The sequence below is a fragment of the Pongo abelii genome, chromosome 23, assembly GCF_028885655.2.
Source record: "Pongo abelii isolate AG06213 chromosome 23, NHGRI_mPonAbe1-v2.0_pri, whole genome shotgun sequence".
Taxonomy (NCBI): Eukaryota; Metazoa; Chordata; class Mammalia; order Primates; family Hominidae; genus Pongo; species Pongo abelii.
The window spans coordinates 38746096-39681762 of record NC_085929.1 but is presented as its reverse complement, the minus strand read 5'-3'; the positions used below and the strand labels follow the sequence as shown (position 1 = coordinate 39681762).

At 44.8% G+C, this 935667-nt stretch overlaps 8 protein-coding genes, 6 long non-coding RNA genes and 4 pseudogenes across 31 annotated transcripts; 7 read left to right on the top strand and 11 right to left on the bottom strand.

Annotated features, from left to right (window-relative positions):
* Positions 1-37656: 37656 nt before the first annotated feature.
* Positions 37657-45449, bottom strand: LOC112130583 (uncharacterized). The gene is made up of 4 exons (XR_002912830.3): positions 45353-45449; positions 44745-44875; positions 43338-43572; positions 37657-37743 (listed from the first exon to the last, which is right to left on the bottom strand). It is a non-coding gene; the product is annotated as an uncharacterized LOC112130583 (long non-coding RNA).
* A 51689-nt stretch (positions 45450-97138) lies between these two features.
* On the top strand, positions 97139-642316 carry SYN3 (synapsin III). Of its 7 annotated transcripts, XM_009234294.4 has the most exons (13): positions 148648-149054; positions 174889-174946; positions 223728-223819; positions 285614-285770; positions 289724-289813; positions 559281-559343; positions 614086-614228; positions 617687-617761; positions 621916-622018; positions 626802-626936; positions 627805-627892; positions 637544-637835; positions 642033-642316. In XM_009234294.4, the coding sequence occupies exons 1-13, from the start codon at positions 148744-148746 to the stop codon at positions 642163-642165; spliced, it is 1740 nt and encodes a 579-aa protein (XP_009232569.1). In that variant the 5' UTR covers positions 148648-148743; the 3' UTR covers positions 642166-642316. The 7 variants fall into 7 exon arrangements, 6 of the variants coding, with proteins under 6 accessions (XP_054399687.1, XP_054399690.1, XP_054399686.1 ...); XM_054543712.2 differs by lacking the exons at positions 637544-637835; positions 642033-642316 and adding an exon at positions 97139-97224 and having other exon boundaries at positions 148586-149054; positions 285611-285770; positions 627805-627943; XM_054543715.2 differs by lacking the exons at positions 637544-637835; positions 642033-642316 and adding an exon at positions 97139-97224 and having other exon boundaries at positions 148583-149054; positions 627805-627943.
* Positions 291700-354238, bottom strand: TIMP3 (TIMP metallopeptidase inhibitor 3). The gene is made up of 5 exons (XM_002831045.5): positions 353662-354238; positions 305207-305289; positions 297428-297539; positions 296649-296770; positions 291700-295567 (listed from the first exon to the last, which is right to left on the bottom strand). Exons 1-5 carry the CDS (start codon positions 353780-353782, stop codon positions 295370-295372), a joined length of 636 nt encoding a protein of 211 aa, XP_002831091.3. The 5' UTR covers positions 353783-354238; the 3' UTR covers positions 291700-295369.
* LOC134761204 (uncharacterized) lies at positions 489692-525944 on the bottom strand. The gene is made up of 3 exons (XR_010139509.1): positions 525808-525944; positions 504389-504636; positions 489692-489803 (listed from the first exon to the last, which is right to left on the bottom strand). It is a non-coding gene; the product is annotated as an uncharacterized LOC134761204 (long non-coding RNA).
* Positions 629385-635862, bottom strand: LOC134761170 (uncharacterized). Its single transcript, XR_010139461.1, has 3 exons — positions 635738-635862; positions 635018-635275; positions 629385-629526 (listed from the first exon to the last, which is right to left on the bottom strand). It is a non-coding gene; the product is annotated as an uncharacterized LOC134761170 (long non-coding RNA).
* A 9048-nt stretch (positions 642317-651364) lies between the features above and the next one.
* Positions 651365-676795, bottom strand: FBXO7 (F-box protein 7). Of its 2 annotated transcripts, none has more exons than XM_009234291.4 (9): positions 675450-676795; positions 671028-671322; positions 666182-666409; positions 665095-665236; positions 662443-662526; positions 659048-659143; positions 656928-657104; positions 654681-654718; positions 651365-652050 (listed from the first exon to the last, which is right to left on the bottom strand). In XM_009234291.4, exons 1-9 carry the CDS (start codon positions 675569-675571, stop codon positions 651664-651666), a joined length of 1569 nt encoding a protein of 522 aa, XP_009232566.1. In that variant the 5' UTR covers positions 675572-676795; the 3' UTR covers positions 651365-651663.
* BPIFC (BPI fold containing family C) lies at positions 675914-739131 on the top strand. Of its 5 annotated transcripts, XM_054543706.2 has the most exons (20): positions 676059-676244; positions 686109-686204; positions 688776-688863; positions 690703-690820; positions 692533-692597; positions 693116-693239; positions 697023-697143; positions 703212-703340; positions 704557-704712; positions 704846-704909; positions 707830-707890; positions 712621-712712; positions 714661-714837; positions 716709-716762; positions 717935-718105; positions 719060-719127; positions 733529-733571; positions 735780-735843; positions 736948-737024; positions 738551-739124. In XM_054543706.2, exons 4-20 carry the CDS (start codon positions 690739-690741, stop codon positions 738671-738673), a joined length of 1671 nt encoding a protein of 556 aa, XP_054399681.2. In that variant the 5' UTR covers positions 676059-676244; positions 686109-686204; positions 688776-688863; positions 690703-690738; the 3' UTR covers positions 738674-739124. The 5 variants fall into 5 exon arrangements, with proteins under 5 accessions (XP_054399684.2, XP_054399683.2, XP_054399681.2 ...); XM_054543708.2 differs by lacking the exon at positions 692533-692597 and having other exon boundaries at positions 675950-676244; XM_054543709.2 differs by lacking the exons at positions 690703-690820; positions 692533-692597 and having other exon boundaries at positions 675914-676244; positions 738551-739131.
* A 1587-nt stretch (positions 739132-740718) lies between these two features.
* Positions 740719-765880, top strand: RTCB (RNA 2',3'-cyclic phosphate and 5'-OH ligase). Its single transcript, XM_002831042.5, has 12 exons — positions 740719-740922; positions 744192-744270; positions 744774-744841; positions 746247-746346; positions 751113-751269; positions 753252-753408; positions 754921-755080; positions 756777-756952; positions 757815-758003; positions 759031-759141; positions 760677-760796; positions 765363-765880. The coding sequence occupies exons 1-12, from the start codon at positions 740830-740832 to the stop codon at positions 765468-765470; spliced, it is 1518 nt and encodes a 505-aa protein (XP_002831088.1). The 5' UTR covers positions 740719-740829; the 3' UTR covers positions 765471-765880.
* A 588-nt stretch (positions 765881-766468) lies between these two features.
* LOC129052646 (uncharacterized) lies at positions 766469-795077 on the top strand. Of its 3 annotated transcripts, XR_010139508.1 has the most exons (10): positions 766469-767289; positions 772230-772337; positions 776144-776232; positions 776953-777054; positions 777182-779172; positions 783862-783904; positions 786116-786299; positions 787080-787104; positions 791999-792085; positions 794145-795077. It is a non-coding gene; the product is annotated as an uncharacterized LOC129052646 (long non-coding RNA). The 3 variants fall into 3 exon arrangements; XR_010139507.1 differs by lacking the exon at positions 777182-779172 and having other exon boundaries at positions 786229-786299; XR_008517738.2 differs by lacking the exons at positions 766469-767289; positions 772230-772337; positions 776144-776232; positions 776953-777054; positions 777182-779172 and having other exon boundaries at positions 783327-783904.
* On the bottom strand, positions 772206-776854 carry LOC129052647 (uncharacterized). The gene is made up of 3 exons (XR_008517741.1): positions 776769-776854; positions 775758-775901; positions 772206-772431 (listed from the first exon to the last, which is right to left on the bottom strand). It is a non-coding gene; the product is annotated as an uncharacterized LOC129052647 (long non-coding RNA).
* Positions 793819-796835, bottom strand: LOC100438839 (ret finger protein-like 3). Its single transcript, XM_002831041.4, has 2 exons — positions 796535-796835; positions 793819-794732 (listed from the first exon to the last, which is right to left on the bottom strand). The coding sequence occupies exons 1-2, from the start codon at positions 796818-796820 to the stop codon at positions 794152-794154; spliced, it is 867 nt and encodes a 288-aa protein (XP_002831087.1). The 5' UTR covers positions 796821-796835; the 3' UTR covers positions 793819-794151.
* A 1023-nt stretch (positions 796836-797858) lies between these two features.
* LOC103888965 (immunoglobulin lambda constant 3-like) lies at positions 797859-798319 on the top strand (annotated as a pseudogene).
* An 850-nt stretch (positions 798320-799169) lies between these two features.
* Positions 799170-800858, bottom strand: LOC100441663 (proteasome subunit alpha type-1-like). Its single transcript, XM_054543577.2, has 2 exons — positions 800820-800858; positions 799170-800369 (listed from the first exon to the last, which is right to left on the bottom strand). Exons 1-2 carry the CDS (start codon positions 800856-800858, stop codon positions 799503-799505), a joined length of 906 nt encoding a protein of 301 aa, XP_054399552.2. The 3' UTR covers positions 799170-799502.
* Positions 800859-804200: 3342 nt separating this feature from the next.
* On the top strand, positions 804201-913483 carry LOC129052638 (uncharacterized). 4 transcript variants are annotated; one of them, XM_054543370.2, is made up of 5 exons: positions 804204-804426; positions 806268-806445; positions 866813-866889; positions 874870-874981; positions 913045-913483. In XM_054543370.2, the coding sequence occupies exons 1-4, from the start codon at positions 804355-804357 to the stop codon at positions 874972-874974; spliced, it is 432 nt and encodes a 143-aa protein (XP_054399345.1). In that variant the 5' UTR covers positions 804204-804354; the 3' UTR covers positions 874975-874981; positions 913045-913483. The 4 variants fall into 4 exon arrangements, 2 of the variants coding, with proteins under 2 accessions (XP_054399346.1, XP_054399345.1); XR_008517729.2 differs by lacking the exon at positions 866813-866889 and having other exon boundaries at positions 804201-804426; positions 913045-913475; XM_054543371.2 differs by lacking the exons at positions 874870-874981; positions 913045-913483 and adding an exon at positions 868358-868867 and having other exon boundaries at positions 804201-804426.
* LOC129052640 (uncharacterized) lies at positions 825375-834495 on the bottom strand. 2 transcript variants are annotated; one of them, XR_010139459.1, is made up of 7 exons: positions 834340-834495; positions 831175-831263; positions 830107-830305; positions 829375-829528; positions 827827-828876; positions 827506-827547; positions 825375-826072 (listed from the first exon to the last, which is right to left on the bottom strand). It is a non-coding gene; the product is annotated as an uncharacterized LOC129052640 (long non-coding RNA). The 2 variants fall into 2 exon arrangements; XR_008517731.2 differs by having other exon boundaries at positions 830107-830244.
* On the bottom strand, positions 851938-863045 carry LOC100440927 (large ribosomal subunit protein eL29-like; annotated as a pseudogene).
* LOC100438113 (carnosine N-methyltransferase-like) lies at positions 877272-878841 on the top strand (annotated as a pseudogene).
* A 20622-nt stretch (positions 913484-934105) lies between the features above and the next one.
* LOC100437744 (cleavage and polyadenylation specificity factor subunit 1-like) overlaps positions 934106-935667 on the bottom strand; it is a 5111-nt pseudogene continuing 3549 nt past the window's right edge.

Genomic DNA, 935667 nt, shown 5'->3' with positions numbered 1-935667 from the left:
TATGTTTTAAGGACCTACATGCTTACCTGTGCTTGGGATGAGAGTTCGTGGTAATTTTTTTTATTATTATTCTTGTCTTGGCAGAGCGCAGTGGCTAACACTTGTAATACCAGCAATTTGGGAGGCCATGGAGGGTGGATCACCAGAGGTCAGGAGTTTGAGACAAGCCTGACCAACATGTGAAACCCCATCTCTAGTAAAAATACAAAAATTAGCCAGGTGTGGTGGTGTGTGCCTGTAATCCCAGCTACACGGGAGGCTGAGTCAGGAGAATCACTTGAACCCGGGAGGCGGGGTTTGCAGTGAGCTGAGATCGCACTCCAGCCTGGGTGACAGAGCGAGACTCTGTCTCAAAAATAAAAATAAACATAAACATAAAAAAAAATCTTGTGTTGATTATTACTGTTTGTCAGAGACACCTGGATATTGTCACTGGTTTATGGATAGTTCAATAAAAGAAAAGCAAGAAAAGAAATAACCAATAACATCCTAATGTTTTATTTTCTCATCTGGAGTGCCGCTCATCCCTGGAAGATGTGGGGACTTCGAGCTCCTGGGAATCTATGAGAATTGCAGAACCTTGACATTCTGAAGAGTTGACATCAGCTCCCACTGATACAACAGACAAAGCGAAAAGTCAGACATCGACAGCAGGAGATCAATGGATAAAAATGGACATAAACTGCAAGATGTTTCTGCTCCTCATGAAGGATTATGTTCCCAGCACTGTTAGAGGGCAGCAAACTCACAATCCCAAGAAATAAGTGTGAGTTTGGTCATATCCATGCATTCCCCCTATCTTCCTTCTTAATGGGGCACAAACAGGGAGAAAGGTGACCTATAGCTACCTGGTATTTGATGTTAATATTGTTTGCTGAAACTTGAACTTCCGCTGACGTAGAGGTTTTCTCGAGGATACTCAAGCCTTTTGACTCTTTAAGTAAATATGCTAAGTGGTGCTATCTTTGTTATGATTTGGCACCGAAAGCCCACAGAATTAAGCATGGAATTTCCTCAAATCTCAGGTACTCGGGAGGCTGAGGCAGGAGAATCGCCTGAACCTGGAAGGTAAAAGTTTCAGTGAGCTGAGATCATGCCACTCTACTCCAACCTGGGCAACAGAGTGAGACTCTGTCTCAAAAACAATAACAACAACAAAACAAAAACAAAAACATAAACCTGACTTCAGTAGCTTAATAAAAGGGGAGTTTACTTTTTTTTTTTTTCATATAACAAGAAGTCCAAAGTCTGGCCATTAGAAATTAGCTAGCATTGGATTTAACCTTCTGTCATAAACAATTATAACAGATAAACAAAATACATTAAGTGACTTTTTGTAGGCACTGGATAGCAACCAATAGAGGAATATGACCTTGGCAGAAAAGGATAAGAAGCGAACCCCACATTGGTCCCAGATTTCTGCTTATGAGCATTTCCTAAACAACATCCTGGTGTAATACAACCAAACTTAGAGAATGATGGTTTCATTGGTTTTTTGAAACAGAGATTAAAATTTGGGACCGCCAGTCCCCTGGGATTTGAAGGGCAAGTATCAAACAGTAGGAAGTCACAGAGAGAGAAACCCAAATATCTGCAAATATTCACCTGAAGTTCCTAATTCACTTATAAACTATGCAAATAAAGCTCAAGGATATAGTGGGCTACAGAGAATTGTTGGTAAGATAATGCAAACTAAAGAGAAATTTCAGGAATCACAGTGTTAAGTAAATGTGTCTGAGAAAATGGAGAGACCTTAATTTAAGTTACAGAAAGACACCCTCCACACCCCACCATGAGTAAGTACTATGCTGCAGGTAGAAAAGATATTTCATGAAGACGGGAAATTTCAACTCACCTACAACAAAGCTTAAGAAAGGTTTGAAATGATGGATATAATTCATTGATAATTTAACTACTGTTCAAACAAATATAAACTCTTCAGAAATATAATCCATATCACTCATAGCCTATCACCTACAATATTGAACATACAGTAAAAAGATGAACAGATACTCAAAGAAACAGGAAAAAGATATTGATAATCAAGAAATAAAAAGTCAGTGAAAGCTTGATGCTGTGGCATGTGTCTGTAATTTCAGCTATTCAGGAGCCTGAGGTGGGAGGATCGCTTGAGCCCAGGAGTTTAAGTGCAGCCTGGGCAACATAATGAAACTTCATGCCTAAAAAATTTTAAATAAAACATAAAATAAAAAATAAATGAAAAAATTTAAAAGTCAATGAAGATAGACCAAGAGATGATCCAGAGTTTAAGGTAGCAGACAAGGAATTCCAATTAATTGTGATTAATACGGAAAATAAAATAGGAAAACTGCTGGACAAAGTTGATGAAATTGAAATATTTGAACAGAGAATTATAATCAAAGTAAAAACCAAGCTGATAATCTAGCACTGGAAAATAAAAGACTCTTGGAATATAGCACAGTAAACACAGCAGAAGACAAACTAGTGGACTTACCATCAGGAAAATGGAAAACAACTAAATTGAAGCATAGATAAAAAATAATAACAAAATAAAAAACAACAAAATAGAGCACAAACTATATGCGGGACATAATCTAAAGAGCTAACATATGTGTAATATGAAAGCCATATTTATATGGTGAAAATAAAGTGACAAATTCAAAGTACTGCAAAATAAAAAGAAACCAGACCCTTTGATAACCAAGAAATTATTAAATTTTCTATGCCGCGAATATCATGCATTGCACATGTATACCAAAATATCTCATGTACCCCATAAATATATACACCTATTATGTAGCCACAAAAATTTAAAATTTAACCGTTAAAAAATTTAAATATAATAAAAATAAAAAATCCAAAAAATGTTATACTCAGTAAAAATAGGTGAGAAGTCAGCTTATGATTAGAACTGAAAAGACCTCTCAGCTGGTGTGATCCAATGTGAGCTAGCATTTTGGGAACAGTGGGAATCTTATGGCCAGCACAATGCTCGGGCCAGTAGGCACTCTTTTCCCACATGTCATGAGGCAAGGAGTGGAAACATTCTTTGAAACACTGCCTGTGCCAGAGAAGAGGTGCAGTTTTGGTCAGCACCAGCCAGCACCAGCCAGCATGCCACTGGGCTCAATCAGAATGTCACTGTAGCTGGTGGAGAATTCTCAGTTGATGTAGACAATAGTGGGCTGGTATGTTTCTAGAGGAAAGCTTGCTCTTCAGGCAAGGATTGGCATTGGAAGGGAAATTATGAGGCCTGGAGAGACATGAGCTGGCAGAGCTAGGAATGCGTAAATGCCTACAGGGTCATTAAATAAATTGAAGTTAGAAATCTTCCAAAAAGAGAATTCTCCAGGCCAAGATGATTTCACTGGCAACTTTTGTCAAACATTTGAAGAAAAAATAAACACAATTCTATACAATCACTTCCAGAAAATAGATAAGGGAACACTTCACAGCTTTTTTTTTTTTTGAGGCCAACATTGCCCAATACTAAAATCAGAAAAAGATAATGCAAAGGAAGAAAACTACAAACCAATATTCCTCATGAACTAGATGCAAATAGCCATAATACAATATTAGCAAAAGAAATTCAACAATATATAAACAGAATAATATACCACAACCAGGCAGATTTTATTGCAAGAATGCAAGGCTGTTTCAGTGTGCAAAAATCAATCATATTAGCAGATTAAAGAAGAAAAGTGTCACAGTTGTCTCAATGAATGGACAAAGACATTCAAAAAAATTCAGCTCCTGCTCACAATAAAACCTCTCGTCAAACTAAGAATAGCTTGAACTTCCTCAATCTGATAGAGTATCAACAACAACAAAAAGACGATAGCTAGTATCATACCATTAACAGTGAAAGACTGAATTCCATTTTGTTAAGAGCAGGAAAAAGGTAAGGATGTCTTCTCTCACTGCTATTTGACATAGCACTAGAAGCCAATGGAATAAAGAAATTAAAAGAAATGCAAGACATCCAACTGAGAATAAACGAAATAAAATTGTTCCTATTTGCAGATGGCATAATTGTCTATATTAAAATTTCGAGGGATTTACAAAGGAAACTGTTAGCACTCAGTGAGTTAGGCAAGGTCACAGGATACAAGGTCAACACACACACACACAAGTGAATCATATTTTTATATACTAGCAGTGAACAACTGGAAATATAAATTTAAAAAACACAATACTATAAATTATAGCTCTAAAAATTGAATTCTTACATAAACGTCTAATAAAACCTGTAGAAGAAATGTATGCTAAAAACGACATAATGCTCCTCTTCAAAGAAATCAAAGAGGACCAAAATAAGTGGAGAAGCATATTGTGCCTAATGTTTGGGAAGACTAAGCATAAGCATAGTAAAGATGTCAATTGTCCTGAAATATCTACAAGTTTAATGCACTGCCTCTCAAAACCCCCAGCAGATTTTTTCTGAGATACAGATAAGCTGATTCGGAAATTTATATTGAAAAGAAAAAGAACTAGACTAGGGAAAACAATTTTGACTAAAAAAATAAAGTTGATGAATCGCACTACAGGATTTATAAACTTACTATATAGCTATAGTAATCAAGACAGGATGGTATGACAAAGAGATATGCTCACACATCAATAGAATAGAACAGAGGGTCCACACATAAGCCCATACAAGTACAAAAGCAAATTTATTTTTGCCAACATGCAAACACAATTTAGTAGAGAAATAATGGTCTTTTACACAAATGATATTGGAATAATTGGATCTCCATAGGCAGAAATTGAACCTTAACCTAAGTCTCAAACTTTATACAGAAACTAAAAATGAATGATAGATCTTGAGGTAAACAGAATGGCCTCCTAATGATGACCATGTCTTAATCTCTGCAATTTGGGAATATGTAATTTTAACTTTGTAGAAGGGATTAAATGTATGGACCTAATACTGGGGAGATTATCCTGAATTTTCAGGATGGGCCCAATCTGATCACATTGTTACTGAACTGCCAGGGATTCAGTATAGGTCCTGCTGCTTGCCCACAGAGAGCCAACCACTGAGACAATGGAGATTGCCAGGGAAGAAGCTTTTAATCGGGGGCTGCAGCTGAGGAGATGGGAGATCAGTCTCAAATTCATCTCTCCTACTGACTAAAATGATGGGTTTATTTAGCAGGGAAGAAATGTAAGTATCTGTGAGAAAACAGGAACTAAGGGGTGATAAGGAAGCAATCACGATGAACAAGGGGCCTGGGGTCTCATTGTCCGGATGTGGTGATCTGGTGAGTTTCAGTTCTTTGATACTTTTTGAGAGGCTTGGGGGTTCTTTCCTGAGGAAGAAACTCAGATAAAACAAATGTAAGTTTTAAGCTTTAAGACCAGAAGGGTCAATTTCTACTTTTATTTTAAAAAACCTGTCTATGGGAATTTTGGGTTAGTTTTAACATGAGACCTTAAAGCAGAGAACTTTTTCCAACTTAGGTGACAGACAAGTGGTAAAAAGTAATTACGTAGAAGGAAGCCAGAGCAGAATAGAAATTCAGACAGATCCTAAGCATAAGAAAGATTCAATGATGCATTGCTGGCTCTGAAATGCAAAGACTGGAAAGAAGCCTCTGGAAGCTAAGATTGGCCTCTGACTGTCAGCAAGCCAAGAAATAGAGACCTCAGTCCAACAAGCATAAGGAGCTCAATTTTGCCAAAAACCTGAATTACTCCAGAAGTGCAATCTTCTGGAAACTCCCAATAAGAGCCCAGCCAGCTGACACCTTGATTTTGGCTTTATGAAAGACTAAAGTAACTAATTGAACTTATCAGGACTTTTGACCTACAGAACTGAAAAAATAAATTGATACTGTTTTCATCAGCTAAGTTTGTGGCAATTTGTTATGGCAGCAATAGGAAACAAACACAGATCTAAATGTAAAACTACAAAACTTTTAGAAAAATATTTAGGAGAAAATCTTTATGACCTAGGTTTAGGCAAGAGTTCTTGCACAAAACACCAAAGCATAATTCATGAAAGAAAAAAGACCAATATGGTGGGCCTTATTAAATCTAAAACTTTTGCTCCATGAAAGACAATGTTAAGAAAACAGGCCAGGTGCCGTGGCTCACGCCTGTAATCTCAGCACTTTGAGAGGCCGAGGCGGGCGGATCACGAGGTCAGGAGATCGAGACCATCCTGGCTAACACAGTGAAACCCCGTCTCTACTAAAACATATTAAAAAAAAATTAGCTGGGCATGGTGGCAGGCGCCTGTAGTCCCAGCTACTCGGGAGGCTGAGGCAGGAGAATGGAGTGAACCAGGAGGCGGAGGTTGCAGTGAGCCGAGATCGCACCACTGCACTCCATCCTGGGCGACAGAGCAAGACTCCATTTCAAAAAAAAAAAGAAAAAAAGAAACAAAAATGAAGCCATAAACCGGGAAAAAAATATTTCTGAATCAAATATCTGAAAAAGCACTTACATTGTAAATATATTTTTTAAATCACTCTCCAAATTTAGTAAGATACCAAACAATCTCATTAGAAAATGGGCAAAACCTGGACAGACACTGCACCAAAGAGGATACACAAATAGTAAATTAACACAAAAAAAATTTAATATTTTTAGCCAGTAGAGAAATGCAAACTAAAGCCACAATGAGATATTACACACCTACCAGAATAGCTAAAATAATAAACTAACATAACTGATATCAAGGATGGAGAGCAACTGGAACTCTCAAATATTGCTGATGAGAAGTAAAATAAGACAGCCAATTTTGAAAAATAGCTTGGCAAAATTTATATATGAATTTTATACTGTATATATACATTTTATACGACTCAACCGTCTTGCTCCTGGGAATCCTAGCAAAAGAAAAATTTATGTTCAAACAAAACTTGTGCATGAATATTCACAGGAGTTTTATTTGTTACAGCCCCAAACTTGAAACAACACAAATGGTCTTCAGTGAGGGAATGGATAAACAAACTGTGGCATATTCATGCAATGGCCTACTATTGAGCAACAAAAAAGAAAAAATATTGATGAACACAACTTGGATGGATCTCAAGTTCATGGTGTTGAGTGAAAAATCCAATAGTAATAGATCACATATTGTAGTATTCCATTTATAATACAGTCTCAAAGTTAAAAACTATAGTGATGGCATCTTAGTCTATTTTCTGTTGCTATAACAGGTTACACAGACTGGGTAATTTATAGAGAACAGAAGTTTATTTGGCTCCAGGCTCTGAAGTCTGGAAAGTCCAAGAACATGGCACTGACATCTGTAGAGGGTCATTCCACAGCAGAAGACATCACATGGCATGTGGGTGTCAGAAAGAGGAAACGGGCCCAAACTCATCCCTTGAAGAGGAGCCCACTTCCATAGTAACTAACCCACTCCCATGATAACAGAATTAATTTATGCATGAGGACAGAGCCCTCATTTACCTCTTAAAGGATTACTTCTTAATACTGTTACAATGGCAAGTAAATTTCAACATGAATTTTGGTAGGGACATTTAAACCATAGCAGATGGGGAACAGATCAGTGGTTGATGGAATAGATTTGCTTTGTTACTTTATAGGGTGAGATGATGATGTTTCTCTGGGGTAATTAAACAGTAATTAAATTATCCTAATTGTAGTGGAAGTTATATGAATTTATAAATGTGAAGAAATTTCATAGAACTATTTACCCAAAAAAAGTGTATGCAAAAACTGCCGAAAACCAAATAAGGTCTGTTTACATAGACAGTCAATACTAAGTTGAATTAGTATTCTTTCAATATCAGTTTTCTGGTTTTGATAATTGGATCACATATATGTAAAAAGCTATAATCACGAGACCTAGGTGAGGTTACATGGAAAATCTCTAAATTGTTTTGCAACTCCTATGTGAGTCCAAAATTATTTCAATTACAATGTTTAAAACATCTTAACATTATTGCTTATCTGGAGAAAATAAACTAAAACCAAATTATACTCTATAAACTCACCAAAATGGTTAAAATTTAAAACTCAATAATATAAAGTCTTTGTGAGGACGAGGCCCAACTAGATCACTCATATGTTCTTGTTGGTGGTATAAATTGGTTCTATTACTTTGAAAAATCTGTGTCCATTTTACTAATTTTTAAACATACATCTACTCAAAGATCCTCAAATTTCACTCAGATGTATGTACCTGAAAGAAATGAGAGTTTGTGTTACAAAAGGCATAATCAATAATGTATATAACTGATTTATTTATAATAGCCCATCCCTGGAAGTCATTCAAATGTCCATCAACAGAAGAGTGGATAAACAAATGGTGGTATAGTCATACAATTAAATGGTATACATCTCCATATAATGAAATACTACACTACTGTCACACACAACAGTGTGGGTGAATTTCACTGACATTATGAAGAGTGAAAAAATACTGGACACAAAAGATTTTATATTTCATGATATTATTGATATAAAGCTCAAGAGTAGGCAAAGATAACCGATAATGCTGAAGGTCAGACTAATGGGTTGAACATTACAGACATGGCTGTAGACTGGAAGGACACAGGGGACATTTCTGGGGTGATAGAAATGTTTTATACATTGACTTGGATGGTGGTCCATGCTTGTATGCATAAGTAAAAATTCCATGCACTCTTTAGATTTTTGCATCTTAATATATTTAATTTATAGTTCAATAAAAAAAAAAAAACCTGCTAAGATTTTTTTCCCCAAAGTCTAGTCCTAAGTAGTATAAAGTTGACAAGATGCTCAGGGAAGTCTGCAAGGATTGGGGGCACTTCTCTTCTCCTGCTCCACCATGGAATATGTGGCTTTGGTTTGTTGCCTGCAAGATGATTGTTGCAGCCACCAGAACCACATTCTGCAAAGGAAGAAATGGAGACAGTAAAGGGCAGAGGCCAAAGCCTGAAGACATAAGCCAACTGAGTCTTTCCCCTTTTAAATATGAACCCTGAAAGCACTACTAACTTACATGTCATTGGAAAGGATGGTGCTTTTAATGGCCACCCTGATTGTAATAGAGACCAATCATATTAGGTATCTTAACTGGGCTCACTGAGCCAACTTGAACAAATTAGCTAGAATAGAAATTAGGTAGAAGAAAGGGAGAATGGGTATTGGTAAGTAGCTAACAGTCTGAAGTAAATTAAGAGTCTAAAATCTATGAAGCCTTAGAAATTCTCTCACTTCTGTCTTTGACCTTCTGTCTCCAGGTACCACCACCCATGCAATTGTGCTTTAAGGAAATCCTCTAGTGGGAAGCATTTTCATTAGGTCCTTTAAGTAACTTGTATTTGTCCCAAGGATATTTACTTTTATATCCATATACTTAATTCTTAAAGCAGGTTTAGGAATTTGAGCAAGATTTTTGTCCCTTAGAGACGTGGGAAAAAGTGCTTAATAAAGGAGTTGAAAGGGAGTTTTCATGGTGTATTCAACAGTAAACTGGCTGGGTAGCTTCCTATCTCTCCCTGTTTTATTCTGAGGTTTTTGTTTGATTTCCCCCATACTTTTGCCACCCAGGTTGTTGAATTTTGAGAATGACAAATAAGAAACTGTCAACAAATTGATGAGTTGTTGGTCTTTATTAGTTTCAGTCATTGCTAATATATTCATTTTGTTCAAACTTAGCCATTGCCAATTTGGTGAGCTATTCACCATTGAATGATACCAGAGGAAATACTTGGGCTGGGAGTAGTAGAAAGCATCTTTTCTTAAGTGCAGAGGTACTTGAGGAAAAGGCCCATGCTGTTAGTTCCAGCCTTCTGAATTTCCACCGAGCAAATACCCATAGAATACAGTTAGATAAGTTCCTTTTTCAGACTCCGCTTTGTCCAGCTTAGACTGTGGCCACATCATATCCCCTTTCTCAGATGTGTGATGGAACTTCCTGAAACTTGCTCATGGCTGTCCTTGGCCTCTGCTTGTTTGTCCCTGACCTGGATGCGATTCCTCATGAGACCCACCTTGACAGCATTCTGAAACAGTGCAATGTCAGAACCAAAGTGGTATACACGAGGGGGGTGCAGGAGAATGAAGAACACATTCCAGTGGCCAGGTCAGAATGGTTCTGATGGTTGTACAGAGCTTCCTGGAAGACAGTGGACTGGGATGGTCCTGGTAATGGCCCATTGAGCTTTACACAGCAGGCACATGTTGGTAGGGGTGGGCATGTCTCAATATCTCCAGGTAACCCAGGTGATCCTCTTCATGTTGGTATACCTTGGGCTCCTAGATTCCAAAAGAAACATAAAATAGAATCATATGTTTTAGTATTTCATAGTACATGGACATCTGCCTCCTTCCTGCCCTTCTTCGCCTCTCAACTACTTTCTCCTCCCCTGTCAGGGCCCAAATTAAGCATTGCTACTTCCAAGAAGCCTCTCCTTTCTATTCCAAACTTGGAAAAGTTTTATTTTGTTGGGCACAACAAAATCCAAGAAAGCCATTCTGCTTGAATACATTCTGCTTGAAAACTATGCTGCTTTCTCAAACACATGCCAACTCTAGAGGTTGTTTCTTGGGGACTTGCAGCCTCCTGCCATCTGTTTGGCAATTATATTTAAATAATCAGTTTGAGTAATCATGTCCTTATGATGATTGAGCATTTGCTTTGCCCATTTCCTATTCTATGCCTTATTGCTACTGCTCTATCTCTACGTGCTTGGAACATAGAAGATGTATGATGAATACTTCTTGGATGGTGAATGAGTTAATACCAAACACTGAATTAGCCAGCTACTCTTTTCCACCACCTTTGGCATTTTTATTTAGTTAAGTGGCTTTCATTTCACTCTGAGATGTCAAGCCAATAACAACATGGTTGCATCATTCTCACTTCTATGAATGCACTTCTTATACTAAACCCTTTGCAGCACTATTAGATTTTTGACAGCACTGAATCTGTTATTTGCCTCCAATAATCAACCTCAACATATATGCAACAACTATATATGTGTGTATATATATACATATAACTCAATATATGCAACAACTATAGAATCAATGATTCTGTAGTTGTTAATATATGCAACAACTATAGAATTGATTCTATGCAACAACTATAGAATTATTAATCTTATGATTAAAAACTATAGAATTTTGTCTTGGGAAACACAACTAACTTCAACGTGATCAATTACACCTTGAAAGTAGAGTGTTCTAAGTGGTATTAGTCAGTAACCATAACTTTTAGAATACACCTTCAAATTGAAACAAGCCGTCAATCACTTTTTTGGGCATGAAATCAGGCCCTAATTTCAACTCAAGTGATACTCTTTTAAAACTGAAGTGAAGTTATAAAAGAAAAGTTGAAAGATAATGAACAGTATATTGAAACAGACATAGGACAAGAGAGATAGTAAATAGAAAACAGAATCAAAGAAAATAAAGAGTAAACATGTGGATAGTCAGACAAAATACATCTGGGAATTAAATCAAGATAAAGAAAGGCGGAAACAGAAACAGATACCAAGAAGAGTTAAGACATTAAGAAAATTTTAACATATAGAGCAATGTAGTATGTTATTGGTTTACTATGACTATGAGCATCTTCATTTTAAATTTTAAGATTTAATTGAAAGTCAGTATAATGGATTTTGTTATTCATACTCTTGTTTATGTACTAATGATCCTGATTTAATTTGAATGATTTGATATTATTTCTATATGGAAGGCAAGAGTCTTGGTCGCTAGATTTGGCTTCTACTTTTTCTAATCTCTTCTATTTGCAATATCCAATTGGCAAGGTTGAGCAGGTGTCTTTCTTTTTGGCCAGAATTATGGGTAATTGTCTTCTAGAATTGTTCCAATGGAAAAAAAAATCACATGCAGGGAAAAGAAAGTGCTTTAGAAAGTGCTCTGTACTCATGCAATGGGTTAATTTTATTATGATAGATATTAATAAGAAAACTTACCTGCAATGCTCATGGAAAGAGCTTTTCCTCTCTCTCTGGGCATTGAAGCTCTTTTGGTGACCATCTTCTTGCCTGTCCTATTACTGATATACCTGCTTGATTTTTGAAACATTGTGATGGATGGTTTAATACATTGATTTCTTTCAATATTTGATTTTTTGGTCTCATGAGGCTGAAGTTGGGGTTATTTTTTTAACCAGAATACCTAAATCTCCAAATATATTAAGGAAAGTTGACCCATTGACATTCAAACTGAAACACTTATGTTCACCAACCTTTGATAGCCAGCCACCTCCAATTATCATAGTCAAGCCTGGGCCTCTTATGCCAATCAACTTTGCTTTGGCTCTCCCCTTTCTCTTGGTCATTTCATCCATATCACCTTGTGAACCCATCTCTGGCTATTCCAGAGACATGAGAGAAGGAATATGTCTCATTTCCTGTCATCGAAATCCATAATTTTATAGGCTGAAAAAATGATGCCAGATAGAGGAAGTGGCTTAGTTGATCAAATCAGGGTTAAATGTAGGACACTACAGATTTTCCTCCTAATTTAGAGCCCAAACATTTTCCTCGAGTGTCTCTCTCTCTCCCTTGCTCTCCATATGTTCTGATAGCTTTCTGCTTTGCTATAATAATCCTTCTACTGACATCCTCACATGTGCCAGCCAGGCTCTGTGCTTGCCAAGGTAAACCCAAGTTAATCAAAATTGAATTAATTGAGGGTGAGCCTTTGAAAATCGTTGAGTGATGAGCTTGGCAATCCTCTCAAAAGTCAACAACAAAACTGGGCAAAATAGCCAAAAACAAACATTAAAAACTTTGGAAAATGACCAATGCATACCAAAAACTGAGTATTTATTCAAAACTGTCCACTGAATCTCAGGAAGGACAGCCTGTGGTTTCTTCCTTTGGGGTTACTCTTATTTAACTCCCAGCTCTGGAGTGTAGAAGTTCTATCAGTGTGTGGCAGGCAGAGAGGACTGGCAGCAGAGGTTACTGACTTTATTTTCAGCAGTAAGAGGGAAATATGCCCAAGGGCATTGCCAAAAACAACAGTGTTTTAAGTAGCAAATGATCAGGGAAGGCCAACGTCACAGCTAGTCTGAGCTCTTCATACTAGCTGGAGCAAGCAATAGACCCATGAGAAATTTAACAAGGGGTTTGGGGGAATGCGAGAGCCAACAAGGGCTTTGATAAGATCATATTTATCCATTGTGGTCTGGAAGGCTGTTCACATGCACAGGCTTCTTTCAAGCTCGGGAAAAGACCAGAAGGAGCAGCACAAAGCCAATTGTCCCTGGCTAACTAGAAAGGCTGCAAACACAGAAAGTAAAGGCAGACAGAGCTGAACATTGCCTGATCTTTGTTTAAGCACAAGCTCTGATCAATCATTGGCTGACCACTAACCTATCCTGACCCTGTGACAATCCCAGAAAGCCAGGCTTAGGATATAAAAAAAGTCTTGTTTTGTTTTGTTTTTAAATAAGCAGTAATTTTGAGCTATAAGAGACATCAGTGGCAGCAGAGTATGGAATAAATTGGTGACATCTGAATCCAAAATTGTTACAATCTACTAGTAATGATATTCAAATATAAAAAATGTAGAATATGCAAAGAAACAGGAAAGCGTGACCCTTTTGCAGGGAATAAAAGTAGTCAGTAGAAATAGTCTTTAAAGAGGCCCAGGTGTTAGATTTAGCAGACAAAACTTGAAACAGCTGTTAGAAATATGTTCAAGAAACTAATCTTACATATCCCAAAAGCGCACCTGGTGCCTTCACAATTCACTTCATATTGTATGTAGAGTGGGTGCTTGTCTTAAATGGCTTGGAACAACCTCAGTTCATGTACATCATGCCAATACAATTTCATATTGTATTGGGAGCATTATAACTACTGTCCCTTTTACTCTAAAAATTGTCCTTTGGATGAGAAAATTATATCCATACATATAAGTATAATATAGATATAAATTATGTGTATTTTATACATATATAACTGTAACTATAAAAAGGCAAGAAATATTTAAAAACAAAAAAATTATTTTGCCATAAATTTTGAGTGCTTTATGAGGGCTGCAATGAATCTGAGTGCAGCAGATAAAATGTAGGTCATATACTTCATCTTCATATTTTCCGTATTTTTCTTCAAACACTAACACTTCTCAGTGATATGTAACTTCTACAGGTTCTACAAGGAACATTGAAGTTTGTCAAACCCTTCATATGCATCTTCAAGGCCAGTTTCTAGAGCTATTCTTTTTTGTCATATAAGGAAGATAGATTATGTGAATTTCAAAGTGGTGTGTGTGTGAGAGAGAGAGAGATTCTGAGAATAACTTGACCCCTTTCAGAGTGTAAATAATTTTTTCCATAGATCTAAGTAGATATTATGTTCTTCTTGTGAGTATTTGTGGACAAAGATGATCTCCAGGATGGCGGCATGAAGAGCTTTAATGACTCCTTCACCAGCAACCATAATTGTTAAAAATCTTTTCTTTTTAACGTAAAGTATCTTTAAATTGTCCTAAGGGCATGTAGTAAGTAAAGAAATTTTTTTTTTCAAGAAAATCTTCTGTATCTCTAGAGGGACAGGACTAATAGGGTAGATGTATATATGAAAGGGAGTTTATTAAGGAATATTGACTCATAAAATCACAAGGTGAAGTCCCACAATAGGCCGTCTGCAAGCTGAGGAGCAAGGAAGCCAGTCTGAGTCCCAAAACCTCAAAAGTAGGGAAGCCAAGAGTACAGCCTTCAGTCTGTGGCTGAAGGCCTGAGAGCCCCTGGCAAACCACTGGTGTAAGTCCAAGAGTCCAAAAGCTGAAGAACTTGGAGTCTGATGTTCGAGGGCAGGAAGCATCCAGCACGGGAGAGAGATGAAAGCCAGAAGATTCAGCAATTCAAATCCCTTCAACTTCTTCCTGCTGTATTCTAGCCACACTGGCAGCTGATTAGAGGATACCCACCCAGATTGAGGGTAGGTCTGCCTCTCCCAGTCCACTGATTCAAATGTTTATCCCCTTTGGCAACACCCTCACCGATACACCCAGGAACAATACTTTGTATCCTTCAATCAAGTTGACACTCAATATTAACCATCACATCTACTAAATCTCAGTAAGAACAAGAGACTGTAGCACTTGAGCTACAATTAATCCCCTTTTTTTCCCCACTGCACCCACTGTTCTGTATGATGGAGCTCTGCTCTGGGTGGGTAGAGCCACTTAGACTGGTCTTTCTTACCCCAGCTCCAGGTTGAGGACCACAGCATCTTCCCAGAAGGGGGAGGCTGCCAGCATTTCCCACCACCCCCAATCCCCTCCCAGATCCATGGTCCAGAGGCTGAATTCCAGGAGAGGGCAGCCCAGAGTTCTTCCACCAAGCCCTTACTCATAGGAAGCTCTATCCCAGACACAGCAGGCTGAGCATAATGGGGCCCTAACCTCTCCCACCCAACTCATTCATAGGGCAGAGTTTCCATTACTGGAGAAGCAAGCCAAGGAGACCAGAGGCAGCCCTCCAGCCCAGTTTCCTGATCATAAAGCAAGAGTGTCACTCCAAAAGAATCAGACCACCTCTGCACCCACTAGCTCTGAAGAAATGGCCCAGAGATTATTTGCAAGTGGGGAGAGAAAGGCAATGACCACAAACAAAAGTCATTTCTTTCCCCAAAGGAGCTAACTTGCTTTGGAAAAGAGCATGGGGAAAGTCAAGCCTAAGGGTTCCCTTAAAGGCAATGTAGATTTTGGTGGTAAGCAATTAAGAAGAGGCTGGTATTTCCATGAGAATAGCAAGCTAAACCATAGGCTAGCTAGTTTACCAGACAGAGAATAGCACATAAAGAGATATAAATTATAAAATAAAAAAGAAAATGAAAGTTTTGGAGTTAAAAAGTACAGCAAATAACTAAAATAGAAAATTTACTAGAGGGGTATAAGAGTAGATTTGCATTGTCAGAAGAAAGAATCAGCAAACTTAAAGGAAAATGATAAAAGTTTTGTGATCCTAAGAAGGAAAAAAAGAATGAGGGAAAATAAACAGTCTGAGATAAATGAAGGACCCCATTAACTGAACTGACAAATGTGTAAAGGAAGCAACAGAAGGAGAGGAAAAAGAGTAGGGAGTAGACAAATCAGCAAGAAAAAAACAAATGCTCCCATCAAAAAGTGGGCAAAGGACATGAATAGACAATTCATATACAAATGGCCAACAAGCACATGGAAAAATTCTCAACATCACTGATTATCAGGGAAATGCAAGTTAAAAGCACATTGAGATACCACCTGTATTAGTCTGTTTTCACACTGCTGATAAAGAGATACCCAAGACTGGGTAATTTATAAAGGAAAAGGGTTTAATGGGACTTACAGTTCCATGTGGCTGGGGAAGCCTCACAATCATGGTGGAAAGCAAGGAGGAGCACGTCATGTCTTACATGGATGGCATCAGGCAAAGGGAGAACTTGTGCAGGGAGACTCCCATTTTTTGAAACCATCAGATCTTGTGAGACTTATTCACTATCACGGGAACAGCATGGGAAAGACCTGCCTTCATGATTCAATTACCTCCCACTGTGTCCCTCCCATGACACATGGGAATTCAAGATGAGATTTGGGTGGGGACACAGCCAAATCATATCATTCCACCCCTGGCCCCTCCCAAACTTCATGTCCTCACATTTCAAAACCAATTCATGCCTTCCAAACCATCCCCCAAAGTCTCAACTCATTTCAGCATTAACTCAAAAGTCCACAGTCCTGGCCAGGTGTGGTGGCTCATGCCTGCAATCCCAGCAGTTTGGGAGGCTGAGATGGGCAGATCACCTGAGGTCGGGAGTTTGAGACCAGCCTGGCCAACATGGTGAAACCCTGTCTCTACTAAAAACACAAATAATAGCCAGGCGTGGTGGCACATGCCTGTAATCTCAGCTACTTGGGAGGCTGAGGCAGGATGATCACTTGAACCTAGCAGGTGCAGGTTGCAGTGAGCCGAGATTGCCTCACTGCCCTCCAGCCTGGATGACAGAGTGAGACTCCGTCTCAAAAAAAAAAAAAAAAAAAAAAAAGTCCTCAGTCCAAAGTCTTATCCGAGACAAGTCAAGTCCCTTATGCCTATCAGCCTGTAAAATCAAAAGCAAGTTAGTTACTTCCTACATACAATAGAGGTACAGGCATTGGGTAAATACAGCAGTTCCAAATGGAAAAAATTGGCCAAAACAAAGGGGTACAGGCCCCACGTAAGTCCGAAATCCAGTGGGGCAGTCAAACCTTAAAGCTCCAAAATGATCTGACTCCATGTCTCATATCCAGGTTGTGATAATGCAAGAGGTAGGTTCCCATGGTCTTGTCAGCCCTGCCACTATGGTTTTGTAGGGTACAGACTCCGTCCCGGCTGCTTTCACAGGCTGGCATTGAGTGTCTGTGGATTTTTCAGGCACATGCTGCAAGCTGTCAGTGGATCTACCCTTCTGGAGTCTGGAGGATGGTGGCCCTCTTCTCACAGCTCTACTAGATGGAACCCCACTGGGGACTCTGTGTGGGGGCTCCCACCCCACATTTCCCTTTTGCACTACCCTAGCAGAGGTTCTCCATGACGACCCCGCCCTTACAGCAAACTTCTGCCTGGGCATCCAGGAGTTTCCGTATATCTTCTGAAATCTGATTGGAGGTTCCCAAACCTCAATTCTTGACTTCTTTGTACCCACAGGCTCAACACCACGTGGAAGCTGCCAAGGCTTGGGGCTTGCACCCTCTGAAGCCACAGCTGAAGCAACTGGGACACAGGGCACCAAGTCCCTAGGCTGCATACAGCACAGGGACCCTGCGCCTGTCCCACAAAACCATTTTCTCCTAGGCCTCCAGGCCAGTGATTTGATGGGCTGCTGTGAAGACCTCTGACATGCCCAGGAGATATTTTCCCCATTGTCTTGAGGATTAACATTCAGCTCCTCATTACACATGCAAATGTCTGCAGCCAGCTTGAATTTCTCCTCAGAAAATCGGTTTTTATTTTTTATCACATTGTCAGGGTGCAAATTTTCTGAACTCTTATGCTCTGCCTCCCTTATGAAATGGAATGCCTTCAATAGCACCCAAGTCACCTCTTGAATGCTTTGCTGCTTAGAAATGTCTTCCTCATTAGCCAAAATTTGCTTCCTCATTAGCCAAACATTCACCTTGCAATGATGCAGCTCAACATCAAAGCTGAAGCAGTAATTCCCAGGCACCTTGCAAGCAAAGACTCCCATGGCCTCCTTTAAATCCCTCTGGGCATTGTACAGGACCTCTGTGGAGATGATGGGCTTGGAAGGAGGAGGAAGTTTTCCAATGAGCTTCACAGTAAAGGCTGACCTTTCTATATTAGGACAGGGGCATTTTGTCATTTCACTTATTTCTCCTGTACATTGTGGTAAACTTGGGGCAACAGGACATTCCAGGAAAAATAAGAAACAACCAACGAGAAGCTGACAACTCAGTGGGCACATTTAGTCATTCATTTCATGGCTGTGGAACTTCACAAGCTCTTTAAAGAAACTTCTGCTTCCTACTTTGCCCTAAATGTCCCAGGACACAATAACCAGAGCCTAAAAAGGAAAGTATAAGATGGGAAACAATAAATTATCGTCTTAAAAGTGCATGTTTCATGCACGATAGTAGATGAAGAATTTCGTTTTCCCAGGGCAGTCTGGAAGTGATGTGGTGAGAATCAGAGGAGGAATAAAAGAAGCAAATGATTTGCTACTTGAGGAGGGTGGACACATCAAGGAAGGACCAAAGAATCTGTGGTTGCTGAAAGGCCAGAAAAAATCTTAGACAACCAGACTCTCTGTAATGAATTTGAATGTAAGTGCTGTGTGTTCTATCATACATGAGGGGCTATTAGGCTGAGAAATCAAAAGTAAAAACTCCTTTGCTTCATAAAAACTTGAGCTTCCAAATTAAATTTTTAAGTACAAAAAACTAACAATGACTTTTAATTCAACATTATATTTAAATAGTTATGGAGGCCAGAAGCAGTGGCTCATGCCTGTAATGCCAGCACTTTGGGAAGCCTAGGTGGGAGAATTCCTCAAGCCCAGGAGTTCAAGACCAGCCTGGCAACACGGTGAAACACTGTCTCTACAAAAAACACAAAAATTAGCCAGGCATGGTGGTGCATGCCTGTAGCCCCAGCCACGTGGGAGGCTGAGCGGGGAGGATCCCTTGAGCCAGAAAGGTCGAGGCTGCAATAAGCTGTGATCATGCCACTGCAATCCAGCCTGGGTGACAGAGTGAGACCCTGTCTCAAAAATAAATAAATAAATAAATAAATAAATAAATAAATAAGCAAATAAATAGTTATGAAGGTTGATATGGTTTGGCTGTGTCTCCACCCAAATCTCATCTTGAGTTGTAACTCCAACAATTCCCATGTGACATGGGAAGAACCTGCTGGAAGGTGATTGAATTATAGGGGTGGGTCTTTCCTGGGCCGTTCTCGTGATAGTGACTGAGTCTCATGAGATCTGATGGTTTTAAAAACGGGAGTTTTTCTGCACATCCATGTAAGATGTGACTTTCTCCTCCTTGCCTTCTGCCATGATTGTGAAGCCTCCCCAGTTATATGGAACCGTGAGTCCAATTAAGCCTCTTTCTTTTGTAAATTGCCTAGTCTCAGGTATGTCTTTATAAGCAGCATGAAAATGGACTAATACAGAGGTGATATGGTTTGGCTGTGTCCCCACCCAAATCTCATCTTGAATTGTAGCTCCCATAATTCCCATGTGTCATGGGAGGGACCCAGTGGGAGGTAATTGAATCTTGAGGGTGGGTCTTTCCCATACTTTTCTCATGATAGTGAATACGTCTCACAGATCTGATGGTTTTATGAAGGACAGTTCCCTTGCACATGCTCTCTTGCCTGCCACCATTTAAGAGGTGTCTTTGCTTCTCCTTTGCCTTCGACCATGATTGCGAGGCCTCCCCAGCCATGTGGAACTGTGAGTCCATTAAACCCCTTTCCTTTATAAATGACTCAATCTCGGGTATGTCTCTATTAGCAGCGTGAGAACAGACTAATACAGGAGGCTAGGGAGAGAATAGGCAATGAGACATGAGAGAATATCTGGGAATAGGGATAAAGGCAGGCAGAAAAGGGCCATTAAAAAAGGAAAAACAGTCAAACACAGAATCGCAGTGGCACACTGAGAGAGAGAGAGAGAACAGACTCAGAGACAGAGAGGGATGGGGACAAAAGTAGAAACTTTGTAGGTTTTTACACGGATCCTTACCTTGGGCTATAATAGCAGGTTAAAAGAAGGGAAAGCAGTTCTAATATGAGATGTATTTAATTATTCTAGTCCTTAAACAGTACACCCACTTGCAAATCCCATAGGAAGATCTCTTTCACTTTCCTGAAGCATCATGACTTACAGATGAAGTTTTTTTTTGTTTTTTTTTTTGAGATGGAGTCTTGCTCTGTCGCCCAGGCTGGAGTGCATTGGCGCGAGCTCTGCTCACTGCAAGCTCTGCCTCCCGGGTTCACGCCATTCTCCTGCCTCAGCCTCTCCGAGTAGCTGGGACTACAGGCGCCCACCACCACACCCAGCTAATTTTTTGTATTTTCAGTAGAGACGGGGTTTCACGGTGGTCTCGATCTCCTGACCTCGTAATCTGCCCACCTTGGCCTCCCAAAGTGCTGGGATTACAAGCGTGAGCCACCACACCCAGCCTCGATGGTTGCCTTCTCACCTGTCTTGTTCTTGTCTCACTTGCTGAGGGTCAAGATGTTGAGGTGAATAGTTCAACACTTTGATTTCGCTGAGTATTTACTTTTCTGATCTCTACTGACCTGGGGCTAGTTGCCTCATTATTAACTAGAAGGCAATTGGGCCAGTTGGCATTTGTTTTTCTGAAACCCATTTGCACAGATAGCCTGGAGTATGCCCATTCCATGGCCTCTTAGCAAGTGGACTTTGAATTTTTAAAAGACATTATTATTATTATTATTATTATTATTATTATTATTAGACAGTGTCTTGCCCTGTCACCCAGGCTGGAGTGCAGTGGTGTAATCTCGGCTCACTGCAACCTCCTCCTCCTGGATTGAAGTGATTCTTGAGCCTCAGCCTCCCGAGTAGCTGGGACTACAGGAATGCGCCACCATGCCCGCTAATTTTTGTATTTTTAGTGGAGACGGGGTTTCACCATGTTGGCCAGGCTGGTCTCAAACTCCTGGCCTCAAGTGATCCACACACCTAGGCCTCCCAAAGTGCTGGGATTACAGGCATGAGCCACTGTGCCTTGGCCTAAAATAGTTTTAGAATGAAAGTTGCAAAACTAACAGAGCTCACGTGTGCTTTTCACTCACCTTCCCATGATGATGATACGGTTTGGCTGTGTGTGTCCCCACCCAAAATCTTATCTTGAATTGTAATTCCCATAATCCCCACGTGTCAAAGGTTGGACCAGGTGGAGGTAATGGGATCACGGGGGCCATTTGCTCCATGCTGTTCTCGTGATAGCGAGTCTCATGAGATATGACGGTTTTAAGTGTCTGGCACTTCCTCTGCTTACACTCAATCCATCCTGCTGCCCTGTCAAGAAGGTGCCTGCTTCTCCTTTGCCTTTCACCATGATTGTAAGTTTCCTGAGGCCTCCCCAGCCATGAAGACCTGTGAGTCAATTAAACCTCTTTCCTTTATAAATTACCCAGTCTTGGGCATTTCTTCATAGCAGTGTGAGAATGGACTAATACCGACAACTTTTATTTTTATACGTGCATTTTTTTTTATTATACTTTAAGTTTTAGGGTACATGTGCACAACATGCTTTACATTACTCTAATACAGTGATCAAAACCGTGGGATTGACCTTGGTATAATAATAAGGTATAAAACCTTATTGCAATTTCGCCAGTTTTCATATCCTTTTGTATTTTTCTTTTGTTTCTTTTTTTGAGTATTCTATGAAAATGCATCAGAGTATACATGCATGTAACCACAACCACAATTAAGGTAAAAACCTGATTCTTCATCCCAAAGAAACTCCCTCATGCTACCCCTTTGTAGTCTCACCTCTCCATCCCTAATTACTGTCAATCTTTGATCTGCTTTCCATCACTAAATTTGATCATTTACTTAGGTTACATAAATGGAATAATAGAATATGTAGTCTTTTGAGGTTATGACTCACCAAATAGAAAATATCAGTGAAAAGCAAGCAATTTTTAAAATTTTTATTTTAATTTCTGGGGTACATGTGCAGGATATGCAGGTTTGCTACGTAGGTTAACTTGTGCCATGGTGATTTGCCGCACCTATCAACCCACCAGCTAGTTATTAAGCCCAGCATGCATTAGCTATTTTTCCTGATGTTCTCTCTCCCCCGACTCTCCCCATTGTTGTTCCCCTCTCTGTATCCATGTGTTCTCATTGTTCAACTCCTACTTGTAAGTGAGAACATGTGGTGTTTGGTTTTCTGTTCCTGCACTAGTTTGCTGAGGATAATGGCTTCCACCTCCATCCATGTCCCTGCAAAGCACATGATCTCATTCCTTTTTATGGCTGCATGGTATTCCATGATGTATATGTACCACATTTTCTTTTCTTTTCTTTTCTTTTGTTTTTGAGACGAAGTCTTGCTCTTGTCCCCCAGGCTGGAGTGCAATGGCATAATCTCAGTTCACTGCAACCTCCACTTCCAGGTTCAAGAGATTCTCCTGCCTCAGCCTCTCGAGTAGCTGGGATTACAGGTGCCTGCCACCATGCCTGGCTAATTTTTGTATTTTTAGTAGAGACGTGGTTTCACCATGTTGGCCAGTCTGGTTTCGAACTCCTGACCTCAGGTGATCTGCCCGCCTCGGCCTCCCAAAGTGCTGGGATTACAGGCGTGAGCCACTGCACCCAGCCTACCACATTTTCTTTATCCAGTCTATCACTGATGAGCATTTGGGTTGATTCTATGTCTTTGTTATTGTGAATAGTGCTACAATGAACATACCCACACATGTATCTTTATAATAAAATGATTTCTATTCCTTTGGGTATATATCCAGCAATGGGATTGCTGTGTCAAAGGGATTTCTTTGGCAAATCTCCACACTGTCTTCCACAATGTTGAACTAATTTACATTCCCACCAACAGTGTAAAAGCATTCCTATTTCTCTGCAGCCTCATCAAAGCTAGCTATTATTTTTAAAAGGAAAGAATAAAGAAAATAATTAAAAAATGGTTTTTCTCTGAATAGAACCTCAAACATCTGTGGAACATCAGCAAGCATACTAATATATGTATGAGGGGAATCCTAGAAAGAGAAGAGAGAGAAAAGGGGTAGAAAGCACATGAAGAGAGAATGGACAAAATGTTCCAGTTTTGATGAACAACATTAACTTACAGTGCCAAGAAACTCAACAAATTTCAAGATAGATGCCTGAAATTCTATCTCCCAATATCTCACTCTATGACTCTAGGAAATTTATTTCATCATTTTCTTTCAGAAAGGGATATGTGGTCTGATTTCTCAGTTAGCCGGTCATTTTTGCTACGTGTTCAAGGCGTGATAATCCTGAAGTGGGTTTTATCATACCCTCCTTATTATTACCCATCCCAGTCCCTTGATCTCTTACCCCTCACTGTCTTCTCCACTATCCTAGAAACAAGAACATTGTTCTTTAAGTTTGTTTAGGGACAGGAATGACGTGGAACTTTAAAAGAGTTCAATATGAGAAAGAACTAGAGATGAAATATTTAAAGAAAAATAAGAGTTCATATTGCTTTATGTGGTTTATGGTGCTTGAGTAAGTTTTTCTTTTCTTTTTCCTGAGGATTTAGCAAGACATGCCGCCTGGATGGTCAGAAGAGGTCATTTATGCATCATATTTAGTGCGTTTAACTCTGGACTTGAGTCATTGGCTTGTTCAGAATTCACTAGAGATTCAGTTGTGTTCCCATTGAGACACACTCTCACCTGACCACTTGTGCTTAGGAAGAGAAGGGAATCTTTTTCTTAATCCTGGGTTGCTCTTTGTCTCCGGGACACCTGGGGATTGGATATATAGGAGAAGGCAGCCCCACTGGAGCAGTGCTAGGGAGGGCTGGGCTGAAGAAAGCTGGGTCCTCCTCACTTGCTCCTATGCATTCCATTTGATCCAGCAACTACATGATGAGAAAAATCTATTCTCTCAAATGGAACAAATCCCTCTGTTGTCTCTAGAGGGTGCTCAGAAACCACTGATCCAGACACGAGCAGCTTCAGGACCTAAAGTGAAGAACACTGAAGATCCCAGGAAGGAATAGTGCAAAGAAGGAGAAGAGAGAGCTATGAAATAACAGAATACAGAGCAAAATCCCCCTGCCTTTGGGGAAAGAATCAGCCATCACGGATTCTCTGGCTTGGGCCACAGTATTGCAACCAGCATTTGGCCTTCATCTTCCAATATCTTTGGGGACAGAATTTATCTGTGCATTCCACAGCGTCAGGTGCATTCCACAGCGTCAGGTGCCAGTGGGGTAGCAGTATATGAGAATGAAGCGAAGCAAATATAACCTCCATTAAATGTGCATCAATTTTGTATGTCACTCTGTTCAAAGTGCTTTACCACACATTATATCTTGCCCTGTAGCAATGCAACAGAATAAATTAAATTTTACTACATACATTTTATAGATGTGAAAGTTGAGTTGCAGAGAAGGTGAACAGCCTGCCCACAAGGAACACAGCTTTTTGGTATTAGAACAGATTCCAAATCCATGATCTCTTCAATACACCACCTAGTCCTTTTCTCAGGCTCTGGGGAAGTTCTCAATTGAATTCAGCAAGCATTGATTTACATACACAAAGCAAAATAGCAATGCATGACAAAAAATTTTTAAATGCAACATATAAAGGTTTATAAAATCAAAGAATTTCAGGGCTAAATGTGACCTCAGTGGCCACTTAGTCCAAAACACAAATCAGGGAGTGACTCTTCATCACATGTTAGAAGGGGCCTCTCCAGCTTTGGTTTGAATGTCTTCAATCACATGGAAACTCCTCCTTCAGAAATATATCCTTCCACTGATAAACTGCTCTGTTAGAAAGATTTTCCTCATCTAACCCTAAGTATGTTCCCTGAAACTTCCAGCCGTGTCCTAAAGCCATCCTTTGCAGCCACATAGCACATGACCATTCTTCATTTTATATAACAGCTCTTCATATATTCTGTGCTCATTAAGCAAAGCCCAGCCCTAGGATTTCTTATCTCAAGGTTATAGAAATAATCCAAATTCCAGCCGGGCGCTGGAATCCCAACACTTTCAGAGGCTGAGTCGGGTGGATCGCCTAAAGTCAGGAATTCGAGACCAGCCTCACCAACACAGTGAAATCCCGTCTGTACTAAAAATACAAAAATTTGCCGAGTGTGGTGGCAGGCGCCTGTGGTCCTAGCTGCTCGGGAGGCTGAGGCACGAGAATCACTTGAACCCAGGAAGCGGAAGTTACTGCAAGTCAAGATTGCACCACTGCACTCCAGCCTGGGTGACTAAATAAAATAAAACAAAAATGTATTTAAAAAAGAAATAGGCCTGGCTCAGTGACTCACGCCTGTAATCCCAGGACTTTGGGAGGCCAAGGTGAGTGGATCACGAGGTCAGGAGATTGAGATCATCTTGGCCAACATGGTGAAACTCCATCTCTACTAAAAATACAAAAATTAGCTGGACATGGTGACGTGCCTGTAGTCCCAGCTACTCAGGAGGCTGAAGCACGAGAATTGCTTGAACACGGGAGGCAGAGGTTGCAGTGAGCTGAGATCATGCCATTGCACTCCAGTCTGGGCAAGAGTGAAACTCTGTCTCAAAAAAAAAAGAAAAATTGAAAGCAGAATCTGTACTCGTCTTCACAGCCTCAATACAGTGCATGATACATATAGGATGCTCAATAAATGTTCCCATTCCTTCATGGTAGAGATCTTGTCTATTTTTTTCACATATGTGTGCCTAGCACCTAACAAAATTCCGACTATAGCTCTCAAAAAATATTTGTTGAATGAATGCCTGAGTAACTCCACATGAGGTAGGAGGCAGGCAGGACTCATCTCAGGACCAGACTGAAGACTGGCAAAAACCAGAAAGGGGTGCTGAAAGCACCTCCAGTTGCTCTCGCTGCCCATCCCCGTAAGACACTACCACAGTTTACTGACGCCTGGAGATGTCTGAAGTTACTACCCTTTGCCACAGCAATACCTAGAGAGTTATCACCCATTTTCTAGCTATTTCTGAATAGAACTGTCTCTTAATTAGCATGTCATTAGAAGTAGATATAAATATGACCGCAAACCACCCATATGTTGTTACTCAGCTCACGGCCTATGCGCTAGCTTTGCTCCACAAGGAGCAGTCACACAGATGTGACACTGCTGCCACTTCAATAAAGCTGCTTTCTTTCATCACCAGCTTGATCTTGAATTCTTTTTTTAAGTAGGGACAGGGTCTTGCTATGTTGCCCAGGCTGGTCTTGAACTTCTGGGCTCAAGCAATCTTCCTGCCTGGGCTTCCCAAAGGGCTGGGATTACAAGTGTGAGCCACCACGCCCAGCCTTGCTCTTGAGTTCTTTCCTGAGCAAAGCCAAGAATTTGCCCTGCATCGGTGATGAGTCAGCCAGGAGTGACCAGAAGATGGTGGTCAGTGATTGATGAGGCAATGGCGAGAGATAATGGTTGGTGAGACAGTGAGAGATGGCAAGAGACAGCAAGCAGTGAGAGAGAGAGCAAGAGGCAACGATCAGTGAGATAGCGAGAGATGGTGAGGAAATTGGTGATCAAACCTGCAAGAGCAGTAGCACTAAGACTGTAATACCAAAGAACTGCTAACACTGCAGAGAGGTGTAACATCAACCAAAGGCTCTTTTCAGAGCCATCATTTTCCTTCCTTCTTCCTACCTTCCTTCCTTCCTTCCTTCTTTCCTTTCTTTGTCTCTTTGTCTCTTTCTCTCTTTCTGTCTTTCTTTCTTTTCTTTTGAGATGGAGTCTTGTTCTGGTGCCTAGTCTGGAGTGCAGTGGTGCGATCTTGGCTCACTACAACCTGCAACCTCTGCCTCCTGGATTCTCCTGCCTCAAGTGATTTTCCTGCCTCAGCCTCTTGAGTAGCTGGTATTACAGGCACTCACCACCAAGCCCTGCTAATTTTTGTAGTTTTAGTAGAGACAGAGTTCCACCATGTTGGCCAGGCTAGTCTAGAGCTCCTGACCTCAAGTGATCTGCCCCCTTACGGCCTCCCAAAGTGTTGGGGTTACAGATGTGAGCCATCATGCCTGGCTGTAGCTGTCATTTATCCTGGCAGGCAGTGGAGTCAAGAGGACAGGCAAGTGGCCATAGCACCACCTCATGTGGGACCTGCCACTTCAGCTGGCAGGTTGCTGGTCTCCACACTTGTTCCCTTCTAGCAGCCAAGCCCACCCAAGTTGAGGGTCCCTAAGCAGGCCTTCACCCAGTTCCACAAGCCTTGCTGGCACCATTTTGGCTCCTGCAGACAGGTGTCTCCATTGCCAAGTGGGTTCTCTGGTGAATCAGGGCTTCCAAAGTCTCCCCTTGAGAAATGCTGTTCACCTCTTCCCTTCCTCCCTTCTGTGTTTACTTTCTGTTTAGCCCCTCCCTGCCCAAACTAAGATGCTTTCATTGCTCTCTGTAGAATTCACTCTCGTCATTCTACTACCCGTTCATAGCTCATAACTGGCTTTTGTAATGCTTTGCTACCTATACTTACACCTTATTTGCAAAACGTGAAAATTTGAAAGGAAAACGTGACTAAGCTTTTGCTAGACTTAGAATAAATAAAAAACTCCTGTAGAAATCCTTACTAGACATGGGGACAGCAGTGAGCATCCCATAGGACTTGCCACTGGGTTGTCTTTTAGGCAAGTGGAGTAAATTCAAATCAGATGATTTAAAGAAGAAAAAAAAACCTCATTTCCAATGGCAACAAAGGGTCTAATACAAATTGGGGAACCAACAAATGTGGCCTAGAGATGGCTCTTTATGTTATAATGCTATTTTACAATTAGATTTATTCTGTAAAAAGAAAGGAAAATGGGGGAAAGTTCCTTATGTGCAGGCTTTTATGGCCCTCTACCAAGATCCTGACCTAAGAGATAGCTATAAAATGTGTCTGGCTCATAACACCTCTGGCACCAAGAAGCTACCCCAGATATCCTAGATTACCCCTTCCTAGCTGCTCCAGCTAGAACGCCTGCAAGCCCACCTTGGGGCTTCCTCAGTCCTTCAGTTCTAAGAAGGTTCTCACCAGTTCTCTCTCACAGGATTCCACTCCAAGGTCATCAAGAACTTCTCCTCCTTATCCAACAGATCCCAGCCTGTGTCCCCTGCTGCCCAAGGAAGTAAGCTCAACCAGTACCACCAGCAGTAGGGTCCGGTATCAGCCCCTCAAATCAAACCTGTGTCCGTATCAGGAGGTAGTTGACAGAGATGGTGGAAAAATCAGAATATGTGTACCTTTTCCATGTCCAATTTGGCTTTATGCAAGAAAATGTGGCCAGTTTTCAGAGGATCCAGGGAAGTTTGTACAGGAATTTGTTAAATTGGCCATGTCCTTTGATTTAAGGTGGCATGACATGCAAATATTATTATCCACTTGTTTTGCCATAGGAAAAAACAAAAGAGGCTGGGCGCGGTGGCTCAGGCCTGTAATCCCAGCAATTTTGGAGGCCAAGGCGGATGGATCACCTGAGGTCAGGAGTTAAAGATCAGCCTGACCAACACGAAGAAACCCCGTCTCTACTAAAAACACAATAATTATCTGGGCATGGTGGTAGGCACCTGTAATCCCAGCTATTCAGGAGGCTGAAGCAGGAGAATCGCTTGAACCCAGGAGGCAGAGTTTGCAGTGAGCCAAGATAGCGCCATTGCACTCCAGCCTGGGCGACAAGAGTGAAACTCAGTCTCAAAAAAAAAAGAAAAGGAAAGAAAAAAAGACTCTAGATACTGCCCACAAACATGCAGATGAAGTGGCTACTCGTAACCAAGGCCATACCATTTATTGTGTGGGGGGGGTGAGGCAGTTCCTGATCAGTTCCTGAGATCTTGAATGCAGAAATCACATGCTAACTTGTTTAACAGAAGGCATGAAAAAGTGTGTGGTCAAGCCAGTTAATTACGACAAGATTAGAGAAATAACTCAGGGAAAAGATTAAAATCCTCTGACAGAAACACAATCCAGATCCTTAATTTTCTGGGAAAACAAGGTGATATGGTTTTGCTGTGTCCCCACCCAAATCTCATCTTGAATTGTAGCTCCCATAATTCCCACGTGTCATGAAAAGGACCTGGTGGGAAGTAATTGAATCTTGGGGGCGGGTCTTTCCCATGCTGTTTTCATGATAATGAATAAGTCTTATGAGATCTGATGGTTTTATAAAGGGGAGTTCCCCTACACAAGCTCTCTTGCCTGCTGCCGTGTAAGACATGACTTTGCTTCTCATTTGCCTTCTGCCATAAGTGAGGCCTCCCCAGCCATGTGGAACCGTGAGTTAATTAAACCTCTTTTCTTTATAAATTACCCAGTCTCAGGTATGTCTTTATTAGCAGTGTGAGAACAGACTAATACAGACAGGTACTGGGTATCTCCCCACAAGGCCCAAATTTCTGCCCAAAGAGTGAAGTATCTGAGATGTGATGTGTGTTTACTCCTGGGACAAAGACCTTAGTCCAGGAATAGAAATAGACCATCCTGGCACTCCAGCCCACTCAGACTAAGAAACAGTTAAGTGTCTTTTTGGGAATGGCCAGATTCTGCCAGATTTGGATTCCCAGGTTTGGGATCATATCAAAACCACTCTATAAAGCTCTAAAAGAGCATGATCACAAGCCTTTGAATTGGGACAGAACCTCACAACAGGCATTCTTAACCCTAAAAGAAACACTGGGAACACATCCCAAACCTTTCACTCTCTATGTGACTAAAAAACAAAGGACATCTTTGGGTGTCCTAGCTCAAAGGCTCAAGAATAATCCTAAACCAGTGGCTTACTTTTCTAAACAGCTAGGCCAGTTGGCAGCTGGGTGGCCAGGATGCTTTTGAGCTGTGCCCACCACTGCTCTGTTGGGGAAAAAAACAAAAGGCAGTAAATTTACTTTGGAACAATCATTAGATGTCATTACCCTTCCCCCAACCAAATACAGGGGGTCCTAGAGGCAAAAGGACATCAATGGCTAACAGGTAGTCAGTTGCTTAAATATCAGGCCCTTCTGCTTGACACCACAGATGTTACCTTAAACTATGTCAGGTTTTAAACCCTGCTACTCTATTGCCAGACTTCACATCCCAAAAAGCATATCCCCAGCTCATTCATTCCTATGTGGAAACCACAGATCAGACCTATTCTAGCAGGTCTGACCTCAAAGATGAGCCCCTGCATAACCCTGGTATTGAGCACTTTACGGCAGGAGTAGCTTTATTCATGAGGGAGTAAGAAAGGCAGGTTGTGGTTGGGCGTGGTGGCTCAAGCCTGTAAGCCCAGCACTTTGGGAGGCTGAGGCAGGCAGATCACCTGAGGTCAGGAGTTCGAGACCAGCCTGGCCAACATGGTGAAACCCTGTCTCTACTAAAAATACAAAAATTAGCTGCACGTGGTGGCAGGAGCCTGTAATCTCAGCTACTCTGGAGGCTGAGGCAGCTACTCTGAATCACTTGAACCCAGGAGGCGGAGGCTGCAGTGAACCGAGATCGTGCCACTGCACCCCAGCCTGGGTGACAGAATGAGACTTCATCTCAAAAAAAAAAAAAAAAGAAAGAAGGAAGGAAGGAAGGAAAGAAAGAGAAGAAAGAAGAAAGAAAAAGAAAGAAGAAAGAAAAAGAAAGAAGAAAGAAAGAAAGAAAGAAAGAAAGAAAGAAAGAAAGAAAGAAAGAAAGAAAGAAAGAAAGAAAGAAAGAAAGAAAGAAAGAAAGAAAGAGAAAGAAAGGGCAGTTTATGATGTGGTTATCCAGCAAGAAGTCATGGTAGCCAAAGACTTACCTTTCCAGATTTCCACTCAAAAAGCAGAATTAATTACTCTAATTAGGGTCCTCCAATTGGGAAAAGACTTACTAGTGTATATATACATATATATAGATTTAAGAGAGTGTGTGTATGTATATATATTTACTCTTAAGTATATAAAATATATACTTTTTTTTTACTGTGAGAGTCAATATATTTACTAATTTCAAATAAGAGTTCCTGGTGCACCATGCTCATGTGGCCATATGAAAATAAAAGGAGACTATTAACAGCCAAGGTATCCCCCATATAACATCTCTCTGAGATCTTGGAACTTTTAGCTGCTGTTCAGCTCCCAAAGGAGACAGCAGTTATCTACTGCAAGGGACATCAAGAGGAGACACCTCGATTATCAGAGAAAATGCTCTGGCAGACAGGGCAGCCAAGGCCACAACTGAAAAAATACCAGCATTACAGGTCACTGCATTAATACCAGGCACTCCACACGTGTCAGTGGCACCCTACAATACTCTTGAAAAAATTAAATGGGCAGAACAGAAAGGCTTACAAAAAGACCCCTCAGGGTGGTTGCTGGAAAGCAACAAAGTCTTTCTCCCTGGAGCTAAGCAATTGAAAATAATTAAATATTTCCATGACTCTTCACATTTGGGACAGGAATCTATTCAAATTGGCTTCTCAAATCTTGGGAAAGAAACTGTTCTAGACCGTGGGGAAAAAAAAAGTCATCAGGGCCTGGGGACTTTGTGCCCATAACAGGCCAGGAAGCCACCCCATGCCCCCACCGTACTCAAACCTATAGAACACTGAGAAACATACCTTGGGGAAAACAGGCAAATAGATTTCACCCAGATGCCACTTTATAGGGAACTAACATATTTGCTAGTATTCATATGCACTTTCACTGGGTGGATAAAAGCTTTCCCTAGAAAGACCAAAAAATAAATATATATATATATAAAAGCATTAGAAATGTCCAGATTCTTACTTAAAGAGATCATCCCAAGATTTGGGTTACTAAAATATTTGCAAAGTCATAACGGACCTTCCTTCACAACTAAGGTGACCCAGCAGTTTTCCTTAGCTTAGACATTACCTATCATCTTCACTCCTCCTGGAGGCCTCAATACTCTGGGAAGGTAGAAAAAGCCAGCCATATTTTTAAAAGGACATTAGCAAAACTCTCAAGAGACCTCAGAGGCCCAGTTTCTCTCCTACCCATAGCCCTTTTGCTCCAAAGGAAACCTTAAAACTTAGTCCATTTGAAATGACTTAATGGAAGGCCCTTGTTAACTTTAGACCTCCTGTTTGATGAAGAGACACATAGATTGTTCACTCACATTATCAACTTAGACCAGGTTCAAAAGGCCCTTCAAGAATATGGAAATGTAGTATTGCCTCCTCCCACAGAGGAAAAAAATAAACTCTCCCATTCAACTAGGAGACAGTCTTACTGAAACCTTATAAAGAAGGATCCTCTGAGGATCAATTACAACCAAAATAGAAGGGCCACTATCAGGTGGTACTGTGTACCTGCACTACTGTTAAACTCCAGGAAATAACTGGTTGGGTACCAAGATTAGACCTGTTTATTATGAGTCACATGTGCAAAAGGAGGATACCACAGCCTACACCTGTGAACCTTTGGAGGACCACCGCTACCTATTTAAAAGAATCAACACTCAGCCAGAAGTGGTAATGAGATACTGTGGGTGGGAATTGTCCTTTTTTGTTTCTCTTCTTCCTGACTGTAAAACTTCTTTTCTTTTTTCTTTTTTCTTTCTGAGGCAGGGTCCCTCTCTGTCACTCAGGCTGGAGTGCAGTGGCACGATCATGGCTCACTGCAGCCTTGACCTCCCAGGCCCAAGCAATCTTCCCACCTTAACCTCCTGTGTAGCTGGGACTGCAGGTGCATCCCACCATGCCCAGCTAATTTTTTATTTTTATTTTTATTTTTATTTTTATTTTTATGTTGTAGAGATGGGGTTCCATTATGTTGCCCAGGCTGGTCTTGAACTCCTGGGCTCAAGCGATCCTTCCACCCTGGCCTCCCAAAGTGCTAGAATTATAGGCATGAGCCACTGTGCCCAGCCATAATACTTCTTTTCTAATGCTTTCTCCAACTGCCTCCTCCTGGGAAACATGTCTTTTTTCCTTGCTGAGATATAGTTTGGATGTGTGTCCCCACCCAAATCTCATGTTGAATTATAATTCCCAGTGTTGGAGATGGGGCCTGGTGGGAGACGATTGGATCATGGGGGTGGTTTCTCATAAATGATTTAGTACCACCCTTTTGGGACAGTCTTTGACATGGTGAGTTGACGTGAGATCTGGTCATTTAAAAGTGTGTGGCACCTTCCTCTTTGCACTCTTGCTCCTGCTTTTGCCGTTGTGATGTGACTGCTCTCACTTTGCTTTCAACTTGGTTGTAAGTTTTCTGAAGTCTCCCCAGAAGTTGAGCAGATACCGAGATCATGCTTTCTGTACAGCCTGCAGAACTGTGAGCCAAAAACCTCTTTTCTTTATAAATTACCTAGTCTCAGGTATTTCTTTATAGCAAAGTGAGAACAGCCTAATACACTAGGTGTAAAGGTTACTCCAAAGCCCAACTGGACAGCGTTCTGCCACTGTTAATCCTGTTTGCTCTCCCAATTAACCTAATCCAGTGCAGGTAGGAACAAAACTCTATAGTAAATATTTCAAAAATTATAGCATCAGGAAATCATCTTCATGGATGCTGGATTTGTCATCAACACCCCCAGGATAGACAGTCCCATTTTCTGGCTCATCTGGAAAATCTCACAGCCATCTCCCCAGACCTCCTAACTAACCATAGCAATCCCAAAATACCTAGACCACTACATGTTGGGTGGAACTTTCCCCAACTTAATGGATTCCACCTGCTCCCCTTGCCACCACCACCACTATTACCTGGACCTGGGAAGGTGGATATCTGTATCTCCAGTGTACTAATGAGTCTACCTTTCACACTCACTGTGGTGTTAATGACACAAAGGCAGAAGTTTCCCTGTAATGCTTTGATCCTACTCTAGATGTGAACAAGGAAAGAATAGATGGTGCCTCCTCCCAGATCAGAATATACAGGAGGAAAAACAACTGCCTAATCTGAGAAGGTGGGAGTACAGCCCACTTCTGGAAAACAGGAGTTGTTCGACCACCTCCACTGGAGCAGGGAAAGAATATCTCTATAGACCCAACTTAGCAGCAAAATATAGATATCACACCCCATAGCGCCTCTATTTGCACCCCACCTGGGCTCATTTTCTTTGTGGCCACAAGTGAGAAAATGTCATACCCCATAACCACTCCTGACTCCTTGGGGAGCCACCAGTTATTTTAGAAGTTGCTTTCCCTTGTATAACAAAAACTTGGAACAGGGTGAATGTACATTGGTCACCCTTTCCCCTCCAGGAGTCACTATCTATAACTCCATAAGACCCAAGAATCCCAGAAATAAATGAGCAATGGGATTAATTCTGGCAGAAATCGGGGCAGCAATAGGACTAGCAGCCCCTTGGGGTGGCTTTGCCTACCACAAGTCAACCCTAAAGAACTTCACTCAAACCTTAGAATCATTAGCCACCAACACAGGGCAGGTATTGAAGGAAATTCAAGAGCCCTTGGACTCTTTGGAGAATATACTTCTTGAAAACAGACTAGCATTGGATTATTTACTAGGTGAACGAGGTGGAATCTATGTAGGTATTAATAAAACCTGCTGCACATAAATGAACAACCCTAGAAATGTTGAGGTTAACATTCAAAAGAGCTATGAGCAAGATACCTGGTTACATACATATAACAGGGCACTAACTAACCCCAATTATATCTGGTTGATCTACAAGAATGCCCTCCCAAGTTTCACATGGTTTTTATCTCTCCTAGGAACTTTGATAGTTGTCTTGTTACTACTAATTTTAGGCCCTTGCTTGTTTAACCTCTTAGTAAAGTTTGTGTCTTCCAGGTTACAACAGATCAGTGTGAGGACAATGCTGGCACAAGGCTTCCACGCTATCCTGTCTTCTGACCCAAAGCATAAAAGCATCCTGCCTTTGCTTTGGGTCTCTTAGATCAGGTATCCAGAAATTTTTACTTCTCCAATGCCAGGCAGGCCCTATGCCCATAAATCAGCAGGAAGCAGTTACAGAAGATGGACCTCCACCTTTCTGCAACCCTCTGAAGATTAAGGAGAAGTTCTGATCTCTAAGTGGGGAATGAGGTAGGAAGCAGGCAGGACTCATCTCTGGACCAGACTGAAGACTGGCAGAAACTGGGAAGAGGCGCTGGAAGCACCTCCAGTTGTTCTCACTGCCCAGCAGCTTAAGACGCTCCCATCAGCGCCATGGCAACACCCTGAAGTCACTGCCCATTTTCTAGCTATTTCTGAATAACCCACCCCTTAATTAGCATGTCATTAAAAGTGGGTATAAATATGACTGCAAACCACCCATATGCTGCTACCCTTGATGCACTGCCTATGGGCTAGCCCTGCTCTGCAAGGAGCAGTCACAAAGAGCTATAATACTGCTGCCACCTCATCTGCTTTCTTCCATCACTGGCTCTCTCTCGAATCCTTTCCTGAGTGAAGCCAAGAACCTGCCCTGCATCAAACATAATATTCCAGAAAATATATTAATTCATACACTATTTTACATCATATCTGTTGAGCATATACTATATGCCTGGTATTATTCTATTCAAAGCAATACTATAAATGCAACCCAAAGTGTCATCTCATTATTTTGACGGTTCAATATGACCCAACAGTCTAAGGTGGTTTACAATAAAAACAAGACCTTAGTCCTTTTTCAGAGTCTGCTCTTAAGTCAACCCCTTCTTCCCCTCATTATACTGTTCGGAGGTCTAGAAGCAATGTTCTAAATTTATTTCTAGTACAATTCAACTTGTTCCTTCTGCCCTTCATGCCAGGCTACTGATAGTTTGGTGAATTCTAATTTTATTGTACAATCCATTTATCCTTTCTCTCTGCCTTGGTGCATCCTCAGATTTGATTAGAGAGCCATCACTGCTCTCAAAAGAAACAATGATAAAAAGGTTGAACTGGACAAAATCAATGCCAGGACTCCTTAACTGAGACCATTTTTCCAGGCTGACATGGGTCCATTAGTCAACATTCTCAGGACACAGCCCTTCAGTTATGATTGCACTTAGCAGTAGTGCCACCAGCATTTTGCCATTTGTTCACAGAGATATAACGAGATTTTGGTAAATGCCTCATGAAAATCCACATGCTCCATGGGTCCAGTAATCCCCTCAGTCATTCATAAATAAACAAACAAATAAATAAGGTGATTTTGGTACAATTTGTTCTTTGTAAACGTCTGATGCCTTTTTGTGAGCACTGTTTTATTTTCGAAGTCCTCATGTACCATCTTCTTGATGTTCCCGTCTAGAAACTCTCCTAGAATTTCCACTAAGCTCACCAACTTATAGCTTATGACTTCGATTTTCTTTCTCTATTTGGAAATGAAAATATTTTCCTGTATCCTGACCTTCCCCAATCTCCTCAATGTCTCTAAGACCCTCTAAGCTGTTCAAACAGATTAAGCTCCCCTAGGACCCTTACATGTTAAAAATATAAAAAGTTGATAATGTGAGAACTTTACATGTTCTCACATTATGTAAGTATCTGTGAGTACTCACAATATCTATGACTCAAGGTAGCATGGGTGTTGTTTGTCCAACATCCTTTACTCTGAGGATCTGCACCAGACTGTGTTAGCAACTCAATGCCATCCTCCCTTCTATGCTCTTCCATGTTTCAAAGGGGCCAGAAACCTGTGACTGTGAGCCACATATCCCAGAATCTCTGAAAACTAGAGTCTGCCAGTGTGAGGAATTTACATAAGTTTTGGAAGACTAGAATTAGATAGGTAAGTAGGAAGGTGACTAGGAAGATAGATGATTGATAGACAGAGAATCACTGCTCCTTTGGAAACAGAAAGAAGATATATGAACTTCAGTAGACGTGAGACTCTGAGAGGCCTTTAGGCATTTTCCTGTGACTCACTCACCACAGTACTGAAGATACCTGTCATTGCCAGCAGTTTCCTGGGGTCCTCCACCTTCCTGTTTCCTTGAAAACCAGCAGCATACAAAGATTAGTTGTGACCTTTCCTGATTTATTTCCCTCTGCCCCTTACTGTAGTTTTAGAAGCATCTAATGCTCTGTTTTAAATCCCGTGTTACTTGTAAAACATGGAGTATGCTCTATTTTCCTAAGCTCTGACTTACATAGGAATCCCCACCTCCCCTCAACAACCAGCTCCACCCCCACTTTATGAAAACCTCACAGCGCGCTAAAAATCATGTTCCCTTTTGTTTCCACCTAGAGCATGAGGCTGTCTCGCCAGTGATTGGCCCAGAAATAATCATTGAAACTAATCAGGGAGCCGGGCGCGGTGGCTCACGCCTGTAATCCCAGCACTTTGGGAGGCCGAGGCGGGCAGATCACGAGGTCAGGAGATCGAGACCATACTAGCTAACACGGTGAAATCCCGTCTCTACTAAAAAAAAATACAAAAAATTAGCCGGGCGTGGTGGTGGGCGCCTGCAGTCCCAGCTACTCTGGAGGCTGAGGCAGGGAGAATGGCGTGAACCCGGGAGGCGGAGCTTGCAGTGAGCCGAGATCGCGCCACTGCACTCCAGCCTGGGCGACTGAGCAAAAACTCCATCTCAACAACAACAACAAAAAAAACTAATCAGGGAAAGGCAAAAGAGTACTTAAGGTTTGATCTTAGGTGGCTGGAAAACAGCAAATCTCCTCTCCTTTTGCAAAATGGCCTGTTAAGGATGGAGGGTTAGGAGTGCCAGTCGCCATTGACCTGCTATAGTAAGAGCTCCTGCGGGAGAAGAAGGTGGATGGATCTGAAATATGGAGAGAAGGAAGGTGTCCTGCCATTGTTTAAGTCCCTAGGTCCACCATCATCAATGTCCACCTTTGTCTGTGATCTGGAATATAAGATTGTTTTTTGGGTGCTGTCCTAGGACACCTAGTGTATTAGTTTTCTAGGGATGCTGTAACAAAATACCACAGACTGCATGACTTAAACAACAGAAATTTGTTCGCTCATGGTTCTAGAGACTGGAAGTCCACGATGGAGGTGTCAGTAGGTTTGGGTTCTCCTGAGGCCTCTCTTTATGGCTTACAGATGGTCACTTTCATGCTGTGTTCTCACACGGCCTTTTCTCTATATGTGCGTCTCTGGTATCTCTTTTTTTTTTGAGAGGGAGTCTTGCTCTGTTGCCAGGCTGGAGTGCAGTGGTGCGATCTCGGCTCACTGCAACCTCCCCCTCCCAGTTCAAGCAATTTTTCTGCCTCAGTGTCCCGAGTAGCTGGGACTACAGGTGTGTGCCACCATGCCCAGCTAATTTTTTTGTATTTTTAGTAGAGACGAGGTTTCACCATCTTGGCCAGGATGGTCTCAATCTCCTGACCTCATGATCTGCCCACCTTGACCTCCCAAAGTGCTGGGATTACAGGCATGAGCCACCACGCCCGGCCTCTTCTCTTCTTTAGAGGGATACCAGTCATATTGAATTAGGGCCTCTCCTTCATGGCTTTCTAGATTCTTTTTTTTTTTTTTCTTTGAGAGGGAGTCTCACTCCCTGGGCTCCTGCCCAGGCAGGAGCAATGGAGAACGGGTTTCACCATCTTGGCCAGGCTGGTCTTGAACTCCTGACCTCGTGATCCACCCTCCTTGTCCTCCCAAAGTGCTGGGATTACAGGCGTTATCCACTGCGTCCAGCCTGGCCTTGTAGATTCTTAGTAGGAAAATTCATATCCCCCACTTTTCGTGTCTCCGTATGCTAGGACTGCAACTGGAATATTCTCGGGCTCTTTAAAGGCCCTACCTCCAAATATGGTCATAATGGGGGGTCAGCACTTCAACATGTTAATTTGGGTGGGTGAGGGGCACAATTTAGTTCGTAATATCTACTATCCCACAGATGTAAACGACACACACCAAACATCCATCTATATCTCCCTCAGTTCTGAACTAGGTAGAAAATGAAAATAACATTTTTCAGGACACCAAGACCCTTCACATAGACCAAGGTAAGGCATATGAATTTAATTCCAAATACAATAAGAAAATTTCGGAGTTTAAGCAGAAAAGTAACACAATCTGATTTATGAAGATTATTCTGGCCATTGTGTAGAACATCCAGTTTAAATTACTAAGTCTTTTTCAAGCCTATGTGACAAGATTCTGTTCTAAGTGCCTTAAAATGGTATGTTTTGTCCTCACTACCACTCTATGAGATTATTATCCTCATTTTGCAGATAAGGAAACTATGATTATTATCCTCATTTTGCAGATAAATAAACTATGATTCAGGCAAGTGAAATTACCTCCCTAAGGCCACAGAGCCACTATCTGCCAATGCCAGAGTTCACACCCACTATGTTTAACTCAGTTAAATGTGAACCTGGCATAGAAACACATTTATGCAGTTGCTTCAAAAGTAAGGGAAGATACACAAGAAACTGTTAACAATATCTGTCTCTGGATGATGAGATTTTTTTAGGCATGATAATGCAGTGTGAAGAAGTAGCAAATAGAAGTTAAGAGCTTGTGTTGTGGAATTTATAGATAATAATAACTAAACATGGGCATAAGCACGACTTTTCCAGGCACTATTCTGAGTGTTTCACAGGTGTGAGCTCCTTGAATTCTCAGAAGAGATCTGCCTGCCCTGGAAAGTCCGTTCTTTTTCTTCTAATGAACCTTGCTGGGATGAGTTATGTTGTCCTAACAAGACAGGATAGAAATACTACTGCTACCAATTATATTAATATCAGCTATTAGCTATGAGAGAGCAGGTACTATTATAAGTATTCAGCCTGTATTAGCTAATTTAATCCTTGCAACAGCCCATTGTCACTATTAAGATCCCCAGTTTTCAGCCGGACGTGGTGGCTCACGCCTGTAATCCCAGCACTTTGGGAGGCCGAGGCGGGCGGATCACGAGGTCAGGAGTTCAAGACCAGCCTGACCAACATAGTGAAACCCCATCTCTACTAAAAAAAAAAAAAAATAGAAAAATTAGCTGGGCGTGGTGCTGTGTGTCTGTAATTCCAGCTACTTGGGAGGCTGAGGCAGGAGAATGGCGTGAACCCGGGAGGCGGAGCTTGCAGTAAGCCAAGATTGCACCACTGCACTCCAGCCAGGGCAATAGAGTGAGACTCCGTCTCAAAACAAAACAAAACAAAAAAAGTCCTTAGTTTTCAGAAGAGGAGCTGAGGCACACGGCTATATGGCTTGCCCAAAGACATAAAGTTAGTAAGTTGTAAAAGAAGATTTTGAATGAGAGTGTGGTTCTAATGTCTAAGCACACTTCAGTCTACAGGAGAGAGGATTTGAAACTCAAGTCAGCCAAACCAGTTGGGTCCTTATCCTCTGTAACAGTTGAACCAACTGAGGCATAGGGAGATTAAGTAACTTGTCCAAATGAGCAGTTCATAGAACAAGCTGTGCGACTCTGGGCAAGTCACTTAAGCTCTCTTGGTCTTGGGCTCATTAGTTGTAGAATGGGTAAGTGATAATATACACACAATAAGTTTGGGTGATAATTAAATGACAGCTGGGTGCAGTGGCTCATGCCTGTAATCCCAGCACTTTGGGAGGTCAAGGTGGGTGGATCACCTGAGGTTAGGAGTTCGAGACCAGCCTGACCAACATGGAGAAACCCCGTCTCTACTAAAAATACAAAATTAGCCAGGTGTGGTGGCTCATGCCTGTAATCCCAGCTACTCAGGAGGCTGAGGCAGGAGAATTGCTTGAACCTGGGAGGCAGAGGTTGTGGTGAGCTGAGATCATGCCATTGCACTCCAGCCTGGGCAACAAGAGTGAAACTCCATCTCAAAAAAAAAAAAAAAAAGATAATTAAATGACGTAAATATACATAAAGCTCTAGACTTACTTCCTGCCATATAGTTGGTGCTTAAAATAGTTTCTATTGATAGTTTGAGTCTTAAAATGAGCATATATTCCTTTAAAACCTGCAAAAACAACAAAACATTTATATTTTGAATTGAACCCTAACATGTCATTTCTCTGAGCAATGAGACTTGAATGCATTTAATAGAGCATGACATTCTCTCACTATATCTTCATCTCTCTTGGATTTTTATTTCCTCTGACCAATTTTAACACCTGCCCTCCTGACATGATGATTGATTTTCCCGGCAGAGAAGACAGAGACAAAGAGGACTAGGGTTAGGGGTGGTACTTCTCCTGTGGGCTTCTTGTACCAGACTAAAAATAGCTTTTTCACACATCTGTGCTGCTTGCAGGCTTTTGTTTCCTGACCCTCTTCAAAAGGATTCCAGCCTGCTTGCCCCACCTGTTCACCATTTGGACACATTCTCTTTGTGTCCTAACTCTCAGAAGAGCTCACCAAGAGAGCACATTGACCTCTTTAGACAACAACCCTCCCTATCTCTCTCTGTCCTTCCTCACCAGGACTATTTATACCTTTTAAACAAGATTTCAGTCTTGAAAAGGGCATTTTCTGGCACTCACTGTCTATTCACTTATTTCACTCATTTAAGCAGCATGCCCCGAATGCACCCTGTGATATTTGCCAACATGACTTCCACTACTAACAATGGTAATAGTCGCTTCCATCTTGCCAGCACATACGATGTGGCAGATGCTGTGCTCTGCACTCTATATGCATTCTCTCGTTTAATCCCCTAAAAACTCTAGGATGCAGATACCATTGCTGTCCTCCATAAACAATGGGGAAAAAACCTGAGACTTAACTCAGTGAAGGTTAAGTAACTTCCTTGAAGCCATAGCAAGTGGCATAGCCATCCATTTTTCTCGATCCCACTTTTGTCTCTCTGGTTCAGGCTGCCACCCATCCTCTGGACTAGTTCATCAGCCTCCTAACTGGGCTGCCAGCTCCAGCCTTGACCCCCTGCAAACTATTCTCTATATAGGCACAGTAAAGTTTTAAAAACACATGTCAAGCTGTTCCCTTGCTTAAAAACCTTCAATGGCTCCTCCCTTCTCTTAGGATAATGTGTTAAGTCCTTATATGGTTTTGAACCCTCAGATCTCGAGCCTTCATTTATTTCCCATATTCTACGCTCCAGCTATATTGGACTTTATTTGTCCCCAGGCCTTCCACTGTCTGTTCCCTCAGCTGTAACACTCTTCCTTGCTTTCCACTGTCATCCCTGGGAGAAAATAAAGGCATCTCTCTTGCTTCCCTGCCCCATAATTCCTCCAAAAGCACATAAATTCCTCAGTAATTTCATGCATTTATAAGGTTTCTATTACATCATTTATTTCATCGCAACCCCCTACAGATGAGGGAGCTGACCTCAAGCAACCTGCTCAAAATCAGAGTTCTAGCAAGAGGCAGAGGTGGGATGCAAATGCAAATGTCTCTCTGACTCCAGACACTGTGATCTTTCCTCTGATCTTTGTCGCCATGACGTTTTTTGAGGTTAAAAACAGCAGTAGGTAAATGAGTCTGGATGGGGGGAATTGGCAATGAGGCTGAAATTAATCCAATCAGCGAGGGGAAGGGAATCTTATCCTATGCCTTTGGAGGTGGGAAGGTCAGGAGTTGGGCTCCAGCTGCAGAGTGGGTTTCTGCTTTCCAAATTAGGGTCTTTTCCTTGCCTACCTTTGTGTGGCTATAATCATAGAAGCTGTTTTATTAACACCCTTGGTAAAGCCCAGCAAGATGATACATCCTTAGCAACAAAGGGTTAGCTGGGGCCAGTCCTACGGAGTCAGAGACTCACAAGGGACACTTGCAGGAGAGCAGAAAGGAAATCCACCAAGGAAGTGGCGATCCTGAGAAATCAAAGTTCCAGAAATGGGCTCCAGAGGATTCTTACCACCTCTCCCCCATCTCTCCTCAACCCAGCCCTCACCCATTCACTTGGGGAAATTAGAGAGGTTTGATAATAACTACAACCAGCTCCTCCTAATTAATTGTCAGGTCTCAAAAGTCACTAGTGCCTAGTGGTATGATAAAAGGCTTAATGTCTTTTATCTGTCTTGAGCCCCACCCAGTTTAGCATTCTTTAAAGCATGCTCAACACATATCATACAGCTTGATCTTTATATAAGCCTCCTAAAAGCAAAGCTTTTTTGTTTACCTCTGCCTCACATGGAATTTTCCCCTTTGTTGTTCTTATTATCTAAGCAATACATATTTATTATGAAAGAAATAGGCCAACAGAAAAACAATGACTCAAACCACCATCAGCTTGGCATTGTGACTGATGACCAAATCTGCCACTAGAGCAGAATGCCAAAAACCTCCTGCCAGATGGTAAACAACTTGAGTAGAAGAACCATGTCTGCAGCCATGCATGGTAGGAAGGCATGGATTGGGGCGTAGCCCCAGTTTGGACTTGGACTTGGAACCAAGTTTTGTGCTGTGCGAACTGTGCAGAAATTCTTACTCAGACTGTTGGAACAATAAGGACATCTGTTGGCCCACATAGCAGGCAGCTTCAGGATTGGCTTTATCCAGTGGTCTCTGTGATGCTCCTGGCCATTCCCATCCCTGCACCAGTGTCATGCCCAAGCTTATTGTGAGGTGGCTGCAGCATCCCCAGACCTCAAATCCACACACAGCAATGTCAGAGGATCAAACTGGCTCCTGCTGATGCTTTCTCCAGAGAGAGAGGACAATATCTGCAGAAGCCCCAGAAAATTTCCACTTGTACCTTTTTTATTCAAATGTACGCTCATTTCTGAACTAATCCCTACAGCTGGCAGGATGCTCTGCACTAATTGGCTTAGGCCTGAATTCTCCCACTGGAAATGGAGATGTGATTTCTGTGACTAGCTCACATTAATCAGGTCCCAACCCTGCAGATGGTATGGGGTAGACATTGCAAAGTCAATAGCAATTGTCTGGCCTTGAACATGTTATTTAACTCCTCTGAGCATCAATGTCCCCACTTAGAAAATGGGAATAGTCAGACAGTTTTGGTGGTGGACAGTATCTGAGATAATTTATGTGAAATGACAAAATTCGATGCCGAACACTTAGGGGATGAGTAAGTGTGTTAGTTCACTTTGCGTTGCCATAAAGGATTCCCTGAGACTGGGTAATTTACAGAGAACAGAGGTTTATTTGGCTCACGGTTCTACAGACTGTACAAGAAGCAAGCTGCTGGCATCTGCTTCTGGTGAGGGCCTCAGGAATCTTACAATTATGGCAGAAGATGCAGGTGGAGCAGGTGGTGTCACATGGCAAGAGCGGGAGCAAGAAGGAGAGGAGGAGATGTTAGCCTCCTTTAAACAATCAGATCTCCAGTGAACTCATCATTGCAGAGAGGACGCCAAGCCATTCTTGAGAGATCTGCCCACATGATTCAAACACCTCCCACTCCCACTAGGCCCCACCTCTAGCATTGGAGATCACATTTCAACATGAGATTTGGAGGTGGCAAACATTGAAACTATATCTGTAAGTGAATAAATGTTTGATAAAATCCATTAATTAATTAATGGTTCCTTCAGGTAGCAATAAGCAAATAAAGGTACATTTCCTCATCCCCTTCTGGCTGGACCTTTTGGCAGGGGATGACTTAAGAAAGTCCTTGAATCAGGCATGGTGGTGCATGCCTGCAGTCCCAGCTAGTCAGGAGGCTGAGACGGGAAGATCACTTGAGCTCAGGAGTTCCAGGCTGCAGTGTGCCATGATCATTCCTATAAATAGCCACTGCACTCCTGCCTGGACAACAGAACCAGATCCTGTCTGTTAACTTTTTTTTTTTAATTTAAAAAAGTAAGTCCTTGAAACAGAGTTAAGCATGTCAAAAGTTTGCCAGAGAAAGTCCCAACTTTAGCAACCAAACCTGGCTTGTTAGATGGTAGAGAGATGGGGCTCTGTGTTGAGATTTCCTGGGTTTGAATCCAGAACCTTCAACTTACTGGCCAGATGACGTTTGAAATGTGACCTCCTCTCCCCAAGCCTCAGTTTTCTCCTCTGTGAAATGGGTCAATAAAAGGCAACCTTCATTAAACAAAATGTATTGGACAGACATTATTTTAAACATTTCACAGGTAGAATTTTATTAAATCCTTTCCACAGCCTCATCAGCTTGATACTTTTATTACCTCATTATAAAGATAAGAAAACTGGGTCATGGGGAGATTAAGCTACTTGCCTAAATGTGGAGCCAGGACCTTAATACAAATAATCTAGCTTCAGAGCATGCATTCATAATAATTAAATTCTACTGCCTCTCAGTAATAATAGTAGACAACTCAGGGGCTTTTTGTGGTGATAAATGACATAATACATATGCAATGCTCTGGAGGCTCAGCAACAGTAGTATAATTGTTAATAATAATATTAGCAATTGTTATTATTACTATGTGGCGGTAAATGACATTTCCACATAAGCTCAAAATTTCTACCCCATTGTGAGAAAAATCTTCTCTATAGATTTGATGTACTTACAGGATTCTACTAGTTCCCCTGTTCCCAAAGAAAAACTTCAGCTTTGCCTGATCCATCCCCCAACCCCCATCCTTCCTGCCCCACCGTGAACAGGGATGAGCCTGCTCACCCAGGTCTCTGTGCCTCTGTTCATGTCATTACTTGTGGTGGAACAACAGCTCTCTTCCCACCGTGCTCATCAGCAAACTCCTTTTCCTTCTGCAGAAAAGCCGCTCCTTCTTCTATGCCCTGGGGTCACTGGGGAGAGCTCTCCACTAACTTGAGCTGTAATCACTTTCAGTTGCACGTGTCTGTCTCCCTTGTGGTGCTGGGATGGGGCACTATGTCTAGCCATTTCTCTTTCTCCAGTGCTTGACACAAAGCTGGCATATAATATATGTTTGTTGAATGAATCAGTGACTCACAATTTGGATGAGTACATACTGAGTACTGAGTGTATATCAGGAAGCATCCTAGGTGCCTTATGTGCTGCATTACAGTTACGGTTACAACGGCATACATGTAATTTAGATGAAAATAGAGGGAATCTATAGAACCTGATTGGTGGTTATATAGCATTTGTTTTATAAATATATAATGTAGTACATTTTATTCAGTCTTCCATTTGTTGTATTCATTTTCTGTATGCATGATGTCTCAAATTTTGCTTATTTTAATTCATTTTTCAAGCTTCAAACTAAAAAGTTGATGGCAAAAAAAAAAAAACCCAATGAGAAAATCATAAAATTAAATAAAGCCTTTAAAAATATTTATTTATTTTAGAGACAGAGTCTCCTTCTGGGGTACAGTGACACAATCATAACTCACTGCAGCCTCAACCTCCTGGGCTCAAGTGATCCTTGCTCCTCAGCCTCCCTAGTAGCTAGGTCAACTGGTATGTGCCACTGTGCCCAGCTCATTTTTAAAACTTTTTTTTGTAGAGACAGGGTATTGCTTTGTTTCCCAGGCTGGTCTCAAACTACCAGCCTCAAGTGATTCTCCGGTTTCGGTCTCCAAAAGTGTTGGGATTACAAGTGTGAGCCACTGCGCCTGACTAAATGTAGCCTTTTAAATGAATTTTTTTTTTTTTTTTTTTTTTTTTTTTTTTATTGAGACAAAGTCTCACTCTGTAACCCAGGCTGGAGTGCAGTGGTGTGAACATGGATCTCTGCAGCCTCGACCTCCTGGGCTCCAGCAAGTCTCCTACCTCAGCCCCGCAAGTAGCTGGGATTACAGGTGCATGCCACCACTCCCAGATAATTTTTGTAGAGATGGGGTTTTGCCATGTTGCCCAGGCTGCTTCCAAACTCCTGAGCTCAAGCAATCTGCCTGCCTCGGCCTCCCAAAGGGCTGGGATTACAGGCATGAGCCATTGCACGCAGTGTGATATTTGGAAATATTAAAATATGTCATTAAATCTTAACATTTGTTTTAATTATGGCTTAAAATGCAAATGTCATTAATAAATGTTTTTTAAATGTTTGAAAGACATTTTGGAAGTGCTGACTCTGGTGAATCTGAGAGAGAGAGTATCATTGAAATAGGACCTGAACTCTTCGGTAATGATTTAGTCTCTTACTCTTTTGCATTAGAAATATTTTCAGTTAAGTGGCCCCCATCACTGCATGTGAATGGTTTTTCTCTTAAGTATGGGGAAACTTTGGGATGAAAACCAACCCTGAATTATTCTTGCTGTCTGGGAAAAACTACATGGACATTGAAATGTTAGATCATCAGAAGAAAGTAAATTTTGACCTCTCTAATCATTTCTTACTGACCTCTTTCTCAATAAAACTTCACTGAGATGGGAAAAATTTATTCGGTTGGTGCAAAAGTAATTGCGGTTTTTGCTATTTAAAAGTAATGGCGTGGCTGGGCGCAGTGGCTCACGCCTGTAATCCCAGCACTTTGGGAGGCCGAGGTGGGTGGATCACCTGAGTTCAGGAGTTCAAGACCAGCCTGGGCAACATGGCGAAACCCCGTTTCTACTAATAATACAAAAATTAGCTGGGCATGGTGGCACATGCCTGTAATCCCAGCTACTCCAGAGGCTGAGGCAGGAGAATCGCTTCAACCCGGAAGGCGGAGGTTGCAGTGAGCCGAGATCGAGCCATTGCACTCCAGCCTGGGCGACAGAGCAAGATTCCGTCTCGAAAAAAGAAAAGAAAAAAAAAAAGGAATGGCAAAAACTGCAATTACTTTTGTACCAAACTAATGGTAACAGAATTGAATTTCTTGCTGAAGCCCACTCCCACCTGGACTCTTGTGAACTGTTCCTCATTCTGAGCTACTTGTCCAGATCATTCATTCAGGGCTTAGCAAAGGAGTTTGTGTTGTTGGTCAGCTTTTTGTTTTGTCCACCTTTTCTACTCATATTCTCACCTGCTGGAAAGTGAGTTCCTGAAGAAACCCTGTCTTTTTCACCTCTGTATCCCCAGCCATTTCCCAGATGCCTGGACAGCAGAGGTGCCCGATCAGTGCGTGCTGATTGAACCCGATTCAATGAAGCAACGGCTGCCATAGGCCACGTCAGAATTCCTTTCTCCACCGTTAATAGCCCACATTCACCTGAGAGTGAGTTTGTGGAGCTGCTTGGACAAACTAAAAGAAAGCCGGGGCCAGAAAGAAACTCAGACATCATCTGGGCTTACATTTTAATCTTGCAACTGAGAAAAGGTAGACTCTCAGCGGGTAAGGGTATCATTCATTTGACGTACCTGGTAAGCAATGAAGTTGAGTACCTGGTAAGCAATGAAGTTGAGACTAACCCTAGTGCCACTTGGCTTCCAGCCCAGGCTCCTTCCCCTTTGTCACCAAGCTTTCCTGCTCCGAGGGATGTATGCCACCCCTTTTATACTGGCACAGAATGTTTCCAAGCTGTGAAGCATCGTGCCATCTCCAGGAAGAGGAGCCTGCTCCCAGCCTGGCTTAGGAGAGCTCATTTTTCACTTACAGCTCCTGGCAATAAACAACTCAGGCGCAACGGGATGTTTCTTACAAGGAGCAGCCGTGCAGTGATTGCTCCACTCTGAGGGTCTGAGTCAGCCCTTCCTCAGCTTCTGGGCTTATTTTAGCCCCACGTTTCTGGAGGAGGAAACAAGAACATGATCAAGGATGCCGTGGGAAGAGCCTGGGGCCCTCCAGTTCTCTCGTGGAGCCTGGGGAAGCTCCTCACAGTTCCAGCTACTGTAGAAATTCACAGCCAAGGGCTCCTACAGAATTGGGCTGTCAGCCTGGCCAGCCTGGGGGGGTGGGCCCCACTGTAAGAAAGCCTGCCATTTGGAAATGAGAATTAGAGCAAAAGGATACATTTGAGGTTGATTATTGACCTGGAAAAGAGTTTCTTTCCTTTCTTTACTAAATGTGGGATAGTAGAAAGAACAAGTCTAGGCCGGGCGTGGTGGCTCATGCCTATAATCCCAGCACTTTGGGAGGCTGAGGCGGGTGGGTCATGAGGTCAGGAGTTCGATACCAGCCTGGCCAACATGGTGAAACCCCGTCTCTACTAAAAATGCAAAAAAATTAGCTGGGCGTGGTGGCACACGCCTGTAATCCCAGCTACTTGGGAGGCTGAGGCAGGAGAATCTCTTGAACCCAGGAGGTGGAATTTGTGGTGAGCGGAGATGGAACCACTGCACTCCAGCCTGGGTGACAGAGCAAGACTTCATCAAAAAAGAAAGAAAGAGAGAGAGAGAAAGAAAAGAAAGAAAGAAAGAGAGAGAAAAAGTCTATTGAAGTGCCAGCTTCTATTTATGAGCCATGAAAATGGGCTCAAGATTCACCTTTCTGAGACTAGGAACTGTAGGGGAGGAGCCTTGGGCTGGGTCTTGAAAGACAAGGGAGGAAGGCAGAAAGGTTGTTATAGGCAGAAGAAGAGGTATCTGCAAATGCCTGGAGATGTGAAAATGCATAACGTATTCAGAGAATTGTCTGGAATGGCCTCAGCCAAGTCAGACAGGGAAGATAGATGGGATCAGTGGCAGCCTCCCTACTCTTCCTATAGCACCTCTTGCATATTTCTGCTCACACAGTTGTGCTTAAATCACTCCCCTTACCTGAAGGCTTTTCCAGTTCTCTCCAGGTACCAACTCTTCCCATTGTCACTCGCATGTACCCCATCTCTCCAATGGAGCATTTCTTGCTGCCCTGGGCCACAAGGTCCCCTCCACAGGCCTCTATCAGCATTTACCATCAGTGCAGCTCATTTAGCCCCTAGCCCTTGCTCTGTGTGACTAGTAATACTTTCATCTCCAACAGAAACAGAAATCATTCATGTACGAGCTTTCTTATCCTATCTGTCTTTACTCTCGCTCTGTTGATTTTCTATTGCTAGGTAACAAATAATGGCAAACTTAGAGGTCCAAAGCAACTCCCACTTATTAGCTCATAGTTGTATATAGGTCAGAGGTCCAGCAACGGCATTGCTGGGTTCTGTTTGCAGGGCCTCACAAGGCTGAAATCAAGGTGTCAGCCAGCCTGTGTTTCTTTTTGGATACTCTGGGGAAAAAAATCCATTTCTGTTTTAGTCTGTTTTCACGCTGCTGATAAAGACATACCTGAGACTGGGTCATTTAGAAAGAAAAAGAGGTTTAATGGACTCACGGTTCCATGTGGCTGGGAAGGTCTCACAATCATGGCAGAAGGTGAAAGGCACTTCTTACATGGTGGCAGACAAGAGAGAAGTGAGAGCCAAGTGGAAAGGGTTTCCCCTTATAAAACCATCAAACCTCGTGAGACATATTCACTACCACGAGAACAGTATAAGGGAAACCACCCCCATGATTCAATTATCTCCTCTCACAACACGTGGGAATTATGGGAGCTACAATTCATGATGAGATTTGGGTGGGGACAGAGCAAAACCATATCAACTTCCAAAGTCATTAAAGTTGTTGGCCAAAATCAGCTCCTTGAGGTTGTAGGACTGAGGTCCCTCTTTCCTTATCAGGGGCTTCTCTTACCTCCTATAGGACACCCACATTCCTTGCCACATGGTCCCCATAGACAGCTCGAAACATGGTTGTTACCTCTTCCAGCCCAGCAAGAGCACATCTCTGACTCCTTCCTCAGTGACCAACCTGAGAAACACTTCTGCTTTCAAAGAGCTCATTTGATTAGGTCAAGTGTACCTTGAATGATCTCCCTTTTTTTTTTTTTCTTTTGAGACAAGAGTCTCGCTCTGTTGCCCAGGCTGGAGTGCAGTGGCATGATCTCGGCTCACTGCAAGCTCCGCCTACCGGGTTCACGCCATTCTCCTGCCTCAGCCTCCCGAGTAGCTGGGACTACAGGCGCCCACCACCACGCTTGGCTAATTTTTTGTATTTTTAGTAGAGACGGGGTTTCACCTTGTTAGCCAGGATGGTCTCGATCTCCTGACCTCATGATCCACCTGTCTTGGCCTCCCAAAGTGCTGGGATTACAGGCGTGAGCCGCTGCACCTGGCCGAATGATCGCCCTTTTTAAAGTGAATGTGTCATCTCACATAACCTAATCACAGGAATAATATCCATCATGTTCACAGAGCCGAGGATGACGTAGGGCATCTACACTGGGGGGCAGGGGGCAGGGGAGATCCTAGGGGACGTCCAAAAATTCTGCATACCACAGCCTCCAAGATCCTTTCTATGAAGGAAGAAGTTTTTTCTTTTGGGGTCTGTTTCTGACTCTCCCTTGTTATCCAGGAAATGGGCAGATTTCCACCCAGACACAGTGAGAAATGGAGCCAGATTTCCTCTCCCAAGATATTGCAAGGTGTGGAAAGAGCTGGGAGTGCAGGCTTGTAGAAAGGGAATGGGGGTGCGAGGTGCAGTGGCTTACGCCGGTAATCCCAGCACTTTGGAAAGCCGAGGCGGACGGATCACCTGAGGTCAGGAGTTCAAGACTAGCCTGCTCAACATGGCGAAACCCCATCTCTACTAAAAATACAAAAAAGTAGCTGGGCAAGGTGGCAGCTGCCTGTGATCCCAGCTACTCAAGAGGCTGAGGCAGAAGAATCACTTGAACCTGGGAGGCGGATGTTGGGGTGAGCCGAGATCGTGCCACTGCACTCCAGCCTGGGCAACAAGAGTGAAACTCCTTCAGAAAGAAAGAAAAAAAGGAAGGAAGGAAGGAAGGGGGGCCCAGGTGCGGTGGCTCATACCTGTAATCCCAGCACTTTGGGAGGCCAAGGTGGGCAGGTCACAAGGTCAAGAGATCGAGACCATCCTGGCCAACATGGTGAAACCTCGTCTCTACTAAAAATACAAAAAAAATTAGCTGGGCGTGGTGGTGCGCACCTGTAGTCCCAGCTACTCGGGAGGCTGAGGCAGGAGAATCGCTTGAACCCAGGAGGCGGAGGTTGCAGTGAGTTGAGACTGCATTACTGCACTCCAGCCTGGTGACAGAGTGAGATTCCATCTCAAAAAAAAAGAAAAAAAAAAAGAGAAAGGGATTGGGGTCTGTGTACATCAGGACTGGAGGAAGAGGAAGGAAAGGGAAACAGCTTATGGGCAAGGGGATGGGCATATGAGAGAGGCAGGGCTTTGCTACCATATGAATGGGAAATGGAGAGAAAGAGGCAGGAAAGAATCACAGACTTCATTTCAGGTAAACATTTGGTAGGAAAAAGAATGAGAAAGGAAATTGAAAGGAATAAAACAAAAAGATTTTAAAAGCACTGCTTTCAGTTGTAAATTGCATCCTTTGGGACATGCTTTGAAAGGAACCCACAGAATCATAAATTTGCTTTGAATAATGTTGGCTGCTTGCTGTCTTTCCTTGAATGTGACATCGTGCACGGACTCAGCCTGGTGACATATCTTCCTATTGCACATGTAGGTACCTTATCTGCCTGGTTGGGCTACAAGCAGGGTTGCCCTATAACGTCAACTGAAGCACCAAGCAGCAAGGTAAAAGAGAAGCATTTATTTTCATAGAAATGCGTGCCATCTAACATCGTGAGATATCTACTTCATTTATTAAACACAATAGTTAGAATCTCATTCCCAAAGACCCACGCCAATGCCAGACATCTGGGAATCCTGTCTGAGAGCCCTTCAAGGTCAGGAACTGTGTCTTGATCATATCTATTTTTCCTAGTTCCTAGCACAGAGGAGATACATGAGAAAAGGAGGCTTGCAAACAAACCTATTTGATTAATAAATATAATAGCTAACATTATAGATTACTTACAAAATTTCAGAAAGCATTCTAAGATATTATTATTTTCCCTGTTTCGATTATGAAAACTGAGACACAGAGAGGTTAAGTGACTTGCTCAAGTTCACACAGCTGATAAACGCTAAAGCCAGAAATTTAATATAAGCATTTAGGTCTTTAGTCCATGCACCTGCCATAAATTATGATCATCTAGTAAGGAACGGTGAGGATAATACACTGCAGGTCTTCTACCTCCAATGGCAAAATAAGACCATGAATGGATGTGAAAGAAGTTAATGCAGACCAAGCATGGTGGCTCACGCCTGTAATCCCAGCACTTTGGGAGGCTGAGGCAGGCGGATCACCTGAGGTCAGGAGTTCGAGACCAGCCTGACTAACATGGAGAAACCCCGTCTCTACTAAAAATAAAAAATTAGCCGGGTGTGGTAGCAAGTGCCTGTAATCCCAGCTACTCGGGAGGCTGAGGCAGGAGAATCGCTTGAACCTGGGAGTCTGCCTCCCAGGTGGCAGTGAGCCGAGATCGCACCATTGCACTCCAGCCTGGGCAACAAGAGCAAAAGTCCATCTCAAAAAAAAAAAAAAAAAAAAACATAGAAGTTAATGCAGAAGCTCCCTGGGCACTAGGTATTTTCTAGAAGCACTGGAGAACAAGATGCAATCTCTGAGCTCTTGCTACTAAATGGTGGTAGTGAACCAGCAGCATTGGATCGCCAGGGAGCTAATTAGAAATGCAGAATGAATGAATCTGCACCTAATGAATCATTCTGCACCTAATGAATCAAACTCTGCCTTTTTTACAAGATCACCAGGTAATACATGTACACATTAAACTTGAGTAGCACCACTCTAAAAATATTACCTAGACCAGTACAGTCCAATAAAACTTCCTGCAAGTTGGAAATGTTCTATCTCTACACTAGTAACTAGCCTTGTGTGGCTATTACACTCTTGGGCCGCATGTGGCTATTACACTCTTGGGTCACATGTGACCAGTACAACTGAGGAAGTGATTTTTTTATGGTATTTTGATAAACTTAGATTTATTTATTTATTTAATTTTTTACCTTTTTTTTTTTTTTTTTTTGAGATGGAGTCTCGTTCTATCACCTAGGCTGGAGTGCAGTGGTGCAATCTCTCAGCTCACTGCAACCTCCGCCTCCTGGGTTCAAGCGATTCTCTTGCCTCAGCCTCCCGAGTAACTAGGGTTACAGGCATACACCCCCATGCCTGGCTAATTTTTGTTTTGTTTTGTTTTCTTTTAGTAGAGACAGGGTTTTGCCATGTTGGCCAGGCTGGTCTCGAACTCCTGACTTCAGGTGATCCACCCGCCTCAGCCTCCCAAAGCACTGGGATAACAGGCATGAGTCACCGCGCCTGGCCAAACTTAGATTTAAATAGCCTCATGAGTCTAGTGGCTACCATTTTAGACAGTACAGATTCTAGATTTATTGTTCCCCTGTGTTTATTTCTCTGTGATCCAATAGTCTCTGTAAAGTTTTATTAAGAGTCCAGTCTTGAAAGAGCTGTTATGGAAATGCAGTGGAGGATTTTGTGTCTCTTCCTGACTCGGGCCAGAGCGTCATAGGAAGCACGGAATCACAGCACTGAAGGCATTTCATGATCTGGCCAATCCTGTTCCCTGCCTGGTACACCTATGTGCCTCTTCAGCAATCTGTGCATTTTCCTATGCTTACATATTTATTGTCACCCTCTGGTTACTCAACTATATTCAATGCCAACTTCAAGCTGTCCAAGCCCACAATCAAACCTTATTAGGAAACATAATATAACCATCAGGATGCCCTCAGCCATAAGTAAGAGGAAAGAAATGTTCACTGGGAACACGCCTTGCCCACCTTCTTATTTTAAATTAGCATCCTCGCCGGGCACGGTGGCTTAAGCCTGTAATCCCAGCACTTTGGGAGGCCAAGGCAGGCGATCACCTGAGGTCAGGAATTCGAGACCAGCCTGCCCACATGGAGAAACCCTGTCTCTACTAAAAATACACCATTAGCTGGGCATGGTGGCGCATGTCTGTAATCCCAGCTACTTGGGAGGCTGAGGCAGGAGAATCGCTTAAACCCAGGAGGCAGAGGTTGTGGCGAGCCGAGATCACACCATTGCACTCCAGCCTGGGCAACAAGAGCGAAACTCCATCTCAAAAAAATTAATTAACTAATTAACTTAGCATCCTCCTCTTCCATACTCCATAGCTATTTTCCATGCCTTATTTTGCTCTGTACCATTTCACACATATTCGGAAGGATAAAAAACCTTTTTCCTCTATCCTCCTAGGTTCTCTGGCTGGGACCCTGCAAATTAGACTGACACAAAATAGATTAAGAGGAGAGAAACAGAGTTGATTAACACATGGGAGAAACCTGATGATGGGTAACTCAAAGGGGTGGTTAGAATTTGGGCTTATGTAGCATCTTAACAAAGAATAATAAATTTGTAGAGAAATGATCAGACAAAGGATAATGTTCTAGGCCTCTTAGGCCTCCAAGGTTGGCATCTGTGGAAGGTAAGCATATGGGGAAGCTAACTGTGCGAAGCTTGTTTATTCAGTTCCATCTTGGTTCTCACTTTCTGTCCTCTTCACGGCCATGAAGCTTCCCTGGAGAAGGTGCAGGGGGGAGTGGGGTTTATAACAGTCCTCATTCCTCAGAACTTCCCACTTTTAGTTAGAGAAGGCCAGCTCTAGGAAGGCTTCTTTCTGCATCTATTGAATCACAAATGCCTCCAGCTCAAAGTAAGATTTGTGCCAAAAACATACTATATTTTTTATTTTTATTTATTTATTTTTTTTGAGATGGAGTCTTGCTCTGTCGCCCAGGCTGGAGTGCAGTGGCACGATCTAGGCTCACTGTAAGCTCCGCCTCCTAGGTTCATGCCATTCTCCTGCCTCAGCCTCCCGAGTAGCTGGGACTACAGGCACCCGCCACCATGCCTGGCTAATTTTTTTTTGTATTTTTAGTAGAGTTGGGGTTTCACCGTGTTAGCCAGGATGGTCTCCATCTCCCGACCTCGTGATCCACCCTCCTCGGCCTCCCAAAGCGCTGGGATTACAGGCTTGAACCACTGCGCCTGGCCTATTTTTATTTTTTAAGTTTATTTATTTAATTTTTGAGACTGGGTCTTGCTCTGTTACCCAGACTGATGTGTGGTGGTGTGTGATCATAGCTCACTGCAGCCTCAAGCCTCAAGTGATCCTCCCACCTCAGCCTCCAAAGTAGCTGGGACTACAGTCATGCGCCACCATGCCCAGCTAATTTTTTTTGACTTTTGGTAAAAACAAGGTCTCACCATATTCTCAGGCTGGTGTCGAACTTCTGAGCTCAAGAGATCCTCCTGCCTTGGCCTCCCAAATTGTTGGGATTGCAGGTGTAAGCCACTGTGCCTGGCTTATATATTTTACTAGCTTATTTGTATGGCTTCATTTCAATAAAAGTTTTATGAAGGCAAATGCTAAGTGTCTGAGATAGAAAAATGGACATTCCAAGGGTTTCGTGTATCCAGTTATATAGTAATGGCTACCATATAATTAAGTTCTCGATGTATGCCAGGACCATTCAAAGGACTGGACAAACATACCATTTAATTTCGTCAACAACCCTGAGAGAGCTGTGATATTATACCCGTTATTTTAGATGAAGAAACTGACAATCAGAAAAAGTACAACCACTTTCCTCTTATTTGACCTCAACTGTTAATTCTTTAATTAGCTATAGCCACATTAGAAATAATTGGGATAACAAAGCTCTCTTAATAGGAGGCACTGGAGCTGATAATGCTAATATCCAGAGAAAGGGAGCTAATTATCTTGGAAAGAGGTGTCTTCAGAGGCTATTAAGATACAGCACTCTGTACTGACTTATGCTTTACTTGGAGAAAAATCAAATTAAACTTGATTGTCTCTTCTGCTGCTCCTTTTCTCCATATTAATAGCTTAATCTGCATGGTGGGTGTTGGATGTGCACCTTACGGCTGTTTATAGCAATTGGTGAAGTACTTAACATTTTAAAGAAATTAACTGTCTGGTGAAGAGGACTCCAGAGGACAGAAGGGGAAGATATAGACGGATGTCTGATAATTCTGCCATTCTGGGGGAAGGAGAATAAATGGAGTTGCTTTCTGCTGGTTCTCCTCCAGACTTCCTGACCTTTCTCATTTTCTTTTGCTATTGTTTCTTTCTTTGCTAATCCCCTGAATGTAGACGTGCCCAAGGCTTATCCTTGGCCATCTCTTTCCTCCAGTGCTGTGTTTCCTCCGTGGGCTATCTCATCCATCTGGTGTCTCAGGAGGCAAAGCAAGGGGCCCCAGGTGAGGAGCGTAAAAACCCCAAGACACCCAAGGGTGGTACTTAACACTCCCTCTTTCCTTTTGTGTGTGTGTGGAAAATCCTCCAATTCCAGCACAAGAAGCCTCTGGGGAGTTATTTGGGGGTTCCCCAGTCTTGCCCAGATTAAAACTACAGACAATCCTCTGCAGTAAAGAACTCAGATTTGAACATATCCAGTCATCGAGTCAATAGACCCAGATACTTTAAAAATGCTCCAGATCGGCCAGCGCGGTGGCTCACGCCTGTAATCCCAGCACTTTGGGAGGCTGAGGCGGGCGGATCACGAGGTCAGGAGATCGAGACCATCCTGGCTAACACGGTGAAACCCCGTCTCTACTAAAAATATTAAAAAATTAGCCAGGTGTGGTGGCAGGTGCCTGTAGTCCCAGCTACTCGGGAGGCTGAGGCAAGAGAATGGCGTGAACCCAGGAGACAGAGCTTGCAGTGAGCAGAGATCGCGCCATTGCACTCCAATCTGGGTGACAGAGCGAGACTCTGGCTCAAAAAAAATAATAATAATAAATAAATAAAATAAATAAATAAATAAATGCTCCAGATCCTCCAGAAGGCTCCAAAAAGAATAAGTCCAGAAGCCCCAGAAGAGTTCCTTGGAGATGCCCTGGCTTAGCCCGTCCTCTAAGTCTCGATGAACTGACAAAATATCACACATGAGTAACTGATGGAGGGCATGTTTCTATTGTTAAAAAAAAAAAAAAAAAAAAAAAAAAAAGGAGCCTAGATAAAACCCAACATACCGAGAGAAGCAGAGCAAAAAGAGAGTGAGATAAAGCCTTGATTACATCATTGGGACCCCTGGATCCAGCCATGCTCAAAGCAAAACTATTCTAGGATTTCCCAGTAGTATCATCAATGTACTTCAAAACCCCTATTGCTATGGGGGCTCTTGCAAACTCTATGACAACTGCTATGGGAATAAGCCTAGGCTCATCTACAGGAGATATACGGCCGTCATCTCCATCACCCCAGCTAATAGCCAGCACCAACTGTCAGGCATATGAGTGAGACCCTCCTAAAACAACAAGTTCTCAGCTGACCTGTCAGCTGTGTGAATGAGCCAATTGGACCAGCAGAAGGACTGCCCAAGAGATCTCAAGTCAAAATGCCAACCCACAGAAACATGAGCTAATAGATTATTATTGTTTTAAACTACTAAGTGGTGGGATTGTTGTTATGTAGCAAAAAATAACTGATACACTAGCCAGGTATCCATGGCACTTCCTTTGATACATATAATAATTGCACATATTCAGCACTGTTTTAGGTTGTCTTTCAGACCAGCTATACAAAGTACTCCTAGTCTGAGACTGAGTGTTCCCAGAAGCCATGGCCAGTCTTGTATTTGCTCAGTAATGCACATAGTCTGAAGAAAGAAACCCATTAATAAGTGAATGTAACACTATTGATAAGGCTCAGGGCATCCGAGATTACTGGACTCCAAGAGCAGTCTGAACCCTGGGGAATACTCAATTGGAAAGTGCAGTCCAATATTTTGCAAAATCCCCAAGGAATTTTTTTTAAAGATTTCCAAGGACCACAAGTACAAGCAACAAATATCCAAGTGCTTTTCCACTTCCGCTTGTATCATATTTACTACTGTATCACCGATCAATACAAATCACGTGGCCAAGGTTATATTTTAGGAATGAAGAGATAACCTCCACCTTTTGATGAGAAGAGCTGCAAGGTCCCCTTGCAAAGGGGTGAGAATCCGGGGATAAGAAGAATGTATGCCAAAAATAAATGTTGGGCCTGGTGCGGTGGCTCATGCCTGTAATCCCAGCACTTTGGGAGGCCAAGGCGGGTGGATCACTTGAGGTCAGGAGTTGGAGACCACCCTGGCCAACATGGCAAAACCCCATCTCTACTAAAAATACAAAAATTAGCTGGGTGTGGTGGTGCATGCCTGTGGTCCCAGCTACTTGGGAGGCTGAGGCAGGAGAATTGCTTGAACCTGGGAGGCAAAGGTTGCAGTGAGCCGAGATCAGACCACTGCTCTCCAGCCTGGGCGACAGAGTGCGCCTTCGTTTCAAAAAATAAACAGGGCCGGGCGCGGTGGCTCACGCCTGTAATCCCAGCACTTTGGGAGGCCGAGGCGGGCGGATCACGAGGTCAGGAGATCGAGACCATCCTGGCTAACATAGTGAAACCCCGTCTCTACTAAAAATACAAAAAAATTAGCCGGGCGCGATGGCGGGCACCTGTAGTCCCACCTGCTCGGGAGGCGGAGGCAGGAGAATGGCGTGAACCCAGGAGGCGGAGCTTGCAGTGAGCAGAGATTGCGCCACTGCACTGCAGCCTGGGCGACAGAGCGAGACTCCGTCTCCAGAAAAAAAAAAAACAAAATAAATGTTGAATGCTAAATAACTAATAATTAGCTTCATCAATTATTTCCATGTTTCCGATATCAACTACCTTGAGAAATTGGGTATTATATCCTTTTTTTTTTTTTGAGATGGAGTTTGGGTCTTGTCGCCCAGGCTGGAGTGCACCGGAATGACCTCGGCTCATTGCAACCTCTGCCTTCAGATTCAAGTGATTCTCCTGCCTCAGCCTCCAAGAGTAGCTGGGATTACAGGCATGCACCACCATGCCCAGCTAATTTTTGTATTGTTAATAGAGACGGGGTTTTACCATGTTGGCCAGACTGGTCTCAAACTCCTGACCTCACGTGATCCACCTGCCTCTGCCTCCCAAAGTGCTGGGATTACAAGCGTGAGCCACCGTACCTGGCCTGGGTATTATCTCCTTTCTACAAATGGGGAAATAAAACTCAGAGGAAAACAGAGTGGAGTAAGTGGGACTTGTTTCAAAAGAGCCCGTAGGTTAATTCTATGCCTAGACGCAGGAAGTAAAATTCCCACAGCTGTCAAGTGGGAGCAGGACCCAACAATCCTAGGGGAATGGGGATTCCAGCTGGACTCCCATGCTCCAAAACTCACTGCTAGAAAGGTCCTGAATTAGTCATGAACACTCTGGTATCAAACACATGGGTAGGTCTATTTAAAGCTAAGGGGCTCAGGGTGAGCTGAGGACTGCAGAGGACACACTATTGGGAAGCTCAGGCACATCATGGGGGGGAAACAATGGTTGAAGCCACATCTTATTCTCTGTGACCTCCGTACCTAGCACAGGACCTAGCGTAGATGGGGCAGATAGCGAATATGTGTATATTGGGATAACTTATTCTGTCTTTCTTCTTTCATTTATTCCTTCATCATTTAATGAGCATTTTTATGCACCTTTTATAGGCAGTGGCAAATGCACAAACATGTAAAGCCTAGTGCTGTGGGTTGAATTATGTTCTCCTCCAAAAAGATACTTTTGAAGTCTTAACCCTCCCGCTACCTGTAAATATGACCTCATTTGGAAATAGGGTCTCTGCGTATATAATCAAGTTAAAATGAAATCATATTGGAGTAGGGTGGACCCTGATCCAGTGACTAGTGTCTTTATAAGAGAAATGAGAGGGAGATTTGGACAGGACACAGTGACACAGGAAAGAAAGCCATATGACAACAGAAGCAGAGGTTGAAGTGACACAGCTGCAAGCTAAGGAACAATAAGGATTGCCGACAATCATCAGAAGCTGGAAGAAGCAGGAAGGATCCTTCCCCAGAGCCTTCAGAGGGAGCGTGGCCCTGCGGACACTTTGATTTTAGCACTTCTAGCCTCCAGAACTGTGAGAGAATAAATATCTGTCGATTCAAGCCACTTTGTGGTACTTTATTACAGCAGCCCTAGGAAAGGAATACAGACTCCGTGAAGGAGATAGATGCATAAACAGAACATTGTAATATGATAAGCCAAGAATAATACAGTGCAAAGTGCAATGCAACGCAAAGTGCTATAAGAACACAGGAGAGGCTGGGCGCGGTGGCTCACGCCTGTAATCCCAGCACTTTGGGAGGCTGAGGTGGGAGGATCACTGGAGGTCGGGAGTTCAAGACCAGTCTGACCAACATGGAGAAACCCTATCTCTACTAAAAAACACAAAATTAGCCGGATGTGGTGGTGCATGCCTGTAATTCTAGCTACTTGGGAGGCTGAGGCAGGAGAATCACTTGAACTCAGGAGGTGGAGGTTGCAGTGAGCCGAGATCGCGCCATTGCGCTCCAGCCTGGGTGACAAGAATGAAACTCTGTCTCAAAAACAAAACGAAAGAAACAAAAAAGAACACAGGGGAGAGAGTCATAAACTCTTCCTGAAGGAATCTTGTAGATGAGGTGGTATTTGAGTAGGATGTGAAAGAACAGATGAGAAGAGTTCATTAATCAAAAGAAAGAAAGAAAGAAAAAGTAGAGAAAGGCATTACGTCAAGTGGAGTTGACAGCAAATGCAAAGGACTGGAGATTTGGGCTCGAATGGTATTGTCAGAGGATGGCAAAGTATTTTGAAAGGCTGTAGCTGAGGGTGGGCTGGATGTGAGGCTGGGAAGTTTAGCTGAGACTAGAGTGTGGATCGTGTAGGAGCCTGATTGCCAGGGGAGCTGCTGAGAGGAGTCACAGAGGGAATTGGAGTTGAAAGGGAGGCAGGGCCCTGGTAAGAAGATCACTTAGTGCAATGGTCCATGCAAGAGATGGGGAGCCTGTAACGAGGACAGTGGAGAAGAGGGCTCGATTTGGCAAAATAACCAGCCCTCGTCTCGTCATGTTCCAGATATGCCTTTTTCTCAGCTCCTTAGCTCCCATATCGAAATGGTTATGTTGGGGCTCAGAAAATGATAACCCTGGAAGAATGGTGCTTTGGGCTCAGAAAATGATTTCCCAAAAGTATGCTCAATGCAAGCTGAGCACTTTGAACTAAAATAGGAAGGCCTTAGAAATTGCCTTAGAATAGCCGGGCAAGGTGGCTCACACCTATAATCACAGCACTTTGGGAGACCGAGGCAGGCAGATCACCTGAGGTCGGGACTTTGAGACGAGCCTGACCAACAGGAGGCTGAGGTAGGGGAATGGTTTGAACCTGGGAGGCAGGAGGTTGTGGTGAGCCGAGATTGCACCATTGCACTCCAGCCTGGGAGACAAGAGCAAAACTCTGTCTCAAAAAAAAAAAAAAAAAAAGAAAGAAAGGAAAAAAAAAAGAATCAAGGACTTTCTGACCACTCCCATCAGCCCCTCCACCCCACCGCCCCCACACCCAGTGCAGAATAGAATTGTACTCTGATATTCCCTTATCTGTCTTAAGACTAGACCCACCAAAGAGAACACAATTGCCTTCCATCTCATCCCTGAAATTTGATTATCTATGGCAGGAAAGAAGACTGAGGAATGTAACCACACCTGGATGGACTTTGTTACAAGATATTGTCTCCCTCTCAGGCTCATTCAGATTCCAAAGAGAATCCTTTACAAGATAATTTCTATCTCCTGGGTCCATTTACTTTTACTGAAATTATTTACTACCCCTCAAAATTACCTACATTCTCCCACCTCTGCCTCACCCATGAAGAAGGATATATAAGCATTACTGGGTTTTGGGTAATCACTCTCCTGTGGTTTTCCCCATGCATGTTAAATAAATTTCATGCCTTTGTCTCCTATTAATCTGCTTATTGTCAGTTCATTTTCAGAGAAACTTCAGAGGGCAATGGAGAAGCCTTTCTTTTTCACCTCTATAGTTACAACCATTCAGGGAAAATGTCTCCCATATCATCAGCTTTAGATGAGCAATGAAAGTCAGACTCATTGCGGAGCTGTGCCCATGATGTTCTGAAATAGTCAGAAAGTTACATCTTCGTCCCATTTTGCAAAGAAAGGAGCTCACTCTCCTGGGTGAAAACAAGTTCACACTTTATTTGAATGCAAATTAGTTCAACCATTGTGGAAGACAGTGTAGCGATTCCTCAAAGATCTAGAACCAGAAATACCATTTGACCCAGCAATTCCATTACTGAGTATATACCCAAAAGAATATAAATCATTCTATTATAAAGATACATGCATGCGTATGTTCACTGCAGCACTATTCACAATAGCAAAGACGTGAAATCAACCCAAATGCCCATCAGTGATAGACTGGATAAAGAAAATGTGGTACCTATACACCATGAGACTCTATGCAGCCATAAAAAGGAGCAAGATCATGTCCTTTGCAGGGACATGGATGGAGCTGGAAGCCATTATTCTCAGTGAACTAATACAGGAACAGAAAACCAAACACCATGTGTTCTCACTTATAAGTTGGAGCTGAACAATGAAAACACAAGGACACAGGGAGGGGAACAACACATACTGGGGCCTCTTGTGGGGTGGGGTGTGGTGGGTTAGGGGGAGGGAGAGCATCAGGATAAACAGCTAATGCATGCGGGGCTTAATACCTAGGTAATGGGTTGATGGGTGCAGCAAACCACCATGGCACATGTTTACCTATGTAACAAACCTGCAAATCCTGCACATGTATCCTGGAACTTAAAATTAAATTAAATTTAAATTTTAAAAAGAAAAGAAAAGAAGTCCATACTCTATTTGTTATAAGGTTAGGCAGCCAGGACATAGGCAGATCACTTGAACCCCTCTTCCCCATAGGACTTGCCCATGACTCCAAACCACCTCCACAGCCTCTAAGGAGCTGGACCTGGAGCCAATGAAACTTCTCTCCTGTAATTTCTTAATTTGTTGAAGAAAATAGAAAAAAAAAAAAAAACCCTGGAGATTTTACATAGTCTTATTAAGGATTTAGAAGAAGAGCATAGGCCAGGCATGGTGGGTCATGCCTGTAATCCCAACACTTTGGGAGGCTGAGGCAGGTGGATCACGACGTCAGGAGTTTGAGACCAGCCTGTCCAACATGGTAAAACCCCGTCTCTACTAAAAATACAAAAATTAGCTAGGCATGATGGTGGGTGCTTGTAATCCCACCTACTCAAGAGGCTGAGGCAGGAGAATGGCTTGAAGCCAGGAGACAGAGGTTGCAATGGGCCGAGATCACGCCACTGCACTCCAGCCTGGGTGACAGAGTGAGACTCCGTCTCAAAAAACAAAACAAAACACAATAAAAAAAAAACGAAGAAGAAGAACATAAAGACTATTTCTGCTAGGGACTCAGGAAGCTGGATTTTGTGAGATTAGATTCTGAAAATGAAACTCTATAGTGGATAGTGGAAGGAAAATAATATTAAAGGAACAGAGGACATAAAGAAATTAACTTTGAACCTCTATGAGGTGCCAGGCAACTGTAAACACATCAAATCACCAAACTCTCACAGTGAATCTCCAGGGTCGGTATTACCATTTTCACTTTACAGATGTAGAAGTAAAGGTTCAGAGAGACTAAACCACCTTTCACACTGCCCTGAAGGGGCAGAGCTGGGATTTCCATCCATCTCTATCTGACTTCAAAGTCTTTTCGCTTTACCATGCTATCATCTAGAACCTGGCCCAGACCAAGGATAGGATGTCTGTTTGTTTGTGTTTGTTTGAGACGGAGTCTTGCTTTGTCACCCAGGCTGTAGTGCAGCGGCGTGATCTCGGCTCACTGCAACCTCCGCCTCCTGGCTTCAAGCCATTCTCCTGCCTCAGCCTCCCGAGTAGCTGGGATTACAGGCGCCTGCCACTACACTGGCTAATTTTTGTATTTTTAGTAGAGACGAGGTTTCACCATGTTGGTCAGGCTTGTCTTGAACTCCTGACCTCAAGCAATCCACCCATCTCGGCCTCCCAAAGTGCTAGGATTACAGGCATGAACCACTGCCCCGGCCCAAGGATGGGATGTCTCTGATCTGGTCTCCCCCAGCTGGACACACCTGGGTTCCCTTCTAGGCATCAAATATATACACCTGCAGCAGAGTAAGAGGAGAGAGATCTGATGCCGGACATAAATGTCGTGTGAGAAATGATAGCAGGAACTGGAGGTGATCGGCTTGGGGAAGAGAAAACTCTAGGGATATGGCAATCATCTTCGAATATTTGAAGGGCTGTCATGAGGAAGAGAGATTATGCTTATCCTGAAAGGCCTCCAAGGGTTAGAAATAAAGATGATGGATGGCAATGACAGGCCGACAGATGTCAGCTCTATAAAAGGGAGACTTCTACCATACAGGACTGGAAAGAGGGCTGCCTTGGGAAGAAGAGAGCTCTCTATCACCAGGTGTCGAAGAAGAGGCAAATTGACTATATGGTACCAATGCTTTGGAAAGAATTCAAGGATTGATAAGCAAGAGAACTCAATTTCCTTAAAGGCCTCTGACAGCTCAGGCAATCTAATTTTGTGGTCTATTTTTACTGTCACTGCCTAAATCAGACTTGAAATAACTATGCAATAGGAACTCTAACCTCATGGTTACATCCTGTGTCCCCAAATCATTTTGTTGGAATTAAAACTCATGGTCTTTACAATGTCCTACAAAGCCCTACATGCTATGGCCCCATTGCTATCACTCCACTCCAGACACATCAGCTTCCTTGTTGTGCCTTGAAAGTTCAGACACGTTCCCAACTTAGAAGTTTTCCAATGCTACTCTCTCTGCCAGGCACCCTCTTCCTCCAAAATAACCCTGTGATTATCTTGTGACCTCCTCCAAGCATGTGCCCACTGCTCTATTCTCAGGAAGACCATCCTGGAGAATTCTGTTTAAATTACTACCCAACCCCACATCTCCCACTTCCCATCCCCCTCAGTCTGCTCATTTTTTTTTCAGTGCTTATAATTTTCTAACATAGTGAATAATGTGCTTATTTATGAGTATTTATTGTCCAACTCACCCCATTAAGATGGAAGCTCCATGAAGGCAGGAATTTATCTTTTATTTTATTATTTATTTATTTATTTATTGAGACGGAGTCTTACTCTGTCACCCAGGCTGGACTGCAGTGGCGCGATCTCGGCTATCTGCAACCTCCACCTCCCGGGTTCAAGCAGTTCCCTGCCTCAGCCTCCTGAGTAGCTGGGATTACAGGTGCCCGCCACCACACCTGGCCAATTTTTGTATTTTTAGTAGAGATGGGGTTTCACCACCATCTTGGCCAGGCTGGTCTTGAACTCTGACGGCAAGAATTTTTTTTTTTTATCATTTCATTTTCTGTTGACTCCTAAGCACATAAACAGTATCAGACACAAAGTAAGTTCTCAGTAATGGATAAATGAATGAGATTTCATTTGACTCTCAGTCCCCTTCTTAAGAGGAAGTTCTTCTGTAAGGCTACATAAAGAAGCAGAAAAAGGTCAGGCATGGTGGCTCATACCTGTAATCCCAGCATTTGGGAGACCAAGGCAGGGAGATCACTTGAGCCCAGGAGTTCAAGACCAGCCTGGGCAACATAGTGAGACCCCATCTCTATAAAAAATTTAAAAATTAGCTGAATGTGGTGCACGTGCCTGTAGTCCCAGCTGCTCAGGTGGCTGAGGTGGCAGGATCCCTTGAGCCCAGGAGTTCAAGGTTGCAGTGTGCTATGATCATGCCACTGCACTCCAGCCTGAGTGACAAAGAGAGACCTTGTTTCAAAAAAAAAAAGGCCGGGCGCGGTGGCTCACGCCTGTAATCCCAGCACTTTGGGAGGCCAAGGCGGGCAAATCACAAGGTCAGGAAATCGAGACCACGGTGAAACCTGTCTCTACTAAAAAATACAAAAAAATTAGCCGGACATGGCAGCGGGTGCCTGTAGTCCCAGCTACTTGGGAGGCTGAGGCAGGAGAATGACATGAACCCGGGAGGCGGAGCTTGCAGTGAGCCAAGATCACGCCACTGCACTCCAGCCTGGGCGACAGAGCGGGACTCCGTCTCAAACAAACAAACAAACAAACAAACAAATAAATAAGAAGAAGAAGAAGCAGAAACAATCTAGCATGGTAACAATCTGAATTCAGCTGTGAGGTAGATTTGGTGGTCAAAGTCAGCAAGAAGAGTTGTCTTAACAGATACTCTGTTCTGAAGAAAATGAAAGACTTACTGTCTCCTCCAGTGATTAATCGGATATGGAGTTGTAATGACCTAGTTTGAAACCAGGATACTGTTGGAACCCAGAGGAACTCATGAGGAAGTAGATGGAAAGGAATCACGAAAAGAGGGAAATTCCCAGAAGCTCATCCATGGGGGACTCAGCATGGATGATAACAATTGCTAACCATTTATTGAGAACTGAACACGCACAAGGCACTCTTTTAAATACTTTCTAAGGATTATCTCACACTGTAATTAACCTTGTGAAATAGGACCCACTATTATCCCCATTTTTCAGATGAGAAAAATGAGAGATGGCAAGTTAATGTGCTCAAATTCTTACAAGTACTAAATTCTAAACCTTAAATTCTGTAAAAGTCGGGGATTCAAAACCCTAGGCTCTTAAGCCTGTACTCTTAACTATTAAGTTCCACTCCTAAAAAACAAACAAACGAAAGTGTGATTAAGTACTAGTGTCTGGATTTTGTGTGCAACTGATTGGCTAATAGTGGGACATCTCTCTGGTACTGACTGAGCCTACACATGCTCTGCCAGTAACACGGGCCTCCCTGACAGCATAGCAAAGCCATCCTGCTTCCTATGACATGGATACTTTCTGAATGGTGTGGCATTCAGCCCAAGACAGATTTCCTACTGGCACAGACAAGATAAAAACACTAACATTTGGACTGTGTTTTAAAACCTATGAATAGAAATATTTTTATTTGATCCTCACAGCAAATATGTGGAGTATTATAAGCTGTCTTTTTTGAAGAAGGGAAATCTAACACACACAGCTAATGAGGTGTGGCATGGGGACTACAACTCCAGTCATTTGGCCCCAGGTACAGTGCTTTTTCCATGATGCCATGCTGCCGTCAACTATAGAAGTTTGTCTAGACCCCTCCAACCTCTAGTATCCCCACTAGTCTATTAAAAATTGGATATCATCTCTGTGTCATTGATCCTAGATTAGAGAATGGTTGAGTATGATGCAACTATATTTAGGTCTTAATTTCTGGGTTTCAGATGTAAAGTTGGGGTATATATCAATGATGTGTGTGTGTGTGTGTGTGTGTGTGTGTGTGTGTTAGGCCTGTGCTGTCCAATATAGTAGCTACTCTGGCTACATGTGGCTACTAAACACAGTTGATCTATGACTAGTGTTACTGAGAAATTAAATTTTTATTTTATTTTATTTTATTGAAATAGAGTTTCACTCTGTTGCCCAGGCTGGAGCAGAGTGGCACCATCTCAACTCACTGCAATTTCCACCTCCTGATTCAAGTGATTCTCCTGCCTCAGCCTGCCGAGTAGCTGGGATTACAGGCATGTGCCACCAAGCCCAGCTAATTTTTGTATTTTTAGTAGAGATGGGGTTTCGCCCTGTTGACCAGACTGATCTCAAACTCCTGACCGCAGGTGATCCACCTGCCTCGGCCTCCCAAAGTGCTGGGATTACAGATCTGAGCCACCATGCCCGGCCTAAAATTTGTATTATTAATTTAGATTTAAATTTTAAAATGGAAACAACATAAAATACTTTTCTATTAAACTCAACACTGTTGTTTTGATTGAACTCTACCTCACTTTAGCCTTTGCATGGCCTCACATAGCAGTGCTGTATACTAATGCATTTTTTGGATACACATGTTGCTTCCACTATTATGTGTAAGTACATCACTGATCCAGTCAGTGTGGATGGATTGATTCAGTTTAAATGTTTTTTTCCTACACAGCAATGCAATATTGTAACATGTATCTTTGAATATTTTATATTAACAACTCCAATTACTGTGGTAACTATGTGAATCTTAATTGGTAATTAAATTGAAGAACTTGTTATTATTTTAATTATAATACAATTAAATTATTTTTTAGTATAAAAATAAATATGGACAAATTTTTCTGCTTAAAATAATGGAGGTGCAGAAACTAATACTATGATTAGAATGGAAAAAATAAGAGAGTGGAAGAAAGCATATTGTAAACTTTACAATGAATGATAATTGCAATTTACTGCAGCAGAACAAATCTAAGAGACCCTCTGTTTTGAAAAGAAAAAAAGAAAGAAACAAAACAGAAAGAAAAATGTAATAGACAATACCGAGACATTTATAGCAAATACTTAGTGAATTTGATAAGTTCCTCGTGAACAATTAAAAAATGATTAACTGAACTAGCCACCTGGCATCAGAATTAATCAGTCAAAAAATTTAAATGATTTTTAACAGCATTGAAGCTTGTAGTAAGGAAAAGACTAAAAATGATATTTTACAAAAAGTGGGGCTGGGTACGGTGGCTCACATCTGTAATCCCAACACTTTGGGAAGGCAAGGCAGGCTGATCACAAGATCAGGAGATTGAGACCATCCTGGCCAATATGGTGAGACCTTGTCTCTACTAAAAATGCAAAAATTAGCTGGATGTGGGGGCGTGCGCCTGTAATCCCAGCTACCAGGAAGGCTGAGGCAGGATAATAGCCTGAACCCGGGAGGCAGAGGTTGCAATGAGCCAAGATCATGCCACTACACTCTAGCCTGGTGACAGAGAGAGACTCTGTCTCAAAAAAAAAAAAAAAAAAAAAAAAAGTAAAAGACCTTCAATTATGCCACCAAACAATTGTCCATACAATTGAAGACTTTTCTAACAATATCAAAGATAAATTTATTCAAATTTAAAAAAATTGAAAGGACTTCATTTTAGCTTAAAATGAGTTGAAAATAATAGAGACACTACCCAATTAATACTTTGGGGATAGGTTGTCTCAAAATGCTTGCAAATTTAGAAGACAAAAATCTGTTATCAACCCATGACCTAAAATACGGAACTCGTAGCAAAGTTATTTTAAAGTCTTATATCTGCCAAAGAAGAATTTTACTTAGATGTGGGCAAAAAAAATTTTGTGTCATGGTGGATGGTGTTCAAACCATTTTAGATTTTTTTTAAAAAATCCAGATTTATTGGAATTTAAAACAACAGACTGATACTATCTTTATTGCTTCATTTCACTAAGTACTATGAAAATATTTGTACTCTGAAGCATATTTTTCTGAAGCATATTTTTCTGAAGCATATTCTGTGAAAGGCCTCATGTGCACAGGTGTTAAAATTCTTCAGTATATACATGTAAAATTTGTGAATTACTGCCAGTTATGGATCTATTGAACAAAATAGAAGACAATTAACTTAAAGATCTTGTGATGTTTGTTAGTGTTCATCAGTTGTGTGGTGGAACAGTTATACAAAAATTTACTGTATTATTAACTCCACTTGCTTGAAGCCAAATTCACCAAATCAAAGACAAAAAATGACATTGTGATTTACATTCCTAGACAATATCACACTCATATAAACAAGCTAAATTTGAAGTTTCATGGAAAGAAAAGGTTTATTTGTGACCCAGCAAGACCAGTATGAGAATTTGCTGAAATTATAATTTTCATTATACAAATCAACAATAATTATATTACACATTTTTCTAATGTGAATTAATATGCAGAAGATTGTAATTGACAGTATTATGTACGTTGGCTGCAAAAATGACAAGACAAATTTGAAGAACATTTTATTGATATTAGTAAATTTAGAGCTGCTTTCCAATTTTTGCAATACCCTTTTGAACCCAATGTTGATACTGAGTTGACGTAAGAGTTAGTGAATTTACTGTGGACAGACATGATTTTGAAATGAATATGCTTTGGCTTCAAAGCATATTCAAAGTCAAATTGATTGTTCTAAAATGATAAGCCAGTTTTGTCAATGTAGATTTAAAAATTAAATGAAAATGATGCTTTGGTATTTCATTCTGTTTTTAGAAAACTTTTGTTTCAAATAGCTTGAGCATGTGATTCTACTGTTTATCTTTTTATTTTTCTTTGAGACGGAGTCTCGCTCTGTCACCCAAGCTGGAGTGCAGTGGTGCAATCTCGGCTCACTGCAATCTTTACCTCCCGGGTTCAAGCAATTCTCCTGCCTCAGCCTCCTGAGTAGCTGGGACTACAGGTGCCCGCCACCACACCCGGTTAATTTTTGTATTTTTAGTAGAGACAGGGTTTTGCCATGTTGGCAAGGCTGGTCTCGAACTCCTGACCTCAGGTGATCCACCCCCACCTTGGCCTCCCAAAGTGCTGGGATTACAGGTGTGAGCCACTGTGCCTGGCCAATTCTACTATTTTTGAGAATATATTTTATAAAATCTAAATATAGATAAAATATTTTTGATGAAAATTAGCTTATAAATTCAGATGTGCTGTCTGTAAAATACTCACTAGATTTTGAGGATGTTGTTATAATAAAAAGAATGTGAACTATCTAATTGATAATTTTCCACGTTGATTAGATGTTGAAATGGTAATATTTGTATATATTGGGTTAAATAAAGTACATTATGAATATTAATTTCATCATGTGTTTCTTTTTACTTTTTATTGTGGTTGCTAGAAAATTTAAAATTACATATGTGGCTTACGTTATGTTTCTGTGTGTCTGTTTTGTTTTTTTTTTTTGAGACCAGGTCTTACTCTGTCACCCAGACTGAAGTGCAGTGTTGCTATCACGGCTCACTGCAGCCTCAATCTCTTGGGGTTCAAGCAATCCTCCCACCTCAGCTCCCAAGTAGCTGGGACTATAGGTGTGAGCCACCACACATGGCTTTTTTTTTTTTTTTTTTTTTTGAGAGACAAGGGCTCAAGCCATCCTCCCACCTTGGTCTCCCAAAGTGTTGGGATTAAAGGCATGAGCCACTGTGCCTGGCCTTGCATTATATTTCTATCAGACAGCAATGTGGGTATAGAGATCAATAAGACCTAGTTCCTTCCTTCAAGCAGAAAACTAAACACAGAAACAGCCAATCATAAAACATTACAGAAGTCAAGGGATGGAATATTCAAAGATACTGAAGAAGTATCAGAGAGTGTACCTAACTCAGCTTGGGGATACCAAGCAGGACTTCTATGAGGAGGTGATAACTGAATTTGATCTTAAAAGAGAAGTAGAGATTAAACAAATAAGAAAAATAAACATGACTTTCCAATGGAATGGTGATTTTCAACAATGGGCTATAGGAGTGAAGTAGCAAACTCATGTGGGAGACAAAAAGCAGTTCTGGTTTACTGGGGTGTAAAGTGTAAGGAAGATATGGCTGGAGATCAGGCTGAAGAGGCAAATTAAATCATGAGGGGCCTGGTAGATTGTGCTAAGATTGGGACTTATTCTATAGGTGACAGCTAAGGGTTTAAAGTAGAGCACTCAGGCAGTAAACCCTGTAAACTCTATTGCCAGGAGGTTTTCTTTTCCCAATCTGTTTCACTGTGGAAGTGGGAGTACTGATCATTTTCATTGCTTGATTGAACTGAGTCAGTGGCAGGGATCTTTCTCGAGAGATGACCTCTTACATTGTGTGGCAGCTGTTTTCATGTCACTAGAGACAGTCCTCCCTCATTCAACACACTTCGAACTCACAAAGCTGATTAATTTAGCCTTAAATCTCAGCATTTATTTATTCTACTGATCAGTATCTGATATAATATTATATATTTTTTCATGGTTCAGACTTTCCCTTACTGAAAGGTAAGCTGAGTGAAACAGAGACTCTGTCAGTTCATGACTGTATCCTTACAGACTTTTGTATAGCAAGTGCTCAGTGAATACTTTTGAACAAATAATCACATTAGATAAGATAGTGACACCTACTGACAATGTGTAGTATTGTAATCTAGCTCCATTGCACTCTGTAATTACTTGGATATGACACCTAAGGAAGACAAATTCCATCAGTAGGGAGTCCCTATCTCTGAATGATGCTGACTTAACTGGCCCAAAATTACAACAAGTGAAAAGTCAAGGAAGGCAAATGCATACCTAGAAAATTAAGGCAGCCTAGCATAGTGAAAGAACAGAGACTTGAGACTCACGTTGACATGGGTTTTCCTCCCCACCTCAGGTATTTACTTGCTGTGTGACACTGGGCAAAGTAATTCACATCTCTAAACCTTAATTTCCTCGTTCATAAGAAGGGGCAATAAAACCAACCGTGTTTTGATATTAGAAATGATATATTTAGAGTGTCTACTGTAAATGGTAGTTTATTTTTTTATTTTTATTTATTTTTTTTTTTTTGAGACGGAGTCTTCACTGTGTCACCCAGGCTGGAGTGAAGTGGCATGATCTCGGCTCACTGCAAGCTCCACCTCCCAGGTTCACACCATTCTCCTGCCTCAACCTCCCAAGTAGCTGGGACTACAGGCGCCCGCCACCACACCCGGCTAATTTTTTGTATTTTTAGTAGAGACAGGGTTTCACTGTGTTAGCCAGGATGGTCTCAATCTCCCGACCTCGTGATCCACCTGCCCCGGCCATTAAGTATTAGTTTCTGTATAAGGCTTTATGGAGGGGAGGGAACTTGTCTGTTGCTAACTATCTCTCCTTCATTGTGGTCCGGAAGGAGCCTTGAAATCATTCCCATGCATTTGGTTTTTCAGAGAAGGTATTTCTTTGCTCATTTCATTGCAGGCCATTTCCTGGCCTTGCACACTGAGTGAATAAGTAAATGCATAGATTGCTCAGACTTCCGAGATCAGGAAACTTTCTCAGGAGATTTTCCAGGCACAAGAAAATCAATAGCGGATGTCAAGCAGCTTCAAAGCTGATTACCTTGAAATGAATGGTCACACCTCCTTTCCAGCCAGGTCTCCATCTTTCTCTTGTTCAAGGATCAGCTGCAATACATTAGATCCCTAATTAAGAAAGAAGATGATCAGCAAATGACTCCTCTGAGCAGAATACTAAACAACCGGAAGGGTCTTGGAACAGATCTGCTGGCATCTGCACAGAGGAAGAACATGTAGATAGAATTGAAGCTGCCTTAATTGGTAGTGGTGTAGGGATTGTATTTCACTGCTCTGCTGGGAGTAATAAAAGCCAACATTATAATCAGTGTGGCAGTAGAGAAATGGAAACTTAGAATCTGAGCTGCTCTGCTATTCAACTACAGCCAGTGAAAAGGAAATGGATACTCTTGGCTTGTTGAAAATGTAGAGCCTCCACCAAATAATTAAAATACCCTTGGCAGGGTAAAACTAGACCCTACACCTAATAATAATAATAACAACAACAACAATAACAACAATAATATCTATGGAGTGAAGCTGACCTCAATTTGAATTCTTTGTCTATTACCCATTTAGCCTAAAGAATATTGCTTAGCCTCCCTGAGTCTCCCTGAATCTTATCATTTATAAAATGGGACCATGAAAAATGTTAAATAATTAATCTATCATAACTGGCAGAGTTCCCAGCACAGAGAAAGCTTGCAGACAATGAAAATCTCTTTCTCCCTTCCCTTTCCCTACGTGCTATTCAAAGTGTCTTTATATTTGTCAGATGTTCCCAGTCTAGGTTCTGGATAGACATGAGGGTAGAAGGCTACAAAACCTCTGGTATTTTATGCAAAATGTCATATGAATGTGGTCTTTTCTGATGAGCATGTCCATAGTTTTCAGCAGATTCTCAAAAAGGGTTAATCTCTCAAAAAGTTTGAAAAAAATCCCTGGTATATTTTATCTTTCTTTTATGACTTGGCCCCTGCTTCCCCCTGCACCCGTATTGCCTACTGTTTTCTTCCTCACCACTGTAGTCCAGCTACTCTGACTCCCTCTATTCCTCAAAGATGCCATGCTCATTCCTGCCTCAGTCTTTTACTTATCATTCTTTCTCCTCCCTAGGTCTTCATATGCAAAACTTAGCTCACAGGTTATTTCTGGAGATGGTTCTTCCCTGACATCCTAATCCAAAGAATCTTCTCCAGTTACTTTCTTTGTATCTGTATTAATCTGTTCAGGCAGCTATAGATTGCTGCATAGACTGGGTGATTTAAACAACAGACATTTATTTCTCACAGTTCTGGAGGCTGGGAAGTCCAAGATCAAGGTGCCAGCTAATTCAGTTCCTGGTTAAGGTTCTCTTCCTGACTAGTAGATGGCCACTTTCTCATTATGCTGTCACATGGCAAAGAGAGAGTGATTACCTTCAAAAGGCCCTATGTCCACATACCTCACACTGGGGAATAGGGATCCAACATATGAATTCTGAGGCAAAACAGTTCAGTCCAGAACTATGTGCCAATTACTATAAGAGTGGATGGATGGGTGGATGGATGGAAGACAGACAGATGAACTGATGGATGGATGGATGGATGGATGGATGGATGGATGGATGGATGGATGACTTCTGAGTGCATCCCTGTAAGGTATAGAAGAAAAGTTTCTTTTCCCATTTTACAGATGGGTAAACTGAACATTGGACAGGTTCAGTGCCTCGGAAAATGCTTATGGACAGCAGTTAAGAGTATCCTCTGGAGCTAACTGCCTGAATTCAAATCCCAGCTTTGCCACTTATAAATTATGTAACTTTGGGTAAGTTACTTAATCTCTCTGTTCTTCAGTGTCCTCATCTGCAAAATGCTGCTAATAATTATATATTATATTAGTCATTAGAGCTGTTCACCAGTATTCTGATTTTTCCACTTCTAGGCACATAAGCCATGTGTTCCATGCCCACGCGAAGTCAGGTCTGGATATGAAATGCAAGCTGAAGTGTCTGTGTCATCCCCTTGTGGAAGCTTTTAAGAGCCAATGTGAGAGTTGCCCGTTCCTGTTCTCTGACATAAAATCTGAGACATTCTGTGTGAAGGTCATTTTCTTAGCCTGTAACCTGGGGTGAAGACAGAGTGGAACGGAATTCCCATGAACCTACAACGAACAAAGAGCATGAGTGAGAAACAAACTACTGAGATTTGGTGGTTGTTTGTTATCACAGCATAACCTAGCTAAGCTTGACAAATACATATACATACCAACTTACTGAGCTCTTCGTGAGAATTAAATGAGGTGATGCAAGTAACATGATTCGAAAACATCTGGCACATAGTAGACACTACATAAGTGCTTGCAATAATTATTACTCAGTGAATGTCGAAGCTAAGACTAAAACTCATGTTTCCTGGGGCTATAATTATAAAACAAATTTTACTGCACTTTTTAATTCTTAAATCTACAAAGGCACACTTGAGAGGAAGAGGGGAGGATCAACAGAAGCCTTCCCTCCACAGGCCTGCCACCTCTGGCTCTAAGAAACCCAGCACTGGGAGGCAGTGAGGACAAGTTCCTGAGTACATGCAAGAGGACTGTCCCCCTGATAGCTCTCCTGTGCTCTGTCAGGCCAATGATGCCATTGTTGGAGAAAAGAGCCATGGTCAATTTTCATGGGTTTTGCCCTCAACAGGTCATTCCTCTTCATCTTTTCCTTCCTTCTTCTTTTCTTGGGGACTCAGAGTGAAATTATGTCTTAGGGGGAAAGTTCCAAGCAGCACTACTTGCTAAGTTCTTCTAAGCAGAATGGACAAGTCATTTATTGCCAACCAACTTTGTAAGGAAACTAGAGTTTTCTTAAACGAACTGGGTTGGTACCTCTGAAAAGCTTAGAGACACTTGAAGACAAATAATACAGTGTGATCCAGTCTAGTCTATCTTATCAGTAACATAGCAGTGAGGAGTTAATAGGCATCAAAAATAATAAAAGTTGTAGGTAATAAGAATGATAACTAGATGGCCAGGCATGGTGGCTCACGCCTGCAATCCCAGCACTTTGGGAGGCCAAGACGGGCGGATCACGAGGTCAGGAGATCGAGACCATCCTGGCTAACACAGTGAAACCCCATCTCTACTGAAAATACAAAAAATTAGCCAGGCGTGGTGGCGGGTGCCTATAGTCCCAGCTACTCGGGAGGCTGAGGCAGGAGAATGGCGTGAACCCAGGAGGCGGAGCTTGCAGTGAGCCGAGATCACGCCACTGCCCTCCAGCCTGGGCGACAGAGTGAGACTTTGTCTAAAAAAAAAAAAAAGAATGATAACTAGATATCATGGAGACTTATGCTAGACACTGCTGCCTCTAAGCACTTTATGTACCTTAATCATTTAACCATCACACTACACTACTAGGGAGTTACTAGTATTACCATCCTCATGGCATAATGAAAAACTGAGGCACAAGAAGCTAAGGAACTCAACACTGACACCAAGTAGAGCCAGGTTCAAGCCCAAGCCATCCAGCTCCAGGATCCACGATTGTAGTTAGCGTGCTGTGCTGTCTCTCACCTGTTTAAGGTGTTACGCAGTTTCACACTTCCATGCCTTTGCATGGAAGTTTTCTGTCACATTTTAAAACTTAGATCAAGAGACACCTCATCTGTGGAGCTTGCCCTGATCTCACCTCTAACCCTCTCCTTTGAGGCAGTCACTTACTTTTCTGTGACCCTCTCTGCCTTTGTTACAACAAATTTCACACTAAGTCATGAGTAGTTTAGGGGCAGAGACTACATCTTAATAATCTTAGCATCTCTGGTGTCTTGCACAGTCCCTGGCACAAAATAAAGGCTAATTCAATGTTATTAAATTGATTTGTAAGGATTCAAAAAACATAAGTACATAGAGGGCAATACAATATAGTGACAGATAGCATTGGTTGTGGAGTCAGACTGCCTGGCTTCATATCCTGGTAGTAATTTTCATAACTAACTGGTATGACCATGGACATATTAATTTATTTTCCTGTGCCTCGATATTTTCCTCCTGTACAATGGGTATAACAACAGTACATGTTGTAATGGATTATTACATGGATTAAATTAGATAATGTAGCAAATAATTTAACCTGGGTCCTGGCACATAGTAAGTGCTCAATAAATTTTGGCTCCTACTGCCTGAGCTTCCTGGTACATTTCTCACTAAAGATGTATTATAGCTATGCCTATCACTGACTAATGAGGAAAGAGCCTCATATGAATACGGCTAAATGATGACAACTTGGCAGACTTAGAGGTGTAAACCAAATTATCTGTAAAGCTGCAGGACTCTAGGTAATGTAGTCCATGACCAACAGCAATCAGCAAAAGCACTCAGCATTTTTTTTTTTCCATTCTGATGGATGGAGGCAAAGCAGTCAAAACTAGGGAAAGAGAAATCACCTGAGAAAATTGATTACACCATTACCAGTTATTTTCTGGGACGATACTAATGTAGCTTTCATTATTTCTTTTTTACGCCAGTCTTCTACTGCAAATTGCAAATAGTACATGCAGTTCAGATTTCACTCAAAAGGAGACTAGTTTTGAAAAAAAAAAAGGAAACGAAACAATGGTGGGTAAACACTTTCATCCTAGATGGGCATGAACTACAGATTATTATACTCAGTGTATAAATGAAATGTAAAGTGAAGAATGTTCAGTATTAAAATTTAGACTAACAATGAAATGAACCTTAAACTGCACCATCAAAATTATTTTAATAACTGAATTAGAGGTGAAGACAGTAAACCAAAAAGCATAAAATGTTCTAATCCCTGTGTTAAGATGATCAGGTAAAATATGCATAATATATGTTTAGGATCTACATGCTAATTGTACTGATTGGAAAAGGCATGGACAAATATCCCTTCTCTTTTTTTCCCCTCAAGGAAAAAAGATTAAAATGTTGGAAATTCATCCCTTTTATTGTGAGACTCTTATAGCTCAGTATTAAAGAAAGGCTTGATCACTTATAGAAAATGCCCCTTTCATATCCAATCTGCTCTCTACATTACTAACATTAGGGAATCCAAATATTGAGAAGCAGTAAAATGGTGTCTTATTTAGATTTACTAGTCTTATAAAGCCTAAATAAAAGCCCAGATTTCTAGACAGCCTAAGTTTAAATCTGAGTGCCAAAATTACTATATGACTCTGGGGTAGTTACTTAGGCACTCTATGAGGTTCCTCACTTTATGATGGGAATAATAATAGTACCTAGATCATGTACTATAGTAAGTAATTAGTAAATTAGTGTGCCTGGTACATAATAAGCACTCAATAACTTTAATCATTATTATGTAACTCGTATGTACTATTCCTAAATCTCCTTTTGAAAAGGAATGCAAACGAGAAGTAATAATAATAATAACAATAATACATAGCACTTACACTGTTGCAGGTTCAGTTTTGAGCATTTCTTATGTATTAACTCTTTTGATCCTCGTAGCAACCCTTTGAGATAGTCTTACTGGGTAGAAGTGACATGACTTGCTCAGGGTCACACAGCCAGTGAGTAGTACAACCCCAATAGGAACCCTGGCAGTCTGATTCCAGAGACCTCCCACTTGAGCATTAAATATGTATCCAATTCTTTGAGCACTGTGACTGAATTTATTCACTATTCACTAAAAAAAAAAATCCATTGAGAATGAACTCTGGGTCAAGTAACATCCCAGCTCTTAAGATACAATGCTAAAGAAGAAAGAGTCTCTCTCTCAAAAAAGTTACAATTTCTACAGTTATATGGCTTATCTTAAGCTTATTTGTGTTTATTTTGTTTATAGACATATGGATAAACACTATTTGACAGATCTGTAGGCTTTTATGAAGTCTAACTCTTTCTGTTTTACCTTTCCCTCTTCCAGCTGAAATATTCACACTTGAAATCTGAAGGACTTGAATAATACAATTCAGCACCACGGACAGCAGGAAAAATCCCATTGACAGAATAAATCCAAAGTTTTCCTTTCAGTATTCATGAAAATCTGGTGCTTCAAAACAGATACACACACATCCAATTAGGTACTCAAAAATATCTTCAGAAGAATCCTAGAAATTACAAAACACAAGTCCTTGGAACAGAGAATGAAAATTGCATCCGCAAGGCCACATAGCTGAAGCCAAGAACTAAGTTCCTAGAACTAATCTACTTATAATAAATCCCATCACAAGTATACTGTCACCATCAAGCAGAATTGTGTGTATCTTCAGTGACATGGGTGTGGTTTACTGTGGCACTTTCTCAAACAGGAATTAATGAAGAAGTCACGTACTCTGATTTAAGTGCCAGAGAAATGTCTTATCCAATCAGTTAGGGAGACTTATTTCATAACAGTATAACTTATTATTTCCTGTTTCCTAATATTTTTGAAATCATGGGTTGAAAATGAGTTTCAAGGTCAGGTAGAGGAGAAATAGATTCAAGTTACTACTGCCCTTGCCTTAGACACTGAATTTCTTTGACCTTGTTGAATACATTAGAATTCTTTCCAGCCTATTGATATTTATTAGATTTGATATTGCCTGATTCTGACATCCCAAAGGAAGGTGACTCACTCGCAGTAAACGTGTTATCATTCTCTAAGGATATGTCTAATCTGCATGACATCATCTTATCTGGAAGACACATTTAGGTGGATAGTCCCCAGAGCTCATGAAAGGAAAATTTTCCATTTGTTATGTTTCTCTAATCCTATTCAATTATAACAGCTATGAGAAGCATCTTTGAAGGGGAAGGAATGTGATACTGTGAAGGAAAATAGAATTATAGATTTAATTACTCAAGACCATATTTACTATAATAGTCAGTGCAAAGCTTTTCAAAGAAGTCTTCATTGAGTAAATAAGAATTGTCATAAATCTTTCTCCTCCAAGATCCTTTCAGCTATTATTCAGGTTCTACCACCTACTAGCTATGTAATTATGGAAAGTTACTAACATTCTCCAAGCCTTGGTTCCCTTATCTATACAATGAGGGCTGTTTTACTTAGGATTCCTCACTGGAGCATTGAGGAATAATGAGACAATTTCTCACCACATGGTGTAGAATTGTAGGAAACAGAAGCAGAGGAAATGAGGCCCAGGTGACTGATTCACCTAAGGAAGATCAAATACATTTTTTGATAAAACAAATTAAGTAAATCCTCCTACAGATAGACATAGGATTTTCTTTGTCACTACTAATGAAATTCTTCAACTATTCTAAAGTTTGAAGACCATGGTATTTGGAGTAAGAAGATCTGGACTTGATTCCAACTCTATCACATAATAGCTACCATATCTCCCTCCCTACCAAGCCTTTACCTAGCTACAGAAACACAGCTATTTCACCAAAATGGTGGCTATCACTATCTCTTGGTAAAGAATCCAATTAGCTACTTGGATTAAAAGAGAGAAGCAGGTGTTGCATAGTGGTTAATGGTGCAGGCTATAACACTGGTATGCATTTAAATCTTGGTTCCAACACTCATTGCCTGAGTAACTTTGGCCAAGTTACATAAGCTCTCTAAGCTTGGAATTCCTCATCAGCAAAATGTAGATAATATGAATAACTATCACATGCCTATGTTATGATGATTTTAAATGTTAACATGTGTAAAGCACTTAGAACCATATCTGGTACAGAATAAAAACTCAGTAAATGTCAAATATATAGAAAACATGCTGGACTAAAGTAATCCAGGCCCCTGGGGCAAGGACCCCCTTCACTTACTTCCCAGATATAAGACTACAGACAAAGGACGCTTTCTCCTCTGTAGATCTGCTTATTATGGAACTATGATTTTTTTCTTTTTTGTTTGTTTGTTAGTTTGTTTGTTTCTGAGATGGAGTCTCACTCTGTCGCCCAGGCTGGAGTGCAGTGGTGTGATCTCGGCTCACTGCATCCTCCATCTCCCTGGTTCAAGCAATTCTCCGGCCTCAGCCTTCTGAGTAGCTGGGACTACAGGCACGCGGCACCACACCTGGCTAATTTTTGTATTTTTAGTTGAGATGGGGTTTCACCATGTTGGCCAGGGTGGTCTGGAACTCCTGACCTCAAGTGATCTGCCCACCTCGGCCTCCCAAAGTGCTAGGATTACAGGCGTGAGCCCACCACGCCCAGCCGGAACAATGACTTTTATATATTTATTTTTCTTCAGACCATTCCTTGCTCAGATCATGACTCACATTGTGGTCATGATTATGGAGGAAAATCATATCAAAGGTACTTTATTGCAACTCACAAGAATGTATGAATGAGTGGAATTCTATGGAGGACAGAGGTGGGAAGCGGTCCCGGTGAAGGAATAGTTGATCCTGGCCATAAAGAAGAAGAGTGAGGAGGGAGACACAAAGCCAAGCCACATGTTCTCCTCCTGACATTTACAAGTACTGAGCTAGATCTCAGCTGATTCAGCCAGTCACGCTGCTTTCCTGTTGACATCAGTCCAGAGCATAGAAACATAATATGAATCACCAGAATGAGCAGATAATAAGCCCGGATGAGTTTAAGGGGAAAAGGAGAGAGTGAGAGCCAGGAAGGAAGCATCTAGTTAGGAAAGGTAGGAGATGTGGATGCCCTCATGCTGCCATGAGAGGATTATAGGAATGGTATTACTTTCAGTCGCTGTCTGCAGGGCTGTGGTCTGGAGTACAGATGATAACCCCAAACACACATGTGAAGGAGGTAAGGTTTATTAGCATGTATATGTTCTCGGCTACCAAATCCTCTACCTCATTCGTATTAACGCAATTTTCTTTTTACTTGGTTAGCAATCAGTGATGTTTGGCTTGCTATCCCAATTTGTAGGGTTTTGTGATATAAATTCAAAAGAATATGAAGAATGTGAATGGGAAGACAGGCTCAGAGATCCAAAAGGAATGCCAAGAGGAAATAAAAATAAAAGTTGCAGGGCTGGGTGTTACAGAGAGTGGAGGAGACTTTATGAGGCGTGGGCTCTAGAGCATCTAAGAGGTAGGAGAGAATGGAGGGAAAGATTAAGGAGGAGTTTAGAAAATTGTTCTAGGTTATAAAATGGATTCCATGTATTGGTCTTCAAGAGAACACGGCATAGCTTAAAACTCCTTTAAAATTCCTTTTGATTGGTAGATTGGACTTTTAAAATATGATTTTTAATATTCAGAGGCTGGTCAGGGTTCAATAATCAGGGTTACGTGTGTGCACACAAATCCTTCAAACTTCAGCCCCACTCTACAGAGGTGGATTGGGACCTGCAAGACCATTTATTGTACTAAAGAGTTGTTGATGAAGGCAAATGAGAAAATGTCTGCAAAGTTTATTTAAACTTTAGGAATGAAGTTTAAAGTACATAAAACAAAATCCTCTGTCTTTTCCTGAACAGAAATAGAAGGCATTTAACCACTACCCCATCCCCTATGGGGGAAAAAAATCGGTCAACAGACGACCTGTTTAAATTGGATGAGAGTTGACATGATGTTCCCATCATCAGGGAAATTATGAACTGTAATGATAGGAAATGTATATCCCTTGAGACGGCCTCAGGAATAACTGGTTTTCTCCCTTGCCTAGAAATGTCTGTGCTGAGCATTATTAACAGGTGGTGCAGCTGGAATGAAGGCCAGCCCTGGGGTTTCATAGACCAGTGTTTGACAGCCAGGACTATGAACAACCTTCATTGGCATGAGCTGGACCGGAGAATGGATGAGAAAAGGTCTTCAGGCTATGCCCTGTGGCCTGGGGTGGGTGATGCTGAGTTTGGATTTAGACTTAAGAGACAGAGTCAGAACTGGCTTAATGAGAGAATGAGATTGTGCCAAACTGAGAAGTGCTCCATCACTGACCCACACTAGCCCACCACCCACCAATCCAGGCTATGTATCAGTATCTTCACGGAATATTTTTAGAAATATACATTCTGGTACTTTACCTTTGGAGCCCTGATTCAATAAATCTCAGATGAGGCCTGAGCATCACTTTTTTATAAGCTTCCCAGATGATTGTGGTGAAGTTTATCTATCAGCAGGAATTTGAAACCACCAGTTAAGTCAATCACAACTACCTATTGTCTCCTGATCAGCCAACTAAGAAAATGATTCCCCTTGCCATGAACAAGTCAATCAGGGCCTTTTTATTCTTTTTCATTTCCCTGGAAAATCCTATCCAGGACAAAATGAAGAAAAGTGCTCCAGCCTCTCTTAAAATACCACACAGACATCTCCTCCTCCTTCCCCACCTCCTCCTTCTCCTCCTCCTCCTCTTCTTCTTTTTAATTTGCACATCAAAAATAAAACAGAGCTTAACTGTGTACACAGCCTACATTAAAACAGAAGTGTGTTTTGCCTCATAGGCATTTTCGAGCAGATCTCGAGAGACAGTCTTGTGGACCCAGGGATGTGATGATGTACCATGAGGGAGGCGTACGTTCTGCATGGGGAGGGCAGGGAGGTGGAAACCAGAAGCAAGCAACCCACTTGGCATCCAGTAAAGTGATGGTTCCCATCAGGGTTTGGGCTATAAAGGACCTGTAGTGCTCCAAGCTGCATTTAGAGGATCAAAACAAGATCAGAAACGGCAGGGTAGTAGCTCCAGAACAGAAAATCCAGAGGCTTGACAGTCCCAAGTGGGAAGAGTCAGGAACAGCCAGTGTAGGAAGGCTGGGGCCTTGATCTCGGTAGGCCAATTAAAGAGACCTCATCTCTGATTGGCAGCACAGCAGTTCCCATACGTGGCCCCCTGGACATCAGAAATAATCAAGTAACTAGTTTACAATACAGATTCATAGGCCCTTCCCAATTTCTGATCCTTGCCACTTTCTGTCTTATTTATTATGCTAGTCATTCCACCAGTCCATAAACATGTATTAATATAAAGTATCTTCTACATGCTTGCTGGTCTGTTAACTGTGAGAGAACAGGGGCTCCATGTGTCTTGTTCAGCCTCAATGTGTAGTACAATGCCTGAAAACAATATGCATTTATTCATTTAAAAATAGGAGCATGTGCCTATTATCTGTCAGGCTTATCTAGGCACTGGGATACAGTGATCAATAAATGGGCCCCCTACAACAAAAATTTCAGAGTCTAGTGGAGGAGACAGCCCAGGAATCAATACATCACAGCATCATGACACACACTTTAACAACATGTATAAACATCTCCTACCTACTGAATCCACTTTTACATAGGAGCCAGAGAGACCATCCCAAAACTCAAATCCAGCCACTGTATTTCTTAAAGAGAAACCATAAATATCTTCATAGCCTGTGGCTCCTCTTCCCAAAGAGGGGTCTGTAGAATCCAGGTACATAAGTGTCTGGGAAAGAAGTTTTCATGGTCAAAAACCTTTGGAAGACTCTGGGTTAAATTAAATGAAATCAATCAAGTTTCTTTAATGCAGGATTTGTCAGAGGCTGCATGATACCAACATGTCTTGCAAATCTCCAAAAGGGTAGGAGGTAGCATTCACTACTTTCTCATTCTTATTTGATGTTGGCTTTTTTAATTTTTTAATTTTTTTTTTTTGGCATGTGTTGAAGAACTAGTGTTTAGAAAACAGACTTTGGAAATTCTGGCTGATCACATCACGCCCAGCTCTCCACGATTGCCTGCCAAGCCTCTGCTCCCACTCTTGTTCTGTTCTTGCACTTTAAGAAACTCAAACTACTTTATACTTTCGAGCCTTTGCTCATGCTGTTCACCCTTCCTGCACATTTCCCCAAGTCCTGTAACTTCTCCCAGAACACATAAAATGTGCCTGGAACACTCACACATGTTCTCGAAGATTCCCCTCAGACACCACCTCCGCCAGAAGCCTCAGCTGTTCAGGTGCCTCTTCTCTATGTTCTCACAGTCCCACCCCCTGCACAGCACTTAGTGTGCTATGCTCTCACGGTTGCACAGAACAAGAGCTTTTGGAGGGAAGGAGTCATTACAGGGCTTTGTTTATCTCTGTTCTATTACCAGCGCTTTTCAGTTTGATGCTATTGATACTGGGGCTGGATAATTCTTTGTTATGGGGGCTGTGCTGGTTGCTGTAGGATTTTAGCAGCATCACTTGCCTCTACCCACTAGATGCCAGTAGCTCCACTACCACCACCTTCTCTAACCCACCCCACAAGCTGTGAGAACCAAAGATATCCCTAGACATTGCCTGGTATCCCCAGAGGGATCGAAGTTATCTCTGGTTGCAAACCATTGTTCTATACACAGCACAGTGCCCAGCATTCATTAAACAAATATTTACTAAACGTGTGCTAGACCCCTGGCCCAGCGCCAAGCACAGGTTAATACAAATGTGAAACAAACACATACTGGGCATTTAAGATGCTTGCAGGAATTGCAGGTCCTTGCAGGAATTAAGAAATAAACAGACACTATTAAGAATGTAATAACAGGCCAGGCGCGGTGGCTCATGCTTGTAATCCCAGCACTTTCGGAGGCCGAGGCGGGTGGATCACCTGAGGTCGGGCGTTTGAGACCAGTCTGACCAACATGGAGAAACCCCGTCTACTAAAAATACAAAATTAGCAGGGCGTGATGGCGCATGCCTGTAATCCCATCTACTCGGGAGGCTGAGGCAGGTGAATAGTTTGAACCTGCAAGGCAGAGGTTGCAGTGAGCCAAGATTGTGCCATTGCACTCCAGCCTGGGCAACAAGAGCAAAACTCTGTCTCAAAAAAAAAAAAAAAAAAAAAAGAATGTAATAACAATCATAGTTGCATGAAGGCAGAGAGACAATTACCTATTTTTTTGATTTTTTTTTTTTAATATCTAGAGCCCCTAGGGCAGTGCCTAGTACATGCAATGTATTCAAGAAATATTTGTTGATGGATCATATTAGCTAAAATTTATAGAGTACTTATGGTGTACCAGAAAGTATTCTAAGCACTTTATGTATACGAAATTATTTTAGCTCATAATGAACCTAATAGCTTCTATTATTACACTCATTTTACAGATAAGGAAACAAAAATCTGGAAATTGTAAGTAACTTGACAGTGATCATGTGGTAAGTATGAGGCAGAGCTGAGACTTGAGCCCAGGCAGCCCAGTTTCAGAGTCTAAGTTCAAGAGCCCCAAGTGTTATCTCCAATGATGGCCAACATTCACCAAACTTTCCTTTGTGCTTTAATTCTCATACTTAACATCATTTTATTTGAGAAAACATGACACAGACAGGTTAAGTAATCTCCATTCTCTCATAAGTAGTAACTGGCTGAGCTGAACCCTGTGCTCTGTCTGGCTGTGAGTGCCTGAATCTTTAATCACTATGCTTCATTGCCTCCATTATGGAAGTGAAATAAAGCATTGTTAGATGGCCGAATGAGGAATGGCATCTAAATGGCTTCTGCATCCCTCACACTGCAAGCAGAGAGTCTAATACACAGACGGCACCACACACATGACTTGAAATGATGGCGATGAGGTATAAGGGATGAAACACTAGACTAGGACTGGGAGATCCAACTTGTCCTCCTGGCTGTGCCACAGAGTTTCTTCGTAACCTTGTGGACTTCACACTCACACAAACAGGCCTCCACTTAACCAACAAAAATGAGAGGTTTCTAGTTTCCTGGGTTCCCTCCAGCTCTGATGCTGATCCTAGCAGCCACAGCCCTGAGTCCACCCAGAGAGCCCCTTTTCCATCTTGGAGGCCAACCAGGTAAAGCTTTTCCTTCAAGTGTTTTGATTGGTTTGTTCACCTCCTGAGGCAGGTGCTGTTTTGGTTGCCTGGCAACACAGTGATGGAGACTACCAATTCCCAGAGGAGCAATGAATGAATGAGCAGAGATAGTCACTCTGGGAGCAGTGGCCACAGCCAGAGGAGTGCATTGCAGAATTCCTAACTCTATCTGTCATTTATTTTTATTTATTTATTTTTTTGAGAGAGTCTTGCTCTGTTGCCCAGGCTGGAGTGCAGTGGCGCCATCTCGGCTCACTGCAATCTCCACCTCCTGGATCTTTGCCATTTTCCTGCCTCAGCCTCCCAAGTAGCTGGGACTACAGGCGCCCACCACCACACCCGGCTAATTTTTTGTACTTTTAGTAGAGACAGGGTTTCACTATTTGGCCAGGCTGGTCTCGAACTCTTGACCTCGTGATCCATCCGCCTTGGCCTCCCAAACTGCTGGGATTACAGGCGTGAGCCACTGCGCCTGGCCTTAGAAAAGTCTTTAGAATGGTTAAAAGCAATGCTTTCCAAAGAATGTGGATGTGGATCTGGGTTCAACTCCTGACCCTGGCACTCTTAGAGTGTGTGACTTTAGTAAGTTTCTTAGTTTCTCTGAGCCCGTACGTCTCCATCTTTAAAATGGAGGTATTAATACCTATCTTAAAGTGTCACTGAAAGAATGCAATAAGAAAATGAAAGTTAAACACTTAGCACAGAGGCTGGTGCACAAGTGTATTATTATTAATTATTATTATCATTATCATTATTGCTTAAGATCACACGCACTATTTAAGTGGTAAAGCCGGTATTTGAACCCAAATCTCTAGTAATGCCAGGGTAAATGTTTGCCATTATCTCGTTTCTTCTTTGAAAGGAAAAGCCATAAGAATGTATTCTTTCAATGACTATTTTTCAGCCACTATGTGATATAGCATTTTACAGACCAAGCAGTGCTTTCAAATGCCTTCTTTCACTGAGTATGGTATGTTTACCCCTCTGAGGTCCAGATGGAGACGGTTTTGAAGAAAGCAATGATCTGCTTCTGGAAGTTAAGCTCTGCTCTCCTTCCAGGGGCTTGAAAACCAGGAGAGGGAGCCCCTCTCCCAGTGTAGCAGAGCCAGTCCAAGCAGAAGGTGACCAGGAATGCTGCTGGAACTCAGCATCCAGTCTCACAGAGCCTGAAGAAAGGCCAGTCAACTGGTCCTCCTCTCATGCCTGTTCTGCTCGACACAAAGGACTGGAAGCATCAGTGTGTCTCTGGAGTCCAGCATGGAGGTACCGGTGTGTGGCCGGATGGCTGGAGTTCAGGCTGAATCTGTTCTTGCAGATGGCAAGTTAGAGATATTCCAGCCAGGTGCTTCTCCACTGCCTCCCCGCAACACACATGGTACAATTTAAATCCAGTCGTCTAGCTTCTGTTGCTACTTGCCTCTGCTTAGAATAGCTGAGCTGAATGGATCTTAGAAATCTCTCTCTTTTGCATGTCAATCATATCTGAATAAAGTGGTTCTTTTACAAAAGAAAATCTTTTCCCTCTCTCTCTTTTTCTCTCTCCCTCTCTTTCTCCTCCTTCAATTCTTTTCTCCTTCCTTCTCTCTCTCCTTTTAACCCTCTTTGTATTTGTCTTTATTTCTGTATCTCTGTCTCTCCACGCCTAACCGCCCCCTGCCCCAAACACATGCACATACACTCTGCAATGGCACCTGAGCCACCTCTGGCAAATCCTGGGGCACTGGAAAGTAATTAGAAAACCATTGACTAGGCCCAAACCCCTCATTCTACAGAGGAGGAACAGAGACCCAGAGGAGGGAAGTGACTTGCCTGAGGTCACACAGTCGAACGCCCTGACTCCCAGTCTCATGTGCTTTCTTTTTTATGGCACTGAATACAGAACCCTTTTTCAAGTTTCCATTCTAAAAACTTCCCATTTAAAAATATTGTACTGCATTGTTCAAATAAAAAAAGAAATTGCAAGAGTTTGGATTTTTAATTAAATTTTAATTACTGTATATCCATAATAATTATAACATCATAAAAATTTAAACATAATGGAAAAGGCTAAAGCCCTCTTTGGAATCCACCCACAAAAATACACATATAATGAGGTTCTCTCCTTGCTGCCCTTAGAGATAATTGTTAGCAGTTTTTGTGTTTTATTTTATTTTATTTTTTTGAGATGGAGTTTTCACTCTTGTTGCCCAGGTTGGAGTGCAATGGCGGAATCTTGGCTCATGGCAACCTCCGCCTCCCAGGTTCAGGTGATTCTCCTGCCTCAGCCTCCCGAGTAGCTGGGATTACAGGCATACGTCACCACACTTGGCTAATTTTTTATTTTTAGTAGAGATGGGGTTTCTCCATGTTGGCCAGGCTGGTCTCGAACTCCAGACCTCAGGTGGTCCACCCACCTTGGCCTCCCAAAGTGCGGGGATTACAGGCGTGAGCCACCGCGCCTGGCCCTTTTTGCGATCTTAGAGTAGATGTGTATGTATATGTATGTGTGTGTACATACATGCTATATCCATTTTTCTTCAATTTGCCTTATTCATTTAGCAATAATGTTTAGCCATTATAACACATATGGATCTGCCACATTCTTTTTAGTGCTTTGTAATATTCCACGTATATGGCCCTGCCATTGTATACTTACCCATTCCTTATTGATGAACTGTTGGATGATTTCAGACAATGCTACAATGGGTATCGTCATATTGTGCCCTCCTCCATCAGCATGTGAGGTTACCTGTCATTAGGGACAGTCCCTAGAGGTAAAGCAGCTGATTTGTGGCATATGAGCATTTTAAATGTTGAGACAACCTCATCTCCTTTCTCTTGATGCACATTGTCGCTTGAGGGTTACTGCTGCCGAATTATTCCTTCCACACCAAAGAGGAAATGAGATAAAATATTTTCTTGATTAAATAACACCACATGCACGGGGACAGATGGGTCTAGAAAATAGATCATGCACAGAAGGGATAAGCTGATGTGTAAATGGAAGAATTTGAAAGGTGTCCAGAGTCCTGTGACAAAGCACAACCCCTGTCAGCCTGCAACCATACCTGAGAGTTCCCTTATTAATGGCCCTCCTTCGGAGAAAAAGCATTCAGTCTCCAGAAGGCCCTTGTAAGAATATAAATACACTATCTCAGAAGAGTGACACACAATGCATGGATTAAGTAATCAGTTTAACCAACAAAGAAGTGCTAAAAACTTGAACAAACCAGTTCCCTTCTCTAAGCAACAATAGTACTAACTTTAGAGGGTTTTGTGAAACCTAAGTAAAATAAAAATATGCAAATACTATTGAAAAGGCTTGACAAATAGTACATACTCAATATAATGTAGTTTTTAGGATTGGCTTAGAGTTATAAAGGACAAAATAGATACATTTCAAGCTGGATACATGATGGTGATTAGAAAATGTTTGCTGAGGAAATGTCCTAAATTGGTCTTCACTAGGGTGTAGTTAGCCCCTAACATCAGAAGGCACTTGAGTGGTTCATACCCATTGTTCCATGGTCCCTCCAGCCCTACCTTCTCAACCCTGAGAAGCAGCTATTATTATGAAGTAGATGAGGCATAAAGAGTGTCTCACACCTAGGAAGTTCAGAGTTGAGACCCAAACCAAGGTGTATATGGTTTCAAAGCCCATTTTACTTTTTTTTCCTTTTTTTTTTTTAAAGATGGAGTCTTGCCCTGTTGCCAAGGCTGGAGTGCAATGGTGTGATCTCGGCTCACTGCAAACTCCGTCTCCTGCATTCAAGCAATTCTCCTGCCTCAGCCTCCCAAGTAGCTGGGATTACAGGCACACACCACCACGCCTGGCTAATTTTTGTATGTTTAGTAGAGACAGGGTTTCACCATGTTGGCCAGGCTGGTTTCAAACTCCTGGCCTCACAAGCCACCCAAAGTTTGGAAAAATGAAGAGGCTAACAGATAAGAAGTTGAAATGAAGACGCTAGACAAAGTCCAGGAAGTGGACCTGAGACGTTAACATCAGCTCAGGCCCTCTCAACCTTGACTATACACTAGTGTCATCTGGGAGGCTGAAAAATACATATAACTTCTGAAACCCTGGCCCCGCTCCCTGTCAACTGATTTGGTTGGGGCATCAGGGGCCAGGGCATCGGAGGCCAGGTCACTGGTGCATTGTAAGTTCTAGAGGTGATTCTGACATGCAGCCAGCAGTGAAAACTGCTGCCAAGGTGTTTTCATGGCTGTTCCCACTGGACTTAGTCTTCTCTCTGCCTTGCCGCAGCTGCTCCCTGGTGAGTCGTGGAGGCAGATGTATTAGAACAGCACCTTTGAAAGTGACATGATCAGCTAAAACCTTCAAGCACCCTTAATTACAAATGAACACCCACTGACATCTGCCTCCCTTTAAGGGGGACTCCAAGGACTTGGAAACTTATTTCTCTGGTTGCCATGACAATCCTTTGCAACGTCAGCAAAAATGCTCTGTGCTGCAAACAAGCTAGCACAAAAATCTCCCAAAGTCTTCAGCTTAGAATGAACCTCAGCACCAGATCAGGACATGTCACGTCTAAGCCTTTACTCAGGAATCCCAGGAAAGAACCATAGATGTTAGGAAATTCTAAACACTCTCTTCATTTGACCAGGTTTCAGAGATAAAACAAATTGCCTCATGTTGAGGAATAAACTAATACTTTCAAAATTTCTTTTATTCTATCCTTAACTTCTCCATCTTCCCAAAAGATTTTTTTTTTTTTTTAATTCAAATAGGAAACAGGTGAAACCAAACAGTTCTCCTACTTTCACTCTGTCATTGACCCTCTTTGGATAGACTCAAGAGTACTTTACTCTTCCAGCTGATAAAGCTTAGCATTTTACCCCTCAGGGACAGGTTTGAATTTGTACCCACACTCCCACCAGTTTTCACACCTAGCAATTCATCTTTAATGATATGGAGTTTAGGCACCATGTTAGGTATGTAGGGGAAAATATTAACAAGCTTTTTCTATCACCTTAAAAATCTTGCTATGTATGGACAACCAAAAAGACTCCACTCTTTTCGGTCAGTATGGTTAAGCCTTAGTTGAATGAAGTGGAAACTGTCCTGAATTAGGACCTAGGTCCCAGGTATAGCTCTGTCACTCACCAGCTATGTTACGTGACACGAAGCTGTGTGTGCTAAAATCACACATGACCTTTGTTGTCAGACAGAACTGAGTTCGCGTTCTCACCTCAACTATGTATTATCTATATGACCTTGGGCCACCCTCCATTTCTTCATCTATAAAATGAGGATAATAATACCTCCTTAACAAGATCGGCATATGGGTATATAAAGCATTTAGCAGTGCCTGGTACATAACATGTGTTCAGTAAATGGTAGCTATGATTATAATAATCTATAAACTGTGAATACTATCTATTCTGCCTACTTCACAGGAGTGCATATGAAATGAGGGAATTTATATGAAAGTACTTTGAAAAACTACAAAATTTACATACGAGAGGGCTATTTCTAGAGTGGTTTTGTTATTATAAGAGCCTGCTCACTTAAAAAAAAATCCGTTAAGAATAGCAGACTTGGGTTCTTTTCAAAAACAAATAACCTTTTAAACACTACCACCACCAACCCATGGGGTTGGATTTCTTACTGAGTAGTGAGGGAACATGTATACCTATCACCGTGTGTGCATCCATCTGTATGCAAATTCCTGCGCTGAATTGTTGCCCTGGGGAAAGGATGATATGATGCAATATGTTTCTTTTCTTTCTAGATCCATGAGGATTTTTGGTTAAAAGCAAGAGAAATAATTGGAGTAGCTAACACAAGAAGACAGTTTAACAGAGATGGGAGACTCACAAAATAAAATTGGGTAGGGGACAGGGATGGCAGGACCAGACTTGAGAAACAGAAATCGGCCAGGCACGGTGGCTCACACCTGTAATCCCAGCACTTTGGGAGGCTGAGGCGGGCAGATCACAAGGTCAGGAGACCAAGACCATCCTGGCTAACACGGTGAAACCCCGTCTCTACTATAAATACAAAAAATTAGCCAGGCGTGGTGGCAGGCACCCGTAATCCCAGCTGCTTGGGAGGCTGAGGCAGGAGAATGGCAGGAACCCGGGAGGCGGAGCTTGCAGTGAGCCAAGGTTGCACCACTGCACTCCAACCTGGGTGACAAAGCAAGACTCCGTCTCAAAAAAAAAAAAAAAAAAAAGAAAGAAAGAAAAAAAAAAAAAGAAAAGAGAAACAGAAATCTAGGAAATTCACGAGGTTGGGCGACAAGATTCATGACCAAGAGTCCAGGAAACTGCTGCCACCACTGTCACTGTAAGCAAGCAGTCTTATGTCCAATTTCTCTCTTCATCTTTGTCACTTTTGGGAGAGGGAAAGTCCCAGGAGTGAGTATCCAATAGGCTCAACTTAGACAACATCCTTTCTTCAAGGATTTTTGGGGTAGTTGGGGAGTGGCAAATTGTGCAAGAATCTGTCTCTGGGAATTGCCAGGTCACCATACAAAAAAAAAATCCCCCTAAAGAAACGTGGAGTACAAATAGAAATAAACAAGTCTTCTAGGAAGCCACCTTTTGTCAGCTCTCATTCTACTGATGAAGAAGGTTCAGAGAAGTTATTCAAGGACTTAGTGTCAGGTCTCCTGGTTCCTAATCCATGTTGACCCTCCTACACAAAACCCAGCAATTTATAAAATCATAAGTCATTTCTCCAGCTTTAAATGATGTCTAAGGTAGAGGAGATAGGAGTAAAAGGGACTGACTCTACAGAAAGTGATTTTCTGTTTTCAGGCCTTTTTCATTACATGAGCTCAGTACATAAGAATAAATGACGCTAGAATGCAGCTGACCTCCAATGCATGATGGGAGAACCTCATTACTGCAAAACCCTTGGTGATATATATTGAGAAGTGGCTACAATACATTGAATTTTCAGTAGAAACCATTAAGCACTCCTGCATCTAATTGCCATTTTTTCTTATTCAGAGTGCAATAAAAAATAATTTTCCATGCAATAATTTATCTGGCTTTCATCTAAACCTCTATCCCATTCTGTTTCCTCTTTCCTTCCTTGCTTCAGACTGACAGTACTGAGGACTTTTAGATTTACAGACCCAGACGTGAATACACACCTTCCAAGTTTCCCCAAGCAATATTCCTGTGCATATTTGAAAACCAGTAGTTAAGAAAAATTATGATGATGTTACAGCTCCAAAGGTTACAGTTGGGAGGAGTCTCGGAGGAGCTGTGCTCTAGCCTGAGGGAAACTGAGGCTTAGAAGATATATGCCAGGTAGATGGAGGTAGGGGCGGGCCAAATGCCATTAAAGACTATGCTGGGTTTTTCATTTGGGATTTTCTTGATCCTCTTATTTCCCATTATTGTTCTCATCCAATCTGGACAGACACTATGAGGGTTTCTTTAAAGGGCTGGAGGTACTGTCTAATCCAGAGGTGGAAATAGTCCCTAAGGGGATAAATTCAGCCCATACATGGGTTTGATCTTGTCCAACAGTCTTGGCCAATACAGTCTTTAAAAAAGTTTTAGTTAATTGGCTGGGTGCGGTGGCTCACGCATGCAATCCCAGCACTTTGGGAGGCCGAGGCGGGCAGATCATGAGGTCAGGAGATCGAGACCATCCTGGCTAACCCGGTGAAACCCCGTCTCTACTAAAAATACAAAAAACTAGCTGGACGTGGTGGCGGGCGCCTGTAGTCCCAGCTACCTGGGAGGCTGAGGAAGAAGAACGGCGTGAACCTGGGAGGCAGAGCTTCCAGTGAGCCGAGACTGCACCACTGCAATCTCGACAATCCACTGCAATCCAGCCTGGGCGACAGAGTGAGATTCCGTCTCCGGAAAAAAAAAAGTTTTAGTTAATTCCAGCATTTAAAAAAACTAGAGATTTAACATAATCTGAATTTCTGGCCTCTTAATAAAAATCAGGGTCTGGCACTGTGGCTCATGCCTATAATCCCAGCACTCTGGGAGGCCAAGGTGGGCGGATCACGAGGTTAGAAGTTCGAGACCAGTCTGGCCAACATGGTGAAACCCTGTCTTTACTAAAAATACACAAATTAGCCAGGCGTGGTGGTGGGTGCCTGTAATCCCAGCTGCTTGGGAGACTGAGACAGGAGAATTGCTTGAACCAGGGAGGTGGAGGTTGCGGTGAGCCGAGATCGCACCACTGCACTCTAGCCTGGGTGACAGAGCAAGACTCAGTCTCGATAAAAAACAAACAAACAAAAAACAGAACATCTGGCAACTCTGGGTGGGTCTCCATTCACATATGGCAAAAATCAGTTGGAGCTGAGCAGTGACTGTCACCTTAGGCAGATGTGCATACCTCAGTCTGTCACAAGCCCCATCCCTCCTTTCTATTACACCCTGCCAACCTCACTTAGTACATGACTACCTGGCCACATCAGTATTAAAGTTTGTGATCCTTCAGCTAGTCTTATGCCCTCTTAGTTACTGAGGTTAGAGTCACTCCCTCTTAGTTACTGAGATCATGTACTAATGCTCATGCAGTAAGTGGAAGATGCTGGGTAAGAACCTTCCCGATCTTGGAAAGAGTACCATTACTCCACAGTGGCTCAAGCTAAACACCTAGGAGATTTTCTTCTTTCATCCCTTTATGTCAACCCATCATAGTCTATTTTGTGCCACTATAACAGACTATCACAGACTGGGTAATTTATAAGGAACAACAATTTATTTAGCTCATGGCTCTGGAGGCTGGGAAGTCCAAGATTGAGGGGCTGCATCTGGTAAGGGCCTTCATGCTGAGTCATCCCATGGCACAAGGCAGAACAAGAGAGCAGCAGAGGGGTGGGGAGAGGGCCACTCCTGGCATTAATGGAATCACCTCTTAAAGGTCCCACCTCTCAACACTGTTGCATTGGGGATTAAGTTTCCAACATATGAACTTTGGAGGACATATTCAAACCATAGCATCCTCTAAATCCAGCCTAATCCATCATCAAGCCTTCCTGTGCTACTTTTGACACACATTTCAGTGGGTCCACCTTTTCCCCATCTTGCTGTCACCACCCTGGTCTTCATCACCATAATCTCTTGCCTGAATTGTTCCCTCCAGATTGACATGACGAAGCCCTGACCCTCACGGTGGCCTACACGGTTCTGGGTGATGGTGATTCCACACTAGTCTACCTCTCTGGCCATAACCCACTCTCCCCTTGCTCATCTCACTCAACCACCCTGGGGGTCAGTTCCAGCTTCAGAATCACGCATCTGCCGACCCCTGTGTCAGCAATGCTCTTGCTTCAGCCCTGGAATCGTTTTTGTCCTCCAAGTATCCAATATCACAAGTGGCCCAGAGACCACCCTAGGTATAGCAGTCCTAGACCCCTTTCTTTTTCTTTTTTTTTGGAGACGGCGTCTAGCTCTGTTGCCCAGGCTGGAGTGCAGTGGCTCTATCTCGGCTCACTGTAACCTCCATGTCCCGGGTCCAAGCAATTCTGCCTCAGCCTCCCGAGTAGCTAGGACTACAGGCGTGGGCCACCATGCCCAGCTAATTTTTGTATTTTTAGTAGAGACGGGGTTTTATCATCTTGGCCAGGCTGGTCTTGAACTCCCGACCTCGTGATCTACCCGCCTCGGCCTCCCAAAGTGCTGGGATTACAGGCGTGAGCCACAGGCACCCAGCGGACATTCTCTTGTTTTTTTCATTTGTTGTATATAACCTACCCCCACCCCCAACCCATGCAAAGTCCACGAGAACGATAGACTTTGTCTTGTTCCCTGTTGCATCCCGGCCCTAGGGCCTAGCCCACAGCCTGGGACATTTCCTGACAAGGGGCCCTGGTTTCTCTGAGGTGCCCCTGAAGTCCGGGAGGTCAGCTGACTTTCCCAAAGGTGGATTCCAAGGACACTGCACTCTTCGCACTCCCCGAGGGGCGTCTAGACACTCCTGGAACCCAGAATTATTAGCTAACTGGGCTCCTGAGTCCGGTGAGAGCTCAGAGTCTAGAAGCAACTTTTCCTGCCTGGAGAGGTGAACCCAGCAGGGAAAAGGGAAGAGGCGTGGGCGAGGGAGTGGGCGCGGGTGGGCGGGGCCGTCCGGAGGCCTCGTTGCCCGAGCCAATGGGGCTCCGCGGAGCGGGGAGGCCGGGCCGCCGGGCGGGGGCGCTCGCGCGCGTTGAGGGGCAGAGGCTGAGCTCCCCGGACCTGGAGCGGATCGACTGGCGGGCGCCGTGCCGAGGCACCACCGGGCGCCGAGTTCCTGGCGGCTTGCACGGTAAGCGGTGCGCCGCCGCAAAGTAGACTTTGTGGGGTTTCTGACAGCCGGGAGACCCCACCTCGAGCGGGGGCTGCTGGTGCGTTCTCGCGTCGGGCTGCGTCCCCTGGAGCTCCGGCTCTGTGTCCGCGGGATGCGGGCGCACGGAGGGGCAGGGAGGGAGGCAAGGAGCCGCGCGCCACGGTGTCTCCCCAGGCTGCCGCTGCCGGGGCCCTGGGCCGGTCCCTGGGACAGACAGATCGGCGTGCGGGGGCCGTCTGCTGGGCCCGAGAGCCGGGGGCGCGCAAGACTGTGGATCCTAAGACTGCCTCCACCCAGCGCCTGGCCCGGGGAAGAGCTTGCGGGAAACCAGGAACCGCAGCGGCCGGACCTCTGCTCTGCGCCGGCTCCTAGGACCTGCCTTAGGTCCCCAGACCCCTCATGACCTGTTGCCTTGGGTTTGGGGGGGTCAGGTTTGTCATGCCATTTCCGATTTCCAGTCATCCTGGGGGCAGGATGAAATCTCAGAGTGGTTCCCTGGCCAAGCTAGAAGCAGAGAATAGCTCTGGATACAGCACCTCGTGTATCCATCCAGCACTTACTTGGCTCTTTCTGAGTGCCAGGCACTGTGCCAAGCCCTAGCAGCATGAAGAATGGCCTTGGGGAGCTCTGGGGCTAAGAGGGACAGTAGGAGGAGCAATTGCAGTGCAGGGTAGTGCGGAAGACTCGAGATGGAGAAGAGGACGGTGAGGAAGCCAGGAAGGCTTCAGAGAGGAGGTGACCATTGACTGGAAGTCGGAGGTTTTGCCACGCTGAAAAGTGTGTTAGGGGTGGGAGTTGATGGGAAGCAGGAATTCCAGGTGGGTTTTCTTGTGTAAAGGTAAAGAAACTGAAAAGATCCGGTGTCCTGACCTAGAACATCAGATAATTCTACAGCAGATAATGGAGTAGGACGGGTCTTGTTGTAGGTAGGAAATGAGCTATCGACATGGCAGGGAGCTAAAACATGCACAGACCTTAAAGTGCAGCCTTAGAATATTTAGAATTTTATCCTGGAATGAAGGAGAGCCGCGGAAGAATTCTGATCAGTGATCAGGTCCCTCTGGCAGCTCTGGGGACAATGGATGGAGGCCGGAGCATCAGAAAGCTGGTAAGCTGTAGTTACTTTCTGGACCTTGGCTGCAAATGCTCTTCCCCGCTTAAGGGAGCCCCCTCTGCCCGGGAGCCCTGCTCCCTGGATTCTGGACATGGATTCAGGCAAAGAGATGCTGTCCGTGTAATGCTTGCTTCTGAAGCCTGCACATCATTTTGATACTGTTTCTGGAGCCTGTGACCTCAGTCTTGTCATCAGGACTCTGAAGGGTGCCTCTGCTCTTCTTTTCTCATCTTCAGGCCCTCTGGGTGCCCTTCCCCTCTGCCTGGGCTCCCCTTTCTGTTTCACAGAGATCCGGTCTCAGCCATTGGAGGCAAGGCTGTGTGTAGATTGGTGTAGTAGAAAGAACAAGGGCTCGCTGGGAAATCAGACCAGAAAGTCACTTTTGCCATAGGCTTTGGGGACATTAGCAACCTTCATGAACCTTCTTTTTCTGATTTAAAAGGAAATCATCATACTCACCTGTCACAGTTCAGGTTCCCTGGAGAAAGAACTGGCGCTTCTGAGATTTTTGTGCAGATAAGGGCAGCAGGATTGGGCAGACAGAGATGTTGATCTGTGGTGCAGTGTAAGAGAGGTCTCAATCCCTCCCATGAGACAAAGAGACGAGGCCTTTGAAGCTTAATGTTGATCAGCCAGTGGGTGCAGGCTGGTCCTAGGGAGGGAGCTAGGATGTCCCTTCAGCAGGACAGTTCCTGACTAGGGACTCAGCTGGGAGCTGGAGTAACCACCACTCTGGCAGCTGGACATGGGGAAGTCATGAGTGTCTTGGTCTTGGAGGAGGGTTGAGAGTTTACCCACGGTATCCGCTACACTACCTCACAAATGAAGTGTGCTTTGTACTGTGCCTGGTGCATAGTAGATATTTTTAAAGTATTCCTTTCTCTCACCTTTAAATTTTGTGACTGCACCTGAAAATGAGTTTTGGAATTTGAGTTGAGTCAGCTTTTGTGAGGCGCTTTTAATAATAGTAGCCACAAAGACTACTGCTTCCCTTTTTTGAGTGTCTATTATGTATATACATTCTCTCCTAGTTGTCCAATAATACTCCAACTTAGGTACTTTTATTCTCATTTTATAGTAAACCCAGTCTCTTCCAAAACCCAACCGAGTTGATGTTCTTTTGCCACAAAATAATAATTATAATAATGATAACAATCACTCACAACTCTGATTTGTTACACTTTGCAAAGCGCTTTCATTGGTGGATTGATTGATTAATCATTCATTCATCCACTAATTAATCAATCCATGTGTATTGAGTGTCTCTTGAGGAGTAGGTGCTGTCCTAGGTGATGGGGAGAAAGCTCAGTCCATTAGAGGAGATAGACATTAAATACTTGGATTCATCAAAAGCAAGTGTTGAGGGATGGAACATTGCATTGCATAGCCAGGATGTGGTAGAGAATAACAGGCTCTTTGTCCAATTGACTCCTTGCCTTCAGTTTCAATATAACCTTCTCGGAAAGGCCTTCTGTACTCCCTCCCTTTTATTCTCCCTTCGTAACAGTCATTTATCTATTTTATTTTACTTTCCTATTGTTGGTCCTCCCCTTTAGACTGCAGACTCCAGGGGATCATACGTTGCTTCATCCCAAGAGCCTACCACAGGGTTTAGCACATATTTCTTAAATGAGTGAAATGAATGAAGGGTGGATGTGCTTAACAGCGTAGTCAGGGAAGGTCTCCCAAAGTAGTGATATTTACACTGAGATCTGGGGAATGAGAAAGATCCAGCAATGCCAAGATCAAGAGGCAGAGAGAACAGCTTATTCAAAGACCACGAGGTGGAGGAATGGAGGCTATTGTGGTTGGAGCGCATAGTGGGCAAATTTTATGGAGTGGCCCAAGATGAGTTTGAAGGCAATGGAGTCTTGGAGGCCATACTGAGCTTAGATTTTTATCTAAAGTGCAACAAACGAATCATTGAAGGATTTTAAGCCTGATGTAATAGTGTATTTTTGTGTGTTGTCTGTTATGCCTCTGGGAGGAAAACTCCTTGAAGAAAGGTGCTTAGTAAATATTGCTTAAATGAATGGATGATCTGGTTTATGTTTTAAAAGGAGTCCATCTCAGCTTCCAGGTGAGAAGTGGAATAGAGAGAAGAAAGAATGAGATCTTGTCACAGTTGGAAGCTCAGTGAGAGATATATTGGTGTCTGGGCTAGAGGACAGCAATAGTGTTGGAGAAAAGTAAAAGGATTTGAGCTCTATTTAGGAAGCAAAATGGACAGGAGTTGGTGATACTTTAAATGCAGGGAATATGGGAAAACGGTGGGGATGAAGGATGGTGGCCAGCCTTATGGTTTAAGATTGGTTGGCTACTGAAAGTCTGGCAGCTCCATCAGTAAGTGACTGAATAAACAAAATGTAGTATAACATACAATAGAACGTTACTCAGCCATAACAAGGAGTGAAGTACTAATACGTGCTGCAATGTGGATGAACCTTAAAAATACTATGTGAAAACGTGTTTTAAAAGCCAGACACAAAAGGTTACATATTGTATGATTCCCTTTATGTGAAGCATCCAGAATAGGTAAATCCATAGAGACAGAAAACAGATCGGTGTTTGTGCTGATCTGAGGGGGAAGTGGGACTGGGGCTTGACTGCTTAATGGCTAAGTGGTTTCCTTTTGAGGTGATGAAAATGTTTTGGAACTAGATAGAGGTGACAGTTTGTACATCATCATGAGGATAGTAAATGCCACGCATTGTTAGTTTAAAATGGCTAGCTTTTAGTTATGTAAATTTCACCTAATTTAAAAAAAAAAACAAAAGTTGGGTGGATGGGAGCACTATTCACATAACAGAGACTAGGCGAGGAGCAGGTTGTGCTTAGAGGATACAATTCAAATACTCTCTTGGAGATGCCCGTAAAACATCCACATAGAGACAGGCATTGGCTGTGAGTCTGGAGTCGAGGAGGGGAGTCTGGGCTGGAGATATAAATATGGCAGTTGTCAGCACTTAGATGTCAGCCAATAAAATGGATGAGTTCGAGCATGAGAGAGAGAGGAGGAGAAAATCAGAGCTTTGGATCATTCTTTAATTTGATCTTTATAACTATTCATAGGAGATGCGATTGTCCTCATTTTCAGATAAGGACACCAACCCCCTCTCCCCTGTCCAAAAGAACTTGCCCAAAATCAGTTTGTTCTGTGAGTCTCCAGACTTCCAATCCTTTGTCTTTCCCATCTCAGTGTGATGACATTTAGAACTTCGGCAAACACTTTCTCTGCCTTCTTTTGGTCATGATTGAGTATTCACATGTGGCAGGCACCGTCCAGGTATATGTTAGTGGAGAAAGTAGACATGGCTCTAATCTCATGGAGTTTATCCAGTAAGCAAGTAACTGCAGCCCACGACTCCAGGAGACCTTAAGAGCACAGAGCAGGGACATCTATCCCTGGTTTGGGGTTTGGCGGGTGGTTGGGGAAGGCTTCCAAGAGACAGTGATGTTTAAGCTGAATTTGCAACAGAAGCAGAAGGAATGAGCCCAAGAAAGAGAATAATCCACCATTGTCTTCATTTCCCCGTTCCTCCCAGGTTCCTGGCATTTTCCAACTCATCAAGAGAGTCTATGTTTTCTGTAACTCTAGAGGCAATAAGTAAATAAATGGCTTGGTTTGACTTCAAGCAGGAGCTTCAAAAGGGTAGCAAGGTTGGGTCCCAACAGCCTGTCTTTCAAAGCAAGGCTCCATCTCTTGCTCAACTGACTTATCCTCCCTTTTTTTTGAAACGGAGTCTTGCTCTGTCGCGCCCAGGCTGGAGTGCAGTGGCGAGATCTTGGCTCACTGCAACCTCCGCCTCCTGGGTTCAAGTGATTCTCCTGCCTCAGCCTCTGGAGTAGCTGGAATTATAGGCACCTGCCACCATGCCCGGCTAATTTTTGTATTTTTAGTGGAGACAGGGTTTCACCATGTTGATCAGGCTGGTCTTGAACTCCTGATCTCAGGTGATACACCCACCTCAGCCTCCCAAAGTGCTGGGATTACAGGCGTGAGCCACTGCGCCCGGCCGACTCAGCCTCTCTTAACCTGACTTTTTATACTTGGGATATGGAGCCATTGTTCAGTGCAGGAAATAAATGAGATGATGTAGCAAAGTGTTGGACACATGAAAAATGCTCAGAAAAATGTTATCTTGTTTGGAGAGGAAGACTTTCTGAGTTGATCAGTGGTTGCCACACTCTGTACACTATTTAAAATACAGTTATCCATGATCCCTTTGTAGGTTCTTATTTAGATGGCTTGAAATGAAAAATGATGATCTGTATGTTTAGAAAGCATCCTGGATGATTCTGATAAAAGCAAGTTCAGGAAGCATTGGTTTAGACCAAATCCTCTTTGCTCTGATGAGCATGAAAGGGTTAAGCACCTAGAAGCAGAATTTTGCCTTCTAGGAATTATTAGCCAATGACGGTGCTGACCGATGATGTAATGTCTTTGGCTGGTGCTCCATTGGTTAAGTGTATTGTTTCTCTTGCTTCAGCTGTTTGAAGAGCAGAGCTGGAGCACAAGGGTTAATAATTTTGTGGAAGCAGTTAGAGCTCTCTCTCTCTATCTCTTTTTTCATTCCTCTTCTGCTAGGTGTGAGTATACAGCAGGGCCCTGCAGATTGTTGCCCTTCTCCTTCCAATAAACATCCACACTCTCCTTACACATCCATACTCTCCTCCTTTCCTCCTCCCAAGCAGAGCACATGTGTCCGTAGTACTACGGAGGAGGAGAAGGAGGAGGAGGAGGAGAAAGAAGAGGAGGAGGAGGGTTCTTTAGAGAAGAGAACCCTTTCAAAGTTCCACACTGCCGTCTCTTACTGCAGTCTCTCCTTGCCACCGGGGACGGGCACAGCCCCAGGTCCCTCTGAATGAATTGCTAAACTGCCACCTGCTTCTGAGCATTGTTCAACCTGGCAGAATCCTTAGAACCAGGAGGTGAGCCCAAGGTTTTGGAAGAGGGAGTGGGCCTGGTGGGAAGGAGCTGTGGGGTGTGGGGAGGACTAGCTCTAGACTGAAGGTCAGGTGCAAGCTCAAGCTAGTGGCTGCCACTGGCTTGTGATATGAGCTTGGGCAGGATGGTCTCCCTCTCTGGGTCTGTTTGCCAAAGTGCACGATGTGAGGCTTGAATTAGGGCCTTTATAATCCAAGTTTTAGCAGACACTGTCTAGGGAGTGTGCTCACCAGGAGCTACAAGGAAGCATGTTCTTGGTGTAGCTTTCTGTCAGATACTCCCTGAAGATACACGCTTTCTTTTGGGAATCTGGGCAGGAGGGGAGCTGGTCAGGTTATCCCTGTATCTCTGAAACCACTTCTAATCTGGTTCCTCCTTATATTGTCTGAGCTCTCTCTAGAGCACTCCAGCTCAGTCCAGTGGCCCTTGTAGAATCTGGGCTGAGGTTTCTCCAGAGACCCTTGAATGGTCTCATGGATTTTGATCATGTCATTTGGGGGGACCTTTGGGTCCCTGACCCTTGAGTTGTTGGTGTGCCTTAATGTATTTGGGCACTTTTCTAGGTGTCCCAGGCTGGGACTCTTAGGGGTGAGGAGAGGAATTCTTTTTGTATTATGGATAGCATAATTGTGATTTTTTGTTTGTTTGTTTGGGTTTAATGGGACATGGATTATTGCCTCTGCCTAAAACTTCTCACCTTGTCCAGAAAGGGTCCCAATGTAGGCAGGTGTGCCTCAAGATGTAAATTGAAATGAGTAGATGTGGGGAAGGGAGAGGGGAGCAGAGCAGCTGGGGAAAACTGCTAGCAAGAAACACTGACCTTCATTTCATAAGTAATTCAAGAAATCCTTGCCTTTCATAGACACACTGCGATGCTGGCTATCTCTTGTGGTCCTCCAAAAATATACAGAAATAGAAAATTTTTCTATTTTTAATTTTTCAGAATTGGGTTATAAGTGATGGGTTCTCAATTTTGGAGAATGGGGCCTACAAAGGGTTATCTTTGTGTCTTGTGTGGTCCTTGGTGTTTGCCACCCTGTGTTCTAGGCCAGGCTTTGCTGATGTAGGTCCCTGAGCAAGTCACCGAACCTTTCTGAGCCTCAGTTCCCTCCCTTGTAAATCGCAGAGGTAGAAAGGAGTTGGACTTGCTGATTTTTGCAGCCCTTCTAGGTCTGGCCACCTGGGCTTCAGATTGCTATAAGCCTTTGGAACTTGACTATGTTGATGAAGTGGGCTCAGTGGGTAAAGAATGTTTAAATAAAGGGATACACAGCGTATGTCCTCTAGGTACGGGGTGCTTTATACAGGTTTTAATTTATTTCACCATCCAAGCTGTGCTGGGAGTAGGTAAAATTAACCCCACTCTACAGATGTGAAAATCAACGCTAAAGGAGGTTGAGTGACTTGTCCAAGATGATCCACTTGCTCAGTGGCAGGGCTGGTAGTTAGAGCTGTGCAGGCAGATGTACTGAGGGAGGGATCCATGGCACGATAATGGTGGGGCTGGAGCAGGAATCTTTTGTCTGCCTTTGTTTCCTTGCATGCTGTTCTCTGTACTAGAAGTCATGTGCTGGTTTTGAGATAAACTAGCTCAGCCAGGTCACTGTAGCTTATCCGCTCACTGTCTGGGACCACAAAAGATTGGAGGACCCTGGTTCTGAAAGGGACCTTACAGTTCTTTGGATCAAGCTCCTCAATTTGTTTTGCTTTGTTTTGTTTTTTTTGAAACAGAGTCTCGCTCTGTCACCCAGGCTAGAGTGCGGTGGCATGATCTCGGCTCACTGCAACCTCCACTTCCCAGGCTCAGAGATTCTCATGTCTCAGCCTCCCGAGTAGCTGGGACTACAGATGTGCACCACCACGCCCGGCTAATTTTTTGTATTTTTAGTAGAGATGAGGTTTCACTATGTTGGCCAGGCTGGTCTCGAACTCCTGACCTCAAGTGATCCACCTGCCTCAGCCTCCCAAACTGCTGGGGTTACAGGCATGAGCCACTGTGCCTGGCCAAGCCCCTCAATTTGTAGCTGAGAAAATGGAGGTGCACAGAAGTTAGGGGATTTGTTTCATGTCACTTGATGAGTTGATGGGAAGAAATGGACACAAAGACTCCCTGTCTTAGGTGTTTGGAGTTGTATTTTTATAACTTTTTTTTTTAAGAAAAAAAAAAACAAACAACACTCATTCATTTGAGACACATGGGGTGAGTGAGTTGCATTTAGTTATTCTCACCTCCAGGCCCCTTTCCAGTGCCAAAAGATTGGAGTAGGCTTATGGAACACCTCCTCTGCTTGGCTTTGTGGCTGGTGTCTGAGACACAGAGGGCAACAGGCAAGCTGAGTATGAGACCTGGTCACTTTCCTTGAGCAGGCTCAGGCTGTGTTTCCTGGGGTCTTCTAGCTCACAGGTTAGCAGTCCTTCCCAATGGATGGGCCGAGACCCTGACCCTTTCCTCCTGCGTGTGGCTGGCACCGAATCTGTGCCACTGTAAGAGTACTTGCCACATGACGTGTGGTTTTTGTTCTTTGTCTTCCCGACTAACAGGCATGCTTCCAGAGTGCAGCTCCCAAAATATTGAATTTAATTAATTGGTGGAGCTGCCTAATGGGGAGGCGGGTATCAATAGCTTGGATGAGCACCCAGAATAAAAACCATCCGGTGGTTATTAAAAAGCACAGTGCAGATACTTGACCCTTTTCATGATCACTGTAGCATTAAGAAAGTCTCACCCAAATAACAGGCTTCAGAAATTCAAATTATTATCATAGGAAAGAGGAGTTATAATTATTCTGCAGGGCTGGAGGGCAAAGCTAGCTGCAGCAGTGGAATTTGGAGAAGAGCAGGTAGCAGATAGAGGAAGAACGTGCTGGTAGTGGAGCTGTCCAGCAGGGGGAGCCCACCTTCCAAGGCCCTGTCATCACTGAAGCCCTGGCAAGGAGTGGAACTTGGCAATCTGTAACTTCCTTTCTAGATCTAACATTTCTTGATTATCTGTCAAGTGGGAGTAAATTAGAGGAAGCTAAGGGTACAGCAACACGGCATCTTACTCATTTTTTAGGCTCTAAACCCATTGTATGGGGTGAAAATCATGTGTAGCCAAAAATACCCTAAAAATATTTTAATGGCCAGAAAGTTGCATTATACATGATTTTTGTGTATGAAACCCTGAATAGTAATTCCCTGTGCTATCCAGTGTGCAAAACTCTGGCCTACAGCAAAAGAAGTAGAAAAAGAAGGTCAAAAAAGAAGTTGTCTGCATCTTCATGCTGCTCTGTTGTTAAGATAACTGTCAAATCTCTAGGGCATGGGGTGAAGGAGAGGGAATTCTTAGGAGTATGTATTTGCTTGCAAGATTTCTGTCATTCAGTTTGGATAAACAGCCTCTAATACCTTCATACGTGTTGTTTCAGTCCATTTTGCATTGCCATTAGGAATACCTGAGACTGGGTAATTTATAAAGAAAAGAGGTTTATTTGGCTCAAGGTTCTGCAGGCTGTACAAGCATGGCACCAGCATCTGCTTAGCTTCTGGTGAGGCCTCAGGAAGCTTTAACTCATGGCAGAAGGTGAAGGGGTAACAGGCATGTCACATGGTGAGAGAGAGAGCAACAGAGAGAGGAGGACGAGCCAGGCTCCTATTAACAACCAGCTCTTGTGTGAACTAATAGGGCAAGAACTCACTCATCACCAAGGAGAGGACACCAAGCCATTCATGAGGGATCCACCCCCATCACCAAAACACCTCCCACCAGGCTCCACCTTCAATACTGGGGATCACATTTCAAAAATATTTTTGAGGGTATTTTTAGCTACACATGATTTTCATACCATACTATGGGTTTAGAACCTAAAGAATGAATAAGATGCAGTGTTGCCATACCTTCATGCTATTTGGAGAAGGCAAACATCCAAACTATATCACATGTTAATAGTTTTTTTTTTTTTTAACAATAATGAAAATTAAATGAGATAATATATGTGGAAACCTCCACCCCAGGAAATGTTGCTGTATGGTAGGTGTTCAATAGTATTTGCTGGAAGGTAATCAGCATGTTGCTTCAGCATACTGGTCCATACTGGTCTTTGAAACATTTTAGAGAAGAAACTGGCCACTAGTGTCCAGGTGTTGGTCGGTGTTTTCTACTTGAGGTTGGCATGTTTCTGCCTGCCTCCTCCGGACAGTATTCATTCTCATGCCCCTGAATATTGCTTCTAAAGTCCAAAGTGGAAAAAGAATGGAGGTGAAGGCAACACAGACCTGAGTTCAAAATGCCAGACATTACCTGTCACTCTGTGACATTGGGCATGTTACCTAACCTCTCTGTGTTGGTTCTTTTTTCTTTTTTTTTTTTTTTTTTTTTGCATGTGAAAATGGGACTAATAGGTCTAACCTTGAAGGATAAGAGGATTAAGTGAGAACCTTCAGAGTGCCTGGAACCTGTAGAGCAGGTGTTCTGTAAGTGCTTGTGTATTCATTCTCCTTGGAAAGGTGTTACAGAGAGATGTTTTTTATTATTTTTTCTTTCTTTCTTCAATCTTACCCCAAACTTCTTTGTTCACATAAGTGGCAGTTCTAGATAGCTTTCTGCAAGCCCTTAGGAAACCCCACATGGCATTACTCTAAGAATGCTGTGCTTACAGCCTGGCACCTCCTGCCAGTTTTCTTTTCTTTTCTTTTTTTTTTTTTTTGAGACGGAGTCTCGCTCTGTCACCCACGCTGGAGTGCAGTGGCGTGATCTCAGCTCACTGCAAGCTCCGCCTCCTGGGTTCGAGCCATTCTCCTGCCTCAGCCTCCCGAGTAGCTGGGACTACAGGTGCCCGCCACCACGCCTGGCTAGTTTTTTGTATTTTTAGTAGAGACGGGGTTTCACCGTGGTCTCGATCTCCTGACCTTGTGATCCTCCCGCCTCGGCCTCCCAAAGTGCTGGAATTACAGGAGTGAGCCACCGCGCCCAGCACCTCCTGCCAGTTTTCTAACCAAGCACCAGAAAGCTGCACTTAGAAGGGAGATGTCGAACTTAACACATTTTTTGAAAGCACCAACAGCTGAATTAAATGTTTGGGGCTAGGTCTGCTTTACTCAGGGGCCACGTAGGCAGGTGATTTGAGGGGTGATACAAAGAAATTTTTGAGTCAAAGTATGGCTCCACGTTGAAAGCATTGGGAATTTCATTATTGAGTGTTCGTCTCTTGGGTGTGCTCATTCATTCATTCAACAAATATTACAGAGTTTTAATCCTGTGATAGGCAGATTCTAAGTGCTGGGGATGTATTGGTGACTAGTACAGATAAGGTTACCCTCATGCATCTTATATTCTCAGAGGAAAGGTAGAAAATAACCACAAAACAAATATATTATCTGATGCCACTTAGTAATGAGTGCCATGAAGAAAAACGAAACAGTATGAGGGAAATACTATTATAGATACTATTATAGAAAAGTCAGTTAAAGAAGACCTGTATAAGGAGTAAATATTTCAGTAGTGCTGTGATGTTTGGGAGTGAGTTTTGGAAATATCTGTAGAAAAGAGTACCTGGCAGAGAGAACAGCAGATGGACCTCAGGATAGGTAAGAGGTAGGGGAAGGGAGAGTTGGAGAAGATGTCTTTAGAGAGCTTCCCAAAGCCAGGCCTGGTGGGAACTCCTGGGCTGTGGAAAGGAGTTTGGATTTTTTTTTTTTTTTTTTTTTTTAAACAGAGACTTGCTCTGTTGCCCAGGCTGGAGTGCAGTGGCGTGGTCTCGTCTCACTGCAACCTCCGCCTCCCAGGTTCAAGCTAGTCTCTTGCCTCAGCCTCCCGAGTAGCTGGGATTACAGGCACCTGCCACCACGCCTAGCTAATTTTTTGTATTTTTAGTAGAGACAGGGTTTTACCATGTTGGCCAGGCTGGTCTCGAGCTCCTGACCTCGTGATCCACCCGCCTCGGCCTCCCAAAGTGCTGGGATTCCACCACGCCCAGCTAATTTTTTGTATTTTGGGTAGAGATGAGGTTTAAGCATGTTGGCCAGGCTGGTCTCGAACTCCTGACGTTGTGATCCGCCCACCTCGGCCTCCCGAAGTGCTGGGATTACAGGTGTGAGCCACCGCACACAGCCAGGTTGTTTCTAGTTTTTAAGGATTATGAATAAAGCTGCTATAAACATTTGTATTTAGGTTTTTGTGTGGATGTGAGTTTTTGCTTCTCTAAGGTAAATACCCAAGAGTTGGATTCCTAGGACATGTGCTAAGTTTACATTTAACTTTATAAGAAACTTCCAAACTAATTTCTAGAGTGGCCATGTCATTTTGCATTTCCATCAACAACGTATGAAAGTTCTAGTTGCTCTGCATTGGAATCAGTAGTTGGCATGGTTGGTATTTTTTATTTTAGCCATCTTTATAGTTTAGTGGTATCTCAGTGGTTTAATTTGCATTTCCCTAATTTGCTAATTACGTTGAATATCTTTTCAAGTGTATATTTACCATTCCTATATTCTCTTTGGCGAAGTGTCTGTTCAGGTCTATTACATGTTTTTTGTTTTTTTTAATTTTTTTTTTGAGCTTTTAGCATTCTTTTTTTTTGAGCTTTTAGCATTCTTTATATACCAGTACTTTCTTGGATATGTGACTTGCAAATATTTGATATGTTTTTAAAGCATCATTCTGAATGCTGTGTGTTAAGAGGGCCGTAGTGGGGGAAAGGTGGGAGCTATAGGATCAGTGAGTGGGTCATTGTGGTAGTTCATGGGGGAGAGATGATGATGGGCTGGACTAAGGTCCTTGGGGTGAAAGAAGTGAGAAGTGGTTAAAAAAATTTTTTTTTTGAAAGTAGGCCCAGCACTTTGGGAGGCTGAGGTGGGCATATCACGAGGTCAGGAGATCAAGACCATCCTGGCTAACACGGTGAAACCCCGTCTCTACTGAAAACACAAAAAAATTAGCCGGGCGTGGTGGTGGGCGCCAGTCCCAGGAGTCCCAGGAGAGGCTGAGGCAGGAGAATGGCATGAACCGGGGAGGCAGAGCTTGCAGTGCAGTGAGCCGAGATCATGCCACTGCACTCCAGCCTGGGCGACAGAGCGAGACTCCATCTCAAAAAAAAAAAAAAAAAGAAAGAAAGTAGAGCCACCTGACCTGGCTGATGAATGAGATGTGGAATATGAGGGAAAAGAGAAGGCGAGAGTAGTAACATACCTGGAGATGTTGAGAATTTAAATATAAATCAGGCAAGGTTTCTATCCTCAAGTGGCTCCCAGTCTGGAGAGAGGAGATTTACTCTAAGCAGTTCACCTGGAACACAGCCAGGTGTGCTGTCAGAGGTCATGTGCAAAGTATCAGGGGAGCAGAGGTGAGGGCCAAATTACTAAGTGTCAGGTTTGCAAGGCTAGCTGTCTGGACAGCTGCTCTGAAACTGTAATGTATTTAAGAATCATCTGGGGCCGGGTGCGGTGGCTCATGCCTGTAATCCCAGCACTTTGGGAGGCCAAGGCGGGCGCATCACCTGAGGTTGGGAGTTCGAAACCAGCCTGACCAACATGGAGAAACCTTGTCTCTACTAAAACTACAAACATTAGCCAGGTGTGGTGGCACACGCCTGTGATCCCAGCTACTTGGGAGGCCGAGGCAGGAGAGTCGCTTGAACTCGGGAGGCAGAGGTTGTGGTGAGCCGAGATCATGCCATTGCACTCCAGCCTGGGCAACAAGAGTGAAACTCCATCTCAAAAAAAAAAAAAGAATCATCTGGGAAGGTTGTTAAAAATGCAGGTGGCTAGGCCCTGATCCCTCAAGTAGGAGATCTGTGGTTAGCAAGCACCAGAAATAATTCTGTGTAGATGATTGGTTGAAACCACTATGAGAAACCCTAGGGGGAGCTCGGGAGAGTTCACAGAAAAGGTGATGTTTGAAATGGGATTTCAGCGTTTAGTAGGAATTCCGACTTGGAGAAAGTTGGAGAAATGACAACCAGGCAGAGGCACAAGCAGAAGCGAAGGTCTGGAATAAGGTTAGAGAATGGCTAGAGGCTAGAATAAGCTTATGCTGGGTGAGGGTGATGATGTTTGATCAAAGAGCACGTGTCTGTTTAGGGATGAGATGGGAGTCAGTTGCCCTCCTGTGCTCAATGAGTCTGTGAGTCTAAAGTGATTGAAGCAGTTTATCAGCTCCTCAGTTATTAACAGGGGGCCTGCCATGGTGAAATACACCAGGTGGTCCAAGAGCCAGGTGTACAGCATGTCTGTTGTGCCTTCAAAGTCTCACGTGACTAGGCATGTTTGAGGAAAGCCACCACTACGGTGAAGCAGCTGGCTGGAGGTTGTGTGTTGGCAGAAGGTTGGTGGAAGAACACACTGTACCTAGTACCGCTTTGGGCCTGCCTTGAAGCTCACAGACTCCACATCTTCTTTTTGTACATCATGCTGCCCACTTTCTGAGCATGCTGCAGCCGCATCTTCCTGTGGCCTAACTGCTAGGTTGTTGCACCCTCACTGTGTGCAAAGCATAGTTCAATGCAGTTTTTTTTTTTTGAGACAGAGTCTTCCTCTGTCGTCAGGATGGAGTGCAGTGGTGCAATCTCGGCTCACTGCAACCTCTGCCCCCCAGGTTCAAGCGATTCTCCTGCCTCAGCCACCCGAGAAGCTGGGACTACAGGTGGGCACCACCACGCCCAGCTAATTTTTCTATTTTTAGTAGAGACGGTGTTTCACCATGTTGGCCAGGATGGTCTCGATCTCTTGACCTCACGATCAGCCTGCCTCGGCCTCCCAAAGTGCTGGGATTACAGGCATGAGCCACCGCGCCTGACCCCGTTCAATGCACTTTGTGTGGCTTAATTCACTTAATTCTCACCACAAGCTTACGGATGAGTTAGAATTATTATCCCTGTTTTACGATGAGCAAACAAAGACATAGAAGGATGAATGACTGGCCCAATGTCACAGAGCTAAGAAACAGAATTGCTGGGATATTAACCCAGGTAGTTTTGACTTCATGGCTTGTGCTTTTATTTATTATATTATTATTTTTTGAGATGGAGCTTCACTCTTGTTGCCCAAGCTGGAGTAAAATGGCGTGATCTCAGCTCACTCCAATCTCCATCTCCCGGGTTCAAGCCATTCTCCTGCCTCAGCATCCTCAGTAGCTGGGATTACAGGTGCCTGCGACCACACCCAGCTAATTTTTGTATTTTTAGTAGAGACGGGGTTTCGCCATGTTGGCCAGGCTGGTCTGGAACTCCTGACCTCAGGTGATCCGCCCACCTCGGCCTCCCAAACTGCTGGGATTACAGGCGTGAGCCACTGCGCCCGGCTTTTGCTTGTGCTTTTAAACAGTATGCTGCACTAACCTTGTAGGGGCATCTTTAGAGTATGAGGAGGAGGAGAAGTAGTAGCAGCAGCAACAACATACATAAGGTACTTACTATAGACCAGTCACTGGCTTATGTGTTATTCTTAGAGTTAGTCCCGGTAAGGACTATTTCAATAATACACTTTTATGTTCTAAAGATTTTTCTTTTTGATGTTAGTCCTTGGGTTGAAACTTTCTATTTTTCTTCCTTCTTGTCTGGTTAATAACAAAAGGGTATACGGCCTGTGAGACTTGAAAGAGCAGTAGGAAGTGTGAGAATATCATGGGAGCAGGGAGGCAGAAGCTCCAGAACAGCCCCAGGGCTTCCACCTGCAGCTCAGGGATCCTTTGGCCAGAACTTCATGGAGCACTATTTTAGCTAATCACGGCACAGTTTAGGGGTGGGAGAGCTGCTCAGTTCTAACCTGACTCCTACTCAAGATTCCTAACCTGACTCTTCTGTTACGTAGGATGACTGGGTACCTTGGGTTGGGTGGCGGGGGCTCCAGGATCGTTGGATTTCTCCTTCGACTCCTGGCTGCCTCTTTAATAAAGTAGGGTGCAGCAGCATGCTGGGGACAGGAGCAGGTGGGACCCAGTGTCAACCGCCCTTTAGGGTGGTTGTTCTACGTTTCTCGTAAGACTGTTTGCTCTTACGAGAAAGGGCCCTGGATTACTATGTTTTTAGAGTTCTTCAAAATCTGTCTTTCCCTCCACCTTCTCTTGCTTCAAGCAGCCAGCGTACTTTCCTCCAGCAAGATTCTTTCTGATTTACCATGTCCATTTGGCTAAAGTCTGGGAAAACAAATGATGAAATATACATGTATTGTCTACTAAGGAAGAATCATCTGACTAAAGGGCTTTGCTTCTTTTTGTAAGGTTTAGAGAGAGGTGCTGTAGACAGGTGGGTCTGGAGGCCTTTCCTGCCCCTGACCCCCACACTTTTATTTCCAAGTTCTCAACTGTGTTGGATCTTAGTCAGTTTGGGCTGTTATAATAAACTACCACAGACTGGGTAACTTAAATAACAGACAGTTTGGGAGGCTGGGAAGTCTGAGATCAGGGTACCAGACTGGTCAGGTTCTGCTTGAGGACCCTTTTTCCTGGTTTGCAGATGAGAGAGGAAACAAGCTCTGTGTCTTTTCTTGTATATGCATTAACCCCATCATGAGGGCTCTATCCTTGTGACCTAATCACCTTCCAAAGGCCTCATCTCTAAATACCACCACATTAGGGACTGCAGTTTTAACATATGAATTTGGGGGACACACACATTCAGTCCTTAGCAGCTGAGTGGTTGAGTTTGCTGCACAGAAGTCTTCCAGGTAATGCAGGAGTACAGCATGATCTGGGAGAGAGAGGTTTGAACTTTCCTTTGGCAGAGGGAGAGAAGGAGTACCTGGGAGGCTTCCTGAGCAAGCTAATATCTGAGCTGGGTTTTGAAAGATGCATGGAGCTCATTAATCCAATCAGGTGGGGTGGGATTTTGAAGTGAATAAAAACGGATGGCATTCCAGGAAGCAGACACAGCATGTGCAGAGGCGTGACATGCATGGCGGGTAAGAAGATAAGTGTCAGTGAGCTACTATGCAAGGATGCCCTAGTGGGAGATGAAGCTGGCACAGGTTAGAAAGAGTTCCTAGTGCAGGCCGGGCATGGTGGCTAACACCTGTAATCCCAGCACTTTGGGAGGCCGAGACGGGTGGATCACAAGGTGAGGAGATTGAGACTCATCCTGGCTAACACGGTGAAACCCCATCTCTACTGAAAATACAAAAAAAATTAGCTGGGTGTGGTGGCGGGCACCTGTAGTCCCAGCTACTCGGGAGGCTGAGGCAGCAGAATGGCGTGAACCCGGGAGGTGGAGCTTGCAGTGAGCCAAGATCGTGCCACTGCACTCCAGCCTGGTAACAGAGCAAGACTCCGTCTCAAAAAAAAAAAAAAAAAAAAAAAAAGAGTTCCTAGTGCTGCATGGGAGCTTGGACATTGTATTAGTCCACTCTCATGCTGCTAATAAAGGAGTACCCAGGCTGGGCCCAGTGACTCACACCTGTAATCCCAGCTCTTTGGGAGGCCGAGGCAGGCAGATCATGAGGTCAGGAGATCGAGACCATCCTGGCCAACATGGTGAAAACCCATCTCTACTAAAAATACAAAAAAAATTAGCTGGCGCATGCCTGTACTCCCAGCTACTCGGAAGGCTGAGGCAGGAGAATCGCTTGAACCAGGGAGTCGGAGGTTGCAGTGAGCCGAGATCGTGCCATTGCACTCCAGCCTGGCGACAGTGCAAGACTCTATCTCAAAAAAAAAAAAAAAAAAAAAAGACATACCCAAAACTGGGTAATTTATAAAGGAAAGAGATTTAATTGACTCAGTTCAGTATGGCTGGGGAGGCCTCAGGAAATTTACAATCACGGTGGAAGGGCAAGCAAGGCACCTTCTTCACAAGGCAGCAGGAAGGATAAGTGCAAGCAGGGGAAATGACAGACGCTTATAAAACCATCAGACCTTGTCAGACTCACTCATTATCATGAGAACAGCGTGGGGGAAACCACCCCCATGATTCAATTACATCCACCTGGTTTCTCCCTTGACACATGGGGATTATGGAGTATACGGGGGTTACAATTCAAGATGAGATTTGGGTGGGGACACAAAGCCTAACCATATCAGACATATATCGAGGAGCAACTGTAGTGTTTCAGTAGGGAATGATGTGGTTAAACTTATGTTTGAAAAAAATGTGACAGTCAGTGATATGGAAGTGGATTTGAAGGAGAACTAATTGGATGCATGGAGAGCAGTGGATGCATAGTTTTGCTGTGGTCCATGAAAGACATGATGCATGTCTGAGCTAGGGATTGAGAGAGATTAAGGGAGGGTCAAAGCATCCCTTTCATTCGTCCACACTCTCAGAATAAACTCATTTTCTCTCTTATGGGGCTGGATGGAGGTGAATTTGGTAGGATCCCTGTCCTTAAAAAGTGTATAATCAGGCTGAGGTGGGGGATCACGAGGTCAGGAGATTGAGACCATTCTGGCTAACACGGATCTCTATTAAAATACAAAAAATCTCTATTAAAAATACAAAAAATACAAAAAATCTCTATTAAAAATACAAAAAATACAAAAAAAATTAGCCAGGCATGGCGGCGGGTGCCTGTGGTCCGAGCTACTCAGGAGGCTGAGGCAGGAGAATGGCGTGAACCCGGGAGGCGGAGCTTGCAGTGAGACGAGATCGCGCCACTGCACTCCAGCCTAGGCGACAGAGCGAGAGACTCCATCTCAAAAAAAAAAAAAAGAAAAAAAAGTGTATAATCTAGAGACATCTAAGAAACCAGTGATAATACAAGAGATGGAGCCACTCAGGTTTTTTGATTCACAAATATCTTTTGACCATCTACTATGAGCTAACCCTTTCTGGTAGGTGATGGATGTATGACAGTGAAAAAAATAAGCAAAAATCCCTGTCTTTGTTTAGGTCACATACAAGTTGAAAGGGCACAGAAGTAATACACTACAAAAGTAAATATATAATATGTTAGATAATGGGTATGACAGAGAAAATACAGGGAAGGAGAGAGGGGTGTTGAGGGGAGGGCTACCATCTTTAAAAAGGTGACATTTGAGGCCAGGCGCGGTGGCTCACGCCTGTAATCCCAGCATTTTGGGAGGTTGAGGCGGGTGGATCACATGAGGTCACATGAGGTCAGGAGTTCGAGACCAGCCTGGCCAACATGATGAAACTCCGTTTCTACTAAAAATACAAAAAATTAGCCGGGTGTGGTGGCAGGCACCTGTAATCACAGCTACTCAGGAGGCTGAGGCAGGAGAATCGCTTGAACCCAGGAGGCGGAGGTTGCAGTGAGCCAAGATCGTGCCACTGCACTCCAGCCTGGGCGACAGAGCGAGACTCCGCCTCAAAAAAAAAAAAAAAAAAAGGTGACATTTGAAGGAAGAGCTTAAGGAAGTAAGAGAATGTTATAAATATAAAAATATAGAGGCTAAAACACCTCCTGGAGGCATCATGGCATAGCCGCTTTGAGCATAGGCTTTAGGGTTAAGTAGACCTAAATTTGAATTCTGGCTCCACACCGTACTGCCTGGGTGACCTTAGACATGCTTTCTCACCCTGTTAAGTGTTGATGTCATTATCTCTACGATAGGATTGGTGACACCCATCTCCCAGGATTGCCAGGAGCCTGGCGCACAGAGTCCTTGCTAAATAGCTCACATTCAGAATGTTGAGGATGAGTCAGATGGAGGCATCTGAAAGGCTTTATGGAGAAGGGGCCCTGGGAGATGAGCCCTGGAGGCCTTGAAGCAGGAATTCCTGCCCAGAACTCTCTGCTCTGCTGTTGCAGGTTTTACAGAACAGAGTGCCGGGGACTTCAAGCAGAGAGGCAGAAGCCCCAGAACAGCCCCGGGGCTTCCACCTGCAGCCCAGGGATCCTTTGGCCAGGGTTTCGTAGAGCACTACCTCAGCTAATCATGGCACAGTTTAGGGGTGCGAGAGCTGCTCAGTTCTAATCTGACTCTTACTCAAGATTTCCAACTTGACTCTTCTGTAAAATAGGATGACTGGCTGCCTTGGGTTGGGTGGCAGGGGCTCCAGGAACGTTGGATTTCTCCTTCCACTTCTGGCTGCCTCTTTAATAAAGTAGGGTGCAGCAGCACGTTGGGGATGGGGCAGTCTTGGGTCCTGATGTCATGCCCAGTTTTGTGGCCCTAGAGGTTTTCTTGAAGGCCCCCAGAGCTTACTTTTCTGCCATTCTGAGAAGGGTTGTGTCCCTAAGCAGGTCTGGACCCTGAGGGAAAGGATGTGAGAACTGCTCAATCGGAGCTCACAGTGGAGGTTAAGAGAGCGTGGGTGGGCTGGAAGGCAAGTCGGCTTTTCTTCAGCAGCTCAACCAGCCAGTGCAGCAGGAATGACGGTTTTCTGCAGAGCTGGAGGAGGCAGCGCCGCAGCAGTAATCCCCATCCTGGCTGTGAAAAATCCCTTCCTCGCCTGCAAGTGACAGCAGCTAGGGATCTTTTGGTGGAATCTGATGCCAGGATGTGAAGGCTCTGCTTCCCTCTGCCTATGGCGTGCCATCAACCTTAGGGATCCTGGTGCCTGGCCTAAGGGGGCATTACTGCTGCTTGGCAAAAGCCCAGCCACTTCCCAGGGCTCAGGAAGCAGCTTTTGGTGGGGAGCCTGGGAGGCAGCAGCCCCTGATGAGAAAGGGGGCCAGCAGGGCACCGGATTGCCTGGGTACTCTTTTAATCTAGTTCTTTTTTCTTATTTCATTTTCTGGATCTTTTGTTTTTATTCCTTTTCTTTTTAACTTCATGCATTCTTATTATTTTATTCATTCACTGCATTTTTCTTCTTTACTTTCTTCCATCCTAATTTTTACCTTTCTTTCTTTTTCTCTTTCTTCTCCTTTTCTTTCCTGCCTTTCATCTACTGATTTGTTAATTCAGTATTAATCCATCTAGCATTTTCTCAGCCTCTTGCTAGAGCTGGAGGTGCAGGTAACACCTTCCTTTCCCTCTGGAGGAGCTCAGACGCTGTGGGAATGTGAGGAGAAGACACAGGCAAGCAGGCAGGACTGGTAGTTAAGAGCCTGTTAGTTCTAGACTCTGGAGTCCCACCAGCGGCTTCCTCACTGGGTTACCTTGGGCAAGTTACTGAACCTTTCTGAGCCTCGGATGCTTCAGCATAAAATCAGGATAACAGAAGCTTCTTCACTGGATTGCTGGAAACACTAGAGAGAGTACAGGGGAACTGCCTAGCCAAGTGCCTGGCATGTACAAGAATGCAACAGACTGTGATTAATATAGTTTGACAAACACTATTAGAAATCAGGATAAAGGAAAGCAGAGAAATAAGATACTTTTCTGGGTCTGGTTCTTGCTCTTGAAAGTGAGAATCAAGATAGGTGCCTGAGTTCTTCAGGACTGAGCCCCTCAATTTCAAATGAGGAAAGAAGCCCAGTGGTAGGTTGTATGGGGAGAAAGGAGCTCAGACTTTGGAGCCAAAACATCTGGGCCCAAAAAATCTGGGCAGCAAGTGGGCAAGTGATGCCACCTTTCTGAGCCTTAGTTTTCTCCATATGTGAAGCAGAGATAATAACAAAGGATTGCCATACGTGGGAGAAAAAAACCCACTTTTTCTACTATTTGTCTTAGGTGCATTGGCTAGGGCCCTGTAAATAAACTAATGAAAGATTAACAAGAGAAAAACAAACAGAAGTTTATGAGGTGCATATACTTAATTTATTAAGTGCAGCTGTGCATACACGTGGAAGCACTGGGAGTTCAGTAACTCAAAGGGGTGATTGGAACTTGAGCTTGGCCGGGCATGGTGGCTCACGCCTATAATCCCAGCACTTTGGGAGGCTGAGGCGGGTGGATCACCTGAGGTCAGGAGTTCAAGACCAGCCTGACCAACATGGAGAAACCCTGTATCTACTAAAAATACAAAATTAGCCTGGTGTGGTGGTGCATACTTGTAATCCTAGCTACTCAGCAGGCTGAGTCAGGAGAATCAGTTGAACCTCGGAGGCGAAGGTTGTGGTGAGCCGAGATCACGGCATTGCCCTCCAGCCTGGGCAACAAGAGCACAACTCTGTCTCAAAAAAAAAAAAAAAAGAACTTGGGCTTTACAGCATTTAAAACAATTTTTTTTAGACAGGGGACAAGACAAAGGAAAAGGATTTTGAATTTCCAGGGCAGCAAATTGTGGAAAGTAAATATATGGGAAGCTGATAGAAGCCAGTAAAGTTCGTTATCTAGATGCCTCTGGTGCCTTGGGCTGATGAGGGTTTAAAGTTATCAGTGATTAATTTCTGTCCTTTCTGCTGGAGGTTTAGGGGATCAGCTTTGCAAATTTCTGTCCTGCTTTTAGGAAAACACAGGGAGGGCAGAGAGCTTTTCTTATATCTGCTTCTTCTCAACTGCCTTCAGCTCAAAATAATCCTTATGCCAAAGTGGTATATTTTGGGATAGCGTATTCTGGTCCCCTATGACAACTGAAATGAGTGACTGAAGCATAAGTCTCAATCATCGAGGTTTATGAAGGCAGCTTCAGGGCACGTCTGGGAAAAACATAAGCCACAGACAAATCTGAGGCTGCTTTTCCGAGGAGGTTTTCAGGAAATTTAGTCTTTATACATTTTCTTAAACAGGAGGAAGGCACGTAGGAAGAAGGGCAGGTAGGTGGTAAGGCAAATGCTTATTCTCCTGTGAGACTTTCCTTAGTGCCCGGTAAATCTCCATTTTACATAAGATAAGGTGAATGATGAAGAGAAAAAAGGAGTAAGGGAAGAGTCAGTTATGGATGTCTCTGGGTGGTTGGAGAATGAGTCTTGACTTTGTCCTGGACCTGGGAAGATAAGCTTATAGTCAACGTTATTAGCTTATCATAACGTAGAATCAGAGCTAGACTTAGGCTGGTGCTGTGGCTCATGCCTGTAATCCCAACACTTTGGGAGACAGAAGGCAGGAGGATCACTTGAGGCCAGGAGTTCGAGACCAGCTTAGGCAACATATCCAGACCCCTGTCTCTACAATAAAAAATAAAAAAATTATCTGGGCCTTGTGGTACGTGCCTATGGTTCTAGCTACTCAGGATGCTGATGTGGGAGGATCACTTGACTCCAGGAGTATGAGTCTGCAGTCAGCTGTGATCGTGCCACTGTACTCCAGCCTGGGTGACAGGGCAAGACCGTGTCTCAAATAAAAATAAAGACCTTGATTTAGATCGTGGACCTAAAGTTACATTTGGCACGTCCTTGTTTATGGGAGGCCAGCCAAGGTCACTTATGAATGATCTTTGGGGGCAATCCTTTGCAGATGCCTGAGGCCTTCCACCTTTCCACAGGGACCTGGCCGATGCATAATGTTAGTAACAGCTATTCATTTGGAAGAGGGTGTTGCAATGACTCAGCTTTTGGGCTTAATTGTCCCTTTTGCATAAGAAGTTTGCGGGGGGCGGTCCCAAGATTTTTAATTTTTCTTTCCACCTACAACTGTTAGGATTAATTGGTTTAATATATGAACAAAGCTTAAAATAGTACCTAGCACTTAGGAAACGTTATATGAATAGCTGCTGTTATTATTATTACTATTATCATCATCATTATTATTGTTACTGTCACATAGCAAGCCAGTGCTGGTGACCGCCCAGCTTCCTTTAGTGACTCCTTTCCTTCAGCAGTAAAGCTGCCTGTTGCTAGCCTACAAATGGGGAACGTGTCCCCAGACTTGCCACTGAGCCTGCTGTTTATGGAATTTTCTGAGCCAGTGACCAGATTCGGCTTTCTAAGGTGAAGGGCACTGCAGTGGCTGCCACAGAGTCCTGCCCAGAAGGCATCAGGTATCAAAGAGAACCCTATTGATCTTGGCACCAGGAGAGGAGACACGAGGGCCGGGCAGCAGACCAGGATATCATAGTGGTTGAAGGGCTGCATCCCGAGATAGACTAGATGGATCCAGAGGCAAGATTTGCCTCTTACCTGGTGCATGATGTTCTGCAAGTTGCTGAAGCCCCCGAGCTTCGGTTTCCTTATGTGTAAAATGGGGTTAAAAATAGTTTTTGCTTTACGGGGTTGTGTGAGGAATGATGATATGGTGCTTGTAATTAGCTCAGTGCTTGAGTAAACAGCCACATGATGGTTGTTCTTATTATTTAGTTATTTAGGAGAAAAATGCTCCCCATCTGGAGAGAGGGTGAAGTGAGTGGCTAGAAAGTAGTACATACTGGCTGGGCATGGTGGCTCACGCCTGTAATCCCAGCACTTTGGGAGGCCGAGGTGGGCGGATCACGAGGTCAGGAGTTTAAGACTAACCTGGCCAACGTGGTGAAACCCCGTCTCTACTAAAATATAAAAATTAGCTGGGGGTGTGGCGGTGGGCACCTGTAATCCCAGCTACTCAGGAGGCTGAGGTAGGAGAATTGCTTGAACCCAGGAGGCAGAGGTTGCAGTGAGTCAAGATCGTGCCACTGCACTCCAGCCTGGGCAAGAGAGAAAGACTCTGTCTCAAAAAAAAAAAAAAAGAAAACAAAGAAAGAAAGTAGTACACACTGATATCCTGAGAATCTTGTCTTTTAATTGTGATTTTTTTTTTTTTAACACAGAGTCTTGCTCTGTCACCTAGGTTGGAGAGCAGTGGCACAATCTCAACTCACTGCAACTCTGCCTCCTGGGTTCAAGTGATTCTCTTGCCTCAGCCTCCCAAGTAGCTGGGATTACAAGTGTGCACCATCACACCGGGCTAATTTTTGTATTTTTAGTAGAGATGGGGGTTTCATTGTGTTGGCCAGGCTGATGTTGAACTCCCAACCTCAGGTGATCCACCCGCCTCAGCCTCCCAAAGTGCTGGGATTACAGGCGTGAAACACCGTGCCTGGCTAATTGTGATGGTTTTTAATTGTGATCATTGTACCTTGGAGACCTGTGTTGTGGCTTTGGCCTTGCGTCTGCTTGGCTGAGTGACCCTGGACAAGTCCATTCCCTCGTCTGCGCCTAGTCTCCCCGTTGGCCAATCAGAGTTGCAGAGGCTGGAGCAGGAGTGCCACAGTGTGCAGTGCTGTTATTCCACAGGAATCTCTCTCCCAGAAGCTGTTTCTACCAGCCCAGAGCCCATGACCTCCTGGACACCCAGAATCCCCCAAGACATTGGCCCCTTTTGAGTTCTGTGTGCAGGCCCTGGGTGAGGCACCGAGACTAGGGGGCTGAGTGAGAAGGGTCCCAGGCCATTCCATGGGGGAGTCTGACAGGAAATAAAGCCCTTCTCGCTAAACAGAAAATACCATGGGATAATGGAAGAAGTGCGTAGCTAAGGGTGAGAGGTGCTGGGGGTTACAATAGAACATTGATGAGGTGACATTGGGGTGGGACCAAAATGACGAGGGAGCAAGGAAAGAACATTCCAGGCAGGAAATGGCCGGTGCAAAGGCCTGTGAGCAAGAAAACCAAGCTCTGCAACATATTTTAAAGAAGTTTATTCTGGGCTAGGCCTGGTGGCTCACGCCTGTAATCCCAGCACTTTGGGAGGTTGAGGTGGGTGGATCACCTGAAGTCAGGAGTTCAAGATCAGCCTGACCAACATGGTGAAAGCCGGCCAACATGGTGAAACCCCGTCTCTACTAAAAATACAAAAAATTAGCTGCGCATGGTGGCAGGCGCCTGTAGTCCCAGCTACTTGGGAGACAGAGGTTGCAGTGAGCTGAGGTCGCACCATTGCTCTCCAGCCTCAGCAACAAGAGCGAAACTCCATCTCAAAAAAAAAAAAAAAAAAAAAGTTTATTCTGAGCACACATGGGTGACCTAGGCCTAGAGAGCAGTTGAGGGGCCCTGAGAACGTGTGCCTGAGGCCATCAGGCTACAGTTCGGTTTCATATATTTCATGGAAACAGGAACTATAAGTAAAATCATAAATCAACACATGGAAGGTATACATTGGTTCGGCACAAAAAAGCAGGACATCTTGAAGCTGGGGCGGGTGGTGTTGGGGTGCTTACAAATCATAGGTGAGTTTTAGAGATTCTTTAGTTGGCAATTGGTTGAAAGAGTCCAGCTTTGTCTAAAGGCTTAAAGGAATGCTTCAGTAAAGACACCAGAGTCAGGTTGGAAAGTAAGCTACCTTATATGGGATGAATTAAAAAAAAATTTAACAGGATTTTATGGTTTGTAGGGCATGACTTAATGTTTGCCTTGCGTGGCCTCAGGTCTTGTTTATAATTTGGTAGCTTATTGTCACAAAGACTAACATTTTGTTAGTCTAATGATCTTTTTAATTTGTTTTTTTGAGATAGAGTCTTGCTCTGTCACCCAGGCTGGAGTGCAGTGGTGCGATCTCAGCTTACTGCAACCTTCGTCTCCCAGGTTCAAGCAATTCTCCTGCCTCAGCCTCCCAAGTAGCTGAGATTACAGGCGCCCACCACCAGGCCCAGCTAATTTTTGTATTTTTAGTAGAGACAGAGTTTCGCCATGTTGGCCAGGCTGGTCTCAAACGCCTGACCTCATGTGATCCACCTGCCTCAGCCTCCCTAAGTGCTGGGATTACAGGTGTGAGCCACCGTGCCCAGCTATTTTTTTTTTTTTTTAAAGACGGAGCCTCGCTCTGTCACCCAGGCTAGAGTATAGTGGCACGGTCTCAGGTCACTGCAACCACTGCCTCTCAGGTTCAAGCAGTTCTCCTGCCTCAGCCTCCTGAGTAGCTGGGACTACAGGCGCCTGCCACCACGCCCTGCTAATTTTTGTATTTTTAGTAGAGATGGGGTTTCACCATGTTGGCCAGGCTGGTCTCGAACTCCTGACCTCAGGTGATCCATCTGCCTTAAGCCTCTCAAAGTGCTGGGATGACAGGCGTGTGCCTCCATGCCGGGCCAGTGATCTCTTTTTCAACATTAATGTTGGTCAATTGTGCCTAAACTCCGAAAGGGAGGATGTAGAATGGGGGCATGTCTGGCCTCCCTTCCCATCACAGCCAGGAATTCAGTTTTTCAGGTTTCTCTGGGGTCCTCTTGGCCAAGAAAGGATCCAACCAGTTGGTTGGGGGCTTAGGATTTTAATTTTGGTTTACAGACCTGAGAAGGGCATGGGGGACAGGGTTGCTGGGGGAATGGGGTTGGCTTATTTGAGAAGAGAAAGGACAGCTCAGATGTGGAAAATGAGAAGGGGAAGAGGGCCCTCAGGCTATGAAGGAAGCTTGAATTACCCAAAGAGATGTCAGTGGCTTGGCTCCCAGTGATAACCAGGGAGTTGAAAGGAGATGGATTCTGGGGCTGTTTTAAAGATAAGGGTTGGTGGTGGTCGGGGTCTGGGAGGTGAGAGGAAGGGAGGAATCCTAGAAGACTCCTACATTTCTAGTTTGAACACTGAGTGGGGTCATTTCCTGACATGAGGAGGGTGGGAGAGGAGCAGTTTGCAATGGGGGTGGCAGGAACCCAGGAGTTCTGTCTTGGACGTGATGAGTTTCAGACACCTATTCACTTTGCTTTCTCTACTTTCCAGAGGGAACTCGCCAAATTACTCAGTAGGGCAGCACTCAGCCACCAGAAGCACCGCCCAGCTGGCCATCTGCCCTGCCTTAGGCAGGGGGCCATGGGCAACTGAAGGTGGTAAGATTGAGTGCTGCCACGTCCACAGCTGGTGCTCAGCAGGGCCTGTTCTCTGTGCCTGGGTCTCTCTGTCTCTATCTCTGTTTCTCTATGTCTCTGTTTGTCTCTATCTCTGTGTGTCTGTCTATGTATATCTGTCTCTCTGTCTCTGTATCTCTATATATCTTTGTCTGTCTCCATCTCTCTCTGTCTCTATCTCTCTATGTCTATCTCTATGTATCTCTGTCTCTCTATCTCCGTGTCTATCTCTCTGTCTCTCTGTATCTGTTTCTCTCTCTCTGGGGGTCTGTTTCTGTCTATCTGTCTCTACCTCTCTCTCTGTGTCTCTGTCTCTATCTCAGTCTCTGTGTATCTGTTTCTCTGTGGGTCTCTTTGTGTTGATCTCTCTCTGTCTCTGTCTGTATCTCTCTCTCTGTCTCTATCAGTCTCTGTATAGTTTCTCTGTCTCTCTGTGTCTATTTTTATCTGTCTCTCTCTGTCTCTATCTCTCTCTGTCTCTATGTCTCAGTCTGTATATATTTTTTCTGTTTCTCTGTGGGTCTCTTTGTGTCTCTCTGCCTTATCTCTCTGTGTCTCTGTCTCAGTCTCTCTATATCTGTCTCTCTGTGTCTGTCTCAGCCTCTCTCTCTTCTCTGTCTCTATGTATCTGGCTCTCCCTCCCCTGTCAATAGCTTCCTCCAGGTGTTTCAGATGACTGGTGTTTTCCCCTCATTTCAGTGCCTTCCTTTGCACTTCACGCACATCACAGGCCTAAGCAAGGCATCCAGAAGGTCCCCTTTGTCTCTAGGAAGGAGGGCACTTACTTGGCGCCATGCGTTTTCTTCTCCAGCAGAAAGGAGCGGCTTGTGGAATCAGGTCTGGTTCCCAGATCCTGGCAGCACAGGCATCTCTCGTTGACGGGGTGCCTGGCCCTGCCTGCTGCTGCCTCCAACTCAGTGAGTCCAAAGCCAGACTTGGTACCTTCCCCCAAACCCATAGTGATGGGTTTGCACAGAGAACTTCAGGAACACAGACCACCTCACTTCAGGGAAGCCTTCCTAGAGGAGGTGATGAGCTGAGTGAGGATGAGTCAAAAACAGCCAACTGAAGAAAGTAGGAAAACGTAGGGAAGGGCGTGCCAAGAGAGAGAACAGAGACGTGAACCTGCTGTGTGAGGGTCAGGGCATGGGGAATGGAGCTATAAGTGCCTCTGTATAACTGAGCTGAGTTTGAAGCCCAAGAAGACAGATTCCAGGCTCCTGGGGACCCAAGGCTCGATGATGTAATGGAAAATCTGTAGGGCCTGGACTCAGTCAGAGCTGGGTTGGAATCCTAATACCGTGGAGGGAAAGTGCTGCTTAGTGGTTAGGACTGTGACCACCAGAGCCAGAGAGCCTGGGTTTGAATTACAGCTCTGACACTTACTAGTTGTGTCACTTTGGGCTTCAATGTCCACATCTGTAAGGGAGAGTAATACCAGCACACCTACCTCCTAAGGCTGGAGGGAGGATGGCATGAGTTCAGGGGTCAGAGCAGTGCCTGACAGAGCTGTAATTATTGTATACAAGTTGAGTGACCATAAGTAAGTTATTTATCATCTTTAGGGTTGGGCATGGTGGCTCACACCTGTAATCCCAGCGCTTTGGGAGGTTGAGCTGGGAGGATTTCTTGAGCCCAGGAGTTCCAGACCAGCCTAGGCAACATAGCAAGACCTTGTCTCTACAAAAATAAAAATAAACATTAAAAAAGTTGGAGGTGGTGGCCTGTACTTGTAGTCCTGACTACTTAGTAGGCTAAGGCAGGAGGATTGCTTAAGCCAAGGAGTTTGAGGTTAGAGTGAGCTATGATTGTACCATTACACTCCAGCCGGGGCAACAAAGTGAGACCCTGTCTCTTAAAAAAAAAAAAAAAAAGTCATCTTTGGACGTCAGGGTCCTCATCAGTAAAATGAGGTGATAGCACTTCCTGACTTCCTGGCCAGGATTGTCATGAGAGTTGGGGATCATCTAGGGACTGTCTGAGCAGTGCCTGATTTTTTTTTTTTTTTTTTTTTTTTTGAGACAGAGTCTCGCTCTGTCGCCCAGGCTGGAGTGCAGTGGTGGGATCTCGGCTCACTGCAAGCTCCGCCTCCCAGGTTCACGCCATTCTCCTGCCTCAGCCTCCCAAGTAGCTGGGACTACAGGCGCCCGCCACCACGCCCAGCTAGTTTTTTGTATTTTTAGTAGAGACGGGGTTTCACTGTGTTAGCCAGGATGGTCTCCATCTCCTGACCTCGTGATCCACCCGCCTCGGCCTCCCAAAGTGCTGGGATTACAGGCGTGAGCCACCGCGCCCGGCCGCAGTGCGTGATTCTTAAAAGAGGCTCAGTTAATGGTAGCAACCCCACCACCACCACCACCACCATCATGATTCTTATTATACTTCCTAGTGGGCTGTGCCAGCCCCTCCTTGCTGCTTACTCCCTTCCTCTGCCCAGCAAGCATCATGGATCATCCAGCCTGGAGACTGGAAATTACAGGCTATAAATCTGGGCTGTGGTTGCCCTAGAAAGATGATCTGCCTTTTGCTGGGCAGCAGCAATTCAAATGCTTTGCTGGCTGTGCAGGCAGCTGCATCCTCAGCCTTCCCCTAAGTCACATGAAAGGCCAGCAGCACGGCCTTCTCTGAAGCTGGTGCGCAGTAGCATTCCCCACAGATGGCTTCGGAGCTAGGCGCTGAGAAGGAAGGAGCTATGATAAGTCCAGGGAATTCCTGAGGCCGTCCCACTCTCTGCTCCCTCCACTTATGTGGAATTGGATTTCCACTTGTGCTTCTCACTGATGATGAGACTGGAGCCAGCATGCTGGTGGGGAAAGGGCAGACTGTGGAAACATGGGCTGGGATTCCTCTCTGCTCTGTCCTTGTCTGCTTCTGATCTGGTATGTGTCCCGGGAAGGCAACATTCTGTAATTAAAACTGGACCCAGGACCTAGACTGCCTGGGTTTGAATCCCAGCTCCATCATTGGACCAAACACACAGCCTTGGGGAAGGCAGTTCATCTCCCTGTGCCTCAGCCTTCACATCTGTTAGATGGAAAGAGTGTTGATAAGCGTTTGTATTTGTACATCTCATAAGGTTGTTATGAGGATGAAATGAACCAACGTTCAATAAAACTCACCTCCCTTTGCTCAGCTCTTTGTCTCTTCACTCATGAAATGAAGTTGTTGAACTGGATCCTCTGAAGACTCTAGTTGAGAATTTTAGGCATGACAATGTGTGAAGTGAGCTCTGCTTTTGCCACTGACCTACTATTTGATCTTGGATGAGGAACTTAACCCCTCTGAAGTTTTCTTTCTCTCTCTCTTTCTCTCTCTTTCTTTTTCTTTCTTTCTTTCTCTTTCTTTCTTTCTCTTTCTTTCTTTCTCCTTCCTTCCTTCCTTTTCTTTCTTTTTTCAGAGTCTCACTCTGTCACCCAGGCTGGAGTGCAGTGGCGCAATCTCGGCTCACTGCAACCTCTACCTCCTGGGTTCAAGAAATTCTCATGCCTCAGCCTCTGGAGTAGCTGGAATTACAGGCGCATGCCACCACACCTGGCTAATTTTTGTATTTTTAGCAGAGATGGGGTTTCACCATGTTGGTCAGGCTGGTCTCAAACTCTTGACCTCAGGTGATCTGCGTGCTTCTGACTGCCAAAGTGCTGGGATTACAGGCGTGAGTCACCGTGCCCGGCCTGAAGTTTTCATTTTATTTGTTTAAAGGAAATGATAATACCTACATGACAGATTCTAGTTAATATCTGAATTAGAATATATATGTCATATATATATGAGTATATAGATAGATATATATTAGAGTGTTTGGCACTTTATAGGTCCTCAGTAAATGACAGCAATGAATTTGACATTGGAAACACTATAGAGGGAAGTTCTATATTGAGTAAGAAATCACATCAACTCTCAAGTCTGTTTCAGATTCAAATTTAGTTCCTGAAAAAGCGGCTCTGATTTAATGGAGAAATGGAAGATACAGAACCAAGCAGGAGGAAAATAAAGAATGGAGGCAGGAGGGAAGAAGGAAAGAAAATAAAGAAGGGAAGAAAGAGGGAAGAAGGAAAGAAAGATGGAGTTCCCAAGAACGAGCCTCCAGTGAAGTGCCCTTTTCTAATGGGATAAAAACAGAAAAGATGGAGTTTGTGCAGTATACAGTCGCCAGGTTTTCTCAACAACATCAGGATACCAATGCTTTCTGGGTTTTCTTTGTCAGGGATTGAGGGAGCATTTTCAGCCCCGATTCTGGAAATGGCTAGGGTATGGGTTCCCAACCGGGTCGATGGGCATGGCAGCCATAGCTCTGGGAACTAGGAGTTGGGGAGTTGGTCCTCCCAGGGGCAACAGGACCCCAGTCAAGGAGTGAGATTCAAAGCAGAGCCTAGACACTGGGACTCACCGGATTACTGGGAACTGGCTTCATAGACAGCCCAAGTGGTCAAAGGAAAAAGAGGAACTCAGGCTAAGGTCAGCCCTTGGTTCACTCAGATATTGTATTTTTCAGGTAACAGGGTGTAGTATTTTGACCTGAAGATAATGCAACAGCCCAGGGTACCATTGGACATCAAGCTCTGAGTCTGACTGGCAAAAAAGGTGATCTGGAGCACTCCAGGAGCCTTAGCCCTGGTGGTTGGTTTTGGAAAAGTGAGTTGATCATCAACCCTTTCAGACAGGGCCGCAGAGAGTATCAATCAGAATTTTCCCAGAAAATGGAGAAAACCTCCATTTATTCTGTTATTAACTAAGGGCCTACAAGGGGCTATGGGTTCAAAGCTGAAATACAGATATACCGTCAGCAAGCCTGAGATCTGAACCAATGTTCACTATCAGGAGTTACTCTAATAAACAACACAGACCCCCGATGGCATGAATGAAAGGCATTTGTTTTGCTGATGTGCCTTCAGGTTGGCTGGGAGTTGACTGTTCTTGGCTGGGCTCTAAGATGCAGCCATCTAGTTAGCTCTAAGGTGCAGCTTGAGTCCAGGTCTCCTCTCACTCACTCCTTGGATTCGTGGGACAGCCAGGACATGCTCTTCTCATGGCAGTGACAGAGGTGCAAGAGGGCAAGTAGAAACATGGGACATCTCTTTAGCTCATGGTTCAAAACTGGTCACTATCAAGGCTCCCCTGATTAATCAGAACTGGTCACATGATGGGGCCTGGTGCAGTGACATGACTACCCAAAGTCAGTGGGCAGGAGAGTCACTCAGCTTCTACTGGGAGAACTGAAAACTCACTTGGCAAACTGTAGACCTTGGGGGGCTGATGAAGAATTGTGGCTAATAATTCAAACTGTAAATTGCCCTCCCCAACATAAGCATATTTATTTATTTATAAATCATGAATACTGAGAAAGTTGCAGATACCAGGATGAAATCTTCTTTTTTTTTTTTTTTTTTCAGACGGAGTCTTGCTCTGTCTTCCAGGTTGTCACCCAGTGGTGCGATCTCAGCTTACTGCAGCCTCGGCCTCCCAGGTTCAAGCAATTCTCCTGCCTCAGCCTCCCAAGTAGCTGGGATTACAGGGACCTGCCACCATGCCCAGCTAATTTTTGTATTTTTAGTAGAAACCAGGTTATTTTATTTATTTATTTATTTTTAGACAGAGTCTGGCACTGTCACCCAGGCTGGAGTGCAGTGGTGCGATCTCAGCTCACTGCGACCTCCACCTCCCGGGTTCAAGCAATTCTTCTGCCTCAGTCTCCCAAGTAGCTGGGACTACAGGCATGCACCACCACGCCTGGCTAATTTTTGTATTTTTAGTAGAGACGGGGTTTTACCATATTGGCCAGGCTGGTCTCAAACTCCTGACCTCCTGACCAACCGTCTTGGCCTCCCAAAGTGCTGGGATTACAGGCGTGAGCCACCGTGCCTGGCAGTAGAGACCAGGTTTCACCATGCTGGCCAGGCTAGTCTCAAACTCCTGACCTAGTGATCCACCCGCCTCGGCCTCCCAAAGTGTTGGGATTACAGGCGTGAGCCACCGCACCCGCCAAAATCATTTTTGTCAGACTCAGACAAAATGGGGCCAGAAAGGAGACTCATACTTACATGTCTGAGATGATAACTGTTTTCAAGGACTTTCTAAAATCACTTTCATGTCCTTCACGCATCTCCTGCTTTGATAAACCACTCAACATTCTTTAGGACTGCAGTAATTCAGATAAGATATTCTCAGAAGAACACTTGCCCAGTAACGGCATCTCCCCCAACGAACTAACAACAGCCTCTGGAACCAATGAACTGTCTTTCTAAGCAGCTTATGTAAATCTCTCATTGCTATAAAAGCTCCCCTTTATCCTTCCCTCATCGAGTGCACTAGCGGCTTGTCATTTCATGCATTCCGGATTGTAATCTTTATTGTATTCCAGGACAAATCCAACATAGCTAGAGAGACATTTCTCTAGAGTCTTTTTTTTTTTTAAGATTGACAATACTTTACTAATATATTGTGTCCATAAAATGTACATGCCAAAAAGAAATTTAAGGTTGAGATCAAAGATTGGAATGAAAGCGCTAACCATTTTTCCCTGTACTCCAATGTATCATCTTGGAAATCCCTAGGGGACAAGCGTCCCATTTTGGAGATCAAGACCAGCTGCAGTGAATCATTTGGGTCATTTAGAGAGCATGATCACATGCAGATTCCAGGCTACTACTTTTCCAGCTTGTGGAATCAGAGCCTCTGGAGAGGAAGCCTGGGAATTTGTATTGGTTAGAAAGTTCCCCAGATGATATGGGGCGCATATTAGAGTTTGATACTTATATTAAAAAATCCATAGGTCTGTGATGGAAAGAAGCTCAAGAGTAGCCTCTAAGAACACTGGAATTCCACTCCACCATACCCAGTCTGGAGGGTGCTGGTGGGTGGTCAGGAAAGCCATTCTGAATGATTGATACAGGAGTTGAGTTCTGAGAAATAACAAGATCTAGTCATGCCACAAAAGAGAAGGAGGCTGTGCCTGGCAGACATTGCTGCCTGTGGGAAGAGCTGTCATTGAGAGAGCGCGTTCCTTGCTCAGGGAACGTATGGTATGTGTCCACACTCAGGAGAGGATCTAGCCCAGAGAGGCCAGCGTTCTAGATGATCACCAAGGTGGACACCTCTCCAGCTTCAGTTTGGAACCAAAAAATCCAGAAATAATATTGTGAAATAGACTAGAATACATATATGATTGATTTTAGAGTAGGTGAGTATTGCTAAAAATCATTGAAATTTATTTTGAAGGGTTCATCTGGAGCAACAATCACAGAGGGGCCCAAGTGACACTTGAGCTCCAGACCTCAGTTTATCAAGGGCTTCCATTTGGATTTTGTTTGTTTGTTTGTTTGAGACAGTGTCTCACTGTGACCCAGAGTGTTTAGAATCGTGCAGATTGTGCAGAGACACAATCATGACTCATTGCAGCCTCAACCTCCCAGGCTCAAGTGATCCTCCCACTTCAGCCTCCTGAGTTGCTGAGACCACAGGCATATGTCACCACCCGTGGCAAATTTTTTGATTTTTTTGTGGAGACTGTGTATTAGTCCATTCTCATGCTGCCAATAAAGATATACTTGAAACTGTGTAATTTGTAAAGGAAAGGGGTTTCATGAACTTCCAGTTCCACATGACTGGGGAGGCCTCACAATCATGGTAGAAGGTCAAGGAAGAGCAAAGGCATGTCTTTCATAGCGGCAGGCAAGAAAATGTGTGCAAGGGAACTCCCCTTTTATAAAACCATCATATCTCATGAGACTTATTCACTATCACAAGAACAGCATGGGAAAGACCTGCCCCCATGATTCAGTTACCTCCCACTGGGTCCCTCCCATGACACGTGGGGATTTTTACAATTCAAGTAAGATTTGGGTGGGGACACAGAGCCAAACCATATCAGGCAGGGTCTCCCTGTGTTTCCCAAACTGGTCTCAAACTCCTGGACTCAAGCAATCCTCCTGCCTTGGCCTCTCAAAGTGGTGGGATTACAGGCATGAGCCACCATGCCTGGCCACTTAGATTTTTGACATGACCTTCAGATGAGGGTCCTAATAAGCTAGAGGCAATCCAGCATGATTATTAGATAATTCAAAGCTTGGGCCTCAGTACTGGCTAGTGCTGCCTGTAGGGCTCTGTAAATTCTGTTTGTAAATAAATCCTGTGAATATTTTTTGGAAAATTCTGTTATTGTTACCTTATAATCTTAGGAGGTTAAATGCTTTAATTTGCTAAAGGTAAGTGTTCATTTACATGAAATTTTTTTGGGACCTTGTTTTGGCATTTCTCTATTTGAATATATTTCAGTTTGTGGGAGTGGTTGCAAATAAATGGAAGAATCTCGTCTCCTCTCTTGACTTCGAGGAGACCCTCTCTCACAAAATTTCCTGACACCCTGGGGTGTTCTCCAACCAGAGGAGGGAGTTGTTGGTGCTCACTCACCTACAAATCCTGTTCCCAAAGCCCAAATTCTTGTCTGGGGACCCACGGTGTCCCACTCATGAGAACAATGATGCTACCCACAGGAGATCAAAGCCTGTGTGGGTGGATTTGAACTCATCAAAGACAGTGCATGTTTTCATGTTGATGTGGCTGGAAAAGAGCTTTGGGGTCAAAAGGGCCAGCAGGTCTGTGTGTGAGAAAGGAGCAGGATGGAGCTGCTTCCTCAGCAGGTGCATGTTAGACCTGCTTTTCAGGAAGTTAAGCATCTTTTAGCTTTGCAGCTGGAGTGACACAGTCTACGGGGTTCTCAGCCTGTCCCTAGACTTCACTGCCTATGCTCATTAATACATTGATAAAGCCCAGGTTATGTTGTCTCCATGAATTTTTAAATTTTCTGCTTGTGCAGAGGGGATTTTAGCATTTCAGGATTAACTACCTAAATACTGATTCCTAATAGGGAAGGAAAAAAATTGTTTTAGCCCTCATCGAGTGGAGAATTTATAAGCCATGTTGTGTTTACATGGGGGACAGGGGGAATCAGTCAGTCCTTTGCATTATTCCAGTTTTCGTTCAACTTAGGTTTATGTGTCAGGCACTGTGACGGCTGCTTTCTTTTGTATAATCACAGATGTAATCTTCCCAAACAACAAGTGAAGATAGTTTAACTTCATCCTTGTTGTTTTAAACAGGTTTACTTAACAAATATATATTGAACCTCTACTATGTGCTAGGCACTGTTCTAGGTGCTTAGAGTACATCAGTGGACAAGTCAGACAATGGTCTCTCTCCCTGGGGAGCTTACATTCTATGAAAGGGAACAGAAAATGAAGAATAAGCAAAAAAAAAAAAAGTTACAGTATATAGTTTATAGAAGATGGTGCATGCTATGGAAAAAAAGAACAAGTAGGATCCAAAGTACCAGACAGTGGCAGTCAGAGGGGAGGCCTCACCGAGAATGTGACATTTCAGCAGGACCTGAGGGAGAGGTGGGTGGGCCATGCATGTGTCTGTAGAAAGAGAGTTCCAGATGAAGGAACAGCCAGTGCAAAGGCAACTAATGCACAGGAAGTTCAATCACTGGAATTCATCTTCTTTCTTTGTTATCTAAGAAATGTGCCAGGCCTTGAATATTTCTTATCTAATGTACCATTGTAGGAGAGCCAGGTGTTAGGCTGTGAAACACTACGTCATCAAGATTAAAAAGCAATTGTATGGGGGGTGATGGAACTGTTCCATATCTTGGTAGTGGTGGTTCCATGAATGTGCTAAAATTCATAGAACTATACACCCCCAAAGTCTATTTTATTCTATGTTAACTTAAAAAATAAACATTTGGAAAAGCACTTTAGTGCACTTTATTTTGGTCTGCTCAAAGACCTGTGAAGTAGGAAGGGCAGGGTATTGGTATCCCCACTTTGCAGATGAAGAACCTGTGACTCAGATGTCACTGAGCTGCAAGAGGCAGAGGTGGGGCTCAAAGTCAGATCCATGCCAAAGCTCATTCTCATATAAATACTGCACCTGCCATGTTGCCTTCTAAACTAACCACACTGTCAGACTTTCTGGCAATGGGAAACACATTGTCTAAAAAGAAATTGGAATAATAATAGCAGCTGACACAGATTGTTTACCATGTGCCAAGCACTGTTCTAGATACTTGGCATATATTAAGTTGCAGGAACTCTATGAGGTAGGTACTATTATACCCATTTTGCAGATAAGAAAACTGAGGCACAGAGAGGCTAAGTAATTTTCTCGAGGCTTTGTAGGTGGTAGATAGCAAAATTGGGATTGGAACCCAAGCAATCTGGTCCCAGGATCCATGAACTTAACCTTCAAGCTTACTGCCTCTGTCTACCTGTGTCCAGCACCAGAGTGCTGAGGCCATTGTGGTCCTTAGCCTGGGTTTGGGAGGGGGCTTGCACTTGAAGAGTCCCTTTTATATAGGATTTGTTTTCAAAGTGGTATAGGTTGACCTTTTGTATGACCCAATCTTGCAAAAGAAATTTCTCCCCTTTTGCTTGTCATGGTGCCCAAAGTATCATCATTAGAGTCACCTCATTGAATCTTAAAGACTGAGCAAAAAGATTGCTTTCAGGCCTTATACCTTATACCATTGGAAGGATCATTTTAATAGCGTGATTGTATTGAGGTGCTGGTACTCTGGGCTGGGCATCTGGCCTGTCCTCTTCAGACACCCTCTCTTATTCTTAAATACCCCATCTCCTATGTCCTGAGGCTTCTCTGAATTAGAGGTTCCAATGACAAGGTCCTGCCAAGAGATCTGATCTTAGGGGTGAGGTATTGAGAAGAAGAAGAAGTGAGGAAGATGGGTTTCGAAAGAGGTACAGGATCCAGAAATAAACCTCACCACTTTCTCCATTTTTCTAGGATTGGGTCTATGTGAACAAACACGTTTCCATGGTTAACTATTCAACTGAATACTTCTCCTCTGGAGGAATTAAATCTGAAGGTGTTTGCTTAAATGCTTTGGGGCCTCTATGTGACTGTAGGGCCTCTGTGTTCAGAGTCTCTAAGCATTAATGACTCTCAGGAATGGTTGAAGTCAGGAATAACAATTCTGCATCCTGATGATATTGTAAAGATACCACTACTAAAAACGATGTTTCATTACTATTATTTGTATAGTCATTCATTATTTCAAAAGCACGTCTGTGCATTCTTTCATTTGATCTTCCCAGTAGCTTCATGTGGATTGCTAAGAATAAGCAATGGGGCTGGGCGTGGTGGCTCATGCCTACAATCCAAGCACTTGAACTCAGGAGTTGAAGACCAGCCTGGGAAACATGGTGAAACCCCTCCTCTACAAAAAATACAAACATTAGCTGGGGGTGGTGGCACGTGCCTGTAGTCCCAGCTACTTGGGGGACTGAGGCGGGAGGATGCAGTGAGACAAGATCGCGCCACTGCACTCCAGCCTAGACTCAGTCTCAAAAACAAAAGCAAAACCAAAAACAAACAACAAGAAAATCAATTGTAATAAATAAATAACAGCAGGAGTTAGTACATGTAGTGCCTGACATGTCAGGCCTTGCACTGTGTCACATCTGTCATCTCATTCAGTGTTCACATCAATTTGTAAAGTAGCCATTATTTTTTATTCCTGTTTTACAGATGAGGAAACTGAGGCACAGAGGTTGAATAAGCCACCCCAACTCTCATAGATATTACATGAGTAAGTGGCAGAGCTGGGATTGGAACCAGAGTCTGTCTGCCTTTGAAACCTGTGCTCCCAGTTACAGGTTTCATGGCCTCTCTAGATATCCAGGCAGTGAAGGAAAAGGGGAATAAGATGCAGTATTCCGGGCAGAGGGAAAAGTATATACAAAGGATATGGACTTTTGGAAGAGCATGGCTCATTAGAAGAGTTTCATCCTGCATGGCCAAAGCAGCAAGGAAAACCTTGAAGAAGATGGCAATGATTAAGGTATTTCTGGGTTACAGTGTGTCCTTTATCCTAGGGATATGTGGAAAGCCACGAGGGGGCTTCCTCTGGTTAGGGTTGTAGTTTGGAAAGCTCTCTTCTCTCTGCTCTGTGGAAAGTTGACTGAATGACTGAGCTTAGAGGGAGGGAGCTGATTAGGAGGCTGTTGTAATAGGCAAGGGGAGAGAGCTTTAGCAGCACGTGAACCAAGCCTATGGTAGGAATGATGGAGAGGAGGGGATGATGCTGAAGATGTTAGTGGAGACAGAGTTGACAGGACTTGGAGACTGAGTGGCTGAAACTCACCAGGGTTAAGGAAGAGCAAAGTGTGAAACTTAGGTTCTGGCCTCAGTGAGTGGATGGGTCACAGGGTTCCGGAAGTGGGGAACCCAGGTGCATAAACTCATCTGAGGGTGAGCAAGGAAAGAAGTTTGGGGTGTTAATGAGGCACCCAAGCAGACATGTCCACTCTCCTGTCCAGGCTGATCAGTGGCTCATCTCTTCTCAAAGTAGCTGTTGCCGCTATGGGGCGGCTCTCATTCCTCCTGCTTTGATGCAAAACGTATCCTTATGATTTTCACCTTACTTCTGGCTCTGGCTTCACCGTCAAGTATGGAAAGTCTTTCATCCTTTATTTAACCTTTCCCAATGAAGTTTTCCTTCATGCCACAGCCTCCAAGAAGTAAGCTTGCAAAGTTGCCTTATAAAGTCTCTTTTTCTGTCTGGTCTGGTCACTCCTGCCCTCTAGTGGTTAGTACTAGGGCAGCATGGGGCTGGGTACCCAGGGGGTTCTATCCCAGCCTGTCTTCCTGCCTTCCTGTCTTTTCCTAGGCTTTCACCAGAATCCCTCTCATCCGCACCTTGTCTTGCCATCAGATTAAGTTTGGCATTGGAGCGATATCCTGTGTCCTGTCCTAATGATTCAAGAGGAAAAGACCTTGAAAATTACATAATCCAGCTCCCCACTTTCACATCTGTGGACCAAAATGACTACAACGGCCTTCTAACCTGTCTCGCTCCTTTCATAGACACATCCTCTAGGTCTATTTCTACACAGTGGCCAGGTAGACCAGATATCCCTCGTCTCTAACCGTCCAATGGCTTACTTTCACAATTGGCTTCAAATCAAAATTGATTTCAACATGGCCTTTCATGATCCGACCCCTCTCTGCTTTTCTAAACATTCTCTTATAAGAATCTTGTTCTAACTTCCTGATGGAGCTGGCCATCCTGTTCTTCAAATGTGCCTTGCTTTTTCCTACCTTAGTGCCTTTGCTTATACATTTCTCTCTCCCCATCCTTTATGTTTCAGCCTAAAGATCACTCCTGAAAGAAGTGAAATTGTCTCTGTTTGCTGATGACATGATCTTAAATATAGAAAATCCTAAAGATTCTACAAAAAAAAAAAAACCTGTTAGAACCGATAAACGAATTCAGTGAAGTTGCGGGGTACGAAATCAACACGCAAAAATCAGTAGCATTTTTTTACACTAACAACAAACTAACTGCTAAGGAACTTAAGAAATCAATTTCATTCACAATAGCACTAAAAAATGAAATGCTTAGAAGTAAATTTAACCAAGGAGGTGAAAGACCTTCATACTGGAAACTATAAAACATTGGTGAAAGAAATTGTAAGTGACACAAATAAATGGAAAGGTATCCCGTGTTCATAGATTGGAAGAATTATATGTCTGTACTAACCAAAATGATCTGCAGATTCAATGCAATCCCTATCAAAATTCCAATGTTATTTTTCATGAAAATAAAATAATCCTAAAATTTGTATAGAACCACAAAAGAATCTGAATACTCAAAGCAATTTTGAGACAAAAGAAGAAAGTTAGAAGCACTTGAAATCTATTACAAAGCTATAGTAATCAAAACAACATGGTACTGACAAGGACACAATGACCGACAGAACAGCAAAGAGATCCCAGAAATAAACCCACACACTTACAATCAATTGAAATTTGACAAAGGTGACATGAACACACAATGGAGACAAGACAGTCTCTTCATAAGTGATGTTGGGAAAATTGGATATCCATAGGCAGAGGAGTGAAGTCAGACTCTTATCTCACATCATACAAAAAAAAACCTCAAAATGGATTAAAGACTTAAATATAAGACCTGAAACTATAAAACTACTAAAAGAAAACAAAGGGGGAAAATTCCATGACATTGGTCTGGGCAATTATTTCTTGGACATTGTCCAAGTGTCTCCAAAAGCACAGGCAGCAAAAGCAAAAATAAATGGAATTGCACCAAACTAAAAAGCTTCTGCGCAGCAAAGAAGCAATGAATAAAGATGCAACCCAGAGACTGGGAGAAATTATTTGCAAACCATACATCTGATAAGGGGCTAATATCCAAAATATATAAGGAATTCAAACAACTCTATAGCAAGAAAACAAATAATCCAATCAAAAAATGGGCAAGGAAACCAAATAGACATTTCTCAAAAGAAGACATACAAGTGGCTAACAGATATATGAAAAAAATGCTCATTATTACTAATCATCAGGGAAATGCAAATTAAAACCATAATGAGATCTCACCTCACACCTGATAGAATGGCTATTAACAGAAAGATGTCAGATACAAGTGTTGGAGCGAGTGTAAAGAAAAGGGAAAGCTTGTGCACCATGAGTGGGAATGTAAATTTTTTGTCTTTATGATAAAATAATAGAATGACATTATTTATTTCCTTTTATCAAAGAAGCTAATTGATACACAACAGGTGACTTGGTTTCAGGCCCAAAGATAGCAGCAGCAACATTAATAATGGAAATAATTGAATAGTTATGTATGTAATGCCTGTCACCAGCAGGCTATTTCAAGTTCAGCAGTATTCAAGTTCAGTATGGCATTACTGCTCCATACATATTATTATTTATATAACTACATTTAAATCATTACCAGGAACTGCTTGTTTTGTAGTGAACCTTGAATATGTGCTGTTAATGTACCAAACTGGGGGAAAAAATAAGGGATTCCTTTCAAAAGTTAAGAGAAACAAGTGTGTAAGAAATTATTTTGCCTATTAAATGTTCAGTATATGGCATTCTCTTGTCAGTAAAATGGAAAAATAAGCTAAAAAATAATTGGCTAAGTCCTATTAAGTTACGGGATTAAGTGTATTACATTTTCATTCAAAATTCGGTGCTCATTAATTTATAATCGGTAGTATAGCTAAATTGCTATCTTTGTATAAAAACTGAGCATAAAGTTGCTGATAAATCTCTCAGTATGAACAGAAGTTGAAACCTATTTAGTTCAGTAGGGCAGCTCAGGGATTTTTTTACACAACATGTGTATCTTCCCATTTGAAGTTAGAATTATTTTACAATAGCTGGTATACATAAACAGCTGGCACTGGTTGTCAGCTAAATTAAAGTAGTAATGATCAATTAGTTTTTGTTGGTATCTGAATAACAGCGTTGTTTCATAGCTTTGTATTTCCTAAAGAAGTATAAGGCTTCTAGCTCTTTCATTACAAATTCGCCCTGTGCAGTAAGTTCTTTGATCTTCTCTGGATTCTTCACGTCTTTGTTTTTAAGGAAAATGTTCTTCAAACGCCTTTTAAAATAGCCTGCTCCTTTTGGATAGTGTCGTCCAAGATACAGTAGATTTTTTTTTTTTTTTTCTTTGAGACGGAGTCTCACTCTGTCGCCCAGGCTGGAGTGCAGTGGTGTGATCTCGGCTCACTGCAAGCTCCGCCTCCCGGGTTCACGCCATTCTCCTGCCTCAGCCGCCCCAGTAGCTGGGACTGCAGGCGCCCGCCACCATGCCCGGCTAATTTTTTTGTACTTTCAGTAGAGACGAGGTTTCATCAAGATACAGCAGATTTTTATAAAGATTTAATACTTATCCTCTTAAAGAATTGGCCATTTTCATTTATCATGTAAATTATCCACTTTTATGCATAACATACTTCACCTCCAGACCCCAGGATCCCGGAAACGGAACAAAACTCCCCGGCGGCGGCACTCTCGCACCTTCCACTCGCGCGCTTTCCGGCACGCCGGAGCCGTAAAAGCCTCCACTGCTCCTACGACTCTGTTCTTCGACTGCGAAGCGGGCTTTTTTGGACGGAGTTTTGCTCTTGTTGCCCAGGCTTGAGTGCAGTGGCGCGATTTCAGCTCACCGCAACTCCCGCCTCACGGGTTCAAGCGATTCTCCTGCCTCAGCCTCCCGAGTAGCTGGTACTACAGGCACCTGCCACCACGCCTGGCTAATTTTATATTTTTAGTAGAGACGGGGTTTCGCCATGTTGGTCAGGTTGGTCTCGAACTCTGGACCTCAAGTGATGCGACCACCTCGGCCTCCTAAAGTGCTGGGATTACAGGCGTGAGCCACCCTGTCCGGCGGGAATGTAAATTAATACGGCCATTATGGAAAACGGCATGGAGGTTCCTCAGAAAACTAAAAATAGAACTACCATATGATCCAGCAGTCTCACTTCTGGGTATGTATCCAAATATATTGAAATCAATTTATCAGAGCTATCTGCACTCCCAGGTTCATTGCAGCATTCTACCCAGTAGCTAAGATATAGAACTAACCTAGGTGCCCATCATCAGATGAATGGATAAAAAAGTAAATGTAGTATATATACACACGATGGAATACCATTCAGCCTTAAAAGAAGGGGGAAGCTAGGGCCCACTGGCTTATGCCTGTAATCGCAGCACTTTGGGATTCGAAGCAGGAGAATTGCTTGAGGCCAGGAGCTCGAGACCAGCTTAGGCAACATAGTGAGACCCCCCCCCCCAATTTTTTTTTTTTTTTTTTAACTAGCTGGGCATCTTAGTACACATCTGTAGTCCCAGCTACTCTGGAGGCCGAGGTGGGAGAGTCACTTAAGCCTGGGAGGTTGAGGCTGCAGTGAGCTATGATCACACCACTGCACTCCAGCCTGGGCAACAGAGTGAGACCCTATCTCAAACCAAAAAAAATTGAGGGGATAATTCTGCTATTTGCTACAACATGGATGAACTTGAAGAACATTATGCTAAGTGAGATAAGCCAGGGACAGAAAGACAAATACCACATGATCTCACTTATAAGTGGCATCTAAAACCGTTGAACTCATAAAAGTTGAGAGTAGAATGTGGTTGCCTGAGGCTGGAGAGGGGGCTGAATGGGGAAGGCGGACATGTCGGTCAGAGAGTACAAAGTTTCAGTTATGAGAGATAAGCTCTTGTGATCTTTTGCACAGAATAGTGACTTTATAGTCACTATAATGCACTGTAAATAATGCATTGTATATTTCAAAATTGCTAAAATAGTAGATTTTAAATTTTTTTCCACAGAAAATAAGTATGTGAGATGATAGATTTGTTAATTAGCTTGACTTAATCATTCCACAATGTAAACATAGCAAAACATCACAGAAATAATTATTGCTTGTCAATTAAAAATGAAATTTTTAAAAGTAACTTTCTCAGAGAGGCCTCCTCTAACCATCCTCTCTGCAGAATCCTGCCCCAAGTGAATTTCGATGACCACACTCTGTGTATTCCTTACTTGCACTTACCCTAAACCATAAATGTTTGTTTGCATGTTCATGATTGCCCTCCCTTTGCCAGCCTGTAAGTTCCACTGGGGCCTGTAGTGGGCAGAAGTTACCTGAGAAGCCTTTGATTAACATTGGATTAGGTCAAAAGATTATAAGAGGTGATTTTTTTCAAAGTGAGGGAATTCATATCAATGGAAGGTTGACCAGAGTTCCTGAAGAAGGAATTGTTAAATAAACTCTAAGATCCCTTCAACCCTAACATTTTAATTTTTCCATCTGGTATTTGACAAATGGAAGAGGCTTAGTTCCAGTAATGACTCCATAGCCTAAGTTGGACTAAACCTCTCACAGATGATAATGATAAACTTTGGAAAAAATATTTAAAACGATTTGAGGTTGCTGGAGAAAAACAAAAAATAGACAGGAGGTGGACAGGATTTGACCCTTGAAGGAAGGAAAACCACACCCACTTAGTGAAATATACATTTAGGTGGCTCTTCCCACACCACCTGGCATGGAGCAACTGGAACTAAAGTGGAGAGCTGCAGCTTTGCTGGTTTGACAAATCAGGGGGCAGAGTATAAGCTCACAGAGTGGCTGTAAAATGAGGACATCTAAAGAGATGCCCCAGGTCCATGCGCCCACTAAGATGAACTGGCGCCTCTGTTGAACCTGTGGTGGTTCTATCTGTCTCTCAGCCCAAATCTGCTTTTCGTTCCTGCCCACAGTTGTTGAGCATAGATGGAAGCACTGCCTAATAAACTTCCTGCTTGCAAGTCACCATGGGAGTGTCAGCTACCTGGGGAATTGGACTTGAAAGCAATCTAAGTAATATTTGTAGAGCATTACACCCAACAACCGCAAAATATGCGTTCTTTCCAAGTGCATCTGAAACATTCATCAAGATAGACTGTATTGAACCATAAAATTAATCTTAATGAATGGCAAAGGTTTAAAACCTTATAGACTGTGTTCAAGAATCACAAATGAATTATATTAAAAGCATTAACAAGACAATAATTAAAAAGCACTGAAATTTGAAAATTAAATGCATGTTTTAGTAATACATGGGTCAAAAAATTACAAGGGATAAAGAGAATAATTTAAAATGAATGATAATGAAAATACAACGTCAATTTCTGGGAGGGAAGCACATTGCTTTAAATACTTATATTGGGGAAAAAAACAGTTTACAATTAATGATCTGTGTTTCCAGCTCAAGACTCTAGAAAACAGAACAGCAAATTAAACTTAAACCAAAAGTAAGGAGAAGAAAGGAAGTAATAAAAAACAGAAATAAGTGAAATAGAAAACAATGGAGAAATTGAAAAGGCTGAAAGTTGGTGCCCTGCAAGAGTAATACAATTTATAAATTCTTAGCAACATGGATCAGTCAAAAAGAGAGAAAAGCAAATTACCAATATCAGGAGGAATCATAAGATCCTACAGAAAGAATATATTATGAACAACTTTATGCCAGTGAGTTTCACAACCAAGATGAAATGGACAAAATGCTCGAAATCACATATTGTCAAAATTGAGATAAAAAGAAAAACAAAATATGAATAGCTTTATAAAAGAGATTGAATTCATTATTAAAAACTTTCCTACAAAGGAAAACCAACCCCAGATGGTTTCACTGTTGAATTCTGCCAATAATTTAAGAAAAAAAGCCACAATATTACACAGACTCTTTCAGAAAATAGAAAAGGAGGGAATGCTTCCCAACCTATTTTGTGAGGTTAACATTACCCTGATACCAAAACCTAGCAAAAACATTGCCAAAAAATAAAACCACAGACCAATGTTTTTTTGTCATGAACATAGACACAAAAATAGCCAAATATTATCAGATTGAATCCACCAATATATAAAAAGGGTAATACACTATGATCAAGTAGGGTTTATCCCAGGAATGCAAGTTTGGTTTAACATTTAAAAATCAATCAATGTAATTTACCACATTGTTAAGCAAATAAATGGTTTGAAAAACATATAATCCTCTCAATAGATTTAGTAAATCACTTGGCAAATTCAACTCCCAAATGATAAGAACTCTCAACCAAATAATAATAGAAGAGAACTGCCTGAATCTAATAAAGTGGATTTACCAAAAACCTCCAGTTAACACCACATTAATGGTGAGATATTGAGTGTTTCCCCCCTAAGATTCGGAACAAGGTAAGGTGTGTGTTTTCATGATTTCTGTTCAATATTGGAGGTCCTAGCTAGGACAGTCAGATAAGGGAAATTAGTAAAAGGCATTCAGATTGGAAAGAAAGAAGTAAAGATCTCTATATTTGTAGATGACATTATTTAAATAGAAAGTGTTAAGGAATCTATAAACAACTGGTAGCAACAATACTTGAATTGAGCATGTCAGTATATTGAAAATAATATTATACTAGCAGCAAATAAATGGAAAGTGAAATTTAGAAGACAGTGTCATTTCGAAAACATGCAAAAAACCCCAAACAAAATAGGAATAAATTTAGCAAAATGTATGCAAGATCTCTATATTGAAAATCACAAAAAAATTTCTCAGTAGAGGGGTCTACTGTGTTCATAGAGAACTCGATATTGTTCGGTGACAATTCTACTCAGTCTATGCAATCTGGAACAATATTCCAACAGACTTTTTCATAAAAGTTCATTTTAAAATGCATATGAAAATAGTACCTAGGATATCTAAGACAATCTTGAGACAGAACATTTAAGTTGGAGGACTCACTTCACCTGATTTTAAAACTTTCCGGAAAGCCATAGCAATCAATAAATGTAAGAATAGACAGGGAGATCAATGGAGCATATTAAACATAGTCCAGAATTAGGCCCACATGTGTACAGCCAATTGGTGCCAACAAGGCCACCAAAGCAATTCAGTAGGAGAAAAATACTTTCATAAACGGTGCTGGCAACCTGGACAAATGAACGGGGGTGAAAATGAACCTCATACCCTACTTCATACCACTCAAAAATCAAGTTTAGATGGATCTCCGACCTCAATAGAAAAGCTAGAACTAAAAAGCTTCTACAAGATACTATAGGACGGTATGATTGTGATCTTGGGGTTGGCAGAGATTTTTTTTTTTTTTTTTTTTTTGAGACAGAGTTTCACTCCTGTTGCCCAGGCTGAAGTGCAATGGTGCGATCCTGGCTCACTGCAACCTCTGCCTCCCGGGTTCGAGTGATTCTCCTGCCTCAGCCTCCCGAGTAGCTGGGATTACAGGCATACACCACCATGCCCAGCTAATTTTGTATTTTTAGTAGAGACAGGGTTTCTCCATGTTGGTCAGGCTCGTCTCGAACTCCAGACCTCAGGTGATCTGCCCACCTTGACCTCCCAAAGTGCTGGGATTACAGGCGTGAGCTACCACGTCCAGCCTGGCAGAGATTTTTAAGAACAGACACAGAAACACTAATCATAAATGAAAAATTTGATAAATTAGGTTTCATAAAAATAAAAGTTTTTGTTTATCAAAACATCTGCAGATATGTATAATAGACTTTATATATGTATTATATTTATATTATGTACATATATAAGTATATGTGTGTGTGTGTGTGTGTGTTTAGATACATATATATGAAAGGATATGTGAAGTATTCCCAGTACCCAAAATACAGAAGTGTGGTCTCATCCTATAGTATAATTTTTTTTTCTTATTGGGATGCTTTTATCTCAAATAAACAATTCACTTTTTTAAGAGTTGTTTTATTCTGCCATACTTCTGCTCATGAAGGAAACGAAGCAGCCAGCCACAGAATGGTAGAAAATGTTTACAATGTACGTATCTGAGAAAGGACTTGTATCTAGAATGTATAAAGAACTCCTACAAATCAAAAATAAAAAGATAAACAACCCACCTTTTAGAAATGGGCCAAAGATTTGAATAGATACTCCCCAAAAGTAGATATGTCACTGGCCAGTAAACCCATGAAACTTGTTCAATCTCATTAAATATCAGACAAAATAAATTTAAAACACAGGAAGACACTATGCTACACCCACTAGAATGGGTAAGATGAAAAAGATGACAACCAAATGTGAGAGAGGATGTGGAGGAACGGGAACTCTCAAATGTAGTGTGCAAAATCAAACAACCACTATGGGAAACTTTTTGTCAGTTTCTTATTAAGTTAGACATACACTTACCCCATGACCCAACAAATTAACTCCTAGGTATTTTCCCAAAGAAAAGATCTACTTCTCAATCTATCCATCCATTCATTCATCATCTATCTATCTCCACAAAAAGACTTGAATAAAAATTTCTTGCAGCAATTTATGCATTATTTCTGAAAACTGCAAACATTTCAAATTTTATTTTTCTTTTCTCTTTTTTTTTTTTTTTTTTTGAGATAAAGTCTTACCCCGTCACCCAGACTGGAGTGCAGTGGCTTGATCTTGGCTCACTGCAACCTCCACCTGCTGGGTTCAAGCAATTCTCATGCCTCAGCCTCCCCAGTAGCTGGGCGTACAGGCACACACCACCACACCCAGCTTTTTAAAAAAGATTATTTTTATTTTTAGTAGAGAGAGAGTTTTGCCTTGTTGGCCAGGCTGGTCTCAAACTCCTGGCTTCAAGTGATCTGCCCACCTCAGCTTCCCAAAGTTCTGGGATTAGAGGTGTGAGCCACCATGCCTGACCTCAAATTTTCATCAACAGGAGAATGGAGTAGCAATTTGTGGTTTATCCATCCAGTAGAATGATATTCAGTGATTTTAAAAATAGAATGAGTGCTATACAACGTATTGCATCTCAAAACCATTGAGGGAAGCAGTTATTTAAAAAGCATAATACATTTGATTACATTTATATGAAGTTCAAGAACAGGTAAAATCAATAAATGGTGACATGCATCAGAAGAGTATTTGCCTATTAGGAGATGTGGAGGGACCAGAAGGGGTACAAAAGAACTTTCTGAGGTGTAGAAATATAATAAATATTATACCAGTATATACATTTATCAAAACTCAAAGAAGTGTATACCTAAGAACTGTGCATTTCAATCTTAAGTAAATTTCACTGCAATAAAAATACTGGCTGGGCACAGTGGCTCACGCCTGTGATCCCAGCACTTTGGGAGGCCAAAGCAGGCAGATCACTTGAGGCCAGGAGTTTGAGACCAGCATGGCCAACATGGTGAAACCTCATCTCTACTAAAAATACAATAATTAGCTGGGCGTGGTGGTGGGTGCATGTAATCCCAGCTACTTGGGAGGCTGAGGCAGGAGAATCACTTGAATCTGGGAGGTAGAGAGAGGTTGCAGTGAGCCAAGATCGTGCCACTGCACTCCAGCCTGGGTGATGAAGTGAGACCCTGTTTCAAAAAAAAAATTGTATATAATAATCTTTAACAAAAAATATAAAATCTAATTCCGTAGTTTAAATAGTCATTGTTCTCAATGGGATGTTTTGATCTCAAATGAACAGTGTGGGTTTTTTTAACTTATGTTACTCTGTTTAGAAAAGCAATAGATGTATATATTATCTGCCTGTGCTGACGTAACAAAATACCATAGGCTGCGTGGGTTAAACAACAGATACTTATTTCTCACAGTTCTGGGGGCTGGGAAGTCCAAGGTCAGGGTGTCAGCTCTGCCTAGTTCTGGTGAGGGCTTTCTCCTGGTTTGCAGATGGCTGCCTTTTACCTTTGCTTTCACACAGTGCAGGGAAAGCAAGCTCTCTGGCATCCTTTCTTATAAGGGCTGTACTTCTATCGCGTGGGCCACACCCTAATGACCCCACTAACCATAATTACCTCCCAAAGGGCTCATTTCCAAAGCATCACATTCAGCATTATCTTCAACATATAAATTTGGTTTGGTGGGGGACATGCCGGTCCATAGTAATAAGCATTCTAGAAAATTAGAAAAATATAAGTAAGTAGAAAGAAAAAGAAAAAAAGGCATGTACTTGCATTACCAAAATATAATCACTGTTAACACTTTGATTTCTTTTATTTCCGAAGTTTTGTTCTTTCAACTTGTACATTTGTAGTCGTTTGGTTCCTATAATTTTGAATCATTATCTTTTAAATTTATCATTAGAACATGAAATTGTTTCTGTTACCAAAATCCCTTCTTCAGGACACCTTTAAAAATAGCCACAAAAGGTTCATTGAGTAACTGTGCTGTAGTTGATTTATTCATTAAGCTGTGGTTGAATGTTGAGATACTTCCCCGTATTTTGCTAGTGTAAATAACCTGTGATTAACATATTTGTGCATGAAGCTTTTTCTGTAACTTAGAATCTTTCTTTGCGATATAATTCCAGAAAATGGAAATTGTAGGTTAAAAAGCTATCCTCTTAATACATGTTGCCAAATTCCTTTCCAGAAGGATGTCCTGATTTACATTGCCACCTGCAGTGGGGCAGGAAAGCGCTGTATCTGTTTGCTCTTAAGCGGGTGGAGGTTGTTTCCACTTATGTATTTGTTGGCTTATTTCCAGCAGGTAAATAAAGGCAGCTAAAGCTGACTGCTGGTTGCGCAAAATCCCCCGGCTCTTCTGGCTGAAGTCCTACCACTCCCTGTACCTGGCAGCAGCCTGTCTTCTGGGCCTCACCTACACACGTCCGGGTAGGAACCAGTCATCTCCATCCATCCACAGCCATGAATTTCCTCCGGCGACGTCTCTCTGACAGCAGCTTCGTGGCCAACCTGCCTAATGGCTATATGACGGACCTGCAACGCCCAGATAGCTCCACCAGCTCACCTGCTTCCCCAGCCATGGAGAGGAGGCACCCCCAGCCCCTGGCTGCCTCCTTCTCCTCTCCAGGATCCAGCCTTTTTAGCTCCCTCTCCAGTGCCATGAAGCAGGCCCCTCAGGCCACCTCAGGACTGATGGAGCCTCCAGGTCCCTCCACGCCCATTGTTCAAAGACCCAGGATCCTGTTGGTGATCGATGATGCCCATACAGACTGGTAAGCAGGAATTTGCAAGTGCTACCACCTTCTGGGGCAAGAGAGGAATGGGGATTATCTCATCTCCTGGGGAAATAGAAGGGGAGAGCCATGAGAGGCTCAGGTGCTATCAGAGCCTGGCTGGAGAGAAGGAAACTAACATGTACCAAGTGGCTGCTGCATGCTAGGCCCACAATACCTACTTAGTGCCACATTCTCTTCTAAGGGCTTTATATTTACAGGTCCACAGTCCCTCACCTGCAAATCCCAAATCCAACACACTCTGGAAACTAGAAAATGTTTTGTGATTCTTTGGTAGCAAAGCCTAATCTGCAGGAAAGTGAGGCTATAATTATACTAAGTGTGTTTGTTCATATGATTTGCTGCAAGCATCTGAATGTGTTTGATATGGAGTATAGTTCAGAGCCTGCTGGAAGTGTTATATAAAATATTGTATATTCACCATATTACCTTCCTAAAAATGGAAAACTTTTAATATCTGAAATATGTCTGGCGGTACTTGCCAGATTAACCTGTCAGCCTCAGCCACCCTCCTTCCATAAAATGAGCTTATTATGAGGATAAAAGAAAGCAATACAAGTCCACAGTCCTTATCCCAAACCCTTGGGATCAGAGTGCCTGAGTGTGCATCTCAGCTCTTACAGGTACTGACAGTCTGGCTCCAGAGCCTGTCTTCTGAACACCAAAGGTGGGCAGAAATGACCACTGCCAGCCTCTTCTCAGGCAGTGCCCCCTACCTGGTAAGTTCCTCAGTGGCAGAGACCTGACACCTGTGTCAAGATCACTGTAGCAGTCATTCACCAGGTAGTTTACTGAGCACTGATTTGGTGCCAGGCATAGCTGAGTTGCACGGATATAGTAGGGAACAGACTCCTGCTTATGTGGAGCTGCGTTTGGAGAATAAGTCTCTATCCCACCTGTTTGGTACTCAGAGGTTTATTTAAATGTTTTCAGTCTAGCTGGAGACATAGAAATTGCAGTTCAGGGAGTGAGCCCAACTATGGAGATGGAAGCGTTGCATCCAGAGCAGAGGAATACATGGATGGGAACCAGAAAAGTCTGACGGTGGACTCATACATGGCTTTTGGGGATGGAGAACAGGGTTGCATGTGCATGTTTCCAAAGGCGGCCACATAATAGGTGTATCAGTCTGTTCTCACACTTCCTGAAGAACTGCCCGAGACTGGGTAATTTATAAAGGAGAGAGGTTTAATTGACTCACAGTTCCACGTGGCTGGGGAGGCTTCAGGAAACTTACAATCATGGCGGAAGGCACCTCTTCATAGGGTGGCAGGAGAGAGAATGAATGAGTGCCAAGCGAAGCCCCTTATAAAACCATCAGCTCTTGTGAGAACTCACTACCATGAGAACACCAACGTGGGGGTAACCACCCCCAGGATTCAAATTACCTCCCTCTGGGTCCTTCCCATGACACATGAGGATTATGGGAACTACAAATCAAGATGAAATTTGGGTGGGTACACAGCCAAACCATATCATTCCACCCCTGGCCCCTCCCAAATCTCACATTTCAAAACACAATCATGGCTTCCCAACAGTTCCCCAAAGTCTTATTCCAGCATTAACCCAAAAGTCCAAGTTCAAAGTCTCACCTGAGACAAGGCAAATCCCTTCCTCTTAGAAGCCTGTAAAATCATAAGCAAGTTAGTTACTTCCTAGATCCAATGGTGGTATAGGCATTGGGTAAATACACGCATTCCAAATAGGAGAAATTGGCCAAATCAATGGAGCTACAGGCCCCATGCAAATCTGAAATCTAGTGAGGCAGTAGTTAAAGCTCTGAAATAATCTCCTTTGACTCCATGTCTTACGTCCAGGTAACTCTGATGCAATGAGGCAGTAATTAAATCCTAAAGCTCTGAAATAATCTCCTTTGACTCCATGTCTCACATCCAGGTAATGCTGATGCAAGAGGTGGGCTCCCATGACCTTGGATAGCTCCATCCCTATAGTTTTGCAGGGCACAGCTTCCCCTCCCAGCTGCTTTCACAGGCTGGTGTTGTGTGTCTTTTCCAGGCTCACAGTGTGAACTGTCAGTGGATCTACCGTTCTGGGGTCTGGAAGACAGTGGCCCTCTTCTCACAGCTCCACTAGGCAGTGCCACAGTAGGGACTCTGTGTGGGGGCTCCAACCCCACATTTCCCATCCCCACTGCCCTAGCAGAAGTTCTCCATGAGGGCCCCACCCCTGCAGCAAACTTCTGCCTGGACACCCAAGTGTTTCCATACATCCTCTGAAATCTAGGCAGAGGTTCCCAAACCGGAATACTTCTGTGCATCTGCAGGGCCAGCACCACGTGGAAGCTGCCAAGGCTTGGGGCTTGCACCCTCTGAAGCAACAGCCTCAGCTGTACCTTGGTCTCTTTTAGCCGCAGCTGAAGTGGCTGGGACACAGGCACCAAGTCCTGATACTGCACACAGGAGGGAGGGCCCTGGACCCAGCCCATGAAACCATTCTTCCCTCCTAGCCCTCCTGGCATGTGATTGGAGGGGCTGCCCCCAAGGTCTCTGACATGCCCTAGAGACATTTTCCCCATTGTCTTGGTAATAAACATTCAGCTCCTTGTTACTTATGCAAATTTTTGCAGTAGGCTTGAATTTCTCCCCAGCAAATGGATTTTTCTTTTCTATCACATTGTCAGGCTGCAAATTTTTCAAACTTTTATGCTCTGCTTCCTCTTGAATGCTTTGCTGCTTAGAAATTTCTTCTGCCAGATACCCTAAATCATCTCTCTCAGGTTCAAAGTTCCACAGATCTCTAGGGCAGGGGCAAAATACCGCCAGTCTCTTTGCATAGCAAGAATGACCTTTACTCCAGTTCCCAAAAAGTTTTTGATCTCCATCTGAGACCACCTCAACCTGGACTTCATTATCCATATCACTATCAAAACCATTCAACAACTCTCTAGGAAGTTTCAAACTTTCCCATGTCTTCTTGTCTTCTGAGCCTTCCAAGCCTCTAGGAAGTTCCAAACTTTCCCATATTTTACTGTCTTCTTCTGAGCCCTCCAAACTGTTCCAACTTCTGCCTGTCATCCAGTTACAAAGTCACTTACACATTTTTGGGTATCTTTACGGAAGCATACCACTCTCTGGGGTACCAATTTACTGTATTAGTCCATTCTCACACTGCTATAAATAACTACCTGAGACTGGGTAATTTATAAAGGAAAATGGGTTTAATTGACTCACAGTTCCACATGGCTGGGGAGGCCTCAGGAAACTTACAATCACGGCAGAAGCCACCTTTTCACAGGCAGCAGGAGAGAGATGAATGAGTGCCAAGTGAAGGGGGAAGCACCTTATAAAACCATCAGCTCTTGTGAGAACTCGCTACCACAAGAGCAGCAGCATGGGGGTAACTGCCCCCATGATTCAATTACTTCCCACTGAGTCCCTCCCACAACACATAGAGATTATGGGAACTACAGTTTAAGATAAGATTTGGGTGGGTACACAGTCAAACCGTATCAGTAGGCACCAAGTAACTATGTATTAACTGAATAAATGAATGCATCCCATTCATTAAATGTGCCAGATGTGCCATTAGTCCAATGTGCATGTATATATGCACATTCACTCCTTGAGACATTAACTTAGTTTGGGAATGATTAAATCTATGCTTTGCTATTTATAGTTTTTTTTGTTTTGTTTTGTTTTGTTTTGAGATGGAGTCTCGCTCTCTTGCCCAGGCTGGAGTGCAGTGGCACGATCTCAGCTTACTGCAACCTCCACCTCCCAGGTTCAAGTGATTCTCCTGCCTCAGCCTCCCGAGTAGCTGGGACTACAGGCAGGCGCCACCATGCCCGGGTAATTTTTTTTGCATTTTTAGTAGAGATGGGGTTTCACCATGTTAGCCAGGAGGGTCTCGATCTCCTGACCTCATGATCCGCCCACCTCGGCCTCCCAAAATGCTGGGATTACAGGCGTGAGCCACCGCACCCGGTGCTATTTATAGTTTTTAATGCATATTCTATATAAAGTCAACATTAAAGTATGTTCAGCAGATTCAGACATCAGTCTCCACTTTACTGCTTCCTGCTCAGAAATTGCCTCTTCTTAACCAGAGTGGTCATGTGAATCACCTGTCTTCCGATCCAGTGTGAATCATCTTAGGTGTTGCTGCTTGCTTAAGGGTATTTATCATGAAACTTTGTCTCTGCTTATGTGTTTATGTAAAGCATCACTATTAGGCTCTGAGCTTAGGGCTTGATGTCTGCCGGGGTGTTTCTTTTAGGCCCTCTGCCCTGAACAATGCCCATCTGCCTGGTAGTCAAAATGCCTGCATGGCCCTTGAAGTTTTCTCTCTCTTTTCACCCCAACATTTGACCTTGATTTTGAGTGTTCTCTGCTGGCTGTGTTATCCTTGGCTTAGCTGTTTGTCACGGAAGTTACGTTTTTGCGTGGAGGTTGAGCTTAATAAATGGCAGTATGGTGTGATGTTAAGAATACAGATATCAGAGCTAGGCTATCTGGGTTCAAATTCCATCTCTACCCTGAAGTGACTAATGACCTTTGTGAATTACTGCACCTAAATGGGAATAATGATAGTACCTATGTCATAGAGTTAATTTTATGTAAGTAGGGTTAAGATCTGAGTTAGTATACCAGTGCATGGGATGTGCCTGGTAGACAGTAAGTACTGCATAAGTGTGTATTATTATTGCTGACTATTGTGATCCTTCCTGTGCAACATTAATCATCTTAACAGTAGCCCCTTGTAGGCATGCCTGTTTAATTTCTTCATGCCAAATATACAGGGCACTCTGGATTAGGATTTATCCCATTGTGCTATTTATTTAACCCATTGGTCTATTGGTCACTCTTCCCTGTAGGTCCTGGGTGATAAAGTTGGGTCTTATTAATCTCTGTCCCTCCAGTGTCCATGTGGTATACAGTAGGGTAGGGGAACAGTGAATGAGGTTGAAATGCAATGAGTGGCCTCAGACATAACGTTTAAATTTTGAATTTGATGTTCAGTCTCTCTATTCCACAGGAAGGACCAGTGTGTGAATTTTAGGCTGTGTGCAAGGGTGGGGACACAGCTTTGGCCAGAGGAGTTTTTCCCGATATATTTCAATCATTCGTCCTATGCCCACACTTTAATTAGGACTTGACAGTCTTTGTTTATGGTGTTCTTGCCCCTCAGTGGGTGAAAAAGGGGAGAAGTAAGAAACTAAGACTCATTAACTCATCTGGCAGTTGGCCCTGCGATTATTAGATGTTTGTGACAGAGACTTCCTACTGCCAACGTATCAGCTTCTCCTACAGAACTCCATCCTAGATTCTTCACGAACTTCCTAACCTCTCTGAATCTCAATACCTTCCCGGCTTTCTCCAAATTGATGCTGACTGCCTTAGAGTCTCGGTCCTGTCCTGAAGAATCCCGGAAAAATGCTTGTCCCCTGCCACCAGGAGCGGCCAGCAGGTGGCGGGGCAGCCCCACAATGCCTGGGCAGTTCTGCAGAGTCTTGTGCCTCTGGGCCAGCCCCCTCCCCAGCCCCTCCTGCACTGTGTGAGCTGTCTCCCAGGGGAGGAAGTGGTTAAAGGGAAGAAGCCAGCTCACAGGGCCCCCTTCTTTCCCCTTTCAGATGATAATGAAGGGGAGAGGAGCTGCAGCCTGGACAGACAGTGAACCCACCCCTACCCCAACAGGGACTATGATGCTGCCCCTTTTCTACCCTTCTCAGCCCTTCTCAGGAAGACAGACATTTCTCTGTCTTCCCATTCCTGGTCCAGGGCCTTCCAGTAGAATCAGGTTTTGTTGTAGACAGGTGGGGGAATTGCAGGATACCACTCTCCCCTGCCTGATGTGTCCAGCTTGTAGACTCTGAGCCAGCCTGGGTCTCCTGAGGACGATCCAAAACCTGGCCAGTGACCTGGAGAAAGACCTTTCATCTTCAGGAGAAATAGAGGGTCCCAAAGCCGTCTTTGCTGGGAGAACTCATGGCCAGGCATTTAAAGATACTCTCTCCTGTTGGAGGTGCCTGAGGAGACCAGCCTGGCTAGGCAAGGATGTAAGGCCTGGCTTCGGGTAGGTCTGAACTAAAGGTGATGCTCTCCTCTGGGATGGTGGGGGACAATCAGCAGTTTGTTTGTTTGTTTGTTTGTTTGTTTGTTTTTAAATGAGATGGGGTTTCACTGTGTTGCCTAGGCTTGTCTTGAACTCCTGGGCTGAAGCGATCCTCCCATGTTTGTTTGTTTGTTTTTAAATGAGATGGGGTTTCACCGTGTTGCGTAGGCTTGTCTTGAACTCCTGGGCTGAAGCGATCCTCCCACTTTGGCTTCCCAAAGTGCTGAGATTACAGGTGTGAGCCACCATGCCCGGCCTGATCTGTAGGTTTTGAGAACCACAAGGGAAAGGAGAATTATAATTAATTGATATCAAACTCAGTTCTCTTCAGCCCCACTGCCACTCCACTGCTTATCTTGCCTAGAATTTTCCAGCAGCTTCACTGGTCTGAAACCTCCCATCTTGAGTTCACCTCCTGGTTACCTTCCATGGGACTACCCAAGGGCCATCTTTCTGAAACACACATCTGACCAGTTTCACTTTGCTCCTGCCTGCCCCCTCCCCATGCATCTCATTTTATTAATATAATCCTGTGGTGGGGGAATCGTTGCCCTCAAAGTCATAAGCATGCCTGCCCTGCCCTCCCTCTAGTTCTGCCTCCAGCTCTGCTTCCTGTGCTGTTATTGTTTGTTTTTGTTTTGTTTTGTTTTTGTTTTTTAGAGACAGAGTCTCATTGTGTTGCCTAGGCTGGAGTGCAATGGCGCAATCTCGGCTCACTGCAACCTCCGCCTCCGGGGTTCAAGCAATTCTCATGCCCCAGCCTCCTGGGGGTCTGGGATTACAGGCACGCGCCACCACGCCCAGCTAATTTTTGTATTTTTAGTAGAGACAGGGTTTCATCATGTTGGCCAGGTTGATCTCGAACTCCTGACCTCAAGTGATCTGCCTGCCTTGGCCTCCCAGAGTGCTGGGATTATAGGCGTGAGCCACCGTGACTGGCCCTGTCCTGTTTATTCTGCAGGAAGAGTAAGCAGCTTGTAGTTCTCAAGCACACCTTTTCGCCTTAGTACATTCTGTTCTCTTTACCTGGAATACTCTTCCCTATCTTGTACACCTGGCCAGTTTCCATTCATGTTTGAAATCCTGCTCAGGTGTCCCCTCTTCTGAGAAGTCTTCTCTGACACACCCCACCCTGCAGTGTTAATATCGACCTCCCTCGTGTAACTTAAAACATGATTCATTGTGCTGTAGGCGCACATACCACACTGTATCTATATTATGATCATCTCTTCTGCAAGAACAAGGCCTGTCTCTTACTCTTCCTAATGTCCCTGGAGCTCAACACACGTAACTGTTCAGTTAGCATATGTCATTGCCCTACCTTAGTCCAAGCAGGATAACTTGTACTGTGTGTAATGGAGTCTGAAGCTCACCTCACCTTAGGGATCAGGAACACAACACACGGTGGAGGAGTTCCTATTTTTATTCACTTCTGTATAAAATCTTGGCTCTTTACTTACCGGGATGCCAGAGTCACTGTAAGGCTGCTATTTGAAATTGTTTTTAAAAAGGGGGGTGTAGGGACCTTTTTTTTTTTTTTTTTTTTTACTATTCCTATAGAATGGACCAGAATCCCAGGTTTGATTTTCAAAATCAAAACCTTTAACATGACCCAAAAAATAAAAAAGACAGGTGGAGTTGGTGTACCTCCCTGCCCTCAGTTTATCCTACAAGGGTCTCTGGAGCCTGGATAGAATGGGGAGGAGGGCTGTTGGGGGAGCGGTGAATAGAAGCTGTTCCTGCCCAGCTCACTGCGGTCCTCCCTGGGTGGCCTCTGGAGCCCTGGCTCTCCTGTCCTCTTACTCTGCTGGTAGCCTTTTTCTCAGAAAATCTGCCATTCCATTTCCACAATGATCTATTGTTAATCTTCGCTTTTATTGCCCACCCTTCCCAATGGTTTCTTTTTTCTTTTATTTGTTGGGTAAGAAATGAAAAGGGTGTTCTTGGTTTGAAACCCTCTGAAACCCTCCTCAGCTACCACCCATCTGGTGGAGAGAATATCAGACTACACCTTCCTACCAAACAAGGATTAATGACACCCATTGGTAAGCACCTTGTGCATTTCTAGATTTTCCAAGAGTTATTACGCTGTATGATCATCACCTGTGTGCCCTCCACCACTACCTGCCCACCCACTTCTACGTAGTGTCTATATTTGCCCATGCCTAGAACAGGGCAGATAATAGGTACGTAGGAAATGCCTGTTGACTGAATGAGGAATTTGGGAGGTGGTGCATTATTGGCAATGACAAGGTTGAGGGTGTGACAGTCAAGCTGAGGAATGACATTGGTGGCATTCTTTTTTTTTTTTTTTTTTTTTTGAGATGGAGTCTCGCTCTGTCACCCAGGCTGGAGTGCAGTGGTGCAATCTCAGCTCACTGCAAGCTCCGTCTCCCGGGTTCACGCCATTCTCCTGCCTCAGCCTCCCGAGTAGCTGGGACTACAGGCGCCCACCAACATGCTCGGCTAATTTTTGTATCTTTTAGTAGAGACGGGGTTTCACCGTGTTAGCCAGGATGGTCTCGATCTCCTGACCTTGTGATCTGCCCGCCTCGGCCTCCCAACATGCTGGGATTACAGGCGTGAGCCACCACGCCCGGCCGGTGGCATTCTTAAAATTCTCTTTTTCCCTCTCACCTTGACTCAATCCAGCTGAAAATCACATTGGCTGTTGTGGGAGTATTTACACTGTGGAGATTGGCAAATGCTAGAAAGCAGTGCTTTTTGTTCCCCCATCCAGAGAACTGGTTGTTAAGCATTTGCCGATGAGCAGGAGTTGACTGTCAGCTCATTTAAAGGTGAGGGGGGCAGAGTGTAGAGAAACCATGCACCTGCTCAAGGAGACAGAAGGCGGGCTGGGCTGGGACTTGAACTGGGCTCATGTTGTAAAAGGAATTTCTGATGGTGCCACCCTCCTGCTGACCACTGCTACTGCTTCAGTGTGTGGCACAAGATAGATGCTGAAGAGTGTTGGTCAAATGACCGAACAAGCACATGAATGACAGAGATCTTTGAGGATGGGGTCGTGTCTGCATCATCGTCTTTTGGCAAGCATCTGTGCACTTCCCCTGACCAGGGGTTCAATGGCTTTCATAGATTCTCTAATTTAGCCCTCCCAATAACTGTATGGGGCACCAGTACTATTCTCATTGTATACGTAAGGAAGACTGAGGCTCTGAGTCCAAAATCAAAGCAAATGCTAGTGACATCTGGGATCTGGCTCAGGCCCATCCAAAGGGCTAGCCTGGGCACCGCAGTTCTTATGCCACTCCCCGATCTCTCCCAGCTGAAGCTCAGCCCCTCCTCTACTGCTCCTGAGGGCGTTGACCTTGGGGAGCAGGACCCTGGGGCCTCACACCCCGGCACACACCGAGCGTCTGAGAGCAGTGTGAGGCAACGGGTGGCAGCACTTCATGTTACAGTGCACAGCCAAGCACAGGATTCCGGTGACCTCACCCTCAGAGGAAGACGCCCCACCTCGAGCCAGGCGGCCCTGCCCTGCTGGAGCCCTCCGGGCAGCCAGAGCATTAAGGGTGCCCAGGGAAAAGGGAATTCCTTTAGCCATACACGTACTTACAAGTTCAGGTTTGCAAATTGGACCTTCTACAGAAATTGTCCTTGGATGTGCATAGAATATTTTCCTCTTTTTAAAGCACCAAGAGATCTCAGGCAAGATCTTTTCTGTTCTTTCCCGTATGTTTAGATATTAAAGATGTGATTTCCTAATACATGTCAGACATGATTCCTGAGCGTTAAATGGGAAAGAAGATAATACTCAAGAGAACTCTAGGCTGACAGGTGGTAGCATGGGCTTGAAGTCCCAGCTCTGCCACTCACTAGCTCTGTGGTCTTGGCCAAGATACTGTACCTTTCGGCACCTCAGTTTCTTTGTCTGTAAAGTGGGATCACAATGCCACCACCTTCCCTATACCACTAACTTCACAGGGATGTTATGAGTGTCCAGTGAGAGTGCCGAGTTCCTCTCCTCCACAGCTGTTTTTCAGTGTAGGTGCTTAGTTTTTCAATGTAGATATGAGTGACTTTGTTTGGTCCTATCCATATTGGACCAACTCTGACTCAAGGTCAGAGTTTATGCCTTTCCTATGCAACCACTGACCCTCAGAGCCTAGCACAGTGCCTGGCTAGGATAGATGGACAGGAGGCTGGGATAGATGGATGACTTAAGGAATGAATGGATACTCTTGCCAAAGTCTGTTACCATTATTAAGGGTAAGTTCAGGATTGAGGATGCCCTGGAAGAGAGTCTTAGAAAATATTCAGTTGCCCTGGAATTCAGGGAGAGTACCTGATACTTGCGTGTTATTTCCAAGGCTTCCCCTCCTCCTTCTGGTGCAGCTGGTAACTCAGAGGCCAGTGTTTTCTTCAGGGGGAAAAAAAAGGCCAGATGCGGTGGCTTACGCCTGTAATCTCAGCACTTTGGGAGGCAGATCACAAGGTCAGGAGATTGAGACCATCCTGGCCAGCATGGTGAAACCCCAGCTCTATCAGTTATAATACAAAATTAACTGAGCGTGGTGGCACATGCCTGTAATCCCAGCTACTCGGGAGGCTGAGGCAGGAGAATCACTTGAACCAGGGAGTTGGAGGTTGCAGTGAGCCGAGATAGTGCCACAACACTCCAGCCTGGTGGCAGAGGGAGACTCCATCTCAGAAAAAAAAAAAAAAAAAAAGCAGCTTCAGGCTGCTTTGACCAAAGGCATGAGGACTGCAGGGCATCTTGGCCTGTCCTTGTAAGGACTGCATTGGGCTTGATCAGCCCTGTGGTGATCAGGACATGCTGCGTCCACCTGTGCCACCTGGAGGAAGGATGGGGGGTGAATTCAGAGCTGGCACAACCAGCAGTGGCTTGGGGTAGGGTTGTCAGATTTAGCAAATAAAAATACAAGACACCCAGTTAATACTTAGATAGACAATGAATGAGTCTAAGTATATCCCATGCCATATTTGGGAGAGACTTATATTACAAAATGATGTATTGTTCTTTGGAAATTTGGATTGGATGGAAAATTTGGATGTCCTGGATTTTATCTGGCCTCTCTGCTTATGGAGGGCAGCAACAAGAGACGCTGCTGGCTCTGCTACCATGGGGCCAGTGAGAGGTTGGCCTTAGAGCTTCCTTGTTTTCTGGCTGGGAAGAGCCAAACCAGATCCCCCTATTGACCCCATTCTCAGAGAGCAGCTTTCCTTGCCTGTGAGGAGGACTGTCCGCCACCAGCAGGGAGGGAGGGAGCAAAGCTGAGGGGACAGTCCAGAGCCAGACGGCCTGGGTACTGTGGGCTCTGGTCCCTGTTTTCCTTCTCAGTTATGTGACCTTGGGCAAATCCAACCTCCGAACCTCACATTCCTCAGCAGGAAGGCAGGGTCATGGAATATCTTCCTGGAAGGGTAACTGGAAAGATTAGAGATAATGACATGGGTGGAGCTGGTACACGGCTTAGGCTGTCCTGAGAGGCCCTGAAATGGTAACTGTTATTAACAATTAATTGCAATTACTAATTGCTGGTGAATATAATCGTTGTGGAAGCCAGGGGGAAGGAAGCCACTTGGCCTGCCTCTCAGCTCAGCTGGATGTCCTGGAGGGCTGTCTTCCAGAAGCCCTAGAGGAGGATGTCGAGATCCTGGCGGGCTGGCAGTCTCTCCGCTGTGAGGATGAGGTGCTGACTCCAAGTCAGTCCCCTCCTCCTAAAGTTGGTTGAGAGGCTTAGAGTGGAGACACACAACTCTCTGTTGAAGACACTTGGCTCTGAAGAACAAAATCCTTGTGCCTCTCTCCACAGCTTCCCCTACCCCTAAGGCTCTCCTTGAACAAGGGCAGGCCCTGCCTGTTTGTGTGGGGAAATGAAGGGGTTTCTGGGATGGCTGGAGGGGCTGGGGGTGGAGATAGGAAGGGAGTTTTGTCACTTTCTGCTTGCTTCATTCCATGACTCAAACACACCACCCAACACCACCTGGAGGGGCTCTGGACTTCATTCCTCTCCCTCTGGGCACCCACGCCGCACCCCCTGCCCCTCCCTACCCCCTCGCCGTCCTGGCCCTGGTGTGTGGGGGAGGGAGGGGTCCTGGGCATTCCTCAGCAGCCTACCCCGTCGCCTGGAGACGGCTCCGTTTTCCCAGGCCCGGCCCCTTTTATCAGGGAGACAATGTGCACACAGTGAGGGCCTTGTGCGGCACCCAAGCCCCGAGCCCTTTGACTTGAGGAATTTTTCAAGTGCTGACCCCTCTCCGTGAGGTCTACAAGCCGTCCAATCCAGCGGCCCGGTGCCCCTGCTGCTTCCTACCCAGCTCTTTCGGGGAGGAGGGGGGAACAGTGAAGAGTTGTTACCCCCGCCCTAGTGGAGTCTTAGGGGAGAGCTTCACCCTCGGAAACAGGAGCTAGAAAATCTGGGGGAAATGGCTTTGAGCAGAAGAGAGTATGGGGAGAAATCTGATGGGTGTTATTTCTTCCTAAATTTCTCTCTTCTTGGCTGCCTTTCTAAAGAACTCTGCAGATGCTGTGGGGTCTTGAGGCTGGTGCTCAGGGATCACCTTCTTCTCTGGCCTCTGTTTCTCCTGTGTGGAACAGTGAGGTTGGACTAGGAGCATGGCCCCCAAAAGACTTCCCATCACAATGACATTCAGATTCCCAGGCGCCATCTACACCCTCTGTGTTGGATATAGTTCTTTGCATGAAAAAGAAATAGACTTTGGGCCGGGCATGGTGGCTCACGCCTGTAATCCCAACACTTTGGGAGGCCAAGGCGGGTGAATCACAAAGTCAGGAGTTCGAGACCACCCTGGCCAATATGGTGAAACCCCATCTCTACTAAAAATACAAAAATTAGCAGGGCGTGGTGGCGGGACGCTGTAGTCCCAGCTACTCGGGAAAAGAATCACTTGAACCCAGGAGGTGGAGTTTGCAGTGAGCCGAGATCGCGCCACTGCAATCCAGCCTGGGCGACAGAGCAAGACTCCGTCTCAAAACAAAACAAAACAAAACAAACAAACAAAACAGATTTATTGAAAATGCATGGGGAAGCTTGCAGAAGCAAAGGAAAATAGGGAGACCTGAGTGTCAGAAAGATGGGGCTGTTGGGTCCCTGGATCCCTGGGCCCCTCCACAGATCTAGGTGGCAGGAACAGTCTCAGGATACATCAGCTTGAGTGTCAGCAAGATGGGGCCATTGGGTCCCTGGATCCCCGGGCCCCTCTACAGATCTAGGTGGCAGGAACAGTCTCCGGATAAATCAGCTCCTGCCTGCTTTCATCCTTGTTTCTCTCTGTTCAAAAATCAAATTCCTGGGGAAGAACAAGCCCGGCTTGTTCCACTCCTTGCTCTGCGGCCACTTTGGGACAGTCCCACCAGGACTGCACAAAAAGAAGGCTTGCTTCCATCAATGCGAATGCAAATAGAGCTGCTGTTACCAGAAGAAAGCAGAATGGATACCGGACAGGCCACACTGAGACGTCCCCCTGCAATGATGGAATCAGAATATCTAGACTGGAGCTCAGGAGATGAATTTTTTTATTTATTTTTATTTTTATTTTTATTTTTATTTTTTGAGATGGAGTCTCACTCTGTCACCCAGGCTGGAGTGCAATAGAGTGATGTCGCCTCACTGCAACGTCCGCCTCCCAGGTTCAAACAATTCTCCTGTCTCAGCCTCCCCAGTAGCTGGGACTACAGGCACACATCACCACGCCTAGCTAATTTTTGTATTTTTAGTAGAGATGGGGTTCCTATTGGTCAGGCTGGTCTTGAACTCCTGACCTCAGGTGATCCAACCACCTTGGCTTCCCAAAGTGCTGGGATTACAGGCGTGAGCCACCACGCCTGGCCGAGATGAATTTTTTAAGTGATGTAAAGCCAAGTTTAGAAACCCCCCAAGCTAGAGGACTTGTTTCATGAGGCTCCCACCTGGTAGAACTGGAACCAATGGGGGAAAACAAAGAGGGAGACATATTTCTGCTCAATATACAGAAAATTCATCTAATTGGCAAAGTCATCCAGAGACTGAGTGGGCTGCCTGGTAAGGGAATGAGCTCCCCTCACGTGCAGGTGTTTAGACACAGCTGGGCTACCCATTTGGGAAAAATAATGGGGCTTAGACCATGAAAGGGTCAGGCTGCAAGCCTTTAAAAAGGAGGCTCGGCCCTGAAGCCTTTTGTTTCCTCTCTGATGTCTTCTCTATCATTTCTCATGCCCTTGCCTTGGGCAAACTCTGAGGAGTTTCAGCGTTTCACTTGTGAGTCGTGTTTTATCCTCCACAACCTGGTTTTCTGGCCCAGGCCCTCCAAGTGACCTTTTTTCCAAAGAGTCCTTCGGATGCACGGGTCTTCTTGAGCAATAGCTACTCCTGGGGTGGAGTAGATTTCTGCCTGAGTTACAGCCTTGCCCTGGGGGAGGCAGGGCTCTGGGCAGATGCCAGCCTCATTACAGAACGTCTAGGAAGCCCTGGGGCCTGTGGAGGCCTGCCTGGGACGTGCGTCTTCGACAGGAGAGAGGCCATCTGTGGTGGCAGGAGAAGGGATGGTGCTTCATTTCCATTTTCTTGACTTCCTGCCCTGGGTTTGCAGAAGGGACAGGAGTGCGGGTTTCCTGAAGATTTGCACTGAGCTAATTGCCATCTTCAGAATAGGCTTAGGGAAATTAGGGGTTGTCTGTGCAGCTGCTCAGAGGGGACAAATCAGTCAGTGAGTGAAGGGGCAGGTGGTAGGAAAAAGCACAGGCATAGAGAAATATTTCCCTGCTATAAGGAAAACAGCAGCATAGGCTCTGTGATAGATGATATCTGCCACTTGGCTTCGGCTGCAGAGAGATGACAGGGAGCACCGGGAACTGTGTTGGGCGTGAGAACCGATGCCTCCTCTGAGGCAGCAGCTGCAGGCCCTGCAGCCAGTTTTTACCATGTGGGAATAAGGGCCTGGTGTTGTCGAGTTATTGATTTTCAAGAAAAGTCAGAAATCTGAATTTTTATATGAATGTTCTATTATTATTATTATTATTATTATTATTATTTTATTTTTATTTTTATTTTTTTTGAGATGGAGTCTCACTCTGTTACCCAGGCTGGAGTGCAGTGGTGCAAGCTTGGCTCACTGCAACCTCCGCCTCCCGAGTTCAAGCTGTTCTCCTGCCTCAGCTTCCCTGGTAGTGTGCACCACCATGCCTGGCTAATTTTTTTTTTTTTTTTTTTTTTGAGACAGAGCCTCACTCTGTCACCTAAGCTGGAGTGCAGTGGCACTATCTCAGCTCACTGCAACCTCCGCCTCCTTGGTTCAAGCAATTCTCCTGCCTCAGCCTCCTTAGTAGCTGGGACTACAGGCACCACGTCCAGCTAATATTTTTTGTGTTTTTTTAGTAGAGACAAGGTTTCACTATGTTGGCCAGGATGGACTTGATCTCTTGACCTTGTGATCTGCCCGCCTTGGTCCCCCAAAGTGCTGGGATTACAGGTGTGAGCCACTGCACCCGGCCAATTTTTTTTGTATTTTTAGTAGAGATGGGGTTTCGCTATGTTGGTCAGGCTGGTTTTGAACTCCCCACCTCAAGTGATCCGCCCACCTCAGCCTCCCAAAGTACTGGGATTACAGGAGTGAGTCACCTTGCCAGCGAATGTTCTATTTTAAAAGTATACAATTTAAATGCAACAAAACAAGACTGTGGATTCTATGAGGTCTACTAGTTGGCAACTTCTGATAAAGAAGACAGGAGTCAGAGTAACTATTTGGTCTAGTTCCTCTTCTGGGACTATCTCCTGGCTAGACAGTAAAAACCAGGATGGCAAGGGGGCTGTTTTGTTCAGTGCAATTTCAAGGGCCTATCTAGCACAGTGCTGAGAATATAGTATGTCCTAGATGGATGGATATGTGGATGGATGGGCGAATGTGTGGATGGATGGGTAGATGGGTGGGTAGGTGGGCGGATGGATGGATGGATGGATGGATGGATGGATGGATGGAATGGATGGATGGATGGATGGATGGATGGGTGGATGGATGCATGGATGGATGAATATGTGGATGGATGGGTGGATGGATGGATGGATGGATTCATGGATGGATTCATGGATGGATTCATGGATGGGTAGTTGGGTGGATGAATGGATAATAAATGCTCTTAGCCTCTCTTTTGGTGCTCTGCACTTTTCACCTTGACAGGCTCCACATTCCCTTGCCAAACAAGACACACAATATCCCCGTGATCCCCTTATCCTCCTTATGCCATCAAAAACCCTTTTCTGGAATGATCAGATGTTAGTCACTTGCACCTTGGTATGAATTACTTTTTAGTATATTACCTTTCCTGTGGGGATTTCCCCAGTTGGGCCCTTAGTAGATGCTCAATAAGTGTTTGATGAAGGCATGATGTAGCCTTCCAGACGTTAACCCTTTCTGTGGTATGAAGAGTGTGAACTTGCAGACATCTGTAGGAATGAGGGTGACATAGTGCTGTGTCTTTAGAGAGGAGAGAGGTAGAGACTGGGAGATGACATTCTAGCCTGTCCTCTGCAGTCACAGGGAGTGGGTGTTTGATGACTTTTTTATTTTTTTTTTGAAGATGGAGTCTCACTTTGTCATCCAGGCTGGAGTGCAATGGCTTGATCTTGGCTCACTGCAACCTCCGCCTCCTGGGTTCATGTGTTTTTCCTGCCTCAGCCTCCCAAGTAGCTGGGATTATAGGCGCATGCCACCATGCCCGGCTAATTTTTGTATTTTTAGTAGACACAGGGTTTCACCATGTTGGCCAGGCTGGTCTTGAACTCCTGACCTCAGGTGATCCACCTGCCTCGGCCTCCCAAAGTGCTGGGATTACAGGCGTAAGCCACCGTGCCTGGCCCTGATGACTTTATTTACCCTAAAGGCCTATGCTGGAGAGGAAGGGAGCTCCCAGGGATTAGACAGGGAAGGTCTCCATCATGCTCGACACCAAGCAGGGTTTCATTTAGAGCAAGGCAGATGCTGCCATCTACCTCCTCTTGGAGCGAGAAAATGACCTGTCATGTTCTCAGGGACATACCCAGCTGACCTCTACCCTCCACCCATCATGTTGATGCACAAGAGGGAAAGGGATGAACATTAGTTAAACACCTGCCATGTGTCAGGGGTATCATTCATGGGGTCCTTACAGCAGATGTAGTAATGTCCTTATTTTTACAGTTAAGGAAACCAAGGTTCAGGAAGGTTGACACTGGCCTGAGGCAGCACTGGAAATAAATAGCTGAAAGGGACCTGGGCTTGTCTCCAAGGCTAGTGGTGCTCACGCACTTCCTTACCTGGGGAGATCAAGTTCTACCCCTGCAGCCCACCGGGGAGCAGCTCACTTGCTAGCACATTCTTGGCAGGTTACAGAGGCCCTTAAATCTGTGTCTTCATATAATCCTGTTGACAACCCTGTGAGTAGAGCTTCTTATCCCCATCTACGGAAGAGGAAGCAGACGCTGGTCCAAAATCAGGCGGCAGGTGCCAGAGCTGCCCACTCAAACCCAGGTCTTCTGCTCTGTGCCTGTTGTACATTAAAGGACACACCCAGGAACATTCATCTCTCTCCTGGGTGCCCCCAGGGCGTACCTACTTCCTTTGCGCTTGCCCGTGTCCTTTCGGCAGACACACACATCCAGATCCTGCTGCACTCATCTTTGCAGCCCTGGCAAAGACTGGTACCAAACATTGGATAGATGGACGGACGGTGACCTCAGGAAGGTGACCCCTGACCTTCAGACTGAGTTGGCTGCTTTTTCTGTGGGCTGAGGAGAATATTTGTGTGAATGCTCTGTGTGGTCATTTTCTATTTTTGTGTCTGTCCCTCCCGTTAGGTAGTAAGCCCCCTGAGACCAAGAGCTAGCTATGTTGTCTTTGCGCTTGTTTCCTCAAAGCCTGCACAGGACTCTGGTACATAGTAGGTGGTCTATCTGTGTATGTTCAGTGTCTTTGAAAGAAGCCTTTTCTACCAACTGAAGTCCAATTTCCCCTGCACCCCGCATCTTATCCTCGATCGCATTGGTTGTGCATTTTATTCATAGTACTCTTCTTTTTATCTATTTATTATTATTATTATTATTATTATTATTATTATTATTTTGAGACAGTTTTGCTCTGTTGCCAGACTGGAGTGCAGTGGGGAGATCTTGGCTCACTGCAACATCCACTACCCAGTTTCAAGCAATTCTTCTGCCTCAGCCTCCCAAGTAGCTGGGATTACAGGCATGCACCACCAAGCCTGGCTAATTTTTGTATTTTTAGTAGAGATGGGATTTCACCATGTTGGCCAGGATGGTCTCGATCTCTTGACCTCGTGATCCGCCCGCCTCGGCCTCCCAAAGTGTTGGGATTACAGGCATGAGCCACTGTTCCCAGCCTCAGTGTCTTTCAAAGAAGCCTTTTCTACCAACTGAAGTCCAATCTCCCCTGCACCCCACATCTTCTCCTCAATTCCATTGGTCGTGCATTTTATTCATAGTACTCATTCTTTTTGTCTGTTTATTTATTTATTTTTTTGTCTTTTCAATAAGCATGTAAGCTCTCCAAGAACAAGGACTACATCTGCCGCTGTATCTGCTATATCTACTCCTATGCCTGGTGTGGTGCCTAGTCCACATAAGGCTAAATAAATAGTGATTGAATGAGGGAGTGAATAAGTGATATGAATTGTGATCAGATCCTGCCCACAAAAATCTCCTTCTCTGTTGTTCTCAGAGGCAAAAGGTGGGGATCATTTGTCACATCCTGTGGCTCAGGGCCCTGTTATGTCTCAGTTTTTTTTGCCTCCGCAGATCCCCATACAGGTATAGGGAGTGTCATCACTCTTAGAGCATTCCTTCCCTTCCTAGTTCTTTGGACCTTGCTAATTGCATGGAGGACTGAGAGGCTGCACCATCGTTTGGGGTTGAAGGCGGGGTTCCTCCATCTGGCAATGGGAAAGTGCCAGGAGGGTGAGCTGTTCTCAGGAGAAAATAATGGAGCTAGAATCAGATCTTGGGTCCCTTTGCGTTCCAAGGTCTTTCTTCTGCCACACCTCTGCCCATCCAGCCTGCCACATGACTCTCTTGCTAAGTGGCTAAGTCTCTGAGTGTTTTGCCTTCATTTTCTGCACAGCCCATTGGTTGTCTTCCCTGCTTCTGCCTGGGCCACAAATCAGCAACTGACATGTTGCATCAGAAACATGAAAATCTCTTTCTCTATTTCCACCCCACCCCCAGTAGGGGTGGCCTGCAGAGAGACAGCTGTCCCTGGGACAGGACATTCCTGACCTCTCCTTCCTTGGAAGGACATCACCAAGCCCTGGCTGCATTAACTCTACATACAGGATCAATTTATTGGGAAAAATTCCTGTTTGAACACAGATCCTGTTTGTATGAATTCCCCTTCTTCTGCCCCTGCTGGCAGCCACAAAAGAGCCCCGTACCCATTCCTCATCAATCTCTCTCATACACACGTCCCACCTCCCCCAACTAGGGATTTCCCACCCCAGGCAGCACTAGTTTTATAATATTCTTCTTCCTGGGGCCTCAGATGTGGCAGGAAAATATGAGACCACCCACAGAGACAGAACCTTCGTGGAATCCAGAGCTCCCCCCACCCACCTTCTTCCCCAGGCCAAGGACTTGATTGATTGGCTGAGGTATTCAGGGAGCTCGTTATGAGATTGAACATATTAGGGCGTGAGGAGAAGGCAGCCGTGAGAGACAGAGCCCTTAGGCACAGCGGGTCCATCCATTTTGCCTGAGGTCAAACAGCCAGTCAATTACAGAGTCAGCAACCCCAGCCCCCAAAGGCATCTAGAATTCCAGACCATCCCTACCCTTCCCTCTGCCAGACAGAACTGTTCAGAGGCGGCTCAAGCCTGAATGAGCCCCCGGCAAGGAGGCAGCAGTCTGTGTGGCCCATCAGGAGACAGACTTCTGACTTGCAGCCAGGCAGGGGGATGGACTCCCTGACCCTCAGCTTCAGCCCCAGTCCGTCTGCCAGGCCCTGCAGTAAACATTCCAGAGATGGGCAAAACAAATGTTTCTCCTGGGAAGGTGAGGTCTCATCAAGACCACAGCTGCTTGGGTGGTATTGGTGTAGTGCAAAGTGCTTCAGGTTCCAGGTTAGAATCAAGTCGAGGAATGCCAGTTGTGCAGGTTGGCCTCGTACACACCCCCACATCGCAGTGGCTGTAATCTGTAAATGTATTACAATGGTGTGCCAGTAGATGGCAGTCAAGTGTCTCCAGGAAAAGCCGGCCTACAGACAGTATCTCCTTACCCGGTCAGCAAACATTTGTTAAGCCTGTTGTCCTGTGCCCTAGCTCATCGTGATGGATATTGGAGACACAGTGAGCATGGAGACTCAGTTTCTGGTTTCCAGGAGCTCACAGACTAGATATTTGGGGGCAGAGGGCAGCTAAGTGACGTGTAATGACAGCGTGGAGTGGTAAGGGCTGGAATGGTTGTAAGCGCAGTGTGCTGTAGGAACCAAGGGAGGACACTCGGCCCAGCCAGGGAAGGGGGTGCTGTCAAGGAAAACTCAACAGAGTGGATATCACTCATAGGATCTTGGAACATGAGAAAGAGACAGTCAAGGAAGCGCCAAGCAGAGGGGATGGCCTGTGCAGAGGCTCAGAGGCATGACAGCACAGGGAGTATTTAGAGAAGCACAGGAATTTGGATGCAACCATGAAATAGACAGCAAACCAGAGGGGAAGCAGACCTCCAGTCAGCAGGGTCCAGATCGTGAAGGACGCCAGGGCTCTTGACTGGATCCAAAAAGTCTGAAAGACCACTTAGTGTCTCCAGGAAAGGCTGGAAATTCTTCCCTTTAGAGTTTGGGTACCCAGATCACTTGTGTGACTTTGAGCAGAGACTTCTCCATCTGGAACATATTGGGAGCAATCCCTGCCCTACCACCCCTCAGGGTTGGCATGAGGGTCAAATAGGAGGAAGGATGTGAAGGGTCTGGCTGTCCTTATAGGCCAAGGCCACCTCTTTGTCCCCATCACCACCCATCACTCCTTGCACCTATGAGACAGATCAAAGTGAGTCATAATTCTGCTTTGTAACCCCCAAGAGGGTAAGACTGTTTTGTTTATGTGTGGGTCCCCAGCACGCAGCACCCACTAGGCACAGGGTAAACACTCGATAGCCCTTTGCTCTTGTGGATTCTGTTTCAGGCCGTGGGCTACATACTTTGGAGCTTACTGTGTGCCAGGAACTATTCTCAGTGCTTTGTATGACTTGTTTCGTTTAATCCTCATAACAACCCTGTGAGGTGGCTACTACTATTATCCTCATTTCCCAGGTGTGGAAACTAAGGCATTCAGAGGTTGGCTTACCCAAGCTTGCACAAGTGAGTGGAGGAGTTGGGGTCCTGTCCAGGCTGTCTGCCCTGAAGCCATTGCACTTTACTGCCTTGTTGCATAGAGGATTATGTGACTTTCTCACCACACCCTTCCCTGGTAGTTACTATCACCACTTGACAAATGAGGAAACTGAGACCCAGAGGGCTAACTGTCTTGTCTTAGAACACATGGTCAGTGAGTAGTAGAGCTAAGATTTTGCCCAAGCCTGTGTGATTGCAAATCCATGTTTTTTTTCCAGTATGCTGGTGATTGTAAACATAGGTTACCATTCCCGGTCCCAGGCCCACCCAGTACTTCTTTTAAATTTGGAGCTTGGATTTAAAAGCAAATGACTTTTAAATCCACGAAGGATGCCTACCTTGGATCCTGCTCTGGTCCTTATTAACCACACCTCTCTTGACAGGCAGAGGAGTTAGGACTGAGGGGATGTTCCCACCAAGACCCTGCAAATTGCACTCTTAGGCCAAGCCCTGGGTGCCCAAACTCTAGAATTCCCTCCTCGAAGGGACCTTAACCCAACTTCAGGGCCTATGTAGGCCAATTCCTTGGTCCGTCTTCCAAGGGGTGGCCAAAGGACAACCATTTGGGGAGGGGAAGGGAGTAGATGAAGCTTGGCCATGTGGTCTGGGCAATCCACATACCCGCACCAGGAGCCTCAGTGGTGCAGGACGGAGGAGAGTGGGTGGAGAATTAAGGAAGATCTTGGGTGAAGTCTGAGAACCAAGAGCTGGCAATCCTTATGCTGCCATGTTCTGGGTAGAGTGCAAAGAATTCTGAGAAGTTTACATTCTGAGTCTTTAAGGTCATTATGAAGTTGTGTCTGCCAAGGAATGGAGACAGACGTCTTTTTTTCTTTTTTCTTTTCTTTTTCTTTTTTTTTTTTTTGAGATGGAGTTTCATTCTTGTCGCCCAGGTTGGAGTACAATGGCGCAATCTTGGCTCACTGCAACTTCTGCCTCCCAGGTTCAAGCGATTCTCCTGCCTCAGCCTCTCCTGCCTCAGCTGGAGTTACAGGCACCCGCCACCACTCCTGGCTAATTATTTGTATTTTTAGTAGAGATGGGGTTTCACTATGTTGGCCAGTCTGGACTCGAACTCCTGACCTCGTGATCCGCCTGCCTCGGCCTCCCAAAGTGCTGGGATTACAGGCATGAGCCACCATGCCCAGTGGACAGATGTCTTTTATTTAAATGTTTGCTGGCTTGATTTTGTCAATTTTAAATATTAGACATATGACACATAGGTTTCCATTTGTCGCTTTGCCCCAGGCGCTGCAAATACTAGACATGGGCCTGTCCTGGTGTCTGGAATTTGCCGATACTACCTTTAAGGATTCATGATAAAATTCACAAACTGTATGAAAAGATTCTCTTTGCATGAGGCTCTCCACACAGGTATTTATTTGAAGACCATTGCTGAGAGAAAAAAAAAAATCAAAATCTTGCTTTCGAGTCATACTAATAGTTCCTTTCCTGCTAAACTACCGCCTAGTTGACATCTAAGCCCATCAGGATGTAAGAAAAAGTGGTGCTAATATCAGAGTTGTCAGTCAGTTTTGGGAAGAGATTAACTCCACCAGCATCAGCTAAGAGTAGGTAGAGAGACTTTGGAAGCAGACAGGCTGAAGCAGTTAGTGAATTTGTAGAAAGGATTCTTTCACAAATGGAAGGCTGAAAAAAATGGGTGAGGACATCCATCTTCCAAGGAAAAGAATAGGAGACTAAGAAGGTTGTTTAATGCTTAAAAAATTATCCATTAGAAATCAATCATGTGGCTGCATCCAGCTGATAGGAGAGTTGGGGTATACATTTTTATGTACCAATCTGTCAACTCTCTTACTGTGGGAAAAGGGGAGAATGAGTATTAGGAAGCAAAGAGCTGTCTCCATCCCAGAGAAGGTTTATGGAAATGCTTAACACAATGCTCAGTTCACAGCAAGTCACCAAGAACTATTAGTGTCATCATACCAATAATCAAAAAGAGAGAATGGAAACTTTTGTTACTTTTTGTGAGACGATATCCAAACCCATAAAGACCCCAATTTTCACTGCTATTTTTCAGAGTTGAGTAAAAGCACAGATATGGAATTAGAAGTCCTGGGTTCAAATCCCTTAGGCAAAATACTTAGTCTCTCTGGGTTTCAGTTTCTTCATCTGTAAGTTGGAAATAATGATATCTACTTTGTGGGGGTGGTTGTGAGTGTTAATGAGAAAGACTATAGGTTAAACTCTGTAGCAGAGTTTCTAGCACAAGAGTTGATACTCAACAAGTGTTTTTTCATCAGTCCATTCACTCATGTATTCATTCAACAAATATTAATCAATTTCCTACTATGTGTTAAGCACTCTGGTAGGTGTTAGAAAGGAAATGATGAATACAATAGGTTATTTCTGACCTCAAGGAGCTGTGGTATAGTTTAGTGGTACACAGACATTAAACACAGTTACTAATTATAATTAATTATTGTTGTAATAAATAGTATGAAAACAATATGAAGAGACTCTCAGTATAGAGATGAATCATAGGTCAGGATTAGGGTGCTTATGGAGAAAAATCACCAGGTAAATGAATTTGAGAAATAATTAAAATGTAGAATCAGTGAGTATAGGGATGATGTCTAAGCAATGGGTAGATAGGGATGTCATGTACTGATGATAGGGAAGACAGAGGCAGGGATGTAGAAGGAAGTCTGTGGAGGGAAGGAAGGAAGGAAGGACAGATGGCAGATAGACAAAGGAACAAATGAGGACTGCTTTATTAGACAAATAGAAAAATAGAGAAATGGGTGAGACTGGATAGATCAATAATAAGTCTTTGGTGGAGTATATGGGGCATATAGGTATAACTCAATAAAACAATACTGCATTATTTATTTATGTAGGATTCTCTTTTTTGGATAGTTAGAAGATTTGGATAATGGGCGTCACTAAAACATTGATTTTTGTTAAGAGTTAAAATGCCATAACATTTTTAATGTTAAAAGAACACAAACATATATACTTGAGAATGAAACTGGATCAAACAAAACTGTATTTTCTAAAGTCTTTAAATTACACACTTTCTAGCAATCATCATTCTTTTATACATTCAACATATTTCTGAAGAGTAAATTGGAGGGTTGGAGGATACCAAGATAAACCATGTGTGGTTTTGCCTTCAAAGGGTAGGGGAGACGGGATTAACATATGTGTGAAGATAACACGATGAAAATCATGAATTTAAGAGAAATATGGATAAAACACTATAAACATCCTTTAATTCTTTTAAAATCGATACATAATAATTTACATATTTATGGGGTACCTATTGGTGTTGTGATACATGTAATGTATAATGATTAGATTAGGATAGTTAGCATAGCCATCATTTCAAACCATTTCATGTGGGATCCTTTTTCTTATTTAATCTTCAAAGTAACCCTCAGAAATATGTAGCACAATTATTGTTATTATTATTGTTTGAGACTGAGTTTCGGTCTTGTTGCCCAGCTGGAGTGCAGTGATGTGATCTCAGCTCACCGCAACTTCTGCCTCCCGGATTCAAGCGATTCTCCTGCCTCAGCCTCCCAGGTAGCTGGGATTACAGGCATGCGCCACCATGCCTGGCTAATTTTGTATTTTTAGTAGAGATGGGGTTTCTCCATGTTGGTCAGGCTGGTCTCGAACTCCTGACCTCAGGCAGTCCACCTGCCTTGGCCTCCCAAAGTGCTGGGATTACAGGCGTGAGCCACAGCGCCCAGCCTGTAGCAAAATTATTGATATCATTATTTTGCAGATGCTAAAACTGAGATGCAGGGAGGTTAAGTGACATGACAGAACTAGAACTTGAGCCTCCAATCTTCTTATCCACCATCTCCCCTCTACCACACACCACCTATAAAGAATGAGAAAATCGGCCAGGCACGGTGGCTCACGCCTGTGATCCCAGCACTTTGGGAGGCCGAGGTGGGTGGATTGCCTGAGGTCAGGAGTTCGATACCAGCCTGACCGACGTGGTGAAACCTCTCTACTAAAAATGCAAAAACTAGCCGGATGTGATGGCGGGCGCCTGTAATTCCAGCTACTCGGGAGGCTGAGGCAGGAGAATCGCTTGAACCTGGGAGGCAGAGGTTGCAGTGAGCCGAGACTAGGCCATTGCACTCTAGCCTAGAGTGCAATGAGAGTTCAACAAGAGTGAACTCTCTTAGCCTAGAGTGAACTCTTAGCCTAGAGTTCAACAAGAGTGAAACTCCGTCTCAAAAGAAAAAAAAAAAGACTGAGAAAATCAGCAGTGAAGGTGGGAGGAGACAGTAGGATGGCCGAGGATGTGTCTCAATATGCACCTCTGGGGTAAGGCCTTTGGGAGAAGGGAGAAAAGAGTAAAACAGCCTGCATCCTTACTCAGCTGATTTCTTCCCCTTTACAGGTCGAAGTATTTCCATGGGAAGAAGGTGAATGGAGAGATTGAGATCCGAGTGGAGCAGGTAGGTGGGAGCAGTGTCTTTAGAACTGTCATCTGACCTTTTCTGCCGCTGGAGCTGTTCTTACATGCAATCTTGGTCCCATCTTATGTGGTCATAATGAGCTAAGATTACCAGAAAAGTCCAGGCTTATACTTGGGAGTCTCATTAAATTTCAGAATTATTTGGGCCAGTGGTTTCCAACCTTTTGTGTTTAGCAGAGACGCTTTCTTCAAGGGAAATGTCAAATAGGAACTCATTCTACAAAAGAGAGACACGTAGAGCTGCTCTGATGGAAATGGACAGGTGGAGCCCAACATCTGTCTGTTCCATACCGTTCCTTTTGGCCCCTAGGGCATCTCCTTGCAGCCACCTGGGCTAGAGAGCATAGTTTAGGAATATAATGAAGGGCCTTGAATCCTGCCTCTCTCATTTTCTAGGTTTTGGGTAGGTGACTTAATCTCTCTCTGCCTCGATTTCCTTATATCATTGTGGGGATTAAATTATTTAAAACCTCAGAAGGGATCAGAATCGCAAATACTATCTCTTGCTATTGCTATTAATATCAATATCCAGGTCCCTCATTTTATGTGGAAAGAAACATAGATTTGTTTAGGGCTGTGTAGGGAGGCAGTGGCAGAATCAGGAGTAGAAGGTGTGGTCTCCTGGCTCCAGATCAAAGCTTTCTCCTATTCATTCAGTGAGGACCTCCTCTCTGCCAAACACTGTGCTCAGCCTTAGGAGAGCACATTTGAGCATAGGTTCTGGAGCCATACTCCAGGTTTGAATCCTAACACCACCCCTTACTAACCTTGTGACCTTGGTTGAGTAATACGTAGGCTCTCTCCAGTTCAATTTCTTCATCTGTCCAACTGGAGCAATAATAGCATCAGCCTGTGTTCATAGGGTGCTGTGAGGATCAAACGAGTTAGTCCATGAAAAGTGCTCAGAACAGTACCTGGCACATACTGGGCACTTAGTAAATGTTACCCATTTATCATCAGCATCATTATTCTTTATCCTCTTCCTACTCCTCCTCCTCGTCATCATCAAAGGCAAACAGTAAATAACATAGACAAGATCTTTGCTGTAAAAATGATTTCAAAATACAATTTTTAAAATGGGGGGGCATGACTGTTCTTCTCCCTGCACTTTTTGAGCTTACTGTGTCAGAGAAACAGAAAGGTCTTCTAAGCATCAAACTGAGTTGGCTTAATATTAAAACACCTACACTTTGAATTTCAATTTGATTCTGTGGCTTTCAAGTCAACCCAATGTCTACTGGTTTTCCTTCCATGGCAGAGAACAGGTTATTTTTGTTCATTTTGCAAATATTTGTCAAGAGTCTACTATGCTAGCTAGCTAATATGTGGAGAACGAGTATATAGAAGAAGAGGCCCTGTCTCCAAATGCCTGTGGTCTAGGAGGAGAGGTGAGCTGAGTCTTTTCTTTTCTTTTTCTTTCTTTTTTTTTTTTTTTTTTGAGATGGAGTCTCACTCTGTTGTCCAGGCTGGAGTGCAATGGAGTGAACTGCAACCTCTGCCTCCCGAGTTCAAGTGATTCTTCTGCCTCAGCCTCCTGAGTAGCTGGGACTACAGGCATGTGCCACCATGCCCGGCTTATTTTTTTATTTTTTATTTTTTCTATTTTTAGTACAGATGGAATTTCACCATGTTGGTCAGGCTAGTCTCAAACTCTTGACCTCAAATGATCTGCCTGCCTTGGCCTCCCAAAGTTCTGGGATTATAGGCGTGAGCCACCACACCTGGCCTACAGAACAATAACATTGATGATGGTAGCACACTTTTATTGAACATTTACTATTTGCTAGATGCCATATTAAGTGTTTTCCATGCAGTAACTCATTCAATCCACACAGTATGCCTGTTGCTGAGGAAACTTGGGCTCAGAGAGCTTAATAAATTGCCCAGGCAGGTCACACAGCTAGTAAGAATGCAGTGAAGCTGGGATTTGAACTTACAGGTAGAAGCCAGGGATGAGAGGTCCAAACTTAGCGCTCCTGGCAGCAGAGGTCACAGTCAACTGAAAGACTCAGATGTGGCCTCGAGGTGGGAGTGGTGTTTGAAATAGATCAAAGGACGGATAGGATGTCAACAAGTGGAGATGGTGGCGTGAAGAGCGTGTGAATGGAGGAGGCAGTGTGAGCAAAGATAAGGAGACCAGAAGTACAGGGTACGGAGTGACAGGGAGTGCAGTGTGGTTCTCCAAAATAGGACACATCATCTTCCCCTGTGCCAACCCTACTCCTCCCTAATTCTCTCTCTCAGTGAAGAGTGTGGCCATCTACCTTCCATCTTAGCCAGAAACCTGCTCTGGCTCCTGGATGTGTCCCTCTCCCTGTACCACTGCACCCATTCAATGACTGGACCCTGCTGACTCCGCATCTCATATTTCCTAGTCCCTCCCTTCTCCCTTCATCCCCATCACCTAGATCCTTGGCTGGACCACCCTCAACTCTCGTCCAGTCTTCTTTATCAACAGCCTCACAGCTTCATGTTTTCCACCCATCTCCGATGTATTCTTCATCCCAAAGCTAGAGTGATCTTCCTCAAAAAGCAAATTAGGTTCTTTGAAGTGTTAGCTTTACAATCCTTTCCTCAAAGACTCCTTCTCTGAGTCTTTCCAGATGTAAATCAGGTAACCTGGTTACTCCCTTTCAAGCTCCTCAACTTTTTCTTCCTGGCCCTTATTTGAGTTTCTAGCCATACATTTTGAGTGGGATGATTTGCATGAGGATAGAGACTATGACTGTCTGGATCTTACCCTAAGTAGCACTGGGCCTGGCACAAAAGAGAATTGAAGGAAATATTTGCAGGATGAATAACTGATAGATTCTATAGATTCCAGGCTGCTTGTCAGTTTCCAAGGGCTGTAAGTCACCGCTTCTTTTTTTTTTTTTTTTTTTTTTGAGACAGTCTCACCCTGTCGCCAGGCTGGAGTGCAGTGGCGCAATCTCGGCTCACTGCAACCTCCACCTCCCGGGTTCAAGCGATTCTCCTGCCTCAGCCTCCTGAGTAGCTGGGACTACAAGCACCTGCCACCACACCCAGATAATTTTTGTATTTTTAGTAGAGATGGGGTTTCACCATGTTGGCCAGGATGGTCTCGATCTCTTGACCTCGTGATCTGCCCGCCTCGGCCTCCCAAAGTGCTGGGATTACAGGCCACCACGTGCGGCTACCACTTCTTAATCTCCCCTCAAAAATCTGGGTTTTCCATAAACCATCTGATAAATACTTGGTTGCCAGCTGAGCTCACCCTGCCTCATCCCATTTGTGGAAATCCCAGGGGCATGTTTTAATTTTCCCCTTTTATCTCAGCAATGCCATTGGCCCAACTTGTGGGTACAAAATCTATGAGCAGGACCATCAGGGAATTGCCCTAAGAATAACTCACCCAGGGGCTCTGGGGCCCGTCGGCCAGTCTATGAAGTCTACAATCACACTGAGAAACCTTGGCTAATTTAGAGTCACTCTGATTTCCAGCCATGCCCCTCTATGAAAGCCAGAAGGTGAATTAGCCAGGAAACCAATTAGCAGGTCATTTGGGCATTTTTCCCCAGAAGACATACCTTTCCAAATCCATCTTGGAATCAGAATCACTTGTCTTTGCCCATCTGTATCAATGGGTGGAACACACAAGCAACCCCCTCAGGAATCTCACATGCATCCTTTAGCACTTGGGAAAAGTCTCAGGACGGAAGCCACTGTTTAGTCTGAGCTGGCCTCACATTTTGGGATCCTGTCTCCCAACCAAGGGCCAAATTAACCAGATAATTGCACTGTCTGGGTTTTGCTGGACAGAGCGAATGAATTAGTTGTGGTTGGCCTAGAGGAAGCCTCCGCCCCTTCTCTCCATCCTCTTCCCCCCAGTCTAAAAACTGCTTGCCTCAACTTTTACAGAGCCAGGAATCAAGAAACCCTGGGGAGGCCCGTAGGGGAGACAGCGCATTTTGCATTCTGTTACCCATAATGCCCTACTGGCTCTGCGGGGCCCTCACAGCAGTATCCTAGTAGGGTCTGAGAGGATCGGGCCGGGATGGTTGGCATGTCAAACTCTCCTCTGTTTATATTTGAGGCAAAGGGTCTTTTTCTCCACAGGCACAAGTCACCCCTCTGTGGGACCAAGCAATGAGGTTGATGAATGGATTAATATTAAGTAGACTCACAGTTCTGGGACATCAGTGGACTAGGACTTGCTAGGGTAGAGCCTCAGTCTCTAATTTTTAAAAGACAAGACTGAAATCACCACGGCCAGTCCTTCTTCCGTGTTGACGGAGGTACCAAGGCAGAAAGAACACTAATGCCTTGCTCTAGCAGGTGGAGAAAAAGGCAAGAGCAGGTATAAACCCTGCCCTTGAGCAACTCCCAGTCCAATGAAGGAAGCCAGATGACCCATGGATTTACATATGAATACTAGTTGCTCCTTTGAGTACTGTCTTTGTGTAATACTGGGTTGGGATGGGGTTAGGAAGCTGTCCAGGGGAGGCTGCTGTTGGGAGACCTGTTCATCTTCTGCCCTTTATGTATTTAACATCAATGTCTTCTGAATGGAAAGATGAGATATTCCCCTTAAAATATTTTAAACACTTCAGACCCCGTATTTATATTTTCTCATATGCACTTTAGCCTTTAACCCACAATTCTTTCTGGGACAACATTTCTTAGAATGGACCTTAGCTGTAGATATTGACCATAAAGACTAGGTGATATTTCAAGAAATAGTTGTCAACAAGATAGAGAAGTGGAAGTTGGATGTTAATTCAGTTTGGTGGTTTGGTAACAGGTTGAACATCATCCTCATTAGGAAATGATTACTTGATAGAAACAAATACACCTTGGGAGAAATCTAATGGCTTGCCAAAAGGCTTTGTCCTTGGCTTTGTTTTCCTTCTTACTAGTGACTTATGAAATTACATTTGCTAATGACTTTAAACTAGACAGGAGAGAGAATACGCCAGATTAAATTTGATGTGATCAAATTGAATAGGAATACAATATAAAGTCGAGTCGCTGGTGGCAATTCCTGCAGCCTCAGTGAGAGGGAGAGTGCAGGTTCGGCTGGTTGCAGTAGCTCACGCCTGTAATCCCGGCACTTTGGGAGGCCCAGGCAGGACTGCTTGAGCCCAGGAGTTCATGACCAGCCTAGGCAACATTGCGAGACTCTGTTTCTACAAAAACTAAAAAATGATGACTGATGACCTTAAGCTGATGGGCTGAGTTCAAAAACTCAGCTGTGAAGGAGCAGGATTAGGGAGACCTTTTTTTTTTTTTTTTTTTTGAGACGGAGTCTCACTCTGTCACCAGTTTGGAGTGCAATGGTGAGATCTCGGCTCACTGCCACCTCTGCCTCCTGGGTTCAAGTGATTCTCGTGCCTCAGCCTCCTGAGCAGCTGAGATTACAGGCACATGCCACCAGGCCCAGCTAAGTTTTGTACTTTTAGTAGAGACAGGGTTTCACCATGTTGGCCAGGATGGTCTCAATCTCCTGACCTCATGATCCACCTGCCTCAGCCTCCCAAAGTGATGGGATTACAGGCATGAGCCACCACACCCAGCCGGGGAGACCTATCTTATTAACATCACATGAGAAAAACCAAAAAGACCTAACATTTGAGTTGAGCACAGCTTAATATGTGTGGGAGGAAATGTGGTGTAGGGGTTAAGATCATGGCTCCAGAGTAAGATAGACTGAAGATGAAATCTCAGCTCAGTCATATTTTAGCTGTGTTTGCTTTTTACCTAAAACCTCTCTAAATCCATTTCCTCACCTGAAAATGATGATAATAAATTTTATTCCCTAGAGTTATTGTGTGACAAAATGAGTTAATGTAATATGCTGAACATTTGTTTCTGGCACATGTATTAGGTGCTCAATAAACTACAGTTGAGATTGCTACTCCCCTAAAACCTGATGTCACTTCAGGCTGCACTATCAAAGCACAGCAGTTAGAATGCAGGAAGGTGATAGTTCATACACTCCCTCTTACATGCACACCCACACCCACACACACACACAATGCCAGGGAGACACTGTAATAAGAGATACAGTTGTGTGTCGCACTGGAAGGGGGTTGCAGCAACCTGGAATGCCTTCTGAAAAGGGATTGGAGTTAGGGAAACTAAGGCCAATAAGGAAAGAGGATTCGTTTAAGGAACTGGAGATGTTTAGTCCGGAGGAAGAAAGGTCTCTGATAGGTCCCAGTCTACTCTTTAAAAATATCTACCTCTTGAACAAGTATGGTTGATAAAGTAAGTTACCATTTGTTGAGTCCTTATGAGATAAAGCTAAATGCATTTTATGGGTGAAGCAGGCACTGTTATCACCTTCATCTTTCAGAAACTGAGACTCATAGAGAGTAAGTGGCTTGCCCAAGGTTGCCCAACTAATAAGTGGCATGGGTCTGTTTTTGAACCTAGCCAGTCTGACTTCAGGGTCGTTTTCTTATCCACTGTATATTTTTTTCTTCCAGTGTTGTAAATATCAAGAACAATAACCAAAAGTATTGATTAAAGCACTTGACATGCATAATCTTATTTTAACCTCACAATGCCTCTTTAAGATGGGTACTTTGAGTTGGGTGCAGTGGCTCATGCCTGTAATCCCAGCACTTTGGGAGGCTGAGGCAGGCGAATCACCTGAGGTCAGAAGTTCAAGACCAGCCTAGCCAACATGGCGAAACCCTGTTTCTACTAAAAATACAAAAATTAGCCAGGTGTGGTGAGGCACGCCTGTAATCCCAGCTACTCGGGAGGCTGAGGCAGGAGAATCGCTTGAACCCAGGAGGAGGCAGAGGTTGCAGTGGGCGAAGATCGTACCATTGCACTCCGGCCTGGGTGTGACAAGAGCAAAACTCTATCTGAAACAAACAAACTAACAAAAGATGGGTACTTTGTCCCTTTTAGCAGATGAAGAAGCTGGGGCTCAGAGATGTTAAACAAGCAGCAGAAATGGGTGATAGAGGAGGAATCTGAACCCAGGTTTCTGTGCTAAGCACCACCCTCTATTGTTTCACTGGGGTTCAAGTTCAGTCTATTGGTGCAATCCTACAGGAAGATGGATTTCAACTTGGTCTACACAGAAACTGTTAAGTAGTGCTGACTAATAAGGAATGGGCCATGCCTTTTTTGTAGGTAGGGCGTCTCCTGTGCTGGAAATGCTGTGGCAGAAACTGGGTGGCTACCTTGGGGAATATTTCACAGGAAATTAATGTGCTTATAGGAGATAACCTTTATTAATCTTTTTCTTTTTTTGGGGCGGGGGGTAAAAGTAGTATATTCAAATAGTTAAAAATTGAAAAGCTACACAGTGGTATGTGGTTAAAAGTCTGCCTCCCACTCTGCCCGCACCAATCTGGTTCTCTTCCATGTACTTAACTATTATCACTAGTTTCTTGGGCAGCTTTCCAGAGAAGTTTTAAATGCAATAAGCAAATACATATATATGCTTTTCACAAAGGGTAGTTGGTTAGAAAAACATCAACCATGCTATGTATTTCAGAGGGAATTTTAACAAGGAGGATTGATTACAAATGGATCAAAAGGGGAAATCATTTTATCCAGAGGCACAACAGTCCTACATTCACTGTTTGTCACTGTCACTATTGTCACTGAGGAATCAGGAGCCTGGGCTCTTTTTTGTTGTTGTTGTTGTTGTTTTGTTTTGTTTAGTTTTTGAGACAGGGTCCCCCTCTTTCACCCAGGCTGTAGTGCAATGGTGTAATCATGGTTCACTGTAGCCTCGAACTCCTGGGCTCAAGTGATCCTCGCACTCCAGCCTCCCAAGTAGCTTGGACCACGGGTGTGCACCACCATCCATGCCCAGCTTTTTTTTTTTTTTTTTCTTTTTTTAGTTTTTGTAGTGATAAGGTATCGCGATGTTGCCTAGGCTGGTCATGAACTCCTGGGCTCAAGCAATCCTCCTGCCTGGGCCTCCCAAAGTGCTGGGATTACAGGTGTGAGCTACTGCACTTGGCCAGACCTGTGCTTCCACTGAGGCTGCAGGAATTGCCACCACTTGTTCAAACTGCTATAGTTGTTGGTGAAGCTTCTGTAACTACCACCAGAAGCAGAATTGTTGCTGCCTTCTTTCTACCTTCAATTCCTGCATGAATGCCTCCCATTGGTAGAAATGAGCTGAAATTATGTGGCAAAAGGATCTGGGGAATGCAGATTTTAGGCTTTCAGCTCCCATAGTGCAGGAGAGACTATAGAAGGATGAGTGGCAATAGACAGTGACTGGCACGGTCCACCCCTTTGGCTGCTCGACATCTACACATGCCTTTCTCCTTATCCATACTCCTCTGCACCCTCATTTTTCACTTAATATTTCTTGGAGTTTATTCCATGAGAGTATATGTAGACCTGCCTCATTCTTGTTAATGATGGCCTGGGGTCTGTCATGTGGATACACCATAATTTGTTTTCCATAATTTTACTATTATAGACAATGCTAAACTTATGTCATTTCAAACATTTATTAATCGATCTGTAGGATTCACTTCTAGAAATAGAATAACTTGTCCCAAAAACATTGCAGGTGGTGGATGCTGTAATGCACATTGAGGAATGAAGGACTTTTCTTCATTCCTCTGTCATTCCTCCTTGAAAAGTGCCTCAGATGAGGAGAGCTGCCTCTTCCAAGGTCACATCTCCTTCCTGGTGGCAGTCACATCCAATGACTGGCCGTCAAAGGCTATAATAAATCCCTGTCCCAATCACCCCAGTTTGGGATAACTCTGAAGGGCTGTCCAGCCTCAGAGCTTCTTGCAGAGTTGCCGGAGACCTGTGCTGAGATGGCTGTGTGGCCCAAATTCTCACAGTCCTGCTTCCTTTCTTTTCTTCCCCCTTCCAGTGATGGAGCTCCCAGAGAATTCACTAATAAACCTCCCCCCAGGCTAATATCCATCCCAGAATCTGCTTTCCAGAGAACCCAACCTAAGAGAACACATTTATAATTTTGATAGATATTGCGAAATTACTCTCCATAGAGGTCATATAGAATTCATCCGTAAGACTCTTCTGGTCTCGATTTCTAGGACTGTACGTGACCCGTGAGTTCTGGAGTCCATCCTGCACAGAATGCTTTCCTGGTTACAGCCCAGGCATGGATGCTGAACTCTGAAGTGCTCCATAATTTGATCTTCCTATTTGACCTCCTTGTGTTTGAAATTCACCAGAGCTTGGTGTTTCTCTGCAGGACTGAGTCGGACAGAACTCTACCCGCTCTGATCCACTAAGCCCTGTTTTGTTAACACAATCCTGCAAGATTTATTTGTTTGGCTTGGCTTACACTGACCTCAGACGTTCTGTTTTGTATTATTTTTAAAAGCGTGCAGGTCTCCATGGAGGCCTTTTTCTTTTCAAATCTAAGAACCAGCTGGGGGGATAAAAAAAGCAGGTGGAATACTAGGGCCCATTAGCTGAAACATAACTCATTAGAGAAGCGAGTGTTTCCCTTCTTAACCACGGCATTGATTAATGTGGGTTTATCAGCTCCCTGGGTCTACCTTTAGGCTCATCGACTTAAGAACTCTACAGGAAATGGAGAAACAATAACATTGATGATGGTAGCAAATTTTATTGAACATTTACTATTTGCTAGGTGCCGCATTAAGTGTTTTCCGTGCAGTAACTCATTCAATCCACACAGTATGCCTGTTGCTAAGGAAACTGGGTCACAGAGAGCTTAAATAAATTGCCCAGGCATGTGACACAGCTAGTAAGAATGCAGTGAAGATGGGATTTGAACCCAGGTCTGGCCAACTCCAAGGTCCTAGTTCTTAACCAAAGTACATTTATCAGAATATATGCTGGTCATGAATTTGTCTTTACAAAGCTTTTTGCCTTTCCCCTCTCAGCTTGAGTACGTATCCCACAGTATCTTCCTATCTCACCCTACTCTTTTGATCTACTGGGTAAATTACAAATTCATATGAAGTGTTTTCCCAGCAAAACAGTCGTCTTTTCCTGACTAACCCCAATGGTTATTATTCATCATTTCATGTTTCTGGCTTATTCTTGCATAGATTCTCCGTTAACAATTCTGTATTTTTTCATTGTTTTCCCCCAAGAGTTGGTGTTCATTATTGTCTTTAAAAAGGTAGCTCTCCGTCTTTACCTTTTTTTTTTTTTTTTTTGAGATGGAGTCTCGCTCTGTCGCCCAGGCTGGAGTGCACTGGTGTGATATCTTTTTTTTTTTTTTTTTTCCAAATAGAGATGGGGTCTTGCTATGTTGCCCAGGCTGGTCTTGAATTCCTGGGCTCAAGTGATCCTCCCACCTTGGCCTCACAAAGTGTTGGGATTACAGGTGTGAGCCGACACGCCCAGCTAAGCTCTATGTCTTTAGACTATCTGGATAGTATGATAGCTCGGACTCGCAAGCCAGATCAACTAGGTTTGAATCCCGGCTCCACCACTTCCTGAGTAACCTTGAGGTGATAATTTAACTGCCCCATGCCTCAGTTTCCTCATATAAAATAATAATAAGTGCCCATATAGTTGTTGTGAGACTGAAATAAGTTACTGTAAAGACTGCATGAAGCACTTGAAGCAGAGCCTAGCATATAGAAAGTGCTTAATAAATATTAGAACTATTTTTATGATCAGCTTCACATCACTGAACACATTTGCCTGAGTAATTTCTAGGCTTCAGTCTCTTGAAGCATTCAGAAATAGAAAGGATATAATCCATGCACTGAAGAAGTTTGCAGTGCAGTTTGTGGGATAAAAAATATAAAAAGCTCATGTTTATGTGTGTGTTTTGATTATTTACACATATGTTCAATCGTAGTTCCCATTGATATACAACATTCAGTTGGCACCTGTCATCCATTTCTAACGTCTCCTTGATAGTAGATAGCACAGACTCTGGACCTGAAGAAAAAATGCAATGAATGTTTGTTGAGTGAATGTGTGAGTGAGTTGAAGGTGTGACATAGTCATAGAAGGATAGAGCCAGGGAGTGTCCTAGGAGATTGTCTAATCCTGCTCCCTTGTTTAACAGCTGAAAGGTTCAGAGAGGGGAAGTGACTTAGCACACACGTGAAATTATTGTTGGAGTCCAAAGTGTGGAGAGCACTAGCTTTCATCTCCTGGGTCCCCGCTTTTCATACTGCATTTCTCCCCCTGCCCATGCCATCTTTTGTTTTTCCCTTTTAAGAAGCCATTAGTCCCTTCTGATGGTTTTAATAGCAAGCAAAAAAATAGCAAAAACAAATGAAGTTTATATTTTTCACGTTTACCTGTGAGAAGCCTTCTTCTTGGGAGGAGCCTAGGATAGAGTGCTGAACCACAGCTGATAGCCAAAGGAGAGCTCCAAGCAGTGAGGGCTGGGGAATGCCGAGACCAAGGTTGAATGAGCCCCGCTGATTCTGAACACAACAGGGACTGTGTTGCCCGTTGCGTGACCCTTTAGACTCTCCTATTCTTTTCTGCTGGAGGAGAGTACAGCATCCTGGTTTGGTGGCACCATTCAGCACCTGCACTAGAGATGAGAAGGAACGAGGCATGGGAGTCAAAGGGAGTCCATCCTCTTGAACTGGGAAACCCAGCTCAGTTCCTTAGCCTTTAGCTGCTGTGTTTGGAAATTCACCTTTCCTTACTGCCACACCACTTCATCAGCATCAGCATGGCCCCCTGTTAGTACCATTGATAAATGAGACTCCAGTGGAAATTAAGTGGACATTCTGAAGGAGAACTTAGTAAGCCCTTTCACTTCTTGAAGGATGTATAACAAAACAAACAGAGCTTGTCTTATCTGAACCTGTTCCTTCATTCAAGAAGCACTCACCGAGCACCTGCTCTGTACTTTGTCCTAATGACAGAGCCCTCCACACTCAAAGAGTTCTTTATCTGGTGGGAAGATAGACATTGAAGGCAGTGGCCAAAATGTGTTGCAACGAGGATCTCTCTATCGTAGAGATTTGTCTAACCTTGGGATGTTCTCAGGAAAGACCTCACAGAGAAGGTGATGTGCAGCTGGGTTTGGGGACAAGAATTAGGTGAGGGTGAGTGGGCAGATGTGCACATTGGACCTTCTAGCTAAAGAGCATGATTCAAGTCTCAGCTTGTCACATACAGGGCAAATGACCAGGGTATGCTGTGCATGAGAAGGGGTGGTGGGAGACGAAGCTGACAAAGAAGGTGGAGGGCAATCTATTCAGGGTGGGCTATTACTGCAAGGCATGCAACTAAGAATTGTGTCCTAGAGGCAGGATGTATGTACTGGACTTTTTAAGCCATGGAGTGCTGTGACCGTGATTTCATTTTAGAATGCACAGGCTGACAGTGGTCTTAGAAGATTCGCTGGATAGGAATGGTGGCTTGAGACTGGAGGCAGAAAAACTCAGCTCTGGATTTGGTGCAAAAGACATCTTATCCTTGAATATGATGCTTGGGTAGGAGGCACATGGAAGGGACTTCATAAGTGTTAAGGGAATGCATGTACATCCTCGCCACTGTGTTCTTTAACCACTTGAGCCATTCTCATACCTGTAATTCGTATTTGAAACTAGAAGAGAAGAGATGACCTATTTTTCTTAAGACTGAGAGGATGGAGTGAGACCCACATGATGTGTTTCAGCTGGCATTTCTTGAAAGTGAGCCATTGCCAACCTGCTCTTGTTCACCACCTTAGTCCAGCCACTTGGACTAAGCCATTTCATACTGCACATTTCAGCTTGCTCCCAATCTGCCTAATCCCCAGCCTTGTGATTCCTTCATCTGTTGATGATCTCCCTCCCCATGCACTACTGCCCCTGGTTACACCACTTCTCCAGCATGACCTTCAGCTTTTGTGTGGCTACTCTACATTTTCTGCCAGCTCTGCTGTTGTCTCTACCATTTGGGGTCTGGCCCACTCCCTGATGAGAGGAGCCCCCACTGTGCTCACCCCAGCCCTGCCAGCAGCCTCTGCCCGGATGTGCTTACACAGTGGATTTGAGCCTTTGCATTTCAGTGGGAATCAAGGGTTATTAATTAACCTAGGGTGGAACCTATTATGAAACATCTCAGAAAACTGGAATGAACCAAAGGGACTTCTGAACTCACAGCAGGGAAAAATGCCTTTTAATTGACTTGGATGACTTCACCGCAAAAATCTGTCTGGCTGTTATGCTAAACTGGAAACTAATCTATTAGATTGTCTAAGGAATCTCCCAGCCCACTCTAAGCAGAGTCTCCTGAGGAGGGGAGTGGGCTGACATATCAACAGGACATATGCATTGAAATGGCTTCCTTTGGATCATACACAGTCTGGGCACATTTTCTAGTTCCTCAGGAAGGAGCTGGGAGGCTGATATCAGAGAACGAGTTTATGTGCCCTACAATGTCTATCTTTAGTATCCCATAGGATTTTAGTAGTTCTAAGGCACTATTTACTTTACAATAGAATTCAACCTAAACTGGACCTGTCTTGGTCCAGTCTTGGCCCCCTCATCTCAGGGAGTTTTAGAGGGTGACCTGAGAGAGTTTCCACTGGTGGTGCCTGAGGCAGATGGCAGCTGTACAGCCTGGGCTCTGAAGGAATTAATGATCATAGGCAGTGTCTAATCACATGCTTACTAAGTGTCAGGCACACGCTAAGCATTTCATATGGATTAGTGTGTTTAATCCTCATCATGACTCTATGATGAACAGGTACTATGAGTTCCCCCATTCTCCAGAGGAGGAACCTGAGGCTTACCCAAGGCCACACAGCATAAAAGTGGCAGAACTGGAATTCAGAGTCAGTTTAACTGCAGAATCTGTGTTTATGGTTCTTTTTATTTTATTTTATTATTTTTTGAGAAAGGTTTCACTCTGTCACCCAGGCTGGAGTGCAGTGGTGTATTCATGGCTCACTGCAGCCTCAATCTCCTGGGCTCAAGCCATCCTCTCACCTCAGCCTCCCGAGTAGCTGCAATGACAGATGCGCACCACAACACTTGGCTAATTTTTTAAATATTTTGTAGAGACCGGGTCTCACTATATTGCCCAGACTGGTCTCAAACTCCTGTGCTCAAGCGATCCCCACAGCTTGGCCCCCCAAAGTGCTGACATTACAGGTATGAGCCACCATGCCCTGCCTGTTTGTGGTTCTTAATCTTTATGCCGGCTCATCTGGGAAGGTGTATCCTGAAGAAGTAGAATCCAGGGAAGGCCTGGTGACTTTCCTCTCATAAATAAAGGGCTGACTTGTGCGTTAGACTTGTTTTGTGGGTCTCAAGCTCTGCACACAAGGCCCTCCATGAGCTCGCCCCTGCCTGCCTTTCCCTGCTCATCTCCTCCTGTGCTCTACTTTAGACTTCGGTCTCACCAAACTGCTGTGGTTCCCCATCGCCCACCCATGGTAATACCATCTCGGAGTCACATCTCCATGCCTTTGCTTATGCAAGTCTCTCCTCCTGGGACATCCTTTCTTAGATTTTGCCATAGATTCTTCAACATTAGCTCCAACATGATGTCTGTGCTGCTTCCTCTGCCCACCCCCTCCATCCAGGCAGGGTGAGGTGCGTCTTCCCTGTACTCCCCCAGCACCTCATACCTGTGTCTACATCACACTTCCCAGATGACTTTGAGATTACTAATTCACCTGCCCGTCGCTCCCTCTAGACTCTGGGCTTGTTGGGAGCAGGGACGGTATCTTTATTCATTCTACAAATATTCATTGACTGCCTATGTGCTGCGTGCTCAGGTTACAATGGTGATTAAAAAAGATGAAATCTGGCCAGGTGCGGTGGCCCACCCCTGTAATCCCAGCACTTTGGGAGGCCGAGGCGGGCAGATCACAAGGTCAGGAGATCAAGACCATTCTGGCTAACACGGTGAAACCCCATCTCTACTAAAAATACAAAAAATTAGCTGGGTGTGGTGGCGGGCGCCTGTAGTCCCAGCTACTTGGGAGACTGAGGCAGGAGAATGGCGCGAACCTGGGAGGCGGAGCTTGCAGTGAGCCGAGATCATGCCACTGCACTTCAGCCTGGGTGACAGAGCAAGACTCCATCTTAAAAAAAAAAAAAAAAACAGATGGAATCTCTACCTGATGGAACTTAACATCTAATGGCAGGGGCCAGAAATTAATCATATTATCTATCTCTCTGTCTTACACACACACACATGTGTGCACACACACACACACATACACACCATAATTACAAACTGTTAGGAGCCGTGAAAGTAGGGTACACAGTGCTATGGTGGACTGTGGTGGGGAGGCTGGCAGGACACTTATTCAGGTACATAATAGGTGCTCCAAGGACCCAGATACCTAATCTGTGTTCAATGTATATTTCTCAAACTTATCCAAAGTAGGGAAAAATGAAAGAAGCTAAAGAGAAAAGCTTTAGGCTACTGCAAGAACCCAAAGAGCCTTTTGCATGGTAAACAACACAAACAAAGCATTAGCCCTGGAGGAATCATGCAGATAAATCATTGATACATTATAGTACAGTGCAGGTAAAGCAAGATTTGACATTAACATTTACACAATGTGCAAGCCATCCTCTAAGCAGTTTATCTGTATATATTTAATTTTCATCACCACCCTACAGAGTACTGATGGAACTGAGACTCAGAGAGGTCAAGTGTCCTGCCCGAGGTGACACAGCTAGGAGATGGCAGAGCTGAGATGTGGACCCAGATGCTCCAGAGCCCATACCACTGACCCCTGCATTGACCACTTTCTGTCTCATCTGTTGAATGGGGACTGATCGAGGTGCAGTTCCTTGCTTGGGTCATGCTGCTGGTTACTGTAGAGTCAAACTACCATCTACCTTTGTCTCCTCCTTGCCAAGTCTGACTTTAGACATCCTAAGGGGAAGAACTTGGCAGTGATAAAAGGTCAGCACCAGACAGGAAATGGAGCTAAGTTCTATCATGGGGCATCAAGGGTTGTACTTGTGGAGTTCTGAGTATATGGTCAAGAAGGAAAATAAACTATTAGTTCAGTGATGTGCTTTTCATTGCCCTAATGTGTTTAACTTTTCAACATATTTCGTCCTTCAGCAACTCCTGAGGTGTAAGGCTCATTATTATTCAGATGAGGAAATTGAGGGTTGGCGAGGTTGAATAGGTTATAGCTTAGTTAGTGGCAGAATTGTGATCATAACCTGTGTCTACCTGTTTTCCCCGACTCACCTGTTGCTCAGCCAGACCTGAAAAATGACCTGCTTCTTACAGCCTAAAGCAATTTTTCAGATCCATGTTTTCAGGGACCACAGACAGCCTCTCTGGGTTTTCTGACCTTTCTTCTTTTTTATTTTTTATTATACTTTAAGTTTTAGGGTACGTGTGCACAACATGCAGGTTAGTTACATATGTGTACATGTGCCATGTTGGTGTGCTGCACCCATTAACTCGTCATTTAACATGTTAATGCTATCCCTCCCTCCTCCCCCTACCCCACAACAGGCCCCGGTGTGTGATGTTCCTCTTCCTGTGTCCATGTGTTCTCATTGTTCAATTCCCACCTATGAGTGAGAACATGCGGTATTTGTTTTTTTTGTCCTTGCGATAGTTCTTAAGCCATGTTGCTGGAACCTTCCTTTCTTCCCTAAGCAACAGCCCTGAGATTCATCTCGTGAGCTAATGGGTGAGTTCTTGGCCTGTTTAAAATGGAACTGAACCGGTGCCCTCCCCACCCAGCCCACCTCAGGGCCTGCCTTCTGTCCAGACAGGGAGGAGACGGGAAGGCTCACCCCCTCCAGTGCTGCCAGGAAAAGCAAGGGAAAGCAGAGGGGCCTGAACCTCCCCTTGCTGGGCCAGCCAAGTGCCAGAAACCCCAAACTTTGCATTCATTGGACAGAACCAGATTTTGATTACTCGTCTTAATTTGCTTATTCTTGTACAATTGCTTTGGTCTCTCACTGGCTCCCTTAGCTCTCCACGGTGCAGGCTCCTCAATGTCTATGGGATGAAGGCCAAAGTCTTTAGGCAGCACCAGGGCCCTTCCTAACCTGGCACCAGCCTCGTTTTCTCACCACCTCTCTTTTCCTCTCTCTGCTTAGTGGTCCCCATGAGAGACACTGGAGGAGGCAAATAATTAATTTATAAGGTTTCTTGTTTATGGTGGCTTTCCCTCAAGTTCTACATGTTGGTGTCCAAAAATGTTATTTCTATATAATGAATATCTATGCATCTGACCATTTGTTCAGTCATCCATCCATCCATCCATCCATCCATCCATCCATCCATCCATATCTTTATGCTTGCTCCATCTCTCTAGAACCTAACTCTCTCTCCAGGCTTCTGTTTTGTGGTCTCTAATCTGTTCAGAACTAGGTTTTCCCTCCCCTAAACACCTTCATTAAATTTAGTATTTTGGGCCAGGCACAGTGGCTCATGCCTGTAATCCCAGCACTTTGGGAGGCTGAGGTAGGCAGATTACATGAGGCCAGGAGTTTGAGACCAGCCTGGTCAACATGGTGAAACCCTGTCTCTACTGAAAATGCAAAAAAAAAAAAAAATTAGCCAGGCATGGTGGCACATGCCTGTAATCCCAGCTGCTCAGAGGCTGAGGCACGAGAATGGCTTGAACCTGAGAGGCGGAGATTGCAGTGAGCCGAGACTGCATCACTGCTGTCCAGCCTGGGTGATGGAGTGAGACTGTGTCTCAAAAAAAAAAAAAAAAAAAAAATAGTATTTTGTAATGTCAATAATAGAGACAATAATAATAATATCTTAAGCAATTTCTCCCTGTTTCTATATAAGTGTATATATACATATACATACATATACAAATCTATATATATACATTTATACCTATATAGACAGAAATTGTTTGAGTCATTATTATCTATATTGATAGACAAATATTTATATATATGTAGAGAGGTAGGTAGATAAGTAGGTAGGTACGATAGATGGATAGATAGATAGATGCCAATACTCTGCCAAGATTTTACTATCTATAACCCAATTTTCTGCTTACAGTAACCTTGTGAGTTATCTGTTACTATTACAGACAAAGAAACTAAGGTTCAGAGAGGCCCAGCAACGCAGCTTAGAATTGGCAGAGCCAGGATTTGAACTCCTGTCTGTCTGGCTCCCAAGCTGCCCATGCTCTATAAAACGCTGTGTCCTCCTCACTCCCACAGCTAACTCGCCCCTCATTCCTGGGATGTCATCCGCTCTCCCCATCATGCTGCTTCCACGTTGCTTTGGGTTTCTTTTCAGTCTTACCTTAACTGTGCTCTGCGTGTATTTAATGGGAAATTACATTAAGATTCTAAAAGTAGGCCGGGCGTAGTGGCTCACGCCTGTAATCCCAGCACTTTGGGAGGCCGAGGTGGGAGGATCACGAGGTCAAGAGATCGAGACCATCCTGGCCAACATAGTGAAACCCCGTCTCTATTAAAAATACAAAAATCAGCCGAAACCCCGTCTCTATTAAAAATACAAAAATCAGCCGGGTGAGGTGGCAGGCGCCTGTAGTCCCAGCTACTCAGAAGGCTGAGGCAGGAGAATTGCTTGAACCCAGGAGGTAAAGGTTGCAGTGAGCTGAGATCACGCCACTGCACTCCAGCCTGGCGACAGAGCGAGACCCTGTCTCAAAAAAAAAAAAAAAAAAAAAAGATTCTAAACATAAACAGGCTCCTTCTCACTGACTCCTCTATAGTATTTTATTTGTGTAGAGGAATATTTTTTGCTGCCTCAGTAGGAAGAAGCCATATTTTGAGACACTTCGGTTTGATGGACGGAGCTGTGCCCGGGATCAGATGGACAAGGGCTTGGATCGTGGCTTTGCCTCTTGTTACCTGGGGGACTTCAAGGGAGTGGTTCAAGGTTCCAAGCTAATGTTTCTCTATTCACAGAATGGAGCTAGTAACCGCAATGCTACTACATCCAGCACACGTTGAGAATTTGGTCTGTTTTAGTTAACACTAAGGGAACTTTGGATGTAAGTTGACTCATTTGTAAAAGGAGGAACTGGGAAATATACAGAGCATGTGCAACCCCCGGCCCTCCGCTGTTCAATGAAGGCAATGCCTTCCAGCCCAGCTGAGGGGCGGCCTCATTATCTTTCTTTACACAGCAGCCAGAGCTGGCAGCAAGACCAAACCCACTGGATGACCTGAAAAGAACTTGCAGTTCTCACATTCTGTGGGGTTGCTACGAGGCTATTTAAACAGGATGGTAAATTATGGATAAAGTGGTTGGATCATGAGATGAGCTCAGTTGGTAAATATATGATGGGATGAAACCAAAACCCACTGACAACACAACTCTACTTTTTCTAGCCTAGAGTGCCTACTAAAACAACTATTTTCCAGCCATACTCCTTAGAGCCCTAGTGTACCACAGAGGTACCTGGGGTTGAGAACTGTTGGGCATCCTTGGAAGGGGAGAGAGAAAGAGAGAAAGAGAGAGAGAGAGAGAGGCTAGAAAGAGGAAGGTACGCTTAGCCTAACCTATCTCCTCTTCTGTATTAGTAGCTAACAACCAGGGGTGATTTTTGCCCCACTCCCCCCAACAGGAGACATTTGGCAATGCCTGGAGACATTTTTGGTTGTGACAACAGAGGAGATCTCCTGACACCTGTGGGTAGAGGACAGGGATGCTGCTAAACGTCCTACAATACACAAAACAGCCTCCCACAACAAGGAATTATGTGGCTCAAAATGTCAATAGTGCCAAGGTTGAGAAACCCTCTTCTAGACTGAACAACTCAAAAACACACCTTTCTGCAAGAAGCCCTTGGGTACCCTAAAGACAGTTAATGGTGGTGTGGGCTTCACTCTGGAGAAACTTCACCTTCACTCTCTCCTGCAGTTCCTGTTAGCAGCCTCAGGATAAGGACAGGGTCAGGACCTTATGCCCTATTTTTACAGGTAGAGCCACTGAGGCAAAAGGGCCTGTGATTTCCGCAAGATCCCAGAGCTAGGAAGTTCTAGAAATGCAATTGAAACCCAGGTCCATCTGACCCCACGCTCAGAACTGTTTGTGACATGATCCACACCGGTCAGTGTGTCCCAGACTTTGTACCCGGCAGCCCAGCAGAGGCCTGACAGCTGTCAAAAGTCCTGAGGGGTGTGGGGGAAGCTGGTCAGAGCCTGTTGTCTTAAACATACCCAGGATTTGTTTTAGTTGAGCATGCAAGACGCGTAGTCACATGCATGACTGTCAAGAAGGAAGGAGCTCTTACACTCACAGTCCCTTAGAAGGAGGAGGCACAGCACCCCATGCCACATGTGGGCGGGGAGCACAGGGGAGCACCAGGGTTGTTCATAGACAGAGGGAATGATGGGGAGATGTGGGCAAGAGCTTTTATTGTGAATTTGTGGGGAGGAGTGAGCAAGGCAGGGGAAACAGGTTTAGGATTGGTGAGTTTGAATTATTTCAACCGGCCTTGGAGAGTAAGGGCTGTCCCTGGTTGTCTGGTGCCTGTCCCTGGGGTGATCAGGGCAGATGGGCAGTGCCCTGCAGTGTGAGAGCCCCATAGATAGAGGAGGTTGAGCCTGTGTTGGTTGGTTTGCATTCAGAGGGCGTGCTCCAGGCAAACTCTTTGGTATCTCCAAGACTTGGCTAACCTAGGAAGGGCATTCCTTCCAGAGCCAGCAAGGCCCAGGGGTCAAAGCATCAGAATACAGAAAATGAAAGACATAGTTATGATACCTGTCTAACTCCAAAGCCTCAGCACACTGTTGCTTTCTGACAGTTTTTCAAAATAGAACGCTTTTGTTTCCAATTAAATTTTATGTAAAACCCAATATTTAAGCAGATTAAAAAATTAAAATTACTGCTCTGTTAGATGCATAGCTGGAAGGTCCTGAACCCTTTGAGCCTCAAAAAAAAGTATGTGAAGTCGGGCATGGTGGCTCATGCCTGTAATCCCAGCACTTTGGAAGGCCGAGGCAAAAGGATCACTTGAGCCCAGGAGTTCGAGACCAGCTTGGGCAACAACATAGTGAGATATTTACAAAAAATTTAAAAAATTAGCCAGGCATTGTGGCACACGCCTGTAGTCCCAGCTACTGGAGAGGCTGAGGTGGGAGGATTGCTTGAGCGCAGTAGGTCGAGGCAGCAGTGAGCCGTGATCGCATCATTGTACTCCAGTCTGAGCAACAGAGTCTCAAGGAAAAAAAAAAAAGTGTCTGAGGCCTCTCCTTAGGCTGCCTCTTGAAAAGTAATCCTTTTTTTTTTCTGAGACAGTGTCTCACTCAGTCACCCAGGCTAGAGTACAGTGGCGCAGTCTTGGCTCACTGCAACCTCTGCCTCCTGGGTTCAAGTGATTCTCCTGCCTCAGCCTCCCAAGTAGCTGAGATTACAGGCGTGCACTACCACACCTGTATTAGTCCATTTTCACACTGCTGATAAAGACATATCTGAGACTGGACAATTTACAGAACAAAGAAGTTTAATTGGACTTACAGTTCCACGTAGCTGGGGAAGCCTCACAATCATGATGGAAGGCAAAGAGGAGCAAGTCCCATCTCACATGGATCACAGCAAGCAAAGACAGAATGCAGAAGATGCAGAAGTGGAAACCCCTGATAAAACAGTCAGATCTCGTGAAACTTATTGACTACCATGAGAATAGTATGGGGGAACCAACCATGATTCAGTTATCTCCCACTGGGAATTATGGGAGTACAATTCTAGATGAGATTTGGGTGGGGACATAGCCAACCCTTGTCAACACCCTACTATTTTTTGTATTTTTAGTAGAGATGGGGTTTCACTGTGTTGGCCAGGCTGGTCTCGAACTCCTGACCTCAAGTGATCCACCCGCCTCAGCCTCTCAAAGTACTGGCATTATAGGGGTGAGCCACTGTGCACCTCCGAGAAGTAATTCCCTCACTGGGGTTCTATCGTCCTGCTGCTCCCATTGCCTCGGACTTTGCCGCATGTTGGAAGGAGCCTAGTGAAACAGTCAAAAGCAGGGACCTTGGATTCAGACTCGTGTTTGCATACTTGGTCTGTCACCTCCCTGCTATGTGATCTCATAAAACATACTAATCTCATCATGCCTCAGTGCGCCTTTCTAAAGTGGGGATAATAAGGCTTATCTCACCAGGTTACTGTCAGGATTCATTACTACATGCAAAGCCCTTAGACCAGTGCCTGGCACATAGTAAGTGCTAAAAAAAAACAGAAACAAAAACAAAAAACAAAACTATGATAGATTTTCATTCTAATATAAATATAGTATGTAATAATTATTATATTGTCACTGGAACTACGAATAGTATTCATACAGCTACCACATCTAGTGCTATTACTACTAGTATCACCATTTTTGTTTCTACCTCTCCAAAGACTCCAACTACTACTTCTCCTACTAATGTACTGGCTGGGGTAACTATTGTCATCACCACCCTTGGGCATTGCTACCACTCAAGTGTGAAGATGCAGAAAGCGACGTGAGCAGTCACTGGGAGGCCATTCCGGACACACTTATCCTGTTTTGCTTGTATCCTGTTTGCACTTCCCTTGCTCTGGGTCTAGGGGGAGTCATTTATGAAGTCCCTGAGATGTGTGGAGCTGCTGTTGACGTGGTTGTGGAAGTGATGCTACGTTTACGAGGTGTTTTCTCTGAGCCTACAGGGTTGGAAATGATCCATTACAGCTATTTGTGGACACTGGACATGTGAATGTCATTGTGAGTTGAGCATGTTGTTGTCTCATAAGTGCAGAGGGCCTCTGTGCGCCTCAGAATGTGGACAGAGAGACCTCATTGCCTTTGCTTCTTGATGCGGAATGCATTGGCCACAGGTGGGTTCTTTTCTCTGACACTGTCCCTTGCAGTCCCCATTTTGGGGATTAGGTTTGGGTTAGCACGAAGCTCTATCTGGGTCATGCTGCGGTGGAACCACGGTAGCCCCTGAGGAAGAAAATGAGAATCTGAGAAGAAGAGGAATTCAGCCTTCAGAAACATGAGTCTCTATTGAGGGAAAAGGGATCAGGGGAACAATCTATTTGCAAGGAGCAAAGTGGCCCTTGGGCTCCCTCCTTTCCTGAGCCCAGGCTTAACTTGGAGATATTTCACAGCAGACTTTTGAAAGGGTGACCAGTTCATACCAAGCTGCCTTAAATGCTTGAAGCAAAAGCCTATGGGGATTTGCAAATCAACCTCGGGAAGAGAAATTAGCTATGTCTTGCTCCAAAGCTTGCTCCAAAATAAACACATAAGCTGTGCTGGCGGGGAGAGCACGGGGCTTTTTTCTTCTTCATTTTAAAAACTCCATGTGTGCATTATTTTAAATAGGCGCCAGCGCATGAGGCCCTTTTAACAAGATTGAAAACAGATGGGGCCTTAGGCTGTTCAGTAGCTCTCAGAAACTCACATGAGAAGTGCTAAGCCATCCCGCATCCTGGCGATGTTCGTTTTCTTGTGGAAGCACAAGTCCGGCCAGGCCTCTCATTCCCGGAGAGCACGAGTCTGCTTCCTGCATCAGGTGTGTCAGCCAGGGGAAGGAAATATCTCCTTTCACTGCATTTACCCGTGTTTGCGTTTACTTAACCCTTGGGCAGCTTGGGAGAAAAGAGGATTGTGCTAGTCTTGGAGCCCTCGTGCTTCTGGAGTTAGAAGCATTGGGCTTAACTTCCTTATTGTAAATCAGATTATGCCCCTCTGTGGGTAGAAAAACATCTCTCCAGAGGTGCCAGTCTCACTCCAAGCCATAGCCAAAGTCCTTCCCATTACCTAAGGGCCCTTCCTGATTAGCCTGCCCTGACCTTGTTCCTGACCCTATTTTCCTGGCTTACTCTGATCAATCCACACGGGCTGTCTTGCTCTTCTTTAAAATCAAACAACAGAAAATAACAAGTGTTGGCGAGAAGGTGGAGAGATTGGAACGTTTGCGCACTGATGTGGGAATGTAGAATGAGGCAGCCACTGTGGAGAACAGTATGGCAGTTCCTCCAAAAATTAAACGTAGAATTACTGTACGATCCAGCAATTCTACTTCTGGGAATTTACCCAGAAGAATTGAAAGCAGGGACTTGAACAGATATTTGTACACCAGTGTTCACAGCAGCATGGTTCACAATAGCCAAAAGGTGGAAACAACCCAGATGTCCATCAGCAGATGAATGGGTGAACAAAATGTGCTATGTCCAAACAATGGAATATTATTCAGCCTCAAAAAAGGAATTCTGGCATATGCTACAGCATAGATGAGCGTTGAAAACATGATATTATGTGATAGAAGTCAGACACAAAAGGACAAATGTTATATGATTCCAGTAATCTGAAGTACCTAGAGTAGTCAAATCTCTTGAGACACAGTAGGATGGAAATTAGTAGGGGTGGCCAGGTGAGGTGGCTCACACCTGTAATCCCAGCACTTTGGGAGGCTGAAGCAGGTGGATTATTTGAGGTCAGAGTTCAAGACCAGCCTGACCAACATGGTGAAACTCTGTCTCTACTAAAAATACAAAAATTAGCTGGGCATGGTGGTGGGCACCTGTAATCCCAGCCACTTGGGAGGCTGAGGCAGGAGAATCACTTGAACCCGGGAGGTGGAGGTTGCAGTGAGCCAAGATCATGCCACTGCACTCCGGCCTAGGTGACAGAGCAAGACTCCATCTGAAAAAAAAAAAAAAAAAAAAAGAAGTTAGTAGGGGCTGGGGAGTGGACAGGAGTTCTGTATAACATTTTTTTGGGGGGGGCGGTATTAGGGTTCTCTAGAGGGACAGAACTAATAGGAGATTTTATATATATATATATATATTATATATATATATATGAGTTTATTAAGTAGTATTAACTCACACAATCACAAGTTCACACAATAAACCATCTGCAATCTGAAGAGCAAGGAAGCCAGTCTGAGTCCCAAAGCTGAAGAACTCGGAGTCCAATGTTAGAGGGCAGGAAACATCCAGTATGGAGAAAAAGATGTAGGCTGAGAGGCTAGGCCAGTCTAGCCTTTTGACGTTCTTCTGCCTGCTTTATATTCACTGGCAGCTGATTAGATGGTGCCCACCCAGATTAAGGGTGAGTCTGCCTTCCCCAGCCCAGTGACTCAAATGTTAATCTCCTTTGGCAACACCCTCACAGACATACCCAGGATCAATAATTTGCATCCTTCAATCCCATCAAGTTGACACTCAGTATTAATCATCACAAGTGGTAATGAAAAAGTTCTGGAGATAGTTAGCGGTGGTGGTTGCACAACACCATGAATGTGCTTAATGCCACTAAAATATACACTTAAAAAAGGATTAAAATGGTAAATTTTATGTTGTATATAATTTACCACAATGAAAAAAATAAAAACCTTTAAAATATCAAGCGAGTGTATCAAGGCCTTTGCCTGGCCCCCTCGTCCCCCAGGCGTCTGCATGGCTCATGCCCTGACTGTATTCAGGTGCTTTGCCCAAATGTCACCTCCTCAGAAATGCTTGCCCCCCCCACCCCCTGTCTGAAATGGCACTTCCATGCACACTTCTCCATCACTTTATCTGCCTCATTTTTCTTCGCAGCATTTAGCATCCTGAGTGCTGAACCCACTGGCCTTTCAAAGTGTCTGGTGCTTAGCTGGAGCTGTGATAGGAACAGCAGGGTCTATGCATTTGTGGTTCAAAGGTGGCCGTATTCTTGGAGGTCCCAGTAGTAGGAAGTAGTAGGTCCTCACCTCGGGGTGCAGGGCTGTTCCCTGGATGTGCAGGCTGGATCAAATGGAGGGTAAATGAGATACAGGGAGACAGCAGTTCTAGAACAAGAAGGCGAGGTCTGCACTATGGGTAGCAATGAGAATAGAAAAGGAAGTCTGAGTGCCTTTGTTCCTTCCTACAATCCTGAGAAAGATTTTGGACCTTTAAAATGAAAAAAAAAAAAAGGAAAAAGTATTTGAATTTCTTAGAGCTTTGATGAACAAGATGTTCCTCTCATCACATTATAACTTTGAGTTTTCCATTTGGAAAAAAAAAAATTTACAGAAATATAACTGTACCAGCCCCGCTTCAGCTCCTTCAATATGTCCCCTCACTATGGTCTGCAGAATTAGAATACACGGTGTCCAGCTCCAGTAGCATCTTCTTTCCCCAAACAGCCTCTCTTCCCAGGACTGCTTTCCTCTTGCAGTTTCTTGTTCATCTGTGGTACTACTGAGTGTTAGCCCCCAACAATGGACTGTGCTTCCCCATCTCGATCTTAATGCACCCAGAACCCATCCATCAGGAGAGCCAGAGGGCTGCGAGGACACTTTTTCACACACTTTGCAGAGCATTTGGCAGAATGGTGTCTAAGCATGTGGAGCCCAGCTCATAGCAATGGGACGTAAATGTCAAGGAAACATTAACCACTGTTCTTTCCTTTGTAGCTAAGCTGTGGTCTTAAAATCTCTGAACATTTGCCCTATCCACTGCAGGTAGCAAAAATTCATTGCAGTTAGCAAAATTTGTTTCTAGGTCTCTCGACCTTCTAAAAGCTCTGGAGGTGGGGAGAGATAAAGCTATGGTGGTCTCACCATCCTGTTCCCCTTAAAGGCCCCTTTTTCTCCCCTTCGATGAACATCCTTCCTGTCCTAGGGACATTATTAAAGGCTCTCCCCAACCTTGAAGTCTCCCCTGGCATAGGGCAAAGGGCAATGGATGTTTTACTTTGATTCTCAGGTGCGGTTTTTGTTTTGTTTTGTTTTGTTGGGTGTGGGTACAACTCTCTCAGGAACCCTGAGCAGGAAGGGGCGACTATCAGGACAAAATTAGGGCATGCCTGGTCCTCTGGCCTCCAGTCACCAGAACCCCACCTCGATCCTAGCAAATGTACATCTAGGCTTTTGGGAACAAAACTTTGCCATTAAGAAATTCCTTAAAAATCAGAACAATACATCTAACTGATGATTTTTCTCAAACTTGACTCCCTAACATCTTATATTGCCAAGTGTGATGATGTTGATGAAGAAAGAGGAGGGGGATGAAGAGGAGAATCATCTCCATCATTATCTTCATTGACAATAGTGGAGATGATGATGTTGGTAATAAGGATGGTAAAGATGCCAACATCTTCCCATCTCATGCAGAATAAAATCCTAAACCCTTGCTGTGATCCGGTCCGTCATCCCCTCTCTGTCTGATCTCATCTTCTTTCCTGACCCCCTTACTAGCCCTGTTCCAGGCACACCAACTTTCTTGCTGTTCCTTGAATTCTGTATATATACTCCAGCCTCAGGGTCTTTGCATCTGCTGGTCTCTCTGCCTGGAAAGCCCCCTCCCCTGCCCCTTATTAATAGGTTTTGCAACCTCACTTTGCTCATATCACTGATCAAATTTCGTCTTCTCCTGACCCCTTTATTTAACACAAAACTCAACTTCTGGCACTCTATCTTCTTGCCAGTGTTTCTCTTTCCTCTCCCAATGTATTATTTATATTTATTGTTAATGGTCTGCACTAGAATATAAGGTGAGGACAGGGAATTTTTTCTGTTACTTTCACTGCTGTGTCACCAGTCCCTAGCCTTGGCAGAGCTCAGTAAGAATGTGCTAAATGAATAAATGGATGCAAACAGAATCAGACTGACCTGAGTTCAAGTCCTTGCTCTCTGGTGCAATAGCTTTGTGATCTTAGCCAAGTCATTTGCACACTCTCTGCTCTCCAGTTTTCTTATCAACTATGAGGAGGCTAATACCTATGCTTCTATCAATGTTGTTGTGATAATCAAATTAATATAATCTTGATAGCTAACATTCATTACACGTTTATTTTCACCTAGGCACCTTGCTAAGAGCTTTCAAGTGAATTAATTCATTTAATGCTCACAACTGCCCTATGAAGACACCATAGCCTCTTTTTACAGATGAGAGACTAAGGCATAAGAAGGCTAACTTGCCCAAAGTTGCACAGCAAGGCAGGGATGGAGATCAGATTCAAACTCATTTGGTCTGATTCCAGAAAACATTATGTTACACCAAACATTTTGTAAACTGCAAAACACTGCTTTTTATTTTTAAGTTCTATTTACTTATTTATTTGAGATAGGGTTTTGCTCTGTTCCTTGGGCTGCAGTGCAATGGTGCAATCATAGCTCACTGCAGCCTTGAACTCGTGGGCTCGAGTGATCCTTCCGTTTCGAGTCCTAAGTAACTAGGACGATAGGCACGCACCACCACACCTGGCTGATTTTTAAATTTTTTGTAGAGACAGGGTCTCACTATGTTGGCCCAGGCTGGTCTCGAACTCCTGGGCTCAAGCAATCCTCCTGCCTCAGCCTCCCAAAGTGCTGAAGTTACACGTGTGAACCACTGAGACCAGTCTGATTTTTCAAATATAATGTGGCAAACCCATCCTAATTTTGAATATTCTAATACATGAACATTTAGGAATGTAGGTTTTTATTATTTTTTCTGTGTTTTTGTATTTATTTGGACATTTTTAATGTGTTTATCCCTCCCCACCCTGCTTGTCTACACACACACACCACACATTATTCACATGCGTGCACACACACACTCACTCATTCAATATTCTCACACACACAGGCATGCTATGATTTTTCTGGTGGGCCAGGCCTTCACTGAGATGCCGAGTGCTTCTACTGAGCAAGATTTCCTCGTCTGGAATGGGCTTCTAGGTGAGTGGGCAGACTCTCAAAGCCTTTTTTGTCTGCAAGGTGCGTCTGAACTGGTGGGAAAGAGCTCAGCCCTGAGATGCCAGCCAAGGAAGTCACTGATCCCCCCCAAGCCCAGCAAGCTAAAAATACAGGCTGTGCTGGGAAGTGGACAGGAAGCAGTTCTTGCCGACTGCAGGCCTCAGGCCACCTGCCAAGTGTCTGCCATCGGTGGAGCAGTCAGAAGAGGCCGAGTGGAGGAGGGGCGGGGGCCCATGGGCTTCGCTGACGGATGCTGCAAACTGGTGTGCACAAGACCGGGAAGGTGAAAGGCAAGGGCGAATGTAGGCCACAAACCGAGCACGAGCTGGCCCAACTCTGCACACTCCAATGGGAGTCACCTCAAATAACTGGCATGCACTTGATGTCACCTCCTGCCCACCAGAAAATCACACTTGTGAAGCATGCTGGCCTGGGTATGGGTCCCAGCTGACATAATTTCCAGGGTAGAACTTGGGGCACAGTCTGTGTGCTTCCTTAAGTCTTATCTTTGACATCTGCAAAATGGGCATTGGTTCATTGAGTGATATTGACGGAGCACTGATTGCTGTATACCAGGCACTGTTTTAGGAGCTGAGATAGAATGGTGAACAAAGCAGACAAAATCTGTGCCCTGCAGAGCTTCTACTCGAGTGAGAGAGGTAGACCATTGAATAGTTAATTGAGATGGATGTAAATCTTCATGTCACGTAGGGATGAGTGCTTTAGGGAAGAATAAGCAAGGAAATTGGCTGTGGAGCCCAGCAGGGTGCTTTGCAGGGAAGATGCGCCTGGGGGCGCCACTGAGAGGGACTGTGAATGGCCTGAGGAAGGCAGCCATGCTGCTGGCTCAGGGAAGCCCTTTGGTGGTGGGGACAGGAGGCTGGAGCTTGCTTGGTGTGTTTGACAGTGTGGCAATGGCTGAGCAAGTCGGAACTGGGGGGATGGGGGGAGGCATCAGAGTAAATCATGTGATACCTTGTACATCATGTAGGGTTCGGGTTTCCTTTTTATTATCACTGCTATTGTTTATCCTTTTTGAATGAGTGTCTGGCTATGAAAGAATTTAGGAAGTGAGGAAGATCATAATACATGCAGACTGCTGATGTTTTTTAAAGGAATTTAATGATACAGTTTCATTCTCAAGAGTAAACATATCAATCTGCTACGAATTAGGGTAGAATTTTGATGATAATTTGCAAGAGGGCTCAGGAATGCCCTAATCCTTCCTTGACAATCACCAGCACCACCCCCGTTACACCCCTCATTCCAGGTTCCTAAGGTGGCTGACAACCAAAGGAGGAACAGCAAATCACCATTGAAATTACAGTCCAGCGTTAGCTGCCCTAGGTTCACTACCCTTAGTTCCAGGTTCTCTGCTAAATCTAGGCTGAATCCCTCAGTTTTAGGCTTTAGAACTAAGCTATGCAACCTCTTACCCTCCCTTGAAGCCAAACCTCATTTGTGGATGTTACTAACTAGATATGTGGCTGTTCTTACTCAAAAGTCACACGGCCTCACAATGACAACTACGAAAAAATAGCAGGACATCCGGGCCTCCTGGGAATCAGAAGAAGCTCCTGGGAATTAGAGTTTATGGCTGCCAACTCATAGATTGGAAGACAGAGTTGCAGAGAGAAAGATGAATGCTTAAAGATAGCATCTTTCAGGACTTGCAAGGCAGGAGAGAGGAAGTTAACACAATGACCACCCAGATCAACAGACACGTAGCTACAGAGAGGCAGAATTTGGAGGCCAGAGTCACCCCCGGCCGTAACCCTGCCCACTAGCAAATGTGGCATTGTGATGTCCTGACCAGTAGACTAACTGCTTCCCTTTATGAGATGCAGGAAGAAAAAGCTTATGGAATAGAGCACAGGGTGTGAAGTTGTTCTGGCATTAGGAGAGGTGCTGAGAGTGCCGACTTTTTCCTGTGAACTTAGTGCCTGTCTGTCTCTATCTCCTCTCTGTCTCTTTTTCTCTCTGTTTCTCCTGCAAAATATGCGAGTGCCCAAGGCCATGGGCAGGGGAACATGCCTAAGGGTTGGATTTAAGGGTACAGTCTGGACCAGATACTTCTTCACCAACTGACAGGAATTCCCAGTATCTTATCAGTCACCCTGGGATTCCAGAGAAATCTATCTGCCAGCATCTTGCCTTTCTCAGGAACTCTGGACAACATCTCGTTGTGTTACAATCCTCCCTCAGTCAGGCTTCAAGGTCAAAGCTGACAGCTGCTACCTTCACATTCCCACACATTCTTGGTTTCTTGTGTACATTCCAGTCAGTCATCCACGTCCATGTCTCAATTTCTGCTTCTTTCCTATTGACCTGTTGGCCTAATAACATGCTTCAACTTAGTATTATGATGATGATTACAATCACCATTTTCCATGCTGTCATCAACATGATTATCATCGCAAATGCAATTATTAGTAACTAGACATGAATACTCCATGCTTTCAGTAATATTATCTGCTTGGCATTACATTCTTGTCAGGTGTCAGTGCCGGTGAAAATGCAGCCAAAGACCCTACAGGAAATTGGATGCATTCCATCTCTATTCCTGTGTGCGTGCACGCATGCATGCGTGTGTGTGGGTATGTGGGTGTGTTCCTGAAACTGGACACGAGTTTAATTACAAACAGGTGCTTATAAGTTAAGCATCCCAAGTCCGAAAATCTAAAATCCAGAATGCTCCAAAACCCAAATTTTTTTTTTTTTTGACATAGAGTCTCACTCTGTCTCCCAGGCTGGGGTGCAGTGGTGCAGTTATAGCTCACTGCAGCCTTGAACTCAAAGCTCAAGCATCCTCCTGCCTGAGCACCCCCGCCCCCCACCAGTAACTGGGTCTACAGGCACACCACCATGCCTGGCTAATTTTTTAAAAAGATATAAGGGTCTTACCTTGTTACCCAGGCTGGTCTTAAACTCCTGGCTTCAAGTGATCCTCCCACCTTGGCCTCCCAAGATACTGGGATTAAATCGGTGTGAGCCACTGTGCCCGGCCAAAATCCAAAATTTTTAGTGATATGATGCTCAAAGGAAATGCTCACTGGAGCATTTCAGATTTTGGATTTTGGGATTAGTGATGCTCAGCTGGTAAGTGTATATACTGCAAATATTTCAAAATCTGAAAAAAAATCCGAAATGCGAAACACTTCTGGTCCCAAGCATTTCAGATAAGGAATGCTCAACCTGTATCTCCTTCTGACCTAGGAGAATGTCAAAGAGATTTTCTTACTTTTTTTTTTTTTTGAGACATTTATTGAAAAACATTTAATGAAAAAATGTTTCCAAACTTAATGGAAATTTTAAACCCAAGAAGCTCAATGAACCTGAAATAAGAAGAAAAAACACAAAGAAAACCATACCGAGGAACTTATTTATTTATTTATTTATTTATTTATTGAGACGGAGTCTCACTCTGTCACCCAGGCTGGAGTGCAGTGGCGCGATCTCGGCTCACTGCAAGCTCTGCCTCCCAGGTTCACGCCATTCTCCTGCCTCAGCCTCCCGAGTAGCTGAGACTACAGGCACCCACCACCACGCCCAGCTAATTTTTTCGTATTTTTAGTAGAGACAAGGTTTCACCATGTTAGCCAGTATGGTCTCGATCTCCTGACCTTGTGATCTGCCCGCCTCGGCCTCCCAAAGTGCTGGGATTACAGGCATGAGCCACCGCGCCCGGCCCAAAGAGATTTTCTTAATGGATGATTCCAATTATATCTAGCACCTATAACAGAGCCTGGAACTTCAAATGTGCTGCATAAATATTTGTTGTTAGGAATTGAGTTACTCCTCTCCTCTGCAACCCTTAGTGTTTCCTAGTAGCCCCCTACAGTGTCTACGCCCTAGTCCCTGGAACCTATGAAAATGTTACTCAAAAGGAACTTAGCAGATGTGATTACAGTTATGGACCTTAAGACAGGAGAGGATTCTACAGTATCCAACTAGACCCCACCAAACCACACAAGTCCTTAAAAGCAGAGAACTTTCTCATACTGGAGATGGAGATGTGGCAGACAAGAAGTCAATAAAAATTTGAAAAGTGAAAAGTACTCAGTGTGCCATTACTAGTTTGAAGATGGGAGTACAACGTCATAAGGAAAACATACAGCCCTAAGCAGCTGAGAGTCTCTCCCAGGAAACGAGGACCTCAGTTCTATAATTGCAGATAACTGACTTCTGCCAGTAACCTGGAGGAATCTGGAAGCAGCTTCCTCCCACAGCCTTGCAATAAGAGCCCAGCTGGCCAACACCTTGATTTGGGCCATGAGCAACACAGAACAGAGAAACCAACCAAGCTACCCTGGACTTCTGACCTATATAGCAGTGAGATAATAAGTTTGTGTTGTTTGAAGGCATTAAATTTGTGATAATTTTTATGGCAGCAATAGAAGACTAATATGCTGTAGAATGATATTCACATTCCTTCACAGGGCACTCAAAATCTTCATGAACTAGTCTCCCAGCAACCTTTGCCTTCTGTTATGTGCTTCCATATACTCCATGTCCCAGCTACAAACGACACCTCACCATTCCATTGGCCCCATAGCCCTGTGTTCTCACCTGTGCTTTTGTTCCTGGAAACTTAGGTTGAGCCTTTCCCCTGCTCTCTGCCTGAAAACATCCTCCTTGTCACAGTCTGGAGGCCCTGGCAATGCAGTTTCAGAAGGCAAGTTGCTTAATGTGTGAGGGTATCCATTCATCTGTAAAATATAAAAAATTTTGGTGATAAGTATTTTTGAATACCTACTGTGTGCCAGGAACTGGGTATAAAACAATGAACAGCTTTCTTATAAAAAATATTCCTACTTGGCTGGCATTTCTTTCTTATAAAGTATGCCATGATAATAGATGATTTCTTTGATGACAGTTAAGGGACATTGGTTGAGAAAAAGACAGATATATAACAATTAAATGGACCATGGACATAATTGACTTAATTAATTATAGCTCTTTAATTTAAAGATGAAGAGAGTTAAGAGTAGAGAGAAAGTGAGGGGTTTGCTTAAGGCCATACACTGGGTCAGTGTCAAATTCAAGATTTAGATCTCTAATCTCCAGACTTCAAGGCCAATCACTTTTCCACCATTTATTCATTCTTCCAAGTACACAAACAGAAAAGCTCAGATAGTCCAGTATGTTCAGTTATCATTGAGATCAGTGTTGAAAACCTCTCACAGCTAGTTTAACAAGGGTAGCAAAATACCAAGAGCTCTGTCTGTGCCTATATATAGCCCTCATCTAGAGACCAAAGAATTAAAACCTATTTGTCCTTAATGATGTCTAGAGGTAATTGCCTACAAATGTATAACATGGCTTTTTCCCCCCAGAACAATCAGAATTACATGCAGCCATCTTCATTTTCTAAAGCAATGTATTATGGCATGGGGACTTTTTTTACGTTAAAAATAAGGAAAAGATTTTTTTTTTATTATTATATTTTAAGTTCTAGGGTACATGTGCACAACGTGCAGGTTTGTTACATATGTATACATGTGCCATGTTGGTGTGCTGCACCTATTAACTCGTCATTTACATTAGGTATATCTCCTAATGCTATCCCTCCCCCTCCCCCGACCCCACGACAGGCCCCGGTGTGTGATGTTCCCCTTCTTGTGTCCAAGTGTTCTCATTATTCAGTTCCTACCTATGAGTAAGAACATGCGGTGTTTGGTTTTCTGTCCTTGCGATAGTTTGCTGAGAATGATGGTTTCCAGCTTCATCCATGTCCCTACAAAGGACATGAACTCATCCTTTTTTATGGCTGCACAGTATTCCATGGTGTATATGTGCCACATTTTTTTGATCCAGTCTATCATTGATGGACATTTGGGTTGGTTGCAAGTCTTTGCTATTGTGAATAGTGCCACAGTAAACATACGTGTGCATGTGTCTTTATAGCAGCATGATTTGTAATCCTTTGGGTATATACCCAGTAATGGGATTGCTGGGTCAAACGGTATTTCTAATTCTAGATCCTTGAGGAATTGCCACACTGTCTTCCACAATGGTTGAACTAGTTTACAGTCCCACCAACAGTGTAAAAGTGTTCCTATTTCTCCACATCCTCTCCAGCACCTGTTATTTCCTCATTCTAACTGGTGTGAGATGGTGTCTCATTGTGGTTTTGATTTGCATTTCTCTGATGTCCAGTGATGATGAGCATTTTTTCATGTGTCTGTTGGTTGCATAAATGTGTTCTTTTGAGAAGTGTCTGTTCATATCCTTTGCCCACTTTTTGATGGGCTTGTTTGGCTTTTTCTTGTAAATTTGTTTGAGTTCATTGTAGATTCTGGATATTAGCCCTTTGTCAGATAAGTAGATTGCAAAAATTTTCTCCCATTCTGTAGGTTGCCTGTTCACTCTGATAGTAGTTTTTTTTTGCTGTGCAGAAGCTCTTTAGTTTAATTAGATCCCATTTGTCAATTTTGGCTTTTGTTGCCATTACTTTTGGTGTTTTAGACATGAAGTCCTTGCCCATGCCTATGTCCTGAATGGTATTGCCTAGGTTTTCTTCTAGGGTTTTTATGGTTTTAGGTCTAACATTTAAGTCTTTAATCCATCTTGAATTAATTTTTGTATAAGGTGTAAAGAAGGGATCCAGTTTCAGCTTTCTACATATGGCTAGCCAGTTTCTCAGCACCATTTATTAAATAGGGAATCATTTCCCCATTTCTTGTTTTTGTCAGGTTTGTCAAAGATCAGATGGTTGTAGATGTGTGGTATTATTTCTGAGGGCTCTGTTCTGTTCCATTGGTCTATATCTCTATTTTGGTACCAGTACCATGCTGTTTTGGTTACTGTAGCCTTGTAGTATAGTTTAAATTCAGATAGCGTGATACCTCCAGCTTTGTTCCTTTGCTTAGGATTGTCTTGGCAATGTGAGCTCTTTTTTGGTTCCATATGAACTTTAAAGTAGTTTTTTTCCAATTCTGTGAAGAAAGTCATTGGTAGCTTGATGGGGATGGCATTGAATCTATAAATTACCTTGGGCAGTATGGCCATTTTCACAATATTGATTCTTCCTGTCCATGAGCATGGAATGTTCTTCCATTTGTTTGTGTCCTCTTTTATTTCGTTGAGCAGTGGTTTGTAGTTCTCCTTGAAGAGGTCCTTCACATCCCTTGTAAGTTGGATTCCTAGGTATTTTATTCTCTTTGAAGCAATTGTGAATGGGAGTTCACTCATGATTTGGCCCTCAGTTTGTCTGTTATTGGTGTATAAGAATGCTTGTGATTTTGTATCCTGAGACTTTGCTGAAGTTGCTTATCAGCTTAAGGAGATTTTGGGCTGAGACGATGGGGTTTTCTGAATATACAATCATGTCATCTGCAAACAGGGACAATTTGACTTCCTCTTTTCCTAATTGAATACCCTTTATTTCTTTCTCCTGCCTGATTGCCCTGGCCAGAACTTCCAACACTATGTTGAATAGAAGTTGTGAGAGAGGGCATCCCTGGCTTATGCCAGTTTTCAAAGGGAATGCTTCCAGTTTTTGCCCATTCAGTATGATATTGGCTGTGGGTTTGTCATAAATAGCTCTTATTATTTTGAGATACATCCCATCAATACCTAATTTATTGAGAGTTTTTAGCATGAAGGGCTGTTGAATTTTGTCAAAGACTTTTTCTGCATCTATTGAGATAATCATGTGGTTTTTGTCTTTGGTTCTGTTTATATGCTGGATTACGTTTATTGATTTGCATATGTTGAACCAGCCTTGCATCTCAGGGATGAAGCCCACTTGATCGTGTCATTCAGGAGCAGGTTGTTCAGTTTCCATGTAGTTGAGCAGTTTTGAGTGAATTTCTTAATCCTGAGTTCTAGTTTGATTGCACTGCAGTCTGAGAGACAGTTTGTTATAATTTCTGTTCTTTTGCATTTGCTGAGGAGTGCTTTACTTCCAACTATGTGGTCAATTTTGGAATAAGTGTGATGTGATGCTGAGAAGAATGTATATTCTGTTGATTTGGGGTGGAGAGTTCTGTAGATGTCTATTAGGTCTGCTTGGTGCAGAGCTGAGTTCAATCCCTGGATATGCTTGTTAACTTTCTTTCTCGTTGATCTAATCTTGACAGTGGGGTGTTAAAGTCTCCCATTATTATTGTGTGGTAGTCTGAGTCTCTTTGTAAGTCTCTGTGGACTTGCTGTATGAATCTGGGTGCTCCTGTATTGGGCGCATATATATTTAGGATAGTTAGCTCTTCTTGTTGAATTGATCCCTTTACCATTATGTAATGGCCTTCTTTGTCTCTTGATCTTTGCTGGTTTAAAGTCTGTTTTATCAGAGACTGGGATTGCAACCCCTGCCTTTTTTGGTTTTCCATTTGCTTGGTAGATCTTCCTCCATCCCTTTATTTTGAGCCTATGTGTGTCTCTGCATGTGAGATGGGTCTCCTGAATACAGCACACTGATGGGTCCTGACTCTTTATCCAATTTGCCAGTCTATGTCTTTTAATTGGAGCAGTTAGCCCATTTACATTTAAGGTTAATATTGTTATGTGTGAATTTGATCCTGTCATTATGATGTTAGCTGGTTATTTTGGTCGTTAGTTGATGCAGTTTCTTCCTAGCATCGATGGTCTTTACATTTTGGCATGTTTTTGCAGTGGCTGGTACTGGTTGTTCCTTTCCATGTTTAGTGCTTCCTTCAGGAGCTCTTGTAGGGCAGGCCTGGTGGTGACAAAATCTCTCAGCATTTGCTTGTCTGTAAAGTATTTTATTTCTCCTTCACTTATGAAGCTTAGTTTGGCTGGATATGAAATTCTGGGTTGAAAATTCTTTTCTTTCAGAATGTTGAATATTGGCCCCCACTCTCTTCTGGCTTGTAGAGTTTCTGCCGAGAGATCCGCGCTGTTAGTCTGATAGGCTTCCCTTTATGGGTAACCCGACCTTTCTCTGTGGCTGCACTTAACATTTTTTCCTTCATTTCAGCTTTGGTGAATCTGACAATTATGTGTCTTGGAGTTGCTCTTCTCGAGGAGTATCTTTGTGGCATTCTCTGTATTTCCTGAATTTGATTGTTGGCCTGCCTTGCTAGGTTGGGGAAGTTCTCCTGGATAATATCCTGCAGAGTGTTTTCCAACTTGGTTCCATTCTCTCCGTCACTTTCAGGTACACCAATCAGACGTAGATTGGTCTTTTCAGATAGTCCCATATTTTCTTGGAGGCTTTGTTCGTTTCTTTTTACTCTTTTTTTCTCTAAACTTCTCTTCTTGCTTCATTTCATTCATTTGATCTTCCATCACTGATACCCTTTCTTCCAGTTGATCGAATTGGTTACTGAAGCTAGTGCATTCATCATGTAGTTCTCGTGCCATGGTTTTCAGCTCCATCAGGTCATTTAAGGACTTCTCTACACTGGTTATTCTAGTTAGCCATTTGTCTAATCTTTTTTCAAGTTTTTAACTTCTTTGCGATGGGTTCGAACTTCCTCCTTTAGCTCAGAGAAGTTTGATCGTCTGAAGCCTTCTTCACTCAACTCGTCAGTCATTCTCCATCCAGCTTTGTTCCATTGCTGGTGAGAAGCTGTGTTCTTTTGGAGGAGAAGAGGCACTCTGATTTTTAGAATTTTCAGCTTTTCTGCTCTGTTTTTTCCCCATCTTTATGGTTTTATCTACCTTTGGTCTTTGATGATGGTGACGTACAAATGGGGTTTTGGTGTGGATGTCCTTTCAGTTTGTTAGTTTTCCTTCTAACAGTCAGGACCCTCAGCTGCAGGTCTGCTGGAGTTTGCTGGAGGTCCACTGCAGACCTTGTTTGCCTGGGTATCAGCAGCGGAGGCTGCAGAACAGCGAATATTGCTGAACAGCAAATGTTGCTGCCTGATCATTCCTCTGGAAGCTTCGTCTCAGAGGGGTACCTGGCCATGTGAGGTGTCAGTCTGCCCCTACTCGGGGGTGCCTCCCACTTAGGCTACTCGGGGGTCAGGGACCCACTTGAGGAGGCAGTCTGTCTGTTCTCAGATCTTAAACTCCATGCTGGGAGAACCACTACTCTCTTCAAAGCTGTCAGACAGGGACATTTAAATCTGCAGAGATTTCTGCTGCCTTTTGTTCGGCTATGCCCTGCCCCCAGAGGTGGAGTCTACAGAGGTAGGCAGGCCTCCTTGAGCTGCGGTGGGCTCCCCAGTTCGAGCTTCCTGGCTGCTTTGTTTACCTACTCAACCCTCCCTCAGCCTCACTGCTGCCTTGCAGTTAGATCTCAGACTGCCGAGCTAGCAATGAGCGAGGCTCCATGGGCGTGCGACCCTCCGAGCCAGGTGCGGGATATAATCTCCTGGTGTGCCGTTTGCTAAGACCCTTGGAAAAGCACAGTATTAGGGTGGGAGTGACCCAGTTTTCCAGGTGGTGTCTGTCATGGCTTCCCTTGGCTAGGAAAGGGAATTCCCTTACCCCTTGTGCTTCCCGGATGAGGCGATGCCTCGCCCTGCTTTGGCTCTCGGTCGGTGGATTGCACCCACTGTCCTGCCCCCACTGTCCGACATGCCCCAGTGAGATGAACCCGGTACCTCAGTTGTAAATGCAGAAATCACCCGTCTTCTGCGTTGCTTATGCTGGGAGCTGTAGACTGGAGCTGTTCCTATTCGGCCATCTTGGAACTGGCCCGGGAAAGAAATTTTTTAAAATGCACTGGCTAGCAACAAATGCGCAAAAAATAATACAAATGAGAGAGTGGGCTCAGGCTTTCAACAAGGTGGAAAAGAAGTTAAAATGTTAAAGAATGTTTAGAAGTGTGCTGAAGTGTGAAAGTTCATTATAAAGCAAAGAGAAACCTTTAGAGGTGTGTGAGCATGTCAATAGTGAGATGCCATAAGTGCCAGTCCTCAGTATAGGTGATAATCTAAAAGAATAGAGGTGCTTTCTCCTCCATTTATTACCCTCTCAACCAGCTGACCATACTAACAAGCTGTTGAGAATTGTGGGTTTGTTTTTTTTTTTAATTAATAAAACCTTTTTTTTAACCTTTAAGATAAGTGAGGATTTCCTTGAGGAGGTCTTTGAGAGGTCTGGCTGCAATGGTGGGTTGGTTGCAAAGCAAGGAATAGTAGAACACATTCTTTCTAGTCAATCATATTGCTAGGGAAGCATCCAGTCAGTTTATTCAGGACAGAGCCTTTGAGGTCGTCTGATTGACCAGTGTCTGTGTGTATTTTGCAGTGAGCGAATAAGACGACTTTTTTTCTGATCAGTAGGTTAAGGGGACAGAGAATGGTCATCCTATCTTGCCTTTACCCCTGTCATCACTGGGGCTTGTTTGAGTCACTTCTGTCTTAGAATATTATACTATCTGATGTCAAGACTCCCTGTAAAGCTACATTAATTGTGACAACTTGAAACAGGATAGACAAATTAATAAATAGAATAAAATAGAGAATTTAGAAATAGACTGCCACCTATGAAGTGACTTGGTGGTTGGCAAAGGTACCAATGCAGTTCTATTGAGAAAGAGTGCTCATTTCAACAAATGTTACCAAAGTATATGAATAGCCATATGAAAAAAATTGAACCTTCAGTCCTACCTCACATAGTATATATTTAAAAATTCTAGGTGGATTACAGACCTAAATGTGAAATATTCAACAGAGAAGCTTCTAGCAGGAAACATTGAGAGTGCCTACATGACCTTGGGATAGGCAAACATTTTTTAAGCTAAAGACAATAAATACTAACTGTAAAAAAAAAATACTAAATTGTACTTCATATATACATATGTGTGTGTATAAATATATTCTTTATTAAAAAACTAAGAAAGTTAAGAGACAAGCCACAGAATGGAAGAAGAAATTTCCAAATGAATATATCCAGCAAAGAACTCATATCTAGAATATATTTTAAGATACCTTTACAGATTAATAAGGTAAATGCAAACAAGAATACAAATATGAACAAAAAACTTGAACAGGCACTTCACCAAATGAAATTACCTAAATTGTTAATTAGCACATGAAAAAGTGGTCAGTATCATTAATCATCAGAGAAATGTAAACTAAAACCACAATGTACTGTTACTACACAACCCACCTGAAGAATGGCTAAAATTAAAAACATTGACAATACTAAGTGTTGAAAAAGACATAGGGCAACTATAATTCTCATATTGCTAATGGTATGTAAATTGGCAAAACCACTTTGGAAAATTCTCCATCTGTGTCTTCTAAATCCTGTATGCCTATCCTCTGACCCAGCAATTCCACTTCTAGGTATATACCCAAGGAAAATGAATTTATATGTCCACCAAAAGAGATGTATAAGAAGGTGCATAGCAGCTCTTTTCTTAGTAGCCAGTGAATAGAAATAAAGTGTCTACCATCAGCAGAATGGATAAACACATTATTCAATATTCAGACAATGAAATACTATACAGAAATTAAAAAAGAATGACTGCTGCTAACCACAACAGCATGGATGAATCACAGATATGAAAGAAGGCAAATACCAAAGTGCAAGTACTGTGAGATTTCATTTATAGCAAGTTCACGAACGTGTAAAACTAATCTATGAGATAGAAGACATTAAAATGGTAGCATCATGGTGTGGGGGTGAGATCAGCTGGAATGAGGATGAGGGAGGGAGGATTCAGGGGTTCTAGAAATGATCTATATCTTGATCTGAGGATTGATTACACAGCATAAATAAATTAAAATTCATCAAGCTATAAACTTAAAATTTGTGTACTTTACTGTATTTATTTTATCTATATTTCCTTTTCAAGGCACTGTTCTGTGGTTTAAGATATACATCTTTAGCTCATCAACATTTATCTTCAAATAGTGTTATTCCACTTCACATATACTGTGAGAACCTTTCAGCAGTATATTTCCATTTCTCATTCTCTTTCTTTGTGTCCTTGTTGTTGTTCATTTTACTTCTACAGGTTATAAACTCCCATGATGCCGGCAATGTTTTGCTTTAAACAGTTAATAATCTTTTATAGGAGATTTTTAAACTGAAAAATAAGTGTTTTGTATTTATCCACATATTTACCATATCTAGAACTCTTTATTTTGTATTGGTACAAGTTTCCATCTGGTATCATTGTCCTTCTATCTGAAGAGCTTCCTTTAACACATTTTGGACTTATAATAAATTCAACTTTTCTTTGTCTGGAAAAGTCTTTATTGTGCCTTCACTTTTTTTTTTTTTTTTTTGAGACAAAGTCTTGCCCTGTTGTCCAGGCCAAAGTGTAGTGGTGCAGTCTCTGCTCACTGCAACCTCCGCATCCCATGTTCAAGTGATTCTTGTGCCTCAGCCTCCCAAGTGGCTGGGATTACAGGTGTGTGCCACCACACCTTGCTGATTTTTTGTCTTTTTAGTAGAGACGAGGTTTTGCCATGTTGGCCAGGCTCGTCTTGAACTCCTGACCTCAGGTAATCCACCCGCCTTGGCCTCCCAAAGTGCTGGGATTACAAGCATGAGCCACTGTGCCTGGCCTATGCCTTCACTTTTAAAAGATAATTTTATTGGGTATAATATTCTACACCAACAGTTGTTTTTTGGTTGGTTTTCTTTTCCTTTTTCTTTTTTTTTTTTTCTGAGACGGAGTCTCACTCTGTCGCCCAGGCTGGAGTGCAGTGGCATGATCTCCGCTCACTGCAACCTCTGCCTCCCGGGTTCACACCATTCTCCTGTCTCAGCCTCCCAAGTAGGTGGGACTACAGACACCCACCAACACGCCTGGCTAATTTTTTGTATTTTTTAGTAGAGACGGGGTTTCACCGTGTTTGCCAGGATGGTCTCGATCTCCTGACCTTGTGATCCACCCGCCTCAGCCTCCCAAAGTGCTGGGATTACAGGCGTGAGCCACCGCACCCGGCCTGGTTTTATTTTTCTTTTAGCTCTTTAAGGAAGATTTACTACTATCTTCTGGTTTTCTATTTTCTCACAAGAAGCTGTTTATCATTCTTATCTTTGTTTCTCTTTATATAAAATGTATTTTTCCCCCTTTGGTTGCTTTGAAGATTTTCTCTTCACCACTGGTTTTTAATAAGTTGATTATTATATGCCTTGCTGTTTATTTTATTTGTTTCTTCTGCTTATGATTCATTGAACTTGTTAGGTCAAGTTTTCATTAATGTAGAAAAATTTTGGCCATTTTTAAAAAAATTTTCTGTCCCTACCTCTTCTCTTACTGAGACTTTAATTACTCATATATTAGATTATTTAATATTATCCCATAACTCACTGAGGTTCTGCTCTCTTTTTCTTTCTTTGCTTTTTTTTGGTGTATTTTTGTCTCTGTGCTTCATTTTGGATTGTTTTTATTGTTTTCTCTTCAAGTTCACTAGCATTTTTTTCAGCAGCATGATATGGTTTGGCTCTGTGCCCCACCTAAATCTCATGTTGAATTGTAATCCCCACTGTTGGAGGTGGGGCCTGGCCAAAGGTGACTGGATCATGGGGGTGGTTTCTAATGATTTAGCACCATCCCCCTTGCTATCCTCATGATAGAGTTCTGACAAAATCTGGTTGATTAAAAGTGTGTAGCACTTCCCCCTTTGCTCTGTCTCTCTCCTGCTTCTCTGCCATATGAGGATGGTGCTCGCTTCCCCCTTTGCCTTCCACCATCATTGTAAGTTTCTTGACACCTCCCCAGAAGCAGAATCTCTTCAGCCCGCACAACTGTGAGCTAATTAAATCTCTTTTCTTTATAGGCTACCTAGCCTCAGGTAGTTGATAGCAGTGTAGAACAGACTGATACAAGTGTCTAATCTGTTGTTAAGCCTAGCAGTGCATTTTCTATTTCAGATATTATAATTTTTATCTCTACAAGTTTCATTTTTAATTTTTAAAATGTTTCTTTCTCTCCCATTATATTGTTTCCATCTACATTCTTGAGAACCTCTTTATAACAGTTGTTTTAACTTCCATTTCTGCTCTTCCCATCATCTCTCCATTTCTGCGTCTGTTTCTGTTGGTTGGTTTCTCCTTGTTATGGGTCATATTCTTCTGCTTCTTTGCATTCCTGGTAATTTATGATTGAATGTCACTACTTTTACTTTGTGAATGTGATGTGTTGGGTGCTGGGTTTTGTTAGATTCCTTTAAACAGTGATTTAATTTTTTCTGAGATGCAGTTAAGTTACTTGTAATAAACTTGATCCATTCAAGACTTGCTTTTAAGCTTTTCTTGGGACAGACCTACATGGAGTGATCGATTATTCTAGTTTGCCGGGGGATAAGGAGTTTTCCAAGACATGGGACTTTCACTTTAAAACTGGGATTGAAGAGTTTCTGGGAAATGGGACTTTTAGTTTTAAAGCTGGGAAAGCCCAAGGCAAACCAGGACAAGCTGGTCATCCTAGATCCAGAGCATGCTGTTGGCCAGGGATAATTCAGTCCCACTATGAAATTTTGAGTAACCTATCCATTTGACAAGGTCTTTACCCTCTAGTTGGTGAGCACATGGGTTCTTCCCAGCTCTGTGGATTCTGGAGATTGTTTCCTGATGGCTTTTTCCTGGCCTTGATTACTTTCCTTTCATGTATGCTCAAATTAGTTACTCAGCGAAAGAATAGATCTCCCTGGAGTTTGTGAGGTTGTTTGTTTTATTTTTTCTGTGCAGATCCATCTTTCCCTATACTCTGTCCTGCAAATTTTAGCTGCCATGGCTACCCTGAACTTCAATCTTTGTATCCTTAACTCAGTGAAACTGATGAACTCTGCCTTCTCACATGCTGTTCTGCTGCCTGGAAACTGCCTTTAGGCAGTAAGCTAGGATAAATATAGGGATAATTTTGTTCCTTTTTACAGGAATCATAGTCCTGAAATGCCTGTTGTCTAGTTCCTGAAAACTGATACGTAATGCAGTTTGTCTGGCTTTCTTGTTGTTTAAGATGGGAGTGTATATGTAGTTTCTGGTACTTCATTGTGCCATATGCAGAAGTCTTTACGTTTCACACCTCAATATATTTTTTAAATGTATATGTTATAAATACTTGAAGGAGTTGTTCTTTTTCAGGGTACACCAGTTTGGATGCTTTCAGTTTAAGCTTACTAAGACAATTGAATATTTGAAAATAATAATGGCAACTATTTACTGAGTCTCAGCCCTGTGCTGGATGTTTCATATACATTGCCTTGAATCATCACAAAAACATTTAAAGATAGATATTAATGATATCATTACCTCTGTTTTAAAGATGTCAAAATTGATATTCAAATCAGTAACTTGACTAAACTCATCAGCTAGTATATTGAACAGCTTACATGTGAATGTAGTCTCTCTGAGTACTCATTTGTCCATACCACAGTACCTAATGTGTAGTATTAAAATGATATCACACCAGCTGGGCACGGTGGCTCACACTTGTAATCCCAGCACTTTGGGAGGCTGAGGCGGGTTGATTGCCCTGAGGTCAGGAGTTTGAGACCAGCCTGGCCAACATGGTGAAACCTGTCTCTACTAAAAATACAAAAATTAGCCAGGCGCGGTGGCAGGTGCCTGTGATCTCAGCTGCTTGGGAGGCTGAGGCAGGAGAATTGCTTGAACCTGGGAGATGGAGGTTGCAGTGAGCCGAGATCACGTTGTTGCACTCCAGCCTGGGCAACAAGAGCAAAACTCCATCTCAAAAAAAAAAAAAAAAAAAGATATCATACCAAAAACCTTGGAGGTGAAAATAATTTGTGGTGAAAAGGTTAGCTCATGCAGAATATTTAAGTAATTCTGATAATAGCGTTTTTTGCGATATAGGTGAATAATTAATTTGTTATTGTGTGTGTGTGTGAGAGAGAGAGAGAGCGAGTCTAGGTGCAGATTTCTATGCGCATGTTTTTGGTGAAGTGAATAAAGGAGCTTTACCTGGCCACATTGACCTTCTTCGAGCCCTGGTGACTTTGAATATGATACTGAAATTGCATTCAATTCCCAAAGTTCTTATTTTAATTTCCTAGGTTCCACAATTACCATACACTTAGTGGCTTAAAACAACAGAAATTTATTTTCTTCCAGTTCTGGAGGCCAAAATTCCCAAATCAAGGTTTTAGCAGAGCTGCACACCCTCTGAAGGCTCCAGGGGAGAATCCTTCCTTGGCTCCTCCAGCTTCTAGTGACTCTCGGCATTTCCTGGCTTGTGGCAGCATCACTCCGTCTCTGCTGCCATCTTCCCGTGGTCTTCTTTCCTGTGTCTTTCTGTCTTTTCCTCGTCTCTTCTCTTCTAAGGACTTGTTAGTGGATTTAGTGTGCCTCCCCCGCAACTCCCACCAATCTAAGATGATTTCATCTGATATCCTTAACTGGATTACATCTGAAAAGACCCTAGTTCCCAAAGAGGTCATGTTCACAGGTATCAGAGGTTAGGACTTGGACATAGCTTCTTGAGGAATACAATTCAATTCACTACAGTTTTTATGAGAGTCTTCCAAATGGCTGCTCTTTCATATTCTACCAGAAAGGCTGTCATGCTATCTTGAAGGGAAGGTGGTTTGGACACCTCCGTGTTCATTTCCATGGTGCTGAAGGTTTTAGACAGTTAAATAACAGAAGAATGCCCTTTTACTTTGCTAGGCCAGCTCTCTGCTTGATCCCACAGAAGCTGGCTACCTTGCAACCCAGGCAGTTATCTCCTGTAATTATTCATAAACCACAACTGAGAAATAACTCTAGACACCCACATCTGAACAAGATGAACCTCTAACTTGTACATTCAAGCCTGAGTGTGACTTCTCTCCAGGTATCTCTCTTTCCATTTGGGCAGCAAGACAGCCCTTGGGTCCTTGCCACTTTTGAGTCAGAGATTCTATCTTCCAAGATTCTGTTTCACTCCCTCTCTGCATATATTTGGTGACCAGGTATCCTGTTTTACAACTTTCTTCTAATGTCTTTTTATCTGTGCACATAAGCAACAACTTTTCTTCTTAATTCTTCTTTGTGACCTTGCCAACTAAGAATCTTGAACATGATGGGACTGAATGTTTAAGGCATTAAACTTAATAACTAGGTTATTACCACTATTTACTAACCTGGGCTCATTCACAGTGATCTTTTCTTTTCACCTTGCCACAGCATAATGAGGTTATTAATTACAGCAAGAGGCGTAAGTACTCCCGGTTTGCTCTAATGCTATCTGGGGAGATGGCTGGGTCTTTGGTCATAATTCCTGTTAAATGACTCCAAGGAGATACAGTTAAGTTGCCATGAAATGATATTTCCCTTCAATGTAAACTTTTTTCTTTAAATGGGTTGTTTTTAGGTCCCTAAAATTCCCAGTTATAAGCCACCTAATGCCTCATTCAGCTGAACAGTGGGGGCCATGGAGTGTGGCAGTTAAAAGTACAGGGCCGGCCGAGCGTGGTGGCTCACACCTCTAATCCCAGCACTTTGGGAGGCCGAGGCGGGAGGATCACGAGGTCAGGAGTTCGAGACCAGCCTGGCCAACATGGTGAAACCCCCTTTCTACTAAAAAACAAACAAACAAACAAACGAAAATTAGCTGGATGTGGTGGCAGGTACCTGTAATCCCAGCTACTCGGGAGGCTGAGGCAGGAGAATTGCTTGAAACTGGAAGGCAGAGGTTGCAGTGAGCCGAGATCGAGCCACTGCACTCCAGCCTGGGTGAAAGAGTGAAATTCTGTCTGAAAACAACAACAACAACAACAACAAAAACACAGGCCCTGGAGCCACACTGCCTGGGTTTGAATACCAGCTCTGCTACCTACTATATGATGCTGTGCACGTTATTTGATCTTTTTCTGCCTCCATTTCCTCATCTGGACAAGCGCGAGGATTAAATGAATTCATATATGTAAAATGCTTAGGCCAGTACCTGGCACATAGTGAGTGCCTCATACATGTGAGTGGTTATGTTTATCCATTAAACCCAAAGAAATTGCTTTTGGCATCTACTGTGTATAAGGCACAGTTTGGTGCTATGCATTTTAGCCAATAGCGTTATAGGTTGACTTGTCACCCCCAAAATTCATATGTTGAAGTCCTAACCCACAGTAGAATGTGACCTTATTTGGAGATAGGGTCTTTAAAGAGGTAATCAAGTTAAAGTGAGGCCATTAAAGTGAGGGTAGTGTATATGACTGGTGTCCTTATAAGAAGAGGAGCTTTGGATATAGAAGGAGGACAATATAAGAAGACAGAGGGAGCAGATGGCCATCTACAAGCCAAGGAGAGAGGTCTGGAACACATCCTTCCCTTATAGCCCTCAGCAGGAACCAGCCCTACCAGCACCTTGATTTTGGACTTCTAGCCTCTAGAACTGTGGAGAATGAATTTATGCTGTTTAAGCCACCTATTATAGCAGCCTTGGGAGACTAAGACAGGTGGTTATAGTGAGAAATCCCAGGGAGCATGTCATCTGGTAAGAGGGATGTATTCCATGGGACTCTGGTTGTAAGCAACAGAAATCCACAAAAGCTCACTTAAACAAATAGGCAACCCAAAAGATGAACTCACAAAATCCAAAGGTAGGTCTGTAGCTGACACATAAACATCCCCGTCTCTTGCCCCTGCCCCTCTCTTGGTGACTGTGACATTCCTCTCTCTCTCTCTCTTTCTCTCTCTCTCTCCACTCTGGTTTTCTGTGCTTTGCCAACGCAGATGACAGAAAACATGGTCCTAAATAGCACCCAGGTTTGTGCATTAAAGATACAACCACCTAGAAAGAAACTGCATGACTCACTCATCAGTTTCAAACTCTCAGGGAAGAGTATCTCATTATTCCACCCCGAGTCAGATGCTTACCCCATCAACTGTGACCAAAAGGGCAGTATGTCAATGAACAAACATGGTGCTGCTGCTGTAACCAAATGGGTGGAGCAAAAGGAGAGGCCATTACCAAGAAAAGAAAACTGGGCGTATGACCAGGGTGGGGAGTGGGTCCATTAATAGAGATAAATAATCACAGAGTCATGATGGCATACTACTGTAGAGCATGAAGTTAAAAAAATCTAGATAAAATGTCCCATCAAACAGCATCTGGCATGTTCTGGTCTTGGAGCTGAAATTGCTTCTTCCACCTTCAAAGAGGCAGAAATTAGCAAGGATTAAAAGCATAGGTCCTTGAATCAGAGACACATGGGCTTCAATCCAGTTTGGCCTTGTATTAACTGTGCTGCCTTGGACATGTCACCAGGCCTCTTAGAGCCTCAGCTTCCTCATCTTTCAAAAAAAAAAAGATGAAAATAATATCAGCAACTTCCTAAGTTTGAGGGGAGCTTTAAAGGTGTACTTGGCACCTCTAAGTACCCAATACGTGTTAACTGTTTTTACCAACATTGGTATTTGATGAATCCTTTTTTGCTTTGCTTTCTTCTTCAGGCTGAATTCTCAGAGTTGAACCTAGCGGCCTATGTGACCGGGGGCTGCATGGTGGACATGCAGGTCGTGAGAAATGGGACCAAAGTGGTGAGGTAAGTAGGACTAAAATATGCAGAACCTTCTGAGAATTGCATATGTGGAACCTCATGTAGCCCACCCCTCCGTCCACTGCCTGCGACTTAACTCCTATGCCACATGTACTTTCCTGTACAGAATGTCTGCTTCCCAGGTGTGGTTGCAGTAGGAATGACCAGCAGCACATATCGTACGGGCAGCACCTGTGGTGTCCCCGAGTGAGCCCTGGGCTTGGAGAGAAGAGACTTGGGTTCCATTTCTGGCTTTGAGGCTCTGCTCTGGTATATTATTTAGTCTCTTGTGTCCTCTACTTCTCATCTGCAGCATGATATGCACTGAAGTTAGAGGCTGCTAAAGTTTACAGAAACTCACATATATGACAGCACCCTGTTAACTCTAAAGTGCGGTACGAATGGAAGGGTTTATTAGAATAAATGAAATTCAGCTTCCTGCAATATGGCAGACTAAGTGTTCATAGAATCTTCTCCAAGTAGACCAAAACTAAAAGCACTAGATATATAATATGTTCAGAAAATCTGTTTGTAATTTATGCCGAATTGGAGAGCAAGTGAGGGGTTTCTTCAGAAGCCAAAAATGACAAGAACGTGTAAATCCATAGGTGAGATAAGCACGTGTATAAATACATTGCTACCTAGTTAAGTACCCAGAGAATGATACACCCTAGGTCTCATGAGGGTTTAGAGAAGGAAGAGATAGGATTCAGATTTGGGGAAGGAGGGAAAACAGGAAAAGCTTTGAGGAAAAGGTAACATTTGTTCTGAGCCTGGTCCAATGGTAAAATGTGGACATTCTCAGACTGGGTGTAGGGAAAGAGAAGTATATCCTAAGAGTAGGAAACAGCCTCTGCAAATAAAGACAGATCCAAAAAAAAGGTGCATGTTTGGTATATTAGTCCTTTTTCTTGCTGCTGATATATACTCGAGACCAGGTAATTCATAAAGAAAAAGAGGTTTACTGGACTCACAGTTCCACATGGCTGAGGAGGCCTCACAATCACGGTGGAAGGTGAAAGGCATATCTTACCTGATGGCAGACAAGAGAGAATGAGAGCCTGTGCAGGGAAACTCCCCTTTATAAAACCATTAGATCTCTTGAGACTTATTCACTATCACGAGAACAGCATGAGAAAGACCCGCCCCCATGATTCAATTACCTCCCACCAGGTCCCTCCCACGACACATGGGAATTGTGGGAGCTACAATTCAAGATAAGATTTGGGTGGGGACACAGCCAAACCGTATCATTTGGGAAATTATGATAATTCAACTAATTCAGCCATTCTTTATTGAGTGCCTACTGTATGCCATAAAAGACATTTGGCTTCCTATTTCCAGTAACAGTGGGCTAGGTCATTTGAACCAACTTTTCCCCTGAAAACAACTTAAAAAATGATACTAAATAATTACAGTCTTTAAAGGCCTTCTAAGAGTTGGTGTGACAGTAAGGAATTACCAGGAAGAGACTGATGGGAAAATGAAAACCCAGGCAGGTAAATGAGTACAAAGCCACCTGTATCCTGAGAGTATTCACTAGGTCAGCCAAATTTGCAACTGGTTTTGAGAGCTTAGTGGAGGCAAGGGAGACAGAAATCAACACTCAGGGCCACTCACAATGGGGAGTGTAACAGTAGACCCTCTCCACAATAAGCTGAGATTCCCCAAAGGACTACACCTTCTAGGTGAACATGAATTACAAGTAGGTGAGCCCTCACAAGTACTCACAGCTTGAATTGCAGTTTGAATACCCCGGCCCTCCAGGAAACCTCAAGCATTGAACTTGGTTTATGGTGATCCCAGACATGCCAGAAATAAAAGCAAATCCTATGTAAAGGAAGGCACTTTCAAGCTAGGCTTCAAATGATCCTTCAAATAATTTTTTTGTATAATAGCTAGCACATAGTCAAAGATAACCAGGTGAAACAGGAACAATAGACAATGGAGACAGAACCTCAAAGACAGAAGACATTAGAATTATCAGACAGGTTATTTTTAAAAACTATACATATCAAATTGAAAAAAATCAGGTATGGAGACATCTGCAGAGAAAAGGACATTAAAAAAAGTTATATAACCAGGTTTTTGTGTTTGTTTGTTTTGAGATGGAGTTTCGCTCTTGTTGCCCAGGCTGGAGTGCAATGGCATGACCTTGGCTCACTGCAACCTCCGCCTCCCAGGTTCAAGCAATTCTGCCTCAGCCTCCCGAGTAGCTGGGATTACAGACACGCACCATCACACCAGGCTAATTTTGTATTTTTAGTAGAAACGGGGTTTTGCCATGTCGGTCAGGCTGGTCTCAAACTCTTGACCTGAGGAGATCCCCCTGCCTCGGCCTCCCAAAGTGCTGGAATTACAGGTGTGAGCCACTGCGCCCAGTCGATACAACCATTTTTTTTTTAAACACAAATTCTGGAAATGAAAACTACAGTAATCAAAATTATTGTGTTTAACATCACATTAGACACAGCTGAAAAAGCGTTTATGAAATGAAAGGTACAGCTGAAGAGATTATCCTGCACGAAGCACAGAGAGAAAAAGATTGGAGGCGCAGGAAAGACTGTTAGATTCTAGGAGAGGGCCTAGATTCATTTTGAGATTCATTTAATCAGAATCTCAAAAGAGAGAGGTAAAAGAGAATAGAGCAGAGACAGTATTTGAAGAAATGATTGTTTTGGAAAGATACCAAACCACAGAAAGCAGAAGCTTGGCAAATTTCAAGCAGGATAAATAAAAATAATTCCACACCAAGACTCAATAGTGATATTTAGAAAGAAAAAGCCAGAGGGAAAAAGGCAGATTACAGATGGTCCCCAATTTACGATGGTTTGACTTATGATTTTTTGACTTGGTGATGATGCAAAGCGACACTCATTCAGCAGAACATTAATAAATTGCATGAGATCTTCAACACTTTATTATAAAATAGACTTTTTGTTCAAAGATTTTGCCCAACTGTAGGCTAATGTAAGTGCTCTGATAATGTTTAAGGTAGGCTAGGCTAAGCGATGATGTTTGGTAGGTTAGGGGTAATAAATGCATTTTCTTTTTTTTTGAGACGGAGTCTCGCTCTGTTGCCCAGGCTGGAGTGCAGTGGCGCGATCTCGGTTCACTGCAAGCTCTGCCTTCCGGGTTCATGCCATTCTCCTGCCTCAGCCTCCCAAGCAGCTGGGACTACAGGTGTCCGCCACCATGCCCAGCTAATTTTTTGTATTTTTAGTAGAGACGGGGTTTCACCGTGTTAGCCTGGATGTTCTCCATCTCCTGACCTCATGATCCTCCCGCTTCGGCCTCCCAAAGTACTAAGGTTACAGGTGTGAGCCACTGTGCCCAGCCAATAAATGCATTTTCAACTTAGGATATTTTCAACTTACAATGGGTTTATTGGGATGCAGCCTCTTTGTAAGTTAAGGAACAAGTGTACTTTTATTAAAGTAACAGACTGGCAGCTTCCTGAGAACAACGGTGGAAAAACATCTTCAGTGTGCTGAGAGAAATTAATTGCCAACCTATAATTCTATCCTCAGAGAAACACCTTTTATGAATGATGGCAAAATAAAAACGTTTACAGACCTTCACAAAGGGAAACTGTAAAGTGTGTATGAACTTTAGGCGAAAACAAAATGATCTCAGATTAACGTAGAGCTGCAAGATCATATGAAGGGCAAAGAAAGTGCTGTTAATAGGGTATTGCCTTCAAAAGACAATACAATAATTTTATGGATTTAAAAATATATGAAGGATTAAAATATACAACATTAAGTTAGTAGAGATTGAGGGTAAATGGAATTAAGATATTCTGAGGCCCTTGTCAGGGAAGAAAGTAAACATGGCCAGGTGTGGTGGCTCACACCTGTAAATCCCAGCACTTTGGGAAGCCAAGTGGGTGGATTGCCTGAGCTCTGGAGTTTGAGACCAGCCTGGGCAACATGGTGAAACTCCATCTCTACGAAAAATACAAAAAAATAGCGGAACTCCTCCCAGCTACTCAGGGAGGCTGAATTGGGAGAATTGATTGAGCCCAGGGAGGTCAAAGCTGCAGTGAGCTGTGATCACGCCACTGCACTTTAGCCTGGGTGACAGAGAAAGACCTTGTCTCAAAAAAAAAAAAAAAAAAGTAAATATATTAATAGCAGGCTTTAAAAACCAACACAGAACAGGTGTTGTAAATAACACAAAGTAAATGGTTGATTTACACCCAATATAACAGCAGGTCTGATCTGATATCATTCTGAATTGCTTATACAGCAGTGCTGGTTATTAAAATATTGAAACTTTTCTATACTGGTAGGTAAATAGCCATTGCTTTGAGCCTGCTGAGTGACTTCAGCCACCCTAACCCCATGAGACTGTTCCTGTGTCCTCCAGTCCACCACACTCCTGTCCCCAAGCCCATATTCTTGTTCTCCCCTGGCCAGAGGATGCCCAGACATTGTAGGGAAGAACCTCAGAAGTAGTAGTGGAACCCCAGAGAGTGAATGCCTGGTTTCTCCTGTCTCTTCAAGGCTATAAATGCCTGTGCATCTTCTGGAGTCGCCCTCTCATGGTCATTTGCGAGAACTGCAAACCCCACAAAGTACTCTGGGAGTTGTTAAATATTTGTATCACCAGTGTATGTATACCAATAATTACATTAAATGTAAATGGACTAAATGCACTAATTAAAGAGAAGAGTTATCAATGTAACTTTTTAAAAATCCAAATGTTTTCCATTCAAGACATTCATCTAAAATATAAGCATACAGAAAATTTGAAAGTTAAAGAAAGGGGAAAAATATACCATGCAACTGTGCAGCAAAAGAAAGCTCACTGATGCAGCTGCATTAATGTCTGGGGGAAAAAAATAGACTCGCAGGTGAAAAGCATTACTAGGGAAAAGGAAGTAATTTATTATGATAAAGGTTCATTTACTTAGAAGCAATAATTTTAAATTTATAAGCACTATATAAAAATACCTCAAGATATACTTCAAAAATGGACAAAACTATAAGGAGACATAAAGAAGTTCCTGATTATTGGAGACTAGGAGAATCATGCTAAATATATACATTCATGTACTTCTCCATAGCACCCTCATTTTGCACACAAGAACTATAAAAAGCCTAAAATGCTATTGTTTAGGAATCTGTGCTCATATTTGGTATTTTTTGTACTTGTGTCCTGCTTCCTTATTTGGAAGGGTGGCTGAATCTCCTTCATTTGTAACAGGTAAAAACAAGAACATCTATCCCGGCTGGGCACAATGGCTTACGCCTGTAATCCCAGCACTTTGGGAGGCCAAGGTGGGCAGATTGCTTGAGATCAGGAGTTCAAGACAAGCCTGGGCAATATGGCAAAACCCTGTCTCTAATAAAAATGCAAAAATTATCCAGGTGTGGTGGTGTGGTGGTGTGCGCCTGTAGTCTCAGCTATTTGAGTGGCTGAGGCATGAGAATCACTTGAACCTGGGAGCAGATGCTGCAGTGAGCCTGGATGACAGATTGAGACCCTGCCACAAAAAAAAAAAAAAAAAAAAAACAACAAAAAAAAACTATCCCATTGGTCCTCAAATTTAGCTACTGATTAGAATCACCTAGGAATTGTTTTAAAATCCTGATACCCAAGCAGTGTCCCAGACGTATTGCACTGGAATCTCTGAGAGTGGGATTTAGGTATTCGTATTTTTAAAGCTCCCCTCGTGATTCTAGTGGCAGCCAAAGTAGGAAACATCCCCCAGATTGTTCTCATCATGGCCCTGCACTGAGGCAGGATGGGCTGAAAAGCTGAGGACACTCCTAGGTATGCTGCCTGAACACAAGAATCACTTTGCAAAAATAGACATCTTCAAGTCTTATTCTAGACCTGCCATATTCTTCCTGAATTTACAACATTGTTTACAAAAATAAAGTTACAGAAATGTTCCAGGTATTTGCTAATTGGCAGTTCTTCCAGCATTCAGGAGTGGCAGACTTTGAAGGCAGTTGTTATGAGTTGAATTGTGCTCCCCCCAAAAAAGATGAAGTCTTAACTTGTGGTACCTCAGAGCGTGACCTTACTTAGAAATAGCATTGTTGCAGATGGGGTGATTAAGGTACAGTTATACTGGAGTAGTGTGAGCCCTTAATCCAATATGACTGGTGTCCTTATAAGAAGAGGGAAATTTAGACATGGGGAAAACACCCTGTGATGTTGGAAGCAAGAGATTGGGGAGATACATTGACAAGCCAAGAATTGCTGACGATCATCAGAAGCTAGGAGACAGGCATCTCCTGCCAAACCCTCAGAAAGAAAACCAACTCTGCCAACACCTTTTTTTTTTTCTTGAGACAGGGTCTCTCTCTGTCACCCAGGCTGGGGTACAGTGATGCAATCACTGCTCACTGCAGCCTCAACCTCCCGGGCTCAAGTGGTCCACCCACCTCAGCCTCCTGAATAGCTGGGACTACAGGCACATGCCACCATGCCTGCCTAAGTTTTAAATTTTTGGTAGAGATGGGGTCTTGCTCTGTTGCCCAAGCTGGTGTCGAACTCCTGAGCTCAAGCGATCCTCCCACCTTGGCCTCCTAATGTGCCGGGATTACAGGCATAAGCCACCGTGCCCAGCCTGCCAACACCTTGATTTTGGACTTCCAGCCTCCAGAACCATGAGAGAATAAATTTCTCTTGTTTAAAGTCATTAAGTTTGTGGTCCCTTGCTACAGCAGCCCTAGAAAATGCATATAGCAGTGCCTCTTGAAATTTAATGTGTGTACACAGCTCCGGGAGATCTCATGTTAAAATGCAGATCTTCATCCATTATGTCTTCAGGTAGGGCCTGAGATTTTGAGTTTCTTTGAGCTCCCAGGTGAAGCCAGTGCATCTGGTCTTGCAGACTCAGTTTGAGCAGCAAGGATGTGAACAAGCTCCTGGAAGCTGCTGATGCTGCTGTTGGAAGATCACATTTTGAGTAGCCAGGGCTGTGAAGACAGTGCCAGTATAGCTAAAGGCCTGGGTTCAGGGACCCATATGGCTGTTGAGATTTATTCTGTCTCATGCCCAGGATGGTGCTTACAATCTCAGCCAGGTAGCTCGCTTTAGCAAGATTTGTTACAGGATGTCAGACCCGCGAGAATGTGCACACACACCAAGTAGCCCGTGACTCAGTGTGTCCTTCAGTTGGGGGGGAATCAGTAGAATCTTCCAAAGTACCATTTGATCCAGCAATCCCATTACTGAGTATATACCCAAAGGAATATAAATCATTCTACCATAAAGACACATGCATGCAAATGTTCATTGCAGCACTAGTCATAATAGCAAAGACATGAAATCAACCTAAATTCCTATCAGTGGTAGACTGGATGAAGAAAATGTGGTACATATACATGGAATACTATGCAGCCATAAAAAAGAAGGAGATCATGTCTTTTGTGGGAACATGGATGGAGCTTTAGGCCATTACCCTTAGCAAACTAACACAGGAACAGAAAACCAAATACCACATGTTCTCATTTATAAGTGGGAGCTAAATGATGAGAACTCATGGACACAAAGAGGAGAACAACAGATACTGAGGCCTACTTGAGGGTGAAGGGAGGGAGGAGGGAGAGAATCAGAAAAAATAACTATTGAGTACTAGGCTTAGTATCTGGGTGACAAAATAATCTGTACAGCAAACCCCTATGACACAGGTTTACTGGTATAAGAAACCTGCACATGTAACCCTGAACCTAAAATAAAAGTTTAATAAACAAATAAATAGAAACAGTGGAATCTTCCACAGGCGTATAGGGCCATAGCAAGTCCTAGCTATGGTCTCCCAAAATAGGAATGTTGAACAGTGCTCTTGACTTGCTGTGTATTCTTTCAAAGACACATAGACGTTGTATTGAAATTGCCTGTAAGCACTTCCAGTATGCATTGTGACCAAAGTCTAGATCTCTCGAAGACTTGCTCACAAGGAGCATCTTCAGGAATGGTGATGTGATGGTTAATTTACCCAGAGGGCTGGTAAAACTTTATTTCTTGGTATGTCTGTGAGGGTATTTCTGGAAGAGCGTTTGAATCAGTAGGCTCATCAAGGAAGATCTTCCCTCACTGTGTGGGCAGGCAGCATCCAATCCGCTGGGGGTCCCACTAGAACAAAAAGACAGAGGAAGAGCTAAATCTCTCTCTCTTGACCTGGGACACCTGTCTTCTCCTGCCCTTGGACATCAAAGCTCCTGGTTCTTAGGCCTTCAAACTTCAAGACTGATGCCAGCAGTCACCCAGTTCTCAAGATTCCAGCCATAGACTTGGAAATTATACGGTTGACACTCCTGGTTCTCAAGCCTTCGAACTCAGACCAAATCACACTATGAGCTTTCCTCGTTCTCCAGCTCACAGCCAGCATCTCGTGGAACTTGTCAGCCTCTGTAATCATGTGAGCCAATCCCCATAATAAATCTCCTCTTCGATATATCCTGTTAGTTCTGTTTCTCTGGAGAACCCTGACTAATATAGGTGACCAGGATGGATGGCAGAGAAGACCATTGCTGGCTTTTTCCAGCTTCCATTCCTTCTGCTTTGGCAAACAGCACCTAGGATTCCATTGAGGTGACCCCCTCCCCAACTTGCAGTCTGTGTGGTGTGTGCAGCTGATGGCACATGACTGGCCCTAGTCAATTGGAATATCTCACTGGGACCCAAGCCAGGCCAGTGCCAGAACTCTTGGATGAAAGACACACGTGTTCTGCTGGGACCACAGAGCGGATGGGATGTGTGTCTGGAGCTGCTGGTGGCCATCTCTCTCCTTGAGTGAACAATCTGCCAAGAATGAAGCCAAGGTAAAGGAACGCACAGCCAAGCAGAGAGACAATGCCCTGATGATGTTATTCAAGGCTCTGGATCCGGACTTATCCCCAGACTTGAGCCAAAAAAAATCCCTTTTTGTTTAAGCCAGCTTGAATTGCACATACAAAATTCATGAACTTTTATTTATTTAGCAAACACTTTTATAGCATTTCCTACGTGCTAGGCACTGCTCCAAGCACTTAACATGAATTAACTCATTTCATCCTTTCGACAACCCTATAGGGTGTGTGCTATTAAAATCACCATTTTATAGATAAAAAGGCTGAAACACCAATGGATGGGGTAATGACATCCAGTTCTCCACCCAATAAGTGGCAAAGCTAAGATTCAAGCCCAAGGCAGTCTGGCTCCAAGGCCTGTGTGTGGCAAGGGGCAGAGCTGCTTAAAGAAGCCATACGTCTCCTACTGTGAATGCCACGCAAGAGTGCAATTGAACAACGACATGGAAGAAAAATATGGAGAGGATCCATGCATCTGACTTTTAGATGGGGAACAAGGAAAAGTCAGTCACCACTATCGATGGCACCTTGTGCACCAGGGCTATGCTAAGTGCCCATCATAGATGGTCTTCTTATCTAGTTGTTACGAACCCATGAGATGGCCTAATAATAATGTAAACAGCCAGTATAGCTTGAAGGTTAAGAACACAGCTCTGGAGCAGGCTGCAGGCTGCCTTGGTGGACATCCCAGATTTGCCACGGTGACAGCAGCTGTGTGACCGTGGGCAGTAACCTATCTGTAATACTACTCCTCCTCCTCCTCCTAATAATAATAATAACAGTATCTCCTCATAGGGTTGCAGTGAGGATTACATGAGTTAGTATAATGTGAAATGCTAAACACAATGCCTGGATCAGGATAATCACTAAATTAAGTGTGTAATAATAATTATTATAGCCCCGTTTACAGAGGAAGAAACTGAGTCACAATTGGGACAATTAAATCAATGTCATTGATTTCATTGCCCCAGATCACACTTTTAGAAAGTAGCACCACTTGGATTTGAACCCAGGTCTCTGATTCTATACCGAGTGAATTTCCAAGTGTCTTTGAATCTTTGTCCACTCCACCAGCCTCTGGTCATGTTGAGCCCACACCAGGCTAGCGTGAGTGGACACTCAGTCTCTGTACAGAAAGCAGCAGTATGTAGAGATTTCTCCAGGGTGCAGAGTGAAGCTACAGCTCATTCAGGGTACAGTATGGGAGTGTTGCCCTCCCTTAAAAATCTGTTGCTCAGGTATGAGAATTTACCTCTCTGAGCCTCAGTGTTTTTTAATCTGTAAAAGGTAATAATATTATTTTGCATAGTTTTTGTAAGGATGACATGAGATGTCATCTATGAAAAGTTTGTGCATTCATTCCACAAACATTTATTAAGGACCTGCTATGTTCCAGGGACCACTTCAGACATTGCGTATTATATCAGACAGGGTCCAGACAAAAGAGAGAATTCACCCCTAAATGGTCTGAATAAAGAGACTTTAAGGAAGGGGCAACTTATAGAGGAGTGTGAGGGGCTAAGGGAACGTGAGGTATTTAGAATCTGACAACAGACGGAAACCATTATCCCTAGAGGTGAAGGGACAAAAGGAGAAAATAGAATTTCTAGACTAAATCTAGTAGGTTTAATCTAGACTTGAGCAGGAGAGCTGGTCCACTGAAGCTATAACTGGGGAGGAACTCAGCTACCTCCAAAGTCATGGCACTAAAGCACGGTGGGCACTAGAGAGAAGTACCACCCCCCTTCTCTCCCTCTGCCTTCCAGTCTCCTGCTGGGACCTCACTTTGGCCAAAGGCAAGCAGAAACCTTTCAGCAAGGGAGCTAAGTTGATGCTGCCCACAGGGACCCATCTCCTGTAGCTCAGAGCGGGGCATGGAAGAGTGGAAAAAGCATAGAATGGGGTCAGGAGGGCACAAAAAGAGAATAACTCTTAGGGGACCAGTGAACAAAACAGACCAAGTCCCTGCTTACAAGGTCAGATTCTAGGAGTGCTTTGTAAATGGCCGAGCATTGTACACAAGTTGGTTAAATCACCAGTATTTGCAGCAGCTGTCTTGATAGCCCTCCTTCCTCTGGTTGTTGTCCAAACCCAAACCCAGGGTGGCCGGCCAGCCAGCTCGAGGTGCTTAAGCACAACCCAGACATCCAGGTTCTCTGTTTAGAAAGCAGAGCAGGGGCCATCCCGGGGCATGTTAAAATTCATGCTTTGTGAGTGCGTTGGCTGCTATGGACTCAAATTCTAGCCTGGCTCCATAAGGGAGAGATAAAAAGGGACAGCCATGTTTATACAGACAGAGGGGATTGCAAATACAGGGCAGGAGAAACCAAGAATGAAAAACACCCGAGGAGGCAGACGTTAATGAGACCCCAATTTAATTACGCAAGTTCTGCTCTCAGTTTCCAGCATTAGGCAACACTAAATTATAGGCACCCGTTCAAACCGCAGCGGCTGATAATGTGCATCCGCTCATTAGAAGGTCAGACCTCAGAGAGGGCTGAAGAGCAGGAGCCAGGAAGCATCAGTAACGCAAGACCTTGACGAAAGGCATCAGAGACTCTCAGATCCTCCCCCTCCCCAGCTCCCACCCAGGCTTACTGTTTGTAGGGAGGATGTTTGGGGCAAGAGAGAGATGCATGGGCTTGTCCCAGAGGAGGGGATAGTCTATAAAATCTTAGAGTTCCAGAGTCAGAAGAGCGCCTTAGACTTTTCTGTGTGTCCCCATTTTACAGATGGGCAAACTGTGACTTGGGGAAGAGAGAAGCGTGGCTTTTCCAAATCCTCCCAGCATGTCAGCTCCTGAGCCACAATCAGCCCTTGACTCCTGAATCTCTATCCTGGGACCTCTCTAACATTCCATCAAGAAACTTAATTTTTATAATAACATTTCTTTACTCCTTATTTCATACATAATTGCCCAGATTCTTCTGGGCTTCCTGAACTTTTAATTTCAAATTCCAGATATCCATTCATTCAACAGAATTTATTAGAGGCAAATTCCTGAGTGCCAGGTTCCAGCAAACATTACATAGAACACAGTTCCTGCACTCACTCCCGGGTACCTGTGTGTGTGTTTGGAAAAGTGTTCCCTTCACCTCTCCTAAATGTTTCCGTATGCGTTAAGCTGGTTCCTCCTTTCCTTCCTTTCATTCATTATGTGCCAGACACAGATGGTACAGTGGTGAATGAAACAGACAGTAGCTCCTGTGGAGCTGATATTAGAGTTGCAGAAAACAATCAATAAGTAAGCAGATATGTGGGCTAAGGGCAGGTCATGAGAAACGGGTGAAGCAAAAGCAACAGAGAAGTTGGTATTTGAGGTGTGGGAAGCAGGGAAGCCCTCCTGAGGAGGTGACTTGAGTGGAGAGGAAAACAGAGTGAGCAGAGCGAGCCCTGTGTGTATGGGGTGTGGAGCTTCCCTCTCTCTCAACTTTGGGTGGATATGCACACAGGTAAGTGGCAGCTTGGGGGCCAGATGAGGGGAAGGAGAAAGACAGAGACTTCCTTGGCTTGGCACATACCTCGCTCTCATCCATCAAGATTGTGCTTCTGTGCCCGCTTCTCTCATCCTTCCCTGAAGTTGAATTTGGTGCCTGCCTCCGAGCTCACAAAGCATCTCGGACTAGCCCAGGTAGGCGGCCTGGCTTCATGGCACAGAGGCCACCTGTGTAGGCAAAGCAGACCACCTGGGCTGGATCCCGGCTCTGCCTTCTCTAAGCTGCAAGGCCTTGGATCAGTCACTCCCTGTTTCTAGCTCTTGGCCTCCCCACCTTAAGTGGGGGACAGAGTCCTCACTTCCTAGATGTAGTATGTGTAAAGCATGTCCATGGTGTCTGTTGCACCAGCTTGGTGCTTGCTAGCTCTCCTTCTTCCTGAAACATTTCTGCCGATGCGACCACTCTCACCCATGCACCTCCTTCTGAGTTTCTGATCTTATGTCGCCTCCTCAGGGAGACCCTGCCAGACCGTACTGTCCGCACTCTCTAGGCCCAACTATGCATTTTTTTTCCTTCAAACATTTATCACTGCCTGAAATGATTCTAGCTAGATCGCTAATACAGAGACATATAATATTAAATAATATAATATAGAGATATAAGATATGCTATTGTATAATTTATTTTGTTGTTTCTTTTCTAGAACAGAAGGTCTAGATAGCCAGAAAGATTGCTTTGTTCCCACTATATTCCCATATCACATATCAGGTTCTCAATAACTATTTGTTCAATGAATGAAGGAATGCACCAGCCCTTCACCAACAGCTATGTGTTCTGGTCTTACTGCTCTTCCTGTACTATAACTGGTTCAGGAGGGTAATTATTATTTACTTCCCCCGTCTCCCCCTGGGCTGAACCTTCCTTGAGGATCAAGTTAAGCTGTTTTTCCGAATTGTGGCCCCAGCACCTGGCACAATGCCTAAATCTTTGCTGAAGGCATTCATGACCAGCCGACTCTTTGCATGAATAAGAATCCTACAACTCTGCAAAGTGAAAAGCTCACGGCTGAGGGGAGTCAGGCCTTGGCTTGCACCAGGCACAGACTTCCTGACAGCACACCACCCACAGCCTTGTGTCCTCAGGCAGGGATGTGGTCTGCAAGGTCAGGCACTTAGGGTCGTCCAGGGGCCCAGCAGAGCAGCCTTGGAGGGGGAAGCCCCCATCTAATCTCTTCACCCAGGGCCTCTGCCCTTGCCACTGCCAGAGAAAGCAGGATCCCTGGGGACTTGCAGAGGTGGGGCGTGGGAACGGGAAGAAAGCAGCACAAGAAAGAGGCAGTGTGAGCCTGTAAAGCGATGCCAGGCTCCGCTGCTGTGCACCTCCAGCCAACAGGCCAGCGGCAGATCTGCCAACTCCCCTGGGAGAGAGAGCTCGGGTCCGACAGAGAAAAACAGTGTGGCTCCTGATTCCCAGAAGCACAGAAACTGGGGATGGGAAAGACTGTGAGGCTGCTGGCTGCGCCCCGCCGACCCTGTGCACTTTCCCATGTGCTGGAGCCACACCCGGAATGACTCCAGCTCTGGGTCCCACTCCACCACCCCCCAGAACCTGTCCTGCCCTGACACATGCCTCTGTGGGAGAAATTGCCCGGTGGCCACTTCAGACTTTTGGCCTTGGCATCCTGGCGTCTTCTCATTCAGAAGCAATCACCTTTTACTAAAAGGCTGTTGGGTACCCAGTACTTCTCAGTGGTAGGACATTTCATCCACCCTTTGAAAGAAGTGAAATGACGTTTTTCCGAGGCCACATAGCTAACAAGTGGAGGAGTTGGTCTCCAGTTCTGATATGATTTCATATCACACGATCCTTCCACCTGGTTGGCACAGCTTAATATTGGAAAAAAACACTAGCATTAGTGTCTGGCAGTCCTAGGTTCAAATCTCGACTTCCCGTTTGCTGTTTGTGTGGCTTTGCACAAGTAATCTTACCTCTGACTCCCAGGTTCCTTAACTGTAAAATGGAAAGAATGCCTCTTTTTGAGGACTAAATGAGAAAGTCTTTCAATTGTTAGTGCCTGAAATATAGTGAATGCTCTCTGAATGTTCCCTCTACCCCTGCTTCATCTCATACCCCACAACTAGTCTTGTACACCCGGTCCCAGCTCCCTGAGATGAGCCTCATGGGGAGAAGAGTTGGGGGGAGACCATCTTAGGGCCCCCTCCTCACCCAGGCAACACAGTGTAGTGAGGAGAGCCTCACAGCAGGGATGGAGTGCTCCATTTACAGTTTGCATTTACTGTTTGCAAACTCTCCATCTTCATTTAAAATGTCCATCTGCTTCCTGAGGGCTTGTTGATCCACTAGTTTATTGACATTCAAACCTTTTGTGATGTGAATAATTTAGGAAACCTCTGCCCTACTTATTAAAATGCAAATGCTTGTGCCCTGGTACCAGAAAGTCAGATTCCTGGGTGAGACCCAGGAGTTTGCATGTTTTCAAGCTTCGCCTAAGTGACTCTAGCACCAGGGGTCTACAGACCCCACTTTAAAAGCCATTGCACAGCTAGCCTGGGAAAAATAGCAGCATGCAGGCAACTAAAACACAGAATAACATGTTGTATGATTTTATTTTGTTCTGTGTGGTTTTAAAATAAATGTGGAAATTTTAGCAACAGTCATAAACCAAGAAAAAAATTGAACTTGCCTAGAAAAGTTATAGGTTCAAAGTCTAGCTCAACCACTTACCGACAGTAATTATTTCCTTTCTGGATCTGTATCCTCATTTATAAAGTGGAGATTTGTATAAAGTTTTTTTGTGGAACAAACTACCCCAAATCTTTGTGGCATAAACCCACAATCATTTTATTTGCTTTCAATCTGTGGGCCAGGAATTTGGGCAGGGCTTAGCTGGGTGGTTCTTCTGCTCCATGCGGTGTTGCCTGGGATGACTCACTTGACTACATTCAGCTTGTGGCTTGGCTGGGCTGGAAGGTCCAAGTAAGCTTCACATTCAGTCTGGTGCCTTGGTGCTCCTTCACGTGGCTATTGAGCTTCCTCACAGCCATGTGGTCTCAGCATAGTCAGATTTCTCATGTGGTAGCTGGTTTTCAAGAGGGCACATTACAAGAGGGGCAGAAGCTGCAGGTATCTTAAAGACTGGCATCAGAAGTTACACAGCACCACTTCTACCTCATTCTAGTGGTCAAAGACAGGCACAGGGGAAACCTAGGTTTAAGGACACCCCACCTCTCAGTGGAAGGAGGGCCAAAGAATTTGAAGACATGCTAATCCACCATTTCCCCCTTCAATCTGTTCTCTACACAGCAGCCAGAGTGATTCTTCTGAAACTAAATCAGATGCCAAATGCATGTTTAAAACCCTACAAGGGCTTCCCATCCCTCTTAGAATGAAATTCACAGTCCTGACTATGGTTTGCAAAACCTCATATGATCTAGGCTTCTGCTGCCTCTCCACCCTCCTGCCCCTTACCCACAATGGTACTTCCATCCTTTGCTGTTCTGTGTGGGTCAAGCATATTCTCTCCTCAGGGCCTTTGCACTTGCTATTCCCTCAACCTGGAAAACTTTTCCCCTAGATATTAACATGGCTCACCCCTTCACTACATTTCAGCCTTGCTCAAATATTACCACTTCCTTCTCTGACCATCCTACCCAGAATAACACAGGTGGATCTCTATACCCTCATCCTGCTTTATTTTTTAACAGCCCTCACTGCTACTGCTACGCTTGCTTATATGTTCCTTACCCAACCTCTGGCACCAGAATATAAGCCCCTTGAGGGCAGGAATTTTATCTGTTTTGTAAATAATTCACTCCATCCCTAGTACCTAGAATGAATGGCACTATTTTGGTTGAATGAATAATTATTTTTTTATTATTATTATACTTTAAGTTCTGGGGTACATGTACAGAAGGTGCAGGTTTGTTACATAGGTATACATGTGCCATGGTGGTTTGCTGCACCCATCAACCCATCATCTACATTAGATATTTCTTCTAATGCTATCCCTCTCCTAGACCTCCACCCTGCAGCAGGCCCCGGCGTGTGATGTTCCCCTCCCTGTGTCCATGTGTTCTCATTGAATGAATAATTCTTATAGCCTGCTTTTAAAAAAATAACTTGCACTTGAGCCTACTTTCCCCACCAGACTGTCAAGTCCCTGAAGGCAGAAGTCAAGTTGCTTTCATATTTGCAGCCACCAGCTGCAGCACCTGCTTGTATGAGGACTGTTGATTGGGACCTTAGTTTGAGCCCCACTCCTTGCTTGAAGCTCCAAATTTACTCTTAGAAATCTCTATAGCCTTCCTTTGTTTTCAAACATGAATCAAGTTCTTACTATTTGCCATATAATGTGATAAGCTAGTGAGCTTCCATGCATTTTCCAACTTAATCCTCAAAACAACTCCACATGGGCCGGGCACGGTGGCTCACGTCTGTAATCCCAGCACTTTGGGAGGCTGAGGCAGGCGGATCACAAGGTCAGGAGATCGAGACCCTCGTGGCTAGCACGGTGAAACCCCGTCTCTACTAAAAATACAAAAAAAAAAATTAGCTGGGCGTGGTGGCAGGCGCCTGTAGTCCCAGCTACTCGGGAGGCTGAGGCAGGAGAATGGCATGAACCTGCGAGGCAGAGCTGGCAGTGAGCCGAGATTGCGCCACTGCACTCCAGCCTGGGCAACAGAGTGAGACTCCATCTCAAAAAAAAAAAAAAAAACTCCACATGATAGGGCCTGTTACCATCCCCATATTACAGATGGAGAAACTGAGTCACAGAGTAGCCAAATAACTTGCCTGAGGTTACCCAAAAAGTGGAGAAGCCAGAATTTAAATCCAGGCTGGCTTATTCTAAATCCATGCTCTTAACTTCTATACCATGCTGCTTTCTACATGATTGAGTATGACTGTGACTCGTCTTTTTTGTGCTATTTCAAAACTGTTCTAAGCATGCTCATCCCATTTCCTCTGTTAGCTCGGGTTTGTATCTTTTGATTCTCTCTTAAGCCAGCGCTGTCACTTACATTGGACAAGTTAACGAATCTTGCTGTGCCCCAGTTTCCCCAAACACAAAATGGAGATAATAATAGAAACTAACGTAAGTTATGGTTGGGAGAATGAAATGAGCTAATTCACATTAAATGCTTACAAGCATGCCTTGCAACAATGTCATATAGTCAGCACCCAATAAATCTTAGCTATGATTATTGTCGATTTTCATCAAAGCACAAAACACAACTTTATGCTTGGAACATACGCTTGTTTTGCCTCTCCCGTTAAAGAGTGAGACTTTTGCTATTTTTATTTGTTCCTGCCAATAAACAGTGAGACCTGTCACAAAACGGCACCACAGGATGCCCACTGTGCCTGCACAAAGAGCTCTTGTGTCCTGACACCTTTTGCGGCTCTTCACATTGTCATTCTTCCCCACTCCGCCAGCGTGAATTGAACACCTGCCCTGTCCCAGGCTTTCTGTGAGGCATTTCCCCACACTCTGTGTCACTTTATATTCTTGTCCCCATATCACAGATGAAGAAACTGAAGCTCTCAGAGCTTCTATAACTTGCCCCTAAGAGCCCAGCAAGAAAATAGAAAAACCTAACTGGCCCACATTCTCTTCTGCCTGCCCTCAATCTCTTCTCTACACAGGAGCCAGAGATTTTTCTATTTTTTTCTTTAAAAAAAAAATTAATAGACTTGGCTGTGCGGGGTGGCTCATGCCTGTAATCCCAGCACTTTGGGAGGCCGAGGCGGGCAGATCACGAGGTCAGGAGATCAAGACCATCCTAGCTAACATGGTGAAACCCCATCTCTACTAAAAATACAAAAAATTAGCTGGGCATGGTGGCGGGCGCCTGTAGTCCCAGCTACTCTGGAGGAGTGGGAATGAATGGTGTGAACCTGGGAGGTGGAGCTTGCAGTGAGCTGAGATTGTGCCACTGCACTCCAGACTGGGTGACAGAGCGAGACTCCATCTCAAAAAAAAAAAAATTAATAGACTTCACATCTTAGAGCAGTTTTCAGTTCATGGCAAAATTGTACAGAAAGTACAGTTTGCATAGGCCTCTGCCCCTACACGTGCAAAGCTTCCCCCCCTCACTATCCTGTACCAGAGGGGTATAGTTGTTACAATTGAACCTCATCTACACACCATCATCGTCCAAAGTCCAGAGTTGACATCGGAGCTCATTCTTAGTGTTATTTAGTCTATGGGCTTCGGCAAATGTGTGACATGTATCTACCATTGCAATATTGTACAGAATATTTTCTCTCCCCTAAACATCCCACGTTCCACCTGTTTATCACTCCTTCCACCCAAACCTTGGCAACCACTGATCTTTTCACAAACTTCGTCTGGTTTTGCCTTTGCTAGGATGTCATATTGTTGGAATTATTCAGTATGTAGCCTTGTTAGAGTGAGACTTTTTTTTTTAGAGAAAGGGTCTTGCTGTGTTGCCCAGTCTAGAATGTAGTGGTACAATCATAGCTCACTGCAGCCTCAATCATCTGAGCTAAAGTGATCCTCATGCCTCAGCCTCCCGAGTAGCTAGGACTACAGGTGCATGCCACCACCCCTGGCTAATTTATTATTATTTTTAGTAGAGATGGGGGGTCTCTCTATGTTGCCAGGCTTGTCTCAAACTCCTGGCTTCAACTTACCCTCCCACCTCGGTCTCTCAAAGTGCTGGAATTACAGGTGTGAGCCACCGTGCCCAACCAAGAGTGAGCATTTTAAAACTTTAATTGTTGTCTCAGTTTCAGCAACATCAACTTTTTCTCAGTTCTTCAATCCTCATCTCTTCTTTCCTATCCCAGGTCCCCACATATTCCGTTTCCTCTGCCTGAAAAGCTCTTCCCTTCTTATTTCACCAAAAAAACTTCTGCTCATCCTTTCCTCAGCTCAAATGTTACTCCTTAGAGAAACCACTGATGCCCTCTCATATTGACCTTCATAATGCCCAAAGCTCTGCGGGCAACTGTCAGTCTTTGCTGAGTCAGTGGAGGAACTATATGTATAGGTCCCATGTATTAAGCACTTGCTTTGTGTTGGGGAACTGTGCTGGGCACTTTGCATGTATTATTTCTAAATTCTTACATTCTCCCTTCTTGATTCGTATGATAAGCTACATCTTATAAATGTGAGATCAAGGCTCAGAGAGGTTCAGTGTCTTGCCCAAAGTTCGACAGCTTATGAGGGTGGAGTTGATATTTGAGTCCAGCTCTGTCTGAATTTAAAGTCCGTGTTCTGACAACTACACCATGCCACCTTCTTTTTCTGATGTCGGAGTGGGTGTTGGGCCTCTGCTGGTGACAGAGCATTGGGGCTTTCTGAGTGGGTGGGCTGGTGACTGCCCATTTCCATGGTTCAGGGGTCGGAGGAGAGGTTGTCACCTTTTTAATACGGTGCAGCAGCAGCTCTGCAGTTGAGCGATCACAGCATTTGTTCGCCACATGATGGTTTGGCTCCTGTTCAGTTTCCCGGGGAGAGCCATACAGCCATCTTTTATTACCACCCTCGGAGCTGAGAGAAAGAAACATAAAGAGATAAAGTGACTGTGTGGCTTGCGTTTGCTTCCTGCCTGTGCCGCCTCCATGCTCCTGCTGCCCCCCATCCCGGGCCCCCACAGGTGTCAGGGCAAGGTTGAGACCATTCTTTGTCTCCCATCTGGCCATGTTTATTCTCTCTGCACTTCTCTCCACCAAACACTGAAGCAGCAGAGGAGTCAAGATGGCTGGATAAGGTTGCACAGCTTGTGCACCATGCAAAGGCATACGGTGTCCTCCAAGTGGGGGTTGAAAATCAGCCTGATGTCTGCTCACCTGTGCTGTAGCTTGGGGCTGCCTCTGCCCTTTTTCTAATTTGCACAGATGTCTTATAGGTCAGTAGGAAAGGCTGGGGAACGTGGCTTGCAAGAAAGAACATTGGATAGCCCTGGGCTCTGTTAACCAAATACCTCCTTTCTGTGTGGGATCTGAATTTGCAAAGACGTCCAGACCCCAGACTGCTGACACCAGAGCTCCTGTAAGCATAAATCACTGTAGTCATCATTAGCAACTCTTCTATCTAGACTTGGAACTCCTCGTGCAAATTGCTATGACCCTATGTCTACGTGTGACTTCTTGGGTCAAGAGCAAAGCAGTTTAGGCCGGGTGTTAAGACCACAAGCCATGCAGTTAAGCTGACCTGGATTCAAGTTCTCCCTCCATCACTTACTAGCTGTGTGACCTAAGGGCACTCACTTCACCTCTCTGAGCCTCAGCTTCCTCACCCGTGAAACAGAATGGTGCTTATAAAGGTTAGATAAAATGTAGGCAGCCATGGTAAAAATGGCTATCATCAGTTGTTTACTATGTACCTGCCACTGTTCTAAGCACATTTAGAGAGATTAATTCCTTGAATCCTCTGAACGACCTATTTTCCAGATGAAGAATCTGAGGCACTGAGAGGTTAACTATTCGGTTGGTGCAAACGTAATTGTGATTTTTGCCATTACTTTCAATGGCAAAACCACAATTACGTTTTCACCAACCGAATAACTCGTCCAAGGTCAGACAGCTGCTCAGTTGGTGAAGCTGGGGGTTGAATCAGAGCTGTCTACTAACTCTTGAAGTAAAGGACACAGAAGTAAAGTCCAGTCCCTTGCACAAAGAACGTACTCAATAAATAATAGCCATTGCTGTTATCAGCAGTAGCAGTCGTAGCTACCAGGATCCAAGGCTGCCAGGGCAGGGGGGAATTCTACAGATCATCCATCATGTCATGTGGTTCTCGAACCCTGTTCCACAGAGAAGCTTCCTAGTTTCTTTGAGCTTTTTGGGGGTACGGGGTGCTGAGTGGGCAGAATTCCAGCTCCCCTCTCCCCACCCCCATCTCCTTGACCCAGAGAATTATTTCCACTTTCATCTGTTTATATCTTAAAATTCCAAGTAAAAATGTTTCCAGAAAAGAGTTTCACTGCCAGGCAAGAGTTTAAAAACACGTGGGCTAGCCTAACCCATTCATTTTAAAATAAACGTGCCACAGAGAGGGTAAGTAGCGTGCTCAGTGACACACAGAGTGAGTTGGAGACCGTGCCAGGGCAGAGCTATTTCCTGATTCCCAGAGCAGTGGCTTTTTGCTAAGCCTCCTTCAAGGTCTTGTTTTTTCCCCTCCAGTGCCAACCCAGAGAATGTATTTTGCTTGCATTTCCCAGAGCCCCTCATTCCAACGCGCCTTCTCCCAGTCTCCGAGCACACCGCCTGTATGTGCATCTGACTAGGGTACACTCTTCATGCAAATGCTGACAGGTGCCCCCAGTCCCAGGCCGACCGACCCAGGAACTGCACTGCTTCACAAAGGCAAGTCTAGGAGGCTGGGCTCATGCTACTGGCTCTGTCTCTCGCCGTGATGGTCGGACTTGAGCTCAAAGAGGAGAGAAGGCTGACAGGTTCATAGTGTTAATGGGATACATTTGAGAAATGCTAAACCAACAGTGTTTGGAAATTCAGGCCAGCAGCCAGGCACTGAGCCGGCCAAATTTCAGCTGGGGGTGAGGTAAAGGGTGGAGGGCGGGGGTGGCGGTATATTCTGAGACAGAATTAGAGTGTCTTTTAAAAACTGGATGAAGACATTGTTTATTCAAGACCCTGGGAGAGCAAAGATAAAACATGCATAATAGATTTGGGGTCTTTCCGCAGACAGCTCTCGTAAACTGTCTCCATCATCGTAATAAAGAATTGCAGCCATCCACTGAGGCCTACGGTGTGCTGGGCAACTTTGCCTAGATCCTGTCCCTGAAGTAAACTAGTGCACAGATTAGGAAGCTGAGGTTCAGAGAGGCAAAGTCACTTGCTCAGGGTCACACAGCTAATGGTTGTGAAGGAACCGGGATTTAACCTGCCCTTAACCACTGGGGTATATACAGTGTTCAACACCAAAGCTCAGAGAGTGGAGTTATGCCCACAGCCAGAAGAGAACAGAGGTGGGGTATGAACCCAGGTGTATCTCTAAAGACCATGACTTGTCAACTGTATCTTGCTATGTACCTCCCTCCATGGGTGCCCATGCATCCTTCTTTCCCAGGGTTTAGCATGCCGCCTAGTCCAGGGAAGGGGCTCCATAAATGTTGACTGAATGAATGAATGAATGAGCGAACCTCAGTGTATCATATTGTGGTGAGGCCTATCTAGCCTAAAGAAAGAATTAGATGGTCCTTACTTGGGAATGTCCAGTCTTTCTCTTGGGGTCTCATTGCTGTGATAATCTGCCCTAACAGCCTAAATTAATTGATAGGTTTAGGGTTTTTTAGGATGTCTTAATTCTCTCTTTACCTAGTGTTCTGCTTATCCCAAGTTAGTTAGAATGTCTCAATGGTCTCCATCTAAATCCATAGTATTAACCAGCTTAAACTGCTTAGCCCTTGACCCTAGAGTTCAGGGTCCTAATCTGTTTTCAGCTTTGCAGCCCACGTGGTCTGTCACCACTACTTAACTCTATCATTATGGCATGACACACACAGTACACATATGATTAAGTATAGCTGTGTCCTAATAAAACTTTATTTACAAAAACAGGTGATAAGCCAGATAGGACCTATGGGCTATAATTTGCCAATCTGTGGTTAAAGGTATGGCCTTGGGTCAGATGTGGAGTGTATCTGTAGTTCTAGCTACTTGGGAGGCTGAGGTGGGAGGATCACTTGAGCCCAGGAGTTAAAAGGTTGCAGTGAGCTATGATCATACCACCACACTCCAGCCTGGGTGACACAGAGAGACCTCATCTCTTAAAAAAAAAAAAAAAGGCTGGGCGTGGTGGCTCACCCCTGTAATCTCAGCACTTTGGGAGGCCAAGGGGGGGTGGATCATTTGGGGTCAGGAATTCAAGACCAGCTTGGCCAACATGGCAAAACCCCATCTCTACTAAAAATACAAAAATTAGCCAGGCGTGGTGGCAGGCACTTATAATCCCAGCTACTCAGGAGGTTGAGTCAGGACAATCAGTTGAACCTGGGAGGCGGAGGTTGCAGTGAGCCAGGATCACGCCACTGCACTCCAGCCTGGAGGACAAAGTGAGACTCTGTCTCAAAAAAAAAAGAAAAAAAGTATGGCCTCTTGGAGTGTGCCTGTCTGGGTTAAAATCCCAGCTCCAGCCCTTACTGGCTGCATTGACATTGGACAAATTATAAAACTTCTGTGTGCATTAGTTTCACCATTTGTAAAATGTGGATGATAATGATCTTCCCTTATAGGGAGGTTGCAAGGAATAAAATAATACTTATAAGGCACTTAAAAATAGTGTCTGGCACTCCATACTTGTCAGCCTCTCTAATCGTTAGTTACCCATAGACAGAGTGGTGTGTGTTACTCTGTAATGATATCAATAGCAGCCTTTTGGGGCCGTGTATGGTAAGAATTGGATGAGGTCATTTACGTAAGCTCCATTAGAGCAAGGTTTTTAGTATTTTGTTCTTTATTGTTTTTTATTTCCCTCTAATAAAACTATTTACAGAAACAGGTGAGCCAGCCCATGGGCCATAGCTTGTTAATTTGATTTAAAAAAAAAATATTACACTAAAATATTGTTTCCCTCGATTAGTGAATTTTTTGGCTCTCTACTCCCACCTTAGATTCAGTTCCCAAGGTGAGTGCGTCACTCACCTCCCAGCCTGGCCAGAGCTTAGAGCAGTTCCTGGCAAATAGTAGGCATTTGCTGAATGTTTGTTGAATGCATGAAAGTACCTGGAAATGGGGCCTAGCACAGAGTGAGTCTTCAATAAATGGATCTTTCCACAGTGTTTGCATGCTGTAGGGGTTTAGAGGTCAAGCTTGGGAATCAGACTGCCTGGGTCCATGTTCTGGCCCAGCCACTTACTGTGTGGCTTTTCACAGCTTCTTAGCTTTTCTGTGCCTCAGTTCCCTTATATGTAATCCTAGGCTAGTGAAAGTATCTTCCTTAGAAGGATGTTGTGAGGATATTAAATGACTTAATTCACTTAAAATGCTTACAGGAATCTGGGACACATGATGAGCACACAATAGATATTAATATATCCATTAATTAATGGTGGGAATGTAAATTAGTTCAACCATTGTGGAAGACAGTGTGGTGATTCCTCAAGGATCTAGAACCAGAAATACCATTTGACCCAGCAATCCCATTATTGAGTATATACCCAAAGGATTATAAATCATTCTATTATAAAGACACATGTACATGTATGTTTATTGCAGCACTATTCATAATAGCAAAGACTTTGAACCAACCCACATGCCCATCAATGATAGACTGGATAAAGAAAATGTGGCACATATACACCATGGAATACTATGCAGCCATAAAAGGGGATGAGTTCATGTCCTTTGTAGGGACGTGGATGAAGCTGGAAGCCATCATTCTCAGCAAACTAACACAGGAAGAGAAAACCAAACACCGCATGTTCTCACTCATAAGTGGGAGTTGAACAATGAAAACACATTGACACAGGGAGGGGAACATCACACACCTGGGCCTGTCGGGGGGTGGGGGGCAAGGGGAGGGAGAGCATTAGGACAAACACCTGATGCATGCAGGGCTTAAAACCGAGATGACGGGTTGATAGGTGCAGCAAACCACTATGGCACATGTGTACCTATGTAACAAACCTGCACATTCTGCACATGTATCCCAGAACTTAAAGTTAAAAAAATAGATATTAATATATTTATTATTTTTCCCCTGGGGTTAAGCATCACTGATGGGCAAAATGGCAGGAACGAATAGGGCATCTAAGGAAGAACTAAGTAGAATCATTTCAAAGAAGTGGGATTTTCCATTTTTAAATCCTGGTGAACGTTAGAACTATCTGATGAGCTTGGCTAAATGCAGGTTCCTGTTCCCCACTCCAGGGGATCTTGATTCATTATGTTTGAGGCCCAAGAATCCCCTTTTTCAACATGCTAAGTGAGCTGTGTTGCAGAGGGTCCCAGGAGCACACATTGAGAAATGCCAGATCGTTGTTTGCAGGGAAAGACGTTTCTTTCTTCCAGGTCGTGCGCCTTCCTGAGAACAACCAGACCAGCTACTTCCTGCTGCTTTTCTTCCCTCTGTGTCCTTGGAGGGGATCTGCTTCCAGGTGGGGTCAGTTAGTTTCAGCTGCTCCTAGGTCTTTCTCATGGGCCTCCAGCTGTGCAAACCTTGGAATTTTTGTACCAGGGTTTCCCAGTTAGAATATCCAGGGCTCTGCCAATGGTACCAAACCTGCTGCACCTCTCTGTGAATGTCCGACCTCTCTGCCATGGGATGCCCCGCAAGCTGAGGTTTCCCCGGGATACCTGACTCTGTGATTCATGAATGAAAGGGCATGAAGCCCTTAGAGGGGGTGCCAGCATCTCTTCTTCAAGACCCGGGGAAGTGAATGCAGCTTGAATCTCAGGCCAGAGCTGCCCATATAGGAGGGCAGAGGCAGAGTGCAGGGAATACAGGCTCTTGCAGCCACACAGACCTGCTTTAAACCCTGTGGCTCTGGTACTTATCAGCTATGTGGGAGCCTTGGATAAGTGACTTACTGACCATGTGCCTCCTAGGCTCCACTTCTTTAACCAGATAGAATCATGCCCTCCTGGCAATGCGCCTGTGAGAATCAAATGCAGTGTGAAAGCAAAACACCCAGCCAGTGTCTGGCGCACAGCAAGTGCTCAGAGCATAACTGTGTCTGCAGTCAGGAATTTGAGGCGGGGTGGAGGGTGGCAACCAAGGTAGGTCTCTCTCCCTCTGTCCCCCTTTGTCTTCCTGACCATGCAGACTCTTTGCCTTATGCTCTGGGACATTTATTGGTTCCCTAAGTGTGGTTTTTGTCCTCCCACCTAGATTGCAGGCTCAGTGAAGTTGCCAGCTAGAGTAATACTGTATGCCACTTTGCCACTCCCCTAAAGTTTATTGAATACAAACTTTGGAGAAAACAACTGAAGGTGGGCAATTCCAGTTTCTCTATTATTTTCCCCAAAATACCTTATTCGTATCCTCCTTCATTTCAATGACTAAGTGAAATAATGTGGGAAAGTGTCTGACTCATACAAAATATTGCTTTTTTGTGAGAGTATAGCAAATTAGAGCTCGCAAGAGACTCTTTAGTTCACTTAATTCCACCCTGTGGTTTTATAGATGAGAAAACTGAAGCTCAGAGAGGGGAAGGGGCTTGCAATTGGGGGTTCTCATCTGAACCACAGAACACAAAAGCACATAATGATGACTATTTTCACAGTTCTCTGAGGGATGGTATATAATTTGTACCATTATCCATGGGCAGGAGAGAAGTTAATTCATTGCATGCAAAGAATGCCTTGCAACACTGACACTTTATTTTCTACCAGGACAATTGAGAAGGGCTGAGCAAATAATACCAGAGCTGTGGCTAGCCCAGACATCTTACCCCACCTGAAAGCTTCCCACAGTGGACAAGAGTCCACAGTCCAAGTGTTGCGTGGAGTGGAAGGAAGAAACTGTCCCATTACTTGTTCAAATGCTTTATAAAATCCCAAGACTCTATATGCATAAGGAGATTTTTCTGCCTGTTTGGAAGATGGTAGAAAAAACTGTCACATGTACAAGCAAAATGCCTTTAAAACCCCAATTCTGCTTTTACTATGTATATTAGGGCAGGCTATCTGTTATGAAAAAAAAAAAAACTTGGTGGTCTACCACAAAAGAAGCCTAGGTCTCTCACTCACTCAAGAGTTGAGTGTGGCATTCAGCAGATGACCTTCTGCAGAGTTCCTCAGGAATCCAACCAGGCACCTTCCATCTTGTGGCTCCACCATCGCTAGGTGCTCAGAGCCCTCTGCAGACTATCTGCATCTGCTAGCCAAGGGAGGAGGAGAGGATAGGCTGCTTAGAAAGATTTTTACGGGCCAGGCCTCGCAGAGCCATATAGCAGTATCACTAGCATTCCATTCATCCCATTGGCCAGAACTCTGTCACATGCCCACACTCAACCACAAGGCCTGCTGGGAAATGTAGTCCAGATGGGGATACCCAGGTGGAAAAGGAAACAAGCTTGGCCAAATATCTCTGCCATAATTTATAACTTTAAACAAGTCTCATTTATTACGCATCTTTAAAGCAAGGAAATGAGGCCTGCTTACATCATAGACTTGTGCCAAGGATCAAGAGAAATAATGTCTGTTGCGGTGCTCTGAGGCAGTAAATACAGGTGAACTACTATTATTATTAATTTCACCACCTCCTGAAATGTATGTACTGCTATGTACTGGGCCTGGCCCGGGGCCCAATACATAGTAGGTGCAAAACAAACCATTGTGCAGTTGATGGTCTTCCCACCAGCCTCCTGAATGCATGCTTTGCTCCAGCTAGCTGGCATTTGGTTCACACACACATCTTTTCGACAAGTCACCCATTGTCATCAGTCATTGCCGATTGCCCCTGCCAGCTATGAGCTGGAACACAGGAAGGGTTTTATCTGAAGCCTGAGACATCCTGAAAGGATGAAGCCTCCCTTCTTGGGTCCCTGGAAGGCTGCCCATTGCACCTCACATTCTTTACAGCCTGGAGGCCGATGGTAACCATGAGCTCTGTGAGGGGCTACAGCAGCCAGCTATGGAGGCTGCTGCTGATGTGCGAAGCTCATGGCTTGTGGCCTAGAGACCTCAGTTCTTTTCCCAAGCCCCCTCCCCCTACCCACAAGCTCTAGTGTTGCTCAGAAGGAGGAGGAAGAGGCCCCAGAGCAGTTGTCAAAACTTGATCGTCAGTGGTGTGCCCAGTTCCCTGTACTATATATAAGTGGGTGTTTTGAATGTTTAAGACATAGAACTTGTTAGATGGGTATTTTTTAAAAAACGAATGTTTAAAACAAAGATCACCTCACAGGTCATAACAGCTTGCACTTACATAATGTTTACTATGTGCCAGGCATGTTAATTAATTTAGTCTTCAAAACAACCCTATGAGATGAAGAGATAATTATAGCAATTTTAGGGTGGAGAAAATTGGGGCACCAAACATTCACTGGCCTTACTCAAGGTCAGACACAGGAGTGTACCTTTAGTCAGAGCATGGACTCTATAGCTCACCACAGTCCCCACCACTCCCTAATGTATCCTAGACATAGGGGCTGAGCATCAATTATCATTTCTCTGTATGAGAAAAACAGTAGAGAGCATGTTTTTTAAGACTGTGATACTGAATCCAGACCACCATAGTTTAAATTCTGGCACTGTCACATTTTAGCCATGTAAACTGGGAAAGTTATTAACTGCTCTAAACCTCAGTGTCCTCCTCAGTAAAATACATCCAGGACCACCAACTTTTTTTTTTTCTTTTTTTTTTTTGTCTCCAGGGGTTATGCTTAATGCAGCATACTGGTTTGCAAACTCTGACTTGAGACATATTCAGATCTTCTCTATTTGCCAACAGATGTGGAAAATGGAGCTCAGGAAGTTCCAGTAATTTGGTCAGTGACGGTACCAAATCTTCAGTTAGAACCTAGGCCTGTGAACCTGCCCACGAGTCCCATCCTCCTTGCATTTGCTTGTTTTATAAAAGCCTCTATTCTCAGAAGCTGGTGTGAATGCTTTGGAGTGAACAGCTCTACCATTTATTAGCAAGGTGACCATAAGCACGGTACTACCTGGGCCTCAATTTTCTCATCTAAAAAATAGGCTAATAAAAAAAGCAATGAATTTTTCACAAGATTGCGGAGATTGAATGGAGAAGGTATTTCAAATGGCTTCCTCTGTCTTCAGACCTTGGAGGTATTGGCCAGTCTTGCCTGGAATACCCATGTTGCCATCCCAGCTCCAGAAAATATCCTTGGCATGGCCAACCCACACCCATCTTCCTGATTCCTTGTTACTGCTCACTTGTGCTTAGAAACCCTCACTGACTACATTCTCCCTTGACCCAGCCCAGCCTGGAATTTGGGGACTGCATGGATTTTAAGCTCATCATATTGTCCCAGATTGTTTCAGTTGTTTCATATTGTCTTGCTTAAGAATTTATCCCCAGAACCAAGCCCTAGGCTCATGCTAAATAAATGTGTGTTGGGAACAGCCACCACCTAGGGGGCTGCCTAGAAGGTGCCTCCACTTCCTTTCCTTGGTGAGGAATTGGGTGTAGAGTTGGGGGTCTTCTGGTTCCATTTTCATGTGCCCGACAAAGCTGTGCAGCCTCCCAGGTCTCATAGAGACATCTTTGAGACCTTGGAAAGGGCCCTTTCCAAGACGGAGCTCTGCTCTCCTCAGAAGAACAGAGATGCTGGGAGGCAGGAGCTTGGCTGTCCTCCCTTCCAGTAGCTTCAGCTCCAGCCAGCAAGGCTGGCCCAGCTCAAACAATGATTGGTTGACATTGTAAGGTGAAAGGCCATGTGGCCCTTGGGTTTCCAAATGCAGCATCTGCAGCTAGACTGCCTGGGTTTAAATACTGGCCGGACTGCTTCCCAGTTGTGTGCCCTCGGGCAAGTTAGTGACGTGACATCTCACTGGTGCCATTTTCCTCATGTGTAAAATGGGAACTGACTGAGGAGTGTTGCCCTGGGGATTAAGGAACTAAAACCTGTAAAGCGTCTACACGAGGCTATGGTGCATATTAGGCACATTGAAAGTATTTGGTGAATAGAAAGTTAAGTATGTGAAGCAGCGTGCTTGGCTGATCATTATGAGAGGAGCTTCAAGACAAGCAGGATGACTGTGAGCTGTGCGGTGAGGGAAGGGTTCACCAAGATAAGGAATTGGACTTGGGTCTAAAAGGAGGGAGAAGATTCTCTTTAGTGGCAGGAAGTAAGAAGCACTAACATTTATGTAGTATCAACTAAAAGTCAGACACTGTACTACATACTTGCTAATTCAGTGCTCATGTCCCAGTGAGGAAACTGATGTTCAGGTGGATTAAGTATCACCCAAAGACCCAGCCTCTAAGAAGCACAATTAAGATTTGAACCCAGATCTCACTGGCTGCAAAGCCTGTTTTCCAGCACTTATCTATACCAGAAATGTGGCACTTTGTCACACGCAACTGTGTATTAGTCAATGTTCAAGTACTTGTTACTGTATTAAATGCCAACTCCTATTGATAAGCTTTTAAGCATATGCCATCTGTGTGCTCCCAGTACCCAGCTAGACTGATCAGCATTAAAGACTGCAAATTGCATAATTTTGCATCGCCACATTTTCCTCTCCATATCCTAACACTCATTCATTCAGCAAACATTTACGAGTGCTACCTGTGTGCTAGATACATCTATTGGATGCTGTTGCTGCATCAGTAAACCAAATATTTCCTCTGCCGTCATGTAGCTTATAGTCTAATGGACAGGGGCAGATATTGATCAAATAATTAAATATGCCATCTTAGAATATAAGTAGGAAAGTACTAGGCACTAAGTCTTCCCAGAAAAAAATGCTAAATAAATGTCAGTTTCCTGACTAGGATGGCGAGATAATGACCATAGTATGCATGTCCAGGTCTTTAAATCCTCAGGAAAAAAAAATACAGGCAGTCTGCCAGGTATTCCATTGGGGAACTGGGGATGAAGTGAGGAGTATATATAGCTCTTGGCCTCATAGAGCTTACAGTCTAATAGGGAAGCTGACATGTCACTTGGAACAGTACAACTATCAAAGTCTGTGCAAAAGGCTAGTTGGTCAAAAAAGGATGTCTCCTAAAATATAGAAGGCATGGATTTTTGTTGTTGTTTGTTGTTCACTGCCAAATCCCTTAGAAGAACACCTGGCACAGAGTATTTATTCAATAAATGTTTATTGAATGAACAAATGACCATAACATTTACAATGGGTTTTAAAAAATGAACAGAAGTTTGTCAGGAAATTTGCCTGGAACTTTGCAGTGACCTGGATGTAAGGGATTCCTTCAGGGCTGAAAAGATGAAGAGAATCTGCCACTTCAGAACAAGGATCTGAAAAGATGGTGCTGGGCTGAGTGGCAACTCAAGCCAAGTTTCATTTCAGCTCTCTCTTGCCTCAAGTCCATCTTCATGAGCTGATCTCTGGGTTTCACCAGGACAGTTCCATGGGAGACAGTACTAGAAGGTCACACTCTCTCAGAATATTTTAGCTAATAAAGGCCTCAGAAGTATACCATCTGACTTCCTCATTTTAACTGTAAAAGAACGAAGGCTCAAAAGAGGGAAATTGACCTGTTCAGGGTTTCTGGCTAGTGAGTTTCAGGGCCAGGACAAGAACCCAGCATTTTAACTCCAGGCCTTATTATATGTGGTGTTTCCAAGCCTTTTAAGCTAATTTAATTTTAAGCAGAATAACCCTTTTTCCTAATTAAATTTTAAGTGGATGAATTCAGAAATGCTCTAGATAAAGCCATATAGAGGCCACTGGTGGGCCCATAACCTCCATCATGGACCAACCCCTCATTCCCTGCACACACGCTCCTTCTTTGGTGGGAAGTTAACCTTTTCTCAGTTGTATGAAAGTCTCACGTGATTAACGCCTCCGTTCCCCAGTCCCACTCCTGCTTACAAAAGGATTTCTTCTCCTAAACCCCATTTGAAAACCACTGCACTGTAGATAATATAAGCAAAGTTCTTAGTACAGTGCCCTGTGTATAGTAAGTGCTCAATATGTGTTCATTATTGCCATTTTCATTGTGCACTGGCTCAGTCCATAGGCATCAGAAAAGTGGGGAAGGGAGCTGCTGTTTGTGAACCACCCGCTAGGATTCAGGCTCAGTACTTGATGCCGACCATAACTTACCTTGGTTAATCTTCCTAATCAGGTCAATCTACCATCTCATTTTTGTTGTTGTTGTGGGTTTTTTTGTTTTGTTTTGTTTTGTTTTGTTTCATTTTGTTTTTGAGACGGAGTCTCACTCTGTCACCAAGCTGGAGTGCAGTGGCGCAATCTCAGCTCACAGCAACCTCCAACTTCCTGGTTCAAGCGATTCTCCTGCCTCAGCCTCCCGAGTAGCTGGCATTACAGGCACACGCCACCACACCCAGCTAATTTTTTGTATTTTTAGTAGAGATGGGGTTTCACCATGTTGGCTAGGATGGTCTCGGTCTCCTGACCTCATGATCCGCCCGCCTCGGCCTCCCACAGTGTTGGGATTACAGGCGTGAGCCACCGCACCTAGCCCACCATCTCATTTTATAGCTGAGGACACCAAAACTCAGAAAGGTCAGCTACTTGCCTACAGTCACACAGGTCATAAGGACTAAGTTAGGACACCAGCCCATTTCTCAATGGTCCAAATTCCTCCCTCCCCAAGACATGCACACACATGCATATATGTATATAGGGATTTCACTGTTTTTTCTGTCAGACTGGCTATCTTTGTTTCATTCAATCCTGACAACAGTGCCATTTCTTCCTTTGATGAATATTTAGGAGCACCTATGTGTCAAGCCCTCTACTAAGCCTTGGGAGATGGAAGTAAATGGGCACAGTGCCTTGCTGCAGATGTATACAGATAGGTGGACAACAGATGAATAGCTACAAGTGTGATGCGATTACCAAAGGGAGAAAGGAGAGTGAACTCTGGGCACATGTAATTATCCCCCTTACCTAGACGAGGAAACTGGGCTTCAGATACGTTAAAGGCTTGCTTAAGCCTGGGCAACATAGTGAAACTCTGTCTCTACAAAAAATGAAAACAATAACTGGGGCTGGGCGCAGTGGCTCAGCCTATAATCCCAGCACTTTGGGAGGCCAAGGTGGGCTGATCACGAGGTCAGGAGTTCGAGACCAGCCTGACCAACATGATGAAACCCTGTCTCTACTGAAAATACAAAAATTAGCCAGACGTGGGGATGCACACCTGTCATCTCAGCTACTCTGGAAGCTGAGGCAGGAGAATCGCTTGAAGCCGGGAGGTGGAGGTTGCAGTAAGCCAAGATTGCACCATTGCACTCCAGCCTGGGCAACAAGAGCGAAACTCTGTCTCAAAAACAAACAAACAAACAAAAAACAATAGCTGGGTGTGGTGGCCCATGCCTGTAGTCCTAGCTACTTGGGAGGCTGAGGTGGGAGGATTGCTTGAGCCCAGGAGTTCAAGGCTGCAGCAAGCTATAATCGCACCACTGCACTCCAGCCTGGGTAACACAGCAAGACCCTGTCCCTAAAATAAAAAAATATATAAAAAAAAGACTTGCTCAAAAATCACAAAACAAAATAGCTAAAATTCATCATGCGCTCACTACATGCCAGGCATTTTTTCTTTAACTCACTTAAATCCTCTTAACAACTCTATGAGGTAAGTGCTATTATGATCTTCATTTTCCACAAGGAATCTGAGTCACAGACCATGAAGGTAACTTGCCTGAGATGATAAAGCTAAGTGGCTGAGTCAGGATCTGAACCCAGATCATGTAGCTATAGACCCTGTGTTCTTAACCCTCTGAATCCAGGTCTGACTCCACGACTGCCTTCTCTGCAGGATGGGAGGCCGGCCGGGAAGCAGGTTTACAGTGCCTGCCCATTGGGCATCCTGGGAACCCCCTCTGTATGTAACTGTGATTGTCATGACTGAGAATCTGCTTCAGGAAGGCAAGGACCCAGTTCCCAGGCAGGGATGATCTGCACGCAGCATCCAAGAGAGCAGCCCAGCTCTTAAAGCACCTCCTTGGATGCGTGGGGCTCCCTAAGTGTGGGCCTTAGATCTTAGGAGATTAGAGGGAGAGTCACGCTTTGGGAATGCGAGACTTCCGAGAAGAAAACAACAGGTCCGCCGGCACTCTTATCTCACACCCATGGGCGCCAGGTCCAGGTACTCACATTCTAGAGAGGCCTCAGGTGCTCAGCGGTAGGGCAGGTGGCCTGGCCGGGGTGGAGTCAGGAGCAGGTCCTTCACAACCTACTTGGCCCCAGGGGACGGTAAGTTTAGAGACTCAAAGGGAGCCAGAAAGAGTCCTCTATGTAAGAGTTCCTGCAGCTCAAGGCCTCAGAGAGAGAGAGAGACGTAGGTTAAAGTCCTTTTCTGGAAACCAGGCTGGGGATAGGGGCATAGGTTACCAGACATCACTGGGGGATACGTGACTTCTGAGCCACCACTTGGTGAATGTCTTGCATTTTTTGAAGTTGTTTAAGAAAAGTTAGAGACTGTTCCCTTGTATCATCTCAGGTAAGCCTCACCATAAGCCCATGGCCTTTCAACTGTAAAAGGAGAATTATAAACATCTTCGAACGAGGTGACAGCCAAAATGAGATCACATATGGAAAAAATTTCACGTTTACCCTTTCTTCACAAAGTTGTTAGAATTCATGAAAATGCTTTAAAAGCTATAAAATACTATGAAATGTTATCTTTTCCTATTTTATTTGGTTCTAATTAATTTCAAATTCTGAGGCTAGCCTCAAAATGCCTACTTTCTTTGACTAACAAATTATTATGGTTTTATCATCTGCCTATTTATCTAAGTCTTCTCTGGAGGCAGTTACGTTTTTAGCCTTTATGTCTTATGATAATGAGCTGCTAAGTTTACCTTATTTATTTTTATTTTTTGAGACAGAGTCTCACTCTGTTGCCCAGGTTGGAGTGCAGTGGCGCAACCTCAACTCACTGCAGCCTCTGCCTCCTGGGTTCAAGTGATTCTCCTGCCTCAGCCTCCCGAGTAGCTGGGACTACAGCGCATGCCACCATGCCCAGCTAATTTTTGTATTTTTTCAGTAGAGTCTGGGTTTCACCATGTTGGCCAGGCTGCTCTCGAACTGCTGACCTCAAGTGATCCTCCCACCTCAGCATCCCAAAGTGCTGGGATTACAGGCTAAGTTTACTTTAGAATTTAAGAAGTTAAATGATTCTGTTTTCAATTATACATGTATATCTTTATAGTTTCAATATCATGTTCATATTTGTGTGTATATTTCTTGACTTGAAAGCTGGACTCTAAATTCCCAGAAGGCTTGACCTATGTCTAGTTCTTAACTATAATTAGCATTTGTTGAGCATTTTTCTATGTGCTGAACACTATTCTAAGAGCCTTACCTGGATTAACTAATTTAATCTTCCCAACAATCCTATTAATATTAATAGTACTAGTATAACCCTTCTTATACACAGAGAGGTTAAATAACAGGCTAGGATGGTGAACCTGGGCTTCTAAGCCGAGCAGCCTAGTCCCAGAGTTCCTACTCTTAAGCTCTACTCTGCTGGCTCCCTTTGAACCCCTCACTCAGAGCCGTGCATCTAAGAGATACTTGAAAATGTTTGTCGGTTTCATTTAAGGCCATTGTGTAACCCAAGAAATGAGGCTTAGAGATGGGAGATAATTGCATGGGTCAGGAATGCTTTTAGCTGCAAGTAACAGAAAACCTGACATGTAGAGGCATAGGCAATAAACACATTTCTTTTTCTCACATAGCAAGAGTCTAGGTGTTTCCAGATTTGGTGCAATGAGAGATTTGCTGTCAAGGATCAGGGCACTCTTTGCCATTCTTTCCTGTCATTCTTAGATTATTGGTATTTTGTTATCATGCTCAATACTATACTGTCTGTATTAGTCTGAGTTCTCCAGAGAAACAGAACCAATAGTAGATGATAGATAAATAGATAGATAGATGTACATGCAGGTATAGCTACAGATTTACTATAAGGAATTGGTTCACTGCATTATGGAATCTGAGAATTCCAGGATCTGCAGTTGGCAAGCTGGTGACCCAAGAGAGCCAATGGTGTGAGTCCCAGTCTAAGTCCAGAGTCAGGAGGAGACTGATGGCCTAGTTTTCGATACACCTGCTAATAAAAATTATTAATTACTCATTCACTAATTTCCCACACTATCTAACATTTCGATATGATGAAATTTCGGCTCACTCCTTGGTGCCTGCCTAATCCTTCAGATCATTACAGGATTATTCTTAGCCATGCACTACACATCAGACACTTCACCTGCCTTCTCTTCAGTCACTCGTATCAGCTGAGATGTAAACTACGGCTGAATGGTCCGCTATTTTCATGCTAACGATGCTTCAATATGTTTCATCTGCCTCTTCTTACACATTGGTGGAGGTTTATACTATGGATCATTTACATTTCTAGAAACCTGAAATATTGGCATTATCCTCCTACTCACAACTCCTACTTCAACAGTCAGGCAGGGAGAGCGACTTCTCCCTTACTCAGCTTTTTATTCTATGCAGGCCTCCAGCAGATCTGATGAAGCCCACCCACAATGGCTCAGGCAACCTGTGTTACTCAGTCTACAGATCCAAATGCAAATCTCATCCAGAAACACCCTTACAGTCATACCCAGAATAACGTTTAATCAGATGTTTAAACACCTGTAGCCCAGTCAAGTTGACACATAAGATGAACCATCTTGCTGTCCCAACTTGACTGCCACAGGTGGAGGCATCATGTCAATGTCAGGTCAGGACGGAAAGGGTCGTGCCTGGTGGCTCTTCTCCTCTCAGGCCTCCTCCTTTAAGACACTTTGCCAGAAGTCCCTAGCAGATTTCTGTGTTGGACTCATTGACCAGAATTGGGTCACATGTCACTAGCACTAGCTACAAGGGAGCCTGGCAAGATTGAATATCTGGATTTCCACCTTCTGCAATAGAAAGAGACAAAAGAGAAGAAGGTTGTAGTTGTTGGGTTAGCTAACCCACAGCATTTATCAGAGCAGCCTGTGCAAAGTCACAGAATCGGTAGTAGGAACAGAATTAGGACCCTTGACTGTTTTCTTCTTTCTATAATATGTAAAAGAGAAGGACATTTTATTCTCTAGGCTACAATTTGGTGACTGAAGCCTTTACTCCACTGTTCGTCCAATTTCTTTTTCTTAGCAGTGATTCACCAGGCCCTTGCTCTCAGTTTATTGTGTAGAAGACATAAGTATTACAAGGTGAAGACTTTCAGAGGATAAATGACACACAAGTAGGCCAGTAACAGGGTCCCAGGATGTCGTCTACCCTAGAACAAGACTTGATCCAGTTGAACCAATGCTTATTGAGTGTCCACTGTCTGACTGTCATAGTATAGGCTGTGATAACATTGCAAGAAAGAAGGTACCATCATCTGTGCTCTTGATGAGCTCACAGCTTGGTGGAAAACCAAGTTGTGAAACAGATGTGCACTGTTGAAGGACTGAGGGCCATGAGAAAGGAATGTATGTGACACAGTGAAGCCCAGCAAGGGACAGGCCAGCTCATTGCCATGTTCAAAGAAGGCTTTCTTTGCAAAGAAGGGGATGTTGAAGCCAACTCTGGAAGGATGAGTAGGTATTTTCCAAGCAGACAAAATAGAGGAGGGCATTCTATTCCAAAGGAATAGCATATGCAGCATGTGGAGGTGTGGGCCAGTTGGGTTTGCTCAGGTCTCACCAGACTCTGGAGTGAAAATGCTCCTTCCCCACGCATGGACAGTCACTCAGCTACAAAGTGCTTATGCAAGTATTCTCTTATTGGAGTTCCTTAATTCCTAATCTCCACTTACTGCCAAACTCTACTGATTTTTAAGACTCTACTGAAGGGTTGACTCCTGCAGGAGACAATATCCTGGGCCCCTGTTACTGTGTCAACTGACACAGGCTCCTTTCTCTGCTCCTGTGGTGTCCTCACCATTTCCCTTACCATGTTGGCAATGTCTCTGTCTATGTGAGTCTCTTCCTGGGCTCTGTGAGCTCCGTGACAGCAAAGAATGTGTCTCATGCATCTCCACAGCCCAGTGCCTATGGCAGTGCCAGGTATCCAATTAATCCCAATGTATAGTTGAGGAATGGAGTGAATGGATAAGTCCTGGGAGGTGGGCAGAGCAAATATGATTATTCTCATATGCAAATGGAGGAAGTGCAGATGAAGAAGGGTCAGAGTGTTGGGCCCCTGGTCATACAAGTGAGAGCAAGACTAGAACCCAGGCAAGCTGACCCTGATTCAGATTCTTTCTATTCTACCATGTTGCCTCCAGAGGAAGCAGGGCCCATCTTTTTAATTTTATAGGGTCCAGAAATAGATTCCAGACTGTCAGAATTCCTGGCCATTTCCCGGTTTCTTCTTCTCCCAAGCTTCTCTTTTTGGTCCTGATTCTCATATTCTCTAAGCTTCTCCTCTCTTTTTCTCTTAAATTCACTTCTCTAAGTTTTCACAATTCACTCATTCACCTTGCTCACCCCAGAAATAGTCAGCTTCCCCCAGATAATCTCCAGGCTTCAGCAAACTGGCATTCATGAAGCCTCCCTGATAACCCAGGGACAAAGAACTCTTCATCCTCTTCCTGGCTAAGACCTACAGCAGAAGACTGGAGATGGGAGATGGGTGGGAGGTGATTCTGGGGCTGTGGGTGGCTGTGGTATCCAGTTTATATGTCCACTTAGCAGAAATGAATTCCTAGACCACCTCTTTAAAATAGATCTCTCCAATACTATACTTTCAAGGATCTGAAATACATCTCTCTCTCCCATGCTGGTAACAGTGTCTGGTTTTTACTACTTAGAGTCTCCTGTTTCCTTCACAGCACTCATCACAATTTGTAATAGCATGTGTGTGTTTACATAGGTTTTGGGTTTTGTCTGTTCCCACACTATCCTACAAAACCAAGGATCACATCTATCCCATTCACTCTGTATCCTCAGCTCCCAGCACACTGCCTAGAATAGGTGCAGAGCAAGTATTTGTTGAATAAGACAATGACTGTGCACAGGGTGGCTTATTTTTATTTTTATTTTTATTTTTATTTTTTGAGATGGGGTCTCACTCTGTTGCTCAGGCTGGAGTGCAGTGGCGCTATCTTGGCTCACTGCAACCTCAGCCTCCCGGGTTCAAGCACTTCTCCTGCCTCAGCCGCCTGAGTAGCTGGGATTACAGGTGTGTGCCACCATGCCTGGCTAATTTTTTGTATTTTTTTAGTAGAGATAGGGTTTCACCATGCTGGCCAGGCTGGTTTCGAACCCTTGACCTCATGATCCGCCCACCTCGGTCTCCCAAAGTGCTGGGATTACAGGCATGAGCCACTGCGCCCAGCCAGCTTTTTATAATAATAATAATAATTATTATTATTATTATTAGCTAAAAAGGAATCTTGAAACAATACCTGGTCTCCAAATAATACCTTTTATATGGACCTGGAATTTACTTCCAATTGTCTGATTTCCTCTGGTCCTCACAGCAGTTCTGTGAGGAAGGTATTAAGGTTCCTAGTATTAAGGAAGGAAGCTGAGGCTCAGAGGGCTTAGTAGCTTTCTTAGAGTCACATTAAGACAGGAAAAGGGGGCTGAATGAGTTCTATGGAGGTATGTTTTGAGCACCTGCTGCCTGCCTTGGTGTGCATGGCGCTGAAAACAGGTCCCTATATTAGGCATTGCCATCGCTATGGTGTAATTTTTACAGATAAGCAAACTGAGGCACAGAGAGTTTAAGCACCTTGCTCAAGCAGGAATGGCTGGTCCAGGATATGAACCGAAGTCAGATGGCAAGCTCATTGGTTTCCACTATATCGTTCGCAAAGAAATCTGGATGTGAAGAATTCTATAAATCCTCAGAGAATGCTGAGGGCTCTTCAGGCCTCCTTACAGAGAAGAGGGAATCACTCAATGGCTGGAGTGGGATACGGAAGACCTGGGAAAGTGCAAAGTACAAAGAAGTGACAGGATTCGGAAGCCATGGGAAGTACCAGAAAAATCCATCAGGGCTCAGCACAAGCAACACAAAGTGTTGTAGGGATTTTATGCAGAAAGGTGCTTGAGACATGGCTTTAGGTTTCGAGAATGTCATCGAAAGGACTGGAGAAGTGGCCTCCAGGAAGCTTCTGAGCCCTGCAGAATTGACCCCCCCAGATGGCCAACGTGTCAGTTCAAGAGCCCTCTGCCATAGCTGGGATTCAGAAAGCAAAGTCTGGAAGCTGCTGCCACCTCAGCTCCTCGTTGGTACCTAAGAAACTGGAGCAGGGCCCTGGAGAAACCACAACCCCATGCGGTTAGGTCTTCAGGAACTTGTCTGCATGCAGGGAACAGCCAAAGAGGTGGGAGGTGATTGTGGTCTCAGTTCTGCCTCCCAGAGTCCAGCAAGTGCTTCCAGTTGGCTGAATCTGCTATTGTTAGGCTCCCAGCTGCAAGGGGGTCTAGGAAATGAAGTTTTTACCATTGCATCCTTTGCAGTCCAAGAGGACACGCTAGCAGGGAGGTGCAGTGCCAGCCAAATGAGCATCTATCCCAGGAGACACAAGGGGAGCTCTCTCTATATATATAGTTATTATAGATCAATGAAGATGGATATCCTAATCTAAAAATAAGCAGTAGATATAAACAGGCAACTTGCCCAAAAGAAGAAGTGGCCTGTGAAAAAATAGGTTAAAAAGGCGCTAAATCGGCCAGGCGCGGTGGCTCACACCTGTAATCTCAGCACTTTGGGAGGCCAAGGCGGGCAGATCATGAGGTCAGGAGATCGAGACCATCCTGGCTAACACGGTGAAACCCCATCTCTACTAAAAATACAAAAACTTAGCTGGGCGTGGTGGCGTGCGCCTGTAGTTCCAGCTACCTGGGAGGCTGAGGCAGGAGAATGGCGTGAACCCGGGAGGCGGAGCTTGCAGTGAGCCAAGATCATGCCACTGCACTCCAGCCTTGGTGACAGAGCGAGACTCCGTCTCAAAAAAAAAAAGTTGCTAAATCAGGCCAGGCACGGTGGCTCACACCTGTAACCCCAGCATTTGTGGAGGCTATGGTGGGAGGACTGCTTGAGCCCAGGAGTTTGAGAGCAGCCTGGGCAACATGGGAAAATGCTCTATAAAAGATACAAAAAATAGCCAGGAAAGGTATCACACACCTGTGGTCCCAGCTACTTGGGAGGCTGAGGTGAGAGGATTGCTTGAGCCTGGAAGGTTGAGTCTGTAGTGAGCTATATTTGTTCCACTGTACTCCAGCCTTGGCAACAGAGTAATACCCTGTCTCAAAAAAAAAATAAAAAAAAAAAATAAAGCAGCTAAATCTCAATAATTACCCAAGAACAGATGGAGGAAACCACGAAATTTTTTTTTAGGATAAAAAAATATTAAAGATCAATTTAGTGTTGCTCAGAGTAGGTGAAACTGGCCTTCTAGTAAATTATTGATAAAATGGAAATTAATACAGATATTCTGAGAGAACAGTATACCTTTATACATTCAAAGCCTTTGATTCAGTAAGTAAATTCCCTACTAATGACTTTTGATAAAAAGTTAGGAAAATCCAAAAAGATATAGAGGCATTTTCCCCAGAAGTCTTTGTAATATATTTTTTAAAATCTAAATGCCCAACAACTGTGAAATACTAGATACTCAATAAAAAGGTCTAAAAGTTTATATTTTGGCATGCAAAGATCCCTGGATACAGTCAGTTTAAAAAAGATTACAGAATGGCATATATGTATAATTCTATTTTATTTACAAATAATGTGTTGATTTGTTTACATACTGAAAATATGAGAGAGAACACATTGATGTGTAAACATTATCTTTACATCCTGGGACTACTGCTTTTATCCTCTTCTTTATACCTTGCTGTGCTATTTGATTTTATTTTCTTTAAATAAGCACATGTCACATTTATTAACAGAAAAATTCCTATAAAAGGTTGTTTTTTGTTTGTTTGTTTGTTTTCTTTGTGGAGGAAAACTTGGGCCCTGAGAAGCTCATTGTACCCTTAGCCCATTCCGGAAGCTTTAGAAAGCAAACCCTTCCAAGGCCCCCCTGAAGCAAGAGTGTTTAGAACCCAGGAATGGAGCTGGGGGCAAAGGTGAGTAATTATAGTTGGGGCAAGAGGAGTGGTGAGGGAGATGAGCTAATTTTAGCCTCCCTGATAGAGAGTTATTCCAAGATCCCTACACTCCTCTTGCACATGCTTAGCTGTGTCCTGCGGCCTCCACCCCAGTGACTGCAGGGCTGACACAGGCACTAACAGACTTCAGATTGTAACAAAATGCTTGAGATCTCTGCTGCTTTAAATAGAGGTGTTTGGCACCCTTTGGGATGCCATGTCTGGCAAAGTTGGGCTCCTCAGCACTCACCCTACTTTGAGGCCCAGTGATGAGACCGATTGGAGGGCCAGCTTTCCCTTCAACCTCAATGTGGCTAAGGCAAAACTCATCATCCCCTAAACTGGGCAATAGAGATCAAGTATCCCTCATCTGAAATGCTTGAGACCAGAAGGGTTTTGGATTTCAGATTTTGGAATATTTGCATTATCCTTAGCAGTTGAGCAACCCTAATGAAAAAAATCCAGAATGCTCCAGTGACCATTTCCATTGAGTGTCATGTCAGTGCTCCAAAAGTTTTGAATTTTGGAGCATTTCGGATTTCAGGTTTTCAGATTTGAGATGCATGACCTGTACCTCCTGCCCATGAAGTCTTCCATCTCAAATCCTGGGGTCGTCTTGCATTCCTGCTTCACCTCCTCTGTTATTTAACCTTTTTCTTCTTTCTCCTGAGGTATCGAATTAAAAAGACTGACAGTACAAACTGTCAGTGAGGCTGTGGAATAACTAACTTTCTTACATCGCTGGTGGGGATGTGACGTGGTGCAGCCTCTTTGGAAAATAGTTTGGCAGTTCCTTATAAAGTTAAATATATAGGCACCATATGAGCCAACCATTCTCCTCTAGACCTTTCCCCAAGAAAAATGAAATATGTTATCTAAATGACTTTTATAAGAATCTTCATAGCAACTTTATTCATCATAGCCCCAATCTGGAGACAACCCAAATGCCTGTCAACTCGTGAACAATAAACAAAATGTGGTACATGCACATAAGGGAATGCTTCTTGGGGATAAAAGGGAACAAACTACTAAGAGATGTATATTAGTTGTCTACAAACTTATCAGCTTCAAACAACACATATTTATTATCTCACAGTTTGTGGGGCCCAGGGGCTGGGCATGGCTTAGCTGAGTCTTCTGTAAGACTGACATCAAGATTGTCATCTGGGGCTCAGTTCTTATCTGGAGGCTCAACTGGCAATGGAACCACTTCCAAGCTCGCTTGGGTTGTTGGCACAAGTCATTTATCTTGTGACTGTGAGATTAAGGGCCTTGGCTTCTTGCTGGTTGTCAGTGGGAAGTTGCACACAGTTCTTTTTTTTTTTTCTTTTCTGAGACACGGTCTCGCTGTTGCCCAGGCTGAAATGCAATGGAGTGATCATAGCTCGCAGCAGCCTCAAACTCTTGGGCTCAAGTGATCCTCCCACCTCAGCCTCCCGAGTAGCTGGGACTACAGATGTGCATCACCATGCCCGGATAATATTGTTTATTTTTGGCAGAGATGAGGTCTCACTATGTTGCCCAGGCTGGTCTTGAACTCCTGAACTCAAGCGATCCTCCTACCTTGACCTCCCAAAGTACTGGGATTACAAGCATGAGTCATGTGGGCCTTTCCATGGGTCTTCCTATAACACGGCAGCTTGTTACTTCAAAGCAAGGGAGAATGAGAATACATCTGGGAGCAAGACTGAGACTTATCTGACGTAGCATTATCATGGGGTGCCGACCCATCTCCTTTGCCATATTCGGCAAGCCAGTCACAGATCCCACCCCCTACGGGGGAGAAGCACGTAAGGGCTTGAACATGAGAGGCAGGGTCCTGCGGGCTGCCTTCCAGTCCATACTTGGCAGCACGTAACTATGCAGACAAATCTCAGAGCCATTATGTTGAGGAAAAAAAGACTAGAGACAAAAGAGTACACATTTCATGATTCCACTGACATGAAATTCTAGAACAGGCAAAACTAATCCATAGTCACTGAAACATCAGTGGTTGCCCAGGGCCAAGGGAATAAGGGACAGGGGATTGACTGTAGAGGGACACAAGTCACCTGTGAAGGTGATGAAAGTATATCTTTTATCTGGCATGATGATTATATTAGTGTTACATTTGTTGAAGCAAATCAAACTGTACGTTTCGAATGGGTGCATTTTATTTTATGCAAATCATGCCTTTATAAAGTATATATTTTTAAATGGCTCTATGAATTGCACATTTTTATCCCCATTTTACCGATGAGGAAACTGAAGCTCAAAACGTGTCCAGAGTCACACAGCTGGGGGAGCCGGGATCCTAAGCCAGGTCTGACTGCAAAGCCCCTTCTCTTTTCCTTTATGCATGACCCCTAATTCTCCTCGAAGCTGCCATTTTCACAAGGGAGAAATGCAAGGCTTGGAGAGCTAGAGAAACATTCTCACGACCTCGCAGAAGTGACTGAGTTCTCAAGCTTATGTGTTCTAATTCCAGGTCAAGGGGTTGCCAGACCTCATTAAAGTCTTGTAGCAGATTTTTAGAGTTACTGTTGCATTTTTTAAATTTACCCATGTGTGTCATTGTAAACACACTTAGCAATATTGTTCTTTAAAACACATAAGCTTATGAGCCAGTTCTTTACAAGAACAACATATGGCTGTCCATGAAAATACATGTTTTGGAAGGTGTGCTGTCTACTGTTGGTTGCCCACCTTCTTTCATGCTTGCCAAATCCTGAGTTTATTCAGCTGTTTGGTGGCCATGTGCTTCAAGGAAACATAGGCCCCTCTCTGGTGCCACACGGTGAATCCTGGTTCATTTCAGCCAGCTGTGGTCATTCTGTTCCCACTGGGAAAGGTGTTTAGAAAAGGGAATATGGGCCTGGTGCAGTGGCTCATGCCTGTAATCCCAGCACTTTGGGAGGCAGATGTGGGCGGATCACCTGGAGTCAGAAGTTCGAGACCAGCCCGGCCAACATGGTGAAACCCCATCTCTACTAAGAATACAAAAATTAGCTGGGCATGGTGGTGGGCGCCTGTAGTCCCAGCTACTCGGGAGGCTGAGGCAGGAGAATCGCTTGAACCCAGGAGGTGGAGATTGCAGTGAGCCGAGATCGTGCCACTGCATTCCAGCCTGGGCAACAGAGCGAGACTCTGTCTCAGAAAAAAAAAAAAAAAAAAAAGGAAAGGGAAGATGATGCAGTTCTGATCAGGGAGGCCTGAGAGGTACCTGCCAGGAGGATTCTGGAACATCCACCATGCTTCTTAAAAGCGACTCAAGAAAGAGGCTCTTTTTCATAGGCATGAGGGTATGGCCTGGGGCGCCAGGGTGGCTCACTGATAACATGAAGGAACAGTATGAGGACAAAAGTCCATCCTTGAAAACAGGAGTCAGAAGGACACAAAACATTTAGATCCTTGAGTCTGACATTGAGCCTCTGATTTACTCGGCCCTGTGATTGCCCTAGCTCAGTGATATGAGCTCATGCATTTTCTTTATTGATTTAGTCATCACTGTTATTTGCAGCCAAAATCATCTTCATATTCAGAAGATATAAGCAGATACTGTCAAAAGTCTTTTTTTTTTTTTTGCACCCAACTCAAAATTCTTATGAATGCTTTTATGCATGACATTCCATTCAAAATTAGTGGCAGGCAATTGAAATTATACACTATGTAAGTGTTAAGATTAGTTTCATTCTCAGAAGTGTTTGTTAATAGCTGAAGCTTAGAAACAACCTAACTGTCCATCTGTAGGGAACTGGTTAGATAAATTAGGGTAGAGCCACATAATGAGATACAATTATAAATAAAGAAGCATCTCCATTTGTACTGATAGGAAATGATTTTCTTTTCTTTTCTTTTTTTTTTTTTTTTTTTGAGACGGAGTCTTGCTCTGTTGCCAGGCTGGAGTGCAGTGGCGTGATCTTGGCTCACTGCAACTTCCAACTCCCTGGTTCAAGCTATTCTCCTGCCTTAGCCTCTTGAGTAGCTGAAATTACAGGCGCGTGCCACCACACCCAGCTAATTTTTGTATTTTTAGTAGAGACAGGATTTCACCATGTTGGCCAGGATGGTCTCAGTCTCCTGACCTCCTGATCCTCCCGCCTCGGCCTACCAAAGTTCTGGGGGTTACAGGAGTGAGCCACTGCACCCGGCCACGAAATGATTTTGAACATATGCTACTTTGAAGAAAAACAAGTTAGAACAGTATACAGGAGACTTTGAAATCCATGGTCATAGAAAAACATCTGAAGTTTATTGCCTGAATTCTTTATGTGGATTGGCTTATGTGATCCTCTTAGCAATACTGTGAAGTACATGTTATTGTTACGATTCTCTTTTTGAAATATGGGTAAACTGAGGCATGGAACTGTTAACTAGTGTTCCTGGGATCCCACAGTTGTTTATTGGTAGAACTGGGGCTTGAACCCAAAGTCCATGCTCTAAACATGCAATCAATTGACCCCTGGGGCTATTGGAAGAATTAAATGAGCTCATGTGTGCTTAGCCAGTGTTGGCCTTAACCAGAAGTTCTCAAAGGGTAGTTCATGTTCCAGCAGTGTTAGAAATTTGTTAGGAGTATATTTATTAGGAAATGTGTTAGCTTAGAAACGTTTCCCGGGTTCGGCCAGACTTTGTTTTACGTGGTAGCTGCATGCTGACGTGTTTCTTGGCTGGTATGAGTATATGAAGTCCCACCTAGCAGGGGAAAGAATAAGTCCCAGCTAGAACTTGAGGAAACATACCTAAGTATTGTTACCACCTTGCTTTCTTGTCCTGCAGCCATTGATTGGCCACCACTATGGACTCAGCAGGAAATTATCCTGTCATCAGTGATGTCTGATGTGGGCTTAGGAGATACCAAGATTCTACTACCACTCTGAGGCCGGCTGTTGGATCTGTACACACCAAAACTTGCCAACTTATTCCTCTCATCCACTTAGCTACGCCATAGGACAGGAATCTCAAACCTTTCCTTCCTTGGTGCATTTCACATAATAGATGCTCAGTGAATGTGCACTTAATGGAGATATCATCACAGTTCACCTGGTAGCAGCTATCTTTTTTTTACAAAGAGAACCTAACAGGAGTTCTCAGCCTTGGCTGCACATTCCAGTTACTTAGAAAGCTTCTAAAACTCCCCAAACCCAGGTGGGCACTTCAGGTCAATTCTATCAGAATATCTGGGGGCAGGGAAGAGAAGGAAGGACTAGTTTTGATAGCTCCTTGGGTGATTCCAATGTACAGCCAAGATTGGTGAGCCACTAAGCTAGAATGAGAAGGGTTGATCTGACAACTGCCAAACCAGCAAAGACACACAGCCCCAGACACAGTGGGTAAAACCCAGAGGGCTTTCTAGAAAGCTGCTCCTACCCTCTGCTTCTTTTGATGGGCATGCGAGCTGAGCTGGAAGCCACCAAGATCCTGTCTTAAGAGGTTCCCAGGTTCCTGTCCACAGTGGAGGGTGCAGCTGGAAGCATTTATGCTGGAAGCCCTTACTGGGTTATGGTCCTAAAAATTACTGCCATATGTCTCCAGCAGGGAGGGCAGGGTCCACATTTGTTCCCTGCACCCTCCGCAGCCTCTTTACATAGCTGCTCAATACTCACCCATGGGGGCCCCCTAAATAGCTCCCTTTAGTTTCATAATTTTATTGAGCTTCTAGATTCCTTGCAATTGGCCAGACCCTGGAAATTCAGATATAAATTCAACATCACCACTCCCTGGTGGAGTTCACAGCCTGGAGGGGGAAATGGGAAGTAAATCAACCACTAGGATGTGACACGGTCAGGGCCTGGTGGAGAATAGTTCAGAGAAGCAAGGGCTTAGAGGAGCAGATTGGGGGGTGGGGGGGCTTCAGAAGGCTTCTGAGGAGAAGTAATAGCGCTGAGGCTTTTTTGTTGTTTTCTTTTTAAATATTCATATACATATTGCAAAGTTCGGAATAATCTTACACATAGATAGTTGAACACACTACTTTGACAAATATTAACATTTTGCCATGTTTGCTTCAGATCCTTAAAAAAAAAAAAATCCTGAACTATTTTAAGGCTAGAAAAAGTACAGAGAATAATTTAGCAAACACTCATAAACTAAGGTGGTTAAGACACCCGCTCTGGAGCCAGGCTACTTGCATCTGCCGTGTGACATTGGAGAGGCTGCTCGTCCTCTCTGTGCCTCTGTCTTGTTTAAACACACACTTCAAAGGGCAGCTGTCAGGATCAATTAAGGTAATGCTCTGAAAAACACAAGTGCCCAGCACTCTTAAATGCTAACTGTTGTTTCCCTTATGTTCACAGCTGAGTTTGTGAAATCTTAACATTTTGCCGAATTTGTTTTAGATTTTGTTTAATGAAAAGAAATATAATATCATAGGTACTTTTAAGGACTCCTGTCTACACCCTTCCCTGCACTGATGACGGACAAAATGTTAGCCAGGCAGTCAGGGTGGGAAAGTCCATGTTAGAACACAGGGACAGGGAAGCCCCTGGCTTCTGAGGAAACCCTCTGATGTGGTCAGAAAAGAAGATGACCCGACCGATGGGCAGGGGAGGAGGCTGGAGAGGCAGCTGCAGCTTGTTAGCGAAGACCACCGGGCGTTTCACCTGACAGCCCAGGTCCCATCACAGACAGACGTCATATCCTGCCCTCCCCTGTCTCCCAGGAAACCCTCGAGGTTCCTTTTTTTTTTTTTTTTTTTTTTGAGACAGAGTCTCGCTCTGTCGCCAGGCTGGAGTGCAGTGGCACGATCTCGGCTCACTGCAACCTCTGTCTCTTAGGTTCAAGTGATTCCCCTGCCTCAGCCTCCAAGTAGCTGGGATTACAGGTACATGCCACCATGCCCAGCTAATTTTTGTATTTTTAGTAGAGACGGGGTTTCACCATGTTGGCCAGGCTGGTCTCGAACTCCTGACCTCAGGTGATCTACCCTACTCGGCTTCCCAAAATGCTGGGATTACAGGCGTGAGCCACTGCGCCCGGCCTCGAGGTTCCTTTTTCACATCTTTCCTTTAAAAAAAAAAAACTATCAAACAGTGGATAAAATAAAGAAAGCTCACCCACTCTTGCCCCTCAACCTGGAAAATTCCATCCTGTGTCAGCTAGCTTTGAGGGAAGATGGAGAACCTAGGGAACCAGCGAGAAGTGGCTGGGCCACCTGAGATCAGCGCCACCTGGGTGCTCTGGGGGCGGAGATGGGTGATTTAGGGCTGTGGCCCAGGCAGGAGCGTTTAGCATCTTTTGGGCCCGGCTTCTCAGTCTTGCACTGAGGAAGCAGCTTGGGAGGGGGTGCCCTACCAGGCAGATATTTCCTGCTGAGCGAGCTGATAAGTGAGCCCTCTGACTAGTTCAATAGTTAACCCGACAGAGCACAGATGTGGCCTGTCAGACAGAGATATGTGTGGGGAACGCCTTGGGTATAAGTACATATTAGCGCCTGGCCTGAGTTTGAAATGTGCTCTCCCATCACCCCTCGGCAGTACCATCATTTTTCATCTCAAAATGGGCTTTCCCCTTCCCCCACTCCTCTCTCCACCCCTCCACTCCCCCAGCATCCGTTCCAGCCGCTGCCGAGGAACAGCTGCTCTGAGGCCCATCTCTCATCGGCTGCCTTATCTCTCTGATGAATAATGTTCCCCTTCCCCAAGCAGCAGCCTGGCAGGAGGCCCGCCCCAGCGCTGAGCAGGCTGCTGACAGCGCTGGAGCTCAGGCAGCTGTCGGAGAGCAGGGCTGCCCCAGGCCCCCACGTGGGTGAGGGCTAACCCCTCTGCCTCCCAGAGACATGCCACCTGAGGCCCCATTGCCCTGGCGAGCTGCAGCTCACAAACTCAGCCTTTCCAAGCACATCTCAGCAGCCCCTGGGTGCAGTTGCCATGCTGGGTGCTGGGGAAACAGGCATTTCAGACATGGGCCCTGTCCTTCAGTGACAAGGGCTGTTTACGAGACGCGCGACTTGTACCTAACAGTACAGACCTCTGTACTTAGTAGTTCTTAGGAACATATTACTACTCCAGGTTTCAGTTATCCTCATCTGCCAAATGGGTTAGTAATAGTGGAGTGTAAATGCTTGTCGGTTCTCTGCTCACATCCTCTTTGCCAGCCAGTGCCCCCAGCGGCTCCAGGTGTCATGATAACGCTGTACCCATGGCCTTCTCCATTTCTTGGGCTGATGGTAAGTGTATCCCTGAGACAGCTGAGAGGATAAACCCTCTCCATCACCACCCACCAGGGGGTCAGTGACTGATTGCTCTTGGGGATACAGAAGCCCAGCGCTCTTTCCTCAAAGTGGGACAACTCCATGGCACTGTTTTTGCCCCAGAGCTCCCCTGTAGACCAGGCCAAGGCCAGAGCTTCTCTGAGACAATATCCCTCTTTGGCTTCTTCCCCTTCCTTGTGCTGCCACCCTCACCCCTCACAGTTTTCCTGAAGAGCACTCCCTCCATGAATCACTGGCTTGCAAATCTCTACTTTAGCCTCCACTTCTAGGGAACCCAGCCCAAGAGAAGTAGCTACTTTACAGGGGTTTGGGATGAGGATGCTATGAGATCATGTTGAAATGCCTTTTGCAAGCATCTGGCACTCAGCAAGTACCCAATAGTGGGTAATCGTGATTCTTACAAACCGGTAACACCTGACAGAATGTAACAGGGGAGCTCAGATGCACAGCTACAGTGGGAGGTGGGAGTCAAAAGCCTTGGCTCCAAGTTCTGGCATGGGAGACAATCATCCCAGGAAGGTCCCCCAGGGGTCACATAGCCCAACTCTCCTTTGACCAATCAGGAACCTGAAGCTGAGAGAGGAGAAGCAACAATCTCAAAGATACAAGAGCAGAGCTGAGACTAGAAGATGTCTTGATTTTTCCCTCTTGATTTTTCCCACCACTCCTCATTATTTTAACTACTTTCTGATCCTCTGTTTTCAGTTATTTTTTTTTAAAGGGTTGTTGACTTTATATGGACCAGGACTCTGAGAATGGAAGCCATTTCCACTGTGGAGCCATTTCCATGTGGATCCCCTGAGTACCTACTATGTGCTTAACACCGGCTAGGTACTCAGGGAAGGGGTCTCAAAAGTATATTCCTATCCTTATTGCTGTGGTCTGAATGCCTGTGTTCCTTAGAGTTCAAATGTTGAAATCCTAACCTTCAAGGCGATGGTATTAGGAGATGAAGCCTTTGGGAAGTGATTAGCCATGAGGGCAGAGTTTTCATGGATGGGATTAATGCCCTTATAAGTAAGAGGCCCCGAGAGAGCTCCCTTCCCCCTTTGACTATGTGAGGACGCAATGAGAATGTGACATCTACAAACCAGAAAGCAGGCCCCCCACCTCCCCAACGTCACATCAGCCGATGCCTTGGTCCTGGACTTCTCAGCCTCCAGAAATGTGAGAAATAAATTTTTGTTGTTTATAAGCCACTCAGTTTATGGCATTTTGCTGTAGCAACTCCAAGTCTGTCTCTCCAGGATCTATAAATGTGCCTGGCACATATTAGTGCTCAATACATTTTTGTTAAATAAATGGAATAATTAATTAATCAGTCTGTGTCTTGGGAGATCCATGAAACTTTACCTCCCTGGGTAGAAAATCTGTTTAAGGGTATGTGATGCTCAGGCAGATCTTAAAGAGACTGTAGCTACAGAGTATCTAGATACTTAGTGATTGCAGAACACTTTACTGTTTTCAGAGACTGTTTTCAAAGTGTGTGTGTGTGTGTGTGTGTGTGTGTGTGTGTGTGTTGGTTACCTTTATTTTTTTTAACCAGTCAGTATAGTGATTTTCAAAAAAAATTTTTAAGTGCATTGTTAACATTTAAGTAATTGAGAATTTCACATAAATACCCAGATTTAGGTATCTTTTGAAAAGTCACAAGGCCCATGCAGGACCCTCATTCCCACACGGCCATAATGGCTTAGACCTTAGACTGGGCCCACATTTGCTTATTCATCACTCCTGGTTTCTCCCTCCTCATCCTCCACAGAGGCTTCCATTAGCTTCCCTTTGTCTTAGTGGTTGTGCCCTCCTACAGAAAAGTGAAATATACCTCATACTATTGAGTGGCAAAATGAAAGACACGTGAAAGGACATGCCTGCTTCCAAAAAAGGTTGAAAAGAGCATTGTGGAAATGAAGGATATTCTTATGTGCTCTATATGGAAACAGAGAATGTGTGTGAGAAGAGAAAACTGAAGAGGCCCACCTCACTCAACCATGATGGTACCTGCTTGGCCCCCTGGGGTAGTGGCAGGGAAATCACGTAACACTCAACACTCAGAAGTATGGACCCTGGACTAGGCCCGGGCTACAGAGAGGAATAAGATGAGGGACTTGTGTTGAGGATTTAGAAGCTGAAGGTCTGTTAAGGTGTCTCAGGCATGAGGCATTGGAGGAAAAAACCAGAGTGGAAATGAGGAGTTGGGAGTGTAGGGACCAATCCTAGACACTTCTGGAGGGAAGACTTAGCAGCTCTGGTGGCTCCATACTTAAGGAATGTCAGGGAGAAGAACTGCACATGACTTCAGGGTGACGGATGCCCAGTTCCTGGGAGCATGACAGACCTTTAACAGAAGTCCTCAGATCCACTTTGGGGGAAGCTCATGACTTGGGGTCCAGTCACATTGAGTTGGAGGTGATGATGAGAGGTTCAGGGTGGTGGAAGGTGCTGGTTGCACGGTGATTGTGCACACAGACTTCGAAGCCCAAAGACCTGCACTCCAGTCTCATGTGGACACCTTCTTGGCTGTGCTTCATCTCTCTATGCCTTTGTTTCTTGAAAAATGGAGCTATTGTTATCATATCTACCTTGTAGAGTCATCGTGAGGATAAAGATAACATAAGTAAAATCCTAAAAATTATTCCTGGCACCAAGGAAGTGCTCTATAAATCTGAATCACTTTCATTATTGCCTATGAGGACAAGGTAAGGGAAGTCCCTGAATGGAGATGATTCCATGAAGCAGAGAACCAAAGATTGAGCCTCGAAGAAGAGCTATAGTAAGGGAGAAAACAGTGAAGGAGCTGGGAGTTGGAAAGCAAGGGCGGAGGGTGTCTTCGAGGCAAGGTGGAAAGGGTTTGCGGAGGAAGGGGTCAGTGATCATGCCACAGAAGCCACAGAGGACAAGAGGAGCTCTGCAGCAGGGCTTCTCCAGCAGGGTGCATTTCCACCCAGGGGACACTTGGCAATGGTGGGAGACATTGCTTGTTGTCACAACTGGGCATGGGAGTGCTGCTGCGTCTAGTGGGTAGAGGCCAGAGATGCTCCTCATATCCTACAAGGTACAGAACAGCCCCCCACAACAAAGAATTATCCAGCCTGAAAATGTCCACAGTGCTGAGGTTGGGAAACCCTATTCTAGAGGCAACAGGCTGTGAAGTTTGACTCATGGTTCCATCACCAATAGCTGCGTGAGCCTGGCAAGTTCCTTAGCTGCTCTGAGCCTCGGATTCATGGTAGGTTTTCCTTGTTAGGTTTAAATGAGTGAAGTTATACAGAAGGCCTAGAGTCTCATCATATTTTACTAGAGCCTCATTGTGTTTTAGTTATAATTAGAAATTGGGTAAGGTAAGGACACAGACGAAGCCATCTGATCTGGGGGTTTCACACTTAGAAGAGACCTCGGAGCGATTGTATTGGGGTGGAAGGGGGCTAACAGCCAGGTGCAGAGGGCACATTGGAATTGGGGCCAGAAGGCACAGACTGCCTTGTCCATCAGGCATAGCAATGGACAGAGGAAGGGGAATGACTAGTTATGGCTGCAAGGCCAAGTGCAGGGGATTTATTTCTCATCTCTATCTATCTATCTATCTATCTATCTATCTATCTATCTATCTACCATCTATGTATCTGTCATCTATCTACTTATTTATCTATTTATGCATGTGTACCAACCGAAAGTTTTAGTAAATGCACAAACTGTGATATAATGAAAATGGAAATTTTCAAAAGAAGAGGAATCACCTGCCACCTGACTACCTTAACAAATGAGTGGTTTCCATCTCTCCTTCCAGGCCTGTCATTTTTACAGTGCTTTAGTCATAAAACAGGTCCTCTTTTCTATTGTTTTATGTCACATGAAATTGTACCATAAGCATTTTCCATGATATGACTTCACTGTTACATTTTCCACTTTTTTCAGAATGAAGATAACCTCATTGTTTTTTTCCTGATTATAAAAATGCTCTGTGCCCTTTTTTTTTTTTTAACAATGCAGGCAGTACCAAAAAGTATGAAGAAGAATGTAATAGTTCCCATTTCTCATCTCACTCTTTAAGGCTAGCATTTTGGTGAACACCCATCCGAACAAATCTCCACGCGTTTATCAATTTGTTGACTTACTCCTTCTTTTATGTAAATATGAACGTGATTTAACTGCCAGTCCATTTGGAACCTTGAAGTGAAGGTTTTTTTATTGTTGGGGTTTGCTATGGTCTGAATGTGTGTGTCTCCCCAAAATTTATGTTGAATCCTAACCCCCAATGTGATTAGGAGGTGGGGCCATTAGGAGGTGATTAGGTCATGAGGTCATCAGCCCTAATGAATGGGATTTGTGACCTTCAAAAGGGACCCCAGAGAGCTGCCTTGCCCCTTCTGCCATGTAAGGACACAGTGAGGAGCCAGGAAGGGGGCCTCACCAGAGACCAAGTGTGCTGGTGCCTTGATGTTGGACTGCCCAGCCTCTAGAATGTGAGAAATGAATTTCTGTTGTTTATAAGTCACCCAGTCTATAGTGTTTTGTTCTAGCAGTCCAAACAGACTAAGTCAGGGTTGTTGTTTTAGGAAGTGGGGAATGGGGCCATGCATGGGTGTATGCCAGAACAAAGGAAGCCAGCAAGTCCTGAAAGATACTAGAAAAGGGAATAGTGGGCACTTGCAGTGTGTTAGTTTCCTGAGGCTGCTATATAACAAAGCACCACAGGTTGGGTGGCTTAAATAACAGAAATTCATTCTCCCATCATTCTGGGGACCAGACGTCTGAAATCAAGACTCCTATGCCATGCTCCCTCTGAAGGCTCCAGAGGAGGATCCTTCCTTGCCACTCCCTAGTTCCTAAAGGTCACCAGCAATCCTTGTAATTCCCTGTATTATAGACACATCACTCCAATCTCTGACTCCCTCATTGCATGGCATTCTCTTCCCCTGTGTGTGTCTGTTTCTGAATTTCCCTCTTCTAAAGACATCAGTCATTGGGTTAGGGTTCACTCTCCTCCAGTATGACCTCATCTGAACTTGATTATATCTGCAAAGGCCCTATTTTCCAAATAAGGTCACAGTCACAGGTACCAGTGCTTAGGACCTCAACATATCTTCTTGGGGACAACAGTTCAACCCATAACATGTGGGGTTCCCAGGGTGACCAGGAGGAAGAGGATAGAGCAAGGACAGAGATTCAAGGACTTAGTCTCTGAAATGGCAGGGAAGGAAGAGGCTGGGATAAAGATACCAGGATTGTGAGGCTGAAACAAGAGACAAGGAAGCTTCCTTCCTCCAGCAACTCATGTCTGTGTTTTATTAACCTCCTAGCACTTTACAAAGAGGGCCCCCGGATTCAACAGAGAGCCGGGCTGTCCGTAAACCCCACCGGGCCCCTTCCCCACCAGTGTGCATCTGTCAGCTGCCATGGGGGCCCCACAGGCCTCCCTCCTGCATCCTGTTGTCTGCTTCTCACCAGATTCTTGGTTGGCTGCCACCTAATTTCTTTTTGGCCTGGGCTAATTTCTTGCAGTCCTCGGGCTGGCGGGAAGCATCACTAATTCCCAAAGTCCTTCCATATGGGCGATTCAAACCCCTCCATCTGCAAAGCATGCGCATTTCCTTTGCTTTGTCCTTGCAGAATAGTGGTACCCTAAGTCTGCAGGAGCATGGAGCTTGTTTCAGTGTTTTGAATTCCCCCTCCCCGTTCGCTGGTTTACTCAGTTCCCTTTGTCCCCTTCCCCTAGATGTGATACCCAAGGTTGAATTTTCCAAGGTGGAGTGTTATGAAGAGTGTGGAGACAATTAAGAGAAAACGTGAAGGCTGTTTGCCCGTTGACATGGACGTCAGAAAGTCTGGAGCCTTCCCAGTCCCGGCTGGAATCAGCTCTGGGTGTGATGGGTCTCAGCATGTGAACAAAATCAGCATGAACATCACCCTTTGCCAACTTGGCTCTTGGGGACCAGGGGACAGTTATGAAATAGTGGTCAAGTGACTGAGAATAATGAGGCTTCTGCTCATTAACGTAGGTCCCAGGCAAAGTCCAGCCAAGAGCTGTTCTTGCCACCACAGACCTCTGCATATTTGAGAGAATTATTACACTTCTCCAATGGTTAAGAGTCACTTCACCTCTGGCCTCCCGCTTTTTGACGCTGCCGGAAGCATTCAGTAATCCCCCTGTGACATGTCACCTGTCCCATCTTTACCGTTAATTATTTCTTGTTCTTGATTTCCTCTCAAGTGCCAACAGCCACTTCTGAGAAAGACTTGGGATCAGGGACCCAAATATTATAGCTCATATTAAGGTTAAAGGTGAAATAACAAGAAAACCCAGCTACAACCTGCGGCCAGGATGTGCCAGTTTGTGTGAGATTAAAGGAGACCTTACCCAGGCACGAGAGACCCAGGTCTTGGGCTCAGTGGGGCTCTACGGCAAGAAGAGAAGGAAGGGGCTTAAAGCGTTGGGAGATTTTTCTTTTTTCTTTCTTTCTTTCTTTTTTTTTTTTTTTTTGAGACAGATTCTTGCTCCGTCGTCCAGGCGGTAGTGCAGTGACATGATCTCGGCTCACTGCAACCTCTGCCTCCCTGGTTCAAGCAATTCTCGTGCCCCAGCCTCCCGAGTAGCTGGGATTACAGGTGTGTGCCACTATGCCCAGCTAATTTTTTTTTTTTTTGTATTTTTTTGTAGAGATGGGGTTTTGCCACGTTGGCCAGGCTGGTCTTGAACTCCTGGCCTCAAGTGATCCGCCCACCTTGGCCTCCCCAAATGCTGGGATTACAAGCATGAGCCACTGCATTTGGCTGAATCATCTAATGTTGACAGGTGTCTTGCCTCCCTCCTTATCTCTGTTGCCAGCTGGCACTTCTACTACAAATGGGATTGGGATTTCTTCATGTAACAGGAAAATGGTCTCCCATCAGTCCAGCTTACATTACTTCAGTGTAGCTGGCCACTCCTGTCTTCCAGAGCTCAGATACAATACACCCGAGAATGTTGTCACAGGCCCATTTTACATCAAGAGTTCCATCCTTAGACCAGTTACAGCCCAGGATAATGTGGTTCTCTGATCAGAGAGGATTTACCCATGGGCTCTGTTTCTAGAAAAAGGAGGGGTGCTGGGTACAGAGCAGATAAAACCAGCACAGTCCACTACATCCCCAGCCACGAGGGCACATTCATTCAGTCGCAGGTGCCTTCCCCCTGCCTGGAATACTCTCCAAACCCAACCCACTTGACAAACCTCAGCTTTCAAGACCAAGGCTTCCAGCACACACTTGCTCACACTCATCCCTTAACAGAGTTGAATCCATCCTTTGGACCACCTTAACCCCTTGTACATGCCTCAATTATTTCACTCACTCACTCACTCACCCACTCACTCCCTCCTTTGTTAATTTAACAAATGCTGGCGGGGCATGGTGGCTCATGTCTCTAATCCCAGCACTTTGGGAGGCCGAGGTGGGCAGATCACCTGAGGTCAGGAGTTTGAAACTAGCCTGTCCAAAATGGCAAAACCTTGCCTCTACTAAAAATACAAAAATTAGCTGGGTGCAGGGGTATGTGCCAGCTACTTGGGAGGCTGAGACAGGAGAATTGCCTGAACCTGGGAGGCAGAGATTGCAGTGAGCCAAGATCGCACCATTGCACACCAGCCTGGACAATACGGACAATAGAGCCAGACTCTGTCTCTCAAAAAAAAAAAAAAAAGTACTATGGGCACGTTGCACCCAACTCCTCTTGGGTTGTGAGTTTCTTAAAAGCAGGAATCGTCCCTGTCGTCTTGGGATCTCCAACCTTTGCCAGAGTGCTTGGCCCACTGTTGAGGCTCGGTAACTACTGGAGGTCACAACCTTAAATGTTGGGGTGACTGCAGGACTTGGCCACCCCCTGGCCAGATGGAGAAACTGGGGTGCTGGGTACAGAGGGAGGAACTGAATGCCACAGGTTGCCCAGCTCAAGTCAGTAATTTCTCTATAGTCATTGCAAATCCATCATACCCTAGACTTTCAAGAAGGACTCTATGCCTTCTGTAGCAGTGAATGGCAGAATTCACACTATAACACATGCCTGGTTTGACCTGATATATTGTGCATAGGAAGTGCTTATTTTTCACATATTAGATCTGAGACTCTTAAAGAGGTCATGGTGGCCAACTTGAATTCCCTGGGGTTATGAATTTCTTCGTGGTGTTACTTGTTACCTTGTAAAGCAGCCCCATAGTTATAAGGGGCTACTTGCTGTCTCCTGGCTACTTTGTCTATCAGTCTAGTTTTCTTCTCTAGGATCACAGGGAAAGTGATCCCTCCCCTTTCCAGTGGCCATTTCACATCATGTTCATTCATTTATTCATGTGTTCATATATGCATTCATTCATGCAATAATTTATTTAAAAACAGTTTTGAGGCCTGTTTTGTCCAAGACAGTCAAGTCCTCTGTTCCCATTGAGCTGACATCTTTAGAGAAGAGAACTAGACAGTTAAGCAGCTAATCAAATAAACAGGAGAAATAAAATTGTCACAGAGCCATGAATAAAGAAAATAGGGCAAAACGAGGGTTGGGGCAAATTTTGATAGAGTAGACAGAATGGTGGCTTTGAGGACGAGGCACCTACACGCAATGTGGGAGAAGAGCATCTAGGGAATTGAAGGAAGGGAAGGTGGTCAGTGTGGCTTCCGTGGCAGTGAGGGAGGGGAGAAAGATAGAAAATGAGGATGGAAGGCTGGGCAGGGTGGTTCATGCCTGTAATTCCAACACTTTGGGAACCTGAGGCAGGAGGATCACTTAAGTTCAGAAGTTCAAGACCAGCCTGGGTAACAGCAAAATCTCATCTCTACAAAAAAAAAAAAAAAAAAAATTAGCTGGATGTGTTGGTGCGCACCTGTAGTCCCAGCTACTTGGGAGGCTGACGTGGGAGGATCGCTTGAGCCCAGGAGTTTGAGGCTGCAGTGAGTGTGATGACACCACTGAACTCCAGCCTGGGCAACAGAGTGAGACCCTGTCTCTAAAAAAAAATAATTTTTTAAAAATAAAATAAAATAAATGAGGATGGAGTGGCAGGCAGGGGCCAACCCATGTGGGACCTTGTAGCCACGATAAGGCGCGAGGGATCTCTTGTCAGAAAGAGAGAAGCCTTTTGAGGGTTTGAAGCAGGGGAGTAATGTATAATTTTGTAAGAGCTCTTCGAATGTGGGATCTTGAGGTAGATTTCCAAATCTGTAAAGACAATGAGGAGCTTCCTGCTACTTTTATTTTGAGGAATCAGAAAGGTTCAGATTTAGAGGTGAGTTTTGGAAGCCCTGGAGAGAGAGCATCATAATATCTGGAGCTACAGTTGGGGATCCCAAAACAAGCCACGGGATTCTTCTCTTGGAAGGTGGTCTTGGAAGGGCATCCTCTTTTTCTAGATAGCCAGGTTTGGTGTTTTTTGTTTTTCCCATGTCCCTCTTATGAATTCCCAGCAATGAGGAAAAAAATAGGAGGCTGGCCAGCAGGAAACCTTTTATTATTTCCTCATGGAGAAGGATGGGGTTATCCTTAGTAAGACACCACATTTGCTGCCACTGTTGTCTGTGATGGAACCCACGCTGCCAGGGAGGAGTGGATGTCTCATTGTCAGAACCAGGGCCATGGACAATGTATTTATGTGTTGTTTTTTAAGATGCACATCCATTAAAAAAAAACAGACAAGCAAGCATCTAGTAAAAACATTGCCACACATGATGGATAAAGGGCAGTATCCTTAATACACAGAACTCACCTCAATAGGAAACCAGAGACCCTATTTTGTTTTGAATGGAAAAGGATGTGAACAGACTTTTACAGAAAAGAAAATGCAGATGGTTAATAAAAAGTGTTTAATTTCACTAGAATCAGAGAAATGCAAACTAAAACAATAGCAGGATACAGGGTGTATTTTGGGGGGAATGCTGTTGTCAAATTGAAAAAAATATTTTTCAAAAACTGCAGTGCTGGTGAGGCTGTAATGAGATGGACATTCTCATAAACAATTTGTGAGATGTGCTTTAAAAAGTGGACTTTTTCTGGGTATCTTACAAAAAGCTTATACCCTTTAATCAATTAATCCCACTTCTTAGGATCTATCTTATGAAAACAATTTAAAATAATGGCACTGATTTGTATGTAAAATATTGGAAATAGCCTATATGATAATAGTAGATGATTGATTGACTTAATTATGATATATCACTTAGTGAACTATTGTGTAGAAATTAAAAATTATATTTTGGAAGATATTTTTGGTAGAGAAAAATATTTACACTATACTATTATGTGGAAAACATTAAAATCAATTAATAGGAAGTATGGAGCAATTATGAATGTGAATGCATATTATATACATTGAAATTGATCATTGGATCAAAAATGTATATACAAAGGTTGTTAGGAGTTTCCTCTGCGTTGTAAAATTATGGGTACTTTGTTTACTTCTTTGTACATGCCAAGGAATTTTTGTTTTGTTATACACAAGGAATGTGTATTACTTTTAAAATCAGATAAAAGTAGCAAATGGTTATAAGTGCTCCCTATTGCTCCAGCCTGGGCAACATAGCCAGACCCTGTCTTTACAAAATAGAGAGCAGTAAGTGCTCCTTATTGCCTGTCAGAGACACACCCACACTCTCCCTTCATTCCTTCTTCCATCACTCTGTTGCTGTAATTCCAAGATTCTAACCCTAACCCTAACCACAGAGTGATACGAATACTGTCGTACGCTTTTGAATGTCAGCCTCATTCCTACAGTGAGACTGATTTTTTTGTGTGACTTAAAAGTAAGGAATCCAAAAATAGTTTGATCTTTGGTGGTATGAATCAAACAATGTGTGAATCCTCCTGGGGCCCTGTGATGGAGTCAAAAGCATGTGGACTTGGAGCCAGATGACCTGAGTTCAAATGCAGCTCTCCTGCTCCCGAGCTTTGTGATTCGGAAAGTTGATAATTTCCCTGGGCTGCAGTGTTCCCATCTATAAAATAGGGAGATGGTCTAGACCTTTACCCAGGTCTGTTTGTGAGCACTCGTCAGGATCCTATCTCTAGAGGGACCTAGCAAATAGCCTGGCATGAGCTCGGCCATCAAATCCATACTCTTGCTGCTTTCCAGAGGTTGCTACTTGAAAAAAAAAAAACAGGACATGTTGGTTGATTTGAGAGCTGCAGGAACAAGAGCCAGAGCCATGAGGCTACACACACCCGGCCCTGCTGCCTCTATGCAGCGTATCTTTTTGAACAAGTGACTTAGTCTTCCTGAGCCTCAGGGTACTCGTTTGTGAAATGGGAGTTGATGACAACACTCACCTCCTAGGGCAGTTGTCCTCACCATAGATAATATACATTCAGTAGAGTACGTGGTACCTTGCAGAATCTCAGTCGATTCACTGAGTTATTTGATATATTTTTTTCTGGTTGCAAATGAAATAGATGTTCAATGTAGGGAATTTAGGAAAGAGCCTGTGAGAGAGAGAGAGAGAGAGAGAGAGAGAGAGAACATATATAGTGTTTCCAACCCTTTGACTTTATAGTGGAGTAGCTGTGCCTTTGCATTTAACCGCCCTCATCCCCCACCAACTCCCCCTTCTGAACTAAGCTGCCGCCCTGCAAGTCAGTGCTATCATCACCAGCAAGCTGTGGCCGGATGCCCTGGTGTTTCATCAATGTCCCAGTGTGGTAATACTGCTGTTGGCTCTCTCAGCAGATCCTTCAAGCCAGACTTCATCCTAGTCCGCCAGCACGCCTACAGCATGGCCCTGGGGGAAGACTACCGTAGCCTGGTCATCGGCCTGCAGTATGGAGGGCTGCCTGCTGTCAACTCTCTCTACTCCGTCTACAACTTCTGCAGCAAGCCCTGGGTGGTAGGTGACAGGGCAGGCTGACCTGGAGGGATCTGGGAGGCAGTGGGTGGCCTCCCACTCTGCGACAAGCCCACTCCCTAGCATGGAGGCCTCAGTAGTAAAAATTCTTATTTAAGCAACTGAACTGAACTTGGATCCTAGGGCTCTTGTTGGAATTGTTGCCTAACAATTATATTAATTTTATATTTTATATATTATTATGGTAAATATTTATAAGCCGGGCATGGTGGCTCATGCCTGTAATCCCAGCACATTGGGAGGCCAAGGCAGGCGGATCACCTGAGGTTGGTAGTTCGAGACCAGCCTGACCGACATGGAGAAACCCCGTCTCTACTAAAAATACAAAATTAGCCAGGCGTGGTGGCGCATGCCTGTAATCCCACTGTAATCCCAGCTACTCGGGAGGCTGAGACAGGAGAATCGCTTGAACCCGGGAGGCGGAGGTTGTGGTGAGCCGAGATCGTGCCGTTGCACTCCAGCCTGGGCAACAACAGCGAAACTCTGTCTCAAAAAAAATGTTATAATAAATAAATACATATATGTTAATATATACATGTTATATGTTATACATGTTACATGTAATATATGATATATGATATTACATATATGTGATAATTGATCTTTGTAATATATATACAATACAGTGACATAATATATACTATTAATATATAATAACAAAACATGTTATTATATAACAACATATTATGATATGGTATTATGTTATAATATTAGTCATAAAGATGCGCCATATTGTTTTATGAACATTCTATCATTATTGTTATTAGCAGCAGACCCCATTTATTGAGCACTTACTATGTCCCAGAAAACTATGCTACCTGGCACTCATACCGTCACTCTCGTGTGAAGTGAGTGTCAATCCTTCATTTTACAGAGACGGAAGCTCAGCTTCAGGCCAGTTAAGGAACTTGCTCAGTGAGTGGTGAGGCCAAAATTTAAGCCATCTCTCCCCAACACCCAACATTTAATTTCTCTTCTTTTATTCCTTAGTTTCAGTCATTCATTTGATTTATTTGAGTTTCCATCCAAATGTTACCTGTAAGAAAGACTTCTTAAAATACCACCCCTCGGCCCAGCATGGCGGCTTATGCCTGTAATCCCAGCACTTTGGGAAGCCGAGGTGGGCAGATCACGAGATCAAGAGATTGAGACCATGCTGGCCAACATGGTGAAACCCTGTCTCTACTAAAAACACAAGAATTAGCTGGGCGTGGTGGCGTGCACCTGTAGTCCCAGCTGCTCGGGAGTCTGAGGCAGGAGAATCGCTTGAACCCAGGAGGTGGAGGTTGCAGAGAGCTGAGATCGCGCCACTGCACTCCAGCCTGGTGACAGAGCGAGACTCCATCTGAAAGAAAAAATGCCACTCCTCCACTTGCTCAAGTACTCTCAAATCTCTTACCCTGCTTTATTTTTTTCCTAGATACTTATCTCCACCTAGAATGATAAATTTATCCATTCATTTGTGCATTATCTGTCTCCCTGATTAGAAGTTATTCATTCATGCAACAAATACTTCTTGGGCCCTTACTGTGTTCCAGGTGCTGTCGTAAGTCCTAGAAACATAGCAGTGAACAAATCAGACCAAAATCCCTGCCCCGTGGATCTTACATTCTAGTGAGCAGGGGCATGTGTGGTGCTTTAATACTTATGCCAAATATGCAATATGTCCTATGATCAGTGGCAAGGGGGAAGATCAAGGACAGAAAGAGAATAGGTAATATGGAGGCTTGGGGTATGTAGAATGTGCTCTGTGAAGCTCATAGCTGTCTGGTCTGTGGTGTTTTGCTATCTCTCTGTGTGATCACCTGGTGGTGTAGGGTGGTAGTTGAGAGTGTGAGCTCTGAAGCCAGATTCCTAGGTCCAGGCTTCTCCACTTATGAGCTGTGTTACTTGAGCAATCCCCTTAACCTCTCTGAACTTAGCTTCTTTATTTGGAAAGTGGTGATAGTAATAGAGCCTTCCTGGTAGGGTTATGATTTAATAGATGAAAATGCTTAGAATGTGGCTGGCACAAAGTACACACTCAATAAGTGGTAAAAATTTTCACTGCCTTAGATACCTGGAACAAGTTCCATGCAGAGTTGGAACACTCAGTACTTACTGAATGGCTGCGTGCATTAATTTAATAGATACGGATAGAATTTACCACTGTTGTCATGGGCCTGGTCTCCTTCTCATTCTGCCTGAACTGGTCTTTTTGGCCAATGGCATCCAACATTTTCAAGTGCACTGTTAGGAAAGGGTCCTAGATGGTGTTAGCCCTTCTCCACCTTTTACCACAGTTATCACGATAGTAGCAACCACAACTCATCAGCACTAACCGTGTGCTATCCTGAGCCCTTAACGTGCATATTGTGTTTAATTCTCAGCACCCTTATGAGTAGGAGTTGCTAATATCTCCATCTTACAGATGAGGAAACTGAGGCTCACATAGCTAGTAGTAAGTGGTAGAGCTAGGCCTCTTCAAAACTCACGTGCTTACCTGTGGAATCACTCTCCCTTTCTGGACTCCAATTTCCTTGTCTGCAAAATGAGGGACCCCACACACACATACATCATTTTCCATATTTCTGAGTTCCCCTAAACCCTCCAAGCTGACTCCCTGTTGTGCTGCATCTGAAGACTATACCCCAAGAGTTTGCAGACCAATCCTGGGTGGATGCAGAAAGTTCCTAGTTACTCTGTTTTCAGTGTCCAGGCTCTTAGTATTGAGTGACCTCCAAGCCAGGTTGGCCACTCCTTTAACCACTGGGCATCCACATGGGACCACAAATTCCAGTTGATTCCTTTATCTTGTTCAGAATCTGATATGCTCTTCTCTGCTTATATCCACCAGCAGCTCTCCTTCACCTTCTGGGTGAATTCTAAGCTTTCTGGTCAGGACTTTAAGGCTGGTGGTCTGTGATGGATCACGCTTCGACCTCATCTCTCATCAACACCTGCAACTGACGCCACAGCATGGCAGCTGCAGAGGGTCTCCAGCATACACTAGTCTCAATGCACACCCGGAGGGCCCTTTCTCCTTCTTTTATGTCATCTGCTCCAGGGGATCATCCTGACTCCCTACTCTGTCCCCCTTCCAGGTCCCTTCACCCTCTGTGCTTCCCTCCAGCAAGATATTAGTATCACAGCCATGCACCTGCAGCCTGTCCTCCTTCAGGCCTTGCCCCCATGTTCAGCTTGTTGCTCCAATAATAAAGCATAGTGACAGAGCTCACCTTTGAGCTCTGGAGACAATAGCTAATATCTGGCAAAACAAGCAAGTGTTGAAGCAGGAGGAGAGCAGTGGGAAGGGATGTGGCTTGAACTGTTGGAAATGAGAGGAATTGCAACAGCAGAGAAAATATTTATTAATGTAACACCTAGCATTTTAGCACTGCTGTGGACAAAGCACTGCCTCTGACACACTGTATCCTTACAACAGTCCCATGAGGTTGGATCTCCAGTTTACGAGTGAAGAAACCAAAGCTCAGAAACCTGAACTGACTTCCCAGGTTATACAGCTAGTAAGTGGCAAAGCAAGAATTTGAACCCAGGGAGGCTGGATCCACATCTAACACCATCAATTACCATGCAGCGCTGCCTCTCTAGAAAGAAGGTATTGCAGGCAAGGAGCAGGGCATGAACATCAGCAGGTAGAGAAGGACCTTGTGTGAAATGCTGAGGCTGTAGTAAGTGCTCATTAAATATGGTTGGGCTGAACCCAGTGTTCTGCCTACTTACTAGGTCTTGGGCAGAAATGGAGGGGTAAATATGGCTAGATGATGGAGAGGATGAATGTCCAGCCAGAGAATCTGGTCTTTATCCTATAGGCAGGGGGCACCTACTGAAGCTCGGCTCAGAACAGTCAGATGCTTGAGGCCTCATATCAAGTGGGAGGTTTTGTTATACTGGGTAACAATGGTTGATCAATGTTCTCTCCTCTTCTATCCTAGTTCTCTCAACTCATTAAGATCTTCCATTCCCTGGGTCCTGAGAAGTTCCCGCTTGTGGAGCAAACATTTTTTCCCAACCATAAGCCAATGGTGAGTGCCCTTTTTTACTCTGTTTCTTTGCATGATGCGAAATGAGTACAGATGTCTTGTCCTCAGTCCCTTTGGATGGAGGAGGTGGACTCTAGGGGTTGTACACTGACCATGCAGACTCTAAGGCGGAGTCACAGTGTCCTGTGGGAGTGCCTGCATTTCCTAAGGGAAGTCATCTCTCCAGGTGAAATTCAGGCAGTAGGGCAAATGACAAAGGTGGACCACATTCCTTGGAACTTGGAGAGATTTTCAGCAAATCAGGGGACACGTTCTTGGGGCATGTTGGAATCAGAGGCTGATTATAAAGGTAAAAGATATTTTCAAGGTGGGATGTTGTTTTACTTGAGCCTTTTGTGGAACCTGATTTCAACTCATATTTTAATAAAAAGCAGTAAGTAATATTAGTATTTGATTTGCACTGGTTGTTGAAGGGCAGTTTATTTACATGTCCTCTTCACTTTCCAATTTCTGAATGCACCTGAGATCTCCTCTGAGAAGCACTTAGGGCTTAGCTCAGAATATGTGGTACAGCCTCCCATTTGGAGGATACCTGGGTGGAAGAGGTGAATGTCTTTTTGAATGAGGTGAAGGGTTCTCCACCCGAAGCCAGAAAGTGTTGGGGGGAGGAGCTCTAAGCAGCAGGAAAGAGCCTGCAATATGCCTGCTTGCATAGTTCGTGGTCTTCGTAAACTGGTCAAAGGAATTCAAGGCCGTGACCCTGCGCTTGGCCTTGCAGGGAATGAGTCTTCGGGAACAGAATAATGAATAGGGTATATACCATAGTCCCAGGTGGGGACTTAGTGTGGCTGTTTGTAGAGTCCAAGCTCAGGCTGCTGGGCTAGACAGTCCTGTTTGGAGATATTGATGGATAGGACTGCAGGTTCCAGGAGGAATCACTCTAAGCAAGCAGAATTTTCTATTGATGATCTTTCCCCTATATCTGATCGGGCAAGAGTCACAGAATCCAGAACATGCTGGTTGAGATAAGAAGGGCACATGTGAAACCCAGCATATCCCCAAACCCTGGATTTTTCTTACTGTATGCATCCTTACAGTGGGGAAAATTCAGAGTTCATTATCAAACCAGCCTGAATTTTGAATCCCAGTTCTGTCTACACACTAGGTCTCAGGAAAATGACTTTATCTCTGTGAGCCCCAACTTCTTCAGGTAAAAACCGTGGATGATTGTGGAGCAACCTCATCGAGTAGTCAGGATTTCATGAGATCCTGTGTATAAAGTGCCGTACCTGGCATATAGTAGGAGTAGCTTTAAAACAAGGGTGAAAACCTGGAACGTTGTCAATGGTGGGATGAAAGTCGGGCGAGGGGTCTGCAGCCAGCCCAGCCCATTGACAGTGAAGGCCCTGCTGTATACTCTGAAAGGAGGTTGTTATAAGCTCTGGGAAAAGGTCACCAGCTGTCGTGAGACCTCATGAGTTCCTGGTGTTCCCAACTAGGCCAAGCCATACTTGGAATTTCAAGCAGGCAGTTGACATCGAGGACTGCTGTTTGCAGGCCGCCCCTCCCCACCTCCACCAGGTTGGGATTCTTAGGAAGAAAACAAGGAGGGCTGAGTAAGGACACCAATCTGGGGGTACTTGTACCACCAATAGGTGATTAGGTACAGATATGTTAGTACATCCAGATTCAGCAGAACAAGGGAGGACTCTAGCAATAGAATCAGGGAGCAAAGTCAAGGCAGGGCACCTCTCCTAAGATTCCTTCTGCAAGGGAAAACGACTGGAGCAGGGTTGGGCCAGGCCATAGCGGTGCATGGAGGGAGGGACGTGTCCAGGCCTGGAGCTGGGGACAGACTTCCAAGGCCTACTGGTGTATACATAACTCCCCGTGGCATCAGAACACAACAAGGCAAGAGACAGCAGATGTGTGATAGAAATAAAACCACTTTACTGTTTAGAATAAAGGACACACTATAAAAAGTGAACATTATGCAACATTACAAGACAATATACATTCACGGAATATAAAATTCATAAATAACATGGAGGAAAACTGTAAACAGTGCTACGAAATTTAGCAACAAATACATTCCTTCTAGACAGGGTTCGAGATCTCTGGTTGGTTTCTCTCCATCACTTCTGGGTTTCAGGACAGCAGACTGGCTAAAGGGAAAGGCGGGTGCTGGGAGAATCTAAGAAGCCTCTACCCCCAAAGCAAAAACTATTCTCCAAGTTCTCCCCTTCCTCTCGCCTCCAAAGAGCCAATTTGGAAGTTGTTATCACATCCACCTCCCCTACTTCCCCCATTTTGTTTTGCTTTTGCCATCAGATTTTTATAATGTTTCACTCTGATAAAAATACTCTAGTGACATGTTTACCTTAGGTAGCCAGAAGCCAAACACTTGGGTGCCATCTTGGGGTAGTCCAGATTGTCAATTGTCACGTGCAAGACAGAGGTCTGGGGCACGGAAGGGTAGTGTCTCCTGGGCGCCACAGTTTCCCCTAGACAGGGCTATTCCAAAAAGTCATTTGTTTCTTTAATTGTTCAAGAACCATGTTGCCACCATGAGGCAGGTCTGGAACGAGGGGAGGGTAAAAGACAGGAGTCTCCCAGTATTACCTATCCTGGACAGAGCAGAGCACTGGCCCGAGAGCTGAAAGCCTGAGCGTGGAGCTTCCTTGATTGGGAGGCAGAAGAGATGCCCAAAGGAGGAAGTGAGAACTTGGAATTGTATCTCCCATGGCCCTGGATTCTTAGGAAAATCATGGCTTCCCAACTGGATGGGCAGCAGGACTTGGGGTGAAGTAAATGGTAGACTACCCAGAGCCGAGTGACACAGAACAAGAACATGAATGTACTTTAAACTTTTGTCCTACTCCAGGAGCCATTGGGATTCCAATAGGGAGGAGGCTGGAGGAGTCTCAGTTACTAGTTCCTTCTATTTCCCCCAATTCACCAGTCTAGCTGCTTGCCTAGAAGTATTTTCCTCTCCATTCCACTGTAGAATTTGATTCAGGAAAATGGCGGCATGTGGGTTTCATTTTTTTTCTCTTAAACACAATGTACACATATTACAGCCTACACATGACACAAGATTTAGCAAAATAAAATGTTCATGATATGATTGAAATACAGAAGTGTCTCAGCTACATAAATGACTTTAAATTATACAGTAAGTGAACGGGTGAAATAAACAAAGCTATAGCTTATAGAAAGCTCAAAACCGCCCTCTGACATTGCTTTGCGAAAGACCCTTCTTTGCCCAGGGCCTCCTCACCAAGGCCTAACAGATGGGGCTGTGGTTCTGCTAATTTATCGACTCCGCAGGGAAACTTCAGGTGCCTTACACTCAGCCTTCACCCAAGTTCCTCCTTGTGTGAGAGAGGCTGACCACACCAGGGAGTGCAAATGGCCAGATGCCTCACAGAGAAGACACTGATGTCCACTTGTGGGAGGGAACTTGTGTAGGTTGGTCAGGGGCCCCACCATGCGAGACCTTGAGGTTAAAATAAGGACAATCCCAAAACATCAAGTCTGGGCTCATCCCTTCAAAACCACTGACATGCTGGCCTCAGCTTCTTCTGCTCACACTGCCTCACAGAGAAGGCCAAGTCTCCCATTCTCCCCTTGCCAAATGGCGTGACCACAATGGGAAAGGTACACGGTAATGAAATTGATCCCAAGGAAACCCGATGCCGGTACTCTCTTCCCACTCTGGGGTTCTGCCAAGCACCTTGCCTGGGCACTTATGTGTGTGCAAGACTCTACAATGTGTTGTCTGCTGCTTTTTTTTTTCTTCTTCTCCTGTTTCAATTGGCAGCTCTGTTTCCTAAAGTGGAATGAACTGAAGATACAAATACTAATAGAAGATAAATACCCATAAGCTGAAAAAAGAGAGAGCAATCTTGTTCAATATCACCATCCTGCCACCCCCACTCTGTAAAATATACATTATCACCTACTCTCAGCATCTCACTTTTGACACTAAAACTTAAAATAATTTTATTTAATAGGAGAATTTATATTATAGTTTTATTTCAAAAAAAAAAAAAAAAAACCACAACAGAAACCCTACAACTGGTTGCAAACTCAGGCTTTCCCCAGTGACCAACAATTTTAATTCCAAGAGGTGAGGATCTCAGGAGGTGGCATTCACCCACCAGGGAGCTAGGGAAAGGGAACCAAGCTGTCTCCACACTCAGGAGAGGTGTCCCTCCAGCCAAGGCAGGCAGGACACTTTGCAGCTCTCCCTCCTGTGCCCAGGCCCTTGACTACACTCTCATCTGCCATCTGAGCCAAGCCAAGAAGGCAGTTAAAGGAAGGCCCCCAAACATGAAGCAGGGACAAGGAGACGGACAAGGGTCAGATGACCCATGATAGGGAAGAGAGGGTGCTGACGGTGTTCAGAATTTCAAATTTTAATTAAAATGAAAAAAAAAATGTCAACTTGGAATGTCATGATTTTCTTCAAACAAGCAACAACAACAAAATAGAAGAGATTAAACTATTGGCGTATTTAACAGCATTGAACAGAATTCTGTGTCCTGTAAAAAAATTAGCTTATGTCCCCATGTAGGTATATGCAAATGTGTATACAAACATATCCCCCTAGGTGAGCTAAACACTATTCTGGAAATAGTATCCTCTACCCCAATCTACTTGGCTATATCTGTGGATAGTGTATGGTGTGTGTATTTCTCCAATTTACATAAAAGAAAGCTCCTGGCCAAATCTACCAAAGCGTTTTCCAGGAGGAAGTCTGGTGGGAGGCAGGGAGAGGAAAGACATTCATCTCAGTCTTTCACCTGAGCTTTTGTACAAGGCAGGCAAATTGCCTCCTGACCTCAGGCAGATGTTTAAGTCTTCACCAACTAAGAAAGCTCTGTTATTCTGGCCTGGGTGCTTGCTCCAGACTCAGGAACATCTGGTCAATGCAAGCATCACTGGGCTGGGGAATTGTGTGTGTGCTGCGTCATCTCCGACTCTCTTGTAGTTCCTTCCTTCCCTCCCTCACTCTTACATGCAGACACAGACAGACACAGTCTGGCTGGGACATGCAGTGGCAGCTCCTGGTGTATAAGATCTTTCACACACCTTGAGTCTATCTGCTTGCTGCCTTTGACTGATCCTGAAATGGTTGGCCTTTCAGCAAGTTCCTTGTCTGTGTCCTTTATGTATTGGAAGAGAAGGGCAAAGGGAAGAGGGTCTGGGAGATGGTGAGGTGGGGAAGAAGCAAGAGGGGTGGGAATTACAATCCTCAAATGGAGTAGTTTTTCATTTTTGTTTTCCTAAAAAAATAGAGATTATATTATCATGAAGAACAGGAATACAGGTTCCTCATTCTTTCTGGCATGGCACCAGAAATTCCCAGGTGGAAATGAATGATGTCAAAACCAAAAAGAAGGGGCAGGGTGGGGCCAGGAGGATAGTTCCCAATAAACCCCATACGACAGCATAGACCTTTCTTTAAGTGTTCCAAGTACTAAATTTGCAAGAAAACAGGCACTAATTTCATTGTCATCATCTGGGAAGAGTTAGTGTCCGAGGGAAGCTCAGCGGGAAGGGAGGGAAGTGAGGTGGGGCAGGGTCTGGCGCTCAGGGGTCTGTGGCATTGATGATGCTTTTGTCCGGGGGGGCCCATCCTCGGTACCAGCTGCAGTAGCCGCCCTTCTGCCGGATGCAGGCGTAGTGTTTGGACTGGTAGCCAGGGTAACCGAAATTGGAGAGCATGTCGGTCCAGAGACACTCGTTCTTGGAAGTCACAAAGCAAGGCAGGTAGTAGCAGGACTTGATCTGCAATTAGATAACAGACAGCAGTTGAAGGACTCTGCCATGGTATGCCCAGGCCTGAGGCTGCCGAGCCTGAATTCAACCCTGGGGCCACTGCAGGGGAAGCCTAGCCACATCAGTCCCTCAGTGATCATAATATAAATAGCACTAGCGAACATTTGTTGAGCACCTACTGTCTAACAGACATTCTGATAAGTGCTTTGATATTATTCTCTTTAATTCTTATCACAGTTTTACCTCCCTTTTTACAGATAAAGAAATAGGAGGCTTGGAGAGGTTAAGTAACTTGCTGCAGGTCACATAGCCAGTAAGTAGCAGAATTAGACTATTGAGAGGACTTTTTCATCTCAAATAGATGGGAGATCTCAGTTGTTTTAGGGAATCAAGGAATTAGAAAGGTTAGAGCATAAACTCTGGAGTCTGGCTGCCTTAGGTTGGAAACCAGATTCAGTGAACTGTGGGACCTAGGGCTAATTACTTAAGTTTTCTGAGCTCTCATCTGTAGAATGGAGATCATAGTAATTAAAACCACACAGGACTGTTTTGAAGATGAAGTGAGAGAGTGGCCCAACTTCCTCCCACTGCAGGAAGGCTGTACCTTGGCCCTATACTTGGGTCAGGGGGATGGGCCTGGTTAAAGAGAGACCTTCTGTAGCATCTGGTCTCTGCAGTCCTGGGCCCGTTTGCCCACGTGGGGTGGGGTTACCGATGAGTCAGCTACCAGGGTGAGCCCACTTGAAACCACTTGGGAGAACCTGCCAGTGTCAGGATCCTACACGTCCAGCCTTGAACTGCCACGTGGGGCCAGGGACTCAAGAGTCCTCATGCTCCAGCAGCTTCCAAGTGGTCATCATGGAGGCAGCCGATCACAGCAGAAAGGCATTCTCCCTTCCCTGCCTTCCTCACTGCCCCGCCTGGGGTAACATTCCTTACTATGTCTGCTCAGACCTGCCCCTCTGCCCTGGCCTAACACATGCACACCCTTCCCAGCACGAGGGCCTGGCACCCAGTGCATTGGGAGCTGATGTTTCTAGGGCTGCAAGTGAGCACCTCCCCTCCTTCCCCCAGTGACCCCAGGGCTTACCTTGCAGTTACAACCCAGGTGGTACCGATAGTTCAGCCCCTTGCGCTGGGAGAGGGTGAGCTGGTCCCACCTCTCCACAAAGTTGCACAGCCCTGTGTACATCTTGCCATCGTAGACGCGACCTACAGGAGGAAAGAAGAAAACAAGGAGAGGGTTTTTTTGTCCAGAGCCTAGCCCAGAAAGAATTCATACCTACTATGTTCCCACTTAGCCCAGGCACTGTGGCTGGGTACTTTTCAGACCCATGATTTTATTTCACCTTCCCCAACACCTTTTAAAATGGACTGTAGCCCCATTTTCCAGATGAGGATAATGAGGCTCGGAGAGGTAAAGTGATTTGCCAAAGGTCCCAAGCCCATTAAATACTGGAGCTAGGACTAGAGGCCAACTCTTTACTCCCTTTATAATGATTTTTGTTTTTGTTTTCTCCTTTACTACATTGACTGCCTAAAGATGAGTAACTTTCAAAGACGGGCCTAACAGGTTGAGTGTGAGGTGGAGAGGAACAGATACTCCCTTTTTATTTACAGTAAAGTTGGGAAGCTACAAATTAGGAGATTTCCTCCACAAGGTGAGTGGTGGAGCTAATTCCAAAGTCCAGCCTAAGTGTAGGAGCCTCAAACTCCTAGCACTGGGTAAGTAGGATGAATTCAACATTAGAGACTCCTTCCAATTTACTGGACATTTGGTGAGTCAGCTACTCCTTATGTGTTCTTCTGAAGTCAAGAAACAGTGGACCTTGGCCAAACCCTGGCCTAGAAGCTAGAGTTGGCCATTACCTGTCAGCAGGTACTGGTACTTGTTGACCTCCAGCTTAAGGCCGCAGAGACTCTCGGAAGCTTCCGTGTGGATGTACTGCACGTGGGGCATCTTGGTGAAGCCTCGGTACATCTGTGGGCAAAAGGAACATCATGACTTCTTCCTTCCCAATTTGGACACCCGTATGATCCATAATCCCACTGCTGGGTATGTATCCAAAGGAAAGGAAATCGGAATATGGAAGAGGGGTCTGCACTCTCATGTTGACTGCAGCAATATTCACAATAGCCAAGATATGAAATCAACCTAAGTGCCCATCAACAGATGAATGGATAAACGAAACCTGATATCTATACCCAATGGAATATGATTCATCCAGAAAAAAGAATGAAATCTTGTCATTTGTGGCAGCGCAGCTGGAACTGGAGGTCATTTTGCTAAGTGAAATAAGCCAGGCACAGAAAGACAAATATACCATGTTCTCACTCATATGTGGGAGCTAAGAAAGTAAATCTCATAAAGATGGACAGTGGATTGGTGGTTACCAGAGGCAAGAAAGGTAATAGGGATTGGGGGAAAGAGATATAATTAATGGGTACAAAAATATGAGTAGGCAGAAGAAGTAAGACCCAGTGTTCATTAAATCAGTAGAATGACTACGGTAAACAATAACTTATTGTATATCTCAAAATAGCTAGTAGAGGATAATTCAAATGTACCCAGCATAAGGAAACGATAAATGTTTAAGGTTTGAATATCCTAATTACCCTGATTTGATTACTATACATTTTTGAATATATCAAAATACCACATGGACTCCCAAAATATGTACATTTATTATGTATCAGTAAAATAAAAGGAACACAGGAGAGGAGTCTCAGCACCCAGAAGGCTTGCTGACATTGGATCTGAGGGAATCTCACTCCCCTATTCAGCTGTCCAGTGGCCGGTCACTGATCCACCCACCCCAGGGCCCCCTTCACCCCAGATGAAGCAACCGATCCTCTTGTCTAGCCAGGTTGGTACCTTCCCAGAGAAACCCTCCTGTGTAGCCAGCCATACCCCCCATTCCAACTGCCCCACAACACTCCTTCGGCTACACATGTCTCACATCCCAGCACCTTTTCAGAAATCCAGAGAAATAGCTGTGACAAGGGTCCTTTTTCTTTGTCAACCTTAGGACCTGAGTCCTGTGAACTCAGCCAGCATTCTCATGATATCTCTGTGACACTTTCCAGCCCACAAAAACATTCTCTCACATTCCCCTTGCAGTATCCTTAAAAGAGCCCTGGGAGGGATGTATTACAAACCCCACTTTATAGAAATTCTATTTGGCTGGTGAACGTTGAATTCAGGCTAGAAATTCTCCATGTTTTTTATTCTTCTGAGCATCTGATGAAAGCATTGGGTTCGTTTATCCCAGATGAAGCACATAAATGTATCTACAAAGTTCAAAGATTTTTAACTGTTAAATACTTTATTAGATTGAACCACGTGAAATTGCTGATATTTGGCTATTTGTATCTACGACATAATCTAACACAGTGGTTCTCAACTGGAGGCAATTTTGCCCCCCTAGGAAATATTTGGGACATTTGGCAATGTCTGGAGACATTTTTGGTTGTCACAACAGTTAGTAGAGGGTATGGAGGTTGCTAAACATCCCATAATACTCAGGACAGCCCCCAGAACAAAGAGTTATCTGGCCCCAAATGTCAATGGTACTGAGGTTGAGAAATCTCCTTTAATATTAGCCCACAAATCACCATGACAACCCTATGAGGTAGGAACTATTATGCCCATTTTATAGATGAGGAGCCTGAGTCACAGGCAGGCTAAGTAGCTTGTTAAGGCCACACAGTTGGGAAATGGCAGAGCTAGGATTCCAAGCAGAGGAATCTGCCTTCAGAGTCCATACTCTTACCCATTATCTTAGACGGGCTCCCAGGAAAGCCTCAGAAGCCTATGACCAAGGTCCCCGGAAGCAGGCAAATGCTATTTCCATTTATGGTCACTGTGCCTCCTTCAGAGGCACAGTGTGTGCCCAGAGTCACTGGGGTGAATGAATGCAACAGAAGCTGAGTCCGCTTTGTGATTCCAGGTCAAGTCCACGAGTATTACACAGGCCCAGTGTGCCAAGGCGATGCTGTGAACTGTGAGATCTGGTAAAGGGGGCGGGGCACCAAGGTGTTGCACAATTCTGTTATCCCCTCAGTTCTCAGCGTACACAAGCCCTGGACTGCTGGTGGTCTCTGGGCTTGTCCCAAGGCTTTATAATAGGAAAATGCCTCTACTTTACTTCCTGGCATTTGGTATTAATTTACTTACGGTAATTAATACAAAGCCAGACATCTCTTCATTGGTGTCTCTTCTAAATGCCTCCCATTTGGCCTGTGAGCTGGCGTTTTCTCATCTTTTAAGTGGTGACTGGTTGGCGGGGGTAGGTGGGCCACAAGACCTTCACAGCATAACTTGGTCTGTTGGACCTACTGAGTTTGGGCGCCCCTGCCTTGTTAAAAGCACACATTGTTCTGATGGACTCAGGTGGTCTTCCTTCTGAACCCCTCTTCTCCCCCAAGGCTTGCCAACTGAGCATGGTAATAAGAAATGCCGTCCACAGTCAGCATTCAGTTATGCGGTGAGGGCGCAGGGTGGGTAGAGTCACGATGATGACTTCTTCTATGTGAATGGTGCCTCTCTAGCCTTAACAGGAACCATGTTTAAGCGTGCTGCTGTATGCCTGCCATGGAGTGTGGCCTTCGAAGAACATCCCCTACCCTGACTTCTGTGCCGAGCAACTTCTTATTTTTGTGTGGGTGTTCCTTGAGGTTTTGGCAAATGTTTCAACTAAGTACTCGCTCTAGGTCTTTTGGACCCAGCCCATGGGAACCTCATTCCTTCTGCGTCAGTCTTTCCCCTTGACTGCCCTAGTGCTTCGTGGGTGAGAGAATGAAGCCCCTGGTTACAGTCTGGTCATTTGAACTGCTCAGTAAGAACTCAATTCATCGAAATCAGCTTGGCACCGCAGCTACTTGGAAGTTTGAAGGGACCTGCATTTTAGCTCCTAGCGCTTGCCTAGAGTCGAAATTCTGACACATTACAAATGACTGGCTCTGATAAACATAGCACTGTGTTTTAGGGTCAATTCTGAAAAGAATAACATGGCAAAGGTAGATTCTACTCAGTTGTGTTTTCTGTATAATAATCCTACCTTGATTTAAATATTGATTCTAAAAGTATCATGTCTGTAATCATAGAGATCTAGAATTGGTTTGACAAATTTAGGAGAGTTATAATAGGTTTATAATGTCCTGACATCAGAGAATCCTAGAATCTCAGAGTTGGAAAAGATGTTAAAGGTAATCTAATCCAAACCAATGCCATGGAGATCAGTGGTAAATTCAGGTTTTGGAGGCTGACAGCCAGAGTTTGAATCTTGAACCTTCTCTGCCACTTATTCACCACTTGGAAAGTTACTTAACCTCTTTGGGCCTCAGTTTCTTCATCTGTAAAATGGGTCAAAGCACTTACTTCTTAGGGTGTTTGAGAGAAGCAAATGACTTAGAATAGCAGTCAGCCCACAGCATTCAATAAAAGTTAGCTTAGAACAAGTTATACTGAAATTCGTAAGGAGAGGAGGAGTGAGTTTGGTCCCCTTCCTCCTAAGTCCCTTCCTCAGCTCTTAACAAGAGTAATTAAAGCTGGTTTAGAACTTCAGACATAAGTGGGTTGTTCTTTTTCAGCTGGGTTCTGCATGCCTCTGGGCCCCTCTTCTTGGTAGCATCTACACGAAGTTCCAAGATGTTAGCTTCCCTTGGAGTGAAGGGATAAATAAAGTAAAAAAGAAGTTTCTGAGTCTGGGGACATTTGCGTATTTCTTATGAAATGTCTGACCTTCACTCTCCATTGACAGCATGAGTTGCCACAGTGATTCCAACTATGTCTTGCATGCCTACCAAAGATCAACACTGTTCTGGATGCTGGTGTACATCATGGACTCATTTAAACCCACAACTTCTTATCTACAGACCGACTGAGCTATCACGGGCATGATCTTTACACAGCAATCTGTCTAGCAGGACAGGCAGAGAATGTGGAAATGGAGCCAGTCTGCAGAGGGCTGGATGAGAGTCCTAAGCCAGGAAGAGCCACGGGCATTGCAAGAAGAATGGTTCCCTGTGGGCTGGGGGTCAAAGATGCTTCCAGCTGGAGCTTCAAAGGCGAGACCCTGCTATTGCTCATTTGGTTAGACAAACCACTAAAGGAAGGAAGTCCCTGGAGGTCTGCTCTGCCTACAGTCAGGACATGCAAAGCACATGACCAGCGGGTCTCCCCATGGGACCCTCCCAGGACCAGCTGGGACATAATGTCCCCCATGTTCTGTCTCCTGCAGCCAGCCGGAGAGCATGTCTCCGCTACATAAACAATAACTCCTGGCACAGTGGATCGGTTTCTCATGGTCCTGATGGGAGATAAGGTCCCCACAGCTTAGAGCAGCCAGTTCTGGAAACTTTCACCTTCACCCCACAGCCCAGCTAATTTCCAAGTTTGGGATTGCAATAAGCTCTCTCAACATTCTAACACCCTGCTCCCTCACACACGCACACACACATATCGCAGGTCTCTGTGTACTGAAGTGTTCCTGAGAGATGGGTCAGAGGCTCCAGAGTTAGCAGACGGGAGAAGGTCTGCCTGCCTTTCATCAGTGAGAGAAGAGAGAGGTCAGACAGGGCGGCTCGGAGTCTCAGGTTCTCCAAGTTCCTTTAGTCCTGCTCTAAGGAAGCCCTTGCTCACCTCTTCTGACTCTCTAGGGTAGACTCTCTAATCTGCTAGAACAAAGTCTCCCAGGGACCAGTGCCAAAACTCATGCAGGCTTGCCTCTCTGGCCTCTCCCCCTTCCCTCCTACAAAGATTTTTCTGATACACCCTTTGCAGGATATTACAAGTCCAGCCCTACACTGCTGGATGATAAACCAACAAACCCAAGCTGACCTCTTTTGTTCCCTGGGAACTAAATACATATGGAGTGGGCATTTATATACCCCAAAGTGGGTAGGAATGATGAATCAGCCCGCTGCTCCATACTGTATTATCTCCTTATAGGCAAAGACCTTGTAGTTTTGCTCAGGTTTGCCACTTTGCAGCCATATAATCTTAACTGTTTTATGACCTCTCAGGTCTCAGTTGCCTCACCTGTCAAACAGAGGACAAGGTGTTATCTATTTTACAGTGTTAGTATAAGTACTGATCTATGCAAAGACCTAGCAGAATGCCTGGCACAAAGCAATTGCTCGGTAAATGTTACTGATGCCAAGTCTTATCATAATTATAAGCAGTGTTATCTTTGTATCCCCAGCTGATAGTATAGTACTAAGCACAGAGAGAGGGTGGAAAGGAAGCATGAGAGGATGGATGGACAGACTATTACTTCTACTTCTAGCCTGTATCTTCTTTGACTTGCAGGCTGGTACCTAGAGACAAGCAGATTCCAGTGGCGTCTCTGGATAGAAGGGCACTGACCAGTTCTATGGATCATGATACCCTCTATAGAGGGTCAGAGTGAATAAAAGGCATGAGATGGTGACTGATGATTAAAGGAAGATGGCAGGGAGATTTGGGAGTCATATAAAGAACACAGGATTGGGAAGAAATTCCGATGCCTCAGCTTGGGGATCAGATCTGCCCTTAATTAAATGCTTGACTCTGAGTAAGTCATTTCCCCTTTGTGCCTCTGTCAGAAGTAAGACAAGGGATCTTACATCTAATTCCCAGCACCACGATTCATGAGCTCAGGTGAAGGATGGTGAACGGAAAGCCTAAGCCCACCAGCCTGGGAGTGGGAGTGTGTCTTCTGAAGCTGATAGGCTAGCAAGTGTTGTTTGGTCTCTTAAACAACCCCCGTGGCTGGTCTGATACCAGAAAGGGGGAATGGGACATTCTGCCCACAGGAAGGGCCTCTGGTCACCCTGGTCTCCAGGCCCTGATGGTAGGAAGGAAACCAGGCAGGCTTAGGAACTGCTGCCTCCCAGCTATTTCCCTCTCAGCTCTCTGCTAACCACCGAGTGTCTCGTAATGAGGATTGTTCCAGACCAGGCAGGTTCGTGTGTTTTCTGAACCTCTGCTTGGTCTAATATGCTTTGGCATTCCCGTGCTGACTGCCAGAGGTTGCAAAGTGGGCTTTTTGCGTTGTTGTTGCTCTTGCTGGTTCCCCACCCCCACCCATTTTTCTCTCCCCAGGGCTGTCTGAAGACATAAGCTGGTCTCATGACCAAGCTTAGGCAGCCAAGGGCAACTGGCCAGGGCTGACTCTGGACATTACATAACCAGAAGGCTGTGGATGTTTGCAAAATTGAATCCAAAGCAACAGGTTCCACAAAATTAGTACATCCAGCCTCAGGACACAGGAATAAGAAAGCCTGGAGGTTGGCCTTGGGGATGGTTGGGTATCATCGTGGGCTGCGTCACTCCCCCACTCCCTTCTACCTGGACATTGTGGCTTGTCTCCTCTGGGGAGTTTCCAGGCCTGTGGGGTCTCACCCTCATGCCCGTATTAGGCGGATAAGCATTCACCAAATCACTTTTGCATGCCAGGTCCTACCCTAATTGCTAGGGATGCAAATATGAGCAATAAGTTAAAGGGCTGGACAGTTCCTGTGGACCTCAGCACACCCCACATTGAACTTCTGATGAGTCACACACGTACATGCCTCTTCTCTCCCAACCTGACTTTAGTTCCTAAAGATGGAAACTGTATCTCCCTCACGGCCTCCCTGGCTCCTGGCTGGGAGCTCTGCATGTAGAGAGGTGCTTACAAAGATGGGGTGATGAGCCAGTTGCTGAGTTATTCAAGGTGAAGCCCCAGTCTTCTGTGCTAAGGCAATCACCAGTACACCCTTCCATTGTATACCACCTGCTCCTCCTTACAAGTAACACGGCCCACATCCCAGGGTGCTTAGAATGCCGGAGCTAGAGAGGATGTTAGGAGCACCAAGCCCAACCCCACACTGTTAACAGGTGGCAAAACTGCAGCCCAGGAAAAGGGACAAGCCCAGGGTAAGCAGGCTATTTAGGAGTAGAGCTGAGACTAGGAGGCAGGTTCTCTAGATTTCAAATCTGGTGTTCTTTTTCTTAAGGGCATACCTCCTTCCTGTGCTTCATGATGTTCATATCCTCAGTAATATGTTTAATGATAAGAATATGCTTAGCAAACATTGCTAACTATCTAGGATGCAAGAAGACAATCAGCTGGGAAAATAGGGAAGGAAGGTGAAGTTCCTGCCTTGGGATGAGGTTCCTGTGATCAGCACAGTTTCCATGTAAAGATTTGAGGGGTGTAAACCTAAGCTGTAACCTCAGTGGCTGCAGGAGACCTGTAAGCACTGTTGAATCCCGGATAGTCAGAGCTTGGAAGAGTCCATAGAGATGATCTAGTCCAACCCCCTCATTTCACAATTGGGAAGATTAAAGCCCAGAGAGGGGCAGTGACTTGACCAAGGTCTCATGGTTACCAGCTAACAAGGCTATCTGCCATCTGGCTCCAGAGCTCAGCCTCCTAACAAGTGCCTTGAAGTGACTCCACCTGCATGGGCTCTTGGACGAGGCAGCCCCATGCCCCCTCCCTACCCATCCCTTTATGCTGCTCCCTCTCCAGCAGCTCCCTCTCCAGCAGGCAGAAGGGCTGGGTCTGGCTGGTGCTTAGACACACACCCCAGTTCCAACCCACTTTGCCTCCCTTAGCCAGGACTCTTCTGGCAAAAACCCAAAAACCTTCCTGGAGCCAGAGTGATGACATTACCTACCTTCATCTGCTTGATGGTGTAGACCAGCGTGCCGAAGGGCCCCTCCTTTACCAGCTTCTTCCCCACCACCTTGGCCCGGATCACTGCAGAGACAGAAGGAGACAATAAGAGGTTAGGAAGGCCTGAACCACATCAGGAACAGCATCTCAGGGCGGGCATGCTAGCCTCTGTGGAGCCTGGAATTGCACTCTTACCTTGGAGCCAACTGGAATAGATGATTGTGTTTACAAGAGTGGGAATTCCCTGGGGTGAGAGGGAGGTTGGAGGCAAAAGAAGCAGCCACCATTCAAGTTAATTACCCCAAATATTCACAATTGCCAGCTCCAGAACTTCCAAGGCTATAGTCAACCCCCGCCAACCCTGGGGATTTTCTTGACTTTGTGACTTTACCATAATCCAAAACCTACTTCTGTTAGAGCCATTGTCCCCCCTCCCTTGTCCATCTGACAATGCCATGGACAAGTTCTCTTTCCACCAGGGCCCCTTTCTAACCACCTCATTTGGGGCTCTTCCTTTGCATGCATTAATTCACCACATCTTGACATGTCTACAGGGTTGTGGTGCACCCTAGCTTCCCACAGTGCCCCCAGTTAGCATTCTGGTTGAGCCCTTGGTAACCAGTGCTTAGATAGCAAGGGATGCAATAGAGTCTGAGCTCCATGGGGATGTGGTAGAAGAAGGAGCAATTGGGAGTGGGGGCTCAGGAGCCAGACAGAACTGTTCCAATCTCAGCTCTGCTGTTTATGGCTATATGACTGTATGCAAGTAAGTAACTTTGTTTCTGGCCTCCTCTTCTATAAAACAGGAATCATAATGATACGAATCTCTTGAACTGAAGGGATTAGTCAAGATGACAAATGTGAAACTCTTGACACTGTCTTGGACATAGTTTGTACTAGACAAATGTTATTAATATCATCATCATTATCATCACCAAAAATGAAATGGGCTAACCATGGAAGGGCTGTTCCAGTGAAAACAGCTCCCATTTATTGCACACCTACTACGTGCCAAGTACATTTCACTTATTTACTGCTCTTAACTGTCTTACAAGGGCAGTATTAGCATCCACATGATCTAGATAAGGAAACTGACCAAGAAGTGAAACCACTTCCTCTTTCTGAGCCTCAATTTTCTCATCTATAAAGAGGGTATAACTCTCTTTACATCAGGGAATTGGAATCAGGATTGAACAAAAGAGCTTATGAAATTTCCCACTACAATGTCTGGCAGAAAGGAGTTACCCAGTAGATATTAGTTAACTGTGAATACAAAAGTAATTACACCCAGTGGGTCGAGGGCTGAAAGAGAGGCATTTTGCTACATGCACTGGGAACACAAAGAAGAGAGGACTTGACTTTTAGATTCTACAAGGTTGTGCTTCTCTTTCTACTTTGTGTGAAAAAGAAGCACCCAAGAGCTGTCTTCAGGTATTTGTAAAATTGGCACATGGAGGAGCACATGGACAGGTCTTGAATACAAAAACTGGAAATTGCAGAGAGTAACATTCATTGGCTCAACCAAAGAAAAAAATCATCTAATAATAAGAACCAGCAACAAAAGGCAGGGGGGCTGCCATCAGGGCAGAGAGTGCCTCTGTCAGGGGGTGTGATGAGGGTGCTGGATACTTCCATGCTAAGACCTCAACAGGAATTGGAATGGGGCTTGCTTATGCAGTCATACTTTGAATTACAAATTGAACTCTTTCAGCCCTGAGATCCTATCATTCTTTCTTATCTCAAGTTGCACTTAGCCCAAAAAGGAGTAGATACTCAATAAATGCTTGTTAAGTAAAATACCCTTCACACACACAAACACAAACACACACATATTTTGGTAGCTCCATTATCCTTCCTCATTGTGGATGCTCCACTGATGACTTTGATCTAATCTCTGTTTTTAAAAAAATCTTTACTAAGAACTGATTCCTCATCCCTACTGGATTCTGTCTTGTTTCTTTCCAAATGAGCTTGGATCCTACCCTTGCAGTCAGACATGAAGTCAGGGTTCAGATGAATCAATGGCCCCTTCAGACCTTCCCTGCCAGGGATGGCAAAACACACAGTCATTGGCAAAGTGAGCAATTTAGCGGAGGCAGCTCAAATTAGGAGGAGGCGAGTGGTTGTTTCCAAGTCTGCTGTAAAAACGAGAGGTTGGCGAGATCCCAGGCCAATGTCTCTCAAGATCCTGCATCCACCTCTGTTTCTAACATTGCGGTAGTATTCTCGGCAACAAGCCAGCCTCCTGGAGGCCCCGGGGACTGTTTCCTCCATACTCTCACAGGCAGGTTAAAACAGCTTCACCTCTGGGCAGAGGCATGTCTGCCAGCCTTTACCACTGATTCTTCCTGAAATGATTTGGACCCATCTTCTCTGCTTCATTAACACAGAAGGTAAACAAGGGAGCGAGTCTTGGCTGGGGGGGGTGGTGGGAGGGGCAAGGCAAAAGGGATTCCTTTAAATAGCAACATCCTGGTTCAAAAATGGCTTGACTTGATTTAGACAGAAGATGTCACAAGCAGACCTGCCCCATAAAGCTGAGTACTGCTGGAAGCTTCTGTACATACAACCAGCCAACTCCTTCCTTACCCCGAATGGCCTGAGCTTGGAACCTTTTCATCTGAGGATAGTTCAGTGAAAAGAATATGTTTTTGTAGTCAGGAAGCTGCACTGGAGTTTAGGTTCCACCATTACTGTATGATCTCTCTGGGGCCCTTTCCTCCTAAATCTCCCTGGCTTTCTTAGCCCAGTGCCTCTCGTGTGGCTAACAGGTGATTTGCTTATTACTATTGGAGCAGCAACATAGCATTGCATTAAGGAGCCTGATAGCCAGGGTTCAAATCCCAGCCCTGGTGCTGGGTGACCTTCAGGAAGTTGCTAAACCTCTCTATGCCTTGGTTTCCCAATCTGTAAGATGGGAATGATAACAGTAATGCCTCATAAAGTTGCTGTGAGGGTCGTATTAATATAAGCACTGAGAACAGTGTGTAGTCCATCCCAAACCTCATGTGTTTGCTACCACTGTTATTAGCATTATCACCACTATCGTGATGTCTATTTTTATTCCATCTTAGGGCATACCATCTTCAGACTTCTAACATGCACTATAAGCTAAGGCCTGGGAGTTCTCCCTAGGATGAGAAGAAAGGCAACCTCATAAAAATATCCTAGCCTTACAGAACTTCAGGGAGAGGTGGAGAAGCACAGATGAACTAGTCAGAACAAGTATAGGAGGTATTTTGGGGCCAGGAGTGCCTACTCCATCACGTGTACCCATCCCACCTTACCACCCATGTGTAACCCAAGAATGGCCTACCAAGACCACCCAAAGAAGATCACAGTCATGGTTCCAAAAGTCTGAGGCAGAGATGGCCCAGTGAAGAGGCCACACCAGTGTTTTCCTTACAAAAACAAAACTTCACTAAACTGAACTAAAATTAAGTTACATTCTGCCCTCCAAATAGATTCTCAAAGTCCTTCCAAAGTAGAATTGCTGGCCAGCCCCAGATCCACCTATTTGATTTGTGCATTAATCTGTCCGTATTTGCTCCAGTTTCTCCTCTGTAATTCAAATGTGTGTTCTTTTGTACTCTCCTGTTTGGCAATCAGGGTTCTCCCGAGGCATTCGCTGGCCCAGGGGCCACAGGGAACAAGGGAAGTGGAGTGGGGGGAGGTTGTGGTTTTCCAACAACAGAAGACACTTTTCAAACTGGTAGCTGGCAGCATGTCTAGCCATTCCTGCCACCTTGTTGTGGTGGCTAGAAGCCAGCTTTACAGATGGGCCAGGCTGGGCACAGGTTGTCTTTATTCCCATTCATGCTGGAGTATGGCCCCTACACTGTCTACCCAGTGCCCCTAACAGCCAAACCAACATAGGCGTGAACTAGGTTGGTGTCTGGAATGTTGGGTTGGGTGCTAGTGAGGGTGACAACAAGAAATAGAAGTCCTATTTCCTGCTTCCACTGATGGCTAGTCTAGTGGGGAGATAAGGTTTAAAAGTTTATGGCTGGCTGGGTGCGGAGGCTCACCACTGTAATCCCAGCACTTTGGGAGGCTGAGGTGGGCGGATCACGAGGTCAAGAGATTGAGACCATCCTGGCCAGCATGATGAAACCCCGTCTCTACTAAAATACAAAAATTAGCTGGGCATGGGGCCGCCTGTAGTCCCAGCTACTTGGGAGGCTGAGGCAGGAGAATCACTTCAACCCAGGAGGTGGAGGTTGCAGTGAGCCGAGATTGCGCCACCATACTCCAGCCTGGCAACAGAGCGAGACTCCATCTCAAAAAAAAAAAAAAAAGTTTATGGCTAGAGGACTAGTCTCCAAGGTACAGAAGCACCAATCAGAGAAGGGAGAGGTGAGGCTCAGCGTGAATCACAGCCTCTGAGCCTCTCTTGTCTCTCTAGAATCTCTTTTGCTCTTAGGAAGAGAATCTGGGCTTCTAGGGGTCTGGTGGTCAAAAGAAGCAAGGAAGAGGCTGGGTGTGGTGGCACATGCCTATAATCTCACCACTTTGGGAGGCCAAGGCAGGAGGATCACTTGAGCTCAGGAGTTCCAGACCAGCCTGGGCAACACAGTGAGACCTTGTCTCTACAAAAAATAAAAAATTATAAAAATTTAAAAAAATTAGCCGGGCACAGTGCCATGTATCTGTAGTCTCAGCTACTCAGGAGGCTGAGGTGGGAGGGTTGCTTGAGCCTAGGAGTTTGAGGCTACAGTGAGCTATATCATGCCATTGCACTCTAGCCTGGGTGACAGAGCAAGACTCTGTCTCAGCGAGAAAAAAAAAAAAGAAGAAGAAGAAAGAAAAAAGGAAGAGATTGATTAAGGAATAAGCAGTATTTCAATGTAAAAGTATCTAAGAAGAAACTAACTACGATGTGTATACTTATATAATTGGCACATCGATCTATAAATATATATGGGGCCTTCTTGAATATATCGTGCACCTGAGAAGCCAGGCATAGAGGCATATATCTCTATTGAACTGTCTTTGCTTCCTTTGAATATCTGTTTGGGCAAGAGTGCTAGTAAGAGCTTACAAAAGCAAGGTAAACAAGGCACACCTCTTCCATAAATATACCTTCATGCTGCCTCTCCCCACCTCCAGCTCTAGCAGTGTGGACCACAGTGACACAAGTTTTGAACAAAGAACAATTTTCCAATGGCAATTGGGATTGAGTTTCCAGAAAAGCTTACTGGTGTGTCTCCAGAAATTGCACATGTGCTGTTCATCAGCATAAACAGAGTGGGGCAAGATACCCTTGAGCTGCCCTCCCTCTGCTTCTATCCCCCATCCAACCATTGTCAACCAAATCCAGACCCTTCTTCCCCGACCTAATGGTTGTACTTTCCTACTGGCAGACTAGAAGGCCGAGCAACAATGCTACCCATTTGGCTGGTCTGGGGATCAAGGACTCCTTAACTAATTAATGTATACTAACTTAGGAGTCCGGGTTCCGTCCATGGTAGCATCAACGGAAGAGCAGTACAAATCCTCTCCATGACTTAGGAGTTGATTCATGCTATCTAGCAGGTGAGATACCACCGCCACCCCCCCGCCCCCCCCCACACACACACAACACCCCCATTCCTGTCTCTCCAAAGCCCCCATAGAATGATTTTGTTGCTTTAAGGCATGGTTTTTAAAAGGACAGCAAGGATAAGTAAGGGACGTCTGGTTAGTGGGTAGACTGCATTTCTTCAAAAGCAGAAGTCACTGTTAGTGTCAGTTCCTGGGAAGGGGCTGCTCTTCTGATGGGACCCCAGCAGGCAGACTCTAGGTAGGAAGAAAAGCCTGGACCATGGGCTTGCATCTTGGGCCTAGACTTGGAGGAAAAGAGGGATCTGGAAGTGTTGGAATGATGCCCTACCCATGAAAACACACCAAAAAAGAGGAAAGAGGGATCCCTGTCATCCAGCTTGTCTCACGGCCACTTCGTGTGTATTTTATCATCTCCCACAGGATGACAAAGGGAGGGGCCTTGCTGAGGCCAGAGTGCTCATGGCAAAGGCAATAGGTCAGGGACCCACAGGGAGGTCGGCCTGGAGCCCGCTAAGCAAGTCTTTTTCCTGCCCACCTTGGACACTCCACAATGTAGCCTGCCCAAGGAGGGCAGAGCCGGGCGCTCTCACTCTTCCAGCTGCTCACCCATTCAAGAATTACAAACTGCTTGCTTTTCTTAGCATCACATTAGTGAATCTAGAGGAGAAGGAAGGGAACTAGAACATACTGATAACAACCACTACCATTTATCGAATGCCTCCTAGGTGCCAGGCAACGTGCACATGTTCTTTAACTCTGTCCTCATGGCAACCTGGTAAGGTGGCTACTGTTGTGGCTATTAATGTCCCTACTTTCCAACTATGGACAATGAGGATCAGGTAGCCTGTAAGCAGTTTTGCATCCTAGTGGGGGAAAAAAAAAGGGAGGTCCCCCAGGATAGCAGACCAGCTAAAAACCTTTACATGGGATTCTCACTGGTTGCAAAATAGTTCATAATTTTACTGCACTCCCCACTTTCACCGCAGAGGATCAGAGAAGAAGATTGATACCTAAAAGGAAGGACCCTTTATAAGCTCCCAGTGAGCCCCACATCCCTTTCATCACCCACCCACCACCCTTCCCAATCACTTACACAGACACACAAACACACGTCCTCTGATTAGTATTAAAAATCTAGAAGTCATCGCCATCAGCAGTATAACAGTATATCATATCATCTGTTTAGACCTTTGTGCTCCCCAGCAAGGCTTTCATGGAATAAAAACAAATAACTTAGAAACCACAAAACCACATGCTCCCTAAGGTTTCTCCCAACACTGGAAGTTTGAGGTTAATTAGATTGATTAATTAAATGAGACAATGTATACATACCAAGGTACTTTGTAACCCTGAAGCTAGACAAATGATACACTGTTATATTGCTGATGGTGATTACTTGTAGATTCTTAAATTTACTAATCAGAGGAAAACAGCAAGAGGAACCCGAAAAGATTCTTGTGATTCAGCATTTCCTCATCCCCCCAGGATCTTGAGAACCTTCCTCAGTGACCCTTCCCAAGGTCCTTCTCAGATATCTGCTGCCTCTCTGGGGATGCTTTGATGATGTCTAGGTGAGAGGAAAGGGCCTTCGGAACTAAGGGTGAAAAGCAGAGGCCTGAGGGGCCTGCCTGGACTGGGTCCCTCTGATTCCCAGCCTATTGATCACCACAATCCCAACCCCCAAAAAAATCCTCCCGAAAGACTCAGAAGCTGAAAGGACAGATCAAGAAAACTAGAGAAGTGATCACGGCGTACTGGAATGAAAGACAGGCATGGAGCGCGTGGGGTCTGGGCGAAGTCGCTGCCCTGTTCTGTGTGACCTTGGGCAAGTCACTTCCCATCCCAGCAGATAAATTGTGGGTGATAATTACCAGCCTCCAAGGGTGCCTGCAGTAACCTAGGCAGCCTCCCCCCTAACGTCTCCAAAGCAGTGCTTGTCGAAGTCACCCATGACCACCTTGGTGCTCAGTCCAGTCATCGAGGAGCAGGCTCGTGGTCCTGCTATGTTCTTCCAGCTTGTGGGTCTCAGCACCATCTGCACAACTGACAGCTCCCACACTTTTGCCACCGCCAACCTAGAACTCTCATGACCTTTTTTTTTTTAAACAAATTGTATTTTTATTTTAAGTTCTGGGGTACATGTGCAGGATGTGCAGGCTTGTTACAAAGGTAAACACGTACCATAGTGGTTTGCTGCACCTATCAACCCATCACTGAGGTATTAAGCCCTGCATGCATTAGCTATTTTTCCTAATGCTCTCCCTCCCCCTACCCCACCCACCAACAGGCCCCAGTGTATGTTGTTCCCCTCCCTGATGATCTTTTTACTTATATATCCCAGAGTCTACATTTAGTCTGCATTTATACCTGCAAGCCTAATAAAACATCTCAAATTCGACCCATCCAACACTGAGCTCCAGATAACAGGCCTTCCCTGCACCTGGGGCTCTCATGGCCTTCTTAATCTCAGGAAATTGTAGCTCGCTCTGCTGCACACCCTAGCACCCAAGCATGCTCTCAGGGTCTCTGACCTTGCAGTTCCCTCTGCTGGAACACTCTTTCTTCACTTGGGCGGGGGACCTTCCCTGATCCTGATCCATGCACATTTCTCCCCCACCTCGCAATCCCTTGGCCCCCGACACTGTGCTCCATCAGACACTGGCCACCATCTGACATTATACATTAACTTGCTTCTTTACTGATCATCTCTCCCCATTAAAATGTAAGCCTCCCCTGGGCAGCAGGTTCTTTGCTTTACCTATTGCTGTAGCCAAAGCTGCCCGAAGAGTGCCTGGCACACAACAGGCACCTCATATGTATTTGCTGAATATGGGAAGCTAAGTGTGATTTCATGTATAAAGTGCCACACACAAAGGGTAATTTAAAAACAGATAAATAACTCCTGTGCAAGCTCTGTCAAATGACCAGTCTTTCTAAGTCTTATTCAATCAAAAGGGGATAATAGCAATTCTCGGTTCACAGGGTCAGATACACAACTGTTCAGCAGCCAGGAAGGTGTTTCAGTATTGTGCTAGACGTATGTAGGGATAGAGAGATACATGAGGCTCCTAGGAACTCAAGGGCCAAAGGTAAGAGAGACCAGCAATGACACTCAAGTAAGGCAGGCTCAGCAATATAAGCAAGGATGGAAAGCCAGGACAGAGCCAAGAGGAGATGAAGTCCGTCTCAGGGGAGGGGTGTCAGGGAAGTGCCCTGGAGATGGCATCAGATCTGAGCCTCAGCCCATCCTGCAGAAGAGACTCAGTTTGCTGCGTCTGAATGCAGAGGAGGAAGAAGTCTGGACCTGATCTGGGTGGGGTGGGGGGTTGGGGGTGGTAAGGAGAGCAGCTGGAAATGAGGCAGAATCACAGCCGGGCTCTGAGCAAAGCCAGAGCCGATCTCTTGCCTTTCCAGGAAGATGATGACCCCCCTGCCACTGCAACAGCATGGGGGCTGGGGGCTGGGGGTGGGGAGCAGCAAGCAGCCTGAGTGAAGAGGAACTCTCCTCTCTCTTCAGAGAAGTCCCACAAATAGGCTTTTCCTGCATCCTACCCTGGTCCCCCAGGGCCCTTCTCTCTTGTCTGTTTCAAAGGCCCTTTTTGTTGATGTCAAAGCCAAGGCCAGACCGTTAACATGCACTCCCCATCAAGATAAGGAGTCCCAGTTCAAAGCCTGTCCTGACTAACTCTTTCCGTTAAGTAAAAATATTAATCTTGGTTTTATTTAAGCAGGTTTTTTTGGCAAGAAATGAACGCCTGTGGCTAAAAATAAACCCAAAGGCACACACTCAGAAAATCTGGAAAGCTGCAAATCATTTCAACCCAAGTTTCCATCTCAGGGAAAGCTATTAAACCCGGAGGATATGAAAACCTCCCTGCCCAGAGATTCCTGTTTCTCAGTGCCTGCCTTGTGTTCCGGGGTCTCCAGGGTAGCTCTGTCCTGGGGATGCCCTGTCCTGGACCTCCCGGGGAAGGGGAGGAGGGGCCTTTGTGAGCTCCTGGCTCTCCTCACCTTGTGAGCAGGATGGGTTTCTGCTTGAGCGGTCTGGGAAAAACTCAGGGCCCCTGCTGACGTCTGTTGTAGATGAAATGAAGGGGCCGGGGAGGGGAGGGAAGGAAACACAGGCTCAGGAAGGTCAGGCTTCCTGGAACTTTGAGATTACCCAAAAGAACACAACACAAAATTAGCACCCCATGCTGGCGTTCACGTGTTAAGGGGCGACCTCAATTTTACACAATGAAATGGCAAAATTGAAGAGTTGCTCCTTCTAGGTATATGCCTAGACTTGGGATGAATGCATTTGATGTTTAATCTAACTGCTTAAAGTCAGCCACTCTTGATTTCTTCCTGGGGCCACCAGCAATTTGGAAGAAAGGTACAGATACCTTGGCCTAGGACAGGGCAAAAGTCCCAGGGCTGGCTGATTCCTGGATTCAGGGCCGACTTACCTGGGGAGGGAGGACTTTGATTCTCAGAAGGGTGATGGTGTTTCTGTGACCTGGATTCTAAGGGTCCAATGAGGCGACTGCCCCAAAGTGTTCACCAAGCATGATTAGAATCCCTGAGGCTTTTACTCTGCAAACGGCTGTCAGGTGGGAAATGTCAAAGCCCCAAAGGATAGACAGTGGGAAACACAGTCCTTCTCCCCTAAGTCCCCCACATTCTCCCAGGAACAAATGGGATCCACAATCCTCATTTACATCCTCACCTACACCTCCCTTCGGTTTGCAGTATCTACAGGATTATTCTGCATAACTCAGTGGCATATATATGGCTCTTCAGAGCTGGGACCATACCTCAAATCCTATCACTCTAAAGCTTCCAGCCCCCATCACTATATGAACCTGTCCTATGATGGCCCTTGCCTGGGTGAGAATCACTTCCTCCCTGTGCATCTGCCCGCACCTTTGGCTTCCTGCAAGAACCACCCAGCTGAAATGCCACCTCCTCCAGGAAGCCTTCTGTCCACCCCAGGCCAAGCTAGTCCACCTCTCTTCTGCCTGGCTTCCCTCTTTCTTCCAGCACGTGTTCTTCTTTAATGACTGGTTCCTTGAACACTCACTAGCATCACTAATTACCAGATGGCAGGGACTGCATCTGGGACTCCAGTACATGGCATAGAGCCTAGATTGTGGCCAGGGTTCCCAAAAATGTTGAATGAATGAATGAGGCTGTGGGAGGGAACCAAAGGTAATACAATAACGAAGACGGGGATGATTTTGTGTTTGGCTTCCTGGAGTGCTGGGTCAGGAGTCCTTGTTCCATAGGGTTACTCAGAAAAGGAAGGGACAAGTAAAAATGTGATCTGGAGAGGCCGAATACCGATATTGTTCCAAAATATTGAAGACTGACCTCCAAAAAGAGGCAAGTCACAGGACCCTATTACAGGAGACCCCCATGAACTTGTTGATGTGTCTGTGGAAGGACAGCACCCAAAAGCTACCAACACATGAAGATCCCAAGGCTCAGCACCCTCAAGGAAGTCAGTGGTGACACCAAAATTAGCCCCAGGGAGTCTCCACCCAAGGCACTCCTTGCTAGACCTGCTGACTCCTCTGCAGACCCTCTGGCCTCCAGCTGCCCCTCTTCCTTGTGGTAGCACTCAGGAAATATGAAGAGCATGGCAGGCTGTTTCTCCAGGCCCCATCTCCAGGTCCTGTGTCCCTTTCTGCCATAGTGTTTATTATTTGTTTTATTTTGCCACCCCCCCCCCCCGTCTCCTCAAGTCTACTTGAAATTCATTGATTCACTCATCTGCTATTTATTCAGAAGTATTTGAGGAACTATGCATCTCAGATCCTGTGCCATGTCTTGGGGATTCAGTAATAAGCAGGCAGACAAGGTTCCTACCTTTAAGAAGCTTATTTTACTCTTGTGAGACAAGAAGACAGGGAGTTATAGTCCAGGGAGCCACAGGAGCATGCAGCAGACACACCCTGCCAGCCTGGAGGTGCGGGAGGGAGACATCCTGCCTGAGCTGGGATCAGAGAATCACTAGAGACAGTTAAGAGAAAGAGAAAGGAAAGGACCTTCTGGTCATGGTTGGAGCAGAGGCAGAGGCCTGGAGGCTGGAGAGTCCGGCCCATTGGAGACACAGAAAACAGAGAGTCCAACAAAGTACAGGGGTGCCTTGCAGTGGGCGGTAACTCCCAGCTTGGTAGGTTGGGTCTTGCTCCAACATGGGACAGTGCCATTTCTTAGGTGGGCTTCTACTCCCTGAGGCTAGTGATAAAGACTTATCACTCTGTCACTGCCCATAGCCTTTAGGATTGCATGTATCCAAATGGGTGTCCAAACAGTCCATTGACAGGAGGCCCCTGAAGCCCCAAGAAACCCCTAGAAACAAGTCTGGGTCTTTGCATCAGACCCACAAATGATCTCATTCCAGTGCACATCCCATTTCTAATCTTCAACGTTAATATTTCATGCATCTCTGTCTCCCTCTATACCCTCTCTCCCCTCAACCCCTTTCACCTCTTGGAGTGGTTTCGCCCTGGGTGTTTTGGCTGGGCATCTGTGCTGTGCTCTGAGGAGACACCAAGTTTAAGGGGGCATGCTGACCTCTCAAAAGCTCAAGCCCACTCAGGGGTCAGAGGCGCCGACTTGCTCACTGCCATGCAAGTGCACTCGGTGAGGGGGGCTAAGACCACCCCCTATCCCCTGAGAGTGCTCCAGCCTCTCCACAGGGGCCCATGGGAAACTTTATCCCACACAAGTGGCCACCAGAATAGCAGCATGGTCTTCAACCACAGCCCTTTGAAGCAGTGCCCAGAAAAATACCATGCCCTCAAACGGTTCTCAGAACTTCCAGCTTTCAGGTTGGGGCATTTGTGAAGCCCAAACAGCTGGCAACATCTCAGGAGCCATCTATAGCATTTTATTTTTCTCCTAATTGGGATTTTGTGTGCTAGGAGAGCTGAGGGACTCTGGGATAGGCCTAGGAGCAGGTCCACCATTAGCCAAAGGACCACCCTTCCTTTGCACGCCAGACCTGCAGATGCAGCCTTTGCAGACAGCAAATCTGTTCCCAGAATGCACCAGGAGTGGGCAGGAGACTTTCTTGTCATTTGAACAAGAGCCAATGGCTGCTCTGTCTCTGGAGTTTATAAAGCACAGATGCCAAGGAGACCCTGGTACATCTATAACTTACCCTTCATGTGGCTTTTAAAATAGTGTAGGCTTTCCTCACCTTTAAGTTCCACAAGCTTCATTCTGTAAGGTTGTGGACACCCAGGGCCAAAGTATGGAAGGCCCACCTGCTGTAGCAGGTGTCCCCTACCCAGGCTCACTCAGCACCTCCCTGCCAGCTCACAACCACGTCACTCACATAGTGGGCACTCAGGTAGAAACAGGTATGAGAAAAACAAGCCCATACATAGGTCTTCAAGCCCTAAGACCATTATCAGGAATCAATAGCACTGAGGGTGCACAGGAATGATTAGAGATAAGATCCAAGTCCTTTTAAGGAAACCTTCGTTTTAAATAAAATAAATAAGTAAAGAATGCTAACTGCTGCCCTCTTTGGTCAAAGTGGGTAATGGCAGAACTATAAAGCCAACCTCTGGTATTTCTGAACCACCTGCCCTGGCCTTGAAGTGTGACAGGGAGATGGAGTCATTGATAAAGAAGGAAAAGACCATCTACTCTATGAACATCTTGTCTGTGCAATCACGGTGCCTAAACCACTTATTCATTCAGTAAATATTCACTGAGCGCTTACTATGTGCCAGGCACTGTGTCAGGTGGCAGAAACAGAAAAGTGAACAAGACAGACACACTTTACAAACAGTATATCTTACTCTTAAAACCAATTCCCAAAATGTGTAGCTTTATTTCCACCGAGCATAGAAAGAAAACAAGTCTCAGGATAGTTAAGAAACTTGTCAGAAGTCACACAGCTAGGAATCCAAATATGCCCAGCAGCAAAGCTCATCCTCTTTCTACTACTAAACATTTAACAAATCTGAAACACCCCACCAAGTCAAATGCATTGGAAATGCGGAGATAGGGAAAATTCCCAAGACTGAATTATGAGAGAAGGGTTTGTATAAGTCACAGATGGTGAGAACTTTGAGGTGGAGTTAACTCTCCATAACTCTTGTAATGTCTAAGAATCTCATCCAATGGTGAAGTCTGGATTCAAATCTCCACTTACAAGCTGGGTGGGCCCCAGGGCTCTCAATGCCAGATTGAGGGTACCTTGGCTTGCAGACAAAGGGCAGGAATAGAGAAGTCCAGTAACCGACCTGAAGCCCCCTGGTTTGAAGACAGGGAGCTCAGGCCTTTGGACCAAAGAGTATGGCAAGGGGCAAACAAGTATACTTTTCTAGACATCTGATCAGCAGCCCTGGTGTAAATCTCTCAGTTGCAAAGCCTTGGGGCCTTTGCACATGCCATTCTATCTGCATGAGACCCTCTTCTGCTCCCCATTACCCATCAACTGCCACTCATACTTCACATTTAAAATCAAAGGACACTTCCTCACATAAAGCCATCCCCAACCACCTCCTGCAAACATGAGACTAGAACAGAACCCCTGTTTTGTATTCTCAGGGGCCCTAGTGTGTATGTAACTATATGTTTGTAGATTCATTTGTATCATGTCTCATCCTCTTTCTTCCCTGCCCCGACACACTCAACTAAATTCTGCCGGAATTACATCTTGGTTTGCTCACCATTGTATCTAACCGCAACATCTCACAGTGTCTGGAACATAGTAGGTGCTCAGTAAATAGTTGCTGGGTGAAATAAGACATCTTTTCCATCTTGGCCCTTATTGATCGCTTCCTAAGAGGAGTCTATCACCCTACCTTTCTCTACTGTGCACTCTGTCACCCAGTATATGCAGTTAGCTGCAACATTCCAATGCCAATTCTGCTGCATGAGCTGACTCAGAAGAACGTATAGGGTTTCGATCATGGAAAGAAAAAAAGGATGGTCCAGGCAATGGAAACAGCACAAACAAGGGCACAGCAATCAGACCAAGCCTGGCATGTCGAAGGTCACATGGCTGAGGAATGCAAAGACCCTGGCTGGAGAGAAGAAGGGGAGGCCACTAGTTCATTCTGACCGAAGGGAATGTCCAGTTCCCTGGGTGACAGATATAAGCTTGAATGGAGGATTCTTTAGGACTGTTCCACAAACTAGGTCTGTTGTGGATCCAGTCGTTTCTGGGTCTCATGCAGACCCCTCTCCAGGTGCCAGGATGGTACCCTGTACCAGACAGGAATCATATTTTCTGGGTTTATCGGCCACCCGGAGTGCACCTCTCCCCGCAAAGCATAGGGCCAGCTGTCCTCTTTGAAGGAGGGCTGTAATGATAAACTGCACATGCCTGCTTCTGGACACTAGAGTCCTCTAGAGCAATCACCACACCACAAAGTATCTGCAAAACATACACAGCACCAGCCACCTCCCCCTGCCACCTCTGCTGCACATCTGAAAGCTGGCAGGGTTTTGCCTAAGTGACCAGTGGCCACATGTAACACTTCTGACTCTGCCTGCCCACGGGAGGCTCCTATTAAAAGGTGAGCTCAGCCGGGTGCAGTGGCTCACGCCTGTAATCCCAGCACTTTGGGAGGCCAAGGCAGACTGATCACCTGAGGTCAGGAGTTCAAGACCAGCCTGGCCAACATGGTGGAACCCCGTTTCTACTAAACACACACACACACACACACACACAAATTAGCCAGGTGTGGTGGAGGGCACCTGTAATCCCAACTACTTGGGAGGCTGAGGCAGGAGAATGGCTTGAACCTGGGAGGCAGAGGCTGCAGTGAGCCGAGATCATGCCACTGCACTCCAGCCTGGGCAACAAGAGTGAGACTCCATCTCAAAAAAAAAAAAAAAGGTGGGCTCAGGTAGTCCCTGAAGCACACCTGCAACCCCTGTTCCTAGATGTTCCTGGCTGGAATAACAGAACAAATCGGAATACATTTTCCATTATATGCCAGTGCTCTCGGAGGATAAGCAATGAGAGTACCAGGGATGAACACATTTGGTCACACACTGACACAGAAAGCAGGAGGATGGTCATGTGGGTAGTTCCCCACTTTCCCTAATTATAAAAATCCTATTGTCAATGATTACAATACTAATTCTAATACTATTATTAGTTACAATAGGTGCCATCAGCTATCAGGCACTTTCCATGCATGATCAGTGCTAAATGCTTTCTGTGGATTTTCCCATTTGAGCCTCACTAAGGCCCTATAAAGTAAATGTTGTCATTAGCCCATCTTTTAGAAATCGAGGCCTGTAAAGAAGAAGTGACTCTCCCCAGGTCATCTAATGCGGAAGTGGTGGATGTAGCATGCCAGTCCGGGCAGCCTGAATTGGGAGCCTCTACTTCTCATCTCTGGGTCCTACCTGCCTTCCAGAAGGACATGTTAAACTACAGCACAGTGGCATGGGCACATTTCACAGGCCACAGACTTTAGGTTGGGTGGGACCTTCAGGGTCACTCAGTGTACGCTCCTTTGAATTTCTTCTACAGTCCCATCCCAAGGTTAAACTGCCCAGTGTGCAATCATCTCTGACCTAGGTCAGCCTGTTCCGTGTCAAGCCATTTTCTTTTACTGTAAAAAAATTCTCCTTTGGACTGCTTGCCTGTGGCTTTCTCCCACCTAGGTAACATCTTGGGCTTACAAAAAAACAAGATATTTGAAAAGAAGGGTCATGTTTCCCAAAGCATCTCCAGGATAAATATTGTCATAGATTAGGATGGTCTCTCCCTGCTTATGACATGGTCCCATGTCCTTCGACCATCTCAGTCTTGCTGGGGGCCAGTGACTCTCTAATGGCTCTGTTAGGGGATAAATGCAAATTTCCCAGGAGCCACTGATCAGTATACAAGGTTGAGAGTTCACCTTCCCCACTTGGAATCTTTTTACTGCTGGTAGGACAGTTTGAGACTTCACCATCATCTATTTAAGTACTTCTAGTGTTAAAAAACGTGTTAAGAAGGTAGATCTTGCTGGGCGCGGTGGCTCACGCCTGTAATCCCAGGACTTTGAGAGGTCGAGGCAAGTGAATCCCTTGAGCTCAGGAGTGTGAGACCAGCCTGGGCAGCAAGGTAAAACCCTGTCTCTACGAAAAGTATGAAAAAAAATTAGCTGGGCATGGTAGTATGTACCTGTAGTTCCAGCTACTTGGGAGGCTGAGGGAAACGGATCACTTGAGCCTAGGAAGTTGAGGCTGCAGCAAGCCAATATTGTGCCACTGCACTCCAGCTGAGCGACAGAGTGAGACTCTGTCTCAGAAAAAAAGGGGGGCAAGTATATCTCATGTTAAATATTATCACAATAAAATAAAATACCCGAGGGCTTTCAAACCAGACTCTGTCTCCCAACTTTGATGTGATTTAGTGAATAACTCTACGTACTCTACTAAATAACTGTACTCATCTGGGTGTCCAAGTACAATAATTTTTTTGAAAAAAGAAAACAAAAACCCAGGCTTATTACGTAGAAAGTATTGAATAGCAAGAAGAGCCCTGGGCCAGGAATTGGAAGCTAGATACTCTGTTTTTTTCCATTCATTTTCTATGTGAGTTTGACAAATCATTTCCTCCTGGAGCCCTTTTTATTGTAGAAAATGAACACGTTGGACTGGACATATTCTAGTGTCCCAATTAACCCTAGAATCTAAGAGTCCCATCACTTTATATTTCTAACTCATGCATTTTCCCTGGGTTCCACTTTCTCTTCATTGTAATGGTCCAAGTTGTCATGTGCTTCCTGTTTGCTATGTTCTAAAATCACATTTCTGAAAAGTCAAACTTGAGTTAAGACATTAGGATGCTTCAGCTGCCTCTTCTAGCTTTGTCTTCAGTCTCTTTCTCGGCCTGGGATCTGTCTGGATGATCTGCACTTAACCAAACTGGGGACAGAAACAAGTACAGTGTTGGCCCCTAATCACCCCACCTGGTCCATCAGCTGCACATTCAAACTGAGAGGGGCCCATCTGCTAACTAGTGGGACACTGCTGATCTGTGACGATGCTGACAGCCTGCCATGCCTGGCCTGCCTGCCCCTGAGGAGGGCGCAGAATATTCAGCTCCTTGCCTCAATTTTAGTGCCCCTCAACAATCTGTTTTCTTCATTAGCCACTGTCTTTTTTTTTGGTGGAGGTTGGGGGGAGCAGTGACATCCTATTTTCTAGGCTGACAGTCCAGCCAAGAGTAAATTAGTTACAATGTAAACAAACCTGGGATAACTTCACAGCTTAAAGTGCATTAGGGGAGCACTGGACATTAATGCCAGGCAGGGAGGGGCAGGTGGATCCTGGTGTTAATGCCAAGTAAGGTCTTTTGCTCTGGCTTTGTGTGTCCTGAAATCTACATACAGAAGAATTCTAAAGAATGCCGAGAAGATAAGGGCTTCTGCCTTCAATCTTCCAATTATATGCTAGTCCTTGGTAATAAAAATGCTTCCAGGATAGCATCTCCATGGGGACCAGGCTTTACTCCCCCGACCCCGACCCCCACATATCAAGTGGAGATGTGCACAGCCATGAAGATGAAAATCCAGCCCCGCTGCCCTGATCGTCTGGCTTTGAAGTAGCTGAAACAGCTCTCACAGACAAGTAGACTCTTCAGAGGATATCAGCCCACTCTAATGCTCTGAGTTAACTTTAAACAATTCACCTCTTCTTTGGGTCCCTTCAATTCCGAAGGACACCATCTAGCCCCGTCCTCCCTCTTAAAAATGGTAGAGCACCTTGGATAGCTGATTTCAAACATTCTTTGAGAGTCTCAGAAAAAGGTGTTTTTAAAACAGGAAGGAGCTCTCTTCTGCCTCAGGCTCCCACACCCTCCTGAAGGACATGCTTGAGGCACAAGGGTTACACTGCCACCTTGATCTCAACTTCAACCTCAGCCCAACCTGAACCTAGCCAGCCTGCATCCCTGAACCTAGCCAGCCCGCATCCCTGAACCTAGCCAGCCCGCATCCCTGAACCTAGCCAGCCCGCATCCCAGAACCTAGCCAGCCCGCATCCCAGAACCTAGCCAGCCCGCATCCCTGAACCTAGCCAGCCCGCATCCCTGAACCTAGCCAGCCCGCATCCCTGAACCTAGCCAGCCCGCATCCCAGAACCTAGCCAGCCCGCATCCCTGAACCTAGCCAGCCCGCATCCCTGAACCTAGCCAGCCCGCATCCCTGAACGTAGCCAGCCCGCATCCCTGAACCTAGCCAGCCCGCATCCCTGAACCTAGCCAGCCCGCATCCCTGAACCTAGCCAGCCCGCATCCCAGCCGTGGAAGCTGCTATTTTTGAAATAGAAGGACTATTCAATACTTTTCACTCTGTCAATATTTTTACCTTTGTTTTTCTCCTCACCCCTGTGCCCCTGGTTGGGGGAAAAAAAAAAAACACACATTTTTTAAAAGGCTAAACAAAAACAAAACCCCATCCAGGCTGAGGCCAGCAGATCACGGTGTTCTGGGTGGATTTTGCTACGTGCCAGCAAAGACCATCAGCAGGATTTGCAGGAAACACCTTGCGGAATCCACTGGGAGAAGCCAGGGGCCACAGAGAAGCGTGAGGCGGATACACTCGTGGTCCATGTGACTGGCTGGCTCCCCAGGCCTGGGTACAGGAAACAACTGTGGGATTCCAGGGCCCTGCGGGGACAGACACTCAGTGGTATTGAGGGGGGCCCTGTGGATCCGTCTGGTGTTTTCCAACGAGAATTCCTTTAACTTGCATATGTATTCCCAGCTGCCTGTGCATGACCTGTGCTGAGGGGACACAATAAGAAAGGTCACAGGCAGCTTCCCAAGAGCTTCCGTTGCAGGATTTGGCTGAAGCTCTGTTTCTGTGAAAGAGGGGCAAACAGGGCAAAGTCATGAAGACTTGGGCATCAGAGAACCTGGGGTTGAACCTCAGCTCCAGCTCCTCCTAGCTATAGACTGTCTGGCAAAGCATTTAACTTCTTTTCAGCTTGAAAAGGGAGATGCAATCATACAATGTTCATAGGATGTTGCAAGCATTAAGGGAGATACTCCCCTTGAGGTACTTAGCACAGTGCCTGGTGCAAAGTAACCACTCAGTGAACAGCAGCGGTGACTACTGTTTTGTGAGAGGCCCCCTTTCCCAAGGCAGTGAGGAGGCCAGAGGGCAGTGGGAAAAAGGACGAAGGGGTTCCAAGAAGAGAGAAAAGAAAATGCAGAGTACTAGCTGGGACCTATATGGGCCGTGCAAGCTCACAGTAGCCTGGCTGCCAACCTTCCTCCTCCTGAAATGTCGGCTGCCCCACTTACTCTTGTTTGGAGCATTTCAGTTTCAGGTCAGGTTGAAGCGAGGGACATTGACTGGTATCAGTCCAAGTGCAGTGAACACCCCAGAGCAGTGCAGAGAGAGGCCCAGCAAGAGGCAGGGAGAGGAGGCGTCACTGGAAAATGCTCATTTCTCATTTAAGTCCGTCAGGGTCGCATCTTGGTCCCATTCTACCCAAGGGTGGGGTCTAGTTTGGTTGGGCCAAAAGTGGTACGTCAGAGTGCATGGTGAAGTCCCCCGACAAACCTTCCTTCTGGAGGAGCTGTGGGTGTGGGAAGCCAGCACTGATGTGCAGAGTGAGAAATGAGAGCTATGGAGTTGGCAGGCCTGCCTGGGCCAGGGTCAGTGCCCGGGGACCGGCACTGTCCCGGCTGGAGGAGGGAACAGCCAGTGGCCAGCAGTCTGTGAAGAGACTGGGGTAGAATGAAGGCCAAACCCAGGCCAATTAGGGTCTGATGAAAATCAGGGCCATTTTTCACGAAACAGGAGGCGGGCGGCCCTGCTGCGGTGGGGATGCTGGCTAGATGGAGCATCTGGCACCGATCAATTCCCAGGCCAAGAGGTGAGCCTACATGTGGGTGCAAATGAAATGCCGAAGGCCTGGGGGCCCCCGCCCCCTCTGTCTTTGCCGTAATGAAGTGCCAATTGGGAGCCAGCTGGGCAAAGGGGACATGTTTCCTTGCTCCGTCCACTGTTTGGTAACAATTACGAGCATTCTTTCGGCACCAACAGGAACAGTAAGCTGGGGGAGCAATTCTTTGAACCACCAGGCGTGATCACGAAAGGAGGGTTTAGATCAAAGAGGGTATCAGTAATGTTCAACACACCTCATGGGTCTCTGGCCTGGGACTAAAGCCGGCAATGGGGTGGGGGAGCTGCTAAGAAGTGCCGAGCTGAATTAAGCAGTTCCTCTTTCATCTCTGCCCGTCTTCTTCAGCGGTACCCTCTGAGGGTAGAAATGGTGCCAGTTTCAGCTGGTTCCATGTGCCAAGTTCAAGTCCGCTATAGGGAGGAGGCTGGTAGTCTCCTCCAACCCTCAAGACTGCTCCTGGGGCAGTAGGGAGGTAAGGACCAGTGTACCCAAGATCCTTGTTTTTGTCTTTCCCCTCCTCATTGTGGGGCCCCCTAATGAGAGAGGAAGAGTGTGAATTTCCTTCTGTGACTATCTCCCCCAAGCTTGGCTGATATACTCTTCAGCCCCTACACCCGCCACCGCTGGTTCCAGCACTGAATCTGGGAAGGCTCAGTCCAGCGTGCTGATGAGGCAAACACAGGGAAGGAAAGAGCTCAGTCTCCCGGAACCGGCCAAGAAGTCTATAGTGGGTAGGTAAGAACTCCCGCTGGATTGGGAAACCTTGGTTCTAACTGCCTGGACCACTAACTCATGAGGTAGCATCAGGCAGGTCACTTCCTGTCCCTGGGCCTGTTTCCCCAACTGGGAAGCAAACAGACCAAATAAAGGCCCTTAAAGTCTATGCATGGGTATGCCCTGCCTCTGGCCTAGAAAGCTCATCTAGAAGAGTAGAAAAGCCTTCTTTCAATTCTGCTCCTTCTTTCCTGGGTGCACAGCACCCAGCCAGGGACTGGATCTCTGACCTTTTTCTGAGGCTGGCTCTAACACAGCAGCCGGCAGATGGCAGAATTTTTTAGAGGCCTGTATCTATGAAAGATTTGCTACTTCACATCAACATAAAAGAATGTTGTCCTGAGAAGCTGTCTGCTCCTAAGTGGCCCCGTAAGAACTTGCCCTCTTGAGTTTCACCCACTTGAAGGCTGGAGCACAAGAGCTAAGTTTGAATCCAGCATAGTCACTCACTAGCTGGGAAACCAGGGCAAGACACTTCACTTGTCTGAGCCTCAATTTCCTAGCTGTCAAAAGGGCATTCTTTCCAGCATTTAACAAATGTTAGAGTTTCAGGTATCTTCTAGGTGGTGAACAAGACAAACAAGGTCTCTACTCTCCTGGTGCCTAAGTAATGGAGGAGGAATCAGGCCAAACAATAAAACAAATACCCAATATGATGTCAGGTGCTAGGAGGCAAAGGGGAATAGACAAGGAGCTGGTAGGAGGGGAAGGGAGACAAGGAAGGCCTCTCTACGAAGGTGACATTTGAGTTGGGACCTTCATGATGAGAAGGGGCCAGCCAGTGAGTATCTGGGGGATGAGGTGTTAAGAGAGGGCAGCAAGTTCAAAAGAGACAGTGACAAACTTGGAGCCTGGAACATTTGAGGAATAGCTAGAAGTGTGTGGCAACAGCAAGGCCAAGGGAGACAGAGGCCAGATCCCGTAGAAACTTCTAGAGCTTGTTGAGGAATTAAGAAGCCACTGGAGGGCTTTGAGCAGGGCATTGGCAGAGATGTGACTGACATTTTTTAAAGTTCACTGTCTACTTGTTGGAGAAGGGATTGTAGGGGAGTGGGTGTAAAAGCAAGGGAGTTCATAATAGTCATAACCACCTCTCCCTTGCCCACCCACTCTGGGGTCATTGTAAAGCTCACATGAGATTCATGCTGACACCTAGAAAAGCCCAGAGGCACGGGAGGAGGTAGATATCATCACATGGTTTAAAATCCATTTGTACAAGTAGGAGCTTGCAGGGACTGGCACCAGGGTATTTGGAACTGTGTTCCTGTATAGATTTCAAGGAAACAGGGTACGGTGGCAGATTCTGCCCAGCCTGAGCTATGCAGCTGTCCAGGCCCAGATGAATTCACATATTTAAACTGGGAGCTTTGCTATAGGCCACGCCTGGCTCTGTTTTTGCTGCTGTTGCCGGACAGGGGTAAGCTAACACCCAGAAATGTGGAGAAGCTGACACTCCACGCAAAGTCACTCGCTGAATTCCTGGCCAAAGCTCATCTCTCCTGCCCTCACTTTCAGAACTGGGGAGGAAACAGCAGGAGAGGCTGGAGATTTATTCACTCGGGGATTTTTAATTTCAGAGTGGGCCCCTGTGAGGACAATGATCAGCAAAACTCCAGCATTCCAGTGAACAAGTCGCAGTGCTCAGAGCAGCAGGGATTGAAAGCATCTTGGGTTCCAGCTTGCTTCCTTCAGCTGGGGTTTGGAGCTGGAGGCCCGGATTCAAATCCTGTCTCTGCCTCTAGGTTCCCTCGAGTGGAATAAGAAGATCAGTGGCAGCAGGCTCGTAGGGTTGTCATGGGGATCAAGCGGGAGAGCAGAATGCAAAAACCCTGCCTAATGCCTGCCACATACACTCACTCCCCCATGAACTCCTGAGTGGCAGGCTTGGGGCTGGACAGTGGACATCCTGGTGCCTGGTAAATGTTTGCAGAATCTGAAGACACGTAGTACATTTTATTCCAGCTCAAATATAATGCTAGCTAAGATGCCAGGAAGTTCAGAGAAGAGAACAGTCAACAAGATGACACATAGTGAATATCTAGTTTTTTTTTTCTTTCTTTTAAAGTGTTAACTTCTCAAGATTCTGCCTGTCATCAGTATAATGCAGATACTGAAATTTCCCAAAGTTTAACAAAATGGGACCAAGGTTATCTGGTTTTCTACTTTCTCCATGCTCTTTATTTTCTTACATGATTACCTTTTGAAAGTTTATTTATTTATTTATTTTTGAGACGGAGTTTGCTCCGTCTCCCAGGCTATAGTGCAGTGGCACAATCTCAGCTCACTGCAACCTCCGCCTCCCGGGTTCAAGCGATTCTCCTGCCTCAGCCTCCTGAGTGGCTGGGATTATAGGTGTCACCACCACACCCAGCTAATTTTTTGTATTTTTAGTAGAGATGGAGTTGCATCATGTTGACCAGGCTGGTCTCAAACTCCTGACCTCAAGTGATGCTCCTGCCTCGGCCTCCCAAACTGATGGAATTACAGGCGTGAGCCACCACACCGGGCTCATTATTTCCTTTTTAACTTAAGTAATACAACTTCACTAAAGAAAGGTTGGGAAAAAAAGAAGTCAACAAACAAACAAAAACCTATAAAATAATTGTGTAAATGACCTAAACTCCCACTGTCCAGTTATAACTATGCTTTATATTTATATTACCTTCAAGACTTTTCCCTACACTAATGTAAACTTGTGGATATGTCCCCTGCTAATAGAATCATACAAAATGTGCTTGGTGATCTGGTTTATTTCAATCCCATTATATCAGTTCATATAGCTCTGCCTCATCCCTTTGAATGGCTATGTTGTTTTCAATTGCATAGATACAGAAATGTTAGTTGGATGCTTTTATAAACAACTCTATGATAAACATCCTTGTGTGTTTATATCTGTACATGCGCATATGTACAGATAAATATTTATTATATATACAAGCATACACACATCTTTTTTTTTTTTTTTTTTGAGATGGAACCTCGCTCTGTCGCACAGGCTGGAGTGCAGTGGCACGATCTCGGCTCACTGCAACCTCTGCCTCTCGGGTTCAGGTGATTCTCTGCCTCAGCTTCCTGAGTAGCTGGGATTACAGGCACCTGCCACCACGCCCAGCTAATTTTTGTATTTTTAGTAAAGATGGGGTTTCACCATGTTGGCCAGGCTGGTCTTGAACTCCTGACCTGGTGATCCACCTGCTTCAGCCTCACAAAGTGCTGGGATTACAGGCGTAAGCCACTGTGACTGGCTAACGCACACACACATCTTAGCGTACTTACCTGATTATTTCCTCTGGATCTAGAAGTTCTCTCCTCTTTCTAAAAACCTGTCATTTTAGTAGTAACTGAACCCAAGTCAGCAGACCTTCCGCCAGCCATCAGCTGGCCACCCTGCAGACCTCTACATGCAGCATTCAGTATAACTAAGGAAGCCCTAGACACAGTTTCTCAGTTCCCATGAGCTCACCAGTCCCTCCCCCAAGTCCTCCCACCCACTGCCCCTGTCCCTACCCCTAGAGGCCAGCTGTTGACCAAACCCGAAAGAAATCTTATCTGCCTGAGTTCTGTCCCTTTTCTGCGCTCATTGGACCCAGCCTGCGATTTCAAAGTTCCAGGGTCTAAGTAGACATCCCAAGACAGGCGGGGCCAGGAAGAGCCTAATCATTTATGTCATAAAGTCACTGCTCAAGGCCGCCTCCCCAAACAAGGTCCCTTTCTGCCTTCTGTGTGCTCCTTTTCTTATCAAAGTACTCTGGTTGTCATGGGCAGTCTTAGTATTCTGCAAGAGTAGGGAGCATCTCTTTTGGTCAGAGAGTGAATGCAAACTGCCATGTCTTTACTCAGTATCAAAGACATCTGCCTCAAACACTGGTTCGGAAGTAAAAGAACAACATCGAAAGCAGAGGAAATGGATCCAAATGTTTCCTATGAAGGGAGTCATCATAACAACCCATTCAACGAATACAAGTAACTTCCTTTTATTTGTGTACAGAGAATTTATATCATACATGCATGCCTCTAACCAGTCTGAATTCAATGACATATATATATTATTTAATTATGCAAAAAATATATACATATATACACTCCATTTTAAAAGGGCAATTCCTCCCACCCCTGATTCTTCAGTGAGCTCCAGACAGGGATCTGCTGTTGTCTCCGGTGGTGCCAGTCTCTATATGACTATGGGGTTTAAAGACAGATCCTGAGATTGTCTCACTCCCTAAAAGCATCTCAACTGCTCAGCCTGAGGGTACTTGACAACAAAAAGAAATAGTAATCTGTCACAACACTGATGGAAGTGCTGGCTCAGGTGGAGTTATGGAGAGATGGCACTGTATTTTTTTTTTTTTTTGAGATGGAGTCTCACTCTGTCGCCCAGGCTGGAGTGCAGTGGCGAGGTGTCATCTCACTGCAACCTCCACCTCCCAGGTTTAAGTGATTCTCCTGCCTCAGCCTCCCAAGTAGCTGGGACTTCAGGTGTGTGCCACCACACCTGGTTAATTTTTTGTATTTTTAGTAGAGATGGGGTTTCACCGTGTTAGCCAGGATGGTCTCAATCTCCTGACCTCATGATCCGCCACCCTTGGCCTCCCAAAATGCTGGGATTATAGGCGTGAGCCACTGCGCCTGGCCTGCACTGTATTTTACAGGAATGGAAGGGTTTTTTGACTTTCTATGTGCTGACTTCATAAGACATCACTCCATGACCCTTAGAAGTATAGGTGTCAAAAGACCTTCACCTATAATCACCTGTGGCAGGGCACTGTGGGGGTGCCCCATCTTACAGGAATGGACATGGGGCTCTGGAGGTAGAGTGACTTGCCTTAGACCACATGGATGGCTGAGGAGTTCATTCTGACTGCACCCCATGTCTTTTCACTCCAAGTCTGGAGCTGCCTCCCCTGCTCCTACACGGCCTATTATTAGCACCATAGGAGCCCACCAAGCTTCTTCCTGCCTCAGCCAGTTACCATGCTGTCTGTCTAGAGATCTGCCCTCACGGCCCCCTAAGTTGCTCTTGGCAATGCTTCTCCTTCCCTCCAATTGCTATTCCTGCTGGTGGCTGCTCACCCATTCCCAGACCACCACCCTCCAGGCGTGGTCAGCTCTGTGCTAATCCACTGGACCCTGGCTGCTTTGGGGCTGGGACACAGAGGGCCCACTGCATCCTGGTTTCTGAGAGGAGACTCTCTTTGGCCAGCCCCAGGTGCAAATCTAGCTCATCTATTTAAGAGAGGCAGAGGACATCCACCCCACCCACAGCTCCCAACAGAAACATCCCTTGCAGCATTCTCTGTGGCAGGTCCCATCTCCTGCAGGGACCTTGGAGAGAGAGGAATTCCAGCTTCAGGTCTGTAAGATCAATCAGGTAACTGACCATGGGACTTACGAGTCCCACCAGGAGCCAGAGGGTGGCGCCCAGGAAAGGGATGGGCTGTGCTGGCTTCCTACATGATGCTCTAGACCCAAAAGCAAGGGTCACTTGAGTCCTTGCTTTCCCACCATTGTTCTTTTATCTGATTATCAAATGATGTGTCAACGTAGTGAAATTTTATTTTCCAGAAAACACTGGATCAAATTAAAATCATCCAAAATCCCACAGCGCAGAGATAACTAGTGTTGATATTTAGTATATAGACATTCAGACTCTTCTCTAAGCATCTGGATGCACATTCATCTCTCCCTCTCTGGTTTTTTTTTTTTTTTTTTTTTTTTTTAACAAATTGGCTTCTGTTACTCAAAAGTGCACCGTAGGGCTATTCTGGCATCAATAGAGAACTACCTCAACATCTTTTATGATTCTTTCATTCATCTTTCTTTGGACCATCCATTATATTAATAAATCCATTTCTATCAACTCTAGCTATGAGGGCCACACCCACCTCCTTTGACTTCTGATTTTAATAGCACAGCACTGATGACACCTTAGTGGTTAGCAGAAGAGAAAGTGCAGATCTTCACTGTAGGAACGCACCATAATCTAAGCAGTCTATTTGCAATAGACATTTAGATTAATTTGGGGATAAACAATGTAGCGATGGACTCCATTGCCTAGTTATTTCTTAGGACTAAATTTCTAGAAGTAAGATTGCTAGTTAAAGTGTATGCACATGTTTGAGGCTTTTGATGCACAGGAACATACTACTTCCCTCCCCAGACATCACACCAGTTGCCTTTCCTCTCAGTGGCCTGTGAAGGTGAGAGACCAAACTCCATGAGGATAGGAAATGCGAGTCCCAGATTCCCCGCGCTGCTCTGCCAAGTCCAGGGACATCATCTGGAAATCCCCAGAGGCATCAGCACATGGAGCACATCCCACGCACGGCATGCAGGGGAAATGTGATCACATACCCTGTGATCATACCCAGAGACAGCGAGGAAGACTTTGGGCACAGGAGCCAGCCTCGGAGATGGGGAGTTGGGGAAAGGACAGACAGACAGAGCTCCAACTTCTTCTTTTTCTTTTTTTTTTTTGAGATGGAGTTCCGCTCTTGTCGCCCAGGCTGGAGTGCAATGGTGCGATCTCGGCTCATCGCAACCTCTGCCTCCCGGGTTCAAGCGATTCTCCTGCCTCAGCCTCCCGAGCAGCTGGGATTACAGGCATGCGCCACCATGCCCGGCTAATTTTGTATTTTTAGTAGAGATGGGGTTTCTCCATGTTGGTCAGGCTGGTCTCGAACTCCTGACCTCAGGTGATCCGCCTGCCTCGGCCTCCCAAAGTGGTGAGATTACAGGCATGAGCCACCGCGCTCGGCCTCAACTTCTTACAGAATAATCAGAAGCAGGGAGTGGAAGGCAGTGAGTGACAGGGGAACCATGAGGCCCTTTTTGTCTCCCAGGAAGTATCCCTTCACTGAGTGGGATATACAGTGACAAGAGGAGCTACGTGGGACAGTGACAAATACCTGGTTCAGGAATCCACCCCCTGGAAGCTGCTCTCCCCCGCTCCCCACCTGCTGTGTGACATTGGGAAAGGGCTTCCCTTCTCTGGGCCTCCACTTTTCCATCTGATTTGCCTTGCCCCTCAGCTGAGATCGTCTTAATTCTGTGATTTCAGAACCAGCCTGAAGACCAGGGCAGACAGGTCTCCACTCCATCCCTGTCTGTTAACCAGGTCATTCACCTTTCTATGGACCATCCACTATATTAATAAATCCATTTCTATCAACTCTAGCTATGAGGGCCACACCCACCTTCTTTGACTTCTGATTTTAATAGCACAGCACTGATGACACCTTAGCGGTTAGCAGAAGAGGAAGTGCAGATCTTCAATGGAACGTAAAGAATGTGCTTTTCAAATTCAGCTTCAGCTCAGCCTTTACTGAAAGTCCCTGTCACTGCTGGCATCTCTCACCCACCTGCATTATAAATGGGGTCTTTCCCATTTTGCAATTGGGAAAACCAAGGCTCAGAGTTTACATTTTAGTCAACTAACTCCAGTGGTAAAAGGCAGAGACGGGGTTCCATCTCTACTTTCTTTGACTCCAAGTTCATCTCTTTTGACATCCTCCACTGTCTCTCCAAACCAGCCCTTCAGAAGAGCCTGGGAGACTGCACCGGTGGGTGTTCTTTATGCTCAAAAATATAAATTCTCTAGTGCAGGGATGAGATCATATTGAAAGAGCATGAAGCCACCTGGGTTTCTCGGATTGGTCATGCTTGGCTCAGAGACCTTGAAGCCAATTAACATGTCTCTCCCTACCCTTTATCATCCATAAAATAAGCAGTGAGAGAATTAATTAGCAATATCTGGCAAACTCTGCTCTTTGTCATTCATACATCACTTCTAATCTAATAAGTAAGCAGTTAACCTCCTTTCCTCCTTCCAGGAACCCACATCTGTTGACTTGGCTTTCAAATAGGTTTGAGTAAGCTTCTGTGATCCTCCACCCTAGAACATATCCCAAGCCCCAGACCTCCCCTTGGTGCCAGGTGCTCCTTGGTGCCTGGGGGTAATCAGGTCCTAGTGATGCCACGACTTGTGTTCTCTGGGCCCCTGCCCATTCCTAAGCAAGCATGTTGCAGAAGCAAGATGTGCCAACTAAGCATGGGTCAGGAAAAATCTCAGCCTGACCCTAAAGACTGCCTCCATCCTCAAAGTAAATGGGGTTAAGGGGGAAAAAGCCAACCAGCCAGGTGCCCGTGGGTCACGGATTTCAGGTGCAGGTTTTCCAGGCCCCTAGGTGATGCTAGGTGCTGCAGTGGAATGGGTGGATGAGCAGAGGAGGATGACACACACATGGAGTAGAACACACCACACACACACACACACACACACACACACACACGGGGGGGTAAAGGAGGAATGCTGAGGAAATGCCCTGTGATCATGCCCTGAGGGAGTGAGGAAGGGCTTGGGCACAGGAGCCAGCCTCAGAGACAGCCTGAACAGCCTCAGAGATGGCCCGAACAGGGTGAGAGGGCTGACTCTGCTGAGCCAGGAGCGACACCTACACTCCACCTTCATAGGAATCAAAAAAGGCACCCACTCTCAGTGTTAGAAGCTTGCACCACACCCCACACCAAAAAATCCCCTCAAGGCCCTGATTCCCTTGGGCTCCAAAACAAACAAACAGAAAAGCTAATGGGCTTCCCAGGAAGCCATGAGGTAGGATGGATATCACAGAAAACCATGGTTGTGAGAACTTCCCTTGGGCCCATGCGCAGAACAGGAAGTCAGGCAGTGAGTGGGCTCCCAGGAAGTTAATATACACTATGGACAGGTAGCAAGTTATGGACAGATAGCAAGTTAATATACGCTATGGACGACCCAGCAAGTTTGCTGTTTCAGAATCCTCCTCTTCTGTTTTTTGAACTTTCGAAAACAAAAGATGTGCTGGGAGACGCGGCCCTAGAGTGTGCTTACTCCAGGTCCTTGATTGTCCAAACTGTGGAGGAGGAAGGGCAGATCTATGCCAAGAGGGGAACAGACTGTAGAGGCCACAGCTGATTCATTTTTGTGACCTTAAGCACTCTGCCCAGCGCCTGGAATATAGTAGGTGCTCCATAAACCTGTGTTCAAGGAAAGAATCTGTCCATAGCATATGTATTAATGGGACCTTTATAGTCATTGGACATCCTTAGAAATCACATACCCACAGTTGGCTGGTGGTTGAGAAAAAAAGGTAAAAGATGAGATACACCCTTCCACATGTTTGGCCTCCAATATGGGGCCGGGCTGGGCCTCGAGAAGGAGACCGCAGGACCTGACCAGCAAGGCATCCTGTCCTCTTTGTGTCCTGAGATGCCTTCTCACTAAGTCTCTTTCCAGACCTTTGGTCCTGGGGATCTGCTGTGAGCAGAGAGGCGGCAGCTCCTTGCGGGTGAAACCCAGCACCGGCCCGCGAGGCCAAGCCTCCCCATGCCAACACGGTCTATTTCCTCTTTCACAACCTCACTCCCTAGTGGAAAAAACAAGAAAACAAAATTCCCCTGAGCAACCTGAAACCCTATGACCCCCTGGCCGAGTGGCAGATCCAGCTCCACCTTGATCCCCTCCACTTTCCTCTGGCTCACCTATACTTAAGCGCAGAGGCCAGCCTTGAGGTTATTTATAACTGTGTCAGAGGAGGAGGAGGCAGGAAATAGGAAATTATGCAGGAGGGGCGAGGAGTAGCTGCAGGGGCCAAGTGACCCCGCTGGCTGGCTTGAAATCCACTACCTGCCTGGCCCGTGGCTTCAGAGCCCCATGACAGGGAATTCTTACCCAGACTGGATTCCTCCTGGTCTCTGAGCCCTACCTGCGACTCTCTTGCCAGTCACTTCCCCTTCTCCAGATCCAGGTGGAAGCAGTTTTATCCTGAGACTTTCCCCCTAGGCCGGCCACAGTGACATCAGCTTTTCTGACTGCAGTTAATGGTGCAAGAGCTGAAGGCCAAGCAGGAGGCCCAGCGCTGGAGGGGAGACAAACACCCAGCCCTGGGAGCGAATGGGGTGGCGGCAAACGCACGGCCTTTTAAGTCCACCAGCCCTATCCTTCTGTTTCCTTTCCTCCTTTAAATACTCTGAAAGCGGGAGTCTGAATGGTGACTACTTGAGAACCCAAGACTTCTCCTTAACTTCATCCAGAGGACTCAAAGGGAAGGCCACTCAACCAGAATCACATAGCAGAAGGAGCAGAGCCAGGCTTGGGGTCCCATTTTCTGGAGGCACTGCACTGGCCCCTTTTTCTACACTACCATGCTGCCCCCAGCCCCTGGGCTAGCTAAGACTCCCCCATTCTAAATGTGAGTGCCCCTGATGGACCGCATAGGCTGGATGTGCCCGTCCTTGCTTTGCCCGGCAGAGCCATGTCCAGAAAGATGGCATCCCACCTCAAATCCTGTAGACTGCTGCAAAATATCCATCAGCCAATTTCTTCACCCAAACGCTCTGAGCAGCCACTGAACTGGCAGCACCATTAATTTTCAGACAATTGCAGACCAAGTTAGTTACCTTTTTGGGGGGATATTGTTGCTGTTTAGTTTCAACACCATTATTGACTCAGTGATACTCTAGGGCAAGTGTTCTAATGATCCAAGATAGCTTTTAGGAGAATTTCTGAACCTCTTGAAATTTGTATGCATAGCTTTAATCAGAATCCCAAAGGTACTCCTATCGGTAAAATGATTAGGACGGTGATATAAGAGAAGTATAGAACAGAGAGGGGAGAGATCTGGCCCAGACGACCAGGGGACCAGGGTGGGGTTGCACCGGTATGTCCCCTACTGTTCATTACCTGCTCCCAGGGTGCCTGCCCCGTGGACCTTCAATCAGAAACATCTCACCTTCACACTCACCACACTGTCCTTCAATCATGTCCTTAACGGTATAAACAAGATCCTAGGATTTAAAAATCTGATGTGTGCCCAGAACTGAGCCAAGCAAGATTATAAAACAAGTCATGAGCACAGGAAGGAACTTGAAATGTGGCAAATGTGTGACCTTGAAGGTCAGCCTTCCCTTCCTCCTTTTTCTTCTGGTCCCTACAAAGCACCCACTGGCACCACTACAGCCATTTCTGTTTGGCAACCCTAGGAGAGCAGCTTCCCTGTGTAATGCAGATGATACTTCCTACTTTCTTCTTCCCTACTCAGCAATCACAATGGCAGGCAAGTGGGCAAAAGGGGTTTTCAGAATCCTCATCTGGGCAGTGTCTCGCCAACTGCATTTGTAGGTGCTTCTTGGGAAAATTAGTTCCTTGGCTAGATATGTTCAGAGAACACTGGATTAAACAGAGCTAAACAGGTCACCATGTAGCAGGACTTCTCAGAGCTTTTACTATGCTAATAGCCACATGTCTCTCCAAGAGGGGAATACAATAAACAGCTCTCCCAAATAACATTTTTTTTTTTGAGATAGGGTCTTGCTCTGTCACCCTGGCTGGAGTGCAGTGGCACAATCATGGCTCACTGCAGCCTCAATCTCCTGGACTCAAGCGATTCTCCCACCTCTAAGCCTCAAGAGTAGCTGGGACTACAGGCCCAACCACCTTTTCTTTTTTTTGAAATTGGTAGAGACAGAGAATCTTACTATGTGACCCAGGCTGGTCTTCAATTCCTGGGCTCAAGCGATCTCTCGCCTCAGCCTCCCAAGGTGGGGTTATATGCGTGAGCCGCTGTGCCCGGCTCCAAAGAACATTTCTTAAGATTGGTGGTGCAAGGATCACACCTTGAGAAACACTGATTTAGGCCTTCCCACAGTACAAAGAAATGTTGCCTGCCCCATCCTTACAGCACACCTGATGACTTACAAGAGGTGCTGCTGAATTCCTGCCAGGGAAGCGACCTTAATTCTTCTCAGCAAGACAATGAGGCAGCCTTCAGGAAGGACCCAGGAGCTTGGTATTAGAGGATGATCCAAGTCTGAAGGCAAATTTAGAGTGCTCCAGGGAACACTGAAGTCTTGATGATAGAGCAAAAGGGAGTGATTCCATCTTTCTAACCTGGCAGGATAGCAGGTAACAAGACAGAAATAAGGAAAAACCAAGCTGAACTTGCCTCTCCCTGACATTTGAACTGCCTGCTGTTCTCTTCGCCAAAAATAAAAAAGTTGGTCTCAAGACAACAGAAGTAGAGAAGTAAAGGTAACAGAGGTCTCCAGCCTGCAGGAAGACTCATATAACCTCAGTCCAAAGTTCCTTTTATACAAAGCACAGAGTTTTACTGGCTAAGTGCTCACCCAATGACCCATTTTCAGTATTTGTTTATTCCTGTATTTGTTTAGTCCTGTATTTCACCCATGTTTATCGAGCACCTACTGAGTGTGATGGCCTGTAGTCAGGAATGCCCATCAATTTCCAGGCAGCAAGGCTATTCTTAGTTTTCTGGTGTCTATTTAAAGAGTGTTAATCCTCTGGGCCCCCCCCCCCCCCCGCCCCGCGCCCCTGCAATTAGACACATACCACTTTCCAACCTGGTACATTGACCTCGCCCAACTGGGAAGGCGAAATGGACAACTGTTCTTCCCGCCCTGCTTAACTTGGCCAAGAATCTGGCTTCGTGGGTTAGGGCAGCCTGGGAACCAGCCAAGCCAGAGGAGACGAGCCTGCTTTGCCTGGGTCCTTCAATCAGTGCTGGAGTCAAAAACCTCCCTGTTTTGTTCCTTACTAGCGGCACAGTAAGGCAGAAAGTGTTGGGACTCAAGAGCAGAAAAATCCAGGCTGTCTAGTGGGGCGGTGAAGACCACAGAACAGACACACCTGCTCAAATATTAGCTCTGCCATCATGCAGTGGGGTGACCGTGGGCAGAACTGGTGAGATAGCTCAGACTCTGGAGTCAGGAGGCCTGGCTCAAATCTGGCTTCACTATGTAGGTACATACTAGGCAAGTTACCTAGTCTCTCTCAGCCTCAGTATTTTCATCTGCAAAGTGGAATGAGGAGGACAAGGATGATAACACTAATAATTTCTGACATTATGTTTATAGTAAAGAATAGAATTTATTTTGTGTGTATATGTATATAAAGGTCTTAAAATAGCTATCAATAAATAGCTGCTTTCATATTTAATTCCTCTTAAGTCTCAATTTTTTTCATCTGCAAAGTAGAAATAGGAGTTCCTACCTCAATGAGTGGTTATGAGAGTTTAAAGGAGATAATGCTTGAAAAGGTCTTGGCATATAAAAACAAATCGATAAATGTTAAATATTATCAAATGCTTATTATTTTTGTTCCAGTTCCATCTCTATCTCTTAAACCAAGCTGCTGTACCTCTTTGGACCTCAGTTTCCCCATCCGTCAAGTGAGAGACCTGGATCAGATGGCTTCTCCAGTGTCACGGCACATGGGTTCCCTGCACTGGGACACACAAGGCCTAGAAGTTACTTGCAGCAAAGCTGTCAGTAGCCTCTGAGCTTTGGTCAGCTCAAATGTACCTCCAGCAGCCCCATATCCCTGTGCACAGTTCATGAAACTAGAAATGGGGAGGGGAAGATGCCTTGCCTTTGCAAATATTATCTTGACCTGTGCTGTAGTATTAACATGGCAGCCACTAAACCACTGAGATATGCTATGAGTATAAAATACATAATGGATGTCAAAAACTTAATTTTAAAAATGTAAGATCTTATTAATAAGTGTAAAATTGATTACATATTGAAATGGTCATATTTTATACATATTGGGTTAAGTATAGTATTAAAATTAATTTCACTTTTTCCTCATTTTTTGAAACATGACTATGGGAAAATTCAAAAGTGCATACATGGCTCACGTGTAGCCACACAATCCTGTTTCCCTGGGCAATACCAATCTAGTTTTTTTTCCCTTTCTGTCTCCCCGCTTGTGAGCCACCCAGTAAGAAACTCTTCTCAGAGGGATACCAGAAGGAATTCGAACTATTTGTAATTAACTTTTTGAAACAAAATAAAATCCAGATGTTAACTATCCAGGTGGAGCATTCTATTTTAGCAGCCTCCAGGAATCTCCTCTGGCTTAAAGGAGCCCTGAATAAATAAAACCTATCCAGCTGCCAAAGCACCCCATGATGTTACCATATTTATCAGCACCTGAAGTTCTAAATCTCCACTCTGGTCAAGCCATCTCTTGTCTTTCTCTGTTAGAAAAAGATGGGCAATGGTTTCTGTTTTATTTTCCAAGGTACTTGCCACTGTTTAATACGGTAGCTTAGCAGTTAGGAATGGCTTTTCCTCATTAAGCTCAGCTCCCAATGTTTCAAACCAATCTCTTCCTTCCTTCCTTCCTTCCTTTCTTTCTCTGTCTCTCTTTCCTTCCTTCCTTCCCTCTCTCCCTCCCTCCCTCTTTCTCTCTCTTTCTTTCTTTCTTTCTTTCCTTCTTTCTTTCTTCCTCTGTCTCTCTCTCTCTCACACACACACACACACACACACGCACACACACACACGAGTATTGCCTGGAAAGGCTGGAATGCTATCTTTCTCAAATGTTCTCATTCATTCGTGATACTTTCATTGAATGCCTACTAACATCAGGCAGTGAGCTGGTGAGCAAGACTTGGCTCCCATCTAAGGGAGGCAGTAATACCACATAGTAATAATATGATGGCTGACATTTATCAGGTCCTTACTACATGCCAGGCAATGAGCCAGGCCTTTTATTTCCATTATGTCTGTGAATTCTCCCACAACCTATGAGGTTAAAAGCACTATTATTGCATACTCCATTTTACAGATAGGAAAAATGAGACCAAGGAATTAACTTGTCCAGGGACAAGCAACTAGCCATGAATGAGGCCAAGGTTTGAGCCAAGTGGTCTAACTCCAGAACCTGTGCTCCAGCTCAGAAACTGTGGGAAATGCAGGACACATTTTGCCAAAAAAAGAAAGCATTGGGTGTTACTCACTCAGAGATCTGAGAATTGAAAGGAGATTCTAGAGATCAAATGGATTCCAGATCACAAAACTGGTCACCCACAAGGCTGAATCTGGCCCATGGACATGTTTTGTTTGGTCCGTGTGTGTGTGTGTGTGTGTCTTTTCAGAAGATGTTACATTAAAAATTTGGATTTCTTGCTTGTCCTAAAAGACTGGAAATCTGGCATCACTAGACTCACATCCTGATAGGCTGGAGCTGGACAGCAGCTGTCCCCTCCAGAAGGGACCTGGACTGTACGGTTCACCACAGTTACTGCCACTCTCTATTGTCTCCCCAACTCCAAAGTCAAAGCTCAGATGCTGTTTATCATCACACTTGCCCACTGTTTTATTGCTTGTCTTATAATAAAGAAATCATTTTTAGTACCTGTTTAGCTCTCCAAAATGGAAACCAAGAGAATGGGGAACCATAAACATATTTGGTAGGAGTGAGTAATATTCCAATATGTCTGATACTCAAATATCCAGCTTCTGTGCCTGGTCCCTGTAGGCACTGGGTTTGTGACATGGCATGGATGACAAGTGAGGAAATCCAGGCCAAAAGAGAATCAGCCAAAGAAGGAACTGGAACCCACACCCACCTTCCCACCTCAAGTATAAGCTTTTTTCCACTGCACTCATTTGTTCAGAACTGCACCCTGGAGACCAACCTGGATTCTGAGATTCTTGGATCTCTCAGTCCTTGCAGTGGTGAAGTTTGACCTTCCAAACTTCCTCAGGTTCTTTGGAGCTTTCTGTCCCATCACTGGGGTTTCTCCCTGTCAGGGGAGCAGATAGTGACTGCCCAATGGGGCACACGTTAGATCTGAGTCTTCCAAACACCCTCCTCATTCACTTAAACAAAGGTTCCGTCAGATCACACATGTGTTCATCTGAGCCAGACTTCCACGAGAGAAGTCCTCTCAGCTACAGAAAATGTTTGAGCTGAGCCATGAACCACATTTTCCAGAGTGAGGCACTGCTCAGGTAGGCTGTGGATAAGGAAAGCTTTATTTTGATGAGTATTGAGTCTTAATCCCATTTCTTGTCCATCAGCTTCTTCAGTGGTGTTAATGAGGTTCAATTTTTACCAAGCCCTCCCGCAATCAATGACAGGCCCTGAAGTGACCTTGAGTCTTAATTCTAGCCATCGACTAAGTCTGCAAGGTTGCTGTCTGTTTGGCAAATCAGCCCTGCTCCAACAGAAGTTTGGTGGTCAAATATGTCATCTGATAAAGTATCTCAGCTCATTAGAGGTTTTGTTCAGAGCCCGCATCCACTTTTGCAACCACAGAAATCCTGGGTCTTATCTTAATAGACCATATTTCCAACAAAGTTACCCACTAAAGGGTGTCGTTGACAGATTTAGGTGCTGAGTTATTCAGCTAAAGTAGAGAGCCCTTTCCAAGGGAACTTAGAGCCAGAAAAACTTGACCATAGTAGGCATTCAGTGAAATACACACCACATAGAGCCAATCCTGCTGTTTTACAGATAAGAGACCAAACCCAGGGAGGTCAGTATCACCAAGGGGACTCCAGAGTCAGATGATGAACTAGGACTAGACCTCAGGCCTCCTAACTCCAGCCAGTGCTCCTCCTCCATGCCGCACTGCACCTCCCAGCCCTGGCAGTGGATAGGGGAGCGGTTGCTGACTCTTCAGCCAAGTTCATTGTCACCAATCCATTTCTAGGGCCCTCTCTTTGGCTACTCTAGCGACTTCTACCTCTGCTTATCAATGGGAGCTGTCTAAAGAGGGAAGGGCAGCACCAGATCCTTGACAAGTGTTGGGCTTGGCCTCGGAAGACATGGGTTCCAATCCCATTCCATGTATTGGCTATATGGCTAAGCCACTGAACCCCACCATTCTCAATACTGACATCCACTAACTGGGGACTGTGACCGACCCTCCAATACCATCCTGCTTTCCTCGTTGGGAGGTTGTCATCAAATGAGATCAAATGGACTTAAGACTCTAAAATGTGAAGAGCTGTGAAAATAGAGTAGGAACTTTGTTGTTTCTTTCTCTGCCCTGTGGGAAGAACGGTGACAAAATGGAACACATTAGATTTGGAGGCGGGGAGATCAAACCATGATTTTGAATTGAAACTCAGCTCTCTGTATATGACCCTGGAAAATATCACATCACACCACAGAGCCCCATTTTCCTCACCGAAAGTGAAGTGAGAATATCAGCTCTGCTGTATAACAACACTACTACTAAAAGCTCATGCTTATTCTTATTGAGCTATTCTGTGCTAAGAATCAGTCTCTCGTATAGACCAAGGGCTACAACTTTTTAGACTTGGGAAGATTCGACCCATTTTGTGACCTCTCCACATGAGTCTTTGGCTCCCCACTTTTGGGGCCCCCCTCAGTCTGCTTATCTTTGATTTTCTTCCTCTCCAGACATGCCTTCCCTGCTGCCCCCAAATTTTATTACTGTATAGTCAGTTCTGGGATCCTAACATAACCAAGCCTTACCTCCTAACCCAGTAGTGCCCTTTCAACTGTCTCAGTGGTTCCCAGCCTTTTCAACGCTAAGGAATATTTAGTGCTAAACATTCCATGAAGTATTTCACTTAATTGCCAATGAAGTTACCACGTGGTACATAATATATTTCTCCCCATTTTAGAGATGAGGAAACTGAGGCAAAGAACCTGCCCAAGCTTGGGAGTAGCAGAGCTCACAAGAGCTATCATGTTTCCAAATCGAAAAGTCAGGGAGCTTATTCATGATGATAAAGTCTAAGTCAAAAGGGAGCCCTTCCTAATACATGAGATGCAAACACCTTAGTCAAACACCTTAAGTCACGAAACCAGGTCTTCATGAAATCTGACCCTGGTTGCGAAACTCACCATCCCCACATCCTAATCCAAGTCTAAAAAGTTGCAGGAGCCCTGAAGTTTCTGAATGAAACAGCTCTTCTCTGCAGGCAGCCGGGCGGCCCTATGCCTGACACCCTCATGGGCAGAGGCAGAGGGGATAATTGCCATGTAATATTTAAGATCTCTAGTTCCGGAATGGCTCCTGGAGGCTTGGTCAGCTCAGAATTTCCCCTCTCCACTCCCCAACACCCACCCCCCGCCCAATCATCCAGGGCTCTGTTTTTCCACTAACTGAACTTTACCTTGGGCTCTCTGAGGCCAGATAGTACAGCTTTCCTTCCCTTCCCCACCCCTACAAAAAGCCAGGTGGCTGCAGGCCTGGAAACACTTAAAGTTTCTTGTCTCCAAGCCGTGAATGCCACCATTAGGTGATCGGATTTACATGAACATAAATCAGACTTGAGTGTTGGGTAGTGTGGACTGTCCCTTCTGTGACAGCAAAGCCATCCTGGTCACACAGATGGCCTCTAAATGGGTCAGGAAAGGTTCTCTGGGGCCCCTCTGAAGCTACAAACACTAATTTTTTAACAACTGAACAAAAAGACCTCGTAGTTCCACCGCAGCCCAGATAGACACCTGTGGGCCTCCTGTCAAACAGTGTTTAGTAAGTCCCTTTAGCTAGAATCAATACTTTGTGTACCCCTGGATGCCAGACATGAACACAGGAAAATATCTGAACCCATGTCACCTCCTCTGAAAGGATAGGGACCTCAACTAGGACACATCAGTTACCTGCTGTCTATCCCAGGCATGGTGGCAGCACTGTGGGTAACAGGGAGAAGTGACAATGGCAGTAAATGCATGGGACCTGCCCACACGGAGAAGAGATGCTAAGCTGGCATGAAACTGAAGCACCATTCTCAGGAGGGGCAAAGGACAGCGATATACCAAAGAAGCCAGGAGCTATTTTTGGCATATCAGTAAGCCAACCCAAATCCGACAATGCAATCGCCCAGGAACCCATGAGAAAACTTCCCAGGCTTATGAAAATACCAACCGTCCTTGCTTTGGGCTGTAATTAATTAGTATATTAGCTGATTGTGTCAGAAGAATGACTGGCTAGTATCAGCAGTTCTAGTTATATTTTAATTTGTTTTTTAATGGAAAGTTAATCAACACTCAACACATGAAATTGTGACGGATAACTGTTCCAAACACAGAACTTACTGAAGGGAAAAATTAATAAAAAAAAAATCCTTAGTGTTGAAAAGGCTGGGAACCACTGAGAGAGTTGAAAGGGCACTACTGGGTTAGGAGGTAAGGCTTGGTTATGTTAGGATCCCAGAACTGACTATACAGTTATAAAATTTGGGGGCAGCAGGGAAGGCACGTCTGGAGAGGAAGAAAACCAAAGATAAGCAGACTGAGGGGGACCCCAACAGTGGGGAGCCAAAGACTCATGTGGAGAGGTCGCAAAATGGGTCGAATCTTCCCAAGTCTAAAAAGTTGTAGCCCTTGGTCTATACGAGAGACCGATTGGAAACACAGGTTTTGGAGACAGGCTAAGCAAGTGTAGGTTGCAAGTGGTGTGAGCTTGGGCAAGCCATTTGGCTTCCCTAGCCTGAGACAGCTCATCAGGCAGCTGGGATGACTGATATGCAAGTAAGGAGCTTGGTACAGTGCCTGGCACATAGTAAGGGCACCACACTTACTATGAAAATTACAGTATTATGTTTGTGATCTCCTGCAGTGTTGGTGTTTAGAAATCTCCACTTTCTTCTCTGGGAGGGTACGAGGGTATCATGTCCACCAGAAGACAGGACTAGACTTATCAAGTAATGCAGAGAGCATAGTGGGTGCTTCCCCTCTAAAGTGGGTTAGGTGCATCCCTCTGGGTGGCACACAGCCCTAAGTTCTTTCTTCCAGCCCAGGAATGATCCCCTGTGGGAGTTTCCCATGCAGCTTTGGAGAATTTGGCTTTTACTAGAGATGGTGTTTTTAAGCATGCTTAAAATATGGGCAAGGTTTATGACTGTTCGTCTGTACCAATGCCAAGGAGTGATCAGGGAAAGGAACCAAAGGAGACCTAGAGAATGAGAAGTTAATGAGGAGTGTTCAAAACTGAGGGAGTGTCATGGGCCAAGAGCCAGAGAGACAAAGTATAAACAGCTGGAGCAGGACAGACCAGTGATGAGACTATGAGGATGAGGTAGGCAGGGTACACACTGGCCCTTGTAAAAGCCATTTGATGATACTTTATCTTAAGAGTCCACTGAAGAGCTTTCATCAGAACAGGAATTCTTTCCTAAACCAGCCCTTCTAGCTCCCATAATAATGAGACCCCAGTGTCCTTCTTGGCTGGGGTCCACCCAGCCTCCGTCTCAGTAGTCCATCCTCCTTCTTGTGACCATCCCACCGCTCTCACCCAAGTGCCATCGACAGGCAACAAGAAGGGAGACAGATGAGTGAGTGCCCTTGCTGCCACCATGAGCCTGGCCAGCGGACAGCTTTGAGTCAGAAAGCAAAACCCTGTGTATGTGTGTTCAAAACACAGCCACATATACCTTTGAACCTGAGTCCACATGAGTCCTCAAACAACTTGGTGTAATGAATGGTCCATTGCTTATTATGAAAGCAAAATAAATACATAAAACTATCTTCAACCGAATTACTCCAGCATGCAACAAGTCAAGGGTCACAGCTTTCCTGGCATTGCAGCCTTCCTCTCCCTATGAAAATACTCCTACTAACTTGATCTTCGTGGCCCTCATTTTGCTCCTTTCAGAGAGGCAAAAAGAAGGAAAACAAGAACTCAGAAAGCCACTAAAAATTATCAATTCTTTTTCTATTTGAGAGAAGCATGGAAGTCTCTTAAGCACAGGGCTCGAATATTCCTCCATCCCCTCATGTTGCATATGTGAAAAGAACGATGTTAACACAGCCACTGTGGAGGCCAAATTGGCAGGAACTATTCAAATTGAAAATGCATATTATATAATTATATCAGAGTATATAGTAGTATATATAATATGATATGGTATAATGTGATCTATACTATAGTTGTTGAATATATTTTAGAACCAGAGTGAAGGGGCTTAAACACAGGCTCTATTCCTTGCTAGCAGTATAACCTTAAACAAGTTACCTCATTTTTCTAAGCCTCAGTTTCCTCAGCTGTAAAATGGAGATGACAATAGCACACCTCCTTCATAAAATTGAGAGAATTAAATGAGTTAATGCAAGTTAATGACTTAGAATAATGCCTGGCACATAGTAATCACTCTATACTTATTAGCTGTTTAAAATTATAACCTCATGAAATACATAAAAGAAATATATATTATATATAATATATTTTTATATATGTAAATATAATATATAAATGTATATTATATATTAATATGTAATATATTTTTATATATGTAAATATAATATATAAATATATATTATATATTAATATAAATATATTAATGTAAATATAATATAATAATAAATTAATGTAAATATAATATATAATATATTATATATAATATATAACATGTTATATATAAATATTATATATTTATATATAATATATGTTATATATTATATATAATATATATTTATATAATATATATTATATATAAATATTATATATTTATATTTATATATTATATATTATATTTACATATTATATATTATATATTTATATATAATATATTTATATATAATATATATTATATTTATATAAATATATTATATATTTATATATATTATATATTTATATAAATATATAATATATATTTATATATATATTATATATTTATATAAATATAATATATATTTATATATAATATAATATTTATATATAATATATAATATATATTTATATATAAATTATTTATATTTATATAATATATAAAATTTATATAATATATAAAAATAAAATTAAATATATTTATATATAAATATAATATACATATTATATATTATATAATATATATTTATATTATATAATATATATTTATATTATATAATATATATTATAATTAATATATAATATATATTATATAATATATATGTATAATTTATATTTACATTATATATAAATAAATATATATTATATATAAATATATAAAATATATATTTATGTATATATTATATATAAATATATAAAATATATATTTATGTATATATTATATATAAATATATAAAATATATATTTATGTATATTATATATAAAGATATAAAATATATATTTATGTATATATTATATATAAAGATATAAAATATATATTTATGTATATATTATATATAATATATAAAATATATATAATATATTTTATATTATATTATATATAACATATATATTATATATAACTATATATATAACATAATATATATAACATAAATATATATATTTATATATAAAATATATATTTTATATATAAATATATATTTATGTATATATCCTCCAAACCATCAATCCACAGTAATAAAAGGACTTAGTTTGTCTCACTGTGGTCCAGGGAGAAGTAAAGTTAATAGAGACAAGACATTTCAGGGCTCCAAGACTCTTCCCTTAAAGGTGGGGATGAGTTAGGGGTCCCCAGGGGGAGCTACCCAGTCTGCCAGTGTGGTGGGAGGAAAGCCAGGGGGCAGTCAGGAGACTGGGTCCCAGCTGGAGAAGGTGCTCCTCTGACAGTTTTATATACATATTAAGTAGAAAGATCTCTAGTACACACATTGTTGAATGGGAAACAAGCAGAATACTATATGTGGTATTATGTGGTATTCTACTATGTTTAATGTTCTACTATTCATGTTTCTAAGGGAAAAACTACTATAAATTTGCTATGGGTACCTATGTATGTAAATGTATAGGAAGAAAAGGATTTGGAGAAGGGACTAGAGTTAGAAAAAGTAATCAGAAAGGATTTTACTCTCCTCCGATTTTAGATAGATAGATAGATAGATAGACAGATAGATGATAAATGATAAACAGAAATGGATATATCATAGATATACAGAGAGATACATACATGGACATAGAATGCATTCATGTACTTGTAGCTTTTAAAATATAGATAAAACAGGCCAAGATGGTACAAATTGTTATTCCCCTTGTATAAATAAGAAAACTAAAGCTCAAAGATAGCCCATATGTGCCTAGGCACACACAGCCAACAAGCCCCAGAGGGAGGAGTGGAGCTCAGATCTGCCCTCCCCATTGCCTTTCCACCACTCCACTCCACCCTGCTTCTCAAGGCCACCCAGGAGTTGACTATGACAAAAGGTAGAAGAAGAGGCCTCCTTGTCCATACTGGCTGGAATGGTAAAAGCCAAGTGCGATGGAGAATCGTGTTGTTGTTTTTGTTTTTAATTAATGAACCTGTTGGAATGTGCCATTCAGCAGTGGAGCTGAATGGTTCCTGCTGTTCATGCAAAACAAACAAAAATCCCTCCACCCCAGCTACTTCTGTGGCCACTTTTCTAGCCTTATCTATCCAGGGACTATGAAAGGGACACAGAACTGTCAGAGGGGCATCTTCTTCAGCTGGGACCCAGTCTCCTGTCCCCCCCCGGCTTTCCTCCCACCACACTGGCAGACTGGGTAGCTCCCGCTGGGGAGCCCTAACTGATCCCACCTTTAAGGGGAGAGTCTTGAAGCCCTGAAATGGCTTGTCTCTATTAACCTTACTTCTTGGGCCACAGTGAGACCAACCAAGTCCTTTTATTACTGTGGCTTGATGGTTTCAAGGGTCTTTTCCAGATCTAATAGCCAAAGAACATTAGAATTTTCCTCTATGATACCCTAGAATAATAATAAGCTCTCCCTCCCTAAAGATGATGTTTAATTAAAACCTCTGGCCATTTTGGCTGTCTTCATATTTTTAAAGAAAACCCAAATGTAGAAGAAAAGCATCCTTCAAATGTTAACCATCCATTCCATCTCCTGGTCGCCTTAGAATGTCATGTGTCAATGAAAGTTGAAACGTTTTTGAAGCATGGTATAACTGGTAATACGTTTTAGCTTTATCATTTAGCAACTAGGTGGCCTTGGACAAGCACAGTCTCTTCAGCCTCAGTGTTTTCCATCTGAAAAATGGGTGCAATACCCACTCTTAAGGTTGCTGCGAGGGGGCGGGGGAAGAGGGTGAAAGAGATGGCATTTGGGAAGTGCATGCAACCAGGAGGGGCCTAAGAGATGTCTCTTCCCTCCTCCAGCTGGATAGCAGCTCTCCTCCTTCCATAGTTCCCAAGACATCCACAGCCTGAGTCCCCTAGACTTGCCCTACCAAGTGCTGGCGCCTCTCCAAAGTCTCATTCTTTCTATTTTCCTTAAGTTGCAAAGCCCAGTGTTGAGGTGTAATTGTGTGTAAGAGGGAGAGGGAATGGATTTGGTTTCTTTGAAAATGGCTTCTTTGCTAAAACGACAACCTCAGATCTGATACTGAAAGAATCTGCTGGCACTGGCCCCTGTCAAAACAATTTGGAGATATCCAGGGGCCATCCTCTGGGGCTGGCAGCCGGCCCCCCAGCTGAGCCTCACGCTCAAATTCCCAACAGGCTCAGAGGCAGGCCCCGAAAACGCTCCATCCTACAGCCCCATTCCTCCCATGCAAAGGCGGCTGGAGGGAAGGAGAGAAGGGCTTGGCATTCTGAAGCAAAATTCTCTCTCTCTGCTGCACCCCCCTCAGCCCTGCCAGCCACCTTTGCAGAAGCCACGCATGCACACACACACACGCACATTTTCAGAAAGCCCTTGGCACAGCCCAGCCCTTCCTGAGCTGGACAGAGCTACCAGAGCAGATCTGCCCCGGCCGAGGCCGCCTTCTTCATCCCCAGCCCCCTCCCATTCCTCTTCGAGAGTCAAGGTTCTGTCAGGAGTTTCAGGGGCAATGACTGGCCAGGGAGGGGGACCACAGACATCCTGCCTGCTGCCAAGTCCCTTTCTTTCCCCCACAGTGTGTCTTATAAGCCGGCATGTAGTTTATTCTTCTCCTAAACACTTCCATAGGGTGCAGGGCCTGGAGTTGCCATAGAAACACCTTTTAACTCCTCCTCCCCCAGAATGCTGTGCCAGGCCCTAGGACTTTGGGGAAAAAAGACAAAAAGAGACACCTGTGGATGAGCAGAGACAGGAGGAGAGGCCATCGGGCAGCCCCCCTGGAGAGGGCCGGGCCGGGCCTCCTGTGCCTTTTGCTAGGCCAACATGGCACCAAGCCATGAAGAGAAAACCATCATGATGGTTTTAAAAGAGGAAGTTGACGGGCTGACATGAACACCTTTAGGGGGCTACAGAGTTGACTGGTGGGGTTGTGTGGGTCCCAAGGAATGGGGAGCTCCTTCATATTTTTTTGAGGGAGAGAATAGACAGAGTTTCAACCCAGACTGGAAACCAGAAAGGCTCTGAGCAAGGAAACTTGGGAGGCAAGTACTGGACGCCAGCAGGGTGCTGTGCAAGGCGAGGGAGGTCGGCAGGCAAGCAGCTCACACCCACACCTCCCATTTTAAAAGCATTAGCTCATCCCTGCCACTAGTGCAGCTCACCAAACCCAGGCAGAACAATTTGGGATCCGTGCCAGAGCATCGAAGATTTTTCGTTTTTTTTTTTCTTTTTGATTCCACAATTTCCTGGTCTTTGGGTACTTCCTGGTAACTTCGATTTTCTCTGAGAAATTTATGAAGAGGAGCGAGGGAGCTATTTCTTGTATCAATCCAGAGAAATTGTAAGAAACTTTCTGCATCGCTCAGACCCACCGCAGGAAACCTAAGCAGTAAGCAGACGGGAAGGCCCCCATTGGAAGCAGGATCTACTCATGCTTGTTTTCACTTTTCCGTGGTCAATTTCTAGGGTAGAAACCCCAAAGCAAAGGGCAAGGGGGGAAGAATGGGGACCTACTCCCACTACATACCAAAAAAACGCAAGTGAAGCCACCCAGCCCATTTTCCAGCAGAAAAGGACTTGGGCTGCACTTCTGCACACCCTGATTCCACCTGCCAGCCTCCTGGCCGCATGTGTGTGCTCCTGCTGGGCAAAACCAGAACTCAGCCGCAGCAGCAACTCCCCACACTAATCAGGTGGGAATGTCACCAACTGGGATGAGGAGGGAAAGGGTAAGTGGAATGTGGGTGGAGGTGGTCACGGGAGGAGGGAGGAAAACCCTCCCCAGGCTTCAGGCTGCCCAAAAGGATCTTTCTAAGCAATCCACAAACCCGGGGCCAGCTGGATTCCCCCAGGAGAGGGGAGGATGTACCATGCAGGCCCCAGGGAGCCTCTTACAAGGGTGACCTCAGGTCACACAAACACCCTCAGCTGCCAACTGCACTGACATTCTGGTCACCACGCCCCCACTCTGACCTCTAGGCTCAGCCCAGCCCACGAGCAGTGCCCCTCTCGGCCCTCACTGCCTCCCCTGCCAAGCTCCTACCTCCTCCCCCTCCTCACCACAACACACTGGTAGAGTCCCTCACCCAAGACTCAGTGGAAAATTTCCTTCTCCTTTATGACTGTACTTAAAACACACACGCTCCATTCTTCACCTCTGAATCGACACAGGCAGAGGGCGGCAAGGCTGTCCCACCCCACTGTCCAGCCCAGCGCACACACACACACACACACACTCTCAGCAGAGCCACTGGACTTGCACGCTTTATGGGCTGGAAAGGAGGAGAGAGATGTTTCCCAGATGCCACTCCGCCTTTGACCATCCAAACACAAGTGTCCCAAACACTCCCAGACAAGCCTCCCAGGATGCTCTCGGGGCCCTCCATACACACTAAGGAGTAGGAGGTCTACTCTTTACAGGGTCTCTCTACTCAAGACACTAAGTCCAGTCTGGAACTGTCACCGTGATGTGACCCTTGGCAGCTTTGTTCTTTTGGTGACAAATCTGTTTTCCACTGCCCATTCGCCCCCTCCCCACACACATTCAAGGGGGAAAAAAATAGCCTTCCTGTGAATTTTCACAGCTATGTGGTAAGTGACCCCTCGCACAGGCCACCTTCTGCTGGCTATCAACACTCTCAAACACAGTGCCTCCAGGGAGTGGGTCAACGCCACAGCTTTCTCCTCATTTTCCCCCTTAAATCCACCTAAACTTGGCAGTCCCAGGAGCTCGGTTAGCGCTTGCCTGGGAAGCCTGCAGCTGGGTTGGGTCTCAGTGAAAAGAATGAATTTCATGGGCGCAGGAGATGATGCACTCAGAGTACTCCAAGTTTCTCCTGCAACTTTCCGTGCACATGGCGGGCAACTTTTTTTTTTTTTTAACTATTCAATTTCCCAGCACTTTAGTTAGCATTCCAAGTTTTGAGAACCCTTTCCCCACCCTTCTCTTCTGGCCCTTCCTCCGTTAGTAGTGAATGGGGACATTTTCCAGATGTCAAAAGGACCGGTAGGAACCTAAGTTAGGAAAGCAAAGGCGGCCAGGAGCTCCCTCAGCCACTGTGAGTTTCCTCTGCAGGGCATCTTCCCCTCTCAGCTATGCCAGCGCCCCCGCCCAAGGACATCGAGTTTCTCCACTCCGCCCCAACCCCGTCTGCCCCTCTCCTGGGGCAGAGGAAAGGAGTGGGGCTCGCCCTGCCTCCCTAAGCAGCGCTGCAGTCCCGGCTGCAGCGTGGGGCTCGGGCGGGGCACAAGGAGCGCTTACCGATGTCAGAGTTGCAGAAGGCGTCCTGGGGGTGGCTGGGCGAGCATGTGCACGCCTCGGCGCCCCAGTCCCCCAGGCTCCAGCTGCCCAGGAGCACGATGAGCCCGAGCCAAGGAGTCATTACCGCTGCTGCCGCCGCTGCCGGGGCTGCTGCTCGCCTCTCCAAAGTTGCCGTGCGCGCCGCCGGCGGGGCTGCTGCAGCCCGAGCTCGCTCGCCCGCCAGGCCGTGCGGGGCAACTTTGGCCTCCGGCGCGCTGCCCTCCGAGTGCCCGGCGGGACGGGATGGGGCGCGGCGAGGCTTCCTCGGCGCTGGCGCAGGACTCCGCGGGCGGCCTCCCGGCGAAGGAGCAGGAGCTGGAGGAGCAAGAGGAGGAGGAGAAGCCGTCTGAGCGCCCGCCGCCTGCCTGCTGCCTGCTCTGCGTCGCTGCCTGGGCGGCCGAGTGATATAGCGCTGGGCCCCCGGGGACCCCGCCTCGGGCTGTTGGGGCCCGCCCCCTCAGACCAATGGCAGAGCCGCATTACCTCATCGGCCCTCCAAAAAGGGGGCGGGGCCGGGGGCACGGGGCAACGGGGCGGGGCCGCCCCCGGATCGTTCAGATCCTTATAGGGAATAATGCCGCCGTGGGCACGCGGGTAGGTGGGCTGGGGCGCGCCCGGGACCGGTGCTTGCCGCTGGGTCCTCGGAGCGGCGCCCTCGTGCCCCTTCTCGTCTGCGCCCTGGCCCCACGCCTACCTGGGCCACTGGGTGCCTCTGACCCAAACCAGAACCAACTACCACCCACCCACCCCAGCAGGACCCATTCCACAGGTCAGGGGTGGCCATGTCCTAGAGACCTTGACTGTGCTTGGTGGAACCAGTGGGAGAATGCTAACTGCTACCCCTCCAGTTTCTCTGGAGAGAGCAGGCACAGAGGAGAAAGACCCAAACTCACTCTCTTTCTCTCTCTCTCTCTCTCTCTGTCTCGTTCTTACTCTCTGGGATATGGGAAAGCATCTGCTGTTTGCAGCTGGCTATGATATATGATAGAAGACTGTTTTTCTGTGCTCCCCCAGAGCAAACGAGGTTTCTGTATTCATTCAACAAACACGGTTCAGGATGCTGGGTTAAGCAACACAAAGCCCTTGCCCCCGTGGACATCCATGAATGCACAGGGTGATTTTCTGTGATGCTAGGGCTATGAAGAAAACAAAACAGAGTTCTGGGTTGAACATGACTGGGGGAGGGCGCTGCTCTCTCTGCGATAGCAAGGGAAGGGCTCCCTGAAGTGCCATCCTCGCTGAGAAGTGGACAAAGAGAAGGAACAGCTCTGGGGCAAGCCACAGGAGAGAGGTACCAGGCAGGGGGAACAGCAAGTGCAAAGGCCCTGGGCATGTTTGAAAGACAGAAAGTAGAAAGGCAAGAGTAAGTGGTTCCCCGCCCATGGCTGACAGGGCTCCACCCTTCAGCAAGGGATTTGGGGGTGAGCTGATCCAAAACTGTAGTAAAACCAGGAGAACGATCCAGGATCCTAGACGACTAGCTATAATAGATGATTGCAAATAACTAACACAATTACTATCCTTATTATTGACATCTTGATTCTGCTTTGTATTTTTAAAAGCAGGATTCTGTACCTCACCTTATTATCGCTCTCACAATAATCTTTGTAGATAGGAAAAGCAAGCACAAGTATCACTCCCACTTTCCAGGTGAGGAACCAGCACAGAAAGATGGGATGACTGTGGCCAGCCAGGAACTCAAGTCACCCCTTTCTACTGCCCCTTCCCATCTGAAGAGAAACATGCATTTCCCTGAACGTCAGCAGCTGTTCCATCTAACTGCAAATGGCCATTTGCAGCTGGGATCTTCCATCTTTCTACACTTTTGTCTCTTTCTCTTTCTCTTCCACTTCATCCTGTTAGAAATGCCACAAGTTTGGAACAAATAGAAACAGGGAGAAATCCAAGTTCAGCTTCTTTCTCAGAACTCCTCTGTTTACATCTCAGACAAGTGACATTGGGACAGCAGAGGCCAAAGAATTCATGAGAGATGGTATTTCCAAGAACATTTTTGAAACTCCTTTTTCCCCTTTGAGCATTTTAGCCATAGGAAAGGGAAACCAGTTTCCACATCTTTTTGACTTGTCCCCTCCACCCAGCTTTAAAAACCCTCCCTGCCTTCACTCTAACTGTGGCCTAACTCGTAGAGATGTTTCTGTCTCTCGATGTTTTTCTAGCACTGTTTTCATTGTTTTATGGAGTATGATTCTATTACTTCCCCCAACCACAGTAGGAATACTTTGAGGCCTGGGATATTTAGCCACGCTGCCTTTTAGCCCTCTCAGAACCAAACAGGGTCTCTGGAGACTGGAGAGCATGGGTGTGGCCAACAGCTGACTGAGTCCTGAGCAGAGTGCCCTGGAGGCCACTCTAAGGATCCAGGTTGAATGAGGGCATACGTGGTGGAATTTGAGAGATTCGCTTATCCCCGTGCCCCACATGACTTATTCCACAGTCATGTGGAAGGTTTTAGAAGACTTTCCAGACCAAATCCACTTTGGTTAAGCATCTTACATGATAGAGGCCCTCTCTTCTCTTTCTTTTCACGTTTCAGTTTTGTCCAAAGTGCCGATGTTTTCTCCAACAGAAGGCCTTGCCTGGAATATAAGTATCAAGTAGATAACTTCTGCTGAACCTCAAGCAGCAGTTTTCTCATAGAAAGCATCTGAAGCGTTTTATTCCAGCAGCTACTTAATTATGAAAGCACAAGTGTAATCTGATCTTTTTTCCAGCTGAAAAGTAACGAAATTACCTTTTGGTTAATTTCTTCTTACTCCCTATCCTAAGCTGGTCCACGCAGTGTCTTGAAGTCCAGCGAATTCCAAGAGCTTTTCAGTTGGGATGTTCTCTCTTATTCCTAACCTGAGTCAGTTCCCCTCTGCCCACCATGTGAAGGCAGTTTGGTTCTCACCCTAAGGAAAAGAAACAGTAAACTCCATGAATCCTTACGTAGGGGAGTCCTCCTGCTAGGGTCACCCCCTTCAGCAGGCACCCATCAGTCTGGATGTCATGGTGTCCATGAACCTAATAATATGTAAGAATTGATTATTCAACATCACTTAATAAGCTAGGTGGGGTGAACCTGAGGCTAATGGTAAGAATGAAGATGCAGGCTGGGTGCAGTGGCTCACGCCTGTAATCCCAGCACTTTGAGAGGCCGAGGCGGGCGGATCATGAGGTGAGGAGATCGAGACCATCCTGGCTAACATGGTGAAACCCCGTCTCTACTAAAAATACAAAAAATCAGCCAGGTGTGGTGGTGGGTGCCTGTAGTCCCAGCTACTCGGGAGGCTGAGGCAGGAGAATGGCGTGAACCCAGGAGGCAGAGCTTGCAGTGAGCCAAGAGCGTGCCACTGCACTCTAGCCTGGGTGACAGAGTGAGACTCCATCTCCAAAAAAAAAAAAAAAAAGAAGATTCAGGCTCTCCTGCTTCTCTTGACAGCTAAGAACAATGATAGATTTATACATCTGGGAAGAACTGAATAAGCTTCAAGATCTATCTGGCCTGTCTACACACCTACCAGGATGACCTGGTTTTCTCTTTCCTGGAACTTTTCTAGGAAAGGTGAGTTCATATCCACCCCTTTGTATCAAGTTATAGGATGCTAGAGTCTGTAGGAAGAGAAGTCGTAAAAAGGACCTCAGAAACTACTCATCCTTGTTTTAAATGTGGGAAAAATAAGGTTCAGACAGGTGAAGGAACTTGCCCATTTGCAGGGCTCAGTCCTCCAAGCTGTAAGGTGTGGCCCATGCTTGTACTGTGGGCTTGGAAACCCCAGCCATTCACAGATCTCGTATCTGCTTTTCAGATCTGTAGACAGATTCGTTTGAGTCTCTGTACAGTGCCCAGCCCACAGAGAAATTTTACTTACACTGATTAATTCTCTACCGTGATAATAATCACCCTCTGAGCCAATCAGAAGAAATACAGGTTTGTCCTCATGACAGGTTTATCTCTTGTGTGTTTATTTTTTTCCCTTCCTAAATTACTAGCTAATGCATTCCAAACATATCACTATAAAAAAAGCACATGAAAACGTTGTTTCTGGGAAATGAAAAGAGAGTAAAGTGGAAACAAAAAATCAAAAGACCTGAGATTTGTTCCCAATGTTGCAGAATAGCTGTGCACCTGCCTTGGTCGAGTCACTTTGCCTGTCCAGGTGTCGACTTCTGTGTTTATTGGATGAAAGATAGAACTCATTGGTATCCAGGATCCCTCTCACCTCAAAAACTCCAAGATTCCACGGGAAATCCTGTAGGACAAGTGAATGCTTCTGAAGGGGAGATGAGTCCTGCTGTTTAAACAGGTTTGACGCACGGGAACGTACCCAAGATTGGAGACCATCCATCAGTTTTGCAACCAACACTGAGTTCCTATACTGCTACCTCCCCCAAGAATCAATGCCGAAAACAGAATTTCAGAGAAGATTGTGATGCCAAAGTCCTAGGAGAGACAGGGTCTGGCTTATGGTGGAGCCCAGTGTAGTTATGCGTTCACCTGCTTGTTTGTCTCTTAGATCGTAGCACTAAAAGGTTAGGAAGGTGTCTTTTTTATCACCATTTTTTTTTTGGTCTTCAGAAGTTACTGAACTCTTCCACATCCTTCAGACCTCAGCTTAGATGTCACCTGCTCAGGGAAACCTCCTCTGATTCCCCTCCCATGTATCCCCACAACACCCTGTATTAACTTCTTTGACAATACTTAGCTGACTCTAATGTGATCGTTTACCCATCTGTTTCCCTTCCTGGAGTGTAAGCCCCTAGAACACAGGGATCAAGTGTTGGTAACAACGAGTTTAATAAGTATTGTTTGAATGGGTCCAATGATCAGCACCACCGACCCCTTTCCAGCACTCAGACAGGCAGGTGGTGGCTCCTTGGAGAGTTCACGGAGCTCTATCCCGCTGACTGGTGCTAGGGGGCGCTATAAGCCAGAGAACACCCATTTGCTCAGCCTGCAGTCCTGGTCGGTCGTCTCACTGCGAGGGCGGGAGAGCACAATTCCACACTCATCGGTGGGGTGCGGGTGCCTTTGAGTGGGTGAAGCTCACCCCTCCTATCTGCCATGGCCACAAAGCTCTCAGTCAACATCCCGTCTGGGTTCGTGGCTGCCGGAGCTCCTCCACCCCTGAGCTGGCCACATGTCAACCAAAGGGGGAGATGCTCTCTGGGGAAGCAACATAGTTGTGAATCATTGGTTTGGGGGCCTTAGGGCGGTCTGGGAACACTGCAGAGGATGCCACAGTCCCACTCTTCCAGGGCAGAGCTGGGTTTTGGAAATTCAACCTGGAGAAGGTGCTGTCATTTCTGTTGCCTCACAGGGAAGCTCCTCTTTGCTTTCCTCCCTCTTCCCCTCCAGACCCTAGCCACAATGCCTTTCCCCAAGCCCCACAGTCCATGTGAAAGTCATTATATTCAAAATGGCCTTTTCCAAGCAACAGACAGCCTGGTCCACCCATCCCTGTGAGCTCTGGCCAGACCCTCAGTGGGGTTGCTGCCCAGCACTGGGCAATTCTGAGCCTAAGATGCTAGGTACTGCAGGCTCTCTCTGTGTCTGGCACCAGCAGGGGGTAAACACCTTTCCTTGCCTCCATCTGGAGCCAATTTCATGGCAGTAAAATTGCCCCAGCTCTCCCCCAGCCCTGCCAGCAAATTGAAGACCCCTCTGTAAGAGTGTCTGGCTACATTCGCATGAATCCTCGGGTTTTCATATTTCTTTCCACAGGGATCTACTCTGTGTTTTTAAGCCAGAAAACACATGTGTGCAGTAAAGCCATGTTGTATCCTGTGTTATCTAGGGTGGTGGGAAATGGAAAGCAGAGTCACATATTCCAGCTCTTGTTTTCATGTGCGTGTATGTGTGTTTCAATGACCATATATTCAAGCAGTCAATTATTTCTGTGATGGGTACTATGAAATGGAAGGAGAAGAACTTCTCCCCAACCCTGTTTTAATGTCTTCCTTATGCCCGTGGAGTTCATGTGTTTTTCCTTTAAAAACGAGTAGCTCCTTTGTGGTTTCTTTGAAGGTTGCATGCTCAGCTTCACACAGAGAATACATACGAGCGTCTCAGCCAGGCGCTGTCATGCCTTGGGAGGGAATGGGATGGACATGTGGTTGGTCTCCTGTTAGACTGGGCTGGAGGTCTTGTTTCTGCAAGGCACATGAGCTTTCTTCAGAGGAACCTGCTGGAACTGATATGGCCTTGTCCTGTGCTGTGGGGACAGTCCAAAGAGCAGTTAACACCATTGATCGCATCCTTCTTTAAACTTGGCTGCTGAGACCCTACTCTCTCTGGGATTTTGCTTTCTACCTCTCCAACTGTACCTTCTCAGTCTTCTTGGCAGACTCCTCGGGTTCTTCCTGAAATTAAAATGTAGCTGTTTCCCAATTTTCTGTCCTTGGCTCTCTCCCCTTCCCTTTTAGCCTCCACACTCTCCCTGGCCTACCCCACGCACCCCCGTGGTCTCTACCATGCTATGTGCACCGGAGTACACACTGCAAGCAACAGTGTACCTCTGATTGCCTGTCTTCTATCTCCACCTTCCTCCTGCCCAATTTCACCTGGAGATCCTATGGCCTCCTCGGACTCCAGGTGTCCAAAACTCATTGTTTTTTCCCCTCAGTCCCCTCCGGGGTTACCCATTCCGAAGGGTGACACCATCACTCACCAGGTCCTGTAGATTCTCAGTATCCACATCTCTTCTAACCATCCCTTCCTCTCATTCTTAACATTTCTACCTTGGATCAGGCCCCCATGGATTCTTTCCTGACAGTTTCAATAGTGACGTAATTGGTTACCCTCCCCAGAGTCTTTCTCTATCAGCTTCAACTTTGCATTGCTGCTTCTGTACATTTTTTAAAATATAAATCTGAAAGCATGCTATTCTTTACTTGAAATGATTCACTTGTGCTCCGTGGCTTTCTGAACAAAGTCTTAAGCTCCAAAGACAAACAAGGCCCTCTGTGATCTGGCTCTTCCCCAGGGCCCCACGGTCCACAGCTGGAGGAGGCCCTCTTCACATAGAATACAATGAGATGGCTGCCCCTGCAGTTATACAACAGCAGGCTCTGTTCTTGCTTATCTCTCTAAACCCATGCTGCCCTCTTCCAACCCTTTATATTCCAGCTATCAGTTTCTCTGAGCCTTGTTCACAATGCATTCTTGGCCTGGAATCTAGCCGCCACCAATATATTCCCCCACCCTCTTCCACCTCATCTGCCAGGAATCACGTATTCATCTTTCAGGATTCAGCTAGAGTCACCACTTAGTGAATATTTTCTGGTCCTCTCTCTGCCCCAACAGAATGGGCCACCCCCTCTCAGGCCTCTCCTCTTCTCTCACTCACCTCCCACCCACACTGGGTCCTCCAGGCTTCCAGCTTGGCACCTCGCACACTCTGTTGCCCTTAGTGGTTGATATCCCTGGTTCTCCTCTAGATATCGAGCAAATCCAGGTGCTTCTGTGACTGCCTAACACATCATATGCACATAATAGGCATTTAACAAATATTAAAGGAATAAACTAACCAATGAATGGAGTGGAGAAAAGGAGGAGTCAGAGTATCACCTTCACACATTCACCCCAACAGAGGTTCTGGAATCCAGCTCCTTGGGTCCAGAAACTCAACTAGATGAGGCTCCCTCAGTTGATCAGTCTCACGGACTGATCCTAAGAGCTCAGCAAACCAACCAAAATCCCACTGGGCTTGTTTCCCGTGAGGTATTTCATTGTCACATAGGCTAGAGGACTCATGTCAACACCACCCCCATATTTTCCTCCTGATAGTCACAGAGAGCTTCAATATGAAGCTAGTTTCTCCTCAGAAGGTTGCTTTGGTGTATGTAGATTCAGAACACAGGGATTGAGGGCATCATAGGAAGGGTCTTTCAGCTGAGATACCCTGGAATTCTCCTTTTCATGGAAGCAAAAGCTTTGCTGAGGAAATGCCAGTGCTCACAACCACTGGCCAAAGCCTCTCTTCCTGAACAGGGACAATGCTGGACACACAAATGCCAACTGCGGGCTCTTGGATCTTGGTTCTCAGCACCAGGCTGGCCACTCCATCCTTCTCTTCCCCAACACTTTCTTTGCACTTGGAATATTGGAATTCATTTGGCTTCTACATTTTAGTATACAAGTCACCATTCAAAGATTACCCCCAGGTCAACTAGTTTGGCTCTGGTATTCCCAGATTTTCAACTCTGCCCTCGCTGTGTCTTGATTTATTACCAAAGATGGCTAAGCACAAGCATGGTGCATGAATGTATGGCTTCAGTAAGACAGATGACCTTGTTTCCAAGTTCTGGGTGTGCCCTTAATCATGAATTCTCCACTGACATTCTCCATTTGCCTCACATCTTATGTGTCATAGTGTGATGATCAAGTCTTTGGAGGAAAGGGACAGGGTCCTTTCCTTCCTTCCCTCCTTCCTTCAAATATTCACCAAACATTGGCAGAATGTCTATTACTCCATGCTAGGCCCTGGAGATACAACTGTGAACAAGGCATAGAACTGTTCCCAAGGAGCTCCCAGTCTTCTGGGAGAAAAAGACAAGAAAATAATAGTTGGTGGAAAGAACTACAGTGGGATGGTCAAGTGTGCCATGAGATCATAGAGCTAACTATCCAACCAGGCAGCAGGGAGTTGTTTAGGAACTCAGATCATGGTAAGACACAAGGTCAGAAGTAGGAGAGAGCTGTAGGTTACCATTGAACTCCCTCATTTTACAGATACAGAAACAGGCCTAGGGAGGTGGACACCGGATTATTGGCAGAAGCAAACAAAGAATCAGACCCCTTAGTACCTCATCATCTTCCCGTCACTCCAGGCTGCTCTAATTCAGTGCTGGGCCCATGAGAGATAATCAGTAAATAATTATCTCCTTGCTCTGCAACTCGTCAACCTTGGAATGATAAGCTGAAAATGTTTCTAAGATGAGTAAAAGAGAAGGGAACTTGGCATTAGTTGAATACCTACTATGTACAAGGCACTTTCAATGCAGTAGTCCCACTAATCCTCACAACCCTTAATAATAGGTACTAGGTACTATGGTATTATGCCCATTTTATGGTCAAGGAAACTGAGGCTCAAAGAAGTTAAATTGCATGTTCAGTTTCTTACACTCAAGGAAGTGGCAGAGCTGTGATTTAGACGCAGGGGTCTCTTTCCAAACCAGCACTCTTTCTGAAGACTTCAAAGTCAATGTGCCCACAGGTTCACTGGGGCATTTGCAGCACTGGTGATTTTCTCTTTGTCTCTTGGGTTCTCGTTGAGTGCTCAGAGCTCTTGATGCAGCCAAGCAGAGAGAAGCATAGTACCTACCTCTGACGGCCAGGGAGGGAGCTTTATCTGCAGGCAAGTGAGATGCATCTCTGTTTCATTTGGTTTGCAATGGAGAGAAGGCAGGAGAAGTGACTTGGCAGGCAATTTCTAGGGGTGCGGGTGTGCCCTTCCTTACTCAAAATTTTGATAGCTGCCATAGGAAATTTACATTTGTATTACAAAGATAGGGCCCAGAACCAGAGGCAAGCTGGTGGCATACTCATCAGTATATTTTAACAGCTAATGAACCTGGCTTCATTTCCTCCTGAAATTTCAAACATGAGATGGAGGCAATATACCAGGTTATTATCCTAGTCCTACCACATAAAATAGCTGTGTGACCTTGAGTAGATCAGTGACTGCTTTCTTTAAATGTAAAACCAAGTGTGTTGGATTTAACTATCTCTCAAAATTTCCCATGGAATATTCTAGAAGGCAGCCCAACAGGGAGGTTAGGAACCAAGGCCTGTGATGTCATAAGCCTGAGTTTTAATCCTTCATCGCTGTTTCACTGTGACCTTGAACAAGTTCCTTAACCTCTCTCTGAGCCTCAGCTGTCTCGTGGTAAAAGGGAGGAGAGATGCATACCTCGTAGGATTTTCATGAAGATCAAACACTGTAAGCTGAATAAGATGCATGGCACAGTGCCTGGCATATAGTAAATTCTCACTGAGGACTGTGTATACCAGAGTGTGGCCCCAGGGATATAAACGTGAATGAGAACAGCCCCTGCCCTCAAGTAGCCTATAGTCTAGTGACCTGTGTTTATAAAGAAAGACCATGTGCTTATATCCCCTTTGACCTTGTAATTAATACTCAAAGAAGGGATGGAAGAAAGGAGGAAAAAGAGAATAAAAAAATTTGATAGTCATAACTAATTCCTATAGAGTGCCTACTGGGTACCAGGTATTCTTCTGGGCGGTTTGCATATATTAATCTGTACCAATTCTTATAGCAAAAGCCATGAGGTAGATGAGATCATCGTTGCCATCCCTTTTCATCAGCAGTGAAAACTAAGGTACACAGAGATTATGTCACTTACTCAAGATTACATCGCCAGTATGCTGCGGTGCTGGAATCAGAAGCCAGAGCCCATCCTCTTAACCACCCCACCACTCTGCCTCTTCAAGCAGAAGGCGAGCGTTTGGAAAATAAGAAGGGATGCAAAGGTCAGACGCCCAGTTCCTGAAACCAGATGGGTCTTTCTTCCCAGAATGCCTGTACCGGCCAATCAAGGGTGAGGAGCCATTAATTAGATATGGCCCCTATCAGAAGTGACACTTAGTAGGGCATTGAGTTTGTCAGCAGCCTCTCTTGGAGAACAGTACTCAGCCAGGTCAATATGCCTTCTAGCCCTTGAGGTAAGCGCCGAAGTTAGAATCAGAACATTTGAGTCCTATCTCCTCCAGCCTCCTGCATTGCTCTCTAAGCATAAATTGAATCCCTATAAAGTGAAGGCAAACATCTAATTCACAGAGGCAGCTGCAAAGATCAAACAATAAGTAACTAACGTTTACTGAGCACTGCTATGTGCCAGGTCCTATTCTATGTAATATACAAGTGTAAAGGTATGTAATTCACACAACTCTGTGATGTAGGGGCTGTTATGATCATGCCCATTTTATGGAAAAGAACACTGGGGCACAGAGACGTTTAGTAATGTAGCCAAGCTTACACAGTTAATCAGTGGTGGAGATTTCCAAGTTCAGCGTCCCATCCTGCACTCCTCACTATCTCTGTGTACTCTAGTGATCAGTTAAAAAGATTTTGTGAACACTAAATGTGATTGTGTTTCTTTTCTCCGGTAGTCACATCTTAGGTCTTTGTTCATTCCGTTCCCTTGACCTTTTCTTGTAGCTACTATTACTTGTCTCCGATGGTGAAGAGCAAGGTTCTAGAGACCCCAGTGCTGCACTGGAGCTGGCTCACCCTTGCTTGTCAGAGCCTATTTTTATATGTTCAGGAATTTTCAAGTCGGTCATTAAACATAGGCGTTATTTAAAATTTTGGCCAGGCACAATGGCTCACACCTGTAATCCCATCACTTTGAGAGGCCGAGGCAGGCGAATAACTTGATGCCAGGAGTTTGAGACCAGCCTGGCCAACATGGCGAAACCCCGTCTCTACTAAAAATACAAAAAAATTAGCCGGGCGTGGTGGCACGTGCCTGTAGTCCCAGCTACTTGGGAGGCTAAGGCACAAGAATTGCTTGAACCCAGGAGGTGGAGGTTGCAGTGAGCCAAGATCATGCCACTGCACTCCATCCTGGGCGACAGAGTGAGACTCCATCTCAAAAATAAATAAATAATAAATAAATAAATAAAGTTTAATTTAATTATATAATGTTATAACTAATAAATTATATTAATGAACACTTGAAACTCCTCACTCCTTAATTATTTATTACAGTATACTCTTATCTATGCTTTCAGGGTAACTTTCATCTGTTGTTTCTGTATGGTGGAAATATTATATAATGATGTGTTACTGCATTCAGGAACATTACCTTGGTAACTTAAAATTGGCTATGATGGAAGTATTTACACCACAGAAATTGGCAAACACTGCCAATGAGGGCTCTTTGTACTGTAGAGCTACTTGTTAAATATTTACCAGCTCACTACTGCCTTTGCTTAACTGTGTGACCTTCGACAAGTAACTTAACCTTCTTGTGCCTCCGTATCCTGGTCTGTAATACAGGGACAACAATAGCGCCTACCTCACAGAGTTACAAGGAATAAATAAGACGATATATGTGGAAAGGGTTTAGCAGAATTCCTGGCACAGAACCAGCCAATCAGTGAATGGCCACTGTCAATATTATTAAGACAATCTACAAGTAGCCTTTCCTCCCACCCAAGCTGGGAGCACCCATCAGAGATGACCTGACCTGAAGTTCATCACCCTGTACTGGGATTGTCAGTTTCTGTGTAACTTTCCCCCTTTAGAAAGTGAGCTAATTGACAGGGCTAATTGAATTTCCTCTTCCGAGAACGTAACCAATACTGATACCCAGTAGGTCCTCAACAAATTTTTGGATTACATTTAGTTAAGACAGTTTAGAGGCTACTGAAAAATCAGAATTAGGAAACGTGGAAGTTTCCCCAATCACATAAATATTTAAGTACTAATAATTCTCCACACAAAAGCATTGCTGGAACATTGTGTTTGAGGTTCATTTCATAGGAGTACCCTATAGTAAAGTCATTCAGGAACTGAAAGCGCCCTGAATTGGTGCCTAGACAGACCCACTGCACACTGAACTCTGTTTTATATCAGAGTTCTCAGTGTATATAATATGGAGTCCTCTGATTGTCTTAGCATGTCAAGTAGGAATATGATCAGTAACTTTCCAAAACACTTGAAGGTAGCTGGAACTGCTTTTTGCCTCAAGTATTTAGAGAAAAAAGACCTTGATGTCACATCAACAAACTCAAAAAGAGATTGTGCATACCTGGAGTGCTTTTCCTAGGCCTGGGAGGCAGTGATTGGGGGCTGATTTCAGGAGGAAAGAAGGGGAGAGGCTGAAGACATGTTGAAAAATCATTTTTTTGTCTATTGCTCCTTTGTGTGAACTGGTTGCTGGCTTATGCAACGCCCAGTAATTAAAATGGCTGGAATGCTTTGCATTTTTAAGGCAAAGTGAAGGCGGCTCAGAGGCCTGGAGCCGGAGCCAGCTGGAGGGGGGCCCAGCAATCCTACCGTGGCCGCCCATTGGCCTGGCAGAGGTGACTGGCATCTGGCTTGGCGGGGGCAGGCGGCATGTGGCAAGGAGGAGGAAGGAAGTCAGAGGTGTCCCGAGTTGTTCCCACTCCTCTCCTCTTTCCCCAGGCAGGTGGGTGCACCAAGGTGCATGCCTCTAGAATGAAGGTAGGCACAGGCCGCCCACCTTCTAGAAGTCTGTAATGACTAGTGGCAATGCCAAGGAATGATAAACAATAATAAAGCTGTTCTTTCTTAAATATCTATCATGTTTCAGGTGCTGTATTAATATTGATTCCAGGACTTTCACAGGTGCTCAAATCCTTGATATAAAATGGTATAGTATTTGCACATAATCTACACATATCCCCCCACAAACTTTAAATCATCTCTAGATTACTTATAATATCTAATACAATGTAAATACTATGTAAGTAGTTGTTATACTGTATTTTTAAATTCATATTATTATTATTATTTTTTGAGATGGAGTCTTGCGCTGTCACCTGGGCTGGAGTGCAGTGGCACGATCTCTGCTCACTGCACCCTCCGCCTTCTGAGTTCAAGCAATTCTCCTGCTTCAGCCTCCTGAGTAGCTAGGATTACAGGTGTACACCACCATGCCCAACTAATTTTTTGTATTTTTAGTAGAGATGGGGTTTCATCATGTTGGCCAGGCTGGTCTCGAACTCCTGACCTCGTGATTCGTCCATCTCGGCCTTCCAAAGTGCTGGGATTATAGGCGTGAGCCACCACGCCTGGCCAAATTCATGTATTTTTTTTTATATAGTCGTATTGTTATTTTTTATTTTTTGTTTTTTCCAAATATTTTCCATCCACGGTTGGTTGAATCCCGATGTGGAATCCACAGATACAGAGGGCTGACTGGATTATCCGATTTCAAGAGAAAAAAAATGAGATCATATTACTCTTCTGCTCAAAACTCTATGGTGGATCCCTAATGCACTTAAAATGAAGTCTAAATGCCTTGGCCTTCTAGCCCCAGCATGGCATTGCCCCTGCTGTGGCTGTCCATGTCTCTCCCACTCTCACTTGTGTTTACACTACACTGACCTCTTTTTCCTCCTTTAACCAAGCCAAACTCAGTCCCAGCTCCAGGACTGCCCTGTCCCTCCCTCTGCCTCTCCCAGGTCTTGCCATGGCCAGTCAGATCCTTCTAATTCTGCAGCTTCCAGCTCAGATATTACCTTCCCGGGGAGGTGTGCCATAGCGGAGGAGCACAGCCATCCCCAGTCACTGGAGCCTCCCAGTGTCTCATTTTTCATATGGATTTTTCTTTTCTGGGCTTATCAGTTTCTGAAAAAAACTTATTAAAATGTTTATTAATTGTCCTTTAATTCTAAACAATTAGTGTTTCTAATTGCACAAAGAAAACAGTGCAAGATGCCTGTCTCATTCACTGCTCTGTCCCCAGTATCCCAGATCAAGGCTCAATAAATATTTTTTTGAAATAGTGAATCTTCACAACAACCCAATGAGGTAGACATCATCATCCTCATTTTCCAAATGAGAAAACTTAAGCTCAGGGAGGTTAAATCACTTGCTCAAGGGCACCAATAGGAAGTGATGTCACTGAGGTCTGTCTGATCTCAAAGCATATATTTGAGGATGGATATGTATAACCTTCCCCCACAGCTACTCTAGAAAACACAGACAGCTACTCTAGAAAACAGTAGAAAGGGTTGGGTGCGGTGGCTCACGCCTGTAATCCTAGAACTTTAGGAGGCTGAGCAGGGTAGATCACTCGAGGTCAGGAGTTCGAGACCAGCCTGGCCAACATGGCGAAACCCTGTCTGTACTAAAAATACAAAAGATTAGCCAGGTGTGGTGGTAGACGCCTGTAATCCCAGCTACTTGGGAGGCTGAGGCAGGAGAATCGCTTGAACCTGGGAGGTGGAGATTGCAGTGAGCTGAGATCATGCCACTGCACTCCAGCCTGGGCTAGGGAGCGAGATTCCATCTCAAAAAAAAAAAAAAAAAAAGAAAAGAAAAGAGTACAAAGATGATATCTGTATTACAAGGGAAGGACTCGGGATTCAAGGCTAACTGTGAGCCCTTTAGTAGTGAAATGATGGTGGTAGAAAGAAATAAGAAAGTAAGCACTTGGGAACCATGACACTGGTGTTCTAGTTCAATTCTGCCACCTGTGAGACCTAGAATGAGCTCATTACCCTCTCTGGGCACTTTCTCAAATGTGTCGGGGGTGTTTGCTTCCACTTCCTCAAAGGACAGTTACGTGACAAGCGCATAAATCCCCAGCACTCAATGCCGCTCTCCTGTAGGATGGAGAGGGTGGTGTGGTGCATGGACCCTGGAGGGAAACCACATGGTTGGGGAAAGATGCTCTTCCTAATCACCTGTGTGCTTGCCTGTGGGTAACTACAGGAATAAACAGGCTGGATATAGAAGTTGGCACCTTCGGGCCAGGCACAGTGGCTCATGCCTGTAATCCCAGCACTTTGGGAGGTTGAAGCAAGCGGATCACTTGAGGTCAGGAGTTTGAGACCAGCCTGGCCAACATGGTGAAACCCTGTCTCTACTAAAAATACAAAAATTAGCCGGGTGTGGTGGCATGCACCTGTAATCCGAGCTACTCAGGAGGCTGATATAGGACAATCACTTGAGCCCAGGAGATGGAGGCTGCAGTGAGCCGAGATTGCACCACTGCACTCTAGCCTGGGTAACAGAGTGAGAAAAAAAAAAAAAAAAAAAAAAAAAAAAAACAAAGAAAGAAAAGAAAAGAAAGGAAAAAAAAGAAGTTGGCATATTCAGGATGCTGAAGTATGGGCAGACTTGGTTAAAGACACAGTATCATCACTGGTCCTATCCATGTTGAACACTGCCTCCCTGATGAAGCCTGGTCCTTCCAGCCCCCAGAGTCTGCCCCAGCCTCCCATTCCCACCCTTTATTGTAGCCGAGCAGGACCTGTGCCCTTCATCCCATGACATGAGTCTCATTTTCTTCCCACCATGAGCTTTTGAAAATGTTTTATTTTGACATAATTCACTTACAGAAAAGTTGCAGGAATAGTTCAGAGAATTACCAGATACCTTTTACCCAGATTCCCCAAATGTTAACATATTATTAAATCCTCCCTCCTTTAGGTTGTTTAAGAATAAGTTGCAGGGCCGGGAGCCATGGCTCACGCCTGTAATCCCAGCACTTTGGGAGGCTGAGGTGGGCGGATCACGAGACCAGGAGATCGAGACCATCCTGGCTAACATGGTGAAACCCCATCTCTATGAAAAATACAAAAAATTTGCCGGGCGTGGTGGCGGGAGGCTGTAGTCCCAGCTACTTGGGAGGCTGAGGCAGGAGAATGGCGTGAACCCAGGAGACGGAGCTTGCAGTGAGCACTCCAGCCTGGGTGACAGAGTGAGACTCCATCTCAAAAAAAAAAAGAAAGAATAAGTTGCAGACGTGATGCCCCTGGACCCCTGAATATTTCAATACGTACTTCCTAGAAATAAAGGCACCATCAACTTTTGTAGTGTGGAGCAGTTCAGCCCTGGAGGCACACAGGCCTGCATTCCAAACCCTAACTGTACCTCACTGTGTGCTCTTACGCAAAAGATTTTGCTTCTCTGGACCTCAGCTTCCTCAGCTACAAATAAGGGCACTAACAGCACCCACCTCGTACGGCAAATATGAGAATTAAATGAGATATCCCAATTAAATGGGAGCCCTAAGGGCCAAGCACTGCTTGGGATGTGGAAAGTGTGCAGTAAGTAAATGGGATTGTATCTTGCTAGAATGCTGTATCTTTTTTTCTTCTTCTTCTTTGAAGTGGTTTGAATTCCTTGGATTTCTCCTTCTTCTTCACAGGCCAAGTCTCATAGGCAAAAGCAAGACAGGTTCTGTCATTCATTCAGCCTTTATTTACTGAGCCCCTACACCAGGCCTGACCGTGTTCTGGGTACAGAGACAGAGCAGGAAGCAAGACAGACACGGTCCTGTTCTGAGAGCTGAGAGAGCTTGCATTGGCATGATGGACACAGAAACAGATGGATAAACCATCTCAGTGGGCCATGAGTGCAATGAAGATGATAAGACAGAGTAACTTGTGGGATGTGGAGTATATAGGGGCTCCTTTAGTTAAGGTAATCAGAGAAGGGGAAAGTTTGACTACTTTCTTTTAATCTGAGAAAACACTCTCTGGGAAAATGTCAGGCACAATAAATGTTTTCCCAACACTTGAGTGCACAGTGGGATGCACGAGCATTTGAAATCCTCGCAGAACACGCTAATGGGAGCAAGCCAAGTACTTCTCTCCCACTTGCTGGGAGCCGGGCGTGTGTTATTCCATCAGCCCTCCAGGACTCCATTTTATACAGAAGGAGACTGAGGTTCAGAGAAGGGGATCCCTTTGGCCAAGAACAAAAAGAAAGTAAGAGGGACCCTCTGACAACATGTAGCACCCAAGACTCTACCCGGAAGCATGGTGTCAACTTCCTAGTACTCACAAGGAAAAAAATGGCAGGTTGTAACTGAAGGAAAGAGCCCTGGGCCAAGTGTCAAAGCCGTTCTAACCCTGGCTCTGTCACTTAGGAGCCATGGAGTCTCTGTATAACCCTCCACAAAACAGAGCTGCACCGACTGACCCCTCTCATCCCCTCCAGCTGTAACAGACCATATGCATTCACCTGGTTTTTTTTATTCTTTTTTTTTCTTCCTCTGCCTCCTCTTCAATAAAGAAAAGTAACAAAAAGAGGGAAGAGAATTAGGAAGGAAAACGGATCAGCTGCCACCATCACTTGTACCAAGTGATCATACCTGGAGGCAGGAAGGGGAGAAAAGGCTCCTCTGTCTCAGAAGATCCAGCCCAGTGCTTTGTACACAGTTGGGGCTCAAGCCCTGCCCTGGTATAAACAGGAGCATTTGCATGCCTTCGTTCTCTCATGCCCATTAGAAAATCAGCAACATTATTTTATGGCCACACCTCATGCAGTGTGCAAATAATGCCTGCTGTGATATGCTATTCTCTTCCAGAACTTCTGTTTTAAATAGGACACTGACATAAGTAGAGAACTTCCGAAGTAAGGTAGGTGAGGGAGAGTTACCATTGTTGTTAGTTACCTATGTATTGCTGCATGACAATGTTGCCATACACTCTGCAGCTTACCATAACACATATTTATTATCTCATGATTTCTGTGAGACAAGAATCTGGACATGGCTTAGCTGGCTCCTCTGCAAGGCTGAAACTAAGATGTCGGCCAGGGCTGCAGTTTCATCTGGAACTTGACTGAGGAAGCACCTACTTCCTCACTCACTTGATTGATGGCAACATTTGGTTCCTCAGTTCCTACCTGGCTGCGAGCTGGAATTCACCCTCATTCTCTTGCCATGTGATTATCTCCACAGGCAGCTCACCATGCGGCAACCTGCTTCTTCAAAGCCAGCAGGAAAAAGTGCCTCCTCCCAAGATGGGCATTCCAGTCTCATGTAACATGATTGTTTGTATTCATATAATCGTGTATGCCCTGTCACCTGCACCATGTTCTATTGGTCAAAAGCATATCACAAGCCCCACCATCACTCAAGGTGGAGGAATTAGGCAAGGCTGTGAATACCAGGAGTCGGGATCAAGGGAGCCACGTTGGCTCACCCTCCAAACAGAGTAGAGAGAATGACAAAAGCCCCAGAAAACACAGGGTCCGGAGATAGTTGGAAGCACTTGCAAAGTTTAACCTGAGAAAGAGGAAAAAATAACAAACACTTATATTGCCTTTATAAGGACTTTTGAATATATTAGCTCACTTAAACCTCATCCAACTTTGTAAATACCATTATCATCCCCTTTTGACAGGTAAGGAAACTGAGGCACAGATAGTTCAAGTCACATGCCTACCATGACCAGTTGTAGTATTGCTGGGAGTCGAATCCAGGCAGTTTGGCTCCAGAGTTCATGCCAAAGATGAGATTGGTTTGTTTAGTTTCCCCAAAAGACACTAGGACCAAAGGGTAAAAGCTGCCAGGTGGTAGATTAGGGGTTTATAATGATAAAGAGCAAGTAAAACTGTGAGTTCTGGTGAATTTCAAACTCCTAGCAGGAGAGAGCAGGGGTATTTCAATTGGAGTCTGAACAACTATATTTCAGAGACAGTGCAGAGGGGATTCCAGCATGGTAAAGAATGGTGGACAAGACATCCTCTAAGCCCTCTTAAATCCCAAGATTAAAAACCATGTAAAAACTAGCAATCTCAAGGCTGGATTTGGCCCACAGATGTCTTGTGTTTGGTTCATGCAGCATTTTAAAATGTAATTCACAAACTTTCAGAAAAATTCAGATTTTCAGTAATTCCAGATTCCAGCTTCTCCTGAAAAACCAGAAGCTCCGCCCACATTGCAAGGAATTACTTAGCAGGGGCTTAGAAGAAGCTGTCCAGGTTAGATGAAGCAAGTATACTCCAACCCGCCCCAGTGGACAGCCTTCTGTATTGTCTCTCCAACTGAGGCCACAGGTCTGTTATTTGTCATACTCACCTGTTTCAAGGCCCCGAACTGTACCATGAACTTCCAAGTCAGGCATCCAGGCAATATAAACCTGCATCAAGAGAGGAAGCACAGGAGAAACCTGGTCTTAGCGACTGTCCGAGAAGCTAAGTAAAGATAAGAAGGGGGTCATTGAGCTTAGTTCTCTGCTGTGGACTAAGATTAAGTACGTAGCTTCCCCAGATCTTCAATTCCCATACTGTTTAATGGGAATAACAGGTTCTGGTCTCACTACTCTCTGGGAAGCTTCAGTGAGAATTGCTAAACTAACTCCTCTCAATAGAGAATTGCTTCTCAATAGAGAATTGCTCCTTCTCAATACAGAATTGCTTCACTAATTCCTGCTCATCCTTCAGGGCCCAGATCCACAGGCTGAGGGAAGCCAAATCCTCTGTTAGAATTACAAGACCTGGGCTGGGCACAGTGGCTCACGCCTGTAATCCCAGGACTTTGGGAGGCTGACGCGAGCGGATCATGAGGTCGGGAGTTGGAGGCCATCCTGGCTAACATGGTACAACCCCGTCTCTACTAAAAATACAAAAAATTAGCCGGCTGTGGTGGTGTGCGCCTGTGGTCCCAGCTACTCGGAAGACTGAGGTGGAAGAATCGCTTGAACCTAGGAGGCGGAGGTTGCAGTGAGCTGAGATCGTGCCATTGCACTCCAGCCCAGGAGACAGTGCAAGACTCTGTCTCAAAAAAAAAAAGAGAATTACAAGGCCTGGCCAGGCGCAGTGGATCTTACCTGTAATCCCAACACCTTGGGAGGCCAAGTTGGGTGGATTACCTGAGATCAGGAGTTTGAGACCAGCCTGGCCAACATGGTGAAGCCTCATGTCTACTAAAAATACAAAATTACCTGGGCGTGGTGGTGCACACCTGTAATCCCAGGACTTTGGGAGGCCAAGATGGGTGGATCACCTGAGGTCATGAGTTTGAGACCAGCCTGACCAACATGGTAAAACCCTGTCTCTATTAAAAATACAAAATTAGCCGAGCGTGGTGGCACCCGCCTGTAATCCCAGCTACCTGGGAGGCTGAAGCAAGAGAATCGCTTGAAACTGGGAGGCAGAGTTCGCAGTGAGCCAAGATCATGCCATTGCACTCCAGCCTGGGTGACAAGGCGAAACTTTGTCAAAAAAAAAAAAAAAATTACAAAGCCTGAAACTTATTTTGTTTCCTTCTTACTATGGAATTTTCCTTCAGAAAAAAAGTTCCGAAGGGGAAAAACAACCTTCTGAGAAGATAGAAAGAGGAGAACACATGGAAAGAAAACTTCATTGTGAAATAAGAAATCTTTGCCATTGCTTGTCTGTTCTGTTTAAAAAAGAACTGTTTTGTAAGAGAATGAAAAAGGAGGAGGAGAAGCATAGTCTGCTGTAAATCTACTCAGAAATCCAGTTCTCTGTGCCCAAGAATCCTAAGGCAGTCCTGGAGGAGAAAATATCAGAAAATGAACTGGGAGACTCTCAAATAGCAATTGTGTCTCAGCCCTAGCTCAGCCAATCAACAACAATAATAATAATAATAATAATAATATTAGCAAACACCTAAGTAACACCTACTGTGTGCCAAGCACTGATATAAATATTTTATTATTAATTCCTTTAAGCCTGAGCCCAGCCCTGTGGGGTAAGTGCATTATCGTAATGCCAATTTATAGGTGAGGAAAACTGAAACCCAGAGAGGTTAGGTAACTCACCCAAGGCCATGTAGCCTATTGGTGATAGAGTCAGGATTTAAACCCACATAGCCTTGCTCCCTAAGCTTTGTGTCCTTAACCACCATCATCTATTCAGGCTCTCAGGGATTTATTGAGGATGTACTTGTTATATAAGGTACTATGCTAGGCACTATGAGGGTGAGAGGGAGGATGATAGAGGAGTCAGACAAGAATGAATTCCTAAAAGATGGCACTTCCCAGTGAGTCCACTTTCTGTCTGTGGAACCTTGGACAAGACTACGAGCTATTGAGCCTTGCAGGTCTTGGTAGTTCCAGTGCTTTATACAATTTAAAAAGATTTGTTTAATGAAAGGAGGGATGCAGAGAAGGAAGACGGGAGGAAGGGAGGATGGAAGGGAGGGAGGGAGGGGAGAGAAAGAAAAGAGAGAGAGAGAGAAAGAAAGAAGGGGGTGAGAGGAAGGAAGGAGGGAGGGAAGGAAGGGAGGAAGGAAGGAAGGAAGGCAGGCAGGCAGGCAATAATACCAAGTTGCTCTCATTAAGTGCTTATTATGCTGGGTACTGCTAAGTGCCTTACCTACATGAAATCATTTAATCCTTGTAGTAACAAGCCTACATTGTGGTTAATATTATTATTACCTCCATTTTAAGGATAAAGAAACTAAGGCACAGGAAGTTCAGTAGATTGTCCAAGGTCATGCAGCTGGTAAGTCAGGGAGCCAGGATTCCAACCAGGCAGTGTTATTTCAGTGCCCAGGCTCTGAGCCAGTGACGAAAACAGCAAATATTTGAGGTCAAGGTGTAATCCCTCCCATATGCAAGGCACTTGGTGAATTACAAAGCTCTTTGTGGAAAGGCTTCCAAGGGTGGAGATGGGGACAGAAATTTCCAGGGTCCTCAGCCAGAGATTCTCTGATAACACAGGTAGAAAATACCAAGGGCTGCAGAGATGCGAAAAGGAAACTAGAGCGGCCGACAGCGCACTGCACAGAGGCCCTCTGGTTTTAGAGTCAACTCAGGTGCTGCTCTGTCTCCATCTCCTACAGCAGTTGTCCGATCACCTGTAATTTTACCCCCCAGAACAACACTCCTGAGACACTTTTCTCATTCACCTCCCGGTTCCCCCCAGGGCCAGCTTCAGCCCGTGAAATTCCAGCACAGTTCAGCAAAGCACAAACCAGATGTGGCATCCCACACCAGTGAGCTAGCAGCTGCTTCCTTTGTAACCAGACAGGTACACAAAGAAAAACAGAGATCAGGGCAGAAGGCTTCAGGCTCAGTCAGGGCAGGCCATTTCTGTTTTTCTTTCTTTCTTTCTTTTTTTCTCTTTTTTTTTTTTTTTTTTTTGAGACGGAATCTCACTCTGTCACCCAGGCTGGAGTGCAGTGGTGCAATCTCAGCTCAGTGCAACCTTTAGGGCAGGCCATTTCTCTGTGGGCCTTGGCAAGTCCTGGAGGCAGATGCAGAGGTTTGCGCAGCCTCACCATAAAAGGGAGCACTTTGTTCCTGCTCCCCTGCCGTGTTTGGCTTTTCTGCCCAGGTTATCCCAGGGCAGAATGGAAGTTCGAGTACTTGCCCAACCTGGACTCTTGATGGTACTAAAGCATGGAGGAGTTGCTAGCAAGAACATCACGGTAGTAACCTGCAAAGCATGTAAGGTCCTGTTTTTCCTATTCATGCATCTCCTGGGGAGACTGGGCATTTGGGAGAAAAGCACAGCTTGGGTTTGATTCCCAGCTCTGCCACTAACCAGCTGAGTGCCCTTGGGTAAGTCATTACACTGCTCTGGGCCAAGGTTTCCTCTCTTGTAAAGTGGGAATAATAATGCCCGCTTCGGAGAGTTGCAGCGAAGATTAAATGAGACAATCTGGTTTGTGGGAGAAACTTAATAAGGGGTAACTAGTGATGTCTCTCGTGTGGTTGCTTCATATTTTGTTTTTGTTTTTGTTTTTCGAGATAGAATCTCATGCTGTCGCCCAGGCTGGAGTGTAGTGGCGCCATCTCCGCTCACTGCAACCTCCGCCTCCCAGGTTCAAGTGATTCTCCTGCCTCAGTCTCCCGAGTAGCTGGGACTGCAGGCGTGTACCATCATGCCTGGCTAATTTGTGTATTTTTAGTAGAGATGGGTTTTCGCCATGTTGTCCAGGCTGGTCTCAAACTCCTGACCTCAAGTGATCCACCCACCTCGGCCTCCCAAAGTGCTGAGATTACAGGCGTGAGCCACCGTGCCCGGCTGGTTGCTTCATATTTTAAATCCATCATTCACCACTTCTATCAATCCTCTGTGGCCACACATCACATTTTACATTCATTTGGATGATTATTTGATTAATGTCAGCCTCCCTCACTAGCAGTATGAAGGTAGGGACAATGTCTGTCTTGAGCCATCATTGTAACCCCAGTGCCTGAGGCAAGCTGGGCACGTAAGAGGTGCTCAATAAATATTTATGGAATAAATTAATAAAGGAAATGAGAAGTACCCAATACAATGGTATATTCGTTTATTTGGAGTGAAGTGTTACAAATCAGTTTTTATTATTGATAGTAAAAGTCCTGGAGCTTGTGTGTTGCTTTCTTATTAAGAAATAAATTAAGGTATGTTGAAGGTTGTCTTCAAAATAATGTCATCCTCTTTCGCTTGCATTTTGATGCCCTTTCTTCGGTGGGGCTGCAGTTAAATGCAAGTCCTGGGGATTACGCTTCACTCAGCGTAAACCCTGATACTGGCTCCCATGGGAATATCATCCGTCATTGTGTTGTGATGGAAACAGAAGATTTAAAAAATGCAGTCTTGGCCGGGCACGGTGGCTCACGTCTGTAATCCCAGCACTTTGGGAGGCCAAGGTGGGTGGATCACAAGGTCAGGAGTTCGAGACCAGCCTGACTAACATGGTGAAACCCCATCTCTACTAAAAAAAATACAAAAATTAGCTGGACATGGTGGCGTGCGCCTGTGATCCCAGCTACTTGGGAGGCTGAGGCAGGAGAATTGCTTGAACTCGGGAGTCAGAGGTTGTGGTGAGCCAAGATGATGCCTCTGCACTCCAGCCTGGTGACAGGGTGAGATTCCGTCTCAAAAAAAAAAAAAAAAAAAAAAAAAATTGCAGTCTTACATCACAGATCACTTTTGCCTGTAGCTAGGAAATGAGGCATGAGAATAGCCTTGTCTCCTACTTAGAGGGCATGAAAACTGAGAAGTTAATGTTTCTGAGATCCTTGAATGAAAGGCACAGACTTATCTGCTTCCTGCCATACAATGTCCTGCCTTGAGATGTTGTTTATCAAACCATTAATCCTAATGTGTCTTCACCAGCCAGCACTTGATAGGATAAAAGCATTGTCCTCTTGGAGTGGCAGCTGGCAGACTCTATCTAACACGTAGGGGCCTCCTTAGCAATAATGTAGTGTTTCTCACTGGAAGCTTCACATACCTCTGAAACGCAGGATGGTTTTAGGTGGCATCCCAGGAACTCTTTATTTAATAGTTAAACTTTTTAGTACAACATGTAGTCAGAAAAAACTAGCCAATTAAACCCATGAATTCATGGATATTATTGCTTAGGGTGAACCCAAGGCTAGCATTTAAGTAAGACAGAAAAAAATGAGTCAATTCAAAGAAAATACTAAGTAAATATGAAGAGTAAACTATAACAAGAAAATGACAAAAATCATAAGCAAGAAGAGCTAATATGTGAGTTTCAGAAATGCTGCTATTATTTATTTTCTTGCCTCTCTCCCTGTAAATCTGAGGATTCTTTGGGGATATTCTTTTTTTTTTGTTATTATACTTTAAGTTTTAGGGTACATGTGCACAATGTGCAGGTTAGTTACATATGTATACATGTGCCATGTTGGTGTGCTGCACCCATTAACTCGTCATTTAACATTAGGTATATCTCCTAATGCTATCCCTCCCCCCTCCCCCAACCCCACAACAGGCCCAGGTGCGTGATGTTCCCCTTCCTGTGTCCATGTGTTCTCATTGTTCAGTTCCCACCTATGAGTGAGAACATGCGGTGTTTGGTTTTTTGTCCTTGCGATAGTTTGCTGAGAATGATGGTTTCCAGCTTCATCCATGTCCCTACAAAGGACATGAACTCATCATTTTTTATGGCTGCGTAGTATTCCATGGTGTATATGTGCCACATTTTCTTAATCCAGTCTATCATTGTTGGACATTTGGGTTGGTTCCAAGTCTTTGCTATTGTGAATAGTGCCGCAATAAGCATACATGTGCATGTGTCTTTATAGCAGCATGATTTATAATCCTTTGGGTATACACCCAGTAATGGGATTGCTGGGTCAAATGGTATTTCTAGTTCTAGATCCCTGAGGAATCGCCACACTGACTTCCACAATGGTTGAACTAGTTTACAGTCCCACCAACAGTGTAAAAGTGTTCCTATTTCTCCACATCCTCTCCAGCACAGCATCTAGCACGGTACCCGACACATAGGAGCTCAGTAAGTTCAGTAAATGAGGGATGGATGGATGCAAAAATGATGAACTGAGGACAGAATGTTTAGATAGACTTGGCATCTGGGGCTCTGACAGATCCACTGAAGTAAAGTCCCTACCAACATATTGGGGACAATATTGCACCGAGTAAGGACTTTTCTTCCTAAACAGGTTTCTGTGTAATAATAGTTGGATTAAAAACAAAGAGGGAGCGGGCTGGCTCCAGGCCATGAAATGAAATCTAATATGCCCAAATGCCAGTTTCCCCTTTTTAGGATTCTCCCAACCAGAAAGAATTTCCAGCTGCCTGAGATGAATGGGGAGCTGAGAATACCGAGACCCACAGCTGGGACACGAAGGATACTTTCGATAGAATATACTAGCTGTATGGTCTTGGATGGGTCACTAAATGTTCCTGCCTGTCTCCTTCTCTGTGGAATGAAGGAGTCATTACAGCTAAAGAAATTCTGTGATTCTGGGAGGAATTGGTTCTGAATTTGAAACCCACGGAGAAGGGCAGATGGGGAGGAGGTGCTGATGAGCTGGTACAAGGCTGGATTCAGGCTTGAAGAACTCACGTGACATCCAGTGATCATGCTGTGAGGTCAGCATCGTGGTTCTGGGTGGTAACATCTGTGAGGTCACCCACGGGCACTTCGAGGCTTAGAAACTTCCTGTGTGTGCTCAAGGGATGGGGGTGGCTCCTGCTGCTGGTGTCCCCACCTAGATTCTCAGTGATGAGCAGGGTAGCCTTGCCATGCCCAGCCAGGTAAGCAGGTTTACTTCCACTTTGAATTCTTATGCCTCCTCCGTGCACTGCACTTTACAGTTTACAAAATGCTTTTCATGCCCTCTGTCCCATCTGATCCTCATGGGATCCGAGAAGAGGCCACTTAGGGTAGTGCAGAGGGAGCGTGGTAAGCCATTGCTCAAGGCTGCTTGACTGGCTCAGGAGACAGAACATCCACTCTGGTGCAGAGAGCTCGCCTCAAGGTAGCCTAAGGCAGCGACTTGGAGCCAGACCCCTCATTCAAAGCCTGGCACAGGTGCCCGCTGTGTGACCTTAGGCAAGCTACATCACTTCTCTGGGTGGCAATTCTTAATCTGTAAAGTGGGATGTTGACAGTATCTGCCTCCTAGTGCTGTTGTGAATATTGAATGAACACTACCTGGCACCTGGTAAGGCATGACTATCTTATTGCCTCATGGGTGACTCTGAGGATTTATCAAGATAATGGGTGTGTGTTTCTCTCCTTGCGCTGCCATAACAAAGTACTATTCACTGAGTGGCTTAAAATAACAGAAATTTATTCCCTCGCATTTCTGGAGGCCAGAAGTCCCAAACTGGTCTCACTGGGCTGAAAAAAAAGGTGTCGCCAGGGTTGTGCTCCCTCTAGAGGCTCTAGGGGAGATCCTTTCCTGTTTCTGATGACTGTCCAAGTTCCTTGGCTTGTGGACACAAAGCTCTGACCTCTGCTGCCATCTGCCTGGCCTCGTCCTCTGTGAGGGCACCAGATCTCTCTCTGCAGGCACCAGATCTCTCTCTGCCTGCCTCGTATAAGGATACACCTGATGGTATTTAGGGCCCACCTGGGTGATCTAGGATAATCTTCTCATCTCTAGGTCCTTCATTTAATCACATAAGCAAACCTCTACCCCCAACAGCCCCCTGCCATTTCCTTTTTCTTGGCCACAGGAGGTAACATTCACAGGTTTCAGGAGTTAGGCATGAATATCTTTTGGAAGGCCATTTTTCAGCTGACAACAGATACTAAGCCCTTAGCAGGTACTTAGAAACAGTAGCTATGATTGTTAATCACCCTGTTTTACATAAAGGGAAACTGAGGCTCTGAGAGGCGGAGAGGGATTATCTCAAAGGGTCACATCCAGGAAGTGGCAGAATGTAGCCTTGGCAGCAGAACTCCTGATCCCAAGGACTTAATGTCTGTACTACCATGATACCTTGAGGTTGGTGGGTTGTTTGAGTGTTGCCAAGTTTGTATGACTGGGGCCACCCTTCTGGGTTGTGCAGACTGGAGGATGCATTAGGCTAAGGATGTATGTATCCCCTACTGCAATGCAAAGGAGAAGGGGTACTTTTGCCTCTCTCACCCTCCTCCTCAACAATTATCTGCTATGGGAAGTGGGGACAGGGAGGACCAGGTCACCACTCTCTTGGCATCCCACAGGTATTTGTGGCTCAGATGGTGCTAAGGACTGAATTATGTCCCCCCAGAATTCATGTTGAAGTCTCAACCTCCAGTGCAGCAGTATTTAGTGATAGGGCCTGTTAGGAGGTATTTAGATTAGATAAGTCATAAGGGTGGGACCCTGATCTCATAGGATTAGTGTCCTTATAAGAAGAAATTCCAGAGAACTTGCTCCCTAGTCCACCTCTCCACAATCCTGCATGCACACACTACATGAGGACATAGTGAGAAGGTGGCTGTCTGCAAGCCAGCAAGAGAGCCCTCACCAGCCAGAGCCTTGATCTTGGACATCCAGCCTCTAGAACTGTGAGAAAATAAAATCTGTTGCTAAGTTTGTGGCTGTCCAAGCAGTCTGAGACAGATGGGTCAGAGGAGGAAGCTGGGGGCCTTCTTCAGGATGGGCATTTGTCTTATCTGCTTCAGCTCCACGGAGGCCCTCAGCATTTGTTGAATGAGTGGAATGGGTAACCAGACAAGACCCCTGTTCAGTTTCTGAACATTCTGCCCATTTAAAAGTGCAAAGCTGGGAGGCTGAGGTGGGTGGATCACCTGAGGTCAGGAGTTCAAGACCAGCCTGACCAACATGGAGAAACCCCATCTCTACTAAAAGTACAAAATTAGCCGGGTGTAGTGGGCACATGGCTGTAATCCCAGCTACTCGGGAGGCTGAGGCAGGCGAATCGCTTGAACCCAGCAGGCGGAGCTTGTGGTGAGCCGAGATTGCGCGCCATTGCATTCCAACCTGGGCAAGAAGAGCAAAACTCTGTATCAAAAAAATAAATAAATAAAAATGCAAAGCTTAGAACAGAGGAGAGGGTGAGCCTTAGTTGAGGCTCCTGAAAACTCTTGCCTGTGCTGTTCCAACAGCACCCTACCCAGTCTTCTTGCCTCCAGCGTGTCGGCAGGGCTACATCTCTGTGAAGACTCGAGGGGAGGAGGGTCCTTCCTTATCTCTTCCAGTTTCTGGTGGTTGCTAGCAATTCTGGGCGTTCCCAATTTTAACCTCTACCTCCATCATCACACGGCATTCTCTGTGTGTCTGTGTCCAAATTTCCTCTTCTTATGAGGACACCAGTCATTGGATTAAAGCCCACCCTAATCCACTGACTTCATTCTAACTTGATTACATTTGCAAAGACCCTATTTCCAAATAAGGTCACATTCACAGGGACCAAGGGTGAGGGATTGAACATATCTTTTTGGAGGTTACATTTTTCAATTCATAACAAACCCTCATGGTTTTTCTTGTCCCCAGGATCAATCCAAGATCCATTCACGGCTATCCCATCAAGACCCTCCCTTCCTCTCCCTCCAAACCCATCTCGCTCTTTTCTTTCCTGTCCTTAGTACCAGCACACACTGGAACTTCTTGCTCCTCAGACACATTCTGCTTCCCTGGGTCTCCCTTCCTTTGCTTCTACCAGCCCTCCTACCAGCAGTTCTATTCCAAACCTTGTCCACTTCTGACTCCAGCTCATCTTGCAAGACTCACTTTGGATATCAGTTCTCCTTGCAGCCCTTCCTCACTCTCCCTCCTTCCTCTTCAGATAGAAGCAACCCTTCCTCCCCGATAGTACCCTCTACCTAATTCTGTTGCAGGACCCGTAATACTTCACTGCAGTCAGCATGTCTGTCTCCCTCACTTGACCATGATCCTCTTATGAACAGACACCGTCCTCAAGGCCCAGCCCAGAGCCCAGCATACAATAGACCAGTGGGTGCAAATTGGAGGCTCAAGGGCTGGATATGGCTGAACAGATGTGTTTTTCTTCAGTCTGCATGACATCAACCAGAATTGAAGATAACTACCAACAATTATATCCAGAAAACTTCTCATAAAAATCTGTAATTCTCACCTCTTTTGAGAAAGAGGAGGATCTGGCCATCTCAGATCTTTATCCCCAGCCAGCAAGAACCTAGCAAGAACCTACTGAAGCTGAATCACTACTATCACTGTTGCATTCTTTTTTTTTTTTTTTTTTTTTTTGGAGACTGAGTCTGGCTCTGTTGCCTAGGCTGGAGTGTAGTGGCACAATCTCGGCTCACTGCAACCTCCGCCTCCAGGGTTCAAGCAATTCTCCTGCCTCAGCCTCCCAAGTAGCTGGGACTACAGGCTCATGCCACCACTACCGGCTAATTGTTGTATTTTAGTAGAGACAGGGTTTCACCGTGTTGCCCAGGCTGGTCTTGAACTCCTAAGCTCAGGCAATCTGCCCACCTCGCCCTCCCAAAGTGCTAGGATTATCCATGAGCCACCACGCCTGGCACTGCTCCATTCTTTGGACAGGACCTGTGCTCCCCAGTTGTATTGGGACACAACCACGCCTATTCATTTGTGCCTTGTCTGTGGCTGCTTCTATATGGCAACATGAGAGTTGAGTAGTTGTGAGGGAGATCATACAGCCCCAGATATTTACTATCTAGCTTGCACTAGTTTCTTGTGGCTGCTGTAACAAACTACTACAGAATTGGTAACCCCAAACCAGCTAGATTTGTTCTCTCACAGTTATGGAGGCCAGATGTCCAAAGTCAGTTCTACTGGGCTGACATCAAGATGTTGGCAGGGCCATCTTCCCTTCAGTGGCCTGAGGAGAGAGTCCCTCTCTTGCCTCTTCCAGTTTCTCCTGGCTGCAAGCATCCCTGGACTTGCGGCCACATCATTCCAACCTCTGGCCTCATGGTCTCCTTCCCTTATCATTTTTTGTCTTAAGTCTCCCTCTGCCTCTCTCTTCTGCCCAAATGTGAGCATTTGGGGCTCACCCAGATGATTCTGGATAATCTCCTCATCTCGAAATCCTTAACATAATCACATCTGCAAAGGCCCTTTTTCCAAATAAGTTAACATTTACGGGCTTTAGGGGTGAGGATATCATTGGTGGAGGGAGGCGGATCACTTTTCAGCCTATCTCATGTCCCTATACAAAAAAGCTTTGCTGACCCTTGTTCTGGAAGGACAAGGAAGCTTCCCTGAGATGGGACAGCTCCTACCTCTGATTCTGCCCTTCTGGAAGCCCCAGGCTCACTCCATATCTGTATCTGGGGTCACACCAGGGTTCTCCATTTTGTTAGATACTCCCTAGGGCTGCCTTGGTCTCCCTCATACCTGCCTCCCTCCTCTTGAAAAAAAAAAAAAAGAAAAGAAAAAGAAAGAAGAAGAACAAAACAACACCAACATCTGCAGCATTTCTTGACCTCCTGGTCCTGCTTTTTTCCCCCACTGTGGCCCAGCGCTATCCTCAGGGACAGAAAGAATGAGGGAAGTTTCTAGCAGAGAAGGTCTATTTTCCAATGTAGGATCCTTTCTTTGCCTTATTTTTCAGGCTTAATGGCTTTTTCAGATGTCCTAGGAGGGTTTTGCCCCATCCTCTCTGTGCTAAAACTGCTCTCCAGACAACCTAGTCCAGCCTCATGCACACAACCACCCTTCCCACATTAAACGGCTGTGCTCCCCAACCCTCAAACAAACCTGCTTCCAAGCAGCCCCTGCCTAAGAAATGTACTCCCTCTCCCCTTTCTAATTTTGACCATGGAAAGAGAGATCTAGGTTAGTTTCTGAGTGTCTTCTTTGGCCAGTAAAACTGTAGCACAAATGTGGTGAATGACCATTTGCTTTGGGAATGAATGAATACCACAGAGACTCATGGGTAATCTCCATGTGCAGTGTGCATCGTTTAATATAGTCCCCAAGCTTGAAAATGAATAATGGGCATTGTTCATCTTTTGTAGGGTATTTGAAATGGCCAGTCATGTACACCAAATATGATGTAGACACTTTTGGGCATCAGTGTGTCCTGTGACCCTCCCCTGTGAGGGAGGCAGGCAGATGTTATCTCCATTTTAAAGAAGGAAAACTGAGGCTCAGAAAGATCAAGTAACTGGCCTAAAGTCAGACAGCTAGTAGGTGCAGACCTGGTCCTGGTGCCCATTCTTCACCAAGTGTTGTTTCCACCAGCCTGGGCAGGGGCCACTGTGCTGTGTTACAGATGCAGTGCACAGGGGCCCAAAGAGCCTGGCAGGGAGGTTAGGGGTGGCTTCTGGTTGCCAACTCTGTGGTTGGACCTTTTTCCTCCGGTACTCACCTTTCAGAATTTTAACTTCTCCGTGGTGGACAACTTCAGAGGGCAAGGCTGGTTACATACCATGGAATACTATGCAGCCATAAAAAAGAATGAGTTCATGTCCTTTGCAGGGACATGGATGAAACTGGAAACCATCCTTCTCAGCAAACTAACACAGGAACAGAAAACCAAACACTGCATGTTGTCACTCACAAGTGGGAGTTGAACAATGAGAACACATGGACACAGGGAGGGGAACATCACACACTAGGGCCTGTCGGGGGGTGAGGGGCAAGGGGAGGGAGAGCATTAGGACAAACACCTAATGCGTGTGGGGCTTAAAACCCAGATGATGGATTGACAGATGCAGCAAACCACCATGGCACATGTATACCTGTGTAATGAACCTGCACGTTCTGCACATGTATTCCAGAACGTAAAGTAAAATAAATAAATAATCATAATAACTGAACACATATGTGTTAATTGAACACATATGTGCCAGGCACTCTTCCATGTGCTACATATCAAGTAATCCATTTAATCCTCCCAGCATCCTTATAAATGGGTGCTCTTGCTATAGTTACCTTACAGAGGAGAAAACAGAGACACAGAACTGTTAAGAGCCTTGACTCAGGGCCCTACGCCTATTAATTGGGGAATATGGAATGTCAGGAAGCACGTAGTTGCTGTATTATATGATGGGTAAGGAGGGTCTCTCTAATGAAGCAGAGACATGAACAAGGACAGAGACAGAGAGAGCCATATGGGTTTCTGGGAGAAGAGGTTTTAGAACAAGAGAACCTCAAGTGCAAAGGCCCCGAGGTGGTAGCAAACTCGGGGTGTTCTAGGAGCAGCAAGGGGAGCAGAGGGAGTGAGGAGGAGAGGCAGAAGATGAGGGTAGAGATGTTATGGGGATAGGGAAGGGCAGATCACACAGGCCCTGTGGCTCATGGTAAGGAGTTTATTTTATTCAATGGGAGATGGGAAGTCATTGCAGAGCACTAAGCAGAAGAGTGGCATTTGACTTACATCTGAAGGCATCACCACTCTGCTATGAGAAGAGACTGGTTGCAGGGCAAGGACAGAAATAGAGAGCATATGGAGGTGAATTTGCCTTGGATCAGGAGTTAGCGATAGACGTGGTAAAACGAGGTCAATTCTGATTTTATTTTGAAGGAGAATTTGCTGATGGATTGGATGTGGAGTGCAAGAGAAAAAGTTAAGGGTGACTCCAAGGTTTTGGGGCTGAGCAAATGAAAGGAGCTGCCATCAACTGAGATGGAGAAAGCTGCAGATTGAACAGTCAGGGGGCCTGGAAGTCAGGATTTGCCTGTTGACATATTAGACTAGAAATGCCTATTAGGCCTGCAATGGGACATGTTAAAGAAGCAGTTGAATCTATGTAAATTTGGGAGTTGTCAACACATGGATGATATTTAGTCATGAGACTGAATGAGATCAATAGGGGAGGGAGTGTGGAGAGAGAAGAGCAGAGCCAGGAGTGCTGCAGTGTTTAGAAGTCAGGGAGAGGCCAGACGCAGTGGCTCACGCCTGTAATCCCAGCACTTTGGGAGGCAGAGACAGGCGGATCATCTGAGGTCGGGAGTTCGAGACCAGCCTGACCAACATGGAGAAACCCTGTCTCTACTAAAAATACAAATTTATCTGGACATGGTGGCGCATGCCTGTAATCCCAGCTACTCAGGAAGGCTGAGGCAGGAGAATCACTTGAACCCGGGAGGCGGAGGTTGCGGTGAGCCAAGATCGCGCCACTGTACTCCAGCCTGGGCAACAGGAGCAAAACTCAGTCTCAAAAAAAAAAAAAAAAAAAAACACAGAAGTCAGGGAGATAAGGAGCCACCAGCAAAGGTGACTGAGTTCAACTCAGCTGATGAGAATCAAGAGTGAGAGAGTGGTGTCCCAGAAGCCAAGTGAGGAAAGTGTTTCAAAGAGGTGGAATGATCAACTATGTCAAGTGCAGCTTCAGAGCGAAGTAAAACAAGAGCTGAAATTCTGCCATTATATTTGGCAACATGGAGGTCATTGATGACCATGGCAGGTGGAGGGATGGGGGCGAGGTCGAGAGAGAATGGAAGACAGAGAGCAGAATCCAGAGGTATAGACTTTTTGCTGTAAAGTAGAACAGGGGGGAAATGGGTGGTAATTGATGGGGAATATAGGGTCAATAAAGGGTTTTTATTTTTAAGGAAGATATTACAATGGCGTGTTGAAATGGACGGAAATGATCCATTAGAAAAAGAAAAGTGGATGCAGGAGAAAGAGGAGATGTGGGTGGAGCATTGTCCTACAATTGGTGAAAGGGGTGATATCTAGAGCACAAGTGAAGGGTTTCCATGGAGTAGGAGCACAGGGTTCATGCAAAGGAGCAAGAGGGAAAGCAGGGTATATGGAATAGGTACTGGAAGGTGGGTAGATGTGGGGCTGAGAGCTTTGGCAGTTCTCTTCTTATTTCTTCTAATGTTTTCAATGAAATTTGAAACAAAATCGTCATCACTGAGAATCTAGAGGAGAAGGACATATGAGAAGTGTGAGATGAAAGGATGCAATGTTAAATAGTTGCCTGGAAGAGTAGGAGAGTGAATGGGCTCAGGAAGTACTATGGGATGAGTCCTGCAGTTCACAGTCACAGTTTTCTCCAGCCATGTTCAGATGTGGTATATTTTTGCAACTGAGAGAAAAAATAAGATAAAACAGAGTGTTTATAGTACATAGAAAGGCAAGATTGGTTTTGAACATATATTTGAAGTGCCCATGGGATACACACATTAGATATCCACGAAGCAGTTGATTATATATATATGGCTTGGAGCTCAGAAAGAGGTCTGGGATAAAGGTAGAATCATCAGCAAAGAGGTGGCAATTGAACCTGAGAATGTAGGTGAGGTCTCCCAGGAAAGAAAGATAAAGAGAAGAGAGTTGGGCATAAACTTGGGAAACATCCTAATTTTAGGGGATAAAGAGGAAAGCCATCCATCAAAGAAGGCAGAGAAAGGGGCGAATATGTAGATGAAGCATGTCTTTCCAGTAGCCTAGAAATGAGACAGTTCAAAGAAAAGGAGTATAAAGTTATTCAGGGAGACCAAGGAGAAGGAGAAAGACCACTGAATTTTCCCAGAAGGAAGCCAGAGCTGGGTTATCTCAGGGCACTTAGCAGAAATGCAAAGAAAAGGAAATCATGAGCAAAAAGATAGGGGGCATGAAGGAACAGACCCAACAGAGCTATGTGCAAATAATAGGAACTTTGGAAGGAGAGAGAGGAGTAACTGGAAGAGAAATGATACTTTTAAAGATATAATAGAAGAAAATGTCTCTGAACTAAAGAAATACCTAATTTGTCTGATCAAAGGGGTGACATGTTAAACTAGAAATGCCTGTTAGACATCCAGGGGAAGATGTTGAAGAAGCAATTGAGTCTAGGTAAATTTGGGAGTAGTCAACACATAGATTATATTTAAAGTCATGAGGCTGAGTGAGATCAACAAGAGAAGGAAGTGTTGGTAGAGAAGAGTCCCCAAGTCCTAGAAAGATGAATGATCAAATCAATACAAAGACAAAATCTGGTGACAATTCTGAGCTCTAAAGAGAAAATCCTAAATGTTTTCAGAGACAGAAAGTTTCCAGTCTACTTAGAAAGAAAATAAAAGAAAAGAAAGCTGATACCAGATTACTCATCTGCAACAATGTAAGTTCAAAGACAGTGGAATAATGTTCTTATACTAATGAAAGACATGAATATGAACTAGAATTCCCTGACCTAGTCATGACGCCATTCATATTAGAGGGGCTCTAACACCCTAGGATACCATCCATAGGCCCTTTCTGAGGAAATTACTTAAGGATGTATTCCAATCAAATGAAAATTCAGTCAAAACATGGATCTCAAAATGAGGGAAAATAAATCATGCAAATAAGAGTGTGTGTGTGTGCATGTACGTGTGTGTGTGTGTGAAGTCACCAGCAATCATTTGAAGGAGCAATCCTAGGAAAGTAGTGGGAGCAGAAACTGGATTGCAGGGGACATGAAAGCAGTAACCAGATAATATTCCTTTAAGAAACGTGGAGACAAAAATAAGAAGAGAAGGCTACTTGAGGGTCAGAAGAACACTTGACTTTATTTACGAAAGCAAAACCCCAAGTGTGCTTGTGGGCAGAGGAAAAGGAGTTGTGAGTAGGCAGGTGTGCAAAGTACACAAATAACGTGTGGCATCCCTGATGCACAGTAGGGATTGAGTCAATTCCGATGATTGGAGAATAGGACTCATTCTATTCCAGAAGGCACAGGCCTATAACTGATTTGGATTTGGAAGGGAGGGAGAGATGTAAGAACTGTCAAGGGAAAGAAGGAAGTTGAGACCATGGGGTCGCAAATGGTCTACTGTGGATACCCAACTGTCTATCAGAATTGCACACGTAAGGCCTGTATTTTAGTATCAGTGTATTTAATTCTATAATCTGGAGTGTTGCCCAGTCAGTGCAGCATTCAGCTGGGATCTGTCTATACCCATTCCCACTCAACCAAAGTAAACCTCTGGAAAGGTTTATTCTGAAGGGTACAAGGGACTGATACTTTGTTTATTTAGAGGAAGGATGAATTGGAGCACATCTGGAAATCCTAGACTGGGTACCTGGGGGAAAACATCAAGATGTTTGGTTCTCAGTGACATGATGAAAGTAGAAGGGCTCATGGAGGTGGGGACAGGAGCCTAGGACAAAATCAGGTGATGATGTGAAACAGCAGTGCATAAGAATAGGATTGGCTGTGCGATGCAATAGGTATGGCCTTCTGGGTGCAGAGATTCAAATCTTGGCTTTCATTCACTGTGGGACATTGAGAAAATGATTCCACTTCTCTGAGCATCAGGTCCCTCATCTATAAAAGATGGCAATAGCAGTGACCTTGCAGAACTGCTGTATCACGCTGATTGAACAGGTTGTTGTGGAGGGCCTACTATGTGCCAGGCATTGTTTCCAGTGCTGGGAATTTCTCGGTAAAGAAAATTGTATGTTTCTTCCTCCCAGAGCTTCTATTCTAGGTGATCATGAGAAGTAGAAGAAGAAAGCCTGCAGATACACAGCTGGGGATCATGGAAAGCACAAAAGATGCTCAGCACATACCCACTTCCACCTGATCCCTTCCCTAAGTGCCTTTTCCAAAGGCTCTATATCTCACCCACACCCCAGTCTTTCTCCCCATGTCGGGCAGAATTGTATGGCTCCAAATACCTCCTCCAGTTCTCCAAACCACAGAGGTGCAAGCTACCTGGTTTTTCAGCAGAAACAAAAACCAAACAAACGAACAACAACAACAAAAACCTTGAAAACCAACCTCTCTCATCTGGACAAGGAGCTGGAAGAGGAAGCCTAGTGCTTGGAGGGCCCCTGGGTTTACAGGACTGGAATCTCAGACCCAGTTTATAAGGAATTACTCTCTATAGGTTCTCCATCTCAGATTGGCTCCTGGCCCTTCTCTAAGGTTCTTCCACACAGCCTGAGTTTGACACATAAGCTCCAACCACTCAAAAACACAAGATCCTGCATTCAGTGGTGTGTGATCTTTTTTTGAACACCCAATCTTGTGTCTCTGTGCAAAGCGGTGCACAGTCCCCCAGCCTTCCTCCTCCCCTTCTCTATCTCTAGCCTTTCCTGCCTCCTGCTCCTGCCAGCCATGCCCAAACTCTTCGCTCACGTGTCCAGCTCTCCCAGGAGTAGTTTCCGTTTGTGGCGAACCCTCCTTGCTATGCGACCCTCCTCCACTGTCACCCTCTTGCCTGTCATTTTCTCATTATCGTCACCACCCCAGCCCCAAAGTTGTCCTCCACTTTCCTGTTTTTCAATTAAACCTTGTCCTATCAGGAATCCTCAGCCACCTTGTTCTGTGGTTACCAGAGAGGAAAATGACAGCATACAGGGGGAAATTCCCACTGATCGGCCTCATGGACTTGGCCGGAGATATCCCGGGAGGAGTGAGTGAGAAGCTGCAGAGACCCCAGGGCAGATGAAGTGGGCGAGCGAGGTTTGTGGCGGGTGTGGGATGGGGTGTATTTTCTTTCCTCGCCTTGTAATTTCTTTTCACAGCTGCTGCTCCTTGAAGACCCCGACATTCCAGTTCCCAGAGCTAATTTTAGCTTCTTGGGACTGGCTTGTTCTGAGTGACCCTCACCACTGCCTCTCTGGCCCTCTGGTGCACACAGTCCACACTCACACACACTCTCGCTCTCAAACCAGGGAAAAATAGTTGTCATCCAGGCCAGCAAACGGCGAGGTCTCAAAGACCCTCAGGAAGCCGGAAACTGGACAGCGGGGTGGGGTGGGGGCGCAGGATGGGGCCCTGGAAGGACAAGAGGGTGGGGGTGGGGAACAACTTCCTGCCTCCCAAATAAGGAGATGATGTCAATTGGCTCAGTCATGATTTCACAACGTACTCAAGAGCTTTGAGGAAAGAGACTATGAGGGAGGAAGAATGTCCAGAAATGAGAATGAGGACAGATGGGGGAGGCCTGCCGTTGCTCCCCCCACTGCAATATTCACACATGTGAACTTCGACCTGCTGAAGGGGCTGAGTTCAGATTCCCGCCTTGGGGTCTCCAGTCAGGAGGTAGAATATGCGCTGAGTTTTTAAATGCTCCTAATTCCATAGTGGGGAGGCACCAAGACTCAGAGATATCACGTGACTTCCCCAAGTTTGGGGTGTTAGCGGGAGATTATGTAAATCCACAGCCAGAGCCAACACTGGAACCCCGGCCAAGACCAGAACCTGCCGTCCAGCCCAGTGTTCTTTCAGGCCACAAGGCTGCCTTCTGCTACGTGTCTGATCCATTTCTCGTGATCCGAAAGCAGGCCACTGGTTCCTCCAGCACCCGCAGCAGTGAGGTTGTTGGGTTATTCTCTTCCAAACTTGCTTTCTCAATGCAGCCTTTGCCAGCTTCTCTACAAAGGGTGAAGTTGGGGGTGGGGGTTGACATCCATGGGGAAATGAGTGGGCCCCAGCCTGGGAGTGGTGAGCAGTTACAGAAAATGGGGACATTTTGTTTCTGTGCTTGATCCTCTGTCTGCCAGTTCCTCAAGAAAGCTGATTAAAAATGGGGTCTTCGCCAGGTGCAGTGGCTCACGCCTGTAATCTCAGCACTTTGGGAGGCCGAGGCGGGTGGATCACCTGAGGTCTGGAGTTCGAGACCAGCCTGGCCAACCTGGAGAAACCCCGTCTGTACTAAAAAAAATATACAAAAATTAGCTGGGCGTGGTGGTGGGTGCCTGTAATCCCAGCTAGTCGGGAAGCTGAGGCAGGAGAATCACTTGAACCCAGGAGGCAGAGGTTGCAGTGAGCCCAGATTGCACCATTGCACTCCAGCCTGAGCGACAGAGTGAGACTCAGTCTCAAAAAAAAAAAAAAAAAGGGGGTCTTCTACACCAAATTTTGGAGGCATCAGTCATCAGCAGCAATTGTCCCCTTCCCTCAAATCCTCCCCCTACTATCTCAGCCTGCTTTTCCGTACCCTGATCTCCTTCCCCTTTCCTTTCAGCTTCATCTACTTTCTTCCCTGAGCTTGGAATCCTGGCCTTTCCTCACCTGGGGAAGTAAAAAAACAAAAAAGAAAAAAAGGTTCCTACTAAGGCAGAATCCTCCATTGGCTTCACCTATCAGGCTCCCAGTCACTCCAGACACTCTCTCCATCTCGATATACTGGATTGCCCGGGCAGTACTGCATGGCTACCAGCATGCAGACTGTCTGGATTTGAGTCCTGGCTCTGCCTCAGTTTTCACATCTGTAAAATGGAAATAAACAGTGTAGGGTTGCCTTGAAGACTAAATGAACTCATATGATATGTACCAATGTAAAACTTCATCAAGAAGTGCTCTTAAGATTAGAGCACTTGGCCAGGCGTGGTGGCTCATGCCTGTAATCCCAGCACTTTGGGAGGCCAAGGCGGGTGGATCGTGAGGTCAGGAGATCAAGACCATCCTGGCTAACATGGTAAAACCCCATCTCTACTAAAAAATGCAAAAAAAAAAAATTAGCCAGGCGTGGTGGCAGGCGCCTGTAATCCTAGCTACTCGGGAGGCTGAGGCAGGAGAATGGCGTGAACCCGGGAGGCGGAGCTTGCAGTGAGCTGAGATAGTGCCACTGCACTCCAGCCTGGGCGACAGAGTGAGATTCCGTCTCAAAAAAAAAAACAACAACAACAAAAAGAAATAGATCACTTTACTAATTTACTGCATATATGTTATGTTACACTTTAAAAAAAAGATGAAATGAGTTCATACATTCAAAGCATTCAAAACAGTGTCTGGCACATAGTAAGCACTCAATAACAGATACTAATTGTTGTTATTGTAGCTATTGTTATTTAGCCTTGGTCCCCTTGAGGACTATGTGATTAATATTCGTTGCTCCTAAGTGTCTAGAGTAATGAAAGTATCTCCTATTTGACTCATGCTTTCTGGCTTACCAAGCTCTTCCCTGTGCATTCTCTCAACAGCCCTTTGAGATGATTACTATTTTCCTTACCTTACAAATGGGGAAGCTGAGGCTCAGAAAGAAGGAGTTGACTTGCCCCAGGTCATCCTATCAATAAGTGGGAACCAGGGCATGCCCCCAAGTCCATGTGGCTTTCATGCAAGGGCGCCCGCCCCACCTCGCTCTGTCCATCAGCAGACCTGTTCTTCGATATCACCTGACTTCCTGGTTGCAGACACTGGGTTTCCGCGACCCTGGCCATCTTTATGCCCTTTAGGAAGTAACCTCCCCAAGGTCTCATGGCTTAATACACCAAAGCTGAAATAGATCCCAGGTATCCTGAATTAATTTCTAATCTGGCACCATTTCCACCACAACCTTTTATCTTGTTGGTCCTTTTCCAATTCAGATGTGTTATAACAAAGAGAAAGACATTTTCTGTTTGTTTGTTGTTCCCACTGAGTTAAAGGAACTAAAGCCATTGCATTAGGAATTAGGGGAAGGACGTATGGACAGGGAGCAAGAGGGTGCCAGTCCCAGCCCACTGCTATGACCCTGGGGAAGGACGCATGGACAGGAGCAAGAGGGTGCCAGTCCCAGCCCACCACTATAACCCTGAGGAAGGATGTATGGACAGGGAGCAAGATGGCACCAATCCTACCCCACTGCTATAACCATGCTGCCTTGAGTCCCTTCTCTTGCACTTAGAGTTCAAACTACTGGCTCGTTCTGTCTTCAGGAAGATGGCACCCTCTGGAGTCTGTGAAATGAGAAAACCAATGCCATCACCCACCCAAGTCCTCGCTGAGAACAGGTGGCACTCAGGGCAGGCTCCTGAGAGTCCTCACTCCAGCATCTGAGTCATTCACAAGCCCCTCAGGACCCTGTTTTCAGGTCTTTCCCTTCCCTATCCTGTATCTGACAATCTCCGGGTGCAGTTATTTTAAGGAAAATTCCACCAGGCAAAACCTCACAGAGACACTAATATTTGAGGGTTTGGTTCTTCCTGCCTCCCATTGGAGACTGGTTTTGAGGTTGTTTCGCTGAATCACTGGGTGAAAAGTAAATAAATAAATGGAGGAAGGAAATCTTGCTTTAAAAGGAATTTTGTGGCCTCTCCGCAAAACAAAGCAGCTGTTATCACCAAAGAAATCTGCAGGACCTGGCCTCTCTGGGACTACACTGCATTCTGGGGTTTCAGAGGCACCCCCACCAGAAGCACCTGCCCCACTGCCTCCAAGAGGTGCTCAAAACTGAGCTGCCAGCCCTCAGGAGCAAGCTGGCTGCATCCCACGGCCTCTGGGAAGCCTGACCTTGCTGTTGTCCCCCCACTCCCTTCCAGGGTCAGTGAAGAGCTAGGAGTGACCTGCCCTGGGGTGTTGACATTCTGCAAATTTGCTCAGCTTCCTTTTGGGATCTCACACCCCTTCTCGTGACTCATGCGCATGGCTTCTATCAGCCACCCCTTGCCTCTCTCTCATGTCCCATTTCTTCCCTGGGCTCCTGCTCACCATAAAAACCAAAGGAAAGAGAGCTCTTGGTAATCAATTAGTCCAATCCCCTCAACTTCGCAATATGGAAACTGAGGCCAGGAAAGCAACAATAACCGGCGCTGGGTCACACAGCACCTTTGCGGCAGGGTTAACACTAGAACTGAAGATGCATTGCCCCCTGCAGCATTTGACCAGCAGATGACACAGTGAGCTTCAACTCCCCACCTCCCAGCCCTCAGAGGCTGGCAGCAGCTGCTGTCCTCTAGATTGAAGAGCTGCCTGGGACACCGTGTACCCCGGGAGCTGCCCCTGCTAGAGGGAACAGACTGGAAATGGGAGGTTGAGAGGAACATTGTAAGAAAGGAACCCCTTACAATATCTATGACGCTGGTGTTTCCTTGACCCTGGACCAGCTGTCTGGGCAGTGTGAAGTGTCCTGGCCCATCATAGGCTTCTAAAGCATCTCACTCTCAAATATACTCAAAGTTTCTCTTTGGTCCTGCTAAAAATCCGTCCATTGCTCCAGTTCCAACTCACTCCCAGTACCCCTGGCATTCGAGGCCTGCTGACATTTTCCTCATCTTCTCTCCCTGTCTGTCTTTACACCGCCCCTCTGAACCTGTGGGGAAGGACAGAGGAGCCCCACCCTCAGAGCCTGGTGAATTTCAGAAGCCTGGGCACTGTGGGTGTGGGCTAGGGTAGACGGTGGGAGGCTGGTGTGATGTGAGCTCTGCCCATGGGGTGTCCTGCATGTGTCTTCTGTCAGCCTCTCCTGACTGTGGTGGAAGGGAAGACCACTCCAGAAGGTTCCACCTCATGCCCACTCTGAGACCCTAGGCACATGACATTACTCACCATCTCTGAGCCCCGTTTCCTCATGTGCGGGATGTCGCTCCGCTTCATCCCACTTCGAGAAGGAGATTTAGCAGCATAACTTAGGGAAAAATAAAGCTCCAAGCATGCAGGAGGTGCTAATTGTTTGCTTCTCCTCTCCTTCACCCGAAGGGCAGGGCAGGAGCAGAATGGAGGGAGACCTTCCTTTAGACTCAGTCAAGGAAGGGCTGCAGGCCTGCGTGGGTGCTGGCTGGTGGTATGTGGGTGCTGGCTGGGGGTACGTGGGTTCTGGTTGGAGGTGGGAGGGTGCTGGCTTGGGGTTCGTGGGTGCTAGCTGGTGGTACGTGGGTGCTGGCTAGGGGTGGGTGGGTGCTGGCTGGGGGGTGAGTGGGTGCTGGCTGTGGGTGCGTGGGTGCTGGCTGTTGGTGGGTGGGTGCTGGCTGGGGGGTGCGTGGGTGCTGGCTGGGGGTGTGTGGGTGCTGGCTGGGGGTGGGTGGGTGCTGGCTGGGGGTGGGTGGGTGCTGGCTGGGGGTAGGAATGTGGGAAGCAGGCAGGTCGAGGGTGGATGGGGATATTTCTCCTCACCACCAGATCTGTCAAGACAAGGGTCTCAGAACTGCCAGATCTCAAGGTTGGAAGAAATTACCTTCCAAAAGGTCAAGTAGTCTAGTCACAGGCTGATTTGAAAACACTCTTCTGTTAGCTGTGCCATGATTGAGAATTTCTTCTCAGCCCGATGGTAGCAGGACCATGATTTTAATGGTCACCTAATAGTCGTTGAGCCTCTTGTACATGTCCTGGGCTTTCTCATATTTGGTCTCATTTAGTCCTCTCAGGAGCCCAATGGTGTGACCATCCATTTACCAAGAGGGAACTGACAGTTCCAGAAGATTAAATAATTTCCCGGAGCCTACACGGCTAATAATTTCATGTCATGAATATTTGTTGAACACCTCATGTGTGCTGGCTAGGCCTGGGAACGCAGCAGTGGAAAGGCAAGTTGGACTCCCTGTCTAATTCCAGGGCTCCTTCCACCTCCTCTTGCTTCTGTCTCTTCCATCTGGCTGCCACAACTAAATTCAGGGCTTGAAGAACTTAGAGAGATATTGAGAGGTTGGGATATAATCTTATGAGTAGAGCTTAAGGATGTGGTTAATGGTCCTCCATGGGGACAAGACCCTCCGTTGGAATGCAGTTTGGAAACTTGTGGGAAGACTCTTGGTTATCATCACAAGCAATGGGCACTATGGGCAGATAGTCAGGGGGACTGGGAATGCACACAGGATAATCTGCACAGCCAAGAGCTGTCCTGCTACCCACAGGACTGTTGGATTTGGTCCTACCAGATACCATATAGGTGAAAAGTCATTTATAATTATCTGAGCCTAGAACCTAATTCCGTATTAAATTCAAACACAAAGTATTTAGGCAGTGTGTTAGTCAGGGTTCCCAAGAGGGACAGAACTAATAAGATATATATATATGAGTTTAGTAAATATTAACTTACACAATCACAAGGTCCCACAATAGGGGCTGTCTGCAAGCTTGAGGAGCAAGGAGAGCCAGTCTGAGTCTCAAAACTGAAGAACTTGTAGTCCGATGTTTGAGGGCAGGAAGCATCCAGCACGGGAGAAAGATTTAGGCTGGGAGGCTAGGCCGGTCTTGTCTTTTCACATTTTTCTGCCTGCTTTATATTCGCTGGCAGATGATTAGATTGTGCCCACCAGATTAAGGGTGAGTCTGCCTTCCCCAGCCCAGTGACTCAAATGTTAATCTCCTTTGGCAACACCCTCACAGACATACCCAGGATCAATAATTTGCATCCTTCAATCCCATCAAGTTGACACTCAGTATTAACCATCACAAGTCCACCCCTTGTTAACTTGAACCCATACACATCTCCTCAGATCATACATAATCTTCAAATAAAGACAATAATAAGGTCATCATTACGCCTAACATAATACAACTATCCTTTGTATTACCGGAAACAAACCAATCCCCAACCCAAATACTATTACATAAAGTTAACAATATTTAAATGCTGATATGAAGTCAATAAATCTTATGTCACATGATAAAGGAAAAGGAAATAAAATGAAGATTTTTCTTAGTACAAGTGTATACATGGACAAACAGGATTTTTAAGCAAAGAAGGAGGAAATACTCATAACAGAGTCCTCGTTTCTGCAGCTGGTCACATGGTCATAGCTGGTATTGAAGACTGCCTTCTTCTACTATCCATTTTGTATTCCATTTACCTTCAAAAAGCATCTCAGCAGGTCGTGGTTTTTTTCCTGGTGGAGTGACCCAAACCTTCGTTCCGGAGGGGTCTGGGTCATTTGTAGTCCTGCTTGGATTGGGCTGTTGTAGTTTCCCATTGATCTTAACCACAGGGCATGGTAATACTAAGATATGCCCTAATGGATCTCCTGTATTCCACGCATACTCTTCCTTGACTCCTTTATGGAGTAGTAGACTGATTTCATCTTGATAGTCGGGGTCAATCACCCCAGCCACCACTGTAACTCCCTTCTTAGCTTGTGGACTTAAAGGTAGGAGGAGCCCAGGCCAGGCGCGGTGGTTCACGCCTGTAATCCCAGCACTTTGGGAGGCCAAGGCTGGAGGATCACATGAGGTCAGGAGTTCGAAACCAGCCTGACCAACATGGAGAAACCCCGTCTCTACTAAAAATACAAAATTAGCCGGGCGTGGTGGCGCACGGCTGTAATCCCAGCTACTCAGGATGCTGAGGCAGGAGAATCACTTGAACCCGGGAGTCAGAAATTGTGGTGAGCCGAGATCACACCATTGCACTCCAGCCTGGGCAACAAGAGCAAAACTCTGCCTCAAAAAAAAAAAAAAAAAAAAGGGTAGAAGGAGCCCGAAGTGTCCAGGTGGCAATCTTAACTTCCAGCTTCATAGAATCGTTGTTGTGTCTCTTGGTGGCAGTGTTCCTCCCTCTGGAACTAAGACCTCTATGCCAGCAGAATGTAATGGTGCGAGAACAGGAAGCAAAAGCAGAAATCATGCTAGTGGATCACTAGGGGTGATAATGAGTGGCAGGAAGCACTTTCAATATTTGCTTTTCCTCTAAACCCCCCCCCCCACCAAAAAAAAAAGTGCAACCACTGTGTCAATTAAGGGACAATTATACTTTGTTGTATTCGAAACATTTCCAAGAGTTGTTAATCATTTCAAAAAATCAAGTCTTTGATGACAATGGCAATCCTACTTCTGGCATTTGAGTCGTTAATGAAACATTTCAGTCGGTGTGTTAGGCTTTTCTTGCATTGCTATAAAGAAATACCCAAAACTGGGTAATTTACCAAGAAAAGAGATTAACCAGTTCATAGTTCTGCAGGCTGTACAGAACTGGCACTGACACCTGCTCAGTTTCTGGTGAGGGCTTCAGGGAGCTTCTACTCATGGTGGAAGGCAAAGTCACATGGTGAGAGAGGCGGCAAGGGGTCAGGGGAGGTGCCACACACTTTTGAACAACCAGATCTCACGAGAGAGAATTCACTTACTATATACTGAGGACAGCACCAAACCATGAGGGATCCACTCCCATGACCCAAACCCCTTCAACCAGGCCTCACCTCCAACACCGGGATTACATCTCAATGTGAGATTTGGAGGGGACATCCAAACTATATCAGTCGGCATGTATAGTTGTAAAATGCATGGCAATTCTATGCATAGGTGCAAGCATCAGACTGTCTATTTTCATTATAAATTATTTTTTTTATTATACTTTAAGTTTTAGGGTACGTGTGCACAACGTGCAGATTTGTTACATGTGTATACATGTGCCACGTTGGTGTGCTGCACCCATTAACTCGTCATTTAACATTAGGTATATCTCCTAATGCTATCCCTCTATAAATTATTTCTGTTTGATTTTTCCTTTATGTTACAGTTAGGGGACTCCAGTTAACTTTTTTTTTTAAATTGAACTTTAAGTTCTGGGATACATGTGCAGAATGTGCAGGTTTGTTACATGGGTATACACGTGCCATGGTGGTTTGCTGCACCCATCAACCCGTCACCTACCTTAGGTATTTCTCCTAATGCTATCCCTCCCCAAGCCCCCCAACCCCCATAGGCCCCGGTGTATGATGTTCCCCTCCCTGTGTCCATGCATTCTCATTGTTCAACTCCCACTTATGAGTGAAAACATGCAGTGTTTGGTTTTCTGCTCCTGTGTTAGTTTGCTGAGAATGATGGTTTCCAGCTTCATCCATGTCCCTGCAAAGGATGTGAACTCATTCTTTTTTATGGCTGTATAGTATTCCATGGTGTATATGGGCCACATTTTAACTTTTCTAAAAAAAATTGTATACGTAGGTTCACTATGAATTTTATTTCAACATAGTACAAGGGGCATTAAGTGGTATTTGTCATAGAAGGTCACTGGGGTGTGAGAAGATGGGGCTGGGGCCACCATGGTAGATGAACGTTGCCCACAACAGAATGACAAAGTGTTCTTCCTCCTCCCTCCTTGGAGGACAGAAGAGTGGAAGCTCTGCTTATGGGATTTGCAGTAGGCTTGGGGCATGATTTCCTGGGCAAGAAAGTTCTTTGTCTTTAGAGTAGATAAACTAATGGAAAGAACACTGAGCTTGGAGTCAAAAGATCTGAGTTGGAATCATGGTTCTGCCACCTCCAGGTGTTGAAACCAGGCAGAACCTCTCTAGTCTTTGTTTTTCCATCGTCATGGGAGCCCCTTGGACCAGAATTAGGTGATCTCACCATGTAATGTTTGAATGCTTCAGGGATTAGCTTTCAGGGGCTCTCAAGATTGCTTTTCCCCTCTGGGACAGTCAATGCGGTGGGTCTGAAGGCAGCGGGTGAAAGTGACAAGAGCATTCACTGGTTTGAACCTGGAGATGCCATCTTGAACCAGTAATTTAATTTCTCTGAGCCTTCGTTTTAGCCCAGATAAAATGAGAATTATCATAGTCCTACCTCATTGGGGTGATGGGATTTAACAAGATGACCTTTGCAAAAAGTGCTGGAACTCCATAGTTCTCAGTAAATGTTCAATGTTAGTTTCCTTGCTCCAACCTTCCCCAGACCAGTTCCTAGCCTCTGCACCTCTGCTCTGCTCTCTAGTCCCTCAGTCCCAGTGCCAGACTTGGGAGGGAAGGACTTGGAGTTGTGCTGAGTCTCACATTGTCCTTGCAGGGGGAGCAGAGGTTAGAAGTCCCTTCCTATCCAGGGAGTTTCCACCTCCTTCTCTGGGCCAGCTGTGGGGCCCGTGGGGAGAAAAGTGACTAAGATAGGGAGAATTTCTGGAGGCCTTTCTGGCCCTGAACAAGGCTCCACCCACCAGGAAAAGCACAGGAAAGTGATTTCTCAATTTGGAGACTTTGGACAAGGGTTTGGCCAATATTACAGGGAGATGCTCACCTTCCCTTTCAGCAAGTGCCAAAGGAGCAAAGGCATCAAGGTGTAGGACTGTATGGTATGCTCAGGGAACGTCTGAGGACTTGCTGGAATTTACATTGCAGATCAGAGTGAGGGGAAGGGGTAGCCAGGTGGAGGAGCTAAGACAAGGTGAGATTCTGCAGAACCTTGTTTGCCTTGCTCGGGACCAACTCTTCACATATCAGGCCTGCGGTGGCAGGAGAGGATGGTCTGGTTGCTTGGGCAGTGTTCAGTAGTCCAGGACTGGGAGGATGACCAAAGTGCAGGGAAGGGGAGGAGACCCAAGCATCTGCCACAGGAGAGCCCCTCTCCCACAGTGCCCCCATAGGGCACCCTTAGCAGCAAAGCCTGCAGATGGGAGGTCTTCCTTACGGAAGCCAACGCCGGGAGCCTCATTCCCAGTGAGGTGCGAGGGACTTGGCTGGCTCCTCCCAGGGCCATTTTACTTCAACAGGAATCAAAACTTCCTTCCATTGGGGTGCTTTGCCAACTATGCCCAGCTGAGTCCCAGGGCTGTGTCTCAGGATTAGGGGAGGTTGAGCCGACAGGCCTTGAGCTCCCCAAGCAGCACCCCTGCTGGGCACTGGTGACTCTCACCTCAGGGGACAAAGTCCTGCCCACAGGGACCCACGTTCTAGCAAAGATGATGGTCAAAGGTGGCATGAGTGACCCTATGGATGGCCGTGAACCTGAGGTGTCTGGGAGGGTGTATTAGTCTGTTCTTATGCTGCTAATAAAGACATACCCAAGACTGGGTAATTTATAAAGGGAAGAGGTTTAATTGACTCACAGTTCCACATGGCTGGGGAGGCCTCGCAATCATGGTGGAAGGCAAAGGAAGAGCAAAGTCACATCTTACATGGCAACAGGCAAGAGGGTGTGTGCAGGAGAAGTCCCCTTTATAAAACCATCAGATCCCACGAGACTTATTCACTATGACAAGAACAGCAGGGGAAAGACGAGTCCCTGTGATTCCATTACCTCCCACTGGGTTCCTCTCATGTTTCCTGGGAATTATGGGAACTACAGTTCAAGATGAGATTTGGTTGGAGACACAGCCAAACCATATCAGAGGGGAAGGGACAGGAGGTGTCTCTCCCAACCCCCAGAGGAGGGGGAAGCAGGAAAGGCTTCCTAGAGGAGGTGAGCAGAAGAAGAGTGTTAAAGAAGAAAGGGATAGCTACTCAGGATCAACAATTTCTGGAGATCTCACGCACAGCATGGTAACTACAGTTAGTAATACTGTATTGTGTCCTTGGCATTCACTAAGACAACAGCTCCAAAATGTCTCAGCACAGAAAAATAAGCATGTGAGGTGCTGGATGTGTTAATTTGCTTGAATGGTGGTTGTCATCATTGCACATTGTATATGTTTATCAAAACATCACATTGTGCCCTTCAAATATCTGCAGTGTTTATTTGTCGATTATACCTCAGTAAAGTTGGGAAAAAAAGAATTTTTTTTTTAAAAGAAAGAGGCCGGGTGCAGTGGCTCATGCCTGTAATCTCAGCACTTTGGGAGGCCAAGGCGGGCGGATCACCTGAGGTCAGGAGTTTGAGACCAGCCTGGCAAACATGGTGAAACGCCATCTCTACTAAAAATACAAAAAGTAGCCAGGCGTGGTTGCAGATGCCTGTAATCCCAGCTACTTGGGAGGCTGAGACAGGAGAATCGCTTGAAACCGGGAGGCAGAGGTTGCAGTGAACCAAGATCGCGCCACTGCACTCTGGCCTGGGCAACAGAGTGAGACTCTGTGTCAAAAAGAAAAAAAGGAAGGAAGGGAGGGAGGAAGGGAGGAAAGGGAATCAGTTGGAGAAGAGATGAGGAGCACATTCCAAGTCAATGGAGTAGTCGTCCAAAGGCCCAGAGGTGTGGACCACCACCATGGTCCGGGGACTTCGAGTGGTTATGAGAAAGGATGGGGATTAAAAGAAGAGCTCTGGAGTCAGACAAGCCTGTGTGCAGATCACTGCTGTGCTGCCTACGTGCTCTCAGAGCCTCAGTTTCTCATATGTAAAATGGGGTTGAGAATTCCACACAAGCACATGAGCTCCGTGAGAGCAGGCCCCTGGCCCTCTCATTGGCTTCTGTTAGGACAAGGCCTGGAGGGCCTGGCCTGGGGTGACTCCTTGGTCTGTGTTGGCCGAAGGAGGGATCGGATGAAAGGCACAATGGGCGTTAAATGTCTGGGATAAATCAACACCCAAGAATAAAGATTCCTTTGGAGTGTGGGGCTTCTTAAAGATTCTATAGATGAGAATGAAAGGGTGGTGGAAACCTCGGAAGTCAGAAATAGGGACTTTTCCTGTGAAATGTGGGGAGCCAGTGAAGGTCTCTGGTGGGGTAAGAAGCCCAGCGGTGGCTGGGTGTAGGCCCCTGCTGGGGAGTCTGTTGGGCCTGGGCCCTTCCTGAGGCAGAGCCAGCCCTTCCCCAGGAAGCTCCCTATGTGTCATTGTCATGGGGCAGTCAGGGTCTTCTGGAGGCAGCTGCAGCCCCTCTAGAGACAGCCTGAGTCAGGAGTTGAGAATTTCTGGAGGTGGCCAAGTGTGGGCCCCTGGGGTTGTTCCCTGGGACTAGGAAGGAGCTCCCACCGGCCTGACTTGGAGTCATGGGATCTGTATCCGCAGGCCCAGAGGACCCGTGACCTTTGACCTTTCATACAGCCTGATCCTTTGACCCCAGCAGGCTCTACTGTTTGGTTTTCTGGGGGGAAAGGAGAGCTCAGGCAGAGATGGAGAGGGGCAGTGCTGCTGACAGAACACCCATCATATACATCCTCCTCAGGGGCCCCTGAGGGGCTCTTCTTGGCCTCTGCTGAGGTTTTCCAGCTAGCTCACTGCCAGGAGGAAGTCCATGTTGTTTGGGACCAACCCCTGACCCTTCTGGTGGTTTCAGTGGTTCTGAGGGAGGCTGGAGCTGTTCCCCAGAGTGCTCGGTTTTCCCCTTGCTGCATCCTGGGGCTTCCACTCACCCCCGCTCCATTTCTCTGCTTCCCACACACTTCCGCCAGAGAAGCCGGCCCCCCATGCATGCTCCCCATGGTAAAACATGGCGTTCACCACTCTACACTTCAGCCTTGCCCCACCATCTCTGCTTCAGGAACTCTCTGATCTCCTGTCGATCAGAGATCGACAAGGAGCCAGGACCTCCAGAAGGAGGTTAGATGACTGGCCGAGAGCAGGGGCTGCTTGCTTGTCTGCAAAATAGAAGAAATAGGGTGCCCTTCTGGGGTGGTGGGAGGGTGAAACAAGATGAGGCCTGGACAGAGACAGCAGAGCCCTGGCACATGGCAAGTACTCAGAACAAATGCAGTGAGTTGTGGAAGGAGTAGCAGCAGCAGCCATTGTATTATAGTTTTTGTGATTTAATGAGTCATTTTAATTTAATTGCAGCTCAGACCCGCAACCTTGTGCTGAGGAGGCTGAAGGGAGGCTGGGGCCAGAGGCAGGCCAGCTCCATCGGAGGTGGCTCCGTGGAGGAGGAGAGCTCATAAATGAGCAAGATTTTGGTAGTGAGGAGAGCAAATGTTTGGTGAGAAGGACAGAGACGAATGTTCTAAACTGAGTCAGTGACCAGGAAACACAGCCCTCTGTGGTTGGAGGATATCGACCTATATTTAGAGGGCACAGGCTTAGCACTTTGCACACAGTTGGTGCTTAATAAAGGATGGCTGCTGTTCCCAGCTTTACCTTCAGTAAGGATTCACAGTGAGGGCCCATCAAATTCAATGCCTAGAGGATTCGTAGTCATGCACTCACTCAACAAGTATTTATTGAGCATCTACTATATTTCAGGCACTGTTCTAGGAGTTGGGGATGCACCAATCAACAAATCTTGCCCTCAAGAGGTTACAGTCTAATGAGGAAGCAGCAGATAATAAACGAACAACCTAGAGAATATGTAGTATGCAGTGTTTTTCCTCAGAGAAGGATCATTTATGCTTTAAAACATCAGAACATGCATAAAGCACTTAGAGAGTGCCCAGCTGGCACATAGTAAGTGCTCAGTAAATGCTTCCTATTATTTTAGCTCTGGCCTCACCAGTCTGAGTGTAAACCATCACTATGGCCATCATAGAACAAGATTTCTTTGGCTCTGCTCCCGCTGTTTAAGCATTTTAGCCCCTGCAAGCATTTCCTCGACAGCTCTGAGAGGGCCTGTCACAAGGTCTCCCAGAATTTGTCCTCTTGGCAAAGTGGCATTATTTGTCCTGTTCTGATTCTGCAACTCTGACTGAAGGTGGTGATATCCCACTGCTGTCAACACCCTCTGCCAAGGTCACCACCAGAAACTGCCCACAGGCCAGTTCTGCCGGGCACCCACGGAGGCCTGTATGCAACTGACAATGGCTGAGTCAGAGACACACCTTGCCCAAGAGAGCTGTCCCCCAATCTCTCCCATGACAACCCGCACCTGGACTCCCCAGGTCCCAGGGGAACATTGGAGAAGCATGCCTGGTTTCCCTACCCCACCCCTCTTCTTTAAAAAGCACTTTCACCTTACCCCTGGAATTCTGAGTTAACTTCTCAGGGCCAGAGCAGAGGCCACTTCTGAGTGGCCCTGCCGCCATTTACCACTGCACTGCAATTGCGCCTGCTAAGGTCAGTGACCTCTAAAGGTCACTGTTCCATCTTACCTAATTTGACCTACAGCTGGTCCATTGCTCCTCCTTGAAACACCCCCTCCGCTTTGGCTCCAGGATGACACACTCACCAGTGTGCCTCCTGGCATCACTGGGTTCCCCTTCAGCTTCAACACCGGCTGGGGGCTGGGCTAAGGGCTCCTGGTCCTCTTTTTTTCCCTGCCTGCACACACACCTTCATTCCTTTGTTGCTCTAACCTGGTGTCATGGTTTGAAAACCCGCAACTCCAGATTCACATATCAGAGACTGCTATGAAGTGTCTCCCCTGGATGTCTGATAGGCCTTCACCCTCACAGTTCCAGAACTGAACTCCTGATCTTCTCCCCACCCCAAAACCTGTGCCTTCTTCAGCCTTTCCCATCCAAGTTAGCTTAGGCAACTGTGCCTTAGACCCCAAACCTTGGAGTCTTCCTTGCGTGCCCCTTCTCTCACCACCTGTCCTCACGCCCAATCAAATCCGTTAACAAACCCTGTAATCCCAACGTCCAGATCCCTCCAGAATCCAACCGTCTCTCACCCTTCGATGCAGCCACCTTCTGGCTGGCTTTCTGGTTTCTGTCCTTGCCCAGTTTCAGTATATTCTCAGCAGAGCAGGATGACACTGCAAAGTGTAGTTCACCCTTCTAGCACTCCACCCCATCCAGTGGCCCCATCCCACAAAGAGTCTAAGTCATTGCCATGTCCGACAAGGTGCTACATGATCTACACCCGCTGCCACCTGTACACCACCCTGTTATTTCTTAGACCTCATCCCCATGCTGCAGAAGGGGTTTAGGCAATAGGAGCTCTAATAGATATGAAGCCCTGGCTGTCGTCTGAACACAACAGGTGTGCTCCAAGTTGAAGGCCATTGCCCTTGCCCTTGCCCTTGCCCTTGCCCTTGCCCTGAAACAATCTTCTCCCAGGTGTTCATATGACTCCGTCCCACACCTAGTTCAGATTTCTACTCAGATACTGCTTTCTCATAGAGGGCTTCCCTGGCTGCACTGTTGAAACTTGAACCCATTCTAACCCATGGTGTTCTCTGTCCCCTTCTCTTGATTTATTTTTCTCTGTAGCTCATCTTCCAGCTGACATAAGATATAGTGATGTATTTATGTGTCTGTTGCCTGTCTCCAACCACATCGATCTTATTCACCAGCGTGTCTGTAGCACCTAGAACAGGACCTGGCACTTAGTAGGTGCTTACAGAATGAATTTGTAAAAGATACCACTCTTGATATTGACCCTACGTCTACCCTCCTTCAATCCTGGCTCATGGCCTTGAACTCTACTAGTAGGCACTGACTCCTGCTGCACTTAGGGAAAGCATCAGACTCTCATTCAAACAGACCCCTATCTAGCCCTGACTCATTACCATCCAGAGGAGCTTGGCATGCTAAGTTTGACCTGGAACTACTCTCCTCACTCTTCCCTCCAACCACAGTTCAGTCTCTACCAAATGAATGTTTATCATTGCCAGAGAGGGCTGGGTTGGAGTTTAGACCAACAGTACTGCAAAGCAGGGATCTTCAGAGAAGGCTAATGCTGTAGACTGAATGTTTGTGTCCCCCCCACAAAATGTATATGTTGAATTTTTGTTGTTGTTGTTGTTGAGATGAAGTCTCATTCTGTCACCCAGGCTGGAGTGCAGTGGTGCGATCTTGGCTCACTGCAACCCCTGCCGCCCGGGTTCAAGCAATTCTCCTGCCTCAGTCTCCCGAGTAGTTTGTATTACAGGCACCCGCCATTGTGCCGGCTAATTTTTGTAGTTTTTAGTAGAGACGGGGTTTCACCATCTTGGCCAGGCTGGTCTTGAACTCCTGACCTCATGATTCACCCGCCTTGGCCTCCCAAAGTGCTGGGATTACAGGTGTGAGCCACTGCGCACGGCTATATGTTAAAACTTAACCTTTGAGGTAATGGATTTGTGTGTGTATTTTGGGGTGGGGGGGGCTTTGGAAGGTAATTAGGTCATAAAGGCAGAGCCCTTATGAATGGGATCAATGCCTTTGTAAAAGAGACCCCAGAAAGATCCCCTGATGCTTTTGGCATTCGAGGACACAGTGAGCAGACAGTCGTCTATGAACCGAAAAGTGGACCCTCCCTGGACACCAAATTTGCCAACACCTTAATATTGGACTTCCTAGCCTCTAAAACTGTGAGAAACTGTGTTTATGAGTGCCTCAGTCTTTGGTAATGTGTTACAGCTACCCAAGTGGACTAACACAGCCAAGCAGGGTCAGCTATTAATAGAGAGGGAATTGGGAGCAGGGAGCAAAATGTCCCAGAGTTTCAATAAGCCCCAGAGGGAAACCCAGGAAACAGAACCCAAGAGTATCACCAGAATGGAGTTTTAGTTACTCACTAAGCCAGAACCGTGCCATGGGTTGGCTCAGGAAGGCCGAGGGAGACAGAGGCCACAGGTGTTACTGGGGATACCTGGGGCAGAGACCAGGGGCTTCTAATGTTCCATCGTAGTTGGCCCCATGCCTTCTAGGGGCTACCTTCATTCTGGTCGAGGATAAGACCTGAGTCCATCTCCCCACAACTGCGCTGTCCCCAGATTGGCAAGGGCACTTAGCAAACAGCTCAGTCTAACCACCTTCCAAGTTACATCATTATTTATCTACATGGCAGATAATGTTTCTAAATGTTGGCTGGATGCATGAAATAATGAATGAATTCTCCCATGCTCCACTCCAAGAAAAGGAAGAGGGGAAGATCAACTTTTTACTGTTGATGTAAGATACTCTTCACTGAACTCCGATCACACCCTTGCCCCCACACCCTTTCTTGGTTTTGCCATTTTCTCTAAGGCAGTTGTTGTCAATCTTGTTTTATTGATGAGAAACCTAAAGCTCAGAGAGGTTGCTGTCTGTACAAAGTTATACAACTTACAGCTGGCAGAACCAGCATTTGAAACCAGATCTGTCTAACCCCAAATCCCATGCTCTTTCTCCTGGGCCACCCTCTCTTGAATGAAGAATTATAAGTGTGTACTATCTGCTGGCCACTGCATTAAGATACCTCAGGTAGGTTGTTCTAGTTCATTCTCATATTATGAGACTCATATTAGGCCCTTGTTACAAGTGGGAAAACTGAGGTTTGGTGAGATTATCTGCCTTTCCCAAGGTCATCCAGTGTCTAAGGTTCGGAGCTGGATTGGAACCTGGCTTTGTTTGACCCCAACACCAAGCTCTTTTCACTGCTCCACAATGCCAGGACACGAGGCAGTGTCCAGGCTGGTGGACCCTTGGTGATGAGCTCAGGCTACCAAGAGCAAGGCTTCTGTTTGCTTCACCCTTGGGATCATTAGTTTTATGCTGCTCCAGCTTTACAGATAGTGGCCAATGTACCTGTACTGACCAAACCCAGGCAAGAATCAGGAATGAGTGGACAGGGCAGGCCCAGGACAGGTCAGTCTCCAAGTCTGGAGACACAGGGCCAACAACATGCCTCTCCACTGACACTGGTGCATGAGCTCATCGCTGGGCACTGGAACCCACTCACTGCGTGGTTATTGCTTTGGTGCAAAGAATTAAATCTTAGCAGCATGGTGGGTGGTTGAGAGCTCAGACTCTGGAGTCTGACATCTTGGGTTCAAATCTAGGCTACTCATTGGCTTTATGATTTTTAGTTGGTTCCTTATTCCTTCTGAGCCTCACTTTCCTCATCTATAAAATAGGGTTAGTAATAGAACCTGTCTTATAGGGTCATCGATCAGATTAAATATAATAATGTTGATAAAGGACTCACAACAAAGCACTTTACTGGTGTCCCTTCAATAGCAGCCCCAATTGTGGTAATTTTTAAATATTGATGGGATAAGAAAGACGGAACAATTCATCAAGTCACCAATGAATGGGAAAAGAACACAGACCCATGGACATCACCTCCCCATTTTTTTTGTTTTGTTTTGTTTTGTTTTGTTTTGTTTTTGGTCTTGGAAGAATACTGGACCTGAAATCTGAGGATTCAAGATTCAGCTTCAAATCTGTCTGTGTGACTTCTGGCAAGTCACTTCGCCTCTCTCAATCTTGTCCGACTTGTCTGAAAAAAGAAAAATCGTGCTATTGGAACTGCTCTACTTAGCCCTGGGATTCGCATGAGGCTCAAACAAAATGGTGTTGTGGAAATATTATGTAAAGTAGAAAATGCAGGAGAAATGCTAGCCATTGTGTTGAGGTAGTCCCCCTTTCTTGTCCCCCCACCCCACCCGGGCTCCCTCCAGCCAGGGAGTCTACCTCCCACCCTTTTTGGCTCTCAGCTGCCCTGGAATCTCAGTTGGCTCCCAGAAAACATTTGGAGCACAGCACAAATTGTCCAAAGGTTGCTTCCAAAGCCTCCGGCGGCTAAGCCTGGCCCCAGCCCTTCCTCCTTGAAAATGTCTGGCTTAATGGGAAAGAATGTGGGCTGGCAATTCAGTCCCATTCAAGTCCACAAGCATCCACTGACCACCTGCAAATGCCAGGCCCTGGGCCCTGGGCACCTGGGGCTGAACAGGGTAGTCTCTGCCCTCAGGAGCTCATGGTCCAGTTAGGAAACAGTCATCTCACAGACAACCATAACATATGTTAGGGTAGCACTGGACTGGGGGCCCAGAGGAAGACACTGTACCTGTGTTGGAAGAATCAGAGAAGGCTTCCTGGAGGAAGGGACATCTGAGAAGAGCCCAACCCTCACCCAGTCACATCCAAATACGAAAGCCTTCATCCCATGGTGAAGCCTTCACCGCACTAGCACCTCCTCATCCCTGTGGTCATGGGTTTGTCCACGCTTTAAGCTAAAGATAGCTTTAAAGTATTATTTAGTCCAGCTGTCATTTCAAAGAGGCCCAGAGAGCTGAAGTGACTTTCTCATGGTTACCCAGCTGGATCTGCTGAAAATATTGGGCATCTTTTATGTGAAGATTAATGTTTTCTTCTTGGGGATCCATTTCCAATCAGACCAACTCCCTGGGAAAGGGCATCAGCTGGTCACAAAAGTCAACCCAAAGGGGGATTCTTGGAGCCCCTTAGGCTGCAACCGTGGACCTGATCCTTGCGCAGCATCTCACAGTCTATGCGGGCTCCTGCAACCCGCTCAGTCCTCATGGCAACTCTGTGAACTGTCACTTAACTTGTTTTACAGATAAGGAAACTGAGTTTGGACAACAATTCTTAAGAGGTGACTATGAAACTGAAAAATTGATTTCAAAAGTCAAAGAGCCCTGAGTCAACATCCGACTTCAAACTGGAAAGTCAATTTCATTACTTAGGAGTAACTGTTTAGTCGTCCTCTCCTCTTTTCTTTTATAAAATTGCCTTCTAAGCAGCAGGAATGACTGGTCAGCACCATGCTGGCTAGAGCGTCGTCTCTTTCCTGCCTTTTGGTCCTGCCTCTGTCCTCCTTGCTCCCTCTTCCTGGCATTCTGCCTCTATTCCTGTCTGTGTTTCTTTCCCCATATTACTTTTTTCTCCCTTCCGCCCCTTATTCTCTCCCCACCTCTGTGTTTTTCTCTGCTCTATCTGGGTGTATGTGTCTGTTTCTCTCTCTGCCTCTGTCTCCTCTCTTCCCCTTCCCCTCCCAGGAAGGCTCTGCAGGTACTTGGAGGTGCCAAATACCTTTGCTGTGACTAACCCAGGGCCGTGCAGTGGCTGCGTCTTGCAGACCTCTCTGAGTTTCCAGTCACCAGTTCCCGGGGCAGTGGGAGGGGGAAGCCACCGACGGAATCTGACGAGGCCCCTGCCCAAAGCTGCACATTCCCTGGACAAGAAAGGAAAGAGGATTACCAGAGAAGAGACAAACAGGAGGCATTGGTCAGCGACAGTCCGCCACCCACCCCCTCCACCCCCGAACATCTGGTTTGAAGACGGGTGGAGTCCCACCCTCCAGATGTGCGGCCTGAGGCTGAAGCAGCTGGCAGGAAAGACAGGCGGTGACTTCACAACCCACTTAAGCTGGGGGAGCAGAGGGTGTGCATGCGGAACAGGAGCCAATATCAGTGAAAGCAAAAGTCCAGGCTCGCCATCTGCTCTGGATGGGCAGCTGGGTGCTGGGAGCGCAGAGTTTAGAGAGAGAAAGACCCTCATCCCTGCTGGCTGGATTCAAATCCTGGCTCCTCCTGGTTCCTAGCAGTTAACTTCTGCGCCACTGATTCCCTTTCCCAGCCCATAATTCCTAACCCTTCAGAAGAGTGCCACTTCTTCCCTCACAGAGCCATCCTAACATTTTGTTAAATGAAATCACTTCTCTGAAATGCCTAGCACAGAGTGCTGGGTGCCCCGTAAACATTGCTGTCCTTCCTTCACCTTCCAGAAAGGCTTCCTGGACAAGCCCGACTCTCCGGCTCTCCCACTCTCCTCTCTCTGCTCCATGCCGGTCTCTGTGGGTCTTTTCTGCCTGGGTCTGCCCTCTTGTCAGACCGCCCTGCTGCGTGGGCAATCGCCCACACCATCATTGTTCCTGCGCTTGCCCTTGGTGGTTGTGGTGGTGGTGGTGGTGGTGTTAGTTAGCGGGGTTTCTGCCCAACATCCTGTCTCCTTACCGACACAGTGAGCTGCTTCTCCGGGTTGACAGAGTCCTGCACTAAAAGAGAGACACTCACAGTAGCATGTTGGGTGAAAGCATGGACTTGAGGGTCCGCTAGACCCAAATTTGCATTTGACCTTCTCTTACTTATTAACCTGTGAAATGAAGGAAGATAAAGAGAGGATTGGGTTCTGAAGATTAAATAGATGAATTTCTTAGCACACTAGGCCCTCAGGAATGATGACATTTAGCTATCATTACACGGCCTGTTAGCTCACTCGATACCCAGCATACTGTTAGGTATAAAGCAGGCATTAATGAGTAGAGCTGGAATAACATGGAACGGCTCTCATAGATCGCTTCCTGTTGGTGATTTGTCTATTACAGTTTAGCTTGGACTGGGCTCCTGGGAGTGCCCAGTCCCTCAGACTCAGAATAATTTCTGGAATCATCTAGGTCTGCCATCCATTTCCACATTTTGAAGGGAAAAATGAGTCCCCAACGAGGGAAAGAGATTTGCTTAAACTTCTGGTAAACACGTTCATAGAGTTGTTTGTTTTCTATCAAAATGCAGAGAAGGTAGCATCTGCTCTTAACTCCTGAGGGCACTGATGTACAAGCCACTCTCTACAGTAGGTTTGCACTGAGAAGGGGGAGTGAGAGCAAGGGGTGGCCTGGGCGCGAAAGGGGTCATCTCATGAATAATCCCTCCACCCTGCTGGTGTGGTACCTCTTATTCTCTCTGAAAATTCATTTGCTCAAGATCACGCAGGTAGTAGTGATGAGTCAGGATTCGAACCTAGGTCTGTTTGAGTCCAGAGCTGGGTTTTCCATGACACCTGTAGCCTCTGGAGGGAAACAGGTGCCACCAAGATGAAAAAGAGGCCCCCAAAAGGAGGCTTGGACCCCAGGAAGACGAACTCATTGCCTTCTGCAGTTGCCTCAGGCTGCCCAGTCTCCAGGAGGGAAGGAACAGGAGAGGGAGGAGATGTTGACCGCCCAGGGGGGCATTCAAGCTCATCTGTGCAAATTAGAGTCCAAGGGCAGAGGCAGCTAAAGACAATTGTCACCTGAGCCCCAAGGATACTGACCACCCACCCGATCTAGCTCAGGTGGGCAAGTGGCTGGTGAAATTGATAGAACTTACCTCTTCCCAAGACTTACCTCTTCCCAAGCAGGTGGGCAGCAGGCAGCACGGACGGCTGTCTCAGCCTTCAGCATCTCCTCCACCTCTCTCTTTCCCTAATGCTCCCTCCCTCTCCTCTGTCTCCAACCTTTCTTTCCTTCCTCTGTGTCCACTGCCCCTGGTTAGAAGGGATTCTAGGCCACTAGCTGGCTCGGGGCACCAGGATGGCCCAGAATTGTCTGCAGAAGCCAGCCAAGGGTTGGTCCTTTATTTCCGTTCTGCTGGTGAGACATTGAATGTTCAGAATTAGAGCTGGGATACTAGGCATCAGATGACTGTGACATTTCACAAGGCCACCCCCTTCCCCACCAGGGCTTAGGCATCCACTGGCAACTTCCTAGATTTCCCAAAGCCACGTATGAATCATACATTTATACTCACTCAGGGGGTAACTGAAATAGCTAGTGTTAAAAAATGCTGATTATCTCATTTTGATCACTTGATTGGTAATTGGAGCAGTCTTCAATTACTTCAAGGTTTTCGTTGATTTGTTATTATTCACTATTATTGAATGGACAATTTGCCATGTTACTTTGGGTAAGTTACTTTGTTTCTCTGATTTCTTCCCTATAAACGGAGGGTGTCATACGTGATAGGGTCTTAGTGAGGATTTAATGAGCTAATACTTATAAAAGGCTTAGAACAGTTCCGGGGACATGATAGCTATTCGTGTGAGCTGTTTTTGTTGCCAGTGTTGCTATTAATGGCACGATAAGACGGAATATTTTAAAGCATAGTATGCACGATGGGGAAAGTTGTTAATAACGTGGACTTCTCGTTGCTGAGGAGAAAACAAGCCCAAGGAGGTGAAATGGGAAGGCCGTAGGATAAAATGGAAAGAACATGGGCTTTGGACTCAGGCAGAGCTAAATTCACATCCCAGCTCGTGTGCTTCCTCACTTGGTGACCTTGGCTGAATTGCTTTTCTACTCTGATCCTCTGTTTCCTTGTCTATAGAGTGAGAAAGAACATGTCTGTGCCTGGCAGAGAATAGGTATTCAAACAGCAGTGTCTTTGGTGTAAGATCCTCCCTTCATTTCTTATCCTCTCCCAACCATTCTCTTCCTTGCCTCCACTGCCAAGCCAGCGAGTATTAAAGCTCTGAGTTGAGCCAGGTCTTCCGTCCTGTTCTCTTCTTTTCCAGAGATTTCCATGAGATCCTATAAGAATCCAAGCTGAGACCTAGGAGTCATTCTGGGCTGTGTGACTAAGGGCTTGGTGCTTTATTTTGTATTTATTCATTTATTATTTATTTATTTATTTATTTATTTATTTATTTATTTATTTTGAGATGGACTCTCTGTCATTCAGGCTGGAGTGCAGTGGCGCGATCTTGGCTCACTGCCGGCTCCACCTCCCGGGTTCAGGCCATTCTCCTGCCTCAGCCTCCCGAGTAACTGGGAATACAGGCACCCACTACCACGCCTGGCTAATTTTTTTGTATTTTTTTTAGTAGAGACAGGGTTTCACAGTGTTAGCCAGGATGGTCTCGATCTCCTGACCTCGTGATCTGCCTGCCTCAGCCTCCCAAAGTGCTGGGATTACAGGCGTGAGCCACCGCGCCTGGCCAGGGCTTGGTGCTTTAACTTCCTGTCTGGAAAAATGGAAAGTGTTAAACTAGAAAGGTAAATACTTGGGTCAAATAACTAATTTCCTCTTTGCCTTATCTTAGTTAAGAGGAAGAGTTTGGAACCCTTTGGCTTGGGACATTTGACTATAATCTGATTAATAATAGATGTTTGGGAAGATACTAGTTAGAGACCCTATGAGAAACTGATCTATAAAGTGAACACTGTCTCCCACTAATTTAGCTATTGACAAAGGTTTGTACTAATTCTTAGAGCTTGTCCTATGAGGAAAGGCACAGATTGGTATGGTATCGTGTTTAAGAATTGGGCTCTAGAGGCCAAGCACGGTGGCTCACACATGTAATCCCAGCACTTTGGGAGGCCGAGGCAGGCGGATCACGAGGTCATGAGATCGAGACCATCCTGACTAACACGGTGAAACCCCGTCTCTACTAAAAATACAACAAATTAGCTGGGCATGGTGGCGGGCGCCTGGAGTCCCAGCTACTCGGGAGGCTGAGGCAGGAGAATGGTGTGAATCCGGGAGGCAGAGCTTGCAGTGAGCCGAGATCGCGCCACTGCACTCCAGACTGGGCGGCAGAGCAAGACCCTGTCTCAAAAAAAAAAAAAAAAAATTGGGCTCTAGAGCCAGAATGCTTGGGTCTGAATCCCAGCTTTGGCACCTTCGGCAAGTTGCTTACCTCTGTGTGCCTCAGCTCCCTCGTCTGTAAAATAAAGGTAATAATATTACTGTGTGTGACTGCGTGTGGATTAAATGAGTTGACCAATGTAAAATGCTAAGAACAGTGCTCATGTCTATAAGTACCAGCCTATTATTGTCAACTCTGCATCTCCCAGTGTTTGGGGGAAAGACATTTGGAACCTGTTCCTCGTGCCCTGATCCAGTGTCTCCCTTTTCTCAGCCACCTGGAAATAAAATTAAGCCAGAGCCCAAACGGTAACATTTATCTACAGTGCCCACCCTACTGTGCCCCAAACCTTCTTTTGTCCCCATTGCCTGCAGCCCCCACAGGACTGCGATTTTCAGTTCTCAGAGAAGCCCAAGGTTGGAATGGACCATCAAGATCACCTCATTTGATCCCTCTTTGGATACTGGGATCTGTTGGCTAACATCCCTTCAATACAGCCCTCCCATCTCTCCTCGAATGCCTCCAGTGACAAAGAGCTCACCACCTCATGGGCAGCCCACCTCATCTCTGAATGGCTGTAATTCAAGAAAAGGTCTTCTTGAACTGAACTCAAATCTGAGCCTGCAAAAGCATCCCAATCCGATCATTTCCCTGTTAGTTAACTTTCAGTCTTTCCTCATTGACCCCAGGGTTATGTCCAAACTCCTAAGACATCCGCAATTTCCAGCTGCATTTCTGCTCCCAAGCCTGGTATTCCAGCCACACTCTGCATCTCACCTGTTTTTAAATGTTGTGCATCCTTTTACAACTCTGCTATTTTGCATATGCTGTTCCATCTCTCTTCCCTTCTCTGATTGGCAATCTCCTACACATTCTCTAAGATTCTGATCAAAACTCTTATTCTCCAAGAGCCTGACCAGTTCCCTGAAAGAATTTCAGGGTTCCATTCCCCAAGCTTCTCCAGCACCTCTCATTTTTGTGCTTAATCATCTGTTGATGTGCCCATCTCCCCAGTGAGTGGCAGCTCCTTATTCATGTTCAACATTGCACCTCTCAGGCCCAGTTTAGCACCTGCACAGAACAGTTGTCCAGAAAGTATTTATCTAGTGAATGAACAAGCACCAAATTGGCTGGTAATTACACCTGTTGGTGCAAGTTCCATTTTGAGTCTAACCCTCTTCACACACCTGCCCTTCAAATATTAGAAGACAGTTCTCAGGTCCCCTGAATCTTCTCTTCACCAAGTTAACATCCCTAATGCTGCCAGCATTTCCTTATATGATGTGGTTTCAAGTCATTCTTTACCTCTGTCACTCTCCTCTGGACAATTCCAGAGATTTAGCATCTTTCTCAATGTATGTCTTCCAAAGTTGAACCCGAGACTTCATAGTGGTCTGACGTGTAGGGGGGGCAGCAGGACTATTCTTCACTTGTTCTAGGCTTGACGTGGCTCATAGCATGAAAAGAGCACTGGCGTTAGAGCCAGCTACACATGGGCTCAAACTAATGTTGGCATCCATCAGCCATGTAACTAGGGGTAATACTCAAAATATTTAACAACTGACATGGTTCAGGAACTAACTAGTCAATTACAGCTTTGGAGCAGAGTAAAAAAGCCCCTGCTGTGCCTGATGTTATCCTTTTTGTTTTTGGATCATGGGGTAGAGGTGGAGGTGGGGGATCAGGGAAGCAGCTAATTCGCAATCAACACACAATATCTGAACATTTTAACAGCTGGTACAGCCACACCTGTGTGGACCAGGTGGACATCAGTAATGGATACAACCAGATTAAAGTAACTTCAGTGCTCTGAGCCTCAGTTTCCTCAACTGTGAAATGGAGTTGAATGTAGTAGCCACTGCTGGGGACTTTGAAGGGACACTGTATTACTTCATTTTCACACTGCTGATAAAGACACACCCGAGACTGGGTAATTTATAAAGAAAAAGAGATTTAATGGACTCACAGTTCCATGTGGCTGGGGAGGCCTCACAATCATGGCGGAAGGCAAAAGGCACATCTTACATGGTGGCAGACAAGAGAGAGAATGAGAGCCAAGCGAAAGGGGAAACCCCTTCTAAAATCATCAGATCTCATGAGACTTATTTACTACCATGAGAACAGTATGGGGGAAACCGCCCCTGTGATTCAATTATCTCCCACCAGGTCTCTTCCACAACACATGGGAATTATGGGATCTACAATTTAAGATGACATTTGGATTGGGACACAGCCAAACCCATATCAGACACAATAAGTAACATCCCCTCTTTCCTGCCAAAATTTCGAACCAATTAAGAAATAAGAAAAAAGAATGAGCAGATGGGAAAGAAAATATCACCTTTATTATATAAGAAAAGTTAGGCTAGAATATTCCGCTTATATCTGCAGGTGAGTGGGCTCCTACCTGAATTCAGGATTAGACCCACTCACTTGGGAGGTCCCAGACTTCGCTGGTCCAGGAGGGCCTCCCTCACCACCTAAGTCTCCAGTCTGATCTCTGTCACACACTTTGTGTTTCAGCTACACTGAGCTTTTAATGATCATTTTTAAAAATGCTAACTCCTCTCCTGATAATCCCATGTCTTTGCCTGCTGTTCTTTTATTCTGGAATGTTCTGTTTTCCCTTCTCTGGCTGGCAAATTCCTACTCATGCATTAATACTTGGTACACACATCCCCTCCACCAAAGCCTAACCCTGCCTGCGAACTTCAAGTGGGAGCCCAGGATGTCATTCCTAGGAACAACAGGAAGCCAACAGGGAATAACTGGAAGGGATTCATTTTTACAGGAAATCAGATATCAGGAAGCACTTTCTTCAAATTCAGAGTCATGCAGCAGGAGCTTCATCTTGGCGCTTTGCATTTGCCAGTGGGGACAGGGAAGGATCCCACCTGTCAATTTATTTTTCCTCTTGGAACGCTGTGTTTCTTGCTCATTGATGAAGTAAGTCTGCATTCTACTTAGTGACATCGTGTCCCCACTCATGGGAACAGGCATTTGTCAGGCTTGTGCCTCTGCAGGTGTTATCTCTGGTAGTAGAGTCACTTAGGGCTGAGAATCCTGCCTCCCAGAGAGAGTCTTTCCCTCATATGTTATTAACAAACCCAGAGCCCCCTTGAAACCACACATGTGATAAGTCTGCAGGTAAGCCACTGAAATTTAAGGACTTGGCAGATGTGGAGTGCTTAGCACAGTGCTTGGTACGGGCTCAACGTTAAACAAGTGGTGGTAGCTGTGGTTATGATGACCGTATTACTACCAGGATAATTGATAATTAGTTGCTACAACAGACAAACCCTGGGAATCTCAGTGGCTTACCACAAGAAGATGCCACAATGTGAGATCTGATATGGGTCAGGCAGTCCTCCTGCATCTGGCCACCACATCCTCTGGAGCGCACAGCCTCCATGATGATCATGGCAGAAAAGCAGAGCAATGTGGAGGAGGCACATCAGCTCTGACCTGCCCAGAAGTGACATCTCAACCCCTTTGCTCATAGTCCATTTCTCAGAATGAGTCAGGGGCCTGGTCCTGACCTCTAGGGAGGATAGGAAGTGGAGAGGAGCATTGGGAGATATGGTAGTTACTACCGTCTCTGAAACCGTTATTTAGGTGGACAGGAATAGATATAGCTCCCTCACCTCCTTTGAAAAGGATTTGAGAATGAGACTATGTATAGAAAAGATGGACATGGATGAAGCTGGAAACTATCATTCTCAGCAAACTATCACAAGGACAAAAAACCAAACACCGCATGTTCTCACTCATAGGTGGGAATTGAACAATGAGAACACATGGACACAGGAAGGGGAACATCACACACCGGGGCCTGTTGTGGGGTTGGGGGACGGGGGAGGGATAGCATTAGATATACCTAAGGTTAAATGACGAGTTAATGGGTGCAGCACACCAACATGGCACATGTATACATATGTAACTAACCTGCACGTTGTGCACATGTACCCTAAAACTTAAAGTATAATAAAAAAGAAAAGAAAAGAAAAGATCCAGAAGAATGGCTCAGTCACATCACTTAGCTTCACCAACCCTTAGTTTCCTCTTTAGCAAAATAAGGAGAATACAAGTACCTAACCTCATGGGTTGTTTTGAGGTTTGGGTGATAAATATGACAGTCTACAAGACTGAGCTGACCTATTAAGACTGTTCTATAAAAATTAGTTGGATTGGGAGCTCAGCTCCAATTGGCCCTTTGGGTCTATACCATCACTAAACATTCTGAACTTAGCACACACAAAAATTCTGAACTGTTCTTTGCAATTCTCCCCTTTCTGTTTTTCTGTGGCTGGTGTTTTGGACCCATTGATTTATGTTCAGAGAGGTCTATCTGCTTGCTTACTGGTATGCCTGGCCCTGAGCTGGTAAATGTTTAGTGAAAAAAGAATAGGAGAGCATTTGAAGAATACACAGGCTTCAGGCAAGTAAGGAAGGGGTTGGTGGGGTCTTTAGGCCCATTTTAAAGGAAGTCACATGATATGCTAGGAATCTGAGCCCTTAGATTCTCAAAATATTCTGCTGCAATACAATATAATGCTGGTCAAATTGTTTCCATTCCTGTCTCTGTTTCTCAGTCTGTAAAATGGGAGACAGTAGAGCATGATTCTTAAGGGCATAGATTCTGGAGTCAGATTGTCTTGGTTCAAATGTAGGTTTTAATTTTTTTGCCCATTGCCTGTTTTGGGACAATTACATTATCATTCTTGAGCCTCAGTTTTTTCCATTTATGGTCTCATAAGATCATTATGGGGACTCAGAGAAAAAAAATTATACAAAGCATTAACACTGTGTTAGTCTGACATGAATCCACAATGTTGGATAATATTATCAAAATAATGGGGTAAGTACTCTACACTATGCAGTAACAAAAGAGGACAAACTGTTGATACGAGCAGCAACATAGATGAATGTCAAAAACTTCATGCTGAGCAAAACAAGCCAGTTGCACATAATTCCACTTTTGTATGAAACTCTACCAAAGACAAAATTACTCTACAGTGGCAGAAAGCAGATAAGAGATTGCCTGGGATCTGGGATGACTACAGTGGGCATCAGGGAATTTCGTGGATGTTAGAAATGTTCTATCTCTTGATTGTGGTCATGGTCCCATATGTGTATCCATTAGTCCATTAGTATTTCATGTGTGAAATCTGAACACATAAAACTGATGCCTTTATTGCATGTAAATTATACTCCAGTAAAGTCGATTTTAAAATTAACAAACAAAAACACAATAAAATGAGAGCGTTGAACTACATGAGCCCTGACTCTGATTCTAGGAAATCCTGCCAGGCGTGGCCCCCTCCTCTCCCCACCAAATAGAGCTTCCTGGGCAGGAGCCCCTTGCTGCCATCCCCCTGCCTCTGGGCCTCTTCCTCCGCAAGTCCTGGTCCCTTTCTCTGCCCTCGGGTCAGCCAGCTTAAGCTCTCTGCTTTGTCAACAGACCAACATAAGGGTGCAGGCTGGAGTGGTTCAAGTTCCCAGACATGAGTGGGAGCCCAAGATATTAGCTCATAAAAGGATGAAAATGTCACCAGCCTCTCTGTGGGCTGGGGGACCCAATGACCTCTCTGGCTGCTAGGGGCTGCTGACTGTGATTCAGGAGTCAGCGTGGGAGGCCTCAGGGCAGTCAGCTGATGGTGATGCTTGAAGATCTGTCATGTTGGGACTAAGACAGATCCCCTTCTAGATAATCAGAATTTCCAGAGCCGTCAAATTCCAGGGCTGGATTTGCAGGGAAGCTGGGGGAAAAAAACAAACAAAAAACAAAAAACAAACAAAAAAAAAACAGGAATGATGTTCCAGCCTGCACTAGGTCATTTGTACAAATTATTTTGCTTCCCACTGCAACATTATGGGCTTGATCTGCTAATAGTAGTGATAGTAATAATAATAGCTAGCATTGATCGAGAATTTACTACGTGCCGAGTACTTCCCTAAGCACCTTACATATATTACCTCAGCTACCCTGTCATGTAGGTGCCACCACTATCCCCATCTTGCTGATGAGGAAATAAGGGCACAGAGAAGATGAGTTATTTACCCAAAGTCTCACAGCTAGAAATGCAGATGTGGGGCTTGAACCCACTCCATCTGATCCAGGAGCCTGCCAAAAGCCTTGTATCCTGCCCCTCAACACACACAGAGCCAAGGACCAGAAACGAGGATCTCAGTAAACACTTCCACAGAAGAACCCACTGGTGGCAGTGGAGGCAGATGGAGTGTAACTGCCTCTCACTTCCACCCCCAAATCCTGTGCAATTGCCCCTCACTGGGAAGCCTAAATCACCCCTGGAGACTTAGCTCCTAAGAAGTCTAGGTATGTGGATTTAGCTTTTTATGATCCTTCCAGAACAGGTAGGCACATTAGAAGGAGAGTAGAATGGATGCTGAAGACCGTATCCACCCTGAGAAGCAACATTGAATTGGGGAGAGTCAAAGGTCATGAGGGATACACAGGGTATTAGGAAGGACCCCTGGATAACAAGTAGTAGAAACCAGTGTAAGCATGGTTCCATGCGGATTTAGCCCAAGACCTAGGGGGAATGTCTTGTGGAATCCAGAGGCACAAATAAATCCAGGAATGTCCTAGAATCAGGAAACACTGTCAGGACTTTCTCTTCATCTCGGATCTCAGCCCCACTCTGTGTGTCGTCTTTATCCTTCTCTGTCCCTGCAGATGGGGTTCCGCTGCTTCCCAAATCCATGCAGCAGGAAGCATGGCAGCCATCACAGGGCCATCCTCCCAGGGCGATGTCTGTCTGTCTGTCTGTCTGCCTCTTCTCTGCTCCTCCATCACCCATTCCAAGTTCCCAGGGAAGAGACCTGGTTGACCTTGGATCAGGGTCTCTGCCCCCATCCCTCAGGTCACATGCATGAAGGCTGGGGCAGCCGGGGATGTGTACAAAACAGCAGCTGCCCATACTCTCTCCCCACCTTCCCCTGAACCTGGAGATGAAGGTGGTGGTGAAGATGATAGAGCGGATAAGGTTGTTGGCCCCATAGGCTAAGAACACCCTCTAAGATATATCCTGCATGCGTGTATCCACTCATACTGTTAACCAGCCTAATCAGGGCTCAGGAAGTTTTCCAATTGCTCCCACATGCAAAGAGGCCTCCAAGCTGCTGACACTCAAGACACCAGATGAGGGATTGCCTCTGTCCACCCACCCCAGGCCCTTTAAAGCAGCAGACTCATCTGCTTAATACACCCACAGACCATGACAGCAGTGGCCCTAGACAGTCTGTTTAGTGCTGGACCTTTTCTTGCTCAGATTGCATCTCCTTTAGAGTCTTGGCTCTTTGCTTGGCTCAGCCCTGGCTTTTGGTCCTTTTGAATAATTGTCAGTCCTTGGTTTCCCTGGTGTAAATCTCTGTCCTCTCCACCAGGCTTTGACTAAGTGTGGCGCTATGATCCTATAATGCCCCTCCTTGTCCAGAGTGTCCTCATGAAGGCCACTGCCCATTACCTCAAAACCCACCCCCCAGCTCTTATCAGTCAGCGTCCTGGCTGGGCCCATCTGAGATGTCTACACTGAGGGCTTCAAGAGCATCACATGGACTTTCAGCCATTTGTACTTGGCCAAACTCTTGGGCCTTGGTTCAGCATTTTGTGAGTTTGGGCTCCACACCAACCCCTATGCCAGACACTGGAACACAGAGATGAATAAGATAAGGCTATTGCCTTAAGAAGGCCACAGATATGGCAAAGACTGAGCTCCGCCAGGCGCCGGCCATGTTAGACATCAGATAGAGACCAAGAGCCAGCTACTAGGAACCACTCTCCTGGGCCCAGACAGCCAGAGGAGAACTCACAACAGCCCAGAATGTCAGAGATAATTCTGATCCTGGAATAGGAAGCTGGAAGATAAGACGTCTTTGTTAGTTCCTCCTCCATGGGTACAATGAGGTATTCATGCTGTTCCCCTCAGGACTTGAGCAGCATTTTAGGTCCAAGAAACATCTATGCGTCATCATAGTTGTGTGATATGGCTGTCCTCTTTCCACCCCACCCCTTGACAAATTCTGGTTGGGTAAGATAAAGTTCTGTTGATGCTGATGCTGCTGTGATCCCCTTCAATCAAACTTTGCTTTGTGGCATTAGATTTAGACTTCTCAAGAGTTGAAAATCTGGGAGCCTCTTACTTCCATTGCCTTCACCCCCCACACTCAGCCACTGTGTGAAGGGATCAGCCAATTCCCCAAGTGCTCCAGGGGCAGACTTTATTGAAAGATACCATGGCATGGGGAGAAGGACATGACTTTAAAGTTTAACTATCCTAAGTTTGAATCACTTATCAGCTGTGAAGACCTGGACAATTTTTTTAACCTCTCTGAACCTCAGGTTTTTGTCTTGTTTTGATTTTTTCCAAAGGGCAATATAAGACTTACGGAAATAGATTTATAAAGTTGATTGCAAGATTCAATGAAACAGCATATGTAAAACCCCCAGTGCATTGCCTGGCACTTAGTGGATGGTCAGTAAATATCGTTTCCATCTGTAAGTTCTAAGTACATCTGGTGAAGTAAATGAACATGGTCCCCACCTTCAGGAACCTTAAGATCTTTAGTGATTAGGCTCACCTGTGTGAAACATCGTCATCTGTCAAGCAGGCGGTAAGATTTACCTCATAGGATATGTAGACACTGTTAATCCTCACTTTACAGATGAAATTACGATGTCCAGGGAGATTGAATGACTCATCCATGGTCACAGAGCTGGGAAGCAGTGGAGTTGGGATTTGAACCTGTCCTTCTGGCTCCAGAGCCCATGGTCCTACCACCTCACTCTGCTGCCTGCACCATCTTGCTGAGCTAGGTTAGTGTGGGGAGTCACCAGGAAGCTGAAGGTAGTGGAAAGGGTTGGATTTGGAGTTCAGCAGGTGAGAATCTGACTTCACAATAATGGTGAAGGTACTCTGCTTCTTCGTTTGGAAAATGACACCAATAACAACCACTGCCTCCAGAGTTCTTGAGTAGATCTGATTAAATCCATTGGTTCAGCAGGCTTGCTGTGTGTCGGGCACTGTCCTAAGTGCTGGGGATGAAGCCTTGAGAAAGACCATGATCTGGCCACAAATGGATCCCTGCCTTACTATCAAATGAGAGAATAAGATCTCATTGGGAATACTTCCCAAACGGAGGTTCACCATTAGTATTAAGCAAGTGAAAGTGCTTGCATCTCTACAGGGACTTAGTACAAACAAAACAACACAATAATAATAGCAATAATAATGAGCATGCATTAAACATTTTTTGCTGTGCTGATCACGGTGTTAAGCTCTTTGCATGCATTTTCTCAATCGCCTCAAAACATTGCACATAGGCCTTATAATTGATCCCTATTTTACACATGAGAAACCTGAGGCTCAGAGACATTGTTGGTTCACAGCTAGTTGAGCAGTGAAGCTGGTTTTCCAATGTAGGTGGCCTGCTTTCAGAGCCTCGAGTTCTAAATATCACACCATATGGCCTCTACTACATCATGCTACTGCCTCTGGTTGCTTGCCTCTTGGTGATATATTTAGAAACATTTGGAAGCCTTGTAAAGGGCTCTGTCATTAACCATGGAGGATTTAGCCCACAAGTCTCTATACCTGGTCTTGATCCTGCACCTACTTTAGACATAAAGACAGACTTTGGGCTACAGGCTGGGGAGGAGCACCCCATGACACTTGCTGGCAAGGCCCCACAGCCTTGGTAGTTACCTCACCACTGGCCTTGACATCACTGCTGTCCAAGCCAAGAGCCTGGGTTGTATCTTGCATCTAAAAGCCTGATCATAGGCTTTTATGAAGCTGTATCTTTCAGAGAACTTCCTGGATATGCCCTCACTTGTCCTCCATCAGCTTCCCCAGAAACAGTGGCTGGCAGCTTCATCCCAGATTTATAGATTGTGGAGCTGGAAGTGTCAGAAAAAAATTACTTTTTCTAGGTCACCCAGTAAAGTTGGGTGCAAAGATGCCCCCAACCCCCAAGTGTCCTGAATCCCAGTCCTGGCATGGCATCTGAAGCCATAATGGCCAGAGAATGAAGTCACAGACCAAAGGGCAGCTCTTGATTCTCAACCCAAGACTCTTTCCCCTGCGTGGCACTGGAGTCATTGTTTCACTGAAAATACATTTATTGATCATTTACTGTATGCCAGGACCTGGGCTGAGCACTAGGGATGCCTGGGTGGATGAGGCAGATATGTCCTGCTGTTATGGAGCTCATAGGCCAGCAGGGAAGAGAGCCAGGTGACAAGCAATCACCACTGGAGTGAGTGTCGTGGAGAGAAAAGCACAGGGACTCTGGGGCCGTGCAATCTGGTGACATGCCTTGTCCAGGGGGTCAGAAAAGGCCATCCTGGAAAGTGATGTTTGTGGTGACACATACAGGGTGACAGAATGTTTCAGGTGAGGTGGAAGATGAGCTCCAGGCAGAGATACAGCATGTGCAACCAGATAGGGCACTCTAGAAACCAAAACATGGCAAAAGGGAGAGTGGCAAGTGATGTGCTGGGTAGGTGAAGGTAAGACACGGAAGGCTTTGAGATCTGTATTAGTTCTGTGTGCTTCGTAACAAATTATCACAAATTTAGCATTGCAAGACAACACTCACTTATTACATCCAGTTTCTGTGCCTCAAGAGATGCCAGAACCTGAATTTTTCAGCAAATCCTGAGGAAATACACCATTCAGGTGGGGATACTTGATAAGCAAACTCACAGTATGATTGTCTATAAAAGTGAGATGAGAACCTTAAGTAACACTTAGACCAGAATCCTCTCGAACACATTGTCAACTCATCCTCTCCCATCAAGTTACATAGGAAATCAAATGGAGATCAGAATACCGGTCTATTGATTCATGATGAGAAAATCAGCTGAAATGGGAAGATCCTGGAATCTGCAATGTCTAGCCCATTCTAAAGGCAGAAGCACATGGGAAGCCACAGCTTACCCAGGTGGCTGCTCAGTAAGCCGAGTGTCGAAGTGATGGGAACCAATTAAAGCACATGCTTAATGGTACCCGACCATTATATGGTCTGATGCAGCCACCTCACAGTAGGTTTAGTCGGGCCAATGGGATGAAATATATTCAAGATGTGCATTTAGTAAATGGTAGCCACCATTACAATGATTATTCTTTGTCGTAGGCAATGTCCTTGTCTAAGGGCGGTAGACTAGGTGACTTCTATAGTGCTGATGTGCTCTGATCTCAAGGGCAATTATTACTTATCTAGGGAAATAGTCTAGAGTCTGCGCATTGCCCTCATGAAAATCTAAGCCTTTATCATTGTCATCCATCTCATGAGCATTAGTAGTAGTATTATAGAAAGCAGTCATTATCTATGAACGACTGCCTATGTTTAGGGCACACTATTAAATACTACTAAGGTTTACTGCAGCCCCTATAGGGTAGTTTTATCGCTCTCATTTTGTAGATGAAGAAAGAAGAAACTGAGGGTCAAAGCGGTACCATCATTTGCCCAAGGTCACCCAGCAAGTGAATGGAAGAGAAGGGATTCCAGTGACCTTCAACACAAGCCCTAGTGAAGCACAGTGAAAATGGATCATACTTCACACGCCTACTGAGCAAGTGGATGCTGTAAATTCAACCTTTTCTCTCCCACTCAAGAAAATAGATCAGATTGCAAGTCAGTGAGAGTGATGTCATTATGGGGGTAACCTTGAACCCACTCTAATTTATTAAAAGAGGAAGTATTTGTGCAAACATCAGTACTCTTACTAATACAGTGACTGCTGGCTTGGAAGTTTCTAAACATGTGGTAGCAGGACTTCAGTCCCCATCACTGTAGTTCCCAGTTACTTTGGAGGATCCCCTGAAGGTGCCTCCCATCTTCCCACAAAGCAAGTGACCAGCTGTAATTATGTGTGGGTATCAGCCCCCTTCTTCCTCTCCCACTGGCTCTGCCTGCAACTTATCCATGTCCATCATCCACATGGAGTCAACTGTCCACTGAATCGGGACCATGCTTTTGCCCCCACACCATGAAGTAGTACATTCATTCATTCACTCACTCATTCATTTAATATTTATTGAGGATCCACTTTGTACCATGCACTGCTCTCAAGCCGGGAAAGGGGATAGTGAACTAGAATGAGAGGTCACTGTTCTTGTATAGCTGATCATCTAGTTGTGGGTAGGGGGAACAGACAATTAACAAATGGAGAGCTGAATAAATGAGCAAGAAAACTTCAGACAGAGTTCAGAACTAAAAAGAAAATAAATAAAACTGTCTGGCTGGAGAAGCACTAGTTAGGATGGGGTAACCCCACCCCACATATCCTGGGCCCACCGTTGAGCTCACTGGCACCTTCTGTGGTCAGTTCCCAGGCATGCAGACGGACATTGCCTTCCTGCATCTCCTCTTCTCCTTCTGAAGACTTTCTCTGGTGCCACAGGAGTGTGCTCTGCCCACACACAGGGACTGACTACCCACCCCACCCCCAGGGCAACCTTCAACCCATGAGGGCAAGAGCCTGTTGGATAAATACTTCAACTCCTCTATCTCTTAGTGGGACAATTTGGAGGCATGTTCCACACCACACCTCAGGGGTCTCCAACAAGACTGAGCCTCAGTTTCCCTCAAGGGTAACCAACTCAGTAACACATCCTGTTAACACACCCATCTGTGTCACACTTTCGTGACTCCCCCAACCTCTTGTGCTCTGTGAGATTGCCTTGCAAATAATCCACCTATACCAAGTCTCTTTCGGTGTCTGATTGGCAGGAAGCCAAACTGAGATACATGGTCAAGATAAGCCTTTCTGAGAAACTGATGTTTGAGCCGAGATCCAAATCATGTGAAGTAACCAAGATGCAGAGGTCTGGAGGGGAGAGCTTTCCAGCTAAAAAGAGGGGCAAGAGGTCAAGCCCTAAGACAGGAAAGAGCTGATGTGGGCTGGGCCCAGAGGCAGCTGGTATGGCTGGAGCACAGGAAACACAGGGGAGCATGATGGGAAATGAAGCTGGAGAAATAGGCAATTAAACTTCATTCCACCCTGATGATAGTTTCCTTTGCTGTGCAGAAGCTCTTTGGTTTAATTAGATCTCACTTGTCAATGTTTGCTTCGGTTGCAATTGCTTTTGGCATCTTCATCATGAAACCTTTGTCAGTGCCTGTGTCCTGAATAGTATTGCCTAGATTTTCTTCCAGGATTTTTATAGTTTTGGGTTTTACATTTAAGTCTTTAATCCATCTTGATTATCATGTGTACACCATACACATGATTTTTGTGTATGGTGTAAGGAAGGGGTCCAGTTTCAGTTTTCTGCATATGGCTAGCCAGTTCTCCCAGCACCGCTTATTAAATAGTGAATCCTTTCCCCATTGCTTGTTTGGTCAGGTTTATCAAAGATTGGATGGTCGTAGGTATACAGGTATCTCCCTGCAGAATGGGAGAAAGTTCTTGCAATCTATCCATCTGACAAAGGTCTAACATCTAGTATTTATAAGATACTTAAACAAATTTACAAGAAAAACAACCCCATTAAAAAGTGGGCAAAGGACATGAACAGACACTTCTTAAAAGAAGACATACATGCGGCCAACAAACATATGGAAAAAAAGCTGAACATCACTGATCATTAGAGAAATGCAAATCCAAACTACAATGAGATGCCATCTCACGCCACTCAGAATGGCTATTACTGAAAAGTCAAAAAACAAAAGATGCTGGCGAGGTTGTGGAAAAAAAGGAACACTTTTACACTGTTGGTGGGAGCATAAATTAGTTCAACCATTGTGGAAGACAGTGTGGCAATTCTTCAAAAACCTAGAGGCAGAAATATCATTTGACCCAGCAACCCCATTACTGGGTGTATACCCCAAGGAATATAGATCATTCTATTATAAAGATATGTGTATGCAGCATTATTCACAATAGCAAAGCACTATTCACAACAGCAGCGCTATTCACAATGGCAAAGGCATGGAATCAACCTAAATGCCCATCAATGGTAGACTGGATAAGGAAAATGTGGTACATATACACCATGGAATAATATGCAGCCATTAAAAAGAATGAGATCATGTCCTTTGCAGGGACATGAATGGGGCTGGAAGCCATTATCCTCAGCAAACTAATGCAGGAACAGAAAACCAAATAACGCATGTTCTCACTTATAAGTGGGGGCAGAATGATGAGAACACAAGGACACGTGGGGGAAACAACACACACTGGGCCTTGCAGGAGGGTGGAGGTGGGAGGAGGGAGAGCTGCTGGAACAATAACTAATGGATGCTGGGCTTAATACCTAGGTGATGGGATGATCCGTGCGGCAAACCACCACGGCCACCTATGTAAGAAAGGTGCACATCCTGCACATGTATCCCTGAACTTAAAGTAACAGTTGGGGGAAAAAAAGACTTCATTCCAGTTTCAATGCAAGCATTGGAGGGTTTTAGACAGGGAAGGGACTGAAACTGATTCTATCTTCTATCTGTAGAAGATCTTCTGGGTGCTTTGTTGAGAATGGGTTGTGGGATGGTAAGAATGGAGGCTGAGGAACCACTTAAGAGGCCAGTTCAGCTGAAACAAGAGTCTCACCATTGCCCTTAAATAGTTTCTTCAGGTTTTTCCTCTAATGCCCTCCTGGCCTTTGAGGATGTAATGCAGACAAAGAGACCAGGGAAGTCCAGATCCATTTTGTCCCATTCAAGCTTTTTTTCTCCAACCCATGTCATATCCCAGCACCCTCCCCCTTGCAAAACGTGAGCTCTTATACATGAAAATGAAGGCTGATTCAGATGCATTGGGGAGTGGCAGAGATAGGAGATGAGAGCTGTTGTCATCAACAGCCAGATCACAATGCCACATTTTGTGGGCATGACACTGTAAAGCCCATATGGATACAGAGTTTGGATACCCTCTGAGTACCCCAAAAGAATCTATACTGGGGCCAAGTGTGGTGGCTCACACCTGTAATCCCAGCACTTTGGGAGGCCTCTATACTGGGGCCGAGTGTGGTGGCTCACACCTGTAATCCAAGCACTTTGGGAGGCCAAGGTGGGCAGATCATGATGTAAGGAGATCAAGACCATCCTGGTCAACATGGTGAAACCCTGTCTCTACTAAAAATACAAAAATTAGCTGGGCGTGGTGGCGTATGCCTATAATCCCAGCTACTTGGGAGGCTGAGGCAAGAGAATCTCTTAAACCCGGGAGGCGGAGGTTGCAGTGAGCCAAGATCGTGCCACTGCACTCCAGCCTGGTGACAGAGTGAGACTCCATCTCAAAAAAAAAAAAATCTATACTGGATTACTAATTATTATTATCTAGACTTTATTGAATATTTCATGGGAAATATGAAGACTAGACCTCACATGGCACACCTTACATATTCCTGTTTTCTCCAAGACCCTCTCCTAGGATAAAAAAGAGATGAAAAGGAGGCATGTACCAGGAAGGAGCCAGAGCAAGCAGGGCCTTGTATGTCATGCTCAGGAAAGCTTTTACATATTTTGGGGGTTATGCAAAAAATAAGACTCAAACTACACACAGCGGAGAACAGGGCTACAATGACTGACGTCAGACTAAATGTTGACTAAGCATATTTGCTTCCTGAGGCTGCTATAACAAATGACCGTACACTTAGTGGCTTCAAACAACACAAATTTATGATCTTCCTGTTTGGAGGTCAGAAGTCTAAACTGGGTCAGCAGGGCTGGTTCTTTCTGGAGGATCTAGGGGAGGACCTGTCTCCTGATCTTTTCCAGCTCTGGAGGCCGCCTGCATGCCTTGGCTCATGGCCTCTGCCTCGGGTCACTCTGACCTCTGCTTCAGTCATCACATCTCCTCCTCTCACTCTGACTCTTCTGCCTCCTAATTTCATGGACCCATCAGCCCACGCGTAGAATGCAAGATAATCTCTCCATCTCAAGATTGTTCACTTAATCACATCAGCAAAGTCCCTTTTGGCATGCAAAGTGATCTATTTACTGGCTCTGGGAATTAGGACATAGGCATCTTTGGAGTGGAGGGAGGGGGGAATTGTTCTAAAGACTGAAAGCAAAAGTTTGTGCCAAGTTTCATAAGAAATAGTTAAATCCTGTTTTATGGCCTCAGTTGGTATCCCAGCTCTGGAGTGGGGATGACCCTGTGCATTGTGTCCCCACTCCCAGGAAACCAGGGCATGCTTTACTGAGATCATCCTCCAAAGTAGCAAAAAAACCTGCTGTGGTGGAAAGAAATCCCTGGGCATGGGGTTCTCATCTCTGCACAGAAGAGGTGTTGTGTTGTGTTGTGTTGTGTTGTGTTGTGTTGTGTTGTGTTGTGTTTGAGACAAAGTCTCGCCCTGTCACCCAGGCTGGAGTGCAATGGTGCAATCTTGGCTCACTGCGATCTCCACCTTCTGGATTCAAGCAATCCTCCTGCCTCAGCCTCCCGAGTAGCTGGGATTACAGGTGTGCACCACCACACCTGCCTAATTTTTTGTATCTTTAGTAGAGATGGGTTTCGCCATGTTGGCCAGGCTGGTCTCAAACTCCTGAACTCATGATCCGCCCACCTCGGCCTCCCAAAGTGCTGGGATTACAGGCATGACCCACCGCGCTCAGCCCAGAAGAGGTGTTTGGCCCACCCCTCTCAGCATCTGCCTCCTCCCTGGGGCCAGGTTTTTCAGGATGCCAGAGTTCTAATGGCATCCTTCCCTCTCTTGCACCATTTCTAGACATGTCAAAATTTACTCTCTCTGTCCCCCACACTTGACTGATCTCCTTGTGACAACATGGCTGTCACTTACTAGGTATTTAATACATGAAAAAAATAAAAATTTTATTGAGCTCTTACTATTTGTCAGATGCTATACAAAGAGGTTCATATAGATTATCACACTGAATCCTTCCAGAAATCCTATTAGATAAGTAATGTTACCGTCCCCCATTTTATTAACAGGAAAAGGAGAAGAAGACACTGAAGCACAGAAAGGTTAGGTAACTTGCCTAAGATCACTCAGCTTGGAATAGGCAGAGTCTTCGTTGAACTCTGGTCTTCTGACCTGGAATTTATGCTCTTACAAAGTTACCCTTCTGAGTCCCAGATACGTGGGAGGCTGAGGTGGGAGGCTCACTTGAGCCCAGGAGTTTGAGGCCACCCTGGGCAACATAGCAAGACCCTATCTCTAAAAACAAAACAAAACAAAAAAAGTACCCTATATTGGAAGAGGTGAATGGATGGGTGGCAGGAAATGCACTGACTTGTTAAATAGCATTGGCTTAGGTGCTAGAAAGTCTAGATTCCTATCCTGCTTCACCACTCCTTGCTGGATGACTTGGACTAGTTGCTTCCCCTCTCTGGGCCTCAGTTTCAACAGATACAACATAAGGGGCTTGCATAGAAAGGAGCAGGTTTGCTCGGACACTAGCTTTCTGTGTGTCTAATGCTGGTTGGTTACCACCCCACCTTGCTTTGACCTTTAAATATGCCCACAAGACGTGGCATTTGCTCTCACATGGCCACGTACGGTCAGCAGCACCAGGGCTAGGTTCCTGAGGCCCCCTCACGTGGCACAGCCTACAGCTCCCCCATCCTCGGGGCCTCCGGCAAGGATCCAGGCGGCAGCCAGCAGCCGCAAGCATGTGCTGTTTCTGTGGTTTCTACTTAGAACAGTTTCCTGTTTCAACCTGCCAGTTCCTTAAAAGCATTAGCTTGAGGTTTTGCCGAATGACTCCGCTCTATTTTCATAAAGGGGTGGAGGGGCTCCTCCTGGGAGCCGAGCCCAGGGCTGAAATTCCACATGAATTAAGGGTATACAGAGCTTGGAAGTTCGTCTCCTGAAAATAGTCTGGCTTGGGGTGACTTTCAGAGAATAGGGAGAGTTCCTCCACCAGCCAGATTCTTGGGCCCAACTTGTCTAAGAAGCTGCCTCCATTCCCTTATCTGGGCCTAAGTTTCTCCATATCTTACATGAGAGGGCTGGATCCTCTCTCCAGATTCTAGGCAGTCCCCACGTCTCTGTTTAGTGTATATGAAAGTAATGAGCACAGTAGTAGCCAACACATGTATAGCCCTTCCTGCACCGTTCTAAGCACTTTATAAATGTCGATCCTCTGAAGTGAACACTCTTCCTGTCCCCATTTTATAGATGGAAAACAGAAGAAAGTGATGTTGACTAATTTGCCCATGCTCACATTACCTTCAAGTGGTCAAGTCAGGAGTTGAACCCTGGTGATCTGGCTCCAGAGCCCTTGCTGCTGGCTCTCTCAAAATAAGACCTTTCTGGCGGCAGATGGCTTACTATTGAGCAGAGCGCAGTAGGTGTGATATCAGAGGGCTCAGGTTTGAGTCTTGGATTCATCATCTGCGTGACCTTGGGAAAGTCACTCAATTCTTTGGAACCTCCATTTTCTCATCAATGAAGTGGAGCTAGTTGAACCCATGTTGCTGATCTGCCATATTGTGTGGGGAATTTGAGGTGAAGATTATTTATGAAGAAGCTCGGGACCAAGACAAGCAGTCTCCTAACGTAGGCTTTTATTATTATTTCCATATTTCACATCCCCTACTCCCGCCCTCGGTTCTGGGGTTATTAGCTAGATCTGCTTTTACTAGGGAGGGACTCCAGAAGGAAGGTCCAGTTGGAATGCTGACAGCTCCAAAGCCACCTTCCTAGCCTAGAGATAGGGTTCGAGGGACTGGCAGTGACTTCTTAGCAGCCTTGAGTCAGCTGCCCAGAGTGGACGGCCCTGTGAGAGCCAACACTTCCTCCCCACCCCTGTGAGGCATCTGGGTACGGGTGGAGCCCCGTGGGAAACTGGCCTCGGCCACCAATTCCAGACTTCTATCCGCCTGACTCCTTGGCACTGTCCGAGTATCTAAGAGACATCTCCAATTTAATCCACCCAAACAGAACTCTTGATTTTCCCCTTGAAATCTACTCTTCCCTTGGTCTTCTCTATCTCAGTGAGGGGCATGACCCAGGTTGCTCAACCTAAAACCCTCCATTCACCTTTTTTCCTTCACAGCCCGTATCCGAGCCATGTGCAAATTATGTAGACTCTTTGATTCTATCTCCAGATTTTTTCCTGACTCTGCTCTCTTTTCTCCACCTTGCTACACCATCAAGGGTCAAGGGAGAGGTGCTGGTAGCCACCATCGTTGTTTATTTAGTCTACTTAGGCAACCCCAACCCACCACCCTGTGGGTACATTGTCCCCTGCCTCCCCTTGACACAACCAGAGGCATCTGCTTGGGAAAATACTTCATCAACTCCCAGCTTAAAACCCTCTATGGCTTCCAACTGGACAAAGACTAACCTCTTTACATGGTCTCCAGACCCTTCGAGATGCATTGAACCGTCTGGCCCCATCTTCCACCGCTCTTCCTCTCGCTCATTTGCTCCTGCCATGCTGGTCTTCTCTCTGCTTCTTAAGCAAGTTAAACAAACTCCTTCCAACCACAGGACCATAGCACCAGCCACTTCCCTGCCTGAAAGGCTTTACCCTCAGATGTTCCTGGAGCCAGCCCTTTGTCATCAGTCAGGTTCCAGTTCAAATGTCCCCTTCTCAGAAAGCGTTCCCTGACCACCCCATCTAAAGTCATTCCCTGCTCCCACTCACTCTTCTCAACACCTCTGTTGTTTTCTCAGACGATTTATCATCTGACATTGTCATGTTTATTTAATTGTTCAGTTGTTTACCATCTGCCCCCTTCACTAGAATGATAATGAAGGCTGAGAAGAGTGCGTGTTTTCACAGCTATATTTACACTGTACCACCAGTGGGAGCTGGGGGGAATCTGGCACATAAAAAGCACTCAATAAATAGTTGTAAAATGAATTCAAAAGTGTGCTATGTCCTGGAACAAGTTAACTCCCTGGGCTTCAATTTGCCCATTGATAAAATAAAGGAGAATGAAATGGGTTGTATCAAAGGATTCTCTTTGTTCTCACATTTTCTGGATCTCTGGATCCACAAGTTGCCCTTGGGATGGATGGATGGATGGATGGATGGATGATTTCTGGAGGTTTTATTGAAGACACCTGGGACAGAGGAGTTATCAGGAGCAAGATAGAGGCAGGGAAAGGGGGCAAATAACTCCAGTCAGAATGTGCTTCTTTTACCCCAAGTGAGAGAGAGGCATGATCCCCTCTTTCCTCTCTGCCCACCCCACAGACCACCTTCACCCATGGCTGCGCCAGGAGAGGTGGCAGCAGCAGCTGCCTGCCCACCACCAGCTGTCTGCCCACCACCAGCTGCCTGCCCACCACCGGGAGCTCCACCCAGGAGATAAAAGGAGCCGAAGGAATGTGCTGGCAAAGCTGACGTCCCTGTCTTCTCAAGAGTGTAAATGGGTTTCCTGCTCCCACAGGTTCAAAGAGCACTTTATTTCACAGCAAAAGTACAGCTAATGAGAAACAGATTCTCTGGCTCCAGCCGCAGCTCTGAGAGCCCAGGAGGCAAAGGAAAGCCCCCAAGAACTTGGATGTGAACGTGTGCACTAAGGGACTGTTTCCTCCCCTTTCTCTGGGGCCACAGAGCTATTTCAACAGCAGGGGAAGGGGTTGCAGGGAGGTGGGGGTAGAGGCAAGAGCAATGTCTCCACTGGCAGTTAAGAGGAGCCCTTGGGAGAGGGCTTCTGAGCTCTGGGTCTTCCAATCATGCTGAGTTCTTTTTAGGCCCAGGAGCCAAGCCAGGCAATGCCTAATAATAATAACAACAGTTTCCTTGTACTGAGAGCTGCCAAGGTGCCACCTGTGGGGTGGGAAGGCCACGGGCTTTGAGGCCACAAGGCCTGGTTTGTGGGTTCTGGTCCTCAGTTTCCTCCAGCCAGTTAGCACAGTGGTGGTGATCAGTGAGAATCCCAACACTGCTATTCACTGGGCAGTGAAAATAACACTATTTGGAGGTCCTGAGGACCTAGGTTCTAGCCTTGGTTCAGCCAAGTGTGATTCGGGGCAAGGTAGGCTGAGGCAATGGGCCTTGGATAGCAAAAAGGACTTACCTTAAAATTTTGATACTTCTCACATGGGCAAGTCACTTGGGCATTTCTGAGCATCTGTTTCCTCAACCGTAACCAGCACCAATAACATCAACCTCATGGCATGTAATGAAGGTCGAATGAGAAGAGACACATAAACTACTAGCACTTGGTGGGTGTTTGAGGTTGGGGATGGAGCCCAAAGGCCTTAGATGCAACAGAGCAATCTGTGACCAAACCAGAAGACAAACCCAGGCTGGACTCACACTCAAACAATACAATAAAAGGTAACCAATAGTAGAGTGGGTACAATATCCCATGTTCTGTGCTGTAGATCTTAGTGTATCCTCACAAAAAGCCCATGGGGCCGGTACTACCATTGCCCTTAAATAGCTGAAATCAGGACTTAAACTGAAAAGACTGGATTCCAGAGTGTGTGCTAAGTTACTAGGCTATTCTTCAAAGTTTGTATCTTCTCCTCTCTGCTCTGGGTATCTACCTGCTTCCTGGGGTCCAATTGTCAGCAGACTCAAAGTGCCCAAATTGGGTAGCCAGCTGTCCCCTTGTCCCCCGTTCCCCTCCAGGATGTTAGAAAGACTATTTCCCTCATTGAATAAATATTTCTTTTCTTCTCTCTCTCTCTTTTTTTTTTTTTTTTTTTTGAGACAGTCTTGCTGTGTCACCCAGTGCAGTGGCTGCAGTCATAGCTTACTGTAACCTCAAACTCCTGGGCTAAAGCCATCCTCCCACCTCAGCCTCCCAAGTAGCTGGGACAACAGGAACATGCCACCACACCTGGCTTTTTCTCTTTTTTCTTTTTTTGGAGAGATGGTGTCTCACTGTGTTGCTCAGACTGGCCTTGAACTCCTGGCCTCAAGTGATCCTTCCACCTTGGCCTCCCAAAGTGCTGGGATTACAAGTGTGAGCCACCATGCCTGGCCTTAGTAAGTGTTAGAGTGTTCATTTCTTGAACATTTACTATATGTTGGGCATTTGGATGCAACGGTGAACAGAACAGCCACACACAAAACAATCCCTATCTTCATGGAACTTATATTCTGGTGGGGTGGTGGGGAAAATGAACAAATGGACAAATGAGATTTTAAACACCAAATCACAGTTTCACCAGTATTCGTTTATAAAAGGTTGTAAGATACTTATCTGTGGGCTCTAAAAGAGTTTGGTTCTTGCATTATTCCTTATAATATTTAATACCAACTGTATGCTAGGAATTATGCCAGGAACTGAGATGCAAAAGATGAATAACACATGTACCTTACCGTTGGTGAAGTCCTATTCTAGGAGAGAAATAGACATATTGAGTAATTTTAGTACGTGGTGCGAAGAACTGTTTTAGAGGATCCCCTCCTCCCCAGGACCTCAACGAGGGGATGAGGGAAGAACCAGGAGAAGCCTGAGGAAGGCTTCATAGAGAAGGTGATGTCTGAGCTGGTCCTTGGAAGATGAGGCTGATCTTCTGTCGACCAGACAAAAATGGAAGTCAAGACTTCCTGGAATGAGGAGCAGACATAAAAGCAAGAATATGCATAGCATGTTTGGGAACAGAGAGTAGTCATTCTTATGTGGGTAAAGAATAAGTTGGATGTAGAGGAGAAATGGGACAGGAGAGTATAATATTAAAAGGAACGCTGGGTGCCGGTAGGTAAGTCATGTGGAGTTGTGGGAGACCTGTAAGGGTGTGATCAGTCACGCATGTATTTTATCTTTCTGTCTTCCTGTTCATTGATCTGTCTTCATCTGTGTCTAAAGTTATGTTAAACCTATCTCCTGGACACTTAAAATGAGTTATTTCATCATTTAGTTCTGGAATTTCTGGTTGATTTTTTTTTTTTTTTTTTTTTTGGTCAGTTTCACTTCTATGTGGAAATTTTCCATCTTTTTCATTTATTTCCTTGAACATATAAATCAATTGTTACAGTCTATGGCTAAGAATGCCAATATATGGATTGCCTTTTCTACATTTTCTTTTTTTTTTTTTTTTTTGTCAGTCCTTGAAAAAAGGACTGTGAGACAGTACTTGTCTCATAGCACGATTGGCTGCTTCCGGGTCAGGGGCCCACCTCGGGTCCTACCAGTGACCACCCCTTGCTCAAAGAAGCAGTTTAGAGTCTTTCCCTTGGCAGAGCATTGAGGTCAGAGAAGTGTTCCTTTAAAGCACACAGTGGACATAGCAGAGATCATCGTGGACTTGGTGGAGCAGAATCTGGGGTGATTCTGATGGAGAGGGCCAAGGCAGCAGGGAGGGCCCTAGAAGGGGATGTGGGAGAATATGGGAAGCAAGGCCGTAAACTCCCCAGCCTGGGCCCCTCCATAGTAACTGCCTACTCGCCAGACTGGGAGTAGCATAGCACCAATCAATCTCCACTCCACCCTGCTCCAGCTGGGAAAGACATCCTGGCTGCGTAAACTAACCTTATGAGTCTTATTCCAAGAAGGCCAAGGAATTCGACAGGAAACAACACAAGCTAGTCGCCTCAAATCTCTGTCTGGGCTTGACGTGATTGGATCTGAAATAGCTACAGACAGCCTCATTCTTAAACCTGTTGAACCCACATGGATACATGCATGCTTGCATGCACAAACAGAAAGGTTTAAGATGAGGCCACCATGGGGTGAGGCCATACCAGGCCTCCATGCAGAAACTGAGACCAAAGCTCCCATTTCAAGTCAGATCCCCAGTGGAAGGTGTTTGACAGGCCTTGTCAGTCAGACTCCAGCAGTCTGTCTCCACAGCCAAGAATCCTTCACCTCTCTCCACACTCTTCAGCTTGACTACTCTTGAGAACTGGAGTCAGCTCAGCAATGGCTGTTTTCAAGTGCAGAGTGAGCCATCTCTGCCAAGAGCTTGTCTTGCCAGCCGCTTCCTGGCCCCAGCCCTCAGCTTGCCCAAGTCTGACATCACCCATAACCCCCACCACCACCCCCAGAATAAAGAGCCACCTCAGAGGCTGAGACTGCCAGACCTGGTCCCCCACTCCTTCCTGGACATGTCTGGCTGACAACTCAGAGAAGCAGCATCCATTCCAGCCACATGCACAGCCCTCACTGCTTAGGGTGACCTGACTACCCCAGATCACCATGGCTGGGGCCTCATTCACCCGATATGGGAGAGATTGGTGATGTCAGATATTGGGCCCCAAACACTGAGGGCCTCCAGCCTTCATCTACCCAGGAGACTCAAGGGACCTTACAGAGGTCTTTCTTCTTACTGAATCTTAGGTGAGTTCAGACTTCCCTGAAGTAGACAGGAGTATAGCATCATGGGCTCAGGGGTCAGATCTAGCTGAGCTCTCAATCTGGTCTGCTACTTGCCAGCTCTGTGGACTCAAGCAAGCTGCTTAACCTCAGTTTCTTCACGTGTAAAGGGCAGATAGTTACCTTGCAGGGTTATAACAGGACTAAATGAGTTGATATATGTAAGTTTCTTAGAAGACTGCCTAGGACCCAAGGAGTGGTCAAAAGTAATAATAGGAGAGGTGAATGGGGAGTTAGCCTTTACTGGGTACAGAGTTTCAGTTTGTGGAGATGAAACAGTTTTGGAGATGGATGGTGGTGATGGTTGTACAGCAATCTGAGCGTCCTGTATTTCATGCTACTGAATTGTACACTTAAAAATACTTAAAATGGTAAATTTTGTTATGTATGTTACCACACTTTTTAAAAAAAGGTCAGAGAGGGCGTGTTGGCTCACACCTGTAATCCCAGCCCTTTGGAAGGCCGAGATGGGTGGATTACTTGAGCTCAGGAATTCGAGACCAGCCTGGGCAACATGGCAAAACCCTATCTCTACAAAAAAATTAGCCAGGTATGGTGGCATGCACCTGTAGTTCCAGCCACTCCAGAGGCTGAGGTGGGAGGATGACTTGAACTTGGGAGGCAGAGGTTGCAATGAGCCGAGATCATGCCACTGCACTTCAGCTTGGGTGACAGAGTGAGAATCTGTCTCAAAAAAACAAACAAAAGTAACATCTATGTTATTACTTGATGGGGCCACCTTCAGCTCCACGTGGGGCCCTAGGGCAAACATCAAAACTTGCCAGCTGGACAGAGGAACAGCCTCCTCTTCATTATGGAGTTTAGGCTCCATGGTGAGCTCCGGAAGCTTCTCCTACCCAAGAGCATTAAACTGAAGTTCTCAATGGTTCTACCCACATACCTAGTTGCCTGGGGAGCCCTCTGAATGACACACAGGCACACATACACAGAGATATGTGCCCAGTTTCAGAAAGACACACACAGACACATGTCCAAGAAGGCAGACAGGAAAGGATGAGGTACTCAAGTGGGAACTTTACTCTTTGGAGATGGGTACACCAACTGCTTCAGGGAAGACGCTGAAGGAAATCAGATGGGGTTGGGGCAGGATCACCAAACACGGCCTCATTGTCCCATCCAGATCTTTGTGTGGGCTCTACCCATTTGCAGCATCCTTTCTCTCCTATGATCTTCTCCAAAACCTCCCGAGCCCTCCAGTGCTCTAAGACTCAGCTGACAGCCACCTCCTCCAGAGGGCTCTCCAGGATTCCCTAGCTCTTTCTGGGCTCATTCTCTACACTGACAATCAAAGCCTCCATGTAGTACTTGGTTCCAGCACAGCTGTTGTTCACCAATCACTTTGTGTGTGCTGTCTCTTGTCTTCTCTGTACTTCTTTCCTTGCACACTGCTCCTAATTGTGCAGACTATGCTTTCACTTTGTTTTTTGTTGTTGTTGTTGTTGTTTTTTTTTTTTTTTTGAGACAGAGTCTTGCTCTGTCACCCAGGCAGGAGTGCAGTGGCACGATCTTGGCTCACTGCAACCTCTGCCTCCCAGGTTCAAGCAATTCTCTGCCTCAGCCTCCCGAGTAACTGGGATTACAGGCGCCCGCCACCACGCTCAGCGAATTTTTTGTATTTTTAGTAGAGATGGGGTTTCACCATCTTGGCCAGGCTAGTCTTGAATTCCTGACCTCTTGATCCACCCACCTCGGCCTCCCAAAGTGCTGAGATTACAGGCTTGAGCCACCGCGCGCAGCCATCTTTCACTTTTTTAAAATGGTAGCATGCTGATGAATTTTTAGAAATGAACAAACATGCACGTTATTTCACATCAGCAATTCCCAAAGTGTGTTTCAGGAAACACCAGTGCCATAGGATGTCAAGAGGTATTAGGAGACAAAAGGGTTCCATACATTTGGGAAACACTGAGCTAAATAAAGTAAACAGCTATATTTATTACAGGACATACCAGAGACTACAAAATGCCAACAATTACTTTAGTAGTGTGCTGGAACCAGCTCTTACCGTTCAGTGATACAAATTTGGTAATTTGAGCTTGGCCAGGGTGACAGTATTTATTCCATGAAAATAAGCAAACACTACATATCTGAGGCTTTGTTTTTGTTTTTTTCAGAGAACTGGCTTACCAGCACATTACTGAATACCACTTCAAGAAGAGACTAAGGCATGTAGGTTTTCCTAATGTATTTCACCATGAAATTCCTTTATTATCTTGTGGGAAGCATCTTGGGGGAAGTAGCTCTCCACAGAACATACTTCGGGGAAAGTTGTTCCATGCAAAGATACCCAAACTAAATACCATGGGAGATGAGCGGGAAGAACTTACATTTATTGAGCATCTACTGTATGCTAAGTATGATGTTGGATGCTTTATATACCTGGCCTCATGTAATTCCCACAGAAACACTAGAAGAGGTACAAATATTGCCCATATTTTGTAAATGAGGAAACAACAGATCAAAGAATTTTTCCAATTTCATACAGCCAGGAAGTAGCAGCACAAAGCCTATCTTAATCAGAGATTATAATGTCTAGTGGGGTGGCATTCGCAACAAGATTTAGGTAATCATTTTAGAAGAGTTTGTTAAATAGCTCATATGCAGGTCATGAGCTATACTTATAATCTAGTCATCTAGAGTTGCCAGAGACACTTCAAGAAAAAAAAAATAGAAAAGTTACTGAAAGTCTCAGCTGGTCCACAGTCTTCAGTCTTGTCATCTGCTATGGGCTGGCATTCCAGAATATGCCAGACGTCTGAATCTCTTGGGCATTTTTTAAAAATGCTGGTGGCTTGGCTCTACCCACTCCCCAAGGCAATTCTAACCTGTAGCCAGGGTTGAGAACCACTGAAATTGTTATGAAAGGGTCCTTAGAAACCAGCCAGACAAACTCCTATTTTACAGATAGGGAAACTGAGGTCCACAGAGCGGAAGTGACCTGATCAGAGTCACATAACAGTCAGTTGCAAGATAAGACTAGAGTCTGGGTCTCTTGGCTCCTGTACAATGCCCTTTCCACTTAGCATGAGGGGCCTTCACATCTCACTGCCTAAACAGATATGATTTCAGCAGAAATCCAAACCCATTTTGGACAACTGAGGCTTGGCTACTTTTCCATGGAAAAGCTAACCTTATCAGCTAAAGGCATTCAGGAAAAGATGCGCCTCCTTGCCAGGAGACCATTGTCCTGAGCTGCGTACAGAATCAAGCCACATAATTCCTTCTGTGTTCCTCATGCTCACCTAGAAAGAATCCTCCTTCGTAGTCACACGTAACTGGGTTACTGGGAAGGTCACTCCAAGGGGATTTGTCCAGTAGCATTTTATTTTCTGTGGCATGGTTTCCTTTGATGTTGATGCAGATTTGGTGCTCTCTGGGATATCTGTTTTCTTTTTTTTTTTTTTTTTTTTTTTTGAGACAGTGTCTCGCTCTATCACCTAGGCTGGAGTGCACTGGTGCAATCTTGGCTCACTGCAAGCTCTGCCTCCCGGGTTCACGCTATTCTCCTGCCTCAGCCTCCTGAGTAGCTGGGACTACAGGCGCCCGCCACCATACCCGGCTAATTTTTTTGTATTTTTAGTAGAGACGGGGTTTCACCGTGTTAGCCAGGATGGTCTCGATCTCCTGACCTTGTGATCCGCCCGCCTCGGCCTCCCAAATAGCTGTGATTACAGGCATGAGCCACCACGCCTGGCCGGGATATCTGTTTTCTAGGACATATTGTCAAGTCTGAATGAAGGCACAGGCCACCAAGGCAAGGATAGTCAAAATGACCCAAAGACAGAACCCACATGATCTTCAGCAATAAGCTGGAGCCCACTGAAGGCTTGCATGAGAAGCAAAGCAAGGCTCTGAAAGTGTACCCGACCACGGAGGAACTAGGGGCAGAAAATTTAAAATGTAGGTGAAGCTTAAAGCCCATAAAAGAGTTTCTACAAAGCCTACAGTGTTTATTCTTAAACCTATAACTTTCTGGTGTACCCCTGAGGATGACTGAATGCAGACATTTTCTGGCACCTAAATTAATTTAATATACAGAATGATCAACCATGAGTCAGTTAAATGTTAGAGGTGGCCTATTACAGTGGCTGGCTTTGATTTTAGAATAGCTCATTCATTCATCCATCCATTCAATAAATAATGACCAAGCATCTGTCCTGGGTTTGATGATATAGTGATAGAGCAAAAAAGGGAAAAAAATACAGTGTCTCCACTCATGAAGCTTAAAATTCATGGGGAAGAGAATGGGGAGAGGCACATAATCTAAAAGCAAATGAATAAGCAACTATCACAGCACATGCAATGAAGGAAGTGAGCAAGTGGAAGTGATAGAGGCCAAGCCCGGTGGAAGAAGCTTTGGTATGAAGGTCACAGAAAGTTTCTCTGGACTGCAGATAAAACAGGGATTTGCACATTCCAGGCAGAGGGAACAGTGCATGCAAAGGCTCAGAGACAGACAGAGCTTCTTGACTCAAGAATCGCAAAGAATGCCAGTGGGGCTGAAGCTGAGTGAGAAAGGGGCAAAGGGGAGGAGAGGGCACTGAGCAGATGAACAGAGGTCAAGCCCTGCAGGCCCTGGTATTTCAATTGCAGTAGAGAGCCACTGGAAGTTTCAAGCAGAAATGCCACATCAGAGTTTCTGGGAAATACATCAGAACCCCAAATCACATGGTCTTGTAAGCTATCCCCACTTAGGCTGATTATGACAAGGGGCCAAGCCACTTTTGCTGCAGCAAATTTTGTCTGTCATTAATTAATTAGCTCAGTCAAGCAGTCAGTAGCAGCTCACCTACAAGGCACTATCCTACACACTGGGGATACAGTGAGCAGGACACCCTAGACACGTCCCATGAAGCTCGTATCTGGTCGGGGAGGCAAACAATGAAAATGAATCATATGCTTTGAAATAGTGATAAGTTCCATACAGAAAATAAAACAGCAATATTAGGAAGAGTGCATGAAGCAGAAGCCACATTAGTTGAGACAGTCAGGGTAGCCTTCTCAAAGGAGCTAATATTTGAGCTGAAACCCAAATGATAAGGAGCCTGTGGCCATGAGAAAACTCAAGAGCACACCTGGCAGAGGAAAGACCAAGGGCAAAGGCAGCCTCGATTGAGGAGTCAAGGTGAAATTCTTCCTGCTCGGCAGCAGAGATGGGTTTAATCTTGGTGAGGTTGTTAGCCTGAGATTAAAAAGCCAGAAAGACCAAGAAGTAGGGCTGTGGCCCTTAGGACCACCCTCAGGTCACCAGGCCGGAGTCAGTGCTGGAAAGCTGAGGCAGGTTGTCAAACTGAGGTTAAGAAAAGAGGGCATCAGACACCTGATCAAACCATCCAGCGAGTCTTGCCCTGTACCTCGTTCTCCACCTGCCCCTGGCCCACAGACTAACTCCTGGAAGCAAGCATTTCCGAGAAGATGTTCAAACTTGGTATTATTCAAGAAATGCAAATTCTAACAAAATTAGGTAAGAAGTCCATTTTGGCCAATCAGGTTGGTTGGCAAGGGTGAAAGTGATGGGTGATACCCAGGAGTGTTGAATAGACCTCTTGGCTTGCAAGGAATTGAGATTTCTTCCAGTAGTAGCAAGTTGATAAGAAGGAAGAGGCATAGGCAGTTATTTTGAGTACAGGTGCACAGAAATCTGAAGAAGGACAGCAAGAGAGCCTTGGGATGGGCAGGAACACTGAAGAACCTTTCTTCTCCATAAACACAACACAATTACTCTGCTTGCCCCTCTCTCTGTCTCTTACTTAGAAACAGCTCCTCTTCTTTACCCTCAGCTTCTTCTCCCCCATCGCTTTGGCTGGTGTTTAAACTCTATTGGTCACCCTTTAGTTAATGACCTTTCAGACCTATTTCTCACTGCTAACTGATGAATTATTTTCTTGTTTCCAAACAAATTCTCAAGAGAATAAATCCAATTGGTTCAGATCGTCTCCCCATGCCAAGTCATTAGACATCCTAGGGCCAGGTATCCACTCCTAGTTCAATCAATTGAGGCAAAACTCAGCACTGGAGCATGTGCACTCATAAAATCCTGGCCACCCAGGTTTATGGGCTGTGTAGGGTGACCAACCCATTCCAGTTTGCCCAGGAGTTTCCTGGTTTGAAAACTGAAATTCCCATGTCCAAAGACCCACCTCAGTCTTGGGCAAACAGAGACAATTAGTCACTCTACAGCTGTGGGTAGGATGGCTCCCTTTGGAGATGTGGAAGGAGAAGAAGAGTGAAGAGCATCTCTGGCATGTCACTGTTAGGCAGGGTATAGAGAAAGGGCGATGTTCATCTGCTGATGGTGGGAGTGAAAATTGTTATGATCTTTCATGGGGGGCGTGTATTAGTTCATTCTTGCATTGCTATAAAGAAATACCTGAGATGGAGTAATTTATAAAGAAAAGAGGTTTAATTGGCTCATGGTTCTGCAGGCAGTACAGGAAGCATGATGCTGGCATCTGCTTGGTTTCTCGGAAGGCCTCAGGAAACTTACAATCATGGCAGAAGGCAAAGTGGAAGCCAGATGTCTCACATGGCCAGAGCAGAAGGAAGAGAGAAAGGAGGAATGCTACACACTCTTTCTTTCTTTGTTTCTTTCTTTTCTTTCTTTAGTTCTTTCTTTTCTTTCTTTCTTTCTTTTTTTTTTGAGACAGAGTCTCACTGTGTCGGCCAGGCTGGAGTGCAGTGGCACGACCTCAGCTCACTGTAACCTCTGCCTCCTGGACTCAAGTGGTTCTCCCGCCTCAGCCTCCCAAGTAGCTGGGATTACAGGCACGTGCCACCACGCCCGGCTACTTTTTTTGTATTTTTAGTAGAGTCAGGGTTTCACCATGTTGGCCAGGCTGGTCTCAAACTCCTGACCTCAGGTGATCCGCCCTCCTTGGCCTCCCAAAGTGCTGGAATTACAGGCATGAGCCACCGCACACAGCCCACACTTTTAAACAACCAGATCTCATAAGAACTCACCATCTTGACAACAGCTCCAAGGTGGATGGTGTTAAACCATGAGGAACCACCTCCATGATCGAATCACCTCCCACCAGGCCCCACCTAGACACTGGGGATTACATTTCACATGAGATTTGGGCAGGGACACAGATCCAAACCATATCAGGGCATATCTGGAAATATGTATGAAAAGTAAATATATACACACACACACACACACACATATACACACATACGTGTGTGTGTGTGTATATATATGTGTGTGTGTGTGTGTATATATATATATATATATATATACTCTTTGACTTAGAAACACTTTTTTGGGGTAATGTATCCAAAATAATCAGTCCGGCGTATGAAGATTCATATGAAGAGCCATTCACTGAAACATTATTTGTAAAAGTAAAATAATGGAAGTAACCTAAATAACTACCTGTAGAGTAATCTGATTAGTGAAATAAACCAGCATATGTCCAATGGAATACTTTTTAAACATTAAGAATAATAACTTGGCTTTCTAGATATTGATAGGGAACTTCTCCATGAGATAGTCTTAATGAACAAAAGCAGAAGATAAGATAGCCTTTATAGAACAATCACATTTATGTAAAAAGGAAAGAAAAAGATGCATTGAAAAGAGTTGTGGGGGAAAAAAGGAAAAAGCTTTGGAAATATCCCACTGGTGGGATTGGAGGTGATATTCGTTTTTAAACTGTTTGGGTTTTTCTGAATGTTTTGTACTGAGATTATTACTTTCACATTTGGAATTTTTTTCCATCTTTTAAAGAGGCATAAAAAAAATCCTGGTTCAACAAACCTGATGAAATGGTGTTTTCACTCAAAAAAGTTTCTATTTTCCAATTTTGTTCTGGTTTGTTAATTTTAGGACACACAGAGATCTGATGCGAGTTCCAACTGATCCACTTGGGTTTGGTTTTGTTTAAAAACAAAAACAACTTTGATTCCATTTGTATTACATTTATAGAAAATTAATATTGGGATTTGGTGCTGGATTCAGCCATTTGAGCCATTGGTTCCTATTCTTGGTTTGATGCCATTCAAGTTGTTCCTCAGAATTCCCACAATAACCCTGAATCATTGGAATGAAGGCAGAGAGAGATTTTGGAGCCTGAATTATCTAGAAAATTGTTGTCTGTCTCATCCTGGAAGGGCCTGCGAGAGGTCATTTTCCCCAGGGCACAGAACAAAGCCACAGCTGGGATATTTCCAGAAGGTCTGTTGGCCCCAACCACAGTGTGGCCAGAGCCACGCTGCCCTGGGACCTCAGCTCCTCTGTGCTCTTAGCCTCTGCTTGCTGCTGCAAGACAGGAGCTGGCCCCACTTCCCATCACTGCCCCGCAGGGCTCGAGTGATTCTCTCTTCCATGCCAGGCCCGTGCACAGCCCCCAAAGCAGCTCCATCTGGGCTGTGCAGCCTGCGGCAAAAGTCCTTCCGCACGGAGTCATCATGCTTCCCACGCCAGGAAATGGCTGGCTCAAGGGCCCCGTGAGGGGTAACTGAGCTGCTCACCAACAGCACATGCATCTTGCTCCTTTTTAAAGGTTTTTAAGGTGTGCTCTCTGGCTGCGTCAAGGCCTGGGTGCCTTCCTCTTGGAAGAAAGTATGAAGGTGAGGAGAGGGAGGCAAGCGTGATAAAGACCAGAGGGGACCCCAGAGTTCCTGACTCAGGCAAGCTGCTTCTGTGAAATGAATGGGGCAGCCCTCTCCCCAAACCACCAGGTAGGGTCCCCAAAGGGCTCATTGAGGACCCTGGCCCTTGAGGCTTTTCTGGAGACCATCTAAGCCTCAGCAGGGAGAGATGATGGTTTTAAAACTGTGTCTTCCTTGGAAAAATGTCTTCAACTGCACCTCAGTTTCCTTTTTTTGTAAACCAGCAGAGAAGTGCACCTCCCTCATGGGGTTGTCAGAGCCTTAGAGAAAGTTCTGAAACTGCCTACTACAGCATGGTGGGAATGGGCCACCTGGAGTGCAGGCAAGAAGGGGCTGCATTGTCTGCAGATAATTTAAAAACCATTATAAAGCTTACTAAAATCTGAGCTGCTTTGTATTATCCCCACGCACCACCGTTTCTAAACAATGCCAGTAATAAATACTCTCCATCATCCGTGTAGACTGCTGTGACAGCCCCCAACCTGGCCACACCACTGCCTGCTGCAGATCACACACTCCATTAGTCATAGTGCTTTTTTTATTACTAAACAGTATTAACAATTATATGTAATTGGCTCTTATTCATATGCACTAATAATCCAACTGTCAGATGTGAATGCTAAGCTGTAATGTCATAGATGGGGAGATCCTGAGCAGATCATCTAATGGCTCTAAGTCTTAGTTTCTGATCTGTGCTGCAGAGCACTGGCAGATTACAAAGTGTTTTCACAAAAATTCCCTCCAAATTCTTACACTGGCCCTATGAAGTGGCACAATGATGCCCATTTTGCAGTTGAGGAGACAGAGGCTTAGGCAGGTGAAGTGAACAGCCCAGGAGCCTTCATGGAAAGGAGACAGAGTGCCTCCAAGCCCCTTCCCCATGGGTCTGTTGTGGCACTGGGGCTTAAGGCATTGTCTACAAGACTATCAGGAGGCAGCAGGCCAAACCATTACCACTTGGAGGTAATTGACACAGATAGGAAAAGGGAAAAACATCTGCATTTCATGCCAGTTACTCCCACTTATTATCTTATTTGGGCCTCCCAGGTGCCTCAAAAGGTGGATTATTCCCAGTTCACAGGAAAGGGAATCAAGTCCCAGGAAGATAAAGTTTACTTACCTGGAGGTACACAGACAAATAAGAGGCAGAGCTGAAAGTAAATCCTGGTCCATTTGAGACTGACACTCTGCACCTGATGTGTTTTCACAGTGGCCCTGAGTATCCAAGCAAAGAGCGTTTGGGAAAAGAAAGGCTGAGGCCCATGCTTCTCAGAATCACAAGTGACTACAAGTTGAGGTCTAGGAGTGAAAGAGATGACTAACGTTTCCTCCATATGGCCTGGGGTTTTTCTGACTTACACTAACATGAGTCTCTTATTATTTGCATGGCAAGTGCCCTTAGCTCCAGAGGAGGCTAGGAAACGTGTCCACATCCGCTCATGGATCCTCTAAGCTTGCATCATTTGTGATAGTCTGGGACTGAGAGTCTTTATGCGTTCTCTCATTCATTCATTACCCATCATGGGTTTTTATCAATATCATCATTATTTTATCATTAATATGATTGAAACAATGTATGCACATAAGAAAAATTCAACAGATACTGAAGGGAGGACAGCAAACAGTAAAAGTCGTAGAAGGAGATCATCTTAAAGGGTGAGCAAGCATTTAAATGTAAGTATGCTGACACAGGAGACAATAGGAGGAAGATGGTCTCATGGGGAGGGGAGGTGGGCAGGCAGAGAGAAATGTCCAGCCCTCTAGGGAATTCCAGGGGACAGGGAAGAAGGGAAGAGAGAGTAGGGTTGGGGTGAGCAATTTGGGAACAGAGAGAAGGAGAAGGAGCAGCCCTGGGACAAGATTCAGGACTCTACTGGAAAAGAGGCAAAAGAAAACAGTGGGGTACATATGAAAGAGACTGGTCAGGGAGCAAAGGGCGCCTCAGCACCAAAAGGCTCTAAATCAGTCGGATCAAAGTCTGTGTGCTGCAAATTAATTCTTTCTGAGTCTCCCTTCTCAGGTCCTCCATCTGCCCCTCAGTTGCCCCGTCTCTTTGCCATGGTCTCCCTTTTTCTATACCTTGGTCTCCCCACTTCTGCCTGAAGAATTCCTGTTAACATTGCTTTTAGGGCAAATCTGCTGGTAGTGAATTATCCCGGCTTTTATAGATGTGTAAAAGTCTTCATTTTTTCTTAATTGTTCAAATATATTTTTGTTGCGTTCAGAATTGTAATTTTAGCATTTTCTGCATCAACACTTTAAATACACCATCCCATTATCTTCTGGCCTGCATAGTTTCTGATGAGAAGTCTGCTGTCATTCTTGTTTTTGTTTCTCTGTACTTATGGTGTCGTTTTTTTCTGGCTGCTTTGAAAAATTCCTCTTTGTTTCACTGTTTTCTTCAATTCAATTAAAAGTTCCTCAGTATGTAGGTATTGAAGGAACATACCTCAAAATAATAAGAGCCATCTATGACAAATCCACAGCCAACATCATTCTGAATAGGCAAAAGCTGGAAATGTTCCCCTTGAAAACCGGCACAAGACAAGGTTGCCCTCTCCCACCACTCTTATTTAACATAGTATTGGAAGTCTTGGCCAAGAGAGTCAGGCAAGAGAAAGAAATAAAACACATCCAAATAGGAAGAAAGGAAGTCAAGCTATCCCTGTTTGCCAGTGACATGATTCTATACCTAGAAAATCCCCATGGTCTCAGCCCAAAAGCTCTTTAAGCTGATAAACAACTTCAGCAAAGTTTCAGCATAGAAAACAAATCAATGTACAAAAATCACTAGCATTCCTATATACCTACAACAGCCAAGCTGAGAGCCAAATCAGGAACACAATCGCATTCACAATTGCCACAAAGTGAATAAAATACCTAGGAATACAGCTAACCAGGGAGGTGACAGATCTCTACAATGAGAACTACAAGACACTGCTCAAAGAGATCAGAGATGACACAAACAAATAGAAAAATATTCCATGCTCATGGATTGGAAGAATCAATATTGTTGAAGTGGCCATACTGCCCAAAGCAATTTACAGATTCAATGCTATTTTTATCAAACCACCAATGACATTCTTCACAGAACTAGAAAAAACTATTTTAAAATTTACATGGAACCATAAAAGAGCCTGAATAGCCAAGGCAATCCTAAGCGAAAAGAACAAAGCAGGGGGCATCACACTACCTGACTTCAAACTATACTACAAGGCTACAGTAGCCAAAACAGCATGGTACTGGTACAAAAATAGGCACGTGGACCAATGTAATCAAATAGAGAGACAAGAAATAAGGTCATGCACCTATAACCATCTGATCTTTGACAAAGTCAACAAAAACAAGCAATGGCGAAAGGACTCCCTATTCAATAAATGGTGCTGGGATAACTGGCAAACCATATGCAGAAGATTGAAACTGGACCCCTTCCTTACACCATATACAAAAATTAACTCAAGATGGATAAAAGACTTAAAATGTAAAACCCAAAACTATAAAAATCCTGGAAGACAATGGAGGCAATACCATTCTGGACATACGAACTGGCAAAAATTTCATGATGAAGACACCAAAAGCAGTTGCAACAAAAGCAAAAATTGACAAATGAGATCTAATTCAACGTAAGAGCTTCTGCACAGCAAAAGAAACCATCAGCCTAGTAAACAGAAAACCTCCAGAATGGGAGAAAATATTTGCAAACTATGCACCTGACAAAGGTCTAATGTCCAGCATCTATAAGGAACTTAAATGTGCAAGAAAAACAGACAACCCCATTAAAAAGTGGGCAAAGGACATGAGCAGATACTTTTCAAAAGAAGACATGCATACAGCCAACGAACATATAAAAATGATCAGCCAACATCGCTGATCATTAGAGACATGCAAATCAAGACTACAGTGAGATACCATCCGACGTCAGTCAGAATGGCTTTTATTAAAAAGTCAAAAAGTAACAGATGCTGGTGAGGTTGTGCAGGACACTTACACACTGTTAGTGGGTGTATACATTAGTTCAACCACTGTGGAAAGCAGTGTGATGATTCCTCAAAGAGCTAAAACCAGAACTACTATTTGACCCCACAGTCCCATTATTGGGTATATACCCAAATGAATATAAATTGTTCTACCATAAAGACACATGCATGCATATGTTCATTGCAGCACTATTCATGATAGCAAAGATATGATGGAATCAACCTAAATGCCCATCAGTGGTAGACTGGATAAAGAAAATGTACATATACACTGTGGAATACTATGTAGCCATAAAATAAAATGAGATCATGTCCCTTGCAGGAACATGGTTGGAGCTGGAGGCCATTATCCTTAGCAAACTAATGCAGGAACAGAAAACCAAATACTACATGTTCTGACTTATAAGTGGGAGCTAAATGATGTGAACACATGGACACAAAGAGGGGGACAACAGACACTGGAGCCTATTTGAGCCAGGAGTGTAGGAGGAGGGAAAAAAATCAGAAGGAATAAACATGAGGTACTAGGCTTAGTACTGGGGTGACAAAATAATCTGTACATAAACCCCTGTGACATGAGTTTACCTATATAACAAACCTGCATATGTACCCCTGAACCTAAAAGTCTTTTTAAATTATCTTAAAAGTAACAATGTAATTTCAGTTTCAAGGATAAGTTCTAATAATACAAAAATTACCATTTCTACCCTGAAATAATACAATATTTAAATATTTATTTTAGGTACATAAGTTGTATGCTTTTTACATTAGTTAAGTGTAATTATGTACCTCCAATCAAAAATATTTCAATGATTTTTATCAAAAATGCATTTTAAACAAATAGACTATGAGTCTTCCTAATAAAGCCAATCTCATGATGAGTAGATTGATTTTAGAAAATTTTGTTTAGATGAAATTATACTGGGTGGGATGCATTTAAGGACATTACGAAAAGCACCTCAAGACTTTTGCCATCAGTTTTCTTCTCTTTTTCCCCTTTGGATGGGACTTGGAATATAGGCAAAACTCTCTCTCTCTCTCTCTTTTTTTTTTTTTTTTTTTTTAGCAATGGAGTCTCACTCTGTCACCCAGGCTGGAGTGCAGTGGCATGATCTCGGCTCACTGCAAGCTCTGCCTCGCTGGTTCATGCCATTCTCCTGCCTCAGCCTCCCGAGTAGCTGGGACTACAGGCATCCGCCACCACGCCCAGCTAATTTTTGTATTTTTAGTAGAGATGGGGTTTCACCGTATTGGCCAGGATGATCTTGATCTCCTGACCTCATGATCCGCCCGCTTTGGCCTCCCAAAGTGCTGGGATTACAGGCATGAGCCACCGCGTCCGGCCAGGCAAAACTCTTTATTTAACTCCATTGGGTCAGAAATGTACAGATCCTGAGTGTGTATAATACCAGATTTAATTTTCCCAGTGAATTGTCACTGTTAGACCATCTAACTGCTCTAATTTATTTATTGATTTTGAACCCAAAGCAAAGTCTACCTCTTAAGGAAAATAAAAGAGCAAAGAGTAAATTCTGTATAAATCACATGTATTAAATAGTCTAGTGATAACTTTTTCAAGAAAATAAAAATTGCAATAATTTTATCTACTCTGATTTAAGGAGACCCAAGAAGTGATTTAAAAAAAAAATCTGGCAGCATAAAATGCCTCTAACCAGCCCCAGCATCTAGACACTCACTAATATGTGATTTCTAATTACTATTGTAGTTTGTCAGTCTTTAGCACAACGAAATCCAGTTGACCAGAATATTTTGGTTAAATTGCACTTAGCTATGACTAAATTTTTACTGTTATTATTCTAGTTTCTTTGTGAATGTCTCAACTTTACTGCATCATTAAACTTTAAATTCGATTTTGATAATAAGAATATTTTATAAAATTTTTCAAACAACTGCAATATTCACACAGGAGCTATAGTACTCTTAAAACCACCGTCATTTTTTTTTCTAATTTTAATTCATACCCAGTTCTTTCAGGATTGCTAAAGACAATGGCACTTTGATTTTAATTAAGTACTTCATTTGAAAGCCATGACTAATAAATGTCAAATGCTAAAGGTTAACATATGTTAAGTGGATATCAGAAGATCTTCTGTAACATGAAAAGAATTCAGGTCTGAAGGCTCTTAGTTTCAGAATCACTGATAAATAGTGCAGATGAGATAGGTGAAAAATAACTACCTTAATTTAGATGCTTCTGTTTATTTATTTATTTGAGATGGAGTCTCACTCTGTGGCCGAGGCTGGAGTGCGATCTTGGCTCACTACAAGCTCCGCCTCCCGGGTTCACACCATTCTCCTGCCTCAGCCTCCCAAGTAGCTGGGACTACAGGCACCTGCCACCACGCCCAGCTAATTTTTTTGTATTTTTAGTAGAAACAAGTTTTCACTGTGTTAGGCAGGATGGTCTCGATCTCCTGACCTCGTGATCCGCCCGCCTCAGCCTCCCAAAGTGCTGGGATTACAGGCATGAGCCACAGCGCCTGGCCGATGCTTCTATTACTTTATTTTTATCTTGGGAATCAGTGAGCTCAACAATGGATTAGACATTCCTGTCACTAATTCTCTACGCTTCAGAAGATAATACGTAAATAATTAGATTTGTTGTTTACTGTCTACATTGTCCATATCTATTATGTTACCAAAATATTGAAAATAAATACATAGAATTTATTCCTGAAAGAAAATCAAGAAAATGCTTAAATCACACACAGAAAAATAAGTTCCTCAGTATGGTTTTCTTTGTGTTTTTTTCTTCTTATTTCAGGTTCATTGAGCTTCTTGGATTTAAAATTTCCATTAAGTTTGGAAACATTTTTTCATTAATATTTTCATAATTTTTTCTGTACTCCCCTCTCTTCTTCTGGGATTCCAATAACACATAATGTCAGACTGTTTGCTATTGCTCCACAGCTCACTGCGGCACTGTTTGTTTTGTTTTCTTTTTCTGTGCTTTATATTGGGTAGATTCTATTGCTACAGCTTCAACTTCAGTTGTCTTCTGTAGTATATAATCTGCATTTAATTTCACTTAATGTATTTTTCATTTCAGATATTATATTTTTTATCTCTATAAATTCTATGAGCATCCTTTTACATCTTTAACCTCTTTCTTCATCAGCTTCATGTTTTTCTTTATATCCTTGGACATATTTGTAAGACTTAATAGCAGCTTTTTAATGGCCCTTGTCTACAAATTCAACCTTCTTTATAATTTCTTGATCTGATTCTGTTGATTTATTTTTCTCCTGGTTATGGGTTATATTTTTCTGTGTCCTTACATACCTGGTAATTTTTTACTGGATGCTGGGTATTATGATTTTTATGTTCTTAGGTGGTAGATTTTGTTGTGTGTATTTCAAGAACACTAGATTTTGTTCTGATGAGCAGTTAAGTAATTGCATCAGTGGGAGGGCAGTTTCTCTAACAGCTAATTATTCATGGATGGAATCACAAGTCCTCATTGAAGCTTTTTAAGCAAGAGTGTGACTGAATCAACTGTGTGTGTTTCTTTAAAAATCAGTCTTATTATTACTCTGCAGAGAACAGATTAGAAACAACAGTGGATTCTAGAAGGCTAATTCTGAGTCTGTTGAGAAAAGTGATTATGTTGACTTGCTTTCAGGGAAGCAACAGTTAAGATGGGGCATATTTAAAATACATTTAGAATTTATAGGACTTAGGGATTGATTGAATGAATATGAGGAGTTGACGAGGGAGAAGTAGTTATTGAGGATGATTCCCATTTCTGGAATGAACAACTGAGTAAATGATGGTGTCACTTATTCTAACAGAACAGTGGAAATTTGGGGTGAAAAACCATGAGTTCTGTTTTAAAGATGTGTTACCTATGAGACATCCAAGTGGTTGATGTTAGGCAGGCTGCTGGTCTGAAGTTCAATAAAGAAATCTGGGCTGAGGCTGCTTCATATTACATGGTGTTTAAAGCTATTTTTCATTTACAGCTTAGAAGCACTGGCCATATGAATGCTTGTCTAATCCCCTAGAATTGTGAGGTCTTAGAGGGCTGGCTTGATGTGTTGTCCTCTTGTGTCTTCCAAAGTTGCCTGATGCATTGGTTGGCACGTGACAGGTGCTTAGTGAGTGTTTGTGAAAGGGACAATGGCTGTTGGGGACTCCTTTTTTCATGTTTTTGAGTTTCTCCTTGCCTCCTGGTTGTCTAAAATGTTGCCTTAAATTTCATTGTTCTTGTTTATTTTTCTAGTCCAGGCAGACTTTTCAAATTAGCATGTTAGTCATTTGTGGAGGGTCATGACCCTCCCTTGTTTACAATAGGGCCGTATTATGTCAGCTCAGAGATCCTATCCTGGAGCTGGAGTTGGGACCAGATAATGCAGGAGCCACATCCCTTCCAGGGAGGCTGCTGTCCAAGGCTTGGGCTACTTGGGCAAAATCTCTCAGATTCCCAAGGGATACTTTAAGCCTGTGGAATTTCACAGACTTCACATGAGCTTAAGACTCTCATAGTCTCCATAGTCAATCCCTGAGTTAACCTGAAAGTTGCCCAAAGGAGGGAGGAGTCAAGCCTATTTTAAAAAGAGGAAGCATCTGGAAGCCTTGGAATTCAGAGACCCTATATGAAATTTCAGGCAGAAATTTTCGATTGTTGGGACAAGCTTTATTCTAGGAGCAGAGAACCTGAGTTCTGGGCCTGAGATTCATTGTATAATATTGAGAAAACAACTTCCCTTCTCTGGTCCCATTACCCCATCTAAAACTAAGAAGATTGGATTCGATGACCTCAAAGTGCTCTTCTATTTATTACATTCAGAGGAATTCTATGTCCTGGTCATTATGAGTCATAGATCTTGCCTCAAGGTGCTTAAAATTCTAGAACTGAGATGAGAGGTAGACTCTGATATTCCCATTAAGACAGACACCCTGTTTCCTACAAATGCACTTGTATACAAATCTCTCTAGAGGAGAGGCCCTGTAGATGAAAAACAGAATCTTACTTTGGACTTCACAAGTAAAACAGCTTTTAGAATTTTACAGCTTTATCCAGAAATGAATCTTATATCTTTTTTGTCTATCCTCATCTTTTGAAGGTAAACAAATTGGGCCCCTAGGGGCAATGTGATTTGGCCAAGGTCACACAGTGAGTCCATGGTAGAGCCTAACTCAGCACCTACCCCCGTCCCTGCACACACACCACCCTAAATCTCATCAAAACTGTTTCTCCACCACTCTCTCCTTTTTGGCACCACCTCCTGTCTCTGCAAGCTCTGCTATCTCTGCAGTGGAACATTCTTGCACAGAGGGGATTAAAAGAGCAGGGGTGGAATGCTAAGCCTCCCTGCCCATTGGCAAGAGCATTTCTCCTGAACTGAGCCCAGCAGGGTTCAGGGGAGCCCAACGGCCCACGTGGAGGTCTGGGTTGTCAGAACCATGTCTACATGCCAGGGGCTGTCCACACCCTGCCCTCCATCAGGTAAAGCCCCCCAAAACAAGTACTCCATGGTGGGGGCACTGCGGAGTTTGGGTGTTGTCCTGGAGTCTTTCTGGGCCAACTCTGTCAGTGTGCTCCGCCAAGCTCAATGGAGCCACTGGAGACCCTGGGCCAAGCTCTGTGGGAAGCCCGGCCAAGTTTCAGAGCATCTAGCGCCAAGGCTGAATGTCTGGTTCAGTGGAGAGTAAGTCCAGATGTTTGTCTCCGGTCAATCTCTTATTGGCTTTCTAACTTTCAGCATGGATGACCTATTGGGGCCTCACAACCTTGGGTAGATAAAATGAAGACGATGTGTCACCCCCCCCATCCTGGAACACATTATCTACTCTCCTCCATCTCATGTCACTGAGTACTTGCAGAAATTAATGTCCCATATCTTCTTCAAGTACAGAGAAGATAAATAGTATTTACTTCCTACAGTTAGCTCTCAGTTAATCACCAAAGAGTGATATTAAGGGTATATAGATGCTCTAAAATTCTTTCAATAACAATGTGTATTTCCAATTGCATTTACTAACCACCTAAAATGATTCTGGAGCTTTGCTAGGTACTAAGGATAACAGAACTAATAATCCACCATCATTGCCCTTTACAGACTTTCTAATGATGAGGAAAAACAAACAAGGGTTATTATTTATAAAACACTAGCTTCTAAGGAGGTAGGTCCTACAAACAACAACAACAGCAAAAAAAAACTTTGCCACGTTTTTGGATTTGGAATATCTGGGACAAGGATGAATTGTTCTGTGAAAGAAACCGTAAGAGATTTTATGGGGGAGATGAACAGGTAGAGAATAGAGTGGATATAAGTTGACAAAATTTTATACACAATTCTGATAAGGTAAGAGTGATAGAGAAGCTCTGGTTAGCATCTCAGCCAAAGAAACGGGAGAAAAACCGTGATCAGTAGAGATTCATGCAGATATGTGATGTCACACCCCTTCAGACCCCACCTTGAAGTTGTCAGTAGAATCTACCATGTGAATTTTTTTCTGAGGAATGTGAAGAGGTGCAGAGTTCTATATACTTCAGAACTTGAAGCCAAGGCAGGGTATATCAGTTATCTATTGCCATAATAATAGTGTTTAACCAACAACCCCCAAACCTCTACATACAACAAACAATAAGTGTTTATTGCTCATGAATCTGGGGTCAGCTAGGGTTGACTCTTCTGATCCTGCCTGGTCTTGTTCACATAGCTGGGGGTCACCTAGATGTCAGCTAACTTAGAATGGCCTGGGGGACTGAGCATCTCAGCTCTGCTCCGTGCATCTCTCTTGCTCCAGCAGGCTAGCTCAGGCATGCTCTCATGCTGATGGCAGAGTATCAGATTTCAAGCAGAAATGTGTGAGTGCTTGTTCAAGTCTGTATTTGCTTCAAATCCCACTGGCCAGAGTCAGTCAAGTGACCAGACTCGGAATCAAGAACTAGAAAAATATACGTTGCCTGTGAATGTGAATGCACAGTGACTGATAGCATTCCAGGTCGTGGCTGTTCTGTCAGCCTCAGGATGACTTGAAGCAGAGTCCCCAGCTGACCCTTAGTGAACATGTTGCATCATCAAGAAATAGACTTTCTTTGTTTTAAGACATGGGATTTGGGGAATTTGGTACTTTTGTAAACCTAGCCAACCTAGCCTATCATTACTGATACAACCATCTTATATGGATTGCTTATCAACGTGCCAGGCATTACGTTAGGAACTTTATGTACATTTGGAATTTATTCATTCAAAAAATATGGAATGCCTCTTACATGCCTAGAATTGAGCTCAATTCATCCTCATAACCACCCAGCAGGATAGATATAATTATCTCAGTGTTATGAATGAAGAAACTGAAGCTCAAATTGCTTACATAATGTGTCCAAAGTCATACAGCCAGTAAATGGCAGAGCAGGATTTAAACACAAATCTGTTGGATTCCAGTGATCATGCTCTGAGCTCCTTCATTCTACTCCATTTCTGTTGATGTTTCCTCCTGAGAACTGTCTATTTTAGAAAAGTAACTTGCCACTGTAGGTGGATTTTAATAGAGTGGCCCACTTAGATCAGGGCATTTAAAGCAGGAGAGGGTCTCTTCTTGGGCAGGCTCCTTCATATGTGTTTGATCCACATCCTAGTCCCACTTAATGTCCATGACTTTTAACGCCAGCTGGAGCGACAGGGCAGCTGGCTCCCTTACCAGTGAGTTACGGTTCTGTGGACAGAGAGAGATTTTTCTTTCCCCGGTGTCTTTCCCCAAGCTGCAAGGAGGACATTGTTAAACGGTTGGGCAGCAGGAAGTGGGCTGCACCACAGGCAAAGCTAGAATGAAATTTCATTCTGGGGAGAGGTAAATCAGTGCTGGAGACAGGAGACACAAGCCTTAAGCCAAACCATGACAAGAAGGGGAAACAGAGAAAAAAGAATGGAGCCATCCTGACAATTCCTCCTTTCTCCTACAGAGAGGAGACAGAGGGGATAGGAAGAGTAAGTTGAGAATAAGGAAGGTGGGAAGAGCCGTTTTCACCCACTCAGGACAGGAATGCATTCATTTTTTCATCCAAGAAACATTTATTAAGCATCTGCTCTGTGTCAGCCATCATGCTGGGTCCTGGAAAATAGAAAACAAGTTAAGTCATGGTCCCCATTTAGAGGAGATCACAGATGGGTGGGAAAGACACACTTGTAAACAAGTTAAAAGATGTTTACTGTACTCCCTTCTCTGAAACCCACTGAAAGCAACAAAAAGAATGAAAATATAACAGAAAATTCCATCTTCAATACAACTAGAAAATGGCTATGGGCTAAGATGATTAACTGCTCACCACAGTTCATTCCTGTCTTTCCATAACAGAGAGGAGTGGGGAAGGAACAATTGCCCAGGCGGGGACCACATTTCTCAGCCATTCCTTTGCATTTAGTTGAGCCATGTGATGAGCTCTCAAAGCTGGAATGTGAACAGATGTGATCTATGTCACTTCTGGGCCAGCATGGTCAAGAGATGGGAACACCTTCTCTACTCTCTCTCTTTTCCCTTCCCCTAGTAGAATTCAGGGTACTCCAAGACCCCTCAAAAGAGAAGGAGCCCAGTCCTCTGACTCACCATATGGCATCTGCCTGCTGACCAGGAACATCAGCACTGGACCCTTACACTAGTGAGAAATGAATATATAACATGTTAAACCATTGAAATTTGGAGGTGTGTTCAGTTGTTACAGACGCTAATATTACTCTAAAAAAAACAGGCTAAAACCCATATCTGCCACATTCAGTGAAGTTTGGGTTTCATCAGAGGAAGACAAAAAGAGGAGTCCTATGTGTTGCCAGATTTTCTTGAAAGTAAGATAAAAGATCCCTAAAGGCTGAATAAATAATCATTTATTGGAGGAAAAAAAAAAGGAAAAGAGGACTAGGTGAGTCACAGAAGAGTAAAGTTGCCTGTAGTGACTCATTTCTGTAAGGCAAAGGGCAAGGGAGACAGGGCTGTGGATAGGGAGTCACTATGTGGATAGCCAGTAGTACAAACCCTGACCTCCATTGCTTAAATGTCGTAGAGGTGAGGTGGAAGAGAGAGGGAGCAGCAGTCAGCCTTGCAGCTTGTCAGCAGAAGAGATGCATAAACATTAAATGACCAGTCGGAGGACCATGGATCTGTGGGGCTTTCTGGTGACCCACACTGACCTCATACTCATGGGAATGCTTCAAAACCCGGGGGAAATGTGTCCCCAGGGAAGAGCATATCTGATAAATTCTGAGACACCAAACTTAAAAGAAATCTGCTGGTAGCCCCAGCTTGACTCCATCTCTGAGAAAATAACAGACCACAACAAGACGTTTCCAAAGTAAAACTACAAACAAGCAGACAAGATCTAACATGGGATGAAAAAATGAAAATGATAGTGAAAGCCATTACAAAGGAGAAAATTAGCATCAGCAGAACGTGGGATTTATTCAGTTGATAATAGAGTCAGTAACATAATAAGAGATTTTTTAATGAAAGAAAAGGAGAAATAATAAAAACAATGAAATAAAATAATGAAAAATAATACTTATGAAATATGAATATGCATGCTGGACATTCCTAAAGAAAGGAACAGAGCAATGGGACAGAAACATATTCAAAGATACTATAAAAGAAAACTTTTCTGAACTAAAGAAATGCCTCTACAGAATTAAAAGTGGTCTTAATATACCATAGAACTTTGATGGAGAATGTTCAGTCAAAATTCTGAAGTTAAAATAAAGCTGGCCTCCAACTTCTCTTTACCCTTTAGTGCCAAAAGGAACCGGTACAGAATTCTGAAGGTATTATAACAAACACACTTCAAATTTAAAAGCCAGTCTGGTTGACTTTCATGTATAAAGTAGCTGAAAGACATTCACCAGCACAGACTCAGAGAAAATAGCGCATGGCACTCATAAGTTCAATAGAGGAGGTGGACAACTTGATAATGAAATCTAGTCCCCCCAAAAATATATAGTCATTTCTCAGTATCCATAGAGGATTGGTTCTAGGATCCCCACATATACCAAAATCCATGCATACTTTAGTACCTACAGTTGGCCCCTTGAAACCCATGGATACAAAAAGTTGAACCTGCGTGTACACGATTTCATATCCTGAGAATACCATATTTTTCATCCGCCTTTAGCTGTGGAGGCAGAACTAAGGAACATGGAGGGCCAACTATATTTATTGGAAAAAATCCACATATGAGTGGACGAACACAGTTCAACCCTGTGTTGTTCCAGGATCAACTGTATCAATATTATCAATTTAGGAATAGAAAAGCTGTAGAAAGCAAATATTCATTGATGGTAAACATCATATCCATTTAAACACAGAACTAAGGCTAAACAGCTGAGGGGCTCCTGGTTAGAGAACAGAAGATAAATATCCTAAACCACTAGAGAATAAAAAGAAATGGCTTATATGTGGCAGGGGAAGGGATATGGGGAAAGGTATACGTGCCTGAGTTTCTACATCTTTCATAGTCAAGAGTCTGTGGATATAGAATAAAATTGGTAAATCAAGAAATAGATGTTTCAGTATGCTATTTAAAGCATAATGGTAACCAGTTCAAGAATGAAAACCAGACTATAAACCTTCCAAATCATTAGAAAGAGAGAGGACATTAAAAATAAATAAATAAATAAATAGCTCACAAACAAAACAAAGGAAAAAACAGAAACTTCAAAAAGATAGCAAAAAGTAGAAAACAAACATTTCATTTTTAAAAAGAGAATAAAATAAGATGACAGATTTCAACCAAATATATCCAACAGAACATTAATGGAAACGGAATGTACTTTTCTACAAAAATAAAGATGTTTAATAAAAGTACAAGTTACAGGCCGGGCGCAGTGGCTCATGCCTGTAATCCCAGCACTTTGGGAGGCTGGATTACTTGAGGTCAGGAGTTCGAGACCAGCCTGGCCATCATGGTGAGATGCCGTCTCTACTAAAAATACAAAAATTAGCTGGGCATGTGGCTCACGCCTGTAATTCCAGCTACCTGGGAGGCTGAGGCAGGAGAATCATTTGAACCTGGGAGGCAGGAATCGCAGTGAGTCAAGATTGCGCCACTGCACTCCTGCCTGGGTGACAGAGCAAGACTCCGTCTCAAAAAAAAAAAAAAAAAAAAAAAAAAAAAAAACAAGCTACAGAAAAATAATGTTATATTACCCGATTTCGGTCAAACAAGTACCTATACAGGGTAATTCCCCTTATCTACGGTTTTACTTTTCCCAGTTTTTAGTTACCTGAGCTCAATCTCAGTTCAAAAACATTAAATGAAAAATTCTAGAAATAAACAATTCATAAATTTTCAGTTGTACATTGTTCTGAGTAGCACGATGAAATCTCGTGCTGTCCAGCTCTGTTCTCCCAAGACATGCATCATGCTTTGTCCACTGTACCCACGCTCTCTACGCTACCTGCCTGTGAGTCACTTAGCAGCCATCTGTTATCGGATCGACAGTGGTGGTGTCACGGAGCTGATTTTACTTCATAATGGCCACACAGCATAAGGGTAGTGATACTGACATATTATTATAATTGTTCTATTTTATTATTAGTTTTTGCTGTTAATCTCTTACTGTGCCTAATTTATAAATTAAACTTCATCATATGTATGTATGTAATTGGAAAAACATAATGTGTATATATAGGGTTCAGTACTATGTGAGGTTTCAGGAGTCCACTGGTGGTCTTAAAATGTATCCCCCTCAGATAAGGGGGCTACTGCACATCCATCCATCCTTATGTATGCTTACTTATACATAGAAATTTCTGGAAGCCCTCCAAATATATTGCTAATTGTGATTAGCTTTAAGAAATGGTGCTGGAAAGATTTGAGGAGGAGAGGGATTCTGTTCTTCACTTCATGCCGAAAACATGTAGTACACCTGTATTTTGAAATGTAATTTAAATATCAAGTGCGTATAATATAATATGAAAAATGCCATAATGGCAGACTCTACAAAGACAGGGCTTTGGGAAGTGATGGGAGAGAGGAACTAATTATGACTAATTATGCCCGAGGAAGCTAGAAAAGGCTTCAGAAGAGTGGGTGACACATGAGCTGAACTTTAAAGAATGGCTGTCATTTTTTGAGGTTCAGATCAAGCAGACAAAGCAGAAGCAGCGGAGACAGAAAAGCACACGGGTCTTTCACAAATGACAAGGCCTCCGGGGTGGGTGGAGCCCACAGTGTGCATGTTGGTGGCCTGCGTTGGAGGCTTGGGTCTGCTCGTCCCAGGGCCTGAATGCATGCTAATTGACATGCTGTGTTGGAGTCAGAAATGATGCAGAATAAAGCAAAGGTCATTTCAGGGTAGAGGACCAAAGACTGGCCATCCTTTGAGCTCCAGCAGGCCGATGGGGATGCAGAGGTGGCTTCTCAGGGCTTCTCCACCTCCCAGGCTGCTCTGAGTCTCAGATCCTCAGGACCAGGCAGTGGTTGTTTGCAGCAGTTTCTGAACTGAAGGACCTACTAGCTCATGTGTTGCATTAAGATTCTTTGAGCTGTGTGTCTGCTTCACTCTTTTCTCTCTCTGCAGACCGTCTTTTTTTTTTTTTTTTTTGTCTTTTTGTTTTTTCTTTTTTGTATCAATGACAAACAAAAGCAAAAAAAAAAAAAAAACAATGACCACAGCAGCTCTAGAGTAACATCACTTTTTCCTGCAAGGCTACCAATTACCCCAGTTGTTTTCTTGTTTTTGTTCCAAATCTTCAAGAGAAATGATCTGATTGGCCTGCGTGACTCCAGGGTCCAACCCTGGTCCCACAGGCTACCAGTGTATTTCCTACCAGGGAAAATAAACTTTCACCCCAGGAGCTCATTCCATGGATGGAGGTGACAGACAGTTTTCAGAGAATGTGGTGAGGGCCTACAGGTGTCTTCTAGACTCTGCCCTTATTGGTGGGTATCTTAGCAGGTGGCTGCATTTCTTCCTGTTTGCCCCTCTCTCTCTGCCCCATGCCTCACTTATACTTGGCCTTTTCTCTCCCTGCCACCACCCCCAGAACTAAGCCAGCTCACAAGATTCTGAAGGCGGCTTAGCCAAGCGTTTCTCCCCCGTAACTACTTTGCTGTAATTCTCCTCTGGTCTGGAGTACTCCCTGCAAAGTCTCCCAATCCCAGTCTTCACCCTCATCTGATTCACTGAAATGCCCAGAGATTACGGGAGGGTAGATGTAGAAGTAACCATACTTTCCTGGAAGGCAAACATCTATTTCTCTTCTGTTAGGCAAGACCTTACCTAAATCCTGCCAGACACACAAATATATGGCTTGTTTTTAAAAGTTCCCCAGAAAAGTAAAGGCAGCCCATGTCCCTGGCTACTCCTTCCCAGATCCACCTGCTAAGGGAAGTTCTCCCTTACAACTAACCAGGAGCTCAAGAGGGTGACCAGCTGCCTCTTGCTCAGTCTTCATGGGTGGCATCCTCTTGGCCAATATGACAAGCACAGCGCTGTCCTGGCCGTAGTCTTCTTCCTGATTTTGAATCAAGCCGTGTTGATGTTCCACAGAGCCCAAGGTATGGGTGAAGGAACTGGGGCACCCATCAAGGCCACTGGTCAGTCTCTGTGAGACTGCAGGAGTGGGAGGGGAATGCAGAGGAGTGATGTTCTGTAGGAGAGAAAAAAGGGAGGCAAGCATGGATTGAGAAACCAAGCTTTAAAGGAGGGGCTTATTCCACAAATGCGTCACCCTAACTCGCTCATCACATTTTGGCTTTCCCAGCAGCCTGAGCCCACAGCCTCCCCATCCTGTGGGGCTGAAATTCAGTGCCACCTCCTCTTTCCTACCAGTCCAGCCTCTGCCTCTGGAGTGTGATGCTTATGGACCTCTCTCTCCCATTTGCAGGGGGCAGGCTCATGAGCCCTCGCTTCCCATGTGGGCAGAAGAAATGAAGGTAAATTGGTCTCTGCCCTAGAATTAGAACTGTCCCCTGGTGTCCTTCCTTGATCATCTTTAGCTTCTTCCTCCCTGTCTCCCTGGGAGCAGCTGATCAGCCTTTCTTCCTGCCACAGCTCCTGCCTGGTGGAAGGATGCAGAGAAGGTGGAGAATTCCCACCACTACCACCTCCTGCTATCGCCTGCCTGACATGCTGGGGACAGTGCAGTTAGTAAACTGGGGGCATTGAGATCTAGAAGGAGCTCCTGAGCACAGGGAAAAGGGATGAAACTGCTGCTCCCATGAGAGTGACCCCATCCAAATAAGGCCATAACAGCTGGCTCAGGTCCATCTGAGCGTCAGGAATCCAGGCTCACAGTGGTGAGAAGAGAGTCAGAGAGGAGGTTGGTGTGGGGAAAGAGTATGTGCTTTGTGAGTGTCTTAATCCATTTCTGCTGCTATCACAAAAATACCACAGACTGGGAGGCTGAAACAACAAATGTATTTCTCATCATTCTGGAGGCTGGGAAGTCCAAGGTCAAGGCACTAGCAGATCCAGTGTCTCGTGAGGGTTTGTTTATTGGTTCATAGATGGCACCTTCTAGCTGTATCTCCACAGGGTAGAAGGGGAGATGGATCTCTCTTGGGCCTTTTTTTTTTTTTTTTTTTTTTGAGACAGTCTCGCTCTGTTGGCCAGGCTGGAGTGCAGTGGCACAATCTCAGCTCACTGCATCACTGCAACCTCCGCCTCCCGGGTTTAAGTGATTCTCCTGCCTCAGCCCCCCAAGTAGCTGGGATTACAGGCACCCGCCACCACGCCCAGCTAATTTTTGTATTTTTAGTAGAGACGGGGTTTCATCATGTTGGCCAGGCTGGTCTCAAACTCCTGACCTCAGGTGATCCTCCTGCCTTGGCTTCCCAAAATGCTGGGATTATAGGCTGAGCCACCGCACCTGGCCTCTTGGGCCTCTTTTATAAGGGCACTGAGAACCCATTCATGAAAAACTCTGCCCTGATGACAAATCACTTCCCAAAGGCCCCATCTCCTAACACCATTACATTAGGATTTGGGACTTAAACACATGACTATTGAGAGGGCATAAACATTCAGTCCATAATGAGGACCAGACAATCCAGCTCTCTCCTCGACCCTCTTGGTGACCTTGGACAAGCCATGGTCTCTGGGCTCTAGTCTCCTCACTATTAAAAAACACTAAGAACACTCGGTGCCCAATAAAGAGAAGCTGCTGTAACTTTTGTCATTTAGGAAACAAAGAAAGCAGGTAAGAATTCCAGTTCCTATTTGTGCCTCCCCAGGAGACGCCCTGGAGCAAATTCAGGGCCAGAGTAGCCCCATTCCTTTAGAGCAGGAGAAGATCACAGAGTAAAGGTCACTGGGCAGAATAAATGGCTTCCTGTATCTTACTCCAATTCTCATGGTACCCCGTGACACGGGAGTCCCTGTTTTACAGATGCAGCAATGAAGGCTCAGAGCAGTTGAATCCTCCACAGTCACCTGGCCATTAAGTGGCAAAACTGGGATTCAAACCAGGTCTGTCTGGCTCCAATGTCCAGAAGTCATTCATTTTCCACTCCTCACTTTCCACTCATTCTGACATGCAGCGAGGGCATAGACTGCTGTAGCCTCTGCCCTAGACTAGACTTTTCGGCTGCCCAATCTCCGCAGAGACCCTCCCTTCCCTAACCCATCGCTGTAATCTTCAATGTACCTGCTACTCCCACTACCCCTAGTCGTACCAAAAGTTAGATGAGAATAGAAATGATTTTTTAAATTGCCTATTATGTGCTGTGTGTTTCCACCACAAATCCCAAAGATATATATGATTATTCCCATTTTGCAATTAAAGAAATTGAGCCTTAGGATCTTAGGTCAGTTGCCCAAGGTCCCAGTGCTAACACAAGGAAGAGCAAGCATTCAAACCTGGCTTTGCTCACTCCCAGGCCCCTGCCCATGGCTGCCTCTCCCTAGACACCAGCCCAAGTGTTTTACCCGCTGAGGACTGCTTCAGGACAACCACCAGCACCGAAAAACACAGCCCAGCATGGGAGGCAAAAGGAGGCTTCCATCCAGCGAGAAAATCAAGAAGTGTGGCTGCACAGCCCCCAGGCAGGGAATTTGGGAGGAATGGGAGTGGTGGAGGACAAGGCTCTGCCTGAGGAGCAGGTGAAAAAAAAAAATCTCTTTGAAAAACCGGGTACAGAGACGTGGAATGAAACATGGGCTACCATCCAAGCTTTGGGATTTAGGTTGTTTTCCAAATTCCTATCAGAAATCCTGTAATTGAAAGGGATTGAAAGCAGGTCATTATGTCCCAAGCAGCAGACAGAGAGGATCAAGAGTTTTCAGGCTGCCCAGAGCCAGCTAACAAAGGGAAAAACATTTCTCTTTCCCCCAGATATTAACCCAGTAACATTACCACCTCGGGCAAGACTTCCTGCCACTGAAAAATATATATGTTGACCAATTTTGAACGGGAAGTAGCAGAAGTAACTGTTCACCCAGCCAGTAGAACCGGAAGCACAGGCCAGAGCACCACGCTAAGGCCTCAGGACTGGGAGTTTATGTTCTCATGAGCCACAAACCCATGGAGTCACTTATGACCCCCTGACCTTCAGTTTCCTCATCTGAACATGCCCAACATGGAAGTGGGGTTGAAGGCGCCACTGGACATTAGAGCTGATACATGTATATAGACGTAAGCATTTACTCAGCAGCATTCAACGTATTGAGTGCTTTCCAATATAGTCTGATATCCACTGGGGATATACAGAGTTGAACAAGACTGACTCAGTCTTTGTCCTGGAGGTCCCCTGGAGTCTCAAGGAAGCAGTGTCTGGGGAACAAATAAGGGCAGTTGATGACTGAACTATGGCTGTGCCGATTGCTGTGAAGGGGAATCACAGGATGACCTGACCTGAGAACGTGATGTTTGGGCTGAGATGATAACAGTAAAAATCACAACAGCCGACACTTACATGGCACTTAGGATGGGCTAGCACTATTCAGAGACCATGGGGATTCTTTGGAATTAACAATAGGGAGAAATGTGAACAGAGAATGCCAGACAGGTAGGGAGGCACGGACAAAGTCCTTGAAGCGGGGAGGAAAACAGCAGGTTCGAGGACTTGAAAGACTATAGTAAGGGGGAGAGTGATACAAGGTGAGCTCAAGAGGGAGGCGGGAGTGGAGAAGGGTCTTATCTACTCTTTGGAAACCAATCAAAGTTTTAAGCAGAAGAATGACAGGACCAGAGAGTAGTTAGGAAGCTATTGCAATGGGCCTGGCAAGAGGTAATGGGGGCTTAAACTTAGCGGGCAGCAATGGAAAGAGAGGGAAACAGGATGAAGGCAAGATATACTTAAAAGGGAGACCGGCCAGGCGCAGTGGCTCACTCCTGTAATCCCAGCACATTGGGAGGTCAAGGTGGGCGGATCACTTGAGGTCAGGAGTTCAAGACTAGCCTGGTGAACATGGTGAAACTCTGTCTCTACTAAAAATACAGAAAATTAGCTGGGCGTGGTGGTGGGCGCTTGTAATCCCAGCTACTCGGGAGGCTGAGGCAGGAGAATCACTTGAACCCGGGAGGCAGAGGTTGCAGTGATCCGAGATTGTGCCGTTGCACTCCAGCCTGGGGGACAGAGCAAGACTCCATCTCAAAATAAATAAATAAATAAATAAATAAATACAAACGAGACCTACTGGGTCTTCATGTTTGATAAGTACCAAGGAGAACACTCAGCCTGGGCACCTGGGGCGGCGCTGGCACCAGTTTTCTGAGATGGAGAAAGCTATAGGAGAGGAGAGGTGATGGCACTGCAATGGTCAGTTCTAGTCTGAGAAGCAACAACTCCTCTTTGCTCCAGTTCCAGCTCTGCTGATATTTAGTTGTGTGACTGTGGATAAGGCATTTCATAACATCAAAATCAAATGGAGCAGCTGGGCCAGGTGCGGTGGTTCACGCCTATAATCCCAGCACTTTGGGATGCTGAGGCAGGCGGATCACCTGAGGTCAGGAGTTCAAGACCAGTCTGGCCAATATGGTGAAACATCATCTGTACTAAAAACACAAACAATTAGACGGGCGTGGTGGTGGGCACCTGTAATCCCAGCTACTTTGGAGACTGAGGTAGGAGAATCGCTTGAACCCGGGTGGTGGAGGTTGCAGTGAGCCGAGATCATGCCGCTGCACTCCAGCCTGGGTGCAACAGAGCAAGACTCTGTCTCAAAAACAAAAACAAAAAAAAATGGAGGAGCAGCTGGACTGGACAATCTGCGGCTCTCCTTCAGCGCCAAACTCACATGGCTCTAAAGCAGGCATTTCAAATGGGTGACTCGGGAAGCTGGATTCAGGCAGCATGAGTGGTTTATTTGACCCATACATATCAGTGTGGTAAATCTCCATAGCAATCTAAATCTCTGACTTTTCTTGAAAAAAAAAAAAAAGGAGATCTAGAAGATGTACAACACTCAGTGTACGTCAGATCCCTACATGGCGATGGTCGGCAGAGTTGAGTGGCAGCTGTCACTGCGGGATACAGACTCTCCTCCTGCTCCAGGCCCCTCATCCCCTTCCACTCACTCACATGCCCCACATGACCCCTGTTGAGGATAATACCCTTTTTCTATATAATGATAAGAGGATAACTCAAATCATCAGTTATTTCTCAAGCTTATCCAACCCATATTTGCTAAATTATTCCTTTTCAGATTAAAAAGAAATTTAAAAGAACAAGAAAAATGAAAATTAACATTATAAAAGCCTCTTGTAATTCCACTACCCAGAGAAAATTGCCATGAAATTGGGGTGTGTTTCCTGCTAGTTTTGCTTGACAAAATTGGGATCATATTAAATGTGTTTTTTAATGACTTTTTTCTTACTAATACTATAACAGGCACATTTTCCCATCCTATTAAAAATTCTTTGGAAACATAATTTGGAAAGACTATATAATTTGCTGAATAATTTAAGCAATTATTCCACCATCATTTCTTAAATTTGTAGATACATCTCAACTCTGATTATTTCTTAAGACAACTTCTTAGAAATGGGATGATGAGGTCAAGGCGAATGTTATACCGTATTGCATCAGTTAATGACTGGGTTATGTCCTGACAATGCATCATTAGCCAATTTCATCATTATATGAACATCACAGAGTGCACTTACACAAACCTGGATAGTCTAGCCTACTACACACCTAGGCTAGATGATACAGCCTGTTACTCCCAGGCTACAAACCTGTGCAGCACGCTATGTACTACCGAATACTGCAGGCAGTGGTACCACAGTGGTATTTGTGTATCTAAACATAGAAAAGGTACAGTAAAAATATGGCCACAAGATAAAAAATGGTACACCTGTATAGGGCAGCTCCATTACAATTTTGTGGGACCACTGTTTTATATGTGGTTCATCATTGACTACAGTGTCGTTATGTGGCACATGACTATATTTCTGAGGCTTTCAAAGTGTTGTCAAATTGCCCTCCAGAAAGTTTCTTCTCATTTTCATCATTCATCTTGCCAATTTTGGATGTTATCACTTTAGAAAAACTCCTTGAGGAAGCTTTCCAGGTAGGGATATAGGAATCACCTGAGGAAACCCTGATGTCAACAGAAACCATACCTTGTGTTTGTAGAGCAGGAATTGTCAAAGTTCTTCTGTAAAGTCCAGACAGTAAATAGAATAGGAAAATGCCCTTGACATAACATTACTTTTCTGCTTGCCGGCCATAAAGTCTGTCAACCTGGCTCCGCTGCTGTAGTGTGAAAGGAATGTAGCCATGTATAAACAATGGGGCACGGCTGTGTCCCAATAAAACTTTGTTTATAAAAAAAGAGGCAGTGGACCATATTTGGCCCATGAGCCAGAGTTTGCCAATTCCTACTTTATCTCATTTCGTCCTCCCAACAATCTTGAGAAGTAGATAGGGCAGGAAATGAGTGTGCCTGTTACACTGATAGAGAAATTGGGGCTCAGAGAAACCAAGTAACTTTTTGACGGTCACACTGCTAGTAATTGGAAGAGCCGGAACTTGAACCCACATTTTCTGACATCTATTTTAGAGCTCTCTTTATTGCATTATGAACCCCTTTTCATGAATGTGTAGCAGTGAGAGTTAAAAAGCCATGAATGTAAAAAACATCCAAGGCATTTTGCCAAATGCATGGTGTGCTTGAGGGCTCAGAGTTCAGCAAGGGGAATCCTAATTCAGTGCTTTCAAGTGCAAGAAATTGCTTTGTAGAGTGCCTTGCATTGTAAAGAGTTAGTGTTAATGCAATGTTTGACAATGATGTGGTTGCTGTTTTAGAAAAGAGCTTGGTGATGGTGGAAGGCAGCTGAATTAATAAACTCCTTCAAATGAAAGTAAGAGAAAACCCAACTCCAAGTAGTTAAGAGAAAAAGGAAAGTCGTTGTTTTTGTTTCTTAGAATTCCAGGGCCAATGGCTTCAGGCACAGCTGGATCCAAGACCTGAATGATGTCATCAGGGCTCTATCACTGTCTCCTCTCTCTGCTCTGCTTGTTCCTGCTTCATTATTTAGATTAGATCACTTTATGTGGTAGACAAGAAGGCTTCTGCAAGCTCCAACTGTGTTCAAAAGAAAGGAAGACCCACTCTTCTAACGCCATATTTCAGTATTTCACAGAAGAACTCTGATCGTCCCTTCTTGGGCCATGTTCCCCCACTGGATCAATCATTGTTCCTGGGAGGGATGCAGCACTCTGATTAACCACTGTTGTTTGGGAATCTATGCATCATATTTGATGCTCATTTAGGGTAACATGGGTGGGATGGGGATTGTTCATTTTAGGAATGAATACTAGTGGACCAAAAGTCCACGAATGCAGCAAAACAACAATCTGAAGAGACCTGCATCCATCCATTCAGTGAAGGCCCCAATAGCAAGAGAACCTAAGAATTCTCCCGGAGACTGCAGTGCTAGCTTGCTTGCTAGTGTACTTCTAGACTATGAGGGGAAAGTAGAGAAGGGTATTGTTATGAGTTAAATTGTATTCCCCCTAACACACATAAAAAAGGTAAGGACAATGACATCTGCAAGGACACTATTTCCAAGTAAATATTTCCTTCCGAAGTACTGAGCATTAGGACCAGCATGAAGACATCTTATAGATGTCACCACAATATCACTGTTGTCCTTATAGAAGACAGCCATGTGAAAATAGAAACACACGGGATCACCATGTGGTGACAGAGGCAGAGACTGGAGTGACACAGCTGTAAGCCAAGGAACGCCGAAGATTGCCAGCAACCACCAGAAGCTAGGAAGAGGATGCCCCTACTTATTTCAGACTTCCAGCCTCCAGAACTGCGAGAATACATTTCTGCTGTTTTTAAACCACCCGAGCTGTGAAGCAGAGCTACAGGAGCCCTAAGAAACAAGCATTCCAGGCAGAAGAAATGGCACCAGGAAGGTGCTGAGGGCATAAGAAGTATGGCCATGGAAGCCTAGAGAGGAGAGAGTTCTAAGGAGGAGGGGTTTGGTCAGCCTGATCACCTCCCCCAGGAACGGGGAAGGCAATTAAGATGCAGAAAATGTCATCAACAGCATCTCCTGCACTGCCCCCCACCACGCTCCCCTCCACAGAAGAAAGAGCAGGACCACACCATTGATACGGTCATGAATTATTTCACTGGCATGACACAAACAAGCTCACTCCATCATCACTTGCTGTGAGTCACCATCTAGCATTTCATTGGCTGAGCTTCTTGCTCCCCTGCAACCCATATCACACCTATTTGTCCACTCTTGCATGGATGACCTTCCAGTTCTTGGAGGAAAGACCCTAATATAGATATTTTCAAGAGCTTGGCTCTTCCAGGAAAAGTGGCCACAGCTGCCTGGCTTCAGGTGCCCTATGCAAATGTTTATTCTTAACGGAATGTGTCACAGCTAGCCTCACCAAGGCACCTCCCAAGGGCATATTTGCTAAATGATAACACATGGGTACCACAGGAGAGCTCTGTCTGGGCTTCTCCAAGAGTTTCTTCGTGTGCCTTTACAAGGGCATGTGCCTACCTGCAGTCCAGGCATCCACCCTACTGGTGGAAAAATGACATCACCCAGAATAAATACTGAATCGTCAAATGCTGTGCAATAAAAACAGTCTCTTCTTTCTACTCAAAGCCTCATTTACATCCAGCGATGTCAAACTACTTAAACAACTTAACTCCAGTCTAAGTGCTGGGACTAATAAAGATCAGATGGGGTCTAAAGAGATAATGTATACGAAAGCGTAGCACCCTCTGGGTGCTCCGTAAATGCTACTGCCCTTCCTCCCTGGCTTCCAGGGCCTTCCACCCTAGAAGGGGATGAGTTGTCCTACATCTAATTCCTGGTTGACTGCAGTAACCTCTGGACTGGCGTCCCTGCTTCCTCCCTTGCCCTTATCCTTATAGTCTATTCTCAATACAGCAGCCAGGGCATCTTGCAAAATGTAAGTCAAATCATGTCACTCCTCTGTTCAAGATCCTCAAAAGATCTTGGCTCTCAACCAGAGTCTCTCAGTCTCTACACGATTGATATTTGGAGCTGGATAATTCTATTTTGTGGGGGCGGACTTGTGCATTGTAGGATGTTTTGCAGAATCCCTGACCTTTGCCTACTAGAGGCCAGTAGCATCCCACCCCCACTCCCAAGTTGTGACAACCAAAAATGTCTCCAGACATTGCCCATATCCCCTGGGGTCAGAATGGCCCCTGGTTGAGAACGACTCCTTTGCACCCTCTGCAACCCCTGCTGCCCCTGTCACCTCATCTCCCATGCCCTCTCCTCCCTCACTTTCCCCAGCTGCATCAGCCTTCTTGCCATTCCACAAACCTGCCAGGCAAGCTCCCACTTCAGAGCCTTTGTACCAGCTGTCTACCTGTGATGCTCTTTCCACAGACTGTCGACTTTGTCACCTCATCTCCCATACTCTCTCCTCCTTCACTTCACCAAGCTACATCATCTTTCCCCAATCCCACATAACTAACTCTCTTACCTCTGCTAAGTCTCGGCTCAAACATCACCGTCATAATGTGGCTTCATGACAGCTGTATTTGAAATTGTGTCCACCATCCCATACCTCCAGGACTCTCTATCCCACTTGCCCTGTGGTTCATTTCATACCTCTTTTTACTTTCTAGTACTTCATAACTTGTTTTATCTATTGATCGTTTTTAGTATGTCTCCCACAACTAGAATATAACTATCTACATGCCTTCATAGACCTATGAAGGCAGGGGCTTTGGTTTGCTATATCCACTAATGTGTTCTGAGTGCTTAGAACACTGCCTGGTGCATAGGAAGAGTTTGCAAAATATTTGTTGAATAAAGTGAGGTACTATTGCGAATGGTGGATTGAGTCAGCAGCTGCAACAGCCAAATAGGGTGGAGAAAGCACTGTCTTCTCGGTCAGGTGAGCTGAAGTCCAGTCTTGCCCTGGTCACATACTGACAAGGAACCTCAGCCTCTCTGAGGCGTGGTTTTCTCATATGGTAAATGGGATCATATGTGTGTTCCATGGCTGTTGAGAAGATTAGAGGGCATGTAGGTGAAAGTGTATCTAGAACAAATCCAGGCACAAGGTAAATATCCAGACATTGCCAAATATCCCCTGGGGTTAAAATGGCCCCTGGTTGAGAACCATTCCTCTATACCCTCAAACCTGCCAGGCAAGCCATTTGGCACTATCCCTGACCTTTGTCTACTAACTCGATGTCAGTAGCATCCCACCCCTCACTCCCAAGTTGTAACAACCAAAAATGTCTCTCTCCAGATGTTGCCAAATATCCCTGGAGGTCAAAATGGCCCCCCGGTTGAGAACCACTTCTCTACACCCTCTGCAACCCCTGTCGATTCTGCCACCTCATCTCCCATACTCTCTCCTCCCTCACTTCACCAAGCTACATCAGCCTTCTTGCCATTCCTTGAGCCTGCCAGGCAAGCTCCCACCTCACTTATCATGGCAAGTGATATGTGAAACATAGAAAAGATTGATTGTGCTGAGCATTAAATAAGAAGTAGAATTTAACAAGTGAAGATATGTGGAGAAGGGGAGGAATCACATCTTGCTGAGTTTCACAGCTTTCTTCTAGAGCATAGAAAAAAGTCAGCCCAGCCTACATTTCTGGAGCTGGAACATTTGATGTTAGCAATAGCCTAGATATATGGAAGGAACCTCAAGAGAGAGGAAAAACTAAGTTTGGAAATCCTTTGATTTTTGACTTTAGATGTTGACTTTGAAATATGCCATGAACATAAAAGAGAGGATAATGAATGGAGCTGGACTTGTAGCTTGGCACTGAAATTTACAACTCTGAACAAATAGGAAATTCTGAATCCAAAGGATGAAACCCATTAGCAAGTTGAGTACACAGGATTGCCTTCTGGAACAGGGAGTCAACCTAGATCTAAGGAGACTTTGTTGGGCAAACCAGGTAAACCAGTTGGCCAGTCTGTGCAAGCAACGGTGTGAGAGTGCTGTCAGCCAGATCCCATCCCATTCAACAAGGTATCTTGATTTGAAAAACACACTGAACTAGATGCTGTGGAATACAGACAAAATTAGAGCATGACCTCTGCCCTCAAAGAGTTGACAGTCTTCTGGGGAAGACAAACAAGGGAAAAACAAACAGTACTATCAAGTAGAATTAAACAAGTGCATGAATTCAGGCAGAGGCAAAGGGTATGGGAGCACAGAGAAGGGAGGGCATAATTCTGCCATAAAAAGTCAAAGGAGACCACATGGAGAAAATTGAATTTGAGCTGGAGCCACAGAAAAGGAAAGAGAATATCTGAGGATGTGGCTAGAATGAGAGATTTATCCAAGGCACCATGGTGAGCTGTAGTTTAGAAGTAAATAAAGAAGGGCCCTTTAGAAGTAGAAATCAATAATTATTTATTTATTCATTCGATTACAGAATATTACCTGAACCTCTATTATGTGTCAGGCATTAAGGTGCTGAGGACATAAATAAAGCAGACTAGGCTCTGCCCTCATGGAGTTTATATTCTAGTGGGAGAAACAGAGAAGAAAGATATAGACAAGGTAAATAATCAAGGTAATTTAGTAAAATAAGCATGAAGAAAACTACTGTGGAAGCTGTAAGGGATAAATTTCCAAAATATATAAGGAATTCCTAAAACTCAATAGCAAAAAAAAAAAAAAAAAAAAAAAAGCCAAAAAACAAACCTCACCCAATTTTAAAGTGGGCAAAAACCTTGAATAGATATTTCTCCAAAGAAGACATACAAATGGCTAACAGATATATGAAAAGATGCTGAACATGGCTAATCATTAGGAAACAAAAATCAAAACCACACTGAGGTATCACCTCACACCTGTTAGGATGTTAGGATGGCTGTTATTAAAAAAAAAAGTGTTGATGAAGCTATGGAAAAATTAAAATACTTACACACTGTTGGTAGGAATGTAAAATGGCAGCTGCTACAGAAGACAGTATGGAAGTTCCTTAAAAAAATAAAAGTAGAACTACCATATGATCCATCAATCCCTCTTCTGGATATATATCCAAAAGAATTGAGATCAGGATCTCAAAGAGATACCTTCACTCTCATGTTCATTGCAGCATTGTTCACAATAGCCAAAATATGGAAGCAACACAAAAGTCCATCGACAGATGAATGGATAAAGAAAATGTGGTATTGCCAGGCGTGGTGGCTCACGCCTGTAATCTCAACACTTTGGGAGACCGAGACGGGTGGATCATGAGGTCAAGAGATCGAGACCATCCTGGCCAACATGGTGAAACCCTGTCTCTACTAAAAATACAAAAATTAGCTGGGTGTGGTTGTGGGCGCCTGTAGTCCGTGCTACTTGGGAGGCTGAGGCAGGAGAATCGCTTGAACTTGGGAGGCAGAGGTTGCAGTGAGCCAAGATCGCACCACTGCACTCCAGCCTGGGTGACAGATCAAGGCTCCATCTCAAAAAAAAAAAAAAGAAACAAAGAAAAAAGAAAAGAAAATGTCTTCTGCTCATATTATTTAGCCTTAAAAAAAGAAAAAATCCTGATATTTGCTACAACATGGATGGATCTGGAAGATATTATGCTAAGTGAAATAAGTCAGCTACAGAAAGACAAACACTACATGATTCCCCTTATATGAGGCATCTAAAATAGTCAAAGAAATAGAGCAGCAGTTAAATTTCAGAGTTTAAAAAAGAAGAGCCAGCAAAGAAGATGAAGGAAGAGAAGAAAAACCATAAGAGTTGTCCTGTCACACAAGCTGAAATGAATAGTGTTTTGCAAAGGAGAGGATGGCTCCTTAGTCAAATGCTTCTGATGAAAGAAGAAGAAAGAGGAAGGAGGAGGAGGAGGAAGAAGAGGAGATGGAGGAGGAGATGGTGAAGGAGAAGGAGAAAAAGAGGAAGAGGAAAAAGAAGAGGAAGGAAGGAGAAGGAGGAGGAGAGGAGGAGGAAGAAGGAGGAGGAGGAGGAAGGTCTTTCAACGACAAGGATGATCCTAGTAAGAGTACTTTCAGTGAAGCAGTGGGGACAGATATGTGGTTAGAGTTTGTTGTCCTGCCTGGACTAATTGTTGAGGGACCTTGCCTGGATGTGACTGAGGCGTTCTGTGTGATCTAACAGCACACATTTGGAGAGAGGTGGGAATAGACAGGAGAGATTCAGAAAGGAAAAGGGACATCTGAGAGCCCACAGTGAGTTTGTGCTAGACTGGACTGGGCCGCAGGTGCCTGGATTCTCCTGTCCAATGTTCTGCTTCACTCCATTGACTGGACTTCCATTCTAGGCCAAATTCATTTCCACCTTTTCTGTAGGGCTGCGACCATTACAACACCCAATTCAGCTTGCAGCTGAATTCAGCCGCAAGTCTCCCCAGATTGGGCCAATTCCTAAAGATGCCTATCCAATTGCCAAATCAAACTGTCATTCCAACCACACCTACTATTCAGCTCCTGGGAACTTCCTGCCTCCCTCTGAGGCCTCACCTTCCTCATGACACTCCAGCAGAACTGAGCTCTTTGTAGTTCCTCAGACATTATTTACATCTCCTTACCTTTGACCATGCTGTGTCTTCTGCAGGGAATCCCTTGCTCTGAATTCCTATCAACATACATGACTATCTGTGTACACACACACACACACACACACACACACTTCTTTCCAGCTTGCTTTTCACTCAATCTTGTGTCTTTTTTTATTTTTTATTTTATTATCATTATTACTATTATTATTATTTTTTCCGAGAAGGAGTCTCGCTCTGTCGCCCAGGCTGGAGTGCAGTGGTGCGATGTTGGCTCACTGCAAGCTCAACCACCCGGGTTCATGCCATTCTCCTTCCTCAGCCTCCCGAGTAGCTGGGACTACAGGCGCCCACCACCACACCCCGCTAATTTTTTTTGTATTTTTAGTAGAGATGGAGTTTCACTGTGTTAGCCAGGATGGTCTCGATCTCCTGACCTCGTGATCCACCCGCCTCGGCCTTCCAAAGTGCTGGGATTACAGGCGTGAGCCACTGCGCCCAGTCAATCTTGTGTCATTTTGATATGACTCTAATTTGTTTCTTTCAATGGTTTTGAAATATTCTTTGATGTGATTGGGCCACAGTTTATTCCACCAGTCCCCTACCGATGAGGATTTATGATATGCACACTGCCCTGCAGTCTTCCATGAACAATGGTGCAGTAAACATCCTAGTACAGATGTGTTACATACTAGCGTATTTGGAAGGGTCTTCTTCCCCGGCACACTTGTCGAAAGTTGGATCAAGGATCACTGCTTCTGAAAAACTCATCACCGATTACCCAGAAAGAGTGAATTCCTCCTTCCTTTAAGCCTCCTCAATCCCAGGTGCTAGAGCATTTTCAGGGGTATGTCAAAACTTCTGGTAAGCTCCTCCAGGATAGGAACAGTGTTATCCATCTCTGAATCCCCTGAGTCTAGTATCATGTCTGCCACAACATGTATGTCCAATATGTATTTGTTGAGTTAAACTGCAAAGAATTTGAGCTTTGAAACCATACTGACTAGACTTCAAATTGTCGTGGTTCTGTCACCAGCCTCTGAGCTTAGTTTTCTCACCTGTAAAGGGGAAGAATAATTCCCAAGTGTGCATGGTTCTCAGGAGGATGTGATGAGATCATGTAGAGCTGGCTGCATAAGGCCTGTCACGTGGGTGCCATTTGAAAATGGAAGCTGTTGGCTGGGCACAGTGGCTCACGCCTGTAATCCCAGCACTTTGGGAGGCCGAGGTGGGCAGATCACAAGGTCAAGAGATTGAGACCATCCTGACTAACACAGTGAAACCCCGTCTCTACTAAAAAAAAAAAAAAAAAAAAAAAAATTAGCCAGGAGTGGTGGCGGGTGCCTGTAGTCCCAGCTACTCAGGAGGCTGAGGCAGGAGAATGGCGTGAACCCAGGAGGTGGAGTTTGCATGAGCCAAGATCGTGCCACTGCACTCTAGCCTGGGCAACAGAGCGAGACTCTGTCAAAAAAAAAAAAAAAAAAGAAAAGAAAAGAAAAGAAAGAAAATGGAAGCTGTTATGATTGGTGTATGTCCAGAGAAGGAGGCTACATTGAGACTTTGCACTGGCACAGGGCCCTGTCCACACACCTCCGGGCTTCTGCAGATAGGGAAACTCCCTAGGACAAGCTGGCAGTTCTGACAAATGCCCAGATAAATCTTGCTGGTGCCACACTGTCTGGGACCTGTTGCCTCTGCCCAGCTCCTTCCAAATACCCAGGCCCTTCCCTGATGAGACGACTGGCTTCCAGTCCCTGGGATACGCCTTAATGAACCAGCATTGTGGACATCACCCAGAACTTCTCTGCAAGTGGACACACTGTGCTGTGAAGGCAGGAGGCTTGATGAAAGACAGTATTTCTTTCAATATGCATGCTCAAGGGCAGGGGCTGGGAGGGCTCCTCAGGGGAGATCTTGGGCCAGTATCATCTGAGATACCTTTCTGGTAGTCTTCATCCTCAGAGTTCATTCTGGGGCTGGAAGAGTGCTCTGGACCACTGGATAGGGGATTGGCCACACAATGACAGTTTGGATGAGAGCTGAACAATGTCTTCAAGACAGATATTTCCTCCAGTTCACCTGTGATCCTCATGCAACAACAACCAGCAGGACACCTGGGCTCTGATTAGGTTTCTGGCCATCATGGGGCTCCTAGGGCAAAGGGGAAATTCTTCCCCCTCACTGGGTCCCTGTCTGTGATCTTGACTCCCGCTCACCACTTGCTAGCTCAGGGAGACTTTCCTCAAGTTTGCAGTGAGAAGAAAAACAACAAAAGCAGGCAACTGAATCTGTCAGCCTTCATTCAGCTTAGCTGGCTTTTAGCTTAACAATCAGAAAAGTGGCACCTTTGATTTCAGATTCCATAGTAACTTCCTTCCCCCAGAGCAGTGACTCATCTCTCTAGAGGGTGCCCTTGGGTGAAAGAGAGGAAACGTGTTACTCTGGGGCTGGGGTGGGGTGCAGAGTTGCAGGAAGCACTTTTTAATAACATCTCCAGCATCAGCCCAGCACATCAGATGCCAGCCGTTCTCCCAGTGTCTCCAGAATCACCCCAACCTAAGATGCCATGTCCCGCGCAGCTGGACGATAAATAGCCCTAGGTTGCTGCACTCTGATTCTAGGAGAGGATGTGGCAGGCACCTGCTCCTGGCTCTCCCTTCTCAGAGTTGGGGGTGGTTCTGAAAAGACATTAAGCAGGGACAGGGTTGTGTTAGGTGAGGGTATTTTGTCAGGTCTGGAAGATATATGACAAGGCTTGCAGGTGGATGGTAAATTAACAGACCCACGAGATGATACTTCCTGCTGACTGTCCGGCCAGGTCAGGGGCCAAAGCAAGTTCTCTGGCCCATTTGGATTCTTAACAAGCCTAGAGGCCTCCTGGGACATTGTAGAGTTTTCTCTCTACCCTTAGTTTCTGTTTCAACCACATTTGTTTCTTCCATAAAACAAGAGCTCAGACCAGAGGGAAAGTGGCCTTAGATTCAGACAGAACTTTGTTCAGTCTTTGGCCCGGCACATCTGAGGTGTGTGACAAGGAGCACCTCTGTTACCTCTCTGAGTCTCAGTTTCTGCATGAGTCTAACTATAATCATATCAGGATCTCCTCCATAGGGTTTCTGTGATGATTAGATGAGATCATGGATATAAAGCACCTTCAAGTTTTGGTGTCTGGTACACGTTAACGTATCAATCTAAGCTAGTGATTATACCCATGCTGATGATGACAATGAAAGTTATTAAGCCATCATGGTGTATTTCCTTGTTTATCATCTAGGCCGTGTCCTTTACATACCTATGTATGCATGCATATGCCATTATCCCTCTTCTCTCCATTCTGGTCATCTGCACCATCTTAGACACCCTTTGATCAAAAGGAATGAGGAAACCAGAGTGACGTTTCTGTGACATATCAAAGGGATCCAATTATCCCATTTCAGTGATTGGAATGGTAAATCCCCCCAATCCTGTACCTGTAGCCACCATCATTTTCCCACGCAACAAACATTTTCTGTGCATCTCCTGTGTATCGGGCATTATTCTAGCAACTGGTAGCACCGATAGGCATTATCTGTAGCAACGAAAGAGAGCAACAGAAGCAAAGCCCCTTCCCTCATGACGTGAACATTCTGGTGGCAGATTCAGATGAGAAATATGCAGGCCAGAGTCCAGTCTTTCTATCAGAACCACTATCTTCACCGGAACATCGCTTTCCCAGGTGCCTCCCCACCCCTAATCCCAACTCCAGAACCATCCCTCAGGGACAGACAAGACTGGCTGCAGAATTGGCTTCCCCAAAGCTGGAAGGGTACAATTCGCAGCTTGGAAAACCATCTCAGTCTCTGCTAAACCAGAAACCTGGCATCACCTTTGACCTCTCCTTCTCCCTCTCCTACTCTACTCACATCTAGGCTGCCCTCCATCTGGGTCCCCTCCCGCCCAGGACTCATCCCCTGTGCCACTGTCCACACTCTCACCCTTGCCATCTCTTGCCTGGGTTTCAGCAACAGCCTCCCCGCCTTTATCCCCTTTGAGTCCAACTCCCACAGAGTAGCCACACCTCCACAGAGTAGCTCATACGCAATTGTGCCACTGTGGAGCTCCATACCCATCACGGCTCCCGAGAGATGATTTTGCCCCCAGGAGAAAGCCTATACTCCTCAGCACTGTCCTGCATATCAGAGCCAGGCTCATTTCTCTGGCATCACCTCATTTGGGGAAACTTACATATGGTAAAACCTTCAGCCATATTGAACTCTTGGAACTCACCATCTTTCTCTCATCCCTAAGCCTTTGCACGTACAAATCCTTCTGTCTAGAATACGCCCTCTGCCCCTCCGTCATCCTACTAAGCCCAACTCATCTTTGAACTCTCAGCTTAAATGTTGCTTCCAAAATGCTGGCTCTCCAAGTCCTGATGGGGTCCCCTCCTGGGAACTCCCATGGCTGCCAACCTTCCACTGTCATGGTGCTATGTCAGATCTGCCTGTTGGCTTGTCTGCCTTCCCTAGTACACAGAGAGCTTCTTGAAATCTTTTGTTTATTGTGCCTGAAACATGGAAGACAGGCTTGGTCATTTCATCCATGAGCAATGACCGAACGGCCCATGCTCTGCATCAAGACCCACAGTGGGGAGAGTCCTGCTCAGCTGTATTGCTTGACTCCTGTTGCTGGGTCCCTCTCCGGGGAAGGAGATAGTGAGGAAGCAGAAGCTGCCTCCCTCTTCATTTCTGACACAACACCCTATATGTGGGAACCTCCCCTCCTCCCTCTCCCCCACAGCTCCATAGAGCATCCCCCTTTTCAAAGCATGACCGCCTTTGCCAAAGAACATTCTACATACCCTTAATCCCAAGAAAGCTACTTCATCCTGCTGAACCTACTCTACTTCTTAGGAGGCGAAAGGAAGAGTTATTGTTTTGTGTTTTTCTCAACACCCAGAAAGGAATCCACATCAGATTCTGCCCTGAGATCCATTTTTTCCCACTTGAACCCCATCTGGGGCCCTCCAAAGGGGATTGGGCTTCGTCCTAACCAGGTGCCAGCCCTGGTAAAACAACAGCCACTTCTTTCTGCCCACATCAGTGTCAGTGGCCAACCAATCCATGTCCCAATGGGAGGCGACTCTCCACAAAGCTCTCTTTCTCTCGCCACTTCTGCATTATATAGAATTCCCAGGGAGGGGCCTGGGTCTGGCTTCTTGACCAAGGCCAAGGGGCTCCCCAGGCCCCACCCAGTTTCCCAATGTGGGAACCACCCCAGCTGGCCACCTCCCCAGCTCACAGGCTACAGGGAGAAAGAAAGGGCTGTTGAGAGTGACTCTGGGTTCCCACGCAGGAAGGTGCCAGCTCAAGACAGCGTGGCTTTGTGCTTGGGAGAGTCTGTCTTCTCACCAGGCGGAGGCACAAAGCAGCCTGTGGAGAGATCAGAGAGATAGCAAAGGATGGTGGGGCCATCCCTGCCCCAAGCAGCAGGAACATTGGAAGCACACACCTGCCCTAGAGGAGAAGATGCCTGACCCCAGACTTAGCGCTGAGACTTCTCCAAGACAATCCATTTCTCTGCAGCCCCACACATCAGTTTCTTTACGTTGGTGACTGCTCACTGAGAAAATAGCTCCAAACCAAAACATACCATGCATCTTAATTTTATTCCTCATCTACATATGTTTATTTTATTTTATTTTTTGCCAGACAGTCTATGTTTGCATTTTATTTTTACATGTATTTAAAGATGGATCAGTACTGTATAGATGGACCCAAGGATGGGCAAGACATTGTGTATTAATAGGGCTATGCAGACCTTTTTTTATAAGTGCAGCTCCCCGGGGTTCTACAGATGTTCTTCATCTTCCATCACTAGTGAAAGGACACATCCCGCCTGCTGGCCATGATGGATGGGGGAGGAAGAAGAGCAAGGGAGGGTAGAAAGTCTCTCATAGTTGTTTAGACCCTCTTCATTATGACTTTTCTCTGTAACAACTGCTGCTCTCCAGAATTTAGGGCTCAAAGCCCTGGACAGTTCCCAATTTGAATGGAACCATGGACGCTGAGAACTTGTGAGGGGCACTTGAGATCATCCAATCCAGCAAGCTCTGGAGAACAAATGTGACTCCACATACACTAAATGTGTGTGTGGGTACCTGTGTGAGAGCATGTGTGTACCTGTATGAGAGCGTGTGTGTGTATGGGCGTCTGTGTGAGAGCATGTGTGTGTGCACCTGTGTGAGAGCATTGTGTGTGTGTGCACCTGTGTGAGAGTGTGTCTGTGTACCTGTGTGAGAGCGTGGGGGTGTGTCTGTGCACCTGTGTGACAGCGTGTGTGCACCTGTGTGACAGTGTGTGTGTGCACCCGTGTGAGAGCGTGTGTGTGTGCACCCGTGTGACAGCATGTGTGTGCACCCGTGTGACAGCACGTGTGTGTACCTGTGTGACAGCGTGTGTATGTGTGTGCACCTGTGTGACAGTGTGTGTGCACCTGTGTGACAGTGTGTGTACCTGTGTGCACCTGTGTGACTGTGTGTGCACCTGTGTGAGAGCATGTGTGTGTACCTGTGTGGGAGCATGTGTGTGCACCTGTGTGACAGTGTGTGTGTGTACCTGTGTGAGAGCGTGTGTATGCATGTGTGTGAGAGCATGTGTGCACCTGTGTGACAGTATGTGTACCTGTGTGAGAGCGTGTGTATGTGTAGCTGTGTGAAAGCCTGTGTGTGTGTGCACCTGTGTGACAGCGTATGTGTGTGCACCTGTGTGACAGCATGTGTGTGTAAGTGTGGGTGTGTCCGTGTGTGTGAGGGAGGGTGTGTTTATAGGTGGATGTGTGAGTGTGTAAGATGAGTGTGAGAGGATGCGGATGAGTGTGGAGGAGTGAGTGTGCAGGTGAGTGTGAGGAAGTAAGAGTGAGTGTGGGTGTGGATGGGTGTGTGTATGTGACAGGAAGTGTGTGAATGTGTGCATGTCTGTGAGCATGGGTGGGAGTGTAAGTGTGTAAGAGTGCACGTGAATGCATGTGTGTGTGTGAAAATGGGCAGGTTTTGTAGAGAATGGAAAGATCTAGTGAGGATCCCTAGCACCCTAACCCGTGCCCCACAAAAACCTCTGTAAACTAAAAAAAGCTTTGAAAACAACTCAGCTAGTTCAAGCTGATTTAACATCATCACTTGACAAATGTATAAACTGAAACCCACTGAAGAAAGAGATGTGCCAAATAGCCTTATGGTGCCAGGGCTAGAATCCGTGTCTCTTGACTTCCACCCGGTCCACCACACTTTGCTCCGTTGTCAATAGAATTGCTCTCGCTATTCCTGAACACCGTAGTGGTCACCTAGGGGTGTGCTGTCAGCGCTGCCTTTTTAGGAAGCCCATCCCCCCATGCCCTCCTACTCACCACGTCCCACACTTACCTCATTACTCCAGACATTCATCTCATCACTTACCATAAAAGTAACACATGCTCGTTATATACAATCCACATAGCCACATTCTGCAAGAACAGTTCTTTTGCACAGCATGCTTCCTGGCAATGACTGACAGGTCTCTAGGAAGAGCAGCTGAACCAAGACTGGCCAGTTAGAGCTCTTCCCTGAGAGTCCTCACAACACAGTGAAGAAAGGGAGTCATCCCTCTTCAATGCCTAATGCTGTAAGATACAAAACTCACCTTGTGGAAGAAGTCACAAAGCCACCATGACAAAGACTGAATCCAAACGCTAGAGAAGTGGGGTTAAAAGACAACAGAGGATCCCTCTTTCCAGCTTTTCAGAGACCCAGCGTCATCTCTGGTCTTGCTGTAACTTGAATGTTTAATCCTCTCTCTGTTTTGTGCTTACATTAATTAATTAAGCAGGATCTCTTCCCCCCTATAGCCTAAAGCCAAAATATACCAGTGTAATCAGATCCCCTCAGACTTTTTTGCATCCACTCCTCAAAATCTCTATTCTCCTTTTTGTGAAATGTATTTTACTATAATATAAAAATCAATGCATGTGAGGGAGATATATCTAGTTCTAATTTCTATATTGGGAACAAGAGAACTTAGAAGCACATAAGTTAGGGGAAAAGATGGAAATAAAACAAATCTTATTACCAATTCTGAAATCTTTCCAAGAAGCCATGATGATGTATATTAACTGGTATAAGTAACAGAGGCCCAAAATAATATTCCTTAAACATGATACAAGTTTAATTTTCTTGTGCAGTGAAGTCCAGAAGTAAGCAGTCTGGGGCTAGTATAATGACACTGTTCCATGAAGACCTCAGGGAGTCAAGCTCCTTCTAGCTTGTTGCTTTCATTGCATTCTCAGTTTTCTTATCTGAAAAGTACAGGTGTTGCTATACTGCCTCATGGCCCAAGATGGCTGCCCTATCCTGCCATCCCATTTGCATTTCACCCAACAGGAAGAAAAAAAGGATGAAGAAGAAGGGAGAGAATGCGTCAGCTCTCCCTTAAGGAAGTCTCCCAGTAGTTATCAGATGACACTTCCACTTAAATCTTACCAGAACATAATCATATGGTCACAACTAATTTGAAAACAGTCTGGAAAATACAGCTTTGACTCTGGACAACCATGTATAAAACTACAAATTAGGAGTTCTTTAACCTTGGAACAAGGGAGAATGGGCATTAGAGAACAACATGCCCACCATTGCTGTCACTATTATGCTCTCTTCTTTTACATGTTCTGCCATCTTTCTAGTGGTTACTCCAACTGTTGCAAATGACTGCCCTTCTCTTTTCTCTGATTCCTAATTTGCATACACCAGTGTTTATGACTCCAAACTAGAGAAACTAGTGTGTAGAGCTAGAGGGAATATAATGAGCCTCACTTGGAGGTTGGGACCAAAGGGATCTGTTCGACAATTCAGGAACAGACCATGTGGTTCCATTTTTCTCTTCCCCAAAGATTTTTGGCTCTAATCCTCACCAACCTGCTGGCCCATAAGGAATGACAAGCTAGAAAGCTCCCCCAACACACACCTCCCATCCCTATTTTATTAGAGAAAAATATCTCCTGACAGGATATCAGAGCATTCAGCATAATTTCTGGAGGCAGTAAAGGGTGTAGTTAAAGGACTAGCCTTAGTGTCTAAGAACCCAGTTTCAAATCGCAGATCTACAAGCCTGGGGAAATTACTTAGCCTATGACTCAGTTTCCATATCTGCAAAATATAGATTTACATACTTGCCTCATAGGATTTTTGAGAAATTATAAAAGGTAACCTAAGTCAGGCACATAATAGTAAGAGCTTAATAAATGTCAACTGTTTTTATTCAATGTCTCCTTTGTTCCAGGGCCCTGCTAAGAATGTAGCAAATGCAAGGGTGAGTTTGTGAAATCACGTGGCTCCTAGAACACAGGGCACCATGAGCCTGGGCCCACTCTGGATCCTAAGGGGAATTTCAGCAGCAGCATCTGAACACTGGGGCCTTTCATGGGGCAGATGGCAGGTCCAGGAGTGCACGGGGACAATGTGAAGCTAAAAGCCAACCTCTCCTCCTTCTCCCTGCCCTCATCCCCAAATAGACTCACCGGAAGCATTTTTGTGTACCATGCATTACATTTGGGCAGCCCTAATTCCATGCTGTTTGTCCCTTTACATCAGTTCTGCAATGGGATTGCTGGCTCCTTGAAATACCTGCAGCTTCCAACAACAAAGGAAGAAGGGAAGGCAGGAGTGGAGGAGGGAGGAGGAAGGAAGAGGGGAAAGAGAAGGAGAAAGGAAGGAAAGGAGTGAAGGGAGGAGGGAGGGGGAAATGAGGGAAGTGAGGACAAACAAAACCGATTGTCATTTTCACTGAAAAGTTAATAACAATGTAACAATTTCTCATCCACAGGAAGAGGGGAAGGAGAAGGGGAAAGGAGTGAAGAAAGTGGGGGGGCTCAGAAATGAGGGAAGTGAGGAGAAACAAAACCGATTGTCATTTTCATTGAAAAGATAGTAACTATGTAACAATTTCTCATCCACAGTTTCTTTTTAACACTTCTAAACAATTGATTACTTTTAAAGTAAAACCTGATTTACACTCTTCGTGTATACTTTCTACTTCTGCATCTGTGAGGTGATTTTTCAAACATTTATATCACTCCTCATTGTAAAAGTGTCCTTTTATACAATTCAAACACTGTGAAGAAGCATAAAGTAAAAAACAACCAAGCTGGGCGTGGTGGCTCACACCTGTAATCCCAGCACTTTGGGAGGCTGAGGTGGGCGGATCACGAGGTCAGGAGATGGAGACCATCCTGGCTAACAGGGTGAAACCCCGTCTCTACTAAAAATACAAAAAATTAGCTGGGCACGGTGGCGGGCACCTGTAGTCCCAGCTACTCGGGAGGTTGAGGCAGGAGAATGGCATGAACCCGGGCGGAGCTTGCAGTGAGCAGAGATGGTGCCACTGCACTCCAGCCTGGGTGACATAGCGACACTCCATCTTAAAAAAAAGAAAAAAAAAAGAAAAGTGATCTCCTCTTGGAAGTCTTCCCCATCCTCTTCTTTCCCGACCTTGACTGACTTTTACTTTTCCAAAAAACTAAGCAAAATGCAGAAGGAGAACTCTCTTATATGATGCCTTATGGAGATAAAAATGAACACATACTAAAGTATACAGTGGTATGAATTTGGAAGGCAACCCAGCAATTTAGCAAATTAAAATGTGCATCCCCTTTGACCCAGCAACCCACTTCAAGGAACTTGTCCTACCCAAAAACCTGAGCAAGTGTGCAAAGACGTGTGTGCCAAGACTTTGCAACACTTTTGTATGGTCAGCAGGGACTGGTTTAATAAACTTTAGTACTATAGGCTACTCTATGCTGATAGAAAAATATGTCAAGATATTTGTCGTCTTGAAAAAAACTAAGTGTCAAATGATATACACAGTATGATCCCTTCAGTCTTTCAGAAAGCATAATGGAAGGAAAGAGAGAATAAAGAAAGAGGAAAAGGGAGGGAGGGAAGGAGGAAGAAGGAATGAAAGAAGGAAGCAAGGGAGGAAGGGAGTGAGTGAGTGAGGAAGAAGGAATGGAGAAGAAAGAAAGGGAGGAAAGGAGTGAGCGAGTGAAGGAGAAGGAATGAAAGAAGGAAGTAAGGAAGGAAGGGAGGAAGGAAGAAGAGAGATTGTATGTTACCCTGAGATTTGGTTCAAAGTCTGTGAATAAAACAAAAAGGGGCATAATTTAGCCAGGTTTCACTGTGTTAGCCAGGATGGTCTCGATCTCCTGACCCTGTGTTCCATGAGATCACTTTTCAACCAGACCTTGAAGGATGGCATGGTATTCAGAGAAACAGACAAAGGACATTCCAGGTAGAGGCTGGGAATATGGAGTCAAAGACATTCATGGAGCTTGGTCGAGGTGGGGAGGTGGTTCATTATTCCTTGGTAAATCCTTGGCCATCATGTTACCTAGACTACAGCCCACTGCAAGGCAGGCTTAGATATTTGAACAAAATACATCAAGACAGACAAATAAGCAAATTCCAACAGGGGGAAAAGACAATAAACAGAAAATAAAGTCATCTGGATGGCATGTTAGATGGAGATAAGTGTTATGGGGAATAAAAATCAGGGATGGGAGATGGGGAATGTGCATGGGGAGCAGAAGGGACCGCCGTGTTAAACCAGGTGACCAGAGAAGGCCTCATGAGAGGGTGACATCTGATAATGACCCATAGCAGGTGAAGGAAGGAGCCTTCCAGATTCCTGGGGAAAGAGCATTCCAGGAAGAGGGCCAGCAAGGACGAAGGGCCTGAGGTGGGAGAGTCCTCAGTGAGTTGGAGAAAGAGCAAGGAGGCCACATGGCCAGAGCAGAGTGAGAGAGGGGACAAAGGGGACAAGAGAGCTGAGGTCCTAAGGTCCTGGTGGCTGAATGCCTGAAGGCTGTCAGGTTCTGTGGCTTGTTTGGATTGTTTGGTTTGGGTTATTCTTTAGAGTAAGATGAGAAACTATTGAGAGGTTTTGAATAGAGGAGTGACACACTCCGACATGTGGTTCAAGCAGACCCTTCTGGGTAAAAGAGAGATGAGGACCAAAATGAGACCAATTCAAAGATTACTGGATAATGCAGGTGACTTGGGCCAAGGTGAAGCAGTAATGGTGGAGGAAAATGACCATATTCTGAATGTATTTTGAAGGTAGAGGCTTTAGGATTTGCTCATGGATTGGGTGTGAGGTGTGAAAGATGAGGAAGCATCGAGATAGCCGCGGGGTTTTGACCTGATGCTGCCATTAACTGAAGTAGGACTTAGTTTGGAGCTGGGGGAGAGATTCAAGGTCTCAGTTACAGATATAGTGTGTGATTTCGTTGGACATCAGAGTGCAGATGTCAAGCAAGCAGTTGGACATGTTAGAACAAATTCAGGGAGAGGTCAGGGCTAGAACAATAAACAGATGAGTCATCGGCATATAGATAGTGTTAAGAGTCATTAGGCTACATGAGGTTACTAAAGGAATGAGTATGGACAGAAAAAGAGAAAAGGTCTGAGAGCTGACCCCTGAGATACTTCACTGATACAAAGTCAGGAAGGTAGAGGGGAATCTGTGATGGCGACTAAGGGAGGGCAGCCAGCAAGGTAGGAGGTTGGGTCCTAAAGGCCAAAAGACACAAGTGTTTGACAGAAGAGCGCATGATTAAATTCTGCTGCTAAAAATTCGCGATTGCAAAAATATGGAACCAGCCCAAATGCCTATTAATCAATGAAATTAATGGATAAAAATCTGTGATACATGTGATATATATATATAATATATAATATTATATATATATATTTACATACATACTGTGGCATACTACTCAGCCATAAAAAGGAATAAAATAATGGTATTTGCACCAACCTGGATGGAATTGGAAACCATTATTCTAAATGAAGTAACTCAGGAATAGAAAACCAGACATCGTATGTTCTCACTCATAAGTAGGAGCTAGGCTATGAGGATGCACAGGCATAATAAGAATGATACAATGGGCCAGGTGTGGTGGCTCACACCTGTAATCCTAGTACTTTGGGAGGCCAAGGCGGGTGGATCACCTGAGGCCAGGAGTTCAAGACAAGCCTGGCCAACATGGCAAAACCCTGTCTCTATTAAAAATACAAAAATTAGCTAGGCATGGTGGGACACACCTGTAGTCCCAGGTACATGGGAGGCTGAGACATGAGAATCCTTTGAACCAGGAGGCAGAGGTTGTGGTGAGCCGAGATGGCACCACTGCACTCTAACCTGGGTGACAGAGCAGGCTCTGTCGCAAAAAAAAAAAAAAAAAAAAGAATTATACATTATACAATGGACTTTGGGGATTCAGGAGGAAAGGGTGGGAGGGGTTGAGGGATAAAAGACTACAAATTAGGCCGGGCGCAGTGGTTCATGCCTGTAATCTCAGCACTTTGGGAGGTGGAGGCGGGCGGGTTGGGAGGCCCAGGCGGGCAGATTATGAGGTCAGGAGATCGAGACCATCCTGGCTAACACAGTGAAACCCTGTCTCTACTAAAAACACAAAAAATTAGCCGGTCTTGGCGGCGGGCGCCTGTAGTCCCAGCTACAAGGGAGGCTGAGGCAGGAGAATGGCATGAACCCAGGAGGCGAAGCTTGCATTGAGCCGAGATCGCACCACTGCACTCCAGCCTGGGTGACGGAGCGAGACTCCGTCAAAAAAAAAAAAAAAAAAAAAAGCGACCAATTGAGTACAGTGTATGCTGCTCGAGTGACAGGTGCACCAAAATCTCAGATATCACCACTAAATGACTTATTCATGTAACCAGACACCTCCTGTTCCCCAAAAACCTATGGAAATAAAAAATCATAAATAAATAAATGCTGCTGTTGGGTCAGGAAAGACAAGGACTAAAACACCAACCACTAGATTTTCCCCTGAAAACTATTTATTACTTTTAACCAAGTGCTGGTCAAGTCTCCCTGGCCTTGGATGGAAGGCATATCAATTGCACATCATCAGCCAAGTACTGATTGGATGGTTTCAATTGCAAAGGGGAAATCTTATCTCCAAGTCATAAGGTGGGATTTCTGACAGACGGAAGAGCACACATTAGGTGAAGAATGCTAGACTAGGAAGGAATGGAGTCAGATGGCATGGGCATCAGTCTTGGTTTATCTACTTGCTCCCTGTGTGACCTTAAGACTCCCTGTAGCTCTTAGCATCTTCACATACAATATGATGGGTGGTGAGCAGAGCAGGGTTCTCTGAGAGACTTTTCATAGTCTATCCTCAAGTCTAAAATTCAAAGACATGTCCCTCTGTTAGTCAGGGATGGCTACATAATTTGCAGGATTCCTTTTTCAAAATGTGCAGTGTAGGGGGGAGAATGCTGTTAAAGATACTAAATATAAAGCTTTTTCTTTCCTTCCACTATCTCTCTCGACTTGTCATAATGCTGTTTTAATTGCTATTTAATATCATTCTAGGTAAAATAAATAAATGAAATTTTACATTATTCACACAAATTTTACCATTTACTTCTACATTGTGCAATGCAAAATTTTAAATGCGAATATGAAAACATTGAACTCATAAGCAGAATCAATAAAATTACACAATTCATATTTCATAGTTCCTACATGCTGTATTAGTCAGTTCCCACACTGCTAATAAAGACGTACCCGAGACTGGGTAACTTATAAAGAAAAAGAGGTTTAGGCTGGGTGTGGTGGCTCACGCCTGTAATCCCAGCACTTTGGGAGGCCCAGGCGGGCGGATCACGAGGTCAGGAGATCGAGACCATGGTGAAACCCCGTCTCTACTACAAATACAATAAATTAGCTGGGCGTGGTGGTGGGCGCCTATAGTCCCAGCTATTCGGGAGGCTGAGGCAGGAGAATGGCGTGAACCCGGGAGGCGGAGCTTGCAGTGAGCCGAGATGGCACCACTGCACTCCAGCCTGGGCGACAGAGCGAGACTCAAAAAAAAAAAAAAAAAAGAAAAACAAGTTTAATGGGCTTACAGTTTCACATGGCTGAGGAGGCCTCACAATCATGGCAGAAGGCGAAAGGCACGTCTTACATGGCGGCAGCAAAAGAAAATGAGAGCCAAGTGAAAGGGGTTTCCTCTTATACAACCATCAGATCTCGTGAGACTTATTTATGACCATGAGAACCGTATGCGGGAAACCGCCCCCATGCTCAATGATCTCCCACCGGGTCCCTCCCACAACACATGGGAATTATGGGAGCTACAATTCGAGATGAGATTTGGGTGAGGACACATGTATTTCCTTCTGACCTGAATAGTCCAAATGCTGCACAAAACTAACTCAACTGTTTTTATTTCACTTCTTGATGCACACACATTCTTCCAACCCCCTCTATTTGAGGCTTACTGTTGAGTAAGGAAGGACTAAAACAAAAAGGAACTGTGAATTGGCCTTCCTTTTCTTTTTTTCTGTGTCATCATATGCAATATAAATTGTTGGCTAGTAAGAAGGAACATGAGGGAATCTCTTGGTTGTTTGTTTGCTTTTCTTAGAATGTGATTGTCTTCCTCATCTGTAAAATGGGGATACTTTGTAAGGGAATTTTAAAACAGAAAATTCATTTATCCACTCATGTAATTCTATACCAAGCACAGTGCTTGGAACACATATGTGGTCAGTAAATATTTTAAATGCTAAGAATTCAGTGTGGCTCAAGTTGGGAGGATGCTGAGGTACATAATAAAAATAACAGCTCAGCAGTAATTGAGTATTTATTATGTGCCAGGCATTGTGTTAATGCTATTGTATTAACTCATTTCCTCTTAATGACAGCCTTATGAAGTAGGTATTTTTATTATCCCCATTTTACAGGTGAGGAACTTGGAAAGGTCAGTAACTTGGCCAAAGCCCCATAGCCAGTTAAGTGGCATATCTGGGAGTCAGGCCCAGGTCAATAAGATGCCAAAGCATGTGCTTTGGAACACTAACTATATTGGTCCCATAGTTACTTGGTAATAAAATCAAAGTAGTCAAAGAGCTATGGCGGGAAATGATGAGTTCCGTCTGGGGAATCCAAGAAAGGCACTGAGAAGGCAGCTGTATGTACACGTCTGTAGCTCAGGAATGATGAACAGACTATAGATAAGATTTGGGAGTCCTCAGCTGAATGATAGCCACTGAAACCGTGAACATGGATATGAGTTAAGATAAGACAGCCCTATAGAACTAAGGCATCTGAGAGCCAAGGGAGGAGAAAAGAATGCCAAAAAGGAGACGTCGCAGAGGTAGGAGTGGATGCATAGGGGGAATACCTGGAAACCCATGGGCATTAATTTCACATGCTACAGAGATGACCAATCAGATGACAACTGCAAAAAGACCTTTAGATTTTGCACGTGTCCCCACAGGTGACTCTGGGTAAAACAGACTCCCTAGACAGGCAGATAAGGGGAAAGGGACAATGGAGAGATTTACAACTAAACTTGGTATGACTTTTCATCTGTCACATTCCATGGAAAAAAACTATCCTTTGTCAAACTACATTTCCTGACTTGGAGGCTAAGAAAAGTCAGTCGCTGCAGCAAGATGCAAGATGCAACTTGGCGGCTGTGGACATTTGCCAAGCCACTTACGTCCCCTCTTGAGGCCTCAGTTTCCTCATCTGTACGTAGAGTTATTGGATGAGACGTACTCTAAGTTTTCTCCCAGATCCAAAATTCTATTCCCTTCCGTTCCAGATGCTCTTTGAGGATGTTGGTGTTGACAAGAAAGGTGGGGTGAAAGAGAAGGACCCTGCTTGACCGCGACAGGTCCGCTTGTGTCCTGTTCCCTCTCCATCTTATTTTCTCCACAGTGCTCTAAGGCAGCTGTGGAGCCAATGATGAAAACCACATGTTTCTGGGCAGCCCTGCTGTTGCACAATGCCGCCAAGGGGAGGGCAAAAAAGAAAGAAAGAAAAAAAAAAAGAAAGTAAGTAAGAAAGGAAAGAAAAGAGCTTTGGAATTCTCGGCTTCCACAGACAATTCCCCCATTGATGTGCTGTGAGTCACAGCAGGCCGCCAGGCCATCATGGTTTCTGAATCACTTCCTTCAAGAGGGGCTCTCCACTTGTTTCCAGAATGACTTTGGCCAGGGCTGGAATGCAAGGAGATTGGACCCTTTGGAATGGTTCTGACTGCCTTCCTCTTTGCTGGAGCCCCAGAGGGGAAGGTGGAGGTGCTAGGCAGCAGGGCATAGGGGTCTGAATGGAATTGAGGACAGCAGAGAAGCAGGTCGGACCTGCTTGTCCCAATTGGTGGACCCAACTCATGCCCCTCTCTCTCCCTCTGTTAGAGAAGAAAATGATGTAAAAATCCCAGATTAAAGGCCAGAGTTTTCTCTGGTGGACACTAGGCTCAGCCAGATCCGGAATTTCTATCCTCTCTACCTTGACATCCTGGCTAATGTGGACAAGGTTGACATCTTTTGAGCAGAGATAGGTTAAAGTTGATCCCAGCCACGTCTCCAATGGCTCACATTAGGGAACCTTGAACGGCACTCTCAGTCTCCCATCTTGCAATTTCCATCTTTGAGGTCAAGGATGTTAATGGCCCAAGAAGCCCTCGCCTGGGTGGTGGTCCTTAGGTGAGAGTCTGTTTTAAGTTCTTGCTTAAAATAAGCTTCATTTTTTTTCGACCAAGAGCTGTAATCCTTACTCTGGGCCAGACTCTGTGTGGGCACCATGGATTCCAAGAGGAAATAGACATGGTGCCAACTGGACAAAAGAGAATGACAAGTAAATAAGTAATGATGCAAATTCATCACCAAATGCAGACTTGGGGACAAGGGGAGCTCCAGAAGGCAGCCAGAAAGGTTTGTTGGATGGAGCATTTAGCGCCATTTTCCTTTGCCCAACCACCATTCCTCCCCCCCAGCCCCCTAACCCCAGAACTTTTCAGAAGATCAGTATGAATGGGCCCTGGATTAGGATGAAGTGGTCTCTCCCCTCCACCAACACAGGGTGCTGTTTCTCAATGACCCCAGCTGTTAGGGAATATGCTAGAATGCCGCCACCTGGTGGGCACACGGAGCCGTGTCCGTTTCGCAACTTTGCTGCACCTGGGGCAAGTGTCAGAGACGCGTTGACCTGGAAGCCATGCCCCAAAGAAACCAGGTTTGGCACGGCTACTTATTTGACTGAAGTTACAGGTGATGAGCAAAAGGAGTGCCTTTTAAGGAGTGCTCCTGACCACATTCAGCTGGCTGTCTCCTGTTAAGGAGGTGAACTTGGAGGAAAAGCTAGTTTAGAGCAGGCACCATATCTTCATCTTCTCTATGCCTCTCATAGCCTCTAGCAGCAGATCCAGGAGGTAATGGGTGCTCAGTGCATGGATGTTCAATGGGATCAGTTACTGAATATGATCAGCCAGAACGATAGCAAGGGTTCTTTCTATCTTGCACCACCATATCCCTAGCACCATGCCTGACTCTACAAATATACGTTGAACCATTGAATAAAATTAGACTCTCAGAAGTAAAGGTTCTGGAAACAGCAAACATGATTTGCTGGAAGACAGTTTAAGTATTGTCTGTATTGTCTAGTGCAGCCTCCTTCCTCTCCGGTGCATCCCAGGGAGACACAGTGACTTCACCAAAGTCACACAGCCACTCTTTAGAACTGGGACTGGTGGGCGGGTCAACTTGCCACCTGGTTGCCTGGCAGAATCAGCCCATGTATATATGAGAAACAAGGCAGGCAGCAAAGAAAGTAGGGAGGAAGCATTTGTCCAGGGTCACACCCAGTGGAAGAGCTTCCCACTAAGAATATCTGAAACACCTTTCAAGGACTCCAATACTATCCTGTGCTCCTAGGGTGAAAAGGAACACCAGCTAGTGCATTAAATAAAGAGGTAAAGAATGTCTAGCAATCCAAGGAAAACAGAGCCAAATGCAGTTACTGGGTGCACAGAATGTGATGTGGGAGGTACCAGTCATGTCACAGGTCCAGGTGGAGCTCTTGTCTCCCAGGAAGATTTTGTGAAATAGTATAACTCATGTCCTGAAGTTGAGCTCCAGAGTGGGTGATGGTTACCCAAATGGAAGAAGCAATCTGGCTTACATGTAACAATAAAGGAACTGGCTACCTCCCCAGCACACTCTTCGTGGCTTCCTTCTCTCTCTCAATTTTCCCTCTTTCCTGTGCCACACGGACCTTTCTAACGCTCTCCTGCTTAGACCATCAATGGCTCCCTACTGCCTCTTAGATAAAATCTAAATATCTTCCCTTATCATCACCCCACTCCAACTCTCTAGCCACATACTTCATCCCTTCCTGCTTAGCCCTTACTACCTGGATTACACTGTTGGACGCCTGTCCCTCAAGTAGGTTCCAGTCCTGGCTTCACCACTTGCTCTCATTGTGACCCTAAGGAAATCACTTAATTCCCTGTGCCTTCATTTCCTCATCTATAAAATGGAGTTCATGCTAGCATCTACCAGATTGGGCTGTTGTGAGAATTGATTTGAGTTCAGTATGTGAAGTCCGAACAGCGCCTGTCATGTGGTATGCTCGCAACGTATGTTAGCAATCATTCCTGTTACTATCGCTACATATAACATGCTTCCTCACGCCCCCATCCTTTCACACATGTTCACTGTGCCTGGAATGTCCTTTCTCTGCCTTCTCCCTCAGATGGACAACAGCTCATTCTTCAAGTTCCAGCTCAACGTCCCTTTTTTAGCAGTAGGGGAAGTTAAGTGCACCCTCAATCTTTGTACACATCCCGACCCCATGTTCACCCTAAATCTCATTGTCACCATGAACATCCTTACTCATCAAATGGGGGTGTAATAGCATCTGTTGATCATGGTACCTGCCTGAAATGCCTTATGGATGGGGTGGGCGACCCCATAGTCATCCTGTAGCCTGTGTAAATTACAAAGCCTTCAATGAGCATGAGAGATGTGTATTTTTGCCATCATGGAAGGACTGTTGGCTGTCCAGCTTCTAACCTGCCAAGGCAGGGTCAACATGTCCCTCGCTGACCCAAGGCCCAGTCTCCAGGAGGACCCCTGCCTCTCAGAGACACCAGCTCACTCTGCAGCCTGCTGGGCCACACTTGCTTCTCTCGCCCATCCACCCGAAAGCGGGGTTGGGGGAAGTCAAACACCGGCTATGAGCACAGGGTGCTGCCAGCACAGCCCACCCAGGGATCTCCCACCTGCTCGTCACCAACCACCTTCCTTTGGTTTCTCCTGGGCTCTAGGTGGGTCTGCAGCCCCCCTGCCCTCACCCTAGGCTCTGCCTTTATTCTCCCTCTGCCTCACTTGGCCTGTTCACAGTAAGAATGGAAAGGTCTCCGCCCGACTCCCGGCCCACCCTCCTTTTTTCTCTCTCCTCCCCCTCAGCATGCTTTAACATCCTCAAATCCATCCCAGAGGCTTTAATAAGGCTACCTTCATCCACTCATCAAGCACTGTGTGAGGCACTTACTCTCTGCAGGGCACTGAGGGAGATTCAAGATGAGTAAGATGCAAACACTGTCCTAGGAAGACAGGAGGGGAGAGAGAAGTGTTTGTTGAAGGTGCCAGCACAATGCCAGAGACTTAGAGTGGCAAGGGGAGAGAGGGTGAAGGTCTTCTGACATGGTCCTTGGCCATTCTCCACTGGGGGGCTGTAGGTCTGCACTTTGGTTGTACCTGGCTGGCATGCATTGAGGAGGGGCTGACCTGATCCTGTCCCAAGCATTCAGCTGATGAGTGACATTGGAGCCCAGTTCGTGACTGCTGTGTCCTTTGAGCATAGGCAAGGCTCCGGAGAGCACAGTCTGCAGCCCTTCTTACCAAGCCCTGCCTTGTTCTCAGAGGGATGCCACCCCTGCTCTGCTCTGCCTGGGCAGCCTGAATGCGAGTAGCCCCTGGTCGAAGGCCATTTGGCCCTGGAGCAACAACCTTCCTTGGCCAGCACCCCTGTCTGAGTCTCAGCTAACTTCTGTGTCTGTCTCGGTGGCTTATGGGAGCCTCTGGTTCCCTTCCATGTCAGACAAGAAGTGAGGGTGGCTCGGGCCAGGCGCGGTGACTCAAGCCTGTAATCCCAGCAGTTTGGGAGGCCGAGGAGGGTGGATCACGAGGTCAGGAGATCGAGACCATCCTGGCTAACATGGTGAAACCCTGTCTCTACTAAAAATACAAAAAATCAGCCGGGTGAGGTGGCGGGTGCCTGTAGTCCCAGCTACTCAGGAGGCTGAGGCAGGAGAATGGCATGAACCCGGGAGGTGGAGCTTGCAGTGAGCTGAGATTGCGCCACTGCACTCCAGCCTGGGTGACAGAGCAAGACTCCGTCTCAAAAAGAAAAAAAAAAAAAACAGAGAAGTGAGGGTGGCTCAGGAGGGCGAATGCAGAGTCTCTCAGGCTGAGACTGATGCCGAGTACGTAGGGAGGGGGATGCCTGGAAGGGGATCTCTTCCCAGAATTCCAAGACAGAATGGGGCAGAAGCTCCTCCACCCAACAATGTGCCCTTGGCTAATGCTTCAGCTCAGAGACCTCATGGACACAGGTGCTTCTCGCTTCTCTTCCCCTCTCTCCCTGTCTCCCTCCCACAATGCCCTGCAGTGAAAAGCTTTCTTCTTCATCGTCTCTGGTATGGACGTCCCTACATCCCGTTTTCCTCCTACGGGCATTCAGCCTCCTGCTTAGCCTGAATAGAAGAGGTAGCTGCTCTATCCAGTAAAAGAAAAAACAAACAAACAAAAAACCAAAGCAACAACAACAAAAAAACTATGTCCTGCTCCCTCTAAGTCAATAGCAGCTAAAATAATTTAGAAATTCTGATTTTGCTTAAGACGAGACTCCTTTTACAGACTCAAAAACTCCTACTCTGAATGTTAAACATGGACTATCGATCCGCTACCACTCTGCTTTGCTAACACCTCAAACCTCAACCTCCCCAAGACAAGCACATGCTGGGTAAGTTTCCATCCAAGGAGATGCAAAGGAGAGCTCTTTCTGCATCATGTTTCAAAACCACTATCCTGATACAGCAGCTCACATTTGTTGAGATTTACCACGAACCAAGCACTTGATATACATCATGTCGCTTAATCCTTTCAACAGTCTATAAGGTGGATTATGTTATTTTTCCCAATTTATGGATGAGCAAACTGAGGCTTCTTTAGCCTAGGGTCAAGCAGCAAGTACGTGAGAGAGTCAGAAATGGAGAAATGGAGCTCAACATGTTTGACTCCTAACCACTGTGCTGAAAGGGGACATGAAAGGGGACATGAGGCCTGCCCTGCAGAAATTTGCAGAATGAAAGGATATACTTGTGAAACAGTACACGGTAGTGTTATCAGCCATTCAAAACCCCTTGCTAAAGGAAGGATACTTACTGGTTTTTGTGCATCTACCACACAGCAGGCATTCCCAGAGATCATATCCTCTCATTTTCACAACAATCCTGTACCCCTGTTTTACAAGTAGAGTGGGTAACTGGGCTTAGGGAGATTAGTTCTCCAATGGTCATGAAGCGGTGAAGCTGGGGTTTTGTCTTAGTCCAGCGATTCCCAACCTTTTTGGCACCAGGGACCAGTTTTGTGGAAGACAATTTTTCCACTGACCAGGGATGGGGAGGGATGGTTTCAGGATGACTCAAGCACATTACATTTATTGTGCACCTTGTTTCTATTATTATTACGTCACAATATGTAATGAAATAATTATACAACTAACCCTAATGTAGAATCGGTGGGAGCCCTGAGCTTGTTTTCCTGCAGCTAGACAGTCCCATCTGGGGGTGATAGGAGACAGTGACAGATCCTCGGACATCAGATTCTCATAAGAAGCATGCAACCTAGATCCCTTGCATGGGTGGTTCACAATAGGGTCCACACTCCTATGAGAATCTAATGCTGCTACTGATCTAACAGGAGACAGAGTGCAGGTGGTAATACGAGCAATGGGGTATAAATGGGCTATAAATACAGATGAAGCTTCACTGGCTCACCTGCTGCTCATCTCCTGCTGTGCGGCCCAATTCCTAACAGGTCACAGATTGGTACCAAGGCCACAGTCTGTGGCCAAGGGGTTGGAGACCCCTGTTCTTAGTCCATTCCTGCTGCTGTGACAAAATACCTCAGACTGCGTCATTTATAAAGAATAGAAATGTATTTCATAGTTCTGGAGGCTGGGAAGTCCAAGTTCAAGTTGCTAACAGGTTCAGTGTCCGGTGAGGACGCTCTGCTTCAAAGAGGGCACTTCTTGCTCTGTCACCATGCAGCGGAAGTGGCATAAAAGAAACGAACACTGTGTCTTCACATAGCTTGAGACATGGAAGAGCCAAGCAGCTCTCTGAAGCCTCCCAAAGGCCCCACCTCTTCATACCATCACCTTGGGGTTTAAGCTACAACATATAAATTTGGAGGGACACATCCATTCAAACCATAGCAGCTTTGAACCCAGGTCATGTGAGTTCAAGTCTTAATCTCTTCCATTATTCTATGCTTGCCCTGTAGCTTAGGGGAAAATGCATGAGGCTTCCTTTCCTGCTCTAGAAGAGCCGACAACAGTAGAAGAAATGCGACATATACACAAGTAACTACAAAAGGACATAGAACATGGTAAATGTCAGGAGAGAAAGGGACAAGCACCTAGAATATCAAGGGGTGGAGCCTGGCCCCAGCCCAGAGTAGCAGCAGCAAATGGCTGCCGAACACGTGGGATGGGGCTAGGCAGGCATGCTGGGAAGCATGCATGGGAGACGATGATGGATCATCAGACATTACATTCTCATAAGGAGCGTTCAACCTAGATCCCTTGCATGTACAGTTCACCGTAGGGTTCACACTTCTGTGAGAATCTCTGAGCCGGATATGGAATGAGATCTCGGTGTGGAGAGAGACGGAAGTACCTCCAAGAGTGACCCAGCCAGGGCAAAGGCTCTGAGCCACGTAGGCAGGGGACAAGCTGTCCTGTCTGGGTAGCATGTAAGGGACATGAAAAGGACCAGCAGAAGATAAGGCTGGGGCCAGACCATAGGAGGCTGTGGAGGCAGAGCCAAGGAACTTGATTTGGGGGTCACTTGAGGAGGTCGACATCGACAGATTTGTGTTTTACAATCAGGTATGACTGGAGCCAGGCTTTGAGAAGACAGATGTGGCAGAGTGAGCAGGCTGGAGTTGAGAGTAGTAGTACAGTCCAGACAAGAAAAACTGCCAGGACCAAGGAACTGAGAAAGTGGAGGGAGGGGAGTGGGTGTCAGGGTGGGGTGGAGGAAATGAAACAGACAAAAAGGGCTTTAGGAAACCTGGCAGATCCAGGCTGCCCTGGGCTGGCTTACCTTGTTGCTGTGTCCTCTCTTAACTCTCAGGCATAGGCCTGGCTGGAGACACCTTGGGCACCACAGGCCCCCAGTGTGGGTACTGGGCCCTGGCATTATAGCAGGAAGATCTTCTTCTGTCCCTGGTCCAGGTAAGCAGAGAACGTGTTGGGGTCAAGGCCAGGCAAGAACTAATGGTGCAGTGGCACGTGTTCACAGAGCACACCTACCTCTTACCTTCTGTCAGCCAGAGTTCAGACTTCAAAAGGCTGGAAAGGAAGCAGGGAGAGAGAGGAGATACCTTTATTGGGCATTCATTGTAATCCTCAATACCCAATGAGAAAAGGCTCTGTATGTGGAATTTAAAAATTGAGATTCAGAGAAGTTGAACCATTTTCTCAAGGTTACAAAGCTACTAAATGGCTGTGAGAATTTGGACGCAAGTCTTCCTGATCCCATTGACTCAACACACTGTCTTCCCCAGAGCCACCTCCCACCTCCTGACCCCCAACCTTTCACCTCTTGCATCTCCTGATTGGAAGCTGGCTGCCATGTGTGAGCAAACTAAAATTCTCCTCCAAAGAAGCTTCCCCAAAAATACACCATGAGCCTGGTGCCTGCAGCCCCTCCCATAAAGGACACTGACTCTGGGTTTGGTTGGAAATGAAGTCCTAGCATTTTTTTTCTTACCTTGTTTTCTAACCTCTTTTTCATGCTTTTCTTGTAAACCTTTTTTGTTTGTTTCATTTTTGATTGGCAGCACAGGCCTTTGTTTTTAAAGATAAGGCAGACATCAACTTCAGAAAATAACTTGATAGGGATATTTTAGCCGTCATTTTGCCATTGATAAAAAATTCTAAAGCCTAAGGGGCATCATCTTGGCCCATCATACCTTTTTTTTTTTCTTTTAAGGAAAGGGGGAGAAAATTTGTCCAGTTTGGGAAAAACAGTGGTGGGAAAGCAATTTGATAACTGATGATTTTCTGAGTGCTTCAGCCTCAAGAAAACCAACAGCTGCAACATATTCGTTACATGGAAATCATTAAGTCATTCTGAGAAGAAATGACAAATGCATGTGCCTGTGTATAGATGGTAGACATGTGTTTACATATGGAGCAAAGCACCCACAGAGGGAATTACTTTAATATTGCCTCTAGGCCAAGAGAAGAAAAAAACACGTGCAATGAAAGCCCCATTGCAAGAGATGATTCTGAACATTAAATTCTTATTTACTATGAAGTTTGAACTGAAAATGTAGGGAGAAGTCATCTTTTCCTCGACACCTAAGCTCATAAGGATTTCCCTTAGGGAGAGGCAATTCTGTGGGGTGGAGCCAGCCTGGACAGGGTGTCAGGACCTCTCGGTTCTGATCTCCTCTCTGCTGCTAACTAGGGAGTGACCCTGAGGAAGTTTCCCCTCCCTTTGGGCGTCAATTTCTCAAAGGGGGTTTGACAAAATGGTCTCTGACATCACTTCCTCTGACATTCTGTGGATGTGCATTAAGTTTTTATAGCATAAATTCCAAAGAACTGAGCTTCTGCTTCATAGAATGGAGCTGCTGGTCCCCCACCCCCTACCAGAAAGTGTTCCCTTTAGTAAAATTAGATTTTTATATAAATCTCATTTGCCTAGTTGCATATAACCATTTGCATTCACAACTTTGTTAGGGCTCAAACCCAACTCCCCAGTTGAGGTGATGAAAGCAAAACAATTAGCCATTTCCAGCAAAGGTACTTGCATTGCAGACTTAGGTGTGGAAAGGATGCCCTTAACGTGGAAGGACTGAAGCATGTCATGGCTCGTGGAACAAAGAACCTGCTTGGCCTGAGAACCCATATGAGTTCTGTTCCTGGGCCATGGGGAAATCTGGCCGGCTGTTGTACGTTGAGTGTGTGCATTTTGGTGGGGACTAGCGGGGAGGAGATGGCAGAAGTTGGTTGTTGATAGACCCAATTTAATTATTTTGATGACCCTACGGGTAAATACAATTATCATCTCTGTCTCAACCTAAGTGGCAGAGTCTGGAATCAAACCAGTCCTCTTAAATTCCAGTGAGTATGCTCTGAACCATGACACTCTAATGCAGAGCCTCTCAACTCTGGCACTATTAACGTTTTGGATAGGCTAATTCTTTGTTGCAGGAGACTAGCGTGTGCATTCTAGGATTAGATGCATCCCTGGCTTCTACCCGTAAGATGCCAGTAGCAATTCCCCTCATTGTGAAAACCAAGAATGTCTCCACACATTGGCTCATGGTGGAACCACACTGCTCTAATGTCAGCCCAAGTGAGGAGGAGGAAAGGGCAGCCATGAGGCCCATATGTCACCATCCCCTAATGTGAATCTGAGGGATCAACCCAGAGATAGAGCTGGTTGCAACATCAGTAGCAGTTTGGGAAGCAGGGTGCAGATTAGGAACATGGTGAACTGAGATGTCTAAAGCATCTTCTGATGATGAGGTGTCATGCACGGCTGAGTTGATGTATATCTGAGCAAGCATGGGCCATCCTCAGTTTAAAGCCTTTTCATTCATTCATTCAAGCATGCATCCAAGGCTTCCTGACTTCTCACTGAGCTGGCCCTGCGGGAGCGGGAGGAATGATCATGCCCCACCTGTGTGCTCCAGGAGCATGCATACCATGGACAGGGGCAAGAATGTTAGCCACAACATCGAAAATAACAACCCTACCCAGAGGCCAGCTGGAGACCTCCTGACTCAAGGAAAATTCCCTGGCCTTTCTCAGATTCTTGCTAATCACTGGTGGGCTCATCTTCTTATGAACTTTCTCTGGGGCACTGACTCCCCCATGGCCATCACCCCACACGCATCAATGCTGGCATCAAGTTCAGTGGCTTCTCCTTCTCCTGCCACAAGCGAGAATGTCTCCTACCAAGAGCAGTGTGTTTAGTAGACTCACTGACCTCCTTAGTGAGGTCCCAAGAAGGGAGTCTTATCTCACAATACAGAGCCCTTGTCTGTCTTGTTGGCCTTCTGTGCTCTTCCATCTCTACTCCTCAGACCCCTCACAGTTGGCCAAGATCTCCAATTTCTTCTCCCCAGTCCCTCCCACCCATGAGGCCTTGGCTCCAGCTGACCCCAGATCCTCAAGAGACTGACCTATTCCAGTCGCTAAGTATGTTCCCTACAAAGACTTTCCTCTCTAAGGAGGACTGGGGAAGCAGCTGTTATAAGGTAATAAAATAAAATTCCTATCAGCATAAGAATACTTGGTATTGTAATATTTTTGGCCGTCTCTAATGCTGGGCAATAAGCTAAGTGCTTGGCGTGCATTATCTCATTTAATAGGAGACTCAGATCATCACAGCGCTGTACAGTAAACACGTGGCATAGTGACTCAGAGCATACTCTCTCAGATTAGAGTTCCAGCCCTGCCTCTGACCAGCTGTGTGAGCCTGGGCTTTGTAGTTCATATCTCTGGGCCTCTGTTTTTCTCCTTCATTTGTGTAATGGGAAAGAGTAGGAGCATATTCTGCTTAGGATTATTGTGACGATTGAAAGGACCAATAAAAGTGTAAAGTGCAGCCAGGTACAGTGGCCTGCCATCCCAGCACTTTGGGAGGCCGAAATGAGGGGGTCGCTTGAGCCCAGGAGTTTGAGACCAGACGAGGCAACATGGTGAAACTCCGTCTCCACAAAAATGCAAAAATTAGCCAGGCATGGAAGTACACAACTGTGGTACCAGCTACTCGGGAGGCTGAGGTAGGAGGATTGCTTGAGTCTGGGAGGCAGAGGTTGCAGTGAGCCATGATCGCACCACTGCACTCCAGCCTGGGTGATAGAGCGAGACTCTGTCTCAAAAAGAAAAAAAAAAGAAAAAAGAAAGAAAAGTGTAAAGAGCTTAGAATAGTGTCTGGCAATTAGTACATGCTCAATGAATGCTGGCTGTTGTCATAACTGTTGGAGAATGAATAGAGAAATTTGAGATTGCGTCTGTCTTATGATGGGATAACTCACAGAGCGGGGGAATTGGGGGAAGAGTTCTATAGCATGAGTAAGAATTCGCCTCCAGGAACATCTAATGCTCTGAATTTTATGAAATCAAAGCCTACTAGTCATGAGCCCCTTCTCAGCCTCATCAGCTTTTTCTCCTGGCTTTTTCCCCACTGATTTTCTCATTCCCACAAGGCCCAGTGAGACACTTGGGAAAATATTTTCCAAAATAAATTTCAAGTCATTATTTGTCCTAAACCACCCAATTCTGTGGCCCAGCCCTGTCTACTAATGTTACCGCCCTGTCCCTATTTAGACTGAGGTTTTATAACCGACCAGCCCCTCACCAGGGCTTCCCTGTCCGGCCACCCCCTGCCTGAGTCATCCTGTGTTGTCACAATCCTAGATTTATGATGTTGGCTCTTGTGGTCTCAAAGATGACTCTAGATGGGACCAGCCTTGGGCCCAGCCGCGAAGCTAGTTTCGTTGTGTTCCGCCTCCCACCACCCCATTCTTCCGTGGTGTAGTAAGAAGAGCATGTTCTGGGAGTCGGAACAGGGTTGTCTCCAAGCTCAGCTGTTTCCTTTCTGTGTGATCTTGGACCAGGAGGGCTTTCTCAAAGTCTCAATTTTCTCATTAGTAAATGGGGATGTTTGAAGATGAAATTAAATAGACTATATGAAAATGCCTGTACTCAGTACATACTAGGGGTCATTAACATCTATTGTCACAATTTTGAAACATAATAAACCATCCCAAAGCTCGGCGGCTTAAAAAATAATTATTCTTGCTCTCACAGGTCAGATGGGAATTGGCTGCTCTAGGCCTGGCGCCGAGTGGACCAGCAAGCTGGCCAGGACATGGCTAACTGCAGCAGTACAAGAGGGTCATACCCAAATGCACAAGCACATTTTAAGCCACTGTTTGTGTAACGTTTGCTACCACCCCATTGGCCAAAATAAGCGACATGACCAAGCCCAGAGTTAGGAAAAGGGGAAGTATATTCCTCCTCTAGTGGAAGAAACTATCAAGTCACCTGGCAACAGGTATTGATACAGAGAGGGGTGAAGAATTAGGAACGATGATACAATCAACTATAATAGGTGGTCAGGAGATACTTGTTTCCTAATTTCATACACTCCTCCACATCCAGGGGCCTCTTTGTTTCACTTTGTGCCCATCCAAACTCACTGCAGGGAGAAAATGTAAAACGCACATTCATTGGTATGAGCGGCCAATGACTGTTGTGTGGCACCTCAGAGTAAAAGAGGTGCTTCTTGGACAATAACAAAAATCATAATTGTCCATCTTAGTTGTTTGCTGTGAGCCAGGCTCTGAGCTCCGTGTATACTCTGTGTGTATCATGTCATTTAATCTTTCAGCAACCTCAAGAGGTAGTACGTTCCCATTTTACAGCTAATGAAACTGAGGCTTTGAGAGGTTAATCAACCTGCCCGTGGTCATATAGCTAATATGTGCCAAACAGGGCTTTAAACTGCCAAGTCTCAAATGCAGATATTTCTAATCAATGCTGTGCTCTTTCCATTAAACTACTAAGGGCAGGATTTTCACTGGGGCCAAAACTTTAAGTCCGGGTTTCCCAAACTTCAATCATTGGTCACAACCTTTACAATTTTTACCATATTTATATACTATGTATACTGTAATTCATATAATTATTGATGTTTTTAAGTTTTATCTTAAACATATTTTCAAAGAAACTGATGACTACCATAAATGGAAAACCAGTATCTCCTGACAAAAGAAAATAACCATAAAAAACACAAGAACAAAGCAATATTATTGAATTCGTGCTGGATACTCTTGCTTGCTATGGGCTCCAAGCTCTCCAGGAAAGTGAGAGGTTTGCAAATATTGGGGAGGTGTTGAAAGAGCACAGGAACCAAACTAAGACTCTCCTTAATAGAATCTCAAAAGCTAAGCCAGGTGTAGCGGCTCCTGTAATCCCAGAAATTTGGGAGGCTGAAGTGTGCAGGACTGCTTGAGGCCAGGAGTTTGAGACCAGCCTAGGCAATGTAGTGAGACCCCCCATCCCTACAAAAACTTTTCTAAAAGTGTGTCTGTAGTCTCAGCTACTTGGGAGACTGAAGTGAGAGGATCACTTGTGCCTAGGAGTTCAAGATAAGCCTGGACAAGATGGTGAGACTCCATCTCTACCAAAAAAAAAAAAAATGTAAAAAAATATAAAAAATATGTAATCCCAGCACTTTGGGAGGCTGAGGTGGGCAGATCGCAAGGTCAGGAGTTCGAGACCAGCCTGGCCAATGTGATGGAACCCCGTCTCTACTAAGGATACAAAAATTAGCCAGGCATGGTGGCACGCACCTGTAATCCCAGCTACTTGGGAGGCTGAGGCAGAAGAATCACTTGAACCCAGGAGGCGGAGGTTGCAGTGAGCTGAGATCACGCCACTGCACTCCAGCCTGGGCAACAGAGCAAGACTCCATCTCAATAAATAAATAAATAGCTGGGAACAGTGGCACACACCTGTAGTCCTAGCTACTCAGGAGTCTGAGGCAGGAGGGTCGCTTGAACTCAGGAGGCCGAGGCTGCAGTGAGCCATGATCATACCACTGCACTCCAGCCTGGGCTATAGAGTGAGACCCTGTCTAAAAAAAAAAACTCAAGGCTAGAAAATTCATTGAAAAGGAAATAACTTTCTCAGCATATGGTTCAGTCTGTTGATGATATTTTCAAGCATCACCAAACATCATCTCAGATGCCACCGGGAGCTCTGTCCCTACCTCATATGCCTGTAGCCTTGGAAGAGGAGCCCACAGTAGGCTCTGAGAAAAGACCACCAAGAGACCTTCTGGAGATCCCTTGGTCCCTCCTCTGCTGACCCCCTTGGATTTGGAATTCATAGACCTGCAGAGGGGCATTCTGGGTGGTGTCTTCCAAGACCAAAGGCCAGTTTTCTCATGACACAGAACATAAGTAGAAGAGGTAAAACCCAGACACATAAAACAGGTGACCAGACCAGCCCCCAAGCCTTTGGCAATTACAGGGACACACAGACCTGTATTCGAGCTGATTCAAGTTGAAGAGAGTTTCACTTGGTTCCCAGCAACCAGCAAAGGCAGGGGGCTTCAGGGGAGCCAGCCTTTGTCTCTTAACCTGATGGCTTTTTACTCTTCATACAGAACCAAAACCCCTTCCACAAGCCAAACAGGTCTCTACTCACTTGAGCTGCTCCATCTGGAATGTCTCATCCAAAACAGAATCACAGAGGGAGAGGGGGCCTTGCCATTTGCTGTTCTTGTATTTCTGCAATATCCACCTCCATTCTTTCCACCATTTCATTGTTTCTCAGTCTCTGCTCACAAAGGCAGTTGAATCAGAAATACCTCAATCCTTCACTCAAACCCAAGAAAACCCTTATTCATAGTTTGCAGGGCCTGGAAAGACTTTCTCAACATCCTCCTTCTCCCATAACGCTGTATTTGCAGTCTTCTTGGAGCACCTATTATAACACATCTGCTCCTTCTTTATCCCTCTATTACCCCAAAAAAAGATCTAGCACAAAGAAGCACTAGACGGATGTTTAAAACTCAGGTGTAAATATTTATGGAAACTGCCAATACTAAATAAGCAACCTTATGAGTCAGGTTCTCCATCCACCTTCCCAGGGGGACTCAGATGCAAGAAATGTAAGTGGATTTTTCTAAGGTTCATTTTCTATTTTAAGCACCAGCATGACAAAAGTCAGTTTGGGGTTCCCTCCCCTTCTCCTAGAGTTGTGCCAGACTTTTGGAGCTTGAGTTAGTTCCAAGACAGTGGGAGGAAACAGCAATGTTATTGGTCCAAATGGCATTCATGGAGACGTCCATCACTAGGTGCTCAGCTGATGGTCCACGCAGGTTGCTGTTGAGCCAGGGATCCATTCCATGCGTCTCCACTGCTCTGTGCTCTTCCTGGATGCACGGGAATCTTCCTGCTATTCTCATACCTCAGTAGGCACTGGAAATTCTTTCCGCGGCTCCATCCACCTAGACGTTTCAAGCAGCCACTTCCTCTCTAGGGTCCTGCTGCTTCTCCAGTGACATAGTTCTACCAGGAAATAATGTGCAGGTTCCCTCCTTGCCTGAATCCCCCTTGGGACTTGTTCCTTATCCCAAGGCTCACGTGCCAGAAGTGGGGTATAGATCCCCACCCCACCTCAACTCCCAAAATATCCCCTTTTGTGGATTTATCTCCACCTTTCCCCTTTCCCCCAGACAGGGGATTCTTGTCTCATCTCAGAGGTGAGAAGCTCTGCTCTTACACACCGTATTTCTCCCAAATCTATGGTCTCCTATGCCAAGAGTTGTTTTGGTTTTCCTAAGAACTTGGGTTTTGGAAACAAAAGCAGAGGGCAGGGAGCAGTTACATCCCTTTCCCAAAGCAGTAGCCACAGAGCAGCCCACTGGCTCAAATGGAGAACGGTCTCAAGAGAGAAAGGACATACCACATGGAAACAATTACCAATTAACGTTTCAGAAATATCATCCAGCCTCACAAGCTTTAAACACACACCAAAGCATGTATTACTTGTAGAATAAATTATTAAAGCAGACAAGTTTAAGATGCAAGGAGGTATTTTTCTGCCATTCCTGGGCCCTTAGCTTTTTTTTTTAGACGGAGTTTTGCTCTTGTTGCCCAGGCTGGAGTGCAGTGGTGTGATCTCGGCTCACTGCCACCTCTGCCTCCCGGGTTTGAGCGATTCTCCTGCCTCAGCCTTCCAAGTAGCTGGGATTATAGGCATGCGCCACCATGCCTGGCTAATTTTGTATTTTTAGTAGAGACGGGGTTTCTCCATGTTGGTCATGCTGGTCTCAAACTCCCGACCTCAGGTGATCCGCCCGCCTAGGCCCTTAGCTCTCATTTAATTATTGTCTGACTTTAGGGAGGAGTCTGGGTCCCTTGTCCTTGCCTTCTTAATTTTCTTAGGAAAAGTGTTTTGAAGGAAGGAATGTCACTATCAAAAGGCGCACTTTTGCCTCTGAGCCCTCTCTGGATTCTCCCCTCTGGTATTTTCTCTTGGACCTGGGAACCTCTTCTCTCCTCCTGTGTCTGCCACCTCTCACCACCGTCTCCCCAACCTCTTCCTGCTACGACATCATTCTAAGAACTGAGCTGAGGCTGGAGAGAGCTAGGCAGAGGAGGGCCAAAGGCACTGTGATTCCAAAAAGAGGTCTGAACCAGGTTTTCCCCCATCCCTCCCCTTTCCTGGAACAGTCAGAAAAAGAGGAGAAAAGCCACCAAGGCCACAGCACTGGGAGGCCCCAGGCAGCCTCCCCAGGAATGAGGGAGGAAGCCATGGGATAGAGGCCGCTGCTGCTCTTCCAAAGGGGATTTCTTCACTTCCTGCCAGGCTCTGGTACACAAACCTGTGTGTTTAGGAGGGAAAGGAATGTCACTGATTGCTCCAGTGGTGGTGGAAAGGGAAAAACAAAAATAACCTGCCCAGCAGTTCGGTTTCCTGTGCATGTGCCTGATGTGCGAGCGTCAGTCCATCCGCCAGCCCAGCACACTTCCTGCTTGTCTGGGCTGAAAGGCGTTTATTTGGGAGGATTACATGGAGCCAGGGCATGCTGAAAAGGCATTCCCAGGGCCCCTCACACTCACGTGGCAGGATAGCTGCCACCTGCCACCTAGAAGGAGGATCTTTATCCTCAGTGTGGCTTCAGGGACTGGTGGAGAGCACCTCCCTCCTCCTCCTCCCCACCCCACACCCCTCCTCTCCACTGCCATCCTCCAACCCTGAATGTAGAGTTGACTTTCTGCTTATATGTCTCGTCTCCCTACTAAACTTCAGGCTCCCCAAAGGGTAGCAATGGGGTCAAATTCCATTTTGTATGTCCTGCCTAGCACAGTTTCTAGCACTCAGTAGGTATTCAGTATATGTTTGTGAAACTGCACTCCGTCTCCCATCTCCCTCCCTGAATAGTTCCTTTCTCCCATCATCAGTCTTGTGTCTCTCTCTCTCTCTTTTTTTTTTTTTTTTTTTGAGACAGAGTCTCACTCGCCCAGGCTGGAGTACAGTGGTGAGATCTCGGCTCACCGCAACCTCCACCTCCTGGGTTCAAGCGATTCTCCTGCCTCAGCCTCCGAGTAGCTGGGATTACAGGTGCCCAGCTAATTTTTTGTATTTTTAGTAGAGACGTGGTTTCTTCATGTTGGCCAGGCTGGTCTTGAACTCCTGACTTTGTGATCCACCCGCCTCGGCCTCCCAAAGTGTTGGGATTACAGGTGTGAGCCATCACACCTGGCCCCTTATCTCTTTCTTTAAGCACATCCTCTCAGTAAATGCTCTGAACTGTCCTATAAGAGAAGTATTGTTATCTCCATTTTACAAATGAGAAGGCTAAACCCAAGGTCAAATTCACACCAATCATAAAATATTGGAGGTTTGAAATATTGAGATTTGAACATGGAGTCTTCTGATTTATTTCTACTATAACTCTTTTTTCCCTCCTCTGTTCTTCATGTATCTTTTCCTTTATGGGTCTGTTCTGCCTCCCCACACATACATTTCTAATTTGCCCTCTCATTATTCTTAGAGATCTCTTATAGTGATTTCAAGGACTCTCTGGGCTTTTGGCAGAAGGCTTAAGTTGACCCCTGTGGGGCGAGATTAGGTGGCAACACAAAGTGTGAAGGTAAACATCCTTCACATCCCTGCTCAAATCTCACCCCCTTGGTGGGGCACAGTGGCTCACGCCTGTAATCCCAGCAGTTTGGGAGGCCGAGGTGGGTGGATCACAAGGTCAGGAGTTCGAGACCAGCTTGGCCAACATGGTGAAACCCCATCTCTACTAAAAATACAAAAATTAGCCGGGCATGGTGGTGTGCACCTGTAATCCCACCTACTCAGGAGGGGCTGAGGCAGGAGAATTGCTTGAATCTGGGAGGCAGAGGTTGTAGTGAGCTGAGATCACGTCATTGCACTCCAATCTGAGTGACAGAGTGAGATTCCATCTCAAAACACAAAAACAAAAAACAAACAAATAACTTCCTCAAAAAAGGTTTCCCTATCACTTTTTTAAGCTCATCTTTTGAAGTATAAATTGTGTGCACATTTTATAATGTCCATACGGATCAGCATATTAATACAAGTATAACTTTTAGGTAGATTTAAAAAACAAATAACTTATCATATATTGAGATGCATCCTCATCTTTTTTTGATAGGGGGCCTGATCAAAAAAGTTTGGGATAGGGCCGAGCATGGTGGCTCACGCCTGTAATCCCAGTATTTGAGAGGCCAAGGTGGGAGGATCATTTGAGCTTAGGAGTTCGAGACCAGCCTGGGCAACATAGTGAGACCCCCCCGCCATCTCAAAAATAAAAATAAAAAAAGTTTGGGGTAGGACACTGAGTGTGGCTTAAGTCCTTTCACAGTTTTGTGATTTGGATTACCCTTCTAGAAAATGGTTGGAATCCTTAACCAGAAACTTCTTTTTTCTTTTTCTTTTTCTTTTTTTTTTTTTTTTTATTTGAAATGGAGTCCTGCTCTGTCACCCAAGGCTGGAGTGCAGTGGTGTGATCTCGGCTCACTGCAACCTCCGCCTCCCAGGTTCAAGCGATTTTCCTGCCTCAGCCTCCCGAGTAGCTGGGATTACAGGCACTTGCGCCACGCCTGGCTAATTTTTGTATTTTTAGTAGAGACAGGGTTTCCCCATGTTGGCCAAGCTGGTCTCAAACTCCTGACCTCAGGTGATCCACCTGCCGCGGCCTCCCAGACTGCTGGGATTTCGGGTGTGAGCCACCGTGCCCAGCCCTTAACCGGAAACTTAACCAGCACAGTGTGAAGATTTCCAGAGGAAATGCCCTAGGAATATGGGAGTTTCCATCTTTGGAGGCTGGGGAGGGGCAATCTGTACCCCTGAAAAGGGTTTCTCAAACAATGAGGTCCCCCAATTTCTCAGGAGGCACTTGTTCATTTTCTTAATAACAACTTTATTGAGATATAGGTCACTTACAATACAATTTACCCATTTTAAGTGTACTATTAAGTGGCTTTTAGTATATTTGCAGATATGTGCAACCATTACCATCTTCAATTTTAGACCATTTTCCTCTCCCCAATGAGAAACATCATACTCATTAAGCAGTCATTCCCCTTCCATCCTTCCCTCCTCCCACACCCCAACAGCCCTAGGCAATTTTTTTTTTTTTTTTCAAATGGAGTCATGCTCTGTCGCCCAGGCTGGAGTGCAGTGGCGCCATCTCGGCTCACTGCAAACTCTGCCTCCCGGGTTCACACCATTCTCCTGCCTCAGCCTCCCGAGTAGCTGGGACTACAGGCGCCTGCCACCACGCACAGCTAATTTTTTGTATTTTTAGTAGAGATGGGGTTTCACCGTGTTAGCCAGGATGGTGTCGATCTCCTGACCTCGTGATCCGCCTGCCTAAGCCTCCCAAAGTGCTGGCATTACAGGCATGAACCACCGCGCCCAGCCCCAGAACTCACATTTTAACGTTTAACTTCCCAGGGATTCTGAAGCACATACGAGTTGCAGAGCCTTGAACTCCAGTGAGATGATGTTCATTCTGAACACGTGAGCTCCACGGTTCAGATCACAAGTCAGAAAGAGGCCGGCCCTGCCTGACTGCCTGTAATTTAATCACCATTGTTGACATTCGTGCACAATGTATTGAGGTTTTTCTCATATATGATGATCCATGGGACCACATTTACTCTTCATAATCAATCTGTGGGGCTGGTTTGGTCATCCCCGTTTTGCTGCAGAGAAAGAGACCTGGGCCAATGCCCAGGCACACCCAGCTTAAGCTACATAGCAAACCAGAGCCTTCTGACTTGAAGCCCGGTGCTTATTTATAATACCCCTGTGACTCTGTTTCTAAATCAAAGATGAATCCAAGTGCTCTGACAAATATGAATAGATTTTTTTTTTTTCTGAGACAGAGTCTTGCTCTGTCGCCCAGGCTGGAGTGCAGTGACGCGATCTCCGCTCACTGCAATCTCTGCCTCCCGGGTTCACGCCATTCTCTCGCCTCAGCTTACCGAGTAGCTGGGACTACAGGTGCCCGCCACCACGCCTGGCTAATTTTTTGTATTTCTAGTAGAGACAGGGTTTCACCGTGTCAGCCAGGATGGTCTCAATCTCCTGACCTTGTGACCCACACACCTCGGCCCCCCAAAGTGCTGGGATTACAGGCATGAGCCACTGCACCCGGCCAAATATGAATAGATTTATGAAGACTGTGAGGATCTGGGGGCTGGAGTCCTGTCTGCTTAGCCCCTACTCCACCCCAGTGGTACTCCTGCAGCCTCTTAGTGGAACCCCTAGTTCTCTAAAGAACACAGTTTAAAAACCAATGGCCTAGGAGCTTAAAGTCATTTCTCAAGGAGATTTTGATCTAAATGAGATTAATAATGTCTCATTAATTCATCAACCCTTTCTAAACAGCCACCTTGTGCCAGCACTTAGGTCGATTCTGAGTACACAATAAACAAGGCACAGTCCCTGCCTCCAAGGAGCTTACAATCTAGCAGAGAGGCATGGGATAAATGCTACAATACAGGTTCATTCCTGGGAGTATGGGCAGAGGAGGCAGCCAGCATGACTTGTGGGGTACCAAGGAAGGCTTCCTGGAGGAGATGAGGCCTCAATGGAGACTTGAAGACAGTATAGTCCTTCACCAGGCAGAGGGAGGAGAGAAAAAGCATTTCAGTTGGAGGAACAGCAGGTGCAAAGGTAAATAGGCAAGAGTGGCCTGCGTTTTTGTGGAGAGAACAGTTTTGCAGTTCTAGAACATATGGGTTGAAGAAAGGAGTGGAAGCAAGAGTATGAGACTGAAGAATTGGATCAGGATCAAATGGGAAGGGGATAGGACTTTATAACATCCAATAGCCACACAAAGTGTCATCCAATTCAGTGCTAAACCACAGATTCTGACAACAGCACTCATCCAAGAAAAAGGGACATGGTGGCTCACACCTGTAATCCAGGCACTTTGGGAGGCCAAGGTGGGGGGATCCCTTGAGGCCAGGAGTTTGAGACCAGCCTGGGAAACACAGCAAGACCCTGCCTTTACAAAACAAATATTTAAAAGTTAGCCAGCTGTGGTGGCACCTATAGTCCCAGCTACTAGGGAGACTGAGATGGTAGTATCATTTGAGCCAGGAGATCGAGGCTGCAGTGAGCTATGATAGCACCACTAAGCCATGATCACACTACTGCATTCCATCCTGGGCAACAGAGTAAGAACGTGTCTCAAAAAAAGAAAAAGAACTTAATTCACAAACATGAAAGAAGCAAAAGAGGCTACCGTAACCAAAACAGTATGGTACCGGTACAAAACAGACACATAGACCAATGGAACAGAATAGAGAACTCAGGAATAAAGCTGCACACCTACAGCCATCTAATCTTTGACAAAGTTGCCAAAAATAAGCAATGGGGAAAGGACTCCCTTATTCACTAAATGGTGCTGGGATAGCTGGCTAGTCATATACAGAAGAATGAAACTGGACTCCTACCTTTCACCATATAAAAAAATTAACCAAGATGGGGCAGGTGTGGTGGCTCATGCCTGTAATCCCAGCACTTTGGGAGGCTGAGGTGGGTGGATCAGGAGGTCGGGAGATCGAGACCATTCTGGCTAACATGGTGAAACCCTGTCTCTACTAAAAATAGAAAAAATTAGCCAGGCGTGGTGGCGGGCGCCTGTAGTCCCAGCTACTCAGGAGGCTGAGGCAGGAGAATGGTGTGAATGCGGGAGGCGGAGCTTGCAGTGAGCTGAGATCGTGCCAGTGCACTCCAGCCTGGGCCACAGAGTGAGACTGTCTCAAAAAAAAAAAAAAAATTTCAATGTAAGACCTCAAATTATATGAATCCTAGAAGAAAACCTAGGAAACACCATTCTAAACACAGGCCTTGGGAAAGAGTTTATGACTAAGTCCTGAAAAGCAATTGCAACAAAAACAAAAATTGACAAGTGCAACCTAATTAAACTAAAGAGCTTCTGCACAGCTAAAGAAACAATCAGCAGAGTAAACAGACAACCTACAGAATGGGAGAAAATATTCACACACTATGCATCTGACAAAGGTCTAATATGTGGAATCTATACGGAATTTAAACAATTGAACAACCAAAAAACCGATAACCCCATTTAAAAAATTGTCAAAAGAGATTAACAGACGCTTCTCAAAAGAAGACATACAAGAGGCCAATAAACATATGAAAAACTGCTCATCATCACTAATCATCAGAGAAATGCAAATCAAAACCACCATGAGATACCATCTCACACCGGTCAAATGGCTATTATCAAAAAGTCAAAAAACAATAGATGTTGGTGAGGCTGCAGAGAAAAGGGAATGTTTATACACTGTCTGTGGGAATATAAATTAATTCAACCACTGTGGAAAGCAGTTTGAAAATTTCTCAAAGAACTTAAAACAGAACTACCATTCAACCCAGCAATTACTGGGTATATATCCAAAAGGAAACAAATCATTCTACCAAAAAGACGCATGCATTCACATGTTCATTGCAGCACTATTCACAGTAACAAAGTTATGGAATCACATAGACACCCACCAAGAGTGACCTGGATAAAGGAAATGTGGTACGCATACACCATGGAATACTATGCAGCCATCAAAAGAACAAAATCATGTCCTATGCAGCAACATAGATGCAGCTGGAGGCTATTATCCCAAGGAAATTAATGCAGAACAGTAAACCAAACAATGCATGTTCTCACTTAAGAATGGAACCTAACATGAAGTACTCATGGACATAAAGATGACAATAGTCATGGAACTACTAAAGGGAAGAGGGAAGGAAGGGAACCAAGGGTTGAAAAACTAACAGTTGCTGGACGCAGTGGCTCATGCCTGTAATCCCAGCACTTTGGGAGGCCAAGGCGGGTGGATAATTTGAGGTTAGGAGTTCGAGACCAGCCTCGCCAACATGGTGAAACCCCATCTCTACTAAAAACACAGAAATTAGCTGGGCATGGTGGCACATGGATGTAATCCCAGCTACTCAGGAGGCTGAGGCAAGAGAATCGCTTAAGCCTTGGAAGCAGAAGTTGCAGTGAGCTGACATCGTGCCACTGCACTCCAGTCTGGGCGACAGAATGAGACCCTGTCTCAAAAAAAAAAAAAAAAAAGGAAAGAAAGAAAAAAAGAAAACCTAACTGTTGGGTACTATGCTCAGTACCTGAGTGACAGGATCATTCATATCCCAACATCCCAGCATCATGCAATATGCCCAGGTAACAAAGCTGCACATGTGCCCCTTGAATCTAAAAGACAAGTTGAAAAAGGAAAAAAGAAAAGCAAACAACAAAACCAAAAACCCAGGGTGAAGGTGGAAATTAATGATAATACCTGACATATCCACCACGCAGACTGTGTATTCGGCAGACTTTAAACACGTTAGATATAATAACTTTGTTCCATCCTCACAAAATCCCTATGACGGTGGGACTGTCATCATCCTCATTTTGAAGTTAAGGAAACTGAGGCACAGAGATGTTAGAAAACTTGCTCAGCCTCACACAGCTAGCAAGCAGGAGTGTCAGGATGGAAACCAAGTCTGGCTCTAGACGTTGGTTCTCTATTAGAACACTTCACTTTGCCTCTGGTAAGATTTAGAACTGCAGGCACAACCACCTTCCTCCCTGCAGGGACTCCCTGTGTAGAACAGAAGAGCATTCAGTAAAGATTCATTTTTGTTGTTGTTGCTGTTGTCATTTCTAGTTCAGTGGTTCTCAGACTGTGCACCTCCACCTCTGCAGGATGAGTCAAGTTTATGGTTGAGGCGGACAGGGTGGAGTGGCCTCAATTTTATCTGTTTTATATACTGGGACACTGGCTATAATTTTATTTTTTCAAAAAGAGGTTCATTGCTTTAAAAGAAAAAACTGAAAGCCACCAGTCTAATCTGACCATCTCATTTTATAGATAGAGGAGCTGAAACCCAGAAGAGTTGAGCGACTATTGCAGGATCATACAGCAAATGAATGTCAGGACTGAGCCTGGGTCCAAATCTCCTGACACTGCTTTAAAGAGCCTCTTTCTCTTTCTGGGGCTCTCAGATATCTAAGGCAAAGAAAAATGAAAGAAATCAGAGTGTCTAGATCCTAGGCCAAGTTTTCTGTCCAGTTCCAACTATACTGAGTGTTCAGCCATGATTATCCCCCAGGATTAAGGTCACCATTACTGAACCTCACTGATTGCAGATGGCGAGAGGTCAAGGTGTCAGGTCCATCTAGCAATGGCCCGTCGTGGGGACAGCCACTTTTAAGGTGGATCTTCTCTTTTTACCAATGACTGGTGAATGTGGGAACAGCAGTTCCAGTAAAATGGTTTTGATTTTCTTTTTTTTTTTTGAGACGGAGTCTTGCTTTGTCGCCCCGGCTGGAGTGCAGTGGCACAATCTCGGCTCACTGCAAGTTCTGCCTCCCAGGTTCATGCCATTCTCCTGCCTCGGCCTCCAGAGTAGCTGGAACTACAGGCATCAGCCACCACGCCCGGCTGATTTTTTTGTATTTTTAGTAGAGACGGGGTTTCACTGTGTTAGCCAGGATGGTCTCAATCTCCTGACCTTGTGATCCACCTGCCTTGGCCTCCCAAAGTGCTGGGATTACAGGCATGAGCCACTATGCCCGGCCATGGTTTTGATTTTCTAACAGTCCTTGTCAGGGTTCTTAGCAGGCTCCTCAGAATGACAAATATGGTTCATTTCTTTGGGGACAACATTCAAAAATGTCAGATTCTTTCTATATCGATACTTTAAGGGAAAAATATGTATGTAGAGTTTCAAGTTCAAAAAATCTTGTTTTGTTCCAATGAGCAGCTGCCTAATGATTTCAAGTAAAGGAGGGATCAGGAGGATTTTTTTTCTTTCTTTTATCATTCTTTCTTAAGTCTTTTTAAAGAAAAAAGTTAACTCCGTTGAAACAAAAATAACATTTGGGTTTAGTATGGGAGATTCGGGAAATTTGCATGGCTTATTTAGGAGTCTACTTAGTTGTCTCCTCCATCTGATTTGGAGAGCAGAGTCCCAGAGAGCAACCGTCAAACTGCGTTTTCTGTATAATGTGACTCCGTCATTCATCCAGCACATACCAGCTGAGCACCTGCACTACAACAAGTACTAAGCCAGATGCCAGGAAATTCACCATCCACAGAAACCCAGCATTGCACCAGGGACCTTGAAAGCATCTGTGAAATATTTGCTCTAATATCCTAGAATGTCCCTATTTCAAATATTTGGCCCCAATGTTCACAGATATGTTCTGATTTGGGTTGAAATAAATGAAGGTAGTAGGTTAACTCAGCATCAGCTGTGAGTAAATATCTCCCTGTATCATAGTCACTGGAAATAATGATCCACTTAGTTCAACCAACATCTACTGAGCTTCCCAAATACATGCCGAATACAGCCCCAGATTCTGAAGATGGAAAAATAATGGAGAAGATAGATACATATAGAAAATAGAAGACAGATGACTGATAGACTAGATAGATGGATGGATGGATAGATAGATAGATAGATAGATAGATAGATAGATAGATAGATAGATAGATAGATAAACAGATAGATAGAAAGATTAGTCTACAGACATACCACCCTTAACACACCGCTCTTGTCTGATCTTGGAAACTAAGCAGGGTCGGGCCTGGTTAGTATTTGGATGGGAGATGTAGACCGATAGACAACAAGCACAGAGTTGAGAATATCACGAGAGTTCTCCCAGTAGACCAGGGGTGTCTAATCTTTTGGCTTCCCTGGGCTACATTAGAAGAAGAAGAAGAATTGTCTTGGGCCACACATAAAATAAACTAACACTAATGATAGCTGATGAGCTAAAAAAAAAAAAGTCGCAAAAAAATCTCATAATGTTTTAAGGCAGTTTACAGATTTGTGTTGGGCCACATTCAAAGCTGTCCTGGGCCACACATGGCCGGCGGGCCACAAGTTGGACAAGCTTGCAGTAGACCTAATTTCTGCCCAGGGTGGGAAGGTAGAGGTGGCCAAGGGATTCTGGAGCACTGAAAGGGCCTGGAAGCCAGCCTGGGGAAACCAAGAAGGGATTCCTGGGGCAGAGGTGATGCTGGAGGGCAGTCCTGAAAGATAAGTAATAGTTAGATGAGGAAGAGGACAAAAGGGGAACAGCGTGAACAAAAACCAAGGAAGCCATGAAACCCCTCGCAGGGAGGGAACCACAGACACTTGTATTTCTGCAGGTGGTGCCAAGCGGTCTAGTGATTTTAAGTTAGAGTGCCCTGGTCAGATATGCATTTTAGATCTTAATTGAGAATCCTTTTCACAGATGCCTTCAACCCCTCATTCCCATATGCACTATGTCTACGTTGCCCCTGTGAATACAGGAACATATATTTGAATTCAGTGCCACAGCAAGTAGCAGAAGATGCTTAGAATCCCGAACTGATTTGGGTGATCATGCTTCTATTGAGTCAGATGGTATAGTCTAGTGATTCGGAACATAGATTCTGGTGCCAGACTGCCTGCTCAGTTTGAATAGTGGCTCGGCTGTTTATCAGCTTTGTAGCCACAGATGAGTTACTTAAACCTCTCTGTGCCTCCAGTTTCGTTATCTACACAATAGGGATAATATTGGTTCCTACCTGGAAAAACAGTTGTGAGACTTTAGTAAGTTATTACATATACATATAAAGTGATCAGAGCAGTACCTTGTAAGCATTCAGTAAATGTTAGCAAGTATTGCTTCCATTTTTATCTCTTACAACTTCCCTCCAAGAACCCTCTCTCCCAGTGGCAGTCCCTTGATGGTCCTCTAAATAGGCTGTCCATTTCTAAAACCAAGTCTTTGCCAGTGCCAGCTCCCTCCTAAGATGCTTTCTTTTGTGCCAGATGGGGTGGCTCACACCTGTAATCCTAGCACTTTGGGAGGCCAAGGTAGATGGATTGCTTGAGCCCAGGAGTTCAAGACCAGCCTGGGCAACATGGCAAAAATCCTTCTCTACAAAAAAAGAGAAAAAAAAATTGAGATTGAGAAAAACGCACCTGTGGTCCCAGCTACTTTGGGAGGCTGAGGTAGGAGGCTTGCTTGGGCCTGGGAGGTCGAGGCTGCAGGGAACTGTGATCACATCACTGCACTCCAGCCTAGGTGACGAAGCAAGACTCTGTCTCAAAATTTAAAAAAAGATTATTTTTCCTTTCCTTGCTCCCTCTGCCTCGGAGGTCAAAATCTGCTGTCCTCGGCGTACCACCTGAGGCCCAAAGGCCTTCCCAACAACTAGGATTCCCCTCTTTTCTTAATGCCTACCCACGTAGGACCAACCTTGTTTGGGGGGTACTTCATCCAATATTACCTTATTATTCCACAGAGAAATTTGGTCCTGGGGGAAGGGCAGGGGTAGGCAGTGGAACATGGCCTATCCTAGGTTTGGTTTCAGGAATCCCAGGTTAGAACCCCAGGGGCTCTGCCACTTAACGGCGTGACCTGGGACAAGTCACTGCTCCTCGGAGTCTGTTTGTTCCACTCAAAAATCAGGATAATAAAATCAAACCAGTCTGATGGAGGTGATGGGTGTGGCAAGCCAGAAAATGAATATGAAGTATTTCGTAAAAATAATAACTGATGATTTAGTTATTACTGTGGGTCTGGTGCTAAGTGCTGTACGTGACGTCAAATCCCTTAATCTTTACAGCAGCCCTGGGAGGCAATGTGCGGTCATTCCTCCCATTTGGTAAATGAGGAAACAAAGGTTCAGAGTGGAGAAGTAATTTGCCTAACGTCATGAGCCTGTATGTGGAGGAGCCGGGTGAGAACCCATGGGTTGTGGCTTCGGAATGAACACGCTTGACCACTATATAAACTCTCAAGTGCTGGCCAAATGACAGGCTTTGTGTTATTATCCATAACTACCCGATGAACTAATGGAATTAGAAGCCAAAGACGTCCACGGCGGTCCCCGGGTCTTGCAAACCCTGTATGCGTCACATTAATAGAAAATGACAGTAAGAAAACACAGCGAAGCAGCGATTTCCCTGGGTTTGGGGTTAATTCTTCTACCAGTAATACATTCAAACCTTGAGCCAGGCTGAGAAGTAAATAGGAAGGGAAAGGCTAAGGAGGATGATTGCCAAACTGCTGTTGAATGCCTACAGGGCCTTTGCTCTGCCCCTAGCTTCCTGCCCCAAACCCTTAAGCACCAAGCTGCAGATTCTCAGTCATCAAACCTTAGGGCAGGAAGGAACTTTGGAGATTCTCTGGCCCATCTCCCATTAGTTCACAGATGAAAGATCAAAGGCCCCAAAGGGAAGGTGTCTCGGCCAAGGTCAAGGGCTACTTCCCATTAGTTTAGGATTTAGCAAACACTGCACCAATCACAAACATGGTCTTGTTTGTGGATCAGCCACTGAGACCCTGAAGAGGAAGTAATTTGCCCAAGATCCCATACTAGTAAATATCAGAGCTGGGATTCTAAATGCCCAGGCAAGAGCTCTCACCGCCATAGCACACTGCCCAGTAGACAGCAGAAGCCCAGGTCCAGGTTGCCAGTTCAAGTCTCTTTTCCTAACACTAAGCTGCTGCCTGCAACATCCTGGGAGATTCACCAACCCCTCCTGGCAGTGTATGCTGGAACACCCAGGGCTCCACACCGTGCCTGGTGATATGGGCGCAGGCCCACTCACATACCTTCAATACCCCTGCATTGAGCAATGAGGCCCCCACTCCAGGAATTGCCACAAGATCTTTATCTGTCTGGGGCAGCCACTATCTTCCCCTTCAGCATCCCTCCGGCGCCTAGTAAACCCACACATCCTGGCTCTTCACTCTCTGTCTTGTTTTTATAGGAAGTCAATCTAAGAGCCAAAGGCAAATTCCTCACCTCATAGACTATTTGTTCCCTGCCTTTGGTGACATAAAAAGGGCTGTGGCTTGGGCAATGCAGGCTTTAGAGTGGAGGTGCTGGAGTCTGATTATGCTAGGTTCAAATAATACATCACCACTTGTTGCTGTATTACTTTGGGCAAGTTACTTACCCTCTCTGGGCCTTAGTGTCTTCATCTGTAAAGCAGAAAACCTTAACAGTACCTACCTCAGAGGATGGTGGGAGGATTAAATGAGATATTGAATGTAAAGCACTTTGATGCCTGGCACATGGTAGTTTCTCAATAAAAGGTGTTAATTATTATACTACTGCAGCCTTAGGAAAGACACAGCAATTCTAAGGTTGCCCATTTTCAAAAGCCCAGAGTTGTATCAGGTGGTTTCCTAAGGTCCTTCCTGCTTTAAAGATCTGTGAAATTACTTGACTCCAGGTGAATTTATTTTTTCATTCCTGCTTGCCCCTGAAGGAACTTTAGGATTTGCAGACTTCAGCCTTAAGCAGAGCTGTACAGAGGATGTGCTCAATGATTTAAGAGCCTAAAGAGACAAGCTTTTCAAAATACGTACAAAAACCCAACATCTCAAACATCATCTGGCCTCTGCAGGTTTTTCTGGTTTTTTTTTTTTTTTTGCTTGTTTTGTTTTGAGATGGAGTTTCGCTCTTGTCGCCCAGGCTGGAGTGCAGTGGTGTGATCTTGGCTCACTGCAACCTCTGCCTCCCAGGTTCAAGCGATTCTCTGCTTCAGCCTCCCGAGTAGCTGGGATTACAGGCGCATGCCACCACGCCCAGTTAATTTTTGTATTTTTAGTAGAGACAGGGTTTCGCCATGTTGGCCAAGCTGGTCTCGAACTCCTGACCTCAGGTGATCCGCCCGCCTCGGCCTCCCAAAGTGCTGGGATTACAGGCGTGAGCCACCACACCCGGCCCTCTGCAGGTATTTTTAAACATCCCTCTGGCTGAGGTTAGCATTAGGGTTGGAATCAGCGTTGCTGTTAAATTCAGAGCCAAGGTCAGCTTTGAGAGGCTCAGCAGTGGGATGTGCTACATATACTGATGTTCTCAGGTCAAACACCTGTATTTGGCTTCTCATAGAACAGTAGGGAACACACCCGCAGCCTGTGAAGGGGCCAGGACAAAAGGATTTGATGTTTATCTTGACAGCAGTGAACACCCATTGAAGCGTTTTAAGCAAGAGGAAGTCCTAAGGGGAAACTTTCTGCAGAGATGGAAATGGCCTGTCTTGATTAAGTGTTGGTCACATAGCTGTGCACGTATATAAACATTTATTGATCTGTACTCTTTAAAAGTATTCATTTTACTGTATGTAATGTGCACATTAGTTTTTTAAAAGTGTGCCCCAGCTAATAAGAGGCAGAGCCGAGATACAAATTCAGAAAGGACCAGATCAGGGCAGGCAAGTGAGACAGGGTTATGCAAATGTAGAGTTGGATCCTATCTTCATTAAAATATTAGTATTTTGCCCATCATGAATTTATTTACATTGATATTCATTTACTTAAATATCACAATAATAAGCCAGGAACAGTGGGACATACGTGTAGCCTCAGCTATTTGGAAGGCTGAGGCAGGAGGATCACTTTAGCCCAACCTGGGTAACATGGCAAGACCCCATCTCTAAAAATACATGCATACGGCTGCGTGTGATGGCTCAGACCTGTAATCCCAGCACTCTGGGAGGCCGAGGAGGTCGGATCATGAGGTCAAGAGATGGAGATCATCTTGGCCAACATGGTGAAACGCCGTCTCTACTAAAAATAAAAAAAATTAGCTGGGCGTGGTGGTGGGCACCTGTAGTCCCAGCTACTTGGGAGGCTGAGGCAGGAGAATTGCTTGAACCCAGGAGGCTGAGGTTGCAGTGAGCTGAGATCGCGCCACCGCACTCTAGCTTGGTGACAGAGCAAGACTCCGTCTCAAAAAAAAAAAAAAAAAAATACATGCATACATATATAAAATAACATTAAAATATTTATTTTGATTTATGAGTTTGCAGGCACCTTCTCAGATTTTTATTTAATTTTCATCTCATTTCATTTTCATTTTTATTTAATTTTCAGGTCCCACCGTCCTTACCCTAGTCCTGGCCCTGATCATCCAGCTCTGTTCCCCTCCAGGGTACATGCTCTTAATCACCCCACTATGTGGCCTCTCCCAGTCAAGGGCACCATCAGGATTGAAAGAGCTTTGAAGGAGGTGCCTTATACTAGGAGCTGGACGAGAAGGAAGGTTACAAAGAGGCTCCCTGGGGATGGCTCTGGCAAAATACAAAGAAAAAAGTTTATAAAGCGTTTAAACAAATCTGTGAAAGACAAGAAAGATAGTAAGAGAAAAAGGAGGTGTTTGGACCCAGGAAGCAAATCCCTGCCCACCAACCTCCCGTCCACACCGTGCCGCCTGCCTGAGAAAGCCTGGGCTGGCTGTCCCAGGGCTGACCCGGCCAGCCTGCTCTTGCAAGCCTCTTTCATCATTAGGTTCAACTGCTTAACGCAAACATTTTGATGAAGAATTTTGTATATAACAAGGATAGCAAATGATTCTTTGCATTACGTAGTGGTTAAAGTTTGCAAACACTTTCCCATATGTTACCCAGATGGCATCTGGGCCTCTCTCCTTGCCTCACAGATCTAGATGTGATTTTCTTGGACTTTCATTCATTTCACAATCACCTAGTATATTTATGCAAATTCCTAGAGGATCGGGAAGCCTCTGTTCCTACCTCGAGGGCTGCTCTTTTGCTATCACTGACCCACATCCCACGCTCAAATCCAAAGCGATTTCTGAGTGGGATGGATTTCACCAAATATTTGGGGAGCACACACGACAGGGTCAGAGCAGAAGGGGAGGAGCTTCACCTTTCACCTCTCAGGATCCGAGCTCATAAACCTGCCCAGCTTGCCTAGAGAGCTCCAGGTTCTCTTTTTAACAGGCAGAGCAATTCTACCTGCCCAGGTCTAGGAGCCCTGCTGGGTCTAAGTCCCTCCCTAAAGAGCCCAACAGGGCACCTGAGAGACCACAGCCTCTTCTTTCAGAGAAAAGGCCCCCACTTTTCAGTTACAATGAGGGAAATTGAAAGCACACCACAGGAAGCATGACCAGCGGCCAGCACAGCTTACAGGAGGAACAGCCCGGCATCTTCCAGCTTGTAACTAAAGATTTGAGTGAGGTTTTTTTTTTTTAGACGAAGTCTCGCTCTTGTGCCCCAGGCTGGAGTGTGATGGCATGATATCAGCTCACTGCAGCCTCTGCCTCCTGAGTTCAAGCAGTTCTCCTGCCTCAGCCTCCGGAGTAGCTGGGATTACAGGCATGAGCCACCGCGCCCGGCCAGATTTAAATGACTTTTAACCTCTCTGTCTCGTTTTATTGTCAGAGGAATTGTGGGAGTCCCCTGAGAGCTTTTCTTCCAACCTCTCTGGCCCAGGCTCTTTGGGGCTGCACTTTGTCAGCACCAGCTTGGGAATGTAGAGAAATCCCCAGGCAGGGGCAGGTAACCCAGTTGCTGTTCCCACCAGTCCCAGATGTCCTTCCAGGGCCTCTTCCTCCTCATCTCCCCTCACTTCCACTAATGGTCTTCAATATACCTTGTGAAAGAAGAATTCAAACTTGTAAATTAAATGAGGGCACTACATGGAAGCTTCCAGAAACACTAACATCAAGAACAAGGGGAAAAGCAAGAGGACTCATTGCCCCCTTTTTGTGGAGCCTTTTGGAACTGTATCTTACCTGCCCACACTCTCCTGGTAGCTGAGAGCAGGGCTGAGGGTGTGCAGGCTCCCTGGACCCCTGGTAAAAACATTCCTCTGGCCGGGCGCGGTGGCTCACGCCTGTAATCCCTGCACTTTGGGATTTGGCGGGCGGATCACGAGGTCAGGAGATCGAGACCATCCTAGCTAACATGGTGAAACCCCGTCTCTACTAAAAATACAAAAAATTAGCCGGGCGTGGTGGCACGTGCCTGTAGTCCCAGTTACTTAGGAGGCTGAGGCAGGAGAATCGCTTGAACCCAGGAGGTGGAGCTTGCAATAAGCCGAGATCTCACCACTGCACTCCAGCCTGGGCGACAGAGTGAGACTCTGTCTCAAAACAAAAACAAAAACAAACAAAAAAACACTCCTCTGTATTTGTACAGGTGGAGCTTCTTCAAGAAGGGATGGGTGTGTACACAAGCCTGCATATGTGTGTGTGTGTTCAGTCTGGATCTTTCTATAAGTATGGGGGTCTTGGAGTTTCCGAGCATGTCTCTGTGTGTGTCTGGGTGTCTAGATGTCTGTACATGGAAGCTTCATACTCCTACATGTGTGTATGATTGCACCTGCCCATCTGTGTTTGTGGATGTCCCTCTGTGGTTAGGTTTGGGAGGTGTCTCTGTGTATCAAAGTCTTAGCTTCTGGGTGTGTCCCTGCCCAGGTAGATGCATGTCTGCATCCCTGGGTACCAGAGAAAGATGGAAGTACAGATGTGTGGTGTGTCCTGCCGTGAGTGTGAGTCAGGGTGTGTAGGTGTGCGTAAGTGTAGAGGGACAGCAGAGCATTAGGCTCACAGAAGCCGCAGCATATGTACACACTATCTTTGCAAAGCAAGTCATCTGTTTTCCTGGTTTTGTTTCTTTCCTCCCCATGGACTCTGGACCCTCCTTGAAAACAAAGGGAGCTTAAAAAACGCAGCCCTTCCTGTGTTCCCAAATGTTCAGAATGCTGCGGTGCACTTGAACCGTGCCAGCTCGGATGCCCAGCCCTGCCGCTGTTGCAGGAAGTTACCCGCCCGCCGCACTGCCACCGCCCACTTACACAACGAGCCCGGGAGGGCGGGTGGGAAGGAAGGAGGAACCACACAGCTCACTGCCCCCCGACGCCCCAGCCAGTGGCAGGCCCTCCATGGGAACTGAGACTCTGTGTGGGGGCATAAGAGCATCATCTGGGGGCTTCCTCCAAAGCTGGGGGTGCAGGGAGACAACACCTTTACATAGAAATTATTGCCAACCAACCAGGTGTCCAGGGACCTCATTTTCCATTTTACGAGGTCAGTTCTAGGTAGAAGTCAACATTTTCATCGTTTCAACACACATTCAGCAATACCTACTACATGATAGACGCTGTGGAAGATAAAACTACAGCTTTGCCACCCTAGGATTGGTGCCCCCACCTCCCCACTCGGGGCACCCAGTGTCCTCCATAACATAAGGGGGTTAAACTGGGTAGCACCAAAGCCTCTTCCACATCAGAAATTCTGTGATTCTTTTGTGGCAAGTTCATGAGTCTGTGCTCCCACATTTCTCCCTGCTCCACCATTCCCCAGTTGGGGCAGGTCAACAGAGTCCCCGTCTCTCTCAGCTCTGCCCAAGTGCCCATTCCTTTCCCGCCTTCCTTCCTCCCCTCTGAAAAACCTACTCTCAGTCCTTGTTTACTCAAAGCTGTAAATTCCTAATGAACTCTTCTCTCTTTGTCTACACTTGAACAGGTTCCCTGCCTTACTCTAACCCCACTTTCTACCAGGACAATCAGAGCCCTTCCAGAAATGACCGCAGCCCATCTTCGCGACCTTAGGTCCCACATCATCCCTAACATCTCAGCACACATTGTTGTCAGGTTTGGGAGGTGTACAGAAGTCTCAGCTTCTGAGTGTGCCCCTGCCCAGAGAGATGCATGTGTGTCTCTGGGTGCACAGGAGGGTGCCAGGAAAGATGTGTGGTGTGTCCTGCCTGTGAGTGCTGGCCAAGCTGTGCTGCATGAGAGGCACCCTCAGCACACAGTCTCCTCCCAAGCCCAGCCTCTTCTCAAGCCATTCCCTCTGCCTACTGGGAACACCCTTTCCTCCCTCTACCCCCAACCATTTCCTTCTCTTGAGATCACAGTCATTTCAAGGTCTATCTCAAACACTTCCTCCTTCCTTAAGCTTTTCCTGATTCCTCCTTCCTTAAGCCTTTCCTGATTCCTCCTTCCCCACCCAGTAGACGTGAGCTCTGTCTGATTTGAAACCTTTCCTGTGATGCAGAATATTTGGCCTCGACTTAACGGTTATCGATATCTTTATCTATTGTGCACAAGAAGACTTAGATCCTTAAGACTAAGCATCCAAAAATGTGTCTTGCTCTTGCTTGAATCCCCACGTGGCGTCAACATTGCAGGTGCTCAGTAAGCGTCTGCACAACTCAGTGCAAAGCTCAGCCGTGCAATGTCAGGAGTTGGGTAGCCTGGTTGGAGAGCATGGCACTGTCAGGGGAAGAGGTGGGAAGAGCAGAAGGAAGGAGTCTTGGAAGTCATAGCCAGTTGGTCAACCATTGACTGTTCCTGTGATAAGCCTGAGACCCCAAACATCTCCCTTATCCAAAATGGCCTGAATGTGTGAAGAAAGAAAAAGGATGATAAAGTGGTCTATTTATTCCGTCTGGACCACAACTTTTCCAAGAAACAAAAAGCAAGGCCGTGTCATGTACTGAGATAACTCTGGGCTGGGGATGGCAAACTTGGGTGCCTTCAGGCCAGCAAAGGACCAAAGCCAGCTGGGAGAAAGGGGTGGTTGGTGACAAACTAAAGCATCTGTCCCATTTATAGGGAGCTGGCCTTGCCTGCAGAAACGTGGCACATGGATGGCTGGATCTAACCATTGTTCCAAAAAGCCCCATATCCACAGTGTTATATGAAATCCCTCACTTTATAAGTGTGGGCAATCTATTCCATTAGAAAGAAAAATCAACAACACTGGGTGGTCCCAATGAAATCCATCCACATTCAGCCTGTGGGCTGCCAGACTGAGGTTCCTACCTAGGTGCGTGCCAGGTTATGGAGTGACATGACTGTGACCGGCTCCCTGCTGAAGCTAATTCTAAAATCCATCCAACTAGAGAAAATGCTGGGTATGCCAATAAACCAACCCTGGGCACAGAAAGGCAGCGGGGAAGTGATAGGAGAAGGTTTAGAATGTCTTCATGGTCTCTGAAGCCAGGATCTTTGTGTGCCTTGAGAATCGTTACCTAAAGGGTAGGCAGAAGGCTCAGGTCAGTCACCAGCTTATTTGACTTGAGCAAGTGACATCCTCTTTCTGAGCTGCAGAGTCTTCTTGTACAATGAGCGGGCAGGACTAGAATACCCCTGAGGTGCCTTTCAGCCTCTGGCAAGGAAATGCTAACCCATGACTGTGCAAGGAATGGGTCCCACAGTGGCAGGAGAGAATTCCTGTTGGCAGGGCCCAGACCTGGGAAATTTAGATGTGGACCTTGCCTCTTTCCACACATGGCAGTACCTTCCAGCAGGTGCCCAGCCACCAAAGGCCCAGCCCAAATCCTCACAGCTCCACTCCAATCCTGGAGTCATCACCGAAATCTTTATCCATGGGTGTGGTGCAGGCACCAGCAATCAGAGGACTGTTGGACAGGTCCCTACAGGTGTTAGATGGTAGGAGTTATGGAGAGGTGGCCCAGGGGAGAAGCCAGTACAGCTAAGGTGGCAGGAAGTCTTCCCGGTAAATGATTACCGATGAGATGAAAGTATTTCAATAGCCTGACAATGGGTATGACCGGGCAGGTGTGTATCCACCGACCATCAGTTCAGCCCTCCTCAGACTGCTGCTTATCCTGGGGACTGCAAGGCAGACCCAGATGCTGGCAACAGGTTTGAAAGTGACCCCCCACCCAGCCCCTGGGGACTTCCCCAACAAGCCCAATTCACTCCAGAGCCCCCACCCCAGGCCTCCCTGGGCATTGGCAGAGAACAGGCACTGTTCCAAACCCTGACTTCATGCTGACCACCAAATCCCCAAGCCAGGGAGGGAGTGATGATGTCACTGTCCCCATGTTTCAGAAAAGCAATAACCGGACTCAGAAGAGGATCAGTTTTCAAGGCAGAAGTCCAAACAGTTGATCTTGGCAAGGGCCTCCGAGGATTGCCTCATAGAAGGAGAGGGCTGGCATGCTTGTGAGCATCGTTTGTTATGAGCTGGGAAACGGCAGTGTCCTTGGACTCAGGAGAACCTTGGGGACCCTGTCAAGATGGAGAATGTCGAATGTGAAACAAATGGGCATTGGTGTCCTCGATTCCCGTCAGAACCCTCTTTTATGGTGGGAGGGGAGACCTCAGTGCTCACAGAGAAATGTCTTTCTAACAGAGTTCAGCCACCCCACCCTGGACCCAAGTCCCCTCTTATTATTAGAAAAATGCGACCAGTTTCCTCAATTCGAATAAGTCCTATGAAGATGGAGTTTTGTTCACCGCTATGTCCACAACATCTCATACACAGTTAAAGAAATCAATAAATATTGGCTGAATGAATGGCGAGGAGAGGAATGGAGTGGGAAGTGGCACGTCTGGATTCCAGGGATCCAGGAGCATATCCAGGTTTGCCAGCTAGGCCTGCAGGCCAGGCAGGGCAGGCAGGTTGGGGTTATGGGAGGACCGCCATTGATTGCTGGAAGTGCACAATATGTATTTTCAAAAACTTGGCCAGGCATAGTGGCTAATACCTGTAATCCCAGTGCTTTGGGAGGCCGAGATGGGAGGATCACTTGAGCCCAGGGGTTCAAGGCCAGCCCGAGCAACATAATGAGACCCCATCACTACAAAAAATAAAACATAAAATAGTAGCCAGCTGTGATGGCATACATCTGTAGTCCCTTGGCCTACTACGGAGGCCAAGGCGGGAGGATCACTTGAGCCCAGGAGTTTAAGACTGAAGTGAGTAATGATCATGCCCCAGCTGTCCAGCCTGAGCAACAGAGTGAGATCTTGTCTCAATTGAAAAAAAAAACCAACAACAAAAACAAACAAAAACTATCGTTTGACAATCTGTGACAACTTTCTCTCCCTGGGGTTCACAATCTCACTTTTATTCTCCTTCCATTAAAGTCTGATCCCTTTTTTTAACAGCTATTTGGCTAATCTATTGTGGTAGACACTATTGAAAAGGCCCCACTTTCGGAAAATGTGTTCAGGAGGAACAAGTCTCCCTCCCCTAAACTACACTTCTGCTGTGCTCTCAAATGAGCTCAGTCACATCTCTGTCCCTGAGCATGTCATGTCCCCTCCCTGGGCTTCGTTTCCCCTTCTACATAAAACACAAGCGAAACTAGAAACATCCAGTGTCCTTAACTTGTAGGAAGAGTGTCTCAGCCCCCTTTAAGAAAACGAAGCTTGGAGCCTCTCCCTGCAAAAATCCAATTCCTCACTAGTACAGAGAAACGTTTTTCTTTTTTTTTTTTTCATCCGATTTCTGGAGATCCACAGCCCCCTTGCAGCTCAACAAGGGAACCCAGGGTCAGAGCGTTTTGGACTCACTAATCTGGAAGCCCCTCCCAGCTCTGACTTTTTGGAATGTTAACCGAAGTGTGGCTGTGAGAAAACACATTCCAGCTGCTCTCCTCTGAGACCAGCACTGGGCCTCCCCTCAGCTGCCCCTCAGGAAGGAAGCAGCCCTGGGCTTCACTAATGGCTCCAAATTCAGCCCCCAGTTTCCTCAAGACGCAGGTCCCAAATCAATAAAGGTAGGCTTCATGGAAATGAGGCAGGATACAGAAGGAAATCCAGGCAGCTCGACCTCAAAGGAATTTCCTTTTCCTTGCCTCTCCTTCCAGTTCTCTCTTTCAAGAGTTTGATAGAGGTGGGAACGGGGATTTGAGATTTTTTTTTTCAACTGAGGCCCAGAGGAGGAGGTGGAGATGGGCCACGAGATAGAGAGGTCAGGGTTGGGGAGACAGGGCAGCGGACAGTGATGAATGTGGGTGGGGCCTCTGTGCATTCTCCAGGACAAAGTGGACTTTTCCAGTCGGCCGGTTTTCGAAAGCTATTTACGAAGCTGGACTAATCCAGCCCAGCTGTGCGGACTGTAAGCAAACAGGGCCTTTTGTGGGGTTCAGATTCCCCACCCCTAGCCTGTACTTACAGAGCTCACTCCACCCTTCCTGTAGGGGAGGAAATGAGGTGCCCAAGTCAAGCAGAAGAGTTATATCAGGAGTTATACCTATCTGTCACCACCCTCAGCCCCACCTATCGGGACCCAGCAAGTCTCACCTGGGCATTGGGATGGACACACAGATCTGAGTCGGGAGGCCTGCTCTTCCACTTCTTAGCTGGGTGAACGTGAGTGAGTCCCTTAATTTCTCTGAGCCTCAGTTTTCCCCTCTGTGAAATGGCCATATTACCTAACTTCAAAATGCTGCAGGCAGCGCTTAACAGAGGAGATTCCATAATGTCTTTCTCTCTTTCTCTGAAATAGAGATTAGCCCATAGGGAGACCTTGGGTGAGGTAAGTAAAAGGCACCCCCTGTAAGGGAAATTTGGGAAAGGCAGCACTCGCTTCAGGCCGAGAAGCAGTTGCCAGCCCCAGGTGCATGGCTTGGCAAGATCTGCCTGTTCTCACCCCCAAGCCCAGGGCTCCTGTGCAGACCAGCACCCACACAGCACATGTAAACAGCAGTCACAAAATCCAAGCTGTCCTGCCTACCCTCCATCTGAGATGGTTTTTCTATTAGAGCCCCAGTCTTTCAGTGAATCATTGTCCCCTCTAAAATGCCTAATAAGGGGTAAAATTGGAGCATGAGTTCCTGGTTCATTCCTGAAGTCGCTGGGGTGATGAGATCATGAAGTCACAGGTCAGAGAGGCCCCTAAAATGGAAAAAAAAAAAAAAAAAAAGGCAAAAGTTACCAGGACCAGCTTTACCTGGCCCTCAGCGTGGTTCTAGCCTGCCTGACCCTCCTAAAGCTGCAGTACCATCATTTAACACAAGTGGCCCAGCAAAGGGAGACTTCCCTGGCTGGAGCTGCTCTCCTGGTGAGCCCAAGGGAGCATGGAGGGATCTGGTGTAAATGTCTTACGTGGTCGTGCGCTCTTGCTCCAGAGCCCTTCTGCATTAGCAGTCCACACCAGGAGTCTCTAGCTGTTGACCAACTTCAGCCATCAAAAGTGTTTTGTTGGTCAGGCACGGTGGCTCACACCTGTAATCCCAGCACTTTGGGAGACCGAGATGTGTGGATCACGAGGTCAGGAGTTCGAGACCAGCCTGGCCAATATGGTAAAACCCTGTCTCTACTAAAAATACAAAACTTAACTGGACTTGCTGGCACGTGCCTGTAGTCCCAGCTACTCGGGAGGCTGAGGCAGAAGAATCGCTTGAACCCAGGAGGCGGAGGTTGCAGTGAGCCGAGATCGTGCCGCCACACTCCATCCTGGGCAACAGAGTGAGATTCCATCTTAAAAAAAAAAAAGTGTTTGGTTTGGGTTGTGAAGCTTCTTAAAACAATTTGAACCCAAGTTTGAAAATTAGGTAAGTTCATATCCAAACATGCAGCCTTCCAGGTTCTCTTGAAAATTGAGAAGATCTGGCAATTTGGGGCCCTCTTTCTTTTAAGACAACCATTGACCCACTGAAACCAGGTATATGCTCCTTATTTTGCCCCAGTCCCCACCACTCCAGGTTGTTCCCCCATGCTGAGGCTGCTTGTTGGTTGGCCTTATCGTTAGGAGAAAAGAAAATATGTCTTATTTACCTTGTCTATACCAAAAGTGGAGAAACAAAAGGCAAACTGAGAGGATTCAAGGAAAATGGAAGCCACAAGATTTCCCTGTGGAAGTAGAGAAATATGCCTTTCGTGATTCATATATATATATATATATAAAGTTTTTGGAGTACACTGGCTCTCTTCACTCAAAGCCCCTGAAGGTATTCACTTTTGACACCATATTCTAAACCTTTCTTTTGTAAAGAACCATGGCATTTTCAAGCTAGAGGCAATCTTAGAAGTTTGTAATTTTTTCCAGCCAGATTTAAGATTTTTAAGGTTTATGTATCAGTTAGCTATTGGTGTGTAACAAACCACCCAAAAACTCAATGGCTTAAAATAATAAGAATTTATTATTGCTCAAAAATCTGTGAGTCAGCTAAGTGACACTTCTAGTCTCAGCTGGGCTTATTCATCCGTTAGTGGTCAGTTGTGGTCATGTCGGTAGCTCTGATCTTGGCTGGGTTCTCTCCTGTATTTGGAGGTCAGCTGGCTGTAAGCCAGTCCTGGCTGTCCTCATCTGAGATAAGTAGGCACTCTTCCACGTATTCTCTCATCTTCTAGCCAACTAACCCAGGCTAGTTCACAAAGTGATTACGGGGCCCCAGAGAGAGCTGAAACATGCAATGTCTCTGGGGACCTAGGCAGAACTGGGACACTTCTGCTGCACTGCCTTGGCCAAAGAAAGTCTCAAGGCCAGCCCAGATTCAAAGGGTGGGAAAACAGATGCCTTCCCTTGGTGGAAGGAACTGCAAAGTCATGTTGTAAAGGTCGTGGGCACAGGAAAGTCAGTAATTGTTATTATCAGTGCAATCAACCTAACATGAGTTGGGACTGTGTCTGATGCTACGGGAGCCTCTATTTTCCAAACCAAAATTTGAGATTTAAGGGCTCATAGTGTAACACAGTATTTCAGTTGGGTTTGTCCTGGACACTCCAGAATAAATGTTCACATTTATTCCTCCATATCACTCTAGCACAATCTGACCCAGTGACCTCCACTGTTGATTATCTGACCCAATTCAAAACCTGGTATTTCAGAACAGGGGTGGAACTGCTATGTACATTTTGGGATCAAAGGCTGGTATTTATTAGCAGGCTATGAACTTTATAGGATTTCAGGTCTATGTGCCATTTAAATTAATCACTTTTATTTTACAAATGAATAAATTAAAATCCAGGGGTAAAGCGACTTAGCCACGATCATATGGTTAGGTAGACCAGTGCTGTCGGACCTCAACGTGTTCATGAATCACCTAAGCATGCTGTGAAAATGCAGAATCTGAGCAGCAGGTCTGGGGTGGGGCCTGAGACTCTGCATTTCTAACAAGAGCCCAAGTGATGCTGATGCTGCTGGCCCTGCAACCAAATGCTCAATATTAAGGCTCTGGACCTCACAGATTCTATAGAGAGGAAGTCACGGGTAGAAACACCTGCATTTGGAGTCTTCTCTATTATTTTGCAGTCCTTCAGCTTAGACCCATTTTACCAGTGGGTAAACTGAGCTTCACAAAGGAAGTGTTGGCGTTGGATCTACTCCCTGAGGTTTTACAGAAGGGGGCCCAAGGTCCTCCATCACCAGGCAACTCCTAGAGAGCTGAGCTTAAGGAGCTGTGGCCCACTTTGAACTTTCAGCTGTTCAAGGTAGGGGCTTCCTTTCCTGCTGAGACCTTGGGCTGTGGGCCATCTTTTCACTTGTTGCGGACTCAGCTCATCATATTGTCCCAGGGGTCTCTAAGTCCCAGGGCCTGAGATTGTCTGGTTAGTGATTTAGGAGCTTGGCAGCCTCTCTTGTTCTATTATGCAGCCTCTGAACATTCCGTCCAAAGGCCTTTTGGCACGCCACACATTTTCAGAATGAAAGGGGGGAAAATGAACATTGCCCTTGCTCATTTGCCTAATTCAAAAGCATCTAGAAGCTTTTTTTAGAAGGGGGAAAGAAACACCATCCATCTGCAATGGAGGAAGCACCTCATCAAGGAGCCAAGAGAGACGTGGAGACATAAGTTTCGAGGGCTGACACATTCATAGACAAACCTTGTGCCCGATTTGTTTGTTCTCATCCACTTTCAGCTTGGAAACCACTGCCTTTTTGGAAGCTCTTGTGCTGGGAGGAAATTGCTTTTTCCTAAGGGGAGACCTGAACCCTCCTCGCCCCACTCAGGCATCAGTTTCCTACAATTTCACACGAGCTCAGTTCAGCTCCCGGACATTTATTGAGGGGCTACCCTATGACTGTGTGTCAGGCACTGTGCTGGATCTGTCCATTCGATCATCAAAGATTTAGTGGTTAGGGAGAGCCCTGTGCTATAAATTTCCGTATTCACTTAACAGTGGTTTATTACCAGGCGTCATGCCAGGCTCCGGGGATAAGAAGGGACTGAGACAGGCGTGATGTGGCTACACCTAGTCTAGCCAGAGAGAGAGTCACTAAGTGATCTTTATTGATGTATTGCAATAAGGAATTACGTATTGTGATAAGTAATCACGATAGAGTGCCTACTACTAAGGCAGATAGAAGACGTCTTGCTCCAGAAACAGCATAGAGGAGAAGGCAGGTCGCCTACCTAGACTCACAGCTGACAAGCTCTCCTCAAGCCTCGGGCAAGGTCCTCTCCCTGACCCCAACCCCTCCTCTCCCTAACCCTGCCTCCCACACACACACCCCTTCCATCTTCCAGGCACCAGCCAGAGAAGGGTTCTTTCTTAAATGAGAATCTATTGGTGTCATTCCCCTACTAAAAATTCTTTACTGGGCTTCCCACTATTTGCAGGATCAAGTCCAAACTTCTCAGAATAGTTTATGAGGCTTTTTACAATTTGGCTCCAAATCTACCTTTCAGCCCTGGGTCCCACCCCGCTTCCCCATCATTCATCCTTCTCTCTCCCTATATTGAATATCCTGAGCTCCACAGGATGACTCAGAACAAGGGGCTCTCTCTCTTTAAAAAAAAAAAAAAAAAAAAAAAAAGATGTGTTATGGAAATGTTCAAATGTAGGCAAATGCAGAGTCAGCGATGTGAGGTGCCTCCGTATTCTCATTGCCCAGTTCCAGGACGTGCCCAATCTCATCACCTCCATGTCCCCACCCATCCCCGCTCCAAACCCCACACTGGATTATTTTAAAGCAAATCCAAGACACGATGTCCTTTCATCTGAAAATACTTCATCATGTATTTCTGACAGATGAGGAGGGTCCTTCTTTTTTGTTGAGGCTCCAAGTTTGTTGGGGGCAGAATAACTAAATTTGTGGTACAGTTTTAATGTGCACATTTAACAAGCCAATGTTTTTAACACACACTCACATCCATACACACACACACACACAGAGCACAGTGATTGTGTGTCTACCCTCATTTGGAGAGACCATTGAAGAATCTCTATTTCAGGCCCTTCTTAAATATGAAGCCTTGGCCAGCCCTTCCCTCCTGCAGCACCTTCCACTGACCTCCCATCCCTGTGGTTGGCCCTGTTTCCTGAATCCTCTAACCACTTTCACACCTTTGTGCCCTGTGTCCCTTGTGGCCACTTCTGCCTGGAATGCCCTTTCCTCTGCTTGGCAAACTCCTGCATGACCAGCAAAGCCCAGTGCAAATGTCCCCTTATGCACTGTCCATGATACCTCTTCCAACAACCTCCCGTCCTCCACAGGTCACCACTCACTCTTCTTTGCTTCTATTGCATTTTTTCTTCTTAATTCTCCTGAATGTTTATATTTCTGAGTTGAAATCATTTGCTTACAGATCTGCTGCCCCCACCAGCCTGGGAACCCTTCGAGGGTAGGGTCTGGGTCCTTTCTGTGTCCCCCAGAGAGGCAATCTGGTCCCCAAGCATGGATTCTGGTTTCAGCCTTGCCTGGACAAGCTATTGAATTCAGTCTTGGTGGTCTTGTTTGTGACTAGGGATGCTATTATACTCAGCACTATGGCAGGCCTCTCGTGTGGATTCAATGCCCTGTGTCTGTGCAGCTACTGCGGCCCGACTGCCACAAGAAGACACTGAACAATTGTGGCCTTTATCACCAGGTGTCAGCAATGACTCCTCCCTTAAAGGGGCCCCTGAGCCAGAGACATGTCTGGTCCTTAGCACAAGGCCCCAGTCGTGTTTGGGCCCTGGTTGTTTTCCCCTCTGTCAGAGACGCTGGAAGTTTCCTGGCTGGTCCTGGGCCACTGAGCCTGCGGTAAAGGACCGTGGACCAGCTCGCCACCTCAAGGCTCCTGCTGCCCCTCACCTCCTGCCTCCCACTTCCTGCCCCCATGCAGAAGAGCAGGCCCTGCGAACTCTGCACCCTTCCCTGGGGGCTTCTATACAGAAACTCCGTGCTGTCACTCCGGCTCCTGGCTGGGTCCAAGGGAGTGCCCCTCTCTCCTTGCAGCTTGCAGGGAACTTCTGGCATCCCGCATTCCCTGGGAACCTCAGATGCCTAGGAAGGCTCCATCTGCCAGGCCAGTTGTGACCCAGGGAGGGTCTTGCAGCTTGGCTTTCAGCCAATCCATTCCCACACATTCACTCACAGAAGTTAGGGAGACTCCGCCCCCATTGCATTCCCTCCACTTTGCAGCTGAGAAGCTGTCCCTGTCCTACCTGGACACCCCTTCTCCCAGGAAGACCTCCTCTGGCCCACCCATGCTGTGAACGAGCCCCAAAACAGCCCTCCTCTTCCCAAATCTCTACTCCCTGCAGACAGGTGGGAAAAAAAGGCCTGTGTTATTCTCTCTGAACACTGCTGTAATGTTTCACACACTGGGGTGGGTTTAAAACTGCTTCATGGCCAGCCTCTTAGAACAAGTATGATTCCCTTATTAGAGCGTACTATCCCTCAAAGCCCACTCCCTAAACTGAGAGCAGTGGCGTTCCCACCTCGTGACTTTTCCCACCTCCTCCAGAATGAGGCAGAGCTGGATGGAGCCGAGCCCTGCCACTTCCTGCGACCCTGTCCCCCGGTTGTCCCCTTCCTGACTCCATTTCCCCATCTGTAGTTTTCTTTCTTTTTTCTTTTTTTTTTTTTTTTTTGAGATGAAGTCTTGCTCTGACGCCCAGGCTAGAGTGCAGTGACACAGCCTCAGCTCACTGCAACCTCCGCCTCCTGGTTTAAGGGATTCTCATGCCTCAGTCTCACAAGTAGCTGGGATTACAGGCGCCTGCCACCATGCCCAGCTAATTTTTGTATTTTTAGTAGAGATGGGCTTTCACCATGTTGGCCAGGCTGGTTTCGAACTCCAGACCTCAGGTGATCCACCCGCCTCAGCAGTGGATCCCAAAGTCTGGGATTCTTCCCATGCCTGGTATTACAGGCATGAGCCACCTGCACCCGGCCCCCCATCTGTAGCCTTCAAAGAGTCATTGCAAGGATCAAAGGAGTTAAATGCACATCAGCACTTAGCAGAGTGTCACCACTGTCGGCTCCCAACCATGGTGGGGATAATTTTTTAGCTTCCAATTATTCTTCCCCATTGGCAGTAATTTTTTTTGAACATTTGTCCGGAATTTGCAGAATAAAAGGTCCCTTGGAGTCAGGGGCTGTTTCCATGGGGCCAGCACAGTATATGCTCCATAAAATTTTTTTTCCAGTGCAGAAGACCGGGGATGGAACAAAACTACTTCTGGATTCCGAGGAAGGGGCCCCGCCGTTGAGTTTTAAGGCTTGGGTTTCACAGCTTCATTTGATAACCTTGAACCTCAGTTGCCTTATTTATAAAGTTGAGGCAATGCCTTCTGCCTTTTGTATCTCATAAATAATAACTACAAACTCAGAATGAAGTGGAGATTGAAGAATGGTGACTAGAAATGGGACCTGCCCCTCCTCTGTGTGATGAAGGAGCTCTGCTGCTCTGGTTGACCTGTGAGTCCTCACCTCCCCACCTCTGGTCAGACAGGGTTCATCCCCCTGTCCACTCAAGGGGAGACCCCAATATAGTGTAATGAAGAAAACTGGGGGTCTTGGCAGCTGCAATAACACTCAAGGGATCATCAAATCCCTCCACTGTGTCCATACAGAGCTGCCTGATCCCAGGCCCAGGAAGGAGCTGGAGTGACCCTTGTCCATATCTCTCTTTGGGCTCAGAGTCAGTATCTCAGGACAGCCTTCCCTGTTACACACACACATCCATCTGCTGCAGATACATGGCACACAGGTAGCCCATTAAACCCCTGCCAGCCTCCACCACGGAAGCCCAGATTCCTCCTGTCAGATGTCACTGTGGAAAGCTAAGAGCAATGGAGTGAGACAGAACAGCAGTTGCAGGAATGCAGTTGGGTTAACAACAATAATACCAAGAGCCAGCACTCCCTGTATGCCCAGCTGAGTGCTTTGTGCCGGTTAACTCATTAAAACCCTGAGACAACCTCTGTGGAGCATCCTACTTTTAGCCCTATTCATAAATGCAGAACTTGAAGCACAGAGAAGTGAAGCAACTTGCCCAAGGACACACAGCTCAGCAGTGGTAGAGCTGAGATTCAAGCCCAGGTAGTCTGGCTTCAAAGCCTGTAGTTTTAAGTGCTCACTATGTTCTGCAGCCTCTTCCGTAGATGGAAGGAAGGGTGAAGGAGAGGCTAAAGAAAGCATGGTGCACCCTAGGCAGGGCTGAATAACAACAAAGATACCAAGAGAGCACCTGGAATGGCAGAGGGTTTGATACAGGGGAGTTTTTGATACTCTAAAAGTAGTTCAGTCAATATGTAATAATGATGATGGTAACAACAACAGCACCTGATGTTTACAGAGCTCTCGGCAATCTGTGTGCCTACATTCATTCAATGAATCCCATCAACGAATCCTTACAGAGCTCCTACTCCGTGCTGGGCAACCAATGAACAAAATGAATGCTATCCTTGCCCTCACGGAACTCAAATAAACATGGAAATAAATACATCAGGGCAAACCCAACTTTAGCTTTCCTTGTTGGCAGGATTAACTCCAGGCCTCAAAGGTTCCCCTCTGAATGGCTTCAAAGTTAGCCATGGCATAAGAGCCCTTGAAAAATGAAGGTCATTTTCAGAAGGGAGGAGGCAATGGCCTTGTAAGGAGGAGGGAGGGCTAGAGATAATTCTCTCTCCTACCCTGCTGATGGTACCCCGTACCAATATTTATTTATATTTATTTATTTGTTATTTTATTTATTGTATTGTATTAATTCATTCTCACATCGCTATAAAGAACTACCTGAGACTGGGTAATTTATTTTAAAAATTAATTAATTTTTTTAATTTATTAAAAAAAAAAGAGGCTTAATTAAGTCACAGTTCCACAGGCTGTACAGGAGGCATGGCTGGGGAGGCCTCAGGAAACTTACAATCATGGTGGAAGGGTGAAGGGGAAGAAGGCACATTTGCACATGGCAGCATGAGAGAGAGAAGAGGAAGTGCCACACACTTTTAAACCATCAGCTCTCGTGAGAACTCCCTTACTATCGCGAGAACAGCAAGGGAGAAATCTGCCCCCATGATCCAATCACCTCCCACTAGGTCCCTCCTCCCAACATTGGGAAATACAATTCAACATGAGAGTTGGGTGAGGACGCACAGCCAAACCAAATCATTTATTTATTTATTTACTTATTTATTTATTTATTTAGGACACAGGGTCTCACTTTGTCACCCAGGCTGGAGTTCAGTAGTGCAACTGCTCACTGCAGCCTCCAATTCCTGGGCTCAAGTGATCATCCCACCTCAGCCTCCCAAGTGGCTGGGACTATAGGCATGTGCCACCATGCCCAGCTAATTTTTTTTTCTTTTATATAGACAAGGTCTTATTATGTTGCCCTGGCTGGTCTTTAACTTTTGGCCTTAAGCGATCCTTCTGCCTTGACCTCCCAAAACGTTGGGATTTCAGGCATGAGCCACCATGCGTAGCCTCCAGTATTTCTCTATACTTTCTTCTTTAGCCCCTAAAGCGAAGCTGTTTTTCTACTCGCAACACTTCTGACACTAAATATGTGGGTTTTCCCTACCAAGCGATTATCCAGTTCTCTGTGGATACCAACTGAGTGTCCTGCAATTGAATTCAATTCTGACACTAACTACCTGGAGTTAGCACAGATCCCACTGGTTAAGGGCTCAGTCCCACAAGACTGTCCCCCACTTCAGAAGACAGTTGCAAATTTGGGTGCCCATGGTACCCACACTTCTATCTGACTGGTTGGAGTTGGAGTTGGAGTTCCCATAAGTCTCTACTCATATTTGATAATTTGCTATAACTGCTCACATAATTCAGGAGACACTTTACTTATATTTATTGGTTTATTATAAGAGATGTGAGAAAGGATATAATGAACAGTCAGATGAAGAGGAACATAGGGCAAAATCCAGAAGGGTCCCAAGGACAGGAGCTTCTGTCACCATGGAGTTGGGTCACACCACCCTCCTAGCGCATGGAGGTTTTCAGCAACCCAGAAGCTCTCCAGTTCTGTAGTTGAGGGATTTTTATGGAAGCCTCATCACATAGGCATGAAAAATTATTAGTTCAATCTCTATCCCTTCTCTCCTTCCCAGAGAATGAAGGGTAGGACTGAAAGATTAAAGCCTCCATCTGGTGACCAGCCCCCATCCTGAAGCTATCCAGGAGCCCAACAAGAGTGGCCTCATTAGAATAAAAGATGCTCCCAGCACCCCTGTCACTCAGGAAATTACAAGGCTTTTAGGAGCTCTGTCTCAGGAACTGGAAGCACAGACTAAATGCATGTTTCTTATCACGTCACAGCATCCTGAACATTCTTCCTTCTTAGCCCTTCTCTTTATCACCTTGCTCATGGGATGACAAAGTTAGTAAGAATAAGCCAGAAGCAGAGATCTTGCTCACCCCAATAATTGTACAAAAGATCTAGCTCAGCCAGGTGTGGTGGCTGAAGCCTGTAATCCCAGCACTTTGGGAGGCCGAGGCGGGCAGATCACAAGGTCAGGAGTTCGAGACCAGCCTGGCCAACATAGTGAATCCCCGTCTCTACTAAAAGTACAAAAATTAGCCAGGCATGTTGGTGTGCGACTGTAATCCCAGCTACTCGGGTGGCTGAGGCAGGAGAATCATCTGAATCTGGGAGGCAGAGGTTGCAGTGAGCCGAGATCATGCCTTTGCACTCCAGCCTGGGCAACAGGGCGAGACTCCATCCCCCCCCAAAAAAAACCAAAAAACAAAAAAAACTCTAGCTCAAGCCCTCTGCTCTCAAATGGCCAAAGATAAACAGTGGATGAGACGGAAAAGGTTTCACACAGGATGCAAGACCCTGCAAGCTAGTGTTGGTTCACTTGTGAAAATCCTCCTTCTTCCCAAATGTTAAAAATTCATGAGCTGCCCAGTTAGGTATAGAAATCATTTCTGATCCAGGGCGTTGCCAAAGTTATTACCCATATTCTTGAGATTTGCTAGACATTCATTTGCCTACGTGGTCTGAAATCACTGGAAATACATATCCAGATCATTCCAAAATATATTTAAACGTCAGACACCATCCATACAACAGAATACTGTGTGGCAATAAAAAGAATGAAGCACTGATAAATGCTACAACATGGATGAACCTTCAGAACAAAGTGGCTGGATGTGGTGGCTCATGCGTATAATCCCAGCACTTTGGGAGGCCGAGGAGGGCGAATCACCTGAGGTCGAGAGTTCAAGACCAGCCTGACCAACATGGAGAAACCCCATCTCTACTAAAAACACAAAATCAGCCAGGCGTGGTGGCATGCGCCTGTAATCCCAGCTACTTGGGAGGCTGAGGCAGGAGAATTGCTTGAACTCTGGAGGGGGAGGTTGCGGTGAGCCAAGATCACATGATTGCACTTCAGCCTGGGCAACAAGAGCGAAACTCTGTCTCAAAAAAAACACAAAAAAACAAAAAAAAAACACATACAAAGTGAAGGAAACTAGTCACAAAAGGCCACATATTGTGTGAGTCGATGTGTCTGAAATGTCCAGAATAGGGAAATCTGTAGAGATAGAGAGTAGCGCATTGGTCATCAGAGGCTGGAAGGGGCTCCAGAGAAATGGGGAAGGACTGGTACTATGTACTGGCTTTCTTTTTGAGTGATGAAAACGTTCTAAAGATAGGTAGTGTTGATGGCTGCACAACTCTGTGAATAACCTACAAGCACTGAATTGTACATTTCTTTTTGGGGGGGTTGCAGGGGGACAGAATCTTGATCTGTTGCCCAGGCTGGAGTGCAGTGGTGCAATCTTGGCTCACTGCAACCTCTGCCTCCCGGGTTCAAGCGATTCTCCTGCCTCAGCCTCCTGAGTAGCTGGGATTACAGGTGCCCACCAACACACCCAGCTAATTTTTGTATTTTTAGTAGAGACGGGGTTTCACCATATTGCCCAGGCTGGTCTCAAACTCCTGACCTTGTCATCTGCCTGCCTCGGCCTCCCAAAGTGCTGGGATTACAGGCATGAGCCACCACACCTGGCCTGAATTGTACATTCTTTTATGACTGGTTTCCTTCACATTTCTAAAAGGGTGAATTTTATGGTATGTGAATTGTATCTCAATAAAGTTGGAAAATAACAGCTTTAAACAGTTTAAAAATTCAGGCACCATCTCTGCAGCTATAGTGGGTCAGATTTCCCTGAATTACATAAAAAGGTTATGCAAGATTTACAGGATAAAAATCAGGCAGAGGTCAAGTGCAGCGGCTCACACCTGTAATCCCAATACTTTGAGAGGCTGAGATGGGAGGGTTGCTTTAGCCTAGGAGTTTGAGTCCAGCCTGGGCAACAAAGCGAGACCCTGTTTCCTCCAAAAACACTTTTATTTATTTATTTTTAAATTAGCTGGGCATGGCGGCACAAGCTTGTAGTCCCAGTTACTGGAAAGGCTGAGGCAGAAGGATTACCTGAGTACAGGAGTTTGAGATTACAGTGAGCTACGATCACACCACTGTACTCCAGCCTGGGCAACAGAGAAAGACCCTGTCTCTTAAAAAAACAAAACACCAGGCAGGATGTCATCACTAGAGTTTAAGTATATTTCTGCACAGGTAAATAAATACATAGAATCATTATTTATATAAGGAATATCAGACAAATTCATTATTCAATGTAATGATTATTTTATTTTATTTATTTATTTATTCATTTATTGAGACAGAGTCTCACTCTGTCACCCAGGCTGGAGTAGTGGCGCCATCTCAGCTCACTGAAAGCTCCGCCTCCCGGGTTCACGCCATTCTCCTGCCTCAGCCTCCCGAGTAACTGGGACTACAGGCACCTGCCACCACGTCCAGCTAATTTTTTGTATTTTTAGTAGAGACGGGGTTTCACGGTGTTAGCCAGGATGGTCTCGATCTCCTGGCCTCATGATCCACCCGCCTCGGCCTCTCAAAGTACTGGGATTACAGGTGTGAGCCACCGGGCCCGGCCCAGTTTAATAACTTTAAAAATAAATTCAGAGCAGATATTTTTACAATAAATAGTACAAACAGGAAAACTTTAAAAAAAAAAGAAGAAAAAGAGAGCAATGGCCATCACTGTATCAAGTACTAATTTGAAGGAGGGGGAGTTGTACTGATTTTAACTGCGTATCAGTTTAAATTATCCCCAAAGAGTTTCTGGCTAGGATCCAGATACCTATAACATGTATTTTACATGAAAACTCAAATCTTCACAACGACCTCGGTTTCGGGTGTGCTTATTCCCATTTATAGATAAAGCAGCTGAGACTGGAAAGGCTGAGAAACTTGCCAAGGGTATCCCCATAGGAACTGATGCTAATGATATTTAAATGCAAGTCCACCTGGCTTCAAAGCCTATCTTCTCTCTTCCAGCTAATTTCATAGCACTGCACAAATAGTTTCTCTGAACCAGATGAAATGCCTTTGCCTACAGCCCCAAGCAAACAGTATTTCTTCTATGCAATACCAAGACAACAGTACTTTTAAACAAAAGTTTACATTTATCTTTAATCTTAAGACATTATATATGTGAACATCAACTGAAGCAAAGAAATGTGGATACTGAAGTAATTGTTATTTAACTATTTTCTGAAGTAACTAAAAAGAACAGTAATTCCCATATTAAGGATCATCTGACTTGGGCTGGGCGCAGTGGCTCATGCCTGTAATCCCAACACTTTGGGAAGCCGAAGCGGGTGGATCATTTGAGGTCAGCAGTTCGAGACCACCCTGGCCACTATGGCGAAACCCCACCTCTACTAAAAATACAAAAAAATTAGCTGGGCATGGTGGCACATGCCTGTAATCCCAGCTACTCGGGAGGCTGAGGTGGGGGAATCGCTTGAACCCAGGAGGCGAAGGTTGCAGTGAGCCGAGATCACACCACTGCACTCCAGCCTGGGTGACAGAGCGACACTCCATCTCAAAAATAAATAATTTTTTTTAAAAGGGTCATCTGACTTGGAAAGGGGTGCTTTTCCCCATCTAAAGATGCAGCTGGAACGAGACTGTCAAAAAAAGTAAATTGCAGCACAAGCCCAGAGGGGTCTGTGATCCTGCAGCTGCGTGTATCCATGTGGCTCAGGGTGGTCTTCGCTTCCCAGTCATTTAGGATCATTCAGACCTTCCCCAGAGCCACAGTTTGCTGGAGATGTTGTCTGCATGGTGAGTGTCACCCAGGAGGATCCTCGTGGGAGACTGAGCCTGTTCTATGCTATAAACATCACACAGGCAAGAACAAGAAAAGCAGACAAATATTGCCATCCTATCAGTTTGTTTATTTTTGACTATTCCATTTCTCAAGGAAACAGGAAATGTAAGAGAATGGAATATTTGTTTTTTGGTAGGGCAGATTTCGTTTCATTTTTCTGAATATGCTACCGGTATTTTTCCAAGACAGACTTAAGGTGGAAGGAGGTTGATGCAGGGAGTTCAGAGGTGGGATTAGAAGGCCAGGGAGCTCCAGACTGGGCAGGGAGACCACAGACCTCACTCTGCAAACATCTCCTGGGCCCTCCTGTGTGCCTCACCAGGGTCAGGACAGGTATAAGGATGAAGAAGGCAGGCAGGATCTCTATCTTGGGCACCTGGGTGGGTGGTGGCAGCGTTGACTGAGGTTGGGGTACAGGAAGAGAAAAGAACATTTTTGATGGGAATTCATGCAGTTGTTTGGAAATGTTGAGTTGCAAGTTCTGCAGCAGCACCTGGCGGCCGGGATCAGGAGGGAGGTCTGTCATTCAGGAGAGGCCTGAGGGTTCAATGTTGAGCAGCCACAGACACTGCCCCACCGCTTCTCTTGGAGTCAGACATTCCTCAACAATCACACAGATCCATTTGAAATGGCTAAGAAGGAAGAAGAGATGAGCCAGGCTGTGACATAGGCAGGGAGATGCAAGCCAGCTGCTTGGGGAGGTGATGTTGGAGCTGACTTCTGAAGCATGCAGACAGGACACAGGAACATCACACACCGGGGCCTGTTGTGGGGCGGGCAGAGGTGGGGAGGGATAGAATTAGGAGATATACCTAATGTTAAATGACGAGTTAATGGGTGCAGCACACCAACATGGCACATGTATACATATGTAACAAACCTGCACGTTGTGCACATGTACCCTAAAACTAAAGTATAATAAAAATAAATAAATAAATAAATATTTTTAAAATAAATACTTATTTAAAAAATAAAATAAATAAAAAATTTTAAAAAAAAAGAGTTGGCTGAATGAAGAGGAGCAGGGAGGGACTTCGCTGCAGGCAATAAAACAGCATATGCAAAGTCACTGTGGCCAGAGGGGACAGCACTAGTATCCAGGCTGGGGAGAAAGCCATTGAGCCTGGGACAGAGAGGCTGATGGGGGAGTGTGGGTAAGATGGGTTTGGAGCAGAAGGCAGGGGTCAGACCACACAGAGCCCCGTAAGCCGTGAAGTTTTGTCTTAACATATTTGCATTTCCACATTTCACTCCTCTAGATGGCATTTTGTAGATTTCTCACAACATGGCAGAATTACAGAAGAGTTACAAAGGTCATCTTGTCTGTGCTCCTCCTCCTGACGGGAGTGTCTCTATGTGCCGTGCTTAAAATTCCAAGGAGAGTCTGTCAGATGCTACACAGCAAGGTTAAGCTTTATGAAGCAGCCGTGGGGATGCGCCTGTGATCTCTGTTGAATGAGTTTGTTTTAAATGTCTACCACAAACCCCACTTCCGGGCTGCCCCATTTCTGTCAAAGGCTTCGTAACACGCTCCCTGCTCACAACCTAGGCCTCAGGCTTCCTTCCCCTTCCCTTCCCTTCCTGCTTCCAAGGAATAACAGATCAGCCTTTGACATCCCCCGGCCCACCCTTGCTGCCATACCCCTGAGATCATAGATGTGGAGGAGACGAGAGCAAGGGCAGACTGCCGTCCTACTCCAGGCCAGGCCCTGGGCATCCTCTAAGTTCATTTGTGCCTCTCCACTAGCAAGAACCATCCGCTGACCAACTCCTCAGTGACCGAAATCTATTATAATGTCCATTCCTCCCATCAATCTGGTGGGATTCAAGTGATCTTCCTATTTGGGGCATGAGGAAACTGAGTCACAGAGTGGTCGATGACTTACCCAAGGGCTCACAACTGTAAATGTGGGAGCCAGAAGTGAACTGGCGTCCTTCTACCAGTGTTCATGCTGCTACCACCTTGCCCTGCCCTGCCCGGTGATGACTGCAGCCAGTCTTGTCCTAACAGGTCTGCTGGCCTCCACCCACGTGCTCCAGTTCTGGGCGCAGGGGAAGTGCTGGATGATCATAGTTGTCCAGAGGCGGCACCATGCAGGAGGGAGCAGGGGCAGGTGGCTCTGGCTGAATCCTAGCTCCTCCACTTTCTTGCTGACTGATCTTAGGCCAAAAACTTCACCTCTCTTTGCCTTTATTTCTATGTATGTAAAATGGAATAAAGATAGGAGCTACCACATAGAAGAAGTGTCAAGAGGCTTACGTGGGACGATATATGTAAAGTGCTTAGCCCCATGCCTGGCACACACTAAGGGCTCAAGAGATACGAGCTGTTGTTTCCACAGCCTCCAGAGAACTCTTCCTAAAGCCTGCTCTACAGGTGTCTACCCCACTGCATCCAAACCCTCGACGGCTGCCTGGTATCCATGAAACACAGTTCAAACTCCTACCTCTGGTGCCAGGCCCCTCCCAAGCTTGCCATTCCTGATCTGTCCGCCCTAATTCTGGCTGCATCCCCAACAAACCTTCCACTTGAATCACCACATTCCTCCTGACTCTGCCTGTTCACATATGACTTCTCCCGCTTGTTGTGGGAGACTTCGTCTAATACGCATTCAACAAACGTGCTTCCTGTGTGCCGGGCCTTGTGGAGAGTCTAGAGACGCAGTGGTAAACAAAACAAGTAAAGGTTCCTGTCCTCAGACCACCTATGCGGAGTGGAGAAACAAATAATTTTTTAAAATGATGAATGTATAATTCTTTTTTTTTTTTTTTTTTTTTTGAGATGGAGTTTTGCTCTATCGCCCAGGCTGGAGTGCAGTGGCGCAATCTCGGCTCACTGCAAGCTCAGCCTCCCGGGTTCACGCCATTCTCCCACCTCAGCCTCCCGAGTAGCTGGGACTACAGGCTCCCGCCACCACGCCAGGCTAATTTTTTGTATTTTTAGTAGAGACGGGTTTTCACCATGTTAACCAGGATGGTCTCGATCTCCTGACCTCGTCATCTGCCCACCTCGGCCTCCCAAAGTGCTGGGATTACAGGCGTGAGCCACGGTGCCCGGTCATGAATGTATAATTCTAAATGGTGTCTAGAGCTAGGAAAGGAGAACTCTAAGAGTGAGATAGAGAAGATAACAGGAAGCGCCTACTGGAGACCAGTGGCCAGGGAGGGCTTTTCAGGGACAGAATTTCAACGGAGACATGAGTATGAGACGGGATTGGCCTAGAAAAGAGTGTGAGGGAGGGTATCTCAGGGAAACAGGGAACAGCTTATGCAAAGACCGTGGCTGGAGGAAGTGCGGCACATTCAGTAAAGAACTGAAAGGTCAGTGGGCTGTAACTGGGAGTTAGGGGTTGGGCTGAGGAGGAGGAGGGAGACACGTGAGATGAAACAGAAGGCATGGGGGACAGCTGGATCAGGCAGAGCCTTGGAGCCAGGGAATGGAGGCCAGCTCCTCCTGGAAGTCTTCCCAGACTTCAGTCCTTGATTTCTTCCTCCAGATTCTTCTCGATCTTGATTTTCCCATCACTTACATAGGACCAGACTCTACCTATTTAAATCTTCAGAGTCAAGAACATAGGAGGAGTTGCCTCATTTGGTGGGAGGCTGCCCAAGCCACTCGAAAGTCCTGGTTCTCTGACTCTGTGACTTGAGGATGCAGCTGTGACTAGGCTGACCTGGGCTTCCACTCCCATCTCTAATCCTCCCAAGGGAACACCCAGCATGGGCACTGGGCTACCCCTGCTTATTTTGGTTTCTTTGGGTTCTTTTGAATAAAGCCCTTATCTGGGTGGGGATCTCTGTTTTCCAAAATTGGTCTGCCCCTTCTGACAGGATGTCAGGTCTCTTACGCCACTGGGAAGTGCTGCACTCTGGAGTGCCCGGGGCATGTGATCAGGACAGGGAGCCTGTGAGAGGCTGATGCAGACCTCGGCATCCCCAGGGGAACTAAATAAAGCTATTGTTGGGAAGGGAAGACAGAAAATAGCCGGCAAGATGTTTTTTGTCCTCTGTGACCTGTCTGTGTTTGGGGAGGGGCTGGCATGTTGCAAAGGGGTAGAAATGGGAATGGCTTTCGACACCCATTTGAACAGCTTGGGAAGTGGGGTGGCCGCAGGGCAGCAGCACTGTCTTCACTGTCTGGCTTCGGGCAAAGGGCTGTGTTTTCTTTCTTTTTTTTGAGACGGAGTCTCGCTCTGTCTCCCAGGCTGGAGTGCAGTGGCACGATCTTGGCTCACTGAAAGCTCCACCTCCTGGATTGACGCCATTCCCCTGCCTCAGCCTCCCTAGTAGCCAGGACTACAGGTGCCCACCACCACACCTGGCTACTTTTTTTGTGTATGTGTATTTTTAGTAGAGATGGGATTTCACCATGTTAGCCAGGATGATCTCCATCTCCTGACCTTGTGATCCACCTGCCTTGGCCTCCCAAAGTGCTGGGATTACAGGCGTGAGCCACTGTGCCCGGCCAGCGCTGTGTTTTCTTATCTATAACATGGGGGAGGGAAAGGATGCTACCATCCATAAAGTGCCTCGTCCCATTTCTGGCCCTTACATGACAATAAATACAGTCATTTTTAGCCTGGAGGTAATATGGTGGGTGATTCACCCCGTATGCAATGCCGTGGCATCCAGTTTCATTTCTTGAGCTCTAACAACTGACTTTAGAAATAGAAGCCTGGGCGACAGAGCGAGACTCCATCTCAAAAAAAAAAAAAAAAAAAAAGAATGTCTCCAAATTCTGCTGGTTCTCCCTTTGAAAATCTCCTGGCCTGGCCTGGAGGAATTAAAACACTAGCCCATAAGGACATGTGTACAAAGATGTTTAATGAAGTCTTGTTTATAGTAGCGGAGAGAGAGAGAGAGGATGAATAATACAAATGTCTGTTAATAGGAAACCAGTGCATGTGTACATGTGTAGATGGTGCAGCTATTATTAAAACTATCAGGATTGGCTGGGCGCGGTGGCTCACGCCTGTAATCCCAGCACTTTGGGAGGCCGAGGCAAGTGGATCACAAGGTCAGGAGATGAAGACCATTCTGGCCAACATGGTGAAACCCCGTCTCTACTAAAAATACAAAAATTAGCTGGGTGTGGTGGTGCATGCCTGTAATCCCAGCTACTCGGACGCTGAGGCAGGAGAATCGCTTGAACCAGGGAGTTGGAGGTTGCAGTGAGCTGAGATCATGTCACTGCACTCCAGCCTGGCAACAGAGCAAGACTCTTGTCTCCAAAAACAAACAAACAAACAAAACAAAACAAAAAACTATCGGGATAGGACTATCTTTATTGACATGGGAGGAGGGGTGTATATGGTGTGATGTTAAGAGATAAGAGCTATTTTCAAAAATACAAACATCAGCCTCAGCCATATCCGTGCATACATGTTTGCAAAGATTGCACGTGGTGAGGGATGGGGAGGAATACACCCCAGACACACTGAGGAGGTGAAATTAGTTACCTGGTCTGGAGAAGGGGAGTGGGGGAAGATAGAAGAAAATAAAAACATCTGTAGCAAAAATAAGAAAACACTTATGGTATAATATTAAGTGAGAAAGATAGATGCAAAATTCTACCTCTAATATTGTTGTAAAGTATCCTGGGGGTTTTATTGGACATATAAAAATTATAAGGTAACATGGACCAATGCAAACACTGATTTGGTTAGACAGTGAGATTATAGACAATTTTTGTCTTGAATTTCTCTGGTCATTTTAATACTATTATTTCAATAGAGAAGTGTCACAAAAAAAAAAAGAAAAGAAAAGAAAAGAAAAGCTCTGGGAGTGCTCCCACCCCCTCTACCATCTCTTCCCAGTCCAGGCCCAACCGGTGGCATTTAGTGTCTTTAGAATCAATTCCAAACTGGCCCCTGGCCCTTCAGTCACCACTAGCACAAATCCATCCTGCCCACAGCTGGCAGGTCACTCCCCAGTTCCAGAACTATCCTGCTTCCCCACTGTCCATCCAAGCAACCTGAACTCCCCTCTTTGGTTTCAAAGGCCCCCAATAATCTGGCCCTAAATTACCTCTTCTGTGTCCCCAGCACTAGCCCGGAGTCTTGCCAGCCCATATGTGGTTCTAAAAAGAATGCTTTTCCAACAAGTCAAAGTAAAAAATGGCAAAGGAGGCTGGACCCAGTGGCTCACACCTGTAATCCCAGCACTTTGGGAGGCCAAGGCAGGCGGATCACGAGGTCAGGAGATCGAGAACATTCTGGCTAACAAGGTGAAACCCCATCTCAACTAAAAATACAAAATATTAGCCAGGCGTGGTGGCAGGCGCCTGTAGTCCCAGCTACTTGGGAGGCTGAGGCAGGAGAATGGCGTGAGCCCGGGAGGCGGAGCTTGCAGTGAGCCGAGATCGCGCCACTGCGGTCCAGCCTGGGCGACAAAGCAAGACTCTGCCTCAAAAAAAAAAAAAAAAAAAAAGAAGTACATCAGGGGCTTCAGCTGTCTAAGCAATGTTTTATTTCTTAAGCAAGCTGATGTCTGTAGTATTGCTCTTTAAGGCTTTTTCCATCTGTGAAATATTTCATAATTATAAGTTAACAAGTAATAACTACCAGGAGTATTCTCATCACATAATATTAAGTGGAAAGAGCAAGAACCAAGATTGGATATCCACTATACTCCCAATTTTGTAAAAACAGAACAAATCAAGGGAAAACCTCAATATAGATTTTTTTAAAAGAGCAGCAGATAATAAACCAAAACTGTTAGCAGTCTGAGGATGATTTTTATTGACTTCTTTATACTTAAGGTAATTGATATATATCAATCAATAAGGTAATTGATGAGGTTCTTTCAATTAATCTTATCATATTTTCCAAAGTTTTTATAGTGAGTACTTATTGCTTTTGGAATCAAAATCAAATGTTGCTGTTTTTTTAACATGTATGTATTCACCATAGACACCAGGGTGTGGTAAGTTTTAGCCTGAAATCAAGAAAAAAAAAATTATGGCTGGGCGCAGTGGCTTCCGGGGCTGGAATCCTAGCACTTTGGGAGGCTGAGGCAGGCGGATCACCTGAGTTCAGGAGTTCAAAATCAGCCTGACCAACATGGCGAAACCCGGTCTCTACTAAAAATACAAAAATTAGCCAGGCATGGTGGCGCATGCCTGTAATTCCTGCTAATCGGGAAGCTGAGGCAGGAGAATCGCTTGAACCCAGGAGGCAGAGATTGCAGTGGGCCAAGATCGTGCCACTGCACTTCAGCCTGGGCAACAGAGTGAGACTCTGTCTCAAAAAAAAAATTATTTAAAGTCTACTGCAGGCCACTCTTGTGCTAGACTAAAAGGGAACTGTTCACACCAAGCTGGGAGTCTGACAGACCCAAGTTCAAGTCCCAGCTCCACCCCTTCCCAGCAACTGACTTGAGTCTCAATTTTCTTATCTGTAAAATGGTGATTAAAATACTTTCCCTGGTTGCCTTATAAGGCCAGTGTGGGGGTAAAATGAGATGAGGGCCACTGAATGGCTTTGTGACGCACAGGCGGCCTTCTGCAGAGGCTCAGCAGCTACTACAGGACAGACCAGGCAAGAGACATCAAGAGGGCAAGGCTGGGTTCCTTCGGTGCCCCCAGTGTAAGAGGACAAACAGTGCTGTCCATGGACAGCCGAGGAGAAGGGGTCAGGATGGTCCCCAGTTGGGAATGGTCCACATGGAAGGAAGTTATGTTATTAGTACATAACTGGGAGGGATAACCTTTGCCCTCAAGCAATGCAAAATGTACTTCTAGAAATCAAGAAAACACTCTCAAAAAACGCACGAACAACATGAAAGGGGGAAAGCAAAGCTCAGGCCTGAGTCCTGGCTTCGTAGCTCACTGGTTAAGTGATGGTGTGTGTGGGGAAGTATACAATCTTTCCAGCCCGACTGTCTCACTTGTGTCAGAGGGAGAAGCATGCATACCTCCTAGGTCTTGCTGAGAGGCCTGATTGAAGGACAGATTCAGTATCGAGCACCTTCCCTGGATCAGGCCGTGTTCTAGGAGCTGGGGGTGCAGCAGGGAACCAACCCGGCAAGGCTGCTGTCCTCAAGTGTGGCTTCCTAAGGGAGGCGACGCAGAGCAGTTGCTTAGCACGGAGCCTATGTGGTGCAGTCAATAAATGCTTGTGCCAGAGGCAGACATGGCCGCTATTATTAAGCAGCCTCGTATGGTGGCCTGGGGAGGCTTAAGGGAAGTAATGAAAGTTTTCAGGTGGTTGAAGTGTTATTTGAAAGAATAATGGGCCGGGCGTGGTGGCTCACACCTGTAATCCTAGCAATTCAGGAGACAGACGTGGGTGGATCCCCTGAGGTCAGGAGTTCAAGACCAGCCTGGCCAACATGGTGAAACCCCATCTCTACTAGAAATACAAAACTTAGCCAGGCATGGTGGCAGGCACCTGTAATCCCAGCTACTTGGGAGGCTGAGGCAGGAGAATCACTGGAACCCTGGAGGCAGAGGTTGCAGTGAGCTGAGATCGCGCCATTGCACTCCAGCCTGGGCAACAAGAGCAAGACTTCATCTCAAAAAAAAAAAAAAGAATAATGTAAGACAGGAGTATGCCAGGAATAATTAAGCTTCCATTCGCTGAGTGCCACACATGTAATAACTCAATCCTCACAGCAACCCCATGGGATACTATTATTATCGTCTTCATTTGACAAATGAGGAGACTGAGGCACGGGTCAACGCAATGACTTGCCTAAAGTTGCACAGTGGTAAAGCCAAGATTGGAAACCAGTCGGTTTGTCCCACTCCGTTGTCTGCAGATTGATGGGTGCCCCAGACAAGCTGGTCTTAAGAGCTCAGAGCTTCCTTTGGAAGCCAAAAGCACTGACGTTGAGGGTGTTTGGGCCATGGCTGGGTGACCATCTGTCAAAGCATTCTTGTGGGGATTCCCGACCATATCAGATGAATGGATCTTTCTGTGGAACAAGCAGCACCCAGAGCCTTGGTGGCAATGCTCTGAGATGTTAAGAGTGACTTATTCTTGTCTCTTTCAGGTCACAGCCCCACATTTCCCGGTAGTAGTCAAGCTGGGACATGCCCACGCTGGAATGGGAAAGGTATGAGAAACAGCCCTTCTACTCACAGTGGACACACCCAGAGATTCCCCAGACTACCTGTTCCCCAGACTACCTGTTCCTATCTCCCTCTGTCACCCATCAACCCCTTAGCACAGGCACCCAGAACAGAGTGTTAAAAAGAATCCACAGTACATCTCCTTCCCTCCCAGCCCACCTTCCTCAGAGCTCCTGGTGCACAGAACATCTCTCCAGTTCAGTCCATCCTTGCCAAACCCTACCTGGAATTGCTAACTAATCATTCTCTATGATTGTGACTGAAGAGAAAGAGATGTAGAGCATTTTATTGAGCGTAATTCTTTTGTGAGGGCTTGCTGTCATCATCTCCACAGCCATGTTGCAAGCCCATGTCTTACTCATCACTTTATTAGTCCATTCTCACACTGCTATAAAGAAATACCTGAAACTGGGTAATTTTAAAGAAAAGAGGTTTAATGGCTGTGGCTCCACAGGCTGTATGGGAAGCATGGCTGGGGAGGCCTCAGGAAACTTACAAGGAAAACTTACAGGAAAGGGAAGCAGGCCTGTCTTACATGCCTGGAGCAGGAGGAAGAGAGACAAAGGGGAGGTGCTACACACTTTATTTTGTTTTTGAGACAGAGCCTCACTCTGTCACCCAGGCTGGAGTGAAGTAGCGTGATCTCGGCTCACTACAACCTCCACCTCCCAGGTTAAAGTGATTCTCATGCCTCAGCCTCCCAAGTAGCTGGGACTACAGGTGTGTGCCACAACACATGGCTAATTTTTGTATTTTTAATAAAGACTGGGTTTCACCATGTTGGCCAGGCTAGTCTCAAACTCCTGACATCAAGTGATCATGGCCTCCAAAAGTGTTGGGATTATAGGCGTGAGCCACCACACCTGGCCAAAATGCTACGCACTTTTAAACAACCAGATCTCGTGAGAACTCACTCACTATTACAAGAACAGCAAGGGGAAAATCCACCCCCTGATCCAATCACCTCCCACCAGGCCCCTCTTCCAACACTGGGGATTACAGTTTGACATGAGATTTGGGTGGGGACCCAAATGCAAACCATATCAATCACTGTAGGGCTGCTGACACCTAGAAAATGGCAAACACATCTGGCTTCATGGAAGAAGCCCCCGGAGTCAGTTAACTGCAAAAGTCAATAATATAATATATCTCACACAGTCACAAATAACATCCTGACAAACTATATTGGTCAGACTCCTTCAGTTGCAAGTGTCAAAATGTTCAAGATATTAGGATGTCTGAGATAGTTCTTGGTAGATTCCAGCAGAGCTGGATCCAGGAGTTCGAATGAAATAGAGCTCGATCTCCCTCTTTATCTCTTGGCTCTGTTCATCTCTACTTGGCATTTTCTTCAGAGGGTCAAAATGGCTGTGAGCCACCCAACCTGGTCCCTAAGCTCACCATCCCCAAAGGATAAAGACCCTCTTTTTGTCCAGCACCTCTGTATCTAATCCCATGGAACCTTGCTTGGATCAATGTACTTGGCCTCAACAATGGGAGGCAGAGATGGTTTAGCCCCAATCAAACCATGTGCATCAGAGTCTCACAGGAAAGGGGGCACTGGGAGTCTCCCACAGTTTGCCTCTCAAGCCTCTGGCTCAGAAACAAGTGGGAACATGTGGATCTCAGTACCTGCCACTCACATTGGAGGGGACTTGAGCCCAGACACAATGCCCAACACAGTGGGTCCTAGATAAAGTACAGCTGGAGCTAAACAATGTGAGTCCAAGTAGACAGACACCTTTCTTTGAGTAGGTCCACCCAGACATGAATAATAATTCTTCACCTCACATCTGTAGTTTTCCCCACCCTGTTATACCTTTTGTATGCCTGAACTCCATTCCCTTCGGGCAGCCTATAAAGGAATGGGTCAGCCGGGCATGGTGGCTCACGCCTGTAATCCCAGAACTTTGGGAGGCCAAAGAGGGTGAATCACCTGAGGTCGGGAGTTAGAGACCAGCCTGACCAACATGGAGAAACCCCGTCTCTACTAAAAATACAAAAATTAGCCAGGCATGGTGGCGCATGCCTGTAATCCCAGCTACTTGGAAAGCTGCGGCAAGAATCGCTTGAACCCAGGAGGCGGAGTTGCGGTTAGCCGAGATCGTGCCATTGCACTCCAGCCTGGGCAACAAGAGTGAAATTCAGTCTCAAAAAAAAAAAAAAAAAGAAAAGAAAAATCAAAACAAAAGGAATGGGTCAGGCAGATCAGGGCATGACCCATAGCTTGGACATCTTCATAAACTTGGGCGAGTTACCGTCTAACTTCTCTTGGTTTCCTCATCAGTCAAATGATAATTCTAATAACTATCTTTTAAAAAGAGTCCTCCCTTCAGAATATATCTCTCTAGAAAGTACACACCTTGAGGGCAGGAAGTTCTGCCTGGTTTTCCACTGCTGTATCCCAGAGCCCTGAGTGGCACCTGGTACACAGGAGCCCCTCTGCCCCACTTCTTGCTTGGGTGGATGAATGAATGAACGTCTCTTTAGCCAACATCCTATGTTGCCCCCCAATTCCCTCACCTCCCACTGCTTCTTCCACCCATGCATATGTCTCCAGCCCCCTCCACTCCACTAAAGCTGTCCTCTCAGTGGTCTCCAAGGATCCTCTGTTGCTAATTCAGCAGGCACTTTTCTGTCCTTATTGGAATCCACCTCTCGCTATCATTTACGGTGGCTGGCCATCCTTCTGTCCCAAACTCTCCTTATAGTGGCCTCTGGTGCATGCTCCTCTCCTGGCTTTCCTCCTCTCTGTCTCTGGCCACTCCTTCTTGTTCTCCTTCGAGAACTTTTCTTCCTGCATCATCCCTAACCATGGCTATTCCATCTGCACACAATCCCTGAGTGCTCTTGTCAACTACCTCAGCTTCAACTGCCATCTGCATGCCAACAGACTCCCGAATCCTGAATCACCTTTTTCCTTCCCAGAGCATCAGGCTCTTATATCCAGTTATGTCCTCTACATCTCTACTTTGTCTCCCAAGGAAACCTCAGAGCCTAAACATCCCAGACCAGGCTCAGCATCTTCCCAGACACCCTCACCTCCCTCCTTCTCCTCCTCCTCTGCTTCCTCCTGTGACCTCCATCTCTGCAGCAGGCACCACCAATCATTCAGTTGCCTCAAAACAGAAACCTGGGAGTCATCTCCCCCTCCTCCATGTCCAAATGGTCTCCAAGTCTTGTCAATTGCCCCTTGTTAATGTTTCTCTGACCTGTATCTTTCTCTCCACCCACTGCCACCATCTTGGACAGATCTGGTAAAGTCAAAGCATTCCCAAGAATTAAACTCTGTGCCTAAAGCTTAAAGTAATCCCCAACAGGACATAAAAAGAAGGAAATAAAGAGATGAGAAACTCAGGTCCAGAAGGGCCTCCCAAAACATGGAAAGGAGGGCGCACTCCAAGGATTAAAAAAAAAAGTGACACAGACCAGAATAAACTGAGGTTTGCAAAAATGCTGAGATCAAGGGAAAAGGTCTTTTCTCCTTATGTTTGGAATGAGAAAACTTGCAGTAACAGTCTAGACCAAGTTGACGAAGCAAATGATGTCATGTTCATAGCTGAGAGAGAGAAAAACAAAGCTGGTACCTGTGGTAAATTTACCTTATCTTGGGAGTGAAGATTGTCCTCCTGGAGACAAGCAAAGAGAACGTTTCTAGAAGAAAGCTGGTAAGGAGGCTGTCAATGAGCTCAGTGTTGCTTGAAATCTACCCAGGCCCCCACGGATGCAATTGCTGGCCTATCCTAAATTATACTTCACTCCTTTGTTCTTTTATACTTGTGGTGCCTACTCTATGCTGAGAATTGGAAAATCAATAGGACCCAGTCCCTGTCCTCAAGGAATTGTGGAGATAGTCACGTAAATATGCATAATGTGTTGTTGGGGGCCCGGTAGAAGGCTGTGCAGAGGGTATGAGGCTTAGAGGAAAGAACTTTATTCCACCTAGATGGAAAAGGCATCCTAGGAGAATTGAGGCTTGATTTAGAAAGACAAGTGCATGGCCTTTGTTGGCACTGGTGATTAAGAGCATGCCCAGGAAAGGAGAAAATTCAACTAGTAAGAGGAAACCTGGCATCAGGGGAACTGCATGCGGTTGGGTGTGCCTGGAGATTTAAGAAATCCTAAAACACAAAAAGACTAGAAGGCAAGAGATGGAACAATTACCCCCTTGTATTAAAACAAAAAAATAGTGGACATCATGAGAAACAGAAATCAAAATATGGTGAAACTCTATGCCATTTTGGGAGTGCTTAGACAGTGGTCCATATTCCTGGGGATACCATAAGTTCCTTAGAAGTCAGTCAGGTTAGACAAGTGGTTGGGAGCAAAATGATCTGCCCCCGGGCGGGAGGCATTTGGATGTGTCTGGAGGCAATTTTATTTGTTATAACTTGGGGACGGTGAGGGGGTAATACTGATATCTACCAGGTAGAAGCCAGGGATGCTGCTAAACATCCACAGTACATAAGACAGCTTCCCACGACAAAGAATTGTACTGCCCCAAAATGTCAATACAGTCGATCCCACTTATCTGCTGGGGATACATTCCAAGACCCCCAGTGGATTACTGAAACCACAGATGGTTCTGAATCATCCTGTTTATTCCTCTACATACCTATGATAAAGTTTAATTTATAAATCAGGCACAGTGCCCTTGAACTTTGCGGCCACTAGGAAGTAGAATAACAGTTGCTTGAACATTCCATGATAATGGATCCAGTAACTGAGATGGCTCCTAAGTGGCTAACGGGTGGGTTGCATATACAGCATGGACGTGCTGGACACAGCGATGATTCATGTCCCGGGCAAAATGGAGCTGGGTAGTGCAAGATTTCATCACACTACTCAGGATGGTGCGCACTTTAAAACCTAGGAATTATTTATTTCTGGAATTTTCCATTTAATGTATTTGGACCGCAGTTGACCGTGGGTAACCGAAACCACAGATAAGAAGGAACTACTGGAGTATCAAGGTTGAGAAACATTGGACAAAACTAACTTCATTTCCTTTTTTGGAGATTTTACCAGACTAGAAACCAGAGGAAGCCGTGGTGATAATAGAGTTCAACATGTTTCAAAGCATGTTCTGAAGAATTATAATTACTCAGGATGCCAAAATCTATTTTTGTCATATAGGTTTGGAAAACTCTGCATTAAAGTAAGCTTTTAGTGCAGAACTTCTTAGAGTCATAAATTTGGTCATATACATTGTTGGGGTACAAGAACAGAAAAGTAAGTAGAAATTCCCAGATTTATCTAACCCCAGAAACCTTTTGCCATTTTCTATTGAGATGGTTGTCCTTTTATTAATTTGGAAGAACATCTCGCATTCGAAGAACATTAATGCTTTGTCATACTTTGAAACTATTTTCTCCTTTTGACAATGACATGTTCGCCTTATTATTCAGTTTTTAGCAATTTTTAAGTTTTTTTTTTTAATGCAGCCATATGTCTCTGTCTTTGGAAGCACATTGTTATTATGGTGGCTAAGGGTGTTTATTTGAATCTAGGTCACACCACCTAATAGTTGTGAGACCTTAGATAAGTTGCCTCCTCCACTTTAGTTTCTTCTCATGTAAAATGAACATAGTAATAATTGTATGAGCTTCGTAAGCTGGTTGTGAGGATTAAGAGACATTATGTATGTCAAGCACATAGCTCAGTGCCTGCAACAAGTGGGCACACCAGAAATATGGCCCGTCATTATTAAGAATGTTCAGACCTGCTCTGGGGACCCAAAATCCAACCTAAGTCAGTAGGGGAGATATGATTAAATAGCATCATATGTCAGATACTTTATTTCACTTGGTTACAAGTTTAGTATGACTCAGATGAGGACTGGGTTGCCAAAAGCTCTAATCAACAAATGCCAAATAAATAGATGAAAATAGGCTCAACTTTATTAGTCATCAGGGAAATGCAAATTAAAACCACAATGAGTTGCTACTTTATAGCCACGAGAATAGCCAAAATTAAAAAGATTAATAATGCTAAGTGTTGGTGAGAACATGGAACAGTTGGAACACACACACAGAAAGTACACATTTTTTGTAAAAGCATAAATTTGTACAACCACTTTGGAATATAGCTTGATATTGTCTACTAAGCTGATCGCACAGGAGTTATTTTAGGTATACCTGACCTAAATGCATGCATGTGTGACCAAAACACATGATTATACTAGCTTTGTTTATAATTGCTGAAAATTCATGTGTCCGTTTAATAGAATAGATAAATCAATTGTAGTATATTCATATAAATGGAATATTTTCAGCAATAAAAATTAATGAACTACAACTACATATAGCAACTTGAATGAATCTCACAAACACATCATTTAGTGAAATAAGTCAGAAACAAAAGATTGCCTATTTCTATAGTTCCATTTATATAAAATTTAAAAACCAGGAAAGCTTAACTATAGCATTAACTCATATACATATTTAGGTGATAGAACTTCTAAGAAAAGCAAGAGATTATCACCATAAAAGTCAGAATAGAAGTTATCTTTGGAGAGGACGGAGGGGATAGTCATGGAGATGAGGCAGAAGTGGGCAAAGTTCTAGTTCTTGATTTACGGGGTGGTTATGTGGGTATTTGCTTTGTGATAGTTCATTGAATTGTTGTTTTTTGTTTTTGCCCTTCTTCATAGTTGTGCTATATTTCAAAATAAGATTTTAAAAATGTAATTCACTCTTAGGCTGTATGAATGGAAAGATGATGCCCAGAACAAAAATGAGAGCCCTGCACCTAGCTAGCCAGTCCACAGCCAGAAGACTGTGGTGTTCTGGGCTGCACCAATTTTGGGTGTTTGAAAGGGATAGTGACAAACTAATGTATGGAAGAATGAACCAAGTAGTGGATGGATGAGGCATATACTCCAGAAGAACTAGAGATAGTGTGACCAACATCTTCAGAAATATGGAGGATTGTCATGGGAAGATAGATTAGACCGATTCTACATAACATCTAGTGGGCAGAGTTGGGACCCAATCAGTGTTATAAGTCCTGTGGAAAGAGCAACTTTCTAACAATCAGAGGCAAATCTTACTGGACTGCCCCTTTAGGTAAGAGGTTCTCATCACTGGACAGTTGGAGCAAAGATGAGAGAGTTAGGAAACTTATTGAGAGTTTCAAGAGATTAAGTATTATGTGAGGTTCTTAGCCTGAGATGTTTGCACCCCCTGAAATAGAGACAAACTTGCATGTGTGTTTATGTGTGGATGTGACATGAACATTTTGGGGGAAAGGGGTCCATAACTTCCTTCAGCTTCTCATTAGTCGCCTGACCAGCCCAATTAAAACACCATGGAGGTGACCCTTACATTATCCTCCAATGATGAGATTCTGTGGTATTAACCAATGTTATGAGCAGTCCATTGGAAGGAATTGCACAATATCATGTTGATGCAGAGCAGGCAAGCCCCACAACTGGGACTCAGCCTGGGAAGGTTCTTGGCTTTGTTCAAGAAAGAATTCAAGAGCAAGAGAGCAAACCAGTGGTAGAAGAAAACAGCTTTATTGAGTCAGCAGTGTTACAGCTCCGTGACTCCTCCTGCAGAGCAGGGCTACCCTACAGGCAGTGTGTTGAGAATAGGAGCTCAGGGGCAGTGTTTCAGTCATATTTATACCCATTTTTAATTACATGCAAATTAAGAGGCGGGTTATTCAGAAATTTCTAGAAAAGGGGTGGATCTGTCAATGCCATGAAAAGAGGCAGTAACTTCTGAGTTACTGGCAAGGGTAAACTGGCATGTACTGGTGAGCATGTCTTATGGAAAGGTGCTTTTGCCTCTTCCTTGGTTCAGCTAGTCATCAATCTGGTCTGGAGTAAAGACCTGCCTCCTACCTCAGTGTTTCCATCGTAGAATTAGAAATTCAGTTCAAGGCCAACCGCTGGTATAGTGTCAGGGTAAAGCTTACAGAATCTGGAGTCAAGGTTCCTGGTTTGAATCTGGATTTACTATTTACTGTTTGTGTGTCCTTGGGCAAGTTGCTTAATTTTTCTCTGTGCCTCAATTTCCTCATCTCTAACACGGGGACAATAATCTCCCTCCCAGGGTTAATTTTTCTCTGTGCCTCAATTTCCTCATCTCTAACACGGGGACAATGATCTCCCTCCCAGGGTTGTAATGATGATAGAATAAATTAATCCAGGCTTAGGAAGGTGGTTGGTTCAGTGAATAGGAGCTTTAGAAACACACTACAAATATACACTGTTATGTTGATTACTTAACCATTTATCTTAGCTAAGATGAAATAAGCAGTTACAATAGACAAAAAGGGGAGAGGAATTGAATTAAGTTCTGAGTAAATTCTTAAAATAAGGAAATTCAGCATCCCCAGGAGAGGCTGCAATCACAAATTAACCCCACTCTAGGAGTCGTCTTATCCTTATTTCATAGATTCAGGCTCTGAGGGCTTGACTCCCAGCACCTCACTTAGAAGATAAGAACTTGCGGCCCAGAGAGGAAAAGGGCCTTGCCCAAGGCCACACAGCAAGGGAGCATCTCCAATAACAGAACAGGAAGGGAAAGAAAGGCCTTTGAAATCGTTCAGTCCCATTCCATTCTTTAGAGATGAGAAGAGTAGTAATAATGAGAGCAATAATAATAATCACAATAATAAAAGCCAGTGTTCTGTAGAGCTTACTCTGTGCAGGCACTGTTCTCAGTGCTATATGTATATATGTAGTGCAGTCTTCATAACAACCCTATGAGGTGGATACTATTAGAACTTCCGTTTTACAGATCAGGAAACTGAGGCACAAGCAGTAAATGGTGGAGTGGGGCACAACCCTCAGGCAGTCTGGCTGAGCTCAGGGGAGTGACATGGTACCATGTACCCTAACACTGCGCCATGCAGGCACAGGGTTTGTTGTCCTTCTAAGAAGACCCTAGAGTAATGAGTGACAGGTTGGGAAACCTCTACTGACACCCCTGTCTGTTCCGGGTGATGAGAGGGCCGCTTCTCCACGCGATGTTTCCAGCAGCGCCGGCATCTTGCACACGCTGGCTTGGCCAGGTTCGCTGCCGTCATCAGCTCCAAGTGACCTGGACTCTGATCCCTTCTCTTAGGCTGACTCATTTAATGAGCTTTCCGGGCATGGTCGGCCTTTGGAGTGGGAGTCGGTGGCCCAATAACACGGTGATGAAGAGGGAGTATTAGAAAATGAGCAAATAGAGGAATGGATCCCAGGGGAATAGTTAAGAAATCAAAAGGTTCCCCACAACTGGGAGACAGCCAGAGAGGAGAGTCTTTCTGTGTTTCACAGATCAGCAGACCCCCAGCCAAAAGTGAGCAGAGAAGAGGCACCCACCCACAAGGTGTTCAGGGGAAGGGAGTTCTGGGACCCAGCCAAACTGTGAGGGACCCTCCCCAGCAACACCCACTGCCCTCCCTCTCAATCCCACCTCCCTCCCTATGTCCTCTCTCATCCACCCGCCACTCCCTTTTGATGGCCACCGGCCTCCTTTATTCTCTGCTTCTCTTTTTTTTTTTTTTTTTTTGGCGGGGGGATAAGAGCTTTGCTCTGTCACCCAGGCTGGAGTGCAGTGGTGCGATCTCGGCTCACTGCAACCTCTGCCTCCCGGGTTCAAGCGATTCTCCTGCCTCAGCCTCCTGAGTAGCTGGGACTACAGACGCAGGCCACCATGCCCAGCTAATTTTTGTGTTTTTAGTAGAGAGGGGGTTTCACCATGTTGGCCAGAATGGTCTTAATCTCCTGACCTTGTGATCCACCCGCCTCAGCCTCCCAAAGTGCTGGGATTACAGGCTTGAGGCACCGTGCCTGGCCTATTCTCTGCTTCTCCTGAGCACAGTGGGCCCTCGGGAGGGGATACATCAGTCCCCTACACCTTAGTGAAGACTTTAGGCACTGTGCTCCCTTTACACAGCCTCTGCAATGAAGTTGTCCTCTCCACAAGTGCAATATACACAGTCCATCCTCATCATTCACAGACTCCATGTTTGCCAGTTCATCTACTTGCGAAAATTCCTTTGTAGCCCCAAAATGAAATCTCGCAGCAGTTTTGTGGCCATTCATGGACCTGCTCAGAGTGGTGAAAAATTTGAGTCAAATAAGATAACGCTCTGTCTCCTGGTTTCAGCTCTCAAACCGTAAACAAGTGTCCTTCTTGCGGTCTATTTGGTGCCACATTTATGCATTTTTGTGCTTTTTGTTGATGATTTCACTGTTTAAAATGCCTTCAAAGTGTAGTGCTGAAGTGCTGTCTAGTCTTCCTAAGTGATATTCTTCATGGAAAAAAATACATGTGTTAGATAAGTTTCATTCAGGCATGAGTTATATAGTACCATTGGCAATGAGTTTAATGTCAATGAATCAACAATATATATTAAGATGTCTTTCAGCAGAAACACACATAACACAAGTTTATATATTAATCACTGGATGAAAATATTGTGGCCAGAGGCTTAAAGGAACCTAACTCTGTATTTCTCCTAGGAGCAATGGGTCAGTATTCGCTTATTCAGTGTTCACCGCAACTTTATAAGGCATAACTAGCATTAATAATGAGAATCAACTGCATGTGTATATTTGCATGTGTGTGCATGTGTGTGTGTATATATGTATATGTGTGTGTATATATATATATATGTGTATATATATATACACACATATATATATAAAAGACACACATGCCCATCTTGTAAAGAGTCCTTAAATTTGCTTCCTGCCTTTGAAAGCTAAAATGCTGTGATTCTAGCCATAAGCAGAGCTAACTGAAACAGTCATCCTACACCTCTGTGTAACCCAGTGCTCACCTATTGAAGGCAGGACCATCTAGATCACGAAGTCATTTTTCTTACAAGGATTTAAAGCTAAGACCTCTACCTGAGATATTCCTCTGCCACCTCCTGCATCCTCACACCATCCTTGGTTCACTGGAAAGAGCCCTGGCCTGGTTTGGGAAATCTGGGTCATCCTGCCAGCCTCACACTCCCTGGGGCCAGCAGTAACCACCTGTGCCAGTCACTTAAACCTGTAAATGCAATTTTCCCTTATTTCATGATTTTCCTCACCCAATCACTTGGGAGAGCTAGTGAGTAAAAGTGCATTAGAAAGTCTAAAGCTTCATAGAAATAGGAGATGGGGAGATAAGGAAAAGAGAGTATGGGCTTTGGGCTTAGACTGATGCTGGGGTTCTGAGCTTGGCTCTACTGTTTGCCAGCATTGTGACCTTGAGCAAATTTCTTAACTTCCCTGGGCCTTTGCTTCTCTGGGATAGCTCAGAGCAGATTACATGGATGAATAAGGAAAGAGAAGGAGGATATTAACAATTCCCAAGTGCCCGTACACCACGATGAGTGCCTTGTGCATCTCCTCTAACCTTCAGAGGTATTTCAGAGGTATTTCTGATCCCTGTTTTATAGAGGTGCCAAGAGTCATTCTGCCCAAGGTCACAGGTAAGTGGTGGAGCAGAATTTGGACTGAGATTGACAGCCCTTTTCTGCTTGCTGCCAGGGACCCTGAGGAACACCCTGGTGTAATCATCTCTTCCCAGTACAAGGCAAGGAGCCAACTTAATTGAAGAGTTTATTTATAAAGAATTTCACAAGGCCCCACCCAAGAAACATGTCAGTACCTTTGAGACCAGCACTGACCTTTTGCATATGAACTGCTCTTGTGTTTTGGTCAACTGATCTCACACCAGGCCTGAGGCCAAGACTAAGAACATTCATTTCAAAAGAATGATTTAAACAAAAAGAAAGAAAGAATACCACCCTCTGGCACTGTGTTTTAAAGACAGTGTGCAGCATCTATAAGCCCCATTTTGTCAAGAGGGACAGAGGCCCAGGAACCGACTCATTTGGAAGAAATAAATTGTCTGTTCTTATGAGCACTGATGCACAGAACCCCTCCATGAAAAACAAAGAATATCATTTTTTTTAACTGACAGACATTGAAAAGCAATAAGATTTCCTTTTTTTCTTTTCTCTGTTTTCCTGGTGATGTCTGTTGAGCCATCCTGACATTGCATCTAACAAAGGCCAGAGAATTCTTCCCCTTAAGAGACCCTCAGACAGAAGAGGGGCATACATCACCTGGTGGGGTGGGGAACATTATAATTTACCATACTCCAATCACCAAAAGCTCCTTGTTGTTCCCCGGCATCAGTCACATACACTTTACAAATTTGTAAATTTTTGAGGCTCCCAGCAGTCCTTTGAGGTGGATATTGCGTCATGATGTCATCATAATAGATTTGTTTGCCCGATGCACAGTAAGTCAATAAACCAAGACAACAGGGATTGCAGCAAAGAAAGAGTTTAATAATCATACGGCAGCCAAACAAGGAAACAGGAGGAAACCTCAAATCCACCCCTCCAGGGAGTTGCAGCTAGAGATTTCAAGGGGTTTGGAGTGGGCCAAGGTGTCAGGATTATTGATTGGTCAAAGAGTGCAGAGTAAAGTCATGGGACAGGGAAATGAAGAAACTGCATCCTCATGCTGATTCGATTCCTCTGTGGTTGTTTTCAAACTGGTTGGCATCAGCTGTTCTGCTGGAATTCAGGATCTGAAGAACATCTTAGGCAATTCTTAAACAAAAGCCTTATGAGTCCATGGTCGCTGATCGTAGCTATAGGAACAATGGGGATATAAATCAATTCGTAAAAAGAAACCTATGATTCTAAGGTTAGAAATCCTAGCTATAGGAACAATGAGGATGCAGATGGTCAGTATCTAGTGCTACCTGACTCTCAGTTACAAGGAAGTGGGCCGAAGTGTGGCCTGATTAGTGCTTAATAGAACTATATTTCTGCACAGGACCCAGCATGTAATTTTTGTTAACCCTGTGAGGACAGTTTCAATGATACTCATTTTACAGATGAGATAAGCAGAGATCAAAGAGGAGAAATGATTTGCATAGGGCTGCATATCACACGCACACGTTCTTCCCACTGGTTCTTGCATCCATGCCAGGGGAGGTAAGACTCCAGAGAGTTCTGCCAGGCCTTTTGGAACACAGCCTGTGTGTCTACTGAGGGCTTCTCTAGCCAAAATGCTCAGGCACAGCCCATTCTTACCATCAGCAGGCAGGAGAAGCACGATCCTAAAACCAGGGGAGGCCCCCTTCCCTACTGAGGCCTAGGGCACAGGGCAGCCTTCCAGCAAGCTTCCTGGAAGTGAAACCAGCCACATCTCTGGAATCTTGGAAATAGCTGTACTGGGGAGCAGCTGGCATCACTGCTGACAGGTGGCCATGGCAGGCTTGTTTTCCAGGAAGACCAGAGATGATGCAGACAATGGGTTTGTTACATTTTGGGGTGTGTGTCTGTCCACGTGTTGGGGGTAGGGGAAGCAGCTTTCTAAAATACAAACATCTGCCTCCATTAAGCCTCCAGATCAATAGGACACTAGTAGCAGACCCTGATCTCTTGCTTGACTCTTGGTCTTCAGCCCCAGGAGACCTCCATACCAATAGCTCCGTCCTCTAGGGGTGAAGCTGGAAGACAAAGGAGGCACTGTGATGGGCCAGTGAATGCTGCTCAGCCTTGTTCACATCATGACACTCCTAGAAAAGAGTGGTAGTTATACAACTCAGCAGCTCGATGGAGGAGGCTGCTAACAGCTGAAGAAAGGGACCTAGAGGCCCCCGACCACTCCAACAGATAATGGATCAGCAGCCAAGGGCACCGATTCAGATGATCTGGGCAATGAGCCCTGAAGTCAGACGGTCCTGAGCTCCTTGATAGCCTTGCTGCTCAGTGTGCCCTGTGGAGGTACTGGCAGCATCCATATCACCTGGGAGCCCCTTAAAAATGCAGAACATAGGCTGGGCACAGTGGCCCACACCTGTAATCCCAGAAGTTTTCAGGAGCTGAGATGGGAGAATCACTTGAGTCCAGTAGTTCAAAACCAACCTAAGCAGCATGGTGAGACCCACCTCCACCCCCAGCCTGTCTCTACAAAAATTAAATAAATAAATAAATAAAAATTAGCTGGTTGTGGTAGCATGTGCCTCTGGTCCCAGCTACTTGGGAGGCTGAGGTAGGGGGATCACTAGAGCCTGGGAAGTCAAGGCTGCAGTGAGCTGTGATCACACCACTGCACTCCAGCCTGGGCAACAGAGTGAGACCCGGTCTCAAAAAAAAAAAAAAAAAAAAAAAGGGAGAATGCAGACCTGTTTCCAGACCTGCCAAATCTGAATCTGCATTTTAACAAAATGCCCAGGTGATCTGCAGGCTGTTCTGCATAACCACTGGTTTTGACCAAGGGATGCAAACTCAGATGCCCAAGGGACCAGGCATTCCCATGAGTCAGAAGCCCAGGCTGGGAGTTCGAGGCCATCCTGCAAGGGAAGTCACAACTTAGCCTCAGCCAGGGAGGCCTGATTTCCAGATTCTTTTGTAACAATCAATTCTCAGGCCGGGTGTGGTAGCTGACGCCTATAATCCCAGCATTTTGGGAGGCCGAGATGGGCGGATCACAAGGTCAGGAGATCAAGACCAGCCTGGCCAACATGATGAAAACCCATCTCTACTAAAAATATAAAAATTATCCGGGTTTGGTGGTGCGTGCCTGTAGTCCCAGCTACTTGGGAGGCCAAGGCAGAAGAATTGCTTCAACCCAGGAAGCGGAGGTTGCAGTAAGCTATGATCACACCACTGCACTCCAACCTGGGCCACAAAGTGAGACCTTGTCTCAAAAAAGAAACAAAAAAAAGAAAGAAAAGAAAAAGAAAAAAGAATCAATTATCTGGGGTCTCCAATATCCAGACTCCTGATTTTAAAATATTGGCAACTAATTTAAAAATCTTTTGAAACACAATATATGTCAAATAAAACAGCCACCCACTTAGGGTATCTTAGGGGGTCGGTTTAGTGCCTCCAGCTTCAGACAAAAGACTCTGAGTTTGGCCTTACCCTCTCTGTACAGGGGACCATTGAGCTTAATGGTTAAGGCCACAGGCTGTACAAAGGACCTAAGAGTTTAAATCTTACTCAGCCAATTCCTAATTATATAACCTTTGGCGAGCACTTGACTTGTGATCTTTGTTTTTCTTACCTGTAAAATAGCCCCAATTGGCCGGGAGCTATGGCTCATGCCTATAGTCCAAGCGCTTTGGGATGCCAAGACAGGCCAATCACCTGAGGTCAGGAGTTCAAGACCAGCCTGGCCAACATGGCGAAACCCGTCTCTGCTAAAAACATAAAAATTAGCCGGGCATGGTGGTGGGCGCCTGTAGTCTCAGCTGCTCAGGAAGCTGAAGCACAAGAATTACTTGAACCTGGGAGGCAGAGGTTGCAGTGAGCCGAGATTGCACCACTGCACTCCAGCCTGAGTGGCAGAGCGAGACTCCATCTCAAAAAATAAAAACAAAACGGGCCCAGTAAATGTCCCTAGTAGAAAAGGGATTAACCTAAAGACTAATTGAGATAACGCACTCAAAAAATTGTAGATACTTAAGAGATGTTGATTTGCTTCCTCTAGCGCCTGACTGTGCACACAGATCACCCAGGGGATCTTGTTAAAATGCAGTCTCTCATTCGCTAGATCTGCAGTCCTGCCTGGGGTTCTGAATTTCTAACAAGCTCCCAGGTGATATCAATGCTGCTAGACCATGATCTAGGCAAGGGTCATCAAACTTTTCTGCACAGAGCCAGATGGTATCTATTTGAGGCTTTGCAGGGCACATGGTCTCTGCTGAAGCTACTCAGTCTGCCCTTGTAGTGAGAAAGCAACCACAGACAATACGTAAATGAATGGGCAGTGCTATCTTCCACTGGAACTCTACTCATGGACACTGAAATTTGAATTTCATATCATGTTCCCACTTTGTATAATATTGTTGTTTGTTTGATTTTTTCCCGACTAGCTCCCCCTTATTGGCAAAGGATACATTCCAAGACTCCCGGTGGAAGCCTGAAACCACAAATAGTACCAAACCCTACATTTACTGGATTTTCCTATAAATACACATCCATGATATAGTTTAATTTATAAATTTAGGCACAGTAAGAGAAATAACAATAAATAATAAAATAGGACAATTATAGCAATCTACTGTCACAGAAGTCATGTGAATGTGGTCTCTCCCTCTCAATATGTCCTGTTGTATAGTACTCACCTATTTTTGGGCCTTGGTTGAGTGCAAGTAACTGAAACCACAGAAGGTGAAACCATGGATAAGGGGAGACTGCTGTGTTTAAAATTTTTAAACTCTTCTTAATCCATGGGCTGTACAAAAATGGGTGGTGGGCTGGCTTTGGCCCTCAGGCCATAGTTTGTTGACGCATGATCTAGGTCATCTTCAACTCTGAGCCTGGCCATCTCCCTCCCCAACCAGGCTGTAAGCTCTGTGGACGCACAAGCTGTACCCACTGACCTCAGCTCCCCTCCCTGCCTAGGCCAGGGCCCTGGACAGCGGAAAGCCCTGTCCTTTGCCCTACACAATGAGCAGAAGCCTGGGAAGAGAAAGTGTTGCCTTTCAGGGCTGACACTTCTCTGGTGCCTCCCTTCCCCTCCATTCAATTTCACGGTCACACTGTAACTCTATAAACATATCGTTTATATGATTCAAAAGAATCAGTGACCCGGGAGCTCAATAACAACAGAAGGAGTTTTCATTTATTAAGGGAAAGAGCTAAGGAAAGGAACCAGCACTGATAAGCAGGATAATTAGACAGTTCCCCAAACAGTCCATCAAACCCTGTTGTTCCCATCACCTTCCCACCACCCCTTCCGGCCCCTGGCAGCAAGTGACCCAAGTGGCTGGGGCAAGGACACCTTTGAGCTCTAAGTCCTGGTCTTCAGAAGGGCTGGAGGAGGGGCAAGGGCTTTTGAGAATTTGAGACTAATGGCTTGCCGTGGTCTGAATGTTGGTGTCTTCCTAAACATATTAGGTTCATACGTTGGAACCTAATACCCAGTGTGATAGTATTAAGAGGTGGTTCCTCTGGGAAGTGATTAGGTCATGAGGACTCTGCCCACGTGAATGGGATTAGTGCCCTTACATAGGAGGTGTGAGGGAGCTCCCTTGCCCCTTCCGCTGTGTGAGAATGCAGCAAAAGTCACCATCTATAAAGCCCTTATCAGACACTGATCTGCTGGCACCTAGATCTTGGACTTCCCAGCCTGCAGAGCTGTGAGTAATAAATTTCTGAATTAACCAGTCTGAGATATTTTGTTATGGCAGCCCAAACAGACTAAGACATGGCTCTTACATTCATTCAACAAATACTGATGGATTTGGTCCCAAGCTGTTTAGAGTTAAGGAGTCAATAAATGTTCATTGAATATATTGGCAAACATTTCATGAACATTTGTTATGTTTAATCAATGGGTTAGATGCTGGGATGACACACTCATGGTTAAGATTCAGAGATGAAAAAGACATAGCTGCTGTATAAAGGGAATTTACACATATAAAACATAGTCACAGGCTAGACAACAGTCTAGTGCAGGGTTTGGCAAACTACCACCCACAGGCCAAATCTAGCCCCGCAACCTGATTTTGTTAATAAAGTTTTATTATAACATGGCCCTGCTTATTTGTGCACATAATGTCTATGGCTACTTTCACACTACAAAATCAGAGTTCAATAGTTTTTATGTCCTACAAAGCCTAAAATATTTACCACTGGACTCTTTACAGAAAACGTTTGCCAATCTCTGGCCTAACACAATGCTTTTCCAAAAATGTGTACAACAAACCCCAATGAGGAATACATTTTGCCTTGCCACCTGATTGCTAGATACTGTATATTGACCAAGATGAGTTTTACAGAATAATACTTGCCCTTACTGTGTTCAAGGCATTCTGATATCTTCAGTTCTAGTGTATTTTATTTTTAAAAATGTTGGTTGTGATCCATTAAGTTGATTTGATGACCAATTTCAAACTGACAGTTTGAAAAATATTGGCTTGACTATGGTCAGTGGCTCATGCCTGTAATCCCAACACTTTGGGAGGCAGAGGCAGGTGGATAGCTTGAGTCCAGGAGTTCAAGACCAACCTGGGCTACATGGCAAAACCCTGTCTTTACTAAAAATACAAAAAAAAAAAAAATGCCAGGTGTGTGGTGCACACCTGTTGTCCCGGATACCTGTGAGGTTGAGGTGGGAGGATCACCTGAATCTGGGAGATTGAGGCTGCAGGGAGCCATGATCATGCCACTGCACTCCAGCCTGGGCCCCAGAGTGAGACCCTGTCAGAAAGAGAGAGAGAGGGGGAGAGAGAGAGAGAGAAAGAGAGAAAGAAAGAAAGAAGAAAGACAGAAAGAAGAAAAAGAAAGAAAGAAAGAAAGAAAGAAAGAAAGAAAGAAAGAAAGAAAGAAAGAAAGAAAGAAAAAAAGAAAAAAAGAAAAGAAAAGAAAAAGAAAGAAAATACTGGCTTACTAGAAAGCAAATCATCTTCATTCATTCGTGTATTCAAGAAGTATTCATAACATGCCAGGCACTTTGTACATGCCAGGCACTATTCTAGGCACTGGAGATGCAATATCAAACACAATCAAGTCCCTGCCCCATGCAGCTTACATGCTATGGAGGGAAGCAGATGAAGAAAAGAATAAGCAAATAAATCTGCCATATGTCAGGAGATGAGAAGGGCTCTGAAAAAGAAAGACACCAAGTAAGAGGCAGAGTGTGATGAATGTGATCAGAGAAGCCTTTCTGTGAGGTGCCATGTAAAGGAAGGAGAGAGTGAGCCACGTGGACATGTGGAGGAAGGGCATGACAGCAGAAGGAACAGCACAGACAAAGGCCCTGGGGCAGGAGCCACTCTATGTGGTCAAGGAACAGGGAGGAGGCCAGTGGAGCAGGAGTGAGTGCTTGAGGTAAGAAGTGGTAGGAAGTAAGCTCCCAGAGTGAGGACAGGTGCTGGAGGAAGATCATATAGACAACATACTGTGATCAAGGCAGAATAAGTAAACTCTAAAGCAGAAATATAAGCCAAGAGCTGAGAATCCAGTTAGAGTCATGATGGAGGACAAATCTCCAATGATATTTTCATTTATCAAAAATCATGTAAGTGTGTGTAGACGCTGTACTTAGACAACCACAACAGTGAGCGGATCCAAAGATGAATGGACATTGGGCCTCCCAAGGGGGTCCCTTTCTAGCAGGAATCTAGCCATGCAAGCAAATGATTACATTGTCATAGCAGGAAATGTCATGGGCAACAGGAGCCCCTTCGAGGGGGTCCCAGGGAAGACTTCCATAAAGATGGGAAACTTCAGCTGTGTCTCCAAAGATAAGGAGACATCACAGGTAGAAAAAGCAGAGAAAACTGTACAAGACAGCAGGACCTACACATAAGAGCATAAAGGCCCAAGCAAGCTGCTTGGAATGGGGGGAGCAGCGATGCTTAACCCTGGCAGTGCATTCGAAGCACCCAGGAAGCTTGTAAATTCCACTTCTGCCCAGGGCCTAATCCCAGGGACTCTGATGTGATTGGCTGGAGTAAGGCCCAGATGCTGGCATTGTTTTATCTGGTGATGCTAATGTGAAGCCAGTGTGGACAAGCCCTGGGCTGGAGTGAGGCCAGAAGAGAAAGTGAGACTGAGGCCAGATCATGAGAGTGTTTCATGCTACACTCTAGAATACAGGCTTTATCTTCTTGGTGAGAGAGACCCACTGGTGGGTTTCAAGCAAAGAATAAGCACGCTCAGATTCATAAGGGAAAAAAGGCGCCCTGGCAGTGGTGTGAAGAGAAGAGAGGGGTGGGGGTTGGAAGCGGGGGATTAGGGCCCCATTAGGAAGAAACTGTGGCAGTTCAGAGAAGAGATGATAAGGGTTTGTACCCAGGCAGGAAGCAAGGCCGTGAGGAATGAGATAAGGATGCAGTTGAGTGATATGAAAAACGTCAGACTTGAATGAATTTGGGAACTGACTGTGCCAGGCGGGAAAAGAACTCAAGACTATCATGATTCCATTACTGAAATGTACAATCAAGAAAAATTGGCTTGAAGGGGAAAGAGAATGAATTTGAAGTAACTTATGGAAAATAGTCACCATCATAAGCCGTGTTCTTGTTGACCACATAGTAGGTGCCAGGCCCTGTGCTTCGTAGTTCATGTGCGTTTTCTTACTCAGTTGTCACAGCAGCTCTCTGGGGTAGGTAATCTGATTAAACCCATTTACAGAAGGGAAAACTGAAGCTCAGACAAGCGAAGCCAATGGGAAGAATGGTGAATTATATCCATTATGGTGTGCACGGGATACTCGGCACAGAGCTTGGCACATGGTGAATGCCCAGAGAATGGCCATACTATTAATAGTTATTATCTCCTCCCCACAGTGGGAAGACCTCAAGCCAGGTCTGCAGGAGAGAGAACCAGGAATATGTGGGAGCCCTGTGGATATGTGGGTGCCTCAGAGTGTCTATATGTCGATAGATCCGTACTCAGGCCATTGCTTCAATTTATTTCCGGCTTCCTAATGAGGGTATCTCAAATACTCTTGAGCCCCCCACCAGCCCTATCCCACGACCACTCATCATTATTTTATTTTTTTAATTTCTTCCCACAAAGTTAATCTCAGTCTACTCACATTTTTTCTGTTCTGTGAGGGAAATTGTGTTGTTGGCCATGCAGCCAGAATAGGTTTGTTTTTTTTTTTTTTTTTTTTGTCTTGAGGAAAGAAGGGGAACTTTATTTATTTTTTAATATAGCTCCTCTTGCCTGGTCCCATGCCAAATAAACAAAGCTGCTATTCATTTCCGTATCTCCCCATCTCTACTGTGCCCAGAGTCATTTTAGCAGCAGCGCCTCTTGGGCTGCCTCTCCAAGAGCCTGGAACAGCAAATAAGAATGTTCTAAAAGTGAGTGCTGTGAAAATAGAATCCTATTTAATGAGACCGCAGAGAGCAAGACCGTTGCTCTCTTGGTGAGTGGAGGAGCAAACATTATGTTTAAAGTCGTGGTCGGAAAATGCTGGATCCTCAAATGTGGCCTCAGCTAAAAGCATCAGCCAGTGCATCACAGGTCATGACTCAGGGGCAGGTAGCTGAGGCAGCTGCAGGAAGAACTTAGAACCAGGCTACCGCTCTCCTGAAGACCCCCACCCCCATGTCTGGGGAACCCCCACCCACTCCTTCGCCAGAACACGTCTGTCATGGTCCTTCTCTTCTTGCCACTGCATCTCAATATCAAAGCTGACTCGACTTGTGTCCCATTCATGGACTCACAAGTATTGGGGTTAAAGAGGACTTCCAAAGATGTGGCGTCCAACCTTTCACCCAATGCTTCCTCAACAGCGACCTGGCTTTGCTCTTTTGACTTTGAGCACTTTATCCAATTAACAATGAAAACACTTAGTATATTAAACAGATCCTAGTGGAGCCGTTCTGGATGAAAAAAGAAAAGAGATCTAGAGACCCACTCAGCCAGGCTCCCAGCATAGGCGCCATTCCCTCCAGAGAATCCAGTTTGAAAACCACCCGCTTAGGTCAAAAGAGGGCCCAGGTAGGGTCAGCATCCCTTTATTCATTCAGTAAATTGTTCCTAAACACCTGCTAATGAGCAAGGAGCAGGGAATACATCTGCAAGTTTAAAAGACCAAGTTCCTACTCTCGTGGAGCCTATATTTTGCTTATTATTTTGGAGGGTATAGAAAACTATTAATACAAAATAATCTGAGACAGTGCTAACTGCGAGGAAAAACACAAAACAGAGTAATGCAATAGCATATGACTGGGAGTAACAGATGGGCTGCTTTAGATGGGATGATCCATCAGCTGCTCAGATCATGAGAAGGAGCTGCCTAGCTATGGGACTGGCTGCAGCGAGAGCTTTGCAGGCAGAGGGAGTACCAAGGGCAAAGGCCCTGAGGCAACATTGAGCTTGGTGAGTTCTAGGAAGTAAAAGAGAGAGGGAGGGTGCAAGTGGTAGGAGATGAGGTCAGAGAAACCAGCAAGGCCAAACCACATTAGCCCCTGTAGGTGCACGTTATGAAACACTAGCAAGCGTGGGTTGTGTTCACGTGCTTTTGGCATCAAACATGATGGTGATTTTTTTTAAAGAGATGGAGTCTCTCTCTGGTGCCCAGGCTGGAGTACAGTGGCGTGATCATAGCTCACTGTAGCCTCAAACTCCTAGGCTCAAGCCATCCTCCCACCTCAGCCACCCAAGTAGCTGTGACTACTGGTGTGCACCACCAAACATGGCTACTTTTTAAATTTTGTTAGAGACAGGGTCTCACTATGTTGTCCAGGGTGATCTTACGCTCCTGGCCTCAAGCGATCCTCCTGCTCAGCCTCCCAAGTGGCTGGGATTGTGGGCGTGAGCCACTGTACCCGGCTCACGATGGTGGTTTTGTTTCCTGACGAAATAATGAAATTTGGACACTTTCACTTCTTTCCTCATCAAGGAAAGGGCCCTGAGAGGGAGATGAGAGTCCTAACTTCAAAATAAAAAAATCCCAGCCAAGCGCAGTGGCTCATGCCTGTAATCTCAGCACTTTAGGGGACCGAGGCGGGAGGATTGCCTGAGCTCAGGAGTTCGAGACCAGCCTGGACAACATGGTGAAACCCCATCTCTACTAAAATAAAAAAAAAAATAAATAAGCCGGGCGTGGCAGCGGGCGCCTGTAATCCCAGCTACTCGGGAGGCTGAGGCAGGAGTATTGCTTGAAACTGGGAGGCGGAGGATGCAGTGAGCCAAGATCACACCACTGCACTCCAGCCTGGGTGACACAGTGAGACTCTGTCTCCCAAAAAAAAAAAAAAAAAAAAAAAAATTCCCTTCCTTCCCCTGTGAGTTTTCGTTTCCTTTTCCTTTCCAGTTGCACCACCAAAACACAGTGACTTCCTCTCGGGGGCTTCTGTGTCCTCTTTCAAAACATGAGTGAACTGGGCCACTCAAAACTCTCCTTTCACATGAAATCCTACAGGGAACTTGAAATCATGGATAAAAGTAGCATTAGATTAGCTGTAATTTTATTCAATAACTTTTCATTTACAACATGTATGATAGAGTCCATCAAGAGAACAATAAGGCCCTTTTGATGAACGCAGTCCTGTATTAGCCTCAGCACCCAACTTCCTTTCTATTTTGTGTCCTTGAATAGCATAGTGTTGACAAAATCACCAGTATTTTACTGGCTTTCTCTGCAATCTCCAAATAAACCAAGATGGAAGGAGAGGCCTTATTCTGAGGATTGCACCAGAAAAGGTCACCCAGGCAGCTCATGTATGTGGAACATTTGAGCGTCCTTTTTTGATGCTTTAAAGTCAAGCTTTTAAATATTTTATTTTAACAAAATGACAATCGAGCCATTTGTGCAACACGTCATATCCTTACCTGGAATACTGAAAACAGTCATAAACTGTCTTCCAGCCAGTGGTGTGCTGGCAAACTGGCTTTCTGGGGAAAAGGGAGGGGAACCCTAATAGGTTGTGTTTGCCAGTTTCTGGGGTATAAATATTTCCACCACAAATGATTTCAAACTAACAATGATCTAATAACTGGCTGACAAGATGTCTAAATATTTAACAATCACCTCTTATAAGCAAGTCTGAGCCAGCTCCGGGACACCATTGCTTCCAGCCCTTATCCATGGTTGGTGTTCTTGAGTAGAGCCCCCTCGAATGCTATCATCTGAAAACAAACACCCGCAGTGGCAACACAAGGCCCTGATAACTTTGGCTGGAGCCAAGGAGGGCCAGTGAGAGTGAGATGGGGAACAGAGGAGTGGAAGACACGAGCTGGAGTTGCTGAAGTCCTGGGGCTGGTGTGTTGTCAGAAATGGCCAGAGAGCCAGATACAGTGGCTCACATCTGTAATTCCAACACTTTGGGAGACTGAGGCAGGAGGATCACTTGAGCCCAGGGGGTCAAGGCTGCAGTGAGCTATCATTGCACCATTGTACTCCAGCCTGGGTGACAAAGTGAGATGCTGTGTCAGAAAGAAAAAAAGAAAGAGAGAAGAGAAGAGAAGTAAGGAAAGAGAAGGAGAGAGAAAAAAGAAAGAAGGAAGGGAGGAAAGAGAAAGGGAGGGAGGAAGGAAGGAAGAAAAGGAGGAAGAGAGGGAAGGAGAAAGAAGGAAGGAAGGGAGGAAAGGAAGGAGGGAGGGAGGGAAGGAAGGGAAGGAGGGAAGGAAAGGCAGGAAGGAAGGGAGGGAGAGAAGGAGGGAGGAAGGAAAAGGGGAAGGAAGGAAGGAAGGAAATGAAGAGAAGGAGGTGAGGAAGTAGGGAAGGAAGGGGGAAGGAAGAAGGGAAGGAAGGAAGAATAGGGAAAGGAAGGAAAAGAAGGAAGGGAGGAAGGAAAGAAGGGAGGGAGGAAGGGAGGGAAGGAAGGAAGGGGGAGAGAGGGAAGGAAGGAAGGGGGAGAGAAGGAAGGAAGGAAAGGAGGGAGGGAAGGAAGGAAAGGAGGGAGGGAAGGAAGGAAGAAACGACGGGAGGGAGGGAGGGAAGGAAGGAAGGAAGGAGGGAGGGAGGGAGGGAGGGAGGGGGGAAGGAAGGAAGGAAGGAGCCAGAATCTGACTCCAGGGGCAGAAATGGTAACACCTCTTTAAGCCAAGCTCTCCCAAACCTACCTGTACTTTATACACCTCAGATCACACCATAGCCTACCTTCCCCTTGAGAATCATCCTTCAAGACTCAACTGAAGTACCTTCCCTGCTTAAAGCCTCCTCTGCTTGCCCAAGCATGATGTGATTCATGCCCTCCTGTGAGCGAGCTCTGGGCCTAGCACAGCCCCATCTCACTGCACCATCTCACCATCTGCAGTTTCCTCTTCTGGGCTAGACCTTAAGGGCAGAAACCACAACTGGAGCACCAGCACCGAGCACACAGCCTGATACTCTCATTAGTTTACTCAACAAATACCAGTTAAACCCCTACCCAGTGCCAGGCAGTGTTCTGGGCACTGAGGATGCAGTGGTGAACAAAACAAAGCTGATGCCTTCATGAAGGGTTTGATTCTAGAAGACACTCAATAGATAAGACTCTTGGAGTCAGTCCCCTGCGGTCGCTGTTTTTAGGAAGGCTGGCAGAGAAGAACTTCCATTCATTTTATTTTAACCCTAGCTAGAACCCACACATAAACAGTGCCACCTTTCATAGTCTTTTGGTTTTATTTTTTAATTATGACTTTGGGAGAAGGACTTGAAGGTGTATTAAGGTACCATCGCCATAGGTCAAGGGTTGTGGGAGGAGGTTGCTTGTTACATATTTATCCACTATAACCCATTAATAGCTTAGGCTGTGTTGCTTCACAGGTTAAGAAGCCCTGGCCAAAATGATAGATGGAGTGAGCTTAACATGCCTGGAGATAGGATGAGCAAAAGGCCTGAGGCTTTGCCCCCTGGCGGCCAGGGTGCCATATAAATCCAAGCTCCTGGAATGGGTAGAGTGAGGCAGATCCTGACCTCCCAGAGCAACCCAGGGCCAGCCACTCCCGCTGCCCACTGGTTGTTCTGGGCACTGGGGATGGAAAGGAAGAAGACAAAGTCAAAGGAGGAGAGAAATGGAGAAGAAAGGAGGATGAGAAGGCGAGGGGGGATGCTCTGGGGAAGTTTGCTCCTTCTCAGACTTAAAACTCTAGGAGAGCCTGAAAGGCCTTCCCCAGACTGCCTCCTATAGCACCAAAAGCCCTAAAGATGGAGTGGACTGTGGTCATGATTTAGGACACCCTACAGGTCACCCGTTCTGTTATTTAGCCAACATTTTAGACACACACACACACAATTCCCTCTTGCTCTGCTTAAATAAATATATTTTTAAATGGCGTTTGGTATCACTACCATAGATTATGAGTTTTATGGGCCAGATAATTTTTCCTAATACACCTTGAAATAAATATCTAACTGTTAAAATTATCCATGTTCATTTGTGTCCCCCCTGAATCATCCTGTGGGCCACCAGTGTCATGTATTGTAGGTCACTGGTAGAGAGAAGTCAGCATCCCAGTGCTGAGCAGGCTTGAAGCCAGTCTTGGTCTTTGGCTCATGGGTAAGTAACCCTATCCAAGTCACCTGCTCCTCCCTATGTGCCTCAGCTGCAAAATGAGAGGGTTGACCAGATGCCAACTCACATCCCTTCACACTGAGATTCTAAGCTGTTTTTTCTATAAGGGTAGAGTTGCTAAATGCGGCATACTCAGAGCACACTTCTCAGCACCCCACCCTCTCCCTCCCTCCTGAGACTCCTCCCCCCACCCTACTACACCCCCTTTCCCTACTCCTAGATCTACCTGGGAGAGAAACCTGCACAGCTTCAACTCCAAAATTAAAATTCAATGTTTTAATCAGAAAACAAAAACCTCCAATTCTTCCTAACCTCAGCACAACGCTCTAGACCCTTTAACTTTGGTAAAGTGAGTCACATCCCCATCTGCATAAAAAAACTTTACTGCTTTTGAGAAATTTTTACAATGACCTTTAATATCCCAGTATTTCACAAGAGAGCCAGACAGACAAGGAGTCTAGCCATCCCCTAGTGGGACCCCACGCTCAGCATCCTCCTCCACTGTCTGTCTTTTGGATATAGGCAAACCCCTCCCAAGTCCTGCAGGACAGTCAGCAGGCTTTCCAGTCCTCCCTAAAAGGCGGTGTGTGTGGAGGGAGGTTGGTTAAATACCATGTTTAATCGACCTCGGAAGCTGTGCATGAGCAAGATAAGTCCAGCCATTGTGGCACCTAACACACCCTCAGCATGGCCCGTATTAAAAACACTTTTCAGAGGACTGGGAGAGGGGTGTCCATGCCCAGAAAATGTAAGCCACCGGGGCCACAAAAATGAGGACAATAGCTTTAATGCCATTAATGTATCCTGGACTTTACAAAATCTCTAGATACCTTTTTGATAAAGGTGTTTACGGTTAATGACAAACAGCTAACATTCGTTGCTTTGTGCCTGGCACTGTTCAAATCATTGGGCCAGTTTACTTCTAAATCTTCACAGTAACTCTGTGAAGCATGTACTATTACAAACCCCATTTTATGGATGAGAAAATTAAGGGTTAGAGAAGTTAAGAAATGTCCCAAGGTCACATAGTTAGGAAGTAGTAAAGCCTGATTCCCAAACCATGCTCAAAGCCAAACCTTCCATTTGCGGAGTATTTTGTATTTTTAAAACTCTTATGCATGCAATAATAACCATCACCTAGAAGAAATAGATAGATGATATATGTGTGTGTATATATATATATATATATAGAGAGAGAGAGAGAGAGAGAGATTGATTCATTTTAGATAGATATAGATAGATGATAGATAGATTTTAGATATAGATACATATATATCGATCAATAGATAGACAGATTTTAGATACATAGAGATGGTAGAAGATAGATAGATAGATAGATTGTGGATGGATAGATACAGATAGGTAGATAGATAGATTGATTGATTTTAGATAGATAGATTTTAGATAGATTTTAGAGATAGATAGATTTTAGAGATAGATTTTAGATATAGATAGATTTTAGATAGGTATAGATAGATAGATTTTAGAGATAGATAGATAGATAGATAGATAGATAGATAGAATTTCTAATCCTCCCAACTCTCCTGAGGATGAGTATAAATATTATCATCTCCATCTTACGCATGAGGAAATTGAACCCCAGAAAGACTTAAGAACTCATTCCAAATCATGGCATTTGTAAGTCCCTAAGCTAGGATGTGAACCTAGACCATCCTGACCCCATCATCTATGTACTTTCATTGTGCTGCCTTCAAAATTTCTTCTGATTTCTCTAACAACTTTGTGACTTGCATAGGAAGAATGTGTGTCATAGTGCAGCCTAAACACCCATCAAATGGAATTCTACAAACCCAGCCTGATTGATCAGCTTCAGGAGGCCCCTCAATATTCAGGCAATACAAAGTAATACATCCCCTAGGACACTTCTCCGGTTGTGTCTTTCACAGTCTTTGCAAACTAGCTATTTTCTACCAATTTGTTACCAACCTAGCTAGCTAGGTATCCACCTATCTGTCTGCTATATATATGTTAAAATATGTTATATGCTAAAATCCTACCCCCCAACGTGATGGAATTAGGAGGTGGAGCCTTCGGGAGGTCATGAGGGCAGATCCCTGAGGAATGGGATTAGTGTCTTTCTAAAATAGGCCCTGGGAGCTTGTTTGTCCCTTCCATCCTGTGAGGTTACAGGAATAAATCAGGGCCTCACCAGACACTGAATCCACATTGACCTTGGACTTCCCAGCCTCCAGAACAGTGAGAAATACGTTTCTGTCCTTTATAAGCCACCCAGTTTATGGTATTTTGTTAGAGCAACCCCAATGGACTCAAGACACTATCTGCTTCTTTGTTTTCCATTTCCCTGACTAGAATATACCTGTCTTATTTATGACTATATTCCCAATGCCTAGCACAGTACCCTCAATAAATATTTGTAGACTAAATACAAAGCCCTGTGGAAGTCCAGAGGAGGAAAGAGAAATTCCTAGGAGCTGGAGGAGGAACTGAGTTTTAGGGTTTCGAGGAATGAGTAGGAATTAGGTAGAGGAGCAAGGAGAGCATTCCAGGAAGGAAACAAGAGCAAAGGTACAGGGAGCCCAGGCTGGTGTCATTCAGGACCTCCCAGAGGCAGAGCTCCCCACAGCAGCTAGGAGCAAAGGTCTGGCTGTGCTTTTGCCTGCCAACTCCAGGAAGATTCTAACAGCCTTGCCTGTCCCATGAGGAGCTTTAATCATCCAGAGGACTTTATGCAGCTGTGACCGTCTGGTCCCTTCTGGAACTGGGGATCATCCTCGTTAGCAAGCTTCCCCCTCCAAACAACATCGATGCATAAAATGGCCATGGCTCTGGCCCAAACCAGGGCTGGCAAGAGAAGAAGGAGGGAGACAGGGAACCTATATCCGCAAGGAGTTCAATAAACCTCCTCTTCCTGGGGTTTCATCAGCTTGGGAGTATAGAAAAGTAAAAACAGCAGACTCTGGACCCAGACAATCTTCCCACTTCCTGGCTGTGTGATCTCGGGCTGGTCACCTGCTGCCTCTCAGGCTCGTCAGCCCCATGTGGGGATATGTGGATGATAATCCCTACTTCCATGACTTCAAGATTAGTATCCACTGTCCAAAGTAGCCACCCTCTCCCCGACCACACAGTAGACCATGCCAGCTCCACATGTGAAATGTATCAGTCCATCCCAATTTTTTATCCAATGTTCTGAGGTCCAATACATACATAACCCTTCTCTTCCCCTTCCATATTAAGGACCAATTGAGAATTTGCAGAAAACCATTGCCATAAGCTCCATGGAGGCAGGAATCTTCATCTCTTTTGGCTCTGTGTTCTATTTCCACCACCTAGCAGAGTACCTGGCATAGAGCAGTCCCTGAATACATTTTTGGTGAAGGAAGGAAAGAAGGAAGGAAGGAAGGAAGGAAGGAAGGGAGGGAGGGAGGGAGGGAGGGAGGGAGGGAGGATCTCCGTCATCATTCTATTGCACCTGCCTTAGAACACTCAACCTTGAATCAATCCACCGATGGGCCTTCTCCTTTCCTAAACTGACACTGCTGAGCACAGTTGGAGAAAACCTTATCACCGATCTCGTGCTCCTGCTACAAATGCCTCATCTCCAACCCCAGCAGGGCCCTAGTGGGTCCTGGTGAAGCTTTTACATGTCCCTAGTCAGTTACCTTTCCCAGTCTCACTGTGGCATTTCCAGAACTTTGCTGCTCTCCTCAAGCCCCACGTCCTTCCCATCAAAGAAGAGAATCCACCCCCCTGTATCAAAGCTCATCTTCCTGCACCTCTGCCTGCCCCCACACCTTCTTTCCCATCTCAGTGGAGTCTTTTCTCCTTTGTAGACTTCATTTTACCTCTGAGTTCTGGCTCTCATTTCCATCATAGCCTCTGGGACTTGGCTACCCGTCCGTTTCTTCTCACTCCTGGCGCTCAATGTTGCTTTCTGAAGGGCATCTTTCAACACTAAAGAATGTTCAAGTCTCATTTAGATTTGAAAAGAATAAATAAGTCTTTGCTGAGCCCTTGTGCCCCTTTACCCTACCTTCTCAGCCAAGTTTCTTAAAAAGGAGCCTGTAGTTGGCTCCATTCTCTCCGGCTCCCTAAATCAGCTCCCACCACTCCACAAAGTTTGGTCTGGCAAAGATAATTCATGACCTCCAAATAGAAAATCCTGATAAAGTCTTCAGCCCCTTGTTTTGCTTGCTCTCCTCGGGGTTATGTCACTGTTGTACCCATCTCTTAACATACAAACTTTACGTCGCCTTCAGGGACACCATGCTGGCTGCCTTTCCCGCTTTGTCTCCAGCCAGGCTTTCCTAGGCTCCTTTGCAAGCTCCTCTTCCACCCTTCCCTTGAGCGTCCATGTGCCCTACGGTTCTGACCTTGCCCCCCTCTCTCTTTCTCACTGTCCACAGATCCCTCCATCCTGCACTGTCCAATTCAGTAGCCATCAGCCACGTGCACCTACTGAGTGCTTGACACGTGCCTCAATTGAGATAGGCTGAGTATAAAATACACACCCAATTCCAAGACTAGAGTTACAAAAAACAGAACATAAAATATCTCAATCATAATTTTTATATAGATTACACATTGAAATGAGAACTTTTTAAACTTTTTTTTATATTGGGTTAAAAAAAATACCCTGGCCAGGTGCAATGGCTCACACCTGTAATCCCAGTGCTTTGGGAGACCCAAGCAGGAGGATCACTTTAGGTCAGGAGATTGAGACCAGCCTGGGCAACAGAGCAAGACCCCATCTCTAAAAAAATAAAATAGGCTGGGCGCGGTGGCTCATGCCTGTAATCCCAGCACTTTGGGAGGCCGAGGCTGGCAGATCACCAGGTCAGGAGTTCGAGACCATCCTGGCTAACATGATGAAACCCCGTCTCTACTAGAAATACAAAAAATTAGCTGGGCGTGGTGGTGGGTGCCTGTAGTCCCAGCTACTCAGTGGGGTTAGGCAGGAGAATGGCGTGAATCTGGGAGGCGGAGCTTGCAGTGAGCCGATATCGTGCCACTGCACTCCAGCCTGGGGGACAGAGCGAGTAAAAAAAAAATTAAATTAATTAATAATAAAATTAAATTAAATTAAAAATTAGCCAGGCATGGTGGTGCATGCCTGTAGTCCTAGCTACTCGGGAGGCTGCAGCAGGACGACTGCTTAAGCCCAGGAGTTCCAGGCTGCAGTGAGCTAGGATCGCACCACTGAATTCCAGCCTGGGAACAGGACATGACTCAGTCTCCTATATATATATATATGTATATATATATTTATATATATTTTTATATATATTTATATATTTTTATATATGTATATATGTAAACTAGCTATTTTATATGTATATGTGTGTGTATATATGTACATACATACATACACTATTAAAATTATGTTCACCTATTTTTTACTTTTTTTAATGTGACTAATAGAAAACTTGTAATTATACATGTGACTCTCACTAGAGTTCCAGAGACAACATGCTTTAGACAATCCCATCCACTCCCATGGTTTCACCTGCATCATTGTGTCACCCAAAGCAACTCAGCATAGTGATAAGCAGTGTGATCTGGGAGCACTGTTTAGGTGCAGTCCGAGAGCACTGTTTGTGGGCAGTCCAGGAGCGCTGTTTGGTTGCAGCCCAGGAGCACTGTTTGGGTGCAGTCCAGGAGCACTGTTTGTGTACAGTCTGGGAGCATTGTTTGGGTGCAGTCTGAGATCACTGTTTGGGTGCAGTCCAGGAGCACTGTTTCGGTGCAGTCTGGGAGCACTGTTTGGGTACAATCCGGGAGCACTGTTTGGGTGTAATCCGGGAGCATTATTTGGGTGTAGTCCGGGAGCATTGTTTGGGTGCAGTCTGAGATCACTGGGTGTAGTCCGGGAGCACTGTTTGGGTGCAGTCCGGGAGCACTGTTTGGGTACAATCCGGAAGCACTCTTTGGGTGCAGTCCGGGAGCACTGTTTGTGTACAGTCCGGGAGCATTGTTTGGGTGCAGTCTGGGAGTACTGCTTGGGTTTGAATCACAGCTCTGCCATTTACTAGCTGTGTGACCTTGGGAAAGTTACTTAGAACAATGCCTGGCATATGAAAAGCATTCAATAAAGGCTGGCCATGGTTACAGAGAAGCAGCCTTGGTTTATGGCTGGGAGCTGCGAAGCCAGATTCCCGGTAGGCATCCTTCTCCTTTGCTCACCAGCTATGTGACCCGGAAGAAATGACTCAACCCTCCCGGGGCCTCCTCATCTGTAGCAGGGCAGGACTCCCAGTACAAAGGACATGCAGTCATGGCCGGCAAATGGTTCTATCACTTGGTTCCCCTTTGGGCCCTCACAGCCACTCCATGATTGAGTCCTGTGCTCCCAGCTCAAGCATGCGTTGCATTTTCCTGCCTCCCTGCTCTCGGTGTCTCAGGTCAGCTCTGCATCACTTCTGCTCTAAACTGCAACAATCACTGCCTAAGGATTGCGTGGCCCCCCAGCTGGCCCCTCCCATCCATTTGCCAGGGTCCTAAAACCCAGAACTGGCTACCTCACTTCCTCTCCTTGAAACCCAACAGGGGCCAGGCACGGTGGCTCATGCCTGTAATCCCAGCACTTTGGGAGGCTGAGGGAGACAGATCACCTGAGGTCGGGAGTTCGAGACCAGCCTGACCAACATGGAGAAACCCTGTCTCTACTAAAAATACAAAATTAGCCAGGCATGGTGGTGCATGCCTGTAATCCCAGCTACTCAGGAAGCTGAGGCAGGAGAATCACTTAAACCTGGGAGGCGGAGGTTGCAGTGAGCTGAGATCAAGCCATTGTACTCCAGCCTGGGTGACAGAGTGAGACTCTGTCTCAAAACAAAAAAACAAACAGGGCTCCAAGGTCATCCAAGGGGAAAGCCTACAGGATCCACCCTGATCCATCAACTTTTCCAGGGTCTTCTCGGCACATGCCTCCTCACACCCACTGCTCCAGCCACACCCAACCACTCTCCAATCCCGGAACATGCCAGGCTGTTCCATGTTCTCTGGCTTTTCCCTCCATTTTATCTTCTGTGAGTGTCCTACACCTGTGTCAGCCTCATCAAGACCAAACTCAGCTCAAGTTCAAGAGTTTCCTGAACTTCTCCCGAACACCTTCAGTTGACATGACCCTCCCTGCTTTGCATCCACACTGTGCTTATGCAGAATTCTGAGGCCCCATCTGTAATCTACTGGTGTACTTAACTTTGACATGTCTCATTGCCCTTGCAGACTGTGATCTTCATAGGATTATTCAAAATAATCATGATGAATGTATTGAGCACATTATACATGCCAGGCCCTGCCTGGAGAACTTCCCATGAGTTAATTTACTTAAACCTCTTACCTATAGTGCCTCTAAGCTGGATACTAATAACCAGTGTACAGTTGAAGGAGTGGGAACGCAATGAGGTTATGGCAATTGGTGAGTCAGAACTGAAAGCCACGTGCTCTGACTCCAGAGGCCACTCTCTTAACCTTGATTTACTTTTATACCCTATGCTTGCATGGTCAAAATTTGAATCTGAGAGTTGAGAGAGGGAAAGTTACTTGCCCAAGGTCACCCGGTGAGGTCTCTTCCCAGCTGGAACTGGAGTTCGGGCCCCCTGGCTCTTCTTTCCCTTGTCCTGGTTGGTCCTGTGTCCTTCCCATGAAAGCCCGGGCTGATGCCCCGCAACAATAGAAAGGAAGGACCCTGGGCCAATCACCTGCAGACATGGCCCGAAGCAATGAAATGTCCATATAAGATTGAAATAATAAGCAGGGCTTAGGCCAAGCATCTGCTTTGTTTGCTTGGCTTGGTCTGTTTTCATTACAAACAATCTGGAATCTCGCCTGGGAGGCACTGATGCTTCCTTTATTCTCCTGTTGGGCAGAAAAGGGAGTAGGGTGGAGCGGCTTAGTGAGGAAGTGCTGACAGGGGGCAGAGCCGGTCAAGTCCACTGTCGGGCACTCCCCGTGAAAGACCAGATTGTGGGGAGTATTAGGCAGAGACCAGGGAGAGAGGGGCTCTCTGTCAGGGCTGGTCACTGCGGGGCAATCATTTCATGGGTGAGCAATGTCCCTTCAAGCCAACCCAGATGGTTCCTTGACTAAAGGTCAAGTTCTCAGACCCTGAAGAGGAAATTTACCAAGAATCACTTTGAGCAAGGGAAAAGCAAACCTTAATGAGCTCTGGAGGAGCCCGCTGCCCTGTCCTCAGCCTGACAAAGCTAAGGGGTCATGCAGTGAAGGTGGGAAAGGGCGGGAGGAAGGTTCCAGTCGGCTGGAGACGTTTCGGCAACTTTTATAAAACCACCAGTAATGGTGCTATTTGTTATCCACTGTGCAAAGTCTCATGAGGAACCATTGAATATGTGCCTTTCAGAATTAAGTATTGGGGGAGAGGTTATCTCTTCGACAGAACCGGGGTGCTTCTTTTTGTCAGATAACAGAATCTTTGGATCTCGGATTGGAAGAAGCATTCAACCCACCTCATGCTTGGCTTCACTCCTTCAATATGCTCTTCCAACCAGTCAGCCACGTTGCAGGCTCTATGCTGGGGTGTCGTAAGAGGAAGGAATTTGCAAAATCAAATATATCACCTAGTAGAAATCGAGATGTGGAGGAATGTGGCTTTGCTGTGCAGGCAAATGGGCTCCTCAGGACTGAACCCCAGAAAGAGACAGATTTGCCTCCCCCAAGCCTTGGAGGCAGTGTTGGGCCTCTACAGACTTCCCCACATAGGAGCCTGGCCTGCAAACTCTCCAGTCAGAAGCAGAGTAGATTCCGTGCTCTTCGTGGGAAACGGAAAGAAGAGAAGAATGGACTGGTCCACACTTGCCCCGTTTCTCCTTCAAACTCTCTGATCAGAATGTCACCTGCTCCGGGGACGGGTGAGTGGCAGGCAGCCGACAGGCCAGGGATGTTGTTCCCTCCACATGGAAGAAAAAACTGCCAGAGTTTGGAAATAAGAGATGCCCCCAATATGATCCCCCCAACTGAAAGGTCCTCTACTGCTGAAGAAAACCAGCCAGGATCCCCCAAGTCCCTCCAGAGTGACAAATTCTGGAGACTAGAGCCTCAGCAAAAATACCTTCTCTGCAGACACACCCATAGGCAAGCCAAGCAGGTTTGGGCAGCCAGTGGCCAGTAAAGGCACCTACCCTGTATCAAGATTATTTTGGCTGCAAATACTAGAAAATTCCAGTTCAAACTGGCCTAAACACCATGAAGGCCTGGTGATGAGTGTCTCAGTGAAGTCACCGATGCCCTAGGCTCTGTCTGTCTCTGCCTGCTGGCCTCAGGGGCAACTTCCTTCTTGAGCGAGTTCCCCTGACCTACGCTGGCTGCAGGTGACATTCTGGGCTGCAGGGGTCTCTGTTCACATCCACTAGGAGCAGGAAAAACCTGGAGGGAGACTTTCTCTGTCGTCTGATTGGGGCAGTCCACAAGGATTCTGATCGTGAGCACAACTGCTCCTCCACAGGCTTTCCCATTTGTGGGTGGGCTGTGGGGGGAGAAAGCCAGGATCCGCCTTCAAAGTGCTCCAGCCAAAGCCCTTGGAATCATCCTTCATTCCTGCATTTCTTTCACACTCCACATCCTACCCATCAGCAAATCCTTTCAGCTCTACTTTTAAAATATTTCTAGAATGTACCACCCTCGTTCAAGCCACTGTCCCTTCTCATGGGGATTCTATGATGAAAGTGGGCTTCCAACAGGTCCCTTCCTTTTCAGTCCTTGCTTTAGTCTCACAACAAAGCGATCCTTTCAAGCCATAAGTCAGATCATGTGATCCCCCTGCTTGAAACCCTCCGTGGCTCATCATGCCATTTGCAGTAAAAACGAAAGTCGTTGCGGTGGCTCTGAGACCCTACATGACCTGCCCCCTTCCCCATCTTTCTGACCTACAGCCCACCTCTCCGCCCTCCGTCCACTCCGCTGCATCCACATCGGCCTCTTCTCCAAGCACACACGTCAGTGTCGCACCTCAGGCCTTGGCTCTTGCTATTGTCTGCCTGGAATCCACAGGATAGGCCTGTGACTTGTTTCTGCACTTCCTTTGGGTCTTTACTCGACGACGTCTTATTAGGGAGAACTCCAGCTGCTCCATGAGAAATAGTGTCCCAAGTCTGACCCCCTAATCATCCCTACCCCACTTTACGTAATTTATTTTCCCCATACTGTTAGCAGTGGAACCTTCAGCAACCTCCATTCTTGCCTTAAATTCGACCAAGAGACCTAAGGCAGAGGGAAAGAGGGAGGCAGGCTTTAGAGCAGGAGTTAAACTGTATTTAAAAGCTTTACAGCAGGAATGAAACGAAGTACACTTGGAAGAGGACCAGTCGGGCAACTTGAGAGATCAAGTGCACAGTTTGATCTTTGACTTGGGGTTGCTTCCGGGGGCCTTGCATTCCTTCTCCCCTGATTCTTCCCTTGGAGTGGGCTGTCTGCATGTGCAGTGGCCTGTCAGCACTTGGGAGGGGCTGCAGGCAGTGTGTTTACTGAAGTTGTGCGCATGCTCACTGGAGGCGTTTTTCCCTTCCCAGTCCCGTGTTCCTAGAGGAAGGTCATATACCAGTTACATACACTCCGCCATTTTGCCTCTTAGTGCACAGGCTTGAGCCCACTCGCCCAGCTCCTGAGATCTAATCAGGAAGCTGCTGATCACCAGTTTAAGGTTTTTAATTTTCTTTCTTTTTTTTTTTTTTTTTTTGAGACGGAGTCTCGCTCTGTCTCCCAGGCTGGAGGGCAGTGGCGCGATCTGGGCTCACTGCAAGCTCCGCCTCCAGGGTTCACACCATTCTCCTGCCTCAGCCTCCCGAGTAGCTGGGACTACAGGCGCCACCCGCCGCCACGCCCGGCTAATTTTTTTGTATTTTTTTAGTAGAGACGGGGTTTCGCCGTGTTAGCTAGGATGGTCTCCATCTGACCTTGTGATCCGCCTGTCTCGGCCTCCCAAAGTGCTGGGATTACAGGCATGAGCCACAGCGCCCGGCCAAGGTTTTTTCTGTCTATTAGGAGACTGCCGTTCCCTGGTGCCAGCTGCAACCAATTATTATTTTAGCGAGACAATTAAAAACTGCCTGACCATCACCTGAAAGTCGCCTGACATTTCTGGTGGATGGGGAAGAGCCCTCTCGGCCCTCCTCATGTCTGCCTGACTAGCTACTCTAACAGTAGCACTCATCTCTCATCTCCACCTAATATGTCATATATCTATTTATCTTCCCACCCAACCCTGCCATTGTCTCCTTGGTGTCTACAACAGTGTCTGGCTTGTAGTAGGGGCTCAATAAATATTAACTGAATGAATGCCTGGGCTTTAGAGTCAGACAGAGGTAGTTGAAATCTCAGCTTTTCTGTTCCAGCTGTGAGTCCTGCAGCCAATGACATAACCTTGCTGGGCCGCAGTTGTTCATGTATGAAATGGGAATAGTAGTACTTACCTCATAGCATTGTTATGAAGACTAAATGAATACTGTGTATAGTGCATAGAATAGCACCCAGCACATAGAAAGCACTTGTTAGAGGTAGCTGTCACTGTCCATCATTTTTGTTATTACAATCACTGTCATCATTATTTATTCCCAGGCTGAGTCACATGGTCCCAGACCAGTGCCCCACCCCAGCCTCCCCAGCCTCTTCTCTCCAGCCAGAGGTGGGGCGGGTGACTCAGGTGGTGGCAGCCTGCCCTGTGAGTCAGCCCTGAGCCCCTGCCATGTTAGGGTCCCCTGGCACAGTCTGCCTTGGCCAAGAGGCCCTTGGGTTGAGTCATCAGGGCCATGATTCCAGTGGGGGATACCTTGGTAATAGAGTTTGGCTGGTACAGCTTGCCCTCCCGGGTCCTTCCAGGAAGAGACTAGGCACCTGCCCCATGGCACTCTCAAAACCTGCACTTTGCCAGCTCAAGCCCATCTGTCACTGGAGCTTGCAAAAGACCCAGATGAGGGGAAGTGGGGAAGGGAAAAGATAGGAAAGAGAAAAGATAGGAAAAGGGAAAAGTTGCCTCCATCCTCTGCATTCAAACCAGGGCAAGATCATGGACAGATCATGGGGTTCTGAATTCTCCAGGCCCAGATTCACATCCTCATTCCTCCACTTACTAGCTGGGTGCTTTCAGGCAAGTTCTTCGCATCTCTGAGCCTCATCCCTGAAATGGGAGGGACAACATCTCCCTCCCAAGATTGCCAAGAGGCTCTACTGAGTGGACATACACTGTCTTCATGTCCTTAATCCTTCACAAAGCCGTCTCAGCTATATCCTACAGGGTTTCTGAGCTTCAGTAACATTGTAAAGAGGAAGGAGGAATTGCCTTTCTCCTAATTTTCCTCCTAACTCCTCATTCCCTCAGTTGCTCCAGGAAGGAGAGGGGCCAATCTAATCCTTCTTTCTTTTTTTCATTCAACAACTATTTATTAAGCACCCACTATGTGCTAGGTGCTGTGCTAAGCCCTGGGTAGAGAAGTCATAGTCTAGTGGAATAGGCAGACAATGCAAAAGCAAGCAAATAAATACACAGTTACAAACTCAACTTGGTACTTCTTGGTGAGAAGAAGAGATTGTTAAAAGAGAGAAAAACACAGTAGAACTATCAGAGAAAAAACTTCTGACCTGGTGACACTTACACAAAACATATGAAAAGTGACAACAAGCCAGCCAGGCACAGAACAATGGAGAAGAACTTTCCGGGTAGAGAGAACAGCAGATGCAAAAGCCCAAAGGCAGGAAAGAGTTTGGGCTGTTTAGGAAGTGCCAGACCAGTAAGTTGGAGTGTCACGGGCAAGGGCAGAGTGGCATGTGACGAGGCTGGGAAAGGCACCGGGTGAACACGAGGCTCCCCTCCCAATTCCCCTCTTCTTAGGATCACAGCCTTGCACTGCCTATTTCTGCTGCCTAGAAACAGTTGGCTCATAAATTATTTCCAGTTTTATAGTTGTTTACAGAGACAGGGCTTGTCTGGATACGTCATGGCCAGAGGCTCATCCAGTTGTTTTGAAGATTAACTGAGATAATACATATAAACCGTGCAGTACAGTTGCTGGCACATAGTTAATGCCCAATAAAAAGCAGGAAAGATGTCTTGAAAGAATGAGTGTGAAAATGAGATAAAGCCCCATGCCAGCACCCACTGTGAATTGTTATTTTGCAGGTTAATCTCCATAATCATTATAAAGAAAATTCAGGTGGACTCCGTCCCCTCACCGGGGAAGCCTTCTGCGCTCATCCCCCCTCCCCTTGTGAATCAGGGCCCCTCAGCCGCATGCCCTTTGTGGTGTTGGTCACCCTCTATAGAAGTATCTGTTCATGTATCTGCCTCTCCCATGGACTGTGAACTCCTTCTTGATAGGAATGGTACCTTAATAATCTTTTTAATACACCGTTTGAGCAACATTTTCTTTTCAGATATGTTTAAGAACTATTTTAAATAGCGAGCTTACTCTTACTAACTAACCCACCTTTGTATGTACTAAGAACATGGTCCTGGTGCGTCTATCTTGAACAGAGTTTATACCATCTTAAAAAGTGTGATATCCTTTTAATTTTCCTAAAATGTGGACTTTTTTATAGTATGGATTGACTAGGCTGGGTGCAGTGACTCACACCTGTAATCCCAATACTTTAGGAGGTCAAGGCAGGAGGACCATTCGAGTCCAGGAGTTCGAGACCAGCCTAGGCAACACAGCAAGACCCCATCTCTAAAAAAAAAAAAAGAAAAAGAAAAGAAAACTATAGATTGGGTCATTGGGTATATGGGTATACCTCCTCCCCCCAGCCCACCCCATAGGTTTCTCAGACCTATGTTTTACATGAGGAGTAGTCAGGCTTTTTTCCCTGGGACATAACACCAGAGACTTCTGTTATTTACTGTTAGAGGAGAATTCCAAAAGTCATCACATTAGGGCTCCAGTTCCCAAACTCAACACTGAGAAGTCCTGGAGTGCCACAGACTCATGGGGATAGCACAGTATATTTTTAATTTTCAAAGGAAACATAGCAATTCTCAGTGTCTGTCAGACGCCATGCAAATTAATGGCCGAAGTAGTTTTGTTTCTAGATTGGATCATATGTTTCCTTGAGTGATGTTGCATCTTTGTGAAGCTGAGTTTTTGGTGGTGGTTGTGCCAAAAACTAAGTACCATGTGAAAATTACGTGGGAGAGGAAATGAGGGTAATGGTGTCCAGTCTGATTCTAAGGTTCAGGAATTTGTGCACTGCCCAATAAGCACACACATCCCATTAGTAAGTAATTGTAGTTATTTAGGAATGAAATAAAAACATTCCGTACTTTTTTTCAAATGGTTACTAAATTGTTAGGATGTAAACACTTATTAAGCTATTTCGCTCTAACTACTTAATACATGAACCTGCTTAGTACTTCTTTGGCCCTAAGAATGCCGTGAAAAAATACTTGAGATGGGCACCATAAACCGAGAAGGCTTGGGAACCTCTGCTTTAGGGTTTTCGCAAGTCCTCGTTGCTTCTTCTAAGCCTTTGATGAGCTCGGGAATTGATTCAGAGCTAAACTCTGTGAGCATGACCTGGTATTAATATTAGTCACACAGAACTTGTACTTAATCCTGTCTTGAGAGTCTGGGACATGCAGGCTGGTTAAGAATTTCCTGGGAGGTAAAACAGAGATTTAGTCCATCCTCCTTGACCCCATCCGACTAGTTTCTTAATGAGCTGATACCACTTTGGAATTAGCTGGATGCATGCCTTCCTGTTATAAAAACAGGAAAACAAGCATCCATTTGTGTGCCCGGGTTATGGTTTTATTATCTTCAACTAGGAGTGGCCTGAACATCCAGTTGGCCCTGCCAGCTAATTTTTGCCAGAAAGAAAGGCCACAGAGTGACTGTTCTGAACCTATGGTGATTATTTTTGGTACACGTCCTCCTGACTTTTCACTGATTTGTAAATAACCTGGTTCAGTAAATTACCTCATGCAGTTATCTTTATTTTAAAAAAACCAGTATGTCCCAGCCATCACACCAGGAGGGAGCGTGCTCCAAGCTGTGCCTTCTATGGAGGCTTGCTGGAGAGAAACTCAGCAGGGTGAGTAGCTGTTCCTGGTTGCCTTAAATGTTTTCTGGGTGATTGAAATAGGGCAATAAGCTTCAGTTGCTCATGTGTCTCTGTATCAGGATTGATTCCAAATCACCTTCTGGGAAGGATCTTGGCCTCACTCCTTGTGTTCCTCTCTCAGGGGAGATGGGATGCCCCCTCTTCAAGCATTATTCCCTATTAGCCTTCAGCTTTCGTAAGAGGATGTTAAGACCCAGTTTTCTGTTACAGCTTGTGAGTTTCAGCATCAACCTCATGGCTATTGCACCTCCTTTTTTCCTCGGCCTAGACTCTCTTCCCACCACAGTTCTCATGACTGGCCTCTTCATTCATTCTTTCAGCAATTATTTATGGAGGACCTACTATGTGTCAGGCCCTATGCTGGGTGCTAGGGGTATAAAAAGGAATAATAATGATAGTTATAACATTTATTGAGCATTTGTGATGAGCCAGGTGCTCTTTTAGTGCATTTACATGTAGTATCTCATTGAATGCTCAACAGCAATCCAGTGTTCAAGTTATCCACATTTCATTGATGAGGAAAGTGAGACACAGAGAGGTTAAGTAACTTACCCAACGGCATGCAGCAAATAAGTGATGGAGTTGGGATTTGAACTTGCATTTTTTTTTCTCAGCAAGGCAATTTTACTTCTATAGAAGGGTGTGTCTCGCAGATGGAGCAATGGCGAGAGCACACTGGACAAGGGAGGGGAAGGGGGTCTTATTCCTAATGCAGCTAGTTCTTACTGCTGTGTCTTTCCCCTATTGGCTAGGGTTGGCCCACACAGTCTAAGCTAATTCCGATTTGCTATTCTAAAGAGAGCAGGGGTACGAGCTGGAGTGGTGGGGTGAGTAGTTTGGCGGGAAGGACAGTTACAGAGCAGGTGACTAATGATGCCTAAGGACAGAGAGCTTGCATTTTTAAACACGCTGGTAAATTGCCTCCCTAGCAAGACACTGAAGGTTCCTAGTCTTATGGACTTACATTTTAGTGGAGGAGAAAGGCAGTAAATATATTAACAGACAAGTAATTTCAGAGAGGTGAAGGTGGTAACAAAATTGATAATAAACCAGGGGATTTCAGTAGAGACTTCCCAGAGCAGACAGGGAGGAGTGGCCACTATATATCAGGTATTTGGAAAAAGCCCCTATTGAGGGACCATCTGGGCTGAAACCTGAAGCAACCAGCCACGGACAATATTCAGGAAAATTGTTCCAAGCAGCAGGAACAGCAAGTGCAAAGGCACTGAGGCAGGAGCAAGTATGGCTGAATGCAAAAGAGAGATGGCCAGACACCACCTCTCCAACCTGGGCTGCACAAATCTGCCTGCAGAGCTTCAACAGACACTGGTACCTCCGGAGATTTTGAGGAAATTAGCCTGACATTTGGCCTGGGCAAGGGGAATTTTCAAAGGAGATGATGGCGGTGGTCCAGTGAGGGATTGTGATGGTGTGGACCGTGGTGGTGACAGTGGAGGTAGTGATGTCTCTCCTTCAGCTGCTGCTCCCCCATGTAAGATTTTTAAGTGGCTCAAAGCCAGCCTTTCTCCCATACAGCCCAACTGTAGTCCACAGGAATCATTTGCATTCTGAGCCTGGATAAACTCTGGGATGTGGGCCAACCCCAAAGGCTGGGATGCTCACCTACAGATGCCCTATGGATCAGCACCAGTCCACCAGGCCCCACCTCACTGGGTGTCCCATAGACTCTCTTACCAGACCTATCTACCAAAAGGCCAGAGTAGGCTGCTGGCACAACATTTTCCAAAGAAACCACCATTTCAAAAAACTTCCCTAATCTCCAGCAACCTAACCTTGTTATATAAACATGGGTGAGTCTGCTAGGTCTTGACTATAGCAGTCTCTCATAGCACACTTTGGGAAATAGCAACTTTGTCTTCTTGATTCATCTCAGACTGAGACAGAATGAAACCCATTTCTATCACCTTACATTATTATATTTATAGAATATTTTCAGACAAGTACAAAGAAATCTTATCACCAGGAGGCTTGAGGTTTAGAATTTTTTTTTCCAGATTTCCTTTTTATATCTTTTACCTTTTTTGCCATGTGTGTATACAATTTTTTCAAGTAATTAATAAGCTTTATTTAAAAATGGATCAAAGTGATCACTGCATTGCATTTATTGGCCATCTGCAAACTGCTTTCTTTGAATCATGCTTTAAGGAGAGGACATGAGGACATGAGATGCTCTGGACTGAATTGTGTCCCCCATATGTTGGAGCCTTAATCCCCAAAGTGATGGGATTTGGAGATGGGATCTATGGGAGGTAATTAGGTTTAGATGAGGTCACGATGGTGGGGCCCTTATGATGGGATAAGGGTCCTTGTAAGAAGAGATACCAAAAAGCTTGCTCACTCTCCCTCTGTGGCACATGAGGACACAGCAAGAAGGCAGCAATCTGCAAGCCGGGCAGAGAGCCCTCACCAGAACCTGACCATGCCAGCACCTTGATCTAGGACTTCCCAGTCTCCAGAACTGTGGGAAATAAATGTCTGTTGTTTAAGCCGCCTAGTGTCTGGTATTTTGTGATAGTAGCTCCAGTAGAGTAAGACAGAAGCCTAACTAAGTGACGTTATAGGAAACAGCCAATCATCAGAGAGCATTGTTGAGGCTTACATTTGTTACATATCACAGTGTCCTCTATAGGAGGAGCTCAGGAGAAAAATCATATGATTTTATTGCAAGAATCGGTTGTAATTCTCTTAGGCACCTAGTGCTTTTTCCTCTTAGGGAGACTGAATTGTATTACTGACCAAAGTTTCTTTTCTTCAATGGACACACAAGAAAGGAGTCACATCTATATCCAGACATAACCACTGTTAACCCCAGTCTAAGTACAGTTTTATGTCCTCATCTTTGTTTTTCTCCTTTAGTCCTGCTTGTTTTTAACCGTATATTATGAAAAGTTTCAAATATATACAAAAGAAGAGAAAATGGTAAACTGGAACCCCATGTACCTTTTGCCTCACACTAAAAAAAAAAAAGAAAAACCTTTGACTCAACTTCAACCCTTATCCACTGATGTTCAATTTTGTTTTATGTACATCTCCAATCTTCCTCTCAAACACCTCTGGATACTTTTTTCAGATCTAATTCTCATGCTATAAAATTCACCCTTCTAAAGTGTTTTCAGTTTTTTATTTTTTATTTTTTTGAGAATGGAGTTTCATTCTGTCACCCAGGCTGGAGTGCAATGGCGCGATCTTAGCCCACTGCAACCTCCGCCTCCCAGGTTCAAGCGATTCTTCTGCCTCAGCCTCCCAAGTAGCTGGGATTATAGGTGCCCGCCACCACGCTCAGCTAATTTTTGTATTTTTAGTAGAAGCAGGGTTTCACCACGTTGGCCAGGCTGGTCTCAAACTCCTATCCTCGTGATCCACCCACCTCAGCCTCCCAAAGTGCTGGGATTACAGGCGTGAGCCACCACACCTGGCCTTCAGTGTTTTTTAGAATATCTACAAGGTGGAACCATCACCACCATATAATTCTAGCACATTTTCATTATCCCACATCAATTAGCGGTGACTACCCATTCCTCTCCCCCCAAGTCCTTGGCAGTTGCTCCTCTGCTTCCTGTCTCTGTAGATCACTGGAATATTTTAAAGCAAATCTCAGATATCAAGTCATTTCACCCATAAATATTTCAGTGAATATTTCTAACACACAAAAGCTTCTTTTTTTGTCTCTAATGTAGCCAAAGACCTAAAAACATAATAATAATTCTTTAATATCATCTAGTATATCGTCAGTGTTCAATAGCCTCCTGTTAATTGATGTGTTCCATTGTATGCAGACAAGTCTTTCATATTCACGTGGTTAGTATGACATAAGCCTCTTATGATCTATAACAGTTCACTTTCCTCTGTTTTTTGTTTCCTTGTCATTTTTTTATTGGTGGGGGGAGGCCATTTTTCCTGTAGAATTTCCTACATGTTAATTTGGCCAATGGCAGCTCCATGTTGTTCCTCTATCCCCTGCATTTCCTGTAAACTAGTAGTTAAATGCAGAGATTTTTATCTGAATCAGGTTCTGGATTCTGGCAAGAATACTTACCTGGTGCAGGGTGGGGGTAGGGGCTATTATCTTGCATCACATCTGACTGACAAGTCTCTCTATTGAGATGTTAAGATTGGTCCTTGAGCTCAGGTATCGTCTGCCTGATCCACACATTATCAAGTTTCCCATCAGCCTTTCCCCAATGGCCTTGGCATTGATCAGCATTGCCTCAATCTGTTATTGCATTAGGGGCTGCAGAAGGATGATCTTCTAATTCTCTTGCTTTTGCATTTAGTAGCTAGAAATCATCAAAGACAACATTTCTCCGTCACATTGTTTAGCCATTTTTTTCAGAATAATGAGATAGTGTCTTAGCATCCTCCAAACGTGACCAATAACCTTTTTGTCATTGGTTATTAACAATTTGATATATTTCAATCTGTTGAAGTCACTATTCTTTCTGATACTCAAGTTATCCCATCTTTGGCTAATGGGAGCCCTTTTGAGTTGATTTATGTGTCTTCTTGACATGGTAGCTTTCGTTTTACTAGCATGATAAGATGTTTTGAACTCATCTTGTACATTTTCTGCCCAAACCTGGAATCAGTCATTTCCCCAAGGAGCCATGGAAGCCTTTCAATAACATAATGGTTTTTAGAGACCACAATCTGGGTACTAAATATGTTTATTCTTATTTTTTTTGCCATTCTTTCTAGGCCTTTTTGGCAGACACAGGAAAAAATGTATATATGTTTTTAAGAGAAAAATACATCATAAATTCATCCTGATATTTTGAATTCAAATCTTAGATTACAACACTTATTTATTTTATTTTAAAATTATATCTCTTTTCTCTTACATTTAAAAATCTTGGGTCCTAATAGCATTATTACTATTATAATGGCTTTAAAATAGCAATACCATTATTATTACTAACAAGTTGAATAAAATTTTATATTTCTTAGCAGTTTTTTAAAATCTTTTGGATATTTTCTGCTGGGGACATATAGTTACTGTTGTGTTGAGCTTTTTTTTTTTTTTTAATGTGGTTAAACAAATTATAGAACACCTACCATGTACCAATTACTGATCAGGCTGTTAAGAAATAAATTCTAGTGTGAAGGACAGTCAAATAAGTATATTATAATACTGTGGGTTATAAGTAATAGTAAGAATTTATTCATCTAAGAAATGGAATAGCACAGAGATCCACGTGCTCAGCTTTCTGTTACAAAGTCACTTGAAATAATTCTTCTCTGTAAGTTTAAGCCACTAGCTTGATATATTGTTAGACTAACTTTATTTTGTTTTCTATTTTCAGGAAATTCTTTCTCCAGTTGATTTATTTTGTTTTATAGTTAATAACCATTTTTGCTTGCTTCCAAAGCCAAAATTATAAAAACAAGATATATACAGTGAGGACTAGCTTCCATCCCTGTCACCTCCCACTTCCCTTCCCTCTATAGGTAACATTCTCATTTGGTTTTGGTTCATTCCTTCATTGCTTTTTTTTTTTTTTTTTTTTTTTTTTTTTTTGAGACAGAGTCTCGCTCTGTTGCCCAGGCTGGAGTACAGTGGTGCAGTCTCAGCTCACTGCAACCTCCGCCTCCTAGGTTCAAGCAATTCTCTTCCCTCATCCTTCCAAGTACAGGTGCACACAACCATGCCCGGCTAATTTTTGTATTTTTAGTAGAGACTGAGTTTCATTATGCTGGCCAGGCTGGTCTCAAACTCCTGCCTTCAAGTGATCCACCCACTTTGGCCTCTCAAAATGCTGGGATTGCAGGCGTGAGCCTGCACACCCAGCCTGTATTTTTTAATCAAATATGTGCATTGTCCACAAAAAAATTCTTGATAAAAGTTTGCATGTTGGCTGGGCATGGTGGCTCATGCCTGTAATCCCAGCACTTTGGGAGGCCAAGACCGGAGAATTGCTTGAGCCCAGCAATTTGAGACCAGCCTGGGCAACATGGTGAGATCCTCTCTCTACAAAAAATAAAAAATTAGCCAGATGTGGTGGCACATGCCTGTAGTCTCAGCTACTGGGGAGGCTGCGGCAGGAGGATTGCTTGAGCCCAGGAGGTTGAAGCTACAGTAAGCCGTGATCATGCCACTGCATTCCAGCCTGGGTGACAGAGGGAGACTCTGTCTCAAAAAAAAAAAAAAAAAAAGATTGCATGTTATCCTCATTATTCTGCACCCTATTTTTTTCACTCCATAGCAGTATGTAGATCCTCCTCATTGCCTTCTCCTGACTGCAAAGCATTCAGTTGTGTGCATGGAGCACCATGGATGCAGCTGTCCCCTGCTGAGGAACATGTGGGTCAGCAGTAAATGCACCATCCCGGTGGCAGTCCGCCCTACGTGTCTTCTTATCCCAAATGCCTCCTCTGGCCAGAGGACCATCCCAACATCCCTCCAGCTCCATCCACAGCTCTAGGCCGCCCACCCCTGTCTTCAGGGTCTCATCTAACTTCATCCTGTCCTCAAGGCTTAAGGTGGAGCTATAACCCTCTGAGAGTATAGAACATGGCCCAGTTGTTGACAGAAAACTTTCTTTTACACGTTGTGCTGCAGTAAACAGCCTTGCGTGCATACCATTTCATGTGTCTTCCATTTTATCTTTAGGATGGATTTTTAATAGTGGAATTGCTATCACCCGGCTTTTAATTACGTCTCATGTTGTATGTTATATATCTTCGAAATTTGCCATAAATTCTTTCTAGAACAGGTGGCGTAAAAATATAAATATTTTAGGCCAGGCACGGTGGCTCACACCTGTAATCCCAGCACTTTGGGAGGCCGAGGCGGGCGGATCACAAGGTCAGGAGATTGAGACCATCCTGGCTAACATGGTGAAACCCCGTCTGTATTAAAAATACAAAAAATTAGCCGGGCATGGTGGCAGGCGCCTGTAGTCCTAGCTACTCAGGAGGCTGAGGCAGGAGAATCGCTTGAACCCAGGAGGCAGAGGTTGCAATGAGCTGAGTTCGTGCCACTGCACTCCAGCCTGGCGACAGAGCAAAATTCTGTCTCAAAAAAATAATAATAAAAAATAAAATAAAATAACCTGAGGCCAGGCACCGTGGCTCAGCCTGTAATCCCAGCACTTTGCCAGGCCAAGGTGGGCAGACGGCTTGAACTCAGGAGTTCAAGACCATCCTGGCCAACATGGTGAAACCCCGTGCAGGCTTGGAACAGCAAGTGCAAAGGCCCTGAGGCAGGAATATGCCAGGTGGATTCTGGATAGAGGGAGGGGACAGTCTTATCTGATCTCTGCTGGTGAAACCACACCTGGGGTCTGTTGTGTAATTCTGGGTATTATGTAGTTTAAGAGGTTGTCAGATATGGGCATTTCATGATGGTGAAGGGCCTGGAAGCAGCTCATATTAGGAACGGGTTAAGGAAAGAATGACTTGTGCACACCTGAGTGGCTCTCTTCAAATGGATGAAGTGCAGACACAAGGCAGAGGGCTAAGACTTACTCCATAGGATAACGAGGGCCATTCATTCATTCCTGGTGTGATATACACCAGAACAGGTTAGAGGTTTCCTAAAAGGGATTGAGCTGCCCTGCCTGATAGTAAGCTCCCTGCTATTGGAGATAGTCAAGCAAATAGCAGACAGTCTACTAAGTATGTAGATGACTTTCCCCTCCCAGGTTGGACTTTGAAATTTGGAACAGGAGACCTCTGAGCCAAAACCCATTCAGAAGATTTGGAATTGCATCCTGACTCCTCTGTCCACTTTCTCTGCCTCTGTTTCCACTCTCCCTCCTTGCTCAGCCTCAGGACAGAGCATACATGCATGCATGCATGCATGCACACATACACACATGTGTGCACACAAGCACACAAGAGGGTAAAGCAATTCAGAAAGCAGGAGAGGAGAAGAGTGTGAGAACCTGAATGGGGGGACCATGAGGGGAAGGAAGCAGGAAAGACAGAGAGAAAGGAATGAAGAAGAAATGAGAAGCAGAAGAAGAATGGCAACATTGAAAAGAGGTCAGGAAAACTGAAGGAGACAGAGAAGGAGGTGGAAGGGAGAGGCTGGAGAAAGATAAGAGAAGAAGTAAGCAACAAGGAAAAATCAAGGAGGAAAGAGGTGCAAGAGGGAAACAGATGACATTAAAAGCAAGAGGAAGAGTGGCCGGGCATGGTGGCTCATGCCTATAATCCCGGCACTTTGGGAGGCCAAGGTGGGAGGATCTCCTGAACCTAGGAGTTCGAGACCAGCCTGGGCAACATGGGGAAATTTCATTTCTACAAAAAATACGAAAAAGAAAAAATAGCCAGGCTGTGATGTCATGCGCCGGTAGTCCCAGCCACTCAAGAGGCTAAGGTGGAGGATTGCTTGAACGTGGGAGGCAGAGGTTACAGTGAGCCCTGATTGTGCCACTGCGCTCCAGCTTAGGCGACAGAGCGAGACTCTGTCTCAACAACAACAACACCAAAAAAAAACAGAGTAAGAGAGCAGGCAAGGAGTGTGAGAGAGAGGAAAGGGGAGAAAGGGGAGGGAGGAGAGAGTGAGAAGGCAAGGATGCAAGAGAAAGGAGAGAGAGGAGAGAGTGAGAAGGCAAGGATGCAAGAGAAAGGAGAGAGAGGAGAGAGGAGATAAGAGAAGGGAGAAGAGGGGCGAGGGAGGCGAGGGTGTGGGTGGGTCTGTTTTGGAGAGTTCACAGTGGCCCCATCATAGCCCCTAGGGCAGCAAATGGGTAATCTTGAATCACAGCTCATTGAGGGCTTCCTGTTTTCAGTTTGTCTTTGTGAACCCTTGGAGGGATTTCCAGCCAGTAAATAAAGCGGAGTGCCAAGACTCCCTGCCCAGGCTAGCAGCCATTTCACCATCCTCAGGGCTGTGTCCCCAGTGCTCTCTCACCCCAACTACCCTCTCTGGCCTGAGGACCATCCCAGAGTCCCCTCCAGCACCCACCCACCGAGGCTCCAGACCACCTGCCCCCTTCGCCAGAATCCTGGAATTCTTCCGGTTCTCAAGAACTTGTGAGGGAGGCAGTAACCCTCAGAGAGCGTAGCACCTACCCAAGAATGCATGGAAATATCCACCTTATAAAAGACAAGTTTCCTTGAAACACAGTTTCTTTGCCGTTTTTTGGAACTCTCTTGTTTTTCCTTCTAGTTTCTTGCCCCCCTCCTAAATTATAAGCAGGTCTTGATCCAACCTTCTTAAAGTCAATCCAGCAAACTCGTGCAGAGCACGTGCAATGTGCCTGGCACCAGTGCAACAGCTGGAGACAACACTCGTCTGTCCTCAAGAAGCTCACAGTCTAACGGGGAGACAGAAATGGTGGTTCCAGGGGTAGAATCGGTTTTTTATTGCCCAGGTGTCATACAATGTGGGAGACCTTCTGTACCGAAAAAGCATAAAATCAGCTGGATGTGGTGACGCCTGTAGTCCCAACTACTCAAGTGGCTGAGGTGGGAGGAATGCTTGAGCCCAGAAGTTCAAGGCTGCAGTGAGTCATGATTGCACAACTGCACTCTAGCCTGGGTGACAGAGTGAGACCCCGTCTCTTTAAAAAAATAAATAAATATAAATAGAAAATAAAATAAAAAGGAACATTTGGCCAAGGCCTCTCCTGAAGCTTTGAAATGCCTATGTATAAGAGACCTGGGCTCACACCTGTAATCCCAACACTTTAGGAGGCTGAGGTGGGTGGATCACTTGAGGTCAGGAGTTCAAGACCAGCCTGGCCAATATGGTGAAACCCCGTCTCTACTAAAAATACAAAAATTAGCCAGGCATGGTGGCATATACCTGTAGTCCCAGCTACTTGAGAGGCTGAAGCAAGAGAATCACTTGAACCCAGGAGGCAGAGGTTGTAGTGAGCCAAGATTGCACCATTGCACTCCAGCCTGGGCAACAGAGTAAGTGAGACTCTGTCTCAAAAAAAAAAAAGAGAAAGAGAGAGAGAGACCTGGGTTCCATGCTCACTGTTGGAGAGAACAGAATGGGACCCCAGTGCACAACCACTCAAACGAAGACAGAAGAGAAGGGTTGCCAGAGGGCGGCTGCCCACTCCTGAATTAAACCACTATGTCTGTGCTTTCTCCCTTTGCTCTCTTTGTCTACTCTGTGAAAGAATGCATGATGTATTCCACAAAAATTTACTTAGGGCTTGTATAATAATTGGGATAAATTTCAGCTGCTATAAGAAAGACTTACAATGGTGTAAACAAACTAGGACTTTCTTTCTCTGCTCTGCACAAAAGCAGCCCAGGGCTGGCGTGGAACTACCATGGTTTCATCACCATCTTATTGATCATCCATCTTATTGATCATCCATCCCTGCTGTGTTGCCCTCAGCTACACTGTCAAAGATGGTCCACACTCCAGCCAGCAAGGGGAGAGAAGCGAGGAGTACAAAGCCCTCCCCTGCCCTTTAACGGCACAGCCTGGAAGTTCATACACCTCTTCTGCTCACATCTTCTTGGCCAAAATGTGGCCACACAGCGGTATGAAGATGCCAGGGAGAGGAGATAGTGTAAAGTGTACCCTAGACGGACACATGCCCCCCATATCAGGGTGTATCATGACTGTAAAGCAGGAAAATGATGCTGTGGACAGCTAGACACCTCCGAGGTAGCCCACTCTGTGCTCAGGGCTGTCTAGGAAACCAAGGTGCCAAAGGAGTTCTGGTTCTTCCCAAGGCCACCAAGGACAGAAATGTGAATTAAACAAGCCATCCCTGCAAATGCTCGCCCGATTCTTGCATTTTGGCAATTCCGATTCTCTCCAGCTGACCCTGAATACTAGCTGAGATGAAACCCCAGGACCATCAAAGGGGCATTGGAGGAAGAGGTGGCAACATAGACTGTGAAGAAGTTGCCAGAAAGAAAGGGTGAGAACTGGGAAAACAGTGGTATGGAAATCATATTTCCCAAAGTTCACCAATTTTAGGTGCTACAGAGGGTCAACGGGGGGCAAGGACCAGAGGTATTCTATGGGATTTGCCAAAGAGGGGACCAAACGGGACCTTGGCCAAATCAGTCTCAGGGGAATGGTAGGGAGTGAAACCTAAAGAAAGTGGGTTGAGGGGAAGTGGGGAATGAAGATGTAGAGATAGACAGTGGTGCGTAACTGAGGTTCTGAAAAGCAGGAACATGTTGAGGAGAATGGTGGATCCTTGATCACGTTAATCCAAAGAATAAAGAATCAATGAAAAGCAAGAGAGTAAAAATAATGAGCAGAAATGTCATTTGGCTGCTTTAACAAAGACCCACATAATAAGGCCCAGGCGCAGTGGCTCAAGTGTGTAATCCCAGCACTTTGGAAGGCCGAGGCAGAAAGATCGCTTGAACTCAGGAGTTTGAGAACAGCCTGGTCAACATAGTGAGGCCCTGTCTCTACAAATAATCAAAAATTAGCCAGGCGTGGTGGTGCACACCTGTAGTCCTGGCTACTCGGCAGGCTGAGGCAGGAGAATTGCTTGAGCTCGGGAAGTCAAGGCTGCAGTGAGCCATGATCGTGCCACAGCACTCAGCTTGCGTAACATATTGAGACCCTGTCTCAGAAAGGGAGCTTCACAGTGCTAGTGACCCAGGTCCTTCCATCTTTCTACTCAGCCATCCTCAACGTGCAGCTTCCATCTCATGGCCCAAGATGGCGGCTGCTGCTCGTACCATCATGTTCACATTCCCGGCCAGAGCAAAGAAGGAAAAAGGATGAGGAAGATTATCTTCATCTTCAAGGCACCACCCAGAGGTTGCTAATATCACGGCTACCCAGGTTTCACTGGCCAGAGCTTGGAGACTCAGGCACATCTACCTGCACGACAGACTGGAGCAAAGTAATCTCTGGCTGAGGAGGCCAGGTACCCAGCTAAAACCAAGAGCTTAGAAGACCCAGAACAAAGGAAGGAGGCACACCACTGCCACTGCAGCTGGGAGGAAGAAATGGGGTAGCTGAGTTTGAAAAGGGCTGGAAAATAGGGAACTCTTGCCTGGTCACCTTTATTTTCTCTGCAAATTGAGACTTGGAGTCATCACTCAGAGAGCCAAGAAGAGAGATGGCTTGTCCAGCCTCTCTGCTGTTGCTGTTTATGTCCGTTATGGTAGAACAGGCAGGCACCTACATACAGACCCCTGAGATGGTTCAAGGAAAAGCTGTGCCTTCGGAGTCCAGAGTTTCACGCCTAGCTCTGGGCTCAGCTGCTTTATAAACCTTGAGCAGGTCAAGAAATCTCAGTTTCCTTATCTGTTAAGTGACCACGACAGTGTCCAGCCTGCCTGCCTGCTCACAATCCTGTTTGGGCCCCACGGAGAGCTGTAAAGACTCTGCATAAGCATCACAGCTAGTGCAAATGTGAGTGGGCATTCTCGTGGGAGGGACGGAGTCACCAAGACAGCGCTGAGCCTCAAAGGGCAGGCAGAAAAGGGCTGAGAGGGAGATCGGAAGGACGTGAGATGGGGTGTGGCCGAGACCAACCCCACGCAGACCGCCCAGTGCCCGGCCACTCCACAGGGCTCTGCCCGTCTCTGACCCAGCATCAGAACTCCTCTGCTGTCGGGGTGAGGGTGACAGGGAAGGGGGCAGCTGCTTCTGGACAAGCAGGGCTCCCATGGCCCGTGGGAGGGAGCAGCTGGCCCAGCTGTCCACAGCCGCTGGGAGTCAGCCTCTGTTCTGTCTTAAGATCACTATCTCGGAGCCTTGGCCTCGTCCTCTGTGCTTGGCCTTGGAACCTCTCCTGGGACCTCTCCCCAAGCCCAGGACACCTCTGTGTTCCTGGCTCAGTCTAGTCAACAGTGTGAGTTTCTCTCCCAGCCTCTGGCCTAGCAAAGCTGGCCTCTCCAGTGTGTGCCTGCGTGCACACACACACACACACAAACAGAAGCACCGCATACTATATACCACATGTACAACACACACCACACACAGCAAACACACCACACACATATCACACACTACACACACACAGAAGCACCACATACTACACACGACATGTACAACTCACAGCACACACAGCAAACTCACAACACACACATATATCACACACTACACACACACATGAACACACAAGGAACATACCACACATAGCATACAGCAAACACATGCAAACACACCACACACAGACATCTCCCACAAACTCCACAACACTCACCAGCATGCACGCTCCCTACACATATACACCACGCACACATGCACGCTCTCTTCTTCCTAACTGTCCCCTCTGTGTCTCATATCACACCCCTCCATTCGATCCTCTACACAACTGCTTCAGTGATTTTGCTAAAACGCAAACTACACCATTTCCTTGTTTAAACTCCACTCCCTCTTTCAGTGGCTTTGCCGAAAATTCAGGCTAAAAATCCTAGCTCCTTCCCAGAGACTGTGGCCCTCCACAGTCTGTTCCCGATGGCCTGTGCCGCATCCCCCATCAGCGAGTCTGTGCCACCTGCCCTTTCCTCCACTGTGGGCTCCTCGCGCATCTCTGGAGGATGGCCCCACTACCTCATCCATCTGAAACGTGTTCATCCTTCCAAACCCAGTTCAGAACTCACCTCCTCTGTAAAGCTTTCTCGACCACCCAAGCGGAATCTCTGCCTTCCTCTCTGCAGCTCGCGCGGTGTGTGGTGGAATGATTTGCTTCCCGTGTCTGTCACCCCTGCCAGCAGGTGACCTTCTGAAGGGAATTCGTGTCTATAGACAGAGCACTTGTTCCTGGCACGGGGTGGGCTCAGTGAACGCAGGGTGGGTGGCACTCATCCCCCTCATCCTCCCACACAGATCAAAGTGGAAAACCAGCTTGACTTCCAGGACATCACCAGCGTGGTCGCCATGGCCAAAACCTACGCCACCACCGAGGCCTTCATCGACTCCAAGTATGACATCCGCGTCCAGAAAATTGGATCCAACTACAAGGCTTACATGTGAGTCTCTGGGGCAGGGGCTGGGGGAGCGTGGGAGGAAGGGAGCCCAGAGGTGCATGTCCAGCTGCTGTCTCCTGCACCCAAGGGTGCATCATTATCTTCCATCCTATCTCCTTACTGCCCTTCTCCTCTGGCCAGTGCAGCTGAGGGGCTGATGTCCAGTCACTGCTTATCCCTGGGCAGAGATCTGTCTACCCAAGCAAGGGCTGTTTCCTCCAGAGCAAGAAAGGTGCTTGGCATGTCTAGGGAACTGCACATACACACAGGATATTTGTCTTTGAGAGAGAAATTTGGGGACAAATCAAGGGGGGCTTTGAATACCTTGCTGAGGGTTTTGGATTTTTTTTTTTTCTCTCTCTTCTGAGAAAAGGATCTGATCTGTATTTATATAAAGGTGACCATGAGGCTGTGAGTTGCAAAACGGTTTCTCTAAAGCCAATAAGACCAATTAGGAGGTTACACCAGATTTCTCTGCCTGCAAGCAACAGAAACCACATCTCATTAACTTAATGGGTTTTTAAAGGGAATTTACTAGAAAACCATGGGTTATCAGAAACTTTAAAAAAGCAAACAAAAAAAATCTCCCAACTCAATTATCAAGTTCAGAAACATTCGGATACAGAGTAGCCCAGGAATGTGGGCAGCCAGAGATAATAATAAACAATTTTCATTGCATCCCCACTGGTAAATGAATCTGCCCTAGTCATTTTCAAGGCTTAACTCAAGATTGTGATTCCGTGGAAAAAGTACTGATTAGTCCAACTTTGATCGCATTTTATTGATTAGAGAAAAGCAGAAAACTTTATAAGAAGGCATGCAGTGTGGGCAGGGCCATTGCCCAGTGGAAATAGAGGTGCTGAATCTAAAGGAAAAGGAAAGAATGCCAGACAGAGAAAAGCAGCCCGCCTTCACCCTAGAGATGGTTCAACAAAGCATGGATTACATGGGGCTGTGGTTATAAGGATGAACGGGGACTTCTGGAATAGGAGGACTGTCTCGTTCTCGGGAGAGGTCTTTGCTCTAAGCCCTGTCTGTCTTTCACTCTGGAATGTTATTGTTAGTTCCACTTGAAATGATGAGACCCCAGAGGGCCAATCGTTGCCTGGTTGCCAAGCATTTATGGGGCACTGACTGTGTGCAGGGCTCCATATCTGAGGACTGCAAGGGTTAGCCTTGGACAGCTAGAAAGTCCCTCCATCCACAGGCTTCTGTGTGGATTGCTTGTGCTTTAAGCTAGGGTTGGCAAACCACAACCACAGGCCGAATCCAGCTGCCACCTGTCTCTAAATACAGTTCTGTTGATCACAGCCATGCACGCCCATTTATGGATTGCCTGTGGTTGCTTTAGCACTACCTGGATTGCCTAGACCAAGGGTCAGCAAACTTTTTCTGTAGAGGGCCAGGTGGTAATTTTAGGCTTGACGGGCCAGATCGTCTCTGTTGCAACTACTGTGCCCTGTCATTGCTTGTGAAACTAGAGGGGGTGCAGGCAGTTGCCCTAGAAGGAAGTATTCCCAGGAAAGGGATGGAGCTCATTCTCAAGGAGTAACTCTGCCCTATTCCACCAATCAACCTCTTCCTCCCGTGAGGCAGGCCAGACCTGCCACTGCTCTCAGATGGCCTTGGGGTGATAAAATCACCTCCTCCCTGCCCCCTCTGAGTTATGGCCCATTCCAGTGCATTCCTGAGGCCCCTGCCTTCAGCCATGATATCATTTCCCTCCTCTCTTCATTGTTTGAGCTTCCACTTGACATTGACGACACCTTGTCCCAGTTTTTTTTTTCTTGAGGATTACCTCATTGCAGCATTTTTTCTGCTGAGCCTCCCTGGCCTGACAGCTCCACTTTGTCATTACTTACCGAGTTTCCTGGACCTTGGGCTGGCCCATCTCCAAAGGAGGGGGTTCATGTCAGACTTCAGTGTAGAATTTCCCCGACCATTCAACCTCCTCTCTGGCCCACTCCTTGCCCTGCACTCGGGCCTTTGTGCTTGTCGCTACTGGGCTGTCATTCTTTCTAAGTCCTAGCAGACACAGTAAGGAAGTACATGTGTGTATCCTTACCCATATATACACATATATCCATAATTTTTTCTATATATTCCCATCGACATCCCTATGAAGCTAAACAGAGTCCTATGGATGTCCCTGACTTTCACCCGGTACCACTTGGTTCATTTTAGCCTTTCCTGACTGCTAATCCATAACTTCCCACTCCAATAGAGAAAAATCCAGCTCCCCCATCCACCATCTGTCCACTTTTTTGGTTCCATCTCAGTGTATGTGCCCAGTCTCAGAACTCTTCACCTATAGCTCCATGGGAAACAACCTTGCCAACTACGGTGCAGTGCCTTATGGCTCTTGGTGGTCATCTATTCTCAGCATTTTTACTTCAATTTTCTCTTACAATGATACATTTTTGTGTCAATTCCTCTCCCCAGTTCACCCTTTGATCTCAAAGACATACCTTCCCTTGACCGTAAGACAAATAGCTTTACCTCCACCACTGTGCTTAAACTCATTCAGTCTTTGCCGAGGCCAGATGCATCATTAGTGATAGATAGCTTGTCTGGATTCTCCCCCAGTGTACACAGTTCCTCACCCAGTAGGTACCTACTGGGCACCTACTACCTGCCAGGTCCCACTGGATACTGGGTATACAGGGGATGAAGTTAAACATGTCCCCTACCCTCAGGACTCCCCTCCATCAGAGAAGAGAGGACACTAATGCAGTCATCAGAAGGGAGATGAGCATTACTGAACATTAGTGTAGGGTGTAGTACCGGGCAGTCTATTTTTGCTGTGGAAGGTGGGCTGTCAGGAAGTCGTATGTCAGATGAAACCTGAAGGATGAGCAGGACTTAGGGAGGCAAAGATGGAGACAAAGACTGTATGGAGTAAAGGGAAGAAGGCCGGCAGAGGCCATGAGAAAGAGCCATGGGCAGTGGAGCACCGGAAGGGAGGTTGGTTGTTACTGGAGCAGAAAAGGCAGGGAAACAGAGAAGGATGGCAAGACAGTCAGAGACCAGAAGGCCTTCCTAATCTTCACCAGAGAAAACTAGTCACTTCTCTCTAAGGATCACTTTTCTAACATTTTGGGGCCCTGAAAAGATTCCAGAATCACCAGGGGCTACACACACTGCCCTCATTCTCCTCAAAAACAGGCCAAAGTTTGGGGGATTTCGTCAGATGATGTAGGCATTTTTTTAATTTAATCTTTCAATTTCAAAGATGACTTAGAAAACAATACCTAGGATCCAACAAATAAAAAAGGCAAACAGCATGAAGGGCAATAAACATAGGAAAATATAGTTGAAGACAAGGTGTGTACGTAAGAATACATGCCATTACGTGAGCCAGTTATTTGAATCAGAGCCTCCTGACAGCCAAAGCAAAGAAGGAAAGCAGATCAGTGACGAGGGTCCCTAATTCCCTCAACGTGTTATTTGTTCTGGTACAGGAGAACCTCCATCTCTGGGAACTGGAAGGCCAACACAGGCTCTGCCATGCTGGAGCAGGTGGCCATGACAGACAGGTAAGAGACAAAGGAGGTGTAGGGAGAGGCACTGGCCATGGTGGGAGCTGAAGGGGGAATGCAACAAAAGGCCCTGAAAAGAAGGCCACTCCACCCTCCGTCCAGTGCCTCACCATCCACAGAGCACTTTTGTAGACATGATCATCTTCACTGCCTACAGCAACCTACAGGGCAGGTATTAAAATAACCCCATTTTACAGATGCGAGAAGAAAACTCAGAGAGGGGAAGTGATTTGTCTAGGATCACAGAGCTAATTAATGACAGAGCTGAGAGTAGAACCCAGCTGTCATGACTCCAAGTCCGAGGTCTTTCCAGCCCTGACCAGCTGCTATAGGAAGAGGTCGGGAAGCCCTGGCCAGCCCTCCTGTGCTCTGACAGCTGCAAGGAAGCATTATTAGGAGACCAGGCATATTGGAGAGTCCGCTTCTCTCTCAAGCTTCCTTCCAACTCAATATGAATAGGGAGAGGCTGACGTCCCATGAATCATGCATGTTTTAGGGATGCTCTCTGGCTGAAGGGTTTTTCGGTCTTTCTCCCTTTAGACACTGTGTGCCAGCCCCCCTTAAGGAAGGGCCGGCTGGGCGCGGTGGCTCACACCTGTAATCCCAGCATTTTGGGAGGCCGAGGCGGGCAGATCACCTTAGGTCAGGAGTTCAAGACCAGCCTGACCAACATGGTGAAACGCCATCTCTACCAAAAATACAAAATTAGCCAAGCATGGTGGTGGGCGCCTGTAATCCCATCTACTCGGGAGGCTGAGGCAGGAGAATCACTTGAACCCGGGAGGTGGAGGTTGCAGTGAGCTGAGATCGCGCCATTGAACTCAAGCCTGGGCAAAAAGAGCAAAACTCTGTTTCAAAAAAAAAAAAGGAGGAAGGGCCGAAGGGCCAAGTCGGCTGGTCTCAGGGCCTGCCACACACATATCTTCTTGCCTGCAATGCCCTGTGACCTCTGCCAGCAGCCACACAATAGCAGTGGACAGAGCATGGGCTGTGAGCTCAAAAAGCTCTGTTCAGTAAACACTTATTGAGTACCTACTGCAGGCCATGTTGTGCTGAGCACTAAAGGATGAAAAAATCCAATCCTTCCCTCTAAGAACTCTGTATCGTTTGCAAGGGCTACCACACAAATCAAATTGGTTTGCACAAAAAGGGGGATTTACTGGCTCATGTAAATCCCCCTTTACATGAGTCATCAGTGGACGACTCCAGATATACAGTGTCAGGTAAGGCCTTAAGGCTCCTTCTCTGCCCACCCAAGTTCAGCTTCTTTCTGTGTTGGCTTGGTCCAGGCAGGCTCTTTCATTTTATGGTAGCACACAGTGGCTCCAGGCTTTCATCCTCACAGTGTCAGGCTCAAAAGAAGGAAAACTTCTGTTTCCCAATCATTTCAACCAAAGCCTAGAACTGAGCCATATGTACTGGTTGGCCTGGCTTAGGTCACATGACCATCCCTGAACCAATCACTATGGCCCAAGACACTGCAACGCTGTGATTGGAGGCCCATGTCAGGTCTGCACCCCTGGAGACCGGAGTGGGAGCGTCCCCTACAGTAACAAAGACTGAGTATGACCTTAGGCATGCTCATGATTTCTGAGCTTCTTCAACTGCAAAATGAAAGCAGTAATACCCAAGTCAGAGTGCAGGTGTGAGGACTGAATGTGAGAGGGCTGCACCTAATCCAGAACCAGCCCCTGGCAGGGAGGAGCACCTGCCCTTCCCATCAACCCCAGGGGGCAGCTGCCACCTTCAACCTGGGAACCCACCTGTGCTAATGAGTCTCCTGGAGGCTGCGCTCATGACCTGGCACGACTGAATCATGTGGCTGAGGCAGTCACCTCCTTCCCCCAACAGGTATTCACGGGACAGTCGTGGCCGTCCTCTCTATAGCCCTTCCAGAATGTGAGCCCAGCCTTCCCCTGTGCCTCCTGAGCCACTCACAGATGTCCCCAGCAGGCCACCTATCCCTGGCTCTGCCAAGTCCCAGGCTGCATGGGCCATCCCTGGAGGAACCTACCATGGGAGTGGGCCTGCCCAGGCCTGGAATCCACTTTCCCTTTTCCAGTCACAGGCGGAACTCCAGGGTCTGGGCTGGAGAGATCCCCAGTCCTATCCCCACAGGAGCAAAATCCATACAGGGACTCATACTCAGGGCCTGACCCCGCCCTCCACTGGCTCGCCTGCTTGCCAGGTGGCCTGACTCCTGGGCAAAACCAATGATGTCGCTTGGTCAGTGCTAGTCCCACCTGGCAGGAGGGGAGCAGGGCCCCCCCGATTCTCCAAGCACTCTCACGCTGCTGTACGCCTGCAGCCCCTTCCTAGACCCTGGGATGCCTGTGCCCTATGGGGTGTAGCCAGCAGGGGACCCCAAGGTTCATCCTTTCAAAACAGCCTCTGGAAACAGCTGCCTCTGGACCTCAGCTCAAATTTCCACGTTCCATTGAGAAGAAACCTGATTTATGAGTGTGTCTCAGGGCACAGCTCACCCTGTGTGGCACCCACAAGTCAGCCACTGGGGCCAAAAACGAGGACCCTGATCAGAGAGCCCAGAGGACTCTTCGAGCTCCAAGGACCCAAGGTTGTCCCCAAACGTGGCCACGTATCAGAATCACATGAAAAGCTTTAAAAAATTATAGAAATTACTCTAACATAGGGTGGAGCCTGAAGTCTGGCTGTTTGTGCATTTAACTCTCCTGGTGATTCTGATGTACAACCAGAATCAGATCTAGGCTTTCCCATTTTATGATAAGAGGGAGAGGCTTCTCCAAAATTATTAAGGAATTAATAGCAAGAATGTAGGTCCCTGGTCCCCCATGCTGAGTGAGAATGGATGGGCTGGGGCACCTTCAGAATGAGAGGAAGGGTGGCTTGCTTGGAATCTGGAATCAGACAGGATCTGGATTTGGAAGCGGTACAGTCACTCAGTCACTTAATCATCGCTCTGAGCCTGTTCCTTCATCAGTAAGATGGGTTAAAACCTTCCTCATAGACTTGTGCTGGGATTTGAGGGAATGAGGAGTCAGCCCCCGGGCCCAGAATGCCTGGAACATAGCAGGAGCTCCATGGATGTGAGTTTCCATCCTTCCTTTTATTTGATAATCTCACATGCTCCGTGCTACATCTGAATGAGAAAACTGGACTGGGAGTCAAGGAGATCGAGGGAATCCTGGTGTTCTTACTGCCTTACTGTGTGAGCTGGACCAGCCACCCTCCCTCTCTGGGCCTCAGTAGGCTTTGGTGGATGAGATGAGGCTCCATTCTAAGAGCATTCCAGTCACAGTCCCTCCTCATCCCAGCACTTATGGCTCAGAGACGCAAAGCAATGTGAGAGTAGGCGTGCCCCGTGTGACCCTGGAGAGTGAAAAGCAAGAACATTGACACAGAGTCCCCTGTGACTCCCAAATCCAGCCCACAGGGGAAGCTAAGTGCAAAGCTGGAACAGTTTCTTCACATACAACCACCCCCTTGTTGCAGGGTCAAAGTCCAGCGCTGAGATCTGTCCCCAGCAAAGCAAACTGGCCTTGCAGACATCAAGTGGCTGGAAAGGGAACAAAAGCAGTAGGTCTAGAGGGCCAGGCCCCCTGGGTGAGGCAGAAGCAGCCTGCCAGTCTCCCCAGCCCACCCGCCCCAGACCCCGGGAAAAATGCACCCTTTGTCCTCCACAGCCTCTCGTCCGGCCAGGGCTGGGACTGGAACGGCAGCCTGGAGGGACTTCTGGAGCCCTTGGAGCAGCTTTCCCAAGGGAAAAGGGACACAGGGGTGGCTGGGTGTCCAGGATGACTCTGGATGGGGGCAGGGCAAGCTCCCCATTACTGCAGAGCCAGCAAGTCCTGGGGTCGGGGGAGACCTCTCCCAACTCTGGTTCCTTCTCTCCCTCACCCTGCGTCTCTCCCCTCCTTCCTAGCTCTCTCGTGTTCTTTCTCTGGGTCTCTCTGTCATGTGTGTCCCTGCCTCTCTGTCTCTGCGTGTTGGACTCCAACTCTCTCTCTGTCTTTCTGTCTCTCTCGCTGCTTCCCTGTCTCTCTCCATCGCCGTCTGGATGTGTGTGTCACTGTCCCTCCCTGCCTGTTTTTCCATGTGAATCCACTTCTCTCCCTCCACCCGCTTCCCCACTTTCCCAGGCCACTTCACTGTCTGTCCATCTGTCCCTGCAGGTACAGGCTGTGGGTGGACAGCTGCTCGGAAATGTTTGGCGGCCTGGACATCTGTGCCGTCAAGGCCGTCCACAGCAAGGATGGCAGAGATTACATCATCGAGGTGAGGGATGAAGCAGGCCGTCCTCCTGGCTGGTCCAGCCTGGCAGGCGTGCCAGGGGGAGGGAATCCCTGCATGGTCTTTGGCACCATCAGCTGTGTCCTGGCTCCAGGACACACGCAACCCAGGCCTCAGTGAGTTGCTTCTGGAGGCTCCTTCCCACCCTCAGAGGCATCGGAAGACTTCATGTCTGGGGACTTGGAACTGAGTCGGGAGACCTCGGGGCCCGAGGTTTAACAACATCCCCAACCCACAGGCCTAAGGGAAGGAAAAGGGCATCTGGTCAAGTGTCAACAAGATACTGTCCCATGGGGCCCCTTCCATTTCCCCAGTGTCCAAGCATGTAAAATGGGCACCCTTCCTTTTCACCATGCAGACAGTCCATCATTTGTTCATTCCAACAAACGTGGCCTTAGGGGGCTCCCATGGGCTAACCATGGGTGTGGCTCTGGGGATACAGCCGTGGACATAATAGACATGGGGTGTGCAGGCTGGCAGGGGAGAGGGTGAGAAACAGTTGCAGAGCATTGAGGATTTGGAAGGGGGATGGAATGGTACAGGGGCATGAATAGAGGGAAAGATGTAGGGAAACAGAATGGTAAGAGAGGGCTCACAGAGGGGCTGTGGGTCCCGGAATCTCTCTCAAGACCCTCCAGCAGCCCATGCCTCTCCCAATCCTATAGCCCTCCCATCCCCGCCGCTTCCTCTCTATGTTTCCCCGTATCCCACTACCCCCCACCTCTCCTCCATGTCTTCCCAGTGTCTCTCACGGTCCCACAGCCCTCCCGTCCCCTCCCCAACTCCTCTTCCCTGTCCCCCCACCCCACGTCCCATGACTCTCCACTGCTTTCCCCTGAAAAGGCCCCTCTGGCCTCAGAGTCCTCCGTAACTTCCCATCTCCACACTCACAGCTCCAGTGCCGCGTCCAGCCCCCTCCTTCCATGGGCGGTGCTGACACAAGGCCAGGACACGTGAGGGAGAGCCCTGCGGCCGTCCCCTCCCCGGGGTGTGGGCGGCTAATGGGAAGCACATGGCTGGGGTGACCACAGGAGCCAGCCGGTCCTCCCGTCCCTCATGTCTGCCTCGCTCCCCAGGGGCCCGCGGCCGAGCAGGACCAGGTGACTCAGTGGGTGGGAGCCCAGTCATGCCAGGAGGGTGTTCACGCCCAGGCCTCGGAGGTAGGAGGAGGGAGTCCAAGATGAACACAGCCCCTCTCTCCTCTCCAGAGAGACCAGGAAGCTCCTGCAGGAAGAGCTGCATCTGTATTAGCAGACCCAGTCCCACTCTGGAGAACAGCTCTCCTCTCAAGGCCCGGAAACGCCTTCCCTCTGGCTCCCACCACACCTGAAATTCCCCAAGTAGCCCCTACTTGGAAGAGCTATGGAAGGGGCTAGGAAGAGACTCCTTGACCTGTACAGTTGCTCCCTGGAGAAGCCCGTCCCTCGCCTTCCTGGGAGCTTCAGCCCAGAGGTGGGGCAAGAACCCCCAGCACGGCAGCTCCTGAGACCCCACCAGGTCCTCCTGCCTCTGCATCCCCTCACGGGGACCACCAGACATGAACCCAGATTTGGCTCACAAGCACTCATTTGTTTATTCACTGAGCCGCTGCTCCGGGAGCCAGCCCCCAAGCCAGGTGGACACAGTACAACCGCAAACACAAGAGCAGGGGCCCGGTCTCCTAGAGCTCCTGGACTCCCCTGTCCCCCAAAGGCCAGCTCCTCCCTTGCACCAGCAGTCTCTCTGTCCCCTGTGAGCCCCTACCTCTCTGGGTCTCAGCTTTCACTCTTAGGGAAAAAAAAAAATCTGTGTTCGTAGGCCCAGGCTTCCTGCCTTTAGCCATTCAGAGGGTTGGGGATGAAAGACCTTTCACATTAAAAAAAAAAAAAAAAAAAAAGTAAAAGTAGTGGGCTCGGACTTCAAAAAACAAGAAAACAACGTCTCCCAAGAATGTTCCAGAGGAAAAATGAAAGATAGCTTTTCAGATTTTTTTTCCGCGCAGAAACATTGCAGAGTTGTTTCCTTTGCTTTTGAGTTTGGAGTGGGGTCAGCGGAGATGGGAAGCTTGTTACCAGAAATATAAAAGGTGTTTTCCCCCAGTAAGGGAAAGAAAAAAAAGGCAGAAGAAGAAACACTGGTTTCTTCAGCCACCTCTGTGGTGAGAACTGAAAATGTGTGTGAAATGTTTTGTGAAGAGGCTCACGGTGAAATACTCAGGGGAAAAGACCCTTGAACTTGTCCTCTCTGACCTTGTCCCGGGAATGACATTGCTCACTGGAAAAATGTTTCCCTGGGGAGACCAGGGTGGCCACTTCCTTTGGCTGTGTGTACCATGGGGATTCCAAAATGAACCTCAGGTTCCTTGCGGTGGTTGTTTTCCACTGCAGGGAATGTAGGAAACAGAGACCAGAATAAATGGGGTGGGTAGGGGCAGGGGCAGAGAGGACAGGCAGGGTGCAGGAAGCCTGTGTACCTTCGCGGCAGACTCCACAGTCAGAGCTCAGCCAGTGGTGACTGAGAGACTGTCCCTGGCTGGGGCGCTGGGATCCAGGAGGCCTCAGTCCCAGGTACAACCTGCGCAGAGCTCAAGACCCTGCTAGAAGCAGTACTCACATTCTTTTTTTTTTCTTTTTTTTTTTTTTTTTCTTTTTTTGAGACGGGGTCTCGTTCCGTGGCCAGGGGAAAGAGGGAAGAGGAAAGGCCTGTTTTCCGGGGCCTTGGCAAAACCCAGGCAGGAGGGAAACGCGTTCCACAGGGAGCTGGGCTGTTCTCAAAGTGCTTCTATGGGGAGGAGCCTGAGGGATCCTAGTTTCCCCTTCTGCTCTTCTTACAAATAGAGCAACTTGGCTCACTGCAACCTCCGACAGTCCCAGGTTCAAACAATTCTCCTGCCTCAGCCTCCCGAGTAGCTGGGATTACAGGCACCTGCCACCACGCCCGGCTAATTTTTTTTGTATTTTTAGTAGAGACGGGGTTTCACCGTGTTGGCCAGGATGGTCTCAATCTCCTGACCTCGTGATCCGCCCGCCTCAGCCTCCCAAAGTGCTGGGATTACAGGCGTGAGCCACCGCGCCCAGCCAGTATTCACATTCTTAAGCTAGCTTTTCAGTTTCCTAATCAAAGTGGGTGCTTAAACTCACAGATCCCTACAAGTCTCAGCTGGAAGGGTCTTAGCAGCTGCCCAGATCCCTCAGTTCACTGTTGAGAAAAAAAAAAAAAAGGCCCATAGAGGAAAAGAAACTTGCCCAAGATCACAGAGCAAATCCACAGCAGAAGCCAAGCCTGCAACCCAGGTTCCCTCTTCTCAGTTCCTACTCTGGTGTGCTGTTCCAATGCTTGGTGGGAATTAGCCTGATGCAGTGGGAGGACCATGGGTTGCCAGTGCTGTGTCCTTGACCTTGCCACTTCTTTGACCCTCTGCTTCCTCGTGGTTACAATGAGGATAATAGTACCTGCCTCAAAGAGCTATTCTGAGGTTTATGAGAGATCCTCCACACCCGATGCTTAGAATAGTGCGTAGCACGTAGGAAGTGCCCCATAAAATACGGCGCTTCTTAGTATCCTTATCCTTATGAGCTGGGCTTATCACAAGGGCCTCTTATTCCTCCACTAAACAGGTGTCTGTGGAGGGCACACCTGCTTAGCAGGACACAGGGCCCATTCCTATCCTTGGGGGCTCCCAGTCTGGCGCTGGAGACATAGTAAGCAGGGGGTGACAGTGCTGTGGATAAGCTGTCCAGTGTGAAACCAGGTGAGAACGGCAGGATACAGATGTCAGGTGGCTCGTCAGAGCTTGCACTATCAGAGAGGGCTTCCTGGAGGAAGACCTAGTTAGCTGTTCCGTGTTGGATGAAAGGAGTTGCCAGGTAAGGAGTGGGTAGGGGGATTACATAAGAACCTGGAGGAGAGAGAAAACCTAATATGTCCAGAGCATGGGAACAGGGGAGACAAGACGGTGAGTCTGATGGGGCGGTGTGGGTGAATGCAGGCCGCCGACTCCTGCAGTGGAGCAGAGGGGGTGACGCGGCCAGCTGTTTTGCAGATGCGCCAAGGCCAGACACCCCTTCCAGATCTCCCATAGCTTCCCATGCCCAGAGAATCACGTGGAGCATTGGCCTGTGTGACCTTGGGCAAGTCCTCTCCCATCTCTGGGCCTCAGTTGCTCTATTTGTAAAAACAGCAGAAGGGGAAACTCGGATCCCTCAGGCTCCTCCCCATAGAAGCTCTTTTAGAACAGCCCAGCTCCCTGTGGAACGCGTTTCCCTCCTGCCTGGGTTTTGCCAGGGCCCCGGAAAACAGGCCTTTCCTCTTCCCTCTTTCCTCTGAACCCTGGGTCAACTCCAGCCCGTGTCATATTTTGGTCATGATCAAGCCCCCACCTTTACTGTTTCGGCTTTGTGGAAAGCAGCCTTGACCTGGGGCCAAAGGAGAGGTGGCCAGCCCCGACTCTGGGAGGGGGCCAGGGTGAGAAAGGAGGGGGCGGAGAGCGGCTCCCCAAAGAAAAGCACAGAAAAGGTCGTCAGAGGCTCCCTGGCCCTTGTCGCATTGCTGTCATCCAGCAAACGTGGGCCGAATTGAACTACATCCAGGGAGTGGTTTAGACTGAACCGAAGGGAACTGGTGTCTCTGCCGGCCAGTCCCAGCTGGAGGTGATTTGCATGGAGGACATCGCCATCTGGTGGTCACTTCTGTCCTGAGCCCTGAGCCCCCACTTCTGGGATTTGATGCCCAACCAACCGCCAGTGTCTCCTGGCATGGGGGTCCCTCAGTTCTCCCTTCCTCCCCACAGGTAATGGACAGCTCAATGCCGCTGATTGGAGAGCATGTGGAAGAGGACAGACAGCTGATGGCCGACCTTGTTGTCTCCAAAATGAGCCAGCTCCTGATGCCAGGAGGCACAGCACCCTCGCCCCTGAGACCTTGGGTAAGACCCTCACGATCAAAGGAGACTTTATAGCCATGAGAAATGCCAGGCTGTCTGGAAATGGGGAGCCCCTGGATCCAAAGGGGATACCCCCAGGAAGAAACCACCTTGGGGAGAAGGAATGGGGGTATGGATGAAGCCCAGACATCGGAAAGAGCTTCCACAGCCTGCCCCAGTGGGTGAATTTAGGAGGCTTTCAGAGGCCCCTTCCCTTCTTCACCATCCTGGGGAGAACAGTCTTGTCTCAATTGGCCTTTGGGCACTGTGGGCAGAGATGATTGACTGCTGTCCCTTCTGTGCCCTCGGTGCTGGGCCTGAGCAGGATGTGTGTGCGTGCGTGTGCGAGAGCATATGGACACACAAGCTCTCTGTGTGCTCCCAGGGAACCAGTCAATGGACGCTATTGTGTCTCCCATTTTCCCCAACCTCGATGAGCTCCCACGTTGCTCCTCTCCTCCACAGTTCCCACCATGGATTACCAGACTGCTCTCCAAAGAATTTGCCAGCTCCCCAGCTTTATGTAAAAGCAAGTCCCCAAACTTCCACCTCCCACCCCAGATTTCCCCACAGAAAGTAATCTATGATAACAGACATCAGAATCATAGTTATTATACTGACGGGGCTGCTGGCTGGGAAGGGGCACGGGGCAGGCTTCATCGCGGAGAATGGCCTCTCTTTTGATCTGGGCAGTGGTTACACCGACGTATACACATATAGAACTTCACTACACTGTACACTCCAGAACTGTACACTTTATGTGTACGAGTCTCTTCTCAATGATAAAAAGATCTTCATAAATGCTGCCCTCTCACCCAGGAAGTAAAGGGCTGTGATGATACCAACAGGCTTCTTTTCTCTTCTGCTCTAGGCTCCACAGATTAAATCAGCGAAATCCCCAGGGCAAGCCCAGCTGGGGCCTCAGCTAGGACAGCCCCAGCCACGCCCACCTCCGCAAGGTACGACCCAGGACGAGCCACTGCGAGAAAGCATGCGGTGAGGGTGCTGAAAGGCACCGAGGGATCCACATGTGATTCCCACAAGGGGCTCTGGGAAAATGCACCTGAATACTTTATCCACAGAATGAATGAGACTATGGGGTTGGTCAACCTCTTTAAACAGTCAAGAAAGGAGAAGGGAAATAGAAGGTTAATTTATTAAGAACCTAATATGCACCAAGCACTGTGCCAGGGAATGTCCCACCTATTTTCTCACTTTTATTTTCCCAGCCATCCTACAGTGAAAACGTCAGTATTTCCTTTTTTTTTATTTTTATTTTTTATTTTTTATTTTGAGACAGAGTCTTGCTCTGTCACCCAGGCTGGAGTGCAGTGGTGCGATCTCAGCTCACTGCAACCTCCACCTCCCAGGTTCAAGTGATTCTCCTGCCTCAGCCTCCTGAGTAGTTGGAATTACAGGTGCGCACCACCACGCCCAGCTAATTTTTGTAGTATTAGTAGAGATGGGGTTTCACCATGTTGGCCAGGCTGGTCTTGAATTCCTGACCTCAGGTGATCCGCCCACCTTGGCCTCCCAAAGTGCTGGGATTACAGGCGTGAGCCTTTCTAGAGCGAGGTAAAAGTTGAGGCTCTGCCCAAGGAGGCAGAAAATGGTAGATTTACAAGTCTGGCCCTTCAGAACTTTCACACCTAGAAAGTGTTTATTCATAGCAATGAGTGGTGCCTGATGATCGATTTGTGAGTCAACCAGCTAGAGTAAGAAAGATAGAAAAATGGAACATCATCTATAAAACCTTGGCCATTGAAATTCCTCCTCGAATATATTCCAGCATTACTACATTCCACCACTTATTAGAGAATGGACAAACTATTGAAAAAAAAGATGAAAAGCAATCATGGCAATGGCTAACTAACTTTCTCAAAGAATATCAGCTGCTCTGGTATTCCTGCATGCAGGTCTTGAGAGAAATCAGCTGCCCCGTATCCTCTCTCGCAATCCAAACCTCCTGGGCACACTCGCTCTGGCACCAGCATGGAGCTTCAGAGCACCTGTGTACCAAGAAACTAAAGCAGGCAGTCTCACTGCAATCTTTTAAGGATCTTCTTAAAAACGTATCAGAGGCCGGGCATGGTGGCTCACGCCTGTAATCCCAGCACTTTGGGAGGCTAGGCGGGCGGATCACGAGGTCAGGAGTTCGAGACCAGCCTGGCCAATATGGTGAAACCCCATCTCTACTAAAAATACAAAAAAAAAAAAAAAAAAAAAACTAGCCTGATGTGGTGGTGGTGTGCGCCTGTAATCGCAGCTACTCAGGAGGCTGAGGCAGGAGAATCGCTTGAACCCAGGAGGCTGAGGTTGCAGTGAGCCAAGATTGCACCACTGCACTCCAGCCTGGGCAATAGAGGGAGACTCCATCTCAAAAAAATAAAATAAAATAAAATAAATAAATTATATATATATATATCAGAAAGAAGGCATTACTATCATGTTGTGGCCTTCCCAGTCACTATTATTAAAAGCAGCAGATTCATTACTTCCTGAAAAAAAGTCAATGTTGGCCACCAAATGGCTTCCTCTTCCACAGGTCTTAGATAAAATGCCCCATTCATTTTTCTTGTTTGTGTTTCTCTTTCTGGAAAAGCAGAAGATATTTTTAAGAAAAGGGAAATTGTATAATTGTACACAACTGTGTACAGACATATCTCAGAGATATTGCCGGTTCGGTTCAAGACCACCCCGGTATAAAGTAAATATCAGAATAAAGTGAGTCACACAAATTTTTTGGTGCATATAAAAGCTATGTTTACGCTATACTGTAGTCTCCTAAGTGTACAATAGCATTATGTCTGAAAAAAACAAAGTACATACCTTAATTATAAAATACTTTATTACTAACAATCGTCTGAGCCCTAGGTGAATAGTAACCTTTCTGCTGATGGAGGGTCTTGCCTCAATACTGATGGCTACTTACTGATCAGGGTACTGGTTGTTGAAGCAAGGGGTGACTGAGGCAATTTTTTAAAATAAGGCAACATTGAAGTTAGCTGCATGAATTGACTCACCCTTTCACACAAGATTTCTCTGCAGTACGTGATGCTGTGTGACAGCATTTTACCCACAGTAGAACTTCTTTCAAACTTGGAGTCAGCCCTCTCAAAACCTGCTGCTGCTTTATCAACTAAGTTTATGTAATATTCTAAATCCTTTTTTGTCTTTTCATCAATCTTCATAGCATTTTTTGGTTTTTTTTTTTTTGTTTTTTTTTTTTTTTTTTTGAGACGGAGTCTCCTCTGTCGCCCAGGCTGGAGTGCAGTGGCGCAATCTCGGCTCACTGCAAACTCCGCTTTCCCGGGTTCATGCCATTCTCCTGCCTCAGCCTCCCTAGTAGCTGGGACTACAGGCACCCGTCACCACGCTCAGCTAATTTTTTGTATTTTTAGTAGAGACGGGGTTTCACCGTGTTAGCCAGGATGGTCTCGATCTCCTGACCTCGTGATCCGCCCGCCTCACCTCCCAAAGTGCTGGGATTACAGGCATGAGCCACCACGCCCGGCCCCTTCATAGTATCTTCATCACGAATAGATTACATCTCAAGAAATCACTTTATTAGCTTATCCATAAGAAGCAGCTCCTCATCAATTCAAGTTTTATCATGAGGCTGCAGTAATTCCGTCACATCTTCAGGCTTCACTTCTCATTTCAGTTCTCTTGCTATTTCCACCACATCTTCACTTGTTTCCTCCATTGAAGTTTTGAACCCCTCACAGTCATCCATAAGGATGGGAATCAACTTCCAAACTCCTGTTAATGTTGCTATTTTGATCTCCTCCTATGAATCCCAAATATTATTAATGGCATCTAGAAAGGTAAATCATTTCCAGAAGGTTTTCAATTTCCTTTGCCAAGATCCATCGGAGGAATCACTGTCTACGGCAACTATAGCTTTATGAAATTTTTTTTTTTTTTTTTTTTTTGAGACAGAGTCTCGCTCTATAGCCCAAGCTGGAGTTCAGTGGCACAATCTTGGCTCACCGCAAGCTCCACCTCCCAGGTCCTGGTTCAAGCAGTTCTCCTGCCTCAGCCTCTCAAGTAGCTGGGATTACAGGCACGTGCCACCATGCCCAGCTAATTTTTGTATTTTTAGTAGAGACGGAGTTTCACCATGTTGACCAGGCTGGTCTTGAACTCCTTACCTTGTGATCCACCCACCTCAGCCTCCCAAAGTGCTGGGATTACAGGCATGAGCCACTGCTCCTGGCCAAAATGTATTTTTAAAATAATAAGACCTCAGATTTTAAATTACTCCTTGATCCATGAACTAAAAGACATGATATGTATTAAAAGACATGAAAACAAAATTATCTTGTACATCTCCATCAGAACTATTGTGTGGATAGATGCATTGTCAATAAGCAGTAATATTTTGAAAAGAATCTTTTTTCTGAACACTAGGTCTCAACAGTAGGCTTAAAATATTCAGTAAACCATATTGTAAATACTATGCTGTTATCCAGGCTTTGTTTTTCCATTTACACAGCACAGGCAGAGGAGATTTAGCATCATTCTTAAGGGCCCTGGGATTTCCAGAATGGTTAATGAGCACTGGCTTCAACTTTAAGTCACCGGCTGCACTAGCCCCAACAAGAGAGTCAGCCTATCCTTTGAAGCTTTGAAGCCAGGCATTGACTTCTCTTCTTTAGCTATGAAAGCCCTAGATAGTATCTTCTTCTAATAGAAGGCTGTTCCATCAACACTGAAAATCTGTTGTTTAGCACAGCCACCTTCATCAATGATCTAAGCTAGATCTTCTGGATAACTTGCTGCAGCTTCTTCGTCAGCACTTGCAGCTTCACCTTGCAGTTTTTGTTATGGAGATAGCTGCTTTCCTTAGACCTCACCAACCAACCTCTGCTAGCTTCCAACTTTTCTTCTTTAGCTTTCTCACCTCTCTCAGCCTTCATAGGATTGAAAGTAGTTAGGGCCTTGCTCTGGATTAGGCTTTGGCTTAAGGCAATGTTGTGTCTGGTTTGATCTTCTTTCCAGACCACTCAAATTTTTCCATATCGGCAATGAGGCTGTTTTGATTTCTTATCATTTGTGTGTTCACTGGAGTGGCACTTTTAATTTCCTTCAAGAACTTTTCCTTCACATTCACAACTTAGCTAACTTTTTGGTGCAAGAGGCCTAGTTTTCAGCTTGTCTTGGATTTCAACATGCCCTCCTCACTACGCTTAATCATTTCTAGTTTTTTATTTAAAAGTAAGAGATGTGTGACTTTCCCTTTCACTTGAATATTTAGAGGCCATTGTTGGGTTCTTAATTGGTCCAATTTCAATATTGTTGTGTCTAGGGGAAAGGGAGGCCCAAGGACAGGAAGAGAGATAGGGAAATGGCTAGTAAATGGGGCAGCGAGAACACACATATTTATCAAGTAAGTTCACTGTCTTTTTTTTTGTTTTTTTTTTTTGAGATGGAGTCTAGCTCTTTTGCCCAGGCTGGAGTACAATTGCGCAATCTCGGCTCACTGCAACCTCTGCCTCCTGGGCTCAAACGATTCTCCTGCCTCAGCCTCCCGGGTAGCTGGGACTACAGGTGCATGCCACCACGCCCAGCTAATTTTTTTGTATTTTCAGTAGAGATGGGATTTCACTGTGTTGGCCACGATGGTCTTGATCTCCTGACCTTGTGATCCGCCTGCCTTGGCTTCCCAAAGTGCTGGGATTACAGGCATGAGCCACCACGCCCAGCCAGTTCACTGTCTTATATGGGTGTGGTTCATGGCACCCAAAAACAATTATTAATACAATAGTAGTATCCAAGATCACTGATTACGGATCACCATAACAGATATAATAATAATTTAAAAGTTTGAAATTTGTGACAGTTGTCAAATGTGAGGCACAGACACCACATGAGTACATGCTGTTGGAAGGATGGCATTGACAGACTTGCTCAACGCAACGTCGCCACAACCCTCCAATTTAGAAAAAACACGGTATCTGCCAATTGAAATAAAATGGACCACAATAAAGCAAGGTATGCCTGTATAAATACACATTAGTATTCTCCTTCAGGCAGATCTAGTGTGTTTGAATCCAGTTCCGTGTCTCACTGCCTTTGCAGTGTTAGGCAAGTCATATTACTTCTCAGGGCCTCAGTTTCCTCCGTGTAAAGGAGGAAATAACAGCTTCCATGTTTAAGGATAGGGTGCTTGTCCACGAGATAAATGCAGGTGAAGCAATTAGCAAGGCATCAGACACACAGTGCTTAGAAGGTGTTAGTTCTTACTACTAATAATTTACTATTAATAACTATTACATAATGCTTACTATTAATAACATGTGTCTTATACATATTGCTTTTCATGTTTATTATTAATAATCCTTATAACTAATGCAGTGCCCCGTTACCCAGCAAGAATTCTATAGTAATAAGCGTTCCTAAACTACATATTCGTCACTCTACCAGGCTCCTGGCTGTGCCTCTGCCCCACACCCTCCTTTCCCCTCTGCCCTGGGACCTACTTTTTAAAAGCACATTTGAACAGAGCCATTTTGAAACAGAGAGCTACTGTATTCTGATTTCCTCTCTGGCCCAGAGTAAAACATGCTTGATAAAGAGATATTATTTTAAGGGAAATGAGGCTAAACACACTTTTAGTGAGTTGAAAAACAATCAATTTAAAACCAATTAAGGTAATTAAAGAAAATGTCCAGTGAATTAACGCTCAGATTAAAAATAACAAGGCTAATTAAAAACAACGCTTTCATTGAGTTCCCCAATTAACAAATCACATTATTATTTTGAACTTGCTGTTCATTTCAACTCAGTAAAAGTGAAATTTTCTTTTAATAAGCTTCATTTCTGTGCTTAGGCAAATACTTTCTATATGTAAGTTAATATTTTGTGTATGTGTTCGTATAAAAAATACTAAATTGTTTGCTTTGCCAAGAAGCCGAAAGAAATAACTAGGGCAGTGGTAGTGGTTAGCACTCTGGTCTCTGAATCCAGTAACTAGGGTGTCTCTCTTGATAAATCCCAGGTGTATGACAGGGACTCAACAAAGAGTTACTGAATTAATGAATGGGTATCCAGATTTTCTAAGATATCAACCTGGGAAGGGGGGCGAGTCAGGAGAAACTGAAGATAAAAGTAGAAAACAAATGTTTTATTTGAACTGCGGTGGGTTTAGAAAACCAAAAGTAACCAGCATTTAAAAATCAGGAGGTGAGCTGGGCGCGGTGACTCACCCTTGTAATCCTAGCACTTTGGGAGGCTGAGGTGGGCGAATCACAAGGTCAGGAGTTCGAGACCAGCGTGGCCAACATGGTGAAACCCTGTCTCTACTAAAAATACAAAAAATTAGCTGGGCGTGGTGGCGGGCGCCTGTAATCCCAGCTATTTGAAAGGCTGAGGCAGGAGAATCTCTTAAACCCGGGAGACAGAGGAGGTTGCAGTGAGCCGAGATCGCGCCACTGCACTCCAGCCTGGATAATAGTGGGAGACTCCGTCTCCAAAAAAAAAAAAAAAAAAAAAAAAAAAAATCAAGAGGTGTTGCTTAAACATCTAGATTTCCAGCATCTCTTGATAGCACAGAAGCTCTAGAAACAATGGGCCTGTGTTTCCATACAGCAACTGTCCCTGGCGTTACTAACAGCGGCTCCCTTGATCAGAGCAAGGGCTCCTAGGAGCTCCTGCGTTTGCCTCCAGCCCTACTCCTCACTTCCATAGTGACAGGGAGGGGCAATTTCTATGTTCTTTATGCTTGCACCTCTTTAGAGAAATAGTTCTCTGGACTGTTTTTATCTCAAGTGGGAAAATTTTTGAAAGCCACATTACTTTTTTTATATTTGCCTGCTTTATTTATTTACATACCTGGTTGGTCCTAGAGGTGTTTGAGATAAATGTGACCTCCCATCTACTCGCATATACAATCATGAAAGAGGTAATGAGTCAAAGCCACGTGATACAATCAGATGCTAAACTGGTGCTGCAGTTTAATCCAATTTAGTGTTCCACAAGCTCACAAAAATGTTCAGATCGGAAGGGATGTTTGACTTACGGTCCAATGACCTTATTTTACAAACAAGGGCCCAGAAGCCCAGAGAAGGGGAGTGACTTACCCACGGTCACACAGCGAGTTAATGGCAAGGCTTGAGTCAGGACCTGAGGCTCCTGGTGCCAATGTGGAGTCAGGGCCACCAGACTCCACAGGTCATGGAGGTTATACAGGTGGCATGTCCTCTAAAAATGTGCTCAGCTGACATGACATTTGATAAGGGAGTCCTTGCCCCTTTGGCATCTGGCTCAGAGCTGCTTCAGCTGAAGGAAGCTGCCTTTTCTTAATTAGCAATAAAGATGTTATGAGGACTCAGGGGAGCCTGCGTGGTGTAGTTTTCATAAAGGAAAAAGAAATAAAAGAGGGTTTTTGAGTCAAAGAGATCTAGGTTTGAATCTCGGCTTGTCCCCTTATTCGTAGTGACATCTTAAGCAAGTCACAATATATCTGGGTCTCACTTTCTCTGTAAAAATAGGGCCAAGCACAGTGGCTCACACCTGTAATCCCAGCACTTTGGGAGGCCAATGTGGGAGAATTACTTGAGGCCAGGAGTTCAAGACCAGCCTGGGCAACATAGCGACACCCCATCTCTACAAAAAAAAGAAAGAAAGAAAGAAAGAAAAAGTGGTGTTGGGCCTGTAGTCCCAGCTACTCTAGAGACTGAGGCAGGAGGGTGGCTTCAGCCCAGGGGTTCACTGCTGCAGTGTGACCGTGCTGCTGCACTCCACCCTGGGTGACAGAGACCCCATCTCTTTTATTAAAAATTATATATATACATACATACCTATACACACACACACACATACTATTAAAATTATGTTCACCTATTTCTTTTTACTTTTTAAAATGTGCCTACTAGAAAATGTACAATTATACACATGGCTCTCTCTAGAGTTCCAGGGACAGCACTCCCATGGCTGGGGGTAGTGGATGAAAATAATGCCTAACCCACAGAGCTGTTGTGAGGCTGCCCAGTCCAAAACTGGTGACATCATAGGTGCTCAGTAGAAGCCCCATTGTTACAGAGTCACAGAGACGGGTTCCAGCACCTTTTAGTTTTCAGTCTCCTAACGTGCCTACAGTGCTCTCAAAAACACGTGGCAAGAATAACCCCACTCTCCCAGCAGCTTCATGTCGTAGGGAGAAGAGACCAGCGGGCAGCCAGTCGGCTTTGGCAAAATGCAGTTCACCATCAACAGCCCTGACACCCAGAATTTGAGGGTGAGGAGAGTGCACCTTGATTGTTGGGGGCCTTGGAATTCTACTCAAAGTCATTTCTGGGTGGCTACAATATCCGCAAGCTTAGATGCCTCTTGGCTTGCTTGTGAAAGCCTGTGTGCCCTGTACGGTGAAAGGGAGAAACCAAGATTCTCTTTGAGCTTTCTGTGGCTCCTCTTCCAACTGGGAAACCTTAATAAGACTCAGTCTCCACCTCTATGTGGTGAGAAGAATGGTATCTTCCCTACTGACCTCTCTAGGTCAAGTGATATGTTGCACTTGAAAGTTCTTGGAAAAGTTTAGAGAGCAACTCAAAAAGTAAGAGTTAATTCTTGTCATTGTTTCCAAAGAAATACATCTTCAGTGTGGAAAATACCCGTGAGAGAAAAAAAAAAGAGAGAGAATTAAAATCCTTCATAATCTCACCACTTTTGTAATGATTATTTAGTGTCTCATTACTCAACGTAGGATAAGCTGGGAACCCGTTAGAAATGCAGAATCGCAGATCCTGCCTATATTAGTTTTCTCAGGCTGCCCTGATAACAAAATGCCATAGACTGGGGGGGCCTTAAACAACAGACGTTTTTTTCACAATTCTGGAGGCTGCAGGTACAAGATCAAGGTGCTAGCAGGGTTGGTTTCTGGTACAGCTTCTCTCCTTGGCCTGCAGATGGCAGCCTTCTTTGTTTATCCTTGTGTATCCTTTCCTCTGTGCCCGGGTACATGACACTCCTGATATTTCTTTCTCCTCTTATAAGGACACCAGGCCTATCAGATTAGGGCCCGACCCTATCACCTCATTTAACTTTAATTACCTCTTTAAAGATCCTATCTCCAAACAGAATTGCATTGAGGGTTAGGGTTAAGGTTTCAACATATGAATTGGGACAGGGTGAACACAATTCAGTCCGTAACGCAGCCCGAGACTCGCTCTATCAGAATCTTTATTTTGACCAGATCCCCAGTGATTCACATGCACATTAAAGTCTGAGGCACACTGGTTTAGTGTACAATCTTCCAGTCTTGCTTTTTTATATATGTTTTTACATATGTGCCAAAATAAAACCATATGTACTGTATTCTAAGCTATTTTGTTCAGCAGTATAATATTTAGCATATGTTATCAACAGTATCCTATGTCATTTAATATTACTCAGCCACATCCTATGTGATGCCCACAGCATATTCCATTATACAGATGTATCTTAATTTCCTAATTACTTCCTTATGGTTAGGTATTTATACGGTTTTCAATTTTTCAGCGTTACAAGAAACACTGTAATGAACATCCTTGAAGCAACATTATTTGTGTACAACCATATCTATCCTAAGAAAAAAATTGAACTGAACCTTTTTTTTTCTGGCCCTTTAGGAGGCCCTCGCCAAGCTCAGTCTCCTCAGCCCCAGAGATCTGGAAGCCCCTCCCAACAGAGGCTCTCCCCACAAGGCCAGCAGCCCCTGAGCCCCCAGTCCGGATCTCCACAGCAGCAAAGGTCACCAGGCTCTCCGCAGCTATCCCGGGCATCCAGTGGCAGCTCCCCAAACCAGGCCTCCAAGCCAGGTGCCACCCTCACCTCACAGCCCCGGCCCCCTGTGCAGGGCCGTAGCACCTCCCAGCAGGGTGAAGAGTCCAAGAAGCCAGCACCACCCCATCCACATCTCAAGTAAGTGCTTTGGGAATTGGAAAAGGTATAGGATAGAGCTGGGGTGTAGGCAGAGCTTGGCTGATTCAGGGTTAGGGACTTGGAGACAAAGGAGGACCCAACGAGGCCTTGCCTAGACTTCAAATAGGTAAAAACAGGACTAGAGGATGGAATTTGCTGGGGAGGCCCAACAAGGTGAGAGTATAGATTAGACACCACCGTGACCCTCCATGTATACACATATCAGTTATTTTTTGCTGCATAACAAACCACCCCAAAACTTAGTGGCTGAAGAAAACAATCATTTTCTTTGTTCATAATTTTTTGGTTCAGCTGTTTGTTCTGAGTTTAGCTCAGCTGGGAGGTTCTTCTGCTGGTGTCTCCTATAGAGTTACAGAATAAAACATAGGATACCCAGTTAGATTTACATTTCAGATAAAAAGCAGATGATTGTGAGTATAAGTGTGCCCCAAACATTGCATGGAATATACTTACACTAAAAAAAAAGTCTTAGCTTTTTATCTGAAATGCACATTTATCTGCACATTTTTATTCGCTAAATCTGGCAACCCTACTTTCCTGGGATCACTCATACGACTGCAGTCATCTGGCAGCTTCACTGAGGCTGGATGGTCCAAGAAGGCCTCACACACACATGTGGTTGTTGGTGCTAGCTGTCAGCTGGGCCTCTTTCTCTCCATGGGGTCTCATCCTCCCCAAGGCTAAGACGAGCTTTCTCACATGGTAGAACTGCTTTTAAAAAGGGAGAAAGTACAAGCTGCAAGGCCTCTTCAGGCCCAGCCTTTGGAGTTATGAAGTGTTATTTTATCACATGCTTTTAGTCAAAGCAAGTCACAGGGCCAAACCCACATTCAAGAGGTAGGAAATAAATTTTTGGTGGGAGGAGCCATGAAGTCACATCTCAAAAGGGCAGGCTACAGGGACAAGAGGAATCATTGCAGTCATTTTTGTAAGCCATCCATCACAATACACATACACATCCTGTTTCCTCTGAGGCCCATCTCTTGATTTGTCCTAAAGAGAGGTCCCAAGTAACTGATCTTTGGAAGCTCCGCCGTCCTTCAAGGCCAAATGTTGATCATCACAGTTCACAGCTAACAGCTGTTGTCCACTTACTATGTGCCAAGCACTTTACTTACTTGGGTTTTTTTTAAGGTCTCACAAGCTTAGGAGTTCATAACTATTTCTTATCCCCATTGCACAGATGAGTAAGCAAAGAAAGATTAAATAACTTGCCAAAGTTTCCAGTTAATAACTAGAAGAGCTGGGATTAAACCCAGGACATCCAGTCTGGGGATCATGCTAACAACTATTTTTTTAATAGGTAATATATTCACATGGTTCAAAGATCTAAAAGATATCAGTCCAGGTGTGGTGGCTCATGCCTGTAATCCCAACACTTTGGGAGGCCAAGGTGGGTGGATCACCTGAGGTCGGGGGTTTGAGACCAGTCTGGCCAACATGGCGAAACCCCATCTCTACTAAAAATACAAAAATTAGCTGGGCGTGGTGGTGCGTGCCTGTAGTCCCAGCTACTCAGGAGGCTGAGGTAGGAGAATCGCTTGAACCTGGGAGGCGGAGGTTGCAGTGAGCTGAGATCGCACCACTGCACTCCAGCCTGGGCAACAAAGTGAGACTCCATCTCAAAAAATAAATAAATAAATAAATAAAGATATCAAAGATGTATGTTGAAAAGCCTCGTTCCCACCCCATTCTCATCCAATGCTTTGCTGCTCCCATCCCCAGAAATGACTTTTGTTAGTTCCCATGTGTCCTTTCAGTGCTTCCTTATGCAAATAAAAAAATATTTGCATAAATAAATAATAAAAATGTTCAGATCCTCGCCCTCATTTTCTTACACACACAGGAGTATTCACTATCCACACCATTCTGCTCACTGCTTTTCATGTTTAATAATAAATCCTGGGCTGGGTGTAGTGGCTCACACCTATAATCCCAACACTTTGGGAGGTTGAGGGGGGCGGATCACAAGGTCAGGAGATCGAGACCATCCTGGCTAACACGGTGAAACCCCATCTCTCCTAAAAATACAAAAAATTAGCCAGGCGTGGCGGTGTGTGCCTGTAGTCCCAGCTGCTGGGGAGGCTGAGGCAGGAGAATGGCGTGAACCCAGGAGGCGGAGCTTGCAGTGAGCTGAGATCGTGCCACTGCACTCCAGCCTGGGTGACAGAGCAAGACTCCGTCTCAAAAAAAAAAAAAATCCTGGAGCACCCAGTTCCTTGGAATTTTATTTTTTATGGCTGTGTAGTATTCCGCTGTACCATTGTACTATAATTTATCTAACTAATCCACCACAAATAGAAACTTGGTTTGATCTTACAAATAATGCTGCAATTAATAAATCTGAACATATACTTTCATAGTTGCAAGACTCACTCTAGAGAAAATAACCTGACATGATGTTGTTGGATCAAAGGATAAATGTATTTTTAGTTAGACAGACACTAGCAAATGGCCCTCCTGGCAATATGGAATAGCAGTTGACAGCACAGACTCTAGAGTCAGACTGCCTGGCTCCTAGCTCCACCACTTAAAAACTACACGACCTCAGATAAGTTGCCTAACCTCACTGTGCTTCAATTTCCTCACACGCGGAATGGGGACAACTACACAGCGTTATTATAAGGATTGCAATGAGTTTATGCACAGTTGGTGCTTAGAATGCTGCTGCCACTACAGAGGCTTATCTGCATACAGCCTGTCACCACATAAGGAGATCAGCCAACTAATCACAGGACAGACAAGGGCTCTGGGCCTTAAACCAGGTTTGGTCACTGACCTTACAGTGTTCTAGCTAAAAACACGTAAATTTCCTGACTTACTGCTTTAAAGAACTTGGTTCAATTCCAAGTCAGCAGGTATTTACCGAATTTACCTACTCTGTGCCTTGTTCTAGATAAGACTCTCTGAGGGTTAATAAGCAAGGAGTAAAAGACAGTCCCTGCGTTGAAGTCTCCAGTTTTTTGTTTTGTTTTGTTTTTTGAGACGGAGTCTCGCTGTCACCCAGGCTGGAGTGCAGTGGTGCCATCTCGGCTCACTGCAACCTCTGCCTCCCGGGTTCACGCCATTCTCCTGCCTCAGCCTCCCGCGTAGCTGGGATTACAGGTGCCCGCCACCTCACCCGGCTAACTTTTTTGTATTTTTAGTAGAGATGGGGTTTCACCGTGTTAGCCAGGATGGTCTCGAGCTCCTGACCTCGTGATCCACCTGCCTCGGCCTCCCAAAGTGCTGGGATTACAGGCGTGAGCCACCGCGCCCGGCCTGAAGTCCCCAGTTTTTAATGTGACGACAGCATCACATGCAGAGCTCTTCAACTTTTGACACATTTACATAATCTCTTCCTATGTCTGTTGCCTCCCCTCCTATGACTGACTGTGAGCCTCCCGAGGCAGGGCCTGAATCATATTCATCTTACACCCCTGTCCCCTAGCACGGGGGAAGTGCTCAGCAAGCAGTTGCTACAGGCTGGCATTTGGGAAGCACTCAGAATGGCATCTGCCATTCAAAAAGTTGGCACTAAAAGAATTCCAAAAGCGGGTGGGAGACAGAATTGGCCATAAAGACATTGGAGAAGAGATGGGAATTGAAGTCCAGAATGTCAGAGCTGGAAGAGGCCTGAGGGTCAGCAGGACGAACCCTTCGCTCTACAGATGAGGCAAAAGAAGCCCTGAGAAGGTAAGTTCCTTGCCCAAGGCCACAGACATCAAAGAGCAGAGAAGGTTCTAGAATACAGGCCTCCTGATACCTAAACGGTGCTGGAAATAACTGTAACCTGATGTTGATACAGCACATTGCAGTTTACAGAGTGGGTTTGTACCCATAGGCAGGAGAGCAGCCAAGCTACTCTTCAGCAATGCCTGCTGCCTCAACAGTCTGGTATAATGGAAAGAATGTGGCCTCTGGGTGCTCCCCCATTACTTGCTGTGAGGACCTGAGCAAGTTACTTGACTCTGTGAACCCCTATTTCTGGACCTAAGAAATGAGGAAAATAACCACCTTGCAAATTATGTGTGTAATGTACCTAACATCACGTAAGCATTGGAATGCCTGGTTTCTGTCTTCATAACCTTATGATGATTGGGGTAGCCCCATCTGGCTTATAGGCAAGCCCCCAAGACCTATTTCTTTGATAGTCTTCGCCTTGTCTTCCTCAACCCCCTTGCCTTTCTGTTTCAGCAAATCTCAGTCCCTGACTAACAGCCTCAGCACATCCGACACCTCCCAGCGTGGGACCCCAAGTGAAGACGAGGCCAAGGCCGAAACCATCCGCAACCTGAGGAAGTCTTTTGCCAGCCTGTTCTCTGACTAACGCCATCCAGGCTGGGAGGGGAAGAGTGCTCTGCTACACTCGTCCCCCTCCTGCCTCATCTTCCTTCTCAGCCTTGGTTCCTGATGGGAACAGAATGGAGGGCCTGAGAACATACTTTCTAAATGCCTTTGACCCAGGAACCGATTATCTATATTTGTTCCCATTTTCCTTTACCGTGACATTCCAGCATTGTCTGACTGAGAGGTGGGCCTTTGAGAGCCTCCAGGTTCCTCAAAATAGGCCTGAGTGATGGGCATCACACCCTCTGCCTACCCACATGCCTGCTTCCGTGCCAGATAACCAAGTGAGATGTCTGCGAGTGGCTAGTTTTCACATTCTTACTAGTGTTTGGCTCACCTTTGGGCAAATGCCCCCTCTAGGCCTTGCCCACCTCCATCAAATGCAGACACTGTAGTCAGACCTCAGCAATATAGGAGGCAATAATCTTTTAACAGTGTTTTGCAAACAAAAAGAGAAAATCCCAGCCAGGGGAACTCGCCACCTGCCCACGCTAGTTCCATCCACGCTCAAGACCTGCCCTTAGACCAGGCAGGCAAAGGCCCCCATCACACTCAGCCACTAGTGGGGTCCTGAGGCCAGGAAAGAAACCAGACCCTGTATGACAAGTGGGGTCTTTGAGAACACAACAGAAACAGGGGGGCCCTTGTAATGCCACTCATACTCAGAGCATTATTCTTATTTGGACAGCCAAGGGCAGATCACAGGTTATTGCAGGAATAAAGACTAGTTTACAAAGGAGAAGGAGGCCCTGGATTTCCCAAGGAAAGGGTCAGGTTAGGGCTCCTGTACCCATTCTGTCACACCACTGTTTGATCTCTCTGGTGTCCCACCAGGAATGCCGTTTCCTTTTTATGGATCTGTTGAGAACCAGAGAGAATCAACAGATCAATGACATAGGATCCGAAGTGCAATGATAGTCACTTCTAGTTTGGCATTTCACAAACTCTGTACAGCAAGGTATTGGTAGGTTACTCAATTTCAAAAGGGTCCCATGGTCAAATATATTTAGGAACCACTGTTTGTACTTCTTTTTTGGAGATGCATTGTATATAATATATGTCAAAGGCTTTCAGAATTCCTGCAGGAAAGAAATCAGCTTTGTTAAATACAAACTGATTTGACTCAACAAGTTACTTGCAGAGCTGGAAAAAGTAGTCTAACTCCCTTCCCAGTGCTCTTTCCCCTGTACCAGTCTGCCTCTCATGCTTAGATAGCGTTCAGCGGTGATCCAAATCACCAAGCACCTGGTGCTAGAAACATTGTAGGTGCCAGAAGCAGCCTCCTGGTCCCAAAGAGAGCCCAAGATATTAAAACATAGCCATGTTAGCCCCTTGCCTGCCACTTTGCAACCCAAGATGTCTTCCCTTTGCTGTCCACAAGGAAGAGAGGGAGGTAAAAATGGAAGTGGCTCTGGCCTGGAGCAGCTTCTAGTTATGCCCAAGCAATGCAGATTGTTTGGTAATTAGCTGAGATCCATCCAGGTTCCCAGGAGCATAAAAGCAATCATTTCCTTTTTGGTCCTCCAAAACCAAACTGGAGTGGTGATGTCAGGGCCAGAGACCCTCTCCTTCTGTGGGCATTGGGTCACTTAGAACTCTCAACCTCAGAAAAGCCTGCCTTCAAGCTGGCTTTTGACAGGCTATTGACTGGACACTGGCTCAGTATCGAAAGTACTAGCTGTGCACCTGGCTGCCGGAAAGCCACTTGGCCTTTAGGGCGGTCCTCTTCACATTGCCCTCTTCCCTCACTCATGATCAGGTCTGGATTTAAGAGCAAGAGACCCCAGGATAATTCAGAAGTCCTCTCTCTCCTCCTGTTCAAGACTCTTGGTCTGGGATTCAATAATAAGTAGGAGACCTGACATAAGAAAGATCAGATAGGTCCAATTGCCAGTGACCACTGGGAGCCATAATTTGGCAGCTGGAGACGGGTAATCTCAGGCCTGATTAACACTGGCTAGGATCAGCGGCAAATAAAATAGCCATTGTGTGAGGTGAGAGGTGAAGAGGCGAAGGCCTGGTACTCTTTCTAGTGCCCAAAAAGCCCACCACCCTTACTCTGTCTCCATGCTCGGCTGAGTTCCATGTTATAGGACAGTCCCTGCATGTCTGGCATGTCTGGAGCTCACTCTGCCCAGTAACACATCTCCCTTCTTTTTGCTCAACCTGTGCAATGCAACAGAACTAGTCTTGCCAGGAGCTGGCAGAATCCTATCCAGAGGCAGCTGAGATGATGCAGTGGGCAGTCAGACACATGAAGCTGCTGCTTTGCAGGCATCACTCTCAACACATTCTTCTAGACCCCCAAGGTGGATGGAGGTGGGGGTCCTGGGGTCAATATCCCACAGTCATGCTTGGGGGAGGTCAGGTGATGGCAAGGAATAGATCAGACCATTTGTAATCCGGTAGAACTTTGCTTCATCCTCCTGCTGCTGCTCACTTAATTCTTTCACCATTCCCTTGGAATTTCTGAAGAAAGCCAAGGGGGGCATAAGGAAAAGAGACAGGAGGTGAAATTCAAAATATCAGATGCGGGTACCTTTTAAAGCTATTCTGTTAAAAGAAATCTAACAGAAGAGAGTATAAATATTGATTAACGTAAGGTTTGATGATTAGCCAGTGATTCTAGGAGTCCCATTACTTAAACACACACACACACACACACACACACACACACACACACACACACACCTGGATAATAACTTGGAATTGACAAATGCACATCCTAAAATCCTGTCACCTCACTATGAGTTCACAGTTCTCTGAAAACCGGCTTCAAGAGGAGAATGGCTTCCCCACTTGCCCCCAAGAAGATAGGGATCACTAGCATAAGTCACACGAAGAGAGAACCAGAATACCAGCCTCTCAGACTGGAAGGTTCCTGGGCCCTTCCCCACTTGTTTCCTGACAAGGGCAGGTGAGGTTCTCCCATTAGAAGGATCTGGGGCACTGCTTATAAGAGCAGCCTATTACAAGATTCAAGCACAGAGAGCTATAGGAGTTGAAGTTTGGTTTCTTCCACTTAAAAAAATATATATCCACCCTCCTTATTCAGGGGTAGACCTTTCAAATATTAATAAATAATGCTGTGGAACATCCTGAATAAATGGGTAAGAGAAAACTTGTAAGGCAGGGTGTAACCACGAGGTCCTCAAGTTTGAGATTAAGAACACAGGAAACCCCTGTGGCAATCGTCCCTCTTCAACAATCTCACCCAGTTTTCACTCAGTAATAAAAGACAGCTCAAAACACACAACTGAATGGTAATAGGCTGGACAAAGTTTCTCAACGTGTGGGCCACGGCTGTGGGCAGAGCTAGTTACAAAGGCAGATGAAGCTTCATGTCGGACTAAAGGAGTCCGAATTGCTGGTCACAGGACCCAGAACCTGCATCTTCGTCAATCTCCCCACTTTGAATGCACTTTGATGTGAGACCAGCAACCCTGAGCTGGGCTGTGTGGGAAAGCCACTGCATGAGAAACAGTACTGCTGTGGGTGTGCTACAGTCTCCAACGCAGCTAAGAACCCACTCCTTTAGTGAGTGAAACTAGTGGCCCCATGAACAACGACCACATGGCCTAAATTCTCCCATATTCCTATATTCTGTCCTTTGGCCTCAGACACACCTCAGCATTCAAAGGATATCTCCCAGATACTCCAGTATCTGTGTACAACAGCAGCAGAAGCTCCTTCCAAACTCCAAATCAGGCCAGGCATCCTGATTTTTATAACCATACACAGATACATCCAGATCCACGACATAACACTAGTTTATAGCCAACACATTTAAATAATTTCCTCACCGGGGCCAGGCGCAGTGGCTCACTTCAGTAATCCCAGCACTTTGGGAGGCTGAGGCGGGCGGATCACGAGGTCAGGAGATCAAGACCATCCTGGCTAACATGGTGAAACCCCACCTCTACTAAAAATATAAAAAATTAGCCAGGCGTGATGGTGGGTGCCTGTAGTCCCAGCTACTAGGGAGGCTGAGGCAGGAGAATGGCGTGAACCCGGGAGGCAGAGCTTGCAGCGAGCCGAGATCGCACCACTGCACTCCAGCCTGGGCAACAGAGTGAGACTCTGTCTCAAAATAATAATAATAATAACAATAATAATCCTTTGCCCATTGGTCTGTGTATGAACATAGGAACCAAGGACACATAGGTCTCATGGCAACCCTAAAATAGTCTGTTTTGTCACATAGGCTAGCACGTGTTCCTTCCAAAAATGTAACATTTAATAACTGTGACATTTTGAAATGGGAAAGGGCAAAAAGGAGGGAGAGGGGAGTCACGCTATATAGACTCTAAAATGTTATGTTTGTTGTTTTTTTTGCTTTGTTTCACAACTCTGAGCCAGAGAGAGGCTAGCATTTTCCCTCCAAGCTGACTCGGGGAAGCTGAAACACAACAAAGACCTATTTGATTTGTGCACAATGAACAGGGATTTAAAAACGCAGCCTTAGCGGACAGCTCTACCAGCCACAGAAAAGTTCTTCCAGATCTTCCTCCCGTCAGCACGATAAAATGGTACTGTACTTTGGTTAAATGTAAAATCAGCTTTCCAGGAATAGTGGAATATCCTTTCTCTTCCATCAGTTCCCTAGATTCTCTTCATTACTACATTCAGTCCCTGCTGAATTAACTAATATTCAGATACATTCAAGATAGAACACTCAGTTCTATCTTTCCAAAATTTAAGGGGATGATAGGTCTTCACTCACATGGTAACAAACACAGCAGCAAACCCCATAAAACTGAACATCAACTGCCTTCTGGAAGTTCTCATCTGGCAAGCTAGTGCAGGTATCTTGTGCATGGCTCAAGAGAGTGAAGCTCAGAGCACATTGCTTGGCACCCAGCAGGTGTTCAGGACATGTTTTAGCTCAGCCCTCCTAGAAAACTATGAAATAAAATCCAAACAAAGTATTAAGATTGAAGTAAAAGGATGTTTTTCTAAGAGTATCAATATATGGAAGTCACTTGCCCAGGAACAGAATCAAACTAACCGAAACCCAGTAAAATGAGATAGAGAAAAGAAGCGAAAGAAAATCAATGGCAAGTTTTCAACCTCAAAAAGACCTCTTCCAAACTGAATCTGAAGAGGAATGGGAGGAGGCAGAATGAGAACATGAGACCACTCCTTGGGGCTCACAAGAAGGTCAGGTGACTGCAGGGCTGTGAGCTGTAGGGGAGATGCCATTGTCAGCATCGGTCAGGGAGGTTGGAGTGAGCAGACCAGGACAACTCCACAGCTTAAGCAGCAAAGGTCTGGGACCAAGGAAAGGAAGTACACAGACTGTGCTTCACACAACAAACACAGCAGAGTTCCAAACAGCACAGCCTCAGCTCGAACCAGCCCAGGAGCACACAGTGTCCTTTCAGGGCCTGCCCCTTCCAGCGCCTGAGGGCAGACTAATCTCTTATGCTTTATTCAACTTCGTAAAACACTGGTGGCTCATTTTATGTGTTTTGAATTGTTGAAAGGATGCAGGTTAGTCACGGGTTAAGCTCATTAAGTCAGCCTTGCAGATACAAGTGGCGGCTTAATTATCCTGGAGGCAGAGCTCATTGCCTGAGAGCACTTTAAAAGAGTCTCTGCTTTTCCTTTATCCTAGAGGGCAAGCTGGCTGGTTACTAACTATATTGTCGAAAGCTGTCCTAGACTCCTAAGTTGCTGCTGATTAACTGTTTCAGTCTAATATCTGGACTCTAATAGAAGGCAGCACTTTTGGTTTGGTAGGAGACAAATTGGACGGCTGGGCAACAAGTAAGTTAAAGTTGTCCATTTATCAAACACAATGCATAAGAGACACAGAGGCTCCCTTCTGTTTCCAGGGACTAGACACACAGCTGAAAGAGATGAGCTGTGGACACTTAGACCTTGTATTGAGATGAATTGGCAGGCCAAGAGGAAAAGAAAAAAGTGGTTGGGAAATATTTTTTGGAACTGGTGAGGCATTCCTGCAACGGAAATCAATCTAAAACTAAACATTCTTTCTACAATGTGTGTATAAAATACACTTACTTTATTTTATAGAGATGCGGTCTTGCTAAATTGCCCAGGCTGGTCTCAAACCTCTGGCCTCAAGCAATCCTCCCACCTAGGCCTCCCAAAGTGCTGGGATTACAGGTGACAGCCACTGCACCTGGCTACACGTGTTTTAATCCTTGAAAATCCCAAATCCCTTTCATTATTTTTATACTGATTGGTCTTCCCAACTGTAATTTGTTTCCAGACTCTCGTATTCTAAGTGTCTGTTCTCCACTGAGTCTAGAGCAGAAGCAAGGTCACCATTCTTTGGCACTCAGTTAACATACTATGTTTTGCTATGGATTAGCAGAAACTAAGTGCTGTAACCTATTGGGAATCTCAGGAGGGACTTTTTTTTTTTTTTTTTTTTGAGATGGAGTCTCACTCTGTCGCCCAGGCTGGAGTGCAGTGGCACGACCTCGGCTCACTACAAGCTCCACCTCCCAGATTCACGCCATTCTCCTGCCTCAGCCTCCCGAGTAGCTGGGACCACAGGCGCTCGCCACCACGCCCGGCTAATTTTTAGTATTTTTAGTAGAGACAGGGTTTCACCATGTTAGCCAGGAGGGTCTTGATTTCCTGACCTCGTGATCCGCCCATCTCGGCCTCCCAAAGTGCTGAGATTACAGGTGTGAGCCACCGCGCCCAGCCAGGAGTGACATTTAAGCTAGTCAGTTTAAATCAAATCTTTGTTCTATGTGACTTACCCAGTACTTCCCAATAATCTTATCCACTCCACACCTTCTACAGTCAACTGAAGACTACCCAAAGGAGCACTGCTCATGCATATGGCACAGCAGAGCACCGGGACCCGCGCAGCTCCTCTCTGAAGCTCTGTAATCAGGCAGCTAGTGCCTAGAGTAGGAGAAAGGCAAGTCTTAGTGCTGGGCCCTGAGTATAGTGAGCAAAAGAAGAAATGTCCAGCTCCATTAAAGAATTACAGAGGTAATAAGCAAAGCAGTGGTCCCAGGAATTGGAAAGACCCAAGCAAGAGTCAGAATTCAACAGTTTTTACACAAGGAATCTCAAAATCTTAAGTTGGAAGGACACCTTCCATGATTTGATTCCCAGCCACATAAAACCTGTATTTTTCATTTATAAATGGGGGGAATGGGGCAGAGAAAGCTCCTGTTAATTAAAGAGGAGGCCACGCGCAGCGGCTCACGCCTGTAATCCCAGCACTTTGGGAGGCTGAGGTGGGCAGATCACGAGGTCAAGAGATCAAGACCATCCTGGCCAACATGGTGAAACCTCATCTCTACTAAAAATACAAAAACTAGCTGGGCATGGTGGCACGCACCTGTAGTCCCAGCTACTCAGGAGGCTGAAGCAGGAGAATCGCTGGAACCCAGGAGGCAGAGGTCACAGTGAGCTGAGATCACACCACTGCACTCCAGCCTGGCGACAGAGCAAGACTCCATCTCAAAAAAAAAAAAAAAAAAAAATGTTGGGGGGAATAAGGGGCTACAGAAAGGCGTAGGACAAATCAATGATGTCGAACCGCATCTTACTAAGATGCTTTGCTGTGGCACTCTGAACTCTCTTGCTTGCTTCCATGACAATATATCCACGTGATCTCAGAAAATTGTGCAGTGAATAGGCTACAGCGAAACTATGATTTTCCTCTCATTATACACCAGCAATACATACAGCTCAACAGTCTCAGTTTAATGACAAGAATGTAGGATTTCACAAGCTTCTAACCATAAATTCAGCTTTTCAAGAGGAAATGCTTTGAGGATTGTCTTAAGAATTATAAAAAAACTATTGTGAGAGATCTGCAAATTTAGGTTTAGGCCACTGCCGATATCCTAAACTAAGCGAGATCTGTAATGTCTGCAAGTTAGTCTGAGGTGAGGATGGAAAGCAGCAACAGTATCCACAGGACACCAGCACCATCCATGGAGTTCTCAAGGGCCACTCAAAAAAGCCTGCATTCTGAACACTTGTTGTTTTATAGTTTTTGGTGCTTCTGGTCGTCATCATGTCCTCCCACGCCCACTACACACATCCACACATCCCCTGCATAATGCAACATAACATTGCAAAGCCACAAAGAAATGTATCAGAGAACTAGTATATGGACCCAACAAAGCTTCAGGAGGACCTTGTTAGACCCAATTAAAGCCATATGCCATCTAGTGAACACATTTTTAAAAGGCTATCCTGTAGCTCAGATATTACAAAATACCACAGAAAGAAATGTCAACAACTTCAATCCTTTACTACACATGAAGCTGCTAAAAGTAACAGGCCTCAAGAAAACCATATTATTCACTAAATTTTCTTCACTGTGATAAAAAAAAAACAACTCAATATACATGTGTAGCAAAAAAAAAATTCACTTGTATGTAGGACTCAAAATATTCTTGCAGCACATAACATTCCAAGCCATTTCCTTATATGCAAAACAGAATTTTTAAAAAAGCAGGAAGACATTGGCAATATTCCTATTTTCTGTAGATGCTAGTAGTGTTTCATTCCTACGTTGTGAATCAGATTTTGTCACTATAGCATGTTTCTATAGTTGTTTGTGTAAGTCATTTGTGTTTGGCCTTTTTCTTGTAGAAAAAATAAATCTTGAATTTTGTGTATTTAAGTCTGAAAAGCAAAATGTTCTTCAAATAAGAGGCTATCTTTGAAGAACAAGTACCTGATTAGCACTCAAAGCAGTAAAACTTTTTAAAAAGATGTCATCTACTTAAGTTACAAATTAGGGGCTAAGTGTTCAAAACACAAGGAAAACAAAATTATAACCACCTCATCCCAGGAGCCACAAACAGGAGTCCCTAATACCAAATGGCCTTTCAACAGCATTGCTTCACAGCCCAGAAAGTTCCACCACAGAACTCAAGAAAGAGCTGCAGAGAGAAGTTGAGAGAAGAGGTGGATTTGAGTAGGTGTGTAGCCAAAGCACCTAACCCAAGTCCAGTTCAACCAAACTAGCTCTGTTTTCATTCATTTCATAAATCAGGCCTTTATTAGAAGACAAAGCACTGCTAAAAAAAAAAAAAACAGAAACCCCTTACAAAAATTATCTGCCTATGCTATGTTCTCTGATAATTCTGAAATGTCCAAGTAACATTGTGTATCTGTTCTGAATATTTATTACATATCTTTCTGTAATAAAAGTCAAGACCACCATGTAATTTACACTTTTTTTTAATCTGGTAAGAACAGCATCAGAAAACAAACTTCAATCTAGAGGAGAACCAAGAGCAGGGAGATTGGCAGCCAACTATTCCCAAGGCCAACCTCATCACAGAGGAACCTTTGGGTCATACCACCCCTAGGGCTATAAATGTATCTCTTAAAAGGTTTCTGGGAGTGCAACTCTCAACACCACAATCAGAAAATAACACTCGAGATCAGCACCCCAAGGAGTTGACATCTGTAGTTTAGAAACAAAAACAAATGGAGCTCCAGAAATGAAATTACAAATCAATCACATGAATGACAGCCGGCCATCAGTAGGCCGACCCCTGCTGGGTCTAAAGGGAAATCTGTCATTGGGGCCGCCTCGCCCTGGCAAGATGGGGTTAGGTCCTGGAAGTGGGCCAATTGGATCAAAGCGTGGTCTGAGTGGAGGAAACTGGCTGGGCGTCTCCCCAGGACCAGGAATGAGTGAATTGATTGGGTCTCCAACATAAGGAAGTGTTGGTCTTTGGTCATATTCACCCCCGATAATTCCTGGAGGAAGGCGGGAGCTAGGAAATGGCCTAGGGTGCAAGGGGTTGGGATAGAATGGAATGGCGTGAGTTGACGATGGCAGGAGCATCACAAACCGCCCTTTCGGGGATTCTTTTCTTTGTATGTGCCTCTTCCTGTACAGCTGTAGAAAAAAGAAAAATAAAAGAACAAGATAAGGTAAGTGATCTGGATGTTTCCCTTTAGTTCTAATTTACTTTCATAGTAAAGATCTATAGGCACACCTCAGACATATTGTGGATTTAGTCCCAAACCAATGCAATAAACCAAGTCACACAAATTTTTTTGGTTTCCCAGTGTATATAAATGCTATGCTATGTTTACACTATACTAAGTGTGCAATAGCATTATATCTAAAAAGACAATGTACATACCTTAATTTAAAAGTATGCTAACAATCACCTGAGCCTTTAGCAAGTTGCAATCTTTTTGCTAATAGAGGGTCTTGCCTCCCTGTTCACTGCTGCTGACGGATCAGGGTGTTGGTTGCTAAAGGCTGAAGTGGCTGTGGCAATTTCTTAAAATAATACAACAGTGAAGTTTGCCACATTGACTGACTCTTCCTTTCACGAAAGATTTCTCTGTACATGCGATGCTGTTTGATGGCATTTTACCCACAGTAAAACTTTCAAAATCAGAGTCAACCTTCTCAAACCCTGCTTCTGTTTTGTCAACTAAATTTATGTAATATTCGAAATCCTTTGTTGTCCAGGAATAGATTCCATTCCAAGAAACCACTGATAAAGAAAATGTGGCATATATACACCACGGAATACTACTCAGCCATAAAAAGGAATGAAATAATGTCTTTTGCAGCAACTTGGATGCAGCTAGAGGCCATTATTTTAAGTGAAGTAACTCTAAAATGGAAAACCAAATCTTGTGAGAGCTAACCTATGAGGATGCAAAGGCATAAGAATGACATAATGGACTTTGGGGACTTAGGGGGAAAGGCTGGGAGGGAGGTGAGGGCTAAAAGACTACATATTGGGTACAGTTGTACACTGCCTGGGTGACGGGTACACTAAAATCTCAGAAATCACCACTAAAGAACTCATCTATGCAACCAAAAACCACCTGTACCCCAAAAACTATTGAAATTTTTTTAAAAAAAGAAACCACTTTCTCTCTTTATCCGTAAGAAGCAAGTTCTCATCCATTCAAGTTTGACTGTGAGACTACAGCAATTCAGTCCCATCTTCAGGCTCCACTTCTAATTCTAGCTCTCTTGCTAGGTCCATCACATCTGCACTTCCTCCACTGAAGTCTTGAACCCCTCAAAGTCATCCATGAGGATTGGAATCAACTTCCAAACTCCTGTTGATATTTTGATCTCCCCCATGAATCCTCAATATGCTTAATGGCATCTAGAAGGGTAAATCCTTTCCAAAAGGTTTTCAATTTCCTTTGTCCAGATCCATCAGAGGAATCACTGTCTCTGGCAACTATGGCCTGACAAAATGTATTTCTTGAATAATAAGATTCAAAGTCAAAATTATTCCTTGATCCATGAGCTTCAGAATGCAGTCGTGTTTGCTGACATGAAAACGTTAATCTCCTTGAACATCTCCATCAGAGCTCTGGGATGACTGGCTGCATTGTCAATGAGCAGTAGTATTTTAAAAGGAGTATTTTTTTTATAAGCAGTAGGCCTCAATAGTGGACTTGAAATATTCAGTAAACCATGCCATAAATGATGTACTGTCATCCAGGCTTTGTTGTTCCATTTACAGAGCAAAGGCACAGATTTAGCATAATTCCTTTTTTTGTTGTTTTTTTTTGTTTGTTTTTTGAGACAGAGTCTCACACTGTCTCCTGGGCTGGAGTGCAATAGAGCGATCTTGGCTCACTGCAATCTCCACCTCCTGGGTTCAAGCAATTCTCCTGCCTCAGCCTCCTGAGTAGCTGGGATTACAGGTCCACACCACCACATCCGGCTAATTTTTTGTATTTTTAGTAGAGATAGGGTTTCACCGTGTTAGCCAAGATGGTCTCCAACTCCTGACCTCAGGTGATCCACCCACCTCGGCCTCCCAAAGTGCTGGGATTACAGGCGTGAGCCACCGCACTCGGCCTGATTTAGCATAATTGTTAAGGGCCCTAGGATTTTCAGAATGGTCAATGAGCACTGGCTTCAAAAATCACCAACTGCATTAGCCCCTAACAAAAGAGTCAGTCTGTCCTTTGAAGCTGGGCACTGACTTCTTCTCTCTAGCTATGAAATAGATGGCGTCTTCTTCCAATAGAAAGCTGTCTCACCTACGTTGAAAATCTGTTGTGTAATGCAGCCACCTTCATCAGTGATTTTAGCTACATCTTCTGGATAACTTGCAGCAGCTTCTCCATCAGCACTTGCTGCTCCACCTTGCAGTTTTTGTTATAGAGACATTAGAATAGTACCTTATGAAACAATACAATATATTCTTTTCATAAGGTACTATTTTAACTAGCTGAACAGCTGATGACTACTCCAGCACAAAGACAACTCATTTAAATTTTGTTGCAAAAAAGAATGTTTTATAATAAATAAAGATGAAAAATAACACAATGATAACATTTTTTCCCATATAATTATAATAAGGATGGAGTCTAAAGTAAAAGTTGAAAACATTTTCATTTACTGAAATTTAGCAATAAATTAAATGAAAACAGATTTCATTACATCATATAAAAGTGAAAATATACCCTTAATATATTAATTCACTAGTCATTTCTGTGTTATGGACATTAGTCTTAATATTTAAAAATACCTACTTCTTTCCAATCTGTGTCTTGAACTCTGACAGTATTGTCTACAAAGGAAAAGAGAAAAATAAGGATTTAAAAACATTTCATTCATCCTGCATTAAACAGTGGGTTTTGTTTTTCTCCTAAGAAAAGTGAAACTTACCTGTTAAGCATAAGAAAAAAAAAAAACAAACTAACCATTTATATAACACACTATATCATTCGTACTTTCTTATCTAATTCAAACACTTTCTTGATGGCTAAGGGTGATCATCGCTGCTCTGTGCTACATGGTAATTCAATGCAGTGATTCCTCAGGGACTATGGAGGAACATGTGGCTACTCTCTTCCTGCATTAACTGGTCCTACACTACATCTTCTCCCCCTAATCTCATTTAGGTGTGTCACCTGCTTCTAATCCAACATCTCATATTACACCAAACTGGGTAACAACCTCTTGAGTTTCTGTGTTACAGCCCACGTTCATTACTGGAAGTCAAGCTGACTTAGGCTTTCATCCATATTTTGGTTACACTATTTTCTCCCAACCATGTCCTGAATGACTCAGCTATCAGAAACATGACTATAACTAAGTATTTTTTAATGTACTTATTTATTTGAAATATGTGAAATGAGGAAAGAGAAACCCATTCAACTTTAAGTATACAAGAGTTTGAATAAAAGATGATGATATCTTCTCTACAAGTTATTACATTAGCATGGAAGTAAGATTTATAAAAGCTCTAGCCCCGTAACATTGTATCTATAGAAAAATCTGAACAGCTTACAAATGAGCTTGTGGGCCACAATCTAAAAATTAAAGAATAATTGTACTTTAATCCTAAACTTGAATATATAAGTGAAAGGATATTTGTTGCTTTTATGAGTATTTATATCATACTCTGCTTTCTCTCAGTGCTTCCATATACATCAGTCAGCCTTTTCTTTTTTTACTATAATTTATTTTCAATTCTTTTTTGAGTTGAAGACCAGCCTGAGCAACACTGCAAGACTTTGTCTCCACTAAAAACAAACAAACAAACAAACAAAAATTGGCCACATGTGGGGGCGCATGCCTACAGTTCTCAGCTACTTATGAGGCTGAGGAGGATCACTTGAGCCCAGGAGTTGGGGGTGGCAGTGAGCTATGACTGCGCCACTGCACTCCAGGGCAACACAACTAGACCCTTTCTCAAAAATACACAAATAAATAAAATTGAATTATTTTTTGAGATGATGCTTTCTTGCTGCCAATTGTGACAAAATAACATTTTAAATGTCAAATTCAGGGGCATAAATAAAGCAGAAAGAGGACCTCAGGAATCAAAGAAGAAGAAAAGGAACAAACCAGGTCATTTACACTTGTTACATTTTGAAATTTTAAAAGAAAAAAAAATTTTAGCAATCCAAATGACTCTACATGATATTCTTTTTTTTTTTTAAGGGAGCTATCTACCCACCACATTTTTACAGTTACTAAGGTGGTATGTGTTATAACATCACATATAGCAGTATCATTCAAACATTTATGTGAACCACATAAAAATTTTACATTGCAACACAGTACACACCTACCTACACATAATTGAAACAGAAGTTTACTCCTATTTTATAAATAGGAATACTATTTATAAAAATAAATATGGATTTTTCCATTGTGGGTTTTGTTTTTTTGTAACATGACTCATTAAATGGATTTCACGACCCACCCCAGGGTCAAACAATCTGAAAACACTAATATGTAGTAAAATGGTGGTAGCAGAAAAAAAAGTTCCACAATCAGGCTCTTGGCCTTGTAGCAGGAAATCCTGATGCACAAGTTCTACCATCATCACTGCCACAATAATTACCAGGTCACCATAATGTGACCATGCAGAAATACAGCTGCCCTAGCAACTTGGAACAGGTCAACAAAACTGTCCTAACTTACACATTGGTCTCAACCATGAAAGCAGTTCAGAAATGCCAGCTCGTTTCTATGTCAGATACTGACTATGGTCTCTAGTGAGAAAATAAGCCTATCTTACTTCCATTTCTCTATCCTGAAATAATCTTCTTAGTCTAATGAGCGATTTGTGTTGTGCAAAACACAAAAATGAGAGAGTTTTAGGGACACAGGCACAGGTATATGAAGCTTAGAGTCAGTCTCTTTAAGGCTATTTATTACAATCATTTGCAACAGAAAAATCCTACAACTGAAAACTTTTGGTGAGCTAAGTAATTAAGACAATAAGAAAGAGCCCTTTCTTGTGAATATGTCATTACGGAAATCACCTCGAAAATCACGCAGATATAAAAACCTCCACAGGAGTGGGTCATTTGAAGCAGTAAAGAGGTCACGACAAACTGCAGACAAAGACAAGACGGAACGAACATCCAGAAGTCGGAAGATCCGTAGTTTTAGTTCCAATGGGAGGACGACCAACCCAAATACATCTGGTAGGTTCAGTGCTAAAAGGAAAAAAAGAGAAGTAACAGGTATTACTGAGTAAAGAACATCTGGCTTTCTCCACATAGTCAACAAAGTTGCCACTTGTTCCTTTCTAAAGTGGCAAAAAATTAGATGGTACTCTTAATTATCCCCAAGCTTGCATCATCTACAACAAATTTTTAACCCCAGCTTGACTATAATTATTACTAACTCATACAACTCTAGGCCCTTATTCCCTTTACGTTTTAGTAGAAAGACAAATGCTTTTTAATATAAATTAAATAACTATGATAATTGCTAAATACTAGCCAATGGTCTCTTCTGTCTCCAACATTATTCAATACACAAAATTTCTTCATTCAACTACAGAAAATGAATAATTCACTGGCTTTTATATCTGTTTCCCTGCCAGTTATTAACTGTGTGCCTTTGGACAAGTTATTTAAACTCTATCTTAATTTCATCTGTAAAATGGATTAATATTACATCCCACCTACTTCAATGAGTTGTTGCGAGAAGTAAACGTATTAATACATATTAAGTGCTTAGAACAATGTTTTGCACACCAAGCATAAGCACTCAAGTGTTAGCAAATTACTATTATCTGAAGTCTAGCAGGCTAAAAAGAGACAGATAAATTCAGAAACAAAGCCAAGAAAGGAAAAGAAAAATAGTATGTCCTGAGTTCAATGAAAATTATGTTTTGGTTATTAGCACCTTCAAAATATTTGTGATACTATTCTCCACTAGCAAAAATAATCAAAATCCAACAGACATATCTACATGTGTTTTTCAATTGGCATTACTCCCTTTCCCTTATCACCAACTACAGAGAAGACTACTGTAATAATAGACATGCCACCATTCAACTTGACACCAAAAACGTTTTACTTATTTCTCTACACATAGAGAGCAAATAAAAGCCACTATCTATTCATATAAGTCAGAAACTACCTACTAGTTAGAGAATTGTGATAGATTGCATTATGGTTCTCAATCACTTCCTACACATAATTATACTTCCCCACCCCACTACCATCAGGCTTGGCCATTTTTGTCTTATTTTTTCCGACAAAACGTCAGTGGAAGTGACATATATAATTTCTGGGCAAAAGCGTTGAACCAACACATAATTGGGCCACTGGCACTCCTTTCCTTCTACTACAAGAGGAGCATGTCCTGGATAAAGACAACTCCTTCAGCCAAAGCAAACCCACACACAACATGTACATGACTGAGAAGTAAATTTCACTGTAAGACACTGAGATTTTAATTTTTTTAACTGCAAAAAAAAAGGGAAGCTAATATAAGGATCTCGAGTGAATTATAAACCTTACTGAATTATGATTTCATCATCTATAAAATAAGTACCACAAAATTTACTTCAAAGTCATTAGCAGTAAATAAGAATGCATGTGAAATATCCAACAAAGTGCCTGCAAAGAGCCTCCAATAAATGGTTTAAAAAAAAAACTTAGATCCGATTACAGACCATGTATTATTTATATATATGTCTATATAGATATATAAATATATATCTAAATATATGTCTATATAGATATATAAATATATATCTAAATATATGTCTATATAGACATATATATATGTATCTACATAGAGAGAAAGAGCATCTATTATGTACCTGACCTCATGCTAGACCACAAGAATACAAAAGTAAGATATATTCCCTACCTTCAAGGTATTCCCAACCTTAGGTGGAAAGAAATCATATCAACAATTATAGTCCATGGAAAAGAGACTACAATAAAAATATGTACAAAATGGCATGGAGATACAAAGATAAAGTAAATAGCACTTAAGGAATATTAAGCTTAGTCTTAAAAGAGGAACATTTCGCTAGGAGCAGAAAAGAGGGCAGTCAGATGTCATACTCACCAAGAATACTAAGTATACTTACTATTCTTTACAGCCATTTAAACTGTGACAGTATTTCATCTCTTACCTTGTCGGGTAAAAGCCAGAAGAGGATACACCAGCTGGTCTTTAAAGAGGCGAGAGAGTTTCTGAAGATCTTTGTATATCTTGGCTACATTTTCCCCTAGAATATTTTTTAATGTAGAATCAAAACCCAAAATCAAGTGGAAAAACTGTCCCCTATTTCTGCCAAACCCCATCAACATGGTAAATAAATATTCACAAATAATTCACAAAGATAAGCATGAACCAAATTCCCTCATGGAAGAAGTACAGTGCAAGACTTGATGAAACTGAATCTTAGATATAAAAGCTAAAAATTCCATGATATCAAATTAGTAGAGCTGTGCCAACCTCTCTAGCTCATAGGCTGCAATTGTAGAAAAGACTTGTGAGAGATTCATACATACGAAGATTTCCTGATAGCTATCAATCTGTTCTGGGCACTGAGGATACAGTGGAGAACTGCTCCTGTAACGCTTAGAACCTGGTAAATTAATAGCATTTATCACATGATGACTATGTATCAGCACCTGTGTCAAGGGTTTTTCAAGCTTTCACATCAGAAGTTCTTTCCTAATTACTATCTCCATTTTAAAAACAGGTCAAGGTACAGAAAGCCTGTCCAAGGCCCCATGGTTAGTGGCAGAACAGTGCACAAACCCAAGTCCGTGTGGCTCAAAAGCACTCATTTTTAGTCACCACACTGCTACTCAAAATGTGGGCGACAGATCACCAGAAGTGACAATACCTGGAACTGTTTAGAACTACTGAATCTCAGGCCCCCACAGACCTACTAAATCAGAACCTGTATTTTAATAAGATCCCCAGGTGACGCATAGTAAAGTACGGACGCACTAGCAAATTGCAGCCGAGGTTCCCACTTGTTTTGCTATTTACTAAGTGTATAGCCTTGGACAAATAACCTGCCCCTCTGATCCTCACCTTTTTGCTCAACTGGTTAAAGGAGACACCACCACTACACCAGATAAGCATTGTTATAATTGAAAGCTCCACGAGCAGTGCCTAGTGTAACAGTAGGCAATTTATGCTTGCTCCTTCCCCATGTCATATTTATGTATTTCACTATCTATAACAAATAAAACACTCAGTATAACAGGATTGATAAGAAGAAGGAAAGAGATATGCAGCTAATGTCTAAATCTTTGTTGTGTGACTTGCAATCTTGAGTTGAAATCTGCTGTCAAGATATCATTCTTTAAAATCAATTTGGCTCAAGGGCTTTTTTCAAATGTGAAAATTGATTTTCTTTAAATGAATGTTTTCCTTCAGCAACCTGGTATGTAACTATTTAATTAGGAACTTATAAATAAAAGGATAAATAACAGTGCCTAGTTGTAGTTACTAGGTGCTATGAGCCACAGTAAAAATTCATCAAAATGACTTGCCAAATGAGCAGCATATTCCTACTCAACATAAAAGACTTTATTAAAAATACTTCATTATAACAGTCCATAAACTTGTAATTTAACAGTATTTAATGTTCCTCCTCCCTTCCATTTCATTTTTCTTTATTTAAGAGAAACAGATAAAGAATAGCAATCTGAGCTACATTCCTGTAAAAGGCTGGGAGTCAGCCAAATCTATTCCTATCCTGTATTTCACCATTTATTACCTCTGTGACCCTTAAGTAACTGAGCCTCCTCTAGATCTGTTTCCTGATCTATAAAATGGGCATAAAACCTCTACTGCTGTAAAGTGAGAGTATTTCTACTCCCCATAACAAGGTCCTCCCTATACGGTGATAAATATGGAGTGTCGTAGCCAAGGAATTTCAAGTTTTTCTGATCCTTATGATAAAAGCCATCTATACCGATTCATCAGTCCAGTTTATGCATTTTCAACAGGGGCAAAAACTGGTCCTTGACAGGTTAAAAAGAAAAACTATTATATTGGTTTGTGATCCTTCAAAGGGTCACAGTACATAAATAAAACATATTATATTTGTGGTATTAAATTTCATGGAGGAGACAGATTGAGGGGGAAAATCTCCAAAGGCTACTTTGGCAAGTGAGAATAAAAAGATTGAGAAACTCTGGCCTAGTTTGACATTAAATGTTCAACTCGGTCGGGCGCAGTGGTTCATGCCTGTAATCCCAGCACTTCGGGAGGCCGAGGCGGGCAGATCACAAGGTCAGGAGTCCGAGACCAGCCTGGCCAATATGGTGATACCCTGTCTCTACTAAAAATACAACAAAATTAGCTGGGCATGGTGGTGTGCGCCTGTAGTCCATCTACTCAGGAGGCTGAGGCAGAGGAATTGCTTGAACCCGGGAGGCGGAAGTTGCAGTGAGCCGAGATAGTGCCACGGCACTCCAGCCTGGCGAAAGAGCAAGACTCCGTCTCAAAAAAAAAAAAAAAAAAGTTCAACTCAGCTAATTCCCAAGTTCTAACTCTATGTCCAATCGGAGACCATTATAAATATATATCCTGCTGTCTCCTTTTCTTGTCAGTTTTAGTTAGTAAAAGTCAATCTCTCAGGGCTGATCTCCCCTAGGAATGAACAAGAATAAGCCTTTAGGCCTTCAAAGCAACAATGTCAATCTAGCCAGCCTTTCCTAAAGGACTGCTATAAATGCCATCTTCCCACTGCACCACAACATTCCCACTAGGCTCTTAAAACCCTAAGTTTACTAAGAAGATTAAATGGAATAACATATGTACAGGCACAAGTACAGAATGAAACAGGCACTTAAAAAATGTCAGTTCCCCTCTCCACCTTATCTCTTCTCCTCCAACCACCTATAACTGCCTCTCACAGTTTGGTTTAACTGAAAAATGATAAAAAGGAAAACCTGTCTTCTTTGCATCTATTAATAATTTTATAGAGTTTAAGCAAAACCTTACCTAGAATGCAAACTTTTGGTAAAGTATCAATCTGTATAAAATAGAAATCAAATTTATATAGGTTTAAACAAACATTTTGATTGCTAATTTTCCTCCATTAATCTTCAATAATGTACTTGACATTGAATTACTTCCAGGAAACACAGATCCCCTCCATATTGGTTAAATACAATACCAGGAAGATCTCCAAAGATTAGTACAGAAACTATGAACTATCATCAGAGTGTAATAAATTACATACTAGTGTTATCTCATAACAATATAATGCAGCACTCTATGACCCTAAGAAAAACAGGAAAGAAACAAACTCCTCAAATTATAAGCAAAACTTTCACATTTTTTAAACCTTTGCATTCTTAAACAAACCACATTGTCTTCAATATGCTTTAATCTCATATAGAAATTCAGTCTTTTGGCATTCTTAAACAAACCACATTGTCTTCAATATGCTTTAATCTCATATAGAAATTCAGTCTTTTGAACATTATCTTTCGGATTTTTTTCTTACATGAATTTCAGAGTTTCACCCCAAAAGTTAAATAATGTTTGTATTACCTAGTTTCTCTTTGCAAATAAAAGATTCTGGTAGCAGCTGCAATCTTTTCACGCTTCTAATCTCATTGTTGATTTTTAGTGTAGCTGTAAATAAACAAAAGAAAGATGATAAAGAATTCTGTCACTTCATCAACTGCCTTTCTTTTTTAGTATGGGCTTGCATTTCCTTGCTCCTAATATACTAAGGACACATTATACAAAACAAACTGTTCTTCGCCTATTTCTTTCTCTGATAGCAAGTTCAAAAGTGTAAACCTGGCATCACATGAAGTAAAATCACTCTACAACACCACCTTTAAAAACTACAGTAAGCATCTTTATATAAAATCCACTAGGCAGCAGCTTATTAGTAACTGAAAGATACACAACAAGGTTAATCAGAGGCAACTAAACACAATAAAATCATTATTTCTAATGAAGTCACTAAAAACTCCATTTATTTTTTATTTAACCCTTGGCAATGAGTCTTCCCTTGTTCATTAAAATAATCTTGCTAGTTTTCACAGCATCATCTCTCTTCCAGACGCAGAGGACCAATATTCTTGACATCACCAGAGGGTTCAATTTTAATCATGTATACAAAGGCGCACTTCATCTCATTCCATGAAAGAGCCCAGTGATGTGCTTATGCACATGTGCACCAAGCAGGATGCCTTGGGTGAAGGAAAGATTTAAAGACATACTGCTCCTTTTCAAAGAATCAATCCTGGAATGGCTGGCTGCCATGCAAGTCTGCCAAGAGCTGATTTGCCAAGAACAGTAAAGAAACAAAACATCAGAAATTAAGAAATCATCAAGAAATTCAGCATTCTTTTTATATTAAGTATCCTGAATCTAGTGAATAGAGGTTATTATACACGTCATTAAGTGCTTTTATAAGAAATCAAGGCAAAATTTGCAACTACACATTTACTATTTGGTAACTTCAACCTTGCAACTTATGATGTGATGTAGCAGAATGATTAGATGAAGACAGAAACTGTTGACGCTCTGTGTACAAGAATGCCAAACTAAAAGCTACATTTGCTAATTATGATGAACTGCTGAATAGACATTGCTAGGTCCTAGTGTCATCAGACAGTCATGTCCTGACAAATGTGAAGTACCACCAAAGCTATTAAACCTAGTTTTGAGACTTTTAAATAACATTTCAAAGAATCTTATGACTAAAGAAATAGAAATTTCATAAGAGGCCAGGCATGGTTCACACCTGTAATCCCAGCACTTTGGGAGGTCAAGGCAGGAATATTGCTTGAACCCAGGAGTTTGAGACCAGCCTGGGCAACACAGTGAGACTTCATCTCTACAAAAAATAAAGTAAAAAATAGCCAGGTGTGGTGGTACACGCCTGTGGTCCTAGCTACTCAGGAGGCCAAGGAGGAAGATTGCTTGAGCCCAGGAGGTCAAGGATGCAATGATCCATACTCTGCCTACTGCACTCCAGCCTGGGAGACAGAGCAAGACCCCGTCTCAAAAAAAAAAAAAAAAAAAAAAAAAAAAAGAAAAGAAAAGAAAAAGAAAAAAAAGAAACTTTGTAAGAAGGGAATGAGAACTATCCAACATGTCAAAGATCAAGATGGCATGAGACAGTAGCTTTCAAAATAGATTTTAGCAGGAAAAAAAAAAAACCCAACATTTTTTCAAACAGAATCTTACACAGAACTTCAATAAATGAAAGAGATAAACATTTTGCTGCTCAAGGTTTAAGTGGTGATAGGGTTTCTACCTAACTTTCATCTCAGCAGAAAGGAGTAGCTGCAGAACATACTGAAAACCTCTGACCTAAACCTTTGACCTAAGGCTTACCAAAGCAACTGCCTTTGCTAAACGAAAAAGATGAGCTATACTGAATAAAAAAACAACAAATGCAGCCCTCCCAATCTTACCATGCTATCTTTCTAACTAAAAGGATAAATCTCAAAAAACAAAACAGAACAAAAATGAAAGCTCCTAGTCATTCAAATGGATCTCCAGTATGTGTGATTATGATAGAACACTAGGAGTTGATATGAACCAAAGTGGTATCTGAACTAAAACACAGAGATGGAATGCATTGCTATTCCAGTGAAATTTCTTAATATGAAAAATAAACAGGAAAAGTTATTTATACAGAGTGACATTTGTTGGGGGAGGCCCAGCAAATAAAACACACACTAAGGCCTCAGTAAACTTAGCACTGTTGTTGTGCATTGCTGGCCACAGGGATGCCAACTTGGATAAATGGTGACCCCAGCTCTAGCTCCCCATGTCTCAGTTCAAGACCTTCGTTAAAAAAATAAAGCCATCCACAGGCATAAAGAAAAAGCATTCTCCAAAGAGTTCATGTGTAATAGGCTCATTTCACTCCTATTATCAAATACTGATAATACTGGATAATATTAAATATTATCTCCCTAGAGCAAAATATTACAAAGATTAAGACATCAAAAAAATGGATGCCCTCAGAATGAAGGGTGCTGGCCTAAACAACCCAACAACCTCATATTCCATGATCTTCCAGACACATGTTATCAGTGGCCTAGGAATTAAATACAGTTGAGAAGGACTCACAACTGTATCATGATAGCCAATCACTGAAGTGGCTATAAAACATTTGGAAAGAAATGTCTAAGAATCCATAAACCAGCAACCATGACTATGCTATCCAATTACCATTTACAACAATCAGGTTTCCCAAAGGCACACAGGTGAGAGTAGCGGAGCTGCCCTCGCAGAGAGGATGCATGTACTGCAGCTTATACACCCCGCTCAACTTCCACTTCTCCGGCATGGACAGTGCTTTGGCTTCGGTGCCCTGGGGAACGAAATGAAAGGGAAACAAATAATGAACAAAGGTGTTACTCTCAAAAAGATTAAAAATCCAAAAGACTCCTAACTTGTTTGAAATAATCATTCCACACAGTCCTCTTAATAAAATGCATCAAATCATTAATATTGCCAATATATTTTATATTGTAGGAAAATTATATTGTATATTATAAGATATATATTAGAACACTTTTAATCAAAATTTTTGTTCAAATAGGTAAAACTGCATCATGGAAACAGGGATTGATCTCTCTCTTCAAAGACTCACTTCTCTCCTAGCAAAGCCATATGATTATTTAAAACTCCAGCTCAAATATCACTTCCTCTGTAAAGCCTTTTTCAAAGAAAAATTGTTTGCCACTTCCTTTCATCCCCTAGCATTCTATTCATATTTCCGTTACACTTCAATTGTATTATTATCTATGTTTACCTGTGTTATTTCTGAGTATCTTTTTATTTGTCTCTCTCCTCTATGTATGGACTCCTTGAAGACAAGAAATATCCCAATATTTTTATATCCTAATTTCTAGGTCAGTGCATGGCATGCTGCAGGTGTGCACCGATCACCGAACTACTCTATATCTTTGTAACTTATAACATGGCTCACAGACCAGCAACATTGGTATTATGCAGGAGTATGAAGAAGTTCACGGTGCATTCTACAGTTACTAAATCAGAATCTGCATTTTAATAAGGTCCCCAGGTATTCCAAAGCACATTAAAGTTTGAGAAGCAATATTCTAAATGTTCTCCTCCATGAATTCCTGGCATCCTATATATGAGTATGTCTCTCCCAGAACTTCACCAATATAACAGTGCTTTATATTTTTGTCTATCTCTGCCACTCTCAGACTATGGGCAACTTGAGAGCAGGAACCATCCACATGTATGAGCAATCATAAGATGTTTGTGTTTTGCTTGCAGTACTTACCTGAGGTATGTAACCTGACTCCAACATGAGAAGATGTATCAACACTATCAAGGCATCATTGGCATCAGAACAGTCAGCTGATTGATACAAGGTCTCTAATGAATGTGGCACTTGCCCTTCCACCGATTCACTACAGAGCATGGGTTCTGAGAGACAGAAACCTGTGCCCTCTGCCATATCTGCATTATCTTGAATTGACTCAGCTTCAAAATTTTGACTAGGCCCTAACTGAAAAAGGAAAACAAAACAATGAATTAATTTAAAAGACTTATTTTTACACAATACATTTTTGTATCCTAAAGTGAACTAAGTGCTGAAAGTCAAAGTACATCATTGGGTTCAGAAATGGGAGACATTTTAAGTGAGTCCTTACAAATAAATAAGCCTGTGACCTACTCTTCCATCCTGAATTCGTTACCTCTGTTAATTCTAGCTGATATATGAAAAACCTGGAAATCATCCTAGACTCCTCCCTCCCTAACTAAACCTTGTTCCAAATCTGATCAGTCTTCAAAGTTCCCTGAAACTAACTCCTAAATATGTCTAAAATTTGCCCCTTCCTGCTCTATTGGTACTTCAAACTCTCATCATTTATTTCCTGACATCCAGCAAGAGCTTCCCTTGCAAGTATCCCTTCTTCAACTTTCTCGTCTTCCAATACATCCCAGTCCCTGCTGCCAGAATTTTCTTGACAATTAAAAATCCAATCATGTACTATGTCCCAGCTTAAAATTCACCAGTACCTCCCCAACATAAACAACAGCATTTCCCTCAATTGTGCCTTAGATGTTCTTAGGAAAAAAGTTGGTCCACATGGAATAAGTGTGGAAAATACTGCATGCTGCAGCCACCTAACTTCACCCTCCATATTCACAAAATACACTATTCGCATTATAAAAGCACTGAGGAGTCTAATAACAATAATAATAGTGCGTGAATAACACTTTACCAAAAAACACTATCCTCCGTCCTCAGCAGTCAACATCCCCATAACACCACCTCATGAAACTAGATTTTCAGAGGACATTGAGAAATGCAGGTCTACAAATGAAGCCCAAACTTCTAAATCCCTTAGCATACAAAGTCCTTCATCACCCGATCTCTGACTCATTATCAAGTTCACTTTCTGCCAGTGCCTTCTTACTCATCCCAGTATTTTCCACTTCTTCAAAAGAGGTAACACAGACCACAACTCTGCCTTGCAATGGCCTTGATTACTGCACCTTATCACACCGCACTGTATTGCAATTTTCTGATTACATATCTGCATCCTTCCATGACTGCAAGTTTATAAAAAACCAGACTACATGTCACCCATTTTTGTAACCCCAGTAAAGTACCTAGCACATAGCAGGTATTCAATGTTTGCTAAACAAATGCTGAAGGATAATACCTTACAACTTCATAATGTCTTTATTTTCAAAATGTTTTCTTATTTGTACCTTATAACAATCCTATAAAATAGGCATGGCAGGTATCACCTTTTTATAGATCCTATAATTGTAAATCAGAAAGATTAAATAACATAATCAAGGTTACCAGCTAATGAAAATTTGAAACGAACCCAGATCTCCAAACTTGCAGCTCAGGGCTTTGAGATGTAATACACGGCTTCAAAAAAAACTAAGTTACCTATATTAAGTTTGCTCAGAAAGCTTGTTTCCTAGGCATATGCCCAACTCTTAATGCAAAGCATACGTTTCTTCTTTTTAGGGTTTGTATTTCCATTAAAGAAGGGGCAAAGAAAATTAAAATTACACAGTATATGTAAAAGGTTGGAGAAATGTAAGGGAGCCGGAGGTGACAGCTGTTCTTCCAAAATCTCTGAGGACCTAAGCCCTAGGGCTTATGGAAAAGATCCAAAGTCACTTGTTAAAACCTAGAGGCCAATAACAAGTCACACTACCCAAAAAGGAGGTATGGCACAAAAATATTTCCATATTTCCTGAGAAAACAGAAACAACCACATTAAAAACCACTTAACATCAAGCTAAACTATGAAACATAGGTTTTGCTTCTTTACCACTATGTCTAACTTATGGCCATTTACTACTTACTGGCAGTTGTGTGGGACAGAATATATGAGGAAAAATGAAAAAGGGTTACCCTAGGCTGAGTACATGAGAGGGAGATATCAAAATCCCCTGCTGGGCTTGTCAAACCTTACTCCTACTCCATAAGAACCACTGACATTCTCTGAGCTATTCTGATACGAATATTTATCAAATTCTTCACATGTGTAAAAATGAAAAAAAAATGGTGAGCACCACACCTCTCTGAACAGATCATTTTGCCAGATGTCATCTACAAAAGACTAAAACAAGTGACTAAGATGCATGAGAGCTAATATTAGGTTCTGATACCTGCTACCCGTTTCTCATTAAAGACTCAAGAGGTACTCGATGAATTCCTAAATACGATGAAATAAGAAAATTGATATTTAATTACAAGAGTAAATTTACCCCCTACGGTTTCAAGTTTTACGCATCTATTTTCCTTTTCTAATGCTCCATTCTACATTACAGAGTGTGATGTACTTGAAAGCATTATTTATGAGATCTTGAGCTCAGTTTCCATACTCTTAAGATTTTCCTGTCACCCTTTACAAGTCTTGGAATACAAAACAATATGCAAAATCTTAGAACTGAAATTAGTAACTTCAGGCAACATTAATTTCTCAAAATCTTCCAAAAGGAAACTAGCAAACTATCACAAATACTGTGAAAAGCTTCATCTTACTAGACAACTTTAAAAGTACACAGAAGTAAAATAATGGGCTCTACTAAGTTATCCCAGAACAAGTCTATCAGCAAAAAAGACTCAGAAATATGATTTAAATATACAGCGAAATATTCTTACTCATTCCCCAGTTTACCTCTATGAGGCAGAAACACACAGATACAACAATAATTTTAAAAATAAATTAAAATCCACATATCTGGACATAATTTTCACAATTTATCAATCTATTAAAAAGTATTTTTTAATATGTCTATACTTAATGCCATGACAAGTTACCATGAATACTTATACTCAAAAATGTTTAAGGCCAGCAATTAAATTGAGGTGATAAGCATACATACAAAAAACAATTAACAAGAAGGCATGTGTATTGGTATTAAAAAAATAAAGGTGATCATTTGCACCATTCAAAAAATTAAAAGGTCGGATAAAGGCTGGGCGCTGTAATCCCGTTACTTTGGGTGGCCAAGGTGGGCAGGTCACTTGAGGTCAGGAGTTCGAGACCAGCCTGAGCAATGTGGTGAAACCCCATCTCTACCAAAAATACAAAAATTAGCCAGGCATGGTGGTGTCTGTGGTCCCAACTACTCGGGAGGCTGAGGTGGGAGAATCGCTTGGCCCCGGCAGGGTAAGGTTGCAGTGAGCTGAGATTGTGCCACTGCACTCCAGCCTTGGTGAGAGAGTGGGATCCTGTCACCAAAAAAAAAAAAAAAAAAAGGTGGGAAAAATGATGAGGCATGTACAAGGCAATAAAGATAATCAATACAAAGAAATTAAAGAAAACTATTGGGCTATGGTTGGCAAGGGCTTAGGAAGATGGGTAGAAATCTAGACTAGACAGGGGGGAAAGGTAACAGGTTCCAGTCTGGGTGAACAGCAAGAGCAAAGTCACAAAAGTAGTCACCAGGTTGTGTGTGTGCACATGCACGCAAGCAGGTGAATGTGCTGGTTGGTGGGGGCGGGGGAAAATGATGGTCTGTTCTGATTGGAGATGACAGTTTAAAGGAGGGAAGAACAGAAACTAGCCCTAAAAAAGTTGAGTGGAGCAACTTTTCAGAAAGCCTTGAGCACTAGGTACAGGAGAACAGACATCATTTTCTTCTTCTGTAAAATGACAGGGTTGCACTAGAGATATATGGTCTTTTTCAGCTCAAAAATTATGAGCACAAGTTTATGAGATAGAGTTATGAAAGACAGCAAGGGAACAATAGCATCAGAACCATGCAGGAAGAAGGCAAACCCAGAAAACACTGAGGAATAAAGCCACGGAACCCGAAATGGAAAAGAAGAACTGACAAAGCTTATTAATGGGCTAGATTTAAGGAGTCAAAAATCACAGAAAACCAGCAGTGCCACTGACAAAGAAGGGAACATGAGCACACATATTTCCACATTTACGTTCAACATATAAAGTCTGCAATGACAATTTAAAAATCCAGGTATAAATATCCTGCAAGTCATCTGGAAATAATTGGACCACATCTGTAGCCTTAATGAGTGGACCAGATCAGAGAAGCAAGGCTAGGAATCATGAGCTTAGGAACAATAATAGAAGTCAAGGGATAACTGATCTGAAGGAGAGTATGTGAACAAAACAGACAGACACTAGGTACTTTGGGATGCCAGCCCCATATTGGTACAGGCATTTGGCAGTTAAAAAAAATATATTCTATAAAAATATAATCTGCAGCTGGGCACGGTGTCTCATGCCTGTAATCCCAGCACTTTGGGAGGCCAAGGCGGGCGGATCACGAGGTCAAGAGATCGAGACCATCCTGACCAACATGCTGAAACCCCGTCTCTATTAAAAATACAAAAATTAGCTGGGCGTGGTGGCGTGCACCTCTAGTCCCAGCTACTCGGTAGGCTGAGGCAGGAGAATCGCTTGAATCGGGAGGCGGAGGTTGCAGTGAGCTGAGATTGTGCCACTGCACTCCAGCCTGGTGACAGAGCGAGACTCTGTCTCAAAAAAAAAAGAAAAAAATATATATATAAAATGTGCAATCTATCGATGATAATTGTCCTGACGGGCACAGAATTCAACTGAGATGTTCAATATGACTTATCACCTACTCTATTTGATATATTGGTGTTTAATACCTACCGTACTGTCGTCATTCCAAACATCAGACTGGGCTGCCTGTCCTTGGAATGAATCACTTGGTTGTTCATCCTGTATGCTAGTCTGATTGGAGCTGGTGGCCAAAGAGGGTTGCTCATTATTCTGGAGTGAAGAATGCTCTGAATCTGTGGATGAAGGTATATTAGGCGCTGGAATGTCATCTTGAAGAATCAAACATATCAAGTCCCCAGAAACAATCCCATATGAAGCCAAGGTCTCTTCATCTCCAGTGAGGGGATCCTTGTAGTTCAATGTAATTGTAAATCGGGTATCAGAACTGCCAAGAAAGATGGATAAGCATAGTAAGAGCTACCTACTTCTAATACCTTCTATAGCACATCTGAAGCATACATAAGTACACAGTATGACCCTAGAAGAACTAAGTGATGAAGAGACAAGGTCTCACTATGTTGTCCAGGCTGGTCTCAAGCCCCTGGCCTCAAGCAATCCTCCTGCCTCAGCCTCCTGAGTTGCTGGGATTACAGGTATAAGCCACCATGTCCAGCTACATTTTTGTTTTTGTTTGTTTTTAGAGACAGGGTCTCACTCTGTTGCCCAGGCTGAAGTGGCATGATCACAGCTCATGGCAGCTTCAAATTCCTAGGCTCAAGCAATCCTCTCACCTCAGCCTCCAGAGGAGCTGGGACTATAGGCACGCATTACCCTATCAAGCTTATAGTTTTGAGAAAATTATCAAAAGTATTTATCAATGAATGCCTAATCTATAGATTTCTAATGGCTAACACTGTCCACCTGGAGGATAGGATACAGTAATCCTCTATCATTAATCCATGCTTTCCTCAATTCTAAGATGCACAGTTTTTTTGACATCTTTGAAATTAAGATACTTCCTAAAATCAATGACATATCAATTGACAGCATTTTTCCCCTGCTGTTAACATAAAACAATATGTCTTACAAGTGACAGAAACTAAGATTCAATGAAATACCTTTAAAATACAAATTAAATCACATCATCCCTTCACTTAAAATCTTCCAATAGCTTCTATTTGGAATCCTTAACATAACTTCCGAAGCTCAACGTCTGACCTCTTCTCATTTCTCCTACTGCATCCGGTGCCATCCAACCTCTCTCACTGTTCTCTATTCACATGAGCTTTCCATCCGTTTCAAAAAGCAGATCAACTTCATTGCAGCCTTCGGGCCTCTGAGTTTGTTCTTCCAGATCTTCAAATGACTGACTCCTCTTCATCATTCCAGTCTCAGCCCAAATGTCACCTCTTCAGAGATGCCTTTCATTCAGACTCCAGCGCTCTCTATTCTGTTATGTTCTACTTGAAAACATCGTATTTACTTGTCTATGATCTGTCTACCCTACCTCTGCCACTACAACTTAAGTTTAGTAAGATCAGCGATCTTGTCTGAACAGTTCAAACCATATCTTCAACACTGGCAAATAAAGTATTTGTGAAATAAATGCAACCACCAAACACTAGTTGGGAAGATCAGTAAACTATCGCAAGGACAAAAAACCAAACAACGCATGTTCTCACTCACAGATGGGAATTGAACAATGAGAACACACGGACACAGAAAGGGGAACATCACACTCTGCGGACTGTTGTGGGGTGAGGGGAGGTGGGAGGGATAGCATTAGGAGATACACCTAATGCTAAATGACGAGTTAATGGGTGCAGCACACCAGCATGGCGCATGTATACATACATAACTAACCTGCACATCGTGCACATGTACCCTAAAACTTAAAGTATAATAATAATAATAATAATAAAAAGAGACGAGCATGAAATCAAGGATGTCTATTCAATATCCTTACAGGACAGTTTACTTACAATGGTTCCGAAAAACCAGATCCATATATTCATAATCACAAAAAGTTAGAGGAGTGTTATGTATATGACTGAGTATAAATTCATCTCTCTTACTGATGATGACAAGCTAAATTCACCCTTCTACTGATCATCAGTTATGATGTCTTTTAGTGGAACACAGCACAAACCCAAAAGCCCACGTTGAACAAGCTCAGAATTCAAATAAGCCCTGAAGCAACAAATTCCCATTCTTTCTGCATCACAGATTATTTGATATTAGAAGAATAAAATGTTTTTCATCACACAGTGGTGAGGAATAATAACAAAACATTATAAAACATTTTTAAAAACATTTACACTCAGCAATGCTAATTTCATTACTTTTTTGAGAGGTTAACAAAAGATGAAGTCCTTTAAAAATTATATTGTTTACTTATTCTCACAATGCTGCATTTTGAAAAGTGCTCCAAATAATTCATGTTTTTATTTCACTTGTAAATATATTTTTTCTTACTGATTGAAGTGTCGTTGGTAGAGAAATTAAAATTACTGAAACAGAAGCTATTCCTGTTTGTTAGAAAACAAGTGGCCCTGCTTCTATTTTCAAAATGCTTTGATAAACAAAATGTTGAAAATCTGCCATCTGCCCACAAAAACACCACCCCAACTTTGGCAGAAAAAGGAAAAACACCTCAAATGAACTATGTGTTTATGGGTCATTTGTCACAGCAAAAGGCTGATTTTTAAAACAGTATCTAGTACAATGTACGTTCAAGTATCTGTTTGTAGAAAAGGTCATGGTCCGCTTAATAAATATAACAGCTCTTCCTCCCACTTTAGAAAAAGGGAAAAGCTATTTCTAAAGTAATATGTAGTTTTCCAGGATTCTACCTCTGAAATTGAGGAGTTAAGAGGAGTATTTAATTCCAGGAAATGAAATTCTAGAAACTCCACGCTTCTTAGAAGTATTTCATGGCAGCTCTGCCTATGGAGTAGCCATTCTTTTATTCCTTTACTTTCTTAATAAACTTGCTTTCACTTTTCTCTTAAAAAACAAAAACAAAACAAATAAAAGCATTTCATGACAATCCTAGCTCCACCTGCTCAGTAAAGATATTTTTAAAATAATATCATATGGACATATTTTAAAACTGCACATTTATTAGAAAATGAGTAAAAATGAGTTTACTTTCACAAGCTGAAGCTTAAATTCTGTCCAGGTAACCAGCCTCAACTGTAAAAACAAATCTGAAAGAGAAACCAACGTGCCCTTTTGGGCAAACAGTCATATTGAGTTTCACGTCCTTTCAGGACTGCCTAATTTAAAAATAATAAAATATATATACACATGGTAATACCTTTAAAAGATAAGTTTGAAGATTTATTCAATCTTCTACTCGTAACCTACTGGTAACGATGCCAGTATGTAAAACACACAGGTTTAACAACAAGAAATAACAGTAGGCATGTCACTTACTATAATGTTTAAAAAGAGTTATGTCAGTATCTTACTTAGGGTTTTTATTTTAGTCAGGAAGAAAACAGGCTTACTTTCAATCTAATAATGTCTTAACCAGGAAAATGAAAGGGCGAGAAGTTCAGAATAACGGCCTCATTTTACCCAATTCCCTAAAAATAAGATGAAAACGTAGGAAGGTTTGCTTTTGTTTTGAAGAATTCACCTAAAAATCCCCAGGGAACATCTTTTTCATTTTTCCTTAGCACACTCAAGTTTCAAATTCACTAGCTCAGTATTTGAAGAGGACCACTCTTACCTTGCCGCTTTACTCCCAAATTATTGTCCCCCAAAAAATATCTTTTAGGGAAACAAAGCAGCTTCACCTGCAGTCCCACAAACCAATAACAGAATATGATTCTTTCTCAACTTTACTGCCCCCAAACTGCAAGCTCTCAAGATCAATGTTTGCCTCAGTTTTAGCAAAAAAGCAACATTTCGCCCAAGAAAATCAAATAGTCTGAGACACGCCTACACGCTGTCCTTTCTAAAACTTTTCAGCGGCGAAGTCCAAGCGCTCACCGCGGTGCCTGGCGCATGAACACAACAGAATCTAAAATTGTTGCCGCTTCACACCAGCGATACAAGCTACCGGTGGCCTCGGATGGAGGGCAGATTTTTAACTTCTAGCAATTTCCAAACTTTTTCATTGAAATACTCCAACAGCTGAAGAAATTAACTTGGACCCCTGACAGTCCAGAAAGGTTTAACCCAAGCCAAGCTCATCATTTCCAACTTGAAATCTAACCAGTTGTGGAAATTCTGCGTTCCCTCCTCTCCCTGGTTTCGTTTACTGCAAAACCAGAAGCCATGACTCACCGAGGAGGGGACCGGAGCCCCCGGGAGGCCAGGCCATGTTCTCCAGGAGCGGGACCCCAGCCGACCACCCGCGCGTCCCGTCGCCTGCACCCTCCGGCTCTGCGACGCCCGGAAGAGCCCGGGCCTCCCGTGAAGGCCCCCCCGCGGCGTCCCCGCACTTGGCCTATCGCCCGGCCACGCCCGCGCCTGCAGCCCACAGATGACGCCAACCCGCCCTGCACCCACCCCGAGCACTCCCCACTCCCCGCGGGCCGCCCAGCCCCGGCCCCCGCGTACCTGTACCCCCAGGTGCACAGCAGGGACTGCCTCAGGTGCCAGCGCAGCTGCCCCAGCGTCGGCTCCGTTTCGGGCACCTCCAGCGGCCAGGTCCGCTTCAGAAGCCGCACCCGCAGCCTCATGACGGCGACAGGCGGCCCGAGGGGCCTGGACCTGGAGGCGGCGACGGGGACGGTGACGGCGGCGGGGCCGAGCAGCTCCCGCCCCAAACGGCGACGACCCCGGACCGGCGACTACCAGAGCTGAGGGGTAGCTGAGGCGAAACGGGGAAAGAGCCCCGCCACGGTGGCCGCCCTGCCACTAGGTCTCTGGAATAGAGCGCCCGCCCCTCTCCCGAGGGCGCCTCGTGCAGCCCACCCCCACAGCTAGAGGCGGGCAGGCGGCCTAAAGGAGCCGGGCCTCTCGGGGTCGGCCGATCGATGACTCCGCGCGCAACGGCGCTGCCTGAGAGCGCGGGCACAGTGCGCAGGCGCCGAGATGCGGCCGCTCGCCGGCGTCCCAGCTTTTCCGCGGCGGTGGCTGGGACTCCCTGTACTTGCTGCCTGTGTGCGTGGAACAACGGTAGCGCCGATAGGGATGCTGCAGACAGACAATACAGTCGCCACTCCCCAGGACCAAGTGTCACCCCATTTCTTCCGTGGCCCTCAGTTCCAGCGGCATCTGCTCTGAGAAGCCTTAGGTTAATCCTTAGGTTGGCCGGGCGCGGTGGCTCACGCCTGTAATCCCAGCACTTTGGGAGGTCGAGGCGGGTGGATCGCTTGAGCCCAGGAGTTCGAGACCAGCCTGGGCAACATGGTGAGACCCCCCCCCCCCCCCCGCCCCATCTCTACAAAAAATTAGGTGTGCTGGCGCCTGCCTGTAGTCCCAGCTACTTGGGTGGCTGAGGCGGGAGGGTCGATTGAGCCCGGAGGTCGAGGCCTCAATGAGCTGTGATCGCACCACTGCACCTCAGCCTGGTTCCACAGAACAAGACCCTGTCTCAAAAAAAAAGTAGAACTATTTGTAGCCAGTAATCTATGTCCGACAGTTTATTAGAACTCTGTGGCTGCATAACAATCACCCCAAAGTTTAACGCAATAAACGTTTGTTGTCCCACAGGTTTTAGAGGTAAGGGATTTGGGGATGCGTGGCTGGGTGGTTCTGTCTCCAGGTCTCCCATGAGATTACACAGTGTAGGCCAGGGCAGCAGTTATTGACTAGGGCCGGAGGATCGGCCTCCAGGATGGCACAGTCATGACTGTTGGCCGGAGACCTGTTTTCACCACGTGAACCTCCCCATAGGGCTGTTTGAGTGTCCCCATGACATGGCAGCTGGCTTCCTTCAGAGCAGCTGATCCCAGAGAGACCAAGGCATAAGCCACAATGTCTTTTATGACCTAGCTCCAGAGGTCACATACGGCTTTTGTCATATTTACAGACCAACCCTGTGTGTGAGAGGATCCAGCCAAAGGTATGAATGCCAACAGACAGGGATCGCTGCGGGCCATCCTGGAGGCTGGCTACCATAGAGGGTCTAACTAATGATAACTTAGATGAGAGAGTATCAAGTTTCATCCTTATGTGATAACCATAGTCCAAATCTTTAGAGTCAAATAAAGTTTCTCCCAATAGGTGGCAGCACTTGTCCACATCCTGCCCTTGATTCTGCAAATAAATATGTATTGATTGCCTGCTTTGTGACAGATATCCCACATGCTGGAGACTCAGAGACCAAAAAGACATGTTTCTGCCCATGCAAAGTTTACAGTTGAGTGAGTCAGCTCTTGCAGTAGAGTGTAAAAAGTCTCTGCTTTATGATAGACATAAATATAGACCTGAGGATTGGGGTTATTAGAAATGTTTGTTTTTTGATGTTGTAAAGAAATAGCACTTGAATATAAATTTAATTTTTTTAGCAAGGCCATTTTTATTTTTTGTAGAAAGGGTATACTCGCCAGCAGTTTTGTCACGAGAGTACACCGAACAAAGGAGACAGGGTCATATATAACCTGATATGTCCACTTTACTGCTGTGTCTGGTTTTTTGTTTGTTTTTGTTTTTTGTTGTTGTTGTTGTTTGAGATGGAGTCGCACTCTGTCGCCCAGGCTGGAGTGCAGTGGCGCGATCTCGGCTCACTGCAAGCTCCGCCTCCCGGGTTCACGCCATTCTCCTGCCTCAGCCTCCCGAGTAGGTGGGACTATAGGCACCCGCCACCACGCCCGGACAATTTTTGTATTATTATTATTATTATTATTATTATTATTATTATTATTATTTTAGTAGAGATGGGGTTTCACCGTGTTAGCCAGGATGGTCTCGATCTCCTGACCTCCTGATCCGCCTGCCTTGGCTTCCCAAAGTGCTGGGATTACAGGCATGAGCCACCGCGCCCAGCCTGTGTCTGGTTTTTATTGGCTGGAACGGGACTTTATATTTTGTATTTGTCTTGATTGGCTAGTAATTTAGAACTTTTTAAAACAGGCAAAGGCAGAGGAGAACAAAGGAAGGAGGAAGTAACTTGTGGAATGTTGAGAAAGGTCAAAACCCCTTTAAGGAAGAGGAATAGGCTATGACTTAATGTTTGTTTGAACTAGTATAAGTATGTTAGGGCAAATATTTAGGCTAAATTGTGGGAGTTAAGAACGTAAAGTACATTGATTTTTTTTATTATGGCTAGCAGATACTTAAGAATGTTAGCACGGGTGTTTGAATACATTTTGGTTTTAAGAGGGTACATAGAGGAGGTTTGCCATGCCCGTAGGATTCTTTAGTAGTGAGCAATGAGGAATGGTGCCAGGACCAGGATGACTCTGTGTGACCAGAGTGATGGACAGCATAGGTACATCCCAGATAAAGAAGAGCCTTGGGCTAAGCACAGGGTTTGGGACATATTCTAGAATGTATGGGAAGCCGCTAGACAGTTTTTAGCAGGGAGTCTTTACTATCAGGGTTCTTAATTTTCAGCAGTAGAAGCTGACTCTGGCTGACTAAGCAGAAAAGGTGTGTATTAAAAGGATGCTGTACAGCTCAGGGAATTCTAGGGAGGATGGAGAAGTGGCCCCAGGCTAAGCTTCCAAGAATGAAGCTCAGAACCAAGCTGAAAACTGGCCTGATGAGGAAACTACTATGACTGGTATTGCTGCTGGAGGAAATCGCCATCACAACTGCTGGGACTCACTAGGGAATGGCTGCCACTGCCACTGTTAATATCAAATCCCACATGCTTTTGCAGCCTCCTACATAATGCCAAACTTCCAAAAGATCCTGTTTCTTCACCTTGCTCACTTCCACATCCAAAGCTCATAGGGGTGTCTGATTAAGGAAGTCTGGGCCCCACACCTGAGTCCTGGCTACAAAGGAGACTGGGAATTGGGGTCTGAACTCCTTCCTCGGGGAGGCAAGATGTAGAATATTGGAATTTCCTCCCGAAAAAGGGAAGGCTATTCAAAAGATGGTAGGAAGCCTTGAATCTGACAGGTGTATACTAACTACTAGGGCAGGCTCAGATCTGTAATGTGAATTTATCACTAGGGATTATGATAGGATGTGGGGGATAGATTAGGGTTTCTCAGCCTCAGCACTACTGACATTTTGGACCACATAAGTCTTTGTTGCAAGAGGTGGTTCTGTGCGTAGAATGTTTAGCAGCATTCGTGGTCTCTATCCACAAAATGCTAGTAGAACCATCTCCCTCCCCATTTGTAAGAACCAAAGATGCCAAATATTCCCTGGGAGGAAAAGCCACCTTGAGAACCACTGGATTAGAGACCAGCTCTGTCTCTATAGAAGATTTTTTTAAAAACCTGCCGAGCATGGTGGTGGGCACTTATAGTCCCAGCTAACTAGGGAGGCTGAGGTGGGAGAATGCTGGAGCCTGGCAGGTTGAGGCTGCAGTGAGCCGTGATCACACCACTGCACTCCAGCTTGGGTAACAGAGTGAGACCCTATCTCAAAAAATAAAAAATAGAAATAAAAAGAGGGAGAGATAGGGACAAAGTTGGGGGCGGGGGAATGTGGTAAGAATTTTCCCAATTTGATCTGTAAACTTCAGTAATTATTTGAATCTTTTATCACAAGAATGTGTTCACATATTTATTGGATAGTTGAGAAAAATGTTATTAGGAATATTAGCATCTGATCATAGACAGGAATGCTGTTTTCTGCTGCAAGGGCTAAATAGAATACTTGAATATACTGTATTTCAGTGGCTCTCAACTGTGGAGACTTTGCCTGACAGGAGATATTTGATATAGTATAGAAACATTTTGTCACAACTAGGGTAGGAGGTTGTGGTGCTATTGGCATCTGATAGTAGGGATGCTACTAAACTTTATTTATTTATTTGTTTATTTATTTATTTATTTATTTATTTATTTTTGAGAAGGAGTCTTGCTCTGTTGCCAGGCTGGAGTGCGGTGGTGTAATCTTGGCTCATTGCAACCTCCACCTCCAGGGTTCAAGCCATTCTCCTGCCTTAGCCTCCCAAGTAGCTGAGATTACAGGCGTGTGCCACCACGCCCAGCTAATTTTTGTATTTGTAGCAGAGACAAGGTTTTACTTCATTGGCCAGGGTGGTCTCGAACTCCTGACCTCAAGTGATCTGCCCGCCTTGGCCTCCCCAAGTGCTAGGATTACAGGCATGAGCCCCCGCACCTGGCCTGCTAAACATTCTAAAATAGACAGGACAGCCCTCTACAACCAAGAATTATGTAGCTCAAAATGCCAGCAGGGCCAAAGTAAGGAAATCCTGGTCTACTTGAATTGAGCTCACACCATTGATTCCCAAATGTTTCAGAGTAATATCACACTATCTTGTTTGTTTGGTTCCATAATACCCTTCATATCTCAAAAAGTCATACATATATGAATTTAAATTTTAGCATGAATTTAAGTTCATTTTGAACTGCAGTAATATAATCTGACTCCCTTCTAGATAACTAGTAACAACGGAAGGAACCGACGTGAGTAGGTTCATTTGTCAAAACCAAGAGAGCATCGCTGCTGTAAACCGTTCCAGAGCGTGACTGGTGTGAGGAGTCACAGTCTGAGTTAGTCATTGATGTCCACCCAGAAACATCATTACACAGACATCAATGGAGTGTGGCCTGCAACAGAGCAGGGACAAGAGGAGGAGCTACTGCTGGGTGATAGGATGATTCTGCCAGACTTCTCCCCAGCCCTCCCAGGGTGAACTGTAAGATGACTCATCACCTCCAGAATCACACGAACTCCAGGCAGCTTCTTCTGGCTAGAAATAAACTAGTTATTTCAAACAAACACATAAATCTGTGCTACAGAGATTCAATTAGCAGCTCAGAAAACCAGATGGGTTGCCTAGCAACAGCATCCTTCTCTCTTCCCACCTTCTGCGTACCCTGGGTTGTGTGTTGCCCTTTAGTGACCTTCCTAAAAAGTCAGCATAGTATAGTGGTAAAAAGGCATATCCTTGAAAACGGAACACCTGGGTCCTGAATCCTGGGTCCACAACTTACTAGCTGTAATGTCTGAGCTTAGGCAAGTTGTCCCACCTAGCAAATGGAAATAATATTAGTTTCTTATACAGTCTTGATGAGTATTTATTGAATTCATATATGGATGGTGCCCAGAACATAACAAACAATAAATGTTAGCTCTTATTTTTCTCTATCCTATATATCCTTCTTTAGGGTTTCCTTTTAACCAGATTTCACCAACACAAACATTGGGGGGCAATGAGGGATTGGAACTCACAATGTCTTTTGCCCCAAGACTGCCCTGTGTGGCGCCTCCCTCCATATCCACATAATCCCTCTTCCCTCCCACTTTTGTCTCCTACCAAGAATAATATAATTTGTCCTCCAGTCTCAAAAATGTTTGATCTTCAGTTACCTCTTTCTTTTTTTCTTTTTTCTTTTTTTTTGAGACAGAGTCTCGCTCTGTCGCCCAGGCTAGAGTGCAGTGGCGTGATCTCGGCTCACTGCAAGCTCTGCCTCCCGGGTTCACACCATTCTCCTGCCTCAGCCTCCCCAGCAGCTGGGACTACAGGCACGCACCGCCACGCCTGGCTAATTTTTTGTATTTTTTTTTTTAGTAGAGACGGGTTCACCGTGTTAGCCAGGATGGTCTCGATCTCCTGACCTCGTGAGCCGCCCTCCTCGGCCTCCCAAAGTGCTGGGATTACAGGCGTGAGCCACCGCGTCCAGCCTAGTTAGCTCTTTCTATATGGTTATAGCCCGGACATTCTAGAAACCAAGAACAGGGATGCTCAGTTCCCTAACACTATCTCTTGACATCTCGTTTTAATGAACAAGTATTTCTACCCAGTTATTTATGATTTTTCTTTTGGAGTCTTAATTAAGAGTGTTCCCTGATCTGCAAAGACAAACACACTGTCAGCTATTTGACAGTGTAATAATTAATCTTGCATTTTAGATTGCCGTCGTGAGTAAGCTGAAGAAGCAGGCATTCCCAGCAAATCTTCTGTTAAATATGGAAAGCTAAAATAAACAATGAAACTGAATAGGGTGCTGCTGGCTTTTGTTGTTGATGTTTTTAAAGATGAATTTGGCAAATGTGCCCTAAACAGCTAATTAGGAAGGCTAATTAGCTGATTTCTAAGGCCTCTTCCAAATAAAAGACAACAGACTAGCTACACTCTCTTCTTAGATCTTTGTTTCCTAGGATCTAATTATTTGAGCCCCTTTTTCAGAAATTATTCTATGTCCTAAGGCTGGGTACAGTGGCTCATGCCTGTAATCCCAGCACTTTGGGAGGCCAAGTCGGGTGGATCACAAGGTCAGGAATTCAAGAACAGCCTGGCCAACATGGCAAAACCCCATCTGTACCAAAAATTCAAAAATTAGCCGGGCGTGATGGTGGCGCCTGTAATCTCAGCTACTCAGGAGGCTGAGGCAGGAGAATTGCTTAACCCAGGAGGGGGAGGTTGCAGTGAGCCGAGATGGTGCCACTGCCCTCCAGCCTGGGCAACAGAGTGAGACTCCGTCTCAAAAAAAAAAAAAAAAAAAAAGTATTCTATGTCCCATGTGAGCTGTACTGTTATTTACTTTTTTTTTTTTCCCATAAATCAACCCACTTCTTAAAATGTATATAATCTTATTTAAAAGGGAAAAGTTATATAAAGGGGAAACTTTTAAAATTTCCAAATAGAGGGTAACTGTAAAAAGTAAATACCATGAAAACTGAACTTTGTATACTTCTTAAAAACAAAACTTGTTTAAGTTATCTTTGTAATTATTAACTTTAAATAAAAATAGATGAAGTGCATCTAATTTATTGACACTGTGAAAAACGTAGGTGCTGCCTTGTCTAATTTCATTCTCACAATGACTCTTCAAAGTAAATGTGAGCTCCACTTTTAGAGGTGATAGCTCTGAGACCTGGAAGTGAAGTAAATTGTTCAAGAACCCAGAGTTGGAATGGGTAGCACAGGCCCAGGTCCAGGGGAGGCGAGAGCCCTCAGGACTGTAGGGCGAATCTCTACACCTTGCACTGTCTCTCCTCATCATTCTCATCCAAGCCATCCTCCTTCTTCTATCTTGTGGCAGACTCCTGGAATACACAGCAATGATTCTGGGGTTTTCACCAAAGACATGGTGAGACTTTCAGGTCTTTTGTAACAGGAAGAAAAAGTATTTGCTTCAGGAAAGATGGAAAGATACTGTTATTTTACAGTTGTTGGTTTTTTTTTTTTTTTTTTTTGAGAGGGATTCTCGCTCTGTTGCCCAGGCTGAAGTGCAGTGGCGAGATCTTGGCTCACTGCAAGCTCCACCCCCCGGGTTCACGCCATTCTCCTGCCTCAGCCTCCTGAATAGCTGGGACTACAGCGCCCACCACCAAGCCCGGCTAATTTTTTGTGTTTTTAGTAGAGACGGGGTTTCACCATGTTAGTCAGGATGGTCTCGATCTCTTGACCTCGTGATCTGCCTGCCTCGGCCTCCCAAAGTGCTGGGATTACAGGCGTGAGCCACCACGCCCGGCCAGTTGTTGGTTTCTTTCTAACAGAGAAAAGGAATTGAGAATGAGCAGGGGATGGGCCAGGCAGGGGCCAGACAGTGAAGGTGGGAGCAGGGGAAGAAGATGGAGCCAAGAAGCTGCTCTGGAGAGTAGAGAAGCGAAAGAGGAGACCTCGGACCCTGGAGAAGGACAAGGAGAGAGGCGGCGGGGGAGGAAATTGATGTTGCCATCCGGGGAAAATAGTGAGGAAAAGGTAGAAAGATGTAGAGGTGTTTTGTGATTTTTTTTCCCATATAGTGCTTGTGATGTTGTCCTTCGTTTTCCATGTTGTCCTTCGTCTTCCATGTCTAGCTCTGTATTTTTTCTAATGCACAGTACAATTTCAAGAGTTTCTCTGCGTAGCGCCTGAAGTCATCTTCCACACTTTCAGTAGCACATGCACGTGGGAAGCTGCCTCCGATGATCTCATTCATTTCTGTGGCTTTAACTCCACCTTTTGGATGATGACTTAGACATTCATATTTCCAGTTGACCTCTTCCCTGAACTCTACCCACCTGACATCACCGTTTACGTCTCGAATACCATAACTTCTGCCCCCACTCCATTTCAGACAAACTGGCTCACCTTTGCAGTTCCCTCCACCTTTTCCTTTCAGCACTTCGCCTGCCTGGCTTCCAAGGGTCACATCTCAGCCCAAATATCACCTCCTCAGAGACGCCCACCTGGGGATCCTGATAAAATAAGCCCACCTCTCCCAGTTGCATTGCTCTACCAATTATAAGACCACCTTACCAACAACATTCCCTTACTTCCTTCATAGTACATGTCACAATTTATACATTTTTATTTTATTGTTTGCTTATTTATTTTGTCTCCATCGACTAGAACATAAACTCCCTGTGGACAAAAATTTCGTCTTTTTTGCTGAAGAGGACTTTGCACATTGTAGGTGCTCAGTAAATCTGTTGATTGAATGAATGGATTCATCTATGACGACTGACAATAAATGATCCCATGAAGAGTGTCTCTGCACCGTATCATTATTGATACGGCCACATGCTAATGAGTAGAATTTCACAGCAGTTTACAGTTTTAATAGCACATTCTCATGTGTTATTATGTTTTTCTTCACCAGAACCTATCAAGGAAGTTACTATTTCTATCCCCACTTTACCCTAAGGAAACTCAGTTCAAATCAGTAAGTATAACCCAAGGTATAACTCCCCTGAAAAGCCGTGAGAAGTATGGACAATGCCAAGTGAAAGTGTCTGTAGTTCCTTTCAGGCTGACTTATCATCCTGATTTTCCCAGAACTGTTCTGGTTTTAGTACTGAAAATCCTGCATTCTTGGGAAACCAGGACAGTTGATCACCGGGTCTTACCCAGAAAAGCGTAGATAAGCCATAAGAACTTTATGCAATCAGGCTGGGTGCAGTGCATCATGCCTGTAATCCCAGGACTTTGGTAGGCCAAGGTAGGTGGATCACTTGAGGTCAGGAGTTCAAGACCAGCCTGGCCAACATGGTGAAACCCCATCACTACTAAAAATACAAAAATTACCCAAGTTTGGTGGTGCACACCTGTAATTCCAGCTACTCAGGGGGCTAAGGCACAAGAATCGCTTAAACCCTGGAGGCAGAGGTTGTAGTGAGCCAAGATCACGCCACTGCACTCCAGCCTGGGTGACAGTGAGACTGTCTCAAAAAAAAAAAAAAAAAAACTTCATACAATCAAATCCCTGGCCATCTAAAATATATTAATGGCCTGGTATGATGGCCCACATCTGTAATCCCCGCATTTATGAAGCCAACGCAGGTGGATCACTTGAGGTCAGGAGTTCGAGACCAGCCTGGCCAATACAGCGAAACCCTGTCTGTACTAAAAATACAAAAAATTAGGTGGGTGTGGTAGCGCACTCCTGTAATCCCAGCTACTAGGGAGGCTGAGGAAGGAGAATTGTTTGAACCCAGGGGGCGGAGGTTGCAGTGAGCCAAGATCGCTCCACTGCACTCCAGCCTGGGTGACAGAGCAAGACTCCATCTCAAAAAATAAATACATAAAAATAAAAATAAATAAAACACATTAACTAAAATGCATTTATCGGAGATGAGAGTAGGGCTGGAGTTTGGAATCTGAAAATGTTAAGTTGCATAATAGTTGATGAACCCACCCACCCAACTTAGGTTTAAGGAATGATGGAACAGGAAGTCATTAATAATATTTTGCAAAGGAGCAGATGGACACTGAGAGATGCCAACTGAGGTCCTACCCTGAGTGATAAAGAAGGTAACTAGGTCAGCCCGATTGTCAAGCCTCATGCTTTCAGACTGAATCTGATGATTCACCACAAGTCCCAAAGGTATTCTGGACAGTAGTAGAGCCATCCACTGCAGGCACCCTTACCAGAAGGAACCAGCTTATGATTCCAGACAGGAAAATTCTTCCTCTTCCAATTCAGTTTAACACCATTTTCAATCATTTTGGTAAAGTAGCCATCACAATTTCACAAGTGGTGTGTGTGTGTGTGTGTGTGTGTGTGTGTGTGTGTTTTGCAGGAAGATAATTATTGCATAGGTGGCACTGTCTGTTTATCTAGGTAGATACTGTAGTGTTCATTCATGCCATTGGGTAATTGTAGTGAAGCAATTATGTATCACATTTTGAAAGAGGCGTTAAAAAACATTCACCACTGAAATGAGTCAGACTTAATTATCTTGGCTTTTCAGCAGCTGAGTTTAAGGCACAAGGTGGGGAACACATAAGCTTCAAAGGCAGAGAGAATTGAAGGTGCTCTCCAGCTTTGGACACTTCCTCTGCTTGAGGTAAGACTCATGAACAAACTTTGGGTCTCTGCCAGCCACGATCTCCAAACTGGAGATGTCCCAGGTTTGGTAGGACACTTTGAACAGGCAGCTGTCTATATCCTGAGTTATTATTATTGTCTGCCTAGAATTTTCTGTATCTTTGTTTGTTCGTTTGTGTGATGTCACACATGCCCACCTGGAGGCTTCTTAGGCAAAAGCTTTAGTGACAACTAAACAGCCATAAGAAAGAGAAAAGAGTTGGTTTAAACTGCCTACTTAGTTTTGCATCATGGAACAATGTTAAGAGGGTTGCTCAGTGATCTGGACTTATTTTTGCCTCCGTTTCAGAGGGGAACCCAGCACAGTGGCAGAAAATTCTATCTTATCTCTCAAAATCGGCATGGTTAGGACTAAGGAGTTGTTATAATCTCTGTGCTTTCAAGGCAGGTCTTAAAGCACATCAGTGACCTAGATCCTGCCAGAGCAAAACTAGCCACCCACTTGCCTGGACTGTTGAACTTGTTGGTGTTAGGCATAGAGTTTTGGGGAAAAGACGTGCTATGAATTCTCAAGGTCCTTGTCATTAGAGATGTTGCTAAAAAACTAGATGTAAGGAGTGGATCCCTTGAAATATTCTGCCCACATTCCGTACCTGTCGATTTAGACTTCTTATGTACAGTCATTTTGTCTTAACCAATATGTTGGAATACCCTTCTAGTCTAGACTTCTTTAAACCTGTTGAACTTAATTTTTCAACCTGCGCCTCTGTTTTGAAGGCTACATTTTACTCATTCATTACTCCCTTAATCAGTTTTTCCAGAGTCAGTCAAAGCTCTTGCCAAGGAGCAGTAGTAACAGGACCATCTGTGAGTTTCAGGTGTTTTCTAAATTGGACTGGCATTTTCTTAGTTGTCAGGATGACTCACACAAGGACCATTTAATTTAGGAGTATTATTCTGTCTGTATATTTGTATGGAAGAATAATGACTACTGAGATTTTGAATCTTGGAAAGAAGCAATTCCCCAGAAGCAACAAAATAGATAACTTGCTGGCGGGGTTTTTAAGTGATCTTGGATCCTTTTAACAGGCAACTAGCCCTGCCTGCACTTGTCAGCCAAATTACTTAACCTTTTAGTAGTCATCACCTTGCTTGACAAGGTTCCTTTCCTCCCCTGCCCATAAGTTATCATCCTAACTGAACAATTCAACCAAAAGTTATGTACAATTCACCCCTTCATACCCCAGTAATTTCTTTCACTCATAAAATTTCTAGAGGAAAAATATGTTTTCCTGCCTGTAATTTTGGATTCCTGGATCTCCATCAAAGTGTACCACTTCAGAAACTTTTTTTAACCAAGAAGGGAAAACAGGTTTTACCACTGGCAGGGAATTTAAAACTCCAGTTGTGTCCAAGAAAATAAGAAGGGATTTGCACTGTGATGCTTGAACGTTTCTAGATGCTTGTTGAATTTTTCCACCTTGAAAATGGTGTCAAGCAACCCCTATTTAAAATTCTCAGATGAAAATGAAAACCCTAGCATGTATCGAGTCATTCAATAAAAATAAATTCATCAACACTAGAATTAGGAACCAGAAGAACAAGATTGGGTTCCCAGGTGCCTTACTTACTGTGGGATCTTGGACGAGTCATCAGATTCTCTAAGCCTCCATGTCCACGTGTCTAAAATGGGAGTAAGATAATAAGAACATCCACTTCAAAGAAGTGTGAGTTTTGTAAAGGGTAAAGAAATAAAAATTTATTATTTTAGTTGTTATTCCATTCACAAGTAATATTTCTTCTTTGGTTTATTATGTTTTTTTCACTATGGAAATGGAGAGCTCTATATTATATATAATGGTTTGGTTTTTCCTAACCATTTGTAGAACCTTTGTTAGTTAACTGGAATCTTTTAAGTCAGTCAGTTGATCAGTTAGCACATATTAATTGGGGTCCTACCATGTGCCAGGGAGAGATATCATGTCTGCCTTAATTTGCACACAGTCTAATAGGTACAGACATTTTGGTCTTAACATTCTTTCCCACTGCATTCCATTGCTACGAAAATATTCTTCTTTTTTTTTTGAGATGGAGTCTCGCTCTGTGTCCAGACTGGAATGCAGTGGCACAATCTCGGCTCACTGCAACCTCTGCCTCCTGGGTTCAAGCGATTCTCCTGCCTCAGCCTCCCACATAGCTGGGACTACAGGTGTGCGCCACCACACCTGGTTAATTTTTGTATTTTTAGTAGAGACAGTTTCACCATGTTAGCCAGGATGGCCTCGATCTCTTGACCTCATGATCCGCCCGCCTCGGCCTCCCAAAGTGCTGGGATTATAGGAGTGAGCCACCGCGCAAGCCTATTTTGCTCTTTTAAAACAAAAATCTCTCTAATGCCTGTCTTGGCATAACACACCCTTTTACAATTTTTAGCCAGCGGTGATATTAGCAAGTCTGCTTTTCAGTTTGGCCTCGCCATATGTTAAAATGTGGAAATGCTCCTATACCAGTTGGTCAGTAGCCAATAACTTGAGTCCCAGAAGTGTTCTCCTCACTCCCATGGTTCATCTCTACTTATCCCCCTTTCCAGGACACCTTGACTAACCCCCAAGGGCAACTGAAGGATCAAGAAAGGCCCAGCACAGCAGAAGACCAACTGGACCTAGCAACTGCAGGAGGTACATGCATCCATTCAGAGTGTTAAGATGCTGTTACTGTCGCTCTGCCTCCCAGGACATGGAGGGCTTTACACCCCCTTATCCCACTCACCACATTTCCTCCAACCTTCAGATCACTCATTGCTTGGCCAGAGATCCTCCTCTCCTACCCAAATCCCTTCCCCTCGGCTCTCAACCCTCCCATTTCCCTGTGCTTCCCTTAGTGCTGCCTGCACCCTGACCACCCTCCAGTCATCCTTTCTTAGCTCTGCTCCCAACACCTCTGCCCAGTGTCCCTCTGTAGCTCTGCTCCCAACACCGCTGCCCAGTGTCCCTCTGTAGCTCTGCTCCCAACACCGCTGCCCAGTGTCCCTCTGTAGCTTGTCCTGTAGAACCCAAACCAGCTCTTTAGGGCTGAAATATCACGCTGGATTCATAAGGCCATATCAGTGGCAAAATATTGAAATGCCTTAATAGCTAAGGGTAAGAAGCCATTACTCTGAGTGTCCCGCTCCTATTCCCAGTGCCCCCAACTACTCTGGCCCCTCCTATAAGACGTCCCCTGTCCTCCCCGTGATCTAGCACTCAACTTGCTGGCCCCTGCTCCAGGACTTTGGCCAACATCTGTTTTGATGGATGCCTACAGTTTACTAGTACAGAAATACTTTGTTAACCATCTCTGCAAAGAAGTGTAATACATGATAGAGTAAGGTAACGGATATTCCTTCATTTATTAATTCATTGATTCATTCTATCAACACTTAACAGTCACTCACTCTATCCTAGGCACTGAGCCAGACCTAGGACCTCCAAACCAGTTGTAGTTTCTGCCTTCATGCACTTATATTCTGGTAGGGAAGGCAAATAATAAGCCGGAAAAGAAACATATACACATGAATAAATATGTATTTTGATCAAGGGTTCAAGAGGAAATGAAATTAGCTCAGGGAAGTCATAAATGGCTTTAGAAAGAAGATGGTGTTTTAAATGGGCCTTAGGGATATGCAGGATTCCTGCAGGCATAGGCGGAGGGGAAAAACATAAGCAACAGCATTAGGCAGAAAACGTGGCATGTGTTTAGGGACCAGTAGTTCAGTTTGGCTGGATGGTGGGGTATAGAGGGGGCTCCTGGGAGATCAGGTGAGAGATGTAAGCAGGTTGACCCAGCCAGCCTTCTCAGACCTGAAGACGAACCTATGTACAGACAGGTTAAGACCTTATTTCTAAACCTTTGGCCTCCAGCAAAATACCCACATGAGCATTCACTAATCTGAGCACAGGCCCCCTGTATAAGTTGGGGAGTTTGTGCACTAGACAAAATTCCAGCCCAATGGATACGTAGGATAGCCCTTCCACCTCCCACCCAGCTGCATACACTGGTGTGGGGTTTTCCTAAAATGCTTTCCACTGACTCCACTTTGTGCCAAGAGGCTGGCATCTCTCCAGAGGGACACCTTTTCCCATTTCACACAAAAGCCCAAGATAGCTAGCAGTGGCCTTGCCTGGACACTTCCATCCCTAATCAGACTGCTCTGTTCTTTTCAAGCAAATTCTGTAGAAGTCTCCTTTGTCTATATTGCCCCATTCCCACCTCCATGGCCTCGCCTTAAAGCCTACCCACCCCCCTTAATCAAACCTCTCACCTACTTTAGCCAAGTGCTCCACCTCTTACAATGTCCTCTCTTCCTTCACCCAGGCTGCTCCTGAATCCTGGTCATCTCTGAATCCTTACCTGACCACCTGGCCTGACCCCTCCCTCTGACTAAATACATGGCTCTCACGGTTTCCTCTTTTCTTTTCTCTTCTCTTCTCTTCTCTTCTCTTCTCTTCTCTTCTCTTCTCTTCTCTTTTTTCTGACAGGATCTTGCTCCATTGCCCAAGCTGGAGTGCAGTGACATGATCACAGCTCACTGCAGCCTCCACCTCCCAGGCTCAAGCAATTCTCCCGTCTCAGCCTCCCAAGTTGCTGGGACTACAGGTGTGTACCACCACCCTCAGCTAATTTTTTATTTTTATTTTTTATTTTTTGAGACGGAGTCTTACTCTGTCACCCAGGCTGGAGTGCAGTGGCACAATCTCAGCTCACTGCAAGCTCCGCCTCCCGGGTTCATGCCATTCTCCTGCCTCAGCGTCCCGAGTAGCTGGGACTACAAGCGCCCACCACCACACCCAGCTAATTTTTTGTATTTTTAGTAGAGATGGGATTTCACCACGTTAGCCAGGATGGTCTCGATCTCCTGACCTCGTGATCCACCCGCCTCAGCCTCCCAAAGTGCTGGGATTACAGGCATGAGCCACCGTGCCCGGCCTTATTTTTTATTTTTTGTAGAGGTGGGGTCCTGCCATGTTCCACAGGCTGGTCTCAAACTCCTGGGCTCAAGCAGTCCTCCTGCCTTGGCCTCCCAAAGTGCTGGTATTATAGGTATGAGGCACCACACCTTGCCTACTTCTTCCTCTCTGACCACATCCACAAGATCACCTTCCTGGGCCTTCCTTGATTTGTTTCATGTTTGTGTGTTAGCGCAGTGGTACCTGCCACCTGTGAGTCTTTTGCATGTGTAAATGCAGCAGTGATAGCTCACCCAGATTGTAACTTCCAAACTAGAAAGAAGGCCTGTGAATATATTACTCACTTGATTTTCATTAAAAGAAACCCAAATTACTGCTGCTTTTGGGACCTGTGCTTCATTTGGGACCTGTGCTTCATCTATCAAGAAAATGGGATGCCATTAATTTGTTTGGTCTATTAATTCAACAAGCATACATTAATCATTCATGTATGCCAAGTATGGGTGATATAACAGTGAATAAGATGTGGTCCCTCTCTTTGCAGAGAATGTTTATTTAATCAAAAATCTGTTGTGTGCCCACTATGTGCCAGGTATTGTACTGGACTCCGGAGTTATAGAAGTAAGACACAATCCCCATGACAAAGGGATAGACAAGTAAAAAGACAGTCACAATACCGGATGGTGTATACTAAGATCAAGGGCTTCCCCAGGTGCTGGAGAACCCATAAGGCACACATGGCCCAATTCACAGCTTGTGAAAGAAACTTCATTCATTCATTCATTCATTCATTCATTCAGTCTGCCATTCAGTAGTTCCCTAATGCCTGCTGTGTGTCAGTCGCTATTCAAGGTGCTGAAGTGATGGAGTCCTTCCCCATGAAGCCTAAAAATTCCAGTAGAGGAGGTAGACAATACACACATTAGTAACTGTATACTACACTAGATGATGATAAGTGCTTTGGAGAAAATAAAGCAATGGTGGAGTCATAACAACAGGGCCACAGGGAAGGTGTCCATGTTCTGCATTGAGTGGCTAGGAAAGACTTTGCTGAGATGACACTTGAGGAGTTATCTGAAGAAGTGCAAAACCTGGTTCTTTGAGGAAGACTATGCCAGGAAGAGGAAACAGCAAATACAAAGATCCTGGTGTACAGGCTACTTAGATCATTAAAGAAAGATCAAGTTAGCCAGTGATGCTGGGGACCATGAGAGCCACGTGTGTGTGTTAAGGACAGAGGTCAATGAGGAAGTAGAGGCATAGGGTCATTCTGTCAGCTACAAGGCCCTCTACACCTTCTAGCTGATGAAATGACTTTGGCGTTTACACTGAGTAAGACAGGGAACCACTGAAGGGCTTTAACGGGGGTGGGGAGTAACATGATCTAACTTTCATTTTAAGAGGTTCACGCTGGCTGTGGTGTGGAGAATGGCCAGAAAGGAGCAATGGCCGAAGCAGAGAGACCAGTAAGGAGGCTATTACAAAAATCTATGTGAAATGGTACTGGCTTGAACCAGTGTGAGAGGAGAAGTCCTGCCTGCAAACAGACAACATCGTGTGTCAGGTGTTCTAATGGATGCTTAGGCACTGTGTAAAGTGTGGTGGGATCCCAGAGTAGAGTGTGATGAGCCCAGGGTAAAATGACTTGGTGAGGGAAGTTTTCACAGAGAGGGACATGGAGCTGGCCCTGAAGGATGCATATTCACCACTAGTCTGTGAAAAATATAGGTCAGGGGCCATGTATAGGTCAACACTACACCCTCAGCACCTAGAACACATGCTCAATAAATGATTGCTGAATGAATGGATGGGTGGGTGGGAGAGTGCATGGATGGATGGATGGTTGGATGGATGGATGAATGGATGAATGTATTGAGTTCTGGAAGTAAACAATAAAAATGAGAAAATCTAGAAATGTTGGATTTAATTGACCAAAGAGAAAGTCAAGAATAATAAAGGAACCTTAACTGTTGGTTAATTTCAGATGTGTACAAAGACAATCCCAGTCCTCTGGGGATGTTTCCTCCTGTGGAATCTCTATATCTCATCCTCTCAGACCATTTACCCTGGAATCAAGGCAAGGATTACTCAGAGGGCACTTGACTATGGTGAGTTGGATGCTTTCAGAAGCCAGACCTCAGACCCACTAGGTGGGGTCTGTGACCCAAACTCAACAGCTCATAACATGGGCTGTCTCCTAACTGAGACATGCTCTACTGTGGGGTGATCCAGTACCTTATGCAGAAACTGCTAAGATGGCTGCGAAGAAAGCGTTGCCTAAAAAATAGTCAACTTGATGGGAAGCACATCCAAACACAGCACAGATTCTCACTCTCTTTCTCTCTTTCCCACATATACACATAATGAACATCTGAGCGTTCCAAATAAGACACATTTATAGGATACAGGAAAGGAGATTTGAAAGTAAAGTAACACCTTGGGGCTTCAGAAAGGGCTTGGTTTCAAAAGGGACTTAGAATCCCCTAAAATTGTGTTCAAATGTAATATGGGTAACTGTGCATTTGTCTGAGGAGAGGCTCCATAATATTTATTGGATGTGCAAAGGAGACTGAGACACCGAAAGGTTAAAAGCCACTCCTTTAGAGAACATTTATAAACACCAGGGAGAGATAAATGTTGGGATGTGATTTTCCTCGGGCTAAGATGAGGTGGGAGCAGATTGTGGAGAGGGAATGGACTGCAAAAATCAAAGTATATGGACCTATTTTCTCCTGTGAAATTTTACTTGAGATTAGCTAAAGGTAGGTTGACGGAGTTTTCTCAGTCCTCTTTAACTAAAGCAGTCACCCTAAGCACTGCTAGTCTAACCAAGAAATACCTAACTAAGCCTAACTAAGAAATGCTGCTTCTACTATACCAGAAAAAAAAAATAAATGAGGGAAGGAGGGAAGGAAGGAAGGGAGGGAGGGAGGGAAGGAAGGAAGGGAGGGAGGGAGGGAGGGAAGGAAGAAAGAAGGATTGAGGGATGGAGGGAGGGAGGGAGGGAGGGAGGGAGGGAAGGAGGGAGGGAGGGAGAGAAGGAAGAAAGAAGGATTTAGAGGCAACTCCTTGTTTTTCTGCTAGTACATCATCTAGTGCAGGAGATCTAAAATTGAGCCATCTTGCACAAATGTTATGTGGACAATGGTGTGTGTAGAAATATGTATCAGGAATATATGTATGTGTATATGCCTGTGTGTGTATCTTGTTACTATACTGATGTGCTGATGTGCATAGAAATACATATCAGAAATAGATATCTTGTAACAGTATTAAAGTTGTGCAGTTCTTTTCTTCACCCTCTGGAGCAGAGTCATTAAAAGAACAGATCTGAAGTCTATCCACATGGCTGTAAATGTCAGTTCTGTTGCTTTCCTTGATACATGGCCTTGGGCCAGTAGATTTTCTCATATGGAAAATGGGATGATAAAAATGGTGCCTACCTACCTATACTTAGTGTGAGGTGAGGATCAAACAGGATCATCCATGGGCTACATTCCCATCCACGGGAAATATAGCATGGGCTAGTGGAGAAGGGCAGGCTTTGAATTCAGAATCATTTCTTGAGCATCTACCATGGCCAGGCTCTTTGAATGTGCTTTCTGGGCTGTGTGTTGATCTACTTCCACCAACAACCCTACAAATAAGCCGTTGTCATTTTATAGAGGAGGAATATGACATTTCCCAAGTCTCACAGCAGTAAGGGACTCAGGCAAATGTGAATTCAGGTCTGTGCTGCTGGATCTTGAAACCTACACTCTATCATCTACTCCCTGTTCCTCCAAGCTCTGGATAATGCTGCTCACTAGCTGTGGGCTCTTGGGCAAGTTACTGAACCTCCCTGAGCCTCAGCTGCCTCCTATGTGAAACAAGGATAATAACACCTCGTCACTGGGTTGCTGTGAGGATCCAAGAAGAGAGGAGAGAATGTATGTGGAGTCCTAGCATAGACAGGCATTCAATACAAATTAGATATTTTTAAAATTTTATCAATTATTTCTGCCCCTACATTTTCTAAAAAGAGATCTGATGTGTCTATTATTAGTAGTATCTGCAAGGTATTTATTAAAATGGAAGCCCAGGCGCGATGGCTCACACCTGTAATCCCAACACTTTGGGAGGCCGAGGTGGGCGGATCATGAGGTCAAGAGATCGAGACCATCCTGGCCAACATGATGAAACCCCATCTCTACTAAAAATACAAAAATCAGCTGAGCATGGTGGCGGGTGCTTGTAGTCCCAGCTACTTGGGAGGCTGAGGCAGGAGAATCACTTGAACCCAGGAGGTGGAGGTTGCAGTGAGCTGAGATCGCACCACTACACTCCAGCCTGGTAACACAGCGAGACTCCGTCTCAAAAAAAAAAAAGGAGATGAAAATCATAGTACCTACCCGTAGGATTGTTGTGGAAAATAAATGAATTAACATATGTAAAGCGCTTAGAATGCTGTCTGGCCATAGCAAATATGGCCCAACAAGTATCAGCTACTGTCATTTTCACATGTGTGAACAGACCCCTCCAAGGTTACTATTGCCCCCATGTCATAGATGAAGAAAGTAAGGGACAGAGAAGCTATGTAACTTGCAGAGTCACACAAGCTATCCAGTGGCAAAGTTGGGATTCAAACCTAAGCTCTCTGGTAGTGCCTTTGGCTCTATCTTCACATCCTTTATATGAATCTTTGCATCACCATATTGCAATATTTTTTTCTGGCATTTTAGAGGATAAAACCTGCTCTTCTTCATCCCCAACAAGGATAGAATAACTGGAAAGGAACTTCAACTGCAAAACAAGGGATAAAGGCAATATTTCCTTCTTGAAAAGGTTGAAAGTAAATGTTCTTCATTAACTATGGAGGTTACTTTTCTCAAGCTCTTTAATGTGGGAGAGGTCTCTTTTCCCCAATAAGCTCAGAGAAATGTGTTGTGTTATGCTTCCATATAAAGAAGCTGATGAGTTATTCCAGGATGAAACAAAAGCAGTGGTTATTAAGTTTTTAAAAATATCAGGGTCCTTTGACGATCCAGTGAAAATGTAGATTCTCTCCCCTCAAAAATGAGACACATATGCACACACGACTCACCCACAGTTTTTTATTAGAATTTCATGTGGTTCGGGAGTTTCCTACAGCCCATGAACCTCAGACCAAAAATTCTTGAGCTTAAAGAATCTGAAAGGAAAGAAGAGTGTGGAATAACCTTCTGGAACTGTCCATAGCACACAGATTCTGGAGCCAAAGTGTCTGAATTTGACCACTGGCTCCCCTAGTTCTTAGCTGTATGATTTGGGCAACAGTGAACTTCTCCGAGGCTCAGGGTCTTACTCTATTGCCCAGGTTAGAGTACAATAGTGCAATCATGGCTTACTGCAGCCTCGACCTCTAGGACCCAAGCAATCCTTCCAACTCAGCATCCTGAGTCACTGGTACTATAGACACACACCATTATGCCCAGCTAATTTTTTAATTTTTTTCTTGTTTTTGTAGAGACAGGGTCTTAATGTTTCCCAGACTGGTTTCAAACTCCTGGGCTCAAGTGATTCTCCCGCCTCAGCCTCCCAAAGTGCTGGGATTACAGGCATGAGCTACTGCTCCTGGCCTGAAGAAAATGTTATACTTTTCTTCTCACACTGTCCTGTGATAAAACTCTTTAGTCCTCCAGACATAATGAAAATTTCTCATGTTAGCTCTGTGGTCTTGGACAAGTTCCTTAGCCTCTCTGAGAACCAGAGTTTTCATCTGTAAACCAGGGACAATAATACCCACTTTGTGGGGTTGTCGTTTTGTAAGTATCTAAGGGCATGTCTTAATAAATTGTATTTGTGTGGTTAATGTTATTATGTTATTATTATCTTTGTCATTATCAACAGATACTTTCTTGTTTCCTTCACAGGTGTTCAAGCTGGAATGAAGATGATTGAGCAAATGCTAAAAGAAAAGAAACTCCCAGATTTAAGCGGTTCTGAGTCTCTTGAATTTCTAAAAGTTGATTATGTAAACTACAATTTTTCAAAGTAAGTAAAAAGAAGAGCATTTTTCCTCTTAAAAGAAGCTCAAAGGAAACAGTGGAGGAATCCTATGGAAGCCCCACAATTTCATCAGAATCCAGCCTTCTTATCTTTTTCTGTTCTGCTATCCTTAGCTCTGGTTTCTAGTCTTAAGTTTGCCTCATGGCTCAATATGGCCACTGCGGTTCCAGCCACCATCAAATCATGTTTCAGGCAGCTAAAAGGAGGAAGAGACAAGGGTAAAGGGGTTCTTAAAAGCTGAGTCAGTCTTCTTTTTTAATGAGTTTTTCTGAAGCTCTACCCTAATAAGATCCTTCCTAACCAACAATGGACAGAACTTAATTATATGGCCACATTTGTTAACAAGGGAGACTGGAAAACTAGTTTTCCAACCAAACAACTTTGTCATTCCCAATAAAATCAGGAATGTTCAGGGAAGAAAGTGAATTGGAAGTTCAGACAGCAACTGACAATCTCTGCCATAGTCTCCAGCAAAAGCCCCAAAGGCAGTATAAGGATAGGATAGCTTTGTCCATCTGGAGCTCAGTCTTAAAGGTCAAGAGAGAGTCAAGCTTTTCTAAGGGGTTCTCTGTGACTGTGATTCACAATTTGCCCCAATTGTTAAAGATTTTAACACTCCAGTGATAATTCCCTGCTACTCCGACCCTTTGGAGTGATCATTCCCCTGGTGTCAATGATAATATTCTATAAAACCAAGAGTTTGTTTTTTTTTTTTTTTTTTTGAGACGGAGTCTTGCTCTGTCGTCTAGGCTGGAGTGCAGTGGCGGCTCACTGCAAGCTCTGCCTCCCGGGTTCACGCCATTCTCCTGCCTCAGCCTCCCGAGTAGCTGGGACTACAGGCACCCGCCACCACGCCTGGCTAATTTTTTTTGTATTTTTAGTAGAGACGGGGTTTCACCGTGTTAGCCAGGATGGTCTCGATCTCCTGACCTAGTGATCCGCCCCCCTTGGAGTCCCAAAGTGCTGGGATTACAGGCGTGAGCCATCGCGCCCAGCCCAGAACCAAGAGGTTTTGACAAGGAGGAAGAGAGATGGTGACTTAGGGAAAGTTTCTGGCTAATGCTCTGATCTCTATAAAGTTAGCCATTCAACAAGTATTTATTGAGCACCTACTACATACCAAGCCTTGTCCTAGGAATAGGGGATATTAGGCTGGGCTCAGTGGCTCACACGTGTAATCCCAACCCTTTGGGAGGCCGAGGTGGGAGGATCACTTGAGCTCAGGAGTTTGAGACCAGCCTGGGCAACATGGCGAAAACTCATCTCTACCAAAAATACAAAAATTTAGCTGGGCATGATGGTGCACACCTGTAGTCCCAGTGACATGGGAGGCTGAGGCGGGAGGATCACTGGAGCCCTGGAGGTCAAGATTGCAGTGAGCCATGATTGCGCCACTGCACTCCAGCCTGGACAAAGTGAGACCCTGTCTCAAAAAAGGAGAAAGCAATAGAGAATATTGTAGTGAACAACACACCTGCCCTTAAAGTCCAGTGGGAGAGATGGACATTAAATATATATTTACAAAACTAATTATTTAATTACAATCATAATGCCACAGCAGAAAAGTACAGGAAGAATTGTACAATATCATGTGTAGGTGGAGATGGGGAGAAATAGTATTTTCTTTTTTTTAAAATTTATTTATATATATTTTTTTTATTATACTTTAAGTTCTAGGGTACATGTGCACGACATGCAGGTTTGTTACATATGTATGCATGTGCCATGTTGGTGTGCTGCACCCATTAACTCGTCGTTTACATTAGGTATATCTCCTAATGCTATCCCTCCACCCTACACCCCCCCGCCCCACAACAGGCCCTGGTGTGTGATATTCCCCTTCCTGTGTCCAAGTGTTCTCATTGTTCAATTCCCACCTATGAGTGAGAACATGCGGTGTTTGGTTTTTTTCCTTGCCAGGGATCTAGAACTAGAAATACCATTTGACCCAGCCATCCCATTACTGGGTATATACCCAAAGGAATATAAATCATACTGCTATGAAGACACATGCACACGTATGTTTATTCATACGTGTGCTATTCATACGGCACTATTCACAATAGCAAAGACTTGGAACCAACCTAAATGTCCAACAATGATAGACTGGATTAAGAAAATGTGGCACATATACACCATGGAATACTAGGCAGCCATAAAAAATGATGAGTTCATGTCCTTTGTAGGGACATGGATGAAGCTGGAAACAGGTATTTTCATGCATTGGTAGACAGGGTAGATAAACCAATACAATCATTTCAGGCCTGTGCTGTCTAAACAGTAGCCACTAGCCACAGGTGGCTATTAAACACTAAATGCAGCTAGTACAACTGAGGAAATGCATTTTTATTTATTTGATTTTCATTAATTTTAATTATAAAAACTGATGCTCAGTTTGACTACTGAAAAGCTTTTAAGTATGTTTGGAACAATTTTGTAAGTTTACTTTTTCAACTGAAAATCTTATCAAATCTAAATACAGGTTGAGTATCCCTTATCCAAAATGCTTGGAACAAGACGTATTTCAGATTTTTAATTGTTTTGAATTTTGGAATATTTGCATTATACTTACTTATCATCCCAATCCAAAAATCCAAAATGCTCCAAGGGGCATTTCCTTTGAGCATTATGTCAGCACTTAAAAATTTTGGATGTGGGATGCTAAACATATATAGGTCAGTATCTCATAAAATCCAATGTCTGAATTGAGGTGTATCATGAGTATAAAATACACATCAGATTTTGAAAACTTATTTTTTTAAAAGAAGAAAATAAAATATCTCATTAGTAATTTTTATATTGGTTACATGTTGATATGACAATGTTTTAGATATATTGGCTTAAGTAAAAATATTAAGAAAATTAATTTCACCTCTCTTTTCTCTTTTTAAAATGTGATTACTACAAGATTTTAAATTACTGTCATGTATTGCTTAACAACAGGAATGTGTTCTGAGAAATGCCTTATTAAGTGATTTCATTATTGTGCAAACATTATAGGGTGTACTTACATGAACCTAGATGGTATAGCTAACTACATACCTAGGCTATATGACATAGCCTATTGCTCCTAGGCTACAAACCTGTATAACATGAGACTGCACTGAATACTGTAAGCAATTGTAATACAATGGTAAGTACTTTTATATCTAAACATATCTAGTCATAGAAAAGGAACAGTAAAAATACAGTATATAATCTTATATATATGTGTATATATGTGTGTGTGTGTGGTGTGTGTGTGTGTGTGTGTGTGTGTGTGTGTATGCTCTTTGACCCAACAATTCCACTTCTCAGCATCCTCCTTAGAGAAGTACATGTACACAGCCGGGCGCGGTGCCTTACACCTGTAATCCCAGCACTTTGGGAGGCCAAGGTGGGCAGATCATGAGGTCAGGAGATCGAGACCATCCTGGCTAACACGGTGAAACCCCATGTCTACTAAAAGTACAAAAAATTTACCGGGCGTGGTGGCAGGCGCCTGTAGTCCCAGCTACTCGGGAGGTTGAGGCAGGAGAATGGCGTGAACCTGGGAGGCAGAGCTTGCGGTGAGCCGAGATTGCGCCACTGCACTCCAGCCTGGACGACAGAGTGAAACTCCATCTCAAAAAAAAAAAGAAAAAAAAGAGAAGTACATTACATGTACATAAGTAGTATGTATGAGGATGTTCACTGTGACATTATGTATAATACAGAAGTGCTAGAAAGAACCTAGATGTCCACCAACATAGGAATGCTTTTTTTTGAAATGGTATGTCCATCCACAGTTTGAAATACTCTGCAGCAGTTATAAAGAATTGGTTAGAACTGCATGTATCAAAATGAAAATATTTCCAAGATATAGTAAATGAATCTCTGCCATCCTCTTCCCACAGTGGGACTCAGGTTGTGTGACAGAGAGTAGGTAGGAAAGGATACATAGAAGAGGAAATATTATTAGCAAATAATTGTCTCTTATCAGCTATCACATTTATGTTTTAAATTTTTCTTCATCTTCATTCACAACAATCCCTTTCTCGGGTGCAGTAATTATACACAGATGAACTCATTTTGTCTCCCCCACCTACCTGTGAATAGCACTTCTTTTGAGTGATTGACTGAATCTGGTTAAGTGCCTTGCCCAACCAAGTTTTTACAGCTGGTACTAAACTTGGCTCCAAGTCAAGCACTCTTTGCACAATATGTGAAGTGGCATAGCCTCGTGGTGAAGAGTACAGTCTGAAGTCAGACTGAGGAGGGTTCCAGGTCTGGTTCTGCCACTTATATATGACTTCAGCCACTTTCCTTATCTTCTTATCTCTGAAATGGGGATTGCAAAGACAGCAACCAACTCATAGGATTACTGTGAGAGTTAAAATGAGCTAATGCATGTAATGCGCTTACCACAATGCCTGGCAGGCAGCAACCACTCAATAGATATTCATAATAATTTCTTTTTTTTTTTTTCGAGACGAAGTCTCACACTGTCTCCTGGGCTGGTGTGCAGTGGGGCGATCTCGGCTCGCTGCAGCCTCTGCCTCCCGGGTTCAAGGGATTCTCCTGCCTCAGCCTCCCGAGTAGCTGGGACTACAGGCATGTGCCACCACACCTGGTTAATTTTTATATTTTTAGTAGAGATGGGGTTTCACCATGTTGACCAGGCTGGTCTCGAACTCCTGACCTTGTGATCTGCCCACCTCGGCCTCCCAAAGTGCTGGGATTACAGGCGTGAGCCACCACGCCCAGCTGTTCATAATAATTTCTTATAAAGCACGTGGCCATCTACCTTTGCAGATTACATGCAACTCACTGCCTCCTTGTTACCCTTTTGACAGCCCAGAGAATCCTAGGGGAAGTCAACTCTCTAAGTTTCTCCACTAGCAAAGATACTGTCCACATAGAGGACATTTGGAAATAGGAGGAAGGCAAGTTTCTGATTGTCCCAATGACAGGTGGGGAGGGACACTACTGGCATATGCACCAAATGTCCTGTAATGTGTATGATAGTCCTCTACAAAAATAGCTGTGCCAAGGGCTGGACGCAGTGGCTCACGCCTATAATCCCAGCACTTTGGGAGGCTGAGGCGGGCAGATCACGAGGTCAGGTCAGGAGATCAAGACCATCCTGGCTAACATGGTGAAAGCCCGTCTCTACTAAAAATACAAAAAATTAGCCAGGTGTGGTGGCATGCGCCTGTTGTCCCAGCTGCTTGGGAGACTGAGGCAGGAGAATCCCTTGAACCCAGGAGGCGGAGATTGCCGTGAGCTGAGATCGTGCCACTGCACTCCAGCCTGGGTGACAGAGTGAGACTCTGTCTCAAAAAAAAAAAGAAAAAAGAAAAAAAATAGCTGGGCCATGCAAAATACGAATATCACCCCTTTCGTGAAACACTGGAACTGCTGAAGGAAAAATAATGATAGCAATGTTGTGCCTTTTTTTTTTTGTCTTTAAATAAACTAAACAAGTAGATTGTTTGATTATTTACAAATATATTTCTAGGCCAGGCGAGGTGTCTCATGCCTGTAATCCCAACACTTTGGGAGGCTGAGACAGGAGGCTTGCTGGAGGCCAGGAGTTCAAGACCAGTCTGGGCAACACAGTGAGATCCTGCCTCTACAAAAAAAATAAAAAATATTAGCCAAGTGTGATGGCACATGCCTCTAGACCCAGCTGTTTGGAAGGCTGAGGCACGAGGATTGCCTGAGCCCAGGAGTTCGAGGCTGCAGTGAGCTATGATCACACCACTGCACTCCAACCTGGGAGACAAATGAAACCCTGTCTCAAAAAAAAAAAAAAAAAAAAAAAAAAAAAAGAGAGAGAGAAGAAAATTACATATATATTTCTAAACTTGCTCATTTCCCTCATCAACTGGAATCAAGGGACTTCCTGGTAAGAGTTTGAGGAGAATTAGGAGGCAGTTCCCAGAGACAGCCCTGCAGACAGGAGGTTCTTTTCTCTGCAGGAATTCACAATGGCCTCAATGGTAAGAGTTCTGCCACTGTGTTCCTAAGTTTGCTTGACTGAAGAGATGTGCTGGAAGAGTCACTCTAACTTCTTGTTTCTGGTTTTGCAGTATAAAAATCAGTGCCTTTTCATTTCCAAATACCTCATTGGCTTTTGTGCCTGGGGTGGGAATCAAAGTGCTAACCAACCATGGCACTGCCAACATCAGCACAGACTGGGGGTTCGAGTCTCCACTTTTGTGAGTATTCCACTGAAATGTCTGCAGCTGTTCTGGGAGAATGTGAGCAAAAATGGAAAATGTAGAAATTCACCAACGTTTTTGGCAGTAGGCTTCTTTCCCTTATTATTAACAATCTTTCTTAAAAACATTTTTTTTCCAGGTGAGGCTTAAATTAGGAAATCCCTGCTGGGGGGTTTTGGTGAAAAATATTCTTCCCTTAAAGGCAGAGCATGTGATCGAATGTCATTTAAGATTCTTTTAAGAAGTAGAAGTCCCTGACTATCAGAGAAACAGATGCATGCTCAACATTTTAGATCACCCACAAATCACTGCATGATCTTGAGCCAGCCATTCAACACACTTCCCCATCTGCAGGAGTAACTGATGGGAAATGGAGTCTTTCTCCCTCACACAGAGCTTGAAGGATGGTAGTCAGCTTAAGCCCGAGCCCAACTGGAAGGCCTTTGCACCCTCGTATAGAAGGAAGAAATCAGATTCAAGGTACTTTTACAGGCCAGTTATGATGTGTAAACCACTATTCTGGGTGTAATGTTTAGGTCTGCCTTGGTTGGTGCCATAGGATAACACATTCATTCATCCACTAAGTCAACAACCATTTATTGAGTGCCTACTATGTAACATTTATCCCCATCTAAAGAACTCCAGTCTTGTAGATTATAGAGAAATGACACGTTCCCCACAGCAACATAGATTCATGTATTCATTCATTTATTCAATGACTCATCAACCATATGTTGAGTACTTACTCTGTGTCAGGCCACATGTTAAGTCTTGGGGACATGGAAATGAGTAACACACAATCCACTCCCTCAAGGAGTTCACAGACTACATCTAAGCATCACTTTCTCATCTATGCCCCTCCTGAATAAAGTGTTGCCAATCTTACCCTTTCTTTTCTCTCCCCAAACAAACATTGTATATGAAGGGTGCTCAATTCAAGCTCACTCACTGCCAGGGCCAGAGCACTCAGAGTGAAATAATTAGAATATCCCAATAGCTGTTAGCTTTCACATATTCAGTACTTCGTCTGTTCTGTGAATATTCAATCAGCACCCACTCTGCTCCTACCTGTTGTAGGTGCAAGGAAGTCAGAGGTGAACATGACAAAGTCACTGCAGTCCAGGAGCTCAGAGTCTCTGGGTAATCAGAGAAACAAGATCCATCTCTGTGCCTGACTCAGGCTTGGATAACCTTGCACTTTTTCTCTAAACAGCCAAGACACAGGAGGAGCTGATCTGTTTCTCTCTGGAGTCTACTTTACCGGTATCATTATCCTGACCCGAAATGACTTTGGTCATCCTACCGTGAAGCTCCAGGATTGCTATGCCCAACTGAGCCATGCCCACGTCTCATTTTCCGGAGAACTCAGGTGAGTGACAGCCCTGGGTTGGGCAGTGGCTAGTCAGGGGCTGGATACTCAGGCATCGCCTAGGGGAGGTTTACAAATGGCTGATTATGGTCTCTGAGTAACCTTTTTTTTTTTTTTTTCATTTTTTCCTTAGTGTTCTGTATAACTCCTTTGCTGAGCCCATGGAGAAACCCATTTTAAAGAACTTAAATGAAATGGTGAGTCTTTAGAGGGTAGACAACCACAGTAAAATGCCATTAGTAGCAGTTCTATCATCCTTTAATTAATTCTTTTTTTTTTTTTTTTTTTGAGACAGAGTCTCGCTCTGTCGCCCAGGCTGGAGTGCAGTGGCGCGAACTCGGCTCACTGCAAGCTCCGCCTCCTGGGTTCAAGGGATTCTCCTGCCTTAGCCTCCCAAGTAGCTGGGACTACAGGTGCCCGCCACCATGCCCGGCTAACTTTTTGTATTTTTAGTAGAGACAGGGTTTCACTGTGTTGGCCAGGATGGTCTTGATCTCCTGAACTCGTGATCCACGCACCTCGGCCTCCCAAAGTGCTGGGATTACAGGCGTGAGCCACTGCGCCCGGCCAATCCTTTAATTAATTCTTAATCAAGAAACCTTTATTGAGCATCTACTGTGTGCTAGGCACTATTCCAGGCACTTTCACACACATTAAATATCCTTTGCAACTTAGTAACAGTTTCTCAAATCCCTGCTATGTGCCAAATATTGTGGTAGGTGCTTGGGATGCAGAGATAAAACAACAGCACATCTCTCAAATTTCTTACCATAGGGTGGGCAAACAACCAACAAGAATTTACTTATTATGTACCTATTGCATGCTCAGCTGCCATGGACTAGGGTCTTTTGGGAATAGGACAGAGGGATACACTTGTCTATTCAAAAGCTCAAACTCGGGCTTGTGAAACAATAATTAACTGAGTACTTGAATTTAGTATACAGTTACATGATCATTAGATTGAACAGGAGAGGTTCAGAGAAATGGAAAATTTTAAAGAAATAGGGCCTGGAAGTGTCCTGGGAGATAATTTTTAGAGGATGCAGAACTTGAACTAGATCTTAACATATAGGTAGGATTTGTATATGTAAGGAATGAAGGATAAGAAGAGGCATTTCCAGGAAATACAATAGGAATAAGTTAAGAAAATAGAATATATTAAGATCCCTTCCAAAGCTATAAGTATTCCAGTCTCAGAAGTCAGTGTCTGAAGAAGGGAAAGATGGAATTGGCTATGCACTCTCTTTCCAATACTGACCACACCTTCCCTGAACTCTTTACCTGTATTTTGGGAGAGATAAGGACAGGGATGAGGAGGACTAGAAAAGAAGGAAGACTCTTCTGGAAAAGAAGGGACAAAGACAGTGTCTGGCCACCTCCATCTCTCTAGTGCTCAGCTCAGTGCTTGACAGACATTAGATGCTTAATGAAAGTCAGTAAGGAAATTAACACTCAGAAGCATCAAGCAGCTCGTCCCAGGAGGTGGCACAGCTCATCCCAGGAGATGGCACAGCTGTCCAGGACTCGGAAGCCTTATGGTCCTTCTCCATCCTTACCTGACAGATGCTGAATGCCAATGAGTGTGCACATTAGAGTCCCTGGCAAAGTGCACTGTCATCCTCAAGGACCCCAAACTTGATCATTCCCGTTTGAAACGAGGCACGGTCCTTTGGCCTCTGACAGGAGGCCAGTGAAGAATGAGTTATGTCACAGAAGCCAATAATTAAGTTTGCCTGAAATTGATTTATGGCTTAAAGATAATAGATGTTTCTATGATTCTCTCTGTGCCACTGGAAGATAGAAAAGAATGCTGAGACCACAGCTGTCTAGCTGTGTAAGACTAGAGTTCAAATCCTGGCTATGCAACACCTGGCAACTCACTTAATCTCTCTAAGCTTTGGTTTTCCCATCTGTAATCAGGGGACAGTCATGCCCCCCTCTCAAGGCTGTAGTGAAGGTGAAATGGAGTTAAACCAACAACAGCTAACACTTACTCAATGCTTACTATAAGCTGGGCAATTTTACATGGATTACTTCCGTTTCTACTCACAACAACATGATGAGGTGGATACAATTATCATCTCCATGCAAATGTTGCAGATGTGGAAACTGAGGTCAAAGAATACAAGTAACTTGCCAAGGGATTCAACCCTCGGCCCCAGGCACCCAAGCCTGTGTTGTAACTACTATGCCAAGCACATCAATGAGCACACAAGAGGCACATCAGTGCTGATACCTCTGCCCCTTCCTAAAAATATTAATCTGACTCAAGACTAATTTTCAAATTCCAAAAAGGTGGCAACAAAATAGATCTCTAAGTAGATCTCTGATATAATGTGCTCTCCAACTAGCCCAGGGGGAAAGTAAAAGCTCCAGTTCTGGGGCCGGGTGCGGTGGCTCACACCTGTAATCCCAGCACTTTGGGAGGCCGAGGCGGGTGAATCACGAGGTCAGGAGATCGAGACCATCCTGGCTAACATGGTGAAACCCCGTCTCTACTAAAAATACAAAAAATTAGCTGGGCGTAGTGGCGAGCGCCTGTAGTCCCAGCTACTTGGGAGGCTGAGGCAGGAGAATGGCGTGAACCGGGGAAGCGGAGCTTGCAGTGAGCTGAGATTGCGCCACTGCACTCCAGCCTGGGTGACAGGGCGAGATTCCGTCCCAAAAAAAAAAAAAAAAAAAAAAGGCTCCAGCTCTAACCATTCCAGGTAGGGCATGCAGCTGCTCCTAGAGGAGATAGCAAGCTGGCAGCACCCCCGGCAGTCAGGAAAGATACAGCAGCTCCAGCAGCAGGTTCCTCGGGTATAACAGCATGGACTGGGACGCATGCCCTATCATGTCACAGAAAGAAACAACAAGGGCTCACTCACTCTTTACAGGGCTGATTGGATGTAGTGCTAGTTGCTACAAAGTTCAGCTGGCATTCAGTGACATACCACCCGTATCTACATAAAGCGAGGCCTGTAGACATCAACAAATTTAAGAGAAAGTCTCGACAACCAAAGGGATAATGACTGCTAACCAGAAGGCCTTTGTTTGCAGGGTCTAGGCCCATCAATAAGGGGTTCCAGTACAACGTGGTAACTTGCTTTTTTCTTTTTATTCCTTTGTGGCCAGCTCTGTCCCATTATTGCAAGTGAAGTCAAAGAGCTAAATGCCAACCTCAGCACACTGGAGGGTGAGTCTTAGAACTGTCTTTTCCAGATGGTTGTCTTCCCACCTTCAAAAGCTGGTACTGTCTGGGTTTGCTTTTCAAGGCAGTATAGCTTGAGCTCTCCATCCTGCTTCATATTCTGTAAATTAGAGCCCCAGGAAGGTGCTTGGGAGGACGTGCCTTGTGGTAGGGCATATGTACTCTTTGGCTAATAACTAACTTCACTGCTGCAAGAGGGGTGGCTCCAGGGGGATGAGATGTAGGTTCACAAATTAAACCCTCACGAGCACTAACCTAAGCAGTGGCATTACATTCCTTCTCTTCAGAGGGATTAACATTAATCTTGACCAGGTTATTCTGGGGTTCTCAGCCTGCAGTGGGTGCCCTGAGCATCAAGTCCACGCACCTTAGCATGGACTACAAGACTCACCACACCCTGTCTCCTACTTACCTCTCTCTGCTTCATCTTTCTCTTTACCTTTCTCTGCCCCATCAATCAAACTATTTCCACTGCCCTCCTCACCCCTTGCCTTTGCTTTTGCTGTTTTCTCTGCCTGGAAGAGCTTCCTCTCTCCTCCATCCTTTCATTCCTTTAACACAGGAGTCTCCAATCCCTGGGCCACAGACAGGTTACAAACTGGACTGCACAGCAGGAGGTGAACAATGGGCAGGCGACTGAGCATTACTGCCTGAGCTCTGCCTCCTGTCAGATCAGTGGCAGCATTAGATTCTCATAGGAGTTCGAACCCTATTGTGAACTGTGCATGCGAAGGATCTAGGTTGCATGTGCCTTATGAGAATCTAATGCCTGATGATCTGAGGTGAAACAGTTTCATCCCGAAACCATCCCCCGCAACCCCAGGCCATGGAAAAATCATCCTCCATTAAACTGGTCCCTGGTGCTAAAAGGTTGGGGACCACTGCTTTAACAGATATGTATTGAGTGCCCATTTCTAAACCTGCAGAGTTTAGCCAGCACTGTGCTAAACCCTGGAGGATTTAATCCTTTCCATTCTCTACCTCTCTTTATATGTTGTGTTTCCTCCTCTTTATATTTAAGACCCAGCTCAGACATAGCCACTTCCAGGAAACCTTACCTGACAGCCCCCACTCCATAAAGTTATGCCTCCTCTGTGCTCACATGACACTTTGGACATCTCTCTCTCTCTTTGCACTCCATCCATTCATTCACCAATGGTGTGCTGAGCACCTGAAATAGACTGAGCACTGTTCTTGGTGCTAGGGATGCAGCAGTATTCCGAGGCAACAGACATACCTGCCATCATGGGACTAGTGGGAGGGGACTAGTGGGAGGAGACAGACAGCAAGCAAGATAAACAAGTAAAATTTAAGTTATGGCAGTGATAAGTGGTAAGAAGAAAAATAAAGCAGTGGAGGAGCTGAAGAGGAACTTCCATTCTAGATAGAGTGACCAAGAAAGGCACCACTGAGCAGGTGGCATTACTAGAAAAACCCAAAGGGAGTAGAAAGTGAGCCGCTGCTCAATCTAGATGAAGATTCCAGATCGAGGAAACTGCAAGCACAAAAGCCCTGAGGCTGAATATCTCAAGTGTGCTGGGGAGGCTGTGAGAAGGACACACTAGGAGCAGGGGGTTGGGGGAGAGCAGGCAATGAGGCCAGAGATGAGGAAAGGGGATGGTTTGATCTTCAGGGATGTGTAGGGACTGCAAAGTCCACCTCTTAATCTAAGATGGGATGCCTTTGAAGACTAAGGCCGGCATGACCTAACTTACAGTTTAAGGAGATCAGTCTGGCTTCTGTGCTAAAAAAAAATAGATGGGAAGGAAGGGGGTCAAGGACAAAAGCAAAGAGACTACTTAAGAGATGAGTGCAGTGACCCATACAAGTAATGATGGTGGCTGGCCTAGGGTGGGGTGATGAAGATGGTAAGGCATGTTGGGATTCTGGATATATCTTGAAGGTCAAGGCAGTGGTATCTGTCCAACAGATCAAATGTGGGTCACGAGACGAGTGAAGGGTGACTTTGGTGGGTAAAACCCTAAGCAGCTGGAAAATTGGAAGAAGGGATTTAGCATTTATTGAGATGGGAAAGAACATAAGAACAAGTTTGTAGCAGGACCATCAGGAGCTCAGTTTAGATCAGCCTTTGCTGTGTTGGATTATAATTTCCTATTGATATATCTGTCTACTCCCCAAGACTATGAGTTCCTTGGGTGCAGGAACTTTGACTCACTGCTGTGCCCCCAGCGTCAGGCACAGCACCTAGCCCATTAGATTAAGAAATATTGGATTGTGGCCAGGCACAGTGGCTTGCTCCTGTAGTCCCAGCACTTTGGGAGGCCAAGGTGGGAGGACTGCTTGAGATCAGGAGTTCAAGACCTGCCTAGGCAACATAGTGAGACCTTGTTTCTATAAAAAAAAAAATTTTATATAGAATTTTGTCACCTAGACTGGAGTCTAGGTGACAAAGTGAGATCTTGTCTCAAAAAATATATGTATTAGACTGATAAATGGATGCAGATGGATGAAAGAAAATGAATGGATTGGAGATGTAGGGAAGGAAAACGAGATGTAGTGAGGAAAGAAGTAACCAAGGATTGCCATGTTCTAGCTTTCCTTGAGCAAGTTCCTTTACCTCTGAGCCTCATTCACCAAATCTGTGAAATGATTGCTGTCCCTCAGAGTAACGACTTGAAAGTATTTTAAAAATTGTGGCAATGGCCAGGCACAGTGGCCCACACCTGTAATCCCAGCACTTTGGGAAGCTGAGGCAAGCAACTCACTTGAGGTCAGCAATTCAAGACCAGCCTGGCCAACAGGGTGAAACGCTGTCTCTACTAAAAATACAAAAATTAGCCAGAGGTGGTGGCGCAGGCCTGTAATCCCAGCTACTTGGGTGGCTGAGTCAGGAGACTCACTTGAACCCGAGAGACGGAGGTTGCAGTGAGCTGAGATTGTGCCACTGCACTCCAGCCTGTGTGACGGAGCAAGACTCTGTTTCCAAAAAAAAGTGAAAAATAAAAAATAAAAACTATGGTGGCTTAGGATAATATTATTCCTTTATCTTAGCAAGACACTTCATCTCTTCTTGCTTTTCCTCTCCATCTATGACATGCAAGAAGAGAGAAGATATGATGCTCAAGTAACTTTCTCTAGAACAGGGAGTAGGTCTTCATATTGTAGAACACATGATGGTGGTCAGGAAAGCAGCTCTCCAAAGCCGAGTGGGAAACCTGAGCCCTGAGTCACTGCACATACAACTAGCTTCAGACACTAAAATCTGTGCTTTCATTTATTTTTTTTTTAGACGGAGTTTTGCTCTTGTTGCCCAGGCTGGAGCGCAATGGCACAATCTCGGCTCACCGCAACCTGCGCCTCCTGGGTTCAAGAGATTCTCCTGCCTCAGCCTCCTGAGTAGCTGGGATTACAGGCGCGTGCCACCACACCTTGCTAATTTTGTATTTTTAGTAGAGATGGGGTTTCTCCATGTTGGTCAGGCTGGTCTCAAACTCCTGACCTCAGGTGATCCGCCCACCTCAGCCTCCCAAAGTGCTGGGATTACAGGCATGAGCCACCACACCCAGCCCAATCTGTGCTTTCTGGAACTTCACCCAGAACTTCACCCACCACTGCACCCTGGTCCCCTTGACTTCTGCTTTATTCTGAAAATGATAATACATAAAATTATTTGGATTAGTAGCACTGTGCCTAAGAATGTCCTTGGCCTCTCCAATTTAGTGGACTTTATTTTCTCTCACACAATCTGTTTCTAAAAATATTTCTAATGACAACAGTAAAGCATACTCCTTGTAAAAAAAAAATAAAGTTCTAACTGCAATTTATAACATCAAACTGAAAAGTCTTTCATTATACCAACCCAATATATATCTCTAAATATTGATATGAGTTTTGTGTTTGTACTAATTTCCTTTTTAAAAAATAACTATATAGGGCTGGGTATGGTGGCTCACGCCTGTAATCCTGGTACTTTGGGAGGCCAAGGTGGGTGGATCACTCGAGGTCAGGAGTTCGAAGCCAGCCTGGCCAACATGGTGAAACCTTGTCTCTACTAAAAATATAAAAATTAGCCATGTGTGGTGGTGGGTGCCTGTAATCCCAGCTACTAGGAAGGCTGAGGCATGAAAATTGCTTGAACCCAGGAGGCAGAGGTTGCAGTGAGCTGAGATTGCACCACTGCACTCCAGCCAGGGTGATAGAGTGAGACTCTGTCTCAAAAAAAAACAAAAAACAAACTATACGTGCATTTTGTGTGTTTGTATGTGTGTATACCTAAAAAGTAGTCCTCCCTTATCTGCAGTTTTGCCTTCTGCAGTTTCAGTTATCCGTGGTCAACCATGGTTTAAAAATATTCAGTATCTCAATGTGAATTTGAGAGATAGAGAGACCACATTCACGTTCACATTCACATTCCTTTTATTACAGTGTATGTAGGGGTTGGTACTGTCCACACTTTCAGGCATCCACTGGGGTCTTGGAACATATGCCCTGCAGATAAGGGGGACCACTGCACACCAAAATTTTAGTGATGCTTCTCTCAGAGTAATACGCTTGGAAAAAATTTTCACTTTCTTCTTTTGATTTATCTACTTTTCCTGGGTTTTCAAAAGATAACATGTATTACTTATGAAAAGCAGGAATTGATCTTTTAAACAGAGAATTTAAAATTATATTGTTCTAGATAGACATCATTCATATATTATACTATGCCTTTAATGAATATGGATTTTCTTTTTTCTTTGTTGGTTATTTAGTTTTAACCAAGATTGACAACTACACTCTGCTGGATTACTCCCTAATCAGTTCTCCAGAAATTACTGAGAGCTACCTTGACCTGAACTTGAAGGTAACTTTATCATCATCAGAATCCTCAGCCTGGCTGTCAACAGCCAATATTTAGAAAACAATGATTATGTACCGGGCGCGGTGGTTCACACCTGTAATCCCAGCACTTTGGGAGGCCCAGGCAGGTGGATCGCTTGAGGCCAGGAGTTTGAGACCAGGCTGGCCAACATGGTGAAACCCCGTCTCTACTAAAAACACAAAAAATTAGCCAGTGTGGTGGCACATGGCTGCATTCCCAGCTGTTTGAGAAGCTGAGGCAGGAAAATTGCTTGAACCTGGAAGGCAGAGGTTGCAGTGAGCCAAGATCGTACCACTGCATTCCAACCTGGGCGACAGAGCAAGACTCTGTCTCAAAAAAACAAAACAAAACAAAACGAAAACAAAAACAAAAAACAATGATTCTGTACAGAAGGAAATATATATATATGCTCTCCGAATAATTTAATTTCCTTTCAAGTGACTGCCTCATGTTTACACCTTTTCAAAAGACTCTTGAATGTTTTATTAATAAGCAAATGATTGTATTGTACAACATATGTCTGCCCTCTTCAGGAGAAGGATCATATGTCTTTGCCCCTAGGAGTAGGTTTGAGGCTAGCAGGCAGCTAGTAGAGCAGTCTGCATTTATTGGAACTAAACACATCAGTAGCTGGTACACGTTGGCACTTCCATTCCTAAGTGTTCAGGTTAGTGGATTTAACTGAGGGCTACTGACCTCTGTCAGGGCCATAAGCACGTGGAATTAGTGTTCACTGATCATGGAAAAACAATCATTGTGCTTATGTTTCATTTTGCCCCAAAGCTAATATCATTGTCTTTTAAAATGCATATTGGCTCATATTTCACTCACCAGAGTCTTTCAACTCAGTTCAATGTTGGACAAGACAATACTTTGTAATAACGCCCTATAGCTAATGAGAACAGTGATAGAAATGCTACAAAAAAATGTCTTAAACCATTTGGAGTCTTGGGTTCTTTCTGTGATTCCCCAGGTACTCAGCAGACACAGATTTTGAAGGTCACGTGTTTGTCACCACTACATGGCACCTCAGGAAGTACTTTTACTCAGAGTTGTCCTTCCAGCTAAATACACCTCCTTCTTTGTCTTAGAAAAGTTCAAACAAGGGTTCTCATTGGGTTACACCCTGGGGTGAACAGACACACCTAAATGTGCTCAAGAATCCTAAGAGCTTTTTGAAAAATAGTCACTGGTCAAGGAGTCAGAAAGCCTTAACAGTTTTTCATCATTACTGAGTTTCTAGTCTTCTTCTTCTTCTTCTTCTTCTTCTTCTTCTTCTTCTTCTTTCTTCTTTCTTCTTCTCCTTCTCCTTCTCCTCCTCCTCCTCCTCCTCCTCTTCTTCTTCTTCGTCCTCCTCCTCCTCCTCTTCTTCTTCTTTCTTCTTCTTCCTCCTCCTCCTCCTCTTCTTCTTCTCCCTCTTCCTCTTCTCCTTCTCTTTCTCCTTCTTCTCCTTCTCCTTCTTCTTCTTCTTCTTCCTTTCTTCTTCTTCCTCTTCCTCTTCTTCTTCTTTTGGACAAGGTCCCCCTCTGTTACCCAGGCTGGAGGCTGAAGTGCAGTGGCGCAGTCACAATTCACTGCAGCTTCAACCTCCCTAGTTCAAGGGATTCGCCTCTCTCAGCCTCCCAAGTAGCTGGAACTACAGGTACACGCCACCACACCTGGCTAATTTTTGTATTTTTTATAGAGACGGAGCCTGCCATGTTGCCCAGGTTGATCATGGAAAAACAATCATTCAATCAATTCAAATTCCAGTGCTCCAGTGATTCACCCACCTCAGCCTCCCAAAGTGCTGGGATTATAGGCTTGAGCCACCACGCCCAGTCTGAGCTTCTGGAATTCTTATTCTGACTTCAGAGGGTCCATCTTCTTAGTCTTCTTAGAATTTGAGTTTTCACCTGATACGCTGGTCTTTCTCTCTGTTTTCCCACAGGGCGTATTCTACCCACTGGAAAACCTCACCGACCCCCTCTTCTCACCAGTTCCTTTTGTGCTCCCAGAACGCAGCAACTCCATGCTCTACATTGGAATCACCGAGTATTTCTTTAAATCTGCGTCCTTTGCTCATTTCACAGCTGGGGCTTTCAATGTCACTCTCTCCACCAAAGAGGTGAGGAGAGTTAACTGAGGATGTCAATGGTCACCATCATTCAGCCTTTTTATAAGTATCCTATTATAGAACTTTTATGCCATAATTTCGATTCCTGGATCTTTTTAGGCTATCACTCCCAGCAAGACAGTGAAGGAATGAGGGAATTGTGGAGTGAACATTGTTACGGGTTGAGCATCCCTTATGCAAAATGCTTGGGACCAGAAGTGTTCTGGATTTTGGATTTTGTCAGATTTTGGGATATTTGCATTATATATACTTACCCATTGAGCAGCCCTAATCTGAAAATCCAAAATCTAAAATGCTCCAATAAGCATTTCCGTTGTGTATCATGTCGGCATTTAATAGTTGGATTTTGGGGCACTTTGAATTTTGGATATTCAGATTAGGAATGTTCAACCTGTATTAATTGGGGAGTTGTCAAGTTTCCAGTTCTGCTAAATTTGTTTTTTCATGATACCTCACCACTCACCACTGTTCTAGATTAATCTCCAATAATACCAAGACCCCTTTCCATCATGTATTGCCTGTGACCTTAGAGGTAATTTCAATTTATATAACTTCTATGGGCCAGAATTTCTTCATCTGGAAAAGGCAGATAATAATAGTTCCATACTCATAGAGTTTATATGGGCATTAAAGGATTTAAATACATGTCAAGCATTCAGACCAATCCCCAACACAGAATAAGTGTGATATAACTGTTGCTTATCATCATCGTCATCATCATTATTCCCTGTATTATGCTAACATAGTTATCCTGGTTGTAATTACAGCTGGTTTATCTACAGTGATCAGTAATAATACAGATATTCATTGATTCTCTGTCATGCACCTCCCTTTTATAATGACAGCACTATCTCTAGCCAGTCAACCAAAAACTTTTATTGAGCATCTCTTTTTGAATCTTCTCATTCTATATGTTTTAATTATATAAGTAGGTATAAAGCTTATATTCAGAATGGTAAGTATGGCAGCAGTGGCTACCTTACGATGCTGAGAATTAGACACTTTTAGCTGCAGACTTGAAAATCATTCATCTCTGAAGGTAAATTCCTAAGCATCTGGTATCTCAGTAATCCCTAAAAGTGGGGACAATAACACAAGGCTTATTGTTAATGACTGTAGAATACGTACACATAGATAGATTGTAATATATATATAAATAAAGAATATGTACACATAGATTGTAATATATATAAATGAAGAATATGTACACATAGATTGTAATATATATAAAGAATATGTACACATAGATTGTAATATATATAAATGAAGAATATGTACACATAGATTGTAATATGTATATAAATAAAGAATATGTACACATAGCTAGATTGTAATATATATAAAGAATATGTACACATAGATTGTAATATATATAAAGAATATGTACACATAGATTGTAATATATATAAAGAATATGTACACATAGATTGTAATATATATATAAATAAAGAATATGTACACATAGAGAGATTGTAATATATATAAAGAATATGTACACATAGATTGTAATATATATAAAGAATATGTACACATAGCTTGTAATATACATATAACTAAAAGTTTTTTGTACTATATACATACAATCCGTGTGTAAACATTCTACAGTTATTAACAATAGACTGTATTGTTCCCAGAGTTAAAAGAAATATAACTTCCTGTGTGACCTTGGGCAAGTCACTTTACTTCTCTGAGCCTCGGATTCCCTATGATTGGGCTATAAAATGATAGGTCACCTTTAAACACTGAATATTTTATGGTGTAACAGCTTCACAATTCATAAAATTACAGGGGACACTACATTTTCCTTGAAAAGATGATCCAGGTAAAATCCTAACAGTGACATAATGGGCTTTATTTTCCAGATTTCCAACCATTTTGTTCAAAACTCTCAAGGCCTTGGCAACGTGCTCTCCCGGGTAAGTGCTCAGGGTTTGAGTCTTGATAGTGTATTTGTCTCCACTGCAATTACTTCTGGAAGACTTGTGGGTTCTATGTATTCCTTTTTGGATAAGTCCCTCTATCTATTATTGGGAGTTTTTTCTCTTAATCAAATATCCACAAATATTTACTGAACAATACAAAGTGCAATTAACATACAAGTTAGAGTATAATTGTAAGTTCACAAAATAAATCACCCATGCCTTCCACAATATTCCACCATACTTGAAATAATTAGTTTAAATAAAGGATTTATTAGTGTAAATGAAGGATTCAATTGTTAAATGAAGGATTAGTGCCCACACTTGTAACTGTAGTAAAGCAACTGTTAATATTGTGCCTTCATAGCACACTAAGTATTGAACATAATGAACCTCCGGGCTAGGGATTGCCCTTGAGGACAAAGAGATGTTCATGTAGCATCCTGGTTTTAGAGCAAGGATCTTGAGTCAGATAGACCTACCTAGATTTGTTTTTGTTCATTTGTTTTTTGAGACAGGGTCTCGCTCTGTCATCCAGGCTGGAGTGCAGTGGCACGATCTTGGCTCACTGCAATATCCGCCTCCCCGGCTCAAGTGATCCTCCCACCTCAGCCTCCCGAGTAGCTGGGACTACAGGCACAAGCCACTACGCCCAGCTAATTTTTCTATTTTTTGTAGAGGCAGGATTGCTCCATGTTGCCCTGACCGGTCTCAAACTTCTGGGCTCAAGTGATCCACCCATCTCAGCCCCCCAAAGTGCTAGGATTAGAGGTGTGAGCCACTGTGCCCAGCCCAGACCTACATTTGAATCCCAATTCTACCACTTATTCCCCTAGAATCTTGAGAACATCATTTAACCTCTGTAAAACTCAAATTCTCCGCTATGAAACACGGATGCTGATAGAATATGCCTCACAGGGATTTTCTGAAGATTAAATGTGTAATACATAAAGCCCCTGGCACAGTGGGTAGTATCAAGTATTGTGTTCAGTAACTGCCAACTGTTATCATCATTTGATTTTTGTGTGTAATTATTATTATTAAAGAGCTTTTTTTCTATTCTAACTGCACAATGTAAGATTTAGTCATGACAGGCCATCTTAACCTTGTGATTTCCCTTCATCAACCCACGCCTCACAATCTTTATTTCTTTCTTGGAATGTGAGCAGATTGCAGAGATCTACATCTTGTCCCAGCCCTTCATGGTGAGGATCATGGCCACAGAGCCTCCCATGATCAATCTACAACCAGGCAATTTCACCCTGGACATCCCTGCCTCCATCATGATGCTCACCCAACCCAAGAACTCCACAGTTGAAACCATCGTTTCCATGGACTTCGTAAGTCTGGGGAGGCAGTGGAGCAGCCTGTAGATGCCAGTCCTACTCCTGCTGTGGACTGTTGGCCAGCAGCTTTGAAATGTTTGAAGAGGGTGGGGATGCTACATTGATTAAGAGTGAGGATGGAGGCTGAACGTGATGGCTCATGCCTATAATCCCAGTGTCTTGGGAGCCCGAAGCAGGAAGATTGCTTGAGACCAGGAGTTACAGACCAGCCTGGGCAACATAGCAAGACCTAATCTCTACAAAAAAAAAAATTGTTTTAATTAGCCAGGTGTGGTGGTGTTGTGCACCTGTCATCCTAGCTACTCAGGAGGCTGAGGTGGAAGTGTTGCTGTGAACCCAGGAGTTTGAGGCTACAGTGAGCTATGATTGCACCACTGCACTTCAGTCTGGGCAACAGGGTAAGACCCTGTCTCAGTGAGGTCAGAGTTGAGGGAAGGGTATGTGTGGCAGGATGGGAGGCCAGCACTCACACTCTCATACATTGTAAAATCTCTCTCCAGTCTCTACTTCATGCACACTCTTCCCATCACCTACCTAAGTTACATGGAGAGCTGGAATTCTCTTTTTTTTTTAATCTAAATAAGTCAATCAAGGTAGAATTCATTTTTACTTGAGCAAATGAAGGCCAGATGCAATCTGATAGAAGGATATAATAAACCTAACAAAAATGTCATATGCACATAGGCACATACACATGTACATAAAGAAGAGAGATTAGGAGAAAAAAAAATTCAAAGGAGATCATCAAACAAAAAGTCTTTGAAGGGAGCTTCCCTAACTACAAGACAGGATTTTCAGAGGTATTTATTTCCAATGTCTTTTAGACTTCCAATGTCTTTAGACTAAGGGGGAAAGTTGGGCTTATAATGTTTCAACTATTGGAAATTATATTGATGGCCAAAATTGACACTCACTTGTTTTAATAATAAATGCTTTTATTGTCTGTAGGTTGCTAGTACCAGTGTTGGCCTGGTTATTTTGGGACAAAGACTGGTCTGCTCCTTGTCTCTGAACAGGTAAGATAATCAATTTGACTGTTGGGACACCTTAGTAATAAGTGAGTCAACTGATCAGAGACAAAGTGACCATTAAGAAAACAAGTGATCTGTAATCTCAGCTACTCAGGAGGCTGAGGCAGGAGAATTGCTTGAACCCGGGAGGCAGAGGTTGCAGTAAGCCAGGATCACACCACTGCACTCCAGCCTGGGTGACAGTGAGACTCTGTCTCAAAAAAAAAAAAAAAAAAAAAGAAAAAAAGGGGAAGTTAACCATTGTGTGTGTGAACATGGGTCAGTTAAGCACCTCTCCTGTAATGGGCCAGATAACTTTAAAGTATGTACTTTACTAAAAATTGTACTGTCAAGCTTTTCTTTTTTCCATTATAGTAACATAAAAATAAAATAGGGAACAAAATAATTATAAATATAATTCTGCAATATGGTCAGGTGCCATCTTACAGGCTCTCACCTGTATCCCAGCAATTTGGGAGTGGGAGGATTGCTTGAGGCCGGGAGTTTGAGCCCAGCCTGGGCAACAAAGTGAGACCTCATCTCTACAAAAGCTTTTTTAAAAATTAGCTAGGCATGGTGTGCACCCCTGTAATCCCAACTACTCAGGAAGCTGGGGGGAAGAATTGCTTGAGCCCAGGAGTTTGAGATTACAGTGAGCTATGATCGTGCCACTGCACTCCAACCTGAGCAATAGAATGAGACCTTGTCTCTAAAAAATATATATATATCTCTCATATATTTTATATTATATATTTATATACATATATAAATTAAATACATAAAATATTACATATGTAATAAATATATTTTTATATTTATAGAAAACATTTAATAAAATATATTGTTTTATATATAATATATATTTCCATATTTTATTTTTATTTATTTTATATAAACATACAAAGAATATATATATAATTCTGTAATAGAAGTGTACACTCTAATGGTACACCAATATAAACATCAGTTCTTCTTTATCAAATTCATAGAGCATATGCTAGTGAGGAAAGAGCATAAAGCTTTGGGAGTTAAGGAACCAAGTTTCCAGTCCTTACTCACAGGCTCTATGACTGTGATCAAGTCTGTTAACCTCCTTGAGCCTCAGTTTCCTTATCTGTAAATAAGGAAGTTGAACTGGATCATGCCTAAGGTACCTTCAGACTCTGACCATCTGATCCCATTACTAGAACAGAGAAGTTAACAAGATCTGCCCCATGGCCTGCCTGTCAAATGCATGTGATGCACTGTGAAAGGCCATGCGCAGGCCACAGACGCAGATCATTGAACACTAAGTGCCATTCGGCAGAACCACCTGCAAAGCCCATTTTCCTCAGCCCTATAAAGCTGGTAGTTGAAGTCATCCATCAGACTACCTGGGGGGAGAATTTACAGAAAGATCAGGTGGCACAGACTGAATGTATGGAAGGAAGAAAAGGAAGCAATGAAACAGACGTAAGCAGAGTCAGAAAAGATCTGAGAAACCAGCAGAGGGGGAGTGAATCAATCACAAGTCAACGTGGTAGTTACAAAGTCTACTGTAGAAACATGGAAAATGGCCAGGTGCAGTCGCTTATGCCTGTAATCCCAGCACTTTGGGAGGACGAGGAGGGCAGATGACGAGGTCAGGAGTTCGAGACCAGCCTGGCCAACATAGTGAAACCCCGTCTCTACTAAAAATACAAAAATTAGCCAGGCATGGTAGCATGGGCCTGTAATCCCAGCTACTCGGGAGGCTGAGACAGAAGAATTGCTTGAACCAGGGAGGCGGAGGTTGTGTTGAGCGGAGATTGCACCACTGCACTCCAGCCTGGGCAACAGAGCGGGACTACATGAAAAAAAAAAAAAAAAAGGCCGAGTGCCATGGCTCATGCCTGTAATCCCAGCACTTAGGGAGGCTGAGGCGGGTGGATCATGAGGTCAGGAGATCGAGACCATCCTGGCTAACATGGTGAAACCCTGTCTCTACTAAAAATACGAAAAATTAGCCGGGCGTGGTGGCAGATGCCTGTAGCTCCAGCTACTTGGGAGGCTGAGGCAGGAGAATGGCGTGAACTTGGAAGGTGGAGCTTGCAGTGAGCCGAGATGGCGCCACTGCACTCCAGCCTGGGGGACAGAGCGAGACTCCATCTCAGAAAAAAAAAGAAAAAGAAAAAAAGAAAAGAAACGTGGAAAATGTTTTCAAGAAAATTATGTTAAATGGAAAAAACAGAATACAAAACTGCACAAACACAACAGCCATTAATTGTGTAAAATAGCTTTGCATCTGGAAGAGGAAAATAACTTTGCATCTGGACAAGGAAGTGAATCACAAAACTGAAAATGAGTTGTGTTAGGATATGGGATTATGAAAGGGTTCTTTTTTCATTAAAATTTTCTTTGTAAGTATATTGTTTTTCCAACAAAGGGAATATATATATTTTTTTTTTTGAGATGGAGTGTTACTCTGTCACCCAGGCTGGAGTGCAGGGGTGCGATCTCGGCTCACTACAACCTCCGCCTCCCGGGTTCAAGTGATTCTCCTGCCTCAGCCCGCCAAGTAGCTGGGATTACAGGCACCTGCCACCACACCTGACTAATTTTTGTATTTTTTAGTAGAGACGGGGTTTCACCATGTTGGCCAGGCTGGTCTCAAACTCCTGACCTCAGGCGATCTGCTGGCCTCGGCCTCCCAAAGTGCTGGGATTACAGGCGTGAACCACCATGCCGAGAAATACAATGTTTTGTTTGTTTGTTTGTTCAAAGTAGTATGGTTTCCCAGAGAGAAAAGGTTTTATGAAGGTTTACTCGCATTTACCAAGCCCTTCAAAGCAGTCCTGACTTCTTCATTAGCTTCCTTTAGGCACAGTAGGCACAGTGCCTAGAGCCACAATACTTTAAAAGCCCATAAGAGGCCGGGCAGGGTGGCACACACCTGTAATCCCAGCACTTTGAGAGGCCAAGGTGAATGGATTGCTTGAGCCCAAGAGGTCGAGGCTGCAGTAAGCTATGATCTCAGTCTGGGCGACAGAGCAAGACCCTGTCCAAAAGCACACACACACACACACACACGCACACGAAAATGTTTTAATGTATTTTAAAATAATAATTTTAAAAAATGAATACAATTTAGACTTGATCGTACTTATCTTTATATCAAAAGAGTTATAAAATATAATTTTCATTTTTTTTTAACAAAAGAAAGGTCCCCAAAGACAAAAGTGCCTCAGGCCTCCAGAAGTCATGAGGTGACCCTATTTCCAGGGAATCAGGCTGATGAAACTCTGAACCATGAAGGGTGATCTTTATTTGGCAGTTCTTTTTCGTTTTGTTTTGTTTTGTTTTTTTCTGTTTTGTTTTGAGACAGAATCTCACTCTGTCACCCAGGCTGGAGTGCAGTGGCACGATCTGGGCTCACTGCAACCTCTGCCTCCCAGGTTCAAGTGATTCTCCTGCCTCAGCCTCCTGAGTAGCTGGGACTACAGGCGCACACCACCACGCCCAGCTAATTTTTGTATTTTTAGTAGAGATGGGGTTTCACCATGTTGGCCAGGATGGTCTTGATCTTTTGACCTCGTGATCCACCCACCTTGGCCTCCCAAAGTGCTGGGATTACAGGTATGATATTTGGCAGTTCTAATACAGAGGACGAAAGCCAGAGAGCAGGAGGGTGAGGGGGGAAGGAACCAAAGGTGAGAAATTGGCAGCATCTGAGATGGGCCAGGAGAGGAAGGAAGGAGAGAATCTGGATAGCATTGCCTGAGCATCGGGACTGTGATGCTCAATCTGTTGGGAAACAAAGAGGAAAGAACCAGGAGGAAAGGAAAGGCTGGAAATGGAGAATGATGCGGGGCGGGGCATAGGGGCAGGGCTGCTAACTGAGGCAGAAGGTTCCTAGAGAAGGTAGAAACAACGCTTGCATCTGAGTAGGTGTCTGGTTTACTGGCAGGATCTCAAGGAAGAATTTAATCATGATTCAACTTCAGGGTTGTGGCAAGAAGGTGCAAAAGACTTTAAGAAGCATGGAGACCAGGTTCACTTTTCTGCTTAAATCAAACTGATCCTTATCTCTAATGTTTCTATAATACTAGTAAGCAACAGCACGTTCAATGGCTGTTATGTTTATTTATGGGAGTAATAGAAAAAACTGTTTTAAGCCGATAAATTTACATCATCCCGGAAATGTGTGAATTCATTCTCTTGGCTTCCTACAGTCCACAGAGTTCTTTGACCTCATGAACATGAACCCTGAAATTAGGACCCCTGGCTTGTTGTCTGTTGCCCAGCAGTCTCCTGGAAATTCTCTGCTGGGCAGGCCTCTGGTGCTCTGATGCCTTAGCTGGGTCTGAGCAGGACTGGCTACATAATTTGCAGGGCCCACTGCAAAATGAAAATGCAGAGCCTCTTTTCAAAAGGATTGAGAATTTCTTTTTTCTTTCTTTTTTTTTTTTTTCAGGCAGAGTCTTGCTCTGTTGCTGGGGCTGGAGTGCAGTGGCACGATCTTGGTTCACTGGAGCCTCTGCACCCCAGGTTCCAGTGATTCTCCTGCCTCAGTCTCCTGGGTAGCTGGGATTACAGGCGTGTGCCACCACATGCGGCTGATTTTTATATTTTTGGTAGAGACGGGGTTTCGCCATGTTGGCCAGGCTGGTCTCGAACTCCTGACCTCAGGTGATCCGCCCACCTCGGCCTCCCAAAATGCTGGGATTACAGGTGTGAGCCACCGTGCCTGGTCGAGAATTTTAAGATAGAGATGGCAGGGCATTAAACCAAGCACAGGGGCCTTCTAAGCACAAGTGAGGGTGGCTCCTGCATGGGGTGTTATAGCAAACCTCAGGTAGTGAGCAGGCTGGGGGCAAGGCAGGTGGGCTGGGCCTCACTCAGGTTTAAAGCAGCCAAACCAGGAGGCAAGACTTTGCAGAGGAGCCAAGGCTGTGTTGAAATGACAGCCCTGGGCTCTGGCAGTAGGATCCCTAGCCCTGCCTCCCATGCAGGCTGCCCCAGCTGGCTCCTCCACTCCTGGGCTCCCCAAGCTTTTCAAGATGAGCTGGTTTGGTCTTGGGTGATGTCAGAGAGATGCAGCAGGAAAAGGATCAAGTGGGTGGGGATCAGTGGAACATTCCTGAGAAGAACCAGGGAACACGGGGGCTCCAAAATACTCTCCCCAGAACAACATGGCCTCTCTAACTATCCCCTGCCTGAATGTGCATCTTCCTGGAGCTGCTCGGGGCTGGGTGCATAGATAGAAAATACAGAAATCAGAGACAAACCCAGTGCTGGTGGTCTAGACAGACCATAGGATCACAGGCTTTGGAGTCAGACTAGCTGGTCTGGTTCTGATCCCAGGGCTGCCACTAATTAGCTGTGGCATCTCAGGCAAGTTTCTTAACCTCTCTTGGACTCCATTTCCTCCTCTGTAAAATGGTGTAATAAAGCCTACTTCAGGAGAAGGTTGTGAGAAGTATGAGAGTTGATATAGGTAAAGTGTGTGGTAGCCATTCAGTAGCTCTGTGATCTTGGGTATAAGTTATTTAATCTCCATAAAGCATAAAACGGGAATAATAGTACCTACCTCCAGGACCATTCATTTAATCTATTGACCATTATTGAGCACTGTTCCAGGCCCTGGAGACACAGAGTTGTAAGGTTTAAATGAAATGACAGAGGCACCGGGCTTGGCACGGGACCTAGTATTCAGTAAAGGCCCAATAATAAAGAATAGTCATGAACTGTACCAAAAAAAGACTATTTCTTAGCTGTTGGCTTTGACTATGATTTCAAATTTAGAGATAGCCTCAGCCAGGACAAGGAGGTACTCAATCGTACAAGATCATTTCCAGAGTCCCCTGATTCAGAATACACTTCGCTCCCCTGTATCCTGCCCATGGATAGCTAAGAAATAGTCCTTTTTTGTATAATTCATGGCTATTCTTTATTATTGGATCTTTATCGTCTACTAGGTCCTGTGCGAAGCCCAACACCTCTATTATTTCATTTTAAATCTTACAACTCTGTGTCTCCAGGGCCTGGCACAGTGCTCAATAAATGTCAGTAGATTAAATGAACAGTCCTAGAGGTAGGTACTATTATCCCCATTTTACAGTTTGTAGAGATTAAATAACTTACTGAAGGTCACAGAGCTATTGAATGGCTGAGCCAGAACTTGAACCTGGATGAGTCCGCTTTCAAAGCTGTGAGTATTTACTTACCACAGTGTACTGCCTATGATGTAGTGAAGAGCTACGACTTAGAAAATAAGACTTAGGGCCAGGCATGGTGGCTCACGCCTATAATCTCAGCACTTTGGGAGGCTGAGGCAGGTGGATCATCTGAGGTCAGGAGTTCGAGACCAGCCTGGCCAACATGGTGAAACCCCATCTCTACTAATAATACAAAAATTAGCTGGGCATGGTGGTGCATGCCTGTAATCCCAGCTACTCCGGAGGCTGAGGCAGGAGAATCGCTTGAACGGAGGTTGCAATGAGCCAAGATCGCACCACTGCACTCTAGCCTGGGCAACAAGAGCAAAACTCCGTCTCCAAAAAAAAAAAAAAAAAAGAAAAAAAAAGAAAATAACACTTAAGATTTAGGAAATAAATAAATACCCTTGCCTGGAAGAGGAAACCCATGAGCATGGAGTCACACTAAACTGAAACAGGCAGCATGCCCTTTTTCAATATTCAGCATTGATAAAAGAAAGAAAAAACACTGGAACTGGTTGTGCTGAAATAGCAAAAAACACACAGCACTCTTCTCATTGCATCAAGGAATCAAGGGGAGAAATGGTGAAGAAAATAAAAAACTAGGAATTCTAATAATACACTTGAGCTCTTTGAGCATGTCTAGTTAAGAGCACAGTCTCTGGAGTCGGGCATATCTGGATTTGAATTCTACCTCTGCCACTTGCTACCTATGTGACCTTAAGCAAGTTACTTAACCTCTTTAAGTATCACTTTCCTCATCAGCAAAACAGAACACCCCTCCATAGGGTTGTTGTATGGGTGGATGAGATAATGTATGTAAATCACTTAGCACAACAGTCAGCATATAGTCATTGATCAAGGAATATTTGTTCCTAGCAGTACTAGTATTTCATTCTCTTTCCCCATTCTAAGATCAAATTTTGACCAAAAAACAGGGAGAAACTGATAAGAGACATGACAAGTCAGGATAGTTTTTAAAGCTGTGGAGTTTTAAACCAGACTCACTGCTCTATTTACAATTGAGAGTTGTTCCAAACATACTTCTCTTTGCAGGCAACCTCAGTACAGTTTGGCCCACATAGTAGACATGTTTTAGATTACTTCAGAGGCCAAGTTAAATGACACTTTCCCTTTTTTGGTCTTCTTCCAGATGACTTAATTCTAAACCCTCTTTTCTTAATCCCATGCAAAGCTCAAGGCAATCAGATGTATGTTACTGTTGAGCCATCTATAACTTCGGAGGTTTTTTTTTTTTTTTGACATTGCATTGATTGAGGCTTTGGACACTCCAAATTGAACTCCACCATCAACACACATGCACACACCACATACACACACACACACGCACACCCTACAGCTCCTCCCAAGCAACATAGTCAGAGAATGCAAATATAGCTGACTGCAAGCAGATGGAATCACTACCTAACTCTACTCCTCAAGCTTGGGCAGATAAACAATTCCCAATGATGGACAAGTCAGTGGAGCTCAGACTTGGCACCTGGGCTGACCCCCAACTCCACCCTTCCTCTGAACTACTCTTGAAGCCATGGCAGAAGAATGCTACAGCGGGGTAGCCCCTGCCAGAGGAGGAAACCCCAAATGGAAGCTTCTTCCAGAATTTCCAGGCTGCAGGAAACAATGAAATTCAAACATTGGATAACTCTTACTCATCAAGAGGGTCCTTTACTAGTGGAATGGGTTCAACACATTCTTCCCCTTAAAACTTTTCATCATTGGATTAAATCCACAGCCTGAGGTTTTCAAGCTCTTCATCCACTGGTCCTACTTCTCAAGCCAGCCAACCTTATCTTCCTCAGCTCACTAAAATGAACATTCTGCTTTAGACTGGCTCACCTTCAAAGTGACCCCAATTCCAACAAACACTCCCCAACTCATGTCCTTCATCTGCTCATTTATCCACACATCCATTCAGTAAGAATTTACTGAGCCCCTATTATGTGCTTTGCACTGTTTTTTAACACAGAAGGACAATGGTTTCTATTTTCCAGGTCCACAGCCTGCTGGGAGAAACACTACTGGGTGCCAGGGGCATGCTAGAGAGGTGTACAGAGTCTTCTCTCAAAGGGAAACTTGTTTTCCCCCCATGATATGCCCCATATCACACACACATGCATGCTCACACACACACACACACACACACACACAACTTTAGACTACGCTGTTTCTTCATGTTTTCGCACCTTTTTTTTTTTTTTGAAATGGAGTCTTGCTCTGTCGCCCAAACTGGAGTGCAGTGGTGTGATCTCAGCTTACTGCAACCTCCGCCTCCCAGGTTTAAGCAATTCTCCTGCCTCTGCCTCCTGAGTAGCTGGGATTACAGGCGTGCGCCACCATGCCTGGCTAATTTTTAGTAGAGATGGGGTTTTGCCATGTTGGCCAGGCTGCTCTCGAACTCCTGACTTCAGGTGATCTGCCAGTCTCAGTCTCCCAAAGTGCTGGGATTACAGGCATGAGCCACTGCGCCTGGCTTCACACCCTTTTTAGTCTCTGCAGCAAGTCTGTGTGATGTGTAAACCCATGAAGAAGCACCTGAGTATACATTGCTTTGTGTTCTCTAATTACCTCCTACAAACGACTTCTCGCCATCCTTCATAATTATAGATAGAGGTTAAGTTTTTCACATTGCCTCACACATTCCTGAGCACAGAATGAGCACCTGGGTGACCTGTTGGCCTGCTGATCTTTTCTCCATGCTGCAGCCAGATTGATCTTTACAAAACACAGACATCATCTCCTTTCTTAAAAAACCTTCACTGGATTTCTTGCTCTGAGGATAATGAAAATCGTAACACAGCCAGAGGCACTGAGCCTGGTCAATCCTGTCTGCCTCTTGCATTGCCCTGCTGTGCTCTCCCAGGTCTCAGTTCCCTCCGTGGGGCTTTTGCAACCCCTGCCTGGAACCTTCCCCACTCCCTTCCCCATTTTGCCTTTTGAATCTTACTCATCCTTCATATTTCAGCTCAAGCAGCCCTCCCCTGGAAACCTTCCTACATCTACCAAATGAAATCAAGTTCCTCTTTGTATTTTGACTCCATGAAATTGTTTCTTTCCTTAAGAGCATTTATCTCAATTGTAATTAAACCTTAATTAGTGGGATGATTTGATTAATGACTGCCACCTCACTAGGTGGTAAGCTACATGAGAACAGTGGTTGTGTCTAGTTTTGCTCACAAGGCTGCTATCTCTAGCACCTGTCCCAGTACTGACACATAATAAATATTTGCTGGATGACCCAATCAATGAATAAGTGAACATTAAATACCTAAATGTGCCAAGCTCTGTACTCAATCCTGGGAATACAAAGATAATTAAGACTGGATCTCTACTCTCAAGGAGTTCAGAGTCAGGGGGCAAAGACATAAACAAAAGTTCAAAGGGTACTGAGTGGTGGGATTGATTTTCAACATCTGCCATGGACACTGAGTTGGAGGAATAACACTGTGAGTGCCATGGCACTTCATCTTGACACTTAACTTTGACACTTGGTTATCATTAGGTCATATTTGCTATATTCTCCCAGATCATGAAGGGCCTTTGCCATGCTTAAGAGTTTGCACTTTAGCTCTGGTTTCAATCCGGGCAATAAGTCTTCTATAAAACTTTTTAAAGTTTTGTGTTTTAATAGACACATAACAATTGTACATATTTATGGGACACAGTAAAAACAGACTACACTTTTATTTGTTTGTTTTTTGAGAGAGGGTCTCACTTTGTCACCCAGGCTGGAGTGCAGTGGCGCAAATATGGATCACTGCAGCCTCAACCTCCTGGGGTCAAACAATTCTCCTGCCTCAGCCCTGCAAGTAGCTGGGACTACAGATGCACGCCACACTGGGCTAATTTTTAAATTTTTTTTGTAGAGACGGGGTTTCACCATCTTGCCCAAGCTGGTCTTGAACTCCTGAGCTGAAGCCATCTGCCCACCTCAGCCTCCCAGAGTTCTGGGATTACAGGCGTGAGCCACCGCGCCAGGCCAGCTACACTTTTATATGTCTGCAAAGTAGGGCTATTTGAGCTCCCTTCCTCCCCAGGGACTCCATGGTTCTACAGTAAGAATCAGTTCCCAGTAGCAGGGCTTTAAGTAACATCTTAGGAACCTGGCAGAGGTTAAAAGGTCAAAGGACTGGAATTGGATGCCACCTGGTGGCCTGAGTTGAGCTTACCTGTTTTTCAGCGCCAGGGGCAAGGAGAGTTTGCCTTTTTTTTTTTTTTTTTTTTTTTTTTTTGCGATAGGGTCTCACACTGTCATCCAGTCTGGAGTGCAGTGGTGCGATCTCGGCTTACTGCAACCTCAGCCTTCCAGGCTCAAGCAATCCTCCCACCTCAGCCTCCTGAGTAACTGGGACGACGGGCATGCAACACCTCGCCTGGCTAACTTTTTAAATTTAGTTGGGGTTTTGCCATGTTTCTCAGGCTGGTCTTGAACTCCGGGATCAAGTGATCTGCCCGCGTTGGCCTCCCAGGGTGCTGGGAGAGTTTACTCTTTGTTCTGCCTGTTTCTCTTCATTTAGTGAAAACTGTTCATCGGTACTCGAAAATGGTAAGTGTGCCTAGAAAACTAGGAAAGAGACAGAATTAATATGTCCATAGGAGGAAAGGATAGCCTGGTTCATAGAAAATCCTAGACAAGCTCACCCATAGCAGGCGGTCTTGGGGTGGCCAGGCATGGCTTGGACTTGGAATGAAAGAAATGCAAGGAAACTCACAGGTGTAGGCTAATTTCTAAACTGGAATAGGTTTGCCCATTGTAAGAGGTGGTGTAACCAGAGGCAGGAATTGCCTCACATTTCCTCAGAACTGCCTTCAAGGATGCCCTACAGATTCTGGTGCTCATTTTCCATGGCAATCAGTTTGAGCCTCCATGCCACTGATAGTCTTTCTGTTCTTTGCCGGACCTAACTGTCTCTCTTTTTGATTCTCAGTTGTCACTCTGAAGCAATCTCAAAGCCTAATTGATACAAACATGATACCGGCTGAGCAAGGGCTATCTTACCTCTACTGCGAATATCCGCTCTTTAAATGCAGTAACAGGAAGATTCTTAGAGGAGGTAACCCTGAGTTAAATCTTAAAAATTAAAAAGAGTTCACCCAGGGCTAGGAGTGGTGGCTCATGCCTGTAATCCCAGCACTTTAGGAGGACCAGGTGGGAGAGTCACTTGAGTCCAGGAGTTCAAGACCAGCCTGGGCAACATGGCGAAACTCCATCTCTACAAAAAATATAAAAATTAGCCAGGTGTGGTAGCGTGCACCTGTAGTCACAGCTACCTGGGGGTGCTGAGGCAGGAGGATCGCCTGAGCCCAGGAGGCAGAGGCTGCAGTGAGCTGAGATTGCACCACTGCACTCCAGCCTGGTTGACAGAGTGAGACTCTTGTCAAAAAAAAAAAAAGAGTTACCTGCTCAAAGAGAAAGGGAAAGGGGAAGTCCATAAAGAGAGAACATCGTGTGCAAAGGCACAGAGGCCAGAAATATCATGGAATGTGCATGGAAATACCCAGAGTTGTTAAGATCTTCTTTGGCCTTAGCCCCTCTAATGTATGGAGACTCCAGCCCAAGATAAATTGCATTTATTCAACTACGGTTCACATTAAATATAAGTTATATTTAACTATGGTGGGGTTGAGTTGCAGTGACTTCTGGCCATAATGTTACTTTTTGTAGGCATGTACTAATGTTAATTTTTCAGGATTTTTTGGTATGTGTTTTGAAGCCAATATATTTTTGTAAACCTCAGGTCTATATAGCACCTGTTGAATAAAACAGCATAGCACTGAGTAGTTCAGAGTTACTGAGGTTAAAATTCAAAGTAGAGAACGAAGAGATGAGAGCAGAGAAGCAACTGGGAGCCAGGGTACAGGAAGGCTCATGGGCCGTATAAGTGACTTGCACTTTATCGCAGCACTACATAATGTCAATTATTAGTATTAACAGTGTCCATTTGCTTACAAATACTTATTGAGCCTGGAACTGTTCTAGACAAAACAGATAAAATCTCTACCCTCAAGGCACTTACATTATCGCAAGCCATTAAAGAATTTTGATCAGGAGAGTGTCTCCATCAGACATGCCTGTAACGTCGCTTCCACTGGGGATGGTGTAGAAGATGGATTGGAAAGGGTCAGGAGTGGAAACAGGGAGATTTGTTAGAAAGCTGTTGCAGAAGTAGGGCTCTAGACCTGGGCAAAAGTGAGCCATAGAAAGCTAAGAGGAAAAGCAAGATACGAAAAAGAGAGCTCCGGGATGGGCATCAGGAGATCTGAGTCCCAGGAACAAATCTGCCGTTAATATTTCTCCTCTTTGACCTTCAGTTTCTCCCTCTGCAAAATGAAGGAGTCTTCTCTATTCATTACTATTTCTTCATAGTATTATTATTACTGCATAGAAAAATCAACTGTGTATATTGGGAGGACTACTTATGGATCAGCTCTTGGCAAAATTGGGAAACAGACAATGTTGACCTTGAGTTTTCTTATGAAAATTCCCATAAAATATCAAGCAACAGGACACGCCGTCACTCAGCCTTATCAAGCTGGGAGAGGGATCTGGGAGGAGGATTCCCTTCTACTTGGACCTACAGCAAGTGCTCTGTTGATATTTGAAAAAGAACATCAAGGACATTATGTGCTGTTATAACTGTTAGCATTTCTCTTCCTAATAAAAATGGCTCATATTTAGAGTGATAAGGATATGCTAGGCACAGTTCTAAGCATTTTATGTGCATCATTTCATTCAGTTTTCACTACAGCCCTGCGAGGCAGGTATTGTTCTTTTTTAATTGTATTGTTTAATGGACATATCATAATTTTACATATTCATGGAGTACCTAGTGATGTCTCAATATGTATCAATGTATAGTGATCAGATCAAGGCAATTAGCGTGTCTGTTATCTCAAACATTTGTCATTTATTTGTGTTGAGACTGTTCTATCTTCCCTCTAGTATTTGAAACTATACAATATATTATTGTTAACTATAGTCATTTCACATATTCTTATTCATATTTCATAGTTGAGAAAATTAAGATCCAGAGAGATTAAGTAAATCTACAGAGTTAAGAAGAGGCAGAAATGGGGTTACTAACAATTATACTGTACCTTTCACATCAGATATCTTTCTTAGCTAATGCTTCCCTTATATGCAATGATTGAACAGCTAAAAAAAATGGTGTGAGTGATGTGATGGGTGTGGCCTAGACTGGTCATAGAATTTAGTGTCAAGTAGCCTGGGATTATAAGGGCTCAGGGAAGTTACAAGGCTGAGTTCAGAGCCAGAAACCTGAAAACTTTTTTTCTTTTTTTTTGAGACGGAGTCTCACTCTGTCGCCCAGGCTGGAGTGCAGTGGCGTGATCTCTGCTCACTGCAAGCTCTGCCTCCCAGGTTCACACCATTCTCCTGCCTCAGCCTCCTGAGTAGCTGGGACTAGAGGCGCCCACCACCATGCCCCGCTAATTTTTTGTATTTTTTAGTAGAGATGGGGTTTCATCGTGTTAGCCAGGATGGTCTCGATCTCCTGACCTCATGATCCACCCGCCTCAGCCTCCCAAAGTGCTGGGATTACAGGTTTGAGCCACCGTGCCCAGCCAAAACTGTTTCTTAAGATTGTTCTACATTCCAAGTTGCCAACATTAAGTTCCATATAGCAAACGCACTTGGGAAACCCACCCTGGTTACAAATCCAAGCCCTAAACTATTCCTGCTCTGCTTCTTAAGCAGCAAAATATAGGGGTAGAAGATGTAATAGAACTCAATGTCTTCCCAATTTTATTTGTGCGTGTGTGTTTTATTTTTATCTGTTTTTTTTTTTTTTTTTGACAGGGTCTCACTCTGATACCCAGGCTGGAGTGCAGTGGCATGATCTTGGCTCACTGTAGCCTCCACCTCCCGGGTTCAAGCAATTCTCCTGCTTCAGCCTTCCAAGTAGCTGGGACTACAGGCGCATGCCACCATGCCCGGCTAATTTTTGCATTTTTTTAGTAGAGTCAGGGTTTCACCACATTGGCCAGGCTGGTCTCAAATTCCTGCCCTCAAGTTATCTGCCCGCCTTCGCCTCTCAAAATGCTGGGATTACATGCGTGGGCCACCATGCCCAGCCTTGTGTGTTTTTTTTAAAATAGTGACTTTTGAGCTGAAAATATCCTTTTACTTTTTGGTTTCTTTCTACTAAGGCTGTTGTTTTCAAATCCTTTAAACTTTTCTTGTTTTCTTTTAGATTCCGCCTTGCTTTGCCAGAGTCCAATCGCAGCAATATTGAGGTAGGAATCTGAGCTCTTGGGGTTACCGGGCACTGGAAGAACAAGGATTCTCCTACTACATATAATAGCGAACTAATTGTTTTCTGTGACTTGGAGTCCTTGATTCCTCCATAATTGTAGGACTTAACTTTGAAATTCTATATGTAGCTACTCATCAATTGAGCCCATTAACCATTCATGAGAGGAACTCTACAGTTTACTTTTATTTATGCAGAAATACTTTTTTAAAAACTCAAAAGACTGTTGAGACATTGTATAATGCTAGAAAAACAGGCATTCTCAGGGAATGCCTGTTTTCTCAATAAAATAATCCTGTAGAGTTATAGACGAGACATACAGAGTTACATACCCCAAAGGAATATGTAAATTATTTAGCCATGATTAGGTTTACTCTTTGAACACTTTCTGCCCATCTCCTAAAATTAGGTCAGTGCTGCTTGTATGGATACCTTTGTGGGAGGGGGTTCCCAGCCTGGTGACTTTCTGATTAGAAGAGGACACCCCAACTTGTGACTTGGAATCCCCCTTCCTTCAAGCCTCAGGAAGATCAGCTAAATCACTACCTCATACATTCATGGATGGCACTATCATAGAGAAGTTAAGTGGATTTTGGTGTCAGAATGCCCAGGTAGAATAGTGCCTAGTTCATGGCCAGCACTACATAATGTTAATTATTAGTATTAACAGTATTCATTTACTTACAAATACTTATTGAGCCCGGAACTGTTCTAGACAAAAAAGATAAAATCTCTACCCTCAAGGCACTTACATTCTAAAGCAGTGGTTCTCAACTAGTGATTCTCAGCTAGGAACATTTGGCAATGTCTGAAGACATTTTTGGTTGTCACAGCCTGGGATGGAAGGAGACATACTAATGACACTTGGTGGGTAGAGGCCAGGGATGCTGCTAAACATCTCACAGTGCACAAGACAGCTCCCAACAACAAAGAATGATCCATCTCAAAACGTCAAGAGTGCCACTACTGGGAAACCCTGTTCCAGAGTGTGTGTGATTGTGCTTATGTGTGTGTGACAGGCTAAGAGTAGCAGACAACAAACAAACAAATATAGTGTTTACTAAAAGAAATACTATAGAGAAAAAGAAATCAGGATAGGCAGTGCGATTAGGTATGGAGCTGAAATTACAACCTTGGGGTTGTTGAAAGGATTAGCTGAGATTATATATGAAATGCACTTAGCACACTGACCGTATAGTAGGCATTAAATGAACAGTGGCCACTATTTTCATATTCGCAGTAACTATTTCAGTTATTGTCACTTCTGTGTTTTCATATTTACAATAATTATTTCAGTTATTGTCATTTTTATGTCAAGAGGCAGTGTAGCATAATAGTTTCATACATAAACTCTGAGGTCCCAACTGCAAACGTGAATTCCCATTGTCCATTTTCACACTGGTGATAAAGACATACCCACTGCACTCCAGCCTGGGCAACAGAGTGAGCCTCCATCTCAAAAAAAATTTTTTTAATTAAAAAAAAGATAAATTGGGTGTTCTGGGGATGGCATTAGCTTTGGAGCGTGATGTAACGCAAGGGAACTCCTGTGGCTGAGATTCCCAGTAAGTAAAGGGAAGATTGCTAATTGGGAAATCTAATAGTTGTTCTTGACTGTCTTGGTAGATACCTGAGCTGCCACATTTGCTGGCACCATGTAGTCCCTCTGAATTTGCTATCACCAAAATCCAGTGCAGGTCTGTCCTCAAGAGGGAAAAAGTTAGAAAACCCTGTAATATGATTTTCTACAAAGCTATTATCCCTCTGAAAAGATCCTAGTTATTGCTTTCTAGCCTAAGAAGTTCTGGGAAAGTACACATCCAAACCAGGCATGGTACTTTCGAAGCACTCATGATTGGCCAGGCGTGGTGGCTCCCACCTGTAATCCTAGCACTTTGGAAGGTCAAGATGGGAGGTTCGCTTGAGCCCAGGACTTTGAGACTGGGCAACATAGTGAGACTCTGTCCCTAAAAAAATTTTTTTTAATTTAGCCAGGTGTAGTGGTGCACACTTATAGTCCAAGCTACTTGAGAGGCTGAGGCAGGGAGATTGCTTGAGCCCAGGAGTTCGAGGCTGGAGAGAGCCATGATCACACTACTGCACTCCAGCCTGGGTAACAAAGCAAAAAAAAAAAAAAAAAAAAAAAAAAAGCCTCATCTGGCAACTGATTCTATTTCCTCTTTTATTTTAGGTCTTGAGGTTTGAAAATATTCTGTCCTCCATTCTTCACTTTGGAATCCTCCCACTGGCCAATGGTAAGGGATTATCAGGAAACAATGTGACTGTAACATCGGCTAACATTTAACATCTGCATCGGCTGCACTGGGGATTGTTTGGGACTTTCCACCCTGAAGCTTGTACTTCTATCATGTTATCATGAATCCAGGCCAGCGTCAGAATTTGCAGTTTGTACCATCAATGATGTGGATGCACAATTAGTTATTCTAGGTCCAAGCCCTGTTAGCAATTCTATCTGCTAACTCAGCAAGATCAGCTAACTCTGGTTGAGTTAAGGAGATTGAAACCATGCTCCTTAGGCAGTAAAGAATCTCCTTCCAGACAACCGGAAATGAGATTATTTTCCCTACGGGATATCTCTGTGGGGCTTATGCAAGGACCACTAACTGGATAGACACAGTTTTCATGTATGACAATCCTGGGCCTTCTCCTTGCATAGCAGTTGTTCATAAACTGCAGTATCTGGAGTCTGGCCCAGTTAAAATATTTTTTATATTAGACACCAAAATGTTCTCAAGACCCACTAATTAGGTTCAAAATATACAACGGGCAGACTAAAAATGGACAGCATTTCACTACTGTCCAAATGAACATAATTGTAGATGCATTTTTTATTAATCACGGATTAATGAGCAATTTTTCCAGGAAAATTCTAGGGACATATCAGAGAGAATGCAAACATGGAACCTGGGAGAATGAAAAGATCAACTATTAAAAAGCTGTCCACACCGGGCACAGTGGCTCACACCTGTAATCCCAGCACTTTGGGAGGCCAAGGCAGGTGGATCACCTGAGGTCCGGAGTTCGAAACCAGCCTGGCCAACATGGTGAAACCCCATCTCTACTAAAAATACAAAGAAACTTAGCCAGGCGTGGTGGTGGGCGTCTGTAATCTCAGCTACTCGAGAGGCTGAGGCAGGAGAATCGCCTGAACCTGGGAGGTGGAGGTTGCAGTGAGCCAAGATCATGCCATTACATTCCAGCCTGGGCAACAAGAGCAAAACTCCATCTCAAAAAAAAAAAAAAAAAAAAAGCAAGCTGTCAGTCAGTCTCTTACTAAAAAGCTTGCTAAAACCTCTGTGCTTGTGCCCAATTATTTTATGTCTTGTTCTATATTTCAGCAAAATTGCAGCAAGGATTTCCTCTGCCCAATCCACACAAAATCTCATTCGTCAATTCAGATATTGAAGTTCTTGAGGTAAGAATGCAAATCTCACCTTTTAACTGACCCATTTCTTTTTATAGTAGACTAAGCCTCCTCCTGTTTTGCTTGTTTTTATTGTTGTTGTTGTTTGTTTTTGTCCTGCTTTGCTTTTTCCCAGACCAAGGAATTTTATAAACATGTTTAGTTCTTAAATCACAATTAACAGAAAATATTTAGAGTTGAGTTTAAAAATCAGACCAAGATCAATTTCACTTAGCAGCCAAATCCACAGTATAAGAAGATGGTCTTTAGCACACTTTATTTCACTTATTCCATAAGACAACCTGTAAGGCTGGAATTATTAGTCCCATTTTACAAATGAGGAAAGTAGGACTCAGAGAGAAGTGGCTCAGGCAGCTGGAAAGGAGCATGGCTGGGACAGGACTGCCTCTTCTGATTCTCCCAGTCAGAAGACTTTCCCCTGAACCAAAGGCACACCTCTGAGTTCAGGGATCGAATCGTTTTCTGGCTCGTCATTATGCATTCACTTCAGAATACCTTTTTTTCTTTCTTTCTTTTTGGCATTGTTGTTTGTTTGGAGAGGTGGAAATATGTTTCTAAAGAAATTCTCCAATCCTGTACAGTTCAGGGGTCCCCAACACCCAGGCCCAGGACCTATCCCGGTCTGTGACCTGTTAGGAACCTGGTTGCACAGCTGGAGGTGAGCGGCAGAGGAGCGAGCATTACTGCCTGAGCTCCACCTCCTATCAGATCAGCAGCAACATTAGATTCTCATAGGAACACAAACCTATTGTGAACTGCCTGTGCGAGGGATCTAGGTTGCACGCTCCTTATGAGAATCTAACTAATGCCTGATGATCTGACATGGAACAGTTTCATCCCGAAACCATCCCCCAATCCCAGTCAGTGGAAAAATTGTCTTCCATGAAACCAGTCGCTAGTGCCAAAAAGGCTGGGGACCGCTGCCGTACATGACCGTGCATGCTCTCCCACCTCCCTGCTTCTCCTCCACTGCTTCTACAATGGCTAAGTCACATCAGGTGACAGTACTTTTGGCCTTTCAAAGGACAGTACAAAATGGCCTTTCCTTTCTCTGGGGTATTCACAAAGCAGGGACAGGGTAGAGGAGGGCCTGACTCTCTGTAGGACCTGGTAAAGAAACCATCTCTCAGCCGGGCATGGTGGCTCATGCTCGTAATCCTAGCACTTTGGGAGGCTGAGGTGGGTGGATCACTTAAGGTCAGGAGTTTGAGACCAGCCTGGCCAAAATGGTGAAACCCTGTCTCTACTAAAAATACAAAAATTAGCCGGGTGTGGTGGCACACACCTGTAGTCCCAGCTGCTTGGGAGACTGAGGCACGAGAATCACTTGAACCCGAGGGATGGAGCTTGCAGTGAGCCAAAATTGCACCACTGCACTCCAGCCTGGGCGACAGCCTTTGAGACTCCATCTCAAAATTAAAATAATAAAAAAAAAGAAGCCGTCATTTCCTCACCCCTCAGACAAACCCAGACATGCCCAAGTTTTGACGTTATCTTCATTGTCACATCCTTTCCAGGGTTTCCTTTTGATTTCCACTGACCTGAAGTATGAAACATCCTCAAAGCAGCAGCCAAGTTTCCATGGTTGGGAAGGTCTGAACCTGATAAGTGGACAGTGGAGGGGGAAGTCAGCCCCTTGATCGCCGGTTTGCAATTCACCCCAGGAAGTAAATGGTCCTTAATCCCACAACTACTGTAAACCCAGAAGGGGAAGACAGTACACATTGGAATTGTAAAGCCCTTGTGAATTGCTTAGGCAGAAAGTTTTCTTTCTCAAGCCTTTAGGAACCCAGAATAAGGCAGACTGTGTTAAAGGGCTAAATAGAGGTGTCTGAATGTGAGTGTATGCATGCTGCGTGTGCCTGTGTTTATGTTTGTTTGTTTGTTTGGGGCAAGAAAGATTCTAGGACAAGAGCTAGGCATGTACTTCTGACCAGGTGGGTAAGAAACTCTAAGTCTGTATTTGTATCAGTCATTCTCAGTGGAAATCCCTTAGGCCCTCTAGTGGTTTTCCCCTACCTGCATATTGGTTTTCATGTTTTATATTCACTGTTACTGTCTTCTGTGTTTAATTAAAATTGTTTTCTATCAACTTCAATCTTGTTTTTTATATTTGAGAAATGTCCTGCCCTGAATTTTTAAAAAATAAAATAAAATAAGAGGACAGCCACAGTAGGTCATGCCTGTAATCCCAGCACTTTGGGAGGCCAAGGCGGGTGGATCACGGGGTCAGGAGGTCGAGACTATCCTGGCCAACATGGTGAAACCCAGTCTCTACTAAAAATAGAAAAATTAGCTGGGAGTGGTGGCACGCACCTGTAGTCCTAGCTACTTGGGAGGCTGAGGCAGAAGAATTGGTTGAACCTGGGAGGCAGAGGTTGCAGTGAGCCAAGATGGCACCACTGCACTCCAGACAGACAGAGTGAGATTCCGTCTTAATATAATATAATATAATATAATATAATATGACATAGAAAAGGGAAGAGACCTGAGGTTGCACAGACATCAAGGCTTGATTTCAAAAGAGAATTCTTTACCTCTGAAATCTTTCCAAGAAGAAACAGGGTAACCACAGGAAACTCTAAAAGTTGCATCACTTCAAGCTTTAGGATTTTTCACCCACCACAGATTCAATGAAATGGCAGTGCAGAGTACTAAACTCAGACAATTCATAATTGAGAATGATATTAATGTGTCAGAGCAACTAATCAATGGGGAGAAATTGGGGCAGAAGAGAAGAAAAGCGGAACCAGTGTAGATAATGCAATAAATGAATGGAAACTACATACTGTTTTTTGCAGCACTTACAGTCTAGTGGGAGAATGGAAAGAGGAGAGCTGTTTATAGAGTGCTTGCCGTGTGCCAAGCCCCGTGCTGATTACCCCTCCAGTGTCACTTCATTTAGCCTTCTACACAAGAAAGAATTATGATCCCATTTTAGAGATGATGAAACAGAGATAAGAGGGGTTAATCACACCAAGCCAGTAAATGGCACAGATAGAAATTGAATCTTGCAAGTCTTTCTAATCCCAAAGTTGCAGTTGTTGACGTGGGCCGAACTCGAAACTGAAATCACTTAAAGCTCACTTACCACTGTGAACAAGAGACACGGCGTATAAAAGCATGATTAAAGAGGTCTTGATCATCAAAGGAGGCTAGACTGGGGAGTTTTGGCGATCCATAAGGGCTGTGATTTGATCATTTTGTAGTACATGTCTCGCCATAATAGATATACCCACAAGTGTTTGTTAGAATAAATGATAAGCTGCCATGCTTCATTCTTTGGGATGCTCCTTTCTGACCAAAAAAGTTATTTGATGTATATCCAGATTCATTCTGAAACATAAATGTTCAGCTATCGTATTTACTCAAACAGGTTTTTCTTTCTCAGCTGCTGGCGTATCTTTTTCCCCTCCCAGCTGAGGGTGTAAACTCCAAGCCAGTGCACCAGACCTGACCCAGACTCAAGGTGTTTTCATAAGCTGCTAGAAAGCATTTCCAAAACAAAAGATAACTAGATTATACTTTAAACTTCTGGATTTCGCTTAGCTGTAGCTTAGAGGAAATCGACTAATAAAGATCCCAAAGTTATACACTACAGGACAGTACAACTTAATCAGAGGAAAGACGTTCGCCGGAAGAGTTTCGAGCCTCGGCGCTTGCCGTTGCGCATCCTGCTGCGGCGCTGGTCGCGCCTGCGCTTTGGTTCTTGGAAGGCGGTGCTCTGGGAAGCCGGACAACGCGGCACCCGCTCTTCAAAGCGGAGCCGGGAGTTTTTGCTACAGTTGTCGCCACCATGAGTCGCAGCTATAATGATGAGCTGCAGTTCTTGGAGAAGATCAATAAAAACTGCTGGAGGATCAAGAAGGGCTTCGTGCCCAACATGCAGGTAAGGCAGGAGAGCAAATGGCGGGGCCTTCTCTGCTCCGTCCCCGGCCCGGCCGGAGTCCACCGCGCCCTCTGGACCTTCCCTGACCACTGGGTCCGCCCCGGCCCCTTGCAGAGTTTCCCTCATCCCGTCCTTCTCCCCTCACGGTTGTGGGGCCGCCCAACCTGTTCCGGCACCACTTCCCGCCAGAAGAGGTCCCCGAACCAAGAGGACAAGCTAAGCGCGGTGGATATGGGAATCTAAATAAATACGAAATTGGGGTTTCCAAATCGTTTTCACAGATCAGTCTCATAAACGTATCGTGAGCTGTTTTACGTTCGCAGAAACTTCAGTGATCTTTTCCAGGGTGGAACAGCCAGCCCCGGGTTCATTTGCTGGGACTGGAATTCACCTCCTCTGAGTCATGCTGGTAATTTATATAACGTTTACAAACCTTTGTTCACTAAACCAGGTTTTCAGCATTCAGTATCCCATGTTGGTTTTTAATAAAGCGATGTCATTTCTTGCAGTAGCGCAGGGCAGGGCCTGTTTGATTTTAATATTCACTTCACAGAAGGGCCTCGAGGATCTGTCGGTGACATAGCTTCCTCCACCCACCTAAGGAAGAAGCTCAGCCAGGACTTGATGTGCGGTTTACTACTTTGACATCCCAGATGGCGACTTGAGGGCTCAGGATCATCAGACAGTTTGAAAGCTTGGGCTCTGTATCTGTTGGCCTTCATCACCATCTGTGCTCATATTTTTCATTAATGTGAAAAAAGAAAACGTTTGTGAAGTTTTGCGACGTATTTTTAGATAGTTTTTGAAATCCCTGAAGGTGCCAAGTAAATGCTTCAAAGGTTTACCGTCTCGTCTCACGTCTTGGTAAACAGCTCCCAATAGCCACTCCACTATTTTATTCAGAATCAAAGCTTACTGAGTTTCCCTTGTTGGCAATGTCTTACACTGAGGGAAGAAAAAGCCCACAGGGATAAATCTGTGTTCTGTTTGCTGTTTGGCCACTTTCTTTGTGTGGAAACCGATACCCTGAAGGAAGGAATAGAAAATCTAACATAGGGGGAGCGCAGTGGTTCATGGCCTGTAATCCCAACACTTTGGGAGGCCAAAGAGGGAAGATCCTTTGTGCGTAGGACTTTGAGATCTGCCTGGGCAATATAGTGGGACCCTGTCTCTACAAAAAAAAAATTTAATTAGCCAGGCGGTGTGGTGTGCACCACAGCTACTCAGGAGGCTGAGGCAGGGGGATCACTTGAGCCTGGGAGATCGTGGCTGCAGTGACCTGTGATCATTCTAAACTGCACTCCAGCCTGGGTGACAGAGTGAGTCTCAAAAAAAAAAAAAAAAAGAAAAGAAAGAAAAGAAAAAGAAAACAGAAAACACTATGACATGATCATCTGTAGGATCTAATAACACAGACTGTCATTGTCTGGCAGGTGTTCTGACTCAGCCTTTGATGCACACACTGCTGCTCATTCTATCTAGGGGCAAGTCTGATTTTGCTAGGCAGTTCTGGTTTAAGTATGTATACAGCACTTTACTACCACCTTTCCTTTGGGAATAGAGACTTGGAATGTTGATGCATTGCTCTTAAAACGCTATTGACTTCTAAGCATGAATTGTGCTTCCATCCTTGTGGGACCAGTGAATTTCACACGGATAATCATCTCTGTTACTAAATCTCCATTTCTCCCCCAAGACCCACATGTTGGACTAAAAATTTCTCTTTATTCCCTTAAAATGCTCCCCTCACATCTTTACGTCATTTTTGCGTTTAGCGTCTAAATGTTCTGCTGCGCCAGTGATGTCTCTTGTCTTCGAAGAGCCAGCTCTACAGGATCTCTGTGAAACCTCTCCCAGCTCCCTAGACTGTTGAAGCACTTCCTCATCAGATTCTTCCATAGCACTGTGTACTTACTGTTATGGCACTTGCTTCATTGCACTCTGATATTCTTATCAGAATATAAGGGCTGTATTGGCTGGGTGCGGTGGCTCACGCCTGTAATCCCAGCGCTTTGGGAGGCCGAGATGGGCGGATCATGAGGTCAGGAGATCGAGACCATCCTGGCTAACACGTGAAACCCCGTCTCTACTAAAAATACAACAAATTAGCTGGGCGTGGTGGCGGGCACCTGTAGTCCCAGCTACTCGGGAGACTGAGGCAGGAGAATGGCGTGAACCTGGGAGGCAGAGCTTGCAGTGAGCCGAGATCATGCCACTGCACTCCAGCCTGGGCAACAGAGCGAGACTCAGTCTCCAAAAAAAAAAAAAGAAAGAAAAGAGAATATAAGAGCTGTATTGTGTACTGGGAGCTCCTTGAAAGCAAGATCTTATCTTATTCTTTGTATCTCCCCTAGTGCCCAGGACAGTGCTTCATGCGTAGTAAATCCTCAGTTAATGTTTGGTGAATTAATAAATGTGACCCTTAAGAAATTGTACTGGAAACATTTTCCATCAATGAGTATTAAATTGTTATTTATGCAATGGTGATGAAGTCATGTTTCTGATAAAAACTACATAAAGTTGATTAAGTGTTAAATCTTTGGTTCTTCATTACTGGACAGCTCTTTCAAAATATTTGACCTGTGATAAAAATGTTCTGCTCTTTAGTGTTACATAAGTATGTTGTCCATTGCCTTTTGCGTGCCACCTCTATTGTCAAGCTTTAAAATTATATAGATTTTTTAAAAAAATTATATAGCTTTTAGAACTGAGCACACAACTACGTAGCTGCATGTTAAATTTTTCTTCTCATTATTTACCTAACTAGAGATTTGTAAGTCACCACTAGAGCACAATAAAGTGTAATTTGCTATTGGCTTAAACACAGAATAAACATACTAGGTTAGATGACTACGTTTTATGTTTAGAATTTGAGTTTTTGATTCATCTGGTGTTTTTTTTTTAATTTTCAAAAAACCATTGATATTTTTGAAGCTTGAGGATTAAGACCTTTGGGCTTTGTGAGTATAGTTGGAAGATTTTTCTTTATCACAAAAAGATGCTGAATCTGTTGAATTCTTAAATGTGGTTTTGAGGGTATGAGAATAAACAAAACAATTTGTGAACATTGCAAAATTTTTCTTAAGGTATATTTTCTGATGGGAGCAGCTCGTAGTCTTTGATAGGAAGTTTTCTGCGTGCTTAAGGTAACGTGAAAGTGTTTGGTAAAGAGTAAAGCACAGTAAATATTGCATACAGTGTATTCTGTCCAGTGCCTACACTTGCCGTGCATGTACTCAGACATTGCTTTTCACTTTCTTTGGTACCAGGTTGAAGGCGTTTTCTATGTGAATGATGCTCTGGAGAAATTGATGTTTGAGGAATTAAGGAATGCCTGTCGAGGTGGTGGTAAGTACATTAGAGTTTCACTTGTGTTAGTACAGTAGTGCCTTCCCTGTGGCCTGAAAAAGTGGTAACTCAAATAATTATAATTTTGAAATATTGTCAAGGAGTGATTACAACTTAAAAGTAAGACCAAAAGCACTTATTTGTAATCACACTGTCAGCCAGTTGGCGTTATAGAACAGATTTGAAGCTCCATCTGGAATTTGAAGCTGGGTAGAACTTGTTTCTCAGCTAACCTTGAACAATAATGGCAAGTGACCTACCATTTGTATTGCACTTATTCCAGGCATGTTACTAGGTGCTTTGCATAGATTATCTCATGTAATACTTACAGTAACTCTAAAAGGAGCTCCCGTCCATCTTGCATCTGAAACATCCTTCTAGGCTTTGTTGTCTTAGTAGCCCTGCTGACTACCTCTTCATGTTACACAGTCTAAAAACATGAATATAATTAATGCTAAAAATCAAGTGTGTTGTCTTTTCTAATACCCAATTTTTGTCTTCAGGTGTTGGTGGCTTCCTGCCAGCCATGAAACAGATTGGCAACGTGGCAGCCCTGCCTGGAATTGTTCATGTGAGTCAGAGTTCAGAGCTTTAATCATTTATATTTCTTAAAGTCCATCGAATGGATGAATGGCCATGCCTGATAGTAGTGTCATTTAGACAATGACCTTTGGACAGCCAGACATAACCATGAAGCCAGGCTCAGTGGCTCATGCCACCCGCAACACTTTGAGAGACCAAGATGGAAGGATTGCATGAGCCCAGGAGTTCAAGACTAGTCTGGGCAACATGGCAAGACCTTGTCTATACCAAAAAAATTAGTCAGATGTGATGTCACATGCTTGTAGTCCCAGCTACTCAGAATGCTGAGAGGATCACTTGAGCCCAGAGTTCCACACTGCTGTGAGCTGTGATCACGCCACTGCACTTTTAGCATAGCATGGACGACAGAGTGAGACCCTGTCCCTAAAAATAAAAAATAAAAGGAAATAACCGTGGACCTAAAGAAATAATTGAATCTGGATGGCATTTCAGTTTCTGGATGCCTTTGGCTAGAATCTCTAAGTGTTAAGAACCTTTGAAGTAGTTTTTGGGTTTTGTTTCTTTATCACCTTAACATTATTCCTGGATCAGTGCACCACCATTGTAAGTTTCATTGTATGTTTCACTTCACTGTTTCAATGTAAGTTTCATTGTAAGTTTCACTTGGATGTAAGTTTCACTTCCTATGCAGAGGATCATTGAAGAAAGGGCAAGAAGTTTAAGGGTTAGCACTGAGGGGGGAGGAAGAGCACAGCCCCCACCACAGTCTAACATTCATGTTCTATCATTAGAGGTAGATGTTGAAAATGGATCTATTCGGCAGACATTTTTGAGGTCTTCTTTATGCCAGTTACCATGTTGGGCACTTGGTAGAGGGAATGAAGTGGTATGGTTTGTGTATATAAGGAAGTTGTTAAGTGTCTGGGTGTCTCCATATATGCTGTGTTTGACCTGCATTCTTCCTGGGTCAGGGTCCTTTTCTAGGCTCGTAGGAAGTCTACAGTATTTATACCATCAAATGGATTACATTTGGCTGTGATTACTTAAACTAATGACTTATATAAATCAGTTATTTTCCTCTTCTTAACCTGACAAACCAGAGTTTGTCAGTGTCTTAAGATTATTTTTAAAATGTAATAGTACATTAAATTTAGTATGTGTTACTCCTATATCATGTTATTTTGAGGCTTTTCTGTTTTGTATTTCCTTAATTAACATTCAGATCTTATAAAAAAGTTTTTTTCTCACTGTATTTAGCTTTGCGATTAGGAGTTCTTACGATTTCCATGCATAGAGAAGATTTTGTGAAAACACAGTCTTGATTTAGGGAAAGCTTCAGCCTGCAACCTGTTTGAGAATCAGTGTCAGGTCCATCAGGGCAACCAGAGTAGCAGGTCAAGACACTTGTATTTCATTTTCTAATTCTCTTTCAGCGATCTATTGGGCTTCCTGATGTCCATTCAGGATATGGGTTTGCTATTGGGAACATGGCAGCCTTTGATATGAATGACCCTGAAGCAGTAGTATCCCCAGGTAAGATCACTGTGGACATCTGCTGTTAAGTGTGTAGCACTGGCCGGGCACGGTGGCTCATGTCTGTAATCCCAGCACTTTGGGAGGCCGAGGCGGGTGGATCACGAGGTCAAGAGATTGAAACCGTCTTGGCCAACATGGTGAAACCCTGTCTCTATTAAAAATAGAAAAATTAGCTGGGGGTGGTGACGCGCACCTGTAATCCCAGCTACTTGGGAGGCTGAGGCAGGAGAATCACTTGAACCCGGGAGGCGGAGGTTGCAGTGAGCCGAGTTCGCGCCACTGTACTCCAGCCTGGTGACAGAGCAAGACTCCTTCTCAAAAAAAAATGTGTGTAACTTCTCTCTGTGGACCATAGCCTTTGTGAAACAGAGCACTTCTCTCCATGTGCATGACTCAGTCTCATCATGTTCTGTCATTTTTCTTTGATATTTACTGGAAGTGTTGCTTGTGGATACTGAGAGGCTATTACAACTTCAAGCAAAGCATATTTTTATTGAAAATTTTGGGAGGCTCCTACCAAACATCATGGTATTCAGACTTTGGCTATAAAACAAACTGGCAATTTTTTTTTATCTTTGTAACTGAGTTACCTCGTGGACAGATCACGTCTAGTAATGTTGATGACCACACAGTATTAGTAGATTAGATGAGTTCAGCTGTGTAAAATATTTAGAACAGTGCTAAGCACATAGAACATATTCAGTAATATTATCATTATTATTCAACGATAACATTGAATATACAGAAGGTTGCATACGCCTTCTGCTGTGATTATGGGGTGCTTTCAATGAACATTCTATATCAGAAGTAATATCTTTGCAGTTAAAGAGTGTGAATTTAGAAATGAAGTTTAAATGACATCTTGAGAGTTCTGTTTCTAGCACTGGTGGACTAGGTTGTTTCAGACCAATCCCTGCTGAAAATAATGAGAAAGGCTGGGTAAAAAATTTTTTCTTAAATCTGTTTGAAGGCACAGAAAATCTACTAAGGCAGTAAGAATTTGCGAGGTCAAGATCTAGAGGAAGAGAAGAAAAAGTTCCAGATGTGTGAGCCGTACATGTAGGGCTGTTTCGAGGTGACTGCAAATTTCAGTCAGTAAGAATATACATGATTTGAATGATCCAATAACAAACTTGACACGTGACCTCTAATATACATGTGTGGTTTTGTGTGTGTGTGTGTGTGTGTGTGCACTTGCATTGCAGTACAGCCAAGCAGTGCAGAATATACATTTTTTTCAAATGCACACAGTTTACCAAAACTGACCACATGCTGAGCCGTAAAGCAGGCATCAAATTTCAAAGCATTGAAATCATGTAGACCAGCAGTTCTCAAACTTTTTGCACTCGGGACCACTTTAGTAATAATTATTGAGGATTGATCTCAGACTCTTATCAATGTTTACCTTATTAGAAATTAAAACACATTTTTTAAAGACAAGAATATATAAGTATGTCTCATCCATTAGAACAAAGATGTTATGTCATATAGCTTTTGAGAAATCTCACTGTACAGTCATGAGAGAATATGAATAAAATAGACAAATAATGTCTGAGTATTATAAAATGAATCTTACACGCCTGAAATGGTCTTCCCCCTCACCCACACCCCAGGGTCTCTGGACCATACTAAAGAACCCACTCATATAAGAGGATATTTTCTGACCACAGTGGAATTAAATTAGAAATGGTTTAAATAAAAACTAGACCTAGCACTTTGGGAGGCCAAGGCAGGCGGATGGCTTGAGCTCAGGAGTTTGAGACCAGCCAGGGGCAACATGACAAAACCCCATCTCTAAAAAAAAAAAAAATACAAAAAATTAGCCGGACGTGGGGGTGTGTTCCTGCAGTGCCAGCTACTTGGGAGGGCCGAGGTAGGAGGATCACTTGGGCCCAGGAGGCAGAGGTTGCCGTGAGCTGAGATTGCACCACTGCAGTCCAGCATAGGCGACAGAATGAGACCCTGTCTCAAAAACAAACAAAAAAACTGGAAAAACTTTGGGAGGCCAAAGCAGGAGGATCACATAAGAACAGAAGTTTGAAACCAGCCTGCACAATATAGGGAGACCCTCATCTCTACAAAAAGTTTTAAAATAGCTGGGTATGGTGGCGCACTTCTGTAGTTCTAGCTACTGGGAAGGCTGAATCCAGAGAACCAGCTGAGCCCAGGAAGTTGAGGCTACAGTGAGCTATGATCACACCACTGCACTCTAGTCTGGCGTGATCTCAAAAAAGAAAATCCATATATTTGGAAATTAAGTAGTATGCTTTTAAATAACCCATGAGTCAAAAACAAAACTATGGAAATGAGAAAATATGTAAGTAGAAAATACTTATGTCTAAAAATTGACATTGAGTTGAGTAAAGGACACCCTTATATGCTATTGGAGGGAGTGTAAATTGGCACAGCCATTGTGGTAAACAGTATGGAGATTCCTCAGAAAGTCAAAAATAGAACTACCATATGATCCAGCAATTGCATCACTGGGTATATATCCAAAGGAAATGAAATCAGTATCCAAAGAGATACCTGCCCTCCCATGTTCATTGTAGCATTGTTCACAGTAGCCAAGATATGGAAACAGCCTGAATACATTATTCAACCTTAATAAAGAAAGAAATCAATCTTTTAAAATTGAAGGGAAAAGACAGGGAATCCTGCCATTTACTACAGCGTGGATGAAACTAGAGGATATGCTGAGAAATAGGCCAGACACAGAAACGAAAATACTACATGATTTTGCCCATATGTGCAATCTAAAAATGTTAAACTCACAGAGAGAGTAGAATGGTGCTAACAGGGTGGATGTTAAGAGTATACAGAATTTCAGTTTTAAGATGAATGAGTTCTGGAAATCTAATGTATAATGTAGTGACTGTAGTTAATAATAATGTATTGTATTGTATTACTTTTAATGGCAAAAACCACAATTACTTTTGCACCAGCCTAATACCTATAGTCCCAGGCAATTGAGAGGCTGAGGTGGGAGGATAGCTTGAGCCCAGGAGTTGGAGGCTTCAGTGAGCTATGACCTAGCCTGGGCAACAGAGCAAGACCCTGTCTCTAAAATAATATATTGTGTACTTGACATTTTCTAAGAAAATAAATCTTAGTGTTCTCACCAGAAAAACAGAAGGGGAAGTAACTGTGAGATCATAAATATGTTAATTAGCTTGATTGTGATAATTATTTCACAATGTAAATGTACATTGTGTACACCTAAATATATACAGGTTTTTTTTTTTGAGATGGAGCCTCGCTCTGTTGCCCAGGCTGGAGTGCACTGGTGCAATCTTGGCTCACTGCAAGCTCCACCTCCTGGGTTCACGCCATTCTCCTGCCTCAGCCTCCTGAGTAGCTGGGACTACAGGCACCCACCACCATACCCGGCCAATTTTTTTGTATTTTTAGTAGAGACGGGGTTTCACTGCGTTAGCCAGGATCGTCTCGATCTCCTGACCTCATGATCCGCCTGCCTCGGCCTCCCAAAGTGCTGGGATTACAGGCGTGAGCACCCGCACCCTGCCAATATATACAGTTTTTATTTGCCATTTATTTGCCGGTCATCTGTCAAGCTGGGGGGAAAATGATTTAAAAAATACTTATGGGCTGGATGCAGTGGCTCATACCTATAATTCCAGCATCTTGGGAGGCCAAGGCAGGAGGATCACTTGAGCCCAGGAGTTTGAGACTAGCCTAGGAAACATGGTGAAACCCCATCCCTACAAATAATACAAAAGTTAGCCAGGCGTGGTGGCTCACACCTGTAGTCCCAGCTACTCAGCAGACTGAGGTGAGAGGATTGCTCGAGCTGGGAAGTCGAGGCTGCTGCGAGCCATGATTACTCCACTGCACTTCAGCCTGGGTGACAGAACAAGACCCTGTCTCAAAAAAACAAAAGTTAGCCAGGTGTGGTGGCTCACGCCTGTAATCCCAGCACTTTAGGAGGCCGAGGTAGGTGGATCATGAGGTCAGGAGTTCAAGACCATCCTGGCCAACATGGTGAAACCCCGTCTCTACTAAAAATAAAAAAAATTAGCTGGGTGTGGTGGCGCACGCCTGTAATCCCAGCTACTCGGGAGGCTGAGGCAGGAGAATTGCTTGAATGCAGGAGGCGGAGGTTGCAGTGAGCCGAGATCGCGCCACTGTACTCCAGCCTGGGTGACAGAGTGAGACTCCGTCTCAAAAATAAAAATGAAAAATAAAAGTACTTATGTCTGAAGTTTTGAGGTTACTGTTAATGTCCTTTTAGAATGGAAACATGCAGCCTTAAATGCACAAATTGGGAAAGAAGAAAGGCTGGAATATCAGTGACCCTAGAAAGCTAAAGAAAGAACAACAAATTATACCCTAAAAAAGTAGAAAGATGGAAATAATTAGGAGTAAAATTAGTGAAATGGAAAGATATTATAGAAAGGACCAAGAAACGCAAAAGTTGGTTATTTGAAAAGACTGAAAAAATTCATGAACCTGTGAAAACAGTGGTCAAGAAAAAAAGAGAGGCATATTTTGATCTCTGTTTTACATGTTACTCAATGTTCATTGCTGCCTCCCTAGTCCATGAAGTGCCTTTAGTGTGTATGTTACTTTAGATTATCTTGGTGTCATCAAGCTTTACCCAGCAGAGAACCACTTTGTTGTCTACTTTAAAACATAGTTATCTTTAAAAGAATGGGTATCTTTATAGTCCTATATTAATGGCGAGAAACTGCAGGTAACAGTGCCTTACCAGCTGGTTTTGCTAACTTTTCTCTATTTTGTAGGTGGTGTCGGGTTTGACATCAACTGTGGTGTCCGCTTGCTAAGAACCAATTTAGATGAAAGTGATGTCCAGCCTGTGAAGGAGCAACTTGCCCAAGCTATGTTTGACCACATTCCTGTTGGGGTGGGGTCAAAAGGTGTCATCCCAATGAATGCCAAGTAAGAGCACACGTTTCCAGTACGTGGTATGGGAGGGATAATAACCACATGACCTTCAGCTTCGTTTCCAGCGCACTACACTTGAGAGATGAGGATTGTTCAGTTACTTTTCAGGAAGTAGTAAGAATTGTTTTTTTAAGCATGAGGTTCAGCCCATTTATTGGAGACATTAGTCAACCGATGTTATAACAGCCTTTGACATAGAGTAGTATTTATAATAACATCATATCCACCAACGTTTATTGAGCACTTGGTATGTGTAAGGCACTGAGCATCATATCATTTCATCCAGACAATAACCCTATTATCTCCCCTAACTTACAAGAAAGAAAACTGAGGTTTAGAGAGATAATAAGCTTAGTGCCAGGTGTGGTTGGGTTTACAGAATCCCAACACTTTGGGAGGCCAAGGCAGGAGGATCACTTGAGTCCAGGAGTAAAAGATGAACCTAGGCAACATAGATCTTGTCTCTAAAAAAAAAAAAAATTAACTAGGCATGATGGCTTGTGACTGTAGTCCCACCTACTCAGGAGGCTGAAGCAGGAGGATCCCTTGAGAGACCAGGAGTTCAAGGTGGCAGTGTGCTGAGATCTCAGTACTGCACCCCAGCGTGGGCAACAGAGTGACCCTGTCTCAAAAAAAAAAAAAAAAAAAAACTTAGTAGGTGATATCAGGATTCAAACCAAAGATCCTTTGAGTTCAGAAGCTATATTCTGAATCGTACTGCCTTTTGTCATTAAGTCTATTTAACCCCAACCTTCCTCTTTGAATGGTAGCACTGGATGTGTTCTTTGGTAAGTAGAGGATTAAATATAATGCTACAGTGTATCTCAGATGGCCATAGATTTTACCATGGCATAGCTTATGCAAAGCAGTGCACCCTAAACTTTGCAGAGTACTTCAGTAGCAGAATAGTGTGCTAGCTATATTTCTTTAATATTTTGCTTTATCGTTGAAATTTATGTGAACTTTGCATTATAATTAATAGGAAAAAATGTTTTTAGCTATTACTTGTAATGTTATTTAACTCCCCCTAACCAAAAAAAAAAAAAAACCTAAGTAAAATCAATATACTTGGAAGATGTGTGGTCTGTGATTTCACGTGATCCCTGACATGCAGCCCCAATTTGAAAAGCATATGTGGAACACACAAATTCCGAACATCTTTATAAACATTTTAGATAGGAATTTTGTCCTAATAATACTGAAATGGGGCTACTCTGGGCACACTGCCTGTGGGGTGACCCTGCTCTGCAAGGAGCAGTAAAAAATAATAACAAAATGAAATAATAATATTGAAATGGGTTATCATCTGGGGTAGTGGGGAGAGAACATTGAAAAGTGTAGTTTTTCCTGGCAGTGTTTTAGAAGAGACCTGGACCTTGGATGAAGATTAAAGTTCGTTCCCTCTAAGGGTTTAATGTACGTGTACCTCAGTTTCAAAATGGAGGTGCAGTAAGCCACTCAGAACTTCTGTGAAGATGGGAAAAGAGCTTAAAATTTAACCTGTGTTGCCTGAGGAATTCTAGATACCTTCATTTATTTGACCGTAATTCATAAATGATTAAGGTGTGTACCTGGTTGAATTAGTGATTAGAGAGTGATAGCTGATTAAGGTTACAAAGTTGTTGTAGTTGTTTTTTTTTTTTGTCTGCTTAATCACTACCTCAATGGAATTCAGGATCAGAGAGGCAAAACTGAATATAAAAAAGATTTGAAAATTAACAAGGAGCAGTATAAATGTCAAGTAGAACTATAATGATGTCTAATAGGGCATTTACCATTTTATATTGCAATTATTTATATGACTGCATTCCTCAAAAAACCAGTTACTGAGAGCTTAAACTTTGTATCTGACTCAAGGCCTGGAACACAGGAGATAGTAAATGTCGAGTTTTCCTCTGCCCTTTAAGGATGTGGTCATCCTTAGGTTTTGATCTGCCTTTGCTGTGAAATGACTAACACCTTTTATACTTATCCAGAGACTTAGAGGAGGCCTTGGAGATGGGAGTGGACTGGTCCTTAAGAGAAGGGTATGCCTGGGCTGAAGACAAGGAGCACTGCGAGGAGTATGGAAGAATGCTGCAAGCTGACCCCAATAAGGTTTCTGCAAGGGCGAAGAAAAGAGGTCTTCCTCAGGTAACTCACTTTGGAGGGGCAACATGTTAATTTTTTTTTCATATTTCATTTTCATTGGGGGAAAAAATCTGTATCTTACATTTAGCAAACATATTCTCAGGTTTTTTTATGGTATATCAAAAAACACAAATTTGTTTATGCTTCATTTTTATTCTAAAAAAACTATCAGGGCTGGATGCGGTGGCTCACACCAGCTTTGAGAGGCCAAGGAGGAAGGATCGCTTGAGGCCAGGAGTTCGAGACCAGCCTGGGCAACATAAGGAGACTTGGTCTCTACAAAAATTAAAAAAAAAAAAAAAAATTAGCCAGGCATGGTGGCACATGCAGGTAATCCCAGCTACTCAGAAGGCTAAGACAGGAGGACTGCTTGAGCCTAGGAGTTTGAGGCTGCAGTGAGCTGTGATCAAGCCAGTGCACTCCAGCCTGGGTGACAGAGCAATCAGGAGCTTGCAAATGTTCATAAAATAAGAAATAATGGATTAGGAGTGAATGGGAGAAAAATAGAATATGTTTATAAGGTTCATACATCAAAATTATATATATACATATTTTGACAGTCTATAGATGGTATCCATGAGATAAGAATATACTAGATGTTTGAAATTACAGCTAGTTGTGAAGGCTTTGCCACTAATTCAGTGTGACAGGTGGGCAAGACTGTATTCTCTGGATCTAATTTTCTTATGGAAAACTGAGATGGTTAAAACTAGACAAGCTCTAAAGACTCTTCCAGCACTGACATTCTCTGGTCCTCTAAATCATCTATTAATATTAGCTCTAGTTGTGGTATATGTTCTTTCAGTTATAGATAATGGTGGATGTCCATGAACTCATAGATGTTTCAAAATCATTTGAACTTGGACCTTGTCTAAGAGTCAACATTCACCAACATTTGTCCCAAAATTTGACCTTTGTGATGTTTAAAATATCCCATGAACCATTTAAAAGCTTGATTTTTGTTTGTTTGTTTATGAAGCTTTTTTTTTTAAATTAATTTATTTACTTTACTTTAAGTTCTGGGATACACGTGCTGGTTTGTGACATAGGTATACATTTGCCATGGTGGTTTGCTGCACCTATCAACCCGTCATCTAGGTTTTAAGCCCCATGTGCATTAGGTATTTGTCCTAATGCTCTCCCTCCCCTTTCCTGCCACTCCTCGACAGGTCCCAGTGTGTGATGTTCCCCTCCCTGTGTCCATGTGTTCTCATTGTTCAGCTCCCACTTATGAGTGAGAACATGTGGTGTTTGGTTTTCTGTTCCTCTGTTAGTTTTTTATATGTGTATACCAAGCATATAATGTTACAACAAAATTCAGGAGCTAGTCTATGTTATTTTGTTGTGTAGAATATTGTAAATGAAACACTTCTTTAGCTTAGGAGTTTTTTTGTTACTGAAACACTATTTGTATGGTTATTTTGTTGTTAGTTTGTTTTTATCTTTTTGGTTTTTAAATAGATTTAAAAAAAACTGGAATAAAAACTATCTTACCAGACATTTTTACATTTGCAGTTGGGGACCCTGGGAGCAGGCAACCATTATGCAGAAATCCAGGTTGTGGATGAGATTTTCAATGAGTATGCTGCTAAAAAAATGGGCATCGACCATAAGGGACAGGTGTGTGTGATGATCCACAGTGGAAGCAGAGGCTTGGGCCACCAAGTAGCCACAGGTATATTCTAGACTTCGTGCTAAAATGTACATTTTATGGGCAACCAGATAGAAATTTAAGAGCAAAAACTCTGAAATATACTGCATGGGTTTTATCCCGAGTCCTCAACAATCAAATAACTTGAACAAATTCACTGGGCCATAACTTTCTTGTCTAAAAAAATGAGTATAATAGTTATTTCATATAGGATTATCATGGAAAGTTAATAATATATGTAAAGCACTTAATGTTTGACATTAGTAAGCACTCAATAAATGTTAGTTGCAGTTATCGTTATGTTTACTCTTATGAGTTACTATCTGGCCAAGAAAGAGCAAGAAATATGTAAAGAGTGGAATTTATGAAATAGGCATTCATTTGGCAGATTACGTATCATATACCTGCTCTGCAACATTAGGTGTTATGGTGGGTTTGCTGATGAAATAGGCAGATACTTTGCACTCAAATTGTCTCATGAAGTAAAGGTCATGTCTATTTAAAAGAAAAAATAAATATTAAAAGGTAGCAATTAATTATATAGGAGAGTCAAACAAAACACATTTAGGAAAAAGATTTTGGAGATGGCTTCATGGACCCAGTGTTCAACTGGATCTCAGTTTGGACAATTACACACAAAGACATTGGTGACAAGGAAGCATGAACAAAAGCAGGAAGCAGCGAAGTACTGGATAGGTCCTTTTCGATAGCTTGGAGGGTGTGTGAAATAATGTATGAATTGTGATAGTTACTACAGGACTGAATGAAGTGGGATGAATGCAGAAATGAAAACAAAAAACAGAAGAACCTCTAAAGAAGGAGTCGGGGGCTTCTTGCTTCTAGTGAGCAAGGGCCTTGAGCTTCCACAGCCTTTCGTATTTATTGGGTAGAAAGAGCAGGGAGGAGGAGGTAATGATTGGTCAGCTGCTTGATTGATCACAGGTTCATATTATTGCTAACAGGCTTCACATGTGCCTGATCACAAGAAACACTTGTGCCTGGGACGTGGCTGCCCTCAGCATTCCTTCTGGGCAGCAGACACAGTTGTCAGCTTGCCAACATCCTGCATTCATAAGAACAGTTTGCTGTTTACTCATACAGCCTCCAGTGGTATACTGAGTTGTTCATGACCCTCATTCTTTTGGCCTCCAACAGTGAATCAATGAAAGGGTATATAGATGCCTGGAAATTGTTAAAAGCTTAAAATTTCATGTTACAGATCAACCTCTAGTCCATTTTATTGTGTGAGAATTTAATAATTTGTGCCAGCCTGACCCTTTAGACTATTTAACCTAGCAGATGTGTGAAGTGTCGACTAGTGTTTCAGAACATTCCCCTGAGTACTTCTCTGCATTTTGTCATGGATTTGATTAATCATGAAGGCAACAAAATGTATTTTACTACGACTATTCCCATGCATTCACATACTGAGAAAGGAGTAATGAAGACCATATTGTGGCTCTTTGTTTACATATCCGATTCTCTTTCAAGTTCCTAGGTTGACTTTGTATCCCACAAACTGTCACTGCACTCTGAAAGATTCTCAAGTACCTCTTGACTGAACAAATAGATGAACTCAGAAACACATTAAAGGGAAAGTTGCCTTTCATTTGGTTTTTTTGTGGAATGAATTTGAATGTAGCCTACCTTTCTGCAGTAAATCTGAACTGTTCATTTAAGGGAAAGCTAACTGGTTTGGACTTTGCGGCTCTTGTTCCAGATGCGCTGGTAGCTATGGAGAAGGCCATGAAGAGAGACAAGATTATAGTCAATGATCGGCAGTTGGCTTGTGCTCGAATCGCTTCCCCAGAGGGTCAAGACTATCTGAAGGGAATGGCAGCTGCTGGGAACTATGCCTGGGTCAACCGCTCTTCCATGACCTTCTTAACCCGTCAGGTACAGTAGAAGTTGCTCTTCTGTTCCGAGTCATTCATGATGATGTTAAGTGCTTTAAAACATAGTGCAGTCCAGGCTGGGCGCGGTGGCTCATGCCTGTAATCCCAACACTTTGGGAGGCCGAGGGGGGCAGATCACAAGGTTAGGAGATCCAGACCATCCTGGCTAACATGGTGAAACCCCGTCTCTACTAAAAATACAAAAAATTAGCTTAGCTGGGTGTAGTGGCGGGTGCATGTAGTCCCAGCTACTCGGGAGGCTGAGGCAGCAGAATGGTGTGAACCCGGAAAGTGGAGCTTGCAGTGAGCCGAGATCGTGCCACTGCACTCCAGCCTGGGTGACAGAGTGAGACTCCTGTCTCCAAAAAAAAAAAAAAACATAGTGCAGTCCAATCAAAGCCTGTGGTGTTTGGTTTTGGAAATTCACATAGTTAACATTCAGAATACCAGAGAAGTGTCCAAGGTTTTGGTGTCGTCTTAAACTGAATCATCAGAGTATCAGGCATGAGAAATGAGAGAAGAGAATCAAAATTATTCCTAGAATTTGTGTTGAACAGCATAGAGAATAGAAATGCCATTGAGTAAGATTCAGAAGGCTGGGGAAGAAGCAGTTTTGAAAGGTGGGATCAAAAGTAGCCAGGCAGCTTTTCAACTAAAGATGAAAATGATGTGGTGGCATTTGCTATGTGGTCTAAAAGACAGCTTTTGTCCTTTACGTGAAGATAATTTTACGGCTACTTTTGATCTTTTAAATCTTTTACTCCCTTCAGAACAGACTACCTGAAACCAGTGAGATAAGTCACGAAGAGCTGAAGATAAGTCCTGAAGTTCTGGCTGCTTTTATCTTCTGTGTTTTCTCCTAGGCTTTCGCCAAGGTCTTCAACACAACCCCTGATGACTTGGACCTACACGTGATCTATGATGTTTCTCACAATATTGCCAAAGTGGAGCAGCATGTGGTGGACGGAAAGGAACGGACACTGTTAGTACACAGGAAGGGATCCACCCGTGCTTTCCCTCCTCACCATCCCCTCATTGCTGTTGATTACCAAGTACGTAGCACTACGTTTGTAGTTTTAAGCAGTGGGGGCACAATTTAGATTGTTGAAAATGTGAATTACATTTAAAACGAAAAGCAGCAATTGTGAAAAGAAAATACTCTGTCACTCATGAGAACAGTGATTCCCAATCTTCTCTGAAGCAGTAACTCCTCCCCCCATCATTTGTGTTTGCAATGGTGCCGTGTGCTAACTAGCAAATGCTGCAGGAAGTGTATTTTACTCCACTACCATGAATTGAGGTCTTTGAATTAGTGGAAGACAGAAGTAACTCAGTTACAGAAGACAGAGTAAACTCAGTCTGTTTCATTCCTCCTGTCCTCTTGGTGTCTGGCTGTGGTGGAGTTCGAAAGACCCCATAGTCTGCTTGCTCCTTTTACAGATGAGAAACCCAAAACAGAGAAGACAAGCACCTTGCCAGCATGGTGGTTCTAGCAACACTTCCCTACACTTTTGGATTTTGCTTTGCTCTTATTTTGACTCTTCTGCATTTTTACTGGTCCTCACATTTTCACTCTCGTCCTCTTCCTTCCCCTCCGAATTATCAAAGAGTCAAAGTACTATCTTAATATAGTTTACAAACCGCGTGTTTAAAAGTCTGGGTTTCTCCGTCGGGTGTGGTGGCTCACACCTGTAATCCCAGCACTTTGGGAGGCCAAGGCAGGCGAATCACGAGTTCGGGAGATTGAGACCATCCTGGCTAACATGGTGAAACCCCTCCTCTATTAAAAATACAAAAAATTAGCTGGGCGTGGTGGCGGGCGCCTGTAGTCCCAGCAACTCGGGAGGCTGAGGCAAGAGAATGGCGTGAACCCGGGAGGCGGAGCTTGCAGTGAGCCAAGATCCCACCACTGCACTCCAGCCTGGGCAACAGAGCAAGACTCCATCTCAAAAAAAAAAAAAAAAAAAAAAGTCTGGGTTTCTCCTATAATCCTACAGTGCAAGAGAAAATTTAAATTTTATGCATAAAAAGCTTATGTTTTTCTGAATTTTAACATGTTTGATTTATGTGCATCCTCAGCTCACTGGACAGCCAGTGCTCATTGGTGGCACCATGGGAACCTGTAGTTATGTTCTTACTGGCACTGAACAGGGCATGACTGAGACCTTTGGAACAACCTGTCATGGAGCGGTGAGGAAAACAGAAACTTCCTTAGAAATGCTCTCTTCAGTTTAGCTATGGTTTTCCATTTTGACTGGTAAATGTAGCCGATTGAACATTAACAGAGTTGAGACTTGGGTCTATCATGTCTTGTACTTCAAATTGTTCCCCATAATGTATACTATTTAGTGAACTGACTAGGGTCACCTAGTATCTCTGCCTTACTGAGATCTGGTAGGGTTAGGGACCGTTTCTTATCTCTGCAAGTCCAGAAAATCCAGACTGGGAAACTGTCACACTAGCTGAGCTTACTGTAACTGGTTTATAAGTGATGGAACTTTAACTGATGCAAATATCACAGTTTATCTCAGCGATTGACTGAACCTGCTCATTTGTTTAATTTGCCCCTTCCTATTGTGTAGGTCCACACAGGATTGGAAGGATAGGCCCTATTTGCAAATTAGAGCCCATGTGCAGTCTACACACACACCCATTTCAAAACACTGCCTCTCATCTTCTAAGCCCAGGGGTCAGGAAACTCTTCCCATAAAGGGCCAGACCGTAAATATTTTAGGCTTTTGGGACCAGATGGTCTGTGTACCAGCTATTCAGCTATGCCATTTCAGTGCAGAAGCAACCTTAAGTACTGTGTAAATGGGCAATGCTGTGTTCTAATAGAACTATTTTAGGCCAAGCATGGTTGCTCACACCTGTAATTACAGCACTTTGGGAGGCCAGGGCAGGAGGAGCACTTGAAGCCAGGAATTCAAGACTAGACTGGGCAACATTAGCAAGACACTGTCTCCACAAAAACTTTTAACTAGCCGGGTGTGGTGGCACACCTGTAGTCATAGCTACTCAGGAGGCTAAGGAAGGAGGATTGCTTGAGCCCAGGAGATTAAGGCTGCAGTGAGCTATGATTATGTCACTTCACCCCAGTCTGGGTGACAGAGGGAGACTCTTTCTCAAAAAACAAAATAGTTTATTTTAAAAAGCAGGTGGTGGGCCAGATTTGGCCCATATACTCTAGTTTGCCAGCCCCTTTTCTAAGCCATCCAGAGTATGGAGCCAGTGTTGAAATGGAAAAGAGAAACTGTCTAGAATACCTTCTCCTAGGACAGACCTTCACAAATGTATTTAATCCTACTTTTTTTCTGATTGTTTCTCATTTCTAGCTGCCTCCCAACTCCTAATTTTAACCCAGTGGTTTTCAACGAAGGTGATCCCCCTACCGCCATGGGGACATTGACAATTTCTGGAGGCTTTTTTTATTGTCATGGTTTAGTAGGAGTTGCTATTGGCATTTAGTGGGCCTTAGAGGCCAAGGATGCTGCTGAATACCCTGTGCTGTGCTGCGCTGCTGAATACCCTGCACAGGACAGCCTCCCAACAAAGAATTCTCTGGTCCAAAATCTAAAAGGATATGATGAGGTTTAAAAGGCCTGTTACCAGTTTGATAAAGTAGAAAAAGATGGTTTTTTAAGCTCCTTTTTAGTGTAAGAGAAAAATCAAGGAAAGGGCTTATCATAGGGTTTAAAGTGAAGTTCATTCCTTTCCCATTCTAGGGCCGTGCGTTGTCCCGGGCAAAATCTCGACGTAATTTAGATTTCCAGGATGTCTTAGACAAATTGGCAGACATGGGAATTGCAATCCGTGTTGCCTCACCCAAACTGGTTATGGAAGAGGTAAGTGAAATTTTGATAAATACATGAATATTTATTGTTCCCCATTTGTAATTTATGCCAGTCTACAGAGATAGCAATTTAGGGTATTACTAACAGAAATTGTTCGGGTTATTTTTTTTTTATGACTTCAATTTTGGCTTATCTTCCTTGGTTTAGCTTATTTCAGTTTTATGTTTTCATTTCTTTTGGTTAAAATTACGAGCCAAGACCTTAAGAATGATTTTTACTGTTCATTTATAGTCTCCATCTACATATTAAGCTTTTCAAGAGTAGTTTGAGCTGACTCTTGCTTTTGCACAATTGTATACTTAGGTTTCAATATGAAAGCAAATTTGAAAAAGGAAGGCATAAATGTTTGGAGAAAGTTTTATTTGATTCACAGGAGAACAGATTTTGTTTAAATTCTGTATATATGTTTACATATATGTACATATTTAAATTAAAAGCAATATAATTCCTTAATGATTTAAGAGAAAAGAAAAACAGTCATCCAAAAACTCAATGCCCTGACACAGTTATTACCTTATCTTTTAGAATACTTATTATTGTCGGCCAGGCGTGGTGGCTCACGCCTGTAATCACAGCATTTTGGGAGGCCGAGGTGGGCGGATCACATGAGGTCAGGAGTTTGAGACCAACCTGATCAACATGGTGAAACCCCTACTAAAAATACAAAAATTAGTTGGGCATGGTGGTGGACACCCATAATCGCAGCTACTCAGGAGGCCAAGACAGGAAAATCACTTGAATCCGGGAGGCAGAGGTTGCAGTGAGCCAAGATCACGCCACTGCACTCCAGCCTGGATGACAAAGTAAGACTCTGTCTCAAAAAAAAAAAAAAAAATTTACTTATTGTCATAGTTTTTTCCTAAATGCTTTTTTTAAAGCTAGTCTTAATTATAGTTAAGAAACATTTTGTAGTTATTTTTAAAATTTAGCACATTATTATAAAATTGTTTATGTCACTTTTTAAAATCATTGCTGAATATTCCACCAGCTGAGTACCTTACTTTCTGCCTGTAGTGGACATTTAAGTAGCTTCCAAATTTTTGCTACTATAAATTAAATTGTAATGAGTGTCTTCATGCATGAAGCTTTTTTCCAGTTGTTTTAGTAATTAGAACAAAGTCTCAAAAGTGGAGTTACGTGGTGGCTCATGCCTATAATCCTAGTACTTTCGGAGGCCAATGCAGGAAGATCTCTTGAGGCCAGGAGTTCAAGATTAGTTTGGGCAAAGATTAGCCAGGTGTAGTCCTAGCAACTCAGGAGACTGAACCTGGAGGATTGCTTGAGCCCAGGACCTTGAGGTTACAGTAAGCTATGTGATTGTCCAGACTTGGTGCAAAGCAAGACCCTATCTCTAAAAAAAAATAAGGAAAAAAAGTGGAATTACTGAGTCAGAGTATGACAAAGACTTATTTTTTTTTTTAATAACGATTCATTTTTCCCCTGATCTTAAGAACACATGTTTAATTTAAAAGATTTGGAATATACTGGCCAGGCGCAGTGGCTCAGGCCTGTAATCCCAGCATTTTGGGAGGCCGAGGCGGGCGGATCACAAGGTGAGGAGATCAAGACCATCCTGGCTAACACAGTGAAACCCCATCTCTACTAAAAATACAAAAAATTAGCCGGGCGTGGTGGCGGGCGCCTGTAGTCCCAGCTACTCGGGAGGCTGAGGCAGGAGAATGGCGTGAACGTGGGAGGCGGAGCTTGCAGTGAGCCGAGATCACGCCACGGCACTCCAGCCTGGGCGACAGAGCAAGATTCCGTCTCAAAAAAAAAAAAAGATTTGGAAAATACAAAGGAGAAAACAGAAAACATTTAGAATTCAATCAGCCAGAAATAACTACAGTTAACATTTGGATTTTTGGTTTTTTGGTTTTGTTTTGTTTTTTCACCTGCAGTACGTGATTGTTTCATTCACTCATTCAGCTAACACTTAATAACCATCTGCTATAGTTAGGTACTGTTCTATGTGCTAGAGATACTGCAGTGAACAAAAGAAACATGAGTCCCTTCGTTGTGGAGCTTTCCAAATAATAAAACATACAGTGTGTTAATGACCATGCAAGTTCTATGAAATAAAAATGAAGCAGGGAAAGGGGGTAAGGAAAGGTGGGAAGGGGTACAGTTTTAAGCAGGTGGTCGGAGAAGACTTCAGTGAGGTGACAATAGAGCAAAGACCTGAAGAGAGAGAGGAAACAGGCTACCTGGGCATCTGGAGGTGAGCTTTTGAGGCAGAGAGAACAGCAAGCGCAAAATCTGTGAGCTGAGGTTATGCAGGAGTGTTCAAGAAACAGCAAGGAGGCCAGGCATGACAAGAGCAAGCCAGAGGAGTGTTCGAGAAACAGCAAGGAGGCCAGGCATGACAAGAGCGAGCCAGAGGGAGTGTTCGAAAAACAGCAAGGAGGCCAGGCATGACAAGAGCGAGCCAGAGGAGTGTTCGAGAAACAGCAAGGAGGCCAGGCATGACAAGAGCGAGCCAGAGGAGTGTTCGAGAAACAGCAAGGAGGCCAGGCATGACAAGAGCGAGCCAGAGGAGTGTTCGAGAAACAGCAAGGAGGCCAGGCATGACAAGAGCGAGCCAGAGGAGTGTTCGAGAAACAGCAAGGAGGCCAGGCATGACAAGAGCGAGCCAGAGGAGTGTTCGAGAAACAGCAAGGAGGCCAGGCATGACAAGAGCGAGCCAGAGGAGTGTTCGAGAAACAGCAAGGAGGCCAGGCATGACAAGAGCGAGCCAGAGGGAGATGAGGTCAGAGAGGTAGGGGGCGCCAGAGCATTTGGACTTTTGCTTTTACTCTGATTAAAATGAAAAAACCTTGGAGGATTTTGAGCAGAATAGTGACTTGATCTGACAAATGTGTTTGCATGTTGATGAGAAGAATCTACAAGAGAAATTAATGATGCAGAAAAGAGGGAGGAAATTGCTGGAGAAGTGTCCTTGAATAGATGAGAGGAGATAGAGTCTGATGTACAAGTGGATGGGGTTGGTCTTTGCTAGGAGCACAGATAATTCATCCTTTATAAAAGGAGAGAAGAAGCTGAGCACAGTGGCTCACACCTGTAATCACAGCACTTTTGGGAGGCTGAGGTGAGAGTATCACTTAAAGCCAGGAGTTTGAGACCAGCCTGGGCTACAAAGCAAGACCCCATCTCTACAAAAATAAAAAAAATTAGGCACAGTGGCACATGCCTGTAGTCTCAGTGAGCTATGATTGTGCCACTGGACTCAACTTTGGGCGACAGAGTAAAAAAATAAAAGGAGAGACGGTATAGATATAGATATGTGGGGAAGATAAAGTTAGCGTGTTTGTGAATATTCTGGCTGCTTCTGTTTTTTTCAGTGTATTACATAGTAAGGTCAGAAGTGAGAGTGAGGATCTGAGAAAAGGTATGAAATATTCATCTTGGGGAGAGATAGTCATTGGCCCAGTGGAATTTTATCTGATTGCCAGGAGCTAGAAATCGCCAAGTAATGCTGGGGAGTGATTCAGGCTCCCACAGATAACTACAGCCAAAGGTAGTTTGTGGTACGATGTAATGACTGCAGGATTCAAAACTAGGAGTGCCTAGGGAGAACGGGAGAACAGAAACAACCATGAAAGCCAGGAGCACACCTGTCCTACTTCTGGGACCAATGGCATGAACCGATTTGGGGAAAACAGCAGCCACCATTCAGAAAGTTGGAGATGAAAGTGATATCCTCGGGAAAGATCCGTGTTTCAGTAAAACAAGAAGGTGAAGGGAACATTCATTCAAAGAAGAAGGGAAGGAGGGGATTTTGCTCCTTCTGGAAGGAGTTCCAGAGGCCACAGTGGGAAAGTTTCAGAAACTGGAAGGGAATGGGAGATGGGATGGAAAAGGTTATTATGTACAGAACCGTACGGGAATCAGCATGGATGGCCTAAGCTTGTATTGACAGGAATGAAGATAAAGTGAGTGTGTGATGAGATTAGTGCTAATGGTGGCAAGGCCGTGTGGGTAGGATGGAAGGGTGGGAATGTTGCTGGAAAGTCACAGAAATAAATTGTGTGTGAGTGTAGGTACACATAGATACCCACATATACACGTGCACACAGTTTTACTTGTTTTACACATATATGAATTTTATAACTTACTGTGAAGGTACTCCATGTTCATTCCAGAAATTTTGATAACTGCAGAAATATATAAAGAAAGAAAATTAAAATTGCCAGTAATTCTACCATCAAGAGATAATTACCGCTAACATATGATGGTTTGGTGCGGTTTCTTCCAGTCAGGTTCTGGTGTGTGTTTTATTTACTTACATTTACTACATTTCCTAGTTATACAAGTAATACATGTTCTTTAGAGACATTTTGAAAAAATACAGAAAAAAAATAAAACAAGATGAAAGTGTTTTGGAAATCAGCACTGACCAACATCAGGCTTACTCCTTTTTTAAATTTTTGCTAATTTCATAGGCAAAGAAACTCTCTGTATTATTTTAGTGTGCATTTATTTCATCACAAGTGAAGTTTGGTGCTTGTAAAGACTGTATTTTCAGTGGACTTGTACAATGTTTTAATTCCTCTCCCGCAGGCTCCTGAGTCTTATAAGAATGTGACAGATGTGGTGAATACCTGCCATGATGCTGGAATCAGCAAGAAAGCCATTAAACTGAGACCAATTGCTGTGATCAAAGGATAGAACCTTGGACAGCAGGGCTGTCAGACACCACCGACCCTCTCTGAAGTGGAAGTGGACTGACATGCTCTTCTGACATCAGACTCAAGGCAGGACAAATTGCAGAGTGTGCAGCTGTAACTGCTCATGCCAAAATGGCTGATGGGGAAGCTGCTGCTTTCAGGGGCCCGTGATTGTAAAATAACCTTCCAGGAAGAGGCACATTGCCCACCTTTGGAAAGGGAGGAATATGCCTTCTCCTTGGTCGTTCCACAGAGTTTTAGGAAAATCTGTTAGGGATGGGTAGGTGTCAAACTGCCTTACGCAGTCATACAAATCTTTAGCCATCAGATTGATCTTCTTTACACCAAGCTCTGTTTACATTCCGAGAGGTGTCATGAAGAAAGTTCTATTAAATAAGGTTTTGGAATGTTTCCTTTCGTCTGTTGCTTTGTCAGTTTGTCCATTCATCCACCCATTTAGGGATCACCCCTGCCCTCAGCAAAACCCTAAATACCCCTCTTACTTGGAGAGCACCCAGGGAGTTGTAATCAGGCTGTTAGATGAATGGATAGTGGAACACATTGAAGAGGGAGTATGGGGAGGTTTAAGGAATAGGGGCCCAAAAGACAAAGTCTTCTTAGCCTTACTACCTTTCTTATTCTAAATACACGGCTGAGTTTTTGTATCCATGGGGCCGGGTGAACAAAATGGAGGTGATGGTGCTGGTGATGGAGAGGGCGGCAGCAGAACCAGAGGCCTGGCCTCCCTCCTACACATGCCTCGCCTGGCTTTTTTTTGTTTTGTTTTGTTTGGTTGGTTATTTGGGATGGAGTCTTGCTCTGTCGCCCAGGCTGGAGTGCAGTGGCGTGATCTCAGCTCACTGCAAGCTCCACCTCCCGGGTTCACGCTATTCTCCTGCCTCAGCCTCCTGAGTAGCTGGGACTACAGGTGCCTGCCACCGCGCCCGGCTAATTTTTTGTATTTTTAGTAGAGATGGGGTTTCACCTTGTTAGCCAGGATGGTCTTGATCTCCTGACCTCTTGATCCGCCCGCCTCAGCCTCCCAAAGGAATTACAGGTGTGAGCCACTGCACCTGGCCCTCGCAGGGCTTTTTATTGTGGTTCTGGGCCCCTGGCCTGTTGCTGCCAGTGTAGAGGACAGCCCCACTCCACCCTCAGGCATCTGTGCTGTCTTGACAGGGGCAGACCTTGCCACGCAGCAGGGATAAACAGACCCTTGTGGGCCCTGGCTTCCCACCAACATTCTCTTCCCAAAGGCCCTGGCACATAGCGCTGAGCACCTGGACACTCAAAACTGCAGCTCCAGGCAGATTTATGAGCAGGTTGCTCATCAAAACTCCAGCTCTGGGCCACTTGGTGCTCGGGTGAGGCTCCACCTCCTGGGTTCACGCCATTCTCCTGCCAGATGTGGGGTGGAAGACAGGCAGAGATAGGAAACCACTGTGCTGGGAATGGTTCTCTTGGGGGTCGGCCCTGGCCACAGCCTTCTCTATATTTTGCTGGGGACCTAAGGCCCCATCTACAACTCTCCTTTCCTTTTGCAGGGAAAGTCCCTAGATCTCAACTTTCTCATGGGAATCATAAGAGATATGAGACCCAGGGTTTTTTCAGTCTCTTCCCAGCTACAGTCCACATATTTCCTCCACATATGTTTGGGTGTCAAAAGACCCTTCAGAACCTTAAATCCACCCAGTTTATACTTGTTCCTAGGCTATGTCGTCTTAGTCCCAGAACCTGGGAAGATGCCACCATACCTAGAGGAGGCCATGAGGCTGTCACATCTAACATTCTGTGGATATGACCTGCTTATGCGCTCTACTGTAAGTATCTGACACTTCAAGTAGAATTGAGGCCCAGGCATTGTCATCTGCTTTCTTTACTAAATTATGCCAAGCCACTGGAAAAGTGACTGCATAAATTACGTTTTTCATATATATCTGTTGAATGAATGAACCTCAACCAGAACCTCTCCAGATATCTGAGTGAGCCTGGGCCCCTCCTTCAGGACCCAAGGGACCCCTGTTCTGTCTGAGTCAAGAACAGAGACCAGTTAGAAGGAATCGCAAACATCCTTTACAAATGCAAAAACAGATTTGCTTTCTGTGTGCTTTTCCAAACAGAGATATGGCCCATTGAGACAGGATGCCCAGAGCTCCTTTGAAGGGAAAGAGAAAATAATAAATGTGAACCATAGCATGCCCAGCAGCCTTTTCACAGAGCCAGGCACTCGGGACCTGCTTGCCTTAGGCCTTTTAGTTCCTACAAGAACCATATGAGGTTCATCTCACTACTTCACTTTACAAAAGAGCAAACAGGCTCAGAGGGCTTCGGTGACATCCTCAAGACACAGCTAGTCGGAGAGAGTCACCACTGTGAGTTGGAGGGGATGGACATGCACCTGGTAAACAGTTCCTCCATGATGTCTAGCACGGTGATGAAGTCCCAGGAGGGGCCCAGTCAGGTGGCATAGGAGGAGATGGTTCTACCCAGAAAGGCTGGAACCAGGGCCTTCACCAGCTTCTCCCCTGTACATATCTGGAATGTTCGCACCCTGTAAGTCTGATTTTCATACTGGGGTGACAAGGAGAGACATGTCATTGACAACACCATGAACCACCGGAGGATTGGGATCTGGAGCTCACACAAGGAATCCCCAACCCTTCGGAGACTTGTGGATGTGGAGGACATGGGTGCCCATGGTGGAAACGGTTCTAGACTTTCAAAGTAAAATTTGACGTAAGAGTGGAGAATAGGGCTGGATGCGGTGGCTCAACGCCTGTAATCCCAGCACTTTGGGAGGCTGAGGTGGGCGGATCACGAGGTCAGGAGTTTGAGACCAGCCTGGCCAATATAGTGAAACCCCGTCTCCACTAAAAAAAAATACAAAAATTAGCTGGGCTTGGTGGCATGTGCCTGTAGTCCCAGCTACTCAAGAGGCTGAGGCAGAAGAATCGCTTGAACCCGGGAGTTGGAGGTTGCAGTGAGCCAAGATTGCACCACTGGACTCCAGCCTGGGTGAAAAAGCAAGACTCAAAAAAAAAAAAAAGAAAAAAAAAGCGGAGAATAATGAAAACATTAGTGCCTTCGAGGCATCGTCACGGTGTTTGTCAGCTGTGAAGCAGTGGCACCTGCTGTATTAGTAGCCTACAAGAGCATCATCCCAGGGAGTCCTCAAAAATCATCCTCATGGTAGAGATGAGGAGACGCGGGCTTTTGGATGTCAAATGGCCGCGCAGCAGCACCTGGGTCAGAACTGAGCACCTTCCTGGCTGGGCGTGGGTGGTGGCTCATGCCTGTGATTCCAGCACTTTGGGAGGCCGAGGTGGGTGGATCACGAGGTCAGGAGATCAAGACCATCGTGGCTAACATGGTGAAACCCTGTCTCTACTAAAAATACAGAAAATTAGCCGGGTGTGGTGGCGGGTGCCTGTAGTCCCAGCTACTTGGGAGGCTGAGGCAGGAGAATGGTGTGGACCCGGGAGGCGGAGCTTGCAGTGAGCCAAGGTCACGCCACTGCACTCCAGCCTGGATGACAGAGTGAGATTCCGTCTCAAAAAAAAAAAAAAAAAAAAAAAAAGAACTGAGCACCTTCCAGAGGGGGGGCTACATGAAATCCCCTCTAGGCCACCTGAAGCTCCACTTCTGATATGGAGGGAAAGGGCCTGGGGAGGCCTCGTCCCCTTCTCATTTTAGAGACAGTGCACAGGACAAGACACTCTAGAAGAACGCTTTGACTTAAAGGAATATAATTGGATTTCATCCTTTAACATGAAAGGGAGTCTGGAGAAACAGCTAAGGCCATTTCAGCCCTTGGCAGGGGGAAAATGCCGGAAGACTCCAGGGTGGGAGAAAGCCCATCACAAGACCCAGGATCTGAGAGGAGACTCACTTCTTCCAGGTCCAATCCCCTATGCTCCTTCCGTCCGTAAGACCTACTTAAAGGCCCCTCTGGGCTTCTGACCACTCACCAACCCCCTGTTCTTACCTGTTCTTACCAACTTCTTACCTGTTCCAAATTATGCAAAAAACATGCCCCCTCATCACCTTGGGAAGACCTGGAGGGAACTAAGGCCCTAGGTTTGAGGAGACAGTGCTGGGCCAAACCTCCTTGATCTTACCAGTTCTGTGACCCTAGAGAAGTTTTCTGGTGTTTTGGGTCCTCCCCAGCCCTGCAACATGCACAGTGGGGTTATGCTAGCATCTTCCTAGTGAACTCATCAGGTGTCTTTGAGATAAATCTTATAAAACTCATTGTTTGGTGTCCTCTGTAGATACTGCATGCACTTAGAGATGGAAGAATTTCAAGAAGGAGTGAGGGGTGAGAGGTAGCAGGGAATACAACTCCAGTGGGCCTGGGGTCCACAGTGTGATCTCGGGAAAGGCACTTTTGCTCTGGGCCTCGTTTTCCACGCTGCACCAGTAGAGGTTGAGATTAAATGAAATTCAGCCATCATCATCCTCTAACATTGCACTTTCCAGTGCCTTCTGATTCTATTTAGAACCAGACCCTGTGTCTCATCTCAGCCTATGGTGGGCAGCGTCCACAAAGGCTCACAGCACTGAGGGGTTAGTGATGCCCTTCTGAATAGAATACAACACAGATGATGGGATAGCACTTCTGTGTTAGTTCAGGCTGTTAGAGCAAAGAGCCATAGCCTGGGGAGCCCATCAAAGACAGAATTGTATTTCTCCCAATTCCGGAGGCTGGAAGTTGGATATCAGGGTGCCAGCCTGGTTGAGCCCTGGTGAGGACTGTCTTCTGAGTGGCAGACTGCAGACTTCAGGTTGTGTCTTCGCCTGGCAGAGAGAGGGGGAAGAGAGCTCTCTGGGGTTCCTTTTAATAAGCCAGCAATCCCAATAATGCGGGCTCTACCCTCAGGACCTCATTACCTCCCACCTCCTGATACCATGAGATTGAGGGTTAGAATTTCAACATATAAACATAGGATCAGGCATGGTGGCTGAAACCTAGAATCTCAGCACTTTGGGAGGCCAAGCTGAGAGGATTGCCTAAGCCCAGGAGTTTGAGAGCAACACGGGCAAAATAGGGAGCCCCTGTCCCTACAAATGAAAAAAATATATATTAGCTGAAAATGGTGGCACATTTCTGTGGTCCCAGTTGGGAGGCTAGGACAGAAGAACCACTTGAGCCTGGGAGGTGGGTGCTGCAGTGAGCCATGATGGCACCCATTCCAGTCTGGGTGTCAAAGCAAGACTGTCTCCGAACAAGTGAATACATTTGGAGTGGGTAGTGTTCGGCTCACCATTCCTTGCCTAGGCCTCCTCATCTCCCCAGCCTCTGGTAACCACTATTGAACTTTCTGCTTCTAGGAGATAAATTTTTTGGATTCTACATGCCTGAGATCATGCAGTGTAGATCTCTCTCCAACCAGGGTCATTTCATAGTTTACCTAATGTCCTCCAGCTTTCTCCACTTGGCGGCAGAGATGATAGGATTTCCTGGAAGGTTATGGCTGAAGAGTATTTCATTATATATGTATATATATATATATATATATATATATATATATATATATATATATATATACACATACACACACATACAGGGCATTTTCTTTATCCCTTCACCTGAGGATGGACAGATAGGTTTATTCTGTACCTTGGCTGTCGTGACTAGTGTTTCAGTCACCATGGGAAAGCAGATATCTCTTTTGAACATGAAGATTTCACTTGCTTTAAAGGTATACCCAGTGGTAGGACTGCTAGCTGAAACGGTAGTTGTATGTAGTGTTTTGAGGAACTTCCAACTGTTTTTCACAGTGTGTAGAGTGATTTAATTCCTACCCATAGTGTATGAGAGTTTTCCTTTCTGCACGTCTGCACTGGCCATCCCCTTCAAGAATTATTGTTTTTGTTTTGGTAATATGCTTTTTTTTTTTTTTTTTTGAGATGGAGTCTCACACTGTCACCCAGGCTGGAGTGCAATGGCACGATCTCGGCTCACTGCAACCTCCACCTCCCAGGTTCAAGCGATTCTCCTGCCTCAGCCTCCTGAGTAGCTGGGATTACAGGCACGTGGCACCACATCTGGCTAATTTTTTGTATCTTTAGTGTAGAGATGAGGTTTCACCACGTTGGCCAGGCTGGTCTAGAACTCCTGACCTCGTGATCCACCCGCCTTGGCTTCCCAAAATGCTGGGGTTACAGGTATAAGCCACCACACCCGGCCTGGTAATACGCATTTTTAGTGAAATAAAATAGTAACTGAGTGTGATTTTATGTTTTTGCGAGAATTAGTGATTGTGAGAAACTTTTCATTTGTGTGTCAATTTCATGTCTTCTTTTCAGACAGGGTCTATTCAGGTCCTTTAGGATTGGGTATTTGAGGTTGCAGGGGTTTTTCGTTTTGTTGTTGATACTGTTTATTTCACCTTAGTCATGTCAGTTTGTTGTACGTGTTAGATGAGAATCCGTTTCAGAGATAGGATTTTCTTCCAAAATTCTCTCTCAGTTTTTAGGGTGCCTTGACTCTTGGTTCATTGTTTCCTTTGCTCTGTAGAAATCCTAAAGTTTTACCTAGTCCCACATATTTATATTTGCATACTTCAGTGGTAATTTTTTATGCATCTATTTCCAATCCCTTATCATCCTCCCTTCTTCCCCCAAGCTCTAGTAACCGCTGTTGCACTCTCTAGGTCTTTGAGATCAAGTTTTTTATTTTTGGATTCTGTATGAGTGAGATAATACAAGGTTTGTCTTTCTCTGCCTGGCTCATTTCATTTACCATCACATCCTCCAGGTACAACCACAGGGCTCCCCATGAGGTGATGTCATTGAATTTTCCTGGCTGAAGAGTCGTCCATTTTGTACACACATGGGAGTTTATTTTTTCATCTGCATATGGACGGTAGGTTGATTCATTTCCCTGACTCCTGTGAATAGTGCTGCAGTCCACCACCTCTCTCTTCCATGTACCAATTTCATGTGGGTTGAATGTATACCTAGCAGTACAATTGCTAGCGGAAATGGTCATTGTAGTTTTAATATTTTGAGGAAGCATCACATTGTTTCTGTAGTGTATGTATTAGTTTACTTCCCCAACAAGTGTGGAGAAGAATTCCCCCTCTCTAGAAATCCACACTGGCCAGGTGCTGTGGCTCACACCTGTGATCCCAGCACTTTGGGAGGACGAGGCGGGTGGATCACCTGAGATCAGGAGTTCAAGACCAGCCTGACCAACATGGTGAAACCCCGTCTCTACTAAAAATACAAAAAAAAAAATGAGCCGGATGTGGTGGCAGGCGCCTGTAATCCCAGCTACTCAGGAGGCTGAGGCAGAAGAATGGAATGAACCTGGGAGGCAGAGCTTGCAGTGAGCCGTGATCGCGCCACTGCACTCCAGCCTGGGCGACAGAGCAAGACTCCATCTCAAAAAAAAAAAAAAATTGGTATATCACATTAGATGATTCTATAAAATCATCTAATATATAAAATAAATATATATTATATATTATATATAAAATAAAAACACAAATCACACATTGACAATAACCCCTGCAGTCCACGTACACCCCCACAATAGTACAAATTACACTTTAAAAAAACTCTAAAGACATTTATACATTTAAACCAAAGTAATTGTGACTAGACTAAATACATTCATTCAGCAAGTACAATAAATTTAGCATTGCTGCTTATAGTCACTAATAACACAATTTTAGGTGCAATTTCACATGCTTTCATAAATCTTCCAGTACAGTTCCCATAGCAAAGTGTCTTTGTGCACACCATCTTCATTTATATGCAGGTGCATCATACATCATACTTAAAACTATTTTACGTCACAGGCTGTTAATATACATTTTAAGAGGACAGAAGATAAAAAATTTAAACCTCAATGATGACAAAATTTAAAATTAAAGTCTTGAACACCTATAGTGATTTGTTTACTTGCATAAATACTATTTTCACTTAGTACAGGCTATTAAAATAAGCAGAGAATTTAAATATTAACTCAAAAAAGATAGAGGCTCAAAACCTTCCTAAGAAATTAATGCATTTTCAAAGTAATAATATAATGAGTCTGTAAGTGAAAAGGAATTTCATATTTATTGCCAAATTTAAAATACCAGTGATGTGAAGAGAAGATTGAGGCCTAAAATTGTGGTACTAAATTGTAAAATACAGTAAAGAAGATGCAGCTCATTTGCTTGGGAATATGTAATGGAATATTTTTCACAGTAATTTTTTCTTTTTTTTTTGAGACGGAGTCTCACTGTGTTGCCCAGGCTGGAGTGCAGTAGTGCGATCTCAGCTCACTGCAAGCTCCGCCTCCCGGGTTCACACCATTCTCCTGCCTCAGCCTCCCGAGTAGCTGGGACTACAGGCACCCACCACCACGCCCGGCTAATTTTTTGTATTTTTAGTAGAGACGGGGTTTCACCATGTTAGCCAGGATGGTCTCAATCTCCTGACCTTGTGATCCACCCACCTCGGCTTCCCAAAGTGCTGGGATTACAGGCGTGAGCCACGGTGCCCAGCCAAGCCCCTGGATTTCTAATCCCCACAGTGTACTTGAGGAGTACAGTTGAACCCAGAGAAGATTCCCTGGCTTCTGCTGATACCACATGGTCACAAAGTCATCAACACTAAAACCACTGCTCAGTGCACAGGCAAGTCTCAAAGTTCTCAGAGATGAAGATAGGGAGGTGAGTGAGTCAGTGCAGACTCGGAGAGGAAACCAGGAACAGAGATGCTCATGGGTGAGGCAGCAAGGATACAAGTCTAGCTCTTCAAAGAGAGGAATAGAGTGCACTGACCCAGGGTGGGGGCTGCTCAAGACATCTGAGGCCTGCCCCACGGCCTCAGCCACAGCTGCAGCAAGTGCCAGTTCAGTCTTCCTCACGTCTCCCAGCACCCCCATAACGAAGTAGTCAACCGCAACAAAAATGTATATGGATTCTCCTGTCTTCTTCACTCAGGGCCTCTCTCTCCCCATGGATCCTAGTGCCCCTCTCTCCCTGGTCAGCCACTGGCTGCATGTGCAGCCAGTTCCAGGCCCTCAGCCAGCACATCTGCAGGACTGGCTCCCCAGTGGACACCATTGTCACACCCACGGACACCACTCCCCTTTCCTAGCCTCTCATTCTAGGGCCTCCTGCTGGCTCCAGTGGGAGCTACTTTCCATCTTTCCAGACCTTTTCCACACCCCTAGGTGGCAGCACAGCCTCAGCCAAGGACACTACCACCTTCCTGCACTGGGGTTCTGTGGCCCCACCCCAAATTTGAAACTTTCCACTAACCCTGGGGCCACTGCTTAGCCCATATCTGGGGCCCCTGAGGGGCAGCAGCACAGATCCCCACCTTTGACCACTGTCTCCAGTTTGGAGGCCTGACACCTCCAGCTCCAGTCCAGCCCCAACCTCTGCTCCGGGAGGCCAGCCAGCCCCGGGCACCAAAACACATTCAACCTTGGGGGGCCATTACTCACCACTTCTACTTTGACCCCACAAGCACCCACCCTGCCGTATCCCCCTGGCCCATCCACTGCCCCTGGCTCTGCAGCTGCCACCTACACATCCAGTGCCATGGCCACTATTTGGACCAACGTACATTCTGGTAAGATGAGAAGGACAAGATTTTTATCCATTTTTCCATGGATCAGGAGCTCTTTCTGTTCATGAGGCTGTGTTCAGCCGTAGGACAGAGACAATCAGCCTTACCCATAATGCTGCAGTCCAGAGGTGGACAGAGGGTTTCTATTGACAAACCTGCATCTGGATAATAAGGCTCAAATCTCTGAAGGTCCATCCTCCCTGTCCTAGGTGACAAACACAGTGTCTCTCCCTCAGAGTCCATGGCACTTGTTGCCATGGTAACTTCCAATGTCTCTACTGCCCCTTGTGCAGGAGAAGGTGACTTCAGGGTCTGGGGCACAACAAGAGCTTTACAGAGGGAATTCTGCATGCACAGGTTGCGGAGTTCCTGCTCCCTGATGCCCCACAACCCTCCCCGCCACCTGGACTGTTGAAAAGCTCTGATGGTAAGGTACGAGAGGAGAAAACACTAGATAGTTTTTGTGGTCTCTGAGAAAATCACCCATGGGGGTCCCCGTGGTCCTGAGTGGGATCAGCTATAGGAAAGTCACATCCATGAAATCAACATCCCCCAACTTCCCCAGAGCAGGCACGGTGTTTTTCCAGCAATGGTGGATCCTCCCCTTCACCCTCTCATGCTCCACAGAAAGGTTTGCTGCCCTCAGGCCCTCATTTCCCCCCATCTGTACCCCCAACCTCCTGACATGAACACTGAAGGTTCAGGTACCTACCTGTGAGTGACTCTGGCCACATCTTCGCTGGAACTCCTCTGGGACCTGTGTCCTCACTCATTTCACACTTTAGTGCCTCATCCCTGGGTCATGGGGAGCCTCAGGCAGCCCCAAGCACAGATGATCGGGGTTGGAGGGAGGTGACTGGAGAGGGAAAAGGAGGTTTCTGCTCTGATCCCTCAAAGACAGAGTCCATGCTGTAGCGACTGTCTACCTGCTTGAATGGTCTCCAGCCTCTGGCCAAAAAGAAAACTAGGAAAGGCTCATTTCTCTTCTTCCAAATAATAATAATAATAATAAAGTCAGCTCCACAGGCTCTGAGTTTTGCTCATCTAGATAACCGGGCAACACCAGTTGTATCTCGAGGTTTTTGTTTTTGTTTTCAGCATTCCTGAGACTTCAGAAACATTCCATGGAGAATTGAGAAGAGAGTATTTTTTGAGCCAGAAATTGCTTCCCTGTGGAGTTTGTATATGTGAGTTATTTTAATATCTGAACATTGTCAGAGAACAAGACTCTGAGCAGGCTGAGGTTTTATCCCACCTCCCCACCTGTGTGTGTCAGTGTGCGAAGGACTGCTGTGCTCAGTCACACAGTAATTAGCCTCGTCCTCAGACTGGAGCTAGATATGAGCAAAAGCCCTTTATTGGACCAGCCTTCCATCAATCCAGAGGAGCAGCTCGGGACCCTGGAGCCCTGGTCATGAAGTACATTTTAGTAGTGGCTCAGGAGATACCAGGGAGGGCTCCCTGGCTTATGCTGGTACCAGTATATCCAATAGAAATCAGCATGGAAGCCAATGCTCAGGGTGCAGGGGAGTGTGGCTGGTGCTTCCAGAGATGCAGAGAGGGAGGGCAGCTAAGTCAGCACAGGCTGGAAGAGGGAACCTGCAGACACATGTGCACATGGCTGCTGGCTCACCTACCAGCATGAAGTTGCTGGAAGATCTGAGCCAGAGGGGACGGCTGAAGCCTGGGGGACCTGCCCTGGACGTGGGAGGCCTGTCCCTACCTGGGAAGTGAGAGAGGAGCAGCAAGAGGACAGAAGCCATGGTGGACACAGCCCTTCTGAGGTACAGAGCTGGAGTGGGCTGCTCCAGGCCTCTCTTATCCCTTCCACACAGAGGAGGAGTTATAGATGCCAATGTGTCCCCCACCATTGCCTGCCTCTACCTCACCCCATGTATTTATTCAAGTCCTAGGGGCTGGTGGACAGGGGAAGTCTGACAGGCCAGACCTGGGAAGAAGTGGGTGCTGGAACCACACCCAGGGAGGGCACAGCTTCCAGGTCAGCCTCAGTGAGTACAAGCTCCATCACCCAGCCCTGGGGAATTTGTGGGGTAGGAGGGGGTTGGCACAGCTGTGGCTGCCCACTGCACAGACCCTGAGAGAGATCCACAGTGTCTCCTGCTGCTCTCTCGCCAGACTGAATTCCCTCAGTAGAAACCATGTGAGTGGTGTCGGCCTGAGAGCCTGGTGAGTATCAGTCTAGAAGCATCTGTGGCCACGCCCTGGGTCATGCCCCAAGTTACTGATACTAAAAAACAGCATTTTTCAATACGTTTTTCTTGCATTACTAGAAGGACATGAGCAGAATATCACCCCCATCCAATGAAAGGAGGCGGCGGGGAGGCTGCAGAGGGCTCTGGGAGCAAAGTCCTGGGCAGCTCTTTCCACAGAGGCCAGGGAAGGAGCTGATTGTGACTTGGGTCTCACTGGGCTGTGGGGTCCTGCTCTGGAACAAATACACAACATTACTAGGGAGAGATAGGGCTTTGGAAAAAGAAGAGACATTTTAAATGCAATGACATGCTGAGGGGATGACAGAATACATCATTGATGAGCAGATTGAACAAGTGAAGTGTAAGTGTCAAGTCAGGTAAGGACATTTGGATCCAGACTGTAGAGGTCCTTGTGTGTCAGAGTGAGGGGTTTGGTTTGATTCATTATCTGGTTGTGTTTCGGGTTGTGAACTGGAGGCAGAATAGATGAAACTGACAGTTTAAAAAGACATCCTTTGGTGTCAGGTTCAACAAAGAGCCTGAAGGCAGCCAAACAGGAGAGGGAGTATCAGGAGGGTTGATGGCTGATCCCAGGGATCTGGAGGAGGAAGGAGAAGGAACCCAAGAGAAACCACAGGGTAACTGTGTCCCTAGAGGAATGGTGAGAGAGGGATAGGGATAAAGCTGAGTGTTGTAGATGGGTTGACCAGGTGGGTTTTATTGTTGTTAACTGACTTGCAGAGAGAGAGAGAGAGAAAGAAGAGAGAGAGAGAGAGAAGAGAGAGAGAGAGAGAAGAGAGAGAGAGAAGAGAGAGAGACAGAGAGAGGAGAGAGAGAGAAGAGAGAGAGAGAGAGAGAGAGACAGAGAGAGAGAGAGGAGAGAGACAGAGAGAGAGAGGAGAGAGAGAGAGAGACAGAGAGAGAGAGAGAGGAGAGAGAGAGAGAGAGAGCACAAGAGATTCTCCCGGGAGCTGGTGGGGCCAGGCCACACTGTCCACCCAACTCTGCTGCTTATTCCAGTACAGAAGGAGGTGACTGTTACTCCCAGATGGTAGGGCTGGCTGAGTGAGCACAGACTTCAGGCAGGACCCTGGAAGGGAAGACGGGGCACACAGCTGCTGGCACAGAGCCTGACACAGGAAGGCACAGCCACTCTTTTATGATGATGAGTGATGGGCATTGACATATCGCTGCTTTGACATCTGAGGAGCCTATGCTGTCTCCTCTGCTGATACCCAGCTGTGCACTTTCTCAAGAGAAAACCTGTATCAATAATCATTAATAAAATGTACCTAGATCACCTCTCTACTCATTGCTGGAACTTTTACCTAGTGTCCTTTATGAAAGAAATACCTAGTGTTTTTATGTAAGAAACTATTTCAACATTTCTTCAAATTATCTCCCGTATTACTTGCTGAGTTTTGTAATTATTTTCCTATAGATATGTTTGAAGTTTATCATTTTTAGCAAGACTAGAATAATGAACATTCTGCACTACTTTTAAAATTATATAAGCAATATATTTGATCTTATTAAGTATAAACTTGATAATTTTATTATTCATTCCAATAAATTTTTAACAATGTTTTAATGTTATTCATATGTAGTTGCCTTTAAAATGTTAACACATTTATGTAAACTTTTTGTGCTATTCTAATATCCTTGACCTCTTATTTCTCAGAAACAAATTTCTACCACAGAGAAGAAATATTAGACGTTATATCAAAAATGGAGTATGTTGTGAATTTTAAAAACCTTTTAAAATATGGCTTTTTAACCATTTTTTAAATTTTTATTTATTTTTTTATTATACTTTAAGTTCTGGGATACATGTGCCGAACGTGCAGGTTTGTTACATAGGTATACACGTGCCATGGTGGTTTGCTGCACCCATCAACCCGTCATCTACATTAGGTATTTCTCTTAATGTTATCCCTCCCCTAGCCCCCAACCCCCTGTCAGGCCCCAGTGTGTGATGTTCCCCTCCCTGTGTCCATGTGTTCTCATTGTTCAACTCTCACTTATGAGTGAGAACATGTGGTGTTTGGTTTTCTGTTCCTGTGTTAGTTTGCTACGAATAGTGGTTTCTAGCTTCATCCATGTCCCTGCAAAGGACATGAACTCAGTACCATTCAGGACATAGGCATGGCCAAAGACTTTATGACTAAAACACCAAAAGCAATGGCAACAAAAGTCAAAATTGACAAATGGGATCTAATTAAACTAAAGAGCTTCCGCACAGCAAAGGAATCTATAATCAGAGTGAACAGGCAACCTACAGAATGGGAGAAAATTTTTGCAAAAGATGGCTTTTAAGTAATTTACACAGCAGGTTGTCTATTAATATGTAACATGCTAACAGATCTATCTGAGTAATCCTATTTCCTTGAGATTAAAGGTGGATTTGGCATTTTCTTCAAGAAGATATTTTTACTGTGTTTCTATAGTGTGAAATTTTACTTCATTACAAAGTGATCTCTTATGTCTGTTGTAAAAGTAAATCAAACCAGAAACTAAATCCAGCTCTGGGAAAACTACACTTTATTTTATTTATCTCTGATGCGTCTTATAATTTTTTTTGCTATGAGTGTCTATGTGGATACTCTTCACTAAGAAAAACAGATTCTTTTGGAATACATTACCTTTCTACACTAACATTTCTTTCTTTTCTTTTCTTTTCTTTTTTTTTTTTTGAGACGGAGTCTCACTCTGTCACCCAGTCTGGAGTGCAGTGGTACCATCTGGCTCACTGCAAGCTCTGCCTCCCGGGTTCACACCATTCTCCTGCCTCAGCCTCCCGAGTAGCTGGGACAACAGGCGCCCGCCACCACGCCCGGCTAATATTTTGTATTTTTAGTAGAGACGGGTTTTCACCGTATTAGCCAAGATGGTCTCGATCTCCTGACCTTGTGATCCGCCCACCTCGGCCTCCCAAAGTGCTGGGATTACAGGCGTGAGCCACCGCGCCTGGCCCATTTATTTCTTAAAATTGGTAAGAGCAGCATGTTAAATGCTGGCAAAACTAAGAACCCTCAGTTTGACTCCCCATCCTCGCACTCACAAAATTTACTTCTAAGCTCACTAGACCAAGTTCCATGAAGATAGAGTCTGTTTCATTCATCACTATACCCAGCACCTGACAAAACGAGGACATGGCACAGAGTGAGTGTTCAATAAATATTTGTCAATTATTAAACAATTCTAACCAGCAACTGAACAGAAACACATGACTTTGAATAAAATGGCATGAGATAACAACTGTTTTATTATGCAATAAGAGTGCTTATAAAAATTCTAGGATTATTATGAGTAGATCAAAAATTAGATAAAAATTATTTCCTTCAAAAATAAAGGAATTCTCATCATGGAGAAAAAGGAAAAGCTATAATATTTAATCCTACCATTAACATATAAGCTAAATGAGCCGGGCGTGGTGGCTCACGCCTATAATCCCAGCACTTTGGGAAGCTGAGGTGGGCGGATCACGAAGTCAGGAGATCGAGACCATCCTGGCTAACACGGTGAAAACCCGTCTCTACTAAAAATACAAAAAATTAGCTGGGCATGGTGGTGGGCGCCTGTAGTCCCAGCTGCTCGGGAGGCTGAGGCAGAAGAATGGCATGAACCCGGGAGGCAGAGGCTGCAGTGAGCCAAGATCGCGTCACTGCACTCCAGCCTGGGCAACAGAGCAAGCCTCCGTTTAAAAAAAAAAAAAAAGCTAGATGACAACCACAATACTAAGCAATGCAACTCTAATACTAATGCATTTTACATAGTTACTAAATAATCCATTTTCTTCCTTTCAATATTCCTAATGCTAGATGAAAGTACTGTTTAGTTTACCAAACCTTTAATCAAAAATGTCTAATCAGTACATCTTTTTAGCCCTTTAATTCATGTTAGAGAGTTTTAAGATGGAAGAAACAAATTAGACTCAAACTAAAAAAAAGTCTGACCTACAGTAGCTATTAGATAGTTAATATTTGTGACATCATCATGATTTTGTTCTGATATATGTATTTCACTCAGCATTGTTGAAATCAACTGGAATAAAAGCCAAATAAAAACATTCTTTTAGATATAATTTCAAAAACGATCAAAATTTATCGAGTCATAATAACATCATTGTACTCTTAAATCAGACAATTCTTAGCACATATAAAAACATATTTACCTCTTTCAACTAGGACAATGTTAGAATTTATCAAAATTCACCATCATCAACTTTTTTTTTTTTTTCAGTCTCTTGATTGTTAGGTACTATAAAAATGCACCCTAATCAAATGATGTGTTTTTGGTCTGATGATTTTACAAAGTTGGGAGGAAATTCAAGGAAAAAAAATACTTGTACAATTAAATCTCAAATCCTAAACATTTACTTATTTAAGCCTGCCTCTCTAAACTTAAAAAAGATATCAGCTCCTCTAATAGGATGAGTAGATTTTCTCACTATATTTTCCACTTCTTTTTAAATTTTCTCCTCCAATTGAGCATTCAGAAGTGTGAATCTGTGGGGATTTTTAAAGTTTTTTTTTTAGTTTGCTGCATTTCTGAGTATACAAACACATACACATATAACTTATAGTATCAATGTGTGTGTGTATACATATATAATTTGTGTATATACATATATTTGTTCAATCTGGAATCCGTTGAAATTTTCTGTTTATAACAACACAGAATGACCTATTCTTTCAGCACCTACCCCATTACACCCTCTGTTTTATAATCGGTGGACAAAATATAGCATCATCTATATTAATGCAGATTGTATACATCATTTGTGACCTATTTATTTGTTCTAGAAATTTGTACTTAGCAATGATAGACATTTGTACTGTAATATTTATATCATGAAGGGTACCTATTCTCTTTGAAACATAGCAACTCTCTCATCTTAACCCTAAAATTTTCATTTGTTCTATTTATTTTAGGGCAGGTCAGTTTCCTTTCAACAGCTTGTTTTCTTGAGCATATCATAAAAGTATTTGCAATTGGGTGTTGATGTATCAGCCAGAATACACATGTAGTTATATATACATTTTGAAAGTTATCTAAAATTCTGCATTCAGAAACACTTTAATTATATGTATTAGGCTGGGCGTGGTGGTTCACGCCTCTAATCCCAACACTTTGGGTGGTCGAGGTGGGTGGATTGCTTGAATCCAAGAGTTGAAGACCAGCCTGGGCACCATGGAAAAACCCTGTCTCTACGAAATATTAGCTGAGCATGGCGGCAAGAACCTGTAGTCCCAGCTACATGGGAGGCTGAGTTGGGAGGATCACCTGAGCCTGGGAGGTCAAGGCTGCAGTGAGCCGTGATCAAGCCACTGCACTCCAGCCTGAGTGACAGAGTGAGACCCTGTCTCAAATAAAAAATTATATGTATTCACCCAAAGTGTTCACCCCACCGAGAAGATGCACTGGTGAAAATATAGTGATTTTTTTCCTTTAAATACTCAGTGAATGGCCAGCCATTTACATACACAATGGTAGACAAATTCCTCTGTGAATTCACAAAGTTTGGGAGATAAATAAGTGCATAGTAATATATAGAGATAAGTGGAAAAATAAGTTTGATAATTATATTGTTAGAGAAATACGATTTTTATAACAATATCAACTAACATTTTTTTCTAATTCTGAACAGTTTATTGCTTCTAGAAACATTAGATCACTCAGGAATGTAGAAATATGACTTTTTAGGGAAATATGACTTTTTAAAAAATGTGACTTTTAAAAATGTCACTTTTTAAGAAACATGACTTTTATAACTGAATATCCATTTATGCTGTCTTTAATTTAATCCTGAACAGTTTGCTTATTGGTTCTAGAAATATTAGATGACTCAGGAATGGTAGAAATATCTGGTAATGGAATTTCGAATTGAGAATGGAACTTCTGGTTGTTACTAACATATCGGTTTTGCCCCTGCTCAGTTTGAAATTCTTGCCATTGAGTATATTTTGGGGTACACAATTTCTCCTCCTAAAAGTTATTTTAATAAGCACAGAATAGTAATTAATGAGCTTGGGGTTTTTTTTTTTTTGAAGTAAAACGCCTAATCTTTTATTTTATTATTTTTTTTTAGACGGAGTCTTGCTCTGTCGCCCAGGCTGGAGTGCGGTGGCGCTATCTCGGCTCACTGCAAGCTCCGCCTCCCCGGTTCATGCCGTTCTCCTGCCTCAGCCTCCCAAGTAGCTGGGACTACAGGCGCCCGCCACCACGCCCGGCTAATTTTTTGTGTTTTTAGTAGAGACGGAGTTTCACCGTGTTAGCCAGGATGGTCTCTATCTCCTGACCTCGTGATCCGCCCACCTCGGCCTCCCAAAGTGCTGGGATTACAGGCGTGAGCCACCACTCCCTGCCGTAAAACGCCTAATCTTTAATGACCCTCCTGTGCGTGTGAAAGCACTCTTGTTGGTGCAGCAGAAAGTGGACCTCACAATACGCATTGTGACTTTACCCTGAGACGTTGATGATGCTCCTATCACCATGGTTATGTGATTGGGTATATCTTGCCCTCGGTCCTAACTGCCACTGTCTGTGCTGAGTTTTTCAAAGTTCATAGCAGGTTGAACATGCTTGCTGTCATTTTCACAGATTCTGGTCTTTCTTATGGGGAACCTGAGTTCCTGCATTAAAGGTATGTTCACATTGGCCTGTTGAATGCTGTCCTGTCAAATGTACTAGTTAATATTTAAAAATATATTTTATTTAAAAATTCTCCTCTATTTTTCATATGCAGTTATAAATGTGTTTCCCGGTTATGTTTTATTCCTCAATTTATATATTTGATTCTAGTATCAAGCAGGATGCCTTTGAGCTTTTCCTTTATTTAAAAGACATGTCTTATTTCCTGTTACATCTGGCACCCCTCAAACCACCCAATTAGGTATCCTTCTGGGAAAAATATGACAAAGTATGTTTTAATGCAGTTTTTACCTAATTAAGAACCGATTAAAATCATTAATTTTGAAAATTAGGAGCAAAGCTAGAATGATGCAGATATCTTTGAGGCTTTTAACACAACAAAATGTGTCTATCGTTGTCTTTTGTTGTTGTTTTTTGTTAGTTTGTTTGTTTTTGAGATGGAGTCTCACCCTGTCGCCCAGGCTGGAGTGCAACGGTGCAATCTCGGCTCACTACAGCCTCCGCCTCCCGGGTTCAAATGATTCTCTCGCCTCAGCCTCCCAAATAGCTGGGATTTCAGGCGCCCGCCATCATGCCTGGCTAATTTTTGTATTTTTGTAGAGACGAGATTTCACCATGTTGGCCAAGCTGGTCTTGAACTCCTGACCTCAGGTGATCCACCTGCCTCGGCCTCCCAAAGTGGTGGTGTTACAGGCGTGAGCCACCACACCGGGCCCTGGCCTGTTTTTAGTATGTCCTTCCTCTCTCCTTTTTCATGAAATGTGTATTCAGTTTAGTAAATTTGGAATATGTCGTTTATATTCACATATTAACTTTTTGAAAAGAAGTAAGAATGTGTATTGTCTATGTGTCAGTGTGTGAAACAAAACACACTTATTTTTATGATTGGGTTTTATCCAAAATGATAGAGATAACAATTACAGTCAATCACCCAAACCACTTACCTTTCCAAAGGTAAATATAATCAAGTATAATCATTTTTTCTCATCCAGTTCATATTTCAACACACAAAGATAGAGAAGTGAAATGAATCGGTAAACACTATTAACCAAGAACATACAGATTTACTCACACCGGGAAACACGTAGGTCACATACATATATGTAAAGATACATTTAAAAATAATAAGATGATAATTGTACAAGTTTGCATATAAAGTGTAACTTTGAAAAACTGTTAATATTGTTTCTGATGGATTGTGTGACTTAGTTCTTCTGACCTGTCATTCAGAGTTCTTTCCAAGGAGGTTGTTCGTTCCATGACTTGGAAACAATCGAAAGTTAGAGGCACTTACATTTGTTAAGAATAAATAAGGCGGCTGGGCGCGGTGGCTCATGCCTGTAATCCCAGCACTTTGGGAGGCCGAGGCAGGCGGATCACCTGAGGTCAGGAGTTCGAGACCAGTCTGACCAATATGGAGAAACCCCATCTCTACTAAAAATGCAAAATTAGCTGTGCATGGTGGTGCACACCTGTAATTCTAGCTACTCAGAGGGCTAAGGCACAAGAATCACAGAACACGGGATACCACTTCACAATTAGCCTCTGGTGTCACCCTTGTGGCAACTCTCTTGTACAGCTGGGTTAAAGAGCCTCGGTGGTGCTCACATGGGGTCATCTCCTCACTCTGCCTTCCTTCACTGTGGGTAGCTTGGGCTGAAACTAGACCTCATCTGGCTAGGTGAACTAGACCTGGCTGAAACTAGGCCCCCTCATGCAATGATTGCAAACGTAAGGGATAGGAAGGGAAGACTAAAAGGAAGATCTTTGATTTACAGTGGATATTTTAACATGTATTTCAGTATTTTCCAGTTTTTAATAATTGATTTATAACAAAGAATTGAGTAAATATAATTAACCCTGGTACCTGATATTGAATTTAGTTCCTCAATATAAATTTACACATAAACAGGGGCTGAGTCCTATACCCCAGATGTTAAATGTTACAGCAGCAGATGGGGGTCTGTGGAGGTTGAAAGGGAGTTGGTCAATATCAAGGAGTCAGTGGCGGTTCTGCTGGACTTTAAAATGGGCTGAGGGAGTGACAGGACTCTGTGGTTGAATTCTAGCATGCATTTTAGTATTTGCTCATTTGAAGTTTGATTATTTCATCTTGCTTTCATTTGCTATTACCTGGAAAGACAAAGGCTCTATTTCTCATTTCCTTTCTGCCCGTCTCTCTGCCTTCCTTGGTCCATGGAAGAGGGTGGCCCAGGAGAAGCTCAATTCATGCTTGTTAACCAACCACATCCATAAGTTCTAGCCCTTTGTTCGTGTCACCACCAATGAACTGACAGTCATGCTGCGTCCTTTCAGTTCCCCCAGAAGATCAATGGAAGGTGGATTCCAAAGAGTGGGCAAATGAGGACCCCTTCTCTGTTACCAAGGTAAAGTAGCCTGTCTTTGCCTAAAATGTGTGTTATTTTCTTGGTTATTTCATTTTTCAATTGATATCAGATAGAGAAAAATGCTCAGGTGCATTGTAGGTGTTAGATAATGTTTCCTTGGGGATGGAGGGGGTGCACCTCACCCACTGACACCTGATTCAAGAGGACATCTGGAATTAGCAGGGCTGGGTCACACACAGCATGTTAGGGGACACTTTCTTCTGCAACAAGCTTTCCACTTTAGATTAAGAATTTTGTAACTGCTACCCCAAAATTGTCTTGACAAAGATTTTTTTTTTTTTTTGAGACGGAGTCTTGCTGAGTAGCCCAGGCTGGAGTGCAGTGGTGTGATCTCGGCTCACTGCAAGCTCCGCCTCCCTTGTTCTCGCCATTCTCCTGTCTCAGCCTCCTGAGTAGCTGGGACTACAGGTGCCCACCACCATGGCTGGCTAATTTTTTTTTTTTGTATTTTTAGTAGAGACAGGGTTTCACCATGTTAGCCAGGATGGTCTTGATCTCCTGACCTCATGATTCACCCACCTCAGCTTCCCAAAGTGCTGGGATTACAGGCGTGAGCCACTGCACCCGGCCAACAAAGATATTTTTCAACAAAAGCTGTTGTGCTTTCTACAGATGAACTCTACTCTAGATTTTGGGGCTTTAGACTTAAACATTCTTTCCCATCTTGGTTACTGAGAGCTCCCGAGAGAACGAAAGACCTGTGCAGTCAGCCCACAGTATGATCTCATCCTCAGAGTGTTTTCTTTCTTCTAATTGCAGGTGACCCCAAGGAACACAATAAATGGTATGTATTCTGGAATCATTCACCAGGTGTTTAAAAAAAAAGTGTATATATAAGAAATGTGGAACTTAATTGCTGACTTTTGTCTAGACAATCTCCATGATCCAAGACACCTGGAAAGAATGAGAATTTGGGGTCGACTAAAACTGGTTTTTCGGGTGACAAACTGTTGTCACCTATGTGCAATCCCTGGAAACAGGCATATTCACTTTAGGTGGTATGGATTTGTGTGCACCAAGGCAGAAGGTGTCTATGTGTAGGTCTGTGTGATGTGTTTGTGAATGTGTGTCTAACACACACAGGTGAGTGCAAGCTTAAGGGGTCTGCACACTCCATGAACTTACACACTGTATTGAAAGTAAGACTGGACTTCATTATTTATACATTTTCAATAATCTGTTGTCTCTGTAACATAAAATTAATGATGTAATACCATAGAATATTTCCCTAGTATTGAATCTTGTCTCTCAATATTGAAAGAGTTGCTTAAAAGCACATGAGAAGTGCTACTCAACGCATGGTATGTACTGTAGCTGCAGTTAAAGCATTCATTTGGGAAGTCATAGACTTATGACTAAACTGATGACTTATGCTCTAAACTCGGGCATGAGCTTTGTAAGACAATTGAAGGGGAGGATAAAAGACCTCATTTGCCTCCTGTGTTCAGTGGTTCTGTTATGTGCCTTGTGGAGTGCAGTTACACAGGAAGTTGATGGAGTAAACACAACAAAGAATTGAACAGGTTAATTGAATCCATAAGACTCTGGTGAGGTTAGTCAATAAGATGGGTCATTTATTTTTTAACTTTTATTTTATTTTATTTTTTATTTATTTACTTTTTGAGACGGAGTCTTGCTCTGTTGCCCAAGCTGGAGTGCAGTGGCGCGATCTCGGCTCACTGCAAGCTTCGCCTCCCAGGTTCACGCCATTCTCCTGCCTCAGCCTCCCGAGAGGCTGGGACCGCAGGCGCCCGCCACCACACCAGGTTAATTTTTTGTATTTTTAGTAGAGACGGGGTTTCACCGTGTTAGCCAGGATGGTCTCGATCTCCTGACCTCGTGATCCGCCGGCCTCAGCCTCCCAAAGTGCTGGGATTACAGGCATAAGCCACCGCACCTGGCCTTTTAACTTTTATTTTAAGTCCAGGGGTCCAAGTGCAGGTTTGTTATATAGTTCAACTTGTGTCACACGGGTTTGTTGTACAGATTATTTCATCATCCAGGTACTAGGCCTAGTATACAATGGATCTATTTTTCTGATCCTCTCCTTCCTCCCACCCTCCACTCTCAAGTAAACCCAAGTCTGCTCTTCCCCTCTTTGTGTCCACATGTTCTCATCACTTAGCTCCCACTTATAAGTGAGAACATGCGGTATTTGGTTTTCTGTACCTTTATTAGTTTACCAAGGATGATGGCCTCCAGCTCCATCCATGTTCCTGCAAAGGACATGATCTCATCCTCCTTTATGGCTGCATAGTATTCCATGGTGTATATGTGCCACATTTTCTTTATCCAATATGTCATTGATGGGCATTTGGGTCTTTGCTATTATGAATAGTGCTGCTGTGAACATGTGTGTGGATGTCTTTAGGGTACGATGATTTATATTTCTTTGGGGATATAACCAGTAATGGGATGGCTGGGTTGAATGATATTTCTGTTTTTAGCTCTTTGAGGAATCACCACACTCCTTTCCACAATGGTTGAACTAATTTACACGGTCTCTAACAATGTATAAGTGCTCCCTTTTCTCTGCAATTTTGCCAGTATCTGCTATTTTTTGACTTTTTAATAACAGCCATTCTGACTGGTGTGAAATGGTATCTCATTTTTGTCCCGCCAGTTTTTTTTAACTGTTAAGTTCAGGGGTGCATGTGCAGGTTTGTTTCATAGGTCAACTTGTGTCACGGGGGTTTCTTGTGCAGATTATCTTGTCACCTGGGTTTTAAGCCTAGTACCCATTAGTTATTTTTCCTGATCCTGCTTCCTCCCGCCGTCCCCCATCCGATAGCCCTGTGTGTGTTGTTCAGCTCTGTGTGTCCCTGTGAGATTGGTCATTTTTAGGTCAAATTTTACATAATGTGTTCTTTATGTGCTTTCTTCTAGTACTTTCTGCTTTTTGTTAACTAGGCCACTCTTGTTAAAATCTCTACTAAAAGTGGGCACATCTTTGTGATAACAAATAGAAGCTTGTAAAGTTGTGATACCTTAAATTTTGCCAAGTTATGAGGGCTTTGCCTGAGACCTGGATGACAGAGTTGTGTAAGAATATGGGACTCCTCTAAGACTATTGAACTTTCTGAGAATAAAGATCTTATTTGTTTCTATTACATAGGGTTAAAGCAGGGACACGGTGGTCTCTACGGCACACAGGAGGCTCTGAGAACGGAAAATGACATCTCTCCAAACAGGAATGCAAATCTCTATTTTTGTATTTAGGATCCCTCTGAGAGCAAGCAAGGGTTCACAGAAGGATAGAGATCACTAAGAGAAATAAATACGGGAAACACAGGTTTATAGCATTTAGAAGAAAATACCAAGATGAATATATTAATATCTAAAGTGAGTTTTGATGGAAACAGTATAAAAAATTTTTTAAACTCAAAATGTAAATATCAGACATGTCACTTACTTTTATTTCTACCAAATAATAAAATAAAGACTGGCAATCCTGGGCACACACTTCCAGAGAATACACAGAGCAAACACAGCCATAGTGCTTTATCATTTTAGTAGAATCTTGATTCCACTCCTGCAATAATAGACTTGACTGGAAAGGGGAAGGACAGAAACATTCCTCTGAACGTAGAACCCAAAATCTGAAAACAAATGTTAGTGATCTAGAGTTGGACTTAAAAAAAAATAGGATGAACAGTGGTATTTTATGAGAGGACTTTCAGAGGGCTCACGAGAGAGAATCAGTGGCATTTTCACTAGTGAAGGATTGGGAGAAGAGGCAGAGCCATTGGCTTAATGGAAGGGACATCTGGAGACAGGAAAGGGGGATCGGAGTGAACCTGAATGAGAGTCCTGGGGCAGAGGTTTCCAGGCTGTGGCTATGGAGGGGTCTTTTTTTTTTTTTTTTTTTTTTTTTTTTTTGAGACAGAGTCTTGCTCTGTCTCCCAGACTGGAGTGCAGTGGCGCAATCTCGGCTGACTGCAAGCTCCACCCCTGGGTTCACGCCATTCTCCTGCTTCAGCCTCCCGAGTAGCTGGGACTACAGGTGCCCGCCACCACGCCCGGCTAAATTTTTGTATTTTTAGAAGAGACAGGGTTTCACCATGTTAGCCAGGATGGTCTCGATCTCCTGACCTCGTGATCCACCCGCCTTGGCCTCCCAAAGTGCTGGGATTAAGGCGTGAGCCACCGCGCTCAGCCGGAGGGGTCTTTCTGAGAGGAGATAGGACTGTCGTCTGCCACGGCAAGGTCAAGGAATGGATGTGGAGTTTGTAAAATAGAAAGTTATCTTTGATGAGGAAAGAATGAGCTGATAAGGTGTACACTCCGTGCTGGTGCACCTGCTGCCCATTCTTAGCCACAGCTTGTTCCAGGTGGCTCAGATCAGCAGTCAAGGAGAAAGTGGGGGTGGCAGACTAAATTCATTAAACCACCAAAGCACCAGCCCAGATGGCCTCATTTTCAGTTAATTCGCATTAGCTACTTATTCAGGTTTGATAAGTGGGAGAGAAGTTGTTACTTGCAGAAGCATCTTGTGATAGATGTTTTGCATTGTTCTAAGGCCTGAGCAGTCTTGGAGACAGGCAGACACTGGTCGCTCACTGTGGTCACTGGAAGAAACAGTTACTGAGAGGCAGCTGACAGGGTGAAGGGAGTAGGGGAGGAAGCCCACGCATTTGTGCTTCCCAAGGTCCCACAGATGACATCCTTTAAAGGAAACTGTGTCATACTTGGGGTGGAAGATTTGAAAGGCAGAGGAAAAGAATGCTTTATAATTAGGGACCTGTCTTCATCTCAGGCAACTCTTCCCGAGCACGAACTCTGTCTTTCCACACACCTTGGAATAAAAGGATTGGAGAGAGTGAAGGGGTCCCTTTGATCAGTGGTCCAGGGCATGATATAGAGGTCTCAGTTGTTCAGGAATCTGTCTCTAGGGAACCAAATTTATTCCGCCCCCCACCCAGATCCTTCACTCATTAGAATGGGATTCTGCAAATCACTCACCATCTCTAAGTGATACTCAGTGCCCTCCACTGTAAAATCTGAGCGGCAGCCCCTCCTCTGCCCACCCTGCCGGGCTGATGTGGGGATTCCCGGAGATAACAGGAGATGTCCTCCAGAAGTTGTAAGGCATCACGCCCACGTAAAAGACGAACAGGGAACCGTCCTCCACTGGCCTGGAGCCACCCAAGCAGCCTCTCTGTGTTCAGCCACTACTAAGTCTCTGGCTTATTCCTTCTGGCATTTAGTAAACCCTTACATATCACTACTGAAGTTCTGATTCTCTTTCTTAATATTCTCCTGCATTTAGTGATTCTTCTAGCCCCATACTGTGATATTAGTAAGTAGGCCCTATGAAAAGTTTAACATGACAGTGCAGAGATCTGAGGGCTGAGAAATTACATGACCTTCCCAGGTCTACATGGCTGTAGTGGGATTGGGGTCCAGGCCCCCACTACACCAGCCCTCTGCCTTTCTGTGTCATCATCTATGTGAAGGCATTAAACACGCAGTCTTTCTAATCCATGTAGAAAGTGCTCACTGAACTCCATGATCTTCCTGAGACCTAACTTTGATTGAGATGGCTCTGCTTGGAAGCCAGTAAACAATGGGATCAGAAGTCAGAACCAATTATCACAATTCTTCCTCTGGTCTTCTGTCAGTAACATGTCATTAGCTCTCTGCATTGCAAAAGGATTAACCAGGCTCTTCTCTGATAGAAATTCTAAGAAGATATAGCGTCTACACCAAGAGGCACATGACACAACCTGGACTCTGGGCAAACCACCGGGTGCACTCACATGAAGGTACTGTGGAGATTTATTAAGTTGATTTAAGAATAACAATTGTGGATTGTATTCAGTGTCCCATGTGTTAGAAGAAGCTATAGAGGAGGTTAAGCCATATGTTTAAATGTGCCAAAATTTTTATTTGCCTAATCAAGAAGGATTGCTGAAATCACACAATTAAATATACATTTGAAAGTCAATTTTGATTCACATTTAATAGACAATCTTTCAAACTAATGTCTAGACGTTACTCAATTGTTGAACATTATTGTCATCTCCCTGAAACAGTGGAGCTATAATTTTAAAACTGAATGTTTAACCAAGGGAGTTTTAGATTGACATAAAAATCTAGCCTGTAATACACAAAGTTCCCGTATTGTTCTATTCTCTCACCCTACCTTATAATTCCACCTGATATTCACATCTTACATTACTGTTATATTTGCTAAAAGTAATGGGCAAATATTGATACATTAGCATCTAAAGTCTATCATTCACAGTGTTCTTTTTCCTGTTACACATTTCTATGAATTTTGAAATATTTACTGTTATGTTTACCATTTCGATCTCATAAGGAATACTCTCACCGCTCCAAAAATTCCCTCTTCTTTACTTATGAATCTCTGTCCTCTTTCTCCAGAAACCTTGCCAACTATTGATATTTTTACCATCCCCTTTGTTTTGCCTTTTCCAGAATGTCATATAGTTGGAGTCATGTATTAGGTTGGTGCAAAAGTAACTGTGGTTTTTCCATTCTTCAAATGGCAAAAACCACAATTACTTTTGCACCAACCCAATATTATGTAGCTTTTTCAGATGAACTTACTTCACTAATCAATATACTTAAAGTCACCCTGCTCTGCTGCCTGTGTGGTCTCATCCACATGAAGGCATGCCCTCACAGTCTTTCTGATACATGCCATTGTCTTTTCTATGCCTTGATGGAGAACTCCTTTAAATCACAGAATAATATTGTGTTTTATAGATGGTTGTTTTTTCATTCACCTCTTAAACATCTTGCTTGCTTCTAGTTTGGGTGGTTATAGATAAAGCTGCTGTAAACATTCCTGTGCAGGCTTTGTGTGAACATAACTTTTCATCTCAGCCGAGTACATACCTAGGAGCACAATTTTTGGATTATATTGTGAAAATATGTTGGGATTTATAAGAATTTGGTGCATTTCATAAGAGAAATCATTTGGTTCTGGTGTTGTCTTTTTTGGAATGTTCTTAATGTTAATTCACTTAATAGGCAGAGGCTGTTCAGATTGTCTGTTCCTAGTGTGACCTTGGGAAGATTATGTCTCTCAAGGAATTGATGCATTTCACCTGGTTATCAAACTGTGGGAATAGAGTCACACATAACAGTCCCTGATTATCCTTTTAATGCCCAACAGTTTGGTAGACATGGCCCCTCTTTCATTTCTGATATTAGTAATGTGTGTTATCTTTTTTTGCTTTGTTAGCCTGCATAGAGATTTATTAATTATAACAATTACAATTAATAATTGCAATAACTAATTGAGAATTATCATTAATGCAGATGAACACACATCCAGGAAAATGTTACCCACACTGAGCAATGATGGCGACAACTTTTCAGTTCTGGATAGGACATAGGCATTTATCCAGCTCTCTGTTCAAATACACACACACCCACACACGCACACACATACACACACACTCATGTTTTTACTATGAATAAAATCTATTGCACTCCTATCATTTAGAGAATCACATGATGCATTAGGTGATATCCAAATGTTTATTTACCTCATAACTTCTATAATTTAAACATTGATTTGAACTTACAGAAATGAAAAAGTAAAGCATTTGGAAATTGATCTGAGAATACAGAACATTTCTATAGGAAACAAGATGTGAACCATAAGACTCAATGAGTTGGATGGTGGCAATAATTAATACTTAGGACTCAATAATCTAATCAAATTAGAATATAGATTATAGAAATGTCCCATATTTTTCTCCTATGACTTTGTATAATGCTTTTACCAAGTAGAAAATTCCTAAGTCTACCCACCCAAGTAATTTTCTGACCCTGTTTTTTTTTTTGCAGTGAGGGCTTATTTGGCCTCCCCAGGATGGACTGGAGCATCAGTAGTGCCTGAGTTCATCACAGGACAGATGCTCAAGACACCCTGATCACCATTAGGTGGAATTGAAGGAGCCAAAAGCGGGCGCAGTGGCTCCTCAGCAGAGACGCTCCTGAATGTATAGACATGGGAACCACCTTCAGCATCAAAAAAGGAAACATTCTGCATGCCCATATCCAGAAAAATCCCCACTCGCTGTAACTTGCGGTCTACGAAGAGGAAAGTCAGGGGCACCGTGCTGGCAGAGAGGTGGCCTCCAGCCCTCAAACTCACAGTCCAGAATCCATGCTCTGTGGTCAGCTGGATCTTCCCTTTGCGGTGAACAGATTCTCTGCAGACTCCCAGGTCCCATTCTGTGCTTGTTCCCACGTCCACCTCCCAGTAATGGCGGCCACAGGTAAAGCGAGGGGAGCCCAGGACACAAATGGACATGTCAAATCTCTCAGCAAGGTCTTGCCGATTCTGTGTGATGCACCCACTTCGGACGCTCCTGAGGTCATCAGAAATGAGGAGGAAGTTGTTGGCTGTGTCGCCATCCAAGGTCATATCCACTGTGAAAAGAAAAAAAAGTTGCTCAGCAAATGGACAGAAGCCAACTCCATGCCTCTCTTCTACTTCAAAGGCCCAAATATCTCTTGACTTTAGTTTCTTTAATTCCTTTCTTCCTCCAAAATCAAAACTTTTCATGAGGAAACTTCCCTATTTCAAATTCTCATAGGTATGCTTTGTGGCAATACATCACTCTTATTCACAGGAGCAATTCTTATTTTACTTTATGTCATGTGTTTGCTTCATTGAACTTTTCTTCATTTCGAGTGGAGGGTCTCTGAAGGCAGACACCATGCCCCGCTTTCTACCACCTTGATGTGTGAACAAATAAATGATAATTAAGACAATGCAAGTGGTCGATATTAAATATGTTTCTGCTTCCACATTTTATTGCTCCAATTCAGTATATAGAGCATGATTCCAGGCTTCTGTTTTCCATGTTTGTAAACAAATTAATTGTGCACAGTTCTGACAGCAGATAGGGATCTCTGCAGCTGACAATGTGATGACAGAGGTGCCGGTCCTGGACATTAGGAGGCTGTAAGGCCGGGGGAGGAGGGGGACCTTTTAGATGAAAGAATGTTTTCCATCCTACATGGGAGGTGAGACCTTAAGCAAAACAATGGTACATTTTGGAGCCAAGAGAAAGGTATTTGAAAGTTGTTCGTCATAACTGACTGACTGTAGAGAATAAGGGCAGCAAATACAAAGGTCAATAATTTAAGGCATTGGGTATGTGGCTGACAGGTGAAGCTGCCAGTTCTCATGGAGGAGGCAGTGTGATCTGGCCTAGAGAAAATTAATTGTCCAGAGCATTCTGAAAAAAAATCTACAAAACATATTATCCTTCAAGTCAAAAAACTGATATGATCACTAATATATATTTTATAGATTACAGTAAGACTACCCTAGTCAAGACTAGGGATTGATTGCTGTTTAATGGTGAATTAGGGAATGGACATGGACAAGGAAGGAGGAAGAGGGTTCCAAACATGACTTGGGCAGGGTGAATCTGTCCTCCATAGTTCAGCAGAGATACAGTCAGGTATGGGTAGGTGGATGAGTAGAGATTATGGGTGTCAGGGCAGAAGCTACCAGTGTCAGGGACATTATAGGGACCCACCACCATTTATAGGTGTAATTCTGTGCCCAGGCTGACCATAATCTCTTCATGTAAATGTCCCTTTTCTCCAGAGTTATGGAGAGTGATAGTATTTTCTGTAGCCAGGACCACTGTTGAAGCCCATGGCGCATGGATGAGGAGACCACTGTCTGAAACTCTCCCCACACTCACAGAAACAAACACCATAGATGCTCCATTCCAAACTCTTCCCAACCCTGGGGTGAGGTTGTTTGGTACAATGGATGCCAATATTCACTGTGCATTAGAATTACCAGGCCCATCTTAATGTCAGAGTCCTGGGAACCTTTGCTGGAGAGAAATTCAAATTCAGTTGCTCTTATGTTTTTGCTACTCAGCAAAGTCCCCAAGCCAGCGGGATCAATTCTGAGACTTCCCAGTTCAGCATCTGCATTTTAACAAGATCCCCAGGTAATCTGAGCACACTAAGTTTAGAGAATCCCTTGTCTAACCCATGACATAGACATCGGGTTTTTGTTTGTTTCTGTTTTTGACATCACCAGGTGATTCTATGTGTTGTCAGGGCTGAGAATCTGATGAAGAAGCATCTCAATTTTAGGTGCCAGACAGCAGCTAATCCCTATATGGAATGAGGGGCCAGTTGCACAAATGATTTTTCTTGGTCTGTTCTTGGGAAGGGGGCAGGGTATACAGATTCCTTACCTTGGAACTTCCGCATCCTTGGGTTCATCTGCAGAATCTTCTTCAGCTTGGGCTCCAGTTCCTTGATGTGGGAAACCAGCCTCTCTAGCTTTCGATTGGGCCTGATGTTGTTCCTCTGAGAGACCGTGGAACAGCAACAGCAAAGTAGATCCTCCCCATGGGGCTCCTTCTGCAGTGAATTGATGCACTTGAGGCAGACGGCGCATCCACACTCCAGGGACATTGGTTTCTCTAGATAGTCTGAGCAGACGGGACAGCTGCTTGCTTCTTGGAAGAGTGCAGCCATGTCCACTGCCAGGGGAAAAGTACACAAGGGAAGAAAATTTCCGTGAGGTGAAAGCCTGTTAGTTGTGACAAGTGACAACCTTTTAATGCATAGAGGTATTATGTTCCAGCTTTGTCACTCCTAGAACAAGACCATGAGTACAAACACTCAACCACATACTCCTATCCCCCATCTTCAGAGATTTGAAGTTCTATTGGGAAAGAAAGTCACGAACCATCACTGTGCTCTGAGCTGAGGTGGAGGAAGGGTCCATTCTCCTGGTGACCCAGCAGCTGAGCCTGAGCCAGTGACGTGGCAGCATCCATGTGAGGAACAGCGAGCTGGGGTCATTTCACCTCCTCCTAGGGGAGCCCCAGCAAGAGATTGATTGATGAACATAAGAATTAGGGGCTGGGAGGCCGGGCGCGGTGGCTCATGCCTGTCCAGCACTTTGGGAGGCCAAGGTGGGTGGATCATCTGAGGTCGTCAAAAGTTTGAGACTAGCCTGACCAACATGGTGAAACCCTATCTCTACTGAAAATACAAAAGAATTAGCCAGGTATGGTGGCAGATGCCTGTAATCCCAGATACTTGGGACGCTTTGGCAGGAGTATCGCTTGAACCTGGGAGGCAGAGGTTGCAGTGAGCCAAGATTGTGCCATTGCACTCCGGCCTGGGCAACAGAGTGAGACACCATCTCAAAAAAAAAAAAAAAAAAAAAAAGGGCTGGATGCAGTAGCTCACATCTGTAATCCCAGCACTTTGCAAGGCCAAGGCAGGAAGATCCATTGAGCCCAGGAATTTGAGACGAGTCTGGACAACACAGGAAGAACCCATCTCCACAAATAATACAAAAATTAGCAGTAAGCAGAGACCACGCCAGGGCACTCCAACCTGGACAACACAGTAAGACCCTGTCTCACCAAAAAAAAAAAAAAAAAAAAAAAAATTACATCCTTCTCCAGCCTTGGAAATGAATACCAAATTAACTGCCACCACTCCTGGGCAGGGGAAGGCTCAGAGGTTCCCTGAATGACAGAGACTTGTTTTAGGAACCCCATGTCATACCCTTCTGAGACACTGTGGACCACATCTGAGGGTTCCTGCACTGGCACTGAGGGGGCCTGACCCCTCTTCACACACTGAGGTCAGGGGGCTCCCAGGTACACAACAGGATGCTGATCTCCTGCCCCCTGCCCACCCACAGGCCAGCCCAAGGCCACCCCCTCGGTCACTCTGTTCATGTCCTCCTCTGAGGAGCTCCAAGCCAAAAGGCCACACCGCTGTGTCTCATGAGTGGCTTCTACCCGGGAGCCGTGACGGTGGCTTGGAAGACAAACAGCACCCCTGTCACCCAGGGTATGGATGTCACCAAGGCCTCCAAACAGCAACAAGTACACAGCCAGAAGCGACCTGAGCCTGACACCCGACCAGTGGAGGTCCCGTAGCAGCTACAGCTGCCGGGTCACACACAAGAGAGCAATGTGGAGAAGACAGAGACCCCTGAAGAATGTTCTTAGGCCCCTGACCCTCACCCCACCCATGGGAGCCTGGAGCTGCAGGATCCCACAGCAGGGATCCCCTCCCACCCCAAATCATCCAGCCCTTCTCCCTGTACCAGTAAACCCTTAATAAATATCCTCACTGTCAATCAGAAATCCTGCTCCCTCTCTTCATTTCTTAGCTAACATATAATTTGACACTCACCCTGGGTTCTTAGTGTAAGGGGAGATTCCTGGCACCCAGTGGGATAGTAGCCCAGGGGGAGAGGCTCCCAGACTCCCAGGGGTGTCTCCTGAGGAAACAGGCCAGGCCAGGCATTTGGTCATTGAACACCTCTCTACATTCTCTCTCCCCACCTCTTCCTCCTTGCAGCTTGGCCCCCAATTGCTGCCTTCTTCCTGGATGAAGCTGTCCCTGGCTGAGCCTTCAGACACACCCTCTGTCTCTACCCTAGTTAAGACTCTCTACCCACCCACAGCCTCCGTTTCTTTAGCCTTGAAATCCTACTCTGGGCCTGGAGCTCCCTGGCCCCCGGAATGTCCTCTTTTTTCTCTGCCCAGCTCCCCAGCCCTGAGAGCCGGACTGTCCGGGACACTGTTGCATCATCAAATTCATGAGGTCTTACATTTGGGGCCCACCTCGATTCTTCACCTTATAGCAGGCTCAGAGATGGAAAAAAAAAGGGAGGAAGCCAGGAAGGAAACACAAAAGGCTAGCAGGTGGCTCAGGGTGCTTGTGAAAGGTAGTATCTCAGCTCTGCAGGAAGCAGTGCAAGGAGTGTGTAATACGTGTTCCCTTATTTCTATGAGAATATGCAAAGCATTTGTTCAAGGAGAGTTGGTTTTCTCAATGCTGAAGCCAGGCATCTTTTCTTTTTTTTTTTTTACCAGGCGGTGAAACAATTTTATTTCACAGTTGTCTTTAAAACCACAAAGACACCTATGTTCTTCATATAAAAACATTAGTATAGATACCCATACTTTCTAAAAAATGATTATACAGACCCTTTCAAAGAAAAATGTATTCCATTATATAGGTTTCAGTGAGGTTGCTTGGAAAAAACTCACAACTGGACTGATTCCTAAAACATAGCATTCCACCACTCTGCAACTTTTGGTTCAAAGTATAGATTATTGTCATCAGTATGTGGTGCCTGTATTCTTACATATTTGATAATACATACATAGACTGGCTTATCACTTAATGTTCCATTGGTTCATCAGCCTTTTCTGCAGGTTCATCAGCAGGTTGAGCAGGCTGTGCCTTTCTCTGTGGTCTTTCTTCAAGACCTTCCAGGAATGGAGACACATCATCATCATCATAGATTGTAAACTCCAAGTCTTTACCAACAATTCCAGTGGAAACATTCTTTGTAGTCAGGTCCTGTTCTGCAGGAAGTGTCTCTCTTAAGGCACGCAGACCATGTTTAACTGGTTCATTTAAATTGCACTCCATAAATTCAGACGTATGTCTCTCTAAGTAAGTACGAGCTGATTGGGAAAGGGCTCCAATGGACATGGCTCTGCAGTCAAAATAGTTAGCAGATGGACAGGTTTGGAAAATGTGAGGGCCGATATCATCATAACCAGCAATAAGCAGCCCAACACCATATGGTCTCCGGCCATATCGTTGTGTTGGTATCTGGGTCTTGCTTCCAATTAGAGATACAAGACGAGACACAGGCAGTGGTCTATCGAATACAAATCTGGAATCCAAACACTCCTGACGCATAAAATTACCTAACAGTCTAGCATCAGCAGTAAGCCCTGCAATTGAGATACCAATATGGTTGTCAACATGGAGAATTTTTTTCTGATGAGCTGCAAGCTCTGATTGTGCCCTTTTCAATGCAACCAACACTCCATGAGTTTTTGATTTCAGACCAACTGTGGCAGAACCTTGTTTAACAGCTTCCATTGCATATTCAATTTGATGAATCCTGCCCTGAGGGCTCCAAACAGTGACATCATTGTCATACTGATTTCGAAACTGGGAGTCAAGTCCGCACTGGTGGTACAGGTAGGCCTCCAAGTCAAGTCTCTGTCTTCTCCTCTCCCATACACAGCACTAGGAGCTATTCTGGACCGCTCAGAATCTACTCCACTGAAGGAACCTGAGGGGCGAACTCATCTAGCTGACTGAGGAGGAAGTGTCGGAGGCTCCCAGGGAAGCGAAAGCAGTGGAAAGGCCGCACTGGCTACCGACAACCCCTAGCCCGGCCAGGCCAGAGATGCTGAATCCGCATCTTTTCTTTTCCTTTTTTTTTTTTTTGAGACAAAGTCTCGCTCTGTCACCAGGCTGGAGTGCAGTGGCACAATCTCGGCTCACTGCAACCTCTGTCTCCCGGGTTCAAGCTATTCTCCTGCCAAAGCCAGGCATCTTTTCACAACTAAAAGCAAGTACCTGTCTTAACCAAAGCCTCAGTATTGATGGGATTTGGTCTCTGACACATGCACAGGTGACCTGTGCACCTAGGGCTGCCTGGCAGCTCTAGGACATGGTGATTCTCTCAGGTACTTGGCACAGAAAGTCACTGGCCTTCTTTAGAGAACGCATCATTTATGGAAACACTTCTTTATTGGATCCTGGGTCTCGGGTGGAAAATCAGGTCCCACATCAAGACTTTCTCTGTGAGGCTCCCAGGTTCTGGGGCTCCAGCTGCTCTCTGAGAGGAAGGTGTGGAGACAGAGAACACAGCCCAGCCCCACCCAGCCCCTCTTGCATGGTCCCTGCTCTGTAGGGAAGTTTCCTGGGTGAGCATCTCCCATGGCCCCAGTTTGACTATCCCATGGCCACTGTCACAAATGACCCCTAATTTAGTGGCTTAAAATAACACACATTAATTCTCTCCCAGATCTGGAAGTCTTAAGTCCCAAATGAGGCCTGGGCTGCTAAGATCAGGGTGCCAGCAGGGCCGGGCTCCTTCTGGTGGCTCTGAGAAGAACCCATTTCCAGGACTTTTCCAGCTTCTAGAGAACGCCCCTGGCTCTTGGCCCTTTCCTCTAACTACAAAGCCAGAGCTCAGCATCTTCAGATCTCTCTCCTGCTCTTCTTCTCTCCCTCCCTGTCTTCCTCTTCCTCGACTCCTCTCTCTCCCTTTCTCTCTCCCTCCATCCCCCACATGTCTTCTCACTGTGACGCTCCTCCTGCCTTCCTCTTTCCCTTATAAAGACCCCATCTTGGAGCCATGCAGAAAACCCAGGAGCGTCTCTCACCTCAGGCTCGTCTCTCACCTCAGGCTCGTTATCACATCATGTCTGCAAAGTCTCAGTGGCCACACAATACAGCACATAGACTGATTCCGGATTGGGACACTGCAATCTCTGGGAAGCCTAATTCAGCCAACTCCATCATGAGGCAAACCGCGGTGCCACAGGCTCTAGCCTCCAGTGCAGGGCATGTGGCTCCTTCTCAGGGTACTGGGCAGCCGGGCAGGCACAGCCAGAAAAGCCTACAACACGATGCAGAGAATGGCAGCATTAGAGCGCCACCTTGCCATGCTGGCCACTGGGTGGCAGGGGCTGGTTACAGCGAACGGACTCACACCCATCCTCCGAAGTCCAGCCTCTCCTTTTGGCCCAAGTTGGCCAGGAACTGGGACCTGAGGTGGGGACTGCAAACACCACAGTTCCCGGGTTTCCCACTCCACAGGAACCGCTGGGCCCACCCGGGCTGCGCTCCTCGGGAAGCAGGAGCAGCAAAAATTCAACCCCGCAAGCCCTCCCCACCCAAGTGCCGGTTCCCGTTCCTGATGCCTCCACCCACAGGGTGCTGTTGCCTTGTGGTATCCACTACTGCGTGCCTGGGGGTCCCAGGCGGTCTCCACAATATAGAGCAAGAGAACGTGGGTCCTGGAAGCACCACGTGGCTGGGGCCCCTGCCGTGCTCAGGATTCCCGCGGAAACGCTGTGCTCCCGCCGCACTTGGGCAAAAACAGAAGGAGGTGGCCGTTAAGAGTCTGGAGTTCGGGAAGAGGAGGACCGCTCCTCTCCTGGAGACCACTGCTGTCACTGAGGCCTCCACCGCCCGCCACCGGCAGTGCAGCCCGCGATAGCGCCCCTAACTCGTCCCCACCTAGGTCCCTGCAGCACCCGATGGCGCCTGCAACCTGCCCCCTGCCATGGGCAGCGCAGCCCAGGATAACGCCCCCAAACCGCTCCCTGCTGTGGGCAGTGCAGCCACGGATAGCGCCCTCAATCAGCCCCCCACCACGAGAAATGACTCCCGGAATAGCGCCCCCAAAAAGCCCCCCACCTCGGGCAGTGACGCCTGCTGTAGGTCACCCAACCCAACCCCCGCTACGTGCAGGTAGCACCGGATAGCGCCTCTAACACGCCCCCTGCCACCATCGGTGTAGCCCAGGATAGCGCTGCCAACCCGGTACTCGCTGCGGCAGTGTAGCCCCTGATAGTGCGCCCAATCTGCACCCACCGCCGGCAGTGCAACCCTGAATAGCACACCCAACCCACTCTTTGCAGGGCAGTGCAGCCCCCGACAGCATCCAACCCGCCCCCAACCCCGCCACTTGCAGTCGGCCCCCGATAATGCCTCCAACACGCTCCTGGCTGTGGGCAGTGCGGCCCATGGATAGCGCCCCCAACCAGCCCCCAGCCATGGGAAGTGACACCTCGGATACCACACCCAACAATTTCCCCACCATGGGCACTGATGCCCCAGACAGTGCCCCAACCCGTGCCCCGCCACGACCAGTGCAGCCACGGATAGCGCCCCCAACAAGGCCCCCCCTGCCGCTGCGGGAAATGACGCCCGGGATAATGCACCCAAACCGCTCCTTGCCATGGGCGGTGCAACACCCACTACTGCCCCTAACACGCCCCAACCACCGGTGGGGTAGCCCATGATGGCGCCCCCAATCCCCCCCTTGCCTCGAGCAGTGTAGTTCCCGATAGTGTATCCAACCCTTCCCCCCGGCCCTAGCCCCCCACCGCACGCAGTGCAGCACCGGATAACGCCAACACGCACCCCCCGTCACCGGCAGTGTAGACCAAGATAGCACCGCCATCCCCCCACTCCCTGAGGCAGTGTAGCCCCTGATAGTGCACCCAATCCGCCACCCTCCCCCGGCAATGCAACCCCGGATAGCGCATCCAAGCCACTCCCTGCCGGGCAGTGCAGTCCCCCATAGCACCCAACCCGCACCCCCCACACCCGCCACTGGCAGTCTGCCTGCGGTAATGCCCACAATATGCTCCTGGCTGTGGGCAGTGCAGCCAATGGATAGCGACCCCAACCAGCCCCCAGCCATGGGCCTTGGATATCACACCCAACAAATTCCTCACCATGGGCACTGATGTCCCAGACAGCGCCCTCAACTCGTACCCTGCTGCGACCAGTGCAGCCACGGATAGCGCCCCCAATAAGCCCCACTGCTGCTGTGGGAAATGACGCCGGGATAACGCACCCAACCTTCCCCTGCCGTGGGCAATGCAACACCCACTACTGCCCCTAACACGCCCCCGACCACTGGCGGTGTAGCCCACGATGGCACCCCCAATCACCCCCTAGCCTTGGGCAGTGTAGCTCCAGATAGCACACCGGTGAATGCTCCTCTTCTGAGGAGCGCTCAGAGCCAATAGACAGGCAGACACGGAAGAGCCTGGAACTGCGAGTCTTCCCCTTACTGAGGTTATGCAAACGAAGTTCCTGGACTACATGTTCTGATTGGATGAGAGGAAAAACCTCTAGGTCTACTCTGATTGGGCTTTATTTGCATGTTTTGATTGGATGAGAGCAAGTCTTAGGACAACCAATCAGAACATGATAACAAAGTCCAATCAGAGTAGGCCTAGAGGTCTCCCTCATCCAATCACAACATGTAGCCCAGGAACTTCATTTGCATAAACTCTAATATATAAATGATGCCAAGTGGGGAGTTTTGTCATTCCAGGCTCTTCTGCGTCGGCTTGTGTAGCTGGTTAGTATTGTTTTAGAGGAAAAAGAGAAAGACTCACTTCCTGAGTACGCTGGAGGTTGGAAGCTTAGAGAAAAAGGAGGAGCCACTTCGTTAGCACGCTGGAGGCTGGAGCCTGCCATGGCTCCTGCCATGGCTCATCTCGCTGCTGCGGTTGGTGCGGCCCAGGGAGACTGCCGTGCAGCCAGAATGGTAAAATGGTGGTGGGAAAAGTTCGCCATCCCAGGCCGTACTGTCTGGCGTGGTGGGGCGGGTTGGAGGCCCTATCCAGGGCGTCACTGCCTGTGTTAGGGGGCTGGTTGGATGTGGTATGTGGGGCCTCACTGCCCACGGAGGGGAGTGGGTTGGGGGCGCTATCTGGGGGTGCGCTACCCGTGGCTGGGGGTGGGTTAGAGCACTATCCCAAGCTGTACTGCTAGTGGCAGTGGGGAGTTTTGGGGGCACTATCTGGGGATGCAGTGGCAGTGGCCGTGTCCGGGGGGCGAGTTGGAAGAACTATCGGGTGTTGCATTGCCCTTGTCGGGCACGGGTTGGGGGCGCTATCGGGTGCTACTTTGTCTGCGGTGGGCGGGACGTGTGATATGCAGGGCATCATTGCCTGCGTCTGGAAGCTGGTTGGGGGCGTTGTCCATAGCTGCATTGCCCACAGCAGGGAGCGGGTTGGCGGCACTATCTGGGGCTGCAATGCTGTGGTGGGGGATGGGTTAGGCTCATTATAGGGTCCTACACTATTGGCAGCAGGGAGGGGGGGGGTGTTGAGGGCGCTTTCTGGGGCTACACTGAGACAGAGGTAGCAGAATTTATTGGGAGTGCTACTGGGGGCCAGACTGCTCGTGTAGAGGGAGTGGGAGGCTGGTTGGGGGCACTATTGAGGGACGGAACCACTGCCCGTTTTGGGAGGGAGCGGGTTGGGTGCTATCAGAGGGCTGTACTGCCTGCCAGGGAGCTGGTGGGTGTGCTACCTGGGGCCACATTGGTTCCGGCGGAGCGGGTTGGGTGCGCTATCCGGGGCTACCCTGCCCGCGCAGGGGTGGGTTGGGTGCGCTATCCGTGGCTGTACTGCCGGAGGCAGGGAGTGAGTTGTGGCGCCTTCCTGGGTTGCTGCTCCCGGTGGGGAGCAGGTTGGGGCGCTATCCCGGGTTGCACTGCCCGCAGTTGGGGGGCGGTTTGGGTGCCATATCAGTGCATTACTGCCCCCAGTAGGGGTCTGGTTGGGGGCACTATTCGTGGCTACACTGCGTACGGCAGGGAGCGGATTGGGAGCGCTATCCCGGGCTGCACTGCCTGCGGCAGGGGGCGGGTTGTGGGCGCCATCGGGTGTTGCAGTGTCCGAGGCAGAGGCAGGTTGGGGTCGCCATCGGTTGCTATACTGCTGGTGGTGGGGGGCGAGGTGTTGGAGGCGCTATCTGGGGGCTACACTGCCGGCGGCGGGTTAGGGGTGCTGTTGGGGGCTGCGCTGCTCCTCCTGGCGGTGGGCGGTGGAGGTGTCAGTGACGGGTGGTCAGAGGAGCGGTCCTCGTCTCCCCGGACTCCAGACTCTAGAGGGCCATTTCCTCCTGCTGGAGCGCGGCAGGTGCACAGCGTTTCCGCGGGGATCCTGAGCACAGCCCGGCACTTAGACCCGCCGTGGTTCCCAGGCCCGCGCCCTCTCTCTCTTGCGGAGACTGCCTGGGACCCCCGGGCCCGCAGTAGCGGACACTGCGGGGCGACAGGGCCCCGTGGGTGGAGGCGTCAGGAAAGGGAACCGGCACTCAGGTTGGGAGGGCTGGCTGGGGTTGAGTTTTTGCTGCTCCTGCTTCCCGAGGAATGCAGCCAGGGTGGGCCCAGCGGTTCTAGTGGAGTAGGAAGCCGAGGCACTGTGGTGTCTCCAGTCCCCACTCCAGGCCCTAGTTCCTGGCCAACTTGGGCCAAAAGGAGAGGCTGGCCTTTGGAGGGTGGGTGTGAGTGCCTTCGCTGAAACTGGGCCCTGCCGTCCAGTGGCCAGCATGACAAGGTGAGGCTGTAACGCTATCACTCTCTGCATCCTGTTCTAGGCTTTCCTGGCTTTGCCTGCCCAGTTGCTTCATGCCAGGAGGAGGAGCTGCCTGCTGGAGGCTGGAGCTTGTGGCACCACCGCTTGCCTCGGTGTGGTTGGTGGCGGCCATGAGACTAAAGAGTCAGAGCGCGGGAGCAGTAGGAGGCCAGCAATGAAGACTGAAGAGCGCCAGAGCGGTAGGAGGGCGGCTGGCTGCCGCCAGGGCACAGGCAGTGCAGTGGTCAGGTGTTAGGAGCCTTGTAGGGTGGGCCTGTGCATTGAGGGTGACAGCAGTAGTAGTTGTATTAGCATCGGTACTAGTGGTGGCAGCAGCAGCAGCAAGTCTAGGGGCCGGGAAAGCAGGTGGGAGCATTGCAGGGCAGCCCCGCCTGGCCTGAGGTGGGTAGGAAGCTGTGGGCCTCTGTGACAGTGGTGGAGGCGCAGCCAGGGGAAGGAGGAGTCTTCCCCGCATCTCCTGAAGAATCTGGAGGGCGCCCTCCTCCTGCTGGCACCTGAGCCAGGCGTGAGTGGTACCATTATGTTATTAACAAAAGTTTGGGGGAGTGACTATTTGTGTATGTTTTTGCTTCTTTTTTATCGGGATGCTCTTGGAGTTTTTTTGTTTGTTTGTTTGTTTTTAAGTTCTAGGGTACATGAGCACAACGTGCAGGTTTGTTACATATGTATACATGTGCCATGTTGGTGTGCTGCACCCATTAACTTGCCATTTACATTAGGTATATCTCCTAATGCTATCCCTCCCGCCTCCCCCCGTCCCACAACAGGCCCTGGTGTGTGATGTCCCCCTTCCTATGTCCAAGTGTTCTCATTGTTTAATTCCCACCTATGAGTGAGAACATGCAATGTTTGGTTTTTTGTCCTTGTGATAGTTTGCTGAGAATGATGGTTTCCAGCTTAATCTATGTCCCTACAAAGGACGTGAACTCATCCTTTTTTATGGCTGCATAGTATTCCATGGTGTATATGTGCCACATTTTCTTGGACTTTTTAAAATTTCATGAACTAGGAAGGGGACAAAATGTATAATAGGTTTCCTTGATTCTCTTACCTGTTCTTTTTCTTTTTTTCCAGCCTGGTTTTTCTTCTGCTTATCATCATTTTCTTGTTCCTCTTCATTTTTTTATGCTGCTGCTTCTATTTCTTGTATCCTTTCTTGTTTCTCCTCCTCCCTTTGTTTTCTTTATCCCAAGCAATGGCCTTAACAAACAACAATCCAAAACTGAGTTAAAAATAGACCACTTGTCAGTGTGTTGTATTCCCCCACCCCCACACCCTGCCCCGACGGAGTCTTGCTCTGTTGCCCAGGCTGGAGTGCAGTGGTGATCTCTGCTCATTGCAACCTCTGCCTCCCAGGTTCAAGCAATTTCCCTGCCTCAGCCTCTTGAGTAGCTGGGATTACAAGCGAACACCGCCGTGCCCAGCTAATTTTTGTATTTTTAGTAGAGATGGGGTTTCACCATGTTGGCCAGGCTGGTCTCGAACTCCTAACCTTGTGATCGTCCTCTCAGAGTGCTTGGATTACAGGCGTGAGCCACCTCGCCGGCCCAGTGTGTTGTATTTTTAAAATGATCGGTCCGTTATTGTTTTAGAGATGAGGAAAAAATCAGTTGGATAATTATTTAGATTCTTGAGTAGTTGTGTTTTCATATCCTGTTAATTCGTTGTAAGTAGTTACTTGGGGAATCAAAAAATGAAGCGTCGAATAAAATATTGGTCGCAAACAGCCATTTTCTCTCTCTCACATATTAATCTGGAGATACGCAAGAGGCATGGAGGTAATAAGTTCCAGTGTATGAGATCATTAAGAGAACCATATTCACTTCATTTTATTTCTCTGCCACCATTTTCAGGAGTATTGTCATCTTCATGAGCAAATTTGGTTCATCACATCTTTGCAACAGGAAAAGGAAGGGGAGGATCACGTGTAATTATATATTTTTAGGCCAAGATTCACAACCAGAAACAATGCTTCACTAACTTTTGCCTTTAAGAACCTGCAGTGTTGAACCCTCTTTTATTCCTAATGTTACTACCTTTGTTATGAACTTTTTTTTTTCTTTTTTTTACTGATTACTCTAGAAGTTTATGTATTGTATTGACTGCTTTAAGGAAACAATCTATATTGTGTCATTTTTTTCAAGCCAACAAATATATAAGGTCTATAATTTTTACACTTTTTAAATTATTTTTAAGGTCATGAATATGTAAAATACTGTTGATATATGTAAAAATATGCCTAAGTACCACTATATAGCTTATTTTGAAGACGTGGTGTCTAAATTTTTGTCCAGAGTAGATAGGTTGCAGTTTCTTAGGTGTGTTTCTCAATACATAGCCTCAGTGTTTTAAAGCATATAGAAAAAATTTGAATACCGTTAACCTCATGTAGTCCTTTGTTTATTAGGTTAATGTTTCTGCAGACTAAAGGCATCACAGTCTCCTTTAAGATTGAGTAATATTAATAAAATTTGAGATATATAGGGGTAGAATCCAACAAATTCAGAGGAAAATTGTTAAATTATATAGCTGTAGATGAAGACATGAAACCCAGGTTCTAAGCTCTAAGGGGGCCATGAGCTACCATACCAAGTGCATCAGTGACTGGGCGTAGCATTAGCACACTCCCAGGATGGTTGAGTGAGCTTTGGAGCCTAACTCTATGTGTACGTGAATTTTTAAACTGTTTGGCACCTTCGTGTATCCATCTTTACAATGGGGGCAGTACTAAGTTTTGCTTCTCAGTTGACTGAATTATTTCCGTAGTCTGTCTTGTCGTCACTCTTGATGGCCACATGAGAGGAGCTAAGGTAATTTCTGGCAGCCTGGGACTCCTTGGGAAAAGCAGAAGGTGCCACAGACCCCATTTTAGGAGGAGCCTCTGTTTTCCTCCTGGACCCCAAGAAGTGTAAGCAGACAGGTCCCTCTGAAAAGCTGGGGAAGGCTGTGCTTTGTTTTGCCTTTTGCTTTACCTGACCTTTTCGTTGTGGGTGGACATTAGAAATCAGTAGGGGAAAGAGAGCTAAAGAAAGTTGCAGATAAGAAGATGTATTTATGGTAAAGAAGGTTATGAAGGAAAGAGATTTTGTGGGAGGGAGGATCTTGTTTTACAAATTCTTGTCCTAAAGTAGAATGACTATTTAGAAAAAGAGGGAAATAGGACAAGTCAGAAAGCCGTAACATGGGAAAGAAAAACTTAGAACTGCTCGATCTTGTCTAGAAGTGCTGTATGTGGGATGTTTGTATAAAGGAGTTCTAATTAACTGGCTTTAAAGAGAATGAAAGCTCTCAAATACTTCAGAAAAATAGAAGCTCTAATGCCTTTTAGTTCATGTGATTTCAGTAATCTTTGGGGAATAAAGGTTTTTAAGAGTTATTGGTAAAATGAAAATATCTTCAAAATTTAGACATTTGGTGTAAATTAAGTCAGAGGTTAAATTTGCTAAGTGCTTTAATGTCATAAACCGCTTCTTTGACTTTGGAAAATTGTTCAGATTATGTGGTTTGGAGCTGTTAGATTTCTATGTAAGGCCCTGGGACAGGTGGAGTTAGCCATGCCTCCTAGCTATGCTAGAAAGAGTTGACTTTATCTGCAGTTCTGTCTTGTATCCTAGACTCTGCACCTGGTACGTAATTAAAACAGCTTATACTAAAAAGAAAAATTACCTGTTTCTGATTTTTTAAAAAAAGGCATGGGAAGGCTGGGTGCGGTGGCTCACGCCTGTAATCCCAGCACTTTGGGAGGCCAAGGTGGGTGGATCATGAGGTCAGGGGATCGAGACCATCCTGGCTAAAATGGTGAAACCCTGTCTCTACTGAAAACACAAAAAATTAGCCAGGCTGGTAGCACACGCCTGTAATCCCAGCTACTCGGGAGGCTGAGACGGAAATCGCTTGAACCTGGGAGGCAGAAGTTGCAGTGAGCCAAATCGCACCACTGCAGTCCAGCCTGGCGACAGAGCAAGACTCTGTCTTAAAAAAAAAAAAAAAAGAGTTTTGTCTAAACTTAGAAATTTTAAGTATTATCTTTAGCTGAAAGAAAATAAAATTTAAGCAAGTTATAGGACGTTTATGAAACTTAACTTTGTAAAGAATTGTGTGTCTGAGCATGTTGACCAAAATGAAAAGGGTATTATTCAGTTCTTCCATAAATAAAATGTTAGAAGGCACTGAAACAGAGCCAGAATCTGGGCCCATGTGTCAAAATAATAAGGTTTTTTGGAACATTGATCAATTTTTTAACAAGAAAAAATATTATAAAGAGTTATAAATAGTTATGAAAATCTTACCTTATAGTCATTAATTAAAACTGGATTCATAAAATTTTATTATTAAAAAGTAGCTTTAGCGTTAAAGATGTACTAACGTAAAAATAAAATTGGGTTTCATATCGAGTTCTTTCTTTTGAGAAATCCAAGAACTCTCTCTGGGGTCTGGATTGGGACCCTTTTCTGGTAACACTACCACCCCCAGCTCTCTCCTCCTTCCTAGTCTCCATTGGGAGGTGCTCCCCTGGAGGAGCAGCTGCCACTGGCCCCCACCAGACTCAGCACAGAAGGCCAGGCCTCGGCTGCTGCTCTGCCCCCACCTACCCAGGAAATGAGATGGATACACACAGGAGAGTTGGCCTGGGGGGGAGGGCGTTCTGGAAGCCTGCCTTGGCTCTCTGGGTCTTTAACCAGTAGCCACAGAAATGGAGACTCAGTTGCTTCAGCAATCTGTGTTCCTACTATGTGTCTGGCACAGAGCAAAGTCCTGGGGTGGGGCCCTGGAGGTGTCCTGGAAAAAACTGGACACTTCCCTGTCCTCCAGGAGCTCACCCCAAGTCACAGAAGCCCATTTTTATGAAGGATTTACTATGCATTCTGTCTCCCTTAATTCTCACCACAACCCAGTCATCAGTGCTATTATCCCCATGTGAAATATCCAAAAAACGAGGTCCAGAGCAGGGAACAGATTTGTCCAAGCTGATCAGTGTTGGAGCTGAGGACTGAAATTCTGTTCTTTAAATTGAACTGTTTATTAACAGGCATTAATGTTCTTTTTTTTTTTTCTTTTTTTTAAAAACAAGAGTTTCACTCTTGTTGCCCAGGCTGGAGTGCAATGGCATGATCCTGGCTCACCGCAACCTCTGCCTCCCGGGTTCAAGCGATTCTCCTGCCTTAGCCTCCCAAGTTTCTGGGATTACAGACATGTGCCACCACGCCTGGCTAATTTTGTATTTTTAGTAGAGATGGGGTTTCTCCATGTTGTTGGTCAGGCTGGTCTCGAACCTCTGACATTAGGTGATCTGCTGACCTCAGCCTCCCATATTGCTGGGATTACAGGTGTGAGCCACTGGTCTGGCCTAGGCATTGATCTTCTAAAGACAAAATAACACGTGTTGTCTTCAAGCGTATTGAGTTTGCTGTTTATCACCACAGCCACATCATCTTCTGTTTCATGAGTGTTTGCCTGGCATGTCTGCCCAACATCTCTGTGTATTTATACTTATGTGTGTCTTCTATGTTTGTCCAATCTTCATTTCTAAACTCTCCTGTGAAGTCCATTGAAATGAAGAAGTATGAGTTTCTTGTACTGTAGAAAGTTGTGCATGCCTTGGGTAGGTATTGTTTAGGTACACTGGCCTGGTTCTGTCTGCATCTTTTCTGGGTCACCCTTTGCTGAAAAGTGTCAATCTTTGAGAGGAGGGGGGTGTCTTTCTTGCCAGGTGGCTTTGTGTAGATGGAGACGCAGACACAGTGTTGTGTGACGGTGAGGGGGTCACAGTGGGCTGCAGAGGTTTAAAGGCGGCCCACGGGCAGGTCCAACCAAGGTAGAGGTTACAGAAAGGACGAGCAGATGTGAGCAGGTCCCTGGGGCATTATAAATACAGTGGCCCCTCCATCAACTCCCTCGGAAGACGGGTTTGTTCCAGGATAGACCGTGTCTATACAAAGGCAGAACAGTCAGTAGTCCTAGGTGCCCCCAGCCAGTCCTCAGTGCCCTCCGTGGGAGTTCAGTGAAAAGAGCCTATGGGGACAGCACTTGCCTATCTACTCATGTGGACGAGGACTGGGTGCTTTGTGAGGAGTGAAGAAGACAAGTATGGAGGAGTTCACGGAGTCCGAGGGACTGGACATTATCATATCCCATGGCTCAGAGCAGCACGCATGGGACATTCAGCATCTGTAAGGGGACCATGCAGCAGAGGCTGACAGTGGAGAGTGCAGTGCACACAAAGACACGCCAGTGTTTGGTGAGAGGGACTTGATCCAGATCAGCAAAAAAGAAGTGACCGATGTGCACAGCGGTGTGCAAATGGCGACTATGGGATAGCAATGGCTGATGTCAGGCTGCTGGCAGAGAGCACAAGACATGACTGAAACACCATTGGCCACAAGTCTACAGAGGTCTTGGGGATGACCTGGATGCTTCCTTTGAATCTGGTAAAGTTGCCCATTTATAACTGATGGGCTTCCTTTTTCTTTTTGGACAGTCTTGCTCTGTCACCAGGCTGGAGTGTGGTGGCACAATCTCGGCTCACTGCAACCTCCAAGGCCTCTCAGGTTCAAGCAATTCTCCTTCCTCAGCCTCCTGAGTAGCTGGGACTATAGGCACACACCACTATGCCCAGCTAATTTTTGCATTTTTAGTAGAGACGGGGTTTCACCATGTGGGCCGGGATGGTCTTGATCTCTTGACCTTGCATATTGTGGGTGTTTGGTGCACATATTACTTTGTCACCCAGGTAATAAGCATGGTACCCGATAGGTAGTTTTTCCATCCTCACCCTCCTTCCACCCTCAAGTAGGCACCTGTTGTTCCCTTCTTTGTGTCCATGTGTACTCAAAGTTTAGCTTCCACTTATAACTGATAATATGTGGTGGTGGTTTTTCTGTTCCTGCGTGAGCTCCATTAGGGTAATGGCCTCCAGCTCCATTAACGTTGCTGCAAAGGACATTAACTCATTCTTTTTTTAGGGCTGAGTAGTATTACATGCTGTATATGTACCATATTTTCTTTATCCAGTCTAATGTTGATGGGCGTTTAGGTTAATTCCATGTCTTTGCTATTGTGAATAATGCTGCTATGAGGATGCATGTACATGTGTCTTTATGGTAGAACAATTTATATTCCTTTGGGTATAATAGCCAGTAATGGGATTGCTGAGTTGAATGGTAGTTTTGCCTTAAATTCTTTGAGAAATTCCCGAACTGTGATTATTTCAGCAGCTGAAATAATTTACTTCCCCAGCAGCGGTGTGTCCACCAGCAGTGTGTAAGTGTTTCATATTCTCCACATTTCAGCAGCTGAAATAATTTACTTCCCCAGCAGCAGTGTGTCCACCAGCAGTGTGTAAGTGTTTTGTATTCTCCACAGTCTTGCCAGCATCGGTTATTTTTTGACTTTTTAATAATAGCCATTCTAACTGGCTTGAGATAGTATCTCATTGTGGTTTTGATTTACATTTTTCTAATAATCAGTGATGATGAGTGTTTTTTCATATGCTTATTGGCTGCGTATATGTCTTTTGAAAGGTATCTGTTCATGTCCTTTTCCTACTTTTTAATTGGGTTGTTTTTTGCTTGTTAATTTAAGTTCCTTACAGATTCTGGATATTAGACCTTTGTGGGATGCAGAGATTATGATTATTTTCTCCCATTCTGTGAGCTATTTAATCTGTTCAGAGTTTCTTTTGCTGTGCAGAAGCTCTTTAGTTTAATTAGATCCCATTTGTCAATTTTTGGTTTTGTTGCAGTTGCTTTAGGCATCTTTGTCATAAAATCTTCGCCAGCGCTTATGTCTAGAATGGTACTTCCAGGTTTTCTCCCAGGGTTTTTATAGTTTTCAGTTTTACATTTCAGTATTTAATCCATCTTGAGTTGATTTTTGTATATAGTGTAAGGAAAGGGTCAACTTTCAATCTTCTACATATGGCTAACCAGTAATCCAAGCGCCATTTATTAAATAGGGAGTCCTTTCCCCATTGCTTGTTTTTGTCGACTTTGTCAAAGGTCAGATGGTTGTGAGTGTGCAGCTTTATTTCTGGGCTCTCTTCTTTGTTCCATTGGTCTATGTGTCTATTTTTGTACCAGTATGATGCTATTTTGGTTACTGTAGCCTTGTAGTATAGTTTGAAGTCAGGTTATGTGATGCCTTCAGCTTTATTGCTTTGGCTATTTAGGCTCTTTTTAAAATTCATATGAATTTTAGAATAGTTTTTTCTAATTCTCTGAAGAATATCATTGGTAGTTTGTTAAGAATAACATTGAATCTGTAAATTTTGGGGGGAAGTATGGCTGCCCAAGCTTAGAATGTTTTTCCATTTGTTTGTGTCACCTCTAATTTCTTTCAGCAGTGTTTTGTAGTTCTCATTGTAGAGATATTTCACCTCCCCATTTAGCTGTATTCCTAGGGGTGAGTGTGTGCGCGCGCGTGTGTATTGTAAATGGGATTCTGTTCTTGATTTGGCACTCAGCTAGACTGTTATTGGTGTATAGAAATGCTACTCATATCCAGAAACATTGCTGAATTTATTTACCAAATCTAGGAGCTTTTGGGCTGAAACTATGGGGTTTTCTAGGTATAATGTCATATTATCTGCAAACAGAGATTGTTTGACTACCTTCCTTTGTATTTGGATGTATTTTATTTCTTTCTCTTGCCTGATTGCCCTAGCTATGACTTCCAGTACTGTGTTGAATAGGAGTGGTGAGAGGAGGCATCCTTTTCTTGTTCCACTTCTCAAGGGGAATGCTTCCAGTGTTTGTCTGTTCAGTACGATGTTGGCTATGGGTTGGTCATAGATGGCTCTTAATATTTTCAAGTCTGTTCCTTCAGTGCCTGGTTTGTTGAGGGTTTTTAACATTAAAGTACTTTGAATTTTATCAATAGTTTTTTCTGCACCTATTGAATGATCATGTGGTTAATTTTAGTTCTGTTTATGTGATGAATCACATTTATCAATTTACATATTTTGAACCAACCTTGCATCCCAGGGATAATGCCTACTCCATCATAGTGGGTTAGATTTTGATGTCCTGCTGGATTTGATTCACTGGCATCTTAAGGATTTTTGCATCTATGTTCGTCAATGATACTGGCCTGAAGTATTTTTGGTGGTGGTGTGTCTTTGCCAGGTTTTGGTATCAGAATGATGCAGGTCTCACAGAATGAGTTAGGGAGGAGTCCCTCCCTCTCAATTTTTTTGGAATAGTTTCAGTAGAAATGGTACCAGCTCTGTTTTATATTCTTGGTAGTGTTCAGCTATGAATCCATCTGGTGTTGAGCTTTTTCTGGTTGTTAGGCTTTTTATTACTGATTCAATTTTGGAACTTGTTGGTATTTTCAGGGTTTGAATTTCTTCCTGGTTCAGTCCTGGGAGGTTGTATGTTTCCAGGAATTGCTCTATTTCTTGTAGGTTTTCTAGTTTGTGTGGATAGAGGTGTTCATAATAGTCTGATGGTTTTCTTTTGTATTTTGGTGCAGTCAGTGGTAAAGTCCCCTCTGTCATTTCTGGTTATTTGGATCTTCTCTCATTTTTTCTTTATTAATCTAGCTAGCAGTCTATTTTATTTTTTCAAAAAACCAACTTCTGGTTTCATTGATCTTTTGTACAGTTTTTTGCATCTCAATTTCATTCAATTCAGGTGGATGTTGGTTATTTTCTTCTGCTAGCTTTGGGGTTGGTTTGCTTTTGTTTTTCTAGTTCTGCAAGGTGTGATTTAGGTTGTTAATTTGAGATCTCTATAACTTTTTATGTGGGATTTTAGTTCTATGAACTTTCCACCTAACACCGCTTTAGCTGTATTCCAGAGATTCTCCTATGTTGTATCTTTGTTCTTTTTAGTTTCAAAGAATTTCTTGATATCTACCTTAGTTTCATTGTTTACCCAGAAGTCATTCAAGAGCAGGTTAATTTCCATGTAATTGTGTGGTTTTGAGCAGATATTCTTGGTATTGATTTCTATTTTTATTGTACTGTGGTCTGAGAGTGTGGCTGGTAAGATTTTTTTTTTTTAATTTGCCGCAATTTGTTTTATGGTCAATCACGTGGTCAGTTTTAGAGTATATGCCATGTGCAGATGAGAAGAATATATATTCTGTTGTTCTGAGTAGAGAGTTCCATATATGGCTGTTAGGTTCATTTGGTCAAGTATCAAGTTCATGTCCCGAATATCTGTTTTTTGCCTTAATAATCTAATACTGTGAATTGGATATTGAAGTGTCACCTATTATTACTGTATGGTCTCTGCTAGGTCTCTAAGAACTTGTTTTATGAATGTGGGTGTTCTGTGTTGGCTGCACATATATTTAGGATAGTTGTCTTGTTGATTAGAACTTTTTATAGTTATATAATTCTTTTCTTTGTAATCTTTACGGTTCTTTATTTTCTGCACTAAATCTTAAAAATACTTGCCTTGTTTACCTTGCTCAAAGAACCGAGTTCTGGCTTTGTTGTTGTCATGCGTGTCCATGTGAAGAGACCACCAACAGGCTTTGGGTGAGCAACAAGGCTGTTCATTCACTTGGGTGCAAGTGAGCTGAGTCTGAGAAAGGAGTCAGAGAAGGGAGATAAGGGTGGGGCAGTTTTTTATAGGACTGGGGTCAGTAGTGGAAAATCACAGTCAAAGGGTGTTTTCTCTTGCAGGCGGGGGCGGGGGACACAAAGTGCATGGTGAGGAGATCATAAGACTCATTGTTCAGAAGAAGAATGTCACGAGGTTGATTGATCGGTCAGTTGGGACAGGGCAGGAAAAAGTCATAATGGAATGTCATAAGGTTGGTCAATCAGTTAAGACAGGAGCTGGTTGTCTCACTTCTTTTGTACTTTTTGGTTACCTCAGGCCATCTGGATGTATACATGCAGGCTTGGGCTCAGAGGCCTGACAGTTATTTGTGTCTATTATTATCTTTCTTTTTTATTTCATTAGTCAATTCTCTCATTTATAAATCTCTGTTGAATTTTTTTGCAGGAAGTTAACTCCTCCATGTTACATATTTCTTACTTCTGTTTCATTTTTCTACATTCTTGTTTTCCCTGGAGAAATCATATTTTCAACTCTGCTGTTTTCTGTTACGCATTCTAATTTTGTCCTATGATAACATCCCCCAGCTGACACCCATGATCACAGAACGTCGTCACCGCTTAGTTCCCCCCCAGCACAGGCATGTTCTTCACATACTCCCCTCAGGTCCACTTCCAGCCACCTTGTCCCAGCAATAATGGCCATGTCTGGGGAACTCTGATCCTGGCTTGTTGGGGGCCCCTGTAGTTTGATTTCTTCACTCCTCATCTCTCACGGCTTCTTCTGGCCTTGTTTTCCGCTTTACTTAATTCTTCCCAGACTGCTTTCTCTGTGGATCTTCATATACGACAAGGATGTTGATCCTTCTTGTTTAAGAAGCCCTTGTCCTTGTATCCCTGTAGGTCCTTGGAGGTTTATGTGTAACACAATCCAGTATGAAGATGTAGAAGGGTTTTGTGTAAGTTTGGCCTCATCCAAATTCTACCTTCATTGGCCTCCTCTAAGAACATCATTGTATTCTAAAGGAAGCCTGGTCACAGCATAAGGAGCGTGTACACTTATTTTACATGAACACATCCGGCCCTGCCCCAGTCCTGCGCCACCCCTGCTGCTGGGTGGTGGCCTTTCTTGCACCTCTGTCTTCTTCTTAGTCGAAAGAGCAAGAGCTGCTTCCTTTCTGGGACTGCTCCTGGAGACACCAATCACAGACCTTCAGTGAAACACTTGACTCTTCTGGTCATAGGATTAGGAAATTGTAGCTGTCTCAATTAAATTTCAGAATGAATTAGCCTATTTGGTCTAAATGCCGTGTTCACATAGTTACTGCCTCTGTCAGAACTGATGTTGAAGGCTGGGGACAGAGGCGTTTGTTCCGTAACTTGGGAAGGACAATGAAAGGTATTTCCTGGGCATTGTGTGTGTAGCTCTTGTGGCCAGATTCTTTTGTGAATGAAAACTCCGCTGTCCATACTTTTGGCACCATCACATGCACTACGCTGTTTATTTTAGTTGAAGATTGAGAGCCAGTGACAATCTGATGCTCCACATTTCACACACAATCTAGAGAGATCTTACCCAGAAACTCACACTGTTGTTATTGTTGCTTTTTATGAAGCCTGCTATAAATTTACACATTTTATGCCTAGTCTGTAACCAGGGCTGAACCTAATTGCTGAGGGAGTGGAGGAACCCTTCAGATGTAAAGAATAGCTCAGCCATCCACAGAAGAGGTGGGGTCATAGGTCAGATGTTGTCTCAGCAGTGCCCCAGGACCTGACCGAGAAGCCATTCTTGTAACAGCCAAAGTGGCTCCAGGTTGCTCATCTTTGCCATTTGCTCTCTAAATGCTCCAAAGTCAAGGCCTCCAACCTGGCCGGGGGCAGTGGCTTCTAGCCTCTGACTCTGAACTTGGAGAAGGCTCACTGCTCCAATATTGTGTGGAGAGAGGTGGGGGAGGCATGTGGAGGGGAGAGTGGGAGATAGAGACGAGGCCCTCCCTAGAAACGGTCACATCCCTGAGGAATGCTGATGCATTTTGTGATGAGATGTGTGCAGAGTGACCCTGCCTAAATGTCCAAAAGCCTCCTTGTCTATGGTGTGACTCCAGGCCCAGCAGGTAACCCCTTTTTTGTAGAAGAGCCTGTCCTGGAAGCGTCTGTCCTGAGAGCACCCGATGGCACGGTAGGGAGCTGAGAGCCACTGAGTCAGGAGGGACAATGGCCAGCCCCTCCCAGGAGTCCTGTCTTGGGCAGATGCTGGCCCACTGAGTCACAGCCCAGGGGCTGACAGGGGCGTCTTGTCCAAGACACTGTAGGCACGTGTTGCCTAGGCAGTGTGGTGTTGGATGATACTGAAGCTGCTACACAGCCTGGGGTATTCATCTCTGACAGACTGAGGGCCAGGTACTGCACAGCCTGAGGTGTTCATCTCTGCCAGACCGAAGGCCAGGCCCAGGCGGCTCCCCATTCCCTGCCACAGCAAGGCCCCATTTGTTCCGCAAACCAGCTTCATGCACCCATCCTCCAGGGCCCTGAGTATGCCAAGCACCAGGCCCGGTGAGCACTGGTCTCTCTGTGCTGCAGCCACGCACCTGCCTAGGGACCTCCTCCTCACCTTCAGGCAGGGGGTGGCCTCTTCCTGCCCCTGATGCCAGTCACACCCCACATGCTGTGAGGCTGAAGTCAAGCAGGGAAGCAGCAGAGAAGGCATGGAGAGCGACAAGCCCCACAGCAGGGTCTGAAGGAAGCCCACTCCAGGGCAGTGTCCTTGTCCAGCTCCCGGGCATGGGCTGCAGGCATTCGGGCCCTTTGCCTCTTCTTCCAAGGGAACCACAAACAGCCCTGGGATCCAGAGGGTTATTGGCCAGATCTCCAGAGAGCGACTCCAGGGTCCTGGTCTCCAAGGGAGAAGAGGGGTCGGGGAGAGGGCTTTGGTCAGGCATGTGGCCCATACTGTTCCTGAGCAGGTCGGGCAGCTAATGCACTTCCCGCTGGGCCCCCTCCCTGGAGGAGAGCATAGCCTCTTTCCCAGCTGTCTTCCAGCCAAGATGCACAGAGAGCAGGCCCGAGATGCAGGTCACAGCCAAAGCAAGTGGCAGGTGGTGCTGCTTCCTAGGAGACATTGCTGTGGCTGTTCTGTGGATCTGAGATGCTTGGGGTGCCCACCTGGAGCTGTGAGCTGGCCTGGGAAGGCCCCACAGGCTTTTTAAAAAAGTTTCCTTTTCTTAAATTTTGCAGAATCTTCCCACGTCCACTCCTCAGAACTCTTTTCTGCTGTCCCCAGACAGTGCCAGCAGAGGCCACGTGCTGTCTAAATATGGCCGCAGGCAGTGCAGGGTCCTGGCCTGAGGGGGCATGAGGCCAGCATCCCTCACTTTAGGACCGGAAAATCAGTTCTCAGGCTTCCAAAACAGCTGAGACAGCTGCCACTTCCTGTCACCCAAGCCTGGCTTCTGCACCTCACTTTCCTTTTGGGGCCTCAGTGCCTTCTCCACACCTTAGGACCTCTGTCCTCCAACTGAGGGCGAGGAGGGCTGGAGATGTGAAGAGGCCACCCAGCTCCCAGGCTACTGTCCTGGCCACTGCCCATCCTTGGCTCTCACTGTCCCAGCCTCCCAGCTGGCCTCCCTGACACCTACTGGCCTGTAGCCACCTGAGCTTGGGTCTGTCTGCACGTCTGCTGCTTGTGGGCTAAGCACAGATAGGACCTGGAGAGCTGCAAGCTGAGGAAGAAGGCAGGTGCATCTGTGGGTCCCTTCTCATCCAGTTGAGACCTTCCACCATGCAGCCTTCAGGCAGGGACAGACCCACCTCTCTCAAGACCCTGTGCCCACAAAGCATTTCCTCTAAATTCCATTCCTTGGACCCCAGTCTGCACCCAGCTGCCCAGTGGGCCCTCCAAGGGCCAGGATGGGGACCAGATCTGCAACCCTGAGAGAGGCTGTGGGAGATGGGCCTGAGCGAGCTCTGCACCAAGGAGGGGCCCCCCCACCAATGCTGTTCGGGAAGGAGTAACTCTGGTGCTGAGAGAGAGAAGATGCTCTCAGGATAAGCAGGTATTGATTGTCCCTACTCTACCTTGCTCCAAAGGCCAAGCAGGTGGGATCCGAAGAATCCGGGGGTTTCCCTCTGCCCCGCCTCACCTGGCTGAGTGACAGTCAGACTGGACAGTACTGCCCAGAGCCCTGGTGCCTGCTGCACAGCCTGGGAAGAGTACCCTGCATCCTTTTGTGTGCTCAGCTGGGGACTCCAGACTCCATGTGCGAGCAACGTGGGCAGAGGAGCTGGACAGAGCAGCCTCAGTGCCCATACTGGCAAGGGCGTCCCCCTCTGGATGAGCTGTGGGGACCAGATCATCTGTTGCTGGGAAGGCCCTGTCCAAGCTTCTGCTCTCCTGCAGTCTCAGCTCAGGGATAAGTGGCATCTAACAGTCCCGCAGAGATAGTTCTAGGGGCCGCTGTGGGCTGCTGTAATCCCCAGAGCTGAGCTCTACGAGATGGGTGGCAGGGAGGCTCCCTTAGGAGGAGATGTCAGCAGATGAGGGTTGATGTGGGCTGGGAAGACCGAGGTCAGGCGCTTGATGTGAGCCCCACAAGTTTGAGGCCCCTGGGAAGGCGCCTGAGGCTTCCGGAGACTCAGGTCAAGAGAGCCAATTTATGCTCTTGATCCCTGTTCACAGCTGGTGCTGCGCTGAAGGCTTGGGCCCTATCCCGACAGTGGTGGGAAGGAAACCTTCTTCCCAGGAGACCTCAGGTTAGCATTCCCAGGAGAGAGGAATCTGGGGTCACAGGGAGTCATGTCTGGGGCAGCCACCTTGACATACCCAGCTTCGTGCTCCTTGGCCACTTCCCTGCCACCATCCCTCAGGGAGGGCTCAGCAGGAAGAGCTCTTTCATTACTTTCTGTTTTCATTTGTGTTCCCTTCCATTTACATTATTTGGGTTTGTTCTGTTGTGGGTTTTTTCCCGATCTTTTTTCTTTTGTTTTTTGAGACAGGGTCTCATTTTTAAAATTGGATTATTTTTCTGTGTCTTGACTTACTTAAGGTCCTTGTAGATTCTGGCTGTTAGAAGTGGGTCAGATGCATGGGTGAGAACATTTTCTCCCATCCTGTAGGCTGTGTGTTTAACTGTGTTGGCAGTTTCTTTTCTGTGCCCCAGCTCTGTGGATCATTAGGCCCAACTTGCACAGGTCCGTGATTCTTGCAGTTTGCTTTTGGGGGCTAAGCCATATAAATACTTTGGGAAAGCCCATGTGGAGAAGGTTTTTTTTCTAAGTTTTCTTGTAGGATTTTTGTAGTTTGAGGTCTTCCATTGAAATCTTTCATTCATCTTAAGTTAATTTTTGTATGGTGACAGGTAGGGCTGCAGTGTTATTTGAGGTGTTTTGGGTGACAGTGATGTGGAAAACCCATATTCTTTTACCTGTTAGTTTCATGTGTCCTTACATGAAGTGACCTTTAATGTTCTTTGTCCAATTTTGGTTGGATTATTTGTGTGTGTGTGTGTGTGTACGTTTTCTTAGTCTTTGTTTCTGGTAAACATTCAATATGAACCTCCCTCAGATATGCGATTACTTAAAACCGTTTTCTTCCAGTTTATAGGGGCCTGCTGTTTTGCTTCATTTTTTAAAAATTCCTGTGAAGAAGCTCTTCAGTTTTTTGTGTTCCGACATGTTTATTTTTCCTTCTGTTGGTAGTGATTTTTTGTCCAATCAAGAGAAGAAATAATTTCGGATTCATTCCTGTGGCCGTGAGTGTTTTTCTCCTATGTTTTCTTCATCTTCTTTTCTGTTTGCATCTGTGAGCATAGGTTCAGGTTTCCCAAATGTAATGCTCACCCTAAGTTTTCTCATGGAAGTTTTATACGTGTAAGTGTCCTGTTGGGATTTTGAAATAATTTTGAATGGGATTTTTGTGTAGTGTGAAACACAAAGGTTTTATTTCATTCTTTTGTGTCTGGATTTCTAGTTTTCTCAAAATTATCTACTGAATGGACTAGCCATTTCCCATTTTGTGTTTTGGGGGCTCTTTTGAGAAATGTGTTGACTTACACATTCAGGTGAATTTCTGGGCTGCCTAATTGTGCCCATTGGCATATGGTTCCATTTTTATGACTCTCTCGTGTTGTTTAGATATTTATAGCTTTTCAACATAATTTGACATTGGGAAGAGTGAGGTCTCAGCCGCATCTATATTTCTGGGAACTGCTTTGGATCTTCAGGGACTTTCATTGTTCTGTGTGTATTTTGGTATTGCTTATTTCTAGTTTTAAAATTTGTTTTGTAATACATGTTCAAAATTAGGGGGTTCAGTGGGATCTTTTCCTACTTGTATACACTGAGGAATGATAAATCAGGGTGTTTCTCACATCTGTTCCCATGTCTAGTTTTTATTTCTATGTGTTGTGAACCTTCAGTGTCCTCCTTTCTAGCTATGCTGAAAAAGAGGCTGCCATATTGGTACCACCAATCACCCTGCTGTGGAGTGCATCAGCAGAATTCATCCCTCCCCGGGAACCGCAGCTCTGCACCCCTTACCAATGACTGCCCGTTCCCTCTCCTCCCCACTGCCTCTCATAAACACTGTTGTACCTTCACCTTCAACTACTTTCTTTTAGCTTCCACATGGTTTAGATGATACAAGGTTTGTCTTTCTCTGCCTAGCTGATTCCGTTTAACTTAATGACTTCCAAGATCATCTGGGGTTGCTGCAAATGACATCAGGCCATGAATTTTTAAGGATGAGGCATATTTCATCGTGTCTGTGTGCTGAAGTTCCTTCATTGCTCTCAGTCGATGGACAGGTTAGGTTGATTTCATACCTTGGCTATTGTGAGTGGTGCTTCCCTAAACCTAGGAAGGCAGCTGTTGCTTCAATATACTGATTTCATTTTCACGAAGTGTATACTCACTATTGGAATTTCTAGATAAAATGATAGTTTCTTTTTTGGTTATATTTATTCTAATTACAGTAGGTGGTATCTGAGTGTGATTTTTATTTACAGGTTTGAGATGACTAATGATGTTAAGAACCAAATTTTTTACCTGGTAGTGGATTCTTTTTTTTACCGGGTAGTGGATTTTTTTAAACTTGTTAATGGATTTCATATCACTCTCTGTGTCCCTCTTTTCCGTGAGATGAGGCCCCAGTTCACCCCACAGACAAAGCTGGTCTGACAGGAGCCCAGACAGAGGAACACAGAACAGAGCAAGTCTTGGGGACCCACATGCACCTGGCAGACAGACAGAGGAGTCTCAAGAGGTCACCATTTCAGTGCCCTGCCTCTGGGGTCAGAGGTAAAGGGGTCTTAAGTGACCAGCTGAGGCATAGAGGGGTCTAAATAGGGAGAGGAGAGGTCAGCCCCTCAGAACCAAGGTCCAGAAGGAAAACCAGGCCCACAGGCTGTGAGAAGTCACAGAAAAAGATCAAAACCAGCAGAAAATTGTCACCAACTTGACAAGAGCAGAGAAGGAAGGGGAAGAAAGGACTCGCCTAGGACAGTCAGCTGGGTCCCTCTGCTGGACATCAAACACTGACACAGGCTCATACGAAAACTACTTCCTAGGACCCCCTATGCCCCCCTCCCCAGTCCCCACCAGCAGCTGTGATGCAGGAAAGCCAAACCACTGACTCCGGCGGGCATTTGCTTAGTAGAGTGTCCACGCGCTTGCCTGCTCTTCTCAAGCTGAGATGGGACAGTAGACCCCACGCACGCAATGACAGGATATCTGGAAATGCAGAGGCCCAAGGAAGTTCATGTCTGGATCCGGTTTTCCCTTTGACTGTGGCCCAGGAATGGGAATGAGCTCCTGGGAGGGCGTTTGCTTCCCTAAAGACTGAAGTGGCATGGAAGGGGACAGGGATTCTCTACATTATAGGGTTGTTATAACCCTGATCTCTTGGTGACCACAAAGCAAGAGCAGGGAGGCATCCTCAGGTGTCCCCAATGCCCCAGAGAAGAGGCGGCTTGGCCCCGAGTCAGCAGCCATGGGAAGGTTCAGTCTGACCACAACCACAACTCCAGGGGTCTCCCTTCCATCCTCCCTGGTGTCTTAGTTTGGGATGGGTCTCGCCAGGTGTAAGAAATTCCAGCCTCAACCTCCAAGGAGAAGTTAGAAGCAAGCCCCTATCACCCTCTGAGGGTCTCGTGTCCATTTTGGGTGTGTTTGGAGTGTCTGACTCAAAAGGGCTGTGTGAGTAGCAGCCCGAGTGTGATCTCTAAATCCGCTTCCCACTTCAAGGAACCAGTCCACTCGGGGTTAATGGGCAACTTCAGGCATGAAGCAGGAGAAAGATGTGCCCAGGACAGATTGTGAACAGAGAGCAGAAAGTCATCCAGGTCTACTGGGTTCTCTCAGGAGGATCCTGGGACTGCCAGAAGGGGAACAGTGGATCCTTGCAATCAGAATCAGGGAGGGCATAAGATCTGCCTGGTCTGAGCAAGATGCCATGTGGAGCTCCAGGCTACAGTGGAGCGTAAAGGAAAGGGGTTTACCAGGTGAGGAAGGGCCTCTTTGGATAATGCCTCAGAGAGTGACAGCCTCTCCTGGAGGTTGCAAATTGAACATGAGATAAAAAATAATGAGATGGAACAGGAATTCTGATTGACAGTATTTATTGAGGGTTACTTGGATGCAGGGAGAGGGGCTGGATGCTTTGGGATGAGAGGAGACCCCTTCCCTGGGATCCTGCAGCTCTAGGCCCCTGTGGATGGGGTGAGGGTCGAGGGGCCTGAGCGCATTCTGCAGGGACCATTGTCACCTCCACAGTGCTCCCTTCGTGTGTGACCTGGCAGCTGTAGCTTCTGTGGGACCTCCACTGGCCAGGCGTCAGGCTCAGGTAGCTGCTGGCTGTGTACTTCTTGTTGTTCTATTTGGAGGGCTTGATGGTCTCCATGCGCTGGGTGATGGGGGTGCCCCCTACCTTCCAGGCCACCATCACATCACCTGAGGAGAAGTCACTGATGAGACACACCAGTGTGACTTTGTTGTCTTGGAACTCCTCAGAGGAGGGCAGAAACAGAATGGCTGTGTGAGCGGCCTTGAGCTATCCTGTGGGATGTAGAGTGTCCTGCACTGGAACTGGAGGGCCTGGCCCTGAATCCCTCAGAACAGAGGAGTCAGGTCACACATCTCCCCAGCACAGACCACACCAGAGGATCTAGGGGTCTAAATAGGGAGAAGAGTTTCTTGATAGCATTTCTGTGCCATTTTCATGACTGTTTGTGTGTGGTGTGGTTCTTGGACTTGGCCATGTCGGCACCTTCAGGAGCCATGCCTCCTGAAGCGCCTAGAACCTGAAGGAGAAAAAAAATTCTTATGTCAATCAACAGTAGAGTAGATACATTATAATATGTGACTACATATTGACTACATTGACTATGTGACTAGTATGCAACAAGGCTACAGTTACACTTAAGAACATGAATGAATTTGAAAATTAATGTGAGCGAAAAAGCCAGGCATGAAGAAATACATATTGATTTATTCTGTGTATAATAGTCCAAACCTGGAGAAGTCTAAACAATTCATTAGCAGTCAGAGTAGTGACCTTAAAGAAGTAAACTTAATTTTGTCAGAAATTTCAGGGAGGGACCAGGGCTGTCCTCACTTCACAGGGGAGCTCCATCTCACTCTCTCTGATGTTTTCTTCTAGACCTTGATGCTGATTGAGGGTCTCTAATATACAGAAGGTGCTAGCGATGCCTAGGTGGTCAGGGGGAGTCTCATGAGGAAAAGTAAATGATAGGCAGCATCAAACTCAGAGTTCTGGGTCTAATGAAGTGCCCCAGACTGGATAGAGGGTGCCCACTTAGTTTTATATCTCATTATGTAAAATGAGGATCCCCCAAAGATAAAAATGTCATCCATAGCATAGACAGACTTATGTGCTATCTGCACATTTTATCATGTGGAGCTTCCTGCATAATTCTTAGCAATCTGTGAATAAAAAGACTAGAACTTAACTTGTAAATATCAACTTAGACAACAACTGAAGCCTAATTTTAGAAGACAGGAAATAGTGTAATGCCATCTTCTGTGTGAAGGAACTCTTGGCTTCCCAAAAAATTAGAGAACTGAAGAGAAAGAAGCCTCATCTCAGAATCTGTAGTAGGGGTGGGAAGTGGAGGCTGGAAACATGCTCCAGGTCAAACTTCTCCCCTGCCTTCCCAGGAGACTGGAGCTTTACCAGTGAGGCCAGAGTTAATATTCACTCTGCCATCCACCCATGGGCAATCCCTTCAAACGCACAGTGAGGACAGAAACATGAACGTGCTATAACAAGTCCTCAAAGTAGAGGGTGATTACCAGCTTCCCCTTGGCATACAGCAGAAGAACTTTTTCTCTAAGTTCAAGTAAATGCCTGTGAGAGAGCTGTGTCCCACAGAGTCCTTTCATTACAGATGACACTCAGTGCCCAGCCCTATAGCCCTTGTGCACAACCCCAAGGAGTGCTGATTAATCCAAACCAAAGGTTTTGTTGTTTCACTGGGCAGAAGAGAGCAGGTGTACTGCAAAGTACGCTTATGAACACAGCATCCATATAGCCCCTAGAGACAGTTCTTACATTTATGCCAAGAAACTTTGAAAAGAACAAACCAGACCTCACACATATTTTCATTTTGTTTCTGATTTCATACCCCCTCCTTCAGCCCCTCAAGCAGCAGGGATAACCTGAAGGCTCTTGGGAACCCTTTCCCATCAGGTCCTACCTGGAATCGTTCCCTACCTGGAGGGTGGTCCTCTTCACTGAGGCTCCCCAGAAACCATTCTTTAGAAATGAAAACATCAGTACAAGTGATTAGCAAGGGTGACTCACCCACTCCTCCTCCTCCCAGCTGAAGCCATGCTGCCTCACACATGATCCCCTGGTCTTTGCTCTGCGTTGACAGACCCTGCTACAGCCTCTCTGGCCAGAGTCCTGTACCAGCAAAATCACTTTCTCTCACAAGACCCCCAGTCTTCCTTCCCAGCAGGATCCCAGAATCAGGTTTCTGCACACTGAAGCAAAGTTTGTCCCTCATGAAGTGAGTAACTTCATGATACTTACTGTATTTGCTGCCATGCGATGTTAGCTGCAGTCATACAAAGGAAAACCTTAGGAGGATCAGATTCTGCTGCGCACTTCACATAGATCTGTTATTCCCTTGACAATGTTAGAAAACCAGAAGCAGTACGGTGGTTGAGCCATAGGGTCAACATCCCCAAAAACTATGAGGATGCCTATGGAAAACTAAGATCTTTATTCACAGGATTTACCTTTAAAGCCGATTTAATAGGCAAACACACAGTGCTTAACCCAAGGTGGAAAACGTGTTGAAGAAAATGCCTCCGCATTACAGCCAGTAATGGATGCTGTCCTTTAAAAACCTCCCAGTGTATCACATATTAGTTGGGAAGACTCTCCCACTGAATTTCACCCCCACAAAGAGAATTGTGTATGTTGTACATAATGTGCATTGTCAGATTTTTATATCAAAATTGAGAAGAAATCAGGGAAGCAAAATATCTTTAAACCTGCACATCCTGTACATGTATCTCTGAACTTAAAAGTAGAAATTAAATTAAATTTTAAAAAAATTGCCAGAGTAGGCAAATCTAGAAAAACAGAAAGTAGATGAGTGGCTGCCTAGGGCCAGGGGTGTGTGGGTTGGTGAATAAAAAACCAGATGTCAAACAGTGATCAAGTCACTGGCCCCGAAATAAAGCATAGAGGATGCTTGTGGAAAATGTAGTGGGTTTTCTTGGAATATTTAGCAAGTTTCCATGTTGGCTGGCAAATACAAAATTATTTTTCAAGGAGAAAAGGTTGCTACTGAGAAGCATACTCACTACCAGACAATGTGTAAGTGATGCCATCCTTTGACTGCCATCGTCAGTCAGGCCTCAGTTGGTCATAACCTCCAGTGACTGGTCGTTAGAGTCCATGACACTGAGGCCTGATTGATGATGGCAGTCAAAAACGATATTCACTCGATATTCTAGAAGCCCCGGAAAAAAAAAATTTCTCTTCCAGAGAAAGAAATACGTGTTACAAGTTCTGATGTCATATTCTCCTCCACACCGCCATGTGCAGATGCCTGCAGATCTTCAGCATGACCTAGGAGAACATAGAGTGACAGTCAGTGCATTGGTGCTGCTGAGGAATCCCACATGGAGCCCTGGGGGATGTGGACCGGGGCTGGAGTGTGTGGAGGTGGGCGGTTAACAGGCATGGACTGAGCTTCTGCTGGACCATTGTCCTTGGTGTTGAAGGAAGGAAAAGGAGAAGGGCAGAAAGAAATGAAAGAGCCTTGGCTTTCTAGCTAGGGCAACCTCATCAAGGTGAAATAGTCACCTTAAGAACAGTTTAATACAGAAAGGCACTGTACTATAGAAACAGGAAGTAGATTCATAGCGTCTGTTTCAAAGAATTTATTACTTGATTTAAAGGCTACTTTATGGGTGAAATTGATTCAATTTTAGCCAAATTCTATTTACCGCACATTCTTTTTCATATAGGTCATGAAAAAATTAAATACTAAAATGCTACAGTTAAAAATCATCATGATTTCCTTTTTTAAGTCCTCTTGTGGAACCATGGTGTGTGCACACGTACCTTTTTGGGTCCCTGTGATCAGGGGCTCCAGCAGCTTCTGTGTCATTCTTGCTGAGGAGATTCCTAAAAATCAGGCTTCATTCAAACAGGCCAGGCTCACAGAGCCTGCTCTGCCTACACCAGTGAAGCTGAGAGACATGACTCTGAATACTTTCTGTAATGAGAGTAAGTTTACAGGTTCAAATATATGTTATCTACTAAATGAGGAAATGCATAAAAATAGCAGTGAACAAATTCATAAAAAATTGTCCATGAGTAGGGGGATGATTTTGTTTTTAACTAGCTTGCAAGATTATTTTTGATGCCTGTTCATTCAGACATAGAAAATATTGGTATAAAAAATCACAAGTTATCAGTCATGTTAAATCTTAACTTATCGGCTGTCAACATAAAGATCCTATCTCATTTACTTTGTGGCCTCCAAAAAATCTAGCACATAGAAAATTACAAATATATTTATTAAATAAAAACATAGAGACAGAGTAGACTGGTCAGGCAGTCAGAGGATTGCATTTGATTACCTGGATGATAATAAACTATATAACTTTTGAGGATTAATAGGGAAATTTCCTTCTGTTTATGCTATCTTCCCTTGTGGAAGAAGGATGACAAAGATGAGCAGGAAAGAAATGAGAAAGAGAGTCCTTGGCTTAGTAGCTAAGTCTCCAAAAGGTCTTGAACTATATGCTGTGACACTGTGACTCAGTGACAGGAATCCCTCATTCCGCCTACCTGGCTTGAGTTAAATTGCCATTGTCTTCTTCACATGTTGCAAGATCATGCTGCTATGCATTTATCTGTTGCGTGAGATTTATACTTGCATCAAAGTTAAATTTCATTTGCATCGGGCTGATGGCTGTCCAGGTGACACTAGGCAGTCAAGGGGGAGATTTTTCATCATGGAGGAAGGGGATGAGCTGAGGCTGAGCATCTGCGATTCAGATGTACAAGAAAGTTGCCACAAAATGATGGAAGCCAGGCTAATAACCGAGTGGTGCGTTGGGTTCTCATTTGTCACTCTCCTCACCATTTTCAGCTGGCACGATTTCAGCATTTTAGGATTTCAGCACTTTCTCCCCAGTGAAGATCATATTACAAAATATACTAAAACAGATCGCTGATTCTTACAAGGTTTGGCCAGCTCCTGAGCCAAGTAACTTCAGAACTGACAGAGGTGGGCCAAACAGGCCTATGTGATCCCTCACACCTCTTAGACTCTGAGCTGACTGAAAACATCTGGGTGTCTTTGTGCTTTTAACACTAACGACTATGCATCTGTCTGTGGGAAAAGGTACCTATCATGACTCTGGGTTATGTGACCACAAAGGCCGCTTTATAATCATGGTCAGTGCCTGGGATCTCTTAGGCTCAGTGCTTTAAGGCTTATAGGGAAATGCTGCTCTCTCTACATAGAGACTAAAACCCCATGGCTGAGGCAGAAGTGCATGTCAGTAGTTGAGAGCATCAGCATTGGACCATGTGCCTGGATTCATGTTTTGACTTTTTCATTCAAGAACTCCAGAGCTTGGATCACTCATCTTGGCACTTCATATTCTCCACCTGAGCAGTGGGAATAACTAGGCAAACTGCAGGTGTGGCTCTGGCAAGGGTTGAATGAATTAAAGTATATAGTATTGAAAACCAAAAGTAAAATTGTAAACTGCCCGGCTAACTGGATGGACTCCTCCTCTTGGCCAACGGCATTCTAAAGAAAGCCTGAAACACTAGTTCAGGCCATAATGGGAATGGGCGGTCAGACACACCTTATTATACTCTCTTTGGAATTCAGGCACAACTCACCTGCATTCACATTAACATAGAGACCTTAAGGCTGACAACTCAGATGCTTTGTAGCAGCAGTAAGATACCAACATGACAGAGAGCAGGCCCTGAAAGAAATCCAAGTCTTTTGACTCAAAATATATTTCCTTGACATACTTTGAAATGGCCCCTTCAAGCTGTCTCTTATGGGGAAAATCTATATTCTGTAGAGAATACCCTTCCCTTTCTGGGTCTTTTTCCTGGTCCAGGAAAGAACTAAAGGTCTGGCATTTTTTTCAAGTCAGACAAGAAATATTTACAATCTATTCTCTTTGAAGCCTATTACCTGGAGCCTTCATCTGCATAATGAAACCCTGGGTGTCCCCAACCCCTTATCTGAACTCACTTTCTTCTATTGTTTGCAGGCTTTTAGAGAAACTCTTTCAACCAATCGACAATCAGAAAATTTTGAAATCCTCCTTATGACCTGGAGCCCACCCTTCTCCCACTTTCTGTTGTCCTGTCTTTCTGGACTGAATGAATTTACATCTTGCAGGTATTAATTGATGTCTTATGTCTCCCTAAAACGTGTGAAAACCAGACTGTAGCCCGAACACCTTGGGCACATGTACTCAGGACCTCCTGAGGCTGTGTCACCAGCATGTCCTTAACCTTTTCAAATTAATTAAATTGATTGAGACCTGCTTCAGATAACTCTTTGGTTTACAATGTGTAATCATGGTGGGTTTTATTTTTTAGAAGAGGACAGTAGGGACTTATTGTGTCAATGAGAAATAACAATATTTGTATGATTTATGTCTCAAGAATATTTTTCCATTTATGGATTCACACTGGCTGTGACTGCAGTTCTGTTTTTAGGATTTTGAATTCTTGAATGAAAGCTAAGTTGAATAGACAGATGGATTCAGTTCTGGGCAAAACAGTCCATTGTAGTTATTTACTAATCCTTTATTATAGTCAATGGAAGAATTGGAAATACTGAAATTATATCCTGTAAAATAACTGGTTTTAATCACGTGATATTTCCTTATTCAGTCTACCTTTTCTTTGTCATGCACTTGTAGTAATTGCCTATGGAGGGTATCTATCTTTGTACTTGCCAGTCAATTTAGCATAGTTTGTTTCAAGGAAGGAGACATGGGCTGGATGCTGATGTGTTTTAACACTGCAGTGCAAAGAGTTGCAATGAGTGTGGTGAACTAATAACCAAATGCTCATTTGCTGTCTTGTCATTGTGTTTAATGTACGTAGCTTGCAGGATTTGATCATTCCTAGGTCTTGTGTTGATAGAGTTTTCAGCTATCTCAAAAATATCTTTTTCATCTTATTTGTTTCCAGCCAACTGCTGAGGAATGTTCCCAGCACTGAAAGGAGTTTATCAATATTTCTAAGTAGTCCTTCCTGATATTCAGAACTTGTATTTGACCCTGTTGTCAGAGGTATCTGGGACATCTCCATACTTTTCACATCAATGGCTGTGCCAAATTTTGCGGTTATATTCACTGATGTCTGCCCTAAGCTACGTGACTGCTGCAGCCACCTTGTAATCATACACAGTGCTTGGGATCTCTGTAGACTCATGTAAATCTAGGACTTGCATGTGTGAAGGAACCACCTTATGGCTACACGTGATGGTAGGGTTGAGAGCCACCCTTCTCAGGGTAATTCAGGGTAATAGTTGCAGCTCAACCATTCATTATCAATTCAGCTTTAGGGCTACATGCCTAGATTCACGTATTGCCTCCTTCCCTTAGGGGCTTAGAAGCATAGGCACATTCATCAGCACTTCGGTTTCTCCATCCAAGGAGAGAGTGGATAGTAAACACCCACTACTTAGGTGAGGTCTGTAGTGAGGATTGAATGAGTTAATGAAAATAAAGTGTGCATTGTCTGTCTTCAGGATGATAAACTAAAGGAGAACTGATGTGCTTGGTACCTCACAGCTTAACAAGTTCCAGAGCTGCATGCAAACCCAAGAGATAAGCTCCCAAGTCAGGGGTAATGTCACGATGCACAGCTGCTTTGTCCAAAAATAATCAGTTCAACTTAACGCTAACCTTGCGCCAAAAGAATGAGATACGAGTGTCAGAAATGCTTTTTGTGACATCCTGATTCCACACAGTAGCTACTTCTGGAAAAAAAATATATATATATATTAAGTGCATGTTGTCTACAAAATGAACTGGTGACCTGATGAAAGATAACAGATACCTGGTCAAATGGAATGAACACCAGTTTACTTGGGGAGGAGAACTGTCTACCATAATGGAAGGTCCTAAGCATATGACATAATATCCTGTATGATTTATTTCTGTTAAATGTAAAGTGGCTCAAACTGAGCCTGTTGCCAGGTTATGGAGATGACCATAGCTTAGCCTTGGAAAAATGCTCTGTATGGTGTCACAGGAGACCTGATTTGTGTATTCCCTACTTCTGAGGTGTAATAGATTGGGTAAAAGCATATTATTGATACCTCTGTACATAGGGAATTTTGAATAATCCACAAAAATATGTTTTTAAATTATGTTTTGGTAGATAAACTGACCTAGACACAGATATTATCATTATATATTTGCCATTATCAACTTTTAAGGTGGACTTGGTAGGTTGTCTTAACGTTAATTAACACTAGCACACAAACACAATAGCTTACTGTGTTTTGTACTTGATTGTTGTGACATTCAAATTAGTCATTGCCTCCCAGCGCATTTTAAAATGATTCATTTTGGGGGGCTGTGCCTGAGATGTAGGCGACAGGTCAGGGAAAGACAGAGCCCCACTTTCCCACATTGTCATGGGCACGATGCTTTACAGCTCATGGAAAAAAAATCTCTTATCTCTTGTGATATGGGATGGGCAGAGTAGGAACTGACTCCTATTTTATGGTTCGTGGCACTGAAATTTAGAGAGATTCAGTGACTTTTCTCAGAGTTAAAACACTGATGAGTACTGAAGCTAAGGCAGGGAATTTAGTTGGTTCCCTGGGGATGGAGATCCCTGAATGCCTGAGACTGGGGGTCCACGCCCTGGACTCCAAAGCAAGGACCCTCCTCACTCCTTTTCCAAATCTTCCCATCCCCAAGGCTGCTGCAGGGAGACACTGATGCCCTGGAGGAGGTGCCTGGCTCAAGAGAAGGGCCCAAATCCTGACTCAACTCCCGACTTTACATTTCAATCCCTTACCCAAAATGCAAGACTTTCCCCCAAATGAAGCCCTGCTCAAGGCTTGGGAGTCCAAATTTGTCTGTCTCCCCTCGCACTTTACTCTGTAGCTGCCTTGTGGGGAGACTTCCCTGTGGTCGTGCGACCACCCTGAATGACCAGTAGCCACCTTGACTCCCAACTGACTTGGAATGCAGAATGTTCCCAACCACTTGCCCACATGACAGTTGGACTTAGATTCAGGTTCGCCTTCAACTGACCAAACCAGAGTGCTGGGCGGTTAAGATTCATTACCGAAGAAGTGGCCTATGGGGCTGGTGTTTGGGTGGCTCAGGGAGTAAAGCCTACAAGCTGCTGGGGTCTCAGTGCCTATTGACCAGAACAGCTGCTCGAGCAGCTTGGACTCAGGCCTGGCTGAGAAGGGGCAGTGGCTGCCCCAGCTCTGAGTGGGTGGCTCCCTGCTCCTGCCCTTCCTACCAAGACTCAGACCCTACTGTATAAACCACAACAACGACTCCAATCCTGATGGTTTCAGGTCCACAGCACATTCAGTGGAGAAGCTGGCAGGGGGTGATATCTGAGGCCCCACCTGCTGTTGGTCAGATGCTGATTGAGATGCTTCTGGGGATGGGCAGGAGGGTTTCCTTGACAACCCAGATCAATTTTCTGGCATATCCTGTATTTGAATTTTTCATGATCTCTTGTTGTATCCGTGAGCCATGAGCTTGAGAAAAATAAATTCAAAGTAGAGACCTCTGTTGATAGGCTGCTGGCAGGAGACCATGGGCCAGTGTTCATATTTCCCAGGTCACACGTGGGTTCATCAGCAGCCTAGGGGGAGACAGAGTCAAAGTTGGGCTTAGGAGGAGGGGTCCTGCAGTGTGGTGGGTGCTTAAAATACACAATGGGCTGATCGCATGGGGATGTTACTCTAATGAGAGGAGACAGTTCAAGAAGGCAGCTGAGCTCAGTGACTCAGAGCAAGAGGAAGGTGCCTGATGGCCTGGGCTCAGATACCAGCTAGAAGCTGTGTGACCCTGGGAAAGTGACTTAACCCCTCTGTGCTCAGTTCCCTGCCATGTGATGTGGAGATGTTAATGGGGCCTGCCTATTGGCATTATGTTATGAAGCTTACTCTAAGCAGATCCAGATTAAGCCTGAATAAGAGTGACCTCATTAAGTGCTACAAAAGTGTTTAAATATGAAATGTCTGGAGGAATGAGGCAGACATGTAGCAATGGCTGCCTCCAGAGAGGAAGCTTGGATGGCTACAAGTCATGGAAAGTGGAAGGTCAGTTTCCAGCCTTTATATGGGCAGGATGCCTTATAGCCTTTCAAGAGGATCTGCTGTCATCTCTTGTGACCCTCACATGAGCCCTGTGGGGTGGGCATAGCTGGGCTGTAACTTACATTTTGCAGTTGGGGGCACTGAAATTTGGAGGGTGAAGTGACTTTCCCAGAGCCACAAAACTGAGGAGGGATGGGCCTGAGCTAAGAATGTATTTGGTTTCCTGGAGATAGAGATCCCTGAAGCCTGGAGTCAGAGATCCCTGAAGCCTGGAGTCCTCTAGATCATTCCCTGGGCCCCTGAACCAGGGCTTCTCTCACTCCATTTCCCAAATCCTCTTGCTCTAAGATTGCTTTGGGGAGAGGTGATGTCCTACAGGAGGTGCCTGACCCAGCTTTCTGCCTCTGTATTTTAATCTCTTACCCAAAATATGATGCAGCTGACCCCAAACCAAGGTCCCTTGAAGAACCAGGGTGTCTAATCTGTGTCACTCCTCCCCCAGCACCTTCACACCATGAGCTGCCTCAAAGTGAGGTTTCCAGTGCTCCAGTGACTACCCTGAATGACCAGTGGCCTGCTGGACTCCCAGCTGGCTCAGAGATCAGGATGCCCAAGCCAGACACACCCATAGGACAGAGCCTCACATAGAATTAGCTTCACTATAACTGACAAACTCTTATGAGCAGTGAAGGTGAATTAACTGGGGAAGAGGCCTACTGGCCTGGTGCTTGGGTGGCTCAGTGACAGAAACCTACAGGCTCTCAGGGTCTCATGGACTAAAGATCTGAGCAGCCGGGATGCAGGCCTGGCTGAAAAGGGTTAACAAGGCTGCTCCAACACAGAGTGGGCACCTCCCTGCTCACATCCTTCCTCACCAAGTCTCAGTCTCTACAAACTCCTCTTTCCTACCTAGTAGACCCTGTGGGAGCAGGGGCAGTGTTCATCTCCTCTTAGAGGGATCTGTCCATTGCCATAGCCTGGAGACCCCCACCCCAGGATCCTTCCTGAGGACTACCCAGGGCTGCCTCCTCTCTGTCACCAAGTGTGTGCTCCACGAACCCAATGGTACTGTCCCTCCTCACTACTCACTCCAGCAGCACCCAAAAGCCAGTGGTCCTGTCCTCATCAACCCCATGCAAATTCCACCATGAGATTTCAGTTGTTTTCTTTTCCAAACATCTCTGAATTGAGACTGCTGAAGATTGGCATCAGATTTTGGCAGATACACTCAGGAGCCTTTGGCCTGAGATTCATTCCCCTTCCCTGCAGTGTTCATTGCTGGGGTGGCTCAAGAGTCTCCTGATCTGATGAAGGCAGCGTAGATGAGTCCCCACATCTACTCTCTGGAAGAGTATATAGGAGACTGGCACTCTTTCTCCCGTAAACATTTGGTAGAAATCAGAGGAAATCAACCTGTGCCTGAAGTTGGCTTTGTGGCAAAAAAAATTTTTGTTTTTGCTATATTTTGTCTTTAAATCGATGCTGATTTTATCTATGGTACGGTGCACAGATATGAAGTGTACAGCCTTATGGCTTCTATAAACATGTCTGTTGCTAACCCGCAGTTCAACACACACAATGTCAACAGTACCCTAGGTGCCTGCTGTGGATGGGGATGGGAATCACACCTAACATCAGGTTTTAAGAAAGAAACTAGTTACTCCATGTATGTTCTGAGCACAAGACACATGATTAGCACAGAATGAGTGGGGCAGCACCCTCAGAAGGTGGGAGGCAGAGCAGGAGAGCTGGGAGAAGCCAACAGAGGTGCAGGGGCTTTCCATAAGGAGGTCTGAGGACAGGGCCAGGAAGCCAAGAGAAACTTCTCGGGATCACTGGGCTTCTACGGAAGGAAACACGACCGCTGTACAAAGTGTAGTGCCCAGAACAGTCCATCAAGGTCTGCTTTTGTTTGGGCTGCTTTTTATATTTATATATTTATTTTTATATAAAATATTTAAAAATAAAGCTACTAGTAGATAAAGCCTCCACCAGCACTAAAAATAAATGTTTCTAAACACAATCCCAAATCTACCATCTTTATCTTCCCACTTCCCTGTTTCCACTGGATTATAGCTCTCACCTCCAGGCTCACCTGAAATTCCAACTTTGATGCACAGGCTTCTTCATTAGATGAGTTCAATGAAGAGACCCCATGCCAGGCTCAGAGCAGTGTCCCAGGAGTGCGTTCTGTGCGAATGGAAATGCTCTCTCTTTGCTGTTGAATATGGTGGCCAGCGGCACACAACTCTCTGGGGCACTGGAAATGTGGCCAGTGTGACTGATGAATAGAATGTCTCATTTTATTTTAATGAACAGCACTAATTAGTTACAAACAGCACCTCCAGGTAGGGACACTCCCATGCTGGATACTGCAGCTCTAGAGATACAAAGATGAGGAAGACATGACTCCCCTCCCCGGGTGTTTTCTTGCAGAAAAGTTGGTGGCTCTGATCCGATCATTCACGTATGGGTGCTTTCTGGGCCCCTGCACAAGGGCCAGGCACTGTGTGAGGCCTGGGGATGCAACAGTGAGGAGAGCATGAGGGCCCAGAGGGATGAGGGATCCAGTGGGGGTAGGGGAGTGCATCTGCACACAAGAGGGGCGGAGCAGACCCTGTCTAGACCGGATCAGAGCAGAGGGACACCCCTCACCTCCCTTGACCTGGGTCAGACTCTGGAAAAATACCTCTCCCAGTGTGAGGTTCAACAGTCTGGACAGGGTGAGCAGGGAACCTTTGCCCACTCAAGCTAGACTAGAGCCCAGCTGAAGGGTGTGTTCATGAGACCTTCATGGGGCCTAAGATGGGCTGCCCAGGGCCGAGTGCTATGATGAGAGGAAATGCGGAGGGCAGAGTTCTTGCCCTCACACTGACCAGCTGTGGCCAGAATTCTTCTCCCCATGAGTGAGAGGACACAGTTTAGGCCTGAGGACTCCAAGACCATTTCAGAGAAACTCTAAAACCCATGTTCTCTGGGCCATAAAAAGGAGCAAAGATGACATGGAATTTTGGGATCAGCCTCCCTTGCCTTGCTGAGCTGGCCCTGCATGGGAGCCAGTGCCCTCCCCCCTGCCCAGCAGCTATAGTGCGTGCAGCTGCCCTGGCCAGGTGGTGCCACACAACCTTCAGTTTCAGTGCACTTCTGGGCAATTCTTGGCTAGCGCTGTCTGCACAAGGGCAGTTGACAGGCAACTTCAGGAAGCAGGTGAAAGCTAGAATGTGATCCCTGCCCAGGCCCTGGGAGATCGGGCCAGGGAACCTCTGTGTGTCTGGCCTGACCTTGAGGTTGTCCCTGCTTACCTATGTCTTCCCAGTCTGGTTCAGAGAACTGGAAACCTGATTCCTGCTCTCTGCCCCTCATCAGCTTCCATGATGGGAAAAGCCTGGTTTGTCACAAAGGAGGATGAAGACCCCAGTCCCCAGCTCTTGTCACAGAGCTTCAACAGGAAGGAACCCCCTCTCCTGAGAAGTTTCAGGGATGTCCATGCCGAGCTCACTCCAGCCACAACAGCCACACCCTGCTCTTTCCCACTTAGAAGGAGCAGAGAAATCACTGGACTGAGGGGATGATGATGTGATAATTATCCCGAGATTAAAATCCTGGGATTCATCCTCCCCTCATCTTCATCCTTGCCTGGCCCGGGTAGTGTGTGACATCCATCTGCCGCTCTGTATTTTCTCCTCTAAAGGTCGACCCCAGGGCCCTGGGACCTGCCTTCTCCCACAGAGTTCACTGGGCGACTGTCTCTGGGTTCTTGGAGCCCTTGGTCTTGGTGTCACTCATTTTAGCATTTGGTCTCTCACTTCAGGTTTTTTTCTCAAGCACCACTGGGAAACTGTTGTAGAGAAGAAAGATTTCTAGGAGAATCTTGATATGAGAAGCATGTTTCTATGGGAAACAGTTACCCTTTTCAAATTGAGCGGTCTCTGTTTTGTGGGGAAAAATATTAAGAGCTCAATTGTAGGGCAATGGAATTCTACGAAAATACAAAGCGTTTCACATGATCCCAAAGGTTCGTCAAGCCATAATTTGCCTCGTTTTACCTTTGCTTAAGCCAGAATCCTGTTACCTTGCAAAGGCTCTCAGAAGCCAGCAAGAGCCTATTTCACCCAGGAGGTTTGGCAGGAACTGGAGTGGGGATTCTTCTGCTGCACGGCCGTGTTTATCTTTCCCCACCTTGCAGTGCTCAACCTACCATGTCCTCCTCCTTAGGAAGGGAGCCACGTGCCCGCCCTGATGCTCTACCCCTGAAGAAGCCCGCTTGTCACTTTACGTAGTGTGTGTTGCCCTGCCACACACAAGCTGTTGGCTGCCATAGTTGATGGGAGGCAGATTTTCCACATAGGCATGGGATTTCATATTCCTGGCAACATTTTCTGCAGTGAAACATTAGACCTCAATTGAGAAGCTAAAGGAAAATTTACCTGACTCTGCCTGGAGACCCCTCCTTTCTCAGATTCATACTGGAACTGGGTGTGGTGGGTGACTGCACCAGGGGCTCCCTGAAAAAGGAAGGAGCCCTGGGTTAGGACTCCTTGCTTTTAACATGGGGTGAAAATTGATTTTGAGGTTTCCCATAATAAAAATGCTTTGGCGAATAGAATGTGGAAGAGGTACAGGAATGAAGCATCAATTTGGAAAACATCCCTCGAAATGCTAAAAGTTGTCTGAGAGGACAAGGGCTCTGAGATTCCTCCAGTCTCTGTCCTGGAAAGTGCCCTAGGCCAGGAAGCTCAGGAACAAAGATTAAAAATCCTAATGGATGCCAAACTCATAGTAGAAGTCTAGGATCTCTCCCAAGAAGTAAAGGTGGGAAGAAAGGGCATGGGATTGGGAATCACAGGGTGAATCTAAAAGGACTCTGCTTTTCCATTTGCTGGATGTGCAACTGCATAATTTGTCCACATTCTCAAGCCTCTTTTTTCTCATAAGTCACCTAAAGAGTTATGGATTCTCTTCTATGATCAATCAAAATTCCACAAGAAACAATCAGGGCCTACTCAGAAGTGAAATTTTTTATTAATTGAAGTTGTTGTTGACCCAGTAATAGGAATCCTGGCACACAGATTTTCTTCTAGAACCCTGTGAACATTTCCCTGGATGGTGACGGTATTTTTTTTCCCTTGTTTATTGACGTATACTTGTGTCAATGACAAGAGTCTAACTGTAAAATATTCAAGGAAGTTTATTCTGAGCCAACTATGAGTGACCAAGGCCCATGACACAGCCCGAGGAGGTCCTGAGAACATGTTTCCAAGATGGTTGGGTTATAGCTTTATTTTATACATTTCAGGAGGATAGAAGTTGTAGGCAGATATCAATCAATACACGTAGTGTATACGTTGATTTGGTCCAGAAAGGCAGAACAACTCAAAGTGGGGGCTTCCAGATTATAGATGGATTCAAAGATTTTCTATTGGCAATTGGTTGAAAGAGTTATTATCTAAAGACCTGGAATCAATAGAAAGGAATGTCTGGGTTAACATAAGGGCTCATGGAGATCAATTATTATGCTGCTGAAGCCTCCAGGTGTAGCAGGCTTCAGAGAGAATAGATGATAAATGTGTCTGATCAGACTTAAAAAGGTGCAACACTCTTAAATTCTCCTGGGTCAGGAAAAGACCTGGAAAGGGAAGGGGAATCTCTATAGAATGTAGATTTCCTCTGCAAGAGACAGCTTCGCCAGGGCCATTTTAAAATATGTCAAATAAATACATTTTGGAATACTTAGATTGCTTTCAGGGCCTGCTCTCTGTCATGTGATGCTGTACTAGTGTCAGGTTGGAATTTAGTATCTTATTGCTACAAAGAGTCTGTTTTTCAGTGTTAAGATTTATGTTTTAATGGTAATGCCAATCAGTTGTGCCTGAACTCCAAAGGGAGGAGGGTAGAATGAGGCACTTCTGATCCCCGTCCCCAATCCCATCATGTCTTGAATTAGTTTTTCAGGTTTACTGTTGAACGTCCTTGGCCAAGAGGGGGAATCTATTAAGTTGGTTGAGAGGTTTAGAATTTTATTTTTGCTTAATACTTGACATAAAATAAACTGCACATACTTAAAGTGTACAATTTGATAAATTTTGTCATACATACTGAAGTGTAATAATGAATATAGCCAGTCTGTGTCTTCAGTTCTTGTCACAGGATTTTGAAGCCCCTTGAAATTTCCTGCATAAGATTGACTTTGTTATGCCAATGAGGGGCTCACTGTGGGCCTTGGACAGCTTATGGATGAGAGTGAAAGATCAACCACGTAATGAGAGGGTTGTTTGGGCCAACCAACCTCCAGGAAGGTGGGGGTGGGGACTAGAGGCTGACTTCAGTCACATAGGCAAATCTTTAATCAATCATGTCGACTTATAATGAAACCCCAGTAAAAATCCCAAACACCGAGGCTCAGTGGAACTCCCAGGTTTGTGAACAATTGATGGGCTATAGGGGAGACACCTTGTGACTCCCAGGGGAAAGGGCATGGTAGCTATGCATCTAGGACCCTGGCCCCCGCCACCTTCCCCCCACACATCTTGCCCTATGTGGGTCCTTAATAAGCAAATAGTAAATGTAGTGCTTTCCTAAGTTCTGTGAGGTATTTCTAGTGAATTAGTGAGTCTTAGGGAGGCAGTGGTGGTAATCTCTTAATTTACAATGGCCTGCATACCCCTAAAGTGCAGCTGGTGTCTCAAGTAAGGGCAGTCAGGTAGAAGGTTTTGTGCTGGACTTGTGGGATCTGATACAGACTCTGTGTGGTGACTGACCATCAGAACTGAATTGTAGTACACCCAGCTAGAAGACAAATATGCCCAAGGGAGCAATGGTGAAGGGATTATTAATGGAGGAAGCTGACACTTGCAGGTTTGCTGTGTAAGGGAGATATAACTCTAGGGGAATCACAGACATGCACACAATCACACCACATAAATTCACACCCCACTGTCCATGCACACAAACATGGCATCTAGAGGGAATACAACTGCTTGTCAAAACGTGAACATAGTGCTGTGCCTAGAAAATAATTTTTTCCCATCACACCATGAAACCTCATTCCCATCAGAAAGCTAGAGTCAGGGTGGCTCTCTAGACTAAAGTCAGAAAGAAACACTCCTCACAGGTATCATCGAGATTTTCCTCAGCAAAATCTGGTCCAGTGACTGGACCAGAATACACACGATTTTAATTTTTTTTTTTTTTTTTTTGCTTTTTTTTTCTTCTGAGACTACCTGCAATTACAGAAAAAAAAACACTGAGAATCAGCTCATACTGTGTACTGTTTGTACAAGCCTTCTTGGTGACTTTGTAAAAACAAGATGAGAAATGGTGGTCAAGTCAAGGGAATATAAAAGAGCAAGAGTAGAGAAAACCTGCCTGTGCCAAAGGACACACACTTTTTCTGGGGGATGTTTCTCTCACATCTATTTTGGTTGGTAATTGCAAAAATCTTAACCCAAGGAGGAAAAATTGCAACTGAGGAAAAGGCCCCCTATCCACAGCTTAGAACCTGATACTTCCAGATGTGAGTGTCCTCTTGAATCAGGGATCAGTTGGTAAGAGACTCTCCTTCCAGCCCCAAGAGGAAACTGTCACTAACATCTGCAATGTACATGATCGAGTTTTCATATCTGAATTCAACTGATAAAAAAAGATAAAGCAACATTGCTGTCTCAGACAAAGGCAATCTTAACTTGGCATTAGACGAAAAGTCACACTGAACTTCAGTAAACCTTTCTATTTAAGAACCCCTTTGCAGGTTTGATGCTGAACATCAAACACTGTGACGCGGGCTCATGGACTGTTGAAATGATGGAATCCTCAGAGGGACACAGGGCATTGGATCTGCAGAGTGTCCACATGCCTGTCTGCCCTTCTCAAGCTGAGATGGGACAGTCGACCCCATACACGCAATGACAGGACATCTAGAAATGCAGAGGCCCAAGGAAGTTCGTGTCTGGATCAGATTTTCCCTTTGACTGTGGCCCAGGAATGGGAATGAGCTCCTGGGAGGGTGTTTGCTTCCCTAAGGAGTGAAGTGGCATGGAAAGGAACAGGGATTCTCTGCATTATAGGGTTGTAGTAACCCTGATCTGTTGGTGTGACCACAGAGTAAGAGCAGGGAGGCATCGTCAGGTGTCCCCAGTGCCCCAGAGAAGGGGCAGCTTGGCCCAGAGTCAGCAGCCATGGGAACGTCCAATCTGACCACAACCACAACTCCAGGGGTCTCCCTTCCATCCTCCCTGATGTCTTAGTTTGGGATGGGTCTCACCAGGTGTTAGAAGTTCCAGCCTTAACCTCCAGGGAGAAGTTGGAAACAAGCCCCTATCACCCTCTGAGGGTCTCGTGTCCATTTTGGGTGTGTTCGGGGTGTCTGACTCAAAAGGGCTGTGTTAGTAGTACCCTGAGTGTGATCTCTAAATCCTGCTTGCCACTTCAAGGAACCAGTCCACTCGGGGTTAATGACCAACTTCAGGCATGAAGCAGGAGAAAGATGGGCCCGGGACAGAATGTGAACAGAGAGCAGAAAGCCAGGTCTACTGTGTTCTCTCAGGAGGATCTTGGGGCCACCAGAAGAGGCACAGTGGGTCATTGTAATCAGAATCGAGGGGGCGCAAGATCTGCCTGGTCTGAGCAAGATGCCATGCGGAGCTCCAGGCTACAGTGGAGCGTGAAGGAAAGGGGTGACCAGTTGAGGGGGGGCCTCTTTGGATGATGCCTCAGATAGATGAGAGCCTCTCCTGGAGGTTGCAAATTGAACATGAGATAGAAAATAGTGAGATGGAACAGGATTTCTGATTGACAGTATTTATTGAGGGTTACTTGGATGCAGGGAGAGGGGCTGGTTGCCTTGGGATGAGAGAGGAGACCCCTTCCCTGGGATCCTGCAGCTCCAGACGCCTGTGGTCGGGGGCCTGAGCACATTCTGCAGGGGCCACTGTCATTTCCACAGTGCTCCCTTGGTGCGTGACCTGGCAGCTGTAGCTTCTGCGGGACCTCCACTGGTCAGGCGTCAGGCTTAGGTAGCTGTTGCCTGCGTACTTGTTGTTGTTCTATTTGGAGGGCTTTGTGGTCTCCATGCACTGGGTGATGGGGGTGCCCTCTGCCTTCCAGGCCACCATCACATCACCTGAGGAGAAGTCACTGATGAGACACACCAGTGTGAGCTTGTTGTCTTGGAACTCCTCAGAGGAGGGCAGAAACAGAGTGACTGTGTGGGCGGCCTTGGGCTATCCTATGGGGTGTAGGAGGGACAGGACATCAGAGGTTGAACTTCCATGGAGGGAGCTCTGACCTCAGTGTGTGAGGAGAGGTCAGGCCCCCCAGTTCCAGTGCAGGACACTTCAGATGTGGGCCACAATGTCCCTGGGGAGGGTGCCTCAGAGTGTTCCTGAAACAATTCTGCCGGTCCTGGGAACTCCAGAGCCTGGCCCCTGCCCATCACCTGTTTTGAGACCCTCCCAGGCCTTGGCCTGTCACACATACAGGGGACCTTCAGTCATCTGCCCCTGCCACCTCCTGACATCCTGACAGGGAATCTGGGATCTCTTTGCCCCCTGATCTCCTACATCCTCTGCTGTGGTCTATGCTGGGGATATTTGTGACCTGACTCTACTGTTCTGAGGGATTCAGGCCTTTGCCCTTCAGGTCTCTTTTACCCAAATCTAGGTCCTGGAGCCTCTCTATGGAGTAAAGGCCTTGGAGGACAAGAGAGTTTGTCCTGGACTTCTCTTACTCTACAGGGTCTTTTCTGCTGTTCACCCCCTGCTGCCCTCCAGCTACCTGGTCTTAGGACAGAGGTCTACACTGTGTACCCTGCCCCTTGTCCCTTTTGGGATTCTCGTGTGGAAGGAAGTGTGTCCTGCAGACTCAGGAGCCCTGTCCTTAGATGACCCTTCCCACAGCCTCCTGGAGTCCAGGGCCTTCCCCTCCCTCCTCCTTTTCTGCAGGGTTCCTGAGTCCCACACTGGCTCAAGGCCTTGTCACATGGGAGGCCGGGGGAGGGGGTGGGGTGGCGCTGAGCCACATGAGTTGAGGGGAGGGAGAAGGGCCTGGTGGGATGGGGTCTAGGGTAGCTGAGTCTCGTGAAAGCCTGTTTGTTCTTGCCTGTAGTCCTCAAGTCACATTCACCCTGCCTCGACCTAGTGTGACACCTGGCCCCGATTCCTAACTGAATAGGATTCTGACACACCCTCTATCAGACCACCAATAGATGCCCACTCTCTGCTGGGGATGGCACCTTTCTCATTCGACCCAGTCCACCTGAGTCCTACCCTCACATGGGCTGGCCATGATGACTCCAGCCATAACCATACACTAACTGTACCCTGTACCCTGTCTTTTAGAATTGGATACTCTTCAAGGTTGAGATCTCAGCCCCATGCTGTGTCCCTGGCCTGGCTGGTGTCAACACTGAGCCTGATCCATTTAATCACAATGGATCACCTGCATGCCTCGTGTCCCAGCACTAGTGACATAAACACCAGTGTCTTGAAGGAGCATTCTAGGGCTTGCTAAGTTGGTCGGGACAGTGAATAGAATTACTGACTTTTAAGGTTATATAAAATTAACTGTTTTCCAACTGCAGGACTTGCCAGTAGCTTTTATAGCTAATGTGCATTTTAAAACTGAAAACTACACAGAAGCGTTCCCTTTTCCAGCCTTTTCATGCCCGTTGGTGATGGCACAACCATGGACCCCTCACCGAGTAAATGGTCCTCTAACCAAGTTCATGGATGGGACCAGGAGGTTCAGCCTTGTTCCTCTCTGATTATGGCCTGGGCTCAAGTGTTCTCTGCTCTAGCCCACAGTAGGGCTCCTGGAACCTTCCTCATTTCTCCCTGATGCCCCTCTCAGGGCCACCATTCTATCCTCATTAGGCTCCACATCCTTCCCAGGTGAGCAAGAACTGCACCCCAGGACCCCCTGTCCAGGGAAAACTCCCTACTGCTCAGGCATCAGACTCAGTTAGCTGCTGGCTGGGTACCTGTCTGACACGTCATCCCACTCCAAACCTTCCCTCCTCTCCTCAGCAGCCTCCACCTCCTCGGTGGCCTCTCCCGGGGCCAGCACCTCTGTGACTCCCAGTACATCTGCTCCTCTGCCTCGATTGCCTTTGCTGGGGTCACTATGGGGCCCTGCTGTGCCTTGAGGCCACAGAACATATCTAAAATAGTCAAGGACAGAAGAAATAGGCAAAGGTCAGGGAGCAGGCAGGCCACAGCACAAGAGGGAAGCCCTCGTAGGGACTCACCTCTCATCCTCCACGGGTGCAGTATGAAGACCCACAGGCTCACTCCTAATATGAAAGAACCGTCCTCAGCCCCTGGCTAGAGAATGCCTCCAACCGTCCTTAGAGAAACAACAGAGAGTGGGGGTGAGGGGCATAGGGAGCACGATGGGATCAGCGTGGAGTGCAGAGTCTCAGCCATGCCCAGATCTCCTCAGGTGGGTGATGGAGGTGGTGTCACAGCTGCACAGCCCTCCCTGGGGAGCTGCAGCAATGCCACCCTCACCTGTCTCTATAGGTCTAGGGCAGGTGGTCGCTGATCCTCTGAGCATGTCCCCTGCATCCCCTCGATCAGGAGGACGGAAACAACCCTTTGAGTCATGGAAATAAACACCACTCTTTTTGGCAACCTCATGGGGAATGTCTTCTCAAGGCAGCTCCCAGTTTCACAGCCTGGTCCACATTAAGGCTCACCCTGGAACCTCACATGCACATTGTTGGTGCGGTCCAGGAGAAGAAAAGCACAGGAAGGTCGCCATCATTTCTCTAGGCCACGTTAGAGAAAACGCCTGTGGGGCTTGACATTGCTGAGATGTCCCTGTAAGCACATGCTGGCCTGCCCCTTGGGGCCTGCTCACCTTGGGTCAGCACCCTGGTCAGCTCCTGGAATTAGTTTCCCCCTGGATGAGGAGGAGACAATCCCTTTGTTCAGGGTTTTTCAGTTCACCTACACCCTTACCTCCATTCTCAAAGGCCCATTTATCACACCATTATCAGCTTCTGGGACCTAAGAGGCCGCTGGTGGGAGGGGGGTGGCGGGGAGCCGGTCTGGAAAAAGTAATTGGTGGTTCAACTGCTGTCCAAAGGCACAACTGCCACCCCAGACAGCCAAGGCTGGATAAGGGCAGTGGGACAGCCAGTAGCTGGGAGCTCACACTGTGGAGGGAGCCTGCTTGTGTTGAGACCCCAGCTCTACAGTGACTGTTTATCTATGGAGCCTGGACAAGTTAACTGCTGAGTGTCTTAGTTTCCCTAGCTCTAAAATGGGGATAGTAACTGTGCCTATCATAAATGGGTGTGAATTTGTCAGTGTTTAGTGCATTATACTGAGAACAAGTGCCTTGCCCATTGTGGGTACCCAGCGAGCCAATTTACACCCCCTCAGAGGAGAGCCATCAGCAGGCATCTGAGGGAGCCTGGAGCCCTGCATCCTGCAGGTGCCTGGGGTCCTATGCCCAGGAGAAGCCACTCCCCAACCCCACAGCAGGCTACAGAGCACCATCTGGCCAGACTACAGTTCTTTGTGCAGGTGTCAGGAGGGGAGCTCTGGGTCTCTCTGGGCTTTGTCCTTCACTGGCTGGACTGTAGAGAGCCCAGGAACCTGCCTTCCTTTCAGCCAGGCCCTTTTCTCCCTCCTTCCCCCAAACTCACAGCCTCCTCATCACTCTCTGCCTCAGACTCCAGACTAATCTCATATGTCCTTTATCCCTGTTTACATCAGGGGCTGCAAGAAGCTCAGGTCACCCATCCACTATGGCCCTGGACACTCTTTTTCTGACCCCATCTGCTGAAATCTTTCCTCTGAGCCCTTGGGAGGCCCCAGGGCAGCCTCTCCCTGGCACATTCTCTCCCTTGCTGTTTGGACTGAAACCTAGTCCTCCTGAGACCTACTTCCCCACCCTGGGTGTCCTGTACAGGGCTGCTTTCCTTGCTCCCTGTGCCTCAAACCTTCACTGGAGTCGGACAGGTCCCGGCAGACCATCTCTGGTCCCGGACAGGTCCCGGCAGACCCATTCTGAGGAGCCCTCTGGTTCCAAATCCCTGCACAGGCTCTGTGACCCCAGCCTTCTCCCTTCTCTGGCACCACTCCACCAGATTGCTCTTGCAGGGCACAGCGTGGTCTCCGTGTGACTGAACCCAACTGCCAGTCATCAGGCTTCATCATTGTTCAGCCATGAGCATTTCCCCTCAGTGGATCCTCACCACTTCCCCCACCTGAAACAATTCCAGGAAACGAGGCATTTCTTTGCAATCTTGGTTCTTCAGTCACGTCCTATTGTGCTCTTTAAAAGACTGATAAACATCATGGGGCATTTAAACCTTTAGGGAAGTGGAAGGACACCAGGGGCTGCTGCATATGTACCTCTCTGCCGTACCAAGTAAGATAGGCAAAGGAAACTGGACCACCAAGCCACATCCCATCACTGGAGACCTCCCCTGGCCCGCACTCATCTTGGGCCCCCCTGTCCTCTCCATGTGCTGTTGGGGTGCTGATCAGGTAATTAGCGATGCTGTCACTGAACTGACTGCCTGTGGGTACTGGTGGTCATTGGTGCATTCCAGGCCTTCCACAGTCTGTGCATCCACAGGGAACTGTGGGCCTGGCTGCTCTCTGTCGTCAGGTTTCCCTTCCATTTTTACTTATTGCCTAAATAACTTCATAAGAAATCCTATTTAAAAAGCAGTTTCTCCCACAGTCCCACATAGAACACAGGAACTATTTTTCTTTCTTTTTTCTTTTCTCTCATTGTCTAAAAACATTTCTTTTTTTACAAAGTAAGACCCAGCTTGCTTGACTGTATCTAATTTCTAACTTATTAAATGGGAAAATATTTTTAAAGTCTTAAAACATCAAGTGTTGGCTGGGGTGGTTAGGAAACATGTTCTCATACATTGCTGAGAATGTAAGTTGACGTCGTCACTTTGGAGAATAAGTTGTGGTGTCTCCACAAAGCTGGGGTTATTCCAAGGATGCAAGATTGAATTAGTATTCAAAACTGAGTCATATAATTCAACATCAACAGAGAAAAGGAGAAAAACAATATAATCCTCTCAGTAGAGGCAGAAAAAGATACTTGATGCAATTCAAAAACCATTCGTGATAAACAATCTTAGTAAACTAAGACTAGAAGGAAACTTCGTTAGTCTGACAAAGGGTAGCTACAAAAAACTGACATCAAATATTTAGTGGTGAAATACTCAGAGCTCTCCCACTAAGACTGGGGATGGAGGAAGAAGGCCTGATGCCTCCACTTCAACTCAAAGCTGCACTAAAGATCCTGACCGGTGAGTGTAACAAGGCAAGAAAAAGAAACAAAGTCGAAAGTTTGGAAAGGAAGAAAACAAATAAGTCCTTTCTTGACCTGGTACTGCTTACCAGCGTGTGTTCAGTTTGTGATATTTCATCTGTCTTTGCACTGTGATTTGTTCACTTTTCAGTAAAACACTTACTACAAATACAACGTGAAAAAAGATGTAATTGATCTCTACTCATTGACATGGAAATCTGTCTATAATGTGGTACCAGTGGTTACAAAAAACAAACAAACAAAAAGGCTGTATAACTTCATGTTACGATTCTATTAAATGCATACATATTATACATTTTAAAAAGTTTATATATGGGAAGAATATCTTTGGAAGGATATACACAAAAATGTTTAATGCTGGTTGTCTCTGGGGAGTGGAAGTGAGAAACTGAAGGTGACAAGTACTTCATTGGGTCCCCTTTTGTTTACTGAAAATTAAAACTAAAACAAAATTGTATGTGCATGGGTTCCCACGGTGACTTCTTTGAAGAACATTTACTTTGGTGTGTAAGATGTGGTATATTTCTAAAAGAAAAAAACTATTTCCTTACTTTATAAGAGTTTACTTGTCAAAAAAAAACTAACCTGAATACCCACTTTGAAATTAAATTTCTAAGTAAAGAATATACAATTATTTAGAGGTATAATTGCTAATATTACATAGTATAGTCCACCAGCTCCTGAAGTTTATTTTATTTGGATGCCATTATCAAGATTTAAGATGGACTTGGCCTTTTTTTTTAATGTTAATATTTAACACTAGAACACAATTAAACATAATGGCTTACTGTGTTTTATACTTGATAGTTGTGACACTCATATTAGTCATTGCTTTCCAGTGCATTTTAAAATGGTTTGTTTCGGGGGGCTGTGCCTGAGATGTATTTTATGTCCCAGCAACACAGCACTGAGCATGCGTCGTGGCATGCTGATGCTTACTGAATGGTACAACTGAGGACTGGGTGATTCTGTTTGATTATCTGTTCTTACTCCGAGAGGCTCAACAACATGCTCTGTGGAAGCGTAATCCTTCAATTGCACTCATATATCCTTTCAGTAGTTTTTCACTCCCTCAGCCAAGAGCTTCTCCATCCGGGTTTCTGCAAGACCAATTTCGAACTCATGGAGCAATGGGTAACGCCAACCCCACTAAACTCACACGCCCAGCTGTGGAAGCAAACTTCATCTTATGGCAAGTCTACTTCACCACTACAGGCAGTGGTGGTAGCATGTTAGGTTATAGATTGGCCTTTGGTGTCAGAGAAATCCAGCTCTTGGTGTGTCTTGTGAATAATTTCCTTAACTGAGACTCACATTCCTCATCTGTATAATGAATATAACCAAACTAATTTATGCCCCAAAGCGATTGTGATGCTTCAAGGAGGCAACATAGAGAAGTGCCCGTATAGTATCGAATACTCCATTTATATCAGTCACCTTTTGATTCTTATAACTTAAGCAGCTGCTTATTAAGTACAGTCATATGTGGCATAATGACATTTTGGTCAATGACAGACTGCATATGTGATGATGGTCCCGTAAGATTATAAGAAAGCTGAAAATGTCCTTTTGCCTAGTAATTTCATAGCTGTAGTAATATCAGCACACTGCATTACTTTATGTGTCTGTGGTGAGACTGGTATAAACAAACCTGTGCTGCATCATTAGATTAAAACAGATTTTTTTTTTGGTTAAAATTTTTAGGTAAAATGATATACAAATGAAAGACTAGCCACAGTGATGGAATTTTTAGAGAGATAAAACTAAGAGTCCACAAGGATTTGGAGAAATGTCTGCTCACATGTGCTGCTACAGGAGCATGAATTGGCATCATCATTTTGAAAAACATTTGGTATTGTTCATGACAATAAAAGATATGTTCCCTTCTAACAGTCTACTTCAAAGAAATGAGTGCCAGTAGTATTCCAAAACCATTGACGAAAATACTCAAAGCACCATTACTTGTCATAGCCACAATTATTTTTAAAAAAAAAAGAAAAAAATTCCTTTTTTTTTTTCCTGCCTCAGGTTTATTTGTACAAATAGCACATGATGACCCTAGCCCCATTGCAGATGGCAGCCCGAGGTCAGGGTCGCACCAGTCCTTCTGTCCTCACGTTGGCAGACAGAGATCTCTACTCTGAAGCCCTCTGGGCACTTTTGGGAGCCTGAGCTGGAACTGAAGCTGGAGTAGCAGCCTGGGTCTTAGTTTGATCCTTGGCCTTGGCCTTTGGCCAGCAGAGTCTGAGCCCCTTGGCCATGTGGGCACGAGCACACTTCCCAAGCTTGGGGTGGGCAGTGTAGGAAAGTCAATCGAGCTTATGGCTGACACTCTTTGGGATCTTGGGCTTAACCTCCTTGGGCTTTACAAGGGCCTTGATAGCCTCAGCACGTGCACTCGTGGCCTTAGCATTGTTGGCCTGCACCTTCTTTAGGCCTTTCTTTATGTGCTTCTTGCCAAAGCATATGTTCCTCAGGGCCTTGGCATCCACCCCCTTAAGAGACTCACATCTTTTGATCAGGGTTTCTTGATACCATTTCTGGGCCATTTTCGGGACTGGTTGTGGGTGGTGTGGTTCTTGGATTTGATCATGTCTGCACCTTAAGCCGTGCCACCCGAAGCACCTAGAACCGGAAGGAGAAAAAAATTCTTATGTCAATCAACAGTAGAGTGGATACATTATAATATGTGGCTACAGTGGAATAGTAAGCAAGAAAGAAATGAAAGAACTATAGTTACACTTAAGAACATGAATGAATTTCAAAATCATAATGTGCCCAAAAAAGCCAGACATGAAGAAATACATACTGACTTATTCTATACATAATAGTCCAAATCTGAACAAACAATTCATTAGCAGTCAGAGTAGTGACCTTAAGGAAGAAGTAGACTTAACGGTGTAAGAAATTTAATGGAGGAACCAGGGCTGTCTTCACTTCACAGGGGAGCTCCATCTCACCCTCTCTGATGTTTTCTTCTAGACCTTGATGCTGATTGAGGGTCTCTAATAAAGAAGGTGCTGGCGATGCCTAGGTGGTCGGGGGAGTCTCATGAGGAAAAGCAAATGATAGGCAGCATCAAACTCAGAGTTCTGGGTCTAATGAAGTGCCCCACACTGGATAGAGGGTGCCCACTTAGTTTTATATCTCATTATGTAAAATGAGGATCCTCCAAGGATAAAAAATGTCATCCGTAGCATGGACAGACCTATGTGCTATCCGCACATTTTATCATGTAGAGCTTCCTGCATAATTCTTAGCAATCTGTGAATAAAAAGACTAGAACTTAACTTGTAAATATCAACTTAGACAACAACTGAAGCCTAATTTTAGAAGACAGGAAATAGTGTAATGCCATCTTCTGTGTGAAGGAACTCTTGGCTTCCCAAAAAATTAGAGAACTGAAGAGAAAGAAGCCTCATCTCAGAATCTGTAGTAGGGGTGGGAAGTGGAGGCTGGAAACATGCTCAAGGTCAGACTTCTCCCCTGCCTTCCCAGGAGACTGGAGCTTTACCAGTGAGGCCAGAGTGAATATTCACTCTGCCATCCACCCATGGGCAATCCCTTCAAACGCACAGTGAGGACAGAAACATGGACGTGCTATAACAAGTCCTCAAAGTTGAGAGAGTGATTACCAGCTTCCCCTTGGCATACAGCAGAAGAACTTTTTCTCTAAGTTCAAGTAAATGCCTGTGAGAGAGCTGTGTCCCACAGAGTCCTTTCATTACAGATGACACTCAGTGCCCAGCCCTATAGCCCTTGTGCACAACCCCAAGGAGTGCTGATTAATCCAAACCAAAGGTTTTGTTGTTTCACTGGGCAGAAGAGAGCAGGTATACTGCAAAGTACCCTTATGAACACAGCATCCATATAGCCCCTAGAGACAGTTCTTACATTTATGCCAAGAAACTTTGAAAAGAACAAACCAGACCTCACACATATTTTCATTTTGTTTCTGATTTCATACCCCCTCCTTCAGCCCCTCAAGCAGCAGGGATAACCTGAAGGCTCTTGGGAACCCTTTCCCATCAGGTCCTACCTGGAATCGTTCCCTACCTGGAGGGTGGTCCTCTTCACTGAGGCTCCCCAGAAACCATTCTTTAGAAACGAAAACATCAGTACAAGTGATTAGAAAGGGTGACTCACCCACTCCTCCTCCAGCTGAAGCCATGCTGCCTCACACATGATCCCCTGGTCTTTGCTCTACCTTGACAGACCCTGCTACAGCCTCTCTGGCCAGAGTCCTATACCAGCAAAATCACTTTCTCTCACGAGACCCCCCAGTCCTCCTTCCCAGCAGAATCCTAGAATCAGGTTTCTATACGCTCAAGCAACAAGTTTGTCCCTCATGAGGTGAATAACTTCATGGTACTTACTGCATTTGCTGCCATGCAATGTTAGCTGCAGTCATACAAAGGAAAACCTTATGAGGATCAGATTCTGCTGCACACTTCACATAGATCTGTTATTCCCTTGACAATGTTAGAAAACCATAAGCAGTACGGTGGTTGAGCCATAGGTCAACATCCCCAAAAACTATGAGGATGCCTATGGAAAACTAAGATCTTTATTCACAGAATTTACCTTTAAAGCCGATTTAATAGGCAAACACACAATGCTTAACCCAAGGTGGAAAACGTGTTGAAGAAAATGCCCCGCATTACAGCCAATAATGGATGCTGTCTTTTAAAAACCTCCCAGTGTATCACATATTAGGAAGACACTCCCACTGAATTACACTCCCACTGAATTTCACCCCCACAAAGAGAATTGTATATGTTGTACATAATGTGCATTGTGAGATTTTCATATCAAAATTAATTGACAAAAGAAATCAGGAAAGCAAAGTATCTTTAAACCTGCACATCCTGTACATGTATCTCTGAACTTAAAGTAGAAATTAAATTTAAAAAAAATTGCCAGAGTAGGCAAATCTGGAAAAACAAAGTAGATGAGTGGCTGCCTAGGGCCAGCGGTGTGGGGGTTGGTGAAAAGAGAGAAGTGACTACTAATGGCCGTGGGGTTTCTTTGAAGGGGAAATGAAAAGATTCTAAAAACATGTCAAACAGTGATAAGTCACTGGCCCCCCGAATGAAGCATAGACGATGCTTGTGGAAAAGGCAGTGGGTTTTCATGGAATATTTATCAAGTCCATGTTGGCTGGCAAACACAAAATTATTTTTCAAGAAGAAAAAGTTGCTACTGAGAAATATGCTCACTACCAGATAGTTTGTAAGTGATGCTCTCATTTTTGACTACCGTTATCCAACTGGCCTCAGTTGGTCATAAACTCCAGTGACTGGTCACTAGGGTCCCTGATCCATTAAGACCTGATGGACAACGGCAATCAAATATGATATTCCCTTGATATTCCCCCCAACAAAAAAAAAATTGTATTTGCTTTCTATAATGTACATGGTCAGATTTTTATATCTTCATTTCATTAATAAGACGAGAGGACCCAGAAAAACACTTATCTTCCAGACAAAGAAATGCATCTTACCATGTTGGATGACATCTCGTCCTCCAGACCACCAAATGGACCCTCATCAAGATCTGTTACAAAATCTAGGAGAACATAGAGTGACAGTCAGTGCATTGGTGTTGCTGAGGAATCCCACAAGCAGCCTTGGAGGGTGTGGACCGGGGCTGGAGTATATGGAGGTGGGTGGTTGACAAGCATGGATTGAGCTGCTGCTGGACCATTCTCCTTGGTGGCAAAGGAGAGAGGCAGAAAGAAATGAAAGAGCCTTGGCTTTCTAGCTAGGGCAGCCTTATCAGTGTGAAATAGTCACCTTAAGAACCGGTTAATACAGAAAGGCACTATACTATAGAAACAGGAAGTACATTCATGGCTGCCTAGATCCAGGGGTGTGGGAGTTGGGAAAAACAGGAGTGACTACTAGTGGGGTTTCTTTGAGGGGGGAATAAAGAGGTTCTAAGATTAGATTGTAACAATGGTTGCACAACTCTGTGAATATAGTAAAAACGCTGAATCACCTACTTTAAATGGGTAAATTGTTTTGCATGTCAACTACATCTAAATCGTTAAAAAAAAAAAAAAATGTACGGTGTTGGTACTGGGCTGTAGATGTTTCCTGCAATAAGAGAAAAAAAAATAAACACCATGAGGATCAGATCGTGCTGGGTTCTGTTGGCAAAGGCCTTTTATTCACTTGGTGAAATAAAAAACCGGATGTGAAACAGTGATCAAGTCACTGGCCCCCAAATAAAGCATAGAGGATGCTTGTGGAAAATGCAGTGGGTTTTTTGGAATATTTAGCAAGTTTCCATGTTGGCTGGCAAATACAAAATTATTTTTCAAGGAGAAAAGGTTGCTACTGAGAAATACACTCACTACCAAACAGTTTGTAAGTGATGTCATCCTTTGACGGCCATCGTCAATCAGGCCTCAGTTGGTCATAACCTCCAGTGATCGGTCGCTAGAGTCCATTATCAGCTGAGACCTGAATCATGATGGCAGTAAAAAATGATATTCACTTGATATTCTAGAAGCCCCAGAAAACAAACAAACAAAAAACATTTCTCTTCCAGAGAAAGAAATACGTGTTACAAGTTCTGATATATTCTCCACACTGCGATGTGCAGACGCCTGCAGATCTTCAACAGGACCTAGGAGAAGATAGAGTGACAGTCAGTGCATTGGTGCTGCTGAGGAATCCCACAAGGAGCCTTGGGGGATGTGGACCGGGGCTGGAGTGTGGAGGTGGGCGGTTGACAGGCACGGACTGAGCTGCTGCTGGACCATTCTCCTTGGTGTTGAAGGAAGGCAAAGAAGAGGGGCAGAAAGAAATGAAGGAGCCTTGGCTTTCTAGCTAGGGCAACCTCATGAATGTGAAATAGTCACCTTAAGAACAGTTTAATACATAACGGCACTGTATGGTTCAGTGACAGCATCTCGTCACACCTCCTCCCCATTTGAAGGTCCAGGCAAATTCCCTATTTTATGAAATGTTACAAGATCATTTAAGTTCCGTGGATCTACATATCCTGCCACTACACTGATCATCTACCCTGTTGTGTTTTTCAAATTGTAGTGAAGCATGCATATTTATCATTTTAATTATTAAGTGTGCATTTTAATGAGATTACATTCAATGAGTTACATTCAGGATGCTGTGTCAATAATGAGAAATATCTAAATTCATAATCTAAGCTTCAACTTGGGCAATGAGAGAAAAACAGCAGTGTAATATAGAACAGAGGAAAAATAAATAATGATTGCAGAATACAATGGAATAGAAAACAGGAAATCCTCAGAGAAAATCTACAAAACCAAAAGCCAGTTCTTTGAAAAGATCAGTAACATTGATAAACCTCTACCTTGGCTACCCACAAAGGAAAGAAAGAAGTCACAGTATACTCATAATATCTGTTTAAGAGGAGTCAGATCAAAAAATAGTAAAGAAATATTCTGAACACATATGTGCTCACAATTGGATACAGTAAATGAAATGAGCTAATTTTTAAAATCTATTTTAGAAGACCAAAAGTCTTAGGAGAAATAGATCATCTGAATAGGCTTATATTTATTTTAGAAATTGAATCAAAGATTAATATATTTTCAAAAAACTAAACACTATATTGAGATGATTTCACTGGTAAATTCTACTAAAATTCTTAGGAAGAAAAATGTAGTCTTACCATACAAGCAAGTAATCATAATCCTAAGTATTTCCTCAGTTACATTTTAAAAATTATGTTTCCAAACAAGACACAGGCAGGTTTATAATAGCTGTATTCATAATTGACCCAACTGAAGGCAAATGTCTAAACATTTGAGATGTCCTTTACTATCAAAAGTGAACCAAGCCTGGGCAACATGGTGAAATCCCATCTCTACAAAAATAATAATAATAATTAGCTTGGTATAGTAACATGTGCCTTATGGTCAGCTACTTGGGAGGCTGAGGTGGAAGCATCACCTGAACCTGGGGAGGTCAAGATCGCAGTAAGCTGTGATTGCACCAATGCACTCCTGGGCGACAAATGAGACCTTTTCACACGCACAAAAAAAAGAACCATTGTCAATGTTACTTTACTTGTGCGGTTGTATCACCCACCATTGATTTAATGCACTTAAATTGGCACAAATGAAATGAATGAATGAAATAAATGAAGAACATGACGTAACATTTACTGAGTTTCTCTAATATGGGGCACTGAAGGAATAAACTGCGATTATTTGCTTAAATGAACTTAATGACTTAATTTCCGCACTACCTTTATTTTCTACAGGCCAAAGTTTGTTCCGTCTCCATATTTTTGTTGCCCAGCACTTGAGGTGGGTGGCCAAACATGCAAGGTAGACCAGACTTCTTATAGATTCTAGGAAATGTATTATAATAAAGACAGTGCTTGACATGTTGCTGGCAGAGGACAGCAGAGAAATTAGTAAAAACTTATTCACAGATGAAAGTTTTGATCCCAGTTTTTACCGTCTGCTTTTCAGCTCTACCTGAATTAGATTTGGGTTCTAGGAAGATTTTGCAAGGTTCATTGCACTTAAAACGGACTGTTCGTGCAGGCAGATACCTTTATTTAGATGAGACAATATAGAAAAGCAGCAGATTCAAGTTACTAAGAATGGCCTGGGTGTTCAAATCCTACTTAGAATCTGCACATACCTGGGAGAGTGAAATGAATCCCTCTGTACCTCAGTTCCCTATTCTGAGATGTGGGAATGTTAGTAGATCTATGCTATAGACCTACTAAGATCTATAGGGCTAAAAAGGATGAGATAACAGATAAAGGCTTAAGAAGACTCATGCTTTGTAAATGCCCAACAGTGTTCAATCATTCAGTGTCTGGAAGAATAATCCAGATACTTGGTAGTGGTTGAATACAGAGAGGGAGCGTGTATGGCTCCCGGGTAGGGGAGGGTGGAAAGTGACTTCACTGTTGCCATGGGCATGATGCTTTCCAGCTCATGAAAAAGATCTGTGATTTTCTTGATCCCCACATTAGCCCCGAGGGACAGGCAGAGCAGGGACTACAACCTGTATTTTCCAATTCAGTGAATTAAAACTTAGACGTTTTGAGTGACTTCCCCAGAGTTACCACAGTGAGGCATGAAGATCTGGGGCAAGAATGTAGTTTGTTCCCTGGGAACAGAGACCCCTCAACACCTGAGTCCTCTAAATCATGCCCTGGACCCTGAACTGAGAGCTCTTCTCACAAGCTTCGTCAAATCCTGCTGCCCCAATATTTCTTTGGGATGGTTGATGTCCTGGAGAGGTGGCAGGTGGCTTACTGCATTTACTCACCTGCTCTATTATCCCTGTGTTGTCACTTTGATTAGCTTTATGACCCATAAGACAAACATTTAAAGTCTCTCAGTTATGATGCACAGTCTGAGATTTTATGTAAATCCACTGTTTCTACCCATCAGGTGATTCTCATCTGCTGGCCTGGAGGTGGCCTGCCATGTAAGAGGACACACACAGCATACCATGGAGCTGCTGCGTGCCCCAGTCCTGTGTACACTCACGCCTTGCTTCTGCTTTCCCAGCTCTGACAATCCTAATTCTGGCTTCCAAAGCAATCCTGTACTTCCTCTCTGTTCTCAGACTTGCCTAAAGTGTTTTACGTTTTAATCAATGTTGTAGTGACCATGACTTAGCTGTGACATTTGATATATCATAGTATATTTCTATCCATTTATAGATTTGTTGATAGCATTTAACTTCATTTTTCAGACTTTTGGGAACATTTCTGGGCTAGGTGTGCTGGCTCATGGCTGTAATCCTTACATTTTTGGAGGCTAAGGCAGGAGGATTGCTTGAGGTCAGAAGTTTGAGACTAGCCTGGGCAACATAGTGAGACTTCTTCTCTACAAAGCATATTTTAAAAATCAGCCAGGTGTGGTGGTGAGCTCTTGTATACCTAGCTACGTGGAAGACTGATGTGGGAGGATCATTTGAGCCTGCTGTGAGCTATGATCATGCCACTGCATTCCAGCCTGGGTGACAAAGCAAGACCCTGTCTCTTAAAAAGAAAAAGCATTACTGAGTGACAAGTATCTCTATTTTATTTCTCATTAGAAATAAAATGGTTTTAATCCTGAGGCTTAACTACTTTTGTAAACTAAATGAAAGTTTGTTTTTTTTTTTTAAGGTAGTATCCAAAGCAGCTCATATGCACCTTTTAATAAATTCTGGTTTTATCTGCCGTTTGTCTAGAATTTACATTCTTGATCTGACTCTTATTTTTTCAAACCTTGAAAAGCTCAATTTATACTTCTTAGAACCAGCCTTCTCATATGTAACACAAGTAAAATTCTCATGTTACACCTAACTTAGAACATTGAGAGGATCAAATAAAATGCAAGAGCAGTCTACTTAATACATAATGCACAATCAATTACAAAGCAAAGCTTCTGGGTGAAAAGTAAACAGTTAACATCCTTTGGAAAACCCATAGCAAAATAACATTTTGAGAAAATACGCACTTTGGCTACCCACTGAAGTTAAGGAGAAAACAGTCACAGGTCAGCATCAAGAATTCCCCAACGTTGTTTTTTTGTTTGTTTTAATAATCACACATTATTCCACCTGCTTTTTTCATGTATATTACTGCATGTTCTCCCTTTTTGCTTTTCTGTGTAACCTATCTTGGGAATCACTCCATAGCAGTAAAAAGACATCTTACCCTTGTTTACAGCTCCATAGTTCTCCTTTAGGTGGAAGTACCAGTTAATTTTACTAGTTCCTTACTAGACATTTCAGTTATTTTCAATATTGAGCTATTGAAAATAATGCAACAAGGACTTTGTACATAGGTTGTTTCATATTTATGGAGTATACCTTCAGGATAAAATGCCTCAAAGTAGGATTTCCGGTTTAAATGCATTTGCAAGGTTGTGAGATTGTGCCAAATTCCCCGTTCGTGGAGTTAAGCCATTTTGCATTTCCACCAGCAATATATGCATGCAACTTTCCTTACAGCCAAACCAAAGAATGTATTGCCACGTTTTTGGAATTTCACTTAACAGGAGAGACACTGCAGTATAGTTGTCATTTGCCTTTCTCTTATGTGTGAAGATGTGTTTAAGGATCATCTGCATTTCTTTTTCTGTGACTTCTCTATTTACCACTTTATTACCTACTTTTAGGTTCACTTGAATCTAAAGATTCTCAGGTCAGCTTATTTCAGGTCATTATTGTTTGTCTCTTCACTGTTGACTCTCACCTGAACTATGCCACCAACCTCCTAGCTGGTTTCCCTGCTTCCACCCTTGCCTGCATTACAGTATATTCTCACAGAGCCGCTGGTCAGTCTTTTTCTTGGAGAATTAACAGTAATCCCCAGGCTATAATCCTCCAGTGGTTTCCCATCTCAACTAAAGTCCATATTCTTTGTCAACGCTCACTACATGTACAAGGCCTTAATCCATCATATTCATTTCACTCTGCTGCAGCCACCTTTGTGTCTTTCTGTCCTTTTCCCAAAACAAGTTTCTTCCCATTTCAGGAATGGCAGAGAAGATATTCCTCTCTGGAATCGTCTCCCATCATCCTCACAAGGGTTCCCCTCACTATTTACTTATTTTTAAAAACAAATAAGATGGGATCTCTATGTCTATGAAGGTGGGGACCTTCTGTCTTATTTCAAAAAAAAAGGGACACAACAAGCACCAAGTGGCACAAAAACTGTCGTGAGAGAGTAGTCAGAGCTCCTCCTTCCACTACCAGCTACCGACTGAAGGCTGCTGGCCCTGGCTGATGCCTAGTACCCACAAAGCCTCCTATGTCAGCTGCTTACCAGGAAACAACCAAGTCAGTCTAGTGTGACTTGAATGAAACCCTAGGACACATCACACTTTCCCTTCCTTGTCTATGAAATAGGGACTACACTGTTCTAGGGCTGGAGAGACATTCATGTCAAAGTGGAAATTTTAAAGTAATCAGAGCTCCATGGCTAAACTCTTTTGGGTAAAACCAACACAAAAACAACTTCTTTACAGCTCTGGCAGTAACATTTCCTACCTTTTGCAGTCATTTTAAGCATGTCCCCCAATTTTTTTTCCTTCTTTCTTCAAATTACAATTGGAAGAAATAAAGCAGCTTCTGTCAATGTGACTTAAAACCATCTATTAAGAATACCATATAATCTCTTCCATGGAAAACTGTATTTTGAATTTAAGAAGTCTCCACATATTTGAGTCTGAATTATCCCAATTATTAGCTACCTTAAGGAATGGGAGAAAAGAAAGAATTGGGCCCTTAACTGGCTCCTTCACTTAGGTACCAGACCAGCTGGATGGATAAGGATAGAGAATGGGATGGGGACTCCAAAACTGGAGTATTTGAAATTTTACTGAGAAAAGGGAGGGACTAGACCAAAAAGGCCTCAACAAAGAAGGCTCAACAACAACAACAAGAGGCAGAACCAGGTTTCACCCCATGCCTAGCCCTGGGAAAGCCAAGCCGGCTATGGGCAGGAGGGAGCTGGAAGCTGAGGATGTGTCTGAGGGTGAGGGGTCTGCAAAGGGGTGGGGGCGGTGGTGGCCAGAGAAATGCCAGAGAGCAAATGGCACCCATGGCTTCTTTACCTTTGGGGATCTTCGGGCGGCTGAGGTACTGCCCGTGTTGGACCTCCGTGGCTCCCAAATCCATTTTGGCAGGCTCTGCAGTAGTGGATGCTGGTGCTGCGACTGCCACAGCCTCAGGAATCTCAGACTCATCGCAGGGTGCCACGTCCGGCCTGCAACAGTCACTGTTGAGGCCACCTCTGGGGCCCATGCAGCAAGTAAGTTTGCTCCCCATGGGGGACCTACACTCCTCTTCGCTCCTGCCTGAGCCTTCAATGAAACGGACTGCGCTGCCCCAGCAGCCACACTAGTCTGGGGTGGCACCCCACTTGCAGAAGTGGTGTGACCCCAGGCAGGCCTGAGGCCTCAGTCCTTACTCTGCTGCCACCTCTCGAACTGGCTGGTCTATGAAGGTAGGGAACTTCCATGTTGTTTAAAGAAGAAAGACACACAACAGACGCCAAGAGGCACAAAAACTGCCGTGAGAGAATGTAGTGGGAGCTCCTCCTCCTTCCACTGCCAGCTACAAACTGAAGGCTGCTGGCCCTGGCCGATGCCTAGTACCCACAAAGCCTCCTATGTCACCCACTTACCAGGAAACAACCAAGTCAGGCTAGTGGCTCACAATGGCCGACCCCACACACCCACCCCATGCCTCACAATGCCCATCCCCGCTGCTGCCCAGCTTGTGGCTGCCCTGCCCCTCTGCGGTGACTGCACTATTCGTCCTGGGCTGCCTGAGCTTTCCAGTCCTGAGAAAAGTGCAGCGGGGTGGGGGTTGTTATTGGAAGTCACCCTGGGCAATGAACTCAATAGAAAACCCTGGTTACTTAAGTCAGTTCCACTAGCATCTCTGTTTTCCTGAGTCTGGCAGCTTTCATTTGCTCACCAAATGTAGTTACATACAAATTTCAGACTGCTTTTGTAAGTAAATGCTTCTCTACAAGTGTTAGTTTTTGTCTTCAATTTGACCATAGCAACTCCTGGAGCCCTGGTCCCACTCAATAAAGAGGGATGACTGTGACTTGAATGAAACCCTAGGACACATCACACTTTCCCTTCCTTGTGTATAAAATAGGGACTGAACTCATCCTTCCCAGTTCTGAAATGCTAGGACCTACCAACTCTCTTTTCTCCATTTGTTTGTTTCTTCCATGGCAGGGATATTCAGATATTTCTTTTACTAACAATGCATAAAGCATGTTTTTCTCACACAAAATTGAGAACCACACAGTGGGATACCACTATCCTCATTTGATGAAGATGAATAGTAAATATCTGGCAAGCCCGTCAGTGTTCAACTGTGGTATACTAATTTAACCCCCAGAAACCATTCCATTTTACGGATTTTACAGAATCAATCTAGATGGAGAAGTTAAGTAGCTTCCCCAAGTTTCCATGACTGCTCAAGATGGGGCCAGGATTTAATCCTGAGTAATCTTGATCCCCACAAGCCGATCATGATTATCAGAAAGTAAAGGTAGACGTCATGCTTGGAGGGGAAGTGACCTTGTAGATCAGTATTTTTTTTTAAAGAATAATAGTTTTTTGATATGGATTTTAAAATGCCTCCCATTCATTCAACATTGTCTCTTATAAGTGCCAATACTGCATGTATGAAACAGTCCTAACCCTCAGTGAATTCAGGCAGATGAGCAAACAAGGGCTTAGAGGGTTCAATTGTCTGAGGCTACACTGCTGGACAGTGAATCAATCTGGAATAAAAATGCAGATCTAAAATTAGATGCTGGGGTAAAGTTTGAATTTTATTCTGGAGACGAGAGTCACTGAACCACACAGGGGTGAGGAGTCTATCCGATGTGTTTGCAGTGACATCACTCTGCGCAATGGAGAGGGCTTGATGAAAGCAATGGGGCTAATTCAGAGACCCTATGTTCATCTGGAGAACAGTAAGGCTAAAGGCAGCAGCAGTGACTGAAGTGGAAGGAAAAGTTTTGTGATCATTTGGGAGATAGAACAGGAAGTGCTTGGTGATTAGACGTGGAGGAAGAGGGGAAGGAAAAACAGGCTGCTAAGGCCCTAGTTTGATGGACTGTGTAAATAGCAGTGATTCTCCCCTAGACAGAGAATGGAGGAAGAGGAAGAGGTGTGGGGAATGAGACAGTTTTGAACTCTTTAAGTGTCACATTGAAATGGAACCCTCTGGTTGAAAATTGGATATAAACCTCTGTAGGCTAAGTCCATTCTGTGACATCCCAACTCATGTTTTCAAAAGTAACACACACACAGTAACTCAAACCAGTAAGGAAATTTCCTAAAATTTACATACTAAGAACATGACAACTTTTTAATGATTACTTTCTTAGGGAAACTTTGAATTTATGGTTGTAGCAAATGAGGTGTCACATAAAATAAAACTGTTATATAAGAACAATTAAATTCTATTGTCATAACAGCATACAGAAAACAATTGAGGCCATGGGTATGACCGTGATTGCTTTAAAAAGCTGTGTCTAATAAGGGGAGGGGTTTGGAGAGAAAAGAGACTTGGGGAATAGAGAAATGTACGTGGCATGAACTAAAGCCTGCAAAAGTGAAAAGTGAGAGTCAGGGCACCTGAGTGTTCATCAGAAATGGCTGATCTGGTGAGTCTCATCGGAAGGGAGGTGCTGTCTGCTTCTCATTTCTGTAATGGCCTCACCTAGCACAGGGCCTGGTCAGTAGGTACTTTATACCTAATACGCCCAATCAAGAGAGTCACATTTTGCCAAGAAGGCAGAAAAGCCACAAATGCCATTGCCTGTGGCAGCTCAGTGATTGGGGATGTGTGTGAGTAAGCTGAGCGTCAGCAGTTGGGAAAGAGTGAACCAGACGTGAGAAAGTAAAGGCATCAACTGAGGGCTGCTTCTCCTAAAAGTTTGGCTGAAAAGAGAGATGTGGGAATAGTTAAAGGGAGATACATGGTTAAGAAAACTTTCATTCTCCCCCACCAATAAAGATGAGTATACTTTTATGTTAAATGGTAAGAAGCAATAAAGAAAACACGTTTACAATTGGAAGAGAGGGAGAATTAATAACACATGATGCCCAAGAAGGCACAAGTTCATGCAATCCAGAGTGAGGACAGATTAGCTTTGGACTGATACAAAATCAAGAAGGGAGAAAGCAGTGTGTGACTAGAGACATTTTTTCTAGAGGAGAGGTTTACAGAAAGCTCTTTTCATGACCAGTTTCTCTCTGAATAGACTTGTCAGATAACTACTCTAGGAAACAGGCAATTATGTATAGAGAAGTCTACACTTTAGAAAAGCTTGATACACCTTACAAACCCCAAATAATGTCTTTCCTCAACAGTGAGTAAATTGAAAAGCAATTTGAGCAAAAACCCAGAGGCTCAAATATAAATAGGTGCACCACAAAAGTTGAAGAGGGGGCTAATTAACTCCCTCAAAGGGTTAAAAGAAAAAGCAACAACTGGGAGAAGAGTGAAAAATAAGAATAAAAGTATATGCAGTTGCAAAAAGTCTGAATGTTTACAAACCCTGTGACCACAAAAGCCGCCACAGGGAGTGTTATCACAGGAAGAAAAGGGTTGCTTCGAAAAGCAGAAGAGGGGGGAATAAAGATTCCATTTAGTTGCAAAGATTTAGGTAAAGTTTGAGGACAGTTAGGTGACACGTTGAAATGTGGAAAACCACAGTGGAAGAGGAAAAGACCCGATAAAGTTCAGTTTCAGCAACCAACATCCGATGAAATCCTCAGGACCCAGTGACTGCATTCTATGTCAATAATCCCAGGAATGTCACTAGATACCATTTTGGATGATTCTTATGGACTTGAGGTGAGGTCTGTTTTGTTACAAATCAGTGCGTGCATTTAACAACAGACATACACAAAAATATGTATCCATGACCATGAAAACTGAAGAATTTTGAACTTGCTAAGCAGGAATATACTGAGAAACATTGTTATGAAAATAGATTTTAAAACTTTTGAGGGGAATTTCGGAGCACATTAAAAAAAAAACACTGTCCTTCTATGGCAGGTGCAAGTTTGGGAGAGCAAAGGAAGGCAAATAGAAGTAATGTGACTTAAATTAATCAAGAGTTATAGTCTGAAGGAAGCTGAGACCTTATTCATTAGTGGGTCTGAAGTAAATTCATTTATTCACCTATTCATTCAATACTCATTTAATACCTGTGCCCTTAGCACATGACACATACTTTGTAAGTGTTGTGGAGATTGCTTTGACCAAGATAAACAAGATTTCTGTTCTTGTGTAACTTGTCTTCTAGTAAGGGAGTCAGCAGACAGTGTGGCCCATCTCTGCTATCTTTGTGGCCTAGGGTGGCTGTTGATCTGTAGCTTTTGTATATTCATTCCAGGATGGAGGAAAGGAAGAAGAAGGAAGACTTTGTGGAAGTTCCACACAGCACAGTGCTTACAAATCATTGGCTTAAAGGTTAGTCATATGACCATACCTAGCTATAGGGGAGACTCGAAGAAAAACCATAATCATGTATCTATGGTGACCAATGCAGTAATAACAATTGGCTATTGATAGGCGAATAGTAGTCTATTCCAAATCTCTAAGGAAAGATTAGGGATTTTCCACTTAAAGGAAGAATAATCACAATGAAATTTTATAACCCTTTGTAACCACATTTTAAAAAATACGAAATTTTTAATAGTCTTTTCTTAAGAGGACAGAAATAAATGGAGAGGTTAAACTACAAAATAAAACTTTGAGTTACATGGAAGAAAGATTTTATGGCAGTTGAGAGATCAAGGTTACACAGTATGTGTATCATTGTTGTGACTAATGAGTTCCATCTTGGGTATCATACCGACATTTTTAGGTGTCATTTTTTGATGAGAATTTTCCATTTGTTCTATAAATTCCTGTTCAGAAGCTAATAATGTTCCACATTCTTCTGTCACTTTAATGGCTTCTTTTAAAGTCTACCATTTTTTAGTTTAGATAAAGCTAGTATTTATGTTTGGGTATTGTCTCCTTGAAGCTGATGTAATCCATCCTCATGATGAGTCAAAGAGGTTTTGGTAATAAACGTAAGTTCATTACTCATTACTCACGTGTACTACAGGAACAGGTTTTGTGAGCAAGAAAATTCTAATAGTAGCCAGAATGGATCCAAATATAGCAAAGTTCATATAGTACACTCTACTTATTTAACCTCTACCCTGGCTTACCACAAAGCAAAGAAAGGAGTCACAATGTACTAATAATATCTGCTGAAGAGGAGTCATTACTGCTGAACTTACGAACATTAAAATAATAATAAATACTTTGTACAAATCTGTGCTCACAATTTGATACCTTAGATGAAATAGGCCAATTCCTTCAAAGGCAAAAACTACCAAAAGTCTTCTAAGGGGGAGCAGATAACATGAATAAGTCCATATCTATTTTAGAAGTTGAATCAATAATTAGTAACTTTTCAAAAAACACCCACTGAGTCTAAATAGCTTCACTGGTAAATTCTATCAAATTTTCTTACAAAGGAAAACAGCCTTATCATAATTAGCAAGTAATCATAAACCTAAGTATTTGATTAGTTACAGTAAATAAATTTATGTTCACAAAAAAACTGCATAGGAAGGTTTATAATAGCTGTATTGATAATTTCCCAAACTGAAAGCAAATTTCTAAACATTTGAGATGTCCTTTACCATAAAAGTCAACCAAAATTTTAATTCTCAATGTGTAATTATACCACTGTTTGTTGACTTAATATATTTAAATTTGCACACATGAAGTAAAAGGAATATGACATACCATTTTTAGAATCTTGATTCTAACATGGAACACAGAATAAACTGGAATCGTTTGCTTAAATAAACTTAGTAATTGAATTTCCACATGACTGTCAATAAATTGTCCACCGTTGTGGACTTTCTTATGTGTCCAGATGCAGTTTTTCTTCATCCACTGCTTCGGGCAGGCAGCAGATCTTCTGGAACACTGAGGACACAGCTTCGTATTCTTGAGGAAAGATCTTAGGAAATGTATTACAATAAAGAGAGCTGTTGACATCTTGCTCATAGAAGACCACAGAGAAATTAGCAATAATTTATTCACAGACATAGCTTTCGATCCCATTTTTCACCATCTGCATAGCAAAGCTACCTGAATCAGAGTTGGGCCATAGGAAGATCTTGCAAGTTTGGTTGCATTTAAAACCAAACTGACTGACTGTCCAGGCAGATACCCCTATTTGGATGAAACAATACAGAAAGGCAGCAGATCCAAGTCACCAAGAATGGCCTGGGTTCAAATCCTACTTAGAATCTACACATACCTGGGAGAGTGAAATGAACTCCTCTGTGCTTCAGTTCCCTATTCTGAGATGTGGAAATGTTAATATGGTCTGTGCTATAGTAAAGGGTCAAAAATCAATACAGATAAAGCCTTAAGAAGACGCATGCTTCATAAATGTCTTAGGACATTTAGTGTTCAATTATTAAGTGTCTGGAAGAATAAACCAGATACTTGGTAGTGGTTGAATACAAGAGGGAGCTTGCATAGCTCCAGGGCAGTGGAGGGTGGAAGGTTACTTGACTCATTTTGTGGACATAATGCTTTCCAGCTCATGGACAATACCTGTGATTTCCTGTGATCCCCACAAAGGAATTTGTGGGAGTTTTGCCCACTAGCCAGGAAGGATGGGCAAAGCAGGGGCTACAACCCATATTTTTCAGATCAGTGAATTTAAAATGTAGACATTTTGAGTGACTTGCCAAGAGTCACAACAGTTAGGAGTGATGGATATGGGATAAGAATGTAGCTGGTTAGGCCAGGCGCAGTGGGTCATACCTGTAATCCCAGCACTTTAGGAGGCCAATGTGGGTGGATTACCTGAGGTCAGGAGTTCAAGACCACCCTGGTCAACATGGTGAAACTCCATCTCTACTAAAAATACAAAGATTATCCGGGTGTGATGACGCATGACTGTAGTCCCAGCTACTCGTGAGGCTGAGCAGGAGAATCACCTTAACCCAGGAGGCAGTGGTTCCAGTGATCCGAGATTGCGCCACTGCACTCCAACCTGCGTGACAGAACGAGACTCTGTCTCAAAACAAAACAAAAAAGAATGTAGCTGGTTCCCTGGGAACGGAGATCCCTGAACACCTGCATCCTGTAGATTTTGCCCTGGATGCTGAACCAAGAGCTCTTCTCAAAGCTTTGTCAAATCTTCCTGCCCCAATATTTCTTCAGGAAGGTTGACGCCCTGGAGGAGGGGGCAGAAGCAAGAGAAGATCTCAAATTATAACACAGCCTTTTGCCTGCAGGTCTCTAACCCTACCCTAAAATCTGACAGTTTTCTTCAAACAAAGCCTCTCAAAAGGGCAAGTTCAATTGTGTTACCTCCTTCCCCAGCATCTTTGCACCATCAGCTGCCTCGTGGGGAGCCTCCCCATGACCAGCTGACCACTCCAAGTGACCACTGTTTGGCTTGAGTCCCAAGCTGGCTCAGAACTGAGGACATTACAAACCAACTGCCACAAGATGGCTGTGCCAAGAATTAACTTCCCTTCCACTGACCAAGCCTAGATGAGCAGTTAATAGAAATTAACTGGGATGTGGCCTGCTGAGCTAGTGCTACATGGTTTAATGGATTGAATCTGTGACCCCCACTGTTTCACTGACTTCTGATCTCAGCAACTGTATGAGCAGCCTGGACTAAGGCCTGGCTGAGAATGGGAGGCAGCTGCTCTGGCACAGATTGTGCACCTTCCTGCTCATGTCCTTCCTCAGTAAGAATCAGTCTCTACTATTCAACGTCCTCGTGCATCCCTGGGCCCTGCTCAGGTAGAGGACAGAGCCCGTTTTCTTATTAGATGGACATCGTTACAGCCTGGAGAATCCATCAGGCCCTTCTTTCCTCTGTCACCAAATGTCCATTTCACCAATCCAGTGGCATTGTCCCTTCTCACCATTTTCCCAGGCATCATTCAAAGAGCCAGTGATCCTGTCGTCATCAACCCCGTGGTAATTCTGCCATGAAATTCCAGTTTCTTGTCTTTCTAGAACTCTCTAGACTCAGGCTGCTCTAACATGGCTTCAGAGGTTGACATCTACATTCAGAAGAGTTTGTCCTGTAATTCTCTTTTCCTGGAAAGTCTAACACGCGTTTGGTATCAAGATTCTCCTGATCTGATGAAGGCAATGTGGGTGTGTTTCTTCTGTTATCTGTTCTCCAGAAGAGTGTGTACAAAGTTGGCATTAGGAAATAGTACATTTTTCTAGATTGGGGAAAAGGTTTAAGGCAACTAACTTAATGGAAGATTTAAAAATACAAATTGATTAATCCAACAAAATTATAAAGCACGTTTATAAATTTATAGACAAAATGTTGGAGGAAGTAAAAAATATGAAGTAAATATATTGAGTACATGGTGACTGGCCCATCTGAAGAAACAGCAGTCAGAAGATCAAAATGGCCATAGCTCCTGAGCAGCAATTTAGATAGCACATCTTGAAGAAATCCTGTTACAAAAATGAGAGCACTACAGTTCCTATCAATAAAGCTGAGAGCTCTGCGATCGCTATGAATTTCAACCTCTCCACTCTCAGAGTGGCAGTTGAAATGGAAGGCAAGAGGTATACCCCCCACATTACCATGGCAACAGGTCCTACAAAATATTAAAGTGAACAGAGGCCACACCACACCACACTAGGGGGTCCAGCTGCTGCTATCTAAACAGGTATAGTTTTACAATTATGTCACTTAAGAATACATGTTTGGTTTTAAAGCCTGAATCCCAAGCCCACACATTATTATTTTCTGTTTATGAAAATCAATTACATGAGAAAAAAATGACGTGCTCCTCATATACAATTGATAATGAAATTTTCAGGGTCAAAAGGGACAAAGATAGCATGTTGAGAAAAAAAGAGATTCCATTCTTGATTGGAAATACCATCCCCCTCGTTTCTACTATTCCTGAGTTATCAGCCTTTTCTACATCATACAGTTTAAAATTTGTGCCAGACTAAATTTTTTTCAAGTAATAGAAACTAAATTTTTAGAACTTAGTGTCTTTCTGTAAGAATAGAATTAATTATGAAATTATATAAATCCTACTCATCACCTATATATAGTGCCTGTTTTATTTTTGTATGCAACTAAGTCTGTGTACTCAATTCTTTCTCAATTTCTGTGAGTTAGCAATTTCTGTTGCATTGTATATGTAAAATATTGGCTATTCCCTGAGTAATTTAAAAAAATAATCACTCTACATTTACCTGTGGATTGACCGAAAACATACAATGAATGCTTTTTTAAATGGAAGGATTTAGATAACTTCAAACTCCAAAATTAAACATGTGCTCTGGCTTATAATTCTATATGCAGTCACAGCCATTCTGTTGATCTGATCTTGATTATGAGCTATAGGAAGTTGATTGACAAACCCTCAAAAACGTGTGTCAATTAAAAATTTTAGGATAAAAACAAGAATTTTGCCATGAAAAGTTGGTACCCTTCAAGATGTGAACCACTTCAGTGCCAATCTCTATCACTGCTGATTCACCTCACATTTCTAGAACTAATGAATCAAATAGACCATTGATGAGGTATAAAAGTAAAAGTCCCTTAAGATAGGTAGTGCCATATTTTGTAAAGGAATTATCCAGTTGAGTGTCTCATTGAGAGGGTATGGGACAGAACAGGTGATATGACACTGTTGTAAGTAGAGGATTTTAATAATGCCCAGTTGGTTAGTAAACTGTGTGTGTCTTTGTGTGTGTGTTGTGCCAACAGCCCCTTTGCATGCCAGTTTTTGTCAGGCGCCTTTTACCGTGCTCAAGTGAAACTGACCCAGCACATCACGTAAAGCCTGAAATCAAGGGTCTGCAAACAGTGGCCTCAGAAAGGCTGCTTATTTTCCACCCTTTATCTAGCTGTAATTGACAAATAAATGTTGTATATATTTAAGGTGTTCAAACTGATGTTTAATATATGTGTGCACTGTGAAATGATCACTTCAAACTAGTTAACATATCCATTACCTCAAAGGAGTTACTGATTTCTTTCTTTTTGAGGGGGCTGGGAAGCAGGTTAAGAAACCAAAGATCTGTCATTTTAGGAAATTTTAAGTATACAATTTAATGTTGTTAACTATAGTCGCCATGCTGTACATTTGCTCTCCAGAACTTATTCACCTTGTGTAATTAAGACTGTATACCCTTTGAAATATGACACCCCCTTTTCTCCCACCTTCAGTCTCTGGAAACCACAGTTCTATTCTCTGCTTCTATTAGTTTGTTTTAGATTCCACACATAAGTGAAATCTTGCAGTATTTGCCTTTCTGTGCTTATTTCTCTCTAGTATAACGTCGTCCAGGCTCATCCATGTTGTGGCAAATGGAGGGTTTGCTCCTTTTTTAGGGTGGAATAGTACTGCATTGTGTATATGTACCACAATTTCTTTGTCCTTTCATCTATTAATGGACACAGGTTATTTCCATGCCTGGCGATTGGGAATAGTTGCTGCAGTGAACATGGGGATGCAGACATCTCTTTGATATATTGATTTTTTTTTTTTTTTTTTTTTTTTTTGAGACAGAGTTTCACTCTTGCTGCCTAGCTGGACTGCGATGTCGCAATCTCGGCTCACTGCAACCTCTGCCTCCCGGATTCAAGCGATTCTTCTGCCTCAGCCCCCCTGAGTAGCTGGGATTAAAGGCACACGCCACCACGCCTGGCTAATTTTTTTGTATTTTTAGTAGAGACAGGGTTTCACCATATTGGCCAGGCTGGTCTTGAACTCCTGACCTTGTGATTCGCTCACTTAGACCTCCCCAAAGTGTTGGGATTACAGGCGTGAGCCACCGCACCTGGCCTAATTTTTGTATTCTTAGTAGAGACAGGGTTTCTCCATATTGGTTACCTAGTCTCGAACTCCCGACCTCAGATGATCTGCCTGCCTCGGCCTCCCAAAGTGCTGGGATTACAGGTGTGATGTATTGATTTTCTTTCTTTTGGATATATATCCAGAAATGGGATTGATGGATCATATGGCAGTTCTATTTTTAATTTTTTGAAGAACCTCTATACTGTTTTCCATAATGGCTGTACCAATTTACATTTTTACTATCAGTGTGCAAGTCTTCCGTTTTCTCCACATCCTCACCAACACTCATCTGCCATGTTTTTGATAACAGCCATTCCAAAAGGTGTGAGGTGATATCCCATTGAGGTTTTGATTTGTATTTCCCTGATGCTTAGTGACTTTGGGTACTTTTTCATGTACCTCTTGGCCATTTGTATGTCTTTTTTTTTTTTTGAGAAATCTGTTTAGGTCCTTTGCCTATTTTAAATCAGGTTGTTTTTGCTATTGTGTTGTATAAGTTCCTTATATATTTTGGATATTCACTCCTTATCAGATGTATGGTTGGCAGGCGTCATCTCCAGTTCTGTAGGTACTGCTTTTTCATTTTATTTTCTTTGCTGTGGAGAAACTTCTTAGATGGATGCAACCTCACTTGTCTATTTTTACCGGTGCCTGTGCTTTTAGTGTCATATCCAAAAACAGCATTGCTCAAACCAATGTCAAGAAGCTTTTTCCTCATGTTTTCTTCTAGTAGTTTTAAGATTTCGGGTCTTGAAGTCTCTAATTAATTTTGAGTTGATTTGGAATATGGCAAGGAAGCCCTTGAAAGAGCCAGCACTAGGTTCAGTAGATCCCCCCTGTGGGGAACTGACTTGTGATAAGAGCGTCACTGTCTGGCCCCCACCATGCATCTACACAGTGACCAGGGCTGTGTCAGCAGGAGGAGGAGCACAGCACTGAGGATGTCATGGGAAAAGGAAGGAGGAAGGAACAGCCAATCAGGGTCAGGTATTACCAGGAGCGCACTTCAGAAAAAACAGTACATCCTACAGTGGGTGAATTACCATTGTTAATGTAGATGAGCACAGGTCCAAGAAAATGTTAGCTACATATAAAATGTTAGATGGGTCCAAGAAAAACGTTAGTCACAGTGATGAACAGTTGTCTTTTCAGTTCTGCATAGGACATAGGCCATTTATCAGTTGTGTTCCAATAAACACATTTTACTGTGGATAAAAGCTATTGCACTCCTATCATTTAGACAATCACATAATCCATTTGGTCACATCCAAATGTTTATTTAACTCATAAACTCCATAATACATTAAGTTGAACTTGCAGAGATAAAAATTAAAGCATTTGGAAATTGTTCTGAGAATATAGGACATACTGATAGGAAACAAAATATAAAACATGAGACTTGATGAGTTTGGTGATAATAAATACTCAGAACTCAACTTATATTCTAATTAATCTGATTAATGACAATAATGAAATATTCCATAGTTTTCTGCTATGACTTTGTGTAATACTTGTACCAAGTAGAAAGTTCCAAGTAATTTTTCTGACCCTGTTTTTTTTGCAGTGGGAGTTTATTTGGCCTCCCAGGATGGACTGGAACATCAGTAGTTCCCTGGTTCGTCACAGGACAGATACTCAGGATGCCCTCATCACCATTAGGTGGAATTGAAGGAGCCGTAAGTTGAAAGCCAATTAGTTGTGACAAGTGACAATCTTTACATGCATAGAGTTATTGTATTCCAGCTATGTCATCCCTAGAACAAGCCATGAGTACACTCAAGCATGTACCACATCTTCAGAGATTTGAAGTTCTACCAGGAAAGACAAGTCCCAAATGGTCACTGTGCTTTGAGCTGAGGTAGAGAAAGGGTCCATTTTCCTGGTGACACAGCAGATGTGCCTGAGCCTGTGACATGGCAGTAGCCATGTGAGGACAGCGAGCTGGGGGTCATTTGGCCACCTCCCACCTCTCGGGAACCTGAGCAAGACATTGATGGAAATAAGAATTGAATGCTTCCTGAAGCCTTGGAGCTGAATACCAAATTGACGGCCACCACTGCTAGTGTGAGAAGATCCAGGATGACTGGTTTCAACACTGAGGCAACCCTTAGCCAACCTTTGTTAAATGTATTGATTGCGAATTTCCTTCATTCACCCCCACAGGCCATAATCACCATTTCTAGAGATCTGAGAAGGAAAAACAAACACACAGGCGTGGACTCAACATCTGCTGGAAGCTCCTCTGTCCTCCAGCTCAGCTGCTTCCACCAGAAGCTCAGGTCTTGTGGGGAAGGGGCACACAAGGGCCTTTTTTTTTTTTTTTTTTTTTTTTGTGAGATGGAGGCTCGCTCTGTCACCCAGGCTGGAGTCCAGTGGTGTGACCTCAGCTCACTGCAACCTCTGCCTCCCAGGTTCAAGCAGTTCTCCTGCCTCAGCCTCCTGAGTAGCTGATGAGGATCTTTCATTGGCAGTGTTCTCCCTCCTCTTCACACTTTGCCATGCCCCTTAACCTAATCTGATTTTGATTTGATTATAGCACAGAATGATGTTTTTATTGGTGATGTATCTCCAGTGAACCATACCTTTAGTAAAATCCTTCATCCTTGCAGTGTACTTTTTTCTTTAATATGAAAGTAAGACCAAATTGCCATTATATTAAATTAGATCTCACATACTAAATTTGCAAGGTTATTTGAGAGATTTTTCCATCAGTTGTCAATAAAGGCAGTTCTTGTAATATATGTTATATGCTTCAAGCTTTGCTTATAATCCTAAAATAAGATTGCACTTGCAGTATTGCAAAATGGTGTCAATTCATGTACATCAGACTCAAAGGTAAGAGGTGCATGCATCCCATTAGGGAAATTCTTGGTAATTGTATTTTTAGGTTCACGGTACATGTGCAGGTTTGTTATACAGGTAAATTCATGGCAAGGGAGTTTGCTGTACAGATTACTTATTTCTACTTATCTCCGGTTTTGAAAATTAATAACTCATAGGAATAACTGTCAGTTGTGACAAATGACCATTCAATTCTTCTTGAATTTTGGGTACTTCACAGAGTGTTAGGATAAAAGTCAGAGTCAAAACCCAGGGAACATTTTCTTGTGGTACTTATGTTCTCAAATAGAAATTGTTACCCATGAAGTTAATTGTACTTTCTTTCATTTCTACTAACCCCTTTCTGAGTAGTGGGATCTTTACAGCTTTGTTTTCAAATTTCAAATAATTTGAATAAAATCTTATTATTGCTCACAAAATGAATTTTTTCTTTAAAAAAAGAGAGCTAATTTTGGTCAGCTTTAATATGATTCCTTGGTTGGGTGTGGTGGATCCTGCCTATATTCTTAGCACTTTGGGAGGCCGAGGCGGGCAGATTGCTTGAAGCCAGGAGTTTGAGACTAGCCTGGGCAACATGGTGAAACACTGTCTTTACAAAAAATACAAAAATTGTGCTGGTGTGGTGGTGTGCACCTGTAGTCTCAGCTCCTGTGGAGACCTGAAAGAGATTCAGAAATGCATTGATAATAATCCAGAAATACTACTGACCATTGTGAATGATTCCATACATATGTTTGAAAATAAAGAATATAGAGAAGATGAAAATGGAAAGATTATGCCAGTATCTACATTTGATATTGTTGTGCCCAGGGGTGTTAGAGAAAACGCCACACTTTGAAACGAATTAAGAGTCCTTTATTAAGCCGGCGGCCAAAGAGACGGCTAACACTCAAAATTGTCTCGGCCCCAAGGAAGGGGCTTGATTAACTTTTTATACCTAGGTTTAGGAAGGGGAGGGGAACTCAAATGCAATAATTCTACAGAAGTAAAAACATGCAAGAATCAAAAGCAAAATGGTTACAGAGAGATAAACAATTTAAAAGAAATGGTTATAAGAAGAGCAATGGTACCAGGTGCAAGGCTCTAAATCTTATATTATAATTAGATATAGGGGGTATGCCGGACTCGAACTCAAGGCTTTATGTTGTTACCTCTTTGAGAAAAATCCTGGGAACTTCATACATTGTTGCTGCTAGTACCTTATCAGTTAATTGGGCTCCTTTGAAATGCTGAGGATCTGCTTACACAGGTCAACTTCTTGCGGAAGGGGGTTGGGTAAGGAGCCCTTAGTGTCTTGTAAATTAAGGGGTCTATTGGAGTTTGTCCGGCTTTCCCAGCTAGATAGAGTCTTATTTACATGAGAAGCAAGGCTAGGTGATTAAAGAGACAAGCAGGATAAAATTCAAAGTAACGAGTTAGAGTAAAAACAAGGTTAGGCATTTCAGCATGGATAAGTTAAAATCCACATTGAAACAGTTTGTGAGAGACTGGAGTGAAACTGGGAAAGCAGAACGGGATGCCCATTACCAGCCAATCATTAAAGAAATTTTAAAATTTTTTCCAAAAGAGAGATGGGATCTTTCTAAAGTAAACATTTTGGTACCTGGTGCTAGACTAGGAAGACTGGCCTGGGAAATAGCTATGTTAGGTCATGCTTGTCAAGGAAATGAATGGAGTTTTTTTTAATGCTCTTTTCTTCCAACTTTGTACTCAACAGATGTTCTGAAATTAATAAACTTTATCCTTGGATCCATCAGTTTAGCAATAACTGGAGATCAGCTGATCAGATTTGACCCATCTTTTTGCCTGATGTTGACCCCCACAGTCTTCCTCCTGGTTCTAACTTTTCTATGACAGCAGGAGATTTTCAGGAGATTATTCAGAATGCAATACCTGGGACTGTATTGCTACCTGTTTCTTCACAGACACAGCTCACGATGTAACTGATTATATTGATACAATATGGAAGATACTCAAGCCAGGTAGAATTTGGATAAATCTAGGTCCTCTGCTGTACCACTTTGAAAATCTGGCAGATGAACTTTCCATAGAATTGAGGTATGGGGATATAAAAAACGTTCTGCAGTGTGGATTCAAGGTAGAGGTGGAAAAAGAATCTGTGTTGTCAACATACACTGTGAATGATCTCTCTGTGATGAAATACTACTATGAATGTGTCTTGTTTGTGGTCTTTAAGCCACAATAATGGTCTCAAGTGGTAACACCTGGAAAAAAGCTTTGTAAGAACAAATGCTGAAATAAACGACTCAAAATCCACTATCAGCGATGACAGGACACAACCTCAAATCAGTGGTCCCTTCTTACTCCTAACGAAATTTAGAAGTAGGGTCTGTTTTCTTTATATATGTTGCTTTTTCAGAAATACACTATGCCATGTGGATCTGAACTACACAAGTAACAATGGAGGAAATGTCTTGAAGTATACTTTTTCTTTGAAGCCCAAAATTGTGTTTCAGTAGGAAAAAAACCTCATCTACAGTGTTTTCATGAAGCTGTCCATTGCAAGTCTGCCGTATTAACGACTAATTGTATTGAAGTCCATAATCTTTTTTTGTCGTTTTGTATGCATTGCACATGTAACTTAGAGTCTAAGGATCCTCAGTTATATTCAACATCTGGAGTTGGGGCTTTGTTCATTTTCAATCTAAGAAAACTATGCGTAAAATGTGTCTTTTTTTCCCCCCCGTCAGAGACAGGATTCCGCTCTGTCTTCCAGGCCAGAGTGCAGTGGGACAATCATAGCTCACTGTAACCTCAAATTCCTGGCCTCAAGTGATCTTCCTGCCTTAGCCTCCCAAGTAGCTAGGACTATAGGCATGTACCACCGCGCCTGGCCTGTGTCTATTCTTTTATCATTCAGATTAATTTAATTTTGTATTTTGTAGCTCAGATGAACTTAAAGAAGCATCAAACATTTCCATTTTTATGAAATGTTAAATTTAATAGCATCACAGGCTAGTAAAATACATTCAAGTAACTGGGAAATTATCAGGTCTTTCAGCCACAAAAAACTGAACACTTTAAGAAAGCATACTCATCATGGATCACTTTGAAATATATGAGATCTCAATATTCAAAGTGAGAAAAAGCCTTTATTAAAAGTAGTGCTAGGAAACGGAGAAAATAAGAATAAAATTTACCCTTTGAAATATATGATTTTCAGACTGAATGAATGCAGAGTTTGACAGTGTGGTGTTGACAGTAATGTCTTGTCTTTAGATTATCTGGATTACGAAAGCAAGCACTTTTTTCATTAAAACAATTATGTACTAGGAAAAACTGTCATAATGGTATTAATGTTGGCAATACTGATTATGAAATTCAGGGATAAATTGCTGCCTATGGTCTGTGTCTTCAGTATTGTAAGCAGCAGCTATCATGTAATTTCAGATTAATACCAATTTTGTTCCCTGATAGATGGAACTTAAACAGTATATGCTGCTTTAAATTTCTACCTTTAGCAGATCTGTATTGGAGGGAGTTTTCCTTTGTATTTTTTAATGTTATTCTGTTTCCAGAAGCTTGGAAGGTAGAGATGACTAATATTTTAGCCTTTTCTTGGAGAAAAGGAAGAACTCTTGTTGAATATTTTCACAGATGATTGTGATTGCTTTAAATGACCTCTGTGGCAATTTAAATTAGATGGATTTAATCTCAGTAATGTGCTGGTCACATAAATGTCATGTTTTAATAGGAAAACTTACTTGTAAATCTTTAGACCTTTGTTGTCACTTAGGCTGGGGAGTCACTACCCTATTTGGCATCTTACTAGTTGGGAGGACCTTTTCTGTGTACAGTGATGTGACTTTTTGACCTTTATTCTCACTATGCAATAGAGAGTTTCATGCAGTTAATTTGACATGTCGAAATTGGGAAGTCTGTAACCTGTTTTTGTTTTTATTTTTTTAAGATTTCTCTTTTTCATGTCCCTCATTACTTAGCAGATGTTCATTTGGTGGGAATTCTTATTCACATGAATGCTTGAATTTAGTGGCAAGGAAGAAAAGACTCAAATTATTGTTTTTAAAGAAAAAAACTTGCAAACTACGTATTTTTAAGAAATCAATTGAACAGAAAGGAATGCATGGTGTTTTTGAATGGCCATGCTTTTTATTCACTGACTAGTATTCGCTTTTTTACAGCTTGTATCAAAAGAAATGATCTTTGTTTTTCTCACAGGCAAAAACAGGTTGACACTGGTGGGTTGGCTTTATTAATTAATTTTTTTCTATTAGGTTTTCTTTAATAATGTTACATTTCTAAATTATAGCACATGTTTTAGTTAATTCTGAAATCACTTACTTCATTTATTGATTTATTCCTCATATCATGAATATTGTTTTTTAAATGTTCTATACAAATTTGCACCACTTTTTTTCTTACAGCTTTTGCAGTTAATACATTCTAAACTTGAAAATGTGGTTATCAGTCAGTAATAGAAGTATCACTGGAGGATTTATTTAATTTTGTATTAATTTTAGTCCTAGCTACTAAAGTATGTAAGCCTTAAAGTTTAAAATGTTTTTCTTAAATTAGCTGTAGACACAAACATTTTCATATACTTTGTGAAATGGGAGGAGATAGTCCATTGTTCTTGTGGGTTTTTTCCTTTAATTTCTGTATCCTGAAGCAGTGCAGATATAGGGTACACTAATCAAGTGAGCAAGGTGCAATATGTACAATATAAGGAGAAGCTGTATAAATCTCAGTATAAAATTATAAAGTTTGTTAACTGTAAAATGTACTGTATTTATATGTAATTCTCATTCTAAAAGTTGCCATAAAAGCTGAATTGGAAGCTTCATGTCTGCATGAAATTTCCTATATTTTTAATGTGTATGATGAAATTAATTTTTCTTGAATATTAAAATCTGCCAATCGCTACAAAAAGAATACTAAAAATCTCATTTCTAGTTTTAATATGTTTTTGCAGGATATTTACATGGATTTAATATTGAAACCATTTATGTCTTGTCAATATCACATAAGAGACAGTTACTTAGATGCAATAAAAACAGGTGAATGACATGTACTTTCCTGCATCTTTGTTAGTGAATACGATTTTTAGAAGGGATTTTAATTAAGGTTTAAATAAGAGCTGGGGACATGGGGAATGAGAAATACGCTCTTAAAAGTGTATGTGTGTATGCATTCTTATATTTGTGTGTGTCTATAGTAATGCTATCTGGAAACTAGTGCAATGAAAAAACACAACAGGGGTGAACTGAGGCAAATGTGGCTCAGAAAGGTCTCTTTTGACCTTTAAACCTGACATTTCTTTGTGGATATCACACTGACTCATCTAATTTAATGTCACACGTTGAACCCAGCAATGTCTTTTCTTCCTATTGAAAACTAGCCTTCTCATCCTGTTTTCTTTAATCTATCACACAAGGTGAAGTCTATCCACCCTCACTGCCATAGCACTTACAAATATCACTGATATCATCTCTCCTTTCTGTTCACATTTTTACAGTCTCATTATTTATGTTGCTTAGTGTTTTCTTACACCTGTTTGAAGCCTACAGGTTAAGATGTGGGTGGAGATATATACTAATGACTTATTAGATCTATAATGCCAGGGATGAGTTCAATATAACAAACCAGTGGAATGATTCTGCTTCTCTTCTGACTCACTCCTTAAAATGTATATTGAACAAAGGTGAAGTTAGAAAAGTTGTATTAGCATTGTTTTATTTTGCATGACTTAAAATGTGTTTTTCTAATTATTAATAATCTATCTAGTGCCTCAGACTTGATAATTGGGTTCATTAACAGAGCCTTGAAAAGTTCGGGTAGAGACCACAAAAATGTAGTAGCTATGCATGAAGATTAGCTGATAGTTTATCCGTTAAGACTGCTTACGGATGTAAGCAATGAAAATCTAACTAACAGTAGCTAAGAGAAATAGAGATTTATGTTTTCATGTAGCATAGAGTCTGGAGGTTGGCAGCCTACAACTCTGTGATGCCATCAGCAACCCTACTTTTCTGCATTTCTTAAAATGGAATATTCTTAGAGTGTTGCTTTTACCGTCTTGTTTTTCTCATCATGCCTCCATCTGCTGTCATATCTCATCTGCCATCCAGATAGGAACAAGGGAAAAGGACTAAGGAAAAAGGCAAGGAGATATGTCAGCTGATTGTCCTTTTCTGTCAGGGTAGCAGTGTCTTCCCCAAAGGCCCCATCTAGCAGATTTCTGAGTATGTCTCTATGGCCAGAACTCTGTCTGGCACACATTCATTCTAAACTGGAAGGTAGTTAGGAAAAAGGAAGGTGTGGGGGTGTGAAATCACCTGCCGAAAGTGTCACAGTTGTGGCCAGTTTATTTCAGTTTGAGATGACATGGTCATAAAGACCTTTGTCACCTTCAGAATGCAGCAAAGCATGAGAGAATATTAGAAGGCCGCTGAGAAAGAGAAGTTTTAGGATTACAGAAGTATTCAACAACCAACCATATAAGATCTGAAAGGGATGATTTTTTCAGTTCTGTGTTTGATTAAATGTACAAGAGCCATGGCTACATGGCAGCGATTGGGGGAAAAAAAAAAAAAAAAATTGGGAATAGCAGTTGTCAACAATGTGATCTAGCAGCCAGAAAGCTAGTTTTCTCGTGCTCTGTATTAATTGAAGTGAATATATTTTGACTCTAATTTTAAATATACCATTTTGTTCTGATGGGTGTTGTCATCTCCAGAATGTTATGCTCACATGTTTAGGAATCCAGATTTGAATCAGAATTATTATAATAATGAATAACTTTTATTGTGAAAGTATTTTCCAGTGGACACTATTAAATAAGCTTAATTTTAAATTTTATATGAAGAAGTAAATTACTTCTAAGTACTTCTATTTTTATTTTTAATTTACTAAGATTATTTTTATTAACTTTCACAAAGAAATTTTGGGTTGTTTTTGTTTATCTTAAAGTCTGTGGATTTCAGCTCCTGCCAGTGGTTTTTTTTTTCCTCTCTATAGTTACATCTACCAGGTCTCATTCACCTAGATTAGTTATTACAGACCTGATTATTGTCAAGATTTGCTTCTTCCATCATTATTTTGTTATAGATTTTATTCCGTGTGGTTTTAGGCTTCTACAGTGTTACTTGGTGGTGTTTCTACCAGGTCTAATTTTTCCTGGGTCAAATTTTTTTGTGTTCTTTGAAATCAAAAGGAAAGGTTCTTAAGTCAGTTCTTATATCTAAAGCAAATTTCATGTTTTAGATATAATGTGTAGCATTAGCCATTTGTGTAGCATTAGCCATTTTCAGTTTTATTTTATGCTAATTACTGCTACCATTTATTTAGCACATAGGGTTTGAGTTTGTATCATATACCAGGGACTGTACTAGCCACTGGTGATACACTGGTGAACAGAGCTTACTGTCTGCCTGGGGAGATAAAATAAAATGCTTGTAATAACAATAAAATTTCAAGTAGTGTTAAATGTCGGGGAAAAAATGAAGCGATCCAGGGAGATCTCTCTAACGAGAAGCAATTTAGGCAGAGACCTGAATATGCTCTTTACTCACATAGTTTCATAGTTCACTCAGGTGGAGGGAGTGAAATGTAAAAAGGGCATGAGTTGAAAACACGCTGGGTGTATTTGGAGAACAGCAAGAAAGGCAGCGTTAGGCAGAGTGCATTAGCAGAAGAACTGTAGGAAATGAAGAGGTTGGCAGGGGCAGAACAGAAGGGGCCATTTAGGCCACAGATAGGACTTCAGAATTACTCAGTTGTGGCAAGAAGCCTTTGGTAGGTTTTGAAGGATGCTCTCCAGGCATCACGTCCGTGAGCCTTCCCCACTGTTCACGGCTCTGTTGAAGACAGTGCTCTGTTGTCCCGGGACTCACGGTCCACCGGACTAAGCACTGGTCAGGCAGGGGAGGAAGAGCCATCACAAAGAAAGAGTTTCAGTGGATGAGTAGCTAGGAGTTCACCAAAGTGGGGAAAGGTCATCCCGGCAGAGAGAGAGCAGCGTAGGCAGAACCTCGGAGGAGGGAGGGGCTGAGGGGAACTGGGGAGCCCCGGGTCTTCTGCACCACAGGGTCCTGGCTCCTGGTCCCTCCTGGCCGCCCTTTCTCCTCTTTGTGGCTCCATCCTCATCTCCCTGATCTTAGAGACCAGGGCTCCTCCCTTTAACTTCTGTCTCATCTCCACCCACACCCCAGGGACCCCCACCCAGACCCACAGCTCCAATCCTGTCCACCTCCCGGTCTTTCTCCCGTGGTCTGTCTCCCTTGAATCCAGACTAGCTGTTCATTGCAGAGCTTGAGTCCTCAAGAGCAGCTCTTGGATACCCCATAGACACAGGAGACTGGCACATCCACGTCCCCACTGCCTCCTACCATCTGATTGGCTCCTCCCTTTCTTTCCTGTTTCACGTGTTCCATCAGCAATACCTTGAAAATGAAGCCAGAATCCATCCGCACTCACTCCTCCACTGAGACCAGCCCTCCTTGTCCGTCTTTGGCCAGGATGGAGGCAGCCGCCTCCACATGTCTCCTTGATGCCAGCCTTTGTCCCCGACAGCGGCAGGGTGATCTTTTAAAAACATTGTCAAGACCTGGCGATGGCCGCCTTTGTACTTAGGAATCAAAATGCTTTCCTTGGCCAACATGATCCCACCCCACCCCACTGTCCCTCTGTCCTCATCTCCCGACAATGGCACTTGGCTGCAGCCACACCAGCCCCACTGCTGTTCCCTCCACTGAGACCTCTCCCCTCCTGGATACCAGCAGGGCTCACACCTCCCTTCCACAGCCCCTGCTCAGGGTCACCCGATCAAAGGGGCCTTCTTTGGCCAAGGTTTACAAAATAGAAGCAGCCACCTGCTCCCATCACTCTCCCTTTGTCCTCCTTCAGCTGCCTTGTCATGTGCACCGCCGCCTGACATCACGTTTGCTTTCTGGCTTTGTGCCTGTCTACTCCGCAGGATGGTAAACCCCAAGAGAGTTGGGATTGGTGTTTCTTCTGCTCAGCTGTGACCCCAGCATATAGAACAGTGCCTGGTACATAGTAGGTGCTCAGTACATCCATGTTGCATGAATGGATCTTCTTGCCCAGTGCCTTGTGCACAGAAGGCACCTAGACAGTGTCCAGTCAATGAACTGCATTAGTACCGTTAGTAGCTCCCATTTGTTGAGGACTTACTGAGCTAAGCAGCTGCAACAAATTGTGCTGTTTAGCCTCCCCAGCTGCACTGCAGCTTGGCCATCCCGAGCCTTATTTTACGAAGGAGACACCGAGGCTCGGTGAGAGATTCCTGGGAAATGCACAGCAGCTGAGCTGGAATTGGAACTCAGGTCTGGTGAACTCCAAAGCCTGCATCCTTGTACTGGGAAGAGCAACGTCTCTGCCTTTTTACTTCTCTCCCTGTGAGAACTCAACCTGAGATGATGCCACTCTATGCTGGGTGCATAGCTGCCCTATGGTTGTGGGTTCTCTGTGCAAGGCAGGTCTCACCTATCCCCAGGGCAGAACCTCAGGGCTCCCCCAAAGCACCTGAGATCTGGCCTGCAGGTGTCAGTGAAACAAGTCCTGGTCTGGGTACAGGAGCCTCCTGAAACTCAGCCTGGCTTCTGATCTGCCATCGGCCCCTTCGTGGGCTGCCAGGCAGGGGTTTAAATGAGGTGATGGTGCCAGCCTTTGTTGGGGTGCATGGTTGGTTTTGCTCTCAGGGTTTGTCTTTTCCCCTGCACCATTTGTGAAGGTCTTTTGCAGCCCTGGGAATCTTTCTGGAGGCGGCAGGTGTACTCATCTCTTCCACCTGGCAGCTCCCCGCCTCCCTCTGCAAACCACTCCCCACAAGAGGAGGGCCCGGCGGAACAGAAGGTAAAAACACAACACCCACGTTTAGTTTTAATGAGTTTACTTCGAACACCTCCTAGCTATACTCTAGCAAACCCGCAGAGGGGTGAGCTGCGTAGTCTTCGAATCAGAGCTGAGTTCAGATCCTGTCTACGGGCCAGTGGGCAACTGCAGGTAAGCCAGTAGCTCTCCTGAGCCTCAGTGTTCCTATCAGTACAATGGACACAAGTGGCCTTTAGGTTGTGAGATGATTGTAAGGACTGGAACAGAGCCCGGCCTGTGGCAGATGCCTCAGGAAATGCTAACTGTGATGATCGTCGTGACTATTATTTGAAGAGTAAAAAACAAGAAAATCCACTCGGCATCCCACTCACAGCTACAACTGCTTTCCGTTTTTCTCCCTTCTAATGCACACCTGCTTTTGCACGTCTCTAATAATGATGTGCCTTCTGATTTTATTCTCCTATTGAATCAGCGATGATCCTGCAATTTTACCCGACCTTTCTAAATACCATTTCAGCGGCCACCCAGTTGTCTGGATTCCATGTGTGGGATTCATGCAGTCATTTCCCTACAGCGGGGCATTTGTACAGCATGTAAGACACCTTTGTGAGTTTGTGGCCTTTCCCTTTCTGGAATGATTTCCTCTGGATAGATGCCAGGCAGGGAGATTCCTGAGTCCAGGGGGGTGACAGTTTTATGGGTCTCGATTCCAGCACCAGCCCCATTCCCAAAGGGCTAGTGCAGTGAGGCAGCTTTTGAGGGCACTGGATTCGGGGCACCCTCTCCAGCATGGGGTGCCCCCATTTCTATACAGTTTGCATTTCTTGAGATGGAGTCTCATTCTGTCGCCCAGGCTGGAGTGCAGTGGTGTGATCTTGGCTCACTACAGCCTCCCTCTGCCTCCCAGGTTCAAGTGATTTTCCTTCCTTGGCTTCCCGAGTAGCTGGTATTACAGGCGCCCACCACCACACCTGGCTAATTTTTGTATTTTTAGTGGAGATAGGGTGGGTGGTGGGGGAGGTTCACTGTGTCAGCCAGGCTGGTCTCCGAACTCCTGACCTCAAGCAGTCCACCTGCCTCGGCCTCCCAAAGTGCTAGAACTACAGGCGTGAGCCACCGCATCCAGACTGTTTGCATTTCTTTGATGGTTTTTGAGATAAAACACTTTCATTTGTTAACTGTATTTCCTCTCTTGTGAGTTGCCCATTTATTTTGCTGCACCCCTAGGACGGTTGAGGTTTGAAGCCATTTTCATGAAGCAACGTTGATCCTCCACGTTTCAGTTCCTTGGTGTTCTTGTCTGTGTACATCCCTCATTCTGTTTACTTAATACATTTTTAATTGACTTGAAATCAAGTCAAATTTGTAGAAAACTCAAGATTTGCATTAAAACGAACAAGTAAACATATGCAGTATGAGATGGGGCTGCATCACACTGACTCGAGAGTTCAAGTTGTAGGAATTTTGGGAGCCTGTTGTTAAACAGCCACAATTGCAAATTATATAAATATTCAATTAAATACATTGTATTAAACACAGAGGTAATACATCCTCAAAATGTATCACTTAGTTCTTTTGCTACATTTACCTATCATCTGTGCTGGCAAAGTTATTTGCATCTGTTGTGTCTGTATGGTGGAAATCTGTTAAGTGGCGACTACTTGTATCTCTTCCTGTCTTTGATTCAGTGACAGCACCAGTATTTACACTCGGGAAATTTACAGCACGTGCTACAAATCAGGGTTTTCTCCCTCTGGAGAACAGGTTGTGTTAAATGTTTACCAGCTTGCTCCTGTGCATAAGGGTTCAAATGCTAGTATATTTACCTCCTCACATAATCTCACTTGCTCCAGTGGTCTGTGAACACTACTGTGGGAAGCCAATGTGTTTCTTTTTTCTTTTGGACACAGAGTCTTGTTCTGTTGCCCAGGCTGGAGTGCAGTGGTGCGATCTCAGCTCACTGCAACCTCCGCCTCCGGGGTTCAAGTAATTCTCTTGAATTAGCCTCCTGAGTAGCTGGGACTACAGACCTGTGTCACCACGCTCAGCTAACTTTCTGTATTTTTAGTAGAGACAGAGTTTTGCCACGTTGCCCAGGCTGGTCTTGAACTCCTAAGCCCAGGCAATCCGCCTGCCTTGGCCTCCCAAAGTTCTGGGATTACAGCCAATGTGTTTCTTATGTGCACATGAAAACAGCAACCTAGTGTTTCCAGGGATACCCACAGACAGGCACCCAGGGCGATGATAGCCAGGACAAGAGGCAAGGTGGTCCTGGGAGGCCAATTCATCGGCCCTTTGCAGCTCCTAGCCCTTCCCCAGGCAAAGAAAGCAGGGCAGATGAGGAGGCAGAAAGACTGGTCTGACCTCCGTGCCACACATCTGGGTCTTTAGTTCTCCCAAGGAAACGTCTTAGGCATCCTCTTTGCAAAGCCTCCGGCCCTGTCCTGCTTTTCTTTCTCTGGAACAATCCGTGTTTATTGTATGGATGCAGCCCAGACAAGATTAATTTACTCATTTATTCAGCAAGCATTTATTGAGGGCTGGCTGAAGGCCATGCCGCGTGTTAAGTGCTGGGAACAGAAAGATGAAAAAGGCCAGGCCCCTGCCCTTAAGGAACTCTGTCCAGTGATGTGTAGAAAATCCATTCTGACCCTGCCCTGGCTTTGCTTGGAAAAAACAATGTCTTCAGCCAAAGGGTGAATATTCCTTAGGGAAGGTTTTGGAAAAGTCATTTTGAAGAGGCACTTCTGGAATGAACTAGACCTAACACAAGTATTTGTAGTTCAGATGGAGATTTTGTGTCTCTGGGCCCAGGGTGCAGCTGTCAGGAGAAAGGAAACAGCTCCCATTAGGAGCTTGGCAACGTGGCACACCTGTTTCTGGGGACGTGCTGCCTGCAGCGGGTATCTTACAAGCCCCCTCCTCGGAGGTGGCTCCTATAATCCTGCCCCGGGAGAGACCCGCATGGCTCCACCCAGCCAGTTTGGAATCTTAATTTAAATGCCCTAACGCAGCAACTACTGTGCAAACAAAGATGCCAGCTTGTGTGAGTAATTAACAAAAAGACGCTTTCACAAAGGCCCAGGTGAATCTGGGGGCTCGTGAATATGCCTCCAGCTCAGGATGCTCCTTTATGTTGATTTGACAGGAATCCCACTCAATCACCCTCTGAGCTGCAGCAAGAGTAATGTGGAAGACGCGAGATCCTACAGAGAGGAGTGTGGTTGGGCCGGTGGCAGTGATGTTCCCAAAAAACCAATTTAGTTCAGTGGCCCTTAATGGGCCTGGCTCCCAGATCAGGCACTGCAGGGCAGGGCGAGTGGAGAAGGAATTTATCTCCATCGGCCTGGGTAAGGGAGGACCATGGATTCTACTTTATTTCCCCCACTATTAAGACCCTGGTCTTCACTGCTAAAATATCTGCTTCTAAGAATAGATTCTTGTTGGCACTGCAAATGTCTCCGAATATGGGCATTTCGGCTCCCATCACAATGATGGAAACCGAGGCTTGCCCGTGGGCTGGAGGATGCTCACTCCCTGCTCCTCCTAAGCACCCTTCAGCTTGGACTTCCTGTAGTTTCTAAGGGGTCCCAGAGGGTGCTGGGGGAGAGGGGGACTTGTCACCTGACCCCTTCAGCCGTGAGCTCTGGGATTGAGTCTGTCACACCCTGTGTGCTGGGACCTACGGCTTCAGGAATCTTTGGGTGCGGCAGCTGGGGGCAGGCAGGAACAATGGGCTCTGGGGCCACCTCGGCTGGGCTTGGACCGGACTCTGCTGCCCAGCTGTGTGTCCTTGGGCAAGTTGCATCACCTCTCTGGGCTGCCATGTGGATGTAGGCACAGAGAGCAAATGAGCTCCACCTGGCAAGGGGATCACGGGATGAAATCAGAGGGGATGTGGGGAGGGCCTAGCTCCGCACCCCGCTCATAGGAAGAATCCCCAAAGTCTTATCCTCTTTTCTTGTCTCTGTCCACTCTGTGGGGAAAGAGGTCCTTGCTAAGCGTGCCTCCTTCGCTTACCCCTCGTTTGAGGTTGCTCAGGGCTTACGGCTTCTCTAGCCAGACAAGAAGGAGATACTGTGCTAGGTGGTTGGTTCTGTTGCCAGCCTGGTTGCTCTGGGGTCGTTGTATCCTAGGATCTGCTTCCCGGTGAGCTGGCTTGAGCTGTCTGAAACTTGGGAGGCGGAAGCAGCTGTCACTGATGCTGGTGGTCTCACTGGGCAGAGCCAGGGAAGCACAGCTGCAGGGGTTCCCCAGGGCCCCCAGTGTCCTTGGGTTTTCCATCTGTGTTTGGCTCCTTCCCAACCACCCACCCTAGGCTGGCAGACCCTGTGAACCCTCCCTGTGGTCTCACGGAGGCAGGATGGGCCTGGCTTCAGCCTCCATGCAAGCTGGCCCCGCTGCCTTCCTGCCCGGCACTGCTAAGTGTCCCTTCTCTAAGCCTCCACGGTCCCTTCTGGACCTTCACTGCCCAGCTCCTCCCACAAGTGTGGAAACTCAAGTCCCTATCATAAATGCCCTATTCCATGACAGCCACGGCTGCTGTGTCCCTGCCTGGACTCTGACCAATTCTGTTGTCACTTGGTTTCTAAGGGACACGTCCTTGTCACCCTGCAGGGCCTCAAGCCCAGATGTGTCCCCCGATCAATGTGTACACTTTACTGGAGTGCCGCTTACCTCCTCCCCAAAGCCGTGATTCAATCCATGGGACATCTCACCGTTGATGGCATCCGAGAGGGAGGGAGCTTCGGGACTCAAGTCTGCAGGGTTGTCAAGATGGGAGAGAGTGCTTCCGTTCGTTTAAGGGAAACATGGAGCCAGCGAAACACGGGGACTTGGTCAGGTGGGGGTTTTGGCGAGAGGCCACTACCGCACAGCTGACTGCAGCCAACCAGCAGGAATGGAGGCAGGGAGGTCTGGGGGAGGCCATCACTGTGCCCCAGGCAGTGGGGGGGACACAAGGCAGTATTTTGGAGGTAGTGCAGGCAGGACCCACAGAATTGGATGTTGGAGGGACACAGTGAGGACAAGGACAACTCGAGGGTCTGACCCAAGAGACACGTGGTGTTGCTGCTGACCAGGAAGGACAGCACTGGAGGGGCGGGGCTGGGCACAGGGTCGTGCATTGTTACAACCATGGGATGCCAGCACCAGGGGAGAGGCAGAGAGGCAGAGGTGGGTCCTGAGGGGCTAGGACAGGTCACAGGTGAGCAGGAGTCTGTGTGGCATGGTGTGTGGTGTGTGCATTGTGTGATGTGTGTGTGGCATGGGGTGTGTGTGTTGTGAGTGTGTGGCATGGTGTGTATATGTATATTGTGTGGGTCTATGTGACGTGTGTGTGTTGTGTCTGGCATAGTGTGTGTATGTTGTGTGGGTCTGTGGCATGGTGTGTGTGTGTGTATGGTGTGGTATCTGGCATGGTGTAGTGTGTGTAGTGTTTGTGTGGCATGGTGTGTGTATATTGTGTGGGTCTGCAGCATGGTGTGTGACGTGTATGTTGTGGGTGTGTGGCATGGGGGGTGTGTGTGTGTATATTGTGAAGGTCTGTGGCATGGTATGTGTGATACTGTGTGGATCTGTGTGGCATGGCATGTGTGTTTATGTGTATTGTGGGTGCCTGTGTGGCATGCTGTGCGTGTGTGTATTGTGGATGTTTACTGTCCTGGGCAGTAGAAAAGACGTCGGGGAAGCAGCCCCAGCATCAGGGACGGGCCAGGAGTGCAGAATGCGTGGAAGCTGGTCAGGTCAGAGCCCGGGCTGAAGGAAGCACAGAGATGTAAGGGCACCAGGGCCCATGGGACCAGGAGCCAATGATCAAGGCCACAGTGCACACAGCCTTGGAGGCAAAGGACACATTCATTTCATAAGGATTAAAAAGCATGGGCCAAGTCTGGGCCCAGGCCAGGACTGGGGATACAGAGTGGATCAGTCCCCATCCCTGCCCTGAGGTGCTTACCCACACCCATTCACCTCACAGGTTTCCCCACCCTAGCCCCTTAGTGAGCTCCTACTCATTCCTCAAAACCTCAGTGAGGTCATGCCCCTTCCAGAGGCCTCTCCCCATCCTCTAAAAGACCCCTCTCCCTGCTGCCCACTTCCAGCACAGAGAGCCCCGTGGCCTGTTTCCACTGGACTGGGTGAGGACAGGACTGGTCTGAGTCTTCTGGGAGGTGCCAGTGCTAGAGCAGAGCCCTGGCCTGGGAGTCCCTCATTCCACTCCCTCACCCACAGACTCACTGTTTAACCTTGGGCAGGTCATATCCCTCCTCGGCCTCACTCTCCCTTTGTATAAGATGAGGGAAGGGACTGAGGCTTCTAAGCCATCTCTCAGCTTAAAACCTTTGACTTTCTATCTGGCTAATGGAGGCACTGATCAGGGGCAAGAATGGATTTGAAAAACACTTTGAAAAATTCATAGCAGAAGGCAAAGGAGAAAGAATCTTTATTTTTTTCAGAGTGGGAGGCAGAGGAGTTATGGACAGAGGCTGCCGATGAAAAGGACAGCATCTCAGAGCACTTTGTGGTGTTTAATGTCTAATGCGTCCTCCCATTAAAGCAGTGGCATCAAATATTTACCAAAGCAGCATTAAAAATTAACCTTTACCATGGGGATGTATAAAGTCTCTAAGATCCCTGAGAAGTGTCTGAATATCAGGAGGGTAAAGCGACAGGAAGGAAGGCTACAAGCGGGGCGTGAACAATGGAAGCCTCTAAACCTGACATAGCTCCCTGTTGACTCCCACTTCCAAAGCCAGGGCAGCCTCCAGCCCTGTCTCTGCAGAGGCTCCCAGCCCTTCGGAGACCCCAGAAGGCCTGCAGGATAAAGAAAGGCCCTCAGCTGGGCATCCACAGCCTTCCATGACCTGGTCCTGCCTCTCTGGGCAGCTGGGATCTGTAGGATGGAAAGGAATGAGCCTGCCGGAGTTGGACGATACCAGGGGAGGAAGTGGGAAGTAAGTGGTCCAGGCACTGGAAATAGCATGTGCAGAGGCACTGAGGCAGAGACAGCCGCACATCCATCCATCAGAAGGGCAGTCAGGTGGCACGAGTGTGGGGGAGGAAAGAAATACAGGAGGGGACGGGTGGGAGATGCAAGTAGGTCTGACTGTGCAGGGCCATGGTGAGATGTGGGCTTCTTAGTCCAGGGACAAGGGTGCCCTCGAGGAGAGTGACAGGAGGCATTTGCCTTTGGGAAGGGAGCTGGGAGTCCACTAGAGAGGCTGCCACTGTCCCACGAGCTGCAGCCATGTCTGCGGCTTGGCGGAGGGTGGTGGTGGGGAGGGGCCTGCACCAGGGAGTGGAGTCCGTGAGATTGGCCAGGGCCTGGGGTGGGAGCTGAGAAGGAGGTGGGGGTCCAAGGAGGATGTCTGGGACCCTGGGCTGAGCAGCCTGGGAGATTTTCCAAGATGCAGACCTTGGGGCAGACGTGGCTTTGGGCTCAGCAGCATGGAGTGTCTTGAGTTTGAGATGCCCCGAGAGACCACTGCAATGGGCCTGGGGAGGAGCATCCCCCACCCGTGGCAGGAGGAACCCCAGGGCGAATGGGGTCTGGAAGCTGCGAGAGGATCAGGGCAGCCGAGGGACGTGGGACGTGGCCTCGGATGTGGGCTGCGTGCCCTGCCCTCCGCTTGTCGCTCCTGCGATGTCCCCTGCTTCCCATGCCCACGTCCCCATCCCAGGTACAATCCGTGGGCTCCAACAACACACCGGGCACCGTCCTGTCTGCCAGAAGCCGCTGGGCATAGCCGGCACCAAATAGCTTTGCCATCCCCACCCCACCGCCTGCCTTTTACTATAGCTGGGTTGCCTGCCAGCTTCTTCCTGAAGGAAACAAAGTTTCCATGCTTGATTATTTAGATTATGTGGCGCCCTAGAAAGCACAAAATAATTCTCATTGTCCTCAAGCAGGATCTTTATTTTGGTTTTTCCTGGAGACCAGGGGAGCTGACTGGGGCGCGAGGGAGTTTGCAGAGCACGGCCATTTCCCCTGCGCCGCCATCTTGCCAGTGGCGTTTTTCTTGCCATTTTGCTGGAAACTCAGGCTCAGAGAGGCCACAGCAGGTGTCCAAAGTCAGACAGCCAGGGAGAGGCTCTCCCAGAGCACCTACAATGTGCCTTGGTCCCCCAACACACACACACACAGCCCCCAACACACATACACAGCCCCCAACACACACACACAGCCCCCAACACACACACACAGCCCCCAACACACACACACAGCCCCCAACACACACACACAGCCCCAACACACACAGCCCCCAACACACACACATAGCCCCAACACACACACACAGACACACACACAGCCCCCAACACACACACAGCCAACACACACACAGCCCCCCACACACAGAGCCCCCAACACACACACACACAGCCCCCAATACACACAGAGCCCCCAACACACACACACAGAGCCCCCAACACACACACAGCCAACACACACACACAGCCCCCAACACACACACAGCCCCCAACATGCACACACAGCCCCCAACACACACACACGCACACACAGCCCCCAACACACCACACGCACACACAGCGCCCCCAACACACACACACACAGCCCCCAACACACCAGAGCCTCCCAACACACACACCAGAGCCAATACACACACCAGAGCCCCCAACACAGAGCCCCCAACATATACACCAGAGCCCCCAACACACACAGCCCCCAACACACACAGCCCCCAACACACCAGAGCCCCCAACACACACACCAGAGCCCCCAATACACACATCAGAGCCCCCAACATATACACCAGAGCCTCCCAACACAAACACACCAGAGCCCCCAACACACACACCAGAGCCCCCCAACACAGAGCCCCCAACATATACACCAGAGCCCCCAACACACCAGAGCCCCAACACACACCCCAGAGCCCCCCAACACACACCCCAGAGCCCCCAACACACATACCCGAGCCCCTCCACACACACATACCCCAGAGCCCCCAACACACCAGAGCCTCCCAACACACACACCAGAGCCAATACACACACCAGAGCCCCCAACACAGAGCCCCCAACATATACACCAGAGCCCCCAACACACACAGCCCCCAACACACACAGCCCCCAACACACCAGAGCCCCCAACACACACATCAGAGCCCCCAACATATACACCAGAGCCTCCCAACACAAACACACCAGAGCCCCCAACACAGAGCCCCCAACATATACACCAGAGCCCCCAACACACCAGAGCCCCCCAATACACACATACCAGAGCCCCAACACACACCCCAGAGCCCCCCAACACACACCCCAGAGCCCCCAACACACATACCCGAGCCCCCCCACACACATACCCCAGAGCCCCCAACACACACGCCAGAGCCCCCCAACACACACGCCAGAGCCCCCCAACACACACGCCAGAGCCCCCCAACACACACGCCAGAGCCCCCAACACACACACACCCCAGAGCCCCCAACACACACACCCCAGAGCCCCCAACACACACACCCCAGAGCCCCCAACACACACCCCAGAGCCCCCCAACACACACCCCAGAGCCCTCCAACACACACCCCAGAGCCCTCCAACACACACACCAGAGCCCCACACACACACACCAGAGCCCCACACACACACCCCAGAGCCCCCAATACATACACCAGAGCCCTTCAACACACAACCCAGAGCCCCCCAACACCCCAGAGCCCCCCAACACCCCAGAGCCGCCAACACACAACCCAGAGCCCCCCAACACCCCAGAGTCCCCCAACACCCCAGAGCCCCCAACACACAAGAGCACTCCAACACACACACCAGAGCCCCCAACATACACCCCAGAACCCCCAATACACACAGAGCCCCCAACACACGCCAGAGCCCCCAACACACACACACGCCAGAGCCCCCAACACACACACACGCCAGAGCCCCCAACACACACACACACGCCAGAGCCCCCCAACACACACGCCAGAGCCCCCCAACACACACCCCAGAGCCCCCCAACACACCCCAGAGCCCCCCAACACACACACACCCCAGAGCCCCCCAACACACACCCCAGAGCCCCCAACACACAAGAGCACTCCACACACACCAGAGCCCCCCAATACACACCAGAGCCCCCAACACACACCCTAGAACCCCCAATACACACAGAGCCCCCAACACACACACCAGAGCCTCCAACACAGAGCCCCCCAACACACAGAGCCCCCCCAACAAACACAAGCCCTCCAACACACACACACACACACACAGCCTTGTCCACTCCCCATCTGCATCTATCTAGATGGCCCATCAAGATATTTTGCTAAAGGCAAAATAAAAATTCTTTCAAACATCTCTGCGGCCCCGCTTTGAATATGTTTTCTCCCGACAATAGGACATACATTTCTTGAGTGCTTTCTGTGTGCCGTGTGTTGTTACATGCACTGTCTCATGTCCTCACAGAAATCTCCATGTAGCAGATGAGTAAACTGGGGCGGGTGGAGATGGTGACTTCAAGCTAAGGGTGAGTGAAGATTGGTGCATTCTGGAGTCCTCTCTGCCAGGGGTGCACACTGAATGGTAAGGCTGGGCCAGAGCCCTCACTTGCCTCCCAACAACTCTCCCCTGAAGCAGAAAAAAGCAGAAAAGGGAATGCAACTGTGATGCAGAGAAGCCTGATCCAGACACCAGCTCACTCTGGGGGAACCCACACATCCCTGAAGGATGGGGCTGGTGCCAGGGAACCCCCAGAGCCATGCTGGCGCCAGTAGGAAGAGGAAGCAGGAGGCAGAGGGAAGACCTTCCCAGGCAGCCTGGCTCCACAGCAGATTTGCTGGCCTCAGTAAGCAGGGAGCTCCCCATCACTGGGGTGTGCAAGCCAAGGTCAGAGGCTCGTTCCCTGAGGATAGAGTAGAGGGATGTCCAGATGCACAATCTCCAAGATCCTCCCTCTCCCAGAATCTCTAGCACTGCCCTGAGGCCTTGTATTAGCTAGCTGGTGCTGTGTAACAAGGTACCCCACAAGTCAGCTTAAAACAACAAGCATTTAACCCTTTCTGTGAGTCAGAAAGGTGTAAGTCAGGGTGTGGCTCTGCTGGGTCTCCTGGCTTGGGGTCTCTCAGGAGGCTGCAGTCAAAGCATTGGCTGAGACTGTGGTCATCCTCAAGGCTCTGCTGGAGAGGATACACCTCCCAGCTCACTCAGGTGGCTGGTAGTAGGTTCACATGTTGGCTGGGGGTGTCAGTTGCTCACCGGGTGGGGCTCTCCACAGGGTATCTCATGGCATGACAGATGACCACCCAAAAAGAGGGCTCTGGGAGAGAGAGTTCAAGGTGCAGGGCTCAGTGGAACCCACTTTTTTGGAGCCTAACCTTGGAAGGGACATCCCATCCCTGTCACTTCTGTTCTATCCATTTGTTACAAGCGAGCTACTTGGCTCTGTCCCCATCCTTTGTTCTCCTTTGGGTACCAAAGGAGGGTGTGAGTAGCTGCAGGTGGATTCTTTGGAGGCTGTCTTAGGGCTGCATACCACAGGCCTCAATTTAGAATCGGAGTAGGGGGCTGTGAGCAGCCACATTTTACAGATATGGGGACTGAGAGCAGAAGGGAAAAGTCAACATTCTGGTGTGTGTGTGTGTGTTGGGGGCTCTGGTGTGTGTGTTTTGGGGGCTCTGGTGTGTGTGTTGGGGACCTTGTCCAAGGTCACACGGCTGTGAATTGCTGGGTCTCTGGCGTGTGTGTTGGGGACCTCGTCCAAGGTCACATGGCTTGTGAATTGCTGGGCCCAATTCAGGCTGGGGCCTGTAGGACTCTGGTTAAACATCGTGGGCCACGTTAGAGGCCTCCCATGCCATGCCCGAGGTGCCCCATCCCAGCAGAGAGCATCCCTCAGAGCACAGAGGGTGAGCAGGGAGGCAGGCAGGGCTCCAGGGACCTTGCAGCTTCTTCATCCGTGGACTGACATCCCCCGAGAGTGACTACATCCATCAGGACACCCCAACTGTGCCCCAAACCCCTGCACATTGGACCCTGCCAGGAGGACAGGTCTGCAGGGGATGGGAAGGTGAGTCCAGCCACCAGAGCTCACACCATACCTGCTCTCTGTCATTTATTCAGCAAACTCCCATAAAGCTCTCCCATGTGCCAGGCTCTGCACTGGGCTTGGAGAGAGGCTGCCAAAAGGAACCACCATTGAGAAGATCTGGTCCCCAGCAGGCCTTGGGTCTCTCTTCAGCTCCTCCCTGGGCAGCATGGCCCTGAGCCTCACTTTACCCAACTGTAAAATGGAGTCATCATCTCTGCTTTCCTCCCAGTGAGGGTGCAAGAACTGGGCGATCCCACGGGTCCACCAGGGCTTTGACAAGGCAGGTGCCGGGGCAGAGCACTCTGGCCAGCAAGGAAAAGATGAAGGTTCCCATCTTGGCCCCAGCCTGGATCTGTGCCCATTGTATTGTGTGGACGCACCAAGCTGTGTTTCTCCATCACCTTTTGAGGAAACTTCGGTTGTTTCCACCTTCTGGCCATTATCAGTAAAGCTGCTGTGAACCTTTGCATCCAGGTCTCCTGGTGAAATGAATGCACACATCTCTCTTGGGTATTATGTGAGTGTCCCATAACTGCTGTAATAAACTATCACAAATGCAGTAGCTTAAAACAACACAGATTTAGCCTTGTACAGATCTGGAGGACAGCAGTTGGAAAGGAGACTCGTGAACACCTCATGTCAAGGCATCACCAGCACGGGGCCCTGCTGGAGGCCATGGGGGTGAGTCCGTTTCCTTGCCTGCTCCACTTCCCAGAGGCACCCACATTCCTCGGCTTGTGGCCCCTTCCAGATGCAAGGACATCTCTCCGACCTCTGCTCCTGTGGCCACATCCCCTCCGCTGACTCTCAGCTTCCTGCCTTCCTCACTTAGGACCCTGTGATGGCATCAGGCCCAGCCAGTTAATCCAGCCTCATCGCTCTCTCCCAAAACCCTCAACTCCGTCGCGTCAGCAGAGTCTCTTTCTCCGTATTGAGGTAGTGTTCCTTGGGATGGCCATTTTGCCCCGAATAGGTTCCTTGATGTCCCTGTACTGTCTGCAGGGACACATTTACAAAATAGGATTAATAGCATCTCCCCCTTTCAGGTCCCTGTGAGAATCCCTTAGAAAAATTTATGAAGATGGCCGGGCACAGTGGCTCATGCCTGTAATCCCAGCACTTTGGGAGGATCACCTGAGGTCAGGAGTTTGAGACCAGCCTGACCAACATGGCGAAACCCCGTCTCTACTAAAAATACAAAAACTAGCTGGGCGTGGTGGTGGGTGCCTGTAATCCCAACTACTTGGGAGGCTGAGGCAGGAGAATCACTTGAACTCGGGTGGCAGAGATTGCAGTGAGCCAAGATCGCTCCATTGCCTGGGCGACAGAGAATCCATCTCAAAAAAAAAAAAAAAAAAAAAAGAAGTGAAGCCTCTCAGCCCCATACCCCACGTGCATACAGTCAGCGCCAACTAACAGAAGCCGTTGCCGCTGCTGGAGAACACATTGTCTCCAGTTCACCTGGAATGAGGCGTGTTGTGCCTCATGACTCCTCTGCTTTTGTCGGCAGGAAGGGTTATTGTCACAGATGGTCTGAGTTCTAGAAGCTTTCATTGTTATTCAAATTGCCAGGTGCTCTGTTATCTTCCCACTTAGGTTGCAGGTACCAGCCCACCAGGCCTGCCAGCTGCAGACCCTCCTCACCCTGTGGGCCCTGCTCCCGGTTCCAGGCTCAGCTCCTCTCTCACCAGGGCCACTAGGGCCAGCAGGGTAGCCTGCTGCTCCCCAGCCTGCCCAGGCCACTGCCCCAGATGAGAGGGGCTGGCTGTGTGGCCCTGTGGTCAGCAGCACAGGCCAAGCTCCACTGCTAGCTAGATATGCAGTTCTGGGCTAGTGACATTGTCTCTCTGAGCCTCAGTTTCCTCATCAGCAAGTTGCAGGAACTAGTGGTCCCCACCCCTGAGGCTGCTGAGAGAACTGAGGCTACACACGCATGGGAAGTGCTTGGCACAGTGCCTGGCGCAGGAGAGATAATCAGTACCCTGCAGCCCTAATCTTGCCGCTATGAGAATTAGGAATGATCTTCTATGTCGACTCCCCACAGCCTTGGGATCAGGTCCAGACACCTTCTGGCAGATGAAGGCCTTGTGGCTGCCGCCTCTCCAGACTCACCCCTGCCGGGAGCATCTTGTGCCGCAACAGCCGTGTTCCTTGTGATCCTCTGAATGGCCTTGGCTGAGGCTGTTCCATCTGCCCGGAATGCCCTGTCGTCCCAACAAACCTTGTCCAGGGCCCAGCTCTGTGGCTCCTCCCGATAACTTTTTCCCCAATCTCCACCCCGGCCAGGGCCCCAAGACTGCTAGACACTTGCCACTGACACAGCGTGGGTCTGCTGCTCTTGTTTTGGGGTCCTGGTGTGGCTCCCCCACCAGCTTGGAGCCCTCGAGGGCAGGGCCCACACCTGACTCATTTCTGAGCCCCCAGCACCCAGCCCAGGCCTGGCCAAAAGTGCCACAGTCGCGGCTTATGGAAGGCCTAGTGCGAGGGGCCACGAGTTGACACTGAATGAGGGGAGCACTGGTGGGCCTGGGCCTGGGGTCTACGGGACTGGCAATGAGGGGCGAGGTGACCTGCAGAGTGCCTAGGAGGGCACCTGACCCCCGCATCAGGGCAGGCGAGTGCTCTCCGTGGCAGGAGTCAATGGCCACACAGGAACAGCTTCCTGCACTCACAGGCCACAGCCCCGCCTGTGACCAAGGCGTGCTTGCCATGAAAGCAAGCAAGAGTTGACATTTGCCAAAGATTCCTTCCAGAAGGCTGTGCAATGTGGAAGCATTCCCGGGGCTACTGTGGGCTGCGCTATGTCCATAGAAGTGATAGCCCTGCTGGGTAGCGGTGAGGATGGCCTACAGTGATATTAGGTGGGTGCCTAAGGCCCAGAGAGGTTAATGACTTGCCCAGGGTCACACAGCTTGTGAGGGGCAGAGCTGGGACCTGAACCCGGGCTTGTCTGATGTTGAGGCCATGGACATCTCTGCCATGGGACTCTACAGTGCTGTGTGGTACAGGGTGTTACAAAGGCCTGTGGGAATCAGACAAGCTGCGCAGAAGGGGCGCTCAGTGAGTGAGGTCTTGAAGGATGTATAGGAGTTTTCTAGGTGGAGATAGGGGATGGTATTCCCAGTAGTGTGAAGAGCACACTGGGGCTTTCTGGAAAGAGAGTACTTTGGAGTGGAGACCACAAAACTGAAGGCGGTAACAGTTCTGTTGGTAAAAGGCCCTGAGGCCCACCTAAGACATCAAAATTTTACCCTCTAAGAAACTATAAGTAGAATGTTTTTTTTAAAGTCATTGATTTTGAAATATTTCATTTTCTGCAAGAGAATCCATATAGTATATATACATATGTGTGTGTATATATATACACACATATACATATATATATATGAGGTATAAAAAGTAATGAAGCAAACACCACGTTTTCGCCACTGGCATGAGAAATAGAGCCGCGTCAATGCCATAGCGGCCCTCAGCGTGCCCCAGTGGCACGCCTCCCCTCCCGGGTCCACCAGCCTGAATTTTGTGCTTGGCATCCCCAAACAGAGGTGTATGCCCAGGGAGTGACCAAAGCTGCTTTGCCCTCCAGGGAAACCGCTCTGGGGAATGCAAAGACTGCCACACAGGGGCAACCATCGGGAGGCCTCGGCCAAAGTCAGGAGTGAGGCTGCCCCCACCCCAGAATGGACAACCTCTTTTCCATGTCAGCCTGCAGCAGCAAAAAGGAGTGAGGAGGGGCATGGCTGCTGCCACCCTTATCCCAGAAGGGCCCCCACGGGCCAGGAAGGCCAGACTGTGGCCCACAGGCAAGGGTTTGGCTGAGCAGCTTAAAAGGGAATGGCCTGTAAAGGAGTGAGCTTACTGTTCCTGGGGAAACCAAGCAAAGGCCTCGACCATCACCTGGACCTCCTCTCCAAGCCTCCTCTGACTTTCTGTCCCTCTTCCCTCAGCCCCTGGGCTCCCTCTGTTCCAACCTTTTCCAGCCTAATGGCACCGTCCATGCCTGCAGACAGGGTCTCCAAGGCCAGAGACTGAATTGTCACCAGGTCCTGGGCTGAGAATGAGTCCATGTCACATCCTTCCCTTCCTGCGCAGCACGGAGGTTGGAGATGGGCTCTTGAGTCAGGCGGTAACCGAACACATGTCCAGCCTCTTGCAGAATCCAATGAACAGAGAGAGGTCTGGTAGAAAGAAAGGGACTTTATTCCAGAGCTTGGTTAAGGGGAAACATACCGGCTCCTGACTTAAGGGAATTGCTTCAGCTTTCGGGGAGGAAAGTGGAGTCTTTAAAAGGGAACTTGGTGTGAAAAGCATGCAGGGGAGGGGGTGAGGAGGTGCGGGACTTGCTTCTATGTCTTCTGAGTTGCTTCTATGTCTTCTGAGTTGCTTCTGTGTCTTCTGAGTTGCTTCTGTGTCTTCTGAGTTGCTTCTATGCCTTCTGAGTTGCTTCTATGTCTTCTCAGTTGCTTCTATGCCTTCTGAGTTGCTTCTATGTCTTCTCAGTTGCTTCTATGTCTTCTCAGTTGCTTCTGAGTTGCTTCTATGCCTTCTGAGTTGCTTCTGTGTCTTCTCAGTTGGGTAGTCTGGAGGGCGCCATGGTGGACAGAGCTAAGCTGTAAACTGACCGTTGTCTCGAGGCAATCTTCTGGTGGGGGAGAATCCCGGAGGGTGCCTGGTTTGGTTCAACATTTTGTCCTGAGAATTTCTAAGCAAATCGAACTATAGTTAGATACGCTTGCAGTGCAGGGAGCGCCTGGTGGAGAGGAAGTAAACGTTATAATTGCATTCCTGAAGAGCTAAGAGGTGAACACAGAGGGAAAAAGAAGAAAGGTAAAGATAAATTCTAGGAAAATTGGACACTCGGTTGCAAGCCCCTCTAAGCTGAAATTCTGACATTGTGGTCCAGCCACCACAAAGATCAGCAGAACCTTGAGTCATCTCCTCTATTTTGGCACATATACTTCTATTAATGCAACCCAAAGTCCTTTTCCTTCTCAGCTCTCCTTGGCATGTGAGAATGTCTGCCCATCCCCACACACAGCCGTGCCATGCACAAGCCCAGGGGCAGGAAGCACTTCTCGGAACCCATTTGTGCAACCGAGGGCTCCACCCAGGAAGCAGCCCCCATCCTGCTCTTTCCCAGCTCCTCTGGGCCTCTGGCTGTTTCTTTTTTTTTTTTTAATTTTTTTTAAATTTTTTTTTGAGATGGAGTCTTGCTCTGTTGCCCAGGCTGGAGTGCAGTGGTGCAATATTGGCTCACTGCAACCTCCACCTCCCGGGTTCAAGTGATTCTCCTGCCTCAGCCTCCTGAGTAGCTGGGATTACAGGTGCATGCCACCACGCCTGGCTAATTTTTGTATTTTTAGTAGAGACGGGGTTTCACCACGTTCGATCTGGTCTCAAACTCCTGACCTCGTGATCCACCCGCCTCAGCCTCCCAAAGTGCTGGGATTACAGGCGTGAGCCACTGCCCCTGGCCCGCTTCTGGCCGTTTCTACCATGTGAACACCCTGTTGCAAGTTTCCACCTAAGAACATAGCGGGGCGGGTGAGGATGTGCTTCCCTTTTTCACTCGCCTTGTGTGATGTTCTCAGCTTTTCAGCCTCATGGTCGAGTCAGCCAGGCTTCATTCTGGTTTCCAACCCTTAGGTCCAGAATGTTGAGCTGGTCACACCTCCTAGTCCCTAGCTCCCACATCAGTGGCTGTGATGGGTCCCTTACTGTACCTGCCCCCCATCCCCCCCACCCTCCATGCCTACTCCATCCACCCCACTCTTTCATCTTAATTGAGTGTGATGCCCAAATTATGCACAATGCTGGGAACATGGAAGTGTTTTCACTTTTCATGTATAGTATTTCTCACCTTTGACCCAACATTTTGTGTGCAAGACGTATGCATTCTGCCATAGGGGCTCTTGCGCCCTCACTTCTGAGAACTGTATGGAAGACTGTGTAGGCACCGTGGAATACTACGCAGCCATGAAAAAGAACAAGATCATGTCCTTTACAGGGACATGCATGGAGCTGGAAGCCATTATTCTTAGCAAACTAACACAGGAACAGAAAACCCAATACCACATGCTGTCACTTATAAGTGGGAGCTAAATGATGAGAACACATGGATACATAGAGGGGAATGACACACACTGGGGGCCACTGGAGGGCGGAAGGTGGGAGGAGGGAGAGGACAAGGAAAAATGACTAATGGGTACTAGGTTTCCTGTCTGGGTGATGAAATACTCTGTACAACAAACCCCCATGACACACATTTAGCTGTGTCACAAACCTGCACATCCTGCACGTGTACCCCTGAACTTAAAAGATTTGTGTTTGTTTTTGAGACAGTCTCGCTCTGCCACCCAGGCTGGAGCACAGTGGCACGATCTCGGCTCACTGCAACCTCCACCCCCTGGATTCGAGTGATTCTCCTGCCTCAGCCTCCCAAGTAGCTGGGACTACAGGTGCCCATCACCATGCCTGGCTAAGTTTTGTATTTATTTATTTACAGACAGAGTTCCGTTCTTGTTGCCCAGGCTGGAGCACAATGGCATGATCTCAGCTCACCGCAACCTCCGCCTCCTGGGTTCAAGCAGTTCTCCTGCCTCAGCCTCCCGAATAGCTGGGATTACAGGTGCACGCCACCATGCCCAGCTTATTTTTGTGTTTTTAGTAGAGACGGGGTTTCACCATGTTGGTCAGGCTGGTTTCGAAATCCTGACCTGGTGATCCGCCTGCCTCGGCCTCCCAAAATGCTGGGATTATAGGCGTGAGCCACCGTGCCTGGCCTTAAATGTTTTTTAAAAAGAAGCAGCTCATGCTAATGCAGTTCCCTAGGAAGGTGACGGGTTGCCCCTGAAGACCGGCTCCCGGGCTTCTTTGAGAAGTACACACAGAGAGAGGTTGCCGGATCGTCCTCGGAGCATGGTGGCGAGTCCCCTTCATGGGTGTTCACTTACCTTTCAAATCATCTGATCCTCCTAAGTTTGGCTGATTTGATGGATTTAAAGTGACATCTCACTGTCTTACGAATTTTGTTATCTAGGTAATGAATAGATTTTATTTTTTTAAAGCAGTTTTAGGTTTACAGAAAAATTGAGCAGAAAGTACAGAAATTGCCCAGGGGAGGAAGGTGGGAATTCAAGACTAAAGTTCGGGGCAGAGGGCTCAGCGTATAAGTGGCATTAATGCCACAAATCATGAATCTCGATGACTAACGCCCAGGGAAGGAAAGCAGAGCATGGGAGGTGGCTGAGGACAGCTGCCCAAGCCTGCCTGGTCTCTGCGTGGCTCTCCATTGTGTGGGAGCTGTTTTTGACCTGGCATTCTGCTGATGGACACTTCAGTGATCCGAATCTTCTGCTGTGACCCACCTTTCTGTGATGAATGTGCTTGTACCTATGTTGCCCTTGTGAGCATGTCTGTAGGATAATCGTTAACGTGAGACCGCTGGGTCAGAGGATGTGGGCATCTGTACCATAGGCATGTGTCAAATTGCCTTCCACAGAAATGACCCCAGCGTCCCCCTGACCAGTGAAGCGGAAACCCAAACCAGCAAACGCATCGGGTGCTCAGCCCTTTTGATCGGTGTCAGGGTGGCAAGTGAAGGAATGCGGATGCTCCCTGTTGTCTGCGCCCTGAAATCCTCTCTCATTATGGCTTTAATTTGCATTTCTCTTATTTTAGATTTTGGATTTGCTGTTTGACAGTTTCTCTCTTTCTTCTTGGCAATTGGTCTGTTTAGAGTCTCCCTTCCCGGATCCTTTGGATAATTTCTCTTTTCTTGGAAATTGATCCGTTTCTTGGGGGCTTCCTGATTTCTGTAGAGTTGAGCAGGCAGTCGCCTTTGTTCTTCTGTTTGTTCAGTTCATCTAAATTGAGGGCTGACCCTGTGCCAGGCATCGTTATTGGCCCTGGGGATACAGTCATGGGCCAAAAGCAGCAAAAGCCTGCTTTTATGGAGACTGCAGACAATTTTTAAAATGTATATGTGAAATATATGGACTTTTAGACAGTGATAATGCGTTTGAGGTAAAGGATAATTTTAAACATGTGACCAAGGGGCTCACTAAAAAGGTGACTTAAAGATCAGGGATTCAGCCTTGGGTTTATCTGGGAGAAGAGACAGAAGCATGCTGGTACAGATGGTGTATTAGTCAGTGTGCTCCAGAGGAACAGAACCAATCGCATATAGACATACATGAAGACACACACTGTAGGGAATTGGCTCCTGCAGCTATGCAGGTTGAGGAATCCAAAGGTCTACAGTTAGCAAGCTGGAGACCCAGAAGAGCCGATGATGTGAGTTCCAGTGTCAGTCGAGGGCCTGAGACCCAGGAGAGCCAATGGTGTGAGTTCCAGTTTGATTTGAAGGTCTGAGACCCAGGAGAGCTGATGGTGTGAGTTCCAGTTTGAGTCAAGGGTGTGAGTTCCTGTTTGATTTGAGGGTCTGAGACCCAGAAGAGCCAATGGTGTGAGTTCCAGTGTGAGCCGATGGCCTGAGACCCAAGAGAGCTGATGGTGTGAGTTCCAGTGTGGTCGAGGGCCTGAGACCCAGGAGAACCCATGGTATGAGTTCCAGTGTGAGTTGAGGACCTGAGACCCAGGAGAGCTGATGGCACGAGTTCTAGTCCTGAGACCCAGGAGAGCTGATGGTGTGAGTTCCACTGTGAGTCAAGGGCCTGAGACCCAGGAGAACCAATGGTGTGAATTCCAGTCCCAGCCTGAGTCTAAAGGGAGGAGAAGAACGATGTCCCCACTTAAAGGCAGGCAGAGATAGCATGAATTTCCCCTTACTTGTTGGTTCTGTTTAGGCCTCCAGCGGGTTGGATGAGGCCACCTGCACAGGGGAGGGCACTGTTTTCCTCCATCTGCCAGGTCACATGTTCATCTCATCATGAAACACCTTCACGACACACCCAGAAAAACGTCTCACCAAGTATCAGGGTACCCTGTGGCCCAGTGAAATTGACACAAAACAAACCATTACCATTGGAGTGGAGGGAATGAAAAGGAAAAGAGGAATAGGACAGGGAGGTGATGGGGTGGGAAGGGCTTTAGCTTCTGCTCTGAGTGAATCTGGGAGCCACTGAGGGTTTTGAAGAACGGGGTGGCATAATTGGACTTAGGTTTTCACAGGGCTCCTCTGGCTGCTGTGTTGAGAGCAGGTGGAAGGGGCTGACCAGCACAGACACCCACTGCAAGAATCCTGCCAGCGTGGACCACAGTAGGAGTGGTGGAAGCAGCGGGAAGTGTAAGGTTTATTGAGATTCCAAAGGAAGGGCCAATGGGATTTGCTCCTGAGTTGGATATGGAGTGTGAGAGGAAAAGAGTGGTCAAAGATGACTCCAGGCCTCTGAGGAGAGCAACTGGCAGGATGGAGTTGTATTTCCTGAGGTCAGGAAAATTGTGGGAAAAGCTAGATGGGGGAGGAAGGTTGGGATTTTAGTTTGGGGTATATTAAGTTTGAGGTGTCTATTAAATATCAATTTGGTGACATCGAGTAGACACATTGGCCATCAGAATGGAGTTTAGGTGAGAGTTTGAGGCTCAAAAGTCATCAACTTATCTCCAGCCTGGGTGACAGAGTGAAATTCCAGCTCCATCTCACCAAAAAAAAAAAAAAAATCAACATATAATGTTTAAATCCTTGGGAAGAGATGAGGTCCATGAGTGAGTAGAAAGAGTGGAGAAGAGGAGGTCGGGAAGATGTGGACGGATCAGCAAGGCGCTGGAGCAGGAGCAGTGGGAGGAAGAGGAGGACCAGGAGAGGGGACTGCAGTGTCCTGGAAGCAGGTGGAGTGATCACTTGAGTCAATGCTGCTGGGAAGATGAGTGGAAGGGGGTCTGAGAATTGACCACTGGGTTTATTAACATGGAAGTCTTTGGTGACCTTGACAAGGGCAAATTCTGCAGAGAAGTTGGAAGAAAAGCCTGTTGGGAGGGGCTAAGGGGTGGTGAGAAGTGAAGCTGGAGAGCAGAAGTACAGAGAATCCTTCCAAGCAGTCACCGCCACCTTCTATGTATTATATCTCCTGCTTCATTAGATTCCCCAGCAGGAACATGTCTCACTGTTTTTCAAAGAACAAGTAGTTGGGACCAGGGATGGTGGCTCATGCCTCTAATTCCAGCATTTTGGGAGGCCAAGGCAGGGGGATTGCTTGAGGCCAGGAGATCAAGATCAGCCTGGGCAAAACAGCAAGACCCCATCCCTACAAAAAATTTTTATTTAATTAGCTGGGTGTAGTGGTGCACACCTGTAGTCTTAGCTACACAGGCGGCAGGGGCAGGGGAATCACTTGAGCCCAGGAGTTTGAGGTTGCAGGGAACTATGATTGTAGCACTGCACTCCAGCTAGGGTGACAGAGTAAGAGACTGTCTCTCAAAAAAATAAAATAGTTTAAAAATAAAAAAAGAACATGGAGTTATTTATGAGTTCCTTTCTTCTGCTGTTAACTCCATTTCTGTTTTCATTTATTTATTGCTATTGTATGTCTTTCTTAGGTTTGTCTTTTCTTTTTGAGTTGGGCAATTAATTCATGCTTTCTAATTTATTAAGATCAGTGTTTAAGGCTATGTATGTTCCTCTTAGCATTGGCTCATCTGCATCCCACAGGTCCTTAAATACGTATTTTGTTATTGTCTAGATATTCTGCAGTTTTTTGTTTTTGTTTTTTTTTTTTGCTGTCTTTGACTCAAGTTTATTTAAGTGTTTATAGACCTCTTGGTGGCAAAGTTTGGTTTGGTCTGTGGTTTCATTATTAGTATTTTCAAATTCTAGTATATTGTGATCAGAGAATGTTGTCTTTTTTGTATTTTTTGGAATTTACTTTCTTTGTGGCCTGGTAAGTCACTTTTTGTGTATGCACTTTCAAGAGCATTTGAATAGAACGAAGGAAGACTGTGTTTTACACACACACACACACACACACACACACACACACACACACAGTTGTTAATTAGATTATTTGGCTCCCTATCTCCTTACTTTTGTTTTTGCCAACTGCATATGGAATGGATTCAGAAAGATGAATTAAAATGCACTAGGCTGGGCGTGGTGGCTCATGCCTGTAATCCCAGCACTTTGGGAGCCCGAGGTGGGCGGATCACCGGTGGTCAGGAGTTCGAGACCAGACTGGCCAACAGTGAAATTGTGAAATCTCATTTCTACTAAAAATACAAAACAAAAAAAAAAATTAGCCGAGCATGGTGGCAAGCACCTGTTATCCCAGCTACTCAGGAGGCTGAGGCAGGAGAATCGCTTGAACCCAAGAGGCGGAGGTTGTAGTGAGCCGAGATCATACCATTGCACTCCAGCCTGGGCAACAGAGTGAGACTCTGTCTTTAAAAAAAAAAAAAAAAAAAAAGGCACTAATGCTAGCATACTTTGCTTTTTCTCCCTAAATTTCCAGTCTTGCTCTATGAATATTGACACTATGCTATTTGGTACATGAACACTCATTACTGTTTTGCCCTGACTTCAGCTTTGTCTGATACTAAAATTATGACCTCTGATTTATCTTCATTTGCATTTGTTTGTTATGCTTTTGCTCATCCTTTTTTTAAAATTGTGGTAAAATGCACATAACATTTACCATTTTAACCATTTTTAAAGTATACAGTTCAGGGGTATTAAGTACTTCTCACTGTAGTACAACCATCACCATCATCCATCTGCAGAACTTTGTAAAAATCATCTGCCCCTTCTTTTTTTTTTTTCTTTTTTTTTTTTTTTTGAGAGAGTCTCCTGGGTTCAAGCGATTCTACTGCTTCAGCCTCCCGAGTAGCTGGGACTGCAGGCACCCACCACCACGCCTGGCTAATTTATTTGTATTTTTAGTAGAGACGTGATTCCATCATGTTGGCCAGGCTGGTCTTGAACTCCTGACCTCGTGATCTACCTGCCTTGGCCTCCCAAAGTGCTGAGATTACAGGTGTGAGCCACCGTGACCGGCCCTGCCCATCCTTTTCTATGAAACCTTGCTGAATCATTCTACCTTCACTGCCCTTGTTTGTGATCCAGTCTGTTTTTTTAGCAAGTGTGTATGGCTCGTTAACATTTACTGATATGGCAGATGCATTTGGTCTTAGTTCTGTCATCATTGTTTGATAGGCTTTCTGCTTTTATAGTTTTGTGGGGGTTGTCAATTTTCACCATATGGTCTCTGTTGTCTTTATTTTCTGTGTGTATGTCTTCTGATAATTTGGAAAGCTGCGTTTTTGATCCCATGGTTATCTTCATAATTATAATATGACATGATATCTTTAATCCTTTTATTTCTCTAGACAACGTTTATTTTCTCCCTACTGTGAACAATATCAAAATTAGAATATTTCTACTTTCCCTCTTCTTGTCTCCCTTCCATCGAGTTATTTTAGTTGATTATATTTTTTGTTTACCTTGATGCCTCTAATTTTACTTAGACTTCTAAGCAACACTTTAGACCCCCAACTATATATATGAATATGACATAGTTTACTTGTATTACATCCCTCCTTCTCACTTCCACCCCTCCTACTTTTTATTATTTATGCCAGTTCTCTGTTTTGTTTCATTCTTCTCTGTGATGGTCATAATCTTTAGATTGGCTGTAACAGTCCTGCAGTTACACAAATTCTATGCTCATTGCTGGCACTCTTGGCAGTGCTGCATTTACACCTTGACCCCTGATTTCTCTTCATTTGCATTTGTTATGCTTCTGCACATCCTTTTTATGAATTGTGGTAAAATGCACCTAACATTTACCATTTTAACCATTTTAAAGTATACAGTTCAGGGGCATTAAGTACCTTCTCACTGTAGGGCAACTGATACGGTTTGGCTGTGGCCGTACCCAAATCTCATCTTGAATTGTAATTCCCACAGTTCCCATGTGTCATGGGAGGAACCCGGTGGGAGGTAATTGAATCATGGGGGCAGGTCTTTCCCATGCTGTTTTCATGATAGTGAATAAATCTCATGAGATCTGATGGGAATTTTCCTGCACAAACTCGCTCGCTCTCTCTCTCCCTCTCTCCCTTTGCCTGCCACCATCCACATAAGACGTGACTTGCTCCTCCTTGCCTTTCACCATGATTGTGAGGCCTCCCCAGCCATGTGGAACTGTAAGTCCAGTTAAGCCTCTTTCTTTTGTAAATTGCCCAGTCTTGGGTATGTCTTTATCAGCAGCATGAAAATGGATTAATACAGCAGCCATCACTGCCATCCACCCACATAACTTTTAAAAAAATCATCTGCCCATCCTTTTACATTAAACCTTTCTGAATCATTCTTGATTTGCCTAAGGGTGTCCTTAATTTTTTTAAGAAGGGGTCATGGGAACTATAATTCAAAAATAACGTTCAACACGTTTTTCTGTTGACTTTATACTTGAAAGATGGTTCATTGGGCTCTAAATTCTTGGTTCATTCATTTATTTGATAAATTTTATTAATCCCCTACAGTATGCCAGTTACTGTCCTAGGCCCTGGCAATGCAGCAGTGTGTAAAACACACCATCACCTTCACCCTCTTGTAGCTAACTTTCTATGTGGGGAAGACAAACAATAAACTATTCAAGTAAGTACAATAGGTGGTATGCTGGATAGAGGTGTGTGCTATGGAGAAAAACAAAGTGGGTGATGGGGAGAGTACCTGGCTTTGTTCTGTGAAGCAGAGGAGATGGCCCCACGGAATCTCTCACCCTTAGCCCCTGTACACATTCCCACTGATGCAAAGAGTGGAAAGTAGGTTCTGCTTCTTGGGGTATTTCTCACTGTGGGGAGGTGGGCTTTGCTGGCTTTGTCGGAGCCACTCCCTTGACTTCTCCATTTGCCCAAAAAAACATGTAGTTTGGTTGAAGATGGTTTATCAGTTAAGAACTGTCACCAGATGCAATTTATGCAAGTAAAGGAAATTTGACTGCAGTGGTCTGGAGGGGGCAGTCCAGGGCTGCCACCAGAACAGAGTTTCTCCCTGCCTTCTCCTCCACCTGTGTTAGTGAGCATCCTTCATTCTCATGCATGCAAGATAGTTCATCTTCCCCTGGATTCATGTCCCCCTCCCAGTAGACTCCCGCTTACATGGCATTGGCCAGACTGGGTCATGTGACCACCTCTGCTTGCAAGGGAGTCTGGGAAGGTAAGTATTTGTGGCTGGGCAATTGCTCTTGTAATAGACACAGGGCAATGGGGTTCATGCTGCATGCCACAGATGGAGTTTGTATTTCTTTTCCTCATTGTCTTGTTTGCAACTTGACTCTGCTATTCAAAGCTATAAGTGCCCAGCAGACCTGTTTCCACACGGTAGATCTTGTTCCACTGCTCTCCTGGCTCTTCCCTATTCCAGGAGCATCTTGGTATCTTCTCTATAGCTTTGTATGACATGGTCATATCTTAGTGTCATTCCAAAATATGTGATCGTTTTTGTCAGTATGAATGGTATTTGTATCTGTGTTTAATATTTAGTTTGTTATAGCAAGGGTGACAATATAATTTATCATCCAAATCAGAATACTTTTGAGGGTAAAAGGGGAACAACATTAAAAATTATGTCAGAACAACAAGTGTTAACTGAGACTGCCCAAGCCATGACATGTAATTACCCTAGTAACTGCTGAGGTCAATGCACACTGTTGCATTTTATAAATTGATCTGATGTCTTATAGGTTGACTATTATACCTCTATGTCTGCACTCTCCATCCTACTAATTAACCTGTTGATTCTATTAAATTTTCTATGTAAGTTTTCCACAATTAAGTGTAATTTTGGTTCTTCTATTCCAGTCCTAGTCTATGCTTTTTTTTTCTTGTCTTATTGCATGAGCGAAAGCTCTAGTACTATATGGAGCTATAATGATAGCAGACATTTTTGTCTTGCTTCCAGTCTTAAAGTCACATGGTTCACAATGTTCAGAAGACAAAACCCATGTGTTCAGAGGAAACCTGGCTGCTTCTGGTACTGAGGCCAGAGAGAAATGGCCCCAGTGAGTCCCCACTGAGGAGACACCATATGATATTTTTTTTCCTTGTATTTCCTCCAGAAAACCCTTTTGCCATGCCTCAGGATGGGGGAGATGAGATCTGAAACACCCAGTGCAGCCTCCAAGAAGAACAACTTCTACAGAGATGCCAGGGACAGCCGAGGTGGCAGAGAAGGAAATGCTGCCTGTGCCCAAAGCCCCCTTCTGCGGACTTCTAAGATTAGGAGCAAACTCAGGGGTAGGGGCTGGGGGTGCAGGGGAGGGGATTCTGAGCCACCTGTCCACAAGCAAGAGTCCTGTTTTGGGCTGGTGGCTTCTGAGAGGTGACTCATTGTGGCCTCAGGACGACCAAGACAAAGCAACTCTGGCTGATTCCAGCCAGGAGGATTGAGGCCTGTGAGTTATACCCGTGGTTGAAAACCGAAGCTTCCCTTGCCCCTGCTCCCTCCAATAGCGGCCCCTTGGGGCTATTTGTGTCAGAATATTGAATGTGCGTGTGATTTGGGGTGTTCTTGTTTGGTTGGTTGGGTTTTATTGGGGCTTTCCCCCCAAGTTCTCTGATGGGCACGGGTCACCTTCTGGCTGGGGGTTCTCATCCGTGTCAATGTCCGGGCTGCAAGCTTCTTGCTAAGCACAGGGTACAGCCCCTCTGTGTCTCAGGGAACACTGGGGATTTGAAAATGCCAGTCAGGGTTGGTTCTTACAGAATTCGTTCCTGTAACAGAAATACTAAGGGACGCATCTCAGGCTGACCACGGGGCAGGTACCAAGTTAAGTGTTTTCATGCACTCTCTCCCTCACCACGTGGGAGGCAGGTATGACTAACCCCCTGCCGAAAAAGCTCACAGTGGGGAAGGGGTGCCCAGGGCCACATGGGCCCAACCCCTCGTTTGACCTCAGGGGTGCAGGAACCCAAAGTCCAGGCTCCAACTCCCTGGACATGACATGCTTCCCAGCCAGGGCACACCCTGCACAATGCCAGGAGCATCTCCTTGATGCCTCCACAGGCCGTCGCCCTGAGTTCTCCACCATTACCGCCCGGAGTGCTGATCCACTCAGCACATTCTGGCTAAGCACCTGCTGTGTGCCAGGCCCCTTGCTGGGCAGTGATGGGGACAAAAGATGAGTCAGACCTCATCTCTGCCCCTGGGGAGCCTCTCATCTGGTGGGAGACACAGACACATAGATCTTTGCTGGACGAGGCTACAGAAACCCAGAGAGGAGGGTTCTAGAAATCCATCCACTTTCAAGTGGGACTTCACGTAAACCTAGATGCCAGTTCTCCACCATCACTGCCTGGAGCGCTGATCCACTCAGCACATTCTGGCTAAGCACCTGCTGTGTGCCAGGCCCCGTGCTGGGCAGTGATGGGGATGAAAGATGAGTCAGACCTCATCTCTGCCCCTGGGGAGCCTCCCATCTGGTGGGAGACAGACACATGGATCTTTGCTGGGCAGGGTAATGAGGCTATGGAAACCCAGAGGAGGGTTCTAGAAATCCACCCACTTTCAAGTGGGATTTCCACATAAGCCTAGATGCCCATAACATCCACCCACAGAGCTAATCACCTCCACTTCTGCCCCGGGGCACTTATGAGATGGCATCACCTAAATGATCACAAACATCTCCAAAGGCCACACTGCCAGTGTAGACACACTCATTCCATGGGTGTTAGTGATACCAAATCTCCCCCAGTTCTTAGCTCAGGAGGCCCTCTTAATAAACATGTGTGTCCTCTGACCCAGTTTCCTCATCTCATCAGACCTAGTGTTCTCACACTGACTGCCCATCCATTCACCAGACACGACAGTGAGCAAGGCAGGTCCCTACTCACTGTGCTGGCTTTCTAGCTGGGGCGGGAATACAGTGAAGGTGGCAAGGGCAGCAAGTGTTCTGCCGGGAACTCAGTTTGAGGGACAAGTGAGTGAGACCCTTGTGGACCTGGGGTGGTCTGGGAAGGCCTTATTGAGCAGGTGATTGAAGGCCAGATTTGAATGACACACAGGAGCCAGTAATGGGCATTAAAGACAGGAAAAGAGCATTCCAGGCAGAAGGAACGGCTAGTGCAAAGGTCCTGTGGCAGCTACAGGCTTGGTGGTTTCAAGGAAGCATAAGAAAGCCAGGTGGCTGGGACCCAGAGGGAAGGCAGGAGATGAGGGCAAGAGTGCCCATCCCTGGGCTCCACTGTGAGTCACGCTGTGCAAACACAATGCCCTGCCTTTGGAAAAGCAGAACAAACTTGCTTGGGCCCAGAATCTGGGCCCAAGACCCAGATTCTGACATCAGCTCTGCCACTGAGAGCAGCGGGACCTGAGGCAAGGTCTGTTCCCTCAGTTTCCCCATCAGTAAGAGGAAGGAATCAGATGGGTATTTAAGGAGTTTGCAACCCTCATGTCCTGCTGTCCTGGATGATGCTCTATAGGTGCTTCCTCTGCCAAAAAGGAACTGGTGGCCTTGCCTCCCTCTCCTGGACACCTAAGGTCAGAGGTCACTGCCAAACAGAGCTGCAGTTCACGTAAGCATCCCTTGAGATTTACAACCTTCCAGGAGGACATTCCTCTTGCCACCCCCCACCCCCCTCCTCCCAGAGGTCTTTTCAGGAATAACTGAAAAACTCATGGGGTTTGTAGTCCTGCTGCTCTACCAAGTCCCTCTTGGGCAGCTGGGCTGAGGACTGGAACATTCTGTGGCAAGCAAGAGGCCTCAGCAGAGATCACCAAGACCCAGCACACCTGGTATAGGTAGCTTGCAGCAAAGGCAGGTGCAGAGTGCAGCCAGTCACAGCACCCTCCTTCCCGCAGGTCACCCCCACAAGCCACTTAACCTCTCAGAGCCTCTGCTTCTCACCTGTCAAGTGTGTGAGGTGGGGTGCCAGGGGGTCACGGCCCTTGCTGTGTCACGGAGGAGCCGAGGGGTGAGAACAATGTGCACCTGGGTGTGAACACTCGGTGTGGAAAGCAGGTGTGTGTGTGTGTATTCAATCCCCCAGTGGTGTCAAGGGCTCCTAAAAACCCCGTGGGTCCCCAGGTCACTGTGATAAACACTGTCCCCATCCTGCTGTGGCTGGCAGGTCCTTCGATGAGTAGCATGTCCCTGAGAACAAGATGGATGCAGGGTAGTGACAAGTTCAAGCATAGATTTCTAGAGTTAGCGATTTTTAGCAACTCCTCAACCTGATTTTTTAAGCTTCCTACTCTTACTTTTTACTGTGAGCTTCTGTCCATCACCAGGTAATTTGTAATAATACAAAAAGAAAAACATAAGAGGACAAGATGTCCACAGAGGAATCTGCATTCGAGGCTGCTCTGCAGAACTACCGCGTTTGTAAGGCCTGTTTCTCACTAGGAACTGTGTGTGATTCACGAGCAGTTTTATGCTTTCCCTCTCCTCTGTGTATGGTGTGATTATTGTGTGTTTTGGAATCTCTATTCAGAACCAATAGCTGGTAGTGCCCGCTGGCTCGCTGCCCTCACATTAGCCTCTGAACGTGCCCTGCACCTACCTCACCTGGCCCCTCCAGCTGCCAGGCCAGCACTTGACCCTAACCATTGCTGAAGTTAACATAACATGAACCCAGGAGGCAGAGCTTGCAGTGAGCTGAGATCGTACCAGTGCACTCCAGCCTGGGCGACAGAGTGAGACTCTGTCTAGGTAGGTAGGAAGGAAGGAATAACAGACCTGGATGGAGTTATTGGGAACATGTGCAACAGGCCTTAATTGAAAACACAAGTACATACACACATGCATACATGTGGGCACACAACCAGCTGTGCATGCACACACATGCATGGACACACGTGCACATGCCCTCACACACATACATGTGATTTCACAGGTAGATCTGGTCCCTCTTGCTGTCTCCAGTGCTCTAGAAAGCAGCAAGTAGGCAGCTGACAGTGTTCCCCGGGTGGGTGGCATCTCCCCTCATCATCAGAAAGATTCAAATGTGGCCCAAAGCTGAAGAGAAGGACTTGGGAATGTAGGGGAAACACAGCCAGGAATGGGGGTTAACAGGCTGCTTTGGCCAGGAGATGGTTCCCAGTTCACCGTCATCCCAAAAGCTCTCTTCAGATCATGTCAAACAGACCAGGGCTGTGGGTGTGGCTGAGCCTGGCACTGACTTCCCCACAGGCTGCTGTCCAGGTCAGGTCAGGATTCCAACCTGGTGTGGCCAGGCCCTTTACATCCCTCTAGCCGCTGTCCACACCCCGGCACTTCCACTGGCTCGGCTGCCTTCGCAATCACCGTGTTTATTAGAGACTGTGCCATTCAAGGAGATGGGGTTCCTGGAGGTGCAGACTTATAAAATTTTTTAATTGGCTTATTTTAATTTTCAACTTGGCTGAACTGGTCCCCATCAACAGGAAGAGCCTTCGGAAGTGAATTTACAGATTTCCCCCATGTTTGAAATTAACATAACATGAACTCAGGAGGCAGAGCTTGCAGTCAGCTGAGATCGTACCAGTGTACTCCAGCCTGGGGGACAGAATGACTCTGTCTAGGTAGGTAGGTAAGAAGGAATAACAGACCTGGATGGAGTTATTGAGCACATGTCTTATCAATGTTGAAGGGCCACCCATCACTGCAGGGAGACATCCACGTGGGTTGTTTTCATCTGCTGTGAAAATCGAGTTGGAAACATGGAAGCAAACTGCTGGGATTCTTAATGATCCTGCTCACGTGGTGGGCATCAGAGGGTGTCTGCCTGGCCCCTACAGCATCGGGACAATCAGGCCATGACTGGATGACGCCCTAATCACTGCCCTTTGCAGTCCAGGAATACATCACTGGGCTGGGGCCATGGCCCGTCCCCTCCGGAAGACAAGCCTGTGCACTTACTATGTGCCAGCTGCCATGCACAATGCCCTAGTTTCTTGCTGTAGCACCAACACGTCCCACACTGGTGCTTAAGTGCATGCAAACAACGTTGGGGGTTGTGGCCCAAAAAGCTCAAATGTTAAGCAGTCAGGCGAGCTAGAAGAGGTCAGGATCCTCCTAGAAAACCCATTCGATGACACGGACCTCCCTTACCTATTCAACAGATACTTGCCGAATGCCTGCCGCTTGCCTGGCCCTGTACCCAGGGCCCTTCTGGGAACCATTCCTGCTATAGCTGGGACCACCCGTGAAATGGCTAGTTGTGCCTAACAGACACACTCAGATTCACAAAATGAATTCAGAAGACTTACCTGTCCCACCAAGGAAAGTGACCTTGGAGGTGTCATTGCCCCCACCACCCCAGTTTCTAGTTCAAACCCCTGGCCAACAGCTGGTGCTAGATAGATGCTTGATGAAGAGCAGATTTGACTATTAGTTATTCTGTACCTAAAACTCCTATTTTCACATCAAAGCCCTGACAGATTTGCCCTTAACAGACTGAATTCCAGGGCTGCTGTAGGGTTCACCTCCAGGAGGCACCATTCATGACACTGTCCCATAAATGGTAATGGGCTCCCAGGGATACTGTTTACATAGATTGCACTGAGAACGGTGACCCTTGGGTTTGTACAATGAGGTACCCTGTTGAACGACCCTAAACCAGCCTCTAAAATGTGCAGGATCCCACATTGGTCAGCGCCATCCCTGAGCACAGGATCAAAAACTATAGATGACATGGCCACTATAGATGACATGGCCACCCTGGCCACAACTGGAACCAAGCTGGTGGCCCAAGAGAGAGCCTCCTCTTGGAATTGCACATCAGTTTCTCATACCCAGTTTCTTCCTATTTTTCCCCATTTCCTGTTTTAAAGCTAGTGGCATACATCACAGTCAAATAACCAAGTGGTCAGTGTCTGGACAATGTGCAGTTAACGAGGTAGGGGCTGCAAGGGTGAGAGGCTCAGTCACCTTAACGAGGCAGGAAACCTCCCACAAAAGGGTGACGTGTCCTCCCCAGGGCCAGCCAGACAAGGGCACACAGTGGCAGGGGTGGGGGGATGGAAATATTTTCTCTCCTGTAAACTCTGACTTCATGTGAGCAGGCATGGGGTCTCTGAGAGCTGGTAACCGGGAAAACCAAAAATCAATAATATTCCTAATAATACTAGAATGTAACAATAATGTGTTTTTCACTGACCGCTGTTGCTCTGTTTTTGTCTTTATATACAGTAGTTTTTATAACAATGTTCCTAGGGTTTAATAAAGAGTGTTGTCAACTGTTCCCTAGATTGACGTTTGCTTCAATGTCTCAAAATGGGCTCAAGGGAACATGTGCCCACATAATTTGTCATTCTGTTGGGGAGGGTGGAGGACCAGGGACTGGGGTCCCAGCCAAGGTGGTGTTAGGGGGAACTGGGCATGCAAGTCCGTCCTGAACACTCAATGCCAATGGCAGGTGGACGCCACCTCCAAAGGGGCAAGGGCAAGGTCAGAGAGGAGTGACAGTGCCCTGAATCTGGCACTGGCACCCGACAAGACAGAGCTGAAAGCACATGGAGGAGGGGGGAGGGGGGCAGGGCTGATCACTGCAGACGGCATGCCATCAGTGGCCCCTGGTGTGACATGCCAGGTGCCTCTTGTCATCTCATAGGCAAGGGGACGGAGTAACCTCCTTTAATGAGCACCGTGCTCCTGAAAAGCCACCGTCCGTCACGCTGGACACAGAGTTGATTCTGGCCCCACCCGCCAGCAGGAGGAGTTAGGATGCAGGAGAAGGGACAGGCTGCACCGTGGAGAAAAGCGGCACCAGGTCTTAAAGCCCAGTCCCACCTCACCTGGGGCCCAGAGGCCCCCAACACCTGAAATCTGATGATGGGGATACCAGACCGCTGGCACCCCCAGGCAATGGATGGTGGTAAATATTGGTATTTTCCTCCAGAGAGGTCTCATAATCTGATGCTTCAAAATATTTCTGCCAACAATTTGTTAAATATATCTTTCCTGGCACACAATCAGAGATCAGCAGGTACACAAGGCAGCAATGTGAGGAAGCAACGGAGGCACAAGGATTAGGAGACAGGCAGAGAGGCTACAAGCCTGGGAGCAGTCAGACACATGTCTTCACACAGCCACACTTACTGTGCTCCAAATACATAAAATCACATCTGAAACCCATAAAAAAAGATGCAGGAAAATTTTTAAAGAGCTGGTTAGAAACTGGAGAAATTTTTTAAAAAGTACATAATAACCCAAATTAAGGTCTCAGTACATGAGCTGAAAAGCAGATTACATAAGACAGTGTGGTATTGGCAAAAGAATGGACAATGAATAGAATAGATAGCCCAGAAATAGACCTACATAAAATAGTCACCTGATCTTTGACAAAGGAACAAAAGCAACAGAATGGAGGAAAAAATAGTCTTTTCAAGAAATGGTGCTGGAACAAGTGGACATTCATGTGGAAAAATACAAATCTGAACACAGACTTTACACTCCACAAAATTAACTCAAAATGGATCATAGACCTAAATGAAAAAGAAAAAAAAAAACAAAGAAAAACAAACAAAAAACAACTGTAGAACTCCTAGAAGATAATATAGGAGAAAATCTAGATGACCTTGGTTTGGCAATGACTTGTTAGATACAACACCAAAGACATGATCTATGAAAGAAAGAATTGATAAATTGGACTTCATTAAAATTAAACATTTCTGCTCTGTGAAATACTATCAAGAGAATGAAAAGACAAGCCAAAGAATGGGAGAAAATATTTGCAAAAAGACACATCTGATAAAGGATCATTAGCCAAAATATACAAAGAATTCTTAAAACTCAACCATAAGAAAACAGAGCCAGGCACAGTGGCTTGCACCTGTCATTCCAGCTATTTGGGAGGCTGAGGCGGGAAGGTCACTTCAGCCCAGAAGTTCGAGACCAGCCTGGTAGCTACAGTGAGACCCTGTCTCAGAAAAAGAAAACAAGCTGGGCACGGTAGCTCACGCCTGTAATCCCAGTACTTTGAGAGGATGAGGCAGGTGGATTACCCGAGGTCAGAAGTTCGAGACCAGTCTGACAAACATGGTGAAACCCCATCTCTACTAAAAATATGAAAAAAACCCCACAAAAATTAGCCAGGCATGGTGGCGCATGCCTGCAATTCCAGCCACTTGGGAGGCTGAGGCAGGAGAATCGCTTGAACCCAGGAGACAGAGGTTGCAGTAGGCCGAGATTGCGCCATCGCACTCCAACCTGGGTGACAGAGCGAGACTCTGTCTCAAAAAAAGAAAGGAAAAGGAAACAAACAACGTGATTAAAAAATGAGCCAAAGACCAAAGAAGATACGCAGGCAGCAAATAAGCATCTGAAAAGATGCTCCACGTCATATGTCATCAGAAATGCAAATTAAAACAATGAGATACCATGACACACCTATTAGAATGGCCAAAATCCAGAACACCAGCAACACCAAATGTTGGTGAGAATGTGGGGAAACAGGAGCTCTCATTCACTGCTGTGGGAATGCAAAATGGTACCCACTTTGGAAGACAGTTTGGCAGTTTCTTATAAAACAAAACATATTTTTACCATCTGACCCAGCATTCACACTTCTTGATATTTACCCAAAGGAGTTGACAACTTATGTCCACACAAAACCTGCACATGGGTGTTTATAGCTTTATTCATAATTGCCGAAACTTGGAAGAAACCAAGATGTCCGTCTGTAGGTGGATATATATAAACTGTGGTACATCCAGACAATACAAGATTATTCAATGCTAAAAAGAAATGAGGTGTCAAGCCATTAAAAGACATGGAGGAAACACAGATGCATATTACTGAGTGAAAGAAGCCAATCTGAAATTGTGATTTTCCCACAAGGAAATTCCTTGTGGACAAAGGACAGACAGAACTCAAAGTCCTCCTTCTGCTCACGAGACAAATGCATGTCTGATTTGCTTCCTCTGACCTACTGTTTCACTAAAGCCAAACTAAGGTAGAAGTGGCTACTCCTCTACGCCACCCCACATGTAGATTGTGTTTTTGGTGAAAGGCTGGCTGCTCAGAGACTCAAAAGAATGCAAACATTTGTCTCTTACTTACCTATGACCCAGAAGTCCTTTACCCCACTTTGAGTTGTCCCACCTTTCTGGACCGAACCAATGTATACCTTACACATGTTGATGATAATGTCTCATGTCTCCCTAAAATGTATAAAACCAAGCTGTGCCCCAACCACCTTGGACACGTGTCGTGAGGATCTCCTGAAGCTGTGTCATGGGTGTGTCCTTAATCTTGGCAAAATAATCTTTCTAAATTGATTGAGATCTGTCTCAGAGACTTTTGGGTTCACACCCGTATCCTGAAAACTACAAAACACTGCTTAAAAAAAGAAAAAACAATAAATAAGTAAACAAATTATTTTTTAAAAAAGAGAAAACACTGCTGAAGGAAATCAAAGGAAATCTAAATAAATGAAGAGATGTGACATATTCATAGATTGAAATACTCAACAAAGATGTCAATTCTCCCCAAATCAGATTGACGTCAATTATCTCCAATTCCTGCCAAAATCCCAGGAAGATTTTTTTGAAGACAGACAAAATTATTCTAAAATTTATACAGAAAAGCAAAGGACAAGAATTGCTTAAGATAATTTTGAAACAGAATAAAGTGGGAGAAATGGGAGTAATCACTCAACCCAATTTTACTACTTATATAGCTATAGCAATCAAGTCTATGTGGTTTTGTTAGAAGGACAGACACACAGATGAATGGAACAGAATAGAGAACTTAAATAGACCCACACATATTTGCCAAATTGGTTTTTGGCTAAGGGGCAAAAGCAGTTTGATAAGGGAAAGATAGGCTTTCCAACAAATGGTGCTGGAGCAATTGGACATTCATAGGAAAAAGATAAAACAGACCCTTGAGGTAAGTACCTAAGTCTTACATACTAAGTAAAAATAATATTAAAGTAGAATATAAATTTAAATGTTAAATGTAAAACAATAAAACTTTGGGAAAATATTCTTTAAAATAAAAATTGATTAATTGGACTTAATCACAATCATAATGTTTTGCTCTGTGAGAGACCCTGTCAAAGGGAGGAACAGACAAGCTACAGACTGTAAAAAAAAATTTCAAACCCATATCCAACAAAGGACTGGTAGCTAGACACAAAAAAAACACTCAAAAGTAAACAGTAAAAGACAAAAACAATCAAAGTAGACACGAAGAGACATTTTACTGAGGATATCCATTTAAAGAGGATATACAAAGGGCAAATAATTTTGAGGAAGTCCAATTTATCTATTTTTTATATTGTTGCTTGTGCCTTTGGTTTCATATCTAAGAAACCATTGCCTAATCCAAAGTCATGAAGAATTACCCATATGTTCTCTTCTAAGAACTTTATAGTTTTAGCTCTTACATTTAGGTCTTTGATCCACTTTGAGTTAATTTTGTATATGGTGAGGTAGAGGTCCAACTTCATTCTTTTTCATGTGGATATCCAATTGTCAGTACAATTTGTAATTGTTCTGGCACCACTATCAAAAACCAACTGACCATAAATGTGAGGGGTTTTTTTTTTTGTACTTTAAATTATGTTCCTTTGATTAATATGCCTATTCTTATGCCAGTACCATTCTCTTTATTAGCATAGCTTTGTTGTAAGTTTTAAAACTGGGAAGTATGAGTCTTCAAACTTTGTTCTTTTTCAAGACTATTTTGGCTAATATGGGTCTCTTGCATTTCCATATGAATGTTAGGATCAGCTTGTCAATTTTTGCAAATAAGGTGGCTAGGATTTTGAGAGGGACTTTGTTGAATTTATAGATCAATTTGGTGAGTATTGTCACATTAACAATATTAAGTATTCCAATCCATGAACATAGGATGTCTTTTTATTTATTTAGACCTTTTAAAATTTCTTTCAAGAATGTTTTGCAGTTTTCAGGACATAAGTTTTATACTGTTTTGTTAAATACAGACAGCAAATAAGTACATGAAACAATATTTAACATCATTAATCATTAGGCAGATGCATATTAAAATCACAATGTAGTATCACTACACACCTATCAGAATAGCAAAAATAAAAAACCTTGCTGGTGGGGCTGTAAAATGTTACAGCTACTCTGGAAAACAGTTTGATAGTTTCTTTAGAAACTGAACATGTGGCTGGGCGTGGCAGCTTACGCCTGTAATCCCAGCACTTTGGGAGGCCGAGGTGGCTGGATCATGAGGTCAGGAGTTCGAGACCAGACTTGTCAAGATGGTGAAACCCCATCTCTACTAAAAATACAAAAATTAGCCAGGCACAGTGGTGGGCACCTGTAAGCCCAGCTACTTGGGAGGCTGAGGCAGGAGAATTACTTGAACCTGGGAGGTGGAGGTTGCAGTGAGCCGAGATCATGCCACTGCACTCCAGCCTGTGTGACAGAGCAAGATTCCGTCTCAAAAAACAAAGAAAAGAAAAAAAAAGGAAAACTGAACATGCAACTACCATCTAACCCAACAACAGTACTCCTGCACATTTATTCCATTTAAATTAAAACTAATGTTCATACAAAAACCTGTAAATAACTGTTTATAGCAACTTTGTTTATGACAGAGATAAAATGATGAAAAACACGTGGGAAAAATCCACATGTACTTCAACTGGAGAATGGTTAAACAAATTGTAGTACATTCATAACATGCAGTACTATGCGACAATAAAAAGTAACTATCGATACATGCAAAAATCTGGATGAAGCTCCAGATATTATGCTTAATGAAAAAGCCAACCACCACAAGTTACATATTGTATTTATATAATACTCTTAAAATGATGCAATTATAAAAATGGATACCATATTAATATTAATGATTGTCAGGGATTAAGGAGGGGGCGGGGCAGGAGAAAAGTGGGTGTGGCTATCAAAGAGCCACAGGAGGGATCCTTGTGATGGAAATGCTCTGTATCTTCAGTGTATTGATGTCAGTATCCTAGTTGTGATATTGTAATGTAGTGTTGCAAGATGCTGCAGCTGAAGGAAACCAAGTAAAGGAATGTCTCTGTACTACTTCTTACAATTGCATGTGCATATGCAATTATCACAGAATAAAAAGATTTAATTTAAAAAATCAGATTAGATACAACTGGAGAGATAATTAATCAACCTGAAGCTATGTCACAAGAAAACATCCAGAATGAAGAGCAGGGGATAAAAGGATGAAAAACACAGAAAAGTACTTAGCAGTCATAGGAGATATGTAACAAATACAATTGTTCCAGTAGGCAAGGTGAAAGGGATTGGAGGAGAAATACTATTTGAAGAGATAAAAGGCTAAGAATTTTCTGCAACTACTGAAAGACATCAAGCCACAAATTCAAGAAGCTCTACTAAACTGAAGTAGAAGACAAAGAGAAAACCTTAAAAGCAGTCAGAAAAGGGGTGGGGTGGGGGGTGGAGATTAACTTCAAAGAAGCACAATTAGACTTGCAAACTACAATAAAAGTACTGGAAACTAGAAGACAATATAATATTATTTTATACTACTATATCAAACAGTATATATGTTTGAATTCTAAACCTAGCAAAAATATCTTTCAAGAGTGAAGGTAAAATAAGACTTCTTAGAAAAGATTAAAATTTTTAAAATATATAATTAATAACTAATAGGCCCCAACTTTAAGAAATATACCAAAGTGTCTTCTTTAGACAGTAAAACAAATGATCCTAGGCAGAGCCTGATGATACAGAAAGGAATAAAGAGCAACAGGAAGGTTATATCTGGGGCAAATCTAAATAAAGAATGGCTGATTTTATGGTTGTAATAATGTCTCATGGGTTTTAAAATATACAGAAATAAAATACATAACAACTGCAGAGAACACAGGAGGGTTATAAATTAAGTTAAAGTATTGTTAGCTCCTTGGATTGTCCAGGAATACCAAACAGTACTTACAATATTATGTTAAGGATGCATTTTGTAATCTCTAGGGTAACTGTTGCAATAACAGTAAAAGAAAATATAACTTCCAAGCTAATATTAAGGAAAACATGGAATGACAAAATGCACTTATCCAAAAGAAGAAAACAAAAATTGAGAAGAAAGAAGAATATGAAACAGGTGGAACGAAAAAAACCACATAATTAAAACATTTAAAACCAAATATTTTAGTAATTACATCAAATATAGGTGAATGAAATGCACCATTTACAACACAAAGACTATCAGATTGGATTTTTAAAATTAAAAACACCAAATATATGTTATTTATAAAAGACATTTACAACATTAGGTCACAGAAAATAAGTGCAAGTAAAAGGATGGGAAAAGACATACTGTGCAAGCACTAACTTAAACAATAAACAGAAAAACTGGTGTATCTACAATAATATTAGATAAAGTATACTTAAAGATGAGAAGTATTAGCAAAGATATAGGATAACATTTCATAATCATAAAAGCCAATTCTACAAGAAAATATAACTATCTTAAATTGGTAGGCACCTACTGACACATAACCTCAAAATATATATAGCAAAACTGATAGAACTATAAGAAGTAGACAAAATCACAATTATAGTGGGAAATTTTAACCTACCTCTCTCTACAACAGGTCAAACAATCAGACGAAAAATAAGTAAGAATATGAAGAACTGAATGTGATTAAGAAATCTACCTAGTGGAGATATCTAGAACAATGCATTCAACACATAACCAATACACATTTTCCTCATGCAGACACAGAACTTTTACAAAAAGTTATGTTATACTGTATAATTAAGCAAGTATCAGTGAACTTCAGAGGACTTTATTTGACCACAATGCCATTAAGATACAATTCTACAAAATATATATATATAGGAATTTTTTACTATATTTCTCACAGTCGTGAAGGCTAGGAAGTCCAAGATCACGGCACTGGCAGATGTGGGGTCTGGGGAAGACTCACTCTCTGCCTCCAAGATAGCACCTTGTTGCTGTGTTCTCTGGGGAATGAATGCTGTTTTCCAAACATACAGGGATTTTCTAGCATATACACACACACACATACACTAGAAAAAAAATATATATATATCTAGTGTGTACATATTAGAAAATATATATATGTGTGTGTACATATTAGAAAATTCCTATAGTTCCATATATATTCCATATATATTAGAAAATATATAATATATAATATCTAGTATATGTTATATATATCTAGTATATGTTATATATATAATATCTAGTATATATATAATATGTATTGTATATATCTAGTATATATAATATCTAGTGTACATATAATATCTAGTGTATATATAATATCTTGTATATATATAATATCTAGTGCATATATATAATATATATATACTAAAACCCTGTCTCTACTAAAAATATAAAAAAATAGCCAGGCGTAGTGATGCACACCTGTAATCTCAGCTTCTCAGGAGACTGAGGCACGAGAATCTCTTGAACCCGGGAGGCAAAGGTTGCAGTGAGCCAAGATTGTGCCATTGCACTCCAGCCTGAGTGACAGAACATGACTCTGTCTCCAAAAACAAAAGAAAGACAAGAAAAATAAATAAATTTTACATATATATATACACACACACATATATATAAAATATAAAAATTCCCATACATTTGGAAAACAAGAAATATAAATAGGCTAAGGTCAAGGAATAAATCATAATGAAAATTAGAATACATTTGAGCATAAGGGAATTGTTACATATTAAAACTTATGTGATTCAGATAAATAAGTGCTTAAAAGAAAATTCAACTTAAAAGCCTATCTTGGTAAAGAAATCAAAGAACATCTGAATTAATGAAGAGACGTACCATGTTCATGAGTTGGAAGACAACACAGTAAATGTGTCAATTTTCCCCAAGTTGATACACAGGTTTGACTGAAAACTAATGTCAGCCATACTTTTCACAAATTAAAAATGGAACAGTTGGCCCTGGCGCAGTGCCTCACGCCTGTAATCCCAGCACTTTGGGAGGCCAAGGTGGGGGATCAGGAGGTCAGGAGTTCAAGACCAGCCTGACCAATATGATGAAACCCCATCTCTACTAAAAATACAAAAAATTGGCCAGGCATGATGGCACATGCCTGTAATCCCAGCTACTCGGGAGGCTGAGGCAAAAGAATCGCTTGAACCCAGGAGGCGGAGGGTGGCAGCCTGGGTAACAGAGAAAGACTCCATCTCAAAAAAAAAAAAAAAAAGAACAGTCAAATAAACACAACATATATAAAAAGGAAGAGAATAATGAAGATAAATATACAACTAAAGAAAAAGAAAATAAACATAACACAGAGAGGATCAGCAAAGCCAAATGCTAGCTCTTTAAAAAAATAAAATTGATAAATCCCTAGCAAAACTGATATGATAAAAATGAAAGAAGACAAATTCCAATATCAGAAATTAAAAAGAAGACACCACTACACATCCAGCAAGCATAAAAAAGAGGCAGAAATGGTTCAAATGTTTGTTTTCCCCCAAAATTAATATTTTGAAACCTAAGACCCAATGTGATAGTATTAAGAGTTGGGGCCCTTAGGAAGTGATTAAGTCCTGAGGATGGAGCCCGCATGAATGGGATTAGTGACGTTATAAAAGGGCTGGAGGGGACCTTCTGGGCCTTTTTGCCTTTCCATCTCTTCTACCATATGAAGACACAGCATTCATCCCCAGTGGACACAGCAACAAGCCGTCATCTTGGAGGCAGAGAGCGAGTCTTCCCCCAGACCCCACATCTGCCAGTTCCTTGATCTTGGACTTCCGAGTATTCAGAACTGTGAGAAATAAATTTCTATTGTTTGTAAGTTACCCAGTCTGAGGTATTGTTACAGCAGCCCAAAAGGACTAAAAAGGAAGTTGTTATGAAAAAATCATATCCAAAGCATTTGAAAATATAAAAGAAATACTTTTCTTTAAAAAGTACAAATTTTCAAAGCTGATATTAGAAAAATAAAAATTTAAAAAGTCCTATAGTAATTAAATCAATTGAATCCATAACCAAATCTTTCCCACTAAGAAAACCCCAGGGACAAGGATGAAGCTGGAAACCATCGTTCTAAGCAAACAAACTAACACAGGAAGAGAAAACACCACATGTCCTCACTCATAAATGGGAGTTGAACAACAAGAACACATGGACACAGGGAGGGGAACATCACACACCAGGGCCTGTCAGGGGATGGGGGGCTAGGGGAGGGAGAGCATTAGGACAAACACCTGATGCATGCAGGGCTTAAAACCTAGATGACGGGTTGATGGGTGCGGCAAACCACCACGGCACATGTATACCTATGTCACAAACCTACACGTTCTGTACATGTATCCCAGAACTTAAAGTAAAATAAGAGTAAAAAGAAAAAAAGAAAACCCCAGGCCCTACAAATTCAACCAAACATTTAAGGAAGAGATCATGCCAATCATAAGCTCTTCTAGAAACCATACCAATCATACACAAGCTCTTCCAGAGAATAGAAAAGCAATAGAAAATGAATATTAAAGAGCATAAAATGGCCTCGATTCATTTTTGCGACTAGAATTACCCTGATGCTAAAACCTGACAAAGCAGTCTCACTCATCAGCATAGACGCAAAAATACCAATTAAAAGACAATAAGACAGAATCAGCATGACCTAATCAGGTATATGAACAGGAACGTCAGTGCATTAGTCCATTCTCACACTACTATAAGACATACTTAAGACTGGGTAGCTTATAAAGAAAAGAGGTTTAATGACTCACAGTTCCACATGGCTGGGGAGGCCTCAGGAAACTTACAATCATGGCAGAAGGCACCTCTTCACAAGGTGGCACATGGTGGCACACGCCTGTAATCCCAGCTACTCAGGAAGCTGAGGCAGAATCACTTAAACTGGGAGGCAGAGGTTGCAGTGAGCTGCATTGCACTCCAGCAACAAGAGCGAAACTCCATCTCAAATGAAACCAGAAAGGAGAGGAGCGTGATGGAGGCAGCCCCTTATAAAACCATCAGAACTCACTCACTCTCACGAGAACAGCATGGGAAAACCACCCCCATGATTCAATTATCTCCACCTGGTCCCACCCTTGACACCTGGGGATTATTACAATTCAAGGTGAGATCTGGGTGAGGACACAGAGCCAAACCATATCAATCAGGTTGCTTTGACATCAGAAAACAATAAATATAATTAGGAGAATTAGCATTTTTTCTTTAATAGAAAAATATATGATCATTTCAAGAGATACAAAAAAATTGTAAAGTTCAACAGCCATTCAAGATAAAAACAGCTAGGCAAGCTAGGAGTCCAAGGGAACTTTCTTTTAACAGACACTAGCTAGCCACAATAAATTACAGAAAAATCTTACTTGTCTCAATACTTGAAATATGGAAAGCTTTCCTTTCCTGTAAGAAGCAAGCCCATGGTCCCAGCTGTCATCACTGCTACCCAGCATTGACTATGAAGTCCCAGGCAGTACAGCAAGACACAGACAAGAAAAAAACGGTATAAGGATCAAAAAGGAAGAAATTTTCAAACATCACCTTTCACAGATGATATGATTGTATAGGTAGAAAACCTAAAATAATCTAGCATAAATTATTCCCAGTAGCTAAACATTAAGAAATATGTAATCCCAGCAGTTTGGGAGGCTGAGGTGGTCGAATCACCTGAGGTCATGAGTTTGAGACCAACCTGACCAATACAGAGAAACCCCATCTCTACTAAAAATAAAAAATTAGCCAGGTGTGGTGGTGCATGCCTGTAATCCCAGCTACTCAGGAGGCTGAGGCAGGAGAATTGCTTAAACCCAGGAGGCAGAAGTTGCGGTGAGGCACATTGCACTTCAGCCTGGGGAACAATAGCAAAGCTCCATCTCAAAAACAAAAAAAAAACAAAGAAAAAAACAAAAAAAAAAAAAAAAGAGAGAGAGACACAGAAAGCAATATGTTATCTCATTCATGCAAAATCTAATGTGGGTTGGTGAAAACCCCTTTAGTTCTAGGCATCCTTCATCCTGTCCACCATCACCTCACTGGTGGCCTCCAAGGTCACCATGATGAAAGACAGAGTGTTAGGGAAACACATCAACTTTTAAACTTTGGCCTAGAAGTGATACATGACACTTCCACTCACACTTCATTCGCTAGAACTAGTCACATGGCCCCACCTAACTACCAGGAAGTAGGAAGTGTAATCTTCCTGTGTGCCCCTCTGGTCATTGATTTTCCCATATATAGAACATACTCTCACTTTCTCAAGAGAGAAAACCCCACTTGAAATTGTCAGCAAATCCAGCTTGAAATTGAGGGTCTTCTTAGGCTAGGCACAGTGGCTCATGTCTGTAATCCCAACACTTTGGGAGACCAAGGCAGGTGGATCACCTGAGGTCAGGAATTTGAGACCAGCCTGACCAATATGGTGAAACCTCATCTCTAAAAAAAAAAAAAAAAGAAAGAAAGAAAGAAATTGAGGGTCTTCCAGTGAACTTCCTAGTGCTCTCCATCAGGTCTATACCTGCTTCTTGGTCTGGAGATTTCTAAACTAGAAGAGACATATTCCTTTCCTCCTATACAGACCCAACATTTAATGATGGAGTAGGGTTAGGACAATAAATACTTTTATTTTTAAATGGAGAGAATGAAGACAGATAGGGGTAACAATTCTGAAATATTCTTAGGCTCTGCACAGTGGCTTATGTCTGTAATCCCAACAACTTTGGGAGACCGAGGCGGGTGGATCACCTGAGGTCAGGAGTTTGAGACCAGTCTGACCAATATTATGAAACCCTGTCTCTAAAGAAAAAAAAAAAAAAAGAAAGAAAGAAAGAAAAAGAAATTGAGGGTTTTCAAGTGAACTGCCTAGTGCTCTCCATCAGGTCTATACCTGCTTCTTCTTGGTCTGGAGAGTTATTAACTAGAAGAGACATATTACTTGCCTCCTATACAGACCCAATATTCAATGATGGAGTAGGGTTAGGACAACTGCAATAAACACTTTTACTTTTAAACGGAGGGAATGAAGACAGGTAGGGGTAACAATTCTGAAATCTTTCTGAGTAGACATTGTGAAAGCTCCTACCCTCGTTAGAGAAGGTTTCTTCATTAAGCTTCTCTAGGAAGAAGTCCCTTATTCCTTGTTCTCCCTGGCCCTTTTGTCATTCCATCACTCTCCTTGGCCACATCTGAAATGGACGTGGAAGAATATGCTGTGTTTGGACTGTGAAACTCAGCTGCTGTTGGCCCATGGAAAATTAGGGAGCCATAGCTTGTTTTAAGTCATGAATAGTCCGAGCCTTTTTTAGTTCAAACTGTGGGTTTCTTTTGTAATACAATGTCCTTAAAAACTTAGTCTGCTTTTGATTTGTTTCCAAAGAGTTCCCTGTACCGTAACTCCCCCAAAAGTTATTTTTCAGATGTAGATCTCAACTTATTTACCTTCTTTGCTCCCCCATCTCTCTCACACACAATATCATGGCACTTACCTTGAGTCTATCTGAATCTTTTTAATCTGCCTTTTGCCCTGAGGTAGTTTGGGCCTTTGTTGTTCAATGGTGTTGTCAATCCTGTATCAAATTAGTTGGCATCTGGAAGCAGTCAGCTTTTTAATTTTGCTAAGCCCTAACTTTCTGGAATTTCTCTATTTCCTTTATTGCTGCTCACAAACTAGCCACTTATTTCTTGTAAGGCTTTGTTGAATGAAGACAACAGCCAAGATATGCTTAACAATAGCCTTCTTTCTTAGCCTTCTTAATGCAAGTATGCCATTTAACAAGTGTGTTACCATTAATAGTACAGATTGCCATGCCCCAGCCTCCAGTAGCAGTGTCCTTGGCACACACCACCAGCCACTAAGCTAATGCTGTATATTTTGGCTTTTTGATACAGCAGCACCAATGATTAGTCGGGACAGCATAGGCTATGCTGAGGTAAAAAACAAAGGGTTGTTTATCGCTCACACAAAGATGATGCAATCAGGCAAAGCTCCAGGGAAGAAACTCTCCTCCATAAAGTGATGCAGGGATCCAACTGCTTTCATCTTGTGTCTCCACAATTTCAACACAGAGCCTCCCCGCAGTGAATGTCATGGAAAGGGAAACAGAATAAAGGAGGCACTCTTCATGACCTCATCCCAGAAATAGTGTTATATATTGCCTTCCTAAAACCCCCCAAATTAAAACATACTACAAAAACACTATGACCAAATCAATATGTCATTGGCATAAGAATGACACATTAGAATATAAAATATATGTGAGTATATATAATAATTTAATATAACAAAAGCATTTCAATACAGTGGGGAATTATTATTTAATACATAATTATTTTGGTTTTCACTAAACCACAGATATTTAACTGGCATAACAGGCTACCTATCCAGAAAAGAAAATAAAACTGGACTCCTGTTTTAGCCATACATGAAAATAAGGGCCAGGCGCGGTGGCTCACACCTGTAATCCCAGCACTTTAGGAGGCTGAGGTGGGAGGAGCACGAGATCAGGAGATCGAGACCATCCTGGCTAACACAGTGAAACCCCGTCTCTACTAAAATACAAAAAAAATTAGCCGGGCTTGTTGGCGGGCACCTGTAGTCCCAGCTACTGGGGAGGCTGAAGCGGGAGAATGGTGTGAACCTGGGAGGTGGAGCTTGCAGCGAGCCGAGATCACACTACTGCACTCCAGCCTGGTGACAGAGCGAGACTCTGTCTCCAAAAAAAAAAAAAAGAATATCAAATCTTAACATGCCGAAAGTGGCACTGCTTTGTACAGTTTTCTGTACTTGTTTCACTCATGATATTTTCTCATGCGTGTAGTATCTGTTCATATCCCTGGGCCTTCTACCAAATGACTTGTGTATGTTTTCTGAGATCTAAATCTTTCCTTCTGCCAAGTCTGCAGTGTTATAATTTTATAATCTGTAATAGCATTTAAAGTATTTGGAGTTTGTTTGTTTGTTTTTGTTTGTTTGTTTTGCTTTCTCTTGTTTAGGAAATAGCGCCGTATGCTGTAGAGTTAGGTAGTTGAAAGAATCAAAAAGGAAATAAGGTTTGGTTTGCTTTTGTAACTTCTGATTAAATAACTCACTCAGCAAATACTTGTGAGCTGTGCCAGCAGTAGTGATGTGACAGACACAGACTTGGTTTTCAAAGATTTTATAAAGTAATAATAGATGCATACAAGTAAACATCTGATTAAGACTATACTATACTAGAGCATTTAGGGATGGTAAAGGTGGAACACTTACCCCAAACAAAGCAGAAACTGTTTAGAAAAGGCTTCTATCACTGCATTTTCTCATGAGCATTTCTTCTTTGTTTTTGTGTCCATTTTACACTCCAGCCTGTAGGTGTACCACATATTTAATCATTCCTCTGTGGACATGGAGGCTGTTTTCTGTTTCCCCCTTCCGTAAACAATATTACAACAGATGTCTCTGTAATGGAAATTGTAGCACATGTCTGGATTATCTTCTCAGGGTAAATTTTTAGAAATGGCCTTATTGCATTATAGTATATGAATATTTTTGAGATTCTTGATATATAGTATAAGATGGTCTTCCAGAAAGTGTATATTCCTTGTGTTTTGTACAAAAAAGGGGGTGGGAGGTAGTGCAGTGTGGTGGTAGCAGCGACATCCACGGAGCTAGAAGTGGGCGGTGATGCTGTCTGTCTCCAGTAAGTCATCCAGGATGATGTCGGACGTGGTGCCGATCTTCTTGGCCAGCTTGCTGCTCCATGGTGCTCAGATACAGGTAGCGGTGGAGCAGCTCCCTGTCCAGCTCGCAGCACAGCATTCTGGAGGATGCGGAGGTCCACATGCAGCATCCGGAAGGTGCGGAGGTTGAGGCCTGCGTGGTGCGGCAGCACGTTCAGCAGCATCAGCAGCCTCCAGTAGGTTTTCTCCTGCATGGGCAGTAGCAGCCCGATGCCACCATCCAGGGTGGTGAACCACGTGATATGCTTATTCTCCCACAACCGACTTTTTGCTGAGCCCCTCAGTGGCTCCCTGGCACAGGGTCCTTTAGAATGTGTTCACATGGGCACCCACATGGAAGTCTGCCCAGCGCAGCAGGCACATGCCCCCAAAACTCTCCTTGGCTTCAGGCAGGTACATATGGTCAGACACCAGAAAACCCAGCTGGGTGTTGTCCACCATAAAGTCCACGCTGTACACCTCCAGGGTCTTGGCATCCCGCAACAGGAGGCTCAGCGTCTTGCTCTCCTCCTGGTAACAGCAGCCAGATGCTCTTCATGAGGTCGGCTGCCAGGATGAAGTTCTTGACGCTGATCATCTGGTGGATGTCGAGCTGCCTGTCGATGAAGGCCACGCCCGTCAGCTCGCTGGCCCGCAGGCTCCACAGGAAAATCTTCTGGCTGATGGCCGACACCAGGTGGCCTTGCAGTGCACAGGGCAGTCACGGGCCCCTTCTGCTCCTCCTCGTAAAGGACTTTGAACTTGTTCTTGGTTAAGGGCTGGCCGGGCTTGGGTACCACCTCAATCACATCGATGATCAAGATCCGCCCTCAGCACGTGACCTCCTCCTCCTCCTGCATGAGGCAGGTCCCGGTGGCCACATAGCCTTTGAGGCCCAACCCGGTCTCCTCGCTGCAGAGACACTGTCTTTGTGCTGGTCACATGCTCCCGCTTCTGCAGCTCAATCCTGGCATTGGGAATAGCCTCCCAGCAGACTAGGGAGATGAACTGGATGGAGAAGGCCACCTCCTGGGGGTGGATGCACTGCTCATCTCTCTCGATGGTCTCAAACGCCTTCTCCTCACCAGTCATGTGTGGGATGCAGGTGCACAGTGTATT

What these genes read in the sequence shown, in the direction of transcription:
- TIMP3 (XM_002831045.5), bottom strand. Translation starts at nt 353,782, where the DNA reads ATGACTCCTTGGCTCGGGCTCATCGTGCTCCTGGGCAGCTGGAGCCTG. An exon ending in CTTCTGCAACTCTGACATCG is followed by an intron (nt 305,290 to 353,661) that starts GTAAGCGCTCCT and finishes CTGTCTCTGCAG; the next exon opens with TGATCCGGGCCAAGGTGGTG. An exon ending in ACACCATCAAGCAGATGAAG is followed by an intron (nt 297,540 to 305,206) that starts GTAGGTAATGTC and finishes TTTTGCCCACAG; the next exon opens with ATGTACCGAGGCTTCACCAA.
- FBXO7 (XM_009234291.4), bottom strand. Translation starts at nt 675,571, where the DNA reads ATGAGGCTGCGGGTGCGGCTTCTGAAGCGGACCTGGCCGCTGGAGGTG. An exon ending in TTTGGAATGACGACAGTACG is followed by an intron (nt 666,410 to 671,027) that starts GTAGGTATTAAA and finishes TTCCTTTTTCAG; the next exon opens with TTAGGGCCTAGTCAAAATTT. An exon ending in TATTTGCAAAGAGAAACTAG is followed by an intron (nt 659,144 to 662,442) that starts GTAATACAAACA and finishes AAAATATTCTAG; the next exon opens with GGGAAAATGTAGCCAAGATA.
- LOC129052638 (XM_054543370.2), top strand. Translation starts at nt 804,355, where the DNA reads ATGGCTCCTGCCATGGCTCATCTCGCTGCTGCGGTTGGTGCGGCCCAG. An exon ending in GACTGAAGAGCGCCAGAGCG is followed by an intron (nt 806,446 to 866,812) that starts GTAGGAGGGCGG and finishes TATTCATTCCAG; the next exon opens with GATGGAGGAAAGGAAGAAGA. An exon ending in TACAAATCATTGGCTTAAAG is followed by an intron (nt 866,890 to 874,869) that starts GTTAGTCATATG and finishes TTTTTTTTGCAG; the next exon opens with TGGGAGTTTATTTGGCCTCC.
- LOC100438839 (XM_002831041.4), bottom strand. Translation starts at nt 796,820, where the DNA reads ATGGCTGCACTCTTCCAAGAAGCAAGCAGCTGTCCCGTCTGCTCAGAC. An exon ending in AAGGATGCGGAAGTTCCAAG is followed by an intron (nt 794,733 to 796,534) that starts GTAAGGAATCTG and finishes TTCTTTTCACAG; the next exon opens with TGGATATGACCTTGGATGGC.
- RTCB (XM_002831042.5), top strand. Translation starts at nt 740,830, where the DNA reads ATGAGTCGCAGCTATAATGATGAGCTGCAGTTCTTGGAGAAGATCAAT. An exon ending in GAATGCCTGTCGAGGTGGTG is followed by an intron (nt 744,271 to 744,773) that starts GTAAGTACATTA and finishes TTTTGTCTTCAG; the next exon opens with GTGTTGGTGGCTTCCTGCCA. An exon ending in AGAAAAGAGGTCTTCCTCAG is followed by an intron (nt 753,409 to 754,920) that starts GTAACTCACTTT and finishes TTACATTTGCAG; the next exon opens with TTGGGGACCCTGGGAGCAGG.
- SYN3 (XM_009234294.4), top strand. Translation starts at nt 148,744, where the DNA reads ATGAATTTCCTCCGGCGACGTCTCTCTGACAGCAGCTTCGTGGCCAAC. An exon ending in TCTGCAGCAAGCCCTGGGTG is followed by an intron (nt 285,771 to 289,723) that starts GTAGGTGACAGG and finishes CTTCTATCCTAG; the next exon opens with TTCTCTCAACTCATTAAGAT. An exon ending in CCTCGCCCCTGAGACCTTGG is followed by an intron (nt 626,937 to 627,804) that starts GTAAGACCCTCA and finishes CTTCTGCTCTAG; the next exon opens with GCTCCACAGATTAAATCAGC.
- BPIFC (XM_054543706.2), top strand. Translation starts at nt 690,739, where the DNA reads ATGATCACAGCTCACTGCAGCCTCCACCTCCCAGGCTCAAGCAATTCT. An exon ending in AATCCTCCCACTGGCCAATG is followed by an intron (nt 735,844 to 736,947) that starts GTAAGGGATTAT and finishes TCTATATTTCAG; the next exon opens with CAAAATTGCAGCAAGGATTT. An exon ending in CAGATATTGAAGTTCTTGAG is followed by an intron (nt 737,025 to 738,550) that starts GTAAGAATGCAA and finishes CATCCTTTCCAG; the next exon opens with GGTTTCCTTTTGATTTCCAC.
- LOC100441663 (XM_054543577.2), bottom strand. Translation starts at nt 800,858, where the DNA reads ATGCGTTCTCTAAAGAAGGCCAGTGACTTTCTGTGCCAA. An exon ending in CCAGTGACTTTCTGTGCCAA is followed by an intron (nt 800,370 to 800,819) that starts GTACCTGAGAGA and finishes AATAGCTCCTAG; the next exon opens with TGCTGTGTATGGGAGAGGAG.